Source organism: Diachasmimorpha longicaudata, chromosome 10 (genome assembly GCF_034640455.1).
Source record: "Diachasmimorpha longicaudata isolate KC_UGA_2023 chromosome 10, iyDiaLong2, whole genome shotgun sequence".
Lineage (NCBI taxonomy): Eukaryota > Metazoa > Arthropoda > Insecta > Hymenoptera > Braconidae > Diachasmimorpha > Diachasmimorpha longicaudata.
The window spans coordinates 6,037,502-7,145,059 of NC_087234.1; the positions used below are offsets into that span (position 1 = coordinate 6,037,502).

Here is a 1,107,558-nt window from a genome sequence, read left to right on the forward strand (position 1 = left end):
ACAGAGATGGAGATCAAGTATCTGAAGCCCCCCCTCCTGCCCCTCCTTCTCCAGCCCCCCAATGCACTATTGAAAAATTATTTGTGGAATGAGGGCTACCCATTAAAATTATTCCCCATAAACACCCATCTGCAGAGTAGTGAATGTAATAATGCATTTTAGAAGACTATAATCTTCATTCGAGTGCCGGCATAACCTCAAATACGGGCTAAAGTGAGACAAAGTTTCATCACAAATTGGTGACACCGTAGGCCGCTTTATTGAATTTGCGATGGTTGCGTAAGAGGTACAGCAAACTCCTGGCATACATTGTATTAATTATTCACACGCATTTACAATCCCTCTGTCGATAATAGAGGGGTTTGAAAGTGAGGGGGGCCGTGCCCCCCCCCATCATTGTCCTGCAGGAGTATTGGTCTACATATTTGGCCTTTTATTTCAGATTGGATCCCTCCACACACATCAGACGTCTAATCACCACCACATACCAAGTCCCAGCCAACAGACGTCACCGCAGTCAACGACTCCGGTGGCGGGTGCAGGTTCACCAGGTGGGGGGCCGGGGAGTACCCCAAGTATGGCGGCCAGAGCTAGCAGTATGTTCTGCTACCACTGTCCTCCTGGTCTCCCGGCCCCCCGATTACCGCCGACATTGGAGTATACGTTTGCACCGACGCATCCGTGTGAGTAGACATTTTTATTGTATGAGGGGGGGAGGATGAGCGGTCCATCACTGGCGTTACGTTGGCGTTGAATTTTCGTCTGATCTCGTGCTGGCGTCACGTCTTTCGATGATTCTTTCGAGTGAATTATCCCGGTGATACGTTTCCTGAATCGTCGTGCATGACGAAAATCCTCAAAAGGTCCTGAAACTTTCTTCTTGCTCAATCAACGTGGTACAGTAAAGTCAGCCAAGTATGAAACTTTTAAATTTCAAACGACATGGGAAAAGCGAGTTTACCTGTTGTCCACTCACCCGAGGACACTTCACCACCATTTCAAAACACTTTGCCTAACTCAACTTGAACGAATGGGCTCCTGTGTTTATCGGGTCTTCCACGTCCGGTTGAGAATTCGAGTAGCCAAAAAAGATCCCCTCAACTATCAATCTAACAATCCCCCGGGTTCGTACCGCTATACTTGATATCATGACACAAGTATCAGTGAAGTACTGTTAAACCAATTTGACTAACCGTGTCATATTTTGCGATACATAATCGCATGATTTATCACAAGTGCCATTTCCTGGCGTGATGATTAATAATTCAGGATACAGTGGAGGGGTTACCAAGATATTCCCCTTTCAAGCTGATCGATCATCATTCTACATTTTGTAATTCAACGTCGTTCATACTGTGTTCAACCAATTTTACAAAACATGATTTGAAGAAATGTACAGAATGAATAAAATATTGGTGGAGGGGTAGAATGGTTCAACCGAAACCCGTTGGGTTAGAAATTCAAAGTGACGCATGTTCTACTCTCCCGTGGGGTGGGTTCGGGGGGGCAGGGCAGGGTGAGGCGAGAGAGACCGCCCGGGAAAATTGAAAAAAACGTAAAACGAGTTATAAATTTGATGGCTATGTGGGATATATACATTACACGAGAAAGAGAGAGAGAGAGGCCGGCCTTTGAATTTTTTCCCCGCTGGATGGTATATTGAACGTATAATGTATTTATGTTCATGAAATATTTACCCATGGATTACCTGAAATGAACGAAAAAAAGGGGAAAATGGTATTTTCAAAATTGTTGATGATGCTGATAATTGAAAAGTTGATTCATTTCGTTCGAATGATTTTTCAAACTCACTGGGGCAAAATGGACTGATACACGTGTATTATTGTGTTCTCTTTGAAGCTCATCATCAACTCACCAGAAATCCTCTCGTCGATCGAATAAACTAATATCTTTTTCGAGTGTCCTAACTCAATTTTCTCTCGGTATCCATTATTGCCAAATGAACTAGACAACCAGTTGTCATAGTTGGGGGGTGTTGATGGTGGATAAAGCCCCCTGTGGTGCCGCTTTCCCCTTCTCTCTATCGAGAAGTCTCCCCCTTGAAACTCGTCGTCTGATTCCTCTACCGCCCTACCGGGATAAACAGATTAGGTAACTACGTGATAAGTCGGTAAGTGGGTTCACTCGGCCCACGGTCCAGAGGCACGACTGGACCCCCTCCCCACTGTACGTTCCACAATTCACACATACATAGAATACACTCACTGAATTTCCTCTTCATACCCCCAGTGAAAACGGACAGGAGACCAGCGGCTTCGTCTACAACATCTAACTACCTCGTTAGGATCATTAGTGACGGTCAGGGTGTCATTAGATTTGGCTCCTGCAACGTGTAGTTTTTCCACTGGGAACTACATTCATTTTCGGCGTTGAGAATTTTGGCTCAGTTTCGGTTATTGATTTTCCTCGGTCTTCGTCGATTGTCACTCTTCGAATCCTGGGAATGTCAAAGGGGCGACGATGACGGATCTTCAATTGGAAGTTATCCTTCTTTAATTTCATGTCAATTCTCACGACATGGCGACGACATACATGTTGAAACATTTAGTCGTCGTCGTCAATATCAATTGCAGCGAATTAATTATGGACAAGTTGAACGGTCGAATTATATTGTTTGGTTTTGGCAGAGGTTTCCAAGTTGATGATGCAGGTGGATGAGATTTTTTTTTGTGTGTAGTCCACTCTAGAATACTAGGGGAAGTGACAAAGTGCTCATCTCCATCAATTCCTCCAAAAATGAAAGGCACCAGAAGGTTTTTTTAATTGGTAGCCGTCTTTCCTCGTTTCCTGTCAGCCATTCTGACATCATGACGACAGATATGCCAAAGTACAGAGCGCAGTTGTTACTCGAAGGGTGAAATATACCATCGAGAGCACGTACTCAAGTTTACCCCCGGTTGATTAACCCTTCTCCAGAAATGAAAAAAATAAAAGTAAGAATCAACACGATGATGTTGATGTAGATGGCTGGTGGAAGCCATCAAAAAACGTAATGTCAAATTTATTTTTATTTATCTGAGATGATCGAGTAACGAAATCCCGTGCTATCGTACTTCTTGGCAATCGAATGAAGCGTATATCTCACAAACTGACTCTTTCACTCTTTCCCCTTCGGTCTTTGGTTTCCCTTCCACCTTTTTCTTAATAAATTGGATCAAGTCCTCATCCTGGTCGTCTCTCTCCCTATTGCCAGGGTTTTTCTCTACACTCAATGAAGAGGTATGGGGTTGTCTAGGTCCTTGGCTTTACTCTACCAAACTCTAATCCAAGATCTTGAGTGGATTTCAGTTTTCCAGGAGTCGGATAGAGAAATGGAAAATTTATTTACCAGTATGTACGATCTGGTGGGTACGTAACATCTTGGCCTGATTCAAGTTGGAAATATTTCCAGCTCCTGTGAGGCATTCCAAATTTCACAGATATTGTCATGTGTCTTCGGCCAAACTCAATTAAATTGTCAATCTCCTCGAAGAGTTTCCTCTCGGTAACAACAGCACATCATTGTACAATCTCCAATTCCAATTACTGAGCCCTCTCACTCCATTAAATAATTGTCAAAAAAATAGAATTTCAAATGTAGAAATCCACTCATATAATTTTCATAAGTTTAGGAAATTAATTTCCCCAATTTTTTGCTCCCTTAAATTTTTATTTTCCACCATTTTAATTCCCGCTGATCCTGCGGGCTTAGTGCCGTGGTAATTAATTGCGCTGATTGCTCTGAATCATTGATGAACGCTTGGTGCGCTTTACAGGCAACCATGTTCAAGCCTATACCCCACCCACTTATTCCGTCCCTCTCATTCCATCAGTCTGTTTCTCACTCACTCCCTTTCTATCTCGCCTAGTTTGCTTTGTACCATCCAGCTTTCAAAGCCACTACCACTATACCTCTGGCTTTGCCAGTTATCCATGCAATACTATAGGCACCAAGCGTATACACAGAAGGTCTAAACTGTACTCGATTTATCGTTGTAGAGGTGATCTCGCCTAATTAGTATACCATTACTGAATCAGAAACGTTGAAAATCAAACATACTTAGTCGGCACCTAATACCGCATGGTTCGCGACGCCAGGAAATTTTAACGATTTCTCTGTAGTCACTTTAGACAGAACTGTCTCACGTTGAGCCACTTTGGCCCTTTTGATTCACAATGAGAGCTAATGACAAGATGAATCAGGGCAATAAGATGACAATCAGGAATCGCGTTATTACCTATTCATCAGCCGGTGCGAAAATATTACCTATTTATTCCTAATTATGTTAAGTGCGTTGATTGCAGATAAATATAATCATCTACGTAAATAGATAATAATTATTGACTCATTACATTGAGATAGATTTACATTTGAAACATGAGCCTCATTTCCCAACATCATCCATACTAATGCGCGGGCACAGCAGAGGGTACCGTTGTACGTGGAGTAGTACTGTCTCACTTCCACTAATTCCTTGCTCTCATATTCAATCCTGTGTAATTAATGCACTTGTTTCCGAGTGATTGAATTTTACGATTTAACGTTTGAATCTATTCACTTATATGCACACATCAATTACGTTTGAAATTTATGGGGGCGATGGTAACGCGGTTCGGGTAATTATACAGATTTTTTAATGCTCCCGGATAGAGAAAGTTTGTAATGAGGAAATGAGTCTGAGAGAATGAATTTGGGGAATCCCTCAGGTCGCGGTTCTAGTCAGGTATGAATTTGGGCCAGGGATTATTAATTTGTAAAATCCCTGTCACTCGGGACTGAAATTCGTGTATGTGTAGACGGAGAGAAATTTTCTATACAAATTGTGGACTGAGTACTGGAAAAAAATTGCAAATCCTGGGTTGTAAAAAAATTAATTCTGCGCAAGGAACAACATATAATAAAAATTATTTAATGTCACATCATTTTCCCTGAACGGGAAAATTTTTCTCAGAAATTTCTCTCCGTACGACTGTCTTAACATCTAGATTACCTGCAACTTGCCCCTTTTATTTTCAGACACCAGCTACTCCGCTTATCACCCAGCCCTCCACGGAGTCGGCGAGGATTCATTTGTCCGCAGAAAACAAAGAAGAAATCGCACAACATTCACCCTTCAGCAGCTCGAGGAACTCGAGTCAGCATTCGCCCAGACCCACTATCCGGATGTCTTTACGCGTGAGGATCTGGCGATGAAGATAAACCTGACGGAGGCGAGAGTGCAGGTGAGACATGATCATAAATATCCTAGTATCTTAAGGTAGGTAACTTACCCAACTCATGTGTGAAATGTTGCTGGTTCTGGACCTGCTCACAGTAAAGTATCCTCCACTCCTCGTCCGAAAACCGAGGCGAAGTTTGCATCGGTGAGCCGGTAATCCCGCAGATTAGGTATCTCGGACTGTGATTAATTCTTCAACCAGACTCCAGCAGTGATTGTTAACTGGCCCCAATCGAAATCACAGCGATACAATCGCACCGACGAAAATGCTGAAAAATAAATAAACGAGAAGACTATTAAAAAAACAGAAAGCTGGGCCATAGAAACTGGGGGGCCCTTCGTCGAGTATGACGCAATTACGGCGCAGACTCATTGTTTCATTAGGAAGGAACAAAGGGAATCTGGAATAATGGACAAATAGGCGCGTTTATGTAGTACCTTCCCCACTTTACCATCACTCCATCTTACTCCATCGTTCTTTTCTCTCACTTGTCTACGTTATATATACTTCAATTATAAGAGGAGGGGGGTAGGTTGTGAGGGCACGTTCACCGGGACGTGTCACGTGTGACAAGCTGGCTTGCGTTTGCCAGCAATCAGAATCATGCAATTTTTTCATGTTATGAGATTTCAGAAGTTTATAAAAATACATGAAAAAATTGGGGGAGGATACTTTGATATGTGGTAATACGATATTGACATATTTGAGATTAAATTCATATTGAGAAAAATGAAATGTCGTTAGTTTTCAAGTTGAACGCGGGATGGAGGATACTCAAGGGGCATTCCCAGGGGGGTGAATGCGGCTTTGTTCCTGGCTATTACTCGCCCCCGCAAAACCCTTAGGATATTATTATATCTGCCGGCTGCCACCCAGTGTACCTACCGGCAAACCCACCAGTAGTTCTTTCTCCCCTTTCCTTTACTAACCATCTCTCTGTCCTCCTCCACGACTCCTGATGAAACATTAGCCTGTGTGTATTTATTTTAATAAACCATTTTCCTGGTCTCCACCGAAAAGTTTCCAAAGCTTTTCCCTCGCTGATTTTATTTCAATTCACCGGCTGATGGTGCATTGACAAAGTTGGAAAATGATATTCGAAAATTGTGGGTTATCTGTCGGATGTTCCCTTGGGGTGGGCACTAGAGGGTACGATTAAATCCTATCTCAGGCTAGCATTATGTCAAGTTAGTCTCATTAGTACGGCTCGAGACACACCTTCGGTGAAACAAAAAAAAAATATATGAGAAGTGAAACACTCGGGAATGAGCGTGGTCGACAGTGTTGGCTCGTTGAACATGCGCCACACCCGGGACGACGTGTGTGTCTCCATCTCCTCACTTGACACTTGGTCGCTGCTCTCAGTGACAAGCTCAGTATCCAATTATCGCATCAAACCCCTTTCTTTTATCCTCAAAAATTTCCCTCACATGCGAGCCAACGCAATTATTTGAAATTCTACCCTCCAATGTGGTATTTACCTGTTGAATTGCAGGTGTGGTTTCAAAATCGTCGAGCAAAGTGGCGGAAGAGTGAACGTCTCAAAGAGGAACAACGAAAGCGTGATGGGAGTAGTGGACCGGCGTCGGGTCCTTTGGAAGGCCTACCGCCGTCATCGTCGAGCGGTCCCTCACCGACCAGTCACCACGACACCGAAGCAGGTAGTGCTGAAGGCGAAGACAATGGCCACGAAGTTGGCACTGGCTCGCGAAGTCCGAGTACAACATCAGCATCAGTGAGCCCCCGACCCCAACAGTCCCAGAGTCAGCCATCACTGAGTGGTACAGCGACGCCACCGCCGACACCGGTGAGGGCGCCACTGCCAGTCAGCACAGCAGGTGGCAGTCTCGTTCCGCCCACGGAGAGGTTAGCATCAGTTCTTTTACATTATTTTTCCCTGTCACCCCGGGTAAAACAAAAAAAAAAATGAGAATTACAGAAGTAACGAGAGAGAAATTTTTTCTCCCTGTCGGGTACATTTAAATCGCCAGAACCACGGAGGGGGGTACCATAGACGGTTTCCTTCGTAAACGCTAGATATCACCCAGTTGGGGGTCCCAAGGACCACCAAGTGAGGTGTATGTGGCTTTTAAGTCCACTATGTATTTACGCCTTTAGGAAATATCACAGGGTTTATAAACCAACTCACCCCACCCTAAAAGCGCTCGCCTGTGTCCAACGAGTAAAACGAGGAACTCCGGATGCTCGACACACACCATTTAACAGACCAACCTCTTTCATTCCATTTCACTCTGTTCTCATCTACTTTCACTTCAACCCCTTTTTCTTCTTGATCGAGTCAGTGATAGCTAGTGTTAATTATGGGTACTTCCTGGTATCTTCATTGTGCGAAGGACAAGCAAATAAATTAATTGAACCGCATAAGCTATCGGCTAACTTCGTGCCTAAGACGTTGTCCTCATTGGTCAACGCATTCGCGGCGGCAGATCCAAATAGGGTGCGGGAATGTGCACTTGGTCTCGTATTACCATGAAAATTATCGCGAGATCGATCAGATGTCCATACTCTCTCATCCTGGGGCAGTCATAATTCATAATATGTACCCTTTGTCTCAAAATGAAAGCTAACAGAAGTATAATAGTCGGAGGGCTCCACTTAGGGGAAAAAAAGAATTTAAAGAAGTAAAACTTTGAAAAGAATAAGGAAATAGATGGAGAAGGGATGGTTGTCGGGACGTACTCCTTTCTCGGCCGTCTCCACCAGTTGTAATTTATTTAAAACCGCTCACCGTAAATATATCCTTATAACTTATTCAGGGTTGCTCCTGGAAGTCTTGCTTCAGGCACATGGTGGGAAACTAGTAAGAAGGGGGGAAAGGGGTTCAAGGGAAGGGTGGTTGAGAAGCTCGGGGCTCCTCACAGCCTAGATGGGTACTACACATGGGTACCTTTACCCCCTAAAAAAATATTCCATCCTTATGTCTGAGTACATCCTTTCGAGGATCCTCTTTTCTCCCGTTGAAATTCACCTCCCTCGGATTTGATTTTGTACTAGGGGATGGAATTATCGCTAATGGATCTGTGCATACTTTAATCGTATGTAGATTAAGGACAAACAATAGTATTGGCTCAATGTTGTCTGGGTGAGTTGCGGCTCAAAATTATCAATGATTAAATATTCTGTTTTGGAGATATTTTTGTGAAGTTCTGACCAAATTATTCAGTCACGATTATACCCCTAGTATCAGCTCAAGCAGTGCAATTAATATCAAATCAGGATTGTCCTAACAAATCACGAGCAATCTTTCAAAACATCTTATGATGATTGTCTCCAACAACTTCATGTCTAAATTGATCCAAAGTGGTCGTGTGCAAACGTTTGGAAATAGCGATATCAGGCGTGAGCTAAGCAGTATCGTAATCGGATCCAACGCCCCTTGGGGTAACCACACCAACACATACAATTTTATCATGTGTGAATACTATATATATTTAACACAGGTACATGAGAGATGTAAACCCACTCGCAGGATAGTTTCGTGCATCTAATTGCCCTTAATTATCGCACTTACTCGGGTAGTCGGGCTTATTCCCACTATCTCGAGACTACCCCGCCCTTTTCACTCCCTCATCACGAAATTCCATTCGGAAGTCTGTTCAATGCTGATTACCAAGCTGCTAGTACTTCTTGGTAATATCTCTGTGCAAAGAGCATCAATATTTGGGATTAATATTCGTCGTAATTAGTGGGGCTCAAAGGCTAGGATGCGTGTTGTGGTAGGTGAGCAGAATTTCTAGTCCGTTGAATTATATCTTATGTATAATATGGAAATGCGTCTCCAGCTTAGACATCAGGATCAAACCTCGCCATCCTAAGCACTGAATTAACACTGAATTCTTCTCCCTGTTTCAGCATCACAGGTACAGGTTTCAGGCCAGTGGAGCCTCCAACGTCGCTGTTCTTCTCACCTCACCTGGCAGCCCAATTCTCACCACCACTTTTTAGCAACAAAATCATCAGTTCAACAACAACATCGCTGACATCAGCAACACCAAGTCTCTGGACAACGAGTGATCATCGACCCAGTAGCCTTCAGGATATGCTAGCATGGGCACCAGGCTGGCCAGGATCACTCTGTGGTTGCTGCAAGCCAGGGAGCGGTGATCTTCACAGGACAAGCAGCCTTGCTGAACTGAGACGAAAGGCACAGGAGCACTCAACAGCAACTGCACTACTCGGTGGTTTAGCTGGTTTTCCAGGTGGTCTACCACTGCCCCTGCATTTACCATTACTACCACCGTTACTTGGCCTCTCGAGGAGGCCTGAACACCATCATTTGCCAAGCGTTGTTCATCAAATTCAACCCAGTACTAAGGAAGATCCTTAAATAATCTTCTCACATCATTGGCAGTCTACCTCTCACCACTATTTAGCAATAAAATCATCGGTGCAAATGGATATTCCTAAGATGAGCAATTCTGGGTCACGTGACTACAAGTGATAATGGAGTTTGTAATCTTCGGGATAGGCCAGTGTGGTAGCGATGATCTCCAGAGGGCAAGGGGTCTTGTTGAATTTAGTTGGTTTTCCCGAATTCAGCCCAGTACTAAAGAGGATTTGTAGAGAATTCAGGTGTCTTGAAAAGGATGTGTTGCAATATCCTAGGGCATTTCAGTCGTTATGGAGGAGTATCTGGAGGCTGTACTCGAGTGGAATAAGGAGAGGAGATAGTGAATATTGCTGTTTGCCACTACGCACTCAATTTTTTATTTAGAGAAAACTTTAAGTACTTCCTTGTTTCACTTTATTACAGGATAAGAAAGAGTTCGAGATTAAATCAGGACCAAGTTTTTAAGTGTGCCTGATCAATAAAATAACGTAGGACCATCGTGACTTTTTTGTGGGCAAAGAAAATGTGATTAAGAGGAAGGAAAGAACATCGTACAGATACACAAGATAATTCTGCAAATGCTATGATGATATTCATGGGTATTAATTGAATCAGAGAGGAGAGGCAAGAAAAACGTAAGCAAAGAATCTAGAAGATCTTTGAAAATTAGTTCACAGAGTTTGCTCCGATCATGCATTAAAAAATTGGGACAAATGAAACTAAAACTTGTATAATAATTTTGTTTGATAAACGTCACTGTAATTGGCGGATGTAAACAATAAAGAATCACAGAATTTAAAAATTATACAATTATAAATAATGCAATCTAGATGATATTGTAGCTCTACGTAATGGTAGTTGTATGAAATAAACTTGTTCTCGTGATACACGTCGTCTCTCAGATTTATTAACCTTTCATCTAAGCTCATTAAGGGCGAAAGTGAACCCGAAACTGGAGTGCCTGATGTTTCGTTCGCGAAGTTTTCAGACAACCGCCGGAGTTGGAGTCCGAAGTTTGAATTTCCACTTCCAGAAATTTCGATTTTAACGCATGTTGTTCTAAAAGGTCTTAGGAGCGATAGTGGATGACAATCACTTGGTAGAATCTACCTGCTTGATCAAACGACCTATCACATTTCTCAGGAAGTATCCAGAAATGCTTGAACACACCCAAAATCGAAGAAACCATCTTAAATTCGGTCGCGTGCCATTGAAACGTAAAGAAAGAAAAATCACTCTGAAAACGATAGACTCCTAAAACGTGGAAAAGAAAGAAAAAGCAGAAAAAAAGGGATAGACCAAAAAAAGTCTCTCAAATAAAACTAAAACATTCTAAAGGGAATAAGGGAAACCGGAAGAAGGTTGGACGAGGGGTTTTGTTGGCAATCAATGCTTTCTCTGAAGAAAGAGCTTTGCTTCCCTCTCTTTTCCAACTCTTAAAAAAAAAATACAAGAAGCGCTCTTAGGACTGGGGTAGGTTTGAGTGGTAAAGCAAGAAGGGGTTGGTCCGTTTTCTCGTCCAATCAGGAGAGAGACGCCATTGATCGGCACGTGGCTTTCCCTAGTCTCAGAGTGGGGGGTGAATCTCTCTTCCCAACCCTCCGGCATCCCTTTCGGAGTGGGAGAGAATCGCATTTTAGGAGGACCTAGCCGAGAAGGGAGGGGAATTGGATGGGTGGGTGGGCTGGAGGAGACAAGGGAGGTAGGAGCGTTCTGCACACTCCGTTACACTTACTGGTAAACCGTATTAATCAACGACATCATGGTTTATCCCCCGTGCCACCTCGCCAGCTTTCCTCTTGCCTCCTACCCCTCTCCCACTCTTACATCCCCTCAACTACTATCCACCCCTCCCTCTTACCTCACTCCACACTGTCTGTCTTACAGCCTTCCAACGGTTCTCTGCTTCTTCCTGCTGCCTCCTCTCCCACTGTGCTCCTCACCTCACCTTGAAGCGTTTCAGTTTGTAGAGAGATTTTAGATGGGACGTAACCAGGCGCCAGGCCACTTTGCTGGAGACGATCGACTTTTAACGACATAGTTCGATACGGCCCACATGACATCTCCATCTTGAGAGTTGGTTCTTTCAATCAATTGAATCTGGTCGCAATGATGATTTCAGCAAGATTTCGCTCCTTTGTGACCTTCCTCTACGGTCCCCGATGATCGCTATCAAATTTTTTTTGTGGAATCCCAACAATCATATCGATGACAAGGACAGGGTAGAATGTCGCTCTCATCCCTCTCATTTATCACATCGAACTGAGATCACAGCTAATGAATTCAGACGTGCGGATTCTTGATACAGAACACTCAGGGGGAGAATGAATCGAGTAAGAGCATCAGCTGAAGAGGAAAAAGAGAGGGCGATGAGGAGGGGGTCAAAAGGGGGAAGAAATGGGTGACGTAGTGGTAAAGTCGATGCCAGCAGACAGTGATTAATACTAGAACGTCGTCTCGCAGTCGTTTCGTCTTCTATCCTTACCACCACCTTTTAACTTGACTCAATCTTTCTTGAGTCCCTCTTGTATCAGACTCCACCCACTCTAACAGTGGTAACCCACAATCGGCTTCTTCCTTCTCGTCTTCTGTCTCTATTCACCCTCACTTTACCCCCTTTTCTTCCTCCATCTCCTTTTTGCACTAACCGTAAAAGGTTTTACGAAATTCATTGTCAGACAATTTGCATGTCAAAGCTCAGGGGGAGTAGGGAGAGGAGTGAAGGGTGAACGTGTGGAAATACGTTTCCTTATTCTTCCTCAGTCATGTCTGACGCATCCGCCTCTTCCGGTCGCCAGTTCTGATTGAATTAGCAACAAAGTAACGAGCACTTTGCGGCTACGAAAAGACCGGAGAGTGCGAATATATTTTTGTATTATTTTCATTTTCTTCAGCAGCTCTTGGATGAGATTATTCCGGATGGAGTATTGTTAATAACAATGAAGCGATGTGGGAAACGGTCGTCTGAGGGATTTTTTTTAAAGGCAAGGGAGGGGGCTGCGTCGGATTATTTCGGGAGGGGTCCCGGAGGAGCGGTGGAGGGATTGGAGTGATGGCAGAGGGCTGGAAGTGAATTTATCGTCTGTCTGCCGGAGATAAGGGGATCAAGAACCGCAATGATTTTCAATTTTCAGATCCACTTTTGTGCTCTCAGTCGGTAAACGATATTTTTTGCGCGATAAATTTTTGGAGATTTTTGGTCTCCTGGAAAACAGAATCACTTGAAATGTGAACAAGAATTATCTTATTTAAATATCCGCTTATTCCTTCTGAAGTTCAAAAATAATTCACCAAGAGATGGAACCAATCTGAATGATCTCCACATGACGGTATAATTTTAAATTCCGTTGAATGTTTAATCTCATTTGACATGACATATCGAGACAATGATGAATCTTTCATTCATCTTCAGTACATCCTCACAGAGGCAGTATGAAAATTTAATTTTCAATCCTCCGGGTTAAAAAAAAATCCCAAAATTCAACTCTAAATTGGGAAAATAAAAGTCATTGACGAAGCGTTGCAACAAACGATTCAACGAATATTCCACGACACAGGTATATTTTTCAAGAATTAATTGAGTGATTTATTTGATGTTTGCCGCTCCCGCTCTCGAGTTATCGTATTTCCATTTTCACAGACTCACTCATCCAGAATTTTCCACTACCCAAAACCCTTCCTCCATCATTTTTATTTCTCATTCGTGTTAGCTTTTTTTCCCCGAGTACGAACCAATCCAATACAGTTGGAGCACTGCCGAGCGGTCGCCAATTATTCAGCAAATGTTATAATTGGTGCATTCCATTACGCTTAATGGATCGCACTTAGCGGCTACCGGTGTGATTGGGTGGCGTAAAGAGGAATGGGGTGGAATGGTGGGGGTGGAGAACGAGCGGGTTCAGGTGGAAAGCCTCTGGCAAAGCGCTGAACCAATCTCGATAATACTGCACCCGTGGACGACTGATTCATAGAGGGGAGGTGTACCACCGGCATTAATTGAAATTGATATTATTCTGTATTTCATGTTTACCAGAATCTTTCAATAATATTTTTAGTTATGATCCTGACAATTTTACCCCGCCACCGTCTTCACATTCAACTTTTCAACCTCAACGAACGATTTCTAATAGCAATCGATAGATAAATAATTGTCCAGAAATAATTAATTCAATCCCATAAAATTAAAAAAAAAAATAACTTCATAATTCAAAATTCAGCACCTGCTTTACAAACAAATTCGTAAAAAGGACCGCTTTTTTTTGCAAATCCTACTCCTCACCTAGTCACAATTTCCATAAGGGTAGATACGCATAAATAATCAGAATACAATAACTTAAATAATAATTGAAAAGAAATTGTTTGAGGGAAAATTCAGGGGCAAATCTAAACTCAATTTTCCCCTGTGTCTGTCTTCATCATCATGATTCCACCAACCTGCTCATCTCCACAATATTTCCCGACTTTTTCATCCCCTGCGACATGATGTATTCAACCGCAACTCCTCGATGATTTTTCAACAATGCATTCACCCAGTGACTCAGGTGCGTTACATCCAAAGCTCTTGAATTTATAATTCCATTAGATAGAGGGGGTTGTTCCCGAATGGTTGATGAACGCGTGCCACCCGGACAATATTCCCATTCTCGCTCGGTCGTATTGGGGTGTGCACGACGTGTGGCAATGCTGTCAACCGCCACGTGACTACCATACTCTCCTGGTGGGGTTCCATGATCCTCACTTCTCCATAGCTGTATTGTTTTCGTTGACACACGCTTGGATCACACAGTCCACTGAATGTTTCTATCTAACCCCCGTGGCCCCCATCCCTTCCTCCCTCCCTGACGGTTAGAGGTAACAGGCCGAGACAATGTGGAAAGCGCCTGTCTCGATTAATTTATAACAATGGAACTATTGACGTATCAATGAACATGCTTGTGTTTGTTGTTTTCTTCCGATTAGTGACGTCTATTAGGGATTACCAGAGGGGGTGGAAATATATGGGACACGTCTGCAGGGAACAGCGGGGACTAATACGGACAATCACATCTTAAAGTGTCTGTTTGAGATTCATTCACGTGCACGTAAATTAGTTTTTTGTAATTAACATTTAGGGGGCGAGTTTGGCGCCTCCTGGGCGAGAGGTTCCGGGTTCAAACCCGTCTGGACAGAGGGGCGCGGTGTAATTCCATCGGGCTGATGTTGAATAACAATAAAACAGTTCAAAAACTGCTGTTCAAAATTTTCGAGAATCAGGTAGTAAAAAAAATTCCCAGGGTAAGTTATGGCACTCACCCCTCGGCGCTAGTATTCCCGCAATGAAGAGAATCCCAACCCGAGGTAATCCAGCTACTTTCGTCGACTCATTGTTTTTATATGATCCTAATAGCACCCCCTGATTTATATCCCCGAATTAAGACCGGACATTCAGTCTGAAGGAGTCAAGCCCAGGGCGCCCTTCCCGGGGGGTTAAGCACTACCGTTCTTTTGTTCGATTATCTTGAGTGTCATCAGAGATCGCACGTGTCAAGATGCCTCCACCTTCCGGTGCTTCTCGGCCATTTCTTCCATATAAATCACCAATTTGGGAATATCTTCCGGTGGATATCCTCACGTAGATTCAACGTGACGGGTATTTTGGAGATCGCATCACGCGACGAGAGGCCGAGGGTCTCCCGACCGCCACGTAACAGTCAGATTCAGTCCAATAAACGGAAATATTTCGGGGAGAACTTTCCGGCAGAGGATATCTGACAATTCCTTGAACTTTCTCCAACATTTCTCGTTGTTCATCTCTCCAACTTTTTTCCCCGCGCGCAGAACGGATAATTAATTCGTCGGAGAATCATCTGAGTGCATTAGCGTACGTCAGGATGGGCTATCGCGAGTGAAAGAGCATTATCATCACAATGGTGGATATTTGGTAGCTTCCGATGGTGAAGAGGGGGCGGTTCGCCAGCAGATTGCCATGTCCATTCACTACGTGATCCCCTCCTTCCCCATTAAGATAAGGGGAGTGCTCTTCCCCGTCGATTACATCTCTCAGACATATGTTTTCCCAGATTATTGACAATTCCGTCCTAAAGGTGTCATTAGTCAGGGCAATTAATAGTCGACTTACTAATGATATTATCAAGTTTATATTCCTGGCTCTTACGGATAACGCAAGTGGCTAATTATGGACCACTTGTCAAATCTCCATCAGCCCCCTTTCCTTTGTTCAATAGCAATAAATAATCCTCTCCTCCCCTAAAACAATTACACCATAAATTACAGGTAACCCCTCACAAAGATTTTAGTGCTCACGTAGAATCAATGGAAAATTCAAAATGATGAGGGAGAAAAAAAATTGAAGACGTGCAATATGATGATGAAGAGTGAAGGTTTGGCTTAGTAAAAGACCCAGAGTCGCTACATCCGCAAGGCTATTATAACCGCTCGAGCGAATCTCTATTAAAACGTGTTTACACTGGCTTAGGGGTTGACTCCCCCTCCCTCCCGCCTCTCCCACAACCCCCTGCACCGCACCCCCCTCGCCCCCACTCCTTGAGCGTCAACCGCCCTTGCGTCGTTGGTAACTGTTTTACTAGTAGTAGTAACCACTATGTAACAGACTTAGGTAGTGGAGTTTCACTTACCCCCAACACATCCTCCACTGGATGTTCGTGCACATGTACACGGCCACCACTGTCACCCCTCGCACCACCGCGCGTCTATACATAGCAGAGTAATGCCTATCTAATTGTCGCTTGTATGAATAGTAAATCCGAAGCACTCGAGGCTATGAGCCAGATCCGGGCTGACAGAGAGGGAGAGCCATATGAGCTAATCTATATTATGATAGCCCCCTCCTCCCCTTCGGGTTGGGTAACTGAAGAAAGGGGGGGTGAGGAAGGATCGCCTCTGTCTTAGACGCGAGAGGAATGAACAAACAAATTTTTAAAAACATTATTCATGAAGTTCAAGAATATTTTTTCAAGTTGTGCTGAAAGCGCAGTAACATTTGGAGAATTTCGAATTAAACCTCATCGACTAGTTAGATATGTATCATTATCCGACGTACGATTGAAAGCCAAGAAAGGGCGGTCTGGTATGACGCGAAATTCTATATTGATTCTTCAGGTGTTTCCAAATTGATAAACCCGACATTAATTTCTTAATTCTGTCAATTATAAATTCCCTCAATTCCTCGCTGAATTTTTGATCCCTCAGGAGCATAATTCATTTTTTAAATTCGAGTGCTATTTTCACTAATCAATAATGCTCGAGATAATTCTCTCGAACTTTCCTGAACCAAAGAAGACTCATTGACGGGCACAAGTCAATTGACCTACGAAAAGTCTGAAGAATCGTTGTGTTCTGTCCAGCGTAAGATACTTGACAGTTTAATTCACCCGAAAATCTCTCTCACAACTTGCAAAATCCCCAAAAAGTGAATCCTCCCCATGCCCTCACCTGGCTGACTCCCTTAACCTCACTTCCACCACGAAAATCTCTCATCATTCGCCGCAAATCTTTTCATCCACAAAAACCAGCATAAAAGCTCACCTTTTTTAGGTTCAATTCAACTCTCCAACTTCAATACCGAATAATCATCAAGCATAAAGGTTGTTTCTCTCTCCAGGAGTAGAAAGAGCCGAGGTGGAGGTGCACGAGTATCTCCAAGCAAGATGGCGGATGACGCGGGACCACGGCGCAAGGGAGAAAGAGTGATAAAGGGGTGGATACTTTGGGATGAATAATTAAAGCTCTCATTAGGGCGACAAAAGCACCCTGATGGATAGCTGCTTGGCCTGAGACTGAATGTCGTTGGTAACCGTCACCCCCAACCCCTCAACCCCCTCCCCATCACTCATGAACCCAAACACAGTCTTCAGCATCTCGTCTCGTTAACGTTCTTTATTTCTTTTTAATTTCTTGCCAGTTCACTACTGCGTCCAGATATGTATGCACTTTCGGATACTCAAACAAGTCAGCCCCATCCCCCTTCTCTCACCCCTCTGTCCCTTTCATACATTCGTGCGGGGAAGGGAGGGAGTTGGATAAAAGGAAGTGTAAAAAAAGAAATTTGGAATTTTAAAATAAAAAAAAAGATGGGAAACCTCTCTGAAGCTTTTGTTTTATTTCAAAAACTGTTCTTTCATTTCTTAAAAGGTTTTTCCACTGATGATAATTAGTACAATGCACGACGGCATTAATTATTACGAGGTGTAATTACCAGAGGATAAATCGTCCGAGGTGGATGGGAGGGGAGGGAGGGTACCAAGTGGCCAGCCATTACCGTTATTGCTGCAACAAGCTACCAAACAACAGCGATAAATATGCCTGGTAGATGTACAAATGGTTCGGGGGAGGGTGGAGTAATTATTTCGGAGGGTGGGAGGTTCATGAGGAGACAAAGGATTAGGTGAGGGGCTGATGAATTTGTTTGAAATGATTTTTTAGCCCAAACACTTATTAACACATCATTAATGATCTTCTGTAGAATCAATTTTGCAAAGATTTTTTTAATGAATTAACTTTAGATTAGTCTGGAACTTGAAATTTGAAAAAAAATTATCGAGATATCTTATGATGTATGAAGAAAGAGAGGAAACGTGTGAGTGTCTTATAGATTGATTATATTTGTAGAAAAATGAATGGGTTCTGCAAATTGACATTGCGAGTTATCAAGTTTGCGACAAGTGACAGTTTTCCACCGGAGGAACGTGTGGCATATTGCACAGTGTCACTCACCAAGCGGCAATTGCTTCCGTCCGCCCGTATGACAAGAAGATCGCTTGATTCAATTCGAACAGTCCCGAAACCATCCGGTGTGCAAAAAACCAAACTGACATACTAGCAAATTGTGGTCTATTCCGAGGTAATCATTTTTTTGGAAAACAGGGTAATTCAATCTGCTGTTAGGCTCTGATTATTGCGGCGACATTATCTGTCTAATTTTTTTAACTGGAGTAAAACACATCGTGAGTCTATTACTTGGTGCGATTAATTAATCGGGAGTGATGAGAAAAGTTATGAATTATTCACGTTTTGATAGGTTCATGAGGGTACTTTATCTCCCTCGTAAATGAATACATTTAATTTATTTTTTTAACCATTTTTTGAGTTGATTTATGATTTATTGAATTTATAGACGTTAATATAATCTCAGATCGCAGTTGCTCATGGAGGAGCAAAAATTGGAGATAAGAAGCTTTGAGGTTCTCACTGTTATCCAAGATAAACTTAATCAGGGGCGATCTGCGGTGCAATCTCAGTTGCTGAATAGGATAATAGTTAATAATTTATCAATTCATTTATATCGAATCAGATTTAATTAATTTGATCCATTAAAAAATAAATTGCAACAAGTAATAGAAATAGATAGATTAATTATATATATTTTTTATTTTCCATTAACAATTTACTAAATATTTTTTTCATTCTATTTTCAGAATGAAAAAAGGTACCTTAGCTACCATTGGTTAAGTATTTTTTTTCCAGAAATGATATTTTCATCAGCACAAGGTAAGATTTTAATATTATTTTGCTTTTCCGACTGATGATGGGACAGTCACAAATCCTGTAGGTGTTGTAGGCAAACCCGTGAGCTATTTTATCGATAGGTCGTGCGAAGGTTACTAGAAAATTCCCCAGATCCCCAGTTATTGTCGACGCCATCTTAGATCGTCTGGTCTCTGTTACTGGGACAGTGTCGAACGAATTTTTAAAGGTTTAATTCGTCTGTTATCCGAAAAATTTAATTAACAACAATGTTGTCAGGACAGTTGGTGAGGAGATTCGCCACCAGTGCCCTCCGAAGGTCAGGACACCCGGAAGTTGGAGCAAAACCTGGGCACGTGAGTTCGTCAGTTCTCTATTGCATAACCCGTTTATCGTTTCGAATTGCGAAGTCACAGAAATTGGCAATTATTTGTTGTTAATTGAGGGAACAATGGATTTTATTTGGATTTTTACTTGCGAATGGAAGTGTTCTAATTCTCCAAATCGAAGTGTGATATTCTTCACGTAATATCGATCCATTCTGATGTCAAAAGTCGGACAAATCATTTCCCTGATAGTGTCCGTACATTCGTACATATGTGTATTTGTATCTCATAGACATTGTCTTCAATTTTAAATCAGTAATTGAAATTTAATTCATCCATTCATTTTTCTTCACTTGTTTTGTTCCAGAATTTGCCCTTCTCAATTAATAACAGGTACAAGTTGACACTCTACTTCATCTTGTACTTTGGAAGTGGATTTGCTACACCTTTCCTCATCGTTCGCCACCAGATGCTTAAGTAACTTGTAAGTTCTATATCTTTTCCAGTAGAGTATGACGAACAAATATTATGGATGTTTTGGTTAAAATAATGTCCAGGGAATTTTTCCTTCTCTTCCAGGTAATTCCCACTGGAATAGTCTATAAGAAAGTGCCCTCTAGCTCATCACACTCTCCTACCATGTATATACCAAGTACTAAATAAATCAGTGTCACAGGGCCGGCGATAAATTCTCAAAGATAATAAAACTTGAACTTTTTATTCAGTAAAAAAATCCTCACTATCTCCTAATATCCTTACAAAAGTACAGCCCCCAATTTCATAAAAGTAGTTCCTTCAGTACCTCGTTTACTGAACACCTATATAAAAAATATGAAAACCTAAAATTCTTGGACATAAAAATAATCCTAAATGAACTCCTCAAGTCTCTGCATTTCTCCGGATGCCCCTCAGCACGAAATATCTTTACATAAAAACTTCTCTAAAAGAATGCAAAGATATCGGAAGTGCTGCAATTTCCCTCGGAATGTCAATTATTGGGATTCTAATTCTGAGTCATTCAGAAATTTTTCTCACTGAGAAGTATTTTTTCTTCAACTCTCGATTAATTTTCTGTCACCTGTCAAAATCAGGGAAAGGCACTGGGGGCCTCCCATGGGCCTTTCTGGTTCCATGATTAGTAACGTAAGGATGTTTGCACTCTGGGCAGTGGCCCCCGTGAGATCTGTAAGAGTCGATACAGCAGACGGGGATTGTCTTAACTTTCTCCCGACCTTTTTCAGTTTTTTTCTTCGGCAAAAGATTAATTCCATAGACGAGGGGCTGGTCCTCGTCCTTGGCCCTGAGGAAGCGTTTCACCAATTTTTTTTTCTTTTTCCTGGGCCTCTCCCAGAGGAGCTCCTCGAGGTCCGATTGACTGTCTAGGGGGGGAATTAGGGGCTCTTTTATCGACTTCTCGGTCTCATTCGTCAAAAAATTCTCGGGCTTCCGACGTTTTCCACAGCAAACGGTCCAAAGGACGATCAAACAGACTAGAATCACTGCTACGAGGGAGGCGAGGAGGGTCAGGAGGATCGATGATGTCGTCCAGAGCTGCAATTACGGGTAATCGATGGGCTTCAGAAATTTTAATGGGATCAGAGATATAATTTTTATTTGTCACTTTTTTTGAACCGTTAAAAATAAAAAAATTCCAAATACAATAAAATTATCTAGAAAATTGACTAGGCTTTTTTCATTTATTATGTACCATATCATAACATCCATCTACGAAAGGATTCGTGCAAGATCTGCACACTCTGGAGCCAATGCTAGGCTGGTGGGTCCCCAGAGGACATCTTTTGCACCTCGCCGATAGATCCTGGCTGTGGTAATGTGGTGAACAAGGAACTAAAATTGTAAGAAACATTCTATGTTATATGAGCGACAAGATTAGGTCCTGAAGCCATCTGAGGGGCATAATTAAGTCATAAGGTTATGGAATTCATGAAAAATTAAAAAAATAGGTCATTTCAAGTTGAATGGGTCTCTTAATCAGTACCACAATGACTATTATCAAGGCCGTATCCAGCAGGACACCCAACAAGAAGTCCAACTTCACCATCAGCATCACCCCTGTCCTTTCTCTTGGCTCTATCATAAGCTCTTCTCCCTCTTGCCCCTTCAAAATCCACCAATCTACTCTCGATTGGCACGAGCTTGTCCTGGAGACGATTGGGCAACCTAAAAACAACTGTGGTTAAAGTTTTCTATAGAGAAAATCGTCTGAGAATTTCCCTGACACAGAGCCACACGAACTCACTCGTTTTTCTCAGAATAATTCGCAGATTTTGACTCAGCAAAAATGCCAATTTGTCCTGCACAGCCTTCCGACATCGCAGACCACATTGCGATGAACTAATGGGGAATAATTTTGAGGGATTGGTGGGCACAACGAGTACTCGGATGGACACCTAAAGAGGACTTTGAAATTTTTAATTCATTTTGAAAAATAAGGGGAATTGAAGCATAATAACAAATTGCATGAAGGCATTTGATACTCTGCCCCATATTCCCGTGTTTATTATTGTTGGTAAACATTTTTTTTCCAATTGTTATGATATTTCGAACAAGTCAACTCATTATTTCGCTCACTTGATGACTGTGACAGTGCGGGGCGAAGATAAATGCGTCACAGATGGAGTTCTTGCAGAGGACCTCATTGAGTTTCGAGGGCAAATAGACAGACAAAATGTCTAGCTCTGGTTCTTCGCAGATCTCCATCTTGTAACGGTTTCCCCCTCGCAGGGAGTAACGAGGAAGGGTCACAATTTGGATGGTGTGCTGGTAGATGTTCTCCACTAGCTCCTCGTTGTCTGGGTCAATGTACGTCACGATGCAGGAGTAATTCCCAGCGTCTTTTGCATCAACATCGTATAGTTCGAGGTTTCCGTTTTTCCGGATGGTTCCTGGAACAGACATTTCATAATTAATTTACGAGCATTTTAATTCGAATGTTCTTGAAAAAGTCTACCAATATTATGGAATACATGGGGAAAGATATTTGCAATCGTGATTGCAATATTTCATGAGAAACAGCACGCGATATTGCCGGAGCATTCGAACTGCTCAGATAATGAGAGAATATTTCGATTACCAGAAATAGGAGAGCTATCCACCCTGGTCCATGTATAATTAGGTCGACTGATGCTCATGACCCAGGTAATTTCCTCCCCCTCACGATTGCAGGGAATATTCAGGTCTGATCCGGGAAAGGACAGGATTTCATGTTCTGTTGGAAGGGGAAAAAATCAACTTAACGTCTTCTAAGTCTAGAATTCACCCTTACCATGATCCCTGACCTCGTCGCCCTGGAGTAGATCCTCTAGGTCCCCGGGTTTGATGTATTTCAGGCCCTTGGCTTCAGCAATCTGCCTACGAGACCTCGGAAGAACATCTCCTAGAACTCCGGAGGACGTCAGAATCAATTCATCACCGATTCGGATGAATTTCTGGCAGCTGTACGTCGATATTCTGTCCAGGAGGTCGTTCCTCATTAGAAGCATCTTGCGGAGGTTCGAGACAACATCCTCCAGGTCACAGAGACATCCCTCACAGTTGTCAGAACGATTAGAGCCGAAATGACCGGTTAGTAATGCATTTCCGATCGATGTGTGGGGGTTTAGAGATGAATTCGCATGTATCACCTGACCAATATTTTTATTTTCGTGTTCAACAATTCGTTTAGAATTTCTGTTCACTTTTTTTGATGTTGACGTCGATTTTTTGGCGTTCGATTTTTTTTTCTGTGTCAAGTGACTTTTTTTAGACGATGATTTAGACGTCTTTCGCACCGATTTTCTCTTCTGATCGTGAATATCCTTCGAGCAAAGATGACGACCGATTTTTAGGGTATCCCAATCGTCCTCAGGGATTTCCTTGAGCGTTCGACTTTTCCGCCGATTCGTTTTCTTTTTTTTATTAGACATCTTCCCCTCTCCCTCCTCCTTCAGAATCTCCTGAATCTCGTTACCGATTTTGTCTATCTGGGCGTCACCGTAACTTATGTCAAGTTTTTTTTTAGAACCTGGGGCCTTTGTTTTCTGATGTGTCTTCTTCTTGGGTTTGTCAGTTTTTCTTTCAGGCTTGGGTGTGGGTTTTTTTGTCGTCTTTGTCTTAGAGCTTTTCTTCTTACCCTTATCTTTTTTCGGATTCTGTTTTTGAGATTTTTTATGAGGTTGTCGTTTGCTTTTTCCTGAAGAAGAGTTTGTGATCATTCGTCGTGTCAGATTCCGAGCTATAATATCAGGAGATTCGTCTAATCGTTTCCTGATTATCTGCAGGGTTGTGTTGACGTTCTTCTGAAGATTGATGATCTGCTCTATCAAACCCCTCAACGATTTTTTGTCATTCTCAGTGGCGAAAATATTGGAGTCAAGGTGGTCCAATCTCCAGTCGTCTTCCCTCTTGGACCTTTTGTGATTTTTCTGTCTCCTCTTCTTCTTCTTATTTATCCCTCCGCCCTTCGCATCCTTCCTGTGATGCATCCCGTAGAGAATTCGGATTTTCTCATCTAAGTCGTCCAGGTGATGCGGCAGAGGCTTCCCCGAGTCTTCCACACTCTCCACCGAGACTCGTCTTCGCGTTCTACTTAATTTTTTCCTCAACTCCTTCTCTAGTTTCTTCGTGATCTCCTCGATGATGCTCTCCCTCTTGATTTTACTCTTCCACAGGTTCCGCTTCTTTCCCGCAGTCCCCTTCAGGTTCATCTTCCGTTGGCTGGAGACCGAAGTCAGACGAGCTGACGAAGATGTCTTACTTGACCTCGAACTCTTCTTCCGGGATTGTTCCGGTTTTTTTATATTCGTATCCAATAAGTTGATCGAGAACTCGGATTTTGTCTCCTCATGGGCCTCACCTGCGCCGTCAGGCACCTCCTGAATGACCTTGACAGACAGATGAGGATCTAGATCATGAAGAGATGATCCGGATACTGAAGTTAGGATTTTATCAGCCACGTGGGATATCATCTCGTCCAAACTTTCACCGTCGAAGGACACTTCCTCCAGATTCGATTTGTTGGGTGATTTTGACCTCTTCGCCCCTCTCTTCTTCTTCTCAGGCTGTTCAACCGTCATCTTGACGGGAAACTTGTCGGTTCTGCGTTTCTTCTTCCTCAACCCCTCCGTCTTGTCGACGTAAACGATTATCTTCTCCAAACTCCCCAGATTCTGATTCTCCACCAAATTTTTGACCGTCGGAATTATGCCGCTGATGTTGAGAGGCTTCTGGCCGTTCTGAGTGACCCTCACGGGTTTTAGCACATCCCGAGAAGCTGAGGGCTTGTGTTTGGTGAAGGAAACCTTCGGCGATGATGATTTATGGTCATCATCTCTTCTGCTTTCCGAGGATTCACCATGACCCGTCTCTCTTGAAAGATGCGAGTGGGATTCACTTTTGTGATGAAATTTCGAGTGACTTTTCGCGTGATTGGGCTCGTGCTCGTGGTGATGTTGGTGATGATGCTGATACGAGTGAGAATGATGATGCGGGGAATGGGCCGCTTGATGATGCCGATGCTTTTTCCTGTGGTGCCTTCGACCGCTGTGATGATGAGACGGTGAAACGTCTTCCGTCGGCATGAATCTGGCCGCCGACTGGTGGACAATCTCGGTATACCCGTCATCTGCCTCCTCTTCATCTGGGTTGATGTTGACATTGGGCTCAGGAGTGTGGGAGCTGTCGTTGCCCATAACGTTATTGATGACCTGCTTCATCTTGTCGAGGATGCTTCTAGGGCTTTTAGATTTGTGGGGAAGATTAGGGTTCGGGGGTTTGACAATCCCCAGGACGTTGTTTATCATCTGAGGGGTACCCTGCGGTTGACTGGAGCCTTGGGGATTGTGCACCGAAGGAAGAGTTTCCCGCTTGTGGACTTTCTTGGTTTTCTGCCCCTTGGGCTTTGGCTTCCTGGGGTGATGAGACTTCTTATGGTGTTTCAATACTTTCGCTCTTCGTTTGGACCCCTGCAGGGACAGCAAGGACCTTCCAAATCTCTCGTGTGGAGTGGAGGATACTTGGTGTGAGGTATTCAAAAGGTTCCCGGGAGGGAGATCCTCAGACAAACTGAAGGTCTGCCTTCTCCTCCAGGGGTTGCGGGGCTTCTTGCGTCGCTTGTGATCCTTCCTCCTACCTTTTCTCCTCTTCTTTTTTTTCCTTGAGTGCCTTTTCGATAACCCTGAGGAAGGATTCACCTCTCCATGAATGTGCGCCGAAATCGGAGAAGCTGTAACTTCTGAAAGTTGAGCACGATCGAAGGGAAAAATTGTTTTGTACTTGAGTTTATAATTTTCCCTGCGGTTTTGACTATTCAAGACCTGGCTGGCAGGGGTTGGGGGAATCGCAGGGAGATCTAATTTTCCTACTTCAGGAAGATCGGTGTTTGGATCGAATACAGCGACCACCTCCGGAGGTCCACATCTGTACATGACATAGAGTTCCTTCGGTGGGCGATCGAAATTGGTCATTCTAATCACCTTAGTGTTATTCACTTTGATCAACACCGGTAGATTCTTCACATCCAGACCTGGTGCTTTAGATTGTATAGGTACATCTTCGAGTTTCACTGCCTCCTGATACTCCGGAAGAGTCATCAGCTCAGGAGAATCTAACAGCACCCCTGTGTCTTCTGATCTCCGCACTTTCTTGGAGTTTCTTTCAACGTCTTTAGGAGCCTCGTCAGCCGATAACTGAGTTATGGACTTGATGGTCCTTAATTTAGGCTTCAGTGGCATCAGGTCATCGTAATAATCATCCTCAGGTGCTTGTATCTGCTCCTCGGCATCCCTCTTCTGCCCCCACATTTTAGCATCCTCTTTTCTGAGGAGCAGTCTCATGCAAGTGGTCCCAACATCATCAGCGTATTCCTCGCGTTCATCCCCGTCGTCTAACGTCTCACCCTCTTCATTATTTTCGTAGTAATTCAAGCCTCTGACATTTCTCCGCCTGAAACTGTTATCGTCCGGAATAGCAGTTCGTTCTTTGTCCCAAAATTTCGTCCCACCCACATGAAACACCGTCGTCATCTCCGTAGGCCATTGCGTACCAGGTGGCTTTCGACTCCTGGTCGTCTTCTTCGATTGTTTCCTCCCTTTCGCTAGGTCTCCATCTGCCCCAGGAGTACCTGACGACTTCTCGTTAGCAATGACTTCTGCCTCGGCATTCGGGTCGTAACGAAGTTTGTAGTCATTCGTTACGTGTTCAGCATTCACTGAGGTCCCCTTCAACGTCGTGTCCTCAATTTTTTTGGTCACCAATCCCTGATTGATAATGAGATCACTTTTATCTGGTTCATTGCACTTCAACTTGTGGTTCTCCTCCTCTTCGTCATAGTCTAATTGGAGAACGTTGACTGTGAAGGTCTGTTTGTTCTTCCGAAATTCCTGGGGAACATCTTCAAGAAGTCCTGATTGCCACTTTTCGAAGCCTCCCAGGTGATACCTGCCGGTGCCCTCGGTCGGCCACGATGTCACCTGCTTGCGAGTTTTTCTTGTCTTTCTTCTGGACCTCTTGGCTTTCAAGTGTTCCAGGCCGGCCTCTGACTGCTTCAGGATGTTCTCTTTTTGCTTCAACAAGTTTTCACGACGTAATAAGGACTTTTTTTTATCCATCAGCATTTTTTTGGTGTTTATCAGGGACTGCAGAGAGCTTCGCAGAGTTCTCTCGCGTTTTTTCATATCACCTTTGCTTTCGGACTCGTCAACGTAATCCTCCCAGCCATTTTCAGGAATGTCCTCCTCCTGATCCGGGTAGTCCTCAGGCGGTTCAAGAGAATCATCTGTCACGTACTCAACGTCTCCATAATCACCTTCTGTAGTTAGTGGAAGAGACGGAGTCGTCTGGGATTGGTGAGAGGCTTTGGAAGAAGACATTGGTAATGATGGCTCTGAAGTCGTCAATGAGAGGATAGGGGAACTTGTTATTTCTGGAGCAGGAAGTGGAGATGTTCCGGATATTACTCCAGTACTTTCAGAACCATTAGAATGAGCATTATCCAGATCTTCAGATTCTTTTTCGTTGTAATTATCTTCAGAAATATTTTTTTCATGATCATCTGGTTCTCGATTGCTCTCGAAACCCTCTGTGGTTCCACCATTATTTTCTGACAAATTCTCGCTGATGGCATCTTCAGAATCGTCTCCATTATCTGGTGGTGAAATAGTGCTCTCATCATTCCCATCTTCAACGTCAACTGCTCCTTCGTTTCCATTGTCTCCTCCACTGTTCTCCTCCGGCTCTACAAAGACTTGTTCTTCATCGTTCCGATCTTCCTCCTCGTCCTCGAGATCCGAGCGTTCATTTTGTAGGCGCTCCTGCTGTTGAAGAAGACAATTCTCCTCGTACTCCGGAGGAAATTCGGTTGGTACTCCGGAGTCATCGTCCTCGTCATCCCCTCGTACTTTTCTCTTCCGCATTCCCTGGTCTTCTTTCTCATTCCTCGTCCCACTCTCTTCTTTATTATCTCCTTCCTCATCCTGTTCTTCATCTTCATCAGGTGCAGACTTATCTGTCAATCGATCTCTTTCAACAGGAACCTCCACCCACTCATCATTCGTCAATCTGTTCACCTGCGTCGGTTGAATTCTCTGATCAAACTTGTTGACCTTAAAATTACTCCTCATGAAGGTCTCGTCTCTAACGGGAAATCCTTTCCTAGTGAAGTCCTCCATGAAGGTGAAGGGCTCAATGGGAACTCTTGACCAGCTTTCGTAGACCCTGGTGAAGCCAACAGGTGTGTGGAGACGCATCGTTGTGTCATTGTGCAACCACTCGTCATGCATCAGGTCAAGAGATGCTATCGGCTTGATCTTCAAGTCATGAATGATGTCTTTAGATCTCTTCTTCACTTTAAACTCAATATCCACTGGGATCGTGGCCGATTGCTGGATGCTCATCAGTCTTCGCCGTTGAGCATTTCGGTTTTGTGCTCGTTTTCGCTGTTTCCGCAGCTGCTTGAAGTTAGGCATGCACATGACTTCAGTGACGTATTTGTCGGTGTCAATCTTTCTGGGATCAATCGCCTCGTCTAGAACATGAAGACAATATTTTTTCGTAAATGCGTCAGGCGACTCGGTCAGGCGTTTGCTTTCCTCGGGTACTGCTTTCTTCTCGGACTCCACTTCGTCGTTTTCAGGAACTCTTGATTCTGGAGCATCTGGTGGCTCTGGACTGGAACAGCCACCTGCGTACTCCTCTTCAGATTTCCTCTCGGTGTCGGAAGGCGGTCTCTCCTTCCACACCTCTTCGTTTTCATCGAAGACATAGTCGCCTGATGACACGTCCGCCTGTTCATCGCCCTCACCCCGTGGAAGTGATGTTTCAAGTCCATCAGAGGATGAGGATCCTTCAGTGCTGGAGAACTTCACCGTTGATGCACTTTCCTCACCGGTTGTGGAAAATTCGTTCGGAGTTGATGATGATTTTTCCAGTAATTTTTTCTCCTTGTCTTTCAGCTCCTTCTCCTTCTCCTCGAGCTCCTTCTCTTCATTCCACATGTCCTCGAATTCCTTCCTCTCCTGCTCGTGTTTTTTCTCTTCCTCCTCCAGGGCCTTCTCCCTCTCCTCAAGCTCCTGCTCCTTCTGATCTATGTCCTTCTCCATCTGGTCAAGTTCGTCTTCCAATTCCGCTTGTTTCTGCCTCATTTCTTCGAGTTCCTTCAACTTCTCGTAGTCAATGGTCGTTGTGGGGATTTCGGTGGTGGTTGTAGTGGTTCTGATTGTTGTCAGCATTTTCTGACGTTTTTCCTCCTCGAGGCGTTCCTTCTCTTGCTGACGACGTAATTTTTCACGCTCCCACTCTTCCTGACGACGACGCAGCTCAGCTTCACGTTCTAATAGAGCTTTTTCTTTCTCTTCCAGATCTTTCATCTTTTGTTCGAGTTTCCTACGACGCTCTAACTGTTCTCTCTCCGCGTTTTTCAATTGATCTTCATCATTCATCGGTGTCTCCGGCGTTTTCGGAACTTCCTCTTCATGGGATTCCTCTTCTTCTGTATTTCCGGATGTGTCTTCAGGTGAGGATTCTTCAACGGTGCTTTCTGATGTTTCTTCAGACGATGATTCTTCCTCTGTCCTTTCTGATGCTTCTTCTCTTGTATTTTCTGTTATTTCTCCATGAGATGTTTCTTCTTCAGTAATTGTTGATGCTGAAGCTGAAGAAAACATCGGAAACAATGACGAGAGCTTATGAGATGCCGTCACGAGGGTCTCCAAGAATCTTGAAGACGATGTTTCATATTCTTCAGTGGAAGACACACTAGAAATACCAGACGTTGGCTCCGCGAAAGTGATCATGCTCATCGGCTCTTCAGAACTAATAAAAAGACCCTCCTCAGAGCTGGTTTCAAGAGGTTCTATTGAAGACGCTGACTGAGTATCTTCCATAAACCCTGAAGTTGTCGTTTCCACTGAAAAAAAATCCTCTACAGTCGCTAATGGCTTCGTAGACTCGCTTGGAAATACAGACGACACAATGATCTCTGTTCCTGGACCAAATTTTGTTGACGCCTCCAGTTCCTGCGAGGGAGTTCTCACTGCAGACTCACTCTCTGTCGAAAAGTCTTGGGGAATAACAGTCTCCATCGAACTAGCGAACGAGAGGGTCGTCTCGACCTCGGGGACTGAAAATTCTTCATCATAATCCTCGCTAGGCTCTTCAGGGCGTTCCAGGAACGTGGGCATGGTGATGTTCATCACAAATTCTGTGGTTGACTCCACTTTGATCTCTTTCTCTCCAAATCCTGGAGTGGTTGATCCTTCCTCGAAGTCGGGTAGAGATTCGGTCAACTCGATGCCTTCAGTATCTCCTAAAGTGAACACTTGGGTCGTTCGTTCAGTAATTCCTTCTTCATGTGCTAGAGTTGTAATGAATGGAGTCGACTCGTATTCCGTTATGATACTGGTCAGTTGCTCAGTTGACTCTGGGGTTTCCCATGGAAAGGGAGATGTTGATATTTCTGGGGTTGAATATGAGGAGGTGGAAGTTTCCCAAGTTTGTGAGGAGAGTTCCGGAGTTGTGAGCACTTCCAGGGTCGTTTCAACATTTTGAGAAAGCTCAGAAGTAGGTAAAGTCGTTATAAAAAATTTCGAAGTCGTTGGAGACACCTCTGAACTGCTTTTCGATGTTGTGGGAGTCTCTTGGGTACTTTCAGGCCTGTGAATGAGCTCAGGGGTTGTTCCAGGGGTCGTAAAAAATTCGGAAGTTGTTTGGGATATCCCTGAGCTGCTTTCCAAAGTGGTGAGCGTCTCCGGAGTCGTTTCAGAACTTGGGAAAAGCTCAGATGTTGATGCTGGAGGCGTGAGAATTTCGGACGTCTTCGGAGGTGGTTCTGACGATGCTAACAGACCTCCAGGAGTAGTGGGTAACGCCTCTGAGACCTCCACAACGATCTGCGAACTTTGAACAGACTCAGTTGTTGGTGAACTCTGAGTTGATTGTTCAGAAGTCGGAGGGGCCGTAGTCTGTGAAGACGACGTTCCCCAAGGTTGTGTGAGGCCTTCGTCCGTGTACTCAAAAAAATCAGTCAACTGGCCACTGCCCGATTCTTCCTCAGAGCCATATTCTTCAGGAAGACCCGTTTCAGTCTCGATTTCTGATTCGTAATCTTCGATTTCCGTCTTTTCGGTAGTCAACTGCTCATGAGTCGTTTTTTCAACGTGAGATGGTTCAGTTGGTGACCAAGTTTCGAGGTCAAATTTTTCTTCAGTGATGATTGACGTTGCCGGAGGACTTGAAATTGTTTGAAGTGTAGGGAAAAGAGTATCGATTTGTTCAGACTTCGGAGAAATGTCAGAAATTGAAGAGGATGAGGTAGTGGACAAATAACTTGGAGCGGACTCGGAGGTCTCTTCCCTCAAAGTAAACTGAGAGGTAGGGGTTTGGAATAATTCTCCTGAGGTTGACATTACCGTTTCACTCGATAAAGAAATCATAGAAGATGACAACCTTTCGGTGACTGTCGTGAATCCCTCTGAAGTTTCAGGAGTCGTCACTTCAGAAGTCGTTTCGTTTTCAGCTAAGATTGTACTTCCTGAGGAGGGAAGGAAAGAAGAAGTTGATTTCTCCGGAATTTTTGGAGCCTTTGTAGTTTTCATCGGCTTTGATTGAGCAGATGAAGAGGTGGAACCGACTTCAGAAGCTTCTTCACTTGAAAAAGCTTCTTCACTTGAAGAAACTTCTTCCGTCGAGGTTGGCATCGATTCTTCTGTACTTAGAGTCGAGATGGACACCCCAACCGTTGACGGGATTGAAGTTGTTTCTGAACTCCCTGTGGAGTGCATTGGTTCTTCAGGAGTTTCAGGAATTATGGTTTCTGTTATTTCTTCGCTGCCAGGTTCTGTAGAAGCAGTTTGAGATTTTAAAATCTCTCCTTTTGTAGTAGAAGAAGAAGACACTGAAGCAACAGTTTCTTCAGCTGATGTCAATCCTTCCGTAGAAGTTTGGTTTGATTGTTCCGCAGTCGAAACCGAAGTTTCAAACGATGAGGTAGTGGAACTTGAGGGTAAACTTCGCGTAAAATTTGACATTTCCTCAGAAGTTTGAACACTGATGATCGTCGTTATCTCTTCTGTTAATCCCGAGGTTGCGGCTGACGAAGAACTCCCCACATTTGTAGACTCCGTCGAACCTTCAGAAGTTGGAGATGAGAATGTCACTGATGAAAATATTGATTTTTCCGTTGTTTCGAAGGCTTTTATTGTAGTTAACAATTCAGAAGTGGCTGTTGCTGGAGAAGTAGATCCTGACTCCCACATTTCTGGACTTGAAGTGAAGTGTTCAATAGAAGTTTCGGCTGACACTTCTGTAACTGAACTAGAACTTTCAGACCACGAAGAAGTGGAAGATAGTTCTACACTTTCCGTAAAATTCGCCGTTTCTTCCGGAGTTTCGTTACTGCTGTTTTCCATTGTCTCTCCAGTCACTTCTGAAGGTTCACTTGATGACGAACTCCAGGCTTCCGTAGACTCGGAAGAAACTTCAGAAATCGGTAGTGAAGATGGAACTGATGAAGATTTTAATTTGATCGAGGTCTCTAGTGATTTACCAGTCGTTGAGCTCTCCATATTCCCGGTCGAGGAAGTGAATTCCGATTCCGATGGTTCTTCACTTGAAGGAGATTCTTCTGCTGAAGTTTCAGTCGATTTCTCCGGAACTGATGTCGTTTCATTAAATGAAGTGGAAGCCATTTCTTCACTCCCGGTGAAATTCACCGTTTCTTCTGGAGGGAGACTGACTGTCATGTCCATCGTCGCTTCGGAAGTTTCAATTGAAGGCGAACTCCAAACCTCCGTCGACTCTTTAGAGAGATCTGAAGATGAAGATGAGACTTCTGTGATCGATGGGGTCATTTCATTCAACGATGTGGAAGCTAATTCAGTCATTCCTTGGAAATTGGAAGTTTCTTCGGCAATTTGTTGTGGCCTCTTAGTTTTTTCAAGTTTTGCAGTAGTAGATGAAGTTGAGGATCCGAAAATCGAGGATTTTTTTGAACTGGAAGAACTGGAGATGCTCTCTTTCGTCTGCTTCTCTTCACCAGTCGTAGAAGTGTCCTCGTAGTCTTCGAAAATGTCTTCCTCGGTTGAAGTAGGTACTTCAAATTCTGCTGGTGTCTCGCTGAAAAAAAACTCTGTCTCCCATTCTCCGGACTCCGTTGAGGTCGAAGATGATTCTGACGTTTGCTCTGAAGTTATTTCAACTTTTTCTTTGGCTTCGAAGGATTGAGTTGAAGAAAGCTCTTCGATACCTGAAATATTTGATGAAGTGTCCTCAGTTTCTTCTGTTGATGACGTTGTGTAAGGGGTGATTGTCGACATCAACGTCACTTCTGGAACAGAACTTGATGGATGACTGACTTGTGTGGAAGTAGTCTTCTCAACTCTCGTAGATGATTCAGTTGGAAACTCAGAGGTACTCTCGGACACTGTTGTTCTAGTAAACTCAATAATCGTACGAACTTTCTCTGAAGTTGTAGACGAGAATTCTTCAGAAGGCATCGGTGAAGTGGATATTCCTCCCAGGGAAGTGGAAGTGAGAGTGGAGTCGGACATTTCTTCGGTAAATGCCGTATTTTTTTTTGAGGTTTTTTTATGTGATTCTAAAGAACCTGAAGACCTTTCGGACGGCTCTGGAGTTTCTTCAGTGGATTGAGGCAATTTTGAAATTTTTTTATGGAATTTTGGAAGAGATGGAGACGCAGGGGATTCTGGGCTCGCTGCTGTGTCTTCAGACGTTCCAGTAGACTTCAAGATTTTATTTGATGTTGATGGGGTGGATTTTTTCGGTAGAAGTTGTAATACCTTTGTTACGGTACTAATTCCTTCAGAGCTGCTCATTTCCTCCTCTTCTAATTCAGTAGATATTGATGTGACAAAAGCATTGCCTTGTGTCGTTACTTCTTTTGGTGCTGATGACGTGCCTTCTGTGCTACCAAGTTCTACTGAAACCTCTGAAGTTGAAGTAGATTCCTCTGTCCCTGGGGATATCGTAACGGATGTTAACTCGGAGGAATATTCTGAAGTTGATTCTGGTTCAGCTGATGAATGGACTTCAGAAGACGCAGAGGAGCCAAAAGTACTACTGGAACTTTCTTCTTCTGCTGAAGGTGAAGATTCAGTTTCCGAAGACTCCGAAGGAACTTCCGAAGTCGGGGATTGAAATAACTTTGATGAAGATTTTAATTTTCCTGAGGGAGGGGTCTTTATTCTAGTCATTTGCGCTCCAGATGATGATGAAGAGGCCGCTGACTCGGATGTTCCTCCAGTCAAATCAACTTCTGGAGTGGATAACTCCGTTAAAGTTGAACTTTCAGTAGTATAACTCATTTCCCCTGAAATGTTTGTACTACTGGCTTCTGTTGTCCCGTCAGTGACAGCAGTTGTCTCTTCAGTAAGTTCAGAAGTCCGTTGGCCTTCGATTGAAGATAAAATTTCCCTTGTTGTATATTCCGGGAGGAAATCAGATGTTGAATGATGTTGTTTAGCTTTCCCTGACAAAATACTTGCTGATCTGGAGGTTTCCAAGGAGATGTTCTCTTCTGTAGATGTTTCCGTCGAACTATATTCCGATGTTTCACTATCTTCTGAAGGTACGTTGGAATTAGGAGCAGAAGGGCTCGTAGGTTTAATCCTTGACGCGGGCGGTTGTCCCTTTTTTCCTTTGTGTTGTATTCCTCCTTCCGAAGCAGCTGATTCGTCTTTTAACGACGTTGAAGAAGATTCTGAAATATTCCCTTCAACGGAAACATCGTCTGTATATTCGGGAGTTTGAAGTGAAGTTGTGCTTATTCGAGAATTTTTTCTCGATGTTTTGATCTTAACGAATGGAGAGATCTTCTCTGTCGGCGAAACTTCCTCAGTAGTTTCCGAAGCTGATTTATTTCCAGATAATGTGGACTCAAGATCTTCATTCGTTGATGATGCCATAAATTCAGATGTTCGTTGGTCTTCTGAAGAACCATTGCCCAAAAAAGATTCTGTTGAGGTCAAAGTTGTCTTGGTCAGTGTTGAAAAAAAATCAGAAAGGGTTTGTCTAATTGTAGAGAGGGTTGTTGTCTCAGATGTCGAGGACAGCCAACGGTTCCCAATTTTTTTTTCTCCTGTTGACATTAATTCTAGCTCTTCCATCACATCCTTGGGAATTTTAGATGTGAGAAACAAATTGTTAGAGAGTTTTTCATTCGTCACACCTTCTCCTGGAAGAGCTGATAATGTTGAGGATAGTTCAGTGCTTGAACTTTCAGTAGAAGAAACATCAGTGGAAGAGGCACTGATCGATTCGCTAGTTGTTTCTTCATCAGTTGATGTTGAGAGAGAACTAGTTTCAGGAGGCGAGGTTTTTTTCCCTGATGTGGTCCCTTTCAAGGGCTTCGAATGAGTCAGTTCCATTTGCAACGTTGTCGATGCTTCAGATGTTGAAACCGTCAATCCCGAATCGGCCGTTGTTGATGCAGACGTTTCAGAAATTGATGATACTTCTGTAGAGGTTCCTAGAACCTCAGTCGTTGTGGAAAACTCTTCAGTCGTTTCAGCTGGTGAAGTCACCTCACCTTCTGTAGTAGAAGAGGTGCTCTCGCTGGAGCTGCTCTCCCCATTCAAGTCCTCACCTGAAGAAGTTTTACTGAATTCACCCGAAGTAAAGACCTCTATTGAACTCGTTGATTGGCTTCCAGAGTCTGTGACATCCTTCATCATCTCTACAAGATGACGATAAGCTGTAGCTTCAACCGGAGCTGTCGCAAATTCTTCCTGAGCTGTTGAGGCATCTCTCATCATGTTAGGGTTGTTTAGAACATCTGCTTCCCGTGAAAAGCGACCCTCTCTTTCCCCCGGCTCCTCCATTACCCACTTGAGGGATCTTCCAATCCTGGTATTTGGCTTCGGGGACTTCTTCATCACCTGTTGCTTCTTCTTCTCCTTATCTCTCGAGGAAGACCTCTTCATGACATCCGACGCCGCCTCCGAGGACTCTGGAAATTTCAACCGCAGAACTATCTTCGGAACATTCCCCTGAGAGCTCTGATTCACCCCCGACGTCTCCCCAGATCTCTTCACTTCGTTTTTGTAGTCCTCCTCAGGCTGCTCGTCATCATAGTCCTCGAACTCCGCCTCGTCCTCTTCAAAATCGTCTAGATAGTCATTCCCTCTCTTATCGATATTTCGTTTCTCAAGATTCTGATAGTCTTCCTCATACTCTTCATCGGGATATTCCACTGGTTCCGACCTCTTCGTCAGAGTCTTCTGGACCAAGTCCCCTCCTTTCTGATTCAATCTATCATCAATGGATCTCACTGCTTTCTGGATACTGTGAGCAGATGGGTGACTTCGAGCTGGTAATCGTAGTCTAATAGTTAATTTTGTATCACCTGCCTCTTCATCATCATCCCCGACTGCTACCATCGCATCACTTCCCCCAGACTTGTCACGAACATCTCCATCCGAGCGGCTCTCCACAGCTTTTTTATCTTGCGGCTGGTTTATGTGCCCTTGACCTTCAAAAAGCCACAAGGAATTTCCCTGAACAGTATCTGTACTCTTGGATGACGAAAAAGTAGAGGACTCCGTTCTTTTTAGATTCGCTTCTCCCGGAACTCGAACAATTATTCCAGTGTCTGTTATATTTTGAATTATCTCAGGAGATAATAACTTTATCAGCAAATCCTTCGAGTTAGTTCTTAGTAATTGGGTCGAAAGGCTGCCGTTATCGTTTGGAGATCCTGGAAGGGGTTCAATAGCCACCTTCATTGTCTCCAGATCACCCGCGGGAGGTACCGTGCTATCAACCTGACCCTTGATATCCGCAGAAGACTCCAGAGACTTCATGGAGTCATAATTCAAACCTCCCGGCATTTTTCGGTCGATTCCAGGAATTCCCTGAGTTACCTGAACCGCTGGAACGTTCTGAGTATTTTCTTTTGTGGTCCCCGATGGTTTAGGTGAAGTCACTGGAGGAATCGTGACTTCAGGACTGGATTTAAATATCTCTTGGACTTCTGGCGGCCTTGTCTGCTCCTCCTCAGGATAAAGAGGAACTCTGAAGGTTATGGGGGGCTGTGTGGTCTCATGAGACACTATCAGAGTGGATTGCGCCCCCACAGCTTCACCAACATCATTCAGGAATCCAGGATTAACGAAGTGCTCTCGATAAGCTGTGTCCACAGTCGTCTCTTCAAGATCTGTCGTCAGTCCCATTGACTTCCAGGTGATTCTCGATGGAACTTGAGTGGATTGGTCTTTCTCCGTACCGAAGGTCTTTTGGAGGAAGGACATGATCGAACTGTTCGATTCCTTTTTACTCTTCTGAATCCCTGAGGGGCGAGAAGTGTTGACTGAATCTTTTTGCGAGTCTTCAGGTGAGGGACCAAATTTCTCGTCGTTCTTCGCGGGTCTTAGATATTCCTCTTTCTGCAGAGAACATCTTTTTCCAGTTCTGGACAATCCAGGCGGACAGGATGAGACGGATTCGTCCTGATAGTCATCGTCTGATCGTTCCTCACGTACATCCTCTTCATCATCCGAGTCGTCATCGAGATCATCATAAAATTCGTCAGCAGGGGCGGATGTTTTCTCAGCTCCTCGCTTCCGACGAAGAGAATCTAATCCACTGGGCGCCTCATGATTTTCCTGATCACTCATTAGCCTTTCGTTGACCTGTTGAATTGAGGAGAGCAGCTTCTGGAGTTGCGCTGTCAACGGTTCTATCACCATGGCTAACGATGTCCCGTTGGTTTTAGCAGGATCTTCTTCGGGTCTCGGCGCCTCTGAAGTTACTGCTTGGTCATTGACTGGAACGAGTGTCTCTCTGATAGTGTCGGCAGGTGGGGAGTCAGCCCCATCACTAGCTTCCTGGGCGAGATTCCAGTGATTATTGATGGAGTTCACTGCTCTGGCGTAGTTGTCCAGATATCCTAAGTGGCCGTCTTCAGGGTCGCCTCGGGGCCCTCTGTCGAGGTCATCAGCGCTGTTTGTCATGATATTGTTGTACGTTTCAGCGAGGTACGGCTGATTAATGTCGTCAAAGCTGTTCAGACCTGGTGGGTTTAGGTAGCTCTCAGGCCATCGGTTGGCCGGTGGAGGGTAAAAGTTGGATTGATAATTCGGATCCGAAGGGTAGAGGCTCTTGGTGAGTAGGGGATGTGGCTGGTATGGGTCGAACCCTGAGTAGGATCCTGGAGAATCCACCGAGGCGTACGGATTCTCGTACATCTTCACATTCTCGGGGTCGGACTCCAGAGGACTTAGGAGTGGATCTTGACTCTCAAGAGCATCCACAGGCTGATTCAACCCGAGACCGATACTGGGATTCTCCAGATACTGCCCGAGGGCTGACGACTCGCCCACTGTCCCCCGGAAACCATCTGAATCTAGTGACTCCAAACTGTCTCCAATTGATTCACTTCCTGACGATAAAACATCTTTCTTCATCTCCTTGTTCAAAAATGTCTTCCCAATATCTTCAACTCTATGGTGCATGTGAGCTTTGAATGACAATAAATCCGCTGTCCCATCATCAAATTGTGGGTTTGAACGCTTTAGATCTCCAGTTTTCTGATTGTCGTTGGTATTTGGCAATTCCGATATCTCGGGATCTTGCTTCAGGACATATAAATTATTGGAAACTGGGAGTAATCTGAATCCGCGTTTGAATTTCGAGGAAGAGTCCAGGGAACTCGTCATCATTGAATTTTTAAAATTTTTATTTTCATCGATATCGAGGTTTTGCTGGTGGTCATCTGGAGAGTCCAATTCACTCATGCCGTAATTTTCGTGAAGGGGGAGGGGGTCCTGCAGGTTTGAGTCTTCAGGTACTTGCCAGGGTGGGACATCGCGGCTCTGGATGTTCAGGATATTATAGTCCTCGTTAGCTGGGGTGAGGGGTGCACTTGTCGACGTGTTCAGGGATTTTTCACTACTCGAAGTGTTGGTGACGTTTTGAGGATGTTCAGGAGTCGTTGGAGTACTTGGAGGACTTGGAGAAGGGCTTGACGAGGCATTGACGGGCGCCTCTGTCGCATGATGAAATAAGTTCCATCTTTTTGCGAGTGCGGGATGGTAACCAGGGTTTTGAATGTTGGAGGGGTGGTACGGGGAATTCGCGTTGTATCGGCCCGGGAGATAGCTTCTATTTCGAACTTGTCGTCTTTGGGGAGTCATGGGGGCGCGATGGGGGCTCTGATAGGTATTCCAAGGGTTGAAGTACTCATTGGGCCGATATTGCAGGAGGAATCGGCGATGAGGGGGTTTCGGGGGGGCTGAAGACACTGATTGAGCATTCTGGGAGCTCTGGGGGACATTTATAATTTCGGAGGAGCCTATGGATGTGTACATGATAGTACAGAAGAGGCTGAAAATGATAATAACAATTTTGGATTAAAGGGTGGAAGGGTTTTACGAAAAATGGAAATGGTATGATTTTCGGGAAAGGCTCAATGATAAAGTGTGTCTTGAAAAGGGAAACCCTGGGATGTTTTTTTGCATTAATTATTTACCAGTAAATTACGTAATATCGCATTTGAACTTGTGACTGGTGCCAGACGTCATAGTATGAGTGAATAAGGGTTATCCTGGGCACTTCACGATTTTTTACCACTTAGAAATCATTGGCTGGGTGGATTCGAAGATTATCAAGGACCAGACTTCTGTTAGTCAAGGATTCTTCATTAGAATAGTATATCGATAAGAAACTAATTGTAGAAATTGATAATTATTAATATTTGATAAAATTTTTTGACTTGTTGCATGTGAATTGTGACACAAGCCAATTTTCTTGGGTCAAGTGTCATTTGTTATTGAAGGGCATAGATAGACTTTTTTAATGAAAAATGATTGTTGAATTGATGGCTTAAAAAATCGAGGATTTTTTAAACCTAAATTTCTTAGGGAATAAACTTTAATGAGAAATGAGACAAGAAATCGTAAGTTTTCTTCTAATTGGGAGGAATTAATCGTCTCGACGGGTCGTAAAAATGGATTTATTGAGAGACAGATAATCAGACACATAATTAAAAATTTCCACTAAAGTGAGATAAAGACTCGGTTACATTCGTTGAAATAACAGTCGTCACGAGCATACATAATACTATTTTATCGGAATATCCCCCAGGTTTTCCTTATGGAATAGACTATATAGTCGGCTCATTGTCGTGAGATTTCCTCAGTCTGTGGTCACAATGGCTCGCCAGCTCATTATTATTCTTGGATGTGTTTTCGCGCTTGTGATGGCTTCAATGAATTGCCAGAATGCCTCTGACAATCCTGAAGTGACGTTTAGTTTGGGCAAGGTCAAGGGCTCGCTATTCGAGTCTCGATTAGGCAAGAAAATTTACGCTTTCAGAGGACTGAGATATGCTGAGGGACCGATTGGGCCTCTTCGATTTAAGGTGATTTTTTAAATTTCCTGTTGACGTGTGGTAAATTCATAACGATATGAATCTCCATAGCTCGCAATTCCTGCTAAACCGTGGACTGGGGTATTTGATGCCTCTGAGGAAGGCCCATCCTGCCCCAGACAGAGTGGACAAAACAAAAGCGATGACTGCCTTCGCTTAAATGTTTACACCACCAAGGTACTCCCCACATATGTAATTAATTAACTAATTTTATCTTTTTGTCGCAAATTAACGTACCTTTATATGAGCTACCGAGATGACTGTACCCTTTATCGCGAAAATTTATGTATTTTTCAGTTGGGATCTGAAACCAAAAGGCCAGTAATAGTATTCTTCCACCCTGGGGCATTCGTTGGGTTCTCCGGACAGAGTTATGTTTTTGGGCCTCAATATATCATGGACGAAGACATCGTTCTGGTCACTGTGAATTATCGACTCGGTGCAATAGGTAAAATTCGTTAAAATGTTACTGGAGATTAGATTCCAACCAAATTATTCGACAATTATCTTCTAAAAATCTCAAGTCTAAAGTATCTTATATAAAGACTCAACTGTAGTTATCTATTCTTGTTTAGGGTTCACAGCCACTGGTGACGCATTAGCTCCCGGTAACTTGGGCCTGAAGGACCAGGTCGAGGCCCTGCGGTGGGTTAAAAAAAATATTGCACCGTTCGGTGGCGATTGCGATTTGGTAACGATCGTTGGATACAGTGCTGGGGCCTGGAGCACAGCCCTGCATATGTTGTCGCCAATGTCAAAGGGTCTCTTTCACCGTGCCGTGTCCATGAGTGGTGCCCCCACCAAGCCGGTTCCTATGGTGCACGAGCAAACGGAAATCGCTAAGAAACAGGCAACCCTGGTGGGGTGCCCCAATGACAGCACCGAGGAGATGCTCAAGTGCATGGAGAACGTTCCCCACGAGAAAATGGTCTCGACCTTTGGGAAATTCATGGAGTGGCATGATAATCCCATTCGCGTGTGGAGCCCGGTGGTTGAGCCTGATATTCCTGGAGTCGAGAGGTTCATTGTGGGACAGCCTGATGAATTGATCAGACAGGGGAAATTTCACAAGGTGCCCTACATGGCGGGTACGACGAGGGATGAATTCGCTAGTTTGGCCAGATGTGAGAAGTTTTTTCATTTTTTTCGATATTTCTCAGAGCAGACTTTTTTAAGAAATATATTTCCTCAGGGAGCAAATGGCTCTTGGGTTAATTTTTTTTTGGTTTGCAGTACCTGTTGTCGAAGCAAGAAAAGGGAATAATTCAGTGTTCGATGATCTGAATGAAAATTGGGATCGCCTAGCCCCAATCATCTTCGCGTACGAGAGAAATACAACCGAGTCGAAGAGGATCAGTAAAGAGTTGAGAGATTTTTACTTCAAGGGGGAGAAAATTGGATTGGCCAATTGGGAAAAATTAGGACAGGTGAAATTAATGAGGAATACCCTTCACTGCAGTCGATTTCATTCAGTAAAAATTAATGAGGGATTTTCTTCTGATTTCAGTTGTATTCCGATTCAATCGTGAAATTCCCAGTCAATCGAATGGTGAATTTGGTCGCTGCTCACTCGGATCAACCGGTGTATTATTATCACTTTGTGTATCAAGGACGAAAGAGTTATTACGTGTGGCCGGATACGAGGAAACCTATGGGTAAGTGATGCTTAATACATGGAAATTCATGAATATAAAATTTACGGGAACAAATTCAAGGGGAAGATTTTTGCTCCAGGTGTGGGTCATCATGATGAGTTGATGTATCTCTTCTTCATGAAGGTCTTCTTCCCTTACCTCGAGCAGGACGCACCGGAAATTCCAACTGTCGAACACCTAACAGCCATGTGGGCGAGTTTCGCAAAAACTGGAAATCCCGTTCCCCTAAATAATCCGTTATTCAAGGGTGTTAAGTGGGACAGATTTACTCCTGAAAATAAGGAGTACCTTGAAATCAATGAAACACTCACAATGAAGACGAACGTGGACGGAGCAAGGATGGAAGCTTTCGAAAGAATTTTCCCTCTGGCTCCGGTGAGACCGACAAATTAAGCGCCTTAATTTTAAAAACCGATTTTTCATGTGAAAATTTCTTGTGAAATCGACGGCCTCGGCACTTTATAATGTAAACAAGTGCCTTCGAAAGGATTTGCCGGGTGAATAAAATCCTATATATTGATTTGAAGACCACGAAGGTCAATTTGCGGAGTTATTCCCTTATTTCAATTTCGAATTCTTTATTTATTTGAAGGCATATGTATCTTATACAAGAGACCCATACGACTCAGGAAATAATATAACTATTCCAATTTGGCCGACGCCATTGGATTCCGGGAATATTCTAAAAGCCATTTTGACGGTGTTTACATTACAACTAAAAGCCTCCCAGCCCAGTTACCCACCTTCTCCGTGGTAATGCCTACCGACAGGCGTGTTCACCATCGTAGTTCACGCGCCACCGATACGCAATTTGTCGCTGTAGGGACTGCCTAAGCGGTTAGTAATCGCCCCTAGTATCTCTGCTACGGCAGTTAAATGACGACTGTCTACGGTACGTCCACCAACAGCGCGCCGACCCCCGGGGAATCCCCCGGTATCATCGAATATTCACGATCAATCGGTCCCCACTGTTAACTACCCTCTGAACAAAAAAGTTCTAGAACTGCGAAAAAGTTGTTGCGTCAACCTGGGGTACAATATCCGGACGTGCGTGATCCATCCCTTTGTAGTTGTTGTTATTTTTTTTATTATTCATGAAAAAATGTCTAGCGATGATAGAACTATGGAATTTCTGGCGCCGATCAGCGGCGATTGATCTCTTGATTTCTTGAGCAGGGGACAACTTTGATCGAGGGGGTGGGCAGCCATAGTCCCTTATCCCTCATCGATCGCAGGTGCTACCGATTAATTTAAATATATCACTGGGTTAATGATGAAATTGCAGAAAATTACACTGCAGTTATGTCTATGATTAGTCACCAAATATTGTCTTCATTTCCTATTTATTGCTAGCAAGTAAAAAATTTTCTTGAAGCCTACATTGGTCAACATCTCGCGCATCTGCTGCTATTCATGGACTAACATATTCAAATGTTGAAGCGTAATTCATTCCGGGAGACTATTGGAAGTCCTGAACACCAGGAAATCCTCATTCATTTTGCATATTTTGTAGAACTGCCACTCCCGAATAAGCTTTGCTCAGAATCTAAAATAACATACATTAGATACATTGATTAGAGGTGTCAAGTCATAACTGATAGGTAGAATGTGACACACATTTTTGAAAGTAACTGCTGACAAATCACACAATCCCCCAGCACTGACTATCAACGGATTTCTGACAGCGCCGAGAAATATTTTCACATTGTTTCGAAACTCTCTGTCTCTCTCATACCAATGAGACACGTAGAGGGAATCGCTTGACTTGTCACTCTCAACCAAGATGATATTGCCACCCCAACAAAATGCCAGTAACTGTAGTATAACTGGAATCAAGAATCCCAATGCGACTACAGCATCAGCATTATTACTTTCCCTCCCCTTGAACAAAAATATCTAGTTAACGAGTCACGAGACCTTGATTTTTTCGCGAATAATTTTTTCCGGATGATTTGAGGACTCACCAGGATCATCTGCAATAGAAGTGCAGTGATGAGTAGTAAACTGATGAACAACTGGGGTAGGAGAGCGTTGTCATAAATTTTCTTGAATATTCGCAATATCCTGAAAGAAAATATTGGAAAAATGGGGCCTCAAGATTATTGAAAATTCTTCTTGCGAAGAACAGAATCTTAAGAGTGAAATTTGCTATAAAATACAGAGCTGCTAATTTTTTTTAGAAGCTAATTGAATTAGTTAGACAAATAAAGCATTATAATTTTTGCCATCGAGTACACCAGCCAATTACCTTACAATTTGCTGATGAAATTTAATGCAATTCATCAATTCTGTGTTCGGATTCATTGTATTATCGCGGCTTAGTTCAACGCACTCGAAATGAATGACAGCGGAATCATCTTCGGAGGCATCATCATTGAGACTCGTCATGTGACATCGTTCCAACCGAAAATTGAGTATCTTCAATTGCGCCTCGATATTTATCATGACAGACATGATAAACGCATCATGAGCAACGGCGATTAGGCCCAATAGAGTGAATGTCAGGTAGTCGCTGATGAAAGCGACCCAAAAATTCGTTAATACGAAGCAGTATTTCATCGGTGCAGCACTGAAAATAAGAGGAGAAATTATTTCAATTGATTGAAGTTTATTCCAACCAAAATAAATCTGGATTACCATACCCTATAGGCAGTCTTTCCACTTGGTAGTCAGCCACAATGAACGCAGAGTAGAATGAAAATCCGAAATACTGGAGGATAGTGATCATGATGGTAATGGTGAATGTTCTGGAGAAATTTAATGAGCTGGTCAGCACTGTGTTTCGGTATTGTGCTAAAAAAGAAAAAATAATCCTATTTTTGCATTGCACAACTCTATTTGCATCTGGTAATTTCCTCACAAATTCGATTACTCCCTGGCAAGTGTCTCTCCCAGTTGAATGCCTCGGACAACTGCACCACGTCAGCTCGATGAAATAAAAATGCCATGTACTTGATGGTATCAGCTGTTTCCACCGCTAGTAACGAAAATTCTTGAAGAAATTGCACGGAATTCTCGGCATTAATTCCTCGTACTAATATGTTCGTCATTCTCATCGCCATTATCACACTAACTACGTACGCCCAATAAGCTTGATAAAGCCAGTACTTGAGTCCTCCCTGGTAGGGGTTCCATATCCCTGAGTATAATAAAAATTCATTAAATTACCAACAGCGGAATGACAATGTGGAATGACTCAAATCGACATGTCACATCAGAATAATCATGAAATCATCTTCCCCAGTGGGCCATCAATACGTGATCCTGGCACCACTGAATTTCCCGATGACTTCATGATAAGAGATGATGTCATGCCTGTGTTGAATCACTTCAACATTCGCAGCACTAATTTTTAGAATCGAATGCAATGTCTCTACCAAGCCAGCTCAAACACTGAAAATTAAAATACAAATAACTTTTCTTCAGTGGAAAGACTTTTTTTTTCATCTCAAATTTTTGAAGGAACTTGTATCGTCCAAATCCTGCAAAATACTGAGACATGGGAAGAGAGATCCGAATCTCCGCGATCACTACAGAAATAATTCTCTGTAATAGCCCCATGAATGTAATATGAGACCCTCATAAATAGAAGATAGAGATGCTTGATAATTTATGGCAGTACTTAATAATGCATAATACTTTGTTGGCCATCACTCCCCTATGAATTTGATGGAGCCTCTAGTTATCAGTCATTACTCTGGCGCGGTACCAGTGTCATCAGGCATTAAAACATTTTTCCTTCGATCAATGGAAATTCTAGTGAGAGCACTCGACAATTCACTTGAGTACTTTCATACTCCGATCAGTTTCGATGCCGAATACTTGAATGACAATTAATAATCGATTCCCATCGTCCTGTGGCTTACGTTACTCATTCCATAAATTAAAAATATTATAAATCTCCAAAATCCAAGACAATGAAAAATCAGATAACCAGATCTATTCAATAAATTCGTTGAGTGATACATTTTCTAGGTGATTGGAGTTCTACCGACACTCGGTACCAGAGTCGTTTAACTAATTATTTATACAAGACTATAAACGATAAATCCGAAACCTGTCCAGCAAGTGAATTTTCATTCATTCATATTCTTCAGAACTGCCACACCTGAGTAAGCTTTGCTGAGCAACTGCAAGCAATTATAAACAATTATGATTACAAAACTCCCTATATATTGATGAAGACTTTTGTTGAATAAATAATACTATACATTTTTGAAAGTAACAGCGGACAAGTCGTAGAGACCACCAGCGCTAATTATCAGTGGATTTTTTATTGCACCGAGAAATATTTTTGAATTATCTCGAAATTCTTTGTCTCTCTCATACCAATGTGCTTCATACAGTGAATTGCTGGTCTTGTCACTCTCAATAAGGGAGAGATTACCGCCCCAACATAATGTTAGTAATTGAAGTATAACTGGAATCAAGAATTCCAGCGCAACGATGGAATCCGCATGATCACCTTCCTTACCCTTAAACATAAATATTTAAAATTACGAATGGGCCCGATCACTATTCCCCATCCACCGACCCAAAAATGCCCAATGAGTCAGGATGAAGGGGTAATGAGTCGCGAGAAATCGAAGTGAATATGTGACAGATCATTAATTTGTGTGTTGCGATAATTAGTGCCCAATGACTGACCAAAACCATCTGCAATAAGAGGACGGTGATGAGTAACAAACTGATGAATAACTGGGGTAGAAGAGCTTTGTCATAAATGCTTTTGAATATTTGGGAGATCCTGAAAGAAAATTGTATGAATTTTGCCAGTAATGACTGTTCTCCCAAAAATTGTCATACCAGGAAGCCCTTCTGCTAAAAATTCACCTTATAATGTGCTGATGAAGTTTGATACAATTGATAAGCTCTTCATTTGGATTCAGGGAAAATGATTCACCAGTGATTTCCCTTTCAACACATTCAAAATTTATGATGCCTGACTCTTCATTATTTCTTGCAGCATCGCGCCTTTCAGAAGTTGTCATATGGCATCGTTCCAACCGAAAATTCAGTATCTTAAATTGTCCCTTAACATTTAGCATCACAGACATAATAAAAGCATTCTGAATAACAGCGATTAAGCCAAGTATAACGAAAAATATGTAGTCAATAATAAAAGCTACCCAGAAATTCGAAAGTATTAATGAATATTTCATCGGTGCAACTCTAAAAAATTGGAGGAAAAGAGTAGAATCAATGGGACGGGCCAATAAATCAAAGTTCGTAATCACTCCCACGATTAGTTCAACATTACCCTATTGGTAGCCTTCCCACTTCGTACTGAGCTTCACAGAAAATTGCGTAGTACGAGAATATGAAATATGGGACTACAGCACAGCCAATGGTCATGGTGAATGTCTTGGATGATCTCAACGCATTTGTGAGTACCATGTTGCGATAGTTTTCTGAAAAAATAATAAAATTCATCATTCATATCGGTGGTGTGTCTATCCAAATGCCCAGACGATACTTCAATTAATTTTTCTGAACTTTCGTGAAGCTCTAAAAAAACAATTCATTAGGGAGATATAAAAAAAGGAAAATTATACTCGGTAACATTCTCACTAATTTCGTCGGTGGCGGGTAGGTATCTTTCCCAATTGAATGACTCAGCCAATTTCCAGACTTCATCTCGGTGAGATAAGAAGGCAATATATATGATAATATTGGCGGATATCACACAGAATAATGAGAACTGTTGAAGGAATTGTAAGGAATTTTCGGCATTCATCAATAGCACAATTGTGTTTATCAGTCTCATAGCCATAACTACATTCACTACGTATGCCCAATAAACTTGGTATATAACCAGTACTTAGGACCCTCTTTGTAGGGGTTCCATATGCCTAGATCAACATCAAGACTCATTGAACATCGGACAATAAAATTGAGATGCGTTGAAGTAGTTCAAGTCAACATAACATCAGACTAATTACACATTGATCCACATCTTGTGGATCAGAAATATTTTATGATTATTTTGAACTACTTCCGCGTTTCCAACGTGAAAATGTAAAGTTTACTGAATTGAGTCAGTGATTTTTACCGAGAAAGCTCAGAAACTTTAAGCTGAAGTACAAATAACTTTTGTCTATCGGAAAAAAATGATTCTTTCCCATGATTAATGTCGAAGGGATGCTACTTTGTCTAGATATGCTGTGATACTGCACCAAAAGGTACAATTTATTATTCTACATCGTGTAAGTCTTCCACCACATTGAAGCGTGCGTTAAAAATAAACGAATGTCTCCTCGCAATTGTTCTATGAATAACGTATGTCTTTGCTATCAATAAGGAAGGATAGTTATGAATAGTGTATGTATTGCAATGATCCATCATTCATGTAGGCGACAGGGTCTAGTGCATTTGGGATAGAGTGACCAGTCGAGAGCCGATGAACGGTGAGTCTATGGATAGTGAGTGAGTAAAAATCAAGTCCAATCAATGAAACTCCGACGACAATAATTTTAACAAACCATGTTCATCAACTACGATTTTTATTCACTAGTGACATTCGAAAAATATATACTATTCTACAGTGATAAAAGGATGACATCATGGAATTGTTCACATAGTTTAAGACATCATTAGTCGTGGACGAAGAGAATTCTTTCAGCCTATGAAACGACTAGAGTTCTAGTGACCGGCTCATCAAGCTGTATTCTTCAAAACCGTTGAAGCTGAATATCCCTTAGTAAGAATCTGTGAGGATTAAAATTTGTAAGAATTTCAAAAAATTCAAAATAAGGGCAGAATCTATTCATACATTTTTGAAGGTCTCAGCTGACAGATCAACAAGACCACCGGCGCTGACAATCAGAGGATTTTTTATGGCACCGAGGAATATTTTCACATTATTCCGAAATATTGTGTCCCGATAATACCAGTGTGAAGCATACAGTGAGTCACTCGTCTTCTCACTCTCGACTAGAATGATGTTACCACCCCAACAGAATGCCAGTAGTTGAAGTATACAAGCGATCAAGAATACAAGGGCACCTACTGAATCACTGAGATTTCCTTGTTGACCCTGAAAAGCCAAACGACAGTGTAACGACAGTAGTCAAATGTTTATGATCGATAACTGTGATAGGGCGGACCAGTATCATTTGCAATGCAGACATTGAAACCAAAAGCAAACTTATGAGCAGCTGCGGCAGAAGTGCTTTGTCGTATATTGTTCTGAACATGTTCAGCATTCTGAATAAAAAATTAGTTATAATTAGTGGGAGATTGGTCCAGATTACGAGAATCCAGTAAATGTCTCTGTGTAATAATTTCAGTCCATTTCTTTCCATGCCTATAAGAATAAAAGTATGAGAAGTACTTGATAATATGTTGATGGAATCTGATACAGTTGATGAGCTCTGCATTTGGATCGAGAGTTAGAGAGTCATCGATCATCTCCCTCTCAACACATTCAAAATGAATGAGCTTTAATTGTTCATTTTTCTGGACCTGCGACAGCTCAAAAATCTCAACGTGACATTTCTCCAATCGAAAATTCAGAATTTCCAATTGCGCTGTTATGTTTATCATCAATGCCATGATGAACGCATCATGAGTAACAGCTATCAGACCAAGCCAAGTAAATGTTATGTAATCACAAAGGAAAGCTACCCAAAAATTAGTCAGTATAAAGCAATACTTCAATGGTACAGTTCTGAAAAATTACAACTTCATTGAAATATCATCAGAGATGTGTCATCGCGTGACGAACATCATTACAGACGGTACCTTATTGGCAGCTTTTCAAGTTTGTACTCGGAGTAGCCCAGAGCTGCGTAGTAGTAGAAACAGTAGTATAAAATGACAGCCACAACTATAGCAATTGTAAATGTTTTTGATGCACTCAGAGACTGTGTGAGTACTTTGTTACGAAATTGAGCTGCAATAGAGTCGCAACGATTATCACCTCAATTTTTCCCCATTTTAGAGAGGAAGTTTACCTTGAGGAACCGCCAGAACTGCCCCAATTATTCAACATTTGACTTACTTATTTCTTCTGTTCCAGGCAAGTGTCGGTCCCAATTGAATGCACTGCAGAGCTCCAGCACTTCATTTCGGTGGAATATGTAAGCGATATACTTGATTGTATCAGCTGCTTCGACCGCAAGTAATGAAAACTCCTGGAGGAATTGAGTTGTATCCTCAGCGCTAATTCCTCGGACAAGTATTGCCGTAAGTCTCATCACCATAATCACGATGATGACGTACCACTCGTAAATCTTGTAAATCCAGTGCTTATATCCTTCGTCCCAAGGATTCCATATGCCTGTACGATCATGAATATCAGTAAGCTTCATATCACTGTGAGTCACGAGGACCACAGGCAGATGATGCCGTAGAATGAGCCTGATACTGGGCCTAACAGATTAATCTCATAAATATTTTACCCATCACGGACAAAACGTTGAGATTGAAGTACAAGTAACTCTTGTCTATCGGGAAGACATTCTCTCTCATGTTGGATTTCATGTTACTCATGTCTTCTTAGAAGACTTCGCAGTATTAAACTTACAACTTTCATTTATTATTCCGCATTGCGTGTCTCTTCGTTAATATTAAAGTAGCTTTAGAGAGGGAAAAGTTTTTTTTTTCAACCTCACTCATGTATTCAATATGAATATCCAGCTGGTGGAGAATGCGCACACTCCATTATGTATAGGTCAAGTATTTTCAGTTTAACTCGAGCATGGGAGGTGCGTTGAGAAACATCACTAGGTGATCCGTCAACGGAAGTTGGATTTGTAATGTGATGGGTATAGAATGAAAAGCGTTAATTTCTCCGGAAAAATCATTCATATATTCCAGTTTTTATATAGAACATCAATGTTAATTATTGGTGATCTTATTTAAATACAAGATATGATAAAAGTGATGGCAATATCATAATTGTTGATTGATCCGATGCTATGAGATGACTAGACTATGAACTGCAATCCCGAGGGATCTTTTAACCGCTGACATTCTGTAATACCGCTGCTCCTGAGTACCCCTTAGTAAGTAACTGCAAAATGTTCATTAATAATCCAAAGTAATAATGAGAGGACTGAAGTAAAGACGAATAGATGAGTTACATTCTTGAATGTCTCAGCTGACAGATCAACAAGACCACCAGCACTGACTATCATAGGATTTCTGACAGCGCCTAGAAATATTTTCACATTCTTCCTGAATGTGATGTCCATGTCGTACCAGTGTGATGCGTGCAATGCGTTGCCTGTTCTGTCGCTCTCAACGAGGACGAAATTACCACCGAAACAGAATGCTAACAATTGGAGTAAGACGCAGAACAGAAAAGCCGATGCGATTATTGAATCCAAAAGATTTCCTTGTTGACCCTTGGAAAAAATTTCGATAAATATCGTACACAGGGAACTGCAGAATTAATATTCATTGTGCAACCCATTGAACGACCTCACTCTCCACCATTTTGTCGTTGCACCAACTAATGCAAGATGTCTGATCTCCGGTGGAAAGATTCCGAGATTGTTAGGTCGTTGAATGAGTTGGAGTAGTACATTTAAATACCGACCAATATCATTTGTAAAAGTAGCAAAGTAATTAATAACAAACTTGTGAACAGCTGGGGGAGAAGGGCTTTGTCAAAGATAGTACCGAACAGCTTCAGCATTCTGACGAAGACAGAAATGGAATTATTGGTACCAATCAATACCAACCATCTGGTGACGTTCAAGTGCATCCCTACCTTTTGATATGTTGATGAAATTTTATGCAGTTGATGAGCTCCTTATTCGGATCAATAGTGGGCTGCCCATCTGAATCTACTCCGAATTTTCCGCCGAAGTATTCGAACGATGTATCGGAACTATTATAATTTTCTTCATCATCATCGAGGGCATAAGTTGTTAAGTGACATCTTTCTAATCGATAATTCAGTATTTCCAATTGTGCTGTCATGTTTATCAGGACAGCCATTATGAGAGCATCCTCGCAGACAGCTAGCAGACCCAGCCAGGTGCATGTGAACCAATCGAAGATGAAGGCTGCCCAGAAGTGTGATGTTATGAAACAATATTTAAGAGGTATTGATCTGCAACAATGATGATCATATGGGATATTCGGAAAATCGAAAAAATTCGAAGGAACCGGATACACTACCCCACGGGCAATCTTTCCACTTTGTAATCGGAATGCGTCAAAATGGAGTAGTAGTAGAATGGGTAATATTCAACTAGAGCTATCATGATCGCAATGGTGAATGTTCTGGAGGCGCTCAGAGCTTTGGTTATCACTTTATTCCTATAATGCTCTGAATAAAATTTATAACGATTTATTGTTCGTTTGTATTCATTGAGTGATTATTGTTTGCTGATACTTACTGACTCGTTCTGCCCCTGGTAGGGTCCTCTCCCAATTGAATGCCTCCGATAGCTCAATCACTTCTTTTTCATGAACTAGGAGAGCAATATATTTGAGGGTATCCACGAGTTCCACGGCGAGGAGGGAGAATTCATTGAGGAATGTTGCGGCGTCCTCAGCTATAATTGTCCTCACCAAGAGGGTCATCAGTCTTGCCGCCATCACCACCAAAACTACGTAAGCCCAATAACTTTGGTAAATCCAGTATTTGGGTCCCTCCTTGTATGGATTCCATATTCCTAAATAATTAGGACTATTCATTTATCGTCCAATAACTTTGATAATCGCGTTTTCCTGATTGTGAGGTACCATCTCTCCTTATTGTGTCTTTGGGATGTGATTAATCTTTTCTTACCGAGTATCGTCAGCCACTTGAAATTGAAGGCTAAATAACTTTTCGTCAGTGGAAAAAAATGTTTCTGTTTTACGGTATGCTCTGTAGTAGCAGGGTTCATAGCTGATCAAGATGTTCAGTTGTATTGAGACTGCGGCTATCATCTATTATTCTGCGTTGAGGTTCCAACTTAGCAGGAGGATCGTCGATCAGTTTGATAAATTTTTTATGACCCACCGATGCATGAGATATGAGTCAACAAAACTAGGTACAACCGGTAGTTCAAACTCGTTTCAGGAGTGGGGAAACGCAGCTACCACGGCGCAGTGATAAATGATGGATCGAGGAACGTAGTTTTTGGTTCGAGGCGAAGGGCGACGTAGTATCGGCGAAATCCTAATGGTGGGCATCAATATTTTGATGGGGATAGGTGAGTGATAAACAACTAAACACTCGAAGGATTAATTAAGCAAGGTGATTGGAAATTTGAGAGAGGTCTTTTGGATGTCCATCGAAAATTCTGTAAATCATTTGTTGTTATTCACAAATGTGTGAGGAGGAGGAGGAGGAGGACTAGTACTGATTTGAGTGAAACAACAGTGAAACTTTCCCATTTTGTATTGCATTCTTCTATGTTCTACCAATCGTCATTTATTGTTGTTAAACAAGGATCCAATTTGAAAACTGCAGTTCGTAAATTGAAGTTCTTCACATTTAACACGTCAGCTCTGTTTGATGTCGAGATATCTACAATCTAACTATAACGATTTAAAGTCAATATTATTAATCCTCCATATTTTGTAGCACTGCAACTCCTGAGTAAGCTTTGGCTAAAATCTGAAAGCAAGAATTTCAATGAGGCATCAACGAAAATTTGGTGATAAGGTAAGCGGCCCAGATAATTGCGTACATTTTTGAAAGTCACAGCTGAGAGGTCAAAAAGTCCACCAGCACTGACGATCAGGGGGTTTCTCACGAGACTGAGAAATATTTTAATATTACTTCGATATAACATGTCCCGATCGTACCATTGGGATGAGTAAATGGCAAAACTTGTTTTGTCACTCTCCACGAGGATGATGTTGCCGCCCCAACAGAACGCGAAAAGTTGGAGAACGGCTGACAGCATGAATCCCAAGGCCACCAGTGTACCATCGAGGCTCCCACCTTCTTTGATCTACATGAAATTGCGAGGTATGATTTTAAGACATGGGAAAGTGAATCATATGTATCTGATGCTCAGAAATACTGACTAGAATCATTTGTAATCCACAAACAATAATCAATAGCAAACTGATTGATAACTGAGGTAGAAGTACTTTGTTGTAAATATGTTTAAATATCTCCAATATTCTAAAAAGAAAATTCTATTAGAAATCATCAGCTTAGTTCATAATTATAATCAGTCAGATTGGAATGGGGTTGGAGTTCCTGGTGGCGAGAGGATAAAGTATATTATTCGTGATAAAAAAACTACTTTAAAATTTTCTGATGATGTCTGATGCAGTTGATGAGCTCTTCATTTGGATCAAGCCTTGCTGACTCATCACTGCACTCCCTCTCAACGCATTCAAACTGAGTGACGTTGGAATTGTCGGCAATTTCGTCAGCAGTACTCTTGACGAAGCTCGTCATGGAGCTCTTTTCCACCCGGAAATTCAGTATCTTCAGCTGTCCCATCAGATTTATCAAGACCCCCATAATAAAAGCATCATGACAAACGGCGTTCAATCCCAGTGACGTGAATATTACGAAATCAATGCTTATGGCTACCCAATAATTAGTGAGTATGAAACAATATTTCAAAGGTGGTGAACTGTAAAATAACATATGAGAACGCCTGATCATTATATCATCTGAAAATATAAATTACCCGATCGGCAATTTGCCAATCTCATAATCCGAATATTTCCAAATCACATAGAAGTAAAATATGAAGTACTGGGTGAGAGTAATTGCCACAGCAATGGTGAATGTCTTTGACGCCATCATCGACATTGTCAGTACTTTATTCCTATAGTATCCTTAAATTATATTACAATTTAATCACCGTCTTGTGCTCATTGAATCACACAAAAATACTTGACAGTGAATGGAATCATGTACTCACTGACTTGTTCAGTTCCTAAGATGTGCCTCTCCCAATTGAATATGCTAAGAATTTCCAATACATCCGACCGATGAAATACAAAAGTCAGGCCTTTAGCGGCATCACAAATTAGCACAACTAATAATGAGAACTCTTGCGAAAATTCTGTTGAATTTGTCGTGTGAAGGGCTCGCACCAATACCGTTATTATTCTCAAGATCATTATTACAGCTACGTAGTAGATTGTGTAGGCCTGATAGAGCCAGTACTTGCGTCCCTTCTCCATGAATGGATTCCATATACCTGAACGCATTGATTCTCACACATTGGTCAACTGCTATAAAAATATATACTCCTATCTAATAATTTTTTATAAGTATTTTACCAAGACAGCTCAAAACGTTGAGAGTAAAGTATAAATAACTCTTATCTATTGGGAAGACATTGTTCTTCTCAACTTTCGATTCTGTAGGAGCCATGTCTTCTTGAGGACTGGTACAATACTCACTGGACAGCTGTCATTTATTATTCTGCGATGAGTATGGCTCTCATTACATGAGACAAGTTTCATCCATTGAAGTTTTTCAGTTTTAAATTCCTCTGTGAATTTAAAATGACTTTACAGCGAGGGGGGAGGATACTCTCTTATTTATGAACAAGTGGGAGTCGTCTGTTCCACATCGGAGGAACACTACTGATGTCGGGGTAGTTGTACTCGACGACGATCGTAACATGTGCATTTGTACAGAAGGATTGCGGATGTACAAAAATTAACCGAATAATAAACATAATCAAATCTGACGTTGTTTAGTTATAATTTCGGCAGCGATACAATTTACAACAAAAGTATTTGAGAGAATTGCATACGTAGCAAGATTGTCAGTGTTGCTCATTCCAGCGAATCAGTTTTAATTCGCTCTTACCTGGTTTCAAATACATTAATTAACATTTTTCAGTACCGCAGCAACCGAATATCCTTTTGTGAGTATCTGTGAATGAATTATTAATTATTGGGGGCAAATGTAGATGTTAAACATTTGGTACATTTTTAAAAGTCTCAGCTGTCAATTCAATGAGACCACCGGCAGTGACTGTGAGAGGATTGTGAACAGCTCCGAGGAATATCTTTAAATTATTCCTAAATACTCTGTCCTCATTGTACCACTGCGATGCATAAATCGAATAACTCGTTTTTTCGCTCTCCACGAGAATAATATTTCCACCCCAGCAAAATGCTAGTAATTGTATCACAACTCCGAGAAGAAATACAGATGCGATGAGTGTATCCGTACTATTTTGTTGTTCTCCCTTGATACATAATTTGTATAATAAATTTATATGTGTAGAATATCACCAGACAGTCGATCACGTAAATCTGACCTTCGATATTAAAATACTCACCAGAATCAGTTGTAGCTGAAGAACTGTCATACTCAGACTGATAAAAATTTGTGGTAAAAGTACAATACTATAAATTGATTTAAACAGCTTCAACATTCTGAATGAAAAATTAATAAAAGCCAGTTCATCACTCTTGGTGTGAGCATCAATTATAACAACAATTAACACCGATATTACCTCACAATTTGCTGATGAAATTTTATACAATTGAGTAGCTCATCATTCGCCTTGAGAGCTGCCGATTGATTCTGAATTGCTGCAACACCTAAATTCGAATGATCGTTGCTGCAGTCGTCCTCAGACTTATGTGAAACGTGACAGTACGTCAGCCTAAGATTCAGAATCTTCAATTGTGCTGATATATTTATCATGGCCCCCATGAGGAAGGCGTCTTGAGACAGAGCAATAATTCCGAGTGCAGTAGCTGATAGATAGTCCATAATGAAGACGGGCCAGAATTTGGTGGAGACTATTAAGTACTTCATTGGTATTGATCTAAAATCATAGATGACAGAAACAAAATGAATCCAATAAGTGTTAGGGGAGCTGGAGCCAGTACCGCTCACCCGTATCTCTCAGGATTGGCTGAGAAAGATTTTTCGAATTGTGAAATGCTTTTGCCCTCTGGGAATCCCTTTCGGTAATCAGTGCATGCACCAGCTCCCCTATAACCGGCGAAAATGAGGTAGACTTTACCCTATAGGAAGCTTCTCCATTTGATGATCACATTGCATTAGGGCAGAGTAAAAGTAAAAGGCAAAGTATTGTATTCCGGATATTATGATGACAATGGTAAATGTTTTAGATGCGAATAGAGAGTCTTTGAGTACTTGATCCCGTCGATGCTCTGAATGAATTTCATTAACAAATTATATTGAATATCCGCAGTACGGGTGGACGAAATTTCGAGGTTGCTGAGGACATTCAACTGGAGAACTGGAGGTCATAGTTCTATCGGATTCGGAAAAATTCTCCAATTTTTGTGAGGATCTCCTCAACAACCTTAGAGGTAAGAATATGCAGACGAAATTGGTTTAAATTAGTCCTTAGAAGGACGAGCTTTTAGGTATGTTAGTTATTAAATTATTCTCACTCAATTCTTCACCACTTATCATCTGCCTCTCCCAACTGAACAAGCTAGACAACTCCGATATCTCCACTCGGTGATACATGAAAGCTAAACACTTGATTATGTCCGCTATTTCTGCGGCAAATATCGAGCTTTCTTGGATGAAAAATAATGGAGTATCAGCAGAGAGTGATCGCGAAAATGTACTCATTGTTCTCATTATGTGAATAACACCTATCATCCACATCGTATAAGTTTGATAGAACCAGTACTTCACACCAGTTTCATATGGATTCCACAAACCTGGATTTTTACAATGTGTAATACGAGTCAGTTATAATTTCTCGATTTTTAACATTTTACCCATTAAAGTCATGCACTTGAAATTGAAACGTAAATAACTCGTGTCTATTGAAGAGGGAGTTATCATCCCCATATCGACCCCTGAAACACTGTCGGCTGCTCGAGATGTTCTACAATACTGAACTCATACCTTTAATTTATTATTCTGCGTGGTGCCTCGCTTTGATACTATCGACTGCAACTTTTTATTGTTGCAACTGTTAAGGGAATTTCAAATAACTGTGCGAGTGACGGAAAACGTGTTTTGTGGTGCACTGCATATTTGATATTTGGCTGATTCACTTCAATTTAGTATTATGGGAACTATTTAGCAGTCTGTCGAGAACTGTTACCTAGTAGTTTCATTACAAACATTAGCCGAGTAGAGCTTCCAAAAAATGAGTTTACTCTAATTAGTTTAGATTTGTGGTAGAAATTTGAAAGGTAAATTTGACTGGAAATACAGAAGATTAGATTAACTGCTGCAAATTATCATCATAGGAATTAGGCCCAAAGTGCGAGCGCTTAGGAACTGCTGATACGAAATGAATAGAGTGGATATGCCATATTTTGAACAGTACTGTGTTCGCTCGATTTTTTTCCTTAAAGTGACGTTAATTATTTAAGGCTTTGAAGGGTAAAAATTTGGTGAACTCAACGTGTCATCGCATTTATTCATATTCACTCATCGTGTAACCGCTCGTGAAGAATTGCTTAACCTAGAAAGAGACTATTCCAATTCCAATTGAATGGTTATTCCTGTACATTCTGCAACACTGCAACACCTGAATATGCTTTCGCCAGAATCTGAAAAAAAAGCTCTCATCAGAAATTTGAAAGACTTCCCCAGCGTAATTTGAAAATTGTATACATTTTTGAATGTCACAGCTGATAAGTCAAAGAGTCCACCAGCACTAACGATGAGAGGGTTCCTCACGAGGCTCAGGAATATTTTAACATTATTTCGATACACAATATCTCGATCGTACCACTGGGATGAATAAATGGCAAAGCTTGTTTTATCGCTTTCAACGAGAATGATGTTACCACCCCAACAGAACGCAAAAAGTTGAATGACAGCTGTTATGCAGAAAACCACAGCCACCATTGTACCATCAAGGTTCCCTCCTTCTTTGACCTGAGTGAAATCCCAAATATAAAATAAGAAGGCGAGTGGTTTCTACATTTCTTCGAATAAGTGATGCTGTGAATACTGACGAGCATCATTTGTAATCCACTGACGATGATCAATACTAAGCTAACGGATAATTGAGGTAGTAGCACCACGTTATATACATGTTTGAATATATCTAGAATCCTGAAAAGTCAATTGTATTACAAATCATCAATAGTTCGATCGATAATCACGATCAATCCCAGTCAGACTGACTTTAAAAGCTGCTGATGATGCCTGATGCAGTTGATGAGCTCTTCATTGGGATCAAGGGTTACAGACTCATCATTGCACTCCCTTTCAACGCACTCAAACTGAGTGAACTTGAAATTCTCCGCAATTTCTTCATCAGTGCACTTGACCAAATTCGTCATGGAGCTCCTCTCCGCACGGTAATTGAGTATTTTTAACTGTCCCATCAGGTTTATCAACACCCCCATGATGAAGGCATCATGACAAACTGCACTCAATCCCAAAGCAGTGAATATCACAAAATCAATGCCGATGGCCACCCAGTAATTTGATAGTATGAAACAATATTTAAGAGGTGGCGAACTAAATTGAAATAAAACATCTCAGATTTATGGTGGCCAGTAATGAAAGGTCACTGACAACTTGACTATTTGATAAGAATAAATTGTCCACATTACCCTATCGGCAACTTCTTCACATCGTAATCCGAATATTTCCATATGACATAGAAATAAAACAGGAAGTAATTCGTTAGAAAAATGGCAACCGCTATGGTGAATATCTTTGACGCCAGCATCGCTGTCGTTATCACTCGGTTCCTATAGTATTCTAAATTCATTAACATAGAATTATGCTGTCAGCCTCACTTGGTCATGACAAAAACGGGAATTAGAATTTTTATTTGGTCTTCTGCTCACTAATTTGTTCTGTTCCTAAGATGTGTCGCTCCCAGTTGAATATACCAAGAATCGTTAACACTTCAGGTCGGTGGAATATAAATGTGAAACCTTTAATGGCATCGCAAATCAAGACCGCCAGTAATGAGAATTCCTGACAGAATTGCGTGGAATTTGTCGAATTAAGAGCCCGCACCAATACAGTTAATATTCTCAACATCATTATTACAACGCAATAGTACATTATGTAGATTTGATAGAGCCAGTACTTGCGTCCTTTCTCCTTGTATGGATTCCATATACCTGAATTATGATGATTGTCTTAATACATTGAGAATTTAATCCGAAAATTGCATTTGTTCACTCAATTTTTCCTCGAGCGTCAGTGCTCACAACAATGAAATATTTTCACTCATCCTTAATGATTTGATGATTAAAAATAATTACCGAGACAACTTAAAACATTGAGAGTGAAGTATAAATAGCTCTTATCTATCGGGAAGACATTTTTCTTCTCAACTTGCGATTCTTTTTGAGTCATGTCTGATCGAGCTGTTGTACAATACTGCAATTGCAGCTGTCATTTATTATTCTGCGTTGGGTACGGCTTTGATGTGAGACGAGTTTCAAACATGAAACTTCATTAATTTAAAATTCTCCCATGAATGCCTTCAACCGACAGCGGTTAACGATTCTTGATTATTCATGGTACTATAGCAGTTACCAATTCCACTTCGACGTGGCATTAGTAATCATCTAGTAAGCGGTGCTGCACTGAAGGTGGAGAACCGGATCTCCATAAATCATTTATCTAACGAAATTGGTGATTAGTAAAAATCACTTGTGAGTGAGAGTGACTTGATATTTCAGAGGACTGAGACTGAATTTGATTAATAATTAACAGCAATAGTCATGACCCCTTGTCACTGTCAACTTCAGTCAAGTTCCAGAAACCAATTTTTTTATATTCATGAATAGGAAGTTTCTTCGCAGGGCGTGAGAAAAACCAAATGCTGTATTACGATTTCATTACATTGAAACATAATAGGAGATTATTTTCAGTCATTTATTTTCGAACAATACCGAGCGCCAAGTATCATGGTAATCATTCACCGCTGGAGTTCTTGAGGATAGCCATGAAGGAATACGCCTTAGTGAGAATCTGCAACAATGAACAGGATTACTAATTGCATACACTGCACATGGATGGCATTGTCGAACGGTTGGTCATCTACTAACATTTTTAAATGTATCTTTTGACAAGGCAACGACCCCACCAATGCTGATCACGAGGGGTTTCTCCACGATGGACAGAAAAATCGACAAATTTCCTCTGAATACTTTGTCGTTGTTGTACCATTGCGTATTGTAAGCGGAGGAGCTTATCATTTCGCTCTCGATAAGAATGCTATTACCACCTGCGCAGTATATATACAATTCCAAGGTTCCCCAGATGACAAATATCAGTGGATGTACCATGGCATGGACATCCTCGTCGGTATCATACTTTGTCTGAAGGGAGTTACAGAAAAGGTACTTCAGAAATGACATCACGACAGCAATGACTCACCAAGACCAGTTGACAGCCCATCAATGAGAGAATCAGCAAGCTGCTCAGTAATTGTGGCAGTAGGATGTTGTTATAAATTGATTTGAAGGTTCTGAAAATTCTAGAGAGGAGTGGTAAACAACAACGACATTATTATAATTTTTTCCATTTTTTTACTAATCAGCTGAAGGTATTTACTCCGTCATTTTCTGATGATTCTCGATACATTTGATGAGCTCTCTATTTGGATCAAGGACCGATATCTTCTTTGACATCCGACGACACTCGTAATTAATTATCATCATCTTATTCTCGTCCTCGGGAATAATCAATTGCTCAATAAACGTCTTATGGCAATTGCTCAATCTGAAGTTGAGAATTTTCAATTGGACTGTTATGTAGCTCATGACAGCCATCAAGAAGCTGTCGTTGATGATGATATTTGCGCTTGCAAAATTATGAACCATGTAATCAGCAAGAGCAACGGCTCGACAATGCTCTGCTGAGGAAAATTGCTTCAGCGGTAAGTAACTGGAAAATTACGAGTTTCATTGAGAGAAAATTATCGTGTCAGGGGGTTCATAAGCAGGTACCACCCCCGCTACCAGACACGTGCTACCCCTCTATGTAATACTGCAATTATTCGATTATGTAGTCACCTGAGTGGGTAATCAGTTAACGTACAGTTGGCAACTGTCAACGTAGAGTATAAATCAGCGAACGAATTCATTAAAACAATCCCACTTATGACTACTGTCAATTTTCTTGAAGATGCCGAAGCCTTCGTCATAAGTACATCTCGAAAATGTGCTGTATGAAGTATAATTAAAATTAAGAGTAATTGAATGAATGAGGTTCGTTAATAATGATGGAGAGGTAGAAATATTGAATATAAATTCAAAAAAATTACGGAAGGACTTTTCGAACAATTTTGGACGTTGTTTTTATCGTTTTTTCTCTCCCCAGATATTTTTTACTAATGAGTACTCACCCATTTGTGGTGTGCATTCCAAATGCCTCTCCCAATTGAATAATCGCGCCAGTAATAATATTTCCGCTCGAGAATAGACAATACTGAATGTTTTAAATGCCCCAGCAACATGAACAATTACTGATGCAAATGCCTGAGTGAATTCTGGCATTGTATGTGCATCCAGTGTTTGCAATAAGTCGGCTATACATTTAACTGGAAATATTCCATAATTATAATAAAGTATGTAAACTTGATAGAGCCAATATTTAATCCCTGCGTCATACGGATTCCATGCGCCTTGGTAAATTGAAAAAATATTTAAACATTTGCATTATTCACTTAATATTTCAGAAAATGAATTTATGCGATTTGATGATATGAAATATCAGCTCAATGGAGTTTATTTCAGTGACACATGGCAATGCGCTGTTGGTACTTTATCGAAAAAAATGTTAATTGCTTCTGTTAATTCCGAAATCTTATTTTTCCTGCGGTGATTCAGTTAATGATAATGCGAATGTGATGAGAAAATCTTTTAGGCCCGTACCCAGAGCTGCTATGTACTTCAGGTTCAGAGAGATGTAACTCTCGTCTATCGGAAAAACCTTTCCCTTAGTCATTTCTCAAGAATACACTGGGTATGTCCTCCTCGATGGTCTTCAAGACACTGATATGGAGACCGTCATTGATTATTCTACGTTTCGTGCCGAGTACGTGGACGAAAAAAAAACTGGCAAAAATAATTCTCAACTTTCGGCATTTCGTTATGAATTTTTTATGAGCCTCTAATGTTACTCGATAGAAAATTATTTTAGGCGCATGCATAATAGAGGAGGCAATTGTCATTTCTTTCGTATTTCTCCGCTTCTGGGAATTTATTTGAAAAATATAAAAATACGTAAAATATTCGACGACGAAAACCGAAAATTTGTCGAAGGGACAGTCGAACGAGAGCAGTCAGTAAAGTGAACAGGAAAAGACCAAAAAAAAAATCATGGGGAATGGAAATAAAATATAAACATAAAATATCTCCCGTTAGAATGTTTATTTATTCAACGAACAAATCGATTAATTCCATTGATCACAACTCGTCTATTTGATATTGGAATTGCTTTGATCTCAAGATCAAAAGTAGCATGTCTCCCACCGAACAAAACAGGTGCTAGAGGTTCCGCCGAATGCTCTAAATCATCTCTTTGGCCATCTTCACCGGATGTCCCGTGGCCCATGTACCCCTGTGTAACCAAATTACCCGGATTTTTCGCCTGATTTTCCCCGCCCGGGGGTTCATAAACGGTGCGGCCCCTCTCATTCTCCAGGAAGTCCGGAATTTTTGTTGTGCTCGAGTTGAAAAATATGCCTGACACGGGGAGTATCACTTCCACGGGGGACTCACCCATCGTTGTGCCCTCTGTGCTACCCTCCGAAAAGTTCTCCATTCGGTCGTCCGTGATAAACTCCTCATCGGGTAGCGAAATTTCTTCAGGTTTCGGGGATGTGCTTGACCCCCGCAGTCTGAATTTCCGGAGGAATTTTTTTATCATGGTCAGGATGCCTGTGTTGTTCTTCCTCTTCGGTTCGTAGATCTCGCCGCCCTTGTCCTCGGCCGCCCTGCCCTGAAGCACCAGGTTCTCCAGGAACTGGGATTCAGCTGGAGGGACGAGGAAACGGTAGCTGTTGAGGACGCCGCGATGTCCTTCGTGTTTCCCGGACTCTGTCCATCGAAATTAGGTCTCATTTTAGAGGGAGGACCTCCCAAATTATTCTGGTGTTCTGCCCCGGGTGAAATTAGGCCCCAGGACCACACGTGAAATATATTATTTCAATATGGAAAATGAAAATAAATTCAACGCACCTCTCCTCCCCGTCGCAGTCCTCACCCCAGCGGAATGACCCCTTCCACTTGTCAGCATGACCATGAGAAATCCCACAAAAAAAATCATAAAAATTCTCATCCCTCCACGAACTTTCAAAATGAAATTTAATGAAGGTTAGACAGCTGTTGGCGAGAACAATTGATAGGTGAAATTATCGCACAGTGGAATTAATTGACTTTTGACGCCTCGGGGAGCGATGAATTAAGATAAAAGCCACTTAGTCCAATCCTCTCGATAAACCCAGAGATCAATTACGGATGACGTGAATTAGTGGTCTAAGTGAGGGCGAATGATAAGGGTAGGATGGAAAACGAAGATAGAGGTGTTTGGGTGAACGAGGGACGAGTAAATCTTCCCTTCGACGTGCGTTTGTTATTCTTACTGGGGGATGCAATAAAGGGGAGTCCTGGTGCTCTCTATTCTTCAATTTGTCTCATTGAATTTCTCTGAAGGGGGTGGAGGACTGCGAGAGAGGTAATTTAATTAAAAATCTAGAGGGTGTATTTCGTAATATATTTTTTATTATTTTATGTAAAAGACTTTAAAAATGTTTCCAATATGAACGGGTCATGACTATTGAGGCATCATTCCCTCCCTCTATTTTTTTTACAAGAACAGAATCCCAGTGAGTTGCGCCCCTCCTCCCCCAGCATCGCCAAAGGGGATAAAAAGTCGACGACCACCACCTGCACCAGTTCACTCTCCTCGTCGCCTCCAGATCTCTCGGACGTGCGAACGCAGTAAAAATTCTTCCGAAATCCTTTTAAAGTTTTTAAAATTTGTGCTGATGAGTATCATCAATTGTCAACCATGAGACTCGCAGTCATTCTCTCATTTCACATCTTGAAAATCATACAGTGCGATGACACCACCGGTGGACCCGACGACTTCCAGAAACTGAACTCTGAGTTACTGAAATTAAACGAGATAAACGCGATTCTCGAATGGGAATCAGCGACTCATCTCTCCCCGAATGTTTCAACTTTTAAGAGAAAATTTTACGAGAAGAGGACGGGGTGGCGGGAGTGGTGGTGCGATAAATTGAGGAGATCGAGAGACGAGAGGAGGATTTATAGTCTCTGCAGAGGACCCAAATATTCACCGGAGCAGGCGAGTCTCCTGTCCCTAATATCAGATAAACTGAGCGGGAGCTATCAGTCGAGAGAAGTTTGTGACACCTCTGACAAGTGTTTCCGGGGAGAAACTGAGTTAAGGAGGCTTATGATGACCTCCAGGGATGAAGGGGCCCTACGGTGGGCCTGGACTGCTTGGAGGGATGGGCTGAACTCCCTGAAATCACTATTCATGCAATTTATCGCAGTCCAAAATGCGGGAGCGAGAAAGAACGGTGAAAATAATTGTCTTATTTACGAAAGTTGATATATAAATAAATATTGTTAAAGTAAAAATATCATGATGATGGATAATCCTCGAATGGACTGAATCCACTTGTGATACTTTTATTTATTGCACAGGATATAAAGACATCGGCGATGTCTGGAGGGAAGAAATAGGAATAACAGACGCAGAAGTAGTGATGGAAGTGATGTGGTCAGACGTCGAGGAAATATATCGGCTTCTTCACGCTGTTGTCAGGTTTCGACTGCAGAAGGTGTATCCGGGAGTTGTCCATCCGCTCTTACCCATCCCAGCGCATTTGCTAGGTCTCTCAGATCAGAAATAAATTGTATATTTTCAAAAAAAAGATTGATAGAACAATTTTCGCCTTTTAATTACAATTTTCCTTTCACATTGATCTCACGCAATTTAGGATAATTATTTCGCCTGTGTTTCAGGGGACCTGTGGAGTCAAAACTGGGGAGCCCTCGTCGATCTCGTCCTGCCCGAAAAATCAGTGACCCTGAATATCACAGAGTCATTGAGGAATAAAAATTACAGTGTCCTGGATATGGTGAAGCGATCAGAGGACTTTTACGTATCTCTGGGGTTCCCCCGGCTACCAAAATTATTCTGGGAGCGGTCGATTTTTACTCGAGGAGATCGCGATATGAATTGCCACGCATCTGCTGCGAATATGTACAGAAAGGGGGATTTCCGGATGTTGGGGTGTTTCGAAGTCAATGAAGAGGACTTTCGAGCGATTCATCATGAAATGGGGCATATTTATTATTACGAAGCGTACGAGAATCAAGACACCATTTTCAGGGTAATTAAACACCCAACAGTATTTTTATACGATATATTTTCCTCTGTTCGATAATTTATTTGTTTATAGTCCGGAGTAAATTCAGCATTACACGAAAGCATCGGAGAGGCCATTCTCCTAGGAGTGATGACGCCCCAACATCTCCAGCGAATGGGACTCGCTGGAGACGCTATATTGACCGACGACCTGGCTCTGTTATTGAGAGAAGCTCTGATTAAACTGCCACTGATAGCTTATAGCCTGGCAGTGGAAAAATGGAGGTTCAGAATTTTCGAGGGGAAAGTAGACTCGACAGAGCTGAATGATCTCTGGTGGAGGCTCCACAGGGACATCATGGGAATTGCTCCGGTGAGCCCCCGACCTGATTATCTCTTCTTCGATCCACTTGCGAAATTCCATATTATCGCAAATATTCCCTATTTGAGGTACCGTAATCTCCGACGTTCCTTACACATTTATTGATTGGAGTTCCTAAAGCATTAAAAATGACGCAATCCTCAGGTACTTTTTCGCAAGTTTTCTGCAATTCGAAATATTCGACTCGATGTGCCAATCGGCGATTACCGGAAAGATAAATAATGTGAATTTCACTTTTCCACTCCATAAGTGCGATGTGTACGGATCGAAGGGTTCCACAAAAAAATTAAGGTAAACAATGACAAAATTATAAATCCATAACAAATTTCATAAAGAAAAAAAGGAAGATTCGCGTCAAAAAAATTGAAAAACTTATATTTCATCATCAATTTCGCTGTACAATGTACAAAATTCGTTGAAAAAATCACATGTATTCCAGTTTCATCATTTACAAATTGTAGAAGGATAATATTCAATGAAAGTCCAACAGATAAAATTAAATTTCAATCTTCAAATAAACTCTTTTCGCTTCAGGAGCCTGATGAAGATGGGCAGTACTGTGGAGCTCCCCGATGCATTACAAAAATTGACGAGTGAATCCAAACTACGTGTAGAGCCCCTTACGCGGTATTTCAAGCCAGTCTATGATTTTTTGCGGAAGGAGATCGACACTTTCAATATTCCTGTCGGATGGGATTAAAATCAATCGGCATTTTGTGTTCCAAGGCCGTTGTTCGTGAAAATATCAAATTCATCTCTGCTAGCAATAGCAGCTCGTACATCTTCTAAACTTATTTTCTCAGGGCATCTGAAAAAAGTGAGCATTCAAACAATGTCCTTCAAACACCAAAAATATTCATAAAACAACAGAGCAAAGACCTGTGAATAAATAATTATTTATCCCCGATCACTAACCTTCCATTCCCCGTTCTTTCGAAAGATTGAGCCAGTGAGCACCTGAGCAGATTTTCCATGAAGCACTCCACAGCCTGAAAAAAATATTTTTCAGTCCCACAACCCTCCAAATAAAACCACAACAATCTAACCTTAGCCAATACTCGTCCAGCAGCGTTGTGCAGCACCCCCTCTGCCACCTCTTCCTCAGCTAATTTAACTCCGACTTGCCTCACACTCCCGCAAACATAGGAATAGATCGGCTCAGCTGATTTCGGCACCTCCATCATCACTCCCCTCTCCTTGTCTTCCTGGACGATCCCTCTCCTTATCTTCTCCTCCCCGATCTCCACCACGTCGACCTCCTCCTCGTCCTCGACCACCTCCTCTCCTCCCTCCTGCAGCCACTCCATAAACTCCACGGGCTCCGTACAGGTGTTGAATTCCTCTCCCCCATCGCCCACATCCACGATTATTTCCGATTTCCCTCCTCCTCCACCCCTGACGGGGGTAAATCCATGCAGTCGACACCACAGCATGATCTCCTTAACCGTCCAGATCTCCTCCTCGTCGACGCTTCTTTTGCGCAACAGGCTGCGGACTTCCTTGGCCCTGTACCACTCCAACGCCCTCTGCTTTCCAGGATTGAATCCCAGGAACTCCTCGTCACTTCCGCAAACGTAGGGATGCAGCCTCCGGTACTCAGGATCGCCCGAGTGAGGTGATACGATCGGCATTCTTTTCATTATGAACCTCATGATGCCCTCCACATCGCTAGAAATCTTCACCTCCTCGAGACTCTTGAGAATTCCATCGTATAACTCCTTCTTGCTTCCTAATTTCGTTTTATCCTTCCCAATAGTTACTTTGCCCCGGGGGAATTTGCCGTTTGGCTTGTCCCGGGGAGTCGGTGGTCTCGTCTGGGAATCGGCGATCTTCAGGACGGGAATGTTCGTGGAGGAATTCAGGATTACACTCTTTGAGGAATCGAGGACCAGGTTGACGGCGGCTCGCGGATTCTTGAGGAGACTGATGGCTTTTTTGGTTGTATTCATATCTAGCTTGATAACCCTGTCATTATTGTCTTTCAAGACGACTATTTTGGGGGGCAGTGACGTCTCCGACGGTTTTTTTACGTTCAGAGACTGAAAGTGGGACGGAATCGTAATTTTTAAAGGCTCCAGCACTGAAGAACCGTTTTCAATGATTTTCGGACGGCTTTCACCCTCCGAATTTAGAATGGAATTATTTTTCCTAGGAGATCCACCATTTTGAATAATTTTCGGAGGATTTTTAGCCTCCAAGGATGCCAAAGAATCAGTGACAGTCCCGTTGACACGATTTTGGTGATTGACTTCGTTCCCTTTCTCCGGAGAATGAGCAATGGTAACGTTTCCCTCCTCAGGCCCTCCCAAGCTCGCGTAATCGTGGTCAAGGTGGACGTGAGAGAGCATCCTAACGTCATCCTCATCATTTTTCTCCTCTTTAATCCCGAGGGGGTGCTGAGGGAGCCCTGGAGAATCTCCCTCCTGTTTTACACCGTTCTGAGATACCATTTTGTTGTCGGAAAGCTCACACGTGAGTGTATTAATCCAAATATCGACGACGGTCTCCGATCCGAGGGTCTGGAGTCCCGTGTACGTCCTATCCAACTTCAGATGGTGAATGATATCCATTGGCTTGTTATTTCGGTTCTTGAAATGGAGTTGGACTCTTAAGGGGAATTCTCCCCATCCTCTCCTGCATAAGTGAAATGGAGGAGAGATGACGTCGACGACGTCGTTGGGTCGATAGCTTGGATGAAGGAAAAATCGAACTTTCGATACAACATCCGATATATCGGAGTCCTCCTTAGTTCCTCTGACGTACATGGTCCACTTGTGGGAGGCTGCGTCCTCCCGCCAGTCTGGGGGAATCCATTTTGATATGTTCCCAACGACTATTCGCTTGCGGCTCTTGTGGCGGACACCTCGGGAGGGGATTTTTGGTTCTGGTTGAGAGGTCTTCGGGGGTACGTATCGGGGAATCTTTCTGGGAGGCTCTGAGGAGGGGTCAGTCTTGGCGGGTGACCTTTTCAAGGGCCTGGGAAGGTCCTGGAGGTCGGTGACAGGGGGAGAGGAGGTTCCGGGGGGAAGCACGTTAGGAAAGCTTTCGGTTAAGGGAGCGCTGGGAGTTTCTAGGTCTGGCGGGGGTTTTAGAAGATTGGGAGAAGATAACTTGGGGGGAAATATGGATGGAGTATCGCTTTGGACCTTGGGGGATTTCCCCGTGGCGGAACGCACTGCCGGATGCAATCTCACCTGTTTGACTTCTGGTGGAGGGTTCGAGAGACATTGTTTGCGGTTGTAGAAGTCAGAAATTATGACGTAACGGAGAAAGTGGAGGGTTTTTAGAGCCTTGTCGAGTTTTTCTTGGATTTCGAGAATTTCTTTTTCCTTCGTGTCGATTTCGCGAGAAAATTCGCGGTCGATTATCGATGTAATTTTGCGAGAGGTGTTTGTGCGGGCTACAGGAACAAAATTTATTGATATAATGTTTTTTTTCAACAGTGTAAAAATGTGGGATTAACTGAGGCTTAATTGAAGGCTCCAATGATGGATTATCAAGTTAAAAAAACGTTTAACATGAGAAAAAATAATCAAAATACTTAGAGAGCCTGTAATATTGCTTTCCTTGCCCTCACAATTTTTCTGAATCTTTATTAAAGTCATCTTCAAATTCAACAGAAGCATAAGTATCTCACCGGTCTCTTCATAAATCTTCTGTTGGTAACTCGTACTTGGTCCAGGAGCTGCATAATCAGGGTCCTGATCCTCGAAATTTCCGGAATTATTCATCGCATCAATAAATAAAATATTTTTCCTGGGAAAAAAATAAACCCTGAACGGCTGGAACTCTTCATTTAAGGTTAAGATTCATAAACATGTTTTTGCTGTGGAAAATTTTCCTGATTTCACTGAAAGCACTCACCAGAAAATCTGGAAATCGTAATTAACTGCGCCGTTAACTTCCAAATGAATGTTCAACACTTATTCCTAACAATTACACATTTAAAAAAACACTGATATGACAATGCTGGGGACGTGAGGTTATCTCTCCCTCCAATTGACAGTTCTTTTCATAATCCTCGAGGAATTGATTTTTATGTTCACTGAATTGTCGAAAATAATTGTTTGTGACGGAGGTTTGCGTTTTATTCTCACGGAAGTCACAAGTATATCATAAAAAGTGAAAAAAACTGAACGGAATGTTGTGGCCGGTGCCATCACTTTCACACCCGTGGACGCCATTCAGTCTCACGAACTTCGGAAATCTTGAAGAAACTAGGTCTAGTTATTTCCACTAGATTTAAGGATAATTGTTGCTCATCAATGTTTTCCTAAGTTAGAAACAACGTACACAAAATAAACTCTGAATTTGATTAGAGCAGTTGTCTGCCATCATCATTAGTGCAATAGTCCCAATAACAATTTATTTAGGGTACAATCGACCCTATCCTCACGCTGAAATTCACTGAGAGAATTCGATAACATCAGAGTTCATTAAAAGACTATTTTTCTCTAATATTAACCTTTAGGTGGGTTGAAGATATTTACTAGGTTAGTGCTGGGAAAAAGTCCCCACAACCGAATAATCAGTGTGAAACCTAACCTATAAGTATGCACATTCAGCGGTGCTATCTTTTGCAGCGGTGACGACCTGGTTCAGTTGTTTTCAATATTAAACGAACCGCTGGAAGATGTCTAGGAGAAAGAGCATTGAAAATCCTGAGGTCCCTGGTGAGATAATGGAATTATGTGTTAAGTTGTTGATGTAGAAACAGAACGTGGAGCCTATGGAACCGCGCTTTTTGGTCAACTGTTGACAATTTGAAGAAAAATATTCCCTCCAGATTGGTCTATTGACAGTAACCAATAATTAGAAAAAAATAATGCTCTGGCTATTTTCATATCTAACAATAGAGTACCGTGATTTTTTATTGCATTGAACGATAAGAAGTACTCAATCAATTATCGAAATTCCACCGGTTGATAATTATTCTCCTGAAAGGAAAGTCATGAGCTCCATCTAAATTACGAAATTGCTCACTTTCAGGACTGGAACAGAACCTGCCTCCCCCACTCCCTCCCTTACCCCCAGAAAAAATATCTGAACCACCGGTACCAGAACCACTTCCATCAGAAAATGAAGCAATTGTTCCACAAGTGAATCTCTCGATCATCCCCAACCTTCCCCCACAGATGAATCCCCACGATCAGCCGACTCCTCACGTCATGCCACCATTACCCTACATGCCACCCCCTGTTCCACAACTCCCAGTGGGTCAAATGATCCCCTGGTGGGTGGCAAGAGACGCTGACAGCACCGGTATATATTCCCAGTGGTCAAAAAGTCAATCTGAAGCGTTTGCTCCCGAAATAAATAACGAGACTGGTGCTACTAATTTCAAGAGGAAAATCGAACAGGTTGATCCTGCCAAAGACGCAGGTAAAACTTAAAAAAATGGTTTTCTATTCATGTTCTTCACTGGCCTAAGAATACTCACTAATCTATTTCTTTAAATAAATAAATGCTGATCTAATCTTTCTTATTAACTTTGTGAACATCGTAATGATTGCAGGATGTTATCCATTAAATCAATTCCCTGACACAGTGAAAAAAATTAGAAGAAAAATGTAAAGACTATTCTTGCTTTTTATTTTCAGAAAAAGTCGCTAGTGCCCAATCGGAACTCTCGGCCCTCATGAAGCCTCTGCGCTGTGATCTTTGCAATGCAGTTGTATGAATCATAAAAAAATTATTACTGTCATTACGCTTGTTAGTTATGTATATGTGAAATCATAATTTTAGATGAATTCAACACTGCAAGCGAAATTACATTACGAGGGGAAGCCACATCAGAAAAAAGTCTCGATGTTCCTTAATCAGAGTGTTAAAAAATTGAAGACTGACGAGGGGCCTATTACAACCACCTCTAACGATTGGAGTTCTTACTGTGATGTACGTAGGGCTTAATTTTTTAATTTTAAGAGTCGAATGTGATATTTAGGGTTAGATATAGCAAGTAAAGTGTTGAGAGCTCTATGTAAAATGTTTATTCTTCTATAAGAAAATATTTATTCCCAGAGATAAATCGAGAAGTGAAATACAGTAATGTTTATACCAAAATTTGAAAGTACTGTAAAATGTCATGATATAAATTTTTTGGCCTTCAGACAAGGTCATAATGAGCCGAGTCAATCGTTCAGAAATAAAATAGATAAAGGGAAATATCCTCCTGCTCAGTGGATTTTTTTTATTGTCCTCTGTATTTATAAAACTTTTTGTCAGTTATAAAGATTATCCCATCATGTGATACATTTTTAAAATTATTTCAGCCATCAGCAATGGTGGTGTTTTGTTTTTAAATTTTTTGTTGTTTTTCCCTTGGTTTTAAAGATCCAGCTGATGAAATTATTTATTTATTACATTATGTCTATAATAGTCACACAGACGAGGCTAATGCCGCGGCTACAGAAATAATTAATAGTTGAAAAATACGTAAATATAAATTTATGAAAATAATTTTTGGCGATGATCTTTAGGTCTGCAAAACTTGGTTTACGTCTCAGGCAGACGCATCTCAGCATTACGCCGGAAAGAAGCATATCCGAGCTACAACTGGTGCGCCAAAGAAAAAGTAATGATTTGGGAGTTGTCCAACGCATCCCCAAGGATCATAAGACAATTTCCACCATGAAAACAATTTTTTTTCAGAAGTCCAAAGAAAAATTCTGTTCCCCCACCGCCGGTGGACCCAACAGGGAGATTCGGAATCGGTGCCGGCTTTCAATTGGAGCCCCAGAACCCTTCATTTGTACCCGAAGCCGTAGTACCACTCATTCCGAATCCCCAGATGTATAACCCTGTAGCTACGACATACTCAACTGCCTTGAGGTGCGATCTCTGTGGAGTAACTGCCAATCGCTTGGAACAACTAGAGACCCACAAGAAAGGGATAAGACACCAAAAAATGCTGCGATTAAATGGGGTGATTCCTACGGAAACTGGTGAGTGTCTGAAAATAGTACTGGAAAATTCTTACTAATTTGCTCTTGTTTAATTAATATTTTTCGTAATTTTTTTTTAACAGTCGTGACCACAAGCGAACACGTGGTTAGTGCAACGACGATTGACTATTCCATCTGCAGAACACCATCAGGTATATTATTGTATCGATTTATGCATTGGTGAAATTTATTTATTATTAATTATTTAGGTTCGTACTACTGCGCTGCCTGTGATAAGTCCTTCACATCGGAGAATACCTTCGCCCAGCACGTAGAGAGTAAAAAACACAAAAATCAAATAAATCCAAAACCACCTGGTAATCAAACCCAGAAACCATCAACTCAAGATAAACATAAGAAGCACAAATGATAGAAGGAAATGTTCAAATAGTTCTATATTTTTTATTTCGACAAAGTGATGATATTCTTATGAACATGTTGTGTTTCCTGGATAATAAATATGATGTTCTGTAAGTATTCTTTTGTGGAATGTTCCTGACACAAAATCGTTTAATTCTTCAAAAATTCCTAGAATAGCTTGATTTTTTTTTTATTTTCGACACACGACGAATTAACGAGAAGTTGCTAGTACCGCTGGAACAATCATCAACCATTTATCAATAATTGGAGTTAGGGTAAAAAAATAAGACCAGATAAATTTTTTCGAATGTAATTTGTTTCAATCATTTATAATTGCTGATGGTGAAGAAACATTTTTGGATATTTCATTGGATGACTCGATTACTTCATACTCTTCTGACGTTGACGGCTCATTGGAGCTAGAACCATTGGACTTTGTGTCCTCCCTTTCCTTACCGAGTTCCTGCGGTTCGGGTTCCTGGGAACTAGTTGGCTCTTCATTCACACTTGAAGATAGGGATCCGTCCTGCGGGGCTGCGGTGGCTGCAATAACAAATGAAGGGATTTCTTAATGTATTTATAGACATAAATATATAATCTCTAAATTTAAATATGTAAATATTCAATATTTAATAAAGTTGAATTATATATAAAGTTAATTACCGGAACAAATATTACATGTTATAATAAAATTAAACCTTGATTTTTTGAAGTTTCTGATACAGTCGGGACATTACTACTGGTTGAAGGTGCATTGGTGGCCTGCACTGGGACCTCGGAATTATCAGACTCAAGGTCTAGTTGCGAGAGTTCACTGATATAATTCTGCTGAGTTTGTTCATTGGTAGGAGTCGATGGGCTTCCTGATGGCGTTGACGTTGGCGTGGGCCCAGGAGTAGTTGGAGCAGTGCTCGGGGTTGGCGGCTGGGCTGGGGCCGGTGTGTGATTGCGCAACAGGATTTGCTGAAGCTGGGCTTGCTGGAGGATCACCGGTAGCTCGTAGTGATGGAAAAAATACAGCATAGAGTGCTGAAATCAAATGGAGAATCCATTCGGGATTCGTCGACAATTTAAACGTAATTCGGATGGTTATTACATGAATAATTGTGAAGTCTAATTAAATAAGAATTTACCTGTATGAACAGCCAAGACGTAACAAGCGCAAGACTGCTGTATTGGCCGTTGAATCGATAATGATACGCGTAGAATGAAAAATGATAGAGATAAAAGAACCTGAAATCACGAGAAAAATGGAGTAATCTTTGTTATATAAATTGAAACAGAATTGTCATCTTGTGATAATTAAAAAAATAATATTATAATGGATAGGTCCCTCACCTCAGCCAGTGCCTCTTCGTAATGGGGGTGTGACAGCAAATAACATCATACTGGTCCGCAATCCAAACAATTAAAATTATGTAGAAAGCGGTGGTACTATCGTTGAAAAATTCCGACATTATAGTCTCCATTCCTGAAATTCGAAAAATACTCTTCTGTATTAATGTAATCTATTTAATTCAGGGGATTCATATTAATGAATGAATACCCATTGACACTTACCAACGAGTGCTAGTATAACCACCAGTAGAGAAGCGGCAGGAAAAGACGCTGTCACGTTAAATTCCAGCATCTGAAATAAGTCCACTGGAAACAGAGAAACCAAATGTAACTGTTGAAGTCCGACTATAAAATTAAAATAAGTATTCCTGTCTATTATTGTATATTAAATATTTTTGATTGTTGTTTTTTTTTTAAATCCATGGATTTGTCAGTCAATGATAGAATTTCGAGATCCTTTTAATAATGTACTCACCGATGAATACGAAAATCTGATGGTGAGAGTAGCGAAGTAACATTGAGATCGACACAGTCTGAGAAAAATAGGGCTCGTGAAAAAATGAAGACAAAAAAATTAAATCGTAAATCCTTGACTTACAAATAAAAGCATGATGAAGAATGCAGCGACGTAGGAAGTCCTGGCCATCCACATGCTGACGAAACGATAATGTTCGCCGGTGACTACATTTCTAGAGAAATAAAATTGATGATTGAACATTACACTATCAAGTAACTTAAAAAATTCAGATTCCATCCACTTACCGCAAAAATCCTTTATTATCTTCATGTTCGGCCAATGTTTTGATACTCGCCATGAGAAGATCATCGTATCCAAGCAGTTCATCGAGAATCAGCCTGGAGAAGGCATCCCCAAAGCATTTGTCATTCAGTGGATCCAATGTAACTATTTTCACAGGTATATTGAGCCTCTGACGAACAGCAGGGGATAGTCGAAGGAAACCGTACTCAAGGGAATACTCCACAATGTATTCGTCCTCCGGAAAAACTAATGCCCGCCCCAGACAAAATTAGTGAATTAGTGAAACAAATATAAAAAATGAGGGGTTACCTGCTGTCACCAGCTTCTCAACCTCAGGTACATCCGTTTTAAGAGGCTGTGAGCCACTCTCCCCGGAGTTAATCTCTGAAGTGGAATTATTGTCCGTAGCATTTGGACTCTGTGATATCGTGACGTCAGGTGCCTGTGCATCGTAACGTAAATGTCCAAATAATTAAAATATTTGTCAGTTAAAAATTAATCTGCGGAATATCTCCCAGGAAAATAAATTAACATTTGAACACGTCATATCACTCACATCAGGAGTCTCTGTGACCAATCCTTCCCACAAATTCGTTGACACCGGTCGGTTTGTACTCGCATTAGTCACTTCGACATTTGGACTTGGTATGGTTTCCGAGAGAGTAGCTTCTTGAACGGTTTCATCTCCGAATGTAAAATTCTGCCTACTGTCGTGTTCCAAAATGACCCGTTCCTCATCAACCGCGGACGGCTCAATGTCGAAGAATCTGCACAAATAACAAGTTGACCAAACTATCATGGGAAGACTGAAATAACCACTAGACGACTTACCCATCTCTAGCTAAAATACCAAGTACACTACTCAAATCATCGCCCTTCTCTCGTCGTAATTTCTCTTCCTTCGCGTAACTTTTTTCTATACTGTAATCCTCACCGGCATTCCTCAATATTTCGACCCTTAGAATACCATCTCTCGGCCATTCATTTCTCACATGTTCCAAACAATTCGTTGGCGCACGGGAGAACACTATGTGTATGTACGCCATGACAAAAAATGCCATTATTGCCTGAAATGAGGGATATGATAATTTTTTCCTCATTTTCCCTCATTAATTGTAATATTTACATACTCATTATTAACCCAATTAAACGTAAATATTACCTTTAACAAAACTATGCATTCTATAAATCTCCGGACAGGTTTTGGAAATGTCTTAGCGTAGGCCAATGCCGTTTTGATGAAGAGCGCATGAAATAATGTGTCTCTCATGTGATAAAGTGCATTTTGATTATTATTGTTACGCGCACGGTTAATTAATCCTGGCGCAATGGCTCCTGCCAGACTAGGATTATTATCTGCTCCACCATTCTGATTATTATTATTATTATTTATATTATTATTGTTATTATTATTATTTATATTATTATTGTTGTTGTTGTTGTTGATGTTGTTATTATTATTGTTATTATTGTTATTATTATTGATGGATGGTAAAACGAGGGGAACATCCACTTGAGACATGATTTTTTTCAACTGAATTCTCGCCTTATTATCCTTTGGCGATTATATTATTCTAGTTCAATCAGATTTTCTAAATTTAATAGTAGTATTTAGTGGTTGAGATCCAGAAGTTTCTTCTCAGCACTCCGTTCAGTACATGTTTGGACATTTCTAAAAGAAGAGAATTACATGGATATGTTATATGGCCATCGTCGGAATTTTTTATTGAAGATTTGAACATTCGGAAAAAGAGAAAAAAAATTATATCCCCCCCCTCCCGCCCTTATCACCGATTGTTCCGAATCCAATCCAATAATGACCCAGTGATAACAGACGGTATCAAACACTACTTGGTTCTGAATCTTAACCTCAAAATGGCTGCTGTCAGAATCACTCGAGTGAATGACACTTCCACCCCTCAGAGAAATCAGTTCACTTGACATCAGTGACAGAAAAATAATGGTGAACTAATTGACGAGTCTGTCCAGAAGTACTCAAGATACCAGAAATGAGGTGGTAATTACGTAATAATAATAGGAAAGGAAACACGTCAATTGAAAATTTCTAGGCTGTCTCTTGAGAATATTTTTTTCCAATAGAATTTTTGAGGCTCAATATTCTATATTTATTCGGTGACTCTTGTGTTCTCTTTATACACTCGTCTGTCATTGCAGTTATCCCAGATTGTTTTCCTATACCGATGGGTTCTGTCAGTTACAATATTTTCAATAGTAACCAAAACACACCTTTTGTTTTCAATCGTGCACTCATTATACAAAATAATTCACGAATTCACTGCGGTTACTGGTTGTTTGTCACTTTCACTGTTGAGTTGCTGGTGCGGTATGGAATGTTTATTTATTCATTTATTTATTATTTCTGGAAAAGAGGGTATGGAAACCCTCACTGCGAAACCCGATGGAAAAGTCTATTATGGGATGATAAGAGAAAAAAGGTTGGAACAAGAATCAGTGCCCTCTGCAACTGTCCAGGTGACCCGCCATATTGATGGTGATTTTGAATAGTACTTGACGTTCACCAAGCAAAATATACGACAATTTGAAGCTTCGTTAAGATAGACAAATTCCTAATTATTATTATTATTAAAAAGACGGAGAATTGCATAAGGAATTGAAATCCTGACATGGTAATCAATTCAACAATTTTATTTATGTCTGAATCACTTGAATAAACTACCTATCGTTATTCCCCCCGATGGACTGCAGAAACGAAGACGACTTTAGTTATCCAAGAAATTCAAGTGTACATCAGTGTTACATATAAGGACTAATAATCTTTAAGGAACAAAATTATTTGCTGTTTTCTCATTTAACTCATCCACATCCATCTGGAATTGAACCTTGCTGGTGGAGCTGGTGCATCTTTGGGCAGTGAAGGAATTGGATCTTTATACTCAGGCAGTTCTTGAACAGGTTTCGGTCTCTTTGTATCATGTACTTTGACTTCACAGAAGTAGCCGTAGGGTGGACGTTCCACGTTCAGTTTGTCCAGGACACACTTGTCCAGAACTGCTTGAGTTTTGCGACATCTGAAATATGAAAATACATTGGCCAAAAACTCATAGCTTTTCTGTTGTCAGACGTTAACATCTTTAGCATGGAATACTTAATTAACCCTGTGAGAAGAATTACTTACGGTGCAAATGCAGATGTTCCACTCGATTTGTCTAAGCAATTGTAGTACTGCACAAATTCATCTCGACAATTCTTCTTCAATTTTTGGAAAAATTGCAATGCACATGCAGTAACAGCTCTTCCTTCACTGACACATTTAACTGGATTGTTTTCCTCACGGCGACACAGAACGAATTCCTGAAAATTGAATTAAAACACAAGTTTCTTCGAAAATAAAAAATATCAATCAATAATATACATTCATTGACCGATCTCAATAACACAAAAATCACGACAAATTTGAAGTTTACCATTGAAGGTTATGTTTTGCTAGTGATCTTACGTAACGTGAGAAATTATTTTATTGTATGATGTTATGATTAATTATCAATCACTGATGACATTCGATTGAAAATAAATGCTATCATGCTTTCGAATGAAATAAATCCACTGTACTAACATTATTGTGATCTTCACAGGCCTTTCCAACGTAGAATGAAGCTGCTTGCAGGACAGGGTAAGAGACATTGAGTTCCTGGACTGTCAATTCCTCGTCAGGAGGAATATAAACTTTGTCAGTTATGACCATTATTTCACACTTAAGTCAGAAGAGGTTGAGATATTTGATTTTAGTTTTTTGTGAGAAGACAGCCGAACAAAACGCAATTTTACGTTTTGGTGCTCATCCTCATGTACTGCATCCGCAATGGACTGCAAGTCGAATGAAAACGCCATGGAATACAATCAAATGGTTCACCTATCTTGCCAGAATGGACGGTGTCACCTCTCACTGCCGGGGTGAGTACTAGCATTGGTGTGAGGCCCCTGGGCCTCCTGAGGCAAAAGGCTATTGATTTCCTAATTATATTTATCACTTCGAATTTCGACGGCCAATCGAATGCTTTTCACAGTAAAATAAATCCTAATTGGGAGGTTAAACCGGACAATTAATTGAATCATCTGGCAGTTGGGTCACACAGTAGAAAATTATTTATTTAATCAGCAAAATATGTTTCGAAAATCTTCCAAAATTTTTAAAAATACCATTCTGTGGAGTAAAACACTCCTCACCTCCATTTCTCTATGTACATTCAGAGCTTTTGTGTTCTTTTTCGGTATTTACACAGTGGTCCATCGTATTAAAAATTATTTAACAATACTATTTACAGTAGAATGGCACATGTTGTCTCTTCATATCTTCATTTCCCTAGAACGACGAGAAGATTAATTAACGCAGACTAAAGTCATTCCTCATCATCCTCGGTAGACGTTCATGAACAACTGGTGTAGTCGCCGGATTAATTGTCATCATCTCAGTCTGCATGATAGTCCGAATGGCGATCAAGGATAATCTCTGTTGCGTGGAATAATGGGGATTTGACGAGCAGTATTCAATGACTTTATTCAGACTGTCTTGAGCTTCAACCGGAGAGAATTGCGGCTCGTCAGCGAGATAGGCTGGTTCCGCTTCAATTTCCAGATTCGTGTCATTGTCCTCCCACGTGATTTGCATAATCTCATCCTTGCTCAGGCACTCATCTTCAGTGATCTTTGTTTTCGGGTACAACCATTTCTCAATGTCCACGATATTTATACTTTGGTATGCGTTAGTTCTGCTGAGGGCATCGCAGAATTCACTTGTCAGGGCTATGTCCTTTCGGTGAAATGGTCCACTGTCGCTGTGTTTTGTTTCGTATTCTTCTTCTTTCCCTAGAACTTCTTGCCAATTTTCAAAGAGTTCCACAGGCAGATGGGCAGGATTAGGGGTGGATATTTCGGGCCAGAGCTGGAGGAAAATATAAATAATTAATTACGCGACGTTCAAATCGACTTCTGACTATTTGGAAAAAAAATTCACAATTAAGAATCGCGAGGTTTTGTCTCTCACCGGCTTCCACGATTCGACCATCATCTTGATCGGCAGTTGGTTCCAGCTCATAGCCGTCCAGAAAACGACTTCCCTAATAGAAACATTGTTCATAGCTTCGTCCAGGGAGTCACCAGCATTAATTCTAGTTATAATAAATTTCATGAGCTGCTGGCGATATGAGACCTTGAGATCTTTCAACCATCCCCTATCAAAAGTCTGCAGCCAAGCAGCAACATGGTGTGGAAGAAACTCCACCCTGATTTTCTGCTTCTTCATCTTTTGTGGCAAGGACAGACAATTGTTCATGTAGAGAATAGCCTGTGGGGGAATGCCCTTGGAGATCAGGAACTCTTTCACACTCGGGTAAAACTCTTTGTTGAACCAGTCCCTGAAGAAACGTACAGTCACATACGCGCTCACCTGACTCCTGTACCACACAGGGATTTCCCCAATATCGTTCATAGCGCTGGGCTCGGAGCACTTGCCCACGACCACCAGGGGAAGTTTCCAGGTGCCAGAGGCATTGCTGCAGGCCATCAGGGTGACCCTCTCCTTCATTTGCGTCTGGCGGTGACCGTCCGGCGAACCGGCCACTTTCCTCACGAGCTCAGGCAGTTGTCGACAGTTCAAACCGATCACGTCGCAAAAGAACACCTAAAGAATTCCTCGTCAAGTGGACAGTTCCATTTTTTTTGGGTCTCTAAAAATTTGGAAATCATTTGAGAGCAGTATCTGTGGACAACCTGAATAGGACCCATTATTGAGGCCCCCATTTTTGTCCACATCACGTAGCACTCATGAATGATTTCAAAATCTTCAGAGACATCCAGCAACGCGGATGGCCCTCCACTTGACGAAGAAACCCTCACCTGATCGGCTGTTAGTCCCTCCGCTGCCATCGTCTGAGCGAATTGAGCTTTATACTCGTCCACACTCAACTCATCTCCCGTTGGCTGATCGGCGTGCCAGGGGGCGCTAGTTGCAGCTCTCGGCGTTCGCTGCGTCATGAGTTCGACCCCATAACGTCTTTGCCACCTCGCCAACCACTCGTCACTTGCCGAAAATTTTGACCTCATGTTGAGTTGATTCCAGAAAATAAGGGCCTGAATCTGGGTGCCATGCCCGGTGAAGATGCCTCCAGCTGCGCTGCGCTCTCTGTGCCACAGCCACATTGCTCTGTCTATCAGCTCGTGAGGTGATTTTTTGATCCTCTTTGCGGTCCTCGGCATGACGCCATTGTGCTCAGCCGCCCATTTCTGAATAGCATTTTCATTCTTTACCCAACCATTTATCGTCGATACGTCAATACCGAGCTCCTGGGCGATTGTGGAACGAGGACAGCCCAGATGAATCCTCTGGAGAGATTCCAGTTTTTCACACAGAGGAATCTCGACAGGAAGTTTTCTAGTCCTTTTCGTGGGAGAGCGTTCTTTCGAGGATTGAGGTGACGACGATGATGATGCAAGAGGTATGTCCGAGTTAGACATCTTGAGGTTAAGGCTCGCGGTGAGGGATTCAACCAGACTGTTGGGTATTGGGTTCTTAGGTTGACGAGAAAGCCAGGACAAAGGAAGATCGGACGGAGTTTACTGCGCAGGCTTGGACACATGTCGTGCGATAGTGGGGTAGCTCGGTAGCGCACGATGGAGACAGAACATGTATTACAGAGACCTGAGACCAGATATCAGCTCCGGACGGTCGGAGAACGCGGAGCAGTGCTTAGGGAATCTGTGCCTCGATCACGCTAAATTTCGCGATCTGCAGGTATTTTTTTAGTCTGTTTTGCTCAGGATATGGTCGAATCATCGGGCTGAGGGAGGGGGCTAAACAGCCAGTAATTAAAGATAAATTAATCAAGGGCATCTCTATTTTATGCCTTCCAAAAAAATGGAAATGAATTTTTTTTATCATCGGACAGACAACAAATCTGAAGGTGTGATGAATTCCCCAATTTATTATCCATTGGAAAAATGTATATAAAATGGTGGAATTTTGTGCTACATTCTTCGTTGAAAATAAAATTCATAACTTCTTCAAATAATTATCCGCGCAGAAAGAATAAATAGACACGTAAAATGTGGGAGTATAAAAATATAAAACGGTATTTTGAAATTGAATATCATGGAGAAATAGTTCCGAGAGCGGTCGCCAGTACTGGCGTCGCCACAGTCGTGCATCATGGCCGCTTTCTAACCGTTTTCCCACCCCTGTGAATTCCTCGCGAAAAAAAAAAACAAACAAACAAGTAAAGTGATGTCAAACGACGCCGTAATAATGATTGTGCGATGACTCAGTGCCAATTGTTTGGATAAATAATTGTGTCCGAGTGTAGACATGACGGAAGATAATGAGGATACGGCGCTGACCGAAGATGTAAGTAATCAGAAATTAAAATTTCTATATAACCTCAATGAACTGTAAAATCAATCATTCGAGGACGGTATCACGTCATGTAATCCTGGCAACAATGATTCGCAATGATTTAAGCCTGTCAAATGATTCTGGATAATTCAATCGTTGGATTTTGTAATGATTATTTTAAATTAAACAATTGAATAATCAAACAATGAATTAAATTATAACCATTATACTTGTATTCTAGAATTGTGACAGTTGCTTCTTCTGTCTCTTATCATGTTCATTTGTATTATTCAATGATTAATATTATAAATGAATTGATTCCCAGTTGTTAGTATTAATTATTGAATTGTGAGCTTTTTCTTTTCAAGAATTGTGCCCATATTTTTGTCTGACAACGAATTTTATTGTGGACCTACAGAAATATTGTTTAAATCATGTTTATCTTTACGAAATTCCTTTTATATTTTTGCTGCGGAAAGTCTCCCCAAGAAAGCAAACTCATGTTGAGAGCGAAATAACTTTTTATTTGATTAAATAAGGTCAATACAAAATAAGACAGTGATTCAGTGGATGGGTTGCACCCTTCCTTCGTATTTAATTAAATTTAATTTTAGGCAACAATTAGCGACACGGAATCTGTGCCGTCGTCAATCAGTCGTAGCCTGGGCGAATGCTCAGTTCTCCAGAAGGAAACGTCAAAACTTCCCGAGGATGTCCAGCCGGTATCTGGCCGTTCAGATGATAGGGAAGTAAAATGGTGGTTAAAACGTCCAGCAACTCGACTTGGTACCTCCTCGTCCAGAAAATCAGAGGCCAAGTCGATGCAATCGCCAGAAGGTACTTCGTCCATGCGAGAGTTCTTGGAGAAAGAAAAATACTGCAGGGTAATTCGTCGTTTTTCATTCGCATCTGAGGATGGAAATGGAAAGAGTATTGATTTGTTTTCGGCTTCAGGTGATGCAGAGGGATGAGACAGAAGGGAGAGATAGAGATGATACTCTTTGTGATATTTTGGCCTCCACTGCGTTCGATAAATATCCTGAGGACTTCGAGAGTATGTATTGGGTTTTGTCTGGAAAATTATTATAACTTTAATTCAATATTTGAAAAAAAGGTCCTGAAATTCGAAAAAAATTGATTAATTGGTTCATTGACAGTCACACTATGACAAAATCCTCCGATGAAAAAAAAAATTTAATGTTCCCGTGACGTGTTCCAGACGCCACCGACGAGGATATCGGTAGTTTCCTCGAGGAGATGAGTAAAATAGCGGGCGCACTGTCTCCGAACTCGGCCCCAGAGCGCACGAAATCCCCGACTTCCTCTAAAATCCCAACCGAAAAGGAGAAATCAGTGGAAGAGCTGCTTCAAGAAGCGGAGAGATTAGTCCGTGAAAACGTAAGTCTATCAAAGAGTTCCTCCCGTTCTGACACCCTAATTCCATCCCCCGATATTTCAAAATCCTCCCAATTTCGTGCCAAAAACCCGGAGGATGATATTTTTAACCTCATCCAGCGAGAGGTCCATAAAGAGAGCGAAAAAATCCGTAAGAGTCCGAGGATCGAGAGGCAACGTCCTCAGACCCCGGACATGTCCATTTCCCAGGATATCCCAAATACCCTAAAACCCCCGACTCCCTTGGAACTCCAAGAGAGACATTTCGAGGAGCAAAAGGTCGAGGTGTCGAGTAGTTCCGATCTGGACGACCCTATAGACCGTCACTCGAACTCGGAGGACCTGAAGTCCTTAAAAAAGTCTCAAGAGCATAAAGTGAACCTCCAAAAGGAGATCACTGACGTCGACAAAGACTTTTTCGATGATTTGTTGAGAAAATCTCGGGAGAAAATGGAGGGAGGGATATCCGGAAGCTCGAGCTTTGGTCAAGAGGACTTCTCCCATTTCTTAAAAATCCTCCAGGGCAAGTCTGACGCGGAGAGTACGAAAAACTTTCCCCCAACGGACCCAAAAAGTTCCATCTTCCCAGAAAAAGAGATCACAGAGATCCTAGAGAAGGAACTTTCATCTGTCTCGAGGCAAAAGAATTCCCATGAAATTGATTCCGATTTCAACGGTAAGTCGATCTCGAGAAGGAGCAGTGCGTTGTCCCGGAACTCGAGTCGAGAGAGATCGTCTCAAGCGGAAGTCCGAAAAGTCCCCAACAGTGAAACTGAGCTTTACACAGTGGGCCTCACTCCGAGACTCGAATTATTCGCCGACGCCATTCCCAAGTTGATTGCAGAGAAAAATTCCCCTCAAATCACTCCCCGAAAGTCTTACGAGACTCCCGGAGACGACGAGAAAGATCCCGAGATTTTTGGAACGCTTTCTTTGGCCCTGGGGACGTCGAGGGCTTCAAAGCCCCCGAAGCCTCCAGACAAGAAGTTACCAAATCGTGAATCCCTCGGCCTTTCGCGCAGTTACGATCAACTCTCCAGGCCGATGACTTCCTTCCGATCCTCCCTGGACGATGTGAGGAACCCGAAATCCCCTGAGACCCCCAGAAAGCCAGCTATCGGATCCAAAACGGTCACTAAAAATCCAAAAGCCCCCTCAAGGTCCTTCCAGGTCTCCTCGAAGATCAAATTATCGCTAAAACCGACAGTTCAAAAACAGCCCCTGACGATGCGCGTCAGAACTCCCGAATCTATCGTAAAACGCGCACTGGCTGGTGGCGACAACCGGCGAAATCTCTCAAAAAGCGATTACGAGGCACTCTATCTCGAGGAGAAGCACAAAACGTCTCTGATGCGAGATCAGATCGAAGCCGAGGCGAAGCTCTACAAGCAGCAGATTCACAGCATGCGAGAGACCTTCGAGGAAGAGCTGTTCGTCTTGAAAAAACAGAATATCATTCTGACAGCTAAAGTGGAAGAACTGACTCTGAAGGAGACGAGTGAGAGGCGACTGGAAGTTCCGGGTTCGAGGGCGGAGACGAGGGTCAATTTATTGGAGAAGGAGCTGGAGCGGCAGGAGAGCTTGATAAGGACTTATGAGACTGAGAACAAAAAGTTGATGGTGGAGACGAAGCGCCAACAGGAGGAGATCAAGGGTCTAGAGGAAAGGCACAGAGCCAAGGATGTTTCAGTGGCTTCCGGTGAAATTCAGAAGCTCAACGACATCATCAAGGACCTCCGCGAGGAAATTCTCAAGCTCAATTTTGACACTTCCGATCTTCGCCAGAAGAACGCGGATTTGGTTCTCAAGCATGACGATGTGGTGCAGCAGAACGAACTTCTTCAAGACGAACTTGCGTTATTCAAGGATCAGTTAAAGTCGAAGGACAAGTTTATAACTGACAGACTTCAGTCCATGAGGACCGAGGAGATGGACACGCGCAGGAAGATGGAAGAGATGAGGATTGAGCTATCGTCGAAGACTGAGAAGCTGAGACTGACGAATGCTGAGTTTGAAAAATTCCAGCTGGCGATTGCACCCCTTGAAAAGGAGCTTCTGGATTTGAGAGTTAAGGAACAGAGCTTACAGGAGAGGCTCGAGGTGTCGAAGGGCCACGTGGAACGTGAGAAAGTGTTAACGCAAAAGCTCAAGGATCAGGTGATTCTGGACAATAAGAAAATTCTTGATTTGAATCGTCAAGTGCGTGAGATGGAGCGAATTTTGAAGCGTAAGAATCCGGATTCGGTGTCTGCTCTGATTCTCACAGCCAAATCCGATCACGAGCGCATTAATTTAGAGAAAATTAAGCTCCTGGAGGATAGAATTGCATCGCTGGAAGGTGAACTACGTGCGAAGGAGCAAATTGGACAGGAAAAACTATCGGATTTGCAGCAGAAGTTCGCGGAGATGAGGGAGAAATATTCGTTGCAGGTTGCCGAGTTGGAGGATAAGCTTCGGGAGGCTGCAGCGAAAGCCCTGAAGAGCCAGTCCAACGTTTCCACACAGACGCAGCCAAAACTCACCGAGAACAAGAGCGTCGAGGCGAAAAGGGAGGACGAGAGACTTCAGAAATCCTCGGATAAGGAGATGAAAAACGGAAAGCCGAACTTGAAGTCTCAAAATCCAAAAGAGGATGCGCACTTGATCGCAACGATAAGAGGCCTGAAACTCGAGCTTGCGAATAAAGACAAGAGTGTGCAAAAATTCACAAAAGAAGTGCAGGAGCTTCAGAAGACCAATCGCCGGTTGCAGAAGGAGCGAGAGCGATTGTTGAATGATCGTCGAAGCGTTCGCTCGGGGGAAACGGAGAAGCTCAGGGGAACGAGGTCAGAGACAAGTGATCAGAACTCAAATGTCTGTCAGAACGGACATTTATCGAATGGACAGAAGCTCTCGGGGTCCTCTCAGAAACTATATGATCCACTTCAGTTCTCTGAGAATGGCGAAAGTTCGGTAGTTAAACGCCTGACTAGTGAGAACGAAATCCTGAAGGAAGAACTGAACAAAATGAATAAAGATTATATGACTTTGAAGAACAAGAGACTCCACGATCTTAATCTACTCCAAGAGGAACACGAGCGAGAGATAGCGGCGCTTGTGAAGGAGTACAGTGTCAAATTTGGGGATTCGAAGGTCGTTAAGCTCCAGGGCCAGATCAACACTCAGGTCGCGATAATTTCGCACTTGAAGGAACAGATAGATAAGCTACAGGATTACAAGGAGCAGGTGATTGTTCTTAAGGTGGAGCGGGAGCATCTGGAGAATAAAGTGAAAATATTAAATGAAAAAGTCAAGTATCTCTCGACACCGGGGACTGAGCAGTTGCAACTGCTGCAGGATAAGATAACGATTCTTCAGCAGAGGCACGAGAGCCGTGAGATGACTCTCCAGAATCTGGTGAGGGATTTGCTGAGGAATAAGACGCTGTGTCGCGATTGTAAAGGGGAGAAGGGAAAGAATAAGCAGCTCTGCTATTTTCGCCAAGAGTTGGATCACATTCTGGGAATGCTCCAGGAAATCGCCAATGTTTAGATGAGTACCTTTTTATTTTTGTGATACCATTCTGTTGACGCGGGTGAAGTGAGACTAGAACAGTGCAGTGATTTTTTAAACGTGATTCTACAGTGGATATTCCATTACAAATGGTCTGAGTTTTAAAGCGTACGACAAAATATTTTTTATGCTTCATGATTGGGGGTTTTTAGGGAGTTGTGTTGTTGTTTTTCTCCAATCATTCCTATTTCCAATGACGTCGAATGTCAATGAACATTCCGAATGACGTTGATTTGTACAAATAGCCAAAAAAATATAATTGATGTCCAATCGATACTCCTGAGTAGATTTCCAAAAATCACTTGCAAGTAATTTTGAATAATTAGATTATCGATTGGGGTCACTGCCAAAGATAATATTAATCGCTGGAGTTTTACCAGAAACTTGAGCATTTATTTTGATGAATTTGTCTCTCTTAATGTCGCTGAGATCTTGCCAGAAGAAAAGTAACGAACAAATCTTCCATGAACTAACAAACAAAATCTTATAAATTTGCATCAAACATATTTTTTCGCTAAGATAATTTGCTGTAAATAGATTGAACTAGACTCATTACGATTATTGAAAATTGCATTCATATAGTTAGGTAATATCCAGTGAGTTTTGTCCTAGGAGACATCACAATCAACGAATTTTTTTCTGTATAGAGTATAATATTACGAGGTTTGAAGGGTGAATAGATAAAGCATATATATCATTCATCACTTATTTATTGACAGACTTTGAGAGAAAGCTCATCTTCAAATAATTCCATTGAGATACTCAGTATTGCACGAGAAATATACTCATTTTTTACATGACACTTTTTAGCTTTAAACTACAAGATAATGTACAAACTCATCTTGAATAAATGAATCTTTTTCGTCCAGATTTAACAAAACAATTACTTCTAATTAAAAAAAAAAGGTGTCACTACAACCAGAATTTTTTCCAATTGTGCTTTTCACCGAGAAAATCCGTCGAGGATAAATTAAATATTACAGCTTCTTGCCACGAAAAATACTCTTTATTACATGAATATTTTCAACAACTTCAGAATAAGGTATATAATGAGTCAGCGCACATTGAGTAACAGGTAAATACATATTTTCTTCGGCACTACTCTAAAACTGTCTATTCTACTATTTTTTTTCTACACAAAGTGCAGTCAACTTCTAGAAAGCTCTACGTTGGACTCCAGAAGCGGGGGTAATAAGAGCTACTCGCGGATTGCAGTTAAGGGTCCATGAATTAGGGCTGCCATACTGATAGTTTTACCAAGCGAGAAGACGAGCTGCGTGAGTCAGGGTATTTCTGCGAAAGAGTAAACAGTTTTAGCATCCGAATTAAGAAGACACCGTGATTAATTACATACTCAGTGACACCCTTACTTGATATATCCATTTTTCTGCTTGAAAAGCGATGCGGTGTAAAGCGTGCAGAGGATCAGCACGAAAATCTGCCGGTAAACTTCGTAATTAGTGCCCTCGGTGAGATCCTTGCTGTCCCCTAGAGTCGGTACTGTCGTGAGGTAGATTTGGTTGTCTGCGCTGCGATGACCGTTTTTGGTTTCAGCGGCTCTTACAATACGTCTCTGTCTGTCATTTTCCCTGGAGTTTTCCCGTGACGTTCTGCGCTCCTCCCTCGTCTCGCGTTCGACTTGACGACGATGGAGAGACGGAGCCGTGTTCTGTCGTAGGGAATTCACCCAGGACGTCTCCCGTCGCATGTCTGAGGGTTCAGATTCTCTCCTTTCGTTTGAACGAACCCGTTGGATTGATTGCTGACGTTCTGTAGATCGGGTGTGACGAAGTTCGAAGGATCTTCGGTCTTCCGAGCGGATGTCAGCTCTTTCGCGGATGGAAACACGAGTCAAGGTGCGTTCTAGAGATCGTTGTTGACGGCTCCGTTCGGTGACGAGTCGTTCCTGATGATCTGCTCGGCTCAGACGACGCTCCGGGGATCGGCGATCGGCGGATCGTTCGCGCGATCGTCCAGAGGCAGTTCTCTCCCGTGTTAGACGTTCTTGACGATCTAAATTACGTGTGGAGAGGAGCTCTGATGGTAAGCGCTCCGCCGATCGCATATCCGACAGCCGAACATTCGTCCGTTCCCTCGTAAGTCGTTCTCGACGCTCCGGATTACGACTGAGAACACGATCGACGGAATTTCGGTCGGCTGTCCTTCTCGAAGCGTCATTACGTGTCGTCTGTTGACGGCGGCTTTCGAGACGTTCCCCCGATCTTCGATCTTCAGTATTGATTCTGGCTCGACGCTCGGAATCTCGATTATCCACTCGTTCCGCCGATCTGATCGATCTTCGAGCCTCCATCCTTGATTCCGTCAAGCGCTGCTGACGGACTGGACCGCGCGTTGCACGACGTTCAACGAATTGTGCGACATTTCTTCTCGTTCGGTTGTCTTCAGAACCTTGACCTCGATTTTCTGCAGATCGTTCTCGCTGCAGTCGCGAGTTCGTCCTTCGTTCAGTCTCTTGACGTCTCTCAGACGCCATCTCTCTCCTTTCAATCGATCTCGCAACGTCGGCGCGTTCCATTCGGTTATCAGATCGCATGTCGCGTCGTTCAGAACTTCGTCGAGTAGCGATCGCTCGACGCTCTCGAACCTCTACTTCCGGGTTGGTACGACGTTCCGTCCTCCTCCGTTCGAGCGGTTGGACTCTTCTGTCGAGGGAACGAACTCGCCTATCGTCATCAGATGATCGGGCTCGGGCCATCCGGTCGACACGTACATCCTCACGTCTCTCCTCACTTCGACGGTCAGACAATCTTCTCTCGGATAGTCTCCGCTGCAGAAGCCTGGACGGATCTGTTCGACGTTCGGTTGGAGTTTCTCGTATTCGGTCAGTCCTGGAAGTGCGATCGAGTGACACCGACCGACGATCCTCGTGACGGCTGATGACTCGTCGCTCTGATCTGGTGTCTTGCGATCTTGTCAGTCTTTGATTCTCCTCTGCTCGAACATCTCTAGTGTTCGCGCGATGTACAACAACGCGATTCCGCGAATCCCTAGTATTTCGAACATCTCGTGCCGATCTCTCGAGGACCCTTCGCGATTCACGCTGGGATCGCTCTAGGTGTCGAGACGTCGCACGGTGGTCGAGCGATCTAGAGGATCTAGTTATGGTAGTGGGGTCGAATCCTGGGGTAGCTGCCACGTCGTCAGCAGAGGGCAATCGGTGAGTGAAGGGGTTGTCATTAGGACATGCATCCACTCTGCAATCAGAGATGGATTTGTAGAATATTTTTTTTTTATTTTAATAACCTTCGCGACTTGTCAGTTTGGAGAGATGAGGTAGCGTCCGGGTATTTTTTTTTAATGAGGATACAACGGGGCAGGATAGCTTAGGGCATCTTGAAACATTGGAATATGATAGACAGGTCAATTGGGAATTATCTACTCACTCATGTGGAGCAGTATGTTTCAGCTCCGGTCCTGCAAGACTTCCAGCTCTCCCTTCTCGATCTCGCGACACATGTCCAAGTATCAAACACGCTAATGATACTATCATTAGGCCTATGTACTGCCAGGATTTGACAGGCAGCACGTGATGCCTTGTGCGTCTCATGGTCGCGACGGAAGTCTGAAGAAATGAGCAGAAAAATCGTTTGTTATTCATGCGACAGATTTAATACCACTTTAAGTCGCGGTTGTAATTTTTATTTTATAGTTCATAAATACCCAGCTGTAGGGATATCAGTTTCAACGTTTAGTCAGTGAAAGCTTCCGCAGGAAGAGTTCGGCTTTCGAGAAGAATTTGTTTTTTTATAATTCATAGTGAAGAAATTTTTTCACTCACCTCGACGAAAGTTTAGGAACTGGTCTACACGATTTTTCGGATGAAAGTTGAGAATTCCTTAGATGGCTTGAGGTACTTCTGCTGGTCCTGGTGTCTCCAGCGGTTCTGATACTGGATCCTCTCGTCGACGCTGGTTTTATACATCCTGGAGTGAACTGGGGATAATTCGATTCGAGTGCAATCTGTGGTTATCAGCGGTAGCCACATGGGCTCCTTTCCGGTCTGACGTGGGTTACCCTCCCCGGTAAATTTGACGCGCAGGGGTGTGTAATGTCCTGAAGGTTGAACAGAAAAAGTGTAGAACCGCACGTAACTCTTTGAATGAAACGTTCAACTGAGTGGAAAATTAAACTGTAACTGACTCGTTCGTGATAACACTCGGGAGTTTATTTTTAGTTGGTTCAAGGGCTGAGAAAAATTCACAAGTTTTTTGTTACTGTTCGGCAATTGTTGAGTAACTCATTTTTTGCTTCTGAGTAAAGAAAATATTTTTAAAAACGGTCAAAAAAAGAAGAAACGTTGTTTCGTATTTGGGTGGGGGGTTGACGGAAAAAGGAAGACAATATTCAGCTGTTGAATCATTTCTTTATACACAAATAGAAAAAAAAACATGCGTTACAAAAAGCTCTCATTTTTCAACTCATTAAAAATTATAAAATTCATCTTATAAATATTATGTACACATCGTTATTATTTAATTTTTTTCTTCATTATATTATCTCATTAATTTTGGCACCTCGCAAGAGTCTACATCATGTTTATGTAAAAAATTGAAAAACGTAATATCGAAATCATCATCACTAGATAAGGAATAAGTATTCTCACTACGTGTGGCGACCAGTTTTCAACGATCGTTTCAAGTTAACATATGAAAAATGAAATAAAAAATAATCGAAAACAGCACTTCGTAAAATACATGAAAAATAAATAATTTCAGCCAATTAATACAACATTTTTGTGATATTTTCCGAATGTACAAAGAGCTTTCAAGTAGCTCCGAAGCGTTTGAGTCCTGCTTTCAGCAGAGGAAAAGACTCAAGGCAAAAATGTAAAAAGCTGTTGTGACGGTGTAGAGTGAGATCGTTCCAGAAGACATCATCCGTCTTTCACGACAGACAGTTTGATTTTTTTCCGGTAGTCTCGTAACGTTGGGAAACATCTGGATATCCGATGGCTGAAAGACAAAAAAGGGGATCACTCGGTTAATATAGACAACTTGTTATAGATTGATTGGCGAATCCGATAATTCGATTTCAGTCTTTACAAATTAATTTTGAACAAAAGTTGAATTCATTATGAATAAATATCTTACAATAGCCAATTTATCATCCCTCTTTCTGCAGAAAGTCATGTGTCTGCCGTGATAGAGTCGATTTTCAATGGCCCTCGTGAGCAACTCGTCAGTCCAGGCTAAAGCCGACATATGTTCAGCCAACGTTCGCCCTCTAAATTCCTTCGGATCCTCAATAACGAGTCTTGCAAAGACATTGTCATCCGTAACCTGTTCTGTGAATTCTTTTATTGCTTTTATCGCTGTCTCTGTTTCTTTTATTATCTCCTCGTCGACTTCTTCACTGGGTCTTGTCGCCGGATAAACCGGAAGTTGCTGTTGCACGATTGTCGGAAGAGTCACTGCCTCAACCCTTAAAATGTAAAAAGGCCGTTGGAAATTTAATATTCGTGAAAATTCTGTATCGAATGAATCGATGTAACAAATCATTCTTACCCAGTGGTCAGGAATAGTTTCTCCAAATTATCGAGACTGACGCCTTTGAAGTTGGTGACCCCAAGGGTCTTGAAAAGATCAGTAGCTGGAGTCATTGAATAACACCCAGCGAGATCTGTCCTTGGGTAATAAACCACGAAGGACAGACACATCTCTTGGGTTGCAGCGTATCCCCCCAACGTAGGATTCGCCCGGTCATGTGTATCGTAGACACACTCGGTGACCAATTGATCGCCTGGAAGAATTTTCACTTCCTCATCAAGACTGTGGGACTGCTGATAATCGAAGTCAAAGCGATTCTCGTGGGCGATGGGCGGAAGCTCCTCGCCGTTACGGATGTGCTTTAAACTGAGCCGACGACCGGCTAGGTGAGAGTGGAGGACCACGGATATCACGTTGACACCGTCCTCGGGGAAAAGCTGAAAGTTCAAGAAAAAAATTTTGGAATTTTTATTCTCGAAAGAACGGACCCCGGGGGTATTTATGGCGTCGTCTGGGAGGATAACGAATATTTTTAAAAGTTACCTTGTTGGTACAGTCCGGACTGCAATATCCTGCAGTGGCATATTCCTTCTGGTGGGGTGGAATCAGGTGGAGCGGACTGACAGCTACACCAGCGACAAAAATCCCAGCCTCGTGTGGTCTCAAGACCGGGGTCAAGTGGAGTCTGATTCCACTGCTGTCAATGGCCTTTTTGTATGTTGGATTATTATAATGCACTTCCAACATGTAATAGGAACCCTCTTTGTGTTCGGCTACGGGGATGCCGACGTGTTCAGCAAACCATTCGCCTGAAAATGTGAAAATAAATTTTTCACTGGGGGTTTTTCCAAGTTGCAGATAATTCATTGTCCCGTACTCGACTGTCGTTCTAATCGTAAGAATAGGATTGAGGCGCCCCACTCCTCATTAGGAGTTTTCCTTCTATTATAGTGGTGGAATAATCTACGTGTCTGTCGAATAAATGAAAAGTTTCTGATTGATAATTCATCGAACCTTTGCTTCCCCTGGCCCATGCAACAATCGGTTGAATGCATGTTTCCCACTCCCTCGGCATCGTCGGATCGTAGCAGTAACTTCCGCTGATTTTCGAGTCTTTACCGAGCTGTGGAGACGTCGAGGCGCACTCGTAAAGTATCATGTGGTGGACTAATCCCTCGTTTCCTTTCTCCACTAATGGTTCGTACTGAATTTATAGAGTAATTCATTGTAATTAATATGAAAGAAAAATGAACATGATTTTGAGCTTCATCCGGGCTTACCCCTATCATGTGGTGCTTCTTGTTGAACGGTGGGGCTTTGAATATTTTGCACCAGTAAATTGTATCCTGCTTATCATCAACAGCGTACTGTAATCAAGATTGCAAATGAAGCTTATCTCGTGTTTTTTTATATCAATAATTTCAGGAACATAAATTGATTGCAAACCTGATTCAATTTGACGTCCCAGTGCCTGATATCGGGATTGTGGGGTGGTGATGGCTTTGGGACAGCGCCACGAAGTCTCAGGGCTCTTGCACCCCTACTTTCACCATGCCAGACTGGTGTATTTAATTCGGGATCTGAATCTTGTAAGGCCCAGAGTACCCGCACGTTGTCTTCCTGTGGATAATGAGTGAGGAGTAACCCCTGAGTTACTGACTTCAACGCCTTGTGAGAAGAATTGTGACACCCAAAAATTTCCAATCTCCAATGAGTGGATCGAAATAAATTGAGAAACCTTGGGAGATACGTATTAATGAGGAAGGCCCAAACATGCATTGAAGTATCAGGAAAAAGGTCTTGCAAGGAGGAGAATATCCTGCGAGGTTAATGATAAGGCCCACAAGTTAAGTCCCTACCGACCGAATTCCTGCCATAGACGCGATGGAACAATTAATCTTCACCAATCGGATCGTCAGAGAGAAAAATCAATTGAACTATTTCGTAGAAAGAAATTGTGGGGACTTTGTTTGAGCCCTGTTTGTTTTTCATTGATGGAGTTTTGGATGGGGTAGGGGGAGAAACAAATAATGGCATTACGAGAAACTTGACTAAATCGGCGGGACAGAGGAAAGTAGTCTTGCGATTAGAAGTATTTTAATAGGCCCACTGGCCTGAGGCCCAAACGGCGGCATGCTAAATGCCTAAATACCACCAGGTATCCCGAGAATCTCAGGTGGGTTTTCGAGGGCTCGCTGCGAAACACGAATGACGATTTTTCGGTGCGGAAAGAGAGAATGAAGAGACCCACCTCCTGAGAAATAGTTCGGGGACTTATAGGTGTCCGAAAACCATGTCTCTTGAATCGAATAGAAATTCACGTGTCGGTGTTCCTAAAGAAGAGGAGAGGATTTCTATGGGCGTCACGGGTGGACAATTTTTCTCAGGACACTACTGTTTGTTGTACGGAAAGAGAAAAAAATCTGGGACTCACGTTTAAGTGACGATCCTCGGGATCACAGGTCTGCCAGCTTCGCGAGAATGTTATGGTTGTGTGGGTACCGTTTTGAGAGCCACCGAGAACATCGACATCCTGGGATTGGTCTATGATCGGTGCGGCATTGGTGTCGAGTCCATGTAAGTCCTGAAATAAAGGAGTCAATGTTATCCAGCGGGCCCAAAACTTATAGAAACGGGAGAAGAGACTCATTTTATGTGACGATATATTTTTTATATTTTTCTTTTACATCTGTGATACGGGATTATCAAGATGTTTTTTTACTGGGGTAGAAAATGGGTCCTGAAACCCAATTTTTTTTCTCTCCCATCATCATGAATTTTATTTTCACAGGGTTTATATTCTAAAAACAAGTGTGAGAACTATCTTCCGTGGGATTTTTTGGGCCCCAAAAGTAGGAATAAAAGAAAAGGGTACATGTTTTGTGACAGACAATGAATGAACGGAAAAGCAACCCCCCTGGTTTTTTTTTTCTTGTCTTCTTTAAACCAGGGGCAATGGAGTACACGCCTGAAAAAGAGAATGGTGGCAGGCTTAGACAGCCAGTTTCCAAGAGGTGAGGGGGGTTTTTTTCTTCTTCCCTCCCTGAAGGGAAGTACCTTTCCTGCACAGCGTAATGAATCCAAATAATTGCCAAGCGGCCGTCGTCATGCTCAACGGCTCACGGGGCGGTTCCGGGCGTCACGGCTGTGGATACGAGTGTATATATACGGATTGGTATCTCAACGGAGGCTAGGGGTATTTCTACGGGGCCTTGTTAAAGGCTCAGCAACTGGAGGGATCCTCATTATCAATGTTATTCGCGGTAATTATTTAGTTTTTCATATTGCTGTTATTCAGCATTCTTTATCCTTTATGAAGTCTAAGAGGAGGAATTTTATCGTGTTTGACTTCCCCTGAAACTTCAAGAAACTTTATTATGGAAAAATATCCGGAGTAAATTCCAAAAACATTCGTAAAGGGTGCGTTTCGGGCACTCAAACCAGGGTGAACAAAAAACATTTTTATGGGACAGGTGAATAAATTAGAAGTGAATAGTGAAAAATTAACTGCAACGAAAATAATTAATTGGTCAACTTCGCATTGAGTCAGTAGCAATTACTCCTCATGTGGTGGTACATCCTTTTATTTTATTTCCAAGTGCATCACGACCTATTCCACGGTTCACTGAGGATAAACTGGCTGATGGTCGAGGAAGCGAGGTGAGTGAAAATCGATCGTAATTTCTCATCATCTTTCGTCTCGTTTCTCGAGATATATTTTTTGGCTCAATCATTTTATTCTGATATTCTTTACAAATGCATTTCAGTGACCTCAGTTAGCCTTTAACATTCAATATGTCAAGGTGTAGTTTCGGAATAATACCCTCATGATGAGAATTTCAAGAGTGAGAATATTCTTTTCCCTGAATAAAGTGTATAAACATGGGAATCGTATTCTGTACGACGTTCCTCCGCGTTTTTGAACCTGATTGGAATAACCGACGAGGGTTCATGCGGTACCTTGTCAAGCACTTGCAGGAAATGAGACTCTACCGATCCGTGATGTTACATCCGTTCTATTAATCCTTTTGGTGAGTAATATCTGTTATTTGAACCTAAAGTTAAGGCCTGAGACGATTATCAAATGGACGCGCTCATTAAAATTTTTAAAAAGGACGCACTCAAAAAATGAGCCCAATTTTGCAGACTGGATTTAATTACTTATGGTTCTTTCATATTTATGTTGAAGCAATCTTCGATAACTGTTCATACCCTCGACTTCACTGCTGATAATACGTCGTGGAGATACCCAAGAGATTTGCCGATTGTAAAATTCTCGGATGTAGCAACTAAAAATACATCAAGTTCTGGCATTCGGTATCCTCTGAATGTTCGACCGGTTCGCATCACTGAACTCGAAGAATCGTAAATCATACACATCGTGGATTATGTCAGGAGAATGTCGTTTCAGGTATGCTAATGAGTACACCCCTTCTCGTATCTACCCAAGTCTTTCTGTTTATTCCTCATATTCATCTCTGCTCGTGTTTCTTGCAGGTTGAAAAATGAAGAAAGTAAATAACGTACCGCGGGACATTGTCGAGGGCTTCTGTTTGCTGTGGGCGATTTTCTCGATTGCATTTACCCCTTTACTCGTGATGAATGACTACGTCCTGAGGTGAGTGCACATTTTAAAATCGAGATCACATTTTTTTTAATCAATTGCCATAATTTTTATGAGTCTTTAAATTCTGACAAGCGAATAGAATTTTTTTTAACGGTTTCGCAACAAACAATTCGCTCAACCGAGTCCTGATATCATCGCGAAAATAAAAATACTCGCCATTCTTTCGCGAGAAAGAGGAGTGAAATGATCGAAATAAAGAACTCCACTGAAGAAAATAAAACCAAATGAGATACAAAAGGACAATAGAATGAAAAAAAGAAACGGTAACAATTCTTCGGTGGATCGTAAAAGCCATGATAAAAAAATCAAAAGAAAAATAGTCAGTTCTAAAAAGAAACTGAGGTGAAGATGAAGGAGACTCGGGGAACAAGGGTGCCAGGATTCGCTGGTTATATGCCCCTTTGCATCTGCGAGGTTTTTGCGTTTTAGGTGGAGAAAGAGAAGGGATAAATACTCCCTAACCCAACAGGGGGCCACACGGTGTGTCTGGAGGCCTTGGCAAAACACCGGCCAACGATACTGATGGCCATGCCCTTGTGGAATACCCACGAAAAGCATAATAATCATTCACGGATATATTGCAATCACCCACGTTCGGAAAATCAATTGCCGCAGAAAAAAAAGAAATATTACCTCTCGATTATTTCGCGTATTTGACGGCCAGTTGAGCCAATCCAATTCATCTCCACAGATATTTTCAGCACATTCGCAAAAAGCAATAACCGGTCACGGGGTAAATCGAGCGTCTCGATCGAAAAAAGGCACCTCTCCCCCTGCGGCCGTGGGTCAGACGTAAATTTATCATGACGTTATCTACTCTCGACAGCGACTCTCTTCGTTAATTTTATCCCTTTCTCTTTCGTCTTCTTTTATCCACGATGTGTATTCTCTCGTTTTATTCTTTTTCATGGTATTTCAGACAAGTCGTTTACTACACTGTATATCCAGCGGTGAGGTCTGCCTGTCAATGAAACGAGATGATATCCCCATTCGGGATACACTCGCATTGATCCCCCGAAATTGCGCCATCGATTGACGTTAATCGAGATATATCGTGAACGCATCCATCAATCTGCGGAGTTTTTAATGACGATGAGAAAAAATTTGATTTGGAAAAAAAAACAACGTAATTCCCTTACGATCGTTATCGCACGCAATGTCAATTCAAACAAGTTTTTTTTTTCGTCGCGGGGGTTTTATTGCGCAAAACGAGTTGCCAAATTATGCACTTTGGGCGTTTAAAATGTTGGCAAGTTGAAGTTGAAATAAATTTAATTAAGATTAAGGAATTCCAAGAAGGTTTTGGGTAAAAGAGGGAGGGGGAGAATAAACGAGGGAACCAGGTATTTCATTCCTCTGCGGTTCCAACCTTCCACCCGGTCTTTTCATATTCTATCCTCATTTCTCTCGCTCTAGCATCACTATCCGATTCCATCGCACCTTTTAGAAGGCGAAATTCCCACAGCGGTTACCGCATTTCAATAATTTTGTCCTCTTCAATTTCAATTGACGAATCGAAACTGAAATGTGTTTACAAAAACATTTTCCATCAATCAATCGTGGAAATTCCTCGTGATATTTGGGATAAGTCGGGACAATTGAAAGAGCAGAATTGGCGAATGAAGAAATAAGAAAATTATTCAGACAGACTGAACAAAGAAACTTGACAAAAGAATCGAAACGGCTTCATTGTCACCCAGCCGCGCGCCAATTAAACGAGCCTCATTAATACAATCGATCGTACCGATCTCCCATGAGTTGGTCCAAGCGTCCACCAATTTCAACGAATTCGACTGAAGGAATAGGTGCTCCACCAGTCGGTGGCCCTCACGGCCCTCTTTTGTTTCGTCAATCGCTTACCTCGCGTTGCCCTTCCCTTCCTCACCTCTTTGCCACCGTCTTCTTAATCTTCCTTTAATTCCCGCAGCTTTTTCATTTCTCCTCCCTTCTACGCTTCTTCTTCTTCATTTTCTTCTTTTGCGACCTTTTTTTTCGAGGTCTACCTCTCATTCCCTATATTTCTTCCACTCGCACATGTCTTTTTGCGAGGACAGGTTCCAAAGAGATCGCCAGAGCTTGAGAGAGGGAATCTCGGCGTCGAGGTGAACAAACCAAAAGATATTGAAAGGGAATAGGGATTTAAATACAAATGAAGGACCAGCCAAGGAGTTTTATCCTTCAGCCTCGTCCTCAGGACGAAAACCACAAAAATTATTCCCCCAACAGTTGACGTGATTGAAAGCAGTTGAAACTGAAATCTTCGCGTTAAATCGCGATATTAACAGTTCCCGTTATACCGCGAGTTAATTTGCGTGAAATTCTAATGAAGTTGGATTTTTTTTTTCTTTACTCAACACTCACCAGAACATTAACGGAATAATCGTGATCATCAACCCAGGCGAGGAGTAAATCAGCGCCCATCATGTGACTCTTCTCATTGAAACCTATTCCTACGTATCCTAAGGTCTTAGCTGTGACTCGAAACGTAACAATCTCCTCATCAGAGGGATCCCACTCGAGTATGACATCACCAACATCATCAAGGATCTCACGCCTAGTGAAGTTGAGATTACTGACGCTTCGCTTTTGCTTCAACGATTGATACTTGCTCATCTTCTCGGTCAGATGATATTTCTTCGGAGTCCTGCTGGGATCTCCCTTGAGACCCGGGGAAATATCACCATCAGAAATGATCTCCACATCGTCATTGACACCCTCCAACATCACCTGCTCAACGTCATCGTGGTCTGTAGGATCTTTGACAGCGAACGTGGAGAATCCTTCGGACTTCTGGAACTCCTGTTTCTTCATAAAAACCTCGTGATCTTCGCTGTTGTTGTTCCTCTCGCTGAGATTTGGAAAAGCCAGACCATCTGGCTTGGGAATCGGCAGCCTTGGCATAGCTTTCTTGAGGACCTTCTTATCTATCCACCAGTCGTCCTCAACATCCAATCGCTGTTTCCGAAAGTGTCCGTATCTCATTGCACCCTTGAGGTGCCTCTTACCTCTGGGCTTTGGTCCAACATCCTTCGGGTGTCTTTTTACCAAATTCGTGCCCATTGTCTCGTCCATGTGTTGAACATAGAGGTCCAGGAGGTCGGCCTCCACCAGCAGAAATATCGTAGTGAGCACTAGAATCTTCATTTTTAATATATTTACAATCTCTAAATCCAGGAAATTGAAAAACTGAACTCAATCGTTAATCAACACTGGCACCAAGTTACACTCATCATCACCAACTACCACTTCTTTACAACAGACAATTTATTCACTTTGTTTTTAGGGTGTATTATTAGGATTTCGTGTGAGCTGTACTAGCCGGTAGATTTTTAGTGATGGGTAGCATGCTGCTTGCACGACAGTTGTGCCGGGACTAATTTAAACACGCGTCTGCCCCTTGTGCTTCTGCTGTACGTTGTGGATCTTGAATGCTATGTCTGTCTCAGTTGGGTCAGGCACTTCAACTATGTCTGTCTCGCAGCCTCTGGCGGATATGCTCGCAGCTGCTTACCTGCTCTCACTTCGGGCCACTCGGCTAAACTCGCCGGTGATTCGGTTTGTCCCGATGGGCCGGGTATAGTCCTCCTTGTTTACGGTCTTTTTTATGGATTTCGTCCTGCTTCTGATGCACATTTTCGAGAGCCGGAGGGCTTTTGCCCTCTGGGCTTAGCAAATGGATCAAAATTATTTCTTCTGGGGAGTCAAGTACGGTGGGAGATGTTGACAATGCGTCAATCGAAGATGAACTCGTCGATCGTTTCATTCATAATTTGAATGGGAGGACTTGATGAGCTCGGAAAATGACAGTCGGTTCGATTGATTTTTTAATAATGAAATAATTTGAAATTTCGTGGGACCGAGGGATTTTTAAATACTACATAATAATAATCCGGCGAAAGTCCCAGTCTCCGAGTCTCGGTATGCGTTATTTATATTGTTAATTGTATCACAAGCCGAGGATAGAATTAATAGGATTTTTTTCTTGCTCGAATATTTTTTTTATGTTTCCTGTTTCGAAAAATGATTGGATATTTCCATTTCATCCAATTCTTCTTTTCAAAAAAGAATAAACTAGCCAACTGGTGGTACAACTAAAGGAACTCCCAGATTCCACGATTCAATTTCCCAAACGAACTAATTTCTGGGTTTTGAAGAAAAAACCTCGAATTCATCGGGCACTTCTAGAAATATTCCGAGGAATGGTCCCTTCCCCGCCCAAATAATAGGGAACCCCCTGGCAATTACGGATTTTCCGGAAATTTAAAATCCAATCCAATAATCTCTGGAATATTTTCAACTCAAAAATTTAAAACCACTTCTGATATTAAATTTTCATAATTTACCCTCAACGAAAATTCATGTATCTGATGAGATTATACCGTACATGATATATTGAATCCATCCGTTGGGTTCATGGGAGGATAGAAGGACCTGGGCTGGCTTCCTGCGGAAGTGTTTTTGTAACCGGAGATCCAAAAATGATAGAGCAACACTGTGATCGTGGTAGTAGGGCATGCATTAGTGTGTACTACGATTCTTGAAATTATGGTGGTGCAGTGTGGTGGAACTGAGAGGAGGGCAGGGGGGTGGAAAACCAACTGCGGCAGCTGCTAGCCCTTGGCACGCGCCCTTCTGTTAACCGAACTCAGTGGTGCTCAATAAAATTGAAAAAAAAAATAACGAATCTTCGAGCAATTTCCGTTGAACGTCAATCGTCATTGAGGTAATCGAATTAATTAATCGATCGAAGAGGTCTTGACAATAATATATGTTCTGGTGATAGACATATTCCTGACGGATAAAATAATTTCGGTGGTGAGGGTGAAAAGTCGTAATTAAAAGACGTTCCAGTCCGGCAATAATTCCAATAATTTCATAATGAATGAACTGTAATTTGCGTGAATCGTGTCGGATCCAGGCGACTCTCATGTCTTTTCACCCCGGGGAAAATGATACGGTGACGATGATGCTTGTCAGTTAATACCCACTGGTAAGAATTATAGGCTTACACCGGTGAGGGCTTCCACAGACAGACGGGTTCTCATTCGTCAACGTGTCCCAGGGTCTTCGGTAGCCATAGGCGTTTTATCGGGGCATCAAGAAAACGTTCGCACGCGTGCCGAAGCCAAGTGTATCATCTTACCCCCATCCTCTCGGTTTCTCTCACCCACCCCCTAGTCCCCCCCGACCTGATCGTTTCGCGCGTTGTCCGCGGTTGGGGCAGGACGACGATGATGATCTCATTGGAATGTAAAACCTCGGTGGTGGAGAGGTCTAGATCGATTTCCCAGGGTTGCAATATTTATCGTGCGAATTGACTTAATGAATTGAATTATTGTACATTGAAGAGTGTGAGAATAACTTGCTGATGAGAAACTTTTCTTTAAAAGAGGATCAAGATTTTTTCTTCTCGTTGCGGATAATATTCCCCCGAAAATTGGTTTAATTGAGGTTTAATGGAGTGAAAAAAAAGTAGTTCCGGTGAATTTGGACGGGCAACTGGTAGTCAAGATTTATGATTCGATCTCCCCGTGATATCCGATTATTAGAGCAATATCGATATGGGTTTCTTAATGAAATACAAATGGGGTTCTCTCTCAGGATCGAAGCTCAACGCTCGCCAAAGCAGTTGTATATCTCCGTCCTCCACTTTAGATCGAATTAATTGGCCGCGCGAAAAAACCAGTTTCGGATGGAGAGAAAACGAAGCCGAAGAGAGAAGCCAGTGTAGGATAACACCGAACACCCCGCTTTGGGGTTTTGGTTGTGAGGAAATTTTTTTCAGAGGGATCTTCCGCAGCCTCCGGCCAGGAATTAATATGTATCAACACTGCATTGCAATTGAAAGCCATTAAAATGGCCTGTAATTTACTGAATAATTTTTTTTCCCGTCATGATGTATCTGCGGAGAAAATATTTCACTGTTGTAGGAGCGAGACAGGAGTCGGTAAATTTTTTTTAATATTAAAAATCGGGGAAATTCGTTGGAATTTTTCGGCATCGATGGGGTGCGCAACGGTTCTCCTTTTTTTTCTAGCCCACGACCTGCTTGAAATCATGGCCCTTTTTGCGGCAAGGACGTGTACACAACCGACCAGCTGCGTTCACAATCGACATCCTTCCCTTTGTCCCCCAGCTCTGACGGCGGTCCTTCCCTCTCCCTTCAAAACCCCACCTTTTCTCCTTCTGCCGCCGTTTTAGTCGGTTTTTTGGCTCGATAAATCGTGAATTCCATTTTTTCTTCAAGCTTTCGTTAACAATAGTAATGTTAACGGCAACTTCATTCTATCAAATTAGAAAATTACCGCAGGAGACGGTCAATCTTAGAACCGGTTCCACGTTCTAAAATCCAAGACGGGCCGCTGTCATTAATTATCTTTGGAAATAATTTAAGAAATTTTTTTTATCACTAAATGGAACTAATGAAATTACGGTGAGTCCTGGCCAATGAGAATGATCCTTGAAATGAAAGGAATGGCGAATTCATGGAGTCATTAACATCTCGGGTGACCATTCAAACAATTCAAAGGCCAATTATCCATAAAATCCATAGGATCAACGTTACGATGCGATTATAGTTGTCTCGGGCGATGTACAAGATTTAATAGCGATGTTGGATACCACACGGTCATATCCCAGCACGAAAAGTATTCACTGAGTACATGCTATGCTACCATGGTGTCCCTTTATAGAAATAGCCGGGGTGTTGGTCTCCTTGGTATTCATTCAGCGAAATTATTCTCACATGTCACTCGTCTCCGCCCGCGTACTCTTCCCTGTCTCACCACTTTATCCGTCGACTGCTTTACGTTTGATGTTCGTGTGTACACGTATCCGATGGGCAATATCAATTGAAAATCACAGCAAGATCTGTGGGAAAAACCCAGAGTTAGTCATCAAGTATCTGTGCCCCATCGCGAACACGATTGCCATTTCTAATTGGATTTTTCAATGTACGTGGATTTTATATTTATGCGAGGGAGTTGAATAAATACCAAAATGCAATTTGGACCTTCGGAAATTATTTTTTAACCCATTGATATTGGCGATTGACATTGCAACCACTTCGATAATTTCTAGGGGGTAAAATAGTCGATAATGTGAGGCGGTGGGCCGTGCGGAGAAGTTACTTTTTGGGTGCGTCGCGAGTCTAGAATTTTCCTGCGGTCGGACAAGTCAGGAACAGATGACTTGTCTGGCAAAGGGGAAAAAGTCAAACGTTTTATGTCTTATCGAGGCAGATTAAAAACAAAGAATCCACCTGCCGCACCATACTGCCCAACACCTGCTACAAATACAGAGTGCGTAACCTCGATCATGAGCCCGCATTTATTTTCGAGGTTGGCATCTGCCGATATCTTCGTATTCCCGCAGTCCTTCCGTTCCTTACCAAACATGAGAACAATTCGAGGGGTTAACGGTTTTTATTGTGCGAAAAAGAGGGGCTAAAGGATTAACAATGACGGCCTAAAAATTTTTAAGTCATCGCGGTGAACCTCTTGATGGATAATTTCGATTCCAGGGGCTCTTTGAATAAAACATTTTAAATGACGTTCAGGGGTTTTCAGATCATTATGATGATTGGGAGGGGGATAGGTCTGGGGTATTCAAGTCTCGTTCGCGGATTTTGAAGCGTCGACGTATAGAGAAGTCGCGCGGACGTGCATGATAAGAAGGTTTTACCTGGCCTTGTGTTCATGGAATAAAAAGATCGAATTGTTTATTAAAGAATTGTCAATTTCCGAGGAAATAACGAAGGGATGATTTTTGTATAGGGGGGGGGGGGGGAAGATGGGAAGAAAATGTGCCGCGTTTTTTCTTTTTTTTTTTCTGTGTCAATACAAAGTTTTTGTTTTTGTGTAAACGACGGAAATTCATTGATGAATTTTGTTGTTGAGAAAAATACTATTTCCAACTTTCGAATTAAAAGTTCTCGCGGAATTCTTTTCGGATCATGTCATGTGCAGGTAAAATAGAATTTTGCTTCATCACCCGCTGAATCCTCTTACCGTCTAGTGTTGATTCTTTGCGTATTTGCATTGGATAAAGCAGTTTTCTACATTTCAAACTCACACCGATGAAAATATTCAAACTCCTCTCAAGTGTAACCACAGATTATTACATTTTTTATTTATTTATGAACATCTGTAGAATATAAATAGGATTGAAGAATGTCGATAACCATTCGATTGTTGGTCGATCGGTCGCGTGCTTACCAATGATCGAGTAGTCATGGATATTCTGAACCTCAGTCTCAGCAGCCGTTGGAAATGTTCTCTGTCGAAGAACAGTTACCATCAGAGCAGCAAATTTTTAGATAATTTTTTTCTAGGGGGAATCGAGCATTATTGTAAAATTAATTTCCAAGTAAAATTTTTAAAACAATTAATTCCCTCTAGAAAAAAAAATTGACGTGAAATGTTTTACTCTGATGCTAATTAACATCTGACCACTTAAATGATTTGACTCTAGTAATGTTGGGATAATCCTAACGTGACTATTTTACAGCCAAATTATTCACTATTTTTCTGCAAAAGTCAATCGAAAAAAAATAATTTTTAACACATGGACTAATCACCGACTATTTGCCTTTATTTTTCAAAATACACTTTTTGTACTGCGCCACATTTGATGAAAATCCTTTGAGCTCTGGTGGCAGTCACTGCATGATTAACCAAAATCGATAAAATACCACGATAATCATCGGCCTGAAAATACTAAAATCACATTGGCAGGTAGCCCCGGTCGTTTTGAGTGGTCGCGCATGCCATTCACTTTTGTTCCCAAAAATTACATGTTCGAAATACACAGCAGATGAAGGGAAGTGGGGGCAGGGGGATGGGGGTAGTGGAGAGCAAGATCTATGGGAACCGCGCATTCATGGAGCTCGCGGGAGATAAAAATCTTGAAACGTGTAAAAATGAATGCGAACTATATCATGATGGTAATGCGATATCTGGCAGTATAATGGCGCAAAAACCCTGGCCCATTGTGCACAGCTACTGATCCCCAGGATATGCTGAACTGTATACTTACTGTATCGGATGTTACCCAAAAGCTCTCCCTCCAGCCTGGTGACACATTGTGTATTGTAACGACAGGATGTGTGTTCCTGATTTTACCTCGGCAAATGCTTCAATCAAGAGATGTATCATCAATTGGATTTATGAAAGAAAAAATTTCAAAATCGTAATGACTAGATGAAAGGAAAATTTTGACTTTCCAACGCCAATTCTGCAATCGAGAATTTCGAAACGATTAAATTTTTTTCTTTCATTTCCTTAGAGTGATGTGGCATATGCGATGGATGATTGACACTGTCATTAATATTCCGTCAGATCTTTTGCACTTTGTCACATCTTCTAATTTGATTTAAATTTGCAAATCGCAGTCTTCACATTTTTTATCAGTTTAAATTGATAAGTGAGGGATAGACTTCTTGTTTTAGACCTAAAAAAAACTGTCGAATGTGTCATTCCGTAACGACAAAGTCATGACATCGTCGTAATGCCTCTTAGGACCCGAGAAACCCTGCGGATTTTCCGGAAAATACCAAATGTTCATTCGTGCATTTTCCACGTTGATATACGACTCAGTAATTCACCAAAGACTCACTCAAAATCTCCTCGACTACCTTTTGAACTATCCCAAACGTCGATTTTTTTTTACCCGTTCGTAAATCGCACGGAAAAAGGGTTCGATTTTTTTTCGCCTTCTCCAGCCCCTCAAAAATGGTAATCCCAGCAGTTGGTTAATATTTTTGTCTTTTATGGTTGAGGTTTTCAACATTTTTTTCTAGTTGGACCCAAACATGTGCAAAAAAAAGGGTTGCGAAAGAGGAAATACGGCCAACAATACAGCGGTGAGCCACGGAAGAGGTTCTCCTTAATTTTTATGGATTTTCGAGTTAAAAAGGTAGCCACGGGTGAAGCACTTTTCCCGATTTTTTTTCGCTTAGTTTTTCCCATATTCTTTTTTTCGTTTTCCACCAGTGCCGTGGTAGGAGGAAGCGAGTTGCAAACTTTATTGGCCCCGTAAAAGTTCTTTCGCTTGTACCCGATTTTTTTTTAAACCGACGAGAGGACAGTATTGTACTTACCTGGTATATTTCTTGGCCTCCCACTGACCACTGAATATATATTGTTCCCCTGTAATCCCCGACGAAGATAAAACCCCCGTAAAGAAGCGACGAATCTGGAAAAATTGTTTTTAAAAAAATGTGGAAAAAAATTGGAGGAAAAACATTTTCATGATGAGAGGATTATTTGAGACTTGGTGAACCGATGCAGGGCATCATAAGATGATTATCCTCGGGGCCTTTTTAAAGATGTGAGGCCCGAGGAGTGAGGGAGAATCGACAAAAAACGTAAACGATACTCCACCACTTTTTACACGTTTTAGAAAGAAAAAAAGAGTACATTTTTTTCTGGGGAGAGTTTTTTCCCTCCAATGTTTACCATCCAAAAAAATGTTTAAAGACATCACTTAGTAGCGCATAAGTGATTTTTTTTTCGTCGAACCAACGCAACAGAAGCCTTCAATTTTTTTTTTATGGTGCATTCAAAAAATTTCTGTTGCATCAAGGTTTGGGGGATCATTTACACTTTTTTTTTTGAAAGGGTTATCAGGCGAGTGATCGACGTTTTTTGTTAGAGCACTTTACACGGGATGCTGATGGACTAAAAGAGATTACAAAAATCTAGTTACGAAATTTTTTGCTTTTTAGATTTTTTCCACGTTGTATCAAATCCATTTACAAAACTAGGGGAGAAAAAAAGTGGAAAATGATGGAGGGTAAAATCGTAGGATTTTTTTTTCCTTGTTAACATCGTGATTGTCAGTCAAGCCCATTAAAGTTACTGGATAATAGATTTTTTTCCGGATATATTTAGAAAACGAGAAATATCTATTTCGCTCTGCTCTCCTCACCTGATATTTTGCATAGTCACAAGTCGATATTTCTCCATAAATTCACCGGAAAAAGAATTTATTTGATTGTTCAAGCTACACGTGTGTTTGGACGTTCAGGAACTTACGAGCTTTGAGTAATCTATCAAGTCGTGTACCCTCATAGGTTATGTTTACGCGAGTCTATGTACGTCAGTGAAAGCGAAATGGAGAAGGAGTAGAATTGATGGTGGCTGAGACAAAATAAAATGAAAAAGTGGAAAAAATATATATATTCGGTGGAGGGGGAGATGTTCGTGCGTGCGACAGCTGTTCACGTCGTTCATCGGTGAAAATGCGGGTTTAAACCTGGCAGGAATAACACGCGAGGGCGCACGTACCATTATTTCCTCCACTTATTTTGTTTACGTCTTTGTCTACAATAATAGATCAAAAGAGTGATACATCTTCCTCCGGATGAATTTCGATAAATAATTCTTTCCGACAGACATCGAGCTCTTGTTCATTACTTTTCAAGTGTTCAATACGGTAATCAATAATAATCCGCGGTAATTTCGTTACAAATCATCGATTCATCGGTGTCTCCCTCCATCCCTCACAAAATATATCCTATAATTAAGCGGAAAATTGAATTTTCGAATGGGAAAACAACGAATTAACGAACTAACCACAGCTGGTGGACGGTAATTAACCAATCAACCTGAGAGTCTCAAGGGTTGATGGGTTACAGATACACAAACCAGCCAAAATGACCCTACAGATGATGCCATAAAAAATCGGCAGTTCTTTTGAACACAAGAATGAATGCCCTTTCATTAGACGAAACGTTTTCAACTACAAGTCGGTCCACTTTGTCACGAGTTTAGGAGAAAAACCATTGGACCAACTGTCGTGGGGCACCAGTGTGGGGACAGTTGCGTCAATAAGAGCAACGAAGAGAGAGGGCACGTGCGACTGTAAACCGGAAATGTTTTATGGTCCCCTGCAAACTTATTTCATCCGGCTTTTATCTCAGCTCTCGACGCTGGACAGTGTCAGCGGAGAAAAAAAATTAAAATTTTAATTGAAAAAAAAAATTGTTTTTATATCTCCTTCACTTGACGCACTGGATCAGATCCCCCTGGGGTTTTATTCTGGCCAGAAGATGCCCAACGTGAAGAATTCCCATCAAAGAGATTGCGAAGAAAAAAAAAAATCGAGTCATTGTAATTGAAAATCACGGCAGGGTATGTGACACGAAGAAAGGATATTAAGGACAATGTCAGGTACGTTCCAGGGGGCGCTTGGCATCAGTGTTTGCAGACAAGGTTTCGAGCCCCCGACCGTGCCTTCTTATTCTTTCATTTTATATATTTTCCCTTTTTATTTCATCTCCTTGTGTGCGATGTTTCACTCACGGTAGCAGTCTCGTTGACGCGTCAGGGTGACAACATAAATATAATGTCACGCTTCTACGCGCGCGAATACCTTTTTTTTTTCACTCAATTCCACCTCACCTTATTCGTCTATCTCCCTCACTCCTGAGAGGTTACGTGAGATGTGTGTCCCCCTGGTACCGTGAATACCGAGATGGCTCATTCAGGGAAGCGAGGAATAAGAGAGAAGGGACCCCCTTTTTTTATTCAAGATGTTAGAGGACAAAATGCTGGTGAATGGGGACGAGAGGAAGGGGAGAAGATGAAAAATGAGGTTAGCCCGATTGGCCACTGTGTTTGCTACCACCCCTGGACACAATATTTTGGTACTCAAGGCTTCTTGCTCCCTCTTTATTCTCACCTTTGTACATTCAAGTGGATAAAATACGAAGAATTTTTATCTTTTCCCTGAAGATCTACTTTAACTTCAATATCGAGCCCAATTTTTTCATTCAACACCCTTAATGTCACACGTTTTAATTATTACAAGACAATAGAATTATAACATTTCTGTGCTGATGATCATGACAATACCTCCCTCCCTTAAATAATAATAATTATGCAAAAATATTATATGATGTGTTGATTACTCAGTTGTACGTCGTAACAAGCTAATATTGTACAGCAGTTTCAGACTTCCCAACCATTTAAAATAATTTCTTCCCCTCCTTAATCCAGTCACGCTGTCAGATTCAGAGCAATTATATGCCAGAAGGGCGTCCCATTCGAATGCAAAGATGAGGGAGAGAGAACGAGAAAGAATGTCAATGTGTAAAGGTACCAAAGGCCAAAGCAAAAATCGGGGATCTTTTTTATTGAAAACAACATGGTGAGCCAAATTCTACGAGCCAGGATTCCAGGGGGGGATCAGTTCCGCTCTCGGGATGTGATGACAATGGATGAAGGGAGAAGCAGGGGGGGGGGATTGCTATGACATCATTTACACACGGACCCCCGGGTATTTTTGCTATGGAATCGAGAATAGAAGCTCGCGGCCATATGGGACACCCGTGACGAGACATCTTCATTATCGACCTGAGTTTTTCTTTCTCTGAACGTAGAAAGAGATTTCGGGGGCACTCTTCAGGGACCTCCTGCGGTGACGGTGGACCACTGTGTGGTGATGAATCGATTAGGCGCTTTCTTAACAATTTTCTCTCTCTTTGTGTGACGAAATTTTTTGAGGGATGAAGTATCACTTGTGAATGGTAATCCGTGGGGTCAATGTCATTTTTACAATTGGAGATCCGGGAAATTATGCGGTGACATATTTATTGCGGAATTACGGAGAGAATATTTTTTTCTAAATTAATTGGCTTGTGATAATGTAGCTTTCTAGACATTTTGAATGAAAAATTTGTTTTTTTGATTTTGTTGTGAGTAATTAATTTATAATAATTCATAAACAACGATGCGCTGAGCCCCCGATTTCTCAGAGCACATGATATTAATTTTCATTACTATTCAATTAATTAAAATTTGGGTTTTATTTTTATTTTAGTTAATACAATTACTTATCCTCAATACACGACCCTTTAGACTATCGCCCTTATCATCGAGGACAGTGTCAGCGCCATATGATAAAATAAATTTCAAGTGTGTGAAGGAAAAATCGACGTGAAATCAAGTGATGGCATTTAAACCGGTACATTTGCTCCATAAGGAATATACGAGTGATTTGGGTGTGTGAATCTCGGGGTGAGTTTCAGAGCGGTGGTCAGAGGGTCCACTGAGAGAAGAAAAGGAGGGACAAGAAGGGAGGGTGTGGTGCCTTGGTGGCCACGGGTGCGGTACTAGCGTTTCGTAACGAGGGCCGGCCTTTATGGCCCGTAAAGATACATGCCGTCCAGTTTATTCGGTTCACCTCTGTACATAGTGAGAGAGCCGAGGGTATAACGCTCTCGGCGAGCTCACGTAGGGGCTATTTCTGGACCACCTCGTTCCCCCTGCACCTCCTCAAAATCTCAATCTCCCTACGCACCCTTCCTTTTCACTGTACATGAACCTCTTTTGACTCGCCTCGGTGGCTCTCTGAGGGGTTGTTTCGTAATGTGACCCTGCGATTGGCCCTGATTGTGCGATTTATATTTCAGTCTGACACTGTACAATCACGATCAATGGTAAAATCAGCGCGAATTAACGTGATTAATACTCCTAATAATTGGATTAATTTAATTAACTCTTTGATTTTTGGGAAATCGATAAAAATTGTTTTTACGAAATTCTTTGATGAAAAGCAAATAATTACTGGGATTAATCAATGAATTGTCTAATTAATGGGCACAATGTTCGTCGATTGGGTAAAAGATCAGGGTCGTGGTCGATTTGTGTAACCGGTGTTCGGAATAAATCGAAGACCCAAACCAATATTTTTTTCCTCGTTTCGGAATACACTGCCTCAACTATATTTGTTTATCCATTTTTTTATTTTTTCATTTCACACACACACATACACGGTTACAACACAATTCGGCGGTTCACCAAGTGAGGACACACGTGAAGGGATTAGAGGGTGAAACGCTGGGGGGCGTCAGTCGAGCCACAGTCGCAACGTGAGAGAGCGAATATACGTACACATGGTGGCGGGAGGGGAGGGGGCTAGGTTTCTATACCTCGTATGTGTAGTCTACCGCCGTGAATCAAAATTAGTTTCTCTTGTACTGACTAATACACAATTCCTCGTCTACTCTACCAATTTCTTCGTCATTGTGAATTTTGAAAAAAAATTTCAGCGAATGAAAAAATCTAATATGAAATGTTTCTATCGGAAAATCAACGCACGAGAGAGAAAAAAAATCCTCTCACGATTGTGTTGGCAAAAATGTCCGAAAAATACTTCTCGTGGAATTATGAAGTAATTAAAAATATTATATTACAAATTTTTGTGTACAATACGTGCTCTTTATGGTATAGTATTAATATTAACGTGGGAGAAATCATTAATGAGTTATAGTCTTCCCACACAGAAACATTTTTTTGATAAAAATCGAAGTCAGTCGACTGTAAGAGTCAAATTTCGCTGACTTAGAATAAGGCGACACCTCATAAAAAAATGTGAATTAAAAAACAACCCAAGGGACACAGACAAAATTTTCAAGCGACCGATTTTGCCCCTCCCCCCCTGGACAGACAACCCCTGTTCCTCGCCCCAGCCGAGTCCGGAAAAAAAATGTCATAACATCCACCGGAGTATCCCCTCCGCGCGACATGCTTAAACGTCCTCTCCTTGACACACGCAAGAATTAACCCCAGCCCCTCCCTCCACGCACACTCGCATTATCCGTACAAACTGCATTGAAACACCGTCAAACACAACTGAATAATCAAAAAGAGAGAACTACCACACGCAAACCCACGGACCCACACACAGCCATAGCTGGACGAGGAGATGTGCAAGGGTTTGAATATTTCCGCGTGAAAGGGCCAACTCACAAAGGTCTCTACCCTGACCGCCCTCCACCCCCCACCACTACTCAACGTACGGTTTAGTATCCGTGTGAGTGACTTAATTCGATGTGAATATATGCAAGGCTCCACCCACCCACCCCCCACAGGTCCTTCATACTCAACTCACACCTATTTTCCCTCATTCCATTTAAAGCTACGACCACCAGGCATCCCAACCCCCTCTATATAGGCTCTCTTCACACACACCACCCTCCACCACCTCTTCGCGTGTGCACTCACTCCGCCGCGCGCGCTTTACCTCGGCTAATTTCAATACCCCGTACCCCTCTCCACCCCATCCACCCCCACCCACTCTCTCTCCCTCTTTTGCGTGTCCGCTTTGAAACACTCTTTGCAAGCTCGCTGGACAACTGCACAGCATTTAGGGCCTCAACTTCATACCGAATAGATTTTTTTTTTGTTTATCCGATTTTTCCTGATAGGAACTGCACGCTTTTTATGCTCGGTAGGAATTGAAGTTTCTGAGTTACAGTAGCTGGATGATTTTAATTAAATTGTATTTGCGAAGTTTTTGTTGGATGCAGTGTTCAGATATTTGCGGTATGGTCGGAGAAAATGAGGGGTTTAGGGGAGGTTTTTGGGAGGATCGAGGGGGGGATTGTGGATTGGCTCGCGGTGAATAGACATTTTAGGGGGATATCAGGTTGATAACTTTATTATTTATTAATTGTCGATTGTCATTGTGGGATAATTGAGGAATAAATTTTTTTTCGAGTGTTTCTAATTGCTGTTGTACATTAATGATGGGGTGAAAACAGTATTGTTTGTTAGTGATTAATTATCCAATCGGTTCCACCAAAGTTGTAAGTTGAAACAACTGTCAAATACGACTTCTGTCGATGCGAAAAAAAATTGATGGAAAAATAATAGAATGAAATGATAAAATCCAGGTGACGGCAAAATATTTGACTTTCTCAGAGCCATAAAATTTCGTTTCCACTTTGCTCACGAAAAAACTCGCCAGTCCTAAATCAATATTGCTCTCTATTTTTTATTTCCCTCATTGAAAAATAACTTTAGCGCAACACGAGGTCACGTAATTTTATTTCTTTACGATGTCTCGTAAAAAATACTCCAAATTTGCCGTAGTTCTGAGTGAGCGGACATGACAAAAAATCGCCCTGTTTTGGTCAGAAATTAGTGCTCCTAAAAATTACACGCAAAAAGGTCACAAAAAATGACGATAACAGGGAGGGCACAACACCCTCGGTAAAAAAATTTTTTTTTAGCGGGTACGGGAGGGGAGGGTAGGGAGAGCTCTAGTTCTTGTGACAGATTTTTACGTCTCTAGGGCACTTTGGGGACTATCCTGTGGAAATGTAAAAATTGTACCGAAAAAAAAGAGAATAAAAATCGTAAAAATATACGACACCGTTATTTAAAATAGTCCAACCACCGCTAGGTTTTAGGGAGTGTATTGGGTACCGCTCTAAAAATTCACACAACGGGATCCCACTTTTTGGGATCCCGTTGCACGTTTTTTCTGGAGTAACTACCCTCCCCCTCTTCCAGCCCCCACAATTTTTACTGTTACATGACCTTTGTTTGTGTCTATTTTTTTCCTACCCTCAGATTTTGTGGAATCGTAAAAATTCAGGTCGAAATATTGGATGCGTGCAGGGGCGGGGAGGCTACCCTGGATTTTCTTCGCGAACTGGGTCATCATGAGCCCCAACTTCTGTTATTTTTCCTGCTACCCTCATAAACGCTCGTCAAAAGTCAATTTTAACAGAAATAGCCACATTTTTGGCATGATTTACAGGGTCTTTTGTTGTGGATAATTGTTTCATAATCTTTGAAGAGGGGGCGGAAGTATGAGTCGGTACTCCAGGATGGGGAGGTTAGTGGGTGCGAGAATTGATGACTAACTCCGATGATATCGAGCTGAAAAATTATTTTCATTCCCATATTTTCAAAATGGGTTAAGATAACGGTAAACCCCTCCCTCCCAACGGCTCTGCCTATTTTTTGGCCCATATATTCCGAACGGTAAAAAACGGTAAATCTGTAAAAAGTGTTAAAGGTACTCGTGTCCTCGAGAGAGTCATTCTGAAGGAATAAAAAACGGTGAAATATACTGCCCTGTGACAGAGCCCTTTCATGAGGCCCAGGATTTTTTTTTCAAGAAAGCCAACTTTCGGGTTATAAAGAGAGGGTGAGGGACCGGGACTGGAGGAGAGTTGACTTCATACCACTAAGCCTTTCACCGGGCAGTAAAGTTAATTCCCCCCGACCTTTCTCCTTTCCTCTCACTCACTCTCTTCCACCCCCGCATGTCGTGAACGTGCGGCGAAGATGGAGATAAAAAAAAGGAAAAGTGCGGAAAAAGCCCGTCGTCCGAAAAATGGTAAACCCTTCGTACGGGGCGCAAAGAGGTACAGTAATAAAACAGAAAGAGGAGGAAAATAGTGAGGAATGGGAAAAGGGGGTGAGGGAGGATGAAGGAGTCATTCCGGTAACGGTGCCTCCATGTTGTAACCCTAAAGTCAATTGCCACAAACGGGTTGTAAAAGGGAAAAAATTTTTTGTCGTCTGTCATATTCATAAACTGCCGCTAGGAAAGGTTTATTTGTACCAACCCTAAAAAACGTTACTCTTCTGCGTGTTTCTTCATGGGGTAGGGGGGGAAGAGTGGAAGGATTTCTGAAGGACGAAAAAATGTGGGACAAAAAACGGTAAAAAAAATTTAGGTAAAAATATCACCTATAAAAACTGGGTAAAACGGTTGTTTTGTTGTTAGGGTTCACGGAAACGCAATTTATTTTCAAGCTCGGTCAACGGAGTTTTGCGAGAGGGCCCAGGCAAGGGATTTATCAGAGTGAAGAACATTTGGCCAATGCAAGGAAGGCACCATAAACTTCTTAATTTTTTCAGAGTTGTAAATAACATGGAGACAATATTAAATAGAAATACTTCGTCCGGAACAATTTTATCGTATTGCAAAAATATATCACGAGTTTCAGATTTTAGGAATTTTAGATTTGTGATTCTTCACAATTTTTCCATAAATTACACTTTCCTCCGAAGTAAATGTCAATCACTTCAGCTTCCGGAACCTTTCGAAGTACAACAATAAAATTATCAAAACAAAATCTTCGGAAATAACCCGAAATTTGCATAAAAGTCTCCAGGAGCGGTCTGAGATTCTCGGAATATCTTATCGTTGGGCCTGAAAATCGTAAATTTTCCTGGTAACCCGTTGGTGAACTCTCAGAACAAATGGTAACCTCCGAAATATGAAATTGTAAGCGTGCCGACCTCTTTTCGTGTCAGTGGGGAGCATCCATAACTGGTTCGTTCTCGTCTTCGGTAATTGTCGTGCGTAAATAATTTACGGTCGGCCCGAGTAATACGTATTGAAAAGTTGGGTGAAGTCAGAGGACCGAATAAGAGTAACAATTCCAGCCGGAATTGGCCATAGCTTGTGCAAATGACAAGTGACTGGGCAAGAGTTTCTCGTCAGAACGGTAACATCCCTGTTGGGTTACAAGGTGACCATAGGGAAAATAAATGAATGAGGGATACCCCCGGTGCCCTCCAATTAACCGAAATAACTCTTCATCGTCACCATTATTACCCGTTGACTCTGAGGCACACGCCTCTGACCCCGAAAATTCGACCCTTTTGTATACAATTTACCTTTCCACCACTTTTCTCCCCTTTTGAAATAGCCCTCTCGTTGTTCAGAGATACAATTTTGGTCCAATAACCTTAAATTTACGAGAGTCACAGTTTAGACAGCTAAAACTGGACTACTGTCTTGCGGCGCACCCCATTCTCCCGAGAAAACCCCTTTACCTAACATTATTTCAAGGTCAGTCGGAGATGGATGACCCTACAATTTATTGTCTACTGCAGATGCCTGAGTTCCCCCAGATTTGATACGATATTTCTTCCGTTTTAATCAGCCCATTTCAATAATTTTTTTTAAAGTTCTGACGTACTTTTTTATTCAAATAAAATCATCAACTATTTCTTAAAGGCTCTATACAATTCCATCTAAACTATAAAATCAAAGTTCACGAAAAATACTCCAATGACAGCATAAAAATTATAAAAATCGAGAAAACTTTTTTTCAACTCCAACAAAATTTCTGTCTCCTTAGAAAAAAAGAAATCAAATCTTCGCAATATCATTAATCCTTCATCGTTACATGATGAAGCTTATAGAGTTCACTGAGAGGGGGAGTTATCAGTGCCATAGTGGCTCCAACTATGGAACTAACAATATTTCGTTTAATGTCAGATGAATTTAGTGGATGAACACATGAGGGCACACGTGTGATGGCCAAGTGAAAGCCGATAGAAGCCACCCCCCTCCCTCCCTCCCGCCCTCCTTTCCCACCCCCTACCCTATATCTATACTAGATGCACACGCTAGTTGGAGATTTAATACGATCACCCCCGTAGATACTCTGGTGCTGAGCCTCTGGTGTACTCGTTGTCGTTCACTCACTCACATGATAGGTTGACTATAGCTTATACGTATCAGTTTCACCTCCCTCACCCCCCCTCCCTTCGCTTCACCACCCCCTGCTGGACCATCCCTTGCCGCACCGCCTTGTGCGTAGCGTACGGGACGCGTTCGTTCGTTTGTGGCCGTTGGTCCAGGGTATTGCCCCCAGGGATTCCAACGTGGAAGCCCATCCACCATCGCTAACCCATACCAAGTACGTATATTTTGGTCCTGATCCACAATACCTCCCCTCCCGCCCACCTCCTACCCCCTCGATTGGGAGAAAAAAATCCGATGATGAACATGTTATGTGTTTTTATTTTATTTTTCGTGTGCAGGGGGATGAGATCCTGTGTTCTGCGGTGTCATTGGAAAACCAATCGACCTCTTGTATGGAATGTGGGGGATTTTTTTTTCCACCCCTTTTTTCTCCCAACAATTTGAATACTTTGCAACCGTAGCAGTGGGGAGATATACTTCTGCCAAAAATTATACGATTGTGGTGAAAATAATTACTGGAAAAATTGTCAGACTGTGTGATTATGAGCTCTTGTCATCGCATAAATTTTCCGGAGGCCACCGCGTCCTGAAGTACCATGCACACCCTTGAGATGACAGTCTGTCATCCATCAGTGAGCGAGAAAAATGGTACGTTTTCTCCCGCACTGGGAGTTCTGTTTGGTACACAGGATGGGGAATGGAGTCACTACCGGAGGACCGTGTCATCAATGATGCGTTTATGGTTGAAAGGGGCTGCAGTGTAGGTCCTTTACGCCGGAGGAGGCCCCAGATCTCTCTTAAAAATAGATTCCTTTGTTGAATTCATTATCGATAAGTAGCGAAAGACATTTCCAACGGAAATTGATTTCACCCAGTGGTTAAAAAAGAAGTTCTCACTTCCACCCGTCATTTTTCTCCAACGATTTAAACATTTTACGGTGCGTAAAAACACGTCACTAGTTTCATAAAAAATTATTCCCCGAAGCCATTTCCTCCTCAGGATTTTCCTCTGAGAAGTATCAGCCGAAGAATCTTGAGTCAAGTACTTCACAGTGTCTGTTAATTTATTTAAATAATTTTTCTCCGTTCGTTATCCTCAACAATTCGCGATGGAAAGAGGAAATATTGAACGGGAATTTTTCGAGAGCCTTCAAAATCGCCAAAATCTACTGGCATTTTCTTTTGATCGTCCCCACGATGATGAGGTTCTCCAGACAGTCGGTTAGATTACTGGGAAGCCGATATCTGGCCGCAGTATAGAGACAATTTTACAGTGACTTTTAGACGTGTGAGTGAGCCAACGAATATGGTGAGCAGAAAGAATCAAGAGGAAGTTGAGAGGATGAGACCAGGAGTATTGGCTTCTGGGGGGAGGTTATATGTACGTAGGAAACGAGTTGTGCTGTATAACGGGTCGCAAAAGGTTTCGAGGTGTAGGGGTTGGGGGGGATATATTCACGTAGAAGGGGTATGTGCGCGGCAAGCCATAGCCGAGAAGGGCATTGTATCCCCGCGGAGATTCACTCTTCTCGATTCCTCGTTTACTTTTTTTTTTTTTTTTTTTTTTTAACCTCCATGAAATTCACCTATGTGCGCTTTCATTCCACACACCATATCCCTGTATAGTGGCACTTGCTTTGCGCATACCCTTTGGTTTCCTAGCCTTCGATCCATATATTTAAAACAAAATGCTATCTGATCCTGGTGGCGCGTTGTGGAAGGTGAGATGAAAAGACCGCTCTTTCCCTCCCCCGTATGTGCCACACCGTATCGCCTTTATTCACTGGATATTCTGCATACTTTATTTTTTAGTTCTATTTTAATTGACCGCTTTGAAAGGCCGGGATGCATCAAGAGTCTTTTCAATAGCCATTTGTAATCGTGGAGATTGCTGATGAGATGAAAATCTGAGATATAATGACTTTTGTCGTTCATATGGATTAAAAGATCAAGACATGAAGGGGTAGAATGGATTAGATATTGATGGGTGGATTGTTGGTGTAGTTCAGGGTGTATCAGGGCCCATATTTGGGCCCTCTCAAGATTATTAAGTGCCTTGTGAATTTTAATTGGCGCGCAACAACTTAGTAATCAATCTTCTCATTAATTTTCGAGATTTTTCAACACTTACTTTATCTACACGGAGAGGAATATTGTTTAGAAAATATGTGCTTGTAAAAATTATGGAACAATTAGGGACTTTTTCGGTGAACTTTTGGACAAATGTATGGATCACGGAATAAAGACGTTAATTGTTAAACAATATTTCTCTCCGTGTAATTGCCGGAAAAGTGGGCAAAATTGAGTCCTTGAAAAGCGATTTAAGATTACATTTCAAGGAATCTCAACTCACCCCGTGTCGTGAGTCTATCAGCCAATGCACGAGTGTTGGGCTCAATCCTATCTCCGCTAGTAAATCCGGTCGTAAGTTAAACTATTGGGGAATCGGAAAGGCGGTTCTCTGGAAAGTACCGACGCGACCAAAAACCAACGGCACACTGCTCAGGATATCTCCCACCTTCACCCCCATTTTCTTGTCTCTTCTATCGCTTTTCTACCCCAACTACCTCCTCATACGCCATGGGTTACTCTAGCGAGCGTAGGGGTGTATATCGGGGTTTTGGGATCCTGGCAGAATCAAGTTTACGTATATCTCCTTGCCTATCATCTCCATCACCATAGATTGCCCATAAAGAACCGTCTCCAATCCGTGGTTATACCACCTTCCTCGGTGCTATCCACGATTCCTGCCAAAAAGAAAACCGATCCCCCTTGGGGTGGATTTTTTCGATCACATTTCTTCCACTTGCTTTTTTTTTCTACCACCAGAATCCTTTCGGATGATCATCCGGTTTTAGGGTGATGCGATTTCTCCTCTCCTTATGTTTCATCTTTATCCGGACGAAATTTGAATTCCGCTGTTTAGTCGCGCTCTTGATAATTGGACTTGGAATCATTGCAAAAGTAAAATGACGTCATTTATAGGAAATATAAATTGTATATTTATATGGATATAATTGTATGCATTTAGTGAATCATCGCACCCGTCCTCGGAAAGATTTGAGAACTAGATTTGTGGGGTAAAAAAGAACAAGTATTTTTCTCTTTTTGGGGTCGAAGCGTGGGCCAACTTTTGGCTGACCATAAACGCATTACAGCCGGAACGAATTGGTCTCTTGTGGGAGAAATTAGGGAAAACTCTTGGGTCGCGCGACTCTTCATCTTCGGACTCTTCTCACCCATTTTTGTACTCTCGTGCTGGCACTGGTATTGTTGAAGCCCTATGCCCTGTGGATAAATAGCCGAAATTGCGAGCAACCATTTTAGGAGAGAAAAAAGGGGACGAGAAGGGGGACTTCAACGGGGGGCCATACGGAGAGATATATCGTCCGAGAACCCATCTGAAGACGGGGGGTCTCCAAGTGCCTGTCACGTACCTTATTATGACCTCTGAGACAGGTGATTTGCATTGAAATCTTGCTCTGAATTATCTGATTAAAAAAATCTGGAAAATTTCTTGACATTAAATTCAACCAGTCGCTCGTAGAAATCCTCCAACGAGAGGAATAAATTTCCAAAATTTTAAAATCCAGTACAATGCGACCGTTATTTTCATCAGTGCATTTTTCGCTGGAATTTCTTCTGTAGGAATTTCCAATTGAAGGTCAGATAAGAAAATTTCCCCAAAAATTTCTGAATTCTGAAATGTTCTGTGTGTTCAAGTTCTGTGAGACCCATAATTCCTGAAAATTGGTAACATATTTTGCATTGCACCCCTCGATCCACGTTTTCATAACCAGAAACATTCCTGTCATTCCCACAATGGTCGACCAGACCCAACACCAACGATTCTTCAAATGAAAAACTCGACCACATGGCAGAAAAGTTGGAGTGATCATTTGTCGCAATGATGTCATTTTTTTTTCCCAATTCAATAGGTTTCACGTGAAAAGGAAGGACTGTCGCCAGGACGACAGGCGTCTGATGGCAGTATGAGAGTTGCCCCCCTGTGACTCTTCGAGGTTGAAACTCGCGGGGGGCTGAAAACCGTAATAACCCAACACGTTCGTGTCACGCTTAAAAATTTTCTTCTATCCTCGTTCGATTCACGCCTAGACATCTTTTTTTATCCTATTCCGGTTCTCCCTTCCGCCGCATCCAAAGTTTTGGCTAACTTGGGTTTTAACACTGCCGAGGCGGAAGGAAAAAAAAGGGAGGACATGGCTATTGGTTGCGTCTGCCGTTTTTTTTTTGGGGCATTTCTGGACTGCTTTTTGACAGGCCATTGCCACATTATGGACATCCGAGAAACTCAAGCGACATCTCCTGCGGTGAAGATAACGCAGTCGCCTTTGTTCGGCGAATTTGTTGCCATTGGGTGGATGAACCAGTCGGTGATGGCATTGACAGCCTTTGCGGTGTCCGACGTCGGAGGCGACGACTCGTACGAGGAATTTAGATTTTTTTAATACATTAAAAGACGTCTCCAATTGGCCCGAACGATATATCCTCTTCTATCTAATTATGTATAACTGATTAATTAATTAATTGGCTGATTAATTCGTTAATTAAACTGTTCTCAAGAGATGCACGGATTGTCTCGGAACCAACCGAGTTGCAGCATCCGCAGTGGGACATACCAGAAGGTGACGAAAATGCGTTATAATTTTAGAAAATATATCGGTGACGAAGGTATAGAATTCCTGAGGGAACGATGAGGTTTTCTCGGCTCTAATTGAGGTTTCAAACATCCTCCACACATAAAGATTTCCGAAGAGTCACTGTTTCTACTTCTTAGCGGTAGTTGCGCGGTGATAATGGGCTCTTCGGAAGCCGGGCATTTGTCTCATATATATTTATCCCCCCGAAAAAATATCGAATTCCGAAAATAGATTATTGTGGTGGAACACGAGTGCCTGGGATCCCTGTGGCTACTGCAAATAATTCCTCGGGGAATGTATTGGCTAAAATACTTTCTCCTTTCGCGTATGAAAAATCTGGGGAAATAATTCTGCAAATTTAATTTTCGCGTATAAGGTATATTTTTCGCGTATATTTTTCATGACTTCTATTCGCTATATTAAGTAAATTTGGAGACTAATTAGAAAGGAAATTTATTAATTAGGTTAATGAACAAAATCAATAGGTTTTGATGATTTTCGTCTAGAGGAAATTCCCTCCCTGGATCGATAAAATTAGCCGCCGTGAAAATTCAATAAAAAATAAATCTAATAAAATGAAGTGATGAAAGTGCGTTCTCACGGTGCGCTGGACCAAAACGTTACAAACAGAGTAATAAAATGGACCCCTTCAGGAGTCACAGTTTGAGCTCACAGTGCCGTAAAAGAATTTTGTACCCATTTTCGTACAGATTGCGCTTCTCTATTGATTTTTTTTACGAAGAAGACGTTTGACCATTGTACATTATATATTGACATTTCCCGTCTTTCTTCACGTCTGCTTCATCCCATTCACCATCTTCCACACCTGAATAATTTGTTGCAGGTTATATTTTCCCTCCTCCATCACGTACGCCCCCCCTCCCCCTCTATACAAAAATTTCTATTTTGTCATCTCCCATGTGGAACGGTTACTCGGTGGCGAATACCCATACGCCTACGGGTGTCCATAGGCCAAGTGATCCATAACAATATTTTGGATGGCACTGGCAGGTTCACGAAAATAGAATTTAACCACGGGTGGCTCGCACATCTTTTTATATCACTTCTTTCTATTTAATGGATTGGTCTTTATTTGATTGCGCAGATGTTGGGGGAAAAAGTCGAATTATTGATACGGCAGCTCGCTGGTCTAAGAAAAAAATTATAATTCCGCTAATTAAATATTCTCAAATTGATCTTTCGATTTTTTACTTCCCGAATTTTACGCAATTAAATCTTGAATTAATTATTCAAAGGTCAAAACAATATGCGGATATTGATAAAGTCCTCTCTCGCAAATCAATATCGATCGTCTCACGCTTCTGATAAGTGATTTTCCAAGTAAAATATATGGACATCGATCACATGGCATACATCACTAGGCCCATATGACTCGCAAGGCCCTATCCTCATATCTCAATTCCTTCTCGCGACACAAAAGACAAGTCGTCTCTCACGAAGCCATTTATCTCCCCGCAAGACGAATAAGATACATCCAGCAAACTCTATCCAAACACAAAACAAGTACGACCGGAGGGGAGAGCATGTGCGTATAAAATGCCCTCTTCCTTCCTCGACGGAGGAGAGGAGAGAAAAAAATGTATGAAAGAGAGTGGAAAATCCCTTATATTTACCAATCGTCTTTCCACGACATTGGGCACATCAAAAAATCCTCGAAAAAATATCTTTCACCCATATCCCAATTCTTTATTCCCTATAACGTCCCTTTCTTCCCTATTTGCCCCTTATTATTATATGACTGTCGCGCGAATTCAGGCCGAGGGGAGGGGAGAGGCATCTTATTTATCTTGTTTCGATGGGAAAAAAAGTAAATAAGAAAAAAAATCGTACGCACATTGTACGGTAGCCCATGCGGAGAGGCGGGTCTTCACCACTCTGTTTGGTCGTTTTCCATTTTTTTTTATTGTTGTGAATAACAAAGTGCCTTCTTTTCTCCTGCCACATATCCTCCTCTTCCCTTGATTTATGTGTGAGTCAGTGGATATGAGAGAGATAGCTCGAGTGGAGGAGAATGGAACGGTTTTGGACCATTGACGAACTGACCGACGATTTCATTCATCGATTTCGGGGCTTGGGAACGGATTTTCTTACGCGTATGGGGATCGGCTTTTTTGTACCTGCTGTCAATGTATTACCGGTTTATTGACGATCGGTGATTATTGGGTTTAACGGATTTTCGAAGGGCAATATTTGAGGTGGACTGGGGGAAACGGAAGTCAGGGATTTTTAGTTTTTTAGGCGAATGCGCGCTTCTGTATTCGGTATTTTTTTCATATTAATTTTTGAGACTTGAAAATTATACGGAGAGACGCGATCTGGGCATCGAAAGCTCTTGTGGGTTAATTTTTTTTTCCAGTCTTTGACTTGAAAACGCCAATTGAAAATGAAATCAAAATTCAAATAAGAGAAGAACATTTTTCTGAGGGCAAAAAGAGAGATAATTATTTTTTTAATTTAATTTGGGATTTTGACAAGATGAAAATTTCAATGACGATGAATTTTCCAGATAATTAGTACGTTTACCTGGAGAATTTATTCAGTGACAAATTGAATGAATTTATGTGCACGTGTCCCGTGACGTTTTCCCCCGATGTCTGACACTTTGCGTTTTCTACGACTTCTGTTGAATGTCCCGGATGAGCGTTTAAAAGGAAGACGAAATAAAGATACACCCAGCGATGTCCTCTTGGACATGGTGAATATCTCAGTGTGTGTATTATATCCTCAAGAATAGGGACATTGTACCGGAAAAAGTGGGGATTGAATTTCCCACCGAAAAGTCCAAGAATTGGAGAATATTTTCCTGTTTTCAATTCTGCAGCTCGTAATTCTGGGGATGGGGAGATGTCTCAATTACTCTTCGGATATTGTTGAGCAGGTGGGTACGTCTCAAAATTCGTGAGAGAAATTTTCATCTTGAGAATGTCCCTGGAATGTGATGTAGAGGAAGAAATTCATGATTTCTCTTTTTCCGAAAAATTCCCCACCCCCACCCCGATATCCTGAAGTGAACATGCGAAGAGGACTTATTAATGGAGGAATTCCTAAGCCTCCTAAATTCCTAAATTTTGCGTAACTTTCTAATATTCTCGTGTACAACACGAAAATACGAAAAATCCGACGCTCCCGGAATAACACAACGGATCGAGGGTTAAGGGCGCAATTCCAGTCTAAATGAATTTCCCGGATTTCATCCCCATTATGTTTAGTCATCTCACCGGACGTTACACCTCCTTAAAGATGTGCTAGACCACGTGTGAAGGAAGTACTAACTGACCAAAATATGGAACCAGGCGCGTGCTGTTAATCTCAAAGTGAAAGTCTGGCCCGATGGGTGCGCGTGCCCGAAGGGTCCCTCCACCCTCTTGTACAGTATTTCCCTTCTTGCGAAGAAATCGGGTATGACCTTGTGACTGAGTTTTGACGAAGCGACATTGAAGTTTACTCAGGGAATGGTTCTGAGGTACATTTACTTGTTTTGAAAGCATGCGCTGGTCACGCGCACAAGTATCTCACTGCCCCTCCAACTTTGTAGCATCTCCCGTTTTTCTTTTCTTCCAAAATACATATTTGATTTACAACTGGTGAATATTACCCTGTTGAGGAACAACTTCGACCGTGAAATTGCATATTTTGTATCCCCCGTTGTCAGCGCAGGAAAACACATTTGAATATTTTCAAACTCAAATTTTTCGTAAATCGAGAGTGAGAAACTTATGTGTGAAAACTGTCGTCAAGATGTCGAACAATTCACTGGACAATTATTGATTTTATTTTTTGTAAAGCCCCTAAAGTCCCAGATATTTATCCCTTCACTAGGGAATTTTCTTTTAAATTGAAAAAAAAATCCAGACGCTAGACGCTGGCAAAATTTCATTAAAAAATTACTGATTTATTTCTGTAGCGCAAAGTCGGGCAGTTTCTAGCGCAATAAAACAATATTTCTTCCTGAAAAATTCACTCTTCCTTTTTACCCATTTTTCGTTCCACCAAAAGGGCCTCATCCTAAAAATAAATCACTGGAACCAGTGCTACAATGCTCCAGTTTTAACCAGAAAACAGTGAGAATCCATAATTCCATAAATCACTCGTAGAATTTCATCTCCAATTTCGTGGGCAATAGTGTCCCAGTCATTGTCACAGCCCTCAGAGCTATTGGTAAAATGTAAAATTGGGTCACCAAAATATCTCAAAGAATGCCATTGACGCAATTCTCAAAGCAATTGCCATGTCCTTCCCCTCTTCTCTCGGAACTTCAGCCACTACTTTTCCCCCAAAATACCATAAGAAGAAGGTAGCATCACCTTGTTGTCGCATGGCTTTAGGTCAGTGGGTTCCCCCCGAGAGTAGACAAGAAGCTGTTTCAACTTTACAGCCATCACGAGTGAGACTGAGCATATTTATATGCTCCCTTCGTCCTATTATTTTTCATGAACAGCCCCCGTCCTCCCTCCGGAAAAATACCACTTTTATATCCTTTCAAAAGGCTCTGTAAAGGTTGGTCGGCTGTTACCGACGGGGGCAATATAACCTGCTTACCGTCTTCGCAACGTCTCCAGGATTTTCCTTGACTCCATCAAGTACGAGCACCTCCACCCCTATAACCTCATCTCCATCCGCAGAAGGTTGTAAAGGAGAAATTTTTCTTTTTTCGGTTGCACTGGGCTCTGCCGATGGCGCAATTCTTGACGCACTAGACACTGGCGCAAGACAATGAGACGACGGAGATGGGAAATTTTTTTTAGATTTTATGACAGCTATTTTTGGATACTATACTGCACAGTACGCGGGAGAGTACAACCCCACTGATTTATGGGGTGTCGTACGCCGATGGAGAATTACCTTTTTGCGGAGTGTGGATGGGATAGTGGTGCCACGGGAGTCGGATGTCTATTTGATTGGGGCCTTAACTATTTATAGATATTTACTTGAGGTATTATTTTTGTTAATTATTGGAGAATCATTAATTTTTCGAACAGAAGATTTTTTCAGACTCGAAATATTCGGTTACGAAAGAAAACTAATAAAAATGCGATTTGGGAAGATTTTATTAATTTTCTGAAGTTATAATGAAGATTGTGTATGAGACACTTTGTTTGTATATTTTTGACAATGTGAAATTTTTCGCTGTGGACCGCTGGTTATATTAGAAATCCGGGAAAATTCACCGAGGTAAATATTCAGTAGAAATAACGTTTTTCGTCAAGTTCCGAGCGAAACGGAAATATAGAATTTTTTTCGCGCCGTCGCCGAATCTTCTAGACGATCGGCAGATCGGGTGAATCGCTTGTCAATAATTACGATACCGTAATCTAAATTTTCACGGACACGGAAGGTCCGTAATATTCACAGAAAAATTCCCTTCATGGGACCCCTCTGTTTGCGAGATCGTTACTTTCGACTGGAACCAAATAATTTTGTGATCTTAAGAAAGGAAATTTCAAAGTTTCTCGTGTTCACAAAGGATCACAGGTGCAACTCACCTGATGCGCCAGTCGCTCCAATTTCCAAAATCCTTCACCTCCAGCTCCGGCAGAAAAAAATCACCAACCTGAGAGCAGAGATTAGGTCAGCATCACAGTTCGTGTCAACAGTTGAGTAATCCATGGGTACCCTCCGGAGAGGTCGACTTCTTGGGGATACCAGAGCGGTAAACTATCCCTCCGGTTTCCCCCCCTGCCCCCGCCGCAAATTGGGGACATAAATATTCGTACTTTCTAATCCTCCGAAGATATCTCTTTAGCCCACTGACCCAAAACCGTAAGCTACCCAGACTCAGTTGTACACAACTGCCTTTTGGTCAACGACCGGGCCTCCCGTTTACCATTGGGCCAGCCATCGTAAAAGGTAAATGATAAAAGCGTGCGAAGGGGGCAAAAAATGTGGAAAAATGTGCAGCATTGCGTGTTGGTGGCCTTGGGCTGAATTTTTTGACGTCTTTACCGTTTTCAGCGGAAAATGAAAAGTCATGGACGGCAAATTGTATCGGTGGTCTCCATTCCTCCACCCCCTATTTTCGGAAAATGCGAGGTGGCAGTTTAGCTAAACTCAAATAAAAGGTGTTCCAGGGATTTTCGCCTGAGCGAGCAACCGTTCCGTAACAAATATTTCGACACGCGTCCAGGATTATTCGAGAAAAATTGAGGAATGCTGATTTTACGTTTTTGACCTCGCAATTATTCACGCCCCCCTCCTCTCGCATTTTTTTTCAATGGATTCTTTGACCTAACTGCTTGAACTTGGGAATTTCTGGAAGTGGTAACCTACATTCTCGGTTTTCCAAGGGGGAGGCACTGTTGGGGGAGACTGTTGTTGATATAATGGCGGGCGTGACGGGGAATTCACTAAACCACCCCAATAAAATATTTCTGGAATTAAATTGGGGAAAATTAACTGATATTCGTGATCATCATCCTGCGATTTCAGTCTCCAGGTTATTTTATTTTTTGAATTTTCTTTCTCCCAAAAACCCAAAATATATTTTTAAATTGCCATCGCTTGCAATATAATTTTGGAATTAATATTCACAACCCTGTACCCCCTGCAACCCCTGACTGAGATATCCATCATGAAAGAGTGGAAAGCTAAGCACGCGGCGACAATAATGCACATTACGTCAAAAACATTTTCACCATGTGTGCGCGTACACATACATCACATGTATAGGATGCACTCGGATGGGCACACGTTGGGCCCTTTGTACTGTACCCCAAGGGCGGGGCATCGCCGCGAAAGATGAAGAGGGTGATTTTTTTCTCTTATTTATCCGAGCTCCGATGAGCTATTGCCATGCACCGTAAAAACGTATCTACCCAGTGGGAAGGTTTAAGGGCACCCCTAAAGTAAGGGTATAGAACACTTCCTAACACCATTATCTAATACCCTCCACACGCGATGGCTTTGTACTTGAAAATTATTTTAGTTGTGATTCGATGAAAAATTTTACAACACCAACTGGATTATAAATTATCTCCAGTAAAAATTGTTTCTCATTCATAAATAGTTTATTTCGTTTCTTTCGCACGTTTTCCAAAGCTTCCCTGACTATTAGAAAGTCTCCTCGAACTCTTGTGAAATTTTACAGAAAAAATTCTGAGAAAGTTCATCTCAACAGCTTTTACTATTTTTTTTTCATTTCAATTTTTATAAAACATTTCACTCTACGTGAGATTACTCCGTGAACCCATAACTCATTCACTCCTAGAATTTAGCCTGTCAGTGTACACAGCGTAATTAATGTCTGTCGATTGAATAAAAACCTTGAAAAAAAAATACCCTCCCCATGCCCATCTGTGGTGCCCCGTATACGAGCCACCGTGGCCTATTCACTGACAAAACCGTACGTATACGGTCATCCTGGTAATGCCATGCCCCTTTAATATCTCGGGCAATTCTCTACCCCACGACCCCTCCCCCCCTCCACTCATCGAATATTGTCCCCCTTCTTTTCTTTCACCCTCCTCGTCTCTTTCACTCTGCCGTACAACTATTATTCTTCCACCCCATTATTTATTTCACTCCCTAACTACCTACGTACATGAGCACGATTTTTTCCCAACACTTTTTGTCAGTTTCTTATAATTACCAAATTAAGGTAATGAGGCGAGTGGAAAGGGGCGGTTCAACAATATTGTTGACACGGTACGAGTAGGGGTGAACGATATTTGTCGATTAATGAAAAACATCGATATTTTCGGCCAAATTAACAAAATAATAATTCACAATTTTGTAGTGTCAAACAGACGGAAAAATTAATTTGAAAAATATTCTTCTAGATAATGTTTACCGATTGAGTTGGTTATGAAAACTTCTATAATTGCAATTCTGTGTATCGTGTTCAGTACAACAACAGGTTCATAAAGTAATAAAATAATTAGCCCTAGAATTCCACTAATATTAGTTCCATCGTAAAATTAAGCTTTCGCCTTTTTTTTTTGTTAAGACTGTTGCAAGACTTTTTGTTATTCTTAAATTGTACCAGGGACATCCCTTTCCTGAAAATGAAGCAATAAATTTTTATTGCCTAACCGGACCTCTGATTCACATTGAACTGAGAAATTGTAATGTTTTTGTTCAGTCCTTCACCTCAATATCAATAATATCCCTGGTTCAATTATGTTCGAATATCTCTGACCTTCTCCCCCGTGGGTATTCCATTACCGTTTTTCGAGTTCACCACGTTTTCCTCAAAGTATTCAATATTTTACTGGCTCTCATTTAAATCCCGGTTCCAAGAATTATTTCCTTTCTGCCCAAATAATGGGTCAATTTTCCTTTATAATAATATGGGGTGGTGATGAGGTAGCTGCAGGTGAAATTAGTTTTGTGGAAAATTATGGAGAAAATAATCCGGTAAACACTCAGGTAAATGTTTGCCCTAATCTTGATGAGCCATCCGTTCTGTCCTGACATATCAATAGTATAGTTTTACCCTCTTATTGTTGAGGGTAAAATCTGATGACGACTGAACTGTATTCATGGGATTCGGATTGACAGAGCCCTTGGGGATGAAAAAAAATATAATGATAATGAAGAGGGCGCGGAACCGAAAATATTTGTAACGTGTGAAATAACCATACATTTTTTAAAAGTCATTAATTAACATTAATATTAATGGGAGGTTTATAAACACTCCAGTCGAACCTTTCTCGAGAATTTAAATATTAGATGTTTAGTTATCGATGGAGCATTAAATTTCGTCGGTCGAGGGGCGTCAAACACAACCATTTTTATTATTATAATTTTCTGTAATCCTCAAGACAAACAAATTGAATATCTGTGCCAGTAAATAAGTTGAATATGACAGAAGACATCCATCGAATCAAAGTTTCAACGATGGGTTAGCGTACAGCCCTAGGGGTGAGAAAGCGTAAAGAGAGAGGGATAGAGTGAGTGAGTGGAAAGGACAGCGAATGAGAATGAGAAGCGGTAGGGAGCTGGGCCAAAGTTCGGTTGATTTTGAGGGGTTGCTAGGGGGTTGTCGCGGCGTACCCCTGCGGGCTCCCGCGCTCTCCAGTTTGCTCTCCCAAAATCCCCCCTACTCCCTTCACTCTCTTCTCCGATATGCCAGGGTGGTTTACCCCTGTACCGACCGTAATACGACTGTACGAGGGTTGAATGTATACGACAGAGTAAAGGCTTGCGACGCGAGAGAGAGGGGGGATATTCACCCTTATATACACGCGTATTTTTTAGATAAAGAGGAAAAAGAAAAGTGGGAGGGGGAAGGGGGGTACGTCACGTAGCCGATCTCGTGATGCAATCAATTGATCTAGAATGTGAGTCAATGGCATGGGAAGAAAGAAAAAATTTGAAGGGAAAAAACATTAATTACCGCCTGATTATTCACATTTTCCCCAACTCTTGTTTGACCTTTTAATTTCGTTAGCTCCTTTTTTCGCAAAATTAAAATCCTTTTTCTTATCGTGTACTTAAAAAAAACTCATTTTCATTTTTCCAACGTTACATGCCATGTTCACATTATGTACGATATAGTAGAGACACCGAATGATAAAAAAATAAATAAAGAGGAGGTAGAGGGCTTGTCGCAATCTACGTGAGAACCTCTGCAGGGTGAGTCTCACCCCATCCAGTCATGTGTGATGGACCTAAATGGATGAGACGCACCCCAGCGCCAGAGTACAGTAGAGAGCCCACGAGTCTCTGTCCTGGGGTCCTATCGGCTGCCCATAATTTTTGCAGCAATTCCAAAGAGCAATATCTGAAGGGGGTCAACGATGGGAGCGAGAGGGGCAGAGAGATGGTGAGTGAAATGGTAGTGCAAGGGATACATCAACTAATATATCCGAACACACAATCATACACATGCACATATATTTCAGGGAAAAAAATTTCATATAACACTGAATTTCACAAAGAGTGTAAGGGACATTGTCATGTGATGTCGACTAAGTACGCTGGAGTGCTGGAGGAAAAAAAAAAGTTGTGTAATTGAACATTTGAGCTGCATCAGAAGCATATCCAGTCGCACACTTTTACCCCCATCTCCCAGGAGATATATGGAGAATCATTGGGTGTGGAGGTGCACTTTGTTCTTCGATACCTCTTGAAATGCCCGGAGCTTAAGCTGGACCTTGAAGTACTTATGGGGCCATGAGAGACGATAGAAAAATTGATTCATCAAATAAATGAAACAGCAAATGAAGTAAAATTTGTTTTGCTCTCAAATTACGTAAACTACCCTTGTCCTCTGGGGATTTGCGTCAATACTCAGGACATCGTGTAAGCATTTGCCACACTCCATTGATATCTCCAACACTCCACACACTCGTGAATTCATCCAGTTCCTCAGAGTTGATCCACCACCTCCGACATTCTCCATGTCTCCCGGGAGATGAAGTGAGATAGTTAGGTTTGAGAAAATTACCCGTTACCCAGGTAGGAAATGCCAATGTCCACGAAACGGGCCAGGTCTGGCACGAGACTGGCTTGCCAGATCTGGGCCACCAAGCTTGGCCCGAGGCATGGCCAGACCGGCAAAGAGCATGGCTTGCCAGGCTTGGGTCACTAAGCTTGGCCCGTGGTATGGCCAGACTGGCAAAGAGCACGGTTTGCCGGGCTTGGGCAACCACGCTTGACCCGAGGTATGGCCAGACTGGTAAAGAGCATGGCTTGCCAGGCTTGGGTCACCAAGCTTGCCCCGAGACATGGCCAGGCAGACAAGGGGCATGGTTTGCCAGGCTTGGGTCCCATATGGAACAGCATTCCAAAAATTGAATTCTCATGGGGAATGTTCCTTCACTAAATTTTTCGTCCTTTGATTCTCCTTCTTCCGAAGGTACCATTATTTCTTCTGAACATACTATTTCAGGGGAAAATATGCGTGGATATCACCGTATACCACACATTCTATGACAACAGCCCGTAAGATGGCGTGTTGAGTAGTCTGATTGTGGCAGTAGACATGAGTGTCGTGTGCGGCAATTTATTATTTTAATATTACTCTTTTACTATTGTAATATGTCTCAGAGTTCATATTCACGGGTTAAAAAATACAGACATTTTCATCAACTGAAGAAAAAAGAATCTGTAAACGTAGAAGGCGCTAAAGAAAAAACTCCGGATTACAGTGAACGCAATAATGCCGATGAGGAAGAGGTTAGTTTGCCAACAGCCAATGAAATAACTATCCGTAGTGGATCTATTGTGGATCAAATTAGTGGAGATGTCGATGTTCGACATCTCGATGATAATGCTAGTGCTTGTGGTGATAGTTGGTCGGGTGGTGATGGTGATTGTGGCTCGTATAAGCATCTTAATGATTGCATCAGTGAATCCAATAGCAGCGTTGGAGACAGGGATGAACCAATTCTTGGGGGCTCAGGTTGTGATGGTGATTCAGATGACATTGACAATGATTTCAACAAAGTATTCACTGACAGCATTGGAGACAAGAATACACAAACTCTGGACAAATTGGAACCGCGGGGAATGGAGCAAAAAATTAATCAATGGGCAGTGAAATTCAGAAGAGCTACAACAGCAGAAGCAATCGATGAATTGTTAGCCATTTTAAGAAGTGAAGGTTACACATCAATACCCAAGACTACACGGCAGCGAAAAAAATGTGAAAAAAATGTGAATGTGTGTGTGTGTGTGTGTGGAAAATGTGATGTATCTTAGCATAATAAAGTATTTTCTATGTCATTTCCTCATAAGTTAGATCACGGGAATAAATATCCGTTGTTGGTTCAGGGATTAAATATTATGTCCAAAAGTTTAAAGGGAAAAATAATAAGTGGATTTTTAATTTTTAAGAAAAATTCTAATGAAAGTAATTTCAGCCATTGAGAGCTGTTTTCAGTATTTGGTGATTCAAGTCAAATAATATTTATAAGGTTGAAGTTTCACAATCGGACTGCGTCCATATTCCCCAAAGATTTCAAATTTAAGGGTTGAAATTAATTAGTTATATGTAATCCTATCCAAGACTTTTTTATATTTCTAAGTTTGTTTGAAAGAGTGAATATAATAAGCAATATTATATAGAACTAGCACACAATCAATGCAACTAAATATCATTCTGTGTTCCGGAGTTGCAGATGGAGAAGACATTATTGTAAAAAAAGGACGTCTTTCCGAGATGAAAAAATAATTCTTATCAGGATAATTCGTATCAGCAATTGTCTATGGATATAAGAATTAATTCTTATCATCCATAGCGGAATAAATTATCCATAATATTGCTATTATAATGACTGTTTTCATGCTTGAATTGAAGCACGATAATTTATCAATTCTAAACTACTAATTTAAAAAATAACATTGGTGCGTTATTTTGTTGGATATTTTGTTAATACAATCTTCGAATTCTGAAGACTGACTGCTAATATTATTAGATTGTAAGAGAGAGTTTATTAAGACTTAATATGGTATGTCGTATTAAATTTCGGATTCAAATGATCTACGTAGATTATTTATTTTAAAAGCGGATGAAAATAATCCACAAAAGATTTTTCTACAATTTATACCTGCAATCATTTTTTTGAGTTTTCATATTCTGTTCGCGGAAAAATCTCATAGTTGTGATTATCTTTCATGAAAATTGGAGATACAAACACTGCATATCTTTAACTGTTCAACCAAAATCGGATGAAAACATGTACTATGTCGATAGGAGGAAAAAAGTTTTTGATTGGCTGAGTTTTTTTGTCAATAGATTTAATAAATTTAAATATAAGTTTTGTCACATAATAAAACTGTTTTCTGTATAATGTTGAAGGTAATAAATACATGTCTGCTTATCAGATATACCGTTCATATATTTATTGGTGATTCTGAACCCAATACAGGCAACGGTTGGAGCCTGGCCACAGCTCTGGTCGTAAATCTGGGCCAATTTCGGGCCGAATGGTCAGCCCAGAATGCGGCCAAAGTTCGGCAATAGGTCTGGGCCAATTTCGGGCCGAATGGTAAGCCCAGAGTGCGGCCAAAGTTCGGCAACAGGCCTGGGCCAATTTCGGGCCGAATGGTAAGCCCAGAGTGCGGCCAAAGTACGGCGACCGAAGTCTGGCCAAAGTTCGGTCCCAGGCCTGGCCCCGTGTTATCATCCCAGGGTCTAGCCAAGTTCGGCGCGAGTTTGGCTGGAGCCCGGGTGCCGAGCTACGGCAGCTCGGCGGCCGTGCTTGTACCAAGGTTGGCCCATTCGTTTTTTCCTACCTGGGTAGGTTCATTTAGTGGATTGCGAATCGATTGGACAAATTGGTCAATCGAGTCTGAAGGGTACCTGCACGACTGTGCATATGTATGGTGTACAAATGCCCTGAGGGGATGTCGCCCACTATCCGTGTAAGGAAATTGTTCCAACGTGTCCACTTCCTCCCTGGCTTGATGAGTTCCGTTTTAAAGATTCCTGGGTGTTGAAAGGGTTGGACGTCAGGAGACTATTTTTCAGTGGTTCTCGTTCAAATAAGTTCATCGATAACAGATGGAAAATGATTTTTAAATATCCATTAATTCCAGGAAAACAATACGAGTAGTTGTATTCAATTGCCTCTTAACACCCGGACAACATTATTGTTCATTACTGTTAATTACGGAGTCTCCTGGAGTTCCAGGATCATATTTTTGTCGGTCAATAAATGGTTGTCACTGCCCTCGGAATTATAAAATTTCTCAATAAAATTTCACCTTCTCCCAGTCATCCAATTGACCACAGGCTTCACCTCAAATGGCCCTTGGTCACGAATAATAGGCAATAGTGAGGCAGAAAACTTCGCCGAAGACCACTCCACCCAATAAAACCGAGCACTCTGCATATTACCCTACCTAAACCAAAAAGGACCGCTATTTTTTCATGCTCCACCTCTCTCTGTCTCTCTCACTCGCACACTCTCGGTGAACTGTGAAATACACCGAAAAACCCTATCGTAAAATCGACTCGAAGACAGAAAACTCAAACATCAAATTGTCGTCATAAAGGCCCTCCCCCCGGCACTTAAGCTATTGCAGGGATAGGGAGGGTTTGTATGTACCTCTGGAAGAACTTTTTGCTTTCCCTCGACCCGGTTGCTCTCCCCTTGACCCCTGGAAGGGTCCCCAATGTGGTTTTATTAACCAAGAAAATTTTCAATGGTTTATTACCCCACTTTACTATTCCCCTCCTCCCCTCAACCTCAAAATTCTTCCAAATCTACCACTGACCGCTTCGACAATTTATAAATAAAAAAAAATCGCATGGATATAACCTTCAGCTCGAATAATGAATCAGTTATAAACGCTCCAATCGTCGTCGTAAATCATCACGCCCGAAAGCGTTATTTTAAACATCGAAATTTTTGTTCAACCATGAAAATCTAAAAATAATTCCATATAACGCTCGGCCACACATACGTTCACATTCCGCACGAATGTTTACGTCGAGTACCGGGCATTGGTGTTGGGAATCGAGCGTCACCACAAGCTATTCCACGTGCAGACAAGGTGTGCAAAGAATGCAATGTCAATTTAAATGAAAAATATGAAATTAAGACCGAATCATATCCTCCACGAACGACAATCTGTCTTTAAATATATTGAAAATTATTCTCGAAGTTTCAAGTACAAATTCATGAAATGTACAGCAAAAAAAACAATTTCTAGAGAATTTCTTACTTGCCAGTCCCTAAAAATCTCTGAAAATCGATTCCCGACAGCGAATTACGTAAATTATACCGTAATATTTCCCGACCGTATCTCTCCATGCGGTGAAACCCGGTTCCATGCCCATAATAACCCCGTCAAATTGACCGATTACACGCCGTCAATTTGAAAACAGGAGGAAAAAAAGCTCTCAAGACCTGATTGAAAGGCGGGTAATTTCTTCCCCTGAAAAAAGAAAAAAGAAACACCAAAATTTGCCGATTATTCCTGGAAAATGAGACTAGTAAACCGCGCCCCACTACACAACCCTCAAAAAGCATCCCGTGGCATTGCCTTATCGACCCCTTTTTCCACCTATCCTCGTTGGTACGACTATTTCTTTCTCCCTTTTTCGTTTAAAACGTACGCACGCCACGCATCCGGCCAGCAGCCCAGCACAACACAATATAAGCCTGTGTACTTGTTTAACGTATATAGGAGTTAACGGTTGGTGGGGTTATACAGAATGGGTTTAACCCATTGCGATCGATAAGCGATAACGAGGTCGAAGTCGTTTGGGAATTTTGCATTCGGATGCAAAGCAGCTCGTTAAGTCCGCGCTGGAGGTCGCGTTGTAGGCATCATCCTCACCAGGGGCCCCGCCATGTTCTTATCCTTCTTCATCCCCCGTCTTGAGATCCGATTTCTTTGACTCTAGCCCCACCTACGAATTTTATCTTTCCCTCACTCAAGCCTTATGCCTCGAGTTTATTTCACCCCTGCCCCCTTTCCCCTGAGGTCGCAGAAAGACGAAGTTATTTACATCCCCTCCTGGTGGTGGTTTGGCGAACGCTGAGGGAGGGGAAAAGTCAAGGAAGAAGCGAACTCCCTGTGTTCCGGAAGCCGCTTATTATTTCCGAGGTTTTTCTTTACTCTTCCCCACCCCTTCTGCCCCTCCCCCGCGAATTTTCACGACCTTAAGTGACTCTTTGACGTTGCCTCCCCTCGTCTTATGCTACGTTATCTTTTCTTCACTCGAATAACGTAAATGAAGCCACTTGTATCGGCAATCGAGTTTGCATATCTTTTTTGGGGTGAAGTGTCATTGTTGTTTACATCCTCTTTTTCTCGGTGAATGATATTCCCTTTGAATTAGCCCTGTTCAGTTTAAGGGGGCTATTTTTTGTACTTTTATTTCTTCTTTTTTTCAATTCAACTTTGATCCAGCGGGGGGGATGTAGCTACTTGCGACGGGAAAATGGGGATATATTTTTTGATGGAAAGATCGGTACTAGGGGGATGCACCCCGATTATAGTCATTCCCGGGATTTTTCTTTAGACTCTTGTCACCCTTGTGGTTGCTTACATGGCGAGAAAAATTTGAAACGTCATATTCCTCCCCCTGGGGTTTAAATTTGGGTAGAAAATTTTTATCAGTAGAAAGTGATGGCGATTTTGATAGGGAGCAGCCGCCAACATGTGAATTTCGTGTTTGAACGCTTGAGTTTGAGGGTGAAATCGTCATGATCAGCACTGGAGTTTGATTTTTTTAATACCGATATATTTTCGTTCGTGGAAGGACCAGCGGGTTACAAACACGATGTACGAATGTATCGATAGGCTTTCACGCACTCGTAATCCACGTATGCAGTACTTTCGCATGCGTAACGCTGCGGTTACTGTCAGTGGAGTTCCCCCCTCATCCATGTGTTGACCAGTTGGACGGGTTGGGAGACGTGCAGCGGCTACGCTGGGAGTACTAGTTACTAATTGTTCGAGCCCTCTTTCCCACTCACCCTCGCCTCCTCATCAACGCTGATTGCCTAACTCTAGGACCCTCAAACTCACGAACGACGGGCACACACTGATCTCACTAACCCCCTCGTGCCCCGTTCCCTTCCCTCCCCACTCCAGTGGCTTGGACAACAGTGCTGGCCTACAAGAGGTCGAATGGCAGTTTGTTGGTTCGCCAATACCAGTTTGTCGGTCGACCATTGTCTAACCCCTTTGCGAGTCGCTGACGAACTTTGATGGAGAGGAGCACATGGGGAGGGGGGGGGGTGATCTGTCAAACTCCACGTCAATGGGTCCATGTGGACACCTGTGAATTTCGAGTTCATTAGCGCTTTTTTGGGAAGTCGGGAAATTTGTCTAACAATTTTCGTATTGGTGCCATTTTTTTCAGTTCAGATAATTTTATGAGAATATCAGTTAATTATAAAGTTGGAAAATAGGGTGAGTAATGAGGAATGGTATTAAAAGGAAAAGGATAATAGAACAAATGTAAATACAAATTTTTCGATAAAGACTTGTGTCCAGAATTCCGCCATTTCCCCACTCATTCACCCAAAACTTCACATCTCCATTTATTTATTCACTCACCAATTTGCCACGACTGACAAAGACAAAACCAAACAAACCCCCGACTCGTTTTGTAACACCAAGAGAGAAACGATTTACCAGTTTGTCGGTCAGTGCGTTCGAGCTAATTTTTTTTATGTACCATCCACCTCTCGATTTCTCCTCTGTGTGTGTGTCTGTGTGCATTCGCACTCACCTAACTCGATTATACGTAGCAGCGATTCTTTGGGCAAACATTAGTTAGCGCCGGGTGGCCGAGTGAGAGGGATTCGGGTGGTACGAGCACACACAGATAGACGAAGAGAGTTGATGAAGAAAAAAAAAAAGGGAGAGAGATCAGTTTGGGGGCTTGGGACTCTCCTGTGCGGCGACCCTTCACGCTTGCTTGGCTCCGTTGTCTACTCGTCAACGCTACGAGACGGCTATATGGGGTGTCAATGGGGTTCTCATCTCTCATATTCTTCTCAACAATTTCCTCCGTTTATTTTTTCATCACTCGTTCTCGTAGTCCAGTGTTTGACGTCTGCTTGAAAAAATTTCATTTTCATGAGATGCAAAAAATTCCACTCTTGATAAACAAAGAATTTTTCATCTGAATTAAGTCCCGGGCGCTTTGATGGGAATGGATGGACGAAAATCTCAGGGCTATGATTTTTAATCCGTGTCAAGTCCAGTGCCTTGAATGTTATCGCACTCGATCCAAGTAGAACATACCAATTTTAATCAGACTCATGAGCAAGATATAATTCCGATTTTTTTGCGAATAAAATTTAGTACTTTTCGCCACTGATGACTTATTTAATAATTTCTTTGAAATGAACAGGATCGCGAGGTCTAGATACAAATGAGCATCCCTGAAAGCTCAACAATCTGTAGTCACTAATACAGATCTCACGCGGTAACTCCCTGATATAAATGCACTCTCCCTTCATTCCAATTTCCCCTCACATCTTTTATCCCCCTAAAAGTATATGGGAATATACGGTATGTTGTCGTGGGCCCCCTGAAACTACCGTGTGGCATGCTGCCATTCAAATTTAAATCGTCACCCATACTGTCAGAAAAGAGAGAGCGAAAAAAAAACCCCGAGAAGGAAGAAAAAAAGGATTTTACACGTGTGAACGTATATGCATGAAATCCTTCTGCCAATGACACGCAAAGTAGCGCGTTTCAATCTCATTCACGACGGCACGAGTCTCCTGAACGTTTTTTTTTTTCTTCATTCGACTATTCAAGCCCCGGAGAAATGGCCAAGGGACTCAGTGGGAAATTTATTCCAACCAATTTGGAAACACCGAATGGGTGAATTCACAATTGTTAAATCTTTACAACTGTATCCAAAGTGCGAGAGGATTTTGACTTAATACGAGTGAGGGATTTAGCGTATCAATAATGAAGAAACATATCAGGTAAAAGTTTCTCTTTTATTCCATCTGCATTCTTCTATATTACTCTCTTTACATTAAATTAAATTTTTTTTTCTCTGACTTAATGGTTACTATTTATAAATAACTTTCTTTTTATCATCTTCCATAAACCACAATCAGACGTACGATGATTATATTTACAACACATTATTACGGCCTCTACCCACCCAGTCTGTTGCCCTCTCCCCTATATACAATCACAAAAGAAGAACAAAAGAATTCATTTACTCACACATCCTAAAAATTATTGTCCATTGTATATCTACAATCGTCGCATGTACAACAATGATAATTCAGTCACATTATGTACAGTAGAATCAAATATACTGAGGGAAAAAAAAATTGCCACGACACTGGGATCAATCGGTTATCCAGTGACAGAAACAGAAGTAATTTTTTGACGCGTAAATAAATAGTCACTCGTAGACGCTTGGCGCCTTCGGAGATATATCACTAGCCTTCCAGCGTTCTTGAGATTAAATCACCAAAAAACGTTCCGTAAGATCATGAGTCATTGAAACTTAGTAAGGCCTCCAAACAGGCTTGGCAGCTGGTGGTGACAGTAATTTCGTGGGTGATGGACTTCTCTTCGATATTAGTGTCGTTGGTGCTTTGAGCTCGCACTTTACACCTTCCGTTGGTTTTCTCGATGCAACTGGCCTACCTGGCGATGATGACGATGGGGTAACGGCTATCGGTGCTGGTGGCAGTGAATTTATTCTAATTGGCACAAAGGCACTGCGTACTTCATCAGTCGCTGATTCACTGCCACTGTCACTTGGACTTCTTGGTGGTGTTCTCGATGGGCTGTTTGGTAGTGCTGGTGTTTTATTGGTTGGCATACCAGGATACTCAGTTGGATACTTGACGTGTTCGTGAAATGGGTACGTGGACGGTAGTACTGTAGGTGGAAAATTTGGTGTGAACAGATCCGCTGATGGCATTGGTACAGTACCTGCTGAAGAAGAAAAATAAATATATACATATACATATAAATATATACATATATTTGTGTATTAGCAACGGGGCTTTGTGCTGAAGCGAAAGGGAGATGAGGCCTGTTGTATTGTTATTTCAGAGACGTGGGGAGGCAAAGCTTGTGGGAAAGGGAATGAAAGGAGGCATCCACCCTTCGGTCCAGTATGAATCATCACACAGAACCTAACGAATCGATATCAACATCACCCTTGGGGTTTCTCCCCCCTCCTCCTCCCCCTCTCACATTTTTCCCCTGCAGGATTTTTGTGTATCAATGCGATGGATGGATTGCGAGAGGATGATCGATTCTTACCTTTCATTAGAGCAGGATGATGCAGGTGCCACGCGTGACCGAGATACGCTGCGTCCAACCAGGGATTGAGGAGACCGAGTCCTGGGAAGCCTGGGCCGTACTGATAATCTGAAAAAATTGAGGCTTCGGTTAGATATTTCCTAGACAATTCTAGATGATGATTAACTCACTATTTCATCCGATCGGGAATTGAAGCACGTGAGACGTTTTATTTTGATAATTTTTGAAAATAGATTTTTATCGGGCATTAATCGGATAATTTCGGCGTGAATTTAACGACCGCAGCTGGGTAATTTTAGTAGTAAGAGAAGAAAAAAAAATGACATAGAAAGAATTCTTATGAATCGTAAAAAACCTGGGGCATCTTTAACGATCTTACTACGACTTTCTGCTCTAACTGGGAGATCTGGTTATTATAGAGTTGCCGTTTTGTGGCGCACATATGCTACCGCCATATGCCGTGTTATAAACAAACCCCACAAACGCTTGGCGGCATCTCTTTACATCACATCGTAAGACTTTATTTTCCCTTGTTTTTTCATTAGTTTTTTTTCAGCTTTTAAGATGGGAAAATCCCGGTGGCTTTGACGGCTAATTGTGAACCATATACCGATCATCAAAAGAGCACCGACTTTTGAAACACTGCCAGCAAATGAAATTCATTTTCACCGAGTAAAATTTGATTTTTCAAAATTAACCGAAACCCTCCCGCAATATCTACCTGAAATAACCAATTTTTCCGTAGCATTTTTCTATTTTTATATGAATCACCCGTGCAATATTGCCCTACCCTCACGCCAACATTTCAATTCGATCCCGGAGCCGAGCGAGTTGAGCGAATTTCGCGAATTACGAGTATCGTAATTTTTACCGAATTAATTGACGTTCATCGTTGAAATGCGATTTTGGAAAATTTGCGTTTGCGTATCTATGAACAACGGAAACACAGAGTGAACGAGAACGAAGGACTAACCAACTACCCATCTCCCTCTATCCTCAGTGAAAACCCCGATGGACACCCTCTCCGGTTCTCTGTGTGTGACCACTGAGCGCCCGACTGGCGGTTTGAGGTCCGCCAGATATACGCCGGGATTATTAAACGCCGCGAGAGGGTCACAACCTCTGACACCCGTTTTGCGGATTCGCTGTGTGGTACAGACATCTCCGAACAACTACCTCCCATTTATTATCGTAATGCGCATAATTATATGATTTAATTTTTCCAGATGACGGTGTACTTACTCGACTTGGATCGAGGCTCCCTGGGGCCGTCCACCGTCACCTTGATGGCTTTGGTGTAGGTGGCGACTTGAAACGGTATCGAGCTGATTTGAATCGTCAGGGAGAATGATTTGCCTGCGAAGAAAAAGTAACACAAGCTACATCACATGTGAGGAATATCCAAATAGTTTCTTATATATTCAATAAACATCTGGAGGAACGCTAATAGCATAGGGGAGCCTTATTATTGATGATTGATCTTTACCTCTACCGCTGCGTCCAACGAATCTCAGGTCATTGAATTTAGCCACTTGATTCTTCATGACTGCGGTACAATTTCTCAATTCACCGCAACAATTCTCGTCATTACCAGCGCGAATAGTGACTAGTGTACCATCGCTGACGTCGTCGAGTGCGACGACTTTGAATGCAACCGGCAATGATTTGTTGGATCTCCAGTGGGTCGGTAGGGCGCTGCACAAAATAGCAGGACTACCGGTCTGCACAAGATCACCGTGACACGCTCTCAGTGTATCGTGTACATGGCTGAAGATCTCCATTCCATTTGGTCCCTCGGGTAAATGCATTTTTAACAAATCCTCCAATATCGATAATTGTGATTATAAATCCTTTTTGTGCACAACAAGCCGATTGACCCGAGGATCAATGGCTACCAACTTGTTAATCACTGATTTTAAAACACTTCACACAACACTTCGCTGACACTAATTAACGATTGCCGAACGCTCAACAAACACTGACAAATATATGTTACTCTTATTACGTATAGATATACTGTCTTGGTGGAATCGTGTGGAGTCGGTGAAGTGGTGCTGCACCGCTGCAGTTTGATGTTTGCAACAGTGTTGAAAGGTAAATGTTGAATATACGACGCGCACTCGGTGCCGGCTCAGCGGATTCTAGTTTTTCGCTTACGTTGCCGCAGCTATTTAGAGGGGATTTTTTCCCCCACCAACTTTTTCCCAGAGCCCCACCCAGTGGTGACGCGTCGACCAATGAGGACGGTGGTCGTGTTTGTGGCCTCAGTGGCTCGCCGCCTTCAGCCCCTAACCAAGGCTTGAGGGTTGCTGGCGGTACCTAAGGCCTTGACAAGTTCTACCTATACATAACGGGGGGGTGGGTGGACGAGAGGGGAGGGACACTCTCACTCGCGCTCTGCTATCTCCCTCTGACTGTTGGCCCTCGGGGTGGATTGTCTCCCTCTGCGTTGGGATTTTCTACGTCTTCCTGCTTCTGCTCCCAGGAGTTGATGAAACTTCACCGATTTCCCTTTCCCAACGAGCTTGAGCTACTCTTCGGGGAGACGGTAGCGTTTACGTGCCCACACGCGCACGTGGCTCACTATGCGATGCTATTACTGATGAATTGAATGCTTTTTTCAGCGGTTCTTGAAATTTCATGCAGAATTTTTTTCTATTCTCTTTAAGAAGGTGATTAGTAGATGATTGGGAATGATCTGGGAGAATTAATAAATTATTTTCAATTTTAGGTAAAAATCTCCAGGACAATCTGATGACGTAAATTGTTTTCAATATTTTTTTACGTAGAAAATAATTTGATTGAATCGATCAAAAATTACGTAAACAAAATTTTCCGTTGTGTAAAAGGTAATCCCGTTGATCACATTCTGATAATAATGAGAGATGATTTGTTAATGAAATAGTTTATTCGATGGAGTATGAAATTGCAGAGAAAAAGATTTAAAGGTATCTGTTGAGTGTCAGTTCTGAACGATTAAAAACAGGGTAACGACCAGGAATAACCCTTTCGCACAGGTTAGTCTCATTACCCACTGCTAATAATCCTTTTGTGAACAATCCTAATGTACATCAGGGGATTAAAAGCCAAAATCCCAAACAAACCGCCCCATCTTAACGCGGTCAACCTCAACGAAAGTAGCCACCGGGGCATTGAAAATTTCATATTTTTGAGAATCAATTAACTTGGGAATGAGGAGAGTGAATGGGTTAAGGGGATAAGACTAAAGGGTTGGCTGGATAATCCCGGATAATATTTAGACAGGTCATCGACTCTTGAAGCCGCATTCGTACACCGGGGGTCTCACAATGTTTCCTCTTCTCCGCCTACCAACCAGTTTCCTCCGACGACAGAGAGGCGGCCGAGATATTTAACGGATGGGCTACTCAACATATTGTCAACTCATTATTCCTATCCGGAAAGCTGCTGGACGCTCCAATAAATTTAGGAATTGAAATGTATGAGTTTAAATATTTATCTAATATCTAATATACGCGTAATCGTTTGAATGCATAAACTAAAAATTGCTTTGGTAATTTTTTTAATGATATAAAATAAAAGAAAAATATTGAATACTTGAAATTGCCTCGAACTTTTCGAGAGGGAAGATGATACTCCCCAAAATAGTAGTAGTGGAGGGTAAGTGTAATTTATGGCCATTTTTGTGAGAATTTAACGTTCGAAATTTCACCGATTTTCGCGTAAAATAAATCGCGTCATATTTTCCCTTTATATCCAAAGGGCAAGAGGGAGGCGGAAACAATAAAATTTCGACTCGTTCATTGTCTTCAGGGGCCAAGGACGGAAGTGACCCACAACCTGGTGCCCAGAGGGGGGTGGAAAATTTTCAATCCAATAGTTAAGCCAATAAAATAACTGCGGCGAAAAACCCTTTGACTTTTTGGGTCAATCGGCTACGACTGTATCCACCTCAATTCTTATTGTCCTCACCTTCGACCATACCATCCAGCACAGTATCCACCCTTTTCCATGACCGAGGGCAGCTATTCCATTAGTTTGGAGGCGGACAATGAAGTTTATTGCGTTTTGGGTTGTTGCAATTTTCGAGTTTTCAGTCGGAATTCGGGACAATGGTAACGGAGTTATTGTTATGGTGACCAGAGCGTTGATTAGTTTAATGGCTTATTGGATATTCTTGTTTTTATTTGGGGATTGTAAATGTCACCAGGAATGCAAACGAGCATATTTCGAGAGACATTTGCTAAGAATTTAAACAATTTTTCTTTATCTTTGGAAAATAAAATTAATCAATGAATAATTTACGGTGCAATGAAAAAAAAAAACAGGAAATAATTCTATCTATTCTTCTCATTCTCTGGAAAGAGCGGATGTCAATAATCCATTCCGATGAAAAATAAATATTTCCCCCGTGAGAAAAAAAAATTGTAAAAAAACCGCCGGAAGTTTGATGACTAAAACATTCTCCCTCAATACGATCATTTGCAATCTTTTGTGAGATCGCATTATCCTCCTACTCCGCCTCCCCATTCTGAATTCATTCTCCATAATTTTTTATGGTCAGCACTGAAATCACAAACATTCATCCGCCCACTTGGGAAGAATAGAGAGTAAGAACGAAGGGAGGAAAAAGTTACTGAAATTTTTCACGTCTCCACATTACCCAGGCATAACCACGAAATTTTTTCTCAAGCATTAGGATCGGCCGTAACATTTTCACCATTCGGTTGACAAAAGGTCAACTCTCGTGGCACTGAACAGTGCCGTTGATGCTGGAAACATGTTTATTAGGAGCCCCGGGTACCTCTGGTTTGTCAAAGAAAACGAGAAAGAAATATAGAGGTGGGAGGGATCCACGCGCCTCTCACCGAAATCTTCCCGCTTTCACAGATTTTACCGAGTCCTTGAGGATGCCTCCACGGTTCCCGTGCCGTTCTCTCGACAACTTTTATTACCCTGCGAGGACCCCCTGAGACTAGGGATCATCGGGAGATTAACCTTGATTTTTTGCTACTAGAACAGCCACGCGACTTGCTCGTCATATTTTAAATGATGTCGATCTGTTTTCACTTTTCTTTGGAACGACAGACAGCAAAAAAAAAAACATTCAAAGAATATTCCTGAAAACTGAAAATTCCCTGAAAAGAAAAAAGCTCGTGTCGTTACGTCGTTGGCATATTCCATCTGCAGTGACAAAAATGATTGCCTCCCTGAGTGCATCGTGTGAAAAGCCCATCACCTCCATGACTAATTTTCAAAATGTGCGCCTACATTTAAACCCAAGAGACAAAATTTCCACATGGCCGATCGCGAAAGCCGAGCCCACGAACAAAAACAAAAAACCCCTGGCTTTCGAAATATTTTTTAATATTCAGAGTAGTGCCCAGTGCCACCGACGAACAAAGCCCAGGGCGACCTCTGGATGTCGCTACCGTACGAATCCCACATCCGTCCATTTCTTCACGCTCAGTAGCAAAAGACCGTGTAAACAGACACGTGCAGGGAGGAAAATAAAAATAATCCGAAGAAAGGGAGAAAAGAGAAATGGAACGGGGGGGAGGAAAGAGTACGCGGGGTAAAGGATGACTGGGTAAAGGTAAGAATTGAAAACAAAGAGGAAGCAGAAGTAGAGAAAGAAAATAACACGGAGGGAGGCTGGAGGATCCACACAGTGCGTCAGTTGGCAGGGGATGAAAGAGCGGGAGTGGGAGGCGTTTGTCGAGTGGCGGAAAAGAGGATATAGCCCTGGGGTAGGGAAAACGCGTACACCAAAAAGAGGAAAGAGTTATACGGCGCTGGGATACAAGGGAGAAGAGTTAAAAACACGAGTGGGTTGGGGGTAAAGGGGGTGAAAGGGAGCTACAGAGAGAGGTACAGTGTATTGTGTGCGGTGAGCGAGCCGGAAGCGCCGCCATACTGCGCGTATCGTCCCGCGTCGCCTTTTGTTTCCGTTCCCGTTTGGCCCCAATCACTTTCTCCACCATCCTCGTTCCACAACTTCCACTTTGCTCATCCCTCCCGCTTTGTTTTTCATTTTTTTCCCCCCTCTCGTTCTTCCGAGTGCTCTCTTTTCGTTTTTATTTCAACGTCTAGGCATTCAGGTGTACCTATGCAAAGAGGAAGGGTGCAGGGGTCGGAGGATTATTGGAGGTGTAGGAATTCACTTGTCCATATCCTCTCGACTATTTTTGGTGGGACTGACAAAAAAATATGACGATAATTCAGGGGAATTAACTCGTGTAGAAAATTATCTGGGTTTGGAATATATTTTGGAACTATTTGGAGGGCTATTGAGATTGACTCTCTTTGAAAAAACTGCAATATCTCTAGCTAAATCTGAAGTGCAAGTGATGTACACAAGGGCGATAATAACTGGTCCTGTATTTTCTCGTTACCACGTCGAACGCATTTCTCTCACTCCCAAAATCGTCCAATTAAGATTTGTCACGTAGAGCAATAGGATTTTAGGATGTGTCACGTATAGAATAAAAGATAGGGCGGCGAAGGGAGGGGGGGTGGAGAGAGGCGAAGGGCAGGGGTCCACACCGGTTTTGACACCATACTGATGATGACGACAAAACGAGGAACGACAGCGTCGACAGTGTTGGGTTATGTGAATGGTGGGATAGAGTGAGAAAAAGCCCACAATACCCTTCATCCAGTTTCCCTTTAATCCCCCCCACAGAGAAGCAAGTAATAATCGCCCGCGGCATCGATCATAACACCCAGTGTTCACCAGATTCGCCCTGTGACTTAACTGAAAATGTCCTTTGCAGAGCAGATTTTTTACGACGAGTGTTTGATATTTTTCGGAAGAGAAAATGAGAAGGAGTCGCGTCAATGGCTGACTTTTCTCTCGGTATCACATCGCGATTTCTTAAACGATTTCGTCTCGTAGATTTTTTTTTCTGCTGTCACACTGTATTCTCCTGGAAACAGGGTAACAGATGATTGAGTATAATCGATGGAATTCGTACGGCAACTTTCGATTGAAACTGTACTAAAATGTGTTGTAGGAGGGTGGAGTGGGAGGGGATGAGGGGTTGGAGAGAAATTGAAACAGCGGTGGGGTAAGTTCTAGGCCACCCCTGCCACCTTTTCGGCAGCAAGCAGCGTGTGCCGTCTATATACATGTACAAGGGGTGCGTCCTGCACACGTGACGCCTGATTCATACACAGACTGCTACGGAATCAATTTGTAATCTTGACTGGAATTAAGGACAAACGGTGGAGAGCTCGATGGTACGGTTATTGGTAAACTTGAATTGTGAAATTTCTTATCGAGCGTTACTTTTTTGAATGGCCCTTGGCAGTCGATGGAAAGAACATTTTGAAGCGAGAAAAATTGGTGGAGAATTGATACCGATGGGCCTCTCTACAGTATAAAAATTGAAATGGAATTTGGGAGAATAAAAAATATGTTCCAGATTTCTAGGGAATGTCTGTCTTTCCTCTGGGCAAATAAAAAGTGTGCGTTGCTGAATAATTATCCTGATTGACCAATTTTCATTAAAATCTAATTTCAGATACCATGAAATCCAAGATGATTGGCCAAGTTGGTAAATTTACTCGCTTGATAGCCGAAGACAATGTTATTGAGGAGGGATCATCAAGCTAGGATTGGATCGAGTTGGACTCGCTACGGTGGTGTATTGCCTCATTAATGCCGCCTGGACCCTTTATACTCGGACGATATTCACCGTAACCCCTCTCACACTTTACTTCCTATTACCCCCTGAGGTTGGACCCCAAATGCAGACTATATTCCCAACTCTCTTAAGTAAGGTCACCCAGTAATTTCCGGTAGCCATCTTGGCCGGGTTAAACGTAATTCGACGAGCAATGACAGTGAATTCGGGAGAGAGAATATCGCACCACCGGGAACTATCGGAAACTTCTTAATGTGGAGATTCTGACAAGTTCCTCGCCCTTTACCCCCAACACTCGGACAAACTGCGTCAAAGGGTCAAATATTTTTTTTCAAAAACACCTTCTCCATTAAAAACAGATAGATTCCATAACAATCGACAATGACAATTGTCTTTGCTGTGGAACTACCGTTCGTCCCACGATTTAATCGAATATTAGACGATCCCCTCCCCCCATTCTCGTTCAGTAGTTTCAGGGACTCGAGGGAGGACTAGCGAAATGTCATAGAAGACACCAGGGGATCAGCGAGACTTATGATGGCATCTCCCTCCTTGTCCGAGTGAAAATGCTGGGGGAATGGGTGTTAATTCCATTTTAACCTTTGGGGTTGGGACTACCCTCTAAGACGCCTGTATATTTAATGGACCTTCCTTGCTTTGCAACATCCTCCCAAAACCTCGTGTGCAACTTCCAAAGACTGGTACATTTATAATTCATGTATCCTCGCTGGCAACTGATCGATTCTTCATCCTGAAGGTTCATTGTCATTTTTGGGAGCGTTATCTCGAGAGATTTGAAGAGAATTACATCATTCATTTGTTCCAATTCGAATAATTTTTTTTGGGGATAACTTTGCTCATAATATTTCTGTTTCCTAGTCATCTGATACGCGAAAAGAAATTTTAGGACAAATTAGACCTCCAGTAAAAACGTTTCGTCCTCTAGAGGTCCGATTGTTATGCAGAAGTTCTTTCTATGCACTCATGCTGCAGTGTAGATGTGGCCTGATCATTCGATCCCCACCTAATTAATTAATTATTGGATGTAACGTTTGTTAGGAATATTTAGACATCCAACTGCCTCAGGATCCGTGAAAAAAATACCCCCCAACTGATCAAATATCAACCTATATCAGACTCATCAAAATAACCTCCCCAATCCGAAAAGTGTACAAACACACCGAAAGCCAATGCTCAACAAAAAAAATCCTTCCCATGACAGTCTATCCTTCGTCCCCATGACGTGTTAATCGCATAAGACTTCTCCCTTCTTGTCCCAAATAAGAGATCAAATTCAACTCTCGATGAAGAAAGAATATTGTGAATAAAAGACAGATGCATTCCATCAACAAGTTTCCAATATCCAATTCAAGGGTGGAATCATGGTTTCACGTGACACATAAATAAACGTTCATGACAATTCCACTGTCAAAAGACCTTTTTATCTGTTTTCCCTACGTTTTCTATGACAGTAGTGTCTTGAAATCCGATTTGCTATGTTAGGTAAAGCGATACGCAGGGGACAGAGAACTTGTCGTTCACATTGATGGGGATGGTTACTAATCTCTGTTGGGGCTCGTCATGGAGGGCTTTTGATCCCTTCGACAAACAGTGTAAAAGGATATCCTTCAAAAAATGTGAAAGTTGGAAAGAATAACCAGCCGGATAACTTTGGTCGACATATTTTGAGGTTAACCCTTCGAGCAGAGGAACAACCAGTTGAGCTAATATTTGATTACTGTTTTCGACCTTTTATTTGGGATCTGAAGGTCCTCTTCAGAGGACAAAGCGAATTATTTTTACGAACAAGGCAGAAGTGAATGGCCTCAAATCCTTTCAAATTTATGATCGGATTGGCGGGAAAAAACATTAGGCTTTTTCCATGTGTTCATTTAAACAATTTTGTAATAATAAATTGAATAAATGGAGGGGCTAATCCAAATTTATGTTTGTCGCCCTTTGACTTGGAATTTGGTGCCTGATGTGTGGCTGAAGACGATGCAACAGCACATGGCTAATTTTAGGGGTTTGAGGGGGTCTGAAAGCGTGACCACTCAGGCCATCTGTTGTCGGGTAGTTGAAGCTAGTTGGACGCGTGTCAAACGGTTTGATTTTAGGTGGCAATTGGCGTAGGGGATGGGACAGACGAGGAGTACAACTAGACACGAATTTCACTTTGGAGAATTTCAATGTTCGAGTGATAGTGGAGTTGTAATTGCTGTTCTAGGGTATTAGCTTGATTGTTATCAATGAGAGGACTTTAAGTGATGTGTTGTACAATTCACCTGGGGGGGTATATTTCAGGGGGACGATTCACTGGAGAATGTCTTACCCCACAATAGATGTTTTCCTTTTTTTTTCTGTGTCTTGCGGAATCGTTGGCCCCCGGTAGATATTTTTTCTTCACATTTTTTCCCTCCGTCTGTTATGAATAAGAAGATTGATACTCCAGAATGGAGAGGAGATCAACAAATGACCGAAGGCGGGTACTTTTGTCCCTGTCTCACCTGATTTAACGCGGACACTGGTGGCGTAGATGGTCTCCCTAGTTCACTTCACTTAAATGCGATTGTTGGGGGGAGTGATACCTGACAGATGTTTTTTTTCTGGGGATTTCGAGTATTTTTGGTTCCGCAAGACTACACACCTCACTCCCAGCTGGGAAGACGCGTGAGGGGTTTTTTTTACTGGAGTCAGCCGACTTTGAAGTTCCACTACAAGAACCCGTGACCTCTCTTTTCAGTTGGTCTTTATTTTGTCTCGTATTTTTGGGTGAATGGGGAGATTCTTTGGATCATAGTGTGGCCAGGCGCATTCCACTGCAATTATTTTTTTAATTTATGCAGGCGGTCTCATGACCCTCATACGTGACTACATTGAAAAAAAAAATGGAACGTCTTCCGATTCGTCCGGGTGAATTGATAGCAATGATAAGAGCTATCGATTTAATATAATTTGCCTGAAGTATTAAAACTCTAGAGGGCAAAACTCCTTTTAAGGACAAGTTTTGTTGGAGATATTAGACGTGAGAGGGTAATTTTTGTGATAAAACTACCCTTCGGCCCTCGTTTCGCCCCCTGCAGGTCTAATTTTTATCTAAAATTTCTTTCCGCGTGTGAAGATACATCGGCGCCTGTTTATAAGGGCATAACGGAAAAGCATCGGAAGGGGGAGAGGGGGGGAGAGACTACGTATATGACTGCAGCGGCGCGTAAACCGGTAATTCCGCTGCGTATGAATTGCAAAGCCCAGTCAACCCTGCCATCGGTTCTCCACACCGCTCTTTCCATCCCCTAAACCATATCACCTATCGCTTTCTACTCTCTCACTCAGCCTTTATCTCTTGGTCTCCTGTACACCCTCCCAGCCCCGACCCTCTTCTGGAACAAGGGCAGGGGGAGTTGGAGTTATCGAGTAATCAGCCGCGTATTGTTTTACGAGTCGCTGAATCGGAACGGCGATTGGGCGCCGATCCTGGCGCCCTCAATACACTGCACAGTTCACAATATTTGGTTTTTGGCGATCAAAAAATCGGTTAATCATTATTTCCTTTGAATCAGTGAGTTCGGATATTTTTTATCGCCCCCCAATTCCACCGAAATTTCAAGAAAAGATCGGTAGTGATCTGACTACCAGAGAACATTCCAGATTTTTCAGTTTAATTATTCGGGAAAATTATGGAAAATCAGGAAAATTAAAAAACGCACGAACTTTAGTAATTCTGGCCTTACAGAGTCACAATGTTACGCGCTCGATAGAAAGAAATAAAAACCTGAAAATACCGTAAAACTGACTCTCCATATGTGGGAGTATTGCATAGCCACGACTGGTTGAGGGAGTTGAAAAACCAGGAAGGAAGAACTAGAGGATGGGGATTTGAAATCGTCGAAGAGAGATACAAAATATAGGTGTACTCCCTGAATCGCGGGTTGTTGGATCCCAGTATATAGAGCATTTTTAGTTGATGGTGGTAGTGGGCACCGGTGGACACATATACCTACCCGTGTTAGCAACCCCATTGATCTGGCGGTGGACGCGGCAAAAACGAGCTTCGAAGCACACACCAGAGAGGCCAGGGGGGGTGTGTGAGTGGGAGGGATGGGGTAGCGAATTGTGCAAAATTTGCGGAGTGCTGAGCCACTGCCATTGCAACGCTGTGGGGGTGGGTTGTGTTGCACGATTGGGGTGGAAACGAGAGTGGGTGGAGGTTGTTGGTGGACCCCCGGAGGAAGAGACAGAAGAATAGCCGATTCCAAATGGCAAAGAGTGAGAGAGAGAGGGAGAGGGGGAGAAGGGGTGGGTGAAAAAAAAATGTTGGAGTGTGAGGGGATGAGTTAGAAACGGTGAAAACGTGGCCTACCCATCCGTCCTGTCGAGATTCGGTCGGTTTGTTGGCCTCGCGATGTATGGATGGATTCTGCACCCTTGTTACCGTATCCCACCCGGTCTCATTCTACATTCTGTCTGTCTCTGTTTAACCCTGAACGAAAGAGCCACTCACCCTCACCATTATTCTGGTTGAAGACTATCTATTTCAGTGGGTTAACAGTGTGGTAATGGTTAGAGGCTGTTGTTAACTAGTTTTTTTTTTCGGGACGGGAGAGACGCGAGGGGAGACCATTATTTATTCTTTTGGGGAATTTTAATCATTGGATGAAGTGATAAACATCTCGGATGATGCAAGACCACTTCTGGCTTCGAGTGGAGGCTTTGTGATCTTTCACAACCAGATGTGCAGAGGAAAAAAAATTTATAACGTTGATTACACTGTCAGAGCGCGATCCTTCGGATATTTCAGCTTCTCTTCATATAAGAGAAAATACTAATTTCGCACCGTACACTTTGATTGCGAATGAAAAAACCTGTCCTCCGTTTATTTATTTACTTGGCGAGGACGAACTTTTTTTTTCATAACTTTATTTTGCAGGAGATCTTATTAAAAATAGAATTTATTGATTATTATCTGGATTATTACAGCTCATCGCATTAGGAGATCTGCCATGTACTGCTCATCATTACAACGCACAAAATTACCGAGTGATATTGGCATCCGACAGAGAGGTATTTCCGACCTAACAGAACTGAATAAAATTATCAATAATTATGCATAGGGGAAGAGTAAAAAATTCTAATTGTACAGACGTACAAATTATACAACTCAATTTTTAATTCACTCCTCGAAAGAACGCAATTTCCTTGAAGTATAAAAAGTGGAAAAATTAAATAACAATTCCGTTATTTTTTTTCACTCAGCATAACGATAAACAGCACGTAATTTTAATTGAATATTCCACCCCAGGTACAATGAGTATTTTTGTACATGAAATGCGCATTAATAACGAACCAATCACCTGAATTTCCATCAAACTCCACGAGCTTTCCATTCAGCATGAACAAATTAATCGAACGATGTTAATGTAAATGCTACGTTAAAATTACCACTCTAGCAGTAGTCTCACAAACCTTCCTAGCAATCCAGTCAGTCCCATCAATACCCTACCCCATCAAAAATTCTATCGTAATCATCATAATTATCCAGAGTGCCTCCCCGCCGTGAAAAGCCCGATGGCGCCGAAAAACCGTTGATCCATCGATGGCAAAAAAAGCTCTGAGAGATTTTCTACACAGAGGTTGTTCCATCAGAAACTAAAAAAAAAACGACAGCTCAAAAAAAAAACGCGTTTGTAGTGGGTGTAGGTACACAGAGGGGGCTAGTGAGGTTTTTTTTTCACCTCGGTGTTCGTATTATAAAAATCCACAAAATAACCGAGCAGGGCCATTAGCGATGCTCTTTTAACCCTCGCCATTCAGCGTCGTACCCGCTGTGATGCGTGTAAATTTTCCAGTGTTGGTTTCGTCGGTCTCTATTGGACGAATACATCCATCCTCCTCTATTTAACCCATTTTGACCCCGGTGTTCTCTTTCGCACACTCGACTACATTTTTCGACGAGTGGTACAGCCTTGTGTGTCATTGCTGGCTACCCCCTTTCCCCCTCCCTCACCAACTCACTCTTCCTCGTACACTGGCGCACTCTTTGGCGCTCTCTCTCTCTCTCTCTATCTGCATAACAGCTCTTCCAACATCCCAGCGCTTGACCAGCCTTTTCCAACCCACTCACTTCCTCTCTCCCTGTCCCTTTTTACTCACTCCACCCACAGTGGTAATCCGACTGGCTAGCCACTCGCGCCAACAAATACCCTCACCATCCCCAACCACCTCATCCTCTTTCAACCTCACTCCATCCTCTACATACACACTCTCGTCCCACTCCACTTCACTCTTCTGTGCTGCACGCCAGTGGTACACTATGGTGAACCACCCCCAACACCCCCAACACCGCGAAATCCACGACTCCCCGGCTCTGTCCCTGTTCTACCACCTCGTTCGTTCACTCACTTTTACTCGTGCACTCACTCATCCACTCACTGCATATAGCAGCTACTGCCGCTCCCAGTGGGATTCGTTTTTTGTATCACTTTTTTTTACACTCACGAACATAAACACAGCTGCAGTAGATTCTATGTCAAACTGGGGAAATTATTTCTCATGATTTTTTTTTTCCACTCAGTCAGCTGGGGATACTTCTATCGCGGAATTGACTTGTAAGGTCAATTTTCAAATTTTATTCTCGTCGATTGTAATTTATTTAAATACCGATGGCCAATCCTTTGATCTCCAATGTCGATGCCAAGGACGACCATCGGAAATCGCTCACCGTTCACTCGTCATGGAGCTCTGGACAAGAGTCACAAGTCACAATACCACATGCACTGGGTTGATATTCTCGATAATTTATTATTTTTAGCTCAAAGAAAACGCCTGACTTTCGCTCTAAATTCATTTTTTCCGATGGTTCTCCTTGCCCCACCCTATCATTGACATTAACCCCTAAACCACCCATTTCATTTAATGTCCCTCCCCCAATATATATCTATAGACCCAGTGATAATTAAATCGCCCTGAGTATCCGGATATTTGACAATGCAACTAATATCGCTGTCGGTCTCGTGGCCTCATTGGATATCGTCAGTACATACTGGAGGACGGTGTTCTTCTCGGTACATATATGAAAAGGGGTTTAAAGGCTGATAAAATGAGGCAAGCAAGGGCGCTCGGTTACCACCGATGCAGGAAGGGCAAGGGGAATGATGGACAGACCAGGCATTTTCCAGTCCTCCCTTCTCTTTTACCCCATACACATGTGTTTGTGTAAGCGTGTAACCCCAGTAGACTTGCGTATGTACATACTCACTGTTGAAACACACACTAAACCCTCGGGCCTACGTATAATCTCATCCGGTCTTCATCCCTCCCCCTCAGCCCCTCTATTTAGAATCACCAACAATGTGAGAGGGCCATCCCAACGTATCGTTCGTACGTCGAAACGAGGTCCTGTGCGAACCTGTCACGTGCCTCTCTATATACATACTCTTCGCTAAACTCACGTGTACTCTGTCTTTATCATGGCCAACACTCTGTTAGCTCGTTTCCTCTTTCCCACGTCACTCTTGTATACCCTGTGCATCGGTGCAAGCATCAGCCTCACGTGATGAAGAGAGCTGGGCCAACAACGGCGCTCGGGTAAGAGAAGGAGGGTGAGGGGAGAGGGAGGGGCTTCAACCCCCTCGCGGAACCGCCATGAAAATCCGGCACGCATACACACGCATTCATGTGTGTAGGAACATATAATATGGTAAAACGAGTGAGTTTGAGGCTCGAAAATCTCACCGACTCGCGGTAGTTCGGTTTTTAGTTAATACCTATCGTGTACAGTACTGGGTAACCGACATAACCCCGACGATTCTTCCAACGATTTTCGACGGATAAATGCGTTGTTCGCGGGGAAATTGCGCGGTTTGGAATTGTGAGAGTGATCTTATTATTTTGGTCAATCATCGGGGATTATTCGTAATTTATGGTCAGGGGTAGTTGGAGGGTTTCAGGGGGTTTGCAGTTATGGCAGGGAATTTTGGGGAATGGAGGACGCTGAGTGCACTAATTATCGGTCGGGGGAAGTTTGAAAAAATATGTCAGGATTGGAGGAGGCTGTGTTGGTCAGGATTTATTGATTTTTGAATTGATAGAATAATTGTAACTGGGAATTGTTGAAAAATTAATGGTTAAATGTACTGGTAATTGTACAATTTGGTAATTATAGGTTGTCGGCCAGGGGAATGGCTAGCGTGGAGTGAGAATGAGGTCTGTGAGGGAAGTAACGAAAAAACTAAAGCATTTTGTAGTCCAACACCTAAAAACACTCGGTGTGTATTTCAACGAGGGAAATTGTAGTAAACAGGGAAAGAGGGAGGGAGAATGAGACAGACGAGAACGCCTTCTCTTAACGATTCCGAGTGCGGCGAACCGGTTAACCGGTCATTAGCTGATCGCACACCGGTGGATGTAAATTAAGCATCGAGGTAATTTCGGCCCTTCTAACCTTCTCTCTCATTCTCGTTTATTTTTTACCACTGGCGTGAGGGGGATCGAGCGTGAATAATGACAGAGCATCGCCAGGTGAACGGATATCACAAGTTTACGGATATTACAACTGTTGTGACTGCTAATTAAGCAAATAAAATTTTCAAGGACTCGTGCATCACCTGTATCATTTAAATGAACCCAGAGAAAAGGTCAATGATGTTTTACCTCTGGTGACGTTGACTCGATATTTTTTGATGAATAACATCCCGATGAAACATTTTCCCGATGTTCTATGATAATTTATTAAAATTTCATGTGATGAGCTTTCGAAAGTTTGGCAGTGGAGGTTGACAGGCGAATGAAGTTTGACCTTTTACCCATTCTTGAGAGTCCTCAGTCTCGTATTGAACGTTAATCCAGTCCTTGAGACTTTGAAACCTTTCACGGATCACATCACAAACGACAAACAAGAATTCGAGCTTTAACAGGAAATTTCCAACTGCATTAACCTCATTTTCCCCTCACACGTCTCTCCGGGTAAATTTTTTTCCTATCTTCTTGATGTATCCTGCATGTAATACAACCACAAGCTCACCCTCGTCACCATCAGCTTTGTCATGGAAACCCCGTAATTACAGCCCCGGAGGTCTTCTCGTTTTTCACGTTCAATGAGAACACCACACCCACTCCTCTCCCTCTCTCTCTCTCATTGTACACAAACAAAAGACCATGAGGATGCACAAATTCATCACAATGCGATAGATCTTCGGTTATTTTTCGCAGCGGTTGGGAGCGGTAGTTTGGAGATTTTTTTTTTCTGTTGCTTCTTCGTTTTGGAGGACGGAAAGAAATGAATGAAAAAGAAATCGGTTGGATCGCATCTCTTGCCGCATATTCATCCCCTCGTGGTCTCTATTTGGAGTGCAAGAATCCGGCGGGAGGGAGGGGGAGGGGGGAATGCTGACAGAGCACAGATTCCGAGGCGCTGATAGGGAGCTTCCGGAGTTTCCTGTGCTGACCCATCTCGTCTACATCCTCTCGTGATTCTCTTGGCTAGAGTGTCTTCCAGACGATAATAGGGCTTCCCAGGGAGGGGGTAGTACAAACCACCCCCGAAATCGGTTGAATTACTCCAGTCTATTGAAGTATTTCATCGGGGAATTTATCGGGCCGATTGTTGCTGCTAATTTAGAACATTGAAATATATTGTTTATTTATTTGGACGGGCAGTCATCTGCGAACCTATCGATTTTATCCACCGGAAGGTGGGCAAAGTGTCACATTTGTTATCTACTCAAAACCCCAATACCTCTGTTAATAAACAAAGATATCAATAATTAAAGTGGATCACTCAGACTGAACTCGTTATTATTGCAGTTGATTAGTGCATCTAGGACAGCTCGGAGACCATCAACGAAATGAATGAATATCATCAATATGTTTTCATTAAGCTTTCAGTCTCGGGAAAAAAATGTACAATCGTTAATAACATTCTGAAAATTTTTTAACGGTCTTTGACTCGCTCTATTAACAATCTCTCAGTCGGCAAAGGGGGATTCATAGATCAGTCGTATTTTTTTTTTCACGATCGGCATTTATTTTTTTATGCTGTACATCTCATTGAAATTTTCAATACATTTTCAGGTACATCAAGTTTTCCTCTTTGCCATGTAATAAATTTTTAGTAGGCTCATATAGGGCATTTCAAACAGCAGTGAATGAATGTATGACAAGATGAAAACAGTGCCTGTAAAGCCCAAGAAGAGAACCAGCTGAAAAGAGATATAGATTGTCAGCAATCGTGATAATCCATGATAAACAAATTGATTTTTTCTATTTATGGCTTGGAATCTATAAATACTTTTCTAAATTTTTATACTTCAACAAAAAAGAAATCGGAATGAAAAAATCGTATGAGGTATCGGTGCAACTTACATTTGGTATGAAGTCAACATGAAGAGTTACTTCACCGATCAAAAAGTAACTCTGGATGATCAGGGGATTGAGGAGATAAGCACAATACGTCAGTTTACTTCCTGGTAGCCACGCTTTGAGGGATAGCAGTGAATTAATAATTCCTGAGGAAGAGCAGAATGAGTGAGATGATTTGGAATAAAATTATTAATTAAATATGAAGCTCACCGCCGTAATTATTCACACACGCGAAGACAATCCATGCAATACCGATAGACCAGACCGTTCGAAAGAGGGCGACGAAAACGACTGCTGGGATGGGAGTGAAGTAGAATTTTCTGTAGTATAATCCGAAGACGCCGACGATGTTGCAAGCAAGACCAATTATCCATAACAACCAGACGGTTTTCTGAAGGATAAAGTGAACGTTGAAATGTTTGGAACGACGAGCTAATCTCTAGTTATTTTTTAACAAGTGCGACTCCAATAATTACCTTGTTAAGGTTGACCTTGTTCTTCATTTTCATGACTATGTAGCAGGTGACCAATCCCACTATGTAAGGTCCTATCCGTGTCCATGGGGGTACGTATACCTCGGATATAGAATGGAACAGTATTTCTATACTGTTTGGAGAACATTCTCGGATGAATAAATAATCCAAATTCACGAGAAGAAAAAAATTAAGTGCAAATAATTTTAATTCCTCCAAGAAAATAATAAAATAACAAAAATTGTTGCTCACGTGGGGACGTAGTCAGTGGTGTAGACGGTATATCCCGTGATGGCGAATGACGACAGGAGGATGATAACGGAAATCCCCAGGGAGGTGTACAGATACCTGATTATTTGATAGAAAAATAAAAAAACGTTAATCAGCCAGTAATAATTACCAGGAAAACTTGGTTCTCACTTTCTGGAGAGGAGTAACAGAATTGTTCCGATTATGAAAAATTGCATGTCATCTGACAGGTACCAACTCCAGCTGAGACACTGGAAAATATAATACACGAATTGAAGTGATTACTTTCAGAAATAAAGAGAAAAAAATATTTCGCGAAGCGATGTTGTCACTTACTGGCGCCTCGGAAAATGGTGGAATGCTATTGATGTAGAGTAGATTGGCCCACCAACCCTCCGAACACTGTTTTTCGAGCCTATCATATGTTTGAAATGGAGATCTTCGACTGAAGTAGGTACCAGCCCATTCTGCGAAACCGATGACCATCAGGTAGGGGGGTGTGAGTCTGAGAGTGAAAGGATAAACATTAGCGATTAATAATTAATTAATTAAAAAAATATCTGGTGATAAACAAGTTTGAAGAATGTTCAAATACCTGATGAATCGTTTTATGACAGTCTCGATCACCTCTGTCAATCGGAAACCCTTCGGTGGTTTGTCATCGTTTGGCTCGTTGGTCCTCAAAAAAACGTAAGTGACCAAATACCCACTCAGGAAGAAAAATGTGTCCACAGACAAAGATCCATTACTAATTATCTGTGAGACAAAGTCCATGCCCAGTCTGTATTGCCATCTGCCGTTGTCTACGAGATTACAAATTAATTAAAATTACGATTTTAGTCTGGAGACAAAAACTTTCTGTAAAATTTGATTTTTTCAGCCCCACAATAATCAATCAACTGTAAGACTCGTACCAATCACTTTAAAGGCGTATAATACTGTGTGGACTATTAGGACCCATGCCATACTAAGAAATCTGAGCCCATCTAGACACGGCATTGAGCGTCTATGGGATACATTGAAGATGAATTTTGTGTTTGAGTAAGCCGAGAAAGACAGAAAAATTGCTCCAACTACACTAGGCTTACTGACAGGAGGAGGTGGATTAGAAGGGCCACCATTTTCCACATTCAATTTGGGCCCTAAAAAATGGTAAATAACAACTATTACAAAAATAAAATTATTCATAACAGTTGGAAGACACCAGAGAGGTGAAGAATAATATTTTAATAATAAATATATCATGTTTTATCATATGTAGACTTTGTTATTTATAAACTCACCAGAAACGTCTAATTTATTCCTCTCAAGTCGCTTCTGATGCACACGAAGATCATAACAAGTACCAACAATTACCATCAACAGCGTGATGAGTACTATAACTCTATTAACAAAAACCAAACCGCTTTAATAAACACTCCGCACTCTAATTATTTATTATTCATAATGTATTGCATTATTCACACATCGGAATACAGGAGTACGAACCCTATTACAACGACTCGCCAGCTCGGGTGCGTTAAGTCGCCTTTGAGATCATTAACAGCCATGAGAGTGAAGTCCATGCTGTATAGACTACCGACTATTAATTTTCTTTCGTTAAAAATCTTCTCCAGGATCATGCCTAATTGGTCGCTACGACAAATGTCAGGTAAACATAGCCCCAACACCATGATTTCCTGGAACCACGAGGATGAAAGTGATTTTGAATGTTTTAAAAATTGGTGGGTTCACGAATTTTTGAAAAAAATACGAGGGGTACGGTCGGTCCAGCTGAGCTGAATCAGCTATATACTATCTTTAAGGGCTTTAAGGGCTTATTTATTTTTTTTACCTCATCTAATAGCCTGTTCTGGTACTGCACGGTACTGTTATGACTTAACTGGACGGCGAAATAATTAACTGGATAAGGTGGAACTTCCTCCTCGGGATTTCTGTACAAGGTAATATTTTCCATGTATCTAGGGTTCAGTACTACTGGTTCAGGGTTGGCCGTATCGAGGCACTGAGTTTTTGAGCCCACCCAAAAATTATTTCCGTAAACGAAACCGGGGTTCGGCGCTCCACTGGCATCCAACACTGAAATTTTTCAATTAGTTGGTGCATAAATATTTCCAATAAAATCCAGGGTTCACTTAATTATTGTGGTCTCCCATCATTAGCGATGTAGATGATATGACGGTGAGTTGCGAGAATAAAAAGTTGAATTAATTAAATGTGTAGAAAATACAATGAGTGACTAAAAAATTCGCATTTGCCTTTCGCGAGTAGAAGAAGTAAATGTCAAGGGCGTCACTTGCTCCACATAGATATTACATCAGAGGTGTGTTAGTACGAGCAAAATGACTGGTTCTTACTTCGCAAACTCCACAACTTGCGATTATCAACACCTTCTCCCAGTTGTTCCAATTGGGATCGGCATCTGCTGGAAGCTGGGAGTAAATGGGCATTTTTGGCGATTGTGTAGGCGGGCATGGTACCCTCTAAGATATCTCTGTCATTGCCCATAATTCCAGGTGTCATGGCCATCACTATGACCGCGACGGAGATGACGAAAGTCGTCATTTTTGTCTGAATCCTTATGCCCACGAGCATCGTTACAGAATTTCACCGATTTTTCGCTGGAATTCGGAAATTGGCTCATTAATTTTTCAATGAAAACGTAAAAGAGACTTTTAAAAAATTCAGCAAATTTTTTCTCTGGTCATTTTTATCCAAGTCTTTATCACACTACAATTTGGACAGTTGTTTCCTCTGGGCTCTTCAGTGGACTGAAATTCCATCGAGAAATTTTTGAAACAGTGGCACGGTTCGTAAATAATCGGGTGCTAATTGCTCAAATGACTCGGTCTAAAGTGATTGAAAAAAAATTCACTGAACAACGGGATTCGGCACTCACTTCAACACCGTAATGGAATCACTCAATCACATGTTAATACAAGGGAGTGAATATATTCCGAAACGATTCGAACAAATGTGCACCTCAGGGATGGAACGTATACTGCCCTCGTGATTGACCGAACAACTGTAGCTCCAGTTGTCGCATCTTCCAATAATCTATTCGAAATTATAATACGAGATGTATCGAGGCTTCGTCCTCGAGGAAAAAAACTGAATATTTCCGTGACATCGCGAGGATATCGCGAGACGTAAAAACGACAGTTTACCATTTCCCCGATTGTTGGGAAAAAATAAATTTATTCAATACTGATGACAAACACTTCTTGTCGGCTCACTCAGCCTTCGCTCTATTAATTCTATTTTTAACAAGATCACTGAAATTATTATTATTAGTTCAACAACTGCATCATCACCATTACTATTCATTATATTGGATTGTCAAATATCAATCATTACTAGAGATCTATTTTAATTATTGCTCTCTCATCAGCGAAACCATATTTATCCCTGAAATATCGTGTATATCATTCATAACTTTTTATTGATTCGTGTCTTCTATAAAAAAATAAATAACACTCTCACTGAAAAATATACGGACTTATTTTTTCGTTTATTCATGATCACCGCAATTATGTCCTCCATCGTGGCCCCCGATATAAATGAAATGAAGGTGAGCCGAACAAAAAATTGTCTGTCACATATTAATTGACTATGCAGATTAAATGGGATGTTCAATGTATCAAAAATCCAGAACAACAATTGTCTGAAAGAAAAAATACTTTGTCATTGTCCGACTGCATGTGTATTGAGCATTAACATAATTTCATGATTTTCATCGGAAAGTGTCAAGTGTCATAATTGCCCCATAGACTCCACAAAATCAATAATTTCCATTTCTCGCAAATTTCTCATGTAAATGATAATGAATGCAAAAAAATCACTGGCAACGGATTTTACCATCACCAGTTTGAGTAGGTGTTATACCCAGGGTGAAAAATCGCCTGACGTCAAACTCGTAACAGCGCTTTATCGAACTCTCATTACCAAGCCGGGGTTCGGCAAGCGAATGTGTTTTTCGGGCTCGTGTGGTCGGCCACCGGGCTTTGCACCCCCTCATCCTCCCCCCTCCCTCTGTTGGTCTCTCTCCACCACTATTTTTGGCTTTCTCTATCACGTCCGATCAGCCCTACCCCTCCCTCTTCTTCTCCCACTAACAAACTTTTCCCCCAGCGACTCTACCCAGGCTGATCAGCACATTGCGTCTAACCCTTTTGACCCCTTCACTCAAAAACCTCGTCCCCCCTCCCCCTGCCTCATCCGCCGCCCCCTGGGCGCCCATCGGCCCCTCATCCGCCCACTGGGCCACCACCCTTTAACTGCTCTCTGGACGCAATAATAAACAACCACCGGTCGCTATGGCGACCCGTTCATCGCGCGCGAACAAAACACTCTGTGACGCTCGTATGTACCTCAAACTCACCCTCAGATTGTCGTTGTTCTACTATCACGCGTACTGCTTCCACACTGACCCATCATTCCATCCTCCCGCACTATGTACTCTGTGGGTTTTTTTTTTTTGGCAAGCGATGCACTCACCTTTTTTTCGGGAAATTGAAGTTGATAAAATACCTTGTAAATGAAATTAGTATCGATCTGTGGAAATGCCTGTTAGAAATTAATGGTTGCGATTTTCGGGGGTGTTCCAAAAAGTTGTTCCAAGTATTTGTGCATGAATTTTGCAAATTTAGGTTTTTGGAGGCAACTGGGGGCGAAATGCGATATAAAAATCCGAAATTGATGATAATGAGAGATAATTGTGGAGAGCGGTACGTCGTGATTTCGTCAAAGTTCGTGTTGTATTGGTTTAATGATTTTCCGTAATTTCGAGGGTTATGATTATTGAATATTTTGGAAATTGAAATTGTAAATTGGATGCGACTGATTTACGTGAATCAATCGGCTTACTGGCATGCGTTGCTCATCATTTTCTCATTATGTCCTTTGAAAATACGCAATTACTCGGTTGCTATTAGCTGGAATTTCAATCAAAATTGGTTGTAAAAATTTGGCAGCGCTGTCAGAGGGTGGTGGAGTTTCGGGGATGCTGGAGCGAATGAGACAAGTGATGCCACCTCTCGGAAAAAGTCGCAACAGTCTAGTGGGATGTCTTTCGATTTAAAGCTTCATAATTATCGTCTCCCTTCAATCAATCGATCTCATAATTTTTTGCGTTTTTATCGCTTCTCAAAATTATTGGAACTCCACCGGAAATACATCCACTATCATTGCAGCTATTTTTAGGGGTGAATTTTCCCATTTATTCCAGTCTTTTGATGTCAGAAGCAGCTAATACCATGATCTTCTTACGCCAACGACAAACCGTTCTTAGACTTCAACTTTCTCACAACTTTTTTCTCCCCCAGTTATCGTCCTGTCCCGCATACGTGCAACGAGAATGTCTGGGTGAGTAGAGTTAGCTCATTTCTCCCCCGTGGAAACCGCGGGGATTTCCCTTCTTCACATTTCCTCCCTCACTCTCTTTGCCATTTGCACCGCATACTAAGTACTCGCAAAATGTTGATTCCGGATTTTAGAGTCGTCTCTCTACAGATTTACGATTTTTTCAGGCACTCGAGGAATGGAAAAATCAACATAATCGTTGTTGTCGTGAAAACAATTCTCGAATGAGTGAGGTGAGGAAATATTTACATAATTATTCCATGTAAATGAAAATTATTCATCAGTTTATCATGATACAACATACGACAAAATTCGTGAAAATGCAGTAATTTGTGACAATGACATGATACACAACGTTGCGGAGGGGTCGAGCCCCCCCCTCCCCAGGTAGAGTAATACAGCAGGCAAGGGGTCCTAGCCCCCTAGTTAAATGCGATATTGCTACAAATCTGCTCGGGAACTTGCAAAGAACGTGACCCACCCTCCCAATTCCATCCGACCTGGGCATCCGCCCTTGAAATAAAAAAAATAAAAATGCAATTAAATGGGGATTTTTTCCCGAGAATGCTATGCCACCTGGAGCGATGCAAATCTAAGACGCTCCGATGGTGGGGATAAAGGAGAAGAACGAGGATGCGCGAATGGGCTGTACCAGGCCGCAGAGGACCGCCCTCCGTTCGACTTCTATCTCCGTCTTATCCTGAGGGTACTTTTGCCATCTTGCCTTCAATTCTGCGGTTAGCCGGCTTCGACCGAAATACCAGGAAAACCGGATGGCTAACCTAATGTAGCTGAATCTCTACTTCGTTGTCAATGTTGAATATCCAAAAATAATTCATTATTTTATCCATGAGAAATTTCGACAATCGATTTTCCCATGATGGACGAAAATCGGAAATAATTATCGAATGGACAATTGAATGTGAGGACTTTTCGACTGTAATGGAGCAGTAATGGATTTTTATATTTTGCAATTAATTAATTAAACAATTTAATTTTCACGGTTGTATTTATCCAACAAACGTTTCCACTGTGAGCTACCCATTCAACCCCTAGTCCCTCTCACCCCATCCCCATACCCCTCCCCCCCATCAACCCCTTCTGATCAATGCCGCATTTCCAGTTCCAATTTCACTCGTCCAAGTGTAATCAGCCACGAAACAAATTATTCTGCATGCGATAGAGGCGCATGCCAATTCAATTCCACGAATTACCACTGGAAATAAGAAATTTTTGAAATTATTTATAAAATAAAGATGATTTATCGGGAGGTGAATCCCACTGATTATTTTCCATAAAACAGTCTCTTGGAATTCGTCCCCTAAAGACTAGATTTCAATTACCACTAGACGTCCAAAAATATTTGAAGTGTTTTGAAAAAATATTTGAAATGCGAGTACACGTGCAAAAACACAAGTATTTAACCGGAAAAAAAACGTAATTAATATTTAGCTCATTCCATTGAAGAATTATAACTCTCTGATTACCCCAGCTGATAAAACAGTCCAGATTTTTCGAAAAAGAAATTTTTTCTCCCTCGTTTTTACCGACAGTCGGTGTTGGCCGATAAAAATTCCCCCCGAAATCCCGATGGAAATGAAAAAATCGGTACCCATCTGCACGTATCTCATGGAGTTGCCGGTACTGTCGACGAGGCGCTGCATTCCTCTCCCTCCCCCTATGCCACCCCTCGGTCGTTAAAAAAAAAAACGAAAGGGTAAGCCGGGAAAAAAAGAGCGGGAGTATCACGTGGCGATAATAATAATTTTTACAAACCCGTGTGTAATCAAGGCTGCGTGTTACACATGTTTCAGCAGTTCTCTTGCGTTACTCTCTGATGCTACTCTGCCCCTACAATTCCTCCCCCCTCAACCCTCCGCGAAAATACAGTGCCTTGGATTGGACGTTGGATGAAATGGTGGGTGGCGGAGAGGCAGAGGAGTTTAGTTGGTAACCAAAGTGGAAGGTAGAAGGGCGGGCTTTACCCACAACTAAGGGGTAAAACGAGTTCGTGGGAGGGTTATAACGCGACTCGTTCGTAAAACCAGCAACGGCCGAACTGAGATAGAGCTACAAGTGGATTATGAAAGTTAAAGGAAGACGCGTATACGGCAGGAACGAAGAATAAAGGGAAGAGATGTAAAAGGGGAAGGGGGATGAAAATTGTACTGGCGCCTCTTTCACTCTACATTATTGTTGCCACTTTTAACGGTATTGTACGGGTAAACCCGGTGTTGTTATTTTTTTTTAGTCTTTTTACTTGTGCCACCACCGTTTGTCACTGGAAAATTTTGACCCCGATTTTTTACGAATCAACACAGTCAATTTTATTATTTTGTTGCAATAAAACACTGGAGGACTATATTTATTTTTGTGTTGTGTGATATTCAGCGATAGAGGTTCATCATGTGGCGAATACGTTCGCACCTCGATTAAATTGTCATAGTGCGACGATTCGATAAACAGTTTTGTTTCCTTGGGCTCTGGTAAATAACAACAAGAAAACAGAAATCCCTTAATTTACAAATTTCTGTTCATAATCAACTGGCTCCAGATTTACAGTGAATTTTTCTAAAATTTTTAGCGGTCCGAGGATTAAAAAAAAATTGATGATTGTGGAGGAACTAGACCTTCAGGGGAAGACGTCCCTGTCCGTTCAGACGCCTTGAAATCTTCACTAGAAATTTTTCCACGCCACAATAAAATATGAATTACTCAGGGAAATTCCCTGAATCCCTCCCCAAGTGCAGCTCCACCATCTCGAATTTTAAGAAATCCAATGTTCATTAGGAAGGGGTTTACCTACTGAAGTGGGGATGGTGCGTTGATCGAAGCGTGACGAGCAGTAATTGAATGTAGGTACGGCATTTGCATTGACAAGGTTCCAACAGAGATAATTCGAATCTCGTCGAATCCTGGGGAGGGGAGCCGGGGGCTGGGTGTAGGAGGTGGCTGGGTGGTTAGGTAGACAAGGGGGCCAGGGTGTAGAGGAAGGGGGAAACAAACGGGTCCACATACGCGGGGACGAAGCGTTAGGTCGTTTGTCAATACGACGATGGGTAGAGTAACGGTAGGTGAACATACGCGGGAGGATTCCAGCGTTTCGCTGTTTGTCACGCCGGATTTCCCTCGCACCAAGCTATACCGTTGGACAATGTATATTTGTATCTTTATTGGATTTTCACTCGATCGGGGGCAAAAACTTTATCCGTTTGTGTTTGGTCTCTCGGTAGATTTTTCCCTGCAATCGGTTTTTAATTTGATAGATAACTGAGTGGAAATAGTTTGTTGGAAACTATTTTGATGAATAAATTCCTGTGATGAGAGGATTAAATATTTCTGCAATTACTTATCTCCTGATGTCTCAGTGGTCAATCAAGACTTGACAAAGATATTGTCGTAGCGTAGGTCCTTGCAGAAAAACCCCCAGAGCTTTATGCAACACCGGGTGCAGGAGTCAACGGCTAACCGGGAAAAAATGATATTCCGATAAATTGCTAGATGGCTGTAACGAATGAGAAGAATCGAGAATATCCCAAGGGCCACGCGCCCGCAGAAGGGTAGAACGAGGCAGGAGTTAGGTCTGAATATAAAGAGAGTATACAAGGCCGGAAAAGGGTAGAACAAGGGGGTATGTCCAGTTAACAAGGACAAAAAGCTGAACCAGTACGACTGCACACGAACACGAAAAGTAAAAGAGACAGTGAACAATAGCCTTGATAAAGGAGGACAGAATGCAAACTGACCCACCACAGGAGGAACAAGGATATCCAACACGGGAGAGAGGGAGAGAGAGAGGATGATTCCAACGAGAAGAGTTCCGCCGAAAGACAAAACGACAAGAGCTGATGAGCGTGTGAGGAGGATAAAGTGACCAATTGGTTAAACGAAGAGAGGCACAGGGGCCAAGCCTGTGGATGAAGCTGTGTGGTTGAAGTGAGGTGGTAAAAGATAGAAAGCACAGAGGGAGTGGAAAGAACGTTGAATGAAGTGAGATAGAATCAGGTGGCTGATGTCGAAAGGGTGGTGGAAAGCAGCGTGCGGTTCTGTGGTGGTGGTGGGGTTGAGACAGGATGATGTTGGAGGAGGATGGAAGAGATGGGTATAGGTTAGGAGGGGGATGCTGCGTGTGTTGGCATGGACCAGTGCGTCAACGGCTGTTGCCTCATACGTACCGCCCCAAAATTATAGTTAGTGGTCCATCGGGCATACCCTACGATACAACCGGCAAGTGGAAGACGATTTACATCGACCATTACCACCTTTTCATTCTTGAGATTATCTTCCCTGACGATTGATCGTCAACATCCGTAGATTTGAAAAAAACGAACTCGCATTTGTGTGTTGTGATTAGAATTGGATTCACCAGGAATTTGTTACGTGTTATGTAGAGTGCGATCGAGTGATAAATAAAGGGAGATGTGATATGGAGAAAGATGCCCTAGAGGGGATTTACCCTGGAGTTGGTCAGACGGTCAATGGGAATTATAATAAACTAATCCACCAGTGAATTGTTAATGAGGAAAATAGTGACTGAAAGTTCGTTTCCGGGGACTTGATATTCGGGAAATGTAGGTGTAATCATCCAGACGATAATTCAGATGGTGATGACCCTGGAAAGGGCTGGTAAGAAGCTCTGATCCTTGATAAGGAATATTCCCGAGGGAGATGAGAATATCCGAAATACGAGAAAGAGATTTGAATGCGAAGTTAAGCAGTGAGTGTCTCAACCGTCGCAACAGTGGAAAAGGACTTCCAGTATCAGACGCATTGGAAAAAGTTGGAATTAACAGCGGTAAACAACTCCCCGTCACGATATTGATCATCATCACGAGGATTGTCATCTTCAAGCGATCTCCGATGACGTTAATTGTGCCGAGGATGTAAGTCTCAATCAACCCTCAAAATTCAGACCCAAAAGTCAAACCCTTGCGATAAATATCCGCGCAACAACGTGGTCATACCGAAAAAGCTTAACCACGTGCCACTTTGACACGCGGTATTCCGTGCGTAGACCGTGTGGGGGGTTTGAATCGTACACCCCCGCGTTCTTTTCCCCTATTTTTTTCCACTCCCACCACGGCAACATCACTCCAACCCTCTCACTCACCCCCATGCATTCAATATCGTTTGGTCTTTCCCCTCTGTTCCATTCTGCCAACACATCACCAGCCTTCAACTGCTCGCGTGGTACTTTTTTCCCCTATTTTCGTCGTACTCACTTGCTTTTTATTCGCCGCTCAGCTTTCATTCGCTGTATATCAACAGCCGCGTGTCACCAGCCAGATGACGTATGCTAAAATTAGTGAATGAATGTTGACGTCACGCGACGAGTGCCAGACTGGCAATTGAGTGGTGTTCTTGACTGATTGAAATTGGTTTTTTTTTTCTTCACTCAAGCTGAAGGACACGATTATCACTGATGGTTGTTGATGGTATCGTCAATAACACGGGGACACTTTAATTTGCAGTTCGTTAAACAATTGTTGATAATGTCAATCGCAATGAAGATCAAAGTTCTGGACGTCCGTAACAAAATCGTCAATAAATTACTTCCATAGATTGAAATCTGATTCAGAATCGAGTGGTTAAGGAAGAAAAGCAATCAGCCGTCGGAAGATCGTGAAACGATGATTACAATGAACTTGAGACACCGTGGGCCCCTCTAACCAGATGCTCTGATTGCCTATGGATATATTCGGCCGTTGTAATGGGCCTGGTGGTAGTGGTGGAGCAATAACAGGAACAAGTGGTACCGTACGAACGGCTACAGTCGCCGATTCAGCGACAGCGAGTGGAAACGAAACGGTCGAGGCTAACGGAACAGGTGGCAGAATGCAATTGACTGGTGCATCGGCTCCTGGGACAGCGGCATCACCCGAGTCCGGGGTATCACCGCTAGCTGATGCCTACACCAAGATGACAACGGATATATTGACGGAGAGAACACTGGGTGATTTTGTCAGTGAGCATCCGGGCGAGCTTGTCAAGACAGGTAATGGTGATGAATGTCATCTGGAAACAATGGTAGGAACTTGTGACTGGGGACAAAAACCATTTGACAAATGATTTTCTCTGTCCCTCAGGATCTCCTCACTTAGTCTGCACTGTATTACCCGCTCATTGGAGATCCAACAAGACCCTACCAGTAGCATTCAAAGTGGTAGCACTGGGAGAAGTTGGTGACGGTACATTAGTGACTGTCAGAGCGGGTAATGATGAAAATTGCTGCGCCGAACTGAGAAATTCTACGGCGTTAATGAAGAATCAAGTAGCTAAGTTCAATGATCTGAGGTTCGTTGGACGAAGTGGCAGAGGTGAGTACAAATATTCATTCAAGAATTCATACTAGACCGGGAAAGCAAAGACGACGAAAAGTTTCATTCACAAAATTCAAGGAAAGTTGTAGTCACTGAGTTGACAGTGAGAGCCTCGTTCCACCCTCGAGGAAGAGGTGAGAAGCGAGTAAAAGGAAGTAAGAGGGTAGAAAGTAGGGTATAAGAGGGTGTGAAGTAAGAAATATCTTGTAGTAAGGGTAGGTCATGGATGTCTCAAGGCAGACCCTTATTTTTCCTCACCACGGCGTCTCCCTTCGAAACCCAAAAACTGTAGGAAAGTCGTTTCGGAAAGGATTTCGGGGAAGGTATTCGCGGGTGTAGGAGGATGTCTTTCACTGGTGTGGGGGATCTTCTCAGGAGGGGTTGAGTAATGGCTTTTATTTGTCCGCGCCACCACCGACTTCTCACAAACGTATCCTCTTTCATTCTATCTATTATCCTTCAGTCCCTTCTCCACGCAGCTTTGCCGAGGGGTTTCTGATTCAACTTTCCAAGGAACAAGCGCCGACAGGACGATATTAATTGAGGTTTCGGGATTTTAATTAACATTATTAGATCAGTTATGCCTTTCAAGTTGGTGGACCTTTGTTACTAACAACAAAGCCAAAACAGCGTTATCAGTCAAGTAGATGATCATCATCATTGTAGTTGAATCAACTGAAATATTAAATCTCCGAGGAATAGCTGATAATTCAGCGTTTGGAATTCATAGGAGGTTGAGGGGGCATTAGCGATTCTGCAAGGACTCGGGGAATAATCATGAATCCCAGACTCTATAGAGACATCTTCTCTAAACTACATCCTTCATCCAAGCTTATGTTAATTCCACGACCGTTCACGAAAACAATTGAAGAGCTAATCTCAGACAAATGACTGACGCGCTGAATCTCCTACTTCCACTACTGCCACTTGCTTTTCTCCCCCATCTATTTCTCCACTCTCTTGAAAATTCACCTAGTGTTTCAACGTTTTCTTGATCCTCTCTCATCCCCCAATTGAGGTAAAACAAAACAGAAACAAAAACAGAAGCCAGTGCCTTCCCTTCCCGTTGAATTTTGGGGAGTGAAGCACATGTGGGGGAGCTTTTGAGTACATAATAACTTTGCAATATTGATAATAAGCTGACAAGCACGTACCTTCAGATTTGCACGATAATTCCTCCTCAATCATGATGCCAAATCTAGCCCGGAGGGCTTTTGAATTTCACGAACCCTCTCTAAGCCCTTTAACGAAGCAGATCATTTCATCTAACCCCACATATCTCCTTGTGAATTCTCTTCATTGCGTCAATCTACTTCACATCACGAATGTCATGATAATCTGGCTGAATAAACACGTTCCACGGACTAGTTGAGATGGTAAAAAAACGGGGAACGAGTGGATTTGGGTGAGACAAACGGAAAATGTCAAGTCGATGATGAGAAGTTTAACGTGAAGTCTGTCCGGTATATCGGCGAGTGTCAAGGGTGGCCACAGGGCGGTTCGCCACGCGAATTTCTCATTCCTCGTGATAACTTACCTTTAGAGGTATCAGGGACCAGTCACGCTACACCAATAAGTCCAATTTCGTCCTCTCTCTCTCACTCAACCCTTTTTTTTTCTTCTGGTTATCAAGTCACGTCACTTCACCGATCCATTCCTACTGCACCTCCACTCGCAGTTGTACATCGATGTGTTGGAGTATCAGTCTGTGTGGGAGTACAAGGTACGCAACATGTCAGGGGGTATCACCCTTCGTGCCAGTCACTAAAACCATTAGAAAACTACCCCCTCTAATGTTTTACACTACCCTTCCCAGACTATAGACGTTTTTAAACGCCTACTGTATACGCTATCGGTTCTCACTCAACCCACACTCGTTCGCCTTTCGTTTCTCTCCAGCTGGTGTGTTAATTTCTTTTTGATTTTTTTCCCCCTGTTGTAACTTCCTTTCTCGGGGTGCCTGACGTGCGTCCGGTCGCTCCTCGACTCGATGGCGGGATATGTAAAGTGGAATTGTGCTTCACGGAGTCAAAATATGGACGAAGAATTGTCATGAGAGGGGCCTTCGTTGGTGGGAAAAATTTCATGGATTTAGGGAGAGCTTTTCTAATAAATTGAAATCTCCGAAGCACTGAATTCGTTTTTTTGTTCTTTAACTCTTGGAAACGATTTTGTTGGGACTGCTGTAGCTATTGTGTGGTTTGAATACTGTATGGGTAAAATATAATCAGTGATAGTTGGAACATGTGAGCAAAAGTCGAAACTTTCAGTTCGAGCCATTTCCGAGTTATAATCGTATTACATCGCAGATGCACGAGACACCCTTACAATGTATTCGAGCTTTAAAAATTATTTTTCGACTAGATCTCTTGGAGTCAAAATGATTTCGCCTAAAACCTGAAGATTTTATTTAACAGACACTTGATTTTTTTCGAGGAGTCAATAAGAGTCTCGATGAATTGTCCGACGTTCGACGAATGTAAAGCTCGACTGAGAATTATTGATCGCTGAATATTGGCAGAGACTATTGGTAGGGAAATCCAGCTTGCGAGCAGTCAATACGAGCTATTTTTCGAATTATCTGATTTTTCGTCCCGCTAATGGAGTCTGTCTGTCTATAATCTCTAATGCCAACTATTTAATCCGTTCGGATTAACACATACATCCGCCCCCCCTCCTCTGTTACCAGAAAAATTGTTTCGTTTTCACGCTCGTTGATTGCCGTAGCGTGAGGAAAAAACCGTGAATGAGGGCGATTTTTTTTTTCAAGTACAGGACAGATAAAATTGCGGTTCCCCTCCGTGGCGTGTATTTTGGTATCGCTTCATTCTACCCCCTGATTCACTGGAATTTCCCTTTCCCTTTCTCATTTGTTCGTCAATTCATTGACACAGGAGTTAGGCCAGCAAAGAGAGCTTTTTTCGCATAAATATTTCCCTTCTGTTCACGCATAGTCGAGCTTCACAACCATACACGTATATTTCATAGGTGAATACTGTGTCCACTCGATACATTACTGCAACTTAATTCAGTTATCTGGGAGTTCCAGCAGATAACATGGTTTGTAAACTTCCCCCCCAACCCCCAACAATGCATATTTACCCAGAGAATGTTTAATGGAAGTCCTGGTTCTGTTCTCATTTTTTAACCTCGTTTAATTATAATGTATAAAAAAAAGTAATGGATAATTTTATCATGAGGTGGTCTGCTATTTACCGGGCGATTTTGTCAACAGGAAAGAGCTTTACCCTGACGATAACCGTTTCCACGTCTCCCCCTCAAGTGGCAACGTACACCAAGGCCATCAAAGTCACTGTGGATGGGCCACGAGAGCCGAGATCCAAGACCAGTGAGTATCACTGTAAGCATTATTATCATTACTACTTGTCAACGTTTATTTGTAAGTTAGTGGGGTGAAGTCAGTGAGAGGGTTCATTATCGTACCTCTCCCAAAATGTGTGATTGTGATTTTATCTATTTGAATGTCCGACTTGGGCACCACCGACGCTAGAGGTAAATAATATTCTGATTTTTGTGTCTCATGAGTGTTCATTACATTAATTGAAAAATTTCTCTGCATGTAATCTCACCCCCCCCCTCCCGCAAAACAAATCCAACACTATCACTCAGATATTGAATATCCAAAGTTCATGAATGCTGTAATGACAACGTTAAACTTTTGAAAGATCTCGTGTGGTGTACCCCCCTATCCCAAACTGCCCAAGTTTCTGTTCTCCGAATTGCCCTTATTTATAACTTGAGTACAGTAGGTCGTTGAAAGGTGGTAGTTGAGAGCATAACGCTGATAAAGGACTGCGGGTGGTGGAGCAGCCACCTTGGATATGGCACGTTGTTAGCGACCGCCTTACCAAACTTAGGCTGCCTTTAGCGGCCATACTCAACTCCACCAGTCTCGTATGTCTCATGGACCCTTTGGGACATACAATTACCCCCAAGGAGTTGGTTATTCTCGCCTAGTGGTTGTCGTTCCTAGTTGCCACTGTGCAAGACCTTACAGGAAGAGGGAGGTTAACGCGCTGTCTAGTTTGTACGAAACTTAGTACCCTTGAATTATCACCAGCACTTCGAAGGCCTCTTCGCGCATGTATTATGCGAAACCTGTAATAAAGTCTATCTATGGATCATGGGGTGTGCATGGAGGCATTTAGACTCGAGTCGACGGCGCAGAAAAAAATTTCAGGGAAAAATTACATGTCCAGGGAGGGATGAAAGTTAGTTTCATCACAAAAATTACCCTCTCAAGTCTAATATTCCCAACACAACTTGACCTGAAAGTGGTTGATTGTCATTTCTTTCCATGTTCAACCCTCTAGAGATCTAATGTTCATCCAAAATTTCGTTCCGCGTAGATTTATTGGGATTCGCTCGAAGGTGCGGGTAAAATACCCTTAAATATTCATTAAGAATTGAATTTTGGTTGTTCTTTTCTGCAAAAAAATGTCAAAGAATTCACGACTCCCGACCACCCATGATCTAGGACTCCATCACCAGAACGACTGCTGTCTTGACTTGGAATTGTCTCATACATTTACGACAAGACCTATCGAGCCTCAAAATAGTCCCTTTGATGGTCGTCATGTTGCAGGCGTTCAGAATAAACAGAAAGCTGCAGTAGTTGTATACAATAAATTCCTCCGGGTGGTCGTCTGTCTCCGTCACTTCATCGTCAGTGACGATATGAATGTGGCGAATTGATGGCAGCTGAAATCCATACAGGCCCACCAGGATAAATGTCGTTTCCCAGAAATAATAATGTTTCCATTTGACAAGGAAGTTCTGTAAACCTCTCCGGAGACTTGCGGGTGGTGCTTACGTGGACGCGGTTTGACACGAGGATAAATGAGTCTTGGCCCGGGGACTCAGCCTCCGAAGGCCAACCCCTCACCAGTGCTGGAAAGGGTTGTAATTAATTAAACAAGCAATTCATTACACATTCAACCCTCGGTCCTAGTGGCCATTTCCTCTTCGCTGTTCTTTCTCTATCCGAGCTAGTCTCACTCCTTTCACCGGGGGAAAGCAACCGCCGTGCCCTGCAGTCCGAGGAAATTGATTGAGAAGCATTTCAAATCCCTTCGAAAATTCATGTACCATCGCCCTATTAACAACACTTCTTCGGAGAAGTGCTTTTCATGCAGCGAAGGAAAAATTTGGAACGAGACATGAGACAACAAGTTATCCAACACTAGCACACAGCCCTGTCCAAGAAAATGAGGAATCTGTCATTGACAGCTGGTCTAATTCCCCGGGGCTATCGCCACACCAGGTTTGTTAAGGGATTCTCGATAAAATCGATAGACAACTCATGAAGTTGGCTTTCAGAGTCGCTGCGAGGGAGCTTTGCAAGTTGAGAAATATTGATGAAACTCTCTCAAGTCTCTTATAAATTGCAATCACGTTGATCAAAGTTTTTGTTCATGAGATGAACTCAAACTGTGCAAATATTTGACGTTATATATCAGTCGTAGCATCAAGAATATCACATATTGCTGTTTCTCAAACACATTTACTTCCGGATCAACGGAGGTCCTCCACCTCAATCGTCATCGTCGTTAAACTGTATCTCGTTAGCCATCAGCCGACGTTTCTCGCGTCAGTATTCCGTACGTCGGGCCATTGTGTGTCTCTCTGTTGAAGCGTACCTATTCAGCAAACTAGCGGGAATTTTGGGGTAGGGCAGTTAGAATTAGGGCTTCGATTGGATTATCGAGAACGTTGGGGAGTCCTAGTGGATCCTCCACTCCCTTCCATCCCCCGATTCTCCTCTCATCACCGGGAACTTCTCCAGTGGCTTCTCACACGAGTTGAAATTTCTCCCTCGTCGAGGTGATGGTGTACTCATAGCACTGGGCTTTCAAAATCGGCATCCAAGGCCTTCAACGGCTCTCGGTACTGGTGCTGTCAGAATGTAGTGAATTTCGGTGGAGGTGGGTGGTTCACTAGGGTCATCGTATTGTCTCTGTCTCACTTCAGAACAAAATCGACACGAGGGTGGACTCAGTGGACATCGGTACAGCTCTGACTCTCGTCGGGCGCCTGCTGGGACGTCTTTAATTGGGTTGCCGACATCGGGGGGGTGAACGAAGCGCGGAAATAAAATGTATCGACGATCTACTCTCACTCAATGGCTTTCTAACCCTCCCCTGAGGGATACTCCGACGAGTGTCAATTAAAATTGTGCCCAACTGCGAAGATTCGAAGGGCTCAGTTGAATTATGATGGGATTTACGGGTGAATCGGTACAACGGTTCAAGGTGATGCTGACTATTCATGAGTTATCGCTCGATATCTCGGAATCTAAGCGAGATTGGAAAATTTTTGTTGATATCTTTTCGGTAGGGCGGTGTCAGATCTACAATAAAGGTAGTGACAAGAATTTCGGTATCTCCGTTAGATCTCGAGATATTTCTAAAAGAGTTTAGCTAAGAATTTGGCCGGGGCGAGTCAGGTTATTATTGCAAAAAATGAAGTCTTTATGTGCGGAGTGTGTGTGTGTGTGATTATTCGAGTGTATTGGCTATCGGCTTAAGTGGGTCCAACGAACAGGCGCACGGTTGATGGCAGTGCTATCATTTCTAGGGCATCAACAACAGTTTCACGCATTCGCTTTTGCGTCACAGCGGGGAACACCCTTCTTTGCATCACCTCTGGTCGATTCACTTCAACCACTACCAAATCCACTCCAACCACTGCCGAATCCACTGCAACCGAGGGATCCACTGTCGTCATTTAGACACGCGATGCCCGGAAATTGTCAGAGTGAGTAGATCAAAATATCTCATTTACTGTATTTAATTATAAGAAAAGCCCATAATTAATGCCGCCACTTCCAGAACTCAGATCAGTTTATTTCGAGTTGTGACACGTATTACGATTATTTATTATAAAATAATTCACTTATGAATTTAGTTATAACATTGATATAGATTTTTGTCTCACGACCCAGTATTAAATGAGGACAAATGATATCGCATTTATCATCAAACTTCCGTTGTATTTCCCTCCGTCTTCCTCTTTTTGTCGTATAAATCCTGAGCAACTCAGCTGAGCAACCCAGAGGCTTTTGGCCCTGGTTGTAACCGCAAGCCTGTTCAAAGCTAGATTAAATATTATATTAAAGGGCTTGCCAGACTATCCTCCTCCCCCCGTCCTCTGCATCTCCCTTTCCCTCTTTGGAGTCTCTCACGCGCTACCAAATTCGCACGCGAATTTCTGTGGGTTCGGCTCTCAGACCTACAATAAAAATAAATAAAAATACAGAAACAACTGCAGAATAAAAAAAAAAGAAGCCTGAGCTTGCAATGAAAAAAATTCCAGAGTTGAGCCATATATAAACACGCTCGTTTCCCCACCACTGTGCTCCATCGTTTAATGAATTTCCTGAGATGGCTCCCGATGCCTCGCCCTGCACATACATAATTCCTCTTCCTCTGTACGAAAAAATTCTCCGATAGAAAGAGTGAACTGTGTGCGCAACGTGTTCAGGAATATTCCACTTATTAATATAATTTTTTCCCCTCATCCACGTTCAAGCATGAAATTATCTGTTTTTTCTTTGTTTATTTATTTGATTTTTTTCATTCCATCCGTCAGACGGTCGACTTTTCCGTGGGCTCCAGTATCTCCCGACTAATCGATTGGAATTAAAACCGCTGCAACTCCCTTTTAATTTATCCCAGCCCCAATAAGCTCTCCTCATCGACGAATAACCTCGGAATATTATCGAAAATAATGTCAAGTTCGGTCATGGAATTGCGAAAGTCATCGAGAATTTCCCAGTTATGCTCTTCAATTGTCTTCAGACTGATTGGCCGATTGATAAATTTTTTTCTCCGTTCAATTATCGATTGAATAATTATACTCAATAAATGTATTGCAGCTGGAGTGAATGGGGAAAGAGTAGGCTGGGTTACAGTATTTAGGGTTAGACTAGTCAGGACGGGCCAGTAGCGCTCATCGAGGCGAACCTCGGTTATTTGAGTTGGCCGTAGCAATGCCGACGCGCGGGGACATCCAACCCTTTGATCTCGTAACTCCCCCCAGCTCCGTTAAAACCCCTGCTACCCAAACACCCCCGTCGTTTTCATTCCCTTCGTCTCTCACCCTTCAAAATGTCCAGTCAGTGCAACTACCCTACCTCTCCCATCCTTCGCCAGCAGCCTTGTGACCTTCCTTTTACGCGCTGGTAAAATCCATTCCCAGCCTGGGGCTAGCCACAAAAATAGCTTGTCAATATGAAGGACCAAAAAGCAGAAGCGCACATGATAAATACTCATCAAGATCACAAAGAGCTTTGAGTACCTGTCCATTTGTCGTATGTCAACGGCACTATTCACTGTTATGATCTCTCTGTATGTCTAGACATGTCTCAGTTTGGATTGACAGCTGGCAACTCCTGGGGTTATGGCAGTACAGCGGGTTACGCTGGTTACTTGCCTGGCCCATTGTCATCCTGCGCTGCTCAAGCACCATTTCCACCACCACCACCACCACCACCTCCACCACCACCACCAACGTCTACCTTGGCTTCTTTCGCTAGTTCAACGGGAATGAATACACCAACGGCCCCCGATTCCACGGCCGGGACTACTTCGTCGGGTAACAGCAGTCGAGCACCACAACAAGATGCTTTTTCAGCAGTGTCCTCATGTAAGATATCATTACTGCATTGATCATCAACTCAATGACTTAATTTCTAGGTCGAATCCAATCCGCTTCTTGACCGAAATGATTTTCAGTGGTTCCAGATACAACAACCCCCGGTCAAACCGATCCCCTGGATCCCCTGTCTTCTCTGATGTCCGGTACAGCCAGTCAAAGATACCAAGACTACGTATCACCGAGATCTCTGTCGACCGATTCCAACACAACTGATAGTCCCGTTCACGAGGAGGGCTTCGGTCAAAATTACAATTACTTTCCAACACCGGGTGTTCTACCGAGTATCCTATACTCGCAGATCTACGGAAATCAGTTTCAAAATTCCGAGAGCCCCGAACAAACGGCCGTCGCCGAGAGTTGCAGTGTTAGACAAGAGGAAGTTAGACCGGATAATAATGTATGGAGGCCGTACTGAAAATTAATAAAATAGAGTGAACATTGGTGCTTGTGAAATTACGGTGTTATTTAATTTGAGAGCATCAACTGACTCTCATCAATGTAAATTTCATAAACTTTGAGGCTAACAAAGTCGATTAAAAAAAAAACAACACTTGGGCATTAAACCTTGTAATACGTAGGGCGTGAGATGAATTTCAACGCTTTAAAAAGTCAGAGGCGATCTTAGTGGTACCATTGATTTAATTGGTTGTGTCCCCCGGTCGTCATCGATATCATTATCGAACAATAAACTGAGTATTTGCGGATGAGACTCAGCAAGGTATGAAGAGTGAGATTTAATCATGAGAGTGAGACTGAAGCATGTAAATAAAAAAATGAAGTTGTAAATATAGAATATCCGGGGAAGCAGATACCAAAAAGAAAACCGACAAAAGCAGAATGCATTTTACATTTTACGTTTTCATAGTATATTTGTGTTATTTAATATTTGGATCACGTGCAATATTCGATCATTGTCTTATTGATAATTTTGTTGATTAATTTTCATAGCCATAATTAACAATTTTCCTGTGAAGCATGTAAAAGCCTGACAACTAGCTTCTGAATTCTACCGAAGTGAATGTCTTGAAAAAAATTACGAAACAATTACACTGACGATTGAATAAATAATTTCGCATATACATATCTACCGACTATTGTTGTCGTAGTTTTTGATCGAGTCAAATAAAAAAATGTATTTAAAAAAAAAGGGCTTTTCACTCGTCCTCCTGTTGTTCTCCTCTCAATTATGTATTTTCCCTCCAATGCATAACGAATTTACTTAATTAGATGAGCGTGTCCATTCTTCCAACAGTGCACATCTTTCCCTCGGACATGTTTCAAACGTTCTATCCTTCTTGGATGTAACACGAAATAACGGGCGTGAATCTCGACAAAGGATTCTCCAAGTACTGGCGTTCACTAGGGGGGAAAACAATCTGTGGGGGGAGGGTCTTCATAGGGTGGATCCAGACCAGAGGTGTATGCAAATTTCACCAGAAAATTTAATTAAACGCGTGTGCTACTACTACTCACACTCGTGTGCTTTCAATTGTGCAGTTTTTGAGAAGACATTTGCTATAAATCTCAACGTTTCGAGCTCAAGTGGAAGCTGTTCACAAAGGAAACTTTTGCAATCTGCAGACGTTAACTTCTCCTGTTTTTCAGAGGTGAATTTATTAATTAAGGGGTTCACTCGAGATTTATAATTTTATTTTTACCGGGTAAATTAAACATCACTTGGGTATTTACAACTCGGGCTGAGAAGAAATATTATTCCGTCAATTAAATATTTTTCTGACAATTTAAGTTAAGGTGAATTTTCCAAAAGGACATTTGTTAATTTAGATTAACAAAGAGCTATTCTTGATCCTCTCGAAATTTTTGCAAATAAATTTCCGCTGCATATCATCAGAAAAAAACTGGAGTCTGACTTTGGAGTTCCCCTTTCACTTGGAAGACGGGAAACTGACGGATTTGCGATGCTGGAATCGATACAAGACAGACGCAGCCAGACTAGACAATTGAGACAGCCACCTCTCACCCCCTCCCCCTCTCTATACCTCTGCACAAAACCACATGAGTATTAAGGTTAGGTTAGTGTGACCGTTGATACGCGGTACACCGGCATAATAGAGTATACTATGGCTGGGTTCAACATAGAGAACAGTGAAGTAGAATGCGGATAATAGAGTATGGAGAATAGCGTGTAGCGAATGGTCGAATGTCGAATGGATATGGGACTTTGGGTACCTTCAGCCTCCTCTCTACCGTCTGAATCGTCCACTGAATGTTGGATACAGATCGTTTAACACTAACCGGTTAGTCCTGTCAATTCATGATCATTCGGGAATTTATCTTTATGTTTTTTAAATATTTTTCATCTGAGGCTAATTGAGACAATTAATTTCTCTCGATTCAAGTCATCGATATATTTTAATATATTGACAAGTGCCATGATAATCTATATTTTTTCTTTATGATTTTTCTTAATCGACATCACAAAGTTCATTTCGGACGTGAACATTCAACAGCTCAATGGGTTTTATCGCCGACAAATTTATTAGGATATCAATGAAAGGAGATTAATGGCTTTTGGGTTTGGCGGAAAAAAAAAGTCAGTAAACAGAAAATCGTTGAGGTCAACCTACATGGGGTAGAACATGAGAGCGATAACGTTGCGGGACGGAGTGGAGAGTGAAAAAATAAAGGTAAAAAAATGTCCCAGAGCCCTACATACCGCGAAGCAAAAAAAAAAACCCTAGAGTGCGAATGAGTGCTAGTTCAGTCCTCTCATATGCATATCGCAGTGGAGCCCTCTGACTCCATCTCCCTCGTCTCCTCTTTGTTCAGCCAAACGCACTCCACGACTACACGTGGTGGTTTTCCACTGTAATACTCGTTCTCACGTGTGCAAATCGCATGAACACATACACGGAAGAGAATTGTGGATGGCAAAAGAGGGAAAAGCCATGGTATGGTAGGTCGTTATGTGCACCGGTCGCTAGCTATACCAATACCCACCTCTACCTCTTGTGGACCATCGAGAATCGGTCAAGCGCTGGTTGTCCTTCTCCCTCGATCGGGCCCTCTCATTCTCCGAGCAAAATCACCCTTTGTCCAGTGGACGATGGGGAGAAATTACTTTTTGCTCGTGTGACGATTATGGAAGTGAAGCGGGTGAAGAGGAAAATGTTATTTTATCCCATCGATTATTCAGCGATTGGGATCGTTTTGGATTAGCAAAAAATAGGGGTGAGAGAGGGGTGTTTAGAAAAACAAAATCCGATAAATTCGCACTGATTTTCTGCTGTCTGAAATATTCTAATCAATAATGCAGTGTTTACTGTTGTGTCAAACTTAAAAATTGTTTTTTCATACCTCTGGGTCAATAAATAGTCAGACGCTCTTCGCCCTGGCCTCTCCACTCCATTCAATTTAATTAACAACATAATCTCGAATTTCTGAATTTAAAGAAATCCAAACAATTCGTGTACAGAATATAGTTTCCTCGGGAATAAGTGAGAGACTTGACGGAGTGGCTCCCTTGAGGAAAACAGTGGGGGCGAGGGGGGGAAAGACAGGAGCGTGGAGGCCTGGTGTGGTGAGAGGCAGCCCTTGATTACCAAGATCTTCATCTACATGCTAAACATCGTTTCTCCACATTGCCTTGAATACTCTTGTACTTATGTATGTATCAAGATCTACAACATTCTCCAGTCCCGTCCCCTCAACTCCAACTCCATGCCCTCCAGCGTCCGTGGCCTTCCCAGACGAAACGAGTGAATTCCTCTCTATTTTCACGTTGGACCCCCCATTTCTATGGTTGAGACCCCTCTCTCCTCGCATGAGAATACATTTTGTTTCATGTATATGATGTTTGCTTGGATTAAATTAACCGAATGCGAAGAACTGTCTTTCTCTCTTCCGCTTTTCAAAGTCCTTTTGTCATTCTAACGCTTCCCTTGATGCCCCCCCGGGTCCCTCGTTAATTAAAATTATTGTCAGAAGTCGTGGGCGCGGGGGTGGGTCATGTATCAAGGTCACGCGGTCTCTGTTTGGATTTTCTTCGGAGCTTTTTTCCACCAGCGCCTCTCGTCTTGGTGGCGACGAGTGGAACCGTGTCTGACTTCTTATTAAAGAGCTTTTGGGGGAGTGACGACAGCGCCACTTCTTTAAGAAATTTTCCTTACATTCTTTTCCTCACTTACCGGCGGTACTTTAAGACGACGAGCCGGCGACAAAGTGACAGCGATAAAGGAAGGAATCCCTTCTCTGAGAAAAAGATTTTTTTTTCTTTTCAATTGAGTGTTAAATATTTGATGTTTTTTAATCGTAAAATATTTAAAATTTAGAATTATCTTTCACGTTTTATAAGTATTTTTTTGATTGATCTTTGAAAATGATAATTCTAATAATGAGAATGATAATCAAAATCATCGTAAGCTCAGGATTTTTTTGGGGGTTGAATGATTCTGTCTAAATTTGAAGTAAAATAAAATGTCAGGTTTTTTACCGACATTTCAGGTCTCCCAAGATATGTTACCGCGGGGTGGTGGTTCTTAGGGCGCCAGAAAGAGGGTCGCGCACCGTGGAAAATAAAGCAGGGGTTGGGGGCTTTCTTAAACAACTCTTCTAAGTCACCCGATGGAGGGCGACACTTGTTCCTATCTTAGAAAAATTTTTTGAAGAATGGGGGAAAAAAAATCGACGTCACATCTCATTTTTTGATTCAACATTTTTTTTCTGGAACTTAATTTCGTTCATAAAGCAACAACTTGCACTAGCGCTTGTTTCTGTCACAATATCGTTAATCCTATAGAATATATTGTATTTCATACAATAACATATAGTCCATTATATCATATATTCACAGATTAAATTAATTTATTACATTATATCGGCGTGATAATCAATAAATTGTGGAAGCAGTTTGTAATCTTTATTACTAGAAGAACATCAATAATCGTTACCTTTTCGGGGCGATGCACCCCTAAATCTTCAGTAGTTCATAATCACTCTGACCGTACATTTTAATTCCCCCATATAATTATATTAAAAAAAATACGTTTGAAATTTTGAGGGGATTCTTTGAATTTATTTAAAAACCCTATGACTAAAATAATTTTAAAATATTAAAAAAATAATCCTCGAAGTCTAATGTTTTCTCCACGACCCCCTCCACCCCATGCGCATTCATCCCCTGAATTTTCCTAAGTGCCACCTGTCCTCGGATGGAACCGGTGACCCCAGAAACACGAAAAACAAGGGAATAAAAAAAAAAAGGTCCACAGACCAGAGGTGAGAACCTAACCTGCAAGCAAGACCGAGATATCTCCAAGTATCTTGGCCGGGTCTCGACGGTAGCTAGGCAACCCCCACTCCTTTTCTATCCAGTAGAAAGGCAGGGTTAGAAAGACAGAGACGACGATGAGAGCAAAGGATGCGAGTGAGTAAGGAGAGTCCCTCCGAGTGAAAGAGAGAGGTAGTGGCATCCACCTCCTTCACTCATCCCCTTCTCCAAGCATCGGGTTAACGCTATATACCTTTTCCTCCTCACCTCGAACCACCGGTCCTCTTTCAAAAACCCCTTCCATCCTCATCGTGGGAGCGTGGGATCCCAGCCGCGCCACAGCGGCCACGCTGGGCCACCTCAGACCCCAGGTTACGTCTCTCCGACACTCACTCCCTTCCTACCCTCCCCCCTCCCCCCGGCCATCCCAGCACCCTTTGCCCTCTTACGCTCGTTCCACCTTCTGCTTGGCCATGTATATGTATAGTGCATCCCGCTACCCCTCACTGCACCGCTCTCCAGCCGCCGTTAGCGACCGTCCGCCTGGTTCAATGATTACTCTTCGGTTAATGCTGGATAACTGGGAAATTTCGCTGATTGAATTTTTTCTTCCTCGTTACTTTTTAAGGCTTGAAAATCTCTTCTCACACGGTTACGTAAACGATGAAATTTTATCGACAATTGACTACTTATTCAGGACACGCGGAGAGAAGTTGTCGCACTGTGAAAAACATTATTTTTGGCGAATATCCATTTGCTTGAGAAAAGTATTTATTTTTTCGATCCTGATTATTCTGATTAGGTTTGAATTGTGATACTTATATTGCTCTAGGACATGGTGATGTTGATGGTAACCTTGAGGGAGGTCAAGGGATAATTATGAGCATTGAATAATTCGTGGAAATTCTGACGTCGAGAAAATGAGAAATTTAGAAAAAGGAGAGAATTGTCAATGGGATATCATTCAAGGTCACGTGGAAAATACTACTCGTCCTGCAGAGTAAGTGATTATGATTATTTAAATCTGTTGATTTCTTCGTCAACTTTTCTTCGATTATGTCCAATCGAAGGGTTATTGTTAGTAATAAACATTTAATGCGATATAACAATTTTTTTTCCCACGCGTATCGCTTCTCAAGTCTCCGGTTCTTTTGTCCCCTCCGATCCTGTCCAATCATAACGCCCCGGAATAAAATTACTCCGGTGATATAAATTCTGTCACCATTTTGTTTTGCGGTTACCCACTGTAGAGATTCGTCGATGCGTGGTGCGTGATGGGCGAGGCATCGTTCTGCGCATCGTCTTGCGGTTGGTTTTGCGGTTTCGGGGGGGCAGCTAGGCCCGATCATTGGCCGACGACAGAGTGAGTATCAAGGGTGCTGGGTTTTTGGGGGTGTGGTACTACCTTTGCGGCTTTACAGAAACGATCTCCCAGTGTTAATGTACAATTCCGCAAATATGGTCCCGATTCAGCGCGACGCGGAGCGAAATATTCATTAAAAAAATGAGGAATCGGTTCCGCTATTCCGGAGTAAAATATTTGCAGAAGAAAAAAATTGCAAATTTCCTGAAAAAATTACTCTAGTATATAGGAAACATTCGGGGAGGGTACAATAATAATTTGGGTAATTGTTTATTAAGTATATGCTCCCCTGGGAATTTTTTTTTATTTACTCATCATCGGGCGCTATTTTTTGCGATTGGCAACGAGTTATATCACCGCAGATATATATTTCGCTGAATATAAATCTGCGAATCTATGTTCTTGCCCTCATAAAGTGAGAAGGAAGCAGAAAGAGGGTGAACCAACGCCGTTTAATTACGCACCCCGAGCCCCTCGTCTCTTAACTCAACCGTGGCCTCTCCCTTTCATTAAGGCAATAATTTTAATAATTTTTATCTTTTCGTATAATCTGACTAATTAAAATTACGCTTTGATCACACTCCTGAAGCCGCACTCGTTCCTCCCCTCCTATTCTGTCTTACACTCGTTCTGTTGCGCACCAGATATTTATGATTCATGACTATTACTTTCCATCTCCATATTTTCTTCCCTCATTGAGGCTGAAAATATAATTTTATGTTCGCAGGTAAATTAAATTTCTAAGATTGAGGGAACGGAATATTTTTTGAATTATTTTGATAAAATATTCCTCTGGGAATAAATAACTTGAAACAGTGAATTTTTTTCGCACTGAACCGCAGCATAATTTTCACCATTGAAACTCAAAATGTCTAGTACTTCCTCTTATTGAAAATTCAGGTAGTGAGCTGTTGTATGGACTGCCAGCATTTGAAAGTAGGATGGGGTAAAAACACTTTTGAAAAGTTCTCGTAGCCGTTTTACAAGCCAGTGGAATCTCCCTTTACCACTGTCCATCCAGCAGAAAGGGATCTCCTCGGAAAATCAAGGGGAAATACTTGCACTACCATTTCACCTCTTCCTCCTCGGTGAAAAGTATAAAACATATATACATATATATATATACGTAAATATACAAGAAGTATGGGGTACGGTTGAGTGGTGAAGTTGGGCGGACTCGCTCCTTTTACAGTGTATTCAAATGTTGATGAAATTGACCAGACGCGGGGCATACTTTGATCTTTTTTACTTCCTCAAATATTCAAGTTACCGAAAGGGAACATTGAGACTGAACATCTGAGAATCTTTGTGGAGTTGCTGAGAATTACTCCTGCTCGTATACATTTCAATTCTTTATGGGGAATGGGGAGACTGCCGTCAATCTTCATACTCATCCAGAGAAATGAATATTTTCAAAAATATATTAAATAATTTATTCAATCGATCCACTTCACATTAAAAATACGCGTCCCATACAGACGTTTCATATCATCTTTTGAAATTAGATCTCCAGGGGGTGAAAAAAAAATTACCCTCCCAAGTGGATTTTTTCCAAGAAGACTTCACCTGCAAAGTGGCTGATGGTCAATTCGTCCCTGTAAATTGACTCAACCAATATAATTTTAAATAAATCTTTCTACAGGAGATCCGGAAATGGCTGTTTATCATTCGCGCAGAAAGTCCTCCCAAAGTAATTCCTCCAATAGGAAATTTCATTCACATTAGCTCATTTTATGAGACAGCCGAGAATTTGCTGCTCCCCTCAATCTCACCCAAAAGCCCAAATAAAGAAACAATCGTCGTCGTGTGGCATCGCCGAAGGTTGTCGTTCGTTGAATCCAATTACCCAAGGCAATACTTTTCAAAGTTGTTTTTTCACACCCCCTGGAGTAAAGTATGGGGTGTACCCGGGGTACACTCTCATGCTCGAGTATAAATTCGCGGGAATTAAACGAAAGAATGCGGTTTGCCTCGACGTACGACTGGCTGGCTGCCACCCTTAAAAAGCCCGGCTCATGGGTACACAATGTACACCTAACAACCCCAGTCCGCCTACTTCACCCCCACTGAGTCTTTTTTTTTTAGCTTCTGCCGTACTGATAGTTCCCGATGAATATGGGAAAAGGGGCCTGCGCGTATTTTTCGTTTTCACGAATGAGACGGCCGAGGGGGATGTTGGATTTTTAATTAAGGGCGCAATGACTTCTCAGCCCAAGAATTCCTGGCATATCGTTGCCGCGCCAGCTTGCAGGAGCTTTTTAAACTCCCTCGGGTATCATCCACCTCATTTTATCGTCCACACATGTTTTTACGATGTCCCTCATGACTAGAGCGCCATTTTTTTCAAATGTCAATGTTCAAATTGAAAAAATTACGAACTGTCAACAGCTGGGAACAATTTTATTGTTCATTAGCGTTGCCCTCTGTGAGGGAAATCTAATGCGAAATAATGTAATTATCAATCAAGGAGATTTTAGATTTTTGCGATCGATATTTGCCCCGAGGGTGCGCTGATGTTTTTCAGAAACAAAAAATAGTAAAAAAATTCTCTCCCGGTGAGTGCGGGGTAAACGATTTGAAAGGATTGTTAAGGATTCAAGGATTGCTGAGAAAGTACTCTAACTCAATCACTCACTGCAGAGTACACTTGAAAAATGCAAATTTCTCTCGACGGTAAACGTTTTCCACTGTTTAGTTGCGCGTGGAGAGAGAGAAACTGATAAACAAGGGTGAGAGGGAGGAGGGCAGCGCGACAAATAAATCATCGACGGAAGGACCTGGCGCATCCCACTCACCTTTCTTAAATTCACGGGTGAATGAGGGGATGTATAGAAATAGAGTACCTCTGTAGATCCTTGGAGCTCTTCCCCTCGGTATTTATGTGTTAGAATCGGCATATTTCAGATGTGCTTTTAAATATTAAAAGACGATGGAGGGTGTGGAGGGTTGCCTTTTGCCTTGGTGTTCCTTCAACCTCATACCATGACCGTCATATTCTCAGGCGATGCAGGAGAAAGTCGGGAATTAATCTTCTGAGAGGCTTCTAAAAATAAAACAAATAAAAAATGGTATGATAGAAAGGAAAGAATGAGATGTTTTAAAAATTACTAGAAAATTTATTTTTAATTAATAAAAAAATGCCTGAATATTTTGAAAAAAACCTGGAGGTCAATTTAAGATGAAAAGTCAATGGAATTTTTCATTTTCCGGACAATCGCAGAAAATTTTAGATTTTTTAGCGGTCGAGAAACAAAAGTTCACACTTTAGATGAATTTTCCTATTATTTTTATTTTTTTTCACTCTTGAATCAAAAAAGTAACTTCAGACTCCTGTGAACCCACGGAATCCCACATCATTCCCAATTTACCGTGACGAAAGGGCAGGGGGGGAGGTCAGAAGTGACTAGGCATTCCTTACCTCCCTCACTTTCTCAAGAAAAAGGGAGAGATTGAAATAATTAAACTGGCGCAAGTTTTTACGACAAGGTGTTCATTACCGTGGGTAATTAAGACGCCCCTTAACTAGACCCCGCTAACCACCCTGGGGTGCGTGGGGGGGTGGTAAACCAACTTCTCGGTTGGAATACGGAGGGAGTGGAAAAAGACAAGGGACGATTGTAGTACTGAAAGGGCAGACAGAGTGAGAACAAGATTTTGCGTAAAGAAAAGTGATGGAAGTCAAGGCTTTCCAGAGGGACTCCCTCAACTTTGGTGAAAAAGCAAACTTTTCATAAGCCCTTTTCCCCATTATCGGTGATAATTCACAGGACTATGTACTCTTCCTAACCTGTACCGCAGTATTTATTCAACGAAACCCCAACTGTCTATTAATTTTTTTTTCGTCTAATTCGGAGGGGAAATGGAATTCATAAGAGAATAATGCTCTTTAAGCTCCTTCGAGAACTACCCCGTGAGAATTTAGTTTGAAACTGTAGCTAAGTCCTCTCTAAGCTCATCACCCGTTCTCTTAGAATAATCCTGATGCCTGACTTGGCATTAATAAGTGGATGTCCCTCAATTACTCAAATAACAACGGGATAAATCAATGAGAATACTTTACACCCTCGATTGTTAATAATAAATTACTGCACCCAATTGTCCAGATTCTGAGACACTCGATACAGGAAAATGTGCACAAATCCCTTTTTATTTATTATTTTTCTGTTCAATTTAGTCCGTTAGGATATTTTTCCCAGCATTTATTATTTATATGTAAATCCTGTAAAAAATACTGCAGAGGGATGAAAAAAATTCCATTTCAACCAACGGATAATTCACCGCTGGCTCATACGTTAACTCCCCAAAAACTCATTTCAGGCTAAAAAAACCCATTGTAAAGGAAACCCCATGAAGAATGGTAATACTCCATCACAGCAAAGACAACTGGCTCGAGGGTAAATTCAAGTGTCCAAAAACAATACGAAACAAACGGCCCTTTCCCGTTGCTTCTGGTGCTTGAACGGATATTAGTTTTTCGATTTCTCATTCACCCACTCCGTCCCCACGATATTCCTCTCCCATTCGCGATATAATACCACACCTTCTTTTCCGTCATTTTTCCGAGTCATATTTTCCCTTCGCCGATGGATTTATCGCAATTTTTTTCTTGTAAATTCTCTTTGGAGTAGCCACCAGCCCATGAGGACACTTTATACAGCATTGATTCACGAGTTTTCATGCAAAAAGCCTTTGGCTAACTGGAAGGGCAAGCCTGTGGAATCCTCGAATTCGATAGAAACCCTTTAGCTTGGCATTGGACACTCGTGGGGAGAAATACTGCCGGTCATAATTCTTACTCCATGGCAATTCCACTATTACTAGCTGGACACGAGAGAAAACTCTTTGCAATGCGACTCGCGTGCACTTTGGCTTATTAAAGGTTGATCTCCTCCCCTTCCCAACCAACCCCCACACACACAGGGGACCCTTGTATGTGATGCGGGTGGCGCTAGTCACTCCCTTTCTCTCGCCGATGATATTTCTGTGGATTTTGGCACTCAGTTATTCTGGCTCAACCGGGGCTACCCTGAAAACTATCGTACATCATGCTGCAAATGTAACGCCATCCAGTGAATTCAAAACGAATGAGTTATGGAAAGCTCATCTACGCTTTGTAGAAAAGCTCGGTAGACGGTGGATGAAGTCGAACTGTTGTGTCGCAGCAGTGACTCCCGTTTCATCTGGAATCTTGTCGAGTTACTCGGGGGGGAGAGGGAAATAGATTGACTTTGGGGTGGGAGCTTTTTCGGGGGGGAGAAGGGTGAGAACTAGATGAAACTGTTTTCAATGTATATATCAAGATCTGTCTGAGGTTTGTGGGTACGTAAGATTTGTGGGACCCTTGATAGCGAGGAGTTTTCGGGCAACTGGCTTGTCATTGAGACACCCTGATGAGGATTCGGGAATTTCCCAGGGTGTTCGGGGTAATTGGGACGTTCTGGGTGGGGGTGAATATTTTTAATCGGTTCAGGGGATAAATTTTGTCATGATTTTTGAGACAGTTGTCAGAGACGAGAGGTGCTCGATTTGCGAAGGGATTTATGTCATTTTTAATCTGATTTGACGTTGATTTAGCGGAGAAAGGAGGGGAAGAGATATTTTTAGGAAAAATTATTGGTGATTGCGGGAAAAATCAAGGTGTTCTCGGATCAGCGGTGAGGCGCTGTCTACTATCATCATCATCAGCACACGCGGAGTACCTCATCTATGGTGGATAGTATTCGTGCATATAGTGCCTGTGGTACTGTCGAGATATCTGGCTGTTGGTCTGCCACGATTAGGCGGCGATTATTCGACCGATAGGCCGAGATAACTGCGGATGTTGGGGTCAGGCTTAACTCCATGTTCGTGCATCTAATCTTCCGGAGGTTCACTGCAATCAGCTTTCATCGATCAATTGACTCGCTGACTATCTTTCTCGTCCGATAACTCTCGGAATTACTGGCCATGGATTGATCATCAGTTCAATCCAGTGATTCTACAGAAAATAATTAGACGTTGCAGGCAATAATCTAAACTTACTTCTCCATTTATTCATTATTCCGGAATTTCATTAGCGTTGAGATATTTGTTTGGATACGTTCGAGACAGAAGCGAAGAATCTGACGATATTGATGCTGAATTCAACAGCCCCCGGGGTTTTAATTAAATACACGCCCCTAACTGCGGTGAAAGTAAAACAAACGATTCGCCTCGTTGATTTTAGAAAAATTTTGCTGATCCCGTCGTAAATTTGTTATAAAAAATCAGAGAACGTGAATTTGGGAGGAAAAGTTTCGCGACAATTGTCGAATAACTGTAGGGGCGATGTCAAGGGTCAGGAGGATCTCCTCAACAGAAAAAAACCGGGTGAATTCATCACAACATATGGAATTTCGTCCCGTAATTAGCAGCAATTACTCAATTTCCCATTCTACGAAGTGATAGCACATCACAAACTAGATATCGGTGGTGTATATCGGATTGCTTCTGGCAATATGACAAGCTCGCCCGGCATGACGACGGTGACACCCCCCGCGTCAAGAATTCATGTTGAGAGACGAGGGAGAGGGGACGTTTGGCACATGAAGAGGGTGGGTGGCAAGTGGGAGGTGGGAAGGGGGATCATAATTAACCGAATACCGATACTCACCCGCTTTAACCCATCCACCACCAGCCAACCCCCGCCCCCACCTCATTCCCCCTCATGTGTGATACCATATCCGCGCGGGCCGCGATGCGAACGATCGCGACATACCCGCGACGCATACGTACGTAATTGTGTGCCCGCCGAAATACCCGCGATTCGACCCGTTTAACCGGCGGTTATGTATATCGGCATGTCCAGTTGAATTACGTGGAAAAACACGAGAGAGCACTAAATCACGATACACTCGTACCCACTCAAAAAGACGTAAATATTCATGAGCTGTGAGCGAGAGGATTTTTTCTGGTTTTCGTCCGCCCAGTGGACTTTTGCCGTTTTAATTTTCTACCGTAATATGACTATCGACGGTGGTCAATTGGGTACCTGTTGCGATATGAACAAATAAAAGTATCACGCCATTGGTAAATTTGTTATTAGTACACTGCCGAGGGAGTAGACTATTATTATTAATTACTGGAATTTTATCAATTTATCACATGCTGGAGTGAACGGGTTTTACGAAGAGGAATAATTCAAAGAAATTGAGGAGAATTCCGTGACAATACAACTTGAGGTAGGAAGAAGGACCTTTGAAGGATTTTATTCTCGTGGTAGTCTGCTAATTTGTGTCCATCAAAATTTCCGATTGTTGACCTTGAAATTTTTCAATTTTTCCACCTGATAAAGCCATCAACAGGGGCTAATGGGCGACCTGTTGCGAGATGAACAAACAAAAGCACAATACAATATGCAAATTTGTCCTATCCATCGTGTCCATAAATAATTGACGTGGTGAGCAGAGTCACCATCCTCTCACTGTGTCTCAAAAATCGAAAAATTCATGAAAAAATATCAAGCCAAAAGAAAGCCGAGTTTCCTCCCCATAAAAGCCCAGAAGACAAGCTTGTATTAGTCAGTGTGCTTCTATATCCATATCCTTCGCAAGCTCAAACACGTTCGTCTCATCCTTGTCACCCCCCCCCCCCTCCCCATCCTCGGATTCTAAAGGCTTGCCTCTATGAGAGAAGGAAGTCATGGGATGGAATGAGGATGGTTGGAACCCCAGGCCACCCCTTTACGGGTCTGCCAGCGGTGGTGGCGGTGTCGTATCTTGGCCTCCGCGGCGCGCCGCTCTATCGACGTACACACACCAACATACACTCTACCTCTTTCCTAACCCGAGGAAAGCTCTATCTCTCTTCCAGTCCCTCCTTCTATCCACTGTCTCCTTTTGCCAGAGCTTCCAAGCTTCTCTTCCTCCGCAGAAAGGTGGGAGGATGGGGGGGGGGCGAAGGGAGAAATTCTCCTTCTATATCCACCCTTCTTCCCAGCCCCCCCCGCCTCCCCCTCCTATCCCATGCCACCTCACTTCGTACCGTCTACACACCAGGTCACCACCTTGCAACGATGTTGGCAGCCTCCTACGAGCCCGTAACTTGCGATTGCCGAGATAGTGGAATACAGTTCCTCAATGTGAAATGTCTCTGGCTTTAAACCTTCTCCACCACCTACACTGCCTACCTCCCAGAACGCCTCGTCTTCGGTCTCGAGAAACTCCACGTTATTGAGATATCTGTTTCGAGAATTAGGCTATCCCCTTTCATTCGGATTGCATCAAACTCCCGGATCATGAAGACTTCAAGTCTTGCTATGGTAGGATGAATAGAATATCGGAGATTGGAATGCACCAGGATGCCGTTGAATTACAGAGAATCGTGAATTTTGTGGGGATAAAATTATTCGACTAACGATGAAAATTCTTTAATATTCATAAATCACTGGTGGAGTGCAAAAACTGGCTCAACACATGGGCATTTCCTTACCACCCGAGGATCCCTAAATCAAGTCCAATATCCTTTTCTGAAACAATTGGACCCTCGTAAAGGCCAACATCGTTGTCCGGTGTCTGTCAGATACACACACAAATGCTGAAAAGCGTCTACAGAGAAATTCAGAAGGCGGTACAACGAGGATGAGCATCACCACTGGATGCGGGAGGTTAGCACGGAAGAAGATTTAATTAAGCCAGAGCCGATTTATCTCCCTGACAGCTCTATGGCTAGAGGCTTGCTGGGCATATCCCGCCCTAACACTCACTATCCCAGTGTAACAATTCAGAAATCGGGTAAATTTATCCGTATGTCGACTTTGGGACAGGTCGTGAGGGCTTTCAAACAGTCTTTTTCAACAGCTTAATGAGAATGAATTATTTTAGAATTTTCTACTCCTGCCCTATCGTCCTCCGTATGACGTTCAAATTATCGAAGGTCTCAGAGTTATTTTTTTTTTGCGAGCAAAGGGCGGATTCTTCAAGGGAATATAATGATGCAAGGAAAAGGAATGCAGCGACATTAGCCTAAGTAAGGCGTGTACACACGTGATCCTCCACTCTCATCCGCGCTGATTCTCTTCCACTTCTCTTTAGGGTCTAGCCTCTGGACCCTCGTGCAATTATTAATTAACGCTTCCCCTCTCAAGGCATTAACGCGGCTAAGAGCAAGCCACCCATTCCATTCTGTCTCACCCTCATTTATTCAACCCACCACCCACCCTCGCTTCTCTCTCTCTCACGGCCAACCCCTTTTGGCCTCTCAAAGCATCCAAGTAACGATACACCTTGGTGAGGTGTGGGGCGTGACCTACACGCTCCACAGAAAACCTCCGTCCAGAAGGTCTTTTGACTACCACTGCCTCTTTTCGTGACCCGAGGGGGAAACTTGACTTACAAAGAAGAAAATTTTCCTTACAAACACATACTCATCACCATCGTGTGTGAATGGGTCTGCTTAAGGCAATAGTTGGGTTAAAAGTCTTCCTCAAAAAGGTGACGACAGATGTGAGATACGAGTGGTGCTCTCTTCATCTCACGGTGATGGCCATCACAGTCAAAGTACGAAGACCCACTTTCCGGAAAATGTTTTAAAATCCTCGTTAAAAACTCAACGAAATTTCTACAGCACATCAAGAGCTACATTTTTCTTTCTGTTCAGCACTTCAACTAAAAATGTACGACTTTTGCTGTGTGTGATTTGTTGAAATTTAGGGCACGAGCCCTGAAGAATAGAGAGCCTGAAAACTTGAGTGAATTCCTCGATAGAAAATCCCAAGCACGTATCCGACTAATCATAGCCCCATTTCCTTTAATATCCGTGGTGAGATATAGAGTCCACCTCGTGCTCAATGCTATACACCGACTGAAGCTTGATGTAAGTCTTAGGGACTTCCGGTGGAGGTTATAACGGATCGTCCCTGCGGCAGCTGGGGACCTCTGCATCCGGCGTCTAAATGTTTCAGTGGCCGGAGAGTTCGAGGGCCGGAAAACAAGTGAAAAGGATGGTGATGCACTTCTAGGAGCTGTACTTTGTACTTTCCGGCTGGATTTGTTGTTAAATATTCACGCGGGAGATTTCAAATGTTTTTTTACGGGGAGAATAATACATTTTGAAGATGTGATGCAACGTATGACGTCTACATGGCGATTTGGCATTTCGTAATATTTTATATTTCAATTGACAGTCTAATGCAGCTCAGGGGAGTGCATTGTTCCAGACATACTGACAATTTAATGACAGTAGGAGAGCAGAAATATGAGCAGTGATGACAATTTAATGACACTATGATAACAATAATTCCAGCAGCGATGATAAGTTACTGATACTAGGTTACGGGGATTGAGTTGAAACGAAATGAATATTGAAATGATAATAATAAATTAACAGTACAGTGATAACTGTCATTAATAAATCTAATAGGGAAACGATTGGTTAACTATTTGGAAAACTTCACACCTGCAATTTACATTGCGTCAAATTGCCTGATAGAACGCAGTGTGAGGGTCGCATTGTAGTCTTGGGATTGGATCCTGGTGGCGATAGATGAGCTGCAATGAAGGATTTCGGTGCAGCTTCACAATGTGTTGACGCGCCGTTCGTGGAGACGCGTCCATCAGAGGAATTTCGCCGCTTTATGGTAACAACAACCGTCAGGTCGGCAGTTTCTATGGAGATAGCTGAGAAGTTTTTGGACTCACTCATGTTGGCATCGACCCTCACTTCTTCTGATTCGTCGGTCTCCGATGCAAGGGTGGACACCACCAGTGCCACTCGTGCTTTAGACGGTTGGGAATCAGAACCAGACTTTGGATCGTTTTTCCTCATCTTTTCGCGTGGAACTGCTGTGGATTCAGATGCAGCAGTAGGTTTCGACTGGCTTTTTGTAATGAGTATTGTCCACGGGTCAGCTGGAGATCCAGGTGATACATTATTTGAGGTTCTTGTAACATCCCAGAGTTCTTCTGATGGTATTAATTCATCGTCACCCAGCTCGTCTGATAAATCTTGATCAGAGGTGTCTTGACTGGTCAGAGGTGAATGTCGGGCAGGGGATGGCTTACTGCTGGGCGTTTTTGGAGGTGGGTGTGCAAGACAGTGTAGGACTTGCATCTTCAAAGTTGACAAGAGCGAGTTGAATTGTGGGAACGTTAGTCCATGACATTTTTCAAATATCTTGGCGTCTTCCTTGTGTGCGTTGTGCGTTCCATTTATCAAAGTTTCCGTATTTTTTTTTAAAGTATCGTACGCTATCTTAATGCTCTTGACGTCTCGAGCGAGTGACGCATCACTAGCCTGGTGATTGTTCCGTTTCTGTCGTATTTGGAAAATGTTGTTCTCGAGAATCTCCCGGGCCTATACATATACCAGGAAAAATATGTCAGGTATTCATTTTTCTTTGCTCTTGATGATCGTGATTATTACTGAATATACTCACGGTTAACTGTATTGAAATTTCGTGTCCAACATGGCTTATAGGTTGATGGAACCGAAGGCATCGTTTTAGATTATCATGGTAATTCTTACGAAGTATTTTCGTTTCGGATTTCATCACTTCACGACATACTTCAACATCTTTCCTTTTGTATTTATCGTCGTGAAAAAGTTTCTTCAAATTATAACAACAAATTCTAGAAATTTTTTTCACTGAGGTACAAGACAATAAAAAAATTCAAACTCAAGATTGAATATTTAAATTATCACCAGTTTTTTGGTGCGGGGGCCTTCACCCAAAGATTGTTGAATTTTCGGTGGAATATAATATATTTTCGATGAGGAATATATGAACATTATGAATTAACACTCACCACAATGTCTTCCCGAAGTTCTTTAATATGTGTATTGAACACCACATCATTCACCTTATGGGATTTTCGGGTCTTCGCATATTCTTTGAGTTTTTCCATGAGTTTAAAAAGTGACTGGTTCAGGGAAGATAATTCCTCGCCGTAGTCTAAAGCCTTTAATGATAATTGATTATTTGAGTAGATCAGATGAATGAATCCAGTGATAATGGAAATTTGTGGTAAAAAAATTATTAGAAATTAGACTGCTTACCTCACCTGAGTGCATCACGACAGCTGCAAAACCAGCGAGAAATATAAACAATCGCATTTCCATAGTTTAAATCCTTCCAGTAATGCGATGACAAGTATACGGTGACTCGCCGATATCACATATGCGTTGAAAACTAAAAACGCGCCAGATTTACGCTGTGGAAGAGCTATGCATAATGAGCTTTATACAATTACTGTGAAAGATTACGAATCATGAGATCGATATTCTTAATGATTTATTACGTTACGATTACGCCTGGGGCATTACACTGAGGTGCCTTCACATACTTTTCAGTACATCTGCTTGTTCTTTGCTTTTTTATAATCATTTACCCTGCCATTCAAATATTTTCATATCGTTTGGAAAATAATCGTAGAAATAGAGGACAAGCGACAGGTTGATAACGATTTCCATTAACGTTCTTGTGATTTCTTGTTTGTACAAATTGGTTTATTGACGTGGGAAAATAGTTCCATTATGATGACGGACTCCATTACATGTGCCTTCACAATACAATGCTGTTAGGAGAAACTTATCATTTCATGGCCGCGTCGATTGACATTTGAGATTAGAGTACACAAAAATAAGAATTCAATAAATATGATATTCTATTTAAAAATTTGAGTTGGAACTAAAATAGTATCAATTGTCTACGACATTTTTCCACCTGTTCCATAAAATATAGACAAAAAGGTCTTCAGTAATTTTCCCTAATGATCAACAACTTTTATTTCAAAAAGAAATTTTTTAAATTTATTTCTTTATTCATGTATTCATTCATTTATTTATTTGTTATTTCCTTTTGTTCATAATATTACATTATGATGTGTAAACTCTCGTTACGAGAGGCTCACTAATCTTAATCATCATGAAAAATGCCCAGGGAAGATAAACCCAATAAAAATCGTTATTCCAGGGGATGATCACGACTCAACTGCCCCCCCCAATGTCCAGTCCCTGTATATTGATAGTTCCGAGGTATTCCCTAACAACGTGCGTGTGTCACAGTAGATTTGGCCAATGAAGAACCTGATAGTGAAAGAATGTAGCCAGTTCCCTGTAAAAGGTCAGTCCATACCATGCCCTCTACCTTTCCCCGATATCTCTAATGACTGTCTGATCACATTCGCGCCCTTTCTCCTCTTTCCGCAAGCGATGAAGTGCTCCGACATCACATCCCATCAATCGGCAACGAATGTGATTGACTCGATTCCACAATAATTAAATATATCTTCCACCGGCCATAGCCATAAATAATTATCATCAAAGACCCACCTAAATAATTTGATATGACTTTTCTTTTGCTGCAATTTGTCCTATTTATTGTTTTTACTGTGAATTTCTCTTTTGAGAGGACATCCCTTTTAACATACAATACAGGAAGAGAAGAAAACTTGAGGAAAAAAAAAATCCATCAATAGTGATTCAATATCTAACTACAACGTCAATGTTTGTCCCCTTGATCCCCCGCTGTATTGGAATGAGGGCGACGTCGGGGGGTAACAAATTCGCGGCGTCAATGTTTAGGTGTTAAGGAATGGCAGTAGTATGGGGTATCCAATCTAACGAGCGGATCTACACGCTTAAATGGCCCCATCAAACCGAAACAAATCTTCTTTGGAATCCTACGGTGATCCTGGCTTCGCACAGGGTAGGAAAAAAAAAACAAGATGCACAGTAGAAAGGCGACGCGCGATAAAGGAGACACGAAGTCTAAGCCCGGGGTGAGCAATAGAGAGCGAGGATGAAGAAAGTGTGAATGAGATCGGGTGGATAAAAAGGGATAAAGTGCATTGCACAGAGGATGAGTCGGAGAATTTCGTTGTTGAATAGAAAAGCCCGAAGGGAAAGAGAAACTAGAGTGGAGGGGGTACGTAGCACACTGTCGACACAGAGGGAAGGGTCCTGGGGGGGTTGGAGAGGTGGATAAGGGTGATACTCAGGCTGACTCGTTCGTGAATGTGTATAGTTTCTCTCGGGGGGTTGAAAATGTGACGACGACTCCCCGCTCGGCCGAGATATTAAACTATAAATCCTTATCCTGGTACGCGGACCACCAGGAGCCCACGTACGTGGTGAGCATCCCTGTCTCACTGTCCTCACACTCCTCTCCAGTGGATACCAGCTTGCTCAACTGCTCGCACACTCGTTTCTCATCGTGTTGTTTTTTTTGGGAGTCGTTTATACTTGTTTTTGAATACTATTTTTCAACATCTGAGTTTGCAGATTAATTCGATGTTAATAAATACATGAAAATATTTTGAAAGGGCCACAACTTGAAAACCCCGTCGTGCCCATCTACCCCTATTCGGCACTCATTATTCCCACGACATTTTTTTTTCAACGCACAATTTAAATGGCATGAGCTGATGATCAGCCCATTTGGTATTCCAAGAAGGCAGGGTATTATTCTCGGAGGCAATAATATGGAATCAAAGATCACCAAATTCCCCCAACGATTCATCCCAAAGCCTTAGCTTACAGTATTAATAAGGGTTGTTTCCATTTTCGCTCGAAACCCAGTCAACACTAGGGCAAAATAAGGATGGAGATGGGCAGAAGTGAGACAAGAAGAAGTGAGTGTAGTTGGGATGAAGAGTGGAGGTTTAGTGTGGGGAGATAGCCCAGGGTACTTGGAAGAGCTATGCTCGCAATGTCCGGCAAGGGTGGTATGTTGTAGGTGGTCCGTTTGGCCCTGAGGGATGAAGTCTGGACCTTGTTGGAACGAGAATGCTAATTTATTAGAGGCTACCATCTACTCTCCACCACTTTCATACTCTCTACGCGCTGTACAAAAGTACACCCCTGGTAGTGAGTGAATGGAGGGCGGGGAGGGGGGGGGTTGAATGTTTAACTTTGTACGTGGACGATGTTCAGATTCTTTGATTTAATAATTGCGTACAATATTTACGCTGCCCCTAAATATTGACGTAGACAAAATTTTTTCGCCCGAATTGTTCTCAAAAATAAATATAAAAAAATATTAATTCCGCGAAGAAATCTAATATTCAAAGTACGAAAATCTATTCCTTTCATTTTCATCTTTAACCTCATCGCTGAGGCAACAAAAAGCATCAAGGCACCGACCATAGCCCCTCCGGCTGGTGCGACCATCACAAGTTATACTTTTAATAAAGAGATACCTCCGTTACTACCATCCCCTTCCATTACACCAGCTCATCCACCGGATTCCCCTCACCCCTATCGCCTAACTGAGAAGCAGTCCACCACTACTGTGATAATCTTTTCCGTACACAGGAATATGCAGATGTGTAAGAAAAGCCAGTAGTTCAGGAAGACCGAGGAACGGCAGGGGCGCGGGGGAGAGGGTGGTATTCACTGTGTTGGAAATGTCTGTTCCTCTCTCTCTCTCTCTCTCTCTCTCCCTCTCTGGCCTCAGCCTAAGGGTGAGGACGTGGCGGATGCGTGAGCGCCACACGTGTCTTGAGGGTGGTAATTACGCGGCATCTGCAGCCGAACCCCCGCCACCTCGGTCTCACCGACTTGCCCCGCAACCTTAGGGGCTACGTTCTGGCATAGTAAGGGTAGGAGGTGGGATTGCTTGAAGGGGGTGGGGTTGGGTGGCCACAGTATTGATTTTGTCCAAGACAGCAGCAGTAGCAGCAGCCGCCGTTACCGTTGCTGCCGACGCCGACGCCGCGGCCAACCAGATCCACCTCTGGTGGGTACCTACTTGGCTACAACGCTATATCCGAGAAAACGGTGCAGGAGTGTGGGGAAAACCCTACCCCCCCCCCCGCCTCCTGGCCTATCCACCCCCTCCTTTACCCCCCTCAAAACGTACGACGAACTACGACGCCAACGACCACCACCACCATCACCACCACCAAACCGTTCTCGCTCATCTCACTCTATCCCTTATACGTCATCTTCATCTACAATCCTGCCTCCTCCCTTTAGGTACACTTCACACATTAAGTGGCAGATAAGGAGTTGCACACCCTTTTGGTATAACCAAGTCCGACGGTATCCGGGTGTGTGGCTTCTCTGATTTCCTCAGTTATTAACGAAGAACTTAACGCGATCGGAAATCGTTAAAGTCGCAGCTCAAGTTTATCGTGCAATATTGTCAGGCGCGTTCAATCATGTGAGTCATTTTGAAGGATTGATAAGTTCAATAGATATACTACCCTGGTACGGCATTGAAGCTTCGAAACATCCGCAGATGACTGTGTTTTTCCATCTCTCTCGCATTCCCTGAAAATGCCTTGCATTTCCTCGAATCGTCCAGAAACTCCCTGAATTTGGTCTGAATGTCTGGGAATTCTCCAGTTACCTAAAATGATCTAGAATTTTTGAGAAAGCTGACGGATATCCCTGGACACTATGATCGTTTCCCAAAAACATCTTCCGTGTTCGAAACCATGATCGTAACGGTAGATCGACAATGATCGGATGCCGATCTTGGCCGATGTTCCGGATAACCAATGCTGATCCTCAATCTTCACACACCGAAGTTAGGCACCTCGAGACTTCCAAAGCCTTTCCATGTCCTCCCTGGCTTACTATAAATACGATTTGAATGTCATCGAATTGTGATTCAGAATAAAAAAATCCCACCAGGTACCTGACATCGTTCAACTCCAATCTATGGACGTCTATAGTCTCCAGCAGTTGGAAGAGCTACGATAGTTGAGAAACTTGGCGACACTGAACGACGGACGTCGTGAGACTGGTGGCATCTGTCCGGTAGTTAAAATGCATGTATTCTCTCACCCTCGGTCCCGTCTTCAGGGGATAGGAGTAAAAGGAAGTCCTCGTATTCAAATACAGGATGAAAATCCTTCTTCGACCTTCGGATACTGATCTCGAATAGCGATCCGCGAATCCCCCGGACACTCGACTACAACTTGCCCACACCCTCTGCTATCTGTCTCCCTCAATCGCTCTTACCCAACAACTTTCTGTCTCGTCAAAGTATGAGCTGGAGACGATGAGAATGGAATGAGGCTATCACCACTACCACCACCCATTGGGGCGCGTCCGGCCGCAGTTCGACTTGGATTTTCCCACACGAGTTTCCGGAACCTCTCTCTCCCTCCCTCCCTGCCTCATCGTCTGTCTCTATTCGGAACCTTTCCAAATGGCCTCGGACCTTTCGTGTAAATCGCCAGATCAGATGCATGGATAACGCTCCTTCCTTTGCATTTCCATCTGAAGGACACTATATCCTAAGGCTTTACATATCGCTTCCCTTGGTCAGAAGATTCGAGGAGATCGATGGCAATAAAAATGGTAAATCTCGTTGGGGTCTACATATCACATTTCTGTAATCTAGTAGACAATGAAAATTTCATAGAAATTCCAATCAATGCTGATCATAATGAAGAAGCGCCGAAAAAACCGAAAAAGCACTTGAAGGGGCGAGGATCAAGTGAAACCCTTCAGCCCCGAGGTTTGGATATCCAGACAAAATAGTGGACAGTAAAGTCTCCAACGGAATGGCCAGACATGTATCCAGCTTAACTCGTACCGCAGTTTAAGGAGCTTTGGTCTCTCCTTAATCCCTCCTTCAGTGACTAAAAAGGTCTGATATCCACGGATTCCCTGATGGCTACGTCTTTCTCTACTATCCCCTAAAATCCTCACCTCGGCCCTTTCGGACTGTCCGGTAAGAACAACAAGTCAACCTAGAAGCATTTCACTTTTTTCACCATTCTTAATCATTAGATCCACATCAGACTTTTTATCCGCTTGGCTATTGAACTCTTGTCCTCTTTAATGCAGCTTTGAGAGTACTCTCATACTCATTCAACCCAACCCACTGCCATCGATCTTTCGTTACGGCAAGCTTTCTCCTCCAGCTATCCTTCTCTCCTTCATCCATTCTATACCAAGGCATCGGTTGCTTTATTTATCAAGATGCAGCTTGGGATCGAATCAAGCCCGTTTGCTCAACACTCGCTATCTGCACTTTTATACCTTTCACCATGCATTAATCAAGTATCCACCGGTCTTTATCGATCGCCCTGACTCGATATTAACAGGACGGACTATATTCCACCTAGAGAATTCCGATTGCAGAGGGATGGACCGGAACAAAAGTAAATTGACGAGAGGATCTCCATGGAGACATCAGCCGGAGACACCTCATCTTGAGATAAAACCAAACCAAATGGAGTCACCATGGCATCGTCAACGGGTGGGAATATTCAGATATGATGAGAACGGGCATTTATGTGTTCTCCTCAATTACGTCAATCCACTCGTAACCCTCCTCTTCGTCTTCGTTCGCCATCCCATCCAAAAGCGCCCTCACAAGTGGCCAGCGAGAATCGAAGGCCCTTGGCATGGGGTGAAGGGAGAGTCCTCAATCGGTCAAGTGATCATACAGAGTACCCTGTTCTCTCCAGTGCTTTCCCAAACACCCTCACTCCCCCTGCAGTTCACCCCCACCATTGTCGTTCGATCTTTCCGAATGGCATCAGCATTTCCAACGATTCCGAAAGAAGTCAAGCAAGAGCGAGGAACGATAAAAGACGACACTGGCCAGGTCCCTCTTGGAAAAGAGAGAACAGGAGAAATGGCTAATTCCGGATATTTATGTCAGGGGTAGAGCAACCCAAGGCTTGAGACAGCCGGTGGAGTGGGAGAGGATGAAGTAGCATGTTACGGGCCTCGAGATGGTCGTGGGGGTTATAACCCTGGAGAGGCCAGAAGCGACCAACTGACCAGAAAATTAACCCTCTGTACCGATTTCAGAATGGTTAGAGCTAAACTGCCTTCGGATTCACTCCACTTGTACTGATACTCTGAGTGATATGCCCTGAGGCTTCGTAGATTGGGAAGGACTACTGGGGGGTGATCTCTTCCTTCTGTCTCCTAATATGGATAATCCATGATCACAATTTGGCCCCGGGAAGGGATCGTCTGTTTCCGTCGATATGAGTCTTCAAAGTTTTTTGAAAAATTTCTGCGATTAATGCGCCACAAATTGCCATTCAACAACTGTTACTTTATTAATCAGGAATGGCATCCTTGGCACGGACACTATTCCATCCTTCTTGGGCTTCTCTTTCCAACAAACTCTTTTCCTCACTTCAGCTTGCACACTCGGGGATACCACCAGGGAGAACTTTTCCAGTGTGCATTTCCCTCTCCCACTATCGCCAATAAAAGTCAACAAAAGACTAACGATTCATTCGGCTAATGGAAAAGTCCGAAAACAGAGGCATACACCATCGTCCAATCCTCGCTTCACCTCTCCGTCTCTATCTTTTTCTCACAATTTTTGGATAACTTTTCTTTATTTATCGTTTTGTCTTTTACAACAGTTTTTCTCGTACTTGTACACGTCCTATTCGTTCACAATTAAGCGGTCTTTTAGTCTGATTAGGTTGCAGAGGATCATTTAGGAAATTACAAGTTGATCTATCGTCAGAGAGTGCAATAGTTCTTTCCTTTGATTAAATATGTAGAGGATTCATCCTCGTGAGGAGGGACCTTGTTAAACTTTACAATTATTTAAATTTTTCGACGGTAAATTTATGAGCCAAGGGTTTGTCTCGATGAAACCAAAAACACATTGAGATTACAATTAAATGTTCAATGCTAAAAGGAGAGAGAGGAAGATTTTCTTTATTCAGGGGTGAGTAACGAACCCACTCCCTCACAATTCCACGTAGGATCTCTGGATGTCGAGTTGCTGGCGTTTACAGTGCACAAAGTAGGGGAGAAAACTGGGTGGTATTATTCCAAGCCATTTGTCACTCGGGCAAGCTGAACGCGCGAACCCCTTTCGCTTCTTGGCTTGCGTCGACTAGAAAGCGTTAGAATAGAAGAATAAAGGGAGAATGGGTGGAGGGAAAAAAAGAACGAGTAAAGGCCTCAAGCGTCTCTTATTCCCTGTGAGGAGGTTTTTATAGCCGCGAATCGTCGCAATATGCCGACAAGGGGCTCACAATTCCACCTACCCCTCCCCCCACCCACCCCGACTGCCCCACCAACTTTTCGTACACGTCCGGAGAAGGACAGATTAAGAGGGTGTGCAAGGATTTTCGTGAGCTTTTCTTTTTCTCTCGTCATTCCGTGTTTCACCCTTTTTTTTTTCACTCGCGCCTTCCTCCTCAGGGACTGACGAACGAATTAAACGTCCCGAAGACGAATTTAAAGGATAGATTTTTCCTGCCAGATTGAATTACTCGGGTGAATCACAATTTCAAGGGGATTTAAAAATTCAGGGTTATGTTTTCTCCCGCACCCTGCGATGAAAGCGATCCTCGGTTATCACCAAAGGGATCTCCGATGAATTTTCGCCCGTCATCGGCTCATGTCAGTGATGAAGGACTCGATTTTTTTCATCAGGAACTCTCGCATTCAGTCCAGCAACAGATTATTTCGTTCAATGAAGTCCAAGGTCCGGAGAATTATTCACGGCAGCGGACGAAACATCAGGGGCCGAGAATGAGTTTGACCTTTTTTTTTACTCTTGATTTCTCTACCCTTCCCACTCTCCCGGTGAAATCAGAAGGACGATTGGAGCGAGAGAAAGAAATCAACGAGGACACAATGCTATTTTAAATAAAGGAACGTTCCATCCATTGAGCCCATTGTCGACCTCTGACGTTGACTGAACGAATCCTGGCAACTCCCAAATCCATCATCGTCCATAGAAAACCTTAATTATTTTCTGATGAAAGAAACCTTACCTCCACCCGCTCATCCCCTAGTTTCATCCTCCTCTCGTTCGTTTTATCTGTGCCCCGAGAATTGCTCCTCTTTCATTGCACTAGAAACGTCAGAGCGCTCCCATTTTGTAGAGTTTCGTCAATTATATTTTATTGTTATTCAAATAAATATATATACATAGCTATGAGCCCCATAAGTCACTCCATATGACCATATATGACCTTGAATTATCGCGCCATTTTTTTTCTCCCCTGCGAGTCATTGAGCAACGAAACGTCCTGGCTAACCGAGACAAAAAGTGAAAAAATCCTAGGGCATTGAAATTTTTTCACATCGAGAGGTTAGACATTCCAAACGTTCCACCACGCTCTGTTTTCTTTCACTCCACAGCCTCATGTACCTAAAAAAAGGAGAAGAATGAAAGATGAAGGTAGAGGGAGGGTCAAAAGACAAACTACTAAGGAGGTGGGGTGGTACGTTCTGAGTTTTTCGTTTGTTTCAAGCGTCATTTGTTTGGTCTCTCGGTCTCTCAAGAGGGTGGTTTTTCGAACACTGACTATAGGGGTTGGAGATAGAGGATAAAAGTTATTGGAATGAGATTGCGCTGAAAGGAGAACCGATGCGGGGGATGCAAAAAGCCTCAAACTCCAGGAAAAGGTCACATTTGAATACCGCAGATGAAGCTGTTGTTATCAACCATTTTTCATTCACTCCAGAGTCTTTTATTTTTCGTTCCTGTAAAACGCTCCCTGGAACGACTATGAAGAATGGCTCAAGCCTTTATTTTATCTCCCGAGAATATCGTCAACTTTTACCATTCAATATTTTAATGTTACGGCTTTATGAGTCTTTGTCCTTTGCCCTTCCATTCCAGACAGCTCTTTTTTTCTGTTTCCGATGCAGAGCTCTCTCTTTACCCTTACCCTTACCATCTCGCGCCCTCCGAAACGATGGAGCTTTATTTAGCAGATGATATTTATGACTTCCAATCCGAATACTGAGACAAACTCATCCCTTCATTGTCGAAGGGCTCGGCATTGTCTTTGACGTTGGCTTGCGAACGAATGATTTTCAGATATTTGCACAAATCTGCGACGCTCCCCGTCGAGAGCAATTCAAAATTTTGACCAACAAATAATTATCGAAATCCACCTCTTCCCCCGAACAATAAATTCAACCTGAGTCTCAATTAAATATCATTAATTCCTGTAATAGACTAGGAGGTACAACATCTTGTTATCAACATTCTCGATTGAATACATAAAATCATCTCAAGATGTACACAGGAAGCAGCTGTAAACAACAGGAGCAAACATAATATGACTGATGTCCCCAGGCAGTGTGCACCCTCTCTTTCAGTTACAAACCAGCTTCACCGTATATCCACTGTACTCTCAGCTTCAACTTACCCCCTTTAACGTTCACGTCCATCAAATATAGCTGTTCACTTCCGTGAATGAGAGATACGACGTTGCGCCTGAAAATCACTTTGCCGACAAGAAAAAAAATTGCACCTGCTCAGGACGACTCTCACCACGAAATATAAAAGAAATGTGTTAACAAACGCTTCCAAATATTTTCATCCCCCCGCAAAAAAAAGGAATTCCGGATAATCTTATCGTACCCTATATTCTCTCCCCCATTCCGCATTACCTCAAGGTATCGAGCTTCATTTTTCACTGTACCCCATACACACATTCACAGGGTGTCCCTCCTCCATTTGACTACAAACGGCTAACCGAATTTGTCGAACTCGGACCTTCCGAGGGATGGGATCTAATTTCAGAGCCATTTCGGTAGATACGCGCTGCCTGTGTGTTAGCAACTCCACCCCCCCTCCCTCCCCCCCAAAGCCCAGTCGATCGGCCGCGCTATCATTTATACGAATTACGATCCACTACCCCTCACCCCACTCACACTGAGCGATACTCCCTCCATTACCCCAATCCCCAACCCCTCCCACCCCTTCGCGGAGGTACCAGGCCGATCGTTTGTTATTATTAGTTTCCAAGTGGGGATGGTAGGCCCTTTAATGGTCTTGTAATATCGTTTCTGGAATCGGCAGTTATCCGGGATAAAGTTAGAACCCACGTTGAGTTGATAAAAAGAACAGTGAAATAATGGATGGGGGTTATTTTTCACACACGATGGTCAACCAGGCTCATAGACCTTGAGAAATTGGATGCTTCGGTGTGTCGGAGCAGGGTCGATCCGCTTCGTCTTTAGAGGGTCTCTGATGTTAAATGGTATGAGGCAATATACGCTCAGACCGGACCGAGTGTCGCCTTTCGGTTCGCCTCACCAGGGGGTAGTGTCCGAGGGAGCTTTAATCTAATTTAGGATCGACATGACACCTAACGTTTTCAATGATCAGGTGGCGGACAACGGTGGAAAAAATTCCGAAGTATTTCAGGGGGGAATATTGAAGACTCACATGTTTTAGGGCTCGAGGGGGAGGGCCAGAGGCCCAGATTTTGCGAAATTTTTCTGCACATTTTTTGCTGAAGGTTGGGAATGTCATTTGCGCCAGATAATTATCCAAAAATAATTGTTGTGGAAAAAATAAATTGGGTCTGGTATTTGCCTTGTTAAGGCCTATTGTGAAGTACGTGGTTATGAAATGTTAAGCATCATCAAGCGGTGTTATTAATAATGACGGCAATGGTGCTTACGTTAAAGAAATTAGTGAGATAATTCTTTGGACGAATACCCAATTTACCCTTTCGTTCGCAGCATCGTGGCCTTATTATCTAAAGTGCTCTGGCGGGCTGAGTTGAAGGTAAGTGGGGGATGAGCATGAAAAAAAAAAATATCAAAAACGAGAAAAGCCGGACGGAAAAATAAAGAGACAAAAAGAGGTGAGAAAAATAGAAGAAGGATGAAAGGTGCTGGAGTAACGTAGGGGAAGAAAGGAAAAAAATCTGGTGGGGAAAAAGGGCAAAAAACGTGGTTGAGATCCCGTTCTTTTCACCCTTCCTCTTTCAGACGCCTCCGTACACTAGCCGGAAGTATGTTCCAGTCTGTCGAGAGATGCCTCGCACCGCTCCCTCCCTCCCCCTTCTCCTCCCCCGCATTTTGTATATCTTTTTTTTGGACCCGCTATAATTTATTTACGCGCCAGATATTTTAACCCGACTTCCTTTTCTTTACTCTTATCCTTGCAACCTTTTTTACCGTGAGGATGAGGGCAATGTATCTACTCTCCAAGTTAAGCGGATTATCACGATGATTGTCTAGGTCCTTGGGTTAGTCCTCGGTGAGTCTTCGCGGGATTCAAATTATTTTTAATCCATCGGCCAATGTCCAAAGACATATTTATTATTTCACTAAGGGATGTGTCACGGCAAACACCAACCCCAACCATCCCTAAAACTCATCCTGAATAAAGCGAAAAGATCGAATCGAATTGACTTGAAAAATCCGTCGGGTTCAACCCATTGGTCGGTTCGTATCCCTCAGACTTGAAACAACTCCATTTCCGATTTGATTCAGGACAATTTGTGATGCGGCTAGTACAGAGCTTAATAGACCCGGAAGCAGGTGTTTTGTCGATAGACTCCACCGATTCCCCAAAAAAATTCTAAAAATCGAAAAGCCCCGCGGAAATCGACATATATCATCGTATAATAGACTCTTTGTCGGCGTTTTGGCTGAACATTTAGAGCGGATGTACAATCGATGAATCAATCCAGTTTTGTCGTGACGTTGATGCAAAGGAGGGTGAATTGAGGGGTCGATAGTTTCACTGCATGTGCGAGGGCAACCGAGACAACTATGCAACTCTCACTCTCTTGTGCACCCTCACGATGTGTGCAGGTGCGGCTGTATTAAAAACTGTGGGTGGCTGCGGTCGCGTACCAATCACCCCCTCCCCCTAACCACCCTCACCCACCCCGCCCCCCCCCCTATCATGAAATGGTATAGGTGAAAGGGGAATACCAAAAAGGAGAGAATGGGGAAAGGCCAAAATATTTTTGGATGGTGTGAGACAAGCATACACATGAACCTACCGAGTGGACACGATGAGACAGGGTTGTTCTGCACATATCCGTGCTGCTGCGCCACTATCCTGCACTCGTTGCTGTTCAATGCTGTTTTCTCTCTCTTCAATCGTGTCCCCCTACCCATGAAATTTTAATCGTGTCGTCATTGGGGTAGTTTGTTGCGATAACCCAACCAGTAGCGTGTACCCGCGGATTGGGGATGAAAAAAAAAAAAAAGAGGGAAATAAAAAATCGAGGTAGAAAAAACTAGTGTCCCGTGGCCGTACGTCCGATACGATCGATTTGCCGACATAACCTCACTTTTCGTGTTCACTACCCCCATCTACTGTTGAAATAAATCCATTAACTGACTCATTTGAATATATGGACTCCCGGTTTAATTGATTGAATTCTTAATCATTGGATTTGTTCCCGTAATGCGGGTGAATTTTAAGAATTTATTCTTTCATTATTACGAGGGGTGGGGGTGGTACAATGTCAATTCACTTTCACTCGACTGATTCCGTATTTTTTGTGGTGGGGGAGGTGAATGATTGTTGATGAGGGCTAGGGCTGACCAAACTGAAGTTTTTTCTCCTGGAATTCGAAGAATTGCGGCTGGAGTACGCTGATGTGTTGATTAGATTTTTTTTTGCAATTATCGAACGCAAAGGAAAAGGTATACTTACCATTAGCTGAGCGAATCTTCTAATTGATATCCTACTGACACATTTCCTCTCGCGGACGAGGGCGAAGATTAAAATCGATTGCAGTTGGGACTCCATGAATCGACTAATTAATCATGCCAGTCAAATAAATAAAATTTCATATTTGATATGATATCGGGCAATGGTTCTGCTTTTGAAAGACATATTACGTATCAACCGACTGAGTAATTGCTCATTCATACATACGTAACTCAATCGGAAAATAATGCTTGGGAAAACTGGTTATTGTGGGCTTTTTATCTCTCGATTTTCTACCTCATACCACCGCTATCTCTCGGTACGTGTGGCGAGATTCACTTTGTATTTCCATCAATCACAAATAGCTTCCTGGCCTATTCGTTCAAAAACGAATGGACTTGTGTACAATTGTTTTTGAATGCATAGGCTGGGATATAAGGACTGTGGGTTGAGGGATCATTTTCTCTCCTGTATTGTTTCAATCCTGAGGAAATTATTGGATTGGAAATCGTTGAGATTAAAACCTAATAACGTAGTATATTCACTGAAATAAAATATCAGCCTTTTCACGTACTCACTTTGCTCTCAACAAATGATATTTATTCGATCGCATTACCTAAACATGATAAAACCTAATTACTCTGCCAAATGACGATGTTCCATAGTTTAATCCTCGAAGAACACCAAGATGATCATAATTACACTAAATTAATTTATCATATTTCAGATTTTACTTAAATACTAATAAGTTATTTACAGGTGACAATTAGAGATCGGTGTCAGGACTAGTCATTATATATACAAGTCGTCCCATCTTCACAACTCATCACTCGGACAACTCAATGGCCAGACAAGATTTTTCTTTTTTTAAACCATTCGATATCATTCATATCATTGCTATGTATGACTCAAACTCAGATGAATGATCTGCATGATGAGTTGCCTGACTATTGAATTATCTACGCGATGAAAATCCTCAAGGATGAAGGGCCGTGAAGTCTAAAGATCATTCTATATAAAGTGGACGATTGAAATTCAAAATTATTCGTTCCCACTCCTGATTGATAACGTACCCTCTCATTTCTGATAATAATACGACATGATACAGTAGCATTGATTTTTATGTACAGGCTGAATCAAAAGTAAGACAATTAAACCCTGGTTAGTCCTCGAAGTCCCCGACGTCAGTGACGTCTCCCTCAATAAGCAATCATAGATTTACCGAAAGTCTTCATGAAGGAATCACTCGTTCGTTGATTTCCATTAAATTCCACATGACAGCTTATTTGCGAACATCAATAGGGCCTCCAGACGTGCCTGGGCTTCGGGCTTCTATCCTTTCTCGGTCTAACTGTTTCCCTCTCGACATCCACATCGTCTTCCTTTCTCCTTGTCGTTAAATCCTGACCAACATTCTCCTTATCTTGGCCCCTCTTGGTACTCAAATCAACGGTACCTTCGAGACGTATTTTCACAGTCAAGTCATTTCTACGTACCCCTTGATCCTCATTCTGGCTATCAATGTCATTCAAATTTTCAATGCTCGGTCTCAAACGCTTGTCGGTATCTCGGAAATCCTCCTTTACGCTGTCTTCCATGTCACTTCTCACTGGTGAATTACGAGGTGATTCCTGCTCCTGTAATGAATCTTCACTTCTACCTTCGAATATTGGATCCTGTTCATTTCTGTCATCCACTTCGATGCTACCGTCTGGACTTTCCGTATCCCTCAAGGCGTCACCGTCTTCTCGGCGTCTTTCGTCGCGAGAGCTCACACTGGGACTGCCGCTCGTACTTCTCAGCTGCTTCATGTCTTCCAAATTCGCCTGATCGGGCCTCTGCAACCGCTGCTGCATGTGCACTGCCAATTTATGCCAGTCTGATTCCACCAAGTACTGAGGCGGATGATAAGACAGCGGATTGTACAGCCAAGGGGTCTGAGGCAGCAGCGGTGCGAATATCGATCCAAACAGCGGATGTGCCCTCAGAAAATGAAGACCTGAAAAGGACACTTTATCAATCCGCTCATCAATCATGCCATCATTTCATACAATTGAAGATATCTGTGATACCTTGCAGGTGGGGATGATGTCCGGGTGGATTCGAAGGACTGTTATTTGTCGCCGACTCGGCAGGTGGTGTTGGTGCTGTCACTGATGCAGTTGTTAGTAATCCGGGGCCAGAATTCGCTGGTGAATCTGTCTGTGCTGACTCCCTCACGGCGACGCTTATTGGCCCCAAATCGTTCCTCGCTGGTTCTGCAATGTAGAACAAAAGAAGATAATGGAAATGGCCGGCGTTCTGGGCGATTACTCAGTTGGAATTTCTTTTTTTCTCATACCACTATTAGAAACTGGCAGTCGAGGAGATCTTTGCTCGATGGCGTGATGAAAGGGGTTGAAGGCAGATACTGTGCCACCCGCGCCTGGCGGCGGATGCGGCTGCGATAGGTGACCCGGCGGGGGTGGGAGACAGTGCGGAGGTAGAGAACCTCGAGGAAGACCTCCCCAGCCTTGACCACCGGCCTGCTCAAGACCCAGGTGTTGCAATCCTGGTGTAGGGAATGCATTATGTGATATCATTATGTCGCAAGTAGAATAGGACCGTATATGATCAGCCAACTATTTCTTACTATCAACAGGACTAGGAAAAGTGAATTTTGGGAACGAGGAACTCATGAATAAACTCCTCGCAAGCTCTTCCTGATAATTGACTAATCTCCGAGAATGTATTGGTGAAAAATTCGCCGGGAACGTGAAGGGTGAAATTATCAATGGGAGATTATCTCATCATCTGTGCGGGACAATTCAAAAATTCCGGAAAAGCTCCTAAAAATGTTGCCGGTGATGCTGTTGGCGACTCTGTTGCAAGGCGCAGTGTGTGGTGGAATTGATTCCCAAGTGGAATGGGACAATACGACCCCCACCCCCATTCCTCCCCCTCTGGCCAACGAGTTTCACGTGTGCCCGCACCAATACTGTCCCTTCCACTGGTATTTTCAGTGATGATGGTAACGAAGGGGTAACACCCAAGGACGGAAGAATACCAGACGTAGCAGCAGTGGGAGCTTTTAAGAGAGGGGATGGATTCACGAAGAGTAGGAAAAGGTGGGATATACAGGTGGGGTTAGAAGTTAAAAAGAAGGGGAAGGTTGGATATTTAGGGTGGGGTAGGAAACCGAGTCACTGGCGCGTGGGCGTACCTCGCGGAGATTGCGGCCGGCCGGATTGGCTGGCCGCAAACCCCTGCAACGAGCTTTTGGGAAAGGTGAGTAAGTGGGGTTGTGGAGGTGGGGAAGAGATGTAGGTTGAAAACTCCGTGGGTAACGCTGATGAACAGAGATGGAGAATTGTTCAAGTAATACGGAAAAAGTCCGCATGAGGGCGATACCAACGGCACACAACTGACCACCACCGGAGCGTCGACGGATAAGAGAGTAAAAATGAAAGAGATATGGTGGTGTGGGAATGGTTGGGGGTGGGGGGGTGGTAGGGGATAGTTTGAGAGTGAATTTTTAAGCTCTCGTTTAAGCTGCGCACGATGGCAGACAGAGGACACCACTATCTCTCGCGTACCACCGCACACTGAAGCCACCACGGCTGCAGTCGTGATAGTCACATTCACTACTACTGGCAAACCATTTCCGCTGTATTTATACTGGATTTTAGATTGCGTTATGACGGACAGGATGGGGGAGGGGGTTGTGAGGGGATTAAGAACGCGAGGGCAAGGCATCGGGAGGGGGGATGTAAACTTTATAGGGGATTGTAGGGAAATTTGCGGAAAAGGGTTTCTGGAAATTGTGAAATTTTTTAAAATCTCGTGACATTGGTCTGAGTGGTAATTGCAATACAATAAGTACAATTCCAATGTTAATTACTGAATTGATGGAAGAAGAACTCGGTTCGGATCTTTGCTGAAGACCGGAAATTCTGGTGGCCGTGATTGATCGCGCACAATGAACCTCGTGAATTAATAAACCTCAATATCCTCATTCTCCAGCTCCGGCGAAATTTGCGTGCCACATTTGATGATAAGTTTAGTAAGAAGAAGGACAGATGAAATGTATAACGCGGGAGGGTGGAAATGGGGGTGATAATTCCGAAAACAAATGAAGACTAATGAGAGTGGGGTTCGTTGGAAAGAGGTTGTGCAAAAGGGGTTTCAAGGAGGCCAAAGTTTAACCCCTTTAAGGGAGTGAGAAATGTTGAGCTTAAATGTTACGGCTTTTGTGGGGCTTCAGTCGTGTGCTAACCCCGGGGAGAACCCACCCCCTCTACCCTTATCCCACATATCGAAAGCAGGAGAAAAATGCAAGACTTGTCAACTCGGACGAATCGGAGAAAAAATTGTGGTGGCCGAGACGTCGTGAAAGGAAAATGAATTTGAGTTGAAAAAAATTCTGATTTGATTGTCATATGATTTTCTTAGTTCAGTAAATACGATTTTTCCCTTAAGTAACTGACGCAATAATTTGCAATATTTACTCGTCTCCTTGGCAATTCAAATCTATGCAAAATGAACAGTTAAAGGCCTGTCTTACTACATCCAGGCGTTAACCCCTTGTCGGAGGGATTTTCACCCTTCTCTAGTACCTCTCCCTTCATGACTACACCCCCTTGTTTCTTCTTTCAACCCAACTATTCATTCTTCCTTTTTCCTTGGTCTACTGTTCTCCCTTCTATGTTACCCGTTAGGCGTAGACTCTTTGGTGTCTTTGCCCAACGGTACCTTTTCTACTACCCCTTTTATGCCTGGCCTCATTATCGCGTCCCGACTATCCCCTAAAATACCATGGCTAAGCACTTCCATCCATTCCGTAAATGACACTGAAAATTTAGACACACGAATTCACGATTTTATCAATTTTTCATTCACAAAATTATAATTTAATAAAAAAATCCAATTAAATATTGATATGCAATAGTATAAATTAATCATGATAAATCGTGTCAGCACCCCCAGCCTTTGATCCATTGGATCCATCGCTAGTCAAGGGAATGTTGATTGGGGGTCCGAATGACGTCAAAATGTAGGGGCTTCCAAAACCACCCCTGAGTCCCAGTGAAATTTCCTTCGCTGAACTTTAATCTTCCATTTTTACTCTGATATATTGCTCCGGCCTTTACCATTCGCTCTCAACAGATAATCCAGGAACCTACAAGGCTTGCAAAGTTCACGAAGTGTCATTAGAGTTGTTCAACAAACTGGAGGGGCAGCTCTGGTCACCCGAGCTGATTAAATGAAGCAACAGCGATGTACCTGAGCTGCGGAAGTCGAGACCCATTCCCTCATCCACCTTCGCCCACTCTTCTAGACTAGTATGACGCAAAGTTAGATAAGCACAGCACTCGATAGAAGACGAAGTTGGTGGAAAACAATAAGAATTAGAAAAGAAAATGTGAAAGTGCAAAAGGTCACTCTATGTTCTATCCCAATTTCAACCTATTTTATTTATATTTTATGGGGGACATATGTGACCGGGAAAGGGTGAGTTATCAATCGTATTTTAATACCCTGACCTTTCACGAAATCGTGTTCAATAAAATAATCTCCAAAGCCACGAATTTTAACAGAATAAAAATTTTTCTTTCCATTTTGGGTGCACAGAGTGCACGTAAAATGTGACTAAAAAATATCCTAATCACACAGTAATTAGATTTCAATTCCCCAGAAAAATATGACGGCTCAACCCTCCTGACACACCCGATAGGAAAAATTGCCACCGTGAATTTACTGGAAAGTGATCGCAACTTTAAAGACGGAAAAAGGAGGAGACGGGGGTACGACAGTTTTAAACTGAACGTTCCTAACAATCTCCCCTAAATGAGGTAAAGGCCACCTTATTGAAACAGGGGTTGCGATTTTTCCGGTTCCAACCGCCCTTCGGGGCGGGTTAATTGACACGGGGTGGCTTGTGATAAAAAAAAAAGCCTGACAAAGAAGAAGGAGAAGGAGAAAGTAAAGAGGAGTAAGAGGAAGTGGCGTACGCGGTGTTCTTGTTAACTCGAATCCGGGGGCTCTCGCGATTTTTCATCCCCTTCAACGCCACGGGAATGAAACTGACGAGATAGAAAAGTGAGCAGCCACGGTTGGTTTAAAAAAAAAAACGGCATCGAGGACCGGGAGAGGATGGGCCGTCGGTGATGAGGGTGCTTTCTTGGACAATCTCGTGAATGATCTTCCGAGCCCTCTCTTCCCTCCCCCTTTAGTACTTTCTCATGCCATTTTTCCGACATCTTATCTGAGTCGATCGCGAAAATTCTGAGCAATTTTTTATTTTCGTTCATTAACGTAATGGAAAATGTCGAACATTTCAACTAAAAAATTATTTGTGAGACATATGACGAGACAATGGAGCTTCAACAGGGGATGATGAACATCGAGGTAGAAGACTAGCAATCTAGACACTCAAGAGTGTCGAAGGGCCTCGTACCGGACCTCATTGAATTCCAGCCGACCCTCTGCACATATTCCTCAACACAGATACCCAACGGAACCCCATAAAATACTGGTTTCTCCCCCAGCTTGCTGAGGTAGGCCGAACGAAATTTAATAACATCCCCCTAGTTACACCTCAATGGGCACCTTAACAACCCCTGGAGGTCTCCATCATTCGCCTTCGTTTCATCGAGCATTTGACACCCTCGAACCCCTGCATCCCTCGACGCACTCGAGCTTCACTCCTTATCAAACGTCTACCCCACCTTCCTGATTCTACTTTTTCTCGGTGGATATCTAATAAACCACCCTCACAAAACGCACCCTCGACGCGCCAACGATACACCTAGTGAATTCACGTGTACGTGAGAGAGGGTGCCTGGGTGGGTGGAGTGGGGCTGAGGGGGTTGATGCTGACCGAACTGGACTGACCAGTGGCGCGATCTCTGGACAAAGGAAAACACTCGGGTGAAAGGGTTGAACCGGTATGTGGCGCCAAATGAATCCGACGAACGTGTTGATTAAGCTCACAGATCGGATGGTAATGAGGAACGGGTGGTAATAGAGCTTTTAGGAATATCACGCAATAATTTTCCGCAGGAACTACCCTCTAAATTCATCGAGGCCTTCATCAGGCGAAAATCCCTCGAAAAAAATTATCCCACGGATTAAATCGACTAATTTTCCTACCCAGCAATCGCTGCTTGTCGACAAGCGGCTCAAAAGGGCTGCAACATGTACTCGGGAGAAAAACTCCCGGAAACCGTCAAATCCATCCCCACAGAAGGGTTGACACTGAGTCCTCTGATAACCGGCTTCCCCCAATGACTCCTTCCAATTAAAACTTCCCAACATGGCCCATCAGTCCCTCGAAGAAGGTCACCCCGCGGATTAAGTCACTTGTCGTTTTTCTCCCCGAGTCGACCGCGATCCTAAGTCATCGGTCGAACCCTTTTGCCCTCGGACAACCTCCTTCCCAACGTCTCAAGAAAAAACCGGAAGCTTCGGGGCAGCACCGGCTCCATCATTCCAGGGCTCTTTGGAAAGGGCGATCGAAGGGTGAGTTTTGACGGGCACAGCAATCCCATGGGAATGGGACAACTCCATCAGTTGTCTCGTTGAAAAAAAGATGGTGGACCGGGGCTGGGGTGGGGAGGGGGGTTGATACACAGTTGGTAAAATGCGCGGGAGTTGGTAGAGAGATTGGTGGAGGAGTTGCGGAGGCAGAGGGAAGTTTCGTTAAGCTGCTTATCATGCCGAAACAATACACTGTCGGTGCACCAGTATCAGTTTGTGTCCCCTCTCCACCCTAAGCCGGTGACTACCCCTCACCCCCATCGGCCAGTTTGGTGGAATTTCAGTCCCGTCAAATTTTCCAGCTCCAGAATCTACTCTGGTGAACGAGCGTTATTTTATCATTTCAATTTTTTTTTCCTTTATAAATCCAACAATTGAAAATTGAAGGACCGATTAAAAAGCTGGTTGGGATGTGAAGCGAGAAGGAGAGGAGATCGTTCACGAGTGAAAATTGAATGGGGGAGTAATGATGGTTTTAGATTTTTTTCCTTCGTGAAGGGGAAGTCACTTCTAAACAAATAAATTCTCGCAAAGAAAATTATTATTAACGATGAATCGGGAATGATAAGTTATGCATCGGTTCATCAGTTTTTCCACCGGCAAAATTGATAAAACTCAATTTTGACTCCCCGGTGACACGACGAGCCGAGTGCCTTTCTCAATTTTGACACTCTACCTTGTCAAGGTGATGCTGATGCTGTCGAAGATGAAGTAGGGGGGAGAGGCAGTGTCAAAGGATGGTGAGTTTCAATTGAGTATTGGTGTGAGTGAGAGTCTAATCTGAGTACTGGAGAGAGGGTGGTTAAGGTCCTAAACTTCGTTACGTTATCGACGTGAGGGTAGGACTGATGCTCAAGTCTACACCGAGACGGAGAACATGTATTCTGAGGATAATGCTGAGGGGGTGGAAATTCGTGGCAATGAAAATTGGTATTTTCCTGTACTGTTGGAAGGCTTACCGGACAGCTTGAATCCCAGTGGGTCCTGCGGATGTCCAAAGGGAAATGGACGTGGCCCAAAGTGGTAGGGATGAAAGGCCTGCTGTCCTGAAAACGTGAGTTGATTCCTTTAGTATCGAGTCCTGATCAATTTGCAGTGGTTCAGGGGACATTTTTTTCATTTCCAAGTATATCTCCAGATGGTCCAGGTCATTAATTATTTATATACATTTTTCCCTGGGATTTTTTTACACTTGAACGTCTGTCTTTGAGTGAAAGGTTTGGGATTTGTAGTTTTATTTTATTTATTTTTTACTCACTCGTTTTGGATCTCGGCTCTCGGGGTCCGTCGACGGTTACTTTAATGGCTTTGGAAAGTGTGGCCACTTGCGGCGGCTGCGTTTGCAACATTATCGTCAGAGTAAAGCTCTTACCTGCGAATAAGAATCAAATAATGATTAGGTAAATGAAAATAAAAATACACTACCCAACTACAAATAAAAAATATAGTAATCTTATTTATAAACTTTTCCACACGACTGTTGTGACAATGCGATAACCTATCGATTAATTGCCCCCAATGTCTCCTGATTTAACGTAAAAAAATATTCCGAATTTTGGCCGCTGTGTGAATTCTCTTAAATGCATTCACATTCGCAAAAAATCTATCAATAAATGTGCCTCCCCTCATTCAACAGCCATTCATCAATCCAATTAACGCTTTCACCCAATCAGAAGAAAAATAGTTGATCGTTTCGAGTATGTCATAGCCAGTAGTGTCAAGTTATTACTTGATTTTCAGTGATAGGGAGAAAGAGAGGGAAAACGGTGAATGTGAAATGTTTTTCCTGCCCCAGTGGGACGATAGCTCAACCGCGAAAACGAATGAAAAACCATAAAGGTGCGGGTAAAGCTTTGGTTTCTACGGTTTTTTCACGCTTTCATTATTCAAATCCAATTCTGGCGAGGCCGCGGGGCCTCGCGTTATTTTTTATCCAAACGTTTCTCCACCTCGCACTTTACCACCCGTTTTTCACACCTATTTTTCTTTTTTTACTGCTTTCACACGATTTCAATGCTGCACTGCCGAGGCGTCATAGTCATACGGAACATCGGACTAGGCAAACGTTCTGTTTTATGAACAGTTCGTTACACTTCAACACAATTTTCAGTCTGACGGCTTTTATTTACGTTTTTGTGCTCTTTTTTTGCCTCTAGTCCTGATGGATACTTTCTTCCCGCTGGATGAATTTTGAAGATGATCGGAGGGGATATTTTCGAGGGGGACGCACATAATGGCCAATGTCGCGTTACGGGATCGATGGGCACGAAACACAAATGTGCCGGAAGTAAGGGGTGGAAACACAACGGCGCCGCTGCGGCGATGTTTACCCGAACTATTTAAATAACTTTACATTTTTTTTTTCGCCGACAAATTGGAGAGAAAATATTCCGGTACGTGCGCATGTTTTATTGATCGAATTCGTTCGTTGTTTTTATATTGAGTATTGTTTTTCGGAATATAATCCACCTTTTCCGGTGCGGAGGTTTTATGTTCATTATTGAAAGGGAAAAATTTGCGACCGGTAACTTTTCGAAAGTTGAATCATTAAAATAATCTCACTGGTATTAAAAAATCAACAACAACTGATTTCATTAGAAGAAAAATCTGGATATGATAGTAATGGTTCAGATCCCGTATAAAATTCATAAAACTAAATACCGAAGTGTCAGTCGTTTTTTCCAGGGCATTGAAATTCATAACGCGCGTGTGTTAGTGTTATTGTTGCACGAGGGTAGAGTGAAGTGGGTAGTTTTTATTTTATAGCCAAAGAGACTCTTCTGTGTACGTACGCCAAGGGCGACTGTATCCGGGCTTTTTTTATGGTGAACCACGACATTTAACGGGCTCACCACCACCGCCCACCGAGATATACCAGCCATGGGTGACCTATCCAACTCGCATGTCTCTACCCGATCCAAGGAGGTGAACAATGTCTTTTTAAGAGACTAGTTCGGTTTTATTTTTTTAATGTTTCTTTTCTCCTGAAGCAGATAATCAAACAGCCGAATTTTTTTATTTAAAAAAATTAATTACGCTTTAAGAAATAACAGAACCAGTATTCTAAAATAACTCAACAGAATAAAATTCAATATATTTACAATTTTTCTAATTTTCAATCGACGAATTTTTTCCACCCCTAAAATTAAAACTTTTTTTTAACATAAAAAGGTCTCGTCAACAAGCCCACAGTTTACAACTACGGAGGGCGTGATGCCACCCAACTATCCGTATAACTCGTTGGCATCCTGAACGATGTCAGGCATTTTAGGGGTTGGTGTTTATGAGGCATTATGTGTAACTCGCTGGAAGAACGATCTTCAAACGTTCCCCATTCCTCCGGGTCTTATTTTGTACCTTAAGTAGGCCTTCAGCATCCCTCGTGTGATACATCGTTGGGTGGGAGGTGAGACATTCAAATGCCTGGGTCTTTAGAAAAAAATTATTCAACGGGAACGCGGAGAATAAAAATCCTCCCAGGACTAAATTCATAATTCCAGATAACCCATAACTATGAGTATCACACACGTACCGAAATGAGACTAAGATGATGACTGATTAAAGAGTCATTGGACGGTTATCATATCATCCCTGGATAACAGGGGATTTATTCACATGGCCGAGAAATTTTTTTTCCGCAAGTTCTCTTTATAGATTAAACTGATATGGGGAATGTATGCACAGGGGTATATGATATAAAAACATTGGAGCATTTACCCAAGAATCATCCAGTGCTAAAAACTCCCCTGTTTGCTGACAGAACGCGCCAGCACACATATCATCAAGTGCCGCCGACGGAGGGAACCATCACGATCGTTACTTCCAGTGTTTGCTGTGTTTTATAATTCTGACATTTTGACTGACGACACATGGTTTCCTTGGATTACGTGGGAGTCTAGAGCAACTCTGTTTGCGAGCAAAGGAATCGCGTGACGGATTTTTTTTTGTAAATTTGACGACGTCAAGAGTCGGCGATGACGCCAAGACATAAACGTCAAGAATAAGTAGGATAAGAGCATCGGGAATTGAGGGTTTCAAGTATCGAGAGTAAATAACAACAATATCGTATCTAACTATCCCTCATGGCCCTTCTGACCCTGAATTTTCTGAAGCCCCCCCTGACTATAATGGCATCAACAATTTTTTTTTAGATTCTCTAGTCAACGCTCTGATGACGTTGTTGTCCGTCACTTTATCCAAGGGTTTTCCGCACCCCCAGAATGACTCTCGTGACTCTGAAAACCCTATCGAGTGACAATAGAACACCCTCCCAAAAATCAATAATAATAAATTCCCAAAACAGCGAGGAGCTTGAGAAGTTTCTCCCGGCAAGTGGAAACTGTACGAGTCAAGTCAGACGCGCCCGATATCACAGTTCAGTTTTCGTTAATGGATAATCGGGCAGTGACGTTCACGTGTCCGTAAAAGTTTTTCAAATATATCACGACGGATGGTCATAGAGTGCGATTAAAAGCTGAGCGGATTCGCCGATGTGCGCGGAGCCGTAAAACGAGACGTTCTAATATGCGAGAGACTTCAGAAGGCTGAAACGTGAACAGAAAAAAAATACTGTAAAAAGTGATATTAACATACGGGGAAAAAAAAACAGCTCGCGCAAGTACAAGGGATGGACAATATTCCGGAGTTGATCACCAGAGAAGGCGGAGGTGAAGGGTAGAGAGAGAGAGAGGGAGGGAGGGAGAGAGAGTTGGGTAAAAATAATGTTTAATCGGTAGAAAAACTCGTAGGGTGAATGCAGTCATCCGACGAAAAACAATAGCACTCCCACATCCCAGATCCTAACGCCTCATCCCTCTGTTTCCCTTCCACCCCCTCTCCTCTCCTCACCCTCCAGCGACCATCCCTTAGCACTCTCACGGCCACTTGGGAGGGTGGATTTTTTAATTTTTAATTGGAAGAGGGGAAAAAAACGAATGCACGACGGAAAAGAAACACTGAAATGCCAGACTGAGATAACGCGTGCGGTTGTAATGGGACGCTCATGTTGACATCGGATTTACGTATCTTGAACAAACGTTTTTTCCTGATTATTTTTTCACACAGAAAATCATTTTTTTTCGGAGTTTACATTTTTACCTACACTTTGCATTCCATTAAACTGACAATCTAAACATTAAATAAAATTTATAAAAAGGGAATGGTAATTTTTTTAAAATTTCTATTGACTTGAGTTAACCAGAAAATCGTCATCGGTTTAATTCTGTAAATTGTTTAAATATAAAACATCAACATTACAGAACAGGAAAGATAAGCGAGGAAGAAGGTCACACAAGTATTGTGCCCCAAAATATTATCGCCCTCGGCTCACAGTGTAGTGCATCCCATCCCCACCCCCCATTCCCCGTTTCTCCCTGTCTCCTAGTTTTCAGTATCCTCGACGTGGGATTAGCGTCAACCTCCAGCACTAGGAGTCACGGTTCTCACCCCCTCTTTATGAAAGTTTTCGGTATGAAGGAAGAACGGGATGATAGGTTGTTCCCTGATGCGCTTTAACCCCGATTTTCCCTCTTCACCCTCTCTCAAGCCCCCCACACGCATAAAAACGACGTGCACATCGCATAAATACCGGAGTTACCTGTGTTTTATCACGGGCTCTGCGAGAATAAAGCGTTGAGGAAAGGAGCATGATAAAATACAGGGAAAATACAGAACAAGGGGGAAGAGAATGCATTTCAATTCAGTGAAAGAAAAAAGTCGCGATCCAGATGTATCGACAGACAGATCCTGAACTATGAGTCATCCCCCCCTCTTAATACTCGAGCCATATCGAAGGCTAACGGAGATTCCAGCGAAAGGGTTGAATATCTTTCATTGTATTGGGGAGAAGATCAATCGTTCCATTTATTAAACGCGGATTTACGGATTGACGAAGAGTAATTTTTTAAAAACATTAAAAAATTAACGACAATATTATAATGCTCTCAATATTTTCGTTTTTTATCGTTTTGTCATTTTCTTCTGAATTATCTTCTCCATGTTTGGGTCTAAATAAATATTTAATATCAATTTTTACGGCAGCTAATGTTGATGTGAACGTGAATAATAAAAATGAGAAGTCAAAATTCAAAATACCTTCGTAAGTGCTATCCATTAATTTTATGAAAGCCAACAATTTTCATTTTACCGTTGGGTTTTTGCGGTCAACCTTGCAGCCCCGGGATGGCTTTATAAACCGTGAACCACCTGGGTACACCATGAAAATAGCCTCGGTCACAGCGTAAACATTATAAATTGGGATTTACCTCCGGATATACCAAACGCAACTTTCGTGCCCGAAAAAAAATGAAGGTCGAGTGATATTTTTTTTCGCTGCCCGAAAAATATCGTGTCTACTATCATCGCAACCGAAAAAAAGTATAAACAAATTCAAAACTGCCCTCAAAAGATAACCTCAAGAAAATCCAGCAGAATTTAATTTTTTTCGAATCGGGCAGAGGGACTCTCTGCAATATGAAGCGAGCCCCCCTCAGGCGAAGATAGTCGGGGCCCACTTGGGGGGTGGTGGATATTCCAGAGGCATTTGCCTACGGGTGGTAGTTGGGGCTGCCCGTAATACAGTAATGAGGGCTTACTGCCATGGAAACCAAAGCCGCTTACAGCCAACCACTCGCTTTCTGCACACCCCCCCCGCCCCTCTCGCCCCTTCGTTCCCTCTGTTGAGCCCACGCACCCGCACCCACCCCCTTACATCTCTTCACCAACTGGCAATGTGCTTCTCATCCGCGATTTACTGGAGACCAAAAAAAAATTTCCCCGAGAATTGCACAATTTTTTTTTTCAACATTGCATCGGTAAAACGTTTGGGAATGGAATCTCCTTTTACAAAAATTCCCCATCATTTTTTCAATTGTCCCTGTTGCAAAATTGAATCAAATCCCTGACGAGTTGTTCAAGAAAACTTCCCTTAAATATTAACCCTAATTTTATTTGATTGTTAATAGAAATGAAAAAACAAAAATATTTCCATTTTCAGGGATACAACTCAATATTTCGGACTCCAATGCCACATCTGCTTCGATGGCATCTGCCCTTCCGCGCAAAATTGAAGAGTCCTCCCTCGAGAAATATGAGCGGTGAGGGGAGGGAAAAAATTAAATGAGCGTTTAGAAAAAAAAAATCACTACCCATCAAAGAATAGCGAGTGAATATCCACGAGTCCGCAATTTCCTTTTCCAATTTGCCATAAACAAGTCGAACGCCCCCTCGTTAAACGCGTACGTCCGTGACTCCTTGAAACTTCCTGCGTTCCTCCGCAGCTCTCTCTCCCACCCCTTCACCGATTGTGAATTCCTTGGAATGTCTCCAGGAGGCCGAGGGGCCGCGGGGGTTGATGGGGGGTGGGGTTTTTCGTTCTCTCACTAGTTCTGTCCCTGGTGTTTGTGTTTGTCAGTCCTGGGGATCTTGAGTTTGCTCGTTCAGTGGGAATTAAAAGAATTAAAGAACGTCTCGTTACTCCGCGTATTCCGACTTTCTCCAGACAGGAGATGAAAGAAAAAGAAATTGAGAGAATGCTCCAGTGAGATGGAAAACCACGGCAAACCCTTCGGCAAATCGAAGGTTCTGGGTAATGGTAGCAATTATTATTCTGCATTATTAACATGATCCTGGACCCCACATATTTTGTCCCTATTTAAATTCCCCGGGGCTTTTGGTGCCCTTCTCTCATCCATCGAAAAGAACTCCACGATCTTTGAATAATTTACGTCATCGAAAAGACGGGAATTAAAAATTCCTGGTGTCCGCTTCTATCCAAACGCCGAAAGACGCTGAAATGCTCGGCAAATTGGGCAGAAAAAAGAAGGAGCGGCGGTGTATTTGATGGTTGAATAATAAATGAGCACCAAATAAGGACCTCTCCAATGCTTAATTCAACCTGAGCGAAAGACGGAGTGCCAGCGGGACAGTGATAAAAGAGGCGTAACGCTAATGTACACAATTTCAAAAAGGTGAATGATTTAGGGACTGGAGTAATGCCCTTGAATGCTTTCACGAAAAAGCCGAGATATCAAAGCAATACATTGACATTTAGAATTCTTTCTCGTGTACTCTGATCTGACGGGCGACTCACCCCTTCCGCTTCTCCCGACGAACCTCAAATCGTTGAATTTGGCGACCTGATTCTTCATGAGGGCTGTGGAATTACGCAGCTCGGCGCAGCAGTTCTCGTCGTTACCAGCACGAATTGTCACGAGTGTTCCATCCCCAACTTCACCGAGGGCCACTACCTTGAATGCTACGGGAAGGGTCTTGTTGGATCTCCAGTGGTTTGGGAGAACTGTGCAGACGACGTGGGGACAGCCTGCGGAGGGAAGATTTTGGGGAGAATTAGTCTTGATCAGGATGACGATGAACTTAAGTTTCCTGGCGAACGGGGGTAGATGATAATGGAGACGTCAATTGATAAAGGGAATGGATGGGGCGGGAAAAATTTGGAAGACTCGGGGAAAGTTCGGAATTAATTTTATATGACGAATCCAATCGACCAGGAACCAACGATCTTAAAAAAGAGGAGCAACAGTTTTCAGGGTGTCCTTGATAGTCTTACCTGTTCGGATGAGCTCGCCAGGGTGTTCGGCAAGTAGTCCATCCAACGTTCTCTCCGCCAGGAGATCGGCTGTGAGTGCATAGTCAGTGGTCTGATTGGCACTGGCGTTACCCTGAGCAGGTGACTCCTCAGCGATATGCATCCTTCGTCTTGTCGAAGAGACCCTCGCCTTTCGCAGCCTCGAACTGAATATCTGTCCAGCCGGATTGATACTCGTCAACGAATGATTGCGAGCGATTCTCGAGTCAGGATAATCAAGTCCATGAGGACGTTCATCCGGTCGGACATCTCTCAAGGGATTCGTCATGAGACCTGAATCATTGACAGACTATCTGAATTTCACAGGTGACTATCCGCCAACTAATCACACCGATGTCTGATCCCTTTCAATAAACGTCTCCCAGGATCGACGTTCACCAGCGAAGGATCACCCGGAATTCCCTTGATTTCTTTTCCACCACAGAACACAGCATCAGCTCCCCCTCCAATCGAAATCCAACAATTGAATTTGTTTCCCAGATTCTTTCTCCGTTTTCTATTACCTCGGTACAGTCATTCCCATTCCACTATCCTCAAACCCAAATGCGTCTCGATCTCCTTCCCTTTGATCCTTATTTCATTATCCCGACAACAGGGACAGAGCATCAGGATCTGTTTGCAAATTCTTATATCCCCATCGTCCTCGCAGTTTTACCCCCAGAACAACTTTTTTTTTTTTGTCCGTTCCAAATTCTTCCACTCGAATGGCCAACTCTCAACAAGTTTTTCACTCAAACCAACGCCACTTTACTGCATACTATCACAGATTCATTAGCTCAGTACTCAGCTTACCCTTCACCACCACAAATTAGTCCCAATTATCACTGATCACTGAAGGCCCTCGGAAACTAAAAAGAGTTTCAACGAAATAAATTCGAAAATTCAGGAAATCATCGACGCAGATCTTGAAAATATCACAAATTCACAGAGTCGCTGATTTTTTCACCCCCCAAATTTCCAGTCAGGATGTTAAACTCGCAAAGCGGTCTCGTTTTCGTGGGCCCCGCACTCCGGTGGAAAGGTGGTGGCGGCTTCTGCGGTAGAGTCGCGCGGTGTGGTTGCGGTGTATTTTTGAGGCCACACCGCCACCGTCCCTCCCACCACACCATTTTCACATCCCAACCCAACCGAGTGAGACACCACCATATATTTTTGTACTACTCTGGTACACAGTAACCGGCGCACGACTCAACTTTAGCCGCGTTGGAGGGGGGACAAGGGTTTTTCCCAAGCGGTGGGGAAAAAGTATGACTGTCTTTCTTCAACACATTTAACCAACCAGCCCCTATATTTTCAACGGCAATACTACCCACACCATTGCCAACCACCACCAGTCCACTCATACCAACCCCTCTACAACTTGCCTCATCCACAGTTACCCTCACCACTGGCTCTCTTTCGTTCTCACGGGTGCAGCCCCTCTACCTATACCACGACTACCGATTAACGTTGAATCTGTCCTTCTATCATTTTCCACTGCTTCCTCTCCACACCCTTCGGCTTCTTCATTCCCGATGACTTCTTTCCACCACTCCACTCACTACCTCGCCTTGGTGTCGATAACGAGCCTCGTTATTTGCCTCTGGAAAAATACATATTATTACGCCCTTCTCCTTTACACCGCTGAGGAAATTTCCACGGAAAAATTCTGCAGGAAATGAAAAGCTCGGGAAAAAATTACCGTATCATTTGCTAATCGTATTTTGCCTTCGTCGTTGTTCGGGAAAAATTGCGGGCTCTACAAAAATTAACCAACTGTTCGGTCAATTATCTTAAATAGCTTATTAACGAATTTGTCTTGTCCTCTGATGGTGCCCGAAAATCCCCCGTTGGAATTGCTCCCAACTTTGGAGCTGTCTCTCATCCCCCGATTCATCCGATCGACCTGTCTGACCAGATTTTTTTTTATCACTGATTAGGTAAGACGAGAATTTTTTATTTGAACAGAATCGAGGAGGCCGACTGATGCTTTCCATGAACGTCTCGCGGACACCGACGAAACGACACTGGCTCATTGTAAGAAGGGAAAACAAAGACCAGCGAAAAGGGGGAACTCCATCAGCCTACCCCCAGGGGTGAGAATAGGGGTAACAGTTTGCAGGGGTTGATAACAGTGAAAAAAGGAGTGATTGTTGAGGAAGTGGGAGACGACAAAATATCGATGATTGATGAAAAAAATATTGAATCTTCGGGCTCTCGTGCTCGCGTTGATATGATCGACTGCACATCATGCGATTGCCCCTCCGATGCACTAGATCTGAACCACAGAATTGGAGGATCTTCCATTGGACCAGATGGTCATACTCAGCCAAACTACTCCTTGCAATTTAAATTAAGGTCAAGGTCAAGGGAGTCCTCTAGATCAGACGGCCTAATTCCCCTCAATTTATCGGGATCTATTGTCGATAAAAATAATTATAATGCAACAAAAAAATCAATAGATCTGAATGTCGCAAGTGATGAGCACCCTTCACTCGGAATTTTTTTATATCTCTAGGGAAGGATTGGCAAGACATAAATAGAAGAAATGAAAAATTGAAAAATGGGAAATTCATTGTTCGCTTTCAATAAAAACAGCTATTGATCAAGATGAGGAGTGACAAACTTCGGTGATATCTTTCGTAACGCAAGCGAAAACTATCGATCATGACGTATCTGTTGCCGACGAGCTTCCAAATACGAGTGTGCCCCCCCACACCCCCCTGCTCACCCCATTCTATAATCCTAAGCCCCTATGGCTAACAATGAGGGGTCACTACCCCCCTTCCCCCTCAGCTATCGACTCTTCAACCCCTCATTTTTCGATTCCTGCACTTCGTCATGCATCAGCTGTGTATATCAATGCGGAGTAATTCTCTTTATTACTGGAATATTTTTATCAGTCGGAATGAAACTGAAGGAAATTGATAAATTAGTTGATGAAAAAAATATTCTGCAGATTTTCACGAGTTGTCACTCGGAATTTCGGAATAATAAATATAACGGCTTCGATATAAAAATACTTGATGAATCGTCGTAAAAAATCGCTCATCGGATTTCATTGGCGAACAGGGGGTTGCACACAGGGGATATTAAATTATTCCAGATATTTTTTTGCAGTATCCTGTCAAACAAAAAATATAAACTAAAGGATGAAGCTGTTGATTACACAAGGGGACTTGAATGTGGAATAATAATCGCTGGACTTTTACATTCAAAAATTAATTGGACCAATTATCGATGGTTCAACAATTACCTGTTGGTGAACCAATTAGGATCGTTGGATATTGGGGGAAACAGCTCGACAGTTGTACCATACGGTTTATCTACTGCATACTGCATAGCAGATAGTCTACGGTGATCAGCGATGATTGGCACCATTTGTGTTTACCGACCGCAGAGGGGGAGATGGAACTAGAAAGAAATTTTGTTAATTTCTTGGTCTATCGGGCTCAATGAGGAACAATTGGATAGGAAAATCTGCCGCACGATTTTCACCAAACGAAGGGTCTGATACCAACTTCAAGGATCAGAAGACTAATCACTAATCATTTATTTTGGTCCGCGCGATTTTTACGGAAGGAATTCATGAGGGAGTCGAGTCGATTCAATAATCACAAAAAAATTGTTAAATGAAATTGGTTAAATAATTTGAAACTTCTCTGGAGGCTCACAAAATCTGTCACCTTCAAATTCACTAAAAAATCTCATCACAATTTTGCACTAGTTACTTTTGATGGTCGTAGGACCTCACAAGGGTGGAAAATAAATTCCTAAGCGGTAAAAAAAATGGCGACAACTCGAGTGAGAGCCATGAATTCTGGTGAAAGCAGAAGCCAACTTTACCAGAGTATTTTGCACTGAAAAAGGTGTCTCCTAAGACGTCGTCTTGGCCGTCTTAGGGGGGTTATCCAACGAAAACAGCTATCTCCGAGGAAGGGAGATGAAAAATATAAACGAAAGCCAGTGAAAACAGAACGAAGAAGGCAGACAGGAGTAAAAGAGCCAAAGAGGTGCGGGAGGTTGTTGAGGGGGGTATAAGGGGGATTAGAAGAGGTAAAAGCGAGGACAACGGGGGGCGGTAACCCGGAGGCGGATCGTCAGTTTTTACATTGAATGCGCATGCGTATACTTTTATAACCCCACCATGTGCAGCAAGTATATACCTTCGGCGTTCTTAAAGGCTTCTTAGGGTGAGTTTTGTCCCTTGGTACGTGTCGACCCAAGTCCCACCACTAAAAGTGGCGGAGAGGGTGGGAATGGTGAAAAGCTGGAATGAGAGATGGCTTTCTTACCTCTTGGTGAAAGAAACCGTGGGAAGACAGACACCGTGAAAAAGGGATTCAATGAGATGAATCTCCATCTTCAATTGAATTTCACATGCATCACTATGTGGATCACATAATTGCATTTTTCGTTGGAGAGATTCTTCGAAAGCAGAAATGCGATGAAAAGCTGCTTCCCTGGGAAAAGCTTTTCCCTTACTTGGACGAGATTGTTATTTAAATAAAAACATTGAGTCATTCTGTGCAATATTTGCCATTAGTAATGCTGCCCTCAGGGGCCAATTTTTGTGATTTTTTAGGGCAAAAGAATAAATAAATGAATGATTTCTGGAGAGATTATACATAACCAAAGCTTTTCACCCATCTTATGTCACATTCTCCACCTTAATAAGATTGCCAATAGAGTGAAACCAAAGGAGTATACACGTCAAGGAGTTTCTGGTCTAAAGATACTGCTAAATCAGATTAAGCTGTCTGTGGAAGGGACGGGAAAGTCTTTGTTGTCATCGTCAAGGCTTCTTCGGGTGGTATCAACCGTAAATACTGAATAAGAAAGTTCAATCAAATTAGACAATGCGACATTTATCTCTCATGATTTTCAGAATTACTCCAACTGTGAATTTCCTCAAAAATCATTTCACGAAGAACATAATTACATTAAATTATTGAAAATTTAATCCATCAAAATTGATGGCTCCAGTTGTTTTTATTTTTTTATTCCAGCCATCAAAAAAAATGTTCGTCAATTTATTCTTCCCATTGTTTTGTCTTTTCATCAGTTGATAGAAAACAAGGGAAGATTGGGGGTGAGGAATGAGATATTCCTCAATTCTTAGAAAACGAGAAAAAAATAATACGAAAGCAAATTACCTAGCAGTCAGACTACCCCTCGTTTTAAGAGGTGGTGAGGTGTCGATATGACATGTAGGGTGAAAGTGTTCCGAGGCAACCCCTGGGGTTTATTACAAGGGTGGAATCAAATACACCGGGTGTCAAAAAATGAAACTTCCACCCTGCGCCAATAAGAAAAAAAAAGTATGGCTTTCCCTATAATGCGTTCCTTCTCTTTTTTCTTTTGACTGTGCAGGGAGCAGGAAAAAAGGAGCCATTGGCTGATGGTGGGGTGAAAGTTTATGAGGACTGGGAGGAAGCTACCATTGATCATAAATAAGAAAAAATATTGGAGAATTCCATCTCGGAAGTACGTGATTTCGTGAGTGTTTTTTTTTCATTTAAATTTACATCGTGACCTTTTTTATATATTTTGAGTGTTTGGATTTGTTAACATTTTAATAAAAATAAATAATAAAAATTATCAATGCTTTGAATATAGGCGATAGCAACCCTTGGATTTTTCTCCAATTTTTATTGACTCTCATTTTTTAATAAAAAATTGAGAATGAGCGGTACAACGGGTGCTCATTGAGCCAGTTTAGGAGGGTGAAAGGATGTCGTCCCTTTCTTACTAGCGAAATCAACACAAAGGATTTTCACAGGTCCATCAACTAGCGTAAAAGCCATTGAGAAATCCTAGAGCATTAACTTCGATACAAGTGACAACTAGGAAAATCTTGGTTGTGTTCCTGGTATAAAAGCAGACTGGAGTATTTTAAAATAGAGAATGGGATGAGGGTGGCTCAAGGGGCCCCACGTTGGCACCCCATTTACCGGCTTCGCTCTCTCGTTTGTTGCGTAATCTTTAAGATCGGAAGGGTTGGAACTAAGGGGAGGGCATAGCGTCGCGGAATATCAATTGTCCACTTCCAAAATTGTCAATCGCTCGGAAAAATTCAAATCCCATTCGAAAGAATTTTTCTCTCGCCCACCAGAAATTAGCGCTATTTGCCGATCCGGGAAATGCAGAACATAATTATTCGAGGAATAACGAAATGCTCGGGAACTGGAGAAAATTTGGAGGGAGTGACGATTAATTCGAGTGCAGGAGTGCCGCGGTGTCTCGGAGGGCGTCTTTTCAGAGGGGAATAAACGAGTAGTGATTAAATATTATGACCGTTGCAGCACAGATAGACGCGTTTGCCTACCAAAGACGTTACTTAGTATAATTAAAGATTCTCCTTCCCTATACCCTCAGTTTCCCGAAATTCTGCGGGCTTCCCTCCTTGTTTTAAAGTAACGAGATGACGGTAAATCTTCAAATCCGATTTTCAAACCCATACTTTTCCGTTTTTTAAAGCGAAGATATTTCATTAAGTGGACAACATTAATCTCCATTTAGCATTCGTTAACAAGAATTGAGAATTATTCCACCGGGTTGAATTTTCGGGGATCGGGGCGCTGTCTCTGGGAAAATATATTCGTCATCGTAAGGGTATAAATATGAGATAACTAAAAATTATTAATTTAATTACCCCAAGAATTCCGGTATGATGAGAACTAAACAGAGAACAATTTTTATCACATGTTTATCTCCCCTAAAAAAAACAAATGTTAATGGAACGCCCACAACCTGAGGTTCCAGGAAAAATCACCCCATTCATTCCTCTCTCCCCCGCAAGCTCAAAGTCCTTGAAACATTTCAAGAGCATCACAAACGGAATCGTAAAAAAAGTTGGAACTATGTACCGAACGTAACGATGGGGTGAAGGAAATTATGCCAGACCAAGAGGCTATTGCCGGGACATTTCCATTCGGACCTCGCAAAGTGGAATCATTTCCCCCGAGACCAATGTCGGGGACAGGGGGGCAGCCATGGGCACCAGCTGGCCAATAGCCAGTGAACCCAATGTACAGTACATAATACTAATACTGATCCCAAAGCTATAGATGTCGAACATTCGGTCAAGTTGTGCTGATCGGTCTCCCCTGATGATAATCAAAGTCCAACGTACCAACCGGGACACATTCGTCCGGATAGTCCTCGAGGAGTTCGGTGTTGAGGACCAATCGTACATTTTATTTTCTACCTGACCCCCGGCGAAAGTACGATGAATAAATAAATCAATAAAGAATAGAAAATATAGACGTGTGTGACTAACCACGATTGACATGCACTTCACATCCAGGAGCGTTGGAGTACAACATATAGGTTTCAATGTGACGTTGTCCCGTGGGACGTGTAGCTACTACCCCACGCAAGTACCGGAGAGAACGTTACCGTAGCCTGATTTCGTGTGAGATGCCGCACTGGTGGGTCTCCAGGGGGTAGTTTTAAAATTCAACCCCCATATGAAGGACCACCGGGAACCTGGGACATGTCGTTCATATCAATCTCGTCACATCGATCCGGGGAAAATTTGTCCCGTACTGAGGATATCCCCTGTCACAGAGGTTTTTACGATCACCTGAAATATTATTTTTAATCGTTTTGACGGTGGACGGTACTGTAAATCTGTTGTGAGACGGTAGAACGAGATTTTTTTCAAACATTCCCCTCTCCCCACACACAGGGCCACTCCATTATTTAACAGTAAATAAACTATACCAAATATAATAATTGTTGGTGTATAACGATCCCGATAATTGTCACTGATTGATGAACCTAAATTGACAAATCCGGCTGTTCTAACTCACTGATAACCGAGAACGAAAAACCTCCCAATAACCGTAATTGATTCATAATGAATGGCTCTAATTAAGCCTGCAGTGTGCAATAGACCTGATTGATGACGACTGATGCATATGATAGACTTGGAAACGTGATGTATTGGTGTATTGATGAGAGCGGTGCGAGCCCCGGATGATCGCGTTCATATTCCGAGCAGAATCGGCATGAAAACCCACACCGAGCCCTGTTGTCAAGCTCTATCATGATGAAGAGCCCACGTGACCTAATGATTTCCATCCCGGACAGAGGCCTTGACCGTGTTCATCGCCAGCGGCTGTGAAATCGTGAGTTAAAATTTATTTTAAACGATTTATACTCCTTTTGCCAGTGATATCTCTTCATTAACTAACTCATTAAAAAGATTGTTAATTGATTAGTCAATTGGGAGCTAGAAAATTTATTAATCGACAGGGACAATCGAGGGATCCTTCAATTTTTTGATGAATAAATTGATGATCCCAATCGGACGACTCATTCGGCCGATTGATATCATCGATTAGGGACAATCGATGGGCCAAAAGTTAGTCCTACAAATGGCCCATGTGGGAAGCCCTCCTGTAGTGGTTCTCTAATAAGCTGTCTCAGGGCTCACACCCTCGACTCCCATCGGCCTCTCTTCATTCCACCTTACGACCCTCGACATCGCTTTACAGCAGCACAGGGCCAGCAATTTGATAAACCGTCACGACCTTACAATCTCACCCCTCGTCACACACACACAGACATGCGTGCAATCTAATCTGTTCCTAAAAACGATCTTGTACAGTCCGAGTAATGGGAGGAAAGAGGGGAAAACAAGCGCCTCAGATTTCCACGCGAGTAATGGGGACATATTATTGCCGGTGAGATATGACACATTCGAGAGGGATGAAAAATAAAGAGGATAGACGCTTACACGAAATGATATTTTAGGTGAAAATGAGACCTACAGGGGGTGAAACGAGGGACGAAGGTTAGTTTTATCAGAATAATTAGCCTTCCAAGTCTAGTATGAGTTTAAATCTTTTTTTTCCTGCCAGGAAAAAAAATTTCCATTTTTTGATAATTTTTTTTTCCTGTCAGGAAAAAAAATATCGCATTTTTGATAATCGATGTTTTTCAAAGCGTCACCCATCCCTAGATCCTTCTCACTCTCGTTTGGATGCAAATTTGTACGGGTCATAACTCGAGAGACCGTAAAATCTCCGGGAGAGAATGGGATGAGGAAAAAAATAGAAAAGAAGTCGGTACACGATGGTGGTATTTAGTAGTTAGTTCCGCACTGAGGATCGCAATCTGATGAAGCCAATGTGAATTACATTAGGTATGGAGATGACTGCTGAGGGATCAGCCGCTTGTTTCCTCATAATTTATGAAGATCAGCGTGAAGACGAGGTGGATACAAACTGCACCAAAAAATTCTCCTCAATTTATGAACTCTCGAATTAAATTCATCTGCAAACGCCTATCACTGCCTTATAAAAATCGAAATCCTAATCAACTTCCCGCGCTGGAGAGGGGAGGGCAAACGAAATCAATCCAAAAATTCAAATATTTCATTGAACATCCAGCTGATTTCAAATAGTGACTGGATACTCTGTTACTCGGAAAATCAGTAAAGCTCCCGCTGTGTGCTGACAGTTTCCAAGCCCTTTCGACGGTTAATCGTATCGATCGGCTGCAGTCTTAATCCATTAATGAACTTCAAACCTCCACGCTGTACCATTTTATCCCAGTTATCCGAATCGCTTTTGCCAACAGTTCCCTCACCCACCCCCCACTCGCCCTTCCCCATGTAAACCCCACACATTGATCGGAGCCTTTCACACGTCCACACTCACGTACACAACGGAATGTGAAATAAAATTTTGTAATCGCACCTGAACGTTTGAAAAATTCAGACTCGATTCAAACTCATCCAACGAGAAAGGTCCCCTTCGTCGAGTGAAATTCAAACTTTTCTTTCCTATCATTCACACGGCATGAAAAGGGTTCGGAAAATGTCCCAATGTTGGCCCCAAAATACGGACAAGTGGATGAAAACAAAAAATAAAAAAATAGTGAGATGCAAATTGACTCGAATCCCTTGATCGTTCTGCCAAACAAGCGATTGGTCGCGCCCTCGTGCCACGACAAATTCCTCAAATATTTATCTCCACATCGGTAACCTCCTTCCACAACCCTCAACCCGAACCGCCGTCACAGCTCTGTCTGCTTTATTCTTTTGATTTTATTCTATTCAGCCTAGACTGAATGCCTTTGTCATACCACCGTCGAGCGTTTCATACTTGTGACGCCAATCGACGGATGACAAATACGGCGTGTCGCCAAGTTTTCCCCCGTGATACTTGACGGAGGGAGGAGGGAGGAAAGGAAGATAAAAGGAGGGCTGTATTATTTCAGATTTCCTGGTGAACCCTGTCACCAACATTACCACTCAATTTCATAATATTTTATTCCCGCCAACGTCAACACCAACACACACGACTAATTTATTAAAATTATTTGTTTATTACGATCGCAAAAATGTGGGAGAGAAATGTGAGAACGAAAGAGGAGTTACTCCGACCGAACGGGACTTGGTCCGGTTATTTTTAACGAAATATTGAATATATTATAAATATTGTTGTCGTGGAGCTGAATATTAGCGCATCTAATGACGATAATTATTCATTTCCCCCGGGAGAATAATAAAATCCTGGCTAACCACCTCCTGATTATCAACGTGGAATGCGAACGACGTTGGAGGGGGTGGGAGAAGATGGTTTCTCTCGCAATTAATTTATTTTTCCCTAGACAGTGTTAATTGTTAAACTTAGATGGGCGGTTGTCTTGGGGAAAACCCACATGGCAAGTAAAACCAGACGAGAAATACTCGGGCGAGGGGAGAAAGAGAAATTCGGAATTACTGGTAAATGTGAAAAGGAGGAGCAGTTTGAACACCAGAAAGAGGAAGAGAGACGGCTAGTCATTCCTTCAGAAACATTGTAGCCGGGTAGGAGATGGTGAGGCTGAGGGGGTGGGTATGGGGTTGGCGGGTCGTTTTCGGGGGTATAGAGCGCTAGGCGACAGCTGGTAGCAAAGTGAAACCAGATAGAGTGAGATGGTGGAAGTTAGGGAAGCCAGAGACACCCTTAGCTATGGAGATTGGGTTACCGAGATAATTAGAATGATGATTAGGCTGAAAATGGGGAAAGACTGTGCTTCGTTGACCATGCAGTCTTTTATTTTCAGAAATTGAGAGACTTGAGGTGAAATTGAAATGTCAGAACTCCGGGTGTCACCTTTCAGGGAGTAGGTCAGTGACACCGGAATATCTGGGATATGATGATACTTTTTACTGAATTGGAAGAAGCCTTTGCGAAGACGGATGTGCCGGGCGACTCCTGGTGAAATTTTCCTTTGTAATGAATTTCGGATTTAATTGTTTCTGCCTATTCTAAACATTTCGGTGCTGTTCTGAGAAAAATTATAAAATACTAACATTAATTTATGTCCACACATGCTCACTCCTCTCAATAATAATAATCCAATTCTTTGGTGATCGAAGTCCGTTCGATTCAATTCGAAAAATCATTTTAAATCAACTCGTGACATCCAAATCACCTCTAAGACCGTGCAATCACGAATGACATCCCAAGGATTTTGTTAAACAAGCCCATTGAAGGTCCTTGGGGTCACTTGAGCCGAAGGGACAGTTATAATAGCCCCCGTGTGGCATATCGTTATGTATTCCCGTCCCGGAATTGGCCGTATGGTCAAGTATACCCCGTGGAGACACAACACCGGAAATACGCGTGGGGTCGTAAAAAAGACTTATACCAAACCCCCAATTATTCCTCCTCCCTTTCTCCACTCTATCCCCCCCACTTCCGTTGTATTTTTATCGCTCCAAATATGTACCCCAGCATTCAATGACAAATATCAAGATGGTGGCAGCCCTCACAGAGCTTTGGGCCGGCGATTTTTATGTCATATCTCCGTCAGACTTTGATGTACGAGCCAACTCGAGTTTTCGACTCTCTTCCATCTACCCTTACAATGCCTGCGTGCAGGTACACCTGAATATTTGATCGGTCCTTCAACGTCACCCCGACGTCTCTTGGCTCACCTCTCTATACCGACTGACTCCCAACCCCCTTCTTCCCCCCCCTTTTTACCCCGCCCGCCGACTTCTCGGTCCTCCTGCCCTCCTCCAGATGCGGTGAATTATTTAACAGCCCTCGGGGACGTAATATGCAAGTGTGAGTACATATGTACGTACACTTGGATGTGTACATGGCGTCGATGCGCCAGCATTAAGATGCGAGATACTTTTGTCAAATTTACCTTGGGACCTGCTATTTCACCCTTTAGATTTTTTCTTTCATATCATTCGCAATCTTGATTCCGTAATTTCCTGTAATTTACCGCACTTAACCTGTTGGCATCCGGAAGTGTCCAGGTAAAACCAGAAAAATTGTGTATGAAAAAATCATGCGCCGAAATAATTGATAACGCGATGTTTAAGGTGTTAACGGTAGTCTAAACACTTCACCCTCACTGTTTACATAATTTTTTTTCATGACTTTTTCCATCGCACCCTCCGCCAGTCAATCTTTACGAGACAAAATCGTCACCTCTGAAAAAGGAGAAAAGTTGAGCGAAGAGCCGGGCGATGCCAGCCTCCGCATGGAAATTTCTACTCTCCCTCAACAGCTCTCTTTATCGTTCAACAAATAACACGTCGGTAAGGAAATAGTGGGCGTTCACAGGAAAAAGCTTGTTTACGATCGCAAATCCGCTTTGCAGGAACTCCCGGCAGTCCTTTTTTTCCCTCCTGAAGCTCCGAGAGGTGCGGAACGAAGATTGATTGTTACTCGATTCGAAGGTAGTCCCCTCGCAGCCAATTGATCCACTGGAATTCATGTTTGTCCTACCAAATTATTGAACTTCCAGAATACTTTTTTAGTCGCATTATCGTAAAGCAAATGCTTAGAAATTAATGAGTATGTCAGGGGGTTGTAAAAGCCCGGAGAGTTCGAATAAGTTGAGAACCTGTGCTGCCTCTGGTTTGGGACTTGGGAAGCTCGCGGAGCTTTTTTAGTCGCGTTAAAGCGAAATATCGGGAACTGACAGTGGCTGGGAAGGGTATCATCACGTGAAGCTGTCTTATCGACGGCCAATAAAATTTCCCTGAAACTACCCGATGGTAGCAAAAGGGTCTGGTAACATCTTCTCGATGCATTTGACCCGAAATAGTCCGTTAGATAACGAGGGCGCGAAAGATCTTCCAATGAGGGTGAGAGGTTCTCGAAATAAATTCCCCTGACCGGGAAAATAAACTGATTCAAGTGCTGCGGGTTGAAAAACCATTTTTTTACAATTAAATATAATCAGATCCACAATTTTCAACATTCGATAAGAAATTTTTTGATCAGCTGTTGTCAATACGAAAAATCATTGGCTAGTATAATTTATCTTTGTGCCTTTTGCTCTCCCGCTTGAAGCTCCTCTTATCTTTCGAAGGTAATGCAGGCAGGGAAAAGGCTTTTGAATCCGGAGGGAGACTTCCTTTCATATCCAATCTCCGGATGTAAGTTGTATTTGGAGTCACTGAAATCGGACCCGCGTAGAGCGGTTCTCGCTGATTTTTTCTCCTCGTGGGCATTGACATTTCCGACTGCGGAAACATTTGGTGATTTTGACCGTCCGGATTGCACTCCTCGTACTCCGGTTTCGTGGAGAAACTTCCGGTTTCTTTGATCAGCTGCATTCGCCATCTGGAAAAAGTCTCCCATTATTGTTTCCCAGGAGATTACTGATTCCGGACGATGGCCCGAACAATTGTCACTCATTGAAAGCTCGAACGACCGCTAGACTCACCTCCCAGCGCTACCGTAACAAATCCTAGGTGTCTCCTCGGTATGACTCGTCTTCCTGTAGTCCCCACGTCTTGCGATGAGTGAATTTTTCCCACTCTCCTTGGCAATGTATCTCTCCAACTCACCGACAAACTTCTCAGCGAATCCATCGTGTGTGAAGAACTGATGTTGCAGAAGAGCTCCACATGAAGGTCGCATATCTGGATCCAATCTCAAGCAATGAGATAAAAAATCAATGGCCAGTGGTGACCATTTGGGAAAGAGACTGCGAAGAGGACGTGCGATATTTATGGTTGAATGGGAGTCATCGGTGCTGGATCTTCTGGAGTGACGATTCGGATAACCGCTGAATCCTCGATTAATCATCGCCTGGTGCTTCGAGCACAATCCGCCTGGGGGTAAAAAAATATTACACGTGATTTCAAGAATCAGATGGAGGGATTAGTTTCGGGGAAGAGGTGGGAGAAAATTATCAATTGATTATCGACCTAAAACCTTCGTTATCTGGAACAGCTGATCGACGTCACTCTCACCGGGAAAAAGTGGATCCCCTGTGACCATCTCGGCGTAGAGGCACCCCAGGGCCCACACGTCAACAGGTCGCCCGTACCTGGAATCACCGACTAGTAATTCTGGAGCTCTGTACCACCTGGTAGCCACGTAATCCGTGCAAGACTCGTTCGGTCCCGACACGAATCGGGCAAATCCAAAATCGCAGAGCTTTATTACTCCGTTTGGCGATACCAAAATATTCTCAGGCTTCACGTCTCTGTGCATTATCTGGAGCAGATTTTTTTCATTTTTATGGAAGAGCACGTGGTAATGGGTAAACATTACTCGAGGCGAAGTAAAGATAGCTAAATAGCAGTGAAAAAAAAATGTTTTTTCCTCTCAAGCGAGTGAAGCGAATGCTCTTTAAATTCTCTACAGGATGAGCAGTCGGAGTCCAACAATGCTCCCATTCATGATTCCCGTAGTCGAGTTTTATCGCAGTCTTCGAGTGCGTAGTTGATATTCCACGGAGGGTCAGTACTCACGTGATTCGTGTGGCAGAAATTCAGACCTCTGACGACTTGGAAAATATGGCGTTTGGAAACGTGAGGCCCTAAACCCCCGGACGCGGCTTCCAACTCGTCAAGAACTGTGTGATCCAGGTACTCGAAGACCAGATAAAAGCGTTTCCTCCGGCGAAATACTTCGATCATTTTCACCAAGTTGTCGTGATGCAGTTTCTAGAATTGAAAGTTATTCTTCATCACGCACTAGCAACAAAATATTCGTTGCGACTCGAATCACTTAATATTGTTTTTTTTCAACAAAATATTGTAAGAAATATTGCCTTCAACATCCGAATCTCCCTGTACGCCATTTTTCTAACGTGAACGTCTTCTTCAGTCTCCAGGAACTTCTTGATAGCGACGATTTGCCCGGTGTCGCGGTGCTTGCACTTCATAACAATTCCATAACTTCCTTCCCCCACGACCTCGATATTTTCGTATTTGTCCATTCCCCCGATCCCCGTAAATTCATCTACTCGCATTCAACAGATCATCACCTTTAACCTCACTACCAATTTACCCCTCGTTCCTCCAGAATAAAAATTCGGTTTATTTCCCCTGAATGTCTACGTTAGGTCAGACACGCACGACTCTCCAACTCGGAATGAAGTACGAGTTTGAAGACACTCTGTGCCTTTCATCGATGTGTATCGATTCATGAATAATTAGTTTTTGGGAGGGCTCTCCTGCGGGCAAAAAAAGCCCGGGGGGTGGTAAGGGGTTGTGCCGGGATACCGCTGTCAGGTGGAGTTTACAAACGATATCCTGACACTGGGAGTCACGGGAACACGAGGCTTTTCTACGTAAAACGTGTTATTTAATATTGTTATTCTATACCACGAGGCCATTTTCTCTATCGTTTTTCTTTTTTTTTTCAATGAATTGTCATCAACCGCTGAGGCAACGGAGCCACCCGCGAAATGAGGAGAGAATGGAGGTTCCATTCTTTACAACTTTTTAAGTATTCGAGTAAAAGTTTTAAAGGTACGGAGAATTTAGATTAGTTCAGGGGGTTTTATGAATATTATTTGAATGTGCGCGAATAAATACGGAAGAATATATTTGAAAACATCCTGAACTAGTGCAATATATTATTTTGTTAATATACAAAATAGTGTCCTTGAAAAAAATTTCATAAATGATTGAAAATATTCAACTGTTGCGCCTCAAATGGTGGGGTAAATTGAAAAATTGACGCAAATCCCGAAAGTCATTGAACTCGACAACTATAAATATCTCACGATCGATGGCTATTGACTAACTTCCTGAGGAGGAAACCTTAAACAGCCTGACATAGAGACAATGTGTACTTTAGCTCATCACGAAGGGAGATTCATATTTAGCGTGTCGGAGGGCCTAAAAACGATCGAACGTCGAAGAGCCGGAGAGCGGAGGTAATAAAAATTGGATAAATAATATGCAGTTGCTGACGCTAATGCTGATGTATTGAACAACTGCTCGGTATGCATCGTATTTACCCCAGTTGAAATTGGTTTGACCTCTTGGCGTTTGAACACAAGTTTAATTGAGTTTATTGTGATCACGCTTGAACTTTGCGTGCACGTCCTTGACGCCTGGAACCACCAAAAAAGGTCAGGATCATGAAATTTGGGCATTTGTACACAATTTTGGTAATTACGACTCACAAGGGTATAAGGAACTTTCGATTGTTATGAGTTATTCTCGATGACGCAGCTGGCGAAGAAAGGACGAATTCTACGTCTAAAAATTCTTTATTTTAGTGTTTGTTTAGCCTCCAGTTACTTTAAATTAGTTTTCTGCCCAGGATTAAAAAATAATATGGCACTTCCTGAGTGGGGGACATCGATAATGAAAGTGTGGGAGACCGAACGATCTCTCGAACTCCAGAAGTAAATTTTAACTCTTTCTAGAACGGAAAAAACACATGTGAGGTCTAGGGACTCGAGTGAATGAGTGTGGAAGCTTCATAATAACTCGAAAATAGAAGTCACACATGGCGGGGGTCTTGGTAACTAAAATAAACATTGTGTTCTCCAGACGACGTAAGGCAATTACAATTGTTTTCTTTTCACATACTAGGAAAGTTACTAATTACAGATAAATGATACTTATTTGAGGTTCACACTTGCGGAAATAATCATGTTTTTCAAGAGATTTGAGACGATGCATTTTTGGAAATAGTTAAATCAAAATTTTTTCCATCTTACTGCAGTCTCAAGAATTACTTCCGCAATTTCATTCAATTTTGATTGAACTGGTCACTCACTCCGATCGATTGGTTCAGTCTAATCATGAAAACAGTCGCCAATTCAATTTTACTTATTTTTCCCAGTTATAAAATTATGAATCATAATTAAAAAACATGTGGTTACAACTGCGTGTGGATATATTTACAATAACCCGAGAATATATCTCATAGTGTATACAGAATTTACCCACACGAAGCGTATGCATAGAAATAAAACCATTTGAACGTGGCGGTGTGTGTGAGGCTGAAAACTCCGGACTCTTTGGGTCTCAGTTTCTCGGCACAGCTTCAGTAGCCGCACGTCGGGTCCACAGCCCGGCCGTAGCGAGCTGAAATCCTCGGATCTCTCGAGAATGTTAATCGCCAAAAAAGTGACTAAAAAAATTCAAAAATTTGATTTTTAGATTTTTTCCTGTTCAGTATAAATCCGCGGAGCACTTTCGTTACCTCATCCGGTTGTCTGTGGTGAAATCAGCTGTGGAAATCACTCGCACTTCATGCAACGACGGTTTTTTAATTGCGGAAGTGAAGTTCTTTCTGAATATCCCAGTGACTATTTGTGATCCGTGACAATGGCCGCTTGCCACCCCCGACCACCTCCCCCGTCTCTGCAGCATCTTCAGATGCAGGACAACAACCAGAGTCATCATCAGAGTTCAATCCAGCAGACCATCCACTCGAACTACCCCCCGCACCTCCTCAATTGGGTCTATCTAGCGATTACCGATCAGAATACACCTCCACATAACGATCAGGTAACTGGACGGACGAAAATACTCAATAAAAATTCCTGAACTATCTGGCATTTGTTGTATTTTCTTTCTTTCTTTCCGGCCCGATCACTAGAGTAAACTCTTGCCGACCGTGTGGGGTAATTTTCCAACTGCGAACAGCCATCACCAGTCCTACCTCCAAAAAGGCTCCCTATCTCCTGGATCGGTACCAATTGGTGGCAGTTTGGTTGACAGCATTGGAGATCTCGCTGAGCACTTTAACGAGCTCGGTCTGTTGGATCGCAAGCCAACGAAGAGGCCGCCGTCGACGTATTTGTGTCACTTGTGCTTCAAGAAAGGCCACTACATCAGAGATTGTCCACAGGTGATTTAACGGTAGATTACATAGCAAATACAATATATGAGATATGTTTTTTATATGTAAATTGGGTCTTTCAAATAGTTTTGAATATTTTTCAAAATATTTTTTTTACGGATTGTTTTCCTATTTGAGAGATCCGATAAGTGGTGAATTTTAGTGGCCCTGAATATTCGGATATTTTTGGATAACGCTAACAGATTCTTTAAATAAAACTGAGTCGGGACGTACGATTGGATCAGTGCTTTCACCGCATGCACAGCTAAAAGAAATTTAACTCCCATTTTTTTATCGAAATTAATCCTCAAGATTATTCCGAAAAATAACAGGGAATGAATTTCCCCAAAAATTTGGGAAAATCGGCAACAAGCTGTGCCGCTGAAAGCCACAAACGAATTATCGTAGTGATCAGCCAACTGTCTGATCATAGCTAGTAGTAGAGGTATGACGTACGTCGCTGAAGAACGCGAGCATGTTCAACACATGTGCGTTGGATACACTCTTTCTCTCATCACGATGTAATTCCCCTCTTTTTTTTCTCTCCATTTTTATTTCAACTTCCACTCGGGCTTTAAATACACATTAACAGTAGGGGCCTCACAACAAGTGATACGCGTGCCCTGGAATGCATACATGACTGATGCCTCAATTGGACGTTAATTGATACAACAAACTGTAAGGAATTCTGGGAAAATTCCCCTTGCCACCCCGAACCCGATGGACAACGAGAGAATGGGTGAGTACGTTGGGGGAGAGTCGTAGAGGCTCGACCGTAGGTTAGGGGTAGGGTATCGAGGGATTATAGGTTTGCAGGGGTTGTCAACTCGAGTATAGGAGATACATGAATTTATTCGGACCGGGAAAGTCGGGAAAACGGGGACCGAAGGACATTCGCGTTCATCACGATCTACCGAGCTACGCGGGTTTCCCTGAGGGTTACTCCCTACGTTAAAATTTTTGGGGATGTCTTTAGGAGTAGTATATGACTACTACTCGGCATAGGGATTGAGAGGGGGTGGGGGGCACGATTACGTTTAGGAGTTTATAATTTTTTGGTATAAGAATTTTGTTCCCATTCCCCTCTGATCCCCGAGGATACGACCTCCAAGAAGCAGTTGTGTTCCGCGGATGACGGGAATTTAAAAAAAAGGAAAACAACAATCTCCCGGTTGAGAGATGACAGTGAAGTGAAAAACTCCCCAATTCAAATTTAAATGCGAGTCACGCGCTCGACTCGAGTAGTTTGGGGGCGACAGCGCCGAAAATTGGCGAGAATGACCGCAAAGCAACATGGAGAACGTTTTGGTGGGCACCGATGTGTGAACCCAGAGAGTTTTTGGCGGAATCAAAAGTACTGGGGTAATGCGATCGAAGAAGAAAAAGAGGGGCAAAGTCCCAGAAGGGAGCACAGAGATCACCGATGCGAAAAGTTTAGTGGAACGGGCCGTGAAGAAGACCCTCAAGGTCATACGTGACGATATCCGCCGGTTAACCAAGGAGCACGTGGCTACCGAGCCACAGGTGAGTTTAGGATTCAGGGACTGGTGGGTCAAAGCAGTAGTTAGTTAAAAAATTTATACCCTCATCTCGGTGCTCTGTCCATAGTTATGTTTTTTTGAGTGATGTCACGTTAATGCCGTCTACCTGGGCGAGGGGAGGCGGAGGGAATATCGTCCACACAGGTGATGCCTGACGGCACAGTATTCGGCAGGAGTTATTTTCTGAGATTAGGAAGTTAGATAAGAGAATTCGGTCTGAGAGTTCAGTTAGTCGAGTCCGGTGAGTGAGTTCAGCCGGTGGGTTGGATCGCGAGTCATGAGGTGGGACCCAGATTCTGGGTGATCTGGAAATAACGGCGTGGACATTCAAGGTCTTCCCTTGGATTCGCCGAGCAAAGACCTACGTAAAAGGGCGGCTGGGGCCCATGATTTTGTTGCTCGCGAGTCCAGGGGAGAAGGGCAAGTTAATGGCTTTTCCCGACCCTGAGGGAAAAATTCCGTTACAAAATATTGTCTGTTGCTGTGTGGCTTTTTTATGAGGCCTATTGAAACTTATTTTTCCTTGATGATTACACTTCGTTGCATTTTTAGTAATCATACAAAAATTACGAGTTCCAAAGGAGTAAATTTACGATCTCCTACTCTTATTGCAAGTACTATTTTTTTATTCTATGACTATTGAGAAATTTTAATTAAAATGTATGGAACAAAGGGCGCAACGATATGGTCGGTGACCCTTCAACCACTAAAAAGTTCCTTTCTTTGATCGATCTAATCGAGAACGGCCTTTAACGTACAATGACAGCGCGTGACTGTGGGCTCAATTGAGTGATAATTAGTAAATACCACAAAACGTTCACCAACGACCATCATCATGACGTCATCTCCTATGGCACATCGTGGCTTAGGACGAGAACTATAATTTAAGGCCCGACTTCACAACCAGTCGAGCGTCACCGGATTGATTTTTATGTTCGATTTTGATAAATTTTTAATAGGCTAGACCGAAGGGCGAGGGACTGACCCCGTACCAGGGTAAGAAACGCTGCTTCGGAGAGTACAAGTGCTCGAAATGCAAACGCAAGTGGATGTCGGGAAACAGTTGGGCTAACATGGGACAGGAGTGCATCAAGTGCCATATCAACGTTTATCCCCACAAGCAGGTGAGTCTGGGGCCATCGGCATCATTATCAACATCCCCGCCTCACTCGTTCAACTCCTCTTTGCGTTACGTAAGTCATTTGATGGAATTGATAATGAGAAAAAGTCACCTAACGCACATGAACTAATCTTCATCAAATTGCTGCTTAGGGAAGGTTTAACCCGGAAATATTTTTTTCCTAAAAAATCACGAATAAAAACTCGTTTTGTTAAAAAGAAAAAATCACTGCTCGACTATTCGATTTTGTTATATCTTCAACTTTTAGAAATGTTTCCTGAGGAAAGAACAATTCATTTTCCGGGATGAACGTCCCTCTAAAAATAAGAGGAGATCATTCCCTGATGGTAATCAAAGAAAAATGATTTTTAGCGGCCTCTAGAGAAACCGGACGGCTTGGACGTCTCTGACCAGAGTAAAGTACACCCCCAGCATCTCTGCGAAAAATGCAGGACACTGGGGTACTACTGCAGGCGCGAGCAGTAGCTGAATTCAATTCAACTCGCGGTGCCAAAAAGCTTCGACAAAATTAAAAAATCCTCTTTTCGATGAGGAATACGACCGTACGATGCTGTAGCTTTCATATCGTTAGTCCCACCTTTCGCTAAAAACGGGAGGCGGGAAAGAATTAATTTTTAGGGAGAGAGAGGTTTTCTGGATTAAGATGAAATTTATAGTAAAATAATTTTGCATCGTCCATTTTGAAATGAGAGAGATCTTTTGCTTTTCACGTTTGTTGCTCCAACTGGTTTTTCTATTTAAAGCACTCATCTATGTTTAGAGAAAACGTGGCAAACGTTGCGACCGGAACGTTTGCAATATACCCGACTGCTATTTAAGTACATTAACATCGAGGAGTTCGAATATTATTAAATTCAATGAAATAATTGTGCCTTACTGGGTCACTTCACATGAAGTTTATCACAGCATAACCACCACCAAAATTGTGAAGACAATAAATCTGCTCCGATTCTTGGGCGCGTTTTACGTAAAAAAATTGGTGAATTAAATTCAAATGTATGGCCATTCTTGCCAAAAATATTACATGATTTTTAATATACGGATTTTTTTATTGCTATTACATATTTATCAGGACATGACAAACTTCATGTGAATTGCATAAAAATTAAAACCAGGCTGAGCCAACGCCAAAAAACAATATTTACTTAAAAAATTTCCATTTAAATTTTTCGGGCATATTTTCTATGTATAAACTCTGGTCTTGCCCATAGATATATATTGTCACTCACATAATTTGTATAAATTTCGCATGAGATATTTTTTCACCCGAGCAAGATAAAAAAGGAAAAGGGAAGCCTGTCGAGTGGAATTTTACACATGCCATCTGATTGAAAAATATTCATCATTCAAGGGTGGAAAAACAAATTATCTAACAAAATAATTTTTGATGTATTATATATTATAATATATATATATATATATCCATATATATATATATTCATGTGCCGAATATACAATTCTGAGGAGTTTTCGCACTTCACTGCCTTTTTCATTCTCCCTCTAAAAATTCCTCACAAGAACAATTTCCTTTGATGAACACCTGAATCATTAAAAAAAAATGTACTGCGTCGATACACAGCTGTGGGTATAATTATATGTTACAATATATATAATAAATATACAGCCGTCAAGGATTAGTTACGGCGAAGAGACGATCAGCAGCTGGATCATCAGCGAAGTATGCTGCTGAATTGAACATTGTTGTTGGTACTGATGATGGATTCATCTATATAAAAAAAAATTATTTGGCTTTAATTGGAGCTTTCCATCAATTTTTTTATTCTTTCTTTTAAGTTATACTCAGTCATTACAAAAATAAAAAAATTGCACACTCACCGGGTTTGGTTGTTTACTGGGGCTCATATCCTGTTTGCAATCCCTCGCCTCCTCTTTAATTTCATGGGTAACATCGTGGTACCTCCCAGTGAACTCTTGATCACTGCCAGTGACACTGGTATGATAAAATTCATACCCCTGTGAGGTAGGTTGTACAGCGACGGGACTGGACACACTGGGAGGTGGTTGACTGAGCAAGGTGATGACCTGCTGTTCCCGACACTCCCCTCCAGGAAGCTCAACCCTGGCGATCTCATCATATTTCTCCAAATGATTGACCTCCTGCTGTGGTAGCTGCCTCAGAGGGGACCGATCTCCCTCATGCAACCCAGGATGACAGTTTCTTGGTGCTCCAAACCTGTCTTCACTCTCAATCCTCTCCTGATTAATCAGTTGCTGCTGCACTACAGGATGCACCGTCGAGTGTGGAGGTGAACGACTGAGAAGTAGTGCATCCTCCGCAAGAGCAGGCACAACTGAGTTAGCCTCAATCCTCGCAAAATCTTCGTTCTTCCCTTCATGAGAATCCACCTGGTTCGGCACTCCTGGATAGAGCACAGGCGGTAATGACTGACTCATCTCCGAAGATCCCTCCTCCATCATTCTAGGAATGAGCACTGGAATGCCAGCACCCACCTCCAGGCCTCCATTACCCTCAGCATCGGAAACCTTCACCAGACTGAGAACCGGTGACTGCGAGCCAATTTTCGAGGCCTCCTCAACCTTCGGTGGATCCGGGAAGAGCTCCCCCTTCAAATTAGGAAGAAAACTGTTAATGGTCCTCCACGTTGGCTCCCATAGATTGGAGGATGATGTCAGGACCCCCGTACTGGACATAACCAGCAACATATTCTTCAAACTCTCAGGTATAGCTTCAAAAAGAAGTTCACTATTATCAGCATGCATGAAGGCCCTCATCAGATCCAGAACAGTCAGCCAAAGTGGTAAAAATCCGGGTAATGTCAGCAATGGAGTCAGATGATGTAGGAACACTTTTGAAAGCAGCATGGCAGCACGAATCCTAGTCTCCTCCACTCCCACAGGATCATTTCCACAGATAGGCCCCAGCAGTTGAGCAAGAAGTGGAAAAAGAACTTGCTCAAGACATTGGGACCACTCCACAGCTGACAGTTGACTTAGATCATGTGCTAGGAGTGTGCTCTGCAGGTACGTAATGGCAGCAGCTCGTACAGGTCTTCGAGAATCACAACAGAGTCTGGCTATTCCCTGAAGAAGTGGCCTCCAAGCGTGTGGCCAGAGTGATATTGTCTCCGTACTGCCATTCTCCTCTGCCCACCACCTAAACACCTGCGCTGTTCTCGTATGTAACGTGTGCATGAGCTCCAACAGCTGTATCGGACACTCCTGATAGCCCGGTGTCTCCATCGCCCCTGGAGACAATCTCACTCTCTTCGTTGGTGCCTGCAGGACAGCTTCAGCAAGTGTCCTGATGCACCTTATGCACAATTCAAAATTAAATGGCGTCACGTGAGCAACATCGCGGACTAGGAATGTCAGACTCTCGCAGCACTTGACTAAGGCTGCTGGATCATGAGGGAGGAGATCCCTATCAAGGACTATAGTGTCTGCTGCCACTGGTAGTGGTGCTTCGGTGCCTGTTGGGGACACCAACACCCATTCAGGCACTGGAGATATCGGCCGCTGATCCAGGACAGATGTTCTCGACGTCTCCTCCAGTACTGTATTACCTTGCTGCTTGGGGACCAGTGCACCAGCTCCCGAACACTCTAACAGACTGAAAACCACTCTCCAGTCGTCGGAAGTGTGAATATTAGCAGCACCTGTTTTCAGCAGCTCAAAGAGACCAAAGGCTATTTGTCTGGCAAGAGGTGCCATCGTTGCTGACTGGAGATGGGTGAGTGGCATCAACGGGGGCAGAACTGTGTACGCAAATTCCTCACTGCGGAGTAATCTAATTGCTAATCTCAACATTCCCACAGTCACTCGCTCCAGGAGGTAGGGGTGGTTTTCTCTAGCAGCTGTTGTCAATAGTCCGTCCATGTGGGCGAGAACAATCGACCAAATACTCATCACTCTGTCACGATTCTGTATCGTCACTTCGAGGAGAAGCTCCAAAAGAAAAACGGAGATGTCTTCGTCGTGAGAGTTTACCGACACCTGGAGCAATTCAAATTTAATTCATCGAGAGATAAATAATGAAGATTGAGATAAAAAATTTAAAAATTCTACTCACCAGAGCACCGACTAGAGACCTCAATGAGTCAACCTCGAGAAATTTGGACTCCTCAATAATCTGCTTCAAATTACAATTGGCAATGCAATCAGTAGCTCGTTTTCTGGTGGTCGCCTCAGCAGGATGAGGCACCCTAGTGGTATCCAGGGCAATATATGAGTACAAACTGGACAAAATCCCCTGTTCCTGTGGTGGCTGTTTCGGTGTAGCAGGCTCCCTGATCAACGACACCTTCCCCGAAGAATCAATAAAGTCCTCACCATCAGTCAGACATTGAGGTAGCAGCCTCGCCTTGTAGAGAGTCTGCATGCAGTCGATAATGTTCTTCCAGGAAGCCCTGATCCCATTCCCATGGGAGTGGGTGATCTTGAAGAGGGTTCTAGCTGCCAGTTGGCACCTGCCACTTCCCCCAAGATGAAGAACAATCTGATCAGGCTCCCCTCCAGTTGCCAAACCTGTGAATTTGCACAGTGAGACAATCAGAGTGTCGAGATCACTGTTCATGCTATAGTGAGCGCTGATGGCTGCGCAGCAGAGGAACGTTTGGGCAACTCGCCGTTGAAGGGCACGATCTGGTGCTTTATCGTAAGCACGGCACAGAGCACTGATTATTGGGGCCCAGGCCCTCTCAGCCAGATCCTTATCCACAAACTCCCCATCATTACCAACTCTCAGGTATCTACTCTCTGCCGACGATCCCCTCCTCAACAGGACCTTCCAAAGATAGTTCTCCTTCACCAGTCCTGTCTGCTCAGCTGGCATGACAATCTCCTCATTCTTTATGGAGGTGTAGATCTCGTCTAGCATGTCTTGATCAAAATCAGCATTGCCATTAACCTTCTTCAGATTTCTCTTGAACTGATCAGCTGTCATAGGATTACTCTGCCTCTTGGCATTGTAATTATGCTGATCGACGTTCAGCATTATCACAGCATAAGCTAGAGTGAAAGCTGCGTCAGCGGAGGCGAAGGGTCGGCCGTTGCTGTCGTGCCAGTGGTCGGCGAATTTCTCGAGGAGTAGAGATATCAGAGGAGCTTCCCCTGGAAGCCTGAAGGATTCCAGATAGGATCGCAGGGCTTGATCCACTCGTGTGTCTCTCAGATCAAAGTTCTGAACGAAACAATTCAATATATTTTTGTTCTCTTTTCGACTTATGTACTCGCCAATGGCTTTCTTATCCATCATTGGATTCTCCCGCAGTAATTTTGCAATTTTTTCCGGATCCGGCTCACCAGCGACATCCCCAAGGAGGCCGTGTTCCATCAGCTTGGCGATTCCTTCTCTAGGATTCTCGTTGAATTTCTCAGTACCAAGAGCCAACCAGCGTTTATTGGCTTTCGTTATCATCAGTTGTTCCCTCGACGGTAAATCGGCCGATGCTGAATGACGTGAAGACTTGCAGAGGTCCTTGTAACCCTTACATCTGGCTTCGATACCACCGATTAACTGGATTATCGCATCCAGGGAGATGAATTGCATACTGTACATGGTGCCCATGAGAGCCGAGGCGTGCTCAGCCAGCATTTTCATTAGATCCTCGTACAGATTACTGGAGTAAAGACCACAGTCGTAATTTAGATAGAGCTCTGCTGGCATACCTGGAATTCTCCAGAGCCTCGTGATTGCCTCCAGCGCAAGCTCTCTCTGTTCGTATGATATCCTGTTGGAGTCTGAGTTCACGATGTCCATCAGCTTCAGAATGTAGTGCTCCAGCTGGAATTTCAAGTGCTCTCGCTGAGACTCGAAGAGCAGGAAGGAGACTTGAAGATCTGCTGCCAGGATTGACAGCCTCTCGGTGCTCAAGAGGAGTATCAAATTCCTACACAGTTCGTCCTTCACCAGGGAAATTAGGGAGGGAAAATTGGCTAAGGCATCAGCGGATATCTCCAGACCGACTTGAAGCAGGGAAAGACCCAGATGGGTCATCACCTCTGTGTTCTGCTTGTCCAGGGGATTGCAGAGGGACACGAGAAATCGAAACAGTTCGCGAATGCAGAGGGCACCGTAGGGGGATAGTTGTTGGAGAGGAGTGAAACGAACTCCCTGCTGATTCACGTATTCCTCTAGGTGTTCGGTGTCAACTTTGATCGTTGGCACTTTCATTTCAGTGGTAATACTGGCGCTATCCTCGACTGAGAGGTCCTCTACACTTCCTGATGGAGATTGGACCAACTCAGGGCTCTTTTCCCCGGCGATTTGTGGTGGAGGTTCTGCTGTGACTTCTGGTCCCGCAGGTTCTCGAATTTCCTCAGGGTTCTCTGGGGATGCTTCCGATTTTTCAGCCTCTCTTTCTGGTATCTCTGGAGATCCAGGCGCGTCTGGAGGGGGAGGAACTTCCTCTTGGGGCTTTGATTCACCTTCAGTACTGTCTGAAGGGGCAGAAGGGCCTTCAGACTTTGAATCCTCGGTTTTTGGGGGCTTCTCGTCCTCTGGCTTGTCCGGAGTGCTGTGGTTCAGAGATCCCTGCATGTCAACGATGTTGCCGGCTGGGGTCACCGGGGTCGTTGCTAGGTGACCTGCATCGGGGAGAGGGAAAGAGTATTTTCAAAGTATTTTCACGGCCATTGTGAGTTTTTTCAACTCATGAATGTATTATTTTCCATGCAGACAAAGAAAAATAAAATGAATGACAAACATAAATACATATACATTTTATATATAAAAAAGAATATGTTCTATTTTGATTGTTCTAACCTGCACGCACTCGATCCACTGGGCTCAACAGTTCCTTCGTCTCAGTCTCGTCGACTTCCTGAGGATTGGGATTGACTTTTTGCTTGAACTGATTCTTTATCTTTCGATTTTTGCCTCGAGAATTTTCAATGCCATTCGTGCGCATCTTCTTCATATTCGGAAGGACTCGGGTGTCATCTGCGAAATGGGGCAGTCGTACAAAGAGATGCTGACACATGTGACGAAGACAGTGTTCAGCGGTTTTACGTAGGAGTTCGCTCAATCGTGTTTCGAAGCATATTCTGAAGCAGCTGAGCATTATTTCGCAGATGCTCTCGTCGGAGAGATAGTCGCCCGCTGGGGAGAGCACTAGGGTGCGAAGGACTTGGAGGATTCGCATTAGGACAACCCCGTCCCCTGAGGCATCGGTACCTACGAAACGGGCGTGGGTAACGGCGTCTGCTATTGTCTCCACGCAGGGCCCAATTGTCGGATGCTCATGGTCTATAAGACCATAGGAAATCATTTTATTGACAGCAGCAAGTGCCAAACTGGTGACAGGTCCCGTGGTCTCCTCTGAACGAATGATCTCGAGAAATGGAGCCAGGAAGACACCGGGTTCCAGTTGCGATAAATTTCTGGCATCACTCAGGGCTTCCTTGAGAGTGGACAACCCTTTCATGAGAATATCCTGATCCTCATCCTAAGTGAAATTAATTTGCTTGTAATAGACTTGAATGAAATTTTTTTCGGTGAACTTTTTCTCTGGGGTGATTTGCTCAAAGTTATCAATATTTTTCTTATCCAAAACATATGACTTCTGATCATCATAAAGAAATTCGCTGACTGGAATAATTATTAGAAATAAAGATAAAAAATAGTTCTCAACAATGAAGTTCAGTTCGATCCTGAGCAAAAACAGATCCAATCGATTTTCATATGCACGGGACACATGTACATTAAAAAAAAAATTCCTAACTCATATGTGAGTATCTTCTTCGTATCATCGTCTGATAGCTGACTCGAAGAGGTGGATTCTCCATTTTCTTGAAACATCTGTTAGTCGCGGAAACATCAAAAATGACAACACGACAAACCTAACCTCTCCAAGTTTGAGGTCTCTCCAAAGCCTCTCATTTGGAGGTTAAAATATCGACGTCAGACGAAGGACAATAAGTCAAAAAATCGCAATAATATCGAGTGATTGAGCATTGAGTCATTATAAATTTTGACTCACCTGATGAGAATGGGATGACCACCTGACTCCTCGTCGCATAGCCGTCATCAGCAGGCTGATCTCACCCTCGACGACGTACAGACCACCGCCTGGACAGGCATTTCTCACAATCCTGCTCATTTTGAGATTATCGCGGAAATTCTCACATCATTTGAACATTTTCGTACTCAATTTATTGATCAATTCGAGGGACGACGAAGCACTTTGACGTTAAACGTCAGTATAGCACACGGTACTGGGGATTGCGAGGCTCCACGGCGACGTTCGCCAGCGCCCTCCGCGGGAGATTCATTCACTAGGCAGACGCCTCACAAGGTCAAGAAATTTGTTTTGAACTTGCTTTGTTAGGATTAGGATTAGGAATTCAATTAGGAACGTATAGAAATCTTTTTAAAGAGCCTGCATGCAAAATGATAATATAAATTAACCTCGAAGAGGACAAGAGAGAAAAATTCATGAACCACACTTATGAACTCTTTTATTCTTTCTGAGTTTTGACTTAGAATATTTTTAAGAATTTTAATGAACCATTAGGCCGTTCGGCATCAGCTGGAGAATAAAATATATTTATTTTGTAGGAACCTGAAGGCAAATAATAATCTCCAAATATTTTTTTCAACTGCTTAATTTTTATTTTTTCCGTCCACTGTACCCCTTTACAGTCAATGAATTAAACATCGCATAATACAAGTCGATACATGTCCCGTGAAGTTTCGATTTTCAGTTTAATAATATTTTTCGACAGTCGATTGAGTAAAACTACTAAAAATAGACTCGTCAGATATTCTAACGCTTATAATAAGCCATTACAAAGTGTGAATTCCGAAGATACGAGTTTTATTCGACATGATTACTATTTTCTATTCATGTCGTAATTTATTAATAAAACATCGGTTATCGATGAGTCAATTTGTCTTCCTACGTTTCTGCATCTTGAAGAAATTTCCTATTGAAGCGCGCATATAAAATAAAAAAAGCTACTTTCCTAGCTTCTATGGTATCATCTTATATTTGGTAATATCACGATATATAAACCTGTCATTGATTAATTATCCAATGAAGAAATTCGCAGTAATTTTCAAACTTCGAATTGTTCAAAACCTACCTAACTAAAAAATTTCAATACTGATCATCGATCGTTGATCACGTGTTTGATTCGAGTCTATTCTAAATCATCAATTCGGCTGTTTTTTAGGGCAAAATATTGACCATCGAGCTAATGCATCGAATGCAGGAAATCTGTTTAGAAAAATCGTCTTGAATCAGACCGAAAAATCAGGGTGTCAAGTCGAATTTGGGGGTCGATTGAATCTATTTTTCCGCCTCAGTCAATCGGGTTTGAATCGGCCCCAATGTCGACTCCAATCGAGCAATTTTTTTTTTAATTTATAGCTTCAATAACAGTGGCAAATAAAAATATGTCATAAAAACGAATGTTTTATTGAACTCAGAACATGTATAAAAAAATAACATTACAATTGCAGTAAAGATGCGATTTCAAATGCCTCAATAAGTCCGAATTGTTCTAAAGCTGTTCCTCACTTTAATCATTACGATTACTCCATATTTATTTTATAAATTATTCCGCGAATTGCACAGCTTGTTTCTCTTTACCTTCACCCCCTCGTCCTCATGACAATTGACAGTGAGGGCGACTGAAGGATCGAATGATCGATTTGAGTGGCTCGAAGGTCGCGTCCACCTACAGAATACAATGTGCAGCAGCAGAGATCGTTTTTTCCGTCCTTTATTATTTTTATTTCCATGTATTTTTATTCCTCTTAAATTATTATTTGGTTGTATCTCGCTTTTTTTTCTTCATCTCTCGTATTTTTGGTAGACGGGTACATCCTTGTTTTCAAGCACACGTCAACGATGAGAGAGTTCAGCACGCCATGTACTCGATAAAAATTGACATTTCTGGTATGACTGAGAATTTATCAGATTGTTTGCATTATCCTATTTCTGTTTTTCATCCAATTTTTTATCACGTTTTTTCCTACACTGGGAATAACGACTTATTTTCGTTTAGAATGAATTATAGTTCTAATGTCATGGATTTAACGGCTATATGATGACCCATAAACGCGAAATTATTCTCATGATTTCGTTTAATTTCATTTATGAAGGTTCGAGCACCGATTACTCCGGTGATCGATTGCAGCCTTAAATCATAATCCGTTTTCTCATGCAAGTGCTGATAATTTATCTACAGCTTCATCTCTACATGGGAGATATTTTCACAAGATAAGATATTTGTTTATCTTCTTTATTTGTATTATGCGTCTCAAAGAGACTGGAATAGCGAGATGACATCGCTCACGAGAAGAAAAAAAATGGAGTTATAGAAAAATTCTAATTAAAATCCCATTGATTATCGCCGGTGATCCCAGTCCCGTACCCCATCTCCATCCAGTTGAAGGTCGTTTTTTAAATTGAGACGAAAATAAAAATAAATCCCCATCTTGTACAGAAAGGTCAGAATTCGATCATTTGCTTGGTCAAGCAGTGGTCGCAATTAGGCAGGTCTGACTATTTTTGATCACAGAAATTATACTTGATGACGATATGACAATGAAAGCGGTGAATACTTGAGTGAGCAGAAAGCTAACATTTGATACAGGTGATATACATGATAATGATTATTCACGAATGATTGATTTCAATATATATCTATTCAATCAACTGATGAGTCATTGATCAAACAACTGAAATAAAAACAATCCTTCCACCATAACTCCTACTTCTCCGCCACTTTAACTTGTGAGTTTTCAATGAGTCACGGTTCAACAATTTCATAAAATTTTCTCAACAACGATGGTAATTGACTTACTAGGGTTAACTAGCCGAATCGACTAAAGCCAATATAATCTCCTAACATTTTGATATGTGCGCCGAGCTCTTATCGTTATTCTCAGTGTTACAAAAAGTCCTTTTCGCAAAGCAAATTTTTAAAAAATGATAAATTCACCCAGAAAAAAATATCATCGATTTTCGTTTTGGGTATCATCAAATCTCATAACTCACTTTCAATAATTCCAGGAATACCCCTCCACTGTTGTAAAATATCAACCGAAATTAACGGAATTATCGGGAACGATATAATTTCTCTCCCGTAATGATCAGTTTTACCGATGATTTCTATCACTTTATCTCGCGGTCTTTTTGATATCGATTCTCTACCTAAAAAAAGACTACTTTTGATTTACAATGGCATTCCGATTTTAATTCATGGCTCGGTGAGGAAAATCGCTGCTACAGTTTTTGTAAATTCTTTAAAATATTTGTTTTCTAATCTAGTTAGAGAACGCAGAGGATCGTTCAATTGAACTCTTAGGCTAAAAATGCACTGTTCCTTATCAAAACAATTGACCAAAGGAACATTTCCGGTTATTTATTTCATCCCCAAAACCTAAACTAGAAGTCCTAGTCGTTTCAACTAATCATAATTCAACTATTTAATCTTCAAAGATTTTATTGATTTTTATTTCTTTGTATTTTAATTATTTTTGGCCACTGCTTGAATCCCACTAACGACAGGGTCAGCGAAACAGGAATATCTGAGATGAAGCCAGGGTTTTATTAAAAAAAAACAGCTACCGAAGTATTTTCAAACGGTCAAATTACGAGGGGAGGATTTTTTTCTTGTCCTATTCGAATGAACTTCACATTCACCCTGTGTTCCGCCAACCCTGACAACTGCATTATGAACTTTAATTTTCATCAGCGATTACTCTTGATGCTTTTAAGCCGTTATTTTCATCTGGGTTATCAAATCCATTTTATTGTTCTAGATTATTTTTCACGGGTATTTTCTCATTGTTTTGGATTTTACATTGGCAGGAAATTGGGGGTTGAAGGATAAAACAAGGATTTTATTATTGGGTAAAATTATTTATCATCCCTGAGGAGTGCCTCTTCAGCTTCCTTTCGTCGTGCTTTAGCCTCTTTTTTTGCTCTTTTCTTTTCCTCTTTTGCCAATTTTTTTGCCTCCTTTGCTCTCGCTTTTTCCGCTTTTTCCTCCTCCTTTTGTCTCGCTTTTTCCGCCTTCTCGCGCTCTTTCTCCTTTTCCTTTTCTTTTTTTGATTTCTGCACCTCTTGAGCTACTGTTAGAACTGTTCTAGGGGCTGAGCTCGGCCTTTTTGTTGATGCGCGGGTCGATGCTGAGGATGATGATGATGATGGAGCCGGGGGATTGCTCGGAGGGACTCGGTGAGTCGGGGATATCTCAAGTTGAGTTACTATTTTCTGTGCGCATCTGAAACCGAATTATAACTTGACAATCGTCAATTTACAAACTCACCATCTTATCATTTTTTTTCCGCTAATTATTTGCCTGAAGGGTGAAGGGCATTAATAGGGCTGGACAAGAGTGGCGGTCTCGTCTCGCTTTTCCGAGAAGAAAAATTCTGGAGAAAAAAATATACCTCAGCCTTGTGGAAGCTTTTCCAGCGCGATAATCTCGCTGAAATTCTTTTATCGGTGGCAGTCGTCTCTCGCGATTGTCCCTGATCGCGTCGTCGTCTTCGGCAATCTGCTGACTGGGCTCCTGGTACTCCTGAAATAGGTGAACACGTCCGTCATTATTGTCACTGTCTCGACGCCAACAGAAAAATCCTATTTCCACTTTTTTACCTGTATTCGCATTTTCATCGATTGCGTTTGGGTTTTTCGAAATGTGGCTCCGGTGGGTTGACGTAATCGCATTGGTTTTGACATAGATGAACTCCCTGCACTGCTAGCTGATGATGAAGTCGCTGATGACACGGAAGACACACCTGAACATTTAAAAAATGATCATCGATCTGACGATTTTATAATCGGACGGGTTGGAAGGGGAAATGGAACTTTTTGGCCAGACAAGGCCGGTCATTATGTTGTAATGAAAATGAAGATGTCTGACCAGATATGGAGGATGATCCACTGGCCATTGAGTAAAGGGACGCGGATGCGGGAACCGAACCCGTTCCCCACCTTCCACCGGGGCCACTACCACTAGTTCCAACACCAGCTGACCCTATATTGTACTCGGATGCGCTCTGAGGTAGTACCCAGGATTTCCCAGACATTGAGTACTGGATAATAGACAAGAAAAATATTTTAACCATTTTTTCTTGCAAATATATATAGACATTTATATGATTATGATGTTTATCTTTTTAAATTCGCAATCACTGATGTTCTTAATTTCTAAAAAAATATTGAGGAATGTCTTTCTTACGTCTCTAGGTATCAATGTCTGCTTCAATCGCAGAATTTTCGCTCGACATATGACACACCGAAGTGGCAACAGTCTCTGGGAGACGGCCATTTGTATCGTCTTAACGAAACAACGCCTATAGATCATAATACAGCAGAATTAGCAAAACCTCGGAAGGAGATTGAGCACTAAATTTATTCGGAATATTAGGAAAATGGGAAAAGGTGAGCTCATTACCTGCAGACGACACGATGTCCACAGGGCGCTGTCTGCATCGTCGCTCTGGCATTGACGCAGATGACGCACTGTAAAACAAGGGAGAAGAATTCTCATAAGAAAATAAACAGTCAGATGTACTGTGAGAAAGTAATTTGGATGAATAAATAACGAACAATTATTATTATCAGGGTTCAACAATTTTTTAATTCATTTATTGACATCGTAAGTGGAGTTGGACAATGAATATTGAATAATAAAACGTGATTAAATTCTTGTAGTGGTATTGTTTAGGCATTGACCCTCTGGGATTAATTTTTCTTCGAGGATGACCAGCTTCCATGCCCGTGATCCCAACTGCCATCGCAGCCATGGCCTCCATGACCTCCATGACCGCCGTGGTCCCAATCATCCCCGTAATCTCCACCATCGTATCCCAGGGTGCCAATTGTCTTAGAAGTACTCGTAGCCTGTCTTCGATGTCTGCCTTGAGACCCTAAATGGAGACCCACTTGATAAGATTAACCCATTGATTCATTTATAACATCCAAGAGTCCAAAGTTTCGAAACAATTTAAATGAGTTCTTGACCATGAAATGTCCATGAAATAATCTTGTTTCATAATTAAAATCCAATCAAATTATGATCTATTTGGAATGCGATTTTTTTTATTTGTGTATAGTACCTGTCGTCTGTTGTCCCTTCGAACTCGTCGTGTTATTTTCTTTACCATCTGGCATCTGCAGCTGACGTCCATTGCTGTCGTTACGGAGGGTGTCATTCAATCGTTGAACGTCACTCACATGGGTTACGGTATGAGCTTGACATTAATAGACTAATTATTATGGTTTGCATAAATAATTTACACACATGTAAGTGATAATGTGGTGATCTCTTCATGTACGAGTGAATTTTTTTAGATGAGAATCTGAAGTCATAAACGAGCAGTTACTTTACCTGTGTCATTTTTCAAGGTCTCATTCCTTTCGAGAGACTTTCCAGATACTTCGGAACTCTCGGATTTCGTTGCCTTTCCATTCAGACCTTAAAGATTTTTTAGAAAAAAATATTCTTTCATGAAAATGAGAGAAACTCGTCATATTTCAATGGAAAATTGACAGCACAAATGCATAAAAAATACTCCCGTTATTTTTTAAAATCACCTTCAGACACTCGTCTCATTCGCCCCATCGCACTGATCTGTCTCATATCATCCATCCCTCCCATATTGCCTCCCTGGTCGTCCTTCGCCCCATATGATCCCATCATAACACCCCCACGGCCACTTTGCATACCTCCAGCCATTCCATCATATTGTCCAACACGCATTCCCCCCATCATTGGCGGCATCTGCATGCCCTGTTGAGCAGTCTGCAGTGATGACAAATGTTTTTTTTTTAAACATGAAAAATGTTGAAAGTCCAGGAAGGAAATTTCGTCCCCCGAGGCCGAGGGAAACCTCTCAATGATTGATTTCCTTCCTGTCCACTCGCGATTGATTGGTTCCTTTTATTTTTTTTACAGATGTAAATTTAATTTGTTAATACTTACCACCGCTGTGATGATCAGAACCACCAAAAAGCCGTTCATGTTTGTCAGCAGGAGGAAGACTATGATATTATTCACATGAAACTTGTATTTATAGTTGGGGACAATCTCCAAGGAGTCCAGGTAATTCCGACAATTACCGTCACTGGACGTCGTCAACAAATCGCTCACACGGAAATGTAATAATGAGAGGAGATACCAAGGCCCCAGAGAATCATTATTAGGTCGTCACAAAGTTATTATTCATAATTTTCCATATATTCTAGACATTTTAATGTCAATTTTATTTCGAAACGTAATTTTTCCCGGCAATTTTTATTAAATTTTTCGCTTCACGTAATTTTATCCTGAATCTGTGAAAAAATGACTAAACAATCGCTTAAATTTTCGAGATCGATTTTGCAATCAGTGAGCGCACTGGGAGTTCCGTAATTTTTATTGAACATTCCTCCGCATATGCAAATAGTGCACTATATTCCACAGTTGTCATAAACTTTTAAAGTGACAGTAAACATTCTCATGAGGCGTCACGTCCCACCGGTATATAACATCACGAGAATCACCGATGTTCCTTATTATTCAGTATTTACTCACTTCATCTTCCTGAGAAGACGCCATTTCGGGTTCATTCTCCTCCAACTTCGTCAGCAATTTATCCTGCAAACAGAAAGGATCGTAATTGCTCAAGAGTTGTTACAATGGAGCTATAAATAGGTGACTTCCGGGTTTACTCATTGCAACAAGTAATCAATACGGTATCTGATAATACAATTCCTCCCCGTATGCGCTATTCACATCAATGGGACTGACTCATGAAACGTGTGGTGACACGCAACGCGGGAGGGTGGGAGGGTTCGGGGGTGGCAAGTTGTGAATTTCTATTGCCACAGTCATATATACCGTTCCAGGCTCATTTCCTGTCCCACTCAAGAGTTATTACTGACTCGTAGGTGAGAATGTGCGTGGATTTATACCTGAAAATTGCCAGTTAATTATTTATCCCAGTGAAACATTGTCACTTCGAAGGGTAACTTTTTTTTCTGATTTACCGCACTCGTGAAGAAATGTGCTATGTCATTACGCTGGGCGAAAAAGTATCTTTAGGTACGTTAAACCGGGGGATGAAACAAATCAATACCCGTGGAATCACTTCACTCATCTTCTTGTCAACCCCATCAACTTCGCTAATAAAAAAATCCCATGACCCAAGTCGTAAACGACTTTCATTCCGAGTGATTTTCGCTTTTACGACTTTGGGTAAGGGCCAATGCCAATTGACGGACCAAGAGGACCGAGAGGGCAGGAAAGAAACCAAACTTCCTTACAAAAAAAATCTATATTAAAAAAAATCCTCCGTCATTTTGACGGACAATAAAATTTTTCCGATTTTCATTTCCTCACTGGGGAAATTAACGACCACCTTCTATATTTAGAAATTTCTGCCTGTTTGGTTTACAGAACAGCTGAAAAACCAGTGCTGTAGATTCACCAAGTGAGAACAAAGGACCGGGGGTAATATTGGAATCAAATGAATGTCCACAGGGGCTAGTATAACCCTCTGCATGTGTATGTGCACCGCATGCACCAACGGTCACACAGATTTTCGTACCAGTCGGTGTTTTGTCAACCTTCAGGCAACCCCCCAACACCCCTTCCTATATTTCTAATGGCAGTTGAGGGCGAACAGCCCTCCCCTATTTTTTGAAGACCTCCCCCTTGAGGGGAAACCGACAAGGGTTGATTTTCCAAATTTCTGTCCAACTTCCTGACGAAGGCAATATTAATCGGTACCACTACTCCTTGATATCTATTTTAAAAAATTTATTGAAATTTATTATAACTACCCCTAATTGTAAATTCAGGGTAATTATATTTTTTTATTTTTTCCACGGAACTATCGATACGTGTGAGTACTGTCAATGAATTTTTATGCGATACCATGATACCGCATTGCGTTGATACGCTAAACACTACATGTCTTATGACACGTAACACAGGGGTTGGGGCGACGGAGGGAGGCTCGTGGTGGCTGTGGACCAGCCGTTAGGTGTGTTATGTGCAAGGGGAAAGGGAGTGCGGATCACCCGTAACTGGGTCAGGGATGGTTTCCAGATATTAGGCGGATGATGCGCAAAATATCCCCACTACTGCGTTTCAGACTGGTCCAGTCCGCTCCTCTCACTGCCAAACTACGCTAGACTGAACTTTCTTGAAACTGTCTCAATAGAGATAAATACGTTAGAGGAATTTACGCCCTTTCGAGGCTTTCACCGCAGACAGAAATGGAAAATCCAATTTTCCCAGGGAAATTTCCTCGTTTGTAAAACTATCTAATTTCGCTAATTAATTTTTGAAGGTAGAGACAGTTTATCCTGGGGCGTAATAAATGTGGCCCTTCGAAGCAGTCCCTCCCCCATTTTACCCCACCTTCCTCGGGGTAATTTCAGTTGATATTTCGACTGTTGCAATTACTTTCATCATTTTTCTGTCAACTCCGTGTCATTCTCCACGAGGACATTTTTTTCGCGTTTGATTCATCATTTTCCAGCGAGTTTCTTTCATCTTCCAGTGAAAAGGACGATTTTTTGTTTCCTCATCCCCTCCTGCGGTTTCCCAATTTTCTTCGACGGCTTTTGTCTGCCGATGGCAGATATATATTTAGACCTGGACTACCTCAATACGTTTCTGAATACCGTTGTATTTTCCCCCGAAATTCTCACTCCGTTCTAGTTTTGATGAGGAGTCTGTGATGTCTGGCCATCTCTTTTGAGGATTTTTAATGAGGAAGTTGACGAATTCCTCCTGATATTTCCCCCCAAAATTTTTAATGAACAGTTATTCACAACTAAAAATGCCCTTTCCATCCACTATTTTTTTAACCCCAACCTCATTTCCAAGAAATTAATTTTATAATTTTTTTTTCGAGTTTCGCGTTATTATTGCAACGAGAATTCCTCGTTAAACATTGTGATTGGTTGTACGGCTGAGTGATCACAATAGAAATCAGGAGTACTCTTTATTTTTCCTCTCCCGATCATTCACAATGTCGTGCCGAGCTTTTCAGGTATTTTCAAGGCTCAACATTACTTTTCTCCTCAGACACAATCACCTTCTAAAAAGAACTACTGAGAATCAATGGTGCTGTTGAAAGTGTGTGAGAGAGAGGGGGCGGACGGAACATAAAGAAGTTTTTACGCGAAATCGAATGGTCGATGGAAATAGAGGCAATTGTTGAACGGGAAAAATCGGTGCAAAAATACTGCAACCGTTGTTTTTGCTGTATCAATTCAGTTCCCTCGAGATACTGCGAAGATTTACGTTGACAACTTCTCAGTTCAGACTGAAGAATCCAAAGGAGCAGTTGTCGATTAATTTTCGTGGTGGTGCACTGCGTGTTTCACTTGGTGTTTCAGGGGACGCAAAAAATATGATCTTTTCATTTTTCACTCCTCTGTTATGTCGGCTATTCGTTGTTAACACAGGTAATTATCATTTCGGTCGATCGATGAAGTCGAGGTGAAGATGTGAGTGTCGAGTGCTGACTAAAAGTCGTACGTTTCCCGGAGACTCCAGATATTGTAGTGTATTTCGACACGAGTGCGTAAAGGAGTTATTACCCGGCGGATAAAAACAATTATTTTGTTATAAACTTTTCACGTCTCCGCTGATTAAAAATTGCTGCCTCCGAAAATCATTTGAGATAATTGAAATCAATTAATTCACGGATGTTTATCCCACTCTCGACCGCCGGAATTTCTCCCCGAATATCCGGCTGTCAATTGAATGTCAGGCCCTCTAGTCCCAGATACAATTTCAAAGGATTCATCAGGTAATGCAGCATCACCCGGACTCAATCTCCCTCATTATACCTGAACACCTCTCGTGGGTATTATTCCGAGTGTCCATGGTACGAGTGAGCCATAATAAAAATAAAGTAGAAACAGCCACCGGTGCCAACGAAGCATAGCACCTGGTGTTTTTTGCCGTTGAAACGGTAGTGCAATTTTTTTTTGCCATCGACTACTTTTTGTTGTTCACTCTCAAACACAGCCAGGTGCGAAACCGCTGAGAGTTCTCTTCACAGCAGTCGGGCAATTCCGAGTTCACCTAATTTTCGTCTTACGCTTAGGCCTCGTGCTTGACTTTCATCATTTACTTTGTCGAATTGTCGAGTGGAAGAAGAGTTTTTGTATGAATAATCCGTGAGTCCATGGAGGGGATTCTTTGATGATTAACGGGGGTGAGGCAATTATTCCTCTTTAGTGAAAGTCGCTGAATCACTTCGGCGACGGTTAAAAAATGTTTTGTGTCAAATACACAACATTTATTTATTCATTTTCTACGCGACCCAGCGGACCGAGACTTCGCTTTGAAATTACCCTACGTTACGGGTTATTTTTATTTACATTTTCTCTAACTGTGATGAACATGATTTTCCAGCGATCTCACGTACTAAAAAAATGCTGAATTATTGAAAAAAATAATAAAATAATCCGGATTTCAATTTTTTTTATCTCGTGCTCCTGACCTGCCAATCCCTGACCAATAAAAAAATAAAAATATTGATTTGATACCACTTGACACATCTCCCTGTAGATTCAATAAATTCCAATAATTTTTATTACTAAACGTATGACCATCACAAATTCTAGGTGTTAGTAGACTCAACATATCGCCATTTCCCACCGGCACATGCGCCCTTTGCTGCAGCATCGAAGTGGATCATGATATACAGTTTCAACTTTATACTAAGTATGCATATCGTAATTCACAGAAGCTCCCCGAGACCACTTACACTATTTCACCGTTACGTCGTGCCATTTTTTTCCAGGAAAAATCCAATGAGGCCGAATATTCTGAAACTGGGGAATCCGAGGAGTTTGAGAAACAGCAATTTCGACCCCACAAATCCGACAGTTATTTTCATTCACGGATATGCCGAGAGAAGTAGTGGAACCAGTGCCATGGCAATCCTAGCTGGTATGATCCTACTATTCCCACCGATCGTAATCGATCCACATCAATTTTCTTTCGATCTCCTTTCAAATTTTCCCAATAACCTGACCGAAAATCGAATAATTGTTCCGCCTCTTCTACTAAATTTTTTCACGTTCAACCCACCAGAAAAATGAGAAAGAAACTCCTGTGGAATCTCGTGTGGAGTTTCTTCCCATATCGTAGAATGTCGGATCTCCAGAGACGAAAAAAAAATCACTCGATGAAATTCCCCCAGAAACTCTATATCACCACTGCATTCCTTCTTTCAGCTTATCTAAAGCGTGGGGAATACAATGTCATTCTGGTCGACTGGGGAAAACTTGCGGCTTTACCCTGGTACATCACAGCCGTGAGAAACACAAGACAAGTTGGCAGACACATGGCAAAATTTGTAAAATGGCTGGATAACAATAATGCTGTGCCAATGTCAATGTTGCACGTCATTGGATTCAGTCTCGGGGCGGAAGCTGCCGGCTTCATGGGGAAGAATTTGGCACCTCAAAAGGTTGTTAACTGTGAGTTTTCTTGGTACACTAACAGAAATGCCCAGGAACTTATAGATATATGCGATAATACTCGACCGACAAATCTACAGACACTTGACTTGACTTTATCAACCCCTGAAGACAGCTAAATTCCCTTTTATCGCACCACAAATCTGGAAATAATATCCATCACCCCATGTGTCACTGTAAGGCCTGTCACAAGCCACAATAAATAGGTTGGCAGGATCACTGGACTGGACGCAGCCTATCCACTGTACATGGATACAGGAATGGATGGACATTTGACAGCGACTGATGCTGCCTTTGTGGACGTAATTCACACCGATGGAGGACGTTTTGGCTTTCCAAGTCCAATAGGACATGCGGATTTTTACCCAAACGGTGGAAAACCCCTCCAGCCAGGTTGTGCCGACATTCCCCCGTTGACTTCACGAATTGGTCAACTCATTCGACATTACGGTAAATATAAAACTGTCATCGTTTTTTATCTATTCTATTTTTTTTTATATATTTCCTCCCATTCGAAAGTGAAATAAAATAATATAAAAGAAATCTAGAACTCAACGAAGTCCTCATTTCGATTTTGTTCCAGTGGAAGTACTTTCACTGCAATATATTTTCATTTGATTCAGTTGTTTGCAGTCACAATCGTGCCTGGGAGTTCTACGCGGAGTCTGTTCAAAATCCCCGAGGATTTCCAGCAACAAAATGTACAAAATGGCGTCCAGAGATACGTATGTGCACGTGGATAGCCGACGCTTTCATGGGGTTGGCAACGCATCCTGGAAATCGTGGAATATTCTATTTGAAGACGAATAAAAAGCCTCCGTTTGCTAGGAATTTCACTGATTTGAATGGCCAATATTTTTGAACACCAGAAATAATGACGTTTTTTTCATTCATTTGAAACCCAAACCCTTTGATTTGTCCTCCCGGATTTCATTACAGTTCAATTCCACTGCGCAATTCCGTGGGGCTGGAGAAGTGAACTTCAGGGAAGTTTCCTATCCCTCGCTTGATTACCTCTCTAAAAGCTTTTTTTCCATTCCAAAGTTGCCAGAACCGCAGCATCAGATAGTTCGTTATTTGCAATTTTTTCTAAAAAAAAGAGCTTTTCGAGATTCAAAAAAAAATATTTTTTCTGAGGAGCACTTCACGTCAAATGTGAAGCCATCTCTTCCAAAAAAGCCGTAACCCACACTAGGAAAAAAATTTTTGATAATAATTGGCCCTCGAGAGGGCGAAAAGTGGCACGAAATGAGAATGAACCACTTTTTAGATGTTGGGAGGCTATACATTGCGATAAATCGAATTTCCACCCCTCCATTCACCCCCTGGAAGTCTAATGTTTATGCAAAATTTCTTTCCGTGGGGCGTGTTAATAATTACACTGAAATATCCCCCCCCCCCATATCGAGCTTTTTACGTCAATTTTGACGACGTACACAGGATCGTCATGCCCTGACGGTATCGCACAGTCAGCAAACATGATACTTTCTCCTTTCTTACATAAAGTCGTGTCCCCCAACCGTCAAGGGTCTATAGAGCTACCATTGTTATCGACGTGTCCACTTAAATATTTCAAAGGTACAGTAAAGCCACGGGTTATTGGCCGTAGCCGTATGTTTTCAACGATGAAAAAATACATTTTTCATTCGATGAAAATTTAAATAAACCTAACGTAAAACAACTTGGTAGCTCTGTGATAAAAGAAAAATCAATTCCGACCGACGACTGATTAAATTGGCGTGAATGATGACGTCTTTGTATCCCTCGCTTTCATCTTGTACCGCCTACCATCTGGCCCTGATGAAGCCAATCAAAATCATCCGCAGAACAATGAACTTTCGAGTTCTTCTCATCACTGGCACTTGACCGCAACTTTACCGCACATTTATTTTGCATTTAAAGTGGGTGGAACGGAGATAGTTGACCTCCCGAGCAGAAATCACAGGGGAATCGACGGTAATAACATTCGGTCAGGCTTTGTCAATAAAGCAAACGGTCAATAGAAATGCAGTGAATTTTTGATAGAGTCAGACTGAAGTGAGTGTCTCCCCAATTACATGCTGTCTTCCGAACGTCTGAGTCATTATCTTGATTCATTACTATTTGTTTTCCCTCATATTGAGCCGACAAAGACAATAAAATGAATAATTCCAGTGATGAAGATCGATTTTAAGGTAAACGGTCTTAAACAATTTTTTTTTTCTCTTTGAGAGTAATTTTCCCACCCCTCATCAAGTTTTGGTTACATCAGCAGATATTCTCAAGTACAATTTCACGAAAAATCTGAATACCCATCGTCTGCAGCCCGGGATCCCCTGTCATCTGAAAATAGTGTGAGAGAGTGTCTCCCCGAGCTTTAAATTCACAAAAGCTCACAAGATATCGTAGGGGAAAGAGTGCCATGTCATTTTCACCTTCTGATTATCGATTCATGGCTCAAAGCCGTCGGTCATAACCACATGAATTTTCTTTTTGAAATAAAAAATTTAGAAAAAGTTGCAGACTGAAGCCTCATCACACAACTTTCCATTTTTTTTCCCACGTCTTAACGTCATTCTTGGCTGGTGGGAATACATTATCGATTTGTCTTGCTACGTCACATTGTTATTTTCTCGGGTTGAAGGGGCTGATGCCCCCGAGGGACTCACGCCTCATTACCACAAATGACGAGATACTTTGTCACGTGCTGGGATATTATGTGCGATATACATGTTACCTCTGGATCACATATGTATGATCAAAAATAGTTCTTTCATTCTTGAGAGAGTGAGGAATGTTGAATGGGAAAAAATACATTGGAAAAATTGCCCATCGAGAACACAGGAGGTTTGCAATATTTCAATATTTTTCGTTCGCCTTTTACCTCCAAAAAAATCAAAAAATCACATGTAAAACCCCTATTACCTCAACCTCTTCGTCTTAACCTTCAACACGCACCTAAAAATTGCGTGATAACGAGCCCAGGGCACAGTGAAAACTAATGTTTGAATTTTATACGTCTTTTGTAGTTATCTTTCTGACACAATATTTTTTTTTCATCAATTGAGATGTTCAGGCCCTCGTTCGTGTGGAGTTCAAACAATTTTTCATTTTACTCAGACGTTTTTTGGTGTCTGCAAAACGTCTACGAAAGGTGGATGAAATTGAGGCATCGGTTTTCGTTGTGTGATGACGGGGTCCGAGAACTGAGTCACCCGCAACAATAAGTGAGGCCTTGGCCTTGGAATCTAATCCCTTTTACCTTGCTCACGATTTTTAATTTAACCGACAAAAGACGAGGTGAAATTCACGCAAAGGGAGTTCAAGAGGATTAGTGTCAGAAAAAAAGATTGTTTTAAATTAATGATGCAAATGGGAATTAGTTGTGAGTCAAAATATACTCAATGAAAAAAATATACTATTTTTAAAACCTATAAAAGTCCTTTAATTCATGAGAGGACATTGCAAAGAGGGGAAGAAGAGGGGTTCTAAGGGAAAAATTTAATGAAACTCCCTCGCCCCTCTCCCCTCTAATGTACTTTTTTTTCTCTATGTGGGAAGAAACCAAACTGATGAAGCTCACGCCAAGCATACGTTAAGATCTTCATCTACAGATGTATCACTTGCACTTACAACTCCCTCAGAATAAGATGATCCAAGAAAACGAAAAATTCTGATGGAACCTCGAGCTCGTGGATAAGTTCTCCACAAATCGTTTAAAACTTCAATTTTACTGGAATACCTTCGTTTGAAAATAGGATACGGTGGAAAATAATATCGAATCCTTGAAATTTGAGGGTCTAAATCACAACCGAGAGCCGATAAGAATCCAAGTCATAATGAAGGGCATTTTCCCCAGTGGAAGAAAACAAAATTATGTGTTATCACGATCCGCACGAATAAGCACTGAATGAGGGAAAAAACAGGAGTGTCTGGGCCGATGACCCCGGCAAAATAATAGCCCGGTAATTCAGTATTGGGGGAACTCCCTTTTGGACTTCGGGGAGATACACATTATAACACTAATATCGCGAGGGGTGAAAGAGTGAAGAAATAAAAATATCTTTTGACGCACGCGAACGGAAGGGGTTCGTAACAATTGTCGCAATGACAACATTTTCGACAGTAGTTTTTCTGATGTCAATTTTTCGTTGACCTTTTTTCCTCTCCAATTATTCTTCCCACGGGGACAATTGATACTCCGGCAATTTCACTGGTAAAATTATTTCCGAGAAAACAACACGAACTTACAAAAATTCATTAACTAATGAAAGCCGGGGTGGTTTTCAGCACCCTCTGCCATGAATTCGTAATCACCCGATATCCCCCCATGAGGGACGGATATAAAATAAATAAATAATAAATTGTTGATAGAAACTACGAAAAAATAAATTATCGCAGTAAAAACTGTCTTCGAATTTTTTTCCGCGATTTTCCACCACAAAAAATAGTTAATTGAAACTGGAAGTTATTAACTTCGCTTTCGTTGATTATTTTTATATTGTTGTACATTGTTTATGGCCCTCCTTTATCGCAAAATTACAATGATGCCGTATCACGAATGCATCTGGCATGAGAAGGGCACAATAAACTGCTGATGCACTCGATGTTCCCAAGTCATTGTTTAATAGTAACGCACCCAAGTACAAAGTGGAGATACGATCCGATAGCTCCATTGTGATAGTAACTGAAGACGAGTTGGGAATGTGCACCTGTGAGTAGCTGTTACCCAGAGAGAAATGATACAAACGTACGAGATACCGGAGAAGAGAAGAAGAAAACCGTACGAATAGTCAGACCTGTGCCATTACAACAGACTCGAAGTCGATTCTCAGAAGGCGACTATTTTTACCCACCCCACAATGCCCTCGCAATAATACCACCTGGGGGAAATCTCAGACGAAGTACTTCACTGACAACAACAATTCTTCCATCACACTGGGGGTAAAATGGAATTTTTCACATGCTCCGCGAGACCAAAATGGAAATTCGACAAACTGCGATGAAAACTATCGTTCAATACTCGCGGGAAAAGTATTTTTATCTCGTGGAATTGTATCGCTTGTCTTCGAGTGATGCCAAAAGGTTAAAAAACTTTCCGCACTAGTCACGAAATATTCCATTTCGTCGCGCTGTTCGAAAAAATGAAAAAAAAAATTCACGAATAGTAAAGGAGTTTAGATGACTCGAGAATGATGGGTATGACCCATAATGTCATTTGGTTCATCAGTTGATCGAAATAATCACCCCCAATCCCCGCGAATTGTCACATTCTACCCCATTTTACGTTAGACATTACACCCCCCAAACAGCCCGGGAAAATTGAACAGAACGTGCTGCGCTTATTAAGTTATCTCATCAAGGAAAATAATTCAATTACAATTTGTCTGCTTCATTCAATTGGCTCTCAAGGACCCAGTTGCAGCAGTTCTCATTTAGAAGTGAATTAAATGTCTGTTGAAGCATTTACATCTGATAAACTGGTGGAAAATTTACTTTTGTTCCGCGGGGAGTGACGGTAATATTATTGACGTCCTTCTGAACGGCAAAAGTTTGAACGACAGATCCTCGTGATCAACGTCAAATGATTCCACACAGATGACTGGATAATGGAAAATGAATTTTTCAATTTTTTACTTGAAGTTTTGTAAAAACTCACAATTTTGTGGTGGAGATGCTGCAATTCTCGTTCGGTGATTCGTCTCCTGGAGAGCTCTCGCTGCTCCCGACGATACTGGCTGTACTTGTAGAAGAGATACATTCCAGGAAGAGCGAGGACAACCAAGGGCTTCATGATACCAGCCCTAGCACCCTGCTGGCCATTGGGACGAATTTCCTCGCCCCCCGGGGGCTCGTCAGGATCGTCCAATTGCCCCACGTCCTCCACTACCGCTGGCTCCTCCACTGCTTCCGCGGTTGGCATCTCTGGAATTATCTGAATTTATAAATAAATTGGATCAATTAATAATCGATTGATCAATTCGGTGTATCCACTACAATTCGAATTGATTCATTAATGGAAAGTATCTGAATAAATCGATTCAATCACCGAAAAATTCTTTGAAAAATGGAAACGGCAATTAATTCTGGATTTTTCCAACTATTTTCCACAATCGTATTTTATGTCAACACAACTTCCAACGTCAATTATCAATTAATCAATAAAATTCCATCAATCACCGGGCAATAATGCGGCGAGCGGATTTCCACGCGTGTACGATATTCAAACACATCTGAATGAGGAATGCCAATGGTACGACCATTCAAGTGTCTAACAATTAATTCCGAACCTCAACGACAGAGAAATTAAATCTCTTTAGCCTTCGGCCGTAGAATTTTTTTTCCTATTTTAATCCCAATGGCATTAATTTTTCTACTTCTCTCACTATCTAAAAGTCATTAAAAACTCAATGAAACTGCGGACAAAAATTCAATCCCAAAGGTGTCCGGTGAATGAGACTCCGACGAAAAGTTACCAAAGCAATTATCATTGATCGAACCGGAAAATTGTGGTAATTATCATTATAACTCATTATATTGATGAAATTCCAATTTTTTCAATTCAATATTAAAACTTTGGACTTTAAAAATAGAAAAAAATTGCAAGAAAAATTCCAGAATACCTGACAATTGTTCGAGATGTACTTGACACAATGACAGTTCATGAACTTGTTATAAGTGCTAATAAAAGCAAAGGATTCGTCAATGAGAATGAAGTAATTATCAATGCAGGTTCGTTCACCGTCTATATTTAATTCGAGCGTCGACTCTACCAGGTTCTATTTTTAGTAGCCTCCTTCCTCGTCTACTGCTCTAGAAATACTCCCAACCACCGTCTAACAGACACACACACAAACTGAATTGATGGTGCATGCATGCGGATAAAATTCCATTCTAGTTGTGCATCATTTTCACGTACGGTTTGAACTCCGGTGGGTGCATATGATTTTTTTTGGGTGACGCTGACCCCATTCACTTCCGATCGGAAGATGCATTGTTCTATTGCGGAAAATAATGCCCTAAAAGTTCAATTATTTGCTTTCCCTATAGTTCAAACTATCTCTGCATTTGCTGTTAGAATTTGAACAAATTTTTTATGGCACGTGTTAATGAAAGAGATCTCATTTTTTTTTAATCAAAATGAGAGTCATGTAACTGGTTATTTCAACCAACAAATTGTCAGAAAAATATTTACTGTGACAATAAACATTGTGAATTAAACTAGAATTTGTCGTTTGATTTACTATGTAAAATGTCGTTATCGTTTGAAAATTCTCTTTTAATGGAAATTCTATTGGGAATTCCCCCAGTGCAGCAGTTTATGAAAATAATATCTGGTTAAAAATCACTCGCGAATATCCCTAGGGATATCATGTTGTCTGTTGTCCATTGCATATCTGGGTCACTGCCAGACTGCATTGGAAGGGCTTAAGTTACCAGAATGAAGCCAGATTGATGCCCACCTATGACGAATTATTTCCAAGCAATCGAACTAATTCTTTCGACAAAAGGCATCCAATGATGGAAAAATATCCAGTTCCTTTTCCCAATAAATCGTTTATTACCCCAATAAGTCCCCTAATATTAAACAAAATCCCATCTCTAGTTTTTCACTGACAGTAACAATAAATTGAACATTATTTTTACCCGATGGCAACACAAGCTCATTAATTAATTTTCTCGCGTGCGAAAAATCTCGGCGTTTTTCAATTAATCGAAATTCGCGGCCAATGTCAACTAATGAATTTTTCAAAATGCATACCCCCCCTGACACTGTTGATGCGATCCTTATCGCTACACTATCGGACTCGTGCGTTATTACAATTGGGCCTTGACACTACCGATAAATGTATACTATTACGCGAGAGCCAACGAAGGACAGGGTTGAGAAGGATATAAAGCATGCTACGGGTTATGAATAACAGTCCGTCATGTGTTTCATTTATTTTATTTCCTTATCCACTCTATTTATTCCTCTACATGCGAGGAATGAAAAACTCGAATAAATGGTTCGATTCTTTCCCCAAAACTCCCGGTGATAAAGTCGAACGGGAGCTAGTCAACGATTACCCCGCGATAACTGAACATAATCCACACGACTCACAATAATTAATTTAAAAAATTGTCATCCACGAGAGTCAAAAAATTCGCCCCCCCCCCTCCCCTCCCCCAATTTATACGGAATATTTATCTCATCTGAGGGAGAGGAGAAAAATGACAAAGGACTCTTGGAGTTACCGTAAATCCCTCAAGCGTTTGTGTTTATCGCTCGTTCAAAAAACTTTAACCAAAGATATAGACTCGACGTAGACAAGATCGACTTTTCTGTTAGCATCTCTATACTCGTCCATTAACTTGACGAATATTCCATCCCCTTGCAATAAATCATGGAAATATTACCCCCATTTTTTTCGCCCTGAGAGCCACCACAAACACCCAAACGCTCGTATTTATTGATAAGACTTACGGAGATAAAGTTGAACAGGAGATAGTGGCCAATTACCAGCGAGTTCCTCACATTCCAAAATCAGTGAAAATAACTGGACCACAAAAGCTCCACAACATAACAAATAATTTGTTTAAAAAAATTCCATCGAACTAAATGGAAAATTTGAATTTCTTCACCACTTTTCGAGAAATCCTGGAGCATTGAAATATCAACGTGAGATATGTTTAGTGTGCGTATACCCATTGAATTAATGAATATCACGTTTTGTCGTAGTAAATCGTAGAAATATCGATTAGTATCGAAGATGTTTGTGCCGGCGTGGTGGCCGGGCAGCCACTGGAGTGAGCCCCACGACCAGGCGCCCCCGTATACTCTAGGTCTGCAATCCCCCGCTGAGGGGTGCTGGTGGGGAATGGTTTTGAAGGTAGTAGAGGTGGTGGTGGATCGATAAGAGGGAGGATAGCACCGCTGAATGCTGAACTGAGACAAAAAAAGGAAAAAAAACGGCAGCCGAATCACCACGGAAGTGAGACGCTGCATTTCGGCGATTTTAAGGGAGGAAAACCCGATGAGATCGCTAACTTCAACCCCCACCAGTAATCAATGAGGTTTTTGGGATTTTTTGACACTTCAATGGGGGTGGAAATCAGGGACCACCCGAGATGAGTTCGAGTGGTCTTGGCGGGGACATTGAATATACCATCGTCGAGCCCTTTGGCTCCTTCATGGTTCATTTGGGGTTAATGAACTAGCACTGCGCAGGACGACGAGCTAGCGGGCTCGTCTTGGAGTGGTATCGGACTCTGAAAAAAAGTTTGGGTGATTTTTTGTAGGGCTGAAGGGCCTCGAGGTGCTGAGGGAACAGCGGAAATCGGGTGCCATTGACCACGATAGCTGTTATCGTCGGCTGGAAATTATTGGATTATATTCGGCCGATAAAATCTCACCCGTCAGAGGGAGGAGAAAGGGAGCAGAGGAATTAGACAAAATGTTGAGGGTAAATGAGGAAAAAGTGATCGTCTTGGGTACTGTCCATTTGTCTTACCCCCCTCCCATCTATAGCAATTAAAAAGTTTGGAAAAAAACCCATAAAATGTCTTGGAAAATGTGAAAAATTATGGGTCATAAGGATAATTAATTATCACGTCCTTCTCCAATATCCCTCTGCTGAGTTTGTTTGGCCACACTGGCGATGACAGGAAGAGGGGTCGTATATAATATCATTGGCTACATGAGAAGCTTCCAAAGGGAAATGAAATTCAATAACAGGGGGATGATATACTTTGGGGTAGAGAGTTATTGGAGAAATTAGCTCAGTGGTTGACTAAACTTCAGTCTCATAACGCTACCATTGATGATAAAACCAAGAGGCGGTTGGTACGCTGTCAGGATTATAATGGGAGTCCTTCCGAAATTCTACCAGAGGAATTGTCAGAAGTTTGAGCACTTGCTCTTCCGGAAGAACATTTTTCGAAGAAAATTGCCGAGGAAATCGTCCCAGAAAAAAATAACTTTGAGAAATCCCGACAAAATCACTCCCAGAAGTGGTACAACGAACTGAACTTATCTCTAACCTGGTGAACAACTCAGAAATGACGGGAAGTGGAGGACTTTCATGATAACATTTTTTGTAGAGAAAAATATGTTCGACAAAAAAGTTTCTACGATAATTGTTCCACTGCCTCTAGATTTTGAGATATTAATTAAAAACAGAGGCTGGTGATAAGTTAATTCATCTTGTGAGACGCGTTTGAAAAATGACAATAAACAAATATGAATTATGAGAATGATATTGATGAGACGTATTTTTCCGATAAATTTTCCGACTTGGCAAATATGCTGGCAAATTTTGTATTGCGCAGATAATTGCGAAACTGGGGAGCAGAGAGAAAAAGGGGAAGACGTACTCCAGCACCCACCACGTTGCTGTGACGTCATTACAGCCTCCCGTGACGTCACTATCGCTCGATACAACCCCGAGCACTGGGACTGGTGTGCCAATGGTGGATAGGAGCGAGACGTCAAAGATGATTTTTTTTAATTCGACAGAAAAGTCTTTTTTACGGATTTTCTTTTTCCCCGTGAAAAAGCTCATTACAAAAATTTTCCCAATTTCCCTAATGTTTACGCATAACACAGAAAGAAAGGTTCCAGATGAGTTAAGTTTCCTCGTTTAACCACTTCAATACAGAATCGTGTGAGGCCTCTTGAAAGTCGTGCAGATTGTTTTATCGCCCCATGGGAAAAAGCTCTGATTTTCCCCTTTTTCCCCGCTTTTAACGTCGAACATATTTTTTGTTTATGAGTGCAATGAATTTCATTGTGACACTCAACATTATTTTTACTCCCCTCGAAGGGTCTACTTCCAGGGTTTACAGTCGACTGCATCTGAACTGAAAAGTCCACCCAGTAGCAGTACTAGATGACCAATGTCGATGTGTCAGCGGAAAATGAAAATTCCTGAATGAACTAGTGAATTATGACGGCAATTGCAATCTTGTAATAGCATTTCCCCCTGCTCGCGACGAATGGGGATTGGAATTGAGGCGACGTAATTTGAGGGGACGGCAATGGGTCCTGATAATGGGAGATAGGGCGCATGGATTCATTATCCTCATGTCAATAGGTTCTGTTAACAGTTCAGTGAATATCAGCTTATGAATATTGAAGGGTTAGAGACTGAAAAGGCGGAAAATTCTGGGGAGATATTGAGAGGTCGCGGGTTTACCCCGAGACAACATTTCGTCGTCGATCAAAGACAGAAATGATTTTGATGAATTTCAAAAAGTAATTTCCAATCAAAAATAGCCACGTTCATCTACTCAAAGGACTTATTAAAGTCCAATTACTCTTACCTTGAATTTTCGCACCTTATCTTCAATACCGCGTGTCGGTAACGCAGAGACTAGAAATGTTTTATCCGGAGATGGCAACGTAATTCGCAACGACATTCCTCATAGGGAGTTTTCCCTGTTAAAAAATACGCAAAAAAATGTTGGAAATACAATTTGGAATTGCCGATCAATTAGAGAATCAATTTTCACGTGCATTGACTCACGGTGTATCGACCTAAATGAATATATCTGGGAGTAATTACCGGCTGGCAATAATGCAGATTCCACTCGAATATGTCGGCCAATGGGCGATCCCCTCCTGCCGTGACAGGCCATGGGATTGGTCGACAGTCCCTTTCCGGATGTAAAGGGACTTTTCATTGGCGAATTTGGTTGGCCAATGGGCGTCGGGCTTTAGTCATCCACTCGGTGTAGCGTCGTATGAGCCCAGGAACAAGCACGCTCAATAACAAGGCGCTAGTTGTCTGTCAAACCAGTGATACGTGCTGCAACATAGGGAGTGTGTGACAGCCATTCTTAAGAAAAAAGAATTATAAAAATAATATATATTTTTCGGTCGATATTGTCAGTTAGGAACATTAAAAAATAAAACAGTGTGCGTGTGTGTGAATTACTGGAGATAATTGACCAGTGATTCTGATAATATTCTTTGTGAAAATCTCGAGGCAATTTTTCACCAATTTTTTTTCTCCTATCGCTAAAGGCGTGAAAATCGTTGAGACCAGGAGTAGAGTAATTCAAACCGAAAATTTAGCGAGAAATAAAAGCAAAAGATTCAATTATCTAGAGTCTCGAGAGCGAAAAAACTAAGCAATTATGACGGACAAGAAAGGTAACTATGATGACGCGAATCGGAATAATTAATCTCGGTAAAAAAAAAATTAGAAAAAAAATTCTAATGTTTAAATTATTCATGAGAGTCTGTTGATATAGAGAGTCAATTATTCATTGGACTTAAATTGTCAAATTTTTATCTATGAATTAAGATATTTTTGTGGGAGGAAGGAAGTTATTTTGTCGAGTCTCGCGATCGTTATTTGTCACTTGGCTACACGATATATTCGAGAACTTATTTTACAGATTTTTTCTCGTCTCTTCCATTTCGACGTTGAAGTGCTTCCTGCAATTTTGGTTATTGTAATCGTCGCATGATTTAACGTTGACATTAGTCATTCAGTAAATTCTGCGGATAATTCGTGGCCTGGGCAATTTTGCTGATATTTTGAGACTTTTCGTCTACCGGAGTTGAAGAATCCGAATTATCTGGCCCAGTGACAGATTAATCAATACCGCCTTCCGTGGGGAAAATACAAAATGGCCTCCCTCGAGTTTAGGTTTCCAGCAAATTTTTACAATTTTTCACTTCAAAAGATCATTTTGGAGATCCGTCTTTTTTATTTTGTTGTTAAAAAGCACGAGAAATTCACGAAAAATTATTTTTCATTCCAAATTTAATTATCGAAATAATCGAAGAGAAGATATATTTGTCACGAACTTATCAATTCTCTCTCGCAATAATATTTCACCGAATATTGCAATAATTATTAATAATAATTGTTTTCAACTCCAAAATATCCGGAGGCCATTTGTCAAATTCGACGAAATAACCTAACAATTTGATGAAAATACTTGTAACTCAAATCTTCCGAACAAAATTAGATTTTAAGTCAAGACGATCTGCATGCATTGAAGAAATTAGACTCGAAATTTGCCGATAAACAAGACAAATAAATTTATAGAAATACATCTTCTAGGATTAAGGTGTTACTCTAGCCGTTAAGAACAAGTGGGTGCCATGAATAAAAAAAATATCGTTAAGTTCGTTTTTCTCCCATACGAAAGTAAAAATAGTCGAGGCGTTGATCGAAAGGCTAAAATCAAAGTAATTGAAAAAATAATAACAATGGAGCAAAATAATATAAGCACACCTACAGTTGCGGCTGTCGATATGTTTCCAGCGGACCATTACAAAGACGATGATTTGATCCAAGTCGATAGGTGGAGCCTCGGAGACCGGCGATTGCGCAGACCAAGCCACGTATCTAACCTCACCTTCTTCTATATATTACCTTAACTCACTACGTGTTCATAAAAAAATATATTTAAAAAAACAATATACGATATACGATGATAGATAAAAATATATATCAACAACAGCCGACTCTCCGTCATTCAAAAAGTTACTAGCCAGCTAGTAATTCAGTAATTTTTTAATTCTTCACGTACTCACACTTCTTTCTCATGTTTGCAGAGAATAGTAAATGGAGAAATATTGATAAACACTTTTTGAATTGGAGACGTCGACTGATATATGTCCAAATCAATATAAACGTAAGATATTGATATGGGTGTACTAAAAACAATTTCGTACTGAAAACGTGGTATTGGCTGACTGCTTAATTTGTTTGATTTATTTTTCATTGATTTTTTTTATCTCATTCTCTTATTACGTTTTTTTTCTTCTAGTTGTCATGTTTTTTCTTTCGAATGGATGAAGATTTTCACTTCGAATTTCAAAATCGTGGGAAATACATTAAATTACTGATATGCGGTGACAATTTTACCACCATTTTGTCCGAATGCTCCGCCCACTCCATGATGGCGGTGCTCCACCGCGTATTTTCAAAAATTTCTTTGAATCGTTTGTCACTCCGAAAAATATATTTTCGGAGCACCATCAACTTGACCCACTCGGTTTTTGTAAATGAACAATTCGTTCCTCAGGGACTTTTAGCCTCGGTAGCACCAATCGCACTACGAAGATTTCCTCGCATTTCAGTAGTTTTCTTCTCGACTCGGAGCCTGCCAATTTTTTGGCAGATGACATGAGATTTTCATGATAAAAAAAAACATGACAATTAAAGAGGTGGACACGAATGCTGTATCTAAGCTCGGCGTATATAATATTTCTACTCGATAGTAAATCGGTAGCTCACTTTTAACAATAGTGCATGCTGCTTCTGAAAGGCCACAAGTTTCGTGCGGTAATTTAATAATGTCTCTTTAAGTCAACAAATAAATATCCATGACATGACACTCAGCGTTCGTAACAAGAATTTTTCATTGGAGTTAAACTGAAACTTGGGGCTAGTTTTGCATGATTTTGTAGATGCTTTTGGACTTCTCAAGCGTCTGATTTTCCAGACGAGTTGCGTAGAATACGAATTTATTTTTAACTTTTTTTTTAGAAAATAAAATAATGACAGTATTTACGAAATCGTTATGATTGCTTTGTAGAGAAGGAGTATTTCATGAATAGATTATGGAAGAGTCTCGAGTAACGTAATGTCACATTTTTTAATATCTTTTGCAGCTGAAGTGAAACACCAGAAATGTCATGTGAAAATTCGAGATAATAATTACTCAATTATTTGTGACGTTACGTTCACTTGCTGTGCGATTTTCGTACTTAATAATTACGTTGCCCAATATTATTAATAGTGGTTCTGTTCTGAACTTCAGTTTCTGCATGTTTAAAGTTAATTTAGTGGGTGATAATTTTTCGTAAAATTTTCTATCGTTCATCAATGAATAGAAAGGATTGAAATTCAGAGAGCATTTACGGACGGCAGAAAATTTTGATTTTTGTAGCCGCATGCCCTTTCAATTGTGGATCTGTGTCTATTGAATTTTATTTCACAAATATTATTCTTCAGGCAAGATCTTGCTTCAAAAACTCGAATCTAATAATTCAAAGTCCAAATTGGAAATTATCTGTTACAAGAATTAGTTTTTTTAATCATCGAGTTTTTTCAAGGAAGATCGTTGAGTTATTTCTCGTTTGCATGATTAATTCATAAGACCGTTGGAGATTTTATTTCCTATGAGAAATCTACGTCCTCCCAAAAACTGATGACTTAAAAATTCATGTGACGAGCTCAATTGCGGTTTAATTGGTAAATAAATTTTTTAGAGTCAAAATGAGTCTTTCAGGACGGGAACAAGAGAACGTAGTTATTTCTCAGCATGACGAAGTGCATGTGCATGCAGGCAAAAAATTCAACATGTATACTGTTAATAGTGAGCTTAAAGGAAGAATAGCGTTTCTTACAAAAAAAATATTTAAAAACTTTGGGTTCAGGGTTGTTTCAAGCCAGAATTTTTTCAATGACACTCTCAAAAGTTCGTCTCCTTGAATCAACTCCACCAGCGAATGTAATAGAGAGAAATTGACTTTGGGAATAATTGAGAAAATTCTGCCGTTCCACCTAAAGCATTTCGATTAAAATTTCCCGTATAGAAAAAGGGCACAATTTTCTAATTTACGGACGAGTAATTTCTTGGCTCTCTAATTCTCAAAATTTATTTTAACATTTTTCTTTGATTTATTTTTATTGAAATAAAAATACAGTAACAGTACTAATGAAAAACATGAATTATCATGAGAAAACTATCGGATTAACCCTAATCTCAATGATGTTGCGATAATTCAAAGTACAAATACCAATGAGTATTTCTCAGAGAAATCGAAAGCAGGAAATTTTACAATTGTCCAGTGGTACCTATAGCATTAATATTATAATCAATTGTTATTGGATTCGATGATTGTTTGCACCGTGGCACTGACACATGAATTTATCCACTGAGTGTTGTTCATGACAATTTTTAAAATCTCCATTATCAAAATTAACTGCAGATCTTGCAAATGATATTTTCTATCTTAAAAATTGAAACAGTCATTCTCACCCTTTATTCATTGATGGCATGAGGCTATTTCACTTGTGATTTGAAAATTTGGAACGACACTCATCTATCATGGACAATTTGGTGTGGGCTGACTTCTATGTTAGAGTACAACATGTCCATCCACTGCTGCCGAGCTTAAGCAACTCAACTACTCAAAAATATTTCTCACCATTGTTTATTATCATACCAAGGGCATTGTTTTAATTGCTATACAGTCCGATGTCTGTGGAGAATTTTAGGATGAGGAGCTTCTCGAGATGGGAAATTTTTACGCCCACAGGGCGAGAAATTTTTCGGAAAAATTACGAGTACATGAAGAATTCTAGTTCTATCACGGTTCTATTTAAATGAGTAACAAATACATAGAATATTGATCACATATATTTTTTTCTCTTTGTCAATGGTTTTTGTGGATAATTTCATTCGCCAAACTTCCATGATAATTTTTCACGGAAACTGGACTGTCCTTGCTTCCAAATTATTGAATATTTTTGCGGAGTTTTGGTGCTACGGCAGGGCGTGTAATTTAGACTTACTAAAAGAGAGATTATGTAATGAAGTTGGGCGATTTGGAGTAAATATAATCACCAATTGTTGAATTTTAAAAGTTTGACTCAATGAATGTTACAACAACACTTTGCTTCCAATGATAATCGTCAATACTCTGATCACTCAATTTGATTATTAATAATATACTATGCAATTTACTAAAAAAGGAATATTACAATTTTTTTGAATAATGTTTGAGACCTTTATTTATTGGATATTTTGCAGAAATTTGTGGTTTGCTGAATCTTGTCACGATACTTTTTGAATGTGTGGAACTTGATATATATACATATATATATATACATAAAGAAAAAATATATATTATCATTGTTACCACTCGTATGCTCATTGTATGAATTACACATTTTTTTTTCTTCACCACTCGATTAAACCACGAATTTAAAATCCCTTGCGACAATTCAGAATTTGCTGAACGACACAAAATTCATTAAAATATTATTTTGAAAATTAAAGTAATTCTGAAATTAATTCCCATTGGTGTTTGGAGTTATAGCTTCGTTGCTTTTGGTCTTTGGAGTTAGAATATTTAACGTAATTAGCTGTTTACAGTTCTTTGTGTAACGCTATTGGCTATGAATCCCCCTTATTTTGCATTCAAATTTTTCAGATTTACACGATAGATTCAATTCTCTTCGAAGCTAATTGCCTAAATTTCAAAATCTTTCACATTTTTTTCCTTAGCGGTTGTTTCTTCATCTTTGCAATGTTGTGATAACTTTGGTAGACTGTTTATCATTCAGAATTATTGTTAAAAATCGTGGTACATTCGAGTGGTGGCAAAAAAGGGTGACGTTACCGTTCTTTCGATCGTTCCAATTGTTTTACCTGATTATTTTTTCTTTCCCCCACACTAAATTAGTGACTAACATTGTTTGAGCTTTGATTAGTATTTTCTTTCTTGGATAAAAACGGTGTATGTCATGTGTAAGATATACTTGGGTGTGGGAGTGCCACTGTTAAAATCGTGTATTTTTTATCGTCATATGGCAATCCGACAGGTAGAATAGTCACAATAATTTTTTCTTCTCAATCACTCACACTGAATTTTTTTCAACAAACGGTGGAAGATGTGACGATAAAAAAGAGTCGATTATTGGACGAGGCAGATCCTTAATTTCCCAAAAAAATCATGGAAAACCACGTTGATTTGCGGAAACAAGGAAGTGCTTCGTCAATTCTCCTCGGGCTATGGTACATGTGCCTTTGGCTTAGATTCGAAGGAAAATTCGATTCGTGAATTTCCGTTTAAATGAGAAAGAATAACAGTTTCATTGGAATTGTGTTGCAGCATATCCCGTGGCACCGCATCCACCGACTGGATTCGTACCAGCGCAAGCGCAGCCGACAGCTTATGGAGGTAATTCTCGGATAATTTTCTACTTTAGAATCATCAAGGAAGTGAGTCGTTATTTTTCAGACGCTTCTCAGACGATCAGATATTTATTTATTTTTTTTTTTTCGAAAGTACAGGACCATCGATGAATGAATTTATTTTCTAATTTTGAATATTTTGAAGCCACAAATCACTGGAATTAATTGGAGACTTGATTTCCTTGATCGAAAGTAATTACCTCAGAGTCCAATCGATTTCCATATTCATCAATCGATCGCAATTGTTCAGTTGCAGGAGCTGGTCCATACGGGGTGTTCCCAAATCAGCCACAGCTTTATGCTACGCAAGGGCCACCCCCACCAACATATGATCAAACGCTGACCCATCCAATGGTAAAAATAATAATTCAAATTCAACTCGCCTCCAAAGATCTTATTTGTAATGTACAAAAATAGAATAAATGAAAAAAAAAATGTAGTCGGGTCAGGAATAATACTGTAGAGTAATAGAATGAGTTTTTAATTTTATGAGCAATTTATTAGCCCTTCAGGCTTTATATCTTTATTTGTATGATCAGATGTACCAGCCAATGTATGGACAGGGATACCCAGGAGGCTATCTGACCGGCTATCCAACAGCTTATGGACCACTCCAGTACTATCCGCAACTGGCAGCAGCAGCTTATTATCCGACCGCTGCTATGCAGCCTGCACCAGTCAGACCTACTATGCTGGTACCTGTGAGTTGTCCTGCCCTCGTCATAGATTACCCTTCCACCCCCCCCTTCCCTGATCTAATTGGTCATTAACACAACGTAATTTTTAAATCTTAGAACGGCTTTGATGGTGGACGATTCGACGGACTTTCGCAACAAGTTTTACCACCACCACCACCCCCAGGTGTCGCAAATGCTGCACAATTGGCTGCTATGGCTGGCCACAGCGTTGCCTTATCACAAAAAAAGGGATCATTCCTCGGTGGCGCTGCAGAGGGGGGCTATACTTTCTGGTAAAGAAAAATGCAATTGGAAAAAATCTCGGGGTTGATTGGGTTACTCCGGAGGAAGAAAAAATCCCAGTTTGAAGCGATAAATTGAGTATGAAATGTAGACTAAAACAATTACCCGTGACGCTGTATCCTCGATGGTCCTTCGATTCGAATTTCGATCCAACAATTTTTTTTAGGTGAAGTCTGTCAAAATTTTTGCTGGCCAATGAGCGAAGTAATAATTGAACGTATTTTCGAAATTTTTTCAAATTTGCTCACACGGGAGACTTTCTCAACGAAGGGAATGCTATACATCGAATAAGAAAAATATCAACTTTGTGAAATTAAAGTGAACTTATTAGTCAATTGTGGTTGACTGGGGAATTTTTCATCGATTTGTAATGAATCAGCTGTTCAGTATTATTACAGTCAAATTGACAATCGATGAGTGCATCAGAGCCCGGAAATTGTTGGGTCTTTCGAAATTCAAGGATCAGTATTTCTTATTGAAGCAAAAAAAAAAACAAAATTGACGAAATGACGACGCGATAATTGAGTGAAATAAATTAAAACAGTTCGGATGATAGAAAAAGGAGGGCTGTTCGCAATATTTTTTTGACGATTTGCCCCGCAATCCTGGGACCGAATGGTATGCGTGAGTGAGAGGAGAATAAAGAGCGCGAGAGTGTGATAATTAAATCATTGATGAAATTGTGCATGACATTGAATTAAAAATCACCAACACGAGAGAGGGTTGAGCGGGAAAATTGTGCGCGGGAAAAAGTTGATGGAAAAACCTGGCGAATTCGTTGAAAAAATTTCACAGAAAAAATTACAATATTTGCGACGAGGAAAATTTATAGAAAATATTTTAATGGAAGAAATTACATTGAAAGATTAGATTAATTAAATCTTCCGACACAAATAGAAATACAATAGGTTTTCCTGACGAATCTGCTAGGTTTGTTCCTTAAATTTTTTCACTCGACTGAGGAAAGAAAAAAGATATCGAAAGAGTCGAAATAAAGGGTGATGCTCAGAGTTTGAAATAACGAGTGGGAAAGTGTATTAATTGTTATATAAATCCATCAGGGAGACGAGTAAATTAGATTGATGGCAGCTGATTATCTAAATTGAAATGAATCTATGCGAGATTCATCCAAACGAGACGAAGAAAAATTGACGATTCACTTTGGTGCCAAAATAAATTTTAAATCAATCCACTCCCACTCGTTTATTTCCATCTCGAAATATTGAACTTCTTTCGTTGATTATGAGAAAACTGAGTTTTTATTTGTTACAAATTCTGTGATTGAGTTTCATAAGGAGATAAGTTTATTGATTTTTCATTCGAGATGAAAAATCATGACATAATTTTTGTTTTAGCTGTTGTTTCTTTTTTTTCTCCTCTAGGGAGATGTATCTGCATTGACTATAGATCAATTTTTCATGAAAATATTCAGAATCTCGAATGTAAATCGGACTTACAACTCGATTATGCGGATTCTGCTGGAGATTTTTGAGGTGCTATAGTGAATGAATTTTCCAAGGAATGGAAAATAAAAACTTTATAGAATTTTTTCTGTATCGAATCCTTTGAGATCTCGTCTGTCCCTTTCCTCATCCCATAATTCGTCGCCAAAAAATTGCTGAAATGCCTGCCCACAAATTTCAACTTATCTCCTTACTCGACTTGACTCGAGAAATTGATTTCTTATAGTTTTCTCAATGAATCATTAGCTAGGAAGATTCAAATGTTAATTTAGCTTTCGAAAATCATATTTTTCAGGGAAATCAAATGTTCCAAAATAGAACGAAAACTGGTAAAGTACAAATGTGTCTGGAAATTTTGGAAAATTTGATTTTTTTTTCTACATTCATTTCTTAAAATGAATCTTAGGAACTATTGAAACGTCTCCTCGTTATAAAAATACTTGGACAAAGTTTTTTCATAACAAGGGGGGAGGAATAATGATATTATTAAGTAATTGAATCGAGCTAATCGAATCTACCAATTAAAAGAATGAATACAGAATGACGGAGATGTGAAGATAATGAACTAATATTTTATATTTCTTTAGCGACAATTCTGTTAAATCATTAATTCCTTTTTTGTTGAAGACACCTGTATGTCCTCAAACGTGACGAAAAATCATATTTCAATTGTACGAAGGCAGCACGAGGCATAGCAAGCGATTTATGGACACGTAAGAGTTTAAAAATGTCAGGAGTTTAAAATGAGAGTCACAAGCATCAAATTTCAATTTCACCCCTCATTCGCATCTCTTGGCATTCAGCTCTGAAGAAAAACTAATACATCCTAAATAGTCTTGCTATAATAATAGTAAACCTGAAAATCTAGTCGAGTTAGAGCTCAATAAGTTGAATTTTTCACTTGCGAATGTATTGATGCAGGATTCACGCATATTTGATCCATCCATTCCAGTCCTTAACGTTAAACTGAATTATAAATACTTCGAAAAACATCAGCATTGAGAAAAATAATTCTGTCATAAAAAGTCACGTTTGAGAATTGAGGTTTTTTAATTGTTTCCTGTCAACCTCTCGAAGAAGAAATATTGGAAAAAATCCGATCCCATGATTGTTTCAATATTTATTTTTAAATTATTATTATTTAACAATTTTTATGATCTAGATTTGTACGTTGTTTCTAAGTAATATATTTTTCCTAATTCCCCCGTTTTAATATTGTTTTTTTTTTCTATTTTGAAATTGAAGAAAATAAAAATTGTGACAGATTGAAAGCGATTGAGACAAGTTTTATATCATTGATTCTAAATGTAAGAAGATACAACCGAAGTATTACTAAAATGCGTACGCTAACAGGAAGCATTATTCAGACATCCGTGTGATTAATTTAAGAAATGAAGAGAAACATTTTTAACTGTGAACCATTATCGACAAAGAATTAAAAAGCAATTGATAAAATGTAAAGCCGTTCGTATTTATGGAATGGAAAATGATGGCCAGTTGAATAAAAAAAATGCCATGACCACGTTATTTTTATTATTTTTGCGCTGATAATTTTTTCATCTCATGATCAAGAAGATGAAATGAAAATTATAATTGGTCGTGTAGGATTCATAAAGTTACATAGGTAATGAATAATTTTTTGGAATAAATTGCCTTGCTCTGAATCTAGAATAAATAAACTCGAGGGAGAAAAATCTTGACAGTTAATAAAAAATTGACATTTTATTAATCTAATAAACTGCATAAAATTTTACAAGTCATCCTCCTGCTGCCAGCCATCATCCTGAGAGAGGAATCTCCTCTTGTGGCTCGTGTTCATGTAGGGCCTGAGGGCCCACTCGGTATCAGCAGCAGCAGCTGCGTCCAGAGTCCCTGATTTTATTTCATACAGCTTCAGTTGAAACCTGGGGCCCACTTCCACCAGTTCCACGTCTTTTCCATTAATTTTCTTGTAATTGTGATGTCTGAACGAGATATAATCGTCGTGATTGGCAAATGTAATGACTCGTTTGCTGTCCTCCTTGGGAACTGGAAACAGATACTTCAAGATACTTGTCACTCTGTCACCAAGTTTGCCCTTGAAGTTGTGGAAGATGAGGTGTGGGTACTGCTCGGACATTGTTCCAATGTCGGGAATGTCGTGTCTCATGACGACGTCGGTCATTGTGAAGTACGCTGTTGGACCGTAAGGCAAATGGCAGATCACCAGGGAATCTGGAATACCCCTGTGCTCGTGGACAATGATAAAATCTGTTACTTCATTGGCACGACATGCGTGGATCAGCTGCTTCATTTCGTAGTTTCCTCGATTCATTCTCTGGGAGTTGGGGAAAATGAGACGCAGCTCTTTGACAAACATCTTCAGACGAGCACTGGGATCTCGGGACGTTGTTATCACGATTTTTGGATCCTCTACACCTGCCCAACGGTACTCATCGTCCTCGTGGTCTCCCGTTGTTCCTCCCATCTCCGTTCCCGTCACCGCCGCCAGCTCTGGACCTGGGGATTTTTATTCGAGTGTTGTCAAGGGGGAGATCGAGACAATAAAAATTGGGGTTCTCCCAAAAGATCTGGACTTCTGACAATATTTAGAATATTTTTATATTTTTAAATTTGGCCAATTACCTGCATCCTCCCATTCAGATTTTCTTTGGAGATAAAGTGCTGTTTTGCGAAGATCCGGATGGATCGGTGTGTTCTCCTCAAGGCTCTTCTTCAACCGCTCTTTCTTCTCCTGAATGTTTTTCAATTTATCTTGAACGGATTTGCGGTAGAGATACTCCCGCCTCAATCGAGCTTGTCTTCGCAACATTTTTTATTTATGTTCCTCACTCAGGGAATAGAATTTTTGTTATTTATTTGTCGAAAACAAGGGTAGGCACTGTCACAACTGCTTTGAGGTTATGATGATTACAAACATGTGGGGTCTGGAACAGCCCCTGACAATCCACCCATGACATATCCTCGACCAATCGCCCATGATTACAACAGAAATGAAATTAATGATCAGCCAATCGCCTACTCGATTCACAATATTTGTCCAATCATGTGGAAACGATGAGATTCTAGATGGCACTAGCCATCAAGCTTGATAGCCCGCGAAGTTTAAAGTCGTATAAACGAACCTATCCGAACAAATCCAGCTGTTTTCCTAGGAAATTGTTAGGGATTTTTTCCGATATAGTGACTTCAGAGGCACTTTGGGGACTCCCGGTGTTTTCTCCAAGCTGGGGAGAGAATAGAAGGCAATCCTTTATTCAGATTCAGTCGAAGTGGACACCTGATAGACGTTGGAAGGCGTTAGGTAGTTCTAATTACACTGAGCGTGAGGCGACCAGAATTATTGTTTCATAATACTTATCGTGTTTATCTTGCAAATGTAAGTGAATTTTTCATTATTATAATACTAGGGAAATACCTGAGAATATTGTCTTGTATGGAAACATTTTTTTTTATTCTACAAGACATTTCGATCTGTTAAAATTCAGATAACAGGAGCAAAAAATATTTTCTGAACGGTTTTGTTGGCCAGCCAGCCCGTCTAGGGCACAATATCATGAACACACTATCTGTAAGAGATTAAATTTATTGGGAAACAATTGTATTGATAAAATTGTTCTTGCACTTGTCGATGTCAGCATGAAGACACGAGATTACCAAAATCATAAGGAATGAATAATTAATCGAGTTTTACCGTATTTCGTGAAGTCAAAACCAATTAAATAAATAAGTCGATTATACTTCAATACTTTTCTGACATCTCTGGTTTTATTTACTGATTAGCGCATTGAACTGATTATTTCTAGCTATCCCATGATATCGTTTGGTGATAAGACACGAAACCAAGATACCGAAACAAAGTAAAAAAATTCGAAAGATGGTATTGTACGAATTTTTGATGATGATTTTCAGTTTAAGACATATTCCTTCGGTTCCTCGAAATTTTTAACTTTTAAATTATTCTTTGTTTTGCGGTCCCTAGCAGTTTGGCTCGTAAAATATCAACAAAGGCAGTAAAAGCGGAACTTATTTTCACTATTGTACCTCAAAGAATGCCCTAATGCCTCATAATTCTTCATTTTTAACATATGCTGACGTAGTCTAAACAAATGACCAACATAGTTTATTTTTCTCTACAGAATATACAGATCGAGTTTAAGGCGTGAGTGAGCCATTCAACATGCAGAAGCTACAGCAACAGGTATATTAGAAAATATATAACAATATACTCAACAAAAAGGGGAAAAAATGCGAAAAATCACCAGAATTTTAGTATAATTCCAATAGACAATAATTTTGTCTGGAAAATCGTGTCTTCATGTCGCGATTAATTAACAAACTCTTTCCCTTCAGATCTTAAATTGGTGTGACGACCTGGAAGATTATCTAAAGTGCACCCAGTGTGAGAGAACATTGAACAAGGACGTCTACCTCTGCGAAGGTGGCCACCTCATCTGCCTGACTTGTAGCCGGGACTCTGCCAACACCAAATGCAGCATCTGCAAACTGAAGTACACAAAAATACGAAACTCTTTGGCTGAGAATCTTGCCCAGAAGATGGCGACAATCAGGGAGAAGCTCGAAGGATGTGTTGAGGATGATGATCTCAGGTCTGTCTGCAGTGAGAGCAACAATATCGCCTGGAAGACTTTCACCTGCTGGATCGGGAAGTGTAAGACTCAGGGATCTATTGATGAAATGCGTCGGCATTATGAGACCATCCACAGCGGACTCTACGTTAAGGTGATTTTATGTTCGAGACTTGCTGCTTATCTAGATTCGAATTTTCAAAATTTCATTTGTTTTGATATCAATTTTACCTGGGAAATTATGGAGAAGTCGACTTTTAAAAATTTTTAAAGTCAACTTTAAAAAAAAATAAAATTTGCTAACAAATTCGTCAAACGTCCAATAAAGTAAAATAATAAAATATAATTCCAGCATTGCGATGGTGAACTTCCCCACAAAACGAGCTTCTTCCTCGAATATTCGTTCCCACGAACAACGCACCGGCTGCTGGACCTCCCAAATATCGGGCTATTCGTTCTTCTTGTCGTTATTTACGACAATGGAGCTCTGCGTGCTCATTTTTTTATGTACGAGACCTCGAGCAATGCACAGAAGTATCAGTACAAGCTGAAGATAGAATGTAATTCCCAGAATTCCAGTGTTGAAGGAGTTGTAAGACTTGTTTATTAAAATTGTCATTGAGTAACTAATTCCCATTGGCAAAGATAATTCGGAGGTTGACTATTTGAATTGATAATTAACGGATGCGCCTGTTTCTAGTACCAAGAAGGCCCGTTATACTCTCACTATACAATTAAATAAATTAACATAACAGTTTGAAAAAACATGAAAATATGTGAAAAATCCTCACTAGACTCATTTTCCCAGGTCCAAACGGTTCGTCTTCCCAAGAGTCTTTTTACGAAGAACGGACTCTTTATCCAGCGTGCCCACAACCTCCAGAAAGAGCTCCAGAACACCTTGAAGTACACGTGTCACGTCGAAGTGCACAGAAATACTGAGCCCCCAGAGCCTCAAAAATTCACAGCCGCGAAGTACAAGTCCCGCAATCAAAAGTCAACCGAGGACCACACGGACTCCGATGCCAATAAGATTACCGAGGACTCATCAGACATCATGAAAAAACCCCAGAAGGGCAGCCAGAAGAATCGGGACAAATCAGCGAACGAAAATTCAATTCCAAAGAAGCCAAACCCTCAGAAAAAGGAAAAGTCTGAGAATGAGATAAAACATGTTGAGAAGAAAGCCCCGAAGCTTCAGGATCGTCCGTCCAGGATGACCAGCACTTTGCAGCCGAATGGAGCAGATAATTCGCAGACACAGAGCTCTCTTGTGAGGACCCCGGCGAGAACCGGGGCGACGATTCCGCCGATTTTCGCGCATCCATCTCCGTTCAATTCTGTACCGAACTATACGAATCAGGCGGTGGGGAATTACACGCCTAGTGGTACCATTAATTATCCAGGAGGAGGCTTGCCGACACAAGGTACAAGGGTTTTTTTTATATTCGTTTATTTTTCGATGATGCATGCCAATTGGGTAAAATAAAATTGATTGGGAATTAATTAAACAAGAACATCCAAGAACAAAATTCCATGATTTATAGAAATTCTAAAAGAAGACATAAAATGATTTTGTTTTTTTCCAGGGCTCTTTCCCGGGGCGAACCCTCACTATCGTCCCCCGCCTGCACCTGGAACTCCAGGAATTCCTGGAGCGGGTTACGGGCTACCCAGTGCTCCCTTAGATGATGGAAACGGGCACTACGTTCAGTATCCTGATTTAACGGCGATGAAGAACAGCATGAGCAATGGGTCCACGTCGAAGTTGAATAAGGATCCTAAGAGCAAGAAAGAGTGTGTCATCAGCTAGACAGGGCTTTGAGGAGATCTTTCTGTTTTTATTTGAAATAGGTTAACAATTAGTAGAATTTATGGGTAATAATTTACAAAAAATCATCTTTATGATGAATTAATTATCAAACCCTCAGGAATGGTAAAGTTAAACTGAGGAATTATCATTTGTTTATTTGAACCGTAAGATCCTGTAAACGGCTTTTACGTACTGCATGTCGTGGCTCATTCCCTTGATTCGATACCGATGCAGCAGGTTGTTATAATTAATTAATTAGATGATTCGTCGACTCCCGCAATTTGTCACCAGCGATATGAGATATCCTTTGGCGTACGTAACGTTCAATTCTAGAGGATTAATCGAGTGGTCTTTCCTTCTTTGAAGTGAATGTAACGTTTAAAACATTGGTGCATGTCTAATTATCTACTTGTGATTTTTGCGGGTTGATGCTATCATAAATTGTTATTAACAATGCCCTATGTCGGCGACATTCGGGAAAGGTTATAATAACGAGGTTTTAATCCTAAATATTGGTTCTATCTATAATTGAAGTTTATCTGAAGACGGATTACTGAGGTCAATGCTTAAGGTCTGGTACATGAGTGATTTACCTCCATAATAAGTACTTTCATTAGCTACAAAAGACTCTTGACATATTCCCGTATATTCGATATTTCCCAAGATTACAATCTTTGCGTTAAGATTTTCTTTTATGATTAAGACTAAAATATTTCTTTGGCAAACTTTAAAAATCCTGAGAACTCCTGGGAACGTTCGGAAAATGTCGAGAGACCTTTTTTGTAGCTGATGAAAGTGTGAAGAAATTTTTTTTACATTCTCTCGTTGCATCACTTATTATCGAAATAATTATGAGTCATATTGTACTACAGACTTACTTTATTAATTGTTACGACCGAACTTTAAGAAAACTTTTACAGTGAAATCCCTCACCACATGTGAGGGAGCAAGATTATGTATTGAGAGCAGTGAAACTATTGGGATTTCGGTTGAAATATTCTAACGATGGAATATTCCAATGATCGAATGTTTATTTTCGATTCACTGGTGAGATTTAAGAGTGGATCAATGATCCAGTGAGTTCGCTTGAAGATGAAAGGTCTTCATTTTATCAACTGTATTGATGGAGGTGATAGCAGCTTGTAATCAGTGAATTAATGACTCCCTTGATTAAGTAAAGATTTCTTTATAGAAGATTTGAATTTTCTATTGTTTCTTGTAGATTGTTGAGGAACAATATGTGAAGATCTTTTTAAAGCTGCAATCACTGCTTAGAGCAGACGAATATAAAAGTATCTTTCACAAAATAAATGCAAAGCACAGTATATATTCAATTATGTTCAATAATCGACTTTGTTAATTGATTTGCGTGAAAAGGATTTGCAAAAAATCAATATTCTGAAATATTCAAATAACATTTCACGCAGAATTATGAATAAAGATTAAACAATCGTACAAATTGTAGCTTGTTTGTTTTTATTGACTTTCGCGTTCTTCCCAGATGTGTTTGTGTAAAAAATATTTTTCCCACCTGGCAAAAACATCAATAAAAAATTCTACGGGCTTTTTTCAACGCTCTGAGTAGCCTCATTGAAAAACAATAGAGCTAATAAACAAATTCCCACAATTTCGAATGCCGGCGATTCCCGGAGAATTTCGGGAGACACTCGAAGCCACACGTGGGACACCCTCACACCTCCAGTACTCCATAATGGCGCTGTTCGCTCGTTCGACAGCGAATAAATCATTATTTCGGATTAATTTTGGTAATAGTTTGCCCCCTCATCAATGCAAACGGTCAAAATTATCATCAGTCTTGGACAATTCCTGTTTTCTGAGGAAATCTCGGAATTTTACAACCAGTAGTATTCGATCGGCCATTCCAACCTCAAAACTTCATAGTAAACAAGGTACTTACCATCCAGGTCTGTTAGAATTACTGATTTCAACCCTTGGGAATCAAATTTTCCTGAGAATTTAAAGTTTCCTCAGAAGAAGAAACATCAATCAAAAAAATCACTGCATTCAGTCCTATGAAATTGTTCAATTATTCACTTCGTGACATTGATCGCGAGAGAATTAATAGTCAAGATCATTTCAAGAGAGAAGCGAGGATGACCTGGAACCATCGGCGGGAGTATTCGATAGACTCTTGTGGACACGTAGAAGGGAAGCCAAGAGGACTGTCCTCATTCAGGTCCAGTCATCAGATTCTTACAAAGATTTGTATTCGTACTGCTCTCAATTTGGTACCATCAACACCATGCATCATTATGTTCTCTCCAAAAACATCGTAAGTGTTTTGCATTTTTTATTCACTTGAAAACCCAATGGATTTTGTGGAAAATTCTCTTGAAAAGTCTCTAAATATATTCAACTGTTCAGCCCTAGAAAAAATATTATCGAATCCTCAAAAACTAACTAGAAAAATATTCCAGCATTTTTTTCTAGTCGAATTCAAAGACCTAGAGACCCACAAGGCAGTACTCTCAGCTACCACATACATCAACCATCAGGATTCCATTCCCACGCACTCATCCATGCTGTGGTTCAGAAACGTCCCCAAGAAATCCAAGAAAATGGCGATCGACGTACCACCACTGGATATCGCCACTGAAGACAAATACAGTGATGGGAATATTCAGCGAGAACTTATTTCCACGCCTTCTGTAAGTCCTTCGATTTTTTTCTCAATTTTATTAATGGCAAATCGCTAATTTTTGAAGAATAATGAAGCTGATAATGCATTCAAATAGATGTCCAAACAAATGGATCTTCTCCACAATATGATGAAGCTCGATGACGTCTCCACGCGCCTGAGATTCATGACAGCTCTTCAACTGGAGACGAGTTTGTCAAATTTATTTCCAAACATAATTGTTCTGCCATTCGGCTCATCCGTCAATGGATTCGGTAAACGTGGCTGTGATCTGGACCTCGTTTTGACCCTAGACCGCGAAAGAAGGGAGAAAACAGCTAGTAGATTGGTTTTCCAAACGAAATCGGCCGTCTCTGATGAACGAATGCAGACAAAAAAATCGATGGAAGTCATCTCCAACATCATGCTGTCCTTTATACCTGGTATTAGGAATGTCAGGAGGATTTTGCATGCTCGGGTGCCAATTATCAAGTACGATCACGCTTTGACGGGTCTCGAGTGCGACCTCAGCATGACGAACATGTCTGCTATCTATATGTCAGAGCTGCTGTATATTTTCGGAGAACTTGACGCCCGAGTGAGGCCTCTGATTTTCACAATTAGACAGTGGGCGACTTCCGTGGGAATCACCAATGCCACACCCGGAGCATGGATAACAAATTTTTCCCTCACGTTACTGGTTATTTTCTTCCTCCAACAGAAGGAGATTCTACCGTCAATTCATACGATGAGGAATCTTGCGAGGCCGTCAGATATTCGTCTGACCGAGACTTGTGTCGATTGTACATTTGTGAGGGATCCAAAGATGATTCCATCGTTCGACTCGAAGGACACCCTAGAGTCCTTATTACGTGATTTTTACAATTTCTACTCGGATTTCGATTTCTCGACGAAGGCAGTTTGCCTGAGAGCGAGCACGAGTCTGTACAAACCAGACTCATCTCCGTTATACATCTGTAATCCATTGGAGAAGACCCTGAATGTCAGTAAAAACGTAACTTCTGCGGAAGTCATGAGGTTCATCAATGCTGTGAGAAATGCTGCGATGTTGTTTGAGGAGGGATTCGAGACAAACAGCCGAGGTATTCTGGACATCTTCGCGGAAAAACAGTCACAGAAAAAACACTTTATCATAGGGAGAGGTAATAGCCATAAAAAAGTGAAGATCGCTGAGCTATTTCGGCCCGAAAATGTCCAAGAATTGGGGAGTGAAGCGGTTACCCCTAACCAAAGCAAGAAACAGAGGGCGAGGCCCAGGTGACTCGATCCAAAGAGGAGCAAGTGATAATTTTTGCTCTGTGAGTCAATTAGCACCAGACGATTCCGTGAGTTTTGTAAATAAATTCGATACATTTAATTAATTGCTGTGCAATTTAATTTCCCCATTGTCATAATGTACTTAAAACTCAGCCTCACAACGTAGAATTAGCCAGGAATTATGTTACAGATGATGAAACAACTGCATGATTCGATATTTTTTTATTTCCATCACATAATAATATTCCAACAAATCCATCATCGATTTTATAATTCTTCAGTATTACGTATCTTATAATTTTTCTCCATCAAGTGCTTAAATCACGGTATATATATCATAATAACGTACAATGAGCATTATCAACGTGATACCACACGTTGAGAAATATTCAATTCAATTCATCGTCCGTTCATTGAAACGTAATTGCCCCTACGTCTGGCGGCGTGGCTATTAGGCTCAAATATCCAGATACAGATGAGTGTGAACAGATACGCGAATCATCGGACACAGAACCACATTTTTCAATATCAATTCAAGGATATCCAAGTATTTTTCATAGAAAACGTACATAGAAATAATAATAATTCATAATTGGTTATTATGGTTATTAGTATCTATTGAAATAAACGTTTAAATTTTCTGAAACATGATAACGTGTCAAGTATCTCATCGATCTTTCTGAAGAGATTAAATTTCTAATTTTATCAGATCTTCAAATATTTTATAACATTAAAGATTTAGACTTATTATGCTTAAATAAACTAATAATTAATAGCAAGTAAAATACTTGAATATCCCCAATAGGATAGAGATTCTTTGACAATAACGAGCATTCAGTATTTATCCTTATTCTTCATCTATTCTTCCATTGATTCAATTAATAATTACTCAATTAATTTAAATTCGTTATTTACCGTTGCTGGCAGTGTCAATTTACTAGCTCATAATTATCCTCCCTTCGTATCTTAAGGTACTTCCACAGTACCCCAAACCCCTGTACGCGGAGTTAACGATAAACTCCAATGAATAACTTCCAAAATCATCATGGATCCATCCAATTCCTATGGTCATGAATAATGAAATGGTAGGGATGGATTTTGGGAACGTCAACGATGGGCTAAATCGAGTATTTGAATTCTCAGCATATTGTCAATGCTCATCATTCCCCATCGGAGTGTCTCCTAAGGCCCTGGACAAATGACAAATTTAGCTTTAAATCAAAATTTTGACACTGTAGCACATCTTGTTATACTCCGGAAGTACCTTAATTAATCTCCTAATGAACGGCCATTTTTGTCTCTGTTTGATTAACGTTTCGATTTAATCCATCAAATTAACTACATTTTTCGTTTATACTAGCTTCTCTATATTGAATAACTATTGGAAGGCTCTAAGTGCTTCATCAATCGTCACGAAGAATTCCTCGTATCTTTATCCCTCACTTGGCAGCATTTTTTACACGATTTGGAACATGACTTTTCATGGGGCCGTTAAATCGTTTGATCCGGAAAATCTCATTGTGATTTATTGCACAAGAAATGTGAAGTTAAAGGAGAGGACAAAGTGATTCCAGTGATGAACGCCAGTTTTTTAAAAATCATCTCAAACTCATGAGAAAAATGAGAAAAACATTGACGAAATAATCCAAGGAATAGTGTTTAGAAAAATCAATGCTTCACGCCACTAAAATAAAAAAATTGTTTGTTAAAAAATAAAATGAGCAGAACAATAAAAAAATTCAATTTGTTTTGCTTTTACGGTGATGCCTGTAGTGATGTGCATGATGATGCCTCTGAACCCTGGTCTCTTGGACCGCAGCGACGAGCGTTCTGACCGCCTCCTCGTGCCCCTCGAAACTGTCCGCTTTCTTCAACGGACCAAGACCGGTTGCACTAGCTTCGGCAGCAGCCACAGCTGCTGCAGATCTTTTGCTCTTCGGCCGGGGAAATGTCTCCCAGGACCGTTGTTTTTGTACAAGACTGGCCGTTGACTTGGACTTGGGCGTTGGCCCGATGAGAACGAGCAGTGTTTTCCTAGTGTCTTGGCTCATCGGGCCACCGGTTGTCCCCTCAGCGATGCTCGATCGTCTGCTGTTGCCGGAGCCCGTCGTAGAGAGGCTGTCGCAGCTGGCGCGTCTTCTGCGTCTGCCGTCAGACGACGCGGACTTGTCGCCTCCGTAGAAGACGTCCTCCGAGTCACTCGCTGGATAAACCTTCACGGATTTTTGAATCGACGTTGATGAACTCGTTGGCAGTGTCTGGGATTTCGATTGCTGGGACTGGAGCTTCGGCTCCTCTTGCGGAACAGCGTGAATCTGGGCCTGGACTCGTGATTTCTTTGCTTCACCGAGGGTAGATGCCTCCGATATTCGCTGGTACTCACTTTCCTCGGGGGCACCTTGAAGATACAGCCCAATCAGTCAATTTTCCCGTACGGGAAAATTTTTATTTTGAAAAATATCTTGAATTGAAAACATACATTAAAAAAATAATCTTGAAAAAAATTATTCAATTCACCTGTGGAGTGGGATTGCTGTTGCTGATGTGAATCACTCATTTTTTCCCCGTGATCGATGATGTCACCGCAGGTGTCCTTGAGGGTCCTGTACAAAGACCTGACCTTGCTGCCCGATGACTGTCCAGGTGGTGTCTTGGGTTTGGCCTGATCTGGTGACTTTCTCGACCGTCTCGTTTGACTCCTGTCACGACCACCTTCCTCACGACCCGGTGACTTCTTCCTGTCCTCCCTCGTTCGCGCCTTCTCGATCAGTTGGCTCAATACACCACGCTTTGCTTCCGATGATTTGGCAGTGCCGTAAACGATTATATTCCCTCCAGAGTCCAGGAGGGCTCCAACACCACCCGAGGGTGTGCGACTCCTCGGTGGTACATCTTTGGATTCTGAAATATACCAGGTCAATTAAAACCAACACACCTCCAGACACTCCCTACCCTGAGTGCATTCGAACCTTTCATATAAAGAATATTGTCAGCCGCAGCATTCTTGCCATGCCTGCAGTCCTTAGTGGGTGCAGCCCCCTGTCCCTGTGGCTCCTGCATCTGCATCCTTGTGAAGTGATCCAACAGCGCCTGAAGATGCTGATGCCCCGCAGCGTCCGCAGCGGCGGAACTCATCTCCCCAGCAGTGATTCCCGCCGAAAAGGACTTAACAAAGGGCTCCAACTGCTGCGTGAGGCTCTGCAACTGCTTGACCTCACCTCTCAACGTGAGAATATCGTTCATCTGCGAGTGGAAGATCTCCTTCTCAATATGAATCTTGCAAAGCTGCTCCTCCCACAGTGCATCAAATATATTCCTGAGTCTCTCGAGTTCAATCTGATGATGCTCCAGCTGCTGCTCAAGCAACCGACAGTCCCTCGTCACGTGATCATACCTAGAGCCCAGCGGTGGTGTGTTAGCCCTCCTGAGCATCGCGACATCCCTGTGGAGCTCTCCCAGCCTCTCCTTGACAGTGATGAGCTGTTGGCTGAGATCCTTCAGCTGAGAATCGAAGGTTCGGCAGTGACTGGAGAAGGGGCCACTATCACCCGGAGTTTTTTGTCCCCTCGGTGGTGTCTTCGAGCTCTGAAGCATGTGGACCTGCTCGTTCTGATTGCCCGTGTGCGTGTGCTCGTACAGCGAGTCCTTGTGCCCCTGTCCCTGAGACTGGGTGAGAAATGTTTGCAAAGAACGCGCGAATTCAGCGCGATAATTCATCTTCAGGTGTGCGGATATCAGGGACGGCCTGGACGGATGTCCCAACTGTGCCACACGCCCCAGTCGCTCCAGCATTGGATGCGCTAGCTCCAGGAACTGGTACTTCGTGGCACCGCTGGTGAAAACAGTGCAGAGCATCAAGTGCATCTGCAATACTGGCAGAGCTGAGCCCAGATTAATGAGCTGAGCCCTCACCATTCGGTCTTTACTCTCGAACTGGCGCTGCAACTCGGTAATTATGGACGAGTGACTCTTCCCTATTGTCTCCTGCATCACCTGGCAGTAGGCGTTCAATGAGCGCTTCTCGCTCTCAAGACTGTGCTTGAGCTCGTCCAGCTGGGACTTGAGGGCCAGGACACCGTCACGCACACTCGCCTGAATCTCACATATCGAGTTGGCGGCTTTCTCCATCTTCTTGGAGGCCTGCTGCCAGGCTGTGTCGATGTCCAGGCAGTGCATCCTCGCGTCAGCTGGTGTGTCACGGAAGCACGTTGCGCACAGCATGGATTTTGTGCTCTGGCTGTACATTATGTACAGCTCTCCATGTGCTACGCAACGACGCTGAGTGTCCTTTGAGCATTTGCTCATGTGGATCACCTCGTGCGTGGAGAACATCTTGGCGCGGTGCGTGTGCTCGCGACAGTGGGTGCACAGGGCCTGGCCTGAAAATAGAGATTCCATTTTTTTTTCACTCTCACACGAAAAGATCTGTGATTTCGATTACCGTTGCATTGTATTTTATTTATTTATTTATTTTGACAAAGCAAAAATCTACGAATTCTTCATCTGTTTCTTTTATTCTTTATCTGTGAAACGCGGTCACAATTACTCCGATCCGATGGTCGACTGGCCAGATAAAATTCAAGAAGTTCTTTCCCTTTTCACTCTATTACTCTACAACAAAATGCAACTCCCATTGTCAATTCCTTCGTGTATTCACTCAACCTCCCATTGTTTTGGACGTAACAAAAACTCACCGCAAGTAGTGCAAAAAAACATCGTCGTTTTGTCCCTTTTGTCGCAATTTGCGCACGCCGGGTTCTCGGAGTTTGCTATCTCAATCAATTGTCGCATCAATTGGTCGGCGGGTGGCAGCTGGCTGCCTTCCTTGAGCTGTGTCATTTGCCTGGAAATTCCAGTCGCATACCAGCACATCAGGACATCCAATGAAAAATACAGAATTACATTTCAAATGATTTTGGGAAATAGATCAATCTGTAAAGGCTCTCATTAATAAAATCTTTCTAGCGAGAATTAAATGGAGTGAAAAATACTTCGATTATTCCCTAGTTTTTTCCCCTCGAAGAATGTTTACCCATATTATCCCCAAAATAATTAACCCTCTGTTCTCACTTGCATATGGGACAAGTGATCTTCCCATCAATCTGCGTATTCCTGAGGCACCTCGAGCAAAAAGTATGAAAACACGACAGTAGACAGGGCTCTGTGTAATAATCCTGACAAACACCGCAGATCAATGGGTTTCTCATTCCCGAAGTTCCATCCCCGTCGACCCCGTCGCCAGGTGCACCTGTTCCAGCGCTCGCCATCCCGTGGCCTCCGGTTCACTGTCAATTCACATCACAATCTGTAATCATCGGAAAAGCTTCGCGTTGACGAGAGAAAGAGGAAAAATATATCTCGCAAATTAGGATAAATAAAATCGAAGATGAAAAAAATGAGACAAGGGGATGATTCTTCCCTGTCTCCTGCATTCGATGTACGTACCCTCGACACCCACCGCCCACCACCACCCCCACCAAATTATTTGATTAATTAATTGTTTATCGTTTCATCGTGGAAGGAGTCACAAGCCAAAGTTGCCCGACCACTTCGAGGGCTTTTCCACTTGCGTACAGCTTGGGTGGGCTCTGAGGATTTCTCGTTTTCAGGGGTAGGTTTTACGCATGTGCCAAGTGGTGAATAGCCAAGGTAAAATACGTCACAGTGTGCAGCAACCAATGGCAGTGGATCCTGCGGTTTTCTAGCCATGTCGAGGGGGAATTTTTTTTTCTAGCATCCGCATAACACTTTTTTCCCACTTTTCTTTGAGTCTATTCCGGGGTGGAGAGGGAGTGAGGAGGGGCGATGACGTTATGCATGACCTGAGGAATGGGTCAATGGATGTAAACATTTGCGAAATTGAAAAGAGCGTAATAACGTTTATGAAAAAAATTCGGACGGATTTTTCTTTTTTACAGGAATTTCTTTTGATACTTCAGAGCGTGGAGCTTTTCGTTTTATTTTCTTGGGGTATTTTTCCGGTGAAAATGTTCTGCAGATAATTATTTGATTTTTAAGGGACGTCAGAGGTAATTAAAACGCTAATGAACGGCGGAGAGAACTCGACGCAGTGAATTCTCAGGCAATAGGGGATAGGAAACTACAGGAGATGGCTTTGCAATTGTCCATCTTTCTGAAACAGGATATGTTTGGGAATTATTAATTATCATCTCACTTTTATTGATTTATTTTCATTCCATAAAGCGTTGTTAATTGAGACATTTGTTGTGACGTTGATTCGAAGTCTCCTGGAGTTAATCCTAAAGTTAATCTCCGACCCAATCTCGAAATTAGCCTGTCTCATTTACAACTAGTTAAAATCTATCCACAAGTCAGTCTCGTCTCTAGTTCAAATCTATCCCGCCTTTCCTCTGCGCTACCTCATTCTCTACCTTATCACCTCCCACCCATTCTCATGTAACGTTCCTCCATATTGACAACCAACAACAGCCGCAAAAAGTGCCATCAAAAATTAGAAGAAGACGAAGGAGAAGTCCACGATACTTTTTGAGATAGGGGTGATTTATTAGGTTGTGAAAAATGCCTTTACGTAGTGACGATATCCTGAAAGGCTTCCAAGTGTATCCTTTTCGCAAAAATAATTTTAGCGCTTGATTCTATTATTCCAGAGTAATACTCGATTTCACTCGTCAAGTGCTGCATGGGATTGTTGACTGAGAATGTTGGTGGAGAATAATGAGATAATTTCATGTTTTCCTTGATTTATTATGTGTTTTTTAATTAGTAATTGGATGAATCTACGCGACGCCGACAATGGGCAAATTTTGTGGCAGGGAAACGAAGATTTGTGAGTATGATAGTGCACTTAACCTAGTTCTGAGGGATTAAGGTGTCAGGAATTGTTTTTTATTGAGTTTTTGACTGTTTGTTTATGTTTTATGGTAGTGTGGAATTCACGGTGATCTTTCATCGGATTTTGTCGTATTGTAAAGTTTTTTATTCGATTTGTAGTTCAAAATTTTTGACATTTGTCCAGGGATCGATAAACAAGAGGATAATTAGATGAATAAATTATGAAATCGAGTTTTAATGAGGGATTAGTGATGTTTACTTGGGGTTTAGTCGAACATTTGATCGACTCCGGAATATATTCTGTCTTTTCGAGAAGATACTTCTCGGGGTTTCGGGAATGGTTGAGGCAATATGGAAAACCCTCTTGATTTGATAAAAATTGATTCTCCTGATTTTGTTATAATAAACTACCAGTAATTGATCCCAATAATTTAGGCATTTTATTTCAGTTTTCTTCATGTTAATTAATTCTCCTATCTTTCAATTTTGTTGTCTGATTAGATCCATTCCAGACGTAGAGCACGAAGCTAGAGTACCAAAGAAAATTCTCAGATGCCGTGAGGTATCACGAGAGATAAACTTCAGTTCTGTGGAGCCATTGGAGAGATTCAGGCTGGAGCAAAAAGTCCTGTTCAAGGGACGATGCCTCGAGGAGTGGTTCTTCGAGTTTGGCTTCGTCATACCGAACAGCACAAACACCTGGCAAAGTCTCATTCAAGCAGCTCCTGAAAGTCAAATGATGCCTGCCAACGTCTTGAAGTGAGTTTGATCTATTCATCTTTCATAATTAAAAAAAATAACATTAGCGAATGAAGACAAGATTTGTCAAGGACAATTATCAACAAAATCGTGTTTTTTTTGTACAGTGGAAACGTCGTAATCGAGACAAAATTCTTCGACGATGATATCTTGGTGTCGACCAGTCGAGTTAGATTATTTTATGTTTAGACCTTTCTAGTGCCGTTAATTAATTATTGATAAGGACCTAGTCACAGCACAATTTTATGAATATTTTACACATAAGTGATTCCACAACGAAGTATTTTCATATTTATTCTACTGCATTATAATAAAAGAATGTTGAGTTCCTCATTAAAAAAATTACAAATGACAAACCCTCCTAAACTCTATGATTTCTATCGATATGATATAAAAAAAGTGAATTTTTCATGGAAATGTTTTAAATTAGACACTTTTTTATGAGTTACTGGAATTTATCAGGAGACTAAAAATCAGTCTTATTTTCCTCTGCGCTTCAGTAATCCCAAAAAAAATCACTCACACACGAACAAAAACATTACCACCTGAAAAACACTATTGATTCGCGGTACAAACTCACTCCTAAGTCTTCATCATCAGCCCTTGTGGGGTTCCTAACCGGTGAAGCACCTCCAGCCCCAGGTGAAACGCGTCAGAAAAGAAGGAAGGAAAAAAAACACGAGGGCAAAAATCAAAAGTATAGATAGAGATAGTGAAGAAAACGTTGGACGACACACTGGTGATTCAATTACCACTGGTAGCACATTGTCAGCGAAGTCAATTGTCTCAGCTTCATTGTTTAATCCGTTCAGTATCTCAAACTCTATTTGTTCCCCAAATTTTATCCCCACATTTTTAAGTGAATTAATAACTCGAGACACTTGCGATTAAAAATCAAAATTCAAAAAAGAAAAAATCAAGTAAAGATAAAATTTAAAAATGAGGTGAAAAAAAGCACCAAATATATAATAAATAAAGTAAAACAGTGAAAAAATGAAGTTTTTCTAGAGAAAATTGACTGTGAAAAATCGAACCAACACCAATTAACTAGTGAACGAAGAGATTTTTATCGGTAAAATTGACCGGGCATTCCCCGGGATAAAATTACGAAAACGGAGTCTCACGACACTCTGGGCGAGGATTTCTTCGTCGCTATGGACTTGAAGGAAGAAGAGGAAACAAATGCTGAACGCCAATTGTATCTGGTCGGTGCACCCCGTGATCCTCTGGTGTCCACTGGGGCCATTGTCGATGGAACAGACGATATTAATTCGAGTAGTGATCTTCAGACGAATGCACTCGCTGGTCTGATGTCTGGGCAATCATCGTCCGTATGCTTTCCAACTAAATTCAGTGAGTACAAGATTTTCAGGCTGTTTTTATCTAATTAACCAGTCTGGGAACGTCTAACGCAATTTGAGGCTCAATTAAATTATTCCTAAATGCATTAAGCTAGCTTAACGCAAGGGGAAATAGCTGACGATGGGGGAGATCGGGATAAAATGAATTGTTTAAGGATGTCTCAGTGCTTCAGATATATTTTTTTTTAATTACACACGGAATTATTTCCTATTGATTAATTGTTTCAATTAAAAAAATATTTGCATTTTTTTCTTTTACATAAAATTATATTTGGAATATCTTTTGTGTTAAAAAATGAAAAATTTTAAGTTCAGATTTGAATTTGTTTTTGTTTATTGATTTCTTGAGTTTTTTTATTCGTTTATTGTGCTTTGGAAACAGCTTATGACTTTTCAACGAGTCCTAGGAGTGAGGAGCGACAGATTACTGTGGGAAAACGCAAGCAGAGAAGATACAGAACAACTTTTACTAATTTTCAATTGGAGGAGCTGGAGAGAGCATTTCAGAAGACACACTATCCGGATGTTTTCTTTCGGGAGGAACTCGCATTGAGGATCCAACTTACCGAGGCTCGAGTACAAGTGAGTGGATTTGTGCAGATTCAGAGAGAATGTATCACTTTAAAATAACAACAGGGGCTGAAGGTGCGATGGAGAAAAATTTTTAAAACAGTGAATTCAATCTTCGCAATCTCCTGAACTAATGAAGCGATTTGAATGACTCTGGGCTCATTCTGAAGATTGAAAAAATCTCCTCAAAATGAGCCTGGATTTTCTCCAGTTCACTCTGCCGATTCCGAAATATTGGCAATGGAAAAGTACTTTGATGTTTTAGGTCTGGTTTCAAAATCGTCGAGCCAAATGGCGAAAGCAAGAGAAGCAGTGCAAGATGCCAAGCCAGCTGGGCTCTCACTTGACTGTCCCAGAGTGCCCCGAGATTCACCACCCTCACCAGAATCACCAACAGCAGCAGAACCCGCAGCAACAAACGACAGATCATCTCCTCCTGGAGGCACCTCTGGGCTCTCCCCCACCGATCTACCTGGGGATGGAGTGGACCGGGTTCTCACCTTACTCAACGGTTCCCACGACATCCCCACTCATCATGAACGCCATCAACAAACCCCCCGACGTTGACGACAATCCGCTGCTCGACCCAGATCTCCTTCAGCTGAAGAACCCCCGTTCCTAGTCCCAGCGGTGACAGAACTAATTACTATTAGCAACTTGAAATTAGTTTAATAAAATCAAATAAAATAGTAATTTGATTTTTATTCATTACGTATATATTACATTTTCAATTATAATATCTATACCGATTTTCGCTCAGCCTCTTTGAGAAGCAGCCAAAGACAATTTGTTCTTCCTTCGAGTTTTTTCACGTTTAATAATTTTTTTAAGTACTCCCCGATGATGGGACACTGATAACCTTGATGATGTTGATTAGTGGTAAACAGATTCAGTAGGAAAATCGGCCAATCTGTTCAGCGTAATTCAGGAGGTTTTTTCTACACTGGGAAATTTATTTTGACAAATACATATTTAGTCGAGAGAAGCAATTGATTTTTCAATTAAATTCCAATTATAATAACTAGAGGGCTCTCGATAATCAACACATCCGTTATAGCCTTGAGTGGGAGAAAAATAGCATCAAAAAGTCGTAATAAAAAAATTATTATCAATTATCCATGATTATATTTTTTAACAATGATTATAGGAAAAAATTATTGTGGATTCCCACAATAATTATCGACACTGGAACATTCAAAATGTTTTCCTTTAAAAAAATCCATTAAAAACCTACTACCTCTCTCAAATAAATATTTAACGAAAACATATTTTTTTCTAAATGAATCCAATGATGCAATCTTCGCGGCCGTTTGACCCTCCAATCTGTGAATTATGCCCTTCCTCAGGGCTTCCATATTGCTTGAGTTCCCCCTAGTCATCATGCAATAGTAAATTCCGGAGAAAAATGTCGAACTTTCACAAGAAAAAAAAATTTGCTGATATTTTTCCTCATGAGGGAAAATATCTTAATGTGAAAAATTGACTCACTATTTTTCGATTGAATTACCCTCCGGGGAATACCTCAGACAATGAATTTATTAGTTAATTGAGATTTTGTTGGGTTACGACACGTAGGAATACTCATCAGCGCTATTTGGCGTACGTTCGATGTATTGTTTATCAATCAATGCCTCGATGCATTTCTTTATCATACCGATGGCCGGGGCGAATGTCACTTTGGGCTGTTCGAGAACCTGTGGACAAATAAATGTGGTTAAATGTCATTAAACAAGACCAGGTCAATTTATTGATTTTACGTCGTTCTCTGAATGGACTCATTACGGACACAATTATCTGGGAATTTTCTAACGTTCTCAATTATAATTAAAAATGTAGTTTGAGGCTAGAGTGAAGATGTCATTAGCCCAATATTACCACGGAATATTTTTTTTCCTCTCTCCTCACCTCTTGAACCAGTTGATTATGCTTCAGGAGTTTCCTGGTCTTCATGATTCTGACGATGGCGGCCTGGAGATACAGTTTTCTGTCCTCATCGACACTCCTGTGTGTTGCCTCGGTGTCATGGGGCTGATCTCTCTGGAGTGCCCCAGTGACTCTGAACTTGGTTCTCTTATTGTAATAATCAAAATTGAGCATTAAAAGACTGTCCTCTTCGAGCTCTCTATCGTCCTCCTTCTTCAGTATTTTGCATTCGACGAGTCCCATAGCATGTTTGACGAGTTGATCATGTGATAGCCTGAGAGAATGTGCAACTTCCTTGCAGGTCATCTGCCCGCACTCCTCGAATAGCAGCAGCAGAGCCATCTGATACGTCTGCACAGTGACAAGATACGGTTTTTTCAGATAATTTAACTTGAGCTCACCCTGACACAGATGATGGAGCCAAGTGAGCTTTCTTCCATTGAACTGTGCATGATAGAACTTCTCAAAGCTTGCGATTGATTTCTCCAGTTGCTGGGGGATGTGGAAAGGCCCTGGCGAGGGTGGCAGTGACAGTGGCCATGCCCCAGCCTGCAGGACATAAACAACAAACCCTATTCCAAGCTGATGCTCCTCTCCACTCTCCCTCAGACTTGTTGAGAACTTGGTATTCAGATCCATGGAGACAGACATGTCTGTGAACATCCTGTGGAGTTTATTAGTAAACTCATAGCCACAGGTCTGCTTCAGTCTGTCTATCATGGCTTCTTCGGCATCCATTGACTGACTCTGCTGATGGATGAGCCTCTTCGCCAACATCCTGGGCAATTTTTAATAAAAAGTCATGAATGATAGCAAAATTTCTACTGTAATATTTTTTGTAGAGAGGAAAGAAAAAAAGAGAAATTCTTCTAATTTATAAAGCGAAAATATAGAGCAATTGATTATTTAGAGTATACCTGGCATAAAACTTCTGAAAAACATCCTTATCGTCCACATACTTGAAGACAGTTATTGATTTAGCTAACTTATCGTCGACATCAGCTTCAGAAAAGCCCTTCGCTGATTTTTTCAACATAGTATCGCAGTATTTAGCGAGGAGTTCTGGTGCACGCGCTGGGGATCTGGAGGCAGGTCTGTGATTTACAACAGAGGAACAGGCTTTGTCTAGAGCACCCACGAATGCCTGATCCTTCTTGAAAACCTCTTCGATGATGTCTGAGTACTTGGCATGAACTTCGAGAATTGACTCTACAAATTGAACATGAACATTTTCACCCTGGAGGGGCCCGATGGCGTTGAGACCCTGTTGGGTGATGTGTACGGTGAGTTTCTGGACAAGAGGAAGGAGACCAGAAGGCAGAGGCCTCAGGAGCATGTACAGGAGGGCTAGGTCTTTTTTTCTCTCGTTCTCTATCATCGATTCTGCCTCAGCGTGGAGCCAGAATACGTTGGCTGCAACCATTTTTTCTTCACAACAGGCACGTACCTTGGGGATACTACTGGGATGAAGGAACTTTCGCGCCCTGAGTTCCTCCTCAGCAAGTCTCCACGTAACCCGCTCCATGTACCTGGTGACATCGGACTGCTGAAGTAATTCCACAGTCTCCCTGTTGTAAAACTCCCCCGAGGCGACGAGAAAGGGTTTCTCAAATATTTCCTGGTACATGTCGAGCTCACCCTTCATCTTGTAAGCCTCGACCCTGACAAACGATTCGATGACCCCGCAGATGACGTCTGTACTCGCTGCCTGAGCGCCGCTGATCCTGTCGGCATGAATGCACTCCAGCAGTTGAAACACCAATGACTTCTTCAAGTGCTCAATCATCGTTCGCTTCCAGATATCCAGACCCAGCTCACCAATCTCCATCTCCATTTCCTCATAATCCGAGGAATTTGTTGAGCATGTACCGTAGATTATCTCTGCCTCTGTCAACTTTGTTTTCTTTATGTGCTGTTGATTCAGGTAGAGGTAGAGACGGTGAAGGTAGTTTATACCCTGGGAATACTCGGTCCATGCGTGATGGTAAGCTTGCAGGAGATTTGCGTCACCAGATTGTAAGACAATTCTCAGGAGGGCTATAACGTGGTACTCGAGAAAACGCTTCGTCTCGTTGTACAGACGATCGGCGAGGGGCTCGGGATATGCCACACAGAGGGAGTAGACGTCCGAGAAGCGGTCGTTCCAGGTTGAACGGGGAACATCCGCCAGGGTTATCACGCCCTTCACTGTCTCCTGGAGGACTTCCCAGGTCTGAGAAAAGTCCACTTTCTTCGGCTTTAGAGACATCGCGAGGAGATCAGAGTTTCCAATTCTGAAAATTTTGTTTCAATCACGTCCTTGATTATTTAGAGAGGAATATGCGAGGGGCCACGAATTCTAGAATTTAGTGAGGTTGAGATTTCGAAAGGAACTCGATTGCGGAAGATTCCAGTGATTTCTAACGTCACAAAACGGAGAGGTTATCCATGAAGAAAAATTTATACTAAATAAATGTCTTGGTTAATATGCCAAGTAAATTCAAATCGTCTTTTTTCGGGAATATTCACCGATCTTTGTTCGGGAATATTCACCGATAAATATTATCCCCTATTATTACTACGTCGAATGGTTGTCCAGGTGATATTGAAACTTCTCGTTACTTATCAGAATCAACATTCATGCTACTTGAGCTGCAATCACTGGCACTGGGAATTCGTTTATACTCTCGATATTATTGGAACCCGGCCAGGAGTCTGCTGTTTTTGCAAATCATCGTCGAACCAATCCCCAATCCAACAAAAATCGAATTTGCGTTAAATTGTCACACCCTGCACTTCTATTGTTGCAAATTAACGTCATTTTATTATGGTGGACATCAAAGTGAACAATTTCAAATGCTTTTGTCTACGGAACGTCATCACTTGACGGACAAAATGTTCAGTAGAACTAGAACTTTAATTTCAATGGAAAAAATGAGTAAATAAAAATAGAAAAGTATATATTCATGATGAAATGATTCTTCTTATTGAAAATGAACGTCTACATGGCAACTGATTCGAGTAAATTTTCTCGACGAAACAAATGTTTTTACTTCGTCACTGGCACTCGCAAAAATCGTGGAAAAAAAATCTAAAAATATCCTCCCGACAGTGGCCTCTTCTCCTGCGTTTGCCCTCGACGAAACCCAGACAAAGGCCTCCACCGTTCCCCGAAGCGACCCAAAAACCCGTTAAGAACCCCGAAAAAAACAAAAACACTTCGCAATGGGGTAAAACGGAGCCCAAAATAATCGTCAGTGTCTCCCTCCTTAACTAGTCGATGAATGAAACCCGTCTTTCACGCCAGAAAAATTTTTGCAACTTAAAGAGAAAACCTGGATAACCTCTCTGTTCCTTCAATCACCCCTCAAGATGCCCTCGGGCTCGCCCTATATGAGCTCCCCGAGGTGTTGGTGAATCAGATGACCTCGTGCTGCTAAAAATCGCCAGCTGACTGGCCAAAGTGTGCCTCAAGGGCCCAAATGTCATCCAGACGCCCCCGATACCCCTCTATCATGCTGAGAACAATGATTTACCTCTCGTTACGATTTTTTCTGAGCAATTCCGCTTGTTCCTAACAATCCTAGGATCACTGATCAGAAACAGCATGGCAATGTCCACACTCGGGACTCTGATAAGTCCATTATATCTCGAAAATTCCAAATAAGGCCGAATTACAGTGCTCCACAATCACTCGAGAATCAGTATTTCACGTTCAGACAAAAACCTTTCGTATTGGTATCACGAGAACTTGGTACTGATAATAATAACACGTTAATATCACTCTTCAATAACATTAGACAGCCATCTTTGAGCTGTGATTAACGTATTTATGACGTCACAAGGGTTGATGGAAATTTGCTTTATCGACTGCATATGGCGTCTGCCGCGGTCGCGAGTCGACAGGATTGTTTGTCATCTTCACTGCGATCGTTTCATTATTTATTTGACACAGTGGTTCAATAGCTGTGAAAATGGTAAGGATTATTGTTCATTATTTTGTCGGGTTTTCCCCTAAAGTGACGAACAATTATTGTATTTGGAGGGATTTGTCAGGGAATGGAAGTGTTTCGAAAGGTTTTTTGAGGTTAGATCCAGATTTTTGCCATGACAAAGCGTTTTGGTGGTTAAAATTTAAGGAAATTTGGAGGGTGGAAGGGCTATACAGATGTCTGAGGGATTTTAGACGTTGACTTAATGTAATTAATGCTATCCAAGATCTTTGGATATTTTTTAAGAATTGAATACCCTAATTCTGTAATTGTCAAAAATTCGAGAAGAATCGAATCCCAAATTTATCAAAAAAATTCAAAAGCAGGATTTATCCCAGTGTTGGGCGAAGCAGTACAGTAATATGTCATCACCTGAGGCTGAAACCTTTTTTCTACCCATTTCAGAGTATTCTGGCCTACAATGGAGGGGCCATGATAGCCATGAAGGGCAAGAACTGTGTGGCGATAGCCGCCGATCGGAGATTCGGTATTCAGGCCCAAACTATCACCTGCGACTTTGAGAAGATCTACGAAATGGGGCCCCACCTGTTCCTGGGGTTACCCGGCCTCGCTACTGACGTTCAGACTGTCATGGAACGCCTGCGATTTCGCCTGAACCTCTACGAGCTCAAGGAGAACCGCAGGATGCACCCCAAGACGTTCGCGTCAGTCGTTTCGAATCTACTTTATGAGAAACGTTTTGGCACCTACTTCGTGGAGCCCGTGATTGCTGGCCTCGATCCGGATACCTTCGAGCCCTACATCAGCAATATGGACTTCATCGGGTGCATCAACGAACCCGATGACTTTGTCGTGGGAGGAACTGCCGAGGATCAACTCTACGGAATGTGTGAAACTGTTTATGAACCTAATCTTGAACCTGATGATCTCTTCGAGACCATCAGTCAGGCACTCGTCAATGCCTGCGATAGAGATGCTATCTCTGGATGGGGCGGTATCGTTCACATCATGTCAGTATTATTTTTTTAACTGAGATGTGCAACAAAACGTATTGCCTTCTTTTTACTTGAGTCTTTGAGTAATCTAATCCTTAGGAATATCGTAAGTAGGGATGAGTAGCATTGATTTGGTGATTTTTTATGTTACAGTGAAAAGGACAAAGTCACCACCAGAACTATCAAGACGAGAATGGATTAATTATCGAAATAAACAGTTGGGGAAGACCTTTTGTTCTTGATAATTTACATTTTTACTTTTTAATTAAATATACGTTCATTGAAAAAGAGAATATTCATTATATTGTATTATTATTTCATTATTTGATTTTTGTTCATGACTTAGTAAAAAAAAATGCATTGGATTCGTCAAAATGACGGAAGATGTCGCAGTTATAACCTCTCCCCTCCCACACAACCTCAATATCTAAAAATTCTGCTTAGAGAATCCGCTGTCTTTCAGCAACGCGAAATATTTATAACGATTATGAAAAGATAGTGACAGAATGTCTGTCAATATAATTGGCCACATATTACGACGTCTGAAAATTTCTCGTGGAGGTAATAACGATTTTTCAATCATATTTTTATTACTTCTCTTAATTGTTCTCAAACTCCCAGGAATAACATAACCTTTCTTACATACAAGAGGAGCGGAATTTTTGTTGATACTTAATTATACGTGAAAAAATGCCATGTTTTAAATTTACAATTAAAACTTTTTGATAATACCTCCATTGTTATCATTATTATTAATAATCACAAGAGAAAGACAAAGATGGATCATCGTTAGAATTTTTTTACAGAAATATGGAAGTTAAAAACAATTGAGAGGAATTTATATTTCCCTGAGTAGTTTTATCACTTCGCAAACTATTTTGCCCCACTCTTAGAATTAATGCCCTTTTTTTCTCCAGGAATTTCGGCGCTGAACTACTCAACATCATGTACCCCTCAAAAATCGCCTGGAGAGACGATCCCTCCCTTGGACATGAAGTATTTATCATTCAGTCCAAATTTCCGACTCTCCCCGAATACCCAGTTTAAGTTGGACCTTCCCCTCGAGACGAATTTCCCTCGAAAGATAATAGATATCCCTCCGGGGCCCACTCGCACCATAACAGACGTCCCAAAGACTCGAATCATCCCATTAATCGACAAAATTCCGGATAATGCTCTGGAGATGCCTTCGGAACACGTAATCGAGAAGCAAGCAGCTAGACTAATAGTTATCAGGCGCCGCAAGATGCGCCGGCACAAGCTCAGAAAGCTCCGGAAGAAGATGAAGTTCGTTCGGAGGAAGTGGAAGCAGAAGAGAGAGCTGAAGAAGGAGAAGGCGTTTCAGGCTGAACTGATTGCCCAGGTCAGGGAAGCGGAGATTTTCGACGCCAAGGAGTACGTTAATTCGAGGCTACAAATCCTGGATCACGTGAGGATACCGAATAGATGGAAAGGGGAAATCCTCCCCGAGAGTATGATCAGACAGTTTATGAAGGAAAAGGAAGAGAAACAGCGGAAAAAACTTAATCGTCTGAGAATTACTCTCGATTGAAGTCGGGAACTTGTGTAAAATATTGTGGTAGAGAAATTAATAAATAAACAAAAAATATCAATTACAGGAGAACACAAACGCCAGCTCAATTAATCAATGTTTCTAATTATTCCTGGAACACAATTACTTCGAGAATAAAACCTTTGATCATTATTATTGTTGAAAAATAAAATATTAATAAAGAACATGAAATCATCTTGGACCGAAATCCTTGAAAAGTTGAGCTTTGCAAACAATTAAGGACTGATTAATTAATAATTTAACTCTCGCTGGTTAAAGAAATCTGTCATTATCGAATGAGAAAAAGAAAAAAGTTTCAGAAAAAGACAGTTTTCACACGTCGTGAATCACGCAGTTGATCATTCGAAATAACCCCCCGACTCCATACTTTCCCGCATCCTCCGTAACCCAACCCCTTCAGTCTGTCAAAACAACGCAACTATCTACTTGCTCTCATGAATCATCAAAACAATGAGTGAACTAAAGAGCTCCAGCAGTGGATTCGTAGTTGTGAGATAGCGATAAACCGTATTGGAACCAGAATTTTATAATTTCGACGTCAAGTAAGTAATTATGTTTGTTCAATATTTGTGCTCCTCATAACCTCAATCTACCTCCATTACGAACCATGTATAAACAGGACAACAATAGATCATTTTGAAGCACAATCATAACAAGGGTCTTGAGAAAAAATAATACCCCTCTCAATCAGATGTCTTTCAAAGAAAAATTTATGGGGATCGGACATCAACAAAATTAATATAAACATAATTATAGGATTTACGTGAATTCCTAGGAAAAGTTGTATCTGCATTTAAAAAAAAATCTAATTGTTTGCAACTGTCTTAAAAAAATTATTCTTTAAATTTTCGCAAGCTAATCAGAGGAATTAAATGACTCAATTGGGAAGAAATCCCAAAATTTCCTCACGAGTAAAACATCCCTTGGAAATCTCCTACTCACTACAAACGTCTGTGTTGCCCTCAGGGAATTACGCCCTCATCATCGATAAACCGCTGGACTCCCTCCCACGATGAGCACTTCAATCCTCCGTGAGGCGAACAAAACGCCTTCCCGGCGAAAACGAAGGCACCCCACGGAGGACCACAAGCTCTCGTGCGTAAAGCGTATGGAGAACGAGTCGACTTCCCGCCTCGCTAAAGAGATGGGAGTAGCCCCCTCCACCCTCCGGGAGTGGAGAAAAGAGTACATAAGCTCTGGAAAGCTCCCGTCCCCCCTCTCTCGGCAAAAAAAGGCCCGTGGGGCCAAGAAAGGCGATCCGCCCCTTCAAAAGCCGCACACGCCCCTCCCAGGGTCCCATTCGCCTCCCGAGATACCCCCCCATCCCTTCCCAAGGCCCCACCTCCCTCTCCAAAGACCCAGAAGGGCCTCGAGGTCCTTCCCCACCCCTGAGCAGCCTCCGCTAGACCCGGAATCTTTGGAGAAGCTGGAACTCATGACCAACATCGGTTTGAATCCCGCAAAACTCGCGGAATCTCCTAGAATTCCGTTGTCTTCTCCGGGGCCTCAGGATTCACCAAAATTATCACAAAATATCCCCTCCCCTCCTCATTCTGGCCTGGACGAGGCGATCTTCCGGTGGTTCGAGAGGAGCAGGCACGAGGGCCTCTTCATCTCCTGCGCTAGATTAAAGTCAGAAGCCACTTCCCTCAATAAACAGCTCTCCCCCACCTCAAATTTCATAGCCAGTGAGCAATGGCTGAGCTGCTGGAAGGCTCGATATGGAGTTCGATACCTCCCGGAGACCCTGGAGAAGGTGACGACGGATAAGATGGGGGAGAAGGAGTTCACGATCGAGGTAAATCGAATTCTGAAGGACGAAGAGTTGAGAAAGTGTCAGGTTTTCAATTGCTGCGAGATCTCCTGGAGCTGGAAGAACCTTCCGAGGAGGTCCTCTGCGGGGAGGAGTAGTCTCGAGCATTGCACTGGGGATTACGTGACGGTTATGGGGTTCTGTAATGCTGATTTATCAATGAAACTACCTCTGGTGATACTCCGGAGACCTGGAAATGTTCAGGTCCTGGAGAATAAGAATAATCTGCCGCTTTACTCCATCGAGAGAAATGAACCCTGGATGTTCTCCAGCGTTTTAGGAAACTGGTTTGTAATAGTTATGGTGTTTTAATTTTTATGGGTCATTTCGTAAATCTATAATTGTAAATCTGTAATTGTCCCTTCAGGTTCAGAAAAGACTTCGTCCCCGTAGTGACACAATTCTTAGAAAACCGACAACTGCCTCCAAAAGCCATTCTCATCGTCGACGACACCCGGTTCCTCCCCACCAACCTCTGGTTCGGTGACTTCAAGATTGTATTCCTCCCCCAGACCTCCACCTGCCTAATGAGGCCGTTTTACCAAAATCCAGAAAAAATCAAAACCCATTGTAAGAAGACCCTGGTCCTCTCCCTGGCACTCCACATGGACTGCGACAAGTCCAAGGGGGTCCGGAGACACCTCCAGGGTAGCATAACAATTGTAAACCTGTTGAACTGGATTTACACCGCGTGGGAGAACAACAAGGGGGAGAAACCTCGACAGGTTCTGGAGTCATTGAAGAGTATCGACGGCTTCAAGGACATCACCGTAGAGGAGTTGAACGAGTGGCTGGAGGACTCGGAAGAGGACGATCTGGCTGAGGTACTCGAGGAGGCTGTAGAGATCGTGCAGACACCCGATATGTCTGCCTACGTTGAGGGGGAAGAGGGCGAGGGGAACAATGGGGAAATCGTCACACCTGGTGACGCTGTGAGGTACCTTGATTCCGTCATCGAGTTCTTCTGTCACTACAGAAACCTTTCCGAGACTGATCTCGCTGCTCTGAGACTTGCTAGGGAAACTGCGAATAATATTAGTTGTTACTGAGGAAAAAATATAAATATTATACACCGATTATCCTTTATAAAAAAATTCGATTTCTATTGAATATTTTTTATTGAAAGTTCTTAGAGTTTTATCTTTCCGGGTGAATCATTTTTTTCATACAGTTGTCGCAGAATTTCCATCACAAAACAATTGAAAATTAACAATGTCCGTAGAATAAGTTAAATAAAAATATATCCTATTTACAAATAGAAATCCAATATAATTATCTACTGAATTCGATTCGTTGAAAAAACTACAAACTCCCGATTCCATTGAACCTCTTGAGCTTCTCCGGGAAGACATCCTTGAACAGAACCGGATCGGCCCTAAACTCGACAGACTTAAGAGGCATGGAACGGTAGATTCTGCTGAAGGTGTTGATGCACTGAGTCCTCTCCGCCATGTGAGCCAGATCAGCGGAGAGCATCTCAGTGTTGGTGCACTCAGGGCACCGGAATTTCTTCTTCGGGGTGACCTTGATGGGTGCCTTTCCCGTGACATTGGCCACAAGAAAGTTCATAGCGATATCTTCGCAGTTCATGTGCTCATCGACCCAGGACTTGATGCCCCCTGGCATCGACGTAGTGTAGAGGTAGCTCCAGTACTTGTGGTGAAAGGCTGCCCCAGTGAGAACCATAGATATCCTGTTGGTCCATTCGCTCTCGTATTTCCAGAGATTGGTAGTGTTGTCCCAGGTGTGCGTTCTCGATGGAAAGCCAACTATCCTGTCCGGGAATTCCCTCCAGACCTCGTAGGCAAACTCCACTTCGTCTGATGTCAGCATGATGATGTCATCGTCGATAGAGAGAATGGCTTCTGTCTCGATCTCTTCGTAAGGGTAGAATCTGTTGGAGAGCTTATTCTCCTTGGTTTTGATTACCTGCAGGGGCTTGCTGAGTTTGGGCCACCTGGAGGAAGGAGGTGGCTCCTTTCTCTGATTGTTCCAGATGACGAGGACCTTCGCCAGGCTTGGCACCTGGACGATTTTATTGATGAGAGAGAACAATAGTTCCACTCTGTCATACGTGAGGATCACAGCTGTGAAGCCGTGAGTCTTCGGGGCTGTTATTGGCAGAAACAGGGGAGTCTTGCTGACTTCCGGCACGTTCCAGTGGTTGTAGTCCCTGGCGAGGTGAGGAAATACGCGGTCGGAGAGGATCTCGAGAAGGGTTGAGGTGATCTTTTCCATGGACTTGAAGTACGTCTTCCACAGCCAGTTGCATTGACGGCGCAATTCCTCGACGCGCTTCGGGGAGATCGCCTTGAGGGTCGATATTAACATCCGCATGTCTACCTCGCGGATGAAAACGGCGGCGCGCCTCCAGTCGATTACCTAAATATATATTGATAATATTGGCCAATCTGAATAATCGTTATTACATGATGATAGTGGTTTGGTAATGCATCAGGCCACAAGGTCATAATTAATTCAGAATTACCTCAGCAAACGGCATCACCACGGAATCCGCGACAATAACCGGAATACACCCCGACGCTAGTGCATCCATTAGCACACTCTGCCCCAGTCTAGCACCCCTGATAACCAGACAGAAATTCGACGTCTGCAGGATATCCGGGTATTTGTAGACCTTCTCCCCCAGACACCTAATCGCCGCAGTCATCGGATTGTGATGGAGGCAAGCCCCCAGGATCAGCAGATCCTTATTGATCGCCGCGATCTCCATGAGATCCTGTTCGAATGCTGCGTTGATGTTCATTTGGGAGGAGACCACCAGGTGTTTTCGTCTCTCCGGCGACTTCTGCCGGAGTGCGGCTGCCGCTGGACTGAATACAGGAACACTCACGTCAAAGTTGTTCCTGTATGTCAGGGAGGATGGACCTCCCGTGGCAAGAATCGCCCGGTCCACCGGTACGTCCAGGGTAGTGTTGTAGTCAGGAAGACCCCCTGGTACCTGCGATAACCGAAAAAAATTTGAATTTTTCTTTTCGTTTTAGGTTTGGTAATGTATTAATATTATGCATCACTTAAGAAACCAATAAACATATTCTCGAGGGGTGAGAAGACCGAACTACTCTACCATGTTCAGAATCAGGTGATTCTCTCCATTATTCCAGAACTCCAGAGACTTCAACGATTGCGACGTCGTCGTCAGGTCCAGTCGATTCTGGTTCAGAGTGTCCAGCGAAGGAACGAATAGACAAGCCTCTTTAGGGTTCGGCGTGTAGAAGGGGCTTGCGATTATCGCCGAGAGGTACTCGTAGTATTCCTTGGACATCTGGGGGGCTAATCTGCCTGACGAGTCCTGGAAGGTCTTCGGAGGGTAGACGTACACCAGGAGCTTGTTCCCCCGGAAACCACATCGGTAGATGTTGAAGCACGTGAAGTGGGTGCAGGTGACGTTCGTGGTGGTTGTCCTAGGGGATGTGGGGGTCAGGGAGACTGTGGGTATTGTCGAGAGGTCCCCCAGGACCAGACGCTGGTAGATTTGTTCGGACGAAGAGTGTGTCAGCGTCAGGATCTGGTACGTGATCATCGAGAGGATGAACAACGCGAAAAACAGAGAGATGCTGATCATCAGCGGACGGGAGGTCATCGGGTGGGAGAACGATGCCATTATTTCGAATTAAATGATCAGGTTTTTGAAGATGTGTTCTAGAGCTTTTGAAAAGCAGCGATTTTTTCCAGGCTCTGCCTGGCAGGCTTCATTATTCAAACATCAATTTTTTGAGGTTTAGGAATAATATTTATTTTGACTTTTTGGTTATGTTAACTGTCAAACTATTGACTTGAGCCACTTGAAGGAGAACTTCACTTTATTTTTATCAAGAATCACCGACAATTATTGCAATATCGAGGTTATAAAGTTATTTATTTATTTACAATTTACAATTTTCTGCCACTGTTCTCGAAGCGTTGACATCTGTGGACACTAATAGGTTAGAGTGACATCAGCTGATCAGCTCCAAACAATCATTGTTTATCAGATTTTTATCAAATTTAATCAAACTGCAAACTACAACATTTTTAGTCCAATAACTTTTATTTTTCAGAAAGGTTTTTATTTGTTTTCAGATTCAACAATTGATTTCATAATTTCGTGAGCTTCTGACGAGACATATATTTTTTTCTATACAAAATAAATGAAATATTAACAAAATGAGAGATAAAAAAGAAAGTTGATGGTTTCAAACGCTTGTAGATTTTTTTTCTGTAATTTGTTTACATATTTTTCGGGTGAATGTGTAGCAGTTCAGTTTCAGGAATGATTTCAGATGACTACGGGGAGATTGGCTGCATGAAATCTACCCCTCGACATTCCAGGGCGATGGAGACACCCACCGCGAAGACTCCGATGCTCTTAACAATCGACCTGCAGTGGTAAGTTGTTTTAAATATTTTCTTCTATCGTTTTTGATTTTTTTGTTAGTGCAGTTTGATGTGTTTGAGGTTATGCCCACGTGAAATCAGCGTAAATTGTTATAAAATGTTGAGAATGATATTTACCATTTGAAGGGGTCGTAGTAAATCCCTTTGATCACTCCTATCACGGTTCCCATTGTTGTTATTTTATTTTTTATTCAATATCGACGAAAAACGGAGGCCAAAGTCGCCCTTTCAGCACGAGTGGTATAAAGGTCAATTCTCATGGGCGAGAAGGTCCAACAAGGAGGCAGTCGCTTTCATAAATTCAAATTTAAACATTCAATTTGCGGAAACGTCAATTTTATTGTATTTATCATTGAAAATGGCAGAAAAAAATATGATGGATTACAAAAAACATGCGAGTATTCTTTATTAAATTTATTTACAACAATCCTAGACGATGCATTTTATAATTATCGTTATAAATCGTTGAGACCTGATCCACATACCAATTCAATTAATTTTTAAAAATCCTGAGGTTGATATCATTCTTAAGACTAATTAAAAAGTCAATAATTTCAATAGTTATGGTGAACAGTTCAAATTCCACAAAAAACCAACCACACTCGACACAATCCCGGCTCCAACGAGACATAAAGATTTTATTATTTAATTATTATTATTCTATAAATACATGATATAAATAACCTCAGCGAAGAGGCAAGACCAGTCGATTTATGTCCATTGATTTTTGACGAATATCTCGGAATGGACGTGAGCTAGACAATTTTTTATCGTAACCTGTTTAGTTGGGGAACGTTGCCTGTCGATGGAAACAATAGTTAAACACTGAATAATAAAATCACTTGGCGTTTAATTGTCGGATAATATCATTTACAATATGTACAGAGCTTAGTTGTAAGCTAAACTCGTTGATCACTAGTTAATTAACACGACCGTAATAGAATCTCCCTCAGATTTTGAGATAATCGTAAAAAACAGGGAACACATCAAACCTGGATTCAGTTGCCTACTCCGCTGCTGAATTAATTAATAATTGTTGAAAGGATTGTTTATAATTCTGTGTGACGTGATGGAAACTTTCGGAGAACCGCGACGTACAGATTGTAGAATGCGTAAACACTGGAACCAACAACAACAACCAACACAACACCGAAGATGAGGGAGAGGAAGTTTCCATCGATGAAATCGGTTCTGCGTCGTTCTTTCTGGGCGGCAATGTCCCCCAGAGTGTGGCCACTCTGCTCCTGCATCATCTTCTTAACGTGAGCGAGCTTCTCCCGGAGCTCCTCCACCGATTCCGAAATGTCCTCGATCTCCTCCTCAGCGTCCAAGTCATTGATGACTGCGAGAGAAAAGTCAATTGTTTATTCAGTCGTCTGGGTGATATGGACATATTTTTTTATTTGGGTTTTCAATTTTCATTTTTTCTCACTCTTGTGTTTGCGGTAACAGACGTGACTCGGGGAGACCATGGTGATGTACTACGATGATGTGTGAAAGTTTTGGAGAGCAATCACCAGAGTATTGATCATTGGCTGGAGCGTCTCGGGGTGCGCGCAGACTCTCAAGCGGTCCAGACAACTTCCGAGGGCATGATTTTTCAGGGATCAATTGTCAATGGCCCTGCCATTCACTGGTGGTGGGAAAATTAGGGGAGCAATTTTTTTTTTCAATGCTGGTGATTTTTTTCCTATCGATGACAAGTACTCTGGAGATGACTCAGGAGATTTCTGGGTATTTTATGAGGGGGAATTATTTTTTTTTAGAAAGAGACAGTTTTGTTTCCTCAACTATTATTTCCAGAAAAATAATACTGAATCCATTCGGAATAGTTTACTCTGTTAATGTTCATTTTACAGCATTCGTTGTTTATAAATAAATTAACTCGTCAGAGCGGTTTTTTTCTGGTAAAATTCCGAGTATTAATGTTTTTTTTTTTAAACAGCAGAAATTGGGGTCAAATGGGCTCAATGTAAATTCCTGTATTCGACCTCATCATTAAGAAATGACTCTCAAGTAGAAAAATATCCAGTCCCTGCATTTTAATTCCCTAGCTCCAGATAAATTCCAGTAAGAGAAACTCCAAGGTTTATCCCGTTCCTCCAAAATCAAATTTTCGCGCAGAAATTTAAAAAAATACCTCGCGTCCACTCGCCGCTGCTCGTGCATCACCGCCTCCCGTCGTATTCCCTCGCGTATTTTTCACCCCCGATGTCAAAATGCAAGATGGCCGCCGTTATCGGAAATGGTGAAGTGTAGAAAGAAACTGGGCGGTAGTGATAACCCGTAGGTGTGTCAGTTCGGTGGTTTTTTCGCGTTACTTTTTATTTAATTAACGAATCCATGAGTGTGCCGCCTGAAAGGATCGATGGTAGGCCCTTCAATTTGCTTGAATAATTGAATCGAGTGATTTTACCAGACACCGGAGGGGTAAAAACACCCGTGGGACCCCAAAATCTCGGGCAATTTGGACTCCGCAGGTGAATTTCACTCGAAAAGTCGATTTTTCAGTTGGATTAAGGCCCTTAAATCACATTATAATTCCTACAAGTTGTTAATTAGATAATTAAAGGCCCGACAGTTGAAACAATTGAAGTGGCACCCGGTAGATTAATTGGAGTGAGTGAGAAAATTGTTGGAAAGCCCCGGGATCATCGTAATTAGAGAATTTAATTGAGTTGATTGACCAGTGGCCGGTTAATTGAGAAAAATAGACGAAAAATGAGTGGAAAAGAAGTGGATTCGAAGTGTCCCCGTGTGAAAAGCCGATCGGAGATGTCAGTGGGTTACCCGGAGGCGGCATGAGACACCGGAAATATCGTACATTGCCTCTGAAAATGTTTTTATTTATAATTTCCGGGAAAATGAGATAGAGTGAGAAGCAGTTGTGCAGTTTTTGTTGGGGAAATTAATTATTGCCGGATTGATTTGATTCGATAGTGTCAGTGGCGCACTGGGCGCACTGTTAAAATGTGGAATATGATGTGCGATGTGATGCCAACAATTGCTGAGGACAGCATCAGCCAGAGGAGTTCACAGTTCTCCGGGGACGATGCTAATTTCGAGCAGCTCATGGTGTCGATGCTGGATGAGAGGGATAAACTCATGGATTCGCTCAGGGAGAGCCAGGAGAGGCTCCAGGAGGCTGAGGCCAGGCTGCAGGACGTCGAGAAGGAGAGGGATGCGCTCAATCGACAGATGAATGCTAATATTCCTCAGGTAATTTGACAGTTTGGGGGTTTGAGGGCCGATTTCTCATCTGATGACAATCAGATCCTTTGATAATTTATGTGCGATTGAAAAGTTTCATTTTTTCGAATGAAAGGGCAGAAATTCACGTCAAGAAGAGAAACTCTGGCAGATTTTTTGATCGATCGAAAATTCAATCCTCTGATAGATTTTTTTAGTTACCAAGACTCAACAGAGGGTTAAATTGACTTAATGCAGTTTATCGCTTTGCTATTGAGCTGTTAGAAATTAAAAAAATTGTTGCGGGAACAGACGGAATGTCAGGAGAAGGGGCGACAGGGATAGATACATTTATTCCATGTTCTGGAGTGATAAACAACACCTGAGGACAATCTGGAAATACGGGCGAGAAGTAACAAGTTTTATTTTTCATGTTCAATAAAGGGGAATTACAAATATCGATTTCATGGGGGCACAGAGTGTCTCGAATAAGATTCACTGATGAAACGAGATAACTGTGCACACTGCATGACGGTTTTTTACTCAAAATTGGATCAAATTCCATTGTGGAATAACTGCATTAATGAATTTTGCAATTTAGGGGTCAATTAACAATCTAGTTGCTTCTGAATCTTTCTCTGTTCTGGAAATGTTCTTGAGCTATCCCCAAAGCTAATGTATTTCATTAAAAATAGTTTCGAAGAGCACATGTAGCTAAGTAAATTCCAGTTCAAAAATCAAATTCTTCAATTGGCAAATAAAGCGTAAAACTGGAGTAGATGACACGCCACCTGTCCCTTATCAGTTACAACCGAGATAATATTCACATTTTTCTGTTGTATATTCAGTAAACGGTCTCACGTGTCCCAATGACTCAGTCATTAAAGACAAAACATTGTTTTTTCTCCCAATGAAGCATTAATTTTATCGATTCACGTGGTTGTCATAACGAGAATGCCTAATTATTCCCGACATTCCCGACAATCACCGGAAAAAATTGGCTAGAGTCACATATAAGTGGATTATTTAATATTTCTGGTAAAAACATTACTTTTTAATTCCCTCAGTTTTCATAAAATTGATGAAATCCTGTTGTAATTCCTTCTTGTGATTCTAATCGTGTCGTACAGGGAATTACGTCAGTACTTTGTACAGACATAATGGCTCATTACAGCCATTGCAATGCAGGCATTCACTTATTCATCCGTCAGGCGGAATATAAATTCAATAGTGAATTTTAAATTGAATAAGACAAAATGAAGAAAATTTAATTTTATTTAATTCTCTATAACTCGAGAACGGCAGAGTCGATTCTGTTGTTTTGACGTGACAACGTCTTAAATTAGGTTGCGGCTGGGAGTCACTTATGAAAAAGTGTAACGCCCGGTAACGTTACGATGAGTCACCGAACGAGAGAGAGGCCCGCCGAATGCCTTGCGTCTCTCTCCCACTCAACTATGATCGGTCTCAAATAGGAGTTAGTTAAGTTTAAGTTTACATGTACAATGTTTTAGTAAACAAAATATATTTCTATAGTTAAAATTTGTGCAATTCTTATTTTCATTCAATTCCTTGTTCCTATTGTGCAATTTAATTATATTCATATCAATAAATATTCTACCGAGAAAAAGACGTTGTCACGTAAAATCTTCGCCCGTATTTATTTTCCTCTTCAAGGAATTCCTCAGCCTTCAAAATTAAAAAAAAAACAACCAAATCGAATCGTGCGGTCAAGGACTATCGAGGATTCGACGGAACCTTCGCTTTCATTAGAATTAATTTTCCATTTTGGAATTAATGAGTTTCTGCTGAATCGTCTGGAATTGAAGGGAGATGGGGAATTTTTCGTGAAGACCTTTCTTCTAGCTCTCAATATTCTCTACAAAAATCATTATGGAAAATATTTTTCCATAGCCTCTGGATTCGGAGATATTCATAAGGAAATTATGATCAATCGATTTATCACCTCGTCGAGCTGTAAAAAAGAATGAGAATCGAATTGTAATTGAATCCAAGTGACAGATGAGGATGACAAATGAGAGACAATTTGTCGAGGTTGATGAACGAAGTTAGTCGAATTATTGTATGAAACTCTAGTCACATCTTCCGGTCAATTAAATCAGCCTTTAATCAAGTATCGATTGCCCTTGACGTCGATTTTTTTTCTCCGGTTGATTGAATCGAGCTCCCTTTGGCGCTGGAGGGAAAGAAATTCACCATTTTTTTTGTGAAATGTTTTTTTTCATGGCCAATGGATATTTCCACTCGTTGAGGGGTCATCCGTTAAAAATAACAGCCCAATTCAAACCGAAAAATAATCGATAGATGGGTACTTCACGGGAAACTGTCGCCTTTCATTAATTTATCGTGACTCTTGGCAATTTTTTTCGTTTCATTTTTTTTCGTTTTCTACTTTTTGCTTCTTTCCTCAGTCTCCGACTATTGTGACCTCATGGCCTCAAGCCAAGTAAATACAGGTTCAATGCACCCTCATATTTTAGAAGTTGGGAAATGGAAAATCACGGGTTTTACTGCGTCATAACAATTATTGATTTTTCATGGAGAACATCCTCGAGCCCTTTTACCTCCTGATGAAAACTCGGACAAACGGCCGAGTGAATTGAGGACTGATTAGTTGGGAGAGACTGAAGGACGTGAAAGGGGGCCAATTTGCTGGTAAATTCGGCTAAGGCTGCACCAGTTTTCGGCTTTAATTTTGAATAGCCAGAAGTTTTGAGTTTAAATTCATTTTTGGGAACAGAAAAATCATTTTTTTTGCAGAAAATTTAATTCTATCTATTTGAATATTTCTGGATCAATAAAAATTAGTTCTAGAGTCGCTCTTTCCTCTCAGAGATCTTTAGTTACCTCAAGATTACCCATAAATCCCATGTTTGTCCTTCCTTAGGAGTGTAACATTGTTACCCGAAGTAGATGGGGATTAAACTCCTTGAGAGTCTCTCGAAAATGCTCAGTTGAATTCGCACAGTCATTAGGAGGGCGCACAGGTCCTTTAAACTTCATTAACTTCTCTAATGGCGATATTTCATGTAATGTTTTATTTTTTAGCCGTTGAAATTTCTTAAATAAAATTTCCGATGAGTTGGATGGAAAAAAAATTAAAGAATTGAAATAGAAAATCGAAAGCTGGACAACATTGAATTATCAACATGCAAATTTACCTCCGACTGTTCCTTTCACTTGAGCTTGAGTTTTCAGTGTGACATACTAGCATACGGCTGTCATAACTATTTTAAAATTATCGCTGGAGATGCTAAAGACTTATGTAATGAAAAAATTTCCATTCTCAATTCATTGATCTCTCGTCGACAAAATTTTTATAACACAATTTCGAATTAACGTAAATGGTTGTGTTCGATTTTCAAGAGGAAGCGAAAGTCCTACGCCATTCCAGAAAACGAAAGTGGGAAGTAGATTCCTCTCGCTAATCAGAGGTATAAATTCATCCAGACAACATTGCTAATGATTTTTTTCGAGAGTCGAGGGGCTCTCTCTCGTCTCGTGGCGATTATTATTAATGTACCGAGGGAGAGTTTATTATCCCAATTGATGATATCTAGGGAATGAATGAGTTTATCGAAAAATGTAACAAGAACTTCTTTGTGAGAAATTTCAAAAGCTTAAAAAAATATTCTATGCCTTTCATTGATAAGTTTATTCATTTTTGAGATATTCCTTCTTTCCAGCCCTTGAAATTTTTCATAATAAAATTCTCAGACAAATATCCACAAATATTTTTAATGGCTTCCCTGTAATTTAAGGATAATTGGCTCAATATCATCTGACAAATCTTCAAAAAAAAAAATTACAAGGAACTTTAGTCGTAAAAAAACCGGTAGTGGATGTAGTTGCAACCTTAAACGCACGTAATGGTGGGAGTGGGACTTCCAGGGACCTACACATACAACAAACGTGGTTTACTCACACAAATTCTGATAAAATTCACGTACGTACGTAAATGGGAGCAAAACCCGGTGTACGAAAACAGATACAATGAGACATAAAATGGGAAGAAAGAGAGGGCGGGAGTGGGAGGTCCATACGTTGGAGACGAGCGAGTAGTATAAGGTGAGGTTCATTCATGCGCCCAGTGAGTAGGTGGGGTATTGATCGGTCAGACTCCTCTCCAACCGTACATTGCACCCGGGTTTTCGTCCCACAATTTTTTTTTTATCCACTTCCCCACCACTCTGTTGCCCTCCTCCAATTTGCACTCATAACAGACACACACTGAGACACTTTGGACATTTTTTAGGTAAATGTGGATGTATTTAACCGCACTTTTTATTTACCGTCCGCACGTGCATATCATAAATTCGTGAGGGGGATTTTTTTATTATTTTTCGTCTTTTTTCTAACCACAAACAGAGAACAACTTGTTACTTGACTATAAATTATTTGTCTTGTTTAGGATATTGAGTGGAGTTGAGGGTCACTAAGGGTTGGTCGTCTAATTTTATCCGGAACCATTTTTCGAAGGTTCAACCTTCACTTTCATTCGATACTAAATTGCTGTTGGAGTCAAAAATAAATTTCTCAACCTCCTCAGGGTCAAGATCGACCCTTATACCCACTCAGTTTTGAAAAATTGACAAAACTCAATCCTAGAAGGGTTTAAGGATCATCTTATGATCGTTATTGCTTCATAGACTCCAGATTCACTGCCGACTCGTCAAAAAAGTTTTTAAAAATAAAATTATTACGCGTTTGTTCTCACTTCGTTCCGTTTCATTCTGTTATATAATTAAAGCGTAAATCGAGATGGAAAAAAATGGTGGAAGGCCAGTGGTATTGAAATCACGTAATGAGAGACACGTCCACTGCTCTTCGCACTCTGATTCCTCCAACAGTTGCGTAATTAAAATATTTTTAATTGCAATTAGGGGATAATTAAGGGTAAAAAATTTTTCTCCTTGAATTGCACATTATTATTGTTCGGATATATCTACCTGATTTTATTGTCATTGATCCGATAACAGGAATCCAATTGTATCAGGAAACCACGAATTACAATGCGGAAAGCGTGTGGAGACAGGATGCGATGTCAATCCAGCACGTTTTACTACCCAATGGTTTTCCCATAAACTTCAATCCGCCCGAGTCAACGGACTATAAACCACTGGATTTATTTATTTCGCACATTGTTCGTGTCTTGGGGTTGAAGAGAAAAGAGTGGAGATTTTTAAAACAAAACTCCTATTCTGAAGTGAAAAAAAAAAAATCAATAGAACCTTCATCCCCGCGATAAATTAATAATGAAAGGAAAATTAAAAGCATTGGCCTTCTCACCATTAGTGGACTCACCCCCGTAAATGTACACTTTTTTTCCACTGGTCGAGCTTCAGAAAGTTTCACGCTTTGAAAAATCTCCTGTGGGGGAATGTCATTCGGACCCCACAGCGACGATTTCGAGCGTTAAGAAGATTTCAAGAGACAGCTAGTTAAGTTTCATGACAAGGTACGAGATAGAGAGAGAAAAAGAAAATCCATTTGTTTGTCTATTCGTATTTTTCGTACTGGAGATGCATAAAAAGAGCTTTAAAAACGTTAGTCCGATTTTGAAGGAAAAAAGTTTTAGGGGATTTGCTTCGTAGTCTGGTAAAAGGTGAAAAAAATCCCATTACACAAGCGAAACGAAACGAATATTGAAGTCTATAAAGCTTCAGCCACTAATGGTGAAGTAGGTTGAGCGAAATATTTGCCCTTTAAGCCCTTCGAATCCTCGTGGAAACGTTTATTTATAGAACTGACGTAAACAGGTCCAATTGAAAATTATTATGAATTCTAAATTATCCGGGATAAATATCATTACATTAATTAGTAATGTTTCGACTGTTTCCGAGGGGGATTACCTAGTCTTGCTTCACATCAAAGAACCCGGGAGGCAATGCAAACAATTTATTTATCCTTTTCATATTCATTTATTGCGTAAAAAAATACTGATGAAATTTTGATGGGAAGAATATTCAGAGGATTTATTTGGTCCCCTGTTGGGAGGTAAAAGAAGCCCTCTCCATAAGGGAAATTAAATAAATATTGACCAGTAATAGTAAAGTAGATTGGACAGAATATTTGCTCTTGGATTCCACCATTTCCCCTCCGGACTTTTCGGTATAAGCGCAAAATGAATGATTTCTGAATAAGAAGTTTTAAAAAAGGACGAAATAATTATTTCAGATTTAATGGTTCCTTATTTTCACAGGAATTTTCGCAACTGACGAAGGAACTCTCAGCAGCCCGTGAGAATATACTCGAGCGAGAGGAAGAAATCTCGGAATTAAAAGCAGAGCGTAACAACACTCGGGTAAAGTCTGATGCATTCTTATTTCCCTTGATTCTCTAGCCGTTGTTTTATTAAATTTTTTTTTCGACTTCAACTCCCTGGTTTTTTTTCCCCTCCACACCATCCTCATTCACTGTTTCATTTTTAAAGTTTACGTACGACGAGACGAGACGGCTTCTTACGGTTGGGAGGCGGTTATGAATTGTAAATGAATTATTCCGGGAGTTGAAATCGGATTTTATGAATTTTTTGGGGATCCTTGGGGTCAAGGAGATTTGGAATAATTTTTTTTACATGTTCTTGGGGGTCTTTTCTGGGTAGGTTTCCATAATTGAAACATTTATCATGCTCTGCTTGTTTTTTTTTTCGAATTGAGCATTATACCGACTCCTCTTCCACGTAATAACTCTTTAATAAATGAGATACAGATTCCCAAATTTATTTACCAACTCTTAATCAATATTGTCAATTGCACAGCTTCTACTCGAACATCTGGAATGTCTGGTGTCACGTCACGAAAGGTCACTGAGGATGACAGTAGTGAAGAGACAAGCTGCAGCCCAGTCGGGTGTCTCGTCCGAGGTCGAGGTCCTCAAGGCACTCAAGAGCCTCTTCGAGCATCACAAGGCCCTGGACGAAAAGGTCTGCACTTAATACCTACGTGACAAAAGAGTCAAGGGAGAATTCACACACTCACTCAGCCACCGCGACAACAAAATTTAATAATCAATTGAAAATACAATATTTTATCTGTTGACTTTCAGGTACGAGAGCGATTAAGAGTCGCACTGGAGAAAAATACGAGTCTCGAGGAGGAGCTATCACGTACCAAAGACGAGGTGAGATAAAATATCGGGGGGTAGAAGAACTTTCCTGGGAGGGATCGATAGAATGGGGAAATTGAAAACTTTTTCCACTCTCGGTGCAATTTTTTTTTCTCGGGTAATATAAACCATCCGGAGGGCATAATAAATAATAGATGACGTTCTCCAAACGGAAATTTATTACTTAAACATATAAATAATTGCACTGAGAGCAAAATATTTTGATTTTTCGCTAAACATTCAATTTATTCCTTCCAAATAATTTATCTTTCATTTTTTTTCCAAACAATTCAATTTCTCACTAAAACATTCTCGTAAAACTTCTTGAAAACTTCTCACACCTTCGCTTCTAATTCTTATTTTTTTTTTGTCGTCTCTCTGAAGCTCCAGCAATACAAAGCTGCTGGACATCTCAAGACTCTCGAGGACAGACCCAAAGAGAATGGCCAGACTGATGAGAGCCAGAGCAAGGTAAGAATTATTGATTGGGACAAGGAGGGTATCATATAATTCACCTCACACACAGAACACATGAGCACAAGAGATTGATACAATTGATTCATGACAATTTAATGTCTTTTTGTTTGTTATTTTTTTTTTTATTCATTTCTGTGGATGTGTGAGAGAGTTCGCAGCTGCATCTGTCATTTTGCATGGTCACTTTTATATTCTCCATGGAGTTAACGAAATTTTCGAAGATACTTCCGCAGTAAACGCATAAAATATTGGAGTAGACATAAATCGTGGACCCTTAGCTCTCAAATAATAAAGAATATATTTTCATAATTCGGAATCTAGATTTTCTCCACTCCCCTAGAATCACTGCGGATGTACCTTAAGAGAATTTACTGGAAGCGAGGGCCAATGTGGATTCTACAGTAGTTTGAAGATTTTTTTCTAGTATTGAAAATGATTTATTGATTTCTGGCAGAAAACATCAGCAAAAAATGTAATTGAGAAAATGGAGGATATGATTAAATACATTTTTCAAGAGCTTTTCAATTTGTTTTTGGTGAATGAGATGTCAGTCGAGTGAGAACAGGGGATAAATTTATGAAAAATATAAAAAATATAAAAAATAAAACATATAGATGAAAATTTGATTCAATCTCCTGTTTTCACCAATTCACTTCGAAAAAAATATTTTTCGATCGTAAAAATTTGTAGTTGCATGTTAGAGGATAAGATAAGATGCAAAATGATACAGAATTGACAGGGGAGAAATGGAAAGAGAGAGCGAACAGAATTTTTAAGGGAGAGAAAGGGATAATAGGGGGATAATGGTGGAAGGGTTATTCTCAATGTAAAATAGTATTATGATCGGGCAGAATGAAACTGAAACAGCTAGCCAGGACCAACAGGAGGTGGTATCAACTGTTATTGAGTTTAATGATGAGAGGAAAATGGAGAGTGGAAATAGACTGAGCAACGGTGGTCTCGATACCTCTGACCACGAATCGGCTGCACGTGTTATTGACTTGCAGTCGACTGTTGAGAAACAGGTACGAATATTCATTGGGAATATTGAAAACTCCCATTATTCAAGATTAAGACAGATTATTAAATTATTTAATCAACGAGTTGTGAATATTCCCGGGGTTTTAGACGAGTGATTGAGGTTGCTAACGAGTTAATCGATTAGTCAGCGATTTAATTAGCTGATTAAAAATAATGGGAGGTGGTGGGCTATTGTTTGGAGGGATGTTTCCCCTTTTCGATGGCAATAAAGTAGTTTTAAGGGGATTTTATTATTTTCACTGCATGATTTTTTTTTTATATTTGTAAAGACAAAAAATTCTATTGCACATAATTTGTCACAGAATCATTTTTTCCCTCGACTTTTGCCAAGTTTTGCCCCTTTTCAGGGATTGGGGGGCTCTAGGGGCACTGATCGATTAATACTAGTGTTTGTATCGGTATAGCATGCGGTGGAATGATTATAATCGTTCAGTGTAGAGAGTATTTTGGCATGAGATTTGTTAGTTTGACATGAGTACAGTTATACGAGAGTCATTTAAAAATTGAACGAAATTTTGGAGAAAATGAATATGTGCAGTTTTTGGATTTTTTTATTAACAGGAATTACTCGATATCAACACTATTGTTATCAACACAAACAGAGTCCTAAAGTAAATAATTTATTACAGCGATAAATTTATAGTTATTTCAAAAAGGTGAATATTCGCAGAATCGAATGAATTATGAAGAGAATTTAATTGAGATAAATTCAATTGTTGAAATTTTTTCGATGTTTGAGATTAAAAAAAACTAAAATAATAAAAATTCTGTCGTCCAGGCAAGTAAAGAAACAAGTAAAATAATTTCAGAGTGTAGAATTGTCAACATGGCAGCGTCGAGTTGGTGAACTCGGTGGTCGTGTGGCAGAGCTCGAGGAGACTCTTTCCAAGGCACAGAAGGACCTCGTGAAAACCCAGGAAACAAATGTCAAACTCCAACGAGATTTACGTGAAAATGTAGCACAAAAGGAGGATCAGGAGGAGAGAATTGCAACGCTGGAGAAGAGATATCTGAATGCCCAGAGAGAATCCACTAGTCTCCACGATCTGAATGAAAAATTGGAGCAAGAATTGCAGCACAAAGAGGCACAGCTCAAGGTATCTAAAGATCAATTTTCATTCTTAACGATATAAAAAAACGTCATCAGGGGATTTTCTTACTTTTGGCTGCATAACAATTAATTTCGTACGCATTATTGAGTGGAGGAAGAAATAAGTTAATGAAGTTTTGGAAAATTATTACTCAACTTCAAAAATAACTCGTCAATTGCAAAATATTTTTTTTTCCATTTTTTTTTTACAAATCCTCCTCGACTGAATAAAAAAATCATCATTCTCTCATTCTTGAATTATTTTTGAAACTCGAAATTAAGCTGCAAGAGGAGAAGATAGCAGCTATTCAAGAGAAACTAGAGCTTGCTGAACAAAAATTGGCTGGTTATCCAAAATTACCAGAAATGGAAGAGCAATTGAAGGCTAGGATGGAGGCACTGACCCAGGTGAGGAGGCCCAATCAGGTACGCAGGGGAATCATATCACCACATCACACCATAATGTTCCATTCTACATGTCTCCTTGACTAATTATCAATTAATTTATTATTTAAATTCCTTCACTATTGATTCCAACAGTTTTTATCATTTTACTCAATTAATTTTTCCCTTAGAGTTGAATGTGGTGTGAGCCTGTGCCTGTTTTATTTTACTAATTATATCCATTGAATACTAACATTATTACTCATACAGAACATGCATTCATCGTCATCAGCACTCTTTGGTTTTTATCTCCATTGACGATACAATTTTTTTTTAACACTGAGTTCTTCAGCTAGTTTTGTTCAGATTCTCGTCATAAAGATCATTTTTATCGCCTCATTTACAGATTTTCAAGACCTAATCAGTGTTCATGAGCTGCTGGCTTGGATTTATTCGAATTATCACGTTTTTTATGATTTATATCATTTGTTTAGTTGATTATTGTCTTTTTTTGTCGTCATGCTTCGAAAGCATTTCGAGAGCTTACTTTCTTCATTGAAGATAATGATTTCTAGATATGCATTGCATGATTAGGATTAAGAGTCACGAGAAGTTGCCGAGGAATTTTTTAAATGTCGGAGGCACGTCTACAATCGTTTGAACCTGATTTTTAATGAATTAATAATTGAATGCCTTCGATTTAATTAGTCATTAAGAGATTGAACTTTCCTCGGTGGATTTTCCAATCAACATCTGCTCGTGGTTCATGATTTTTCAAATTAGACTAGGGATTTGAACTAGGGTTGATAGAACTGAGATTTCATGAAGAACTTCAGGTGAATTTTTAATAAAAAAAAATGTTGAGAATCCATCATCATCATGACGTCCATCTCAATTGAAAGTTTCTCGATTCATTGTCAATGCAATTGTTTAACAAAGAGTGGCATTTAAATAAGCAGGCGCAGGAGAGACATGGCAGTGCTGAAGACAGGATTCAGAGACTGGAGGGACAACTCGAGGAGAAAAATGCTGAGGTTATGCGCCTCAATCAACGATTGAAAATGAATGAGGAGCATAACACGAGGTTGAGCAGTACTGTTGATAAACTACTGTCAGGTAGGGGTTGCTGAGTATTTCTTAATAATTTATTTGTTCGATTATAATGAGTACCTGTGAAGATAAAAGTCATTGATGGTATCTTCCAGTGGAAAATTTATAATTTTTTTTATTCGAATCGTTCTTCAATATTTACAGATTTCCTAGTCTATGAGTTATTATCCATTGAAGACGTTCCCTACTGTTGCCCATCCCCCCTCAATAAAATACCCTCCTCTTCCAGAATCGAACGAGCGCCTGCAGGTGCACCTCAAAGAGCGCATGCATGCCCTGGAGGAGAAGAACGCCCTCACCCAGGAGCTCGAGAAGACTCGAAAGATCGCCGAAGACCTTCAGAACGAGAAATCGGAGATAATGAAGGAGCTTGGCAAAGCTCGATTGGAAATAGATAACGTCAAGAGGCAGATGTTACAGCAGGAGATAGCTTTCAACATCCAGCAGACCGATGCCCTCACCAGAAGCTTATCACCAAATGCAGTGGAGCCAGCCTCGTCGTCAAGATCAGCTAGTCACAGTTCCTTTGACACTCACTCCCTTCCCAGACGGGGTAAACGCCTCGAGGACGATGGGACCAAGGGTTACGTTGCCAGAACACTTGCCGAACAGGAGTGGGAGAAGCTTCAACAAGCTCATGTCCTGGCGAATGTCCAACAGGCATTTGATGTGTCGTCCGATGCTGAGGGCGATGGCGACAACGAGAGTATTTTTTCATCAGCTGCTGATGTTATTAGCCCCAGCGGACATACTGATGCACAGACACTGGCGATGATGCTCCAGGAGCAGCTCGACGCCATCAACATCGAGATTAGGCTCATTCAGGAGGAGAAGCAGAGTACTGAGGCCAGGGCTGAGGAGCTCGAGAGCAGGGTTGGCAGTCTTGAGCACATGAACCTTCTGGCCAGGGGAAGGAGTCTTGAGAGGGCGTCTCCTCCTTTGAGTGGAAGGTCCACACCCAAGAGTCATCACAGCCCCAATAGGGATTATCTTCATAAGTATCATACGGTAAGAATGGCGGGGAGGGCACTGGAGGGGAGACGAGCTAGGGGTGGGGAACTGGAGTTTTTGGGGATTTTTAGAATTTATATTGTGATTGAGAGTAAAAGCTTTAACCAGAGACTTGTATTGACCACGCAAATAATTCTGGGATTTTTTGGATTGTATAGATCGAATATTTTCGCGGAGAAGTATACATAAGGATATTTGCCACATGAAAAAAATTGAGTTTCTCTGACAGAATTTTCCGAACAAAAAAATTTATAAGAAATCGTTAAAGCTGTTCAAAAAATTCCAAAAGCCTTCGACAGCTCCTGGGGAAAATTACCAATGAACTCGTCTCTCCTCCCCAACAACTAACAAATAACAATGTTCATCTCTTCGTTGTCATCTCCCCTCATCTCTCCCACCCTCGGCCGAACGAAATTAATGAGCCCCAGGACAAAATTTAAAATTATCAAGGAACAAGTTAAACGGAAAAAAATTGGTTTAAAAATCTCGAGACGGTTCTTTTGGATGTCCGGTGTTACAGGCACCTGCCTCAATGTCACCTGCTCATCTTCATCAGTATGCAGCTTCATTGGCAAGCCCAGGACAACTGTCCGAGTCACTCCCCGCTAGCCAGGTTCGTTCCTTCCCTGACATTTAAAAAAAAAACAACAACAACCCACTGAGGAAAATTTTGCGACAAAAAGTTGAAGTTTCGTTTCTGTTATTGTCGCTTTTACTTGATTTTTTCATTTGGCTCTTTCACTTTTTTTTCGGTTTTGCCCACTCAGTCTGCGCTTCCAGCGGAGTTTTCACAGCAGAGTAAAACCATTAGGTTTTAGGAGATGTATTGTTTTTTACTGTGGGGAGGATCATTACTGATGAGAGCTTTCGGGGTGAATGGAATTGGGACTCTTTTTGGCATGAAAAAAATTATGATTTTTCCGTTCTTTCATCGTTCCGAGGGAATTGCCCTCTGGATATTCATATTGTTCTTGCCATTGTCATGGTGTGCCATGGTTCGTCTCCATTCCATTCGGCCAGAATTTTTTATTACAGAATGGTAATGATTTTCAGGCTTTTTTTATCGGTGAAGTGATGGATTCCGAGGAATTATTATTTTTGTCATTCTAATTTTATTAATTTCCAATTCTCCATCACTTCACAACCCATTCAGTTCTTATTCTTACTATTATCATTGATTTTGCAGAATATTATGATTCTTGCTGCTTGGATTATGCCAACACCTTCTCAATAGCCATAAAAAATCAGATAAATACTCTGATGAAATTAAATCTTAGATGAAATTCGATAGTGAAGTGGTAGCTCATAGAACATATTTTAAACCGTGTATTTATCGCGTGAAAGAAAAATATGAAAAAATCTCACTTGATCTTTTTTATGCAGAATTAAATTCTCCACAAGTACTATGTACAGTCTTTTTCTCTCCAATTCTATGGCTCACTAGAGATCAGGCAAAATGAGGAATTTAATTGCACTCGAGTACCATTTCATTATCGAATTCCACAATGAATTCCACCAGAATAATGATCTCTGCCTGTGGCAGTTGCAGTTGTCCGGGGAGGAGTTACACTCGGTTAGTGAACGTGACAGTGGAGGCGGTGGTAGTGGAGGGAGTGAAGCTGCATCACCACTGACAGCAAGATCCCTGAGACTGGAGAGAGTCGTTCAGGCATTGGCGCACAGCCAAGAGGAGCTCAGGAGGTACTTGGTGATATTATCAACTTCTGGGTCGTTCGGAATTTGGGAGAAACTTTTTGGGGTTTTCGTGGTACTTCAGGGGATTTTGTGGAAGACCTAACAATTTGCTAAGACGATGAGTTATTATGCGACGGGATGGGGGCAAAATGGAGCAGAAAAAAAAAATTTCAAAAAATCCAGTAAAACTTTTCGCAGAGAGATTTTCATTTAATTTAATTAGGACTTGTGGCTTTTGAATTTATTAATTTCTTCTGACGTTGATGGCCCCAAAATCATGTTTCTTTCGTGTTCCGCTTGATGGCAGATGAAATTCAATTAACTCACTAACTCACACTATCCCTCGTTCATCGTACTAACAGGCGCACCGGACAGAGCGGATTTCCTAGCGCCGGATACTCCACTCACAGGTTAATTAATTATTCCCGTAATGCATGCAATCGTCGTGCCACTGTGCCATCCAATATGCAATCGAATTAGATAAGTGCAACTGGTGATTGAGGAAATGACACCTGAATTTCAGATTTACCAACATGTCCTGTCTTCGCTTTATTAAGAATTATTTAATTTTATACTGATGTATATGTGATGTGCGGCGATGGCACGACGAAAGTACAGAGAATATTCGTTGCAAGTCGAGAACCACTGGGTTCACGAGATTTTGACATAAAACCGTTTTTCTGGAAAATGAAATTCCCAAGATGAAAGTTTCTATGACTTTCTCTGCTAAATCCGTCAGATTCGGAGATATTTTAATGACAAAATGACAAGTGAAGTGCAACGATTAGTCTCACTCATTGAATAAATATAATGAGCGAAATAGAAGGTAGAAACATAGAAACTAGATTAGCGCTCGATGCTAGCAGGCATGGGCATCATAACAACGGCACACTGAATTCTGGAACACCACCTTCACCATTGTCTTCACGTCATAGTAGCCAGGACAGTTTGCACAAGAACAGTTTTGGAAGTGTTGGCCTGCCCATTGGACAATTGTCGAGCTCTCATTTGCATATGCCGTCGACGATGAGTCCTGCTACAGCAGCTGCTGTTGCTGCTGCGCAGAAGAAGAAGGGAATTAAGAGCAGTCTTGGGAGATTCTTCAGCAAAAAGGAGAAGGTGAGAATTGGAATTCCTTTTGAGAATTTTTCAGCGTTAAATTCGACAGTCTACTGAAAAGTATTGGAAAATAGATATAGACGGTGGAACAGGTCTGACTGGATTGATTTAAAATTCGTGGGTTTGATTGGTTTATTTATTTAGATTAAGGGGAAGGATACAACAATGCCCGGAGACGTTCCCGGGATGGGGGGAGCGTGTACACCGGCGGATCCTGATTATGGGGATAATGTCTCCGTTGCTGGGACGCTGGGTGGAAAGAGTGATTTCGATCGAAGGAAAAAGAAAAGGTGAATTTCCCGATTATTTCCATAACAGTGCGGCCTTCCTTGATATCTCTGCATTTTATCAGAGTCCTCGGAGAAAAATATTTTTTTAAATATGGGTCATTATTTCCTATCCCCTCAGCATGCTGGACTCATCTCGTCATGAGCTTCTGGGCGAAGCTATGAAAGCAGGCACTCCATTTGCTCTCTGGAATGGCCCCACGATAGTCGCCTGGCTGGAGCTCTGGGTGGGAATGCCAGCTTGGTACGTAGCAGCCTGTCGTGCCAACGTCAAAAGTGGTGCCATTATGTCAGCCCTGAGTGACACAGAGATTCAACGAGAAATAGGCATCAGCAATCCTCTCCACAGACTCAAATTGAGACTCGCCATTCAGGAGATGGTCTCACTGACCTCTCCATCAGCTCCAAAAACATCCAGAACAACTCTTGCTTTTGGGGATATGAATCACGAGTGGATTGGAAATGTTTGGCTGCCAAGTCTTGGCCTGCCGCAGTACAGATCCACATTTATGGAGTGCCTTGTTGACGCACGAATGCTCGATCATCTTACCAAGAAGGATCTGAGGGGACAACTCAGAATGGTGGACAGCTTCCACAGGACGAGCCTCCAGTATGGAATATCTTGCCTCAAGAGACTTAATTTCGACCGACAACAGCTCGAGGACAGGAGGAGAATGGCTGAGGGGGCCAATGTAGATGTCATCGTTTGGAGCAATGACCGAGTCATCAGATGGGTTCAATCTATCGGACTCAAGGTAGGCATCACTATTTAAATATCGTTAAAAATATGTACTCTCAGTGATGAAAGTGAGAGAGTGAGACAGAAGCTACTCTTGCGAAATTTAAGTGAGGGAAACATTTTTTCTAGGAGTATGGGAACAATCTCTTGGAGTCCGGAGTACACGGAGCTCTCGTGGCCCTTGACGAGAGTTTCGATGCCAATGCATTCGCCCTGACCCTTCAGATACCAACGCAAAATGTTCAGGTAGTTCGTCATTCAATATAAATGATTATCCAGGATAAATTGCAATCATCAAAACTCACAAAATTGTCTATTTCCAGGCAAGACAAGTCCTCGAGATGGAGTTTCAGAATCTCCTGACAGTGGGTACTGAGAGACGATCGGAGGAGAACAGCATGAAGTCCTGATCAAACCTACCACCTAGGTCATTACCACGTCATCAGCCCCATCACGTCTAGTCCAATAATCCCAACAACATCCCAATCCATTCCCAGATTAAACCGTGAGTAAGAGAGAGCTTTAATCCCTTTAAATTATCCTTTGAAATCATTCCAATCACAATTTTATTCATTATTCCTATGAATAATATCCAATGAACTTCGCTGATTCATCAAAAACCCATGAGCAATAATTTACCATTAATTATTGTTGATCATCAGTGGTAAATAATAATTAATGATCGATAATGAATAATAAATGAAAGACGATTAGATATCGAAATGTGAAAATGGATCGAAATAACGTCAACTGAAGTTCATAAATGATTTCCAAAGTGACAATAATTCTGTCTGACTCGATCCCCAACAACAGCTGTTGTTTAATTTTTTTTAAATCATTTTTACTGTCATATTGTACTTATGACATGACAAAGTCACATCACAACTGCACAAATATTAAGTGGACGGATAAAAGACCTCTTCAGCCTTTTTTTTAAATAACCAATCGTCTGATGTGGAATAGGTAATGAATTTTGTTATGAATAATGATGAATTTTTCGAGATTAATGGATGATGATTTATTCATTAAGACCTGATAATTAATTTTAAGGTTAATGTTTTTGGGGATTTTGTTGTAAATGAGAGGATTTATCGGGGATTTTGAGTATTGAATATTAATTGCATCGAGGGAAACAGTGAATATTATTTTCAGAGGCTCGAGGTGATTTTTAGTCGTAATGTGTGTCCTCTGATTGTTAATTAACGCTAGGGGGGGAGGGGGGCTTCAAAGAATAACTTAAATTATTCAAATCAACTAGGGTGGATTTTATACCTTGATGATTAAATGAGAAGTTCTTATTAATTATTTGTGAGTGGGATATGTGTGGTAGAATTTTCGAGGGATATTTATTCATGTGTGAATTTTTTCGGCTTGACTGTCGATCGATCGAGGGTTTGGGGGTTTCTTGGGACTACGAGAAGGGAAATTTTTTTTCTAAATCGTCAGGGATGTGATTTTGGAATTTATTCAATTTAATCACATTTGCCATTCGTATAATTTTCTCACCATTTTAATTTTCATTACGCGAGGAAAACTGAGAGTCTGGGGTTGAAAAATTACTCCACCAATAGGACAATCATTCACTCCTCATGACACACATTAATGAAACATAATGACTCAATCAACATAATTAATGTATTGAGAGTAGGCGAATCATCGACTCGAGGAAAAATAATCAAAGCCTGAGAAACCTCTGGACGTACCTCTCCCTCTAAAATCGATTAATTAACTAATTAATCCTAATATATCTGTAAATATTACGGCCCAGGAATTCAGTATTACCCAAGCTTTTTCCTCAATGATCCCCGGTTGTAATTTTTTTCATAATTTAACACAGACAATTTAGAATAGTGAACAGGTGCCATTGATTTAATTTTAATCGCTAATTACCTAAAACCATATGAATCAAAACGGATCTACAAACTAGACGATTTATCATCAAATGATTTACATTTACATTAACTGTAATTTTACTTCATTCACCTAGATTAAACAATTAATTTAACTTGAAAAATTTCAATTACTGGGAGTGAACTGTTTGTAAATATAAATACAGTTGAAGCATTACTAATTAATAATTATCATGAATTTAACCGTTTGATTTCATCTCATCGTCCGAAAGAATCGCGATTTTGTCATCTAAAGCCCATCAATCTTCAATAAATATTGATAATTAATAGTGATGAATATGTTTCGTTGAAATTTTGATTGATTATTTCACTGAAAAGACTGCATAATCAATAATAAACAGATAAATTGCCGCATGAATGAGGAGATTCGACGGTTTTAGATGAACGTAAAATTCGAGTAATTAATTAACAATGTTGTTGATTAATTATGATCTGGAGAACGATTAAACGCACAATTTATCGAGTCACTTGTGGATATCGATCGATCGATGGTCCAAAGCGTATGCAATAAATTAATAAATCAACAGGATATAAATAAATTAAATTGATGATGTGAGGTTGGAAAAATTTAGAAGGAACCAGAGAATCGTGTGTGTATGGATTCATGGATAATGAGAGGAATGATAATTGAACTCGACGTGAGATATCGATATAGAAAAGGCATGAAAAATTGTAATTTAACGATTAATATAATGTTTAGGAGATGAGGATTTCAATTTGTGACAACGATTGGAAGAGAAATGATGAGGGATTATGATTACGAGATGCTTGAGTCCCAAGATTTTGCATTTAAAGGACGAGATGAGAGTTTATTTCACGTATCTTGTGGCTTTCAACGAGAATTTGAGCATTTGGAGAAAATGGGGAGGATTTATTCGAAATGAAAATTTGAAATATGGAGAAAGTTATAATTTAACTTTCGTATTTTCCCAGTGATTTTCAGCTATTTCGGGGAGACCAGGACAAAACAGGTGGGAACAATTTTTTTTTTGTTAGGGGAGAGTCAAGTGACCCATTAAGACGTGGAATTCTAGATATTTTTGAGGGCTGTGCAATTTAATTATGAAAAATTAAATTATCCCTCGGTCAAGAATATTATTTTCACCAGCACTTGACCCTGATATTCTCAGGGGCCATTAAACCCTCACCCTCACGATTTGACCCTCTCCGAAAATAGGAAGAAAATTCTAAATCGTACTAAATCGTGTTTTCTTCTCATACTTCATTTTGCCCCTGTCTCCCCGACGAAATTATCCCCCTAATCAGGACGAGTAAACCACAAATCTCGTAAATAAAATAATGAAGATACTAGAATGATGAACGCCGATGTTGTTAATGTTGTTGATACATGAGGAATCATTGTTGTTGATGTTTTTTTCCCTGCCAAGTATTTCCCCCCGTGCAAGCTATCACCACTCATAGTAGCTGTATAATTAATTATATCAAAGGAAGATGAAAATTAATTAAAAATTGATAGGAATGACCTTCCGAAGGGGCGTGAACTTAACCAAATACATTTTATTAATTATCAATGCCAAAGAGTCTAAATGATGTGTCCAATCGATAGATGAAATTAATCAATCACCCAATCAACCTGATGAACAATTGACTGATTAATTGCATCATTGATTTCTGTAATTATTACCCCTCATTTTATCCTTTCTGCACAAAATAAAAAAAAATAAACATATCGAGTTTAATATGTTGAGCACAATTATGTGAATAACTATTGATTTCTAAATTTAACGTTGTGAAATTTAATTAAATAATTGAAAAAAAAAACGTAAGAGGGTCCACTGAATCATTCGGAAGTGTCATAAAACTGTAAATGACTGAAACTTATTTTTAATCATAACGTGCTAGTTGATAGATGATAGGTACATTCCAGAAAATTAATTAAATTAATTGATTAAGGGAAGAAAATATTCATGATGGAAAAGGATTGATTAATACGAGTTGAGCCTTTGATTCGCGAAAGAAAAGAAAAGACGGGAGATATAAACAATTAAGCATTGAAAAACTGGCGACATGAATTTGTAATCCACGTGTGAGTGAGTGTGCGGTGCAGTTGACGAACAATTGAATGAACAAAATTAATAAATGGGAGGAGATAAGTCGACAATGTAGCAAGCTTCGAATGCCTTCTATGTATCTAACTGTAAATACACTCTGAACGCGCCCTAAATAATGATGAAAAAAAAAAATCAAGTGAATGTTTTTTTTTTATAATTTTTTTTTCAGTGCATTCTTACAAAAAAATGGGCGAATGGTTTAATATTTTAGTCGTTATTTTTTTATGGATTTGGGGGAGGGGGGAGAGTGGGGGTGAGTTTGGGTGGATGATGAGTGAATGGTGAAATCATCTCTGAATTTTTCAAATTTGTTTTAGGTGAAAAGGTGAAGGGGGGGAACGAGATTGGGGAAATTTCGATTACAATTTTTGAGATTATCTCCGAAAATAAGTGGGACATCGAAATCGTCCTCTGAGCCTTCTTGGTGGGTAATTTCACGGGCTACGAAGAAGGTGTTGATGATTTTTGCACTGTCTCCCTTCGTTTCCAAGATATTTCGAAAAAATGATGGTCGAAATCGGAATTTCATAAAAACAAAGTGAAATTAATCTCATTCTCTCTATTTATCTACAAAAAAATTTCGAGTAACGAGAGCTAAAAACATCACGAGATAATTATTATTTCATTATTCCACTCGAAATCATTGAATCAATAAACAATTGTAAACGTTTCATGGAGTAGCGAAAAGAAAGAATAACTCGAGAGAGTTTATAGAAAACTTGTCACATCTGCGAACATATATTCGTGCTTGGATACTTGAAGTATATAAGTATAATGAAAAAGGAAGAAAATATATACTGGAATGAACATGAATTGAATTTCCATGAATTTCCATTTCTATGTTGATATTTATTTCAGTCTGTGGAGGTGGAGTTAACTGATACGACCTCAGTCCTCATGAGGAGTTTTTTCATATCGAATTTTCTACGGTTCGAGATTTCCCGGTCCTGCTGGGATATTTCAGTGGAGTTGTGAATGTCCACGAGCCGTTTTTCGGAAATTTGAGTGAGTCTCCGATGGAGCTCGGTGTTGGGAACGATGAGACGGGAGAAGGTGCGTCGGTTGAGCTGGAGGAGTTCACAGGTCTCGATGGCGATAACCGAGACTTCCCTGGGATAGTTCTGGTGGAGGAGGGAGAGTTCACCGAAGTGGCTGCCATCAACCAGGTGATCTAACTAAATTTTGGAACGAAAGCAGGAAATGAGAAAAGTCAATTTGTTTACGTGACCCCTCTGGAAGCCTCCACTTATCGTCACCAGCCCCTCGATAACAATTTACCTCTTTTCCCAGGGAATTTATCACAGCGACAGTTCCACTCGATATAAAATACATGCACTCCCCCTCATCCCCGTACCGATAGATTACGTCGTTCTCTAGGTAAATGACAGGCGTCATCGAGTCTGAAAATAAAAATGTCCACATGATCCGCACCATCCATTCACACCAATCGTTTCACAGAAACTGTTCAATAAATTCACTCAATAGATTCGCCAGAAGAGTTCTAGGTAAATTATGAAGGACCGTGGCTGTCTCCAGGAGACCCCGATTCGACCTGACATTGATCTCGAGCCTCAGATGATTCGATAAAGTACTAGCTATCGCGTTCTCCTTGAAGTAACTCCCCTCGTATCTGTACTCATAGTATTTAATCAATCTGTCACCTAGATCTTTCGATAAATTTTTATCCTCTATGTATTCCTTAACTCGGCTCATTATCAATTGGTACTTGAGCTCAGGCTCAGCAGATGACTCAATCAGTTGTAAGAAAACAACTGCAAGTAATGGAACAATTATGATTGATTTGTTATCGGTTTTTTCAATCATAATTCAGTCCATAATTTTACCAATGAGATAAATCAGATATCCGGTCCCCAGTAGCAGCAGAACACACCTGACGATTTTGTCACTCGTGGAAGTGTCCAGGAGCTCCATAAAATTAGATCCAACTAGATTACTCAATCCCATGTGCAAACTGAACAGGTAAATGTACCAAGAATTCTCCTGATAAATTCCATTCTTCACGACATGAGCATCGGATCTCTCGATCCTCTCGCGCGTGGCGTACAAAGTTACGAACGGGAATCCCCAGGTGAGGCAGGCACTCCAGTGGAGTATGAGAACACTTAGTAGTGACAACCAAACCGTTATATCTACAACGGAACTGTAGCCACATATGGCAATCAGCTGTTTTATGTAATGTCTCAATGTCGATATCCGTAATATCTTGAGCAGGGGTAGTATTTCCGCTATGAATTGTAGGAAATTGACCTCAGGGCCGGGGGGCTCGAGGTGGGTGGAGGTGAACCAGGAGTAAGGTATCGAAGTTATCAGGTCGAGGAGGAAAAATCCACCTGTATAATGCCTGGCAAAATTTGAGGGATCAATTTTTTGTTTTATGATTTATCTAATTGAACTCATATCACGCCAATGATTTACGGTCCCATTCCGGTGGGGTCAACGACCCCTTGATAATTTAATGTTCTCAATTGTAATATTGCGCTGAGTCGACCAGGAATATAATTAATATTTTTTTTGTACAACTCAGAAGTGCTGAGTTGTCCTGAAAAAAAAAATCCGAATTATTTATCACCTGGCTATCACTCCCGGCTCCAATTCGATCTCCATCGCCTCCTCGTCCCGAAAACCCGTGAAAAAACTCATGAAAATATCCATGAGACACACCCCAAACACCGGATTCACGTACTCAGAGCTCTCGGATGTCTCTCGTCCACAAATTCTGAAGAAGCATTTGACGTAAGGTACCGCAATGAAGTAATAAACCAGCGTGAGGGTCATCAAATAATCCCAGAGAAGTCTCAGGCGACTGAAGGGATGAACGACCCACCAGTTTTTCGATCTCCAGTGCCTCCTCTTCTCCGCGGAAATGACCCCCCGACTCCGGAGGTAAATTGAGTACGGGTGGTGCTCAGAGACGATTATGAGCTTTTGGAAGGATCTCTTGAGGCGGGGGATCAATCTCGCGTTTGGAGGAAGCCTCGGGAGAGTGCTTCCGGAGGTTTTTGTGAGATGACAGTGGTGTTGGAAGGCTCTTGAAGAGGTCTTTAATGATGAGCCTCGACGAACTTGATCGGAGCTGCTACCTGACCATGACAATCGCCTCATCTTGATAATAACAGGGGAATGAACTACCTTTGTAGTTGGTTTTCAAATTTTAGGGCTTTATGGGTTAATCAATTTGCAACTTAATTATCTTCAATATACCTTATATATTTCTGTATATCCTCCTCATAAAATTCGTTATATTAATAAATAATAGAAATGCCATAGAATAACGGTATCCACTCGCTGGATAAAATTGCTCCCCGAATCACATGAGTTATAATTCTTAATTATTTCACAAGGCCATGTAATTGAGTTCCTACGTCAACAAACTGAGGAATTCATAAAAACAAATGAACGTTGTTCTTGATATCGATGTATATCACCTTTTGGGGGCAGAGATCGCGACGAATATTTTCAGGAGAATTATGGATTCTTATTACTGATTATGAGACTAGTCAGTAGTGGAAACTGTCTGATTAACCAGAGATTTCAGAGGTTTTAATTATTCGTAATTTTTCACACAATTTTCTTTACGATATCTCAATGGAAAATTCTCGGAATGTCGCTGTTCCCCCTGTTCGTCAATGCCCATTAGACCTCCGATTTATCTCAAATATTTTTACTCAACCAAAAATACCGAAAACCGAAGCCCTAGATAAGATTCCCCGAGTTGGCCTCATCCTCGCTCTCCTCGGCTCCCCTCGCCTGCCTCTTCGGCTTAGGCACCGGATTGACCTCGGGTTTCTGCTTGATGGGCTCTGAGATGTGGAGCTCAATGACTTTCACCGGCTCCTTCGGCTCCGTAAGTTCCACTGGAGAATCACCCAGCCGAACGATCTTAATCTCCCTCATCTCCCTTGGCAGCTCCTTAAGCTCAATCTTGAGGTCGTCACTTCCGTTCCTCGTTAAATCCCGGAAGAAGTTCCTTCGTGTCTCCTGGAGGCTTCGTCTGCTGCCCCCTCGCTCCAGCTGGGGAAGGGAAGCCTCTTCGTCTAGTGACGATGTGAATGAAGTTGTTCGCGTTCGCAGCTTTCTCGACTCCAAGAGCTTTATCTGTTTCTCGATCTTCTCGATCTCCTCCTTCACCGAGAAACTGTCGCTTCCGGGGAGGCTCGATGAACTCCTCTTGCGCATTACCACGTCCTCGTCGTCGTCATGAATTATGGAGACGTCCTTGATTATCTCAAGGGGCTCCTCGGACGGCGTTCGGGTGAATTCAATTTCAAGTCCTGTCTCAGGGTCTTCATCAGGGGAACTCCTCTCCGGGGGATTTTCCTCGAGTCTCTCTTCCGGGGGTCGGGGACTCGGCGGCCTCTCTGGGAGGATTTCACTCTCTTGGATGACGATTTTTGGGGCCTGGGGGGGTGGAGACGGGTTGCTGGGTTCCTTCGGGGATTCTTTGGGTTCTTCAAGCTGCTTCGTTCGCTCGGTCATCTCGGTGATGTCCTCCGCTACTCTCGCGATCTCCTGGGGGTCCGGAAGCGCCTCCTAGGGGGATTCGATTAATGACACAAGACTGAACGTTGCATATAATTTTTTTACATGATTACAGGTCTAATAATTCTCGGAAAATTGAAAGAAATTTTTCATACTTTGCCTTGTAAAAATATCCGGATTTTTCATATCTTTTTTCAATTACCTTTGGACTCTCTAATGGCTCGGGTTTTTTCCCAGGGGGCAAGGGGGCTCTCCTCTTCTTCCTTCCAGACGCGTAGACACTTCCCACAGACATGCAACTGTTGATAGACAAGTTGGATTTTCTTACTGCGTCGTTGCTACACCTCTTGAAGACAAAATCCTCCGGCATATTCTCATTCTCGTCGGTGTATTTTTCATTCCTCATCTGGACTGGGTCGTCATCGCGATTCTGAAGGGATAGTCTTTGCGATGCTCTCACACCTCCTCGTCTGGAAATTATTAGTTTTTTTAATTTATCCAGGAGAGAAATGGAATTAATGAATGTATCCCCTTCCCTCATCGTTGATTACAACCAATCAAAGAAAATACCGACAAAAAAACAGATTTTCCTCCCACTGGCTATAAAGAACCCCCCGCATAATAATAATCTTACTTCGGTGGAATAGGCGTTCCATCATCCTCTCTATCATCACTTTTTTGCCCATAATCCAGAGGAGGTATTTTATCAGTTGGCTTGGGGCTCACTTGTCCGAACCTGCACCACGAAAAGCACAAAATGAAGTTATTTAACATTCACAAGGAAGCTCTTTCACACTCGAAGACAAAGTCTTCATCACTCGAAGTGAGAAAGAGCCGGGTTTATTGCCCAGTTTATTACTGATCGCTGACCTTCGAGCTGGCGGTTTGGGAGTGAGATCACCCATGATGGAGGCGGTTGTCTCCTGGGGGCATCCCTCGTAGATCCTCCCAGGATCACCGTTTATCGTCAAATTCGAGCTGTACCGAGAGGAATTGTCCAGCGTGTGCTTTCGCCTTCTGGCGAGAGTACCCAGGGCCTCGTTGAACTCCTGCTGGTCCCGGGAGGAACGAGGAGGTGGTACTGGGTTGCCATTGTAGCTGGCACGCTGATAAGTCGATGATACTGAGGAGTAACCACTTACTTTACTGTGTTGTTAAGTAAATTTAACGAGAATCCGGTTTCTGTATTTGCCAAGCGTTATCTGAACTGATTTTTTTTATATCTCGAAATTTCTACACTGGTGAACGAGGGTATTGACACAAAGATCGAATTCTCTTGGGAAAGAAAATTATTTTCAGATCTCGAAGACATTGCTCTTCGGATGAGTCACCGGAGGTTTCAAGTTGGACGATATCCCAGTTCTTGAGAATCATCATAGTGCATGTGAGTTGAAAGGGGTTCCAAGACAAAAATTATTCATCAATTTTTGTCTTTAGTTATTTTCCTGGATTTAATTCTAATCTATCGATACATGATATAGCGATTGCATGAGACGCCATGTCAAAGTTGTACTGGGGAAGATTACAATGGCATCAGTACATGTGTATTCCGGGGTAAAATCTAATTCGAGCCCCAAGAGAATGTGCTCTACGTGTCAGTATATTTTTCTATCAGTGCACTTGATGAATTGTCTCTAAGGAAACGATCTGTTCTCATCATGCCGTGCAGAAAAGTAAGTTTAGACAGAGGAAGCTTGCCGGCAACCTTTCTAACTACTAAAAGCTGCAAGCTCAGTCCCAAGAATATTTAGGGAGTTCAGAATTTCATTGCAGCCCTACTAATAACTATTCTAACCTGTTGATATCGTCGGACTTCTCTCGTACGACTCCTTCTTCTTACCGAAGATTCCATTCCTGCAAATAGAACGATTTTTTAAAAATTCGCATTCTTTCTCTCATCAGCCTCTTCACATCTGGGTCGATTGGGTCGACAGATGTAATCTGTGACACAGAGAGCGTGCAGACGATTTGCGTCACTAATCTCAATGTTTAGATGACTTGGTCAACAATTGTAAAAACCAATGGCGTTCTCATTTGATGCACCGATCATTTGAGTACAGCATAATCGATCGAATTAGACGGCCTACTGCAACATGCCACTTCCTCTCAGTCAGTTTTAATAATAGTTGGTAGGAGGACCTTGGAATGATGGAATAATTTACGATACTTAATGACGAGCCCCGTGGCACTCACTGGGAGGTGAAAATTCTTTGTTTTTTAATAATTTCAGACATTACGTTGCCATCATTGTCGATGAGTGACTGTTCGACTGAATTAGATGAAGTGGTTGTTGAGCTTGGACCAGTGCCAGTCGATACCAAGTTCATTATCAAGTTCAATAGACATATTTAACGAATAATCTTTTTGGGGAAATGTCAATCAAATGTCTGAAGTTACTCAAATTTACAGATGTTGTAAATAAATTTTCTATTTATTATGAGGAGGTGCAGCGGCAAAATTTTTTTCTTTAGTTTATCGAGAAAAAAATGTTCGGGCGATTCATATGATTAAATTCCAAAACGATAATTAAATAGTGAGAACATTCGCCCTGTGATCACTTCCACTTGCTCATCCCCTAACTTCTGGGAAAAATTAAAAACAAATTCTTACCACGTGGATTTGATGGAGAAGCTGTGAGAGCGTTTTTTCTTATTTCTCCCGAATGTCCAGAATTTCTTCTTATCGTCTTTCTCTCTGGTACTGTTCACCGGCAATTTGTGACTGACTTCCTCGTTATCATCTTTGAATGGATTGAGATCCTCTGGGTAATCGTAGATTGTGACGCTCGGTCGTCTCGACATGACTCGAGAACAACTCCCTGCGACTTGTGACAGATGCAAATGGGTATCACGTTCACTCGCGATTACATCTCATTTTGTTTCTCCCCTCTTCTCCTCATCTCACTGGACTGTTACATACGCAACAAATGGAGTTTATAATAATATTGTTCTTATTTGTTTATCGTGATTTCTAAAAATAAAAAAGGACAATTTTGGAGTATTTTAATAAACTGGACTGGAAAACCTAATTAATTTTTTTCCACGTTTTCTTTCAGATTGCAGGACATCAGAGTTCGTGTTTTGCAAAGTAAGGACGTTAAATGTCAATTAAAATAGTAACAATTTGCTGATATACCTCCTGACAGGCTTAATTAACTAGACCCCATGCGTATCCATCAGCCTCGAGCATTTTCACGTGCCATAAAGCACCGAAATGACAGCTATCATCGACCGATTGATTTGCGAGAATAACCATGATAAAACAAATGATCAGTAGGAAGTTTAATAGCGTACAAAATTGAGGGAATTATGCCAACGCCCTCAACACACTGAACATCTGCAATTCAAATGAAGACATTCTCGTTTTTTTATTGTCTCGGGGTTTGAATGCGGAGCCGAAGGGGATATGTATTAGGTTACGATGAACTGACGAGAAATTTTTCATTTGAAATTGTTTTTTAGTTGAGATATTCCGGAAATTAATACGTTAAAAATAAAATGTGATAAAGCGATAGATGAAGCGATCAATTGAGTATTAAAAATGGATGAGGGAGTTCTTTGACATTTGAAGTTGAATTGAAAATTAGTTAATAATTCGTTGAATTAACAAACTAATTCACCTAATCATCAGAAGTATTAATTTTCCTGCTCATTACGATCTCATACAATTTCTTATCATCAAATCGAGGGAGATAAGAAGATAACTGTGCCACTGTCGTTATCTCTATGTTATTGGCTTTTTACAAAAGAGGAGCCGAAGTCAATTCGAAAATTACTGACCAACTGGCATTGCAATTAATTAGAAAATTCGTCAAGAGGCCAGTGTCTCGGTCGTCTATATCCTCCCGGCACCCGGAATCCTCAGCGGTTTAAACAGTTGTAGTTATTTTTAAAACTAAAACCGAGCGAGGCAGATGGAATGTGTTGGTTTCACTACTGGAAATGCGGGGGGAAGTCGCGTGAGAAAGCGTTTCGATCGCTGGTAAATCGATTTTCACTCGTTTAGGTATTAAAGGAGAACAAGTCGGTGATATGGGAAAGCAAAAATTGGTACCAAGAATTTTGTTTTTCATTTAGGCATGAGGGGATTGAATATGATCAGGTGGAGAACTACTTTTCGAGGGAGGGGTCCCAATGGTCCCAAATTAAATGTAGAAGAAATGACAGCTTGAAAGCCCTTTGAATCCTGTAGAATCTTTTTCAGTAATTTTCGAATCCTTTCCTTCAATCATCGATCGAAGTCCGATCGGTTACTCATCGCCAAGATAATCGTGCTGACGTTAGCGCAAATAATCTTCGTTTTATCTGTTTTATCAAGACCTCTCAACCAACATTGTAGTTCCTAAAGCCACAGAAGATCCCGAAAAAAAAAACAAATGATGACTTGAATGAGAATTTGAACTCCAAATGTCGTCAGTCCTCCAATTTTCGAGGCTCTTTAAAGATACCAATAAAAAAATTTGTTCATTGTGCTTTGAACGCTTTAAAAAATCCGACGAATCGTTTAGATCTTTCTATTTTTATTTTTATTCGTATTTTCCGCTTTCTGACAAAAACATTCTTGTAAGTGCGACATCATTGTCGCTCGCATACCACTTTAAAAACCCACTCGCTTTCAGTACAACAAGAAATTATTACGTAATTGTCTTGGGATGAATTGAACTCGTAGGTGTCACCAGTTGGCTCTGAGGTATTGCACAGAGCTCATCAATTAAGACTAATAAAAATGCTTCATCAATAATTCAACTGATTGTTAAACAAATATTTTAGATTTTTTCCCATTCTCGCTTTGTTAAATTTTTTTCTTTTGTGTAAATCGACTGATTCACACACGACATCAATAAATGAAAAATTTATAAATATGATAATTCAACTCTTTAGCAATTGTTCAAAGATCGAGGAATCAATTGAAATCAATGGAAACATCTAAAAACTTAAATGAATTATAATTAAAATAAGATAATAATTTACCGGAGATAGAGTGAAATAATCCAAATGAATGATAACTATTGTTTTTTAAAGGAACTTCAACTATTTGGAGAATCAATCTCCGGGTGGTAGGAGGGAGCACTTGTTTTAAATTCCACAGCAGGAGATAATTTCTTGAATTATCTACTCCCAGGGGGGAGGGGAATCCGAAATTTTTAACGCGGAACAGAAAATGATCGGATGACTTCGGGCAATGCCGGCAGACTGAGGCAATAAATGATCCAAGAGTCACTTTTCTCCCACTTCAGTGGCTCGAGCAACACCGAGGCCGAACGAATACCGACTGACTTCGATTCACGATTTCTTGGGTGATTGTTGTTATTAAGGAGTGATTAATGATTTTTCAAATTTAATGTTTTCTCTGGGAAATGAGTATAAAAATTTCCGTGGATTATCCTCTCGCGGAAAAATATTTTTCAATTAACTTGTCCATTCCGTGTATTTGATTATTTTATGGATGAGGAATTATTATCATTTTACTTTTAAGAGAGAAACAAATGAGAAAAAAATATTCCCAAAACTTTAATTAATAATATTGTGGAGACAGCATTATTCTACACGATTGTTCCATTTTTTGCAATTAAACTAATTTATAAATTAAATGTTAGCGAGTAAGTTATTTTATAAAAATGTAGAACTGAAATGTTAAAATTTTTAATTCGCTTCCCTCCACTGTTCAGAGGTGAAATTTTTTTTACACACGTTCTAATTATTTTTGAGCTGCTAATTTGCGTTGCACAGATGATGACACAAGTGCGTTAATTAAACCACTCTATTTCCTACGATGGTTTTCCGAGAAAAAACCGCAAATGTTCGCTTTATCATTGAGTAGAAAATGAAAGAATAATCGGGACAGGCGATCGTCAAGGTCACGACGTGCTCTGATAACGACCACTTTCATCTCTCCGTTTTGATTCGATTTAATGACATCTCGGCGAGGACTCGCCAATTTCTTTGGCGTATTCTTTATTTGTAGTTCCGAGTGGAAACTTTGTAATCGTTCGCTGCGCACAATCGAATTTTTTTCGTTTAAATGTCGTTATTTTCTTGAGCCCTGGCTATCTTCCAGCGAAACCTGGATTTAACTGTGACTGTCGCAAAAAAAATTTGCAACTGTGGAAAAAAATTTCAGGGATGGTTTTCCATGCCCCTGACCGTTAACAAATTGTCATCGATTTCTAAGGGGGTGACGGTCAGCTGTTGACTCATTTGACATGCGTCAATTTATATGCAACATAATTACAATTTTCCATGTTTTTTGTAGCGCAGGTCAACCCCTGAGATGTCGAGATTTCATCTCTCAGCAGGTTTTACGGTCAATAATTCACAGATTCCTTGAGTACATCATCAATATTTTTATATCAGGTAGAAATAATAGTCGAGAATATTCCGAAGGTCTAAGTTCTCTTGTTGCAATTTTTTTATTCCTCGGAAAGACCGGACTGGGTTGTCTATAGAATTCACTGAGTTTTTGAATTATATTTCTGTGAAGGTGGGAATCCCCTGGTGGAAATGCACTGACCGTTCTCCTGAAGCCATTGATCATCAAAATCATTGTAGAAATAGAAAGCGCGGGGGACATGGCTTATTACACTCTAAATTTCTATTCAGCACAGAGGAGATCGGTAATAATTCCCATTGAGGTTGGCTGTATGGAACAAGGCAGGCCCATTGTTACTTTATTTAGGTAATCTGTCCCCATTTGGATTAAAAAAGGATTAGACGGGTGGATGGTGCAAACATCAATGAAACAGAATAAAAGAGAACAAAACACCCGGTCCTTCCTGCTCATAAAGCTTGGATTATCTCAGTAACAAATGATTTTAGAAGAAAATATCGTAGAGCATTGTTTGTTCGCAATTTTATCCGCTACAAAAAAGGTATAGGTATAGTTTCTCCTACAATTAACGGTTATTGCCGTAATGAAGAAAAATTAATCGAAAAAATATGAATTTACTACTGGATTTCCGGCAATACCACATATTTCCTCTGGGTTTGAAAAAAAATATCGTCCAACGGAACTGTCCCATAAGCTGTATAAAACAGTTGCGCAATAATACGAGTGAAATTGAAACTAGTTTGTTGGAGGTAACGGGTTTAAAGTGACGAGAATTATAATGATCATGTGCTATGCAAATTTAAATGCAGGAAGACACGTTGTTAGACCTTCACGTCCTTGGACGGAAACTTGAACAGATTTTCATTTTCCAATATTTCGGGAATTTTAACTGAATTAAAGATTGATCAACCTTTCGTGATCGAAGCTGCAGAGGATTTTTAAACATGCAGAGACATTTACTGCTAGTGGTGATAAATTCTTTACCTGGTCCTTTACTTATTTTAGGATTTGTTTTCAACTCACCTAGTCAAATTTCCAATTAGTTCAATATTATCATAATAAAAAAATTAATGAATTAGAAACTAAATTTAATTGACGTTCAGATAGCAATTTATTGAATGATTACACTTCATAAACTACGTGGCATATATTCAATAAATGCATTGATTATGGCATTACGTATTTATGAACTAATGACACTTAATTATAACTTGGATAACTTCTACTGTTGAATATTCTATTGATGCGTTATCACATGGAAATCCCGTTAAAAATGTATTAAACATTACTGCAATGTTGATACTGTATTTAGGGCGCCATTGGCGTTGCGGTTTGATGAATATTTATTCATCAATGGCTTCATAAAAAATTGTCTTATGAAAATTATAAAAATCATTGCAAGCGTTTTGAAGTCTCACGTCTGGAAACGTAAAAAAATGAAGTTGGAGCTTTTTAATTGTAGAATCACCTCCGGGCTCTCATTACTCTATCACAAGCATTAAATATCTATCATCACCTGACCATTTTGCGATAAAATATCCAGAAATTTTCCCTGGGGAACTCAATTCCTCCAAGAGATGTCCGTAATCATCATATAATTTCATAACCTACGAATTTCTCTTCAACCTCATCAATTACAACTCCGTAATCATGTGCGAGGTGAGGGCCTGGACTCTCTTGGCATTGCAGCTCTTGCACAGTACATGATCATCAAGAGGATAGCATCCAGAGCCCTCAGCATCTGACGAGAGTACAAGACCACAGTCTTCGCACTTGTAACACTGAGGATGAAAGCTCCTGTCGAGTGCCACAACCCTGACAGTCTCCTCCTCTCCAGGTTCAGGCATAATGGGTAGCTTGCAGACGCAACACCTGGGGGCGAATTTCTTGTGGAAGCACTGGATGCAGTGAATCTGATTAGTGGCATCTACAGTAAATGGAATGCCATCGAGACTCTGTCCACAGACAACGCAGGTGAAGCAGGACAAGTGATAAGACTTTCCAGTTGCCCTGAGAATTCTGTCGAGAATTGGTCTCGTGCAGACACAGCACTTCTCCAAGGTATTCAAGTAGTCCTCCTCGCAGTAGGGTTTGTCCTCAAGGGAGTAGAACGTCTTTCCCTGGAGATTGACCTGACATACGAAGCAGGAGAAACAGTTGATATGAAAGACCTGATCCATAACAGAACAGCCATTACCCTCGCCCTCGACCTTTTCCCCACACTGGGCGCAAATTCCATAGATGTCATCCTGATTGTCCTCCATTCCCTGAACCAGCAAGTGAGTGAGAGTGTCCACCTCTTTAACCGGTGATACCTTGCTGGGGGGTTGAGTTGATGTCGCTGAACCATAGCCCGAGTAAGTGGAGTAGTTGCAGGAGAGTTGAGAGGGAGGTCTGGGATTGATGGGCTCGTAGATGGACTCGTAGGTTGAGGATGACTGCGAACTGGGACCGTACAGATCTGGGTAGTTGGATGGGTACTCTGGTTGGTAGGTAGCTCTGCGGAGCTCCGAGTAGCTCGATGACACTGGCGAGGGCGGGGGTGGAAGCTCGTCTGGGGGCGGGGGGAAGGTGCTGGGAACGCAGGAGATGTACTCGGTTGGTCCTGGAGGCGGTGGAGGAAGGTCGTCGTGATTTGGAATGTTGGAGTAAGTGTTTTCAGGCTTGTTATTCCACTGGATATTGCTGTAGATAATGTCCTTCTCCTTATTGGCAACCGGAGTGGGTACAGGAATGGGAATTGGAACAGCAGGTTCGATGTTACTGTAAACAGCATTTCTAGTTGCATGTCTTGATCTGTCGTCCACTGGCACTTGAGGGCCAGCAATGTTGCCTATGTTGGAGTAGAAATTCTTCTCGTTTGTATACAACTTCTCCTGGCTCTCGTTCGTGTAGAAATGATCGTTATTCTGGTAGAAATTATTATCGTTTTTGTAGAATTTTTCGGTGGAGCCGTGGGACCTCGGGAACACATTTTTCTCTGGGGGAGCTGAGAATGGAGCTGGAGAGTTTGCGTAGAGATTTGTCGTTTTCTCGATGTTACCTGAGTTGTTCAGGACTGTAGGATAGGATGGAGTCATAGATGCTTTTATCGGATAGCTTTGGGGAACCTGGAGACATTAAAAAAAATCAAGTCTGGGTAAAATTATTTTTAGATTTTTCTATGAGTTACCCCTCTCAAAGATGACGTTTTAATTAACAAGACGTAAAAATAATTACCTGGGGCTGTGATTTCTTGGGCTTTGGGGGGACAACCGGCCCCACTTTTTTCCCACTCTTCCCCGCATTTTGGAAACTCGATGGGCTACCATGTTCAATTTGCAGATTGGCTATTTGTTGCTCCAAATTGCTGACATTTGACATCTTCCCCTGGAGAAAAAACCCACTCTAAATTCTCGCGAAATCCACCTCACAATTCTGAAGCCAAACACAGAACTCGAGATACTCACAATTTATTTTATTATCCCTGTCTTCACCCAAAGTAGAATATTATTTTCACAACCCTGGTTGCAATGACAGTCGGCGACTTACTGCGCAGGCCAAGCTTGAGTCATCACGTTATCATCACTCGGTGAATTCCTTTCTGATGACTATCCACCTTCCTCGCCCCACTCCTGTTAATTTTCGCTGATCGTTGTCTTCTTGGAGTGATTTATTTGTCGAAAAAATTAACAATGAGCCGAATTTGAGGGACAAAAGCTGGCCAACTGATCTCCGATCACTTTTTCGTTGTGTTTTTCTTTTTATTTTCTATTCGGAGAGGTTACGTGCACTCGCGCAATATCATTGGACGATACTCGCGACACCTGCGAGATCGTGGGAGATATTTAAACGCTGATTTTCGGTGACTTGTTTATTTTTTCATAATTTATAAATTAATTGATTGTTAAATCTGATAAACCGCTTTTGCATGATAAGAATGATAATTTCCCTCTTTACCTGGAATCTCCCGAAGCCACTCCAGACTCAAAAGTTCCTAGAATTACACAGGAAAAATGGCTAAAAAATAAATCAACACATGAGGTCCTTTTTTCATCATTTGTAGATTTTTTTTCTCAATGAGATTTCGTGTTTTATCTTTTATTATGATTATTATGTACGATTTTCTCAGTTGCGATAGAGATTTTACATTATACTTTGTATATATATATATTTGTTTTTTTTTTTCATTTTCGTTATTCTTTTTTCTAATATATTTAGATCTCGTGATGGATGAGACTGATTCACCTATATTATTTTTTAATTATTATACTCATTTTTTACTCGAGCTAAGTAGATCTGCAGATTTTTATCCATTCTTTCCTCGACATTTACTCTGTGCACAGATACCTGTCACTCTTGGTATTTTGATTTATTCATAAAGTATTGTATTTATTTAGTTTGTATTCTCTTTAAATATATGCTTTTATTTCTCTTATATGTAATATACTTTATTGTTTTTTTTTTTCATTTTTTAGTTGAGTGATTATTTGTTTAGGTAGTTAAAATGTCATATCTAACCATTCCTCTCACTTTTCAGTTTCTCCAGAGCTTTCGAATGATTGAGACTATTTTTAACAATTGTTTGAGGTGTTTGTGCTAGCACCAGGGAGCTCCTCATCTAAACCAAACAGTATTTTAACAGTATCTCGAAAACTACTCTGTCTAGAGAAAAGAGTCATGAGACATTTTTGTGGAGAATTCAATTGTCTGCAAAAAAGTTATCTGTCATTTTCTTCGGAAATTGATAGTTTACGAGATATTGGGGAAGGTATTGTCTCTATTTGTTGTGGATTTGTCTGTCACTTCACATTTCATCATAAAATTCATCACATGGAATTTATTACAATTTCAAGTCATCATTCTGTGAGGCTCTTTGGAGATTAGAATTTGTTAGCCTGTCAAAATTCATTTTTCCTGTGAGGAATTAACATTGATGATTTGTGCCATAATAAATAGGGATAGAACCACTTGAAAAATGTATTATCAACAATATTTTGTCAATTTATTGATAACAGTCGCTTCTCAACCACTCAAATCTCCGTATTTCTATCGAGCTTTCTCATCTCCGTATAGTCTCCTCTATTATATTATTCAACTAGCATTTGTATTAATTTGTTTAATATTCTTCTTCTTAATATACATTTGTTTTATCTCGAAGCATATACTTTATATTCAGTTTATATATTATATCTCTATGGGCACGAGTTAATCGTGTTACATCCAAATTCACGCCCTAACCGCAACATTTGTAGATTTTTTTTTTCATTACCTATTTTCTCTGACAAAATCGCGGGTCACAGCCAGCTCGACATTCGCGTAACAATTTTTCCATCATCCTCTGGACTTTCACGCTTCAGTAAACTAGTTACTCGACATGTGCACGATTTTTAAGAACCTTATTTGTGAGATAAACTCGGTAATGAAGCTTTAAACTGAAAATAAGTTCATTTCGGCAGCCGTAGACTTCAGTTTTCATTGAATATCTCGAGACCTCATCGGGATAACAAAATTTTCATTATTGCTTTTTTGTAGTTTGTGAAATTTTCTACAAAAGAGGTCTAGATGATGATTTCGCTATCTCTCTGCGATTCGGAGATAATCGAAAAAAATCATGTCAACAATATAACAATCTTCTGTTTCAAGCTTCATGACTGAATTAATTATTCTGCGATTGAGATAGGTGTCATCATTTTATTATACCAAAAATGTCTCTGAAGAGGTGGTAATTATTTCCGGTCAGATTATCCACCAAAAATCTCTCGTAAGTCTACTTGGACTGTAAATAATCAACTAGCGAAGTGGCGAAATGCGTCATCTCCATCGGTTTCCAAGATATCTCACCCATAACTAATCCCCAATCCCTCGCAATTCGCCACTTCACCATTGACTCTTCAACAACAATTCAGAATCTAATCACAGAATGCATAACCATCCTCTCCCCACTCATCCACATTTAACAACATATTTATTCTCCCTCTGCACATAATATCTGTGTATCATACATAGAAATAGGTGTCGAAATGAGCTGTTCGCATATATAATTCATATATCCTTAATGTAACACCTAAAATACTCCGATGTCTTTTCTCAAACGCAAAAAAAAATTATCGCCTTGCAAAAAAAAACAAAATTATAATTTACCAAAAGACGAATTGTTCGAATACTTCAACAGAACGAAAAAAAAAAACATTTCACATTTAAATGAGACGAAACAATAGAACTACGAACGAAAAACGAGTAGAAGGCACTCTTATAATATTTTTGTTAAACTTTCTGTTCATAACAATTAACATTTTTTTATCGTTTTTCCATTTTCAGACGTATCTAGGCCTTTTAAATAATCCCTCGTACATTCAACATTTCAGATAAACGAATGGACAATACATTACGAATTAACCAATATTTGACACAAAAGAAATAATTTTTATCGATTAATAATGAATTTTTCCTCTCCCGCACTTCATTAATTATTTAATAATAATTTAATTATTGTTATTTGCTTGGAAGCTCACAGCCGACACTTTTTTTTTTAATATTTTTAAATATTTTCCTTCATTTTTTAATAGTTTTTTAGGGCCACCAGCCAAGTTGCTCCAATACTCGTAGTTGTCTTTTAATCACTTTGTGGTTGAACTAATTAATTAAACAATAGTTAATGGGAAAATTATTGATACATGGGCAAATGAAAGCTTAAGTACGTTCCGGATAATCGTTTATCAGTGATTAAATAAATAATTTAATAATGAAAACGAAATATCGATGATTCATTATCTCGTAGACAAGATGGCAGTGCCTTGAGCAACCTTTTTTTATGAGTAGATATTTCCATTGTCCCACTAGTACCCCAAAAACACTTTAGTTAAGTTTTTTTTTTACGTCTTTGAACACATGACAGATCGCTCGTATTTTTTTTCTTTTGTACGATTCAATATTTTTAAGTATTTTTCTTTCGTTATTCTTCGTTATTGATTGGAATTCAGTTGTTCGGAATTAAATTGCTCAATGCAATATCCTCTTTGTGGAATTTTTTCACGTCGGGGGGGAATGACATTGATTTTTAAGTACAAACTTCACTGAGTTTTTATTTTCTAATGATTTTTGGGAAAGTGGAATTCCGAAGAACTTACGCCATTCCGCGAATTCCAATCTATCATTTTTTTAATGGGATTCAATCGTCAGGGGAGGGTTGAAATCTGAGAGACTGGGATTTCATAAATTTTTCATTACAAACTATTAAAGAAATAATTACAGCTGATGAAAAATTCGGCTCACCCCCTTCCATTTTTTCCATTTCGCGAGGAAAAAATCAATTCCAAAAACGGAACTGATGGAACCATCAGCAGAAATTCGTCAAAAGTTCTATTTTGCCAAAAAGATTATTGACATCTAAGCGCCGACAACCCCCTTAAATTTTCCATCAGCATAAACCGTAATTATCTCATTAACAAGTGGTTCCAGCCAAAAATGTCAAATATAATTTTTTATTGAGAATTTGTCCAGCAAAAAAAATGCCCTCTGACATTTTTGGATAAAACCCTTCCTCTCCAAGATAACCGGGAACATCTCAAGAGCTCAACTCAGGATATTGCCAAACCCCAATAACCAATCACCCCTCCCCCTCAGTAATCCCAGACAAATAATCCCTTCTCATGAATCCTCAGCCTCGTCGACTTCCTAACTACTCTAGCATTGCTCACAAATATATCTTCAGTATTTAAGAGCCTAGCATTTGTTACCCCTCATAATGGGAGAAATAACCTACAAATTTTTCCTACTCTAGAAACAATATCAAGTCCCATTACCTAAATAACTAAATAATTCTTATCCTAAATCCTTTATTCTTTTAGTGATATAAATAATGCGTGCCCACCCCCTCCCCCTTCCCCCCCAGCATTAAGTGTAAATATATATATGTATATATATATATATCCATATATTATCTCGTAATATATTAGTTTTAAATATTAAACAAAAAGCCTATAATAACTTCCTTAAATAATCATTAGAGTTTTTTAAATCTTTAACATGCCATATCCTTACCACATATATATATAATAACGTTTTATATAACGATTTTTTTATATAATCAGGAAGTATTAAAGAGCCTTTTTTCATTATTCAACATTTCATATCGAGGATTATTTTATGACATTTTTAGGCCATCAAAAATGGAAAACAAACTTAGGCCCAGAAAATGTATTTTTCACTCCCAAAAATCGTCGGATCTCTTTACCTTTTTTGTTTGATTAAAAAAAATAATCAAAATAATTCTACGAGACTTTTGATTATTCTTTTTTATGGCCTTGAGAGTGAAAAATTGAATATTCCTCTCAAAATATTGACAACAATACAGTGGGAAACATTGATTTCCATGAAAATGATTTTTCAAAGAGAAAAAATATGACTCTAGGGGTGATATCTAGAGGGTAAGACCCTCAATCTGATGACACGCCCCGGAAATTTGATTATCCTGGGTATTTCTGGGTGATGTCATCTGCATCCTGGCTCCCTGTGCATCACCAGCTCCTCCGATACCCTCTTTCAGTGGTTTGGAGTTAATGCCATTGACTTTGAGCTTTGTATTTCTGAAGTAGCTCTGACCGATACCAAATCTCCCCTGGTTTTTTTTGTCATCGATGGAATTATTCTGCGATGGTAGCGGTCTACGCTGGTGCTGAGGCGGTGCCTGAGAGAGGTTCTGAGTGCTGGGGGATTGTCCTGGGGCTTGGTAACGTCCCTGAGCATTGTAGAACTGCATCTGGAGAGGGGAATTGTTGATTTTTTTTTTTCAGGGGATTCTGGTCATTCTCTCAACGAGAGATCATTTTTCTTGGAATAAATTGCTGTTTAAGGTACTTCGGCAGGTCAAAATAGACATAGATTTTTTTGAAGATTATTCATTGATGATGGAACATAAAAGTGAAGTTAGAATGTACAATCTTTGTTGCCATTCCAATATTCTTCTGGCCTACTGCAGAAGTACCTTAATCCAACTGCAAAGAGAAATACAGAAAACAATGAAATAAACTAGTACAATACATTGTAATACCAAATTAATTGTTCATTGTATTCGCATAAAATTTAAAGAGAATTTTATATGAGTGGAATTAACAATTAATTTGATGTTGCAATATATTATTTTCGTCATGAAAAATGCTATGACCCGAACAATGAGACAATTGACAATTTCCCTTGACCCTCCAGACCCTCGAACGACTCTCAGACCCCTTTTCCCCCAACCCCTATCAAAAAAAAAAAAACTTCTCCCAGTCGTCCAATTTTTTCACATAAAAAAGTCGACTACCTGAAGATTTGTTGGTGAAAAATTGGGTAATGGTCTGGTCATGGGTGAGTACGGTGCTGGTGGTGGACTAGTATTTTTATCAGACCCATTACCCTCGTCTCCAGGCCCATTCATTCCACTCTTGTATCCAATGCCTCCATTTCTCATGTTTCTACGTCCACTGTTAACCTCACCACTGTTTTTACCAGCAAACGATCTCGACGTATTTGTCAGACCCGTTGATCTGTCAAAGCCCCTAGTGACGACGTAGGATGATGTTGGTGATTTTCGAGGTGTTTGTGAATTTCTTTGTGCCTGGGACTTGGGATAATGGGCCTGATGGATATTTGAGAAGAGGGAATAGCCATTTTGGCCCCTTGGAGGTGTGTAGAGGTTCTTCTGAGAGGTAGTCTGGGTATTTGGAGGGGTAGGAAGAAGGCTGGGAGTGTTGTAGGGGATCTGAAAGTACAATGGATGGTACGGGAATGTTCTACAATGCAAGGGACCTGTGGGGGCCTCATCAGCCTCTGTTTGGTATGTCTGGGGAGGAGTTGGGGGTAGGGGGAGGGAGAGAGGATGAGGATAGTTTGAGTATCTTGGGGTGAGGGGGTATTTCAGGGGCATCAGGGACATCAAGGGCGTTGTGGGGGGGTTTGAGGGAGTTGGGGAATGGTTCAGAGGGGGTTGGGTTTGATGGGGATGGGATACGTCGGTTTGTGAATGGCTGGACGTTGATCGTGTCTCCTGAGAGTAAAATCATGAGATTTATGAATAATAAAACTTTCACACTTCTAAGTAGAATTACGCCTCGAGAATCAGTGGAGTTACAGTTAAATCGGTCAAAAGACTTTGAATTCCATAGAGGTGTTATAATTCCCTGACGTTTCATAAACGTTTGATAAATTCATAAAATTGCTTGTTCTGTTATTTCGTTCATTGCCCCCAATAAATATTAGCACATTTTCTCGGAACTCCACATGTCCACGAGGCAATTTAAACTCAAATAATCTCACCTCTTGTGTAACTCCTTGACCATCAGAGTTGGGAGGCTGTTGGCAATCAGTCGTAAAGAGGAGCAGCTGTTGCTCACCAAGTCCAATATTTCCATGCTGCGGTGTTGCCTGTCCTTGTGGCTGATGTGGCCCAGAAAATCCGTAGTAAATTGGATCCAATCCTTGCTGATTGGACCCCGGACCACTGGGCACAGCCTGATGATGGTGATGATGACCTGGTGGGCCACCTGATGGCCCTGAACTCGGATAGAAGTGATGGGTTGCTTGGGGACTGGTTGCACCAGTCACTGATGTATTTTGGGCACTGGTTCCAACACTTGTTCCATTAACTGTTCCACCACTTGTCAATAAATAAGGTGGTGCACCAGCTGCTCCAGGGTAATACGACTCATACTAGTTGAAAAAAGATAAAGACAAACATCACGATTTCTGGCGAATCTTCTCCAGCGAGATGAGAATTTTATTTTTTTTTCCCAATGACTTTTTCTAGCAAAAATGATTCTTTATGCAATAAAAAAAAATCATTCTATGATTTTCATTCCACAATATGTGCGGGAGATAAATGTAAAACATATTGGCAAACCTTTCAAAGCTTAATAATAAATAAATCAACCATTGACTCCAATAAACAACCACTTCTCATGCACAATCGCTCATTTTGAAAAAAATAATAATTCGTTAATAGAATAAAAATAAAAATAAGCGTGCTGTCATCGTTCACAATGCATGCTCAAATCATCCAGAACAACAGAATATTCTCACAATTTCAATTGAGTTTTATAACTGATTATTGAAATGAAAAGAAATAAAAGATTTTTCATTTTTTTGTTACGTTTTTCCTCTTGTTTTTAGATTGTACCTTTAAACCTCAATACTGTATTGCGTCGAGAAGTACATAAGTAGGCATTTGTTGTGGATTTGGAAGGAAGGCCGGCGGTATTGCTTCTCCCATCAGACCGTTTGTCTGTCCAAATCATTCAATTTTAATTTCTTTTAAAATATCTTTACTCCCTCAGAGGGGTTTAGTTTAATGAGTGACTTTTTTTTTGTTAATTCTCTAGTGTGATTTTTCTATGTCTCTAGAATCTAGTGATGATGTGTGGGTACAAAGGGCAATTACGAACCAGTTATAAACAACACACCTTCACCAAGAAGTGGAATAAAAGAGAAGTGGCAGCAGAGAAGTGGAATAAAAATTGCTTGGAAATAATTACATTTGACATTTGACATTAAATAATTGACTATCCATTTTGAGTCTTTGATTTATCGATTGATTGAGAAATTTATTCCACTTGACTGTTTAATTTTTTCTCATCAACGTGCTGGTTAGTATGAAATTGAACTGGATAGGTGAAATTACGAATTTATTTAACTTGTTAGTCCTCGTCAAAGTCCTACATTTTTTACGAAAAAATCGAAGACAATTTCATCAGAAAATTCATTTCGATTTTTTCCACAATTTACAAAATTCATGAATAATCGACTTCGAGGTACTTACGGGCATCGGAGGATACTGATACTGATGTGGCATGTACAGGGACGGCGCCGGGCAGGGATATACCATTGGCGCGAATGTCTGGTGTGCAGAAGCTGCCTGAGGGCCTGAAGGCATAATTCAAGAAATGAAAAAACAAATTTACCTATTTTTCTCGTAAACCTGACAGTTTACGAGATTCTCGAATTTTTAGAGACCCCTTTTCACGTAGAATTGATTTAAACTATTTGCTCTGCTTACCAAATACTCCAGCTGCTTGGTACAAAGCTGCTGGATCTGTTGGTGGGGCCAGAGGTGTTCCTGGAGCTGGGCCGCCTGCATTGTAGAACGTCAATCCATTTTGATAAGGTAATCCCATTCCTGAGAGGAAAGATAAAAAAACTCAGTGAAATTTACGTTTTTTCTCCGATTTTTGGATGAAATAATTTTTCATGGTCCAAATTATTACAATGACTCACCATTACCATAGAAGTAGGGACTTGTAGGCACAGCAGGTGGAGAGCCAGAGCCGCCGTCGAAGGACCGATTGAATGGCTGTTTTTTAATAGCCGGTGCAATGTTTAATTTTCTCTCACGAAGAATAATTCCCTCAGAGTCCTGCTGGAGACGTTTAGCCTCCTCCTCGGTTTCGAATGTGACAAATCCATATCCCTTTGATACACCCGCACGATCAAGTATTATTTTCGTTGCTTTGACATTACCGTATGCTGAGAACAACTGGGTCAATTCTCCTTCACTCGTGTTCGCTGATATTCCGCCCACAAATATACGATTTGGCACTAGTGTACCGTATTTAGGCGCTGCCATGGCTTGACTAGCAGCTGATGCTGGGCTCGATGCAGGACTTGAACCCTCAGTACCACCAGTTGATGCTGAACTCTTTGTTTGAAGCAGAAAAAACTATTTTCAACAATTTATCGTTGGGCTCGTAGGATTCGGGAGTCGTGTGAGTGATTTTACAGAGGAGCGTCTAAACTACGAAACGGTTCAAATAATTATTGTACGATATCTAAAATTGGGTACAAAAAATATTCCAATGGAGTATGGCCGGGTATCAAGGAAAATACAATTTTCTAAAAAAAAAAACTGTTGAGTTACGAAAAATTCTAAATACGTTTTTGTCAAGATCTAACGAGCAGACAACAAAATACAAAATAAAATAGAAAGATTTCTCAATTCTCAGCAACCGTTGAATCGATTATTCGGACTCAATATCCATATCCAAATCGATCAAAAAAATAATGCCACGAGGCTGGGAATGAAAGCAAGGTAGATGACGTAATATTTTAGTTTTAATAATAACAAATAAAATTCATGGATCCACTTTCCCACGAGTCGCAGTCCATCGACGACTGACAATTCTATTGTGATAGAGCCACAACTTGTCGGGAGTCAAAACAAGAAACTAATGTTGTCAGTTAGTTCTTAATTCAAAAGAAATTTCGTCTTCGTAGTATTGACAATTATCATTGCCATTTTTTCAATTTTTTCCCCCAAAACGTGAGAATGAGTCTTCAATGACCTATAACTCCGGATCGGCTGAGTGAAATTAAAAATATCTACTCTCATTTTGACGATTTTTTTGAAATCTTTAAAATGAAATGTGACTCGTTCTAGTCCATTCATTCAATCCGAGAATATACTGTATTTAAAAGGCTCCATTTTAGCTTCCTCCCCTTCCCTCGCGCCTTGCCCCTACGTGGACCGAAAAAAAAATTGACAGGCGGCGGTGCGACGTAAACACACAGACTGTCACGACGGCTGGGTCAAAACAAAAAACCACCGATCCCCAAAGCTGCCCAAAAAGCCTAAAAAAATGTCCAACAAAACGGCCAAACATCCAAACCCCCGAAAAAAAACGCAAAAAAAAAATTGCTAATTTCTTTTTCAACATATGGGGCAGTACGGGCCACCCTCCATTGTCCAATGTTCCGTAACCCCGGATGATGAAGAATGTAGAAATAATTTTTCCAGCGAAAAAAATCCAGACAGGGAAAGGCAAAAATAATGGAGAAAAATCTAAAGCTCTTTGCTAGGATGAAAAAATTGGGAGAAAATGGAAAATGCGAATGAAAAAGTGCTCACCATGTTCAGACCTGTCGGAAGTTCGAGGGCAGTCCTGAAAGCAGACACCAGCCGTTGAAATACTGAAGAAACAAACCTCGTCCCGGAAATAAGCCCTTTATTTCTTGATTAAGAATAACTAGGTATTAATTTGTCGATCCTTGGACGCTTTTTCGTCTCCGGGGGATCGTCCCGGGGCTCCTCTCGATGTACACCAGCACTTCAACACCACGAGAACACGTTTACAACCGATGATTTCACCCACCACTGCCACAACAGCCGAAAAAAAAACGTGATTAATCGTTTGTTTTTTTTGGATCTGGATGAATTTTATTGTCGTGTCGGGGGAAATTTTTAGTCCTTCCTTGGGCTCTCTCGCCACCACTTACGGCCTACAAACACCAACAGACTGGCCCCCAGGAGTATGTAGGCTTTAGCTACCAACAAGATGGCGACGTTATTCAGCGCGCCAATTTTCGTTTTTGCGAATGTGTTTAGTTGTTTACTTCGTTTCGATCATTGAGTCTTTTTCTTTAATCGTCAATATCTCCGGTCAGAATGGTGCGAATTGCACGAGTCAAAGGTCATTTGAAAGGGTGGAAACACAGGTTTAAAATGAGAAAAAAATTGGGAAAGATCATTCTGCCGATCTTGAGATATTGCCGATCAAAGACCGCCCTTTTACAGTTCTTCAATTAAATGAAAAGGTCTATAATTTTGAAAGCTACAAAAATCTTTTTCCAAAATTCTTATGCTCCGTCTAGATTACGAGATATTTAAGATGCCGTTTCACAACATTGCGGGTGACGAACAATGACATCGAAATTTTTCGATTTTATTTATTATTTAAACTGTGTCCGATACTTGTTAGGACATTCTTTTTACGGCACTTCGTTCTGGGGGGTCTTTATATCACCGAAAATATTTCCATTCCCTTCCGAGAGGTACAAATGTGTCATCATGCTTTCCGGGAATCGATGGGTAGTTGAAGAAAAATAGTGGAATGAGAAATGAGAGATGTTAAGGCCTGCAATATCAAATTTCGATTTATTTTCAAGGATCTGTAGATTTCTAAGACGTCAACGCCATAATTAATTATCCCGAAAACCGTTGACTGTACGAGAAAATTGTTAAGAGACAAAATGTAGGGAATTTCATAAGCTACAAAAAACGTTTACAACTTTTTTTGCCAATTCCACCAGTTCCAGAGATATTCCAGATTTTCTGTGAATGAACCTTTGGCTCCTCTGCGAAATAATTAATTTTCCAATTTCACTCAAGTTTAACATTTTATCTTTATCTGAAAATAATTTTCAAATTATACGGAAACCCCGTCCACATTTTCTGGGGAATAAAGAAAAAGTTCTGACGAATCGATCGACATGTGTCTCTTTTGTTATTTTAAATGTCAGCGGTGCGTTCTCATTTTTTTTTATTCTCGGATTTATCAGTCCCTGAGTTACGCGGAATTTCAGGCCATTTATTTTCGCCATCGATTTCCAATTTTTCAATGCGAAATAAAAACTATGAGACAATCATGTTTAAGGAATAAATAAAATAAAAACCAATGGACGTAGATTTTTTTTTTCCGAAGGCTCTTACCTCACGTTCAATTCAATTTATTTTCCTCTCGATCCACACTTTATCAACATTTCCGAGACAATTAATCACTCAATTAGTCCGGGGCAGGAGAGGCGGGAGGGGAGTGTGATAATCCGATGCAATCATAATAAGACTGAACGCAGAAATCCAACGATTGAACTACAAAAATTATGAAAATTTTGGTAAAAAATCACCCAAGTTGTTCACTGCATCGTGGATGTTTGAACACTGAAATCTCACTCGATTGGTGGGTGACTATCTCAATGTACTTGACCGGTGGGGGGTTGCAAACGGAAAAACAAATAAATGTACATTATTGTCCATCGTTAGTACACTATTGTACATGTATTCATTTTGTTTGTAACCTCGTGGATAATTAATAATCATCATTGTAATTTTGCCCATGATACTGGTCGGAAAAAAAAGACAAATCAACCCTTTTTCTGTGCACTGTAGGTAAGTCCTGCAGGAAATCGCTACCTGACAAGTACCCTGTGGCATGTGGGTTCTGCCAGCGACACAAAGAGCTCGCTAGTGGTAAATACCTGTACATGTGAGTCCCTCTGTGGCACACACATAAGTTAGTTTTTTCATTTGTCAAGCCCCTATGACAATATACAATTGTTTGTCGGTTGACATTTGACGGAATTTGTAGCACCTCAGACTGTGTCTCTCCTCTTACAAAATTATTTTTTCAAACCAAGATAAACATGAAATATTATAAAAATTTATTATGCAAATAATATGAATATTATTAAATATTAACTGATCACAACAACTTCTCCATCGGCACCGAATAACTATCAGTGTCTCTTAACAATAGTGATTTCTCTCTCCTGCAGGAAATTTATCAAATGCGAGTGACGGAACTGCTTCCAAATTCTGGAATAAAACCACTGAATTATTCCCCTCTTCCAGATCTAATGAAAAAACTTTGTAACGAAGTAGCAGAACCAGAGATTATAGGGGAGATTGCTGGGCTGGAGGGGTTGGGCTTAGGGGCTCTAGGAGGCGAGAAAGACGTAAGAATGGATTTTAGAATATTCCTGGAGCCCTAGAAAAATCGCAAATCGCCTCACGAATTCAATGTCACACACTCCGGGGTGATGCCTTAACGACAGTCAGTTATGGAGCCAGTGAAGCCGCTCCGTAGGCATCAGCAACCTCTCCTATAATCTCTGGCAGAACCGGTGGAGTCAAGTTAGCACTTGACTGACCCTGACTTGACACTTCACGTGCCTAAAAGGCTACGTTGAGAATTGTATTTTACTCACGCATTGCTTGTGCATCGCGAGACAGAAGGTGCAGACCTGGGGTCGTCCCCCGGAGTTCCCCCAGTAGTGTTCCTCGAGCCTGTGGCAGGGCTGATCAATCGGTCCGAACACGAGAACAGCGTCCAGGTGACTTATGTACGAGCTCGCAAGCCTCAGGGTCTCGATTTTCGATAGCTTGCGATCAGCAGGCTCTGTCGGAATCAACATCCTCAAGGTAGTGAAGGCCGTATTGACACTGCACATTGAAGATGAGCATTTTTCTTCTTTTTTCCTCCTATTTTCATTCTTTCAATGAGTTGATGTGGTAGTTTGGTAATGAAGCACAATGGGTAGAAGAGAATGAGTCGTATTGTATTCAAAGAATTGATAAGTTCGCTCATTAAGAGGCCTTGGGTCTCAAAAATAATTGCTCAAAGGGGAAAATTTTTTTTCCTGATATCTCACCGAAAACTAGGACGGAAATCCTTTAACTTCTCTAATTTCATGAATATTTTCTTCTGAATTAATGAATAATTGATGGTAAATCACCTGTGGGTCCTGTCGCGTTCACGAGCATTTGCTTGACACCTCTGCCGACTTCCCATGGTCCCCAAAATTTTGAGTAAATATAAATCGCCCAAATTACCTCATTAATCAAAGCTGATGGGAAAAAAATAATTTAAAAAATCCCGAGAAATTGTCGTGATTCTCTCGATGTGGAACTTATGCTGGAGATGTTGGCTTGATAACTCGTGACACTGGAATGAAAAGCTCCGACTTTTCGTGATCTCATTTAGTCTCATAACAAGTGGATGATCCATGACTCCCTTCCTCTTTTCTCTCTCATTCCCACCAGCGGGGTACGCCTGGGTTTCACATTACCCAGGCTAATAAAAACATTGGGATGTTGAGTGTCTCATTTTTGTGAGAAAAAAGTCCAACATCTGGGAAATGAATAATTTACCATTCACTGAAAAAAATATTAAAAATAAAAATAGAGGAGTTCGAAATAAAAAAATATGTCTCGTTCTATTTCGATCGTTTGGAAATATTTCGGAGTTGAAGGGACACTGAATAAGGGTTTCTCATCAGAATCTCTGTCTTTCTCCTCTTCAACCCCAAAAATAATTCCAAGATATCCAAATACTCAAAAAATTAATGATAATTAATTTTACAATTTTATTGGTCGTTCACCACCATCAAAAAAAGTTCTCTATAATAAAAAATCACTCCCCTAGTTTGTATGAAATCTTTACTTACTTCTTTCACTTTTTTTTTGTTTTTAACAACTAGATTACATAGAATATCATTTTTTTTATCTTAATTCAATGTACACGCACCCCAACCCATACGGTCACCATGCATTCGATTAAAAACCAGAGGGGAAAAAATAAACTCAGACAGTAGAGAAAAATGAAAATAACTATTGATTTCGCAATAATCATTTTTTTCGCATCTACGAGGCGATTAACGTTGCTCTACAAACTTTTAAAAACTTTGGTCACGTTCACTAATACGAAATGATCATCGAGAAAATCAATTAAAATTTTTTCACTAATTAAAAAGTATAACCTAAATTCCCACTACATGTACAATTTTTTCTCAATTTAATTTAAATTATCTCAACGATTTTTTTTCTTCAAACAAAAAGAAAAAATAAAATTCAAATCCCGATTGTTTTCACGCCATTTCAAGCAAATTGTCTTGTGCTATTAATTAATTAAATTAATAAGAGCGACGAAAACGCCTCGAGCTAGTTTTAAATTCATCTAGACGGTATAATCACACCTAGAGTTAAAGTAAGATTATTAAATTAATTATCCATAAATTAATAGTTAAAAAAATCATTTCATTGAATTTACAATTACTCTAAAATAACAATGACATTCGCAAAAGAATAAGCAATTTAATTAAATTATTCAATTAATCTACCGTGACCCCACTTTTTTAATATTTTTTTTTCCTCTTAATTAGTAGTCTATACCTTCGTATGCAGTCTCCTTTGTCGTATTTACATTAGACAATATTACAAGACACTGAATTGTTGATTTTTTCTTCAGTATCGAAATATACGTACACACGTAAATAGTTAAAAGGGAAACGCAAAATTTATAATTCCGTTCGACTCTCCTGACTGGAGAATAATAATATATTCTCTTTATTTATTTTATTTTACGTGGAATTGAGAGAATCGGATGACAATAGGGAAGAATCTCAAGTATGAAATTACTTTTTGATTTTGCCTGTGAATTTTTTTGGCATTTTTTGCCTTCAGGAGGAATCGCACGAAAGTCTTGGGCTTTTTTTTTTATATATATTTATAATTTTTTTATGATAGTCTAAGAAATTAAGGTCGTGATCCACGAGCCGCCTCTTCCAGGGCACGAACTTTCAGCTCACGTTCCCGTTGTTGTCTGGAAAATGGATATATTGTAGCCATGGTTTAAGGAGGAGAAAAACTTCCAGTGCCATTAGCCTCAACGCCATAAATTCATCCACTTCTCTAGACCCTCATAAAAATTATGCATAGCGAACCTGATATATTCCTCGTGATGCATCAACGACGCATGAGGTGGAAATCTCTCCCTCTCCAACATGAGATGACGTTGGATTTGCTCATGATGAACTGCCATATCGGCATAGGGTCTTCCCAAAAGTTCAGCAGGATGCAATCCCAGGGATGGATCTCTGGGCATCATCCCAGGTCTCGGATAATTTGCACTGGCCGCAGCTGTTCGAGATAAAAATTCCAAAACACCTTTTTTTAATTCATTAAACTCTGAATAACATTTCACCAGCGAAACGATAAAACATGATGCGTCGATTCCACTGAAGAACAGATCATTTTCGCTGGAATGTTTTGGGAATATCTCAACATCTAGGGGAGATGGGGTTGTGTACACTAGTCCTTTTTCACAGGACAAGTCGAAGGCTACGAGAAAGGTCATGAGGAAAATTTATCTACCTCGATTAGTTGTCGAGGTAGTCGCGAAAAACTGTTCCAGAGTCCAATCGACTGGTCAGTTTCACCCCTCACTACTGATGTTTCCAATGATTGTTAGAAAATTAGGATCTTTGTTGAATAAAACCAGAAATTTTGGGGTACAACGACCTGAGGAGAAACCGTTTGTACCTCCTCACGTCATTCCCTCCGAAAATTCCTCGAGGAAATCAAGCAGAGGCTCCAGATTAGTCCAAAATTCTCCAATCACACAAATTCACCCAATTAATCAATTCACTCAATGCCATTCACTCCCCAAAAATCTTCATCATCACTTCATCGTCAACACCTCTCACGCATACGCAATTTAGAAAAGCCAAGGAAGACTTCAGAGACCAACAAAAAAAAAGGAAATTTAATGTGTAAACATCATGCTTTTTGTTTATAAAACGCGCAATGGTTAATTCGAAATATCTGAGATATCATGGGAAGGGGTTAAAACCCGCTTTGAGGACCCGAAGTCTCAACCTCTGAATAGGCTCCCAGATATTCCAACTATGCAGTCTCTGGATTGGAAAAAAAAACTGCTGAAACACGAGCGAACAGCATCTTCCCTCGGTACTCCAGTGTCCATGCACTGGGTCCTTCATTCGGCTTAAAATCCTGGGGCGACTCCCCGAGAACTCCCGCTACCGCGTGCTCAGATGTTTACACATCAGTAAAAAAAAAACACGTAATGTTCCTATATCTTTTCTGTTCTTGCTCTGTTTCTGGGAGGATTCAGACATACCAGGCAGGGTAAATCCAGCGGCCACGGCAGCCGCCTCCTGCTGTTGCGCCGCCTGTTGCTGTTGTTGTCCCGGATGTAGGTGCAAGTGGGTATGCGCGTGCGTATGCGCGTGAGTGTGAGCATGATACTCGGGTGAGATGCCAGCCATCTGAAGCCGGACCATCGGGTCGGCAGCCAGAGCCAGTCGCTCATCAAGCTGTCCATGATGATGTACCGGAACAGGATGGCCGGCCCCTCCCCCCGTTGGCCCCCCTCCGCCTCCAGTAGGTATCCCTAAACCCGTTGGTTTTTGGTTTTTTTTTTTCACTTGGTTTACCCAATTTATTCACAAACGACTCACTCACTGATTAATCTGATTTATTTTCTCGATTCAAATTATTACCAGGGAGGAAATCAAGGGCATCAGGATGTTCTGGATACAGTAGACTTCCGTTTTTTAAACCGGCAAATGGAGATTAATTTTTTCACGTCAAAAATATTTAATGCCTCAGGAGGAATAGGGTAAAACAAGATAAGGTGACTTATCTCCTTTTACTACTTCATTGCAGATTTTATTTTTCATGAAAAATTGGTCAATATTTTAATTAATCATCGGGGGGCGCCCACGCGCGCTATACGTCTAGCGGGTAGAAAGTCTTCATTCTTCTATAATCAGCCTGCTGTTGAAAAAGCGACCCTGAGGTACCCTAACAATAATGGAAGTCTACTATACCCTATTCACCAACCCCCATCGAGCCTGAACTGCCAATCGTCATGGCCTGTCCTAACCGTTTCATCTTGAAATGCTCGCGTTGTCGAACTACCCAAATATCCGGAACCCCTTCCCCCCTGATAACAAAAGAACCACCCTCATTCATCCCTCCATCCACACCCATCCATCCGCACCAAGAGAAAAGTTGAATTAAAATTGCCTCCAACATCAGGACAAATATTACCACACGATAAGTAACTATGGAGCAATAACACGAAAGTGGATTTTTCACCAAACGGTTTAGCAAAAAATTAATCTTCGTCGCGAAAAAAAAAAAAAAAACAAAAAATGCTGGAGTGATTTACGGTCTCTGGAATAATGTTCCTGGCATGTGGAATAAATTTGAAAGTGTCAGTAAACATCCCCCTGACGTGCATCAATTTTCCTGTACCAACGGAGTAAAATCTGACATTTCCTATATTTTCCCAGTTTGGATTTACAGTACTTTTTTAAAAAGTACTGTACTCCACAATTACTCATCTCGTTTGGTAATTTTTCTCCAACTTTTTTCTCTGTGCACCGTTCACACACTCCCCACTCCCCCCTTCTCCTTACCTAATCTCTCCAGCCTCTCACGATCGAGTTGACTGGGTCCAGGTGGTGCCCCATAGATACCAAACTGATGGAGTCCCTGAGGAGGTCCACTGGGTCCAGGCGCAAGTCCCGCTGCTGCATACCGCCTCTGCATCTCCATCCAGTGGGCGTCGATAGGCCCAGGCATGGCTCTGGGGCTCCCCTTCATGAGTTCCTCTTTAAGTCGATCATTGAGTTCCCTCTCCCTGAGCTCGCGTATCTCTCGCTCTCGTTTCTCCCTCTCCATGTGCTCTAGCTCCATCCTCTCTCTGGCACCAGGACCATACATATAATGGAGCATTGGATCCGGTGGTGCTGGATGCCTGGCAGGGCTGAAGGCCGCATGTGGTCTTGCATATTCAGACAATTGTCTGAGTGCTGGTGTATCGGCGTACGTGGGTCGTGCTGCGTACCTGTCGTACGGCGACACCACGGGCTCCATTGGCCCCCTAGACGGTGGCTTACAAACCTCCGGCTGCTTCTCCGGCGTCGACATCTTCCGCGCGTGTTGGGCCGCCCTGTCCCTCTCCTCTCGTTCCTTCTCCGCCTGTTTCCTCGTTCGCTCGTCCCTCTTCCTCGCTAGCTTCGATTCAGGCACTGGCTTGAACGTCAGATCTGTTCTCGTGCAGGAGTTATTCTCACCACGATTCCAGTGTCTCAGGAAAATTGCTGATTGTGACCTATGGGGATGATTATCGGTTAAGACACGTGAATGCTAATATTAATAGTCTTTCCAAAAAGGGACCTTAAGAAATCCTCGAGAAAATACTGATAACTGACCTGTGGCACTCGGAATCCTCGATCCTCGGCTCTGGTGATGGCCCCCGTGGACTGGGAGGCTCCTCTGGTTCTGGCTCCATGATTTCCTCGATCTTGGGCTCAATTGCCGGTGGGGGTGGTCCCGTTGGCTGACCGGATGGTCCCCTGTGGTGGTGATGCACCGATGACGTTGACGTCATACACGACGACACCATGGGCTTGTTCCTCTGATTGTGTTGTGAGTGAGAGGACGAGTGACTGTGTGACGAGTGTGAAGATATACTAAGCAATTTGTCGTGATGAAGAGTCGTTGCCTGATGGAGACTCGATGAGTGATGATGCGTTGCAATGAGGTTCTCTCCCTCTTCCCGAGTGGTAACACTTGAGCTGGTGCTCGAGTGATGGGCAGTCATCATCGTCGTAGATTCCTGACTTCTCTGGGGACTTGGTGGGGGTATTGCATGGGGAACTGGGGCGTAGGGGTATGGTGGAAAGCTAGGATATGTACCAACTGGTGGATATCCAGGATAGGCATGTGGATGGTAAGGATGCATTGCTGCAAATAGTGAGTGATGCATCAGAGGATGATGAGGATGGAAGCTGTGAGCCATGTGTGGACTTGGCTGTTGGCTGGGATGCATAACAGGCTGGGGAATTGACGTTGGTGGTGGTAATGTTGGTGTTGGTGATGCTGTCACCGGTTGAATCTGCGGTACACTCTGTTGTGGTGGTGGATGTTGATGTTTGGAAGGCGTTGGAGGTTTGATATTTGCATCAGGATCCTTCTTGATATTGTCGAGACTGGGTCCTGGAAAACCTGGCTGATACCCTGGCACTTTGACCTCCTTCAGACTCTGGAGGGGATCGGGCTCTGGGACAATTTCCTGTTTGATCTTGAGATTCTGGGGCTCCAGCGGTGGGGTGCATGCCAGGCTGTAGATCGCCGGTTTCTCTGGTGGCAATGGAGATGGCTGAATTGGTTGGAAGAGACCTGGCTCAGGGGGACGCTCCTGAGGATCTTGAGACTCCATACGATCTGATAATCTGTCTGGCAATCTACGATCAGGAATTCTCTCCTCGGGGAGTCTTGAATCTTGGGGTGCCAGGGTCAATCCCAGTGGTTGAGGTGAGGCTGGCATCTGGGATATTTGGGAAAGATTCTGGGGGATGTTCAGGTTCAGGGGTGGTACAGACATATTCTGGGGCAATTGTTGAACCTCTGGTGTGTGATTTGATAGATTTTGGGGAGGAAGTAAGTCTCTTGAGGGTATACTAGGAGGAATTGGTTGGGGTATACTCTGGGGAATTTGTATCGATTGCGAAAGATTTTGGGGGACATTTTGGGTGGGTACTGGTGTTGGATACTGCATGTTCAGGGGGATTTGCTGAGGGGGCTGGGGTAGAGAGACTGGTGGCAGACTCTGGGGTGTCATTAACACAGGATTATTCATCGATTGGGATAAATTTCTGGGTATATTTTGGGATAAATCACTTATACCCATTGATTGAGATGTCACAAGGGCTTGAGGTTGTTCAGGCTCACTAGGTTCCTCTTTTATCGGTGACATCTCTGGTTCACTCGGCACTGGCTCCAGCTTCAAGGGCAGTGGTAGCTTGATGCTGATGGGTGAATCCTCGGGCTCTGTCTTTACCTCTGGCATTTCATCGATAATCGGTTTTTTATCGAGCGAATGAATGACAGGAACATTTATAGGTATTGTGGGAACATTTATCGGTAGTGGAGTTGATACAGCTGTTGTCAATGGTGGTTCAACAGGCTCATCCTGCTGTTCAACTACTGGTGAACCCGATTCCTCAACTACAGCTGGTACAACTTGTTGCTCACTATTATCAATTTCGTTCTCCCTTTCAGGCTCATCCATCAGTGAATTTGAATCTGTTGTGAGAGATTCAGATGGACTGTCTGGACTACCTCTCTTGCGTTTTTGGGTCTCTTTGTCCTCGTCAGGCTCTTCTGGGGGCCTTTTCTGGCCCTTCTTTGGGGTCTCCACCTTGGTAGCAACAGTTGCTTTTTTCTTTTTATCGGGTGTCGCTTGATTCGACACTTTCTCCTGTTTTTCTTGATCTGGTGTATCTGTACCACCGTTACGACGTGGTCGCGATGGCCTTGGTGTTTCCTTGGCTTTATTACGTGTTCGCATTCTACCTGGACTGTCTGGTGATTCCGCTGGTACCGGACGAAATAGGTACGGCTGAGCGGGGGGTAATTCCCCAGTTTTTTTCAAATGCGAACGACATTCTAAGCACAAAAGGAGACGATCTTTGCCCGCTATCTGGTAGTCCTTGGAGGTAGTTGAGAAACAGTGCTGGCAGGATCTCTCAAATGCTGAGCCGTTGGTATTGGTATCCCTTGAGTCACTGTCCTCCTCGGAATTATCGTCCTCAGTGACTGAACTTACCTCACCACCAGGATTGCTATTGCTATTTGTCGTGGTTGTGTTTGAGCTTGCCGAGGCACCGACTGGCGGTGTCTCGGGCTCGTTTGTAGTCTCTTTAGCGCTCGTCGTGTTTGGGGGCGTTGATTCTTTGGGGGCTGGGGCCTCCTCCTTTGGAGTACCAGCGCGTGAATTACGGGTATTACGAATTCTACGGAGTGAGCCCTGCCGGCGACGGCGATGGGGACGATTGTTATTGGCACCTGGTGTCTTTTTCCACAGGTAATAGAACTCAACGAGCTCAGGGGTGTCTTTGTGCGGTAGTAGGTCTTTACGGATGCGCGAAAAATTCTTTCCAAATTGACGGAGTCCTTTGACGAAACGTTTCTGTTAAGGGGAAGGGGAATGTTAGGGATTCTAGAGAAATTCGGTCGATAAATGATAGTTGGAAAAAGACTAGTAGAATTTTTTAAAGTCATTGCCATGATGGAGTAAGATTTTGCATACGATGAATATTGATTATATTTAAAAGCGAATAATTTATGCAAATTTTTTCTTTCATCTTGCATTTGCTCGCAAAAACACATGGTCTTGAGAAATTTTGGTTATTAATATTTAATCATTTATAATAAATCTTCAACGTATGGGAAATTTTACATTAATAGACGACGACTTTAATAACCCGCGCTAGTGTCCCATGCAGGAGAAGCGGAAGCCCTGTGTCTATATGAAGTTTTAGAATTACCTCTTCTTCTGCAATTATTATTTATGATTTATGATACTCCTTCATTGACCCAACCGTGTACTACTCGAGTCGATAATGAAGTTTCACAGATAACAATCAGCAATTGTTGAAGAAAACATATTTCTTAAAGTTTGTAAGAACAGAAGGATCCCGTTTCTCCTTAGGGTACTTCCTCAGTCCTTTCCAGGTGAATCTATTCTCTTAATAGCTGAGGTTTATTGAAATATTAAGATATTGCTGTAATTTACACTCGTTTATGCCTTTTTAATTGTTCAAAACCTCAGTCAATGGATTTTTAATTCCGTTTTTATTACGATAAGGTGATTAGCATTTTAAAGAATTTATTTTCAGAATTCACTTCGTAGTGAAGTGGTAATACGAGATAACGTCACTTATCTTCAACCTGGCTTTCTGATAGCCCAAAAATTACAAACAATGGCCGAATTTTCATGATAACCTTTTTTATAGGGTTAAGTAAGCTTTCAAAAAAAAAATGTCTGCGATAATTGTTCCACTGCTTCTAGATTTTGAGATATTTAATGAAAACAAGGACTGGAGATGAGTTCAGCACTTGACATAAATTATTCCTCTATCATCATCAAAATGGCTTCTTAAAAATGATAGCATACGTTCCTGAGGAAGTATAAGCATAAAATTATAATATCGAAACTTACAGTCTCCTCCTCGGACCATTTTTTATCAATGCCTTTGGGTACTGGACACTTGACGAGTGCTTGAAGTGCTCTACCAGGATCATATCCAGAATCATGGAGTATATCGAGTGCATTAATTGTCGTATCGTCTCTGGATGCTGCAACGCAACCATCATCTGGTGAACCTCCATCACACATACCAGCAAAAGCTGCCATTGAGCGTGCAGCCCTCAGGTACATGACGAGATCTCCGTCTAACGACATTGCCGGTATCCATCTTAATTCCTCTCTTTCCTTAATAAATTCAGGATCTGGTTGTAGTTCAGCTGGTGGTACGCCCGGCCGGTACTCAGGCAAACGGGCCTGGCAAGAAACCAATTCCTGTACACCAGAATTTTTATGGTTTTCGAAATGGCGGTTAGCACTCATCCAAGCGGAAATTAGTATTTATTAATAGTGATATTTTTCATAATTTTTTAATGGGATTACAAACGCACAACGGGGGCTTGATTGGAGCAATCAGAGGTACTTTTCACCGTGACTGTCAACCACTAGATGCTAGTGTCTGTATTTCTACAATTTTTTAGTCGTCAACCTGTTGTTATTGGAAGATTCTGGAATTGGAGGATTTTGAATTTTAAACCACGAATTGTTATCATGAAATTTTCATGAGTACTCGATAAAATTATATTTTTATAAAGAAATAACTTTTATGGCATTAAGTGTAAATTGATTTGTCATGGGTATACATTGACAAGTCTCTTGGATATATTGCTTACTTTTCAAGATATGGAAACCCAAATTATCCAGGAAAATTCAATGATTATTTACAACGAAATCATTAATGATACTGAATCTCAGAATGTTGAGAATCCAACATCTGTTATGTAAAGTTCCAAAATTTCAGTGAGCCACGAATTACCAGTCAAAAAGGGGCGGAAAAATGTGAAGAATAGTTTGAAACATTTGTTCAATTGTTGACACCTCAATGAACGAAGCTGGAGACAATCTAAAGAGCTTTAATGACCTTAAAAAATATTCAAAAAAGCAAGGTGACAGCCAGGCACTAACACCATCTTGCTTGGATGTCCCGCCCATTTTTAAACACTCTCAAAATACAATTTATCCTCTGACCTCTGAAACCGAGTGTTTCGATAATTTCAGCTCCACTTATTCCACTTTCCATCACAATCTTCTCTATTCTCATCGCAGTACGAAAGTGCCTAGAAAATAGAAGGTATCCAAGTGGAACAGTCTCCACAAAGTAAAATGATTCTCCAAAAATTTATTTTGGTGCTTTCTCTCGTCAGAAAAAAATTATTCTAAAAAATTCGCCGTTTGAAAAATTATTGACATTTCACTTCAGTGAATGATTTTTTTTTAGAAGAAAATGTAATTGTTCAAGTATCGAATTCATGGGAATTAGTACTGCAGTGCAATATTTTCGGCATAAATCTCTCTCATAAATCTTTCCCGCCCGCCCGCTCCAAATATTCCAATCACCACCCACCCGCCCACCCAACTGGAGTAAATCCACCGGAAACAGGTCAACGATAAAAAAGCATCCAAACCATCCGAATAAAAGAATAAAATAAAGGAACCCTCTCTAATCGGTCCAACAAGCCTCAATTGTTCGGTACGGAGAAAAATCCAATGAAATTGGAGTGATTTTTTTATAAACTACAATAAAGCTACGATTTTCACCAGAATCGAGAAAATTCACAAGAAAAGGGAGCTTTTCATTACAAATAAAAACTAAAAATTTGGAAAATTCATTGAAGGATTTTTCTTGATGACGCATATGTCATGAAAATAAATGAAATTTGTCTGATAGTTTTTTGCTATTGAATTTATGCCAAACCTGGTGCGATGGACCGACCCGAATCTCCCCCTGGGTGCCGGCGGACATCTCCCCCTCCTCCGTAGCTCCGACGTCTTTCTCCAGTGTTATCGACTGGGTTGTATTCGATATCTTGTATTTATTTGTTCAATTAATTCAAATACTTTTTTTTTAACTACAAAACCCCTGAACCGATTTTAAATCGAAGGTAGAATAGTAACTCTAGCGTAAAAAAGCAGTTGATTGAAAACTCTACTTATCTTCAGGGGCACCCCAATAAATCTACCGAATGTCAAGTACACAAAAAGATCAATATACTCCAGAAGGAGAGTCTACTTGATAATAGATATGATTTTATTGGATTAGTTGGGGCCAAAATTGGTATTGCATGACCCAGAGAAGAGAAAAAGTCGTTAAATGGAAAATCTACCGGTGATTATGCTTATTTTTCATTCCTAAATCATCGGACATCTAGCAGAAATCTATCAGTAATCAACCATCAGTCATCAGTTACGTCAATCTTATATTTTTTTTTAATTAAAAAATTCTTATTAATTATCTAGATTGAATTAATGGCAGATGTAGCTGCCAGCAGGTTTTTATGATCAAAATGACTACTATTAACACGTGTAGATTTATTTTTGTAACGTAACTCCACCATAACCCCATTCATATACGAATCTACCAATAATGAATTGATGATTAAATTTATCAATTACGTCATCTGTACTGTCTGTTGTGAAAAGATGAGCACAATTGGTTGATTTATGCGTCGGAAAAGTCGTTAGACAGGATTCATGGTAGATTTTCACTTTGACATTCGATAGACTTTTTACAATACTCATGATATGATAATACGTAGAGTTACTAGACTTACTTCTAGTAGAGTTGTTATTCTACCAGCCAAATGCGAATAAAATATTTCTGAACAAAAATATATTAAAAAAGGCATTTTCAAATAATTATATAAAACAATAATACATCAGAATTTACACATGCAGACCGATTAAACGCATAACAAAGGTAAATAAATAATCGACTATTCATCGTAATATTTCATAATTAATGTGGTCATTAGTCACGGTGAAAGGCCCACAGAGAGCCCACCACATATGGAAAAATAATCTTTAAATAAACACATCTAATACGATAAAATAAATTACTCAAAAAATTACTTATTGCACGGGGATATCATCAACATCGTCAATTAATAATTAATCGAGTGGTAATGGGGCTGAGAGTGGGTACTCGAAAGAAAAAAAAAAATTCGGACGTGGGAGGAAGCAACGCCAGTCACGGGAGGTGGAAAAAGTGTGAAAAATCTACCAATAAATCAAACAATTTAATTGTCTCGTATTCATTCGTTAAACACGACAACTCAATTGGAATTTTTTTCGTCTCTGGATTGTTAATTAGTGGTAAAACTTACTCGTGAGTTACTCGTGTTGTTGGTGATGTGTTTTTAGCATTGTTTTCCAGTCTAAAACACACGCCTGGAGACACCACACACGTGATTCTGGGCTTTATTTGTCACTAGTAATGTCGTTAAATTTTGGGTAGCCGTTTATTGTAGAGTTTTGTTGGATTTATTTAGCACTATTTTTGGATTTTTGGGGATTTTGGGAGCAACAACACGCACTCAGTGGCCACAACACCCAATCGCAGCCATCTTGTACTGCGTTTTGTTTCGTTTTTCTTTTGTGGGGGTGCGTTCCTGTTCCAAATTCCCCTATTTTTCCACTGATTTTCGGTGTGGTTCGTCAGTTTCACGCGTTTCACCAGTCCAGTCTTGGTGGGGGCAAAGGAGGTATGACGACACACGACCGACGACAGATGTTGTTGGGGGGTCTTTTTTGTGGTTTTTAATTATTTTTCGGTCGGAAATCGCACGACTTTTTCGGAGGTGAATGCACGGGATAACGGAGCTTTGAAGTGAGACGAAATTATTCGCCATTTTGACGAAGTTTATGATACAGATAACATCATCGTGACTATTCGAAGGGTTCAAAGGTGAGTTTTTGAGATTTTCAAGTTTGTTTTGATTTTTGGAGAAATTTTGGGTTTTTAGTGGAGGATAGAGGGTATGGGAAAAGGTCCAGAAGGCTGATGATAACATCTTTTAGAGGTTCTGGTGGTGGGGGGAGGAAAAAGAGGATCAATCTTGAAAATGTTTTTTTTTTGCAATTTTTGTAGAGTCATTCTATGAAAAAAAATATTGACGTTTTCCCAGAAGACAAGTTTGTAAGCTATTGTAAATTAGGAAGGAATTCAATATAATTTTTTTTGCAATTCTTCTTTTTATATAAAAGTTTCAAGCAAACTAACAATTGCTGATTAATAAATTTTTATCTCCCAGAACGGAAAAAAATGTCAGATTCTCTTCGTTTCGACGGGAAAGTCGTGGTGGTAACAGGCGCGGGTGCAGGATTAGGTCGGGCTTATGCCCTCCTCTTTGCCTCCCGGGGTGCCAAGGTGGTGGTGAACGATCTCGGTGGAGGGCGTCACGGCGACGGTAGCAGTACCAAAGCAGCCGACGCAGTGGTCGCCGAGATCACCTCAGCGGGTGGCGAGGCAGCCCCCAACTATGACTCCGTTCTCGATGGCCAGAAGATTATTGAAACCGCAATCATCAACTTCGGACGCATTGATATCCTGATAAACAACGCAGGAATCCTGCGGGACAAATCCTTCGTGAAGATGACAGATCAGGACTGGGATCTCATTCATGACGTTCACGTTAAGGGCTCGATGGTGACGACCCGGGCAGCCTGGCCCCACTTCCGCAAGCAAAGGTACGGAAAGGTCATCTTCACTGCTTCCAACAGCGGATTGTATGGGAACTTTGGGCAGGCGAATTACTCAGCTGCTAAAATGGCTCTTGTGGGACTATCTAACACTCTGGGTGAGCCGAGAGTTTTTTATTTATTCAATTCTTTGTATAAATCCATTTTTATCTCATGAACATTGTCCCCCAAACATTCAGCAATCGAGGGAAACTCAGCCAACATCAAGACCAACGTCATCGTACCAACGGCTGGATCACGACTGACGGAGGACATCCTTCCCCCTGAGTTCTTCAACGAGCTCAGACCCGAGTTCATAGCGCCTGTTGTTATGTGGCTGTGCCACGAGGACTGTAATGAGACTGGAACGATAATCGAGACAGCTCTGGGCTGGGCCGGCAAGTGCCACCTCATAAGGGGCAATGGAACCGTTCTGAGGAAGAGTCTCAAGGACGCAGTGACTCCCGAGAACGTCAGAAATAACTGGGATGCCGTTCTGAATATGGAAGAAGCCAAACGCTGCGAGAGCATTGCGGAAGCCACTGGGGAACTGATGAACGTTGTCGACATATTGGGCTCCAGTAAGAGCGACGCGGGAGGAGAACAGTCTGGAGTCATCAAGTACTCCATGAAGAATCAGTATAACTTCAAACAGGCGATCCTCTACGCCTTGAGTATTGGAGCAAAGTGCAGGGATCCTATGGACTTCAGGTACATCTACGAGCATCATTCGGATTTCAGTGTCGTTCCTTGTTATTACATGATTTTTGGACCCGCGACACTTATGGAGACGGATATCGTTGAGAGAGCTTTTGAGGGAAGATCTGTCAACTTTGCGGGGATTGTCCATGGGGAACAGTACATGAAGGTTCTACAGAAGATACCGACTGAAGCTGTGGTTGAAACCAAGTGCAAGATCCTGGATGTCCTCGACAAGGGGCGAAACGCAGTGCTTTTGATCGAACACGAGTCCTTCAATGCTGAGACCGGCGACAAGCTGACAACAGGTCGCATAGCAGCAATTGCTAAAGGAGCGGGGGGTTTTGGGGGCCCGAAGCGTTCCCATCATGAAATTCCAGGTGTGGAGACACCTAAACGAACCCCAGACACTTCCTACTCCGAACAGACCAGCCCTGACCAAGCTGCTCTGTACAGATTGAGCTCTGGTGATTTTAATCCACTTCACGTGGACCCCAACATTGCAGAGATGGGGGGCTTCAAGCAGCCCATACTCCATGGACTCTGCTCCCTTGGATTCGCCACGAGACATGTCCTCAAGACCTTCGCTGGGGGCGATCCTGAGCTGTTTGAGTCCATCAGGGCGAGGTTCTCCAATCCTGTGGTGCCTGGACAAACTCTCAGGACTGACATGTGGAGGGATGGAAACAGAATTCACTTTCAGTGTTTTGTTGATAATAACACTCCAGTTATCAGCAATGCTTATATCGATCTCAAGGAAGTGAGAATCGGGAAGAAGGCCAAGCTGTGAAAATTCTTCGGTGATTTGTTTTTCTCATTACAACCAGGTATTTTATGGTTTTTGGGGCAAGGAGGGAATATTGTTGATAATGGTTTATTAATATTTATAAAGGCATTTTTCTATCGTTGAAGGTGACTATTTTTTATAAAATCACGAATCCTCAATCTGATTCCCCAAAGACTTGCAGACTTCTGCAGGTGATAGAGATCAAAACAGCAATTACATTGATGTTTATTCATTACATCATCAATTGACGGTTGGGAAACTTTGTCTCTTGAGTAGCAGGGAGTATTTATTTGAAAGGATAATGACGTCGATAGGTACATTAATCGAGGGTCAGGTTAACCCACTAATGACAGAACATAAGCAGTTAATAATTATGAGGATGGGTCGTTAATTTTATCGTCAATTTTATCATTTGGCGCGGGTGTCAACAGGTGTCTCTATTTTGCGTGAGGTAGTTCCCTACTATCGTATGTTACTCTCTCTATCGATAAGAGCATCATTAGCAGTCAATCTCAATTTATAAACTCTGAGACGATTTTGAGAACCTCCGCAGGTTTTTTCAAATGCACCCAATGGTTGCCACCCTCGATAATAGCGAATTCAGCCCTAGGAAATATTTCTCTTATCTCTGCATAATGTCTTATCTCGAAAAAATCACTTTGACTACCTCCTATGAATAATGCTGGTTTTGTAAAGGGTTTCTTCTTTAAATCAGCTATTAATTGTTCAGTCATAAAGTCGATGACATTTTTTTTCATGTCTCTCGCTATCACTGGAAAGTTATTCGCCCATGCAAACTTTCCAGGGGACACTTCCTTTATAATTCCAGTGAAACGTTCTCGAACAACTGGAGACAAGATTAAATGGCGAAGAGAAATATCTGCGTGTTTCCTTGCCTGAAATATTGCATTTTCAAAGACATGTCAAAATTATGGGGAAAATCTTGAATCTCGATGTGATTAACGATAGTTACCATACCTCATCAAGTGTCCGGAGCCCCTGGAAGTTGACCACACTCAAGTTGTTAACGTTTTCCCCCATTTTAATGAGACTCGGACTGCTTTCGACTGGATTTGCCTCGATAACAACAATTTTTTCAACTAAAGAAGGATATTTGAGAGCCGTAGATATCATAATTCCTGCTCCCAAGCTGTGTCCCATCAAAATACTCTTATTCAGATTTAAATTTTGGATGAACAGCTTGATGTCAGCTACCATAGACTCAAACGACATCTCCGGTGCCTCCGGTGATTCCCCGTGATTTCTCACATCCATTGCGATCACTGTTCGCTTCGTACGTTGATTCAGAGCTTTCGACAGTGGGGCCAGTTCTTCCTTGGAGCTTAAGAATGAGTGTAAGAAGAGCACTGGAGTTTTTTGCGGTCCCTGTAGAGGAGAATATTGAAATTTCTGGAGTATGTGAGACACCTCAAGAGTAAAACGAATTCTACTGGCTGTCAGCAAGATAGATCATAAATAACATCAACGTCAATCGCCCATTCTGTACCTCTTTAGGGGTCTCCGCGTCGTGAACGGTATATGCAAGCTTCACCGGTGATTGCTGGACAGCCCTGCTGAAATTCCTGGTGAACGTTGGTGTAATGGGTCTCCATTTAAATATATATTTAATCATTATCGACTGAACAATGCCAATTGATCCAGAACCTATCACTCCCTGAAGGTGTTGACCATTAATCTAAAGTCAAGTTATTTTTCAAGTGACGTGTCTTCGGGTAAGGCGCTCGTACTCTTCCACACTTCATCGTTATTTTCAATAACTTTACCTATCTTATCATTCTTCATAGTAAATATTATTCGAAGAATCGCACGTGAATTTGAATACGTCAAAATTGAATGAAGCGTAAATGGATAAGTCAATCCCCTCAGGATTTTTGAACGTACGGATTGAAACAGAAGAAATCAATTTTTCTCACAATTTTTTCTATAAAAAATATCTCCAACAACGTTTTCATACAGATACAATATAATTCTCGTTATTTGTTAATTCGCTAGAACTGTACCACCCCTTAATTAAGAGTTGATAAAATCCGAAGATATTTTGAGAAACTCGGCCGGTTTTTCAGCGTGCAACCAGTGGGCAGCATCCTCAATGTAAACAAATTCAGCATTGGGGAATAGTTTTTTTATTCCAGGATGATCTTCTCTCTTTATATAATCGCTTTTCCCTCCCGCGATGAATAGAGTCGGTTTTGTGAACGTTTTGCCACCTAATCGAGGGACTATCGTGGGAAATTGTGCGATGTGCGTGGAAAAATTTTCCACCAGCACTGGAAGATTTACTCGCCATCTAAAATTTCCTGGCGGATCCTCCATTACGTTCGTTATGAGGAACTGTCGAAGGGTGGGCGAGTGAATCGTTGTGGAGAGGAATTTATCTGTGTGTTGTCTTGCCTGGAATAATTTTTTTCATATTTTTAGGGTATTCTGCTTCCCATTGAACTAAAAACTTACTGATCTTCATAGCGAGTGAATCAAACGAATTTTATAGTCAGAATTTTTGTTTCTTACTATTTGCGAAGCCTTACAGGCGATCTTTTGCATAGTGAAAATCATTTGTAAATTGTATTGACTGACTAATGTACCTGAGAAAGACTCTGAAGTCCCTTGAAGTCAATGGAACTCATGGCAGCCATGATAACCGACATCTCCTGGAGACTCGGACTCGTTTTGACAGGAGACATATCAACAACGACCAATTTATCGACTAAATAGGGGTAGGTTAGTGCTGTCAGCATGACAGCAGCCCCTCCCATACTGTGTCCCATGAGAATGGTTTCCTTGATGTTGAGTTTTTCCAGTAGATGCTGAATATCCCATGCCATGTCTTGGTACGTCATCTCCGAGGTATGGGGTGACTCCCCGTGATTCCGGGCATCTATGGCAATTATTCGGCGGCTTGTCTGTTGGTTCAGGGCTTTTGATAATGAGTTCCAGTTATTTCGAGAGCCGAAGAGCCCGTGCATCACCACAACTGGAGGTTTTGCGGATTTCTGTGGGAAATAGGCGGAATGCCATAGCTTTTTAGTCACGTAATTCACAATACTTTAATTGGGGTACTTGGATATCCTTAATTAGTCATCGAACCCATTAATCTTCAAAATAAAATTGATCAATATGAATAAATAATAGACAAATAAATTAATGCATTTCAATGATGGTCATGTGACTCCAGAAAGATCACTCTGATTGGTCGAAATAGGAAATGGAAGAAGAAATAAACAAGATAATGCTCACATCTAAAAATGCATAAATCTACTTGCATTTCAACTGAAGGTCGCCAATTATTGATATCAATCCTGACCCTCAGTAATGATCCTTGATTATCAATCGATGTAATCTTGAAAGACTCATTGTTAAATGAAGCTATCGCGCATGAAATCACAGAGATAATAAATATTTTCTTACATCCTGTGAAGTCTCTTGATCATAAGTGGTGTATGCCAGCTTGACCGGGGTATTCCTTAGCGCAGTGGTGCTGATGAGCCTACGGCCCATCAGTCTGGAAGGCAGAATAATGTTTCCAGTCATCCTGCAAACGTAATAAATTTGTACGACTGCACGAGATTGAGCCACCTGAATAGTTACGCTGTTGCGCGAGGTTAGGGGATCACAATTGCGTCTGAATTGGTCTGAATGATCTTGAGGATCGTTCGTTATTCTCCCTTGAGTGCTATTGGACGAGGTCTCGGGGTCAAAAAAACGTTTGAACTTAGGGGAGTGAGATTGTTTGCCAACGAAATGACGAAGTCTGCAATTCTGCTGATGGGGGATGGAGCTGAGGAGATGGAGTCTGTCATCACTGCTGATGTACTCAGGAGAGCCGGGGTAACCTCCAATAATTCAGCATTTGACAGGCGAAATTCCTTCGAATTGAAATTATGAAATCGTTTAGATCGTCATACATCAGCTTTGCTTTGGAGGATTATCTCCGGATCCGAGGGAAATAGCTTTTTTTATGATAACCTTTTTTCTAGAACTAATCGAAAGTTCCAAAGAAGGTTATGATAACATTTTTGCTATTTCTTTTAGATTCTGTCGTATTAGTTGAAAACTGATCGATTATAAAAATTCAATTGACATGTCCTGTCGTTTATAATTTAACTGTGGGAGTTTGGGGACATTTTCGGGGCAGGTTGATGTCACGATTGCCAGCATCACTGGGAGGGAATGTGTCAAGTGCTCCAAAAATACGAAAATCTGTGCTGATGCTCAGCTAGGAGATGTCCTGCCTGGTAATACTTATGATGTCGTTGTTTTGCCTGGGGGACTTGCAGGATCTGAAGCACTCTCTCAGGTTGGAATGAAAACATTAATTGTGAAGGGGGTTAGAAGTGTTTGCCTTTATTTGGTAAAAAGAGAAATAAATTCCATGAATTTCCACAGTCAAAAGCGGTTGGAGATTTATTGAAAGCCCAGGAGCAAGCTGGAAGAATCATTGCAGCTATATGCGCAGCTCCAACAGCTCTGAAGGCCCACGGAATAGGTCTTGGAAAGAAAATCACTTCCTACCCAGGAAAGAAGGGTGAATTGGCTGGGGATTATAATTATTTGGAGGACACTGTCGTCGTCGATGGTAAAAAATATAATCATCGGTATAAATTGATCTCTATACTGCATCACTCATAACAATTCCAATTTGCTGAACAGGCAACTTGATCACCAGCAGAGGACCAGCCACAACATTCGCTTTTGCACTGACTATCGTCTCTGAATTACTGGGAAAAGAGGCTGCCCTGCCAATAGCCCAGGCGATGCTCTACACCGATTTCAAATAAAGAATAACAATGGAATAAAAAAAATCCAGTGGTCAACCGACGAAGCAGAGGATCAACACAAAATACGCGTGCAGAACTATTTCATCACTTTACTGCTGGATTTGTCAATTGTTTCCCCATAAATTGTAGTTATTTTCAACGAAATAAAATGTAGTTTTTCAGTCAACAAAATTTGTATTAAAATTATTGAACTATCAATTGAATGTCTGATTGTCCTTCATCAACATCACCGTCCAGTCAGCAACTTCTGAATCCTCTGATTATTCCTCATGATATTCGCCTTCGTCTGGAAGATTTTCTCCATCTGTCCGCCGATAGTTCCCTCGATCTCCTTGAGGCTCTCCTCCAGCGGTTTAATCGATTCCTTCATCATATTCCTCTCGACCACCAGCTGCTCCCTGAGATCACTGAACTGACTTCTCCACTCCCACAACTCCTTCTCCATAATCTCGGCATCTTCCTGTAGAAAATCCATGAGTTTCCCCAGAGGATTAGTCGTTCTCGTGAGGCTCTGAATAGTCCCCCTGAGTTTGTCCACTTCCTTGATAACGGCTTCCTTGTCCTTTCTCATCCCGGCCTCCCACTCGATCTCCACCTTGTTAGGAATTATCTCGACACTTCCTTCGTTAACGAGCTCCCTCTGAGTCTCCAGAATCTGCGCCACGAGGTATCCATGTTCCTTCGTCAGCTCCTTGTTCAGTAAATCGGAATTTCCCACGATATTCTCGTCATTCCCCGGACTCTCCACCACCACCATACCCTCCACGTCGTCCTCTCTGACATCAAAATTCTCAACAATAACGTGAACGTCGCCCATCTGCGCCAGCCCATTGGTATTTACCACGAAGTCGCTCTTTCCCTTGAGTTTTGGTGCTCCAGGACGAGCCGAGGGAGGCCTAGCACTGGGAGGACGAAGGAGATTTCGCTTCACCGCGGGAACGTCTTCAGGAGAAGTCTCCGAAGTCTTGACTGGCTGTTCTAGGCTCTCCTCAGGCTCCTGCTGGTGCTGATGACTACCTGCATGCTCGGCAGAGGCAAGCACCTGCGGAGGAATAATCGGCTCCTCCTGGGGCTTCTCCTCGTGGATCGATTCGGTGGAGTCCTTGGAGGGCTCCATCGACTGCAGCTCCTCCTCGTTCTTGAGTTCCGGTTTTTTCGGTGATGAGGAACGCTTCGTCTTCTTGGAGGGCTCCGACTCCTTCGATTTGGATTTACCCTCGAGACTCCCCTCCCGAGGCTTCTTCTTTCTCTTCTCCTCTCGCTCCCTCTTCTCCCCATCCTTGGAGTCTGTCCTCTCCGAGGGAGTTGACTTCTTCGTCGTCTTGCGCTGCTTCTCCTCGGAGCTCTCTCGCTTCGGCTTCTCCTCCCCAGCCGTCGACTTCCTCTTCTCCTCGGCCTCTCTGAACCTCCGTAGCTTTTCCTCGGAGGATGTTTTCCTCGGTTTCTCCTCCGATTTCCTCGACTTCTCCTCCGATTTCCTGGATCTCTGTTTCTCTTTTTTCTCCAGGGACTTCTTGTAGTGCTCAATCGCTTGAGAACTCGAGATCTTTTTGTCGAGGGATCTTGCTATGGCCTGGAGCAGCTCGTTCGTTCTTATCGGCTCCTGACCTGACACTATCTTCGAGGCTCGCACCGGCAGCTCCTGTCCCGTGATCAACTTCATCGCGTCGATGAGCTTCGTCAGATATCCCAGCTTCCCATCCTTGTCGGTGATGTTCGAGGAGATGAGCTCCTCGTCTGTGAAGAGACCTTTCAGGAAACCCGTCTCCTTTATCACTGCGGTTATCACGTCGTGGAGGAACCGAAATGGGGGTTTCTTGAGGAGCTTTTCCGTCAGCGGAGGCTTCTTCACGTATTTACCGAGCAAGTCCTGAGTCTTCTTTATGGAGTCTTGCAGCTTTGCCTCTTCCGACATGGCTCCAATGGTTTAAATAAACTTTTGAGGTTTGGAATGTGGGGTAGATTCCTCCAGAGTTATCTACCAGTTTTTTGTTGTGGACATTCGACGCCCGGGACCGTCGCCTTAGCAACGCTATCGCAATGCCTCCGGCGGCCGGAGTTTAGATGTCATTGGGGGAAAATCTTTGTAGGGAATTGTTTGGGATTTTCACGCAAATATATTCGTCGGTTGTACTTTATCGTACAACCCGGGGAAAAATCATACATCAATCAGTATAAAAAATCCTAGATATTCTCTCTTCGTTTTTATTTTCCAATGTCTCGAGCTAAAAGTTGAATAGCACATGAAAATAAGAAAGAAAAATCGCTCTCGTTAGATATTTTTCTTTGTCGAGAAAAATTTTATGACAAAGCCTTGTGGATGTATGGAAATGAAGGCACATCCCATTGGCGAGATGAGAATTACTTAATGATTTAGGACTCTACCGGCATCCGGTTTATCCCAGTCGGGTATTCCCGAGGAGGAAAATTCATAACTCCGCTGATTGATGACTCATTTAATTTTTCAAGCACATCCTCATCTCTCACCACAGCACAAAGCCCAATGTGACGCTCTCAGTGGACTATTTTTAGAGCGATTCTCCACGATTTTTCAAAATCTCATGTTTTTAACTCACGTAATTATTTCCGAATCAATTGACTGTGTCACGATGTTTAATCATAACTGCGATTAGATACCGCTGGACGTGAGGAAGCGCAGGCTGATTTCTCTCGAGATATTCGATAATTCGTGATTTGATAACTGAAAGAAAAATTCCGATGGCTGAAACTCCAGTATGTCATTGATAAAAAGTCCAGTGGATGGAAATAGAAATTTTCAATGGAATACAGGGAAACAAACTGTATCTATTCCTGCAATAATGAATATAAACACTTCGGAATCATAATTTTCCTGTTCAGTGAAATGTTTATCAACTGTTCGTGTCCATAGAACACTTCTAATCCAGTAACTTTGAAAACTGATAGTGGACTATCAACAATGCTTTCAAACCTACCTCCACTGAAGCCCGAATATCTCCGGTTCCAACGATCCAATTTCGATGACTCAGTACTCATTCTGAACGCAAAGGAAAGCCTTCAAAATGATATCGAAATATTTTATTTTCACTCAGCCGATCTCCAGATATCGCCCAGCAAAGCGTACGGATGAAGGGGCATCGGGGAGTGGGGACTGCAGTAAAATACCATTGGTGTGTCTCTGGGTTTTAGTTGCGTCTCCAACGTTCGACGAGACATAACTCCTGCTGTCCTCTTGTTTGCATCATCAAGTTTATTTAGACAAGAGTGCGTCGCAGCCCTCACATGCGACCCAACAGTAGAAATTCATTATCTCATTAGAATTTCGTAATCGAAACACGCGAGGAATAAAGCGAATTGCGAAGGAAAATTTCAGTGCACAGTGCCAAGGAGTAATTAGGAAGAATATGGAGTTATGAGTAACACCTGAGTGATCCTTTGTTTACATTTTTTTGAGGAAACTTACAGAATTTGTTCTTTGATGATTCATATTTCTGTGGAGGTAAGCCGAGTTGTTGATTAAAATTTGCGACTTATTCGAGGGGTTGTGTGTCTAGATCTGCTGAGTGAAAATTTATAATTTTTTTTTCATACTGAAGTTTTTTTTGGAATTTAAAATAAACTTTGATTCATTCAATTCGGATCGTTTGATCGGGAGATATCAACGGTTAGGGGAAGAATTGGTCCATCTGGTATTTTTTCGGGGGATTAACCTATAAAATTTCCAGATTTATTAGAATGGAAAATAATTCTACCGAGAATTTGGATGTGGCTGGGGGCGGTGATGCAGAATCAATCTCCAAGACTCCAACTAATGGAAGTCCACAAAAATTGAACGAGAATTCATCGCTCAATCCGCTGACTAATCAGACGTATTTTGCTGATGAGAGGATACAAATTCCGGAGATTGAAACCGTGAGGATTTCTTTGGTTTAGAGATTGACTGAGTGACTTTGAGTCACGATGAAGATTAAAAAAAAATAATGATTGAGAATTAGAAGGAATTTTTCTTCTTAAGATAATGCAGGAGACTTATTATGTCCATTAATTGTGGCGAATATTTTAGGGTGGTTTCAGCTTCAGAAAATTATGGGCTTTCACAGGCCCTGGTTTTCTCATGTCAATAGCTTATCTAGACCCTGGAAACATAGAGTCTGATCTGCAATCTGGAGTTTCAGCGAAGTACAAGGTCTGAATGAAATTCCCTTTCACTAAGTTATTCGTAAATTAATTCAATTAGTTAAGCATTTAATTATTTCTTTTTCTGATTGTACAAAGTTCTTTATACATTTATAAAATATTTCCAAATAAAAAAAGGATTTTTTCAGTTACTATGGGTTTTACTAGGAGCCACAATCCTCGGCCTAGTGATGCAGAGGCTGAGTGCTCGTCTGGGGGTTGTAACAGGCCTTCATCTAGCCGAAATGTGCCACAGACAGTACAAAACAGTTCCCAGGATATTCCTGTGGCTAATGATTGAAATCGCAATCATCGGGAGTGACATGCAGGAGGTCATTGGCACTGCCATTGCACTTTACCTCTTATCAGGGGGATGGTCAGTGACAGATAAATAGCTGCGATAATTTATTACGAATTCGAGAATTCGTGGATGCATTTGTGCTTGATTTTTTTAGGATTCTACTCTGGGCAGGGGTTTTGATCACCATTGTCGACACTTTTACATTTTTATTCCTTGATAAATATGGGTTGAGGAAGCTAGAGCTGTTCTTCGGACTTTTAATTTCTATTATGGCTGTAACGTTCGGTTACGAGGTAATTTTTTAAAATTTATTTGTATTATTTGTATTACTCATTTGAAGTCCTCAATTCGCTTTGCAAAAAAAGTTATAACAAAAAATTTACCATCTCTCTTGGATTCTGAGATATCCTCTAAAAACGAACCTATCATCCGAGTCGACATAATTTAATTAAATCGATCTATTTAATTGGTTGCGGTTGAAAATTCTTTGAAAACGTTCATTAAATAATTCCTCAATTATCTCGATAATGAGTCATTTTAAGAGGCGAGATAAGCGGGTAATTTTTGCAAATAATTGAATGTTTTCATTACTCGGTAATTATCAACTCAATTATTCTAAGACTGACATTAAATCATTTTTATACCTCCTAAGTACGTTGTTTCGGCTCCACCTCAACTGGAAGTTATGAAGGGAATGTTCACTCCAATGTGTACAAACTGTGATAGCGATGCTCTCCTCAAGGCTGTTGCCATCGTCGGTGCGGTCATCATGCCGCACAATTTGTATCTCCACAGTGCTCTCGTCAAGGTATCCAGTTATCAGGAAAATTTACTCACAAATCACTGAAAAGCTTCTCGATTTTCGAATCGAAAAGTTTTATGTTCCAACCTTTTACCACCTAATTAAACGTCTAAATATGGTAAGTTAATGTTTTTGTTTTTCTTCTCAGTCCCGGGACATTGACAGGAGGCAGCCTAAGAAGGTCAAGGAAGCCAACATGTATTTCTTCGTTGAAGCGATCATTGCTCTCCTCGTTTCCTTCGTTATCAACGTTTTTGTCGTGGCTGTGTTTGCTCACGGGCTTTATGACAAGAAGAATAGCGACGTTGTAAGTGAACTCGATAGACATTTAAGTAAATATTGACATTGGATATTCCCATGAGAAAAAAATGTCAACTAATGACATTTCAATTTTTCCAAATCGGAATAATTTTATTTTATTTTTAGTATGAAGTGTGTGAGGCAGCCGGAGACACCCTGGGAATGGCCACATTTAAGGTAACTGTTGACAAAATGATATTGCCTAGAAAACAAGTTCCTCGGTTGGTTTAAAAGAATAATTTTCTCGCCAGAATGACTCATCCGCGATCGACGCTAATTTATATAAAGGAGGAATATTCCTCGGGTGCCAATTTGGAATAGCAGCGATGTACATATGGGCAGTTGGAATTTTAGCTGCTGGACAATCGTCCACGATGACGGGGACGTACACTGGGCAATTCGCTATGGAGGGATTCCTGAATCTTCAGTGGGCACGATGGAAGAGAGTCTTCTTCACTCGAACAATTGCAATAGTGCCAACATTTTTCGTAGCCTTTTATGCTAATATTGAGGATCTTGGGGGTATGAATGAGGTCCTCAACGCCATCATGACCCTTCAGCTTCCCTTCGCCACACTTCCCACTCTTGCTTTTACCAGTAGCGAGCAGATCATGGGAAAATTCAAGAACGGAATGTGAGTTTGAATATTTTTTCATATTTGGTACCAAGAAATTTCTCGGAGTTTTCGAAGAATAAATCCGAAGCTAAGAGAAATAGCGAACTAGAGATGCACTACTAAGTGATGACAAAAATTTTGATATAAATTTTGAAACGAGAGAAATGTCGGAGTTGTAAAAAAAAATTATTTTTTCATCAACAGATTTAATAAAGTGGTCGCTACGCTACTCTCGGCAGCAGTGATAGCAATTAACATATTCTTCGTAACCCAAACAGTGAATGAAAAACTGCCCAATCCAAGCTGGGCTGCCATCTTCGGCATAATAGTGTACGCCGTAATTTACCTCGGCTTCTGTTTATATTTTGTTATTCACATGGCTATTGCCATGGGGGCTGAATGTCTAACGCGAAATAGAGTAAGTATTTGATTCATTATCGGGTCATGAACCGTTAAAATATTTAATCACTTACTTTTCTTTTCATTATGATTTTTTTAGTTTATTGCTAAATACGTTGGGGGTCCAACGGAAATGAGTTTCGCCCTGACGAATCCAGCGGTATATGCCAGGTAAGGCTGCACTCCAGCTGTAATCAAGCGAATAGCAAAGAGATTTATAAATAATTAGTTCGAGAAATTAGAATAAGAAAATTTACTCACCCCTAGTTTTTATAATCTTTTAACAATGGTATCATAATATCATGGAGAGCGTGTGGTGGTGGTTTTTGTATGCTGGGAGGTGCCTGTGCCTTTGTGCTGTTCAAGTTTGTGGAGGGGTTATTTTTGTTGTGGGGAGAGGCTGACGAAATCGTTGATGAAGAGGGAGAACAGACACGTTTCATTTTACTTTCACGATTCGGGATACCTTGATCTCGTTTCTAGTTTTTAACATTATTTCTGAAAGTCAGGCGACTTTTTGATGTCGATTTTATCTAACTTTAGAAAGCTCTCTAAACTATAGTAAAATTAGTTAAAAAATCATCCTGTTCTCCCATCTCACGGCGGAAACGTTTAAAGCAAATGCCAAAGTGTTTTAACTACTGTTAATGCATAATGTCATGTTTTATTGCCAAACTCAAATGTCCAGGGCGCTTGGAGTCCTCATTCTCAGGGTCAATTCATTGTAAGAATCAATAAAACGTTAATGATAAAGTTACTTCCTCACTAGATTTACTTTAAAAATCTAAGGTTCTTCTTTTGTAAATCTAACAAATGTCTCAACAAGTATTCTCATGTTACTAATATTTCTACTAATGTTAAGGATATGATTAAAACGTTTAAGTTCTCTTCTTGCACTTTTAAATTACCACGTCCTAAATCCTTCCTAATGCAACTGCTAATTGATAGGGGTAATGGATGAATTTTAGTTTTCGATGTAACTGCTCGGTATCCGGCAGAGCTGGACACTATTGTTCGGAATTATATTGAATAGTACTTATTATTCTTTTACGGTACATGAAAAAATGTAAAATAGAAAATATATTGAGGAAAAAATTCCTCTATAATTTTTTTCATGCATAATATACTGTCCAGCTCTGGCCTTCAGTAATTATTCGAACCTTCAGAGTTACTTTTGCCACATGAGCAAATGATTATTTCGTTCTCAGTTTTCATAACACCTCGGAGACATCTCTGGACACTTAAAAAGCGATTTTAAAAACGTCAGTCATGGATTACAATGAGGATAATAACGAGAATGATGTGTTGGTTGCTTTGATGAGCCTCTGTGATGTGCGAGGTATTCCTTGCAATCGTGGTATGTACTCAGAGTCATTAAAAAAAATATAACCAATGACATGCCGTCGATTTTGGAGCCGAAGTATTTTTTTTATTGTTAAATAAAATTCTGAGCTACTGTTAATCCTCTACGCTGTTGGTACCTCAACCTTCCTCAAGTGTTTTCCCGTTATTTGTTGCGAAGTTTTACTTGTGGGGGTAATTGTCGTAAATATGCAGCAGAAAAATTTGTTAACTCGCTGTGTTCATCATTTTTATGACTAAGATAAGTGGAATATTGTTCTGTCACTAACACTGTTTCCTGACTCACGTTCGATAGCATGGCCTTGCGACGAATACCAGATGTAGATTTACCTAACAGAGGTAGGTATGAATTAATTTAGGATGGATGAATGTAGTTCAAGTGATTTAAAATTATGTTGAATGGGTGGAACAAAACAAAATTGAAATAACGAGGGATTTGAAATGTTTGAAATTATTCTCTTAATGCAAACAAATCTTTTCTCTCTCGTTTCCCCATTTCAATACGACAATTCCGTCCGCACTCAGAGATACCGACTTCCTCTCATTAATACTGGCAATTAATTTCTTTTTTAGAGTTAACCCGGCGTTCTCAATACAGGAAAACCTGAACGGTAGCTTCAACCCTCTCAGGCTGGACTGATTCTCCCATTTAGTAAAAAATAGTGATGAAGTGATAACACAAAATGACAGTCAGTCTTTATTGATGTCTCAAAATGAAGGGGAAAATAATGTTTTTATGGAGGCTTTCCTTGCAGAAAATGTAAAAAAAAAATATCTCCAAAAAAATTTCACTTCTCCCCTGAATTCCCGGATACTCTTAAAGAAGTCAACAGCTGTTCTTTCGTTTTAGCACTCCATCACTCGATGTTATTGAATGTTAAGAGATTTTTTAATCCAAATAAAGCATAATATATTCTGTTACTCATTGTATTTTATTATCACACTGAATTATCCTTTAACATTCACTGAAGGACAGTCCTTCATATTTGAATACATAAATACATCCACGAGGTACATTTACCACATTTTTTAAAAAGTTGATTTAGATTAAAATTTCATGAGTTGCAATTTCCAGTAAAATACGTCAAAAATAGTTTTTATACTTCTAAAACCTTATTTCTCTTGATTTTGGCCATTGATTCGATGAATCTCACTAATTATCACACCTATGTCGAGTTTTTTGTTAGAATATAATGGAAAATAGAACCAAAAAAAAGTACTCTCGACATACTTGATGAGGTAGATACGTCGTTGGGCCCCTTGGTAGCTTATAGACAAAGAGGATTATGACGAAGAGGACAAACTCCTCTGTTCATGCAAAAATAGATCAACAATCATTCTGGTATCTTCGTGTGAGGAGTCCTGAATGTTCAGGTCGGTTAAATTTATGGGCGAATTAATATTAAATTGAATCCGTGGAGAGGCGAGTGTAATACTGACAATGGGCTCGTTTGTAATGCCAGAAGACAAACGAGACGATGAGGAGGACGACGAAGATCAGGAGGAGAATGGCGAACATCATGATGCCTGAAAACAAAGTCATTGACTTTAGGAAGGAGTGGAGGCACCGTGAAAATCCAATCAGAAAATTTATCATTAAAGAATTTTTTTTTTCGCAATTTTGTGGTGCCCCATTTTATCCTACCCTCCCCGGTATTTCAATGCTCTGGGCATTATCACCTAAAATCGTTGAAATACTGAAGTCCACGCCATAAGTCTCCCACGTGATCAAGCACTCCTTGTCCCAGTCCTCTGGGATGATATCTTTGGTTAATTTTACGAATTGGGAGAGAGGGCAGGCTGGGATGCAGCCTGGCAGGGTCAGCAGAGTCGGTTCTGCTGTTGAATTCTTGTAGGATATCGTCACGACGAACTGACTCTTCGCGTTCTGCCTGAGTTCTATGAGGATGGTCGCCGTGTAGGGCGGACAGTGGGGCTCAAACAGCCCCAAGGTCATTAACAGATTGGCTACAGTGTCATCATGGGCTGAGTACATAAATAATTTTCTGTCAGGTACGAGAGCGTTTCTTGATTTTTGGACCATGTGGTCCACCATTTCTTTCACTAACAGCCCTAAATTAATGAAAAATAAATAATTGAGATTTTGCGTGTAAATTATTTAGGCAAATCCATTGCAAAATCATTCAAAACAATTACCCATTCTGAGTCTCTGTAGAATTTTATTATTCGCCTGAGTTTCAAAACTCAGAGCCGCAAGTGGTTGAAGTTTATCCGGATAAATGGGTTTGGTCCATTCTGGGAGAGTTCTATTGTAAATACTCTGAAGATGATAAAATTAACATTGAAACAAAATTTTCTCACTAAATGAGCCTGTAAACAACAAACCAACTAATTACCTCAATAAATAAATTGTTGTACAAGTAATTCAACTGCTCCAGATCATCGATCTTCTTCCCAGCCATCTTAGTGAGATAATCGAAGAGCTTCTGATGATCTTGAATGATTTTTCGCATTTTTAGCGAGTTGAGCACCCGATTTAGTTCGTAATTATACCTGGCGCAGTACTTTTTTCCGGAGAGGACGTTGTCCTCCTTCTCCGGGCTTGTGTGAACGGGTATCGGCATCCACTTGAGCGTATCCCAGATCTGCTCACCCACCGGTGGGTACAACCCAGCGAGGTTGGCCTCCGCTGACATCAGCGTGCGATCCACGTCTGTACTTCGAATGTAAATGTCGTGGAAGGAATACTTCCTGGGTAACAATTGGTCGTATCTTGCTCGGAACCATCTGCCGAGTTCCAAGTGCTGATGCTTCCCCAACTGTACGATAAAAAAAAATCGTTCGAACTGCTTTTTCGTGTGTGTGTGCGCACCAGACGACGGGAGATTTATTTCGAAATTGGGCAATCACAAAAGTGACAAATTGAGACCGTTACGTGGAGATAAGCTCCGACACTCGAGTTATACGGAGTCGAGGGCAATTTGTTTAAACTCTAGATAACGAGTTTTTCGTTTTTGGTTTTCTCTAACAATTTTTATCAGCACTCTGACTTTGTCACTAATCGATATTTTAATGTAAAAGTTAATGTAATTAAAAAATATTACGATTGATTTAATTTACCCAACGGTGGGGTCGAGGTATAATTATTAAATATCATAAAAATAAATTTATTATTTATGATAATTTCTCACATTAGTCAGTTGTCCGAAGGGCACCGGCCAGAGCGACTCATTCCTCCAGGGATCGTTCGGGTACGGATCCAGAGGTGTCCTGTCCCCATGTCTGAACAGCTGAGAACAAAAACATGTCAAATGAGGCCGATTAAATCCCCCGAGTTCCCTAGTCATTCGTACTGACGTACAAGATAAATCGATAAGCGTTCCACCTGGACAGTCAGTCATATTGAAGCCGCGTCATGTGCAAATATAACAGATGTCAGAATGAAACGTATGAAAATATCGACAAATGTCAATCGTGAAATAAAAACGAGTGAACACATCTCATAAATTTATAAAAAAATGTAATTAGGAAATTCTGTCATTTGGCGTCTTTTTTAGATATTCATCAGAACATTAACAAATGAAAACAATGAAATGCATAAAAATAAACAAATAAATACATAAATAAATCAATTAATTGTATCAGAAAACCATCAAATGGACAGTAATTTAGAGATATACAAAAAAAAAGAAAGAATGACTTTCCACTATTGAACGTTCACTTGCACTTTTGACCTTGCTCTTGATACCCCTTTACCTGACCCAATGACTTTCCGAGTGAAACCGCGTGTAGTGAAAGTGGTGTCAAGGTTATAGTGGCAAATGTCAGACAATTCTCCCATCGGTGAATGTAGTTTTCACGAGAGATAGCCTCAAACTTACGACATTAGCGAGAACGATATTTCCCAACTCCGGATCCCCAGCTCTGGACGAAGGGAGCACAATCGTGGCCATAAATAATAGAAGATACAGCATAACGACTAATTTAATGAGATTTAATGAGACGTCTCGAAAGAAAATTTAATCTGGGGGAGAGTTTCACTGGTGTCGAGACATCGTCTGGATTTTTTTGGGGATCAGTGAGAGTGCTGAGAGCTTACTCTAGGGGGATAAACTTAGGAAAATGCAGCCGAAATAACGCACAACCTGTGGAATACTGAACGTGGGTACATGCGAAACCTAAACATATTGCTTTTGGAAATCGCCGCCCGGTTTGTACTACATAAATTTCGGTGGAGGGGATAGACCAACGGCCATTGGTGGGCTGATACAGTCGAGAGCTGTGAAAACATTGAATTTTCATTGTCTACGGTTCACTGATCCTGGTGACGATTTATCAGAGGAATTCGAATGATAAGAGTACGTGAAGAAAGTGCATCTTATTGAAGAGTTCTTGGTAGAGTGGACAAGAGGGGATGGGGTAATTTGGGGCTGGGGGAGGGTTATGTCAGTTGAAACTGGCGGCGAATTCAATTTGGTAGAAAAAAAAAACATTTCTGTCTGCAGGGCTGATAACTTTGGAGATATTTGGGAATAATTCAAGAGCATAATATTTAGAGATAAATCAACTTGCAGAATTAATGACTTTGTTATTTTGTTTGAGAAGATAAAAGTTTATTATCTTCTTTAGAAACAATGCACGTTGATGATCTAATATTGTTCGTCTTATGTTCTCTTTGTTCTAATCATAGACTTCAAGGAAATGTGATAAAAGGCTATTATCAATAAAATTATGAAATATAAGTACGGAAGACCTCACGTTCAAAATGCAACGGTTGGTGTTATTCATTAGAGATATTTGTTAGTAATAAGTTATCGTTCGCAAGGCTTCGCAATTTTGCTGAGCTGTTCAATTATCGTTAATCACAAAGAACATCAGATGAAATAATTTAGTTAATTGGAAACTCGTCTGGAGATCTCGTACGTGATTTATAGAATAGAATTTTGTAGAGAAAAAAAATGAAATCGTAATTTGTACAGAGTCCTATGAGGCATTGTTTAATGGACTGTAAAAATCTAAATTGTTGATTTATTACATACTGTGTGTTCCCAAGGCCCACTGTTGCAACTTTATAATTCATTACCTTCAGAATCATGTGTCGTCACTCAAAATCTGCGTCAAGATCATGATGTCCTGGAAGGTGTACACGAATGGGGCGTACAAACAAGGTTAGGATGCACAATCCTCATTTAAACTTCTCGATTTCGTGGGAATACTGGGAAGGTACCATCTGGTACCATGTTGTTGGAAGACAGAAAGAAAACACAATGAAATAATCACTCGGTGGTACCATCAACGAGGGCTCATTCTGTCCTCAACAATCGAAAGACAATTTCACGGAGCACTGAAAGGAGAGTCACAAAAATGGAGTCAGGTAGAGTTGGAAAAATCATAACAATTGTTTATTATTGCTGAGTTTTAGTAGTTCCTTTGATAGCACTTCACATGGATTGCCCACCGTTGACTGATACCTCAAAGCAATCTCCGAAACAAAGAGTAAATTATTATTGAAATACCAAATGGATGACTTTTGAAACACTAGTTAATGTTTTGATTTTCAGAGAATCGACTGACAGTGCCCAAGGCTCCCAAACTCACATCACCTGGAAGATCGCGAACACCTCCGCAGGAACTCAAAAAGACGTCACCGAAGAATCTCGATATTCTCAAAAAATACGAAGAGTGGAGTGCAGGTCGATCCATTGAAACTCGTCCCCCTCGTTCACCGTCGCCGAGGAACGATTCACATTTCACATTAAACGAAAACTAAATATAATTAATTTTGTACTGCAATAAAAAAAGATGAAATTTTATGTCGCGTTATTATTGAGATTAACAAAAACGAACCAAGCAATAACAATTGACTCATCTTATTATATTTGACTAAAAATGGTCGAAATACAAAATTTATCACTTATCCCACATACATCTATATATTACATACAATTCTCGTGTTTTTTAATTATTCTAAAATCCATTTTCCATTCAATTTTATTCACCAGAACCATAGGACGATAGGAAATAAAGCTGGGGGAGGGAAAAATAATAGCGAGCAACAATGAAACATTAATTAACAATTGAAAAAAAATTCTTAACTATCTACGAAATATTGTGATTATCGATCCATCTGAAAAAAATGCTCGGTTTCGATAGAAATTCCATTGATTCGGGAGAAAAAAAATGTTTTTTTGACACCAAAAATTAAACATTTGTGACTATTATCAACAATTTAATCTTTCCTACTTATCGATTATGTAGTTCAAGGTTCAAACGATGCAGACTTATTCCGAATGGTATTGAGCAATTTTTCTGTTTTTTTTCTGAGAATAGTTCAATATGAAAGTGGTAAAGAGCTGATTCTTTTTAATTGTCTTGACTATGCAAGCGAAGTTTCTTTTTAATTGAGGGGTTGGTTTTCTACGGCATAAATTGTAGACAAAAATCGAATCATAATTAACAGTGTTAATATTTAATGAAAATTCACTCTTGCTATTTATTATAATTTTTTTTCTAATCATTTCAAATGTCAATTGCATTTCTATAAAAAAACACTCCAAATTCCACTATAATAGAAAATCCACCAATAAATTGGACTTCAAATTGCAATTACATTCATGGGAGTACCCACAAAAATATTATCTAAATTCAACATTATCTCCTGCAATAGGTTCTTAAACAATCCTCAAAAATATCAAAACTCACCACAATTTACCACTTCATTATTGCATTAATTCCGTCAACTTTTGGATTTTTTAAACTTTGAACACCACGAACTTCTCTCATGAATGTCACATGGAATTTATTCCACGTGACATCCGGAATGCTCAATATTTCTAGAAATACATGATAAAGCGTTCCATTAGGCCCACGTACAGAGACTCCTGGGGGAATTTATATGCCAAATTTGTCTCATCTTCCGTATCAGGAACATCACATTTTTCTTTGACGATAGCGTTGCACAAGGGATATGAGACCTTGAGCTAAGAACGGCCACATTATCATCAGGGCGAATATCCGAGGGGAGCAGTCCCTCAGTGGCCACCACTTGGGATAAATACTTGGTTGTTGATGCTGGGGCGCGAGTGCCTGCAGCGCCTTGCCCTCGAGTCCCCTGACCCGGCCGGTTATTCTGTCCAAATCCCTCTGAAGGTTCTGCATGGTGACAGCAATCTGATCGAGAAATTCATTGTCCTTCTTCTCCCTGGAGCGTCCCCTTTCATGGCTGCACTTGGTCTCCTCAGGGTCGCTCTTGAACCCATTCGTCAGGTTATTCGGGATCTTGGTATTGTTCTGCACAGCAGACTTCGCAACAAACCTCTCGGGTACGACCTGCGACAGGTTTAACGAGCAACAAAAAAACTGATGACTTTTTATTAAAATTTTTGCACCGACGACTTGTGCAGGGAAATTACGAGTCATTCTGAATTGCATAAAATATTATCAGGAGAAGAATGTTGTGATTATTTACCTCGACTGTGTCTTTGAATTCTTCATCCTCGCCGTCTGTGTCTGGAGGAAGAGGACTCGCACTGTGACTACTCGCCGGACTCGTTTCCAAGCTGCTTGATATGTGTCTCGACGGGTTCCGCACTCTCTGAGGGGATGTTTCCCTTGATCCTAGGGGAGATCATGGATGAGTTGAAATTAGAAAATGAGATAGATGGAAAGAATTAGGAGTTTTAAACAAATTGCTGAGAATTTACTGATATTGGGAATTTCAATTCAATTTATTCTCAACTCGTCTTGTCTACCTAGAGGGGATCCCGAGAGTGGAGATCCAGGTTGTGACCTTATACGTTCGATAACTGGTCCCACCAATAGTTCAAGATCCTCAGCGGGTACACTCTCGTAGAAGGCGTCCAGACTCCCCAAGAATGTGGCAACATTGTCGGTGTAGGACATTGTCTCGACAATTTTCTTCAACTCCTCGACGTAGTTATTCATCGCCTCCTGGCGACTCATATTCCCGAGTCTCATCCAGGCATCCCACTTAGCTTTTTTCACAACTTCCCAGAAAGCAGGTTTCGATTGCTGGCACGGGCCTTCGGTCGCCTGTTTGTAATACGCGTAGAAACGCAATTGGAGCTCGTGACTCGGTTGATAAGCACCTGTGAATTATCCGTAATGAGGGAATGGATCATCATCATCGGAATAGTAAACGGAAAGTGAGATTTCAAGGTGTTGATCATCGGGAAGACGGTTTTAAACAATTGTGACGATAAAATCAGTTAAGAGTGTCATATTTATCATTGAGTTGAATATTATTATCGTCGATTAAATTGACTTACACAGCAATCGCATTCATCTTTTAACTTAGACTCAGTGGCATTGAAATTAATATTTTAAACGAGTGTACTTAATTAACATGTACATTTGTTATTCAAGTATACTCTTAGAATTCCTATTATAGGAAAGAAAATATTAAAAACCAATGATAAAGACATGAAAAGTATTTGCAAATTGTTAAATAGTGAAGAACGAATAATTTCTATGAATTCATTAACAATTGAAATTTCAATGTTAGATTTCAATAGCACACGACAAAGATCCCACTCCCAGAATAATCTCCTCCCTTCCCGTACGGCAGTCATCGATAAATCAAACTCCTCAAAATCATTATTAATAAAAGTGAGAATGTGAAAGTGTTAATCCAATTTTTTGCACTCATCAGAGCCCGACCAGATCCCCGTAGTCATTCTCACTTTCGAAACTTCACGCTACAGCCCACTACATATAAAAAACGTAACTCTCAGGTAATAGACCATCGGAAGAAGGTGCAAAAACCTAACTTATGAATTAGCAAATTCAGAAGAATAAATAGTTCCATTCTCCGAGAAGAGAAAAAAAGTTGATGAATAATTTATCAGGAAAGATAGACTCTTGACTCGAATGCATTAATTAAATTAAAAAATTTCCAGTGATGACATATATACAATGGAATTAAATCTAAATATAGTTAATGAACAATAATAATGTATATCCGGTGATAGAAGTGTTTAAAAAACTACGAATTTTAAATAAATTCAGAGATGGTTGAAATGTCGACGAATAAATATAAAAGAATGACAATTATAATGAAGATCATAATTGCGATGAGTCAGCGTAAGGTTAGTGACTGAACAACGATAGATAAAATAATGAATTAACGTTTTTTCGATAAAATTTTCCATATTTTCTCCCTCCCAATCACAAAAAGATAATGAGTTCGTGTGGACTTTGTCTCGATTCACGCGACGTCACGAATTCCCTCGAAAAAGAGACAGAATCTACCGAAAGTTGGGACGATAAAGCCCTTTACCCTCTGTCATTATCAGCCGAGGAGGTAGAGAAAATAAAATGATAAATCCCTCACCATTTTTAGGCAGACTCCTGATGACATTGACAGCAGCATCGAACTTTTCTTGAGTGGTCATGCCTCTCCTTTCACTGGTCACAAAACAAGAGTCTCGTATTTACGTCTCAACAGTTAAAAACCCTGACAAATAAAGAAAAGAAAAAAAAAATGATACATTCGACAGTTGCGTTCACTTCAACGACACCAGCTGTACAAGAGCGCAACTCAGACCCGATCAGCGAGTCTAGTGTTGCCTGTAAATGAAAATGAATGAAAATAGGTGACAATTTTTTTTGGTATATTTTTCCAACTTAGCGAGCCAATAACGATTGAGATCGTTTTCACTCATTCCCGAGTGGTGAGTATTGTCAGAAAATTGAGTACATTGTCGTGGTGACAGCTACGACGGTGTTGGGTCCCTAGGAGACTTGGGTTTGTTACCAGATTACAGGAGCTGGTAGCAGCGACCCTGATGCCCAACTTCATTATCCTCTAGATTATTGAAGACTGTAGGAGGCCCAGGAGCAGAGAAAACGCGAAAAACGAAAAAATGGAATTTAGAATATTGTCAGAGTCTTATAAGAATGGCAAATGACTCCTCCGAATGTCATGCCACGTACTCCGCGGTAATGCCTTACCAACAGACACGTTCACCATCGTAGTTCATGCGCCACCGATACTAAATTTTACGGTTAAAGCCACTCCACGCGTGTCAGCAATCGCCGGTATAATATCTGCCTCGATCGCTGATAAGTCTCTTCGCAAGAGGAATAGTCAAACTAGAACAACAATTGTGAATTGAAAAACTTGAAAATGTCGACTTTCTTGTATTTTGCTTATGGAAGTAATTTATTAACTAAAAGAATTCACATCAACAATCCCACTGCTGTGAGGAGAGGCATTGGATGCCTGAAGGTAAACAAATCTGATATATTGTCTCAGTTGTGAAAAATCGACCGAAAAACCTAAGAATTTAAAAGCCAAAAATTACAACTTGTGAAAAAGAAATAATTAATTTTATGACTTCGTTCAAGGACTTTAGACTCGATTTTACGAGATATTCTGAGAACTGGAGAGGGGCCTCGGCGACGATAGTCCCTACACCGGATGCTCACGTGTGGGGGGCTATTTGGGAAATTGATCTGTGTAATTTGGCAGATTTGGATCGTCAGGAGGGAGTTGATGATGCGATTTATTTTCCACTTGAAGTCGATGTGGAGAGGCCTGAGGGGGGGACTGTCAAATGCCGGGTTTATCAGCAGTGTAATAATCCGAGGGAGTGTATACATGTTGCAAAATTGCCAGAGCAACGACAGCCTTCACTAGTTTATCTGTAATTACCATTTTGGATTGACTATTCCTCCTTAGAAATGATTTATAACGTCATGCAACGTCGAGATATGCTGTCATTGTACATACATGTCTCTATGTTCGTTCGAAATGCAATCGATTTTAAATCAAGAACGAAACACTGTGAACATTTCATTTCAGAACAACGATGTTCAAAGGAGCTGAAGAAAGTGGAATTCCCAGCAGCTACGTAGACTACCTGAAGTCTGTTAAGCACAATGGATACGCAGGAAAGGTAGACATCGGGTAAGTACAGTAAAGAAACGAGCCTTTAACTTTTCCACCAACCGATCAACTTAATTGAACTTTCAAGTATTTACAAAATGAGTAGAATTATTGTAATAAATGCCTCACGCGGTGCTCTCCACCTTCGGGTACTTCCTTTCGACGCTAAAGTGTATTCTCCTGTCGCAGCCTGGCTCAGAGTGAAATATGAAGGACTTGATGGGAGCATCTCCAGCGAACTCTCGGTACTGCGGGCTCTCCGTGGCCAGTCGAGCCGCTTCCTCGTCACTGAGGGTGTCCAGTATTTCCCTGCGGACCTTGAGTTTCTCCAGACCGTTGCCATTTACCTGAATACACGAATCAATCATTTATTTTTCTATCAATTAATATATGTAAAATAATAAGAATAAAGAAAAGGAATTTTGAAAATGGTGAGTCAAATCACAATTGAAATTGAGTTAAGCTTTTGGAAAGGGAGTATTCTTTGACACGTCAAATGGATTCCTGTCACTTGAATTGAGACTTACGATGATTGAAAGATCTAACTCATAGTCCATGTCCACCTCCGGCCACTGTTGTTCGAGCAGATCCTTGTCGAAATTCAGCGTCTCATCATCTTTGGCTAGATGATATTTAGCTGAGCAGAGTCCAGCCCACAATTCAGAGGCGAATTGCGGGGCAATAGGGGCCAGCATAATTATTTGGGCAGCAAGAGCTCTCTCATATTCTCGGGAATGGGCCACACAATTCACGTGCACCTGAGAGCATGAAAATATTGTTGAACTATAAAGTGTTTCGTGATAATATCATAAAAAATTCTGCCTGGTCTCTCAACTCACCTTCCTGATACTATTAGTCAGGCCCTGCATCTTAGAAATGGCCACACTGAGCTGTTGACTGTCAACAATATTGAAGTTCACTCCTTTGATATAAAAGTTCCTACTGTCAAACAGGTACGCATCCTCCTCCCTAAGTCTCTCCTCCTCCTTGACGACCCCGACTCCTCCCTCGTCGACGCCTCTCCGGATCTCCAGGAGCTTCCCAACAGTCAGCCACAGTCTCTTCTGCCAGTTGAAGATCCCCTGGAAGGTGTCCTCACTCCAATTTCTGCTGGAAACCGGCGCGACATCAGCGAGGATGATGAGCCTTGTGGTGTCTGCCCCAAATCTCTTAAACATGTCCTCGGGGTCGACTCCATTGTGCTTGGACTTGCTCATCTTCTCCCAGGAGGCGACTACAGGACTGTTTGTTTCTTTCTCCACCCAATTTTTTCCCTTTTTCTCGACTTCGTCGGGCCTCAGGTACTTGCCGCTGGATTTTACCCTGAAAGACCTCCCCATGACCATCCCCTGGACCAGCAGCTGCCTGAAGGGCTCTTGAGTGGGCACCAGGCCCTCAGAGTGGAGGAAGTGGTTGATAAATCTGGCGTAGTACAGGTGGAGAGCTGCGTGCTCTTTACCACCGATGTACAGGTCCACTGGGAGAAAGCCCTCGGCTTTCTCCTTGGAGAACATCTCCTGAGAATTGTGAGGGTCGATGTATCTGAGGAAGTACCAGGAGGAGTCGACAAAGGTGTCCATTGTGTCGCTTTCCCGGAGGGCTGGGCCTCGACAGGTGGGACAGGACGTGTTCAGCCACGTCGGGGAGTCCTTCAGGCTCTGGAACTCGAAGTTTTTCGTGCTGGGGACGACAAGATTTTTGGAAATCTCTATTTTCATATATCTCCATTTACAGTATTAAACACTATTGTAACAATTTCACCTACCTATCGATCTCCGGCAGCACCACTGGCAGCTCTTCTTCAGGAACGGGCACGACCCCACACTTAGAACAATGAACAACCGGAATGGGCGTTCCCCAATACCTCTGTCTGGACACCAGCCAATCTCTCAGGTTGGAGCTCACCTTGAACCCCCCGATCCCCATCTCCCTGGCCTGACTCATCACTTCCTCGCGCTTCCTGAGCAGCTCGTCCTCTTCGTATTCCGGGATGTCACTGTAATTCAACTTCACAGCGTCAGCGAAGTTCCTGGAGACCTCACAGGCTCCAGGAATGCCCACAAAATTGTCTCTCGATCTGGGGAACTCAATCATATTTGTAAGGAAAATTGGTATTTCTCTCGAGGTGAACGGGTTGATGACTTTAGTCTCCAGAAGCCGCCAGAAGGGCCCAGGGTCACCTGATTGTGATAGAGATGCTTCTGAGGTAGAGGATTTTGCGAGGAAACTGTTCTTAGAGACTGCGATGAACTCCACATGGTGAATGTGTTCAGGGATATCTGTCCAGAGGGAGAGGATCTTCGGGGTTTCTTGTGTGCTAGAGGGGCTCGTGCCCTGAGAGGGACAGGTCAGAAGAAAGTCGATGGAGGTACCCGTCGGAGGCCCTATCCAGTGCTTCTGGATCTTTATTATGTCTCGCCACTCCTTCAGAATTGGTGAGTCCAGTCCTGAGTAGAGGGACGAGGCGAACGCTGTTGTCCGAATGAACCACTGCTTCAATAGCTTTTTCTCTACTTTAGCACCTGATCGCCAGGAGCGACCGCTCTGGTCGACCTGCAACGTCGAAAATCGAGGTCTGGGAATTAGAGAACGACTTTTTATTTACTCACTCCCATTTCCATGTGTTGCTGTTGTTTCATTTGCATTTATTCATTTCCTCAAATCTACTTGACAAGAAAGAAATAATTTTTATGTTTTACCTGTTCATCAGCAAGTACTGTCCTGTCCACAGGATCCCAATTAACAAAAGACTCTTTCTGATAAGCCAAGGACTTCTTGTAGAGCTTCAGGAAGAGCATTTGCGTCCACTTATAATAATTAGGATCACAAGTCTTGAGTTCTCGATCCCAGTCAAAGTCACAGCCCATCTGCTCGAACTGGGTCTTCATTCTACTGATGTTGGAGAGGGTCCACGACGAGGGGGATATTTTGCGCTCGAGGGCCGCATTCTCAGCAGGAAGGCCGAAGGCATCCCAGCCCATGGGGTGGAGCACATTCTTCCCCCTCATTTTGTGGAATCGAGAGACTGAGTCGCTGATGGAGTAGACCCTCACGTGGCCCATGTGGAGAGCTCCTGAGGGGTATGGAAACATCGAGAGGACGTAATGGTTCTCAGGTTTCCTGGAGGTTCTAGCCGGCTTTTGGGGGCTTACCTTGGACTTCCAATAGCTCTCTATGGAGAGGCGAATCTCGTCTGTGAGGATTTTGTCCTGAATGGGGGGATAAAAAAATTGATTTTCTATGTTAACTATACACTTTTCAAGTGTAAATGAACAAAAATGATAAAAACTATGTTTTTATTCATCGAAACATAACCTAGAAATTAAACTTCACACTCACCCATAACCCCAGTCCACTGGAGGCATAACACCTCACAAAACTCCTTCGGAAATCACCATCAGACCCTATAAAACCCGATTTGAAGGCCCTCCCCACGCAGTACCTCATCTTTAGAGCATTAATAATTAACAACAATCACTCCAACAGCACCAAAACATTGACAAAACCACCGATGCTCTCACTCCCTGGTGCTCGTCCACGTTACTATTTTCTCCGCTGGTTCGGGGGCACCGAACCATTCAAAATTCCCGCGCCATCCCCTCCCCGGGTACTAAATAAATAATATCTCCTCAAATACTTTAAAAATAATTTACAGAGTCAACATCCAGGACTCAAATCTCAATTTTATTTAAATTTAATGGAAACCGTTTAAATTTTCCGCCCTTCCCCTCCCCCCTTCCGGTAAGATCAAGTTTCCTTAAATAATTCTTTTTGGCTGTTAAATTCATTGTAACACGTGATTGGGAAATGGGAGGGGCTTTAATACGAGCGAAATGATGAAAATAATATTTACGGAATCAGTTTATATCGGGATGACCATCGAGTAATACGTGTTTTGATACTTGAGTAGTTGCCGGTACGGGGGGGGGAGCCGAGAACAAAGAAGCGTGGGGGAGGGACGCTACCAGTGTTATAATGCCGCGAACGCGAGTGCTGCGTAATTACCTGTGAAATAGTGAAAAAAAACTGGTGATTGAGTCATTGTTTTAACTAAATAACTACTAATTAACGACTACTTAATCAAGTAATGATCAGTTAGCCATGAAGTAGTGAATAATTGACGATTTTAGTGATTAATTGTTTATTTTTCGAATTCGGGGTTTCATCAGCCACAATGGCGTTGCAATTCCCTCCCAAAATGTTGTTACACTGTTGCTAATTCCTTTGTTCTTCGTTTAATCGATTCTCACATGAAGAATAAATAGTTATTGACATTAAAAAGTGGTCAAAGTGGTGAGTGATTAAAAAATATATTTATGTGTGTTAAATTAACGTATATTCATGATTTTTTTTTGTGTGTGAGTGAGGAAAATTACAGTTTTTTTTTATTCAGTTATATTTGAAATAGTGTGTGGTGAAGAGTGATTGTGTGGTGCGCTGGAGGCTCCTGCAGGCGGCGAATATCATCGGTCGGAGGGAGGCAGTGCCTACCGGAGATCCTCAGCTATCGGTAAGTCGCCCTCAAAGGCTTTATCAAATAGAATAATACTTCCCCAGTTGGCCAGGGCTCACTACCCGTTCCAACTCACCTCGTGAACTTGAAATAGTGAGTGCTCTAGCAGTATGACGGCTTCCAAGTACATAACTCCATGCGGGGAGTCTCGAACAAAGAAAATTTTATTATCTCACTTTTCATTCCCTTCTCAATCTCCATCTCAAAATTTCTATCAGTCACGTACGCCTTCAGCTACACAGTATCAAGCCAATGTTTTCCTATTTCATTCCCATAAATGATAATATTTACCATTCGCTCTGAGGGAGAGAAAATATGCCGGGTCAGGAAAAGCCTCGTCTGTGAAATAGAATCACTTTTATATTCTTAAGTTCTCAATTATTCCCTTAGTCGTCTCTAATTTTATATTATCGTAACGATCATCAATTCAAACTTATTTATACAATAATTATTTTTTCATTGTATTAGTCTTTATCACCCACCCAAATTTTGAAATTTCGAATTATTTTATTGGTCAGTGATTTCGTTAGGGAGACAAATTGATTTATTGGAACGAGTTAATTAGCAAATGGATATCGAATCTCCGAAAAAAAAAATATAATGAACAGGCGTTAAGGGGGAAGAAAAATAATGGAGAAATTCATTAGACTCCATTAACAAAAACTTTTTTCTTTTGCAAAAAAAAAAACTCCATTCGACTGCCGTCGTCACATTTTTCTTCCCTCTCATCGTCTTCCTGTCTCCCCTCGCCTCTTTTTGGACATTGAGTCAACGACCGATACTTCTTCGACGATTGATCGATTTTTTTTTCCCTCATTGTTATGTTTTTTTTTCTCCTATCGTTTTTTTTCGCGAATTCGAAAGGTCGTCTTCAGTGAGAAAAGGGGGTGGGCCGAGGAAGGGTAGGGGTTTAGGTTGAACGGGCAAAGAGTACTGAAGAGATTGGGGGGGAGGGGTGGTAGGGGGAGAGAGGGGAGGAATAGGGCAAAGGCAGAGGAGGATTGAAAGGCTTAGAGGAAATCGCCGTTAATGGCTCGACCGAAGGATTTCCTGGCGTTTTCCTATGGTTCCTTCACTCTTTCAGCTTTTTTTTTTTCCTCTCTCCTCTCTCTCCATTTTTTTTTTCGTCGACTTGTCCAGGAGAGCTCAGCCTGAAGTGCCCACTCAAATCAAGATTCTCACCTTTTTTTTTACGAACGAGAGTGAGACGAGTCGAGTGAGTGAGGATCAGAATTTTTTACTCGGCTTCCGGCAACTATTGGGTGATTAATTTGAAGTTTCTCCGCGTGATCTTCGGGGGCTTCGGATATCAGGGGTGGGTTCCAGGATAGGGGGATGTCTCAAGTCCCGAATAGAGAAGCGAACGCGTCACATTTTTTGTTTTTAAAAAAAATTTAACACTTTTTATCAACGTTTTGGAGGTGTTGATTACCCTATCACGTGGAGGGTGTCATTAAATAAAGTGAAGGGGTCACTATGTTGTATTTTCACGTCGGAAGGTCTCTGGCCAGTGGGTTAAATTTTGTTGAACTGCTGAATGTCAACAATTATTTTCTTCAAATGACATAGTTCGGTTTTATTCGCTTTTTCATGAAAAAATTCCACGTGTTTTCGCAAGAAAACTCATTTCCCAACTGGCCTTTCTCCCTCTTACCCAGAATCTCCAGTTTTTCTGTGGATAAAATTACTCATTCAACAAACTCAACTAAAAACTCGGAGGTAATTTCCATTTTTCATTCGACATCTCCAATGAATGATGAAAGACTTTTCTCGGCATTCAGAGCACCACAATTAAATGTGTAAATTCTTGGGAGAAGGCAGGAGAGCGTTAAATTGATCGAATTATCGTTGGTGAAATTTTAATGAATATGACGGAATTTTCAGGAGTATGAAGATTGAGCTTTCAATGGAAGAGATAAATTAAAGTCGATGGATTTGATTTATTCGGCTGACAAAGAATATTCACTTTTGGAATATGACATACATCACTCAACATGTTCAGGACAATTCTTGGGGAAATTTGATTCTTGGCGGAAATATCTGCTGAGTTATTCTCAGAGAAAGGTTAATTACTAATGTAATTGAACAGTTGCGATAAATGAACGGTCAATGTCAGGGTATCGAGACGAATGACACTCTGTCCCATGAAAGTGAATAAAAATGTTGAGAGCACCTGAATGTCAATTGAATTGCATTCTTTGTGTCTATTTCTATATCGAATTTTCCTCTTTTCACTGATAACGAGTGAGTGAGATAAAAGAAATAGAGGAATTGAGAAAATGTATTCTCACGAGTCGGGTGAATCCCCTGTGTTCGCGGGACACGTGTGAACTAATAAAATTTTCATATTTTCTAGCACTTGTGCAAAATTTTTCCTCGTTTTTTTTTTCACCCCTGAAATTGGCATTCGCATAAAAATAAATGTCTCTGGATAGGGGAAATTCCGGTGGCATTGGAGAGCGAGGAAAATTTTCATCTCCAAACATCCGTCATAAACTCATTTTACCCCGTTGGGTTTATAGATATTCAGGATTTTGATTTTTGTAAAAAAAAAATTGAGGGACTAGTATTTTGGAGAGGGAAAATTTGGGGAACTTTTACAAATGATCGATGAATTTAACAACTATTAAATTTTGAATTTTAAAACGGAAGTGTGCGTCACTTTTAATTAGTGTTTATGGAAATTTTGAGGTGAGAATGTTTCTCTCAGTTTAGTAATGAAATTCTTGTGGTCATTCTCACAAGGGATTTGTTGTAATTGAGGTATTATCCAAGCCACTCGAATGCATTTACCACAGCAGTTGGGTTCAACCATTGTACATCTTGACCATAATTGCATTTCACTTAAACCAGAGTCATTCATCGTCAAACGTAATTCAATATCTCTCAGGATGTTACAAGTTTCATCTTCACTCGGTAATCACGGAAATTACGAGCATTCGAGGACGGTGGATACTATTACATTCAATTTCTAGGATCGTTGTCGAGTTCATTTCAAGTTGAGGCATTAATTGTCGATCATTACAGAGTTTGAAAATATATAATCAATAATGAGTGGACGGGAGAGGAAGACAGGTTTCCGATTGCATACGAATTAAAATATTGGGACAAAAAGCCTTTGGAAAACGGATCGATAATTATTTTTAGATCAATTGATATTTTATTTTTGAAAGATTTCAAAAAAACCTCGGAAGGGAATTTTAGGTTAAAGTTTGACCTTCAGCGGGTGAAACGAGGGACGAAGGTTAGTTTTATCCCAAAAATTTGTCTCTCAAGTTTAATTTTTCCAACAAAATTTGACCTAAAAAGTGGGTGATTATCCAACGTTTGGACAATTGAAAAATGGAATAATTTATTGACAAAAATCGAACAAAAATTTGAATTAGGGTAAAATACTGGAGATATTCTATTGAATATTGAATATATAAATTAAAAATCCTCAATCACCCGAGGTATTTTGAACTATGGAATACCAGTTGGTATATCGGGTATAAATTCCAAGGAGATGAAATACCCCTTGGCAGGGATACGAAACCGGAGGGGGGCGGGGGCGGTGGCAGGGGCGAAGGGGGCTCCGGGTTATAACGATACCAGAATACTAATGATAAACACACAATAAGAGAATATGCATTCGTGGGCTTGGATATAGAAGGGTATAACCCTCTTGCCTCCACCCCCTTTTTACCTTCGACTTCAGTGTGTGATCATCATTCGGCTTGCTTTGTGAATGGAGAATAGTAATGGATAGCAAGAGGAGCCGTTGGGGACCGGGCTTTCTAGGAATTGCGTCTATTTATTGATCCATTCATGTACATTGGAATATTCACGCTATCTACCCTCCCCTCTCTTCGTTATATACGTCTCTCTGTCAGGCACGTTTATCATTCACTGGCCCTTCATCGTGCACTTGTTTTGGAATTTTTTTGGGTCAATGAAATAAATCCCATCAGCATTTTTGTCAAGGGACAATGAGGGGGAGAGGGGGTAGACGATTGACTCTGGGGAAATTATGAATGGAGAACATCAGTTTGATGATGTCTTTTTGGTTCAGTAGAAAAAAAATACAGAATTTTTGTTTGGAATATTTTAAAATAATTGAGGGAGGGGAGGGCTCTTGAGGTAGGAAAATTAAAAAGGGTTTTTTATTCTGAGAAAATAGTGGATAAAAAATATCAGTCGATTTTTTATTATTACTGGGCTATTCGGATTTTAGGGTGAATTTTTTTAATTCAGTGAAATCAATAAAAAATTGTTAAAAATAATTTGTCAAAAGTGCCCTGGCTTAGCTATTAGCTCTTAAGTTAAGCCGGAAATTCCAGTGCGGAACCTCGGGGTTGCCGCAGGCAAGTATACGATGGATGTTATAAAAGTGGTAGTATATAAGTGGGTGAAAAGAGAAGAGAACCGCCGAGGAAAAGAGGATTTATAGAGATCCACTCGGTGGAGAGAATACGTGGACCGTGTGGGTACTCTCCTATCCCTTTCCCGTTTCCTCAACCGTCCCTGGGGATTGTAGATCGCCTTCCGGATCGCCTCAGGTTCTCACTGGATTCAATTAAAATTTCACCTAATTAAGAGATACGCAACTGTGAACACTTTGTCACCAGATGTTTCGCAATATCGAATTTCATTGACGTCGTTTCCTGGGTAGAGTCTTTTGGTTTTTATCAGGTGATTTCATTTGGGCTATAGAGTTGACGGGAGCGTTTGAAAATGAAGGATTATTTTGACTCGAGGAACATTGGTTTTTCCGTCAATTTGATAAAATTAAAATGATTTTTATTGATCTACATTCAGGGTATTTATTACTCAAGTATGTTGGAAAATTCAGTTGTTGGTGTAAGCGGAGGACAGAGGAAGTGTAGTAGGTGGGTGGGTTGGGTGGGTGTGGAAGCACGCTTATACTTCCGGGATACCGGCAGTGTCCCTGAACGAAGGCCGACGGGTACTGGAGGATTACTCAACGTCGCGTTAATCCGTTTTAGGGTAGATGACAAACTCCCTTCGGGGTCCGACGAGCGTACCACTCTCTCGCCCCCCTTCGACTCACTTCGAACTCCCCTCACCCATCCTACTCACACCCCCATCGTCGCACTACCCTTTCCTATGGCATTGGCAGTCGAGCATGGATTTAATTAAAACGCCCAGTTCATCCTCAGTGGATACAGGATAACTAGAACACTGATAACTGACGCCTAAAGTATTAATAAAATGTTAATTACGAAAATTTCAAAATTAAACAAAAATAGTCTTTTGGTAATTGGAGATTAGCGGAGATGGGGATGATTTGTATGCAGAAGCTTTCGATGGAGTGTCGTAGATCAGAATTATCAATTTATTGTGGAAATTTTCAATCACTTGACTCACTAAAATCGCTTCTAATCAAATCATTCAATTATCTAGTTGAAATTTGAATTTTCCCGCCCGAATGAGTCTCCGTAACTCAATGTGAGAAGACTATTCTATCTACAATTGAATTTCCTAACTAATCAAATGATAATTTTTCTTTAATGAACTTTGAAAAAAAAAAAATTGCCCGCGAAATATGAATGATAATTGAATCACTTCATTGTAGATGTGACAAAATGGAGTGGCACGAGTGTTGAAGTAAAATTTTACCCTATGGAATTGTAACCCAGAATTATTTTTCTTTTGCTCAAGCCCTTAACGACTATCCAGCCAGAAAGTTTTCCACGTAGAGACCAAGCGTTATCGTTGGTGGAAGGGTAAAGGAAGGGGTAGGATTATTCGAAGTAGTAGTCGGGAAAACCCCACGGTATCCGGTCTCCAACCGTCGTGGATTTTCTCTGTTTAACAAACCTAATTTCGTTTCTCGTTGCCTTTCCACTTTAGCAGTGGGTAAAACCAGTTGGGGATATAGAAACGGACTTTACCCCTATTCGCCCGTCAGTCTACGTGTATTTCAAACAAAGGATCCCTTATTCTCAAAGCGTGAATTATCAGAGACTCCTTATTAAGGGCTGTACAATAATACAAATTTCATTATTCTACATTTTTATTAAGGAAATGTGTAAATTCCCGGAGTTTTTGTTCTTTTGTGAGCTCTATTGTCAGTGAATTTTCTTTAGTATTGTTATGGATTTTTTAAAATTAATAATGAAAGGAAAGTGAGGAAGTGGAGAGGACAATATGACGAGTCTAGAGTCCTTTTAATTTGCGTATGGTGGTGTGATTTTTTATTCAGATAAATGGAGAAGTTGAAATAATTTTTATAGTCGGAATTAGAGTTTTTTACAAAATTTTTTGGTCGAAATGCGATACGCAAATTCCATTATTCAGTTACTTGGCATGTTGTTAAAATTGATTTTATTCATGTAAATCGTATGAGAATTTGATACAATTTTTAAAGCTAAAATTAAGCTGGTTCTGTTTGAAATAAAATTCACAAATTTAATTAAAGAACTGAATAAAAATATTACGACCGAATTCCAATAATAATAGCCGCCGACTTTTTTTTATTAAATAACGAACATGAGGGATAAAAATGAAAAACTCAATATTACGACCTATTAATTTATTTGGTAGAAAAAAAACTTTGAGACGTATCCTCAGGATAATTCATCAGATTATATTATATACCATATATTATATACTACGTATAATACGTAACTTAAGAGAATCGTACAAATCAAATCAACTTTTGGGCTTTTACTTACAAATATTGCGAAATCGATTGTTTATTTAAGAGGAGAGTTTAACGAAATTTTTAAATTTGAGATTGGCCTATCTCTGTATGGAATATAATTCGCAAATTTAACAAAAGCAATAGTCACTCGACACAGGTGTATAAGAACTCTGTATTGAACTGTGAGCCATTCGTTTCCGTATTCTCGTGATATTTCAAAGCACTTGATAAAGAGGGGGTTGGCATTGGTGGGACTGGATTGAGAGGCTTCACACAAAAGGAGCCGGGCACTTCTATCCTGGGAAGTATTCTGAAGAGTATTCTAATGATGAAGGGCCCTGCGGCAAATATCTTTCGCCGATTCGTCTTTCTCATTTCGTATTGTAGTGTCTGTTGATGAGAATGAGAAGAAAAAAAATTGAATGAGTGAATGGCATTTGATGAGAAATCTGTAACTAAAAATGATAAGTTGAACAAATGGTATTACATAGAGATGTGGGAAGGGAGGTGGATGGGTGTGAGAGGGGTCGAGAAATTGCGATGGAAAATGTAGGGAAATGGCTCATTTCTATTCTTTTTAGAGACAAGTGAAATTTAAAATTCATTTTTTTTTTCATTTTACCGCGCGTTCCGTAAATTCTTCACTTCGTTTCGTGCGTAATCGTGAAATTAAAATTAATTTTATCGAGGATTTTTCTGTGGGGATTATAATAAGGAAAATAGTTGCATTCTTCCTCGGAAAATATGGAAGATAAATATTTCCAATGTCTCCGGTGAACCCCAAGTGGTAGTGGTATCCGAGAATACGTGAGGATGTCGTGGAAATTGTCGTACCGACATCTTATATTCTTCTTTTTATTTTGTTGTTCAGATTTTTCTAAATCCTCTAACGGGAAAAATTTACGATAAATAGGGCCAGCTTTAGTCGAAAAATTTTGAGGGATCAGGAGACAATTTAATATAACAATTTAGCCATCCTCATCTGCTTTTGACACCGTATGTTAATTTATTATCGAATGTGTTTATTGTCTTTAGAAAAATTGGGGAAATTTTGTGGTTTTTACTAAATATTTCTCTACCCCCATAAATGTTCACTCTCGATGCTCTTCCAATATGTCGTTTGTGGTGAAAAAGATGGGTTAAAAATTCTTATATTTCTTTCTGAAGAAAAATGAATGTATATTCGCTGTTTTAAATGAAATTTATAAGCGAAAATGTAGAGACCATTTTACTTAGTGCCTTTATAGCTGAAACGTGAGGCGATAATGTAACACGAGAGGCGGGTAATGGAACTTATGATATATCATGGGGTAGAGGATGAGCTACACAGTGAAAATGAGTGAACCTCGCGAAAATTTACCAGTCTACCAACCCCCGGCGATGCGTAATACGAGATTATCTCAATCTAATGCTATTCAAAATATTCTCAGAGAGGAAGATTTCGGGTGACAGATGGAGATGAATTTCTTCAATTATTTTCGCATAGTTTCTCAACTAAACCTCTTATAAATAATTTTTAAAAAGTAAAATTTCATCCGAGATAATGAGATCATCAGATCGCCTCATCACTCATAAAGTCTCACCTTCTCGGTAACATGATGAGGTGACAATAGTCAGGGATTTTAATTTATTTTTTGTAAGAAAAAAAAAACAACTGGTAAAGTACCACAAAATGATGAATCTTCTTTTTCCTGAATGAATCGCATCATCGGGGGATTACAATTTGTGGAGTCTACTGTGTACGATTCCCTCGCAGCAGCAAATGTATTGTGGAAATTCTGAGTATTTTCAGTTCAACTCCAACTGGAACAGAATCGGCCTTTTTTTTTCTTTCGCGTTTGTGTACAGCGCGGGGTGGAATGGGGTTGGTCGGTGGTGGGAGGAGGGGGGAGAAAAAAAATCAGATTGTCCGGTTTGTTGGGTCGACAGTGTGCTGACTCGGCTCCAGTACTCAGCCGGTAATACATCAGGGGCTTTACCTACCCCTTCAAACGTAAAATACCCCCGTCTACACGTGAAATATACAAAATGTACGTAATACGTATTTCTGCTAAGTCAATTTATCTCGTGTGTAGTTGAGAGGTTTAGGGTGGGCTAGTGATGGCGCTGAGTTTGGTAATAGTTATAATATTTTTAAGTCTGTTAGTCCATTGAAATAGAAGGTTCATTTATAATTAATGGAGAGATTATTTGGAATATGGATAATTTAAATTCTTTCGAGATAATGAGATCATGTTATGGGTAATCGGAATTTAATGTTCTTTGTGGTTTAATTACATGATTCCTCAGATAATGAGATAGGGTTAAGGGTTTTTTTTTTTCAATAGTGTGGGTACTCAGTTTAACAGTTCTAAAGATAAATATCAACTTAATTATCCATCATCCATCTATCATATTTGTTCAGAAAAAAAGTCTTTGATCAGTATTTGGAAACGATAATTATCCAAGGCTTCTAGTGGGGTCACTTTGAACCCCATCTCTCCAGTAACTTGAATATACTATTCCCCATGCCGTGCACTTTGCTCTCTCATTTCGCTTTAATACCACTCCCTCATGAAATTTTATCTAACATTTGATATTAAAAACGACTGCAATAGAGTGCATGTTAAACCGTATGCCTCAGTTTTATAAAATATCACGTTTATATCACGGTGGAAACGTGTTTTTCCAGATATTGAATTTACAAAAAAGACTAAAGGAAAAAAAATAAAAAAACGAAATGGTGTGTACCACCTTGTCGTCTTGTCATCCAGATGTACTTCCCGGGAATATCTTTTTCGTCTTTTGTTTGTTGCCTTCTTATATACTTGCTTTCGCCTACAAAACCGTTCGATGGTGGATGAGGGGATGGTGGAGGGTTTGAGTAGGGTGGAAAAATACCCCGTCTGAAATATATACAGCTTGTGTAAAAAGTTTCTAGAGACACCCATCGGAATTTTCTGTGCTAAGGAGAGAGAGATGTTGAGAAACTTGAAATCGTTTTCGATAACTTTATATAAGTTTGCCACTTTCCGGTGGTAAATCAAAGGGGTGGAGGGAGGTAGAGTGGTAGTAGGGGATGCAATTAATCGCTTGATTGCAATACCATGGCTTTTTCGGGCCTCTTCAATACATAATCCTCTTTTCATTTTGTGAGTTCATGAAAAATGGTGGGAGTTCAAGTTTTATCGAATGCCAGGTAAACGATCTTTATGAATAAAAATCTTTTTTTTTTCAATTAAAGTATTATAAAGGTGGATTTTCATGTTTAGATTGTTCTTTTACTGTATTATGTTGAGTAAAAATTCCCGAAACGTTTGGTAATTAGTCGGTATTATTTTATCTTGTTGTAGAAGAGAGTAATTTTTTTTCTTTTGACTTTCGTAATGAAATAGACTATTTTTAAATTTTCTCAACAGTTTGAATGCTTTAAGCCTCGTGGTACTGTTTCTATTCACTCAATGCTGTGTTATCCCTATGAGAATGGAAACTAACGTTGAGTTTCAAGGCGACAGGGTAGACTCAAACAAGAGGTTGTACTAGCCAAGCACAACTGTGTGTAAGTAGAAAGACTCATTATGCAGTCATACAACCGTGTATACCCTCAAAGGCAAAATCCACCTGGTCGAGTCTATCTCACTGTCGTGTTAACACATGGTAGGGAGTTGGGTCAATCCACTGAGTGATGGGATCCCGGTTCATTAAGATGGTTCATGATTTTCAAATTTCGAGTAATTTATTTTGGAAAATTTACGGAGTCTGTCACGCATCTTCCTCAATGGGTGACATCGATCCTAGGGGGGGTAATTTGAATCTAGAGCTTTAATCCCAATTTTTATTATTAAATGAGAAGAAATTTTCCATTTTTCAATATTAATATGATTTATCAGACATTTTCATGGAACTTTAGGGTTATTTTTCTCGGGAATTCCCCTCCATAGACAGCATATGACATATGTACTTCTTCATATTTAATTAAAATCATTGAATATCTTGGCTGTCTCTCGAAATAAACATTTTACGATAATTTTGACGTTTTACCGAAGAGAGATTTAGCAAAATGATGGATCAGACGGCGATGAATAATGATATCACACGAAATTTCCGTGAAGCTCTTAATATAAACCAATTAGACAGAGGGGGCTATAAGCGGATATTAAGATTCTCCGGTGGTGGAATGGGGGTATGATACTCCCAGATGATACTCGAGATAACGTACATCAAGATATACCACCCCCATTGAGTGGTGCACAGTCCGGCGTCCGTTGATATTACAACTGACTGGGTTTTGTTATACCTCGTGTTAAAGTCTATCTATATTCATCTGTCTTGGGTCGTGCACGCGACTGCCCAATGGGGGTGGGATTTAATCCTTAATTTATGCCGAACCTTACGAATTTTATCTAACGGGTGAATCAGAATCTGGGAGTGGAATTTCAATTACGTAAATTATCGTAAGGCATTCAGAATTTTTGAGGACATAATTTCATGTGTGAAAAAATACTGGGGAAATTTATTTATTCGCATTTCGTTGATTGTTGTGCATATGAAATTTATTGTGAAATTTATCTTGTCGTTGGTGGCCTTTGAATGTCTCCTGGAGGCCACAAACCCCTTCCCACAATCGTCAATTGAAATCGATTTCAATGGAATAATTGAATCTGACATTTTTATGGTCACTGTAACGGTTATATATTTTCCACTTGAACTTGTTTATCGAATATGTAGGAAAAACTTTATGTATAACTTCGCTACATCATAATTTTTATGATACCAGCCCGCAGAACATAAAATTTCTGCTGGAAAATACAATACTATGGCCTCTCAACTCCCATTGTTTCCCGGCTTATGAACAAAATAGAGTTTGGGATCCGTTAATTAACTATTGAATAACGTAGTTGTTTACAGGAATAAAAGGGCTTATGATCAGGTTTTGGAGACGGTAATTTCCCCCGGCTATCTGATGGGGTCATTGTCAACCCTCCCTCTCTCCCCCACAACCGAAAATCAATATTTCACTGATGTATTTTCATTCTTGACAATTTTATTTTCATTCTTATCCAATTTCGGGGTGAAATTTAATGGAAGAGAGAAAAAAAAAAATTGATAATAGCCCACCCGTTGTGTTACTAGTCTTCCCTCTTACCTTTGTGTACTCAGCGGTCACTCAGTCGTTGGCAACTGAGAGTCGATAGATATCGTTATATCCGATCTCAGATAGTTTTGGTCACGCGACATGAAACCAAAACCCTCGAACGATATAACGAGGAATACACGGGGTGTGTTGGGGGTAAGGGAGGACAACTGGCCTTTTATTTCTCATGCGGAAAACCTGATCACCCCTGGCATATGTGCAGTACGGATACCGCGATGCACTAGGAGAGACTCTAACGGCCGCTTCTATTATGTTTTTTCTTTTTTTTTTTTTTTTGAGCCATCCTCTTGGGTAGATCAACGGTGCGCACATCCGTGCGCTAGTTTCCGGCCAGGAAACGCCCGGAAAAGCCAAATTTAAAGCCCCATACTACTCTTCCGATATGACCCTTCACGTCATCCTTTGGGGAAGACCGAGACCTATCGTGAAGTCGAGGTATTAGGGAAGACATTGCACTTCCTTCAATTAATTGATTGGTCGTTTTGTTATATATTCCGGAAGTACTGTATTTCGTCACGATTGTGGAAAATTATTTTTTATCCTGTGGAAAAATTTTGTTGGAAAATAAGGTCCTCTTTGAACCTGTTGAAAAGGTTGAATAAAATTATTTATTTGATAAATGAAGTTCTTTACCGGTAAAATTCTATAATTTCAAAGATCATAAAAGAAGACTCAAGAGGGGCTTTCAGGTGACCGTGAGTTGGCGTGTGCAATTCGTTGGGGGGGGGGGGGGGGTGCACCAAACCCCAGAAAAGTGAGACGGTAGGGTGAGAGAGGCGAATGAGCGAGGCGAAAGATTTCTCAGATAAAATATCCAATTTAAAGTTTCATCGTAATTTTACGATTCTTGGAAGTAAATTAATAGTATTATCTACCGACGCTTCCGGCCGTCTTCCCACTGGCATTCCACGCTCATATACTGGTTAAGCTTTACAGCTATATAATTTTTGGAGTAGAAAAGAAAAAAATGGTGACGTTGATTAAAATTAAAAGTGAAAGGCAATGATTTCAAACGAAATATGAATTTTTAAATTGTGAATGAATTCTCACATGGAAAAAAAGGGATAAAGGTTTGTTTTATCACACCACCTAATCTCTCTCTCTCCCCCCCCCCCCATCCATCCCCCTCACCAAAGTCCAATTTTTCCAACGAAACTTGATCTACAAAGTGATTTAATTTAAAAAAAAAATTGCTTTTCCTTCATCTTTGTCAATGCTCAACCTCAAAATATCAAATTCCATTGTCAGCATCCGCATTCGGGACAATTCACTGTCCTCAACCCCTGAGATCCTTTGGCATGTGTACATGCTAATGGCGCGTCAAAACTCTGAAGTATCCTCTTCTCCCTCCACCGTGGCAGACCCCAAGAGAGATGGTAAAAAGCTAACATTAAGAGGCGCTGAGCTGGCGACACGGCAATCTCAGCAACTGCCAAGGGGGAAAAAAATCTGGTGAGGGGTTGAAAGAAAGTGGAGGGGGGAAGGGGGCGAAAAAAAAAAGAATAAAACGATGAGCGAAGAAGGAAAAAAAAAAAGGAAGAGAACCGGTGGGAAAAGAAGAGCTTGCTAAAAGGTCGTTAAGGTTAATGCGCAAGAGACTAGAGACTAGAGAGCATCAGCAACCACCACCCACTGCTTCTGTGTTGTATATTGTCGCCTTTGAAAAGGAGGACATACCTCCATACACTCAACTTCACTGACAACAAGCCCTACCACCCCTGTCTCCCTTCATCTTCCTTTTCCTCCTACCCCTCATCCCTTCTCTCACAACCTTCTTGATGGTTTTGGGGGGGGGGGCCTCTGCACTGAGAGTAGAGGAGACACTTTCGTCATCGTGTTTGTCATATTATACCCTCTAACGTCACTTCACCGCCAACACCATGAAGTGGTGGGCGGTGAAGGGGTGCTATTCTGGTAGGGGAGAGGTAAATTTAAAGCTTTCTCTTCCTCTAGGTGAGATGAGGAGATTTTCATGCTGGAAAATGTAGGAACTGGTTTTGAATTTAAGCAATCACCGGGGTGTTTTGTTGGGAAATTGTGCCGAGACAATCTCTTCATGTCCTTTTCAATTTAGGGTGAATTGGTGGGGGGAGGAGGGGGGGGGGTTGGGGTGTATATTATTCAAGGGATGCTTTGAGGTTTGGTGTTTTGGGGTGAGTAGAAAGACAGGGGGAGGGTAGGAAAAGTGAATATGTTTGAGTGATGTTTTTATGAGGAAGGATTTATGAGAGTGCAGTTAAAATTTGGTTAACATCGGGTTGAGTAATTTGAGGTTTTATTGAGTTGCTGATAATTATTCACAATTGGGTGTCTCGATAAATTTTTTTTGGCGAAATAAGTGTTCAATGTTTTGAAGCAGTAAATAATATATATTTCAATGACGTTGTGGAATGAACGTCAAGATATCTGTCACCTGAGAAATGCTTTGAAGTTTAGTGTGAGGAATGAATGGCCTGGAGGGGAGGGGAAGAGGTGGTGATGGTGTGCACGAGTGATATCATCTCTATGGAATGGATTGACCAAAGATGCCTTGAAATTTGGTTTACATTGAATTTAGTAATTGGAAGGTCTACTGAAGGATTCACAATCATCCACAATTGAATATCCCTACGAATGCCTGTGCGAAAGGAGCATCTGATGTCTCAAAGCATTATTAACATTCATTCCATGAATTCCAGAATATTATAAACTCCTACCCCTTCCCCCCAATACCACAAATAAATATCTTGAGATGATTATCTGACATCTCTCCAAATTTTCCAATGTTTATATCCCATTGGAATGGCTTGATCTAGATAATCCACAAAATATATCCCCATTATTATGCATCCTGCATACTCCTTCCAGTTCAATATTTCCAACTTCAAAAATAACCCCACAAAAAGACATAAAAAAAAAAAAAATAGTCAAACGCAATTCTTGATAACCTCTTCAGCCAGATCGAATCAGTTTAGTGCGGGTCTCTCATTTAAGGGAGTCCGTCCCTCACGATAAACTGATCCCCCAGAATCCTCTGGTCTTGAGAGACCTCTCGATAGGACGATCAAGAGAAAAGAAGTGAAATGAAAATTATCTATTCCAACCCTTGAACAATATTACGTTCTACGGCTGGATTTTCGATATTCAAAGTCTTCTCTGGAAAAGGTGTTATACCAGTCGGTCGGTGGAAGGGAAAGGAGGGGGGGGGGGAGAATTTTTCCGGAATAACCAATCGAGCGTCTCCGCAATTACAGAAAAGGTGACTGTTGAAGAAGTTGAAAATATCGAGTGGCGTCTTCTATTCTCACAGGACATTTTTTTACACCAGCCTTTTAGTCCTGGGTTTTTTTTTTCCTCCCCTTCGATTTTTTTTTTCTCTTTCTTCAACCCAAACTGATTCGACCTTCCATTTCCAATGCAGATAACTACGATGAGTGCCATGAAAACGAGGGAGTGAGATGGTGAGAGTTGAAGAATAATCAGGGTGCGGGAACAAGAAAAAGAAATGGAGAGAAATAAGAAAAGGTCGATGGAGGGAGGGAGAGAGAGAGGTTATAGGGCGGGGGGAGTGGGGGGAATCGACACATAGGATGGTAGAAACTTTAATGACATTTTCCTATTTCCAGGCTCTCGACATCTCATCTCGTCTCAATTTTCATGTCTTAGTTGAAGGTTTTTTTTTTTTCTTTCTTAGGGAGAATGATAGGGAAAATTTTCTTATTTGCGGAATAATTAAAAGTTGGGGCTCTGATTAGTTTCGAGATTTAATGAGACATTTCTGGGTGAAAAGCCAATAAGAATCTTTTTGAATGTAATTTAAAATTTTTTTTATGAGAGATGAATTAGGATGGGGAGAAGTAGGTGTGGGATAATCTTTCAACGAAGGTAATTTCAACTGAGAACGTTAATTCAGTAGATTTCGCATTTCCACTATTTTCGTCGTTACGAACAAAATTATTTTTGAGTTCATTAATGAATTAGTGAATAAGTTGGTTCAGCACAAAGTTTTGGAGACAACTGTCTCGACTTTCTTGTGAAATTGTTATCAATCCTATTGATTTAAAATTAACAGTTCAATATTCCCTGCATTGCACCCCTCGAAATTCCGTTACTTGTCTTTTAACTGTTTCACAAACTCAAACTCAATATCTGATTCATTGTTTCTGTATCCAGTTTCTCGATTGATTCATCATATATTCTCATAAACAATATTTCAAAGAGGACAATGACACGATAAAAATCCATTAATTAGTTCAGTGCAATGAGGACTGACAAAAATTCATGAATTTTTCATCAGTTTGGACTTTGAAACTCTCATGTACGTTCAGGGGTTGAAGAGTTACCCGCTAGAAATGATAATATTGATCTTTCTCTGTAGATGAAGGAAAATCTCGTCTGTTTTAACAGGTGCTTATGATGTTATGTTATTCGTGTGTTACCGAATGGAAAGGCCTCTTATCATTTTCACAATTTTAGTTATATGTTGAACAAAAATCTCTTAGCGTTGGCTCAGCTTAAGTCAAAATCTCGAGTACCGGGTAATAATCCTCAATATTTATTTCAAATAATAATTAAGACTGGAAAATTTTCCTTCTGTCTCAAAAGAATAAGTACTTTTAATTCAACGACAGTCGGTGGGATGAGGGGATGAAGGAGAGAGAAATGGGGGGTGGGGAGGAGGATCGAGCCATGTCAGACTGAGTAGACGAACGGAAAAATAATGGAGACACATTGAGTATCGGAAGCTCGCAAATCTTTGAGAAACCTATCCTCCATCTTTTTAGTCTCCTTCTTTCACTGTAACTGGGCCAACATCTAAGCCCCGATTGAATATTGATTTTACGCCCAAAGTGTTTGGTTAAGTAAATTGAAAAATTGATTGTACTATTAATATCGGTAATTATCATTGTCATGGTGTATTAGGTGTTTAAACTTATCTTGATGAGTTTATGGTGAAAATTGTATTTAAATGCTAGACTGTTAGTCGCTGAATACATTAACAAAGTTTACTCACGAAGGAATAACACACGAGTTATAAATAAAGCGACACATCTGCGTAGACATTGAGGAAAATTTAGACGTTTGAGGAAGAAATTATGCATTCAAATATTAATGAGACTGGAAAGACTTGATGATGGTGAGGTTGTGAAATTACTGATGCCTTCAATGTGATCTTGATGGTGAGAGTTGGTAAATGTCATCTATGTATAGTTGATGATGATGGGGTCTGGCAATTGCAGTTACATCTCTATTAAGAAGTAGTTGTACATTATTCAAACGTCCAAATGCCTTTCTCCTACGATTTCGTGAAACTATGATTATGAGAATTTAGTCAGTATTAGGGTAGTCGAGAAACACTCGAAGGCACTGGGAAATTCAGTACAATGCTTTCAGCTAGCATTGACTCTGGGTGTTATGAAACATTCCTAGGGGTATATTGCGCTTCAACAAACTTGCTGTAAGCAACCCAACGGTCATTGTAATCTTCCGTCAATTGTGGTAATTGTTGGCAAGTCCGAGTAGTTTTCCATTATTATTTTCACTCCCTAAACATCAAAGGTTTATGCTTATCATTGTAAAAGTTAAAATTTATTGTTAATTGGTCTGATAATGTGATTGAGTGATTTTTAACATGATGTAAGTTACCATTTATAATCGAACAATTTATCTTTCACTTTAACTCGGTAAAATCACTGATGCATCATTACCTCCGTTTGTGTTAAAACATTTATTGAAATTTATGTCTCAAGATTTATCATCGGCTCATCCAAATTCACCATCCAAACTTATTTCCAAAGTCAACTGTATAAATTCTATGAGACACTCCTTTTCTTTTCTCAACACTCACTCTGGTTTTCCAAAGGGGAATCCCCCGTCATTTCCCTAAATGATTGAGTAGCTGCACCAGTTTCGTCGCTCCAAGACTTTTTTCTTTCTCCTACTCCCTCTCCTTCCCCTCTTATTTTTCACTCCTTTTTATTTATTTTTTTTTTGTCCTTTCACCCAAGTCGAGACGTAGCTGAAGAAAAAAGGGAAAGGATGAGGGTGAGGGGGAGGGGGGGAGGAAAATGTTAGTGAAATAAAACTAAACGAAATAAAATAGAATAGAGAGGAGTCTTTCACCAAAATGATGGAAGAGAACTGTGCGTCGACGAGTTTGTGGCAAGTTTTACTTCGTAGCTTTTCTGCTGGTCTAAGTTCATTTTAAGATACAAAGAATTCTCACAGTTCTAGGGAGAAATGAAGAAGTATTTTCTGACGAATATTTTTTTTAACAAATTTTACGTAACTTTGGACTTTATCTTTAGATTAGGAGATGTTTCAATTTAGGAAGATGATTCAGGGGTCCTTGGAATTTAATATAATTGTAGCTCAGATGTTTTAATTTCTCTCTGAAATTACTGAAATTTTTACCAGTCGATTTTGCCAAATTTCCCCATGAATCAATGGTCCAGTCTTCTCTCTATTTTCTAATTTTCAAAAATTGTGATAAATCTGCAACAAACATCACATCCATCAACCTGTCGCAACAGATGATCGATGACGCCCATTAGCCAGCCAATTTTCCATCCCAAAAATCATTATATTAATTACCCTCGCAAAATGCCGTGAAGAGAAGGGAAAAAAAAAATATAATAAAAGTTGGTAATGAAATGTAGAAATAATGGAACGATAATTCAATATGATAAGATTAATCGTCTCAATTCTATCCATCTTTGCGAGTCCCCGATGGTTTAGATTGGTAAGTAACGACTTTGTGGAGCTTATCCGGTGATTTCCACGATGTGGATGGCGCGGTATGGATGGTAAAGGGGGGGTGAGGAGAGGGGTAAGTCCGATAGTAATCGACGCTTCGACGAACGGTCTTAATTAATTCCGGGTGAATCGGTTTCCCAACATATATTATAACCTACGGGCGTGCGAGCCTTGGACCACTGGAAAGTGTAAGGGAGAAGGAGGTGCCATGGGGTGGAGGGGGCTGAGAGGGGGGGGGGAGAGGGAAGAGGAGGAGGGATGATAGTCATCTATGCTCGTTCGTGTTGGCAATCGTGCTGGGGATAGTTCCACGGACCTTTATACGGTTCTATAGTTCTATCTAAACCATTTCGTGTGGATAACGCGTTCGTGCAGGTTCACTGAAAAGATGTATATAAGCCATAGTTGGCCATGGCAAGGGCTTAATTACAAGTTTACGGGGGCGGTGTAGTAGGGATGTTGATTTCTTTTTGTTTATTTGCTGTCGGCTTGACTGAAGAGTTCATCTGTCTTTGAGGGAATCTGTTTTTCATTTGATGGTGTGATGGGTTGTCGGGCTTCTTTTGGAAGATTTAATGTTGATTTAACATTGTTAAGGATTGGGGGTGGTTTTATTTAGCTCTTTATGATCAGAATTGATTGTTTCCGGAGGAAAGATTTTTTTGCCTCGAAGTTTATGGCATTCAACATTTTCTTCCACGTTGTAAGATTGCAGTATAATTATATTTTCAAAAGGAGGGGAGGGGGAGGTGCTTGAAGGCAGTAAATTTATTGGAAATGTATGTTCTGATCCAAAATTTTGAGACTAGAGAGGAAGATGAAATTTATCAGGAAAATTCATAATTTACGAAAGCTATTGATGAAATTCAGGAGGAGGATTCGATAAATTATAGTATTTTCATCTCAATAGAATTCTGCCATTTTGATTTTATGACGTTCGTCCTTATTATGATATGAGCTGTTCCAAATTTCATGCCTCAGGTATATTTTGGTAGAACTGATCTATGAATTTTATACCTGATGAAAAATTGGTCATTCTTTGTATAGAAATAATCTTTCACTCCATTTGCAATACAAAATATATTTTAAAGGGCTTTGGTAAAAGCCAACGGATCTCGTATATATCTATCCTCTGAAATGTGGAAAGAGCGATGGCCCGTGGTGCTTTCCGGTTTTGTAGGTGGGTGGCAAGCACCAGTGCCTTCTCAGAAAACGGGCTTCGGTTGGGATGAAAGACCGTTTCCTTCTGGCAACCCTAGAAAAGGATACTTCTGAGATCTATACACTGACAAGGAGCGTTGAATCAAACCCCTTTCCTCTCTCTCCTCCAACCCTTTCACCTTTCACCTCACCTATTTCAAGATTGTAAAGTTCTAATACTATCTGCCCTGTAACATTGAGCGCAGGAAGATAAAGAAAGCACAAAGAAGTGACAAGGATGAGACCTTGAATTTGTTTTTTAAAATTTGCACGAGATTGTTGTAAATATGAAAGTGGTGAAGCTCAGGGATTTTTTTAAATACTAGGGTGCGATAGAAATTAGTTTTTGGTAGTTGAGAAAATATTTGTATCTGGTTTATGGAGTTAAACAATTCTGCGGAATTCCTGGGGCGTTAAAAAAATGGCAATTGTTTCTCATGTGAGAATATTATAAACTGAGGATAAATAAAGGGTGGAGGATGAGGGTAAACAAAAAGAGGTTTTTGTCAAAGGGAGTGAATACTTTCTTTGTGGCCAATCTCGTATCGGTTTCACTCGGTTTTCACTTCTGTTTTTCTTTTCTCTCTCTATTTTTTTTTTTTATGGCGAGAAGCATTTCAACAGTTTCACACTCTCCAAACTCAGCTTGGGGCTGCCTATAGGGGCTACAAGGAGTACCAACGGTTTCTCATCTTTGTTACTCTTTTCTTTTGACTTACTTTTTCTTTCTGTTTTGGTTTTTGAACTGTGCGCCGTTGGGTTCAAAGGGAATTTCATTTTAACTGTTTGGGGTATTGGCTTTTTATATATATTTTTTTTTCCGAAAGCTTTTGGAAGAAGTGAGTGTCGAGATTCGAGGGAGTTAATAGAGTTTTTATGATGTATTTAGCAGAAGTGTTGGGTTATTTTTTTTTGTATTGTTCATGTGGAGACAGTTACGAATGAAATTAGGCCGGAAAGTTTTTTTTGTTTCTTCCGACAGTTGATTCTACGGCCATTGATATTTTATGGGACATCAATTTCGTGGGCTCGTGACCATGTCCGGATGGTCTGGGAACCGCAATTGCATATCCAGATACTGTCCAAAGTGTCCAAAGTCATTTGGAACTTGTCGCAGACTAGTCCAGAAAGTGTCTCAATGCGAGACCCCGAGGTTTTGTGGTCATGATCGATCTGTCCATCCTCAACTTTTGCATAAAACTCGTGCAATTTCAGTGGTTGAATATTTTTTTTTTAAAGTTTGAAAAAAATTTTTTCAATTTCTCATACAAACTTTTGGGAGGTTATTCGATTTTTCCGGAGAAGGGCTGCAGTATTACGAATAATTTTGAAGGTGTTATACGTTCGATAAAATTCTCTTCATTAATCTTTGCTAAATTGCGTAAATTTATTTATTTTTTCCAAATCGATCTGTCGGAAGCTTGAAGTCTTCGTCAGAGAAAAAAAAATCAAATCAACTGAACAAAAGTCGCATACATTCTGAACGCCCTATTTTTCTGCAATCCTCCCACCCCATGAGTTCCAAAATTCAATTTTAAAAAACAAAAAGTAAAAAAAAAAAAAATAAGAATCCCACTAAATTCTTTTACTCCCCTCATTCTGTGCTTCCATAAAAGTTTTCTCCCTTTCTTCATCACAATAATAGAATATAAAGCCACTGAAATTCTCCGATACACTATACCACCTCTCTTTTATGCCATCTTTTATTTGCGCTAAGGTAGCATCGATCGCTACAATACCGATCGGGTATCACCGGCGTCTTTCCTCTGATGTAGGGGCGTTGAGAGAGTGAGAGAGAGAGAGGAGGGGGCGGGCAGGGGGGCTAGAGGGTGAGGATACGAAATGAGCTCTCCACTACTACCCGGGATCCTTTGAGCGTTTTACAGCTGGGGCTATGAAAATTGCCTATAGGTCTTGGCTTAATTAAACCCTATATCGGGATTTTACCTATCCGGTAACTATCTAGCCCCCTCTTCACAACTTTACTAGCTGCCATTTTAGCACAATATATGGGGGAATAGTTGGGGGGATACGCGTGCCACTGGTTATGTGGTTAGCTTCTCTTTTCGTTTTACTTCATACCTCTCACCTCTCACCCCTCACCCATCTAGTTTCACATCGTTTTTATTCTTATCCGTGTCTATACGGTTAGGGAAAAAGCCTGTGCTTATACCAACGGAATTTTATCCTCTCCTCCACCTCCTCCGGGCATTTCGCACTTACCTTTCTCCATTACCTCACTTCTATTTCCGTTTACCACCCTTAGTCGCGGTCTCACCTGGGCTTTTCTATCGTAAACCCCTTTTAGTGGATTATTTTTATTTTTATCCCCCCTCCACCCCCCCGCCTTTGCCCCACTTACTTCTCGTGGGTTTTGTTTTTTTTTTTTTGCTGGGTGATTTCAGGGAGGGGTGGTCGTACATCAGAATTTTTATATTTATTTTATTTCACGGTGTGGAAAAATGTGGAAGAAATGTTATATGATAAAATGTTTTTCTTTCCTTTCGCGTGGAATTACTGTAATTTTTCAATTAATTTTTTTTTTTATATTATCTGACATTTGACTGCGGGCAAAACAAGAGAATTTTTATACTTGTTATTTTTGGCTTTGGAAATCTCTCAATAAATAATTGACAATTAATAAACAAATTGTAATTCAGGAATTGGGGATTGAAAAGCCTTCGTATTACGAATTGATTCATGCAATTTTTTACCGCTCTCTTTTTTTTTTTTTTCCAATGATTACAATTGAATATTGAAGAGGATCTTGACGATAAAGCAGAGTCCAGTGAAAGACTCAACTCGTAACATAGTATCGATCCTCTTCCCAATGACGAGGAGTCGTTTATCCGATCTCGTTGAGGGGGAAACGGGCTGGCTCGTTCAAATTTACTCAGCGAAATGGAAGAGAAAAGGGGGGGGGTTGAGGGGGTAGTGAGGAGATGTGAAAGACGAGTTTTTTGGTCCCTCTCCACTGCCCTCGAGTCGCTTGTCGCTCTCATCTCTTTTATATCGTGGGGGATCAACTTGAAAATCAATCGGTTAATTATTTCTAGACGTCAAATCGCCTTGTGAATGACAAGTTAATGGAACTATTCGCACAGTGAATTTTTCATTGAGCCGTTGGAGATGAGAAAATTCAATATGGTGGAGGGAAAATTGAGATTGTTGGAGACAGGAAAATTTCCGGCTTGAGCTATTGTTTTTGAATATATTTTTCAATGACATATGATTCAGCATTAATTATCTTAATTATTATTTGAGATGAACACATTGTCATGCTCCGTATTTTCGTGAGAATAATATTTCTCTTTTAATCTCGGAATATTATCGCAAAAATCTGGACCATCTAGATCATTATCTGGAGTTCTCTAACCTCAAATTTGTCGATCATTTCAATTAAAACATTTTTTATTCTCGATATACACAAGAATTAAATATATCATACCGACAATTCCTATTAATTATAACAACAGTCGTTATAAAATAATAATAATAACAATTATCTGTGGTTAATTTCACTGGAGGTGCCATAAATAATGCCAATTCTCGGGAATGTAACTTCCACTTTACCAAAGAGACATTAGTATAAAGCAAAAGCCACACAGAGGGTATAGTACTATTGCGGTAAATCTAGCTGGCATCTTGCTCGTTTATATAACTGGATTTCTAACACTCGCAAATCGTAATCCCATCTGGTTATTCGATTTCACTTGGCGATGAAGAATATCTCAAACATATCTCAATCCTATCGTTCAGATACGGAGGTCAACTCCACGAAGAGACAAAGAAAAAAATCATTTTGAGAAATTTAAAGTTATTGTTATCAGTGTGTGGATTTGTTACAACTATTTTGAGATACAGTGGCAGATGATCGAGATAATTAGATCATCATGGTATATTTAATAATGGAAAGAAGTACGATAATTTTTTATTTTTCGTGTCTGATATCTGCGTTTTCGTTGGAAAATTTATCATCTGTGAATGTCAGGGTGTATGGGGGTGGAAAATAAAAGGCAAAAACTTACCCCCTCGGAGTCTGACTGGCGCCGTAGTTGCGTCGGAGATGTAGACAGTCAGACGCCGTCGCCCCAATCGTAACTGCGGCGCCAAACATTACGAGTGTATCTCTAGATTTTCATGAAAAACATTCCTTTTTTTCTGGAGAAAAATAATTGGAAAAGGGGACAGCATTATATCTCAGAATAAAAAAAAAATTCCAATAAATAAATAAATATCTATTGAGAAGATTCTTGGTACAATGAGCTATCCAATTAAATTTCTATCTGAAGTTCCATTCAACCTAAAAAAAAAATTTAAAAATAGAATTTGGCAAACAGAAATGGCAGCAGATTGGGCATATCCCCAATTAATCTTTTTACATTCGTTTTTTTTAAATCAAACCGTATCAACCTCTTGTTGAACCGCTAGTCTCCTGTGAATGATGCACCCCTTTTCACTGGTACCAATGGAATTTATGAGTGTAGCAATGGACGAACGGTTCGAATTTTTTTTCCAATCAAGTTGAGCCCATGGTGATTGAAGAGAACGTGTCTCACCCAATGAACACAATGATCCCTCTCGTTTGCAGATTTTCAACTACTCTTGTGTCTACGTTGAAAAGATACAGACACCCTCACCCCTCATCACCACCAGTGATTTTATTCAAGCCCGGGGAGTCTGTTTCATCAACTATTTTATTCGGATAAATTCTAATTATCGATTGGATCGATTTCTTTGTTCCAAGTTGACGAGTGGTGAATAGGATAAAAAATCATTTTATATTGTATCGGATAGAAATTTATTGTCTGAACCACATCGTAGCCTAAATTAATAGAATTAAATCAGTGTTATATTTACGGTGGAGTATAATTCATAATTACTAGGGAATAACCACCACATTTTCTCCCCTTCAAAAATCATTTATAGTTTGAAATTTCAAAAATCAATGAAATTGAATTTATTTGGTTTATTTACATTTACAACCCGCGGCAACAGTATTATTTCATCTCCATGTATTGGTATTTGCAGTATAAGTTGGTTATGCAAATTTATCAAACTCACCTCCAGGGGGTTAGTTCGGGTACTGACCAGTATAATTGGACAAATGGCATTCTACAATGAAATTTCAACGTGAAATTATTTCGAAAATACTCCGGACATTTGAGGGAGTTAAGTATGAAATCACATTGCGATCCGCTTATGGGGTCTGTGCACTGTTGCTAGAGTAGTCACTGGTGTTGACTATGGTATTTCCCATCTCTCTGTGAGGGACTTTATCATTCTCCTCTTAACTACTATTGTTCGTGCTTCTAAGAGGATTATACACACTTATCGATTTATCCTTGCCATTCAATTTGCAATTTCGACGATAATTGTGCTACGTTTCTTGGTGACTTTTTTTTCTAAACACTTCTGAGGGCTCATACAGGGTTCTAAGAATTGAACTACAATAGAACTACAACACACAGCAATAATAGTAATGGCAAAAATATAAAGTCTCAATCAGACGTGTCATTTTTTTAAACTTCGGTGGGACAAAAAAAAAACTTGAAACTTATGGGACATAAATCGAATATTTCTGGAAGCTCGAAAAAAAAAAGTAAATTTTCCACTCCCTGGAAGGCTGTTAGGTATAGTTGCTGGTGGATGGAGTGCAATTTAGGAACGATGTGGGAGAGAAGCGTTTCATAATTGACGAGCACTTCTCGGTTGAATCCTCGTTAAGCACGCGCTCTCGTCGTTGGCGTTGGCATTCAAACAGCGATTTCAAAAAGTCTGCACAAAACCCAATAACATAGTTGGAGTACAGAAAAAAAATATATATTCTCATCATTAATTCTTCAACAGTCGGTAAATTTAATTCTGCGAAAGGGGATTTAAACAGACAATTCATTAATTATATCACCGGTGAGCGAGCGTCAGAGAAACACCGAGTTGATGGGCTTATACGACGAATAATTACATTGAGATTTAAAAATGTAAATTAACAAATTATTTGTGAATATTCTAAGACGACAGATACACATTTACCGGTGAATTTGGGGAAAAATTTCACTGTCAGCTATTGGGAAGATTGCGAACATCTTCACTTGATGAATAAAATGTATATTGGTACTACTACCCTTCACGATTTTTTTTATATCAGATATAAATTTTTCAATAAGGGATACATAGCACTATGGATTCTTGACTCAGCTAGGTCGAATCGAAATGACTTTTTTTTAATTCAGTGTATAAAGTGAGAGACATTGAGTGGTCCTTCCGCTCGAACCGTCACCGAGACATTTCATTCCGAGTATTAATCAGCGAATCAATAATCAACATTAACCAAAAATTATTCTCTACCTCTAAATAAAAATTAAATAAATCTTCAAGTTCGCCCGGCATCAGTTACTTACCGCAAACAAATACATAAACCAAAAATTAACCCCTAAACACTTTGATAAAATTTTGAATGAATAAGAGTTTCGACAGTTTCTGGGTCTTTATTTCCGGATATTTACCCAGTGGAACGGCTCCCTGGGATATATGATTCACCGTAAACAATTGTCTTCGCATTAGGGCATGGGGTGAAACACTGGCATGTAGTGGTAGGGCAGAGGAGTCGGGAAGGGGGATGAAGCGTGGAGGTATCCGGGGGGGGGATGGTAGGGAGAAAGGGGACGTTCATAATTCAAGGGGTTGTTGTACATAATTCAGAAATTTTCCCAGCGTTGAGAATGGGAAGGAAGGAACAGGTCGGGCGTAGTTCTATCCTCAATCCCTTCGCTCGTTCATGTTGAACAACAAAATCCCTACTCCCCCATACCACAGTGAATTTTTGAATTTTTTATGAAAAAATAGCATGAAGCATACTAAAGCCCTGTTTACAACATGTTATGAGCAGAAACAGATCTACCCGACCTATTATCCTGGATTTAATTTTTTCAATGCTATATTTCAAGAGGTTATTCCATTTTTATTTTACATTTTTCCGAGCTCGGGATATTAATTTTAAAGGTTAGTGATTTTGTTTCGTTGAAATGCCCACATAAAGAGGATTGAATTAATGTTTGATGTTAAATAGCCTATTCTAGCGATATCTACAGATAGATAGACACACACGGCCTTATCTCACGGTTATTTATTATTGTCATTGACAAAGCGAGACGCAAGATGAAACTCGAGTGTACGGTAGCATTAAAATTCCATTTCTCAGGGTGCGATAAAAGAAACTCGATTGAATAATCGACTCTTGCTTCCTGTATCATTTTTCCCGTACCTTCATTTTCCGAGTTTTCCTTGTTGGTAGTTTAAACCCGAAGGAGTGAAGAAAGTCATGTGGCCTCTGGAATTCTCATCCATCAATAAAAAAAAAATTACTTGTTAGATTTTCTACTGATAAAGCAGCTCAAGATATTGGTAATGGAATTCATTTTTCTCTCGTACGTTACTCGAAGATCTTAAAAACAAATTTGCCAAAAAAATTGGAATAAAAATGAAAATGTCTTCAGTCTTTCTGTTAAAAATAATCTTCTTAGTCTTCAATTCGCCGAAATTTTTCGTAAGAAATTGATATTCAACGAATTATCGATTTCCATTAACTCTAATTTGCCAATTTATCGATTGAAAATTTACTCATCTATTCCTTTGTCTCATCAACTCAGCAAATCCCCGGAATTCAATCGATTCCATTGATACCTCTGACTCCCAGACAATTTAAAAAGATTCTGCTCAAAGGAATAAAAATAATGCGATGCATTATCGCACGTAAAGGAATGAAATGGAATATATAACCAAGAGTTTGTGATGCATTTGAGCTCACCGCTCTCACATCAACGTTTCTCCTGTCCTTCCCTCGTCCTCTTGTATGAAGGTTATAAAAATATTACGAGGACCTCTAATCTTTCTCGTATAATGGTATCCATAATTCCTTGGGGAGCAAGCCGTTGCGGGGAATCGTGATCGGTCCAATGTAAAAAAAAAAAACCTTTTGCCAGCGATGGCTCATTTATCGGTGGAGAATGGAGGGGGGGGGGGGGCGGGAGGCTGAGCAGATAAGTTTAATGTCCTTTCGAATTGTCGAACTAAAGGTTATTATATAAATATATTTGTTTTCCTATGTATTTATCAAACATTAAAAAACTAATGTGTTAAAAATTTTGACAAAAGATTTGCAAAACATTTGAGATATTGAACGCTCATTTGGACCAAAAAGTCACTGAGTTATTCGATTGTAAACGATTATGAGCGAATCCATAATTCCTGAGGGAGGGTAGTTGGTAGGTGGAGGGTTAATAGTTAAAAAACACGAGGAGGAAAAAAATGGGGGGGATGCGAAAGTGGATGAAAGAGAGTTGAGTGGGCGAGAAGAAGGGAAAGGAGATATGCTTACCAAGCTTAAAGCTCGGTACGGTGGTTAAAAGGGGTTTTGAGCCCATCCAGGATAAAGTACTGTATGGCTGGTGGGGTAGATGAGAAGGGGGGAGGAGGAGTGTAGGAGGGGTGAACGTTGTTGGGTCAGGTTGAACGGAGAGAGAAGAGAGTAAAAAGGAAAGAAAGAAGTTTGCATACACTGAGTATGGTATTCTCGAGAGTTCAAGTGACAGACAGGAATAGGAAGAGCAGAGGGTTCGGCCGATGAGGGGTGAGAGGGGGGGATGAATAGCCCTTCATGTAAATTAAGGGTGCGATTTCGAGGGGCGCTTAACCGTCCACTTGACGATGTATAGCGGATTGTCAGGATGACAGGCCGTTTTTCTACTTATTTTCTCGTTTGAGCGATTTTTTTTTTCTTTCGTAGCAGTGAGGGGGTAGGGGCAGAAGGGTAGGGAGAGGATTTCTGGAGTTTTGTGTTTAAGGTGAGGGAGTGGGGTGGAGTGGACGGCTCTTGAGGTACTTGTGGTCGTATGGAGTGCTGAAGGGTTGGGTGGTATTGAATAGAAAGTGGTTGGCCACTTGAAGATTGACCTTTTCGATTTGTGCGAATTAGAAATTTGGAGATTCGCAGGGGGAGGCGGATTTTTTTTTTCGTAGACAGAGAAGTTATCTGAGATAGTCGATGCAGATAATTGCGATGCGATTTTTAATTATACATTTTGTTATGAATTGGGGAATTATTGAAAAAAAGTGCAATTTGGCGAAATTTTAGTAATTTTTAATTTTTTTTTTGTTTCAGGTAAGTCCATATATATTATAAGAAGACCTCATCAGTGATATTCATCGTTGTAAGTGTCCTATAATTCAGCAAGTGGATTTCGAGAGACTTGGAGGAGGGGGAAGGTAGGATAGACAGTATATCGTTAACCATGCCGTCCAAAACCCCCTCGTATTCCCTATAATTTTGCGAGTAAGGAATTACCTTAACCCAAGTAGTGACATCATCGCCCACCCCCTTTAGCAAGGCACTACAGAGAGCCAAAATTATACGTTACACTGGTGAGAGCCTCCATTTGGAAAATCGATCGATGCATTAACCGATTCTCTGCGCCAGTCGTTTCCTCAGTCCAGCCCGATAAATACGTGAGGTATATTTCAATAATGTTCAGTCATTAGCAATAGGGATATTTGATGAAATTTTTTTTAATTCTTCAGTCAACTATTCATCTCAAACAATGTTCAACTTCAACCCAAAGTCATTAAAATTGATTTTTTAAGTGAAATTGATATTGGCAAGTAATCAATCCATTCAGGTATTTTATTGCGTATCAACGAGAACATTTTTACCCCCAAACGTTCAGCACAGAATTATCCATTGTTTAATGACGTATTCATTTAATAGTTCGCTCCATGCTGATGCGAACAGAGGGTAAATATCGGGGATGAATGGAGATTAGGTTAAACAATATCACATCATGTTTATCTTTATCAATTACTCTCTAATGAGGGGGTAATAGTGAATCGTGTGTGGGAAATCTTTGAAATTCAGTATGAAATTAGGGAAAATATGGGAGAATTGAGGTACGGAAATATTAAAAATCGATCAAATTGTGGTGATAATAAATCTATGCAATTATTTCGTTATTTCAATGCTAATTAGAATATTGGAATTGATAATTCCAGCTGATATGGGTTTTTGTTTCTTACTCTTCTCCGAAATTAAGGCAGTAGAAAGGGGTCATGGATACGATTTGGAAGGGAAGATTTCTTGGACGATGTTTAGCATATATTTATTTGTTTATTCACATAGAAGGGTGGAGGGGTTAAAATGAAGGTAGATAAGATTATACAATATAACATTATGTTTATTGTTATCCATTAGTCATTAACCACAATCGTTAATCGATACAGGTAAAGTCCTTTTGTTTCATTATTATACAATTTTTATTCTCTATACACTCTTCATTTTTTCAGACTAGATTTTTTTTATCCATTTTGCCTATAATTGAATTTATATACAAAAGCACAGGATATTTATCCATTAAATTTGTCAATTGAATGATCAACGGAACAACAATAATCCAATTGTTGACTAGAATTTTTTTGTCATAAAAAATGTACAAAATGAATCAACAATTCCATTCTTGGCAAAATAAAAATTTAATTTTCAGTGAAAAATTGTTCATTCAATTTGCTAATCAAGTGGATAAATTATCCATTTTTTTCATCTAAAATCTATTTTTTTTTTATCCCAATCGTTAATTCATCCTTCCTCTAAATTAATGAATTTTTCTTTTCATCTTCATTGTTTAAATGGTTTAAGTTGTTTCATTAGTCACGTCCGACGAATCAACGTCAACAATTACAAAACATCTGGGCAAGCCCTCCGGGAGAAACACTTGATTTTAAATTCTCCAGCACCACTGGGGGACACGCGAAAGGACAATTTTGAAAATTTAATTACGTCCTTCACTTATCCATGTAGTTAATTTTGTATATTATCTCGTTCTACAAAATAATTGACAATTTTTTGTCAATATTTTTTTTCCGCAAACAATTCGTTTTATTTCATTCCAGTTGGCTTTTGGATACTTTTTTTTTATTTTCTTGCGTAGATGATTCGAGTATTATTTTATCGGAACACATAAAGCTCTCTCGATTATTGATTTTTTCTTATCAATTTATGGATGCATATTTGTTCTTCTTCATTTGTAGTAAAGTGAGAGGATGAGAGTGTGTAGATTAAATCAAATGACGAGAAAATAATATTATTTTTTGCTGTTTATAGTTTTGCAAACTATTGCAATAAAAAATTTTACTTTACGGCCACTGTATTCGGCTCTAAAATTCTGTTTTCCGTACAAGTCCATCAAAAATTTTTTCCCGCCCGGAAAAATCGCATTGACACCTGGAAAATGTCATTATCGAGACCTCAAAATTGGCCATAAATTATTACTTTTACGTGGATGTGAAAAAAAAAATTGATTTTCCATTTCTTCAATTCAGTGAAAATAATCTCATCTTCTCATTTCACCACTTCAACTCTTGGTGACACGTTATGAATATATGTCGCTTCATTTTCACTTGATAAACAAAATTCATAAATAAATAAAACTATGCACGACCAAGCACAACTCTTTCGCACTGTATAGCATTGCATTGTTTTCTTTTTCACCGTTAATTTAGAATAAATTCATGGTTTTAAAATATTCTTATAGAAATATACCGGTTAAAATCAGTGAATTCTCTCATTAATAATTTTGATTAATTGCTCATACACCATTGAGCGAAAGGGATCCATCCTTCCACGTGGTCGCTGCAAAGAAAAATTCATCTTTTTCAATTTCGATAAACTTTGAATAATTATGGCCAATGATAATGGTAAATTTATCATTAGATTCAATGAAAATTATGAAAATACCTTTATAACGTGCATCGGGCTTCATCGATGGACATTTGGCATCTGGTCGTCTGTGAAAATCAATGTTTGTACGTATAGTCCTGTGATGAAGACCCTGAAGTGGTCTTGCGTTATTACCAAGCGGTGCTTTTGGTGTTTTCTCAGTACCCTGCATCAGTCTTCTGAGTGCGTACAACTGTACAATGAATTGAATAAGAGAAACCATGAGAGTTCAATTGGAAATCAAGAAATATCGGGGAAAAAACTAAGGAGCGAGTATTTCTCATTGAAAATCGTTTTAAACTAGAGCGGAATTCATTTCAATACAAAACAAAAAAAAATTGCCTTTGAAAATCCAATGCGATGATGGAATTATTTTGAACATCTTCTGAGATATTTAAAAAGTTTTTTTCGAGTCAATATCATTTCTTTGTAATTCCCAGATTTTTTCGGAAATTTACCGGGCCCAATGGATTCATGAACGGCCTTTCTAGGCAGAAATAGCTTTTGCTATCTATTGAAAAAAACCGAATAAATCAATACCATGTTTTCAAATTGGTTAATTAACAAAAATTTCTGTATCGTCCGAAAAAATTGAAAAAAAAAACAAACAGAATGAGGTAAATAGATCCAGCAAAGTGAATAAAAAAAACATATTTCACTACATGCGGTGGGCTCTATTTGCCATTGAAATTCTCCTGCAGATTGATGAAAAAAAATTACACTGGAAAATATAGGTATTTTACCTCTTGTGCGCTGATGTATATCGGTTTATTCAGTATGAGCCACACTGCTGTTTCCCAACAGCCAGGATGCGTTGTACTGCCTTCGTAGGTCATGTAGCCATCAGTTTCTGGCAACAATTCCCTCAGGGATAGATGACCAACTGAGGCCGTTTGTGCTGCAATCACATGGCATTAATAATTATTATTTAATTCATAAAAAGTGTCCCTCTCACATTTTTCCCCCTATTTTTCTGCTACATTAAGGGAAAGGGGACCGCCCACTGAGGGGTCTAAAGTGCTCCCACTCCATCCATTTGCTCGTTCCATCACACAAATGTGTATGTGTTTACATTCTGATGAGTTCAGTCTTTATGGAAAAAAACACCCTCTGTGTTTTTTTATAGAAAAAAAAAATGTTCCGGGGTGGGTGATAATATTTTCCGGCGAATGGCCAGGAAAATTGGAGGTTGAAAGCACTACATTATGATACATTTTACTCCCCTTGTTCTTTTTTCTTCTATTTTCGTTATCTTCAAAATTATTTTAATAATCTCGCGATACATTTAAAATTTCAATCGCTAGAGCACTGCGTTATCTTCAAAATTTCCCCTGTCAATTAAAAAAAATTCAATTTAAAAAATTATTTTTGATAATAAGATGATGATATTCATACTTTAACCTCAACTTTCCCTTCCAAAAACTCGTTGATTTTTCTTATTTACCTTTACCCACAGCACAAATACCACCTCCCAGAGTGATCTTACATAATACACGAGTAACTTTCACCACTCTGTACAAACTCTACGGGTAAACACATCCCTCAACCTCAAGAATGAGCTCTCCCTCAACCCCCCTCACTTCCAACCCACCCCCTACCGCCGATACATTTGGTATACGTAAACATTCGCACGAGAATCTTGCATAAAGAGACCGAAAAAAAAAAAAAAAAAAACAGGCGAGAGAGAAAAAGAGTCGTAATAAAAGAGCGAGATAGAACGAAAAAAAAACAAACATAGGGGGAAAGGAAAGTTGAAATGACGGGGGAGGGAGGTGGTGGTGAGGGAGGAAGGGGTGAAAGGGGTGGAGGAGAGAGCACACAAAACGTGCATAATACATTTGGAAACGTAAGGGTAGACATTGCAACCTCACCAAACCCCTCCTGAAATGGGTTACGTGGCGTATACCACAAGTTGTAGGCAGGTTTTCAGTCTCAACTCACCCCTATACCATCCCCTCAACCACCCATCCACCTCCCACCATTCCTAACTCGTTTCACTCAAGTTGGGTACATTGCATTCACTCACTTCGTACGTACGTAGAAACGGTGAATACGTACACACGTGTGCCCTAAGTATACAAACCCTGTATTCTCGGATTTCTCCTACTCTCGCCCTTCTTTTCATCCCTTCAGTCCCTAGTTGCCACGTTCGAGTATCGCTGGTATCATTTCTAGTTGTCTAGTTATTGCTATAGTTATGTGGTATCCACTTTGGCTCGTGTAAATAGGGGAAGACATGCTTTCGAGGCGATTTGAGATGTGGAAAGGGCGATTCTTTCGGGGGTTGATAGAATTGGGGGAGAGAGGGATTAAAGGGTTTTTTTCATGACGACGGATATACTTTCCCTCGAAAATACTACGTATGAATTTTACCCATGTGGTTTTTGGAAATACGCGGGAATAAAATTATTCCAAATTTCAGATAATAGTAATTTTGTTTTTCATCGCAGTAAATACGTCTCAGTAAATACTATTTAGTGAGTAAATGATCGATATGATATGTGATATCGTGCAGTATTTGTAATCTAGATAGCAGCATAATCCTTGATGATAAGAAATTCTCAGTCGATTGTTTCGTTTTCATTCTTTGGGGCACAATCAAATGAAAAAAAAAATCAGAGAAGAATTATGAAAGTAAGTGAATTACAGGAATTACGTGGAAGAGAGTGGAATTCATTTACAATTTGTTTTCCACATTCACGACGAAGTTAATGCTTCTCATTAATCATGCGAGCATCTTTCTTTCATCCCCCCATTTCACATTCTCTTCTCTCACCCTCCCTTTCTACTGTCGTCAGTTGATATTTCACCGTCGTCGAGTTCTCTCACGTTATTATTTGTCATTTTGTCTGAAGCTGTCCTATCGTATCTCTACGCCCTTTACCCGGCTGGCAAGCTCTCCTTTTACTGCATCATCCCTCACTCCTGGGGGTTGAAAGGTGAAATAGAAGGGAAATCCGAGTGTGAGTGGTAAACGTAACGAATATTTATTGCACGATATTTTTTCCAATGAGTTTTTAACCATTATATTCATTTTTTTCATTATCAATAATATTATCTGGCTCATTTTAGATAATTTTTGAGATAATTCACTTTTTCATTCTTCACGAGTTACCACGGGGGCATAATGAGGTCGTGTATTTTTTTCTTGTAATTTGCCACAATGAGTTGAGTTACAAGATAAAAACATAATAAATGGGTTTCATCAGCTAAAAGTGAACATTCGACATTTTCTAAATTGTTTTACTCTTTCCCTTTCACTAATGGGTGTCAGGGTACTTCTCCCGTGAGTCTCGTCGCTTGTGAATTGTGATTTTAACCCCTAACGGATTATATACCACGAGAGACACTGGCAACGAGAGATGGTTTTATTGTTACTATTATTATCATTGTACATCATCTCTATCATCATTATTGTCACTGGGGGGCTATTACGACACGGTCAATTTTCCTAAGAGCTGGTTCAATATCTCACCCAGATGGTGAAAATGTCGAGGCCATTGTGGTGAAATAATACAGTTGTCTATTTTTTAGCCAAAAAAATAATCTCGATAACTGTCGGATAATTCGATCATTATTTTATTTAAAAACATCAAAACTCTTCGGGTATTCAGCGAAAATACGACGAATGTATAATCAAGTTATTCATTTTGGAAATTATCGTAGATAATTAGATGGTTTCTCGGTTATTTCAAACCGCACATTTGATTTTATTTGCCCAAAACAAACAGTGAAAAAATAAACTTTTAATAAAATAAAGTGAAAGCTCAAGTTAGATTAATGACATTTTTGTGTAGAATATTGTCACAGCTGCATTACTCTTTCTCTCTCCGACCATTTTATTTATTATCCGGATGCTTTTTAACGTCTCTGCCACTTGCTGGTTTTTACCCTCAACCCCTATACATCCGGCGGATATGCTACACGAGTTATCTGGTGCGTGAAGCGCGTATTCATCTGATGTGCCACTCGTGGTGGCAAAAGAGAGTACCCGAGGACGACGTTAAAAAAAAAAAAGCGAAAAAAAAAGAGGAGAGCAAGAAAAGAGCGAAAAAAATACGCTGCATCCTCTACCTTTTGGAAAGACCCTCACTAATTGCACCAGTGACTCCTTCCCCCTCGTCTTTTTTAGTTTTTTCTTTGCTACCCTCTTTTCAACGACTCCATCCTTTCCCCCACTCTGCATCCGCATACACCACTTTCCTTTCTCCCATCAGGGTTTTTTCATTTTCGGACACGTAACACCCACCGAATTAGTGTCACTCCTTCAGTGAAAAAAAAAATATTGCAATTTGCGGGAGGTTGTCTTTACAAAATTTTCTCTTTAAATTAATATTTGGGGTTAATTAGGAGAAAGAAGAGGCGAGAGAGTCTAAATTCGGGCGAAAAAGACGAATTATTTTAATTGAAAATTTTTTATATTTGATAGTTTACTAGGCTGCACTATATATACGTAGACCACGCTATATTTCATCTACATTTATATCAGATAAGTACATAATTATATTCAGTTATTTATTGGAACATTATCTGAATGATTTCCCTGTCACAGATGTTTCCATTTTATATTGGAAAAAATAAATCTGAAAATATGTACTTACATCGGTATTGTACCTTGTTGAACACACTGGTTATGATCCTGAGTTCGGGGTTCGGCCTCTCACCAAGCTGAAAAAAAAAAAAAATCCCGTTATGGCTAGGGAAAAAAAAGAAGATGTCCTCCTTTTTATCACATTTTTTTTATGTATGTGTTCCTCTCGTCAGGACCCCTAATTCGTTTTTCATCGATTTCTCATGAATGTCGAGTGTGTATAAAGTTGTATGGGTGGCAGTGGGTGGAGCTGGGTGGTAGGGGGAGGGAGGGGGGGAGGGCGTGGATGGCTAAGTGCACGCTACAAAGAGCACCCCCATCCACCCCATCCCAAATACCCCCCCAAAGACGAACGAGCTTTCCAGTCGTTTCCAACTTCCATGGCAGGTGTCGTTATACGGCACTTCGTAAAACTCTCTCATTCTTATCGCGATAGCCAACTGAGAGGTTAAATCATAAATTATGAACATCATCGGCTAAGAGTGAGAGTGGAGATGTCGGAATCGTCAATTTTCCGTCATGACAATTACGATAGTTGCAAGAGTTATTGATGTTACCAGGGCAAAATCGAAATGTCAAATCATTTTAGCGGAATTTTGAGATATTATCTTAGTTTGAAATAAGATAAGGAGAAGGGATGGGTAATTATGCTCGATATGATAAATTGAAAGAACAATTAAAAAAGTCAATCACATTAATTATCTTCAAAACCACCTGCCTGTATTAGGTCGAAGTTTTCCAGCTAAAATTTATGTAAAAAAATCAGTTTAGATAAATTTAAGTGTCAGTATCTAAAATACTGTATCAGATAATGCATCATCATGTTGTGTTTATCACGCCAAAGTCTCTCCCGGATGTCTTTTCACTTTACCAACATGGATAAACAAAAAATTGACACAAATTCCCCCCAGGAATGTGCATAAACTCCGAGATAACCTCATTCCGCCCCCCCCTCCCTCCCCCCCCCTGTCCCGTACATCCGTATCCCTTAATCCCGTCGAGTTCTCACGTCCTCAGACTCAAGAGGGTGACTCCCGTCCCGGATGTTGAATATTTAGATGCCAGAGTGAGCGTGTTAACAAAAATAAAAGACGAAAAAAAAAAGGATGAGAGAAAAAGAATTGAAAAGCAAAACCAGAAATTTTACAAAGTTTACTTTATAAATTTTTCACTCTGCGTTTTCTCTAGTGCAATCTGTCTTTGAACTTTTGGGTGAATGACGGCATCTCCTCTCAGTGGGAATACTCGTTCATTTAGGTAACAAACTATATCTCACTCTCTTCTTCCTCACTCGACTCCTCTTCTCGTGTCTCGGGGGTATAATCCGTCTGAATTACAGTTGTCAGACTTCTCCTCTACCTCTAGCCCCCCACTTCTTCTGCTACTCAGCCCCCCCCCTTCCCACCCCCCGGGCCCTTTTACGAGTCCTTACCCGTTCATCGAGAGATCGAGCACCTGTTAAGGTTTCTATCCAGGATGTTGAAGATGTATTCAGATTTTTCTCTTCTTCATCATGTGTCGCATAAATGTGTCACAACATATTAATTTATTGTCCGGTATAAATTAATGGAGCTTGAATTAACCAAGTACTGTACTACATTTATTGCCAAAAAAATTTCCATCTCTCCCCACAAGAACAAATTAATCGTGACCTTCGACGAATCCACCCCCTAATTTTCCATCTCAGTATTTATCATGTCGTTTATTTCTTTGAATAATCGTTGAAAGCACTCCTTCATTTAAACTGAGTGAAAATAAATGAGTAAAGTAGAAGGATTCAACCGAAACCATTTGCTCCCCTCCCTCCCCCGCCCCCCCCCCCCTCGTATTAAAAAGCAACCAAGAAAATTTTATTCCCAGTTTTCTCTCTCGTCATTAAAATCCCCAGGGGCCATGGCATATTTATTCCCCACAGAAGCGTACACTTCTGGTTTACCTCTCTCTTTCTCCATCCCCCATTCCCTTCATCCCCTTATGTACCTGTGAACCACTCGTGTCTCACTCTATCTGAGGTTTAGCTACTGGTACATCAACTCGGTGAAATCACTTCTACCGGTTTATTTATTAACTGGCGCCTCTGAAATTAAGCTGCCTACGAAGATGAGGAGAGACTAACGAAAATAACCTTGATTAAGGCATTGCGATTACGTGGTTTCATGCTGGTATTTATCATGAATTTTAATCCAATTTTTCTTCAAGTTCATCTCGAAAAAATATCTGAGATAACTATCTAACTAATTCCCCCGGGAATATCATATTTCAATTTCTACTAGCGGATTCCCCTGACTCCTATTTACGTAACTACAAATTTTAAATTATCGTGATAAAATTCCTCCCCCGAAACATCTGCAATATTTTGTCAATTCAGATCAAATTCATGACTTTCTGACTGTCTATCGACATAATTTCAACTAAATTATCCACCTGGTATATGCCGTCATCGTTGAGTCTAATGAAAACCTCAAGTGAGTGCAAGGGGAGCGTTTAAATTGACAATTACCTCGTAGAGTTAAGATCCTCACACCCCCTCCTACCTCCCCCCTTGCATCTGATATCAAGCAGAGTCGTCTAAAAGTGGTAAAACGTAAAATGTATTCGTTGGAATAAAAAGAAGGTCAGTATGGTTTCTCGCGGTTATGAATGTCCAATAATAACTGTAGTTATGGATTCATGGAATCCTCGAGTTTGCGGAGGATGTGAAAATGCAAAAATTGAGAATAGAGTGATGCTTTTAATTGCACAACATGGTTATCCAGTTCATTGACTCACTCTAGTGATTAATTTACCGTCACTGCCATTTATAGCATTGATTTTCTATCAGAGGGACTGGAGTGGTTTTTTCTGGAATTCCATATTTATTAACGTTATTTCCATTTTCTATTCACCTCTGTCATCAATCGTTGAAAATTTTCCAAAATTTTATACCAAAAATATAAGCTCGTGATCTGATATTTTCTTCACTTAATTCTCGAGATAATTTATCTTGACTTTGGATCATGAATCTGGATTTCATAATTTATACCGAGTGGTACACAGAGCTTTTATGATAAAATCTCAACTCTGTATTTATCTGTTCATCTGTACTATTTTCAATTTTATGGTGAATTGAGATAAAAGCAATTCAAAATTGAACGAAAACTTCAACTCACCTGAACCATGATTGAAATAGCGACGAGTCCCTGGCTCTTGTGCTGCGCCTCACTCATATTATGATACAACTCAGCATTGAATCCATAAACCTGGATCTGAAGCATTTAAAAAAAAATGTGCGAAAATATTGTGGGCATTAGTTTTTTTGTTCGTAAAAGTATGTCATACAGAGTAGACCATTTGAAGAAATATACTGAAATATATCTTTATATTCGAGTGGAAGTGGAGGGGCACGATAAACCGAAAACACAATAAATTATCTGGCACTTTGTGGGCACCCGTCGAGTATGCTCAGTGTAGGAGAGGTTGGAGGGTTTAAGATCCCACTGGGAGCGTTCTCTAAAGGATAGGGTGTATGGTGTGGTGAAGAAAGAGGGGTGAAAGGGGGAATGGGGGGGTGGGTATGGTGGGAGGGTGAAGAGGAGAGGTCTGGGATGGGATGAAAATACCAGAGATGCGACGAGGCATGCTTCAAAGACTCGAGAAGGAGCGAAGGGTCGGGAGAGAAGAAGCGTAAATCCACTGCATCTGATCAAAGTATGACGAGTACTACTGAAATAGGGGGAATCCCCTTTTTCATCTCCTATCACTCCTATTTCCTTCTCTTCTTCTCCTATCATCGTTGTTGAGAATGAAAAATTTGTTGTGCGCAATAGAATAGCTAAATAAATTTCTCCGAGTATTTGATGCACGAGATTCGAGATAACACAGCATCTAGATAGTTTATTTGTTTTGAGGGTTGAAAAAAAATTGCCTTTAAAATTGGGAAAATTAGTTCGGAAAATTCATCAGTACATCATCTCGCACTCAATAGAAAAAAAAAAAATCGTTGAATCTCTTCATCTCCTGACGAAAAAGCCTCTGCTTTTATCTCTCAACATCTCCCACCGCAGAATGATTACGCTCTGGTGACGGCAAAGTGCTGTGGGGAGAAATGGATGCCAATAGAGATAGAAAAGCACCAGATTTTTTTTTTCTCCTCATCATGATGAGTAGGTGAAAAAAACGACATAAAGTATTTCTCAGATAAAAAACAAATTGACATTCAATGCAGATGTTTCTATCAATACTGATTAAGGCTCCTTGAATAGGGAAAGAATAGAACTGGTGTCAGCAATAATCTGAATATTTTTTGAGGCAAAAAAAAAGAAGTGGGAAAAATAAAGAAGGTGATGAAGAAAAAAAAGTTGACTGCTAGCGGATAAGAAATTCCTGGAGATACCTCTGGGATAGTATGTTCCCTTTGATCAGACATTCAGACAGGAGGCACAGAGAGAGAAACGAGGGAGGGAGCTGCCAAGGGGTAGAGGGGGCGTTGTCCTGATAACACGCCCGTATATTTTTCCTTCAAAAAAATTTTACCTCCGTCTTTTTACCGGAAAAATATACGAATAAAGAAACGAGAACTGACGAAGGGTGAAAGTAGACGAGTTGAAGGTGTGAAAAGAGGGAGAGAGATAGGAACTAACGGTTGTGATAAAAAAAAATAAAGATACGATGAATGTAAAAGAGAGCAGGTGAAAAGACAGTAAAGATGAAAGACGGCTTTGATGGTAGATAATGTCATCGATATTTAAGAATTTTCGTCTCAAGTCGGATGAGAAATTTGGCGGTGGAGGAGTGACAACGGCAACTTGAGAAATTATTTTTCTGGATGATCGCAGGAGTTGATTGAATGATAATTAGAGAAATTTATTTGAACCCCAAATCTTCCTACCACTCGTCAAAATACCCGAAGCTATTAAAATAATTTTCAAAATTTCAATGCCATCTTCTCTCTCAACCATTTGCCTCATCAATTATACAAATAAATTCGCAAATTAAATTTTCCGATATCTCCATGTATTTACCGATGAATTCACCTCATTACTTCACTCAATAGCCTGCGTACTTTTTTTTTTTTAATTCCCAATGGTGAATGTATTGAGTTGAAATTCAATTGTCGACGAATGAATGGAAAATATAACCAACTACTTCATGACCTCATTAAAAACAAATTTTACTCCGATATCTTAAACTTCATTCCTGTTATTTACTCCACCGGAAATAAGTAAAATCGCAGTGTCCCAAGTGCATACCATAAATATAAAATAATACACAAAGTTGGTGTTTGGAAAATTTTGCTTTGGTTTGGAGATGGCCTGTGAATACGGAATAATGTAAATACAGTGAAACTTAAACCCAAACTTAAACCTCAACTCTCAGTGTCTATATGTATCTTTGCTATTCTCGGATTTACTGTGAAAGCCTCATTCCGCTTGCCCCCCCCCCCCGCCTCTTCTTCAATTCCCCACCACTTTGCACCAGACTATCGGACTATCTTAAATGCTAAATTATCACTGACGCAAGGTACGGTCTGGATGATCCAGCGTTGAGTTGAGAATTCATTGAGTTTTTAATGGAGTCGTCAATGATTAACATCCTGCATTGAATTATTATTAGAATCTTTGGAGGAAAAATTGAAGTCCCTCGACACATGGAGAGACGTATTCGATTGCAATTTCCTCGTTAATACGGAAATCCCTATCAGAAGATAATTATGTTGCGATGGAGATCAGTTATTATTTTTACCTGATGGTAAATCACCAAAATAACAGCGGAAGTAAGAGGCAGCAGGAGAATTTGAATAATCAAAAATAGTACTTTCACACGGAGTGAAAAATTCTTGAAAAATTACGCCCCTGTTCTGTAATCTTCCAGTGAGAACAGCATTCAATAAAAATTACGGAATAGTTACGCATGTTATCACTGAACATTCCATACTTTTCCTGAAAGTAATATCATTTTACTGACAAATTACGGAACAGGCACTTAATTTTTAAAGAATTTTCCTCTCTGTGCAGAGGAGGCGGAAGACTCTTCGTATTTTACCCGATGGGATATTTTTCCACCCATGGATTCGAGTATCCATGAAACCTATTCCCAATGAACGTGTAAAAATTCAATTCAAACATATGAAATTGAAATCCTCTTGGAATCGAAAATTGGCCGAATGTAATAGGAATTGAGAACTGAGAGGTACTCGGGTAATTGACTCAGTTTAATCAAAATCGGTATTATGCTCTTTGGTAGGGAGTAATATTTGAGGTATATGCATGTACTCACTGCTCCACATATTATATATACATTGGTTAAAGGATATAGGGTGCCAAAAGGGGATTAGGAGAGACACACAAGCGGGTATATACACTTGTGCTGGTTCTCAGGGCGCGTATTTGAAGGACGAATGATGCTTTGATGCCAGAGAACCGAGCACCAAGGACCAGGGCAAGGTGATGGAGTGCTCAAGAGTGACCATTTCTGTGACCATCCACTCCTTCAGATAGATAAGTCCTCGGGGGGACAGGGAGGGGAGAAGGGGGTAGGGGGATTGATGGGGAAAATCACGACGATTACACCTCTCGCCTTTTTCACTCTTCTCCTTCTTTTATCTTCAACGAGAGGGCGATCACTTGAGTAAATTGATAATTGTGAGGGTTGCATTCGATAGCTCAGAGAATTGACGATAGGGTTGAAAAATCAAGAGTAGAATTTCTTTTTAATCGTTTGAGTGATCAATTTTGTTAAAACTTTCACAAGTGATTTTATCAGGTGTGAAAAGTGGACTTTGACTTGTCGATGAACTCTGCATCGAATTAATGAAAAAAAAAAAACTACCCTCGAGTCTCTAATTATTTATTAATACGTAATCAAGGGGGATATTGCTGCATCTCCAGATAAAGTAGTTTTCCCCTGTGTTCGGGATCCAGAATTACTCTATTTGTCCACTGGGATGAACTTCAACCCCAATTCATAGATTTACCAAAATAGGGAATAGGGAATTGAGGTGGTTGCATTGAGGATATGAAATGAAATCAGGTTATTCTCGTTATGGGGCTAGGGTGCATCGGCAGCATTTTAGATGGTACAAGTCATGATACGAGGGGAATGGTACGCATGCAGTTGCGTCCCAGGCGTAGGGCCTAACGTTAATATAGTTGATGGGCGGTGAGGGGGAGTGGGGGGAGCTTAGGGTAGGAAGACAGGTGGGATTGCGCTCGTATATCTATCACGGTAGAATAGTGCATTGTGCCAGAAATCGTGATGGCATGCCCATATGCCACGGGATGCAGTCATGGACCACTCCTGACGTACCAATTATAGATGACGTATACCAATATACGTTTGCAGTACCTCAAGACATTGGAGAACGCCCCATCAAATGCATTCCCATCCTGAATCAGGAGGGAAAAATTACGTGGGAATTTTTTTGAATTTAAAAAAGTGAAATTGAAAAAATTTAATGAAAAATTATGGGACATCATCGGAAAGGCTTTACGAAGGAGAAATTTTATTAAATTAATCACGATCGAGTGCTTGGGGGATAATGCCCCGACGTATTGTTGGTGATTCTTGAAATTTATTTATATGCATTGCATGTCTCATCAAAATAATCCCTTCCCCGGTTTCCAAAAGCTCTGAATGATTCACTCAGTCATTTTACCCGGAAAATTTTTCACCGCTATTTAAATAATTTCCGTGGTCACTGAAAATACTTCTATTTATTCAAATTTCATATTCCCCCGGTCGTTTAAAATGTTAATTCCATCTCCCTTCCACCCGAGAGCGTTAATCAATGTTTAATTTGTCAAGTGCTACTTAATGCGGTCAACTCAACGTGACTAGTGTCATTAATTTCAATTAATTACCGTCGTTACCGCAGCCCACAGGGTCGCGCGGGGGTTATTTTCCGCACCCCTTGAAATTCTCCTGTTGCGTGACACTATTTTTTTTTTCACCTAAAAATGAAATTATGAAATACTAACGCCTCGAGGTTAATTAATTTCCTATGTTATAGGCACTCAAAATTTGACACTGAATATGATTTTTATTACTTTAGAGTGGAGGCTTTTGTATTCGTTCAAATTTACGTTTTAGGTTTTTTTTGCAAATGTACCTTCATTAGTTAAAATTTACCCTCTACATTTTTTGATCTTTTAAATTTTCTGGTGCATAATCTGAAAATTATTTAAATATTTGAAGACTTTCAAGAGTTTCTGATAGAGATTTTGAAATGTTTTCTCTGTGCTCTCGGATGAAAATGATGAAGCACGGAATACTGCCCTCAAGCGACATTTATTCGTCGATTACTCGTTGCAATATCCCTTTAAAAAAAACTTCATTATACATATGCTCCTAAAGGTCATTGGGCCAGAGCCACTGAAAAAAAAAAATGTAAATAGCCGCTGTAAACTCACATCGTACAAACGGCAACGTTAAATAAAAATCTCAAACTCATACTAATTAATTTCGAAATATTCCATAACTCGAGAAATTCCTAGAATCGATCGTACTACCCAGCCGGTTCTCATAAACCCTTTAAAACCCACATTTAATATGGCGATCGCCATCACATCGCGTTCACTCTTAAACCCCTACCTTCATTCTCGGATTGTACTGTCCCACGAAGGGTTGAAAAAAAAAAAATAGTTCCGAAAAAAACTGAAACGACGACGAAAAATTTTCATCAAGCCCAGGCAAACGCAAATTTGCTTAATTATTCTCGGCTGACGTGAGCGCCATAGAGTACCTCCCGGTGAGAGCGTTGGGAAAAGCCTCGGTTGGGAGGCACGATGCCTCGTAATTGTAGTGGGTCGTTTATAGTTGAACGACCCTCGTAGCTGTGCGATTGTCTGTCATGCCTACGAGTGGCCTCTTATAGCCCTTGGAGGGATGCACTCCATTGCATCTTCATAAAAAAAAAACTGTATCAAAATGAAGTTAAAAAATTGTTCCTCCTTTTTGAATTTCATTTCATTTTCCTTTTAGTACGGGAAGCGAAGGACGAGATATAATGAAAATAAAATTAACGCGAATTTTCCCTCGGTTCTCCCTCCCCCCAGTGGCCCTACCCAATCTTTATCAAGTGTTCCAATAAATAATTACTGACATCGAACTAAATGGATAAAAAAAAATTATTTCTAGAGGAATAACAATATCTTGAACATTCGAATATTCTTGATCGGTAGAGATTTTTTTTAATGCTTTCATTCAGCAATAAAAAATCCCAGTCATGAGCTTCATGAGAAAAAATCATTTATATGGCCTCCCCCAAATTTGATCCTGATTACATCCCCCGTGATTCTCAATTTGCTGACCAATTGGTACCAGGTGAGGACGTTTATTTGTTCAGTCGCCCTCAACAGTGTCATAGGTCCTCGTGAGCCGTGGACAGGGGATGAGTATAGGGTGAGAGGGGGGTGGGAATGGGGAGTAGTTCACTAATGGTCAAACAACGCTTGGTGATACGAGTGGAATCATTATGATGTACGTAACAGGGTGAGTAGACAGAAGTGGGCATCAAATTGACAGGGGGCATAATTGGTCGCAATTTGCGTACATCTGTACCAAGGACACAATCTCCACCCTCAACCACTTGTGACGAAGTCCATCCCTTTGATCGCCTCAATCCGATGGTATTTTGATCAAGATCGAGGGAGAGGGGGGTGGGATTGTTGAGACTGATTTCATGATTTTGCAAGTTACTGGGAGATTAGTCGGGGGATGGAAGCAGCAGTGATAAATAATTTTTGAAACAGTGATGAAAAATTATCTTACATTTATCTGAGATAATTCTATAATAATTTGTCATCAGTTGAAGCCATTTATGGAAACCATTGTTTGGGGGACAAAAATATTTTGGTCTATCAGCTTAAACAATTCAAAACCCTTCAACTTGCATTCCTTTGTTGCACAAACCAGATATTGTCTTCTAAAATTGATCATAAAATCAGTATCGATGGCATCTGCATTTGCGAGAGTCTTGTTATGTTGGTCACAACATGGAATTCAGGATCAGACGATGGTGGTTGCTAGATAGCAAATAGTTTGAGAGAATAGTTTTGCGAATGGCGAGAACGTTAATCGATTCTCGGTAGATGGAATATACTTTGTTGGGTTGGAAGCATTGTCTAGATTATTTGTGAGACAATTTCCTAAATTTGTTGAGTTCCTCGATATTTTATTGAAATTGGGCGATCAATTGGTTGATTACAGGACATTAATTTTATCAATACTAAACAAAAATATAAACATGGAATTATTTTTCTGTAATTACCTCAGCAGGAAAGGGATAATTATTGACACGATGCTCCGATCCTAGTTTATTGTCCATTCCATAATGAATGTAAATCTCTTCAAACTGGTAATGATACGCCAATGGACCTCCAGTGATATTAACCCTGACCTTCGACTCTTTATCCGCTTTAAAGACTAGAAATTGGCCGGTATTGTGCAAGTGTCCAGCGACCTGCAATAAAAATAAATTATCAGATTAAACAATTTCTGCAAAAATAGTCGATAAGTCACAAACAAACTCACAAACAAACATCTTTGTGAAGTTCTTCTACAAACCCAGCACTCCACATCTTCAAATATTCAGAAATCTTACGCTCCAATTTTCTTTCCAACTAAAATCAACGCCCAACCCCCCAATACCCCAACCCCAAAATCAATAAACCCCTTCACAAATTTCTATTCATCCCAAAAACTTTCCTCAGCTGCAGTCTTGGACTACATAAATCACCAAACCTCCATAATTCACCCCTCAATAAGAAATACAATAAGAACTTCAGCTACAAGCACAACCCCCTCAGAAATTAAAAAAAAAAAAGCTCTAAACCCAAGACCGAATATTCAAAAAAATTGAACGATTAATTGTGAAATAATAGTTTATCGCGAGGAAATTCTGCCGACGTGTCTAACCCGAGTGAAAAGAGAAGAGCGAAGTGGCGGTTGCAGAAGGGGGTAGGGAGGGGGAGGGGGAGAGGTAGAGTTTGGTTCAATCCTCAACCCGAGGTTACCTCATTATTTCTAACTGATGACGTCATAATTCACGTTCACAGGACGTACAAGAAAATGGACTTCCCTCTACCAAGTCACCCCCTCGTTTTCTACCCCCCATGCCAGTTTTACTCTCTTGCTTCTGTTACCCTCGCCCCTCCCCCTCTCCCCCCTACCACCCCCTGCCTACTCACCCATTCCGTCCAATTAAATCTCTAATCAATTATCGTAGAAGTCTCTCCTCCCTCCCCTCTCATCTCCTTTTACCCCGGAGCGAACACGTTAGCCGGTTTTTGTCTGTCAGGAGTAAGGGAAACCCCCCACCCCAACTGGAACAAAACACAAACTCGGATGTTGGATGAGGGAGGAGAAAAGGCAAAAAGTAGTTTAGTATTGGGAGATGTTGAAGGGAAGTTTGGGTAAATCCTGAGGGCGTTTTTCGATGTTATTTTTTTCTTTATTCTTTTGATGAATTGAGGTGAGAATTTGTGATTCGAAGGGTTGAAAAAGTTTCCATTTGGGGGGGATGGGTTTGACGTTCTGGAATTTCGAGAGGTCAAGCATGAATTTTGCATAGAATTTAACTGTAAGGGATCAGGAGGAAAAGGTTAAACATTAAAAATCTAAGATATAAAAATATAATTTATGAAACTGTATTAATTGTTGATTTACCTCACTATTTTTATTTATTTTCAGGTGAATGAGGGCAACGTAAATGGGTGAGTCGAATTTATTATGGCTGAGGAGCAATTCAATAGAGGGGGCGGATGCGTCAACCCCGATAAGTTGTTTTAATTTATTCCATCATTCTTGTTTGCATAAACAAATAAAAATCCCGTAAATCGAGGGATTTTCGGCGCTCGGAGTTTAGTTTTAAGTTTTGGGTGGAGTTGTGGGTGGAGATTTTAAGGTGGAGGTCAGAAAGCACAGTCAGCAGAATGGAAAAGGTATAGAGTGAAAGGGGCGGGGGCAATAGTTGAAGCAAAAGCCAAAGACGCTGCCGGTTTGAGTCGGTTCTATTGTTTAATTTAAGTGCCAAAGTTTAACCCTACCCTGACCCCCCCTCTTCACCCACTACTACCAGATAAATTCTGACCCGAGATGGGACGATTAACCCGCGATGACGTCAGCCTGCGGTCTGGACGGCTGACTACAGGATTTTCCAATTTTCTCGGTTTTTTTCAATTAAAATTTTCGCCCCTAAATTAAAAGAAAAAAAAAAGAAAGGAACTGCGGTTCACTGGGGATGAATTGATACAACCAGAGAAATAATTTATTTGAATCAACGAAAATTCATTTAAATTAAATGAATGAGTTTTCACTAAAATTCATAATTTTTTTTCATTCAATTTTTTGCCTATTTTTAATGAAGGTTCTTCATTAATAAATCTTTATTTGCATTTATTCGAGGGAATTAATTCTGTTGGATGAATTTATCTGGTGTAAATGATATCATGGAATTTTTCTATTGATCCGTAATCCTAAATTTCCTCATCAAATTTGGAATTGTCGCTTGAATAGCCATCATCACCAATAATTCATCAAAAACAATCGCCTCTTTTAATGGATTAGAATCTAAAATATTAATTATCGAATATCGGCGTTAACTGAAACCCCTTTTCATACGCATCATCAACTCTCTGTTATTTTCCCACAATTTCACCGTTGCCACACGGCTTCTGTACACGCTTGTAACATGTTAATTCGGTATGACGAGACCCATTAATTACGCGGTCGTTTATCAAAACCGAGGTATGGCACGCACAAAGGCTTGTATTTTTTCTCGTCGTTAGTTTTTTTTTTTTATAAAATCATCTCAAGTGGGAAATTGAAAAATGAGAAGATTATAACATCCGACCATGATGAATTAATCAAGTGATTTATCTACTGAAGTAATGGCGTTGTAAAAATAAATAATGGGGTAGTGTACAGCTCGGGAAATGACCGTCTTTAAAACATTCCTTTGAACTTCTTTCGTTCACAATTTACAGACAATTTTTCATTCGATAGTATAGTATAGTAAACAATATAAATAAAGTATATTTCACTAGTGAACAGGTCATCGACATTTATCGACAGCATTAACACTTTAATGATCGATATTGTCAGCACTGACTCGTGAATTCTTGAATAACAAAAATGTGCTCAACTTTGTTATCAATAATAATATGATCTCGTTCATAGCAATTTCACTTGTGAAGAATTTATATCTATTGTGATCCGGAAAATGGGTCTACGGTCAGTATCCCGAGCCGGAAATTTATCCGCCTATCGGTTAAAGTCCGCATCGACCCCACAATTTCGAAAACTGTCACGTCCGCTTTTATCAAACACGAAAAATCATATTTTTCTTGTCCACTAAATCACAAAATTTTCTGTTCCATCGCCCCCTCTCCCTTTACTCTCTCCGAGGAGGCCATCCAAACCTTCAGGATCAGAAATAAATACTCTTATCCCAGATTTGTCAGCCGCAAAACTTCCATACACTTGTGTTTTTCTCCCCTCATCCCCTTGTCTCAAGTGATCTTATCAACTTTTCCGAAAATCCGAACTAGAATTAAACTTTTTTCCCTTGTTTTTGCGGACTTTTCGCCGTAATTCCCTATGGACTTCATCGGTTATCACACGCAGGTCTGAGGGGGAGGATAAGAAGGAAAAAAAAATAGTATGGGGGAAAAGATGTAAGTGAAGGGTGAAGAATTGATATATTACCTTGTGTTTGTCCACCTGAACCGGTCTCAAGTGTGGATCGAATAATAACTTATCTGGCTCAATGTTTATGGGACTTTGACGTCTCCCTTTGCTGCAGAGCGACCATTGTGGATTTATAAGACCCCAGAATGAAGGACCTGAAAACATAAACAATAGAAAAATAATTGAGCAATTATTTTTAGCACTTCACCCCCTATCAACAATTTTATTGGGAATGTCTGCCATTTTGTCAGGGAATTTTTCACTTGTAAACCGCGGTTATAATCATTTATTTGTTTATCTGATAATTATGAGGCAAAAAGAATTCGTGACGAGAGTTTGAAAGGGGTAATTTTCCTGGCAATCAGACTTCGCACATTAATCTGTGGAAATGAGTAATTTTTTTTTATCGCCCGTCTTAATGAACCGTCACTCACTGTTAATGAATGAATATTCAATATCATTATTTTCTAATACTTCATCAGTGCCCCGGATATTTTTTCCTTCACCCAATCTCCGATGTTCTCAAACTTCCGAGAAAAGAGGTAAAGAAACTCATTAAGAATATACTTTCATTCGTACTCTTTTCACCGTGAGACGATATCGATTCCATTTGACAGGAGAAAAGTTAAATTTCTCAGAGGAGTCGACAGTGGGAGGTGAGAGAGCAAAATGATGAGGATCGGACGTGGGAATTGAGACGATGGGGGGAGGAGAGGGAGGGAGAGAGAGAGAGAGAGGTGATGGTGGCGGTGGTGGAGTTGGTGGGCAAGGAAAACTCGGAAAAATAAAAAGTAAAAATACAGAAAAGAAAAATCCCCCAACAGAAGTCCCAAAGGTCCATATACCGAGATCAAAAATTCTTTTTACTTCCCAGGGAGAAAGTTTTAAATTACTAAAATTTGAAATTTTCCCTTATTTTTTATGAATGATGTGGAAAACTTTGTTTTTCCCATTTGTCCAGAGCGCCAAATTTTCTAACTCGCGTAGAGGGTATTATTATGGAAATCAAAATTACTTCATCTCATACTGGAGGAAACTTATTCGTCAATAATTACAAAATTTCTATTTCTGTCTCAGTAATTTATTTCTCATAAATATTTAAATTGCAATTATTGATTCCACCGAGGAATCAATGATTTGGCTTTATCAACATATCGATTCAATAATCATGAACACGTTCATTAATCCTGGGGACGTGTTGATAATTTCTTAAATGATTAACATATAAAAAAATCCGCATCGAAAGTCCCAAGGTCTCTACAACGAGATAAAAAATTCTTTTCTCACCCGAGGGAGAAAGTTTGAAATGACTAAAATTTAAAATTGTTCCGCACTTTTTATGAATGACGTGGAAAAATTTGTTCTCCTCTTTCTCACCTCCGAATTTTCCAACTCGCGCCGAGAGCATTATTATGGAAATGAAAATAGCATCATCATCTAGCGAGGGAGATATATCGTTAAAATAACGGAAAAATAATGTAGTTATCTCATTAACATATTTTTTGTCCTGGTCGCAATTAATAGAGATACCTTCGATTAATTTTTTGTCCTATTGATTTTTAACATATCAACACGTTGACAAATCCTCCACGAATATGCTGATAATTGTTCACATCATTAAAATCGAGACATGCAATCTATCAACGCGATATCATTTTCCATTTTTTTCTGATAAGAATATTGATATCAATATTACTTTGCCGCACTGTTTTCTCTTCACATAACACCATGAAAAATCAATAATTAATATAATGCAATTTTCCAATGCCTTCATATTATTACTTTATAAATGAATTGTAACTCTTGAGAGGTGCGGCATTGTATGATAAATGTACACATTATATATTCAAGGCATTACGGTATGTATGCACGCGAGATATAATTAAAAATTACCAAAGCGATAACCGAGTTCAGTGGGTGCTACGTGTACTCCAGCTAACCAGTTTCTATTAATACGTATTTTGGACCCTCTTCTCCCCTATACATCATCACCCTACGTTAGAGAAGAGGTGATTTCACAATGGACGTAATGATATGCGAGCGTTTAATTACGCCCATTCTCTCGGGGTTAACGGAATTTTCGCTGGATAACCGGCTTGAAATCACGCGGAGGGCTTGATTAATTTTGACCTTTTATCCATGTTATTTTACTCACTGATGTTGACACGTAAATTACTATTCAATTGACGTGCTCATTTGGTATGGTAAAAAGTCATTGATGGTAAATGACAAATTTTCGGTTATTTGATATTTCAATTTTCACGTGGAGTTGATAAACTTGAAAATGGCAGTCTTGAATTTCGTGCCGGTGAGCAATACCGGGTTGATAATGTTGATTGACACGTCATCATGCATTTGATATTAATTATCATCACGCGGGTGTTGATGGGGGGAGTATTATTGCGTTTAATTGTACGAATTGATATTGAGATTCTCAACATGTTGATCAGGTGGTTATTAACATTGTTGATAATTACCATTGGCAATTTGACGTGCTATTTCAACCCGTTGATAACTCGAAAACTCATCAAGATAATAGTTCCCCTCTCGTAACCACTGTTTGGAGACGTAAATTTACCCAATCATCGATTGGGGTAACTCCCAGCCCCCGATTCACAATTCTTTTCCTGTGAATGTTAGTTTCAATCGAGTGAAATGATGAGGGGTGGGGTTGAGGAGGGGTGATGGGAGGGGGGGGATGAATTGTGATTACTTTGTTATCAGAGACGGGGTGGAAGGATGGCAGACTAACCATTAAGCACCATATCTGGCAGGTATTGCCTGACTCGTGAGCGTTCGAAGGCGCTAGGGATAACAAGCCTATTATTGAAACTTGTGGAAAGCACTGGGAGCAATCATACTACAATTAGCAAATTGATCGAGTGCTTCAGCACTACAATACCATCAAGGATATCAGTGCTGGGGTTTTAATATACCCGGGGTAAAATGGGTGGCTCGTAATTAGTGAGTTGCTATCGTCTTGTCTCATCAATTTATTTATTTTTTGTCTCAGCCACAAGTTCATGGGGGATGGTTCATGGCGAGGGTTGGAAAGGAAAATTTATCTCACTGTTGACTCAGAATATTTTCCATTCCACCACCCCTTGCTCGTGAGTAAATTAAAAATACCAAATATTCAATAAGTGGGGAGACGAATGAATATCATGAATATTATGAAAAAATATATATCAATGAAAAAAGTGTTTGCATTGGATGGGCAAGTCCAATTAAGATGTTTTTTTCTGTAACGGATATGGCTTTTGCCCAGATATCTCTTGGTATCTAGGCGGCACAAGTATATATACACTGGAAAACCATGGCTGTACTCCGGCCTACTACCGTCCTGAATTCATATGCATACATGAATACATTTCACTGTTTCTCCAATCAAGCCCGAGCCGTCCTGGTGTCCCCGAGGGGTGGAAGGGAGGGAGGGAATGAGAGAGAAAGAGTGAAGGGGTAACGGGGAGAGGAGGATTTTTTTTTTTAGTATAGAGAAGTAGAGGAACTATTGTCCGGTCAAATAACTCTCAATACCCTATATTTTTTCTACATCTATTTTTTTTCCAGGGTTATCGATACTTTCATCAAGATAACTATAGGGTTTATTGTTTTTTCGGGTGGAACTTTTCTCCCATTGATTATCGAGAATGGTGGGATGGATTTTTTTCTATACGTTGTTTTTTTTTTTTTTTTCATTCGATTTTTTTTTGATGGGGCGATTTTGACAATTGGGGGTCGGCGCCAGCTCAATTTGGTTTATTGAAAATTTCGTGATTCAACTCTCCATCACAAATTGTTTCTGAATAATGAGCGTAGGCAACGCAGTTTTTTTTTTATCAAATTAATATTCGATATTCAATATTTCGTGTTACCATCGAAAATAACCCCCTCGTCTGTTAATCCAACTGATCGTTAAAAAAAAATCCGTAATTAAATGTTCAGTCTTCGCCCAAATACTCGTTAAAAAATATATCTAAAAAATGAATAAATAAAAAAAAATCCACTTCTTCTTTGTCATTTATTTTATACGGGTGAGAAGATATCGCAATAAACCGATCGTCCGAGTTTCAAGTGCACCAACGGAAAAACTTTTGTCACCGGTACACATTGCGATGAGGATGAGGAGGGGTGGAGAGGGGTGAGATATATATTTCGTCCGTGGCGTGTCATTAACGAGCGCAAACCCCTTCGGCGGGACCCAAACACTTTTTTTTTAAATTTTTTTCTTGCCCTGCCCCTCCCTACCCCCCCTGGACGCTGTTGTTTTTCATACCTTCCTGCAGCTGACCCGAGTGCGCGCGCCATCGGATCTTTTGTCACAGCTAGATATTTCCTCTCCTCTATTTCCAACTTTTTTATATTTTTTTTTTTGCCGCCGATTTTTGTCGTTATAACAACGTTTCCGTATAAATTTGGGCGAGACAAAAATAAGTGTAAAAATGGGAAAAATATTATTATTGATGCTGAAAGTAGAGAGTTTTACCCGCGACATTTAGGGCTCATTGAAGTATCTCACACCGCAAAATATATTTTGTCGGAAAATATTTTTAAAAAATAGGAAAAAAATTGAATAAAATAAAATAGATCTTTTGTGCCATTTGCGAGGTGTTTTCCAAGAATTACAAATTTTTTGCTCTGTATCGTAGGTAATATTGAGAGTAATTAATTGAAAGGAACATCTATTTCCCTGTCACACAATTTCGACAATGTATTTGCATACTATCAACCACTAATACGAACAATCGGTATATGTCTGTTATCGAAATATCTTGAGTGTCTGATGGGGGTTTGGAGAATGCCAACGTTGGTTTATCCATCGTCCTCCACTCCGCCACGGCTCTCCCAACCCCACTCATCTCATCCTCACGATTACCTATCTCTATCTGACGACGCCTGATTAATTGGACAACGATAATTAATTCGAAGCTTCTCGACAGCCTTAACGACGTCGGGCGACGATCATTGTCCCAGACACTAATCCTCAGCCCGTTTAACGCCTCTCGGGAATCGACCCCGGTTATATATATTCAATCATTCCGCAGGCCCCCAATAGCTCCCGTAAGAAAACTACTTTTTTTTTTTTTTTTTCTTAGTGAGGGACAAGGGGGAATAGATGATGATGATGGTGTTGGGTGTCTCATCAACTTGTTAACAAGTTTGTTATTACCAGGGTAGAATTAACAGACTAATGAATTGATCAATTGTTGATGAACATGTTGATTTGCGATATGAAGGTGTTGATAACACCTTCATCAGCATGTTGATGTGGCAATTGAACAGTTGATGAATTGAAGTCGATGAGTAAAATTGTTAACAGTGATGCCATAAATTTTCCAACTGAATATTTCACCACTCACCCTCCCCAACCCACCCCAACATACTCAATTCCCTCGATATAAAAAATAATCGTGATTAACATAACAATAATCTCTCCATTATTTTGGACGACTCGTGTCGACAAAGTGGTGCACTATTCGTGAAAAGGATTGGAAAATAATTAATCGTAACGCACTAATGACGAGGGCTTTACTGAGCAATACGTGTACATGAATGAGGTACTATCTGCGCCCCCCCCCTCTCTCATCTCACCCTATAACATCCCCCCTCACGCACATCACCTACCCGAATGTTGCGAAGCTCATCTGGAATGCATTTCGCTCGGCCGAATTCGTCGATTGTCCAGTCGAGAATATATCGTCGCATTAACGGGGTGGAACAAAAAAAAAAAATTATTCGGGAACTGGGGAAATGGTTCAATCGAATTTGGAAATGCAATTCGATGTTGCTCGCTGGTGGATCACCTTGTTATCGGCTACGATAACGATAACCCCCCGTCCCTTTCCTCCTCATCACCCCATTTCACCTCTCACTCCTCTTCATTTTCCCTGGGATTCACGCGTATCGTGTGGAGGATTTACACGTTTCCCCTGTAAATTCGTTAATTAACTAAGGTAATTGCTTCTGTATGGAGTGGATTGGGATAGGGTGGGGAAGAGGGGTAAATTTAGTGGATTTGAAGCATGCGTCATTTGAATGGTGTATTGTTATAAATTAACAATTGTCGAGTTACTGACGGAAGAAAATAGGTGTTGAATAAAAAGTGGAGTAGTGTGTTAACGCAATAATGTTAGTTGATAAATCGCAATGTTCATCAGATTGATGAAATCAATTACTGGTAGTGGCGACATTTATTCCAAACTGATTGAAAAATCTTGATGTGTTGATAAATCGCCCGCAGAAATTTTTTCGTAGATTAAATATCAACTCATTAGCAATATCGATAGTGATAGTTTAAAAATTGCAATTTGTTATGGGGAATATTAATGGGATAATATTGAAAATTTATGATTTTATAAGTTATATGTTAAAAATGACTTATTCTAGTTGAAATACTTGAAGTAAAATTGTATTTACACGTGAAAATTAATGCATGCCTTCCCTTGTCGTTCTACGTTGCCTCTTTTACGGAAGGCATACTCTATGCATACATGCATGTTCAACACCTGGGGGAACAGAAGAGAGGCGACACTGGACCCAAGCTAGGATGTTAAATTACAGCATTTAAATAATTTCATTTAATCTCCCACCAACTCTCCCAGAGTTCCGCTATCCCCCTACCACCCATCTTACCCCTCTACCACTACTATCCTCCATGTCCTTTAACTGTTCCTCCACCCACACATATACACACATTTACTCGTTATACAAGAAACCCTCCGAACCGGATAACCCTCACCATCCGGACTCCAGAATATTTTACAACTAAATTAATGCGACACACAGTGAGGGCTCCCACCACCTACCGAGAGTGAATCCACGTGAAGGAGTGGAGATACCAGGAGTGGTGATACCCTGTTGCTTAATGGCTTTACGAGTCTGATAGGATCACCCTGTAATTATACTTTACGATGGAAAAGGGTGAAAAGATGGTGGGTGGTTTTAGATATGACTGATATATCAACAAATTTTCATCTTCAAAGTGCATTGAAAATTATACATTTCTAGATGCTGATGACAATATTCTGAAAGACTGATGAATTGGTGACAGTCGATGAACGGAAGCTAATGGGTTCATTCATAATGATTTTCATTCTATCATTAGTCTTCAACAAATACAGATAGAGACATCATTTTTCATTCACTTCGTTGTTAAATTTCCCTCGCTGTTCAACCCTGTCATCGCGATTCCTCCATCTCAATTATTTATACAAAAAATAATGCTCGAAAAAAAAAAGTCATGAATACACTCCCCGGGGAAATTCCACACGAGTAAATATATTTGATACACTCTAAAATGAAAATTCAGTGAAGGTTATTGGTTGTAAAACATTGAGAGAAGGTATGGACCATCTGCCCACGATATGAAACTTCCTGAACCCTAAAAATCCCTCACTCCACCCCCACTTTTTTTTCCCTTTTTTTTTACAAGGGGTGATGTCGAATCCGGTAATAAGTTTGCCAGTAGTGCCCCCCACTCCCCTCCCTCTCTCTTTTCTCTCTGTACCGGGTGTTCGTAAAGCGGGCGATAAAAATTCGTACCGAGCCATGAAATTAACCGTGTCGACCTCTACTCCCTTCAGAATAAAAAAAAACTAGAAAAAAAGTGAAACATAATATTTATATGGGGACTTGCATAAAATAGGGTTTGGTTTTTTGGTGATAAATTTGAAAATTTTCAATATTAAATTTTTTTTTCCACTGTCAGCAAAATTATTTCATTGAATTCTGTTAATTAGGGCTGTTAAGGGAAACTGTTGGGGTCAATTTCGACCTCAGATTGAGCCTATGAAGCTAATGGTTTATTCTTCCATTTTTGAAACATTTATTAGTCTCTGGCCAACTCACCTCATTATCCAATTTGGCTGACTATACACTGTCTACTATCACTAGCAGATTTAAATGAGTTTCTTTGCACTGACGGGTAATTACAAAGTGATCCTATCACAGCGTTAACCTCATTAAGTCTCATTAGTCCCGGAGATAAAAGTTGAAAAGCCAAAAAATAGTTTTGAGAAAAAAAAAAGTGAATTTCAATATTTCGCGCATCGAAGATGCGAAAATTACTTTTTAATAAAAATCGTATGGTGGTTTATTCAGTCCCTCGCTTGTTAAAAGCGTAAAAATAATGAATTTCAATCAGCAAAAAACTTTTCAGCGATGAATAATTTTTTTTTTTATTCGATGATAAATTTTCCCCGCCCTTCCATTAAACATGAAACGAATTCACTGACGTGACTCATTCGCCCAATGTGAATGAGCCCCGTTAGAATTAACCATAAACCAAGTCCCTGAATTCTTCATCGTCCCTAAACCATTTATATCCGTGTAATTCACTCACCGGAAATGCCGTCATAGGTCCACCACTCCTCCCAACTGGCTCTGGACTCTGTAAATCATAATGAAGAATTTATCCACATGTTTTCATTATTTTTTCATTCTTATGTTTAAACATTTATTTCATTTTTACGTTTACCCGGCTTGTATTTATACACGGGAATTTGTCGTGTTATCTCGGTCCGGGCCGGTAGTTGTGCGCATGTACGAGTGGAGTGAGGGTTGAAGGGGTGGTAGGTCCACTGGCACGCGCCGACTTTAATCTACTGTCTCCAATTTTTATGATATTAAAAGAATTCCGGTAATATTAAGAGGGAGAAGAAATTTTAAATCATGGAATTTTTGTTTTTTCCCGAATATCTGAGGAGCTGCTGGAGATGTGGGGGTGAGTCGGGTTGCGTTGGAAAGCTGGAAAAATTTTCCATGGAAAATTCATAGTATGAGTGATTTTTTCCAGAGCAGTTTCGGGGATATACTGGAAGATTAATATTCCAATATTTTAAAGCCATATTTGACCACCGTTTGGGGCTGTCCACTACGAAAGAAACCTCCCTTGAATATTTCCAGAATTATAAAGTGTAAATTAAGTCAATTGTAGCATATGGAATCGGAAATTTTCCCGGCTTTCCAACGCCCCCAGTCTCACCCCAGTATCTCCGTAACTTTTTGAGATAATCTGATTTATCTGTTTGTCGGTAAAAAATAGAAGTTGGAAAATACGTAAATTTCGTTGGTTCAGGGGTTGCCTTCGATTTTTGTGTCAATAACATCAGAGTAATCGATGAATATTGCGTTAGAATTTTCAAATGATGTGAATGAAGTCGCAGAATACGTCGAGGATTGAGTTTACGGTCAATGGCTGGCTCAAGTTGATCAATAAAATTGATAATCTGGTAATTCGATGAAATATGAAGAGACGATAGAGAGTTTATGTAAGGGTGGATCAGTGGGTGGAGATCGATAGAGGGTTTGACCCATAGCTTGGAATCTGGATGGCTCGAGGACATACAGTGAGGACCGCACGAGTGTGGCCAGACTGCTCGGCGAGTACTACATACCGGAACAACGTTCAACGGCTGCCACACAGTCTTCCATATGTGGCACTGTTTGAGAATGGAGTTTCTGGACTAAATTCTCAACTACATAACTGAAAGTCTGATTATTTGCTCATGTATACGGAGAATGTCATTTTTCTCCGCAATTTTGAAGGGGAAAATGGCTATTTTTTTTTATTACCGTGTGAACGATCTTATGAAGACATTAAATGTTCGATGGGTTGAATAAGGATGGTGGGGGTGGCATTGGGTTAATGCGTTTCTGGAATCTCATGAGAAGTGTCTGGAATGAGTAATCAAATATTTAGCACTCATTTCGGAGGAATATTTAGGGAGATGTATTGTGGACTATTGCGATCAATAATTCAGTAAATTTTTACACTGCTGAGAGGTTCTATCGATTACCCTTTTTCATAAGTCTCATAAGCCTCCAGAGACTCGATTATCTGGGACTATCGATTGCTCGAATCCTCCCCGATACTGGCTAGAGTATATATTTGGAAAAACACCGCGACAGACCGACAAAAAATTATAGAAAATAAGAAAGAACAATAAAATGAACGGCAATTTTGATTCCTCGGGATGATTACACGACGAGTGAAATTCGCAAGGGTCTCAAGACCCCTTGATTACAGTAATTTACCGTCCGGTCGTGCACTTGACCACATCGAGAATGGTATGCGGGTAATTTGACTAGAAAAAAGGAGCAAAAGCAAATTGAGACTGAAGGAGGGGGAAAAAGGTGAAATGAAGTAACGAGGGTAATTGTCGTGTGTTTGTATTACGGGAGAATGGAAATGTGAAACGATTGAGGTTTTTCGTGGAATAGCACAGTGGGGAAAGTGCCACGTGCATGTCTGACCTAGTTCAGTGGTAATTTGGGTTTTCTTATTACACCACCAAATTTTTTGAATTCCCTAAAAACAAGCACATCTGGAGCCCAGGTTATTTTTTCAAGGTCTTGCGTGCTGTGAGATTGACATAGAAATCAGTGTTTACAACAATATAACTTGTCCAAAAATATAAACGCATCGTCTCATTCTCAAACATGAAATTTTATCATTTTGCAAACTTGTTCATAATGAAATGTTTTCAAGTATTTTGCAGCTGTGCTTGCAGTTCCCTAAAAAGCCAAAAAAATACGGATAATCTTCACTTCTAATTCCATTGTAAACTATCCACCGAAAATTGAATAGCTCTTTCACTCCGAGGAAGAGCCACCCTAAAAACCCTCAATTTGATTTCACTGTTTTTTCCCCCCCCACTTCCAATGTGAGAAAACTTTTCTAATTTAACGCAATTACAGTCTGTAATGGAGTAGGGTTAGGATACGGGTTTGTGAGGAGGGTGGAAGGGGTTATGTGGGTCGAGAGGTAGTGTCGCAGGCGGTGAATATCCGGTCAGCCGCATCGGCCAGTGGAGCGTTGGTCTGAGTGCCGCAAATTGACATTTGCGGCATTGAGATCATCATTTTTCGAATGCCTGTGGCTTTTTTCGGCCTATTTTACTCGCAAAATTTCTCCACTCGAGTGCAAAATAAAAATTCTCGTAAAATTCATGTCCTCAATTTTTTGGGGATAAAAATCAATAACTTGTAATTGTCCATTTTCCACACAATGTTTAAGATTTAATTAACCTGTGGGTCGGCTAATTATCTTGTTCTCTTTGGTCATGGGATGGGGAGAAAAATGTTAAGAAAAATTTTCAATTGTTTCTTCGTAAAATCCCCTCCGGTGGGGGCGAGAAAAAGAGGGAGTACTCGTGTGTAATGACCCCTTGGCAATTTGCAACCTTAGTTTTAAAACCGTCCTCGGTTCATAGATCTCCAGGAAAACAACGTCCAAGTGGCCTCATAACGAATTCATGTATGCACGACATTATGGGCGGGGAAAACAAAGAAAAAATCACTAGAAAAAATTTGTAAGAGGGAATCACTTAAAAAATGCATATTGATGATGTAAAAATATCGTGGGTTTAGTTACCCCCATAAAAATTTATTTGGTCCACAAGTACTATTTCTCTGGAAGAAATGACGCGACATTAACAACAATCATTGACATATGGGTCTGCAAAATTCAAATAATACTGGGTCAGCATGATTAATGGGCCACAAAAAATTATATTGTTTTCGTTATAACAAATTGGCGTCTTGTTGTTATGGTAAGATTATATAATTAATGATACACTCATTATGGGGATATAGTACTTCGCCAATATTAATCAGCGGTATTTAAATGCATAAAATATAGAACAGTCCAATTAATTTAAATCCACCGTTTGAAGTATTCAAAAATCACAGGTGAGATTAAACTGTCAAAAAAAAACAAAGATCTCGGAATTTGGACAGCTAAACAACACGTGTGGAAGCACAAAAGCCGCACAATCACGCTCGAACGAACTGACATTTTCCAGTCGATCGGAAACGACTATCGTTTTAAACAAACGCACGAACGTGTAGCAATACACAATCGTTGGTAATCAATTTGTGGTTTGTTCTGTGTTATTCCAAGTATTTTAAATATTTATTCAACCTCACATTCTCGATCTGTCTCTCTCGTTCCCTTTCTCATCGGCAGATAAAAATCGTCAAAGAATTTTCAATAAATTTTTACAATTACGTTGCTAACATTTTTTTTCTGCTTTAAAAAATCGTTGAAAATGCAGATAAACATTCGGAAGGAATTTATTTATCTGGAGAAAATAGCAGAACCTAAAAATACCCCATGTGAGAGATATTATAAAACATTTGAAAGGCCCATACAGACAACAATTTAACAAAAAATGAAACAGCAAAAGTGCAGTGATACAAACAATTTTTATTCTGTCTCTGCATTATCCATATTCATTCGCCTATTTTGCCCTATTTTTCTTTGATTTCTATTCTTCAGTTGCTCATGTGTGACGTGAGGAGGGGGAGTGAGGGATGAGTGAACGAGATTTTTTCCCCCCATTTGTAGAATTTTTTTTTTCTCCACCAGACGAGGGTGAAGAGTGCTCGAGGTTTACCATAGAGGTGCAGTCTCTGGAAAACGCGTTTCATATCGATTCGCTTTAACGAGAATAACAATTTGCCAAGAGGACTCGTCTCCTCTCTCGTCCCTTTTTTTTTTCACTCGTACAAATGTAAACTCGACATTGAGTTTCTTTCATTGTGCGATAAAAAAAAGATTGATTCTTTTGTTGCGACAATTGCAACAAGATTTTTTTTTAACGGAAAAGCGAGGAAAATCTGTCGTAACGATCTGAGAGGATTTAATGGTATGGGGTCAAAAATGACCCCACTGTATAGATCCTCCCATTTAGGGTTGCCAATACTGGCGAGAAGATCTTCATCTCAAATTGTTGCTGATTCATTTAATCCAATTCACAATATTGACAATTAGCTTACATTAATTTATAAATAATGATTTCACGGAATAGAACGAAATTGGAATAAGTGATAATTGATTTTTTTTTATCGTCGTGTTCTGGAGACCCTAAGATTCAATTATCATGATAAAATATTATTTCTCTTTCTTTTGTGTGAAATACAAGAAGGATATGGAGTAGTGTAATATGTTCTAACTAATTATGGCACACCGTAATGGGTCCACAAGGCGATGTAAAAGCACGATAATTTCATAATGTTCCTCGGCTGCATTCTGGTGTGGTCTTTTGTATATAGATCTGCGGCCAGTGGTGTACCCAGCGCCCTTCGCCGTTTGCTGTCTAATTTGGATGTCGTGGTGTAATGACTGTGTCGATCCTCACAGCGAGATACATAACTCGTTAATTATTTCACTGACAATATGAATATTTTATCCGATTACCGAGGAGCTTAATGGCTTGGCAGATTTTTAACAATTAATTATTCATGAACCTACACAAACGGAAAATATCGATAAAAAATTCGGGGAATGAAAATATCAAAAATTGGGTTGAAGTGTGAGGGGAATGTTATTGATTTAATTGTTGAAAATCAGCGCATCGCACCACCAATTGATCAGAAACAAATTCCCCTCGCATATCTACTTTTCGACTTTTCATTCTGCACCGTACGGACAGTAGAATAGAAATGGACGATGTGGCCCTTCCCAAGACGGTTGGAGAAAGTCAAATAAGACGACTCCACAATACTATAGTAGAGAGGGATGAGAGTCTATGCGGGTTGAATCGTAAAAACCTGGGGCCACTTGCCCACTGTACATTTCTCGCCTCTTCTTTTCTGCTCGTTGGCCCTGAGGCCTCCACTCGCTTTTCTCCTTCTTTAAATTACATTTGGCCACTCGTTCTCAGTTGCCCACCCCCTCATCCCGCGCACCCACATGCATCTTCCCCGCACACATTCACTTTCACCCCTTTTTCTATTTTTTTATATATATATTTTTTTTATTTGGTCGAGGTTACTTTTTTTTTTATCTTTACTTTAGTTTCTCTTCCCGAAGCCACTCTCGAGAACTCGTTTACTGGCGACCACTCTCTCGAGTCCATCCATCTACCTCTTTTCCGTTAATTTTACGAAAGGCGACTCGTCTTCACCGTGTGTGTGTACGTTGGGGTGGAATGAGGGAGGGGGAGGGGGTGCCTGCGGGCTAAATCCAAGCAACCTGGAACTCTGGAGATTTGATTCGAATCCGGGGTAAAGTTCAACTTGGGAAGCTTTCGTGAAATCTTATATCGAATTTTTCGCGGTTAATTTTTATTTGTATTGATTTTTTCGTCAAATTGACAATCAAAAAAATTGTAATTGAATATGCAATTAACGTTAAATAATGGTCAAAAAGAAAAGTGAAAATTTTCCGCTGAAAAAAAAAACTCACTCAAGTATAAAAACTCAAACGGAATTATAAATTTCCTGTCTGTCTGAATGAGAGAAACGAAAAGGACTGTGTATGTGTGGAAACGAACAAAAAAAAAATGAGGAAAAAAAAAACTTGGCGTCGCCAAGTCTCCCTTGTGCACTCGGCAGTTGCTTTTTATTTACCCCATTTCCTCTTTTGTTTACTCGAGGGCTCTCGACGCCGCTCGGAGCCGCTTCCGAAGGCGGATCATCCCTTTCTGACTCCCCCTTGTCTCGGTTATAGGATTCTTCCATAGTTTTTTTTTCTGTACTGCTGTTTCATGATTGAGATTTTAGATACAAAAATAAACCATAATATTGGGTAAATAATCTGATTTATTAATTTAACTAGAAACAAGAGGGGAATAGAAATCGATTGAATTATTCCCCATCTTCCAGACTTTCTCTTCATTTCTCTCGTCGTTATTTATTCCTTTCAAAAATTTTTCCTGATTTTTATTGACCAATTTCGCATTTTTCGCACAATAATCCCCGGATGCCCTGATATTACAAATTATCCGGCACCAAGTACCTTCAACTTCCAGTGAAATAAATTTCAAAACGAAATGAAATCGAAAAAAAAAGTGCTCTGATTATATTTGATGAAATTTAATTCACGTCTCGACTTCCCCAGAATTTTGATTAATCAAACATCATTTTTCAGCCACACGTGGGTAATTTCCCCCAACCCATCTCCCCCTCCTCCCCTTGTGATTTTTTTTTACTCCGTTGTGCGCGGACACCTGGCGTGACACTATCACTCCGTTGATTAATCCTTAATTGAGGGAATCGTTAAGGTGAAATAGCAAACAGAGAGGGAAGAGAAAATTCTCACCCGTTGTGATAATGATACGATCGTTAGAGAATGAAAGAAAGCGTGTAGACCCTTGTGTACATTCAGCCCCCACAGTGCTGGGGTGGAGTAGACCGCCCGTAGACGCGGAGCGAATGGAAAATTGTCAGAATCAGGAAGAAGTAATTTCGTACGAAGGGTCACGTACAATATCTGACATTGAAATGACAGAATGAGAAGGCGAGAAGTGTCTATTTTCTATGGTTGTAGCTGCAGTACGCGGGAAGGTGCCTTTATCGAACTAAGTGAGGGATAGGGATGGTGCAGGAAGGGATGGGGGTGATAACTGCGGAAGGAGCGAGGGGGAGAGGAAAGAGAAACTTTAATAACTGGCGTGACACGAGACGGAGAGTCACAAAGTTACCGTCAGATTCTGTATATCCGCATATAGTCGAGTGAATATACACGTGCTCGACGGCACGTATGCTTATGCAGATGCGATAGTTACGCATGATACACAGTCAGAGGGGGTGAAACGGGAGGGGGGTAAAACTTGTCGCTGATAGTTTGAGGATTATCATACGGTGAAACTGTTGAGATGTCATTAGAAATGACATTCCAAATGTATAAGAACAGAATGAGAAAGAAAATGTGAAAATTTCGGGTGCAGGGGCTGTATCATGAGGTTTTTCTCACAAGAGAAATCATTACCGGCGAATGATAGTTTAAGGGTTGAATGTAGGATTGAAACGACTCTTTATTAATGTCAAAAAACTACTCAATAAGAATTTAGAATTTGGTGAGGAGAACAGGTTTCGGAAAAGACCGATTTATGATGTTATCATAGAATCATTGTGATATCGGCAATGAAAAAGGATTGGAGGCTCTCTCGATAATTTTCCATCATTTTTCTCAGAAAAAAATATATATTCCAAAAGGAAAGAATATTACAAATAGCCTAAGATAGCTATATGGGCCAGCGAAAATTTAATATTGCGTAAAAGCTTTCCGTCATTTCGGCACATCTATGCACACCCCCTCGGACCCCTCAGCGCGATTCCACCCTAGATGTAGTGCATTGGGTGAGGCGGGGATTATGTGGCGGGGGGTCAAAGAGGGATAGCGGTGAAGGGGTTTGCTTTAACGCCGTGCAATTTAATATGCTGATGCTTCAACGTAAATACCGTGTGAGCGCACGTGAGATTCGCATTTGCCCCAGGTTGTAGCCACCCTCCCCATCCCTTTGCCGTCCGCCCCTCCCCCCCCCACCTACGCTTCTCTCAGTACCTGAGTGTATATAGTGTACATACAGTGTACCGAAAGATGAGCACTCCCTGGAATTTTGTAACGGAATATATGAATGAGTGAGTGAGGGTTTTCCACATTTTTTAGATGAAAAAAAAAAAATAATATTTTTATGAGTAGACGGAGAAATGTATGGGGGTTAGTGAAGGGGGGAAGTGACCGGGTAAAATGTTTGGTGGTGAAATTTATGTTGGAAAGAGTACTTTGAGATGTGAGGTTATATTTGACGGTAATTTTTCTCTATTAGCCCAATATTTTATGACTGGATTATATGATTTGACATGTGACTTGATTCGTAGGTTGGATGGAAATAGGTTTGATTAATTTGAAGGTTTGAGGGATATTGACATGTCAAGATATTCTTAGATACCTTGATGCATCAATTTTTAATTGCACCTCAATTGAATGGTATTTTCATGGAGGAAAAACCGACTGGGGAATGGCCTTTTAAATTGACATATTGTGTCAGATGAATTGCAGGACAGAAGAATGGAATAATTGATGAAAGAAATTTTTAAAAATTCAAAAATTTGCCTAAACAAATTACGTGAAATGACATCAAACTAAATTACCATCCTTGAAATGGCATTGTGTACTCAAATCGAGTTTTGGTAGAAGTAGAAGCTCATGTAATAAGCTTCAGCGAGGAGAAAATGGTAGGGAAGAGAGGGTTAGAAAGGTCCAAAGGACAGTTGGAGTTGCGATGCGATAGTAGAAACGGATTACTCGAGCGTGTTACCGCGTTGTTAGTCAGTTACGTCACGCCCCACAGGTATACGTGCCTCGGGACACCAACGAGAATGCGTTTTCGTGGGAAGCATCGTTCTAAGCCCCCCATCAAATCATCTCCCAATGCTAGTTTCCCTAGTCTTCGAATTGTCACATCGTTCCCCATCAATAAAATGAATATCAAATTTTTATTCATTCGGCCAATTTCTGAACCTGTCGGAATAACAGAATGGACAGCTCCATTCGAGAGTCAGAGGAATTTCCCATTCTAAACACTTCCAGATAATTCAATTGCCTGCAGTAGTTTCTCAACTATTCGCACTTCGTTTTACAAGAGGAATTCATTTTTAATTTGAGTTGTTTCAAATGTTGAGTCTCGTCCGAGTAATTTGTGAGCGACTGTCACTTCAATTCTAATGTCGCAAAAATAGATTTGGTTTCTGTTTCAATGAAAGTAATGACGTAGAACTTGAACTTCTACTTTTCGATAGCAATATCATCAGAATTTTCCCGAGGAATCGAATGCAGAAATGCTTCCCCTGCATTCCATAATTTATGAGTAATTTGTGAGCAATCGACAATCATCTGGAATTACCCTGGTGAAATACTAAATATCTAAAATTGTTGGTTCGTTACCCGGTATTGTATCCAAGGAATTCACCAGTTATTACTCACCCAATCGGAGTACTTGAGAAGACCAAAGGGTACCGACTGGTGCTATTACTCTAGCATCAATTGACTGTCGACCACGCGCACTGACTCAAACTATCTTTCGCGAATATATATATGGATGGACACCCGAGAGAGGTCGAACTGGTGGACGCAGAGTGCAGAGGACTAAAGTGGATTACATATTGCTGGCTACCATACCCTCCCACACACTACACTTAGCCTCTCTCTCTCTATCCCAGGTAAATCGAATCACCCTACGGGGCTAACCCCCAACGAGGTTAACTCTCCCGCCATTCCTACCATGACCAATTCACCTTGTCGTCGTTTAACTCTGTGCTACCAAAGTCTGGTACATTCATTTTACATTTTTCAGATTAAACTGTTGCACTTTTTAAGCTCGAAAATCACAAGTGCCTGAATATTTTCTTCTATCCCTAATGGTCCGATAATGAATTGAATTGAATGGAATTGAATTGAATTGACGGATCACATTGACAATATTTCATTTGTAAAAATATAGAAACCAGTGGAATCGCTCATAAGCTGCTCACAAATGCTCATAACGTTTCACGTCACATCAATTACATACTGTTTACTAGTTTTTTTTTATCAATCGATTGTTAACAAAAGACTAGCATTTGTCGTGAAACACCAGGCCATTTGCTTGGTATCCTGTCGTTGGAATGGTGGTGGTGGGGGGGGGGATATATCTCCAAAGGATATCCGTGAGCCACGGGATTTCTACGGGATGTTACCGAGCGACAGGTAATCCAACGGAAGATAGAAGGAGGAGAAGGGATGAGTGAAAAGGGTGAGGAGGGGGAAGGACACAGCCAACTGGGTCGAGTGCGATAAGGGTTAATCTAAGGGTTCGCGAAACAACGGTTAATTTCTACCACTGACCCGCCTCTAACTACTCGTTAACGCTACAGTGATATTATTATGTTCCGGAAGAGAAAAAAGAAAGGGTAAATAAGATGAGGGGGTGGAGAGGGTGGAAGGGAAATGGAAAGCAATGTAATTAGTCCGGACAAAAGGGAAATTAAAGAAATTATCATCATTTTGTTATTTTTAATCAAGAAAATCTTCAGGGCTTTCTTTTATTTCGTTGCTCAATGTATTTTGTAACAATTGAAATTCTTCACTGCTGGGAAAATTCGTATAATTTTTCTTCTAATTTGTTATTTCTCTCTCGTCTCGTCAATTCTTGGAACTCTGCGATAAATTCCAGACATTCTGGAGGCAGAAGTGGGAGGAGTGAGGTGGGGATGTATACTGGGGAATCCCACTATGACGATGCAACAACTATCCGAGTAACTAAGACCCCGAGGAATTTCTAGACTACGATAACGATATTATTATGAAGTAAACGGGAGAAAAATGGAGGTACGGAGAGGACGGAAAAAACTTTTCCTTCAGAATTATCGTTTATTTTAATCATGAAAATGAGTTTAAGTCAATGGAGCGGTAAATTTTCACGATATAGCAGATTGAATGCTTTGTAAATGCGGAAAATTTTGTTGTTATAATATCTTTCGAAGTTATGGACTAAAATAGTGTGTTAATCAGTCACATATAACAAATACAGTTGAGTACTCGGGGAAATATCGGAGATGAAAGTTAACTAGACAATGTAAAGGTATGAATGGAATTACTGTCGATCTTCTGTCTAACTTTTCTCATTCAGCACTGACTCATTCTCAGAGTCACTCATTTCAGTTATTTTTTTTTCGTTAGTCAGCATTATTTTACTGCTCCAGAACTCATTCGTCATTCTATGAACAAACGCCCACAAGACTTTAGAGTTTGGCCTTGTGACGTGATTTTGAGACTTTGCTGTTTCTTCGCAATCAAATATTTTGAGGAATTTTCAAAATATTAGAAAAAATCAAACCCATAAACCCATGAGTTTTCATCTGCCCTTTTTATTGTCATTCACTGTCTTCGTGACAGCCCATACCATAATTTCAAAGTGTCAATTTTTTTCCTCTTCCACAAAAAAAATTCTCTCTTCATATAAAATAGAAAATTCAGGTTGAATTGTCATGTCGTTTCACCGCCCAGTGAAAATATTATTTCGATTCTCTCCATCTTTTGAAACGATGGGAGAAAAAGTGAGAATTGGGAGACCAGTTCGTTCGTTTTCTCAAACAAGTTCCATACTTGATCGGTTGGCTCGAACTTTAGATTACGCCTTGGCCTCCAACCTCTTGCCTTTTCCACCCCGAGTCTCGCCTTCCCTTCTCCACTAGGTAACCCCCTTCCCGTCCTCTTTTCTCGTGTGCATAGGTCCTTTGTCGTGGTACGAAATGAAAAGAGACGTCGGTGTCGAAAGTTTGGAATGAGAAGGTAAAAAAGAAGAAAAAGGAGGTGAGCGAGAGGGAACCACCTATTGGTGGTAGTAGAAAGGGGTACGAGGGGGATTGGCGGTTGAAAAAAGAATCCCTGGTTTTGAGTGCACCAACACCGGAGTTTCAATGGGAAAAAAAAGGACTTATTGACGAAAGAGCACCCCAGGGTGTCCATTCAAAGGAACAAAAACGATAGCGGGATTATTCAAATTGATGATTGAATCTTGAAAATGATCTGAACGAAGTTACTTTCATTGACATATATCTGACAGTTATAACATTTCCCATTAACTAAAACAACTTTTCCATCTTTTCAAGTACTGGAAAGTTGGTAAAATAATCGGAAAATTTCGTTCTCAGCAAAACTTGAGTGGAAATTCCATCGGAGGTAGGAAAACACCCGATAAACATTTACGAATATTTACTGAGCCGCCGTAACGATGACTAGAGTGAGTGGGTGAAAGAGGGTGAGAGGGGGTTAGTCGTTGATGGGGTGGGAGACGCGCGTGCTGGCATAATAAAGCGCTCGAATTCCAGTTTGGGTTCAGAGATGAAGAGAAAGATGAAGAAGGACAGAAATTCACGGAATATCCTGTTGCAAGAGAAGGACGCAACAGACAAGGCATTTTCACTTGTGAGTTCTCGTTATACTCAAGGAAGAAGGAAGGAGTAAGTGGGGAGGGTAGCTGTACCAACAGAAGAAGCACACGAATACGACAGGGGAACGTCGTCGGCATCCGTACGGTAAAATACTAGCTGAACAAAATTGTTGTATAACCTAAACCCCTCAGTTCACCTCTCAAAACTATTTTCCCGAGTGTTTCGTAAACTATGTCGGTGGTAAAATCGCCTACGGGATGCATAGCTGGGTAAAACTGGCGATGTCAGACACCCACGGACGTCTCAATTATTTTTCAGACATAATTAAATGCTCGGGTGGCATCTGAAGATTTTTTAATATATTCGCGTCTCAAATTATCCCTCGAGTTTCATCACACTATTTGATAAACGTCAGTTCAGAGAGATCTAACTGATGAGATGAAACTATGAAACCGAGATAGTTCGCTCACAATCGCATACCTCGGAGAATATTCAGGCAAAACGAAGTGTTCATGTGTCAAAATAATGACAAAACTCGTCTTGAGATAGTGAAATAAGTCACCTGCATTTATCCTTAGTCATCTGTCTGCGTAGATGGATTCTAGATTAGTTAACAAGTTAGATATTCAAGAAGCCTTCACCCAACTGATGGAATTCAATGTTTAACAGACGTTTCATCCAAAATTGATCGGCTGTAGACTGCAGAGAGACTACAGTTGAACACATAACAATGTAAACCATAAAATTTCCGTGATGAACTCGGTGGATTCGTGTTTATTATTGGATTCATCATGGATCCTGCGACGGTTATCATGAATGAATATATCAGGTCTTCGTGCATGAATCATAAATCCAATCCAATTCTCGTGCAATTTTCTCTACACGAGGGATCTCCACTTGAACAGTTCCTAAAATACATTCAGACCTGAACATTTTAATGGATCATTCAATCATTCGTTCGCCATGATTTTTAAAAATCCGATCATCCAGAATAATCAGTTTTTCGGAAATAGCGAATGGGGGTTGAAAAGGAGGTAAGAGACCTCTCGAGAAAATACACTCCACGATCTATCGACTGATGGTATACTAGTTTAGGCGATTGGATGGGGTGGAGTTAGGGGTGGGAGTACAGGGATTAGTCGACCACTGTACTAAATTGGGTTTCGGTATAGTCCATGATAAAAACGTTTTATCTTGATGAGGACAGTGGTGTATTGTTGCGGTAGAAGGAATGGGGATTAATTCCAAGTAAAAAGTAAAAAAGGAAAAAAAAAATAGATAAAATTGGGGAAACATGGGCGGGATCAGGAGGGACTAGAGAGCCATGAACAAGATGGAAAAAGTTCCTCGGCGGATAATTCCAATTACTTCATTTGGAATTAGTCAAATTAATCTATTAAAAAGTTTTTGAGAATGGGGAATGAAAAATAGAGAAATCATTTGAACTTTTAATTAATTGATTGGAATATTACGATCAACTGAATAATTTATAATTGAGGTGGTTCCCACTCTAGAATAAACTGAAAGAATCTAGTGGATACAAACAAAAACTTTATTTGTTTTTCTTTTTTTTTTTTGTTGAAGACTGTACATTTCTCGCTTTAGGCTACTTTTATCCCAGTGGGTATTTGCCCAATGGAGGAATAAAACTTTCACACTCGCCAGGCGCAAGCACACGCTTCCTCCACTCGACCAAGTGTGGGAGAGACCTGAAGATGAGAGGGATGAATTCAAGCAAAGGGTAAAGTGAGAGAGAAATTGAAGGAAGGGAGACGTTGGGTGCTGTGGCGCGTGGGATTTTCTTGTTTAAAAAAGAGAAAAGGAGGGAAGAAATTTTTTCGCTCATCCTCTATACTTGGGTATCCTCGAAGAAAATCAGTCTGAGCCCGTCTAAGCCGAGAAAAGAAGTTGAGAGGAGTCGGCCTTTGACCTCCTTTTATTTCTCATTTCTTTTCTCGCTTTCTTTTACCCCTATTTTCATACATTTTATTTTTTATTTGAGAGATGGTTTTTTCACGAGTTTTACCTTTGTGGGAGAGGGGGAATAGGATTACCGGAGAAGTGTCGGTGTGACATTAGTGGAGGTGATTCCTTTGGAGAGGTAGCAATCGTTTGATAAAAAAAAAATTATACAGGTAACCACCAACTACCCCCTCCCCCCAACTGTACAGGAAAACTCAAATTTTTTTTGTTCTGCTCACAATCACTCACAATCGAATTTCCTTGCGAGTTTTCAAGCAAAACTAATTTTCCACCTCTTCAAATATTTGTATATCTGTCCTCTTGAATAGCTGAAGCACCACCGCACCTCCATCTCAACCCCAAAAATTCAAATAATGAAAATCGAATAATTCTCGAATAATTTGGATTTATATACCCGTTTCTTCATCAATTATTTACCGACGTTTCATCGATTTTCAATAAATATTCATTTTCCAACCCCTCGTAAATAGAAAGAAAATTCCACCACTAAATTGAACGGAGTAGCATCAACATTTTCAGCCTGTCGTAGAAACGAAATATGTTACTCCAGAGGGAGGTTTGCTTTTGGATGGTAGAGCAAAAGAGGTTGAAAAATATATTTTGCATCCCCTGTTTCTCAGCTCAACCCACCGGAAGGCGAGTGTATCTCCTCCACCGAGGAAGTTTCCGTTCCCCGGTGGGATCGACGTGTCTTTCCCTCTTCTCACCGGTATAAAAAAAAAAAAAAAAAAAATACAAAAACCAAAATGTCTTCAAGACGCCACGAGCGTTACTGTGGGTATCGACTCGACGTTGAGACGGCTTCGTATTCAACTCCTGTCCTTTGGAACTCGATCCGGAAGTGACGTGACGACCCTCCGCCTCTGTGCGCTTTCAATCAGTCGCAAAATGTTATTTTTTTTTGTTTGTTTTTACAATGAAAAAATTTTTTTTCCGAATATATTATTATCTTTTATTGGTTGATGAAAAAACCACCAATAATGTCATTGTTGTAGGTAAAAAGGGATTTCATTAGATGGACCGGAGTGATTTATTCAAGGGCCGAAAAGCCATCGCTCTCTTTGTCACGGGCGTTCGCTTGCATTCGAATTTATATTCAAATAGGCGACTAGATTAACTGGTCCACTCCTCTTTCGTACACCCGTTCTTTATACATGTATATATATGAATGTCATTGCTGCACGTCTAGCATATTCTTCTCATTTACACCCCCTCACCCCTTTTGTAATTTTGAATATTCTCAGCTCAACGAAATTCAACTTTTTCGACAAAACGAATTTCCCAGAAATATGCTTTTGACCTGAAAATTTCATCAAAACGATTTCTTTGACGTCAACTTCATTCGAATATCAAACGCTCAACGAGATTTATCCATTTTTCGGCGGGTAAAATTTTAATTTCTAAATTGTATCCGCTGTTCTCCATTGGGAGCATAAAATGACTAACGTCATACGTATTATTTTTTTTTTATTTATTTCTTTCTCATGAAAGAATTTATTCTGATTTTTCTCTGAATGTACGAAGCTTTAAGGGGGAAGGAAAATTTTCTCGGCATTTCGTCGGCGGTAAGGGTTGACACGTTTATCGGTACAAAATCGTGCCGTTCAATTTCACGGGCCGAAGAGTCCACCCCAAGAGGAAAACGAGAGATATCGCTGCTTGAAAAATCCACGCCTCGCTGGGATAAAAATGGACAAAAAGTTGATAAAAAAAATATGTCTGCAGCATTGCAATATTTTTCGTATCAAATTTTTCACCCCATTTTATATATCCCTCTTGCATAAAAAAATTTGCTCATTAAAGAACGAGAAAAAAAAATCTGATATACCCTGTCACAGGGGAATTGATTTTTCCGAGTCTAAAAATTTAGCTTTCATGGAATGAATTCATCACTGTGGTCTAATGGTACGGGGTGAGTTATTGATTGAGTCGAGAGGTGTAAAAGGTCATTAGGGCTCCCTAATTAACCCTACGTCTCCCACGAACACTCGCCCGGAAATTATCTTTGCTGGCTCACTGCTCGTAACCGTACACAGGTGGTAATGTTCCAATTGTTTTCCGATACAGATCATTTTTCAGTGCACCTCTCAGCATGAACAATCTTCATCATCATTTTCCCCCAAAACTATTAAAACTGGGTCAAATGATCTATCATCAGAAAGCATTTTCCCTGAACAAACTAATCCCTGATATTTTCCCTGAATTTGTTGCAACAAAATTTTTTTCTCAACCTCTCAAAATTCGTCAACTCAACTCTCAATACACCCCACCAACCCCTTGTGGCGCCCTTCTGTATGGCATCTTAAATTCCATATTATCAGATTAAAATTACGAAAAACTTATGACCCAAAAATTCACGAGGGTAAAATTCGTCTAAAACACTCGAATAATCCGTTCATTGTATTCGCCGTATGGCACCGGCCTCTGGCCCACTCGACCGGATCTTTCAACCTTCATTGCCGGTATAACAGAGCAGAGTTAGCCATTTCCCCTCACCCTTTCCCACCCCTCACTCTCTCTCTTTCCATCACCATTTTCCACACTCTCTCGCAATCCTACAAATAGTCGTCAGTAGGTGAGACCCCGGGGTTTAGCATCCAAATGGTGGCAATTTGGAGCAGGTGATAAAGGTGATAAAGGTGACACAGTGGTTGCCGAGAGCACACTCTGAGTGTGTAGTGTGTTCCGAGGATACTGGAGAGACGCTGGGTAACACGTATATACTAAAACCCCTTTCGCTTCAAACTCTACAACAGGGGGTTTGGGAATGGAGAAAGAGGGAAAGGTGGAAAATCTGGTGAGGGTCGAGGTGGGAATGAGAGAGGGTGAGTACAGGGTGAGAGTGGCGCGAGCCGAGACCACCCGTCGAGGTGCTAAGCCTCTAAATAGCTACCCCCCTTTGCACCAAGAGAGAGTGCCGGTTGGCTTCCTACCCTTGGTTACCAACTGTCATGAGGGATGAATTCCACTTTTTTTTATTTCTCCATTTTTTTTTTCAAATGATTGTTCCCACTTTACAGGGAACTTTGGAATAACATGTGGAGAAGTTTTGGATCATTGGATTCAAATTATCATAATTATTTTAATTATGGGGGGGAGGGGGTAGTTGTAGTTTGATGTGTACTTCAGTGGAAAATTTTGAGAGATAAATGTTGGTATTTGGGGTTTCCTGGTTGGTGATAATTTGGTGAAAATAATTCTTGGAAGAACTGGGTTGTGATATAAAGGGGCTTATCAAGTCATTCAAGCATTGGCAGCAAAAAATAATTCAACAAAAAATATGGAAGTTTACCCATTAGCCGAAATGGGTAAAAAAATTGCTGTATCTTCATTTCGAGTCACTCCAACCGCTCTCTCAGGACTGTCCCAACTCTCTCCCAACATTTAGCAGTTAAAAACGAGGAAAAAAAAAGGTAAACAGAGGTAGAGGGGAAGTAGATAACACCGGGTGAAATGTGCACGGGCATTATTTTTCACGGTAAATGTGGCGTAATAGAAAAAATTGTACAGAGTTATCCCCCGGCGAGATGGACGCTCATCTCCGTCGACCTTTTTTTTATTTTATCTTCTTTTCCCAAACCATGGAAAACAAAAAATAAAATAGCAAGAATGACGGAATAATGCCAGCATAGATAGGAGTGAGAGTACGAAGGCAATAAGTGAATATAAAAATTCAACTGTGTATACGCCAAGTTTGTCAGGGAATGTAAAATCCAAAAAAATATGTTGAAGTTCTCCGAGAAATCGAGAGGCAAATGTACAAAGGTGGGAGGGGAGAGGTTTAAAAAATAACTCTTTATTACGAATTTCTCGGTGATGAGACACATAATTCGATACGATAGGATACATCAAACAATTTAATGACATGTACACTGAGTGTTGAAATTCTGTGCTCACGAAATTTCATGTGAAAAACCTCATAGACAGAGTGAAATCTCTCTCACTTCCATTCATCTAAAAATCGAGTGGAAAACTGTGGCCGAAAGCGATACCTCCTGAAAAGCCGTCGGAGGAAAATCCAAAAAATCGAATAAAAACCATCAGAGACCACCGACCGCATCACTAAATAAAAGCGTAAAAAATCGGGGGGGGGGAAGGGGGGTTAGAAATAGATAGAGAAAAAACAGAACGAGTGAGAAAAAAAAATGAATAAAATTCGGTGAATAGGGGAAAAATATAAAGAAAGGAAATAAAAATCGGGTGGATGAACGTGGCATGCAGGGTTTGCCGAGTGGTTGCGGCGCCGGTGGTTCCTCTGGTGCAGACGTACCACCCCTGTGGGGGCTAGAAGTGTATGTAGGTGAAAATAGGATAGTGGATGAAGGGGTAGGTAGAGGGTGGGAGTGGACTTTTAAAATGTATCGCTACCAATATAACGCTCAGAGGGTTTAAAAAAAAAACACACACACAGTTGAACTTCTCTTTCTGGCAGCTGACCATGGGGAACGTTAAAAATTGTAGCGGAGTACCACCATTCTCCCTTCGTGGTGGATTCCGGGAAATGCGAAAATTAAAATAAACGAATGGACGAGAGGTATCAAACAAAAGAATTAAAAGAATGGAGTTAAATACGAGGAGTTGAATTCTCCGAGAATTTTTGAGGTTTTTTACACGGTTGTACCGAAGGAACGTTGGCTGACACGTGTAATATCTCAGATTGTCATGACAGATTGGAAATCTAATTTTGTGAAATAGTGAGTATTTTTTCAAGAGCTAAAAATCGCCCAGAACCGCTCACAAGTGAATATATACATAATAAATGAATCAAACCGAAGTTTTAACCGCTCCAAATTTTTATAACTCTCCTGCCTTCAACCCCACCCCCAAGCCCTGTTGGCATCCGCCAAAAAAATATAAAAAATAAAAAAAATACGCTCCCATATGAAAGGTTGACAGGGTCGCGTCATCCTTAACCCGTCATCCTCAACCGTAAAAATAAAATCAAGATTATGGTATCTAAAAGTCCACTGTATTCGTCGATGTTAAAAGACTTAACGGATGTTACCCTGAAGGTGAAAAAAAAAATGTACGTAGGACGCCCTGACTCCTCTATGGAATATCATGCATATCGATATCGGTTTCAGGCGGATATCGAGTTTTCGTCGCGAAGCACTATTCCACCGCCCCTCTCCTATTCTATCGTCTCTCTCCACCCCCTCGCCCCCCCAGTTCCTCTCTTTATCCACCCCCTAAATGGTTCGGGTGTCCCGGTGGATCTAATGCGCTTCCCCAGAGCCGAAACGAGATAAGGGCCGTAGTGGTACCTAGTGGCAAACCTGGTCGCCTAGGCAAACCATCGGAAGGGGCTGCATAGTGAGGGGGGAGGGGAGGGTTGAGGATAGTTGGCGAGACGTTTACTTGGCGACTCCTGGCATTATTGGCCCGTGCCAACTGCCCAGATAAATGTCCTTTCGACCTTTACCCCCTTTTCAGGAATCTCTGTCTCTGTTTAGGAGCGATGAGGGGGTGAATTTCATCTCTGTTTTAGTCGGTTTTGGGTGAATTTGCCGGGGTGTCTCACTTGGTTTGTGCTTTTCATCCTAGTGTCCGTAGGGTGAAACAGTTTGCACCATGTTTTGCAGTTTAGTTATGATGGAGGAGAATGGGATATTTGAATTTACGAATGAATGATTTTCATTGGTTGATCAATTGACGAATTTCATTGGGATTCAATCAACATTTTTATGTGACATGATTACCATTTTTCAAGTTGTAAAAGTAGAAAATGAAAAAGTTGCTTTCATCTTCAATTTCGTTTAATACGATCCTCGGGAAATAAGTCCAGAAGTACCTCAATATATATGACAAGACCTTCATACAGTACATATGGACCCTAGCCAGACGCATTGAAGGGTGTAACGGTCGAAAATGCCAGAGGAAGTGCGGTAGGAGGGGATAAAAGTGCTAAATGTGCAACTTCTGCTTGGTCAGAGTGGGGCAAGCGACGTCAGCAACGTTTCTTCGGATACTGGGGAGATAGGTAATGGAGCTAAATAAAATTTTCCTCAGACTCAAAAGGTGAGGGGATAAATATTCCATTTGTAAAAGTAAGTTCAATAAAGATTTTCCATCAGTGAAACCATTTTTTTTTTGTCATTTTTTTTTTATGCTGTGGAAAATCTCGGGAATTTCATTTCGCGGAAATTTGGAATTTGAGGAAACCATTAGTATACTGTATGAAATCGTTGTGCAGTGAAAAACCCGAAAGGGTAGGTGGGGGCTGAAAAGCGATGAAAACCGGTGAAGCGTATACGCAACGTAAATTGAAACAAATGGGAACTTATATGCATCGTGGGGCTTTTCCGTGAGAGTTTTACTGCCAGCTCATTTCATCTTTTTCCACTGGTGCACCGACACACAGTTTTATCGGCGGCATAACCGAGCTAGGGGCTGTTATTGTCACCTTACCTTTCGTATTTTATGTCTTTTGCATTTAAACAAATTTTTCCCGGAGAATTAATTGAATTATCGTGGTAATTGATGGACATTTATCATTCGTCGAGGTGTAAATATTCACAGATTGCTCGTAGACACATATATCCAGACTCACTCAGGCAAAATGACATTTTGACTTCCCTCAAATATTCCCCACCCTTCACCCTCCAGATTCTCCAGACTCAATGTTGAAAACGCTCTAAAAAACATTCGAGATTTTTTTTTTCTTTTCATTATCGAGTTCACAACTCTCAGCTTTCCGTACCCAATAGTTTCCCGGTAAATTCAATGTTAAACGACAAAGGAAAAAGCACAATTATTCATGACAAAATAATTGTCCCACCGATGGCGTTTATCTATTCATTCATTCCCGTCGGTGATTCATTAATTCATCGTAGAGTTGTTTTCCTTCTCTTCCTGAAAAGTATAGGTCGAATTTTCCCCTCCAAAAAGTTTTCCCCTGGAAAACAATAGCCCAGGGATGGCCCGGAGTGCTCCAGGGGGCGGGTATTTCCTGTCTGCGCGTCTCTCGACTCATTCCACTTTCTCATAGACTCGACCTCTTTTCTACGGACACCGAAAACTCTCGGCGTCTGTTCGACGCCGATAGCAACTTTACATCCATAGATGATAGTTTAAAATGTTCTTTCTGTCAATCTACCGTATTTTTATTCTTTACCTTTTACTCTTCGTTTATTCCTTCATTCGTATCCTTCGCAGAAGTCGGTGGGAATGATTATTTTTTTTTTTCTACCGCTGAGTAAATGTAAGGATTACGAATGGAAGGCCGAGAAAAAGTTGGTCACATAAATTATTCGAAATTAATTGAATTTTTCTTTAATTCATTAGAAAAAAAATTAATTAGTTCACAAGCCAGCATTGATTTGCCATATCAGAGGTAGCAGTTACCACTGTGGTAACGGCCTGAAAGGGGAAAAGCTTTGTGATACCGAGTAGGTTATAGACTACTGAGAGGTGGTAGACGCAGTAGTGAAAGGGGGAGGTGGGCCGAGGGTAGCCAAGTTTGTCAAAGTAATTCGAGCTTTCATCGCACCCGATTCCGGTCACGTACTTCCGACGCTCTTGTCCTTACTCCTTATTATCCCCCATATCCTCGCCCGCGTGATAACCGGTCCGCCTCCTGGTAACACTCACACCCATTTCTCTATTTCTCCTCTCCCATCCTTATTCTCACCAATTGAACAAAGGACTTACCTCATACCATGAGAACCGTATGATCGTAATGCCAAGTGTAATGATAATAATTCAACATTATATCACAGATTCATACGGTTTTATTACATCAAACAGATTTCACGTCCATACGAATTTGGGGGGGGACTGGATAAATGAAATTTCATTGCTCAAAGAATTTTATAAAATACTCACGATCAGATACTTGAGATCCTGATGAGTTGGAATTTATTTGGAAATGGTGTCAATGAACGTAAAACATTTTAATGGTTTGATGAGCCAATCAAATGGCTAACAGTGAGAAATTGGCGAGATTACGGAGGCCAAATGAAGTTTTCATCTCTCAGGCTCATCAATCTACCTTAAAAAATCATCACGCTGTTGCCATTGTTCATTTTGCAAGTGAACAAAATTATCGACAATCGAATATTGGTCATTAAGTCCTCAAAAAAATTTCATGGGTCTCTGACAATTGTTTATGATCGGCTATTTCTCGAACTACTGAAGATCAATGAAGTTTTGACGTCTCAAAATGTTCAGGACTCTTCAACTATAATTCCCCTCCGCCCACGCCACTGACCCCCTCCACCCCTTGCCCATAAAATTCATAAGTTTTCCGTATCTACCATCATCAAATTCTTCACGGATACAAAACGCCATCGCTTTACGACTTCTTAAAATCACTCCTGATGATGCAGAAAAAGTAATCGACGCGTAAAAAGTCTCCCATTCGTGGTAGATAATAATTTTACGGTTAACGCGCAAGTAGAGCGACTCCCTCACCCCAACACACCCCCCTTTTAACCTTTTCTTTATACTACAGATGTATACATATAACCCGCCTGAAAAAAATGTTTTTTTTTTTCCTTCTTCCTCCCTCATCCCTTCTTCGTGGATTTTTCGCCTTTTTGTTTGAAGAGAGCGGGAAAAAGGAGGGGACTTTCGAAGCTTTATTAACCGCAGCAGCCACGGCACGTCCCGGTGGATTTCCGCGTCGGCGAGCGAGTAAAATTTCATCCCTTCTCTACTCTCTATATAACACCAGTGCAACCTGGGTATGAAAACCCCAGGCTGAACTCATACGCGTATACAGTCGCTTTTCTCACCAGCCTCGTGGTTGTACATTGAACAAGATTCCAGCCCGTTCTTATCATTTCTTATCAATAGTGCAATACATGGTGCCTTTTATTTCTATCTCCAGTAACAATTGCATAATAATTTCAGTTGAGCGTAATTTTTTTTTAATTCTGATGATTTATTAATTGATAAAAAAATTTCGGACAGGTTTCTCACGAAAATTAACTGGATTCCTCCCCAAAATTGAATTTTCCAGTGACTAAAACAGTCATTTGGCATAATCCCGGTGGCAGAAACTTTCTACTTATGTCCATTAATTTTTATATTCTGAAACTTCCCGGGAATGAATGAAAATAATTAAATTCATTGAGTTCTATGGGATTATGTTGAGAAGCTTGTAAAAATCCCGTTGGAATCCAGCTTATCTTTAATGACCCATGTACATGGAGTAAAGAGGGGTATGAGGTTGCATGGGGAAAATTCTATGTTGAGTATGAAATTTTAACGCCGAAGTGCGAGGGTGTGAAGGGGATTGAAAGAGGGAGAGAATGGCCAGCGTCAATCAGGATGATTGAGGGCTCCGACTGCGACGCATAACAATTTACTCTGAAATGACTGACAGCCATACGCACCACTCGCCCATAATCAATGCAGAGCAAACATTTTCGTGGATAAATCATTCAAATCTATTCAGAATTCAATTAAAAATATATTCACCGGGGAAATTATGATGGCATAATTTTTTCAAGGATAAATACTTGTAAAGTTATGACGATGTTGTCCAGTTGATGAATATGACAGTGAGTTACTTACCATTAACAACAGCTAAAATTCCAAAACAGATGATAATCGATCTGATCGACATTGTCCCGCGTCTCCAAGTTGTTGACTCCATAATCATCCGTTGGCCGGTGCAGCCCCTAACGAATTCATGGATGAGTTACGTCCCCCCCAAGCCCCCTCGGGGCTCTTGTAGATCTTTATAATCTCTCAATTGCCCACCCCCATCAACTGCAATACCACTCTCAACCAGAATTTTCCAGATTAATTGATAATTAAGCCTAATTGATTATCAGATGATCGAATTGAAGGCATTCGACGCTCGAGCTAAATCCCTTCCTCTCAAACCAATCCCCCTTTTTTCGTCGGGGATAAGCCAGAGAATCGAATCGGCTTTTACGAGTGTTACTGTTTTTTTTCTTCTCGTTTTTTCTCTTCCAAAACTCTTCTCAGATTTTCTACCTCTTTTCTCTGGATTTTTTTTTCACTCAGCTTTGCAACTTGACTTAAACTCCTTTCCACTTTTCAGATAAAAAAAAAAAATTGGAAAATAGGATTGAGTCTTGAATTTTTTATTCAGCTTTTGCAGTTCTTAGTAGATCACTTACATTTTCTTTTCACTGGAAAAATTTTTTGGTGTTGATAGGCTGGAGGATTTTCGCCATAAAAACAGACTAGTCGTCTATTATGAAAGAATATTTTTCAAAAAGAATAGCTAACGAACAATTATATAAATTTTTCAACTCTAAAAATTCGTAGAATTTTTTCTATTCAACCCCTGAGCTCTACCTCCCCATATTCCAAATAAATGAACTTGTCTAAAATTTCAATTTGTCTCTATTCTCATCCACCCCATCGAACAATTGGTGGGTGGATTTCATTTGTTCAAAAAAGCTCTCGAAAAATATCTCCTGTCAATTGTCAAAAATGAATGATGGGATTCATGAAATTGATGTGTTTCCAGCCAGAAAATTTTCCAGCCTTTCAACTACACATTGACCGTATCCGCGACATCCTTTTCACGAAGAACAAAAAAAATTGTAAATGAAAAACTGCAAAATATGAGCGTGAAAATACCGCCCCCCGAAAAACACTAGATTCTCCACTCACCAAATAAAAGAGAAAAAAAATGTCAAAATATTTGAAATAAATCGCGCGCGTAGCTGTGCCCTGGCTTTTCCAAGTCTCCGAGAAACAGTTCCGACCACGAGGAAATAGCAGCACGCACTGGAGCGACTATCTCGACTCGGAGAACACGTTTTTCGTCTCCCCACTCACCGTCACATCCCCATTTCGGGTACAACCCCCTTGCGCTTGCGCACAATTACCACAACAAAGTGGGTGATGAGGGCTGAAGTGAGGGAGGACTGCACAAGGGTAACTTGTACGGGAACAAAGGGGGCGAGGGAGGGTGGGCTGGGGGAGATTGAGGGGTGGGAGGGAATATAAGCATAAGAGACTTTGGAGAAACACTGAGTAGAAATGCGGAGGTTGCGGCAAAAGTTATGACCTCAAAGGGGTCGTTAGCTAGTCGCTAGCCAAATTAGTATAACCCGCTGTGGCAGTTGCACTTGGGTCTTGAGATTTTCGAACTGTAGTTCAAATTTTCATTCATCAAATGGTGGAAATGACCAAGGGAGGTGAAATTATTACACATCTCGTGAGAACTATCTTTATGATCCTCATAATAAACTTCTCCAGACGAGTGAATGTGTATCTGAATAATACTAGATAACAATATCTAGATGTTATCGAACGACAGATAATATATTCATTAAAATTCCAAATTGTTCTGGAGTTAAAAAATTACTTCCAGGGTATTATGTGAAATCGCCCTCCAATCGGCCTCAAATCGTGGGAAATAGCCAATCGGTCTATCTCATAATGAATAAAGCCCACGTATCCCTCTCTAGTTGAATTTTCTACAAAATGCGCAGACACTTTGATCGTCGGAGCATCGAAGCCGGTAAGAGAGTACTGAGCTTCCTGTTTCATTTCGATTCTGTTTTACTTTACCCGCATATCGATATTCCCATCCTATTCACATTCCTCTTTGCTATTCCAATAGACTGTATTCACTCAATTCAACCCTCCTCTACCCCGGGCATCATCAATACTAATATTACATTACCAACAGCGAATACAAAAGCCAGTGAAAATCTATCGAATAAAAAAATCTGGAGATCATGATGTTTGACCTGGCAAATTGACTGTCGAGTAAATAAGGATTAGGTACGTCTTTCCTCGGAGCTTAATTGTGTACATACTTGGACTAATGACATTAACCCCTGGGTAAAAAAATTATCCGCCCCCCGGGAGTCGTTATATTGGATAAATTCGTCTTCAAATATCAATGTCATCGCAAGCTCAGGGTGCACCGAGAGAAATATTCTTTAAAAATGATGTGTCTTCATCGTAATCTGCCAGTCACAACAATATTCAGTGGAAATGACTGAAAGTTCACTGAAAATTCGCGTAACTGTACCGTAATTTTTACCGAACATTTTGACTGACAGATTGCGGACGCAGTCACGTAATTTATTAAGGAATTTTTCTCCAGTGTAACTTTGATCTCTCATTCCTCAATTTCGAAAGCCTCTTCGTCACCCCCGACGAAAAAATACCTCTCTCTCACCATCTCCAAGCGTGCCAGTCGGTAGAATCATTGCATACCTGTATTGAGCGGGCCATAAATAATGGGATCCGTGAGCGCGTTTTGTGTTACCATATACACTGAAAGCTCCATCGTACTCTCCGTTACCTTCCATATCCATTCGAATATGCGTTACCCAAATCTCCATATGTGCAAATAAACAGATCCTTCTACCCCACAACCTCATTCTATCCCCAGTTCTCTCCCCAAACTCTGTTTTGCGTCTATGTGACTCGATGTATGAAGTACAAATTATCCCTTTCTGTTTGTTTATGCGGTGTAATGTTTTTTTTTTGTTGGACGTCACGGAGAGAAAGGGGTAAATATTCACCTGACATCGTTAGAAATATTGTTACAATGTAAACATAATTAATCCCCTGGCAAATTTTTCATTTGCGAATAAAATATTTCTTGTGACAAATTGTTCCTCAGAACGCGATTATCACCACGTCATATGTGAAGAATTTTTCCTGATTTTTAATTCAATAAAATTTTGTCTGAAAGTCGAATCTCAATCTACGTTACCTCGTTATCTATATTATTGATTGTTTCTTTATGATAATTTAAAGTCATAGCTAAAAAAAACTAATAATCGTCTGGGTAATATCAACCCCCGTTTCTCCCCAATTATTTAAAACAATTCCAACACTATAATACGTAAATTCGTTCACGGTCATTTGCAATTTCGATTAATCGGATGTTTTATACGCCTATCCCCCTATGGGGATCACCAAATGAGAGCCGGAAAGCCAGGGAAAGGGCTCCAGTGGGAAAGGGAAGGGGGACGGGAATGTACAGGGAGTGGGTAGTCATCGCCAGTGGGATAATGCCAAATGAAATCGTCACAATAATCGTACCACCGAGCGTATATACACTGCGGTGAGGATAAGCCCCTCCAAGTACCTCATGGTCTATGTTCTCATTCACCCCCTTTTTCCACCCCTTTCCCCTTCCCACCACCTATTCATTTGATCAAATTGTATTATATTGGAGCAATGTGTGTATCAAGCATACGTCCGTGTAAAGAGACCAATCCGGCAGATTTCGCATTTCCAAGTATCGAATTTGCATATTTAATCGACTGGTTGAAATTCAAAAATTGATATTTTTCAATGGTTTGATTTTTTTCAATTGAGAAGGACAATGGATAAATTATACTACTGACAGATGAGGGGGAGTTTCCGCTGGAAAAGTCAATATGGCGACCCATATTATCCCGAAACTTCCGGCGATTCCTATCGTGGCAAGGAAATCGATCTCGAAATATCTCCATAATCTCGAATCACTGTCACCGTAAGACCGAAACCCAATACCCCGCCGCTGTTGTTGTGGTGGTGGGTGCAATTAAAGGCCCGTGGAGACAAATAGGGTTCAATGTGTGTGACGTAAACGTTCCTTGAACGATTAAAATAATTTTTCTTTCATTCACAATTCAATTGCAAACGAACCGCGATTTTTTCTGGCCATTGAAAAGAAAAATGGAATTCCTGGAGCATCTGGGCCTCTTCTATCTCACCGCAGCTTCCCTGATTTAAAAAAAAAAGTGAATTGATTTCAGTATCGAAAGTTGTAGAGAGCAAAGTATCTGAGAGTCGTCGTCGAAGGCGAGACAGCCCCAGTAGTACAAGTGGACGACGTATCAGCCCGGGCGTAAGGGCCGACCGAGGGAAGAAAGCGATAGAGGCAAGAGTAGAGAGAAGGTTAAGTGAAAAGTTTGGTGTATGCTTGGGCAGATAGAGCGGCCAGTGGATTCAGGGACTCCGGGTGCTACCTGACACTTTAGTGCCGTTAAGTGGAGGACTACCCTCCCATTCTCGAGAATATCCCGCCCACTGCCATTAATACAAGACAGAAGGGAGCGTTGCTGATATACAGGGTGGTCCGATTAGGGGTGTCGATTCTGACCAGGTATGTTTTGGGGGTGATTCTGAGCAGAAAAGTCCTTTTCCACTTTTCGCTCGGACGCACCCCTGCAGAGATATGGGGGTGAAAAGAACGGCCAATGGGGCGCGAGCATTGTGGGGCACTCCGTCCGTGTGCCGCCGGTAAGCAGTGTGTGTGCTTCCCCTTCTCCTCGGCCAGACGTTCCATTCCGCTAGTGAGTGAGAGAGAGAGAGAGAGGGGGGGAAAGATATTTCAAGACAATCCTTTCGCGGGAGGGGGGGGGCTGGGGTGATTAAAAACCAATTATTATTTATATTAGTATTATTTATTAAAATACAAGATTCTGAAAACCACGGGCATCCCCCTTGGCATTCCGCAGCTAATTGTTTAAATATTAATTGCCCGTGGTTTTCGGGATTTTTCCATAAAAAAACACGTTTTGATAATTATCTTGTAAACAAATGGGTTTACAACATTTTGTCAAGACGCGTTTTTTGCCGGGAATTCAATTATAAATATTAATTATTTGAGATAAAAATCGCGAAATCGTCTTCTTTTATTAATTAATCGCGGTTTTTTGTTTAAATTTCAAATCGATTTATTGAATAAACAAATGGATTTACGGGACCCGCCATAAGACATTTATTGTAGACAATTTGATTCTCTGCAACAAATCTCTTATGACAAAAGGCCGTAAATCCATTTGTTTAGTTGATAATCAAGAAAACGCGTTTATTGCGCCGGATTCCCCCGAAAATCGCGAGCCATCCCCTGGCAATGTAGAGATGCATTGTTTATTATTAATTATCCTGATAAGAGGCTCTTTTACAAGATTTTGTCAAGAGACCTTTCTTGTTGTAAATTTAATTTGCAATAAAAAAGATCTCTTAACAAAATACTGTAGGCCCCCTGCATAATGAGATAATTAATATTTAAACAATTTGCTGCGGAATGCCAAGGGGGATGCCCGTGGTTTTCAGAATCTTGTATTTTAATAAATAATACTAATATAAATAATAATTGGTTTTTAATCACCCCAGCCCCCCCCCCTCCCGCGAAAGGATTGTCTTGAAATATCTTTCCCCCCCTCTCTCTCTCTCTCTCTCTCACTCACTAGCGGAATGGAACGTCCGGCCGAGGAGAAGGGGAAGCACACACACTGCTTACCGGCGGCACACGGACGGAGTGCCCCACAATGCTCGCGCCCCATTGGCCGTTCTTTTCACCCCCATATCTCTGCAGGGGTGCGTCCGAGCGAAAAGTGGAAAAGGACTTTTCTGCTCAGAATCACCCCCAAAACATGCCTGGTCAGAATCGACACCCCTAATCGGACCACCCTGTATAGACGATGGCTTTTGTTTGGATGAGCTACTTGACAGCCACCACACACCCTATGAATAATACTCGACAGTGCAAATAGAAAAATTGAATTTTTCCGGGGGTGGGACTGAATATTTGCGAATAAAAATAATACCAATCATCCCCTGGTTAAATAATCAGTAAAATTCCTGAGATAATTTGCCGCCCTCACAGGTCACCGGTAAAATGATCGAATAAAATTCATTGACGTTCATATATCAAATTTGATGAACAACAAATTTTTATTTAATATCCTATCATCATTGCCCCCTTGATAGTATACTAAACCCTAGTATTTATGCGTCCACAGAATTTGCACGGTGACGACATCGGAACGGCCGTGAATACATTAGTTTTCGGCAGGAGGGGGATGAGAGTGAGGTGAGGAGGAAGGGGGGAAGGGAGGGAATACCCCCCGCGGGCATTGAAGGCCCCCGTGTGCAACGGGAATTGAATTTGTGTCGTTGGGTTGGGTTTAGCACTCTCTACAGTATCGCCCATGTACGCTTCAATATAATGCGTGCATTGCCAAAGGATATGAAACGTCCGGTCAGCGGGTTGTTTCAAAATTCACCATTTTATAACTGCAAATCGAACTCGATGGATTTTTTTCTCATCTGTATTTTTTTAATTTCATATCAGCGGTATTGTTTGTTGTGGAAATTGTGAGAAAAAAAAATATCAATTTATATTGGATAAATGAAAAATTGGAGATCCATTGGTTGAATTGTATTTAATGTAAAGAATATCTGCGGATAAATATTGATACTAAATAATTGTTTTTAATGAACGTGAATATTTGAGGTGGACTTTGGTGGAGGCTTTGGCCAGTGCTGGTCAGTTTGCGAATGCACCATTGTCAATTTTTTAAATCAGGAGAAAAATCTGTAGAAAAATTAGGAGATAAAAAATGGAAAAATAATCTTTGGTGAAATAAAACGAGTTTTGTTTCACCACAGAAAGCCGAATGTTTGCGTTTGACCCTGGGGTCACGAGTCGCTTGGAATTTTGGAGACCAGCCAGGTGTGATCTATCGACGAACTGGTACCCAATACAGGGCCACCAGCCCCAGGGGCTATTGGATCTTGAGAGTTCGTTGGACTATCCTCACAACGTCTGTGTGATTGTCTACGTATTGAGGGTGGATTGCCAAGTGGCCCATTACCGGTTCTCTGCACTCGTGTACGCGTGAATGCCGTTATCAGAGAAGGCCGATTGATGGACATTAAATTTATTTCAACGGAAAGTGACCCTAACAGTTACCGTCAGCATCGAAATCAATCATCCGGCGGCATAAAACGTATGACTCCCGACATAGTGAGGGGGAGCGGGCGATCCAACACCTCCGCCGGTGCCGGGAACACCCAGAAAGGGGTGACTGTTTAATAATCCTTATGATTGTCAAAATGTCAAGATATTTGAAAATGTCAGTGGCCACTTCTCCAACGTAGTATGAGATTTTTCAAGGATTGCTGTATATTATAATCCGATAACACGAGCTCAGGTAAAATAATTCTTATATCGCGAGATCAATCGAGTTTTATGATGATTTTAATAACTAAGATCTAAAAAGAACTTAACACAATGGAGAGAAACTGATAAATTTCATCGTCAAACTTTGAATATAGCTATGAATGAGATTATGATAATCGTAAAATGCTTCTTTATCCGCGGGGGAGAGCTGAAAGGAGGAGGACTACCTCATTCGTGAGATAGAGGGGATTGTCTTGAAGATTATCTCACTACTGCTTTCCAGTTGCCAATCCACGGTTAATCCACCCTTTCAGAAACTGACGAAATACCCGGAAAATTCACAATAAACTCTGACAATAGTCTGACAGATCTCCGGTGAATTGAATTAATCAGTTCAACGAATGGCGTTCGCGAAAATCAACTTATTGAATTTATAAAATTGTGAAAATTATATTTCAAAAATTGCTGGAGTATCGATCAGTTTTTTTTTTCATTCTAAAAAATTCGAAGATAAAGTCGGGATTACCTTCGCAATGAATAAAGTGGAGGAACGATGAAAAAGACGAGAAGGCGGTGGGTGTTAGAAACAAAGAAAATTTATCGCTGATTAAATTCGGACGAGATGCGGAGAAATCCTCATTTCCCTCGGCTGTTTCACCCATCGCTTCCAATTTCGAGTGCTACGAACTGTATCTACCTCAACCCATATTCCCCCGCTCATCTACTTTGCATCGTATTATATCTACACGCGTTCGCGCTTCTACCATCAGTCAGAGATGGGCCAAACTATGAGTTGAAACTTTTTAATTACTGAGAGTTGAGAAAAATCAAAATTCGGGGGCCCAAAAGTAGCTCCTTGGGCGGGGCTCGCCCCTCCCCCCCCCCTCCTCGGAGGGAGAGGATATTCTTTCATGGGGTGAAAGTCTATAGTTTGTAGACCGACAGTAGTAACAGCCCACTCACAGAAACAAGTGAGATGAAAACGTCTTAGTACTGCGGAGAAGCGTGAGAATAATGGCGTTAACGACGACGAGTCTGTTTGCACACAAAAGGATGGCAATGAGGCTGATGAAGGGAGGGTAGATGAGAGTGGAGACAAGTCTGGGAAACTTGAATCCGTAAACTGGTGTGCAATCGGTATTAAATGGTCCAGGGAGTCGTTGCTCAAGCATAAGTCGAGCAACTGCTTCACAAAATCTTTCGAAAAATAGTTACCCTGAGAATAAGTCAGCACATTATTCTATTTTTGAATCATCTGCCATTTCAGTAGTTCAGATATCAACCAAATTAGTGAGAAAATTTGTCCTTTAGAGTTGACCAGATAATTGAATAGAAACTCGTAATCTCGGGATTCCCAGCTAATTAAATTGCCAAACCCCCTTTTCCTCAATGTATTGCACAAAGTGACGATATTTTACCTCTCACTTCGTTCATCCCCAGAAATATTCTCTTTTGCATAAACGTATTTCCCACCCCCTTCAGTCTTGAGCATATATAATTCTCATATTCTACAAGTTGGGGAGCTGAACATCTGACGGGGCCAAAGTTCGGCTGACCAAAGTCCTTTCTTGCGCTCTTCCACTAACTCTATAGCCACCCTCTCTGTATCTTTTACCCCCATGCACGGAAGGAACGTTTTTACGACTGACGAAGCTAACTGCCTTGTGGCTTCAAATCCCCTACATCTCCCGCCGTTTTCTCCTCTTTTTGTTGAAGGCCCGAGTGGGATGGGATGGGGTGAGAGGAGGGGGGTTGCGAAATCCCACCGTGGAGAATCCAGATGGCAACTTTAATAAGTCAAATTAAATTTTAACGGGTGAGAAGTAAAGTACATTTTGAATATCAGAACATTTTGAAACTCTAGGGTTGTCGCAAAACAGCTGTCGACAGTTGAATTATTTCAATTATCACGTGGAATTTTTTTTTGTATCATTATTGTATTTTTTTTTTGGTGTATGTACTCGGATCAGAAGAGACTCGTTGAATCAATAGAACGCTGATTGTTGATTTTAATTGATCGATTCGGAAAACATTTTTTTGAAAGATTGAAAAAAAATTTTTTGTATTTGTTTTTCGAGGGTGGGTGTGAATGAGGCCTGACTCCCTGGTAGGGTAGATGTCAGGGGCCTTGTCGGTATTAACCACCTCTGGTGGCACTGGAAAATATCGCACCAGTCAAGCTTCCTTCTGAATAAATCTAAATAATGGTGTTTTTATCCGCTCGTCTGGTCTCACTCACTATTTCTCGCGGCATTTTTATTTTCAATATTCGTTTTACGTACTGGCAATGTCGAGAGTTCAAATGGGTTTATGAATTCAACGCTATGTTTATTGATTTTTTTTAGCAATTTATTTATTTGATCACTTATATTTTTAGGGTGGCTGGGAGAGAGGAGCAGCTTTCACGCGCCTAATTGGTGAGTGATTTATAAATTTATAAAAATTATTAGGTGTTCTGGCCCTCATTTCGACCATTGGCTCCCGTAATCACAGATAACAAATTTTCATCACCAAAAATCGCTGTCAATTTTTATAACACAGAGTTATACAGAATCAATGGCTTTTATTCATAAGCTAAAATGTACTCGACATGTGCCCAATATGCTTGGCGATATAAACCTCTGACCAAAAATGTTTTACCTCTTTTTCCATGAAGCACAATATTGAAAAGTATTATTTAATAACCGGGAAAAATTGAGGTAAAAAACATCAAACGATTTTATCATCTCAGATACCTCTCGAGATAATGAATTTTATTTTTATGAGCTGATATCATTTTTTTTTAAACTTCGAAAAAATAAAATGAAATGAGTCGTCATATTTATCCCTCCGCCCCCTATATGATTACAAAGAAACTGGGAGTAAACTTCAATAAAATAAATCGCAGAGCTCTACCCCTTTCGATTTTTATTCCTTTCATTCCTGTCAATTGGAAAAAAAATATAGATATACCCCCCTCCGCCACTATTTTTCGTGCCAACTTCTGCTGCGTTTGATTCAGATAAAAAAAATCATACCGACGCACAAGGGAAACGTTTTCAAGAAGCGAAAGATGAGAGAGAAGGTCGGAGTGAGGCTGCACACAACTAGACTCAAAGAGTATAAAAAAAAAATACAACTAAAAAGAGAGGGGTTAGGGGTTGGTGGGAGGGAGGGAAGTTGGGCTGATGTGAATTGAATCATGGGGGCGTTTTAGCGTCTACGTGGGCTGCATTTGAAATTTTTCCCCGTAGCCCACCTTTCCCTGTGGCAGGCACCAGCAACCACCTTCCACATTCCCTCCCTTTACTTTTTTTTTTTCTGTCTTCTTCTTGAGGAATGTACGTACCTGCCAGACCAAGGACTACCCTGTACTTGGAGAGAAGATCACGTCCTTTTTTCCTATTCAATGTGGGGGGGCCTCTACCCCTTTTCGGGTGTAGGGGATGATTCCCCGTGTACACCCCCTGTCCCACCCGCCGAATCCTCTCCCTCTCGTCCCGCGAGACAGCATCGATTTTTAAACTTGTTCGATGTGAGGGTTGGGGGTGACTGTCCTTTTCAGAATTTTACACGATTGAAAATTTATCTGATGCGTATGTCGTAAATGCGAGACGAAGTTGTACCAGATTTTATCGTATAATAGGGTGGGGCTGTATTGATGTTCTCGTAGCAAATATTTATCAGGCTTTTAATTAATTTCATCAATTTTTATGTACAAAAATTGAAAAGCTATTCATACGAATATAGATATCATCTATCCACTTGAATTCATTCTCCCTCGGTCATAATTCAACGGATGCACGTACTACCCGTTGTGGTATCACTCACAGACTGGTTTCTGATGTGATTGATATAGTTGGACAATCGTGATGTACACACAGGCCATAATATTCATTCACCTGTGGTTATAAACTTCGACATTGCACTGTCCCACAGAATTTCATACCACTGTCGACATTTATAAATATTTGAGATTGTCATTGTCAAGCAGTGAAAATGAATATCCACTGGTGCACATCCGCACAAGTTTACGATATTCATTTCGTGTGGCCTTGTAGATTACCATCACTTTTGCTTGTTAAATGATTTTTTTCCGGTTAATTTTACACAAATTTTTTTAGCCTCAACTAACGTTGGTTAATAAATAAATCCCAGCGAATTATCTCACCTCGAAACGATCTTTCTTGTATTGGGATTACCAGATAATTACTGACTAATTATCTCGCTATTTAGTTATAAGACAACTCACAAGTGAGGCTGATTGTCAGTATAAAATTTAATAAAAATTCATGGAATGTCATAAAAATCGTTTGCTGGACAAGCACAAATCAAGGTCATCATTCCTCGGATCGGACCATACGTCGTATAAACGAGGGCAAACCTTCAATAACCTACCTATGATCGTCATTTTTATCGGCGGACCGGAGGTCATGTACACCAGGTTCCCTTTAACCCCTTCTACCTTCACCCTGTCCACCGATTTTACCACCCTGTCCGTACAGTTGTAGTCGTTTTTCCGATTGCTCATAATCAATAACGCCTCGAGACTTTTCCAGTCACGTACTGCCACTGAGGGACTACCAAAGGTGAATCAAAAGGGTGGGTGAGAAGAAGGGAGGGGAAAAAAATGGACAATGTTACCTAACGTGTGGCAAAAATTACCTTTCCCTTGTCCACTGAACCCCAACGACTCAATTTAACCCCCTTCTTTTATGTTTCCATTGTTAGCCCTTTTTAGGTTAGAGAAAAGTCGAAATATTTTTTTATTTCGGATCGCAGGAGGTGTCAGGGGTGGTTAAGGGCTAACTACCCCTTGTTTGAAGTACTGTATCTTGAGAGGAGTATTTTTTCGCTAGTGATCAAGTATTTAATATCAAATTTTATCATGATATTCGATTGTGAGTGGTTGTGAGCAAAACCACCCCACATTCACGTAATCAAAGGGAGTTAAATCCCCGAATAAATTCGTCAGAAAAAAAGGCTTATGATTCAACTCATTCCTAAAGATCACCGGTGTGAAAACGTGGAAATGGCCATGAGATAGAACACAGAATGAGAGGGAAGGTGGCAGATAGAAGAACAGGAATGAAGAGGGTGAAACGAGGGGGAGAATACAAGTATGAAAAGGGGTGAATGTTTGTTCTAGCTGGTAGCTCTTTCATTTCCTCCCATTCTCAGGCTCTCCACTCTCATACTGTCGAGAGTTTTGCCCCGGCAAATCTTCAAACTACGATGATCGAGGTTATGAAAGGTTGGCTCTATCTACCCCTCTCTCCACCCCCTACCCCACCTATTTTTTTACCCTTCGTCTTTATGATTTTTTCTTCATTTCTCCCCTTCCCGTTTCCGGTCTTTTTTGCTGGGTCCTGTGACAAAATAAGAAGGCGAAAGTCGAGGTTTCAGTGGTGAAGGAACAAAAAATAATGGGAGGGGGGACACACTCGCTTATTCCCTTTTCATTTTCACTTTTTTCCACTGTTTTTCTGGTCTCCCAGGTTTTTTTCCTGGGTTATTCGAGGCATTCACTTTATGAAAAAAAATTTGATGATAGTATTTTTTTTTATTAATAATTAATACATTTTTGGGGGAATTTAATTCTCGAGAGAAGTTTGAAAAATGTTCTGTTAAAATTTTTTCAATGAGATAATTAAGAAAAACTACCAGCGACATTGTTGCCATTCAATTTTTACCGATCTTACGATAAGTAATAGTTTTTTTTAATGAATGCTCTCGCGAAAATAATTAATTATTCCCCCCCTTTCTCTCGCTTCGGCATTCCACCACCGCAACTAGTGGCGTTGTCGTCGCAACCCAATGAAGTCCATCTAGATTCCCCATTCACCAACGTCCCGCTAACCCGAATTAATCCCAAGGAAATGTCCCAAATTAATCCGCCACAGAGCTACACTTGTAAGTTGCACAATTCCTCTCATAATTACCTCTTGACTCATTTCCCCCCGTGATGAGAAATCATCACATCTCACTTGATAAGAAAAAAAAATTGTGGAAAGAAAAACTGTCAGTACAAAATGTCGGTTGGTTCATTGCTCTGACAAAATGAACGACGTCTTTCTATTATTTAATTTCTAAATGGGTGAAAAATACGAGGGCTGGGTAATCCTCGTTGATTTGTTTATTTCATTTCATAATAAATGAACATGAAAACATCTTTTTTGTTTTCGAAATGAAACTCTTGGTGTTGAAATGAAATATGAGACAGTCGTGGATCAATTAAATTTTTTTTTATCGTACGAAAAAAATGCGGAATCCCTCGCATTTGTTGGGACTCACTTCCATATTTTTAAAAGGCAAAAATTATTGGACACGAGACTTGTAAAAATAACTAGACAATGCGTTGATGAAGTTTGGAAGAGTCTCAAGACTTTAACGTAAAGCGAAATGGAGATTTTAGGGGGGTGGGGGTTGAGAATAAAAAGAAAGTGGAGAGTAATAAAAAAGTTTTTCATTGGATCCTTGGATTATGCACTTCAAGATTACTATTAGGTTATCCTGAGCCCTTTGAAGTTGCCGAGGGGCTCGTGATACACCAACAAGTGTTGATGAAACTACTTTTGGTGGTGGAATTTTTTTGAGGTTCCTTGGACTTTTCAGGGGATGATGAGTTTGAAGATGGACAAGAGGTGAATCGCACGATCCCTGATGAGGTTATCAGGTAATTATCAGTCCACAATTTTCTAAGATTGAGAATAAGTTGTAGATATTAGCCAGAAATTTTTATGGCATATAAAATATTATATATTTTCAACAACTTTTAATCATCCAGCATTTACGAAGTTTACGTTAAAGAGGACTCTGAATCACAAGATGGAAAGTGTGAATTGTCCCTGGTGCCAGGCACTCTGCTCCCTGATAATGATCACCTCCTCATCAACGTAATTAATTCATTTTCATTTACCCAAATCGTTAATTCCTATTATAAAATTAATTGGTGAATTATATTGAAAGGGTGCCATTGGCATTCCGGAGGTTGGTGTCAATGGAGAAGTGGCTGAGGGCGATGAAAGTACTACTAAGATGTTTGCCAAGGACTCGATTGATTGCCAGACCAATAAGAAGCAGAATAAGGTAATGAAAAAAAATTTAATAACAGGAGGAAAAATTCTTTATTGAATGAACCCAACGAGAGACTTGCAAAATAAACTGTTCAATGACATTTTCTGCTACAATCGATTGTTGTGGAAATATTTCAACGATTGTTACTTCCTGATAGTTCATTGATGATTTACAATGATTGAAAATATTTCACTCAATTTGGTAATTATTCCTGGACCACGTCAGGTGGAGAGGAATTTATCTGACATTTCGCTTTAGATCCACTAATTGCAGAAGCATTTTCAATCTAAGATTAAAGAAAAGAAATGAAGGAACAGAGAGAATCGTCTCTTGGGTTTTGTAGAAAATTTCCGTGGTTTTATGAGCCACTCCATTCTGGTTAACATCCTCATTTGCTTCATGTCAAAACACAATAGGTAGACGAGAAGAAACTGAAGTCCTTGAGTGAAACCCCATATTCCCAGACAAATGGAGAAAATTCAACTGGAATTCCTCAAATCATAGACAAAGACGATCCCAGGTCGAGGCTTCATTTCGTCAAGTATCTCAAGAGAGAAGGGAAGACTATTAAAATATGGGAATGTGGAATTTGTGAGTATTAGTATAATATTTTTTACTCAATAATAGAGACAATAATAAATTGTTACTTCTATGAAAATTCAATCACTGGCTCAAATTCTTTTGACAAAATGCCTTCATCCGAGGCAATAGCATCAGAATTAATTTGCAAATTTTGAGTCTTGTTAGTTCATAAAAAATAAAATAATTTAACAGGTTCCAAGGAATTCAGACACCAATACACCCTGATGAGGCACTTGCCAACCCACACTGACGAGAGAAATTTCAAGTGTGACGCCTGTGGCAAAGCATTCCGACAACTTTCAACCCTCAGTCAACACAAAGCCATTCACAGTGATGCCAGGCCCTACGTTTGTGAATACTGCAAAAAAACTTTCAACAGGTTTCAGTATTTTCAACAATTATGAGTGAATGGAGTGAATGAGTGCAGAAAAAAAAGCTCAGTCCCATTGGTCCAGAAACAATCTCTTTTTTTCTCGTCTTGTTATTTTGCTTTTTTTTAAGCTTTTCTCCCCTTTTTAGGGTTTCAACTTTGATCTCACACCGGAAAACTCACTCTGAGAATAAACCACACAAGTGTCCTGTCTGTGGAAAGGGATTTCACCAAAAAGGTACTAGAATTTTATTTTTATTCTGTAATTAAGAAAAAAATTCCACTTGAAATTGTTTTTCTCTATTTATGAAATTATTTTCTTGAGGATTGAGTCAAGAGGAAAATTCTATCGCGCATTTTTCGCATTGCAAGCACTCTTCAATAAAATAATTCACAAGAAAAAGTCACAATACATTTTTGCCGAAAATTTCATTCGCTTGAAAAAATGATTAGGGCCATTTCCTCCTAAAGTCAATAGTTGACGAAATATTTGTGTAATCGTGTTTTGAAAATTCCCAAATGAAGGAAAATCAAATCCTCCACTAAATCCCCGTCCTTTCCCTTCTCCCCCCAAAAAAAATCTAGGGAATCTCCGCAACCACGTATTTACCCACACCAACGAGCGTCCATACAAGTGTGAAACCTGTGGAAAAGGCTTCAATCAAATGTCCAATCTCGTGTGTCACAAAGTAAAGGCACATGCTCACACAGAGAGAATGCAGTACTCGTGTGGTATCTGTGGAAAAGAGTTTCCACGTAGATTTTCCCTGCGTTCACACGAGGAATCTAAGCATGGAATCAAATATCGCAATTCTTCGGTGTCACAGAATGGAAACGAGAAGTGTAGAGATAAAAAAAATCTCAGAATCATTGAATTATCGAGTGAAGATTCAATGGATATCGAGGATAAGGAGAATCGTGATATACAGAAAATTGAGACATTTTATGTTGATAAAATCGTCACCAAAGCTATGGCAACAGCTGTCATGAAAAATCAGGTGCCATTTGCACTTTTTAAACCCATCAGGGGAATTCCAGTGCTTGTCAAGGTTACAGATGCAGGGGACGACAAACATGTAAGAATTAGGGACAGAAAATCCGCAAAAATGTGGTTTGTATTTATTGATATCTGAGGTAGGAGTGGCCGGATGAAAAAACGTTAAAAAATGTCTAATGGAAATTCAATTTTTGAAAAAAAAATTGTTGACAGACTTCCCCAGTATATATAATGGTATACAAGATATTTACAGAATTATATCCAACCGTTTTACATCAAAACTTAATTTTAAAACATGTTGAAAAGGGTTCTGTTGAAACAAAAAAAATAAATCGAGTGACAGAGGGTGGGTCTAGCTTCTCAAATGCCAGTGGAAAGCCTGGAAATTTACAATTCAATTAGATACGAGTAGAGGTCTCTCGGTAACTCCCTGAGACATCAGAAATTCTTTTTTCATTCATTTTGTTCGAACCGCTGTCTCAAAAAAAATGTAGTCACTGTCGTTTTCATTAGAGCTGACTTTCTCGAGCTTTTAAATGCAGAAATTGTCACAATAGCGCGAAGAGAATCAAACTGCCTCGAAAAAACGAATTCATCGTGTTAAAAAAAAGTAGCAACAGATCTTAGTGTGATAAGAATTTGTTTTAATGAGATTACTTCGACAGATGCTGACTCCAGCCACTCCCGAGGATTTGAGAGTCAATGGTACGATGAGTCCGCCAGGGGATAGTTTCGAGGGTGAAAAAGGACAGATGAAGATATCCGTTGTAGCAACTGTTACACAGACTCTCGAATCAGATGGACAATTCAGTTTTTCGGTTGAGCCACCTGATCCGAATGAAGATCATGGTAAAATATTTCATCTATTGTGGGATCATCAGTGATGGTCAGGATTGATGGTAAATGCGATAAAAAATCATTGAAAAATACTGCAGAAGGGGCACAAAATTTATTCAGGAGCTTGAATGCTCATTGCATTGGTATACACCCTGGGGCACTCAGAATTCAATTGATTTGCTCATGATCACTCACCATCCAATGGTTCCATATTTTTTTTTCGGGCAAAATCAGTGGCATTTTCACTTCTGCTTTTTTCCCTGTTTTCCCCTATCAGTGGAGAATTTCTTGGTACCAAAAATGGAGCAAGAAGTTGATAAATCTCTCACTCCCTTCACTCCTGAAGCATCAAACACCTCCAGTACGAGTACGTCAATGGAAGATTGTAGTGAACTTCTAGAATTAGCAGCTCAGGGTGGCATTCAATTTGTTCGTGCAACCGAGGACGGTAGATACGAAGTAATGAGCAACAGTGAGGCACGTGATCTCATGGCACAGAATTCCCATGATGTGACGATACTTGAGGGCCCTGAAGCCGATGCGATAAGCGTCATGCAGGCCAATACACGTTCCACCACCGATGACATCATTATTGGTGATCAAGACAATCAAATAATGGTACTGGACGTTGGAGCGAATCAGAAATCATTGGACGCGATTGAGATACTGGATCCGAGTGCAATGGGGTTCTTCGGGCAAACCAAGATCGATGATTTCATCATGGGTCAGCGAGGAGGATTCGAGGGAATGCCATTGCCCAGTGAAGATGATTGTGAGTTGATTTGGATATTCATTTTCATTGTGGGCCTATGGGAATATTATAATGATTTTTTTTTCTTCGACATGAAAGTAACTCCAATTTGTTTTCCATTATTTTCATTTTTTTAATGGAAGATTTGATTAAATAATGCAAATCTTCCAAAAATGTTCCAACATCTCATGAAGCCTTTGAACTATCCTCAGTAATAGTTCCCCATGATTTGTCGAGCCTCCTCCACCATCAGCCGGACCTCTCCACCTCTCACCCGCCCCCCTGTCCTCTCCAAGACACCTACGCCTACTTGAAAGGCCCTCGCCTGCCACCCGAAGATTTTGGTCTCCTCGGTGTTGACAACAACTACCTCGAAGATGGTAGAATGAGACTGCAGGACTTTGACGAAGTCATGAATGACGTTCAGTCACACATGAGTACAATGAACCCCGATATGAGGTCACTGGGTCTCCCTTACAGCTCGACGAAGCTCGATACTGGGTCATTGCCAAGTTTCGCTGAGACTAAAGCTCTTGGGCCGAAGTATCAAGAGTTCGAGGCTGCATCGCAATATCACGACATCAAGATATTTAATCCTTACGAACAGGGGCTGAGGGGCATCGGTAATGGATATTGTCCGTACAGTAGTGATATCGATGGAAATTATCAGATGAGTGGAATTAGAGTTTTTGGAAAGAGGATGTACGAGGATAATCAAGAGAGGGACGACAAATCCGAGGTATTTAGGGGCTTTTGAGATAATGGGTATTTTGATCAAGAGGATAATGACTTTACATATGCCTATCTCAGTGGACTTAATTTGCTTGATAATTAGGCAATTACTTTGATCCTTTTCAAGCTTAATTTATACTCCCAGAGTTGTTGAAAAATTTAATTTTCATCACAATTGTGCTGTAGGTTCCCATTAGCATTTCATTTGCTGTATATTTTATTCATATTTTGATTCTATTGTTACGTTTGAAAATATTCTGTGAATATTTTTCACTGTTGGATTTGGAAAGTCCACAGAGCTATAAATTTCCGATAGTTTTGTTATGATTGGTACACAGTTGCTGAATTAATTGAATTATAAAGTTCTAAAAACGAGTTTCTTTTTTCAAGGGCACCTTTAAACCAATTCCCCCGAGCTCCCGATCCCTTCCTATCATTCCCGAAGTCGATGAGGGCCGAAATGTGGACAGAAGTATATCGGACCAATTTCTGCTTCAAGTAAAAGCAAAATTACAGTACTATTTCGAGATAACTTTGTGGACATCTCAGAAACTGCTAATTTTGTAGAAAAGTATCCAAGAGGTTTGAAGATTTGTGGGGAATTTATCTCTCTTGACAAACTTTCTTGTGATATTTTTACCCTCAATCCATTGCCTTCCGAGATATCTGCAACTGTGTCAATTCATTTCTACATACACCAAAAATCCATGTCTTCCATATTGTTCGGTTATTCTCCCTTAGGCAAACGTTCTCACAGACTCTGACTTCCTCTCCTTCGAAACCCGCAGCATGGACTCCCCCGGAAGCCATCTCCCAAAGCCCTTCACCCTCGATGGACTTCCTGATCTCAATTAATTCATAATCATTTAATTCTTTTTGTAATTTTTCTTCCTAGAATTTACTGAATTTACTCAATAAAAATCACGTTTTACCACTTACAGAGGATATTTTCCTCTTCAGGTGTCGCATGATGGCCAAGAGCTTCTTAACTTTAATCTGACACTTTTATAAATCTGCTCACAATCGCCCACAATCGAATATCTTCGCCCATTTTCATCGACAAACGAATGATCGATGCTTTAAATAACTTGGGAATGTTGCGTTGAGAGTTTATCAAGACCCTCCCCTCGTAAGGAACGACACGCAACGTCGTGTCCTGTTTAATTCAAAGCGCCATTCACTCCTAAAAATTCATATACCAGACGGAGAATCAAAGGAGAAAACGAAAAACGAGAGAATTCTCGTTAACGTCTTCTTCTCGGTCTTTTTCTGTCATCTCTTTTCTTACCAATCACAGAACGACTCTTCGATGCAAACTAAAGGCGAGCAGGGGCGGAGGGGGACAAGGTGGGAGTAGAAAAGCCGTTGAATTTTCTAAAGGAGTGTGCGAGGATATAAAAAAAACATGTTAAAAAGAGCCGGAGAGAGAGAGAGATAGGGGGAGAAGGAGAGAAGCGCGTGAAGGTTTTCCAGGGGTACTCGAGAGTGTCGTCCCATTAAGAAAATGAAATTTGCAATTCAGATGGCGTGAAAGGCTTTTTCTTGCCTCTTTTTCCCCCCTTTTTTCTCTCACTCGATCGTTTATACCGGTTATACCATTCACGAATGACGATGGTTGGGAGAAAAAAGAATCAGTAAACATGTAATGCTGGGATTTTGAGTATTTTTTTTCATTTCTTTCTTTGTTAAATATTTAGGTGGAAATTTGAGAATTGAGGATGGAATGGTGAGAGTGAGAATTGTCTTGGGGCTGGGGATTCAGAATGAAAACTCAATGCGGTCCCGTAATATAATCAATAGAAATGTTCGGTCCTTATTTCGGGTTAAAACCCGGGAGCCATTCGATTCCGGACGATTGTCGGTAAATTGATAAGGGCCAAAGGTACTCAACACAATAGACTGTCTCAATTACCATTTTGGTGCGAGATTCTCCAGTATTTTGGGCCGCCAGGACCTCCGTTTCCCTCAAATTCCCGAAATTATTCGATTGCCAGTGATTAGAAGAGATTTTGGGAAATGTCATGGTCAAAGTCCTCAAGCGAGCGACACCTGCGCTCTTTATCAGTGCATTATGAATCCTGCCTCTTAACAACGACCTCGATACACTTCAACAGACCCCCCATTCCCCCATCACCTAAATTAATCTCCCGACCACCCCCGAAAAGCGCAAAATAAGAGACTAGAGTAGAATAGAAAATAGAACGAGAAAAAAAATCTCATTAATTTTTTTGTCCCCGAGTTGGGAATGATATTATTCGAGAGATGGGCGAGAGGAGGCTGGTGAGGTAGTTGGGGGGAGTGGACTCTTGGACAGTTGGACAGTTGGACAAAGTTGAGTTGCCTTCTGCTGGATAAGGGGATGGGAGAACACGGAAAGAGCAGTCTGGAGACGTCTCAAGGCGAGAGTTTCTGACACGACTCTGACGTTCTTATCAAGTTAGGCCTTTTGTTTTCCAGGTACTATCCTCTCTCGTCACTCATTGACTACCCCACATTGATTAAATTTCGAGGGGCCTGTCGGGTGGGGTGTGGGGAGAGAGGAGAGGGGTCTTTGTCATCAAATTAATTAGATCTGTACGTTTCCATTTGTGTCGATTTGTTAGGCGTTGATCAATGGAACATAATTAATTTGCAATTTTCACAAATGTCTGGGGATGAAAGTAATTTGGGGTGAAGGAGGGTGCTTAAAAAATGAAAAATTCAAAAACCTCGAGTTCACGAGAGAAAAAAAAAAACAACGGCGGAGGGTCGGTAAAGATGGATCGACTGAATTCTAAATATCTACCGCAAGACACGTTTCGGTAAATCACTCAGGTTCTTAGGCTTAAATTATTGACGAGGAGTTACTTCCCACGTAGCAATAACACACACGACCCTAGGTTTATCCATCACCAGCCCTTATTTCTCACGAAACAAATGTAGAAAGTGAGTAAAACGAGGGAAAATATATTTTTCATAATTAAAGTCTGCTGGCCTGGAACCGAAAATTACTAATCTCACAACGAGGGAAATTTCTATTTACAAATCTTCGTTACAATTTTTTCCCACGAGAAAAGCCCTCGCTTAAAAATATAAGGGCCGAAGAGACTTATGACTAGATTTTGGAAACAAGAATTACCTCAATTGGGTTTCGTGCACCGGAGGAGGGTATAACCTTCGCTGGAATTTTTTTTTTCGATTTCAGAATGAAAATTTGTTTCTGTATTTCCCTTATCCCTAATTCACATCATCTGTTGGCAATTCTCACGAAAGTTAAGGGCCAGTTGGCACTCACCGTGGATGCAGAAACACAAGAAACAGTCAGTTATATACGCAAGCACGTATCTACGGCTTTTCACCAGCATCACTACTTACAAATTCAACTCACAACCAAAATTTCCAAGGTAAAACTCCAAGCCGCCCTCCTTCCCTTCCAATCTCCCTGTCTCACTCCAGTTTCCCACGCTATCCACCTTACCGACTGAGTCGTACGAGTTACGAAGCGGACTGTACCAAGTCTGACTCAATTATTACTTGCCACTACTTACCCCAGAGGTACTTGCCAGGTGCTGTTTAAGTTGTCTCACACTCTCTACAATTTTCTTCTTTAGTTTTCCGTTGAATTTTCCAAGCTCTCTCCCTGTACGGAAAAATTTTATTCGCTTAATTTAGATTCTTTTTGTTCCCTTGAAAATGAAAAGAAAACAATGTGAAGAGATTGGAGGGAAAATTTGCAATAAGTTTGTACCGATGGAGAATTGAATTTTTAAGTTTTTGTATTCTTGTTCTATCGAGGAATTTGTTTGATTTGAGGCATTATCTGATCCGTATAATCAAAAATGAGAGGAAAAAAATACCAGACGCCTGGCTTGTCTTCCTAATCGGTGAGAAAATTAATATTATTGTAAAAAAAAATTTGGAAACTCCCTCGGACGATATAAACATTATCAAAAGCTGTGCACAATAAAATAGAAAACAATAAATCAGTCAAAAACATATGGCCCACACTCGCTCTATCCGGAAAGTTGTAAACTCCGGCAAATCCATTTTTGGGAGAAAAAAATGTGACGTTTTGGTCACTAGCCTCATTTCTACTTCAAACATAAATGTCCTGTATAATAAAAATAAATATAATTATATTGGATTTTATAGTATATATAGTACCTCATAAAATACTAAAATAATATTGAAACATATTTTTAGTATTATGCGAAAATAGAGGTCATGAAAGGCAGCATAAGGGTCGCCGAGGTCACGGGGTGGCGTCTATTATCTATCGATTTCTTCCACTTAAAGAAAAAATTTAACTATTTATTGGTTTAAAAAAAAATCACATCAATATTTGCAGTTAAAGTCTTGGAAATCGCTGGGGTAAAATGAGTTTACAAATATTTGAAAACATATTCTACGGCAATTACTGCCCTCCCCTCCCTCTAAATTGGTCCTCTCGCTCAGAAAAAAAAAACCCACCCCGGCAGTTCCCCCTCCCTCACCGTGAGTCAGAGTAAAACGAGGGCTATTTCAGCCGAGATATGGGGTTGCACCCCCTACCTCCCGAGTCCTGGCAAACGTACGTTTTCTTGGTAATCTCGCCATGGCTGTTAGACGTTTTTTTATGGCTGAGAGTCCTAAACCTCCCCCCTCATCCCTCCCACCCCCTCCGGACATATCGGTACGAGGCCGCACCGAGTTGAAGGCTGTAAAGACGAACCCAAGGTTTGGTTGATAGTGCACAGTATCCCTCTTCCTCTCACTCTTTATTTTCTCCCTTATATAGAGTAAGCAAAAAAAAAAAGTAGGCAGAGGGGGAGAAGGAGAAATGCGCGGGAGAAAACAGCCGAGGTAGCAAGATTGCCTTCTTTCTAATTTATAACTAGTCGAGGCTTCGCCTTTAACAATTTACGCCTCTGGCCTTTTTCTGTAGTTTTATACTTGTTTTGGTGGCGTTACAGCTTGGGATGTCCAACGACACGAGATTGGAGTTGGAATTGTTGGTTTCATTCTGGAAAAAGTCGATTTGAGGGTTTTTTTTACACGGGGGTGAGTTTAATTTGGGAGAATCAGGGGGTCGAGGGGGGAGGGGGGAGGGGGCGGGAGAGAAGGTCGGAAAAGCATTTTGCCTCGTTATTTATTGATGTGTTGGAGAACATATTCCTGAGACTATGGGATGGGGTCATTGTGGACCCCATGAAGCAGAATAAAGACCGGACAAAAAAAAAAATTACCGAAAAAAACAGAGGAAAAGTCAAGGGTGTGTCAACCTCCCAACATTTCTCTTTCGTGGATGGAAAAAAAACTGGAGGATCAAGGGAAATCGACGATGGAGTTGTGATTCCAGTGGAAGTGGTCACGCCCAGGACTAGTCAGTCCTCGATCCTCGCCACTCACTTGGTGCTCACGTGATTTTGGCATGTTTGTGGAAAAAAGAGTTGAGGAAAAAATTGAAAGAAGGGAAGAGGAAGGATCGACCCTTTTGTGATCCACTGGTGAGCACTCGGTTATTTTTCATTTGTGGGAGCCATTTTTAAATAAATCCTCTGCCTTACCCTATTCTGAGGGCTCACTCAATCTATTTCCCCAAATTTTATTTGATTAATTTGTTCACAATCACTCGGAACTGAATGTCTTCTGGAATGTCCGAAAATAGTCCGCAATGACGCACTCAAATGCCTATTAAAATATCTCTGATCTTTTTAAATTATTTTTCTCTATTTATTTGAAAAGTGGAAAAAAGTTTCAACGTCATGTATTCGGACATTGACCCATTCCCTTTTCATCCTTCACATTTTTCACTCACCCATTCTATTTATCCATCATCCCGCCTTTCATTCTTTCATTTTCAATTCGATGACCACTTTTAATCACCCCCATTCATACCTCTTCTCCCCCATTGTAATGATAATCAAAATGGCCGTCAAGTATTGTCGAAATACAAGGAGGCGACTTCTGGTCTGTTTGGTTTATTGTTGAACAGGATCTTTATCCATTGGTGTTCACCAAGATGTAGATAACGTGCCTCGTTACGGGACGATGAGGGGGGACAGAGAGGAGGAAGGAATAATCAAGGTTTATGACCATGATGCGCTAATTAAATAGCACTCCGTACCAATTAACCCGGCACTCGGTCTTTCGAACGGCTCTGGAGAGGGTTTCGAGCGGAGGGAGTAGATTGAGAGGGCCGGGTACTGGACTATCGGGGTATTTTTCATCCATTCATAATCCACTGGCCGATCAATTAATTTCTTCTAGCCACCTCAGAATTTCCTCCCCAAAGAAAAATCTATCTATTTACCGTTTTCGCGTTAAAAGATTTTTATCTTCAAATTACTTTGGAGGACAATTGTCCTTCAGCATCGTCCAACAACATTTAAAAGACAAATATTTTTCTACGCAACTTATCACGAAAGAAAGATCGATACAGTTCGAAAAGGGATGAAATTTCAATCTCCCCTGAAAGCCGTTATTCGATTTTTTAATATCACTAATATCTCCAGACAATATTCAAGCATTCATCCACATCAATCAAAATCTCTTCAATGTGACGGGCAATCTGATACTGCACCCACAGTCTCTTGAAATATTTTTCAACCAATTTTTTGAACCAAGAGTCAAATAGAACTGACACAAATAAAACCACACCTTCACTCACACCCCCTCCCCCCACCCACTAGAGGGAATATTTGTCATCACTCTCAGATTGAATGTCAGTTTGTATTTCCCTGATCCGAAGTGACACTGAGGTGCTTACAATGATAAAGCCAATAATTAATTTTAATAATAAAAATATGTATTTTAATTCCAGCTCAACCAATATTTATTGAAATAAATAGATTTATGCACTTTCGGTTATTGTTTCAGACTGGGAGTCTCTCCAATCCAATCACTTGAATGTGAGGAAATGGCCCGTTCGCCCCTCAAAACCAACAACCCCTGTCAGAACACGAGAATGAATGACCGGACTTGGATTTCTCGGGGTGTAATCGACTCTACTGTTGTCTCCGCCCTTAAAAAATTATCGGTCACTTCGCATCCCCAACGTACGCTGTTCCTTCCGATGTACAAAACCCACATGAGGTGACGAGCCAAATTTTTTTCGGTCGAATGATCCAACCATGACTGGTAAGTCATCCCCCAGTTCATTAAGTCCATTGTCAAAATACATTTCTATTCCCCATTCAATCACAGGAGGAATACATGACCCTAATATCACAAGTATTCAATCTTATATATTATACATTCGCTCATAATGAAAATTCCTCCAAATTTTCATTAATCCTGAAAATTGTTAATACCATCAAAATGAGAAATTCCGGGAGTTAACACAAGTACAAGCCACTCGAAAGTAATAGGCATAGCATCTCTTGGTCCTGAGGATCCTTCTAGTCTCCCGCAAGTATCCAACGAATTAGATGTTAGATAAGGCCTCCGGTGCTAATGACTGGAAACTTTCGAAACTCCAATTACAGCCGGTGAGACGCCACACACAGTGGGAAGCAACTCTCATCCTCCCTTACCCTTTGCCACCTCGGGGACACTCACTCTCTTTTACTCTGGATGGAGAGATAGCCGGGAGATTGAAAAGTCCTGTAGAACTGCACCAACTATCCTCCAGATATAATTAAAAGAAAAGGGTGGAACAAAAAACATTGGATTTCATTGGAACGCAAAAAAAATGTAGTTGGGACTCATATTAAATTAATGAGACATAAATTAATAACATATAATTCCTCTTACTAATTTGTCTAATGAATGTTTAGAAGGTGCAACGTCAATAAGTTCGTTGCTGAGTTGATTTTTTAATGAGAATTAATCGTTGATTGGAATTATTTTACGAGAAATCTTCCAGACAATTTGTCTGTTCGATTTAGTGAGAAAAAAATCACTCAATGGTGAATGTATAAAGACAAGGTGAAGAGCGCTCACAACTCCAGCTCAAAGCCCTTGTCCCTTTTTTTTTATTCAAAAGAAACAAAAAAAAAACAATGAGGGGTTTTCTCTAGTCGAGGTGGGTTTGGAGATGGTTTGGTCTTGATTGAGTCTGTTTTACAGAGCCAACCCGCAAAAACCACCCCTGATTACTTCCCTATCTGAGTGTGTTACCCACGTTCCCCTTCTACCAACTCACAAATAGAAAAAAAAATACCTCACTCGAGAACAAGAACCTTCGGTGCCATCAAAATCGATTCATCTGCACATTTTTTTCCGCCGGAAGGGTATGCGGTGTGTGGAAGTTTTGGGTTTATCACTAGGGTGAGTTTTTAATTGAATTCAGTTGAGAGATAATGAGGGAGAGAGGCTCAAACGCAGCGGTGCAAAATGGGTATTTTTTGTTGGGCCTTTCAATCTCATATTTGAAGAACTTGAAAAAATTTTGAATTAAGTCACTTAGTACGGATTATAATACATATTATAATTTTAATATAATATTTATATTGCATTTTTAATAAAATTATTATTGTGATCCCACCCTCTCACCAGAACGTTCAAGAAAAACTCCAGGAAAGTGTCGCGCTCGAATTAAAAAAAATATACCTCTCGTGTTTTTTCATAAAATTTATGTTTCTCTGATTTATATACCCATTTTAAGAGAAAACTTGACGCGCAATTCTTAACAAGAGTGGACAGATGGATCGAAGTGCTTGGACTTCTGTATTCAAGTGGGCCCAGGCACTGGGGGCGCATCCACTCGAGTTGATGGCGTCAGCTGTTATGTACTGTTGAGGTACTGTGGGACAGTCGTAAGGTGCCAGGGTGAGAGAAGATTTTCACTTCCCCATTTCTCTCTCTTTTTACTGACAAAAAAAAATTGCGTTAAATTCAGTCTCAACAGTGGCAAAACTCTCATGTGCTCACACTGTACATACTCTTCTCCTGGAGTACCCACCACCATCCAAGTCTTCGAAAAGTTATCAGACTTTCCATTATACACTCGGAAGTATCTCGAGATGTCTCTAAGAGTCGATTTCCCAGATTCATTCCTCCATTCACCTCCGCAAACATGTTTATCCCATAAAATTTGCGTCTTCTATTTATGAATAAATTGAAGTTCGAGGGAAGGGGTTGAAAATGACCTCGATGACGGGCTGAATTTTCCACCCTGGAACCCTGACCATAAATCCCTTTTACCTCAAATACCTTCTGCAATATTATAAACGCAAAATTTTCCAGGAAAAAAAATTTTCAGTCACAGGGCGCAAAGTAATTGAGCTATGGGGGCGATTTTTTTTTCAATCTGTGAGTAAATTTACCTAAGTACAACATGCAACCCTCACCGAATCTCCATATTGATACGAAATGAATACTAATCACTCCAGTAATTCCCAAGAGCCTTAATTTGCTGAACAAACGTCGGTATAAAGCCTGATAAATAAATAACGTCTCGCGGCCTCGTAAAAGTCGTACGTAAAGTGATTTGGCGGAGTTGATTGGCCCTTGCGCCGTTGTTTAAGTGTCCAAGAGGGGGGAGGGTGTTAAATATGACAAGGAGGTGGGGATAAAAAATCGTCGTAACGTAAGTGGAGTCTGAGAGACGACATAAAAGACGCCTTTTATTTTACGCCACTGGATTTGACCTCATCCTCACTCACCCCACCCCACAGACCATTTCGGTGCGATAAACAGCGCAGGAGAGGATAAACTTCAGTTTGAGATAAAATAAATGAAGAATCTGGAAGGGATCGACTTCTTCCTCTTCTCGTTCTGCTTCTTCCCCTTGTGCCCCGGGTTTTAATGCCTTTTTCCCATCTAATTCACCTTCTTCCGCTTTACTTCCGGGCAATTTGTCCACCAGTACAAAGTTGAGAAAGAATATTATCTGATGGCGATAATATCACCTGATTTGTTATCTAGAGGGGGTGGAATAGCCGCATATAATGATATTCCAGACTCGTCACGCGATGTGATCGACCACAAATATCCTTCAGAATATAATTTCATTGTTCCGAGCTCGACGAATAATGATCTTCTCCATTCGGCGCCACCTTTTATGCCTCTCGAGAATGCAGTTGGGGACAATTGTCAAGGGTTTGGGTATCTTAAGGCACCATTTGTGGGCCAATTATCATCGCTAACTCGTTTACTGACTGATCTGAAATGAAATCAATGACGAATCTGTTCTCTTCTCGCGTAGTTTTTTTTATCCATTGATTTCTATGTGATGGTAGTCGGGCTGGTAAATTTTCCAATCATCCACTTTATTTTAAAAATTCAGCCGGAAGTAATACCCCGACGGATGAAATTCCATCGACGTATTCATTTATCGGGGTAAAATATTTTGGCTGATGGAAAAATCAATTGGAAAATGAAATCACGATACGTGGAAATTAATCAAATGCTCCTCAACGACTCCCAATTTGTACCAATATTTTTAGTTCAATTACAAATTGTTGAGCAGCCAAAAACAACAAGTAAATTAAACAATCAGATTTTCTTTCATTTGGATTTTTCAAAAGTATCCATTTTGTTCTATTCCTTGTACTTTCATTACTATGATTTTCATTGGCTACTGGTCTACTGATTTGTTGATGGAAGAAATTCTGGAGTGAGTTTGTATCCAGAGTGGAAAAAAAAAATCGGTTGAAAAAACAACGCCAGTGAATTTGCCATTGTTCACGTCTCAATGTCGAGGGGGTTGGGGGTGGAGTAGATGCGCTCCCTCTGGCAACACACAGTGTATAAGCAAAGCAAAACCGAGTCTCAGAGGCTCGTTTATTTTTCCAACGGAAACAATGAAACAATGTGCAGAAGGTAGCAATCAGAAATGAGATCTGCAGCAGTTGGTGGATTTAACGCTCACCGAGACTCACGAGTTTGTTTACGATCTTGCAATTCTTGGGAATTTCCGAGGTTTTTCAATCGATATAATTTACCACTCGAGAGCCCGGTTTCTGTACATAAAAAAAAGTTGACGAAATTATGGCTTAAGTTGCGTTATGAGTTGTTAAATTGCCTAAAGACGTAATTCAAGCTGCGGATCAGCTTGTAGCTTAAGTACTTGAAGAGCGGTAACAGGATTCCTTGGGGGAGGGTTATCTGCGAGTACATTTTGGTTGAAGCATGAGTATTTTTAAGTTTATTTTGTCACGTATATTGTTTAGGCATTTCAAATCTAAATAATTTCTTCCACTTCACTCTGGTGGATAAAATAAAATAAATGAAATCGTTTATCCCAAGAACTGAAAGTGCATCAGATAACCCGAAGCCGCCTAGAAAAGGAGTTTTAGCTTTATCCAAAATGTGAAACGTGTGTCGATTTTATTTCGGTAAAAACCACCCCCTTTCCCCCATTGAGTTTTAGCCCCCGTCCCCGGACAAAAGGGGTTGTGCCTTACTCTTAGTGATGTGTTTGTTCAGACGAGGAATGGAAAAATAAAGCATAATGTGAAATAAATGAAAACATTCGGGAATGCTAGTCACGTGTTAATCGCTGCGTAGCTGAATGGAGTTTCAGTTGGGGAGGTCTTACAAAAATTCAATTTATTTCATTGCGTCCATAAGGTCACCCCTTTTCTCCCGTAGCTCAGTGATAAAATCTGGAGAGGTTTTTAATTTAGAGATTCCAGATTATTTATAAAAGTTATTTATGGATTTTTTTGTTAAATGCGAGTGGAGTCGAAATGCACCCCCGCTGATACTAATCGACAGGAAGAGGAACTTGATTTTAAAAACAGTGGAGACTCATTTTTTTCCTGAAGAGAAAATTTATTTTTCTCATTTTTCTCGGCTGTAAAATACATCGTCACATCGTTTTCAGTCCCAAATTTTTCTGACCATCGTCTGGGGGGTCATTTTCCATCCCCATCATCCCCCATTTTCAAATCTCATTTTTATAAAGTTTCGTTAAAGGGATTGTGAAACACAAATTGACCCCAGAAAATCGTAAATTATTTCATTGTCTCTGATTCCATACAGGCATATAAAAACCCACTGGGATGCCCGATTATCGGAAAATTCATGATTGATAAAAAGTGTACGAGGTGAAATCGCTCCCAGAGGGCTTGTTTAATGCCCGATATGATGCGACGTGAATCGAAAAGCACGAGAGAGGCAAGAAAGAGCCGGGGGTGGGGGAGAAAAAAATACGATGCGCGGGAAAAAAAAATTGAATGAACGAGAAATAAAAAAAAGACGTGCCCAGTGCCATCAGAGAGTCCTACCACTGTCGAATAAACGAATTATCAGTTTACGGGACGGTTCAATTGTTTCCACAAACGATTTAACACGTGCATGAGCAATTTTAACCCTCACCCCCTTCCCCAAGCTTTCATCCCTCGTGATGTCAAAAATGAAATGGAAAAAAATTTTATTAGAACCTGTTTTATTGAATTTGCTAATTCGCTTTAATTTGGCATCGATTTCAACTCGCCAATTGGGGTTTCGTGAATAAATTTATCCGCGGTTTAATTATTTATACGACTGGAAGAGGGAAATCCAGGTTTTCAGGCAAATATTTAATGAATTAATTTGGGATAGTTCGAATATTGGAGTAATGGGGTGGATAATGACCCCAGCGGTTAGTCAGGGAAATTTTTGAGTCTGAACTATGGTCATGAGGCCAATTTAATGAATTACTGCTCGGTTTTAATTTAATCTACAAATTTTCCCCGAATTTTCATTTTCTAGGAGACGATAGGGTAACGTAGAGTCAAGTCCAGTGTTTGGAAATGGAAATTTTCTCTACTATTCAATGATTGCGGTAAGGAATCCCTCGTGAAATTTCTGTCTCGAATTTTTCAGCTCAATAATCGTCTTTCCATTTTATCACACCTAACAATGCCCCATCGAACTTTTTTTTTCAGCTTCCATTTACACCCGGCCACAGTGGGTTATCCGCTGGAAAATTGTCGACATTGATCGACCGTTTCGAACTGTCCCCACGTTGAGAGTACGTTAAAATCTAGTTAAATACACGTACTGACAGTTTTCCACCGCACGCATCCTCCATTGCCCCCTCCCTCAATTCCTTTTTTTTTTTGCGTGTTACATTTCCCGTAACACGTGCCACCAGCGAATTGAAACATGATTTATTTTTTTTTCTGGTCTCTCTGTCTCGCCCATTGTTGTTTTTTTTTCTCCTTCCTGTCGGATCCTTTTTTTTCACCTCGATCGGTGCGGTGGCAACACGTCACTAAAAGATAGAAATAAAATGGAAAAATTGCGAGGATATGGGTTGTGTTGAAATGCCCAATGGGACACGAGTTGGATTCTATTATTTTTAACAGCTCCACTATTTTTTTGTCGTACTGAGTATTTTTTTCGGCGGATTTTTCTATATTTTTTTTATCGGTGTTGTTGGTTTATGGGTGATTTTCCGGGGCTTTGTATTTTATGGAGTGTAATTTTTTGATGAATGATATTAATTGGATATTTGGCATGTAATATCATTCAGTGAGATAAAAATAGAAAAAAATGCTAAAAATCAGACGGTTTTTTATGATTTTTTTTCGGGGTGGATTGGATTGTTAAGAAATATTGAGATATAACATTTTCACCTCCTATTTAACCCTCGTTTTTTTTATCAACAAATTTATAGAAAATTATTCCTCAGTATTTCGCACAAAAAAAATATTTTTTGATACAAGTGCAGAAAAGCTCTCGTTCGGCGCGAGGCAATTAAAAGCTCACTTCCGTACTCGTGATAACATACAATATTTTCTCGGCAAACAAATCTGAAATCAAAATATCCCACTGAAAAATCCCTTTACCCTCGAAAAAGAGTTGCGATAAGATTAAACTACTTCAGCCCCTGAAAAAGAAAAAAGAAAATATGGCAGACAGGACAAGCTTAAATGGGTAGTAGTCGGTGGTGGTGTGGGTGAAGAGGGAGGGGTGCGGAGGGTGAAAACTTGGGGCGTAATAAGGGCTGCGATAAATAAAGCCGGAAAGTGGCAAAGTAATTTCCAGAGTCAACCCCCTCTCTCCCAGTTATATTCACCCCCGCGCCCTTACCCGTGGCAGACCCTTTAACATTAAGGCCATTATCGCGATCTCTTAATTTGCAAGAAAAAACATTGTTTCATAAAAATGGTTTAGTGGATACATTTTCGTACGCCTAGGTGTTTTCCTCAGGTTGGAGAGCATTATTTACATGTCTCATTTAAAATTCCGCTAGCCTGCTCCTTATTTATGCCCTGGATAATTTTGGAAAATTGTTTTGGAGAGTATAATTACGTAGAATTGATTTTATAATTAATAGGGGACATTTTTTATTAGGGGAAGACAGCTGTTAATGGCCTCGGTGGATATTTCAACACTTGGACGCCATTGTAACATTAACAATTTTCTTTTTATTTATAATTACTCATTTCTAAATAACTCCTCTAATGACATTCTAATTATATGGAATGAATCCTCTATTGCCTTCTTGGGGTTAAATTAATTAATATATTTTACTGAACGCTATTGCCATGGAATAACGACCGACTATTACCTTTTAACTACACTAATTAACTACGTTTGAAGTATTCGATAGTAATGAATGAATGTTGGGGATGTGTACCGCCGCTCGCAGTGTTAATATTAATAATTATCCAATTGTTTCATGATATTTTACATCATTTTTCCGTAAAATTCGAAAAACGTGAACGTGGAGGATTACAAAGCTTCCATTCGAAAGTAAAGAGGAAGGAAAATTCAAAGAAATCTTTCATCCCCATCCCCTAACTCTTCGTATCATGAATAAAAGTGGGAAATGAGCTATCGAGACTCGTACCAATAATCCACACCGAAAATCTCAACTGGAAAAGCCTAAGACTTACCCAGCGACGTGAGAGTTATATGAAGTCATAGATGAGGCGCCGGGTAAAGGGGATGCGGAGGGAAAGGGGGAGCAGAAGCGGAAGTGGTATAAGCTCTTTGCGCGTCTGAGACGGCTCCTGATCGAAAAGTATTTCTCATTTGGCCCTTTCAGAGCGTCTTAGGATTATTGACTATAGCTACTTGAAAAGAAGGAACAACTTCTTTATGCCTTTTTTTTTTATTTTATCCCCTCATTTTCACGACGTCTTTTCTCACCTACCAGTCCCCGAGAAATACCTCGGGGTCTTCTTTTTCTATTTAGCGGGGAATTCGTACAATTTTCCCGGGGGCGACGCCGTGAGGGGGTGACCCCGATGTACTTAGCCATGGGGGGGTTGCAAATCGAAAAACTGACGAGTGTACGTGATTGTACGTCGTTAGGACATCATTGCACATGTATTGATTTTGCTTGTAGTCCCCTGGGTAATTAATAATCATCATTTTAATTAGGCTCATGATGATGGCCGGGAAAAAATTAAAAAAACAATTTTTATAAGTGAAATGTAACTAGGTTCGTAGATAATCGTTTGTAGATCATAAGGGTAAAGGTTTCCTCGTTTTTGCATACCCCAATTATCGAATAATATCAAATAAAAATTGTGATCCTGTGGAAATTTTTTGAATGAGGAGACAAATTTTCGGGCGGCTCACTCAGCCGCCAGAAGTGAAAGTGGCGCCTTTCACCGCTGGGGTCAGGACTAAATTGGCGTGCGCCTCTACGTTAATCGATCCTATTCGTCAAAATAGTGCTCAAGTACCTCAGGACGTCGCGACGCCTACGGGTTCCGCCAGCGGCGCACAGAGGTCGCCACACACGTGATCCTCACGGTATCTGTGAGTGGTGACTTCTGTGTGTTGCAGGCGGAACCCACACACGGATTGAGTATTTGCAAGTGGTAACCTCTGTTTGCCACATACCGACAGGATATTTGTACGAACGATACACGATCGTGTGCAGAATTAATTTGAAAATTCAAACTCAGTTTTTCCGGAAGATCGTCTCCTACAATATTATGCCCACAATCTCTTTGCGAATGATAACATACATTGTCGTTCTCACGGTCATTTCCGCGAGAATAAAATCATGCAATCAATATCAACACCGCCACGTGGTGACCCCTCATAATCGCCGGCGGTGCAAAGGTTTTTAAAAATCATCGATAATCGACTTCTGATAGAGCCCTGATTCAAATGTTATTCGACAATTTGCGTCAATTTCTTCTCATCTACTTTTTTGCAAACTGAATGACGAATTGTGTAGTGCGCGGTGTAAACAGATTGGGATGAGCCTTGGTCTTGGTTTTTTTATAAAATTATTGCATGAATAGTGAAGACATTACACGATAAAATCGATTGCTGCAAATATTATCTTCACAAATATGTGCGCTGTCAAGTTATATTTTTTTTGCACGTTCGCTATTAATATCTAACTGTTTTTTTCATGAGGCTTATTGACCAGTGTGACAAAGGGAATATAAAAAATTTGAGGATTTATTTTTATTATTGGTATTCGCGAACAAATTCCAGGAAAGATAGCGTCAGAGGTAAAACATTCACACGGGTTACATTGGATGAGGCAGTCGTACCGCTTCCACTTTCCCTCTCTATTTGTCCATTTCCAGGAATTTTCTCTTTTTTCGAAATTTCATTGTTTACGTAAAAAATTCATCCATTCGCCGAGTAACCGATTGCGTGATCCAGGGATTTTTTCTCCAGTGATCAAGATATTTTAAAATAAATACCACAAACAAAAGTTCAAAAGAAATGTTGAAATCTTTTTTTATTGAATTAGTTGAGTTATAAATTGCGGCCTGCGACTGATAACCAGCGATTGGGATTGGTAACATTCCCGGTAATGCAATGGGGTCATTGTCGACCCCATCCCTCTATTTTCCCTTTCACTGGAATCGTATCGAATGCAAAAATACTCATTCGGTTTCTAGTTCTTTAATTTTTTTTCTTACTCATCACCAACGAGCATTTGAAGGATGTCCCAAGGACGATTATTTTTATTTCGCAGATTGTGAAAACCGGTAACTGCAAAATTCTACTTTTATTTCCCTCCTGTATCCAGGTATATACTCAGGCAAGCGAATTCTTGACTGCGTGAATAAAAATCGAGATAAAAAATGGAAATAAAACACGTGGATTCAGCAGTCCACCGGTCATTGGCGGAAGTTTATGTCATTAAAATCACTGGCATGTATAATCTTTTGTCATAAAGAGGTAGGGAAGTGAAAATTATGAATCTTCTCTTCCCGTGTCTTCAGTCTAAACGCCTCATTATTGAATAATGGATTGTCCACGTGCGCTCATGCCCTCTGTCAATAATTGCAGTAATTCAACCGATAACGATGCGGGAAAATTAACCACTGCAGTTTAAAACCAGCCACCCATACTTTAATATCATTTTTTCCCCTCATTAACACCAGCCTCGTACAAATTACTGATTGTTAGTGTATAATTAACAATGTTCTCAAATTGAGACGTGTGACAATCGTATCGATGAATTATCGCGAGAATAGTTAATGCCAGACGATAAAAATAATCTTCATTGCAAAATGCTCCTAAAATCTCGGGTCGCCCGTTAACATTTGACCTGTTGACAGGCTGTAAAAATTCTCCGCCTGAGTAATCACTGAATAACGAGGAATTAAGGAGACTTGAAAAATTAGCAAACAGTTTTCGTAACATGAATCACGGCCGCATTCTTGGATCGTTCCCAGGGACAATTATCTACAATCATTAGCTCAAAAAAATTATTTTTACGATGCAATGGAAAACAACCCCTTTACGTCCACTAGAGCTCTGTGGAAAATTTATTTTTGGAGTGAGACCGCAAAAAATGAAATATCTCTACAATTATTTATTAATAAAAAATTATCCTCTTGAAGTATTACCAAGACCCTTATTTCCAAAATATCCCAATATTTCCATTCACCCCATGTTTGTAAACATGTCTCTTTTTATCGACCCCTTCCATGAATATTTTCCGAAACCGAACGACGATAAATCGACTGGGAAAATATATCTGATAAGTTCATTTCCTACAGGAATTTTTCCAACCCATGTTATCCTTCTCCTTCCTCTCTCTCATTAACATTAACTCAAGGTCACGCCCCTCTTTCCCCGCCCCCCCGTCCTATCCTCTCCCACTCAATTTTAATTTTTGCATCTTCATGGAACTGGTTACGCTTGAGGTATCAATTTTGGAGGGGGGGCAGGGATAGGGTCACTTCCCATATAGTCCCCTCCATGGCCCTCACCAGCTGAAGAGATTTCTCAGCGTTGCATAAAGGGAGGGTGGGTGAGTGAGTGAGTTAAAAAAAAATAATCTGGCGCACTTGGCGGATATACCCAGTGGAATACGGAAAATGACGACAGTGTGTGCCGAACCACTTATCGGTGCACAACGGGCATTTACTCCATTGACCATTGAATAGTGGATAGTCAATGCGTGCGGTCATAGGCTCCGGTTATTCGAGTTCTAGTTGACAGAAAAAAAATTGGAATACGTACGGAGGATAAAGGTAATTTTCTTGGGCAAGGGCAAGAACCTTTGGTGGTGTGACAGTGCCACTTGGAAACTGGTTTTCCAAGGGTCCTTGGGGTTGGTTGGGGATTTAAGAGGGATTCGACGGAAGGAGGTGCAGTGGTGAGAAGGATTTCAGAGGAACTGTAAGTTTTTTGCGATTTTTTCAACGATCTTTCAATAGTTATGGAGATAATTGTTTTTTCTAATTCGTTGATTGTTTTGGAAGCGAAAACAATTTTTTTTGCACTCGCAGTATTTGTTTGAAGAGAAACAATTAGTGCATTAACTCATTCCGAAAATAGATTGCAAGAAAAATGAGTCGTGCGACTTTCGCAGTTATTTTTTAGTGGGAAAAATGTTGAAAACTTCAACGTTCAGGTTTGATGATGCACACGAGAATTTGATTTAGAATCTTGCATGCAAACTATTGATAATGAAACTCTTAACCAATAGTCACTTATTGGTCAATAGTCAGAGTTTACTGAACTGTAGTCTATGATTAATGTTGAGGAGTACTCGTTGGTGGATAAATAGGAGAAATATTTATGCAGGTTTTAGAGAAACCGTAGGATATTCGTGATAACATTACGTGACTCTTCTCAATTAGTTTCGCTGCGAGATAATTCGTATAATCGCGCTGCTCTGATAGTAATTCTAGGAGCATTGCACGTAAATTCAAAATTTCATTGTTTTCACAACTTCCCGTTTGCATTCTTTAAATTTAATGGTCAATTACCAACAATATTTTCAAATATCAAAATTAATTGCTGCCGACTAACAATTATTAATAATGAATGCACCAATTATTTCATGATTTAGTATTTTTTGTATTGTATTTTAGTGATTATCGTTCACATTGGAAGATCTAAAAGAGTGAGTTCTTCTTTCTCTCGTTGTTATTGGAACATAATCCATGAATTTATTTTTGCAGTTCTAGGAAAAACTGACAGATCGTTTTTCCCTCGTCACATAATAGCTATCATTATACCAGTATCATTATTTCTATTAATCCAAACCTCTGAAGTAAGACAACGAGTCATGAGAGATACCATTGACTAGCCAACCGGCATTCGTGCATGCGTTAATGCGGAAGTAGGTCGTATGATATTTCGTGAATGTGCTATAAATCGACGTTTCTATTCCCGATAATTCCATAACATCGTTTTTCGCGTCTTCAAAATATCCTCAACATCAACCAGAACTAGTCAGAATTTTCTCCACGCCAATATCTGCATTTATTTAGCATTTCTACGACGTTTTACTATACAAATGAAACTAGAATGTTTTTTTTTTATCTTTACGCGCATTGTCTCTCCCCGATAATTATCGAGACGATTTGATGAAAAAACCTCATGACTAATGCCGCAGGGTCACAGTTAGTTAACCGCACGACAAAGACAATTCCGATGATGCAACGTTTCGCAAAGAAAAAAAAACATCAGTCGTAGTTAATTATTCTTTCAATTCGGAATAAATCTCAGTGCACTAAGGGCATTAATATTCATTGATTGTGCGATCGAATGACAAAATGATTACGACAATATAGATTTCAGTGGGATTTTTAAAGGATAAACGCGAAGGGGAAAATTTATTCCAAGTATCGCGAGTTTAGTTCGAAACTGCAAACGCGTCGATGGAAGTCATTGCCGATGACGATGTGAATGGGCTGGTAACCTTCATGATCCCAGAGGATTATGGATTTAGCAATGACAATGAATAACTTTTTATTGAGGCAATGAGAGCTCGTAGAATCATTAAATATGGGAATTGTAATTGAATCAGTGGACGTTAATGATATGTGAGGCGGCATTTCTTGGTCTGAGTGACAGATTTACTTTTCATTAATGATTGTGAGAAAATAATTCTTTAAAATAGATAATCCCTACCTATTAAATTATCTCCGTAATTATCGAAATTATTGAAAAATACCAAAACAATTTTTAAGTGAAGAATCAAAATCTCTTTAAAAAGGTTTCAGGTGCAGTCAAAAAATTCTGAAAAATTAAAAGAGCTCAAACTATCAATCGAAGTGCATGTACGATAAATTAATTACTGGGTTCACCTTCAATCAACGTCATTATCCCCCCACGCATTATCCTCCCAGGCATATTTATATTAGACGAAAGATGAATTAAGGATGAAAAAACGAGTCCTTGGAACCCATCAATTGAGAGACGTTTACAAAACGACGAAGGACGTCTGAAACGCCATTCCCTTCCTCAAAGACGAGTCACGGTACATCAGCCAGGATGTATCAGCGAACTGTTCAGGTTAATCTCCCAAAAGTGCATACTATTGACGTAGAGTTCAAGGATGTCACCTGGGAGGTGCAAATCGGTTTCCGGAAACCAAAGAAACAAGTGTTGCAAGGTGTCAGCGGTTGCTTCAGATCTGGAGAACTTACGGCTATTATGGGACCATCGGGAGCTGGAAAGTCTTCCTTGTTGAATCTTTTGACAGGTACAGTTACATATCACGATAAAAACAACCAGACGCGAGTGAAAAAATTGAAATACAATGCAACTGAAATCAGTAATTGAATCTAGCTAATAATTTCAAATTAATGTACTGAGAGAATGAAGGTTCTTTCAATCACTTATTGGTCTCAAGAAATACATGACTCAAAAATTACCAAGTGCGTAATATCTCGAGATGAGGAAAAAACTGAATCCTCTGACAGGTAGGCATTAAATCCTCTGGAAAAATACGCAACAATGCACGCAATCCATTATAGAGATGCGTTTTTCTAATATTTTTATGGGAAACGAAGAGATGAAATCTGGGATTGAATCAATTTTCGTGATAATTTCGACCTGATAGGCCCGAGATATCCGCAATGACTTTCAATTAATAAATTCATATTTATTCTTCCCACACTAACGAATTACCAATGACCCCAGGTTTCCGAAATACCGGCTCGTCTGGTACAATCGAGTACGTGACATCTGCGGGTAAGCAGAAGCACAAAGACTACCGGAAATCCTGCTGCTACATCCAGCAGGACGACCAGCTCCACGGTCTCTTCACGACCCTGGAAGCAATGAAGATGGCTGCAGACCTGAAGCTCGGCAACAGCTTGAGCCGTGAAGCAAAGGACATACTGATAGATGACATTCTGGAGACCCTGGACCTCATAAAAACCAAGGAGACCCGCTGCGATCGGTTGTCCGGTGGCCAGAGGAAGCGCTTCTCTATCGCCCTTGAGCTGATCGACAATCCACCAGTGATGTTCCTAGACGAGCCGACAACCGGTCTCGACTCCTCCTCGACCCTCCAGTGCATTGCAATGCTGCAGCACCTGGCGCGGGGCAGTCGAACGATTGTCTGCACGATCCACCAGCCGTCGGCTGCCATCTACGAGATGTTCGATCACGTGTACCTCGTGGCGGACGGCCAGTGCATGTACCAAGGATCTCCCGGAAACACAGTCCCCTACCTGGCCAGCGTCGGCCTCCAGTGTCCCAAGTACCACAATCCCGCGGACTACATCATTGAAGTCGTCAGCAAGGAATATGGAAACTTCAGTGAACAACTGACAACCGCAGCATCGGGTGCCAAATCCTGGAGGGCTGGATGCGTGAAGAAGGCCCTGCTCGTCACCAGCTTCTCCCGGAGAAACATCGAGCAGAAAGCGGTGGTGATTGTCACTCCGCCCTCCGAATACCTCAGATTCACTGTCCTCCTGAGGAGGTGTGTGATACAGCTCTATCGAGACTGGACAGTCACTCATCTGAAGATTATCCTTCACTTCCTCGTGGGTATTCTCCTCGGATTGTTCTACGCAGACGCCGGCAACAATGGCTCAAAGACAATCAACAACTTTGGCTTTCTCATGGTGACAGTTGTCTACCTCAATTACACCAGCATGATGCCAGCTGTACTCAAATTTCCGTCTGAACTGCCCGTTGTCAAGAAGGAGAAGTTCAATAACTGGTACCAGTTGAGGACATACTACGTGGCGCATCTGGTCGCCAATGTTCCTGTTCAGATGATCTTCGCTCTCGTGTACTCGTCGGTCTCGTACTTCATGAGTGCCCAGCTCCAGGACTGGGCGAGGTTCTTTATTTTCTTGATGGGCGCCGTGTTCACGACAATACTTGCTGACAGCTTTGGTCTTCTCCTCGGGACCACTCTCAATCCCGTTGATGGTACTTTCCTGGGGGCCATCACCTCGTGCATGCTCATGCTCTTCGCCGGCTTCTTCGTTTTCTTCAAACACATGCCGGTCTTCATGTATTATGTCAGCTACCTCAGCTACATGAGGTATTCCTTGGAGACGCTGGTACAAGCAGTTTATGGGTATAATCGGGAGAAATTGCCGTGCCCTGAGGACAAGCTGTACTGTCACTACCGGACGCCCAAGACCATTCTCGACGAGGTCGGAATGATCGACATCAACTTGTGGATGAATGTTGGAATCCTTGCGGCCAACTGTGTGGTGCTCAGGATTGTCGGGTACTGCACACTCAGAAGGAAGATTTCTGCTTCGTGAGAGGTGAGAGACAGTTGTGTGACCGTTTATTGGCTTTTTATTTAATGTCTCTTGGGGTGACGGGTTCACTCGAGTACATTTTGCATTATTGAGGAGCGAAGGGGTTTGATCATTGATCAAGTTTGATAAATATCTCGGAATCTAGAGGAGTCTAGAGGAATCTAGAGCTCATTTTTTGTTAAGACATTTTTTGTAGAGCGAATCGAGCATTACAACATATGTAATAAGTAAGAAGACTTTGGTGAGCGTAAAATGGCGCGGAAGTATGCGATTGAAGCTCAAAAAGGAATACATTAAAGTCAATTACCTATAATTACAGTGCAATATGAAGTTCAATCTAACGACAAGAGAATCATGAAGAATCTTTGTTATCACCGATTTAAGCGCTAATGTTCGCGAAGGTAATTTATTTTATTGGAACATTATTAGAGGCCATTGGGAATGTTGAATATTAATTTCATACAAAAAGACGCAGTTTTCATGTTTCTTAATTAACTATTGAAAACTGGTAGAACCAGGTGGAGTAATCTGACTTGAAAATTAGTTCCTCCTAGATATGAATCAGGAAGGTAAAAAATGAAGGAGTTCATCAATTAAGAGATTGATCTTGAGTCGGTAATTACAGACGGAAGATCAAACTCCACTAGAAACTTTCATTTATCCTTCACAAGGCCCTCAAAATACTTCGGAAATTTTATTTTGGACCACAAAGAGGAGTTTCTATTGTCGTCCTCATAAAATATGAATTGTTTCTCTTTTCAGAAAAGTTGGGCCTCTTCTGCGGGGCGAAGATTATTGAAATTACAATAAATGGAGCTTTGGACTAGCTTCCCAGGGCACTGATGAAATATTCCATGCAGGAAGTCTCATTGGCGGGATAAACCCACGCAGATAATGAGAGAAGGAATACTTCTGGTGTTGGTTTCATTCGGTTTATTGTTCTAATTGTGGTGGAGGAATTCCGAACGGTTTTAGCAAGTTTTTGTGCGGATGTTGGGGGCCTGGAGACCTCGGGGTCCAAAGGAACTGATTGACTAGTTGTTTTTCTCATTGAGTATTTTATGTTGTTGAACGCTTATCCAGATTCTAGTGATTTTTCAGGGAGTTATTATTTCATGAGAATTTAGAGATAATTTAGAACGTAGTCGAATTATTGTACATAGTTTTGTGTTTAATAAATTAAATTTGAGGATTTTCGAGGAGAGTATTTCATGTGACTTTTTTTTATTCCTTTTGACTGTGAATTCATTGCGCAAAGGTTTCTAAAGAGGACAGCAATGCAAATAAAAAAAATTAATGAAGGGGAAAAAATCCTTCACGCACCTCACGAAATCGTGGGAATATTCAATCACATTGATCAGGACTTGTCCTTGGGGAAGACACTGACACATCGTTCATAGACCGCAAACACTCGTCGTTCACCACAGTAGCATTATTCACAAAGAGATAAACGATCCGCTGGATTTATTAGCACTTGTGGGATGCATCAGCATAAAATAAAACAAGTCCATGAAATAAAAATCTTGTTGCTTCTAAATTCCGAACACGTGAGGGTCAAAAGTCGCATGGTAATGCTGCCTATAAGTTAAACCAGAATCCTGAAAAATGGGACAATGTCCAATCGCAATGTGAGAATCAAAGAACAATCAGTTGTTTTCGCTTTTTTTATTAGAAGGTTTTATTTCACTTCAGTTTTTTTATTATCTCAAGTTAATTGAATCTTCACTCCATCAAATGTTCTTCCAGACATTCTCTAATTCTTGGGACTTTTATTTTTTTATTATTATTACATGATCACCTTCGAATGTCTGCTCAGTCGAGAGGCTATCTTCTGATGTTTCCTTTTATGAAGCTGAAGAATTTATTTGTCATCATTAATGGACTCTGTCTGCCCTTGCACACTCGTTTCAGGTCATTACTTTGTTCGGCGATGTCGAGATACTTTTTTTTTCATGGGGTTATTTTTAGTTCTGCGGTTTTTGAGGTCTGGAAAAGAGAAATTTCGATGGAGAAATTATCGGGACTCACGGTTTTCATTCACTGAATCGGAGCTTGGAAATATCAATGACTTTTTCGTGAATATCCCTGTAATTTATGTGTTTCATAAACAAGTAAGAACTTTTGATTTTAACAAAATTATTGAGCAGCGCTATAAAAATCGTCACATTCAATTTGAAAGATCATTGAGGTCGCCATAATTTTTACTGATGCCCCACAGGAATTTTTCTAGCGCTCACAACCGGGGCCCCCGGAAATAAAGAACAATTAAAATGATACTGATTACAATTCCAGCTCATGAATATTAAAAACACTCCGGCGATGAAATAAAATGTTCATTATCGGTGAATTGAAAAAACCACTTACAAGAAAAAGAATTATAAAATTGTTTGAATGGCTTCCCGATTACAAATGAGGGTGATGAATTAGAGGACTTCGTCCGCCGTTTTGATGATAATTGCGTAATTTTTTTTTATTCTATGGACGATGCGGTCATCCATCAGAATGAAGTAATTGTAAAAGAAAATTTACTTGTAAGGAGAGAATAAAGTCTTTATGGCTTTTCAAAGAATGAGCAAATTCATCGATTTTTTAATCATTCTGGATTCTGGACACTTGCTGACCCCTAGCTCAAGTCTATAAAATAGTGATTTGCATAAGCGTCTCGTTCTCAAGTCGTTAAATAATAATATTGCAAGAAAGGGGCTATGAGGATAGTAAAATCACAAAATCCACAATTTCATTTCTCTCCACCTTCACATTGTTTTTTTTCTCATCAATAAAATTTATTTAAGAATTCTAAATAAATTAAAATACATGGCAACTGGGTACACAAATCGTCGATTGAGCTATATTTTTGTTCAAAAACAAAAATTGTCCCTTGCAATAATAAAAAAAAAAAAAGAAGAAAAAAAATGTTACTTTCTTTGACAAAGGAAGTGAAAGAAATCTCATAATTCTCATAACTAATAATTAATTAATTGGTAATAAAAATTAATAATAATTAAATCGATAATTGATAATGAACGTTGACAATAGTGATATCATCGTTAATTAATAGTTTTCATAATTATCCTCCCTCAGGCATGCCTTCACTGATTTTTTCTTCTTATCCTCGTGTTTTTTTTCTTCAATTTCATTTTATTTACAAATTATGCGAGAGATATGTTTTAACCGTAATTACTTCGATGGTAAATTTTATTAATTAAATTTTCTTGCAATTTTTTGCCTTTTTTAATTATCTCATTGCATTTGCCTATCAGAGCCCATTCAACATCAGAGATCAGTATTTCGTGGATTTTTTTTTCGTTTTTTGATAATAAATTTCCAAGGAAATAATCAAACTTTTAATTTGCATTGATAATCAATTATTTATGCAACTTTTTTTTTTCGTCGACTGCGGGGCTCGAGGGTTCATTCAACTGATCAAGTACTTTTTATTTCAATTAATTCATTGATGTTGAATTCTGTTTTTTTAAATTATCAATTAGTCTGTCATCAATCAATGAAACTATTGAATAATTTATTCAGCAGTTTTTTACTGGGTATGTAAAAAACGAAAACGAGGATGAATTGAGTCGGTGAATCTCGTGTCTTCGCAATTGTCTCGTTGGGCACTAATTATGTACAAATTATACGAACACTGCGAATTCACTAACGAGTCACTCATTTAGGATTTTTTTATCGAATATTTGTTTTACTTCTATCCGGGATGGAGCGAGAACCTCTGAGTGATGATTTATTACTGAATTATTGTTGTTGATGAGTTGAACAGACACAATCTAAACAAAAACTGGTGAGAACAAAATCTTTTTGAGAAATATCTCAGGAACGCGAGGAGATACGGCTATTTGTGATAAAGTTTTTCTTGTAAGAAATTTTACAATCTCCATAAAATTTTTGGACACGAATTGCCGTATCTCCCAAAAATCCGGAGATCTTCTAACCAAAACTGTCCAAGATTCAACTAAAATGAACTTTTCCGGGGAAATCAGCAATTAATAAATCGATAACCTGGATAATCCTCTTTATGTGAGTGTGTTCAGCTCTTCAACAACCGTCTCTTCTCATCCACACTCCAAAAGTTTGATTTAATCGAACAATTAGTACTGTTTAAGTACAAAATAATGAGTAAAAATAGTTGAAATAATGATTCTCACGAGCCCCATCGACGATTAATCAACAATCTCGAAACGACAGTGATGCCTCTGGGCGCTTCATTAAATTGTCCTTAACTGATATTTATATACAATCGTCTCATTTCCCCCAATCATTCGACAATTCGCCTCACACTCACTCTCATTCTTCTAGATTTCACATTTTTTCATGTATTTACGTTGCGCTTTCACTTTTAATCATTCACATTTTAACTACCACGCATCTACAATCGTTAACCCAACGGATCGTAGTGTATACAAGTAATACAAGTCCAAGGATTATTGTTTTTTTTCTCAATGAAATACAAGATGAAGGGGAAGTTTGAATTCTGTGATTTATTGGAATCAGGATTTTGGGGTTCTCAGACGCTCGTTCGTAAATATTTCTGAAACTACTGGATTGAGAGTAAAATGCCACGAAACATTTCTTACGGGAAATTAAATGATCTAGAAAAAGTATTAATGACTTTTTTCGATCAAACCAGTTGCTCCAGAGATATCTGAGAATTTCTGGGGTATATTTTATTGAAATGAAAATCCCAGTCTTCCATTCGTTTTCATCTCAATTAAACTCAGAAATAATTCCCTCAAACCCCCCAAAATCATCGATATCCTCACTGAACAAATCGACAATGACTTCTCTCCGCAGATAATCCTGAAGATTTAACTATTTAATCTATTAAATCAACCCGGAACATGTAATTAACTAAAACAAGCATTTCAGAGTCTTAGATCAAAATTTCTTGAATACCTCTGAAACAATCGAGTTTAGAGGAAAATGCCACAAGAAATTTTTTGTGAGAAATAAAATTATCTGCAAATGTTCCTTATAACGTTTTGCGATTAAACCACTGATTCCAGAGGCATCCGCAAAATTCTGTTCTGTTGTATATTAAAATGAAAACCAAAGACCCTTTCCTTCACCTTAACTGCCAATTAAGTCACCAACTTCACCGGATAGCTCCATTCCTCAAAATAATAATAAATAAAACGAACAATATCATAACATAATCCCCCATTCCAAAAAATCACAAAATTCTCTCGTTTTCTAATGATCCTGGGGGGTCTCAGTGGTAATAAAATCGTCATCACTATTTTATCATCGAAAGAGGAACCACATTTTAATTATTTCATCATTTTTTTTTCATCTTTCGCTATTTATAAAAATAATTTTAAGCCGCCGTATTTTATATTAGCAATATTATCGTTTATCATTAAATCGTTTTGTTTAGTTTCTCTCCTAAAAAGACCACAACTATAAGTAAACGTGTGTGTGTGTGGGTTGTCAATTAATCATTTTTTCCCTCTCGTTTCATTATTTTCAATTAAAAACTACTCATTTTTCCTTATGCATTTTAAAACTTAAAAAAACATTTTTCTTCTTTGCACATACACTTTTCTCATTAAATGGGTCTTTTACCTAATCACTTTAATCAATCTCGTCATTTTACTCTTTGTTATCAACTTCTTCAATTTTCATTCATTAATTTATTTATATTTATATATATATTTGTATATATGCGGATTTTATCATGTGGGCATCATTGGGGCTGTTCATCGTAATTTTTTTTAGCTTTTCGACACGCAAATTCACAGTTCCAATGTGACAGGTGTCTTTTATAAATTTTTTGATTGTTTAAAATTGAATTTTTGTTTTAAAAACAAATCACTTCACCTTAGGCTTTTTACCTTGTACTTTCCGCTTTAAAAAATTGATTTTCGAACCAAAAAACAGAGATTTAACAGGAAAAACCCTTACCTTTTCATTGGTAATCTATCTTCCAATCCACATAAATAAATTAAAAAATTGTCCGCTCATTGCTGATGTTGCATCATCAAAAATTCAATTTCAATCTCAAAAAGTCGCCTGATATGTCAATCCGACAAAATGAATTGAAAGACAGAAAAATTCCGTTTATTTGTCTCATTAACCATTAATCATTTAAAATTCCTCATCGATAATACTTATTTATTGTCCTTCAAAATAAACGGTAATTTTCCCCAGAGACCCAATGAACTCACACAGAGTGAAAAATAATTTGAATTACGTTGAATAGATTCCCCTCGAATGATGTTAAAAATTGATAAAATGATAGCATAATGAAAGTAATAAACGAAAAAGAGCACCCGCGCGCACGTCTCATTGTCACCCAGGCCTTCCAAAACTGAATATACCATTGGTATATGTACTTCAGAGTCTCATATATGTCTATGTGGTATAATTATTATTTTAATTTCATTTCAATTTTCATGTCATTCCTTCAATTCTCTCGTTATTGTTCGAGAGTTAAGTTCATTCAACGATTTTACAGGCTAACTGGACCTGACTGCACACGAGTTTTAACACAGAACAACGCCGGAGGTGAACCTCTGCTACTGGGGCTGGGCAGGATTGTGCTGGAGTGATGGTGGTGGTCCCTGAAATACCATTTTCATTAACCATTATTTATTGAAAATTATCTAATCATTATAACGCTAATGTGACTGCAGGATAATTTTTTATTGTTCTTTTGTCTCCAGGTCCGTAAAACAGTCTTCGGAATAATTTTACGTAAATCTGTGACAAATAAAAATACTTTTTAAATAATAATGAAGACTCACAGGCATTGCAGGGAAGGGAGGTTGTGAGTGCGCGTGTGGATGAGAATGTGGGTGAGTTATATGTGCAGCAAGATGCCCTGGCAGTTTAGGACCGTCCTCAGCCTTTTCCTCTTCTCGTCTCTTCAGACACGCCGCTTTTGGATTTAAATTTCTCTCTGAAAAAATATTAAATAAAAAATTCACCGACATATTAATAAATCATGTGGTTATTTTTTGCGCAAATCATTTTGCTACATTTTAGTTTATTGGAGGTTTGAGAATGACTAAAATCACGTCAAAATTGTCAATTTTACCTCTAACTTGTTGTTCCAGGGTCATAATAACCTCCACCGCCATATTGAGAATCCCGAGCTTGGTTTGTGGCTTGTCTGTCTTCAGGTGAGTCATACACATTCTTCCGAGCTCCTTCAATGCTTCATTAATATCCCTTATACGTATCCTGGATAATTAAAAAATCGAGAGAATGATTAGGAAAAAAATATGGACAATCGTGAGAAGTTTCTTGGTAATGTCAAGCCATATTAGTCAAGACAAAGAGGGACTTTTTTTATTCTCATGGGCTAGAATAAAACTACTGAAATGCTGAATGTTACCACCTCTCAATAAAAGAGAATTAAAGAATTCCAATGATTGTTTGAGAAATTTACTCAAATTCCCAGGAAGTGCATAAAATAATTTTAATAAATTTCGCAACTAATGTTCATCAATTGCTTTCGTAATTATCCATCCTCAGATGCACCCCCACATTTCACTTTGTGATTCTCGTATTGTCAGTTGTGAAAATAAACGGAATATACGATTTTTTGAACAGAATACGGGCCATTGAAAATTAATTTTCGATTTTGAATCTGTCGTGTGAGATTTTTCCCGGCGATTTCAATCCCATTCTTACCTCTCCCTGGCATTATTAGCTTGCCGCCTCTCTTTTTCCCGTTGTGCCTTTACATCGGGATCATCATCCTCGTCTTCGGCGCTCGAACAACAGTTGCGCAATAACAATACTCGATTAATCACCTGATTAATGATGTTTGTTAACTTACGAACTAAATTGAATAGTCATTATCTCTTCAATTTTTTCAATTATTCAATTAATTCAACAATTAATGAAGTAATAATAGGATTGAAACAAAAGATTTCACTGATTTGAGTTTTCTGGCACCAGATTCTTACGAATTTCGTGGACCCAGTGGGAAATGCGACAATTTGTGACTAGACCTTTTTTGTAGCCCTTGAAATGATCTACAAAGAGGGTCCCGATAAAAAAGGTTATAAATCCCATAGATTCGAAGATATCCAGTGAAAACTGATGATTGACAATTAGTGGATTCAAATTGTTTCGTCATTTTACTACTTGATGATTAATTGATCGTAATTAATTGATGATTTTTGTTGTTTCGAACGAGCTTAGGACGATTCCTTAATGAACACACGCAGGTTCAAATTAATTAAGGCCTCTCAAGTATCTTTAAGACCCGTATTCTCGGTACAAATGATCGTAATAATCCCATAATTATTTTCGTTGTTTATGATTGTTTAGTTTAATAGACATTCCTAAATTCTCACAGTTTAATCGTCATTTCGGTCATCCATTTTGGTGGTCGGTACTCTCTAGAGAATATTTATTCAATTATTATCAAATAATCTAATAATTCACTACAAAAATATTTCAACACAAATTAATTGACAAAAATTGAATAATCATCTGGTAGAGAGTAATGCCCATCAAAATCACGAACGACAATTCATCTGTGACACTGAAATAATACCTGTAAACATAAACAGTGCGCAGTGAACTACAAAACAAAACATTATTTATAAAGTGAAGAAGTACCAGGGAAATCCCTTACACTTCCAAAAATCGTGATTATCTCGTTAATAAGTGGAGATACGTCAAAATATCATAAAATCATTTGCGTGAAGACCCAAATTTGCCACAAAAAATGTCATCTTACATTTTCTCGCCAGAAGTTTCATTATCGAGATAATGTTCGATTTAATGGAGCTGTCAAAAAGGAACTGGAAAAAATTCTAGGAAAGCATGCCTGAATTGTTCAAATCTATCAATTGATAGCGTTGAATGAATAATGATCCCTGCTGACCCCTCGTTAATTTTAACTTCACAATTTTCCAATGAATTTAGTCTTTAACTGGGAATTAAGAAGGATTTTTGTCTTTTTTTGGGATTTTTTTATTTTTTTATTCTTAGTTTGTTTTTTTATAGTGCTTTAAACTTGCGTGTGTTCACTAACCTTTCGCGAACGTTGTTGGCTTGTCTGCGTTCTTTTTCACGCACCGCTTTGGTGCCAGGATCGTCGCAGTCTTCATCGGCGCTCGAACAACGGTTGTTCAAAGACAAAGCAAGTTAGATTTCATCTCCAAATTATTTTTTACATGTTTAAATATTCAATTTTTCATCATTGCCATTGAAATTACTGGGGTTGAGGGGTCCACCATGAAGGTCGTGGGGATGAGAATCATTGTAAACAAATGGAAACTAAATAAAGATATAAATAGATACATAATGCGAAGTGCAAAATGAAGAAAAATAAGTGATATTTGCATCAGCGATACTCCACTATTGTTGCATTGTTTTTTTTTATTAAACAGTTTCTTTCAACCCTTGCGACCCTCACGATAACCCTCAGAGTTTCAGTGTAACCCAGGTTAATTAAAAAAATTTATTACACCACCCCAAATCCATTGATTCATACTCGGATTTTTAGTGATTGTTGGCGAAAGAATTGAAGAAATAATTATGTATTCACAATAATTGGAATTGTTTAAATAGATTAGTTATACTTACTACCGACGCGAGCGTTTTGTTCCTTTTCCTTGTGACGTAGAATTAACGGCTGAGCCTGATATGACACCAGCTGCCAAATCACTGCTAGACGCCTTCGTCTCACCACCACTACTGTCTGGTGGATCTTTCCTCTTTTCTAAAGAGATGTATTCTGCTAATTATTGATAATGTTTTTTTAGGCCATCGTGGGTTCTTGGATCCATTGACAAGTCATTTTCTGATTGCATTTTGGGTTAAAAAATCGGAGTTAAGTGTTTGAACACCGTAAAAATTACAAAATGAGCTCTGACTTGTAACAATAGGTCTTATCGGGCTAATTAGCGATAATCCAGTTATCCATTTTCACGAGAAATCCATAATTAAAGAAAATGTCTGGCTCAATATTTTTATCAGAACAAGAATTCTCTCTTCATTCATTCTGATTACCATTTACGGCCCTCTTGGCATTCGTGTTTTAGCACTCTTTGTGGAACTAATGGCATATAAGTGAAAACAATCGAGTGTATAAGTGCCTACTTGACTTGATTTATCTGAATTCTTAGCTCTTGAAGTCGTGGGACTGTGAGAAAAAAATACCAGTGGATTGTCCAGAGTCATTTAAGGCGATATAACTGAATCAGTATCGTTTCCTGACTCTTTAATTGATCTCTACTTTGAGATTTTTATTATTTACGGGCAATCGAGGGAGTCATGACCAAATTGAAAATTTAATTCGAAGGCCTAATCAGCTACCACTTCCGGGGTTTAATTATTATTGACTTTCACTGGAATTTTAGATTTCCAGAGCATAATTGTATTTCTTTAATTGTAGATAGATCTCAGGAAGGAGTAGATTTAGAAGAAAATATTATATACATTATTTCTAGGTGATTTCATAATCCAGAAAAAATGTTCTGTCACTTTTCAGCTAAATCCACCCCTTTCCTCTGCATTTTCAAAATAGTTTGATTTGGTTTATTCATTTTATTTCCTTTATTCATCGAAAAAAAAAGAATAAAAATCCTAGTGAATGGACCCCACAGGGAATACACTGTCAGTGGCATAATAAAGGCCGCAGGAATTCTTATACTGGTTTTGTCTCTGTGATTTATCTAATATTTCCTTATTGGGAAGACCAACGTTGGCGAACACCTGGGTAACTCTGTTTATTTTCCACTATTTATTCTTCATCCTCTTTTCCAATGCCGTGGAGCATGGGAAAAAGCCATTATTATACGTGATGACCCAATAGCCATCGAAAAATGACTTGTGACAATTAAAAATTCTGAATCTAGTCTTCATTTTTTCATAATGAATTTGTTAATTTCTACTTACTGGCATTCGCTACTGATAGCCTCTCGATTTTGATTGATCCGTCTGTGTCGGGGGTGGGGGTTAAAACTGGATAGGATCCTTGGGGTTGAGCTACTGTCACCGCGGGATGTGGACTCGTCTGTTGTAAAAATAGAAATTAATTAGTAATTGCTAAAAATAATAATTGTGAGAATTTTTTTGTGAGTGAACTGAACAAGAATTTGGCTCTTGTGATCCATGTGACAACTAGTGAAGAAATATACTCACAAGGTGGTCCATTTGACTCGGTGACGTGTGGGAATAGAGTGCACCATGAGGGCCCACGGGACCAAGATGAAGATTAACTTGACTCTCTGCATGATTCCTCAATACATTTATGGCATCGTCCAGTCTTTCCTCCATTCGAGATCCCTGTACCAACAGAATATCCGACGATTCGTCTCGATTACGCTGAGCCAATTAACGATAGAAAACGTGTTACTGTTGTATTCAATCATCAATCATAAAAATTCAATGAGAAATAAAAAAAAGTGAATCAACCCCTTGTGCAATGAAGAATCTGTACATTTTAGACTAGTTTATAGCAAATTCCCATTGTCATGAGCCAATCGTCAATTAGTCATTAATACCCAGTGGTAATGTACACATAAGTGATGATGAGGTGAAATTTTCAAGGGATTAATAAAAAAAATAATTCAATCGAAAAATTAATTAGGGCAGGAGAAGAAAAACTTCAGTGAAGATAAATGTGGCTTTCTTATCTCTTGTTAAATGCTCGATTATCTCAGGAAGATGTGGAGATACAACAAAATAATATAAAACGTATTCTGTCGGGAATTTAATTCTATATAAAAAAAAATTTATCACATGTTAGAGTATCTCCACTCATTCAGGAGATAATGACAGAAAACCATCGACGAATTCTAAAATTTTTTCATTTCTTCGTCATTGATTTTAGGATTTGTCTTGATGGTTTTTGCCGATTATCTGGAGTAACGAGCGGTCCGACGGAAAAATGTCATAACCCCTTTTATGATGAGAATTTAATTCTCTACCAAAATGGTCATGATACATTTTTTAGTGGAATCAATAATTCAGGAGATAATAGTCACTTAACAAGCCGACGTTTTTCCGAGAAATCACGTTTCAAGATTTCACAGCGAAAATGATAAAATGATAATCGGCAATCCTCACCTCGGCGTGATCACGAAGGAAGCCGATGGCATCGTCTAGCCTCTGCTGTTCGGGCGCCGGCTTCACACAAAACACCAACGCAACAACAAAACCAAAAAAAAAAATGGTAACACCAAATCAACAACAACGTACACAAAAAAAACAAACCAAAGAAAAAAAAATTTCGTAATTTTTATTTAATAAATTAAACTGAAAGGGTTGAAATGAATTTAAAATTCTGAAAATATTTTTGTGTCACGTCTTCTATGAAGTTTCGAGGGGAAAACGTGCAACGATATTCTTTTCACGATTGCTTTCGTATTTTTTTATTACTGATTCAAGCTGGTGGACAATTTGTTAGTGATTTAATTGATCCTTGATGAGGGAATTCTATGTGCTGATGTGAACCCAGTGATTATTAATTAACCGCTGCGGGAAGTTGGAGCTTTTAATTACAGATATAGATTCTTTTGTTCGTTTACTTAGACATTAAATTTCAAAACCCGAAAAACATCTCTTGAAAAATGTCATATAGAAATAATTCTAATTTTCTTATGATCTGTCAATCATCTTTCACAGTGATCTTATAGTTTAGGAACAGCTCCATCTCCCATCAACTGATGAATAACGAACGTGTTCATAAGGTGCAATGATCTTCCGTGTGAAACAATTATAAAAAGCAGAAAAAAAATCGTTAATCATGAAATAAGTCTTCGTACCATGTGAATTGTTCCACGAGTTGGGTCTGCGGTGAAGTGGGGCGACACTGGAGCTGTATTAGAGGCCCATCCTGGTGCCGCTGGTAGGGGAGGAGGTGAACCCACTGGTGTCGATGGATTACTACTGTAACTCGACACCGATTGGTCCGTTGGGTAAATCTGCCGGATCAAAAATCACAAATTGCAATTAATCGATCAGTTCGCCTCTCAATTTTTCGCAGATATCTCGAGAACACGTCGTTTTAGCGAAAAATACCTTGCACCTTTTTTTAAGGGTATGAAATTCCGCATGTAAAAGGTGTTATAATATTTCTCGATTATCTCGTACACGAGTGGAGATGAGAGAAAATGTCACAATACATTTTTTGTAAAAAATTGAATTGCCCATAAAAAATGTTTTGTAACCTTTTCCCTATTTCCACTCGCTCACTAGATATTTACGACATAAACGTCGGTGTCATGAAATTCCTCAGCAAAACTGAATTTCCCATTCGAATGAGTAATTAAGATTAATTATTATGATAATGAGAATTTTGTTGAGTGAAGAGTGACGTGTTTAACGTACTCGTGTGCTTACTACAGAGGCAAGTGCCTTGCCAAGCGTTTCCTGGGCGGGTGTTTGATTGCTGGGTGCATTGGGGGCTGTCGACGGTGCATTTGGTGCACCAGGACTGTGATTGTATTGAAGTGATGCTGGTGATGGTGCACCAGTGCCACTAGTCGCCCTAAACGTTGACATTGGTGGTAGTGATGCAGCACTCGTCACCGCTGAGCCAAGAATTGGTGCCGCTGGCTCGCCATTCGGTGACATGGCCGAGTACGCCTTGAAAAATATTTAAATTGTCATTTTTTTTTCTCTCTCAATAATGAGTCCTCCTACGAGACGAAGCCCCTAGATAATTCCTATTCCCACTTTTTCCAAAAATTCCTCCTTGCAGTGAAATGCGAGAAAAAATTGACTGAAGACGAAGTTGAGCAAACTTTTAACAAATAATTTTATAATTTTGCACTTAACTTGATAATGAGTAGATTTAGGAAAAAATGTGACAATAGATTTTATACGCAAAATTAAATTCTCTATAGAAAATGTTCTATGAATTTTCTTCTTAGAGCTGCTCATTCTCGCAATATTCGTCGAATAATCCGAAAGTGGTGGGAAAAAAATTCTCAAACTCCTGAATAATTTCAATATCGTGAAAAATGGAGAAAAATAAATGCAACAGTGCCCTAGGTCAACAGGGATGCCTCCCTGTATGAATAGTGCGTGACTTCCGTTTGAAAAGTGCCCAGCCGGATGAGCCAACTCGTCATTTTCATCTCAGAGGGGCACGAGAAAACCGAACATCTGTCCCTTCTCCCTTTTCTCATTTTTACAAGAATGACCCTAGGGTGATTTTGAGAACCACTGGGCCCATGTATAACGTCAAATGACTCACGGAATGCTATATATAGAATTCCAACACCCACCCCACTGTTAAACACAGGGCGTTCTCTAGTCAAGTGCACGGTTTAATGCATGTTTCATTCACCTTTTAACAGAATTATCACTTTTTTTGGGAATTCCAGATCGTTCCAACGCTTTCCGAAAATTCTGAGGAATATTGAGGCGCCCGAAGGTCTCACAAATTAATTATAAATTTACAAAGGTCTGTTTTTCTTCCAGGGTATAATTTTGAAGTTGATAAAAAAAATTCAATTGAAAAATTTCGTTTTTTTATTTTTCGGAATTTTTTCCAAAGTGAATTCCATTCCCACGACCTTGATCACTTTCTCCGAACGTTTTTAGACCCTGGCATAGGGGGTTCAGACATACAAGAATGATAAAACCATAGAATTACCTCCCAAATCGTCTGGGAATCATCGAACGTAACAAATTACTCCGAATTCTTTGATAACGGTTTAATTAACTAAATAATGAGCGGATGTAACTAAACGTTTCATGAAATATTGTTCAAATTTTCTAATATATCTAAATCTGCGAAATCTGATCTAATGAAGAAAAAATCATAAAATGAAACATAATTAAATAACTCACCATCGGGTCATGTGGTATATGCATGGGATAGGCCGGCTGAGCCAAGTGAGGTGGGGCATAGCCACTGTAAGGTGGCTGTACACCGCCACTACCCGTCCAGGGATCACCAGGAGTTCCTCCCGTACTTCCATCTGTCAAAAAGATTCGAAAAATTCAATCGAGTACTTACAGATCCGAGTGGGTGCCGGTGTATTATCCTACAAGGCCGTAAAGTTTCATTTCAGCGCACGCAAAATTTTCAAACGCATGATGTAAAAGTATGTAAAATTTAATTCTAAAAAAATATTATTGCCCCTCCCCCTTTCTGCGGAGCATATCAGTCTCCCAAAAAACCCGAAAAAAGCGATTGTGAGAAAGTCGAGTAAAAATGGGCCATTATTTCAGTTGGAAAACAACAGCAATAAGCTTCTCCGAGGAGAACGTATTTCTTGATACTTTGCTTGATGTAATTTTGTTCTCGTCCTCCCTCCCCTTCCCCTCCGACTGTGAAACTAAGCCAAACTACCCCCCACCCACTGGAATGTTTCTGGGCAACGAAACTGGCATTCGATGGCTGATAAAACTTTTTCTCGCTCCGAGTTTTGCCCTTACGATCTTCCAAAAACTATCGTGCATTGGAGATGCTCCCATTTTAGTTTGTCAGAGGGAGATATCTCGTAATTTTTTGGTTTTGATGGATAGGTCGAGATATTCACGATTCAAAAAGAGGCTGACGACTTCGACCCTGACGGCGATGATTTTGGAGTTATGCGGAAAATCGGGGGAGAAATCTCATTATCTTACGATAATATTCCAGATAATTATCAAAGTATATGTTTATGGCTTACCAAGGTAGTACGGATCTGCGTACAGTGCCGCAGCCTTTGGAGATGTGTACCTAGGTGAATCTTGGCCAAATTCGTCGGATCCATACTGAAACAGAAATTAAAAATCGATCAATTAATTGTCTGCAAGTCGCTTGCTATTCACTAAAAATTTCCTCCATTTCCAGTACCATTTTGTAATTTCCATAATCAATAGGACTGACGAACATCCTGAACTCGCAAAAATTCACAAATAATTTACACGACGAGAATTCACTTCAACCCCAAATTTGCGAAAAACAAAAATGGATTTTTTCCTTCACTTTCTTTCACATTTGCGGTAAATTATTCTACGGCTCTTCCTCGTTTCGTATTCCTTTCGCAAAGTTTTCCGGTTGTTTTCGTCCCTCGAACTCTCCCCAGAGTTACCTTCAGACTCCCAAGACTTTTGGGTCCTCACATTGGCGTTTTGGGGAGAGAGAGAGAGGGAGAATCGCACTCCTCAAGGGGCTGGGGTGGCGTGGGAAGGAGGTACCTAACGTGAAGACGGTGGCAGTAGGAATTTAACGGCTTCTCGAGAGGGCCATGAAACAATCGTCCCAACTTCACTTTTACGTGGAAAACTTGAGATTTGGACCGACGAAATTTCATATGACATAAACACTTTTTAAAATAATCTCGATGCTAAAATTTTTTAATTACAAAAAATGAATTACGAGAAAAACATCAAGTCCAATAAATTTATTTTGATTTAAAAATTCAACACTCGCGAAAAATGATGTGAATTGAATCATGAATTTCACTGACGAATTATGTCAAAGATATCCCGACGCTTTCGCAATTAGGCTAATGAGTGGAAAAATTTAGTTGTCTTCGGTAATTATTTTTGTATAAGATTTTTAAACACTAGACAATCGCCAATTGACGTTGAAACAACGGGAGACTCTAGTGAACTGGTATTTCAATTTCTGAACATACACCACGAGCCCCCAGAAGCCCAAGAAACGGGTGGGGGAAGTTGGGGATTCGACCAATGGAGTGACCCACCTCGATACTTGAGATTCAGAACGATGCGATAAAACAAAGACGGGAAAAATTAAAAGAGTTTAGAATTTATTACAAATATAAATATTTCAGACTATTTCCTTCTGCCATTGTTGCTCAAAATCGTCCTCTAGGAATTGTCGAAATCATAAACAAGGAGTCAAGAAGTCCAATGCAATAATTACCAAAAATATCATTAAAGTATAATTAAACCACTGGGTGGACTACAACGTGAAAAGTGATGACGATTAGAAAAAAAATTTTGAGAGAAAAATTGAATTTGAATTTGACCCTGATCCATTGTCGACATTCCGGTATATTCAGTCGATGAATAAATATCACCGAAGTGTGTTATCAGTATCAAGAACAAAGGATTGAAAGTGTCTCTCAACGTTCAATTTACATCATTACTCGTAGCTTTGAGACACGAACGTTGAATTTATACGTATATTTTTGGCATCGAGTGTCGCAGCGTGAGCGATATTTCACCTTTTTCTTCCCTTCGGCGATGGGGAGAGGAGAGGATGAGGGAATAATATAAATGTACAGCGGTTGGATCAGAAATCTTAATATCGATGTCCAACAGTGTCAGCAATTTTTCTCCTTCTATATGAATATCTCAGATTGATTTACATCGTAAGGAGGAGTAGCCAACAGTGGCTCCTGTATTTTTCTGTTCAGGATGTCTCCATACGACAGTAAACTTTAAAAAAAAATATTATTGCTATAAAGATCCTCTTAACATTCAAGATTGTGCTCAATAGAAATTTATCTTGAGTCAAGATAACTCCGTGCGATGCATCCAAGCAAAATATTCCCATGAGTTCACTTAAAAATTTATCTGACTTTATCTCAATTCACGATTACTTTGTACTCCAAGTTATTTCATCTGGACGATTATCTAAGTTGAATTTTTATTTTTTAAAAAATACCTGAACATGCGAATGAGTCACACGTGCACGGAAATGTCATCGTAGGATTCAAGATCCAGCGAGCCCATTAATGACAATAAATAAATTACCATCCAGGTGTAACCACTCCGACAAATTTTAATTCCAATTTCACTCCCGTGGGAAAAAATTGTCAGGTCAATATTCTTCGATCTTCCGGCTTCGTCTAGGGTATTATTGAGAATAAAAAAGTTCCCGGGCAGGTGCTAGAACCATGCGGGTACACCCAAGACGTCACTTCGGGTTTGTAGAAGAAAAAAATTATTACAATTTGAAAAATTGCTGAGGAGTATGTGCGCATGAGAAACAAAACCTTTGTCCCTTAGATACAGAGAGCTAGAAACATCGTCTATAATTAGATCACTACGTCATGACCCCTCCACCGATATGATGCGTCGCATCACGCCTCAAAGAGACTTCACTCTTTGTCGATGTGAGTATTTATTTTTCATGAAATCCATTTTCTCAATTATTCAATGTTTAAATTTATGGAAAAAAAATTCTTCAAGATAATTACTGTAGGTTATAGTTCCTGATGAAATTATGTGGAATAATTATTGCGGAATTATTCGAGACGTCTTTCCCTTTTATTTTCGACTTTTTAAAAGCAGAGGAAATGGAAGATGCGTGTTTAGGGTATGAAGGAACTTCCGGCTCGTTTTTTAGAGTCTGTGGGAAACAATTTAATGGCTCTTAGGGGTTGACAGTAATTACTGATCACCTGGACGCTAAAACAATTATTCAAAAATTATCTTACAACCAACAGCGAATTTTACTTTAAATAATAAACGCAAAAACATCGGTTTTTGTTATAAATACATGTATCTCAAGAACGACTGCTCTCAACAAGACAATTTACCTCAAGAAAAGTGAAAAGAAATTGTTCTATTACGTTCTACACTTCACTATTAAATTCCACAATATTTTGAGTCTCATATAGGTGTCATTCAATATGTCACCGGATCCCCAGTTATTGCTGACAATTTGCTCGTCTATCCAGCACCGATATCGAATGGAAAAACGAAATAAATCGACGGAAAAAATTCAAAACAACTGAAAAATCGGAGGGAAAAAAATCAAAAATGATGAAACTCTGGGTCAGTGGCATCGGAAGGAAACCGGAAGTTACGGATGCGAGGTGGGATAGAGGATAGGGTTGAAGAATAATTCTGCTGGTGCATCGAGAATGCACCCAGGTGTTCATATGAAATTCTGCGTGTGTGGTTTTGTCACTGTCCTCCTCTCTCCTCATAAAAGTCATCGCCTACATTATTTATCAGATCGTTTCGTTCAGATACGTTCTCCACCTTCCAACGTCGAGTATTCATGATGCCAGTGTAACCGACAATTAGCGTTCGATAATGTACGTGATCGTTGTGAACGATGAGATGAATTTTTCGTTTGATATTCATAGCCAGTTACCAAAACAAATTAAGTCAAGTTAATTGAATAGTTTTTTTTATTCATTCGTTTTGTTCAATGGGTGGGGTTATTTACGAGACAAAAAGAAAATGAAGATGTCTGTTGATGTAATAGTGTTGGATATATGCGAAGTAGTGGTGTTGAGAATGAGAAGATAATTTTAAGATGATCTGACGGATGAAGTCGTCATTCCCACCAGAGTTAAATTATTTTCAAATAAGATGGGGAATTGTCGTGAAAAATTGTCGAATAATATTGTGGACAAATAATAAGTGGTGAATTGAAAATTTTTGTTTCTTTTAAAGATCCATGAAACATTGCCAAAGCCTCAGGAATTCTCCATCATTTTTTTTTACCCTTCAATTCCTTCCTTCAACGCACGATTTACTCTGGCTCGACGGTTGTTATATTAATTGGCCTGCGAGATCGTTAACACAGCTCTCGCTCCACATTTCTCGAATCACAGCGGAGAGAACCAACGAAAATAAATAAATCATTCGGAAAAAAAAAACCGGAAAATGGAGATAAAAAACATCTCTCACTTGAACAAAATCCGACCATTTCATTTGGAATTGCAAAGAATCTTCACAATGTTACTCCCCGTAATTACATATTATTTTTCTCAATAATGAATTGTTGGTGAATTTCGTAAGGGCAGTTGTCAGGAGTGAGAGAAAAAGTTGCCGCGAATGGGAACAAAAATATAAAAAAAAGATATAAAAATAAGATAAAACTCCGATAAAATTGTAAAAATGTAAGAGTCGTGACTAGAGTCCTTCAGTCGTATAATCGCGTCAATTAGGTCGGTAGTAATTAGGAAAATAAGATACAAATACCAGAGAAGTCACTCAATCCATCCCGATACAACCCATCCGATCAATTTATTTCACCATCGAAATTAAAATTATAAAATTCACCATCCGAAAGACGTATTTTCATTTTTGGGACTTTTCCGAGTTTCAGGAATCGCGGATAATTTTTAAAAAATTATTTCGACGGAGTAGAATTATTTCCAAGCAAAAATTTTTAGCTGATGAGTTTAATTTCCAGCCTCACGCAACGTTCTACTGTTTATAAACATCAGTGGGCTCATTACAAGAGCGTGCAATTGTAATTATGAAATAGTATTCTCGGAAAGAGTGAGGAAATGTCAAGTTAAAAATGATATAAAATGGGGAGTAAACGACAAAGTTCTTGGGATTTTTTCAGATGAAATAAAAATTGTTCGTAGTTAAAATAATGAATTTACCCCACTCTCCTGACCATTACTGCATTGCTTCCACGGACTGGGGCTACTCCGTTGTGTAAAATCACCAGAATTCACTCGGGAATTTCTCCTCATGTTCTTCGACTCACAAACAACCAAGTTATTTCCCCTCACGATAAAGTTTTTAAACTCATTGTTGAGATTATTCTCAAAATCACAGGAATTGAATGTGCGCTGTGACATGTCACAGTCGGAGTTGTACGTAAATCTCTTCATAACACTTCAACAATTTTTTTATTAAAAAAAAAACGGTAAAATTCACTGATAAAAATTTTCGCCGAAAGTCTCTCGCGAATATCTCGAAAACCGGGAGATTGAGATAGAAAAGCCACCAGACACTTTTTGTAAGACATTAAATTTCCCACAGAAAATGTTTTTTCACATTTCCTCCTCTACTCAGCCATTTCCAAGATATTGAAATGGACAAAGCAAACACTTTTATGAATCAATCGAGCACTCATTGCGACCATCGCCATTACCATTCAGGAATCAATAGCAATAGGAGTCTTGCCTTGACACAAATCTCGAAAGCACGTTTCGACGATCTTTCCAATGCAGCACGAAACAAGAAAATTATCAATACACATCGAATTGATCTCTCAAAAAATGTATCATAATGGAATAATGACTCATAAAACGGAGAAATCAAAATTAAATTCAAATCGTCGAATGAAATTGTTTCATTGATTTTGATGACCCATCAACGTGACATTTGATGGTCGAATAAATCAATGAACGGGAAAATTAATAAAATTGAGAGATAAAGTGGACGGCCAGCTGGTACGCCGGTAGAGAGACGACTGGTTTTGTTACTTGGCTAGTCGCGTACACATACTCAGAAAATCAGAAAAGAGGTAGTCCGGTATTTTCTATCCCCACCACCTACTGTTCCGCGGGTTTATAAATGTCTCGAGATTTACGAAGAAATGAAACAAAGACATTTCACTACTCACAGCCTATTTTCTGGGTAATGGCAGTTTTCTACTGGACTTCATAAGCGATTGATTTATGATACTATTTTATCGTAAAACTGGTAACCCGTGGGAGCCCTTGACCCTGTGAGGTATCCAAAAGTTCAACTAATCTTTACCCCGTCCCTCCGCACCCCTTCAGAAAGGGGACACATTATTTTTACTGCTCGTGCGTAAAATGACCCCTTGTGCACGTATCGAGTACGCAAAAACCCACTTTCCGGAGGTTGTGATAAAAAATAGAGTTGAAACCTCGTAGAAGCTGCTGAGCTGAGCTGGGCTGAGCTGTTTCCGAGGAACGACCGGTCTGGTTTTTCGTCCTAGGGTGGAATCCACTGGCGACTGTCAATCCTGGAGCCAAAAAGCGGCACAGGTCGGTAAGAGCAATTCTCAATGCAGGTCAATATCGAGAAAATTTCGAACTGATAATCGATTCAGAACCAAATGGGAATTGTTATTGCCTGATCTCTGTCTTTCTCTCTCTCTCTCGCTGACCCCCCCGAAGTCGGCAATTATCAAAGACCCGAAAAAAGCCTCTCTCGCTTCCGCTTCTTTAATCCTCCCTCAAGTTTCTAGAGTTTACTTTTCGATCCGACCGGTAGTTCAAACATACAACAGAATCCGAGGGGGATTTTAAAGGCGCCCCAACTCGGTGTACAGTGCAAACACACATAATCCACTGTTTTCCAGTTATCGCCACTGTTTCCAGAATATTCCTTTTACATTTTGCCCCTAATTTTTTGCAGAAATGAAAAATATCTCTCTCTTACTGACTCCCTCCCTCTCTCTTCAATCAAAAACCTCTCAAAAATTTTCCAAAAAAATTCTTTCTCGAGATTAAACAGAAATTGACCCCCAAATGCACTTCCAACTTATCTCCAACAGCTCTTCCAAAATTTTCTTTGCAAAATATTTCCAAAAATCGATGAATTTACTGAATCCCTAAAACAATCATCAAAGAAGCTACAGCTGATACACAATCCCAAAGGGTCTCACTCGTGAGTGAACGTTAACCACTCTTCAGGTATTAAACCAGTAGAACTGGCTTGTACATGACCTACGTGTATTTGTGTTTCAGTTGTTGCCCCCTTGGCCAACCAACTAACGCCCACTGGATATATAAACCCACAATGCAAGAGCAACCCGAGGCTCTGGTGAAGGTGTATGAAGTGAGAGAAGGTGAGAGAGATGACGGGAATGAGACACAGAGAGAGTTAGATTGTTAGAATGTTCATGGTAGGAGGAATAGGTGAAGAGGGGGGCCGGGGGGAGGGAGAATAGCCACCCGAGGAAACTGGCCAGACTGCCTGTCGCCGTTGACGTAACCCTGCACTCTCAATGCGATATGCATAAACGAAAGACGATACAGTTTTTCATTTTCATCTGTCTTGCATTGACAGCATTTTGCGAACCAGGGGAGGGGAAGTTTCAGGGGTTTGCAAAAATGGAGCATGCAATTTGGGCAAAAAAAGATAAGATAATGAAGAGAAGTTTCTTGCGAAATTTCCTGAGCGAGAGGAGAGACTGATTTTTGGGAGGGAGTCCAGTTTGAAAAAAAAATTAGGAAACAATTTTCGCTGTCAACCCCTGTTCAGTGGGGAAATATTCGAAATTACCCGGCTCGTCAATTTGTCGACAATTTTCAGATGAATAATGCATGGAGAAAAGTTTGCGAAATGTAGTTTAGTCGGAGGCTAGTTTCTAGGGGGTAGGAATGCGTATGCAGGAGTGATAAATCTAGTCCCATCAATTTGAGGGATTTAAACAATTTTATTATGTACATGTTGTGGGCGAAGTGCACTGATACTTCTTAACGTTAGAAAGTTGAATGAATTAAACGTCCTAGACTTTATTATTAGTCACTGCCCACGCGGGACCCCATTTAGCTAAGTGCCAGGCAGGAAAATCACGGAAATCACCGTTCGTTGCATCAATTGCCTCAACTTTTGTGGTTAACCCCCTCAATTTACTTGAAATTGTCAAACTTAATTGACGCATATTTTTTTTCCATTAATAATCCATCAATTTTTGACTTTCTCACTCGCGAAGATGCGATGGAATTGTCTCCTCTTATTCAAGTACATTTTCATTGCTGTGGATACTGTTGTGCACTGATCCTAGTTACCCTTTCTGTATTTCTGCAAAATCCCAGGAGTGAGAACGTGAAAATGAAAAATTGAGAGAAAACAGTTGGGTGGCATAGATGTGCGTAATCTCGTAGCAACAGTGTCACTGGCCATTGTACGTAGCCGGTAGTTTGTCCACGAGTACAATTCGTACACTTTTATCAGGTGAGAATTTGTGTACAACAATGGATACGTACATTTGGCATTTAAACTTGTCACTCTATCACGGGATTTTGGATCGTGGGACATATGAAATTGGAAAAATAATTTTCCAGGATGAGGAGACTGTAGTCACATTTGCAAAAATAAAACCTACAATTAGAGATGGCCAATTTTCAAAATGTTTTCAATTTTTTTTAATAAAAAAATAAAGCATCTCTCAACTTCAGCTGAACTGGAAAATTCAATGTCATACGATAAGAATCAAGTGCTTAGCGAGAATGCAGACTCATCACGACTGGAATTGCCTCCATATCTCCCACCCCCCGTACTCCCATCCCCCTCACGATGATGTCATTGGAGTGTCAGATACTCACTATTAACAATTCGTCCCTCGCTCTCAAAAATGGTGACCAGAATTTCCGTGAGAAATGGATAAATCAAGAAATGTCTTTTATCCTGAGGTCAACTCCATTCTGCACAGCTTTATTTTTATTCTGTTTTTACAATGTCAATTCTAACTACGGGATTTACGATGACATTCTTCCCAGTCTGACTTACCAGGATAAATTTTGTATTGCAATGATGAAAAATTCATTGGCCAGAACGAAAATGGTGAGTTCTTTCTCTGCCGAGTTTGGGTAGCACAAGTTGTTTATAAAAGCCGGCTGGACGAGTCTTCAATAGGTTTTCTGTATGATATTACACGACTGGAGGCTTGTCCTTGGTAAGGCAACCAGTGGAAAGGGCAACCACCATGGGAATCACTGACTAGTGTAATTACTGCGGTTTTTACTATTTTTTAGCCTTTATGCTACAGATGATTTATGACTCAAGGTTCAATAGTAAAAAAAATCAGCTGACAGATGGAGGATTTTTATCGGTGGCATTGAATAGCCAGAGAAACTTCACCAGATAAACACCCTATGACGACCCCTTTGGCTCCAGGGCTTCCCAAGATACTGGACTTAATTAACTTAATTTCCCCACCTGGACAACACCCACTTTTTCCCCATTATTTTCAAATATATTTCATCTAAAATAATTATCCCTAAAGTAATCATATCCACCGCGGCTCTTCACCCCCATCCAGAATTAGAAATTCACTCGTCTCATCAAGACACAAATAAATGCAGAAAAAAATTCATCAACAATTATTACCACGCGAAAAAAAAACATTTTTCAATATTAGCTACATCGTAACGTACCCAAACCGTTACCGTGAAACGCATTTTCATCGTGAGTTTATGTGCGCCACGATGAATAGGGGTAACACCACGAGGGGTAGAAAGTTGAAGGCATTATAACACAACTACAAATCATAGAGTGGGCCCCCCCCTTCGTTCGGCGAAAGGGTCTCGGAGTTTGACACTGGAACGTTACAATGCTGGATATTCCTCTTTCGAGGGTGAGAGGGAGGAGGTTGCCCACCCCCTATGTCCACACCCTTGGTATTTATCTCCCTTTGTCATTTCTGTTACGATTATTGTTATTTTAGATCATTAAATAATCTCCCTTTTTCATTATTTTTTCGCCATAACCATTTGAAATAAAATTTACCAACAAAATTGCGAAAAAAAACAGTCTATTTTTAAAGCAAATTTCCGCCCCCTGATGTCTATGCGTTCCCGCCAAAAATTCAAACTTTCAATTTCTTGGAAATCCATATTTCCCCCCGCAAAAAAAAAAGAATAATAATAATAATAAACCTGAACGATCTGGGAATGACTTTGACGTTTGTATTCGTATACACGATTGACCAATGCCAACGTAGGTCGACGTTTATTGGTGCGTGGAGCATTGGGAAGCCGTAAAACTGTGAAGATCAACAAGGAGACGAATTTATGAGAGTTTTGCTGCCGGATACGAGTGAACGCGTTCGTCAGAGAGTTAAGAGAACATGAGAGGACTATGTGGGGTGGAAAGGGTAGGAGGAGTGAGTAGAAACGCCGACATTTGAGTGTAGGCAGACAGCAGAGGCCTGAAATCCAACGGGTGTTCAAAAATAATTTCACCGATGATTAAAAACTAAAAAATAAAGGAAAAACTGTCTGAGATAATTATTTGTAATTTAATGGGATGGAGAAACCAATTTTATCAGGAAATATCACATTGACGGGACAAAATGATTCCCCCAACTTTTTTTTGGATTAGAATGTCTTCCCAGCATTGTGGTGACACCTGTTTTACGTTTACAATCGGATTTTTGAAATCATCGAATTTATTGACGGATCAATACCGATTTGTAGCACAAAATACGGGGGAAATGGTTGTGTCAGGATGTAGGGGGAGGCCCTTGAGTGTGTAATGACGAACCGATCGAATTTGTTGAGTAAGAATGGCAACATCCCCTCTGTAATCTTCCCCATAGGGTCATTGTATTCTTCGCCCCCTCCAAATTTTTTTTACCACCGATGGAGGATGCGAGAGGAAAAAGAGAGCATTTTCTGACGCGTATAATTCCCATCCAAAGGCGATCAAATAATTGAAATGGGTGATGCGTAGGTGACGTGGGGACAACCCTCGTTTATCCGGAAGGGATAAGTACAGGGGAAAAAATGAACAAAGGGAATTTTTATGGGTGTGATTTTTCTTTTTTCTTTTCGATAATTGATGATGATTGATAATTCATCATCGGGGGTGATACCTTTTTCATTTGGACCAATGGATGAATGGAATAATCAAGATACTGGAGAAACAAAATGGCGGATGTGACTCAACGGAAGAGGATTTTGGGTTTTACGTACGTCAAAACGTTCCAAAAACTATTTCGACTGATTTATTAATTTTTTTCATTAGTTGGAAAATTGGACGGCTGAAGGGACTATCATGTGGGGTCTTTTGGCCCATTTTTCTCTGCCTTCTTAATGAAAAGTGAAAAATTTACCAATTATCGGAGAGACAATCGGCTTTGGTGATGCAGGGATGAAAATTTAAGGGCTTTATTTATTGATGATCATATCGTGTGATCGTTGTGACTTGCCGTCTCTCGGCGATTAACCGCACGACTCCCCCAAGAGCAACAAATCCCACCCCATGGTCTATAGTTGCCCTCTCAACCCCTCAGTTATAACTGAAGTCCTGTGTTGTGTATGGGTGTATTTATTTATGAAGAGTAAGCAAGACTCGCGTGAATTGTGTAGAGACACTAGTCATGCAATCTATTGCCTTTGGGGGGGAGAGGGGATAGAATTTGATGGAATATCTGAAAATGTCAGAGAGGATAGGAGTCACCAGGTCATGCTTGGCTTCATTTTTTCAAAATTAAATTTAGATGCTCTCCATTTTTTTCTACTAAATCGGTAGAAAAATGGAGGTCATCGAAAATAAAAATGGTGATGCAGAATGGGAGATTACAAGGGGGAAGATTTCAGTGAAAATTTCCGTAACTTTTTAGTCCCACAAATAAAAATTCAAGTAGATAAATTTTTCGTGTTAGCTAATTAATTGCACCACCAGATAAATGAATAAAAATGTTGAAAAAATCATTTATAACGGCGAAAAAAATGTGGAAAAACCACAGGGCAATGTGTGGGGGCATAAAGTGTAGTATGTTCTGAACACATGAAGCATAAAAATTCAGTGGTGCACGAATTTACGGGGACAGAAAAATATACTGGTGTGCGTTGTGTATGTGTGTTGTGTGCAGCGTGCGAAAGCGAGATAAATATCTTACGGCTCGCTACGCGTCACCCATTACAAGAGAGTGCAAAAAAAAAAAGAATGATGAAGAGTGAATGTATCAACAGTGAACCATCAAATGTAAAAAATCCAAATTATATACGAAAAGAAATTTTGGGTAAGAATTAGACCTCTAGAGGGCGAAACGTGGGACAAAATTTGACTTGGGAAGGTAATTTTAAAATTTCCTTTCGCGCATAAATTTTCCCTCGAGATCTTTTCACTTTTGTCGCTCAAGAAAAATCAAGACCGTGAAAATGGGAACTAGTAGGATGTGTCTGACATAAGTGGTACCTTTGCGGTCCAGGAAGAAACTGACACGACGCCTCCCCATCCATTATTTCCCGAGATATAGATGAGCCCAGGATGAAGCCAAAAAACTATTTTTCGGCACATCTCGGTAAATAATGGGTTATGAGACAAGTTCAGTCTCGTTGTGGATCAGAAAGCTGCCACTTAAGTCCAACCCTGTCCAATTTCCCCTCCCATCACCCCAATGTTCCCACAAATTGTGGAAAAATGAAAATCATGAAAATGACGGAGCCAAGAATGCATAATTACCCGAGAAATGAATATTTGGAACCCCGAGTGTTTCCAACCCCTTCCACGAGACAATGGATTCAACGGAGAATGTTTGAATAAAATGTCGGGAAAATTTGCCGAGAATTTTCCTCCGGACACAGGAATGTACTTAAAGGCGAACAGAGAGTTGTTGAAAGGCGAGATAAAAGATGGAATAAAAGGAGTTGCGCATCGGATCTAAAGGTGGGAGGGGTTGAAAATAAGAAGTACCCGAAGTGAAGAGAGCTTTCTCTCGATCCCCTGTTTTTCACCAAGTAGAATACCCTGTTACTTAAATATTTAACTAGGGGTGGCTCTTACTACCTCGAATCAACATCTCCCTATTTTTAACATCCCTTTGTTCGATCGAGTGCACAATCACGATGGAAAATTTGGCTGTACTATAAATCCAGTTAAATTAGCTGATACTCCGGAAAACAAATTTTTGTTGACAATTGTTTTTCCCTTATTTTTTTTGTTCGTGGTGAAAAAAAAAAATTGAAACAATTTATGAATAAAAAATATCGGAGCGAAACAACTCTTTCAATCCCTCGACGTGTCGGGATTCCCAACGTTTGTTTCATTTTTTGTCGATTTTATTTTAATCCCCTCGTGTGCCACCCTCGGGTGTGAATAACAATTATGTAATAATTTAACACAATTCTTCACCCCTCTATTCATGGCCACCCCCTTCGTCCGCCCCCACGTGACAGCGTCCATTCCACGGTAGCGATAATTCCATTTGAATTTTCACGTGAGAATAAAAAAAAAGCATTTCCATATGTACGTGAAAATTGAAATTTCAGCGATGAATAAAAAATAAATGGCGGAGTGAATTAATTAATTCGGCGGTTGGGATGCATGTTTGTCTACACAAATGGAAAAAAACAATGCTCTTGACAGTCTTGCCATTTTTTTTAGTCACATCGATAAATCAAGGTCGCGGAGTAGCAAAATCGACCCAAAAATATTTTATAAATGCGACCAATTGTGTTCAAGTTGAAATTTCATTGATTATTTTTCCCACCCAAATTTCAGCCAATAGAATTGCACCATTTGTTGATATTTTGTATAGCCTACCTCGAATATCAGCGATTATTTTTCCCATCCAAATCTTGGCCAATAGGATTGCACCATTCGACGTTATTTTGTATAGTCAACACGGTATTTCAGCGGATATTCTTGAAAATTACACTGGAAATTTTGCATGTTGATATATATAAAAAAAAACAAATGTTGAAGTAACCCTCAATTGTATCTGACAGATTAAATGGCAATTCGTTGAAAATTATGTCTCATGGTGCAATTCTATCGGCCAAGATTTGGATGCAAAAAATAATCCCCCGAATACCACTCGAACTTCGAAATTATCTGATATTTCCCTCAAGGTTCCCTGCAAACAAATAAGCTCGTCAAGTTTTCCAGAAAAATCACTCGCGCTTCGCGCTCGTGATTTTTAAACTGGAAAACTTGACACGTTCATTTGTTTGCAACGAACCTATCGGGAAATATCCGATAATTTCGGAGCTCTTGTGGTATTACATGCGATAATTTTTTGAATATTTTGGTAAACAAACGACACTTAACCAAATAAACCTCTTTTCATGTCATGGCACAATTCTCTTGGCCGAAATTTGGATAGGAAAAATAATCCCCTGAATACCACTCGAGCTTCAAAATTATAGAATATTTCCCTCTAGGTTCCCTGCATACAAATGAAGTCGTCAAGTTTTTCAGGAAAAATCACTCGTGCTTCGCACTCGTGATTTTTTAGCCTGAAAAACTTGACTCCTTCATTTGTTTGCAACGAATCTATCGGGAAATATTCGATAATTTTGAACCACTTGTGGTATTATATGTGAAAATTTATCGGACAATGTCCCTATTCCATCTTTTATCGATAAATTTGCATTGAAAAATTGCGTATTTTAATGTGCTTGCTCCACAAAAGCGGTTATTTATCTTCTCGAAACTATGCAAATAATTCGAATTAAATTATCGCTGAAGCTAGCAGACAATATGGCGCGCGTCGATGACCCGTAGCTATCAGAGACGTCTCACTCTCATCTCTTCTTGGACTCTGTTATCATCACAAACTTCTCTTGCTTTTATTCCCTCCTCGCCTTACGAGAAAGTAATGAGTCCACGTCATCAATTCGGCGAATACAACTCGCTAATTCCCATAGAAATGAATAACAGTAGAACAAGCGCCCAAATTTCTCAAATAAACATCCGAACGACAAAACCATTGGCTATTTGTATTTGTTTTTTGACCGCCCGTTGAAAATTCAATAAAATCACATCGACTGAAATAGAAAATGTCTTTTTTTTATCCCTTTATTTTTTACCAAACATAAAACGAACAATATTTTTTCCCCACCGAGTTCAATTTCACCGGATAACTGCCCCCGATTGACCCCCACCTCCTGAGAGTGCTATATTCTCAGCATTGGTGGGGTTGGGATTTACATATTTCGGCGTGCGTTTGACCGGTAATAATGTTTCACCCTCATGTTTTCAACAAATTGCTCTATAAAAGCATTCGTTGGTAGTTGAACTCGAGTTGCGTTATTACCCCGGAGTTTTGAAAAATCAACTATTATGAAGGTAAATAAAATACCACGAACGAACCACTTATCACGGGATATGAGTATGACTGGTACAGACCTCAACCGATAGATCACGATTTTAGTCCACATTTTTTTACTAAACAGAAGTCATACCCCTCCGGTCCAAAAAGAGACCGACAATCTCTCGCGCCAGATTTTCTCCCGAGGTACCGGGTATCCAAGAAATTTCCACGATATCTCCGTAAATAATCAAATGCCAGTGGTCATCAGCCTCTTTTTAAATCGCGAAGGTATCACCTCTACCTAACCAACCCCTTTAAAAACCAATTTTCGCAAATTTTTCCTTTTTCCTGGGGGAAAAAAAATCGGAGTCTTATTTCGTTTAGTCCGGAAATCCCCATGGGAGTGGCAAAAAGACAGTACCGCCTGGGTTTTCTTTCACAACCAGTGACTCCCTGACTGACAACCAATTATGCGAGACCGGTCGATAAAGAAGAGCAACTATACTAGACCAAAAGACGGCATTTTTCGTTAATCTCTCACAAGCGAACAAATCTCCAGGGCTTAGTCCCCTCTACGTGACTCGTAGATAAACGGAACAGGATTTGAAAAAAAAAAAAAACATTCTCCCGCATCGAGGTATCAGTTACGGGGCAAAACGAGTGGTTCTTTCAGAAAGAAAATAAATTATCTGAAAGTTCAATTTCTAATTGTTTATCAAAATATTCCAACGGACCATTTAAAAAACCATATATCGAGCCCTCTTTCAGTAGTAAATACCCAATGTTTATTCCCCATTGTATTCAAATGACTGCAAACGGTTTTCTACATATCTGATTTACTACACATACGATTTGGTCATAGCCACGTGCATTAAAATCAGAGTTGAAAGGGTATTTATATTTCCTGGTTTATTCAGTATTTTTAATTGAACTGCCCGATGAAATTTAGCCTTTCTGTTTATTTTCCATGTCGTTTTAATGTCACAACCCTTGTGATATTAATTGTTGCAAATTTTGCCGACTGCTGAGACACGTGTGGTTACTAGTTAAAATATATGTATAACGAGGAATGTGTGGGCGAGTACAAAGACACCGGCGTTGTTCTCTAAACGCTTGTCTTTCCATAAATAGACGAAATTTCTTTTGTGTATGTGTGAGAAAAGGGGGCGATTCCATTTTTTCAAGATTCTACAGGGTGGGACTGCATGGGAGTGGAACTTTTTCCATCGTAGAAGCGGCTGATGACCTCTTTTGCCCTGAAATTTCCTGAGATACAAAGAAAAATCGGTATCACCCAAAAATTTAAAATTTTCGATTACCTCGGGGAAATAATGGCTTCGGTGGGGTCGTCAGCCTATTTTTGGATTGGATATTTTCCCCAAGGCCACAACCATCATATCATCTATGGTCTTAAACCACCGATTGGTTCCAAAAATGAAAATAGTACAATACCGATAGGAAAAGGTGTGTTTGAGTCAATCATTCCACATAATTAATTCATTGAGAATCGGAGTGGGACTGATAATTGCTTTTGCGCCCTCGGGATTAAACTGTCATGTCAATTCTTGAAAATAAGTTCTTTTTTTATACAACGAAACACCACTTTACCGTATCGTCTCACAATACTCGTTCTTTCGCCCGCAAAGCGGCCGAAAAATTGCACTTTTCCTCACGCAGTCCCATAAAGTCCATTTTTTCGCGATCCAATAATTTCCATAATACTTTGTTTTCTTGTAATCCTTCGAAATAACCTTCATGGATATTACAAAACCCGTGTTATACCTCAACCCACGAATCGTGATTGTGGGTCCCCGAAAAACTTGGGGACCTGTAGCGCTCATGTTGGAGTAGCGCGTGCGCCTGTGTCCGTGCGCCGAGCAGCTGTCTGCCAGGTGCTCGCCCGACCGGCCGATCTTCTCTCTCTCTCTCTCGTCACTCTTCATATGAGTAAAAACTTCAGGGTGCTCAACCTTTTGCCCAGGGTATCCCTCGAACGCTCACATATTTTCCAATCGCCCCCTCGTATTACCTGCAGCCCCAGAGTGTATATGCCAAGGGTGGAAAAAAAAAAGAGAGACCGAGGGGGAGGGACCTGTCTGGGGGCCCATTGTTAACACAACATCACTGGAGAACCCGAAGTAAGGATCCATCGCCCCCTGAAATCAATTCTCACGGAAGAGGAGAGGAAAAAAAAAATATGAGAATCGTTTGACCGATTTTTTGCCGATTTTCTAATGTGGAAGACGAAAGGGAGGATATTCCGAGGCTGAGAAATTGGCGCAAATTAATTTTTGAATAAATAGAAATAGAAAAGTGGTTTGATGATGCAACTGGATGTGAAAATGCACTTTATGGCACTAGGAAAATAACGATATTTGAACTGATTGAACTTTGACAAGAGGAAGATCGACATCTTACGGTTGCAAATAGTTTTCCTTTCTTTAAATAAAATATCAGGAAAAAAATTCAACTTTTAAATTACAGTCCAACAATGTTTCGATTAATGACTTCTTTTGGCAACTTTATCTGGTAGTCACCTTCATTAGCATTTTGTCCGGTCCTTCCTCCGTAAATTCATGACAGGTAGCGAACAGTGACCTGAAGGTTTCAGTTCCACACACCGAACCCAGGATTAGTGGTGGATTTTAAAACCAGCAGAGGGGAGACAACTGGTTTATACCGGGGGCAACCTACTACACACCATCTAAAGCAGCTAATCTTATTGTCTTACGCACGAAACAGCAATAACGTGGGATTTTTACCCTTCGCCGTTAAATTTTCTACAAAGAATATCTCCGGAGTCTCTCCATAAACCTAACCCTCTCACTCCCTAAGACACCATCGATTTGAAAAACGTAATGATAATGAGAACCATGAAAGCAAAAACAATACTAGCAGCTTTTCAGATTGGGAATCCCCCTCCACTATCTCAAATTCACTGGATGAAAAAAAAAAAAAAAAATCGAGCAATTGGTGAAATAAATGTCGGCGGAATACAGCGCAAGGATGCCATAAGTGCAATATAAGATAGAAACACCGCAGCTGGAGATAAATGCTTTCTTGGATTGTGGTCGTCCTGTATATTCCCTCTCTCTCCCTGTATACCTTCTCCACGCCCTCTATTTTTTTTTTTTATTTTTCTCTTTCTTTTACATCCGTAATTTTCCTTTCCAGTGGGTTCTGACTATTTTCCACGGGATATAGAGAGGGCCTGGATGGTTAAACCGACGAGTGGAGAGAAAAGTAGTGGAAAAAAAATATATTAAAGGAGTTGTAAGAGGAGAGTAAAGCCCTCCCGACACTCAGGAAATGACCCGGGTGATGGTGTAGTCGACGTTTTGCCGTGGTCTCAACTACTGGTACTCGACTTGCGAGTAACATGGGTACGTTGAATCTGAATTTCTGGGTTAGAAAAATCTACTGCATTGTAAATTTTATCCGCAATAAAAATAACAAAGTGGCAAGAAAAAATAATTTGTTTTTCATTTTAGGAAAGAAAACATATATATGTGTGTGGTAAAAAATTTATGAAGTATGAAAGGTAAAAGTGCAATAGTAGTTTCAAGACAATAAATTATTATATTTTAATGTTATGTAATTTTTTGGAAAGTAGAAGAATTATTTAGATATATTTTTTCTTGCCAAATGAATTTGGATTTTTTTTCAACTGAATTTTAACTCTCTAACAGGAAAATTTGTTACGATTGTTTGTGCAAAAACATTTTCCCCCTTATTCCATGAACTTATCAACATTTCATTCGGAGAAAAATAAAATCGCGCTCGTGGTGGGGGCCATAAGCATCGAAACTCGACTGATGGAACTATAGCGAGAGTATTTATAGTAAAAGTCAATAAATTGCCACTAGAGTCTCGATTCTGGTGCGCCTTGGCTATAACCCTTGAAAACTCTATCCATCATTTGACGATTTCAAAAGAAAAAAAAAATAAATAAATAAAACCATTTGAATTTCAAATAAACGGTAATGTTCTGCTCAATATGTTCGTCCCGGGAATTGATGTATTTGAAATATGTACAACGGAGACAGAATTTTACAGTCCCAAATGTGAAGGAAATAAAAAATCTTAATCAGTGGAACCGAGGTATCGATGAGGGTTGGGTTTTTGGGACCAGGCAAACACCATATGGCCCCTAGCGGCATCTTTTTCGTGCCGCCGACGCCGACGCAACACTCGACACTCAAAATTACATTTCAGAAAATACTACATATGGACCAAGGCCCGGAGAAAATGGAATTTTTCTCGTTAAAATTTGGGGCTCCGAAAAATGTAATAATTAAAAATAATGAAAAAAAAAAAATTTCCGTTGAACAGCCAGAGTATTTCACGCCTCTAACCCCTAATCTCAATTCCATTTTAATCTCATGAGTCTCATAAAAAATTGAAAGACATTTCTCAAACTAAATTTTTGTATATAATTATCTCAAGAAGTAATTAATATGATTACAGCATCAAATAGAATTTTCACCGTCAAATTTCCCTGGCTATCCACCAAAAATCTCGTGACCGCCCCAGATAACTTATCGAAAAAAAAAATTGAAATATACAATCATTGCTGAATTGACCCGAAAACCGTGTAAAAAAATATTCAAGACTCACCACCGGTCTCTCCAAAGTTAAATACTGTTTATCACTCACCTAAAACAGAAGAGAAACAAATAAAAAATTAATTACCATAAGAATATTGTAATTACATTGTAAATTGCGATTTGTAACGCATGAATGAGCTGAAGAAATCAATTGAATCCTAGGAAAAAAACGTTCGTATTAGCGATGAGAACAATGATAATGACATTAATGCATTGTTAACAATGCTAGTAGCGGTGGACACTGGCAGAATGGGTGGGTGGAGGTAGAGAGGGAGGTGGTTGACGCCCACTTGGTCATTAGGCACAGGACATACATCATGTTACCCCTGGCATCCCGACGCCTCGTTCTGTCAGACGCACATTCACCGATAGATACAGTGACAAACTGGGACACAATTGCAAAGATATAAATGCTAATGTACATATTCATATAAATAAAAAAAAACATTTATTTAGACCCAGAATTGCAGAATCACTGCTCTACCGACGTCCACATGTACTATAACAATTCTATCGAACGGCAAATATGCGAGAAAATATAAATTGCAAATAGAAAATCTACAACTTGTCGCGAATACCTATTATTTCTCTTAATGACAACTGGAACATTCATCTACCAATGACTGTCTTAATTAACCATAAGCTCTAAAACCAGATCTATTATTTTTCCTCCGAAAAAATTGTTGCAATTCGTGGATTTACCGATTCATAAACGAGGTAAATTGATCAGTTCTATGACCTGTCAACTCTACCACTTCAAATCGATAGATTAAAAAAAATAATCCCTCAACTCAATGCTCCAATTGACGAAAAATCTACCGGCACGCGCACCTCCCCGCTGTCAAGTCTCCCAAGCGTAAACAATCCCCATATCATCCCAATTAAATTAACAATTTACCTACACACGCATTTACTGGAGTTGTCAATCGGTAGTGAATTTTACCAAGTTATTTTCATTTTATCATAGTTGAACAGTATAATCCCCTGGACAATTAAATTTTGATTGAAATCCCTAAAAGACAATGATTGAACATCATAACTCTATCCACTCCTCTAGAATGGCTGCATTGACGCTATTAGTGCCTTTACAGAGGGGTGAATACTCTGACTCTGTATTATGTATCACACATGTTGCGCCCCTCAGTTTGACTGTATGTCCCAGCCAAATTGCTGGATAAACCCTCAACACATTCAACTCTGGCTATCCACCTATCCTTCTCGTGTTTCTCCCAACCTTGTACAATTGTACTTGTGTGTTATTGTCCGTTATACCTCTAGCCCTACCTCTCTGTGCGTTACGTACAAGTGCGATCATACACGGTAGATATACAACGCTTGTGCTTGGCTACTGATGGCAATATATATACATATATAATACAGTAATATATATATAGAACGGCTGAGTACCAGTGATTATCAACCAAAATTGAGTCATTCGAGCTGAACAATGCTTTAAATATATTTCCAGGTGATGGAGATGACTAATTATCTTGCCCAAAGCATTAAGATAAAATTTAAAAGAAAAAATATAAAGACCATTTAACTTTCTGTGACGATAATCATAATTATTTAAGAATCGTAAGAGCAATCTGGAGATTAAACTTAAGGTACCAGAGATTGATCTGGAGATAAAGATGACTTTGTTCATGACGCACTGGAATAGTAATTACAAAAACTGTATCGAGTAATTGACCCAGGGATAAGAAAAATAGTAAATAGATAATCCCTAGGGTCGAAAACATTATCTCAGGCTAATCTTGAAGACCAGCAAAGCCCTCCGCTTTCACAGGTATATCCCCTGATGATTTACAGCTTTCATTCTGTTGTTTTTGGAGCTTTATGATCTCTTTTTCACGAGTTTGAAAGCAGTTCAATTTACTTGCGGTGGTCAGACGGGTTTTTGGGGACCGGATACACAAAGGGGGAGGTGAGTAGGTAGACCGGAAATGGCTACCCTTCGGAGAAACCGAATAAAGGAGAAAAAATATTGAGAAAAAAAAAAACATAATAATAAAATATATATCCGAGTGAAAATATCTCAATGATGCAATTGTCCACATCCCCTTAATTGTCATTAATACGAATGCATTTGCCAGTGGCAGCGAACGAGCAGCTGATATTCGAGTCGATTAAACTCAACTCGTTCTCGTTTGCTGGCTACGTACAAGTTTTCCAATGTGTTGTGTAGGTTAATATGTGTTGAGGACGAGGCACTCATCTCTCCTCTCTCAGGGTCCCTCTGGTACAATGCCCAGCATAATTACGCACCCGACGCCGGCACAAACTTCGACAAAACGCTTGGAATACCGTTAACGTTTAATAAACCGAGGGGAGAAATATCTCCGGGATCAATTTCTACATATTTTAAAGCCCTTTCAATATTTTTTTTAACCAATACAAATCAGTCGTCCAACTTTCCGCCTCAAGACCCTGGTCATAACCTCATTTTGCCCAAAATTGGTTCCCCAGGACCGCGAAAAATGGAAAATTAAATAACTCGAGAACTCGTTGACAGACACACGTCATCATCTTGTGTTTTTAATTGTAAATCTACCAAGTAATACCTACCATGCAAATCTACCCCACAGACACATAAAAATGTAATTAACATGACAAGCCTACCTACACATCTCTACCGGCACTCAGCTCCACCTCCAACACCCCTAAATTCATCTGACCAGTCGAATGAAGATAATTGGTACATTCGACATCTAATAGATTCGATCTTTGATATATGCCCCTATCGATAAATTTTCCAGAGTGGCGATAACCTCAATCTACATTCACTATCTTCATTGTCACGTGGGACATTAATCCTACGGTAGATTTGACAGTCAATAGATTTCTTGGACACCTAGAAATCGACAGATTTTCCGACCAAAATCCTATCCCAGGTAGTTGAGAGCCTCTGGGAGTTCATAAGCCAGTGGAGGATCTCCCAAACGGGTGGACTGTACCGAAATAATGTACAGTACCGCTCAAAGGAGGGTAGAACGACGTTCGGCAGAGAGAGATGGTAGATTGGGAGGGGGAGGAAGTGAGAGGAGATGGAGGAGGTTGCAGAATAGGAGCTTCTATCCCTCTTGCCAGCCCTTCTTCATCCCCTCACGCCCCTCAACGCTGTACGGATAACAATGGCGTGCAAAGGAGATTAACAAACAGAATAAGCTAACGCATAATCGCATTATTTCTGGCTAAGCCGCATTTAAATTAGATAGGAATTCCATTTAACGAAACAATGCTGAATGGAAGGAGGTGTTGGAAGATCGAGTAGAAATCATAGAGTCAGTGAAGTACATGAAGTTCATTTTCTTTCTCAATATTTATCACTCGTATAAATTTTTTTCATCTGACGAGACTAAAATTGAGGAAAATGTATGTAATACGTGTTACGGGGTACATCCACGTGATAATTCGCCATGTTGTGACGTCACAGAAACGCACCTCGTGGCGTTCGTTGAAAAAATCATGAAATTTGTGACCGATTTTCATTTTAATTTGGGATGAATTGAATTTGGTATTTCAGGGTCAATCACGATTTCATCTTGTAATTGTGATACTTTTCCCTTCCAATGTCCGGTCACAAATTTTTTTACCTCCGGTATTTTTGGAAATATTTCCAAGTGATGTTTTAACTAGGAAAAGTTTATTTCAATGTGGCTTGAACACTGCTGGGGCAAAACGGACATATTGTATTATCCGGCTTAACTTTCCCTGGCTGTCGATTGAGACGAGACTCGTCGACCAATCGTGACCTTCGACAATACTCAGATTTATCCAGGAAAGGGGAGGGTAATTTTTGATTGAAAATTTACCTGTGCACCACCGGCAATAGACTGATAAGCCGATTGAAACGCATTGCCAAGCTGCGTCATGCTTTCGTCCTCCATTTGAAACATAATGTCAGCACCGGGTGATCCATTGTTGTTATTGCCCATTAATTTCTCCGGATTACCAGCCTCCCTCAGAATTGTATTGGACTGCATTTTATATTATAATCCACAGGTAAAAAATCGCACGATTACGAATGATATAATTCCCACTGAATAATCTTGAGTTTGAAAAATTTTTTCAGTATCAAATCACAGAACTTAACTTCAAACACTCGGTTCTCTTCATTTTATCACAGAAAAATGAATGTAAAGTCAATCACTTTCCCCCCCCCCTGTATCGGGGAGAAAAAGAAAAAATCCAAACGAATGGTAAACAATAAATATTTTTCTCTATTTGTATTTCCGCCCCAGTCGATAATGCAGGTCGCAATTAATTATCATAACTGCGTATTTTCCATCTCCATTTTCCTGACAATATTCAGTATCCTATGTCATTCACAGTGAATAAATCTCGGATAAAAGAAAATTATAAAAACGACAGGAAAAATAAAGTGGTCGTATTTCCTCGCAATTTTCCCTTGCCCTGTCGCATTCACCGGACACAACAAACAGTTTTTCCTCAATTTTCTTGGATTTTTTCTCTTATTCTCCTCGACTGGTCACCTATCAGAAAACAAGCACGAGGCTGAGACGTCGGACACACATGGCGCTGACTAGACGCGTTGTGTAGCGCCCGAGAAGAAAATAAACCAGTTTTTTTTATTTTCCAATGATCTTCCCCGAGCTTTTCCGCCTCTGTTTACAGTCACCACTTTCTAAATATCAACCACTAGCACATGTACCCCTTGTTCCAACGGCTCTGCTCCCCCCCTAGGATCCCGAGACAAATCACTGACTTAACCTAGAAAATTAACTCGGCACTACGGAAAATCAATTCAAACTACAAAACTTGAAATTTACACTTGCAACGAGTTACTTTCCGCACGTTTTCGTTCACTTGCCGTCAACTCCGGCCAATTCATTCGTTCATTCAGTGATAATTTACTTCAACACTACGAGAGAAACTTCGAAGCCGGGAAAAACTCAAAACAACTGTTTTTTTCACCGGAAGATTGAAAAAAAAAATGCGACGACTGACCGGAATATATCCAACTCGGACGAGATACGCTGAGCGACTGACGCTGAACGAGGGGAGGACGAGTGTTAATCCCCCCACTCCCGTCAGCAGCCAATCGACGTTCAGTATTTCCCCTGCCGTGAGTGTGGTTGGGGGGGCAGGAGGAAGGGGAGGGTTGCGAGCAAAGCCGAGTAGATACTCTTTGTCTCGTGCATTTCCGTGGAGTCTCCCTCCCTTTTATTTTTTTTACTCTTTACGCCCAGCGCCATCTCCACACATTCACTTCTGTCTCTCTTTGGGGTCTCTCTCGATTTTACTGACGACTTTAGAAGGCTGAGGGGGTGAATGGGTGGCGCAGGGGGAGGGGAGGCAGGGGCCACCCCGAGTGAAGTTGAGAAACATCGGAAATTGGGTAAGGGGAAGAAAGGAAATTGAGGGTTGGAAAATTTTCCGGAGTATTTTTGACCGGTTGGGGGGAATTCAGAGGATTTTAGGAGAAATTCTGGTTTAAGGGATTTTTTTTAAGCGGAAATGAAGGCACTTGTTTATGGAAATTCTTAGAGTGATTACGTTTTTTGTAATTATTATTTTTTGTACAGTACTTTGTTTACTCAACAATGCAATGATTGAATCGATAAAGTAGTTATGTGAATAAAAATTTATAACTGTAGAAAGAAGTACTTATTGTAATTAAAAATGATAGAAAATGCAAAATGTAAATTTGAAAAATTATGGAAATCAACGGAGAGAACTGGGGGGAGAGGGTAAAAGGGATCGGCAAAAAAGAGGTTGAAATTAAATTTTCTCTCTGGTTAGAAATTGGAGTATCTTTTTTGTGAGTATTGGATTTATAACTCTCAAATCTTTTAATTAGATAATTGTGATTTTTCGGCTTTTCCTGACATTTCATCGGTTTATTTTTCTCCGTCGGATTGAATATAGAGGATGAGGGGTGAGAAGAGGCAGGGTGTTCAATCCGTTCTGAAAACATTGGTCCACTTGTTGAGTCGAAAAGCCGGAGGCATTCGAGTAATTGTTTGTGAATGGATCTTTTTGTTGTTCAAAGGGATTCGGGGGGAGTGATGAAATTCGGAAACTAATTGTAATTAACCGCACGTGACCGCCATGACTCGAAGGGAAAAAATGCGGAATTTGTCTCCATCGATTTTATTTTTCCAATTTTTATTTCCCATCATTCGTATAACGAGACAAAATATTTTTCACAATTTGGGATCGGGGTAAATTGACTTTAAATGAGTGAGCAAAATAGTTTTGTCGGAGAAATTGATAATCTTTGACAATTTGTTGACGCGAGTATGTGTTTGTTGTTGCATGCAGTTCATTCACCTCATTCCAAATTCACCGATGATTTCGGAGAAAATTAACGGGCCGAGTGAGACTGTGCAGAGGGCACTTTTAGGGGAAGAATTTATCGGATGGAGATTTACCACCAGACGAAGACAGGAAGCTGGGGATTGGGCATCGTATTCCATGGGTCAGCGATTCTCAACTAAAAATTTATTTAAATATTTTTTTTTCTAAACGTAATTTCGTCATTTTTGTTAATTAAAAAGAAAAGCGACTTGACGATTTTTTTCCAGAGAAATTTCCCATGCATTATCAACTCCATCCCATTGTTTTACTACTTTGTTTATTATCAATGTCGCAAGTAATGGGCCATTGTTAAATTCCCCCTTCCACCCGTCCCCTGCCCATTTTCATTGACTCAAGTGTTGCCGTCGATAGACTGAAAATTCGAAAGTAATTTTAGTGTCGTAGTAGTCACGAACAGTCGAATGAGATAAAGGTGGGAGAGACCTATAATTACCCAACCCAACCCGTGTATAACCCACTTGGCGAGAGTTTGCAAGAGTTCTAGTTCTTAGGGTGGGCACTGGCCAATTCAAATCCGGCTAGTGAGTAACGAGTACTGGAGACAAATGCATTAGATTCGATAGTTCAGCATTGAAAGTCCCTCCAGCAATAAAAATTTTATTTTTCATCGCCGGTCAAAATTATGGGACAGTAGTTCATTTCTTGCTGTGGATTTGCGAAATATCCCCCCCTTTTTTCCATTTTTTTTCACTTCAAAAATTCCAGACTTCAAAACTATTTTAAAAAATGAGTATTCGACAGTTCTCTTTCTTATAGAAATCGATAAAACGGATAGAAGTACGAAAATTATCCGGCTCTGATTGAAATAAAATCAAAAATGATTTGTGGTTGAAAAAATTACGATTTTCAATGTCAAGTTAAATTCACATGCCTCTTGGGCCATTAAATAATTTAGGAATGCCTGGACAATTATAAATTACCAGGGTCCACTCACTGCCAGGTCCCAGTTTACAAATTGTCTGAGTCGGGTATTTGGGGAGATTGTAAAATAATGAAATTTGACTGATGCACCTCCAGCTGAGAAGTGAGGAGCCAGTCCGTGACAGTGACAATGAACCACCAGCGCTTGGAACAGTTGTTCTACCTGGTGGAGGAAAACTGTGCAGTAAAATTTGCCTGGCCATCTGAAGCCCTGTCACATCTGGAATGTTTTTTTGGTTCAACAAGTGCGTTTACTGGTAATAAACAACCCTCGTGGGGTCTTGCGGCAATTCTCCAGGGTAAACCCCGTGGAGTATCAACAGCCTGTTGTAAATTACCTGTAAGTTTTTGGGTCCAGTGAACCGGTATAAAATTTTGGGCGTTGGATCACCGAAAATTTTCGCAATATTAACGTGAAGAAACATAATTTTCGACCTTTCTAACACCTTCCCCTCATTATATTATTTTCTATTTGGATATGGAACTTAGAAAATGTTTAAAAATCGACGCAACAATTGCGACATCTCCTTATCGTTCCTCAAGATGTCGTGAAAAATTATAAAAAAATATTCATCTCATTCAAAACTCAATGACTCAGGTATGAGGGACAACACAACATCCCGGGGAAGTGGTTTTGAGTGGAGTTGGAAGTACGACGAGAACAAGACACAGAAAAGAGGGTTGGAAGCCCCCAGGAGCACATTAACTGCAGGGACTGAGTTGAGATAGAAAACCGAACGAGAAAGAGAACGAGAGGGAATGAGAGAAGGAGAGAGTGAGAGAATACTAGGGAGTAAAACGAGATATTTCGGTGAGTGGAGGGAGGGGTGCTTTTCTACCCCACTGGCGTAAGTAAACTAAACGGAAAACAGAATCACTCGAGCGATTAGTCCCACGCGTGGAGAGAGAATTGTTTTCGGCTTCCCCGGGCTCTTATCAAATTTACCCTTGTCAGGAAGTATTTAGAAGAAGTACAAAACAAATGATTTTTTTCACCCTCACCTAATGCCAAATATTTTCATCAATAGAATGAATAATCGTTCACCAGTTTCTAAATAAATTTTTAAACCCGAAAAATTGTCCTGAATGAATTTTTGCATTTTTTCTTTATATCAATTTTTTTTTTTTTTCATCAGTCATCAGTCGATTTTTTCTCACATATTTGCGTGTCATTTGTACTTTTTTACGCTGCACTGTACTCTTAACTTCCTCCTTCGAAATATGTATTTCTTTTCAAATTCTTTTTCCTCCCGATATATATTATTTTTCTCTCCTTTTGATGCCATTGGACGATGTGAGAGACGAACATTTACACAGTTGGTTGAGGCGAGGTTACATAATTATTTGTGAATTCCCCCTTCCGTCCGATGACGTTTCCCTTTCTTACATGTGAATTCATCGTCATGACACTTATTCATTTCGATTCTTCGATGGTAGAAGAAATAAAAATGTATGATTCAATGGTGTACATAGAAGAGGGCAATGGCCATGAGCACATCCTCACGAGGAGTTCCATAATGGAAATTTTTGGATGAAGTAGTAGAAGAATGTTGAGGAAATAGTCAGAAAGTGTTCGTGGATTTTTTTCGATGAATTAGAGAAGAACCTTTCACATCCCACACTTCGAGATGTTCGAAAAATAATTTATGGTGATTATTATAAATATTTAAATCTAAATTGGTCGCCCTGTGAGGGGTGTTTAGAAAATTGTAGAGGTGAGAGTATAAAATTAATCCAAAATTCATGTGTTTAAAAATTTTTTGAATATAAAAAATAATGAGAAGCCCCTGGATTCGCCGAAAAGTCAAAAGAATTATTGACATAACCTAAAAATGCATTTCTCCGTCCCGATAAGGTCGACGCATTAGCTTTCGTTTCCCCATCTACGGATATACATTTCTATACTCGTTTGTTAAAAATCTAACCGAGGAATTGCGTGCACAGGGACTCTAACCCGCGTGTACAGGCTCTCCTCGCCATTATGGATAACTCCCTTTCGCCCCCTGTCCCTCTCTCCTACTCCCACAGATAAGTCGAGACCAAACTGATCAAGATTCGTTACCCCACTCTATATTTGGATGAACTGTACCATACGACAATGGCCACATTCACCATTTTTATTCTCAATATGAGGCATGTAAATGTGAATATAAACACATACATGGACATGGAGAGATTCCGATTAAGGCTAATCGAGGACAATTGTTCGAAAAAAAAACTGATGGAGAGAGGGGAGGGGTTATTATTAAGTGAAATAAATATATAAAACGTGTTTACCATATTCAGTATCAATAAAGAGAGGAGGAAAAGGTTTGTATTAGGTACTCAGGAAAGTATTTGCCTCCAAACGCAGGTCATAAATTCATTTTACCCCATTAGTTATGATAATATTGTGGGATTGAGATTAATCCACTAGCCAAACCCATCTTGCCCCGTTGATATTGAAAATTAGAAGAATAGAACTCTTGATTCTTGTCTTGTCTACGAGGAATAAGTCCTTCGGCCATTAAAAAAATAATTTTCCATATGAACCCACAGCTAAACCTATCATTTCTCATAATTATCATTTTTCATCAGGATTAATTGAACCCATTTGTCATTTTGAAAGAAATTCAAGAGACCAGAGAAAATTCCAAGGAGAAACTAAAATATAATCTATTAACATATTGTGTAGTTTCAATGCTCTGGATTATGTTTTCAGACAAAATATCTTGGTGAATCCCTCGGGCTCTACGCCAATGTAAGTGCCTAGTAAGGAGCGCCAGGGGAGATAGGGGGATGGGGAGAAAGGGGAGGCGACCTTAGTGGCGTAGTTAGGGGTGGAACGGTGGGGATGCTTTGGGGAGAGATTTAGTACCGACCTCATCTCTCTCTCACTCGATGGGTTACACTGTGCGGAGGGTGTCTTCTGGAGCTTGAAATATATTTACTGATAAAGCAATAGAAAATGTTGGAACGTTAAAAAAAAAAAAAAAACTAAAAACGGTGGATGAGGGCATCTGGAGAAACTTCAAAGGCCACTTGTGGGCGGGGATAAGGAAAAGTCAAGTAAACTCGAGAACGTGAGGGCTTTTAGGGAATGAGATGGCCACATGCATGTTTTGATTTTTCAAATGATTTTTTTGAAGAGTCGAAATGTTATGATTTGAAGCTATCTGGAGAAGATACAATTTAACTGACTTAGATAATTTCCTCATATCAGTACGAGAAGGAAGATCAGATCATTTTAGGGGATCTAAGACGAATAAAATCATCTGAAGCACAGTCTCCCCTCAATGTGCTTATTTCTGTGCTGAATTAATTGTACAATTACCCCCCTTACTCAGTTTAAAATCCCAAACATTAACCCCACATGATCACAATGCCGAGATAATGTACACGAACGAGAATTTCTGTTTGTCCAGTGTACACAAAACCCCAGGATCCACAATGGGGGTGAAATTTGTTTGCTCAGATCAGCACACGAGGCTGAAAATTCTCGCCAATAGAATCATAAAACTCCACGATTATTATTTCAATTTTCCCGTACAAATTTTACCCTAAAGATGGCTCATAAAGTCAAAGGGGTGATTTCTGGACATTTTTCACTTTCGTAGAATATTATTTGAACAATAAAATGATATTTTTTATTAATTTTATACCCCATCACCAACGATTAATTTTCCAGAAAACTGGAGACAAACCCATGAGACATCTTTTACTCATATTAATTTTCCCACGAAAAAAAATAAGTAAAAAAATAATCAATGAAGAAAAAATTATATTACCTTCGGATAAACAAATAAAAAATTCTTCTCAGCCCTCCTAACAATATTAGTACAGAATCTGGGATTATAAAAACAAAGAAAAATAAAACGGATAGTCCTGTGGGGTTTCTCGAGGAGGGTCCGATGTGTAAATAAAGTCACGCACGCAAAGCAAATAGAACACTAACACAGATATGTAAAAGGTTTTACAACGTTAAACTTGGCGTTATATTCCCGCTCACAGTCTCATCTTCCTCCCCTAGCCCCTCCCGCCGGTTGTTTTATTTTTAGTAAGGGTGAGTTGGCCACATAAGTGTCACGTATTGCACTGTGTAACACAACTATGCCCAGCGGCTTTGTCTATGGATATCATGGATTATTTAACGAATAATTTAACAAATGAATTTTATTCATCAATAAAATATCTACCTAACAAGGGAGAGCATGTAAAGTTGACTTGAATTTTTTCCTCTATGGCCAAAGGCAGGATAAATATTAAATAATAATCCAATAAAACTTTATGAGAATATAAAAACAATGAAAAATGAGCCGAATAATTAGTGAAATAATAAGGAAATGAATGATAGGATAGAATGGAAGCGGGGATAGAGATTTCTCATGACGAGAGGCCTCTCCCCCACGCTAATATATCCCTAAAAATCATTTGGAATGTGGAGTGGTACTCGAGATGATGCCAACAATAACCGCAGGTCACGTGTCTTGTCCCTTGTGGTGAACAAACTCGTGTACTCTCTCATTCAATCCAGCGTATATACTTCCCACCCCTCGAGCTACTGGATCTCATTGAGGATTAATGACACCATCGGGCATTCAAACTCATTCAATTAACATATGAATATACGATTTATGGTCTACATGATCCTCTCGTGTGGAAAATTTCACAATTTTTTTTTTTTTCGTTCACTTGAAATTTTGAGTTCATTGAAGTTTAAAATTAGCAGTGAAAGCGGTTAGCAATTTATTCACAGTCCGATGAACATTTTATATTTCCTAGGGATGATCCCGTGGGGGAGGGTAATTGTCTTCTGGTCCATTTGATGCCATCGACACCCACTAGATAAACCACATGTCACTTGGAGAATAATTCAATGGGTGGAGACAATATTTTTTGCAAAATTCAAGCCATCGATCAATGATTTTTTCTGCATGCGATTATCTCTGTAAAAACTGAATTCAGGAAAAAATATGACATAATATTTTTCGTAGCAAATTCACTTCACCGCAAAAATATTATTCACGAATTTTCCGCTAAAATCAGTCATCTATGAGATAATCAGCAAAACGTGAGAGATAATTTCAAAATATCCTCGGAGAAACGATTTGAGTACCTAATTAAACTTTTAACAATTGTAATATCAACGGTAATTGAATCGAATGGATAATTATTATCACATATTCAACGATTACGTAGTCTATCTGATTCGACGACCCAATTATACTATCGACAATGCGATAGCCCCAGGTTGCCATACATAATTTATTACGATAATCCTGGGGCGTTTGGACTAGCACGCATTGCCAGTAAACCATATAACATGCATATACCATTGAACCATCGGTATTCGGGTGGATTTAGTGGGCGAGTGGTATTTTTAGATGATGAAGCTAAATATACGGAAACAGGGGTGGGATGTGACTAAATCGTTAATCTTCATAGCTGAGAAATTATTTTAAATTTTCTCCAAGACGATGCACGTAATTTCTTTTCAACTAATCTCTCCCCTCCCTCTCCCTCGACAGCAATTTTGTTCATGAATAAATGAAAAATTATTAGGCGATTAATTTCCAGGAAAATTGATGAAAAATCCGAGATTTTCACCAATCATCATTAAAATTAAATTAACTAATATTCCTATCGTAATAATCTCTTAACTTTGAATGTGGGGCATTGAACCAGAGGTTTTGAACGATGAATATAATCGGCTCCCCCGGCAATATAATATTTTCCAAGTCAATAGTACAAGTGAATAAAAACTTTGGAAACTATTTTTAAAATTCAATCAATAGCGTCAGATTGACGAATCCCCAAATGAAACTGTTACCACTACCGTCGAGCCAAATAAAAAAGGCGAATGAAACGCGATGGGGGTAGCAAAGTAAGTGCTCGAGATTGGTTGAAAGTGGTCGAGTGAGAGAGAGTGCGACATGGCCTCTGAGTACACAGAGGGCTACCACCTCCTGGCTCGCTGTTACCAGCAACAGGTGTCCGTCAAACAAACTCTGAGCCAACTAGGCACGCGATATTCTTTGGTAATTGATTTCTCAACGTTGATAAGTGAATAGGCAACCCTGGAAATTCTATTCTCGTCCCTCAATTGTTCCAAAACAATGACAAATTTATAAATTACCCCCAACAAAAGCGAACAGATTAAATTGCCTCGAATAGTGTCGAAAGTCACCCCAATAGATCGCAAAATCATTTATTTGCAAAATGCCGTAGGATGGGTTGTCATATTGCATTTCTCCACCTTCAAATTTTCTGTATTGTCGACCCCACCCCTTCCCCAGGCCGGAATGATTCTTAAAAAATCATAAGAAGTGAAATTTTACCGGAAATGAAAAACCACAATTAAAAAATAAAAAAATACTTCAATGATATCGCGGCATTCGGTAATTCTCATGTAACAATAGGGAGTTGGCGAACATCTTGACGTTAGCGGATCAGGGTAATAATACCGAAGGCTAACGCCTATTTTTCCTCGTTTCATTTTTGTTAAACTGGTGTTTGTGCACCACCAGAAATTCCTGGAGGCCACGAATTAGTGTGAAACGCGCCAAGGGTTTCTCAACATTCTGGTGGGGTTGAGAGGGCCCTGATCCAAGTGCCTACGGTCTGGCGACCACAGCACGCGACACCATATGGTATATTCCCCCTGTGCAACAATGTTACCGCTATTCTACATGGGCCAAGTTGATTCTTTTCTTTACATTTCTTTAGGGAGTCGTACCTGTGCGTCTTACCCTAAGTCTCTTACTTTTTCGTAATATCACTATTTTTTTAATAATTTTGATGATGTGAGATGAATGAGCCTTGGGGGGAATTAAGCTACTCTATATAAAATTTGTTTAAACATATATGTCTGAGACGTACGTTTTATATTTATAGAAAATCTCCATAAAAAACCTATAGTCAATAAACAACCAATTGCTCTGACCCCAAGAATGTAAAACCTGTCACCTAATGTCTTCCACGTTCGCCCCTCCAAAAAAAAACCGAATATTCATGGGAAAGTTTCACTCGACTTCCTCCGTCCGTTAAACCGATTAAAACAACTCCCCAACTCGTCTAATCCCCGAAATAACTGTCAAATTGTTTGATTCACTCACCCAATGCTGTGTAGTCACCACTTCGCTCTCCGTACCATCTAGACTCTGCAAGAAAAAAATATAAAAAAAATCGTAATTATTTAAATTCTCATAAAACGCTGGGCAATCGTCATCGGCCTACGATTAACGCGAACACGCGTCCGCAAAAATATGGAATACAACTCTAATCAATCTGCGCGATATCGATTTCTCTTGATTTAACAGAAACGGAATGAAAATAAAATATGCAATAAAAACACAATGAAAATTATCTGAGATTACACTCTTCTGTCAGCAGTGAATTGTTGACTCATGTTTTCACAACTTCAAAATGCTCGTGTTATAATTATACGAGTGTATATGTTTGGATGAGTACTCACGTCTTTCTTTCTCCTGACAGCAGCGGCGCCTGCAATTATGAAAAATTTGATTGATAAGTGGGTTTCATTGGAACTATAACTCTATTCATCATCACATATAGCATAACTCTACCTACACATTCACTACAGATAGATTTACTTGTTTTTAAGACACCTCGTTAACAGCAACTGAATTGTTTCACCCTTTCAGTCGATGGATAATAGGATAGTGATCACCTCTATATTTACTTCCATTCATCGAGAGGAAAATTAGAGGGGGTATAATTGGTACATGTGGATACATAACCGGAACAATTTGAATCGACAGTCTTTTAAAATTTGCACTTTTTTATGTATGAAATTAGTTTGGTGTAAAGATTTATTATTTCGTCACGTCTAGACATGCTTTCACCCACATTTTTTTCAACTCACGAGAATTTTCTAACGAGTTTTGACCGAATATCGGGGTATCTACGAGAGCTAGCGATTTTTTCGCTAAAATCTTTTATCTAGAGTTTGATTTGCTCCATCAAAAAGGTTATGACAAGAATTTAGATATCTGACTTAGATTTCGAGATATCTGATTTCCCGAGATCGTCTCAAATTGACTCATCCAGTCGCTCACGATTTTTATGCACTGGATTTGTCACTGTATCTTCAAATTTTTTAAACAATTGTTTTCCCCGCATTCACCCAACCATTCACCATTGATTGAAATTTATCATGAATACAAGACTTACCGGCGGATGAATTGGGCAGGCGTGCAGTGTTGCCGGTAGGGGTGGTGGGATTTGATGCTGGGGTTGGTGTTCCAACCGAGGGTGGAACCCCTCTCGTACCGAATGGAAAATACGGCGAGTCAGGGGAATACGTAGATCCCTCAACTGAGTTAACATTACCCCCACCGCTAGCATACGTCTGTAACAGAAAAAAAAAATCAAGAGAAAAACGAATGAGTTATGATCAGTTTTACTTGGAATATATCGGCTCAATCAACGGTGAAAAATTATTCCAATAAAATATTGAGATGGAGAAAATCATTTTCATCTGTATAAATGGGTGGGAAATTGAGCTCTTGTGTGTTTTTCCTCATACTCGGCAGAAAAAAAAAGATAAATCATTGGACTTTAAATTCTAATCGATAATGCGATGCTCTTATCGGTTATGGCGACTGACGAATGGCGATTAGATATCGTTTGATAGCAGAAGTGAAAAAAAAATCGAATTTATGTATTATACGTCGATAATAGAATATTAGAATATTTTTTCATTTAATAATTAAAACAAATTGAAATTTGATGACGAAATTTAAAATTCCGGGCAAAATAATCTACAACCGTCAAATGAAATTTATTTTTCTTTCGACTTTTTTAATATATGAAAAATAAATACTCCAATCAACCCCATAAAAATATCACGAATTTTTGTTCCATAGAATTAAATGTTCATTGATTAAATTGATGAAAAATATTAAAAACAATAATGACGGTTGTAAAAAAAGCCGTTGAAAAAAAATTCAATCCCGATATTATCCTGTACAACCCTCCACCGTAATCCGAAAACTTTGGTACAGGCGATATATTTTCACAGAGTGGCTCTCAATTTTTCTCCCACATCTCAACATCTCCATCTTCATTTACCCAGTTTCACCAAAAAGGATTCCATAATTGAACATAACCTGAACATTTAAACACACCCAGAGAAGAATAAATTCCATTCGGGGGAAAAAAACTAGTGCAAAAAGTCAGGAAATCGACGACTAGAAAGAATTAATGATTCTCGATTGGAGTTGAAAGCCACTGACCGCAAACTTTAATATCACTTACGCCCTCCCTGGGGCGATGTATCTATAAGTATATATAGGCAGAAATACAGATATAGTGGATGTTACTTCGGGAGGTGGAAGTACATGTATAATACAAAGCGGTGAGCCCCTAACGGAAGAGGGAGGTGGGGTTAACTGGTCCGGATGAAAAGTTATACTGGAGTAAGGATAAAGTCTACTCTATACCGAGCGTCTTTGCAAATCCAACTCAAATTATTATCTCAGTATTTATTCATCCTTGGGGACTATTTTTTCTTGAGGCAATGATGACTTCGAATGTTCAATCAAATTTTTGACACTAATTTTACGACAGAGAGAGAGGGAAATAAAGGGAAACCGAGAAAACGACGGCTACTCAGACATTTTTTTTTTTCAATTTTTTTCAAGAGTCGCGATCTTGATTATGGAGATAATCTATCTGACATAATTTATAATGTCATATAATAAACTAAAGCATTAACTTTCTCTTCAACTGATAGATTTTAGGAATTTTTCCGCGCTCGTACGCGATTTTTTTCAAAAATATTCTGCTTATTAAACCATTGTCTCCAATTTTTAATTTAATTTTTTATTCAACTCTTACCATTCCATTGTCCATAGCACTGCCATAAGGTGACTGGAAGCCCGGTTTCTCTGCAACAAAGGAAAGACAATTACTCATCATCTCAAAAGAAGGAAAAAAAATTTTTGTTTCCAAAAAGCGCGGAAAACCGAGGAAGTTTGGTCGAACAGTTATAAATCAAAAAGAGGGATAAAGAAAAAAATTCGGAAATTCAGGTTCTGGCACAAGTGGCTCTTCCTCCCTCTCCTTGAAGAATTAATGCCAGCATAAACTGGCAATGCGTCTTTATAAATCAAGTTCTCCAAGTTTTTGTTTTTCCTCTGCTGTGCCGCATAGAATACGGTATCAGTGTATCGCTGCAGTATCGAGACTTCATACTATATTAATAGGGAGAGCATACTCTCTCCTCCCACCACTCGATGGATACACAAACGTAGATTTATGGGGTCTATGTGATTGCCCATATTTTTATTTATTTTTTTTTATTCTGTTTAATATTTAATGACGAGAGATAAATCGTAAGAATATATCGGATTTTGGAGTTGAGATAGTCTGCCAATTTTCTTCCCAAAACCAACATTATCATCAGATGTCGTGAGATGTCAAATCTATATCGTACAGTTGCCGTAGCACTGCCGCAATCCCGAGTAGAAATTCAACTAAGTTTTTGATAAGGCAATGATCCTGAAAACCGCATCTGCGATCAGTTACGGATCAGGCTAAATGATCAGGGACTGAATGGGCATGTAACGCTGTGTTTCCATCATAATAGGATCGCTCAACCTGATCCAATTCCTATCAGGCAACCTGTTGAGATCCTGATCCAAATCACCTGATCCTAAGAGGACCAGGCAGTAAGATCCGATTCCTATCAGGTTATCCTTCGAGAATCTGATCCAAATCACCTGATCCTAATAGGACAATGTTCACTCTTCGCAACTGATAACTTATCGCTGATAAGTTACTTATCAGCGATATTGGATCCAGAACTGTTAGGAATGGCTCAAATATTATCAGTTGCGAAGAGTGAACATTGTCCTATTAGGATCAGGATAAGTTACTTATCAGCGATATTGGATACTTATACTTATACTTAGTAATTTATAGGATTTTATTATTAATTAAATACGTTTCTTTTTTTATTTAATTTTAAACGAAAGATTTAATGACAAGTTTCAGCTGTTTATTCCCAATTAAGAGTTTCTCACATAAAAGTGTATTGAGTTCCACCACGAATTTCTCAAAATACCGTTGAATGTTATGGGGTTTACCAACGCCAGAATAAACAGCAATCGGAAAAACTTTATACACGTCTGGTTGGACAAATACTTTCCCCAAAATGGGCCAAAATTGCAGGTTACTAGATTTATATGGGGACGTGCCATCAATGTGGATGAGTAGCGCAATTTCATTGTTTTGATGGAGTCGAGGATTAATTGTCTTTTTTAAATGTTCGGTGATACCAAAATACACGTATTCACTCTCCTTGTCATTGTCAAAAGTTTCAATTTTATAATTCACTGAGGAAGTTTTAAGAAGAGTTTTTGAGCAAGTTGGTAACTTTGGAAGATGTCTTCGTAGGATTTTTAAAAGAGAATCCAAGTGTATTTGAGGAGTTTTTGATTTTATTGCCCACTGTCGAAGTTGTTCTACCTCATCTACGGGCAATTCATGTTCCGATTCTTCACTATCTGATGATGAATCTTGTCAGCTAAAATCACCCTCCTCTTCACTGAATGTTCTTTCGTGATCAGGATATCTTTCTAAACTATTAGAATCATGACTGGATTCGGCATTGTTTTCACTTGAAGTTAAATCCATGGAGTTTTGAAATTCTACAAATTCATTAGAAATATCCAAATTTGTACTTGAATATTCAATTTGCATCAACTCCTCTTGTATACTGCACATAACCTCTTTCGGAATGGAGTCATCACCACTTATGACATCGACGTTTCGAGAGTCAGCCTGAGTGTCCTGATTTTCTTGAAAAACCTCGTCTCCTTGTCCATGTTTTCGCTCACGAAACCGTTGCACTCTTAATCGTGTCACAGCACGTTTATGTAATAATTCAGCAGTAGATTGATTCATTTTGATATTTTCGAGTTCACTGTCGTTCTATTAGTGCACAAACACTATGGCTCAGAAGATGATAGACGAAACCATCATTATCGACCATCAGTGGAGCCTATACAAAAAGCCACACTGGTCACTAATCCGACTTGGCGGATTTCATAGAGATAATCAATTATTCCATTGTCATAATTGATCATTTAACAATCGATAATCGATTAGTACAAAAATAAAGGCAAAACAGGCATCGACGCTAATAGAAAATAAACGTAAGATATATCACAGACTTACGTTTTACTTCACAGCAAAGTGTTGATTATATCCTTCTAAGTTTAAATTTATATAGTATTATGATTGGAAACTTATTCGTATATGTACTCAATTTTTCAGGATTTAATGATGAGTATTTTATTCTGATTTGATAAGGAAATATTAAGAATATTTGGATTAACGTTATAATAATAATAATACTAGTTACTCATACCATTGAGGAAACTTTTGACGGATAGTAACTTCGTCAGATTTTAAAGGAGCCGAACTTATTAGGAAATACTTTTCTAAAGCCTGATCGGTTGATTATTCATCAGTCGATAATTATATTCAGCTAATTTTCAACGAAAAGTGACTGGATCAGGTTTTGAAGGGAGTTGACTTAGCAAGTAATGCCTTCTCAGTTTCTGATCAGCCACTCATCCGCTAGCCACTAATACTATTGAGGTCAGTTTTGACGGATGGTAGCAGGATCAGATTTCAAAAGGGCTCAACTTATTAATAAATTTCTTCTCAGGGCCTGATCAGTTGATTATTCATCAGTCGGTAGTAATATTCAGCTAAGTTTCAACGCAAAGTGACTGGATCAGGTTTTGAAAGGCGTTGACTTATCAAGCAATGCCTTGTCAGTATCTGATCATTCACTGATCCACTAGTCACTATACTATTGAGGTCAGTTTTGACGGATCGTAACTGGATCAGATTTCGAAAGGGCTCACCTTATTAATAAATTCCCTTTCAGTGCCTGATCAATTTCTAATCCTTCAGTCAGTAATAATATTTAACTAAGTGTAAATGAAAAGTGACCAATTCAGGCTTTGAAAGGAATTAACTTATTAAGCAATGCCTTTTCAGTTGCCGATCAGCCACTTATCCATTAGTCACTCATACCATCGAGAACGGTTTTGACGGATAGTAACAGAGTCAGTTTTTAAAGGGGCCAAACTTATTAGGAAATACCTTTTTAAAGCCTGATCGGTTGATTATTCATCAGTCGATAATAATATTCAGCTAAGTTTCAACGGAATGGGACTGGATCAGGTTTTGAAGGGAGTTGACTTATCAAGTAATGCCTTCTCAGTTTCTGATCAGCCACTCATCCACTAGTCACTAATACTATTGAAGTTAGTTTTGACGGATAGTAGCTGGATCAAATTTCGAAAGGGCTTCACTTATTAATAAATTCCTTTCCAGTGCCTGATCAGTTTATTATCCGTCAGTATTTAGCAGGGCAATCCTTACCACTTCCGGATCGTAAGCTGATGTTAAATCAGGTTTGCCTTACTGAATTTCCACTCGGGATGTTGATTGATTAACGGAATGAGAAGAATAATTCTTGTAGAATAGCGAGAGGTTATGGGACAGTAATTATTTCAAATATATTTCTTTTTATTTAATAGTACAAGCTAACGTTTAATGGGGTCAAAGACCAGACGTTACTCAATCCCCAATCAATTATCGACGCAACAATGAACATTGTTTACTGGACACCGTAACCCAATAACTCAAGAATTTTCGTACGAGATTTTTTGTAGACGACATGCGGTCAGCGACTGTGAAATGAACGAAGTTAATGAAAAATTCTTCTATTTTCACACCAACATTTTTTAAAAAATTCTCTCCGTGTCTTGAGTCAAGTGGAAAATAAGCATGTAGAACAGTTCACACATAAAAAATTAATTATACGTATGGAAAAAGAAATAATAGCTATCGCAAAAAATATAAACTAGAGTAAAAATTCTCACGCAGTGAAAATCAATGAGGTCTATAAACCGCAACTTTAAAAACTCCCACCGGACACCCCTGAACCCCCATTCTCTCCCCAAATGAGGGAAATCTATTTTCACACACAATTTGAAAATTGATTTGATCCAATGATGTGTGAATAAATTGTGGGAGGAGTCGTACAAATATTCATCATAAATCGAGGGACGAAGGGGGAGTTGGAGTTGTCCTGAGGATGACATGATCGGACCTAGGCTTGTCCTTTGATGCATGATATTGCCGAGAGTACGTCCACGCTTCAGCGAATGTGTCACGTGCAAAGCCAAAACTGTTAGGATTCATAGTTATCTGAGCAAATCGTAACCCTGTCGTAAACGGTTTTGACTAGGGCCGGACATAAATTCAAGATACGTAACATGCCCTCATTTGGTGGGTCGAAAAGTTTGAGGAGATATAGTTGACGACTCCAAGGAGCATTATCCGGACATTTCATTACAATTTTCCAATTAAAAATCAAAGAGACTGTCGATGCAGGTCAGACGGATTGTTTAGAATTTCCATTGGCCCCTAATACCTCACTAGGGACTGACTTTACAAAAAAATGTGACAATACATTTCTCTGGTACATTTTCCGAACTACAAAAAAAGTAGAGGGGTCTTTTTTCGTAGACCCCATAGTTTTCGCGATATTGACCGAACAGTGAGTCCAGCATTGGAAATCATGAGAGGATAATTTTGGTTAGTGTAAAAAAAAATCAATGGATCAATGAAGAAAATTATGTTACTCGAATTCCTCAAGGCAAGAGGATCACAGGTGAGTTCGCCAGGCGGTTCGCCTTCGGATTTAAATCGCCCCACCTGCCTACAAACACCAGTACTTTCCAATACATGGTACATATATTTTGAGAGTTGTATCGATAAATCATCGAGTACAAAATTTCAATCGCAGGGATATTCACATCCCAAGGTACCGTGAATATTTTCCGGTCGATTCACCATTTTCAACAAAAATTATTTCAATTCATGGGAGAAGAAATTATGAAAATTGGGTATTTCAAGTGTTGCATTGAAATCACAAATACGTTTAGATTGCCGAGTTGTCGGGGTGGCTCATTCTGCTCCAATAATTCTCAAGGTACTTCAAAAATAAATTTCTCGGTACAAGTATATTTTCCATCTACAACTCGCGAATTACCAATCCAAACGTCTTCATCTTCATCGATTTCAGAATGAAATTTTGCAATTTTCGGAATATCTCGACAAGTAGTAACTATTGGCGAAAATATATCATGACCTTTATCGTGAAGAATTGAATTTTCGATTAAAAAAATAGTTTCACATCTTCTCCAAAGACCGTTTCCTCCCGAATTATCATCGAGTCAAAAAAAACTCACCACCTGGAACCTCCATTCTGCCCCCGCCCCCTGCACTAGACAATTTCGACTGCTCATGGGTCCACTATCTCCCGAAAACTCCCTAATCTCTCCTTACACTTATCTCCACCCCCTCTTCCGCCCGAAAAAAAAAACATCACCACTATCTGAAACAGATCTTCCTAGACCTCATATTGACGTAGTCAGTCCCTTCTCGCATTCTTTTTATTATCGATCAATCGAAATGGCCGGATACAAGTATTTCTGGTGGTGTATAAATCCCATAAAAATGCAAGCTGCTCCTTACAAATTTTTTGACCGGGGTCGTTCATCCTCGATTATAAAAGGGGTCCGGTTTTGGCTACTCGTCCCTTATTCCTCCTCCCCCTCATCCACCGTTGGGCATTGTAAAATCAAATGAGTTGGATTCAGGCTTGGTTGAGCACCAATGGCTACCTGAGCCCTTGGAAATATATATTTTTTTCTCTCTTTTTTTTTTGTCGTTTCTATTCTCCCTATAACCCCTCGCTATTGGGGTCGAATTTCTTCTTTCGGGTTGGGGTTTCCGCGGGAGGTGGGGGCTACCTGTTAAAGAGATGTGGATACGTGTGTCGGGTGGTATCAGAAATAGTTGGGGATTTTCTTACTTCTGAAATATCCTGAATCGTGAAAATCAGAATTTTAGAATTTTAGGATTTTGTTTAATTACCCAATCAACGACATTCGCCTGTGATTGCAACAAAAATATTGCAGGACATCTGGATTTCCTTAACTGTGTCAGGATTTGGATTAAAAATTTTTTCTCCCCGACCCAATTATTCCTGTTAATTAGGCCGAAGGCCTGAAGGTGGGAAATTCTCCCTCACCTCCTCCATCGTCATTACCCCAGCTACTGGGGCCCGCAAAAATTGAGGGCAAACAAGTGTCATTTACAAAAAAAAAAAAACAACCATGAGAATATTCTCAACTTTCGATTTAAACCGTGGTGTTGCCATTTTTGGATCTCTCCAATACACATTGGCTCCCCCCACGGGGTATCCAGGCACCCCGGTACGATGCACTCTCTTCCCAAAGGAAAGAAAAAATTGAGGAGAAAAAAGAGAATATCAAGTAGAAAGGAAGAATGGAAAGGAAAGAAGATCCGGACGTCGTTTTTTCAGTTGTGGAGCCAAAATGCGAAGGTGTATTGGGGAGGGGGAGGAGGCCGCCTGCCACGCGACCAGGTACCCAAAGTAGTGGGGCAGAGAGAACGAGCCCGGGGGCCTCGCCGCATTGAAATATACATATTGTGGATAATGCCTTCTGCTTCTTCACAATTAATGAAATGAAAAAAAAACACCGACAAATTTAAAGAAAAATACAACATTTTGAGTGACATTTGTCTGTCAATTAATTTTGTGTGCATTAAATACCCACAGAAACTCAAAAAAAAAATCTTAAACCCTTCTTGTAGTTCTCAAGATTCACTATTATCAAAATTTAATCTTTTCAATTAACTTTTAAAGTTCATTAAGAGATTTTTCATTTATTAAATTGCCAGGAACATTTTCAATGGCTACATCCGATCATACGGTCTTTTTTGATTATTTGATTTCCAGCTATAAATTTTTGTTGTTTTCTTTTTAAATATGCGGTTAAAATAGGGCTATAAGGTCTGATTGCAATAGATAATTTTTCCGGCAATTAAAAATTCGGTAAAACGGAAAGAATGGAAAAATCCAATTTTTTCAATTTCTATGCTCCTCAAAAATGAAAGATCCCAATTAAAGAAATAATTACGGACGAATATATTCCGTTATGTCTTGCTGAATTCCCATGAGCACCCCGGGCCAGTGCAGACGAAGGACAGAGGGAAAGAGAAAATAAAACAAAAATAAATAAAAAAAAGTAAAATAAAAAAATGATCGTCCGTTGCAACGTTCGGGAGTAAAACGGAATGCATACGTGTATTTTGTGCTGCCACGCGACCAGCAAGAGGCAGTGGGGATAGAAGCTGGACTTTATACATACATAAAGTAGAGGGGAAGTGAGCGGTAGAAGGAACACACATATACATATATGTATTTTTCAAATGTAAAAAAAAAATTGAGGGGAAGAATGAGTCGAGGGAAATGGTGCAGGGGGGACGAGGTATACCGCCGCAGCAGCTGTCGCTGCCCCCCCTTCGCGTTACACTAGAAGGGGCCCACCGGAGGACACTGGCGTAGGGCATGAGGGCCCAGAGTCCCAGTCAGTGGCTCTCAAAATTACAAAACATTATTTATCCCTTACAAAAATAATTTTTTTTTGTAAAAAAAACGGAAATTTATGAAATTTCACTTCTTCGATCGAAATCGGATTGAAAATTTTGACTTGATTTCTTTTTTATACGATGTTCGGACAATTCTATCGATTTCAGGGAATTTTATAATGAAAATTCCCATTTTTATGGGAAAATCCGAAGATAATAAACTGCGATGCAGAGAAATTCCTTCAAATGTTCCAGAAATCCTGAAAAGGTTCTGGAGTTCCAATAATTTTGAGGGAGTTTGCATGTGAATATTCATTCTCACTTGAAAATTCATAACAATCATCCCATATCGATTCCCTTATCTCCGATATTTTATAGAGTATTTCTGATTCGGAAAAACTCGTGTCTCTATTTGATTCTCGATTGGATACAAAACTCGTTCGAATGTTGGAATACGCTCGATAAAATCAATAGAACGAGTGACGCACTCGTTCAAGTATAAAACGATATGAAATCGAGACGATTAATGATTAATAAAGCATACGAGAATCGAGGGAATAATCAAGGTCGTGTGATAAAAAGAAAAATTACAATTGGTGAGAGGAAATTTGGGCTAAAAAAATTACAAGAAAAATAATACTTTAAATTGAGGTATTCCGCGAAAAAATCAAATCGACGTAATTATATCCACTTTAATATCCAGGAAATGGAAAACCATTAATTGCAGACTAATTTGCTCAAAAACTTGGAGTTCGCGCGAATTTGGAGTAAAACACGAGATCATTTGTCATTGAAAATTCCTCCTCAACAATAGATTTCCAATAAAAATAATATCTGTTGAATACAATTAGACGAAAAAAGGTTAAAAAGATGACAATGACAGCAAAAAAAAATTTTTTAAAGTTAAAGTCAGATTTTTAATCAAGAGAAAAGAAAAACCCCTGATAACCCGTAGCTGTTGATTACACAAGAGGTACCAGTAACAAATGAAGATGAAAATTGCAGGGTGGTTGTTGGTTAAACAAACGCAAACGCGTGCCATGGCACGTGACTCGCACGTGTCCGGTTCGTCGTTGCTGCACCTCCCCCCCTTTCCACCTTTTTCCTCCTCATCTGAGGCAACTGGACTGCGGTACCTCACTGGGTGCCACCTCATCCTCCTCAAACAGTTTATTCCACCGTACCATCCCCCTCCCCCATCCCCCTTATTTAATTCACGTGCCATCCCTGACGAAAATCTTCTCATTTCAGTCCTCATTATTCCGTTTATTTTTACCACTTTTGAACGCAACGTGATCCTCCTGTTGTCCATTCATTTAATTTAGTTGTGATAATGAGTGATTCACTTAATCAACGAATAATCGGAGTGTTCAAGAGCAGCTGAATTGGTGGCAAATTATTGAAGATATTTTGGGAAAGACAATTCGACAATAGGGCAATTCGATTGTAAAGTGACTATCTCAAAATATGAGATAGCCCAGAGAATCATTCTCACGACAAATTTAATATACGATAAGAGAAATAATAATAATTTCTCAATTGGCGGCCGGAAATATCCAGCACATTCCGTTAAATAATTCAAGAATTGAGTAAGAAATTCTCCATGAAAGAAAAACCACCTGTTAAATGAGTCGAGGGAGAAAAAAAAATGTAAACACACGAAAAAGACCTTCACTGGGGGTTGTTTTACTTGTTCCATATGCGGGCCTTCGAAATCTCGCCAGATGTTGGCTTTCCAATGCGGCAGGTTCGCACAGGTGTCAATTTAACCCTCGGACAGACCCCCGGGTGCAGTGGAATTACATCGAAAATCAAAAATAAATTATCCCGGAAGTGAATAATTTTTATTTTCTTTCTTATTCATCGTCTTCATTGTTCTATCATCTGTCAAATTTCGGATCATATGATTCTTCATCATAAAGTGACTAGAAAATTTCTGTGGTGCGAAATTGTCGAAAAAATAATATTCCTTGACTAGTGCGAAAAGATCTTTTTTTTGCCAAAACCAAAGATCAGATTGAATTGAATCAACGACTCCCTACGCCACTGACATGAGAATCCTGGGATATACGGGATATCCTTCAGGGTGGCGTACGAGGAGACGAGCCCATCGGCTTTCCATTCCAAAAAAAAAGTCACCTCTGTCGAGAAAAACCCAACAAATTCATTCAGAAGGAAGGATTAATAATAAAAGTGTTTACAACGTACGGACAAGAGGCAAAAAAAATCCCTTTCCACTGATGGTGTATGTAATTAAAGTAATAAGAAGAACTCAGGAGATTGCAGAAATACGTAATTCTCAAAAGAGGTGAAAGCTACGAGGTCTGAGGGAACAGATGTTCCTCGAGGACGTACTTTTCGTTATTGAAGGGACGTTTGTGTAGGTGGCACCACCAGACCGAGAGACATACACCCGAAGTATTTAAAAAGTTTATCATTGTTATTACAAAATTGAAAAAAACCTCCTCCCACAGGACAAAATAAGAATTATTTTTGAAATTAAGAACCAGAATTTTTAACATGGATTTCATTGTCGGCTCTTTGAGAAACTTTTTTTGTGAAATTTTTGTTTTACCTGGTCCCTATGGGAAAATTACAGAACATAATTGTTAAAAATAATCAAAACCTCAAGAATAATTGCCCCTCAAGTTATTTACAGTAACTCAGTCTCGGATAAAATAACCTTCAATTATTTACCGGCTCCTCTCGTCCAAAAAATTCGAAAAATGTTTAACCTCCCGTTTATAATTCTATGGACGTGTGCGAGGCGCGTGTGAGAGGTCCCAAGTAGTGGGGATGGACTTTTAAAAAAAACATGAAAAAAAAGGACAGGAGAGAAAAAGAGCGCGATAGGCAGGTGCATCACGGTGACACTCCCTCGGTTCGTTCCTTGGAAGTGAGAGAGCCCTAAGTCACGAGTGACTGTTGTGTCTGGACCTCGTTTATGGTCCAGGGCATCAACTTTCGAGTTGCATCGCTAATTCCCCTTGATCTCCGGAAAACAAAAATTTCAATCCAAAAATTTATCGATCATTATTTTCCCCTCCAAGATGTTGAGAAAATTTCCGTCTCCAAACGCCGGTCCCACGCCCCTTTTGCCCCAAGACATTCATTCTCATTTTTCAAAAAAAAAATAAATTCATTGCTTCAACTTCCTTCAGGAGCCGATGGGACGAAATAAGGTTATGGCCAGGATTGCGAAGAGGAAATTTTCCCGGGAGGTCGGGAAAAAAACTTTTATGAATCTCGAGTTAATGAGAAAATTTTAATTCACGTTTTGACCGCAAATTGTTGACAATTAGCGCGTGATTTGCAATTACCGATTTAGCAACAGTCGGATGATGAAAGAATTCAAAGGAAAAAGCTCGGAGAAATGAATGCATAACCCCGTGAGGTTAATTGCACCGATTAATTACGCACTTGACATGGGGATTTAAATTGCATCCATAATAGTCTCAAGTGAGCAGAGTTGAGAGTCAAGAATTCACGATTTGATTTGAGATCAATTCCCGTTTCACTAAGCACCGGCAAAATTCGAATAAAAATTATGGAATCATGAATGAAAGAAAATATATACCGATTAATCGCAGATTTAATCGGATAACGATTCATTGATAACAATTGTTGATAAAGTATCAACGAAATGAGAAACACTGATGCTGTACTTGGTACGTTGCACTGTGTAGCATATACCACTGAAAAATTCCCTCATCCCGGCAGGTGTAACTCCAAAACGCGTTGAGTCTTGACGTTTTTTATGCTCAATAAAATTCATAATTTATCGATTAATAAAATATAATTCTTTTGATAATTGAATTCCTATGATAATCGATGGTGAGCTCTCATCTATAAGAGACATGTGCGATGAAACCAAAAATTAATATAATCCGAAAAAAAAACTACAGAATTGTGTGTCCCAATATGAGCAACTTTTGGCAATTTCTGTTAATTAAATATCTCAAACAATTTTTTTTCCTTGGGATACTGCAGAAAAATATTCTTTTTGTATGTGATAAACTGAGAGTAAAGGCCCCGAGAGCGGAGCAGGAGAAGCAGAGATAAGCAGAGCGGTAAAATAAAGGATTACAAAAATAATCTAACAAAAATCAGGAAGCTGTCAATTTCCCTAATTGTGGAATAGGACTCAATGTTTTTTAACAGAATCATTCCTTTTTTATCGAAAAACTCGGGAAAGAATCGTTAATTTAAAGGACTGTATATCTCCCCCGATGGGTTCTTTCTAGAGAATCAATAAAACAAAGAATTTATCGACCAATAAAAGATAAGATTTTCTGAATACTAAGACTCTTCCTGATCTTCAGTAAACTGGCAAAAACTAGTCCAAATATTCACTCCTATTTAGCGTTTTATAGAAAAAATAAATAAAAGAGCGTAACCCCTATATTGGTGCTCAAAAGTGAATAAAACAAACTGAATAAATAAAATAGAGGTCCCAAATGTAATTATTTTTCAACCGGGGAAAAATTCTCAATTGCGACGGTATAAATTCTTCAATAATTCCCTTCCACCCCACCACAAAAATGAAAGAATTGTCGATCACTAAAAATTGGCAATTCCTTGAAGACTTGAATCGTTCCACATATTCGGTAAACATAGAAAGCAATGCAAAAACTCTCTCTAATTTCAACAACAGAAAAATCAAAGATTCATAGAACTCTCTGTTTAGTAAACTGACAAAAATCCAAATAAGGGCGCTCAATCCCCCGATTGTTATCCAAAAGTCCAAACAACAAGATAAATAAATAAAATAGGGGTAGTAAATGATGAAAACCCCCGCACGGCAGCACCATGCAGGCACATTGACAACCATTCCGAACCAAAACACAGTACCGCGAGTGCTCAGGGCCACCCTCGAGGTCCTTTCACGACCAGGACCCCCCCAAAACTCCGACCAAACCCTCCAGCACGAGTTCAACCCCCAATCCCTCCGAAAGACCCCCAAAAATCCCGTCACAACCCTCACAAGGGGCCGAGGGCGCACGCTATCCCCATCACTTTATTCGTCACAACCGCACAAAAACCACCAAAAACCCAAAAATCTTTCCATAATAAAAAAAATCACTGTTCCACAAACTGTTAATAATCACTCACCGGGTTGTTTGTTGGCTATTTTATTGAAGCAATTCTGAAAAACCTCGTAGAGATGCATCGGCTCGTCGTCGCTGGCGGCCATGTTTTCACCACTGATCGTTGTGGCGTGTAGCCACAAGGCGGCGCCACTGCGCGCCGAAGCGAAACAAAATAACACCGGCGAGAAAGACGTCACGAGGGCTTTTTTTCAATTCACCACGACCGAGGGAACCGGGAGCGAGGTTGCACTGCGTTTCATCCCTCTCCACTGGACCGCGTATCTCGTGAGACTGTGTTCCGGTACGCGAGGGAGACGGGCAGATCGAGCGCCTGGCGTTTCGGGGGTGGGAGGAGGGAATATGGCGTCAGTGGCGAGGGGGCGGGGGAAGTTGGCGCGCTGGCATTCGAAAGTTCGGGAGAGAATCGTAGAGTGGAAAACTGTCCACCCGTGACAGTCCTAAAGCTCCAAACTTCGGTTTTTAATTGTATAATTACCAGTAATTAAGGAAAAGAATAAATAAAATCATTCTGAGGGATAATTAAAAAAATGGTCGGAAGAAAATTACTTGTAACTTCCTCATTTATCACCTCGTCGAGGCACCGCTATCACGGTGGTACGAAACACACTCCTTAGAAGTGGAAAAACAGTTTATTTAACACACTAGGGTACAAACGTTCATTAACTTAAGCACAGCATCGTGAGTGACAAAATTGTAATTATTCAGTACTTTGAAATTTTCTCCTGACTCTGTTACAATCCACTGGTTAAGGTAAAAAAATATTGGTGTCTCCTTCCGTAAACATCAACCAAAAACTCCTCTCATTGACACTTTTTACTTTCAATTGATCAATTGACAAATTGAGGGATCTGTCAACCTTTCCTGGAGAAGGATATCTTCAACAAACTTCTCTGTTGTCGATCCCTCAAATTAACTACTTGTTTTTGTGTTTTTCAGACTCGAATTTCACCACAATTAGGTAGATTAACGTTAGTGCCGCTTAGAACTTGTATATATATATTAATTCTCTGATTTGTTAAATATTTTCAACTGAATTTGCAACAACAAAATGACAAGACTTGAATTTGTTTTTTTTTTAATTTTATAAAAACTTTAGATCCCCGAAAAATCCGCATTTTGGGGAACTGGATAGGAAATATCCTCGTACTGCTGCCTGGCGTAGTCTGAAACATTTAAAAAGTGATGATTAAGGATTCTTTAAAGCATCAGATGCATGATGTGTGAAAACAAAATGCATGAAGAATAAACGAAGAAATAAATGATCTAAAACAGCATAAATTTCCTCATATAAAGCCAAATAATGCACCTTAAAACGATCTAATTAATATTCTCTCTTTCATTCTGCTACGAACCCATACCAGGCGGTGGTGGAAAAAGTGTCGCCAGTGCTCCACCCCTAGCTTGTCCAATTCTCAGTAACGAAACAGTCGTGATTACTCTGACGAGTAGATTTATGATCATAACAGCTCCACTGAATTTCTCAGCTCCCCCTACAAATTGTGGGTGTAATACAGATAGATCTTCTACGACAGGGGCAGGGGGTAATAGGGGGTACGATTGTAATATTTTTTTCATCTTGAAAAAGCTGATCTCGCTCATCAAAATTGATTTTCCATTATGACTGTTGATGGGTGACAATTACTTACAGTTGTCTGGAAAGTAGATCGCCAGGACGATTATATCGAGGAATATTGCGATAAAGTTGATGCATAGAGCCTGAAAGTTAAAAGAACAATTATTATTTCAGTCACTCATTTAATTCTAGTTCTCGAGACACTAACTCATATTTAATATTACAACCTCCTTGGAAAGAGAGAAAATATAATAAAGAAGAGATTAAACAAATAGATCTTCAACCTTGAGGAATCATTTTTCTTTCAAATGGACTGAATAAATGACAGGCATTAAAGATTGAAGACTCTAAATTTTATCGAATGATTATTACTAATCATTAGAGTGAATTTAAAAAATTGTGTAATGACTCAATCATACGAATTGGACTGGTTCATCCGACTCTATATTGTGCACAGCCCACAGTAGACAACCGAAGAACAGGAGATTGTAGAACAAGGCTGACTGTGGGCACCAGTGTCCCTGGAGACCACTAAAATTTCCAGGAAGTCAGATAAGTAGTTTCAAAAAATCGTTAAAAATCAATTGCATTTGACTTACCATGATGTTAGGACTAGATGGATAGCGAATATGACCTAGAATGAATAATAAAATAAACGATGAGATTATCACAGGATTATTTGAACGGTGATTGAATCATCGCACACTAAAATAATGATAATGAGAAACTCTTTCCCGAATACGCCCACCGGAAGGTCCCCAGAACAAACGCATCGCCTCCAGGGAATAAATAAATCACGAGCAGTGAAGACTCGAGTGATAGTAATGGTGAAGGTAAATAAACTTTCGTCCAGGAATCGATTTCGTCGCTGTCTTGGGAAACCCGTCACCGGTGGGTGTCAGGTATCATCCCCTTGGCTTGGGCAATGCATGAACAACATCGACAGTTAAAACCACAGATACAAAAAGATGAGGATAAAATATATGGGCAAAACGAAGAATTTTCTGTTGAAATTTTTTTGAAAAACATCAATTATGTGGATAACTGACGTTTCCCAATGAAATCCAATCCGATCCAATGAAAAACTCCAGATATTTTATGCCATCCTCTGAAGTTTTAATTAATTGTTAACAATCCGGATCATTTTATGATGAAATTTTGATGACAAGGCTTCTAATGACCCATAAAAAATCCCTCAAGTCTCATTCACGCCCAAAAAAAAATCCACATGCATAAATAAATAAGAATCAGAAAAAAACCAATGTACTTATCTCAACATTTCCAAAAATCTTCTCGCACTCCAACAAAAACAAAGTTCACGTACCTTTAAAGGCAAATGAGCAATGGCAGACATATCCGGCATGTTGCACCTGAGAATCACCCGACACTCGACCTCTTTGAACCCAACACCTCGCGACTGTCAATCACAATTAATCTCCCAGTATTTTTTTAACACCCAATTCCTCAATTATATACGTCTCTGTTGTGACGAAACACATCAAACAATCTCACTGTTAGTTGAGCGTCAGGTGGCGCTGGCACATAGAAAATGGCGGACTTGCGTGGCCTCAATTTAAAATATTTATATGAAACAAAAGACGAATTACGTAGAGTAATAATTAAGTATGATTATCAGTACGACCGAATGATTAGAAATAAATGACCTAGCGACCTCATTCCGACTTCATTGTAGTCATGAGATGAATTACGATTTTTTAAGACCTTGAAAATATCCAAACGTCGGTGTTTATATTTTCGATGCCATATACGCATTGATGAACCTAATTTTTGTGGATCTTAATTTAATCAACGCTTAGAGCTCGGGAATCTGGCCTTCCGCCGGTCCAGGATTAATTAAGGTCAGGAACCTGAACACGCGGGAGGGGTGATAATTTTTTAGATTAAAATCGTGTCACGCTCCATGTAATTCTGACCAGCTTGCGAGGGACGCTTCAACCATGTTCAGTAAATCATCATGATTCGCAAAGGATCTGTCCCTCTCGCATAATAGAATACTTATTTCTAATCATGTTCTAATCGCAATAGAAAATCCGCAATAATATTACCTGTAATATCAGTCTGCGTCACCCAAATAGTAATCGTCAAATTGCCTGGACAGAAAAGTTTCAGAGGGTATCGCCATTTTAATTACCTGTTTTACCACCCGAGAAACGACAATCGCCATCACCGGAATCAGTGGGAACTATATGGAGTCACAAATTCCCGTGATCGGCCTCTTTTTCTCTGTTATCCGTGGTCGTGGGGATATCACTCTTGATACCTGAAGTTTGGCGCACGTGACTTCACGCACCCGCACACATCCATCCACATGCATCACTTGGTGCTGCGTCCCAGTGTCCTACCATCCCGAGCCCCCTCAGTCGCCGGAGGCCCCAGTAATTCGTGAGCCTCTATCACGTTCTGTTCAGTTATCTGAACGCCAAGTATTCGATTTGTAAATTAAATACCACCAAGTGCCTTGTACCCCTCCCCCAATCAGTCCATATCTTACCCACAATTCTTGAAATCTTCACCAGCGTGGAATACAACAGTTCACCAAGATAAAGTTAATTTATCATTCATCCTGTTAAAAAAACGTTGAGATGGCGGATGAAGCACACGAGAACGGTACCAGTAATGGGGACGTTCCAGAAATTGAACTAATAATCAAGGTGAGTTATCAGTAGTCGTTAAACCCGCACCGATCATGAGGTGTCTCCGTCAGCTTGAAGGAAATGGGCGTGGATTCAATAAACTTTTGGCTAATTCTCTGGGTTCTGAAAATTATTGGACATTGTAATGATGTTTACCTTTCTGTAACCATACTTTCCATAAATTATCTTCATCGGGCCGATGAATCATGCCCTCCTGACTCGTCAAATGATGAGGAATACGATATGAACTTTTTTTTTTAATCTCCCTTCCTCTTTCGTGTGACTATTTATTTATTTTTTTCCTCTCCTGAAGCCGCGTTTACAATTCTGCGACATTGCCTATCTCGTCACCGAATTTCCGTCTAATTACAACACCCGGATCTCAAGTTATTGAGGAATTATTGCGTGACCTTTATTATCTATCTTAGAATTCAGACCACACTGAGAGAAATTCGATTGATTACCGATAATAATTGCAATTGCAATTGAATTCAAAAACACATCGTTCATGGAGCTTGCACTCATCATGGAAATAAATTAATATTTCAAGGGCAACGTGATTTTTAAACCTCCTCTTTATTCATCATAAAAATCTATTGAATTTTAATAGATTGAGAATTCATAAAAATAATGGCGAATTTTCAAAAATAAAAAAAATCCGATAAGTTGAATATTGAACTTAAAATTTCAATAAATTAGCAATGTGATTAATGCCAAATGGGTATTTTGCACATCATTTCCTTCTCCTTATTATTCACTTCATAATTATTCTAATTATTATCACTTCTTTCTGTACAACGCACGACCTTTTCTACGGTTCTATTGGAAATCCAAAATGTTCAACAATCATCGTAAAACCCAACCAACTAATAGAGCTATTGTGATCATTTTTTAACTCACATTTAATGACATCGAAGCAAATATTCTAAACGATGATTGAATTCATCTGACGAATGGTACACAAATAGATATATAAATTCTTAAAGCCATCGTTCATTGACTTCAGATTTTTTTTAGTTATCGTTAGGGCAACCAATTAAAAAAATATTATATCGCTTAATTCGATGAGGCAAAATAAAGCTATGATGAATCACTCAAAAGTTGCCATGTTAAAAGCTTTCCTCTTGTGATGACATACATGTGTAGTGAGGTACAGTTATAAACGACCGAATACGCTTGAATTCTGATAGCCAGTGACCCGGTACATTATGCCAGTATGACGCGAGGATTGAATCTCTGAGTTTATACAGCTATGTATGACTCGCAGGTGAAAACACACTCACTTGCTGGGTCATTGTAGCGCTGAACTAAAGATTTTAATCATTGTATCTGTGACTAAGACCGAGATGAGGTCAGGAGACGAGTATTGAAGGAATCCTTGGGCCTGGCCATGATGAAATAAGGCTGGTTTATATAGGATAACTTACAAGAGATGGCAATTGCCTGGTATTCAGCTGTATCGGCTTGAACTTTCCCCGTGTCTTCCTTACACAGAGACATAAGGTGTATGTACACTTGAAATAGAACTGGAACTCTAACGACTTGTCCATTATTGTATATGCTTGCTTTCCCCTTTAGTCCCTTTTTTTCACCGATTTTGTTTTCCTCTTGCAAGTAGGTCGATTCAACTCTCCAAGAACAGTTACTTGCATAGAATGTTGTAGGCCAAGTTCATCTTTACAATACCAATCATGGATAATCGGAGGCCTAAATTGTCATTGGGAGAGTATTCAATTTTCTTGAAATATTTTTCTTGAAGGCTCGGTGGATGTCCCGGTGGCTGATGTTAAGGTCGAGGCTGTGAAAGAAATTGACACTAGAGATCGGAGCAAAGGGAACAGTTCTAATGGTTAAATAGTCATTGGCTCCAATAGAGGCACAGATCGACCCTATTATGTTCCCCGATATTCTTACCACAAGTACATTGCAAACTTGTAATTTACACAATTAGATCATTAAAAAACGTTTATGCAACTTCCTTATTGATAATTGTAATATATCGCGACGGACAGCTAATCAAATAGATGATTGTCACATTGCGAGGCTCATCACTCTTCATGCTGTTTAGCTTTTCCGTGTGTATGATAAAACCAATACATTATTTCGAGATTTATCGATGCGTTTAAAAGTACAGGTGACGCAAGAGATTGGCCTTCATTTGCGTACGGACTTTTCTAAAAATAAAATATGCTCCATACGTATGTGAATTTTTTTAACAATAAGCTCGCATGACGCAGCTTCGTAATTTATGGAATTGGGTTGTGAGATGGTGTTTGGAATTATGTGGTTATTACTCGTTGAGGGAAAACTATCGAGATGGTATTAGTAATTTCACAATACCTCAAATCCATAAATATCTGAGTTCCGCGGAGAAAAACTGGTCATGCCTATTTTTTGCCGCACCGCCGCACAATCATAACTTTCGACCGTTTTTCTTTTTTCTCAATTATTTACGGTAATTTAAACTACCATCAACTCCTCGATCATTAATGCCATTTTATGTCATTATAAAATTGAAAGAATCAACAAACCAATTGGTTTGTAATAATCATGTTGTTTCATAATTTATTATTTTCTAAATACTTGTTCGAATCCACGTACATTATTTTCCCAATTCTCTGCCGAAATCTGTCGCCGATCATTAAATGTAATTAATTTAATCGTTAAATCCCTATGTAATTTTTCAGGCTTCGACGATAGATGGACGACGAAAAGGTGCCTGTCTCTTTTGTCAAGAATACTTCATGGACCTGTACTTGCTCGCTGAACTGAAGACAATTTCCCTGAAAGTTACAACGGTCGACATGCAGAAACCACCGCCAGATTTTCGCACCAATTTCCAAGCAACTCCCCCGCCTATTCTGATCGATAACGGTGACGCCATTCTTGAGAATGAAAAAATCGAAAGACATATAATGAAGAACATACCGGGTGGGCATAATCTCTTCGTTCAAGATAAAGAGGTGGCAACACTCGTGGAGAATCTGTTCACTGTAAGTCCTACTGGTGTTCCAAGAGAGAGGCGATTATAATCATCATCCGATCATTAAGAAGAATTAACCATTTTTTGTTCGTTACAGAAATTGAAACTTCTGCTTGTAAATGCTAAGGACAAAGACAAAGACCCGAAATCATCGTCGTTAATGGCACATCTACGTAAGATTGATGAGCATTTGGGACGCAAGGGAACAAGATTTTTAACTGGCGATACTATGTGCTGTTTTGACTGTGAACTAATGCCTCGTTTGCAGCACATCAGAGTCGCTGGCAAATATTTTGCCGACTTTGAGATACCAGAGACACTGGTGAACTTGTGGAGATACATGCACCACATGTATAGACTAGATGCATTCCTGCAGAGCTGCCCAGCTGATCAGGATATCATTAATCATTATAAATTGCAACAGGTGAGGCTGATTGATTTATCAATCACATAGAAAATGAGATACAATATTTGATAACATTTTGTGATTTCAGAGCATGAAAATGAAGAAACACGAAGAGCTAGAAACACCGACATTCACCACCAGTATCCCCATCGAGATCAACGATGACTAGACCATCCCCCAACTAATTTGAGCGAACGAGAAATTATATCAGAGAAGCTGGGTCTTCTTTTAATCATTGCATCAGTATATGTGGCTTGATGAAGTAACTTAAAAAGTATGTAGTAAGGCAAAAGTATAAACTATCATTAAAAGCAAAAATTAGGGGATGATTCAGTTGAACTATCATTGTTTTGTAATAGCTTCGATGCAGACCAATGCTTCTCATTTTTTAGGCTTTGAAAGAAAATAACAAATAAGTACGCAATTTGGCCACGATACTAGACGTCTTTTGTAGGGGTTTTACAATTGTTAAACCTAGGATGTATTTTCTAAAATAACTTTTGTATATTGAAAAATGTAAGATTTTGAATTTTTACTGCTGAAAATCGAGAGAACAAGCGCGCTCTCTCTCTCCGTTTCTCTAAATGGGGCATAATAAACCACTGAGGGGGGAGTAATTCACAGACATTTTTGATTGCCAATTGACAATCAATGGTGAGAAAATCCTGAAACCTTCAAGTTTTCTCTTTTTCTCCGCTTTATTTTTGTAAAAGAATGATGTTAAGGGCTGGTGAAACGAGAAAAGTTGGGATATCATTTGCAAAAAGAATGAGATATTGGATTTTTTGAGAATTGAAATTAAAAAATATTAAATTAAATTATATTATTTGATGGATCAATTAATATTTGGCTTTCACCATTGATTCTGGACCTTTCATACTTGACACTCCACACTTTTAACAATACACGCATTTCACCAGTCCCGCTATTTTCTTCATCCTATTCAAGAAATTTGAACTTATTAACAAACTTTTGGCATTTTTTCGGCATTTAACTATTATTGTTTCTCCATTATTTTTTGTTTAATTACTTCATTTACCTAGGAATACGTATCACTGCTCTATTAAAAAACAGAATCGGTCAAATGCATTAATTTGAGGTTCATACGAATGTATTTTTCATAACTTGTCTTTATTTGTTGGAACGAAAAGACAATTGGAGGAACTGAACAATTTGCAATTTGAGAATTAAGTTCTCAACTCAACAAATCACACAAATTCCTCCTTTGTTATCGATTGTACTTATGTTAAAACTGAATGCAATCATTTTTGTTAATCATCAATGCAGATTAATGCCTATTTTTCTTTTCGTTTCTATGAACTGAGTATTCTGAAAATCATAGTGAGTCTTTTACGAAAATATAATATACTTGAGACTAGAGCTATTTCTGTATCACTAATTATTATTATTTCACATAACCACTTGGTTTATACACTTCAATAAAAAATGAATCGAAATTATGCGTACCAGTGTTTAGAATGAGATAAGTTTTGTATTATCCTACCCCGCAAGGGTCAAGCCCTGCAAGGGTTACCTTGTGACGATAACGTCTACAGCCAGAACCCTTGGTTTTTCCTTGTGCTTCACTGATTTGGCCCTCACATCAAGTCAAATTTATTTATTTTATTTGATGGAATGAGGGTGCCATTAATTTTCGAAAAACTAGAACAGTGACAAATACAACTCGCATTTTTTTTTTAATAAACCCAGGAGATGATCTCCAAACGCACAATGTCAATCGGCCCTGGTGTGCGCGTGCGTGCGTATTACACTCGAAGTCAGTTGAGCCTCGAAAAATCAATGACCCCATCATCACCGATGTTTGTATCTCTCATTACTTTTTTAATGAAAAAAATCCCCGTCAGTCACCGCCATTTTGGCCCTCGAAGTCAAGGATAATGGCTAGGATTAAAGCCATGATTTCTTGTCTCACCATCCCCCGAAAATGTCTAAAGATAAAGTAGGAATCTCGGATGTGAATAAACCCCACGGGGAAATGCTCACTAGCAGGACTGGTGGGACAGCGTAAACCAGCCGAAATAGCGGTACGGTGAAAACCAGCCGGGCAACCTTAGAGCACTCGCTTGTGCCTGCGAAGGATTGCTCGACTCAGTTCGTGTCCCGACTTGGTGAAGGATGGTTCGTCTGTGATTTCGCTCTCAAATAAACATCGAGTTATCGTGTGTTAATGTACTTAAACAACATTCACATCCCCAAAGACTCTAGATTATTCTAATTCCCCCGATTATATCCGAAATAAAGGACTCCCCGAGCGACTCGAACCCCTTCAATTCCTGGAAATCGTCGTCTCTCGGACGTAAACAAAAACTCCAGACATCCGTGAATTTTCTAGTGACCAAACCAGTCTGTTATTGTGATCATTTACCACATAATATCTGTATGAAAGTTGAGTGTAAGTACAATTAATTCCTTATGCCGATGACTTCTGGACATTATTTCCATTGGCACGAGAAAATGGACCATTAATTTGTCGATTCGTCACTCGCATTATCGTCATTATTCGTCCCTGTATTGCCGTTGTTAGTGGCCACTGGATACATATCACAACGACTTAACATCTTTTAATTTTTCACTGATACTGTACCGGGTCGCCTTTAGTGAACTACACGCGGGGATAAAATGGCGCTTGGCCTCATCCTACGCGCACCTCTATCGACCGTGACAAATTATTCAACAGCAGTGGATGAGACCGATCGGTGGAATTATTAAAGAAATATTTTTTTTGTTTAGTGCCGGGCAAAATTTTGTTGTGTGTCGGGGGGACGGGGGAATGGAAAAAGCATTGTGTACCGAGGAAAATAGGTGAAACATTCTAGTGAGTGAATCTTCAGTGGAAGGAGAATACGAGAGGTGATTTTTGTTGATTCGAGTGTGGGATTCTTGGATTCTTAAATTTTATTTTGGAATACCGGTTCGTACTAGCGATTCATCGGCTCCAGGGATCATCAACTGACGAGGTATGTTATTCAAATATCAATAAAATAGTAGAGATGATGACTGGGGATGTGGGGATGCTTGTCATGTTTGAACTGGCGAGGGGACTGGATTTAGGTGAATTGTTGACAGAAAGAATTGTTTTCCATGTGTTTTGTTTGAATACTAATAATGTTGTAATGCAACAAAAGGTTCAATAACGGTTCATTCTGCTTTCCTCCTCCTTATTTAAGCAGAAAAAACGTTGACCTTTTCAGTCTATAAACATACAGATTCATGGAGATATTATCATTGGGATGAAGTTGTGAATATCAGGAAAAAATATCGAGAGAAAAATATGGTGAATTGGTGGAATGTATGTTATTTGATGCATATTCTAAAATATGTGATTCAATTCAATTCCATTCAGGTCGCACACAATAAATTTTTAGATCATCGGAATGTGATGCAGTCAGGCGACCATTAACGATGTTTTACACCCTTTCCCCCAAAATTTACGTTTTTTTTATTTTTCTGGTGAATTTACGATGGGATTGACGTAAAAAAATATAACGTTTTTGTTTATTGGCCATTATTTAATGATCGCACAGCCACAAAATTTTGTGAGCCACTAAATAACAATAAAACGCAAAAACATTATATTTTTTCCCGTCAATCCGATGGTTAATTTTCCAGGTAAATGGTAAACACGTAAATTTTCCTTAAAGAGCGTCGAACACCCTCGACATTCGACGAAGTAGGGAATAGGGAAGAATGTACCATGGATTCTTCATTAGATCAAATCGCGAGGTTCGTGCTTAGAACCCTCAGCATCAACACATTCCGTATTCCAATCACATATTCCTTATTGTCAATACATTATTATTGTCATTGACGTTATCAAAAAATACTGACAGTCTGTCAAAAAATAATCCCCTTCGTTCCACTACATTTTTCTCTCAGCATAATGGGAATGGATTAGAATCATGATCTCTATTCCGAGATCCCTGCACGCGATCATAATCATACAATTACGATATTATCAGTAAAACGTATCACACTTAATCACCCCCGTTGATCAAGTCGTGCGATTTGTCTCTTTATTGATCATCCACTGTTATTATCTCCGTGATAATTGAGAATATGGTCATTGGAATCAAATAAATTTCCAGATTCCAGTCCTTCGAACTTAATTCCGCTATCGGTAGTTGTACATTTATGTAAAATGGTGCATAAAGTCATATCAACCTGTTTATTGCGTAAATCATTATGAAAATAATGTATAATAGTGAGGGAAAAAATAGAGGGAAACGTGCAAAGAAATCGGACGTGTCAATCAATATGCATGTGTCGTATTTATTCATGGCAGGGTTTGATTAAATACCGACCAATCTTTCTGGATACATAAGTACGAAGGGTGGGGTGGGGGAGACATTGTACCTGGTGTCGACGGTAGAAGGCTGAGAGAAAGGACGGAGCGATTGCTTTGCTAAAGGATAATCTCCGTGAAGGCTCTTGCCATAAACTATATTCTAGTTTGTGAATTCTGAGATCGGCAAAAGGTTCTTTGTAATACCTGTTATACGGCCCTTTTATTCCCTCATACTCGGAGAAATACACAGCGATGATGCTCCCAATCTTCGGAATCATGATTAATTTTCAAGTTTCATGCGCATAAATGCTCTCTTCCTCCCTTTTCTATTCCCCAAACGAGTTTACCGAAGTCACAAAAAAAAAAAAATGTATAAGGAGAGATCGGTTGGCGGTAGTCGATTGTTATCGGTCTCAGTAGACAGTTGTACTAGTGTCAGGTAGGGTGACCAAGTTTTATGACTATGCCGACGGGAAATACGTATAATGTGTTATTTTCCAGGTATACCGATTCCTACAGCCATTTGTCCCCTGTATTTTCGTAGCACGTTTTCCTGTTCTTTCGAGTTTCATAGAAAATCCGGTAAACAAAAAACAGGTAAACGGTTTTTGGGGGTTTTTCGGCTCTTAAGGTTTTGGTTGTTTTGCGGATATTTAACAGCTGGATGGAGGAGAATAAGCCCACTGACACGCAATTTTTGACGATTTTGTCTCATTTTAGAGATCTATTCCTATTCCTATAAAACAGTTCAGAGAAAATATCCGCTTGGATTCTGCTCTTCATTAATTTAACGGTTTATTGTCTTAACACATGAGGAAGCTAAAACATTCATATTTTGCCTCACGATAAATCGTGCGTGTTGAATATTTTTGAAATAAGCGACAAATGATTGTCATGATTTTGTAATTGGTTCAGAACTCGGAAACTCATTTATTTTGAAAGCGATGATCCCGACGCTTATACCAGCAAACAGATGTCACCATAATTTTCTAGTCCCGGAGAACTCACACGTTCGCTCCCAGTCCAAACTTTTCCTCTCACAGTTTGAGAGGAAAAAGAGATAAAAATTGTCCAGAATTAGTTTTTTAACGACCTTTTTTGCCGCCTAAGCCGAAGCAGTGCTGGTCTGTGCTGTAGTTTCTTTTGAAAAAAAAAAAAATGTTGGCTTTGTTTATTCTCATGGGTTGAAGTTTTTAAAACATTCTTTAACAAAGAAGAATTAATTGTTGGTTGGTTGGTGAAGAATATTATGCACAAATGGTAATCAATTAAATTTATAATTTCACCCTCTGAATAATCCTACCGACAGGAAACGAAGCGAGAAGGAGAAAATAAGATTGAAGAGTGAAGAAAAAAAAAAAAAAGTCGAGTGAAAGAAACACAATGAATCTCGAAAACCGGAAAGAGGTTCACTCACTTCCTAAAAAACATTGATCCTCCTCCCTACCGCCCTGAAAATAAAAAACTATAATAATAAAAACATGTCGCCAAGGGAATAATGAAATGGCTAAAAATGGCCCCCAAAATGAGGCATATCGTTATTGGTCAGATTCCCATGAAACTTGAGAAGCGAATGGGATCGTATACCTCATCCTTTTATTTCATTTTTTCTTACAGCGCTATTCTTCTTTTCAAGTCACAAGAGGTAAAAGAGCGTATTTTACCTTTGATGAAAGAAAAGGAAATAATATATAATTTCTAATGAGACCGAAATAATTGGTCATCAAATAATCCTTTTCTTCGCGCCCAAATTTTCAACAAAAAGCTCATTCCTAATTAGTTGACCTTTTATTTCATAAATAAAAATATTTATAGACCATGTGAATTAAAAAAAAAAATCTACGATAGTTCTTATCAGCTCGAAAATAGAGTAGTTTTCGAGATAAGTGGCACGCAGTTATCAAACTTGAGACGATAGGCTGCGAAAATGTTTTCCTAATCAATCAGAGAAGCATTAGAGCCCATATCGGTATCAGGACTTTTTATGATCCCAAAACAGACGAGGCCAAATGGATGGATTCTCAAAATGATGGTGAAGGAATACAGAATACCAAATGCTACTGGATATGGTAGCGCCTGCGTTTGATACGCTCTCGTTATTTCTCCTTTTCTATCGATATAAAAATTTTTTTTGTCTTTTTATACGCAACAAAATTCTTTTTATTGCAACAGAGTCGTAGGTATTTTTTGTGAGTTTATCTGAGCACATACTGTGGTTATATATCCGTCAGTGACTATAGCTTCATCTCTGTATACTGTGTGCAAAGAATCTCGTTTCCTTCGCTTAACGGTCATTCTTCGGCCGCTTGTCGGCGCCCAAGTGAATGCTCTTTCCCTCTCGCTCTTCCTGTCGTTTTTACCTTTCTTCTTGTCGTGCACTGAGAATCCCCGCGAAAAACTTACCGTTAGAACTGGACCTCTTCTTTGTTAGTTTATTTTCTCGTCTTTCACCTCTTGTGTATTCTTCTTCACCGAAGAATACTTCTGTTCAGCCACTGAGACACGACTTATCAGTGAACTTGGATCGTATGGATGAGGTTGAGTTTGAGATTAATCTTGGTTTTTCGATCATAAGCACCAATGCCAGTGAATTTTTTATACTCCAGTAAGATGGAAGATCCGTAGATTATGGCTTGGTATACGATAAAAGAATTCGTTACGTTATGGCTTTGCAATTTGTTGGGAAGAATTTTCACTCCAGAAATCATGATTTGGTCGTGGCCTTCAGACCAAATAACACATAAAATGATGATGGATCAACAATCATATGTGGTGCTTGTGGAAAATTATACGTTGCAGTAGCGCATTTACGGTTGATATAACGCGTTTTTTTTTTATCATCAGACAAACGAAACTCATTTCTTGAAACAACGAATCAAGGGTTGAGACACCACTTTGTTGCAATTCTAACAGACTATTTGGTCGTTGTGATGACAGTGTCGTGATTAGTATCGGCTGTTACATTTTTAAAGGGGAAAAATTTTCTTTTGAATTTAACGGATGGAGTTTACTGTAAAAATAATGGATTTACACACCCCATATCAGTTTGGCTGATACTCATAACGGGAGCCGAAAACAGCACCTTGGGAAGATTGAATGGTCACAAGACCGTTTCAATCTGTACCCCAACATAATTGTGTAAAGCCAGGACATTTCAGTACTTTTAGTTTCTGCTTCTGAAACTGACTGAAATCACCGTCGTATCGGGGCGGCTACATTAGCCTTTGTAGATAGTGCTAAGTGCCTCTGGATATTTCAGTCTTCCCCCTTCCTTTTTTGAAATGCCATACTGGTGTCCAACCAGTTTCCCTTGTATCTTTATTCTTTCTGCCGTCAGGAGTCCGTCACCTTTCTAGACCTCTATTTCATTGAGATTTTTTAAATTTTTTTTTATCAATTCCTTTTCTGGGCGACATAGCTCTCTGGCACGCGTGAACCTTCTCTTCACATCGACATCATGTCACAACTCTTCACGGGTACTTCTCAATTAGTTGAATAGTCTGAGCATGTCTTTCCTGAATTTTTTTATTTTAATAAAATGAGTCATTACCTGGTACGGTCGCAACTCATCAAGGAAATGGAACGAATAGTGCATTAATTGTCTTCTTTTTCTCGGTGTTTTTTTTTATCGTTACAGCTGTGGATATGGTTCATAGTGGAATTGCGAAGAGAAAATGAGAACATTAAATGAATCAGGTAGGATCGAAGGAGGGAAAGGGACAATGGAAATCCATTAGACCGTCGTAATTACGAATGGTAATGTTTGAATATTTCAATGTAAAAAATTATATCGCAAAAACTCACGTTTCCTTTCACGTAGACTAGATTATGATATTAATTAGAATTATTTAGCTTGTTAATAAAGTTGTAGATATCAGTTAAGGGCCTCGGTTAAGTTTATAATCACTCTGATAGATATCAACCTATCATGTTTCTTGATAACCCGAAGTCTAGTCCGTCCTTGTGACCGGCCTATTCTGATAACTATTTAAAAATGAGTTGTGAAATTCTGTGTTTATGCAAATCGTATGAATGAAGTCCTTATACTGAATTAGATACGAATATTCGTATCCAATTATGATCGACATTGGAATGCCATATTATCGTGCCTAATAAGAACAACTTTAATCGACTTCTGGCGTTGAATGTTTGATACTTTAAATTGGGTTTACTATTTCACTGATAGAACGGATTAGTTTTGTGCTGACGAACCGAGTTCATCCATCGAAGAATATTCCAATGTAAATTGTTACAGCGGTGATTTCATTGAACTGATTGAATTTTTATAAACATTTTACTAATCCACATCCCTTGCAAATGGCACCTTGGGCAGCCCGTGATGATATCAGAGATCCAAGAGAAGTTGTGGATGAGATGCGAAAGCGAAAAAGGAGAAGAGTAAGAAAAAGCAATTGAGACGTTGCTCCCCACACATGAAAGTGCACTTCAGGGTTGGTTACAACCTGGGCTTTTAGAACTTGAAGGGTACCACGAGTGTAACAAGTCTAGTGGAGTATCTGGGGGATGGAAAGTAGAAAGGTGGATTGAGACGACGAAATTTAAAAAATAGAGAAAATTCAGGAGGTAGATAACTTCGCGGAGGTTAACTGAAAACGTCAAAGGAGGGATTATAGATGTAACAACCCTCACGAGGGGGAAATCACTTTCTCGAATGATGCTGATACCTTGGGAAGTTCATGTGGGTTTCTCAACGCCAGACAGACACTAGTGTACTCACAGAAAGTCAATTTCATCAGGAGTCTTTTTATTTGCACTCTCTCTTCGTGGGAGGTATTGTTTGATATTTTGTAAGCTGCAGATCCCCCACAAAAAACCCTTGGAAAAAAGTGACTGAAAATAAATGGAAGAAAAAATATGCAAACATAATTGGTAGATGAATATTCTGCCGACTTTTTATTTATAAAAAATAGTTTTTCCCAGAGAAAAGCACCAGATGCAGAGACTCTCTTGGGGAGGGTGAAGAACAAATATTGAAAAAAATCCAGAAGGTCAATAAGCTCCAAACTTTTGGTTATCACTAGCCAAATCCCATTGTCTCTATCTGTCTTTTTCAATTGGAATTGAATTTTTAAATGTTTGAGACCTTCAGAGTACTCAATCGCCCTCCTAATTTATTTTTTTCCCATCTTTCCCAGTGGAGCGTGTACACCCATCTCTGTTTGCCTCCCGCTTTTCTCCACAAGGCGTTAGGACGCTGACTTAGTTCTTCCTGAAGCGATGGAAGATCACGCTTCTTTAGTCTCTTCTTCATTCCATCAGTCCTCCTTTCTTTCCTCTCTTCCATTCGTAATTGGCGTGACACGCTCACGATGGCCGAGCTGAGAAACCGCAACCGGTGGTTCATGTTTTTTTTTTTTTTAATCTTCTTCTCCATTATTTCGTCTCACTTTCATCGCACAATTCTTTCATCTCTTTTTCTCTCTCTCACCGATAACCACAGTCTAGTGCGACAACAATGCACTGCACTGAGTACATCGAACTTTCAAAGTTGGAGGAATTGGTTTTTGAGTCGTAAAACCGCTTCGTCGAATCGACGCGACGACAATGCTGTTGACGCGGGTCTGTTTTTTTTTTTTTTTTTTTTTCAAACGAATGGTAGAGCTCGTCGTGGCCCTTTGAGGAACCGAAAATATCTTGAGTCAGAAATATATAACAAAGTTTATCATGTAGGGAAAAACCTGGCATTTTTTTATATTTCTATAGTCCCTTATGATAATCCCACCAGGTTGATTTATTCTCACCGTTGTAACAACCCGTATTCTAACTATAAGGCCCTTATAATGAGGGACATGCGCCATTGCGTATTGCGCATAAGGGTTAAGAGAGCCAGCGCATGCGCATGAGTTAGTGAGCATCTCCATTGTTTGCCCTTTCGATAGCTCTCGATAAGGCAGTGGATGGCCTGTGGTTAAATTATAAGAAACCAGTGGGCGATTGAAGGGTGTACGGGGGAAGGGGGGGGGTGATATAAGAAATGAGTGGTATTACAAGATCTGTAGTCTTTCCTTGCCATAAAATTTCTAACGATCTTGTAATTTTTGATTTCAGAAATATTACGATGACCGGAAGACTATCACAGCTCAGGCTTTAATTATTCGAAATTTGTTGAAAGGTTAGTTGGTTATTTTTTTTTTCAATCATTCACTTGATATGAATAATTCTTGTTGAAAGCGATCAAGTAGTCTGGAATAACATAAACAATGATACATCAGGGCCGTTGGTCATTTCTCAAGTGATATTTCTTTCATCTCGATAAGTATCGGATGTCTTCATGACTGAAGGCCGACGGAAACCACATGCGATGTCTCTCACCTTCTCCCTGAATTGAATTTATATAATAATCGTATTAAAAAATTCCCAGTCGCATGTTTAATATTTCTCAAGAGTGACACTCTGATAACACTGGTTTGTCATCATTGTCGTGTTTTATGACGTTTCCTTCTAGTTATATCCACGGAAGGATCATTTTCAAATTGCCATGTCTGGAAATGCAGCCTCTGTAATACATAGTACATGAGGTCGAGGTTCTTTATAAAAAAAAAAACATTCAACATGTACCCTATTTCGGCTACCGCTGAATAACCCTTGTATGAGCCAAAGCATACTGTCTACCGGGATGTATCATTATCCCTTATTACTCTCGTATTAAATCATACGTTAGTATCGTGTACGTATTTTACGTGTATAGTCAAAACGTCTCCGGTGATCCTTTCAATTCACTGGATGTACATCTGAAAAGACCGTGGAGTCATGGGAATGGAAAGTATGTGAAATGGAACTCTCGATATTATTGAATAACCTCAATGTATTTTGTCATCTGTCCCCTGACCACAAATTCACATCACTCCTTGCCTTGATTCTCACATCTGTTATTGAGAGGGTTCGAATATGTGACAGGATGAAGGACGAATTGAATATTATTTTTTTTACGACTTGACTTGTTTTGCTCGCTATCCGTGACCCTCAATGTTTTGGTGGAGATGTTACACTTGGGAGGGTAATTTTTGTGATAAAACTAATATTTGTCTCTTGTTTCGCCCCTGAAATTCGAATTTTTGTCGACAATTTATTTCCGTGTAGATTTTTATGATGCGGGTAGATTAATTTTATTCAATTTCCCTGTCCCATTTTGGATACTTACCACCTGTCTCAGGGTAAAAAACCTATAGTTAATGTCGGAACCGAGAAGTCAGTCCTTTTTAATGTGCCATCATTGTTACGAAATAAACATATGTATCCCGCCACTTTCAACAATAATACAATATTCCAATCGCCGACGATGTATAACCTACATATATTGGTTGTGCCTCGTTAACCTCGGCCTTGTCGTGCATCCTCTTTACAATGCATTGTACCCTTTGATATGGCTATTAAATGATAGTAATTATGGCTAGCACTTGATTACCATAATCAAACTGCCATTATCGAGTGTCATTTCCAACTTTTTTTTTTCACTTGCTGTACTTTTCATTAGTTGGTATAATCAACCATTATTGTTATTTGAAAAAATTGTTGCGGATATGCATTAACTGTGTCGTGAGGTGTCTTAGAGACCTAATGTCATAAATAATCCGTTGATGGGTACAATAATTGTACTCTCGACTCATTTTTATTTGATTGCATTCATTGTAAGTGGCTGAGTTTTGAGATCATCTCAGTCAAATCTTTCGCCTTTGAAGGAACAACATTTATTCTAATATTTTATCCATTTGGCAGTTGTTCATGTATGGGCCTGTACAATTCGCGAATAATTTATCAGTTATTGTTTCATTGAAAATATTTATTTTCGAATATTGAAACACCTCCTAATCTTCGAATTTGAGGATAACGTAGTTGACAAGCTCTTAACGGTTTGTCAACTTTTAGATCTAAGAGTGTCAACGCTCAAGATCAGCTGAGCGATGAAGACTCCCTTGGAGTCCGCTGTCATCAGTGTGCACCCTTCTCACCGTGAAACTCATCAAGAATCCATTAGGAAGTGTTTTCTGAATTCCGAAATGTATAAATAAGTTGGAAAAGCTCTTGGTTCTCGGCTCATTTCATTCACTTAACGATTCGTGTTGAGGATTCGGATGTTATCGGTGTTGGTAGGGTCACCTGTTTCAATGCACATAATAATTCTTGTGAATTGAGACACAACGGGTGATTAAATATTTCGAAAATTTATTTAAATGTGGAATTTATCAAGCTCTCACAGACCAAGTGGTCATTTCAGAGACCAGTGGATAACTAACTGGGGTTGGGTACTACTAACGATGTTGAATTCATGCATAAAATATTGACAATGGTATTTTCATGTCAATTAAACTCAAACTCATGTCAATTTAAGTAAAAAGCTGGTGAAATAGAGAAAGAATAGTTGTTACTGGAGGCGAAACAATGATGAACGAACCGGGTGTACTGAGAATCGCGTGACAGATCAGCGATGATCTCCTGGTGTGGTGAAGTCGGCCATTAGCTTATCATTGGGTCTCTCATGCATTCTCAGGTGGTTGTTTGGTAAAAGTTGGCTGAAGGAAAACAGCTAAACAGGCTAAAGCGGGAGGAAATGAAAGGAGGGATTCCTTCATCGAATAGTAGCTGTTGTACAAACCACGTTCACCAGAAAATAGGTGGCATTCTCAGTCATTTAACTTGTTCAGTTTATCTTAACGGCAAAATGGAATTTTGTTCTCAATTTGAAAATCATTCTTAATCGGAGAAGATAGAATTTGATATGATGAAGTTAATGTTGGAAATCGGCAGGGTCATCTTACAATTGCTTCCACCGTTGTAAAATTGAGAAGAGATACGATGAAATGTTCGTCAATTAAATTATTCAAGTTTTTTTTTTACTCAATCAATATCAATTAAGAGAGAAAAAAAATATTCTGACATTAAGCAGTCTTTACTTGTAATCTTTAAGGTCAACTCAACAATATTTCCTTTGAATCAGATATAAATGGTAATGGGACTAGTGATAAATACATGCGATGCATATCTCATTCACAGTAAATCAATCATAATTTTGCGATGGTCAATAATGTTTGCGATCAACAATATTCTCCCTCAAAATGAGTTTAACCTTTTACTACTTCGACTTAATAATGGCGTAATATTGCTTCATAATCGATTGAATAATTTTTTATTCAACCCACTCAATTGAAACAAATGATCTCATTCTCGCAGATTTCCATTATTACGTTTGATTGAAATATTTCGTAAATGACTAAAAATCAGTTGTCAGTTTATTCGAATAATCTGACAAATGATTATTCATTATTTTAAAAAAATTCAATTCCTTTGCACATGTAGACACGTCTCCACGCTGGCTGTCGGTTACATTTTCATCATATGTACTTGCTATAGCTCTATTGCTAGAGAGGTCACGTGTATGGATCAGTCCCCGTCGGGTTGTGTGTTTGCGGTACTTTCACTAGTAGGAATTATGTTGTGAAATAAACCAGCCCAGACTTCACCTGTACAAGAAAAGAAAATGAGGGGCTTTTTTGCGTATTCGTGTGGGTGCCAGTATCTGTGCATACTGGTGCGTATGCTCAGAGTGGATGTTGAATTCAGACTGTGGCTAGACGAGTCGCAGTGAAATTCATTTTCAAAACTTGAGGACTGAGGGTCTGACATTTACAAGTGGATTTTTTTTTTTTATTATACCAGGATAATGATGGAATAATTAATGGGTAAATCCTTGAACTGAAGATGGATTCGTTCAGGCTTTAACATTTCCATTCTAATTATTTATAGTCTTGAGAGCAGTTGTAATAAATCGAGGGATTCGATTAAAAATCAGTAGAATCACAAGTTAAATTCAATAAAAAATACATAATACGCAAATATGGACGGAAAAAAAATGAATAACTGAGGTGAATCAATTCATCAAGTGTTAAAGACCCGAGAAATTCACTGATATAAAAAATTCAATTATTTTTTAATAATTGAATACTAAAAGCATTATTCTCTCATGCTAAAGTGGTCTCCGACTCGGGTCATTCTGCTGGCTTTGCCTGTTGTTATCACTCCACCCAGATTCACCCTGCGGTGTGTCGTAAGCAAATTTCAGCCGGGGTATTTAACATCAATGACCGTCAAATTTAGTTTTAGCCTGTCCTATCTGCCTGCCGCACCCACACCAACCAGGATAAACACTCGCTTTTATACAGTTATGCAGTGGTTGTTGAAGAGAGGCGGTAGCATCAGGTATATCTTTTTGGCCGGTACTCGGTGAGATAGCCATCATTATTGTGAAACTTACTACCTGTACTCATCCGTAAGGACGTATTACTAATCGTGATCCGTACGTGACGTGAGAAGAGGATAATTTTGTGGTGGTTATTGAGGAGTTTGGAGAATTCATCATACCAAGGCCATGGGGTAGACTGTAGCCGGTGGTATAGTAACCGAAAATATTAGTTTTGTCAAGGGTATTTTATTTGAAAGCCAGCCATCATTCTCTGCAAATATTGGCTATCTCTTCTTTACTTATGTTTTATCGCGAGAATTAGGACTGTCGTAAAATACTTGGTATTTAAATTGATGGAACGATAACAAGACTAGGTGCCGTTAAATTATTAAATTTTTAATTAATTTCAAAAGGAAAAGGGTATAAATATATTTAAAATATTTCATTTTTTTTTCATTGCCATTTTGGAATTACCTGCTTCTTACTTCGAGGCAATGGTGCAGAAAAAATTGCTCAACACTTTGTCACCGGTGACATACGGTATTTCATTCCACTAGATAAGTAGTACGAAATTTAATCTTATACAACATTACGATGTAAATGGGCTCATTGATACATCAGATCGAGTCTAATATTTAACATCATTGTTGGTAAAATACCTTGCACGTGCATAATTATCGAGATTAAATAATCGTATTCTTATGCAAAAAACCTGACGTAGAGTGAGAGCGATTGAAATTTTTTAACGCACAAATTCCGGTTCGATCCTATTTCACTGTGCATTCAATATAATTCGTCACGTGCTGTACGTATATGGACGCACAATTCTGCGTAATGTCACAGGGGCTATAACACGGTAATACCATTTACCCGGCAACGACGGCGACTGTTTCAACTGAGAGCCCGATACTTAGAGAGAAAGAGTTTTATCATTCCTCCATTGGAATAAAGAAATGTTTCACTTCACTAAGTGCTTTGTTTATTCGTATAAGTGAATGAAAAATGTTTGAAGTATTTCAATGAGTTCAAGTTGCCATATAGGTGAGATTGGAATGGAAAAACCTTGAGTGCAACAAAATTCAATATTGCCGAGAATAATATATTTTTTTTTTTCAAGTGATTGACTTGAGAGAAAAGGGGAATTATTTCGCCAAGACTTGACATTGAGATTAATCAAGCCGAAAAATTGAAAGTCAACAATTGATTGACGATTTTTTTTCTATCGATCAATTTGATTTGAAGAATGAAAACGCGTTCATTTATTTGACGTTGAAAATTGTTGAAATGCAATGAAGAGTGCATGAATCCACGGAATTATGACCCTCTGAGACAAATTCTATTTCTGGTAAATTTAAGATGTTCGTCTCGTGAATTTATTTTAATGCCACAATTTTATGGCAAGACTGGGATATCCCCCGGTGTCTCACTCTGATCATTTCAGGCGTGTAAATCCATCGAAGAAACCAGTGAAAAGTCGAGGTGTTTTTTTTTTCTTCTCTCATCTTCTTTTGTGAAAGAAGATGGAAGGTAGAGAGGAAACAAATTTCATACTCGGGACGAATTATTAGCCCCGAAGATCACCGCCGCCCACGCAGGAAACATAGTTTATAACTATCTTTTTTTTTTTCCTTTTCTCTTTTGATGTTTCTCATCAACTATACTATCGCCCTCGTAGAAAAACCCGTGGAGCTTGAGACGGCCACGAGGCACATTCTATTTTCGATAAATTTAAAGCCATGTTCGTTGAAATTTATTTTACCGGTGTACAGAGTCTGGGGGAAAGAAATGCCCAAAATTATATGAATGCAAATTGCTCCGCATTTATTTTTCCTTTTTGCAATAGGCAATATAAATTGTCTACTCAAAGTGGATTTGCGGGGGACGTTATGTTTTTACTCTGGACATTGAGAATTGTGTTTCCTTATTTACTGAAGACAAAATCCTGTATTTTCTTCATCGCACTATTTCCCCTCATTATCTTCCATCCAGTTTCACTAATTTAAAAAATTCAGGAAGACGATATTTCCACTTTTTTTTGCCGTCATGATAATTAGAAATTGCCCACTCGTGTTACCTGAAGAAGAGGGTAGGAAAATCGTAAGGAATAGAGATAAAAAAAAATGGAGAAGTGTTCCCCAAAGGAGAGCTCCTTCCAAATTTTTCACAAGTGCCCTGGAGCAATGTGAAGTGTTGTAGAAGTGGGTCCATGGCATACAAAAAAATTTCTGCAAGCTCGTACAGTTGCAAAGAGGAGGTCTTTGCCCGCTGAAGAAGGTGCCCAAACCCGCCCTTCACCCAACCAATACTCCCTTTTTTCCCCCATCCTTCTTTTCTCTTTGCGCCTCATCCTACAGTTCTCTTTACCTTCAGCTGAACGAAGAAGGAACCAAGAGCCCTCACTTGACGCTAAAAAAAAAGGAAAAGAAATCCTGTCCCGTCAAGGGAATTTCCTCTTTCCGCGTATGTTGTTTGTCTTGCTCACGTTGAGATACCAATGTTTTCGGCAATTGCTACCCCACGAGAAAAAAAAAAGAAAGAAGTAAGGAGAGAGAAAAAACAACCGAAAGAAAGTGGTCTCGTCCTGAGTGAAAAGAGGCACTACCCACATTTTCAACTCGTCTGAGATTCTCGAAAAGAGAAGTGGCGGCTCTGACTTGTAGCAATGACGAAGAAAGGTACGGAAATGGAGGTGAATGGGTGGGGATGGTGGGGAGGACTTCTTAAATTTTTCACGATTCCACTCGTGTAGTTAAAGCAACACAGAGGAAGAAAGTTCAACACTAGCAGCACTCCTTTTCAACCATCTTTCCTAAAATCCGCAATTTCGGGGATGCATCTTCAGATTGCTTCCGTAGTCTTGAAGGGTTAAATAAAGAAGCCAGTGGGAGCTAGTCCAGATCCAAGTAGAGCATTACATGCAATGCCAAATTCATTTTTCTTCGTATATAATTTTATTTTTATCAGAATGACCGTGAACAATCACCTCCAATCAAATCGAAAATTGACGACTGTCTAGACTTCGAAATGAGAAAAGAGAAACTTGCTTTTGGCGAGAGTGTCGAACCACTCATGAACACGATTGGGAAATTCTATCTATTGATTTATACTCCACCATAAACCCCAAGTGATTAATTACGCTAAGATGAAATTTAATCTATATCATAATTAAAATCAAAATTCTTCGTATCACCTAAATATTTCGTCACCTTTGACTCGTCTAGTAAGAATACACACGGTGTAAATTCCCTGGAGTGTGCGCAACACTCTGGGAGAAAGACACGGTCAAATAGTAGTGAATAAAGAAAAAGAAGGTGCAACGAAAATACTGAAGAATAAGTGAGACAGAACAAGCTAGGATACAGTTGGGGCGTCAGAAGAGGAGAAGGGTGTGAATGCGTCGTATTGATCCTGAGATTCAACCCCTTTTGGACGCTTCCACCAACGCCTCGCTATGATCCCCCCCCCCCCAGCCACCCCCTCTACATCTCCCTTTGGTCTCTCTTCCTCTTTCGCAGCCCTCTTTTTCCCTCTTTTCTTTGGCTCATGAACAGCGTCAAACTTTTAATGCCTCATCTCCCCTTCTCCCCCACCCCATATTCCTCCATGCTTCTCACCTGTCTCTTCTACCTCTCATAATGGCTGATGCCAGCCGATCATCATTTGGCCAGAGAAAAATTCAGAGATGTTGGTGTAACCTTGCCCTTGAATTATAGGGACAAAATTGGGAGACCACAACCACTTAATGGTGTGGAATAATTCAGCAGATGATACTTAACCGTTCAATCTTTTTTGTCCAATCGATGGGGAAATTGGAATTATCGAGGTTGATGGAACATTTGTCAGGGTTTGGCGATGCTGAGCCTTGATTTTTGTCCAGTCATTGGAACTTTCGAACACCTGTTGAAAAATTATTCAAACAATTTTTTTACTTATTTTTTTCATAAAAATTCCTTAATTACTGCTGTGTCTTGATGCTTGAATTAATATTTTTGTGTTTTTAAATAATTTTTCAGACTTCATCGGTTCTCCAAAGAGGAAGAGTGAACTAAAATCAGCGCAGAAGTCGCCGATAAATGGCAAATAATAGGAGAGGAAGAGGAATGTCGGCCGCTATTGGAGTTTAAAAAGATTGCTCATGTGAAAAGAGTTGACAGAAAGAAACCGGATAAGAGAAAGAGGATGCGACGGATCACGTTTCGTTAATCAAAAAAACCCAAGAATCTTCGAAAGGTCCAGCTCGTTTCTCAAAGTCCCGTAGAGTCCGAATTCGTTGGCCGTTTGAGTGTGTTTTTTTTTGTGTTCTATTAGTGCTCAATATTTTATTAAATTTACTATATGCGGGTGGTAGATGCTCGTGGACTTGAAAAAGCAGCCGTTGTACCTAGGTACATGGCCAGTGGACCAACTGACTGGGGGTATATAAAGGTGTTTCAAACAGTGTTGAGGTACTGCTGAAGCAGCAGCTGAAGTGGACGATGAGGAGGTATGAGTAAAGCCCGTTGATCCATCAGAAGGACCAGCGGGGGGAAGAAGACCCAATTTTATCCACTGGTCTTCCTCTAACATTTGGAATTTCCGAAAGTTGTGGCTTCAATCCTGTTAAATAGCTGGGAATAATATGGCGGGGTGGAGAGTCATCGTAACTTGTGTTACTGCCATTGTTGCTGCACTTATCACTTGTTTAAAAGCTGAACAAGGTAAATAACATATTTTTTTATCACTGCATGATGCACTAGGTACACTAGGTAGAAGTAGAAACTGTTGCTCAAGTTTTAATGCTTACAACCGATGACAAATGACAACTCGACTGTCATTCTCAGCCTCCAGAGTTTCATTGAAAGAAGATTGATGCATCATGAATGAGGAACCGTTTTTATTTCTCTGACTATTAATCTCAATTCATCCTCTTTCAATTATGAGGGGAGTATGAGTTCAAGAATTTTTCGAGGCTTAAAAAAATTGTCCTGTACCATTTTTCCAAAGTAAATGGAAATAATTTAAATGTAACTCCTTTTTATTGGTCTTTTGCTTAAAGTTTCATACCCAAAGACTTTTATGAGTGATAGGTGGATTTTAGCTGTCCCCCGTTACCGGGAAAGAAAACTGATGTGTCAAGAGTGATGAATTATTTCCGAATTTTGGTGGCTATTAATCTCGCTGGAACCTCTTGGGGGGGGAAAATAGGCTAAAGTGGGGCTTTTGCAGTTCACTTCATTTCCTGATATCTTCATTTATAAACAGATATTGAGATTTTAAGCCAATGACAAACGTTCCACTTTTCCCCCCATCGTTCCCATGTTTGTTACCTCTAGTCAGGGTTTTTAATTGGACGTTGGGGCTCACAGACCCCGATGATTGGATTTTTTTTTCAAGGGATTATAATTTCAGAAGTTGTTGTTGCTCTAGTAGAGTTGTTGGGCGGTAACATTTCGAAGGGGAAGCACTGCTACGAATCTGAGTGGCCTAATCTATTCTACTCCCCTTTTCGGGAAATAAAAGAAAGTAGATTGATGTTTTCCCATGTTTGTGGATAAATTCATGAGCAATTCATCTTTATTTTATTGATTCCTCGGTTGAAATATAAATAAATGCGTTTCTTCGATTAACTTTGAAAATATTATTGTCACTTTCTCAAAGTTGAAAATTTCTGGATTTTCGCATAATTGTCATCGTAAATTTGGCGACAAGAGTTGTTCAATAACGATAACAGTGGGATAAATGATGAGAGCAAGGCACTAAATTTGTCTTAATGCAGGAGGTTTCACGTATCAGAACCATATTTGTCGTACCATAAATTATCCCTCTCGAGAGCTTGTCATTTTCATTTTGAGATTATTGAAAACCTGAAATGGACAGGTATCCATGAAAACTTGAGTACATACAATGTGTCAACGTGGAGTAAAAAAAAAGTTAAATGAAACAGGATTAAGCAGAAATTTACCTCAATTTATCTAATGCACTCTATTTTAGACCAGAATGGTTTGTCCGTACTAGGAAATACTGGGTAGGATACGTGACCGAGTCGGTTTTCATGACTACGCGTGATGCTTTCTTGAAAATATAACCTCCACGTCGTGAATCGTTAGAGCTGTTGTGTTGAAATGCTAGGTAGCATCATTCCACCTCTCATACACAATTCACTTATATATTCCAGGGCAATCTCGAAAAATTAGGTTTTCATTGTTTTTTTTTTTTCTTTATCAGGTACGTGAGGGAACTGATGAAATTATATTTTTGACAGAAAATTCCTACGTCTCTGAGCTGAATACGTGCTCGGTTTTCCTTGCGTTTCGAGACTTAATCGAGAAACATGGGATGACAGCACCAAATGCGGTGTACAAATTCGATATGAAATAATAATGTGATTTGCAGGGCACAGGGTTGATTGAATGCGAAACCTTATTCCTTCAATTCACCGAGAATTATCGGAAAGCCAATCTCCAATACTTTTCCTCAAGCACTCAGCAGTAATTAGGATCCTTTTCACCAACTTTAGTCTCTACACGTAATGTATTTGTTGGAACTTTAGGGGTGTAGTCTTCAACTTCCCAAGTATTTCAGCAAACCTATTTCCGTCTGCAGTGCCTTCTACTGACAAAAAGCCAACGATGATTCTCGCTTCATTTTCCCCAATTTCCGTTTTTTTTTTTCGTCCCCAAGATGGAATATCCATTCAACGAGAAAAGTAATTCCAGTCTTATTCGAGTCCCGCCAGAAATTCGAATTGAATCCAATGGATTGATTAAAAAAGATAAATTGATATCAGGCCTTCTTTTATTGTCTGACACCACGAAATCCATCGCAAATTTATTCCGAAAACGTCTCAATGCATTCGAGAATATTCGAGAAAGCAAGAATAAGCCCTCAGATTTTTTTTTTCCTCTCCGAGGTTTTTTGATAATGGAACAGCACACGCTGATGGACATTTTATTACCGAAACGGCATCAATTCACATCCCTAAGCGCGCTACGACGTCTCCCCATTCGTAATTATCATCTCCAAGCACCTTCAGAATATACACCAATGATAAATTACTCAAATGGTGAATTAGGGCGTGAGATTTCACAGAGATTTCAACCAGTAACATCCCCATAAAACTCACTGGCCTCCGCATTTCAACCAATTCAATTCGTTAGCGCTCTCGAGAGTCTCGAAATATTCCCGGAATGTGAGAAATGTTTTTGGTAAAAATTCAACTGAAAATATATATATATCTATATATATATCTTCTTGACATTGAATGGAAACATTGAATTCTCAATTGTCAAGTGGTCAGGATTCAACCAAGACAGTCGCAAACTCGATTACCTCCATGAAGGTGGAAAGACTCGTTCCAATAGTGGCTCTGTCTGGCGTTTGGTATGCTCTTTTCCCTCACTGGTGAGTATGCGCCTGGTGGCCCAGCTCGAGCACTGCTGGCTTCTCCCCGATTAATCTCATCCTCTTACTTGCTCCCTTAGAGTTTATCCATCTTTACGCCTTTTACCTTTCTATATTCAAAGCTCCACGCTTGTCCCTCTCTCTCTCTCTCTCTCTCTTACTCACTCCAGCCCATCCCCCTCGTCTCCCTTCTTACCCCCCCAGTATTCTTTCATTCTCTGACTCTCTTCCTCTCTCATTCCACGCGTTCTTCCCTCTAGACCATCTCAGCCTACCTTCTTCCATTCTCCAGCATCTCTTCCTCTCCTTGGATATAAACGAGAAGACCCGGCAACGCCGCAGGAATGCCCTCACACAACTAGCCCACCGCTTTCGTGCATACCTACAATCCAGGTAAACTGCACTGATCCCCTCCCTTCACTCAACAGTCCCATGGAGTTTGCCATCGTCTTTGTGTGTATCCATGTCATATAGTCACAAAGCATCGGTGAGTCCGATCTGAAGCAAGTGAATATTTCGTAATATGTTCTACTAGCTCTACAGGACGGCGTCGTTGGGCCTGAAATTGCTGCAATTAAAATGGGGAAAAAATCACTTCAACGTTGAGAGAAAAATATTGTAGAATGTGGGAAATTTTATTTCGTATATTATCTCGTATCGAAATATAATTCTGGTCTTTCAAATTTTTCAGTCTTTATTTTGATGGTGGAAACCCTGGAGAGCGTGGATAACGAAATATTGCGTCATAAATTGAATTTCATTTCACTGATGTTGCCGGCAATGGGTTTTTAAATTAAATTTCAGGGGCAAATTGTTAACAGTGTTGGGAATGGAGAAAAATTGGAAACACTGGGCTATTTTTATTTTCCAGAAAATGAGTAAATTATCTTGTTCAACAATTTCGTTACTGAGTTGTGATTCTATCCCTCAATTAATCAGTGATCGTGGCAGTTGCAGATTTCAGATGGTCTGATGGCAAAGGTTTATTATGACACTCACAAATGGTTCTCCGATACAAATCTTCGGATTAATTCAACAATATATATCCTTTCACTGGTAAACCCTAGAGTTTTCGATGAATTTTCTCTCTTCCTTCCTCCTGTACTTTCTTAGACACACCATTATTACATGCCTGGTACGGTTCACCTGAAGGTACTCACCCAAGTCGACCAAACATCTATGTAGTTTTATTATTGCTTAGATCGCATACGGTTAGATAGTGTATGTTACACAGTAACGCCCCACGGAATGCCTACTTTTACTTTTCCTCACAACTTTTTCCGTGTAAACTCTGGTGATTGTCTGCTGTGCAGGATATGTAATGAAGGGATGAACTCTGTATCAATCTTCTTTAAGATGTATTGGTGGTTGAGCCTACAGATGAGGGATATTTTCATTGACAAAACTATTCCATTACAATTGCAGTGGATGAGGTATTTGTTGAAGCAGCTGCTCCTAAGCATTCCGAGCTTCAAAAGCCTAGATATTCCATTAGTGGAATGTAACCGGTGTACAAGCCATTGAATTAGAAATTCATTGAATTTTCTATTCATTGAAGGGTTTGGAAACAGTAGTCAGGCTTGATTGGTTAATATTATTGAGCAATTTTCGTCTCTCTTGCCTCGATTTTAATTTGACAAATGAAAAGAAAAATGCGAGGAAAGATGGAATGATATCAGGTTGACGATCTTCCCAATAAACTTCCGAGTCGCTCTCCTTCACGAGTGACCTTCGCAGTGGCCTCTGTCGCCACTTGATGACCGATGTCGGTTCCCCAAAAATTATCTCGGGCCAAACCAGGAGTGACGATCCATGAAAAAGCAGCGGTCATTCTCCGCATGTCAGCAATATGCTGCGCAACATGACATCTGTTGCAGGCATTTCCTTTCTCTGAACAATAGGGATCTTGGTTCAGCTTTTCCACGAAAAACCACATCCCTGAGGCTCAATCCTGTCGACAAATTGAGTAAACAAGGGAGAAAGCTGGGGAAAAATAATGATAGGAAAAAAAAAAAAACTTGGGCATGTGCCTAGAATCTTATATGCCCAAGATGTTCTCTGATTATTTCCCTCTCGATAGAGACAACTGAGATATATCTTCCTGTGATGAATCTCCCTCGGAGTTTCCCTCGCAGTCGTCCCTAATGAGCAACACCATATATATGGCCACCAAAAATGATGAACCACCAGCACTTCTGAGTGAAAAAGAAAATTAATTATCGTAGATAATGTTGTATTAAATTTTGATTGAGAGGCTGAAATATATTTTCCTCTGATGAATTTTCTTCAATTCTCACTCGTCTCTTCGAGACCAAGAAATTAGCGAATTTTTAGAAATAATTATTTCGAAAAAGTCTATCCGGGTGCCACATTTTTATCGTTAGAAGTACATTTTAATATTTATAATGCACGGAGATTAGAACATATTTAATGGCTTTCTCCCCTCGCATTTTCAATGACGAATTTCGTAATTCGAATGTATTGTTTGCTCTTGAAATATTTGTCATTCAAAAGGCCCATTTTCACACGTAATTACTAACGGTAGTTACTTTCTATGAACCTCAGTGTCAATTCTCACCGGTGATTGTTGGACTTTTGAAATAACCAAATGAGAAAAGTAAATATCAAGGATAGAGACAGGATTATAATTGACCATCAATTTCACAAAAGTGTCAGGAGAAAGTTGACACATCCTCGAGTAAAGGTTGAAATTATGTGGGTGTTTACAGGAAAATACGAGGAACGAAAGTAGAAATGTTGATATATATTTTTAAGTCTCACGTAGTGACACTACGTTTGTCTCCAAACACATGTAGATACGGGGAATGAAAACGAGGATAATAAAGACGAAATGAAAGAAGTTATAACTCTCCTTCGCGTGTCGTAGAAGAAGATATTTTGAAAAATAAAATTTCCATGAAATGTTCAATTTGGCGATTTTTATTTCCTCGGAGTATTGGAGGAACAGTCAAAAATTCCCATGAGGGTGTAGGAATTGGCCATCAACCGGAAGGACTGGTTCCAAGAAGTCATTTCGAAATTTTGGGACATTCAACTTTTATTGCAACATCCATTGTCGCCAAAAAAAAAAGAGGATTTATTTTCGGATAAAAAAAAAATACTAATGACTTCTGTCGTTTTTTTTTTACTCAGTCTCGGCCGGTGTTTTGTCATTCGAAGGTATGAATGACAAAGTATTATCCATGATGACGATAATGTCGACGATAATTATGATGATGATGATGATCATCCTGGAGATAGCGATAATCATCATTATGATAATTCTCTTAATTTTTTTTTTCCACGCAAAAGTGGCTGTGAGGTTTCGGTGACACATTATTCGTAGGTTGTAATGGTAATGATGGTTTTTTCTCCCATTTTTGTCGGTTATTTGAAATATTGTACTGGCCATATTTATTTGTTAACTATCAAAAATCATGTTAAATAGTCTGCATAAAGGCCAACTAAAGGATCCGGAGAACGTAGGTGGTCTGCCCTCGTCTCTGTTAGTCACTTCAGGATTTCAGTATTTGCATTATTTTTCTTTTCTCCTCCTCTGTGCTTACTGTCTCACTCCAACCAATTGGAAGATCACGGGAGAAAACGAGATGTGTCCCCCGACAAGTCTCTCCTTCTCTCTCATCGCCAGGTTTGGGGCCACACTACCCGCGACAACGTATACTTGTAACTGTTTAATGGTACCCCGGGAGGAATATTCTGCCTGATTTTTTCGCGAATACTTTCAGTTCGAAGTGATCCCCCGAATATACATATTCATAGTACGCCTATCATTGTGATTCAATTTTTTATTAGATTTCAGTCTAGCGCATACCATCTTTTTCCCTGAATCAGGTCTTCCTGATAGTGGAGGAAATAAAAATTTATTAACAATTCAATAGCGTGCATCTGATATCAACAAAAAATGGCATAAAAATGTTGACAACCAGAGAGAAAAGAAAAATCGTTATATTTTCGGAATTATTAGCAATAAAAATTCCTCCCCGCCCTCCTCGGTCGGTCAGAATTTTGATAAATAGGTAAATAGAAATGCCAAGGAATATGAATTCGTTAGTCGATTTAATGACGTATAAAATACGATCACTGGACGTCCATAAATTCACCAGAACGTTCCGCAATCAGCTTGGAGCGCGATATTTGAGACTGCTTCAAAATTCCGCTTAGTTTATGACAGTTGATGAAAAGGGTAGTATTCTTACGGGCAGGTGTATATCAAACCTCAGGGGCCTTCCACACTCCAACACAATCTCTTTTCTTTCCACCTCTTACTCCACCCAAATACAGTTCAGTATGATGTACCTCATGTACGATGGAAGATATAAATGTTACCGCTCGTTAACCGTCTCATCGCTAACGCAAACGCTGAGGAGTCACAAAAAAAGACCATTGGGGTGTTCCCGGGAGTATGTAAGAATCCGAAATGAGTATCTGTGCATGTAAATCAATTGGGTGGACTGGTTTTTCAGTGATCAAACAAATCGTATTCGCAAGTGAGATTTGTTAGTCTTATCTCAAATAAAAACATACTCTTTCGTAAAAAGGGACGTCAAAATGATTTTTTTTACAGACACTTGAACTTTGACTTTCGTTTAGGATTTTAGGGATCTTTTTAAGCTGCCAAAAATTTGTTTGCCCCCTTTTTATACTGATACTTTCATCTTCTGCAAATATACGACGTTGCGATCCCTTCCGAAAACACGCGGCTCACTCCACCCTTCGATTTGATTTACAAATCCCCGATGAAGTTCGAGTGTTTTGAAATTCTCCGCCTAAAGTAATTCGGAAAAGTGGAAGGAGGGCATGCGTATCATTCAATGGAACCCTCGTGGTAATGATGTCACGCAAGGATAGCAACTGCGGAGGGAGGAAATGATGGAAAATAATCGTAATCAGTAAAATACGGAGGACAACTTTGTGGCGCAACTATTTCCCTTAAAATATTAATTAAATAATTTATTCTGATTAAGAAGTAAAATCTTGTATACCATTTTTTTCTGGAATGGACTTGGTCAACTGAAAAAATACTCGATATTCAATCAAAGTATCGGGCTGTGACTGACTCTTGGGCGGTTGAAGACCGCACTGAGGATTTTCGAGTTCACCAAGTTGTCCTGTTGCGTGAAATCCGATAGTGATTTTAAGGATATCGATCCAGTGGATTCCTCGAGGGTCGAGGGAGGGTGGGGAGGAGACAGTGAGATAGATAGAGAAGGCAAAAGTTGTAAAATGCGAGGGTATCTCCTAACGGACCCGGACAAGGTAACCTGTATGTCATGATGGGGTTGTGTTTTGTAAAGTTGTTGCCACGTCACATCAGCCTCAGTACTACGTTAAGAAGAGCGACATAGATGGAGTTGTTAAGGTGTGTTGTGTACGTGAAAGGTAGGAGGTTTCGAGTATAGAACCTGAAAAACAGACTATGCATACCGTCGCACCCTGGAACACGCTCCAAATTTAAAATTCAAATTCACTCGTATATACGAACTCACTTCCAAGTGCGTGGTGCATCAGGTAGACGTGAAATAAGAAGAAACGTATAAAATATTGTTAAAGAACAGGGCATGACAATAATTCTCACAATTTTATTTTACCAGACAGATATAAAACTATATCGGTTGAATTTTTCGATAAATAAATTCTAATGATGTCTCATGGGGCTGGTAAAGGTCGTCTCCTGACCATCAATTTTATCATGGAATATTTATATTTAATAATTTTTAAACGATCCTGATACTTTCTATAGGCCATTCTGGATGAAATTTAATATGTAAAAATTATCCAGTGTCATTTCAATGACTTTCACCGGGCTTTTTCTTCAAACCCCTAATGATCACGTATCTGTAATGTAAAGATGCCAAGGTTCCACATAGTTTGAGAATATATTATGGAAAGTCGACTCGGGATATGTCTAGACAGGATGATGTACGTTTGTTTCTTGATAACGAACTTTATCTTGATTAAAAAATCCACGATTTCTCGAGAGATATCTTTGAATTCGTAGATGTGTGTGAGAAAACGACTCGTTTGAGGATCTTCTGCAGCTGTCCACATATTTTCCAGTTCATAGGAGACACTTCTTGACCGGCAACTATTTTAACGACATTCTTATTTCAACCTAGGCAACATATATCTGTCCATCTTTCCGAATTATCATTCCTGATGAATTCAATCTAGCATGAATAATGAAAGAATTTGGCCTTTTGTTTTTTTTCCTCTTCCTTTTTACAGTGAAACTTGTTTAGCGAGGGGGTAGGAATTTTCAAAAGTAACGAAAATTAAGATCGCTTAAGGGGAAATAGGCCGATGCGTGCTGGCAACCCTGGTAGAAGAGGGAATTGGGCCTTAGTACCGTGACCACTGAATCAGGAGGTAAAATTGATACCGTATTTTGCCGAAATTTCGAAAACGTAAATTACAAACATTTACTTATACAATATGGCGAGCGATCCCGGTAATAAGCAAAGCACATTAATTTTTTCTTTTTCTTTTTTTTTTTGTTTTCGTAAAATGAGTTCGGATTTTCGTGTTGCAAGCTAGATTCGGTAGAATCCAGCAGCCGTTGGTGCAACCGGTCGATACTCAGAGACCAAACCTTGCTTGCGGCGTCGTCTGTCACACTCCACCCCAAACCGAAACCATTTTCTTGCGCCCGCGCGTCTGTACTCCGCCCAACACCGTGTAGAAAGAGAAAAAAAAAAGAAGAAAATAACCCCTCCACATCACAATATTAACGTACATACGTGTTGCTGACTGCTGTCCCACGTTCTAGGTGCAGAGCTTACCACTTTGTTTTACTCTCTTCGTTTTTTTTTCCCCTGTATTCACGCTTCTCTACCCTCCGCCTACCTGTTTCGAATACAAACGGACTACCATTTTGAGAATGAAGGTTTAAAGAGTTAATGAGGATTTTTTTAATTTAATCAAATTCGCTCAGTGTTTCATTATTTATGCAAATTGAACATTTTTTTATTTTCAGTTGTTTTACTGGACACAACCACCGAGGAAATTCTGGATTGGACGAAATATCCATACGGACCTCAAGCTACAACACCTGGGGTGAGTTTTGCATGAACAATAATAATGACGAAGTGAGTGGGGTGGAGGTGGCAGCCCCCTACGAACAGGGGACTTTACCCCTCTCAGACTCCAGCAGGATTTTTATAAGATTTGTATAAATGTTCCACACTCTTCCACAAACTTGAGTGCTTGCATCAAATCGATTTCGTTAGTCTCTGTAGACAATTTCCAGTGGTAGAGCGTCTGCCTTCTCCTCCAATATTCTTGAATAATTCATCGAATGAGTGATGAGATTTTCGTTCAATCTCAGACGTTCGACGCAGATTAATGGAACAATGCATTGAGTCAATTTTTGTCTTCCATCATTGAAGGAACATGCGATCTCCCCACCCACCCCCACCAGCCCCATCTCCCCGGCTACCCACACCACAGTTCCAACATTTACTCAACGGCAATATTTCAGGTAATTTATCAGTTTCTTCTTGATCGAGTGTACCGTAATTTTACACTTGAGTGGAGTTTCAATTAAAAATATCTCTAGAGAATTAAGAATCCAGGGGGTTCACCGTCTTTCCCTCAGTTTTTCACACTCACCCCCGGACAAATGGTGTGCAATGCGCTACCGTTTAGCCCGTATGATTGAGAAAATATTAATGAACTATGATGGAAACAATAAGTAGGAAGAGACTCATCAGAAAATTCTTTTTCCCTCGACTCCCGCCGCAGGATATCACCCAGAAGCGCGAGTTATGATCCTCTCTCTTCTCTTTCATTGGATGATGTGCGCATACGTGGGCTCCCGCTGGCCAGTACTCCTGGGCGCCATGTTTGTTTTTCAGTTGTTAAGCACCCAGCGGGCCGCCAGACAGGTTTAAATCAACCTTCCCTCACTCCCTCTCACTCCCTCTTTCCACCTCACCCCCGCTATCTTTCCCTTTTATACCGTCACCTCCTTCCAACCCATCCATTGCCTCCTTCAACTTCGCCTTCTCTCTTCACCAGTAGGGGCATGCCACAAGAGTCGTTCCTCCGAGGCTAACAAATTGCTTTTTCTCGAACGGACAAATTAGAGAATCCCCTTGGACATTTTGAGTATAGGAATGGAATTCAGCTCTGTCGTTTGTGATTTTCTCTTATTGCATTTTACTACAGTTTTCGCAACTTTTGGCTGGCTTGATTTAGTGAATTTGTCTTTTGACAGAATCACATTCAACATCAGGCCGAAGTACCATTGGTTTACCGGGGTTGAATGAAAAGACGGAGGAGATCATTTGAATCCCATGCTGAACTACATCCCAGAAATACTCCAACAATTATCATAAATTTCATGTGACATAAGTGGTAAAAATTCCCTGTCACTCGATATGTCGAACATATTACGAAATTGAATTCCATTAGTTCATTTGCACAGCAATGCTAATGACTATTCGGTGATGTTCAAAGTAGTCGAGGTGCGCGTTGACTTTCTCATTTGGTATATAGATGCCAGAAGTTTCTCAGAAACCGTAAGAAACTGTTTGCACCTTTCGAGGGGGTGTACGCAAGTGCAGTCAAGTAGAAAAAACAATTGCAGGCCGACGAAGAGAGGTGTATAAATATTTGAGGGGTGAATCAATGTGCAACATCTACACAAACTCGGTGGAACGAAAATTACGATTTTTTTTTGGAATTCCAGAGGAAATTTTGATTAAATGATAGTTTATGGTTGTGATACGCTCATTTACCTGAGTATTTCGTAATTAGGGAGAGGTGGAGGCACTTGAAAAATGTTTACAGCTGTGATTATGTTATCTGGGAAGATTAATATAACTTTTTATATTAAAAATTCAAGTTGCAAAATGATAACGAACGTAACTAACGCCGTAAGTTTGGTCTTAGGACGTATATTGCTGTAGTTATTAATATACGACACCCGAGGGCTGAAACATTCGAGACAAACAGGCCAAACAGAATTAGCTCCGACTATTTGAACAACTTCCAGAGTAGGAGGGGCTGGAGGGAGGTTAGGGAGTTGTGGAGTTGGGTAAGAAAGTGGTGGAGGGTGGATGATGAAAAGGGGGTTGGAGGAAGACTCAAGTTTTGGAATTTTGAAAAAGCTCATTGGTAAATTAGCTCGTCCGTAGGTAATATCATAATTTATTCATCTTCACTGCGATAACTTTCCTCTCCAATAGTGAATTTCCGAATAATGTACATTGCTAACGGTAAATTGCAAAAACTTTCCTCCATCTACTGCTATTCTGTATTGTCTGACAAGTCTTTCTTATTTATCTATCTCCCAAAGTTCCTTTTACTTTCTCTCCATCTGTGGCTTGTCTATTTTTCTTTTCAACTGACTACCGGTTCCACTATTTTGACTTCATCTCGGAGATTGCCAGAAAATATTATATTAATTTCGGTCCATTCCCCCTTTTGATTGATTTTAAAATTCTACTTTCCCATCTCATTTACCAATTAATAATGCTATCAAAAAATAATCACTCTTCGACTGATGAATTAATTGATGTAATCGGTATTTTTTTTAATCTCTGAAGAACTGACGTGTTCTTGGGAAAATTCTCCCCAAATGGAAAGGTCAATTGTTCATCAAGTTAAAATCATCAGATCGGTAAAAGGAAAACAAGCATGTTTTTACGATCAATAAATATATTTGTAATGCTGAAGCGTGCCTATTTTATGCAACCGATAACCATAAATTCAGTATCAATTACGTGGATATGTTCGAACGTTAAATGTTAATACAGCATTGACGTATTTTTACATCGAATTTAATTGATCATTCAGTGGAAGCATTCAATACACTGTTTAACCGCTATTCCGTTATCTGTCATGCGATATCGTGTTTGTTACTCTTCTGATAGGATATCGGTGATAGTCGGATTCACAGAGGAAGTATCAATTGCAACCAAGATCCGAGTCACTCGTTGCAGAACAATGAAACAGGAAAGAGATCAGCAAATATAGAAAATAAAAATGATGTATTAAAAATTGTTGCTTTATCGACGAGGAAACTAGTGATTTGTCTTTGTTGATGCGATGCGTTGGCTCGAGGAATGTGTAATCGATATCATCCATTGTTGGACACACGCCTGGTATAATTCTCTTTCATCGAGCTGATATGCAAGCGATCCATGACAAATCTTGTATATCTGTGAGCTGTGGATCAATCAATCAAGGGGACAGATAAAACAGTGATTTTTAATGAATCATTCGAAACATCAATCGACACATGGAGATAAATCAGGAAGGGAAAGCTCATGGGTGTGACAAAAAAAGACAAGTGACTCGAAATCTCCAATCTACATGCGGATAAAAGGCATAAAACTCACGATAGCGATGATTTATCACGTGAATACAGACATGTGGAAGAGGGGAATCATATCCGATTGCAGCTTGAGATGGAATCTTTTGCTGGTCCATGAAGCCACCAAAAGAGGGGTGGACATATGGCTTATCTTGTCGACCTGATATTTACGGTGAAATACATTTCCACGACTGGCATTTCCACTGAATATTCAGGAAATCTCCTCGGAAAATCACATATTTCGCTGTTAGTTTTTTCCTTCGTTACTCTGTGGGAGAATCGACTGAATTTGAATTTCAATTCGACCCTTCAATAAAAATGATAAAATATTGGAGGCGGTCGTATCTTTGATTTCTTTCGGTCTTCAGTTCTCGATGAACTTCTTGTAGTTTTCAGTGGTGAGTTTGAAAAATTTTATTTTTAACAGCCGATCTTTGATGAACACAGATAATGATACCAAGTTAATCACCAGGGAGTAAATTCTCAAAAGTTGTTCTGCGCATGTTAACTGTCAATTCATTAAATTCATTAATCTTTTTGTTTCATTCCACACTGAATGCCAAACTGTCTTTGACGATTGCTAGAAGTGAATGACGCGTGAAAGAGCTTTCATTGAATGTGACTGGTGAGTCAGAGTCATCTCCGGGCGATATCAGACGATTTGCCGGTAGATTCGCTTCAATCTCGATGCCGCGGCATTTTTATCCGTTCCCTCTTCATTCCTCCACCATCTCTAGTTCTTCTTATTTTAGTTTCATGTACAGGACTCGTAAGAAGCCGAATCTCATGCTGGACCATCAATAAGGGGCCTAACGTTGAGAAAGTAAAGATACGAATATCAACTGTTACGCCTGTGTGTGATCGATTATTGAAACGGATCGTATTTTAACTAGTCGGAATAGTTTTGTATATATTAATGGGCCCAGATGGAAAGGATGATTGACTGTGATTGCTTGACAGTTAATGCGGGGGCATTGACCATTACGCTTATCCTTCAAAGTCTTGTGTAGATTTTGACTCATTAAATACATGATTTATAAATCATGGCACATTTATTTCAATTAGGACGATTAGTTCACATTATTTTCAATTCTCAGATACTCTTGACACGCTCGATGCATTCGGGGAAATGAACAAAAAGGCCGAATTAGTTTTTTAATTAAAAAAAAAATCGTATCGTTGGTTGAACATGACAAAATGCGAAAATATTGTCAACGACTACTGATTTTTTTTTTCTGCTGTCCAGTGGCAAAAGGCACCTGGAATCACCGTGACTAATTACAGGTATAAAATGGTGTCTCTTGTCGCAGAGCCAAGGTACCACAGCAGTAAATCAACCATAGTTGTATTTGCAATTAGTCACGGGCAGTCTGATGACTCCCGCCTTTCCAAAATCCATTGTCGAAGAAACCATATATTTACATTACTTTCAATGAACGATGTTATATAATATTACACGTGTAAATGGTCCGATAGTACACTCTTCTGACCCCTGTCATGTACCCTCATCTCCCCGCGGTGTTTGTAACTGTTTTCTCTTGGGTACGCAATATCGTACTGAGTCAGAGGTAGTTGTAGTAGATAAATATGAATAATCAATATGGAAAAGCAGCGGGGGAGGGCGGATATCCGATTTCATTATAAATATTTCACCTAGAATTTTTCATCTACAGAAATGGTCTATTTTCAGTCGAATGATAAACTGTCGGTGTTATTTGAGTCAAATCGGCGGGACAGAGCAGTTAAATTTAATTCTCAGGTGAATGGGGTGAAAAAAAATTGTTGCATCTCTATTTTTTTATCCAACATCTTCACAATTCCGTAGAATTTTCATATTGTTTCGAGATACCTGCAGAGAACCCATTAAAATTCGTACAGAGTCATCCAACAATTTCGCGGTCAGGTTTCACAGTAAATTTTTAATTAAATTCTCTCATCATCATCACTCGTTAGAATCTTCAACACATTTCTTTATGTTTATGACTTGAGATAGGGAATCATAAAATGGAGGCTTTACGTATCCACCATAAAACTTTGATACCAGTCTCGTAAGAACTATGGAGCGTTAGTCAACGGCATGAACGAATGATCCGTCGGCTTCAGAACGTATTAATTAAGACGATCAGAGGAGAGCAGCTGGATAAAATCCCTAGCCAACATATTACGGAAGTTTATAGGGCACTATCATTGTCTGGGGATGCTTAAATCAATCAACCGCCGATGGAGATTGAACGATATTTTTTTTATCGGTTAATATCATCGTATGGGCGCTGAGTTTCCTCAGTAATATACCTTGAACATCAACTCCACTCTCTCTAATAGAGAATTTATTTGAAAATTTTATTCGCAAGAAGCATGAAGCTTTTCATTTGCATGTCGAACAGGCGTTATTTTTTTTTTTAATGCCGATCAATAAATCAATTTTTATTCATCTCCATTCTACGGGGCTAACGATAATTATTAGTAATTATAAAGTGCGCTCGCGTGGAAAAAGAGACTGGAATAATGGGAGAAATTGGTGTCACCGCTACTCTGACAAAATGGGACGCGAAACTATTCTGTTGATAGGGAGTTATGCATACCCCGATAATATTGAACACATTTTCCGGATGTGTAGCTATAACCATCCTGATAGCGTGAAAAATGTCTTTGCTAGTGAAGCCACAGAAATAATTGCACAGACGGAGGTAAAATTTCGATAAAAAATACTATATTTCTATCCATAAATTTGATTAATATATGATGATTAATTTTTTATCAAGTTTCGGGATGGAAATGAGGTAGCGATGATTCATGATAGAAAAATCGTTTAGCAGTCAGATGCAAAATATTTCCTGCAGAATAGACTTTTCTATAAAAAAGGGAGCATGCTCATGCATTTGAAAGATGAAAATTTCAAGTTTAAATAATTCATTCGACATTATTAGTAAAACCAAGTAGTCGTGGTTGTATGCATGAACCGGAGGGTTGAGTATAAAGGGATGATGGTGGTTGAACAGTCATATTAGATGGAGACGGAAATGGTTTCCCATCCCCAACTCCGGAGTTTCCATGGAGATGTACTAAGCGACCACGTTGCCGCAAGCAGGACATTTACATGTACTGATATTAGAATAATTCCGGCTGAAGTTTGGTCTCTCGGGGAAACACTTTGTGGTTACATTTACAATGACTACGTAAAAAATGAAACTTTCGTGCATGATGTAGATGTTACGTGAATTCACAACCAGAAATTTCCGCAAAACATTTGCAAGAATATTATGTTGAACTATTTCTGGAAAATTATTTCCGTCGTAGTTTAATGGCTTAAGGATACATATTCCCGTGCTTTTTATTAAGGAATCAGCTCCTTGAAAAATGAGGGACTTCTGAATTTTTTTAGAACTTTCCTGTTTCGTTGGAAATTGTCAAGTTGTCTTGAGTCAGACGCACCCAATGATTTGTCATGAGTCACGTATGAGGACATTTAACCCTCCATAATTGTCTCACACTATCTGACAACGCGAATTACCACCCACTCCCGATAAGATCTTATTAATGAGTTTCATCTTCCGATGGGGTCTATTCAATGTTTCATTGAATTGAAATGAGCTGACCTCTTGGTTCCTGGGTACTAAATTCTCTTTGAGCTTTCTAAATTAGAGTTTTCCCTCTTTCCAACTACCTCAACTACATCCATAAAATAGACCGAGAGTTTCAAATGAACTCCCAGATCGTCGAGGGGGAGGGGGGGGGGTATTTTTTATCATTAAAGCGCCAATTTATTTACGATGTTTTCCCCACTTTCAGAAGGGAGATGCACCGAGTAACCCCTCGAGCTAACGTCCACTGGGGGGAATATAGGGGGTTGATGCACATGTTCATGTAACATAAGGGCGCGATGATTCATCTTCTCTCCATTGTCAGGGTGAAATGCAGGATTCGCACAGGGTAACACGATTTATATCATGGATAGCCAGTGCCAACAAATAAGTGGTGGACTTTACGAGAGACTCAATTTATTCATCACTTGAGCTCAAATTTACAGTATAAATTGATAGAACTAACGAATTCTGTGGTGGTTCAATATTTTTTTGATAATAGAATAACCGGGATAGGATTGCAAGACTCCAGTGAGGAAGATTAGAGTGGAAAAATTGTTATCTACATTCAGGGAAACCAGATGGAACAGAAATAAGGCACGCACAACACAAATTATTACACCTCTGGTGACAGTAATTTCTGTTGAGCGAACGTGACCTTTTCTCGGTCTCTGTTGTATCTTGTACTCCAGCTTTCCCGGGATTCTGGGTAAAAAACCGGATCCGATTTCTTCGTGTTGATTTAGGAACTCGCAGATCTGATTCCGACATTTCGTGTGTAATTTTTTTTTTCATAGTCCATTAGTAAATTTCATCTGTTCAACGATTGATTTTTCGCGAGGGAAAAATAGATCCTCCTCCTCTACATCCCTCCATATTTCAGGAGTCGATATAATTTTTTTTTGCGACAAACTGAGATCTCATTGATATATCTTCCATGACACTTGGACCGCACCGTTTGACCCGCGATATTTCCTTCGCAAGATTCGAGAATTAATAATTGACTCGTATCATTGTGACCTTCGAACGACTCTTAATGTCTCTTCATACGTCAGTTGCATTCTTTGACATTTTATCTGACCCCTCATATTCGACTTGTAATATCCACTCATCGTTTTCGACTTTTTCCCCCTATATTATTTGGGGTCGAGGATTCATCGGGCATTTTGCCGCCCCTGGATCTGAATTTCTGACAAATCTGGGAGGCGTTCCTCACCAATAATTGTGCGTGGGGCACCGAAAATGTGTGATTTTTTTTTTTTGCCACTATATCATCATTTTTTCTCCACATGAATCTCCTTCCCCTTCTCGACGTTAGCGGGAAGGGGACGACCTTCGCAATGACTCATCACACGTTAATTTTCCCGAAGACCATTCTCTGGGAATTAAAGTGCATAAGTTTTATTTTTCTCATCATTAAAACCGTCATTAATTCATTGCCCACAAATGGCCTTGAAATTTATTCCTACGGTTGTTAAAAATTTTTGTGAGCCCCCTCTCCCACTCCTCACCACTCCTGTACCTCCCATTAATTCTCCAAGAATGATATCGCGCTGGATTCTCTCTATGTACCTTGAACAGGTAGTTTCTGGTTGTTTATGTGATGTTAGCGTCTCATGTAAAGCGCACGAAAGAACGTGGTTTTATTTTATCTGACCAATGGGGAATAGGCGTTGAGACAATAATTTTCTCTGCACTTACAAAAGAATGGAATGCTGTTAAGAACTAAGAGGGTAGGAGAGTGCCTCTACTCGTCCCAAGTATTTCTTATGTGTCATTGTTTCCCTAGACTATACTTTTCTCCTCATCCCGTTCGATATAATGTCCTTGGTGAGAGAAAAAAATTTCTGAGATAATTCCTAGATTGTATTTTTGGATAAATCCAGAGGTTATTTATTCATGACTTGAAGTATCAAATTTCCACCATCAGAAGCCAGAAACTATTGGAGGCCACTGGATCTTTTATGGAGCTATCCTCGTTCGCGGATGTATTCATGGTATTTCCTTCATTCCCCAATTTTTTTAGAAACGTTTCGAATTACTCCAATGTATCTCGTATTTTCGAAAAATGTTTCCTGAATAAATTTTCTACTATTACTAATTTCCAATCCTAGTGGAGTAATCAATTCACCGACTAAATCGAGCAGACTTCTTCCTGATCCACGAACAAAGACTGGAAATGACTTCTGAAATGAAACACTATACGTGAAGACAAATGACGTTCCCCATACGAGAGCATATGGCCCTGGATTGCCAGGGGAATACACCGACAGTAAAAAAAATGATAGCTTTTGCGTCTTATTTTTACTCTCACTTTAATTTGTTTCACTTCCTCTGAGCATTTTTAGAAAGGGCCGGCAATCCAAACACTCAATCGTCACAAATTAATTTCAAGTGTCAGTCAAAATTCTTTAATATCCCGGACACTTGCGATGTGTCTACTCAAACGCCCCCATTACTGTCCCTCTCTTTCTCTCTCTGTCTCTGTCTCTCTAGGCCCTTGCTCCAGCAAACAATGTCAATATATCCTAGGCAATTTCAAGTCACGGCCCAGAACTGTCAGTGCAACCCCTCGTCTCCCCCGAGGATTACTCCGTTCCTCCACATACGGGTCATAAACGGTCCATGGATTTTTTCTCTAGTTCTGTATCAGCATCCTCATTTCCATTCTCCAATCTCTCCCTTCTCATTTTTCCCTATGTACTTATCTATGTATATAGATCGCGGGGAATTAGCAATGAGAGAACAGGGGCGTGTTGAGGGGTGACGGGGCTTAAAGCGCTCGGTTCCGAGGGGCGCGTCAGGGGCCTGTCAGCTTAGCACATCATACGGTCACCTCGGAATTCATTATATAGTCAATTAATCGAGGATGGAATACATAGACAGGTCGTGGTACGTTCAGTACGGGAGTAGATGCCCCCAGACACCCTCTGCGGGGACAATTCTGGAGGGCCTGGGTGAACGCACCCGGCTGTTCACAGCCTTGACAATGTACGCTGACTGTATATTTAATCGTACGAAGGGTAACACTCGGAGAGAAGATTTTTCGAAACTGACCGACGCACCAATACTCACGAGCTAAATATTTAATCGACATAAATACGGCCCTTTCATTTTCTCTCACTTCTACATAAACACATGTCTAATAAATATTTTAATAGGCACAAATCCAAAGTCCCATCAACTCAAGTCCTATTGAAGAAATTTATTCAAATTTTAACTAATAAATTTCATAGGAATTGAACCGCCATTCTACATTCGACAAAAAATCTTCATCAGCAACCCTATAACAGCTATTTGTGCACAATATTTTTTTCTCTCATTTGAACTCTCCCGCGTCTAGAGTCCGATGAACTTTCGGTTGAAGCTGAACTGGGTTAGAAGCCACCTTTTTTTATAGCTTCCCGCCAGATCTTTTGTGCGGATTGAACGGAAAAATCCACGCTCAATTGATAGAGTCCCTTCTATTCGCAGCAGGAAAAACTTTTTTTATAAGGTTTTATACAAGTTGTCCCTCTGCCATTCCATTCAATAGATTTCCCCACAATTGAGAATCATCGGTTCATTTTCTTTGTAATGATGAGAATAGGATTTTTGAAAATTTACGACATCATTACGTGGCTTGCAACGCATTCGGCCAATTCAATTGATGCCCTTCAGATCAATTCCATCAAAATGCCGGGATATGTAGTACGAACGAGGAGAGGCTATAAATAGATAGTATGTTTCAATGGTTGCAGGGGGTTGACGATAAAGATTGATTGGATGTTGACCGAGAAATATGGTATTTTTAATGGCTCAATTGTTCATTTTCGATCTATTATTATTTTGACATTTTTTCATTTTTCACTTTTTTGTCTAAAATACAAATGAGTGCAGATCATTTTTATCCCAGCGGTGCTATGGTGATTTGTACTGACACTCAAAAACACCCTAAAAAATTCCGCAAATGGACAATCAGGGAATTAGAGGCCCTTCTATTTTTCAATATCATTTAAACCGCAATAGAGTTAATCCAGGAATGATACAGAGCCGACGGGTGTGAATATCAAGATAATTGCAGTGTATTATATCGATTCCCCCGGTCTAAGAGGGTGCAAAGGGGGGCGGGGGAGACAGAGAGAAACCGTGAAATAAATGGTAACACACAAACTGTAACAATTCAGCCCCTCGTACTGGGGGTAGCACGTGCGTATTAACTCGGGCCGGGAAAATAGGATCGCGGAGGAGGTGGGGTGAGGCGCAGAAACTTTCCGCACGAATAAAAAAGGTCTGTACGTGTCTGTCTGCATCCCTCTAACTAGAAAGAGGGAGAGACAGAAGTCAATATACATTAAGATCCAGGTTTTCGCCTTTCGCACTGGGGAATGGAAAGAAGTTGGAGCTTTTATTTACCCTCCTTTCGCCCGTCTAAACACCATCGGAATTGCGATTATGGGCGACCAATATTACGGGCTTTCATCCACTCTCCTTATGATATTCTGTTCAATGGCTGGAATGGTCTTTTCCCCGGGATTATTGGCTTTATTTTCTTCCGTTCGTAGATATTGATAGACATGGGAGAAAATGTGAAATATTGCTGGGGGATAAGTACACGAAATTTGTATGACATTGAGGGGATCTTTATTTCGAGTAGCAAATTTTTATCACCAGAGAGCGATTTTCATTCTCATTATTCAGAGTGGAAATCACATTTAAGGTGAATAATCACGTAATTCGCATACGCCCTCGGTCTCGTTGATCCAGAGCTTTCAGGGATGATTGAAATTCCGCTGTTGGTGTTGACATTACACTCTCCAGAGTAAATAAGTAACTGTGTAGTTGGTGGACTGTGTTTATTTCATTTTTACTTGTTTGCTTTTCTCATCGTTTTTTATTCCAACGTTTCGAGACAAAACTAGAATGAATAGTGAAGATACATTGTGTTGTTGTTGGTCCATTCTTGCTTCCCCTCCGTACTTGGATGCCGACGGAAGATCCAGTGGCGCCCGGTGTATTTTACTTCAGGGCTAAATCCACACGATCCCTAAAAAAAAAAATTCGGAACAATCGGGATTCTGACCCACCGAACTAGACGTAAACAGATCAATATGTCTGGGTGGCTCATACCACGTCATGGCTATAAATCTCGGAAGGGAAGTTGCAGTATCAATAGGCTGGCATGCAATGGGAATAATAGACGGCGATTAGTTGGCATTAGAGACTCAGGGAATTCTAAAAGTGAGGCCCCGGGAATTCAATCATAACTCCGGAAACGCCCGTATAGAGTCAACATAGACAGAAAAAATAAGTTTTTTCATGATTATTAGTTGTGACATTTTGACATACACTTCACTGAGGGTTCCGTTCATTGGCTGTAATGATGATTGATTGATTTCAATGACAATGACTCTTGTGGTTGCACTGTATTTGAAAAAAATTGGAAAATATATTTTAGCATAAGATATATTTGTGGAAAATATCGTTTTTGATCGATTCATGGAAATAGAAAATCTCTTCCTTTCGTGATGCGGAAGTCGCTTGTCAACACTAACAAAAAGTTTCGAGTATCTTGTGTACTTAAACTTCCTTCAACTTCTCTTGTCGAACTTGTAAGATTTTCGCACATGATGATGGAAAAAGATGTCAGTTGAAATGTTTCTTGTCGAGTTGGTTTTTTTACACGAAGGGAGGAATAATACCACAAAGTTGTCTCTGTATTCAATGATTTTCACAAAAGAACTTTCTTCTCAATGCTTAATCCCAAAGTTTTCTATTACACGTACCATTCTCATCGGGTGAATGAAAAACCACCATTTGTCACTCACTTCTACGGTCAACAAACCCATAACTCACACGATGTATAATTTTTTTTATTTATCTTCCTATTGTTGCAGTGGGTAGAAGAATCATTTACAAACTTCGACAAAGGTATCAACTGGCGGAGTTATGTAGTGTGTGACGTTGCTTACAACAATGTTAACAATTGGCTGTGGACACCATTCATCGAGCGTGGACCAGCCAATCGTATGTACATCGAAATTAAATTTACAACAAGAGATTGTTCACTGTTCCCTGGTAATGCACTGAGTTGTAAGGAGACATTCTCGTTACTGTATTACGAATTCGATGCTGCTACTAAGGAACCACCGCCATGGGAGCCAGAAAGCTATAAATTGATCGGTAAGAATTTTTAATACGTAAAAATCTTCATTTGCAATTTTTATCATACGAATACGTTCATGATCTCGGTATTAAGGACCATTCCGGTGGTAAATCCTCGGTATTATTACTGCTACATTAACAATACAGCCGCCTCCAATGTTTTTTTTTTTAACTGCAGACTTTTTATCACAAAAAATCATAATATTATTCCGATTCAAACCCCTAATAAATGTCGTAATTAAATTTATCTCTCCAGGTCGGATTGCAGCCGGCGAAGGTCGATTCAACACAAACACAGAAGTTGTGATAAACTCAGAAGTAAAATCAATACCCGTAACTAAAAAAGGTGTATACTTTGCATTCAGAGATCAGGGCGCTTGTATATCGATACTAGCTATCAAAGTATATTACATCAGTTGCCCGGAGGTATCAGTGAACTTTGCCCATTTCGCAGCAACGCCAACCGGCCGTGAAGTTACACTTATTGAACAAACAATTGGCACTTGCGTTGAAAATGCGGTGAAAATTGATCAGCCAACGTTTTTGTGCAAAGGCGATGGTAAGTGGTATCTTCCCTCAGGTGGTTGCCACTGTAAACCAGGTTATCAGGCTGATGTTGAGAAGCAGCAGTGCATTAAGTGTCCAATTGGTAAATACAAACACGAAGCTGGATCTGAAACTTGTGAGAAGTGCCCAGCTTACAGTACAGCGACCGATTATGGATTTGTTGAATGCCGGTGTGACGTTGGCTATTTCAGGGCGCCCAAGGATCCCAAGAGTATGCCTTGTACACGTAAGTCCTTCGTTCTAAGATTTATTTTTCAAATATGGTCCAGCAGAAAATTCCATTCAGTTCCATTGCAATTATGATTGATCTATTTATTTGTTTATTTAATAGAAGAAAAATCAATAGAATTCAGTAGAAAATGACAGAAACTTTAATAATACATTTTCTGTGAAATTAGAACCACCATCGGCCCCGCGGAATTTAACTGTCAACTTTGTGGATCAGTCAACGGTGATTCTATCCTGGAATGCACCGCATATTCTCGGCGGAAGGTCGGATACAACGTACAGAGTCGTTTGCGATGCCTGCAGTACAGGCGTCAAGTATATTCCCAACACCGTGAGTATTATTGCATTTACCGGGAGCACAGTAATGAAAAACGAAGTATCCATGTTGCACGAGCAGTTTAAAACCCCCAGGAATTCGTGGAAAAATTTGCCAATATGCACGTGTTTCGTCTGAGACATCCGGACATGAAAAAAAAAAATAGTTAAATTGGTGGAAGAAATGTCTGAGTGGACTGCCTCATTAGAAACTGGCACATGTGATAAAACTTGTGGGAGAAATATTTTGGGAATTCCCTCGTTGCATTTTAATTATATAGTTATGGTAATAATTTACTGTCTAGTTCCCATGCCATTAACAGTATTTTCTCATCTCCCAAATCAGGAAATTTTCAATGACACAAAGATCACCATAACTGGACTGAATGCAGTGACGACATATCGTTTCCAAGTGTTCGCTGAAAATGGTGTATCACCGCTGTCTGGTCGCTCGGAATCTGTGGATATTACGGTCACAACCGAGGCTAGTGTACCGAGTCTCGTGAGCAACGTGAGAATTACAAATGTCAAAAGTAGTGAGTTGAGCATAAGCTGGGATGCACCAGTTACAGAAATCACCGGAGACAGTGATTTGGTGGAGAGATACGAAGGTAAGGAAATTTTGTATCGTGAGTGCAAAGTCGATGAAAAAAATCTATCCAACCATAAATATTCAATATTTTTTTTCACAATGTGGAAAGCTAATTAATCGCACTCTGAGTATTCCATATTCATGCGTTAATACCATCCTATTTGCATGCAGTAAGGGGATATCCGAGATACGACGATGCAACAAATGCAACAGTTCTCCAAACTCACGATTTATCAGCAACATTTAAGGGATTAAAACCTGCTACTGATTATGCTATTCAAGTGCGTGCTAAAACAACACGTGGATGGGGAGAATATACTCCGGTGATTTACAAGAAGACTGCCCATGCCATGGGACTAGGTAAGTTTCATAACAGGAAATAACGGTTTGTCAATGATGATAAGAATGCAGGCGGCAACGTGTGATTTAATAACGTTTCATGTTTCATTCCTTTGATATAGATTATGTGGGGGATGATGACAATATGCAAGTTCGAATTATTGCTGGTGCCATTGTCGCCGTTGTTGTTCTATTGGTGATAATTATTATCATGACGGTACTCTTTCTGAGAAGGTGAGTAAAGAATCCATTAGAATAGAATCTCACGGTGATGAATTACTAGTAGTGAACATTATAAGCACTTGTCGAAATTTATTTGTCATGGTTTGAGGTACGAGAGATCCCTTAAACCAAAATTGAAATTAAAAAAAAATTCACAATAGTTTCGTTGTACAATTCAGTAACAAATGCATTATTTCTATGCACAGCAGAGCCTCGGACGAGTGCAACAAAAAACAGCCCAGTGACTGTGACACTTTGGAATATCGAAATGGTGAAGGTACGTTATCATGAAAATTTTCACTCTAGAATAATAATTAAATTAAGATTGATATAATTCAACCCCTTAGATATTTGAAGGTCCTATTCACTTGACTCATACTACAAGTTACCCCCATATGGCTCTAATAGTTATTCACTTACTGCAGCCCTAATGTCATGTAACTTAATTTTTTCATTTAATTTTTTTTTATCAATCGATTATTGAACCCCTGGAGTTGCAAATTATCCCTATCTATTTGTAATTTGAGATTTACGTATTCGTACCATCCTATGTACCCCCCCTCCCCTGTCCCGCGATAAATATTGAGGAAATTTTATTCTCAGAAGAACGAGTTTTTCTTGGGGATGAACTTTTCATCAATTTTTACTGTAGAATAAATTAGGTAAATTTTGGCCCGTTAAATGTGAAATAATTTTCTAACCAAATTCTTACGATTCTTTCTTTTCATGTGCGATTCTTCCCTAATATCTCCAACCTGTGTCTAAAAACCACAAAAATACCTATAAAAAATCACAAAAAAAATCAAAATCGAATGTACACAACCGCCTACTACTTCAGGACTAGTTGTGACCTACAGTAAGTTTTTTTCCAAAAGAAAAACACCTGATCATTTTTTTTACCTTTTTTGGTTGATTTTTTTCAATTCTGTTTTGGTTTCGTGTTTGAACGAGCATTTTCCGATTTCCATTCAATAGATATTCTCTTCTCCATGGATTTTTTTGTGCGAGAAGCCTCTATGACTAGAATTAAATGGAGAAATTTTCTCACAGAATTTGACTTCATTTTAATTTTATGAATTCATCGCTTGTCGCAAAAAATCAGGAAAAGAAGAGCAGTAGAAGCACGTTATAATTGCCTGTTGTATGACACGGTTTGTATGTGATATGTGCATGTATCTCCTTTCTTGTAGAAAGTCAAAAACAATACATGTATGAAGGATTTTTCGTCAAGTGAGTCACTCAAATTTTTTGATGTCTCCGAAAAAGCAGTTAGAGACGGAAAAAATAGTCTGAATGAAAAAAATTAAACTGAAAATCGAGAACAATACAAATTTTCTATTATATTGTCACCTAAATTTGCTTGAATGTGAGTTAATGGGCAGGAAATTTGTTTAGAAATGTCTGAATAGAAATTCACAATTTTTTTCCACGTCAACAACTCATTATTATCACCATTTCAATAGACGTCAAACAATTCCACTGGCCCACTTGCCAAATAATCCCTCATATGTTCGTACAACTCTGCTTATTCATTTTTTTTTTGTAAAATTTGCAATAATTTTTTACCTCTTTTTATTTGCTGAGTTTTTTGTGAATCAGTTTGTTGGTTGTTGTGTTGTTCACAGTGCACTGCAAAATGGACAGTTCACCGATTGTGACAACCCATACCAACAACAAGAGCAAGTCCTCGCGTAAGTCCTAAAATTCCCAAGAGAAAATTATGAGAATCAAATGACATTAAAAATTTCTAATGAATATGAGTAAATTTTATTGCAATCAGAATCAACTTTACGAGTTAATTGATGAATCGATCGGTATTCGACGAATTCCTGTTACTGACACTCGCTTCTCTGCTTTTCCACTGAGCTTTTAACAATATTCGTTAATCGTAGTTTTTGATGTTATAAATATAATTATTTATCATTCGTTAATAAATGTTATGATTTTTTAATGCTTTATACATACATCATTGTGCGAGGGAATTTTGCATGCTTTGGTTTTCCTGTTTGCATCCTCAATTGACGAAGATATACGTGTATTCAGGAATGAATGTGTGGATCGTACGAGTGGAGCCTTTTAATAGGGCTAAGAATTAAATCAATAATATATTCAAATTGGATGATTTATACTGGATATATGTCTGCTGAGTGAATGTCCAAAGGGTTAATAAAAAATAATCCTTCTGTAAAAAACACCGGCCCAAGTGTTAATATAATGACTCCGTTTTGTTAACGTTACAGTGACAACCCCGCTCTTCACGCCTGCAGTGGGAGTGACATCAACTGGTGCTGGTGGGGCTGGTGGTACCGGTGCACGAAGCTACGTTGATCCTCACACGTACGAGGATCCTAATCAAGCTGTACGTGAATTTGCCAGAGAAATTGATGCTGGATACATCACTATCGAGGCGATTATTGGTGAGTGTATTCTCAAATTCACTATCAATCAATTTTTCAATCATAAAATTGTTTAATGCTATGATTAAATTATATATATATATTGCAGGAGGTGGTGAATTCGGTGACGTATGTAGAGGAAAATTAAAACTCCCACCAGACGGTAGAACCGAAATAGACGTTGCGATAAAAACCCTGAAGCCAGGGTCAGCGGACAAAGCTCGAAATGATTTCTTAACAGAGGCATCAATAATGGGTCAATTTGAACACCCAAATGTGATATTTTTACAAGGTGTAGTAACGAAGAGCAATCCAGTGATGATAATCACGGAATTTATGGAGAATGGAAGCCTCGATACATTTCTACGCGCCAATGATGGTAAATTTCAAGTACTACAGTTGGTTGGTATGCTCAGAGGTATAGCAAGTGGTATGCAATATCTCGCGGAGATGAATTATGTCCATCGCGACTTGGCAGCGAGAAATGTACTTGTTAATGCTGCGCTGGTCTGTAAAATTGCTGACTTTGGGTTGAGTAGAGAGATCGAGAGTGCTACTGAGGGAGCTTACACGACGAGGGTGAGTAGAAAATTGAGGTTTTTTGTGATTGTTGATAGGGGGATTTGATTTACTCAAAAGTCAGTCAAGACTCCAAATTTTATTGTTTATCGAATTGTTTGTTGGAATTTTTCGATATTGAAATTCAGACAAGGAAAACCCTCTCTATTATTTTCAGGGACCATTCCCTGAATGTAATTGAGAACTCCTCTTTCTTTCACGGGGAGGGTATTAAATTCATTGCAAACTAAACCCTACTTTTCTCTGATCAATTAAATTATTTTTCCCCATCATAGGGTGGGAAAATACCGGTGCGATGGACTGCCCCCGAGGCAATAGCCTTCCGCAAATTTACAAGTGCATCGGACGTATGGAGCATGGGAATTGTCTGTTGGGAAGTGATGTCCTACGGCGAGAGACCGTACTGGAACTGGTCTAATCAAGATGTGATAAAATCTATTGAAAAGGGCTACAGGCTGCCGGCGCCAATGGACTGTCCCGAGGCCATCTATCAGCTGATGCTGGATTGTTGGCAGAAGGAGAGAACGCATCGACCAACATTTTCCAATTTAACTCAAACTCTCGACAAACTCATCAGGAGCCCTGATACTCTCAGGAAAATCGCCCAAAACAGGTAAAACCACAACATTTTATTCCTTTAAGCTTTTCCACGTTTCATTATTCAAATTATGAGACGATTAATGGCGATAAGTCCTGATATCGATTTTGAATTCGACTGTTCAAATTAGGCTAATTGATAAAATATTAAAATTAAACTTAAATCAACTAAAAATGTGATACTAAATTTTAAAGGAAAAATACATCCTCGAAAGATTTTTTTTTCAATGAAAAAGTTTAGGAAACGATAGTAAAAAGAAAATTATAGATTGTCATTCTCTAACAGTTATGATAATAGTGACGCATGCGCAAATGACAAATTATTATCAAGCGTGTCCATAAATTAATTGTTCTCAGTCAGATAATCTTCGTGTGACCCAAAATTAATATTATCTCGTGGAAAATTCGATCGATTACGTTTGATTTTACTTGCGTAATCTTGGGAGTGTGTCTGCACAGAAGAATGACGAGTTATTGATAAACATTGTGAAAAATCAGTGCAGATCAGTGCACTGAAGGCTGAGAGCACACTTCGAATTAATCAATTAATTCATTAATTCATTCGCAAACCTGATTGGCATTACTGGAAGCGGACAAAACTGGACAAAACTCTCGCACTCGTGAATTCATTTTCTTTTTGGTTGAGTTTTATCATTTAAAAGACATTTTATTTTTCAATCAATTCCTTTTTATTTCAAAATTGCTATCATTATTTTCACATTTTTCAGAATAAAAATTTCACACATTTGCTAAATTCAGTTGAAACAAATTTTTGGAATGAACATGACGAGACGCAAAATTAATTTATGGACGGAGATTTTTCATTTCTTATTTATTTTAGAAGAAAAGGGGAATTTCTTGGAGCTTATTTTTTTTTGTTGTCGGCAATATTGCTTCTATCGCTTCTGGCGCTTATGTTTTTTGTTAAAAATTAATTCCTCCAGCATTACAAATTCCCACTCCACGTTTCCATCAATCGATTTATCGTAAAGATTTTTTGAAATCTCAATCTTCTTGAGTCTCCCCTCCAAATTGAAACACTTCCCGATGCTCATACAGTCCAATTTCAAATGTGATAACATTAAATAATCATTCAGTTATTTATTATAGTTATAACAGTTCTCAAATATCCTGGGATTCAATTTTCTATTAATTAGTAGAGTTAAATTTATGAATACAACCCAAAATACAATCATTGGCACTAGAGACCTTCAGATACCACTCGCGTTTAATTAACATTGATATTATTATTAGCAATTATAAACAAAATGAAAAGCCAAATTAAAATCCCAGATAAAAATCAGAATGAATAGATTCAGAAAACCCGTTCAATCATTTTGACAAATGGTTTGTTATCTCGTACAAAGAGTTCAACCAAAAAACAAAAGTTTCGGAGATTGGACTGTGCCCCCACCCCAGAACAATTCACATTCCCCAATTTTATTTCTGGGCTAATTGTTTGTGGTTTTGGTTTTGTGGTGTCTTTGGTACCCGTACGTCTTCAACCTGCAACAATCAACCGATTGCGACCATCAATCATCCACCTGCCTTCATCCAACGACATCGAAAACCAAAAAAAAAATTAAATCCAAAATTTAACTCGATAAAAAAAAACATAAAAAGCGTGAGGCCACCAGCACATAATCCCTACTATGTGACAAGCCAGTCGATGAGTGGTGGATTGGTACCAGTTACTGGTACGGGACAATTCATTGACGTAACAGGCCATCAGCCACAAGCATCGATTGCCGTTCCAGTAATGCCAGCGGGGGCAGGACGTAGTCTCCACTATCACACACATGCAGCAACACACGCATTACCACCTCAGCCTCCATTGACATACCCAAATTGGGTGCCATTCACCCACTTTGGATAGATAACAAAAACCCATTTTAATTGATTCAATGTTCAATCAACTCTCGACAAACCATTGAAAGAAAGAGAAAGAAAAAAAAGTGGAAAAAAAAAATATTGAATCAGCATCACCCATCCTCGACAGACTGATTTTCAAAGCCAACACTGCTCAAAACCTCGAATAACAATGAAATAGTCATAATTGTATAATCAAAAAAATACCTTTCATTTTCTATTTTTTCAACTGATTGATAGTGCACACGACGAGGCACAAACTCACTGAAAATTTTACTCAAAAGTTATACTTTATCGTCTTTTGTACATCAAGATTTCCTACAGTGGCTTAAGGCTATCACCGGCCAATTCTTAAAGTCAAATTTTAAGTATTAAATGGTTAATATAAATTTATCAACGATTTATCATTCGTTAAGATCAGTTTCTAATAGAGTCTGTAGATTGTTAGACGATAATAATCGACGTGTAGATGATTAGAAAAGAAATGATATGAAAGTTTAAATAAAATGACGATTAGTTATAGGGTAGAAATCGTTTTTATACTCGAAACGTTTGATTGTTGTTCTGGAAAAAAAGTTTAAAATCTAAATTTCATATCTGTTTAACGAGATAAAATGTCAGTGGTTAGAGAGAATATTTAAATTCAAATCAAATTAAATGAAAGTAGAAAATTATTAAATTAATGTAACGAAAAGACGTGTAGATTTTCGTAGTAACAATCTGAGAATTAAATTATTCATTAGTTATACGAATTATATTATCCATATACATATTATTTATTTCATTTGTTTTGAGACAATATTTATTGGATCAGTCTCGGAGCTATTTGTGAATTTAGAATAGTATTTTTATACGTGAAAATTTCAATAGAAATCCGACATGAGGCATTTGTAACAGCATCATAGGAAAAATAATTCTCAACAGCAATGACTTTATTTTCGAGGGAATCATTTGTATCTTAATGATTGATAATAATTATCTCTCGTCATGTGGGACTGCATTTGTTAAAATTAAACATTTATAACAGACTATAAACAATATATTTACACGTACATATTACCACACTGACATTTTGATTTTCCACAATCATTTGGAGCTTGAACAATGCATGAAAAGGCATAAAAAATTTGAGAGGAAAAATATAAGAGACGAAAAATGAAAATGGAATAATTAGTAGAGACACAAGGATGGAATACGAATGAACTGTTCTGAGAAAACTAACGAAACATGTACTAACGATTGTCAGAATCAGAGAACGGGGTGCACCACCCCCACCTCCGCCTGCCTCATCGGCATCCACAGTGCATTTCAAGACAAGGTAAAAACTATAAAGAAAAACCAACTCTAAGAAATGACATTTTCCAAGCAATTGTTCCATTAAATCGTCAGTGAGCATTAGAAAAGAAAACTCTAGTTGTCGTCGTAAAAGAACGCGAAAAAAAAATGTAAAAAAGCTCGGGTGTACATAAAATTATTGGGAAATCCCGGAATGACAGGAATGCGGATATTGACTTGACTATTGACAAGAGAAAGGAAGGAATTAAATCTAAACCATTCAAAATTTCAATCAATTATTTTTTACTAAGTTCAGCATTACTTGATGCATTTCACGTGTTAAAAAAAATAGAATAAATGTCTCAAACGTTCGGCCGAAAGTATTTTGTTCCTTCTTCTTCAGAATAAAATATAGAACATTGTATTTAAATATTTAAAAAGGATAAGAATATAAATGTAGATGAGACAATGCAATGCTTGAACACTTCCCTCAGCCTCTGTTTTTTCTTTAGTTTGTATTAGCACTTGCTTGCTTCATACTGCACACCTTTTTCACCTCCTTTAATTTAAATTATCAACCATTCCACAAAGAATAATAACACGAACTGCTGATAATTTTATCACTAAAACCTGAACACAAACATTGAACATTTCAATAATTCATAAAACTTTAGGTTGTACCTTAAATAATATTTACAAAATGAATTGTTAATCGAGACATTGATTGAATTTACTCCCGATAGTGTAAATACCTTTCCTACCAACAGCCCTCGTTGAATGAATAAATAATATAAACGATAAGGGTGAAACCGAATTAGTTGAGACCCCATTAAAAACCTCTGAATTGTAAATAACTTCCTTAGGTGGTAAGGAATAATTAATCAACGAATTTATCACGCCTTTTTCGTCTATTTCACAGGGGAACAAATCCACTGGCTCCGGACGCGGTGGATTTGACACAATTGACATCTGTCAATGAATGGCTAGAGTCAATTAAAATGTCACGTTATGCCCAAAGTTTCGAGAGAGCTGGTGTAACGACACTCGAGGCAGCAGCTAGAGTAACAGTACAAGAATTAACAGCCCTCGGTATCACTCTCGTTGGTCATCAGAAGAAAATAATGAATAGTGTGACAGCATTGAGAGCTCAAATGTCAGCGACTTCGCAGGGTTTTCTCGTTTGAACAGATCTCGAAAAAAAATAAATAAATACTCAAACATTTTCATTAAGTGAATTTTTCAAACGAGACATCCGACACATTCCATTCAAATTGGAACGTCTGAGACACTCCAAGGAACCAGTATTCTCATCCATAATAGCTTCATACGAACTAGTGATTAACACGGGGAAAAAAGCATAAGAACGATGAAAAATCACTGCCTCAATTTTTAATTAATTTGTATGTTCCGAAGAGATACTCGGTTTCGTTATTACTCAATGTAAAAATACTGATCAACTTTCGATATTATCTTGTAATATTTTTTCACGTTGTAGTTCCACTTATCGAATGTCTTATACAGCGAATTCTTGTCATGTATAGCCTACATTAAACAACGAGCGATTTCGAATGGCCTAGATATTAAGGCGCAGTTTTCTAATTTTTGTTTTCATTCACTGCGAATGGTGACATGAGAGGCAACTAAAAAACCATTGAACGAAATTGTAATAACATGAGGGGGATATGTTTGTGCCAATTTAAAGGAATTTCACACAGCCGTGGGAAATTTTTTAATGTTTTGTTGATGGTTGGATCGATGAGGAAATCTGAAGGATTAACGTAGTCAGACGAGTGTTGTTCTGAAAGAACATATCAAGAAAATAATTTAATACGAAAAATATGAAGTACGAAGTCCAATCGCCATTGCTGGAGACGGATATCATCTGATAAATTATTTGGCTGTAATATTTGTGGAAAATTATGGTGGGCCATTGATGGGTAATTGGACTGAATCAATTGATTTCCTTCGTTGAATGGTTTTCACGTTCTCTCAACATCGGTTTGACCTTGGAATTTCCAAATAGAAAAAAGAAAAAAAAAAAGACTGTCTCCAGAATCATTTGTAATTCCTTCTAAGACCATTCTTTACGTTAATTTGGCTTCAATCGTCGAACGATGTTTGCAATGTGAAAGTGAAACTCAAGATTGAATTATAAATTTTTGGCGATTTTTAAATATAAATTATATTAGTCAGTAAGAATTACCCGGAGATTGAAAATATAAGAGAGGTAATAGTCATTGAGGGAGACAACGGCATTGAGATTATGTGAGTAATATACACATGGAAATTCAGATTTTTATATAGAGAAGATGTTATATAAATTTAATAAAAGAATTTCAAATGACGATATTAATTATCACTAGCGCTACCTTCTGGAGGTTCATACGACAAATTTTTTATATCATTTATCATTTTTCATTAAAGAAACGGATGGATAGGGAATTAAAATGGAGAGTCTTCAGCCATAAAGAGTATTTCAACGTGAATTATTATTGTACATATGAAATTCATCACAGCTTCGAGGATTTAAAAATCAAATAAATCGTTAAGACTATTAGGTGATCCTATCATTAACTATTATCATTGATTAGCTATTTCTGTATTTTTTATCCAATGCTAGTAGTAATGTCGTGTATATTCGCGGGGGGAGGTCAATTTCAATGAAGGTATTTTTTTCTTTTTTTAATTGAACAGCTGGTGGGGAAGAAAAACGAATGTCTGACTTTCATACACCTCTTGTAGACATTTTTAAATTCTAAAAATCTTCTGATAGAAATGAACGATTACGTGAATTTCAAGAGATCATCTGTCTTAACGTGTTCGTTAATTTTTTAATTTAACATATATTTTTATTTTTTATCAGACGTTTTTTGCTGTGATGTAACGACGTTCAACAGTCCCCTGGGCCTTTAAATAAAAGAAGAAAAAAGGCAGGAATGGCGTTCGTTACAGAAGAGAGTCAGTTTTTAGGAACATTGCGCAACTAATTGTTTCATATTGTCGGTAGCAAAATTTATAAATAAAAAAATGTTGAATAAAATGTATGACTGCGAATAATACTATCCGATGCCGCGCTCTCTACTTAATTTTTAAACAATTAGAACAATGCCTCGATATTATTTATTTTAGGAAATTATAAAAGTGAATGAAAGCTCGGTGGGGAATATTTCAAAATCCAAAATTCCGATAAACTATTTATTTGATGCTCGTGTTTGGACTGAGTCAATAAAAAAAGGGATAAAATGGCGTTGAAAACGTACTCTTCCTTTTTTAAAGAATAAATTATTACTATTCCAGAGGCATGTTTAATTTATAATCGAGAAGTTTTTGGTGGAACTTTGGACCTTATAAACAAACACGAGGAAAGATCTTCGTGATAAATTATTTGCTATTAATTTTACAATTTATGACCCTGAAAATTATATGGCAAACAGCTGATGGAAATTTTCTGCTAAAGTACCTGCTTCGGATTTTTTTCTTTAAAAAAAAACTTGTCTTTCATTTGATAATGAAATTGTGACGAAGTAATTCGGTGGGAAAACGATATGTAGCTGAAGAATAATGTGAGAAATATAATGAGGTAGAACTGAGCGACGAATAAAACCAGGTACCGTCCCGTAAACCTACAGTCAAATGAGATTAAGATACTTCCGACAAACAATTTTCTATTCTTCCATTTTCAGTTGAAACTCGATATAAAAATTGAGAATGGACGATCCTCTAGTTCTTTATTGTATAAAATTGTCACAAATTCTAAGCAAATAGAGATAATGCCCAGGAAACAAAAATATATAGAGACGCATAGATATGGAAGGTGAAAAATGGGAGTGAGAAAATTATTATTGAGTCTTGAAAAATTGTCAGATACATTTGAGGAGGCAAAACATTTTTTTCCTATGGTGTTGTCAAAATGATGTTAAATGTACATAAGATATAATAAATAATCTACCTTATGTGGTGAGTTTACTTTATTGCATGAACATCATTATCAGACCTTTTATACAGCTCAAGTTTTTTATTGGAGATCAGTAGAAAATAATATATTACCCGATTTTTTCATGATTACATTACATAATTAAGTAATTGAAAATAAAAATGTTCACACTCGTTTTAATTTTTAATGCCTGAAATTATCCTGATGATTTAGGAGGTTAGGGGTTGGCGCAAGGCATGTAAAAATGAGGTTAGAATGCACAATCATCACCTTCTCTCATTTTGGGGCTTACCACCGAAATAATAGATTCCTAGGGAATGCCAATTGCCGATAAATGATTCCCCAACGAAACTTAGGGCGTTTAATTCCTTAAACCCCCAATTTTGATACCTCGAATAGTCGCCCCCCGCCCCCAAGCCGATAGTCGTCCTTGTTCGAGGAGTCGAAGATTCCAGGCAGCATAGACACCGCGCAAAATCTCGTCACTCGTGAACCAGCCGGAAGCACGCATCCACAGTAATCGCAAAGTTTTACGTTACAATAAATTCGCGATCTATTCAACAAAGTTGATCAGTAACCAGGATGCAAGAAACAATGTTGAACTTCCGATGGGATCTCTTCTCATCACAATTCGCCTCAACCCTGGACGTATGCTACGTGAGAAAATATTTTGTCGATTTGTCACTGGTATGCAAGGATGGTACAACAATAAAATGCCACAAAATGGTGGTAGCTAACTCAAGCGCATTCTTTCGTCGGCTTTTAGTCGAGAATGATAATCCCCATCCGATGATTGTTCTCCACGATATCGATGCCCAAGATCTACAGACACTTGTCACCTTCATGTATACCGGCGAAATCGAGGTGGGAAAGAGCGAGGTTAGGAGATTGTTGAAAATCGCTGAAATTCTACAAATTACGGGCCTGAGGGATGTTAGATCATCGGCACAATTTCAGACAACATACGCAGCAGAATTGGCTCCATTTCCGTCTGAAAAATCACCAGAGGAGGCGAAGATCTTGAAGACTACTGAGACATCACCCTCAATCCCGAGTAAACCACATCATAATCGACGAAAAGTTCATGAGACTCCGAGACATGCCGAACCTGAGAGAATTCATTACAGCGCAAAAGTTCATACGAAGCCAATGGCTGCAACACTGAGCCCCAACAGCACATCATCACCAGACCTCAATGACAACCGCAACAGACCCGCAAGTAATGGAGACTCGAGGGAATCTCTAGGATCGGACAAGAATCTTCAAAAGCGTCACGCACCTGACCATTTTCAGTACCTCAAAAAATTACGTCTTTTGGGAGAAATCGATATCATTCAGTGTTATGATAACTGCGAAGTCTCCGGGGCACAAAGGATGGCAAATATCGAAGCCCCCACGGTTCCCGACCCGCCAGAGCATCATGGGGTTGTCATCAAGAATGAAATTGACATTCCATTTGACCTTGACCATTCAGGTATCAGAGGAAATTTCGGCCATATAATTCAGAAAACATCAGACTCTTTGGGTGGGATGGAAATATTCAAGGCCCAACCGTACGGAAACAATGCCCAATGTTCACCGCTCGAATACATGGAGCCAATACCTAGTACCAGCAAGATGCAGTCTCAGCCCCAAATCCAAGAGTTCTCCTGCTCCAAAGGCTCTTTTTAAATATTAAAACTTTACTGAGACAAAACAAAAACATTTTTTTATGAGTACGACCTTAGAGAATAAACATGCTGACGAGATCGAGAAAAAAAATATATTTCTGGTGAGATATTCGTAGTTTCTGAGGACGAGGACAATTTCTTGACGACACGGGAGCTATTTATCATGTAAAGAATACGAACAACTGGGTATTCTCGTGCGTTACCATGGAGATTATGGAAATTGATTAAACTGACATTTATTGGTACATTTTCCACCCGGATAACAGTCGACATTCCAAAGGGGAAGAAGATGGAGCGTCCAACACTGGAAAATCAAAGTGCAGCTAATTACTGCACCCAACGGCACATCACCGAGGAGGAGTTCCAAAATTTTATGCAGCGAGTTACAGAAGTCGGTGAGTTGATGAAAAAACGGATAACTTATTAATCAAAAAATGATCTTTAATATCTCCAATAAATAAAGAGAAAATCGTGAAGAAGTTGGCGTCGTCTGATGTTAATGAGCAGAAGACGGGGGAATTATTGGCTGATAATATTCTCAAATCTAATGAAAGTGCGGTAGCATGCAATTTATCAGGGAAAGAGGAGCTGAAGGTAAAGACTGATCGCACACTCATAAATAAATATTCGAGCAGTGAAGATACCGACCCCAATAGAATGTCGAGAGGTAAAAAAAGACGAAACTTGCGTGGACGATTGTTTATTTTTCTGTGAATTCCGAGGTATTGTGACGATTTTTTCAACAAATTTAGAGGCATTTATGAAAACAATGGAGAGAGACGCTCAAGAACGTGCCGAGGACAGAAAGAAGAGAAACGAGAGGGCCGACACCTACAAGAGAATCGGTAATGGGGCGTTTGATAGTGGTGATTATGAGAAAGCTGTTACTTATTATGGAAAGGCTATTGAGCAGAGAAAAGACTCAACAGTCATTTGGAATAATCGTGCACTCTCCTTCATGAGGCTGGGGCTATACGAAAAAGCCCTGCAGGACTGCGAATGGGCCCTGAAGGTCAATGATTCCAATATAAAAGCACTTCTAAACAGTGCCAAGTGTTACGCTTATTTGGGAAATCATCAGAAGAGAGACGAGTTTATCAAACTTTCCAAGGAAAGAATCCCTCGATTCTCTAAATACATTGAAGGTCATTTAAATTCAAATATTATTCTTACTTCATTCTCTCGTATTTAAAATTTTTAAATTGACTATAGTTTTAATGGCTCGTAATATTTATAGATATGATATATTTTGTGCCTAATATTCTATAGTAAATCTTTTTATGTATTATAATTTGTTTTCCAGATTTCGAAAAAGCGTTGAAAGAAAATCCAAACGATGGCGCACAGGACGAAGAATCAATCGTTTAACAATGTAATTAGAGAGAGTTAATTATAAATATTTGTATTTACAAATTATTCAGTAGTTTGACAATAAAGCCATGACTTATGAATGCGCATAAAAAATTTGTACACCTGAATCATGAGTCGATTCGTTTTGCGCATTTTTCTTTCAGCTCCGACAGTGATCTGGGCTCGTGGAGTATTGCCGTGCATTCAATTTCCTGAAACCGAGATAGATAACGTTAGTGGTTAGTTATAGAAGAACACAATGAAGATGTAATCACATTAACACTTTGTCTTTCCTGGAAAATCATTTTTTTATTACCTGCATCCTGGCAGCCCTTACGAAGCCCTCATTAGCAGAAACTGTGAAGCTCCTGGTGCTCTCACCAGTAGCAAAAACCAGTCTTGATCGTGGTTTTATTTTCCCACCGATGGAGAGGTTCAAAATTCTACCCTCAGTGGCATCCTCAACGACCACGACCCTGCTCATCAGCTCATGACTTCTCGCAGTCTCTTGAGGCCCACCAATGACATTGACAATGTCCATGAAATTTTTGTACGCTGTCCTGCAAACTTGTAACGATTTCCCATGGAACAGCTGATCCAAGAAGGGCTTCAGGGGTCTGTTCCTCTCCCACTCCGCCTGCAGAGTTAGTAAAGACTCCAAATATATGAAGTTGTCATAGCCATTGGTCATGTTACTAACGTATGCGAGGAGTGTAGAGACGTCCAGATTCAGGGTTTCTACTGCGTTTGATGGGACGGCCCTGGGAGAGTCGAGGTGAATTTTTAATTCTGTTGGGAATTTTACAGCTGAATTTTGTGAATCATCGAGTACTGGGTTCACACCCGACGAGCTTATTCCATCCTCGGATTCTTCTGTCTCAAGAGATGAATATATATTGTTACTACTATCTCTAAATTTGAGGGAGTAAAGTATCCTTTAAATAAATCATTACTGTAAAGTAAATATTATATTCTCATTTACCTAGCCTCTCAGGCCATGAAGAGATCTCTCCACCCTCAATTTTTTCTCCCTCAACCTGGACCCCTAACTCTTCTAATTGCGATGAAAGTGACGTCTCTATCCCATAAGCGAAATAAAAAATAATCTCCGGTGATTTGTAATGATGGGGATACACAGCAGCACATTTTAAATAGCTCTCAGCTTGATCCAAAACAGATTTCTGTCCATATTCACCATTTCCCAGGGATATCAGAGTCAATGCCCGGGCGTTTCTGGCAATGACCTTAATCCACGTAGCTCCACCGTTGCAGACAATATCAACAGTTAAACGAGAGTCTGAGTCTGGGATTTTGAAGGGCTTCATGACTTCAGTGGGATTTTTTGAGATTAATAGTCGCTCCACTAGAGCACTCAGGTGAATTAAATTGGTACTCTGGAGATGCTCTCTTTTTACACTGTCTGTAGAACGAACCTTCATAAGAATCATACCGTTATAGAAATTCTCATGCTGAATTTATGTATAAGAAAGGATTAATAACAATAATGGTAATGATTTTTTATTCTGTAGAAATTGATAGAAAAAATCTTATGCAACATCCCAGTTGTTTTTCTCAGGGAAAAACGTACCTTTTCAAGAAAACGAATTTCCTGATTTATTTTTCGGATCAGTTTTCCAACTCCACGTACATCCTCTTGAGTTTTTAACTTTTTCATCAACTCATGACCATTCGATATTTTCTCGGTGAGACCCACCAGCAGTTCTGACTTTTCTTCCATCATTCTCTTGACTTATTGACGTCATAAATTAATCAGGACCGACTAAAGATTCTCTTTGTTATTAATATGAGCTTCTAGGTTAGAAACAATGTACACAAACATAAATTCGCCAGAATCGAGCGGTAGCGCCTCCCACCCTGCGCCTCCAAACATTAGTCTGCACACAGAGTACCTGCCGCCATCCTTCGAGCGTCATTAGAACCATCTGTGCTAGTTTTAATAAGGGCTTGTAGTCATTGCAATCATGGCGACGTTGATTGACAACTACGAGCAACAATACGCAGTTCTGACAGCGGATGTCACTGCAAAAATCAGTAGGATATCAGCGTTGACTGGCGGTGAGTACTGGCATCCTCTGTGAAAGGTCAGGAGACAGTAATTACAATTATTCTTCGGAGATATTCCGGAATTTTGGGGTGTGCTACCTAGCGGTATCTTCCCACACCAGTAATCGATAAACATATGACGTCACAATTTTTGCAGGTGACAAACGTGTGTTCAGTCAGGATGTGGATCGACAACTCGAAGAAGCACAAGAACTGGTGAGTTTCTTAGAATTTTTTTTATCAATGTATTGTGCATTCTTGCCTTACCAATGCAACATAAAGATCTGGATTTTTATTTATTGCTTTTTAATTTTTAATGACCTTTACTTATGTTAAAGCTGGCATTATATTGTAATGATTTTATTTATTTAGTTTTACATGGAGATAAGTATACAATAAAAAATATTCCCAAAATATGTTTCTATCTTCAGCTGGAGCAGATGGAGTTGGAAGTTCGAGGAACATCCGGAAGTCAGCGAGAACGGCTGAAGAGCCGAGTAGAGAGCCACAGGGCCGAGCTGAACAGGCTCTCCCAGGAGTTTCAATTAGCAAAAAAACCGAAGGAGGACGTCACCGACGTCAGCCTCGACGATAATTGGGACGGTGGAGTAACTGAGGATCAGAGGAAGAGGCTGTTGGATACATCAGAGAGGATAGATAGAACTGGAAGAACTTTGCAGAATGGATACAGATTGGTTCTGGAGACAGAAGAAATTGGATCTCAGGTGAGATTTCATGTTTTAAATGTACCTTTCGTTGCGCTTGAAAAAAATCAATTTGCTGATTCCTTTAGGTCCTGAAGGATCTTCATGACCAGAGGGAGACAATCCAAAGGAGTCGTGGGAGGGTACGTTAATACAGCTAGTCCATTAAATATTTCTGTACCACAGGTGATAGAAAAAAAATAATGTTAACATTTCAGCTGAGAGAAACCGACGCGGAATTGGGCAGAGGCTCTCGCCTCCTCTCCTCCATGATCTTTCGATCAATTCAACAAAGACTAATTCTAGTAGCTGTCGCTGTCATTCTCGTAATAGTCGGCTGTATCGTGATATACTACAGCTTCACGTCTCGAAGTTAAGGTAGAACAGATGAATTAATAAACCAAATTATAAATTAAAACCTCCAGCAACTTTGGAGAGGGGCCTTGTACCACTAGCTCCACCAGAAGCGCCTGTCCGAAGTGGCCTAACGCAAATTTCTAATCAATTAATCATTATCAAACGAAGAGAGCAGTATTTATTTATTATGGTTGTTGATGTTGTCATTGATGTGAAGAATATGTTTATGCTAATGCATTCCACTGTATTTTGAGACGGGACTGATAGATAGGGATAAGTAATTTCAAATTAATTGTAAATAAATATATTAATATACAGGGGAAATAAGGAGAGTCCAAGCAGTCTAACAATAATTCATTTTTATTTTATACTCAAATCTTCATTCATGTGATTTTGGGGAATGAAAAAATGAATTCAGTGACGAAGTGGGAAATTGAGAGATGTTAATTTTAGCTTTTGAATTTGAAAATGACAGAGGGATCGACGAATCGATTTATCTTGATTTACCATTTCGTTAATGAATTCTATAACTCAATATTTTCATTCCACAATAAATTCACTCTTAAGTATCTTAAAATTCATGTAATTTCTGTTTTTTCTCTCCTTTGCTTCGTCTACCGGTGAGTTCGCATATACGTGTAAAGTGAAAATCATTATAATTATAATTACAATAATAAAATAGAGCGTAGGCTTTTGCGTGGCGGATGAACAATCGTGAAACGAAAAGTCACCTTTAAAAGATATCCTCATCGTTGGTTCTCAATAAACATTTTAAAATAGCAAAAAATGTGCTGATGGCGTTGCTGCTGGTAAACACTGATTTTTAGTATCTAATTACAATCGCCATTACCATTTAATTCAAGTTCTGGTAGAGGTCCTCGATTTGGGGTTTGAAGTAGGCTTTCAGTTGTGGCCGTTTAGTCTTTAGTGTTGGGGTCAGCAGACCATTTTGTACGGAGAAGGGGTCCGGGTGAAGATAAATGTCTTTTACCTGTTTGGAGATAATTGAGATTAAATTTACGCCAGTAGTTCTGGAGATATGAATTCTAGTGGTAGTGAATTGTGACGATGGGGTGAGTCAGTAGACAGAAATGGCTTATTTAGTTGTGGTTATAATAATAAATTTAGATTATAAACTATTTTACATAACATTTTGAAAATATTACCTGTTCGAACGACCTGAGGCCAGCCTCCTTTCCCCATGAAACCATATCGTCGTGAATCAATCTTTTAACTTCAGGATTTGCACAGAGAACACTCAGTGTTCCCGGTATACTATTCTCAAGCGCCCAACACTTGATTACATCAACATCGGGAACAACAATCGCCACGACGCAGGACTTCAACGATTCACCGTGAACAAATACTTGGTGAACGTATTGACTTCTTATATAAATATTCTCAATTTTCTCTGGTACGATGTATTCACCTTGTGATAGCTTGAAGATATGTTTCTTTCGGTCGATTATTTTTAGACAGCCGTTCTAAAAAAAATTTAGTGATGAGAAACTCAAGCCTTCGATTCCACTGTAGAATCTTTGTTTATATAATATTTTCTCTCTTTAAAAAGTGGACATTTTTCGCTAAAGGAGTCTCAAGGCTTCACCACGCGTTTTCAAAAATCTATCGTGTCGACAAGTACTTTAACTCGGGCTGAGACTGTCCTTATGCTCAGTCACTGAATTTTTTCCTTAACAATGAATCTCAAAAATGGAATATAGATTTAGCGAGTTACTCACTGGTAACCACATGCCAATATCGCCAGTATGGTGCCAGCCCTGTTCATCAACAACTTCAGCAGTCTTCTCGGGATTCCTGTAGTACCCAACGAAAACATTGGTACCCTTGACGCATACCTCGCCTTGATTATTGGCCGCGTAGTACTCCATCTCAGGTACATCCACAAGTTTAATACAACAGCAGGCAACGGGTGGACCCACGTGTTCTGGCACATAATCCCCCTGTACAAAAATATGCATTATCGAGTTTATTATTAAAACACTCGAGACGTTTTTTCGTAATGACTGTGACGGCTTTACATGTCGTGACGGAATTCTTTGATGTCACGAGATTGAGAAGTCGTCACAAGTCTCAGAGGTAATCGGCATTTATCTTAAGGGAAACGTTCACGTGGCTAAACCACTTGAGAAAAATCCTCTTTTATTTATTTTTAGACATTGCTGTGAAGACATCAGTCACGAGATGTGTCGAGGGAAATTCTTTCTGCTGTGCATCAGACAATATTTGAACTCAAACTTCGCTATAACAAGTACCCCTCATTTTCCTAATCCTCCGCCAGCTTTTTTTTCCTTGCAAGAATTTAATTCAAGAGATCTAACGAATTGGACAGAAAATTCTATCGAATTCCAAATGAAAACTGGGAATTCCTTTTCGATCTCTACATCGTCTCTTCGAATTTGTAGCCCATTTTCCCAGTTATTTTCTCCGACCGCTATCAACTCTGAATTGAATCCAAATTATCCGACGAACATCTGTACAAAACCCGTCCACATTATCCCACCGCTTCTACATCACAGACTAGCTGAGTGTAAAAGTAAACATGGTGGAATAATGAAGAGAAAGAACACTGAAAAAGAAGTGAGAAAGACGCTCGGTTTATTTGTAGACGCGTTTATTGACCGCGTGAATAACGTCCGGAGATATAACTTGGAGTATCCATCGAATAGCCGCACGTATTCTAGGTTTACAAAACTACCTCGAGTGAATTATGAGGGCCGTGCTCATGTAGGGGTAATGCATGGGCATTCAGTATGCCGTCATGATTGGGGGGTCTCGGAGATGATTACGGTACTATACTGATTTAGAAACTAGCTGGGGTTAATCTGAATGTCGTTTGAGGTAGGTTCATTCACTCGGTCATCACGAGACAAGTCGGATGACTAAAAACACGCGCCCGTGACAAATGACGAGGCCACCAAGTCTCGAGGTGAGGGTGTCACATTGGATGAGTTTTTTTTTAGCTCATCTTCGGGGAGAGGGTACTTTAGATCGTCTTGGAGATGTACTGAATTGATTTGCGGATTATTAGTCATTGAAAAGATGATGATAACGTCATCGCAAAGTTTTTTAGTGAAAGACTTCATTGCTAGAAAAGGTCCTAAAAATATAAATTGATTGAATTCTGATGACTTGCCTGAATGGTCAAAGAAATCGGTGCACAGCACTCAGTCTGTCCATATCCCTCAACAACGAGGCATCCCAATGCACACCTGGTGAATGTGAGGACATTACCAGCAAGTGGAGCTGACCCCACAACCATCAGCCTCACTTTTCCACCCATCGACTCCTGAATCTTCTTAAATACTAATTTGTCCCATAAACTATTGTTCCGTATGATACACTTTTTGATTTCCGATTCCTTGGACCGCATGCCCATGTTGAAGAGCATTCGTTTTAGGAATGAACTTTGCAATTCCGCCTGCACCTGTTACATTGAAATAAAAGTCAGTGGTGAGTATTTGCTGGTTAATTCTGACTTGAAGGTAATCCTCCGACATGACCTCCTGGCAGATTTTCTCCTGCGATAAAGTGTTTATTTAGAGACGTTACTTCCTAAATACTTCCGGAATTCAGTTTTTTTTTTTCCCCCGAGTTGTTCTGGTACTCATCATTTGGCAGCCGAAATGTCCTATTGCGCAGCATCGACAACGGCCTCCGCGACGGCTGGCGATTTGGCAGGAGTTGTCATCAGTGTGAAATAGCGTCAGTGAAATTTCAGTTGAACAACTAAGTATTACGCTCTGTCGCGAGAGATAATATTTCACAGCGTACAACAGCTAGAAATTTCACGCAAAACCCATCAACATCTTACCTTATCATACAGCCGATTCAGAAGTCTCGGTACAGCTGGCATCACCGTAGGTCTGAGTGCTTTCATGTCCTCGGGAAGTGTCTTGATGTCACCGCTGTAGAATCCCACAGATCCTCCCACAATGTACATTCCATTTTCACAGCATCTCTCCAACATGTGAGCAAGTGGCAGGAAACTGATCATGACGTCGTTGGCCGAGGGTCTGTGATCGCCCAACTGTAGAAGAACAGCACAAACGCCCGCCATGACATTCTGATGGGTCAGCATGACACCCTTGGGATTTCCCGTTGTTCCTGACGTGTAACATACTGTACAAAGATCCGTCGCCTTCGGCGGTATCTCCGGCTGATTTCTCTGGGCTCCAAGACGCTCAACATCCTCGAACCTCATGAGTTCAACTCCCCGATTCTTCGCTCTTTGATTTGTCGCTGGCCGGGTCTCCTTCATCACAATCAATTTTCTCAAGCACCTGAAAGACCACGTGAATTTGTTGGATCAACATTTGGAGAGGATTAAGAGGAGACGGTGATGGCTATCATGGAGATGAGGATGATTGGGACATACCTGGGGGCTTTGTCTAACAATAAATTACACTTTTTGTCGTCTTCACAAACGACCAGACTTATTTCAGCCTGATTTATGATGTAGGCACATGCGTCAGGTCCAAGTGTGTCGTAGAGTGGTACCACCACCAGGGAATAGGTGTAGCAGGCCTGCTCGGTCAGCACCCATTCCGGACGATTTTGACTGTATAGACCGATCAGGGTTTGGGGGCCCAGGGAGAGGCCGCAGGATATCAATCCTGATCCAAAATTCTTGGCTCTGAGAAGGGTTTCGTTGTAGTTCATCCATTGGTAAGGCTTGCTTAGGCTGTCACGCCAGCCGAGACAGGGACCATTATCTGCAGAATAATTTATAGTTCAATACAAAAGTTGATTTGGGTTCCATATTTGAGGAGTGTCAGCAACGGTTCTTAGCGCTTGTTTACTATTTATTTGGCGAAATCGAATAATCGAAAAAAATCAATAGTTCAATGATTTTCTACCCATTATAATTTTATTTTTCCTTCCAATTCATTTTCGATTGTGATTTTTAAAATTTAAGATATATTTTTGATACTTTGATGAATCTAAAAAAATGCTATTTATGAGTATAACCTTGGAGAAGCTCCTGTTTGTCGGTGGGCGTTAAGCCCAACGACGCCAGCCAAAATAACCATCATTGATATTTATTAAGAATCCTTTATGAAGGAAGCATTAAATTGAAAGGTAGAAAAAATATTTTCTAACAACAACACTGTAATGACCCTCGGTCCTCTCTGCCCCACCCCCGTTAAGAACCAACCCCCGGAAGTAAGAGACAGAAAGCTGTCAGGGTCATGAAAACACATGCCAACATTCGTTCAAGCATCATTAATATGTCCATCGTCTGTTATTTTAATGGATGCATGAATTTCAAATAAACCCGCGTTTAGTAGTTGACACTCATTCAAATTTTTGGTCAATCAGTGGGAAATAAATGTCGGTAACTACCATTTTCAAAAACGGGGGGTATTTTTTTAACTCAAAGCCAAGTTAATAGAACTTTGAAGCTACGATCCTTCGTGATTTCTCAAGGGTTCCTCGTGAGGCTAATTTTTTGGGGACTTTTATTTGAACTACCCAATATTATTTTGAAAATTTTGTTTTTTTTGGAGCACAACTCTTTAGGCACGTGTAACTGCAGCTGTCCTATTATAAATTCCTCAGACATAACTCGGTTATGAATCACAACATCACGAATCCGAGATTATTTTAACGTCTTCCGTAGCATAAACCACTCAGTCGAATTGTAACAAAGTTCCTCGTCGAGGGTGTGAATCGAAAATATTACAGCTCCACTACAAGTAGTGGCGAAGTGGTAAAACCAGATAAGTTTACTTAGAGAGATAAATTTTTCATCTCTGAGCAATAAATTTTCACATTGACTACGAGGTCACTGCGCCCCTGCATCATATCTACTTCGTCTGATTCACTCAATTCGAGGGTAATTAATGCACTCACTTGACTCTTTGGCTCCTTTCCGGAAGGCGTCGTAGAGGGTTCTCACGTCTTCGTGAATGAAGCTTATGAATTTCCCCTCGCGACTGTTTTTGTAGAATTTCGATACTCGGATGTACTCCGCGCCCTGTCAATGAAAAAATATTGTGTCATGATAATTGTCAGCACGTGATGCCAACAGTCAAATTTCTTCACTCATTTTAGTTCCGGAAGTGTGAAATATTTCATAAAACCCAAGGCGAGTTCATCCCCCACTAAAAAAATATTCACGATCAACGTCACCAACTCTTGTGCCTCGAAAAAATTTCTTCATTAAAAAAGTTTTCCTGACATACATTTACCCCATCCCCTTATCATTCCACCATTATCTCATTCCCCCCCTCCCCCCGGCCGTTATGTAATGACTAGTCAATACCCAATTATAACTCCCGGAGTGCTAACATACTTTGTATCGATTCAAGAGAATCATCCCCCGGACTAATGAAATCTCTTTATCTCAATTTCCCTGTTCCCCCAATAATCAAAAATATTGGCTGATGAAAATCGTCGGGTTCAATTTGCAATCCCCAGGTCATTCTGTTCTCCCGCAAACGACCTGAATTCACAGATCAGCAATTACCGCTGAGTATCACTATTCGACAATTTTTTATTGAACAATTGACCACCTTGATAGTGTCGGACTGCTCTTTCAACTCGATGGGTGGGCGGATGTTGGGGTGAGCGCCGCCGCAGCCCGGCATCTCGTCCCCAATGAGAAGGACTTGAAAAAAAACTTCACAAATTACCAGCGGAATAAAAAAAAATCACCAAAATTACCGGCACTGAACAGTTCACCTCACAAGAAAAATTTCCAAAGCCTCAAATTTCGTTCATAAAAAAAATGATAAATGGCCACGTTAAATCGGGAAAACTCTTGTTCCTGAAATTTTCACGAGCAACGAGGTCCACGTGAAACCATAATTTTTCTACCACATGTACCAGCCCGGGTGAAACATACGGAATACTATTGCGTTGGCACGCAGCCGGGTTGAAACTGAAGGGAGCGTTGATGCTTTTCCTAGTTGGCTACGCGATATCCCACCTTCGTGGCTTTATTTACGGCACGTGTGTGTGTGAATAATTCTTGCCAGAAGAAAAAAGGAAGGGGAGATACTGTGAAACAACTCAACATTTGCATACACCTTGGTTAGCTTGAAGATCTATTCGCATATCCACCACCAACGGGGGAATTTAAATATAGGTGAGAAGTTGAAGGGAGCATCGGAGGAGAGCCCCGGCTGATGGTCTCGTCTATTGGAGTTATGCCAATTGACATACACATTGGGATAAACACGAGATCCTGACACCAGATTTTCCCTGTTCCTGTGGACGGACGATGAGGGGTGATAGCAAGGGGTGGTTGAAGGGATTAGGAGTTATTTTCGGACGACGGGGAGATATCGAGGGCGACTAAAAGGACTAAAGGGAACTGGGGAGGAAGAGGAGGGGGGAGAGAAGGGGTCACTTCTCATTGCATAAACAATTACTACTTGGAAGGCTACCCTTGCTCACCGGAAGCAGCCTTGACTGGGCGTCGAGGGGCATCAATGGTGTTTCCGGACTTGGTTTTGTTGCATAATAGGCTGCGACACCTGTTAACACCAGGGCGCCAGCACCTCCGATGTAGGGTAGTAGATCTTCGAAGTGTGTCTGTAACACTTGAAGCAAATATTGGTCAATAGTACTGCATTGTCCTCATTAGGAGAAGGGATTTATTATTTTTAGTTCTAGAATCATTGGAAGTTTTGCGATTTCCCTGCGATCTCCGGTCACTGCGTGGCAGGTGTCCGGAATTCGCTGAAAATACCGGAAATTAACAGTGTGCGATCACATGATAATTACAAGCCTCGATTACCCCCTTTGATAACCCACATTATTTGTCCGAGGGTTCTAATTAATATAAATCGATGTTAACCCCAGTCGAGCAAATTGGCCGAAATTTCCTCGGAAAATTTTCTCTAACAGCGTTATATTTTTTTACGATCAAGAGATTACGATATTTTTAGTACTCGTATTAGAATTTTTATAGACAATTTCACCCCGTGTCGATTGATTTCAATACTTTGAGAATTTCAGACTTTTACATTGAATGATATCAGAGGAAAATGGGTTGAAACAATTAAAGCCCTCGTGAGCGTTTCCGTTTCCCCTTGGAATGAGTTCTCCGACAGGAGGGTTCATTATTACCCCAAAAATCAATTGTCATTTCGAGGAAACTTCAGAAGCTAATTAAACAATTCAAACAGACCTCTGTAATGAACAATAATGCCCGAACAAATACTCGAGACAAGAACAAAAGCCAAACGATAATTGCTGTGATTGTACTCACTTCTGGCCTTGATATGGGATTCCGTACGTTGTGATGGGTCGAATCGCCAGATCCCCAAAACCTGCGGATTTATAAATTCCAAAAAACTCACCCCCCGAAAAAAAACCGATAACTTCAAAGAAACTCGGTGAAAAAATTATGAGAACAGACAGAAAAAATAAAGAAGGGTGGCCCGTCGTGACAATGAACGACTCCGCATGTCACCTAACCCGTCTGACTTTTCGTAAGTTTTTATCCCTTTTTTTTATTATCAGTCCGCTATGCGGATACCCGCACTGATGGTACCTTCCGCGCCACCCTTCTGATGTTGTTGCGGGACTAACGTCACAATTGGCGGAGTAAGAAATCAATGAGTCGCCCTCTGTCTATGCCCACCCCCTGTGTACACCCGTTCTAGATAAGTAATCCACCCCTTGCAGCATTCACACTCGCTAAGTTTATCTAGTTACCAGAATTTGAATGCGAAGGGTGGAATTTTCACAGATGAGGACAAGTTATCGACTAGCGGTGAGAATTTACCGACACGAGTTGTATGATAATATCACTAGACCCCATTGAATCAATACCTCGGAAGCTACATAACGAAATGATTTTTTTTTCATTTCAAAACTTAGAAATAGAGTTTCAAAATGACCGAAAGAAATTCTTGAATTTCACTCTCGGGATCTTGATTTGTTGGCGATTAAAGGGATCGCGGATTCCCGCACTCGCCTTTAGATATCATTATAATGTGAAGTGACAATTTTGCAATCAATTGTCTGCCCAGGGGATTATAATTAACCAACTTATTTTAATCACGAACCCCTAATGACGGGACCTGCCGCATCGAAGTCGTCTTGCAAAGAATTAATGCGGGCTATATTTCGAATCCCCTCAAGTGGAATACTTCTCAGATAGATAACAGAAAATTTAAAGGCTTGATTGGTTGCTATTTGGGTAGCGAGCAGACACTCCTGGATGAAAGTCTGGAGGTTCCACAGTCAGCGTTCTTACCACGTGCCTTGAACCTCATTCCGTCATGCGTCAGCGTTAATAAAAATCACTTTCACATCAATAAAAAGGTAATTATTCCCTTCAAAATCACGACAATGGGATGGTCAGATAAAGATAATGGATTTTGTTATCTAGAATGTTCCACCACCGTCAGCCCTGGTTGCTGATCCCCACGGGAGTCCTGGGGTTCTTCTGCCTCTGGAGGACATCGCCTTGGAACGCCCCAAGTGTCCTCACCAGTACATCGATCCAGCTGGACCTGTCGCTGCCGGCCCCCAGTATCACCAACCAACGAGTCTTCAACATCACCAAGAAGTACCCGAAACCATCGAAGAGACGACACCGAGGGACAGTGTCCAGGTACATGCTCCAGCTGTACCATCAACGACCATCAGCCGACATTGTCCGGGCCCTTTCTCCCCTGCACGTGTCCGGGCCAATCGAGCACAATGGCGGCGGGAGGATCCTGGAGTTTCAGCTGCCACCAGTCAATCCAGAGGAATCCCTCGAAGCCGCCGAACTCCTCGGCACCGCAGGTATGATTCTCCGAGTGAAATCAATGGACCATTTCGTTCAGCCTGAGGAAGTCAGGGCCTCCAGAAAAGACGACTCCTGGCGGGCTTTCGATGTGACATCGGCTGTGCGAGAACGAGAGGACGTGGTGAAATTTTTAGTCAGGGGGAGAGTCAGAAGACAACCGTCGGGAGAGAGTCCCATTCTCCTCCTGAGCTATACGAAGCCCAAGAAGAGGACGTCCCGATCAGCGGAGGACGAGGGTGAAGATGTTGTTGCTGCTTCTTGGTCGATGGAGGCTCGTCGACGACGGAAGAACCCCTGCAGGAGGCGCCCTCTCTACGTCGACTTCTCCGCGATAAACTATGACGAGTGGATTGTAGCTCCCCCGGGTTACGACGCCTATCAGTGCTTGGGAAAGTGCTTCTTTCCATTCCCTGATCATCTGAATCCTACCAAACACGCGATCGTCCAGTCACTGCTGCATGGAGCCCTTCAAGGTGCGGAAGGGGGAAAGACCATTGGCCGGGTCTGTTGTGTGCCAACCAGACTGGCGCCCACGAGTCTTCTCTATTTGGATGCCAGTGGTACTTTGACTTATCAGTACAGTTATGAGGATATGGTGGTAGTTGAGTGCGGTTGCCGATAAATTTGAGAACTTGTCATATGTCTTACTTATTTGTATTTTTTTATTAATAAACTATGGCATTCATCGAACAGAATAGAACAATCACTGGGATCATCAGTCGCATCTTGAATTATTTGATATATCATACAAAAATAACTAAACAAATGCCTTGAGCAGACTTTCAAGTAATGCGAGATTGAATGACATTCAATTGAAAATGAGTAAATGGATAAAATTATCATTCTGATGAGCATGAAGAAAAATATCATCAATGATTCCTATGATATCTTCCAGCTGATGTTCATGAACTGAATCTCACGTATGGGAACACTTCACTGCATCACAATATTAAACTGTACACATGTAGCAATTGAAAAAGATAGTTCTGATAACGATAGAATTTCTTGAGTCACTTGAATTATGATGTGTCACTAACTAAATACCTTCGAGCACATTTCGTTGTTCTTCTTGTTGAGCAAATATGATCTGGCCGGGGTCGGTACAACGACCCTCCTCGTCTTCCGGAGCCGGTGCTTGCTACCGGGTATCCTCTCAATTTTATAAATCTGGTGTACGGCGGAGACATCTGGCTGCATAAGTCTCATGCAGAGGCTGACGGGTCCGGAGAAATCAACATCAGTTGATAGCTCCAATTTGGGTTCCAGGATCAATGCAAATTCGGAATTACTCAATACAAAGTCAGACTTAATTCTGAAGCCTCCCTTCACCACAACCCCTGCCCCCATTTCCACGAGAGACTGAGCATTTCTAGACCAGAGGGATAGTTGAATTTGTCCAGCGAGGTCAAAGCTTACAGCCCCTTCCACGTCAATCTCCGCGATGAAGCCGACACTCAGTGGCACGAGTTCCCGGTGCCGATGGAGACTAGCAATTGTTTGGAAGGCCGAGGTCCTCTCCGATGCTGTTCCCGACCACACGTGACCCATCAGCTCTCCCTGTCCCGAGAAGAAAACGAAGGGTCTAATTCCCACTCCGAGGATGCCGATTTCCATGCCCGCCGTGGCGACCTCCTCATCGTCCGTTTCCTCTTGAGAGTTTGAGGACATAAAACTGCCGAGACCACCGGCAAAAAGGCCCAGGGAGAAGAGCGCCTCCTCATGAGGACCAGTTTGCATGACGACATCAACGACTCCTCGCTTTAAAAGTCCGGAATTCACTTCCTGAACTGTCACCAGAGATCCATTACTCGCAGCGGACGTCAGAAAAGGTCTCGTGAATGCGGTGCTGAGTCCCCGATGGGCCAGGACGTTATAGTTTTTGACCCTCTTAGCTTCTGCGTCGATCGCGGCATTGAATTTCTCACGAAAGATGGAGTTCTTCTCCGCCAGCTGCTCTAGCCTTTGGCTGAGGTACCTCCTGACTTCATACATGGAGTCAGTGGTGGTGAGGTACTCCAAGAAGTGCCTGAGATCCTCAATCGATGGCTCGTTCTCGAGGATGATGTCTGCAGCGAGGGTTCTAGCGCTGCTGTCTCTCTTGGGCCCGCCAATTTGAAAGAACGTCCTCTTGGCCGCGATTTTGAGCTTTTCGGTGATGTGTTTGGAGTCGAGGGCACCCAGGGCTCGCCAGGCTGCAACACTTGTGGCTTTCGTTCCATTGATGGCGTAGGACGTCAAGACAGGAAGGGAAGCCTTGCTCCTGAGGTTCTTAAGGGCCCGCAGGAACTTTAGACGGCAGTCATCCCCGGTGCAGGTGTCTAGTCCAAGCTCCAGGCTGACACGAACCTTCTCCTTTATCACGGACACATCAAGTTGTCTCGCCATGGCCGCCGCAGTGAGCGCTAGGGTTTCCGATACTCGTTGGTTTTGGAGCGTCTCCTCAGAACGCTTGAGGACGTCTTTGATAATGTCTGGGTGAGGGACTGGGGACATGGACAATGCCCACAGATAACGCTCAGTGTCGTCGCCCGTTTCGTCCTGACGGAGGAGCTTCATGGCTGCCTGATGAGTGGCGGGAGTGCATGCTGATCCAAGGACGTCCAGCAGTTGGGTCTTCAGCTGGAGATAACGCGGGCTCTTCAGAATTTTTACCAGATCGTCTGCCGATGCGTCGCGCACTAGGGGAATGAGTTTCAAAAAGGCGGCGGCAGATTTTGCGCTTCCGATGGCGGAAATCTCTAGGGCTTCGCGGTTCTGCTCGATTATTTCTTCCAACTGAAAGTCAAAATGAAAAGAAATGTAAATTAATTAATTGATAAATTGACTTGGGATTTTATTGACTAAAATATATCACAAGAAAATAACGCACCGTTGGACAACCAGATTCAGGACACGTGATCAGCTCCACCTGAAGATTGATATCCACTTCCTTGTAGCCAGGTTGCAGATGAACAATGGCATCCCTGACACTCCTACCATCAATCCTCGCAGCCGTCACTCTTTGCGTTTCTTGGAGGATCCTCTGACTAGTGACGGTTGCGCCGACTTCGGGCTTCGCCTGGAGCGTCACCTCGTGAATTTCAGTCTCTTCAATCTTCACTGGCAGGAGTGAAGGGTCTAGCGTGTAGGTGGCGAACCTAGAGCTGTCTAAGTTAACTCCCAGGACGGGACTAGGATGCTGAGCACGTGGCGATAGATTGATCGCTTCGCAGTGATTTTTGGATTTTGCAATCACATGAGGACCGCGAGACTCGTAGGTGACGTTGCAGATGCCAGAGGCATCGTGCTCCCGGTAGTCTCCATCAACGGTTCTGTATTGAAAGAGACTTGCCAGTCCGCGTTTGAAGTTCGCGGAGGAGATTGTCTCGTCGGGGCTGAGGAACACCTTCAGAATCTCACCGTTCTTCCAGAGAACGTAGATCGGGTGCTGCGGGATGTCGTCAATCTTCGATGAGTGCTCGACGAATCCTTCCGGCTCCGGGGCCTTTCGCGATTTAATGTACAGCTGAGAGGTGAGTAGCTGAAAATTTTAATTACAAAAATTCATTCAAATGTTGGAGTGATGTAAAATATTTCGTCAAATGAAACGTGAAATGCTTCACTGCCTCTCAGACCGTTATCGTGGAAGCCAAGGTTATCGAATAGTTAGCGCGGGGGCCTGACCCTTCGTATCGTGATCAGACAGGGCAGCATCACGTCAACATTTACTTAGGTTTAACAGCAAAAGTTAACGATAAGCATTCCGAGCGCGGATGGTCTATGAGCGGGAAAATACATTGTCAATAATTTTTCCTTCAATTCAATAAATTATAGTCAACAAATGCATTCCAACGATAAGAATAATTCTCAGAACAATTGCGGATAATAAAGCCAAGTCAGATGATTGATACTGATGAGTCAGCTTATGATCTCGTCTATAGTTTAAGTACCTTAATTTCGAGAAGTTGTACATCCAAATCCTTAGGATCACTCCAAACAGCCGCGACACGCAAGTCGCCGGTGAATTGAAATCCAACATCACCACCGGACTTCGGTGCACCAGACTCTCTCGACAGAACAATTGTTGTCAAATGGTATTCAATTCCATTACCAATGGTCCATCCTTTAGATGCAACCACCGCAGCTGCAATCAGCAGAAACCATGACCACTTTGAATACCACATTATTTCGAGGTAAATAGGGGGCGTTAATTTTTAACGGTGAATACTGAGGTTTTCAAGAGGAATTTCCGGGGCTCACTGTGTGCCTGAAAATTTTTTTCAATGGGATAACAACGGCCGATGGCCGGCACTCGACTGACAGTAGTGGGGTCCCAAAACCTGGCGCACAACTTGTTCAATCTGTGTGGAGTACCATACTTGTGTTGATAGATACCACGATGAGTTGGACAATTTGTGGTTGTGCGTGTGAATGAGGGAGGGGATTTACCATGCGTGAGGGAAACCGTTAATCGGTTGAACTACGTCCGTTTGACGTTTGTTGTTCTTCTGTATTTGAGTTCAACGGTCAAAATTCATTGTTTCACAATATCAGAGGGATGATAATTATAAAATTATCGGCATTGTTTCATTCGTTTGTTATTTTCGTCAAATATTGGTGTAGCGAGAAAAATTCTAATGCGAGGATTGATAACGTCCCAATCTCGCGGTCGTCCAAAAAATCTAACGCTCTTCACAGAAATTCAAAAATACTTCACGTTTAAGCCAATAAAATTTCAATAACCGTTCGCTTCATTATACAAAAAAAGTACTCACTATTTTCGAGTTGAATAAATACCGAGTGGATGAATTACTATCCTTATCACACATACGAAAGAGGTGCGTCAAACTACCTCACACATCCTCGTATTCTTCATTGACAGTTTTGAGTAAAATTTCACGAACATTAGTCATCGCTTACGTTTCAACCGGAAACTCGGTGGTTTCGCGATAGATTGACGAAATGTATTAACTATTCATTAATTACCTGGCGCCGACTGACACGTGGGACCTGGAAAAAAAATGAAATAAAAAATTCATCAGTCAGATAATTGAAAAAAACATGAGTGAGTTTTTTTTCTTCCAATGGAAAGAAACATTATGATCTTCTCTTCATTCCGCCTTTTATGCAACCTCTACTTGCGTTCTATTATCCTCGTATTTATAATGATGTTCATCCGGTGAAGAAATCAATCCCAAAGCGGTAAAACGGCTCCACTCTATTTCTACTATTTTCCAGTCTTTCTTGGATATCTCGCAAACTGAGGGAAATCGTAGAATTTTCTTCACCATTTTTTTTTAACCCGATTACACGATGAAAATTTAGTCACTTCCCTTAGATTCGGAGATATGCCTCGATAATTTCGCCGATTGGAGCCGTCTTACTCGAACTTGTGGAAAAACCACGTTTTTAATCTATTTTAAAAGATTTGTTTTCCTTCCAAAAATACGAAGACAACATCACAAAAAAACAAGCAGTCGCATTAATCAATGACCACGGCATCAACAAATAAACTTAATTTTCATGACTCGTGATATTTGATTTAATGGAAAAATTGAGTACAGGTGAGGCTATTGATTGGAGAATGATTATTGTTTCAACATACCCAATAGAATGAGTAAACAGACGATGACAGTGAGGACAGTCTCCCCTGGCATCCTTCCACGTTGAAGTACAGCGAGGACTGCGCCAAGTTCTCTACAAGCCGACGTTTATCTTCACTACACTTTGCTGTACTGACTATGAAACAATAATTAAACGACTCGTGTCGACTTGTGTCTCTTATCACAATTTTTTTTTTCACATTTCTTCACTTGTATAAACTATACTAGGTTTCAGGGAGTTATGACGTTTACGGTCGTTACTATGATAATTTCGCTGACGAATTCCTTGAATGAAACAACTTACGGGAAAGTTAATTAATAAGCTGATTAGTATTTTTTTTTCATTAACAATTCTGGGTTTCTTTTTATACACAATAGTTGGGGCTGTCGAAGTGCGAAAATAAAGTGGTATTAATTAGTTTTTAACTGCAATTTTGTGTTTTTTTTTTAGATAAATATGTCATGGGTTCAATTGAATTTAAAAAAACTACAATTGAAATTTTTTTGACGTGTGATGTTACCGGAAACTGCGGATTATTTTATAAAGTCTGGTATGTAGTTGGGGATAAGTAAGAGGATCGTTGAACCATGACAAATAAAAGGGAAAAACATTAGGACCTGTTTTCTCGCTGCCCAGTTAATCTCGATGGGCTGACCCAGAGCTAGTAACTGGAATACGGAAGTACTTCATTCTACGACGTTCGAAATATTCTTTTTTTTATTTTTTTAGAACTCCGAAGGCCAATACGTATCAATACTACAGCAACTGACTTTATCCTCAGTAGCTAGAAAATTCTTCCTTACCGATAGCGGATCCAAAAATCCCGGGGAATTCCCCGGTGTCCCTAGCAGACCTCTCGATAACATAGTAATCGTCTCCCCTTCAATACTTGACGAAATTCGTCTGACCGATTGTCAATTAATAATTCGAAATAAAATTCCTGTCCCACACTGTGCTGATAACAAATGAAATGAAAAAAAAAATGAAATCAATTTTTCTGTCTGGAACAAAATTAATCATTTGCAAAAAATTATTTTTCATTTCACTGTAGCAATAATATACTCATTTATTAAAGACTCCTATTATATTGTACTATTTATGGAGGTATTTATTATTGATATGACTTATAATTTATAAGTTTAAGAGTAAAAATGTGCAGAATTTTTTTTGCTACAAAGAAAGTTCGGAATAATAATTTTTACAGTCCGATGACATTACGGAGTATCGCTCTATTGGTTATTACTTGAAAGGATTTGCGGAGTAAATCGCAAACTAATGAAAAATACCATAAGAATTCATTAGGATTAGTTGCGTTAGTGGACGTCTGTGGTACTGACGTAATCTAAATCGATTTACAGCCCGTAGCTGTCCCCCACAGTTATCGTAAGTGCAAAGTGAGGTATATCCGAACGGTGGAGTTCCGTTACTCCGGTTGTTCTCGTGGCCACCCACGAGGACCATAGGAAATGAAGCTAAAAACAGAGAAAGAAAAAAGTGGATGAGAAAGTGTTCGAATGAAGACGGGGGTTGGAGTGAGCGAGAGAGACAGAGAGGGAGGGAGAGAGAGAGAGGGCGATATAGTTGGGGTGAAAAGCCCGGTCTCACAGTTGCGGAAACGTAAAAGTCCTCCACCTCCGTTGTGGCACTTGAAAAGTGACGGAAAAAGGACGAAACTGTAGAACTAGAGGGCGCACTTTTCTCTAAAGTAACGAACACCGAAGAAAGCATAAAGAGAAAAAAAAAGGTGTAAAATTTCACCCGCCGACTTTTATTTGAAATTCTCCCTCGGAAGGGGCTGTTCCTGAAATCCTCGCGCCATTCGCTAATGAAATCAATCCAAAATCACGGAGATCATTGATTCGCACTCGACGAGTCATTGCTGCCATTTGTTTCAGGAATTTCTAGATCCCCCAGGGGACAGGTTGCCCCTCGCTCTCGAGAAAAAATATTTTAGAAGTGAGTGATAAGGATCGGGGGGGATTCAGTGAGTTCACTGACACGTGAACGTCAAAAATGCAAATTAGCGAATCGGACAATGCCTCTCACTGGTAGATGTGAACAGTTTTCCATTTCTGCAATTTTTCCCTCCGTGATTTCAACCCCCACTTGCTATGACGTCTGTCCGAATTGTATATATATATATAATTTTTTTTTTCATATTTTATTTTTCATGGCAGCTATTGCGTCACAAATGCCATTGGGCTGATTCTACATTTATGTATTCTATTATGCTGCAACCCGTCCAAACGATTCAAGCGTGTTCCTTCCCAATGTTATTGCTGGGTTGGAGATTTTACCATAACAATGAAACAAGAAACGGTGGTCATTGTTACATCGGAAAATATGCTTTTCGACTGAAAAGAATAATGAAGATGAAAAAAAAGATTTTAATGTCTCGCTTCAACGCTATTATGAGAAAAATTATCAATTTTTCATCTTGTGAAAGAATTGAGAAACATTCAGAGTGAGACTCTTTTCGAATGCATCAAAGTGACATGACACCTTGGAAAACCTCTAGGGAATTTTGTTATCAATGTTGATTGTGTCAACCGGACGGTCGAGCGCATCTCGAGCCAACGGATTATTAATTTCAGGCCGTTGTCTTATTAATTATGCAATACAAGACAGTCATCTTAACATGAGAAATGCAAATGCGTGACATCACGAGGTAGTGACGACTGTCACAAATTGCCAAAGCAATACGATTGTTATTTCCCCAGTACTTGTCGCCGGGAATGTTCCCTGATTTTTTATTCCCCGGATATTCCCAATGTCAACATTTTGAAATATATACACCCCACCCCCTCACCAATCTCCCTAACAACGAATATTATCGAACTTTCAATCAAAACTTGGAACCAAACTTTCCAATATCCCCAGCAAGATTATTCATTAATCCCCCATAATCGATGAAGAGAAAATTACAGTTGAAAGTTTCAGGTTAGTCTCCTTGTAATACTTTCATAGTCCATTTTATCCCGAAAGACAGTCCTACGAACTTTGTCCACCAACCACCGAATGAGCTCCTTAAATCCGCTCGAATTACTTCAATAACCTAAAGGAGCCTTCAACCAATAGATGTATTATTCCCAATTCATCTGAAAAAGTGCTAGAGTAAAAAGGGTGGAAAGATGGCGTGAATGATGAGGGGTGGGCCATTCGATTTTCCTATCATCAATTGTCAACTTGAAACTGCCGTAACTAATTTATACTTGAAAAAGGCACTTTGCAAAATTTAACGATTAAATTTCCTCCCAGGTTAAATTTATCTTCATAGCGTTTCTACGACTGTACTTCTAACTGTTCTGTGATCGTTCCCCATTAAAGCATTTCAACAATTAATTCATCTTTACCCATCCCGCCCCCCTCCCGCAGCCCCGTGGCCGCTCTTAACCAAGTATCGCTGTCTCACTCTATCCCCCTCAGCCATTCTCTCTTTCGCAGTACGTAATTAACGATGCCATCCATAAATTGGAATTTATTCCAGTATACGGGTGGGAAAGGGGTGGAGGGGTTTTGTTCACGTATAACCACAAAAACCGCAGTTTCAACAAATTTCATGTCTTTTTCACAGTTTAATTAAAATTATGAGAATGAGTCTGTTCGAGGTCAGAGAGGATGGAGATGTGACCAGGTAAAATGAGTGCTATTGATGTTGAGGGGATGAAATTAGACATTAAAAAAAATTCCTGGTGGAATTGAATGAAATTGTACGAAATTTCAAATTAATTTCTACGACATTTTAGTGAGAAATAAAATTTTCTCATCTCGCAGCACTTCTCGATGACTCGTCAATATTTATCGACATATTTAAATTGAGAATGTCTTTATCATGGGGAGATAACGCATGCATAACCCAGGACTCTTGCATTAGTATTTTTCCTTGAGGTTATGGAAATGACCTCGAGAAACTCCCATAAAGTAATTTACGTTTAAAGCAATAAAAATTAATATTGAATTTAAATTAAGTTGAATTCACTCAGTATTTTTTTTTTATCATTTTCTCGCGGCTGTTCATATTTCCAGAGGAAGTAGACAAAATATTCATACGACAAAACTTGTTCCATATTTATTCATAAGCTCCACACTTTTGATGACAGTACAACGGGTTGTCTCCCGGCTGTATTGCAAGTATATCTGTAGCTGTACGTGGAAGCTTTGCATTTTCACAATTTATTTTCCAGATGCAGTTTTACGTGTTGAAAAGAGTCGGGTAAACTGTCTGAGCATTTCCCAGAGTCCAGCGAGGCCATTTAAAACTCCCTCCCCTGTCTTCCCACTCTTCAATTCTACAGTCGTTAGGTTGAATTTTTTTTTTCATCTCTTCAGCTTTTGTGAAGTTTCTGGCGACATCTTAGTTTCGCCATTTGCATTTTTACTGGGATTTCAAAGTGGAAATAAGTCCATGAACGGGGGAAGTGAATAACTGGCTAGTTTTTTTTTCAAAGCTCTGGGGGAATCCCCGGGAAGCTACGGCGCCGATTTTTGAGGTGACAGAGAAATTATCGGGCTCAAAATTCAAGTCAATTAATCGATGTATTGAGATGTCAGAGAGTTTATTGAATTATTCAAAGGGAGATATTTCAAATATCACGCATTGTTCGATCCATTACACGTGAAGATGAAAAGGCGGGAATTTTAAACGAGTCGTAACGCCATTACCAGCTCTGAGATATCGAGAGTAAATTTTTTTATCGATACCCGTAAGAAAATAATGGAGTTTGATCCAAATTGAGTCTAACAGAGAAGTTGGGATATTTTTATCGTCACGAGATCGTCCGCGCGTGCTACGCACGCGCCATCTTTTCCAAATCATAAGAATTGAAAACTCTAGAAAATGAATGCTCTTATTCTATCTTCGAAGTTAAAATTAAAACTCATGGAAAAAGACAATTGGGAAAATCTTAATATATTTCGATTGCTCTAAGATTGCATATACTATACAGTGCGAGGCAGCATACGGTATACAGAATCGAGAACATTTCCGCAAATTCGAGATTTAGCTATAATAGCGACAGCAATCAGTCAAGTCAGGAAGAGGGCGTTCTTAGTCTCATAATAATCTAATCTAATAATTAAAGATTTTCTAATTATTTGTGAACATCAAATTATGCGATTGAGATTATTTATTCCCTTCACATAACCAAGAACAGCGCTGCTTGCGAATTTTTTTTCGTGAGTAGTAGTGCAGGAGACATTGTTGCCGCACCAAGGTGTATACCTGCGACTTACAACCGTAGGGAAGGTTCAAACTGAATGTCTGCAAAAAAATCGCGTTTTAAATTTTTATTAATGAAACCATTAACTCCAAATCTATGCCACTTGCGTTCAATAAACATTTACAGGAGTGGGACGGATTTTGAAATGAAAACAAAAATAATGTTCCAACAATTATAATTGACATTACAACATATGTTAAGAAATATGAACAAACATTAACATGAATACATCCTTTGTATCACTTATCTGTGATTCCGGAGAGCTTTATCTACTTTAATCATAAAATTAATTAGTCTTCAGTTTTCTCTGTTATATATAAAAAATACAAATGTTTAGTAATACTTTTTCTTCAAAAACAGGGCCATATATTGAAATAAATTCTGAATAAATACTAATGTTCATGAATAGATTATTATAATTCCATCTGTTTTGGTTGTTAAAGCTAAATGAGTATTAACCTTACTGCTATGAAGTTGGCAGTCTTTAAAAGTAAAAAATCAGATTCTTAAAGAGCTCAAGCTTGTCAATGTTTCATTTTTGTGTAAAAAAATAACAGTATTAAACTTGTTATAGAATTAAATTTTTGCGTAAAAAAATAACAGTGTTAAACTTGTTATAGAACTCAATTTTTGTGTGAAAAAATAACAGTCTAGAACTTGTTATAGAAAAAATTTTCAATTTTGCAATTGAACTTCCAGAGTAAATAGCACGTCATTAAAGCTATTCAGCTTTCAGTTTCTGAAACAAAAAAGATTATCTGTTCTTAATAACTGTTTAATGAATGATTCAATGCATTTTCATTTATATTTCCATAGAAAATTTTTTTTATTAATGTTCTAATGAAAATATTATACTGAATTCTGCTTGAAACTAAGCCAACATTAGATGAAAATATTGCAATATTCTCTTGCATTGAAGGGAGAATAGTGAAAAATTAAAAGTAATTAAATTTGGATAACCATAACCATTAATAAAAAAAAGTACCTTATTCGCGACGTCCATCGCCTCTCCAGATGCAGATTCAGCTGCCCCTCGTTTGAGAATGAGAGGAGGTGCTTCGACAGCATCATCCAACTCATCTTCATTGAGGGCTACATCCTCAGTCAGGACTGCAATGTCATCCATGCTGTTAATATTCAGAACAAAACCATCCCCACGACAATCAACTCGACCTTTAATGGTCATTTTGATTCCCTCGATCAAATCTTCTCTCGGGATGTATGTTACCACGTGAATGGTCATGCGATGGACCCTTGTGCAAAACATGCCAGATCCATAACTCGAACCACTTACCGTGGTAATGCTTCTGAATGGCTCTTTGAGCCATCCAGTGATCTGGACTGGCCCGCGAGCAGCACAAACGTTCTCCATCTCAATTTTTTATATGAGATGACCTTCGACCTTCCATTGTCAGCTCCATTCGTAATGTTAAATGTGCCAAAGATGTCGAAAGTGCTCCTACGTGCAAATTGAAATTCTTTGTCGCTCACAGTGTCCGTTGATCGCCGATACTGTGGATTGGCCGCTTTAATAATCCCTCCAGTGATTTTTATTATCTAAAAAGTAAAATTTCAAATTTTTCATATATTCTCATAGATATTCATTCAGATATTCGCATAGATATTCATATAGATATTCATTTTGTTTCCAAAACAGAAAACTGACCTAGAAAACTGAACTGGGCATTTATGTTATTTATTCGTTGATATTTTTTTTCCCTCAAGGTTCCCTACAAATAAATAACGTACGTTCTTACGTTCATTTGTTTGCAACGAACCTATCGGGAAATATTCGATAATTTCGGAGCTCTTGTGGTATTATATGCGATAATTTTTTCATAATTCTGCCGGTAGGCTATATATAAAAAAAACAAACGATAACTTAACCAAATAAACCTCTCTTCATTTCATGGCACAATTCTCTTTGCCGAAATTTGGATAGGAAAAATAATCTCCTGAATACCACTCGATCTTCAACATTATCGAGTATTTCCCTCTAGGTTCCCTACCACTCTTGTGGTATTATATGTGACAATTTCACTTTTTTTCTTTTTGAATGGAAATCACCTGTACCTGATACATCTTGATCTCATCCTTGTATTTGAGAGCATCATCCCCCGAGCAAAGTATGCGAACCCTTCTGCCATCATTGTTATTTAAAATGCACTTGTAAATCCACTTAGATGGAGACTTTGGCAACTCTCTCAGGTCTTCAATGCTGTCGACGTAGCCGATGATTTTCCTAAGAAAAAAAAATGAAATTACTCTCCGAACACGTGTCAATGATAGGTTATGATGATTGAATGCATAATAAATTTTTGAAATATGTTCATTTTTTTAAAATAATAATAGGAATACTTACATGAGTGTAGCTGCAACATTGAAATGATCAATGGCTCTGTTGGTCGTATATTTAATAGGTGGAGATGTCATGATGTTTCACGATTATAAATTATCTCCTTTTTATAATAGGATAAAAACACTCAAACACGTTGCCAAATGTGATGGTTTTTACCGGTTCATTTGTTCCAGCCCAATGTGCGACTAATATAATCGACAGATGTCGCTTCGGTTTCTGTCTTACGCTTACGCATTTTCGAGATATTTCTTCGAGAAATATCGATATCGATCTGTACACGGGTCTCCTTTTTATAATAGGATAACGAATGAGTGGAATCGAGTGAACAGTCGAATGGATTACTTTCCTCGTTCGTTTAACTTTAATGGTACTCCGGGGCTCGGGCAAGATGGCTGATTTGCCTGGAAATATCTTCGGCAAGGAGTTCAGAAGGGGGTTATAGTTGGGTTGCAGGACTAGAGGGAGGGGTGGCAAGTCGATGGGGTGGGAGGATGAGGAGGAGTTGGTCTGGGAGTTGCGAGTCAATCGATATCGTCAGTAATTTTCCTTGAGCGCGTGCTGTGGAGTGAAGTGAGGACTGAGAAAAATCACGTTTAGATTGATCCTAAGGTGAAAAGTCGACGAGTCAGGGGAAAATTGAAGAGAAAAAAACTTTGAATGAATTTGCTCAGTAGAGAAATAAACAATACAAGTCAGATCGTTCGTGATTATGCAAATCCTGGAGACAAATCGCCCGTGAAAAATACTGATGTAAATTATCTCGAGTGGAATGAATCACAATTTTCTGTTAAAATATTCACATCAAAAATTCTCATGCACCGGCATTTTCTCCCCGTGGAATTTTCATATCATTCCAGCCCTGGGAAAAATATAAATCAAAGATGTGATTACATATTTCCCTGCGGACTTCAGAAGAAAAAAAAACACAAGAGCGAAACACGTATAGCCGAGGAGTTACATAACAATTATCCAGTGGAAACTAAACCGTGGTAGATTGAGTTGGAAAAAGCACACTGTCAAGACCTCAATGAGGTCGATGGTGGAAAAAAAGGGAGAGGAAAAGAATTATGATGAAAAAGGACATGCTATGATTGAGGTAAAGATATATGAGATATATGAGACTGCGGTTGAAGCGGAGGTGCGGCTCTAAGGTCACGCAGTTTTGCGTGCAAAGGGGGAGGGATTGTTGAAAAAAAATTTATGGAAAAAAAACCAGGGAGGTGTCACTGTTACGGTGACCCATTTATAACTATCGCATAACGTGAATTCGGGCGTTCTCACGTGACAGTGTGGATTGCGTAAAGTACTCGATACACTTCATTACCTCTGGACAAATGATGAGGAATTTTCTTAGATACCGCTATCAGCTAAATCCACATATTTCACTTCATTCGCTGAGATCAATTCTGTGCTGGGTATTAATGTGCGTGCATACCTGCGGTGAGGGTGACCATTCATTCTCACGAAGATAATTTTCATAGCCAGCGCGGAATGACGTGATATGACAATGATTCCAAACGACTGTGCAGTGAATATTGATAGGGTTTATGTATATTAATTGAAACATCCTTGAAACTGGTGATAATTTTTTTAAAATACCACTGTTCAGCTGTGAATACGAACTATAACCAGCGTAAAATCGCATCTACGCACTTGTGAATCCAACGAAATGCAATTGACTTGATTGAATTAACTGCTTGCTTCAAGGATTTCAATAAAATGCATGACTTCAGGCATTAGGTGCGCTATTACAGCTATGATTTCATCCGTGACGGTATTCTGTGATCATCAAGCGTGAGACAAACATTCATTTCACCCTGAAATCGTGATAAAAACTTTGGCAATACAACATTTTAATTATAACAATTTGGAAAATGAAGTCGAGTCGTTCGTTACCTGCTGCTACTGCTGTCCCCAACTTGTATCCACTAATTCCTTCATATTTATCACTGTGCTGTCATCCAGATTAACTCACACACCTGAAACTTTGCTCACCTTTTTATTAAATAACCCCACAATGAGGGAGCCAACTTGGCCAGGTAAAAAGCAAATTTCAGGCGTAAGAGTATCATCATGGTCCTTCATTTTAAAGAAATCCTGTGAATGAAATAAAAAAACCTCACCTATTCTTTCCATTCTTTCATTCGAATGAAAAAGATGGTCGTGAATAGCACTTGAAGAAGAAAAGACCAGTTTAAGGATTTGGAGTTGGTGAAGGGGAAAAGTCAATAATACAGAGGCCGTTGTTTCAGCGGATCGACCAATTGTCTCATTCCCCTCGAACGAATCAGTGGCCATTAGCAGAAAATGTTGGATGAAAGAGGGTAAAAATGAAGAAAAGGAATGGAAAAAAAAATTGGTCAAGTACCTCTGGGTCCAACATCAATAATTCTTCATACTCCACCGACTCCATCTTTCTTTTACTCACAATTCCTTATTTCTATCCTCTTGATTCATGTTACAGCTGACATTAAGTGTCACAAACACACCTGAAACTTTGCTCACCCAGAATTTTAAAATACACGGGTAGGAGCAAGGAGTCAGGCACGTTCGTGGCACTCAAAACATCATTCTTCTTTTTCTCTTGTGGTACCATAAGTGGATTATCCCTGACTTGTTGGATTTTCCTTCATTGTCATTTCTATGCTTCTTGACATGTCTTAGCTACCAAATTTGACGTTAAAAAAGTATGGTGCATCAATCTTATTTTCTCCAGTCATTCTGTGTTGAAAAATTCATTACTCATGGGAATCGAGAGTGAGAAGCCCTGGGCAATGTCCAATTTGCAAACGGCAGAGCCAACATTACAAAGAAACCCGTTAAATAACAATGATGTCTTTGAACGTGTACTTGAAGAACTCAACGTCTGCACTAAAATTCCCGAGACGATCTCTCCGTCGTCTTCTTTGTACACATTCAAAGCATCTATTCACGAGCAATAAATAACAAATGATGATTCTCAAACAGCTTATTGGATAGATTCAACAACTTTCTATAAATATATGAATATATATTACAAAGGCACTGGTAAATAACTTGGATAAAGGTATTTCACTGACTGAAGAAGGCCGTAGTTTCACAACTCCAATTAGGAGTTTGGTACTAACGATAAGTATGGTTTAAGGCGACAATGGTAAAGGCACCTTTTGATGCTTTTGACGACCTCCACTCTCAAACAGTTTCTGCTTCTCCTTCATTCCCAGCAGTAGCAGCTACCTCCTTGAGCCCTACAAACTCAAAAACCCACCCAATGTATATAACACCCGCCTGATCTCGATTCAACCGGTGCTAGTCGTTCCGTCAAGGCGGATTATCCTTCTTCATCGCCGTTCTCTCGCTCTGTCTTGTACGAGGGCTTCCTCCAGCATTGCATCTCGACAGAAACAAACGATGGGAAAAGCTCTTGAGTAAAAAAGGATCTGTAAAAAAAATGAGGCTACTTTTCCGCATTATCCCGACTTTTTTACAATGGAAATTCCACTTGGGTTTACCTTTGATGTGATTCCCGAGTGGAGAAGTCATTGAGAGATCATGGAAATCCCATACAATTTCATGGTTTTTGTATTTCATTGCAGTCGCCGTTAAATCCACCGGAGGTATCCTCAGATACCTCGAGAGGGCAACTTGGCGACAGTCAAGTCCTACCAAAAGCTTCGAATTCATCTTCTGTCAGGACTAACCCAAGAATGATCATGTCGACATTGTTGGAATGACCTAACCACGTTAAACCACAGCCATCAAAACTTCCCAGTCTTATCGTCAAACTCACTAGTATCCAAAACTCTCAAACTAACTGAGTAACAGTCTAGTTTGACATGACGAGAAATATTTTATCGATAATGGTAAAACAAGACGATTCCCTCCACCTCATATTCCACCCAAAAGGAGCAGTTTGATGAACCTCTCCGAACACTTTCCTCCCGAAGATATTGCTGCGAGAGTACCTTGGCAACAATCAAATCCCACCAAAACCATCCAATTCATCTCTTGTCAAGACTAACCCAAGAATAATCATGTCGACATTGTTGAAATGACCTAACCACGTTAAACCACAGCCATCAAAACTTCCCGGTCTTATCCCCAAACTCAGTTGAATCAAAAACTCTTAACTAACTGAGTAACAGTCTACTACGACAGCGAAAGCTGCTTCATCGATTATGAAACCACAATTTCCCTTTTGAACCACAATCCAGTTCATCTTCCTCACCAACAACCAAATGCTTTACTTTTAGTTTTGGCTTTTGCCAGTCAGGGCCCTCAAGAGAGACGAAGGGCAAAGTTGGCTTTCCCATGCCAAATGCCAGAGGAGCGAGTGAGAAGGATGGAGAGAAAGAGTTATTCCTTCTTTTCTTTGACCAGCGTGGAGGGCAACGTTGGAGATGTCAGTGACCGGAGCATGACCCCGAGAGTCGTTGCACCACTGCCTTGACTCCTTCCCTCCTACGCCTCATGTTTTTACATCGTTACTGTATACATCACAGACTCCTTCAAACACAACCTGAAATAAAAAGAAAAATCAGTTAAAATCACGTGTCAGATAAGTATACTGTGTGTGAATGAATAGAACAAAGCTTCTCATTATAAAATTTTCAAGCTGCACCGAGGGGATAATCAATCTAAGGGGAGAATAATTTCTCGATTAACCTAGAAACTAATCCAACCCAAAGCGGCCTCGCCATCAAAACGAATCGGAAATTACTTGGCCAAGATAATTCTCCAGCATATATATATATATATATTTTTTTCACGACCACTGACCTCATCCGAAATTCAACAGATGAGAAATGTTTTCTCTCCGAAAAAAAAATCAGATAAAAAAAAAAGAGCCAACGAATTCGTCTCCTTTGTCCTGTCTGATATGGATCATTTAGTCTAACACGTGCTGGAGGTATCCGGAAGGCTAAAACGAGACACAAAAAGGATCGAGTGAAAGAGAAGAGTGAACGAGGGGGGAAGCAGAAGAAAAGGAACGAAAAAAAAAATGGGAATTGAGTGAAGGGGGACAACTCGCGGAATGCAGAAGTGTAGTCGCCAAAAGGGGGAGTTTATAGCCGTATGTGTGTTAGGTGGGAGGTTACGTCAGAGGAGGGACTCAATTTAAATGCCCGGCATTGCTGAAATTGGTTCGAGTTGACCTGCGACCCAAAACCCAGGGGCAACCGGTTATACATCCATCTCTCTTTCTCTCTCTCTCTCTCTATCACCTCTCGCGCTACAGTTGTCCCTTTGTACGTTTAACGGTTCAGGTCAAACTAGCATCATTTCCCTGTCTCTCTCCCTCTCGTTTAACCCTACTCCAATGTATCTTTACCTTGCTCACTGTACCCCGGAGCCTATGGTGTTGTTGGATTTTGTAATTTCACGTGACTAAGTCAATTTTACCGTATAAATACCTTCTGCCGTAATATGATAGTTGCGCCCTCCGGTTAAACTGGAAATCCAGTGCTAATTTGTTCGGGCGATTTGTTGAATTTCCGTCTTCAATTGAATGAGAAGTATTTCCATTCTGGGATTGGAAACTACTTCGGCCAATATTGACCTACAAAATTACCTTCTTCATTTCATAAATTACCTGAGAACACAAAAATTCCACCGCTGAACTAGCCATGATTATTAGAAAAAAACATAAGAAATGAAAGATTTCTCGTCGCATACTTGGGACTTCCTTTGTCCATTAGAAATAACGTGTAGGTGTTGGTGATGAAAAAAAAAAATTCTACGCAAACGAGAGAAAGTGTCAGGGGAACAAAGAAAAATTCCCGTATGAAGAACAGGTTATAGGTACTTCTCTTATATACAACAGCAAAACGGGTTCTTCTGCGTGACGCACGCGACAAAGGAGACGATCCCGTTTCGCGCACGCGCTCCACACACACACACATACACATAAATAAACCAATATCAGTTTGTGAATCCCCTCGATATGACGGAGAAATTCATGGACTGTTGCGTGACCAGTCAAATTGCCAGATTTATATATTCATTTGTTATTAACGATTGATCAATGTGACTTTGAGTGGACAGGGTAGGACGTCGACGTATTATGACGCCGGGAAGAGAAAGGGGGAGGGGTATAGCCAAATGAATGGCTAATTAATACATCATGGCCAGGGGGAGGCGTTGCCGGAAACCGGTTGCTCGCGTGCCCTCTTGTTTTTTTCCCCGTCTCCCTCCTCCTCCTCCTCCACCCCTCTCCAGAGCCACATGGTTGTACACATTTTTTCCGTCTTTAATGTACAGAATTATCATCTTTTCCCATGAGCTTGTTAACGTGAGTTTACGACATCGCGTGAGCCATTACGGAGTAGCCCATTTAATTTCAATTAAGGAAATTTTTGTCACGATCCGGATAAAAGTGAAAATATTCAAGAAAATGAGAAATTGAATTTTTCAAGATATCTCGGAATAATCAATACGTGTTGTGGTGCGTTGTTGGTCATTTGGTAGTACCAGTGATGGAATTTGAATTGGTATTGGTTTCGCAATTGTAAGTTTGAGTTTAACGGAATTTATTCCGAGATAAGTACAAGTAGTTCCCTCACAATAGGCTATGGCCGAAGGGCCTTGAGCTGCACAATAGGCCATCGCCCGAGGGCCTTCACCCAATGACGATTGTATTTTTGATAATGTTATTCAACGTAAGTGGGAATTAATCTAGTCTATTCGCCGATTCCGGCTTCATATTGTCAGTTGTTAATTCCATTCACTCGTTTATTAATAGTTTTATTTTTCTTGACTGAATGCTCATGTCAAAATATTTATCGAGTTCAAAGGCTGCGCCGATAATTGTAGTAGAATTTACGTGTGTAATTGTGGAATGTAATGGGAATACTGGGTATGCAGTAATTCAAATCCCGGGTATGAGTGAAATCACGTGAGAATGAACAAGTGAGAAATGAGTGGGAAAAATGAACAATGGATTTCTCAAGGAAAATGGAAAAATAGGAGAGAATTCACCTGACGATGTGAAGACAGTTGCATATAAATTATGTGACATAATCCTACATTCATTGTCACGTCACTCTGTCGGCGATTTTTAGGTTACGGTGATTATTCCAATGGACGGCCATTTTCTTGTTGCACAGACAAAGGAGAAAATGGGAGAGGGTTTGGATAAACAGACGCACGTGACATCCGTTTCATCACATTTTTTTTTTCCTCCTTCTCTCACTATCCAGATGTATTATATTTCAGATTATAACAGTGTTGAGTGACACAATACCCTCGAAATGAAAGCCACAAGTCATTTGGACTCAGTGGTTTTGGTCTTAGATTCTATTCAAGCATTTTTTTTTCCGGGGTTTTGGAACATGGAGGAGTTGAGAAGTGAGCTTGAGGCTCCTTTGTGCTCCAGGGAAGTGAGGAGAGGGGATCAAAGTGGGGCCAGACATACTTCCGGGATGGGGCGAGGCGTCAAAACCTTGAACAGAACAGCAAAGCCCATCGACCATCCCCACGGCATCAAAGACACTTCACTTGTGAATGGATATTTGAAGATATTTTTAATCCTCTTTCATCATTACCACGGGTTTTAAGCCGTAGCATTACCCTCCGGCATTGCGACTAAATTCCATGACTATTTTTATTATTTCCTTAGGTAAAAATCTACGATTAATAGCCCATCATCAATTCTCCCCCCTCCCTTCCGCAGTCATTACCACCAGCGATATAAAATTAATTCAGAGGTTGTATTCAGTTTCACTGATTTTTTGAATGAAGGAATTCCAAGGATTGTACAGATGAGACGGCATTTCGTTTGCAAAGTATGCAATTAAAATAATTTCGTTGCCTCAACGAATTTTCCACGGTGAGGTTATGCAGAGAGGCGGAGAAACAGCTAACGGACCAACTTTCTTCCTCTCTCTGTCTCCCTATCATTCTCTTTCACTCTATTTCGTAGTTTGAAACAGCAATCAACTGGCGTGTCTCTACTCTGTGTTTTTCCTGGTCTTTCACGTTGCTTTAGCCAAAGTATTTCTTCCACGGTTGTACTCAGTTGGTCCCTTTGTTCTCGGTTTGTGCCTTTTTGATCAAAGTTACGGTAAATCGGAATGCTCCTCTCATCACGACGATTTCATTTGTATAATGGTATTGGGAAAAGTTTCGTCTATTTGTACCGGAGATTTTGGTTTCACTGAATCGCATTCACAATTACTGTCATTACTCCCTGAAGATGATGATTAAGTGGTGCTTGGAAGTAACGCTAGGGCACCATCAGACTCTCCCTCTCATAATCGACGTTGTCAACCTATTATTCATGAATTCCAATCGCACGAACTATCAAACTGTCCGGTACTATTAGTCTCACCAAGATGTAACACTTACACATAACAAGGGCCACTCCCTAGCTATATCGATCACCCACTCAATTTCCTATTTCCACAATATGTTTTCCGTGTGTCGTTTTTTTTTTCTTCACCATCTCTTTGTTCACGAGATACATTTATGCAGTGTAATAGTCCTAGCCCGGGCCCTTTTGTTCGATCGTGGAGGGAGTACTGATTGGTGTTGGTGATCAGCCGTCACGAATTGGAAACTGTCCCGAAAATAATACATCACACGAGCTGGACCAGATTTTGGGGGGAGTGAAAAAAAAAAAAGCCTGACCGAGGGTGGCTGAATGGCGTTGAAGATAGGAATACAGAGTGAGAGTACGTGAATTCGATTTATCCGAATTTTCCGTGGATAGTGAAAACCACTGGTGGTACTTCCAACATTCAGGGTGAGTAGGAGTGAGAGGTGGAGAAGCAGTTGTTGGGCTTCATAAAGCCCATACCCGATGATGAAACTCGATAACCTCTATTATGGCAGAAGTGGGAGCGGTTTCAAGTAATTAATACCGATTGTACCGCGGTGGTGTCACCTGATGCAGATCCAGGGAGTGATTTCATGTTGATTAACTTTGGAATGAAAAAAATTGGAAACTGGTTTCAGGATGAAAATTGTTACTTAATATTTTATCCCTTTCCTTCTTTATGGGAATTTTAATTCGAATCACCAGGAATTAATTTCTCAAAGGTCCTCGTGCGAAAAGGACTCCATGTTATATGAAAAAATTTGAAATACATTAAAAAATGTCTCCTGACTAGTACAACCTAATTCTTTCCCCAGGAAGACTCAATCTATAGTTCGGCCGAAGCAACAGGACCACTGGAGGACGCGATCAATCCATAATCTTTCCTCTTTCCCCTGTCTGCTGTGAATCCACTTTGTAATCGATTGAGAATATTCTCATGCGAACTCGAAAAGTTCTCCACGTCTCCCTACAGTAATTCAACCAGAACCTTCAAAAATCTGTCGACATATCCTCACCCTCGTCAAGCCTTCGCCGAACGGGCCAGCACACCAGATTCATCCGCCAGTTCGTCCCCTCTCCATTCGCCATCCCTATATGTTGATCCTGAACGTGACCTGACTTTCATCGCCCTCACAAAAATAAAAATACCCAACGAAAAGAAAACAAATAATTTCATTCTTTTTCTTTTCGTAACGCATCGGTTATTCCATCCACGAATCGCTTTTCCTTATCTACCTGAAAAGCTTATTCTAGCTTTCGTCTGTTACCGAGTCTCTGATATTGAAAAAATATACATCGTAGAGGAGTGGCTGAGGTGGAAAGGGCTGGGTAGACTCAGCTTCTCCTGGGGAATGAAAACCACCGAGGGCAGTACTCCGGGGTTTTACATGAGTACAAGTTTCCATGTAATCGTCTTCCTTTGCATACTCAGTGGTATATTGATATTTTAAACAGGTTTTTAAATTTTTTCATTTATATTCAACGGTCAGAGATCGAGGTAGATCATGTTTACCGGCGCCCGGTTTTCTCGCGGTTAATTTTGCACTATTTTCTGTACTGACTCTGTTGAAAGTGCTGGTGTGACTGGTTGATGTGTCAAAAGCGAGGAAATTCTAGCGCTGAATTAAAATAGAGATGGACACATCTGCCATAAATATTTTTCCCTCTCTCAATATCTAAATTCAGTGAAAAATTTCCGAGCTGATCTAGAATTTTCATTCTCATTTTAATCAACCTAGGAAAGTCTGAATCTCATCTTTCATATCCTGGAATTACTGTGAGCCATTTCAAAAATCCACCACAACCTCCTCTACCTAAAGAGGATTAATCTCCAACCTCTCTTCCACACTAAAAAATTCTGCATTACCAGAGCCACCAGCAACTGACAAAGATTAATAAACAGAGGCCATCGCCCACGGTAATGACAGACAGGGAAAAAAAAAATCTCCAGAAAGTAATCAGTCGTAAGCAGTGGAGTTTCCACGGTAAACCACAAAACGATTCCAGACCTCTTTCAGCTTCTTGGTTTATCCCAAGTGGGTCATAAGGATGTGGAGGGAACCATAAGACCCTGGCGTCATTCTCCAGGATATACATACAAGACTTTCTGGTCTGAAGTGGCAGAGCGAGTGGGGAGTGGGAGGGAGAGAGAGGGGGGGGGGCAAAGAACCTCTTCAAACCAACATTATGCACAAAATTCATGTGTACAGTCCTCCAGTTGAATGTCTGTGTGGTCCATAAGCATTCAGTGTGGAAGACATCGTTTGGTGTGAGCCAACGAGGCCAACGTCGTAAAATCCCATGGAATAGGGCACCCCACTGGTGTTTCAAACCAAGATGAACATCGTATATCAATGTTTTCAAAATCTCTCTGGTCTCCTCCAGTGGAGGAATTGCAGACGATTGTTTGCTTTCGTCATTTCCATCTTCTTTTATCGTCATCGGCTATTGGATGGTGAAGTTGGATTAACTATTATTCTTCCCGTTCTGCTGGGTGATAAACAAGTTGTGCCAACAGCTCTTACGTGAATTTGGATGCTGTCCACCATTGAGCATCAGACGGAGAATTGCCGAGGATTCACGAGGAGTTGCCAATCACTTGTTTAATGGCTCAATCTATCCTCGGTGGGTGAAAAATTGGGGCTATTTGTGGGGGCAGATTCTTCAGAATTGGCCGGCTGTTACGGAGGTAAGTGGTAGGTGTGAATTATGTTGATGGAGGTCGGTTGAGGGCGTTGATTAGCCCCCGCTCAAGGTGTTTTTCGTGAGAATGAACTTGCGGTTAAAATTTAAAATGCACTTGAATTTTTGAAAGCCTCGTCATCAAAAATCTGCGGGCCATCAATGGAGTATGACAAAGGTGTCCTTCACCCCGGTAAAGCGGCAAAAAGTAACCGATATGCTCGATTTTTCCGCGGCTATGGTGAATGTTGTGTAATTGCTTGCCAGGTCGACAAAAAAGAGTGAAAAAAATACTGGGGACTGAGAATAGACGGGAGGAGTGGGAGTGGAGAGGGGGCTTGAGCTGCAGCGTGTCCGATCCGGACGGTCGAATTCCCCGGTGCGATTTTCGTGACGGTGTGGTGGGTATCGACGCGGGCCATGAAAGCCCGTGGGAATCACCACGGGAGTGGGACACTGGCCAGGAAAGGGAATAATGAAAATAACACGGGAGAAAAAAAAAAATTGGGAGAGCAGAACTGACGCTCACCATGACGTGTTCATTCGAACGGGATACAACCTGACAATTTTTTTAACCCCGCAGCATACCCAGTGATGAAAAATTATATTTCATTGATGGAGGGGACACTTTTTTGCAATTTCCGATGTACATGGGTTGAAAAAAAATTGTTTTTTACCCTTTTTCCGGAAACTGAGACTTGAAAAATATTGCCAATGGTATTTGCGCGCGTGCCACTACGAAGGAATTTAATGGACTCCTGGTGAAGTGAAATATTTCTGCGAGAACTGCTCAGGAATCCCCACGAATTGCACATGTGATATTTTTCTAGAAAATTTTATCTCCAATTTTTTTTCATGTACCTAATCCAAAATATCTCGTGCCACTCACCAGGGCCATTCCTCCGCTGTAAGAAAAATGATCCATCAAAAAACGGTAAAATCTACGATCGATTTCCCGACCATCAACCCTCCATCACCATTCGCCGAAGCCTCCCCCTAAAACCGTCCTAAAAATATAATTCATTTTCCCATCTACGAAAAAAAAACAAAAATGTTATCACTCACCCGTTGATTCCCGCTCCGCTCCTCTTTCTCCCCTGAAACAAAGAGGATAAAAAATTGAAAAAGCTTTCTAAATTCAGAACAAAAGTGGCCTGGGCCGAATGAAAAAAAAAAAACCTGAGAGAAGTGGCGAAATGAAAAAGTCCGAGTGGCAAGAAGCATCATGAAAAATCTCCAGCAGTGGAGCGTCCTAATTCCGTCGGTCTGATATAGCCTAAAAAAATGAATGAAAAAAAAAACGCGAGAGAGACAGGAAAAAGAGGTTTTCATCGCAGGCCGGGTCTGCAGGGCTCGTGGGAATTGAGGCTTTTTTTTTATCGGTCACGGAGACACTAGCCAGGGTTTCCCCCTCAGGCCAAAAACTCATTCCAGGGTTTTCGGTTATACCAGGGTATCCAGTAACCGACAACGTTACCGTGGAGGTCTGGAAACCTCTGTCCAAGGGGGAAGAGCGCACCCTTCACTCCTCCACCCTTTCCGCTTTTTTCCTCTACTCGAAACCACCAAAACTACCTCTCCCTTGCACTCCTTCTTTTGACACCCGAGGAACTCTACACTTGCACGGTAAAAAGCGAGCGGAGTGTTAGTTTCAGAGGGTGGGGTTGAAATGGCAAGGGTTACTTTTGCTACTTTGTCATTTAAATATTGTTCTTCTGCTGTGAGACAAGATTTCTGATGTCTGAGGTGTGCTGACCTGACACTAGGAATATTAATTCAATTGGTCAATTCTCTATTTAGAAATTAATTATTTCTAAAAGATTTTTTTCACTGTGTTAAGGATAAATTTTGAAAAGCTTCGAAAGATAAGAAACTAATTTGACTAATCACATTGCCTTCACTTCGGAGCAAACAATAGCTGAAGCTTCCGGAAAGCCTTAATCCGAAGTACTTAATCTCTTGGAAGGAAAATTAAAATAAATAAGTATTTCAGCGGCAGATTTTGTTGAGTTGAAGCACAATCGTTCAAAAATCAGGTAATTTCATCTCCTTTTCAATGAAAGAAATATCAACATCAAATGTGTAATTATCCATCACCCGCAATCCACCGAAAAATCCTCGAGTTGCAATCTCCAAGGAGCCATCTCCCAGCTGTCACTGTTCTCAGTACATCCAATTTCCTATCTCAAGACAGCGAATCCAAAAGGAGAAGAAGAGATTTTTTTCTAGTAAGAACAAACGGCTCTAATCGAGCCCCGGGGACGAGTTTTCGTGGTAGGATAACCAACCATCCCATCAAGATACGTAGAGGATCGTGTCCCATCGGAAGACTCCCGCCATGATAGCCCAACAAAACTCCTCTCCTTTTGGAGCTGTTTGGTTGCTTTCATATCTCTTTTCTCCCCCTTTGAAGGAAAAAAAAAAGCACGAGAGGATCGAGGAAATAGACTCCCTGTGGACATCGAGCCACGAGATTTGGATAACATTTGATATTTCACCCCTTTCACCAGCCGGAAGTACATTAGAACCGGATGTTGGCTCCATCTCTACGCTCTGTCCTTCGTCCGCCACTTTTATAGTTCATGTATCGTCTTCAACGCATTTACGGGCCGGAAGCTTTTACAGTCTTTTCTATTTCAGCGACACGTGATTAATCGATTTTTTACGAGAGGAGGCGAAGTCAATTGCGATCAATACAGACATCGGCAGTGGAATTTTTTCGGAATTTTTTATTTTGCTAAATAATTGTATCTCATAAAGAACGTTTTTATTCCTAAGCGTACAATCAAGAATTTCATTCAGCAATATCTTCCGCTGTCCAACTATCGAACAATTCCAACCCTCTTGTATCAGACACTGATTCGACTAGAGTTTTCAACGGAATAATCGAAACTTCAAGGATCGTTCTCAACGTCTCCATCGAAACGATTTTCCATTTCGATGAAATGCCTCTTTTGTACCCTACGACCATGAATCCCATACTTATATCTTAATACTCTTTCCATACTCCTCCACCTCCACCTCCTCACCCTCTCCACCACCCCCCTTTCAGACCATTATACTCTCACCCAAATCCCATGCACCATTTTTTTTCCGCACTCTGATGTTATAGATATATTTTTCAGTGCCCGGCACTTTTGCCATTCGAAGATGGCCGACTAAACTTATTGTTAAGGGGGTGGGGGATGAGGGTGATTATCTCACCCCTTTCACTGCCTCGAAGATATCGTCGAGGAAGCTCTACCAATGCGTTTCTTCTTCTTGTTGTTCACTCAACGATTTTTTTTTTCTTTTCCGAAGTCATAAGAAGGCATCCCACCCCTCCCACCCCCTTTTTTGTCGCCTAACCTCTTCAGATAAGAAATGAATTGTATTCGCCATTCAACGATTTTCGCGGAGCAATCGCTAATGAGAGTTATAGAGCCGGGAATGAGGTAGAATTTTTCAATGACCGGGATTCACGGTGGGTAGGGGGGTAGGTGGAGGTAATTAGGCGGTCACGGGGGTAGAGGGGGGAATTTCTCGACGATTTAAATTTTATGCGGAAAGAAATATTCATTAAAATTTTGCGGGCGGTCGAATATTTAATACACGTCTACTCATCACGATTTTTTAATCCATAAAAAATCATATTTTAGAGATTTATTTATACAGTCTATATCTCCTCGGGAAAAAATATAAAGTTCCTTGAAAATGTCCCCCACACCAGCAAATTCAATTTAAAATCCCTCGCTTCATTTTTTCCATTTCAACACCCGCAATTTTCACAACTTAAATCCCTCAAAAATTGAATGTATTTTATTATTACATGAAGTTATAAAAAACATTATTGATATTTGGGAGACTATTCGAAGAGGGGTCGAGGCCCATTTTCACACCAGTACCTCTCGGGAAAAGATATTCGATTGGTCTCAAGGGGGCGGTGAGGGTGCGCCAGTAGTATCCGAGGGGGGTAGAGAGAGAGGGGAGGTTGAAAATTCAGTTTCGTATGTTCGCCCGTGGGCGCTTGAAATTCAAATATAGAAGTTCTCTGCCTCTCTCATTCCATCGTCGTTTCATCCCCCCTCCCCCCCCCCCCCAACAACTCCACCATCCCTGGGCGGGTTACATCTACGCACGGGTGATTCTCGAGTGCTGTCAATGAAAATAAAATTGGCCAAACTCATTTTTTTATGGTTTAATGAAAAAAGAATTTCTATCCAGATTCATGCCTGTTTTTTTAGATTTATTCTGAGGGGAAGTGGAAAAGAGGGAGGAAGCCCCGGGCAATATTTTTTGGCTGACGGGACGAGAGGCAGTCATTTGTGTTATTGGTTATTTTATTCATTGGATTGGGGAGTTACGTGTGCAGATGAATTTTTCAAAATAAACAACACTTTGTTTATCGGAGTGGGAGTATGAGTGCAAAATAAACCGGGGTATCGCATAAATGAGACATTTTTATTGTGACAAAAATTTTTGTTTGAATGAAATAATGAAAATTCCGGAAAAATCACTCAGTGTCATTCGTGAAAAATACTTCTGGGGGATTGCAAATGCCCCGTCAAATACTTCGACGAAGTGAGAATAAGAACTGACGTAACCCAGTCGAAGTTTTTGATGCTTGACAAAACTCAGAGACCTGGGTAGAGTTGAAATGGATTATTTTTAGCCGCTTACGGCTTCTGTGCTGGTCTTGCTGAATCCATTCGAGTTCTGCAAGATTGGCTTGGAATACGGTTGAAAAGGCAATCGTTCGTGTGTTCTCGCGATTCAACATCATTGGAGAAATTTCCAATTCTAAACGCCGGATTTATTTGTCGATTATACATCTCGATTTCAAACAATATCGCAGATGCTTTTAACGTCGTCTATGTCGTCTTGAAGGGCTCAACAAGATCAGGCCCTGGCATCACCTCGTTTTTTCAAAGTAGAATCATCTCTGGAGTCTGACCACCAGAGAGTCCTCAGGAATTGCAAGATGATTAATGAAAGACAACAAACCTCTCGTGTTGTTTAACCGATTGACATCCATTCCCCTCTCGTAGGATATTTATTCCAGATAAATCATCTGAATTCCGGTAATCCAAGCTACACCAGATAGGAAATTATCTTTCACGTGAATGGCATGGATTTAGTCCGTGAATATCATGCCGATCGATCCCTAAAAATTGCCCATTGGACGACCGGATTCTTTGTTAACCTCCAGGCGATACAGAGAGGCTTTACGAGGGTCTGGAGCCCTACCAATAGGTGTCGGAGTAGCTGAGTCTCGAGTGGCTGGTAATCCCACTGGCCGTCGAGTCGAGGATCAAGAGGGGAAAATGTTACTTCGTGCTCTACCCCGAGATCAAGCGGGGGGGTCTTTATCGCTCTGTCTGTTCCCAATCTTGTTCCATAGACACGCTATACATGACTTCCAGTCTCCAATCCCCCACTGCACGTGCAATATAAAATAAAATCAAAAAAAAAAAATGAAAAAAAATTCCGTGGGAAAATTTTTTTTCCACTGGCATTTTCTTATTCCATTGAAAAATCTTAAAATGGAAAATTGGACGTTCATAGCTAGTTTAATGCTCTACTGTTTATTCCTTCATGTCGTAATTCAATAGTTCCCTTCGTTTGCACGACAGTTTTATGGCTCACCGTGAACAGTTAAATGTTTATTTTCAGTGTCACCTGGGGAGTGACTGGGTTACGGTAACGAGAGAATGAACGAGTTTTATGCAGTTAAATGTGTAAGACGAATCCAAGGGGAATTTTTTTTTTCATTTATTTATTTATTTCCTTCAAAAGTGAGAGGTGGTGTAACGGTTTCGAGTTGGAGTGAGTGGGAGGTGGATGACAGAGCAGGAAGTGATCCTTTTGAGATGAAAATCACGGGAATGAGAAGTTGTGAGTCAGCGGACGCATGCGGAGATGTCTGGTCGGATGAAAAATTATATTGGATTGTTTTGATTATTTTTTTTTACGTATAGTGGGTAGAAAACATTCGGTTGTTAACGGGATACCTCAATTGTCATGCAATAAATATAAAAAGAATGGCTTTTCAATTTTGTTTTTTATTTTTAAATTTATTTCATTGGCTTTTTCTCAATGAGGGGGTTAATTTATTGTTGTTGAATGATGTATGGAATAAGTCAACTTTTAAGATTATGGAGATATTCAAGATAGGTTTCTTAAGATGGGATATTTAGAAGAGATTTCATAAAATAACCATTTGAATGCGCGTGGGGAATTTATCTGTCAGAATGACTATTTTAACGTGGGGGTACATTCTCTTTCCCCTTCGCACGGAAACAATATTTTCCAATTGGTATTGAAGCCATTGCAATTCTCAAAATAATAAATTTCGTGTTATCAACCACAAAGAACCAATTTCCATATGACGAAGGAACAATATCGAAATAGTACTTCAATATCCCGATATGAGCATCATTTCTCAGGAATTCAGCCCCAGTCATGGCGTATAAATTCATACGGAGCTTTTTTTTTTTCATCTAGCATTTGGTAGCTTTATTGGCTCCTCATGTCGTGGAAAGGTGCGTTTAATGGCCCGTCACGTGTAGAGGTGAAATCATTCGATACAAGTCTCTACTCTGTGCTTCTTGAAGGGTGATCCCCTCACATATTTTCCCTCCACATACTGGGGGATTTTCTCTTATTTATGATCTCCGCGTTATACTCCCACCAACCAGGGATAACGGTATATTTTTTCCAGGGTTTTCGCCTCACTTTTTTCCGCAGGATTTTTTTTTGTTTATTTTATTTTTTTGCCGGGAGGATCCCACTGGGGCTCCACTGAAAGCCGAACACCTTCTTTTTGGGGAGGTCTGATAGTAACCGAGATATTCATCTTGATTTTTTAAATAAGGGCCTTTGAATTCTCATCTATCGCGATTGACGATTCTTAAAATTTTCCAAGTATTAAAAAATGCACTCGACGACTAAAAAACAATTTCTAATGCACCAAAAATATTTTTACTATCGAAAATATCTGCACGACGTGCAATACAAGAGCGATATCCCACGTATTTTACTGGAGGGACTTAAGGATAAAATCCTTTTAGAGCGATAAAAAATACATAAGATTAGGGATATTTATAAAAGTTGTACATAAAACGGAACATAAATTGCTTAAATCCCCGTAGCCTACATTCAAACTCTTAAAAGACGAATAACTGCATTAAAAATCATATTTATATACTATTTATGCTGATAAAGAATGCAGTATGTCACGCTAAGTGCGGCCAGCAGTATCAATGACTCAAGTAATTCAACTGCACTTTAAATATATAAAATAAATATAATAATTGAAATTTTTTAAATTCATCTCATCCCCTCGTGTTTCAATGAATCATCAACTGAATTTTACTGTGATGAAATGTTTGCTAATCCAGAGCAAACAGATACGATGTCTGGTATTAATTAAAATGCAACATGCCCCATGGTTAACGTACCTAACACTACTCAAGTGCCTTACAATTACATGTGAGGATGTTGGATTACGCCAGTGCCAGAGATTACGCAATCTTTCGCATCGCTCGATATATCTTGGTCTTCTGGAATTTAATGCCTCACCCACGCGGCATAAAATTAATACTACGCATATTTATCGCGATGGTTTCCTCATGTCAATGTGTGTTCCATTGAGAACGAGGAAAAAATAGACATCCATTCATTCTCTTTGTCTCGGAGTTTTTTTTATTACATTCAGTTTTCTTTCATGAAGACTTTAAAACCGGAAAACGATTGGACTTTGATGAATATCACTACACGAAGAGGCTTCGCCATTTGTTTAAATAATTGCGAATTTGATCATTACCAATGGCTCAGGTTACACGACAAACTGGCAGTAAAAACCTCCCGGAAATACTTGATCAACAATTGAGTGTTTCGAAAAAAATCATCAACAAAAAGAAACGACTCATCGCCAATGAGAGGGCAGAGTAATAAAATTCCCGGCTACTGTTGTCGTTAATATCGTGGGAATAATTAAAATGCATGAGCCAGCAGATGGAAGGAAAACTGGGAGTGACAAAAATAATAAAGTCACTTAACCCTTTCCATCCGCCAGAAAAATAAATCAAATTTTTTTTCTTTCAAATCAATGAAGAGCATTTGTTCGAGTCTGACCGGCGATTAAAAATAAAAAGTTCAATAAAAAATAGAAAGAGTTAGCGACTGCTGGTGACGCGGCGTTAGTGGATCACAGGAAGGTCCATAAAAAAAATGAGGGCTTTGAGAAAGACGTGAGCTTTTATTTCCAATGGAAGTGAGGAACTGGCTTTAAATCCAATTAAAATATCCCCGGGTTGCCATGCACGGTGCCACCAGGACGACAACCTTTCTCACTCCATTCTAATCTACAGTCGTGATAAAATTCAACATTCAGCCACTTGACTAAAACGTAAGTAAAAGAAAAAAAAAATGAAATTGACATTTTTCCAGAATTTATTGTTTTTAAATCCCATTCAGTTGTCATTATAATACATTACCATTGTTAACCGCGGAATAATAATCGAAAAGAATAATTAAAATCGCAGTTTAATCAAATGCTAATGAAATAACGGCAGTTTCCGAGCGCCCGAAAATATTAATATTGAATAAAATTTAATATGCAGATTAATAACAATATGGGAGAGCGGTTGAATAGAACTCCGGACACTGTGGGATTATATATTAATAATATAAGCCCCCACCCATTGGCCGCTATGGCGACACGCAATGAATTTGCGGACGATATCAGGGGAATTCCCAGTGTGTGGGGTCAGCAATGGATTTTCGGTGAGTGTGTGCTGATTTTTTTGTTCATCCATTGTGTGTGTGAGTATCAATAATCTACGATGGATGTACGCTGCCTTCTACTCATTGCAATCATCGTTACTGTATTTTTAAATGATTAATTACTGAATCTTTAAAATAGTTGGGCGAAAAAAAAAATGGGCTCAACCGGGATTTGAACCCGGGACCTCTCGCACCCAAAGCGAGAATCATACCCCTAGACCATTGAGCCGCTTCGATAAATTCATTCGAACTTTCTCATAGTATGATTATTCTTCTTGGCCCACTTCACTACATGAAAAGTGAAGGGATAACATTTTTTTTTTATTTTCCCCATCAGCCAAGTCATGGCACTTCATGAAAACTAACACGCGGCGACCTTTCCCCCCATAGGGCGACCAATCTAGGGTTCAATGCCATGGAGACACAATAAAATACATTCGTGATTCAATTCCAACAGTTCCTTTAGCGAAAAATTGAAGGAGAAGTTGAACTTTCAAACTTTGGAGATCAAAACGGATCAACATCGCATAAAAAATATTAATAAAATTTAACCAATTAAAATACTTTCATTCGGTAGCAAAAAATTGATTCTCCTCAATCATAAAATAGCAATAACTTTGCCAAGTGAATCGTAACAATGCAAACTTTCAATACGAAACGCCTCCGATTTTTGTGTCATATTTTTATCTCCTCCTTAGATATAAAATGAAAGTAAAAATAAAATTTCAAAGTCACATAAAATGGAATTATGGTTTATGTAATAAAAGAAACTCCATCACTTATTTTAGTACGTAACCTCTATGCTCAGCTCCTCCATAAATAGAACGCCTCAAACATCTACAAAAGCTTTAGTGGTAAAAGAGTGAACGGGGGAGTTGTGGGGGGGTGGGTTACAAAGGATCGTCACTAGTCCCACTGAAATATATACGTATGCAGAACAAAGGAAATCATTGAAAGCAAATGCTTGTAACAGAAAAAGTCACAACAATTTTTGTTGTTCTCAGTTGGAACTAAACGAATGAAATAAACCGTCTCTGGAAATGAGAAAAAAACCGCTCTTTTCTATTTCTCCCGTGAAAATTATGACGAAATATGCCACATAATTTTTTTTTGTATTTTATTTTCAATCCCGTCATTGTGGCTCGTCAAACAGTGCGAGTAACTAACACACGTGTTATGTATTTTAACCTCGAATGGTGCCGGATGTGCGCGCATGGCCTGCCCGGAACAAAGGAATCGTTTTAGGTTATTTCTTGGAAGAAACTTTTTTTTCAATTTGCCGGGGAAAAAAAAACTCGAAATGGGGTAATTTGCAGTGTTAGTGGCACTTAGAGGACTTTCACCAATTTTTTTTTTGGTCTAGTGATTGATGAATGACGGTTCATTCTTACGACGTTTTTTGAATCACCGGCGGGAGGGGAACGGAAATGACGCGATAAGTAGTGAAAAAAAGTTCTCTAATTCTTAAGGAGAACAAAAAGTTCATTTACAGGATGGCACTACTGAAGATACAAAAGATTTTTATTTCTATGGTGACTCGGGGCGCGATGATATTTTTTCCTTCCGTATGGATGTCATTAAAACCTCGAATTATATGATAGTAAAAATTACGGAACGATTCCCGTCGTTTCCGGTTTTTTTTTATAGAAATCATCTAGAGGATTCACTGACTTCTCAGGTTCACCACCGAAACACATTACGAAGTTCATATTAAGCCAATATAAACCCCTTCCTCCCAAACGATTCCATTACAAAAAGCGAAAGCTCGCTCCGGACCTCTCCAAAACTTCAAAAATTCCAATTTGCAATCAGATTTTCATTTTCCGCTCCAATCACCCCAGCAAAATCGTCTTCCCCTCCTGACCCCTCAAAATTTTTGATGATTGAATTTTTAGTTTGATGGTTTTTATTATTTCTACTGTCCTCAACAACAAAAATGCCACTGGTGGTTTATACGGTCACCTCACCGTTGAATTGGTAAACCGATATCCAACGAGAAAATAACCGGGGATAAATTGGTAGGAGAGATCGTGGTGTAGAGGTGGTGTGGGAGGAAGAGGGGATGAGATAGAGAATGGAAATTTGTGCACGTGATTCTGGGCACGACAGACGCGATAGGGGCATTTTGTGATGATGTAGGTGTGCCAGAGGGGACACTGAGGTTAATAATTATTGTCGTACCATCGTTCATTGTTGTCTGTAATCGGTAACGAGATACCGACAATTAAAATGGCGAATAAAATCTAGACAGTCGTCGCCACTTGCATAATGCCATTTTGATGCTTTTATTTTTCATTACCATTAATTCATCTATCAGTCATGATATCGTTAATTCCCTTCAATTCTCCCCACTCTCAGTTTGATACGAATCTCATGGGCAATGCTTGCGTCACGCGATTTTAATGACGTGTCGTTATGAACTAATGGGATCGTTAAAATTATCATTTTTGGAATGGTGATTGAATTGATGATTTAATTGATTGATTTAATTAGTGGAAATTATTGTTCATTGTTCGGTGGATTACGTGCATCAAGTGAATGGAATTTTTGGTGAAGGGGTTGGGGCTCTCAGCGTACTTGTGGATCAGACATTGTGATGCCATAATTTTCACGGGCAGGCGGCCAAGTTTTTATGGAATTTCGAGGATTGGGAATGGATATTCCAGCCGGATTCCAATGAATATATCGAATTCTCAAAGAAATTATCTAATTTTTGGTGTGAGACTCCATGTGCCTCATAAAAAAGTCACTCAGCTGAAGCTCAAATCGATTAGAACAGTCTTAACGTCCCTTTGGCCTTGCAAGCAGTGTCAGTCTGATCCTGCTGTACCGTTACCACTTATTGACATTGTTTCGATCTTTTCGTTACCCGCAATGTTCCCAAAACTCTGATATTCCGATGAGCCTCTCCCTGATTCCCCAATTAAGAAATGATATGGGTATGTAGATTTAAAAAATCTTGGCGCTGCTAATTAATAATAAAAAATCCTATAATCACTTACCAAAGCGGCTCAACATTCTCCAAATCTTCCGATCCTGCAACAAAAATAAAAATTAAAGGGTTAATCATAAATTAAACCATTGAGACTCGATAATCATTCATTGAAAATAGTTTTTAATTTCAACTAATCGTCAGGTTAACCAACAATTTCACGGAATTGTCTTGACAACGCAATTTCAATTGCTCCAATTGAATCCCCAAAATGACGCATGAAATTAGAACTATTTTCCGGAATAAATACAGTGAACTGAACGCAGAGAAATACGTAACAGAAGAGAATGTAGAATTTCCTTTGAGCTGTGTAATTATCATTGGTCAGTTTGGCTTCTCAATTGGACTAAAGGCAACCAACGGTTTCACCTAACCTCACAACCCCATCTTCGCCTGCATCGCCAACATTTCTACCCCCCAAACTCCCTCGTACAGCCATTCATTCCATTTATAGCCTTTTGAAAATCTGCAGCAGGTGGCTATGCATTTCCCTCTGTATCCGATGAATTCACGTCCACCACAATATTCAGTCAGACACATGAGCAACCACACACCCAACAAGTTGAAGGTATTTGCATATTCTCTATTGCATATGCATGGTCAACTTGACCAATCAGAGGCAAGAGCCGCAGGATGTGTTGTGAGATTCTGATGGGTTGGCTGCGTTCGTGACAGAAGGACAGTGTCAATGGACGTTATGGATCGAGTCTGTTTTTGAAAGAATTATGACATCGATCGAAGAGCCGAAACTGGTGGGAATATAACGCTCGGAAAATTCGATAGATTCATCAAAAAAAAAAACTAATGAGCTCATTATTCGATACGTTTTTATCTCTTTATCGTCCGATTAATAATTAATTCGAACCGGGGAAATAAACTTTTACCCACCTCCAGAGGGCGAAAGGTGGATGTACGTCAACGACATCAACCGGAAGCGGAAATCTCAACTACCCCGTCACCCCCGGTTCACCTCCCGTCAACCTCAATTTCAACTTCATAAAAATGAAATTTTCATACGATAAACTCACTTTCAATCTCTCCTTGCGCCCAATGAAAAAAGTAAATTCCTGAGATTTTTTTTATGGTACGGAGAGGGGTGTGAGAGGTAACATGAAAAACAACCCGTGTGGCACAACCATGCGTGAAATTTGAATGTCCTTGGCGTGAGGTACGAGCATTATGTGCAGTGGGGAACGAGCTTGGGAAAAATAGTAGGGGGATTATATTCCATTTTAACCCCATGCTATTGCCAAACGATACAAACGTGGGTGGACGGTGACGGTGACAGGTAATCGATTAGTCCTGAATTATTCCCGGTTTGCTCATTGTCTTTTTTTTTTGAAAAAATATTGTCTCAGGTACAGCTCATTCAGAATTAGATGCGAACTCGGTGGATGGGCGATCATGCAGTCCCGGTCATTTAATTGGATTAATGAAGATTAACGATTGTAGGAGAAAAAACATTTAAAATTTCATGCAGACAAACCGATTCTGTTCTCCCTAGGATCGAATTCAAATGAAAATCCTCACCAACCCCCAACGATATCGATATCGATAAATAATGGATAATAGATGTCAGCTAATTCCTCGAAAATACAATCACCAAAAACAAATGACAATCATCCTGCTGCATGATATAGGAGGCAATCGCTGGGAATGGGAAATCCACAAACTCATCCTGCTCCTCCCCAGCGACGTGATCATCCAATCAGATAGTTTGCAATGATTCATGTAATATTAATTAGACAACCGTCATCAGACTGGAATATCAGTATCTCCATCCTGCATACACCGGGTTATGATTTTGACGTGAAATCCTGTTGCGGCTTTGTCGGATAGATCCGATCGCTTGCGTTTAAATTTCAATGTAACGATTTTTCAGGACTACCGGGGGAGGTGAGGTGGGGACGCGGAAGAGAGATGACAGGAGATTATCGGTATCATTGATTATTAATGATTGAACGCTGTATTGGGAGATGTTCAATCGGATTAGTTTTAATGTTCCGAGGTATATCCGTCATCTGGGGGCTGTGGGGGTCTGATGGGAAGTTGGTGGAAGTTAAAAATTTTTCATTTTTAGGATGAACTCAAGAATACGCGAGGATATTCGCTCTCGGTATTTTTTATTCGCTGAAATTTACACCGAGTATTTTATATTGATTGAAACAATTATCGGAAAAAATTCCTCCACTACCCCTCGCCCCTAAGGTCTCCGGAAATTTATAAATTCAAAATTGTCCAGAAAATTCGCGATGATTTTATCATCCCCACCATTCACCTATTCCACACATGATGTAAACCTTCATTCTCAGCACGAATGTCCCATAAAAGTGTGAGTTCCGACGGGAGATAAAAAGTATCCCACGAAAAACCTTAAAAAAATACAAAACCTAGCTGTAACGAATAGCAGGCGTGTGTATTTTTAAAACGACTTCATCAAAAAAAACCTTTTAAAAAAATGTTGCAATCGCAAACCTGAAAATACAACGAATGGGTCCACACGAACGGTCGTTATCACTCCGGAACGACATCCGGGGACCGGTAAGCCACGACTGAATCTAATCTCTCCCCTCTCACCTTGGCTTCTATTCCCTCCCCCTTCACCGTCGTTACACCGGGAAGTGACCTCGAATTTCCACTTTTATTATAATTATGTTTGAGGTGTGTCAGCAGGCGCAGTTATTAATGCAGATTCCTTATCAAAAATACATTGAAATATTAACGAATTAGCCCGCAGAAGAGGGAAATTTCTCTTTGATATAGGAACTCTATGATTTTTCAATGTTCTTCCTCCCCAGGAATTTCCTCAATTTTTCTCGCTCCAAAATAGCGATCAATAGGGTAAAAACAACAGATGAATTTTTCATTAAATGCTATGGAACGTTGAATAGGAGAGAAAATAACATTGGAGTACACAACACCTCACTGAAATTTGACTATAGCTCTATACAAATGGGATATTGTGCGGTTGTAACAAACCTGTATTATATGGAAATTATTCAGCACGGAATGAACTACTATTCACATATCAAACTTCATAATCCCCGGAGACAAAGGATTACGGAAATTTCGTGTTACATGTTGTAGAGTGTATGGAATATGCAGCTTTTGTTTAAAAAAAAAAAGTTGACAGTGAATATAAGCTCTGTTCAACACAATCAGCATTGGAATGTGAGTGGTTTTTGCACCTGATCGCGACCTGATCGAACGAATTGCGAACTCTTGCAACTGTCCAACCCCTTCGTTTTTCAAAAAGAAATCACCCCATCCCGGTACAGATCTAACTCATCTAACTCACGATCGGTGTATGTTGTTCATTTATGATCGTCGCAAATGAGAACTTACTTATGATCGTCATTATACATGTGTATAGGTGACAATAACAATCATCCTCAGCATGTGATAACCGATGATGACAGCAATCTGCTGATGCGACCAATCGGAATACGTTAAATACTCATAAATTCATCTTGGATTGCGATAATTATTTCCATAAGTTGATCAGATCGATGAGAAATATTTAATACTGAGGATCAGATCGGGGTGAATATCCCTCAGAATTCGAAAATACTGATGCCCTTTCTACACTTGGATTTTTCATGCATTATTCGTCGGTCAGCTCCACCTCCCACGTTAAAATTTATTCACAAACGAAAGGAGAAATACGGAAATCTGGACTCACGTTGAGGTTAAGTCCAAAAGAGTAAAAAAAATATTGCACAATCCTCAGAATACGTGGAATCCAACCACAGGATGACCACCTGTGCCCAGTTGGATTTACTTCTCTTCCTTCCGACCTTCCTTCACACCCCTCTCACCCCACTGTCCATCCACCCGCACTAAAACTATTTTTATTCCCTTGTTTTTTCATTCCATTTTGCTTTCCACCTTTTTAGATTGTATAATACCTCGGTCGAGTCACAATCTTCCGGTTTTTCCAGAGGTTTGTGCCTTCCTGGAGTGTTGAATCAACGATCCGTACCTCCTGCCACCTGCCGGTAACAGGTGACCGACTGAGGGCACGTGCCACGAATTTTCCTTTGTTCCTTTTTGTCAGCTGTTTTGGGGAGAGGGAAAGGGGAGATTGGAGTGAAATATGTAGGTCTTAAAAATGTTAATTGAGGGGTTCTGTGCGGGATTTTTTTTTTTTTTTTTTCGGAGAGGAAATTGAAGGCGAGTGGCGAGGGAAATTGGGATTCTAGCAGGATATGAGGGGGGAATACGGGCAGAGTCAGGACTACTGACGATGGCAGATGAGGCGAGACTGGTGGTTTGAATTTTAAAATATTAGAAAATGTCTTTGTCGCTACACAATCGATTGTTCAACTTGAAAAATGGACAACTTTAAGGCCATTGACAATTCTGAAATTCAGATGAATTTAAGCTGTGAGTTTTTTCAGAACTTACTCACTTGAAATGGGTTTAAAAGACCAGTTTTAACAGTAATGGTGATTCCATCGATCGACTGAAACTTAAAGTGGAATTGATATTCTATTTTTAGCCAAATGTTCGAAGAAAAAATTGCGAAAAATTCCCACCAGGTAGTCTGTCTTCCACATCTTCATCTTGATAGTCGGAAATATCCCCATGCATGTAGTTGTGAGTAGAGTATGGTCTCATCTGGTGAGTGAAAGCAGATGCACCAGACAAGACCCTGTACTCATTCATCCCCGGAACGTTGTTTATAAATAAAAGTAGATGGTGAGGTCTGTTTATTCCAAAGGGGGGGATTAAAGTGTAACTTTACGATTGTTGGTGCGGGAGATCAACAGCAGCTTAGGAGGATGTATTTTAAATGAAGTAGAATAAAAATAAATCCCCCTGTACGACGTAATACGATTAAACAGTGCCCGGGTTGTCAGGGAATTATCGGTGGATTATTAATGCGATAATTCAAGAATGTCCTGAGCAAGTCTCAACTCAAAATGTCACCGAGGAAATTATGATAAATGATTCAGGTCGATTCAATACTTAAAGACACGAAAAATTTAAAAGATCGGTGATAGCTAATATAACCCCTTCAAAACCGTCTTAATTTGAGACGACGAAAGTCGAGTTCATGTCTTAAAACTTGAGTAAGAATATCTCCCCCCTTTTCCACCATTAAAAATGCCCAAACAGGATCAAGTTATTTCTCAGCGGCACTGGCTAAGTACCTTAATTCGAGACGGTATCAAGGGGGTTAAATTACAAATGGTTTCAAACCAATAAAAGTACCTTTAATGCAAGCCTTCATGCCCCCAAAAAATTATTTCATTACACTTCATTCCACAATTCGCACTGCACAAAACTTTGAGTCTCATAAAAATCTACCCAAAGCACCTCGTCCAATCGTTAAAACACTAGTAAAAAAAATGCAAAACATGATTTCCTTCCGAGCGCACACACTTCCAGTTCCGAGTTTAGGCTGGTACTGTCTCCCTTTCAATATACTTCACGAAGAGAACAGATTGCTCGGGGATTTCAGTGAAAAAGAGGGGATAGCACGGGTGGGGATGAACGAGTGCGCGGTTGTGGAAGAAAAAGGAGTAGCGTGAGGGCGCGGGAGGGGGAGGGGGGGGCGGTGGAAAGAGGAGCCAGAAAGGTTTGAGGCAGCTAGAAAGACAGCAGAAAGCAGGAGTTGGTAATTTCATTAGCTTTGTTGATAATCCTTGCTCACCACCAGGATGCATTCTCTTTTGTATACAAAACCCATTTGAAATCCACTTCACCCCGACGTTTGTTTCTGTTAATACTAATCCCAAGCAATTTCTACCCCACTTTTTTTTTTATTTTCCAGAGTTATCCGGGAGATCGGAGTGAATTCGATGTTTTGGAATTTCACACGTCGAGTATTATACGTTGAGATTATCCAAGTATATTGTAGTGGTTTGTACAGATCGATATTACTAATTGAGATGACACCTGGACCGTATCCGGTTCATCCCTCAGGGGTTGGGCGCATGAAAACTCGAGTGGAAATCGTGAAAAGTCATCCTGACAATTTCATTGGTACCATTGGCCATTTCAGTTTGAGTTGGCAATTGACAACAAAAGTCATAATCCAGTTCCGGCGCGCGTTTATGTGAAATGTTCTAAACTAATTGTAGATCGTAAACCACAAGTTTTAAGTCGGTTTTTATCCGGATAAAAAATATCAATGGGAAGAATATCGAGGGTTAATTCAGCGCAAAAATAAAGGATAATAATTGTCGGGACTGGAATTTACGAAAATCAAATTTATCGAAAATACAGTCTCACCGATTTCATCCCCTTATTCCACTACAATACGAATTTCTCCGGTAAGGGCACTCGAGGAGAATGGAGTTTATATCGAATACAACAGACTGAAGGCGTACGAGCAAGAGCCTAACTCGGATTGAAGTGGAAACTCGAGCGCGAACTGAGCAAGTTGGAAAATATTGTACAATCTGATCAGACCTCGTATACTTACATCACTCGACTCTTTATTACAAATTTTTTTTACTACCTGAGGAGACTCACTAACTTGAACCTCTATTGGTGGTTTTTTTTTTCCCCTCCCCAACAGAGGTGCAGACTCCGGTAATCCAATTTACTCAGAAACTTGGAAATTTATGCGGCAACGTAATTTTTCCCCATCAATATGATGAGGTCCGTGAATTTTTGTTGTGCATACGAAGTAATTCTCCACGTTTCTAACCTCCACTTGGAAGCACCAAAGCAGTCGCAAACAATCTCTTTCAACTACAAATGACCCAACTTTTGCCATGTCAAAGTACCTCACAAATTCTCTCACAATTGAGTGAAACTCCTCCGAATGCCAGAATTTCCCACGGAAAACCGTCCACAAAGACCAGTCCCTCCAGAACTCAGTGAAACCAAACGAAAGTCTATCTCCGTGAAAACCCTCAAAGAACCTCAAACTCCACTCACAAAAACGGTCAAACCGCAAAATTCACTCCGAGCTATGCGCATACTGAAATAAAAAAATCAGCTCTGCTCGAAAAACTATGCCTTCCACCCAGGAAACTATTTCTCAAAAAAGAAAATTACCGCAGCTCAGATAGCGGCACCGAGTATCCAATATATCCAAATCAGAGCGCACAAAGATCAACTCACTCACTCACATCACATCCAAACGGCTTCAGCTGCTCAATGAGCATTTAAATGGCTCAGAACGCTCAACATTGACTTTCATTCATTACCAGACATGCAATCATCATCCGGTGGGCTTTCACACACTAGAAAAATTACCACCGAATGCTCGTTTGCCTCACCCTCGATGGGGGAAAAAAAAATTATGAACCCAATTCCCTGAGTCAATACAACCAGTCCTTCTATCGATCTAGGGAAAATATTCGAAACTGTATCATCAATCTTCAATAACTAGACTCTATCTTAACGATCCAGCATGATTCATAACTTGCGCCACAACATCGATTACCACAAGCCACATCATGAAACTGGAATACACTCAGAATAAAACTATTACGCCATCGGCATAGTCGCCATTAGCTAATAGACTTGAATTACATCCGCTCGCCCTTGCACCCACACCACCGTAATTATAAACACAATGATCATTATCGTTTCTTATTAGCATTGCCACAGCTCTCAAATTATATTTTCCCCATTTTTTTTTATCTCCCCCTCCCTCCCCCCCGTAACCCCTCGTGTTTTTTTTTCAGCCTTTCATCCTTCAGTGGCTGACTAGAATTACATCCAACTGCCCTTGCACCCACGTACACACCCGACAAAGTTGAAACCTCTCTCTGTGTCATTTTTTTTTCTCATTCCTTTTGCCCTCTTTTTTACTTCATCCTCTTTTATTACACTGCGGTTACCAGTGCCTGCGGTATGGCTCGAATCAAAATCTGTCCCAGTTCAATTTACCCAACGGCTTGTGTCATAAAAATTTTTTCCTACTGTTTTATTCCCCTCGTTTTGGTGCATTTGATAGCTGCGGTGAGAGTGATTTTCGGGGCGATTGTTTTCACAGTTTCATTGACTGATTATTACGGGTTATTTTTTTATGTTATTGGGTAGAAATTTCACCTTCCGCTGGAGTTACTCATCAAAATTGAAAATTCCAAGTTGCCGGGGGGAATTGCAAGTGTCTTGACGACAGTGATTTTAGGAATTAACTTCCTGGGGTAAAATTTACGCGAAATAAATGCAATAATTTCAGTTAATCCAGTTTCATTCCTCGGGATATAATATATACTCGTCAAATCAATGAAAATTGAATAAAGTCTTTACCAAATATTTCTCCAATTTCCCATAAATCACAACTAATCAATTATGCAGTGAATTATTCACCTCTGGAATCAGTACAGCAGCTCGAAAATTACAATGCCCCTTCTAACTCATAAATCCCCACCCTCTAAATCGCCGTATTCAGTTCAATAAACTGTGAACCCACCGTACGCATTATACACCTTTCGTCCAAATTTGCCCCCTTCCTCCCGTTCCTCAACACACGATTGAATGTCGTTCCGCCATGCAGAGTTTCCTCCGTTGATTGAATTTCATAGCCAATTGAATGCCCCCCAAAAGGTAGAATCAAACCGAATCATTTGTCGATTGAACTGTCGGAGGTAGGTAGAACTAGAGAGAGGAGTGAAGGGAGGGAGGGAGGGAGGAAGAGTGAATGCAACGAGAGAATGAGAGAATTCAGAAAGAAGCTGTTGAATTGACGGTATCAAACGTAATGCAACATCTGATGTTGCCGGGAAATTAAATTGAAATACGAGGCGGAGGAATTTGATTCATTGAAATGATGAAATGGATTTCCCCGTTGATATTCCAGGAATTCCTAGGGCTCGAGACGAGTAAAGACACTTTTGTGAGCAATTTAAAGAGACTCATGGAGTGTTGGGCTCGAGAAATTTTCAGTGTCACCCATTTTAGGGCACCAAAAAGTGCGTCTTTTACCGGTTTTCGTTTTGCTTCAGTGACTTGAATTGAGACCGTTTTGAGGCATCATTTTTTGACGTAGATATTCCAACAAAAGCTAAACAAACATATTTACTCGCCTCCACATCATTACAGTCATTCTATATATAAACCCTGAAGATCGTCACATGTGCGCTGAATACGTAGCCACACAGCATGAATCATGACACGCAATGAGTTGCGCAAGAGTCACTAACAGTCACTAACAGTTGGTATTATGGTAAGTGAGGATATACACATATGCCGATAGGGTCCGGAGGATTGTCACGGCGTGTCTTTGTCGGATGAAAGGGGACGAAAACACAAGAACTCATCCCAACGATCATTCTCACTGCGCTTGTGTTTTCCATGAACACATGCGCGATTGTACGTATGTGAATTTGCGGCTTGTCTCTTTACCTCGGCAATGTACATCCCTGGGAAAGCCATTACTAGCCGTCATTGATCGGGTGCCCCAATGCGACGAATGAATTATCATTCATGACGTGTCGAAAAACATCAATGCCCTGTTCAACCGGTCAGTACCACATTTTTAAAAAAATATTTCCCAACGGTTTAGATGACAACAAATTCGGATTTGCAAAGTTTAAATGATGGAACGGAATTATTGCAAAATGACCGGACATGGAGCATCAAAAGGGGGCGCAAATCAAAGCTCCGTTGTTTATTTGAAAATCTGGAAAGGAATTTTCCCGCTGGAAAAGTAACCAAAGTATAAATTCAGCCTCATTTACATAATCACAACTACGACAGAAGTTAACCGTAGGTTCGCCAACTTGAACCACCACCGAAGCACCCGGAATAATTCCAAAATAATGAGGTCTTGCTGAGACAGAATTATTCTCCGAGTCTCGAAATCATCGCCGCGGACAGTTCTCCGGTGTTAATTCATCTCCATTTTTTTTTTTAATTTTACGTCCTCGTTTCCACGTCCCTCATTGGAAATACTAGCGTGTTCACACTGGCCTCTGTTCACAGACCGATATGTTGAGAGAAATTTTCAACGTAACGTTTCAACTCCATCTTTACGTGCGTCTTCGACCAGTGAATCACTTGACGATCTATAGGCTTTAAAGCACAAGGAGGGAATGTTTCTCTTCAAATATTTTTGTACATCAGTTTTATGAGCCATATCTCTCCGTATGTTTATGTTACAACGAGGAAATTCACGGCTTATTTTGAGAATATTGTGGAATTTCCATGAATTTTACTTCAATTTTTGACTCGATCCCAGGGATTCGTACACGAAGAGAATTATTACGTAACGCAGGGGCGAAAGAGAATAATTCAGAATAATTACAGCTCCGAATGTAACCACTCTTGAATGCTCGGTAATTTTTACGAAAACGGCGCGTAGTTTTAATCACTTACTCATTCCGAATCAATTCTCCACCGGAATCATATAAGCGGCGGGTTTTATTTATTTAGTTGAGTGATAAAACTTTGTGAATCAGCTCGGTCGTACATCACCGCGGGTGTACATTAAATTCCACTTCAAATGGAATTATATATCGGGGGTAAATATTGAAGTATTCGTTTGAGTTTGAGAGTAACAGGGGGTAGCAGTGGTAAAGGGAGAATTATGTTTTTTTTTTATGAATTTGTAGGAGGGATATTGCAGATGTGCCTGCATTTCGGGCTTGTTTGAAATGCGTGGGGAGTTCCTGGGAACTTCTTTTATTCAGGGGGATATTCAACGAGTGAACTGCAGAAGTAAAATTTTCTCTGGCTCGGAATATTGAAAGTAGTTCAACTGAAAGGAAAGCGTTACTTGAGAGATACGGAAATTTCAGCTGAAAATTTCAATACGAAAATCTACTCGCTTCACTTTCCTCAGAAAAATCGGTGAGTCCAATTTTTTTTTTCTTGAAAATTGATAGTTTTATAGGTTTGGTAGAAACTCAATCCCATTACCTAATTTTGACGCATTAATTTTCCTATTATTTTTGCAAACATTATCGCCTTCTGTCAGAAATGGTCTGAAATCGACCGATCACTATCAGTCCGACTCGGTGACCTTAATAATCACTTTTTTAATCGCTGATCACCAGACGCTAAGACCGATTGTCCAATAATCACGACAATTCACACGGTTGCGAGGAAAAAATCCCACCGGAATCCCAATATTTTTGCAATTCTCTGTTTCCATTTTTATTATTCCGATTTGTAGTTGGTTGAACAAGAATAAAATGACATATTTTCCAGGAGGCGAGTTTTAGTTTTCCACGTCGGAAGATATTTCCCCTTTTACCTTTTCAGCTCTCAGCACTACAGTCAAGAGATAGCTAGAGAGGGACAGAGAGAGGAAGGGAAAAAAATAGGGGGGAAAAAAAAATTCAATCTGAATTTTTATACCATCTTTCCCTCCTTCTCAATTTTCCTTCCCTCCGACGTAACTTCCTTGTTCCATTTTAAAGAGCAGCCTCAACCGCAATCTCTCTCATTTCATCCAACTGTCTCTTTTACTTTATTCCCGTATATTTTTCCCTCTCCGTCCGATATATATATTTTTTTTTTATCTACTCGAGGCATCTCCAGTCTGTAATTGTCTCCGGAGGAGCCGGGAGGGGAAGCGGAATAGAAAGTTTTTGAAAATAATGATGACAATTTGTTAGACATGATGTACATATCGTTAGGATCTTGTAGAATTTCTTTCTGAGGACGAGGTGACATGTTTGAGGTAGAGGAGGTCATCATTTTCACGGAATTGTTGGTGAAGTGAAATGGACAGTGACAATATACGATAATTCAAATTGTCATGAGATGTTTGTTAGGGAGAGCATGTGGTGGTGTCCCATTGTGTGTGGGCGATGATGGGGAACAATTACCGAGTGCGGAGGTGTTTCATAAGGAGGGTTGAGTATATTTGCGAAAAAGTATGTGAGGTAATGGTGGTGTAGTCAATTATTTTTGGATTAGGGAAGTGGGTGGAGAGTATGAATTGAGTGGTATTACTACTCCAGTCAGGTATGGTTCCAATAAAGTCCGATTCTATTTGTTTAGTCCCATTATAGTACCTGAGAGCGTATAGTACATCAAATAATGTGAATTCCGATTTACTCAGGTGAAAAGTTCATTTTCCTTTCAATCAAACGAGATCATTTTGTGTCCCTGAATTGACCTGTTATTACAACTTATCTGTAACAAGAGATAAGATGCCAGTATTCCCTATAAATAATGACACTGGCATTCCCATTGATCTTCCCATAAACGTAAATCATCCTATCCAATGATTTCTCTATACAATCCACCCCCCAACCTCAGGACATCCAATAACCCACATCCCCTGGCATAACCAAACTTTCCTCAATTTCCCCCGAAAATCCTCATCCATTATTACAAGCTCTCATCCACCTAGAAATTTCCTCCACGTCTCACTCGCCCACGAACTGACAACTGTCTCAAATTTCGCCAAAGAAGAAACTCCATCGAAGACATTCCTCCAGAAAAAAAAAAAGAAATATAGTCGAAGTCGACGTTTCCAGATGGAGGGAGAGAGCAGAGGAATCAGTGGATAGGACTGAGCGAAATGGCTCTGGCATTGTCGGGCCCCCGGCCATCCGGCACAGCTGACGCTGCCACGACCGGAATTTCTAAAGCGGCGACACAATTATCGTGGACGATTACATCGAGACCGTTTGTCGAGTCGAAAAGGGTATTACCACGCGTATACAATGTTGCTGTTAACTTAACACGATCCCTTGAAAATGAGCCGAACAATGAAAAACAAGAGTTCATCCATACCACGTCACTAGGTGGAATTCTTCGAGGTGTTAAAGGTCATGTCGGTGACCTGTCTAGTTAACGCTTGGAATATCGAAAGTATAAGTCATCGTCGTGTTCAAGTTCCTGTTAATGTGTTTAATAGAGACCGTAGATGAGCTGATGGTGAAGAGCGTGGAGAATTGGACGTAGTTGAATCAGATGCAGGAGATGAGCTATCATCAGAGGCTGTCATGATGCAGCAGCCAACTGGTTAACCTTGACAGAGGTCAGATCATTCTGACTTAACTGACGAGTCACTAATTGAGAAGTTTTTCAAGGTTATAGCAAACTTTCAGACTTATGCTTCGAGTCGTTATCATCAACATCACGACATGTCTCCACCAAAAACAAGGTATCAACGTTGGTTAGCTACATAGTTCAAGGATCATTACAACGACTATTTAAACCACCCTACTCTAGTCTCCCATACGTGCAACGATCCGTAACTGAGGCGCGGCCCTTGTCTCTCATCCTCCTCTCCGCACCCTCACGTCGGTGTCGTCGGGTTCATATCGCAGACAAAATGATGACGAACGTGTGCCCCAACGCGTTACGCTTCACGTCGGGCATTATGAAAGTTTTTCGAGCATAGATCCTATTATTTTATATTCTCCTCTGTCTCCAGATACTGATAATGGATAGTTGGGTGTTATTTTCCATGTCATTTTGATATGTCGTGTAGCAAAAACATGTGATTCTTAATGATGAGAAAAACCACCCAGTCCACGTCAATGTCTCCTTCATTTTCTCCACAGCTTTTACTCCTCCTCATTCTCACTTTGTACCAAAACTCAAAGTTCTAGATTTACCTTTTGCAAGATTCTTAAATGAGATGAAGTTTTCTTTTTTTTTTCTCTCATGAAGAGCAAAAGGATGTACTGTATTTTTAGGTTGATGCTGAGGGCCTCGTTAATACGCCGAAACGTATAGCCTCATTAGACCATGACGGACTCTTCTTTTTTTTATCAGTCAAGATGCATTAAGGTGTGCGGAGACTGTGTGTACATAACGTGTGTATGAGAATGTGAACTTATTTTTCTCTCTTGAACGGTGCACGTTGGCTAGAGAGGGAAAGAAAATATGGTGGGGTTTTGGTGGTGCGCACGGGGGCGTCGGATCGATCCCAGACGTGAACGCCATCTCTCTCTTTCCCTCTCAGTGGTGATAAAACAAAGGAACGTGCCGCTTGAATTATGAATGGTGTCTCGATTTGAATCCGTCCGGAAGATCTGGATTCCATTATTTTCTGGTAGGTCTATTACGAGTGAGTGGAGAAAAACAAAAAAGAAAGGGTGGAAAAATACCTTGGAAAAGTCATCGTTGAATTCTGGGTGACATTGATGAGATATTCATCATTCAATAGACCAACCCCCATTCTATGAATTTTTCGTTCTGGCAATGACGGAGATTAGAGACTTAAGTGGGCGAATTTTCGGTGATACCAAGACTGTGTGGGGGGAGGGATCGATCTGGAGACTTCTTGGGAACTGGTATTCAAAAGGCAGAACACGAATATGCCTCAGAGTTCAGTACAGCATGACCGAGAGAAGTTGTAATGAGAGGTTTGGAATCATGTCAATAATCAGAATCGATAATGAATGAGTTTAAACTTGATTGGAAATGTGATGAAAACAGATGAAAGATAAAATTGTTTTAGTCTTTCCGCTCTGATTGATTGATTCTTTGGCCTCACCCATCCGGTTGCTGACGTACACTTTATCCTTCACCATTCATCTACCCTCTCATCCGTGTTGTTTTCAACACATTTCCTTACAATTCCACCTTTTCCTTATTCAAATCCGGGAATCACTTCCCCCCAATATTGTATCACATTAGCATTACCGTAATGGAAGAACCTCCAGAGAGACCAGAGACAAGCAGCATTGAATCTTAATCCCCGAAGAATCAAGAACAATGAGGAGTCAAGAACAAACAAGCCATCCAACCGGCACAAATGAGCAGTTAACGTAGCAAGTGCTTACGTGGATGACCCGGGTAAATCCTCAGTCGACTTCATCGGCTCCTTGCTCTCCTTACGACAGCGGTATGTTATCCAAGGATGCAAGAGAAGGATCGAGAAATAGCTGAAGGTGAGAGGATAAATGCAACCGAGGAGATTTTACCTTTGCTTTTTGTTCACGGTGGAATAGCCGTAACTATGGGCAACCATGAAGAAGAAGGATGGAGAAGGGTAAAAGCATTTAGGTGCGCCAAGTCGCAGGGTAACGTGGTTAGGGGGTCATCAGCGAAGACGCTGCCGAGATAACGTCTCAGGATTGCCACCTCCCCCTCGTCTTATAAGAGGTGAGAGATGACGAAGAAGCTGAAGACGCTGGTGATGAACGGGTTAAAGGGAGGAGGACATGTCTCGACTAACAGGACATCCAATGGGAAGTAAGCAAAGGAAGAAAAAAAAAACGAAGTAAACTTGCAACCTTCGGATGATGGTAAAAGCTGAGGAAAACTCCGTTGGACGATAAAACGACTAGCCGTAGCTAAGAGGATTTTTGCCGAGGGTGAAATACGAAAAATCCTTATATCCTGAGTTACTCACTTGTCCGAAGAGTTCTTCGTTGAGTATTTTTAAGCATTTTTTCTCATAAATAGGTGATGCTTTCAATTAACCCCTTTCGGAAAGACTTTCATTAGTTCTTGTGGCTCACCAATTTGCTCTGAAGCCAGATTCTCAGAGATTTGGACATAAACGTGTTGGACAAATTCTAGATCGTCTCCTACATTCTCTCTGCAAACATGCTTGACGAAACTTTTTTTTTTTTTTTTTTTTCATCGTGATTCTTTTGTACAGCAAGTTGTTTCGAGGTGGAAGAGCATTTTGTCGCATCGCCTTGTCTCAACGATCGTTTCGGCTCGTATAGCACCAAGAGGCTGATAAAAATCTCCTCCATTTCTGTTCTATCTCCCACCTCCCACTACATCAGTAGTATATATTCCCATTGCCCTCTCTCCCTTTAACGGGATGAAGGTAATAAAGAAAAACGCCTGGACGTCCTGCGTGGACGGTTTAATCCTGGCGCAACGCCTGTAAGGTTGTTATCGGTCTTCGTTGAAGAAGCAAAGGGGGACACTTTCTTTCTTCCTTATCCGTTTTCTTTTTTATTTGTTGTTTCTTTCTTTTTCAAGAGGTGCATCGCCTCGCTACACCCGGATGGAGGGTTCAAAGTCCCTTTCCCACTACGGTTCGGCCCCTTTAAGAAGTCCCTGGCAAACTGGGCACGGTCCTCCATGATTTGTAGCAATGTACGAGGAGCGTGACCCAACCTCGAATCTGTTGGCATCCCACCGGTGCTTTGACCGTTCTGGGGTTATGACCAGGAAAAGCTTCGCTATCTTCATCTTTTCGGGTTATGGATGGAACTTAACTTCGGGACTGATCGTCACGTTGATGATTAGGAGTTAGATGGTGGGGGAGTTTATGGGTGTTAGTGAGTGGAGTTGGGTGATTAGAAGTTGCTCAGGATGAGGTACTTAGGATAAAGGAGAAGTTGAGGAGGACTTCCTTAATTCATGATGTATCGTCAGTGCAATGTATATTGGGCTGTTCAGTAGAAGATTCGGATGGCTTGACTCGATGGGGGATTTCGGGAATGGTTGAGTGGTTGAGTGATCAGCGATATGCCCGAAGTATATGTGACATTTATCCTAAATTTGCCAATTTAATCGCATTTGCCATAAATCTGGATTATTGACAATGCTCGGGCAGTCATGTTGCCTCGAGGCAGTAAATTCAAGATTCGTCTCAACGAGGGTCTACAATTGGATGAGAAAACATCACGTAAAACCATCACGTTGAAAAAATTGCTGATGGCCCTTTCAACTTTCATTAGTACGAGAATATACATCTTGTAGATGGCATCACTCCTAACTGTGCACTCATGGTTAAAGCCGTTGTATATCTTGCGGTGTAAAAGAATTTTATGGTGGGGTGACTTGGAGACAGTGGCTTGTGGTGATATACATTGTGGATTTCCTTCTCGTTTCTCGTTTAGATACAGCTTCAATTTAGATGTACTGAAATCGCGCGAAACTCTGGATATTGCTGGCTGGTTGTAAAATCTTCATTGCGGAAGCACGCCCCTCAATCTAATGGTGAATTTTACCCCAGGCCCTTTTTATTATTTTTTGTCGAGTTGAATTGTGCAATTTTCTCTCAGGAGGGTTCTTGGGTGGTTTGGGGAATGGCCGAGATGATCTGGTCCGTCAAAGGTTATCAACTATTTCATCGGGTGGCTCAATCTCCTCGCGGGGAGAATGATACTCAACACGAATTTAGAGGAAACCGTAATTCCAAGAAGGAGTGATTATTTAGGGGTGGAAATCGGAGGAAAGGGAGGGTAGGAGTGTAATGAAAATTCGCGGAATGGGGAGTGTCTTTTTTATATCGCACGTCCGTTAGATTACCTGCAAACCTAGGGCTGATTCCTGAGAATATTGCCGTCATACTCATTTCCTGATTTATTAGCCTCATAAATATTTACAGATATACCAACAAAAACCTCTCTCCAAATTGATTAGAACGTCTCGATAATTAATGTGCTCGCCTAGTCTCAGCCAATAGAGAGAAATGCAGTTATCGTGGGACGAAACGACCCCATAAAATAAAAAAGCAGAGCTTCCGTATTGACACCCCATCGATTTTTAAGTAGCGATGATGGGAGCCTGGATTATATGGATTTGCAAGGCATAATCGATGACCCTGTTCGCGCTACCCAGACAAAAAAAAAGGACACCAAATAAGGTGGAGGAGTCCTACTGAACGTGGAAAGAGCCTTGTATAATTGAACACAGATTCGACACACTCGACTGCATAAACAGCATTCTTGGAACATTGTCAAATGTAAATGATACTTAAAATAGAAATATAGCAGGGGCACGAGGAAAGTAGGTGGGAACAGGAAGAGGATGTTTGCGCTATTCGCTGTGCCAAAGACGACGTTGAATAAGCAAAACCATGATAAGCGCATCAGTCGGTGTTTTCCAACGCAAAAAAATAATAACCCACCGAGTGCATTTGAAATTCTTTTTTTCCTGCTTGTGATGGCTTCAGAGAATGTGCTCCGTTTCGTCGCTGAGGACAATGTAACTACATTGGCTTATCACTGAGAAATCATCAAAGACATAGCGCTTTGTAGTTTTTTTTTTTCTCGCTTGCTTTTCGTGGATAATACACGAATGGGGAAAAATATGAAAAACGATTGTGTGCGCTGGCAAATGAGAACAGCGGTGATGTCATCTACTGATGAAAGCACTAGTGCTGATGATGCGATATACGGGAGTTGTTGCAATGTGGGTGGAGCGCTGGCGGTTGACACTGATGACATCTGGGAATTCTATTGCTTGATTTTTTTTTATTCAATGATTTGTGTGGATTCAAGGAGTCCCGTTGTATATGATATCATTTAAGTAGACACAGCCGAAGGTCTGAATGAAGACAACGATGTCAAGATTGAATTACTGGAACTGAGTTTAGGATTGGAAAATCTTGAACTCTACTTGTCTACGACTTTTTTTTTTTACCAATGTAATAGCGATGTTCAACATACCCGGAAGCATCGTCATATCCAACTTTTCCCAACCGATTAAATACCGAAATAACCCGTCAGGAAAACCCTTGGTAAAACAAGTACCCGGTCTTCCTCATAAACGTCAACACGAGAATAAATATAAATTCTCCATCGCCATATGTTGAGAGCCGACCAAAATCTGAGCCCGAAATTCCACTAATCTGTTCTACATATGTTTCCCCCCCTCCGGAACCTAAGAGTCAAAAAAAAAAATCCAGTAAATGTAGTAGAAAACCCGTGAAAATAGCGCATTCCAGAAATCGCGATTGGAATGAGGCGTCAGAGGGATTTCCGAATGGTCGTGTCAATCCGCGTAGATCTGAAAATACACAAGGGACAGGGAGAAAGAAGGCCCCGTCGAATAAATAAATGAACCAGACGAGGAATGAATGTACGAAGGAAGCCTCGGAAAAAGGAACGAAAAAAGAGGGGAAAAAAAAATATCGAGTACAAAATGCAGAGATAGGGAGAGCGCATAAAATAAAATAGAAAAAAGACGCGTTGGAAAAAAAAAAAGAAATTGCCCCGGAGATAAAGAAAATGTGCGCACGGATATCGGATAGTATCGATCGCCCCCGGGGAAAGGGTTTGGGAAATGGCATGACGCAAGTGGAGGACAAAATATCTACAGTTGTACGTTATGTGATTTACCATTGTATTCTACTCCCATTGCAGACATTCCCTATCCCTTCTACAGGAAAACATGAGCCTGATGACAAGCAGACAACATGGTAATCATGGTCTGATGAAAATTACAGAATACCGTTGGCAATTCAATCAGTTCATATTTTATATTGAGCCCTGAGTTGGAAAATACCTTCTCATTATCTACAAATTAAAATGCCTGTCACCCAAAACCCATTGATTCGTTTGTACGATGTTTATCCAAACATTTAATTTGTACATCTGAAGTTACGTATCTCCAAGTTCTTCGAGGAGACCCAAGCGTCTACTCTGGACGTAAACTGTAGGAATACTGATGGTGAAATTGAATTGGGTGTATATATACGTGGAAGATGGAGAGAAATTGAGATCCACGACTGCTTCGGAGGACACGAATGGATTCATCTCAATGGACGAATCGTCACGCTCAGATTGTACTACGTCTCAAAGGCAGGAGGATATCACTTTGTGAGTTTTGAAGAGACTGAACATTAAGTGAATACGGATTTGCTATTCAGGATAGGGAGTAGAAAAATCATGAATAGATTCAATAAAGTGAGGAGGCGTTTCGATGGAATTTTCAGGGTAGATATTTTCCATTGAATTTGGTGATATATTTTTTATACGGGTTATCATCTCCCTCCGAATACTCAGGGGGTCAGTGGGGCGGGAATAGACCCCAGACCATCCCCCATTGAATATATAAAATCACCAAGATTCCCGGATGCACTACGAAGTGCACTTTAATCATTCTGATAATTCCAGAGTTCCCAATTGCTTTTCCACCTTCACAACTATCGATTATCGATTAAAAAATATCAATCAGGCTCATTGATGTGTTCACCTCAGGTAGAAGAGGGTAGAATCCTTAGCCTTAATGTCCATGGCATTAAAAATTTTTAAAAATAAAAATCATGCGAAAGATCGAGAGCAATCGAGACACATGAGAATCATGGCAGCTTTCCCACCGGCATCACGAACCCCATATATTCTACCGTAAACGCAGCAACATTTGCTATTATACTACCCCATTATCTATGCAACATGGTTGGATTACTGGTTATAACTCGATGCATCTCCCTATTTACGTCTTTCTCTCCCATACTATTGATAAAATATCATACCTTGAAGCCAGAAAGGATGTACTCGGGTATACACCCATCACACCATTTTACCATTTACGCGGTATAAACCCATCACTAATGTTCAGTATGTATGACAAGCGTAAGAGGATTATGTGACATGCAATGTGTATGCAGTAGACTTAACGCTTTACTGTGTTATCCATGTTTATGTGTTGGTTGTTAAAATGAGAAGAATATTTCGTGCACGTCTTTTAATGGTGATGATCATTTGAACGTCTGGATCCTGGGAATATGAACAATTCACGTTTTAGGTTTTGAGCACGTGCTCAAAATCAGACGAGACTATCTTCTAGTTGAGGGAAAGAGGATTGGCAGGCAGTTGAGGTAGCTGAGGATTTTCAAGTATCACCTAAAATCTCATCCTCCTTTTCAGTACCATGGTGGGTACTGCTGGATGAGACAGGTAAAGGAGTGGGTAGGGGGAGGGAGAGGGGTGGGAAAAGGGGGTGATTTAGTCAGGCGTCGTTTTCAGCCGGGCGTCAACTCGAAATCAACCGAGCACGAGACACTCGTGCTAGGTTTCTATCACGATTCCCCCCCCCCTTTCATATACATGTATGTATGGATGAGTGGAATGAGTTTTTGAGAGGAATGGATGGTGGTAGATACTAGGGAGAAGTGTTTGGTGGTTTGGGCAATGGTTTTTGAGGTTTGCGGTTGTGTTTGTGAGGATTGGTGAGGAGTTAACAATTTTCAATGGTTGGAAATTTCGTGAGATGATCTGCTTTCAAGTTTAAACAATCGTAAATTATTCCTCGAGCTGTGGAAGTTTTGGGGGTTAGAGAGTTGTTGGCTCGTGGTATTTGATACGAGGAATTGTTGGTGTAGTTTAGGATTTTCCATTGTTTGAGAATTTTTTTTTTTTAATGGATTCGCACTTCAAAGAATATTTGCCCAGCAACCGCCGTCATTTATGATATTTGGAATATAACATTTGTCAAATTGTTTCGAAACGTTTGGGGTATTAAAAGAGAGCAGTATTTTTGATGTAACGAGTTATTTAGGATCTTGAGATTCACTTTTTACCGATGTATTTGGGCACAATAGCGTGGGTATTTAATCATACACTGGGGTAACGTAATAACCTAAAAGCTGATTACTCGTTGTCATACATAAAACGAGACTGTAATTATGTTAGCATATAGTTAAGTAACAGTATTCTCAGCATCCTCAATTTTGTCTATTTGCGTATTTATGGGTTATTGCGGTAGACGGTAAATGAGGGAAGGAGGGGAGGGGGGCTTTAGCGTAGGAATATTAAATTGCAATTGCTAATGGCTCGGTCACCTTACATGTCTATCTGCATTATTCAGATTTTCGTTGTGACTCAAGTTCGATCAATCAGGATTACCCATGAATTATTTATGATTCTTCACGTGGGATATAGTTATCTCCTTAGTTGTGCCATTATTTTCTATCGAATGAAAACTTATGTTCATCGAGAAAAGAACTTTGGTTCAAACTCCCAAGTTATTTCAAAATATTTCAGCCTCTTTGTTTGCTGTGACGGTGGTAATGTGAAAAATGTTTATCGCGAATGTCTTCGCGGAATTTAAAAATGCAGAAGGAGCTTTTATTTCTATAGACGCCTTAACACGAATTGAACATAAGTCATTATTGAATTGTAATAGGATATTCACTCTGAAAATGATGGATATCATTCGATGAAATCTTTTCACCAAAATGTTAAACGCTGACGAATAATATAACAAAAGGTACAAACAGTGGCAGAGAAATTGGACCTCATCCTAGCAACTAAAGTGAGACGAGCTCTCCTTTCCTCCCCTTATCCCCGACATTTCTCGCCAATTCAGCCAGTTACAAAGCTGACGTCAGCCTCCCAGCTTGACATAATTCGATTCAACTCGCCTTAATTTTCACGAAAATTACCAATCTTCATTGACTCAGTGAAGCCATGAGCTCCCCCCCCTGTCTTTTTCACAAGCTATGAGATTGGAAACTCCTGTGAATGCTCCATTTTTCATTGATTATTTTACCCCTTTTTACCACTAGCGATCTAACATCAAACCTCTTCCATTCAACCCCTTATTTCCCGGCTCTACCCGGCGAGATATAACACTTCCATCGGCTTGAGACTCACGACTAGACATTTTCTCTCGCTCATCCTTGGGATTCAACTTATCCGCACACACACACAGCCACACATACGCATGTCACTATCCACCTACATTCGAGAGGAAAAGAAAAAACTTTTATCGATCATCGTCTTTTATTCCAACACTTTTGCCCACCAGCGTTTCAGCAATTTGTTACTGAACGATTCCGTACTACTATCGCACACACGTACGGAGATAAAAGCATCAATTCTATTTTTACAATTCTCTCTCGGTTTTTCCGAGTCTTTTTTCGCTCACTTTGAGTTGAGAGAAAGAGGTTGAGGGAAAAATTAGGTTGGCGATGGAGGAAGAGGGGGCGTAATGATGGCATTGGATTAGTGGAGCAATGTCCGGGGACAAAATGAAGTTGAGGAGATTGATTTTGGGGTATTGATTTTGCAGGGGTGAAGTTTCTCAGGGTTTTTCGGGTACTTCCGGTGACCGAATTTAGGAGAGGTTGGAAGGGAAGATCCAGGAGAGACTAGAATGGGGTAATTTTACGCGAGAATTTGATGGAGTTCGGGGCTTCATAAAATTCAACTTTAATTTTTTGCACGAGTAAAATTTAAGACAGTGATATCGTCCTAAAATGTGAGAACAATTGTAACAGAGTGACATCTCCCCAGAATTATTTCTAAGGGAAATGAATTATGAATATCTTCCCTGTCCTTCAATCAATCGAATCGAAAAGTCAATTTTTCCGAAAACAATCGCCAACTCGTTCTTCTGACATTTGAATTTACCCGCATTCCCTCATCCGGTTCCATCGAACCCCTCTCCCTCATAAAAAGAGTTTATAAATGGCTCGAGTGTTCTTTTTGATACGTCATTGGTGTAGAAGAATCGCAAAAAAATCGAGTTTACCGAGTGGAGGTATACAGTTGAGCTAAAACAGTCAATTCATTCTCTCCTTTTTTTGCAAATGGGATATGAAGGGGTGGTGGGATAGAGGCCAGTAGTTGTTGCGTGTGCAACACCCTCTCTCACACATTCAACCCCACCCCCTTCACACCCTCCCTCAACTCCCACCCAGTACTCCCACTTCACTCTTCTCCATATCCCACCCATGTCGAAAATATTGATTGAGTCGTATCGAGTTTTCCGTTAATTCTGTCTTTTTTCATTTTCAATTAGATTTTTTATTTACATTCATGAACAAAGAAGGCACAAGGGACCCCCCTCAACCCTGGGTTCTGTTACCCTTACCGAAAAGTAAATTTCATGGATTTGGGGTACGAGTCATCAATTTCTGGAATTATAAAAACTGGAAGGGAAAATATAGTTTCGCGGATTCGCATGGGAAATTTGAATAAAAATAATATCATTGATTTTTTTATTCAACTCACCGTGTGAAGATCCCCATCCTTGATGATTTATTCATTCTTCCATAAAAAAATAAAATAATGAAATTATTTTATTGTTCACCATTATTTCACGCACGCGCGACTCTATTAACTTTACGATTATGCGATGAAATTCACAGAGGAGAAAAATACTTTGATATAGTTCTTGGAATACGAATTGGTAGTGAGAAATCAGTTGTTTTTAAAATACAAGATCGAAAAGGGACAAAAGGCTTCCGGGAACGTGCCTCTAGCTTCGAGGTAATAAAATAAATACAAAGAGAAATAAAATATGAACAAACGTTCTCTCGACTACTGTTGACGTTCACCGACTGACCGGCTATCATTCAGTTTGTTTAGATTATATTTTCATAAGTTCCTCACCCGGTCCCCCGGAGAGGGGGAGAGTTGAGGTAAAGACCAGAAGATATCATGATAGAACAGAAGTGAATGTTGAAAGACGGGGAGGCATTCGGCGAAATCTTGAATCTTGGAGAGAGCCGGATTTTTTAGTGTGTACGACACATCTTCTATAATAAACCCTAAAATACGTGCCCAGGACCACGGTCACGTACCACCGAAAAAAAAAATGAATGGAAAAAATTCTCAACATCCTTTCACGGCGAATAGCACTCGGTAAATTTTTTTATGAAAAATTCTCACTGATTCTCATGGCATGTTTTTATTTCAAAAACGTCTATATCCCGTAGATCAATAATTCTATCGATCCTTCAAATTTTCAAGTTCTTCCGGAGAAAGAAATACTTGCACTCGTCCTAGACTACCACTTTAGCTGATGAAAACTCGTTGAAAAAAATTTCCGCAAGAAAAAATAACCAATAGTTTACGAATGAGAAACTGATTGAATCCGACTGCGGTCACTCATTGGACGATTACTAATAATTGACACAATAATTCCAGGCACTCGACGTTTGATAGACAATCATTGGAATATTTTTTTTTTTTCAAAAAACAAATTCAATTTTAAATAATCGTGAATTCTCAAGACTTCGACATTTCCGGTTAGTTTCGGAAGTGAGGATGCTTCGTCCGTAGTTGTAATGCAACTGTGCCGTGTTCACGGGAACAACTGAGAAACTGTGCGACGAGAGTCAGCGAGAGAGACCCCCCTCCCACCGCCCACCGAGTAAAGGCCAAGGGTCGGTTATTGTCGGTTTTGTTCGTGAATATTCGGCATTGCCGTCGATATGCCCATAGAGACTAACCCAACATACATGTGTGTATGGATTTTCTATGTGTATATGTCTATGGATATGCCTTTTACTTCTGGGATGCCGGTGTTGTTGGGGGGGATGCTTGTATTGGTATACATGCACTCCTCTCTCCTCCTACACCTACCCCCTCCCACCCCCAGGCGCCCTCATCGTCCTCTTCGTCCGTCATTCGCGTTCACTCCTAGTGGTAAAAAGAAGGAGTTGAAGCGAGTGAGGAGGAGGAAGAGTTTGAGTGGAAAAAAAACGGGTGGGGGGGAATGAGGTGAAGTTTCAAGAGAGGAGGAGGGGGTGGGGAGGCGTTGGTGGGTAGAATAAAAAATTGGGGAGGGAGACGTGTGACCGAACGGTCATATGGCACAGGTAGGAGGGGGGAAGGAGGCGTCTTATGTCATTCGAAGGGAATTTCGCCGGGTGGACGGATGCTCCTGTGGGGCTGAGGGGCTCAGTTTTTTTGATTCGGGGGTTAAATTGAAGAAATATCAAGGGTCGGGGAGAAGACGCGTGACACAACAGTCATGTGGTGGTGAGGAAGTAGAAATGGAGAGATCTTGGGTAATTCAAGAGCGTACGCCTGCCAACCAGATGTTCAGTTGCCCTGGGATTTCCGGATTTTCAGCGTTTCCGATTTTTTAATGGTCGAATCAGTCATTGAGAGGGATGGGGGAGGTTTTCGAAAGCATTGATGTTGTGAATTGATGCCACCAAGAAAGGCCATCCATCTTTAATAAATCGTCTTTCTTTCTCATTACGTAGAAAAAACATAGTCAAACTTGAAGGAATAATAGAAATAATTGGGTCTGATTGCCAATCAATTTTCATCTTTTGAATAGTCAATCAATGGACGTTCTTGGAGTAAGGGGTTCCTTGGGCAACTCCGAGGTAATTTTGAAAAATTCTCTCTGTTCGGAATTTTTTATTTGACACGAGGTCGTTAAAAATGTCAAATTGAACCCGAACGGAACGTGGAAAAAAATAAAAACCGTTGTTTATATAATTCCGAAGAATAAAAAAAGAGTACGAATCAAATTGAATTATTGCCCCATTTTTTTACATAAAAAAAATATTCATGTGACGTATAGACACAGTACAGCGATCATTATTGTTATTATTGGAAATTTTTTTTCTCTTGACTTTTATTCCTATTTGTTTCTTCCGTTCGCTTTTTATTTCCCTCTACTACTCTTCTGATTGGCCCGGTTTATATTAATGCGGGCTACTGGTGTATATCTGCAAAACCACCCGGGCAATACGAGAAGAGAACTGAAACAAATGTTAACGGTCACGTGGCGTGCAATGTCTCGTGCCACTCGGCCGTTTCATATATAACGGGTGGTCGATAGCTATGTTGTATAAAAAAAACCTTTCAATTTTGAGAGGGAAATAAAAAATAGATAATCGTTTGATAATTGTTGGAGTCAAGAGCATACAAATTGACTATCAATATACATCCCGGGACATAAATTCTGGATATGCAATAGTTGTAGATTTTAATTTTTTTCCGGAGTGAATTGTTTAAAAAGGAAAGGGAGATTAGACGAGTATTGAATGAATCATGATCATTAATGCCACTATTTCTTCATAAAGACTGTCCTTTTAAGGAATTAACTAATTAATGATCGTTGAAAGACTAATGTGTTAAAAGACCAAGAGCGATGTTTGTATAATTAATAGAGATGAAACGAAACGCGTCCTTGTACCACGCAAAACGAGATTGCCATTTAATATTTACGTATCACATCGGCTGAATTACCACGTAATGCTTATGAATGCAGCTTATGTTATAAATAAACTACTGACAAAATGCAGATGTACGTTGCCATTTAAGGAGATCAAGGCGAGGGATTTATTCGGTATCTGGCTTTTTTCAGGGTAAGAAAAATTCAAGAGAAATTTAATTTTATGATCTAGACATTCTCGCGGTTTTAATTAAGGAAATAGCGTGTATTCGGAAGTTTTTCAGTGAAATTACTCGAATTCTTCGTGGTTTATTCCTTTACTTTTTTTTTATTTCACGAGATTAGACGAACTTTGGGATCTCCCAGTTGAGACTAAAACATTCGAGATTATCTGATGGTACCTTAAATATCTGATCTCAGCTTATTATATGTCAAATTCGCTGATAGCAGGTGTTCCCAAAGATGAGATAAAACCTGAAGATATGATGAGTCAGATGATTTCATTTGTGAATGATTAGAAAAATCGAAGATATTACTAATTCATTAGCGACACAGGTACACGAGTGCGCAAAAAATGCTATTATCCACTTGTTTTCTTTCCCTAGAGACATTTTAATTCCGTGAGTCGCTCCTTCACTCGAAAAATTACAATCTCGAGACAGAATAATCCGAATAACTCCTTGTGAAATTTTTCCATCTCAAACGCAGCAAAAACTCTACAGAGGAACAAGAAATAAAAAAAAAATGGTAAAAAAAATATTGAAGATATTTCGCATAGACTTATACATGGAAAACTTTACAGCTACCGATAATGGACAGATTTATGAGAACGGCTTATCGATTCTCTGGTAAATCCAATTTTCGAGGTCGACACCCGAAAGTAAGATTCGTGCATGGCGGAAGCTCAGAAAGAAAGGAATAAGAAAAAGGGTGGAAAAAGAAAAATACACACATACAAACTCCGGAGAAAAAGAGGTTAGGAAAAACGTTGAGACGTGGATTGTAACGCGCTGGGCATAGTGGCCAATGGGAAGAGGGCCAAGACGGCGGCAAATTCAAATCGATAGTACCCCCTTCCACCCCTACAGTTTTTTTTATCTCGTATCCGTTGGTCGTGTACCTCAGGCCTCTTAAATTGATCTCGGCCAATTGGACCCGATCCATTGCCAGTGGATCGACGGTTATCTATTGCTCTGCTGCGTTGTATCGCGGTTTATTCGGTGAAAAGAAGAGATATATTAAAAATCGGAGAAATGGACGGAAATCGGTGGGGGATTGAACGTGAAGAGCCATTGAATTGTTATTAATGTGAGGCGAATTAATATCTGGAGATGTGTGATTGATATCTGGGTCACAGAGAAGTAATTTCGGTAGATCGATTCTGGAAATTCGATTTGCATTTTTTTAATATAATATTAATCAGTCGTAGGTCAATCATTCAATTGAAAATAATCCCATCCACAAAAGTCAAAGTTTCCTTACGTTGTTGTCACAATAAAAAAATATATATTTGATATTCTATCCACGTGGCATCCGGCTGTTTGTAAAAGGGGCCGGGTGTTCTGTACCTTACCTGCATCACGTTTTACTGTTCAACATCAAAACAGACAGTCCAAAGCCACTCATACGAGTAAATCGTTATGCCTAGTGCGTACCACTGGGCTTGACGAACAGACCAGGCCAGAACAACAGACACACGGCATTTCAAATTAACGCACCCCCATACACCTCTGTCCCTCCCCACCCCCTCTGTACTCTCCTCCCTCGCATCCCCTGCCCTCACACTGTACCTCATCGCCATTCAGTTACGTATTCCTGATGTTTCAAAACGTGATACGATTTTATTGCATCTCGTAAACGTCAAATAATGGGTAAAGACGTCAGTTTACTGATATCAGATACATTTTCATATTTTAGAGGTGAGCTTTATGGATGGGCTTATATGAATTTAGATATTTGGATGAAATCACGAAGTTGGTGTTTCATTGAAGATTAAATGAAAGTAGCTGTGATAAGATAAAATTGCCTCGTATTATCCTGAGAACTACCTTGTTTAAGCCTATCATATACATTATTGAAACACTTTAACGGTGAATGTTCTTCAAGATGAGATGAAAGCTGAGAAAATATGAGATTCGTTAATCTTTGGACAGGTAGAAAATTCCAAGAAAAATTGATAAAATATTCATCGTTAAATCACTCCAACTCTCCTCTCCCTTCGGTAAATTAAAATTCCCACTATGGCCAGCCCTTAAAAATCCATTCCCATCAAAATTTTACGAAAGAAACACTTCGTCCCATTTCCCACGTCCATGTAATCCCCACAGTCCCGCTGTCCTCTTGGGATATACGGAGGCGCCATCTGCAGGGACGCCATCCTAAATAAAAGCTGTGAGCAAACCTTGTCTCTCTAACCCTCGCGTTACACGAGAAAAAAAGTGTGAGTTAGTGCCTGAACTCGAAGAGGGTCACCAGAGACAGCTTGGGTACATCGGACTATGTGAATGGGCTTGTGGGAGGGAAGAGGGCGGGTTTTGGATGAGCTAGTGCGAGGGGTTAGGAGTTATCCGGGGGAATGAAGAACTCATGGGAAAAGTTTTCACGCTTTCGAGTTTCGGTGTCCGAAACGGTTTCCATCGTAACGTTATACCATTCCGTCTCATCCTAACGGGTCAGTTGGAAAAGTACCGTGAGAGGGGAAGGGGGCTGGTGGGGATGAAGTGAAAGGGAAGGTGGAAATCCACAGAGTTTCGCAATTTATCTCATGTACTCAGTCCGGCAATCAGTGCAACGAATCCCAGAAGTCTCGGGGATGTGAAATCATGGTGTTCTCTACCGACTTGCTGGGGTAATCCGTGACCTCTTTGGTTGCATATATAAACCTCGGGATATGTATATGAGACGGCCTGTTTCAACTTTTGTATAACCGTTGGTAGTACTGTTGTAAGCAAGGAGGAGGGAGGGTAGTGGTGGTGAATATTCGAGAATAATTTTCACATGGCAGTCGAGTGGAATATGCAGATTAGGATGATTCTGACGGGAGAATTAATTTTTGAGGTTAGAGAATATTTTTTTGTAATATGTGAGGTAAAATACTCTACGTCTGTGTATTAATCTTTGAAGACAAACCAAAAATTGGACAGCATCTAATATTTAATTTAATGAGAGAAACTATTCGTGATAACTGTTAATCCGGAAGTTCCACAAATATCACTTCATCGTCACGTCGAACAATCTCCGAATATGATCTATTTCCAGGAATAAGTGATCTCGATAACCCCAAATTCCACCTCTCATATTTCACGCTTCATTAAATTAAAACTACCAGGAATCGTCACACGAATTAAATCTACCTGGCTCCAGTAAACTTGAACCATCCCAGACCGATATATAACCCACCCTCTCTCACACCACCCCATCTTATTAAACATAACGTATCGACTTTAGGAGGTTATATCCCGAAGCACCATCGCTTCACCACCCAATGCTGGAAAGCCACAAGATCGAACTACCGATAACTCCCAAACCACTGTCTAAGAAGGGGCTTTCCCCAAACCGCTCAAACCAATATCGATCTTCAGAGCCCCTTCCTCCCCCCCTTTCCTCGCCGAAGAAGAGGTGAGCTACGACTTGAGGGGAGGAGGGGATGTATATCGATAGCAAAGTTCAGCCCAGGGAATTTAATCAGCCGTTTTCCGGTAAATTATTACGCAATTTGCAATCCCCGGACCCAATCCGTGGACTCAATCCCTCCCCAACCCCTCCGGAAAGGGGTTCCCGTCGTTGTAAACTCCTTACATTCGTTGTGTACCTCAACGTCTTTTCTTGCCGATGCGGTTTTAGCTGGTCGTTAAACTTTAGTGGTCAAGACGGAGGGATGCGGAAGTTTTGAGTGATTGATAATGGGGGATGGGGTGGGAGTGAGCGCAAGTATCATAGAAAAGTCGATTCACCCGGCAAATTAAAAAAACTATTCTCACATACTTTTCATTCCTTCAATCGGTCTTCAACTTTGCCACCTGTGACGTCATAATTTGGAAAAATGTTTCCCTCATTATCTCGCCAACTACAAGCAATTATTTTTTTAAATTCCATTTTTAATTTCTAGAAGTATTCGTTGTAGTCACTTTCGACCCTCTCACCCCCTGCCACAACTCTATACCACTAACTCTCTAAATACGAACCGACGTGCAGCGGTCACTACACGTATCTTCTCAAAATGAGAACGGACATGATGCTAGGGGTAAGGGGTCGGTGGAGGAGGGCGGTATGGAATACGGGAGAGGTGAAAAAGCCGGTTGCATACAGTAGCTCTAGTAATATTCACGTAAAAATGGGGATAATGGCGTCGCTCGATAATAGCTCCATACCGCCTCTCTCTGCTTCACCTCTGCTGCGAGTGAAGTAGCGAGTGGGAGAAGAAGATGGAGGGGTTCAAAGGGGTGAACTTGGGGTTGCAGAAGGCAGTAGAAAATACCGCGAAACTTCTTTACCGACTAGGCAAAAAGTGGTTACACACTTTACGATCGTACAACTAGTAGCGCTATCTTTATTGCTTCAGTCCGAGGGAACGCTTTGCGGAAAAGTTTATTACTAATTGTTATGGAGGCATGATAAATATATTTTTGTATGTGAAGTGAGGCTGAGTAGAAGGGGGGAATTGTGAGTAACTGGTGGGCACAGTGAGTCGAGTTGAGTTTTCATGTTTTTTTTTTTTTCACTTGAGAAAGGGGCAACGGGTTAAAGGAATAGAGGTGGGGGCTTTGTTCCGGGGCTGGAGCCAACTTTTGTTCAAATTTCAGGAGTTTGAACATCAAAGGCTCTCCGGAACTGGAGGAAAAGGGGGTGGAACTGTTGGAGACAACAGGGTAGAGTCATCTTATAATTTAACGAGGAAGTAGACATGTTTTTATCTAATTTTAAGCATTTAACGGGTGTCTGAGAAGTTTGAGTTGCGGATGGCTGGGGGAGTGATGGGAAATTCGCTTGAATTGTCATGTGATGTCCCTTTAAAGTGAAAAGGTTGAACCTACGTAGTCTGCTCAGATTGCAGACGAAAGCGATAAAATTTAAAAAAATAACAATGCAGTTACTTACCCATGGGCTGTCCCGAGTTCCCTCCAGATGTTTAATTCTGCAACAAAAGAAATCGGACTGATTAATGACGGCCCTATTAAGACAAAGAAGTCGGTGATGACGCACGCATTAACCATAAATAATCCACCAGGATTACCCACCAATTACCCCGAGCTCCCCTTGAAAAACCTCAACAGACTCATCAACAAAACGCCCTCAATCGTCCAAATTCCCCCTCAAAACGTAACACGAACGCTCTATCTACGAATGACCCCGATATCTTCTATCATCTCACCAATCTCCAATAACCTCAAACAGCTGAAAAAACTCCTCCAATCTAAAATCGTTCAACTGCTTCTCAACAAAAACTTTCCATGCACCTCCTGCAACATGTGTTCATCCAACGTCTCACAGACGACCAGTCTCTTCTTCTTTCATTCCAACCGAGACTATTCGTAGATAGATTTTGTCTGTATTCCCCATGTTACACATAACGTATAACTCCCCTCCCCACCCCACCACACCAGCCAGCCATTGCTGTTTATTCGAAACTGCCCAAATGTTTACAAGAGCTATTCCGGGATCGCACCCAAATGGTGTAACATAAGCAAACTTCGGCCAGCGCTGAGTCCGCTTATATACGGTATGCTTCACTCTATAGACTGCTAAGCGACCCACCCAGCCACCCCCTCACCCCCTGGCTCACGTTCCCACCACCCCCCGCGCCCTTTCAACCTCTCACCCCTTGCCATCACACCAGTATGTATTACGCAGTACTATATTGCAAAGCAGTGGCTGCTTTGGAATGGCTGAATTAATTGATGCTGGCTGAAGCAGGTGTGCCAACTGCACGGTATTCGTCTTTAGAGTAAGGATCTTGATCCACGGGATGGAACATCGGGATTTTGGAGTAATTTAATCATCAATGGCTGCCGAGAGATGCCTTGGATTTTCGGAGGTGTACCGGCAATCGGAATGTTACGGTGATAAGAAGCTCTGTGGTTGAAGAAATAGTGCATCGAATTAAGACTAAGGCCCCTCGTTTTTTAGGTATTTTACGCCAGAATTTTGGCACCCCGGGTGGGGATATATTTCTGACATGTCAAGTGACTCGAAAGTACAGCGGAATGCTGTCATAAACTTCAAGACTTGAGGTGATTTCACCGCACGTCATCTGCCAGTCAAAATTACGGAAGAGTTGGGCATTTTCTCTCGGTGTGTCTGACCAGAACCAAAAGCCCATCCACAATCTTCATGATGAAGTAAGACCACCCTGACGATCCTCGTAAACGAAAAGTGAATGTCATCTCCAGGATAATTCTACAACAAATTCATTATGCCAACAAATTGAGTTGAGACTCACTGTTCCCAGATACAGGGAATCGTCTATGCGGTAAACCACGTCGCGTGGCAGTGCTACCGTCGTGCACCAGCTCGTGGGAGAAACTTGAATACGAATATTGCACATTGTACAGTATACGTAACCCTCACCTCCCCCGTTTCGTTCAACCAGTGGTCTGTGTGGCCATTGTTATTGTATATCTCATACTCACGTACACCACGTACCGTATATACAGCCAAGTATACGGAGACCGAAGGGGTTTGTTGCGTATTAATCCTATTGTGGGTACTATGGGTGCGCTCGTTTACCCAAAACCAGGGGAAAACCCCGTGACCCAAGTGTCACGTGTATTCATTGAACCAATCCGTTTTCCATGGATCAGAGGGCGCCACTTATCAAATATTCATTGTGGTGAGGATCCCTTGTATTATCGCAATTGCACGTTCACGATTATCTTGTTTTCTTGAGTGGAGTTGTGCGGTAATTTGTTTACTCGGGATTTAAGAACATGAAATTTTTTTTTAATCAATGGAAACATCGGAATGGTTGAACATATCAGTTGTCAACTAGTGCTGAGTTGTCGAAGAATGTGTCCTAGCTTTCCCAAATTCAGCGCTGATTTCTTCTTCGCCATTCTCTGACAGTCGCACTGCGACTCTGGGAGACTCAGACTTCGCTCAGATTAAATCAACGGTCGTGTGATTTAATATTGGCCGACACCCAGAATCATTCAATAAATCCCTTGAAAAAAATAAATCGAAGTCCACCCGCAACGTGACATACGTGAAAAATCGTTATCGCTGTGTCTCACGAGACAATAAGTACTCAGCATTGGATGGGTCACGTGACATTTAAGAGTTGACATTAAACCACGTTTTTCCAGTGGTTGTCGAAGGATGAGGGAATGGAGAAGGGTAGTACGAGTGGTGTAAGGGAGGTTGAAGAATAGAAAAAAGAGTGGAAGCTCGGTATATAACGTTCATGAAAGTAGCCGAGTGAGTTGACACGGATCACGTCATTCAGGTCTTTTCCGGCATTTTGCTAATGTCACCCTCCTAATGCCTCTCAGTAACATCACCATCCTCTGCCTCTTTCCTTTTATGACATATTTATGTTGTCCTTCAGGATGAAACTAGTCGTTTTGTAAAGGGCACCACTCTTATACTAAAGTTGATGAAAAAAAAAATGTATGAAGAAGAAAGATGGCGGCTGACATTTTGTGACGTATAAGGGGGATGAGGAAAAATGAATTGAGAATTATTTTGAGGGGTTAAGGAGGGTTTTCAATGGATGGAAATTTTTTCGTCCTTTCACGGGTCTTCCGGGAGTTTTGTGGAGGCTAGAGAAGCTTTCTTGGTGAAGTTCATGTTAACAACGCGTGACAAGGTATTTTCGTGGGGTGGGGGGACACTTTGAGGATCCCTGGGGTTAACGGAGCATGTATACTTACTTGGGGCTTGGAGGGTTAAATGAAGCACCCCTTTGGGTGCCTCTCTTGCCATCGATCCTGATTGTCAAAAGGTGGGAGGCAGAAGGGTGGACTGTAAGTTGCTTGTTGGTGGGTTTGATTAAGTTGTTTGGAGGAATTTTCTTTTGAGGTTGATTTTTTTTACCTTTTGGAGGATGAAGAAGAAGAAGGTTTACGGGCTTAGTCGTGTGTCGTATGGATTGGGAATAAATGATTCATATGATTTAAATGGTTATTCCACACATTTTACTCAACATTCCGTAATTTTTATCGCACCTTGCGAATTACGGAACTTGGACGTCATTTTTATCGACTCTTTTCTCTCCCTGTTGGGCCAAATGGGGCTCGAATAGTTCAACATAAATACCGAGCACCAGCCACCCTCCTACCCTCAACTAACCCAAGTCAATCCCCAGAATGACGAGTGAAATTACAGCCCACCTCAATTACCAAAGTAGTTCTGCCCAAAAAAACATTCACCACCCGTCGAAAAACTAACTTACAATCGCATGAATGTTGTCGTGCCCCACGAATGTGACCTCCCAGTATCGAAAATCGATTAGGTTTCCAATGTTGGTGGGTGCAGGTTAGGTATTACAAAGTCCGGTGAATAAATATGTACCAACGCGTGAATTTCCCGTATCGGCTTGGTTATGAGCCCACCAGAATTGAGGAAACATGAGCAGCTGAAGAGCAGCGAACGAAGAGGATGGGGAGGTGAGGGGGGGTAAGTGAAACAGGATTGAGCTTCTCCGAAGCCCATTTGAAGGCTTCGACCCCACTGCCGGAGAGGCCATATATTCCTATAGTTTGTACAGGGAAGAGGTAGATTGACGGCTTGTGTGAGGTTATGTGGAGGCTTTGAGTGATGGATACACATTGGGCCATCCTCCTAGCCCCCTCCCTTCATCCGCAACCCTCTGGTGTATACAACTCGCCCGAACGATCATGAATTAATAGTGAAGAATATCTGACGGCTATTGCTGCTACGATTTTTCATCGGTTATGACCCAAACATGAGCCGGTTTTCACAGTGAAATGGGGGTGAGGGAACAAAGGGGGAAGAAAAATTGTGGTTTAAGGGTCTTTTTGGAAGGGAAATGAAAAGTTTATTCTTGTGTGAATGATCGATTTTTTTTCCGGGGGTGTTTCGAGGAAGGAGTTGAGGGGAAATGTTTGATGGTTGTTCATGTCTATGAAGAAATTGCTGAGAATAGTTGGAAGAGGTAATAATAAATTAGCAGTACGCTAATAAATTGATAAAATCAATTTCCCAATAGTTATCCAAATTTTTTGGTAACTTTTAATGGACTCCAACAATTTTTCATTGTCATTTATTGAAAAATTCCCTGAATTTCCACTGGAATTTCGTCTCTACAAAATTAAATCCGAAATTCCAGTGGCTACCCAACGGTCACCCCTTCCTCTCGCCCTCATAATCCACCCTGACACCTCTAAACAAGGGAAGGAGACGACGAAAAGGTTTAATAACGGTAAGGAAATGTCCGCCAGCATCTCCGAGAAAATGGCGGTGACCGTGGGGGATGGGGGAGGAGAAGGGTAGTGGCCGTTGAAAAGGACCTGAAAGGAACGCTGAGAAGTTGAGTACGATGTTGTTATATGTATGAGACTGAGCTTGGTTGTACCCCATGGACGAATGTCCTAGAGGACACCGTTGGGGCCATGGTCCTTTTAGCAGCTTTGCAGGTTTAATACGATCCTGGGAACATGCCCAGGAGACTTTCATTAGGTGAATTTACAGCAGGCACCGGTGTAGATCGACTCCCGGGTCTTCACTATCTCTCTATTTCCCTTCTTCCACTTCTTCTCATCAGTGATTCCCTCTCCCTCTACCTCCACTTCACCCCAACCGGGCTTCTAGGCGATGAAATTCGTAGCAGTTGGTGAACATCTTGGAATTTATCAGTTCTGTATTCAACATTTCTCATGCTTTCTTTTCCTTTTCTCGTGAGGAAGAGATAGAATGGATTGAATGCTGTTAGGTTGAGGATATTTAACTACTTTCCAGCAATTTTTTCTCGTGGAAAATCTTCTCGGAGTTTACAGACTTGAATTTTTCAATACAACAGCAATTTTACCTGGCAAATGGATTATTTTTATAGGTTTTCGTTTCTCAGTGAAAGTTTTGTGATCCCGACATCGAGATTTAGGGGTGAAAATGGATTTGAGGATTGAAAAACATAATTTTCCTGACAGATAATTCGGAAAAAACGAATTGATTACTACGATAGCTATATTGGTTATTTCGCGAGGGAGATGGAAGAGACCAGAGAAAAAGGGGATTCCCTGATCGACAAGTAAACGGGCTCGCTCGAGCTTGCTAAATATTATTAGTCCGGTGAATTCGATCGGTCGGATTGAAGAGAAGCTTGCGTAAGCCCCGCACTGCCGTCACGAGCAGATACGAATCGAGGGACTAGCCCCTTCTAAATGCCGATTGTATTTTCGAATAGTAAAACACATTGTCGGCATAATAATATACCTATTTGTTTCACGTAGAGAATGATAAACGACTGTAAAATGTATTATCCAGTCGCTGTAGTTTCGTTTCAACTACATCAGAGTTTCCACTTTTTAAATTTACCATTGAATTTTTTTTTATATTCCAGCTACTTTACGTTGGGTGAATTCATTACAAAATCACCCAACGGCCCCTGAATTTTCTGGGTATGAATTGAAATTTTTTACCTCATATTTTGCGAGTGAAAATACAATAACTCCCGGACAATGAGGAAAATTGTTTGAAATAATGTGGGAAATTATTGTATTTTGGCATGGGGGTTGTGAAAGGAGTTGATGAGGGTGGTTTTGTGGGATGATGAGCGACTGCCTATTGTTCAACGTCTGAAATGATCTAGCGAACCGTTGACAAGTTGCATCGTTTCGAGAGTCTACGGGAATTTTAGAGGTTGTGAATTGTAATTGAGATGATTCGGAGGTAACGGTTTCACTGGGATTATTTAACTTGGGGGTTGGGGGTACCTGTACCTGGTACCTGTTGATGATATAATACTCCTAACGTAGGAATAGTCGCATGTGTAGTGTATACTGTTGAAAAAATTTATAATTTTGGCAGTTGAGAGTCGCTGAGTTTTTCGAAAAAATTTCTTTTCGTGCATTAGCCAATAACTTATATCGTGATTTTAGGGGAGAGTATCGATATTGAGAATCTCCTGTGAAACTTTCTCCACCCTGTCTTCCCTCATTTTTTTCATCTATCCCTTCGTCTCCTTTTAAGTTTCATAATTGAAGGCGGAAAAAGGGGGGAAAGCGGGGTGAAGCTAGGAGAAGACGATGGTAGAGTTAAAAGATTGGAGGTGGGTGGATTAATTTAACCTCGCCAACGTCGATTTTTTACCCACTATGCGGAAGGCGAATTCACGTTGAGGCTGGCGATCTAATTGCGATAATTAGGAGGTACCAACTAATTGCAATTAAATTGGTAGAACGAAAGTGAGAGCCTCTGTACTCAGCGTACATAGTTTTAGGGAAGAACACCTTGGTGCTTTTACCAGTGGGATTTTGCGCTTTTGAAAATAAGATTTTTCGTAATTGCGGTGAGATAGGAGATTGACGCGGTAGAAGAGGGGCGTTGGAGATAATGTAGAGATTTTGCTTTGAAATAATTGGAAGTTGTGAAGACCCTAGGGTTGATTATCCCTGCGATGCGGATATAATTGAGGATGAAAATAATGAGCGTCATAATATTGTTCCGCAATTTTTCTGGAAGGAATCGGATGATGAACGCAAAGGACGAGGGATAAAAGTAATTCATTGGATGATTGGGAGGATTCAATTTCGTGTCTTCGGATTAAAAAAAAAATATAGGAAATAGAGGTCGCAATAGCTCACTCGATGTATTCGAAACTGAATCGAATGAATTCAGGGATTTTAACTTTCGTGTTAATGTTAGTATTGAAATAACTTTCAGGAAAAATTATATCGTGAAAATTAAGGATTATAGAGCCTGTAGACCGGGAAGAAAAAGTAAATTTATCCCTTCCTCCTCTCACCTAGAAATCGTTACTCCTCACCCTCGCCATTGTTAAACCAAGACATTCAACACTTCCTCATATATACCAGCCGTGTAGTGGTGTTAAGGAAGACGCTGGGTCGGTTAGGCCACGCCATAATTTAGCCGGAGAGTTTAATAAGGTATGCCCGGGCGTTTGCGTCCCGTTGGCACGCTGAAAACTGTCAATATGTCAGTACTCACCGGGTCCGTGGGTGTGGGGAGGATGTCGGGAAACTGAGTGATATACTTCCGGTATAGCTCGGTGGGTTAAAATTGAGGAGTAAACTCGACTTTTTCCAGAAAACCCCTTGTTCGTTTTTTCCTGTCATTCTAACCTTACTTAACTCGAATTGATTGCCAGACAATTATTTTTCACTTTAGTTTTTTTTTTGTCGCACGTTTTCCCCTTCAACTTCTTGACGGGAGGGAGTGGTCTCCACCGAAATTAACCCGTATGTGGCTAGACCCGTGACGGAAAGTTTCATTTTGGAAATGCAATGGAGTTCGTGAGAGGAGAAATTGAAAATTGTTTTCTCTTCAGTTGAGAAAAATTATTGGACAATTCGGAGGACAATTTGGGGTTATGTTGACGGTTTATGAATTTTTTTTTTAAATTCGCGTTACGTAAATTGAGATTTCATGAAAGCAAGGGGAGGAATTGCATTCAAAGTGTCGTATGACACGCCGTTCAGCCTCGAAGGTGTCTTATATAAAGGGTTGCACGTTTTTTCCAAGTCGGACATGAAAAACGCCTCAAAATTTTGTTTCCATACAATTCCCTTCTATAGGGAGAACTCGAGGTTCGTTGGCTTGTCAACGATTGTAAAGGTTATAGTAATAGTGTTTTTGGTTACCCACAAATTCCACAGGCAACGAAAAGGTAACCTATAACCATTATCGGCACTGAGTATATTTATCGTTGGCCAGCACACGCTCGTTTGGGTTTCCGGTGTTAACGTTTATTTATGGCATACACCCAAAAAGCTTCAGGCATCCATTCGCCTCACCACCAATGAATTTTAGGTTGTATGCATGGGCAAAGGGAGGAGCTTTTCACTTTGAATATTGTACTCCACTTCAAGCATTCTTGGAATTTTTTTAGGGACAAAATGAGTTGTTATCAATTTTTGACTCTCTGTGAATTGTTTCAGTCTATTTCCAATGAAGATAATAAACAATTTCCAGGAAAATTATAAAAACTATTTCTATTATCTTTGTAGAAAAAAAGAGGAATAAAATCATTGTAAAAAGGGCGAGATAAAATATTTTCAAACGCCAATTACTCAACTTAGGGAGTGGATCATTGAAACGACGTGGAAACCCCGAAAAACAAGAGTTCGAGTAGCTGTCAATCCAGAAGCCGTAAATGTAACACTTGTCGTTGAGATTATAATGAAAAAAAAAGGGAATCTGCGCTTCGTGGGCTTCATATTGACAACCAGACGGCGTCCAAACCTGTGATAAAATGGAGGAATTTATTTTGAGAATCTTCGAGGCGTGACCCTCGTCATTTCAATAAAAGCAGGGCTTCCACAAATTTCCGGGGGAAGTCCTAGATAAATTCTGGTCCTTGTGGGGATCAACAAGTAGAGGGCTGTACACCAATTTCGCTCTGTTGGTGATGGAACTATGGCAGGGTTTGCTGATACGTCAGTGATCGGTCACCGTCGAGACGATAACTAGTTCGTTTCGTAATAGTTTTTAGTGAGGGGCAAATTGTAGCTTTTTTTAGGTATAATACAGTTCAGTAAATATTTCGCAATCACCCTTTCATTTTTAAATATCTCAGACAAGACAAAATGGTGGACGAATGAGGCATGAAATGACGTATAAAAAATTCAACGAAAGATTCAATCAAATATTTGACTTTCTGACACATCGAAAAAATGCGTCGATTTGCTACACATGAAAAAAAAACTTCTGAATTTGGTTATTGCACAGTTGCCAGTGTTGTTTGCACAAATCCGTGATGCGTGATTTTTCTTCGGTGTTGAATTGAATGGGTAAATATGAACGTTGAATCAGACTAGTGCGTACGAGCATGAAAAATAAATCACGCAACTTTGCCCGGAAAATATATAAAATTGAGGATAAACTCTGATTAACAGTTGCGCCATTGGTTATGCTATTAATGATGAATTTTCAATCCGCAGTATTTTTTGAATTATATATACTAGATTTTAAATTCGGAGATGCAAACGAAAATAAATATTTGCATGAATTGAATTAAAGTGAAAATAGGAATCGTGAAAATTAATGAAGGACCGAGTCATGATGTCATTTCTGTTTAATTTAATCCACTCTGAATTTCCATTTTCCAATAAATAACAATGAAATTTCAGTAGGATTGGGGGACTATTGTATTCTGTGTCTCCAATATCTGGAACATTCGGGAAAACTGGTGAACGTCAGTGGAATAAATTGACAAGGCAACGATTTTCCATAGAACACGTTTGAATTTGAAAATTGAAGGGTTCGAAAGGCACTCGGCGTCGATTTCACAGCAGTTCAATATGCCAAATGTATTTGAATATGTGAATTGCTACATGGAATGTACGGTTACAGTTCAAATGGCGATTTTCTCCTCTCCACAATCGATAAATATTTTTCCCGTCTGTGAGTGTTATCTCGCAGACAGATTCCTTTTTTTCCAATATTCGTCAAACACTCAATCAATTATTCAGAAATCCCAACGACGAGCGAACCAACAAATATTGCCACCAGAATTCCGGCCCGAGTTTTGCGAATTTTACGACAATACGAGAAAAATTATTGCACTAACTGAAAAATTGTTTCCACACTGCGCTTCGATTTTAGGTCCTCTCATTGAGGCCCTCAGGGACCTCGGGGACCTCACATCGCAATCTTGCTCCCCTAACCACCACAAACATCATCATACACACATTAATTAATGTTTACAAATATTTTTTTGCATTCCCCCCGAAAAATCACAGCCCTCACAAAAGAAGGGATCACAGAAATACTGTTATTTGTACTTTTTCGTTCTCCATCACGACACACCTCATAAAATAATAATTTTTTTGTCCTTCTATTACAAAAATGAGGGAAAACCCCCGTATAAAGTACGTGACACTAGAATGTGGACTCATGGGGGAAGAAATGTGGGCACGTGCCCAGTGACGTTGTCAGGTACACCTAGTTGTTATATACCGTAAGCAAATACACCGGGGCAGGGGGGTGGGGAGGAGGGTTATATGGCGATGCATCGAGAGAGGGAAAATGTATGCATTTGTGTGTACATACGTTCAGGGGAGAAGAGGGGGTGGAATAAAGGCTCTTCCAAGCAACAGCTGTCGAGTCACCTGTTCAAACAGCCATTTTGTTCTCGATATCAATTTACGTTGGCGACGCCCGTTGCCAACCATGGACAGTCCCTATCCATATATTGCCTTCTCATATTTTTCCCGTTTGTCTCACCGAGATATGAGATTTAATCGTCGGATATTTAATTTTTTCAAGTTGAGATTTGACAAAAAAAACTTGGGAAAATTTCCGGAGGTGCGGTATTGGTCGCTTGTTGGGCTGTCAATAGATTAAAACGTGATAGCTCGTGGAAAAAATATTGGAAAAATGGAAACATCTCCATTCACGATTTAAAAAATCGTATAATTGGCTGTAATTCCCCGCGCAGTTGTTCAACCCCCCAATAAAGTGTAAGATTCAACAAAAGGCGACTGGGGGATGAGGTGCGGGTATGAGAGAAGACTTTGACACGCACGCAAACAGTATCATCTGACACTACGTGCGTGTACCGACCTATGGAATATTCAGTGGCAACCTAGATTTTCCAAGTACTCTGGGGGTTGTAACTCACCCTGTCACTTTGTTTGCGAATCCGCTCTTGGTTTCATTTCACTCCCTCTCCCCCGTGGTATCTCTCACCACCCCTCATCTCTTTAACCCCCTCGTTCACTCGTCTCTCTCTCTTTCATTCCAACATCCGTGCAATTTCCCACTAGCACGATCTCAAAACCTCCCCACTATGCCCCCTTCGCCCATTTTTGCCCCTTCTACAGCTTTTGCTTTTAATTAAAACCTCCTGCCCTCTCGACCTCATTTTTTGCCACTTTTTCCTGGTGATGTACAACCATCCACTGGATTTTTTATCGCCGTTTGGCACTGTTCATTAACCCCGGAATTTCGAGGTTTTTGGTGTTTATGATTCTGTTGATCCTCCGCGGAGCTGCAGCCACGGAATCTTTGGTATGACAGAGACTGTTAGATAATTTTATAATTTTTCCTCCATTATTTGGAGCATTTGATACTCTCATGTGCATTATAAATTCAACAGAATGTCTTTGATTCCAAATGGTGTTCTTGAATTTTTAAAAATGCGAAAATATGACATTTTAATTTTCAATTAAAAAGTTGAATGTGAAACATTATTCCCCCGGGAAACATAAAAATAATATTCAGTCGAGTTTTAATGGGATACTCAGTAGGTACCAACTTTTTTCATTTCTTTCTGCTATTTTAATTCCACAGTTTCATCGAATAGCATTTTTTATCCCCAATTTTTCGACATACGAAAAAAGTTTTAGATTCAAAATAGGATAACCATCTGCCCGCATGACCAGCTGATGTTTCAATAGATTGGGCATGACGGTTCGTTAGACGCGATGAGAATACAAATGAAAAAATACAGCGAAAGAGGAAAAAAAGTGGATGAAAAAAAAAAAATTGTGTGGGAAATTTCAAGCACAGAGTATTTACTATAACGAGTGGAACCGAATGTCGTATTGATTGGGGAGCAAATGGGGGATCTTAACAAGGCTATTGATAAATTCTTTTAATGATGAAATATGAGTAACGAACGCATTCATGTTTTAACGAACAATTTTAAAAGATCTGACAACAGTTCAATCGTGCGATTTGTAAAAAAGTGGAAAACAATGTTCTTAGATTGAATAAAAACAAAATTAATGTTGTCCTGCCCTTTAATTTTTTCAAAATTTCATTCAAAAATTTTCTCGGGCTTTTTCCGGTGGAATAACGATGACATAAACAGTTTAAATTCGCTCCGACGACTGATAATTAAGTCCAACTCATGAAACCTCAATTATCATTGACTCTTAAGGACACAGTGACAACTGCATGGATAGCCATTAGCAGACAGCGAGTGGAATGATTATGCGAGGGCTTTTTGGCAAGGTGTTCGTATTAAAACCCATGAACGTGCCATCTGTCCTGTGCACGTGGCCCTCGCCAGAATCACGTGCCAGCTGATAATAACGTATTTTCGGGTAGAACTGTTCGGATCTGTCGATTTCAACGGGAATTTTATTCCTGACCTGACCTACTTCAACGCGAGAATGATTGTTTTTTGATTTTATCGTGCCGACGTCGATTTTCTGAAGAATTTATTCATGATATTTTGCATACAATTCGTCTGGAACGAGGACGTCTCGATGATTATTCATGGAGAGGAAAAATGCCAGAAAATTATTGTCACTGAGCATTGTCAGGTCGAGAAAAATCTCTCGATATTTTCCCTTGAAATCCCAGATGTTTTTAATATTTTTGTTGACTGCCTCTGTGCAGTGATTGAAGTTGTTTTTACATTTTTATGACTCAATTGAAAATGGTAATGCTCAATTAAGGAGGACATATTTATACTGTAATAATTTTTGGAGCGATTATGAGAAAGTTTTTACGAGACAACCGAAGATATTGAATTTTTTTTTCAGGTGTTAAAGAATAAGAAAGAAGTTCCCTTCCCTCTTACGACAGTTTAATTCCTCCTGCGGTACTAAAATGATATAAAAGTTTGGGGAGGGATCATAAAAACGTTTCATAACCGATGAGGGATGAGGGAATATCTATTAGAGGGTTTAAGGATGTTGAATTATTCGCAAATACAGTGAATAAATATCTTGGAATGTATATGAAGTCTAATGATGTCTTTCTGACGAAAATTGTTGAAAGCCCGAAAAATCGGGGCGCAGAATAATTGATAATGGCTGCCATAATTCGGTTAATTACTTTATTTGTTGTCAAAATTTGCCCAGACAAGGATTTCACAATTTTCAACAATTGCAACAAAACGTTATGGGTAAACTGCAGGTAGACTGTGGGATAATATATGTTTGTACGGTGTTGGCTGCGTAATGAAGTTTTACCGTCACCCACAGGACAATGGGGCTTGTAATGGAAACGCCATTTTGTGTTCATGGAGGTGGGTGGAAAGGAGAGAGTGTATGGGGTGTCGGTTCATGTCGACGATGTGTAAACTCATTGTATTTGCTGTTTCATTAACGGAAAACTCCGGGGTGTGGCACTCATTAAAAATAGTCTATTTGATTTCTGATATCTTTACCGATCGTCGGTCTATTGGCTATTATTTTCCCATGGAATTAAATTCATCGAAAATTACGTGACGAATATCTCGCGATATCCTGCACCGGGGTAATTGGATATTTAAAATTATTCATTTCCAACTAGAGTAGTAAATTGCGTAGAATCTCGTCAGCAGAGATCGCTAGAAAAATTATCGATGCGAATAATATTTGTCGCGATTTCTGCTGGCGCTACCAATCACGTAAGACAATATTCATTAGTGAGGAGAATAAATCTGTCGCTCTCTCTCTCCCCCTCTCATCGATTTACTTGTAAATCCAATAATGACAACCATTAACTCTCCCTCTCCTCTTTAATCAACTTAGGACTGACTTTCATTGAAGCCCAACTGACCGGAAGTAACGCGAGAACGACACGCAACTTCGCGTGATGGCAAATCCACTTGGCAAGAAGACGAAAAGAAGCAGAATGAGTACAATGAAAAAGGTAGGAATGGATTTTTATACCCATCCCGCGAACAATTAGACCGAAAAGGCAGTGGATGATCCCCGAAGAGTGGGAGAGAGGGGTCAGGGCTGTGATATCTTCTCAGTTTAACCAGAAGGGCTCGTTCCACGTTAGACGTATCGCTATCTTGATATGGGCCCAACCCCAAGCACAATTCCCTGAGTTTCGGGTTTGTAATGAAGATTGACTTCTGGGGAATGATTGAGGCGCCTTGGGGTTGCTCCTACACGGGCTCACTCGCTTACTAGGGAGCAACTAAAATCTTCCTGAGCCCTATGATCGATCTATTAGGGTGAACGTCTTGACAGTTGTCTGACGTACCTGGCCGTAAAATTCAATTTCCAATTTTTTTTCAGACAAATAAATCACATGTTCAGAAAGTGAAATTATTAAGGGCATCATCCCCAGGAGTATCACTTGACTGACCGGGTAACTCTGTCCTCGAGAGCCTCTTTCGGAGGTCAGAATTTCCTGTGTAAAAAGAATTATTATATAAAATAATAATTCCCTATCTCTTCTAAATTCAGGAATATATTCTCTCAAGTCCTAGAGGCACCCTAACAATACCCCTGGAGGGATTTCGGCAATCGCTGCTGAACATCCCCAAAGAAGTACTGGAGTGAGTGGTATCAAGAACAACAGCACCATCTCCTAGAGAAAAAAGCTCTGGGATTTTTGATTAAGCAGCACTTAATGCCGGCACATGCACCAGTTGCCATTGCTTAATCCTCACAAATAGAGATGAAGGGACACAAAGGGATAACGAGCCGGCTCAGGTGCATCGAATTCACGAGGTTCTCTCTCCCTCTCCCTCCCCCTCCTAGATAACCATCAAGAGAGAAGACTTCTCGATTTCGAAACACACGGAGGGGGTTGGGTGAGGGTGGAATCGAGAATAATTGATTGATCAGTCCACTCCGAAGCGGTTCACTAGCCACTCCAACTTTTCCAATGGACAGAACCACTTGAAACATTTCCCAAGAAATTCTGAAAGAAAACACATTGCAAAAGTGGAACAATTTCCCGATGATTGATGAAAGAGAGAAAATAAGAAAACAATTTAACATCGATGTGTGGACTAATTAATTATCGATTGATTTTCCACAATTATCCGGGTTATTCTGAGTAATTTAATCATTTCCATCAATAACTGCCTATCATCTACATAATTAATTCGCCAATTCATCGACTAATGAAATGTCGTTCATGAAATTCATATTTTAATCATCAGCAATAATGATAAATATTTTCCAATGTGACAAACAACAGTTAATCTAGTTGAATGACGTAATTGTCAGTGAAACTCTCCGGGAAATTGTTTTAATTGATGGCAATGATCAGCTGTATGAGTGCATCTCTATGGGGCATTGATGAGTCACGTGAGTTTTGAAGTCTCGATAACTCAGCTAATGGAGAGAACCTTCAGTGGCCCAACCCAGTAAAACGTCCGAATGGTTATACATACACCTAGAATGGGTGCGCCTCACTGGCTACTCTGGCTAATGCGTGGGTGTGCCACGTGTAACAGTGACTTAAGTAATTGTTTATTGCCATATCTGTCTTCTTCTTATTCTTTACATATGGGTGTGCACTGTTTCCTCTTGTCCCTCAACGTGAGTTATTTACGATCGAGGGAGGGAGGGGGGGGGGTCATCAATTTTAATTGGGTCTTTCTGAATTTGTGTAGTTGCGAAATTCTGCGGTTCTCTAATTCACATTGAAAATGGCCCAGAATTTATGATTTTATGAGTTATGCGGGTGGATCTATGTGTGATGACTTGTGATGATCAATTGTTAGAATAAATAATGTAAATACAGTGAAATTGAGGGAAAAGAATTTGAAATTTTAGGGCATAGGGGGATGAAGCTTTACTTTGATGGTTTTCCTTAAAGTTTATCACTTTTTGTCACCATAAAAATTCTAGTTGAAAACAAATGCATCATTTATTAGCAATGACTGTTATTATTAGTTATAGATATTATCTATGTTATGACGAATGAAAGTTTCATTTATTTTTGTATTTCCTCTAGGTTTTGCCCTGAAAATTCAATCCTAGAAAATTTTATGGGAAAAATGACACTCGGTTTGAGCCCAATAAAGAGTGGAGATGACACAGTTTTTTTTCATTGTTATTCCTATTTTGTATTTTTAGGGCGGTGAAAAAACGATAAAGGGTGCGTTTCCCTGAGGGACGCGTGCATATGCGTGTTCATATACAAGGGGGAGTCAATTTTCATTTGAGTTTTAGGGCGCGCCGACACGCCACCATATCCCCCCGATGTTATGACTGCTTGGCTGTTACCTTACGGAGACATTTTTTTTTCAAAATGGATAAGTTGGTTATTTATTCAGCCGTTGAATAAAAACCCTTGACAGGTCATTCGTCGTGATTAATGGACGATACATCAAGAGGTTTAAAAAAATCGAAAACGTTTTCATTTTTTTCCGACTGCTGGATATTATGAGTTGCAGATGAAGAGGCAAATGTCGAGTGTTGACTGTCATCAATGACATACGAACCCTTCACCCTTGCCGCATGATATTTTTCCATTTTTTTTCGCCATTTGTTGCCCGCGAAACTCATCCAATCATCAATAAATTGAATTGATTAGTTGCCAAGTCGCGAATGACGTGAAAAAAAAATATTTTCGACTGTTGAGATCACGAGTCGATCGAAAAAAAATGATAATCTTGACATGGATTCGAGCGATTACAATGCTATCATCCGGAAACACAAATTCCGTTGAGACATCATCTAGATTCTTCCCCCAAATTACACCACTACCCGATAAAGAAGGGAAAGAAACGATCCATCAAGATGGCGGATGTTAACAATTGACGACAAAGAGGTTTATGTTTTACTGATGATGGCACCCAATGTAATGGGGGTATTTGAAACAAAGGGACTTGTTGGGGTAACGGTAGAATGCACTTCTGAAATGAAACATGGAGACTGGGATATACGTGACCCTACGCAATGAAGAAACATCAGTGAGGGAGAAGTAAAACCGGAAGTTGCGCTCGACGAGTCGTACATTTCCTGTTTGAGCTTTGAGTTTGACGCGCGCTGTGCGTTTGGAACAATGCGATGGGTGTGGGGGTATACCTAACCCCACTCCACCCACCCCCTTTACTTTTACACGCTCACATGGTCACGGGTTTGTGTAAACTCCTGCGGCCTCCGCTCCACCGAAACTTGGGCCCATCGAGTGCCTTGAGGCTATTTTCAAGGCTCATAAAATGTTTCCGGTAATTTCAACCGCGAAAATAAATCGCGAGTTGGGGTATTTTGAATGGTTTCGGAAATTTCATGTATTTCTGCATATAATGAAAAATCAAAACCTCACCGAGAAAATACCCATCGCGAGTAATTTGAATTTTTAATCGCGCGATGTTCATTCATGCGTGTGAACTGATTTAAATAGGACCCACACGTCTCGGCCAGTCCACAGAGAGAAGAATTCAACAAAAATTACCAGAAGCGAAGTAAAAGTCACGTTTTGAAAGGCGAGCGACCAGCGCAGTAAAATCCAATAAAAAGTGTGAAGTAGAACTGAAATTGTACGACTCGTCACGTAAATTCTACGATCTGTGCCGTAAAAATTAACCACCCGTCTAATGACTCAGCGCACTGGGAAACCCAAGTCTTTTAGTAATTTTTCCCAACAAAATTTTTATGTATTCCGTTGCCCATGATAATAAAAATAATCAAATAATTGAAAAATGAAGGTAACAATTTTTTTAATCCAAAATTCACGTCTCTGCGAATACTTTCCTCCGGAATTTTCGAAATCCTACGCCCATCCACCCATTCCACAAATTCTAATCCATTTACACAACAGACCAGGTCCACATCATCTAATCCTCGCCATTTTCCCGTGGCCGACATTACATAATGATCACCGTAACAGCGTCATCAAGCGCAATCACTCGGAATCAGCGATAAATCATCACTGACACGATGACGTCACAGGTGATCTACGCTGCACAAGCTGTCCCCTCCAGCAGTGATGTATAACACGAAACGCCTGTGTGTATGGTTTATCACGCTAATGAGCTTATTAGTGTTGGGCTTTTGGGTAGCGGAGAGAGACCATCCAGGAGACGAGGGAGTTTACACTGATAACCGGGGAGTCGTTCATTTCTCCTAATGCACATCCAGGGAGGAAGACTCGCGCTTCGTAACTCGCCGACATTTTCTCAGTTAGTTTAATTACTCGAAACGGTTTATTTTGATTATCTCGGGGAATTATTGGAAATTATCTTGAGATCGGGAGTGAATTTAATCCGGGTTTCGTGTGCATGGAGAGTTGTGAGGCTGTAATTTCCAGAGCAAGTGGACATTATGAACGTTTTGGGGAGGGCTAGTCGGAATTTTAGAGATCGCTGAAGGGGAGGTGAAAAACGGGGATTAACTCGGTAATGTTACTAGATAATACTAATTTGTGTTAGCTAGGTTTTCGCCGAGATTTATTGATAATTGGGAGTCTATTGCGTACAGAATGTAATACACGAAGACAAAAGTTCAGGAAAAATTTCCCTAATGGGCCCCAGAATGAGGCCCAACCTCTAGTACCACCAGAAGAAAAATATCTGCCCTCAGAGTATCGTTTAAAAATTTTTGCAAGGCTCTCCCGCAAATAATTTTAAATCGATTATGACAAAATCTCGTTCCCGACTCTCTCGAATCCTCGCATTCTAAAATCCGAATCCATAAGAAACAATAGTCACTCAGGACATAATAAAAGCCACCATTCTCGGCTTTCATCAATTCACCCAGCAGTGCCTGGAAAATAATTTCAAAAATAATAAAAAAAAATTACACGTGTAATAATCCGAGAAAGTGAATAAACGTAACGATAAAACGTGCACTACACAAATGGAAAGAAGCCACCCCGAGAAAGAAGAAATGTTTCGAATAAAAAAGACGGGATAGTAAAATGGGAGGTGATGAAAGGAGAGGTGGAGGACGTAAGAATTCTGCTTAGGGGGATATAAAGCCCGTTTATAATCCCATAATACCACGACGAAGGGCGAAATGGAATGGGGAGTTAAAAAAAAACGAGATGCTATAGAAGAATTCTTCTAACGATCCGTCTTTGTTCGTTCGTGATATACCTGCGTGATGATAGAGTTGAAAGAAAAAATTTTGCAAGAATGAAAATGGTCTTCTTATCGTTACCGTCTTTGTAGATTTTTCACAACACGTAAATATCTCCAATAGTTTATCAAAGACCCCTCTGTTCACACAACCACATCCAATGATCGAATTTATCAACTGAGGAAAACTTTGTGCTGTCGAATTCCATCAGTAAATTCATAGATTCTATCTTTTTTAATCCCTCATATTCCGGGGTGCGGCCATCCTCAAATACCAGTGACATAAAACTCTTACGCTGATACTGCTGGGAGTGGCCGCAGGAAATGCCCAGTGCCATTAGGCCATCGGATAACCTGGCCTCGTCCTCCAAGGATGATTGCACTGGATAATGCATTTTATCCCTCGTTGTAACTCGCGACAATTCCATTTATTCGATTTTTTTATAGTCCTCCTCTCCGTGGAGACACGAAAAAAAGCCCATCTCAATCTCCCGCGGGAATCAATTTAAATATAAAAAATGCACTGCCTTCATCAGTGACAGTAACAGCAATAACCTACAAGAATCATCTGAAAATAACCGGGTATCTAAAATTGAATGTATCAGATAATCCCCCTCACTTCCACCCGTTAAAATTGCAAAACATAATTTCCCGGCTATTTCTAAAAAAATTAAAGAAACACTCAAGGTGTAAATTAATTGTATTCCCAGGCGGCGGGAGCGTATGAAAATAAAAATTAGAAAAATTTCTGAAGAAGTAGAGGGGTGAGATAAGAAAAATGTTTATAGCAGTGCAAAGGTTCGTGCTGGCTGCGTGTTTTTGAAATATAAAAAACAGCACCAGAGGTAAGTTAACGAAGGCGTAGTGTATACTTCTATTCTTGCTTCCCCCCCCCTCCCTCTCCACCCTTTCCTCTCGTCCCCCTCCACTTGTTCTTCACGGTTGTATAGCTGTAGACAAACTGTGAGCGAGGGGAAGAGGAACTGGTGTAAAGAAAGAGAACGAAAAAGAGGGAAAACGGTGAGTGCCTCACGCTCAAGTAGTCGAGGAAAGTATTTGCTCGGACCCACCAGTGTAATCTCGACAAACCACCTGGCCTCGTTCTTATTAAAATTTTTCATCCCCACCGACCAGACAGAGAAAACTATAGAATGTGAGAGGAATAAACAGAATGTGACGTATCTTTTACCCCTAAAAATCATGAAATAAAATTATAACTGGTAAATTTTGTAATATGGTAATTGCCCTGATATTGTAATTCCATGGAGTTGAAGCAACCCCTCAAGTGACGTGACTGAAACTTCATACTGTATCACGAAGACACGCACCAGAAGTGAGTTGAGAGTTTCTCCCCAGTGGCTCCATGAGAAACGGGAAATTCGGCAAACTTGACGATGTTTTCGGAAAAGCATTCGAATTTCATGTTTTCCACGGTCTCCCTTAATCTCGAATCTCATTTACGCACTTGTTTCTTATTCACCGGAAGTTTCGAGATGAGACTAGTCTGGTGGTACACACATCGGGTGGAGTAATGCAACACCCACAGAGTAACCGCTGGTATCAGTTTGCAATTAGGGTAGTTTTTACGTTCATATCTTCAGAAGAACCGGAAATTGAATCACGTAATATACGTAAACGCTAGAAGATGACGATCTGCAGGGGTGTGGGGGGTTATCTAGGAGCACGTTCTTAACACATCCACGAGGAATGTCTTCAGTCTCATCATTAGAATTGCCAGTTCTAACATTTCCAAATTAATTTCACCCCACGAATAAGGGCTGAAAACATTTCAACTTTCCACAAATTGGATTTAGATGTGAATCTGGGAACTTGTAATTAACTTCGTTGCTAATTTTGGAAATTTGTTAGCCCAGTGTAGGAGCCCGCATGTTGTGGGTTATTTACCCCGTCAGTATATTAGAATAATCGATTTTCTATAAACTTTGATTTACCACAGATGAAAATTAATGAAGATCCAGTGACTGAATTAATACTTAAGATACATCAGCCGAAGAAAATCCTTCCCTAGTCCGAATTATCGCACGAAAATTCCTCCGAATTTTATCAAACTACGGTACCACCGCATCATTGAAAATCCCAATGCACCACCACCACCGACACCCATCTCCTCCCGGCAAATCTGATCCAGATTCGAATCTGCAGATTTCTAAACAGAAATTCTCTAGACATTCGAGATTCAACTACCCAGTAACATTGTACATCTACAAATTGTGCCAGGTTGCTACGTGAGACGATGGTCCAATGTAGAAACCAAGGGAGGGCTAGAATAGAGAGACGAACACTACCCTGATACGTGAGGAAGTAGGAAGGCCACTCGATACCCATACATAGACTATAATCCCATGAGAACATCGAGGGTAACCCGCCCAAAACCGGTAGGGGCTATTACCATAGAGATTGGCGTCAGTGTGAACCACTAGTTGGTGTTCTCTCTCCTGTGACGTCACAAATGACGGAATCGTACCTAGCTGAAGGAGATTAGACCCATAGACTATTCCCATGTAGACATGTGTATGTATTCCTATTTCGAGTGGAATCGATGAGAGAGATGGGTAGGGGTGAGTTTGCCAAATGATTTCGTAGTCCAGTCACGCTTTTCAACTGATGGCCAATTGGTACAAAGAGGCGAACTGAATCGATTTCGAATGCTGTGTGGCTTTCATTTTGCCCGCTCGATTTGGGGTTTTCAGTACACGGTGAGTTTCATTATTTGATCAGGGCCTCTGGCCGATTCCTCCGACTCGTGTTTTCGGATGATTTGACTGCAATGCTGGTGAAGAGCTTATTATTTTTTTAATTAGTCCTCGTCACGAAGGGAAATATTGGGTAACACATCGGGTGGAAATCGGAAGAATGGCCCACTGTTCATTGGGGGGTGAGAGAAGAAATTGGGAATGTTCAGTTGTGGATATTTGCATTCCCTCTTCACAGTGATGTTTACTGATATTTTTGGGTATTTACGAATGAGGGTGAGAGACGTGATAAAGTGATAAATTAGCGAACTGCTAATGTCAGGCTTTCGACGAGTGAAATCAGCTGAAGGAAAGATGTTTCAGGGATAGATTATTTAAGACTTTTAGAGATCCCATCAGGTTGTTTCTCGTTGTCATTCGGATACCCCGACATAACAAGTGAAATCACTCGGAAAATTCACGATGAATTCGTAACGAGATTCCTGAATAGCAGTCGCTAGCCGATCAGGACAAGACGCTTGGCAACCGTCAAGAGGTCTCTTGTTCATGTCACCTTTGTTCCAATTTCCCTCCCACTTTCCAGCTTCGATCTGATATCCCTTCTAGGCGATCCCTCTCTTCTTCATCCCTCTTTTGCCCGGCCTTCGGCCGAGTATTTGCTCGTGGTAGTCGGGGACGATTGAAATTCCAAATGACTATAGTGTGTTTTGATGCATAAGTCATAAGACTGGAGATGCTCATGCATAACAATTTTATACATCATGCAATTACAATTTTCATCGACATTCTCGATACTTCACGGTGGCTGTGTGTCTGAGGATACAGAATTAATCATGAGCATCATCAATTGATAGGATAATTACAGGGGTCATTGAAGATCAATGATTTTCCAATTAGCCTTTTCATGCGAATAAAAAAAGGTCAAACAAAAATCGACAAAATTTCTTCATTTCAAAACCGACAAATCGGATTCCCGGCGTCACCTCAGTCGGAAATTCCTATCAACTCCATCATGAATGCAATCCACATCAAAAGAATAACGAAATATCGCAATTTAAAACCACCAAATACCATTGCATTTTATCTCTCCATCAATTCCGAGGTCTATTCACAAAAATGAACCATTTACATGGCGTCAAATGCTTCTCACTCCCCTACCCAAAACACATTTTATTCACCATCATTTGTGCCAACACAAAAAAGGACACATCATTACCACACCCAATAAATGACGTATTGTCGGGTTAGTGAAATATTTGTTGATGTATAGATATGAAAAAATAGAATAAAAACGTTTAAATGAGGGTTTTTCATCGCGTTATTCAAGCGAATCCATTAATTTGATTCACGACTCCAAGAATATATGCTCCTATCACCTCGAACATCACGAAAAATTTTCCCATTTATTCAGAATCCCTGTCGCCATCAAATAAATCACTCCCCGAATATCTCACCTCGATTTTCAAAAAAAAAAAGCAAAATTCCAACTTTGAAAATATTTATTCAAACTCTTTGACAAGTATTTCGACACTTTAGATAGGTGCAGACAAGCTGAATCTGCCCCGAGGGTTTGTATCTAGCTGAAAAGAGAGTTGGAGGGGAGTGAGGATGGCAATGGGCGTCAAGATGGGAGGGGGTTGACGCCAGTGGCCTGTAACTCTATGCCCCCCTCTGGTGCTTCGATCAATAGAGACGGTACAAGCATTGAACGGCATCCACGCAGCTGACTAAAATTGCTCACCCCCGAAGGCTTTCCATAGAAAGGGTGTCATTGGGATGGGCTTAAATCCATGGATTGGAAAAAATCACCCCCCTCAGACTCTGGCCATCACTTCCCTCTCTCTCTTCGCTATCTGTATTTAAATCTACAGTTTTACATGTATAATTTGATGAGACGAAGATACGATAACTGGGGAGATGCTGTGAGAAATTGTTTTTTTAATGTTATTGGGGGATGAGGTGGGTCAAGTGGAGACCGACAGGGAGGAAAAAAAAATTCTCCCAACTACATTTATTTCAAAAATGAAATGAAAATGAAAAATCAAAAAAATCATCATCAAACTCCCATTTCTCCAGCAACCACAGCCCCCTAATGCACCCCATAAATACCTAATGAAGAGAAGCATCAGGGTGATTGCACGGAAGAGTCCCTCCTCCTCCCTTATCCGCCCATGTTAACTAAACACCTACTTCCTGATGAGTCTCGCCATTTCCAAAATTCCCCATTCAATACCCAGCATAATGCACCAGCCCCAAGCAACAGAGTCCCATGCCAAAATTCATTCGCCATCCACCTTCAAATCCAATCCCTCCTCCCCACCTCATTCCCGCTAACATCACCTCACACTGTCTCTCGTGAACCCACGACGAGGGGGTGCGGGGTGTGGCGAGTATAATTGGACGAAGGCGCTCGTAATTGCTTTGTTAAGTAATTAGCCGGTCGGTTCGGCACGAGCCTCTTCCCGCCGCGCTAATTCCGGCAATTTGATTTTAAAGCCGACCATACCCCCTCGTGGCCCAACCCCCTCCCCTCCTCTCACCACCGTCACCTCCTCACACCCTTGACAAACCGTCATTTCTCCATTCACGGTAAGAGCTACCAGGGTACCTTAAATTGCTCGAAAATTCATTACAAATGTTACCGTTTGATAAAGAAACACATATGGAAAATTTTCGATAATTACTCATTGACTGTCGATCAAATTTGATGGAAAAACACTGGAATATTAAATCGAGTTGCGATAATCATCTCTTTTAACTGAAGAGACTTCTTTTTTATTACGATAAAGGTATTAAGGAATTGATGATATTGGTGGGACGAGAGGGGCGAGAGTACTGAGGATTTTAATTGGGTGCAATTATCTCGGATTATTGAATTCATTAGCCGAATTGATAGGGAATATGGTTTCAGGGAGATTCGAGGGAATTATGGGTTTCTACGGGATTTTCGGGATATTTTCCCTTCTCATATTTGCGAGAGTGGTTCGTGAATAGGAGGAAAAAATGTAATCAATTGTTCATCAGGAATTTTCAGGATCACGACGTAGTTCACCTGAGGAGAGGGAGAGAGAGGGAAGTTGTAAAATTGTTAACCAAGTCATTTACATCGTCGGTGAAACGATTGATTAATTGGTCGATTGATTAATTAAATAGATGAGTAGGGATTAAAGTTGAGACGATGTTCAACTGTTGGAATTGGGCTTGAGGGTTGGACTGGTTGATATAATTTACCGGAGACGTCCCTGAAAATCCAGGATAACGATGAAACACTGGGCAAATTGATTTACAATGAGGCCTGTAATCAGGCTGAACAAATCTGTAAGATGACATGGATTTCCAGCCCCTCACACCTCCTACCCACCCCTGAGGGCGAGGAATCATCACTGCAGAGTCGAACTGTGTAATCCCAGGGAGTAATCTAGAGCTCACGTACATCAAAGTGGAGGCAATCAGAGCTGATCAAAGACCACGTGGTGGAAATTACTTCTTTCTTATCGTCTATAAATTCCACGGTATTGAAAATCAGAAGCTTATGAGTTTCAATGGCATATTTAGGTGAAAAGATTCACTCGACAGAATTCAAAAATTAATATTGAATATCCGACAATTATCCCTTATCTTACAAACTCGTCACACTTGACCCATCACATTTAATTCCTGCTATCGTCCACATTCTACCTTTCTTCACAATTCTCCTTTCTGTCACCGGAGTAGCAGATATTCGCGAAGTGATTTTATTCAAATCCCTCGGTAATTTGAATATTCCACTTTCTGCGAACACTCTCACAATTCCACAATTCTTCTCCCCGGTTTAATGACACCGAGTCGAAGTAACGCCTGGAGGAATAAGTGTTCGAATGCCTTTGTGGCAACACTTGGGAGAGGAACAAAAAAAAAAAAAAGAGGACGGAAAGGGGGATGAAAAAGAGGGGAGAAGAAAGCAATCAGAGACTCGTGGCCTATTTTCAACGCTCAGTGCAAGCCCAACTTTTGAAATGAGGTTACATGTGTGCTTAGGGATCGATCTAAGTCACGTGCCGTTGCATCGCTAGCTCATTCTCCCTTGGCAACAGCCCTTGTTTCAAAATTTTTCCGAAAAAATATTTTCCCCCGGAAAAAAAGTCACGAGGTCAATCGTTACTTTCCGTTTATCGTAAAAGCTATTTTTAACCGATTCTTTATTTCGTGTGTCTGGGAGACATTTTTCTTTCCCTCAGAAATTCAATTTCGCAGGTCAAAACTGCCCCGACTACCGCAAATTAATGTTTTAAATTATTTGTTACAGAAAATTGAATCTAAAAAAATTTTTCGTTGGAATAATTCCCGCGTTTATCGGTAATTAAGGGTTTGTTTAGTCAAATGAAACGAGGGTCATTGAGAATTCAAGCACAAGTAGTTCTGAATTTTGAAAAAAAAAATTTTTAAGAGCGAGATGGACCTTGTTGTTAACAATTTTGGACTCCTTCCATCAAACCTTGATCTCAATGATCTCCATTAGACCTGAGCCATTCAATTGGCCATAAAAATTACCCAATTGCTGACCAAAGTCCCCACCCACCAGTGGGTGGTGCAATCAACAATTTTTTTTCCCCAAACATTCCATTATTATTTCATACCTCCACCGCCAAGCTCGGACAATGGATCGAGTGGGTGCTTAATTGGATGATTCGATGAGACGATAAATTCACCAATGCCGGGGTCTATTTTAAGTGTCACGGTCGAACGGATATCGTATTTCTTCCTTCACAATGTGTTTTTTTTTTCTGTCCTCCCCGTTTAATCATCAATTTTTTTCTCCTTTTTCATCAAATACTTAAAAACAACCACTTCACTTAATTAAACCCATTGTAATCACTCTTGATGAAACGAAACAATTCGGATGATGGATTAATGAAGACCTGGAGCGATCAATTGTGAGGTATACATCTTCCAATTATCCTCATGGACGTTATTATCGATTGCTAATTTGAAGAATGGTAATTAATGAAGTCTCTGTTATTTTAATCGCATTACCTGGAGACGTAATAGATTTTCTGATACTGGGGGAGAGAGAAAAGCGACAATTTGCCGAGTCAGGAGATGAATTGAAGATTAAAATGAGATTAAAAGTTCTGGATACTTGTGTTTATTTCTCCTATCCTGAGGGTAGTTTTAATTTGGAAAAAATATGAGAATAGCGCCAGAGAATTTACCTGGGTATTTCATCCGAACATTCGCAAATTCTCATTCGATGCAAAATTGAGCTGGATTGGCATTTTTAAATTATTCTCTATGGCATTCAGAGATGTCGGAGCATAAACCGGATCCAATCAAAGCATTATCCACAGTATTATCTTCCCAATTATCTTCCAATACATCTAGATAATGTTAAACTCAGATAAAAATCGCAAAATTGCCCACATCCGCGGAATAATCAATGGTGAACTGAAAATACTTCACGAAGGCATCACTTCCAACCGAGATGGGTATCCAAGCGATTGTAAATACCTGAAATATCACCCGGAAAAATGATCTCATGAAATCATGATCAAGGTCGTGACATCGCGTCCCACCCAGTGGTCATCGTTGACTCGAGACGAGCAGCGAAAAAGAAAAAAAAAACAGCAGAGTCAAACGTTTTTGCCTTCATGGGCTGTGCACCACCAATCGAACAAAACGACAAACAAAAAAGGGACAAAATGAAACTGAAGAATTGATGATTACCATATATGTGGCAGTATAAAAGGCGAGTCGTGTTCCATAAGGCGCGCTCAGTGTACCAAGACGAACGTTACCAAGCGGTTTGTCCTCGATTTCGTACGTAACGATATTCAAAAAGTAATTTTGGATTAATTTACAAATACCCAGAGGTATTCATATTTAGAATATCCCTACTACATCAGCTTAATTTGTTGAATCATTCGAGTATAAAAGAGCATGTCGCAATCGGACCACAACGCCAGTCCTACCTTTGACAAGGAAATGTCAACATCGAAGAACAATTCAACTTTGAGACTCAATCAAGAGGGTGCTGTTGCACAAGATAGAGATTATGATCGTGATTCGGATTCGGAAATGAGTGAAAATGATTTTTTGACAAAGGGAGCATTTCTACTAACACCGAGTCATGAATTGACAATGGAGAAAGCAGCTACCATCTGTGACAAGATGAATTTCCGGTGAGTTCTGGTCATTTGCAAGTTTTTTCAATCACATCCCTCTTCTATTTTTTTATCTCACATGAAAATTTCATCGATAAAAATTTTTTTAAATTTCAATTCCTATTTTAATTAAATCGAACGCATTCACCTTCCTTATTGCTTCATAGATTATTAAAATCCCTTAGTTAATTAATTTTTGAAGCCCTCTATTATCATCTATTATCAAATGAGTAATTAAAAAAAAAATTTTTTTTTGCCTTCATAATTGAATCTATCGTGACACCAGTTAATACAAATGAATTTTTTCTTCAAACTGCAATAAATTATTTTGTGGATAATAATCGGTGCATAATTAATGAAAATAATCTCAATAATAATCAGCCGAATCGGAAGCGACCGTTGGCTGGCCACCGGTGGCTTAATAATTTCCCGAAATCTCGATTTTAATGTCGAATCCCCCTGGAATATTCAACAATTGCCTTTTTCCTCTTCATCATCATTTGGCTTCATCCAAGCGCAAGCACATGACTGCAAGACCATTCACAAGAAAATGAACTTCCGGCTCTCTTGGCATCCCTTGCCTCCTCATCTTCACCCTAACGATATGCCACCACTTCTGGAACCCACTGACTTCAACTATCCCTCCCCTCCTCTCCCCAACTCCCTCCATCCTCACCACCGCCCTTTCCCCATCGCACTCCCTCGAAGTTCTGTCTCCCTCGTTCTGCCCTCCTTACGTGCCCTCACCCCTTTTTATTCATCCACATGAGCACTAATAAATGCATGTTCTCAACACGCCACTTGGTCTTGATAAGGGGGTTGGCTGGCTCCCTCTAGGGAATTTTCTACGACACTTGAATACTCGCTGCTGATGGGACACTAAAGGTCCTACCCATTTTCTGGTCAATTAAAAGGGATTATAAATATCTCCATTAAAATATAACGACCTAACTGACATTTTTTTTTCACTTTGGAAATTTCATTTTTTCAGCGGAAAATCATTTCCACGATCGCGAGTCGCGATGACCAAATTGAACCGAGGGTTCATTTTAAATCGGAAGTGCTGAATAATTCGAACTGAAATAAACTAATTCAATTGCTCTACACGGAGAGAAATATTCAGTAAAAATTACAACACCAAAGTCTCATGAATGTTCAACAATTTTTTCAAATCTCGTGAACTAATTCTACGTTCAATTTCGTAAAATTGTTCAATCGTTGGATGAAAATTGCGGATCAACTGTTGTCCCAGTCGTGAGTCATCAGACGAGTAGTTCAATTGTTACGGAACCAGTCGTAGAATTTACAATTCAACAATTTCAGTTCCACTTCACATTTTTCATTTATTTTCCCTTTGCTCGTGAATTGTTATTGAATTTTCCTCTCCAGTTATTTTCCATGATAAAATGTGACAGGTTTATCCCAAACTAGGGTAATTTCCTCTCAAAATTTATCTCCCTGTATTTTTTTTTTATCGAGTTCAGGTGAAACATAATATCGATGGAATGGAAAATTTTTTTCTCACTTGTTTATCGAGTATATCGTGCGGATCTAATCAACTAAAATGGGTAGAATCGTACCCGACCAAAGCCGGAAATTGCCCCTGCCATCCAGTGTTGCAATTGGATTTTACCTCTGCCCTCATTATTTTCTGAATAACGATGTAATTAGGGGTAATGCTGTTACAGTGGTGCTTTCTCGCTAACGAAAACAGCAACGGGAATTCTCTTCAAGTTCAGCAACATCGACGACTTTCAAGCTGTTTACAAGAAAGGCTTTCACAAAGTTACTGGTGCGAGATTCTACAAGAAAGTTGCAATACCATGCAGACCAGCCAAGATATTTACTGTTTATGTACTGGATGTACCTGAAGAATTGCCGGAGGATGACATAAGACATGCTCTGTACAAATATCGTTCGATTGTCGAGGTCACCAGATTGCCATTGAACACAGCGACTGTCTGTGAGTACATCCTCTCAATTTGGCAATTAATTATCACTCACAAATGTCAAATATCAATTCCCGAATAAGAAGAATAAAACAGACTAAATATAATTGATGACATTTGACTTTAAACATTTTTCCACGCGATGTTTGAAACACGGAAACGTTAATCAACCATCATCAATGACTATTTATCCCGGTATTCGATACTGTTCCATCTCCCCCCAGTAATTTATTCCCCAAATGAACTAATGAACGAAAACTCAATAAACTCGCTCCACCACTCTACCAACAGCGCTCGGTGAATAATTCATGAAAATTCATTGTTGATCGCTAAACACTTAGCTCTTGAACTCAATAATCAACCTCACAAACTCCTGAACAAACTCTAGTTCTTTGTCTCTCCCCAGTGAAAGCCATCAATGATAAATTAAAGGGCGACACCCAGAATGCAAATGAGCCATCAACAATCTACACTGGTCCACCGATAATACGAGTCACCCTGGCGAGCGTTGAGGAGACATCTATGCTGCTCAGTCGTGGACTAGACTTCTATGGCGCCACGTACTTTCCGACTGAAACGCCCAATCCAGCGAATCCATCACTGGCCAAGTACAAAAATAGCAGGTGAGTCATTAATTATTAGGTGCTTCAATCAATTTCTGGTCATCTTCCCTCATTAGACTATTTTTTAAAATTTAATTACTCCAGAGTTCTAATTTTACTGTCCAGTCTGTAGCAGACTGAGACAAAATTAGCTTCCGAGCATTCACTAATTCTTCTTTATCACAGCGTCTAATGAAAAATTGATTAAAGTACCTAATAATATAACGTGTAAAAATCGTCCATCAAGTTTCATCATGTGGAATTCCGACAACAGATGGATGGAGTTGGCTGCTGTTGGTGCTGGTCAGCGTGTACGTGATCTTCTCCCTGTATTCGATAATTCTGGCTTCACTAAACTGCCACCACCAGCCAGCAGAGTCATCAAGCCTCAGCGAAATTGATGGGAAAATCACCCCCGAAAGTGTGAAAAATTGCCAAAGCCTAATGAGAAAATTACCAAATTGAAGCGGCCAAAAAAAAAAATTCTTAATCCCCTCATGGCACATGACAGATGTGAAAGAGTTCATCTCGTCTTTACGAAAAGTTATTAACGTTTAGAGATTTGCAATTAAGAAGAACCATTTATATTCACGTTATCCCTCACTACCTCCTATCGATCTGCGCGCGCGAAAACTCGGCTGCTAAACTTGGAGAAGTAACTGTTCCTGACAAGTGGCGAATAATTAGGTGGTTGCCTGTTCTAGAATTCCAAATACGTTATCATGTCCCATAAATATAAATGTGTTTATTAAATTTCCTTGAGTTAACGAATTAATTTGAACGATTCCGGTAATGAGTAATTTGTTAAGCAATATTGCCATCACTTTGGCTGATTCCTTCATTTCTAGTTCCTGTATTTAGCACAAATTATTAATTTTTTTTCCACGAATGCGACACGCTGGAATCAATGAACGATTACGCTTTTGGGACTTTCAAACGTTTTAAGGGGAATTATTAATAGGACTTCCTCCCAAAAAATCCCCAGACCCAGTGACATTAGCGATTCCACTAGACCAACGTCTGTCAATGATTGTCCTTACGATATTGGAGACGAGGGTCATCGTGGCCCCGGGGGGGCATACTGAACCCTTCCCCCAACCCCACGACTGTTCCACCAGTGGCGCTCAGGTTTCCCTTCCTAGCGGTCGCCAGGTAACCCCATGGGAAAAAAATAAAACTAATAATTACCCGGGAGCTAAATGAAGAAAAAAGAAAAACAAAATGACAAAATCTAAACAAAGAATGCTCTTCTGTTCTGTTACCTCTTCTTGTTTACCCATTTCCCTTTCTCTTCCTTTTTCATCCCTCGAAAAAAAAAGCCCCCAGAATCACATGAAGCGAAATGTTAACGACTCTGGAAGAGGGTGGTCGTTCCAAGGAGGGGGAGGAAACCAGCGAGAGTTGGAGTTGAATTCACCTCTTTTTACCTCACCTCCTCGAAAAATCTCCCCGGAAATTGCTGGGAGCAGTAACGATAAACGTAAGTTCGTGAACGCATCGTTAGTAGTATTGCCAGGGGCATGATAACCCCCGGTATTCTAGTCACTATGGCCATGGGGTGGACTGGCTAATTGCTATCGACAACGCTTCAGTCAACAGAACTTGAATAAATGTATTAATTTCCTTGATTATGATGGGATCCCTTGTACCTGCCCGTTCTCCAAGGAATCAATCAATTAACCGATTCATCGACGAATTACTCAATCAGACGATTGAATACTCCGCGAACTAGTGTCTTTATGAGGTATCGATATAACAAGATAGGCTCGTAATGCCAATAAATCATTGATTATTAACCAGCAACAGGAAGTGACTCGAATTTCGAAACCAAATATCTTAAGTAGCTTAATGTCAGACACTTGTTATTTAGTCCGAGCACTCGCAGGGGCTCATCCAAATTATTCTCAAACTCAAAAATTGACGACTTCAGGTGGAACGATTGGCATACCCTGAAGGCCCCACAGCATCGCGATGATCAGATTACATCTGGAGATGACGCGACGCGACCGATAAAAAATGTACGTGGAGCGAAAAAATGTATGTTAAGCAGATTGACTGTAGAGGTCTTGAAAAGTTGCGAGGCTGTAGTTGTATTGGTGCAAGTGCATGGTACATTGCAAAAGGGAGATGTGCATGTGGAGGTGGTACTTTTTTTTTATTTCACAAATATTCGAGAAAGTCTTGGTAAGCGCCTCTGAAGGACGCCAGGCACTCGAGAAAATTTGATGCTTTGCTGCTTCTAATCGCAACTTCTTCATCATCCTTGCATTGAACCTATCATCGCTTTTCATATTTTTCAATGGGACGGGGGTATTGTTGATCTTCAAAGGAAATTGAAGAACATCTGGGCTTCGCCCAGAATGGAGATGCTCCAATTTTACCGGAGCTGCCGATATAATTTAATTCCTAAACAAATGGGCTTCGGGAGACGTCTTAATTCCGGATATTGTTTCGGGTAAAAACCAAACGTTTCACTGACCAAATTTGAAGATCGTATCTCTACAAGGTATCACGAAGATCCCGAGGTCATGTCTGCATGTCGGCGTTTGAGATAATTTTTTCAAATCGAACCCTCGGAAATAATTAGAAAATGTACTAAAGTACATTGAAACTTCAGATTATGAAACCGTCTTATGAATTTCCCCACCAGATGAAAGGATTTTTACCCAGATGTTTCATACTCAGAGCTTTAACATTCAGATTCATAATACTCCAGCACATATACATTTGTATACACAAGTCATGCATAAATATGCATCGCAGCAAGCACCAAAGTGAGGAAAGGGTACAAATACAGTGGCATAAACTATGCAAAACCAGTGTATGTATACAAATATATGTGTGCGGATTGTATACAAGTTTAGAAAGGGCGAGGGGGGGTGGATAAGGGTGGGTGTGGGTGAAGGGGTGCTGCTATCTCCACTAGCCGCTTGTCTGCGTCGCTTTTGCATCGGTTTCCCGTTCATCCGTCACACCAACCTAGCGCCCTGGTATACTATAGCATTCATTCCGTGCCGGTTGCCACGGATAACCCAGATACATCGTACTATCCATCATGCAATCCCTGCCAACTATACAGACACCGGGATCCTAGTGACAACTATCATAATTCAAAAGGGGATGACAAAATATTTGTGTTTAATCCATCTTCTTTTCCAGACTTGCCAGTGATTAGACATTTATTGGTCACGAGAGTTGATTGAATTTGCTGATTAGAGAGCAACCCTAACCGGGCCTTCATAATTTTATGAAAGTCAAAAAGGAACAGATGTTGTTCATGATGATGGATCCTATAAGGCATCGATGGCGTGACCAAATCACAAAGCCTCTCTTCAACATCTGTCCAAACTGACTACGAAGAATGTCACATCGGATGGATAACAATATTAAAGATGTCCTCTGCATGGGTCATAATTCAGAAGATGACCGAATATTCAAGGTCATGCAATGGTTGTTGAGGATTTTTTGAGACTAGCTAATAAGACAAGACTTGTCCAGCACGACATGAATATAACAAGGTTCATGATATTTTCAGGGGACCCATGGATGTCCATTTCAACTACCTTTTGTGAGACCCCCAAAGGGCATCTGGGTATCTGAATACCTCGCGTGACCAAATCACAAATCACGTCTACAATATCTTTCCAAACTAAGCATGAAGAAGGTCATATCCCCAGGGCAATAACGACTGTCTTAGCTACCCACCCATGTCCAGAATTGGCTCAGTACGAGTTTAATTAGCCGCTCCCCAGGAGGCCTAACCCAATCTATTCGTAATGTCTCGCCCACTGGAAGGGCTTCCACAGTATTTTCCTTCATTTCTATACCCTCAAATGAAATTATTCGAATCGATTGAGCGTCATCAGTGGGTGGTAAACGAAAATAATGAAAAGAAAGGCGGGAGGTTGGGGTGAATGCAAGTGAAAAAGGGGTGAAAATGAGAATTGCTTGGGATTAGGTTCGAGGACTAGGTGATAGGCGACAACGACAGGAGCAACATAAAATTGTCTCGGGCCATCGTTTAATCTATAATCCGCTTGCGTCACCCGGGTGTCCATGGGAACCGATCCCTGGTTGAAATAAAAAATAAAGGGATGATGAAAAACGAGAGAGTGTCGATATAAAGTCTCTAGGTTGAGGAACTTCTCATCCGCCCCAGGTCTGATCGAATTCCGAGGTCTCAAGGTATTTTTTTTTTCTTTATATCCCTCCCCTCCCCGCCCACTCCTCACTTTCTCTCAGTTCATTTTCCGAGGCACTTCTTTTAATCCAGTGGAGATGAAATAATTCCTCTCGAGGACAATGATACAAAATGGGTCATATTGTTTCAGAATCACTAGACGGCTTATCAATTATCGGAAATTGTGGTCCGGAAGTAGTCGCGAATGTCTATCGGAGTTTTGGAAAACCGAATATTCAGATAGATTATTGAATATAATTTTTTTGACTCACCGGAAGTGCTCCGATCTCTTCATGATCTCCGGATCAATCCTGAAACAAAAAAAAATTGAAAAAATGTTAAAATTGCAATAAACATTCTGAAAAATCAGAAAAAATTGGATGGGATGGGAAGAGTTACGGAAAGTTTCTTTCCCTTTAGCAAACGTTTTTCCTTTCTAGACATTGCTTCCATCTGAACTTGATGCATCCAGATTCAAGATGATCTACAACTCCTGGTGGAAAGTCTTAGCAGCCTCCTTGGGAGCATCGAACTGCGAGCTTTCCTTACCACCCCTTTACCCATATCCCTTTCTACCCCCAGTCTCTCACCCCCCTCCAACTACTCGCGTCTCTCGTGTGCATAAGTTACGAGGCAACGTGCCCTGCGAAGCTCGGCAATTAACATGATCTATCGCATGGGCGTAATAACGCTCCACTTCCGCATCTCCCTCTCTATCTCATCCTTGCACTGTTTTTACCCCCAGTCGTAGGCACATTTACACGTATTTTTCTGCGGAAATGCTTGCTAGATTCGGTATTTCGCGGATTAATTGCTGAAGCGAAATTTTAGCACTGCCGGCTTTCCCCGATTTTTTTCGTATCAAACGGATGGGGCAGGAGAAAGGTTGAGAGATTCCAGAATTATAATTAACTAACTGTTAAAACTGCAGATCATTTTCTAGTTCAACTTGGGATAGAAGAAATAACAATTGTTTCATCGTTGAAAAAATATTTCGGCCTTTATTATCGAACCGAAATTTGCTGGCTGCCCAGCAACAGGTTTTATATCGACGTCACACCGGAAGGATTCCGATCTCTCTCAAACCGGAAAAATCTCAGACCGCCTACACCCTCGAATGCCTCCCGAAACTCTGCCAGCGATTTCTAAGTGAATCAAGTGAAAAAAAAAAAGAAAGAAAACCCCTCGATTTCTCTTCCAAGTTCAACATTGCAACAGGCGTGAGTCAGAGCTTCAAAGCGAGAGCGAGTAATTCCCAGTGAACGTGTGGACAGTGAAAAAGTGTAAATGTAGGAGGGGGAGGGTGGAAAAAAATTTGAACGAAAAAAAGTTTGGATTTAGAGTGGGCGAAAGCTGAAATGAGAGATGAAGGGACAAGAGTGCTCCATCTGGATAAAAGTTTATCTGAAAAATGCGAAAAATTCTTGCACCATCTCTCACTCCTCGGCTCCACTCACCCTACAACACACTCTGGAATTTTCATCGTCTGACACTCGACAGAAAAAAATATCAGAAAAATTGAATGACAAGAATTTTAGGATAAACGCTGCAATTGGCCCATTATTTTTCTGTCATTGACAAATTATTGTTTCTCTCAATGCGATGATAAAAGCTCATACTCTCCCCCACCCCCTCAAACTACGTGATCCGAACGCGCCGAAATTGATACGCTACTCATCAAGATTTAATAAACCCATTGATATTTGCAGTACAAAATAACGTATTCAGAATTCTACACGGGGGGAGCACAGTCCAGCCGCCCCTCGAGTGTCAAAATTCATTAAAAATCATCAATCGGCCCGAGAACACGGCTACAAACCCCTGAAAAATTGTCAAATATGAAAATCGATGTATTCCCTCGGAAAGTCGACAGTTGCCACCCGAATAATGAATATTCACCCTCGCCCATCGACGTGTGTACCTAAAAAAACCTCCGAAAATCCATAAAAGTGAACGAACGAGTTATAAATGATGAAAAAGAACGAGAATATCCCAAAAAAAAAATTGAAAAAAAATTGGCGAAAAGGAAATGAGATTGAGGACGGGGCGAAAAATGGCCGGGGACTTTAAGGTAGGGAAGAAAATATCATGACGTTAACGCAATTAATTTACCAGGGAACTTTACATTTTAATATTCATCCCCCGACTCCTGGAGCGCCGGCATTTATGGTGGTTCCACCATTCCTTTCTATTCTCCAACCCTCACTGCGCTACCCCTTAAGGCACCTCTACACCCACCCACACCCATCCATTTTGCCAATTCCACTCCTATCCCTTTCCTCTCAGTTTCTCGTTTCCGTCTTTTACTTCTTCCCTTTCTCACCCTTCTAACCGAAAACTCCTCGGGTGGTATTTCTAGTCACCAAGTTTTAAGGGATGCAGACATCCTACTGGGCTTTAATTTAAATCAAACTTTAAGCTGTTATACTAAATTTCATTCATAATAAAATCAACTTGTGCCGAGTTATTTATATTTTTCATCAAATGTCAACTCTTAAAGCAGAAAGGGAGAATTTTTGCGATACCACTTGAAATTATTGGGCCCCACAAAAATTACCTCCAGTGGAAGGCCCACTGGGGGTAAACAAAATGACAGGAAAATTTATGATTACATTTTTGCGTCCTTTACCCTCACGAACATTTCCCTCCCTAACACTCAACTGCTCTTAAGGATCCCTAAACCCAATGGAAACCATTTGGGCCTTTCCGGGGCCCATAAATTTGAAGGAACGCTCTACCCGGTCATGTTCTCCTAACACCGATCCAGATGAAATGGACTATTTTACGTTACTTTTGGGTTTTTAGGCCGCAGGAGGTACAATGAAAATTTTGAAAAAAATTTAGGACCAATAAAATAATGAAATTTAATTCTTGCGCTGTCATAATCTCCTCATGTTGGCATCGGCGGTAATCCTCCAGCAATTTTCGGGAATTTTAATGTTTTATGATATGATAAAGTAATAGCCGTCTAAGTACAGTAATGGGGCCTTAGGTGAATCATCATTCGTAAATATTTTCCCTTTAAAATGGTAGCTCACCAGACATGTTCTCCTAGTACCTGAAGTGGCCACTTTTGAAGTACTGTTGTACCCGGTCTAATTCGCATATTGTACTTGGAATTTTCGGAAATTCCAAGTATTCGAACTCTCTCACTTCACAGTTTTACTATTATGGGCCCCTGGTACTGCCCCAGGTAAAATTACAGTTTTACTAGTTTTTCTGTGATTTTAGTTTCTAAATTTTATTACTCCGAACTAAAGGTCTAAGACGGGTAATTAAGTGGGATATTTGAGGCCCAATAAAATCATTATCTATATCTTTAAACCCTAGGAGCATAAATCAATAACGGTAGGGGCTCTAATATTATAATCATAAATATTATAACAGTATTTCAAACTATACCAAGACCGATTATTTAATTGTAATAATATAATTACATGCACTTGTATTTTTTTTTCTAATTGTTCTCATTAAATTGTGAGTGTTGGTGAAGGGTAATGCCGCATATCAGGCTGCCTTCAACTCTTTCTTTCAAGAGCGGCTCAATGGTCTAGGGGTATGATTCTCGCTTTGGGTGCGAGAGGTCCCGGGTTCAAATCCCGGTTGAGCCCAATTTTTTGTTCTTTTTTTTCAATTTTTAATTATTCTAATAACTAAATCAATGTTGAATTTACAATTTAGTGTAATAACTAAATTGTTGCTCTACAGCCTTGTGGTGAAGTGCTCAGAATAATTCCCATTCGGCAATAGCATTTTGTTATTTGGTAGTTATGGGTGATGTACATTTTCTAAAATCGAACTTGCAATTTTGAAATCTTGGGAATTCTTCGTTTCTAATGGACTCTGTATAACTCATGCTCGCCTAGTACAATGACTAGAAGGGTGTAACTTTTACAGCCTCGTCGGTTAATTTTACAGTCTACGAGCACAAGAAATTTATTGACCTCAGGATGCGATATTCAAGACCCAAAAAATCATAAATTTCCAAAGGCTCCATTCACTTTCATTGTTACCTGATACGAAAAGTGGGAATGTTTTTTTTTAGAAGACCGTCCTGGAATATTAGTAGACATCGGTGTCGTAAATTTACCAAAGGCCTAGGGAACTATTAAGGCCCTTTTGAATTATGGATTTTCCATTAGCTCCGCCCCACACATGGGCTCCTGATACAAAAGTCAATATTTGTGACTTCTACAACACCCTTTGTCAATTTTACAATAAGAAACAGCAGGACATCCACTCAACTCAGCGGGTTATAGTGACGGTCAAGAAGATCATAAAATTCGGCAATCTTTTCTGGCTGTCCTTGGTTCCTGATACCAGAAATACAAGGAACGAGATTTTTTTGGAAAACCTTGTAAATTTACTGAATTTGTTTGTGATTTTCTATTTGCTGTACGTCATTCATGCCCACCTGATACAATGCCCAAAAACCAAAGTCACTTTCTGCTTATCAATCTATTAAAGTTATTTTTGATTTTCCATTTGCTGGATGTCACTCATGCTCACCTGCTACAATGCCCAAAAAAAAGTGACTTTCTGCTTGTAAATCTACTAAAGTCATTTTTGATTTTCCATTTGCTGTATGTCGCTCATGCCCACCTAATACAATGCCCAAAAAAAAGTCACTTTCTGCTTATCAATCTATTAAAGTTATTTTTGATTTTCCATTTGCTGGATTTCACTCATGCTCACCTGCTACAATGCCAAAAAAAAAGTGACTTTCTGCTTGTAAATCTACTAAAGTTATTACTGATTTTCCCTTTGCTAGATGTCACTCATGCCCACCTGATACAATGCCCAAAAAAAAAGTCACTTTCTGCTTATCAATCTATTAAAGTTATTTTTGATTTTCCATTTGCTGGATTTCACTCATGCTCACCTGCTACAATGCCAAAAAAAAAGTGACTTTCTGCTTGTAAATCTACTAAAGTCATTTTTGATTTTCCATTTGCTGTATGTCGCTCATGCCCACCTGATACAATGCCCAAAAAAAAGTGACTTTCTGCTTGTAAATCTACTAAAGTCATTTTTGATTTTCCATTTGCTGTATGTCGCTCATGCCCACCTCATACAATGCCCAAAAAAAAAGTCACTTTCTGCTTATCAATCTATTAAAGTTATTTTTGATTTTCCATTTGCTGGATGTCACTCATGCTGACCTGATACAATGCCCAAAAACAAAGTCACTTTCTGCTTGTAAATCTGCTAAAGTTATTACTGATTTTCCCTTTGCTAGATGTCACTCATGCCCACCTGATACAATGCCCAAAAACCAAAGTCACTTTTTGCTTGTAAATCTATTAAAGTCATTTTTGATTTTCCATTTGCTGTATGCCGCTCATACTCACCTGATCAATACCCAAAAACCAAAGTCATTTTCTGCTTATCAATCTATTGAATTTATTTTTGATTTTCCATTTACTGGATGTCACTCATGCTGACCTGATACAATGCCCAAAAAAAAGTCATTTTCTGCTTATCAATCTATTGAATTTATTTTTGATTTTCCATTTGCTGGATGTCACTCATGCCCACCTGATACAATGCCCAAAAAAAAGTGACTTTCTGCTTGTAAATCTACTAAAGTCATTTTTGATTTTCCATTTGCTGGATGTCACTCATGCTGACCTGATACAATGCCCAAAAACAAAGTCACTTTCTGCTTGTAAATCTGCTAAAGTTATTACTGATTTTCCCTTTGCTAGATGTCACTCATGCCCACCTGATACAATGCCCAAAAAAAAAGTCACTTTCTGCTTATCAATCTATTGAATTTATTTTTGATTTTCCATTTACTGGATGTCACTCATGCTGACCTGATACAATGCCCAAAAAAAAGTCATTTTCTGCTTATCAATCTATTGAATTTATTTTTGATTTTCCATTTGCTGGATGTTACTCATGCCCACCTGATACAATGCCCAAAAAAAAGTGACTTTCTGCTTGTAAATCTACTAAAGTCATTTTTGATTTTCCATTTGCTGGATGTCACTCATGCTGACCTGATACAATGCCCAAAAACAAAGTCACTTTCTGCTTGTAAATCTGCTAAAGTTATTACTGATTTTCCCTTTGCTAGATGTCACTCATGCCCACCTGATACAATGCCCAAAAAAAAAGTCACTTTCTGCTTATCAATCTATTAAAGTTATTTTTGATTTTCCATTTGCTGTATGTCGCTCATGCCCCCCTAATACAATGCCCAAAAAAAAGTCACTTTCTGCTTATCAATCTATTAAAGTTATTTTTGATTTTCCATTTGCTGGATTTCACTCATGCTCACCTGATACAATGCCCAAAAACAAAGTCACTTTCTGCTTGTAAATCTGCTAAAGTTATTACTGATTTTCCCTTTGCTAGATGTCACTCATGCCCACCTGATACAATGCCCAAAAAAAAAGTCACTTTCTGCTTATCAATCTATTAAAGTTATTTTTGATTTTCCATTTGCTGTATGTCGCTCATGCCCACCTGATACAATGCCCAAAAACAAAGTCACTTTCTGCTTGTAAATCTGCTAAAATTATTACTGATTTTCCCTTTGCTAGATGTCACTCATGCCCACCTGATACAATGCCCAAAAAAAAAGTCACTTTCTGCTTATCAATCTATTAAAGTTATTTTTGATTTTCCATTTGCTGGATTTCACTCATGCTCACCTGATACAATGCCCAAAAACAAAGTCACTTTCTGCTTGTAAATCTGCTAAAGTTATTACTGATTTTCCCTTTGCTAGATGTCACTCATGCCCACCTGATACAATGCCCAAAAACAAAGTCACTTTCTGCTTATCAATCTATTAAAGTTATTTTTGATTTTCCATTTGCTGTATGTCGCTCATGCCCCCCTAATACAATGCCCAAAAAAAAGTCACTTTCTGCTTATCAATCTATTAAAGTTATTTTTGATTTTCCATTTGCTGGATTTCACTCATGCTCACCTGATACAATGCCCAAAAACAAAGTCACTTTCTGCTTGTAAATCTGCTAAAGTTATTACTGATTTTCCCTTTGCTAGATGTCACTCATGCCCACCTGATACAATGTCCAAAAAAAAAGTCACTTTCTGCTTGTAAATCTGCTAAAGTTATTACTGATTTTCCCTTTGCTAGATGTCACTCATGCCCACCTGATACAATGCCCAAAAACAAAGTCACTTTCTGCTTGTAAATCTGCTAAAGTTATTACTGATTTTCCCTTTGCTAGATGTCACTCATGCCCACCTGATACAATGCCCAAAAAAAGTGACTTTCTGCTTGTAAATCTACTAAAGTCATTTTTCATTTTCCATTTGCTGGATGTCACTCATGCTGACCTGATACAATGCCCAAAAAAAGTGACTTTCTGTTTGTAAATCTACTAAAGTCATTTTTCATTTTCCATTTGCTGTATGTCTCTCATGCCCACCTGATACAATGCCCAAAATCCAAAGTCACTTTCTGCTTATCAGTCTCCTAAAGTCATTTTTGATTTTCTATCTACTGTACGTCATTTATGTTCACCTGATACAATCCCCAAAAAAGGTCACTATTAGTTAATTTGACATTAGAAGACAATGGGAAATCTACTAAAGTCAAAGTGTCCATATTCAAGGCCCAGAAAATCATGAGTTTTGAAGGTCTTTTCCAGTTTTCCGGGTCATCATTAATTTCTACTTTTCTCTGACTCATGCTTGCCTGTCAGAATGAACGAGACCTACTGCACACTACTAGGGAAAAGTGTAGGAAAATTCCTGTTAGTCCAATATTTCAACTACTTCAAATTGTAAAGTTTTCTTCGGAAATGATAGTACAGTTTCATGTTCTCCGGGTCCTAAAAGTCAAAAACAATTTTAGATCGTTTGACTTTCTCACCTCACCCATTCATAGGAATGTCCCTCAATTTGAAAGTCAATCGATAAAACTTTAAGAAACATAAATTTAAATAACATAAACATAAACATAAATTTTTCACCGCATCTACACTTTTCATGGTCTCCTGATACCGCTCAGGGGCAGATGAGAATTTTGGGCCGACACTCGGCTGATTCGGCCGTTCAACAATAGAGGGACTTCCCCAAATAAAGCACATATATTTGCACACAATGTAAAGTAAATAAACTTAGTAAATTCTCCTGTTCCTAGTATTATTCTCAAGAATAATTTTTTTCATTAAGAATTTTCCATATTTTTGCCAAATATTTTTCTCAACATCTGAACGGAACCGATGAGAGAAAATATATGAGCAATGGGACTCATTATAAAATGAGCAAGCGACGGAAATTTTTCGATTTAATGTGCCATTATTTTGGGCCCTGCAGACACTTCTTTTCCTTTATATTCTCCTGGCATACCTGGATATTTTTGGGCCCTACGGCAATGCCCTAATGACACAGCACACCTGCCTGAGTAATGGGGCCCCATTCTCCTAGGCCCCCTAGGGTCTTCAAAGAATGGGCCTTGCTAAATATTTAAGTTTTACATTTCTGATGGTCTCCTGGTAATACACCATATCAGTATCATCACCTCATTTCTATCCCCAAATTTTCTAAAAATTAATATATGACGCTAAATTTTCATTTGACGTTGGAGAAATTTTATTCCGCTAAACAAATGACTGTGCCGATAGAGTAGAAAATTACTGTGCCAGTAGAGTAAATTTACAGTGCGTCAGGATAAAATTTTTCTTGTGTAGATTGAAAAGTAGTCATTATATGTTAATTTTTGTTCAGTTTTGGGGGAAAATGAGGTAATACGGACTCATTATATGCTTTTAGATAGCGGTAGGGTGTTTGTCAACAATTTATGTCCATAAAGCTCAAGATTCAACATATATTCAATATCCACACACCACACGAATAAATCGTATTAATTGGAGACCAAAAGTCGGACTACCAAAACGGCATGAAAATAGAAGCCACCGGGAGCTTTCAAGTATCAACTGAATGTTAATGGTCAATACATTGTGCCCATTAATTCGCGAGAGTAATTACACGAGGCGAAACGATATACGTAATACCCAAATGATAATAGTTTTGATGGGAAATGAAATTTGTACGGTTGAAATTAACTTTTGGATCATGAATTTCATGTTTCACTGTGTTGTTATCGACATTACGTCCCCTGTAAATTGTATTTCAACTATTATTATCTCGAATGAATGGAATAAAATGATTTTTAAGTCGTCGTATTTCATAGCGATGATAAAATATCCATAAATTCCAATTAGAATGTAAATTTGATTGAATGCAAGATGTGGGTATCGAATAAATACCCTTTATTTATTTTTAATGACGTGATTTTTTTTTTTATTCCGATGAAATATTGAGATGAAATGACGGAGGGGTTATTCACTGCTACGGTTATTCTGTTACAAATTAAGGGTCGTGAATTCCCCGGCGTGGCATATTTCAAGAAAATATCAACTTTCACAGGATTTTTCTCACCGTATCGGGTTCACATGGGGCGACTAAAAATGACTCTAGTACTTGACTTTATGTGCTGGAGGGAAAAAGTACATATAAAAAATCGGGGATGCGGGGGAATATTATTTACTTCGTTATTTTTTTTCACGACTGTTGATGATAGAGTTATTCCATAGCCCAGGGAATTGGGTATTAAATTAATAAACAATAACACCTCCACAACTCCTCAACTTCTCGAATGATAAAAAGAGCTTTTTATCAATTCGAAAAATCATCCAGCGAGCTTTCTGGTGACTTGCAGGGGCACTTTATCTTTAGACGGTCTTCAAAAGACAATTTTCGAGGGATAAAAAAATTAGCCACTTGGAAAACCACCAAGAATAGACGATATACTATTTTTCTAGCTCTCTATGACAATAATAAGAGATATTTTCCCCTATTTTTCATCTCTCGCAGCTATCTACACCGAAACAGACGCCATCTTGTGGCTTAATTACAACAGTATACTCCAGCCGCGATAACCGAGCAGTTGAGTGGGCGGTAGGCACCACCCATTGTGGGTAGGGAGAAGGGGAGGAAAGTGGGAGAATCAAGAGGATGAGGAAGTTTAACCGAAGATCCGAGAGCCAGGTTTGTTATAACAATAATTATGTTAATTGGACGGCATTCCATTTCCATTACTCGAGTTTTGTTCGAACGCGGTACTATCAACATACCCCTCTGTACCCATCAAATTTACCCTGGGGTGGGGTTGTTTCTCAGTCTCTCTCTCCCCCCTCCCTCACCGTCCCACACGGAATCAAACTGAACTATGATGTATCAGCTGATTCCATTTAGTTTCTCCAAGTAATTGGGGAGTAATTAAATTTTGTGACAGAGCAGGGGAAGGGAGGTAAATTAAGAGAAGAACAAGTTTTTAAAAATTGACGGCAATGGAAAAAACAAAATTATTAAGTAGAATAACCAAAAAATGTTTGAGATATAAAAAAAAATATGTTGAATTGTTCAAGTCGAGCAACTAAATGAATACCTGATGATCATAAACCTTCAACAACTCCACGAATTGCCGTAAATTTAAAAAATTAACGCAACTGTGAATTTTTCAATTGAATATTACGTATTCAGTTGAGGGGCGGGAGGGAAGGAGGATGAAATTTTCTCATATATTCCCCCAAGGAGCCGGCGCTGGGATATGTGTACCAGTGCTCTAGCATTCCGGACGTGCGGTTTTCCACGTACAGATGAAGAAGGTGCCCGACAACGTCAGGGTCGGACTGTGCGCCTCAAGTAATCCTATATCAAGTCAGAGCAAGGAAAGAGAATCCCATGGTTCTACACCCCCCACTAATTTGAATTCCGAATGAATTGAGTCCTGGGGGTGCCTCCAATCTCCAGGACAAAGTGAATATTCTTAGCTATCCCTCCAACACTTATTCAATTAATTCCATCACCACCCGACTTTTAATTGGATAGTTTCGAAAATGACGAAATTTTGATTGGACTATTACCAAAATTTGAAATAGAAATTAGAAGATGTTTAACCCAATTATAAATCTGCACGAGGCAGTTAGGAAATGGCTCTAATAGCAGAGCAATTAATTGCAAAATATTTCTTACTGTATATAAAACAAATTACTGGAGTCGAGAGCCTCTCCAGGCCAAAGCTCACAGTTCATTAAATATTGCAATATTATTCTTCAGAAGACTTCACATTATTCCCAAACATAATTAAATAATCTAAAAATAGAGCCATTCAAGTGCTTCCCCTCGTGAGCGAAAATGTTTTTAAAAACAACATTGAAAAATATCAATAAATCCTTTCGCCATTCTCAAAAACATCAATTTGTCTGATGTCAAAGAAAACATGAAGCACAACTGCAACTACTACTCTCAACGTACACTCGACCACGGGCCACAAGTAGCGGAGACCCGAGTTGTGTCAGACAAGTAGATCACCCCATTCTCCTTCGCTCTGCTCTTCCTCCTCGCCCTCCCCCCCCCCCCCTCCCGCAACCCCCTAAAATACCTCACTGCCGGCTTGACTGCCATAGACGAGACCACTTCAGCATTCTGAAGTGCTCGGCAATGTCTCGAATTAAAGCAGAACCAGTGATTCATAAAAATAAAATGAGAATAACAAAAAGAAAAAAAAATTTTCCCCCTCGAATACAAAATTCACCGAAAAAATATATCTCATACATCTCAATGAGCAGAGAGTGCTCATTCCAAGTCAATGGTGTCCTCATTTTTCATGAGATTAATTTTTTTTAATTGAAAAAATCACAATTTTGAGGTCTTTAAAAAATCTACTGTTGTGAATGTCAAATTTCTGAAGTTTTTCTATAAAATGTCCGGGGCAGCATTGGATTTTTTCTGAGAAATTTCTCCCCGTGAAGGTAGAAACATAAAAATAGACTTGGGCACATCAAGAAGGGGTCAGATGACTTCTATCAGAAAGTCTCGAATCTCTGATTGTTTTTTTTTTTAATTTTAGGTTATTAAAGAGAAAATATCTTGGCTATTTCTGAAGATGGAGTGGGGAACTCTTTAAAAGCCAACTGGGGGTGTAAGTAGTAGATGCTCCATTGAATGGGCGAGGGGGTGGGGTAGGTAGGGAAGGGAATGGGGGTGGATTTGCTATGGGCAAGTCCCACTGCTGATTACGTACACCATAGTGAGACGAGACTACTTCAAAGACGAGTACACCGGTGTCTCAAATTAAAGAGGAACGAACTACTCGTCTTCTTTGGAGTGAACTCTCGTTCACTCGTCCAATTCCACCCTCGAACTTTTTTTTGTTACCTCAGTGTCCTTTTCTCGGTGGTGGAATGGGAAATGGTAGAAGGGAATGTGGAAAAATTCAAATTCGGGGATGATTAACTGTGGGATGAGAAGTTGGGAGGGAGATAGAGATGAAGATGAAACTGGAAATTGTTTCTGGCGATTGATGAATTTTTGAATGAGATATTATTGCAGTGGAGGAGAGAGATTTAACGTTAAATTGAAAAAAAAAGTTATTTGTACCTCTTTCTCTTTCGTCGGAACTATAATTGTTACAGTACGCAATTTGCTCAACAAAAAAGATTAATCAATTTTAGAATAAAAATTATGGAGAATTGAAAAACCATAACAGCAAATGGTGAAATGACCTTGAAAGTCTGATGGAAATAGTCGACATTCGCAGACCTATTCCTCACTCCATTCCCTCCTCTCCCCGTAAATTCTAATTTATCCCCCCGCGAAAACCCGATAAATTGCATTCAGAACTTTTAATTTGATTAGAACTAAAGTGGATGCGGCTCCATGTGGTCAGCCGCAATCAGTAGATAGAGCCAACTAAAGTGCGATAACCAGTTAGGGTAGGGATACTGGATGTATCTACTGCTAGTCAGACAGATTGCGGTGCTGACGTTCTCTCCAGTGGTTATATCTTCCATCAGGAGAATTCCCTTAATTTTTCCATCAAAATATTCTCCACATTATCATTATTGTTACGAGAATAATCTCATAAATTTTTCAATCACCAAAAATCTTTTTATTTTCAATGTTTTTGTATGAAATTCGTAAAAAATTGAGGTTGAATTTCAATGTCTCTCATGAGTCAGAATGCGAGGAAAAAATTGGTGTCACATGTCCACCATGATTCAGTATACACCCGATAACACGGTTCAGCGTCATTGCCCCTTTTATTCCTATATCCCTCTACCCCCCGTTGCTCCTCTCGTCGACAAGAGAAATGCCCCTTTAGTCGTTCACCCGCAACGATTTTCATTTTCACGTTTTATTCTTTTTATTGGGGTGTTAAAAGTTATGTCGCGTATAGAGTTAGGCAAAATGGGGCTTGCACGTTTATGCCTGATTAAAATATACCCGCTCTCCTCTCCATTCCACCCCATGAATAATTCGCCCGTATTTTTTCTCCTATTAAACAATATTTCATTGATTAATTGGCCCAGGATTGTCAATATTTCCACGATATTGAATAGAATTAATTTTTACTGGAGTTGTTTAGGAGTAAAAAAAATTGTTGATTTGCCCGGAACTACGGAGAGGGCAACAGTAAGTGAGTAGTTCATTTCATTTGAATTTAATGCTAAACGTGATTCATTTAGATAATTGGGTAATTAAGTTAATCGACTGTGTGGAGATTGTTCGATTGTCCTGGGAGGGAGTGTATTTTCTGGTAATAAAATTCACGTCTCTCTGTTACGACAATGAAAACGGTAAATCGTGAGAGGAATTTGGAATAACTTTCGCGGATGACGGGTCGAATGAAAATCATCGATTGTGATAAGCGAAGAGTGATAAGAAAAATCTTGAGGGGAATAGTAAAAAATTTAACAACAGGAGTTAAATATTAAGGACATAAATAATTGAGCCATTAATATGAGATATACCTCTGTACACATTTTGCTGACCAACAATCTCTACTTCCAACATCATATCTCACAGCAGTAGAACAGATTTAGACCCTCTACCCCTGAAACTTTCTGAATTATCGTCGTGAAAAACTCTCTTCCATTGAAAATTATAACTCGGAAAACTAACAATGAGAAATTGATCAACTTCTTCATATACTTTCGGATTATGACAGTATATATCAGTCCTGAAGATGATTAAAAGTGATCGAAGAATATTAATTTTACTTTGTTCTTCTCCCCACCACTAAAATTTTACTAAATAAAAAATTCTCCTCGTGTAATCTATCGACACTATCACTCCACTATCTGCAATATGAGATCGATTTCCCACTTGTTTTCGTCTCAATTCTGTCACGAGTCGAATTCTCCTCATGGAGAGCCTAAAAAGGGTTGAAATATGGTAGAATGACCGCTGAAAATGGTGACCAAGTGGTGGATGAAAGAAAATTGTCTGGACAATATTCGTTCGATCACTAAAAGCCGCACATTTTCCAGGACGCCGTGGCATCTCCCGTTACGGTGGAAATTCGACGCCAGAGTGAAGGAAAATACGTCGCATCCCTCGGCATACATACCCACCCCTACCCTCTACTCCTCCCATCATCCCTGACTGTTCATTCTTCCCTCTCCCCCTAGAAAACCTTCGCCACTGCCTTCCATTCCCTCTCGTCTCAATATCCGAGATCGAAAAATCCTTTCACGGGTATATATACCGGCCTGGTGTCATGCCAAAGTCAACAGCCAGTGGGAAATATTTTTTTCATATATCCTACCTCACTGCTCTCACTTTGGCTACTGATAAGTCACGTGTATTTTCTAATCCCAATTTTTTTCCTATTTTTTGCAATTTGTAAAATATTTTTTCCTCATTCTCTCAAAATTGGCCCTAAGTTTCCAGGATTTAATTATTTTGTTAAATAATTGAGCAATATTTCGGTGCCAGAGGGGTTCAATGACTTCGCTATTTCAAAGCCTCGATAAGTTCAGAAGATACATGAAAAAAATCAGCAGGAGTTTGCATTTTTTACCCTCCCCCCCTGATGATATTTAAAGAAATTTTCTTTCTCCAGAAGTTTATTAAAATTATTTTTCATATACGATCCAGATTTCCCTGTGCTGGAGTGAACTCCGTAGATAATAATTTTGCGCCCTCCATCGAAAATTCTTCCCACTCTCATCTCCCTCTCCTCCTCACCCCCCCGTAGTGATCATACCTACCTCTCTCCTCACATCTTAAATTTTACGGCCAACGATGAAAGTACTGGGTTGAGGATAAGGTGTACAAGGTGGCTTTGCCGAGTGTTTTACGAGCATCTACGTACTTGCCCGAGCATAAAAGTCCGCCCTTTACCCTTCATCGATGAGAGGTGGCAGGGAGAGAGAAAGAGAAAGAGAGAGAGGTGGTCCTGGCAGGCGTCTCCCAGACGGTTATGTGACTTTTGTGTAAAGTTACCAGAGCTTTCTATTTCCCTCTCCATCCATCTCTCCCACTGCAACTCCTCGGCCAGTTCCCACTATCGATCTTCAATTCAAACTGACTTTGCGTGTCTGACTACTGAGGGGATTTAGCCACTGCGCATATGTTTCATATGTAGTACTCAAGGAGAGCTTTAAAAGTCCGGGTGAATAGGACTGTTGAATTCACGAGAAATGGCTGCTACATGGAATAATATGAGATGAAAAATTTGTTGGCGGTGTAGAGATCAAGTGTGAGATTAATTTGAATATTTCGATGATAGAGTGGAAGAAGGGAATGCGTAATGATCTCAAAAAATTTCGGAAAATTAATGATCAAAGGGGAAAAGTAAATAATGAACCTCTGTCATTTCTTGAGACAACTTAAGACATCCTAATCATTACATCACTTTTTTCAATTTAATTCATCATTCGAAATTAAGGAGGGAGAGAGGGAGGGGGAGAGGGTAATGACAAGAAAATGATTTGCAAGATTTAATACCAAACAAAAAAGCTCTTAAACTCTTTCTGTCCTCCAAATACTTGAACAATCCCTAATTATGAAGCTACATTAATTTATTTCTAATATAAATTTCAAAATGGATTGAAAAAATTGATCATGTAAATTCAAACATTATCACTCACCCATTGTGCCCCCACGTTCCCCCTATTCTCCAGTAGTCACGGCTGTCTTTCCCGTATCGATTATTTAATCCCGCTCGTATGAGGCCGTTTAATTAATAATTTAAGCTAAAGCGAGGCAAGAAATTTTTTCCATGAATTTTAGAAACTGTCACCCTAGTGCAACAGGTTAACGGCAGCCATTTACAAACGCCCGTGTATACCCCTCACTATTCTCTTCACCGTGAAATTGTTTAAATGTTGTAGGTTAAAGAAGAGACGCCATTTTTAACCTCTCACTCATCAAATCAACGCGCAACAGGTGACCGTCTGGCGCTAACCCCATACGTATCCCTTGACCTTGTCGTTAGATTGTTTCTTCAGGCGTTTTTTGGGGGACTTTGGGTTGCCCTCTGGCGGTGGCGTCTCTAAGACACTACCGCGAGGGTTCATAACCTACAGAGGAAACTAAATACTCGAGGATATTCGATGCGAGAAAGGCTTTCACATTTTTTAAAGATAATTCCAATTTTTGCAAGAAAAAAGGTAATCATTACTTGAGGAAAACGAAGGGAAAAATTATTTAGATGAAGTGAATCTACTCGCGAACAGGAAACAAGAGAATAAAGTCGCAAATAGTGCAAAACGTCCCTGCAGCTCAGTCTCTGTCTCCTATTATTTTATTTTTTAAATTACTATTATGCTTATTATCAGAAGCAACAGGTAAAATTTATTCTTCATTTTATCATAATGCAGAAAAGAGCGTGGAATAACTGTCATTCGAGTGGAATACTTCGTTTACGTTGGGAAAAAATATTGTTTGCTGAAGTTGGAAAATTACCCTGTGATCGATCACTACCTGGAAGAGCACTCTGACGTAATCGTACGGTCAACTTCTACATTCAAGGTAGAGGGGGAATGAAATTAGTTCGCAACAGGTAGCTGTCTATCAAACGAATACGACATTGAAGTAATTTGACAATTGTTTTTTTTTTCCAATTTTTCTAAACAAAGTCTATGTTTCATTCTTGCATTGAGACCTTGTCTAATGAATGATCGATGAGTAAAAGTCAATAAATTGAAATATTATCATGATTCGAACGTGCAATGCTCAATGGGAAAATACTTGGAATTTTTTTGAGTTCCCAATTTTTTTCTGACTTCAAAATAAAAATTGAAAATGTTTAAAAAATAGAATGTTTCCATTTCTCAGCAAATGCGTTTTGCAATTCCTAAAAAATTAGGATAAAAAAAGGGCGAAAGCAAACAAGAGCTGTAGGAGGATGATTTTGCCTAGTATTTTAAATATTTATTTTACGTGGTAAAAATAAAAATCGAGGGATTAAGTTTTCGGTAAATACTTTGGACTACACTTTAGCGGACACCCCATTCTGTCAGCACACTGAACCGTTGTTCGATATTGCAAGAACGGTTATATCCTGTCCCCACTATGTCCCTCCCCCACCTGAAGACAAGATGGCCGACAGTGGGTGCCTGTGGAGATGTCACGAAATGGCGCTTGCGCAGTTTAGGTACTTCTCCTCCTGGCGTTTTCGCTGTACAATTATATTGCCAAGGCTCCTCATTCAACGTTTATTGATGAAATGAAGGAGAAAATGTAGATGAAGTGAACATCCCACGCTACTCCGTGAATATCATATTTCCAATTTAAATTTGAAAACCACTCCGGCTGTTTATTCGACGGACGGTGCGTCGGCTGACGTTCAACTTATTTTAATTGTGAAATTATCCCGGCAATTAGGAATTTTCCAAGAAAATATCCCAGTACAGTTTCCGTTGAAACTTTAAGGACTTAAAAACGAGATTTTCCTAGCTGTCCTATTACATGGAAATTTACCACAATTTCCACTTCTCATCTCAATTTTCAATGTGAGTTTGAACTCAATTTTGAATCAATTGAGAATTCCCAAAAGTTGTTATTAAATTTTCAAAATTGTATCATTTATCATTGGAGAGAAATTTTATGTGACTTTGATATTATTAAAATATTCTTGTCCCAAAAAATTTACGCAAAAAAAAAATGCCAAAACCCGGAAACGATTTTCACTAGATTTCCGGGGAGCGAGGGGAGAGACGACTAGTGCACTCCACTTGTTGGTGAGACATTGGGGGTAGGGGTTTCGGTTATGGATGGTAGGTTGGGGGCTGAGCAACAGATGCCCTCCGGGCTCGAATCCGGGCCAGTTTGAGGGGGATTGCACTGAGAGTTACCTACTCGCTCGAGCGAATATTCGTACTAGTGTTCCTTTCAAATTTTGTTTAGCAGAGAAGCTGTACTGTTTACTTTACAAACCCTATATTTCCTCTTGCACCCTACCACGCTGGTAAAAATTGCAAAAAATCTCTCAATGGGGTAGTGGGATGGAGACCCTTATTTGATAGGCAAGAAAATTTACCCTCAAATAGAAAGAACGACGAATCGTCAATTTGGAATAAATTTTCCAAACCATCGATTGAGGTCATCAATACTGCCCCAAGCCCATCCATCCCCTCCTGCCCCGTGAATTGGCCCCTCCACGAATTAATTTCTCCGGAATTCTACCACAAAAGAAAGTCAGTGAAATTAAATGAATAATTACTAGCAGAGAGCTATCATAAGGACAACTACTCAAAATTGTTGCCGAGGAACCCTCTCACCCCCACCTCCCTTTATGGAAGAAGCCATTTTATTTATCGTCTACTCCTGAAAATGGAGGACATATTGAATTGCGAACCAATTGTGTGAAGATATGAAAAGAGGATACAAAAAAAAGAGAATAGGTAGATGAATGGTGCGACGGCCGGAGGGGGCTGAAGAGGGGAGAGGGTTGGAGCGCCAGTACACGAAGTAGGTCAGTAACGCTTGCCTGTGCGCCCCTGGGCTACCCTCTCCAGACGACTCTGCACTGGGGTTTCGCGTTTACGCATGTACTGCCCGTAAATTGCCACAACTCTAGCGAAATTATTCTGCCCTGATATTTTTGCAAATAATTAATTGTGGAATAATTTTGAAAATACCTGAATATTGCGAACAAAGAGGGAAAATTTCGCTGGTAAATATCGCACGTATGAATTTACGAGAAAAAAATTCCGGGAATTATGTCCAATTGAGGTGGCAAAAATGAGTGCACTGGGTCTGCTTATTCTCAAGAATATCGTGATCATAAACGGAGAATACTGGGTGGGAAAAGGTGCCCGTGTAAATGTAATTTCAGGGTGAGAGATTTTTATCGAGGGATATTTGATACACCTAATGGAGAAATTGAATTTTCCAAGAGAACAGAGAATTCTTCAAGCATTCCAAACGTAGAAATATTTTTTCTCTTGAAAAGGAAAAATTTACCCGAGATAGAAATTTAATTTTTCTTTCTTCTAAAATCAATTTTTCCTTGTTGAAGAAATTTTTTTTTCCCGCAAAACAATGAATTTTCAGATGGAAAAGACATTTTCTTGACAAATGATTTTTTTCCAGTGAGAATTTTCGCTTTTTTCCAGCTTGACATCACTTCGAAATGCTTTGATTCCGGAATATAGGAGGACACAAGCACCTCTGAAAGTTTTTTTATGACCACAGACGAGTGGTGGGAGCATTATGGAAGGGATGGGAGAATGGCTCAAAGTTTCGCACACCAGTAGGACCAGGGACTTTGGTGCGCGGCGCTGCAATCAATACGTAGTTCACTCTCGTGTTGAGGTTAGCCCTCCCCTCCCCCTCTCCTCGACACCCACCCACCCCGCTGACTCCGGTACAAACCCCCTTTTTATATCCTCCAGTCAACCCCTTTTCACTGGCAACTGGGGCGATGATACGCGCACCCGTCGGAAACGGTCATTCCGGACGTTGGTGCTTTGATGTGATGATTATCACTTAACGCATAACTTAATTTTCGAATCAATAAACATGTAATGTGACGTACAACAGTTTGATGATTATTCCCCTTTTCAAATGGGGTGGAAATTATTATCGCTGGGTGAACGCATTTCCATTTCCATGTTTTTTAGGATATGAATTTGCGAAACGAATTGGAAGTTTTGGCATTTTTGCTTCCGAATGACCGCTTTGTAATTATTCAAATTTATTCGAACCCCACATATATCCCAGTCAGAAGATGTACTATTGGCGAATAAAAAACTCTCCATCTCCCCTAATCCCTGACAAAATTCAAGTTTCCAAAATATTTTTTTTCAAAATAACGACGTCACACGTCAGAAAACGTCAACTGGATTATTTTCATCGATTTCTACTCATTTAAATTGGAATTCTCAACTATTTTTTTCTCATTTTTTTTTCTTCGTGAAAAATGAAGCCCAAAGATACAGACAATACGAGGACATTTTTGTACTTTAGAAAAATGGTATAGACCAGTCGTGAGATATTACCGTCTGTATACACAGTTATAACGCTTTTATTTTATTTATTTTTTTTTTTCGGGGAAATGGAGTGAGGTTTGGGTTTCAGGCTCGTAGCGTCGATTTTGTGACGATAAATTTACAGAGTCCATAAAACTGTGGTGGGAGCTTGCGCTGAACCCACAGATCTCTGTGTACTGTATTGCTTGCACAACATTCTCGTTCCGTCCCCCCTCCCCTTTCATCCCACCCTCACCAACACCCCCACAATGTTTTTCGGTGGTGGTTGGATTTTTATGTTTGCGTTTCATAAAGTCTTTGAGGTGCACTTGCAAATTTATCATTTATTCCTCATTAAAAAAAATAAATAAATAAATTATTGTCACTATTGTCAATTTACTGACTAAAAATGCCCATGACAAATCGTCAAATATTACGCAGTTAATTAATGAAAAAAGAGATCAAAGCTCGAGGGGTAACAGCAGAGGCGAAAAAAAAAATTGTTAAAATTCAAAAAAATCAATGGATTGTATCAAAAAATCCGTTCAAACGAATGCAATAACAGTAATCTTCCTAACGAGACAGCCAATTACCCTTCTATATCACCAATCATATTGACATTGTATTTTTTTATTCATCAGTTAACTACATGGACGGTAAAAAAAGGATTTGTACCAGTGGGGTGGGGGGGTGAATCGCCGAGTGAGACGAGTGTCATTGTATGTAGGTAATCCCGTAGACTTAGCGAAGGGATTAACGGGGCAGTAATTGGCACTGGCACTGAAGGTAGAAAACGAGTGAAACTGTTATATCATGAACACCAGGGGTCGGAGCAGTCGGTAAGGGCGAGGGAGGGAGGAAGAAGGGGGAGGGGGGGTCAATAACCCTTTATTCAAAGCCCAATGAAAATCTCTTCGTCGAGGGTGGACCTTGTAAGTGAAACCCCCTGGAGTCCGTTTAACCCGGTTTCCGCGGGGGCAAAATGGGACACTATCACGTCACCACTACCACAAGCTGCGCCCGCATCCAGGAATCCTCCCGGTGATGGGGGATATCCAGCTAATTTATTAAGCAATTGCTCCGAAAAGTTGACATTCCAGAAGTATTCAATAATATCAAATATGTAGAAGGAAATTTTAGGTGAAAATTAGACCTCCAAAGGGCGAAACGAGGGACGAAGATTATTTTTATCACAAAAATTACCCTTCAAAGTCTGATTTATCCAACAATTTTTCCAACTTGACCTAAAAGTGGGTGATTGCCATTTCATCCCACGTTTCACTCTCCAGAGGTCTAATTATTATCCAAAATTTCTTGTCGTGTAGATATTCAACCCCTGCCTTCCCCTCCCCAAAATCAGCATCTAACGAAAATATTGCGAATGAATACGATAAAATTACAGGGGAAAAAAAAGCTTTCAACAAGAGATGGAGATTTGCGTGGAAATACAGTCTTTCCGTAGTGTGTGGCACGGAGGATCTATCGACCTCTTGGCTCGCCTCCTCGCTTTTCCACCGTGGAAACTAGTTAAGGGTGGTGCCACGATGAGATACGGTCTCACTGCTCTCGGGGAATGGGCGAAAAGAGGTTATGTCTTCGGGCAATGCCGTACGTTCCGCCATATTCCTTACTCTTCATCTTTCTTTCCGAATGTGTATACGTATGTGTGTATATGTATATTCTTCATATACTCCGTCAGTCACTCCTACCCGTACCTTCAGCACTTTCGCCGAGCCCTTTACGTGCACTCGGCCATCCTCTTTCATCGTGGGATATGATTCACAACGCTAAATTTGTATGAAGTCATTTTTCGCTGGAGATGAAGGACTACAAGATGGATGTGCTTGTTATCATTACAATAATTTTTCAACATTTTCCGAGTATTTCCATGCAACTCAAAGCTACCTCAAAACGCCATTTTAAACAGTCCAATGAATTTTCCCACTTTTCCCCAGATGATTCCAACTAATAAAAATGAAATTGTTGTTCCTCAAATCTGTCCATTACTTTTCGCACAAAAGTCGTAACAGTGTGTGTCTGTGTGTGTGTACGTGTGTGTCGAGGATATTTCACCCTCTCGCTCTATTTAATTTCTTGGTTAGCGCACTGGAGGAAACGAAACAATAGAAAATCTATAATAACGTCAGGACACATTTCTGCCTCAGTCTGGGGTAGTGTTTTTTTTTCCCCCATTCCTCAATAAATGGCACCATGCTGAGTTTCTGAGTGCTACTCTGCCACCCTGGGCTACATACAAGCTTAAATGACGATCTATTTACTTCTGAGAGAGACTGAAAGTGCCCGATCGTAAAAGCATTGCATGATAAACTCTTGATGATGTAGTTCAGTTGATTATTTTTACGTATAACCGTGGGGCTTGAATGATTCATGAGAAATAGCAATTTATGGGGATTTTATTACAGACAACAATGATAAGTTGAATGAATATGAAAATTAATGATACATTATTTGCGGAGGTTATTGTATGCCTCGAGAAGTCGCACAAGGGAACGTGAAAATACTTTCAGTATTTTTCGAATAGCAAATAATCCAAAAATTTTCAAAGTTTTGAACCCCTGCCACCTTTCAAAACTTCACCATTTGACCCTTCATATTCGTCTCATGACATTCCACTACCGTGAAATCCCCTGCCCCATGGTATGAGCGTAATTAGTCGAGTAATTATAGAAAAGTGTAAGTAGGTAACAAGAAGCCTGAAATAATTAGTATCATTGAAGCCACTCCCTCCCTCTCCCCTTCAAGATTTCAGAATGAAAAAAGTTGAAATGACAAGGTTATTTCATCTCTTCAGCTTTTTCCCTTCTACTCCTTTTCCCGTCTCAGCGACAGCCCGAGGGCGCCACAGCAGCTACATACACCGAGCAAAGGAAGAGATGAAAAAAAAAATGTTGAACGATGAAAGGAACGAGGAAGTCGCTTGCGAATGACAGATCTCACTCTCGTAATCCACAAATTACCAGGCCTCATCAAAGGAAAGCTATACTAGCTACCCCCCAGCCCCCCTTGTTTGCGAACATTCAAAAGGAAGTTACTGTGACCTATATCACAAGATACTCACACGAGATATTAATGGAATGTTATTACTTGGAAAACAGAAGGCGACAGGAGTGGGCTCTACGGAGCTTTATGATAATTCAATTAAGAATCTTGAAACTTGGTGTAAGATCCTGTAATACTTGGCGTCAATGGAGCCCATTAGGGAGGAGCGATTTGAGTCGTTGATGATGACTTTGTGGAAAGTTATCCTCAAGAGTATCCCTCAGGCCATGATGGTGAACGTCTTCAGCATTCTGAAGAGACTGATTAAGAATATCGAAAAGTTTTTCCTTCCAAATGCAACTATTGTAATTATCAAATTAGAGTGTCCTATTATTTGGATAACGAGAGAGAACTAAAGGTTTTTTTTCTTCTAACAATTGGAATAGGGGAATGGAACTTCCGAAAATAAAAATTAAATAATATTATCAGTATCATCCAGACGTTATCAGCAATGACCCGTCAATTTCCACCTTCATTTACTGCCCCCCCCCCCCCCCCCTGCTCTCGATCCTCCGTAATAATTCTTTGACGCCAGTGGAGACTCAAATGGAGTTCCAATAAAGTCCGACTTTAACGATCACATCGTTAACTTAATAAACCATGGGACAACATCGTTAAAACGAGGAGTACAGGCTTGCCAACATTAACGTTATAAAAACAGTACCGAAATGGGTAACTGAATTTTTACGGGATATGCCCGCAAGGTAATCTAATCAAAATGAAAATTCACGGTCAATTGATGATTGCAATGAAACAATTAGGATGATCGAAAAAAATTCAATTTTGAATAAAGTTATCTGTTTTTTTTTAACGTTCATGTTTTGGAAACCCTCGTGTTCACCTGCAGCTGTCGAAAAATAATTTAAACAGAAAAACTAATGGAAAATATGATGGTTCATCAGCAGACAATTGGAAAACCCATTAAAAATGGGATCTCCATATCGTTATGAATCTCATGGAGAGAAAATAAGGGGCAGTTACTCCATTCGTAACCGTTTGATAACAACACTAATTCATATTTCACTGAGTCAATATTATGAAGAGCATCAAGTTGGGGTTTTGGTGGGGGATATGTTAAAGGAGATCAGAGAAGGCGATGGAATAAATTATCTCACCACCCGGAGCTGAGCTTTGTGGCTCAGGAGGTGGAGACGGAGAGTCCCGAAATCTAGGGAATGCGTCATCGAAAAAATTCCCCACCCAAAGATATAATTTTTATTGTATTTATCTTAATAAAATCATTGTCCAGTCAATTTTAAACTGACGAAAAAAAAAAAATTTCCACTCTTTGTGGTCCGTTTCAGAGCGGAGATTAGAGGCGAGAATAATAATAAATAAATAGTCATAGTTGCTTGATTGTTACTTTATCTCGTTCTGCAAATCACGGAATAATAGAAAAGACGGAAATAATTGCCTGGCAGTTCATCATTGAAATGCCAGAAGAATATGGTTATGTCTCTCCTTGATGTGAATTCGATGAGTCACTGGCAAGTTGAAGATTTTCCGGGGGAATTTCCCCGCTCTCACCCCAGTGCAGAATAATTCCCAGGGTGATTCAATGAGTGAATCGAGTACCCGTAAGTCGTAAACTGTGTTATTGGTCACGGATGAATTTACTCAGACCGCCATTCTCCCTCTCATTTTCCCTCTCTACTCTACTCCCCTCGTACTTCAATTCGTACGCAAAAGTTTACGATGCGCACACCCTTTTCCGGCGATTGTACATAAACCATTTCGTATTTCCTTCGGTCAATTAAAAAAATAATACAAGAGTTTAACCCTTTCTCGGCATGACGTTTATAAAGGCTCAGCTCATTTCATCATATTTTTCACCCAGAAGTCGTTATTTTTGACTCATCGCTTGTAACTCCGGACGTAGCCCGTCCGTTTAAAGCTTCTACCCATAAACGATGGCTTTAATAATGAATTTTTAAGAAAATAAGATAACAAAATTGCGACTGAGTCTCTGGATAAGACACCTCTTTACAATAAAAAAATTAATTTCCGAGAAAAATTTCAAATCGCGGGAGAAAAAAAATTATCCATTTTGACGAATTCAATTGAACTCACCCACCCCATTCAACATTTCCTCCCCCACCACTCCCATCATTTTACTCCCACTCAAAAACCATTATTTGTTATTCCTCTGTGTACCCAGAGTGACGTACACCCCAGAGACTGAAATGCTCGAGCATTTATCACACTCGACGTGAAACGTGAACGGTTATATCATAAATATTTTCCTTGATAATGCCCCATCCTAACTCAAACCCCTTTTACCTCATCTCCACCCCCTCACCACCTATTCTACCCCCATCCAAGCCATCCATTTGGTCGCCCTTCTATCCACACTCATGTGTTTGTACAACGATTCAACTCAGTACTCATTCAGGCTACCTGTATGACTCTTGTGAACCGCAATTACCGTGGCTTAATTGTTGGCGCGTTGATGAGGACCCAGGACGGGAGTGGGTAGTTTGAAGAGTAAAGGGATGAAGAAATAATGGGAGAAATAGGTGTGACACAAGTTGGTGCTATTCATTGATGCGTATTAAGGATATCCGAGTGCTTTGACTATTTTTTTTTCTAACAAAATGAAAAATGAAGACATTTTTGCCTTAAATTTTCGGATTATTAACGAAATTTGTCTCTACCTTCATTTATTTTCAATCTCTATATCCTAATTCCACTGGAGTTTAAGGACATGTTGGCTTTGAAAAATCAAAATTTGTAGGAAAAATCATAGTGACAAATTACGGTGCCATCTGAAGTTTTTTAAATAATTAAATGAAAATTCCCAGTTTCAAGTCTTTCATTCCTTTGAAAATTAACGGAAGATAATTTCCCATTATGAATATTTCCCTCCGTACACTAATGATAATAAAATTAAATATTTTTATTTGTACATGAATATTATTCCTTTGGGATTCTCTACCGGTGAATCGCAGAGGGAAAATTTTCCAACGAATTGAAATACCTCTTCACTTCATCCCCGAGCTAATTACTCTTCATTCAATATTGTGTAATAACCGGTTTACGTAATGAAGTATTTACCTCGAACTCACTCAACCACGGGTAATCCATGAGGGTGAAGCATCCCCATAAATGGGTTATGTTTTTCCTTAGTGATTATAATTCGCATGTGTATTCCTTTATTGAATATTCATCTCTCTGATGCATCATAATTGCAGTTTTTCCAAGTTTAAAACATCAAAAGAAGTTCCGTGGCCGAGAGATGAAAGAGACCGATCGAGAAATACTCACTAATTAACTAATTAATCATTTAGATATTTCAATTGGATTTTCGAGTGAAATTTCACGAGCCAAGATTCATCTACGGTGCCCCTGCAATTGACTTTCTCTAAAATATCTCATTTCTTACAAAAATAAATAATTTCGTCATAAAACGTCTGCGGAATTCGCAATACCCGAAGATAGCTCAATTCCTCCCGAAAATCACGAACCAAAAAACCCCCAGGTTTTCAAGATAAATGTGCCTGCAATTATTTCCTCCTCATAACAAAGACAAACCTCTCTCCAACCCCACAACTCAGCGTTCCCCCCCGGTACTCAGTTGTTTAGCCCCAGAAGTAATGGTCAGAATGACGTTGAAGGAAGAGCGCGTAAAAAAAAAACAAAACAAAAGAATAAAGAGAGAAACGAGAAAAAAATGAAGTAAAATGGATTATATGGGTTGGAAGTAGAGACTTGGTTATATGTGCACACGTAGAGAGGCCGATAGGCGTCCAGACGGCGGTCTCCACGGCGCCCAGTGTCGCGCTAACTAGCGTGCCCCACCGCTGGCCCTCTACTGGCGCCCTAAAAATTCTCGACCACTGGTCACCCCCAAAGAGAGACCCTACGACTCCCCAAAAAAATTATTTTCTGCTTAAAAAATATTCTACCCTCGCGGAATTCGCTACTAAACCGAAGAAAATTTGAATTCGTAACGTAAACAATTACCGTCAGTTGGTAAAAATAATTTTTAATCCCGTAAATGGTCTATACTTTTACAGCCACGTGGTGCTAGTTCCACGAATACATGTGAAGAGATGCGAGAGAGAAAGAGAGAGGAGAGGAAAACCCCACCGCCTTTATTAAACGTCCCGTCTACTCTCTGTACACGTTTGCCCTCGTAAAATTGAACACGGCGTTGAGCTGAGTGAGTATGCGAATGTGTTAGAAAGGAACAGAAATGACTTTAATACACTCCAGAGGAAGGAAAGTGGTAGATATACAAGGACATGATGAAAATATTTTATAAAAATTCGAATGAAAATTCCTAGGTAAATGAGAATTGTTCGAATTGTCCGGTTCTACTGTCAGCGAATTTCTTCTGACGAGTTTCAATTTAATTAATTAATAAATTGTTGGGATTTAAAAAATTGCGCTTTGCTGGTCATCAAACCGACCCAAAATTGTCGACTGGAGTTTTGACTGGACTCGTCAAAATGCGTCGGTAAATGTGTTGCTACGAATGGGAACATTACTCGCAAGTCTATGTATTTATTTTCCCTGGAGACTCCTAATGGCTCTAGTTCTTACTCCTTAATGACCACTTTAACTCAATATCCTCCATCGTGAAAACACTTCTACTTCAACGGTTGTACTTCTCTTTGACTTTCCAATTAATTGAATAACCGGCAAATAATTCAGTCATTACGTGAAAATGCCCAACAAAGGCACAAGTGCTACAATGGCTCGCACAAGTTCTTCAACAAATTGAACTTGTTTCTCATCTAGTTTTTTAACGTTATGCAACATCGGTCTTGATTTTCTGCGCTGTTTTTTTTTAAACTAACATATTTTTGAGAAGTCAAAAGTAACTGATACCCTCCCACCCATAATTCCACCATTTTCCGTAAGATCAAAGTGTCCCAAAGTCTCCAACCACATTACTTTCCCTCCCAACTGTCGGGTAAAAAAAATGACGAATTTTTTTTCAACCGTCGGTCATCATCAAAGGGTTTTCCGTACTTAATGACTTAATTGAATTAACGTTGACTCACCCGTGACTGCTGTTGGCTCTGTGCACCCATGTCACAGTCCCAGGGAAGCGTTGCCTTCACATTTTCCTGAAAAAAAAAAAATAAAAATAGAATTCATCTCTTGAAAAAATATTGAAACTCAGAATTAAAATCCGCCAGATATCGAATAAACTTTGGTAATAAATCCCGATGTATTTTTAGTCGTCGGTGTGTCAATTCCAGGGATGAAAAAAGGGAGATTGAAGACTATTTTCAATCAGCGCCAAAATAGGGTAGCAGATTAAGGAAAATTTGACAGAACTACATTCATGTAGTTTTTACGGAATATTTCTCTCGAAAAAATGGCGAGTTGGGGAAAACAAAAAAAAAATACATCCCAGATATGAAAAAAAAATACCCTGACCCCTTAAAATATGTATATGCAGTATCTCCACCCGAAATCGATAGTTTTAATCCACCCTGTACACGGAGGAAGCGTTGTAATCCATCTCCTCTTTTTTTGGATCCTCGATGGAAATGATGGCGCCGTGACGAAGAGAACGAGGAGTGAGGTTAGGGAGGAGTTGGTGGTGGTGGTTATGCATGGAATGACGGATATAGAAATCCCAAAGAGGGTGGAGTGAGAGGAGGTGGTGTTAGGGTGGATGGGTTTGGTGAGGACAACAGAGACGAGAGGATAATTTATGTTCTGCCAGGCATAACCGCCATTACCGTGTGCCATTGCAACTGTTGCTGGGTACACAACAGTACGAGGGGCTTTTTAGGGACATACTAGGGCGACAAGTAGGTCCACGAATACATCTGTATGACTCTCTCTTGCTGAATGTCAACGGAAAATTGATTTAGCAGGCGTTTGTCGCTGCGTCACCTGCATTACGTTACGTTAATGGTGTTTTTCAGTGCGCAAAATCCTTGTTTCCACACGGTGCGGTGAAAAGTGCCGACACTAGTGAGACAAGTGCGGAAAACGTTGCCCCAACTGTGGGAGCCTCCAGGGAAATCTTATAAAAAATTATTTAAAAAAAAAAATAGATCTACTTTTATTGTTCAAAATACAAATTTATCAGACCTATTTAAATGTGATCCCAATTTGGAGACAGGAAACTAACTAGGAACCATTGATATTTCCGGGGACATGGATTTCCATTTCGAATAGAACTAAAATTTAATATCAAGCGATTTTCCACGAAATTGATTATAAAATTCTCCTCAATTTGAAACATCGATAAACTATCAAAAGAATATGAAAGAGGGCGGAAGTTGAGTGGCTGTTGAACTCTCGTAAACTCCGATGGGGATTTCAAGTGCCTTTGGATTAAACGATCCCCTCGTATTTCCGTTCCCAATAATTCACCGATATTTTTAATGCTCAGGCGATTGGGCCATAGACTCGATAGCGATTCCATTATTACGAAATCACCTATTCAATTAATTATTCAATTATTCCTTCGCATGTTCGCGGTTTTTACGATACTCTGCTTCATGGGAGAAAATGAATCAATTCGGAGGGAGACGTTATAGTGTTAAATTAAATTTTTTCATTAGATTTTTAAATAAATTTGTTTTCAATGTTGAGGGAAGACTCAATTGAAAAATCATTTGTTTCATTTTTCGATCGTGCTTAATACGAGATAATTAATTTGTAAAGGTCAAGGGCCTGACTTAGTTACCCTCGGCGATTGATTTTAAATTTCTCATGTCATCCAATTTTTTGGAAAATATCCGAGTGGAAAAATTTTGAAAAAATACTGAGGAAAGGAAAATGATGTGATCAATCGCAGGATTAGCAATTTCCTCATTTATAACAAAACGCAATGCTGTATTTTCTTTAACCATGGAGTTCCTCTTTTACGTACGAATAATTAAGTGAATTCCCACTCAAACAGCTATCGATACAAACGATATCTGTATGAGTAATTGAATAATCTACCACTAGTGCCACAGAACGTTTCAGTACAATATAAAAAGTGCACAACAACACGAAAATAGTTGAAATTCTTCATTATTCATTTAAAAAAAAATTATATAGATAAATAATTAAAATTTTGTGTGATTTGAAAAAAAAATCTACAGATTGTGACCTATGCCCAGCCAAACTAGGAAATTTTCCTCACGAATCTAATTTGAGGTTAGAGGGCAGATAGACCACGATCATGTACAGTTTCGCAAGATCCTGCCTTCGAAATACACCGGTTCACTCAAAAAATATTCTTCGCCAAGAAAAAAGATTTGCGGGACACAGTAAATGGCAGAATATAAAACATACCAAAGCAGAAAAAGATGGGGAAAAATCGCTGATGTTTGCGTCTTATGTGAAGAGAATGAAGATCGCTATAGCCGGTAAATAAATTACTAATAATATTATTTCATTACAATGTCACAATTGAAAGTGGAATGCTCACCTTGAAAATTAACAAAACCAAAAGGAAATTCAGAAAATAAATTGACCACGAGTGACATCCAATATTTTTTTACCTGACAAAATGTACTAATAACATCGTTTCTCCAACATCTAGAGGGAAAAAGTCATAAGCCCTTGGAAAACCTCAAGCTAGCCCAAATAATAGAGGAAGCGAAAAAGAAGTGCGTACCCGCTGCGACTATAGCAGGAGTTCTCGAAAAAGCGGAAAAATCAAAGACGAAAACACAATCGGATTTAGTGGACTTCAGAGGCCCCGGTGGCTCAATTTTCATTGTGAAAATTCTCTCTGAGAATCCAGTCGCGTTAAGAATGAACTTGAATACAGTGTTCAAGAAGAATCATTGCGTTGTTGCGGACGGAAAATTGCGAAATGTTTTCGATCATCGAGGGGTGATCGTAACAGAGGCACAGAAGGATACGGATGGTGCCACTGATGATGCCATTGTTGTGGGTGCTGAAGAGGTGGAGGAGTTTGAGGATAATGGGAAATTTTTTAAGGTATTCCTTTAACGAAAAGGCCTAAAATCTAAAAACTCATCAAAATTAAATGATCATCAATTTTTCAGTTCTACTGTGATCCAACGGAAATGCTTAAAGTTGTCACGAAACTCCAATCCCTGAACTATACAGTCCAGTCAATGGACGAGGAATTCACCCCGAACGTCATCATAAAAATCAGTGAAGACGATTCAAAAAAAATTGATGCTTTATACAGAAAGCTCAATCAATTTGAGGAAATAATATCAATCCATCACAATATCGACTTTGGCGACGAAGAACAGGAAGCAGAGTCTGTGCGTTAATTAATTTCAATAAAAATGTTAATGATTCAATAACAAAATGAGTTAATTATTCTATCGATCACCAAAGACGTATGTATCAACCTCCAAATTATTTAAACATTTATTGAAATATATTAATTACATTTTGATGGCTCCCATGATCGACGAATATTCGCAATCATTAGGAAAAATTAATTCTATCGACATCACATATCAACGCCATACCCCTTAATATCATTGATATTCGACCCTTCGAAATAGAGAATTGGACTCTTCATGAAGAGTGACTTAATCTTTCTCTTGGACCTATCCACCATCTCCCTCGGATTACCAAAAAACTCTCCAGAATTATTCTGCTGAAGTATCTCCTGCCTCCCCTGCCCCACTACCTCCAATTGTTCCTTCCCCTTTAATTTTATATTCAAGTCTAATCCCTCCTTCAGGCCCTCCCAATTTTCCTTGGAATTTTCGAAATTCTGGTCCTCTTTATTTTTGCTCTTCTTCTTCTTCTTCTTCCGCGGAATCTCACAATCATCTCCCCCATTGGCGACCCCTAGTACTCCCTCCCCCTTAGCATCCTCCTCTGGAATTTCCTCAATAGTCTCTAAATTAGAAATTCGTCTTTTCCGCTTCCTTTCATTCTTTAAGCATTTCCTCTCATTCTCCTCATTATCAATAACCTCCTCACTTATTATCTCATCCTGAAGAATAGGATTAACATAGCCTACCACCTCTCTGGACCCTTCCCCTTCCTTCTTTAATTTTTTCTTCTTCAATTTATCGTTTTCTACCTCAAATTTATCCAATTTTCTCATCTTCTTCTTCTTCTTTTTCAAAGAATCCGTGTTGTATTCAATTTCCTCGTTAAAAGTCACTCTTTTTTTACAAGAGTACTCATCAGAGAGGTCCAGAGCATCGTTGGAGACTCCAGGTTCCCTAGAGACCTCAACAGTTCTGGGAATCCTGGAATTCTCATCGATTTCTGAGTCTGGAGTGACCAAGGGGTTGCAATGCCCGATCTTTTCCTCTTTTTTCCTTCTCTTGGGCTTTTTGACGACCTCCAAGGGACCGCTGGAACTCTCTCTAGATGTTCCAGGATCCCTGGAGACTTCAAAACCGCTAGAAAGGGGATTTTCATCGATTTTTGAATCTAAATTCAACGCAGGATTAATAATCCCTTCGAACTCCTCGTTTTTCCTTCTTTTCCGGTCCTTTAGGGACTTGGCCACTTCCAGCGAGATCTCTCCAGTCTCTGGACACTCCAAGTCTAATCCTGGATTTTCAAAAACAAATTTTTGAGGGTTGTCTCGAGACTCGGATGATTTTTTTTCATCTCCTGATTTTTTTTTCTTTGACTTCTTCAATTTTTTCGGACTTTCAGGAACTGGAGACTCCAGCTCTAACGCTAGATTTTCAAAAACGAAGCTGTGAAGTGTTTCGTGAACGTCCGATGTTTTTTCATTATCAGAATTTTTTTTCTTAGACTTTTTCGACTTTTTCGGAGTTTCAGAAGCAATTCCAGAGACTGGAGTCTCCGGTACCAGCCCGGATTCCTGAGACTGAGATTCTTTGAGATGTTTTTGAGACGAGGCTGGGTTTTCCGCTTCGCAATTTTTCCCACGATTTTTCCTTGAGATTTCGCAGGAATCGGAAGGATCTAGAGAATCCGAGGGAATTCCTGGAGCCTTCAAGAAAATTCTAGGGGGCTTCTTGGGAGGTTCTAGGGAATTTCCCGTCGGAATCGAGGGGGAAGTCTGAGGAATGCATTCCACTGGCGTGATCTCCTTTTTCTTCTTTTTTTTAGATTTCTTCGGAGAAGAGGGTTCTTTCATGGAATTTTCGGAATTTCCATCAATTTCAGAACACTCGCAATTCAATTTTTCTTTTTTTTTCTTTTTTATAGACTTCCTTGTTTCGCTTGTAGATAATTCGACTATTGTTATATCATTCTGAGTCTCAGAATAATTTTCATTTTCAATTGTTTCAGTTTCTGCATGATTTTCCGAATCAGGACAATTAAAATCCAATTTTTGATTCTCTGAATCATCTAAAAGTTTCAGTTTCTTGTTTTTTTGGTTCACTTCAACTACATCCGATGATGACTTAGGAGTCTCAACGTAAAATTCAGATTTACGTTTCTTTGGTGTTTTATTATCAGCAATTGCGGAATTTGATTTTGATTTTTCCGGCGAAAATAATGATGTAATCGATGGAGACGAGAAACCAAAACCTACATACCTTTCAGATTCACTCTCCGACGACTTCTCTTCATCTCTTGGGGTTTTTTTAGGGGTCATTTGAAAATTCGCTAATTTAGATTTGAAGTAGTCACTCATGCTACCGCCTTTGATGGTCAGAACACCCCCGGTGGTGTCTGCCGCGCCGATGGGAGCGGAAGGATCTGAGGATGAGGGATCTAGGGTCTCGGGCACTTTTGGAGCCTCTTTGAGGTCCTTCTTGCCGAATATATTTGCTAAGTCTTTGGTGCTATATTTGTTGACGTCTTTACCACGAGTAAATTTCTGGTAACTGGAACGAAAAATTACAAAATTACGATTAATTAGTATTTGAAACTCCAATGACGCAAATACCTCGATAATTAATCATCTTAGAAAAAAATTCACAAGGTAATTTTTTTCTGAATCAATTGTAGAAACTAATTAGTATACGTACTGTACTCGAGCTCGACTCTGTTTAGACTTCAATTCCAAGGACTTTCCACTGAGATCAGTGGACTTTTTACTGTCCGCCAGAGCTTTTTCATCAGGGGTTTCTGATCCTGCTTGGAGTTTCTGCAGGAGATCATTGAAACTCTCCTGGTGCTCTGTCCAGTATTTATCCTGGTCATCTTTCGAGTAACCAATGCCTGTAAACATTCATCTTTTAAATAAAAGTTCAATATGGTCATTCAACTCATGACATTCTCGATAAAACAATTTTCTGAGATAAAATTGACCCATTTTCTATTAACAGAAACAATTCTTCTCGTTTTATATTAAGTATTGGAAAAAATAATTCGCTCGTTTATCGCAATTGAGAGCTAAAAATTACACTTTGATGCTCAATTTCCATGAAAACATTTATCTCCCAAACATTTCATGCTCACCTGTCATTTAATTATTAATTCGATGCTATAGATACGAGAACATAATTTAATGCACTAAATATGGAAATTGATGTGTTGAAATACTCACCACCTGCATCATCCTTGAATCTCACTCTCACATGCTCGGTCATGCCTTGTTCGTTGGCTCCGAGCCCTTTCCCGCTCGTCCAACCCATTTTCTCCAGCATTTTCTGGCCGAATTTGTTGGAATCTACAAAAAACCAAAATAATAGGTAAAGTTCCAAAAACCACGACTACAAAAGAACCTTAAAAAATATCTTTTAGGTTTTGATGGGCCCATCTATGCTACACTTATTTATTTAATGTAATAAAATTATAAGAATAATAAATTATGGTAAAAGCAAATCGTGTGCAAATAATCACTACACCTGGAATTCCAAATTAGGCCCATAAACCCATTTATAACCCTAGAAAACAATGTCGCGTGTAAATACCCTCAAACCAATACAATAAATCACACGAAAACCCCATAGATTTCAGCTTACACGCCGAAATTATTCCATTAGGAATTATCCACAAAGGAATTCGATAATCCTCGAGTCAAAAACACCCTGCTGTCGTTAAAAAAATAACAGAAATAAATTCTAACCTTCGCTCCACTGTTTTCCTCGCGGGTTGAGTGTCCATCTTTGTTTCCGCTTAGGCTCTGCCAGCATTGCCATGACGCCGAATGTGATTTTCCGACTCCCCAGTGATATTTTCTCACCCAATGAATTCCAATCAACAATTTCACATTGAGAACTTATTCTCCACTACTGAACTGAATTTATTACGCGTCGTCACCGCGAAAAACAACCGAAAAAATGTAAAAAGAAACCCACAGAAGCCGGGAACGTGCTCTCGCAACTACGCAGTTACACACAATGCGTCGTCACGGGGGGAAATGGCGGCTAACGAAGGGGGGCGACGTTAGTTCCAGCAAAGTGGCGCTGACTGCCAAAATGGTGGCGCAATATATGTTACGATTTCAATAATTCGCCGGCCCGGGATCTCATGTCGGCAGTCCACTGGGCGCAATACATTGAAAAATCCAAAAAAATAATAATTTCTTACCAGAATGATAAATGAGGGTTAAATAATCGGGAAATTAAAAAATGATTTATGAAAATCACCCGCAACCGGCCACAGCACAACTCCCGGGAAAAAAACATAATGCGGGTGGGAATAAAACTCAAAGCCCGAAGATTAATAATTATAAATCGCCCAAATAACACTCAAACTATTGAAAAAAAATGGAGAAATAAGAAAAATATCTTTGGGAACTGAAATACGCAACCGATCCGGAAAAATTTGGGAGATAATTTTCCACTCCTCCAACGCGACGCGAAAAGGACGCTACTTACACTAATTCACTGGCGATCATGCATGCATAATCGACTATCTCTAGTCGCAATCGATCATTTAATAATCGATTTTTTTTTTTAATCGATTAATAGGTACATGAAGCACTTTTTACGAGGACAAGTAATGCAAAAGAAAAAGAGAAAAACCGTTATCAATTTCCAAAACGGTGAGTATCAAGGAATGCCTCATTTGCTACATTTAATTAAATTTTTGTGCTTTTTTTCAACTACTTCCAGGGATGACTGTAGGACTCTATATAAGGGAGTCCCAGATGCGGGACTTCCTTATATAGACTCTCCATCATCGATCCAGGATGAAGGGGATTGCTGAATAAATCATCAATATGAAGGACAATAGCCGTTGATCTGGTGAGAATTTAAAATATGAGCAGAAAATCTTGTTTTATTCCTGGACACATCATCAAATGGTCACCTTATAAATGACCACGTAGATTTATTAAAATTTGATAACGAAACTGCTATATTTTATCAGACAGACCAAATTGTATAAGTCATATTGATATCATTGATGTATCATTATAAATATCCCCTCCAACTAGTTTCGAAGATAACTTCTGAAACGAAATTCCAGTCTTATCAGTTAGTATGTGTAAATAATCTAAATCTAAAGGTAATCGTTGCAAGGTCCATAAAATCTCCAATGTCTATAATAGAACGATGATTCAGCCATGAATATTCGCTGTAAAAAGTGAAAATCAGCGGAAAATGATTTATTTTACATTGTCATTGACAATTGTTCCGCTAATGACGCATCTAAATTTAGATGAAAGGTCAAGGATACACCAGATGTACTCCAAACAATCGGCTGTCCCTCGAGGTAGTTGTCCGTTTCATTATCGAATACTTTTGGGTGGGCGGAGGGGGGAGGGAGATAATGGTTGGAGGGGTTCCTCGTGGTGCCTCTTAAAACAGTTCAGTGGTATTTTTACTTCCTCCAGTGGAGCAACGATTGGAAAAAAAAATACACGTGAGGCTTTTAATTTTTTATCTTTCATTTCATGGTTCATTGTCGAAAATGGATTGCCTCATTCTTCTTGGAATTTCGAAATTTGTATTAACCCGTTGAAATCGAGAACTAATAATACTCCAATTAGGATACAATTTTAATTGAATTCGCGAAACGATGTGCCAGAAAAATATTGATTTGGTTGAACAAATGATTTTAATCCTAAACTATTCTTGTTGAGAATTGTTTAGAATTCTGGATAGGATTTGGTATAAGATGATCTACCAGAACGGTTATCAGCGATATCATCGACGTCTGTCACACACGTGGGTTCAAGTTCATGCGGAATAGTAGTGGGGCGAGACGTTTAGGAAAACCCGTTTACGGCGGTAAATGCCAGACACATCAATAGTTTTCTGAGAAGCAATAAATTTCTTCTAATAATGCTGATAGTATACCAGGGAAAATAATGAAATAGTTTTTCTATCTCCACTAAAAATGAGGATTCGAAACGACGCAATTGAACCCCATTAGAATAAATTGAGCTGTATACGTTGTGCTACGGAATTTTTCCTGGTTTAAATCACCTTTTTACGTGCAGATAACTTTTCCAGATGGATGCACTCAAGGAAGGATGGTTCAGTGAGATTAATGACCTTTGGCCCGGTATAGCGGTTTCCCTGGAAGTAACCAAAGTCCTGCACCGCGAAAAATCACAGTTTCAGGATATTCTGGTGATCGATACGTGAGTCTCCCTATTTTTAGTCCCTCAAATTATCTGAATATTTTGCCTTCACTATTTCTCTAAATTTTTCTAGAAAAGCACATGGGAAGGCTCTAGTCCTCGATGGAATAATTCAGTGCACCGAGCATGATGAATTTTCTTATCAAGAGATGATATCATTTCTCCCACTTTGCAGTCATCCAAATCCGAAAAATGTGAGTGAGAAAAACGAAGGCGATTCCTCAAATAAAATTCAGTTTTTTCTTCAGATGTTGAAGAAAATATTGTCATCAGTGTATTACACAATTGATTTTCTCCCACATTTCTACATAATTAAGTTCTATTTCTGCGACGTTTTAACAGGTGTTGATTGTCGGGGGAGGTGATGGTGGTGTGGCTAGGGAAGTAGTGAAACACCCCGACGTGGAAAAAGTTATTCAAGTAGAAATTGACCCCGCAGTTATGGAGGTAGCCAGGACCCACCTTCCCTTTATGGCAGCTAGCCTAGACGATCCCAAACTCACTGTCAACATAGGCGATGGATTTGAATTCATGAAAAAACATCGTGGAGAGTTCGATGTAATCATAACCGACAGCAGTGATCCAGTCGGTAATAATAATTCTAATGATTGTTTCTCGTGTAATAAAGCGAAGGAAAAATGGTCCTTTCAAAAATTTTCTTTCGAGAAGTAGCAGAGCAGGTATTCAAGAGTGAAAAAAATTCTTTGAACTTCGACAATAAATAATCCTATCCCACATATTCTCAACTATTTTTGTATGACCTAAGGCCCCGCTGAATGCCTCTTCCAAGAATCTTATTTCGCTCTGATGAAAGCTGCATTAAAACCCAACGGAATAATCTGCAGTCAAGCCGGTACAGCATGGGCCAATTTGGACCACGTAACCAAAACCTTGAATCACTGTCGGACAGTTTATCCAGTAACCGCATATGGAATAGCAGCAGTCCCTACCTATCCCACTGGACAAATTGGATTTGTCCTTGGAAGTCTCGATCCCGTACGTAACAATTTTATTCTCAGAGGGGAATCAACGTGTTCAATGAACATTTATTAAACTGTTGAATGTTTTTTTCAGACAACTAATTTTAGAGAACCGATAAAAATCTTTACGGAAGAGGAGCTTGATAAGATGAAGATGAAATATTATAACGACAAAATTCATCGTGGAGCCTTCACCCTCCCCAGGTTCGTTGAAAAAGCCCTCACATCATCCCACGAAATTCCACAGGAGTCGAGGAAAGAACTATGAATAGCTTCAAATGAGTGAGAGAAAAATAAAATCTCGGATAAATATTAGGCACTGAAAAAAAATTATATAGAAAGATATTACATGTTAAGAATTTTTATTTTTTTTCTGATTCTTAAAAATATTTCTCTGGACATTATAATCATCATTAATCCACATAATACCACAAAGCAGTAGAACACTTGTAATGAAAATCATGAGCCAGAAATAACACTCCAAAGTATTCAATATAAATTTATAATAATGTTCACAATTAATTTCTCAATTTTTTTATTTTAATAAGGCTTCATTGGCTCGTCTCAGTTACAATGTAAAAACGTTAAAAATTATTTTCTTCCTCAGAATAAAATGCCTACAAAATCAATATTATTGATTAAAATTAATGAAAACAATATCTGGATAATTATAATTGTTGTAAATAAAATAAAATTCCTCTAAATTAATTACAATCGTCATTAATTGCTTTTGTATACATATATATAATATATTATCTTCTTGTAATCATCGAGGATCGATTGTCCATCGGGTAATTTTACTATTTCCATTGACTAATGGATAAACAAATTTTATAATTTTGTTTAATTGACAAATTGTGCAATTCATTCACGAATTAGGCAAAAAATCACAAATTACTTAATTCAATCAATAAAGCATCATTTTTTTGGCAATTACTCACTGAAATCGAAATAATTGATTAAGGTATCGAAAATCTCCACTTTGTGCATCAAAATTGACTCTCATCCTCTTAAAAAATATCATTTAAAAAATTCATAATTGCACTTTAGCATCTATTAATCATCTGCTAACAGAAATTATTGAACCCAATAGCAAAATATATTGAAAATATATCGAGATTCGTGTGTTGATCATAGGAGTAGCAACGGACTCGGGAAAAAATAGAAAAGAAAAAAAAATTAATTACTGAAAAGAGAAAAAAAAGAAAAGTTGATTAAAAAGTGGGAGTGACGCCATTCAGGCAGTCACTGACTCCCGGAAAATTAATAAAATTAAATGATATGTTGCTTCTCTTGTTAATCGTCTCGCATGTGTCAACGTAATTAACATTTAACAAACGAGAAAAAAATAATATTTAGTTGTTTCTAAACTAAAAAAAATGAGGAACTGATTAAAATAGAAAATTCATCTAGAACTAAATCCTTTTTTTCCTGTTGAGACTACGGGAAGCATTGACTAAAAAAAAATTATCCTTTTGTTGTTACAATGATTGTTTCATCGACGTATGGACGTTTTTTACTGAATTCATACCCCAATTATTAGGTTTTTAATTGAATATGAACGATGTTCATACAAAGGCAATTGTGTTTTAATCCTAACAAGGCTAAGTCGAAAGCACTTGAGATGGCTAGCTAAGGACACTTATCTAATACTCATCTAAAAATTTATACGTTATGTAATTTTTGTGCTTCATCATATAATCGTACTTCTCAATTTTCTATCCATGAAACCAAAATCAATCAGAGGTTTTTTTACATTTCACAGCACCTCTGAAACGTAAAAAACCTGTCTTCCTCTTCCCTCCAAAAATTTCCTTTGTCCATACTTTTCGAGCACAGCAATAAGGCAGTAAACGAGAAAATGCCAGGAATCCTAGAATCGCAGGATTATTCATCTGTTCCTAAGTCTCTTCCGCTTCATCCCTCCCCCTGAATTTTCTACTTCTGCTCAAAACTCGTAATTTTATTTCTGCTCTCATGATGTTTTGACACAGTCATGGTGACAATTTTTTTCTCAGTGACTTTTTGGGTGACGTGTTCCTTCTGACTCTTCTGCTCTGTCATCGAGAACCTTCCACTATCACCTCCCTTAAAAGTGCTCAAGTCATTTCCACTAGCGATAAATTCTTGCTCCTGAGTGCTTTCAAAATTACTAGACGTAGATGTCTGCCCAGGTATTGACGAATAAACCTTAGTCGTTATCGTTTCCACTCTTCCCCCAGGCAATATCTTGCTCTCCACGTTTGTGTAACTCTGATTATCTCCAAAATTCCCAAGATTCGATTTCACCCCAAAACTTCCCAGACCTGATTTGTCCCCGAATGTCACTACATTCGATTTTTCCGTGAATGCCTGTGAAGATCCCAGACTTCCTCCCCCAAAACTCCCCATACTAGATTTCTCCCCCGGCCCCTGTGAAGTCCCAAGACTACCCCCTCCAAAGCTTCCCACGGATTTCTCTCCTAGCCCCTGCAACCCTCCCACATCCCTCCTTTCCCCTGTCCCCCCCACAAACTTCTGAACCTCCGTCTTAAAGGTCGTCATTGGCTGTGAGAATCTCTCTCCCCCAAATCCTCCCTCCTCCCTCACCCCAAAGCTCCTGCGGCCGCTAGAAATCTGCGGAGGTGGTGGAGGGAAAGGGCCCTCAAACTCCTGATTGATTTTCCTCTCAATCGAGCTGTACTGACCCAGTCCATTGTTATCTCCAAATCCCTCCTGATATCCCCTCTCAAAGCCCGGCACCTGATACCTCTTATCAACTGAGCCGTACTGCCCCTCATCCCTATTGCCCTTCATCTTCCTCTCGAGAGTGCTCTGAGTGGAGTTGACCTTCTCAGGACTGATAAGATCACTCCTGTCCCCGGTGACAATGTTCTTCTCAGGTAATCGTGGGGTCGACGTGGCAAAATTATCCGGACTCTTCCGGGCAACATACCCTGAAGAATAACTTTCATAGCCACTTTGATCGGCATCACCGTCCGTGTCCGAATAGTCCGGACGATTTTTGTACTTAGCCTGCCTGATTGCTGTCAGCCTTCCTCTAGCCTCCTCGAGTTCCTTCTCAATTCTCAAAACTTCAGAGCGTGCGTTTATCTCCTGGGCAATTCCCCCCACCATCCTCTTGTTAAGAACCAGAGATCTTTCTTCCTCCTGTTGGATAGCTTGCTGTGCAGCCCGGACGAGATTGTCGGTTGCTTTCTTCACAGCATTGCCAGCATTCTGAAGGCGTTTGGTACTTTCTGAATCTGGATCTGCCTTAACCTTGCAGGCAACGAGCAGTTGTGCGGTGCTGGAAGCCACCTGTTTGGCACTTGAGATGAGCTTCTCCTCGGAGGAGACACCCTGAACGAGAGCATTTGCGGATTCCACCAGGCTGTGAGTAGCTGCGGCTACTAAACGAGCTGCGGAAATGAGACCTTCTGACCACTGACCGTCGTCTGAGGAAGTCAGAGGAGTTCGCGAGACTTTCCCGGTGGCGATCAACTCTCGTTGAGCTGCTGATGCCGCTTTTATGAGAGCTGATGTTGCAGCTGCGATAGACTTGGCGGCTTCCAGGATCATTTCGTCGAAGTTCATGTCTTCGGATGTTTCCTGAAGACAGAATGACATTATCTATGAAAATCGGGACGAGTTCCAAAGGACTGGGGTAATTGCGAGACGGGGAGTGATAATCGGAGATGAGGATACCGGTCAATTACTGGGATTCCCATGCGTTTTTTGTTGTAGTGATGATTGGGCTGGCCGTCGTGATAATATGTTTGATTCCTGGTCGATCTCAGAGTAACACAACCAAGAATATCAAACATATCTCACGAAAGTTCAGCAAACGGATATTTTCCCTGTAAATCTTAATATTACTCTCGAAGGAATGACCTTATCAGCTTTCCTTTGACTATATTACTTATTTACTTGACATCATGATGATGAAAATTAAATAGATCAAAGGATATCTCACCTGAATACTCCTCCTGGGTCTCAAGCTCGCCAATTTTTTGGCTGCAGCATCGATACTGGCAGCAGCTCCGAGGAGTTCATTCTCAGCAATGACAGTAGGATCATCAGGATCAACCCAGTCAGTTCCCTTCAGTAACTCGGCCACAGCAACAAGTTCAGTGACACTCGTAGCAATCTTCCTCGAGATCTGTGGCAGTGTGTGCTTGACGTCTCCAGATTTTGATGAGATCATAAGGATCGCTTGGAGGAGTTCACGATAATTAAGAGCCACGTCGTGTCCAGCTTGCAGTGTCCTCTCTCGCAGCTCCTTGGTCTCCGCGCAGTGATGGGCAGCTGCTTTGCAGATGGACAGCATGTCACTGATGGCTTTTCGTCCCATGTTGGCAGCCGCGGTGATGTCGTCCTGCTTGCAGCTGTTTCCAGCAGCCACTGCCTTAGCTGTTGCTGTGGTGATACTCTTGGTGCATCTGACGAGGTCCTCCGGAGTCACAGAGCCTCTTTGATAGTCTGGAGCATTCGACGCTCGGATCTCCTGACCGATTGCCTCGATCGTTGACTCCAGAGCTCGTGTCCCTCGTGTGTGTTTATCCTCCACTGCCTTTACTGTCTTCAAGAGGGATGTCACGTTTGTCACCATCACCTGGGAGCAGAAAATTGATCTTCGTCAGGAGTTTGAGATTAGGGAGGGTAAACGCTTAGATGCTGTTAGTGGTAGGTTACTGCCTTTAAACCCTGAAAATAATTTATAAGCTGAGGAGTAGAGGTCAGCGAAGATTAACGAGGCATTGAAGATGAAGAGTGTCTAGATTTTGGATTTCATGTGTTAATGGGCAATGGCTGGTGATAGGAACGCTACCATACGTGAGTCCTATATCACACCTTGATATTCAGCGATACCAAATTGTTAAAATAAGACTCATCAGGGAGGCTTAGATGTGTTAGGCAAATACTCCTTGTTACCACAACACAAATTCTTCTTTTTTCTTGAGATGTACGTACCTACGTTAAATTTGATGATTTTTAAAATTACTTTTAATTTTTCGGTTAGAAGGGATGGGTTTAACTCGAAGTTTAATGAATTTTCTTGTGTTTATTATAAGATTACAAATGGTGAGAATGACTGTTTATAAAAAGCTACGGTTGGCAGGGTAAATTGTTGAGCAGAAGGAGAGGGGCTCAATGCAAAATTGAAATGAATAAAAAAGAGCAAGATTAATTCCCCTTATTCTGACTGGGCACTCAACAAACATAGGTCTGCTCTTAATAAATGCAAAAGAATAGATTCGCATGATCGAATTATCAAAAAAAATGCTACATGAGTAGCAGAAGATCAGATGTTCTTTCGGTAGGTTGATTGGTGTCTGAGGACGACAGAAGTCTCATGAGTTCCTCCTCCTGATCTGACACTATCCACTCAGACTCGGATCCAGTTGTATCCGCCATTGGTAAGATTTGTTGATTCAGCTGACGCTCAACTACCTGACAGTATTGCATTACCCGTACCAATTAGAATACCAACAAAATTCCGATAATTACGTTCATCAAAGTCCACCAAAATAATCGACAAAAAAAATAATATTACAACATCAAAGCGAAAATAAAAGTAATGAAAATACCTTCGACCATCTACGCATTCAAAATTAAAAGATAACAATAGAAATGAACTTGAAATAAAATGAATCGAAAAATCGCAACACACAAGAAGAGAAGGAAAAGACGCACAAAACTAGAAAAATAATAGATTGAATAATTCTATGGTTTCATGGTGGACTTTAATATTGAACTTTATCGATGAATTTTTTGGAGTCCAATTTTCAGCTGCTCAAATTGATTTTAAAAAATATCCCCCATCGTTTTCACCCAATTTTTCATGTTAATATATGAGAAAAATGGCAATTAAAGTCCACCCAAAGAAAAAAATCAAATGACCATCTGTTATAATTGGCATAATGTCCAGGAAATAATCGGTCTGTTTGTAAATCTCCCAAATTACTCAAAACTAAAAAACAATAGCATTTCATTCGACAATCAGGACATATCAATTATTTCTCTAACCTGAAACCAGAGTAAAAAATGAAAGCCTCACCTACGGAAGTCCCCTGATTATCAAATGCAGTCCTAACTTCCGAAGCATTATACCATGCAAGCAATAATTTTAAAAAATCCTCTCACCTTGGCCGAGTCCTTAAGATGTGCCATACTGGGATCGTTGATTGGTTTTCCACTGGCAGCCTTAGTGGCATGAATGAGATCGCCCAATGCCGAGGCAACATCTTTAACCGCGTTGATGAGCATGACCTGTGCTTCAGCATTCTGAGTGCCAAGACTAGCAGCTCCATATTTAACAACCTCTGCCAACTGGACAATCGTAGAAACTGCATTTTGGGCAGCAACAGCCAGCTGTTCCTGTGATGAAGCAGCCCCAGCCACAAGAGTCTTGGTATCCTCAACCAAAGCCTTTGCAGTTTTCAGAATATTTTCCCTGTGATCAGCGAAGGTATCCTCCTCGTTCTCAGCATAAAGAGTTCCAGCAGTTGCAAACATTATAGTAGTATCCAGATCCCCGATGATCCCAGAAACAGTACTTGCGGCGTTGATGCAGGCCTGAGTGCCCCTGGAACCAGCCTGAAGAGCTGAGAGTACCTCAGATACTTTCTCGGTGACAATTTTTCCACTCTCAGACACCTCCCTCTGAGTGTAAGCATCCCCAGGAGTCAATTGACAAACTCCAGAAGCCCGGACGATATCCGCACATGCTCTCCCCAAATCCTGCACACCATTTCTCAACCTGGAAGACACCTCAGGACTGGAAGCAGCTGCCGAAGCCCCAGTGCAATCCCTCGCAAGTTGTGTGTACTTATGAGAAATGTCGACTGCAAGGGGTCCCAGTCTTGCGACATCAGTACTGGACTTTGTAGACATCTCCTGGGCGAGTCTGGCTATCTCTTTGGCGGCCTCAACCATTCTCGTTTGATAGTCCACGTAAGAATCCACTGAATCAGTCGAGATTCTCGTATCATCTAGTCTGATCATAGCCCTGCTGATGGTCTCTATCAGGCCAGTGACAACGCCATGAGACGTTGAAATCATCTCCAGAGTGCTTTCCAACTCTCTCAAGGCATCCTTAGTCCCCTCCACGGATTCATCGACTTCGGGGTGAAGTGCTATCGCTTCATGATTGCCTCCAGCCTCCTTGGCGACGTACACTAGCTGCAGCGCAGACTCGGCGACTGTCTTCGTTTGATCCAACAACACAGACTGCTGTTTAGAGTTCACCATGTTGGAAGCTGCACCAATGGCACTAGCAACCAACGGCTCATAGGACCGAGCCAATTGCTGGACACAGGGACCAACGTTCTCCGGCTGATACTTAGCAGCTGTTCTCAACGGCTCCAGCTGCTCACGTAACTCTCTCGTGTATCTCTCCATCTCCTCGATGAATCCTTCCTGAGAGTTCTCTTTACGTGGTATGAGAGACTGTGAAACTGCACTGAGTGTAGCCGAATCCAGTTCCCTTATCCTCGCTGTCAACTTTTCGACAGCTGCATCACACTCTGTCTGACCTGGACTTTTCTCACGAATCGACGAGACGAGGGTCTTAATCGAGTCAGAAACGGTCTTGCTGTGTTGTGCCAGCCTCTGCCAGGAAGGCTCGTCCTGCGGACTGGCTTGAAGACTCTTCGATGTTTCCACGATTGCACATGCACCATCGATGAGCGCTCTTTCAGTTCCAGAAATCTTCTCAGCCACATGGATCACCGCCCTGATGTACTCAGTGCATCCAGCAAACTCACAAAGATTATCCACAGCATCTAATAATGGCCTCGTAGCATCTGAACACTTCTCCCGATTAAGATCCGAGTAATCCTTGTCCAATGCCTTGATCTCTTTCACAAGATTAGCAGTTGAATTCGCAACGTCTTTTGCAGATTGCACGTAATGTCTCTTAGCCACAGGATCATTAGTCTTGCTAGACGCCTGTCTGCAAGCGTTGCAGAGAGCACTAGTATGTTTCGCGATCATAGTAGCTGCTTCGAGAATCTGTTGCTTCGAACTCTTTGGATCAGTGAGATTCTCACAACCGGCGTGAATCGCCTGTGCAGCTCGCGAAAATTGCGTCTTGTCGACGATCACCTCCTCCACGACTTTTCGTCTCAATGTTTGAGTTGTTGCTACTGTCGTCGCGATCCTCAGCTCTTCTGCGGCTGTTTTAAGTTGCTCTTGCATTCGCGAATCGTGAGGACTTGACGCACACTGTCGTGCAGCCTCCACCATTTTGGATGTGGCATCGGCGAGGGCCTTTGCGGCGGCCAAGAGGCGTCGGTTGAGGTCGGGATCGGGTTGCCGTTCTGCCTCATCTTTGATCGATTGAATAAGGTGGGCTGTGGCTTGACCCACAATGCGTGCTTGCCGCACCATCTCAGGTGCGTCTCCCGAGGATGCGAATAGACGATCAGTAGCGCATATTATCGTTTCAACTGCCCCATCTTGAGTTGTTTCTTTGGCACGTTCTCCCGTGCGTGTGGCTGTGCGAATGTGATTTAGAAGATCGTTCAAGGTGCGGGAGACTTCAGCGGCTGCGGCGGACAGTTCTTTCAGGAGATTATCATCTCCACAGGTCTCATTGCAAACGTCCACGAGATTTTCAACAGCTTTCGTAACTTCGCGAACTGCGTTCATCAGCTGGGTTTGACATGCGGGGGATTGGAGGGTGGGTGCAACAACTTTGGCGCATGCTACGAGCTGGGATGTCGCTAGTGCGCACTGAGTTGCAGCGGAGATAACGCGATTTTGGGTTTGCGAATCGTCACATGTCGCCGCGATATTACGGGCTTTCAGGACAAGGGCAGCTGTAGAATTGGCAACGGCTTTGGCAAGCGCAAGGAGCATATCCTGGAGTTCGCGATTTGAATCGTTTTCCTCACCGATCGTTGTGAGAACTTGATGGGAGGCCTCGCCAACGCGAGAGGCCGCGTTGAGAAGGTTTTGACGTGGCTGAAAGAGAGGACATCATTTTTTTTTTGTATTTGTGAGGAGGAAGATCGAGTAAAACATTGAAATTGACTCCTGTGATCGTTAATAACTCCAAATATATTGGATGGAATTGAAAAGTTTTTACTTCTGTTAATTGTTTGTTTTAAATTATCGTTTGTTGCGGAGATATCAACGATTGCACACAGTTGATCATATCTAATCAAAATCTACAATGCTCTTTGCAAAATATGTGCTCTCACAAAAATACAAAATCTCAGTTACCAAAATAATGGAAATAATGGAGAAATTTTTCAAAATGTCTCTCAATAATGAGAACAAGTGATTGATTAATTTATGAGCGGAAAGCATATCAAAACATCCAAACTTCTTACGTATTGTTCATATATGATCACAGCAACACCGTAAGGCTGTGTAACAATGAAAATATTGTAAGATTCCCTTAACGAGGAAAAAAATCGTCGATGTAATGAGTATCTTACCTCCTTGGTTTCTGGTTCAGTGGCCTTGAGAAGATCTGAGAAAGCAGTGCACAATTTCCTGGCAGCATCTAACAAACGATCCCCGGAGGTATCATCATCCATCAGTGCAGCAATCATCCTAACTCCCTTAGTCATCTCCGGTAAATTTGTGGCAATTGTAGATATAGCCTCACCCACCGCAGTATGATCAACTTCCTCAATTGATCCTGATGTTAATGTGACAACTTGTGCAGTTGCTGCATTCATTTCAGCAATTTGTGTTCCAACATTTTGCTTGTGAGTTACCATTGTCTGGGCTATCCACTGGAGTGATGCTGGATCATTACCGAGCTCGGGTAATTGTGCCTTAGATGTTAATTCAGTCTCGGCAATGTGTATCACTTCGTGACCAGCGGTTATTGTTGATACAAGGGCTCTCTGAGGCTCAGTAAGTACCGACGTGACTTTTGTCTGCTGTACCTGGTAGTCAAGAATAACGTATTCACTCGATCCATTGATCGTCGGCCTTCGAAGGGATGGGTGGATTTTTGATGACAGCGATGGCTTTGAGGATGCAGGGGTGAGATATTCTCAGACTATTGGTGAATTACACGAGGGAGAGATAGTGAGAGGAAGTAAATGGAGACAGGTTGATTGCACCATGTTGATGAGCATTACATAGTCGAATTTTCTGCATAAGATACCCGTGGTCCGGTTATTTTTCACCGAAAAACGTATAATTATAAGGGCCATGAGGGCCAAATGACAATTCCCCCTTACATCCTCATCCATTTTAATCATACTTCAGTGCCTTTTGTTCCCAGAAAATAATGAAAACTTTTTTCAATTGAATATCTAAAGAATTTCTTTATCGTGATGAAATAAATTGTGCGCCAAGTATATTTAAAACAGTGAAAAAAATAAATAAAAAATTCAACTCTTCAGTTTGACCTTTGTACCTACTTTTTGTCCGCAATAGAAGGCGCCTAGCATGAAAAAAAATCGAATTGGAAATTAGTCGAAATATCGACTTGAAAATTTTTAATTTGGAAGAATGTTTCCATTTTAATAAAGTTCTATAAATCAGGCGACACTCAGTGCTTCTAAATTCAAAGCTGGGTGAATATGATTTTTTGATAATTAAATACTTACCATAGGTGGTGCGTGGGCGATGTTGACTTGACCACTAATAGTCGTGTATTGGGCGCTTGCCATGTGTCCATGTCCGTAGGGCCTTGCTCCTAAAATTTATCATGCATTCCGAGGCTGGTCTTATGATTTACAAATTATCTCATTTCTTAATAATTATGTACAAAGGAAATTTTCCTATCCTGCTCTCTACTTGTGTTAAAAAAACTGACCACTTGGACAACGATAAAAGCCAATGAATTTTATATACAAAAGAATAAAAAAATGAATAAAAATTCAATACTCTTGGAAGATTCTCCACAACAATTAAACGTTCGTGTATGTATAGATACGAGTGATTATCCACGCTCAAAATGCCTTCAAGTATTTTCGATAACCATTAGTAGTAAATATTCAACTCGTGTGCATTAATATTGATAAGATAATACATACCTTCGCCACCGGCTCTCATAACTGCTGGAATGGCCACTGACACCGCTTCAACACTACCTCTGCCAACATTACTCGTTTCATGCTGCATAATCGTCGCCCTAACAAACAAAATTATGAGAATTACTAACTGTTCTAACACACGAGACCACATGACTGCCTTTTCGCATCACTTCACCCCTCAAAGCTACCCCACATCGAATATATTCTGAAGAAAAAAAATACAAAAATTGTTTTTTCCCGAAAACTTCTTTTAGCCACACAATCTATTCCCCCAGAACCCCTTCCCAACAAAACCCCTCGTTACTCCAAACTCCTCAAGTACTTGATCCGCTGCATCCTTAAGAAATCCTCCATTTTTCCCCCGTCAGCTTCCAAACTCCCGTCACGATATCTCGAGAAAAACTTTTCATCAAAATCCAATCCACATCAGCTAGTGAGATCGAGACGCCCGCGACACATCTAACAATCCTAACAGCTCTAATGACCCCTACTTACTTGAGCGGTGAGACGCTGTCCTCAACCATGGTCGACCCCTCGTCCCCCTCAATTCCAAAGTGATCCTTAGCCTTCTGCTTCTTAAGAATGATGTCAATATACCCAGCGATAAGCTGTAAAATCTGTTCGGCTTCAGTCGTTTGAACGCTGTAATACTGATCCGAGTAATCGCCAAAGTCAAGAGTGAAGGTATTGGGAGATGCACCCCATCTCCTGACAGTGGTCAATGGCCACGTTTTGAGGATCTCCTTGGTTCTCTCATCCAGCCTGAGAACGGAATCTTTGGTGACCCCCAAGAGCCGTGGCACCAGCTTATTCTTTCCCACCATCTTTTCCTTGACGAGGAAGAACGTGACACCGTACGTGCTCAAGGATCTAGCTGTCTTCGTGTAAAGAACCTTGGCGTCCAGCTCAGAGAGGCCCACGTGCTTCTTGTGCTCGGCGAATACCTTCTTCTCGATTCCTTTGACCTTCGCATAAGACTGAGGAAGAAATTCTTTGAGATCTAAGAAACCTGTCTTGTGTTTGTCCTCCTTGTGATCGCCGAACTGTATCTGACACTGAATTCCGGCAAATGTACAGGCCTTCTCCTGGGTTACTGGATGTGTGCCATCCAAAATGGCGTCCCTGGCTTGAACATAGAGTAGAGAAAGCTGGACTGGATCCCTGGAGTCAATATTTTGATCTGAGAAGAAGTACTTTCGTCGAAGGAGAACTGTCTCCGCTTCGTCTATACCCTGTTCCCTGAGTGTTTTGCTCGGATCTATCCAGTTCACCTCGTCATCCGTTTTCAGCTTCTTCCGGAGCTGATCCATCTTTGCGTCTCTCTCTCCCTTCTCCTCCTTACGGCGTTTCAACGTCAGTGTACCGTAGTTCCCAGGTTTCTGATTCTCGGTTTCCTCGTCGAGATACTCCCGGACGAGGGAGTATTCGTCGTGATTTGTAATACCGATCTTTGTGCAGATGACCACCATTAGGTTGGCAACTGGTTGGCTGTCGTCTACGAGGAGTGTCTTCAGGGTACCGTCCAGCATACGAACCCGAAGGGTTCGAAGCTTTCGACGGTACTCGAGGAGATCACCATTACGGAGGATATAGTAGTCTAGGTTACGACCGGGTTCCAGCCAGACACCTTTCTTTGCGTCCTCGTCGGAGAGGAAGAGGCCGTAGTCCTTGGCTGGAATCAAAGGGGCGGAACTTAAGGAATTATCATCACGAGCTTTTAATGGACAAACAGGTTACTTTTTAATGTTTATGAGTGAATATGAATTGTAAATTTTTTTCCATGACATCTTTGCTCATACGCAGAGGAAAAGAATGTCATAAAATTATTTGATGCTGGATTTTTACTCACGTTGTCCCATATTCGTTGCTTCTGGCAATTTCTCACGAATAATTCTGCAGGCATCATACACCGATGTGCTGGGATCGAACTGCATCATTTTGGTCGCATTTTTCTCCGGTATGGAGATGCGAAGTGACAGTGTTGCCATTGCAATTGCTGACGGCGATCGTCTGCGTGTACGAAAACCACCAGAGTCACTTGACTGTAAAAGAAAATATGTAAAAATCTCATGAGAGAGCAGAAACTTCCTTTGAAAAAATACACTTCATCAATTTGCCGAGAAAAAATGTCTTTAAAAAATTAAAGTGAAAGTGCACAAGTGGGACTTCATGACTATCTCTATATCGATCCTAACATTGCAGCTCAGCTACCAGTGGGGGGGCATTTTGTCGTATTGGATTTGTCCACGGGTTAGTTACTCTTCTTCATATTTTTTGCGGTCGGGTATTTATATCAAGTAGAGGAAAAAAAGAGCCAGGAAGATAGGTAAAACTGTCAATGGGCTTCAGGGACATGAGTTTCACAGACACCCGATGGGGTTGATGAACTAATAAAAATAAATTGTTCCTTCTCCGCCTACTAATTAAGTCGTTTACTACATCGTACCCAGGCCAATCCCTTTCCCCTTACTTTTTTATTCGTTGTGAGGATGTCTTTTCGATTCGAGATAAACAATTTGTATGCCAGGCACGTGCCGTCAGCCGGATAGAGGCACTTTCATTATCGTTGGGACGGAGAAAAAATACCCAAGAAATTAGGAAAATTAACATTTAAGGATATCTAACTATCTTTTACAGTTTTGTAAAGATTTATCAGTAGATTTAACATTTTTAATCTGCAATTTTGTCAATCAAGACAAATTTTTGTTTCCCCACCTTAACTTTCCAAAATTACTCTCTTCAAGAACCGAATTGATTTTTTTCCATTTAGAAATTAGAGAGAAATGGGAAGACATGTGGGAAAAATTGGGATTTTTTTTAGGGGAAAGGAGGAACAATTATCTCCTACTTTCCCCGACTGTCACGAACTTCCATTGTGCTTTCTCCCTTGAAAAAAAATCACCAACCACTTGATACCTTTGAATTGTAACCCCTGAATTGTCGAGATTTTCAAAAACAAAAAAAATAAATAGAAATGGCCAATTACAGTCGAATTCTTTCGGTCGTTGACTCTCAAAACAGACTGGGGATGAGAGGTGGTGTGAGTGGATGGCTCTGACAGTGGCTATCGGGAGGCATAAATTCGTTGCAAGTATCCACGCCAATGGAGACTACTCTTCCACCCTTACTGAAGTTGCCTGGCAACCCTGGGCTCTGACTGTGTCAAACTCAAGCACAACCGATCTCTATTTTCACCCTCCCTCTCCACCCTCTCAACCCACCATCGTTCCTTTTTTTCACTGTATCTCACTTCTCACCTTCCCAATTGATTCCTCTTCACACCTAATTGTCCGTTTCAGTAGAAAACCGATGAACGATTGAACGAAAAATTGGAAAAAATTGAATAACCGACTATAAAGAATTTTTCAATTATAATTTGACGGGGGTTACAACTGACCCTAATCGATGGTCCACATAATTTAGAATGAAATTTGAAGGAGCCGACTTTTGCGCAATATAAAAATCCATGAAATTCCGTAAATAAAATAAATGATACCCATCAAAAAAAAATTTCCATCTCCTGATTATCCCAAACAAGAAACAAATACAAGAAGAATAAAAATAAAGTGACAAGATAATTTACGGTTTGGGGAGTGTCCCCAGGGTGAGAAGAAAGGTTCAAGCGAAAAAAAAAGTCTCGAGAAAGAGTGAAAACCGAGAAAGAATGGCCGAAGCGGTGGGTGATAACACGAGTAATGCGGTATTCTGGTGGGAAATTAAATCACTGGGCGAGTTCCGTCGTCTCTCAGTCCCAAACCACCCTCCTCCCCTTCCCTCCCCACCCATCTTCATCCCTTCAACTACGACAATTCGTTTTATTTCGTTGTCTCCTTCATCACCTTGTATTCTCTTCAAATGATTGTTTGACTCGCACTTGGTAGTTCAATGGAAAAAAGTTTACAACAAATAAATCAACGAATTATTTAGTTTAATAATAATTATAAAACAGCCACAATTTTTGTTTTTATTCTTCATTGACTCAACTTGAGTTAGTCGTTGAGTTTTTAATTATCAATTTGTCTGTTTAATTTTTTTTTAATTTACATAAATTAAAGGACAATTTTTTCATTGTCAGCTAGAGTCAACGACTCAACAAAGCTTCTATTTGGGGGCAAAAAATTGTTTTGTATTCGTAAATTGAGTTGACGCGATTTGCCGCAACCTTTGAACGCTATAAATTTCGAATTTCCGAGGCGTTGACTCTCTCGAATGGCCCAATGACGCCAGAACGATTAATCGAGGGCATTGATTGCTCTCAGGCTTGCCAAACTTCCTCCCCTCTCCACCTCAGTCCGTCATTTGTGACCCCCTCTGACCCCTCAGGGCTTGTATATAGCCCCCTGGAAGACGAGATTATCCACGCTTCAATGAATAACCCGGTAGGGGGATGAGTTTGTGCGTTGTGTACGCGCTCTACACCCTATTATTCCTCTCTCTTACGTATGATCGATCTGAATGCGACTAATCTGAAAGTTAGTGCCGGGTCAACGTGCTTTTTCAACCAGAAAATGAAATTATTGGTAAAAATCGAACATAAGTCGTCGTTTTAAAATTGAGGATCGAGAGTTAATGACTACCCCACCTCATGCTCTAGGGAATTCCACATCGGGTGAAAAAACAATCTGTCTAGGTCCCCTGGATGTCGAGATAATTAACAAAACAATTATGATTTTTTCCATATCATAAATGACGTCTCGTTAGCGCATGTTCTCCAAAATTATTTGATAATCAGAGATTATTATAATTTATGGTGATCCTATGGAGCCAGTTCCACTTGAATAAAGTTTAGTAAATAAAAAATTGCCGGAATTAAGGGAAAGCCGGGTAATTGTTTTTCTGGACCCGAGAACGGTAATCAGATTGAGAAAAAATTGCAATGTTAAATAAACTTTTCAATTGAAAGTAATAGAATTGTTCTAAAAGTCACTTAGACAGTCTCATTTAAGTTCCGAGGCAGGCAGCCACTCCATCGTCACTTGCTACACCCCAACTCACCCTCTCCTCCTGCCACTACTGATTTTGGGTGACACGAGGGAGGCCACTACCCTACATTTTTCACTCGATCCACAGCGACAAAATTATTTACGAATTCTGATCAAACTCATGGCTCCATTGAATGTTTAATTTGCTTATCGAGTGCCCGGAAAGTTTTATTGAGTGATAATTTTATTCATGTAGTTGTAGTGATCTTTATGAGAAATGAAGTAGATTATTCTTTCTCTTTTCACCAGTTTTTAATTAATTTAATCGTTGGTTAATAACTAACGCTAGTAGATGAAATCCATTTCAAGGAGTTCGCGTTTACGTTGCGGAAAAGTCCGTCAGAAAATTAAAACTTCACAAAATTAATAAAATACTGCAACCGACACAATATAAAGTAATTAATTTGTATTATAATTATTATAATTGGATTGATGTCAGCGATGGCACAGTTAACATTCCTCGGATTCTTCTCCTCCCAACGAGTGATATTAATTTAATAAATGTTATTTTTTTTTTACTATTTAAAAACCATCACAAAGAATGAAAATAAATTTTAATTGGAATATCTCGAGAACTGTTGAGTCAATATATCTTCTAAATCTCATCCACATATGTACGATAATCTGGAATATATTCACCGTTTGTTAAAAATTTCTTTGAAATTCACTACCAACTTAATTGTTATAATCTGATAGTAAAAAAATAAATACCCAGGACCGCGTCATGTTTCTTTCCTCCTCCTCCTTTCTTCTTCGTTTTCTATGCAGACTCCTGGTGTACAGATAACCCGCGATATTAACAAAACCACAGCAGTTTACATCCACCTCCATTATCAGGATAATTAACGATTAATTAAAAATTGCCAACACGACTTTCATAATTCCGAATAATTTATGCTTTATCAACAACTATTAAAATCTCGAGTTTCAACATCAGTAGAACTCAGACAATTTCACTCGTCACTCAAAACTCCGAAAACGTAATAATTAATTTAAAAAATTCAACATTTAACAATGATGTCACATCATCAAGTGACATTGAAAAAAAAATTGTCAACCCCCAACAATTCCCCCAGTGTAGTACCGTATGTCATGACGGAATATCGAAGACAATTCATCACTCAATGAAGTCAATATATTTAGTTGAATAAAATTTATTAAATTCTTTTATTCCGGATAAATTCAATAAATTGGGAGAAATGATCCGACGATTGTGAAGGTTCACACGAGAGTGGAATGAGATGGCTATTGGTCGCGACCGAAGCCAAACTGTAACTGAGAAACGTTGGGGAACCACCCCTTATTTTCGGGGCTGCTCGCTCCCCCAAGGGGTGGAGGAGGAGGGGAATGGAGAGGGGATAGGGTGTTCAGTGGATTCAGCGCTTCTGCGCATAGGTGGCACAGTAACGCAACCCAAGTCCCCCCCCCAATTTAAACAAATAATCGTGTGTGAGAAGATTTTGAGGTCTGGACATTTTGAGTTTTTGAGAAAGTTGGGGGGAGGGTCGACAGTGGTCCCATGAGATGTACCAGGAAATTTTCCAATGAATTGGAAAGAAAATTGTCTCTGTAGGTTTCGTAGTTCTTGACATACTGAAAAATATTTTTTTAGTCACTCTTACGTTGAGTGAATGTCGAAAAGTACTTTTTCGATTACTAGTAAACGAAAAATAGTACAGTTCGCAACTCTCAACTTAAAAAAGTCATGAAATTGATAAAGATAACGTAATGTATCTTGTCAACATAATATGGCCCCCAAAAAATGGGCTAAGCCCCAGAACCGATTTCCCGTAAAATTATGCCGCCCCAAATCCGCAGAATTTTACTAGGGGATGATCCCGAAATCCAGTGGCGAAATTTTCCCAGAACATCTCCACCCAACTAACCCCTTATTTTACCGCCTCCACTCCATTCAAGGATTCAAGATTGATAGCATAACCCGATAACACTATTTACCCCCGGGGGTAGTTGAAAATTTGGCGAATCCCCCTAGTTGTTCATCCCATTGAAAATCCCTTCCCACTCCCTTCTCATCAGCCACCCAAAATCCACACCCGGGAATTACGATATAGCGTTTCGATACGATAAACACCACTTGTCAGTTTATTTTTTTTTTCCCTCCCCCTTACCTATAATTGACTTGAATGTCGTAATTATCCTTTTTCTACGACCATCAAACGCTTTTTTTCGGGTTACTCCGACCCCATGGTAAATTCAAACCCCCAAATTGAGATGGCCAAACAAGAACCCTTGTTAGGGACAATCGAGACTGATTTATTTGATAGAGGAGATCATAAACCCTCTAAACGCATTTTTTTTTTCAAAACCGAAGAAAGGATTTTTCTTCGACAACAATTTCTTTTATTTACAGATTAATTCTTTTACGAATTTTTTCATCTGTAAAAAGTCAATTTCGGGAAAAAAAGCCCTGACTGTTGCGCAACGGAAAAAACTCCTATCGCTGTGTGTGGTCAGTAAACATGAGTTTCCAATGGTTTTCAGTTTTTTCGACTGAAAAAATTCAGTCCTTTTAGGAAGGGAATCGCTCGACATACAGTTTTCTAAACAAATACACTCCACCCAAAAATTAATTTACATTGAAGAAAGTACATATTGCTTTCATATTTTTCAACCAAAGTAAAAAAATTCTCCCTCTTCAGAACCGAGAATTTTTTTTATTCTAATTACCAAGAAATGTCTTTGGACTTACCCAATTTTCTCCATGATGACGTCACGTTCAACTCAATATTACAAATATTTTAAATTTTCGAAACTTCTTCGTGGTTGTTTCAAGAATAAGGGACGGATTTCCGAATTAAACTCAAAACTCTATCGAAAAATAAATCTCTCAAGGCTTTACAAAAAAAGGCACAGATCGGTGGGGACGGGTAATTTAACATTAAAAGGCTACTGAGGTGACACAACGACGTAAAACCCATAGAAAACCATAACTAAACGGAAAAAATATCACATTGAAATTTTCCCGCGCAAGATTGCCGGGAAATTGAAAAATCCCTTCCCCAAACTCATCTCAAAAACCAATTATTTCCCGGCACAAACCTGGACGGCAGTAATAAGGCACAAGTGTTACGACAACCGGAAAGCGAAATCGAGGCACTAAAAAAAAAACCGCGAAAATTCAAAAAGCCAAAGCAACAATAACTGACAAAACCAAAGGAATAATGAATGAAAAGAGTAATGGAAAATAATGAAGATTAGAAGGCACTTGGAAAATGTGAATTGAGAATAGGAAAAAAATAAATTGTTACAAGTTCGTAGTTTGTGAAAAGAGGGGATAAACGATAGGGTAGAGAGGAACGAGGATGTTACCCCGACGGCTGTCGCCAAAGAAGTGATGTGTCTGTGGCCTCGCTCGAGGCACCCGGTGGTGTCTCCGCATTATTTGCGCGCGCAGGGTAAATTTTACCACCACCACACCATGCCAAAAGCCACCCCTTTGTGATTGTCAAGAAAGAAATCAAGGGAGAGAGGGAAGGGATGAGAGTGGCATCGAGAGGGGATGACCCCCTGCTATCCTACCCTCTAACCCTCGTCCCCTGCTCCACCCCTTGCTGCGGAATTGCTGTGGAGTCATGCATCACCCCGCTGTGCAGACAATCACTTTGAAACGATCAGAAACGTAAACTGCCCTCATTTTTCAAATTTCAAGATTTCAAATTTTCGCGGGTGACGCTTTCTAATCGTCGTAACACAGGAAAATTTCGAATTGGGGTTGAAAAAAAATATTAAATACATTCCAAGGGTGTTAAGTATCAATGAGGAACCAGGAAGATTCTCATTCGTCAATAATTCAACAAACCCTTAACCAAGAATAATCGAACTAACCCTCAACAAGGGGTTGTACGTTCTTAACGCACCGCTGGATTCCCAAAAATCTACTCCCCAACCGTGAAAAAAAAAATGGTCTTGAGAAGGGTGGAGCTGGTGATAATGCAAAAGCACAGGAGGTGGTTACTGTCCAAAGACCTAACTCCCAAAAAAGAAATTGAAGTAAAGCGTAGGAGATGGCGTAACACTAGGCGACAGCGAGGAGAGATTCTGGAGATGCAAGATGTCACTCAGAGGCACGACGTGTAAGGGAATGGTCACTGTTGGGGGTGAATTGAGATGTACAGGAAATTTATGCACTGCTGCTTTTAGCCCGGAAGTCAGGGGACGGTTACACGAGGGTTGAGTTAGATGGATTAACTTTTTTTTTTTATCCTACACGTGAATTTCCCTGTTAATACATCTTGCCCGTGAATTTTTAATCAACTCTCATCAGCCTAAATAAATAATCATGTCAGGAACCCCAATTCATATTTTCCAGTCCAGGATGTAAAGCTTCTCCCAATTTTTCAGGGCTTCAAATTCTTCTTTGACGGGGAGTAAGAAAAAATGGGTCATCAGCTTTGATCATTGTTTCTTCTGATCTTCCCCAGCTTCTTAGCATGAAATTAGTTTCAAGTTGGGACCAGAGATGTGAGAAAAAAAATAAGAAATGTGAATTGACATTGATAACAATTTGGCACATGAAAGTTTGTTTGTTACATCGTCAACTGGCGCCAACCTGTCTCAAGCCTTCTGATTGGCCGCTACCTCCCACCCCTGATGACATAACCGTTGATCGAAATCCATTGCCCAGGATCGCTCTCCGAAATTAGAAAATTCTGATCAACCGAACAGGAAAACCGAGTCGAGATGAGATTTGTTGAACGTCCCACAGAGACATGAAAATCTGATGTCACACGACAAAAATTTCATCTGGCAAAAGGGATATTTTCAATTTTCAAAATTTCAAATCGACGATTACATCGATAACGTAAAAATAATGGCTTTTGACCCCACAATTAAGATGTCTCGATTCACCAAATTGTTCTGTCATTCTCGTTCATTCAAATCTCATCTTCCGATTAAGTCGACTGATGTCATAAACACGAACAGATGTGGTGGGTGAGATCCTCATTAGAGATTAAAATAAAATGAAGAGGAGAACTGGTATGAAGATTTTGGTCAGTGTGATAACAATTTTCTATCACCGGAGAAAAGATACGGTTCAACGCTTGTGGTATTCAACCCCCTGGATTCCCTGGATTTTGGTGGCCATTTGTGAAATTACACGAGATCTTATCGGATTTATCGAACGTATCGGATTTACGAGCGTCACCTGTTCAACCCTGGAATAGAAGGGGTGGGATGGATGACGAGCAGGAAGAGTTTGGAGTTGAATCGGAGTGGTCAGTTTATTTCTTTTATTCACTCCTTTTTCCGATTGAGGGAAAATCGTCTCCGATGAATCCCGAGCATTTTCCCAATTTAATTAAATCCTTCTGCATGAACCAATGAAGGTTAAATTCATCAGAAAAATTTTATAATTTTACCTGAGAATTTTTTATTTTCAAAAACTGAAAAATTCAAATAATTCATTCCACGAAATTCCTGAACCCTAACCCGAGCCTCCCTCACCCATAGACCTTTCCCTTTTTCGACAACCAACGCTCACCCCCTTCCCTGCCCTCCCACCCGAGGGTGTTCTTCATCATCACATGCCTATTCAAATTTTACGGTCCATATTTGTCGCAATTAAGTGTTATGTTTAGTGGCATCCACGACGAGGAACTATTCCCATATTGGGTGCTATAGTACTTTCGTTGCAGCGAGTTAAGGATGCGGCACTTGGGAAAACCAGAGGTAGATGGCTAAAAGGGGATAGAACGACGTAGATTTTACGACAGGCTCGTGCTTTGGAGACCACTAAGGGGTTGGGATTTTCACATTTCAAGGATGAGTCACTCGATTTTACTTTTGTCATCTACGTTTTTTATGTTTTCTTATTTATCACTTCGTAGATAGTGGTCAATTGGCATTATCCAGTCCCTAATTCCCTGGTCAAATTAATTACAATATATTTTCAATAAAATTCTGACGTAATCACTCACCTTGGAAATAATAAACCCTCAGTAGAATAATTTTCGTCTATTAACTCTCGGTGAACACAGCGTCAGGAATAATTCTTATCGTCTCGTTGTTGTCGATCATTCAATATGTCGTGTCTGAAATAAAAAAAGAGTGACTGTTAAAAAGAATAACTCACAAAGCCCAGGGGAAAAAAAAATCTACTAAGGTATTTTGAGGTGGGGGTACGAAAATGAGGACAGACTTCCCCAGGAAGATATGGTGAAGCTGAAGAGGACGAGGAAAATGATGGAGAGGGGATGAGGGGAGATGAAAAAGTCGCAAAAGTAAGGATGAGTATGGCGGCAATGTGGCGGACGCCGGGGGTGGCGCCGCGACGCTCTGGCGCCTCTGATCCTCTTGCCCACCATCCCTCTAGCCCTCAACCATCATCCCCTCTTGAACTAGACGCTCCAGCGATGCTGGGATACATGTACCTGTAATTCCTCCCATAACCCTCACAACTTCACGTTTTCCCTCTGAAGAATATGAAACTACGAGGAATCAGGTACCACATCCAGAAAAATTGATTAAAAAATGGGAAATTCAAGTCCTTAATTGGAGGGTTTAATTGTCGAAGGAGTGATAGAAAATATTTGGAAAATTTTTCATTCCCTGTTGCTATGGAAAGATGACTTTTCCAAAATAAAATAATTGTTTATGAATGGGAAATTTCCTCGGGGTTTTTACGGTGCCAATATAAATGTTCTCTATAGTCCAGTGACTAGAATATCGTCCTCATTAAAGAGGAAGTAGAAGCTTCAATCGATGTGGGATTTCACAACCGCATTATAAAAATATTGATCGAGGTTTTTTTCAACATTTGAATATTTTTCAGACTCTTGAATCTCACAACGACAATTTACCCACGCAGAGCCCTGGAATTTCAATTTAATATTTTCCATCGATACTCCCTTTTGTTGAATTTAACGATGACAATATCATGGAAGCTATTTCAACGATAAAAAATATTATCGGGATAACTAATAAGGAGTATTTCACCTAGTATTGCGTAATCTTGTAATGGGCTCGTTAGACACGTACTTCACTTCGACGATCATTTATATCGGTCATAAATCCCGTTGAATGCAGTTCAATCAAATGACTTCCCCTACCCCGTCTCACCATCCCCCTAACTCGTCCCTCCCCTTTCTCCGCTTTACTATCGTGAGATTATAGCATCTGGCGGGGTATAATGTTGATATTGGGGTTTCAATTGTCAAAATTGAGTTATTTGGACTGGCGATCTAGTTCTCATTTTGGATTAAACGTCTTGAACCGACTGTCTGCGTCAATTATTCAAGATCATGAGATGTCTCCAGGAATTTTCAGTAGAAAACGTTTAACAATCTTCCCTTCCCTTTAAAAATACCAAAAGCTTGATTCAGGCACTTGAAAATTGTCTTCACGAAATCGATTCATTCAATTTCAAAGGACTGAGTGGAATAAAAATTGTTTCGTGTCATTCCCCAAAATAATCTGTAACAAAAAGAATCAAAATTTTCCCAAAAGCAAATAATGTTCATTGGTAATTTATCCAATCTCACGTCTGACAAAAAAACCTACTTTTATCATTCTCCAAAAATTTGTTTCCCTAATATCTTGAGTAAACACCGTGAAACCCCAGATATTTATCCACGCAACGTTACCCCACTGTACCCCCAAGAACTTAGATTATTGGGGAAGGGAAAAATAGTTAAAACGAGCGGCAAACCGATGATAGAATATAGAGATAATCCATTAGAGGAGGCTGTAACCCAAAACTGGACAAACAAGGGTGGTTTTCGTATGGATTAAACGTAAAGCCAGGGCCGATGGACCACAATAGGATGGTGGATAATCATCATCACTAAAAGCCTTTTTGTCCGAGCATCGGTGACAAAGATGTTCGGAAACAGGTGGCTTTTTTTACCCCAAGAACGTGAGGTAATTCATCAGATTTTTGTTCGAAATATCTTCATTACAAGCATCAATCAATCATTTGAGTACAAGACAAGAAGAATGATCAATTATCACCAAGTTATTCGCGAAACTGAGATGGAAAATTGATCGATTGATGGGAAAATTAGAGATGCTACATGTCAGCTATCGAAATTCATCAGATCAGAAGAATATAACATAATGGCTTTCCCTGTGGTAGATCAATGTTACGCTTAGCAAATATCTGTCAGAATTGTGGGTAAGAATTGATTCACCCGCCGCAGAGACATCATCAAAGGGAAACAATCATTGGTGTCACGTGGCCATCCAAATCCAGCACTCTGATTGGCCCCAAATCCTGTTTAATAGGCCACTCAGACAGCTGACACTGGCTGGGAGTTGTTTTTATATCAACTGAGGGGTGAGAGAAGGGCACGATTCAATCAATGGTACTATGATCGTACTCTCACCAAGTGAAGGAGGAAAGAAAGGCCTCGGTTAATGGATCTCGGATACAGTTACTATTTGCTCCGAACCGTCTTATCTTCCTTACTTCATCGGAAATCAAACGAGACTCGTGCCTATGAACAAAAGTATTAAAAAAAAATAATCTTGCGTATTTCCTTCTCAGGGAGGAAGTGGCCAGAAGGGGAGAATCATAAGTGCGTATTCAGAGAACGAAAAAAAAATGAGAGGAAATTCATGTCTGCGTTGGATTGACGTTTTCTGTTGATAAAGGTCGATCAACTTTTTGTGGAAATTGGGGAGCAATTTTAGGGGTGCAATATACATATTGAAATTTTATTTTTGACGCATGTGGAATCAAGTAAATTGTAGAATCAAAAATTTATCCATCGAAGTTCGTTGAATTTATACATTTGATATTTATAACCATTAAAAATGTCCAGTACTGGGCCAGTGTCAACAGCATATATCCACAACAACTGACATTATCTCATGGACAATTGTCTCGTTCAGAATCACTCATCCAAGTGCATAATTATGTTTTATCCCTTCCAGATATCACGAGGATAACGACACAGTAACGAAGCCATTTGTCTCCTCTCTCTCCCACGAAAAGTGAAGGAGACGAAGCTGGGTTGAACCTGTATAGGTACCCCTGTCCCCATCACACTCATGTCGTACGTTATAGAAAACGTGACATAGCCGGCGAAGAAGGACACTCGAATACACGAGTATGTGTGAGTGTGGCCGGATGGAATTGGATGATTGCACGAAATTGCTTTGAATTTCATCCCCCTTTGAAATGGCACGCGGGGGTTTTCGGACCCTAGTAGGTGCTTAAAGGTGGATGAGAGAGAGACGGTAACAACTGAGGGGTCCGTTACGATATGAGGTATACCCCCTCGGTTTCAGATGTGCTCAGCCACCAATCATCGTAGTTCTGCATCAAGCAGGAGACCATAAACCACAATATTTGCATGAAACTTCCTAACGGCCAATTTTTTTTTTCAATGCCGTTCAAATTTCACTCAAGTGAAGTAAAAATTGTACGTTCCAATTAATCATGATTGTGCTAACAATAAAATTGATGGACACATTCGTCTGGTTTTCCGCTGAAAAAATATATAATTATGTTAATCATGTGTTTTGGAGAGATAAATGACCGGAATTTCTTGCCAGAGGAATTTTTAATTAGCGAAATTATTAAAAATAATAATAAAATTTCATCGACCCTTGGGGACCGCGGGAGCATATTATTGCGTACGAGCTAAATAAGTGGAATTTGCGTGAAACAACTTGGCAATTTTAACCGCTTCTCGCGAAGACACCAGTGACCTTATCTCCCTCTCCTCATTTCCATATGCGATTACTCAAGTTATATCCGACAAAAGCAGAGCCTTCAACGGGTTACTCATGCAAAATGACTAAAACCACGAGCTAGCATTGCCTCACCAATTATTCATCGCCAATACCTCGAATGAATGGAGAAGAAAAAACTAGTCTGTTTTTCATTGAAAAAAAATTTTTTTCAATGTCGATTATGTTGTCATCTCGCTTTCTAGGCATTTGGCACATGTGTGGGTTACACACGCATGCGCCCACCACACCATAAATACGAAGTTCGTTGAGGAACAGCACCAGCAGCCACTATTTTGGATGGGAGTCACAGTTTTATGATGAAAAAACAGTGAGAGAGATGGAAGTTGTAAAATACTACGAGACTTTTCTGTCCTTGTTATTTCTATTTATACACGTTCCAACGACCGGAACTTCACTTTCCGTTTTGTGGATACAGACCAATCCGCAGAAAAAAAAAAGTAGTCGCTTCTGGAGTTTATTTTGATTTTGTATTTCCGGGATAACTTCCAGGAAAATTGTCATTATTCAATGTCGGAGAATATTGATAAGAGAAGCGTAATTCATTGATTGATAAAGATTTTAATTAGTGCAGGCCATGTTTTTAATATTCTGCAAATTTATTATTTTTATTATTCGACGAGGAATGTAAAATGCATTTCACGGATGGAAGCAGTAAAATAGAAAAGAAATTCTTCCTATAAAAAATAGAAACAAACGTGAATGAGAGAATTCAAATGTGGGGCAGGGAGAATATTCTTTGGATATTGTTTCTTTTTTCATGCTGGAGGAGAAATTTTTTTCCATTTTTCAAACACTACGGACAATAAAACACCAAAGGGTGGAATGAATGAAACATTGCGGAAGATGAATAAATGGGGCGTACCTGTTCTTTTAGTTCCAATCAAAGGAATGAGTATACAACTCTAAAATAATGTAATCGAATTTCATATCGGTAGGTGAAGTACCTTTGCTGAATATGAATCCTCGAATCAGCATTAATCATGGACTCTACAGCCAACCACACTCATTCAAAAGGCCACAGAATGTTTATACTTACATCACGTTCCACAAAAAAAACAAAAAAAAAGTTCTTCGTGTGACTCAACTGCTCCAAACAATGCAGTAATAAAGGGTCGGAATGAGATGAACGAAAAATTTCATCTGGACATTTTTGCAAACATCTTGAAAATTAAAGTGTGAGAGAAAACGTGGCTGGAGATTCCTAGTATTTGAATTAATCATTCGAGCATTTAAATTAAAATCTTCCACCAGAAAATTGTTAAAGTAGACGGTTATTACTATCTCTTAAACCCTCGATAAAAAATTCACCCCCCGGATCCCTCAACCCCATCCCAAAATCATTGTAAACCTTCCCAGCCCCTCAACCCCCGCCAAATGTCCAACTCAATGATCTCCGCAACGGTCTGAGTGCTTCGCCTAATTAGATTACCCGAGTCCCTACCATTCCCATACACTCAAGAAATCCTAAACTCTCCTAAAAACCCAAGAAGGTCTCCGCCCACTAACACCCCCAATAATCAACTCCCAAAATCAAATTAAAACTCATTTTAAAAAATTAATATCATCTCTATTAAAGTCCTATCCACACCTATTGATTTTTCCAGCTATTGTTTTGGAATGTCGCGTGTGGAAAAAAGCCTTTACCCTTCTATTTCCTGTCATGACAAAAAAAAAGTAAAATCAAATATTAGATCTGATTTAGGGTTAGATTAAAATTCTAGGAAGATGGTAGTTATAAATATGTTTGCCATAATTTTATTACGTGGGCTTTTGGATGGGTTTTAACGTCTAAAAGAAATTTAGAAAGTTTTTGAAGGCAGATTGGTGGCACAACTAGAGAATTTAAAAATCATTGATTTGGAATAAAACTAATGCATTCATTCTTAGAACTTCAATTGATGATTAAAAATACTTGAATCTGCAATACGATTCGTGGTAAACTGCAGAAGGTGTCTATATTGCCCCTGAAAACCCCAGGACAACTGGCAAATAAAAATTCAATGAGAATAAAAAAAATAACAGCCATCCCTATTAAAACCCCATCCACACCTATTGATTTTCTGACCTATTGTTTTGGAATGTCGTGTGTGAAAAAAAGCCCTGACAATTTATTTCCTCCGACCAGAACAATAAATGATAATGAAATATCAGCAGAGCGTATTGAGGATTAAATTAAAATTCTCAGAACATGATAATTACGTAGCGTCTGACCTGTCAATTCTCCATGAATCACTTCTATTTTCGTACAACCCTCATCTGTCTGCCCACCCCCAGCCCGAAAATATATTTGAGGTTAGTTAACCCCAAATGGTCCAAAAAACCGGTCAAACAATTGCGAATTTTACCCCACTTTTGGGGTTAGGGGAAACGTCTGTTTTTACATGGCAAAGACATTTTTTATTCTTGTTTCATCGACAGAAATGGAAGTTGAAAGAGTGACGAGGACTATGCGGCGCACGCCCATCTGTCCGGGTACATCGGAAAAATCAATAATATTTGACATTTTCACGAGGATTTTTCGATTTTTTTCACAACTATGGAGACTCTGGGACACTTACCGTTTTAGATCATCCTCGGTTGACTTTTGTTTCTCTTCTTGATGACTGTTTTTAACCAATTTGTCACTTTTCAGATCGCACCAACCTCACGTCCGCACACAACACTTACGACTCGATTACACACGGTCCAGTTCCAAGGTTCCGTGGGTTCAGCGGACAGGAGCGTAGATACTAATCTTGAGAGGGGAGAAACCGGCGTAAGTTCTAAAAATTTATATTTTCATTGTTTGACAGTTTCTGGCAATCATTCTGCTGAAAAATATTGCTAATAAAAAATATTAACTCGTCTTTTAGTTAAAAGAGAAAAGCAAATTTAGAATTTGTAATCTTTTGGGGTCTTTCCTTCACTCCTGATGTTTGAAAATTGATTATAAAATGCTTTTCGTCTTTCAAAAAGCTTTACACATATTCATGTTTATATTTTTTGTCGAATGTTTTTTTTGGGATGTGTAATAGTGAAATGAGGCGCGGGAATTTCGAATTCTGCAGGTTCTACAGAATTTCGGACACTGTTCAGTGCGTTTTGGGAAAGGGGAAATTGGGGAGTGGGGGTGGCAAGACCTGGGGGATGCAACTTACGATACTTCACTGGGAGGATGCAAATATAGCCAATCCAAACAAACAGACTTTCCTCTAAAAATATCGGTTTCAACTCCCCCAGGTTAATCTCACGTGGGAATAATGGATTTGATTTGGGGATTCACTAGAATGACCCCAATTTGCACGATAAAAAGAGAATAAAATTGCACACCTAAGTGAATTGCAATAACAATCCCCCTCTGAAAATACCTCTTCAGTAATTTCCAAAACCAGAATTGAAAGAACCAAATAAAAAATGAATCGTAATTAGATTAAATTTATTTCCAATTCCCCAGTTTTCTTCTTTAATTATGAAAGATACAAGAGATGATCCATTTTGCATTCCATTTGTCAATTGAAAAATCGGTATTTTTATGGCCTCGTCTACTCTCTAGAACATCTTTTATATTGTTTAAGCGTCGGACACCCGAAATGAAAGCCTCAAAAATTTTTGGAAAGAGTTGGTGTTGGTGAGAGCAGACCCCAGCGTAAACGCACCAAATTTGGTCATGCCCAGCCACCTCGATCCGCTGCTCGTGTGAGAGGTCCCCGATCGCTTTAATCCAGCAGATAGCATTACCTCGATACTTACACAGAGAGCTGTAACGATTGCAATGATGCAACGATATCTCGAGACCCGTATCTTATCTCCGGAACTCGCCTCTTCAAGTTGAAAACAAATCTCAGGTAAACAGACATTGCAGAGGAGTTCCTCGAAGTATTTTTGATGCCTCTGAGAGTCAACAACCCCTTTTGAACCTCTTGAACTGTCTCGAGTGTATTTGATAAGTAATTCTAAAAAAAAATCTTCAATTTTACTTTATCAGCCAGGAGAGCCTCGGTGGAGGTTCGCCCCAAGTGCTCTAACGCCAGTATGATTCCATACAATCGCGGAATAATGTTCCCGACACGGGATCTATCAATAATAATTTTATTCAATAATAATCGACCCTTTTCCCGCGTAATCTCTCAAAGTGGTCAATAGAGAAATATTTCAAGGCGTCACATTTGCAATTGAATTAATTTTTTTTTTAATGAAGGAGATCAATAACAACTTAATGAGTCTAGTTTGCAGTGCTTGAAGACCCTTATCTGCACTTCAAGCGAATAAACTGCAGTAGCCGTCGCCATCCGATAGCCCGTCCCCCCGTTGCAAATTCCGTCATCCTCAAATTCCGCTGATTTAAACTTCTCCTCGAGCGACGGCAGAAGTGGAACAGAACCGAGCGAAGAAGCGCGCAAGAACATCAGCGGCAAAAAGTGGGGGATGTACGAATGAAAATAAAATGACGAGTGATTGCAAAAAAAAGCGGATAAAACAAACTCGAAAAATTCATGTCAATTTCAAGTGTAGGTGCCTCGGTCGAGGTTGAATGCCTCCCAATGTTGCACTTGTTATTCTCCATGACGAAATAGCAACGACACAACTGTTTTTCAACCAATCCTTCCACCCTAGCCGATAATGAGAGTATAAGTGGCGTGGGTGTGTCAGTTTGTCTTGCGAAAAGGGGCCACCCAGTGCTGAACCCACGTGAATATCTTTTTTACTGAGAAATAATAACTAAACCATTTATAAATGCGTCAGAGTCTCCAGTTGGAGCATTAAGACCCCTGGGACAGTAACCCAGTGCCAAAATTCAACGAAGTATGGTTCATATATTAGGAGATTGGATTAATGCCAGAATTGCATTTAATCTGCTGCTGCGTTTTTTTTTATTCGCGGGGAAATGAGTGGGGGGAGTTTGAAAATTTCGTGCGATGGCGGGGGAGACTTGCCGCGAACTGTTTTATTGATTGAGGGGGTAAGCTTCGAACGTAGGACGCCAGATGGGGCGCGGTGTAAAAACGGGGATAAGTAGAAACGGAAAGTTAATTTAAATTTTTAAATCGCGTTATGAGACGGACAAATAATTGTTTCCTGATGGACATGCGATATTTAAATTTTTTTTATGTGCACTTGACAAATTGGAAATCATTTGCAAGCGAGTTGATATCAAAACATCTATAATATACCTAATGAAGGTAATGATTAATTTATTATTCGTGATGGGTCTGTGTAAATAAATCAATAAAATAATTAGAGATAAATAGCTAAATATTTCGACAAAATTAGGATTAACAGATGATATTGGAAATTTTTGGTTTGTTATGAAAATTCTTAAAATTATAAATAATTTGGTTCGTTTTTTGCAGGATAGAATTGGCCAGTAGAAAAATCCGTGTTGGACAGACAATTAAGGGAGCGAAACGCTGGTGATTTGAATGCTCATTTCCCCGCAAGTTTTTCGAACTTTCCTGGTCCTTCGACCTCCAAAAACTTGAAAAACTGGATGGCCCATCAACTCCATTGGACTCCTCTCATAACAGAAATTCATCACAATAGAACGGAACCAGTGGGGGATCGATGGGGGGTTGAAACAGACAGCCCATGAAACATTCGACGGACGATTCGGTTTTACGATAGGCGTCGTCGACGTCGACGTCGTCGTCTCATCCGAAAGAGATATGGGAAGGGAGCGAGAACCTACTTCATTGCGATATGAAAGCAGTAGCGATAAAATTTCTCGGAAGAAATTAATGGACAAAGTTTTCTCGCGTAACTCGTCGAGATGTTAGATCGGCAGGAAAGAGGAGTAGCTCAGGGTTGGAACAAAAGAGGGATGGGGTTTGTTGTTACGAAAAATGGGCAATTGGGGGCAGGGGAGAGAATGGAATCGTTGAAAAGAGGGAAATGAACAGACAACAGTCATCCAGAGTTGCGTATTTATTGGTGGGTATGGGTTACTCATGGAATTGGGGGGAGGGCATTCTGCCATTTGCCCTTTTGGAAATGAGCTGATTTTTATCTTTAGTTGCTCCGAGCCAATGACTGGGATAATTTATTTATTGGGGCAAGATAATCTCGATTGTTCGGAGAAACGGTACCCAGAGAAAAGTTGGAGCGAAATTACCGCGACAGTTTTACGATTTGAAACGTTATGACGAAATTTTAGGTAAAAATTACGCCTTCAAGGGGTGAAGCGAGGGACAAAGATCAGTTTTATCACAACAATTAGTCCTCCCTCCCCCCAAGTCTAATTTATCCAACAAAATTTGACCTGAAAAGTGGTCGATTGTGTGCAATAAGTCCCTTCAGAAACAATAAATTTCATTTCACCCCGATGAGTCCAAACTAAATTCAACTTACCACCCCCCTCTCTCCCATCCAAGTCTGCTCATAAATTTCAGTTGCACCACGCCGTCAAATTTATAGTTTCTCTACTGAAACTGAAGCCCCGAAAATCGTAATGCACCAGTGAAATTTCCACTCGCAGGTCAGACTATCCGCGACGTCATGCAGAAGCTTTCCCGCATCAAGGGACTTTATCGAGGTACCGGAATTACACAGAAACCTCTGCCATAACTTGGTTGCAACAGTATCGATAGTAATAAAAAAAAAATGGGTGTGGCCGAGGTGGAAGGGGGGAATAGACGTTTGTGCTCCGCGGTCCGGGAGCTCTCGATGTTTTGCCAAAATGTCGGGGGTTGCGTCGAGACGGCGCCAGGGGGTCTGGAGCCAAACTTATAACGCCCCCCCCCTCACCCCCCGGCTAGCCCCGACCCATGCACCAATCTCCTCCACTGATAAAGGGCGAAGTTTCCCAAATGTTCCACACTGCGACATTTCCCGGGGTTTAATATTTTTTCCCCCATCTCTTTTGTTCTTTATACGTCACACAGCAGCTTCACGTTTACCCCTTTCCGGGGGGTGAAAAAATATCGAGGTTACGGCCCTAGTGCGTGACAATGATTTTATTTTCGGGGAGAAAATACGAAACGTTTATGATTCAATTAAAAAAATTCAGGGCCACGATTTTTGAGGCCGCAATTTTGCTGATCAACCCTCAAAAAAGGGGTGTTTCGGCCCTTTTAAGAAATATATCAAGGAGGTGGTAAAATACCAGATCATATCCGCCGTAATTTTCACGGGATTTTTCATTTCCGCGGATGGAAGAATAAAAATTTATTAAATAACTTCGTGAGAAAATTGTGATGTTGAATTATCTGTGTAGAAAAGCTCTTTCTTCCGACTGTCAAAAGACAGGAGTGAACGGTCCGAATAAGATGTCTTAGTTGAATGTCTCGGTGGAATGACGGGTGAGGATTTTCCTTTTGTTTTTTTTCGGGGGATGATTTATGGACAGACGATTACGTCACTGGTTGTACGAGGGAATAAATTCATTTCTGTGAGAGCTTTCGCGGGTATGACTCGGGGATGTTGTATCATGGAGGAGTCTATGAAGTTCTTCGAGGGGAGGAGCGCTTGGTCTATCGGAAAAATTGAATTACGGAGAGTAAATCATAGTTATGAGGGGAGGGACAATACAGCTCTTTCGAGCGAATGAATTTAAAAAAAATATCAAAGGAAAAAATTGACGAAATGACAAATTTACGTTTAGTCCAACAATCTTCAGTATCATCCCCCTACGGTGCCCTTCTTGTCCAGTGGCGAATTCCCTTCGATATTTAATCCTAATTACAAATTCTTACAAAAACGTATATGAATCACACCACTGAATCACTCCAACAACATCGATAAAATCCCTCCCCCTTGCAAACCCACTGGAAAAACAGACAAACATAAAGCCATCCCTGTCACCGATATTAGCCCCCTATCCTGAGCCATTTCACGACACTAACTCCCGTGCATTATTCATATTCAGATGTTTCTACCTCATATAGTTTACGATTATGTCTGCAACCCCCCGTCGAGGTGGCGGTAGGAGAGGGACTTCAAAAAAAAAATCTCCATCACGAAGCGACGTATGAATACATCACCTAAGCCTCCCACCCCCTTTCCTCCCCTCACCCTCCTCACTCCCACTTCACCGACAAAACGTAAAAATCGAAGTAACAAAATAATCTTCCAGAGTAAATATTTTTTCAGCCACTGTATCCCAAATTTTTGCTTATATCACGCCCTGATAATTTGTTTACTCTCCAGACATCCGGGGGGTAACGACAGGAGAGGGTGGAAGGGGGTGGCAATAAAATGGCGGATGGTCGTCAGAGCGAGAATTTTTTTTTTCTTCTTCAGGAGAATAAAAACAAAACTTTTTTGCATTGGCCACGTGGCCAATACAAATGACACGTTTCCGGGCTGACGAAGAGGAAAATAAGAGAGTGCACAGGGATGACAGTAGGAGAAAGCTCGAGATGAAAAAAAAATGTATCTTCCCCTCCTGACAAATGACTAACAGTGATTCCTCTGGTTTCCAGATAATACAAGTTTCAGAGCTCTCTCAGGACCCCTCGTTGTCTCCTCGGGTTCTCGCATCACTGATTTTTCAGATTTTCGTTGTATCATCCAGCTATTTTCCCGGGGCATGAGGAGCATTGAATATTTGCGGAGGGGACTGGTGAAATAACGACGACGCATAAAAATCGGTTGCGGAAGCGGATGCAGGAAGTTCGAGAAGAAGAAGAAACGACCGGGGAATGGGGCGCCTGCGGATTTTCAACACTCGATGGGGGGATGAGAGGAGCTGTCCTTCGGGACAAGTTTGGGGATGCGGAACTGCTGGAGTAGTGGAGTTATTGGAGATTATCAAGATTATCGTCTCACGATACGGTGCATTTCATCCCTCAACAATTCCATCGCATATTAATTTCGGTTGTCCGGGTGAATTTGGGGGAAGTAAATTTTTTAAAATGGGGTGACACCTGGGGATCCTGACGAATGATGATGATGACTTTACTGGCTTGAAACTCGTGTCATAAAGCAGGTTCAGTATGAAGAGGAAGGGGCCAGTGATGCTGGGGCGATTAATTAAAATTAAATTCTCGTCTGGATTAAAGTTACGCGAGGAACACCAACCCCTCTCGTTGGGTTAAAAACACGGTTGATCTATGCCCCCTGGAGGAGAGAATTTTTTATCAAACAGGGGCGACGACGGGCCTTTGTCGGCGGTTAGCCGACCTTGACGTGACAGTCTTCATTTTTGTTCTCCATTTGTTCGTTTATCGCTGCGTCAGGCGACTCAATCCATTTTTCACTGAGGCGAAATAACAATCCGTAGGGATGATATTTGTTCTTAACTTTCGATGGACTTTGCTAATTTATGAACTAAAATTACTATAGTATATGACCACAGGAACAATTCCCCAGTTGTCTTCACTCGGAGCGAAGATTTTCTGTGAACTCGGAAAGTGAAAAGGTATGAAATTGTGGAGAGAGTCCGTTACCATTTGTCAAATGTTTGTCCATCCCAATGGCAAATACTCCGTAGGGGAAGCTGTTGCGATTGTCCCTGGAAAAGTGGCCGAGGGATTTATCTAGTGACCGAAGAGGCGATAAAACAGGGCGAAAAGCCAAATCCACCCTAGTGGTATTGTTAGACAAGAATGAATCGCCTGGTGAGTGGTCGCTTAATTTTTCGGTGAGCCTCCATTTGGAGACCTTTTATCTCCAACTTCTCTCTGAATCACGATACATTTTTAACTATTTTCCAACCTACCGATAGCGTAAATAAATGTCTTTAAATAATTTTAAAGAAAAAAAAGTCTAAGAAAATGACGTGTCTACTCCGTAATTTACCACTCGAAATATTATTCAGTAAAAATTCGGTAAAACGGAACGTTCCATAATTTTTCTGGAACGATTTAAACGTTTTCCTGAAAGTCCCCTGAGTAAGTCGGTAAATGTTCCGTAACTTTTACCGAATACTTTTGACTGACAGATTATGGAACAGACACATAATTTTTAAAGAATTTATGTCTCGGTGCGCCCTCGCGTCGCGAAAAATGCAAAATAATTCATTTAGACACCTCGACCGACATTAAAGTCAAAGCCCAAGGGTGTTAACGATCTCCGAATATATAACCCAACCCTTACTTAACATCCCCGGCATTTAAATCTACTTGGAACATTTGGTCGTGTGGTGCATTAGTCTTGCTAGGCTGATCATCCCTCCCCGCACCGCACTCACAAATCCAACTTACAATTCGTAAATAGCTGTACCAACTGTTAACACATCGGGGTAATGAATACGGGGGAGTCAAGAGGGGGGAAAATCGGATGTATAACAGCCCATCGCCCGGGCTAGACCCAGTGGATATTAAATTACTAAAAGGCATGACTGCACTCTCCGCTGTAGACACATAAAACTAACGCTCAACTGCTCATTGATTCAAAAACCATAAATTCAGGACAGGGATGATTTTCAGAAAATTTTATTTCCCTCCAAAATTTGCATTTCCATGTCCCTGATAGCCAAATCACCGATTTTAACATCCGAATTACTTTATTATGATTATTTTCGTGGATGTAGGGCCGGGGTATTGATGAGCGGTGGAATGATCCCCGGGGGGATGAGTAAATATCTCGACACCCTGTTGTCAACCCCTTTTTGGTTGTTCCTCGGCGTGTGGACCTGATAATTATTGTCTCACTTGACGCGTGCACGCAATTGACATTGTAATTTTAATGGATCGGGGTACATTTAGGTGGAGCTGATTTCATTAACCCCAGGGGCTCTGTTGCTTTGATTGTTCAAGAGTTTTTATTATCCCCCGGGACATTGGCAATTAATTTTACACCGAGATAATTTTTTTATGAAAATCACCCTATCGTCATGTGACACTGTAGACATGACTCAGGGCTTCCTCCTTTCTAGCTTGAAATTACATAAAAATTAATGTATAGTGATTATAGATAATTTTTATTTCAGGTAACAACTTAAATTTTCGAATGGGGTGAGGTTTACTCTATTGGCTCAGTCATTTCTATTTTTATCAGGGGGCAGTTTCGCGCGCCTTGAGTTGAGATGAATCATCAACATTTACGGTAGGGTAATATGGATGTTAATATAATAATAGAAATAGGGAAATGCACGTCGGGAATAACGAAAGGACATTAGCTGAGAGCATCGGCGATTCAATAAAATTCACCAAAAAATAGAAATCACCACTTTGTATGGTATCTTCCTGACACGTGACCACCAGGAGAGATAGTTACAGTTGTTGAAATATACCCGGAGCTTTTTGTGCACTCGGAGAAATACAGGGAGGGGGAATTTCGATTTAATCAATCAGTTCAGGGGCACCCGCTCGATCGGATCGAGGAAATCGCTTGTGCTATTACTGTCCCCCTCGGGCCTTAAATCAAAATCCATTCCCACCCCCTCATATACCCGTGGAATATTCGATTGTGCCGATAGATTCGCATTAGTGAGAGATAAATTTGTTGTTCGGAAGATTACAAGACAGATTTTATTGTTGGGTACACGCTCGGAGAGAAAAATTTCGGAGAATTACTTACGGAAAGAAATTTTCCATAAAAATTAGACCTCTAGAGGGCGGAACATGGGACGAAATGCCAATCAACCGCTTTTTAGGGCCAGTTTTGCTGGAAAAATTAGATAAAACTATTTCTCCCCTCCCTCGTGACCCTCGTTCCGCCTCCTCGAGGTCCATTTTTTACCTGAAATTTCTTTCTCTCCGTGTGAAGGGAAAAGTGAAAGTTCTAAGGGGAAAATTCAGGAGAAAATCTAGTGCCGTATTAGAATTCAGGTGGAATTTTCTAAGCAACGTGCGTCAAAATTGATTCCAGTCGATAAAATCGGATGAGGAAACAAAAAAATAGTCTTGATTTAGAATCACACCATTGATCCTGTCGACCGTTACATATGACATTCGCTGCACCAAGGGGTGAAGTTATACATTAATCCTTACACCCATCCACCATCGACCATTGGACACGCCCGAGCATCGCGAATTCAAATTTATTCCTATCTATTTACGACAAGATTCGTATTGGCTTTTGGTTCCTCGAGTGCTCTCTGTCCTCCCGCTCTCGAGATGAATTTCATATTCTAGTGAATAAATTTGCGGTTTTAGGACGCGCGAGAGAGGAAAAGGGAATTGATAAATGTGATCGGAATGATAAATCACTGAGAGAAAATTTGGACTCGCGTTTCGTGAAGCTGCTGATTTTTCAGAGGAATATTCCTCTGTTGAAGTGTCTTTTAACGTTTCCATTCATCACTCCCCTTTCTTTTCATAACGGAAACGGTAAAGGGGATGAATGAAAAATATTTTGATTTCTCAGAATTGTTTTCACTCACCTTTTTAATGGATCCCTTTGAATGGTTTTTTTTTGTATTTTGATAGCTGAGAGTGTCGTTGATAGGGTGAACCCATTGATAACCGTTTATTTACTTTTTTTAAACATTCTGAGAGTTCTGAATCGCCCGTTACTTGAACCCTCGAACTAAAATAATAATATCTCATACCTTAATATGTTCACAGTCCCCTGGAAGCCCTTTTGGTACTACAGTATCATTTGTTTATTATAAACGTTTTAATAACGAAATTTTATTGAGAATTTTCGGTATTTTTCCTTTTTTTTGCTCTACCACCATCAAATTTTTAGAGGCACATAAATATTGAATGTAAAATGTTAAGTATTCTCGAAAATAAAGCCCTCAGAATTATTTAAATAATTCTAGTGAAGGCAACGCCGAACGGCGTCACTCTCAATGGCAATAAAAGACTTTACAACTTTCAAATAAAATTAAAAAAACAATAGTACAATGAAAAGAAAAAAACATTGAAATGTTTTTCCGCAGTGGTATTGTCGTGATCAATATGAGATTGAGAACGACTATTGGAGGATTGAGTCGACCAATGGCATTGGGGGTAGACAATCCTCCGTCTGATAAGCGGAAATTCCCTCGCTGATTCTGCGCTTGGGAATGCGACCGCTCCATTGGTTATCACCTCAGCGAGAGGGGGTGGTTTTGTATTACCCTCTCGCGTGGGTGGGAAACCGCGATGGCCGGTCCTCTCCCAAATATCAAATGAAAGTAGTTGAAAAAATTGTGGAGATAAAAAATAGCGGAGAGAAATTTATTTCATTGTTATAGACATGGAGATGGGAGATTGCGTAGATGTTTCAGGGAAATTTATTGCGATTGTAAATGAAGGAGGGAGAAGGGGTGAAATTCGAGGGAACGGACGCTTTCCTCATGTAAAAGTTATACAGCTTGAAAGAATATTATTTTACAGCAATTTTTCATTCAAAGAGTCGTTGAATTTTAGATAATAATTACGTTCGAGGTCCGTAAAATTATCTACAGACGAGCGCTAGAATTAACAAAAATTCTCTTCATCTAAAAATAAAAATAATAATAAATAAATACCGCGGACTTCGTTAATGCGTCGCCCCCCACAAAAATGAGACTTTTTAGATCCCGAGGGAAGAAATTATTTTTTCCGCAAATAACGTCATGAAAATAAAGTTTCTTGAGATTAATTTTCCTCAAGTGATTCAGTTTGATTTTATAAAATATTTTAACCTGAGCTAGAGCTCATTTTTTTTATTGTGAATTGAGATTGAATAACTTCAGATCATACATTGATAAATCTTCATGTGGAGATTCATGTTCACTCGGACTGGGGACACAATTCGAATTAGCATTGGCCCATTAGCCCAAAAGTGATTCCACTCAATTCATTCTTGATTGGGGATGAGACAGTGTGGAGAGCTGAAACTCGCACAGCGTTACGCATCCATGCCCCCTCATAAATCTCAATTTTCGCCCACCCCTCATCCCCATCGCACAAAATACTCGCCTTAATTTATACGATCACTCGATGCAGCTTTATCTTCTCCAGAATGCCCTCCCATTATTCTGGACTCTCTCCAGCATTAGCAACTAAGCAATTTCAATATTTTTCTTGTGGATTTCCACAAGTAAAACAACTTAATATATTAACCTCAGGAGGCGTATGAATGTTGAGGAAAATTTTGGGGTAAAATTAACATGTGCTCGCAATTTGTTTGATATTTTATTACATTACATCATCTTATACATTTACAATCTTTAATAAACTCTTACAAATGCAATGACATTTGTTATGCAATATGGAATATTCGTTACAAGTCTCATAAAGTCCAATTCCACATTCACAACGAACACTCACGTACAATCACGAATGAAAAATTCTAACCGACGAATAAGGAAATGATAGTCCATCCGGTAGTAATTACAACAGACGAGTATTAGGTCTTTACAAGAATGGGCGGATCATCCCCCGAAAAAAAGAAAAAAAAAGCCCAAGTGTGCGCCTCCAGACATGGCCTTCGTATAAAAGAAGTGTACGACAAAAATGATCATAATATCTTGTTCAAGGCATGACTCTGCTCATCATTATTCTATTATTATCGATTGTTGGCCAAGTTTTTCTTTATAAAATATCAAAGAGTCATGTGAATTTGGTCGTTCACTGAAAAAAAAAAATTATATTTTTTGTGTAATAGCGTAATAACATAAACAAAAATTTTGACAACATTGATTTTTCATTTTTATTCAACAAAACATGATTCCCTCACAAAAATGTGATTCATTAACGAGGAAATAATCCTCATATTGCCTTTTTTATTATTCTCATTTTTACAAAATTCTCACAACTACGGTAATTACAAAAAAATAGTGTAGAAAATGCGAGCGAGTTAATGTCGAAACATATTTCGAAAATATTAAACACCAATTGCGTGGGGAGTTGACGAAAATCGATGAGTCCAAAAATATTGAGTGTCCAATTTTGCGATTTTCCCCAAAATAATTACTTTACAAAAAAAGAATACGTCAAATAATTGACGAAAAAAAAACCCTTTGGTCTCATCAGTTTTCATCACTGAACCACTCACCTCTGCCTTATTTGAATTTATTTGGATAAAATTCAAACATTAAATAAGTCCCTGCGACCACAATTTCATTGTTTTACCCCTTGAAATGAACATGCAGTATAGTGGTGAAATATCGTTCTACCTCATTCTTCCCTCGATCTGTTTTTGCGAACAATAGCGAAATCTACAGGAGATATGTAAATTCTTCGATTATTTTTGTAGCTCTAGGAATTCTCACATAAAAAAATTGATTCTCACAATTTGTTCTGTTGCTTACTGGCCCTCATATATATTTTTAAATATTTGGAGAAATAATTAGGAATATTTCAGAATTCGAGGGGGATGGAAAAATTCCTACCTCCCCTAGACATCCCCCAGCCGCAAAAACAGGACCTTGTCTCTCAAAATCTCTCCGGAATACCATTGTTCCACGTTCCAGCAGTTCATTTCTTCTTCTCCTAATAAAGTTTCTTAGCCTGCGCCTCCTTATTATCCCTGTACATGCTGTACCCCAGCAGAATCATCATCTGAATGACCAGGATGGCCACGAACACGGTGGTAGAGAGACAATTGACGTTGGGGCATGCCCCAGGAGTTGTTCCCGTGACTTTGGCGTACGTCTGTGAGACATCTCTCTTGATCTGATTGAGTCCATCCCTCATCTCGGACACCAACGACTGATAGTCGTAGCCAATGGGCTGTACTTGAGCCGTTGGTTGTCTCGCCTGATTGGTGAGAATGCTCTCGGCCTTGGAGTGGACTTCTCCGACAAAGGATTTTATCTCCCGGGCTGTGTTCATGATAATGTTCTGATTGCTGAGGACTGCGTCTACCTCCTGGCGGCGAATTGTATCGATAAGCTGGGGAGGAGCACCTGGTTGGCCTCCTGCTACCTGAACACCTCCCATTTGCACCTGGGAAATGAGGGAGAGGGTGCGCTCCTGACGGCCCACCACTTCATCCAGCTTTCTGTTCAATTCCCGAAGGCCCTCGAACATCTGGGACTGACCTGCGAAGATCTGACGGAGCTCTCGCTGACTATCGGTCTCAAAGAAGTCGTCGAAATCCAGTTTGTTGTCGTCTGGGTGTTCTCTGAAAGAGAAAAGAATTGTCTATTCAATCCATGGCCTTTTCCTATTTTGTGATTGATCATTTATCAACTTTACAATGAATGAGTTTTATGCATCGATGTATTCCTCCCTTTGCATGATAAAATAACTAAAATAGAAAGTTCTATCCAACCGACAAAAAATAAGTCATCGGCTGTTGATAAAGAAGATTCCCCCAGCGACCGATAAAAACCTACTTTTTGTAATCCTTCTTCTGCTGCTCCAATTTCTCCTGATACTCCTGGTACTCTTTACTGAGTTTCGCTTCCTCCTCGATGGAAACTTGACGTCCACCTGTCGTCAGTTCCCCAGGCGGATGTAACGACGTCGTGAGGAACTGGAGGACGTCGTGGTCATCAGCTAGACCTCCAGTGGCAGCTGACACACCGAAATACCCACGCTTGGGCAGGTAAACATTGTCAGCTCGCAAGCACATTTCGTAGTCGTCGTTGCTGTTCGTCATTCCGTTATGGAATAAAACCTTTAACGAAATTTCAGATCGCATTGGAGCATAATTTAAAGGGATGATCTAAATTAACATTATTTTCTGATGTCGAGTTTATCCTTTGAACTTACTGTTAAAGTATTTTTATAATATTCAATCCTAGCTCTCGTCGGGAATGGTTTGTTACGGAAGTCTCGGAGACACCCAGACAGCAATTGTGTGCTTCCATCACTGAAACAAATAGAAATAGTTCACATGAATCAATCATTGCAATTATTTAACTGAGCAATCAAAAAACAAGTGTAGAATGAACAAAATTCAATGTTAATCAAGTCCTACACCCAGGTATCGAGGTCTTCTTTAATTAGTTTCTAAAAATCAAGGAATTACTGAAGTTTCCTTTTTTTTTGTCTCAAATCAGTTTTCGATGGTCATATAAATGAAAGTATAGATGCAAGATGATTATCAACAGCTGAAATTCTTATCTTATCATCACTAAATTAATCTCTAACATCTACTTAACGTGGCAGAAATTAACTCTATGAATAATTCATCAAATTCATCGAAAAATCGATGACGTCACGAGAAATTGGAGATTTCAATTTGGAATGAGGAGTTTACGAGAAAATTATTTTCCATAATTAAACGGAAATTAATGCATTTCAGTGGCAGCAATAAATTGAATAAATGAAAAAAACCAGATATAAATCAATAAAAAAACAAAACTCACTTCGTATGATCAAAAATCTTATCCCCGTTATTCAGCACAGCCATGATATACGGATTATTATGTTTATTGTCATTATCGAATGAGTCGAAGAAAATTCCCAGACCGTTCCACATGTCTGAGGAACCGAAGACAGTGCCATTGTAATGTCCCTTATCAGTTGTGTACCAGAAGGCAAGACCATCAGCCCCAATTCTTCCTCTACCCGTTACCCGAAACACAAGGTCTACCACCCACCAGTCAAAGTCAGTCGTCTTCTTCGTCCATATTGCACCTGCAAAACATGAAGACTCATCAAAAAATTCTGAAAGGCATCGACTTTTTGCCATGCCAAATGCCGAATAAACAATTTTTTTGTGGAACCAAGGCCGAACGGAGGATGAACGAAGACAAAAATATGTTTAGTGTATTTGTAAAGCTTCTCCAGATATCTTTTGACCCAAGGAAAATAATATATACGTATACATAATGAAGATAATGAGAGGATATTTATTAACAGCATAACATGTGTGCTGGGGTGAGGAAATTATCTTCAATTGAATGAAATTACCTCCCTTCCCCACATCGGGGCCTCAAACCACCCCTCAAAATTCATTAAACCTCGATGATTACCGTCCTCACCCTTTACCCTGCTCCCCTAAGCCCTAGAAAGCTGTACGTACCTTTCTGACTCTTCAACGACGGTGCAACCCTGACGTTCTCCGAGCTAGCAATAGCATCTGCAACCAAACAAACCATCAGTCACATCAAAGGGTCCTTCAACCCCCGGATTAAAAAAAAAACCCACTCTCCCCCCTGACACGTCTGTCAAAAAGCCGGAACCATACGGTATCCAAAATTTGGCAATTTATCATCGTGGCCCTATCGTCCCTACTCCCTCAACACTCCAAAAATCATCTTCATTGAATTTTCATAGACGAGATTATGAAAGTTGTGAAAAAAAACAACCGTCTGGAGACGTGGAGGTATTGGTTATACCGATCTAACCCTAAACATGATGACTTACTTCCTCCATATTCCCAGAAAGGTACACTCCCGTCCTTTTGAGCGAGATACGGTGGCTTAAACGAATATTTGTACTCAAATTTTCTATGCACATCATCGGCATTTGCCAACAAAAACAACGATAAACCGATAAATAACACTAGCCACCTCACTTCGGCGGCCATTTTCATTTTTGTACGACTTGTTGGTGGCGACTGACAAGGGCGCATGTGCGCTCTATCCGCTATTGGACGTGATACTGCGTCAATGTGTGGTTAATTCACTTGATTCGTTCGGTTCATCATCTGACGTGTCGCACCTGGGCGGCCATCTTAGATTTTACGTCACGGTTTTTTGAATGGGAATACACCTGTTCATCCAGGACTCGCTCAGGGATTTAATACAGCTTCAAAGACGGGGAATTCATGGAAAATAATTTTTCTTTAGAATTTGGATTTCGGTTCTTTAGATTTTTCGAATCTTTTGCATTTCTAGAGGTTCGAAGGGTATGTTCACAGAGTGAGATCGGTTTTTTAAATGAGTCTTATTCCACGTGGAATCTGGCGACACTGGGCATTAGGGTTACGCCTATGGCACACAGAGAGCACTAGTGACAGATGCTGTGCAGGGATCAACCTTCTGCGCGTGGCATACAGAGGCCACCACTTACATTATTTATTTAAACATCAATGACGAACTAATAAAACATTTCACACTCGATATGAACAGGTGCAAACCTAGTACAAATGATAAAATTAGTTTATTTTGCGAGAAGAAATCATCTGTGGGTTCATCTACATACGAATCTCCAAAATAAAATAATGTCTTCTTCCCCCCTCTCCTACCGAAATACCGAGTCTTCCTTGTTGGCAACGCTGTCTCGATACACCTCTCACAGTCATTGAAAGCATTGCCTTTTGCCACTGTCTATATTAAAATGGCGGACAAGAGTCGGGTGTTGGATCGTGACGGGAAGATTCCAGAGAATCATGAAAAGGAGGGCAAGAGTAAAAGGTAAGAAATTGGTCGGAAAATAGCTAGACGCATGTTCGGTTGTAATTATAATTCTCTTAATTGAGAGTCGGCTAGGATTGGTGATTTTGGTTTTAATAAAAAATGCCTCCGCCCGGCTTTACTCATGGGTAATCACCAAGGGTACTGATTTTTTTTCGATTTGTTCCACATTTACGAGACAATTTGTAGTGTTTATTCATTAATATTGTTGATTTTTTCAGACCGGATTTATCTAATTATTGAAAAATCAATTTAATTGGTCGTCAGAGCACCCCCACGACGTTCATCTTTGCCCTGTGGCGGGTTATTTGAATTTATTATTGATTTACTCACTCCCTCATTATTTTATTGAATAACCTTTTTATTTATATTTTACTGATTCAGTGCGAAAAAACGAGAGGGAAAAAAGAAACATCAGCCTTCCAATTCCTCGAAGGAGAACAATGAAATAGTCCCCTTGGATGGTGAAATGCCTGGTGCATGCAATATTTCCATAAAGGAGATTGAAATGGCCATGGAAGTTTTCAAAATGCAACTCAAACCCGCTAAGACACAGGAGGAAGCTATGCAGAAGGCTTATCAATTCTGGAGCACTCAACCAGTTCCCAGAATGGGTAAGAACACTTTGTTGTAACCTGAAGTCGTTTAATTAATTTTGGATGTAGCACAACTTCTCTCGTTGATTATTGCAGATGAAAAAATTGTGGTTAATGAACCCATTGAACAGAATAAAACGTCCATCAGGCCCGAACCATACTCTCTCCCCGATGGCTTCCAGTGGGACACACTGGATCTCGATGATCCATTAGTCCTTGCAGAGTTGTACACGTTGTTGAGTGAAAATTATGTCGAGGATGACGATGCCATGTTCAGATTCGACTATCCCCAGGATTTTCTTAAATGGTACATTTGTAGCATTTAATTTTCAGATGAGAATGTGTTAGCGCATTGTTTTGTTAGAACCATTCGTTATGGAGATATTTGACACATCAACAGAACATAAAAATGTTTTTTATTCAGGGCATTGCAGCCTCCCGGCTGGTGTAAAGAGTGGCACTGTGGAGTTCGTGTGATAAAAAGTGGTCGATTAGTCGGATTTATCTCGGCAATTCCTGCCACTCTGCGTGTCTACGATCAGTAAGTATTTTTTCGATTTTATTTTATTCATTCGACCTTCATAATTACTTACATGCGGTAGAAGGGAATGCGCAAATTAATTTTCTTTTCTGTGAATCGACGAAAAATCATAATCATCAGACTATGTCATTGACTCGGTCATCTAATTGTTAAGTCAACGGCACAGTCTGATAAACAAAAACGACATTTCTATCGATTAACGTAAAGAAGGATCTTTATCTGATTTCCTTTCAGCTCCCAAAAAATGGTGGAAATAAATTTCCTCTGTGTTCACAAAAAACTTCGATCCAAACGCGTAGCCCCAGTCCTAATTCGGGAGATAACGAGGCGAGTCAACCTTCTAGGAATATTCCAAGCTGTCTACACTGCTGGTGTCATTCTACCAAAGCCCATAGCCACCTGTCGCTATTGGCATCGTTCTCTCAATCCAAAGAAACTCATTGAAATCAAATTTTCACATTTGTCACGTAATATGACGATGCAGAGGACACTCAAGTTTTATAAACTTCCTGAACATCCCAAAGTGCCTGGATTTAGAAAACTCGAGGCTAGAGATGCCGTTCAAGCTTATAAATTGCTCAATGAGGTAATTCTGGAGAATAGGTCTTTCGTTTTATTTTTTTTACAATTTTTTTTCCTGTGAGAATTGACATTCTTTTTCGCTTTAGTATTTAGAAAAGTTTGATCTGGCACCAATTTTCAATGAAGAGGAGTTTCGCCACTGGTTTACTCCCCACAATGGCATTATAAACAGTTTTGTGGTCGAGAATGACGGGAAAATCACGGATTTGGTGAGCTATTACACTTTACCGAGCTCCGTGATGCATCATCAAACGCACAAAACACTGAAAGCTGCTTACAGTTTCTACAATGTCTCCACAAAAACACCGTGGATTGAATTAATGACTGATGCCCTTATTTCAGCGAGAAACGTAAGTAAATGAGGGTCAAGAGGCATTTTCCGACGTGAAAAATGGAAGGGAATTAACAATTACCTATTCAATTTTTCCCTCATGACGTTGAATTGATATTTTCTTCCTCAATTTCACAGTTGGGCTTCGATGTTTTCAATGCCCTCGATCTAATGGACAACAAGGTATTCCTGGAGGCCTTAAAATTCGGTATTGGCGATGGAAACCTTCAATACTACCTCTACAACTGGCGCTGTCCCAGCATGACACCCAACAAAATCGGTCTTGTCCTCCAGTAACTCAACATACTGAAATTAGTGACAAACCTGATGCTTTTTTTTTTACTGCAAATATGAGTTCAGTGGAGTCCACGAGTTCGGTGGCTTGAGAAGAGTGGGAAAACAGTGAGGGGGCTGGGGGGGGGGGAGACTTCATTTGACGAATGGAGAGTATTTAGTAGAAACAGAAGGGTGAAGAGTATTTGCTTCGTAGCAAAGAACAAACTCATTATTTTAATGAAATAATAGATGATATTATTTTTTTTTCTTCTACTTTTGATTTACTTCGGATTTTGATGATGATTTTCCCGGGTATTCACCATTTTTTCCGCCGTTGTATTCAAAATTCTGCCAAATCATGAAAACTGGACGATTTATTAGAGAGTTGGTGAATGAAAAATAAAAAATCGACAAAGCTATTTGAACAATTCTGACTTGTTGATGATCTTCAATTAATTCCTTCCCAATTTTCTCGAAAACAATTTACTTTAATGTCAGTGTTTGGAGAAAAAATTTGGCATTATTTATAAGTGGTATTATAATTAAATATTAAATTAGGTATTAATGATGATAATCCGAACAGTTTTCATTCTATTGTTCCCACAATACAAAATAAAAGTGACAATTTCCCCAGGGAAATGTCGGCCGCTAGTGTCCCGTTCACCCTATCTCCTGTATTTACCCTCAAAATGTCAGTAGCACATGAAAAATGCCTCTTCAAGCAAGAACAAGGCAAAATTTTCAATTTTCCTAATTTACATGGTGCCTTCAACAGTGACCATCAACCGAATGATAAAAACACGCATAACATCGGGTACAACTGGCAAGGTCTGTGACTGGTGCGATAAAACCGAAAAAAAAGGGGGGGAAGCACCCAGAGAAATTAAAACTCCAATGACCCCGAGAGTGACAGTCACGTCAAGCGTTATCACTTTTTTTCGCCTCCCTTGTCACCCAGTTCCCCTGGGGGATTCACCTTCGAGGAAACGACGCGAAAACCTTGTCATTTTAATCTACCAAACTGGAGGAGATACACCTGCATCGCGAATTGCGCTAAGTGTTTATGGCACTTCTGAGGTCATGCCTATAATTTCTTGGAGACGAAGGCTGAAAACTTATCTCAGAAGGTCTCCGGATGATATAGTGACTTTGAATTCTCTGAGCCATATGACCTTGTGCACGGAGTTGAGCCCTTCCTGCGAAGGGTCGATTGCGTGAATGAATTTCAGGGAAATGTCAATGATTCTCTTCGAAATTTATTATTTGGAAAATGCTGAAGTAGTTCAACAAACCTAATGATAATGGACAAGAAAATACTCCAAGCAAAAGATTTAATTATAATCAATCTATTCGATAATTAATCGTATCCTGTGGGCCCGAACCTGCCCTGTTTGCCGCTAGGGGATGTGGAACCTGGTGCTGGCCCCACCTCACATTTTCAAGGACTTCTATTACCGATTTATGTTCTTTAAATCACTCTTGATTAGTTCCATCATCTTAACCCAGATTGAACAATTTATTAAAGCTCTATTTCATCTCTTTCCACCAGATGTTTGTTCTAAATTCATAGTGCAAATTTCAACCGTATTTTAATAGTTTTTTCATCGCTCGCGTGCTTGTAATTGATACAATTTGTTCGACTCATTACGACTTCCAGCGTTATATGTAAATTACCAAAATGATGATGAATATTTTATTGAATATAATCCGCAGATGTCAATGATCCCATATCTCCCACTCCGTCCTACGCACAACGATGGCCGAGTAACATTGCCCTTTTATAATTAAAATCCGAAAAGAGTGAAAAGTAAAAAAAAAATTCATTGTCTCGTGGAAATACAATTGTCGAAAAGCAGAGCGGGGGAGGAGGAGTTGCGATGTGATAACAAAAGCAGCCGGTCGGGAGCTGTCTGGGTATCCTCCATTGGGTTAGACCGACGGGCACGAGGACAGGGCTGCCTAGAGTGGGAAAATAATACATAATAAAATACCGAGGGAATATATAGCTGGGTTTGTGCGACGGGATTTCAGTTGTTACATTGTTGATAATGGGACCGCGGTGAAGTGAAATTATTTCAACACGTAACGTTTATTTGAGGTAAGTGATGTCTATGAAAATTCGCGAAAAGCAGAAGATTTCGAGAGTTGGCCACAAATTGAAAAAAATTCACCTGAGCTCTGGCTATTTTTAGATTCTTTTGAAAATTTCAGTTCTTCCTGAAGAATTCGTTTCTAAAGGTCCGTGGGCAAGGAATTCGCAATTTTCTGATGTGCATCGCCGATGTGTCGGTAGCACATCGGCATCAAAAGTCTGCGATTTATAAATTCTTGAGAAAAACTCAGAAAATTCTATCATTTCCGTAGAAATCAATAAATATTATCTTTCTAGCGCTTGATATGTACAAAATTCTACTGTTCCTGTTGACCCTCACCCGGATTGAGTCGGCCATCCCCAGGTAAATTCGTGACCTCGTTGTTATCACCTAGATCAGGAAATTGAAAAGGCCAATTATTGTTTCAGTATTAGTGATGTTTTGCTTGGCAATGCTGGCAATGCTCTGCAATCTTTCATGACAAAAGTCCCAGAGGACTACCGAGTTTATTGGAATGTTCCCACATTTATGTGTCACAAGTATGGATTGCATTTCGAGGAGGTTCAGAGGGATTACGGAATCATTCAGAACAGAAACGATGATTTTAGAGGGGACAAAATTGCTATTTTATATGATCCCGGATATTTTCCAGCCATTTTGAAGACACCAAATGGTAAAATCTCCATTTATCTCCAAGATTGTTATCTCATAAAATGTCTTCTGCCTTCTAGAAAGTAAACACGAACTTGCTGTCACTGAAAGTGAATGTTATTGATATGCTAATTCTCTCCTGTTATGTTGGACCATTTTAGGCTCCATGTACCTGAGAAATGGGGGAGTACCTCAAGAGAGTGACATTCAGAAGCACCTGGAGCTCTTTCGAGTCCACGTGAACGAGCAGCTATCCCAGGACTTCAGCGGAGTCGGAATCATTGACTTCGAGAGCTGGAGGCCGATCTTCAGGCAGAATTGGGCCTCCCTGGCGCCCTATCGGGACTTGTCTATAGACATTGAGCGAAAAAAGCACATTTACCCCGATCAGAAGAGCATTGAACGAGCGGCGATCAGGAGGTTCGAGGCGGCCGGGAGGATGTACATGCAGGAGACGATAAAACTCGCGAAATCCTTGAGGCCCCGGGCCTCATGGGGGTATTATGCCTATCCCTACTGCTTCAATCTGACGCCTCGACAGATGAACTGGAGGTGCGATGAAAAACTGAAAGATGATAATGATCGGTAAGGAATTATTCTCGATATTTTCTCATTCACTACGTATATTATTACCTGGAGATGACGGCCCCCTGCGCACGTCGTCTGTCCATCCCCATGGGGCTGAGCCTCTCCGCTGATCTCAGCCCTTCTGAGGGTATTTTTCGGGGAATGTCAGCTCGTGGAACTCCTCCACCTGACGAGACAGGCATTTTTGTATAAAATTAATTTCTTTTCCAAGGATGCAGTGGCTCTGGCCGCTCGAGGATGTCCTCTTCCCGTCCGTATACTACAGAATGTCGTTATCTAGCAATCAAATAAATGGACTGATAATCGGAAGAATCCAGGAGTCACAGAGACTCATTAAAAAATATTCCCTGTCTTCTACGATTTTACCGTACTTCTGGTACAGATATCACGATCGGGAAAATAAATTACTCTCCCAGGTGAGCACGTAATTTGCCATAACTTTCACTTCTCGATATTAATTTTAGAAAAGTGCACGCATTCCAATTATGAAGTATTTCATTATCTCCTCAGGCCGATGTCCGTGACAGTTTCAGTGCGATGGCGCGCAACGGAGCAAGTGGACATATTATATGGGGGAGTTCGGGGGAGTTTACATCGAAAAAGAAATGTCAGGAATTCAGGGATTACCTGAATAATGTCCTGGGACCTGCAGTGCTAGAACTAACTAAATTCTCGCCGAAGTTAAGCGAGCCCTCCCGAGACATTGAAAACATCATCTCCGATGAACATTTCAGGAACAAAACGGACAAATAGAAGATTTCGCTTTAATCAATAGATTGATCAATTTATTGGCAATAAATGAAAGTAATTTTTTTTCGTAGAAAATTGTCTTATTAGTGGAATCACATCATCGACGAAAATATCCCAATGAAAACACTAAATCACGGGCTTCCAAAGCCATCGGTTAACCTGGAAGGGGGATAATGAGGTGTGCGAATACAAGAGCCACGCGCATGAATCTCCACTAGTTTGTGGGGAGAGCGGGGACTGAATTTTGGGGCCTTTCGACGTAGCCAGAAAATCTCAACGGATATTTCGAGATTACCACTGCATGTGGAGATTTTTCATTGAGAAAGTACAGTAGTAAACGCCATTTTTTCACCGCAAAATTACGAAATTACTCAGCCATTGGTTGTAAATTTTTCCAACGCTAGCAAAAACTACCCCCTACCTTCTCCCCCTCTGTTTATTATCGGTCTAGAATTCCTGAGACCCCCTCCTATCCCCCCTTCGGCTACCGACTTGACTAATTCAAGGTATGAGAAGGCCCCGAGGCCACTCTCCTACCTCCCATCACTTAAAAAAATGATTATCGTAGCCCCATTGAGATGATATCCATCAAATTAAGAGTTATAACTATAATTATGATTTTTTCATGAGTTGAAAAGAAAAATATCTGCTTTTCTCGTCACTCCTACGTATTACTCATTCATTCGGGGATAATTTTGCCAAATGAAGCCATCTATCGTCTACAGAAATAATAACTGCCGAAAAAATCATTTTTCAATAGAAATTATGATCAAGTTCCCTTGAAATTTCATCCCCTAATTAATAAATACCGATTTTATCACCCGATAACATTCCTTCACCGCAAAAATCTCTGGTACAAGGGAATAGTAACTAAGCCTCCTATAAACCTCGATTCCCACTTACAAATTCCCCACTCTACCCCTCCCACCACCCCCTTTACCCTCTCACCTACCGCTCCCCATCACATTTACCTCAGATGGAAACACGACAAGTTTTACTGGTTCGAGGTGTAATGCCTCGGGCGTTCTTACGTTTTTACATTGCGCTCGTCGTGAAAAAGAAAAAAAAAAATATATATATATATAGTCAAAGACGGCCATCTCCTTCTGCTTCATCTCCTTTTCTACCTCTTCCTCTTGCCACCTTTACCCTCCCCCTTGCGCCCCACCGCTTCCCCCCTCTTCAATTTCGTTCAAGAAATCTCAAACGTGAGATGGGAGGAGGGGGTAAAAAAAACAGATAGGTTACCGATCAGTACTGGAAAAAGGAGGGATTGGGGGGGAGGTGGAGGGGTGGCTGGATAAAGAGGATGGTGAGAGGGTGGAAGGGGGAGAGAGGGGGGGGCCGAGGAACCTGAGGAGATTGAACAGCATCCGAGGATCGCAGAAGAGAGAGAGATGAGGATTGGGAGGAGGGAGGGAGCTCTGGTGCAGAGTAGAACGGAACAGCAGAGAGACGAGTGAGATCGGCAGCAGTTTCGTGCCACGGGGCACTGGTGATCAAGCTTTTTAGCTTCACTCCACGATTAATATTTATTTTTTATCAATTGGCAACGAGTGATAGAGATTTTACGAAGAAATACTGCCAGTTCAATTGGGGAGAAAATAATAGGGAAAATTAACGAACCATTTGTGGTTCATCGCAGTGCTCAGGACTTTGGCGATCGGTAATGATGACCTAGGTGTGACTTGACAGTTTATTGGAAATATTGTTTAAGGATATTGTTGGATTGTTGGTGAACAGCAGGTGAGTGGCCATTTTTTTTTTCTCATTGCAAGCCGGGGTGAAATCGAGATCGGTAATCGTTGTTGAGGGTGTGAGGGTCCTGTCGTGGTGTCGCAATTTTTTTTCTCACTGGATAGAGGGGGAGTTTTTTTTTCAACTGGACGGAAAGAGGTAGATCCAACTGGGGCTTAGATTTTTTGCTCACATCTTCACCGTGCGCGAGAAAGATCGAGATCGTTATCAGGCAACGAAGGGTGATGGAAACCTGGAGATCGGTGTCTCGCTGAGACTTTAAGAAATTGCAGGTTTTTTTTTTTGGTTATTTTGGTGGCACCTGGGGAGTGTTTTTTTTGCAACTGAAAAATTGTTGGGGGTTATTTTTAAATCGATATTTTTCCGATTGCTGAGAGGACCTGATGGGTTCGTTGTCTGGGAGTGATTGTCGATTTTTGAGAGGGAATCAATTTTTTTGGTCTTTTCAGGGCTTCAGGGAATTTTAATCACGCAAATTCTTTATTTTTCGAGACCTGAAAACTGATCGGGGTAAGGCTCTTATCTTCCCCATCAGGTTAGGCCGGAAACGAGGGTATATGGGAGAAAGGAGATGTGATGATCGCCAACGAAAAGGAGAAATTGTTTTTTCTTATCTTTTTGGCCGTTTGTTCATCTCCCCTTTCCTGTTTAAAACGACCCGTTGACATTCGTTTTAATTATCCGATGTTTTCAAGGGGTAGAAGAAGAGGGCGGTAGGTATAGGAAGACTGAGCATTAAGTTTACGACGGGTCTGGGTCAAAAGGGATATGGGATATGCATCTCTCGGCTTTCTGGGTGACACAGGAAATTTCAGCCCTTTCGGGGATTCCTCGTCCGCGGGGGGATTGGGAAATTATTATGTGGGATATCGAGTCGAGGAGGCTTCAGTAATCGTAGAGTCATCACTGACCATACGTGAAGTACCGTAATCTTGGAATGCAAGGAGAGAAAGAGGTCTGAAGGAGCTCATCAAGGGAACTTCCCAAAGGAGTTTCTTTGAGCGGAAAAATTGCGGAAACTTGAATTTATTGCGAAAAAATCCCACAACTTTTTTCTAGGGATCGTCATCGTTTATCGTCAGCAAAAGTAATGACGATTTTTTTATCCCACCGTGTGATTACCCTACAGTCGGGAGGACATGGAGAAATCACTGCGGAATCTCACTATTAATTTTCAATCAATGAAGAAATGGACAATTACGACAAACGTCATCACCATTTGCCTGAACCCACGAAAAAACGAAAAATCGTAATGATAAAAATGTGATGAATGTGGCGAAATTGACAGGTGAAGAAGGTAATAAACTCCGGGAAGTTCACCACTCCCAGGAAATACTGTCGGGACCTGAAAGAACCGTTTAAAGGACTCACCCATTAACCCAACAATGCCATTACATTTTAACGAGTCTCTCAATGTTCCTCATCATCAGTACCGAAGTCCCATGTTTTGGGCATAAAACTTCCTCCCAGCTTGTGTCCTCTTCTTGCACATGATCCTTACATGGTTGCTCCTCTTCCTCGGATGGGAGGCGGGCGGGCAGGGATGAATTAGTATGGGTGAAGAAACAAAAGCACGATGATAGCCCCAGTACAGCCAATGGCCAGGAGACGAAAATAAGGAGTGGAGGATTTAGGGGGATGGAAGAGAGGAAAAAAGAAGGAGTCACGATGGCGCCACACGTCCAGCGTGTTTTGGGCAGCCTCCCGTGTGCTGTTTTCGCCATATATATATATATACATATATATATATATATTTTTTTTTTCATTTTATGCTCAAGTTATACCTTTTTAGTTTTCAGTGGTTCCTTTTTACGTATCTGCCTCTGTACTTCTCCCCCTCGACGATCCTTTTTTTTCCTCCGGTCATCGAGACCTGAAATGTGATCTTGAGGACTAATTTCACAAATTTATTGAGGAAATAAATTTATTTACTTTGGTTCCTGGTACGTCGAGGCTCAACCACTTCTCCGTGTTTGTCTTCTCATTTCGTCATGAGAATACGAAAAAGGGAATTTTGAAAAAAAAAAATATTTGGAAACACGTCACATGTAACACGATTTATCGGCTGATTTTTTAACGATCGATGAGATCGATACAGCCTCTAGGAATTCCATCCTTCTCACTCTCCCATCGACTGTATCGCCATTCTCCTGGTCCCCAGATACACAGTAGGATAGGCCAACTTTATACGCACATGGGTACGTGTGTTGTTGTCCTCGACGTACACCACACGACCTGTGTTCCTTATCCAGGTGAGGCAGACAACGGGTGGGGAATTATCATGAGACAGAGAGCCGATTTCTCGTAACACGAGAGAGACGATGAGTGTGGAAAGTGCGCGGTAAAACGCCTGCGAGGCGGGAAAATATACCGACGAAGGTGATCCGCTGGAAAAGAGGTGGATGGTGGGGATGATGGAGAAAACTGAAAGGAAACGCTGATACTTGTTTTCTGTGCACACATATTAACAGGTATTGCGCACTGGCTATTGCAATTTTTGTTCTAGAGGGGAAAAAAAAATATTTTTTTTCCAACCAATTGCAAATAGTCGAGAATCAGAAATAACTGGTGAATGATTTTGAAATTTATTTTGACTGTTACCGGTGTCCCCCCTGTGCGAAAAAATTCCATTTCGATTGGAGAAGAGTTTCTTTCTCTGTGGGCGGAACCTTTTGTGGCTCTTGGGGCGTCAAATTTGGTTGAAAATCAAATTAATCTTGTGGCACCTTCCACCCCCGCCGCTTAAATCACTTTTTTTTTGTCCGGCGAGGGAGGGAAGGGGGAATGAATCCGTCTCATTTCATTCCTCATGGGGGACACGAGAGAGAAAATGGAAAGAGATTGGGGGGAGCCGGAGGTCCGGTTTGGTTGTTGTGGTGCTGAGGCGAGAAGAGAAGGTGGCGCGCAGCAACAAAGAGGGCCCCTTTGGGGACTTCTGAGGTGGGTTTTCAGGGACGAACACCGTAGACACCTGATATTTATTCTTTTCACCGGGAGGGCTCCCGAAATATGCCAGAGGGGATTTTTCGGGTTCAGTGGTTTCTTAATGTTTCATATGGGTGGGGATACTGTTAATCTTTTTCGTCACATTCGTCATGGAGGCCTCATTAACGGTGCAACACCTATTTTTTTTCACCTCTCGAGGACTGCAATTATCCGAGAATGTTTTTGGCAAATTAGTTCATCAGTTCCATCGATTTTTCGGGCCCCTGGATGTCTGGTAATGAGAATAAATCATCGGAAGCCTGGGAAAATGGGAGGAAAAAAAAAATTGCAGAGCTGGGGGAGCACCAAAGATACCGCGAAATAGGTTTTAAAAAATATCCCATGAATATAAATTCGATGGAGAAAATAATCCTCCCGTTGGAATGGTCTTCTGCTTCTTCTTCATCTTCGCGGGACTATTTTTTTCTGCGGGAGAATTTCTTTTTTTTTTTTCGGTCTACTATGTTTCTTCCTTTATCTCTGTTCTTTTGCCTCTCACGAGCTTTCTTCAACACTGATTCTGACACCCTGTATAACGCGTGAGTTACCACCTGAGGAACTCACTTTCTCGATTCTTACGACACTCTTGTTTTTATCGTTCGTTTCTCTTTGAAGAGGGCGAGAAAGAAATATCATAATGAATAGCTTTAATAATTATGAAATGGCAGTGATTCGTGCGAATATGTCCCCCCGACTTATTCCAAAAAAATTGCCGATGACTTCTCGCTACTGTGCAAAAAAAAAATTATGCCATTCGCCATCAGAAAGAATTTCACCAAATCGGTTGGATTGGATGATAAAAAAAATTCACTGAATTCCACCGGTCTTCCTATGAACTAAAATTACCCAGGAAAAACACAAGATTCTACCTCAAGATCCCATAATGCCGGCCAATTCTCTTTCTTCCCGACCGTCTACTGATTGAATTCGAACGATTTTGTCAACCAAAAAGAAAAACAATGAACCCTGGTTCTTTACGACTGAAACAAACATCCGCTAGCAAGAAGTTGCTATGGGAAACGGCAGAGCTGCGCTTTAATCGTCCAGTTGACTCAATTGGAGTTGAAATATTTCCGAAGGACAGAACAAGGGGAATCCCAAGAATAATAATAAAAATTGTGAAACCATTGTCGGGCATTTCTTAAAAACAATTTCACGCTTGACTGAGCGAATGCGATGGGATTTTTTTTTTTTTTATTCACGAGGAAAATGCGCCGGCGCTGGGGCAAGTCCTCCGGTGACGTAATGACTAGCCGGTCGTCGAACCGAGGGAGACTGCCGGTCAACCTGGACGGGGAGGTCTTTCATTGATAGGATTCGTTTTAAAAAATGATATACCTCCTGCATCGCAATTTCCTTGACATTTTGCTGAACAATCGGCTGAGCATCGGCTATTTTTTTAATGTCTTTATCGGTATTTTTTCAGCTACGATGAAGTCTATGAAGAACCTCCTGATTTTCATAGTCCTGGGGACTAATTTGTCGCTTCTTCGGGCACATCGTGAGCACAAGGTTCGTAAATTGATGGTTCTAGGCCAGTTCATTCCGGTCAAATGATCCCATAATGAATTCATCCCAGAAAATTCTATTCCACGACCGATTCATCTTTGATGTCTAAACGATAATCATCGGGTGATCGATCTTGGGTCAATTACCAGAAAATAATCAATTGAACCGAACTAATATCATACATAGGATGTCAACACGGAATTTAATGAGCCGGAGACGATAAATAGAGAGGATGAAATGAAATAATTTTGGGACAGAATTGCAATGGGATGAGAACTTTTGGGACTAAATTACCGCGGAATGAATTGCCCTGGAGGAATTAAATTGATTCGCAAAACTATCCAAATACCTTCCTATCAGGCGTCCGTTTGTATTAATGAATAACGATAATTTAGGTTCACAATATCGTTCTATATCCGGACAAGCATAGTTGGTGCAAGACAACACCAATAAAGCAGGTTGTCACATGGCCCCAGTGCTCGTCCCAGGAGTTGGATAACAACGTATGCGTTGGAGCATGTTTCTCGTATATGGTACCACACAGCGAGCCCTCAGCTCCGGGAGACCTTATTAGGCCTTACTGTGACTCCTGCCAGCCCCTTGATAGTGTCTGGCATACGGTGAGTTTTTATCGTGATCGGGCTTTTATTTTTTTTTCACTAGCGAATCAAGCGCACATCCACGTTGGCCTAGAGTACAGTGGCATGCGTCTTATTTTTCGTAGAAGTGTATTTTCAACTTCATTTAGACGTATGTTTATTCACGTCCGTAAATCAGTTGATGTTTAGATCCAGCGTTGCATAAAATCCAAATGTTTCTCTTCCATCCGGCCGCTGGCCAGTGCGGCCTCTAGAAAGGGAGAAAGAAATATTAATTTGCCAAAATTAATATCCCAATTTGAAAAAAAATAATAAAAAATGCATAACTCAGAAATGGACAAGTGTGATTGGGAAATAGGGGACAAAAATACCGGAATGCCAGCTCAGGCTGTGCTAGCTGTCTTCTGATCTGGTGACAGAATGGTCCTCTGGTCGTCTAAAATTTTCAAATTCTCTTCCAGGTGACCCTCGACTGCAAGGACGAGGACAACAATGCGATAACAATGCAGAAGAAGGTTCAAATAATCACAAACTGCTCCTGCTCTTCTTGCATGGAGACATCCCAGATAAAACCGGACTACAACACCCTGTTGCGGAAGCTCGCCGAGGAGAACATGGACAAGAACGTAAACATCATCCACGAGACACCGGATCTTCTGCTAGACCCTAACCTCAGCTCCTCCAAGAACACATCGAAGGATAATCTTCAGGTCAGTGACAAGTTTATGCAGTTCTTCAAGCAGATGAAGGAGAAAGAGAAGGTGGACGAGGAGGAGGCGAAGGAGCTGTTCGCTAAATTCAAGGAGGGAGTTGACCTCGGAAAATTGCATGAGATTCTGAAGAAGTATGAGCATGGAGAAGAGCACCAGAAGCACCACAGTCACAATCACAATCATCACAAGGTGGAGAAGAGTCACTTGGAGGAGGGTGAGGAGATCCCGAGTCTTCTGCACGCGAGTTTGCACAGGGGACCTCATCATTCATTGGTTCTTGAGCCGGATGTCAAGGGTAAGATCGACGTCGAGCCACATGACCTGCAGCCAGCTGTCGCCGGACAGGAGATAAGCTATCAGGATACCGTTGCTGTGGACAAAGATAAGAAGAAGGACTTCTAGGGACATTGGCTCGAGGTGGGGGTGAATTTTTCGGAGATACAATAATCATCAATATTTGATGACTCTAATTGAATTCGATGGGAAGAGATTAGTTATAGGGTAAATACAAATTGCGGTAGTTCGAACTAAAGAGAGATCAAAAGTGAAATTTTAATATATTTAATGAACTAATTATTATGTAATTAAAAATACATTATTTAAATCATTTTTGGGTAATTCATGGGCGCCAAGCGTTTCATGGCTTACTTCGTACTGTAATTATATATATTTTTTATCTTATCGATGGAATTTTTGTAGAGAGTGAGCAAAGTACATGCAGTCCAATAAAAGGGAAAATGAGACAAAATTTTTACCTGCTATTCAATGACATCTATAAAATCGGAAAAAATTCAGAGACACTGTGGTGTTAATGACTAATGAACCCCATTTTTTTCAGGAATATTTAATGTACTCCAACCGCTGATAGAGAATTATTTCGCAAGGGAGCCGACTGCAGCAACAAATTTGAAGAAAAAAAAGTCACTTTGTCAGCTTTCGCTGCAAATACCAGAATAAATTACTCCAACTAGTTTTCTTACATTCATTACCGATGACATCAACACTGTTAAACCATCCCCTCCACAATTCCATGCCAATCGCCAATGAGAGTCTCTGAACTAATGAAACACGTCGTAGATAACAAGTTCAAATGTACACGGATTCAGCCATAAGTATTAACGAAAATGAACGAGCCAGTGGTAATCACCCGTCACAATTGACATTTTCACGTGGCGATTATGACTCTGGTGTCACGAGTCAACACCGTAACAAGTTTCTCAGTGAGTTGCGTGCCGTCGATGTCTCCACAGCACGCAATCCCCGGATTTTCAAATAAACATGTAGATCCTCTAATAGCGCTTACGGTATTTTCGGCTTATCCAGAACAATGCTGATACCGTGAGTGATGCCTAGAGGATGATTGATAAATCGTCGAGTTTTTTTTAGACTTTAATGAGTGGTTTTGGAGTTTCTTTTCAAGTGATTTTACGGAAAAATTTTATTCATCATCGGGTGTGTAGTGATTTGTGATCTTTATTAGTACTTGGTGATATTGGGTAGCAGAATGGATATCATGGACGGTGAGAGTTTTTTTAAACCTATTTTTTCAGTGTTTTTCGGTGGTTTTTTCGCGCTGCATTCGCGGACGTTTAGAGATTGCGAAATAGTCGAGGGCAAAGATCTCGGGATTTATCGGATATGATGCGGTTGGGGTTCGTGGGGTCGGTTTTAGTGGTGATGGTTTTCTGTGCCTTTCTCGGACCTCACGAAATTTTCCGCAAAAAAAAAATTTCCGTCTTTCCATTAGTCCATTAATTGTCGAGGTATTTTCCATAAAGAATATAGGTAATTGTTTTGGAAAAAACTCGTAAATCATCAGATTTACGAGAAAAAGTCAGAAGACCTTTTTCGTAGACCATGAAATTCTCTACAAAAAATGTCTCTTGACGAATTATCGGAAAGTGACTCATATGGGAGATATCAATGATAATGCAAGAGAAAGTAACTGCAGATGCTGCAATTAATCATAATAGCAAATTTTTATCTTCATAATATAGATAAATAGAATGGGAACGATGGACTTTGTATAAATTACTCATTAGCATGTGTACTTCGGAGCTAGAGATAAATGTGAACGAAAAATAGGCTAAATGTGAATTCCACGAATAAATGGATATCGTTAACTTTTTATCCACGTGTTTCGTCTTATTTTGTTGTCTGGGATGCAATTTACGATTCCTCTTTAGACAAATCGCGAATATTGCGGTCATTTGCGTAATTTTTAGTCATTTTTTTTAAACTAAAAATAAGCATAAGCATTTCATATCAGTCTGAGCAATGTCACCGTCCGAAAAATTCGATAAATCTCCTGATTATCATGCCACGATGATAATTAATGTAAGGAGGCCCCCACCAATATTATAGGTTTTAAAATCGCCCGGGGATTCCCGTCCCTCAGACCCCAACAGATACTAGGGAATCCTCAGGTTTAAGGAAATTTTTGAAAAACAGTTTATTGTGCGCAATCCCATTATCTACAGCGACTTGTTTCCTTCTAAATCAATCAACGAGATTTCTCGATAATTAGGGGGAACGTCCAGATTCGGAGTGATTTTAATCCATCATTGGATGCAATATAAATTGATAAAGCGACTGACAGAGACCTCGAATTATCTTATCAGAGAAAAATCTAAAATAAAATAGAGAAAAAGAGGGCTAGAGTGGAGTAAACACATCAGTGTTCCAACTCCTCCAGTGACTAAACCGATTTGTATAGTAACGTGGAAATATCGAATTTTTGTTGGAAATATTTGACGTTGGGAGGCGCAACGAAAACCACATTACAAATGGTAAAATTGTGATATTTCATATTTTCCGAATTTTTTCGCAGTATGAAAAATATTAACGATTTGTTCTGCAACTTTACTCTCTGTTGATGAAATAAATCCATTTAACTCTGCAATTTATGGTCAGATGAACATAAAGGAATTTTCTTTATCAACCGTCGACCGATTGACTGAATCCATCATTAAATTAATTACGCAATGAAAAATACAAAAAATCGGATCTAATCGTACGAACTGAATTTTCTGTTCATTCAATTCCTCGCAATTGAATTCCTCGTCTGAGTCTATCAGTCGACTTTATTTTTTTTACATTTTAGGTAAAATAACGTATCTAAAATTATTACATCTAAATTAGAAGTCCTCAATGACTCAATGAAATCGTATACTCGACTATCCGATCTAAAAATAGAAAACTACTCATATCGAACCGAGCGAACGTACCTCGAAACAATATCTGTCATCTATTATTGGAGTTGAGACGGGCACTTTCGAGGTGAATGAAGATGAATACGACCCGAATAGTGAATAGATCTGGCAGACGCGAATAGACCTATTGAGTCTGCAAAAAGTTGCAGAGAATTGCGAGAGTGGACTCTTATGCATGACTAATCTATTCGATTCTGGAAATTTTCGATTAGTCATGACCACAAGACGGAATACAATAGAATCGAATAGCGAGGAATTGTACGATTCTGTTACCTGCTTTTATGATTGCATATTAATGAATGCCCAGGATAACAGGGCAATTAGGAACCTCTCTACAGGCCAATTCTACGTTAATGGAAACCCATTGGTTCGTATGCTTGATTGAAGACACCCAGAAATTTTGCTCAATAGATTTTTAATTGAAAATTAATGAGTACAAGCCCCCAGACATGTCGTTAAGTGGGTCCATCGTTGAGGTTCAGCTCCCCAAGTGTTCAGGTAATATTATGTTCATCCGAAAAATCAACATGAGTTCGGGTTCCATTAGCACTAACATGTAGTACGATACTCGGAGAAAAAGTGTTTTTGATCCCTAGGATTATATTCGTACCTACAAGATCGCTGGACAGAAGAAGTTCTTGATTAACGTGAAGTGAAGCCTCTGGTAGAGGCCCCTTGAACAGCAAACTCTCATATGACTCATAAATCGACGTTATCACCTGAATCACACACTATTTTTAATCAGCAGAGCCTGATAATGTGGAGGGATGCAGAAAGAAAATGTTTGGAATCGTTTTAGGCTCAAAAAAAATCCCAGTTCAGAAGAGAGAAATTTGGATGCAAAAAATAATCCATAAGTTGGGGAATACAACCTTTAGGGGACCTTTCATCCCAATCCCCAAATAAATGGATCAATCAATGATTGATACCTCGACAACCAGGATTCATTCGATAACGTACCTCCCATGACGTCATCCCTGATCACTCTATCGTCACAAGAATGGCGCCAACGCCTCCCCGCCTCCCACGCATTCCTGACTGTGAAGTTGAAAAAAAAATCGACAATTCACCACATGCACAACAAAAAATTGCACTCACCTTCGTCATTCCACCGGCGCCGGCAACCCCCGGAGTTCCCCAGGTCTCCCCTCACCCTCTATCGCACTAATGTGTGTAGTAACAACTACAAGCTCATTCTCAACGTAGAATAGAGCCGGGGAGACGCGCGCACCTTCAAGACAGTAGTCCGCCATCTTGAATATGCCACCGAACACCGACGAAATTCATCGAGCAAGCATTTCGTCGGAACACTTGCGAATAATCCACCACACGGACTTCTACTGCTCTCCAAGAGTGAAATCTAAAGCCTCGACGAGTGAATAGTGAGAAGAAAAATTGGAGTGATATTATTTACTGCATTTATCGACGAGATTTTTCATTCGTCTGGAAATATATGTTTGAGTGACAGTGGAAATAGTTAATTTTGGCGTCGGTGAGGGGAGGCCAGTGGGATCGTGCAATAAGTGAATTTTATCATTTCCTCACATTGATTTTATAAATTATAATTGACGGATTAATCAATTAAATATCAGAATTTTTCGAGTCACGTTGATTAATCATCATCAGCATGAATAAAATATTGGGAATGAACTATTGCACAGTTTTCTCTGTTCTTAGAAGTCCCGAGGAGGGTGAATCATTAAAGCGATTTGTCGAAAAAAAGTTGAAAAATTAAAGCTCTCCCCTGAGAAGATAAAATTCAGATTTTTTTATCCCGTGATCTGGGTAACAGCTGCAAAATTTTGTGGACTTCACATCGACCTCTAAATATAGAAGAGGTGAATACGAGGAGAGGAAAAATTGTGATTTAGCAGTTTCTGTTACGTAAATTTTTTTTTTTGCAATTCCACTCGAAGTGTTTTTTCCCCATTATTGATTCCCGAGAACGTTTACACGTGCCAGGTGCCACCAGTCACAGTCCTCGAGAATTCATTGTGATTTATTGACATTCGTCTTGCGTGTGGATAAGAAAAAGTGTACCAAAGTCATTAGTGGTAATTAAACATCGTGTCATTAAGGGCATTGAATTGTGTTGATATAGCAGATAATTATCTACGTTGACGAATCCGAAGGAAAAAAATATTATAGACAATCATTGTCAACATCAATCAGGACTACGGGGAAAATTAACCAGGCTCTGTTCTGTCAATATCACAGTAACAGTGAATTTTTAAACCAGAGAATCTCCAGGACTTCGAAAATCCCTCGGAAGATAAATAATTGCCGATCTAGAAAGACGGCATTTCGATTCTAATTACCTCCAGTGATGTATTTGCGATCGATCGAGGAAAAAGGGTGCGAAAAATTCCAAAAGGTGCAATTTCCCCTAGGATCAGGTGGAAATACCTCACTTATCGACGAAGATTCCCTACTGTTGTGTCCAACAATTATCCAATCAATTGCATTACCCCGAGGTATGAGTGAGGGTGAACGTGCAGTAACAACTCCACGAATTGGCTGGAGAAAATTAACCGATCCCGGTGATTGACACGACGACAATCGAGCAATTACAACGATACGATAGCATAAATTGATTTATCATCGATCGTCATTATTGGAAAAATTATCTAGGGATTTTCACGGTTATTTTGTTGATGTACTGATGGAATCGATAGTGAAATTGTTTGTGATCGATGATTTGATGAGGGATATAAGGATGGCGGGCAATCGGTGTCGGTAGCAGACGGGGTTTATCGATTGTTCGTTACGGAAGAGGGGTACATGACCCTGGTTGAAGGATCCAGGGGGTTGGATCCATTGATATGAACCTTGAGAGATCGATCGGTTGAACAATCGATTTGGTGGTGAGAGTACAGGTGGGGACTCACTGATTAATCATTTGGAAAGACAATAAGTGGTTTGTGCAGTGGTCTCGGGAATTTTGTGGTTTATAAGAGGCCCATCTAAGAGTTGGAGTTACCAACTAGTGGTGCAGAGATTTGGGGTTTGGGGCGGTTTAATCGAAAAGGGTGGTGGTAACCATGCCGGCAACACCGAAGAAGCTCAATCTGAGCTTTGCCAAGAATGCGTACAGTGTCTTTGGGGGCAGAAGGGTGGGCGATGGGGAGGAACAACGTACGGAACAGAAAACTGAGTTGTTAGAGGGTAAGAAGATGAAAGGAATTCTCTCGATATGAAGTAGCTTTCAGACAACATCAGACGACTTTTCTAGCTCATGAAATTCTCGATAAAAAAGATCTCATGATGTTTCACTGTAAATCCAATCATTGATGACATAAATTGTGCGTAAATCAACGTAAATTTTCATTTCGATGTGTGCTTTGTCCTTAGGAACCCGAGGCAATGGCCTCCTCCACCTCAAGAATGGTGTGGACTACATCAACCCCGGGGAGGAGGACCAAATGGAAATTTATGGATACAAGAGAAACAAGGCGCGTACCATAGCCACCTGGTTTCTGATCATCATCACGGGCGGTCTCCTTCGACTAGTCTTCCACTGGGTGCCGCATCTGATGCTTCTGGCGACACATTCCAAATGTCCAATGGAGGAGGCAGAGACCGTTCTCTTGATCGAACGGTTCCAAGGAAAGCACACGAGTTACTACGTGAAGAGATTGAGGACCATGACAGCTAAAGAAGTCTCGTAAGTACAGAAGGGCCCAGGCCTGATCTCCCCACGTGGCTACTTATAAAATAAAATTTCCCTTCTCCTCTCTCGTCGATCTTAACTGATGTTCCCATTCAAGGAAAAATATCGACGAAGACTCGCTGATTGATGAACCCTTCTCCGACGCCGGAAGCTTACAGAGCGTATCAGTAGGTGGAGAGGAGCCGATGCTCTCTGTACATCTGACGGGGGGTCAATTCAAGGGTAAGTTCACGTTTGTTTGTCAGCTCCTTAAGGTGAAGATAGAAATCGATGAATTTTAATTTTGAAATATTCCAGCGGTGTCATCAATCATCACTTTCAACTGTAAAAAGCTGACGTACATCTGGGACACGGAACGATCGGAATTTATGAAGCTAGCAGGCCTCGACAATGGCGTGTTAACGTCAACCCTCCACCAGATGCCTGGTCTTAATTCCCTCGAGCAATTTCTTAGGTGATTCATCAATTAATATTCCGGCTAATGGCTCTCATGACTCTTGAAATCATTAAATTGACCCAATTCATTCTTTACAGACGAAGTGTTTATGGTAACAATGAAATCGTCATTCCCGTGAAGAGTTTTGTCACTCTTCTCTGTCTTGAAGTACTTAATCCATTCTACGTCTTCCAAATATTCAGCTTCTGTCTCTGGATTGCTGATGATTATTATTATTATGCTATGGCTATTATTTCGATGTCGTGCTTTGGTATTGGAATGGCTGTTCTGCAAACTCGAAGAGTAAGTACATGAAATATGAGATATGTATTTATTTCCTTTTGCGCTGATATTTAATATATTTTTCACATTTGTTTCAGAATCAGCACAAACTGTCATCAACAGTTCACTCCTCCGACGTTGCCACAGTAATGCGTGATCGTACAACCGGTAAAATAGATTCCGTTGCAGCTGAACGTCTTGTACCCGGTGATATCCTGGTGATTCCTCCCCATGGCTGTCTAATGCCCTGCGATGCAGTGCTTCTAACCGGCAACTGTATCCTAAACGAGTCCATGCTAACCGGTGAGTCCGTCCCAGTAACAAAAACTCCAATTCCCTCCTCCAACGAGATTACCTACGATACTAAAGAACACGCTCGTCATACCCTCTTCTGCGGCACAAAAATCATTCAAACCCGATATTTCGGGGGTGAGAAGGTCCTCGCGGTGGTTGTGAGGACGGGATTCACCACTAGTAAGGGTGGTCTTGTTCGATCGATAATGTACCCACCACCGGTTGATTTCAAATTCGAGCAGGACTCGTATAAATTTGTGACACTTCTCGCTTGTATTGCGAGTATCGGAGTGATTTATACGACCATAACAAAAACTCTGAGGGGAGTTGCCGCTGGGCATATTGTCCTCGAAGCCCTTGATCTCGTCACCATCGTTGTCCCTCCCGCTCTGCCAGCGGCCATGACAGTTGGCCGTCTTGTTGCTCAAAATCGCTTAGAGAAGAAGCGAATTTACTGTACAAGCCCTCGAGCTATTAACGTTTCGGGATCCATCGATTGCATCTGTTTCGATAAAACGGGAACATTAACTGAGGATGGCTTGGATATGTGGGGGGTTGTTCCGGCGATTGATAAGAAATTTCAGATTCCGGCAAAGAGTGCCGCGTGCCTTCCGGTGAACGAGATGCTCGTGGGGATGGTGACTTGTCACGGAATCACTATTATCGATGGGTCACTTGTGGGTGATCCCCTGGACCTGAAGATGTTCGAGTCAACGGGGTGGCGTCTCGAAGAGCCCGACGTCTCTGATAACTCCAAGTTTTCAATGATGTTTCCAACTATCGTGCGACCGTCGAAGGAATCGAGACCCTGGCAAACCCCAAATCGTGATTTGGGGCTGTCCCGGGGGAGACGAAGTTCCGCGAACTCCGAGGCTCTGGAGAATCTTTCGCTGAGTAACCTCACGGCATCAGACGCAGATCTGGCGGAACAAGGATTGGAGATTGGTATTGTCAGACAGTTCCCGTTCACGTCGAGTCTCCAGAGGATGAGTGTTATCACGAGAACCCTGGGAGCCAATCACTTTGATCTCTACTGCAAGGGCAGTCCGGAGATGATTCTTAGTCTCTCGAACCCAGAATCAGTCCCCACTGATTTTGCTTCTGTTCTTCAGGAGTATACGTCTGAGGGTTACAGGGTTATCGCATTAGGTCACAAATCCCTGAATCGATTGACCTACACGAAGGTCCAGAGGATCAACCGAGAGGCGGCAGAAACTGACTTAACATTTTTGGGTTTCGTGGTTTTGGAGAATCGGCTGAAGCCAGAGACAACCCCTGTCATCGAAGCACTCAACCGCGCGTGCATTAAGATTGTCATGGTGACGGGTGACAACATGCTTACTGCCTTGTCAGTGGCTAGAGATTGCGGAATGCTGAATCCGGGAATGCCAGTAATTGCTGTGGCCGCTGTAACTCAGCAGAATCAACAGAAGCCTCACCTGTACTTTACGCGAAGTGATGGACAGCAATCACCGATATCTCCGAATGGCCAAAGCAGCATCAGCGAGATGACTGATCTCAATAGCATCACATCATTTGATACAATAGAGAATGGCTTCGTCAACAGTACGGTAGACAATGGAGTATATCTGTCTGACAAGGTACACACTAGCAACAAGTACGTCTTCTCATTGACCGGAAAGACTTGGTCGATGATCAAGCAACACTACCCAGAGCTTATTCCGAAGATTACGACGCGTGGAACTATCTTTGCGCGGATGTCACCTGATCAGAAACAGCAACTTGTACAAGAGCTCCAATCGTTGGGATATTACGTGGCGATGGTGGGCGATGGAGCCAATGATTGTGGAGCTCTGAAAGCTGCTCACACTGGGATTTCCCTGTCTGATACGGAGTCGTCAGTAGCATCACCATTCACCAGCAGGGAAACCAACATCTCGTCCGTTTTGTCCGTCATTCGCGAGGGCAGAGCCGCACTGGTGACTTCCTTCGGCATCTTCAAGTACATGGCTGCATACTCCTTGACCCAGTTCATCTCCGTGATGATCTTGTACAGCATAGAGTCAAATCTAACCGATATCGAGTTCCTCTACATCGATCTCTTCATCATTTCCATCTTTGCTTTCTTCTTTGGGAGGACAGAAGCATATGATGGTCCACTTGTAAAAACAGCACCATTGACAAGCCTCATCAGTACCTCCCCCATACTCAGTCTCGTTTCTCAAATGATCATTGTCACAGCCTTTCAATCAATGAGCTTCTGGCATCTCAAGCAAACGGAGTGGTACACTCCATTCAACTCAACTGCAACCAAAGACAAGGATGATGTGGGCGGTTTGGAAAATTATACTGTGTTCATTGTCAGTTCTATGCAGTACATCATCCTCGCGGTGGTGTTCTCCAAGGGTCATCCATATCGAAAATCCCTCTTCACCAATTATGGCCTCCTCGCTTCGTTCATCCTGACTGCACTCTTCTCGGTGTACCTTGCGATAGCACCGTTTGATTGGCTAGCTATGAAGTTTGAGCTGATACTCCCGGAAGATATGGGCTTCAGGATAATCCTCATCGTCTATGGCTTTGCCAACTTCATCATAGCGATGCTAGTCGAGCATTTGTTCGTCGATTATCTAGTCTTCAAGAAACTCAGGTATCGCTGGCATGACGTGGACAAGTCTAAGCGGAAGTTCCTCGCCATCGAGCGCGACATGGCGAAAAATCTAAAGTGGCCACCTGTATCGCAGGAGCCTCTTCCAGAAGCTGCACCGGATATTCTCATACGACAGAACACTGTGACGGAGATCAAGATTGAGAAGCGAATCCCAGAGGGGCGAGAGGTCGAGCCGACCTTTCTCAATTCACCGGCCTCTGTTAACTTTAAACGTTTCGGATCTGCACGAGAGGTGACCCTCAACGCAAGGTCACTTTTTGATGATCAACGGAATACAGTATCGATGCAAGCGGTTCCCATTCGATTCGAGGATCGAGAGCTGGATAATGTCAGACGACCCAAACTCGATTTGCCGTTGAAGAGACGACACAATTCGGAGTCGGAAAATGGTATTGACAGCTGCGAGGGACATAGACTGAAGCAAATAAATCCGATCGCTACTTTGCCGAGGGGACAGTCCAATCAGGGAAATCACAAGGTCACCGAGTTCTCGAGGATTCATAAGAGCGAAGATCTGGGGGGTGTAACGCAGAGTGTTGTTGAATTGGATATCCTGCCTTCTTGAGGAAGAATTCCCAGGGGCAGGGGGGGTGGGCTATGAGGGTGGTGAAGGGATGATGGCACGGTGCTAACTTGTTTTTAATCATGAGGGTGTTAGTGCATTTAGAATCGTTTTAAAGAGATTTATAATTTTTTTTTTTTTACGTAACTCGCCATTTTCTGCAGGGGTATCCCCGGGTCCCTTTTGACCCTCAGCATTGTTATTCATATAGAGTATTGAGTATCCCAAATGTTCTTCATTTAAAGTATTATTAAGTTCGTTAGAAGAGTATTTTTTTAGGGAGAGAGGTAATAATTGAGGTTAAGTTGGCATAACCTGAAAGTTGGTTAGAGATTTGGACCACTTGGAATTAATAAAATGGAGGATTAATTTTGATATTCATAATTAATTCTCGATTCTTAAGAATGTATTCAGTTTATTTAATAGGATGCGTAAACGTAAGTACTTAGTAAGAAGTGAGATAAGGGGGAGAAAATTTTGTCTTTCCAATGATCACCGAAAAAATGATTTTTTCGTTCATAATTTTACGAGGACAACTCCAAGTGCCAGACACATGGAAATGATTATCAAAATTTATTTTAGGGTACCGGCTCTCATTTCTTATATGATTGGGCCGTCCCCTCGAACATGAAAAATCAGAATAATTATAGGAAATGAGAAGAAATATTGTAATTAATTGTAACGACTAGATAATTGACTTGAAAAATGTTTAAAAGTGTGAATTTTCGTGGGCGAGTTAAGGATTTTAATGTGTACTTATAAAAAATGTTAAAATAAAAAGATACATGTGCATTATACGAATATTTCCGCTCACTCCTGAGGAGTGAATGCAGTAGATGGTGAATGATAAACTTGTGGAATTCATTAAAGATTATGAATAGTTAGAACAGTCTGGAATAAGGTATATTTGTAACGCATATGAAACAGTTGTCTTTTGATTTTTATTACAAAGAATCTGTACTTTTTATTAACCCATCTATTTATTTATCAATTAATGGTGATTAAGGCTAATTACTTACAATGAAATAAAAATCTTTTGTCATTAGTTGTTTGAGATTGTTATCTTACCCTTGTAGACTAGAAATACAATTTTTTTTCTATAATTTCTTTAACGCTCGAGTTCCTTAATAAAAAATTAGGAATATCAATATCTCTAGAGGTTTTTTATGTCACGATCTTGTGTGATTTTACTGGACTTTTGTGAGTATTTTACTGGCAAGATTGAGCATAGCCGATGAATTGAGAAATTACATCGTTATCGCGTCAAAGGTGATTAATTTTCACATTAGATTTATTTCTAATTAATTAACTAGATTATGGGGGAGATTTTACCGCACCTAAACCAACTCTTGGTCGCTAGTTATCACTTCCCATGGCCTATATAAAAAAAACCTCCCGAATCTCATCACAATTCATAAAAAATATTTGATACATGAAAAATGAGGATTATGATCCTTTCGTGACTAGTGATGCTAATAATCTCATTTGGTTCAGAGTTAATTAATAACGGTATCTTCTTTGGTCGTCATCAGCAAGCAAGATGAAATGGCGGGATATAAAATGGCGTTCCATCAATGTCTTCAATTGATTCAATTGAAATAACACAGGCACTGTCTCGATTTATCTCTGACTAGCATAAATGAGATCATTACCACGGAACATCGCCTCGATTGCCGCTGTCTTGTTGTATTCAATGCCACGGGATTCCACCATTTCCACAAATTTCTGGTATCTCTTCCAGGCGGTTATCGTTGCCACATCCTCTTTCGTTGCCAGTCTCGCTTTATCCTCAACATCCTCACCCGTCAGCGTCGACTCCGTCATTTGGCTTGCGTTCTGGGGCTCCGGTATCATCTGATGGGGATTCCCATTTATAATTCGTATGTGAAAAAAATATATGAAGGATGGCTTGAAAAATTTGCTCTTCATGTTCTCAAAAAAGCGTCAGGTGTGACGTGAATCAATTTTTCAAGCCACCCTTCTGATTTTTTAAGACTTGAATGCCGAAGAATTCATGCAATAAAGGGTTGTCCGGTTTCCAATATTTTTTGGACACGATAAAATGTGTAAAAAGAGCTTCTGTAATAATTATCGTTTTTCTGTACGAGTGATGTTGATAATAGAGATAAAGAGGAAGGTTTTATAGGCGCAATATAAGTGATTTTTGCTCGTTTATTAGGCAAAATGATAGGCATCAAATTGGGGAGAGGGTAAATTGGGTTGTAAGGGGGTCTTGGGCTTATGTTTGCAGGAAGCGTCGTAGACGTTTCATGTAACAACTCCCACCCTCAAGAAATCAATACTCATGCGGTTATTTCCAAGGATTCAGTTCCCGCCAATAAAATAAGATTAATATCGAGGGATTTTTCAATTGCCTATAGAAAATTATACGATTGGATATTGCGGGGGATTGAGGGGTGATCACGATAGCGATATCAATTCAAGGAGATGAAAGTCGCAGAGGTGCATTCATAAAAAATGAGGACGAATCATTTTTAACAATTAATCGTGTTATTTTTTATCGAAAAAACTTCACCTCAAGCCCATGGAATTTTTAAACTTTTAAATGACTAATTCAGATGAGACAACTAATTCCCCTCAATTTAAAAACTCCTGGGGGACAACTACAGAACCAATGACTGCAATCAATCCCTCTCCCCACTGATTTTATTGAATAAGAAATTTTCCAATAAAAAAAATTCTTAAATATAATTTTGAATTTTGTTTTTTCATTACCCAAAAATCAAGTCATGCATCATCCGTTCCAAATTATTATTCAGCACTTACCGTATCAAGGTATCTCCACTCCTCTCATTCAAAGATGTAAAGTCACTGATTAATTTTAAAAAATTGTTTTTTTTCTAAATTTTTTTGCGGAAAAAAAAAATTCACAAAATTTCCTGAAGGTTTTTGGTGCGTCAGCGGGAGTGGACAACCGCTGTCGAGCTCTGTGAGAGAAACTAACCGGGCTAACTCGCTGCAAGGGACGCCGAGGCTTACAACATCAGCTGTGTTCGTGTCGCCGACGCCCTCCCCTTACCCCCACCCACCGATACCAAGACTTTTGTATCCTAGTTGCATGTGGGGACCATATGGACTGACCCCTTGTAAGCCTACCCCCTCCCCCCCCCCACAGTGAATCCAGAGAATTATGACTCGCATCAAGAATTGAAGAATGAATGGATCATTCTATTTGAACATTGAGATATTTAAAATGTCTAGGTTTATGAAGGGTTCGCTTTGAATTTCGTTACACAAGCGGTGTAATGACGTCACAACTTCCTAGAGTTTGTCATTGACTCGTCCGGGGCGCTACCGGGGTGCAACGACATTTTATTATGATACGACGATTTAAAAAAATTTATTTCCCCTAAATGGAGTACAAGAAGAAGAGCTTCTCTCCAGCTTTTTATTTTTCCAAGTTTGAAAATTGCATTTGCCGATAACAATCTAGATAATGAGTCTCGTAATTGTGTTCATTGAAGACGGTTTAAAAAAATGGAGAAATAATTATTCCGAGGATTTTCCTGTGCTGAATCGAGGGAATACGAGTAGAAGCTACTGAATTAATCCAAATGCGGGATCATGGTCCATTGTACTCTGGCATCTCTCCTCCCAGAGTTTCAAATGAATTAAAACTAAATTGACTGGGCACAAGGAATTCCTGAGCTGGCGGACACGTACATCCCCGCAAATTTAGTTATTCCGGTAGACATTGATGAATCGATGAATGAAAGTGGATTAGTAGGAAAAAAAATTCGTCCATTGAAAAGTGGATTAAAAAAATTGGACTGCAATAGAACGACCAATTTATTATTGGAAGTGAACTATTGATTATAATTAATTATAGGGGTATGAGAAAGACGTGGTGCTCATGACTTTGGGGGATAAAAAATCATGATTCAAGATTTTCCACCCCGATAGGACCCAAAATCCGTTTGACAAGTAAAAGGGAGCGGTCCGGGAGTCCACTTTAATTTTAAATATTATTAATTCTTGATTTTATTTTTTATTAGAAATTAAGAGCTGTCGTAGATGGTATTGTAAGACAGTCAGATAATCATCCTTGTCATCCTGAAATATCCAACTATTTTCGGCACTCGACAGGAAGACAATGGGGCGGGAGTTGAATGGAAATCTCCCCCGACAAATGAAATGTAATTATAGAAAGATCCAACTTTTCATTCTATTCGGAAGGGGCACGTGCACCTTTCGACAGCGGACACGAGACAGGCTACCTCCCCTACATATTTTCACCTCTCCCTCCCCCACCACGAGCCACGTGTAAACAGCTGCCGGAAGTAAACATCTGTTCTCCAGAATTTTCAGTGTTTTTCGCAAAAAATCGGGACCTTGATTTTGAAATTCAGATTTTTAATCATCTCCGAGATCACTCGGTGAGAATATGAAGGCTGATTGAGCTTTGTTCATTACAATCGACAGCTGGCAGTCGAGACACATTTTTTTATCGATTATTTTCACCTCTGAACTCTTTTTGAAAGAGAAAATTTTGGCTGCTGGATAAATTCGGGATTTTCTCAGCACCAAGTGGTCACAGGGAAAAAAGTCATAACACATTATTTGTGGAGAATTTAATACTCGACACAAGATGTCTTATGACATTTTCTTCGTAAGCAACTTCCTGACGAGTTGAACGTAAAAAATTAAACCCGCGCTTCCACCGATTCAAGCCATCCGGCCTAAAAATCGTTAGGATTTTTTTTCTCTTCCCCGATTCGATTCTATTTCGAAAGTTTGGGATCACCCCCTCCCGGAATGATTTCTTCTTCATAAATCCCCCGATCCAGCTGACTAATCCCCACACTCAAGGTGTGCGTTTAAATTTTTTTGCTCGATCTCTTCGATTCCCTCATCGGTTTTTTTTTCTCCTCGAAACTAGGGGAGAAACAGCTGTCCAGTCAGATGGTAAATTTCTTTTTATATTGAAGTTTAACGTCAGCTGCGGGGGTGAAGAGCGGAAGAGTTGAAATCGATCACAATAAGGACCAAATCATTCGATGAATTTCAACAAATAATTTACGAAACTTACAAACCGATTAATGAGTTTTTTAAAAGAAAATTAAAATTTATCACGTAATGTTTCAAAACGTTAAAAATCTTCTTGGTTCAGTACATCCACCGTTTTCGAGAGGCAGATGCATGGCATGTGCTACGGGAGAGGAGCTACACCAGATGCCCCATTGGCGTAGGAAATCCCCTTTTGAAAAAGTTGAGTTTCCTTTCAAGCAGTTATCTCAAATTCCTCCTAACACCCCTCTCCCCCTCAATCGAAGAAACATTCGTGCTTTGTAACCCACCTGTAATTTCCAAAAATTCCCCAGAAAAAAAGAAATTCCAATTTTCGTGTATTATCATTCAATTTATTCGCCAAATGTTTATTTATCTACATTGATTGATCATTAATTTATCTAGATGCGCATGTAAAAGTAACAACACAATTCCATCATCCATAATTATCATACATATTTACAGTAATTGAAAATGTCGAAAGGGAGATTAAAAAAATCATCTGAACTCAATGGGGAAGGGGTGAAAGAGTTGAATTATTTCGATAATGATTGATTTGAGGTGAAAAGTTCACAAGAAACGTTGAGTAGAAAATTTACTTTTCCACAAAAAATGTTCAACAACAATTCTCGCTATAACTAATAATAATCCAGATAACTGGCATTTAACTAGACCAGCAGCAGCCCTGATGTTAATTTTTTTCGCCACTTCCCCGAGGTATCGCTTCCCGATGATTTTTGGATTAATTATTATACTACGAATGAAGGAACATTGATCGAGGACCTTGAATCATTGATGCTGGGTTCCTTCAGTGAATTACACGCACACAATTTCCCTAACGTTGTTTATCATGTACGCGAAGAGGTCTGAGAATGATTAGTGATTATTCTCCACCACTCGAGCGTAACCTATGTGTTAATTATGCAATTATCTAAGTACATATCGAACCTAGAAAACACATAATTGACATTTTTCGCAGATCTCGGGATTCTCTGCAAAAAAAAACATTCTATTAATTGCCCCTAGAGCCATTTCCTCATGGGATATCGCTCATGTTACGAGACATGAAACGTTACACTCGAAATATTCCTTCTGTGAATGTCCCGAGACCTCCTTTATAATCCTTAATTCCTTAAAACAAAATCCCTGTCATTTTTCCCTAAACCCCGGCAAAATATCCCTAAAAAAATCATGGCGGCATATGTCATCGAGTTCTCTGACCTCAACCTTGTCTCCAAATCCTTCCCTGTACTGAGACCCTCATGGCCTGCAGGACGATCTCCCAGCGAAAGCCCATCCTCAATGATCGAGTCGTCACGACTCCTGAAAGCCCCCTCAACCTCAAAAAAAATCATTAATTCACGTGGAAAATTGCGCGAAAGCACGATCCTTCTGCACCTCTAGATGATTCTTCAACGAGATGACCTTAGGATGTTGTGGAGAGAGTCCCTCTACCTCCAGGAGATACCTCACCGCTTCGGTGGTACAAGCATCCCACCCTGCAGTCCATGATTCCAGGATATCAGTCGACAGAGCAGACTCACTGCCATTCTCATCATCGTTCCTGGAGTCCTGGTCAATCCTACACCTCTTGTTGGTTACGTAACCCCCACAACTGGTTCGCAAAGCCACATAATGAGGATCAGGTCGGCAGGACGCCATTTGGTGGGATGAGTTTGGAAATTTTTGCGAAAATGTTGAGGCATCCTGGCGATTCTCGAGGATCTGGTGGGCGGGTAGGTCCTCACCGGACACATCCATCTGCTGGATCTGTTCCTGAAGGTCGTTGAGAGGTAGTGGATAGGAAGGAGGGGATTTGTGACCGTATTTGAGCTCTTGAACCAGGGAAATTGCCAGCTGATGAAGAAATGTTGAGTTCTCGGGGAGTTCATCATCGAGATCGAGCTCCACTCCCTCGTCCTCTGAGGAGGAATCATCATCCTCGACACCCAGGAGTGTCAGCAGACGTTCTGCAGCGTCTGCAAGACGAGGCGTTTGGTTATGCAAAGACCAAATGAAGAGGAATGGAAATAAAAAAAGACTTACAATTACCTACAAAAAGATCTTATGACATCGAGATATGACTATTTTGACCTTAATGTTATGTTCCGTTTCTTGAGTCATACAAAATTATTATTCAAATCATTATGCCAATTGTACTCGCACATTTCTCAATTTTACTCCTCAGTACCAATATCTTTGTGATAAAATAAAAAATAAAATAGAAAAATAAAAACTTACGTAAACTACTCTTCATTCTTCTCAATCTATTATAAAAATTGTCTACACGTCGGCTCATTTTTCTCATAAACCTCTGGATATCTAGATCTGGTTCCCAGGAACAGGTATAACTGAATGTGTTATTGAACCCCATAGACTCAGTCTACAGTGGATTCAAGAAAAAAAAAAGAGATTTCGTACCCCTACATGACTCGAGGGGTGCATCGGTCAGTTTCCTCTCTCTCTTTCTCTCACTTCAATTCAACTGAGTTGATTGTGTAGAGAGGGGAGGTATATAAACTCGTGCGAAATTAAGAGGGCCAGACTCAACGTAAAAACGGGTAACAGGTAATTCCCATGGGTGAGTTACTGGAGCGAAATTCCCATGAGATACGAATAATGGAGAGGAAAAATTGTTTTCCGTCTGGTCCAAGCGGATTCTGGATGCCCCAGAGTTATTATAAACTTGAATTGCATCACCTCGAAGTAATATTCAAATCCATCACTGGCAAAAATCTCACAAAATAATATTATTCGGATTATTTTAGATTTGAAATCAGTAAATTATTCTCGAGACATTATTCATGAGTAGAAAAATTAATTATTCATATTTTCCCTTCATTAAATCACCTAAATTTCAATCAATATATTGATTTGCGGCTGACTGCATAGATGGGTCATATTATCGCGTATTAGCGAGCTTTGTGCTTCCAGAACAAATCGTAAGAACCATCTGGATTATTATGCTCGTCTTTACACACTTCTAACGTCGTAAAATGAAGACTGGGATATTATGGAGTATTTGCTTGGAGCGATGCAGAATATTTTCCCCTAAAGGATCTTCACGATTCACTGGTTGAAGTGGAATAATTCGCGTGATTAGTGTTCTATAAATTTATACTACATTCACGATAGAAGTGAAAATATATTCTTACATTATGTTATTATATCCTGTGTTATTATCTCTTCATTTTTTTTCTCCCCTCATATTTTATCCAGTAATATTTTTCTCCATAATATTTTTTTGCTATTTCATTTCGGCCAGTGATATCCAGAAGTGCAATATATTGAAGACGTAAAAAACGAAGAGAAATTATTGTATCTCTCGTTCTCACGTTTCTGGAGTATCATGAGAGTAAATAATGATCAATATTGTCACACAGAACCGGTCGATTTCCCTGTGACCCCTCGGAAAAGATGTTTCCATGATTTTTTCCCTCTGGGAAATTCCCCTATTGACAGAATCAGTATGAGGGTGTCTCGCGCGACCTTTTGCGGGGAAAAAGGAAGGAAGAGAACCAGAACCAGTTCTTATTTGTTAAATATAAAAAAATCCGACGAGAGATTTCTTATATACAAAAAAATGGAAAAATTATAAAGCACTTACCGCGAATGTTGGGTACGGTATCGGAAATTTCACTCGTCCGGTCAACGAGCTCGTCGAGACCGTCTTCCTCGCTCCCGCAGTCCATCATCGTGTCCTGGAAATCATAAAGAGAATTATTTTCCTTTTTATTGCTTATAAATAAGTAGTAAACTTACGACAATGTATTTTCTAAAGGATTTATGTTGTTTAATTACCCCTGAGGACCGAGAAATAACCAGAATAATTTATTCGACGAGTAAATTCACGGACAAATCCTATTAATTTAATAGGACTTTTACTAATTAAACAAATGTCTGAATTGAATTTAATTAAATTTCCCAAGCATGAAATTGAGAATAATGAGGTCTAGATGAACCGCCGGTGCATTTGGTGAAATGTCAAGAGCCATTTTCCCATGAGATGAACTGTTTCCCGAGATAATCCTGCATTAATCTTGCATTACCATTCATCAGAGCAAGTCATAAAAAAAATTTAATTAAAACTCTCAACTGCCTTCTAAAATTCCAATAACTCCATACACTGCGGCTATTTTTACCCATAACCCGCACCTGTTCCCCTTAAAGTTCGTACCAGTTGCCCCGATGAGTTTCACAACTTCAATTCAACTGAAATTTCAAACTTCATTTAAGTTCCATAAATACAACATTCACTACTCAAATACTATTTTCCCGTTCCAAGAGACGTGTGAAACAACAATGAATCTGAACTCTTGGAAACTGCATAGGGAGTTGAAATAAAGAATTCAGGAAGTTGAAATGAGAATTTTCAGACTTCATTAATTTTCCTCTTGCTCACTATTTCATCTGAAAAAAATGACATTACAAGCACTAAAATGAGCTTGTCAACCCTAGCCCAAACTAACGTTGGCGATATGCACCCAAGAACTTAATTAAAGTCCATAAATAATTAAGTAAGAGGAAGAACACTTGACCCATCAATTATTTCACTGATAAAAGCGATGAAATGTCAATAAGTTTCCAGCGTTTCTGAACTTTATAAAAGAAATTGATTTCCCATTGTGAAAGAATGAGATATTTCAGCCTTTGAACTAACAAAAATTTTCTCCAGCTAAAAAGTTTCCGGGAAATTGGCTGGTTATTCCGTAACGACATTGCCCGGGTATAAAAGCTTTTATGAGGAAAGTTTATAGTGGTACACTACGAGAAATATTGAAGTAGTTTAATTCCGAAGTTTCTGAAGAAGAATTTCATTTATTTTTATTACGAGGATGCTGAGTTATGCTGGTCCAAGGAAGTTGAAAATTAATTAATGAAAAGGGGAGCTGTTTCAATTATCCGTGGATTATTCCTCCGGATTAAATTTGATTCTTAATTAAATAACTCGAAAGAGCTTTTTCCTGAATCCAGAATACCCCACGAATTGTGGTTAACTATTGAAATATTTTTCCGGGAGAATTCAATTCTCTACGTTAATTGTCTTGGTTTATTGCCAGGACATATTTACCGTACTTTCTACTGATTTTATGAGGACACTAGTTGGTCCGAAGGACGTGGCCGGTTTCAAAATTTTATAAATACATTTTTAAGAATTTTGTAAATTTTCCAAAGGCTTTTGGAAATGAGTTGTGATTAATTTGAAGTTCAAGTCCCAATGGATTTAAGTTGTAATTGAATGACCCACTTTAACGAAAATAAAATCGATAAATTCCTCCCTTGGAATAACATGCAATACGCGAGAAGGTAAACATTGGAATAGCAAAACAGAAATCTTCAAAACAAAAACGCAGTTAAGAGGGGGAAGTACAGTCGATGGAGAACAAAATAAAGTCAACGAACGAGCACATTTATGATGGAAATTAAATTGCAAAGTCGGTCCCCGAGTGATGCCCTTACCACCAAACATCACTCGATGTTTATGTAATAACTATTAAATATCAATCACTGTAATTGAACATTTTTCTACAAAGAATAAAATTCTCTAAAAAATTCTTACAGCTTTTTTTCCATCTGTCCCATAATTACCGAGTTCATTGCCTAATTAATCAATGAGTAAAACCTTCCCATCAAAATAAAATACGAGATTGTGTTAATTAACTCCTCAATTATCAGACTAATCGCTGACTACACGAGAAAATATCAGAAAACATTTGTTTTCGAGAATGAAAGTCCCTTAAAAATATTTGTGACATTTATCCTCTTGTCCACTTAGTTCTGAGATAATTGAGAAGATAATCCAGAAATCATTACCTCAGACATGGCGTCCGGTGTCATATCATTTCCCCTCATGTCTCATCATTTCCCCCTAGACAATCATCAACGTCTTCTCTCCAATTGCTAGATGTGTCACCAACAATCCACCCACTCACAATTATGCTAATCCTGGAGTTTCTCGTAACAAACGACTTGTCACAAATTCCAAGTCTCAACTTAAACTCCTTTATTAGCTCGTAAAACCATCGCAAACTGTCACTTTGTCACTCAAATAAAATTGAACACTCTTCAGTCACTTGTAATTACCCCCACACACTTAAAAAACCACTAATCAAAGCTCATTACTTCGCAATCCAATTAAAACTTGGGGTTGTAAGTGGATTTTTCAGGGGGTCAAGGTTATTCCTCAGTTTTCCACCATTTACCGAATATTAATTACCCCCTTTGATGTTAAATTGGAATGATAGGGATTATCTCAACCCCCGATACTAACTAATTAGCCTGATTAATGGTGCAATCGTTGTTAATTAGGTAAACACATTAGCCTTTTATCGCATTTTCTCACTTTTCCCAGAGATTTTTCAGGTTATGTTGATCATTTATTATTTATTCGGAGTCCAGGAGTGGGGAGGATGATTATTAGTGTTGAAGGGGATATTTTCTTTGCAACGGAATTCGCTTTTTGAAACGGGAATTGGCAGAAATTTTAGGGCAAATTCAACACTTACGGAGACGATCCATCGAGCCCGACGGCTCTTCGCGAACTGTCGGAGAGCGATGGGGGGGCTGTGCTCGTGGGCCAATAGCGAACGCTGGCGACGCCGGGCGGCCGAGGACAGAGGCGGAATAGGACGCTACAGTACCGACTATTTCATACTTAATTTTTTTTTTTTTAAATCAATGAAACATTGTTTCTCAGCTATCTATCTTGCCAAGGATCTATTGAATTTGGAAATATTTCAAATTTATTTAGTATGAAATATTGTATGTATAAATTCTAAGAGCCTGAAGCCTATGTACTTACTAGTTCGTTTATTGTATAATTAATAGGACTAAATAATTTTATGTAATGTAGATATCAGTATTTTTTTATTTTGTCCATTGAGTTATAATTTTTTCTCGAGTTTTCGAGTTTTATAGAAAAGTAAAATAGATTTGTTGAAGATTTATCAGATTTCTTCGGTCGGCTGGCTGTGGTACAGTGAGTGGCACAATGTGCCCTCCCAACAGCTGCCATTTCACCTGTTCAATACATTATTTAAATGCCTCACCTGCCTCGATCTCGAGATACGCGACGATAGAGACCGTTTCCTCCCCTTTATTCCCCAAATCTTTTTTCTAATTTCGTTGAACAAAGAAGTGGATGAAATGTATAGGGGGAGATGATGAGTCGATGATTTTCGGTGGAATGAAAGGTGTTTCTTCAACTCATAACAATTCTAACTTCCTACTTTCTCGGTGATTATTGACGATCTCAGTAATTATCCCTCGAGAAAAATAACTCTTCGTTCAGTGCCGGAGAACAGCGGACTATTTTTTGTGATGTATTTAGTCAACTGATCCAGATCCCTCATCCCCCGAACGCGATTTCTATGTCTCTTCTGGATGATGGTGTGACTGTCGCCTCCTGACAATAGAAACGAAGGGATGACGATTCTGTACCACTCGTTGTCCCTCAGAGCCTCGAACTCCGGTACTTGGCATCTTCTGCATCGGACTTTGACATCCACCACCCTGGAGTAGAGCTCAGCGGTCAGGTTGTACGTCACCCTGAGACCCGACCAAAAGACATAGGCGCGATTCGGGAATTTTGTACTGTTGTAGCCGATCGCAACACTCACTTCGAGGGTCTGAAAAATTGAGCGGAATTTATGGACAAGTGATTCCAGAGGAAAGTATCATAAATCATTTGCTTGTGAGGAATTTAATTTTCTGTAGTCGAAGCGACGTTAACATAACTATGTTCAGGCACAAAAGCCAGACATAATTCACATAGTTTTTTCGGGGAGTTTTACCTCCCCCTTTCAAGGGATAACGTACCCCATGCAATTTGACATATTACCCGATGAACTGTTTAAATTCCCCCTCGAATAGGTAAATTACTCTTGGGTGCGTTAACTCACCCCCTCGGAAGGAGATAAAAGGGGGAATGCGACCCCAAGAAAAAAATCCATCCTTCATCCCTTAAAGTGCTAACTTATTTTTTTCTGAGCACGTTTATATCAAGTGAGTTACTTTTTCCTATCGCTCCTGACGCAATCTGATTTATGCTATGGCTCTCCCCAGGGCGAGAAAAATTCAATAAAAATCATCGGAAAAAACATGGAAATTACGTTTCAAAATGTAATTCACGAACGACGGGAAATTCAATAAAAAATGGTAGTCTGAACTGAAAGCTTGCGCATCGTCTCATAAATTCTGCGCTTTTCCCAGGTAATCCTTCCACAACTTTTACTGAACATCTCCGCACTGCGCACTGACCAGGAGATCCAGAATTAATTGACTCGTTACAGAGATAATGAGTAATTACTGATATATCACCTCTCGAATATCCTTTCCCAGCATTTCTGCCACATCCCACATGTTCTCGAAGGGTTGCGTCACCACGACATCTCCATAGGTGATCACTCCACTAGCTGAGGATATCCCAGCCCTCACAGCACCTCCATTCATCACTGCGATAGAGGCGTATGTCCAGTAGCTCTTGTTCTCCGCCTTCTCGACGAACTGGTGAGCATTGAAATTGGGAAAATCTTTTGTCAGTATTTTGCAAAGACCTCGAAAACTACTGGACCCAGGGGAAAAGCTTTGAAAATTACTCACACCGTCCACCATGGCATCGGTGATCAGATTCCCGAGGTTGCATTCACCGTCTCTGCAGCCGTGGCGAAGCTCCACTCTAGATTCACCAATGACTTTTTTACTTAGTCCATCCACCGCGATTTTCCAGGGCGCCAGGGCCCTCAGCATCTCCGGGTCCTCTGGGATTCCATCGTCTAGGAGAATTGGGTTTCCGTCCCAGTCTTCAACTTCGCCGGCTTCGTTGAACCAAACGGTCAAGTTTCCTAAATATCTGAAAATTCATTTAACAAAAAAATGTACATGATAATTATTGACAAAGATCATCGATTTTTTAATCGATTCTTCAATTGAAAAAAGACCGTCGATTATTTTTTAATTTAATGCTCATAAAAATATACATTATAAGTTGATTCAAAATTATCGATTACACACTCACTTGGTAAATGCCGCGGCTTGAACTATAAGAACAGTTCGAAGTGGATTATTCTGTGTTACTACCACTGGGTAAACGTCCTCTGGAATATCGACGAATGGTGGTTTATCCCCTGCAAAAAACGTTCATTCTGTTGGATTTTGTTTTTGAATATCAAATTATTTTTAATCGATGAATTTTTTCTTTCTATACCCACAACATATTCCTAGAGTTCCTTTGACTCGCTGAATTCATTCAGTAAGTAATACTCATTAATCAAAGCCTGTGGCTCGCGTGTGAAAAGAAATCATTTATTTAACACACATGTTCAGTGATTAAGTATTCTTTCAATTGTCTCCACTTGAAAACAAGAATGCAAGAGAATTGAACGAGATGAGGACGATTGACACCAGACAAATGTGACCATGATTAGACAAATCCATGAGGGGAAGAAATCATATCCGATCATGTTTATTTTTCATCGAACAAGTCAACATACCTAAGGGTTAATCTCCCCGGTAATAAAAATTAGATGTCATAAATTATGTTTTCAAAATACCTGTAAACAGAAAAGTGTGAGAATGGCCACCAACAATAACATCGATTAAAGGACAATTGGCAGCCATTATCCTGTCCACATCAATACCGGCGTGACTTAGGACAATTATTATGTCGACATCATCCTCTCGTTTGAGTTTTTCCGCCTCCAAATTGACGGTCTCCACTTCGTCCAGAAATATAAGCTTTTCAGTGCTAGCTATGGACTGCAAAAAGATAATAATCGTTATTGTTGCTGCAGTAATTATCGCATTATTCATTTTAAATTCTTCCACATATTTTTTCAGTTTTTTTCAACATAATAATGACCAGTCAAGGACACTTACTGCTGTTCCCTTGAAAATAACTCCAATCACCCCGATTTTTCTCCCGGCCCTCGTTATTATCGTACTATTCGTCATCAAACCCTGAAGAGAAATTAATTGTTGAAATCACAAAGGAATAAGTATTTTTTTCCTTTTATCACCTGCATTCTCGGTTCGTGAGTGTAATCAATGTTGGTGACGACAACTGGTGACACAACATTTTTTAGAAAAGGCACGAGTCCATCGATACCATCGTCAAACTCGTGATTTCCAATTGTCTGAAAGATTCATGCAAAATGAACTTAGTCTCCCGCTTCAAATGCAATTATCTCCATAATCATTGACACCACGAGAAAATGTAATGATACACTTTTTGTTCATAATTTAATTCCCCAGAAAAAATGTTCAGTCATTTTTTTTGCTGGGGCCAACCGTTTGCCGGATTTTTTAAACTCTGTGATGGGAAGAAGCTGTTTGAATTTTATTACCATGACATCGTGCGGCAACATGTTGAGAAATGTGGCAGTTGCATTCCACTTGTGAACGTTGTACCAAAGCGTCCCCTGGTAATGATCCCCAGCGTTTAGAAAAATAGAATTAGGCCCTCGCTCTTCAAATAGTTGTTTAATTCCTGTTAAAACGCGTGGAAGGCCACCGACACACTCCTCACCTTCGTCACGGTGACAAGTACCAGCTCGTGGTCCCACTTCCTCATATCTAATAAAAAAAAATTCTGCGTTAAAACATAATTGAAATTTTTTTAATATCAACGTGATATAATTCTTCTCCTTTCATGAGTGAAAAACTTTACTCAATTCGCAGAAAATTTTGGAATTGTTTTATCAGTCTTCAGCTTTACAACATAAAGATAAAAAATTCTGTATAAGGAATTCAGAAAGGAAAACTCAAATTGAAATTGTTACTGCATATTGAGATTTATAAATCATTTTTTTCATGTTGATGGCAATAATATTTTTGAATACAGGACCTTCAATTCATCGCTGCAATTGTGGTTGCAATTCCCCAATGACAATACTGCTGACCTTGGAAAAAAATATCCCCATAAACAATTCCGTTCTACATTTGTTCATTCATTACCGCCTGCCAGTCATTAATCAATACCACGTAATACAATTTTAACTGGAAATGAGTATTATCACTTCTGAGTCGACATAATCAACGCATCTGTTTCAATATTTTCAAACTCTAAAAATTGCCGAAGAGATAGAAAACTATTTCAATTTTATTTTCCATTCCAGTCTATTCTTTTAATAGCCTAGATTATATTGACTTTGTTTATGGCACGAAGCAGGAAAAAAATAAATCGAACTACACGAAGTGGAAAAAAATATTTCACTGATTGATATTTAAATTACTGACTCGATAAAAAATTATTATTACGAAGCCATTAATTACTACTTTATAATGTGCCTGATGATCTGTTGATGACTGTTGCTAGTCTTTGCAGATTATATTTGATGATAAAACACTTGAGCAAGTTTATCACAGACTTATGTCTCTAGAAAGCCTAAAGGATATTCCAAACACAGTGGATTCAATCGACCTCTTCTTTTTCACTAAATTTAGCCCAAGTGCCCCTTCAGTCTGAGGGTCTCCTAAAAGCGTCTCAATCCCCGCCGTCTCCAACACTCATCTTGCAAGAAGACCGATAAAAAATCACCCCCAATTACACCAAAAATTCGTCAATTGATCCCGCCTTAATTGGACAATTTTCATACTTCACACGATACTGAGTAAATAATCGTTAATTATTAACACAAACAAATAATTATTTTCATTACGGTTTTCGAACTCTTATTGAAAGCAAATAAATTGGATTTCCAATTTTTTTGTTAATTAGGGGACCCCTCTGTTCAATTCTCTAGTGAAAACGAGGTGAGTTGACTCTCACCTCGTTACCTTGCTAATTGATAATTGTCATTAAAAAATGTCACTGATCAGTGAGTCGAACACTTCCTCGTGAACGCGACCCCGTTATATTTCTTCGGTTTATTACATTCTATCCTGACCTCAACTTATTCAGTCTGGAGATAATTATGAAGAATGAATTATTAGTGAGCTGAAGATACAATGATCGTAAAAACCAGGGGATTTAGTCGTATTACCTCGCGTGGAAGTCGTTGATATGAATGATAGGAAGTTCAAACAGATCACTCCTCCCAGGATACATCACACCACGTCCAGTGAACCCTCTGGATGTGCCAGCGAGTGCCAGGAGACCGATAACAATCGTCGACACCATCATTCCTGAGGTCTGCGATAGAAAAAAGGAAATGGAACGTCTCCGACGGTTCGGGATTGGCAGAATCTCGGAAAACCTGGAGAATTTCCTAGAAAATTCATTGAATTTCTAGTCAAGGGATTTCCATGAGCTTTTTTCCGATTCTGTATGTTTTTTTTTACAACAAACCCTCTTAAAATAAGGCGATGAAAATTTATGTCAAGACATTATAGAAGAGAATATTCCGTGAAAACAATAACATTCTATGGAAATTATATTTATCTAGAATAATTCTTGTAAGACATTTTCCACCAACGCGCAATAAAATCAAGAAGTTCCTCAACAACACGCACGAAAAAGTGAAAGGATTTTTCCAGATGTCGTTAACTAGAGAACAATTGAACTGAATTAATTAATTGATTGATCAGCAGTAAATAGATAATGATCCTTCACGGATAATTCCAGGGCTAGGCATTAGCATACCGATTCAGATAAGACTTGTTTCATTAAATCCCTCGATTCAAATCTCCACCGAAATTACCATAATCCACTCGATCTAAATCACTTCATTATGAATTAATTGTTTTTTTTTCACAACCGTTTGCGTTATCACGATCGCACTTGCATAATCCTTCGCTGTGGATATTTTCCTACTGAGGAGGAATGAGTGATGGAATGTACTCACGTAGTCAGAAATTCATGGAATCGTTCTCAATCTTCACAACTAAAATTAAAATGAAATTATTGGTAATTGGCGTGTCCCCACTATGGACTATTACAGACTGACGATTGTGCGACGCGAGGACATTCAGCATTCGGGAAAAATAAAGGCTGAAGTGGCAATGTAGGTGTTATTACTGGAGGGGAATTGTTGCCATTTTCAAATATTTGAAGTTTGAATTTTTTCCCGGGGTAATCTGGAGCTTCTGGAATTTTCCGACCGACGAGAAAGGAGAGGACTGATTATTCACCAGTAAATCTGTAACATTTTTTAATTAAAATTATGATTTTTAAAAATCCTGAAGGTATCTTCAATTTATTTGGGCATTAAAAAATATTATAATTATTGATGGCCTCACCAGAGTATTAATGAAGCTCCTATTATCATACGGTAGGTTTCCAACGACAGCACTAACAATCCAGTCCTCCCACCTCGACTCTAATCACGAGAAGACTAATGAGAATGAAAAAAATCGCAGAAGTTTTTCGAACTGACTATTGTGGAGAGATTATTGTCATTACACCTGCACAATCGTGCGTGTTTATCGTACCGTAATCACACGGCGCGAGGTGATAAGAAGAAACTAAATACCTTCGATCAATAAATTTGAGAATTGGGGGAAAGAGTTGACACGATTTTTTTTTCTTTCCATATTGTTGTTCTATTGAGATGTTGATTGTGCCGATTTATTTATCTGCAAAATCGTGGGATGTCAGTTGAAGGCGGAATTGAATGTTTATCTTTAAATCGTAAAGATAGAAGGGAATATGAATGTCTTGATGAATAGTATGTCAGTATTACACCGTTTGTTGCCAAAACTTCACGGCCCGTGAAATGAAACTACTGGTCTTACGGGTATGACAACTTGGCAGGGGATGTACCTGGTCTATATTCGATACATGGCCATGGAATACAAATATGATTGGTTGTTATTTCATATTTACCCAGTTTACCCGCAAAATCAAGGAAACATAAATAAATGATCGTTTCAGTTTTGAAGATTTTAACGACAAGAAATCATTCCGTTCCATCAGAAAAATCGATTATTTTTTTCTCAAGGCCCCAAATGTTGATTCGGGCCTTGCCTAGCCGGACCAAGAATATTTTACAATAGAATAATAATATATTATCTAGGAGTAAGGCCCAATACCGAGAAGAAATCTCCCGATTCGTTCACGTGAATGAAAGTAATATATTCAGTTATCGTACCCTTCGGGAATAAAGAAAAACGATATTCCCTTAATCCTGAGAATAATCTGAGGCCTTCCACTAATTCAGGATTAATTTTCGGGCCCGATGTCCCTTTAGATCACCGTAAGAGCTTGAATGGTAGTCACATGATGGGTCGAGCCCGCCCAATGTCAAAATAAATACCAATTTAAAGAGGTATGGCCCACGGGCACTATCCGGAACAAGTCAGACTATTTTGTGATTAATCACGTCCACTATTCCCTCTTCCTCACCACGAAATATTTCCCTCCGACGGATTTCAACGGTTCAGTCGACGTCAAGCCGCTCGGCAGTGCGGCCACGGTTCACGGCACTCGTCAGTACTTATTAATTCAATACTTAATTAACCAATTAATCCGGAAAAAATCTAAATAAATACTAATAACGAGTTACTGCCGGTAAAAAATTGAAGAACAATCAGCGACTCAACGATTAAACATTTTTATTTTGAATTTTGCAAGTTTATTTAACGATCGAACACCTGCGCATATGGTTTGAGTGACTTTTGCAGTATTAGCTGGATAATTAGCGCTGAATGTGCAGTAAAGAATAATTACCTGACGAAAAAATGAAGTATTTCTGCGTTTCGATTGTGTTTTTCCTTTTTGGAAATGTCTTGACGGGTCCTGTGGGCAAAAACGATGGATTCACATTGAGAATAGTGCATACCAATGACATGCACGCAAGGTAAATAAAAAAATTATCAATTAATCCATTGAGATTGGTCGTCGAGATCAATTGCAATAGTCAATTCTAGGGCCGTCGATATACTCCAGTTCACGCAGGAATCTATCATTCGATTTAATGTGATTGGTAACATTTTGAAAATTTCTGAAAACTTATCGCTGAAGATAAATGAAAAGTCGTTGAGATAATAGTAGGATTATCGTTAACATTCTTGTATTCAGATTCGAGCAAACGTCGGCGCTGTCTACCAAGTGCCTTGATAAGGACGAAAAGGCGGGAAAGTGCTATGGCGGCTTTGCCAGGCTGGCAACCTTGATAAGACAAGCGAGAGCATCGAGTCTTCCCACTCTATTTCTGAATGCTGGTGATACTTATCAAGGAACCACATGGTTCACCATTCACAAATGGAAAATTGTCGCCAAATTCTTGACTCTCTTGGCACCCGATGCTATCGTGAGTTTTATCACCCGCATAATTATGAATTTATCCCGAGACCAAGTGGGTCAGCGAAAAAAACTCATAGAATGTTTTTTGTGGGGAATTTCCTCTGCTATGTAAAAGCTCTTATGAAGTTTTCTTCAAAATGCCACGGTTTCGCAGATAATTCCAAGAATCTGAACTATCAAATTCCATTCGCCGCCATTTGACGCTAATCCGCCATTTTATTGTGCTTCAGTCACTCGGCAATCACGAGTTCGATGATGGTCCAGAGGGTCTCGTTCCCTTTCTCAATGCCACTGAATTTCCAGTCCTCACGGCAAACCTCGACCTCTCCCAGGAGCCGGAACTTGCCGCCTCCCGACTCCAGAACTCCGTAATCCTTAACGTCACCGGTCACAAGATCGGAGTCATTGGCTACCTAACGCCAGACACAAAAGCTATATCTCAAACGGGTAACGTCAAGTTCCTGGATGAAATTCCCGCCATCAGGAAAGAGGTCCAGCGTCTCCAAGAGCAAGGGGTGAAAATTCTGATAGCCCTGGGTCACTCGGGCTTCGCCATGGACAAGAGAATAGCGGCTGAGGTGGAGGGAATTGATCTCGTTATCGGGGGTCACACCAACACCTTCCTCTACACCGGTAGCAAGCCTGACCTCGAGGCCCCAGAGGGCCTCTACCCGACGGAAGTGGTCCAGAAGTCTGGAAGAAAGGTCTACGTCGTTCAGGCTTACGCCTACACCAAGTACCTGGGGAATCTCACCGTTGACTTCGACGCCCAGGGGGAAATTGGCAAAATTGTTGGAGATCCTGTCCTGGTGGATGCGAGAATTGAACAGGCGAAGGATATCCTGGAGGAGTTGGACCAGTGGCGACCAGCAATACAGGCACTGCAGAATAAGTCTGTTGGCTCTGCCAAGGTGCTTCTTGATGGCAACAGCAAGAACTGCAGGTGGAAGGAGTGCAACTTTGGAAATTTGATTACTGATGCTATGATTGAATCTGTAAGAGCATTTTTTCAGGCGCTTTGTAATTTTAATTTGAGTAGATAACACACCTTTGGAGCTCAACTCCGAAGGGTCTTCGGTTTCATTCAATTAACTCGAGGATCTTTGAGTCAATTATTTTTTAAATTAGTCTGATTCATTGATGAAAATAATTTTTTTACATCTTTTTAATATACTTTAAATACGCTTTTTAAGAATTTAATTTCACCATAAAGTGAACACTTTGCTCATTGCTCATTAGAGAGAGCAATGATAATTAATTTTCAATAAAAACATTGCTAAAAAATAATGAGGATTCAATGAGCCAGAAGTTTAGTATTTATGCTATACTTGAGACGACATTCAAATTGGTGATTTAAATATAGAAATAGTATTATCGTGAGCTGTACTTGGGAACATGCCCTTGGAATTATCATCGACAGTTTGTCGTTGAGCACATGGTTTTTATCAGAGTATTGTTACTGGTGTCAGGTGCTTTCCATTTTATGATCGTGCGGTTTCTACATATTTTGATGATTCATCAGCTTAGGAGGAATCGATGAAAAATTTACAAATTATTACGATTATTTTTCCTTCAGAATGCCAGGGAGTACGCAGGGGACGAGGGTTGGACCGACGCTCCCATCGCCATCCACAATAGTGGATCTCTTCGGGCATCAATTGATCGAGAACCGGACGACAATGTGAGTGGATAGAAATTGTTCCACTTGAATTCCTAATAACGTTATGGATAAAACGAATGCCGGATTTTCGTGTGTTTTCTCGCACGAGGAAATTCACCTGGAACTCGCCTTCTTATTTTACGGCGATTTTATTGTTTCAGATCGCAATGAGCGATATTGTCGCAGCTCTACCGTTCAATAATGGAATAGGAAAAATTAAAATCACTGGACGACAACTCAAAGAAGTCTTGGAGTGGAGTGTACACGATTTAATTTATAATCACACTGGCGATCTCAGGGGAGCATTCATCCATTTTTCTGGGCTCCAGGTAAATTTTGAAACGCACTCAGGGAATATTGAATTCAATTAGAGAACTCAAAATTGATGAACTAATCGAGTTAATAAAGCAGACGGGTGAGAGCTGAAATGAACTGTTTTAGAGAGCTTACAGAGACGAAATCGTCTTCTGGAAGTATTTCTCAACAACTGAAAGATGTTAATTAATCTTTATTTGTAGGTGGATTACGATTTATCACGTCCCAATGGCGCTCGAGCGGTGGCTGTTCAAGCAAGATGTGGTTCATGTAGAATTCCGAGCTTCGAGCCTCTCAATAATGACGAAACTTACACCATTCTTGCCACAGACTTCTTACACGCTGGTGGAGACCAGTACGAAATGCTGAAGGAGTTGCCATGGACGGCCTTAGGTGAGTTATCAAGAATTAATTTTCGAATTATTGTTGTGCGTAGGATTCGTCTCTCGTTCGTTTTTGGTCACTCTTCAGTGGTGCATTAGACCGCTGCTGGTAGTTTAATTATCGACGAGTCAGCAGACATGCGAACGAGAAAATGATTCATCAGAAAATTGGTCTAACTGACTTTCCCTTCAATTTTTTTTTCATCTTAATTGATGGAAAAAACTGCAACATTCGAAAGTTGTTGGCATTACTCTTACATGAATTTCCAGGAGTCACGACAGACCAGGCGGTTGCTACCTACATAAGGCGTCACAGTCCAGTGTATCCCGGGGTAGAATGGCGAATAAACTACGTATCAACCGGTCCAAAAATAGAGGATCCAGTTGTTGATGATCATGATAACGTGATTGGAGCCGCTAATGTCTTCAGTTCAGTCACGCTCATGATGCTCATACCAACAGTGGCCTTGATCTTGGGACGATGATGATTAGTGGAGCAGAAATGATTTTCGACAGCTTACAATCAAATTCCAATTCTACATTAATCAAGTAATGAATTACTTCAATTTATCGATTTTACGGAGTTAATTCCGTTGATCAATTATGTACAGCCTCTCAATTGTTTCTTTCTAATTGTATTCAGGTCAATTTAACTCAATTTAATAATTTATGAAGAAACGAACAGCAGATGTCTTCCTCAATGATGAAGAATTTTAATTATGGATTTGTACTACTTACTGATCAAATTATACATCTATTGTGAGAATCTGAAGATTTGTTTATTGTTTCAATAATGTTAATTAGATTTTAGAAAATTTGTACAAGGCCAATTTAAAAAAGTTACTTTTTCATCCCTGAAAAAATTATTTATCTCTGTGTTGAATATCCTATCCTATACTCGCAATAAATTCACCGGAATATTTTAATCAACAAATATATTTAATTCCATTCATAAAAAACGGTATTTATTAGTGACTAGGTCAAGTCATAATTAACATAGTGTACTCACAACTCTTCATTTTTTTTATAATGGAAAATGGAATCTGTTTTTTTTTTTTGGTTTCTTAATGTAAAAAATGGAAGTCACGACAGTTACGATGACGAAGAACATCGATTCAATGATTGATATTGATTCCCTAGTAGGGCGTAGATTCTCTTTTTGATCTCGACAGCCTCATTGAGCTCTTGGCATGGTAAATTTCCATACAGCATGATTGTTTTAATCACGTTTTGGAGATCCTGGATCATTTTTGGGGCATTGTCGAGCTGTCGGAGCTTCGTTTTCGCATGATAATTACGACATTTAGTCGCGGCTCGTCTTATCTGCAGTTTGTCCTCTTCTGATAATTGTTGATGCTGAAAAAAAAATTCCCATAAAATCCCCAACATTTCCACCCAAGCCTCAGAAACCATATAACTACAGTTGTGATGGACCACTGTTGATTGAACACTAATACGTGGTTTCTTCTTACCTCAAACGAGGGAATCCGATTGTACGTGGGCCAATCCTCAAGACAAGCCTCACAGTTGCACTTAAATCGAAACTGTTGCGCTAAAAACTGCTGTCGAGGTATTTTTGGCATTATAGCAAAATGAGCTCCATAATTATCGAACACCTGCAATGAAAATATGAATTCAATATTCCCCATGATAATCAATACGTGAAGATAATCACCTCTTCACCCTGTCGAATAATAGCATCTGAATAGATAACCATTTTTTTTCCATAAGTCGTCCTACCGACTCCCGGGCTGCAACTGTGATTGATCAGACTGTAGAATGGCATTATAGCTGCGGCTCTTCCTATAGGGTCTATCCCCAGCACTTCCTCTGCAATCTAATGATCACAGCATAATTATGACAAAAAATCACATCGAGTAAGAAAAAAATAATCATGAGCTCAGCTGATTATTCTGTGAAGGTGGAATTAAGTAATTGCGGGAGCAATAAGTGTTTAATTACGTTGCACGGTGTTTCCTTACCTCATGTGCATTACTCGGAATGATCTGCTGATGCCTCATGATGAGTCCCGCTACGAACATAGCCTCCTCATTCTCCAAGAGCCCCTTCAGATCGTTTGGCAATCTTTTCCCGAAGAGCTCACTTGTCGTCGCTAGGATGTAAATTATAAGAGCAGCGTTAAGCGATCGTCCAAATAAATCCGCAACCGATCTCTTCTCCGTATTCCTAGTGAGCGTGTAAACACTGGCATAATCTTTATCGTTCAGGATTCCCCCAGTAAATCCATTTGTCCTTCCCACCTTGTTCTCGATTTCCTCAACCTTTTTCATCAACTCCTTTATCCCTCCCGCCTCCTTGATCGCTTGGACCGCCATCCTCATGCTCAAAAGCCCCAAGTGACTCATCTCCAGTGCCAGTAGAGGTCCGATGACATCACACTCAATGTAATGATGTTCCTCCCACGCTTTCTCCCGGCAGTCCTCACTGCAGAAGACGACGTTGACACAATTTGGACAGGGAATCGAGCTCCAGGTCTGCTCCATGCACCTCCAGCAGTGGGTAAAGGATTTCTCAGGTGTTAGTAGGACAGCAGCGTATGGCTCCATAATCGCTAAGGTCTCTCCTGGGAAAATATCTCTAGTCGCGACCACGTGCTTCCCAGACTGTTCTGAGTACTTGAGCTCGAGACACGAAGATACACCGGAGATTTCCGGATTTTCATCGGCAATGCTAGGGATATTTTTGTGTGGATTCCATTTGACGAAAGGCTTCTCCGTTGGCATCATCTTTTCGGGGTTCATCAGCGTCTTCTCGACGACGGATTTCCCCTGATTCATCGGATCCATCTTCTCCAGCCAGAGTCGAGCCTTCCCTAGGGAATCCTCCACTTCCTTTTTCTGAGATTCGGAGGTGTTTTCTCTGGTCATGAGACATCGCGCCTGACGAGTGTAGAGTTTTGATTTCAATTTATCGGGATAAGGGAGTGCGAGGGCTCGCGATATGTCCAGGAGGCAGTCCTGGTAGAGGTGAGCCTTGTAGAGGACCACAGAACGATTTGCGTAGGCTAGGGATAATCCTTCCGTACCGGTGGGAGCGACGGCAATGCTCTGTGTGTATGCTTCAAAACATTCATCAAGACGGTCTCTGTGCGAGGGCGAAACGAGGAGTTGGTTAGCCCTCCTCCACAGGTCAGCGCTGGCCGACAAGGACTTGTTGGTGTTTATTGGAGTGATCACCATGGAATTGTCGATGAGTATTTGAATCGTATACTTAACGCGATCTGAATCGGTCTTTAGAAGGGCGTACTCAGAGTGGCAAAGCTTGTGCTTGCCAGAGGCCAAAATCTTGGACTTCAGGGTATTCAACATATCTTCCATGATGTTTTCGGAATCTAAAACTAAATTTCTTCTTTTTATGTAATTTCTGTAGCGTAGCAATACTTTACAATAGATACTCTATATCGTCATGCTCTATATTCTTATCGTCAGTAATAGTACATTATGGCATGAGGACGATAAGTGGAGGATTGTAAGAAGTGTGAAGTTTGCAGCAGGAGGCGAGGCAAGTCGAATTCGAGGCTCACCGGAAGGGTAATAAAATTTAATGTTGAAATAAAAATGTGGAATGGGTGGAAGGAGGGGGGATCGTTATAAAGTTGGGTGATTCCCAGAAAAGACTCTACCGGTCTGATTGAGAACATTCGGAAAGATTGTTTTAATTCTTAGTTCGCCTCCATTTTTTCCCCACCAAATGCACAAATGTTTTATAAAACACAATGAAATCTCAGCATTGACAGTCAATTGCTAATTGCCGGTTGAAAATATACCAGTACTAACCTTTTCAACAGGTGATGAAAGCTACCTTAATGACGCAATCGCATATAGTATTCGTCAAGGGAAGACTGCACACAAAATTCTTTCTTTGATTTAGCCACTAATCGGTGATATTGGGGAATTATTATAACTCACTGCCAATTATATGTTGCTAGCCGATTCATATGTATGTTATGACTAAAATATATATGCTCTGGTGCTCCCGGAGAAGGAATTTCTGAACACTCCGGTGGGGTTGGCAATGATATATATATATCTTGAGGAGCCTAGTGGGGGTATTACCGCGTCGTCATCGAAGTTTCAAATTTCCTCTGTTCTTCGAATTTCGAAATGAACAGATAGGCTCACCAAAAAATTCCTGAAGTCGAAATTCACCGTCTCATTACGGAATTAAATGAGAAAGTTTAGATGACAATATCACTATTTTTCCCTCTGCATATTCCACTATAAATGAATATAAATATATAATATAGTATAATCGTTCCATGCACGATCTGCGATGCAAATGGAATAGTAAATTGATTATTTGAATTTTAATTGATGAATGGGAAAATATTGCGGTCATCACGCAGCTCAGGGGAGGGTTTCTATGGTGACCGAAAGCGTCCACACGGGACTAGCTCAATTTTATCGAGGGTACAGCAGTTAGAAAGCCCACAAACGTGGAAAACGAACGTTCGACTCCTCCCAATTTGTTAATAACTTAATATTTAATTAATTACGATGTCGATGTACGTTAATCCTCTCATGTACTTAAATCTCGGAGGAGAAATGCTTTATGTCATTCAACATAGACTCGCCGCCCAGAAAATTGAAGAGCGGAAAACAATTCAAGGTAAACTGAACATTATTGTTGAGGTGAAAACGAATGTATCATTTTTCTTATAATTTTTTACAATTCTCCACTTTTCATTATTTTTTATCACTCTTAATTGGGGTTCGTTTTTTTGTGTGGGGGAATTTTAGTACTGGACGACATAACAGCATCGTTCTTGAATCCTAAAATCCTGGCAACTGTCTTTCAAAAAGCCCCATTAATCAATTTAACGTCCTTGCGAACAACCCTGGAGGCGATAAGTCTCAGCTCGATTATGAAACTGGGCCAGAGTTCCATGAACAAACTATTCGATCTCATGATGATGATGTTCAAGTATCAATTGATTGCATGCACTGGCCCGAGGGAAGTGATCCTGGTGACTCTCAATCACATTGACGCGTTGAGGGACATGGTCACACAGACCAGTGCACATGAGTGCATTACCCTGGTTCACAGGATGATTGTGGATGTGAGTAGTTGAAGTGTGCAGGCAATTTTTATAATTAAATAATAAGAAATTGTTACAATTGAGGAAGTGCTACGCGGAGAGAAAAATACTGCGAAAATTATCGTAAAATATACAGAGTTGATTTTGAATTGTTTATCAAAAACCCGGGTTAGAGATAAGTTGGCTCATTTCCTCACTTCACTGTTGATTTCTTCGAAGTCATTTTTTGCGAACCCAAATACAATTATCGATACCTGCTAATAATTTCCCAAATTTTACGTGGTATCGAGGGAACTTTTTGACAGTGAATGAATCACTGTTATGAGTCCATTTTCGATGTTAAAACTGAAAAAGATAAGAGGAAATGGAACAGCACCTTAAAGCGCCGGTTAAGAACCATTATCTAGTCTAGACAAATAGAAATGAAGTGGTGCCCGCCTCAAAATGCATCACTTGAGAAGGGCTGCAATTTTTTTTGTTATTTTGGCGACAGTCTAGGCGATTTTTTTACAGAAAAAAGAAATTAGAAAAATTGGCAACCAATCGCAAAAGCCTGATAATTTAATATCAATATAAATTATTCCCTTTTGAGTTATTGTTCTCCTTGGGAGCTCGGTAAAATGCTGTTTCCCGTCAGGTTTACGGGGAATTGACTCACGACGAGATCTGGCAGGCGAGAAATGAGTGCCTGATTGCCCTAGCCACCATAAACGTCAGGGTTTCGGTTCTCCTGAGGCTTGGCCTTCAAAATGACGACACAACATTCAACATTTTGCCTCAGAATTACGATGAAAAGTTCGAGGAGAGAAGGAGCGAAGTCGGAACAGTCAAGTTGCTCGAGGGCAATCAGAAGGGATATAATTTGGGGTCTTTCAAATTGTTTGGACATCGTGTTACACTGCTAGGAAAAAATATGTAAGTATTGCTGCAAATTGGACTGATTATTTTCTTAAACATTTTCCCAAACATTACTCACTTAATTGATCATTGATCGCCTGATTTGTGATCAGTCAACTAATAAAGTAACGAGCAAATATAATTTATCAACCAATATATGGGGTTTTCTCCTCATTTTTCTTTAGATATTCCCCGAATTACATAAAAGCAGTGAGATGCAAACCATTAAAAAATCGTGACAAGTGTCTGAAAGACAGAGGAACAAGGGCGGAACTGGGAATGTTGGCAAAGCAATTGGGGACAGAGGAGACCTCCTCCGTTCCTCGCCCCTTCAGCCTCGACCTCTTCGATGACTCTGGGGTGATCGAGATCGATGACAATAGGAACGACGAGAGTGAGGAGGCAGGAAAGACGGGGGAGACCCTGGGGAAGCTCGATGCAGACCACAAGGCAAAACTAGACAATATTTCGGCAGATCTGGAGGGAGAGGAGGGCATTGACAAGAAGATGAACCTTCTTCAACTGCTGGACGAAGTGGAGTGATTCAACTGTGCATTAATTTTTGAATCCTTGATCAATTAATTGAAATTTTCATCACAAAATCTTTCATTAAAATTTTGCCTGTTTAATTTTTGTATCAATGTTAATATTTATTGCGTCATATTAATATTATTTTATTGGAACTATTGTATAAATTTAACTAAAAATCTACACCTTACGAAACTGTACAATCACTTCTACCAAATTCAAATAATTATTTTGGTGTAAAAAATGAAAATAATAAATGAAAAATTGTACTTTACGTCGACAAGTCCAGTATATACTTCACTCCAGTTTTTCCATCCAACTGAAGAGTCTTTTTCATAGCCTCTAGGTACTCAGAGAGGGGAATGATCTTGTGAGGGGGTGGTTGGAGCTTCTTCGCGGCGAATAGCTTCCCCAGATCGTCCAGCATTTCGAAACGTTCTGAAGATTTTGAGTGGGTCTTTCCCCAGTTTGTCATCCAGAATCCCTTGGCACTGATATTCTGTTCAAAAATTCCATTCATTAATTCTTTCAAACCATGAACATCAACATCACAGAACAAACATTTTTTTAATTTTATAATTGAGAGGAAAAACATTGTTTATCTTACTTTGAAAATCAGTGCGGATGCTGGAATGGTCAGAGGCTCCCTAGACATGGCCCCGTATGTGACGATAGTTCCACTATGAGCCAAATGCCTTAAGATGTTGACTCCACTGTCTCCACAGACGCAATTCAGGGCTAATTTCGGTGCTGGGAGTTTCTTACTTTTGAACAAATCAGTTGTTCGTACTTCTGCCTCTGTGAGAACCTCAGTGGCTCCAAGACCTTTCAAGTGATCCTTTAGGGCTGTAATGTTCTCTCTATCGCGTACCACATTCACTGAATTAAAGCCCCAGACTTTGCAGAGCTGAATCACCAGCTGCCCAACCGCTGAATTGCCACCGTTCTGAATCACTGTATCACCTGGGCACAGGGGGACGAAGTCTTTTAACATCCTATAGGCTGTGCAGGGATTCACATTGAGCATACTTGCCTCAACGTCTGTAAAATTCCCTGGAATCTGAACATGAGAGACTACAGAATCCCCAATTAATTCATTTTTTTATTATCTCGGTAATCATCAATTATGCGAGGCTAGTTCACATAATCTTTGGTAAAAATTACCTTCAATACTGCCTCGGCTGGGTGAACCCTCCAAGTGCTCCATGTACCCGTGTTGTTCCCGTTGGGAACAACCTTGTCTCCTACCGCAACAGAAGTCACTCCATCACCAACATCAACAACCTCACCAACTCCCTCATTTCCACCCACTGCTGGCAATTTCGGTTTACTCGGGTATTTTCCCTGAATAGTGTTGATGTCAGCGGGATTGACAGGTGCCAAGATCCACCTGGAATAAAGGATCTTCAATAAATCCTCTCGAACGGAATATAGAAGATTTAAAATGTCAGTCGAGTCAACTACCTGATCGCGACCTCGTTCACCCCAGGCTTGCAATCCTCGGTGTTTTTCAATTTCAACATCTCTGTCGGCTCCCCATAGCTATCGTACATCAGACTTTTCCCAAAATTCACCCCGGACGAACTTATCCCTCGCTTCATCTTTGAGCACTTCCCCCACTGAGCCCTGGAGGTTACGAGAAGCAATTTGCTGACTCTCAAGGCCATTTCACTGGTTAATACCCGTAGAAATACTTTTCAGACAATTTTTATTAGGTCAAGCACCGGTGTTGCCCGAATGTTCAACGAATCATAGGGGTTTGAGGGGGGATTTGAGGTTAGAACACTCCGGCTCGGATCAGCTGTTCAGAGTGGGTGTCATTGAATGTCATCAGTGGTGATGACTGGCCAAAAACATAAATGGGAGGAAAATATTGTATTTAGCGGCATGTAAGGGACTAAACTCATGAAATTTGTTATTGGGCGACTTTGTGCAGTTTTTTGTATTTTTTTAGTCAATTCAGGTGAGTGGAGAGATTGCACACGTTATTCTTTAGTATCGAGAAGAGAGCTTTGGTTGGTAGCTGCAAATTGTGAGTTAAAGTCGGTGGAAGTCTTGAGGACTTATTTAATTATACTTTGCCAATGAGGGGAAGCAGAGTTTAAAAATTTTTGAGATCTTACTCAGAGAAAGTGATCAATTTTGAGGATGGGGACCAGGTCTCAAGACCTACATGATCGTTGCGTAATGTTGGGTCACTCATCAGATAATGGAACCTTTTTTGTAGAGAATTCAATGTTCTCAACAAAATCATTGATGTAATTTTCTACTAAACTCACTTGTTCCCCAGCTACAACGTAAAAACCACGTGAAGATTTTTCATTACAGCGAAATAATCCACGAATTCATTCGAAAACTAAGATGGATAATGTGTCTATGACGTTTTGCCCACCGAATGTGACGTTCAGCGAGATATGGGTGGACCACGGTGTCTCCAAGTGCTTCATAGACACTATCAGTGCGAGTGTCATAGCCTCTTACATTTTGATTTGTGGCTCGGTGCAGCTATGGATTTACAAAAAATGGGGAACATCATCCGGTGCCACTCGAGTCCCCATCAGCAGGCTCTACAATCTCCAGAAGTTCTTCCTCTACTTTGTACCTATCCTCAGTGTACTGAGGATCATCCTCCAGGCGACTGTCCTGGATGACAAACAAGTCTATGGATACATGGTAAACAGTCATTGACTATTCTTAAAAAATCGGGTAAAGAGGCCAATAGGGTAACACCATCGGTAGGGAATAAACACTAGAAAAAAACATTTTTCTTCCTCAGATACTCACAACCGTCTTGACAACAATTGTCTATCCCTATTCAGTGTATATCCTGATGATTGAACGCCACAAACTCCTTCCCAGCGTTCCGCCTCGTGGTCATGGGGTCGTTCTCCTCGGTTTCTGGACCCTCGCCTTCATCGGAGAGAACCTCGTCTTCATAAATATTGGAAAAGCCGAGTGGTGGTTCCACCTGAACACGTACGTCTCCCAAATTGTTGGCAGAACAATATTTTCTTGAATGAAATTCCTATCACCCAGAGGATGTCGAGTGAAAATCCTCAATCCGCCGGCGAATTCTTCATCTCAAAATAATTCCACTGGGCATTTATTTATAAATAAATGTTTCAGGTTGAGCGATCAGATAGAGATGGCACTGTTTGTACTCAGATACGTGAGCAATCTCATGATTTTTGCACTTGGTCTGAGGGCACCTGGAATTATCGGTCACTCTGAAATCGATTATGGTTCATTGAACGATGACATGGGGTCGAGATCCGCTTATTATCATGATGTACGTATTGGAAACTATGTTTATGTAATTCTTGTTATCAAACTGATGTAAGCCATTATAACAATTTTTTTTTAGTTTCAAAGCACTTTTCTATGTGACAACGTATTTTTATTTTTCAATAGAGACCAGATGATGCATCTTCAACTTGGAAAAATGTCTGGTACAAAATAACAACGCTATCGCCCTTCCTGTGGCCGAAAAAAGACTGTTTACTTCAGTTCAGAGTTTTATTCTGCTTCATGCTCCTGATAGCCGGTCGTATTATCAATTTATACGTACCGATTTATAATAAGAAGATTGTGGACAGCATGACTGTGGATGTTTTGAAATTCAGGTTTACTTGGGGAATTTTCTGAACGGATATCATCAACAGACAATTGATTTTTTATTGATAAATTTAAATTTCTGGTTCAGGTGGGACTTGATACTGATCTACGTGGCTTTTAAATTCCTGCAGGGGGGAGGCACAGGTGGTATGGGAGTTTTGAACAATTTGAGGTCCTTTCTATGGATCAGGATACAACAGTTTACAACTCGCGAAGTCGAAGTCGAATTATTCAGGTGAAAAACATTTTGCCCCATCCCTCCGCTACAGATCAATATCATGATTCAATTGGAGATCATAAAAACCAATGATTTGAGGGCTTCTATTCGAAGCCAAAGAAACAAATTCAAATTGAAAAATTCCAAATTGTCTTGTCCCTCCAGGCACCTGCACAGTCTGAGTCTTCGCTGGCACCTGTCTCGAAAGACCGGTGAAGTCTTAAGGATAATGGACCGTGGAACCGACTCCATAAATAATCTCCTCAACTACATCCTCTTCTCGATAGTCCCCACCATCGTCGACATTCTCGTGGCCATTGTCTTCTTCATTTCTGCCTTCAACAAGTGGTTCGGACTGATTGTCTTCAGCACGATGACCCTCTACATCGCCGCCACGATCCTCATCACGGAGTGGAGAACCAAGTTCCAGAGGAGAATGAATCTGGCTGATAATGCGAGAAACGCCAGGAGTGTCGACAGCCTCCTGAACTTCGAGACTGTCAAGTATTATGGGGCTGAGCCCTACGAGGTCGAGAACTACCGAGAAGCCATTCTCAAGTATCAGGTCGAGGAGTGGCACTCGGTTGTCACTCTGAATATTCTCAATACTGTGCAGAATGTCATTGTCTGCGCTGGCCTGCTTGGGGGCTCAATGCTCTGTCTCCACGAAATTGTTTATGAAAAAAGACTGACTGTTGGAGATTACGTGCTGTTTGCCAGCTATATTATTCAGCTCTATGTTCCTTTGAACTTTTTCGGGACTTATTACAGGTGAGACATGTGTTTTATCACTTCCTCCATTCAATTTTAACCGAAAAAAATGGTCCAACAATTTCAGAGCCATTCAAAAAAATTTTGTGGACATGGAGAACATGTTTGAGCTTCTCCGGGAGGAGCAGGAGGTGATAGACGCTCCAGGCGCAGGTCCTCTGATAGTCAAACGAGGAAAAGTGGAATTTTCGAATGTTTCCTTTGGTTATGCACCCGAGAAGATAATCCTCAAGAACGTGAGCTTTACAGTACCAGCTGGAAAGACTGTAGCCCTTGTAGGGCCATCAGGAGCTGGTAAATCAACCATAATGAGGCTTCTCTTCAGGTTTTACGACGTTGATCAAGGATCAATTTCCATTGATGAACAGAATGTCAAAACTGTTAAACAGGAATCCCTGAGAAATGCCATTGGTGTTGTTCCTCAGGACACCGTCTTATTCAATAATACTATCAAGTATAATATTCAATATGGAAGAATTGATGCTCCCGAGGCCGATGTTATAGCTGCATCAAAATCAGCAGATATTCATGATAAAATACGAACATTCCCGGATCAATATGAAACACAGGTGAGTTTCTTATAATGAATTTTCCTTTCTCTCGCTTCCGGGCTTATTGCCATCCTACAAGAACCCATCCCTTACAATTATGATTCAAATTAAACACTAGGTGGGAGAGAGAGGCCTACGCCTCAGTGGTGGGGAGAAGCAACGAGTGGCGATAGCCCGAACAATGCTAAAGGCTCCAAAAATCGTTCTCTTGGACGAAGCGACTAGTGCTCTTGATACCCAGACAGAACGTAACATTCAGGCGGCATTAAACCGTATTTGTGCGAACAGAACGACTATTATAATCGCCCACAGACTCTCTACTATTATTCACGCAGACGAGATTCTCGTCCTGAAGGAGGGGGAAATAGTGGAGAGGGGAAAACACGAGGAGTTGATATCTTTCGGAGGGATTTACCACGACATGTGGCAGGCCCAGCTTCAAGCGGAATCAGAGGCAACGGAAGTGCCTCTCGAGAATGGCGAGGCAAAGGCAGATCATAGCAATAGAGCTGGGAGCAATAGTCATCCATAGGGAAATTAAAGGTTTCGGTTTTTCTGAGAGAAACTCGGATCAATTTACTTTGATCTCATCTTCAGGATTTTAGTTCTATTTTATCCGGCATCTCTGGGGGAATTTATTTATTTCTCCGGCCCTGAAGTCCTCATTATTGATTCACGATTAATTCAATTAGGAGGGAAAGTGAGAATTTGATTAGCGAAAGTTTATGAATATTTTTTTATTGTTTTTAGGAAAAATGTTTGTCGACGTTTTCGGGAAATTATTGGGATAGAATTGGAGATAGAGAATGTATAAGTGTAAGTTTAAGAAGTAGATTTATTGCATTGAAGATATTTTAACATATTTGGGAGAGCTGAAACCCCAATAAATCTATATTTCTTGAATGTATTTAAATGTCTATCGTATTTTCATTGAACATATCCTCGTAATTTTCTTCAGCACTTTGTTGATTGAGCAGCCAATCCTCGTCGTAAATCAATCGATTGTCCATCGTTGAGGGCTGGAGAACAGTCATTATACTGATTAATCCAAAAATTATCCAGTAAGTAATCTGAGGAAAAAATAATTATTGGTTCAATATTATTTATTTGTTATTTCTATCCTCACTTGTATGTATCATCACTTTTATTCCCCTTGATATCAACGAATGATCCTTATTTTTTCTTACAAACGATGCGACCTCCATAATTTTCCATCTTTCATTAATTAAAGAATCAATAGTCATTTAGGATAATTTTGACATTTTGGCTATTTTACAAGAGTTAGGAAAACAAATGAATATTCCCTTTGAGGTGTAGCAATTGCAATTTAAATTAACCACGAGAGGTGTACGCCACCTCTAGATGGTGGCTTGTCCCCCGCGGTCGCCCAATCTCACATGCCTTGAACCGTCTAGTCAAGAACTAACACGTTTATGCTTGATACGAAGCTCAGGAGCCGAACCCTAACCTCTTTTGTAAAACGAAACGTTTATGATTAGAATGGAATGGCTGCCCAGCACTTCATTCTGACTTCAAACATTTTTGCCCATTGAATACAATATTTTTGTCTCTCTATTTACTGGGAGAACATTAGTGTAACTCAGATTAATATATCGTGAAGGGAGAGAATGAACTTTAAATGTAAAAAAAAAATGTGCCGTGTCCATACTTCGCTCAGAAAATCGTGCTGGTGAACATTTAAAAACATTCCCTGTCCACCAACATTCGCTGACATTTTAGTGCCTCCAGATAACAATAAATAAATATCACACCACAAAATTCAGTCGTTAACAATAAAGTATAGAGAGATAGTTACAGAAGGATTCCATTCTTGTCAGGACTATGTAGATATTTCGCTTAAAAAAGCAAAGAGAATTTTTTTTGAGATACGATTGATACTCTCTGGATGTAGGAACTGATCCTTTGAAGCATCGAAAACAGTTGTGTTCAACTAATAATTCTTGAACGACTGTTAAAGCATTGATTAATGGAGCAGCTAGACTACAATTGGGCTTTTTCCGTAAATTCTTAAACGCGGGAATAGTGGTGAGTACCATCTACGTGTCTTTCTTATCAGTTGTTTGATATTTGCTAATGCTCCACCATATATTCTCGCAAAAGACAACTGATAAACTCCTCATGTGTTGCATGTAATGTAGTTATTTTCGTGATTGAACTAACCATATGTTTCCGAATGGTTATTTTGAACATCATGGTTTTCTGTGATTCATTACTCTTTGTTTATTTTTTTTATTTAATTTTATTGAACTAAAGACGATCTATCTCCAATTAATTTGGATAGCTTTTAAGTTTAATAGAATATTCTTATCATGATATGATTTTTTTTCTCTCTTCGTTACTGACATTTAGTAGAAAAAATGCAGTTCGAGTATAACTCGAATATAATTGTTTCCCCCATACGAAGCTGTGTTAAATCGTTATCAAGTTCTTTGGATTATTTATGTTTATGCGTTTCGGGAGGTCTCATTCCTCGCTTTATGATCACTGCACTGTCATTTATTGCATTGATGTTACAAAAGTCTTTTTTGTTTGCCATTTTCACAAGCTTTTCGAATTCACAACTTCTTCGTCTAAAGCCTGTTGTGAATGTTATCTATTTATATTTGTTGAAGCATTGGAAAAATTAATTTACCCCCCGCGATTCATTCTATTTCATTTTATATGGACAATCCAACGATTACAGATGAGGTGACAAATGTTCTTGAAATGCGGAACAGGTCGATTGGCTTCATATTTTTATCAGTACTGGTGTGGGGGTTCATCACATATTTTTTATTTCTCGCTCGGCCGGTTGGAAAAGAAGACCAGAAGGTACTAAAATTAGGTGAATTATACCATCTTCTGAAGGACTACAGCACTTTCTTTCAGGAACATGCTTTATCTCATCAAATTGACACATTGAAGAAACAAGTGAAGCAGCAAATATCAGACAACCAACTGCTCCTAGAGAAGATTATTGAACAAGGCCAAAAAAGTTAGTTTACAATGGATGGAGTTTCCTGGAAATTGATTTTGTATTCACAATCGTGGGTTTTCAGAACTTGATGAGAATGGTGTAACTGACTCGACCCAAGCAGAAGTGGAAGGCAAAGCTCACACCGTTGGCAGAAATGACATCAAATATTCTGGTGATGAATACGGTAAGAAGGCGATCAGCAAGGGTGAAGGCATACAGGTTTCACCGGGGCACAACCTGAAAAGTCGGGTAAGGATCAAAGAAAAGAAAATTCAACGAAAGTAAAATTCTATCTAAGTCATTCTCGTCAGATGTTTTCAATAGAACTTCTTCGATTCGCCAACAAATTCCAAGCTAATTCTCAAATGGTTCTGACAATCCCTCTATCTCATTTAGAGCAAAATCATTTTTTGTAAATCCAGGAAACATCGCCACTGGAGAAATTACGAGCTCTCGCAGCGTTCAAACCGACGAATGGAGCACCAGTAATCCCGGTTATTGTGTTCTCATGCAATCGGGTAACCGTCGGGAGGTGTCTCGACCAGCTGATAAAATTACGTCCAAGTGCAGAACAATTTCCGATAATTGTTTCACAGGATTGTAATCATCAGCAAACGTCGGATGTTATTAGATCTTATGGAGAAAAAGTCGTACATATTCAGCAACCTGATCAATCCGACATAGATATTCCGCCCCGAGAGAAAAAATTCAAAGGATACTTCAAAATAGCGCGTCACTACGGATGGGCCTTAAATCGAGTTTTTCTCGAGATTGGTTTCGAAACAGCAATAATCGTAGAGGATGACTTGGACATTGCACCCGATTTTTTTGAGTACTTCTTAGGCACTTATCCACTATTGATCGCTGATAAATCACTGTGGTGTATCTCAGCCTGGAACGATAATGGAAAATTGACTTTAGTTGACCCTAGTGCACCCGAATTATTATACCGAACCGATTTCTTCCCGGGTTTAGGATGGATGCTCACCAAAGCGTTGTGGCTGGAATTGTCACCGAAATGGCCGAAGGCGTAAGGAACTACATTATTTATATTACTGATTGAAGTCTGCTGTTAATCGAACATGTCATCTGTCATTAAAAGAATGTGACGATTGATATTCTTTCCCAGGTATTGGGACGATTGGATTCGTCAGCCAGAGCAACGTAAAGATAGGGCTTGCATCAGACCCGAATTATCCAGAACCAGAACGTTTGGAAAAATTGGTGTTAGCAAGTAAGTTTGCACGTTTTCTTCTCCAATTTTTTTTCGCTCCGATTCAGTGGTATAAATCCTAACGTTTGCAGGAATTATTCTTCCGACTTAAAGGAAGCTTTTAATGCTAATGTCGACAATGTTTTTTTCCAGTGGATTGTTTTATGAAAAACATCTCAAGTTCATAAAACTGAATGATCAAAGTGTGCCTTTTACTAAAATGAATTTAACGTATTTATTGAAGGTGAGAGAACAGCCTCGCTATCGTTCTTGAAGCTCAATGATACTTATTATTAACATGTCAAATTAATTCCAGAGCAATTACGACATCGATTTTATGAATGGTGTTTATCAAGCGACAGTAGTGAAGGTTCCAGATTTAAAGGGCGGTAATATTATTGCTTCCGGTCCAGTGAGAATTCCTTATTTTCATCGTATATCGTACAAGACTTCTGCCAAGATGCTTGGTCTTATGGATGATTTCCGAGTGAGTGGTAGTCAATTAATAAAAAAATAGAAGAATGACGGTATTTAAATTGCTGAATGCAAATCCACTAAAAAATTATGCTTCATTATTAACTCCAGAAATCATAATGTATTGATTACTGCCGTTATTGATCCCTTCATATTTTACAATTTTTGTTTCAGAGTGGGGTCCCGAGAACTGGTTATCGCGGAGTTGTAACATTTTTCTACAACAATCGACGTGTTCATCTAGCACCCAACAAAGACTGGAATGGGTACGACATAACATGGAGCTAACATCTAAAATACATTTTTCTAAATGTTTTGTAGTAAATTTTTGATTGTCTGGATTTATTTTGATTACCACCTGATGAGACTTACCGAAGGCCAAAATACAAAGTCTACCAAGATGCGAATAGGAAAGGATAATGTAGTCGATTAAAACCATTTAATCGTGTTTATGTTTGTTGACCAAACCTTGAGATCAGTCTATCGAATAATTTTTTGCATAGATAATTGATTATGTATAACTGTCCGAGTGAAGAGGGGCGCAATAGACCGAATGTTTTCACTAACAAAGATGCGATTTGTATGCTGTGCATTGATTTCTTTATTATCGCCTAAAGACTGTTATGGTTTTATAAAACTAACTAGAGGAGTTTAACGTAAAAAAGTGTAGACCTCAGTTGAAACGAAGCATAAAATAATAAGGATGTTTGGAGAGTAATAAAGAAATTTCCTTCAACCAGAATGATATTAGTACCTGGTATAATTTTTTCCGGATAGACCGCGAATGAAAGAAAATTGTTACACTGTCGTGATGAGAAAATACTACCTCCCAATTCTAAATCCCGAGAAGAGTATTCGTAGGGATGCTGACACTGACGTAATTCCAGTTGAGATATGAGAAAATAGAATGCTCTACTTAGTACATAAAAATGCACTACTCAATTTTAAAAAATGCATATTCATATTGTTCATCTGTTGGGGCATTTCTCTTAAATAAGAAAAAATTCAGTGCTTTTGTATTCGTGAATTAATCGATTAGCGTTAAAAATTAAGGAGCAGTATTTTCAACGTGCAATGATAGTGAATTAAAAATGTTGTACAAATAATAGAAAATATAAATCGACTTTCCAGTGATAATTCGTGTCATTTTATTTTATTCCTGGTTTATTCAATTGAAAAACTAAACATTATTAAATATCCACAAATTTTCAGTTAATTTCACTGTGCAGGAATGAATTCTTACTTTTTTTTCGTTCTGCACGTAATAATTTACACGCTAAACAAGATTAAATTGTCATTGTTAAATATCAAGTAACGAGTTATGAATAATTTTTTATTTACACTTTTGTAGTTGAAGATTAGATGCACAATATGTCAAACAACCCAACTGTGAAGTGTTCCTATAAGAAAAATATGTGTAATTAAAGATCAAATTATAATAAACATTTTGCGGTTTTTCTATGTGGAAATTAGAAATGTCAACATCTACTCATGTCAATTTGATCTGTCATCCCTTAATGAATAACACCAATGAATGAAAAACTACTCACGCCTCGGCGAAAAATTATGATGACGTGTGACTCTTATGTGAATATCTTGTGTCTCTCCTGCAAACGATAGCACCTATAAATTCTAAATAAAACTGATAATAAAAGCAGTCATCACGCTTTGAATTAAAACACACATTTCACGTTTAATCATACAATCACAGTTATTTATTCAATTCAAAAACCTTACGATTAATTAATCAATTCGATTATCAGTTTAAGGACGGAGGGATTAAACGACATTCTTCCGATATTTTTATATTGTTTTGGTGTTGATTAATGAATAGCTCAATCACCATTCACTCAAGTAAAATTGGGCGCATAAAATTGCTGGTAGAATCATGCGAGCCATAAATGCATTTCATATCTTTCGTTTTAGTGTCGTGGGCAATTATTGGAGAGGAGAAATTGATTAATCAATTATTCTCAGCGGCAGATTGTTGGGATACTGTTCTAGCAATAGTTCGCAAGCCACTCGTTGTACCTGTGTCGGGAAGTCGAAACTTTGGCATGTCACACTGTTCACATTTGTCCATTAATGGATGATTATCGAAAGTGCACATACGACAGACCCACGATGGACCATCTCTGTCATCTCTATCGTGATTTGACGGATGAATTCGTGGACCCTGGGGTTCCCAGGCCGGTGGGACGGCCGGTAATGGGGGTCGTGGTCTTGATGTGAATGAGGGGATGTTGAGACTCTGTCCTGTGTAGATTCCCTGATAAAATTCTTCGTTTGTTTCTCCAAATGGAACTGAAAAATATTTGACAGAGTTCTAGGACCACGCTCTATCTCTCTAATTTATCTATCATTGCAAATAGAATTTAATTCAATTAGTGAAGAATATATTTAATGGTTGGGTACCTCTTGGATCAGATCTTTGATCTACTTCGTCGGCCAGCCTATCACACTCTACTTGGAGTTGATAGATTTCACTCCGGAGTTTTTTCTTTAACCCCTGGAACAAAATATATAATTTCATAATTTTTCAAAATATTTTATTATATTCGTGTACCTGAGTAGGCACCGCAGGATCTACGGGCCTCAAGAGAATCTGTAGATCCTTCTTCATTGCTTCCAATCTCAATTTTTCCATCCTCAATTCGTGTGCTAGCCTTTCCTTTCTCTTCAACTGCTCGGTAATTAATTTTTTCTGATTGTCAGTCACTGCAATAATATTCAAAATTTAAATACATTACTGGTGAAATTATTGGTGCGTACTGCAGCACTTACCTTGGTCCAACTGTGCTCCAATGTGATTAGTAGTAATGGAACTAGTCGTCGCTGAAGAAGTTGTTGGCAAAGTGGGACAATTTTGAACGGTATTAGGGATGGTAACACCCACAGCTAACGATCCACTTTTCGCGGAACTCGTTGACGGCCTTGGAAAATGACTGGAGGGCCCCACAACAACTCCTACATAGTTTCGAATTATTTGTCATTACATCTGTTGTAGTACTCAATTCCCCCCACAAAAAAGTTATAATACAAATTCGGCCACCTTCCCTAGATTTTGAGATATTCAGCAAGACTGATCAATAGGCAAAAGTGATCTGTCTCATTTTACCACTTCAATGCCTAATTATACTGCCATCTCTGTGAACCCACCTGTCGATTGATTCGACGTACTCTGCATGGCCGATAGCAACGAATTGGGCCTTGTATGGCCCATTCGCGATTTTATCCTCGCTGCCGCCACACTGCCAACTTTACCAGGACCTATGCTGATCAGCAAGCGACTCTGGAAGCCCCTTGCATCTGACGAAGAAGTTGAATAAGTCAGACTGGACCCTTGAGACCGAATATCAATGGGTGGCTGTGGTTCGGAGGACGGGGGCCTGAGGATGAGACTGACAGAAGTGTAACCTCTTGTATGATCTACAGTCTCACAATCATGATTCCCTGCCAGTCTCGATTCCGTATAATGCGATAGTTGCTCGCCGACTAGATCAGTTCGACTTAAGCGGGGAATTTGACCTATATGAGAATATGATTTAATATCGATCGGCAATCTATCAGCATGATATGATTCAATAGAATAACAATAAAATTACCACTATTGCTAGCAGGACTGCAAGCGACATTTACATTGAGTTCAAATCCCCTCGCTGGTTTCTCTCCACCACAATTATTCCCCGATTTATCGACAACATTGATCGTACTTGCGACCGTTGGATTTGGTAGGTCTTCAAATAAAGCCCTCGAAGAATAGTTACTAACAGCTGACGAAGCCGTAGAACGCGAGGGAAAAGACGTTGCCGGGGAGAATTGTAGTCTCGAATTATTTGGGCTATTGCACTGGCGTGATTTGCCAATGTGCAGGGAATTCGGCCGATGAGGCCGTTGATGATTTCGATGGGTATTTCCAACTATTTTATCATCATTGTTCCTCTCATTATTGATGTCGTAAAGCGATGGTAGTGGCTCAGGTGCTGGGGGCGGAAAGGCACCTGGAGACGATCGTAAATCTTGTGCTGCGCGTAAACTTCTTGTACATATCTCCCTGTCGTGACTATTCTGCAACATATTTCATTGTCATTAATGAAGGGTTGGGGTTATAATTGAGGGTTGTGTAACTCGGTGTTGAGTACACGTATTAGTAATGCAAAAATGAATGAAGTAACACACGGTGAGGAATATCCATTAAAAATTACCAAAGAGAAGACTAAAAATAAATTTTCATTGACAGGCGATGGTTGAGGGCGAAAATAATCTTGTCATCCATATTTTTCTCTCAATAATTGCGACATTTTCTGGAGGGTACGTAACATTTGCTGAATGTTCAAGAATTTCTAATTTCGGGGAGCGCTATATTTGGAAATGGTTTCGTCATTTTTACTGAATAATCCCTTCCATGTACAAACATTAGTTGGAGAATGTAAATTCACACACATAGCATTAGACTATTTTAATTCTTGGGGGTAATGTTCATTTGCTTCCGGCGATGTTTGCACGTAGGTCGATTTCTTCGTGTACCTGGGCGATGCACTGAGACACGATGTAGTCCGGCAATGCTGGAAACTGTTGCTTCAGTTCGTGGAATAGCTGCATGATCACGATGTTAGAGCAATGGCACTCCTCCATTGTAAGGCGCCATTCTTTTGACGAAGGCTACTTGCATGTATTCCTAAATCGAAACATCTTATATTCCAGGTGTATTTTGAAGAACGACGAGTCTCCAGATTGGTGTGCAAACGTCACAGAAGTTCGTCAATTTTAAATCGGAATTGTTGGTATATTGTTGACCTTTGAGGGCTAGGGGGTCAGTTTGAGGAACATATGGGTTTACTTATTTCTAATATTCGTATATGGGAAATGTCCTCTGCCTTTCCCAAGAATATGCATGCAATCAAGTATATCCCATAGAACCTACGGTTTTTCTTCCTCAGTGAACTATTTTGCACGCAAAACTGCAAAACTGCTTAGGTTATGTTCAACACCGGGTGATGAAAGTCTGAATGTAAGATAAACATCACGTCTTCTATCAAAAATCAACTAGATATCAATATTATCACACACTAGAATTTCAATATTTCCCATTATTTCTTGAGGCAAGAAGCATAACAAAGGAAATTACATGTTTTCGTGAATAATTGGATAGAACCACAGGAAAAATGATGTGATACACGAATGTATGAAGAGATAAGTCTACATTTTGACTGAAAAATCAGTAATTTAACACCAAAAAGTATCAACTTACCGGACATCAATCATCGAAAGACCCGAGAAAAAACTTGGAAGTACACAATAATTTATCACTACAGAAAATTCACGTTTTGGTTGAACTACGAAGGTGCACTTGTGACAATTTCTTTCACGTAGAGATCAGGTGACAACGGGTTTTTGTCAATTTCATCTCGTATTTTCTTCAACAACAAAGGGGCAGCTTTGCGGACAACTTTTCTCATCAATCGAGACGAATGATGGAGTGGGAAATATTCTATCGTCCGTTGCTGATAACAGATCAGCTGTTCACTGAGTACAGGACTACGCATGTCGGGTGGAGATCCAAATAAACTCAGGTACCCTCATGATCCCCCAATTTATGATCGGAAGGGATTTTTTAAATTTATTTTAAAATACAGATGGATGCAGAGAAATTGGAATCATTGTTTTACGCCGAGGGATCGGAATAAACGACTTTTCTCTGGTTTGACTTTGGGAAATGGCGGTTTTCACGACGTCAGCACTTCCTATTTACGAATGGATGAAAGGAGCGTATCGTAATCACCGAGTGGTAGACGTTTGGAGGGGCAGCTCTATTTTAAAACTCAACGATCGTGCGAGTGATGGTTTTTTTACACAACTTTCTGAATTATTCTCAAGCGTTTTTTGCCATCTTGAAAATTACGTGAATATGTGGATGAGTAATTACTCCGTCTGATTATTATCATTTGTCTTTAAAATTTAGATGTAAAATCCATTGGAGAACGAGAATTGGGTGGATTTATAAAAATGCTCGAGGTGCGTGGGAGAATTGAAACTTAGGAATCGCTAATGTAGTTTTTATTTATAATTCTGCGGTGGAATGGACAGTTTCTTAAATTGCCAATGTTTGTTGCATCTATTTATCGAGAAAAAGTTCACTTATGGATTGACGACGGCATAATGATTCATTTTTCATGAAAAACCATCTCCTTGTTAATATTCTTATCGCACAGCTTCGCATATTCTCTTTATGCAGTTTTGAAAGGTTTATGGTATTCCAAAATGCTGTTTGAATCGTCGCGGCGAAAAATGGTAACAATATGGTGGTCATAGGGACCCTGTATTGTTCCTACGAATTTCCACGATGAACCAATAGCCCAGTGAAACAAAACTCCAGTTTTGACAAGTCAAATAGAGATTTATACTTTTGTCAACATTTTTTAATGTGTTAGTCCTCATTCAGCGTCAATTTGAGATCAAAATCCTGCATGAGGTGAATTTTGTGCGGATACATTTCGCTCAGCTACTTCAAGACTTCATTCTATTTACCAAAAGAACGCCGAGTGCCTGAGGTACCTACGTATACATATAACTATGTTTACAAACAACAGCTGATTTGCTATAAGACTGTACAATTAATTAGCGAATGAAACAGGAAATTTATTTACTTCGCAATCACGATGATGATGGAAATCGGAGAAGCGGCTGCAGCGGAGGTCCAGCCAAATCTGTCAGAAATGTAATTATGACTCTTGGTATGTCCAAAGCTCTTCATTATTATTATTAATTGAGATTCTACTGACTTCGATACAGCGAACAACTAGTCACTGTAACTGCAAATCGAGATGCACTTGCACGGGGAATATTACAAGCATATCAGCCTTCCCTGGAACAGATAAAGAAAGAATTGGATGAATTATTGTAAGTCAATGATTCTCTAACGATAATTTCCTTATTTCATTTGATACAAATAATTCGGTAGCATAAAGTAACTTCATGTTTGTTGCTGAAGGAAAAAACAAGACAATCTCATTGGAAAAATGCAATTCGAAAACAAACAGTTGACTGAGACTGCCGAGGATGGACAATGCTGTGCAATGGTAAATTAATTTGGGATATGGTATTTTTCTTTTGCATGGAGTTGAAATAGGAATTCATGAATTTGATAATGTAGCGGGAATTTCGCGGACAGGAAGTTACTCTAAAATTTGCATGCTCAATAATTTTATTCGAGAATTTCACGAGAACGTTGGGCGCTTACTCAGATGTTTTAGAGTGTTTTTTTTTGCAATAATAAATATGCCATTTCTGATGTGTGACAGTACGCTGTGATTAAAACATACCAAGACAAGTTGTTTCACATCAAGAAAGAAATGGGGAATATTCATGAGAAAACTGTGAAATTGAAGGTAAACGAAGATATACAAATTTTCTTCTTAGTATTTGAAAAAAAAAATCGAAAAATTGGCGTTGCTCCCCTAACACTGTTTTATAATTTAGAAACGCGCCCTCCGTCTACACCAAATTAAGCAGAAAGGAGTACCGTCAACAGAACATAGACAAGACGAAGTATCGCATTGTGAACAAGAATCCCAAAGAGAACCACCTTCGTCATAGTTGGAAATGTCATCAAAAACAACCGTAAAAAATATTTTCTTGGGAAAGCTTTGAATATTTTGTTCTACGAACTCTTTGGAACAGGTTGGGGTTTGAATTCGCAACGTAAATCAATTCCATTCCACTCATATTGAAAGATAATGTATTTAGTTACAATAAATGAACATAATTATATCTGTACAAATGTATATCACTTGTCTTTGGCTCAGTCACCAAGTAATTTTCCATTGACTTTGGGGCGCGCATTCTTCATCTTTCCAGCAGATAATATTAAAAGTTGTTTCGACCGGGAAGCCGATGATTTCGCGTTCCTCTTGAATTCGAAATGTAAAAGTTGATTCGTAAGTCCCAATGAAGTACCTGTTGAGAGTAAAAAATTGTACGAAACAGCATCAGCAAAAACTAGGAAAGTTGGAAAATCAAAATTACCTGGCATGAGAGCAAATTATTTGGTCGACGATGGCAACTCCTCCATCTTTAAAGTTTTTCCTCACATCATAGGGTGGAATATATCTCACAACTTTGTAGTTTCCCAATTGTAGCTTCAACTCCTCGAATTCTAGGGATTAATAAATATTATGATATGGTTTTGAAAACTCAAGCTCATTCCCATTCTCACCATGATCGCTACCATCTGTTGCGATAAAAATTGTGTCCAGTCCCAGTTTTTTTATTATTTTTTTCAACTGACGTGCAGTCTTTGAAACAGACGCTACATAATCACTGCGTCCGATAAGGAAGTCTTTTCGCCTCCAGTGTACCGCCAGGTAAGCACCACCGACGGCACTTCTCTGCTCCTGAATATTCAAGTTCATTCTATATTATAAAACATGATTATTATATATGAATAATCCGTCATAAATAAGATTGCGAATGACTGGATCAAAAATACGCATTGTTCCTCTTGCAACTGCTTAGCGTCTTGAGGAATTTTTCCATAGAAGATCTGAATATGCAAAATAATCATTATCACCTCTTCGTCAAGCCAATTCTGTGGCCTTATAGTCTTATCATTATCATCCGTCGAATTCAGATGTCTTCGCCTGAATTTCTGCGCAATTCCATCCAATTCTGGATTAAATCTCATACTTCGTCTCGCTCTCCAGAAGTTTTGGGAGCCATAGGAATCGTGAAGAGGAATTTCCACGTGGTCAAACATATAACTCCTATAAATCAATGTATTCAGCAGTAGAATACACACGACAAAATTTCTTAGACAATTCAAAACTCGTCGAACTGAGTGAAAAGAATTCCTCACTTGTATAATCCGGGCTCCAAATTTTGTACTAAATTGGATGCAGTTCCATGGAATAGTAAGCACTGGACATCCTTGGCAGTGATGTTAGTGTATCCCCAAAAATACCCTTTGACTTTGTCTCCCGATAGCTTTTTGAATCTAATATTCTGTTCGTCGCACGTTGTGACCTCATTTCTATCTCGAAAGTCATTATTTTCAAAAATTTTTGGGTCAGTTTGAAGCACGAATACGCGATCCAAAGTTAAGACTCCATTCGTGGAATCATAATCTGGAAAAAAATGATCATCAAATTTGAATTTTCATTCTCTTATGAAGATTCACGTTGGTGGGGCTAACAGGAATTACCCTTGAAAAATTGATGCATTTCAAGCACAGGAATGAATCTCATCAGACTAGGAACGTCGTAAAACACACCCCAGGGAATCCCAGACTGTTCACCAATGTCGTGGCTCCTCCAGTGGTATAAGTGATCTACGAATAGAATGCTAGTGGAGGAAAGAGTCGAGTGATTCAAATCTCAGGGAGTTTTAAAACGTTCGCGAGGTTCGACAGGAAAAATTGTAACCGTAATAGAGGAAAACAAAAGACGAGTGACAAGTTCAACGGGGGATCATTGAATGGATTACCCCACGGTGGTAACACCAAATTCCACTGATATATTTTATCCGCTTGATTCAAGTTATGGATGAAGACTGCCATCCTGACGTATACGTCCCTCCTCAGGTTAAATCCCTCGGGAGGATTGACATCGTATAATATATACCTGATAATATGAAAGGATCATATATTATCAAATAAATATTTTTTAATGGACAACAAATATCTGCAGCATTCGCATATCCTTTTGACATTGAAAAAAAATGGAGATCTCTAGTATATCTAACTGCCAAAGTTCCCACCGTTTATTTGTTGAATATTTCTGTCTTCCACAATTCGCCTGCTCTCCTGAATTTTGTGGGATTTCACAGTACTGTTCAGTCTCCAAATGAGTACACAAAATTTCATTAACGAGTACAGAGAAAAAATATAACTTTAAAGCACCTGAGAGCTTGTTGACATTGCACATGATGCAGTACAAATTTACAAGAAGTTTTCCTTGAACACAACAATGTCAAACTCAAATTTGAGGTTAAGTTGGCGCTATCTGATCCCAGTGCCCTCTGATGGACGAAAGAGAATTGAATGCTCTTTGTATTCATCAACACTGGCATGTATTCCATTGAGTCTACGTCTTAGACTAATTCAAATTTAATTTACAAACAAATTTTAATGGGAACTACGTAAAATCAATATATCCCTACTTCGCGGTTTATCGTTGCATGATAAACGGAATTAAGTTGATGGAAGGGGTTCCTAAATCGTAAAATGATCCGGTGATTCATAAGTAAAATTAGTCTTTGTTTCACGAGCCTTGACGGGTAGATGGGTTTCCACTCCAGTTTTCTCTTATCCGTCATAAACAGTCTGGAACATTTTAGCGAGTGTACGTATTCCAATGGGTATTCACAATTTACACAAATGTCATTTATTTGACAAGGAAAATTATGAGGTCACCTACCTTCAAAATACTTTCTTGGTCATTGATTGGGCCAATATATCTGCTAGGCTTTATGACGGAGTGGCAAACAGCAGTGCAAAATTGGGTGGAAATTACGATATATTTGGATGGAATACTAAGCTATTTTTTTCGACTTTGAAATCCTGCAAAATCACTCCAATTCTCGTGTTGGACGGACTTCAGAGCTATCTGAACTATTGGGTAAATCATCCCACAAGAAATAGGAAAAGCTACGGTAAAAATAGAAACTGCCTGCCACTGCTTACTCCTCACATAGGGTATAATATTGCGAGGAAACTTGGAATTCAAGTGATAAGGCCCCTAGCTCCAGCTGACGATACTGTTGCAGCTCTCGCTACAGCTTATGATTGCCCAGTTTTAAGCGGCGACTATGATTTTTATTTCTATGGGGTAAAATTCATACCCTATAGCAGTGTACATAAACAACCTATCCCAGGTGATGGTGGCCCATCAATATTATGTGAGCTGTACAACCCCTGTACGTTGTTTAATGAGTTGAGTGAGTTCAAACCATCGTTCCTCCCGTTGGCCCTCGAACTGCTGGACACGAAAAACATGAATTCCGCATTATGGAAAAATTTTTATTACGAAGTTTCGGAGAATCAGTCAATTTTAAGTATTCTCAATTGGTTAAGTCAATTTAAATCATTGGAGAACGCTGTGGCAGCGATTGTGAAGCACATCAGCGTTGAGAAAAGAGAAAAGGTCGCAGACTATCTCGAGAAGAGAATATGGGAATTTGGGACTATCTCAAGTGACATTCTACCATATTTACCACTGGATACCACAAAAGTTGATTATCTCAAGAAAAGAAGGCAGGAACAGCGTCTTCAATTTCGCCGATATCTTGACGTGACCAGAAAACGTGACTCACTGAGAGGCGAGGATGACGCAGAGATCGATAAATCGGATAAGAGCAATGAATGCGATTTAATAACCGGAGAGATGATCATCGCCGAAGCTCCTGATTGGTGGTGCCGAAACTTCATCACAACAGGGTCGCCGATCGGTATTGTTGATAAATTATTAATGTATTACATTAGAATGATCAAATTCGAGAAGAATGAATCGTTTCATCCAGCACACGAAGGAGAACTTCCAATGCTCATCCGAATTTCTGAACTGATAATATCGACTATGGAAGACAGAGAGTATGTGCTTAATGTGCCGATAACAGATCGTGATTGTGAAGTCAGATCTATCACACTGAAGAAATGGCCCGTAAATTTAGACCAATTACGGTCAGATGCAGCAGCTATGAGAATACGATTGATTAATGAGACTTTTGGAATCAGAAATCATGAAAATCTACACAAACTTCCAGAGACGTGGAGACTCTACGTCGTTACCATAACATATTGGATGAAGCGAAAATGTGAAATAGTTCAAACTGATGCTCATTTATGCTCTTTATTATTCACAATGCTGTTGGGACTTATCGATGATAAAATTGGCTTCTTTCGACGCACAGACGATTCGAAAGTCTACGAATGTGATAAATATCAGGTCGATGAGTCCAATGAATACGATACTCTAAATGTTTCTGAGGACGACTGTTCTGCTGCGGCTAATTTCTTCCAGTCACATTCGATGATGGGGGATGAGGAATTTGAGCATGTGAAATCAAATAATGACTCTGAGAATTTCGAACAAAATTTTTGGGAGTTTCAAAAGTGCTTCCAATATACACACCAATTCAATGCATTACTGGACTATCCCTACACCCCGTCACCTCTCCACAAATTCTACAATGCAACATTATTGTACCATGTCTTCACGAAATTCTTGAAAGCAGAGGACATTGATGAGAGCGTGATGGAGATTTTAGAAAAATCCCCGGGACTGATTTCTGTTTTTGAGATGCTCAAAGATGTCGTTCTACATGAACTAAATGAATCAATTACGTAAAACATTGTTCTGTATTTTTGTTACGTGCTATTTTTTTTTTTAATTTTAATGTTTATAATGTTCTTTTGATAACAATTTGTGCTTCGCAACTCTGTAAACCCATATGCCGAATAACTGATTAAAACATACTTTTTTGAAGATATATTTATTTACTTTTATTGAACTAATATACATCTCCGAAACTTGTATCCCAAATATATCCATAGAAACGGCCTTGATATAATGTCGAAATGTATCCACAAACACTAAAGGCTACATTCAACAACATATACATCATATATGTTTAATTGTACTTTGACAATACTGCAATGATATTACGTCATCGCCGAGTAATAAAACCAAATTTCCGAAATAAAATATATTATATCGCCGTGCCTCTTTCCAAATTAAGCTTCGTTTCTCTCGTATGTTCGCCATAAAATCGCTCCAATTTATTATTAAATTTGGCATTGCGTTCATTGATGTAATCAATATCTGCATCATCATTATGGGTTCGTCGTCTACTGTACTTCTCCCGCTTAGCGATCCTGAAATAAACAAAAACATTATTATTCATTCCCAAAGAAAACTGGTACATTTGAAGAAAACCCTTCATTATAAAAAAAAACTTACTGTTTTTCCAAATCGTCCACCATCTTGTCCACAGCTTCTTTTTTATCCTCGTGCAGTCCTTGAAGAATCGTATTCCTGTCTCCATAAAATGCTGGTCCCAGCTTTTCTTTAGCAGCTTCATATGATTCCATATTCGGTTTTATTCCTTTTACCAAACGATTGTACTGTCTTATCGTTGCCTGCTCGTAATCAGCAAAACCTGAGTCTGGATTTTTTCGTTTCTTTTTACGTTCGAGTCTTGCTGCCTCTAGTGCATCAATGTGAAGAAGTTTTTGTCGATCATAGTCCAGGCCCTGGAATTAAACGATAGTTAATTCTGAGGAGTAAAGACCCTTAACTGTCGATTTTTTTCACTGTAAATAATTTTTTACTGACCTTCTCTTCTGCCTCTTTCCTGGCAGTCTCATCACTCAGAATCCACTCAGCCTGCCGTTTCCTGGCTTCCCAATTAGTTGGTAGTTTCATTCTCTTATCCTCTTCAACAACTTCCTTATGATTTTGAGTTCTCGCTTCATTCTAAACCATAAAATACCCAACGACGGATATATCATTAATATTTACAAGCTCCTATTTACCTATACATTACGTCAAAAATTTTGAGGTTAATTCTACAGCATTGGGATTCCTGTACTTACCCTTTTGTTGTGTAGGTTCTTCAGCCGTTGCATTCTCTCAGCTTGTTTTTCGGCAAATGTTTTCTCTCCAGATAATTCTTGATCAGCCATTATTATCAACAAATTGGCGCAGATTCTATCAACACTAACAACAACAAACAACAGCACCAGAACCTCGAACAAACTGCTCTTATATCGATATAGTATCGAGAAGGACTCTGAGTTACCGACGGTCGCCCATTTATTCGCTGATGCTGCTACCTGGTAGAAACAATCCCGAAACTCACCCCCACTCAAGGCACAATAAACAGACCATAACTAAAGGCAAAGTAGCGAGTCCGTTGGTTGAATTTCAGAGGTGGAAAACGTGAATGTAATGGAGATTAAGCAAAGTGGGGGTGGAAAAGATTAGCCCGACCGACTGTACAATTCATCACGGCGTGAAGTGCTTTATTCTTTACCCCCCTGTTCATTGGAAAGCAATACCCCGCGTACCCATACATGGATAGGCTTCTGCCTTGTTGGCATATAGTGCGCGAAAATTGGACAAACTTCAAAAGTGAATTCAGCTGTTCGTCGTGTACGATGTGAATGAAGTTGCTGCTGAAATTGGTCGAACCAAAGGTCCCTTTTCAAAGACAGTTGGAGAAAAAGCCCAACAGGTCTGCGGTGTAGCACTTCCTGCGAGTACTCGGGGATATAAACAGTGCAATAATAGAACAGAATATGGAGACGCTCGAGTCAAGTAGACTGTGCAGACTGTGTGGAAAATACACACCCGATTTGGCATTTGATATTTTTGATGAGAAGGAAAATCATGCCCGGAAAATCAACGCCATTCTTCCCATTTCAGTAATTAAATTGATATTTATCGATTCTTTTAGTAAACAATAGTATTGAAGAATTTGACTATATTTTTAACTTTTTGACTAGCTTTCTTCATTATCTTTTCTACTGCAATAAGGGAACAAATGGGGGGAGAAGCTATGATTAAATATCAGAATAGTTCTCTCGCATTTAATGTTATCACCATTAAGTATTTTTATTTTATGAATTCTTTCCTGTCACGCATGTGAAAGCTAATGGATAGCCTAATGAAGTGATTTTTTTAACACTCTGACATTCTTCCTCCCTTTATTATTGTTTTTTCTTTTGCGATTTATTCTTTAGGATTTCATTTAGCCCGGTTTCAAGATTTCCTCTTCAATTGATTCAGGGTATCAGCTAAGAAAAATATAATGTAGTCCGCATGTTATTTTTGAAATATGCAAACGTGGGGTCGTAAAAAAATGCATATGACCAACAGAAGGATTGATTTATCTCTCCAGTAATTAAAAAAAAATTCAAGCGTTTTTCTTGTTCTCCACTATCGCATTTCTTCTTTGCTTCTTCACTCCTTTCGCTTGTGCTGTTGGAGAGAAAGTGGCCCAGGAGGATAGGAGCACTAAATTTCTAGCAGTCTACTGGGAAATGAAAAATCTAATTGACCAATGAGTCGAAGGAGGAGAGAAACTTCCAATTAATGAAGCAATCAATCTCTAATTCGGAAGACTACCAGTGTGAAGACCGGGAGACTGCTTATTTCCATACAGTCTATATGAATTAAACAAAATCAAGGGGTTGCTATGTCCACACATCACATGACATTCAGATTCTAAATCTTGTCTTCATTCCATAGGTTCACGAGATGGATTTCCTTCCAAAATTCATGTGCTTTTTCTGTAACTACAAGCTGGCAGAATTCTATAAATTTTACAACAAGTGCCTGCAAGCAGATGAGGAGTTGAAAAGCCAGTTATCGTGGATGTCCCCGCAGAGTGCTGACGAAGCAAAAAAAACCGAACATCTTCCAATGGTGGAGATTAAAAAATATAAAATTCAAGACGGTCTAGATTTTAATGTCGATAAAGACCGACATGACACAGCGAGAAAGGAAAAAGAACTTAATTTGATCAATAATTTGAGTTATTCGAATGATTCTTTGACCACCGGGGATACAAAGTGTACGCACCATCATTTGAATTTGAATCACGATGACATAAACATGAAATTGAGTTCATCAAAAAAAATGACTAGTCAATGGAGACTTTTTTCAGAAAATCATGTGCAGAAGAATAATTCGAGTAGTAATTCAGTTATACGCAAATTGAGATCGAATAGGAGCAAGAAATCTCCACATATATCGGTGAAAACGTCTGCTATTGGGTCGTCAAACTCGAAAATCAATGCCATGTGGGATTCTAAATTATTGAGGGGAGTTGAAGTGAAAGTGGAAAAAATTAACGTTGATAAACCTGAATTATTTAGGAATCCCTGTCACAGGAATCAGTCTCACATTTCTAAAACACGTGAACCGAAAAATTGTAACGGAAACTTTGTCAAGTGGAGAGTATGCAAACGAAAATGTATGAATACCTGAAGATAACAGTCGCAAGAAAGCTCCCAGCAAATCATGACGTTGAAAACAATTGCGTCGTCAAACAGAGATCCAAATGAATGTCATTTTCAGAAACATTTTAATTTTATAATAATGTGTGGATAATTAACTAGGCATTTTGGACCATTGTGACCTTTATTCTATTCTATCTGCAGAAATCGCTTTGAAATTTTCTAGAGTGAAGAGAGTTTTACACGATCCAATGATGATTGATGCAATTTATTGGCTCAATTTTCCAGAATAATTCAATATAAATAAATAAATAAAGTTCTATTGTGTGATTTTTATTTTACGTCTTCGTTTTTTATCTTCTCTTCTCTTCTTCTCAGCATTGGCGAGATTCATATATTTCTGTTTCTGATCGATTGACATTTTCGTCCACCTTTTTCCAGCGAGTCGGGCCATTAATGTGACTGGCTTTTTCGGGCTCTTACTCCTTAATCTCAAGAAAAATATGATAAATGGATTTGTCGCATTGGCAATCTTTCCATTTTTAACATCATATCGATGTACATGATGTCTTGATGAGTTAGGTGACGATTTATGTGCATCTGTGCTGCGCAAAAATTTTAACGACTGAATAAGAAGACTTTCACTCAATAATTTTAAATATTGTAAATTAGTTGCTGATTCTTTCGGCGCGTTTACCACAAAAAAAATTTAAATAGTTTAGTGGCCAAATAGTAATCGTGTTATTGAAATTGCATTTACCTGTTAGAGAATTTTCCAGGGCGTTCCTTTCGGCATTCATGGTGCGGACAATGTCTCTCCCCGATCGACCCCCTGTTACCCATGTCATAAAGTCCTAGTTTTATGACATATATTTATCTCATTACCCGAGAATTTTCATGGCGTTTCTATAAAAAATTTCCAATGTCAGATGAAAAATACTATCGAGGTTGGCCTATTGTAGAGCAAGCGGTAATCTTTCGATTGTTTTTTTTTCGTCGCCACCAACACTCTCATTTGTTGACCGGCATTCGGGATAATAAAAGAAAAAAAAACTCAAAATTTATATTTTCAACTATCAATGATTTTTTTGCTTTTTTATTTGTTAGTAGTACTTAATTTTTTATGCATCGTTTTTTTATAACTATGTACAATAAATATTGTTGTATTTTTACACAATCAACCTTACAGACTTTCGATTTTTTTATTTAGATCATCTGAAACTAATTAATATTAATTTAGATCATTGTTGTCTACGTCTATTGGCCTATTTACTGTTTTCTTACAATTAATCCCGATTTATACGCACCCTTTGTCAATTTATTTTTCCTCAATTATCATAACGAATTTTTTTTTTCACTGCTCGTACCATAAATAGATATATGCATATATATTTATATATATTATATCATTATTGTTTTTTTGCTATTCAGCCAACGTTTTTCATTAAAAAAAATCCTTATGTAACTATTATTCCTCATTATTGAATAATGTTATTAATATTTCTACGTGAAAAAGAAACAATACTTCACAGTGCGAAAAGCTGAGAAAAATCTACAATAATATATCGTATGTTAAAACTATTTATACTTTCACACGCATAAGAAATATTTATTAATCGACAAAACTTTGATATCTCCCGTGAAAGTGATAATAAAAAATATAGTGACAACTACAACATTTCGCAATATAGCCCACTGTGATTCATTCTTTTATTTTCATATCACTTATTACTCCAAATGTACAATTTTCTTCTTCATTATTAATATTTAATCAGCAATAGCTCACTCTCAAGATTTTCTTTACATTTTATTTTCTCCATTTTTCAGGTTTGTCTCCCGATTTAATTATGCGCTAGATTAATTTTTTTTTGTACAGTAAATGAAACGATAAAAATGTCTTGCAAAATGTGCAACGAGTTTTACAAATACTCAAAGACCAAGATGTCAATATTCTTACGTATTGTTTCCCCAGAAGGTGTTTTCTACTAAAGACATCATTTTTAATATGTATGCTGTTCACAAGCTAAATAATGAGATAAAAGGAACGAAGAATAAAAACATGTCAACGTAACGAAATTATGAGCTTTGTCACCTCCATACATAATGCATAAAGAAATATGGAAAGTACAGGGCCTCCCGAGGATGTTCCATTCCAGTACTCCCCATTAAAATCATTATTGCAATATTAAGATTGAGTTTTTAAAACTATAATACAATATCCATATTATATTGGAGGGAATATGCGCCCTTTTCAAAAAATAATTGATTGATTAAATATCATCATTTGTATTCGTTATAGCCGATAAAATTCTCACTATTCAAAAATTCAAATTAGTGACTTTATAAAATTTGGGAAATATCACGTGTGTAGGATAGAGCACAGTTGAGCCAGTGGGAACTGTCATGGTCATTTCCCATCATGACTTCATTCACACATGATATCTCCGAAGTCGATTAAAAAAAAAGGGCAATTTAATCAATGAATTATTTATTCACATAAAAGGTAAATGCCACTTTATCTGGGTCTCATAGTGCTATTGAGTGGCTGCATGAGACCTCCATTGATGTATCCATGATAAGTGGTATAAACGGCAGCAGGATTTTGCTGATGTGGATCTTGGGAGTATGCACCAGGTACGTTAACAACACCAACAGGAAGTTGACCAGCCTGATTCATGAAACCACCAATTTGAGCAGCTTGATTCATGTAACCAGTGCCAGGCTGGGCAACTCTATAACCATACTGCGCTGCTGCCATTAAATTTGTATTTAATGCAACATTTGGTGATACCCTAGATGCAGCACTTTGCATCTGTGGACAACTGCCACTTGGATCTAAACTCTGTCTGTACAGAGTTTCAGATGCATAATTCTGTAGTGACGTCATATTGGCATTTGCTGATGATCTAGATGTGGATCTACTAGTGGGACCTGGTGTACCAGGTGGAGGAGGTACACTATTAACGTTGTAATAATTTTTCGGATAGCCTAGAGGTACTTGAGGGGGTGTAGCTGATAGCTGTCGTGAATTTTGAGGTGGTGTCATAGTGTGAGGAATGGGTGGGGGTGGAGTGAGGTTCATGGCTGGTGGTGGTGTTGGTGGTATCATCTCCAAGCCATTTGTCAATTGCTGGAGTTTAGCTAGACTGCAACTATTTGGTGTTCCCTGATTGTGTCCAGCAGACAGGGAGGGAGCTGATGTGTGGCTGTGTGGCATTGCTGATGTTTGAATGTAAAAATTAGTGGCAGTTGTGCAGGGGGTTGATGGAACGTTTCTTCCACTTCTGTGTTGAATAACGTAAGTATTCTGAGCGGGAAAGGCTTGGGATGCCACTGTCGCCATGTAGTTACCCTGAGATATTACTGCCATGTTGTGGGAGTGGGAGTGAGAGTGGGTGTGGTGGGGTACTGGGGGAACAGTCATAGAGGGTTGTTGGTACTGTGAGACCAGGGGTGAAGCACCGTGAGATACCACTGAATGATTTCCACTTGTTTGAGTGTGAGAGGAGGGGGGAGTTGCTCGATGAGAGCGATTCTGCTGATTTGATCTTGATCTATGAGTCTGGGAACCATTGCCTCGTTTACTTGTGTTGTTGGAAGTGTTGTGGGGTGGATTCGTTGTTTGTTGGGGATGATGATGTTGGATATTCTGCTGGGACATGAGGGCTTGTGATAGAGTCTGAGGTGAAGGATGAGGGTGGGTGTGAGGGTGAGGATGAGGGTGAGGTTGAGGTTGCGGTTGGGCTTGTGCTTGAGGTTGAGGCTGAGGTTGTGACTGAGGTTGGGGCTGAGGTGTGTGGGACTGAGGTACTGGTTGAGGTGTGTGGGACTGTATAGGTTGAGGAGTGTGTGGCTGTGGTAATGGCTGAGGGGTGTGTGACTGTGGAATTGGCTGAGGAGTATGTGGTTGTGGTACAGGCTGAGGTGTATGACTCTGGGGCATTGGTTGTGGTGATTGTGTGGGAAGGCTCTGGGGTGTCCTCGGTTGCTGGAGGGGCTGATGCATGGGATGCATCTGGACGTGAGCCATGGAACAGTCGTACTGTACTTGCGACATTATCGTCGATTGTGGGGGAATTTGATGGGGATTTGGGGGTAATGGTGTTGATACACTGGTTGTCATTGGTGGAAGGGCACTGGGTGGACGCTCTACACTGTGCTGTGAAGCAAGATCACTCGCTATTGATGTCGGTGATTCTAAACCTAATTGTGATACGTCTAGATCACACTGGCCATAATGCAGTGAATGAACTGAATTTGTTGTACTATCTGGTGTGTAAACACCCATTGAAGGCAAATCTGGTTGACTCGGTGGTGTTCTTTTTACTGATCCTGGATTCTCCAGGTGTGGAGTTGTCTTACCGCTCTCTGGTGAATGCTCTTTTTCGTCTGTTGGCAGTTGAGACTGCTGAATTGAGTCACGGAAGTCTCGATGACTCTGTCTCTCTGCTGGTATTTGGTGTGATTCATCGGCGGAGGATTCTATTGGAACTGGAGGAGACTTCAGGGGAGACTTCGGAACTTCTGGAGACTCCTTGGGAGGCTCGATTGAAATTTTCGGTTTCTCTGGCGATACGGCAGGGGACGACACTATTGGAACTGATTGCGGCAGGCACTCATCGTGGTTATCTCGTGGAGCTTCCACAGGATCTTGAGGCGTTTCTGAACAGAGGACTTGAGGAGATACCACTTCTGAAATTTTTTGATTCTCACCACTTGACTCTGAAGTGTCTTTTGTCGATTCCTCAACTTCGATTCGAGTTGTGATTGGAGATTCCATTGATGGAACCTCCGGTGGCTTCTGTGCCGTTGCTGACTCAACAATCTCACTGACATCCTCTCGTTCTTGCTCTACAAGTTTAGCTGGTTTTTCAGATTCTTCAGGTACTGCGGGCTTTTCAGCATTTACATGTGATTTTTCGGAGGATTTCAGAGGATCAGGGGACACTGCCTCCACTGGCAGGGGTTCGCTCTTCTTCTCATTTTGCGTATCCACCTGTTTCACCTTCTCTTCGCCCACATCCTCATCAACTTCCTCTTCTTCTTCCTCCTCTTCTTCTTCGTCATCATCATCTTCTTCCTCCACCTCCTCCTCCTCCTCCTCTTCCTCCTCACCATCATCCTCATCGCCACCCTCGTACTCTCCTGAACTCGCGATCACCACTTCATGTTCTTCAACAAAGTTTTTCTTTTTCTCCTCATCGTCTTTCGGTTCGGTCTTTGTAAACATTTCAGTGATTGTCAACTGCTTATTTAACGTTTTTGGTTTTTGCACTTCAGTTCTGGATGCCACCGTCATTGGACTTGCGCACTTCACCTTCTCCACCTTTGATGCCACTAGTTTCCCTCGCTTCTTCGAGGGCAATACCTCCTTCTCACTCACTTCAGTTCCATCCTTCCTCTCCTTTCCATTGTACTGTGATGTTTCGTGATTGAACTTCTTCCCCTCTTTCGATAATTTTGATTGAAGGACTTTGTTTCGTCTGTCCGTCACTTTCATGAGAATGTCATCGAGCTTGCTCTGTTTTTTCGGGAAATTCTTATCGGCACTGATAATCTCTTTGACTGGCTTTCTCTCGGGGCTCTTCTCCTCAGGCTTCTCTCTCACCACCTTCTTGTCCCTCAAGCTCTCCCTCGTTCTTTTTCTTGCATTTCCAGTGGTTTCGTCATTTGTCTTCCTATCGTCATCCTCAATCTTGACAGAGAGCTTACGCTTTCTCGCCGGTGTTGATGTCACTGGAGCATTTTCCGGCATCTTTGATGTTCGTATTTTGCGTTTAGCAGTGGTAGATGTGTGAATTTTTCTTGGTGTTGATGCTGGCACCTTTTGACTGCTCCTTGAATTTCTCGGTGTGACATTTTTATCCTCATCGACCACCCCTTTAGTCTCTTCGTCAGGTACATTACCATTGACTTTTTCCTCCTTCAGCTTTGGTACTTTTGATGGTGTTCTCTGCTTCATGGGAGTCGATCTACGAGCACCAATTCGCTTGCCCCGAGGTCTCTTCTTTATTTTCACCCGTTGGATCTTCTCAATCATATTCGCCACTGGCTTGGGCTCCAGTATGGGGGAATTATCACCAGCTGATTCACCATTTTCGTCAGGCGACTGATAGGGATTGGGTATTTGAGTGACCAGGGGGATCCAACGAAGGCAGTCTGGGTCAAGTGTTATTCTCGATGACTTCTTTATTTTCGCCATGTGACTGTCGACTTTCGACCAATCGACTACGATTGAAACTTCTTTGTTCACTAGGCGAACGAATGCCAGGAGCTGAAGAGCTGTAGCAATATCGTGAGCTGAAACCCCTGTCTCTCTAGTAATGTCCCCCAATTTAAAATCAGTTACACTCCTGTGCACTGCGAAATACTCGAGTACCACACTTTTCCAAAAAGAGTGATAAGAGACTCGACCTAGATCTGAGAGTGGCTTCTCTGGTGTACCTGGAATGCCCTCGACCTTCGATAATAAATAACTGAACTCTATGAGAAATCGACCGAAACCTTGTCGCTGATACTGAGGTAGGGTCATTATGCAGGAGACATTGTAACGCTGGGCTGGACAGTGCTTTTCTTTGGAGAAGTAACCAACTAGGTGACAGCCTTGCTTGTCATTTATCGTTACTGCGTAAAAGAGGAATGGCTCGACGTCGTAGTAAAGGGTCTTGTGGTCGAGAAACAGCTTTGCCAGGAGACACAAATTTTGACAGTAGATTTTATTCACATTGCCGTCAATCTGAAAGGATTTAAACAATATTCTTGAGGCATTCCCTATAGATGAACCAATAATTGAGGTAACGTTCGAAAGATAAGCCAGTCGAGTCCTAAAATAAACATTGTTCTTACCTCGAATACTGACAATCCATTGCATCTATAGATTTCAGTGGCAGGTGGATGCCTCCATTGACACTTATCCATATGTCTATCCAACACAGCCCGACTCTTTGTATATTTCAAACAGAATTCGCAGAAAAATAGCTTCGGTAATCTCGCGTACTCCTGGGGGAATGGACTCGAGTACCATGTTTCAACTTCGTATTTTCCAAATACGATAGCTGCTGGATTTCTCGTTGTCGTGATGACGCTCGCACCACCCGGACTCGTCGCTTTTTCAAGATCATCGTCCACTGTCAGACGATTAGCCTGCTCCCTAGCTTCCTTAAAGAGATCCAGATCTTTCTGGGTAACTCCTGGTGGCAACGTGTGAGGCACAATAGATTCGTCTGAAACAAAATTATATATATAATTACATATGTAAATGATTTTGTAGTCTAAAGTTAATGGTAGTTTCATTTTCTCTTCATCTTCTTTAACTTGAGTTTTTTATTGTAACTAGGCCAAGAGATTGATGAGGAATTCTTTGTCAAGTGGATCCGTCAATTCTTTTTTCGAATTTTTTAATACATAAAAAAGTTGGATTTGCCCAATTAACAAAAAATCCTCATAATTCCCTTGAGGATTCGGCTCGAATGGGGAGGATTCCAACACTTCCATGACCCAGTTAGGAGTTAACAATTTAATTAGAATTATTCAACTCATTCAAGGGAGGATAATCAAAAGTGAAATGGTGCTTATTAACGGTTAAGACTGGCTCGAACTGAACGAATTGTTAGATTTGTCGCTCGAACTTAGCTTAGTGGCAAAATTGATAATAACGTCTGTCAACCAGTGCAATTAAAAATGACTTGGCGAGCATCAAAATCAGACTCCATGTCAATTTAACACACGTAAACACCAGCACAAAAAAAACAGCGCATCATTATAAACAATTTTCAGCAGTCCTCGAAAGCAATAAACATTTGCTTTGGACGTGAGAGTCCATTCAACGAAGCAGAAGAAATGTGAATAACAGTGCTACTACAAATAAATTCAATACAATAATCACATTGCTTTACAATGGATTATTGAAATAAATGTTCACTGTTGAAAATTGCGTTGTGAAATTTGTTGTGTGTTAAATAGACTCAGAACCTAAAAATCATTCTACCAGAAAGCAACACAAAAAGCAGAGCTGGGCGGGGAGCGGTGATCTCGGAGGAGGAATGGAATCTGCATTGGCTCTTGCAAATGACTGATTGAAAAGAAAAATTCTTCTGCTCATTCTTCACAAAATTTTGAATAAACAAAACAGTTAGGAATAAAAAAATTACAGTTAATTTCATCATCACACGATTATCACGTTAATTGTACTGATACTTTTTTCTCATCACTTGAAAAATTCCGAAAAATGAATAAAAACCGTAAACTGCTATTTCGCCAATGAATGAATCAACGAACAAATAAGTCATAATCACTTGGCACTAGGAGTTTAGGATTCAGCAGGAGTGGGATATCAGCCACACACACACACAATTTGTTTGAATCATCATTTTCCCTTCATCAATAACCGCACACCACACCGCCAACACATCCACGGTGTTTTTATCACATATTAATTGGTAATTAAATACAAATTATTTTCAAGAAGGCTTAAACAGTGAGAGATAATGAATAAATGAAAAATAACTCAACATTATGTTAAAAAAAACGAGTATTAAAAACAGTAATTCCCTGACAGAAGAGCATGAAAAATTATTGAAAAATTTTTACACTCTCATCAGGGAAAAACAATGATAAATGACGAAAAGAAAATGTTCAATGAAGTGTTTCATGAAGGAAAAAAATGTACTGGGATAACGGTATCTTGTTTTCCGTGAATTCTGTTTTCTTTTCTTCTAGATTTTTTTTTGTTTTCGGGTCGGGGTAGACTCTTACCCTTCCTGATGGAGCAGGGTGTCGCGCGGGGTGTCGTGGTGGTGTTGGTGGTGGTTGCGCTATTACAGGCACGTGGTTGGGATATTTTTTGGCCAGGATTTATCTCGGATTCATGATTATGATAATGGTGATTACTTGGGATAGCCGGCACAGGGTAGCCCTCCCCAATTTTCCTCCTCCCCTCCTTGACATCATCAGCACATTTAACATCACTATCATTTTTTCTTTTATTAGATTCGTGTCTCTTTGAGTTAACAGCCGTTTTCACGAGATTACTAGGTGTCATTTTATCACTGTCATCAAAATTTTTATCCTCATCGTCATTCTTACAATCGGCATGTTTTTTTCTTCGTTCAACTGGTTTATTGACACTCTCTGGTAGGACATCGTCGATTTTATCGTTGCCCTTTTTTCGTCTGTCAGGTGCATAATTGAAGGGTTTATCAGCAGCTCTAGCTCGGCTGGTGGTGCCAGCGGCGAAGAAATGGCTCAGACCATCGAACAGGCCCTTGAGCGGGCCAGCCCCAGGCTTTACCTTATCAGCATCAATTTTTTTCTTGTCTGATGGTGATGCTGCTGGCTGTATATGTAGCCCAAAAGTCGGTTTAGTCCCCATATCGAGCTTTGGCAAGGGCCCGCCAAATGTATTATTGATAGAACTGAAAAAGGGCGCATCGACCGTGAGTTTGGCAGCAGCTGCTGCAAATCCCCAGGGTGACTCTTCATTTTTATCAATTGCACTTAAATCGATTTTGGATTTATCGTCTGCTCTAGAGTCTGGCTCGTCTTCTGAAGGTGATGAATCACTGGTACCAGTTGAGGATATGTCAGAGGCATCCTCGTCAGATGACGATGATGACGAATCATTATCACTTGTTTCCGATGATTCACTATTTCTACTACTACTACTAGAGCTACTACTACTACTACTACTCATGGATTTACGCGCATTTTTACATGATTTTGATAATATTTTAGACCCCGAACTAGGACTCGATAATTTTGATGATGTTATTAACCTAGATTTATCATCATTTTTATCATGTGATAGCGAGCGTTTTTGTTTAGTGTGTGTAGCATTAAATGCTGATGAACGGAAGAATTTTTGCTTTTCCTTTGATATACGGTCACTCTTCTCCTCCAGATGTCTACCCTGGCCCGCGTATGAGGTTGATTGGACGTTTGGTTGGTGGGATATGGGATTCGTGGTTGGTGGTGGTTGACGAGGGAAGACAACACCCGCATTACCGTCCGTGCTGCTGTCCACCTGTGATACTGTTCCACGATCGACTGTTGATGTTTCTGGAATTACCGAGGTCTTCTTTGGACTCAGGGATATACTCTTGTGCGATACGCCTGACCTGTTGAAGAATAAATTACTTTTAGTTAATTTTAAACTGAGTTTATTGTCCAGCCGCATGAACTCAGTGAGGAAGTTCTATTTGTCATTGTCAGGCGTTGGGGGAGACTTTGACGGCTAATACAACTTATTAATTTGCAAAAACAAATGAAATTGAAAGTTTGTAAGTGGATGGTGGTGATGGAAATAATATTTCATTGATAGAACCCATTTTTTTTGTTAATATATATTAATTGATTCGGCTGAATGATTGAAGGGCCTTCTTCACTGCAAAAGAACTACTAAACCTTCATTGATATTTCTTCTCCCAAGTTCCAGAATTACACCAGAGCTTACACATTCACTGTCAACTGCCATATATCGATCATATCGGCCATTTTTGATTAATCGATTCATGTCATACACCACAAACATATTAATGAAATTAAATAAACTCACTTTCGATTCTCCCGAATTTTGCTAATCCGTCTTCTCGCGGTTGTCGGCGAGCTTTCATCCTGTGAACTAGAGTCGTGCTGTTTTATCGGACGTTTGCCATCCTCTCTGTTTGATCCATGTGATGTTTGACAGTGTCTACACCGCCACGGTGCTTTGCTCTTCTTATCCAGTACTGGATCCAAACACGTGGGATGAAAACATTTTGGGCATCCCGAGCATTTGACCAGATAATTTTGAGAATCGCGCTCGAGTTTACAACCAGCACAAACAGCTGCGCAATCGTCACAGCACCATGTTGCTCCACGTTCAACAAGAATTGCCAATTCTGTTGGTGCACATGTGTGATGGAGTGCTGCACCACATACACTGCACCTTGAGAGCTTTTCCGCAACTGTTTTTTTCGTATTGTTGTTGTTAGCCGCTGCTGTTGTACCGAGACACTCGCGACAAATTGGTAGAGGGGCGGGAAGCTGTACATGACAATATGAATTTTAAAATATTTGGGGTTGAACAACTGGTCGATTTCTGGAGAGGGGGTGATTCCTGGACGATGTAAAGTTCTATCCAAAATTCATTGAATTGAAAAATAGTAAACTGTATATATAACTTGGACTAATAAATATTTAATGAAGAAAAAAATGACTCAATCGTCGAAAAATCAGGGATTCTTATCGCATGCAAGTAATGCCAAATTCAATTATTTTTCGTTTCATTCGCTATCAATTCATCATTTTTTCGCCAGTAAAGTTGTATCCTCAGACGCGAAAAGATCAACTGTCGTAACTCAATAATCCCAAAATCGGATTATCCATGAAGTTAATCTTCTAAATCTACTCGGTCAGTACCGGGTCAAGTCCTATTCTCGAGACAACGATACATTGAGTAAAATTTTGCATAGCTATGGCAACATCGCAATATTCGTTTCTCCGTCTTTCCCACCGTGATTGCTGCGCGAACACTCACCGATACTTCGAGGTCACTGGGCATGGACAAGAACGATAAAGCGGAATGAAGGGGACATGTATACTTGGCCCAATTTGCTCTTTATCTCTTCCCTTCGCAATAATTCTGTTTCTCTTTGACGCTTATGCCCATCCTCATACCTGTTTGCGCTCTATTAAATTTCTATCAGCTTCATTAAAAATTGATATTTGCATTATCGTGGATACAATTTACTCTCAACGACATTGAAGCTGCGATAATTGTACTCATTCACGTTAAATAGTAGCCCTTTACTCACCTTATTTGCAGCTAGATCACTGTTATTCGTCACATGATTAATCGTTGATTCGACCTTCTTGGCCGGAGGTCTATCAGGCTGCCTGAAGAGTCTGCCATCCTGGATGACAAGACCCCTGTCAACGGCCCTCTTAGCTGACAACCTGAGGGCAGTCCTAAGATCCCCCTCAGCGGTCTCCTCAACGGTGTGACTCTGTCTAACATATTTTTCAATATTCTTCAGAGTTGATCCATCCCTTTCACCCAATTCCCTCACAGCTTTCCCCAGGACTTTGCTCAAGTCCGTTGTTTTATTAACTTTCAAGGGCTTTGATTGCAAACCACCGGGATCTTTGTACGATGATTGTCCTTTGTTGAATATTTTAAGGACATCGCCACGTTTCACCGCCTTCTCGAGATGTTCACCGATTTCCTCTTCATGATAGTTGTGATGCTGTCTGATGGCGTGACATATCCGCTCAACACTTGGCCGCTGTTTCTGACTGCGAATTTTTCGTATTGCGTCCAGAAACCATTGCGACCACGTGTCAGCGGAGGCACTCTCCCCCATCTTTCTTCACAACTGTTGATTATTTGTCAGCGGTAAATTCTGTTTGGAATATTTTCAATAATCACCAAAATCTGGTGGACTTTGAGGTGTTCTCCAGGTAATTGTGATGTCTTTTGTGACCCTCTTCATGTACTGAGGGCTTGATAGGAGGAAATTCACATTATGCCAGTGTTTGACTTACATCCTCTCGCTTATTTTCCTCATGGTACCCAATCTGGAATATAAAAATCCTCTTTTATTTATTAACCCCCTAGACGTGTCCTACGAACCGACACGTTCTTTAACTAAAACAATAACGAAGTACTGGAAGTGCAGGAATCGACGTAAATATTACTTTCATCACGTGTTACCAGCATGATAATTAGCGATATAGTTTTGCGATTTTTTGCGGTTTAAAAAACCATAGGTTTCTCAGTCGAGTGAACACCTCGTAAAAACTGACAGATTGATTGCGTTTCATGATGCAATAGGCCTTTTCATGCAGAGAGTCACTAGATTATCGAATATTTTTCCTTCCCGCTAATTCCCCTAAGAGTTTCGGATGCTTCTCCCCATTTCTTTCCAAATTGACAGATCAATCATCATTTTTTCCGAAAGCATATATGATCTTAAATGTCAACAATATTAAATAGAATACGAGCATCATGAGGGCCCTGGGGATCAAAATAAAGGTCATGGTGAAGTTTGTGGGGTGAAAATAAGGTAGGAAGGGTCGTGAGTTCAAAATAATAATTAGAATAAAGTTCATGAGAGTCATGTGAGACTCATCTGCCTGATCAGAAGCAAATTTGAAGTTTCATGCTAAAAAAATGATCCCAATATTCGTAACAAGGGTCTTGGTCTCGTTTGGGAATTGACGAGCGGTTTCCAGCAAGCGTAGCCGCCAATAAAAAAAATAATAAGAATGAAAACCCATAATTTCGTGTAAATATCCTGAAGCCGGCTATTCCTCTCAATTCGCGGTGGCTTTACTTATTCCACTGTCGCGTTTCCCCCTCCCACCCTCCCTGTTTCCTCAATAAAACCACGCAGACCTCTCCTCGTCACTCCACAATATGGGTGAGTTTGTCCAGCTCTCCGAGCACCGCACCTGCGTTTTCATCGCTCTGAAAGCTCATCGAGATGATGTGTACGTGTACGATCAGACGAAGGATTAATTGGAGGCTCGATTAGTTATAAGGAGGTTCACCACTGGAGGAACTTGGCCAAGCTGCCCTGAAAAACGACAGCTGGTCGTGCTATGCATGAGCGCCGCCGCCCGTCCGGTGTCCGTCGGGAGGGAAAATCACTTTCATATCCTCAAATAAGACGAATAATGCAGACTCATTATCTTTGTTATCAATTCATGCACCTCGACACTAAAAAAAACTGGTCGAAAATGGAGAACGAAGCCGGCAGCAACGATTTTGCATAAAGAAATTGTTGAAAACCTTCGAGTCTGCATGTAATTCGCAGAATTCCTATTTTGACAAAATCATAAAATTTTAGAATAATTGTCAAGTGCGAGAGAAATATTAAAAAACAAATACAAACTGGTAGAGCAGTCTTGACTATTTTTATGAGAAATCCGTTAGATCTGATGGAGAATATCCATAAAAATAACAAGGAAAATAAATCTTGGGAAGTGGTGTACATTTTTTAAATCGCAAAAAAAAATATTGATCGACTTTGTAACAATTATTGGCGTACGGAAAATCAGGCGTGAGTCGACTTATACCTGTTAAAATATTACGTATAGTGTCAATGAATTCACTTCATCCCGACGGCCATCTTGAGGCCACAATTCTTTATATCCCTGGTGTTGTGTATGCAGTCTACCGTCGCACGTTTTTTGCGCGCCCAATTAACGTTTTTCCCCTCCCAAATGCCTTTCCCCCCGATGCTTTTCACGTATGCACATGACTCACATCTATTGCCCTGAGTTTTATTCAAGAAGAAAATGCTCTGAATATACCGGAAGGACAGTAATTTGGCCCAAAACACGTTGGGAAAAAGTCAGTGGACGATTGGTTCGTCGACATCGGCAGTGGAATTCGATTGATTCTGATGATAAAGAACAATATCTTCTCGAGTGAAAGTCGGGTGAAACTTATTTGCTATAATTTAGATTCAGAGAGTATTGGAATATTACCTTTCAAGTCGTCATGTGTAATCCAACCGTTTTTTTTTCTGGTCGTTTTGAGTTGGACGTGTTGTTGGGCAAGGGGACACAGCAATTACACATTCACTTGAACAGATGTTTCAAACACTTCTTGTTCCTTCACTTCGATTCACTTATTTTAGCACTGATGAACTGTTAGTCAGGCATTTTCCACGATGTATTTTGGCCCAACATCTAATATTTTATCCGTAGTAAGTAGTTTTGACCCCGACACACACAAGCGTCGCATTTCCATTCGATCAACAATGATTGTGTAGATTAACAGAGGGGCCTTGCGTCTGACAATTCTCGTGGTGTGTTTGAGGTAGAACACAGTAAGGGGCGCTGCGCAGGCCCACGTACAAAATGGCGTTCACAAAGAATTTTCGGGCCGTCCACCCAGCCGCCAGAATCGACAGTGGCGTACTTCACCGCCGGGGTCAGTACTAACATGGACATCAGCGTCTGATTTAGTCTATATGCCTTACCGAGACACTGGACAAGGCATTGTGCACTTTGTGTAGTTCGTATGTTGCACACAGAGGTCACTATTCAAATTATTTATTTAAAAATAAATGTGAAGCTAATGAAACATTTGATGTTCCGGGCAAACGGGTGCAAACATGCTGCCAACAATAGAATTTGTTCATTTTGCAAAAAAAAAACGCCTGCTGACTGTCTACGGGAGAGTTTTTTTCGCCGCCACATGTGTTGCCATGTAGTGGTGGTGGAGTGGAGCAGCTCTTACCATCGGAATAGAAATTTCATTTTACCTACTGAGCCTTTACTTCGGCCTCTTTGGTTACCCTTCTCATATCTTCACACTGAGTGGCCAATCGGACGCAAGCTATTGCGTGCTGGTCAGTGGCGGTGCCGTCGGTTCGGTAGTTTTCTGTGAGCCTTCGGGGAGCTTGGGTTGGGCAAGTACCTTTCGGCAGTCTCTGTGCCTCCATTTATACATACTCCCGGCAGCGTGGTTACGGATCGCATCAATTCCGTATCTCTCCTCATCTGGAAGTCTCGTTTTTGGAGTAGAATTTCGCATTTGGTAAGTTAAACACTCATTTCATCATTTTTTCGTGGATATTTCTATTCATAGCTACGGGGGGGGTGGCATTGGCGTCACGTTCCGTCCTTTTTCATTTCATCTTCAATTTTTTTAATTAGGCAGAACGTTATTACGGTGATTAATTACAAAAAATCATTGCTGGCTTCCGAACGCAAAACTTAACGTGATCCATTGTAATGATTTTTTATTCATCACTCCGATCCTTTCTCCCTCGGTGGAAGTCTATCTTCTATCAATTGTTCTAAGCTTCCGTAGCAGCTCTGTTAAGGGGTTTCATCCCGTCGCTTCTAAAATTCTCCGAAACCGTTAGAGAATGAAAAAAACGGTCCTCTACGATTAAGTCTGAAGAACCTGATTTATTCGATTTGTTTAAAAAAAACTTTCATTCCGATTTTACTGGTCGAAAATGGCTGCTTGTGTGAACGAAGGGAAGCGTACGGCGGTCGTCTGGCTTGAGGGGGGACGGACACGCCGAGCCGCCATTCTATGATGACTAATCCAGGTTGCTGATCCCCCAAATAATATTGTCTTGTACTAACAGGACAAAATCATTCCCCAAGACTAATTTGCCAGGCCATCATTTAATTACTAATCCGTTATTGTTAACATTGATTAATGCTGATTATCTTGTGCCGGAAAATATATAATCTCTTCATTTTTGCGGTGACTGAATGTGACTTGACTCCACGAACTATTTTATTCGCTCCAAGTTAATGTATTCATGAAAATATTAGTATATTTCGTCAGGTGTGGCGAGACAGCTTTTTAGTTACATGAAGCAATCATTTGATTATTTGTCTGAAATAAAGGTAAAAGAATCAATTGTCCTTCAGGTTTGACATACAACGACCAAAATGCCAGGCTTCAGTAGTGTTGGAACATTCAAAATCTTCATCGGCAATTTGGCTGATAAAACAACAAATGCAGACATCAAGCCTCTGTTTGAGAAGTATGGAAAAGTGGTGGAGTGCGACGTTGTGAAGAACTACGGGTTCGTTGTGAGTAGATTTGTGTAAATTATTCATTCTTATTTATAGTGAAGAACATCCGGTGAAAATATTCGCTGTGGGAAGATTTTCATTAAAGAAAATAAAACAAAATTCTGTCATTTCCCTTTATATTTTTTGCCATTCTTGAAGTAGAGTCATAAACAACAGAACATTAAATTTCCAGCACATGGAGAATGAAGAAGCCGGTAGAAACGCAATTCAAAACTTGAATAGCCATTTAGTTCATGGTCAGCCAATTAAATGTGAAGCAGCGAAGAGCCGTAAAGGCCCAAATACACCGACCACGAAAATTTTTGTTGGCAATTTAACTGATAACACAAAAGCACCACAAGTGCGTGAACTCTTTGCCAAGTATGGAACCGTCGTCGAGTGTGACATCGTGCGTAATTATGGATTCGTTCACCTGGAAGCAACGGGCGATGTGAATGATGCTATTAAAGAATTGAATGGCCAAATTGTTGATGGAGAACCCATGAAAGTCCAGATATCAACGAGCAGAGTGAGACAGAGACCTGGAATGGGCGATCCCGAGCAGTGTTACAGGTGTGGACGAGGGGGACATTGGTCTAAGGAATGTCCCAAGGGAGGAATGGGTGGTGGACCTGATAGGAATGGCTTCAGGGATAGAATGTTTGGTCGGGATCCTTACCCACCACCACCTCCACCACCATTCCTTAGAGACAGACTCATGAGTGGGAGAGGATTTGGGGTGAGTTTTTTTAAAGAAAATAGTAATTATAAGTTATCGTCCAATTAGACAGCTTGTCTTAGGCCACTGACAACACGTTTATTAACTCATCATAACGAATTTCTAGGATTATGACAATTACTACGACAGACGAGGTTTCGATGATACTAGAGATCTGTACGAGAGACGATTCACTGGTATGTCTGGACCCCGTGACATGGATAGCTCCATGCTTGGCCGTGATTTCCCCCCAATGTCAATGCCACCACTACCCACGAGACGAGACCCAATGCCACCCATGCCAACATTGGGAATGGGTACCATGAGAGACAGTGGATTTTCAAGAGGAAATGATTACGGAATGTTTAGCAGACGTTCTTCACCACCCAGTGGCAATAACGGACGTTTCAGGTGAGTTTTCTCAATTATACACTCAATTGAACAACTTATTATTGAACTCTGAAGGTTTTTCAATTTTCGTGTACAGAAATCATCCCTCATTTGAAAACAAATATCATAACCTTGATAATTCATTGTTAAACACATCACACATTATTTTATAGTTTTTGACTTGAAAGAAAATCTATTTTTTTTATTTTTACGTACAATTTTTCGAATGGTACAACGAAAAGCGGCACTGTGAAAAAACATGATAAGTCAAACTGACGATTTATCCGCGACTTTTTTTCATTTTATTTTATCGACTGGCTGATTGGGGTTCGGTGATTCTATTGCATTTCAAATCATAAATATTTCGGTACTATTTTTTTCATTTTCTCTTCTCCTATCGTTGATTATTCTTAAAGCAAGTCTTAATAAATAACAAACTGATGCAAAGTTGGAATTCCAATTGTTGGAATCGATTATTTATTATAACGCTGTTTATAGTAGAGGCATGTACGAGGACTTCAGCCGAGATTCTTTTGAGGAGCGTCGGTAAGTAGTTGATAAAAAACGCTTTAAAAAGCACCAAATAACCTTCTGAATCAAGAGCCCCATATTCTGTTCTGATTTTTTGAGTTCAATGTATGCTTTGTCGTTTTCCCATGCTCAACTTTTCTCAACGTCGCGTTTTCTCGGTGCCGCTTGATTAAGTGTATTTTTCAATCCCAGGAAAATTATTCAGGCTGCTTCCTGCTGTTACAATGGGCTAATTATGCGAATGTATCGTTGCGATAGAGGAAAAAGGTCATCGTTTACTATTTTTTCATAAATTAAATTTTTCCACTTCAGTGCTGCATCAACAGTGCGTCTTCTTTATCTATTTACTTCATTTTCTCCCCATAAAAAATGAATAATCAATTTCTTCGCTTTGTACGTGTCTTCCTAATCTCGTTTTAGGTAGCTCTTTCATTAATCATCAGCATTGCCAATGATTTAAATCAGGAATCGACAATAATTAACAATAGTATGGTTCCACAATAGTCTCAGTAAGAAGTATCGAATAATGAAGACTCTTTCACTCTACGTTAACGATACAAAACGCATTGTTTTGGATTTTCAAAAGGGATAAATTTGAATGGAAAGTTATTTGATAGACAGTGGGTTCCGAACAAGTTTCGACGTGGAGAAGAGTCGACTTTGAATTCATGCTTTTCCTTTAACAATTCTCCAGATTTTGTTAAGCATTTTTTATTCCAAATTTCCTAATACATTCGTTGAAATTATCCTTCCTTCGAATCAAGGCAAATTCTCCAGCTTCTCTCGTTCTATTCAACAATAAAACAATAAAATAATTATTTCATCATTTATTTTCAGTCGAAACAACATTGTCCGTACATTGTACATATAAATATATATTTTTTCATGTCAAAAGCATGGCTTTTATGATACTAGAATAACTGAATTCTCAATGCTCAACATATTAGTATTGAAAAGAAAAAAGTGATAATTCAACATTTTTATTGAACTGTGATGAAAGTCTGTGATAAAAGTATTGAATAGGTGTTCTTCTACCTCCTGTTACCTACTGCCGGAAATTGCCTGGGATATTTGAGCTAAATATATATATATATAGAGTATATATTATCGTCAAAACCACATAGAAACTCCACAATTTGTTTAAATATGAAAATGAGTGATTTATAATTCATGAAATAGGTGGCACGTCGCTTCAACTAGGCGACATTTCAACTACGAAATTTTCACTGCGACATTTCAACTTAAATTTGCAACTACCACATATCAAATCATTTTTGCGAAATCATAGTTTTAACCCTCGATTGGTCCCCCTCCGTGACGTTATCCTGAACCCACTAGTTTTTCGGACGCTTTCAAAAGTCAATTTTTTTTAAATGATCCCTATTAGTAGAAATATTTTGACATCCGAAAAATCCAATTCAGTGATTGCTCTATTTGAGATATTGCATAAAAACATTTGAAGCAAATGAAGAAAAAATAGCGTAGTTTAATTTTTTTGGATGAGGATACGTTGATGATTTAATTTTGGAGGATCATCCAGTAGAAAATGCTTAGGTAGAGTGTTATTATCTTTTTATATTCGAAATCAACTTGGCAGTGTTAAAAATGAACGGGGTTTTTCATATTTTTATGATAAGTAGTACAAGTTGAAGTTATCAGTTGTCGTAGTTGAAATATCGGCTAGTTGAAGAGACATGGATGCAATAAATATATTTATACGTGTGAATAAAATCCTGTTTCTCCGTTAACAGACCGGGAATCCGTGGACCATCGCCGTCGCGCCGGTTCGCACCATATTAATCCAAAAAAATGCAAACCGAGGCGGATAATATGAAAAACAAAATATTAAAAAACCCTCGTCGTCGCGTCGGATTCGCCGGATCGTTGATCGTTCGTCTTCGTTGCTCCCTCGTCGTCGCCGGGTCACTACGGAAAACACAAACATGTGTCACTCATTCGGATCAATACATGACGAAAATAAGTACAGGATAGATCGGAACGTCGATATGTTGCCATTAATGGGTATTTCGGGTCGTCTTTGGTCGTCGTCGGAAGCAGCAAGCCCGTCGGGTATCCCGTGGGACAAACACTTGAGATAATTGAACGCAAACGTTTCATTATTATTACATCGAATTGATTAATTATCAGAGTCATTTAAGATGACTTGGAAATTCAATGATACAGTTCTACGTCGTGGGAGGGAATTTTTTGTCAAGTGGACCACTCAAATTTCTCGACGTCCCCGAAGATTGCAGAAAAAAACTTTATGAATTTTTTTATATTCAGAAACTTTTTTCTTTTCGTCAGATATTATGATGATACCTCCCGATTTTCTGAGACATTGCAAAATTTGAATAGTTCACTTGATAAAGAGTTCTTTATATACACTAGAACTCTTCTTTTTTAAAACATTTCCTTAATAGGTCTCGGGAATAATACAACTACTGAAATGCGGCACAAAATTGTACCAATGAATTTCCAGCCACGATAACATGAGGAATAGCCATAAAAATTATTCATTTTGTAGAATTGAAATTACAAGCTGTATAAACTTGTATGTTTTGCGCTGAATAATAAAGAAAAATTCAATTATGTGACTAATGAGGATCTGAAGAGGATAAATGGTTTTACCAAATCGAGAAAAACGCAAAAATATTTTTTTATTTCCAAAAATTACTCTCTTCAGATTAATCAATCCATTCTATCCAACTTCTAATTAAAAAACTTTTTTTCCAAGCTATTCTCCTCACGAGGCGTAAGTGTTTCCGAATTTCAGTAGTTTTTGACTCTTCTCTTTTTATTATCTTTTATATTTTGAAAAATGAATACAATCCTTGTACCTCAAATGGATTTACTTGCAATACTGCTGCGCGCCATGTTGCGTAGTGGATTGCTTTAGAAAAGAAGAGTTCAAGTGTATCAATTATTTAACAATTTCGCATGTGGAGTGAGCAGATTTCACAAGATAATTTTAGACGACTACGAACGACGATTACACATGATAGTTGGAAATTAAAAGCATTCACTGAAAATTCATGTTTTACACTCGTATTATTGTTATTTTTACATCAATGCACGGTACATTACGGTATTTGAAATATGTGAGACAGTAATGATGGTCGTTAGGAATTTAAAAAACATGGATTTTCGATTGTGTGGTACACTTTCCGGCCCGCCTTCAAATTTTTTCGGGTTTTTACATTCGCTATCGTTGTGCATGTAATTATTGTCATTTGAGATTAGATTCAACCAATAAAAAACGACCCTTTTTTTACAACATATGAAAGAAAGATCAGCGTGAAATTTTGTCTTCAGTGCCGTAAAAGCCCGAAAAAAAAAGTATTTTTCACCATTATGCTTATGATTATTATCATTATTATTATTAGTAGTAGAATTAATATTATGATTGTCCTCATTATTATTATGGATTATTCTTCTCATTATTCTTAATATTATTATACGACTATCATGAAAGCTATGATCATTATGATTATACAACAAAAAAATGACGCGGGATAAAAGAAAACAAATGAAATGACGGTCCGACGATGATGGAATTAATGAATTATTTGAAATTTACCTCTTACAATAATGTAACTTTTATTAATACTTAGGATTAATCAACTTGATGGAAATACGAAATACAAAAACAATTTGTCGGAGAAATAACTCTGAAATGATGTAATGATTATTATGTTTGTAATTATTAGTTTCCCAATTTTGTTTCCAATCTTATTCCACTCTTTTATCATTTCCTCGTCTACTGATGTAGTTTTAACTCTTACAATATTAAATGCCAGTTTTGTTTAATATGAACTTGTGGAAAGCAATGGTTCGTGGAAAATCAGATTGTGATTTCATGAATATTCAGTTAATGATGGAACGAATTAAATAAAAAATACAAGTCGCTCTCGATATTTATGCACAACCAGGCATTTGACACTGACATTGTAATGATTATGGATTATCCAAAGGGGATTTATCAGATATCTGCAGATTTCAATTGCTGCAGTCATCAACATAACGGTGAAGGATTCTATGTGTCAACGTAGATTGTCGACTGCGGAGGATTTAATTGTTGAACGTTTGTATTTTTTGTCCTGGATGAATTCAATAAAATTTAAGAATACAAAAGTGAATGATTGTTTGTTGTTTACTGATCCCTATGATCCCTATCATCGACATTTGAGTCGTTCTTGGAAAATTCCTACTCAGTGAGATCATAAACAACCAGGAGGGTCACGTATCGATTGAGGTAAATTTAAATTTTTCACACAATAACAAGACTGACAGGGTATGGTTCACCTCAAATTTGCAGGACAATTGATCTAAATCGAGGTCCGCGGCGGCGTATTGTCAAGGAAAATTTTCGAATCGAGCTGTGCCAGAGCCCACGTGGGTATCTTTACACGAGGTACTAGCCCCCTCCACTAGAATCCAATTCATTGTCAACTTAATTAATGAAATGATCTGTAGATTGTATAGAATGAAAAAAAGACAATTTAGAAGCGCATTGTTAATTTATTAACAACAATAGATAGATCAGTTACATCGACAAAAGTCAAAATAAATCCATATGCAATGGTAAAGTCCTTTCCAAGGTGTTTTAATTAGAGATGCAAGCGAGCTTGCATTTTTCAGAAAACAGTAACATTCTGAAATGGTAATGTTTCATAATCGTGTGATCGCTGCTGTTATCTCGGTCTATTTATGACGTGAACCAAGGACTCATTAGATTCCATTTTGTATTTAATTTCATCATGCGGTCCGCAGCGTGTCTTTGCTACCACGTAGCAACATCCATTCCCTCCAGTGACGAACCGCGAGAAGGTGTACTGTCCTGAACAGTCGCAGCCATAAAATACCAAGTAGTAATAATATTTTATTCAGCCCATGACTTCATCAACGATGAGTGAAAAATTAAGGTAATAGTTGAGGTTTATTGCGTGGAATAATTAAAAGTTAAGGGAGTTTTTACGTAATAGACAACATTCGAGGGAGAATGGCATGGAATATTTGAGGTTATTTTGGCATTCGAATGGAAACTTTGTGATCGTAGCTTATGCGAAATTTCTGTTTAATTCGTTCCTGTGAGTTACCAATGAGGATTCCCCAAAAAGCATTTTTTGCATGTGGGAATGTCCATGCCAGTCGTGAGTTTGGGAACCTCTGGGTCTCAAATCGGTTTGAAAATTTTTCTGACTCTATGACTAATGTTTTATTTGTAGTTTGTTATTATCTGCGTAATTACGTAATTTATAGGTGTCACTGATGACTGCACGAGGAAGTGAATAATTCAACATGTTAATTCATTGTGGAACAATCACTAAACATAGAATAATTAGTAATACCGAGTAATAACTAAATTGGATGAATTACGATTCGGGTTTATTTTTGAATCAGGAATAGAAAACAAGGCAGACAATCGTTGCTCATTTCCACATAAATTTGTTATTAATTATTCAGTAAATTTAAAAATATCACTATGTTTTTTCTCTCTAGAGAAGGATTACTTTTGGGCTTGGGAAATCCACTATTGGATATCTCAGCAACCGTAGATGACGATTTTTTGAACAAATATGGAATGAAACCGAATGATGCTATTCTAGCTGAAGAACACCACAAGCCATTATATGATGAGCTTATTGAGCAGTACAAAGCCGATTTCATTGGTGGTGGATCTGTCCAAAATACTCTCAGGGTCGCGCAGGTAAGATTAGAAGACGATTATATTAACAAAACTATAATAAGTAGTGCTATAATTGCACTTTTTATTACTTTTGGTGCCATCGATTTTGCATTGACGTTGACTTTTCAGTGGATTTGGGAAAAGCCCCATATCTCCACGTTCATGGGTTGTGTTGGAAGGGATAAATATTCTAAAATCCTCGAAGACAAGCTTCTAGAGACTGGAGTGAATGCTAGATATCAATATCACGATAAAGAACCTACTGGTACCTGTGGAGTGCTCATAACCGGAAAAAATCGATCATTGTGTGCGAATTTAGCCGCGGCTAACTGTTTCTCCCCGCATCATCTCGATGATCCCGAGAATCGACGTCTTCTAGAAAATTGTGAATATGTCTATATTTCTGTGAGTATCATCATTGTTTTTTTGGGGAAAAAAAATCGAGGAAAAACGTACAAGGAAACTGGGAAAAAAATTATTTCTCTTTCCAACCATTCGAAAATCTTTTCACCAGTCTCACGTGGGAAATTTCATCATAAATTTTGTATTTTCAGGGCTTCTTTTTGACGGTCAGTCCCGTAACCATTCAAAAAGTTGCTAAACATGCACATGAGCACAATAAAATCTTCATGATGAACCTCAGTGCACCATTTCTATGCGAATTTTTCAAGGAACCAATGCTGGCAGCATTCCCTTATGTAGATATAATATTCGGAAATGAAACCGAGGCTGATGCCTTTTCGAAGGCAAACGACTTAAAAACGACAGACAGGAGAGAAATTGCCTTGAAAATGTCGAAAATGTCGAAAATAAATGATAAGAGGAAAAGGGTTGTTGTTATCACTCAGGGAGCTGAGAATGTGATCGTAGTTAAGGATGATATTCTCACAGAATATCCCGCCAGGAGAATACCAGAGGATAAAGTTGTAGATACGAATGGTGCTGGGGATGCCTTCGTTGGAGGTGAGCTACAGTTTATAAATTTTCATTCCTTCCAACACCTGGAGGATCATCTTTCAAAGAATTATTTACACCTTTGGTTTTATTTTCCCAGGATTCCTGTCACAATATCTCCTTGGAAAAAGCATCGAAGTATGCATAGAGTGCGGTATCTGGGCAGCTACAGAAATTGTCCAAAGATCTGGTTGTACTTATGTAGGAAAAGCTAATTTTCAATCATGAAATCATATTTTCATATATTTGAGAAATACCTGTACATTTTGGAAAATTATCATGGGGCGGTTACTTAAAAAAATGAGGTTGTTTGAATAAATCATTTGACCACAATCCAAAGCGAGTTTTCACATTCATTGCTTCACAATTCTCCCAGGTTGACTCTATTCTTTGTGACTCTATTTATTCTAACCTTGAAACCAAACAATTTGAGAAAACTTCAGTTTATTGAATTACATAAGCATACTTAGATACATCAAGTCTCACGTATTTTATGAGAAATTAAACTATTTACGATATTAAAGTAAAAAATATGCACATAAACTTCCTTAAAAGAATAAACATCTGAATAGGGAATGAAGCATCAATTGCTCCTAACTTTGAATACCTGAATCTCAGAAGAAAATAAATGCTGCTGATGGTATTTTACATGGAACCTGAGCCTCGAAGACCAGTTGAGTTGGTCGACAATCGGTCTATGTAGTATCATTAACTGCTGGTGTCGTTGGTTTCAGTCCACGAATGCTCAAATCATACACGACTTCCTCGACTTTCTTAACATCATATTTCAGAGCATCGAAACGCTTACGTAAATTATCATTCTTTAGATTCAATAACCGAAATCCGGCGTTTAATTCGTTGATAAAACGTGCGATTTCTATCGGACGATTGTAATCTCCAGATGTCACACTGTTTACTGCAAAACGGCTCTAAAAGGTGAGCCACAATAGTGGATCAATCTTACTCTTAAATCATGAAATCATCAATGATTATATTAAATACTGTAATAACCATTAATTTTGATAGACGGATTCCCCATTGTATTGTTAATTAATGTTCTTACCAATTCTGCTGATAATTGGAGCAATCCCATTAGATAATCCTCCAAATCGAGATGGAAACCTTCATCGCGATTATTTTTTACTTGAAAAAAAAATTAGTAAATGAGTATTTACTGCTGGCTCATTAAAATAATTGAGAATGAATTAAAGAAGGTAAAAATTAGAATATCCGATTACCCCCGAGAATATCTGCAACTGTTTCCTTCGTTACGAGTATTTTGACTTCCAAATAAACTGTGAGGGCTGCCAGGAAACACAGACGCTGCGTGACATATTTCCATAAATCGTTGAATCTGTAATACTGGTCCTTTGGAATGATTTGAGCCAGTTTATCATACTGGGGTCTTACAGTGGAGAAGAGTTCCCTGGCTTTGGCACAGTTTTGAGAGACCGCTGAAGTGTTGAATGATAATGGATTGAAATAATTGCTACGAGAACCCCAGGAATTTTTAAAAAATTATTTACATACTTTGATCCTCCTCCTTCCCATGTTCATTGTGAATATTCTGAAGTATTATGACTATATCTCGTGCTATCTTCTCAGTATCCTTCACTATCACACGAATTGCCTGAGGGAAAATGAAGAATTTGAAGGGCTTATTCTCGCTTAGTATATTCGGGATAATTATCATTCTATCCTTCTCCCTCCCAATTTCCAAAACAATGGTCAAATCTTGCATAGACGAGGAAAGTTAAATATTTTTAACATTTTTCTAGACTGACACAATTGGCATTTTGCATTAATGAATATTAACATTAGCTCAAGCGACGTGAATGTTATTCTTTCAACGTATCCAACATTTTATTACTAAAAGCCAAGAATTCTGCAAATGAAACAAATCAGGCTTCACTTTGAAGCCTGAAAAAGTAGAAGTGACTTTGAAAACCAGAGATCCGTTAAATAACAGACAAAAAGAACTCGTAAATCTCTCATGAGCAAAGCCAAAACATTATTAATCTTGCAGATTCAACTTTATTTGCGAATAACCTCAAAAATACTTTTGCAGACAGAATATAAAAGAGTTGGAAGTATTGGATAATTCAGAAATATTACCTCTCGTAGCTCTTGCTCACTATTCAAGTGGTCTTGAAAGGAATTGAAAATTTGCGAAACATGTGTCATCGTATTTCAGTTTTTTCCCACGATTGTTGTTTTACTTCGGGTCCGGCTGTTGCCTGTCTCTGATTGATGAGTCGGCCGACCACAAAATAGGCCACCGACAGCTGATTCGCTCCGATTGATCACGAATGCTCGTCGGCCTATCACTAGAAGGGTACTACATGATATGACTTCTTGAATGACATCAGAATAATTTCACTTCCGGGCGGCAAATTTAAATGCCAGCAAATCTATCTTTTTTTACGATCACTAGGACTCAAATAAATTGTCAACGGGCTTCACCTTTACGATACTCTAAGGATTGTGTTCTTAGAGGAGTCATTACGAAGAGCTACAACATTGTGCTCCAGACGTACGAGTCATAAAATTCCAAAATATAACACGACGGACACCAACAGAAGTCTGGCCCATTTGACTTGTTCCCAGAGTTGAAAACTACGCGCCGATTACCGAAAGAGTACATTTTATGACGTCACATCCACCAATGGCTTTCATATGGAGATGCTCCTTTCTGATATTCTGTACTCGATGTAGATTTGCCCAAAAGTTGGAATAATAAATAGAACAATTGGTTCACGTGTACTTCTCTGGTCGGCGATTTACTCGCGAGTGCAAGCCGACTAATTTGTTTTTGTTATATTCTGTTATTCTGTTGATTATAATTATTGTTTGGGAATTTTTTTAGGGTGCCAGGGGATTTACTTGACAGATAAATATATTTTTTTTCATTCTAACGGATTTGAATTTCTGTGAAGATGTTCAAAATGTTGAAAAGCAGAATTTTGCGAAGGAGAGTTAATATCATCTACAGGACTTTTCATGATGAAATTGCAGTCATCGGCAGTCGTCCAGACGTTGAATCTCCGGAGTATCAGGTCAGGAGAGAAAATATTCACTTCTCGAAAATATCATAAGAGGATTGTGTAATTATTTCGCAATATTTTCTCGCTCGTTCTGTTAAGAGACAACCATAATTTTATATTGTAAAGGCTAATAAAATGAGTAATTAATCAAATAATCATCTTCAAAATATAATATGACTTGATTGTCAATCTATACTATTCATTCTGAAAATTATTATTTTTTATTAATTTCTTGTTTCGTTCATAACTGTAGAATTTTTTATTTTCAATAAAGAATGAATTGTTTTTCATATGAGAATTACCGCTGCTATTACCAAAATCCGAGACTTTCATTCTTATCGCGTTAATAAATTCTCCGACAAATATTGAATTATCAGGAGTTCGTGACCCGAAGTAACAGCATTTGTTTGTTCATGTTGGAGACTGATTCGATAAAATGCGTATTCATTCGATCTCTCGCACGGTGTGTCTAGGGTTACCATAATTGCAGGAGGAAAAGCATTACAATGGAAAGAATAAATTTCATGAAGCTTCTACTCCGCAAACAGTTAAATCTAATTTCAATAATCTTATCAGGAAAATTATTACGCCATGAAAAAACTTGTCCACGACTTGAAATCAACAGTCGAGAAAATAGTGGAAGGCGGTGGAGTTAAAGCAAAAGAGCGACACCTTAGCAAAGGGAAATTGTTGCCGCGAGATCGTATAAACACTTTATTAGACCCTGAATCACCCTTCCTGGAGTTTTCACAATTAGCTGGATACGATATGTATGGCAAAGACACGGTGCCAGCCGGTGGAATAATTACAGGCATCGGAAGAGTCGAGGGGTAATTACTGGTGATATTAACGATCCTCTAAATCACATGACTCACGAGTGTCATTATTATCGTATTTTTTCCCCCCTCTTTCAAATTTCTAATTTTTGTCCATTTTTATACTCCCCTACAACCAGACAAGAGTGTGTGATTGCTGCTAATGATCCGACAGTTAAAGGCGGTACTTACTATCCAATCACAGCTAAGAAACATCTTAGAGCACAGGAAATTGCTGATGAGAATAATCTACCTTGTGTTTATCTAGTGGACAGTGGTGGTGCTAATTTACCACATCAGGCTGATTTGTTTGCCGATAAAAATCATTTTGGACGAATTTTTTACAATCAAGTAATTTAAAAAATTATTTTTCACGCTGAAACATCACTTTTTTTCATCTTAAAATTATTTTACTATTTGATAGCCTTGATATTTTGAATTTGATATTTTTTTCTTATTTTGAGTTGAAATGATTTAAGGCAAATATGAGTGCAAAAGGGATCCCCCAGATAGCAGTAATTATGGGCAGTTGTACAGCTGGTGGAGCATACGTGCCAGCAATGGCTGATGAAAATATCATAGTTGATAAACAGGGTACAATTTTTTTAGCTGGACCACCGCTCGTCAAGGCCTCAACTGGTGAAGTTGTCTCAGCCGAGGAGCTCGGTGGTGCATCACTTCATTGCAAGTAAGATGACTCATGCAACAAGGACATCAACTATTTCACGATTAATTGAATAATAAAAACAAAAGTTTGACAACAATTGAATGCCTTCGATAAGCTGTTGTTAATAAACATTTATGCTAGAGTCATTAAATTCAGGTAAAAATGCTAGTGAATGAACTCAATTATTTACGTCAAATGGTTGAATAGAGACGTTTCCAATGCATTCTTATTGATCTTTCATTTTGTTCTATGAATAATACATATAGATAGCAAAATTTTTAGGATAAATTTGAAAAGTCTGAGATTTAGATTGGCACCTATTAGGGCAGGTATTGATGAGGGAATTGATTAAGTTTAATTTCTTATCAATTCAAATAAAACCCATTTCGCATAATACGCATTATTTATCATTGAACAATTAAGAATTTGGAGATATTGAAAATTTATATGGTGGTTTGCAAATGTGGGCGTCACGTCACCTTTAAAAAGCCATCTTGTACATTTTTTTTTATTTCTCTGTCAATAAAAATTGATGGCGTAAAGGTTGTCTCGCTCAGTAAATTTTTTCAACTTTCTCAGCCGCTCAAACATCAGACCACCCATATTAATATTCTTCTCTCAACCTCTAATGACCTCGTTAAGAAAAATACCCAAAACAAACTGAAATGCACCAAGGATAATTTTTTTTCTACAGAACATCTGGTGTAACAGATCATTATGCGGTCGATGATATACATGCCCTTCACACAGCCCGCAGAATAATTCGTAATTTGAATCGACAAACACCGATGGATGTGAACATAAATAAAAACATCGAAATACCATTGCACAATGTTGATGAGATTTATGGAATAGTCGGTAGTAACTTGAAAAAACTGTACAATGTCAAGGAAGTAATTGCAAGGATTGTGGATGGTTCGCGTTTTCATGAATTCAAGGCTCAATACGGGGATACACTCGTAACTGGTTTTGCAAGGATACATGGCTATCCGGTGGGAATTGTTGCCAACAACGGTGTACTCTTTTCAGAGAGTGCACTTAAGGGTGCACACTTTGTTCAGCTTTGTGCACAAAGAAAAATACCACTCATTTTTTTACAAAATATTACAGGTTTGTGCTATTAATGATTTTTTGTCGTCAATTTGCAGAATTAAAATTAAGATTCCGGTGAATTAACAAAATTTGAGATTTCATATATTACGGCGTGAAAAATTGAAAAAAAAATCCTAATCAACCCATACTACTTTGGGCTAACGCCGTGCTTTCATCAGGCGGTACTATTTGCAATAATTTGTTGGGGCGTGGTACTTAAATGAGAACGTCGATAATTTTCGAGTTAAAAATTTCTCGTGGTTATTATTAATGCAGCCATTGCCATTGACTGTCCGTTTGCACCTTACAAGCAGCTTACCTGCTTTACCTTAAAAATATTTTTTCCAGGCTTTATGGTAGGGAGGGAGGCAGAGGCCGGGGGAATCGCTAAAAATGGAGCGAAAATGGTCACCGCTGTTGCTTGCGCCCAAGTACCCAAAATAACAGTGGTGATTGGGGGCTCTCATGGGGCTGGAACGTACGGTAAGTGTGAAATCATCCCTTTTTAATGGGAATAGAATTGAACGAGATAATTCAGAGCTTTGGAACATCAATTAAAATAATGAGAATAGGGTATCCTGAAATGTCAGTTATCTAAAAATGATCTCCATTCAAATATATAACTGAGACGATCCTCGAGTTCTCTTCGTAAAAGGGCTTTCTTGATTCATTATAAACATTCGTTATTTATCTTCAAGGAATGTGTGGCCGTGCGTACTCTCCCCGTTTCATGTACTGCTGGCCCAACGCTCGAATATCAGTCATGGGTGGTGAGCAGGCAGCCGAAGTATTAGCACAAATAGCACGTGAACAACGCGAAAGAGAGGGCAAAAATTGGACGCAAGAGGAGGAGGATAATTTGAAGAAACCAATTATCAAACAATTTGAAAATGAGGGAAGCCCTTATTACGCGAGTGCTCGACTTTGGGATGATGGGGTAATTGATCCACTCGATACGAGAGCTGTTATAGCCATGAGTCTGGCAGCATCATGCAATGCACCTATTCCCGACAGCAAGTTTGGAATTTTCAGGATGTAGTACTGATTTTTACTGTCCAATTGCTCAAGAGGGAAAAATGGTTTCGTACATTCCAAAGAATAAATTTTTATTACACGACGATTTTTAAGAAGGAAATAAATCAATAATAAATACAAATGGTGTTATTTAATATTTAAATAATTTTATGATTATTGGTTGTCACAACAAAAGTTTGAATTGTCCAATCGATTCTGGGAATTTCGGTCATTTCGATAACGTGCTCCTCTTAAACTGACAGTTTCTAAGGTATTTCAATAAAAATAAACGGAATCACAATTCTTAAAATTGCCTTTATTAAATTTTTCTTATCTAAAAGTCAATATGTATTTAAAAAAAAAATAGTAGTTACGAAAGAAAAAAAATCCAAAATCAATCATTAGAAATTACACTTAAAATTACTGTAATTGCTCAACGACGTCGTACGACTAGTTCCTTGGGCTTCTCCACTTGCAAAAGCCAATTTTCGAGGCATAAAAAATTGAGATTATGAAAAATCTAGCAGTCACAAAGTGGAGAAACAATCGAGTCATTGTATCTCATTAATCCATCATTTCCTAGTGCGACTTCGTTCAGTTAACATTGTATTCTTCTCTAATCTTTATAGCAATGATATAAACGTTATTTTAGTATCACATTAAGTAGTTGAAACATTTGGAACCCCAGCAACATTCAGCAGTTTAAGATAATGAGTCATTCAACAATTGATCAGAGAGTCATGGCGTTGCTATCGAAGAAATTAATACATCGAGTGTTCCACTTAGTTGAATTGAATATTAACTCAATTAAAAATAATTCCACGATTTTTGTAACAATTGTCTTAAAGTATATTCGGCATGTAGAACAGTAGAATCGCGAAACAACTGAGGGAAATTCTACCCGAAGCACTGACTTCACCTTCAGTTACTTTGTAGAATAATTGCTCCTCAATCTCCTCAGCAATTACCGACTGTTCTGCTTGTGCTGATCTCCGTGTGCCCTTCCTCACGAAGTGGGACAATGCTAAATGAACGAGGTATTTTTTAATTAGTTGTGTTTATTAATGAAGTGATAATCCACGTAAATAATTATTTCAACGAAAATTTGTAATCGGACTTCCCTGGTCCAGACCAGACCAGAATTCGAGGAGGGAGAGAGATCATGATTAATTGCATAAAGGCTTACATTTGTTTCTGATTGTATTCTCGTCCCAGTCGACTCTCATGAATGTCGTGGTGGTGTAAACAAACTTTTCTTTCTTGGCATCCGAGACGATGGCTCGTTTCTTCCTTCCAAATCCAGTCTGGCCACTGCTGCACTCCACCTGATTTCCAAAAACGAATCAATTAAAAAATCTCTGAAATTTTATTATTAATATTTTCTTCGTATCCTTAATTCTGCTCGTATTTTCTCCCTCCATTTTTTCTTAATCAGCGATCCTGAAAATCCTCCCCCGTACCCTGTTACTGATTAAATCGATAAATAAATCCCTCACCCCCTCGCATCTGTCCAGACACACATTAACGGTTGCGGTGAACTGTACGTAAGTGCTCTCAGGAAACTTAAAAGCTCTGAATTTAGCAGTCAGAAAGTCCCCGTCAACTGTATTAAAGTTCTCGAAGAGATAAGGATCTACAGAGCACCTGAAGATGAGAAAAAAAACAATTTTGCAATATATTTCACATATTTTGACGCGATGGCATTTCTCAGTGGCGTCTAAATTTTTAATTTCTCACCCGTTAAAAATGATGGTTTCCTCCGCGTACTTGGTGTCAGTGACCTGCATATAAGTCACGAGAAGGCCATAAACATGCGATGAATTATTGTCCAGATAGATTTCCATCTGCAACGGAGTACCAGGGCTGACATTGAGTTCACCAGTGACAAGATTACCATTTTGTCGAACACCGACGTTAAGGAGGGGTATCGGTGCTGTACCGTTTATTTCACCACGAAAATCGATGGTACTGAAAAGGAACGATTGTCGCAATTAATAAATGATTAATAGCGCCGGAAATTAATAATTAAAGCCGCTCCATTCCAAAATTTGTTAAATATTTCCGTGAAAGTCTGTCATTTACTGGACAACTTTTCTTTGATTTTTGGTAACATGACATTTTCAAGAGAACCTTTTGTTGAAAAAAAATGACCATAAATTGTTTGTATATTTATTAACTAAACGAAAATCCATTATTTTTTGTCCCCTTCGCGCAATCTTATAATTATGACGGATAAACTCCCGGTGTGAAGAGTTATGGTAATGATGAATGATTCAATAATATCGGGGATTTTCAATTGACCGGTCTTTCACCACGCGATTGAACGTTTTTAATAAATCACGCGTTTTCAAACGGCTGTTGCGTGTCTCTCGAGCATGACGAGCGCCCGTGAGTTCTGGTTATACCGGAAGTTGTGAGTGAATAAAAAAAATGGAGAAAAATTGACGGAGAAAACCGTCTCGTGAGCCCCTGGATATACCAAGGAGGCAATTATGAAGAATTGACCCATATTTCGAACGTTAAAAGATCAATCGATTGGTTACGATGTTTTTATTATTCACTATTACAGAAATATAACCGTCTGCAAACACCTAAGAATTTTTATAAATAATTCAGATGCATTCTAGACTAAGGGCTGTTCAAATATTTTTTATACATATGAATTCAATGCATTTCACGATGCGGAACGCCCTCTCTCTCTCTCTCTCTTACATTCCACGGATATTTAGATATGATCGTCATGCAGTTAATCGATTATCGATTACAGATTTTTCATTATATTTAAATAGATAGATAAATAGAAATTAATAAATAAATTTGATTTGGGCACTCACTCATCCTCTTTGAATTCAGCTGGCAGAATATTTCTTCTTACAATGGTATGATTTCGAGGAACTTCGGAGTGGAGAATAAACTCTGTTACAATGCACTTTACTGTAAACGTGTGTTTGGTGGAATCGTCTGGCTCCTCCACAATGATCCGATGGTAGTAGACTTTTTGACCCTAGGGACCCCCAAAAACAACTTATTGAATTGTTTTTCTATTATTCGAATGGGAAAAAAATTTTCTCCCCACTTCAAACAAATATAGTTTATTTATTTGTAGAAAAGTTGGAAAAAAATGGTAATTACAGTGACTTTATTGACAACTCGCGTTATCCCACACCGAGACATTGCCTGTTCCGTCAATGACAGTCTGAACGTTGCGACACCATCTCTGAGAACAGGTTTGCAGGCTTCATCTAACCGAAGAAAAACAAATCTTAATAAAAAAAATAAACGGCTGTAGTAAAATCCTTTGAATGGAAAAATGGAAAGTCCCTATATACCAGGATAATTCTTCAACTGCTGAAGATATATTTCGGCCTGAGGGCTGCTCCTAGAGATATCCACCTCCATGGAGTCCTTGGTACACCTGACCCTGCTCTGCACTAAAAAATGAATAAAAAAATCAAATCTCAATAATCCCACAAATTTCCAATTTCCCGGTTATACATCTGCCCAATCATTAATGATATCCACCGGAAACATCTCCTCCAACTCATTAAATTCAACAAAAACCCCTAATTGCCATACTGGTCTTCGCGGGGCTCATCAGCTCTCTCATAAAATCATTTCAACTCGACCTTGAGAGTCATGTACATACACTACGTTAAGTACTGTTGCTTTTTATTTCCCTCTCTCCCTCAGCAAATTCTACTGTGTAATCACAAATGGATGTACTTTCACCAAGAAACCAAGAAGGCCACCACAACCCACAACTATCCATCGTGCCAGCTAAGGTATCTTCCTGATTTTCAATGCATGAGATCCTTTGCGTAAACAAGAACAATAAAAATATGGAAGGAAGAAAGAACAACATACGAGACAAAGGGAGAATGAGATTAGAATCCGACGTAGTCATGTACAATTATGGAACAATTAAGTTGTTAATCCTGGCGATTGCTGGCTGGCTAATATGAATAGTAAATTACTAGGCCCATTTTCCGGTCATTTTCTCCATTGGGAAAGGCTTTATCATTGCGTTTTTTTTCAATTCCTTCGTCAATTTTCTGAGGCATAAACATTGTGGAATAATTTGAAATATAAAAGACTAAATAGCATTTGCATAGTCGATAATTACGGATTGACACACAGAGGATGTGATAAGGGAAGTGATGTCTCGCTTTAGAGGAGAAAATTATCCTCGGAAAACGACGTAATAAAGGACGAGCAAATTCCTGATGTGAATTGATTAATTATTTTGAGACAAAAATATTTCAACTCTTGGTGTGAAAGTGTTGGTACTCGTTACGCAATGCAAGGCATTTAATAACAAACAAAAGGATAAAGGATTTTTTATTCTGATTGATTAAGAACTCACTGACGTTTCCCTTAATTCCGATAGTGAAAGCCATTGGATTTGGAATCGTGGCAATGTACTCGTAGATGAGATACCCGAGTGAATCGGCTCGAAGTAAATAAAGAAAATGGCGAGGGATATAAGGACTCTTTTATGACTTCAGGCTGGGTGTTATTGCTAAGTCTTGTGAGGCTGAGGGAAAAGAGTAATGCACAGGGGGCTCTTCACTTGGCTGCACGTTACACTGGACTGATCCACGGATTTCCGGATGTTATATGCAGTCTGGTTTTAATGAGCTATAAGAAGTTTTTTATTTTCACCGGCGCGAGGGAGGGGGCAGGTGGATAGTGGGTCAAGTGAGATCGTCGTAGTTGACAATTGAATTAGTTTCGCTCGAGTAAATTGAAAAACCCTGGGAAATCTCGGATGAACAAAATAATATGGAAAATTCGAAAAATATGTCGAGAGCTCGTGTGCGCACTCACGAATTTACCGCTAAAATATTTCCTGTTGGATCTCTTATCAAGATGTTTATGATATAATCTCGTAAACGGAGTTATCAAGTCTGCGGTGATATTGACCAGCATCCGTCCCAATCTCCAATGCAAACGAACCTCTGGGTTAATTATTACTTCAGATATAAACGAGTTCGTGTATCAAAGTTAAGAAGCTGGCACTTGTTTTTATTTTTCACTATCAACCACCATGAGACCAATTAGAATTAAACTGACGACAGTTAAACAAGTCACATGGGAGAATTCTTATCATGATGGTCGCGTGCTGCAAATATCTCAAGGTGGCATGTACCCGTGAGTTCTAGGGTCACAGACCCTAGAGTAGAATGCGAGGATTAAAGACTTTGCTGCGATTGTCTCCTCGCTCTTTGCTCACAAAATTGTTCAATGACCAATGGTTCGAATGGGAAATATTTTCATATTATGTTTATTCGACGGAGTTACTGATTATCATCAGATTAAATCCATCCGTCAGTTGAAAAAAACTGTACCTCAATAATTTATGGACTCAACATCACAGATGTTAATACAGCTTACATGATACGGGAGTAGAGGTTACACGGACAACTGTAACAGGATCGAAAGTTCTTAATCAATACAGGACAGGTTGGGCTTCGAGTGATAAAAGAGAAAAGCAGGAAGCCTAACCTTACCCCCTTCATTGGTTAACGGTGAATATATTCCAGTTGGTTACCCAATGCCTTCGACTTTAGAAAACATATAAAACTTGAGAGTAACGTGCCGATTGGCAACCAAAAGGGGTGGGAATGAATCGTGGAGGGAGTGAAGAGGGGGATTACAACATAAGGCTCTGTCACGGTAAATCACTGATCATCGAAGAAATCCCTTTTCACGATTTATTTCCTTGTACTCGTACGTTTTGCTGACCAAAAACTTTCCACCCCTCCCCTCCTCGCCCCTCCCCTCCCATATTTCTACCATTTTACAGGATAAAAAGCTGAATCATTGCTGAGCAAAAAAAAAATGGAACGAGCTGGTTTCTTAATTGTATTTGAAAAATCTTTGTGAACTCGCGTATAACAAAATATGGAAATACGCCTGAATGTGAGGGGCACAACGGGTTTGAAATTCAAAATGAGGAAATGATAAACCACGACTTTGTTGTATTATTGAAAAAGAATGAGCTGGATAAAGGGATTTATCTTGTGATTTGAGCTTATCGTTTCCTGCTGTCTCTTCTCTGGAATTCGGTGCGGAAAACGGCGGAAGGAGAGAGAAGGGAGAATACTAAGGCCATCGTTTATCTGCACAACTCCCTTCGACACTGTAATCTATGGCACGGAAGCGTGCGGCATACACGAGCGAGCCAAAGGGCCTCCGTAACATCAAAAACATTCACGAGAATTTATACTGCAGCATCGGCCCTTCTCAAGGTCTCAAGCATTATTTATTCTTATTCAAGTAATTGAGTAATTAAAATTTTAGCTACCGTTTAATTGACCATAATGTCAGGGAGAATATTTTCTCATTCTCCGTGAAATTACAATTGTGGTTTTATGAGCGAATCATGAGAATTTTTTCAAATTCCTTGTGGTATTGATGGTCAGCATATCCTGGGAATTTTTTTTATGAGTCTACACATATTATTTACGAATATTTTTCCACGAATACTGATTATAACCCCGGGTTTGACCCAGTTGTACAGCAAATCATTGTGCAAAAATTTTTTTTCCTGTCAAATTACCTGATTCTCTGATAAATTCATTACAATTAAGTGCAGAAAAAGCCTTTGCGCAATTGTGGCAAAATATATTGTACTGGTGATTCTTAATATTTTCTCGAGATCAACGAATTCCTTGTGGCGAGGCAATCCAACGGAATGATCAATTTTACGACGGAAATTTCCTTCGCGGGTTTGTAATAATCGCCGGGATAAATTGCTTACCCACTCCGTTAGGGATAATATTTTATTTTTATATTCAAGTCAATGTAAATGGTTTCCACATTTCGAATCAGTTATTATGATACACCGTTCGCTCAAGTATAGTTACAATGTTACACCTGATGAAAACTGATCCTCATGTCCCACGGAAGCCACGTAAACTGTAATAAAGTTCAACAAGCCGGTAATTTGCGTAGTCGGGGAATGTACCTGGAACACGTAGATATTTCGCGATCGTTGATATATTGCTGTGAAATAGTCTCCCCGCAAAATGTTGATTCTGATAAATTTTTTTTTCTCACACTGTTCCATTTTCAAGCGCATTTTTGTTTGCTAGTGAATGAGAAAATTTTTCATTCATTAGTAAACAAAAAAATGACATAATTCGCCATTAAAAAAAATATAGTTCGACTCACATCGCGTGTCGAGAACTTTTCTTTTCCGTATTAATTTTGAAGTTTTCAGATATAGAGATACATTATTTTTATGGTTCCAGTCCTTTGAAACTTCTCAAATATTTTCGTCCGTATGAGCTGGTAAAAATTCTCTTTATATTAGGGGAAAATGAATTATTTAAATTTATGAGTATCTAACGGGATCACCCATACGTCCGGTATTGCCCTCGACATGAGTCATCATTCTTCGTATATTTTTCCGGTGTCAACGATGTTGTCGGTACATTCAGAGACATTGAGCAATGTTAATGCATAATAAGGATCCTTCCGATAATTAATTCCTCGAAACAATGTCCAAGGATGTTGGAAAAATTCTCATCACCTCATCGCCGAGAAATTCTCACTTCGAAATCCTAGTGATAGGCTGTCACCCTAACTACATGTGTACACTGTCTATTTACATTATCATTTGTCTCGATCTGAGCCCCCGAGCTTGTGCCTGCATTAAGTTTTGCGATTAAAGTTTGATAAAAAGATGAGGAGGATAGAAAATTCTGGTGCCATTTATTTACCACATTTATACAACCGGAATCATGTCCTGTATACGTTCAAATGAGTGAAAGTAGTATTGGCAGAGTGTTTTCAACTCTGCCGATCGCACCTGTGGATAACGAGCGGTGACAACTCTCATTACACGTGAAGCCATATAAACTTTTTACACACCCCATATTATCAAGAAGGAAAAAATAGTAACAGAAACATACCCAGCCACTGAGGAAACAATTAAAACGTAGATCAGATACGTGACGTGAGTATTCTCCGGAAAATATATTCCAAGGAGTGACGATGAGAGAGTGAGAAAGAGAGAGAGAAAAAAAAGTGGGGAGAGGACAAGGAGAGGTTTTCATGTGTATTGCACCGGAAGTCACATAGTCAGTCGCTGATTTTTAGGACATTGAGCTTCTTTTCGTAAAAAAACGTACCGTTAGGAAAATATTGGAGATGAGGTGCTGTTTGCTTGCTCAGTTAATAATTCCTTCATTTTTTTATTACACAAGTTTTTTCAAGAACCCCACGAATTCATCGGAATTTTCATGTATCATTATACATATTTGAGGAGCTAACATAAGCCGTAGAATGAGAGAAAAAAAAGCCATTATTTCACACTTGCGGCGCATGCTAGAATAAGCCTCGTATGCGTTGAGAATCTCTTTTTAGCACTCGTAATGAAATATACAAATTTATTCACCGCAAAGGATCAAATAGTGAAGGAATTAAAATTCGAAAAAAATCCAACTCAATCGAGGGTTTTCTGTACCTCATTTTTTATAAAATCAGTACATCTTTGAGGCTGAAGTGCTTAATGGATCCGTAACTCGGGAGATACGCACCTTCAGAAAATTTATAAATTCGCGGTACAACGGGGGAGAGAACGGAGGTGATCCGTTGGACTTGCTCACTCTTGTGTCAGCCATATTTGGTTCCGTCCAATGGCTGAGTACACGCCTCTATGTTTCACAATCTTTTAGCACAGTCATACCCGCGTCCACACGCATTCAACTCACGCGTCAAGCAGCACAGGTCGTCTGCCTTTTTATTTTCTTCCCTTGTTTTTTCTTTTTTTTTTCTTTCATTCTATTCACTGAATAGTCAATAACGAAGCCAGCAGAACAGACAGAGAGCCCAAGCGTGCATTAGAATGATGCTGGGAAAAAAAGTGGGCGAATAAAATGGGGGAGGGAGTATCTGTGAAGTTAAAAATTAAAAATACTTATATTTACGACAATAATCGTAAATGTTGGAACGAATGCCGGTGGAGGGAAAATTTATGCTCAGGCTTTTGTGCACCGCCTGGCTATTATCATTCTTATTCCAATGGTTTTTTTTATTCTTTACTTTATACATGTCGAAGAGTGGAGATACTCTCTTCCGTAAAACATCAACTGCCTCACCCACCACCCCGGGTGGTTTAACTCGCGAATAATCTTTCAGCGGGAATTGAAAAAATTTTACATTTATCTTTGCTATTTTTCATGTTGTTGAGGGGGGAGGGAGGAGGATTAATGATTATTTAATTTGATGTTTTTATCATTAATACGGGAGGTAGACATCTGCTTGATAGGGATGCATCGCTGCAAAGATGATTTGAGAGACAGGGAATTGGAGAATTCTATCATTATTTCTGGGATAAAGTAGTAAAAGAAATTTTGTTGGAAAAGGGCAGTGGGCAGTAAACCCCCTTCTTCCATCACAATATGGGCGAAATCTCTTGATTAAATTCAATCCTCCGACAAAGAGTCGCTCACGGACTTTGTTACTAATTCATTAATTATTGAAATATGTGCAAACTATTTTTTTTCTCATATGGAATTTTTAAATTTGGGTGTCGTAAGGGAGTAAACATATCTTCATGTGTTTTCAAAACTGGTTTTTCGGAAAATATTCATTTTCACACCTCGAGGCGCATTCGAACCTTATTACCCCTACCGCATTAAACCAATTCCCCTTATCAATTGCAGAATCTGCCGACCACATCCGCCGATATACGTCAAAACAAACGGTATAAATTACCCGCATCAATGATCACAATTGCGAGGAGAAATCCCATACGTCCATCAAATTGATCGTGGTCACGAAAATTGTTTGCGCCTGTAATCGAGGTGAATTGCCCCCTCCGGGCGTCTGACTGACACTCGTGCGATGGCGAAACATATATTCCTATTTATGTGTGGTGGATATATTTTTCCCCTCGTGACGACACGCGAGGAGGCCCTCTTCTCTTTTGCCGTAAAAAAAAAATGAAAGAAAAAAAAAGTCAAAACCATAGTAGTTTTTTTTGCAACAGTGGAACTCAGGAGAATTTAATATAAAATTAAAAAATGTACATCTCCGAACATTGGATGGTATCAATTCGATTGTTTTGCGGCGAAAAATCCGCAACTCGTATTGTTCATTTTGCTCTTTTCTCGTGTTTATCTTATTATTTTGCCTTTGTCGAATGTCCGGGACCCGATATCCTAACCGGTTATGTTCTCTGTTAGTTTTTATCCCTCTCTGGCCGCCCTCATAATCGGCGAGACTCGTGCAACTCCGTGCATTCTCGATTTTTCACCATCTCTCTTCTTACGGTGTATCCATAGAAAACACGTTTTTCTTATGGTGCAATGGAATCCTGATGTTTTTGTAAAAAATAAAAATTATATTTCCTCCCCTTATTATTCGTTTTTTATTTATGAAACTACTTAGTCGGTTGAACAATGCAATGACCGAGTAGTTTTGTAGATAAAAATTGATAATTCTGGGGGGAAATATAATTCTAAACGACACATAGGGGTTGTATGTGTCGTTAAGAGAATGATGTTCGCTCTTCGATTTTTTCATGGCATTAAGAAAATGTTAAAGTTGATAGTAATAAAACATTTGAAAAATTAAGCAGCCTTCTATTACCTCTTCTTAACTATTACTTGATAGACGGTTATGTTTCTCACCTCCACGTGGCTACGACACGAGAAATGGGATAAGGTTAAAAGTGAGACGGTTGAAAATACCTCAAGCCCGTTCCAACTACTGTTTAAATCCTCCTTTTGAATTTCCCTTTCATGTTGGAGGAAATATCATGCGGTTTACCACTTACCTATGTATACGCATATAGTCACCATGATAGGTCGGCTGGGGGGAAGGAAAGGGGGATGAGGAGGAGGGGGATCGGGTGTGCATTGGTAATTGAAAACTCGAGTCGTCCTCGACACTCCCCAGTAACGGAGAGAATGAATTAGTAGAGGAGTAATTTTACTCGGGTGAAAAAATAAAACAACATGACATTTTTCTTCATCGCAGAATGATTATGAGGGTAAGGGAGTATGAATCATACTGGACCTCCGGGTGGAATCGTAAATTATTTTTTCGGACATTATTCAGTCGTTTGGAATTAACTCCGTAAGTGTGTGCTGAGGGGTAATTTGTGGGGCTGGTGTTGAACGGTTCTTCTTGGGTTTTATCAATTAATCGCGAAAAATATATCTTTTTTCGAGTTGATTAATTAGTGACATACTCAGTTGACTTCGAGTAGACAGGGTACAGAGAAAAATGTGATGAAATATTTTCTCACGGCATTTGAAATGCGAATAAAAATTTACGTATTGGATTTTCTTGTGAAATAAAACATTAAGAGGTAAAATTAGAGAAGAATCAAAGGGAGCGCTTATCAGATGGCTTTCAAGAGAATTTTTTTCCGGTGATACCATTATTAAAATTTTTTAGATGACATGTTTCTCTGGAGTTCCTTATCAGATCAATTTCAATACTGGTTCCAATTATGGGCCGTGTTTCAGGGGAAGGAGTTGGTTATACCGGAAACCCTTTCGCCGCAAGACTTGTCGAGTTTTTGATGGAAGGAGATGACATTTCTTCATTTCCTGAAAGAACAGTTGGACCTTTCCAATGATCGGGAAAATGGATTCTGGGTTATACTACATGAAAATCGTCATCGATTGATGACGAGGTAGAAGAACATGTTAAATTGTGGTCCCAAAGGGCTCGTAATCATACCACAAGGACCAAAATTATTTCACAATTAAAGTGGCTCAACTTGACCGCCCCTCCTCAACCCTTAAAATCACTCATCTTCATTGCATCCACCCCAGGTATCTCAATTATCCCCATAAGTGCACAGACAAACCCCTTGAATCGATTGTGCCCAGTTAAAATAGTGCGAACGCTACAAATACCTGTGGTGCAAGGCTTATCCGTTTCGTGCAATTTCAACCATGGAAAATTACCCCATCGCTTTCCTGAGGTTCGCTTTTTAAAGTGAAACGAGAATTCCTTCTGTTTATTTCTTGTTTCTCCTCTTCTTGCGATTCAGAATCAGTTCCATTGGGAATAACACTCTTGATAGAGATAATTGGCGACAACAGAGATGCTTTAAACATTAATAAAAAAAAAAAAAAAACAAGAAAACCGCGACATTCGTATCAAGAAGCTATAAAGAGCTGTGAAGTACAATTCAACTAGTGATAACTGTCGGATTAAATCTCAAGGCTAATTGTACAAAGGATATATCAGGGTAATTAAATCCGGCAATTAAACAATTTTTCATAACACATGAAAAATATAAATCTCTACGATTTACTTTCACTTTATGATGGGCTCCATATTCTGTCCAGGAATGGCTATAGGTAATTTAAAACCAGTTTTCGCACGACTTCTTACAGCCTAAATATAACTCTGACACCACTGGAAAATTATTTGAAATATCGGGGGATGAATTTCTTACCATTGGCGAGGGCTTCACTAGCGATGCAGCTCATCAGGAGTATCGAACTCCAGAAGCACTTAACACCCATTATGTAATTACTCGCGAGTTGCTGGAATATCGAGCGAATGTTGCGTCTAGCTGTTTTTGGTCAGTGGTCTCATTTGGAAAGTCCTACGGCTCCCGACTTTTCACTTGAATTTTTTTTCTCCTCAATTCGCGAACCTTGAATAGGGGCTGATAAAGGTATTGTAGAGTTCAGGGGTGGGGATTAGCGAGAGGGGAGGACGCTGAGAGTCACGCGAGTTCAATACACGGCAGTTGCTGCGATGTTTGCTGGTCGAGGTCGCAACAGACACTGACTGAGTGACTCTGTGAATGTTGTGTGTAGCTTGCTAGGTTGGCAAGTGCTGATGTGGGTGGTTGGGTGGCGGGGGGAGATACAATTCTTCGCTTACTTGAGTGTAAAAAATTTTGTAAAAATTAATGACAATCGTTTCGCGAGCAACGGGGGAAGGGGAAATTGGGACTGGACCGCGGGTAAACAATGGAGTTTAAATGATGATGTAGATGAGCGAAGTTAAGGGTAACACCATGGAATTTTGTACCTTGTGCGCATAGTATTTCACGGTCGTTAACAAGACATTTACGAGCTACTAATAATCTGACTCTTCGTCTTGTAAATTTCTCATTCTGTCGCTTTAGATTTTTTTCTTCATCGTATCGTGTCACTTTATGATAGGGACCGAAATAAAAAAGATTCTTAGAGTTTCTGTAATTTAATAAAACAATAAGAAGAAATAGTTTAACCTCGTTATCCATAAAAATTATAGAAACGGACGGGTTTGATTGCATCTTAAGATTGATGGTTTAAACCCGCGTACTCGATACTTGCGTAATTTCTACGTTAAACTTTCTCATAAAATTTTGGTCCCACAATGTTGCCTTTACCGCCGGATTTTCGATACTCTCATACCCGTGGGTAGAGCTGCCTTTTTATGGGCCTGAAAGAATGGTGCTTGTGACTCACGATTCCCCAGCATCGTTGAAACTCATCGGTCACCGCAACTGAAGGCCCTCTTTCAATTTGTCATTGACGTATGAATGGGTGCAAACGTCGAATCGTACTTTCAGCAATATATACCGTTACAGCCGATATAAAGCAATATTTTTTTTTCTCCTCTCGGTTGATGAAATACCCCTAGAATGAGTGAACCGTCAGTATCGAACAATGGATGTTGCTTGAAAAGTGTGCAATTGTGCTTGGCACGTTAGTCCAAATGATACTAATCAGGCAGCCTCATTAAGACCTACTCTTCTTTATTTCACATTGTAATACACCCCAAGACTTATACGTAATTACGCCAGCCAACTAATAATGGAAAGAATCTTGTCTGGTTTACCACACGCGTGAGTTTCTTCCTTGAGAATTTTTTTCTTTCTTTTTTCTATCATCCTAAACCCAGCAACGAGGTAATAACAATATGAAGATCTTGAGGACAGCCCACGAAGTGCCCATATGAGATGTGCATCCTACATTATGTGATTTTCTTTAGCAAAATTTATTGTAATGAAGATGAAGTAACAAGAAGAAACGCAATATCGCGAATTCGTCTCCATGAAAATACCTTTCACCCTGGAAAATTGTGGAATTTATTATAAATAAACAACTATGATGCATTGAGCGTTTCTTTATTCAACAAATTACAATATAAATTATTTACAATTCGAATGATTCATAACAATAATAATATTTTGTATTTACATCACAGCAACTAGAATAATTGTAACCAGTGTGCAGACTATGCTTGAACGTGTTGTCGATGTCGTTGACAATATAACTGGCTGTTTATTTAATACCTGACACTGGGAATTTCTGAAGTGTTTGACATTGCCGATCGAGTCTCTTGCTAATATACATAATTCGTACATCGCCTGTATTTCCGGTATATCTCGTATCGTGTAGGATCTCTCTTTGTAGACAATGTCTTCCTCAATTATCGGTTTACTTCCTCCTGCTTCGCGTACGACTAGGTAGAAATCACCGATGTCGCCGCGTGATGTGACGTACCAGGTTATTTTCCAGGACTTGTCGTCTTCATCGCTAAAAAAATTTTATATTTGCATTTTTTGGTCTCTACTGTAAAATTTGTCTTTACTAGGACATTATTTTAAAAGGACATGATCACTCATTTCTACTTTTGATACTCACTATTCAATTTGTCGAAATTTAACATCGGGTGTTATCTCCAAGTCGGGATTTTCTGCTATCTCACTCTCCTCACAAGTCATCAATTCTTCATTTACATTTGGAAGAGCTTTTCCGGCAATGTAATCGGGACTTGCACAAATAACATTTCTCCAGTCACTCGTGACTTCTGTTAACGTAGTGATCCATCGTTTCAATGGTCTCGCGTAGCAGTCGCATTTCAAGGGGTTACCCTCGTATTGCAGCTGTGTATCATTGCTGATAAGCTTCATGAAATTCAAATCAAAAGCCGAGAATTCGTTGTTCCGAATGTCTAAGAGTTTGAGCATTGGCATTGAGGTGATTTCTTTCATAGGAAGATGGGTGAAATGATTCTCACTCAGGTGCAATTTAGTGAGATTGTGGGGTGCTACGAAGACATCTCTGCCGGAAATATCGTTGAGATCGTTGTGAGACAAATCGAGTGTGTGGACTGATGTCATATTTCCAATTACATCTGAAAATTTGCCAGTTCTATAAGGACATTGGAAATTTGTTGAAATTCAATGAATTACTTGCATTTGCTACTTACGCCTTCGAATTTCATTGATATTATTGTGACTGAGATTCATGTAGAGAACTTTTTTAGTGCCAATGGTAATATCGTATGTCAGCACGGGCATCGAGTTGTATGACAAGTCAACTTCCTTGAGTCTGTAAGGTATGTAAGGATCGTTGGGAAATGTTTTTCTGGTGATGAATGAAAATTTGTTGTGACTGAGATTGATTCTCTCGAGAGATAAACAATCCTCCAATAATCCGTGTGTCTTGTTATCCAACTTCTCTATATGGTTGTGTGACAGGTCTAGGGTTCTCAAAGACACGAGACCCTGAAATGCACCGTTGGGAATATGTCCAATGTCATTGTTAGTCAAATTAAGCGTCAGTAACTGAAGGAGACCCTCAAACGCCCGTGGGTTAAGATTTTTAATGTTATTGTTGGCCAAGTTGAGCTCGAAGACGATTGGTAGAAGACCAAATGCTGATTTACCGAGACTCGTTAAATGATTATCCTGCATGTAGAGGTATTGAAGACTTGTTAAAGTACTCAGAGCTGCCCATGGGGGTACGGTAATATTGTTTCCTTGGAGATTTAGTGTTCGAAGAGTTAATAGAGGCTGAAAGCTTCCATGTTGTAGGCTATCGCCCAAGCGATTTCTCGAGAGATCGAGGTACAACAATGCATTCATGGAGGGCCAGACGTCAATTGTCGGAATTTCTTCTAAATCATTCGCCGACAAGTCGAGGTAACCCAGGGGAATTGGTAATTGAAATATTTTTGTTAGCTTGTTATTCCTTACGGAGAGTGTCTGACAGCTTGACAGACGAGCTAAACTTCCTTTCGCTATGTCCGTCAATTTATTGTCACTCATGTCAAGGTGTAATAGGGTGGTTAAAGGGCCGAATGTCGATGGTCTGATCTTCTCCAACGAATTGTGGGACAGATTCAAAAAGCGCAGGCTAAAGAGGGTCTGAAATATTCCGTTATGAATTTCCGATAAATTGTTGTGTGACAGATCAATTGTGTGCAATTCGTAGAGTTTCGGAAATGTTTGTCTGGGAACTGACTGAATATTATTGTGACTGACATTCAGTACTTTTAGACCAGTCATGTTGTGTAAAGGTACCTGAAAAGTTCAATCGGAAAGAGTATGATAAACCGGTTTTCAAATGTCATATACTGGTTTATATTTGAATTACCTGATTGAGGGCCGTTAATAAGTTGTAACTCAGCTGCAATTCAGTCGCATATGTTGAACTATCAAAAGCGTATTTCGAGATGTTGTCAAGTTTGTTGTAACTCAGATCGAGAACTGTAATATTGGCACAATTTTCAAAGGCACCAGCCTCGATTTTCATTATCTCGTTGTGCGATAGATTCACTTTTGCTAAGAACAGATCCTTAAAAGCTAATTTCTCCACAACTATCACTGCATTTTCCGACACATCCAGAAGCTCCGCGTACTGAAGCTGATTAAACATTTGGTAGTCGATCTTCTTTATCTGATTTCTGGCTAGATCGATTGTACCAATCCTCGTGACAGAGCCAAATGTTCCTCTGCCAACATCGTTAATGAGGTTGTCACTCAGAAATAACCTTCGCAGGAATCTCATTCCTCTGAACGTGTTGGAATCGAGTTTTCTAATTTTGTTGTGACTTAAATTTAGAACTTTTAAAACAGAATTCCGGGCAAAAGTTCCTCGCTTCAATTCCCCAATCGCATTGCGGGATATATTGCACCACCCCATTTTCGTCAAATCGGCGAGATGAGACGGGTCAAGTTTGCTGATTAGATTATCAGACAGATCCAGGAACTCAGTGTCTCTCAGGCCCTTAAACTGATTTCGTTTCAATTCGTCAATCTTATTCCCATGAAGATCGAGCGACTTTAACTTCTTCAATGGCGTCAATGCATCTGTTGGCAATGATGCCAGAGTTCCATAGCTCATTTCCAACCTCTCGAGCTTGGCAGCTGCCAAGCTCCCGGCAAAACCATTACTGGGAAAAGCGGTGAGTTTGTGCCCGGAGATAATCAACTCTGAGAGATTCCCCAAAATTTGGAAAGCCTCTTTTGGAAATTTTTCCAGCCGACTTCGAATAATATGAAGCCCTTGGAGTGTTCTGTTGACACCTAGAAAGCTGTGCTCCTCAATGGACTTGAGAGGAGTATCGATAATTCTCAAAACGCGAATGTTCAGGGGGTAGAGTGCCGGACCATACCATCTTGCTGAAATGTCAGAATGATTCTTATCAACACCTTGATGGACTGAATTACCATCTGCTAATAGTTGCAAAGGTCCATTAAGATCTTGTAAAGCACACGATGGCGGAATAGGCCCTCGTGAAACCCTAAATATTACGACCGGAGATCGAGGTACCTCGATGATGCCCTATAAGAGTCCCATCAAAGCCCTTTCTCACCTCCTCTATTTTTCCCTACCTATATCACACTTGTGTATCGTCAGCTCCTCGATCGGCGCTGGTTCGTTCCCCAAATTAACGAATGCCAGACTTAAACTCGCCAAATTGGTATTCTCACATCTTACGTACAATCCTCGATCAGTTCCTTGTTCACAAGTGCATGGATAAATGTAAACGGGGTCCTTGGGGCAGAGATACCGAGGTCCGGGTGGTACATAGCTGCCAAGCGTTGGCAGAACAAGGGCCAACAGCAAAACGTGGAAACAAGGCATCATCATCCTGGTGAAAAAATACAACCTGACGTCATATGTTATTTCAATTTAATTCTGTTAACTTTTCATATTTCGTAGACGTTGCCTTTTACGTTACTGTCCTCTACCTACACATTATGATTCACCCGAGGGAATTAATAGTAAAGCGAAAAAAACTAAGAAATTTCTCGAGGCCACCACCCCTTTCGCCCTTTTTTATTGTCTTTTACGTTTTTTTTTTCATATGAAAACAGTCACAATTTGCGCAATGCTGTGTTCGGAGTGACTGTAGGAACGGATACATAGATACCAACGTGACTCTGTGTATCCGTTATGCTCCGGTGAATAAATATGTGCAGTGGTTTATACGTCAGCTATGGAGCTTGACATGGAAAAAAGATAATAAAATGGAAGTTAGTTAATCTGATTTCGCGCGTGAAATTGGTATGATATTTCGGGCATTAGCAATTATAAAAAAAAGAAAATATATAGATATTTTTGTGATCTAGTTTCCTGCAATCATTACGAGCCCGATATAATTGCCGGGGAATGAGAGCGCTATTACCGTCACGACAGATTTACACATGAGACACTTTTGTTTCCGCGAGTTTTTCAGGCAGTTTTCCCCGCTGCTTTTACCCTATTGTTTCTTTTATGGGCATTCGTCGCGGAGTTTTGGGTCATCCGCACGACCTTGCGAGCCTCATACGCCGATAATTTTGAAAATTTGGGGTCTAAAGACCAGTAGATGCAGCAAATATTGATATTTAAATTTTTGAAATGTTCTTTGTCGGTTATTTTTCCCTCGGAGAGTGAACACAGTCGCTATCCACGCATTGAAATCACTGCTCGCCTCGGATGTTGACGTGAAGTCTCCGCGGTATGTTGCAGCTGAATGACAGAGATTTGACCAGTCATTTAAAAAATTCCATAAATACTAATTGATATAGTACATTATGTTGGAAAATACACCGCAAGATGAGCTTGTTAATCACACGAGTGAAAAAATCAACACAACATGTGTGTCGTTCAGAATTGGGCCTTACGACGTGCGTAATCTGTCGTTTACTCCATCAAATGCACAAGTGATATAAAAAATTATTACCTAATTAATATGTTCGATGTTTATCACATAGGAATGACTTCCCTGTGTCTATAGCAATAAACTTAACAACAATTCTTCACATAATTACGGATTAATTAACGAATAAATCACGATTGAATCATCGTCTTCGATGATTCCAGAGTCAACTTGATCCAGTAACTGAGCGCACCAGAAGTTGAAAGCCAGAAGGCTGAAGAGAAAGGCAGTTTTGGTGAGTACGAGTGAGAAGGCCCATTGGCTAAACCTCGCGTCACTCCGCCTTTCTTTTTTTTCCTCCGTCATTAAATTTCGAATATTAGTATTGATTATTACTTGAGAGAAATGTGGGTATTACGTTGAGAGCATTAATTTGTCACAAGATGTCTGGGGTTAAATTACAAAGAGCTGGTTTTTTTTTTACATTTAGTGTCTTACTCCGGTGAAAGTGATTTCAAGGCACTTATCAGCAAGGAGACCATTATCCCCGGCGCGATCCAACATGTATGTATGATGGGACTGATATTACTTGGCGAACAGCTGTTGGTATGGACATTCCCTTTTCTAGCCTCAACAAGTACGGTCACTGTCTGCTGATGAAGAAACATGAAATCCCTTCTTCGGAGAGGTCATGCAACCTGAGTTCAATACTCTCTCACATCTGCGGCAATTCTTGAATAATTTTATTTCTCCAGTGCATTGCATACCGTGAAACAGAGGTAAAACATAAATATGTAATGTGCAAAAAGATGAAATTTTATTTTGACGCATTGGGCATAAATTAAGAAAACACCAGCGAGATACAACTGATTCGTTTTATTGTAATGATTAAATGCGATAAAAATATATAAATGCTGAGATTTAACGGTGGTACAGATCAAGATGCGATAAGAATCGCTAGAAATAGTACGTTTATTTTGTCGGCTGATTTTGCATCTTCCCTTGTTAATTTACAAGAGAACAACCGCCTTGTCTTGTTTTTCTAGCTCTCTTGTAACATGACTGATGAACCTATGAATCTACGATATGTACGTTCCTGGAATTATATAAAGTGTAATGTAACCCATCACCAAAGTCCCGTGTATAAAATAAGGCCCTCGCGAATATGCGAAATTCAATCCCCACTTGTGTTATCATTAATAACTAAATGAATTGAGAGTATTAAAAGCTAAATTGATTTATGAACGGGCCCAATTAATGCCTGGCCCCTGAACATCGGTGTCGTAGACGTATTTGATCTTGGGATGATTTGATTGGCCGAATATTGCTTGACGAATGAGACTAAACATCGCCGTTCCCATGGCCATGTTACTCAACATCGTGGCCATTGATGCAGCCGCCCTTGCGTGGGCTAGTGCCATTTGTAGGACAAATGTTACAGCAAAACCGATACCAGGAATCATTTGGAACATGTTGTTTTTGTTCATCTGACGTGAAAGATTAGTCAGGGTGTCACTGGTTTTTTGACTAATGATTTCATCATCCAGCTTTGGAAGATTAATTATGAGACCTGATTTCTGATTCTCCTCATTTTTGAAGCCATCAGCGTCAATGATGTCCTGCTCCTCACGAATTTCATTGAACAGGTTGGACTTCTTTTCTTGAACGTCGAGGGGAATGACTCTGGGTCGCTGCGATGGAGTCTGGTGTTTATTGTGGCCGGGATTATGGTCAGACAGTATCACGTTGTTCTCCTCGAGCAGTTGAAGCTTCTTAATGAGCCTAGCTTTCAGCTGCGGACCAAAGAGTACTTCAAAAGCTCGATATGCATCCTCAGGTGTAAACCTTCGGTTTACAACGTGGGGATCTTCGGCGGTTGCGTTTATCTTAAGCTTTTCGAGGAACATGTTGACGACATTCTCATCGTTTTTTAACCTTCCACTAATGTCGGCTGGCCGGTATATCAAGTCTCTTCCCTTGCGCTTCTCCTTAGTCACCTTGTGGTTCCCTTTGTCAGTATTGAGAACATCTTCCATTATGTCGCTGATTATAGTCAGAATGCTGGGTAAATTTTTATGATCTTTGACTTTAGCTCGTCCTTCTCTGGTGTTGGCGAATTTAATCTTAATTTTACCATCGCCGTAGCCCTCGAACTTGATGAAACCCAAAGTGCTTTGAAATTTTTCTTCTCTCAGGGACTTGTACCAGTTGAATAGCGTATCCTCCATTATCTTCTTTCGGTCATACAGCTCCTTCTCGAGGTCTTCAGTGGAAATTCCATACAACTGATTGGTGCCCTGGGCCGAGCGTCCAAATGGCAACTGAATACCTAGTAATGATGGCACTGTAGAGGTGATGACGGGCCACATAAATATTCCCATGCACCTGATGAAGCTCAGGCCCGTTATGCACCGAATCACCTGACCCATGACACCTCTGCTACTCTGGAGATTTAGTTTTTCCACCATTGTGAGGATGGCTAGCTGCTGGGGTGTCAGGGAATCTTTAATGGTTGAGTTGAGTGATTGCACGAAGGATTGGTTCAGTGGTCTTGATGGTTCTGCCGCATTGAATTTTGTAGCATTGACGAGTAACTCCAGCAGCTCTGATTCAGTGATGTTTAGTGGTGCTTCGTTGGTTTTCTCTATTGGCTCGCTTTCAAGTAGATTAATAACTTCCCTTCGTTTCCTTTCCAGTGGTTGACGGTTGGGCTCAGGAAAAACTACACGATCTTGTGAGATATCTACGAAGATATCGGTTGGCTGGCCCGGGAAGGCTGGAACCACTGGGGGTGGCCCTGGAATGTGAATAAAATATAATGTAGCAAGTATGAAGTAATAAAGCGTGTTGGTATGCTAATGGGTGTTCACCTACTGACGCAGTGTAGCTGGGAAGAAGCACACCGTGCGGTGACTTTGGTGGATGTTGAAACTGGGGGCTGAATTGTCCCAGGCTCTGGCCGAATTGTGATAAGTTGGAAGTGTCAGGCAGGTGCTCCTGGAAAGTTGTCAGGCCGGGGGGTTCCGAGTGTTCAGGTAGAAAATTACTTATATCTGGAAACTCAGGAACATTTGAAATGAACTGGCGAAGGGTAGGCCATGCAACGGCCTGTGAACATATGGGAAAACCACTTTTTCGAATACAACTCATCATCTTGACGATAAACATTGGACGAGCTTCTTCTGGAATCAGACCCTCAGCCATTCTCACAATCTTCACTTGTTTACCGGTTATTAATGCTGATGTCAAGGGGTCTTCCGTGTTGAGATAAGAAATCCCTGATTGCGAGTTGAGTCTCAGTCCTGAGACAGCAGCCAGCATACCTTCCAGCTTGCTCTCCAGGGTCTCCGGTAAATGATGCAGCTGGTTGTGCTCGGGATGATTTATGCCAGGAAATTCAGCCAATGATGCTGCCGTGTCGAGAACTGGCGGAAGGAATGTTGGTTGTTGAGGCTTGTCTTCTGATAGACTGGGCCCATTTCCAAAGTTAGGAAAGCTGGGGAGTCGCGGGTAGAATTGGCCAACTGTCGGCCAGGCAATATCTCGTGTGCAATCAAGGAAACTGTTGTCTCTAACACACTCGCTCAGCTGCATGATGAAAATTTCACGGAGTGACTCGGGTAGGAGATTTTCCGCTACATCGAGAATGTCTCTTTGTGGCTTTGTGAAGACTGATACGTAGGATGGAGATTTAGCAATCGATGAAGGTGGGCCATTTATGTGATTGAGAGAAGGCGGTTGAATGGTCTTTAGCATTTTCAGTATAATTTCCTCTGGGTGGTCACTGAAAATGGGAACAAATCTTGTGTCTGTTATTGTCACAACAGTATCTCCATGATGGCCAGTCTTCACATCGGTCTCTGATATGCGTCGATAATCTTCGGAAGGAGCTGAGTTGTCGTGGGAGGAGCTCTCTTGGAAATTTGGAAAACTTGGGATGCTCGGATAGTGCTTAGCCAGGGCCGGCCAAATGTTGTTTCGCGAGCAATTTTGAAAAGTATTGTCTATTAGACATACTAATATTTGGTTGAAGAATTCCTGACGACTTGATTCAGGTATCAAGTATTCAGTGGTCCTCAAAATTTGCTCCTGTTCGTCATTTAATGATGAGTTGAGGGTGGAATAGAAGGTGATAAATGCTGGTATTCTGCTGCGGTAATCCGGAGGATTGGATTGCTCCACAGAATCGGCCATAGCTAAGAGAATTTTAAGAACAACACTGTCCGGGTGATCTGTGTAGATTGGAACGAATTTGGGATCGGTGATCGAAATAATCGGTTGCTCATCGGCTTTCGCGGAGATTTCTGATCGCAGTGGTGATCTACCAAGTATTTGAATGGGTTGTCTAAATAGCTGAGACAATTGTTGTTGACTTATGAATGGAGAATATGACACAGGCTCGAGGGAGTAGTGTTTCCCTGGGATGAAGTCTAATTCCGGTGAATGTTTGTCTAACGCTTGAGGTTTATCATCGGGAAATGCCGGTATATTTGGTATATAGTATTTTAGAAAAGGCCAGATGACATTTTTCGTGCAATCCAAAAAATTCGATCCGCCTTGGAGACATCCTACGGTCTGCGAAGCAAAATCAGGTCTCATGGAGGAGGGAATTATACTTTTGGCGAGGGATAGAATGATTATTTGACCGTCATTGAGTTGGGATAATACTGCTCTTGGGCCACCGACGGGAATAGACGTGAGCGCACTCTCGGGAATTGTATATCGAAGGTTGTACAAAATATCAATAATCTTTGCCTCTAGAACTTTTTGTGGAAGACTCTCAGGAGTGTCTTTGGTTAGTAATTCTTCAGAATCGTCAACTTGTTCATTTGCGAGTAATTTATAAGGCTTTGGTTTGTAACCGCCATTACCGCCACCACCAGATCCTGAAGAAAGGCCGCCTTCCGTTGACATTTGAGGCAACCCACCACCCGTATCCCCTTCTGGACGGGACGATCCAGTATTTCCTCCACTCCAGCTGATCGTACCGCCACCAGGAATTGTACTGCTACCCGATTCTCCTAATCCACTGACCAAAGGCCCACTAGAGCTCCCAGAACTCTGTGGAGAATCTGACGATCCCCCAGGTGATCCACTATTTCCACCTCCTTGTTCAATAAGTCCTGGTAAATTCGGAACATTCGCCGGAACTCCACTGCCATCAGGACGATACGAACCACCATTTACTCCTCCCCAATTGATAATACCCCCGCTAGGAATTGAGCCACTGCCTGATTGCCCAGATCCACTACTGGAGGATCCACTAGAACTGCTGCTGCCTGACATACCTGATCCTTGTCCTGATCCCCATGGGATACTACCAATAGAAGGTATTAAACTGCCAGTCTCACCAGATTGTCCACCACCAGATCCCGTGCTTGAAGATCCACTAGAGCTGCTGCCACCTGATGATCCTGATCCTTGTCCCATTGCCCAGGGATTACCCCCCGTAGACGGCCCTGAGTTGCTTCCTCCTGCTCCTCCAGATTGTCCAGATCCACTACTAGAGGATCCACTTGAGCTACCGCTGGCAGACGACCCTGTTCCTTGACCTCCAGCCCATGGAATATTTCCGAGAGAAGGTATTAAAGGGCCACCTCCTACAGATGGCCCATATCCTCCACTTGAAGCTCCACTTGGACCTGAACCTTGTCCTACAACCCATGGAGTATTTCCGACAGATGAACCGGAATTGCTACCTGTACTCGGTCCAGACCCACCACCTGATGAGCCGCCTACGCTACCACCAGACTGCCCATACCCACCACTAGAAGATCCACTTGGACTACCACTACCAGGCAATCCAGTTCCTTGTCCTCCACTCCCGTGAATATTTCCGGTGGGAGAAATCACAGAGCTACCTCCTCCAGGCTGCCCATACCCACCTCCACTTGGATTGCCACTGCCAGATGATCCTAATCCTTGTCCTCCTTGTCCTTGTCCTTGTCCTTGCCCTTGTCCTTGTCCTTGTCCTTGTCCTTGTCCTCCTTGTCCTGGCCATGGCGTATTTCCGCCAGAAGGAATTGAAGTACCACTCCCTCCAGATTGGCTCCCAGCTCCACCATTTATAGATCCACTTGGAAAACCGCTGGTAGATGGGCCCGATCCTTGTGCCCCAGTCCATGGAATATTTCCGATCGAAGAACTTGAACCGCCTCCACTCTGTCCCGAACCAGCTAAGTTGCCACCGCCAGGAGTAGGTGAACCTACCCCACTAACTCCACTGCTACCTCCAGTCCCACCCCAGGTGATAGTTCCGGGGGGCTTAATGCCTGGTATACCAGCCCATGTAATAGTACCCCCAGATGGATTTGGTATGGTGCCACCTAATCCGCCAACTCCTGGAAATTGTCCTCCTCCATTAGGTCCTCCTACAGAAGTTGGAAAGCCCGGGATATAGCCTCCTCCACCTGATGATCCAACAGTACCTGGAAAACCTGGTATATAACCTCCTCCACCTGATCCTGCTCCATTACCTGGATATACTGGTAGGTAACCTCCTCCACCTGATCCTCCTGTCCCTGGAAATAGGGGAGTTTGACCTCCTCCACCAGATCCCCCTATTCCTGGAAAGGATGGATAGCCTGTGCCACCAAAAGAGCCTCCTCCTGAAGAGCCATCTCCTGAACCGGATCCCTGACCACTACTGCCAGCCCACGGCCATCCACCAAAGAGTGCTGTCAAATTTTTCTTATTATTCGAGTCTCCACTGAAAAGGCTACCAAAATTCGGAAGTTTGTTAAAAAAATTTCCAAAAGCACTCTCTAGATCTGTAAAAGCCGGTAAATGAGGCTGAAACTTTCTAAGCGCTGGCCAGGTTGAATACTTAGTACAGAAGAGATAATTATATTCTTGAATGCACTTTGTTGTCTTGTCGACGAATTCGGCGCGATGGGAAAGGGGTACCAATTGCTGGGCCATTTGAATCGAAGCGAGTTGTTCAGGAGTCATGGAATTACTGTCAGGAAGTGCGTATATTGCCGCTGTTCCTTGATGCCGAGATTGCTCATCGACAGTGTTTCTCAGAAGTTGAAAAATAATCGTCTCAGGCCTCGGTGTTCTGTGGACAAAGCCATCGGCTTCGATGACCTCCGGTAGCTGTCCATTGTTATCAGATAAATCCGGAAAAGGTACGATTGGATACCCTGGGTAAAGACTAATTGTCGATGGATACCAGGTCTGATAGTCCGGGAATTCCGGTAGCGCCGAATAATATTGCTTTACCATGGGCCATGTGAAGTACTTGACGCAGCTGAAATACTCGAACCTTCGGACACACGAGTGCATCTTACCGGAGTACTCTTGTCGCACAGGTTCCGGTAAAAACTTTTCTGCCATCTTCAGGATGTCCAGCTGTCCAGGAGTCAGTAATTTTCCGAAATTCTCGGGATCAATCTGAGTGGGAATATTCTCATCGTGTGGTCCTGCAGCTAAAGCATCCTTGAGAATATTTGTGACTATAGTTTCGGGCATGAGTAGCCGTTGCTGATGAGCTCCATGGATAATCTTGGATTGCTTTGTCTGTTCATTTGGCAGAAAATCATTGAGGGATACTTCGATAGGTAACGTTGGAAAGCTCTGCATAATGCGTTCAGGTACATTTTCAGCGATGATCGGCCAGATGAAAATCCTCATACAATTGAGAATATTGAGCCCCTTGACGCATTCCATCATATTTTCAGTGAAGCTTTGACGTTGTTTCTCGGCAACTAGACCCTCAGCGCATCTGATTATCTCCAGTTGTTTGTCATCCAGCCCCGAAGTATTTGCACTTTTGATATACGACTCAACAGACCCTGATGATTTTTTCGAGGAGATGGTCTTTAACGCCTCCAATAACTGAATGTCCGTGAATGTCGGAATGTCCGGGAGTACCTCAACCACTTGTTCCTGCAGATGTTGATAAAATGTACGATTCTTCAATTGACCCTGAAGCTCCATTGCCTGCTGTATCCATTTATGGACAATTGACTCATTCCCCTCTTCCTTCACCTCCTTCATCTTCTTCTTCTTCATGTCACTGCTCCGCTCACTCCGGGCCTCCCCCTCTCCCTCCTCATCATCATTTTTCTCCTCATCTCCCACAACCTCTAATGATTTTCGAACAGCGTTTTCGCCGGCAAAATTCGGTTCATACGAGCTGACATGATCGATCTGCACAGGTATCAATTCTTGTACCTGATGGACTTGAACCACTCCATTAGGTGTTTCCATCTCTTTCTTCGGAGTGTCACTTAGATTGACAATCATCTCCTCATCATGCTTGGAGATGCTGTCATCAATATCACCTACATCTAGTTTTCGTTTGACCGAACGACTGTGATATTCCCCAGCAGTATCATCAACCGTCACTTTCGATTCCTTATCAATTCCCACATGTTCCTTAGCACTGACCTTACTATCATCACTTGATGAGCTGTGGCCCTGCTCCTGCTGCTGCTGTTGCTGCTGCTCCTCTTCCTTCTCTGATTCTTCGATGACAGCGTCAAATCTCCTGATTCCCTCTCCGCTTCCTTCAACCTTCTCTTTCACCTCCAATACTTTCTTATCAATTACTCCCCCATCGTCGCCGATACTTCGTGACGCCACAAAATTAAGGTAAACTGCCAGTAATACAATTGGGATGAGAACACGAAGAGAGTTTAATGCTCTCATGGTCGCGGTCGCCAAGCGAATGTCTCGGTCAGTCGACGAAAGATGCCGAGCAACCCTCGTCTATGGTCATAACCGTGAGGTACCTCGGTGAATAACCCATGCACACATACACATGCACATAATGAAACACGTTCATCGTTGTAGAAGGGCAAGCCATTGGCATTTCCATTTTTGCTGCACATCTGGATCTTCAGGGTTGTCGAGAGGCAGGTTCATGGCCTAGCCTCAATCATTTACGGAGGGGACAAAGATCCAACCGGCCCCATATAATACCACTCTTTTTTCTTTATCGATCGCCAATATATTTATCAGTAAATAAGGTAAGGTAAAGGTATGTGTGATCCTCACTGCTTCTGAGCTTTTTTTTCAATCTATCCAATCAATTAGGAAAGTAAGAGAAGCTATCAACGGCATAGGACATCAACTGTTTGGATTATTCATTGGGAGCATTTTATTTTTGACATTTATAATCATCTCTGACTTCTGCCGAGCTAATTCGAAAATACAGGAATTTTAGACATTTTTTTTACTCCCGGTAGGATCCAACAAATGGCTAGTGAAGTCAATATAAGTTCTTCGAAACTGTATCATAATTTCTCCAACAAGGGGTGAATATTTTTTCACAACCTTGAGACTCCAAGAATCCTGATTATCTCGATTTTATTTTCGTCCTTGTGGATTTAATTGGTATGATACCACCGATCCACCGAGTTTTTTCCCATTTTCCGAGAGACACGAACCTGCATTGAATTTCTTTTGCAAGCATTCCATTCTCTGTAGATCGACAAACCAGTATTTATCATGCCAGCCTTTACACACCGTTATGTACTTCTTTTTATTTACTCGAAATAATTTTTACCCAGAATTAATACACACTAAATTTGAACAAAGAGAAGTACCATTTCCCGGCGACTTTTTCATCTGAGTTAGGGATAATTTAATGGCTTATCTAAGGCGATTAAACGACAATTCTCCTCTGATAGGAAATACAGGTGGCATTTTATAAAAATGATGATGCACTCTCGTTCAAGCAATCTAGTGGAAGACTTAACCATAATGATAGATGTGGAAAAACTTGCTCCTTAAAATCCTGCCTCACACACTCGTTAAACTTATTCCTGAGTAGCTTGTAACAATTCCTCCATACTCCAATTATAACTGTCAAAAGTGTAAAGACAGGCAACAGTTACAATGGACAATAATTGGTGTAAAAATATGCATTCTTAAGACGTTTAATTTAATTGTCAATGAATTTAAAAGACAGCGGGATCGTTGGAGTGTGACTCTAGGGCCTTCTCCCTCCAGCGTTAGGAGTACATTACGCACCGAGTACAATACAACCAATGAGAGCTCAGAGACCACCACCCGGGCCTTTCGCGCGGTTACTTTTAATGCTTCAACAAGTCAAACTAGTGGTCGAATTGGATGCTGAACGCCCGAATAACACGAGCCACCGAAAAGTCTCTCCGGTGCTTGACGCGCATGGATCCTCTTCTCAATATTACCATCGCTAGATCGTTCACCTGCCACCAACGACCCGCAATTTACCGTTAATTTTCATCGGTTAAGGTTTGTTGACTTGCGCTATCGATCGTCATTACTCCACTGTAATATTCGCGAAGACGGAAAAAGTGAATGATGAGGCAGTGTCATTTGTGCGTTACTGGGGTCTTTCTGCTCGGACTGACAGTGTCAGCACTGGGAGACGATGCCCTCGACGGAAATACAGTCACCGGACGGAACGGAAGCATCGGACTCATCACGAATTTTATTGATTCTCTGCTCGGCCACAGCGATTCTCAAGGTAAATACTCGTCGCATTTTTTTAAACATTAAATGAATAACAATTCGAAAGAATACACTAACGCAAGTTCTTTTACAGGCCGAACATTCGGTATGAAAAGAATACAGTTCATGCTCATGCCAATGATGTATAAAATGGGAGTTATGATGACCCTCTTGATTGTTCTCACTGTCATGTCGATGAAGGGCCTGATGATCGGTAAGTAGTACCTTATTTTTAAGCCTATCCAAGTGGTTGACATTATTTCTCTGCGAACTTCTCTTATGACTATTTATTGAAAAAAATTTCCGTTCACAAGTCTCCGGGTCAAAGCCAAAAACGAGAAAACAGTAGTGCCCTTCATATATCAACTTATAACGGGTTTATAAGTTTCCAAATACAGTTCCATCACTCAGCATTGACTACACCGTCCAGCTAACCCAATTAAACCGTTGACATTTCGTTAGATATACGTGATTTGAATAATTCCTCACACTTGACACAGTTTGAAACTGTCCATGCAAATCACCAGCTTTCCACAACGGAATTTCATCACGTATCGGAAGGGCTTCAATGCCGAAATTATTTTACCGTTAACCTTTCGCGATCCGCGAACTCGCCTCTAGCACGAGATGATAAGGTAGAATACTTCCCGATGATATATTAACTCAATTTAATTAATTAAGTACCGACCCCTATAGTCGTAAAATAATAAATCGAATGAGAATTTGAGAATATATTTTTTACTTGAAATTGGTCGCTTACATGAATTATATAGTCATAAATAATTTATAAAATGGATAATTTCCAATTGGTGGATAAATCATTTATAATTACAGGCATTATGCTACTGGTTTTAAAGTTGAGTGCGTTCTTCGGTAAATTTTACGCATCACTATCATCACAGCAACACGCGGCGTGGTCACCAGCGGCCCAACCAGTTCATCTCCACGTACACGGGGGAGGTCATCATCAACCTCACTACACCCCGCACTACGACCCAGGCCAGTGGGAGCCGGCCAATAATCCAAGTGGAGAAGACCACTATTATTACAAAGGATAATAGTTCGTTCGAATTTTTCTCAATTAGACAAATTTTCCTCACCTAGATTGCCATTTGAGATTGCCAGCAATGAGAGAGAATGGCAGTGATAATGGCCATAATTTCCGTCTGCGCAAGTAGGTTTTTTTTAATATGTGTCCTGGAGGGAGACCGTATGGACATATTGTTGTGTAGATTAGTATTAGAAAACCAAACAGAAAAAACCAAAACTCATGTAAAATATCTGTACGATAAATATTATATATTTCTTTACGTTTACTCATCATTCTGTATCTTCCTAATTATTTGATAAGTTGTTTTTATCAATCCTCACATCCACAATGCGAATTCAAGGTTGACTGATAGACCGGAAGTTGCAGCCGGTCACTAACACTCGTTCCGCGCGCATCAGACTGAGATTCTTGACTCAGAAATTGCATTCACCTTACTATTGAGACCCAGTTTATTATGGTGGGGTATCATGATAAACTCTAGACTTGACCATTTGAGATCAGTCTCGATGTAGCTGTGGAGATCGCGAAGAATCATATATGTATATATATATATACATAAATATACATATATATATGATTTTTTTTTATTTTAAAATTTAATTTGTCAACCAATTGTAAGCAAATCTTGCATTAGTGAAATATGAGAGTAATAACACCGAATTCATGTACTGTATTCTGTATTTACACATTTATGTGGTCAGTGTTTATATCCAGAGGTCATATGTCTGAGGCAAATGACTCATTAATCATTTTACCGGGCGTCAAACTAACTCCCATTGAGAATGGAGTGACTATTAAAATCAACGGTGAACCGTTCTGGGGAGGTAATTATTCCATTCATGACCATTAACTATGCAATTCACTTCGTCAATATCTGGTTTAGTCGGAAGAACAGGCAGTCATGATAATGACACACCAAACGGATCCACACAGAAACGTCCGACCATTCTGCAGAGGCTTGGCGCCATGATGATGATGGTGCCTCTGGTGATGCAGGTACTACCGCATTATGTCACGCTAATTATTCAACCTATTTAGTTATTTATTTTTATGTCTACTCCTTGGACAAATAAAGGACCTTGGACATGTGGTAAAACTTAAATGTAAATTACGAAGCTAAAGAAAGAAAGAGATGGAGGGAGTCAGAAATTAATAGTGAAGCATATCACATAGTGAGAGATTTTTCAAGCAACAAGAAAAGTCTGAAGAGAATTGTCCTTTTATTTTAAGTACTAATGATATAATTATTATTTGCAGTTACTTTCGTTGCCTGGTGCCATTGCCTCGATCAAGTTATCTCTTCTGAAGAGTCTTCTCGTGGGGAAGATCGCTCTAATCGTAATGTTGTTCAATCTTTTGAGGAGTCTGCAACCCCCGGAGATTTTTGTGGTGCGTCAGCCACCGCCCCTCCACTATAATCACTATTATTCACCCTACGGGGATGATGAGGGTGACAAGGGCTGGTTCACCTCACGATAAATATTAATACGTCAATTCGATCAGGGCATATGTAAAAAACTTGAATTAAAAAGTTGACGAAAACATCTTCGTCGTCATGAAAAAAAAATATTTCAGATTTTAATACACTGATTTTATTAGATTAATCCCTAAAATAAATTAGTCGGCAATGTACTTAATTTTTCAAAGGAAGGGAGCGAAACGGGGTACTCCGTGATTTTCTACTTCGAATCCGTGAACAATTTGAAAATAACCCTCTTTTATGCAATTTTTTTATATTTACTCCGGTGGTGGGGATTTCTATTGGAAAATATAATTTAATATTGCGAAAATTTATTTGTCAGGTGCATCTTTTTTTCATAGCTGAGTCACGGTATGTGTAAGCATTTATATCACTGTTTAACTGCCCGGGCACAGCTGACGTCGGTACAGATGTCCCACTTTTTCGATGCTAACGGCATTTCGGTCCAGATTACTTTAACCGGCTGAATAACAGGTATCACAAAATTTCTCTCTCGTTAAAATAACCCAGGATCGAAAATGAAAACATTCATGCCGATTACTCTCTACAATGGGAGGTAATCAATCATTAAAATTATTCAAACATGTAGTGAGTTTGAAGAACCCGCGGTCAGGGTGAAGGAAAATTGTACAATTGTAAAAAATTACGATGCGATGAAATCATCAAAGACTGCCCAAAGCAGGACAATTTGTTGGCAAAAACAAAATACTTGGATGACAAAATATAAAGGAAAAAATTCCAAACATGAAAAGGCAACCTCTTCAATAGTTTTTCTTGATTAATCAAGTTTTCATGCAATAAATTATTATTATTTTCATATGTACGTAACTATAAAAAAAACTTCTATGAGAAGGAATCGGTGGTAAGATACTTTATGTTATATCTTGACTGTCGTATTCATGTCTATTGATCATCTCCGGTGAAATCGAACTATAATTCAAATATAGTCAATTGACCAAAATAAAATTGTTCATACCGATTCATTAGTCGTTCATTAACACTCGAGTATTACCGTATGACTTGGAATTATCCATAACCCTGATTTCACCTTACAGAATATAGGAAATGCCAGGGTAAAAATCAGCGAGAAACATGACTTTTGAAATGAAACAACAGATATTGCATTTCGTCGGTTCTCAAATGTTCTCTCACTAACAGGTTTCTTTAGTTTATTACCATTTTTATAACTGTACTCACTCAAAATACTGAGGGAATCGAGATGATCCGACATGTTCTCTGCGTATCGAAAAGTATTTCAGAGAAAACTTCTCCTACATTTGGTGGGCTTTGCTACTGAATTCTAATCAGCAAAGTTTTGTGGGTGATTATAGCCATAGCCATATGCCAATAGAAATCTGACAGTTGCCACTCTGGGGGGTCTCGCTCGAACATATTTATTGTTGACTAAACAATTTCTCTTATATCTGAGGCAATTTGAGTTCCCTATAATTTATATTATGAGGTGATGTTCGCTGGCATGATTGATAAGCTGTGATACTACACCTAATAGTGCTGAGAATGTACCTAACGAAATTACTGGTCAGAGTAAATAAAAATTTACAAACAATCATTCGGTAGTCAACCAATACAATAGATCGACATGTCGAGTAATTTTTAATAGCGAAAATTCTTCGTCAATTAAAAATTGATAAATTTCACAATTGAACGAATCCTTAGGATCACCGGCCCTTCCTTGGATTCAGGATGATTCGCCCTCATACCTTCCCGACGACTAAAATCAAATGAACTCATCAACTAGAAAGCGAAAAGTCATGATGTTCGTATGAAGAGTGGGGAGTAATGATTTAGATTTCGGGAGTTAAAGACCTAATTATTGTTCCACCCATTTCCGTGTATAAAATGAAGAGTATTGACTTCGTAGAGGTGGGAGAGCTCTTCCTCATTGGCGGATTGTATATCTCAGCGAGTGTAAAAATGAGACAGACACCAATATGCATCGTCCCACCGATTCCCGGCTTCTTCGGGATAAATAAGAAGGTCTGTACGGGAATTAAAAACTTCTGTTGGTCTTGTGTCACGCATTAGTTGGTTGGTTCTGTTCTGTTCGGTTATATTCTGTTGTGATGTGCTCTGGTGATTGGTGTCACAATTCAGCTATTGTGGAAAGGCAAGGGGACCCTAAGATGGCAAGACTACTTGCTGTAGGGCTGCTAGCCCTGATGACGGTGTCGGTGAAATCCGAGGGATTCTTTAATTGTCTTCGGGGTAATGACAGCCTCAAGTGCGGGAGGAAAACCATTGACACATCTCTTGATGAGACGAAGCTGGAGGGCACCGAGAGGAAAATTCCTATTAGCTTTAGCAGCATCGTTGAAGAATCTGCTAATCTCTTTCTTGATGGCGTCCACACCATTTTTGGGGTGGAAAGAAGAAACTCTAGAGAAGACCAAATTGACACCGCTAGTCGTAAGTTTTTTCATGGGTTAATTAAAAGAGTCATGAGGGACACATCTCTTGTCTTCCATTCAAGCCGACAATTAAGATAATTTGATTGACTTCTAAAATTTTTTAATTCAATTTTTATGATTCCAAGTTTGAATGTCGAGGAATATTCACAAGACCAGTGCTTATTATTTAGATGGAAACTCAGTTCATCGCACTTAAATAAATCAAACAATAGCGCTATTTCCCGCCAGATTTCTCACGTGATTTGTCACTACAATGATCATGAAATTATCGATAAGTAGGGTAGGAAAAATAATTCAATGAGAAGTCAGGTTTCCAGGTCGAATGTCGATTTTACATACACATTGATTTTGTTTATGCGAACGAGATCCATTACCATCAATTATGGGAAATAATCGTCCATAAACTGTGGACTCTCGAGGCGGTGAGACGAGAGAGTACAAAAGAGTCGCCATAAATAGCCGGAAGTGGTTGGTCTTTGGGTTTTTTTACGACGGTAAATGCGTATAGTTGCGAAGGGACAATGGAAATGAGTTCATGAGTCTGAGAAAAAAAGCCGTTGGGGCGCGTGCCAAATTGTTCATAATTGGATGATTTTTTTTTAATTAATTGAAATTTTCTTTTCCAAATTTACAACAATTGCCTTCCTTTCATGTGCAATCCTACCTTCCAGGTGAATCCCGGCACAAGTTCTTTCTGAAGAAGAAGAAGAAGAAGTTGTCGATGCTGATTAAAAAGATGATACCTTTTCTGATGCTGTTGAAGGCGAAAATTTCACTGATCCTGCAGATGATCTCGACCCACTTTCAATTCAAATTCTTTATAATCGGTGTTCTCAGCATCATCATCAACGGGGTACGGCTATTTCTAGACTTGAAGAAATCGCATAATCCTCACAAGATCATTCACTACACAAATGCCGAGCATCAGCATCATTATGAACAGGATGACGAGGCCTATTGGAGAAGATCCGCCGAGAATGTGGATTATACTCCACAGGAGAGGGCTTACAGTGCTTACGCGATCAAGCACTGAAGCCTTTACTTCAATCAGCGGAGGAGTTTGAACCAAATTCTGCGACAAAAATTGTCAATTGATGGGTAAAAATCGATCCAATAACATATCAAAAAGTTCAAAGGGCAATTCATTCAATTTCATTAAACATCGCGGACTTTCCACCGGTTATTGCAAAAAAATATATTTTCAGCAAAAGTGTCTATTAATTTAAAGGGGCATCCAATATGCTATAGAATCATTAAGAAGTTAATTAAATAGTTATATTGCATCATTCTACCCCGTTGAGCCACCGAACATTTTGATTGATCTGATTTTTTTTCAACAGTTTCAATGTTCTCTAAATATTATGATATGTTGAGGTTGAATTTTACATTTTCATCGGTCTTATTGACGGGACAATTATGTTTATCATAATCTGTAAATACTTGACAAAAATATTGTCATCTCAGACAGTTGAACGATGGGGGAATGTCAACCGAACGAACAAGGATGTCCCACTTTCAAATGTGAAAAAATTTAAATTCCTTGTATCGCCTATCAAATTCGAACCACCGTTATGCCAATGTTGCCGCCATATGGTATTTCTTCACCAAAAATATCGGCATTTCGGTCAATCTACGGAATTTTCTAATCCGTTATCGTAAAAGCTCAATAGCTATAAGATTGGTTTTATTTATTTAAATTATTTATTATTGAAGCGTTACAATAAATATTCATTAGTAAGCAATATGCATGGTAATTTTTGGATTTTCCGACTGACGATCCTTTACTCGAACTCAATTAGAAAATCCGACGTTAATTTTGAATAATTTCACACTGATATAAATTATAAATTAGATTAATCTAATGATAGATATTTTTGTAGAGTAAATGATAGAAGACGATTGGACTATTTAACCCACCGTCAATGCAAGTGCTCCAAAATGTCTTTTGAAATGTGTATGTCTTTCTATGTTTTTCATTAAATTAAATGGGAAATGGGAAATTGGGAGAAAGTGACAGGGAGGAACTATCTAACAGTATGGAAACTACAGTCTGAAGAAGGATGTTACAATAAAAATAAAAAATAATAATTTATGAATATCTTTTGGAATTAAAATTTTTTAATCCTGAGAAGAAAATTTTTTAAAAGATAAACTAGAAATATTCTTGGGAGAGAATTATGGTTTGTCGGAAAATAGTGTTTTTCCTAGGGCTGGATTTAGAGCTAACGATCCCAGCGCAAAAACATTATCATGCAAAAACATTATCCGTGAGAGGAATTAATTCACAGATGACTTATCTGTCATCAAACTTTCATACGACAGAAATCATTTCTCGCGCATTTTATTTATTCATTGTTGGTCTCATCGAGTCACCAAGAATTCAGGACTGGCCTCCACACGCCGTGACCTGCCCTCGTCTCTCATCTGACGCTTGTCGAGATAAAAAGAGAACACTGAGTTTTCGGTAAGGTGCAATTGGCAATGCTCCAAGGTGCCTCATCCTGACCCGTGCATTAGCATTGATGGTCCTTGATAGTTGTACGCTTTGATCATTAAGAATGATCGTGAAAGCCTCAGCCGAAAATTTCGTGGAATTTTTTTGTATCAGCTCGCCTTCGTCGGATGCATGGATGATAATGATGATACGGACTGTCTGCTGATGGCCATTGCTGGAGACCTAACGTGATTATGTTTTCAATTCAGATATTGTGGAAGTCCACCATTCATACGTGATTCAAGATCCTTTACGGGAGGTTCATATATAACACAATGCGATGAAGGAAAATATCAGTTTGTGCAGAAACTTCGGTGTATCAACGAAGGAGTAAACGCGTAAACGCGATGATTTGGTTTGTCTTAGTGATTGCCAGTGTTTTTATCACCAATTCCATGACTCTGGAGGCACAGAAAAGTAGGAGACCTGTTCCGATTTTCAGAGTGAGTAGAATAGATCCTTCATCTCTCGGGGTAGACAAATGTCAATCGAACATTTTTCACGGATTCGTGACATAACGATTGGCTAAAGGCCGATACCTTTAAAAAAAATTGGAAAAATGTGGCTTTAGAAAATCTATGACTTGAATTTTCATGTCCAGGAAACACCAGCCGCTGGACTGAGACTTCCGAACAATGCCACCGCTATTCGGGAAAATATTGTGGATACATTTTCATGTGAGGGTAGAATTTATGGGTATTATGCCGACGTAGATAACGAGTGCCAGATATTTCATGTCTGCATACCACAAAAAAATGGAGCAATCAGATGGAGCTTCATATGCCCAGAGAGCACGGTCTTCAATCAGGTACATTAATATTTTATCCCTTCATTTTTTCCTTCTCCAGACATCTCACTACTCGAATTGAAATTTTCTTCCTATTTTTTGGAACAAAAAAAGTCTTTCCTTCGTTATTTCCATTAATTTGAGTCCTACAATTATTCTCCATGGATCGACCAGGCGACATTCGTTTGCACATGGAACTACGAATCAATCCCCTGCAACGAGTCGGATCAATATTACGATCTCAACAAAGAATTTGGTAAAGAGGAGGAAGAACCCGAAAGCACTGAAAATCCGCACAATCCAGAGGACGTGACCTATAACCCCTCTAATTACCCCATCAATAACGAATTACCAGTAACTCCGTTCTATGGGAATACCCGAGGAAGGGGTAAATCGAACCGAGGAGGCAAAAGCTACCCCACGAATGACACAATACGATCTGTAGAGTCCCTAGAAACAAAATCTGTATAATTAGAATCGATTTATTTTTCACAGAAAATTTTCAAAGATAATATACCCCAATTAATATCGCATAATAAATCATTCAACTAATACTGTAATAAGAAAGCAAATGCAGATAGCCTTAATCATGTCCCAGTGTCTCTATATATGTACAATAATTTTCTCATCAATCGCTTAATGAGTCTAAATAAAAATATATAATTTCAAAATGCGCAATATATACAGTAAATTGATATGTTTGCGATAATTGGTTGAACAGGATTGTTCATTACATTTTCATTAGCTAAACATAATTTTATCATAAACCTGTTCCTTTGTCCATAAACGAATATACAGACGCACACGCGCATACACACACTCACGCATACATACACAATCGATTTTGGCTGTTAGCAAAATGAAGGAGAAGTTCGAGAGTTTGGTGACTCTCTTTGATCAGTATCTTTGGATAACTAGCCATTAGTGTTCAAAGACACTCGTGCTCATTTGTCAAAAAGAACAAGTTACAGTTAATGGGAATAAATTAATAATTTTTTTGGGAATGTATCTACAGGGTTGAGTTGTCCATGTCAAGTCAATACATCAGTTTCGTTGATGTGATTCAATGGAGAAAGGTGTGCACGAGGAGCAATTTCTGCTTGGACTTGAGCATTTGAATTTCAAATGAAAAATCAATTTCAGATTGTAATAGCTTTTGTATAAATTTCAATATTATTTCGAAAAAATCTGCTCTCAAACCTATTGGTGAATCCGAATCAGACCAAGTCCTCCTGCACGACACCTTCAACACTATCTACAGCGCAATAAAAATCTCATATACATAAAATTTAATAATCTGCTGACTTTAGGCTTCAGAATCTCTCGTCAAATCGGTTTCAATCTCGTCGGGGGTTCGCAAATCAATGGCGAAACGTTTATTGACATTTGTCGAGGCGTCCTCAGTCTTTCCCAATGCCTTAATCATCTGCGAATAAATTTGGAAGGCTGTAGCCAGGGCGTATGTGAGCTGTCGGGCATGGTGCTTAGATTCGCAGACAAAGGCGTGACATTCGAAGGGCGAGATTTTGCGAAAATTCCCCGAGTCCCTCACCACGATCATGGAGAATACCCTGGTGAAGACTAGATCCTGGACGCCGTAAGAGATTGTCTCAATGGGATACGACTTGGAGATAGTAGGTTCCCCTTTTATTTTACCCAGGGGTAGTAAGGCAACACCCTCTTTGGAAACTACAAGCTTTACGAGAGGCAAAATTGTGTCCGTTGGTAGAGATTTAGCAGCTGCAACCATATTGTCGACGGGCTTACGTGTGTGCTTAATGCCCCAGAGGCCACGCGCGTCGTGGGAGCCCAGGTATTTGACCTGAAACACCTGTGGCAATTCGTCCGAGCCCTCGAATACGTTGTTGTCGATTGATAGCCGTGATAAGTTTGAAAGCACCATCTTTTCTCGTGAGGAGAGCGGGGTGGAGACGTCTGTACGCATTTCGTTGGATTGTGTCTGAAAAAAAATTATCAAGTATTAAATTTATTTTATGTTGGTGGAATGAAGTGATGGAGATGATCGTCCTAGACGAAATTTTTTTCTTTGTTTAACGTATTTAATTGACGGTTGAGATTTTATTGGTACTATAGGAAATTGAAATATAACTGTGAATTAATTTAAGAGAATTCTACGCATTCATAATTCAACAGGAAAGCGGTAAAAAGCTTCAATCCAGTTACCAATAAATATTGTGATGAGTAATCAAACTAATAAAATAATTAAAACCGGTGATTTTTTTTTCTTATGACATGTTAAAAAATTTCATGATTTTCAATAAGGAATTAATATAGTGTACAGTATACGAATTCAAATTTGAATTATTTATAATTTAATGCATCGCCCGAACAATAAAAAAAACCTTTCGATGTTGACTTCTGAACGGAATGTTCTTCGTTGTTTTCTTTTTCGATTTTTGAAAAACAAATTTAAAATTCTTCAGCTCTAACAAAATTCATTTCACTGAACAACAAATTGCAGATCACAAACCGAAGATAAAAAACCACTCACATTAGTATTCTTGTTCACACTAGACGACTGAACTTTGAGGTGATACTCAACGACGTTAGGTATGTCCGGAGTTTGTGGAGTGACTGAGAATCCAGAGGACTCGGTGCGACTGTTGGCCAGCCGGTGGCTTCCGGTTTCCGGTGACGTTGTACCTCCCTCAGCCACGCCTTTTATTACTTCCCCAACGGAGAAGACTGTAGGGTTGTCCGCGTCCTGCTCATCCACCTTCTCGTGCACTTCATTTTTCACTATTTTTTTAACGTGGCTGAGGACCCTATCAGTGCGATTGGTGGAACTAAAATCTCCATCCTCCATGGCATCTGCGTCAATGATTACCTGGAACATCACAATATTCCTCATATTTTTCCAAAACACTGCAATAATTTCGACCATTCGCTTAAGCCAGGTAATTAACTACAACAATCATTGCTTCAATTAACGTAACAATTGGCAAAAAAATCGCATTCTCTTTACAAAATGAAAATTCTCGTCAAAGTACTTATGAATATTGAAAAACACTCGATAACCTTCTAACTAGTGAATCTTCCAGTTGCGTAAGTAATTGTAAGCCAACACCGCTCGCGCTCTGTAATTACAATTATTTCTCCATCTCTTCCTGAAAATGACAATGAGAATTAAAATGAAACCATTAAAATCTCGGATTTTACTGGCCGTGGCTAGAATTTAATGCCCACCTAGTATTGACTGAGGCGTCAAGTGGTCACCTGGAACGTGCATTGAATACGTAATGAGTGCTTTAATTCTCACATGAACCTGCCAACTCTACCTGGCCCCCACGATTTCTGCACCTGACTCACTTCCTGTGTCCGCACTATCCCCCTCACCAACCTCCCTTCATCCGGATATTATGTAGGTAAGAGAATTTTTTGAATACGTGATTCCATCTCAACCGACAATCAGACACGTTTTGATATACATGTATATATATATAATATAATTTTCACATGTACTTTTCTGTTGTTTTGGGATAGAAGTGACTGGAGTGGAAATTTCATAATCTTATTATATCCATTAAAGAGGTCATGCATGAGTTCTTTGATTGAGTTTTATGTGTCAATTTTCGAGGCGTTGCTCGTTAAACAAATCGATTTTTATTTATTATTTTTTCCGAGATATCTTCAGCTACACAGACGACTCAACGGAGGCTCGATTCAATGGGCCCATTGGCCCTGTCGCCGTGAAAAAAAGGCAGCGTAATGGGCCCGAGGGATGTGGTCAGGTGCAAAATACAGAGAGCACGTGCGCCCTATTTGACAGCTGTTTTCCGGTGCCCAAAACGTTGGAAATATCCTGATACTGTCCGTTAAATTTTTGAATTTTCATGATAACAAGAAAAGATTAATCGCTTCATTTTATCACGTAAGATGATAATTCTGAGAATCTGGCGATTGTGGTTAACGATGTGTGATATTATCGTGACGTCATAGTAATACTGATAGAGAGTTGGATTATTACTAAGGTGACTTGTTTTTTTATTAAAATAACAGTGAAATGATTCCCTGATTGGAAAATTCAAGCAGCGAGTTGTCTGAATATTTAATCTAATGATAATTTAGAGGCCAGCGATATTTAATTCCCAAAAGTCAATTAAAAAAAAATCTAAATGTCATTGACATGTGAGTGACAGTCTGAAATGAAGATTCCAGGAACAATTCCACCTGAAATTGAATTCAAACTTACAATTACTGTAGAATTTTGATAGAATAACTGAACAACTTGTACTCGGAGTAAAAAAATGTCTGGATAATCCACACCGGAAGGGCAAAAAAGCCCATTACAGTACTTCCTCGAAAAAGAAGAGGGACACGATAAAAATAATGGTAACGACCGTGTGCCATCGAGCGTGCCACATTTTCGCATTGGGGGTTAATCTACCCATCCTCCTCCGATATGTATATTTTCTTTTTATTTTGCGCTATTGTCAGAATTACACTTAATTTATATCCACGAGTATTTCCGATACAAGAGCATCAACAATGCAACTCCGTGTATGATGTTCGCCTTTTCATTTGCGATGGTCCGAATCGGAGAGGAGTGAGTAACAATAAAGAGAAATGAAGAGTTATGGAGACAATCGGCGGGATGTAGGAAGTGACGCTTATAAACAGTGTTTATAACAAACGGTTGGGCAGGAAGTTTACGGCCTCCGGGACTGTAACGTCCGAAATCACTCGGCCGTGCACCAAAATAAAAAAGTAAATGAACGGATCAGAATGCAGGGGGATGGAGAAATATATTTTTTCCATTGCCCTGCTGTGGAAGAGAGAAACTTTTCGAATTATTGTGATGAAGAAAAACAACTCGATAGTTATGGAAAAAATTAAAATTTTAATACGAGAACTCCGGCTGTTTTTTAAAGAAAATCTTCACCTCGTTCAACCTCAGCCCATCACGTCCACAACTTACCCACCAGGTGCATGAAATTCCATTCCCATAAACACCTGTTGGCCTCTTCAGCAGACGTAATCTCCAATAACACTTCGAATCAATCAATTAAACGAATAAAAAAGCATCACCACGCAAGAGAATTAAAAAGAATTTGGAAAAAAAATCTCTTATCCGAAACGAGCACCAACATTACATCTCATGCTCACCTGTAACGCGCACCGACTTCCTGGTGATAATAAATTCCGTTTACGCTGACGGTGTTAGAATAAAATTCGAGTAAGGTGAGTAAAAAAAATATGTATTTGCGTGCGTCGCTCAGTGAGTCGCAACGGCCACTGCTGGTAAATGTGGAACACTTTGAATACTGGCAGGCTGAATCGGAAAAAAGTACCGCCTGCCTCTGTGTCACTGATAAACGGTTTTATACCGGTATACGTTGTCGGGTGATTGCGACAAGTCGTAAAACATTTTTGAGATTAGAGGTAACTTAATTATCAGCCTTGATTCAATTATTTTACAATTTTTAATGGAAATTTCGGGGTTTTTGACATCACCGAGAATATTATTGCCATAAGGTTCCAAGAATTCTTCAAAAAATCCTTGAAAGCTACCAAATAGAGAAATGTTTTTATACAGGTAGTTGATATGATAAATAAACAATTGAAAGAAACTGAAAGTGTTGCATTTCCGTTACTTAATCTTCTGAAAAAAATTTCAGGTTACTCTCTCTCTCTCTTTCTCTCACACATATTTCGCATACCTTAATTAATAACGTAATTAATCAGTATAACCGCGTCAACAGTCACTAGACATCAGGAAATACCAGAATTAATCCATAAATTATCCGTGGATATTTCGTAACAGCCGTGTTATTTATTTATTTAACCATCATAATTAATTATTTAATAGCCCCCGACCCACGAAACCCTTGCAAACGAATAGGTGAGAAAATTTCGTGATAGAAACGACTGAAAAGATGTCTCGGAAGTCATCACCGTTACGCCATTGACATGTCAATCCCTAATTTGGGAAATAATTCTTCCAAAAGCACATTTGAAGTCAGGGAAAATGTAATACGTCGTTGCGTATAGACAACGTCAGGAGTACTAATTGATAATAGTGTGTTGCGACCTTGATGATCGAGAATACTGATATAAATGCCCTGTAATTTCGGTTGCGATGATTTCCATCTTTGACAAGGATTTTCCGTTTCAGTGAGAATTAAAGCCAAGCTGTGGTAATCTCTCCATCTTTCATTCATATGAAGACAAAAATACCGCTGAGTAAATATAATCGCGAGAATAAAATATGTCCGAAAATGGGGCAATACCGGGACTCATGACAATCAAAATTTTCCTTGTTTTGTCAGAAAATGAACAATCGTTTCGACCGAGTCGCAAAATAAACAATTTTTTCAAGAATGTCGAATCCTATTTTTGTATGAAAATGTCTGATAAAAAATCCCTGTGCAACAGTTCCCTTTTTTGAACAGATGATGCAAAATCGTCTAGTTATCGTCCCGACGGAGTAGCTAAAGTATGAGGTTAGTCAGACAGTGTGATATAAAGTAGTGCAGGCCACACAGCCTCAAAAGCATTCTTCCGATTATGATAAAATATATGGAAAAATATTTTTTAAACTTATTGACATAATCATTGACGTTATATTGGGAAAAATAGGTAAATTCTTTATTATCTGAATGCTAAGTTCCTCCCCGACCCCTGACACTGTATCGAACTATGGCATCTCCTCTTATGTTGGACGATAACTTTGACGTTGACTATTACAAAATACAGAACCCTAGCTGTGCGCAACAACGATCATCGTACCAAAACAATTCCGAGACTCCACAGAATTTAGATTAGCGATAGAATTGCATGGCCACTCAGTTGGGGAAGGGGTGGGATACACTTGTAAGAGGAGCTCTCAGAACATCCCCTCTTCTTCTATGGGTCTTCACCTGAGAGCATATATATACCAACTGTACTGGAGCATCTTAGAATTGAGGAGGAGACAGTGAATTCGTTTTATGAGGAACTTGTCAAAAACATAAATACAAAATTATAAATGACGGTTGAGATTTTTCTTTAAAGGTTTGATGGAGTGATGATTTATTTTCCTGTGATTTTTTGTTTGCTATTTCAAGAGTGTATTTTTTCCATGATAGACTTCTTGCAACAAAATACCATCATATTGTCAACAATTTGTTAAATTTGTTTTGGATTTATGACCAGTGATTTCGTTTTATTCCAATAGAACTTAGTTGAATTTTTATTGCTTTTTCATTTTATTTCAACAATTTTTTTTTTGAAAATTTTTAGATGATTTCGCAATTAATTTGTGGTCTTGTTCTCTGTACCGGGGCCCTCCTGTATCAGTCGACAATGGCGGTGAGTTAAAACAAAATAATAGGCATGTGAATGTGATCGACTTCAGAGAAAAAAATCCAATTCTACTAATTTGATTTTCTAATTCACATGAAGTCAGAAAAAATAACTGCGAATGAATGCAATTTGAGGAAGATATCTCACGATTTTGTAACAAGGACAATTGTATCGTGTACTTAATCAGTCTACCCACAGTTAATTAATGAATTGAATTTTACGCGCATGAAATTTCGTAAATTTTTGCGTTTGCCAACTTCTTCCCATTATTTTCACTCATTCAGTAATTATCTCGCAAGATCAGTCAATTATCCCTTGTAATGATGGAATCTCATTTGTTTATTTATTCATTTGTTCTTAATAAATTTTTTCCTCTTCATAATTTTCCAAAATACTGCTAATCATAAATCGAACTTAGTCATCTTTGTAGTAGAAAAAAAATATATTTTTTAAAAAACAAAAATAATTAATCAGATCATGAGGAATACAATCTTGTGTAGCATATCAGTCAGAATTACATTTTCAAGGGGAATGACATATTAAGAAAAGGTAATTTCGTAATAAACATTGTTTGTCCACAATCTCGATCAAAAATAGAATTATGAAATGTTGGAGGTGAATATTAAACAAAGGATGGACCTGCGTCATAAAAAAATAGGAGAGTTAGTCGTGTATGAAGACTGCGCAATCCATTCATTTTCACCGGAAGGTGAATACGACAGGAGAAACAATAAAGTTGCTCCAATCGAATTGAGATCAGTGCTACCATCACACGTTGGATGATGAATTGTAGTTATAACGTAAATTCCTGTACAATGATAACAACATTGGGATCCGCTTGGGAGGCCATGTTTTCCGGTCAATACATTAAAGCTCAGATGTTAGTAACAATCAAGACCTTGATTAGCGATGTTCATCGAGACTCATTAAAAAACAATTCCTTGAATTATTGTCGTTTTTGGATCTTTTTCGTTTTTTCCTTCCATCAAAAAATGGGTCTAACATAGTCCCAGAATTTTTTCACAAAATTCCTGGTCCTTTTACTTCTTAAGAAGTCTTAATTATCTTTCACGTTCTCATGGAATTATTGTAAATAAAAAATTAGAGGATCAAACATGATCAGACAATTTGTTTTCACAATGACTTTCATTAAGAATTCGCCTCATTGCCGAGTTTAAGTAATTCTTGATCTTTCAAATACAAGTAGTGTTGTTTATATTATAATGTTTCCAGCAAGTTGATGGGTATCGGCCAGGAGTGGATTATCCAATTTATAATTCCGTTCCCTTCGGACTCAGTTTCAACTGCAGAAATAAATTACCCGGCTACTATGCAGATCCTGAAGCAAGATGTCAGGTCTGGCACTGGTGTCTGCCAAACGGCCGAATGTACAGTTTTCTGTGCCCCAATGGCACGGTCTTCAGTCAGACCACTCGCGTCTGCGACTGGTGGTTCAAGGTTACCAACATCTTCTCATTATTAAGCTATTTTTATTTTTCTGTTATTAATTTAAACTATTTTTTCTCAATTATAATTTGAATCGTCGACTGAATTTTAATTGCAGGTGGATTGCAACGATTCCCCAAGGATTTATGGCATTAATGATGATTTGTACAGAGACGCCCTCGGGAACAGAATATAAATTATGATACATTATACATTATATTTATGCACTGAATAAAAAAAAGGAAAGCAAAAATTATTGTGTTATCTTTTTCCATTTAATTCAATTTAAGTCACTTACCCGCGGCGATTGTTCGAGTGTCGGCGTTTTTCTTATTCACTGCCGATAATGAAAATTTCTTAACAAGTAATTGAAGAAAAATTTTGTTGAGTGGATCGCAATGAGTACTAAAAGTACAATTTTACGAACAACAATTAGGGTGGCTATTTGAATCCTTAGTCTACCGTTCCGGACATCCGGTTTCCTAATCCGTAATTTTGGACGATTTAAAAAGGAATTGGGGGAACACATCCTCATATAAATTTCCAAATATACTACTAGCATCATGCTGCGCAAAGTACACTCGACTTTATATTTATATCTAAGTACAAAATCCAATGAGTCTCCAAAAAAGCGAAATCGATGTGAATGTCAATCGAGGTTGAATTGTATAGTATAATATATATTCCCCTCCCCTGTAATGTTGGCGATTTCTTGGCATGATTGGGCAATAGAAAGTGAGTGGCCCAACGGGCGACTTGACTCCGGAGCTAAGTGATCGGGTCGCCTCGCCCCAGCGTTCAGAACCGAAAACTCTCCCGTTCGCTACACTTTCCGTTTAGGCCTCGCTATGTGTTTTACATGCACCATTTGTTACGCCGATACACTCCTCTCTTGCCCCTCCACCTACAACCACTCCTCCAACGATCAATCACAGTGAAAGTCTTTTTCCCGAAGCGGTAAAAAAAACGATACGCTTTTCGACACATCGAAATTCCATCAATCTAAATACTTGGATTATCGAATTTATCGGAGATGTTAATCGGCGACTCGGGGGAATTTTCCAAAGTGTTTAAATCCTCTACGAGATTTCGGTCACGTAGTGTTTGTGAGGAATTGTCGTTGACAACAGCATGCGAGAAGAGAATGCTAATTAAATCGAATGGCAATATAAAAAAAAAACTAGCAGACCATTGTATTTTTTTTTTTAATGAATATAAATATTATTGGCGTTGTTGAGAAATTAGTTGCTAAGCAGGTTTTTCCATCACACTGTGAGTGCGATAATGTAATGTTTCAGGCATGTGATAAAAATATTTTTCGGATCACTAGCCTCCGACTCGAACCATAAACCTTCCATAAGCTGGAGATCACTTTTTCGTATTCAAATCAAAATATATTACCATTTAAAATTAAAAAAACTAATGAATGAATTAAATTCTAATTACTGGCTGTTAATAAGCCTCAATAATAGCTATTTCATTATTCTTAATTTCTAAGACAAGAATTTATTGGAAATATCATTACAAATTTGATTTTGAAATGAAAAGTAGAGAATATTTTTTGGAAATTTCCCCTCTAATGATGAACGATCCTTTCCGAGAAATTCTTTCTCAACATCGGGTGTAAAATCTTCGGGACGGGTCTTCTCCCAACGGCCTTCACAACTCCCACAAAAAGTCAATCGTGAAAAATAAAAATTATTAAAAAAATAACGACTCGACGTCCTTTGGAGGTCAAAGACGTTTAAAAGAAAGTCGAGTGGCTTGGTAAAAACAGGATGTCAGAACTTTTTACTCATTTCTCACGATAATATCGAACATTAGTGTACCTCACGAAAATCACATACGCGTATTTCGTAATACGATGCTTCTGTTTTTTTTCCGTCCATAAATTTGATTAAAAGTCCATTAACACGAGCCTTTCTCTTTTTATTTGGAAATTAATTAGAAATTCAAAGCCCTTTAAAAATCCTCTATTGTGACATTTTCAACGAAATTTTATTCAAGAATTGACAAGTGCTGATATTCTAGGATGTAACCTAGTTGCATTACAGGTATTTACGTAGGTAGATTGTTATGTGGACTTCTTAGGGCCCCGGGGCACATCGTAATTCGCCGCATCTTCTTGGATATGTCGCCTGCGTCATTTGGTGTGACTCTATGGGACGGAGAATAGGAGGTTCTCGGGACTACTTTTACTTTCAATGACTGGCTTACATGGGAGGGGGGGGAGGGGTCTAAGGGTAGTTGGGCCTCCGGGGGGTGGGAAATGGTGATGGGACATGAATTTTTCATCAATTCCGCAAGCGAACGAGGACATGCCTCAGAGATGCGGGAATTTAGAGAAAAAATACCACACGACCGATGGCTATTGTGTAGAATTTAATACCAACGTTATGTGCTCATTCCGAAGGCAATCTGGAGTAGGTCGAAGACTAATGAAGAATGCAATAATTATAAATAAAAAATATTCCATCTCTGAGCCTCCTAAACGTCTTGAATTGGTTCCTCAAGGGCTTCCCGATGAGTCCCAGTGAGGCCCAGGCCAGCCAGCACCACCCAAAAGCTCACCTCTTGGAGAACCCCTCGGATCACTACGCTACTGCTCAGCTCCTTCAGCACCTCCACCAGCCAAGAGAAAGGAACCCAAGAGAGATACAAAAGATGTTGAATTACGCCAATGCTGTTTCTTTATCCCCACTACAGTGACTTCTCTCGAATCCGTCGTCGTAGAAAGCTCTCAAATGGTAGTTGGATACCAACGGAGGGGGATAAGTGCTCCTGGTGTTTTCCACTTCCACTTGTTCAGTCCCAGAGCCGGCCCCAGACGGCGAATAATCATCCGAGAAATTTTCTAAACGTCGTTCATGATTTATCCAGTAATTCCCTTAGTGGTATCAATTTATCTATTAATTGGTAATAATTTCGGTGCTGATTGAAAAAGTGCCACTAGTATCGTCAACCCCTGGCTCCGTTGGAGATTGTGCAAATAGTGGTGGTTGTGAACAAGTGCGGATTCATGTAAGCTTTGGAGTATACCAGGAGGAGAAGACCTCGGCGGGATTTTCATTCAACGGTATGAAAAATTATAAGAGTTTTCGTTATTTATTCGCCTGGGCCTTTCTCGTATCATGACATTTGTTCGAGGGTATAAGGAAATATATGGTTTCTTGAGAAAGTTGACAGAGCCCAATGGTCACGTGAAGAGTTAGTCAATTGGAGAAGGTGAAATTAAGTCATGGAAAAATGATTATGAGTCTCATTTCTCCGGGAATTTGTTCAACCAGTTTTTTATGGTAACGGGATTATTGGGAATCGTTTGGAGGACGTACTGATCATTATTTTCACGTGGTCTTGGTTTTTCAATAGTCGTTGAGGACTTTCAATTCGATTTTACAGCTTGACAAACGTTATACTGCGGATTCAACCATCTCCCATAAAAGAAATTGTATTTAATTTTAAAGAAATTAAATGAGGTTGAATCCAAGAGTCATTGGGTTTCCAAGATAAATGAAGTGTCTGTCCAAGTGCCTTTTAAATTTATAACGAATCCATAAAGAATAAATATGAGACATAGACTACACTAAAAATAATGCTTTTGGAATTGCATCTACGGTAGAAAAAAAAATTGGTTCTTAACCCCAACCAACCTATCCACTCTATGATAATTAGACTGGTTAAATACAGAAAGTTAGTTATACTCCCCCCGTTGAGAAACCATAGCTCTCCGGCAACGGCAATTGGAACCGATCCCAATGGAATCAACGGGAAAATTACTATCGCTCAACGCATAACCACCACGACAAACGCGAAGGAAAACATCCGGAAGACGCACTTTACCCGGCTAATTATCTATGCTTGACTGTGGAAAGGAAGCAGCTAAGTAGTTCACCTCAGCGCTTGGTGCATTGTTCGCCGGAACCTCCACTCATCTCCCAAAATGCCAGCTGAATATTGAGACAATTTCTCCGGCGAAAGGCACAAAAAAAATATTAGAATCAATATGACGTATTCGTTCTGTTGCAACGGCCTTTACACAATAAAATCCCAGGTTCACGATAAATCAGCGGTTATGGTTGGACAATTGGCGTTCAAAACCGAGAGTGAAAATACCTCAAATCGTTCAACTACACTGAATACCAATTTCTACAATTCACAAGGGAATTTACAAGTGAATGAATTCATGTAGGGAAAAATTTTCACTTGTTGTGAATTTTAAGTACATTGTTCAAATATAAGGAACAACAGAATTGAATTTTATATTTACAATAATAATAAAACACATTGACAATATTCCAACTCTCTGAGTATTTTTTTTCGCATTAAGTGCGAGGGCTTTCATTTGAGCTCAATGTGACTTTAACTTTTCGAGAATCTATTTTCCAAAGTTCAAATCCTTATAATCAATAATAATAATAATAATACTCAGATTGAGAAACGTAATTCGAAAATTATGGAACGGTTTCGCTGACTCTAAACCCCAGTGAATTTTTTTGCTTTTTTTTTTTTAACGCAGAGCGAACAAACATTTTCTGCATTAAATTAGCATGTACTCCCCTACGGTTCAATGCACTCTATAACGTCTCGGCACGTCGAGCACAACGTTCAGCAGCAGATATAAAGTACTTCATGAAAAACGATAATCCCCCCGAATCAAGTGAGTGCAAAAAAAATGTTGGAAAAATCCATGATTTCACGTGGCGTACAAGTTCCGGCAGACATAAAAAACGAAAATGAATGGTACAATGCAGCATGGAGGAAAAGGAAAAGAATTGAAATTTCTCGCCGTACTGAAGCCTCACGAACGTCCTTAATATCTGGTAGTCATCTCCCCTTGACACAAAAAATCATCAACTAGAATATAAAGTGAGAGTTAACGAGTGAGAGAATTTCGCGGGACTCCCGAAAATAGACTTAATGAGAGTGAATTATTAAATTATAATACACTTACACAACACACTCACACGACTAATGCTCGATACGTTTGACCTTTAGAGATTGATGGGTACCGCTATGTACGAGACGTAACGTAATGAACAGTGCTGAGGTAACCAAGTAGCATAAAGTCATCAATAGTAATGTCACTTCCTTATATTTTTTACACCCAAATTGATTCATATGTCACACACGCGACGGCCATCACGTTTTGGAATAACGGCCCTTCGGTAAAATGAAACATATGTATAACGGAGAATGAACTATTTCAGTAACCGGTCGAGAGAATTTCAAGCTCGATTTTTAATTTTTTTTCTATTCCCTTCTTATTTACCAATTTCATATACTACAGTCATCATGTGTATTATATAATGTGGGTATTTTCTCATCACGTAAAAATTTTACAAGTGAGAAATGACCACTCAAACCAGCACATGGCGCAATTTTTTCAAGTTAAATCAAGTCAATGTCGCAAATGACCTTTCAAGAGGCATTAGTTATTCAAATTAATTACTGCCTTGACGGAATAAAATTTCCCTCGATGGAAAAATTGAAATTTTCCAGATTGTTCAGTGAAAATCAAACAATTCCCATTTCTCTCCCCATTTCTCATATGTTTGAACTATTTGCACTGAGCGACTCCTTTTCACGAGTTGACATTTTAATTCGAACAACTCTAGTTTGTCCATGAGCAATGAATAAACACACCAGAGCGATAAAAATATACGCTGCCTGTCTGCAAGGTTACTTTCACCATTGACTACACATTGACTACAGGTAGCACAGTTAGGGAGTTACACCTGTATGATCAGTCCGCAGTCGTTTCGGATATTAAAAAGCCGCCTGGTCAACTGTCGTAATGCGGAAGTAGATGAAAATTGTACGACGACATTCATATATCGTGCATGCCTCGAGGATTCCATTTAATCACCAGACAAGGTCACAACCTGTCATTATCATCACCACCACCATCAAATACCTCCCCAAGATCCCGCAAGTGATTAAAACAAATATTCCGGATTTAATAAATTACTACTTATTCCTCCAATTTTGGAGTTATTAAACATATATTACAAAGGAAACAGGATTTCACCAGTTGAAGTTGCATAAATATTAGTTGAAAAAAGATTTCCATCGATGAACCTGCTCTTTCAGACAATTCACGACACCCTCTGCCATTCTACTGCCTGCAATAAATTTACAAACAGGAATTTTTTTCCACATATTGGGGGACTATTAATGCTTTCCGATTCATACAAATAAAACAAATAAAATAGTTATTTGATTATTTGGTCAATGTAAATGGTCAACTTCATACTTCAAATAGTACTTTATTATACTGACCTCGTGGAACTAGTATTTCTCATTAATTTTCATAAAAGAGTGATAAATCTGTTCGAAAAATCACTCCCAAGTAACGCCCGTGTATTACGTGATATCAGGGTTTATATAACACCCACATTATCCTTTTGCATTATATGGTTAGCAATGGTGACAGCACCAGAGAAAGTTTTCACCTATTCCTTCGGTTCGGTCATTGGTGGATTATAGCTTCGGGGATCACCAGTTACTTGTACACATTTTTTAAAACATCCCTCACCTCCTTTCGTCCCAAGCGCATCCAACGAATCATTATACCGTATTGCTGGTTACACAGGTAATCCTATTAGTTTTCTTCAAAGTGTGGGTATATAACTTCATCTTGGCTGGTATATTATGCGCTCGGAATTATTCAGTAATTTGAGGTGTGTAGTTTTCGTTATTTAGCCACATCGATTTAATTATCAGGCCTGAACCTTTCTCATTAATCTATATTCAGTCCACGTAGTTGTTAAATTACACCACAGGCGTTTACGTAAAGGAATTGGATATTTCAGGTGGATTTTGGTCAGTTGAAAGAACGGTTTAACACAGGCATGGGATTGTTTAAAAAAATTCTAGTATTGCCGCTTATAATGTTATTACATTTTATACGTCGGTAATAATTTCATAAATTTCGTCAAAATTTTTAGGGCCTTTTCCGAGAAATAAGGGATCTGAATTGAATAAATTTTAGTTAATTGACATAGACTTTATTTTGTGTAAATGAATCATTATTTTATTTATTTGTTTTCCAGAAGCTTCAAACATGCTTGAGAGGAGATGGCTACTGCTCACACTTTATGGTAAAAAAAAAATCCCAATATGTTTTAAATATTTTTGCTTTGTCCCTTGTGTCTGATGCGAAGGCCAACAGTTCTCCCGGAACGCAGTGCACTTTGCATAAATGAGAAACCTTCTGGGCATACTAAAACACCATTTTTTCCTCCTCTCACAAGTTGTTGATGAAAAAAAAAACAAGGGTGGGAGGGGGTTTAGCAATTGACCGATGCGAAAGGTACATTTCTTGTTTTACTGACACGCCCATATCGTAACAAACTTCTTGTTATTGCTCACTGTATTGCAAGCCGTCTGATTTTTTTTTAATTTTTTTTTATTCGATTCTCTCCTGCACACTATGAGCCCAGTAATATTGGTGTGGTTTATCAGCTCAAATCCCATGGTGATATAAAAATGAAAACATTTAAAACATGATCCCGTTACACGAGCCGACAAAACTTGTGAACGTGTTTTTCATTCGAGGCCGTCCGCTCACCCGGCTTCCCAGCCTTCGCGCATTGCCTTTTATTTTTCACACGACGTATATTTTTCCGAAAGTTTGAAAAAAACAATGTAAAAAAATTTTGCGACGAGTGGTTGGACTTGTTCTGGAGAATGAAGATGATGATTATGGTGGTGATCACTCTCACATTTGGTGATGAGTTTTTATAGGTTTCTTGATTTAACGAGGATGTGACGTTCGGATGTGAATTAAACAGAAAGCTGGGACTTTTTATTTAATATTTATTTAACTTTTTAAAAAATCTGGTGTGAAATGGTAAAATGATTAGAAATAAATGTCTTGTTCAATTAGAAAGAGAATAAAAAATCTTCCCATACTTTACTGGAAAAAATAATCATTGTATCAAATTATTTTTCAGTATTACTAGTAGACCATTTTGAGGGTCGAAATTTTGAAAGTATTTTTAAACCGATTTGCAAAAAAATGCGAGAACGATTGTGATGGGGGTCTAACTTTGACAGCACACGTAATGTCAAAGTTAGATGCACTCAGCCTTGATCCAATTTTCATACAATTACCCAACGTATTTTCTAAACTCTCAACCACCCCCCACCCCACTTTTTCCTTCCTCTTCCCGAGACAAGTTGCATCATTAGTGCCTTCTAGTTCTGATTTTGCAACAGATGCTTCGCCAGACTTTTCGCAATTATCCAGTGAGATACTATCCGTATTATCTCCTATCTAAATGCAATTTCGCCCTGAAGTCAATGAAATGTTTGATATTTTTTCGCTGAAGGAATTTTCTTGGCCTTCGCTGGATCAGACGCTGTGAAAGCCAGCAGACAAAAATTCAAAATAGCAACAACAAGCACAACAACGCAAGCGCCTGACGATAGCGAAGACGTTGAGGTGAGTAATTCCAGAAATAAAATTGAATAATAGATTTCACTTTCCCTCTCGTGTTGCAAATGTAATTCATGAGATTAAACTGATACTTGGACGAAAAATAAACAAGTGAAAAAGTGAATTGTTTGTACGTGGGTACGAATTAGCAATGCATTCTCCAATCGATTTTTTATTTTTCAAATTTTCATTTCCATCTTTTATTTTTTTTCTATTTTTTGGTTCCCATGAGAATAAATGAGAATAAATTCTGAATGGCGCATCCACTGGGCGGATTGAGTGTCTTTCAATATGTCATGGTCGCCATTAATGAAACTGAGGATGTAACAAACTGGTTATTTAACGTTTGATGAGTCGCTGAATAATTAATATAAATCAAATATTCCAATTGTCAATAGGCGACGACTCTGTCCGGAGATGTTAATGCAACGACTGGTCACACCTTAACTGGAATACCACAGATTGACTACATATGGGATCCAAATTTGCCTCGTGAACTAAACGGCTACAATCTCAGTGAATATCCATTCTATGATAGTATACCCAAGGAAATTGACTTCAAGTGTGACGGATTGCATGATGGTTTTTATGCTAGTGTGCCACACAAGTGTCAGGTAAATGAAGAAGCCATTCATCCATTATTGATATTAAAATTCAATGAAATAACATTCTATCATTTTTCAAAATCAAAACTACCCTGTATGACAATGTACTTTACATATACATATTCCTAATAGCACCGACCATGCTCTCACTTCAAAACTCCACAACTTATTTATTATTTTTTTTTCTCTACCGAATTCGTAAACGATATTTTCTAAAAGGAAGAATTCTCTTCAACTCGGCGTTATTATTGGACGCGCTCTGAATGCCTTCAGATAGTAAAACACCGCAAGTTACTTATCTTACACGCACTTCTGGTGTTCCACCGGGGGGGAAGGGGGGAATTCCAAGCGGTAACATGCACGAGAGGAACAATATGTGTTACACTATGTGCAATTACCGTGAGGCCTCGGCAAACGCCAGTGTGAAAGCCATACACCAGAGTGAAAAGTGTGTTGAAATCCATCTCTTTTGTTAAAAATTTTTCCCTTCGCTATTAGTTTTTCTTACGAATAATCTCCCACAAATCTACACTTTGCAATGACACTGACAAAACTTGGACAAATATCTATAGATAGTACATTTGAAATACATTTGGGAGTCAGTTTGTCCTTCAAAGATTTTCATCATATCTTTTTCAAGAAAATCCTTCTCATACTTTTCGGGAAATTCTTTGAACGATTTCCTGAAGATTTTCAATTTGAACAAGAAAAAAAAATCTATTGTCTTTCAGGTGTACCATCATTGTCTCTACGGCACGCGTTATGACTTCCTCTGTGCGAACTTTACTGCATTCGATCAGAAGACATTCATATGTCATTTTGCGTCAGAGGTTGACTGCGCCAATTCCAAGAAGTACTGGCATAGGAATGATGCCCTTTACAAAGCAGCGAGTACCACTCCACCGCCCACGCCCTCGACTACAACAACCGTGAGAACAACAACGACAACATTACCTCCACCATCGGGTGAAGGTAATCGTCCCACGAGGAGGAGACGCCCCTTCCGAAGGCGCCCTGCCTACGACTACTATGAGGAGGACTACTACGACGATGAGTTTGATCGTCCAAGAGGCCGGGGAAGTTATGATAGACGAGATGATTACGATTACGAGGACAGAAAGTACATGAGAAGAGATCGCGAACGAGATCGTGACAGAGAATATAGGGAGAGGGATGGGCTGCGTAGGGAGACCGATCGGCCTGAGCGACCTGCCAGGGACGAAAGGGATCCTGGCATTGGTAGCCCCCGGGAAAGATTCCACCCCAGGAATAATAGAAGGGACCCCACAAGACCGTTGAGAGATCCCGTTGATGAGGACATCAGGCCCATCAGAACACGGGATCCTGATGACGGAGGGGACGACAGGGGGGATGATGACCGTCGTCATGAGAAAGTGTAAGTAGTGTAAGACAATTAGTCGGACAACATAACAACAACTGTCACAATGACTTCCTATTTAATCGAAGACTCGAAATAAATCATTAGCACGTCCTTTTCAGTCCCATAAAAGACGATTATGACGAAGATGGGCCAACGGCGCCATCAGGCCCATCATCCGGAGACAGCCTGGTAAAACCAGCAGCTCCAGCAGCATCGGTCTACGCGCGTCCACGAACACCTCCTAAAATCCGAAGGCCTGTACCATTATCCGAACAAGACCGATTCGCCTACAAAGCGACATCAGTTCAACCGCCCGCTGGTAATCATGATTTTGCATTTCTTGATCCTCAAAACTTGCCCAAATCGTCATGTAATATGTTAATATGACAAATAGGAGATACCCGGAAGCGACCTACCGAAGCACCACTCCTCGACGACGACTACTATGATGACGAGCTAGAAGATATTCGCCCACGACGGCCAATGAGACCGAGGAGACCGTACAGAGAACGAGAGAGAACGTTTTACGATACACCTAGGGACATACGAGACCGGGAACGTGATCGACCCTTCAGGTAAGGTAACGTACACGAATAATTTACAGGCAGCTGTCTCCTTGATACAGCTGTAATTATACGTGGATACGTATATGATTATTCGTTTATATTTTTTGCATTTTTCAAGGGATATTTGTCTTCTGTCCAATTTTCCATAGAAACTCCCCGAAATTCTCTGACCTTTTGAGAAACAATTTGTTTATTATTTGTTCCATTTGTATTTTTGTCTGTTTTTCAAAGCTATAAAATACTTGTTGAGTTATCTGAAAATATATTGACCCCCCAGATTTGATAGAACCCATAGGCGTATCCACATAAGAAAATACAGAGAAACAAAAATGATCTAAATCTACTAAACCTCGGAATAAACAGCAAGACATATGACAAATCAATCATGCTTTCCTTCAATATTAAATTGGAATGAAAGGAACGGGCTTTTTTTCTTTACTTTTTCAAAGGAGTCGCTATCGCGATGATGGCGAGGAAATCAGATCACGCAAACACCAAGATCGCCCAAGGGAGAGGTACTATGAACGCAGCAGAGATAGAGCACTGGACCGAGGAAAAGATAGAGTACCTGAACGGGAATCGAGACCCGCGGGGCGACGTCCACTGGATAGAGAGGAGAAGGAGGATCGCGTGAATGATGGAAGGGACCATGAGGTAGTGGATGGGCTGAAAGAGTCCAGGAAATCATACAAACACGGAGATACAACAATAACAACAACAACAACAACCTCAACAACGACGACAACTACCACACTACGACCGGAGACAATGAGACCACCTGAAGAATCAGATAAGCAACTTGTAGATGACGATTACAGTGGAAAACCCATAACTACGAAAGGTGACAAGCCGTCGTCTGATCATGAGCACTCGAAAGCAGAAGGAACGAAAACCGAGGAGTACTCTGATGACTACTACGATGAACCTGAGTATCCGCCGTCCCCGCCACCGAGGACCGCCGTCAGAATCGTAAAACGTCCATTCCTGCCATCACGCGGGGGGAATCCCAACCCCAGAGGCTTGTATCCAGTTGGTGGCAAAGCACCTGAATCTAGAAAAGAGGTAAACCATTCACCGGACTCTCAAGAACGTCGAAAGCCTGAGAAAGCAGGGGATGAAAGACGGAATTCTGGAGTCGATGACAAGCGAGTTTATGATGCTTACAAGGTGATCCAAACAGAGGCCCAACAGAAGAGGCCTGACTTCGACCGACCTGTCGCGAGGAGGCCTATTGAGGAGACCAGAGACAGTGATGTCATTCAGGTTGATAATGCAGGCTTCAACGGTGTTCAGAGAAGGCCTGATGAAGATGAGAGTGAGAGAAAGCCTGCAGTGCCTTGGAACGCCGAGGAGATTCGAGGTCACGCAGAAACATCTAGTTCTTATGGCTCTTATACGACTGAAGCCAACAGAGTTGACGTTACTGGACCAAGCGGACCTGGCGGCAAGCAGAGAATTAATGAAGTGTCTCATCAACTTCAAGATATTCCTGAGAGCGAGTACGATGTGACCCTCAACGAAGCACTTACACCATCCTTCAATCAAGAGTCCAATCTCCCCAGCGGTTTTGTCCTTCCACTTCATCGTCAGCTGATCCGAGATCCAATTTTACAATCATCGGATAATAATTACAAGATCTCGAGGCCTTTCAATCCACAGGGAGGACAGCAGGGGCATAAGAGCTTTGTTCCCAGCACACAGTTCAATCCTCTTGGAAAGATCCCGGAAAATGATGAGAGGCCTAGATCTGTCCAGTACTACAGGACTCCTGAAGCTCATGGCGGGGGCCAGTACAGAGCCTCCAGGACCCCCTGGCACGATTACACTGGATACTGAGGATACACTGGATACACTGGACACGCATCCTTTGATTAATTGAAAATCGCTTGGAGATGTTGGTACAAGTGGAACTATCGGAGAGGAGTATTGCGTTCACGTGCCCCGTGTAGAAAATTTTTTGTCTTTCAAATATCTTTCTGAAGGGTCTTTCAGTGAAACATCCGAAGATTCGTCAAAAAATCACTCCAAGATATTCAAACAACAGAATTTTTTCCACACGGGGGGGAGATTTGGTTGTTTTTACTGTGGACAATAACTGGCGCAGCTTCTATCACACTCTGGATAAAATCATTGCAATCCTTTCTCCTTCTAAAGTGAAAACACTATCAGTGATAAATATTTTCAATTTCTAGGTGATAAGTTCTGAGCTCTGTGTCTCAACATAATTAGATTTTTTAAAACTCCTGTTGAAGTATCAACTTTTGGAGGATACAAATCCTTGTAAATACTCAAACATTCGATGATTAATGATTAGTTTTCCCTCTTTTCTTTCTCGTTTAAATTATTTCACTCCTCCTTGGTCCTCGAATGAGAGTCGTCGTCTTGATGTATGTCATTTTACTTTATGTAAATTATGTCAGTATGATAATAAATTTTAGTATTGTCTTGAGCGTAGGATTACTTCATTTATTTAAATTGTCAACGAAGATTATCTATTGGAATAAGAAATACATATGTCGAACTATTTCGGGATGGACCGATGAGGGCTCTGGTTACGGCGGTTTACTGGATCGAGTATACGGCAAGAAATGGAAAAATATTGAAATCACCGGCCGTTAAATTGGCTTGGTGGGAATTCTATCCGATGGACTTTAACGGATTTATCGTAATTTGCATTTTCATGACCCTCTACATTATTGCTAAAATTGTTGCCTTTACGTGGGTGAACGTGGTTCACAAGAATCGCCGACAGTATTCAAGTAATGCATTGACTTATAAGCAGAGCCAATAGTTGGATGACTCGTTCAAATTTCAATCATGCCTAACAATAAAAATACCTATTTAAAATCGTTAATTTCTAAAAAGGAAGGCAACGATCAATGAATCGAGATACGCGAGAACATATCGACCAAGGACATCCATTATTCAGTTATGCACAACAAGATCACAAAATACTATGAACCGAATGGTCAATGTGTTATCTATTTAAAGTTTTAAAAAATATCATAAAGTTTGAGATGTTATTCAATAGCTATTTCAAAGGTAAATCAACTTATTTCATTTAACTACAGATAAAGTTAAATATTTGGATCCTTACAAGTTTCTTTTATACAGATAGTTTTTCTTCATCATCACACCGATCTTCCCGACAATCTTTCAAACATTATTTCAAATATTTCTGGAGCCTTTTCGAATGACCCAAATTTATCTGCATGGGAGGCTAGATAACACAATGATAAGGGTGAAATTCAAATTAAAAAATTTATCTGTGGAAATTATATGGCTTCAACTCAGCATTTTAAATTGATTGACTTATCTGTATTTTCCACCTCTGCACTGCTTAAATTACCGACGATAAGAATTTCAAATGACCCAGAATTTAAGTTGAAAAAATATTACACGCAGAATACTATAAAGAGAATATGATTTTGTGAAGCCTGGCTAGTAACCATATCAAGCCTCAGAGCTAATCAACGAAGGTGGCATTAGCATGGCCTCACTCCATTCTTTAACATTATTTTTTATTATTTTATCATGTCAAAGTGAATTACACAGCGCTCTCAAAATTCTCGGAATCTTTCCCCTGACGTCGAGCAGTCATTTTCTCATGTATGGAGGCCTGATGAAGGAGCTAGCGAGACGTGGACACAAAGTTGATGTCATAGGAATGTTCCCCCAGAAGAAGCCGATACCCAATTATAAGGATATCAACATCAAGGCTCATGGACCGTTCTTCCTTGCCAATAATATGACTTATAACGAAGCCTTGGAATTCAGAGGATTATGTGTCGAGCACCTGTTGAGAATTTGCGGGACTGATGCTTGTGAGTCGCTCAACAATCCCAATGTGCAGAAGGTCTTGAAAGCTAAGAAGGGAGCGTACGACGTGATAATTGTCGAGGTAAAATATTCATCGATACTTTGGCTCACCCAGATCTTCTCTAATGTCAATCATAATTTGTATTTTGGCTTTTTACTTTACGGCCAATACATTATGATCTCTAGCATTGGTCTCCCCTGTTTATCTACTACTCATAACTATGCCTCATTCGCAAATAGATTATTCCATTGTCTTTAAGCTAGGCTTCGCGGATTGCTACATCGCCATTGGACAGCATTTGAACGCACCTGTTGTGGGAATAATTTCTCTAACAGCAGTGGATTGGCTGCTGAACCCCTTTGGAAATTCTATGAACCCCTCTTACATACCGAGTACTTTTGCACACAGCAGTCAATACATGACATTTTGGGAACGACTGAGTAACACACTCATTACTCATATGGTTGAATCACAAATAAGATATCACATGGACAGACAGTTGGAGTACGTGGAGAAGCATTTTGGAAGACGATTGGGAACCATGAAGGAGCTGTATGATGAGGTATCGCTGGTGCTCATTAATGAGCATTTTAGCGTCAACGATATCCGGCCCACGACACCTGATTTTATTCAAGTTGGGGGATTGCATGTAGCGAATGGTGATCAACAGTTGTCACCTGTGAGTGCCTGGAAATGGATATATTTAATATGAATATATATCGTCATAAGGACCTTTTGAATTTCGCAGCTATAAAGCAGATTAATTCGACTTTCACTAGTGTCCAGTTTTCAATAAATATATCGTAATTTAAAAGAAATGTCAAATGTTTGACATGCCTACTTTTTGTAGATCCAAATGAAGCTTATGAGAAGAGTTGGATTTGATCAATAGAGCCATTGGTTATTTTAAATAATTTTTGGCTAATTTTAGGACTTGCAAAAATGGTTGGATGAGAGTACCCACGGTTGCGTCTACTTCACATTCGGATCGATGGTGCACTTTGAAACTTCCCCGGAGAAATTAGTCAGGGCGTTTTACGAAATGTTTGAACGAATAGCACCGGTCAGAGCTCTTATCAAGGTACGTTATCCTGAGACTCTTCTGCCTGGTTTACCTAAGAATGTGAAGTCAGCACCCTGGATGCCGCAAGTAGCTATATTACGTGAGTTGAGTTAATCATTTTTTTTCAATGCATTGCAAAAGAAATTTCTTGTAGCACTGACTAAAGATAACAATTACCTGAAGTAGTTATCAATTTTGTGTTGCTCTAGAACACCCGAACGTTAAATTATTCATCACTCACGGGGGATTAATGGGAACGCAAGAGGCTATTGTGTATAAAGTTCCTATGGTTGGCATTCCTTTCTTTGTTGATCAACCAAAGAATCTGGCATCCTATGTAAGCAAGAAAATTGCCATTTGTCTAGACCTCGATAATATCACTGGCGATATACTGACAAATGCTGTGAAGACTGTGCTCAACGATCCCAGTTATAAGTAAAGAAGATTCTACTCTTTTATTATTTTCTTAAGGGGAGACAGAATAATCTAAAAAATCCTAAATTTTCTGATAATTTCGCATAAAATTTTTGGTACTTATGCGGAGTCTATAAAAACTAGTGTTTAACTAGTGTCCAACAGGCAATTATTTTTATTCGGTTTTACCCCTTTTCGGAGGCGTCCAACAATGCTCATAACTCATTTACAAATGAAATTAATGATTTGTTTTCAGGAAAAATGTGGAGAAACTGTCTGAACTATTCTTAGATCGACCGATGAGCGCTATGGACACCGCTGTCTATTGGGTAGAATACGTAGCTAGACACCGCCCAATCCTGAAATCACCGGCACTTAAACTGACCTGGTGGCAATTACACCTATTGGACATTTATGGATTTCTCACTATATGTCTTATCATTGTTCTCTACATTATCCGGAAGATTATTATGTTATTGATGAGGATGATATTACCAGGAAAAAATCCAAAAGAAATTTCCACTTCGAAAAAGCATGAATAATTTAAATACGTACTGCGACACTGTTTCATTTCAATTATTATCATTTTAGATCATTGAAATTGTACAGAACTGCCATCGATGTTTAATTGTACGTTTTTTGGCTTGATAAAATTTTAATATTCTGTACGCATTGGTACTTTCTCGGAGAAATAATTTGTTTTAAGTAGATAAGAATATTGTAAAAATATGTGGAATACTTTTTACCCACATACTTTAATTTTTCCTCGGTAAAGGATAACGTTGTTGCTATTCTTGAGAGGTATGTCTTAGCACTTTTGTTTAATTAATCTTTTCCCCCCTTAGAGAATTCCCCACTGCTGATCATACTTTATTACACAAAACCACAACTCCGATAGCACGCATCAGTGGCACGTGTAATTCCTGTTGGTATCAGTTGCCCCAATTTATCAAAGATCACTTCAATTACAGACAATCATTGTAGCTATGACGAGCAGTTACAGTTACGAGTTAACGGACTACGCGTGAGAGGTCCGCCGGCCAGACGATATAGATATAAATAACCGGTTACTGTCGAGCTATCCACCACCCAGCGAAGCGGTTCCCCAAAAATTATTTAACCTAATCCGTCCAGTGATCTATCTTCTTTTGCTCAATATTCGAATATTAATCCGAGTGTGTTCTTTTCGAGTTATATTAATAAAAATATCCATGTCTCCGTATCGGGCATTTGCCCTTCTCCTCGTATTATCCCTCCAAAATGACTTCTGCCATCCCCTAAAAATCCTTGGGATGTTGCCACTCCCTGAAAAAAGTCACTTCGTGATGACTGGAAGACTTATGAGAGAGCTGGCTCTTCGAGGCCATGAAGTTGACGTAGTTTCGATATTTCCTCTCAAAAAACCAATGGCTAATTACAATGACATTGTACTGGCAACTGATGATATGCAGTTGCCTATCAACAATGTAACTTACATGGACATCCAGAGGTTCAGTGGTTTATCAATGAGCTATTTTGTGGATATCGCAGGCATACAAGTATGTGACCTACTGAGCCATTCCCAGATGCAAAAAATACTAAGGACTAAACCGAAAACGTATGACGTAATTATTGTTGAGGTAAGATATCAATAATTCTATCTATGAATTCTTATGAAACATTTGACAACAACAAATAAAGGAAATGCAAGAAAATCCCTGAGATAACTGATCGCGGTTGAATTATGTTTCCAGAATATTAAAATAAAAATAAAGTCGATGAAATTATATTATGCTTGACATTAGATGAGAAGGTTTATCACTATTTACTACTTTAGAGTGATAATGGGAGCTATAAAATCGTTGGTAATCATGTCTCCACTGATAAGTTTACCCTTAATCGCGTGGAATAATATTCTGCAGACCTATACTCGCTTTATCGAAAACTGAAAATGTCGCCAGAAAAAATGTTCTCATTAATTTTTACCCTATTATGTTGTCAAAGTAAAATTATTGATTCTACGAGAAATACTAAATTGAAAATTCTCGGCATTTTTCCGTCAGGGGCAAAGAGTCACTTTATCATGACCGGAAGACTCATGAAAGAACTAGCGCTACGGGGGCATGAAGTTGACGTTGTTGGAATGTTTCCAGTGAAGAATCCGATTCCTAACTATCGGGATATCGTTCTCGAAACGAAAAACGTTATTGTGTTTGTTAATAATGTTAGCTATAGTACTATTCAAGCGGAACAGGGTTTACATAAACGTGAGTTCGTGAGGACCGCTGGAATAGAGCCTTGCGATTCTCTCGGTCTCCCTAATATGCAAGTGTTATTGGAACATAAGAAGGGATGGTACGACGTGATTATTGTCGAGGTAAAAGGGTTGTCATTGGGCCTTCCTGGGTCGTTCAGGGCGACCTAATATATGATGGATGGTGAATTATCCTTGTAGAGATTTTTCCGTCAGTAATAATTTCGATTTGATAAATGTAATTAACCCGAATGATTGAGTTGGATTACAGTGATTTTTCATGTGCAAATAACTAGGAGAAATAAATATCATTATTAAATTTATTCATAATTCAACAATAGTCACATTTTTTTATATTCTATCGTATACTTAGTATAGCATAAAATTGGGAAGAAGAACTGAATTGTTTGTCTGTCTCCAGTTGTTCCTGGCCCACTGCTATCTAGCCCTAGGGCAGCACCTCGATGCTCCTATTGTCGGAATTACTACCTCAAAACTACCAGACTGGCTTGTGGGACCATTCGGCAATGACCTCAACCCTTCGTACGTCCCTAGCTTATTTTCAAGTTCCAGTCAACAAATGACGTTTTGGGAACGATTACAGAATACTCTCATGCAAAATATCATCGTGCCCCAGATTGATTATTATCTGGAGGGCGAAATGGAGCAGGTGGAAAAATATTTCGGAAGGAAGTTGTCATCGATGAAAGATCTCTATAAAGATGTCTCACTCATACTTGTTAATGAACATTATAGCCTTAATGATATCAAGCCTCTAACACCTGATATCATTGCAGTGGGAGGACTGCACGTCATTGACGATGATCAACATTTAACACCCGTGAGTTGTTGCCCAGAGATGTTAATTGATTATTTGGGGGGAAAATTTTTTTTGCAAATAATTTTTTCGCTCCCAAAGTTCTCTTAAATTAAAATTTTTATTGAAAGGCTGCTGTTAACATTATTCCTTTCAATATTTATATATTTTATTTTAAAAATGTGGCGAGAGAAATTTATCCCCAAGCTCATAAACAATAAATAATAACTAATTTCAGGACTTACAAAAATGGTTGGATGAGAGCAGTCATGGGTGCGTATACTTCACATTCGGATCGATGGTGAAAATTGAAACTTTCCCAGAAGCTACTATCAAAATATTTTACGAAATGTTTGAGAGAATAGCACCAGTGAGAGTCCTCATCAAAATAGTCGATCCTCAAGCACTTCCTCCTGGTCTACCAAGTAACGTGAAGACTTCGTTGTGGCTACCACAAGTGGCTATACTAAGTAAGTAATTAAATCACATGTATTCAATTTTTTCATAACAATTAGTTGAAGGATCGGAGTAAAATGGACCTGGAAAGAAACAAATACTGCAACAATTTAATGAGACGCTCAAATTAAATATTGTAACGATAATAATCAGAAAAATTAAGCTAAAAATGCAAGTAGCCATCAATGAGATATATTTTACCTCAATTTTTCTGCAGAACACAAAAACGTAAAACTATTCATCACTCACGGAGGATTGATGGGAACTCAAGAAGCTATTGCATACAAAGTTCCAATGGTTGGACTCCCTCTCTTTGGAGATCAACACACAAATATCCACAGCTATGCGAATAAAAAAATTGCAATTGCACTGAATCTTCATGATATCACTGCCGACTCATTAACGAATGCTGTGAAGACCGTTCTCTACACTCCAAGTTACAGGTAATAAAACTAAATCTCACTCCGTCCCTTATGGCTAATGATTATTCTTCTTTTCAGGAATAATATTGAAAAAATTTCGACACTGTTCTTCGACAGACCCATGAGTGCTATCGACACAGCTGTGTATTGGGTTGAATACACTGCAAAACACGGTACAGTATTGAAATCACCAGCCACCGAGCTTGCATGGTGGCATTTTTACTTGCTAGATGTGTACGGATTCATCATAGCTGTCCTTCTTCTAAGTATCTTCATAATCAAAAAGTTTGTTACTTTTTGTTGGAGGGCAATGTATCCCAAAGCTGAGGGCAAAAAATATTCTAATGCCGATAGATCAATGTACAAAAAGAGCCAGTGAACGAATAAATGTCGTTATTTCTCATTACAAAAACAATAAATATATGTATAAATAGTTTATTGCACTCACCACAGGAAGCTCCCACCTAATGAGATGTCTCCATGCGCACCATACACTAGCCTCGTTTAATCAGAGGGGTTAGCTGATTAAACTAACTGATTAAACTGCTGACATTTTGACTTCCATTTGCAATGCTTTATTGCAGCTAAAATTATGGAACATATCTGCAAAACATGATAAAATGCATTTACTCTTACGTCGAGGAAGAGTGACGAGGGCCAGAGATTAGAGGAGAAATTGCTGACGCTTGTGGAGTGGCTTCAACTGTAAAATTTTCGTAGCGGTGGCGCGCGAACTACGATAGTGAATGTGCCTGTTGGTAAGCTCTCCTCTGGTAAACTTTGGTGCCCGAAGAATTGAGACCCTATTCAGTCCACCCTCTTATAACCCAATACGAAGGAACGGCTACTGGGTGGTATCGAGGTCGGAAAATGACATATTTGTCCCGTCTGTTTGAGTTATCGTTACCACTACATTAAAATTCCATCTCTTAGACCTCGTGCACAATTCAGACCTAATTTTTTTAATAATAGACTAGGATTTTCTATCTGCATAACTTAAAATGGTAAGACTTAACAAATAATAATTAGACCCCGTTTGGTTTATCGCCTCGACAACAATTTTTAGGTTATGAATTTTGTTTAGTCAGGGGCTTGTTACTTTTGGTTTAAAAAATTACTTGTACGATGAACCCTTGATATTTCATAGGATTGTTAACTGTTTCAGTCAGTTGCCGAGTTTTTGAAGGGCCTGCCCTCCCACAATGAAAATAATTTCGCCAATTTTCATACGGACAACGGAAATCGTACCTGCGTTAAGAGGCCATCGGTCTATTTACCTACGAAAGATTATCCTTCGGAACAGAGTAAGTGTTTCTATTCAGATCTTTTTCACATTCAGCGTTTAATCTTGAAAATATCATTTCCAACTCATTTCCGCATATCTTTATTTATGATTTTTTACCTCACCTCTCCTTAAATAATATATCTGAAAACATTCTTTACAGTAATTGTCACTGAAAAAACGACAATATTACTGAGGTACCTCCATCAGCAGTGGGACAAAAAGGTAGAATTTATTATAATCCAAGATCTCCTTTGAAATTAAACTGTGCAGTTGAAACTGAAGCAATATTTTTTAATAGAATTCTGAAAGAAAGCGGGACCTATTATCAGTAAATGGCGACTCTCCAGACGACGTAGCAGTGAGACGCTGCAAAAGGCTACGGCTCGATCTCAATAATAGCCTCTAAACCAAATGAATAAAAAGGACCGACCCATAACGAAAAAATCGCATTACCTCATCGTAATTATTTGTCCATATCATATATTTCCTCTCAATTCTGATAAACGTGTAAATATTTTATTTCAGGAACCGATTTGCGACTTTATGACATTTTTTGCCAGTTAAAATTTTTGTTTTCGTAAATGCGATATCAATGAAATTGAAGCCATTGTTAGATAAGATTATTGTCGTCTAGTAATTATTCAGCATTTAACTTGCCTAAAATAATTGTCTTGTTCAATTTAATTTTTTTTTCCATCAGTCAATATTTTATAGAGCTCTGTGTTCGTCTTTAATGATTCTGGAATCTATTTTCTGACTTCTTCAAGGTACATTCCGCGTGAATCCTTAAAGACCTTTGGAGATATCTTCTTCAACTTTTTTTCTTTCCAGTGATTGATTAATAAAATTGTGTACTGAAATAGGATGTTCATTTCATTTGAGCCCTATCTAATTGGAAAGCAGTTGATGGGAATCAATTTTTATTGTACCGTCTTCCCCCCTTCCCTCTCGGAATTGATCGAAAAAAAAGTTTCCGTTCAGTCATGATAGCTTCGTGGAAGGATAATAGAAGGTAAAAGAAAATAGTTATAAGGTGAATAAGTCTAAAAATTCGTAGTTAATTTTTCAAAAATTCAATGTTATTAGATCCTCATGAAAAAGTAATTCATCACTTTTTTCCTATCAATACAAATTAGAAATACATTTCAACTTAATGTAAGATACTTAATTGATATCATCTGCCTTTTGTCCCTTCGCATGTAGCTTCCGTGTCAAATGAAAATTAATTGAAATAAAAGGCTAAATATAATCGGATACCGATTGATTTTTCACTTTAATGATTATGGAATTTATTAAACTTTGGCTTTTTCATCCTGCAACTCTTGCGAAAGACATGACTTATTAATTATTAGAGAATTTCCGGGAGACATCAGGCTTCGAGTGATAACATTTTACCAAGAATTAAAGTAATATTCCTTTTCGATCATTTCATTCAGTCTCCAATGCCACTTGAAACTATTTACAAGTATTTCAATAACGAATGGTTCTAGAAGAAAATGTTAGAAGACATTTTTGTTCCGAGGTCCCAACAGACTTTAAAACATTTCCTCGTAGAATGGCTGATTTCTGATATAAATGTGAACTTAGCAAAACCAATTTAGGGCTAAAATTAAGAAAGAGAACGAATAGGATTTCCACCGGCATTAATTCTTCATTTATTTTATTAGTGCGTGGTCTTTGGAATAAAAGTGATAAAACATTCTTTTGTGATAAATTTCTCCAGGTATAAAAATGCTCTAAACATATTTCCTTCTGAAACTAATTCTTCTTCGGATAATAGGAAAATAGTACATTCTAAAAATTGGTATTTGTCGTGTTATCACTCCCCTCCTGATATTGTTAAGTAGCTTTGACAAATCTAATGAAAAGTACGGTTCAAATTCCCCTTCGTGAAATGAGATTCTCTTAGCTTCACCAAATCAACTGTCGTTGAAAAATAATCACAACACTTTTACAATGTTCCTAGGTATTACAGTAATACGTTTAAGCACCTTATTTCTGCACCAAAAATATTGACGAAGCGAAAGACGAATTTCTTCAATTGGGTATGAAAAAAAATCGTTCGAAATGAACATTCGTAAACTGGAATGCAATAAACAATATGAGAATTTCCATTCATGATTGACATGAGCAAAACATTTTCAACGAATTGACCTTCTCTCGTTTTGTCGTTTTGTCTAGTATGTATATCTCCCCAGGCAAAGAGCAAAAGAGAGCGAGAAATTGAAATAAAACAATCATTTGTGTAATTGTTCAGTTTTTTTTTGTTGAATAATTAAATTAGAAAAACTTTCAAATCTTGATCAGAACGTAAATGAGAGAAAAAAACTAAACCACCTATTCTTTCGTTGGAATCTCAGAGTAACTATAGTTTCTACTTAATATTCGAGAGTTTCTTTGCAACTCCCACGATAAAAAAATTCCGTGACGGATTGACAAAGAGAAATAATGCTACTCAATTGTGAATTTAATCACTAAAAATGTGTTGGAGATCATGCTCGTACAGAGCTATTACTAGCATTATACCCAGTCCCGTCAGGAGCCCTAGGCCTTGGAGGACACATTGCCAGTTTGATCCGCCCTCTGCGGTATGCCCAGAGGACAATTCTGGAATCTGAAAACAAGACGGGGGGTTCAATCAATCTTGTACAATTCCATACAATTCACAGTCCAGTCAAATTCCCTATAAACTCACCATATCGACAAGTGCAATGTAAATAAACATTCCAGCAGCTGCTGCAAACACCCAGCTTGTGGTGGTTGACTGAACTCCAAGAAGCACCCCAAATATCATTCCAAATAAACAAAGTACGGATGATAGTAAGTTATAAAAAACCGCTTGTTTCGCCGACATTCCAGCCTTAAGTAGCACAGCAAAATCGCCGAGTTCGTGAGGTAATTCGTGACAAAAGACTGCTATTGCTGTTGAAAACCCACCAGCTATATTAGCAGCAAATGCCGCACCGATGGCCATGCCGTCAGTGAAATTGTGAAGGCCATCCCCCATTATGACCATCCAGGCCACACTAGACATGGATTCGGGAGCTGCATGGACATGTCCTAAACAATGTCATGTTTTTTTTTCATTCAATAATTACATTCATCCAGAAAAATACATTATTTGAATACTAATGCAAATCTAAAATCAATAAATAATTGGATAAATGAATAAAATAAAAAACTCACCATGTGAATGTGTATGGCCATGATGCTTGTTCTCATGCTCCCGAATAATAACCGTGTAGCCATCACCCTCAGCCCCCTCCTCCTCACTCTTTCTCTGCGCTTCCTCGCGCTTCCATTCCTCTTTTTTTCCCGTCTCCTCCTTTCCCACCGAATTCGACGATACCTCGTTCAGTGGCTTCACCTCCTCCCCACTACTCCTCTCCTTATCATTGTGTTCGTGCTCATGATGATTGTCCTTAGTCGTGATCTCTCCGTAGCAATACGGATAAGATGAGTACTTGTGCTTGCACAATTTTTCACCAACAGTGCTGGGTCCCTCGCTCTCTCTCATAACTCTGACCCTCGTTGGTTGTTTGTTCCTCCTCTGTCTGTACTTTCGCCATTCTGCCACTACCGACAGAGCCTTCTCTGTGAAGAAAAAGAGGATCAGGCCCATCATAGCTGTCAGTCCTTTCCACATATTGGAGTTGTGGAGGCTCTCGTGGTCAATTTCCTTGGGAATAACCCCCAGCTCGTGCGAGTGGGAGGACATCATCGCGTGGGGTAGTAGATGAATCAGGGCGTCACCGCACAGAGTTCCTATTGCCAGGGCTACAAGAAATTGGAGCAATTGATTGTAATAGGACTTTCCCATCACTGGAATCACTGCCACACCCAGGAGACCGCAGAGACTTATTATCACTATCGATATCGTGGAGTACACCCAGACCTGAACAATATTGCGGGTTGGCTCGTCATCGAAATCATCCGGGGAAGGATCCAACGGAATTTGGCTCATTGTGGGCATGCTTATGCATCCAGAGTTCTCCACCGGGGAAGAACTCGTCAGATGGTACAGAAGTACAGGACAGGCTCGTGAGAAGAGATCCTGTGTGAGATTGCTGATGTTGGGGGCGTGTGGAACTGGTGAGAGATGGATGAGAAAATCACGAGTGCTGAGACACTGTAGAGAAATTTTTTTAGAAATATTTCGTCCCATTTAATCCTAAACTTCCTGACATATTCTAATGATACTTTTATTTAATGTTGATAATACTAAAACGATCAAATAAGGAAATTCTTTCAACTTGGAATTCGTTTGATGTTGAAATACTTCCATATCTTTAATCATTTTAGTCCTTAGAAATTCATTTTCCATTTGTTCGTTGATAAAGAAAACAATGCCAGTGCATATTTACCTGTTTTTTCGCATTTATATGGTTGGGATCCTCTGATTTTTTACTGGAATTTTCATCCAGACGTAATGTACCTGCAAAAGCAATTATTCAATCACTTATTTACGTGACGTATCATTATTAATTGCGAGGAATAATGAAAATGAGAAAGGCACTCAGGGAGAAGCGATAAATGAACAAATATTCCCAAGGCTTCCCAGATAATGGGAGTAAATATTTCCTTGACCAACTGGCCGTTGCTATTCATAAATGTAAGAGGGAATTCTAGTGGAACACTAGAGCCCAGATTTTTAGACTCCATCTAATCAGAGCTTTAAATCTTTCTCATGACGGCCAGACTTGAAAGTTGATAAGAAAATGGATCCCATTTCTAATGAATCTTCTCAATTATTATTAATCTGGAGTTTACTGTTTAAAGTGTTCAGTGAAGATAATATTGTGATAATTGAGAATTTTTGAGAGTTGATATACTTTGTGTTTTTATTCCTCTGCTGCAAGAATTTTAGAAACTCACGTAGTTGTTTGATTAAAAGGGCAAACGTGAGAAGATTAATAATAAGTCAAGATCACAAATAATCAGCTAAATTATTCAGGAATAATAATTCATTTCATTATAAGCCTGAAGTTAAAAAGTCATTCTCCATTATTACAATGAGAGATACAAAAGCCTGAATTAAATTTTTAAGATCGTAGAAGTAAATGATCTGAACCATTTCAATTGCCTGTGACTACCTCGAGAAATGATCTTCGAAACAAAAAATGAACTCTGCAAATGACCTCTGCCCGAGTGCCGACCTATCAAATCTGTTCCCATCTTCTCAATCAAATTCCCCAACTTCTACCCCGAAATAATCGTCTGAATGCGAATAATTAGCTTGAGAACAAGTCTAGTGCCTTTCCCCAGTGATCAATGGAAGACAATTCGGTGGGTCAATTGCTACTATACGTGACAGATTTAACCCAAGGAGGCCTAATGAATTCATCCATTCGTCAATTCCGTTAATAAAACATGACAACCGCGCAAATCATCTGTCGTATCTTTCAAACTAATGATTATTAATCACCTGGTGGAAACGTCTCTATTTCCATCTTCAGTGGAAGTCGATTGTTGAGAAAATCCATAAATGAAAGTAAAAAAAATAATAAATTTTTATTTTGTCGATCCTGAGCTATCGGCCCGCGCAAGTTTTATTCTAATAAAATCTTACCGTTCACTCCCGCTCGATTCTCGTCTCTCTCGACATTTCTGATGAGATCAGTGAGGCCCAATTTCTTCAACATATTCTCAAAGCCCTCCATGGAGAGGCTCTCCCCGTCACCAAAGGTATCGAATATCTTTTTAAGATAGTAATTGTCTTGAATCTCTGAATGGCGTTTCTGCCTCATCTTGCTCATCTTTTCCTGATTCTTTGAGTATTTTTCCGTGGTGAGTTGCCCCGTTGACTTGTCCTCTGGGATATGCCCCAGTCTCTGAAGCACCTCGCGACTCTGCAGATGTTCGATCTCTCTCGGAGCAGGCATTTCCTGTTTCTCAAATCGCAATTTCATTTTCTCCGAGTGCAGAAGTTTCTTGGAACGATGTGCAATGGCCACGTGGGAACCACCCCGATCCTCCACTGGTGGAGTCATCATTTCATGATGATTTCGAGGATCGCTGTTGGAATTTAGGCGCAAGTACTTTGGAATCGGTGCTAGCACTGAATCTTCATAACTTGGGAGATTGGGAGACACTGTTGTATGAGCAGAGCAGGGGTTGTGGGATGCACATAGTACACAGACAACGCAGACTGTCATGAAGTGTTGAGACATTTTTCACCGAATTATCTAGAAGATAATTTATGAATTTCAGGAGTGACAAAATAAGAACATTCGATCAATTTTGGTACTACACCACTATCAGTAAAAATTAATTTAGCTCCATGTGACTTTAATTATTTTAGTCTTTTCCTGGTCTTTCACCAGACAAATTGGCGCCCTTCAACCCTCGTAACCCCTTAACCGAATCTTCAATGTCCCTCGTTCTATGAAATATCGCACCAACTACACATCAACTGCATAACGATTAGACTTAGGCGATTCCCATACAAGTTCTTGACCAAAATAAAATTCAAATGACGAATAATGCAAAGTATCTCAGCTACTGATACCACTGGATTTGTCTCCAAGAAATAATGACAATTCCAAAATAGAATCCCTCTCCGCCACTTCCATCAACGGATGATGATTATTTTTAGCTGTCAAAAGGATACCCCCACGCACGAAAGCCTCAGAGAAATGAGGTTATAGGACTCAGGTATCTCCATATCCCCAGTATTATGAATTAAAAACCCATTATCAATGGTTTTTTTACCTGGATATTGATGATTGACTGTCAACAATAGTCTTCGGAGTGCTGTGGCAATAGTCGTTCGTCGTCTTTTGTAGGTAAAATTGAGAAAAAATTTGGGGTAAAAAAAAGTTAATTCAATCAAGGCGATGGATTTTTAGCACTTGGAGAGGGCACTGAGGCTCTAGTCGTCCAACCAAGGTCCACTGTTGTTGATCATTCATAGATTTTTAGTTTTGATCCATGTGTTTTTATGGGAGAAACAATTATGCCGAGGATATTCTGACTGATTCACTAACACAACACGGAGCAACAAGTATAGGGTAAACTTGGCTGTATGCCGGGCCCTGGTGTTCTGCGGAATCTGCAGACGCCAATGATCCAACATGGCTGAACTAATATAGTAGCTACGGCAGTTACCGAGAGGGGCAGCGAAGACGATCTTTGTTGCGAAATTCAGACGGTAAAACAGATTTTCGGAAAATAAATAAAAAGAGATGTCTCTAACATCCAACACCCACACCATCAGAAAATATTCATTTTTTATAGATATTTTTATCTAAATACTGTGTTTCTCAAGCTCTCTTGAATGAAAGACTTTTTTTTATTAGACATTTGAATTTAGAGTTCTATCGACTGAGTATCTGACAGCGAGGCGTCATCAGTGTATATATATATATAGTACGATAGGTGAAAATAATCGAATTTATTGATAACAATTCGCGTAAGGATCCCACGACGACAGCTATGACTTCTGGGGGTTCCCATTGAAAAAAGTGAAAGTTCCCCTTTAATTGACGAGTGGAAATAAAGCTGAAGGTCTGAGGTATTTTTTATACATAATTCATTCGTCTGTCGAAGGGTTATAAAGCACTTGTGTTGGAAGGAATAAACGAAGAAAAATCCAACGCCGACAAAGTTAGATACAGTGAAAGTTGAAGCTTCTCATTTCATCGACTAATTGACTTTAGGAGCTTTATAAATTAGGGAGAAAACGTAGGGCTGATAATGAACACCTGTTGTGGAATTCCCAGAGTACGGCAAATAGCGATAGTTTCTGCCAGAGAAATGCACCACAGGTAAACAATGGTTTACAATATTTTACGAACAGTAATGATACGCAATTCAGTGAGACCGGCACAGAATATTCTGCTTTTAGTCGATAATAATTGGAGATATGCATGATACTTATCATCTAGCAGATTTCAAGTTTAATAAATGTTATAACAAATTTTGCGTGAGAGAACAATATTATACTATTGATTAATTAGTTAGAAAATGCAGATTATTGTGTCCAGTCTATCCGTTAACTGATATAAGTTTGGTTTTTTCGTAAGATGTAAAGTTTTAGTCATCGGAGGAGGCACAGGGGGTTGCACAATGGCCGCTAAATTGTCAAAAAAATTCGACAAGGCCCCGAATCATGTGATTGTGGTCGAACCTAACGAGGTAAAAACCTCCTTAAAAAAATAAGTAAAACATTGCTGGCCAGTAAAGTGTTTTCTCGAACAACTTCTATTTATCTCCAAAGATCCACTACTATCAACCGATGTTCACCCTGATTGGGGGTGGATTAAAGGATTTTTCGTCGTCCAGGCGATTCATGGATAACGTTTTGCCAAAAAAATCCCAGTGGATAAAGGATAGTGTAACATCATTTGAGCCGGAATCTAATACAGTCAGAACAAACAATGGGGACACGATACAGTACGACCTAATGATTGTTGCCATGGGATTGCAACTTTACTGGGCCAAGGTACATCAGGAAAAAAAATAATAGCCATTGGAAAAAAGTAATAAGTCAAATTAGTCATATTCCATAGTTGTAAACCACTCTAGCAATATCTATAAATCCGAATCGATCTTAAATTGACAAGTAGGCAATGATTAATATCACTTGATTCAGCCACATTAAATTTAGTCTAATTTCATCAATTTCTAAAATTTTTTATAATTGTAGTACTCATCAATTCATATCCTTAAATACCGGATTATTTTATAGCCCACTAGATTAAGTAGGAATTCATGAAATGGAGTTAGTAGCAAACTGTTCTTGATAACAGAAGTTATTTACGTAGATTCCAGGATTAGTGGATGCCCTGAAAGACCCAGACTCTCAGGTGTGCTCCATTTACAGTCCAGAGACGGTTGGAGCGGTATTCGACAAAATAAAAAAAACTACTGGAGGTCCTGGGGTCTTTACATTTCCGAACACAACCGTGAAGTGTCCTGGAGCGCCTCAGAAAATTGCATACATCGCTGAGGACTTCTGGGCGAGGGTAAAAATTCGTAGGAAAAATCTTTGGCGATAGACATTGAATGAAACTTTTTGGAGAAATAATCACGATTTTTGAAAAGTTGTCTGGAAAATTCACTAATAATTTTCAATTCGTGATAAATTGTTAAAATATTGACAGGAAACATCGAAACGAGAGAAACATTACTTCCCCCTTGTTCTTTTCACAGAAAAATCGTCGCGAAGACATTGAAGTTATTTATAATACATCTCTCCCTGTAATCTTCGGAGTGAAGAAGTACGCAGATGCCCTATGGGGTGTCTGTGAGAGACGAAAAATCAGGGTCAATCTTCAAACCTCGTTGATAGAGATAAATAGTGACAAGAATGAAGCTACTTTCGAGAATTTGAAGACTCCCGGGGAGAAAATTACGCAGAAGGTATCCCGACTCGTGAAACCCATAGTACTAATTATCCATAATTTTAATATATTTTATTCGCTTGTAGTACTCATTCCTCCACGTTTGTCCACCTATGGGACCTCCAGATGTTCTCAAGAATCATCCAGCTTTGACAAATGAGGCTGGATTCCTATCTGTTGATGCTAGCACCTTGAGGCACAGTCGGTTTAATAATATTTATGGCCTCGGAGACTGCACCACTACGCCGAATTCTAAAACAATGGCTGCGATAGGTGAATTGTAGAATTGATTTTATTTATCTTTTAATTTGCAGAACAAGACAAAAACACATTTATTAGAATTATGTTAGGTATTTTTGGGTATTTTTAAGGATTTTTTAAAGAATGTAAACATGCAATATTATTTTGTTAAAACTTTGATTTTTTTATTGTCCTTTTACGCAGCCTCACAAGCTAAAGTTCTGCATCAGAATATCCTCGACGATTTAAACAGAAAGCCCATGCGAGGCGTCTACAATGGATATGCCTCGTGTCCTTTGGTGACAGCTCCTGGCAAGTGTATTCTAGCTGAATTTGATTATAATCTCCAGCCCCTGGAGACATTTCCTGTTGACCAGAAGAATGAAATGTGGATCATGTATTTTCTGAAGAAGGAATTCTTCCCCTTTCTGTACTGGAATTTCATGTTGAAGTGAGTTACTGATATTTTCAATGCAAGTCATTTAATGAATCTTTTTGCCTTTTTTTAAACTAAGAGACTTTCCATGGAATCCCGGTTCATTAAATTGCTCCTCAATCTATTTTTTTTTTATCCCAGGGGTTACTGGAATGGCCCAGAGTTCATTCGAAAACTGCTGAAAGTCTTTAAAAAGTCATCCTAGGCCAAGAGGACATGGCGTCACCCAGCAATAATTGTTAAAATTTTAATTCTGTATATAGCACAATAAAATTTAATTATCATTGTAAATCCTGAACATGTCAATTTCAACTTTTATAATAAATAATAAAATACTGGGGGTGTACACCTGACTCACATAGTGACGTCATCCGGAATTTGACACGTCGCTGGCAAACGTAAACATGGACGGGCAGTTGTTGGTAAGATTTGTCTAACCAATTTGTGAATTTTCTTTTCTTCTTTCCAACGCTCCTCGTGTCTTCATTTTCTCGAGACATTATCTACATTTGCCAATTATCAGTGGGTTTGTTGAAGGGCATTTATAGAAGATATATGTTCTGTATCTTAAAAAAATGGTGGACATAACCTCAACTCAATGTTGCAGGAGAATTGTGATGATAGAAAAGGAGTATTTATATGAAATGGATGGTTTAAAAAAAATGCAAGACCTTATTTCTGAACTGACTATTACAATTTAGTGTGGCTTAAATGTGTTTCTCTCTAGGAACCCACACTCTATACTGTGAAGGGGATGGCCATCCTCGACAACGATGGCAACAGAATTCTGGCAAAATACTACGACAAAAATATTTTTCCAACATCGAAGGAGCAGAAGGCCTTTGAGAAGAATTTATTCAACAAGACTCACAGGTCGAATACAGAAATTATTATGTTAGATGGGCTGACATGTGTTTACAGAAGCAATGTTGATCTCTATTTTTATGTCATGGGAAGCTCTCACGAGAATGAGGTAGCGTAACAATTCAATTTACTTATTTACTAATTGAATAAATTTGGCTGTTTTGATTTCTGAAAATCAAATTTCTTTAATGGATCGATTTCTTGTCGATTCTAGCTGATTCTCATGAGTGTCTTGAATTGTCTTTATGACTCCGTAAGCCAAATACTGCGGAGAAACGTTGAGAAAAGAGCTGTCTTGGACAGTTTAGACATAGTTATGCTGGCGATGGATGAAATTTGCGATGGAGGGTAAATATTCTATTCCTCCTAGTTATCCATTACCAAAAAAAATAAAAATCCAATGGTCAATTCCCCCATTTGTTCCCCAGAATTATTCTCGATGCCGATGCAGCCAGTGTCGTCCAGAGGGTGGCCTTGCGTACAGATGATATTCCCCTAGGCGAGCAAACAGTTGCACAGGTAAAATATAGTTTCAAATCGTCGAAATTATTCATCATCAGCACGAAATTTTATTTCATTCTCTGTTATGCCTGCACAGTCGATGATAGTAAGTGTTTGAGATTGTCCTGCCAAAATTCTTCTCATTCAGGCCTTTTTCTTTAATTCATTTTTCAGGTCTTTCAATCTGCCAAGGAACAACTCAAGTGGTCCCTGCTGAAGTAGCATTTTTCTATTTTGAAAGTATAATATTTCCACTTTTGTTTTTTTAATAAATAATCTGGTAACAGTCTAAATATCAATAAACCCAAATGTTAATGCAAATATTACCACTCATTTAATTCTGAATATAAGGATAAAAGGATATTCATCTACAGTTTCGGTTGATTAAAAAATTTTTTTATAGTTTTCATTCTTCAATAAAACATTGCAAAACTCCATGGAATCCTAACAGTATATAAAAAATATCTTATATGGAAAACGGATATGTAAAAATATATCACAAGTTGGCACGATTATTAAACGTTGAGAAGGAAACAGTCCCCCTTTGAAGGTACACTCATCCTTCCCCAACAGCCATTCATTTGCTCTCTAAAATTCTGTGGAGATCCTTAAAGGATGTTTCAAGATGATCAATAAATTCAGTAGCATCTCGGTGGCTTTTGTAGCACGTGACAACCGACCCAAGGCGATTGTCCTGAATCATGTAGCCAATGCCATATCCATTCTCCACAACAGGACCAAAACCACCTCCCAGGACATCTGGACTGGACAGCGTTGAGGTCGACAAGATATTCCTATGGGATATGAAAACATAAAAAAAAAGTTCCTACATATACCACTGTCTCCCCTTAACAAAGCACAAAAGATCTCAGCCTGACCTATTTATCCTATCATAAGCCGGATCTTGAAAAATCACTGGCAGACTTTCCCGCACTTTGCTCTGCTCCCAAACCTTCTTCAAGGCAAACAAATGCCTGTCGAATCCCTGTCCCATGGCAGCCTCTTTAGTAAGACCGTTGTGAGATTTACTGCATTCAACGATTAATTTCTTCAATTCATTGTCATTAACTTTCGAGGAGCCACTCTCGACGATGGCTTTGCACAGGGCCTTTGTCTGACTCGTGCAAGACCTTATGGTCTCAGTGCGACCGTGTCTGAAGGCGGAGGTGCTGCACGACTCGTAGGTAGGAACAGATCGTTTCTCGAGTTTGTAGAGAGCCAACTGAAAGGCCACTTGCATGACGGCGTCCGGACTCACCCCGAAGCCCTTACATTGTTTCTTACCGAACACCTCAGAGATCTGGTGATCCAGAGACAGGGTTCCATAGGCCCAATGGTGGTATTCTCTCAGAGCACGGCTCACTGAAGCTTTTAGGGCGTCGTCGACCTTGAAGACTAGTCTTTTGACGTCCTGAGATGGATTGGTGAGCTTCGACTGATCTTCAGGGTGAAAACTGGGGTTTGATTTTATGTCAGCTTTCAAGTTCTACGGAAATAGGTATTATTGGAGGGTTTATTGGCGGTAGACAAAATTGTCATATTCTGCTGTGTCATTTGATATTTTACAATGAATAATTATTTTTAGATTTATGTCCAGTGTGGTTATAACAATCGTTAGTTTATATATTCAATTCTGTGACTTCAATATTTATATTATATTGCCAAAAAGAGTAGGTTTAGTTCTGCTTACTGTAAAATATCGTAGAACAGCGACTCCATCCCCCCACGAGTGTTCGAAATTTAATCCGGCATATCCCCTTCCATTGATGATCAATGAAAAAGATTTATCGAACCAGCGATTCGACCCATCAGAATGCAAAAAGTGCCGGAGTAGTTTATTGTGATTTTCCTCCAGGGAGTCGTCATCCAGAGCGAAAACAAAAGTCGCTGAATCGATTTCCCTGAGAACTTCCTCGTTACCTAGACTCAAAAGGTGTTGACGATTTCTAGCCCACTGATTACGTTCTGTGGCTGTCAGGATCCCTATCGGACATTCGTTGGGCCCTCGTGTATCGTTCAGAATTGACCGGACGCTTGAGGCTATCTCCTCCGGGGAACGAATGCCCCCGTTTTCGTTCAGGAGATTGAACGAATAGAAATGACCCCTTCGCATTATTATCACGTGCCGCGAAGTAGGATTGTTGTAGATCCTATCCTTCTCGATCTCAGGGATTCGTGTCGTTCCGAAGAGGTACGGGAACTGAGACATGTCCAGGGGGAAGGCCTGGGAATGTAAATCTTTTAAAGTATAGGATAAGTGATCATCCGTGAGATTAAATCACATAAAACCACTGAACAATCCACACCTTGAACAAGTAAGCTCCATAAGTTGCGAGGGTCGAAGGTAAAAGTCCTGTTATCGTCTGAAAAAATGGAGTATCGGATTTTTTGGGATTCATATGATAGACCTCTGGCTTCAAGATACCGGCCCTCAATGAATTCATGAACCTAGCGGATGATATCAAGAGATTGGTAATCTTGACAAGAGGTTCATTATAACTGGCATTATCTTCTTGCACCATAATCATGAAAGGATTGTAATTAATTGGCAATGGTTTGCGATCCCTCAAGTACATGTCGAACCACGGCTCACTTATGTAGCTCGTGTGCTTGTTACTCGAGTCCATTTCAAGAAGTTTTTTTTGTAACTGTGGGCCTTCCTTCGATTGGAATGCAGCAGTATTATCACATGTTTTTTTGAAGTCTTCCGGAGACAGAATGGGCTCTTGAGCTTTTAGATATCGTTTGCACGTATCCTCTAGTTTTGGAATGGGCAATCGGGGCAGAGATTTCTGAAAATACATTGTGGGCAGCCTGCTGTTTTGTAGGTAGTCATATTCGTTGTATCCGGAGCTGCAGAAATATAATGTACTTAGCAAAATAAAGTTCGGAAGTGAAATCGTTGAACGATCCAACTCATTTTGACTACTACTCAGTTTATAGCAAATATCTTGAATATATCGTTGAACTTCTTTGTCGAGCAAGTCATGAGTTGCCAAAAATGGATTCATCAAAACTTTCCTATCTCCCTCCGAGATATCGATCGATCGATTGATGTTTGAAGCGTTCTACTCTTTCGTTACTGAACTGAATTAAATTGTTGCGTAAAGATGATTCAATATACCTTATTGCACGACTCGGCAGGGCGAATAGGAGTCTCGATAATACATCTGCCTAAGAAAATTTAAAGATTTATTCGATCATGGATTAATAATGCAGGTGCAAAGGAGGAAAATTGATCAAGCAGTTTTTCATATTAGATTAGCTTTCGACCCATATCTCAAATTCTAAGAATATTTGCAACCAACATTTTTTTTTTATTAGTTTGTAGAAATAAAATTTTAGAAATTAAATATTTCACTTATATGTTACAAAAAAGCATATCTTCTGTCGATTATCGAACATTTATATGTATCGATTGAATAATTACCTTGCATCCTTTCAAATATTGCACATTTTTAATAGGAAAAAACATAATATGTGTCTGCGTTTATCGCAACGAACCCAATGGCGACAATTATTATTCAAGCTTTATTCATCGTCATCAACAATGGGTGAAAATGCCATCATTCCAGTCATTGCGTACGACCGGTTTGTGCAGGGTCCCCATGACCACCATTTTTCCACTAAATTTAGCCGCCTCAATTTAAATTCTTTTTTTAAAACCTCAGTAATTTTGATTTATTATTTATTTATTGTTATATCGGTAGCAATACTGTGAAGCACTAGATATTCGGAATATACAGATTTTTATTGAGTAAGAGTAATAAGTCTACAACTGAGAATGGAAAACTTCCAATGTCTATGACCATGACGTCCCCATTTTTTTTAGTTCAATAAAATTCTATAATAAATAAATTTATAGCCCTGGGCTTGATATGTATTTCTTCCAAACGAATCTTCCACTACAGTTGAAAAACGTGAGCCGACTACGAGAAGCAAATGTTTTTTAAAACTTCCCGCTGTTCGCTCTAACATCTCCTCCATTTTGAATTTATCGACGTGGTTTCCCATGATGCCCTAGTTGCTCAGCCTTTTTCCTCTCTCCTCCTGTCCGCCATTTTTAAAGGGCCATAGCCTCAGTGGCCGATTGACTGTCGAAGTGTGCGGTCCGGTAATTTATGTCGATATAATTTCAACAAAAAAAGACCCTAACATACCCCCTCCAAGAAATATTCGCTGAAAAAAATCGGGCTGAATTATTCTATTTCGTGATTGGCCCGTGAGAATCGAATGATCAATTTTCCATCGTGTGTGTATGAGTGAAAATGTCAACGGCGTAATCGAGTGTACCCCCTGGATTGTTTATCTCACATTTTTGTGGTGCGAAAAGTGAGTGGTGGGGTTAAGAACCCCAGGGGGTCGATAATTTTGCCAGTTTAATTGAAGGGTCAGGAAAACTTTCCAGTGGCTCGACTATTTCATTGTGATTATCGTCATGTCCGCAATTCCGCATATGTCGGGGGGCCTCTCCAAGCTCAAGAAGAAGCACTTTCGTGTCAAGCACCAAAAGGTCAAGCTTTTTCGTGCCAATGAGCCCCTTCTCAGTGTTTTCATGTGGGGTGTTAATCACACGGTAGGAAGTTTCTTTTTATATTTGGGTTTTCGTGTTTATGGGAATCTAGGGGTTATAGACGCAATTGCATTGTCAACAATGCAGTTCAGGTGGTTTATTTATCGGGGGGGAGACGAGGTTAACTGGAGCAAACCCAATGGTCAATATCTGGGCAACTAATGGTGCGTTTTTATAAGTCAGGTTTCATTTTGGAAAATATGAAAATATCTTTGCAATGAAGGAAAAATTGTGGAATTGCACTCTGCCAATTTAAAGATAATATCTGTTGGAGCTGCTCTGTACCATCTCCTTCTCTCTCTCTGCATTGAATTTTCTGTTTTTTTTTAACCAACAAAATTATCTTATCGCAAATAAAAATGTCTCATTGTTTTTTTGGTATCTTACTGATTATTCAAAAGGATACAATATCAATTTGAATTTGACGTCTAGAAGTTGCATTAAACATGTATTTTTCCTGTGATTCTTGCAGATAAATGAATTGAGTCATGTGAATATACCTGTAATGCTCCTCCCCGACGATTTTAGGGCATACAGCAAACTCAAAGTCGACAATCACCTCTTCAACAAGTAAGATCATTTTTTTCACCTCCCGATAAGTTTTATATTGTTTCATTACTTTATAAGGATATGACAAGGGGAAATAAAAGTCTCACAATATTCCGCGTTAAATTTCAAACCACAATTAATTAAAACTGATAAAAAAAAATCGAGTATTTGTAGTTTATCTGAACTCATTCTCTGTACCATCCTCTTTTTTTTATTGATCTCGCTTAAAAATAAGTTGCTCGTAGACAAGGTAAACAATAGTTGCCAGATATAAAACCAATATTCAATGTCTGGCAGAGGAAAGCCATTTACTATCTAAATATACCACCGTTTTGGTACTCCCCTGCCAGTTACTGACACGTGATATTAAAGTTAGATATTGCAAATCGTTGAAAACAAATGTACCACTCGTCCAAATCACTCAAGTACTCTAATGTTTATTGGACAAAGATATGTTCTTCTAGAGATTATGGATGGTAAATTGTTTTTATCTTATGTAATTTTAAATAGTTACAAAATAATTATTATTTTCGCAGAGAGAACATGCCATCACACTTTAAAATTAAGGAGTACTGTCCTCTCGTGTTTCGAAATTTACGCGAGAGGTTTGGGATTGATGATTTGGACTACAAGGAATCAATGACGAGGTGAGATTGATTTTTGTATCTGACAAAAAGTTAATGAAAAAGATAAAGTAAATTTTTTTCCCCAACAAATACTGGTATCGTTGAAGCCTTTGAATATATCCAAAGATGAAAATGATAAATTAAGATGAAAAACATATGTATATACTAGATGTCGTGCATTTAATCCTTCGCGTCTCAAGCGACGTTCAAGAATAACCGATAAACGAGAATTGTCCACAACCAACGAGATATCCATGAAACAACGACAAATGGTACAACGTTCAGCCACTGTTCCAACAATAAATGTAACAACACCGGGAAATAATGCGTCTAAATTACTGAATATAAATAAGCCACAACGTACCTACAGTTTTAAACCCAAACGACTGAGGTTAGAGCTTTTGTTTCTTCATTACTGCCAAATATTTTCATAAAACATATCTTTATACCATCACTTTATCGTTTTTTACGTGTGGCTAACGAAATAAATAAATAATTGCAATGAACACAACTAAAATGATAATTCCAAATCACTTTGTGAGTCATCCAATTGGTTAGACAAATTGTGGTAATATTTGACATAGTGAAAATTAATGAATAGTATTTGTCGATCATTAAGAATATTTAATACTGGGATGGGGGGAGGAGGAAGGAAGTTGATGAGAAAAGTATGAGATCAAAAAAATTTTGTCCCTTCAGATTAAAACGATATCCTGGGAAGCCACTGTTTCGTTTATCGAAACAACAAAATTAAAAATACTGAATATGGTACTTCTGGCTTGCCACTCAAAAGAACAAAACTGTTTTTTTTTGGAAATGCAAAATCAAATTTTTAAAAATTCCGGTATTGCTCAAAAATTCTTTCTCTCGTAGAGTTCTTCGAAAATCCAATTATTCTCCAGAGTTAAATGAATAAATGGAAAAATTCCTAGATTTCCTTAACATTTTCCTACTTTTCTGTCCAAGAACTTGATTTTTCATGGGAAAAAACAGAAGGATTTTGTGCACGAAGTACTAACCCACGAATCACATTCTACATAGACTAGAAAACCAGCCTATAATTATTGTAACACGCCCACAGGCACGCGACCATAAATCAACTCATAATTACGAAGGGAAAAAATTCAATAATATCGGAGTGAGGAGTCATATCAAGCGTTATAGGAAATAAACGTATTTCCGACAGAGGAAAAACACATAGAATCGTGCATTGAAAACAGTGGAGAGCACCTGGTTATTCTGCCGGAGTCCTTGATGGATTTGCAAATGCTTTCGCTTGTTCATTAATTAATCACATGCAGACATTGATTCGTGTGATTTGTGTGTTATTTTACTTGAGATCATGTTCATTTCATGCTCTGCTCCACTCTCCGTTTCTTATCCTCACATGTAAATCGTGATTTTACAAATGATGATTCCGTTGACAGAGCTGGGCTCCAGAAAATTGACAAAATTGATTAATATTATTGAGAATATTTCAGATGGTTTAAGACTCAGCTCTGTTACTATATCAACGCTTAATCCTATCATTGTCATTGGAATAACGTCTATCTCCAAATTTTGACAGTGAAACTTTGATTTTAGATCGCAACCAACGCTTGATGATTCATCGGGAAAAAGTGGAGCCAAGTTTTATCAGTCCTATGACAAATTATTTATTATCAAGACTATGACAAGCGAGGAGGTCGAAAGAATGCACTCGTTTCTCAAGCAGTATCATCCAGTAAGGATTCATTGATTATTTCATTCACTCCGTTGCACATAAATGTTTTCAAAATGAGGAATCATTAATTGTTTTTTCATATTGTAATGAGAAATAATTATTTTTCGTGTCAATGGCAAATAAATTCAGGCAATTTTCACTTACAGTACATAGTTGAAAGACACGGAAAGACCCTTCTCCCCCAGTACCTGGGTATGTATCGGCTGACAGTAGACGGAGTGGAGCACTACGTAGTGGCGATTCGAAACGTCTTCTCGAACCACCTCACAACGCACAAAAAGTTCGACTTGAAGGGTTCGACAGTGGATCGCGAGGCATCCGATAAAGAAAAGGAAAAAGATCTCCCCACGTACAAGGACAACGATTTCGTCAAGGAAGGGATGAAGATCTACATCGGTGAGGAGGCGAAATCAAAGCTCATTGAGACTCTCACAGCAGACGTCGATTTTCTCACGAGGCTTCACCTCATGGATTATTCCCTGCTCCTTGGCCTTCACGATTGCGCGAGGGCTGAACAGGAGAATAGGGAGCGGGCTGAGAGGGAGGAGGATGAGGAGAATCACGACGACGAGGATGATAGTGAGTCGGGAAGTGGTTTGGACTCTAGGGGACCTGGAATAGACAGAGTTTGGGGGTGGTCCGGGGTAACTGGTATGACAACACCACCTGAGTCACCACATGCTGCTCTCATGAGGGATGCCAGCTTACAGTACGATGATGCCATTATTCCAGAGCTCGATATCTACGCTATTCCTAGCAAGGAGGGGGCCACCAATAAGGAGATTTATTTTTTGGCTATTATTGATGTACTGACGCATTACGGAGTTAGGAAGCAAGCTGCAAAGGCCGCTAAAACTGTTAAATATGGGGCTAATGTCGATGGAATATCCACTTGTGATCCGGAGCAGTATGGGAAGAGGTTTATCGAGTTCATGAGCAAGGCTATTGAGTAAGACGAGATTTTATTGATATTTTTGAGGCTTTAACGGTGAGATTGATCGATGGGGGGTCGATTGACGCGGGATTTTTTAGCCATTTGAGGGCAGGAGATTTATTTTTTTGTTTACCGTAAAATTTTCAGTAACTATTTTCATATATGTCTATAATTTAAAGCGATTTCCACCAAAAATGAATTGAGCTGTCATTAAGTTTTCAATTTGTTTCTGCAACAGAAAAAATCTTATCAGGAGTACTTTTCACATTTAAAAAGGTGATCAAATCGAGCTTTCATCTATAGAAAAATATGAAGGCATGAGAAAATGAATTGCCCTCAAGTGAAACTGACTAATCCTGCCTGACTACTCAATCAATCATCGATTCCCATCACTGCATTATCATCGATAAAAATCATGTCTTATCTTCTCATTCCTAGCGTCGAGTTTCTTCACCTTCACACAAAGAAGAATAGCAATTTCCGTATTTGCTCTTGTGATTAATGTTTTTTTTAGCTTTGAGTGCGAGGCACATGTTGAAAAAAAAATTAATGATGGGTATGAAAGAATTCGAATGGATAAGCGACAAAGAGAGATTTTGGAACAAATCAATAATACAATAAGAATAAATGTTGACTCGATTATATTGAGAAAGAAAAACACTATTAATCATTACTCCTATTGATAAACGTTTTTTATAATTAATGAGAATTTTAATCGATAAATGCCCATACTTAATATAAAATTTATTTTTTAAACATTTAAGGTAAAACCACTATCTAGTCCTCAATTTTTATTTCGCGTCTAATTCATTCCTCTCGAAAATTTCCTTTTTTTTATTTGTTACTTCAACATTGAAACGGAGACGCCTCCTTGTATGTTCATTGTTTCAATACGTTTAATAAACAAAAAATAATTGAAATTAAAATATTCAGATGTAAGGAAAAATGAAAAGATACGCTCACTCATTTTTATTTTGCGTCCTAGATTCAAGAAATTTAATTAAGAACAATATTCTCATTTTTGTTTTCTTTTTTCTAACGTCGAAATGTCTTTTTTATGAAGAATTCTTCACTCTTAGCTTATTCATATCAACAATTGCCAATGCTATTATTTTTATTCTGTTAAAGAAAATGAAGAAGATATACGCAACTATTTTTCTCCCACTAATCTACACAAAATACGAAACTTAACACCCTCAAAAAATGTAATTTTTCAAGTTTGATTAGAAAATTCACTTAGTGATTATTTTTCACGAAACAACTATTTTTCAGTGACAATACGACTTCTTTGTTCATGAATTTTTCCTAATAAACAACGGAGAGATATAATTTGAATTTAAATTGAAAGAAAAAACTGGTTTTAATCAGTAAAGAAATTGCATATATATATATATACGCAATTCATATATATGTATATATATTCAGTATTCACCGGTCGGTAAAATGTATCGGCTAGATTGTCCAGGAATTATAGGTATTAATGAATGAATTGGAAGAGGCAGGAGGTACGAGAATAATAAAGGAAATTACGAATTAAATAGTGATTAATTTATTTTTGTAAATACTATTACAAAGAGTATTCAAAACATTGTCATTTTCCAAGCCCATATCAATGACTCATCACTAGTACAAAATACTTACGTTTATTAAAATAGAACTGCATTTTTAAGAGACATATTTGAATCTAAGACGGACATGGAAATTTTCGTCAAGAGTTTTTTCCAAGACAGATTAGAAAAAAAATGATGCAATTTGCCTTCGATTTTGAGATGGTCCTTAAAAAAGTCCGAAATTCCCAACCTCTCCACCCAAAAATATTAAAATTAATTAAAAACTCTGGCTCTCTTACTCTCGCCAATCTCCTCGCACGTTCGCTCCTCCTCATTGACGCCACTCCTTTTCCGCCTGGCAGTTGGGGACATCTGCTTAAGGCACTCAACGTCATTAAACAGGACTTGTGCACCTCCACCACTGGTAGGCACAATGTCCCCCTTATAAAGCTTGGTCTCCAGTTCACCATCAGTGTCCTGTTCCTGCGCAATGAGACAATACTTGGAGGCCCCATCAGTGATCTCTTTCGGATCCGTCAGCTTCGTAATGCTTCTCCTTCTTCTCATTAAGGGCTGTAGAACAGTACCAATGGGCACTAGAGCCCCAGGCCTATGGTCAACCCAGCGATCAGCACTCTGACTCCTTCTGTGTCTCAAATTGGCTACGGGTACTTTATCCCTCCTAGATCTGTTGTCAGCAGCAGCAATTTTTCCGGAGACAGTCTCAGGGATTCGCTCCTCGACTCTCTCCTTCTCCACAGGAATGACGATATTGCCATCGTCATCCAGGATCTTTTTTACAAGTCTCAGCCTGTCCTCAGTGGCTTTCGTCTGGTTCTGCATTCTCAGCCTTTGCTGCCTCAGTTTCATTTCGAGCTCTTTATTCATCTTATCAGTCTCTTGCTGCATCTTGGTATTGAACCTCTGCTTCACCTTTTGCTTCTCAATGAGCCTCTGGTTAAGACAAAGATCCTTGTCTCTCAGCTCTGCCTGGAGCTTCTGTATCGTCTCATTCGCAGCGTTGAGCTTTCTCAGAAGACTGTCGATTTGTGTTTCAGTCTTACAGACATGATCCTCCAGAGTGCTGAGTTTCTTTTTCTGCTGGGAGTTGGCAGCCTTTAGTGAGGCATTCTCAACCTTGTACGTTATATTCTCCTGTTCCATATTATGGAGCATTTTTCTGAAGTCATTCTGTTTACTCTCCAAATCAGATCTCAACAGGTTTCTTCTGGCGATTCTGTGCTCCAAAAATCTCATCAGACTTGTGATAATTTCGTCATGATGAGGATTATTTACCTCCATCGGAGGGAAGGCTCCTCCAAGCGAGTATACAAGTCCGAGATCAAGATCTAGATCAGCAGCCTCAGGCCTCCCCATTCCCTCCAGGCGACTTCTGGCCTCTTTGAAAATCTTGTTCGCCTGTCTCCTTCCCGGGGTGAAGCCGAGATCGATCTTAGGAACAATGGGACGTGCAACCTGCACTTCCTGCGTCATTTCCGCAAATTTCATAACTTGAATCGTCTCGTCATAATCGTCGGCCCTGGGATTCACACAGACAATCATCTTGACTTTGCCCTCACCATCGAAGTAATTTTTGAACAGATGTGTCAATTTTGAGTCTCTGTAGGGGACGATCTTGGCGCTGCTAGTTGTCTGATTCTCTCGCAGTATCTCCAAGCACGACCTCAGGGTCATCAAAGAATTATTTATGTTGCCGGCCTCCCGTAGCCGCTGTCCGGTATTCTTCGTTCTATTTGTTCTCTCTGATCCCGCGAGGTCCACCAGCGAAAGCTGAGAAATTCCTATCAGCCTCTTGTCGTCAACGACGTTCTCTCCTTGGCTGTCTAATGGTCCCTGCACTAATCTGATTGTGAAGACCGAGTGTGACCGTGAAGATTCAGCGTTGAGCGCAGTGTGAGCTACTCTCCGCTTCCTCTGGCCCCTCCTGAATGCCTCAAAGGCTTCGTCAGAGCTCTTTACCTCAATCTGTGTCACCATGTGCACGTACATATTCTTATTTCCGTCCTCACGGAGGATCTTGGACTGGAGGGTTTTGCCTTTCGGCTCCTCATCATCGAGAAGATCATACACAGAGTTATTATATATCTCGACGTAGGTTATGAAAACGGCGTAGACACTGTCCTCATCTACCGCTAGCGATTGGGATTCGTCAGGCGATCGTGGCAGTGGGGGATTGCTGTCGGTGTCACTGTCCTGACGTCTGAATTTGCTTTTCTGGGGTCGGGGGGTCGTCAGGCCGGCGTGTAGCTCTGATTGCCGATCCAACATCGCATCCGTTTCACTCTGGATCTCAAAGGTGTTGAAAGGGTCTGGTTTGAAGACAAATTTCTTCGCTTGGTATGAGGAGATGCTGTTGAAGAGAACGTCCAGGCAACGCGGCATTATCCCGGAATTCTGCGGCTCGCCGGTCATTGTGAAGGTTTTCCCCGAGCCCGTTACACCGTATGTGAAAAGGAGGGAGTTCTTCGAGTGAATGAGGTTCTCGACAAGGGGCAGTGCGACGGAGTTGAAGATTTCTCCTTGGGAGACGTCGGGGGTGAACACTTTTGTGAACGTTGTCTGGATCTCTTTCGTGGTGGAGCGAAAGTTTGTGGAGGACTCGGGGGGCGTTATGAAGATTGTTGTAGGAGAGATCACTTTCATGCAAGTAACATCAGATAGACTCTGCATTGGGCGTACTCGACAGTAGACCTGCACTGGGTCCTTTGACAGCGCTTGCTGGAGCCGTGGGCGCGTTGGTTTACGTGCGGACATCGGGGCCTTCGGACGGCTGGAAATGTATGGAGTTCTATATCGATAGCTGGGACTTATCGGAGTGCAATTCAATCAACTCTTACCATTTTTAAACATTGTTTAAATGAATAAATCGCTTCAGTTTTTACGGAATATCAGAGACTTTTCATAACTAATAGCAATTTTTCTGTATCCCATTTTTATGATACATTCAGAAGATAGGTAGTGTAATATAATTGTCAAAGTGAAATAATAAATTTCCTCTTCCGCGCACAGTCACAGGAGATCGTACAAAAGTTGATTTCAAAATCTACCACATCGAGGGTTGAGCGAGTCTAACCTTCAATTTTTAGCCCTTGACCGAAGAAATTAATTTACTTACGATGACTTCATGATTCCAGAGCACCTCTCACTACTTTTCTATTATTCAGGAGACTCCTGATCCCTGCCTCGACTCAAAAACACTACAAATCTTGGAAAAATGACAGGGACCAACCGTATGCTTGACGGGTTTGAAAATACGTTGGAAAACAGACGCGTTTGTCTGTGAATCACGTTGTTTGAAAATTAGTTGGGGTGGAGGGGAGGGGTATCAACCAATCATCGGACAGACTATCCGGAAGTAGGGACTGCATCAGATATTCAGTGCGGGAAAATTTGAATTCCGTAATTTCATGGGAAAATTGAAAGAAAAAAACCTGAAATTAATTTAATAAAATCTTCAATCATTCTTCATCTAAATCGAACTTCATTTAATCTTGAAGATTATTAAAATACCGCCATAATGACATTGAAAAAAGTTTCCTTCCCTAATTAAATTTTAAATATTTTCTAGTGATATTTATATGAGACTAATTCACATAAAACAGTACTTTTCATTCTCTTTCAATATATTTACAAAAACTTCAGTACATAATATTAATAATTCCCCCACGATATGATTCATTATTTAATCTTGGCTTGAATGTCTTCTCTCATATGGGTCCCATCGCAGAAAGGTCGGTTGGAGCTCTGCTTGCAATTGCACAGCCAGTATTCTTTGGTCTCCTTGACTTTGAAGAATATGGGCCTGAGTTTGATGTTCATGAAAGTGTTCCTGTGGGAGCCATCGCACAAAGGTTGACCCTTGCTGTGGCCGCAGGTACACCAAGCATACTTCTTGCCAGCTTCAATGGTCAGTTTGAACGGTTTTTTATCGTATATTTTTCCTTTCTCCGGTTGGAGCTGAGCGCTGATCATGTCCTCGAGCTCATTCTTCGGAATCTCCGGCTCGGATTGCTCCTCTTTTGTGGAGTATCTTGATATCTTGAATCCATTATCGAAATTTTTGTTGGCAGGAATTGAATAATAATTAATTTAACCTCCAAGTGGTTGAGATTAAATTAAATGAAATTAGTTTTGTCACGATAAAGCATACGTAAAACAGTCTTTTGAATTTTTCTTCAAGGGTAGAAAAATATAAACAAATAAGGATGAGATTCAAGTAAAAGAGAAATAATAAAGTTCATCAATTAAAAGTGAAGGTTCAGCGAGGTTATGCGCTACCGCAATAATTCATTCGACAAAGTGACAACAGTTGAAGGCAAAAATTCACTCACCGCCTGACGATAGTGGAGTTTTCCTTGAATGGGGCGCGAAAATTTCATTAATGACGAAACAATCATCATGTCGACAATCAAAGATGAATCTTTGTTGATAATTATGATTTCCTGACGGTGTTTGGAGGTTAGGTGGCGACTCGCCACTGTCACGTGGTCGGAACCGATGGTAGGGGGGCTCATTTAGTAACAATCGATAATGTACAGCAGATGGGAATTAAAAACATGGAACATATGCCATACTTCAAATTTTTCACAGTTTCTCTTCGATGAAATACGAGTTATCTTCATGCACAACTGTACAACTTCCGTCGGCGGTTGGTTCAAAGGGTTTATCTAGCAATTTTCTTATCATTTGTTGATTTTCATGATCAAGGGATTGGAAAATTGGCAAAGGCAAACGGCGAAATTAGCGCTACAAATACCTTCCTTTATGCAACTAATTCTGAGAAAATTTTATAATTCTATAACTTTATCGGAAAAATCGATTAAGAGAAAGAATTTCTTAATGTCATCAGAAGATCTTAAAGGACTAAATCCATATATGAAAGATTTTTACATAAATATAAATACGTACATCGATCTAAAATTGATTAGCCGATATACAAAAATAATAATTAAATTATTTGTGTCTTCGGTTGCAATCTGGAAACGAGAGATTTCTTCTGATAAATGAGATAGTGCCCCAGATCAGACGTTTCCGCTGTTTGTTCCTGAAGTCACCCTCAATTATCTCACTGAGTCCTTTCAAATCCGTGCTAATCTCGGAGAAGAGATTATACGAAAATAGGGGACCAGTGATTGCAAAATTTCGGCGGCAGGACTGTTGCTTTCCCAATAGCAAATAGAAATTATATTGCTCATCATAATTTTAATTATTTATGTTGAGTGAGGGGGAATTTTATTTAAGGTGTAGTAAAAAACAATGCATTGCTCTGTCTCCCTCCACAATCATGATCTTGAACAATGAAATGAACAAATATATAAAACGCTTACACCCCCCACACGCAAAAATAATTCAATAGCTCAATGAAACAGTTATTGGAAAATTATCCTCGTCATCGGGACTATTATTCGTCTAACTATGGCCTAGGTGAAGTATGCGACGTTGTAGATAGTAAAATAGCGAGAAGAGAGTTAAGGTGCGTGTTAGTGGGTTGCTCGGGTGAGACCCAAGAGCTCCCCGGGGAGTTTCATCGTCACGTGGACGAATCATACCTGACTCCAGTCTATTACGTTTGTTTAATTAATTACGTCAAAGGAAAATAATTTTTCACTCATTTTCTTCTTTTTTACGACTCGATTATCTACCTGATTAAATTTTTTTTTCAATTTTTAGTCAGTTATCAATTTTTGAAGCGCATCCAAGGGGGAAGGGAGATTTTTAAATTTTTTATTCCATTTTTCTCTTTCCTTTGTCTCGCAAAACATAAAAATTCAGGAGAGAAGACATATGTATTTTCCATTTTTGAAGTTCAAGATAGGGTACGTGATTTTTGCATTCTGCGAGGAAAAAAAAAATTAGTCGACATCGAAGTCAGTGGATTTCATGAAAAATACATTTCCAATTTGCGGATTTACGTGAATTTTTGATGATTGCTTCGAAACGATAGGGGACGAACCAAAGATAATATCTCCCATGAGTTTCATCAAAAGGTCATCCCACGTGGTTTCAAATGTATATTTCATGAGAGCAATGAAAAAACTTCACACATCACACCCCAAATTTTGAAACATAACATAAATTTTTTTTTTAAACATTGAATTTGATTTATATTTTCATTTCACTCATCCAAATTTCAACGTGTTTCGTAGTCAGTTATCACTTGAGTTATTAGACTGGGGGAGAGCAGTTAATTTATGTTTGAACATGGGGTAATGATTTATCTCGTGGCCGACAGTGAGAAAATTTTTCTGATTGTTATCTCTGCTTGTCGGATGCAGTGAAATGCAAAATAGGGAAGAGAACCTTTGATTTTAGGGGATTGCTCAGAATATGGGTCAAATTAAATTATAAATATATTCAATTACTGTGCATTTTTATAACATCAAAACGACATGAACAGAAATTTTCATTTTCATACGAATGTTACAAAAAAATAAACATTTCAGGATTTGCTCTGTTGGATTTATTTCTCTTCTTATTCAACAAATCATTAAACATTCAGGTATATAATTTTTCATGCTTATAATTGAACAACTGTAGTTACCATGGAACATTAATTTATAGGGATGAACTCATTTAAAAAACTGCCCTAAAACCTTCAGTGCATTTATTGGTCAGAGACGCAGTCGATTGACAGAATTATATTTTCTCGGGAGGTAAATAGTTTTCCGGTGGAATGGGGAAATTTGGATAAATGAGCAAGATAATTTGTCACATGTCCCCTCCCGCCTGTGGTGGATCCCTCTTCGTGAAGGTGGGTGGACTACCCGGCAGTATATAAAGCTTCTGCCGGTGCTGGAGGATCCCATAGTCGTTTCACCCCCTGGGATGCCCTCAGCTCTCTGTTATTCCGTGAGTTCTTTGAAGCTTTCAATTTTTTTTCTTTGAAATCTCACATTCACATACGAATCGGAATTGTCATTATAGAGATTGATAAAGGCCATTTAATTTTCTAAATTTACAATATTTTGAAAAATATTTTCTCGTTGTGAAGTAGGAAACCATCAAGTAACAGTAGATTGTCAATTAAATAATGGTCTTCTTAAAAATTACAAGCAATAAATGAACCTTGACTTTGTTCGAATATTATTAAATGCAACAATGGTGCAAAAACATTTTTTTTCCAAAAATGTTTTTTTATTGATAATTTTTTATTAAAAATTGCCTTGAAAAGTCAAAGTCCTTGTGTTGATATTCATTACCAAATTGTCAATAAATTGCATGTTTCCTCGGTGCACTTCAGATTCTTGAAAGATAAAATTGAACTGGAGCGTGGAAAACAAATGTGATTGCATTACATTACACTCAATAATTCGTGAGGAATTCCACTCGTAATTTTACGCATCTCCCTAACGTTACATTTAAATCTAATTAAACCAATGTTTTTTCCCTCACATCATTTTCGATGCAAATGGCATGTGAATAAAAAATAGTGAACAATAATGGTTGGATCGTCCGCAAAAAAGTCAGGTAAATTCACAATTTATTATAATTATCATTTACAGATAGAGACAAACAATTAGAAACAAATTGTTTTTTGTTCAAATTGTTCTGTATCTTCTTAAATTAAGCTTTCACTTTTTGCTACAACTTTTTCGTTCTGCTCTGATCATATGTGTTTTTTAATTAACAAATACTCCTCCATCGACCTGTAAATGATGTAAAAAAAAATTTCCGCCCCCATCCCTCCGCCGTTTTAAAATTTCAAAAGATAACCCACTAAATGTGCTTTTTTCCTGTCATCTCCTTTTGAGAACCAATATATAATTCATCGACCCTCAGAATAAATATTAAACGAGGGGTCAATGAGAGGGAGTCATGGTGTTTTTCGTTTTCGATTTCACATCCCAGATCGAGGTTTCTTATCGAGGGAGAAAATATTACCAGTGTATACTATGGACCTGATAGTGAGCCTGTGGGTCGTCCTGGTGCTAGTCAATGTCGTCCTGGGTGAAAATACGTTTTACACGCAGGGACGCTATGGTAAACGAGAGGAGTCACATCTATGTGAGTGCAATTTTTACAACAATTTAAAATCAATATAAAAATTATTATCTTTAATTGGAAATATTCTATACATTCTATTCTGTCATATTTTAATTTTCGTGCTCACGCAACAAGATTTCAATTATAATGCTCATTAAATATTTGGCGAGAATATAAATTGAAATGTGGATTTCTGGCTTTAGGTACTTCTTCAGATTTTTGAAAATAAAATTTTATTCAATTTATTTTGGTTTAGGGCAGAGTCCATGCAATATTTAATGGGAAAAAGTCAATACGTTGTGATTGATGTGTTTGAATTTTTCTTGTGGATTTTTCTATTAAAATTATTGGACACATGGAGACTCTGCTATTCATCACTTCAAAATTATTGACTATTAACAAAGAAAAATATATGCCTGGGCATAAATTTGATGGGAATATTTTGATTGAACTGAATTTCCTTTAGAAATCCTAATGTTCGGTTCTTTCAAATGAAATAATTATAGCAAATTCATGGCATAATATAACTTTGCTTGCTCTGTGGTTTGACATTCATTACACTGTTTGATTTTCCTGTAATGACACCTGTGGCCGTGTGTGTATGTGGGCGCGCGACAATGCTCTGTATTTAACGAACTGGCTTTAGACATCGGATACCTTTGGAGAATTTTTCTTAATCAGAGAGACCGACGAAAATGCGGAAACACCTGGGAATGTGAACCTCAATTTGCATTTCGCTGGTTCTGGGATACAATTAGTCAACACGCGTCACAACATACTCCGACTTTTAGATAGATTTCGCATTTTGAAAATCGAAAAGACAATTATTAAAGTTATTCCATTAACTTTCCGTGAGTTTTTCACTCGATATCAATGAATTTTCAATTAATTCAATGTGATATTCTACAAATTGCAAGAATAAAGGTCAATAAAGGGACAACTTCCCAGACCTTGTGAATTTTTAAAATCCTGCACAAAATTTATAACGATTTCGAGGGGTTCATTCGATTCATTCGAATTCATTGACCCGAATTTTTTTTTCCAGCCCCTGCTGCGCTGCCGTATTTTTCTTCAAGTAGACAAGTTCGGAGTGATCAAAAATCCAATCATGCATCCAATACGCAAGACACGGTAAAAGTATCATCTCGGCCAGATCGTTTTTTCCTGGGCAGTCGTTACGGCAAGCGTGCACTATCTGGAGCCATGGATATGTCCGACGGTAGTTCCCTCCCATCCCTTGATCGCCTAGAAGCTATTCTGAGGTATTTCAACCGCGTCCGAAGGTCTGACCATCATATGTCACCGCAAAATTATGAAATTGAACAAACCTATTATGATAACGGCTACGACATCAATAACGATAACGATGACGGAATTGGGGATGACACCAGCAATACTTTATGTCAATCTGGTAAATATAAAGACGTCGATATTATTCCATAATAGTCTAACGAATCGTAAATTTTCCAACTGTATTCAATGACTTATTTAATCTGTTATTTCTTCAAGGCTCCTCTTAGTAGCTGAAGTCAGTCTTTCATTATTCATTATTTAGTACAGGCTATTAAAAAATGCTCCTCTTCACCTTCCATTAATTAAATAATGAGTAATCAAAAGGTATGATTCCGGGTAAGCTTCCAACCGGAAGCAATGAAAAATTTTAAATATACAGATGCTAATAAACAATATAAAAAAGTAATTGGAAATATAATAGTTATAAAAATGGAATAGCGCTCCCACTGGAGTGTGAAAGAGTCTCCCTTATTTTCATTTCGAAATGTTATGTTGAATTCGTCAGGAATCACTGGAGTAGAAAAAAAAACTTTTGAAAGTGAATGAGGCGTACGATTCGAGTCACTCTGTTGGCAATTACGACGTAATAATTAGGATTTTCACGAGAGGAGTAAAAGTATTTTATAATGAAATAAAATTTTTCTCATTACAGATAGCAGCCGGTGCTAACTCAAGGGAAATTTAAAAAGTGAAAACAAAAAAATCAACGTGAGTGACTAAGAAAATCGAAACTACGGAATAAATAGTTTTTGCTCTTATTGAAAATCACTCCTGACGAGAATTCTTCGAAGATAATTAAGCAAATGATCTAGTCGAATAAATAGTGTATTTGTTTCTTTGTGAGTAAATCTGAGACTGAATTACTCTATGAAAATATTGGTTTTTCGATTCTTCAAGTATCTGTGAAATAGTTTAATCAAGTGTTGATCTTTGGAATTACTAATTAGTATTAATATTGAAATATAAATATTAAAATAAATATTAATATCCCCTCTCTCCTTCGCTGGCAATATTGTTGGCCGCATTGTGCGCTTCATCGTTTTATGTGTCAAGTAATAACACAAATTATGGTTTAGACGTGATTGGTAAACCGTTTAATGCAGTCGTTAGTCATACTCCTGAGAGTTTATATTTTTTACCTTTTGTGGAGTATCAGGTAAAATTATTATCGTGGTATTTCCTTGATATCGTGGTTATACATAAATCCATCGTTTTTTTGGGTTTTATAAGAAAAATTATAGCAGTTTTATTGAATTGAACTGAGTCCTTTCTGCCAATGCTGTCATGAGGAAACAGAAACCAACAACTGAATATTTTTTACTCGGCAGTATCTTCACGTGTCATTCACTTTCACTAATAAAAAGGAGTCAACATCGGTACCAGCGGAGACTTCCTCGCTGTTATCCCTTGCCAGGCACAGAATGTCTCAAAAATGTTGAATAACAGCAACCTGAATTATATACATTTCTCCCTCACAAAAAATCCGAGGAATAAAAATAAATTCGTAAACTAAATAATAAATAAATAACAATTTTAGTGCTATTTTTTTTAATAACCGATTATAATCTTTATTACTGCTTATTATTATTATTATAAATTATTACCATCGCTTCTATGGAGGAGGAAAATCGATGAACCCCCCGGTTCTGAGTTTATTATGATAACCATTGATTATAGGGAGCACTGGTGCGGAGTGATCGAAATAGTTGGCAGGCGGTTTTTGAGGTGATGTCAAGGATTACTCACTGATCTCCTTTACAAGTAAAAAAAATCAGTAACAGTAATAAATATGAATGGAACTGACTTTAATTTTTGAAATAAAATGCGGAAGCCAGTCCTCTCTACCCACCTCGAAATTAAATATTTTAAAGACGTTTTTAACAAGCCATAAACAATTTAATGTCATGAATTATCCTAATGCACTTGGCAGACAATGAAAAAACCAGTGGGATATCCCCTTTCAATGGCACCTATACACCAGAAGTCCGCATTACTTTCACGAGTGAGCACTAGCCACTCAGATTCTCCTCGACGGCAACTCTTTGAAAAGAAAGAAATGGAAGAGAAAAAAAAAGTCCAGAAAGAATGATAAAAAAAAGTATTTCTGTCGAGTCCTCTTACTTTCTCCCGTCGTGCGCAGAGACGTCGGTGGCCAATACGAAAAGTAGGTCCCAAATACAATCATGGTGTAGATATATATATATAAGAAATTCAATAGCTCGTATGCATTCACATAACACCGAGCATCCCAGCGTAATTAGAAATTTTACTTGAAAGTCGAGGCTTTATTTATCCGCCGGAGAGATGTATTTATTGTTTTACCATTGTTTTTATGACTCTGCTTAGATCGTTGGTGGGAAATGACGTTGAATTTTGACAAAGTCAGATCAACCTTCGCTGATGCCCACCCGCAACATCTTTTAATTCATATATTTGGAGTTATAATTTTTATTGAGGGATTTTACAATATTTATTTACAGCTTCATACAAATGTCATTAAAATTCAATTAAATGGAATGAATGGAATGTTAGGAATTAAATTTTCCATTGAAACGCCCGATCCTTCGGGAGGAAAAAATGACGAACAGAATAAAGAGAACGAAATAGAAAATGAATGAAAATAAAAGTGCTCGAAGGTATATAACTCGTCGAATTTTGATCTGGTGGTGCAAACTCGTGGTACTTTCCAATCAAGCCACATCCGGTTTTATCCGTTCATGACGACAACGAGATATGTTCAGTCAAGATCAAGTGGAAAGTTTAAAAACCCTCCATGATTTCAGCCAGCGAGAGGCGAAAAAAATTCGAAAGACTTGAAAATTCTGAAACGAGAAGATTGATACCTCCGCCAGCGGGGGGAGCTTCAAATGTATGGAATTATGACATTACGAGACGCGGTAAATTAGGCAGTGAAGAAAAAAAATCACTAGTCTAGCTGCTCCTCCTGCTCCTTTCCTCTGAACGAGATCATGATAGGTGTAATAATGCTTTTGAACTTTCTCCGGTATTCAAACTCTCGAAAGTCATGTGTTACAACTTTTTTTTTTTCCCAGTTTTTGATATGGAAAGAACGTGTCGGAGAGGTAAAAACAAGGAATTCTCAAATGGAGATTGTTTATCATGCAATTGAGCGTTTCAGTTTCCTTTCAGCGATGGGATGCAGCATTTTTAGGTGTGGGAATTCCTCCAGAACTTTTAGGCGAAAAATCCTCAAGGATTTCATAGAGACCGCAGTCACCAAAAATTAAGGGCGCCGATCTGTGGGCACATGAAGTAGTGATACATAAAAAAAAATCAGTCTCAAAAAGAATACGAAATCCATAATCGAACATTTAGGGGGGAAAAAAATTGAACACTTCCGTTCCCATTTTCTTGCGATATTCGTATGGAAAATAATTACCATTAGGATAATGCCTAAATTCTCTCCTTTGGAAGTTGAGAGATAAGAAAAAAATAGTCTCATTGTTTTATCCCAACGGGAGCGTGAAAAAAAGCCAGCACTTCTACGAAGGAGTTTTGTCAAAATCGCGTCGCTTATTTACTGATAAAAGGTGGAAATACAACCGGATAATTGAGTTCGAAATATGACAGAACTCAAGAAATTAGTGTTGAGTCAGCGGAAGTGAGAAGAAACAACACTGGAGGAGAGAATTGCCACTTTCGTTACGGCCGCTGGCGGACAAAGAGACTTCAGATGTCCTCAAAACAATTATTTTTCGCAACCCGAACGCGTTTCCTTGGGCATAACAATAAAATTGTGGAAAAAAATCGAGGCTTTTAGAAAAATTGTTTAAGTACAAGTTAATCTTTCACAATGTCCAACAAAGTGTAACGTCAGTTCCTAGAGAATTATTTCATTTCTAATTTCATGGAGGAATGGATTTATGTTTGAATTTGGGTCAAATGCGGAAACTTGAAGAATTATTTCGCAAGGTATTTGAGGGAGATTATTTAAGACTGGTGGTGGGTTAGGTGATTATTGCATGGGATAACTCTAATGTTTTAAGATATTGTGTGGGAATGGGTGTACTTGCATTAATTTCATTTTTACATATTTTCTGTCCTTTGGGTTCAACGCAGCCTCAGCCTGAAATTTTTATTAAATTCTTCGTTAATGACTCCACGAACTTAAATCATTTCCCATCGACTATAGGAATTTTTCACACCTATTCATCCACATTAGCACACTGAAGTCCATCGAGGGGTTTCACTCTAGGTCATAAAAAGAGCCCATTTTCCAGAGCAAGATAATTGTCATAATTGGATCCCGCTGTTAAGGAATTATTTGACTGTCGAAATCTTTAGAATAAAAAAAATTACATTTCCCTCCATTAAATCTTTAAGAAGAATAATTATATTCATCATGATCTTTGAAAAAGGACATCATTTCCTGAAATGTGTCCAAAAAAAATTAATTCATTCGCTCGTTAAATTGAAATTCCTCATGAAATCACAGAATTTGTGAAAACAAAGCAACATCTTTTGAAAATCTTGAAAAGGTAATTATATTCTTCTTTGAAATGTAACAGAATGTGGGGATTCTTGGGTAACTTAATTTCAACGATAGCATACCTTCCATTCGGAAGCCTCGGAGGAAGGAATACCTCCATCAGTGTCTCGAGATGATCATAGGAGTGGGAGAAATCAAGCCGAGAGAGTTTTACAAAACCAAAATGAAACTACAAACTCGTCGGAGAAAGTGAGAGCTAGGAGGCAACGGGTTTGTGTTTAACGTTTGGGTTACTCAGTTTGTTGTGTGGTGTGGCATGCGGAGCGCGAGGTTTTTCAGAGAGTAAGGAGTGTAAATGTGCGTTTAGCCGGGCGCCAGTCGTTGGACATCGACGCCGGCTCCTGGACCGAGCGTTCGCGATAAAAATTATAAACACTCCTCTTACAATAATTTCAAGTCCGAGTCCTCTTAGTACATTCTGTTCCTCGGGATGAGAAAATAATCCTAACGAAAATGATTGAAGATATTAATAGACAAAATAAGTGATATCTGGTTTTTTTTTCGGTGATGAAGAGGAGAAAATTGAAGTGAAGTTTTTAGGATTGTTTTTTATTTAATCGAAAATTGGGGAGATGTATTACCGGTGATTGTGAAGATCATTAACAAGAACTGAAGATTACAACGACGAACAACAGATTTGGAAGATTGGATTTATCGTCTTGGTGAGGATTTTTAAATTCTCCAGTCGTTTGAAATAAATTGTTCAGCGGTTTGAATGGATTTTCCAAAGGATACGTTTATGCGCACGAGTGAAACGTTTTTCGCATATGGGGGTGGAGATTTATAAATCCGTTACACAATGGAAAGTACTAGTGACGAAAGTGTGAAGAGTTCGAGGGGTGGGGAATCAGAGAGATGAGGGAATTAGAGCGTGAAGAGTCGTTTCAAGGCCACATGAACGTCAAGTTGGCGAGGGAGGGGGGATAAAAAGAAAGATGCGATTTCTTTGGACCGGTTTTTACGGAAGGCGAAAATGATTTTTTTTTACCACCGGAGAGGGAGGAGGAGGAGAGAAATAAAATCGAAAGGATTGATTTGTTTTGGTTAATTTTGTATGAGAAATTGAGTTTTTCTTTATTATCTCTCGATCTAATGGGCACACGACATTCTGTGATAATAGATTTTTTGTGACCCAGAATGAGAGGTCTACAAAAAGTTTGAGGGAGACGAGGTGTCTGTACATTAGATAGTGAGCTATTAGAAAGACAATTATTTATCCTACGATCAAATTTCCTTATTAAATGGAGAGTGGAAAATGAAAGTTTTTTGTTTCTCACTTTTACAAATAATTTGGGAGCATTAGAATGAGGGTCGACTCTTGCAAATCATGTTAAGGGTTCTGTAAATATGAGCGCTGAAAGGAGACGACTTCGTGGAAAACATAATGCAAATCCAAATAAGATTTGGAGAAGTCCCATGACTTTCGACTGACTGCTCTCGAGGTGAAAGTTCGTATCACCAACACTGGGAAAATCACTCGCTTAATTTAATTATAAATAAAGTAATGGTACAGTAAGTGAGGGCTTGAGACAAAATTCCAACGTAAATTTGGAGAGTGAGAAATAGAGACTCGTGAAGACTTGAATAAGTTTGAAAAATCATATTGACCGGTGTGATTATCATGTGAACCACCTTGAAAACACATGCACTCCGGCGGTGATAGGATGGGCGGAGAAACAAGCCGGCGAACGTGAACGTGAACGTGAACGTGAACGTGAACTTCAAATTCACGGGGGCTTCTCGGGATCGACGACGCAATCCGTGTGCACGTCGCTGCACTTTCACTCCCTGTCAGTTCTAACTAAGGTTGTGGGCATTAAACGGGTGTATTGCTAAGCCAATGACCCACTAACATAACGGTCGAGTGCGCGAGCGTGAAATGTTAAATCCTGGGGATTGGAAATCAGATGGTTCTGAGGTTCACAATATTTTTATTGGGATCGAGAGGTCGGCCATTTTCCCACTGATCCCAGTTTAACTGAAGGGGAAAATGTATTGGTAAAAATTGGAAATCGTTAACAAACTAGTCTATTGAAAAAAAAAATGAAGAATTGGGCATTTTTAATCAATTAGGAGGAACTTTAATGAAAAAGTTGGGGAATTGTTGAGAAATAATATTGTTTGGGCCATACTCTGTAAACATACAGTAATATAATTGAAAATAAATAATGTAAAACATGAAATCGGGCATTTCATCATCCTAACGGATTTTTTGTTGATGCCTCCTATGAAATAACCCGACTGGATAATTTCCCGTTAATCCCTCTTATAATCGAGTGCATTGACATCCGGCTAGTCTCCGTTACATAATCACCGTGAAGCACGAGAGAATTGAGTGATTTCTGATGAAAAGAGGCTATCTCTGAAAATAATGTTGTAACTAAGTGACACAAAATATTCAATGGAAAACTTGTTATTCCCAGTGCCGCGAGATTTCGTGAAAGTCCAGATGTATGCGAAAGCCTATAGCTTCACATATCCGGACTACGTGAATATTTTGCCGGATGGTATTACGAAACCAGTCAAATAAACCACTTTTTGCTCGTGCGTTGTTGTGACTCACCTTCACATGTATGAAACTACGAGGTGAAAGAAAAGGATACAACACTAGCACTTTCCCTTTAGAACACGAGAGTTCAATATTTTTAACACTTCGAGCACTTTCCCCTACTCATCTCATCAAATCATCGTGACTTTTTTTTATTCTAAAGTTCATAAAATAATTTACTTGCAATTCCGAGTTTTCAGAAATTTTGCAGATATGAATTCAATTGTTGAAAACGTGATTTTAAATTTCGTCGAATTTTCATTTTATTTATTATATTCTTTATAATTAGTTTATTTCATTTTGTATATATGTTTATATGGGGCATCAAAACGCTACCTTTTCCTAGCATGTATTGAAAAAAATTATTTAAAAATGCCTTCTTGTTAATCGCAATTCATAGCTTATAGTGTTTATTTAATTTTTTTTCGCAGTTTCATTTATCCTAAAATATTCCTTTTATTGTTGATATTGATGGGAAGTACTCAGCATACACTACACTATACTTCCGTTTTACCTCGACGTATGTCCACGACTTCCGCGTGTGCAGGAATCTTCATCACTTTCACTCATTACCCAGTCAATATGTGATGTAAAGGAGAAATATGTTGTGACTATTTGCATTTTTATTCACGTTTGATTTCACTTTTGTGACTCAATCGATTACCAAATATTCTTTTTCGGGATTTCACTTTTTTCATTATTCTCGGATGATTTTAATTATCACTTTCATCAGGTTTTACTAGTTTCCAATGTTTTTCGAGAAAACAGTAACACAATATCTTTCAAATGGAGCTCTTTTTCTTTAATAAAATTATTAGTAAGAGTTGAAAATTAGAAAATACTTTTTTCACTGCAATATCAAGGGGTTATTATGCATTTGGTTTTTGCAAATAAATTTTTCCCTTCACTTGGGAATTTTTCACATGAAGATCAATGTTATGAGAAAAATATGTTTAGAAATTTATTTGTCACTTTCTCATATAATTCCCAGGAAAACAATGAGATCGTCAAGAAAGGAGTGCTGCTGGTACATCATTACATTTCTGTTGATGATAGAATGGGTATACACAGAGGTGCGAGTGCCATCGGATACCAAGAGCAATGTTATGCAAACGCCAGTAAATCAAACGAATTTTCGATTATTGAGGCGAAGAAGATTCGTGAGATTTCCAGTGCCCGGGTATTTCGAGGCATTGCCGAGTGGTAGGGGTGTCTACCCGATCTCCCGATTCTCCCCGATACCGGGATCATCCTGGCGGCAGTCCAAGTCATACTGGAGGCAATCAGCGGCACCGGTTATGGCCCACAGGAGCCCCAGGTTGATATTCAGAGATGAGTTTCCCACATTTCCAGGCTCTGGGGCTGGAGCATCTTTCTTCCAGTCGAGTAATCATGTGTCACCGGAGGTTGACGACGAGTTTAGAGGTTTCTAATCAGTTACTGTATATTTTTATCCATTTTAGTAAAAGCTCAAGGGGTTATTTAAGCAAATGATGAAGCGATTTTCCATATTAAATATATTACCCTGGCCTCAATTTTTTTAATGCGATTGTTTTTTGTACTCCGTCACCCTCAAATCATTCACATCATAATTGTGAGTAATTTTAAATGACATTAAATTTTACCTCTTGTCATAGTTAATCGCTATCTCATCATTGTCCTTCTAGATCACCGGAAACAAATTTACAGTGATTACCCGAAGGTTGATACAGGTAGATACAATACTATTCAAAACATTTTATGCTTGATATGATAAGTGACCTGTCGTAATACATATAACAGTCTGGAAAAATAAAGCAAGTTGCTTGGTTATATCCCACTAACAAGGCAATTACTACAGTGACGAATATAAATATTCTTAAGGAGTAACAAAAGATAAATTACTTGACCGTCGATATCTCCTGGTTCAGTGATGTGATTTGAAAAAGTTTGGAGTTATTTGTAAGTGAAAAGTTATTTTGTTGAAGGGAATAAATTCATCTCTCACCCAGCTGATCCGGAGATATTCAATTCTAGCATTTTTTAATGACATTTTCGTTTTTTTTCTCAGTGCAGAATTTAATTTTTAACAAATGGCTTTATTTACTTGACTGCAAAACGTTCTTCCCTCACGATGACATTATGAATGTTCTCCTGGTAATTAGATACTCTGTGACGTATTCTACTGAAATGATTTCGCGATAGACGTTAAATTTTCAAAAGAAAAAGAATCAATTCCACGACTTGGAGTAATTCAGGTGTATTTGAGACGAATTTACCATCAAAATGAAGGAATTGGCAATTGTATCTTTCTCTCTCGCAAAAAGAAAATTCTTATTTATCCAGAAATACCGCGGAATGAAAAAAAACCATCGTGGCAGGGTGACGATACATTGTGCGCTGACGGAAGGAGCTGTGAATTTTTTCTTAAATGCTGGATGACATCCGGTCTGTTGGATGGCAGTTGTGGTGGTATAATGTACGCATGTTGCCATCGTAAAGATAAAAAAACTAGCAATGATTTAAATCTCGTTGATGCGCCTAGAGAACAGTTGCATCAGCAGTTTGATTTGGACGGATTTACGGACACAGCGAGTGACGAGCGTAAGTTTACGTACAAAGCCCTCATGCATGTGACGACATTCAGTAATTAAAAGGAGATTTAATCAGTTCATCATTTAAACATAACAGAGTTAATTGTTGCCTATAAATTGTATTGCACTTCATTAAGTTTCCGACTGCGATAATTCGCAAATGAACATATAATCGAATGAATTAAATATGATTTATATTATTCAAAAGCACATTTAATGATGTAAAATTTTTCAGTCATAAACATTAATTTTGAATTTGAGAATTTTGATATTATAATAAGGAGAAGTCAGTGTTTATATAATCGAAAGTGGTTTCACCGTTTGGTCGGAGAAATATAGGAAATTTCTTTAGCTTTCCAAAGTAATCATTTCCCACATCTCTGCCGTTAAATGAGTGCTGTGAAATATATTTTCTAGGTTTTATTAGAAAATTTTTTGACACATCTCCTTTCTCCACATTTTAATTATTGAACTGCATGATTTGAGAACAAACTGAGAAATTAATAGATGATGATTTAACATAGTTTAATGAAAATTAATGTTATTCACAAGCACGTGACTGCTATCTGTCATCTCATCCACCTTTCTAATGCGTGAATTACTCCAAGTCTAACGACTTTTAAACTACTGACACTCAATCGACAATTTATGGATTTTGCACTTATGCATGGGGGATGCGTTATTGTTGTTGTTCTTGTTGCTGTTGGGGGTGACTGATGTACAAGATTTTTCGAATTTATTTTCTTTAGAGTGTGGAATTTCATCGACGAAACAGACCGCCCAGAGAAGAATTGTGGGTGGTGATGAGGCAGGATTCGGAAGCTTCCCCTGGCAGGTTAGGGTCCAGTATTAAATTATACAATAAATATATTGTTGTTTATTTACAATAATACTCGGTCCACAGGCTTATATTCGCATCGGATCGAGTCGATGTGGAGGAACTCTTGTCAATCGCTACCACGTGGTGACAGCAGGACATTGCGTAGCCAAGTGAGTTTATTGACGTTTTATGGGGGTAAATAATTACTCGGTTTGAAAGGTGCGTGAAAATGTGCGAGTAATTACTGAAATAATTTTTCAGAGCCTCTGCTCGTCAAGTGCAAGTGACCCTGGGGGATTATGTTGTTAATTCAGCCTCGGAGAGCCTTCCGGCTTACACTTTTGGAGTTCGGGAGATACGGGTGCATCCGTACTTCAAATTTACCCCGCAGGCGGACAGGTTTGATGTGGCTGTCCTCAGGCTTGACAGACCCGTCCACTATATGGCACATATTTCGCCGATTTGTTTGCCGGATAAGAATGAGGACTTCCTGGGGCAATACGGTTGGGCGGCCGGGTGGGGAGCTCTCCAAGCCGGTGAGAAATATATCTAGAAAGACTTTAGAGTAAATAACAATTTTTTTGGTGAAAAAAGACTGTCCGAAGGTATTTATTACGCTTGATAAATTAATTATTGGAATTAATTGTCTTAATTTTCTTAAGATTTAACAGGAAAAATAGGGTATTTTATTTTGAAATACTTCAATTTTAAGTATAATTTCAGTTGTGTAAATTTTTATTGTGAGATGGAAATTTCGACAGGCTCAAGACTCAGACCTAAGACTCTACAGTCGGTAGATGTACCAGTAATCGATAACAGAGTGTGCGAAAGATGGCATAGGACCAATGGAATAAACGTTGTCATCTACGATGAGATGATGTGTGCTGGCTATCGAGGGGGTGGCAAGGACTCGTGTCAAGTGAGAATTGTTCCATCTCAAAGTTAGAGGATCATTGTGACGAGAAAATTGGAATAAAATGGGAATATTGATTTTTAGGGGGACAGCGGAGGTCCTCTGATGCTGGAAAGGACCGGTCGCTGGTACCTCATCGGCATTGTATCGGCAGGATACAGTTGTGCGCAGCCGGGACAGCCGGGTATCTACCATCGCGTAGCTAAAACTGTTGACTGGATTACATATGTCATTAACTCATAGGCAAATCCAAAAAGAGAAAGATCGAGTCCAGTGGCGAAGTGGTACAACTGGAAAGTGACTTTTGATGGAAAATTCGCCGTCAAAAATGTTTTTTTCTTTGCTTTTTCACATTTTCCCCAAAGACACTAATTCCAAGAGAATTTAGTAATTAAATTACTGAAATATCTGGGATATCTTGAGTGTGAAAAAAATGACGACATCAAAACATTTTTTGTCGGACTTTTAATTATGAAAGAAATTTGAAACCAATTCACTGGCAAAATGAATGAACCATGTACCATTAGAAATGGTGAAACAGGCTCATCACAGTTTATCACTTACTCCGTTGAATTTCTAATTAGAGAGTAAATCGTTTTCCCATCTTCAAATATTTATTCACCAACTCCCTCCTTAAATTCAGATGATTTTCTGAATGGATCCCACGCCCATCTCTCCACATGCCAAAACTTCTGGTAAGATTAATTCTATCGTAAATATATGAATTTTAACACTGAATTCATCCAATGACAAGTCCATTAACAAATCCACGAGACGAATTTGTATAATAAAAAAAAACATCAATGTTATTATTCCAAGTGGGCAGAATATTTATAAATTATTGACGAAAATTTCTCCTTTTTGTAAAAACCGCAAATATCCTGACTATTTAATAATTGTGATATGCGTAAAACCTGTTCATTGTATATAGTAATAATAAAATATTTTTTGTTATATCGTTGAAACAATGGCGAACTCCTTTGGCAAGAGGAAGTACCCGAAAATTGTGAATCTATTCCAAATCGAGTCTGTGAAAATAAATAAAATAAGAATAAATAACCATTTACGGGGTCTCTAGGGAAATTCGAGTCCCGAGATGGTCGAGAGATGCAGGTGGAGGCAATGGGGGTGATCTGAGAGGACAGTTTTATACTGGCAAGCGAAAATCGAATGGTATAGCCATCTAGTTTACTCTTTCATCGAAACCGGCTGAAACACTCAGGACACTGGAATTTAGATGTTCATTCTCTATTTAATTTAAATATTCTTCTTATTTACTCAACCCCCCGGTGCACCAAAGATTTTACATTATCTTTCAATTGTTCACAATCTAAACATCTACACGTCTTACAATCGCCAATTTTTAAATCATGTTTTTAAACTGATAGAGTCAGATGACTTTTTGTTTATTTACATAACTCTGAAGTAACTTTGGTTGATTCGGTAAATGAAAAAGCGAACCCCCGGAATGAGGAAGTCTTATTTCACAACTTCGAATTCACCTTTTTACATTTCAATCTCGCCAACAAATTTTCCACTCTCCCCCGCATCGACATTTGTCTCGTTCCGAGAAATAAGAGCGATCGCAGTTTATTTATGGTATTAATTCCCCCCGAGTCTCACACCTCTTTTCCCCTCCGAGAATTTATAGTGGAGCGACGAAATTGTAAGAATTCAATTGACAAATCGTTCGCCATACCAGCCACATGTTGTCCACACTCCACTTGGTGATTCTCCAGGTGTCCATGGGCAATTAAAGTGGTTGAAAAATTTGCCGAAGTCGTCCATTGATGCCCATCAGGCCCCATTAACCTCAAACTAGGCCTTTATCATCCACCCGCGCACTAAAAATCGGGCCATATGTCCGGTATTTGTGTTAGTGGTGATGTTTTAAACCCATAAATAGGCCAAATACGGCGATGTCGGTGATTGATTCACAAAACGACAGGAAAATACCAGAATTCAGTATACAAACCGCCCCCCCCCCCTCTCCCTGAAATGAATTCAGTAGCCGAATAGATGAAAGAAGAAGTGGCGAGGTCATTGTTGGGCATTAGGCCCTCAGGTGGGGGTGGGGGTTAAAGGAAGACTGCTGGGCGAATCTAATTCAGCGTTTCAGGGCCCCCGGAGGCATTGAAAGGGGCCCATTAAGATGTGAGATGAGTTCCTATCGGTTATTTACGAGCTATGTTTACCGACAGAGATTGCGGGTGGCTCTTGTGATGTTTTCCTCACACAGAAAAAATTTTTGAAGAGTCAAATCAATCAATTGTAATTAAATTTATCCTCCAAAGAATAATTACCTCCAGGATCATATCCATTATCTCTCAAACAAATTTTCTGTGATTTAATTTTTCTCCATTTTTTTTTTCAACTGTAAAATCACTAATTTCGCCTTCATTTCATTGATAACAAATTGACGACAAATGTAGCTGATCGTCTAAATAATAAAGAATACGATTGGAATGATGAACGGCGCAAACAGTTCACAATATAATTTAAACTTTAAATATTTCTAACGAGATTAATGGCCCAGTTATACACGGGGAATGGAAATGGCCCCCATCGTATATGCGGTTGGCAAAGCTTCGGGTCTCAGGTGGCGATGCTCAGAGCCAATTATGCGCGAATACCCTGTTTTCCCTCATCCACTCAAAGGCCCCACAAGTTTAACGTGTCCGCACTATAACGGATTAACTGCCTTGGAATTTATTCCGGAAAGTTATTCCCTCACCCCTCACACTTCCGTCTATTTTAATTAACATGCATTCGTCTAGTTCGGAATGAACTCATTGTAAGCGCAACTTGCAATTATAATAGAATAAAATTCTCAATTAAATTCTTGCTGTGTCCTGATAAAGTATTTATTAACTCGTGCAATTTAATTTTTCTCTCATTTCTGCTTTCGCCATTAAATTCATTTAAGTCCCTCTATTTAGTGTAATTTGAATGACGGTTTATGTCTTCCTGGGCTGACAATGAATGGATTGAGAGAAAAACCATAAACATTTTTTTTATTATTACCAAAGACGGACGCTGGAGGGAGGAAAAAATTTATCGAATACCGAATGGTTTTATTTGACTGAGAAATTCTACTTTGAAAAATTTCGTACGAAAATTATTGGAGAGTGAAAAGGACGTTGCTATTTTGCAACAATAAACTATATTTCATACCTCAGAGCCGTGGAACAAAGGAAGGGAGGAGGTGAAACGACCTTATCTTTCCTATTATCGATAGCTGGACGGAGACCAATATGGCAGCCTCTCTCTCCAAGCGCGTGGTGCCTTTTGTACCCGCCCACACAACGCCCGTTGCCATGGTAACCCTTCAGATATTTTCTCCACTCGCCTCCTCTTCCGTCGCGGCTCCTAGGGAGCCCCATCATACGTACCATTATCGTGCTTTCTCATAAATAACAACTCACCTACTACCTCATCTCGTTTTATCGTTTCAGGGGAAAGATAGTCGCAACGAAATTTTTTTTCCTCATTTCCTACAACTCCGCCGCATCATATTTTCACTGAAGCAATAATCAGGTTACGTGATATGTAGAGGGGTTGTTGTTTGTAATATTTTCATTCGCCAGAAATTATTATTAATTCATGAGTTATTTTGGTCAAATACTGAACATGATCTTGGCATTACATTTGATGTAGTGACGATAATGAACCGGCCATATTCATTTTCCTCTCTAGTTGTATTTAATCTTCTAAGGCAGGGGATGATAAATTTAGGGGAAGCAGTTGATAAAGGATTTTTACATTTTAACAAGAATAGTGAAGACATGAGAAAAAATCATGACTTCGCTGATGAATTTGTCGGGTCGGGACACCCCCGCGTCATGATACATAATACAGAAGCCGTGGGGGTGACTTCCAACAAAAGATGCAAGAATATTTCGGGGGAAAAGGGTCGTAAAGGTGGGGTGTATGAACAATGTCCGCAGGCCATTATTTATGTACCAATAAAACTTTCCACCGGGAGACGAGACAATTTTGGCATGAAAATACTTGCACCGGGGTGAGTCGAGGGAGCGGCATCAGCGATTCTCTCGGTCAAGGTTGTCAGAGGTACGAGACGATTCCTCTCGTGTTTTTCAACAGAAAAACCTCATGAGGTGAGAGTTTTTCTTTTCAGAGAGAGACAACTTTTTCAATCTCCTGGGGAGTACTCCCAAGTGAGGTTTTTCCAGTTCCGAGGCGCGTGCCATCTTTTCGGGGGAGAAGGGCGGAGGCTTGTACTAAATATTTTGGAAATATTGACCGACTGGTACAGAAATCCAAGGTGTTCATGGCTTTGCCGAAAATTTCCAGGATTTTTTCCGCACAAGGTTAGAACGAATGTGAAATACTCGAACAAAACGAGTGGATTTTTTTCAGTTCAAGTGAAATGTCCCTGAGGCCTTCATTTAAATTGTTTCTGAAAATTTTTTGACTCGTTAATTTGCTAATTATTTCACCAATGAGGAGCTTTCAGCATAAATGTCAGAAATATTACCAGCAGAAAATCCTTATGGTAATATTTATTTCACGTTAAAGCCACTTATCACCGAACTAATAACAAACGAATCATCGAGTCACTTCCACCCCACCAATACTCACTCAAACTCCCAAGAATTTTCTCCCATTGTCAATTGATTCCAAATGTACAATTACATCTCCCTAGCCGTGAATAATCTTGGTCCATTAGTTCCTCCTAATCCCCTCTAATTTTCCCAAAGTCAATGCATCACCTAAAACGTTTCACCTTCTAAATATTTCGAGAAAAATTCACTGGGAGGGGTACGTCAAAATATTGTGTCAAGGTCTCAGCATTAGCATCATTGTCCCCTCAGTAGGGTACAGTATTCCGGCAAGAATCACCCGCCGTGCACTCCCTAACCCTGAAACGGTGTAGACGTGATGTCAACTTAACATGCCCTTTGTCAATTATTCCTATTCCCTTAACTCACTAAAAAGTGCTTTCGTTAAAACGACAAACTACGAATTGAATTGACTAAAATCATACGATTCAGTTTGAAATCGATTATTCGAGGATTTTCGCCGTAAGGGTGACTACCCCCCATGCATCACTATCGATCTGATGCTGAATCGGCCAAAACCTATGTCACTAAATTTCTCTGTGTTCTTGTATGCGGATACGTGGATTGGAGATGATCCAACGCAATTTGGATTTTTTTTTGTACTTCTCCTTTTACCCTTCGCTTCGCCGCTGTGATAAGGACGTTCCGCCATTGGCTCCGAGCAATCACTGTGAGAGATTACATTTCGGGGAGGGGTCCGAGAGATTGAGATAGAGAAGAATGGGGCAAGATCAAGATTCATGGCGTTTGTCGGGCAATAAAATGAAGGAGAGAGGATGTTAGGGAAAATTATGTCCGCATTCGTAACTTCCAAATTCCCGAAATGATTATCTCGAAGGATATGGAGGACATACAAGGGACATGACAATGAGTTTTATTCATCGGTGGGAGGGACACGGCAGATAGGGTTTATTGTAATCAATTGGTTGAAATTGTGTCTGGATACTTCTGCAGATATTTATCCACGAGGCAACTGCTTGGAAAAACCGAAGAAGTTGGTTTTGGACGTTGCGCAATTAGCCGAACAGAAAATAAGATTCGCAGGACATGGCTAAATATCCTTAACTCAAAATTATTATCCTCCCTTGTAAATTATCCGGAAGCCAATCGCGTTGACGTATACTTTCAATTTTAGGACCCCGAACTTTTCGCTGTGGGTCAGTAGAGCTGTCCTGGTACTTTCACCTCGTCCGGTGAAAATTCTCAAGGTCTCCTTTTTAAATCTTACACAATGTTTATTGCATCCTTGAGTAGGACACAGACTGTCGATGAGTTATTTATTCTCTGGACGTTAACTCGAATGATTGAGGGGATGCGTAAGAGTCAAATGTCAAAGGTTTTAATTTTTCGAGTTGACGATTCAACGAAAGCGTCTTACTATTCATAAAAATAATGAATATAGACGAAATAAGGTGTTGAAACAAAAATTATTATTAATTTTCTCACAGCGGAATGGATTTTTCAGCAAAAAAAGGTGCATTGTTTTTTTTTCTAAAGAATCCTTCCCCTCTCGTCGCCAACTTTCAAAACATGCGTCCTTGAGAAATTTGATTCATATCCCAAGGCCCCCGCTTCCGTGACGTTAAAATTATGAAGGATGAAGAAGTTTAGAAGCCAGACACTTTGGTTTCCCCGGACTAGCTACCGTGCTTCCAAAATTCTCATGATTTACAATCTTGTAACGCTTCTCACCCCCTCTCAGCCTCCCCTACGCTGTTGGTCGCTTATACCTACTGAACAGAATAAGCGTTTGTCGAATATTCCAAGTGAGATGGCCGGACCAAAGGCGAAACTGGACCCCTAACGTCCCGAAGAGGTTTCATGTGCATAAGGTAGTACCATAAAATAATAAACCCACTATTAGGTAGAAAGAGCGAAACTCAGAGGTCCCGGGACTCCGCAAAACCAACGGAGTTGGAGTCCTTTCTCAGCCTCAACAGTTATTTACAACTTCTGTAACGAATTCAAGCGCTAAATTGATGAAAAATTATGATTTTGGTTGTTTCACTCTTTGATAAAGTTACATAACCTTTTCACAGGAATATCACATCTCTGAAATACACACATACACACACACACACTTGGATACTCCCTCCATTAGAAGTACAATATACAATTATTGAATAATAATTGAGTTTTTTTATAAATAACTAATGAGTAATATAAATTTCATCAGCACAAAAATTATTGGCAAACAATTCTCCACGTGGTAATATACGGTTATTTTCCTCCGCTTAATGTTATAACGTTGATGGTGTGACGTAAATTTAGAAAATTTCCTTCTCGCGATAGTTTATTAGTTCTGTGATAAATTTACGATGGACGATATTGGATCAAATGAATCAGGCACCCTCATGAAATTAAGCGAGCTTTTTTCACCTAGATACATTGGCTTGACCTGGCCTACCCATTTTGCCTTACACCTTTATTGCCTGTCTCACCTCTAGCGGGCTTTTCTCATCTGTATGGGGCTGTCGTCCATCTTCTTAATTTACGCGTCATTCCAATGTTTAACGCGACCTTTCCGTCTAATTAATCTGTGTTACACCTCGGAGTAATTTTTACTTCGCGAAGGAACTGAGGATTACAAACAATCTTTATACAGTTGTGATAATTAATTATGAAAATTTAATAATGGTTGTAAATCAATTGCAGTTGTGGAAAATTTCATTGAACGAAGTGCAAGATAAATTATAAATAAATTCACAAAATGAGAGATTTAGCCAACATTGATAATTATTTATATTTATGAAATGGTTGAATCGATGAAATAACACAATCTCACACTGGAAAAGCGAATCGACACGAATTTCGAAGCCATTGAAAGTGCTCTCGAGTGTTGTAGTACCTTCGGTTCTAGAATCTACCCTTTTCCCCTTCTCCGTTTTCCCGATTTCCCTGGAAAATGCTGTTATGTCTTCCGTTCCGTTTTTCGTTACGGTCCTAACATATTTCCCTAAAATTGCATGTTTCCAACAATCGTCGTAGGACACCCTGTGGTACATTTTGTTGTAGAATGGCAGATAATAAACCAAAATAAAACCGTGGAATGATTTACAATAAGAACTGTCGGTGCCTCTGAAGATATACCTTTAGTCGGAGCTACGGCACGCTATTCAACTCGTGCAGGGAGGTATTCACAGCATTTTCAACATTATCCATCATGATTAAAGGAAAAAAGTAAATTAACAAAAACATTTGAAGAATTTTTTCATTAAAAAAAATTTATAATCACCTCGGATTTTTCTGTTGTCGATATCTCGCGATCGAACGATGCGAATGGGACCAGTCACCTATAATTCAGAAGCTCCATCAAAATGTTTAGTTATTTGAAGAAATGACCAGCTTTCACTCTATCATCACCAAGCTATTGGCAATGGAAAAGGAAAATTATTGCCTCCTGAAGACGAAATTTTTTAGTAAAAAATTTTTTTTCCGATCAGTTTTGTCAGATTTCCGGGTGCCTCCCTGGTGACAACACACGATTAACCGTAGCAAAGCCACGAAGACGGCTGGCATGTCATAAAAATTTGGAGAAGCATAAACACATAAACCCTTGAGGAAAATAGTCCCCTGGTGGTCCCACCGTTCAGCGGCGAAAAAATGAAAAAGCCAAAAAAAAAAGAAACGGAAAATTTATGCGCTATGACGGTAATAGAAACACGTAAGCTGTATGAACGGTTTTGTCGGGTCCTGTGACAAGGTCAAATTTTTGCGTGGTTTACCTAAGTGGTTTAAATTGCGGTGGACTCCCGGGACTTTTCGAGGAAGATTCGTCTTTGGCAGGAAAAAAGTGGCTGCTCAGGTCAACGATCGCTTCTGAATTTTTGTCATGTTAAATTGTGGGGGAGATGCTTGAAAATTTGTAGCTAGTTGCGCTCATACACTTATGGAATAATATATTCAGTTGAAAGTATCTCTGCTTCAATACAATTAATCGATTTCGATCGGTGACACACGTCTCAACATCTTCCCACGCACAACCTGGCTTGGACCATTCCAAAGAGTGCGTTAAATTCGTTACACCCGATGTATCGAAGGGAAAACTCATCGATTTGCGATACTTAACGCTATTTTATCGGGCACAGAAGTTTATTATATTTATATCGAATAGAAATACATTTTTACGAGATGGGCGGGGGTCGGGATGTATCGAGTAGGCTGGGGAAGCCAATTGGACTGTGGATATAGGGTGATTCGCAACGGCTCGACGTTTATGAGGGAAAATTGGTGTCCCACAGGAGATCAAACAGCCGATTAATTTTATAGGCCATGCGCCTGTGTCTATTGTATCTTTGGGATTATCATTGAATTCTATTTTATTATTTTCTGCAGGTTAATTTTTTTTATTTTTTTTTAATGTGGAGCTTTGATTAAACTCCAGTTCTGATTTTTTCTTGTAGCTTAGATGGAAAGAACATTAAAGGAGTAACGTCAAGAGCGTTAAGTTGATTGAGGCAAGTTGTGAAAATGAGGTCTTTTATATCGAAATCAGTTGACCATCGAAATCAATCAGGAGAGGAAAATGTGACAGAGGGGGAATGTACCACAGCGAATTTTCTTGTCGTTTACACTCCGGAGAGACGAAATGGTCAACGCTTGAATTCCTTTATGCTTGATTAGTGAGAAGCCCAAATATTGCTACAAACATCCCGGTGTGCCGAATAGATACATAAAGTACGCGCGAAAAATCAGTGTAAATAATTTACCCAGACCAATTTTTTTGTTCCGGAAAAATGCAGGTTTTCCAAATGGCACAATCCATGACGAATTTAACTGAGGCACAATATTTGGGTGAAGGCAAGTCTGCGGCTAATTGAAAAGTCAAAACTGAAAATGAAAAGGGAGAGGGAGTCTCGAGAAACGCGCCTTCACGTTGAATTATAGTGAAAGCGTGGAAATAGCCACCCACGGTGACAGTTTCTTCTTCGGAAGTTCGACGGAAAAATCGCAACCCCTGGAGGACTAAGTATGAAAACAAACACGAAAGGAACTAAAAACATGGAGCTATTGCCAATGAAAATTTCTGTCAAATAAATTATTTATAATGTTTATAATTTGGGACAACTCTATATATTTTTTCAAATCTGTAAAGGGTTTTTTTAAATAGGGGACATGTATATTGTCAATGCAATATCCAAAAAATTGTGCAAGTGGGTAATCGATCAAACTCTCAAGATTTCAAACTAAAATTATCAAAAAATAAATTTTGAAAAAAAAATGTTGACTTTTCACAAATAACCATCAAAGCGTTGTAAAAATCAAACCTTAAAAATAAAAATAAGTATGCGGAAATTTTTTTTACTGTTCTGACTCTAGAATTTTTTTTCCAAAAGGCTTTATGACCCACCCCCCTATGAAAAGATTTTTACGGCAAAAAAAAATGCCCCAACATTTTTTGTCGATGATTTTTTTACGCTACGGCAATCGGGTATTTATGGGCTGTAGATTAGTTGTTTTCTATTTGAGTTTTTAGCTGCTTGAGTGAGTATTTCGAGCCTCGATGCGGGATTTTGGAATTTTATGAGTTTACGACGTGCAACTAGAACCTTTCGGAAAACTGTCGGGCGGGGGGAAGCGGGCAGATAATACTGGCATTCAATAATATCTATTAAAGGATCGGGTTGAAGATAAATGATGATATCTGTAGTATATGTCAATGTCAATTTTGACAATAACGAATTCAATAATAAATTATCAACCCACATGAAAGTTTCACGTTTCTCGGGGGTGGAATTAATCAGAACAGTGCCTAGAAATAAAAAAAAAATCCCTCATTAGATCTAATTTTTCGACGATTTCCGGAAGAATGTTGGCTCATCCCAGCGTTTATTCGAAATAATCTGGTCTCCCTCTCATGTTCACAGCTATGAAATAGTCATGTCAAGGGGAGATACACAGGGGACTTGGGGGAGATAAGTTGTGAAACAGGGCGGAATCGTCCCCAGGAAAAGGAGGGAGAGAGTTAATTGGAGCCGGGAATACAAGCCAACCAACTGCTCATTTTAAATCGCTTCTCTATAAAACTAATCCCTCCCCTGTACTTCTGTTACCCTTAAACTATTGTGTTTACACCCAACATTCTCTCCCTTGGACACGAGACGGGCATTAAACGATGTGCAGTAATCCATCCACAATATTAACATTAATTTTGGTGATCTAGAGATTTGGCTACTGTAATTGATTTATCAGTGTTCAATGGAACATCACAACCAAACAACGTACGCTAACATTAATCGCGCGATCAATTAAAAAATAGAATTTTTTCATTGAAACATTTCAAAAGAATTCAGCATTAGTCGATAAAACACGAAAAAACAAATAATGAGAGAAGTTCTTTTCTCAGATCAATCAGAATAAAAACATATTAATGAAAGTGTAGCAATAAGTAAATAAAAAGCTGGTAAATAAGTTCATATATAATATTTATTTTCCTGCTTCTTTTCTCCTTATATACACACATAGATTGAAAAGACTTCACATTTGGCATCACAATAAATAACTACATACTAAGGATCAACATGAAGAGAAATTTAATGGCTTTAATTCTAAATACTGTACAACTTATTCGCACAGTGACAATAATATGTCTACCGAAAGGTATATAAAACAGTATGAATTTAAGGGGTTTGTACATTCATTGATTTGGGCTCCTTCGTTCTTCCTTTTTACAAATTTATTAACCTAAAATCTTTAAAGTTCTGTCACTATGCCTCAGGTCTCGATTGCACATGCCCAGACACCCCCGCGGCATTAGAATCCTTCACGCCTTCTCCGTTATATCACTCTTGTAAGGTTGGAAAAGCTTGGGTGGATCAATCTTGGTGCTTTGTACAGAAGTAGATCCCAGGACCCCATGATGATATCCTCCGTGCTTGCTCTCGAAGGCACTCTGAATACTCTGGATTTGCGCAGGGAGTCCAACGAGATTCAGTCCAACAGGCAGCTTGAGCGGCGGTGATGCTTTATCGGTTCCCTGAAGATGATGCCCCTGATGATGATTAAGTGATGAGGCGCAGTCGTAGTCGCTCGAGGCGTCTGAGTGCGCAGGACTGAGTTCGGGTACGTGCGCAGGCCTGTATTCACCTCCAGGTCTGGCTGGTGCATTGACTCCTTGACTAGTGGGCGTGGCGGCGAAGTTGTTGACGTCGGTGATGGGTAGGTGAAGGGGCGGCAGGGGATGGTGTGGCTGGACGAGATGAGGATGTGGTGGATACGGCGGTGACTGGGGATGCGGACAGTGGAGAGGTGAACTGTTGGTGCTGTTGTAGGGATGATATATGGCAGCGTAATAAGCCGCTGCCGCTGCTGCTGGATAACGTGGGGTAACGCCGAGATGTCCAGCGGGCACTGGGGGTGACGGGTATGGTGACGGTGACATGACGGCTGAGGCTGCGGCAAAGAGACCAGCCGCTATCGCCGGGTCGGTGTACATTGCGTACGGCCAGGCCATGGCCATGCGTTGGCGTTTGTCTTTCATTCTGCGATTTTGAAACCACACCTATCGCCAATACGAAAAAATTATTTTTTATAAAAAAAAGAAATACTCAAAAGTCCAGAAGGAGCACCCATCAATCATATTATTTTTAAAAGTCTAACTTAATTTAATTATGAAGAAAAAAGCATACTCGATAAATACACTTTGCTTTTTTTAACAAGAATCTTACAAACATCATTTGACCGGCGGGAAAATCTTGACAGATAGACTTTCCCGAAGAAACAAAAGCCCCGGAATTATAAATCCATTTATGACTCTCGAAGTACCGAAAAAGCGACTGCTAATTGACTCGCTTGACACCTCCCTCTGAGCACACAGTGAATCGCAGCTGTTTGCCGAGTGGTTGTAAGATCCCGCCGACATAAAATAACTTAAAAGCTATAATCTCCCGTCAAACACACTACCGCTTGAAGAATCAACGATATCAGCAGCCCCATTAATGTCGAAGGATGCTCACCTTGATTGTTGCCTCCGGCAGGTGTAGATCGGCAGCGAGTTCACACCTTTTCGGCCGACTGACGTAATTTTCACGATGAAATTCTTTTTCCAAACGCGCCAACTGTTCACGAGTGAAGGCTGTACGGTAACGGCGAATATTTGGATCCATGCTGCTCAGCGATCCCTGAGGACACTGGGACTGGTGACTGCTCGGGGATGATGCGTCTGTGGGACAATAAAAAGACAAATGGTCAGATTCGGCGGGGGTTTACCGCACTCCCAAGGACCCCTTGCTGGTAATATAGGGAACACTGGGAGGTCCTCTCTTTGAAATGCCGCTGAAAGCCGACAATCGCGACTTTGACATTTTTTGTCAAGTCCGGAGAAATACTAAAAAAACTAAAATTTCACTTTATTCCCAATAGCCTCCCGACGGTGAGGAACAACCCTCAATGTAGATCCCTACCAGGTTACTCGGGTACTAGAACTGTTAATTTATCAGAGGGGGGGAGGATTATAAAATGAACCCCTCATTAAATATTGACCTGCGATAAACGCACAATAGGCAAATAAGGGCTCGCTCAAGGAATTCAAGTACAGATTACGGAAACAATTTTAATTGTTTGATTGGCCTTGAAAAATTCTGAGTGAATTTCTTCTCTAAATTCGCTGCATCATTTTTTCTGGTCTACGAAATGTTTCTAATAATAGTCTCATAAACTGATATCATTAGAGTAGTTTCCCCCAACTGATCTCACCTTTCTCTGGAGTTTTTGAAATGATAGTGCCGATTTGCGGACTATGTGGTGGGCTCAGCTGATACTGAGGCGGCACAAGATCGACGACGATTGTCTCCTGGTCTCTTCTGCCTCTCTGATCGTCCTCGAATGTTCTTCCTTGGTAACCTTGCATTTTCATTCGTATAGTTCCACCTTTAGTTCACCCTGACAGTATGAGTAACTGTAATTCTTGAAGTAACACTTAACGAGGTAATCACTGCTATTGAACTATCGAGAACCGGAAAACACACTAAATGTCCTGGAGTTTGTTCCTGTTCATTCACTTCGCAAGTGGAACTGAGGGTCAAAAATGAAACGCTGGGACTTTATATGGGTAACGCGTGGTGGGGGCAAGCCACTCGGAATGCCCGTCGTGTTATTGGATAGATCCAACCGTTGGTTACTCCCACCAGAAGGAAGTAACGCCTTTGCTGGGCTCCTCGTATTACTCTTAATATCGGTAAATAGGGATTTTTCTTTTCATGGGGGAAGAAATCAAAGAGAAAATTACCACTCGAGTGATTATCCGCCATTATTTGAATGCCTAAATTCCAATTGACGATGGAAAAAAATTCCTCACATTTTCCCGACAATTCAATTATTTCTCAAAACATTTTCTTCATTTGGAAAAAAATCATATTTTTTTTTCATGCGAATGGAAATTTTCCATTCGTTCAGATTTTTCAATTTTCTCTATGACATTGTGTAAAATAATTTACATTTCCCTTC

General features: G+C 40.1%; 131 protein-coding genes, 5 long non-coding RNA genes and 2 other non-coding genes across 308 annotated transcripts; 67 read left to right on the forward strand and 71 right to left on the reverse strand.

Moving 5' to 3' along the window:
* The first annotated feature begins 446 nt into the window (after positions 1-446).
* LOC135167006 (cone-rod homeobox protein-like) lies at positions 447-10,476 on the forward strand. Its single transcript, XM_064129815.1, has 4 exons — positions 447-683; positions 5,018-5,223; positions 6,716-7,086; positions 9,094-10,476. The coding sequence occupies exons 1-4, from the start codon at positions 578-580 to the stop codon at positions 9,566-9,568; spliced, it is 1,158 nt and encodes a 385-aa protein (XP_063985885.1). The 5' UTR covers positions 447-577; the 3' UTR covers positions 9,569-10,476.
* Positions 10,477-19,203: 8,727 nt separating this feature from the next.
* On the forward strand, positions 19,204-20,087 carry LOC135166328 (cytochrome c oxidase subunit 7C, mitochondrial-like). 2 transcript variants are annotated; one of them, XM_064128430.1, is made up of 3 exons: positions 19,204-19,410; positions 19,748-19,864; positions 19,938-20,087. In XM_064128430.1, exons 1-2 carry the CDS (start codon positions 19,324-19,326, stop codon positions 19,859-19,861), a joined length of 201 nt encoding a protein of 66 aa, XP_063984500.1. In that variant the 5' UTR covers positions 19,204-19,323; the 3' UTR covers positions 19,862-19,864; positions 19,938-20,087. The 2 variants fall into 2 exon arrangements, with proteins under 2 accessions (XP_063984500.1, XP_063984498.1); XM_064128428.1 differs by having other exon boundaries at positions 19,206-19,410; positions 19,960-20,087.
* LOC135167066 (uncharacterized) lies at positions 19,723-39,023 on the reverse strand. Its single transcript, XM_064129918.1, has 7 exons — positions 22,667-39,023; positions 22,475-22,609; positions 21,973-22,286; positions 21,641-21,791; positions 21,380-21,571; positions 21,089-21,228; positions 19,723-20,931 (listed from the first exon to the last, which is right to left on the reverse strand). Exons 1-7 carry the CDS (start codon positions 39,021-39,023, stop codon positions 20,455-20,457), a joined length of 17,766 nt encoding a protein of 5,921 aa, XP_063985988.1. The 3' UTR covers positions 19,723-20,454.
* A 996-nt stretch (positions 39,024-40,019) lies between these two features.
* LOC135166904 (esterase E4-like) lies at positions 40,020-42,454 on the forward strand. Its single transcript, XM_064129634.1, has 7 exons — positions 40,020-40,249; positions 40,310-40,435; positions 40,556-40,706; positions 40,834-41,382; positions 41,492-41,685; positions 41,766-41,913; positions 41,993-42,454. The coding sequence occupies exons 1-7, from the start codon at positions 40,040-40,042 to the stop codon at positions 42,304-42,306; spliced, it is 1,692 nt and encodes a 563-aa protein (XP_063985704.1). The 5' UTR covers positions 40,020-40,039; the 3' UTR covers positions 42,307-42,454.
* Positions 42,455-43,175: 721 nt separating this feature from the next.
* LOC135166911 (uncharacterized) lies at positions 43,176-45,392 on the reverse strand. Of its 4 annotated transcripts, none has more exons than XM_064129650.1 (7): positions 45,330-45,392; positions 44,774-45,052; positions 44,556-44,706; positions 44,162-44,482; positions 43,878-43,977; positions 43,531-43,809; positions 43,176-43,459 (listed from the first exon to the last, which is right to left on the reverse strand). In XM_064129650.1, exons 1-7 carry the CDS (start codon positions 45,358-45,360, stop codon positions 43,403-43,405), a joined length of 1,218 nt encoding a protein of 405 aa, XP_063985720.1. In that variant the 5' UTR covers positions 45,361-45,392; the 3' UTR covers positions 43,176-43,402. The 4 variants fall into 4 exon arrangements, with proteins under 4 accessions (XP_063985720.1, XP_063985717.1, XP_063985716.1 ...); XM_064129647.1 differs by having other exon boundaries at positions 44,786-45,052; positions 45,291-45,386; XM_064129646.1 differs by having other exon boundaries at positions 43,177-43,459; positions 45,291-45,386.
* Positions 45,393-48,239: 2,847 nt separating this feature from the next.
* On the forward strand, positions 48,240-48,830 carry LOC135166915 (uncharacterized). The gene is made up of 3 exons (XR_010299770.1): positions 48,240-48,320; positions 48,428-48,613; positions 48,696-48,830. It is a non-coding gene; the product is annotated as an uncharacterized LOC135166915 (long non-coding RNA).
* Positions 48,482-50,447, reverse strand: LOC135166909 (odorant receptor 47b-like). 2 transcript variants are annotated; one of them, XM_064129643.1, is made up of 7 exons: positions 50,316-50,447; positions 49,916-50,194; positions 49,657-49,807; positions 49,247-49,582; positions 49,020-49,119; positions 48,686-48,949; positions 48,482-48,621 (listed from the first exon to the last, which is right to left on the reverse strand). In XM_064129643.1, exons 1-7 carry the CDS (start codon positions 50,404-50,406, stop codon positions 48,571-48,573), a joined length of 1,272 nt encoding a protein of 423 aa, XP_063985713.1. In that variant the 5' UTR covers positions 50,407-50,447; the 3' UTR covers positions 48,482-48,570. The 2 variants fall into 2 exon arrangements, with proteins under 2 accessions (XP_063985713.1, XP_063985714.1); XM_064129644.1 differs by lacking the exon at positions 48,482-48,621 and having other exon boundaries at positions 48,680-48,949.
* LOC135166914 (uncharacterized) lies at positions 50,186-53,582 on the forward strand. Its single transcript, XR_010299769.1, has 4 exons — positions 50,186-50,921; positions 51,017-52,482; positions 52,937-53,069; positions 53,444-53,582. It is a non-coding gene; the product is annotated as an uncharacterized LOC135166914 (long non-coding RNA).
* Positions 50,791-52,930, reverse strand: LOC135166906 (odorant receptor coreceptor-like). The gene is made up of 7 exons (XM_064129637.1): positions 52,661-52,930; positions 52,266-52,544; positions 52,045-52,195; positions 51,632-51,976; positions 51,458-51,557; positions 51,000-51,263; positions 50,791-50,929 (listed from the first exon to the last, which is right to left on the reverse strand). Exons 1-7 carry the CDS (start codon positions 52,758-52,760, stop codon positions 50,876-50,878), a joined length of 1,293 nt encoding a protein of 430 aa, XP_063985707.1. The 5' UTR covers positions 52,761-52,930; the 3' UTR covers positions 50,791-50,875.
* Positions 53,078-55,359, reverse strand: LOC135166907 (uncharacterized). Its single transcript, XM_064129638.1, has 7 exons — positions 55,114-55,359; positions 54,750-55,031; positions 54,513-54,663; positions 54,117-54,455; positions 53,893-53,992; positions 53,550-53,816; positions 53,078-53,476 (listed from the first exon to the last, which is right to left on the reverse strand). Exons 1-7 carry the CDS (start codon positions 55,205-55,207, stop codon positions 53,423-53,425), a joined length of 1,287 nt encoding a protein of 428 aa, XP_063985708.1. The 5' UTR covers positions 55,208-55,359; the 3' UTR covers positions 53,078-53,422.
* A 220-nt stretch (positions 55,360-55,579) lies between these two features.
* Positions 55,580-57,873, reverse strand: LOC135166912 (odorant receptor 33b-like). The gene is made up of 7 exons (XM_064129651.1): positions 57,562-57,873; positions 57,223-57,501; positions 56,826-56,976; positions 56,307-56,624; positions 56,130-56,226; positions 55,773-56,036; positions 55,580-55,717 (listed from the first exon to the last, which is right to left on the reverse strand). The coding sequence occupies exons 1-7, from the start codon at positions 57,632-57,634 to the stop codon at positions 55,667-55,669; spliced, it is 1,233 nt and encodes a 410-aa protein (XP_063985721.1). The 5' UTR covers positions 57,635-57,873; the 3' UTR covers positions 55,580-55,666.
* LOC135166903 (angiotensin-converting enzyme-like) lies at positions 56,735-67,206 on the forward strand. 6 transcript variants are annotated; one of them, XM_064129630.1, is made up of 8 exons: positions 56,735-56,921; positions 57,018-57,138; positions 64,601-65,330; positions 65,458-65,646; positions 65,779-66,149; positions 66,219-66,574; positions 66,651-66,797; positions 67,041-67,206. In XM_064129630.1, the coding sequence occupies exons 3-8, from the start codon at positions 64,793-64,795 to the stop codon at positions 67,204-67,206; spliced, it is 1,767 nt and encodes a 588-aa protein (XP_063985700.1). In that variant the 5' UTR covers positions 56,735-56,921; positions 57,018-57,138; positions 64,601-64,792. The 6 variants fall into 6 exon arrangements, with proteins under 6 accessions (XP_063985700.1, XP_063985698.1, XP_063985703.1 ...); XM_064129628.1 differs by lacking the exons at positions 56,735-56,921; positions 57,018-57,138 and adding an exon at positions 61,524-61,655; XM_064129629.1 differs by lacking the exons at positions 56,735-56,921; positions 57,018-57,138 and adding an exon at positions 61,613-61,655 and having other exon boundaries at positions 64,596-65,330.
* Positions 57,964-60,162, reverse strand: LOC135166905 (uncharacterized). 2 transcript variants are annotated; one of them, XM_064129636.1, is made up of 7 exons: positions 60,031-60,162; positions 59,605-59,886; positions 59,365-59,515; positions 58,931-59,269; positions 58,759-58,858; positions 58,412-58,678; positions 57,965-58,347 (listed from the first exon to the last, which is right to left on the reverse strand). In XM_064129636.1, the coding sequence occupies exons 1-7, from the start codon at positions 60,122-60,124 to the stop codon at positions 58,294-58,296; spliced, it is 1,287 nt and encodes a 428-aa protein (XP_063985706.1). In that variant the 5' UTR covers positions 60,125-60,162; the 3' UTR covers positions 57,965-58,293. The 2 variants fall into 2 exon arrangements, with proteins under 2 accessions (XP_063985705.1, XP_063985706.1); XM_064129635.1 differs by having other exon boundaries at positions 57,964-58,678.
* On the reverse strand, positions 60,581-62,805 carry LOC135166910 (uncharacterized). Its single transcript, XM_064129645.1, has 7 exons — positions 62,653-62,805; positions 62,124-62,402; positions 61,792-61,942; positions 61,331-61,663; positions 61,154-61,253; positions 60,823-61,095; positions 60,581-60,745 (listed from the first exon to the last, which is right to left on the reverse strand). The coding sequence occupies exons 1-7, from the start codon at positions 62,723-62,725 to the stop codon at positions 60,689-60,691; spliced, it is 1,266 nt and encodes a 421-aa protein (XP_063985715.1). The 5' UTR covers positions 62,726-62,805; the 3' UTR covers positions 60,581-60,688.
* LOC135167067 (uncharacterized) lies at positions 63,158-64,086 on the reverse strand. Its single transcript, XM_064129919.1, has 2 exons — positions 63,961-64,086; positions 63,158-63,819 (listed from the first exon to the last, which is right to left on the reverse strand). The coding sequence occupies exons 1-2, from the start codon at positions 64,058-64,060 to the stop codon at positions 63,158-63,160; spliced, it is 762 nt and encodes a 253-aa protein (XP_063985989.1). The 5' UTR covers positions 64,061-64,086.
* On the reverse strand, positions 66,860-70,694 carry LOC135166901 (YEATS domain-containing protein 2). 2 transcript variants are annotated; one of them, XM_064129622.1, is made up of 5 exons: positions 70,371-70,694; positions 70,144-70,262; positions 67,553-69,906; positions 67,422-67,495; positions 66,860-67,314 (listed from the first exon to the last, which is right to left on the reverse strand). In XM_064129622.1, the coding sequence occupies exons 2-5, from the start codon at positions 70,235-70,237 to the stop codon at positions 67,209-67,211; spliced, it is 2,628 nt and encodes an 875-aa protein (XP_063985692.1). In that variant the 5' UTR covers positions 70,238-70,262; positions 70,371-70,694; the 3' UTR covers positions 66,860-67,208. The 2 variants fall into 2 exon arrangements, with proteins under 2 accessions (XP_063985692.1, XP_063985693.1); XM_064129623.1 differs by lacking the exon at positions 70,371-70,694 and having other exon boundaries at positions 70,144-70,341.
* Positions 70,695-70,833: 139 nt separating this feature from the next.
* LOC135166908 (zinc finger protein 385B-like) lies at positions 70,834-74,165 on the forward strand. Of its 4 annotated transcripts, none has more exons than XM_064129640.1 (9): positions 70,834-70,977; positions 71,090-71,179; positions 71,496-71,888; positions 72,107-72,180; positions 72,252-72,401; positions 72,986-73,080; positions 73,158-73,450; positions 73,534-73,602; positions 73,660-73,924. In XM_064129640.1, the coding sequence occupies exons 2-9, from the start codon at positions 71,140-71,142 to the stop codon at positions 73,818-73,820; spliced, it is 1,275 nt and encodes a 424-aa protein (XP_063985710.1). In that variant the 5' UTR covers positions 70,834-70,977; positions 71,090-71,139; the 3' UTR covers positions 73,821-73,924. The 4 variants fall into 4 exon arrangements, 3 of the variants coding, with proteins under 3 accessions (XP_063985710.1, XP_063985711.1, XP_063985712.1); XM_064129641.1 differs by having other exon boundaries at positions 70,844-70,977; positions 71,072-71,179; XM_064129642.1 differs by having other exon boundaries at positions 70,851-70,999.
* On the reverse strand, positions 74,107-78,354 carry LOC135166902 (membralin). Of its 3 annotated transcripts, none has more exons than XM_064129624.1 (13): positions 78,156-78,354; positions 77,071-77,580; positions 76,740-76,975; positions 76,465-76,675; positions 76,218-76,350; positions 75,911-76,154; positions 75,747-75,837; positions 75,624-75,681; positions 75,371-75,493; positions 75,149-75,281; positions 74,944-75,043; positions 74,509-74,839; positions 74,107-74,353 (listed from the first exon to the last, which is right to left on the reverse strand). In XM_064129624.1, the coding sequence occupies exons 2-13, from the start codon at positions 77,428-77,430 to the stop codon at positions 74,130-74,132; spliced, it is 2,244 nt and encodes a 747-aa protein (XP_063985694.1). In that variant the 5' UTR covers positions 77,431-77,580; positions 78,156-78,354; the 3' UTR covers positions 74,107-74,129. The 3 variants fall into 3 exon arrangements, with proteins under 3 accessions (XP_063985694.1, XP_063985697.1, XP_063985695.1); XM_064129627.1 differs by having other exon boundaries at positions 75,371-75,454; positions 78,156-78,353; XM_064129625.1 differs by lacking the exon at positions 78,156-78,354 and adding an exon at positions 77,778-78,110.
* A 200-nt stretch (positions 78,355-78,554) lies between these two features.
* LOC135166913 (NADH dehydrogenase [ubiquinone] 1 alpha subcomplex subunit 8) lies at positions 78,555-79,764 on the reverse strand. The gene is made up of 3 exons (XM_064129652.1): positions 79,504-79,764; positions 79,066-79,241; positions 78,555-78,958 (listed from the first exon to the last, which is right to left on the reverse strand). Exons 1-3 carry the CDS (start codon positions 79,630-79,632, stop codon positions 78,739-78,741), a joined length of 525 nt encoding a protein of 174 aa, XP_063985722.1. The 5' UTR covers positions 79,633-79,764; the 3' UTR covers positions 78,555-78,738.
* A 246-nt stretch (positions 79,765-80,010) lies between these two features.
* On the reverse strand, positions 80,011-82,571 carry LOC135167068 (jerky protein homolog-like). Its single transcript, XM_064129920.1, has 4 exons — positions 82,521-82,571; positions 81,783-82,454; positions 80,932-81,567; positions 80,011-80,829 (listed from the first exon to the last, which is right to left on the reverse strand). The coding sequence occupies exons 1-4, from the start codon at positions 82,569-82,571 to the stop codon at positions 80,272-80,274; spliced, it is 1,917 nt and encodes a 638-aa protein (XP_063985990.1). The 3' UTR covers positions 80,011-80,271.
* Positions 82,572-82,763: 192 nt separating this feature from the next.
* Positions 82,764-91,467, forward strand: LOC135166952 (centrosomal protein of 162 kDa-like). The gene is made up of 4 exons (XM_064129729.1): positions 82,764-83,286; positions 83,889-84,158; positions 84,229-84,328; positions 84,494-91,467. Exons 1-4 carry the CDS (start codon positions 83,248-83,250, stop codon positions 88,198-88,200), a joined length of 4,116 nt encoding a protein of 1,371 aa, XP_063985799.1. The 5' UTR covers positions 82,764-83,247; the 3' UTR covers positions 88,201-91,467.
* Positions 89,206-92,177, reverse strand: LOC135166955 (trichohyalin-like). The gene is made up of 4 exons (XM_064129733.1): positions 92,021-92,177; positions 91,626-91,804; positions 89,592-91,436; positions 89,206-89,514 (listed from the first exon to the last, which is right to left on the reverse strand). The coding sequence occupies exons 2-4, from the start codon at positions 91,787-91,789 to the stop codon at positions 89,475-89,477; spliced, it is 2,049 nt and encodes a 682-aa protein (XP_063985803.1). The 5' UTR covers positions 91,790-91,804; positions 92,021-92,177; the 3' UTR covers positions 89,206-89,474.
* A 408-nt stretch (positions 92,178-92,585) lies between these two features.
* Positions 92,586-101,818, reverse strand: LOC135166953 (MOXD1 homolog 1). The gene is made up of 9 exons (XM_064129730.1): positions 100,717-101,818; positions 96,163-96,312; positions 95,175-95,348; positions 95,009-95,095; positions 94,743-94,932; positions 94,272-94,537; positions 93,747-94,165; positions 93,333-93,663; positions 92,586-93,194 (listed from the first exon to the last, which is right to left on the reverse strand). The coding sequence occupies exons 1-9, from the start codon at positions 101,497-101,499 to the stop codon at positions 93,039-93,041; spliced, it is 2,556 nt and encodes an 851-aa protein (XP_063985800.1). The 5' UTR covers positions 101,500-101,818; the 3' UTR covers positions 92,586-93,038.
* Positions 101,819-141,500: 39,682 nt separating this feature from the next.
* Positions 141,501-158,004, reverse strand: LOC135166956 (segmentation protein Runt-like). Of its 3 annotated transcripts, XM_064129735.1 has the most exons (6): positions 156,304-158,004; positions 156,035-156,217; positions 144,430-145,542; positions 144,186-144,299; positions 142,944-143,051; positions 141,501-142,610 (listed from the first exon to the last, which is right to left on the reverse strand). In XM_064129735.1, exons 3-6 carry the CDS (start codon positions 144,749-144,751, stop codon positions 142,174-142,176), a joined length of 981 nt encoding a protein of 326 aa, XP_063985805.1. In that variant the 5' UTR covers positions 144,752-145,542; positions 156,035-156,217; positions 156,304-158,004; the 3' UTR covers positions 141,501-142,173. The 3 variants fall into 3 exon arrangements, with proteins under 3 accessions (XP_063985805.1, XP_063985806.1, XP_063985804.1); XM_064129736.1 differs by lacking the exons at positions 156,035-156,217; positions 156,304-158,004 and having other exon boundaries at positions 141,501-142,607; positions 144,430-145,959; XM_064129734.1 differs by lacking the exons at positions 156,035-156,217; positions 156,304-158,004 and having other exon boundaries at positions 144,430-145,959.
* A 2,602-nt stretch (positions 158,005-160,606) lies between these two features.
* On the reverse strand, positions 160,607-164,708 carry LOC135166954 (nose resistant to fluoxetine protein 6-like). Of its 2 annotated transcripts, none has more exons than XM_064129731.1 (14): positions 164,549-164,708; positions 164,007-164,270; positions 163,484-163,728; positions 163,138-163,328; positions 162,933-163,033; positions 162,564-162,791; positions 162,245-162,452; positions 161,986-162,154; positions 161,821-161,900; positions 161,653-161,748; positions 161,404-161,533; positions 161,138-161,318; positions 160,931-161,073; positions 160,607-160,767 (listed from the first exon to the last, which is right to left on the reverse strand). In XM_064129731.1, exons 2-14 carry the CDS (start codon positions 164,242-164,244, stop codon positions 160,645-160,647), a joined length of 2,133 nt encoding a protein of 710 aa, XP_063985801.1. In that variant the 5' UTR covers positions 164,245-164,270; positions 164,549-164,708; the 3' UTR covers positions 160,607-160,644. The 2 variants fall into 2 exon arrangements, with proteins under 2 accessions (XP_063985801.1, XP_063985802.1); XM_064129732.1 differs by lacking the exon at positions 164,549-164,708 and adding an exon at positions 164,384-164,515.
* Positions 164,709-170,035: 5,327 nt separating this feature from the next.
* LOC135166527 (runt-related transcription factor 1-like) lies at positions 170,036-183,121 on the forward strand. 3 transcript variants are annotated; one of them, XM_064128836.1, is made up of 6 exons: positions 170,036-173,005; positions 173,097-173,327; positions 176,566-176,691; positions 179,928-180,107; positions 181,710-181,997; positions 182,087-183,121. In XM_064128836.1, exons 1-6 carry the CDS (start codon positions 172,699-172,701, stop codon positions 182,422-182,424), a joined length of 1,470 nt encoding a protein of 489 aa, XP_063984906.1. In that variant the 5' UTR covers positions 170,036-172,698; the 3' UTR covers positions 182,425-183,121. The 3 variants fall into 3 exon arrangements, with proteins under 3 accessions (XP_063984906.1, XP_063984905.1, XP_063984907.1); XM_064128835.1 differs by having other exon boundaries at positions 176,566-176,679; positions 179,913-180,107; XM_064128837.1 differs by having other exon boundaries at positions 176,566-176,679.
* Positions 183,122-198,889: 15,768 nt separating this feature from the next.
* LOC135167069 (uncharacterized) lies at positions 198,890-200,677 on the reverse strand. The gene is made up of 5 exons (XM_064129921.1): positions 200,615-200,677; positions 200,365-200,517; positions 199,995-200,165; positions 199,027-199,912; positions 198,890-198,972 (listed from the first exon to the last, which is right to left on the reverse strand). The coding sequence occupies exons 1-5, from the start codon at positions 200,675-200,677 to the stop codon at positions 198,890-198,892; spliced, it is 1,356 nt and encodes a 451-aa protein (XP_063985991.1).
* A 13,655-nt stretch (positions 200,678-214,332) lies between these two features.
* On the reverse strand, positions 214,333-233,689 carry LOC135166576 (runt-related transcription factor 2-like). The gene is made up of 8 exons (XM_064128931.1): positions 233,291-233,689; positions 230,017-231,637; positions 229,540-229,770; positions 222,709-222,822; positions 222,410-222,496; positions 216,274-216,483; positions 216,005-216,190; positions 214,333-215,931 (listed from the first exon to the last, which is right to left on the reverse strand). The coding sequence occupies exons 2-8, from the start codon at positions 230,321-230,323 to the stop codon at positions 215,228-215,230; spliced, it is 1,839 nt and encodes a 612-aa protein (XP_063985001.1). The 5' UTR covers positions 230,324-231,637; positions 233,291-233,689; the 3' UTR covers positions 214,333-215,227.
* A 9,518-nt stretch (positions 233,690-243,207) lies between these two features.
* Positions 243,208-246,686, reverse strand: LOC135166748 (cyclin-dependent kinase-like 4). Its single transcript, XM_064129305.1, has 5 exons — positions 245,068-246,686; positions 244,766-244,960; positions 244,217-244,508; positions 243,730-244,120; positions 243,208-243,626 (listed from the first exon to the last, which is right to left on the reverse strand). Exons 1-5 carry the CDS (start codon positions 245,266-245,268, stop codon positions 243,311-243,313), a joined length of 1,395 nt encoding a protein of 464 aa, XP_063985375.1. The 5' UTR covers positions 245,269-246,686; the 3' UTR covers positions 243,208-243,310.
* Positions 246,687-247,104: 418 nt separating this feature from the next.
* On the forward strand, positions 247,105-252,209 carry LOC135166750 (zinc finger CCHC domain-containing protein 24-like). 2 transcript variants are annotated; one of them, XM_064129307.1, is made up of 4 exons: positions 247,105-247,771; positions 247,863-248,114; positions 250,606-250,839; positions 251,139-252,209. In XM_064129307.1, the coding sequence occupies exons 1-4, from the start codon at positions 247,589-247,591 to the stop codon at positions 251,250-251,252; spliced, it is 783 nt and encodes a 260-aa protein (XP_063985377.1). In that variant the 5' UTR covers positions 247,105-247,588; the 3' UTR covers positions 251,253-252,209. The 2 variants fall into 2 exon arrangements, with proteins under 2 accessions (XP_063985377.1, XP_063985378.1); XM_064129308.1 differs by having other exon boundaries at positions 247,221-247,771; positions 250,606-250,770.
* On the reverse strand, positions 252,166-259,006 carry Garz (gartenzwerg). The gene is made up of 5 exons (XM_064129296.1): positions 258,749-259,006; positions 257,533-258,214; positions 254,839-257,354; positions 252,624-254,762; positions 252,166-252,513 (listed from the first exon to the last, which is right to left on the reverse strand). The coding sequence occupies exons 1-5, from the start codon at positions 258,866-258,868 to the stop codon at positions 252,415-252,417; spliced, it is 5,556 nt and encodes a 1,851-aa protein (XP_063985366.1). The 5' UTR covers positions 258,869-259,006; the 3' UTR covers positions 252,166-252,414.
* A 1,159-nt stretch (positions 259,007-260,165) lies between these two features.
* On the reverse strand, positions 260,166-282,930 carry LOC135166747 (protein phosphatase 1 regulatory subunit 12A-like). Of its 2 annotated transcripts, XM_064129303.1 has the most exons (10): positions 282,751-282,930; positions 282,509-282,623; positions 276,864-277,139; positions 266,307-266,369; positions 264,186-264,253; positions 263,970-264,084; positions 263,652-263,823; positions 263,384-263,526; positions 263,176-263,306; positions 260,166-263,006 (listed from the first exon to the last, which is right to left on the reverse strand). In XM_064129303.1, exons 2-10 carry the CDS (start codon positions 282,602-282,604, stop codon positions 262,640-262,642), a joined length of 1,431 nt encoding a protein of 476 aa, XP_063985373.1. In that variant the 5' UTR covers positions 282,605-282,623; positions 282,751-282,930; the 3' UTR covers positions 260,166-262,639. The 2 variants fall into 2 exon arrangements, with proteins under 2 accessions (XP_063985373.1, XP_063985374.1); XM_064129304.1 differs by lacking the exons at positions 282,509-282,623; positions 282,751-282,930 and adding an exon at positions 279,672-280,000.
* Positions 264,331-265,934, reverse strand: LOC135166757 (harpin HrpN-like). Its single transcript, XM_064129316.1, has 5 exons — positions 265,716-265,934; positions 265,328-265,535; positions 265,122-265,208; positions 264,850-264,984; positions 264,331-264,660 (listed from the first exon to the last, which is right to left on the reverse strand). Exons 1-5 carry the CDS (start codon positions 265,752-265,754, stop codon positions 264,476-264,478), a joined length of 654 nt encoding a protein of 217 aa, XP_063985386.1. The 5' UTR covers positions 265,755-265,934; the 3' UTR covers positions 264,331-264,475.
* On the forward strand, positions 269,033-272,455 carry LOC135166758 (phospholipase A1). Its single transcript, XM_064129318.1, has 6 exons — positions 269,033-269,194; positions 270,365-270,464; positions 270,544-270,692; positions 270,980-271,215; positions 271,432-271,675; positions 271,849-272,455. The coding sequence occupies exons 1-6, from the start codon at positions 269,140-269,142 to the stop codon at positions 272,085-272,087; spliced, it is 1,023 nt and encodes a 340-aa protein (XP_063985388.1). The 5' UTR covers positions 269,033-269,139; the 3' UTR covers positions 272,088-272,455.
* A 50-nt stretch (positions 282,931-282,980) lies between the features above and the next one.
* On the forward strand, positions 282,981-292,853 carry LOC135166755 (DAZ-associated protein 2-like). The gene is made up of 5 exons (XM_064129313.1): positions 282,981-283,340; positions 289,053-289,121; positions 289,386-289,489; positions 289,675-289,836; positions 289,930-292,853. The coding sequence occupies exons 1-5, from the start codon at positions 283,325-283,327 to the stop codon at positions 290,107-290,109; spliced, it is 531 nt and encodes a 176-aa protein (XP_063985383.1). The 5' UTR covers positions 282,981-283,324; the 3' UTR covers positions 290,110-292,853.
* Positions 292,854-293,283: 430 nt separating this feature from the next.
* Positions 293,284-294,515, reverse strand: LOC135166749 (U3 small nucleolar ribonucleoprotein protein IMP4). Its single transcript, XM_064129306.1, has 2 exons — positions 294,204-294,515; positions 293,284-294,077 (listed from the first exon to the last, which is right to left on the reverse strand). Exons 1-2 carry the CDS (start codon positions 294,388-294,390, stop codon positions 293,329-293,331), a joined length of 936 nt encoding a protein of 311 aa, XP_063985376.1. The 5' UTR covers positions 294,391-294,515; the 3' UTR covers positions 293,284-293,328.
* Positions 294,516-294,811: 296 nt separating this feature from the next.
* On the forward strand, positions 294,812-299,438 carry LOC135166746 (uncharacterized). Its single transcript, XM_064129302.1, has 6 exons — positions 294,812-294,957; positions 295,718-295,779; positions 295,932-296,321; positions 296,520-296,759; positions 296,976-297,594; positions 297,757-299,438. The coding sequence occupies exons 2-6, from the start codon at positions 295,759-295,761 to the stop codon at positions 297,978-297,980; spliced, it is 1,494 nt and encodes a 497-aa protein (XP_063985372.1). The 5' UTR covers positions 294,812-294,957; positions 295,718-295,758; the 3' UTR covers positions 297,981-299,438.
* A 223-nt stretch (positions 299,439-299,661) lies between these two features.
* LOC135166745 (poly(A) RNA polymerase, mitochondrial-like) lies at positions 299,662-303,398 on the forward strand. Of its 2 annotated transcripts, XR_010299748.1 has the most exons (5): positions 299,662-299,890; positions 300,083-300,273; positions 300,419-300,649; positions 300,737-301,964; positions 303,257-303,398. XR_010299748.1 is itself a non-coding variant. In XM_064129300.1 (4 exons), the coding sequence occupies exons 1-4, from the start codon at positions 299,692-299,694 to the stop codon at positions 301,898-301,900; spliced, it is 1,785 nt and encodes a 594-aa protein (XP_063985370.1). In that variant the 5' UTR covers positions 299,662-299,691; the 3' UTR covers positions 301,901-302,047. The 2 variants fall into 2 exon arrangements, 1 of the variants encoding a protein (XP_063985370.1); XM_064129300.1 differs by lacking the exon at positions 303,257-303,398 and having other exon boundaries at positions 300,737-302,047.
* Positions 302,104-307,496, reverse strand: LOC135166742 (RING finger protein 207-like). Of its 3 annotated transcripts, XR_010299746.1 has the most exons (7): positions 307,342-307,496; positions 306,967-307,201; positions 306,591-306,739; positions 304,866-306,275; positions 304,414-304,797; positions 303,161-304,294; positions 302,104-303,086 (listed from the first exon to the last, which is right to left on the reverse strand). XR_010299746.1 is itself a non-coding variant. In XM_064129297.1 (6 exons), exons 2-6 carry the CDS (start codon positions 307,161-307,163, stop codon positions 303,636-303,638), a joined length of 2,799 nt encoding a protein of 932 aa, XP_063985367.1. In that variant the 5' UTR covers positions 307,164-307,201; positions 307,342-307,496; the 3' UTR covers positions 302,104-303,635. The 3 variants fall into 3 exon arrangements, 2 of the variants coding, with proteins under 2 accessions (XP_063985367.1, XP_063985368.1); XM_064129297.1 differs by having other exon boundaries at positions 302,104-304,294; XM_064129298.1 differs by having other exon boundaries at positions 302,104-304,294; positions 306,967-307,181; positions 307,342-307,489.
* Positions 307,497-308,318: 822 nt separating this feature from the next.
* Positions 308,319-309,824, forward strand: LOC135166756 (retinal rod rhodopsin-sensitive cGMP 3',5'-cyclic phosphodiesterase subunit delta). Of its 2 annotated transcripts, XM_064129314.1 has the most exons (4): positions 308,319-308,477; positions 308,642-308,704; positions 309,211-309,468; positions 309,576-309,824. In XM_064129314.1, exons 1-4 carry the CDS (start codon positions 308,437-308,439, stop codon positions 309,655-309,657), a joined length of 444 nt encoding a protein of 147 aa, XP_063985384.1. In that variant the 5' UTR covers positions 308,319-308,436; the 3' UTR covers positions 309,658-309,824. The 2 variants fall into 2 exon arrangements, with proteins under 2 accessions (XP_063985384.1, XP_063985385.1); XM_064129315.1 differs by lacking the exons at positions 308,319-308,477; positions 308,642-308,704 and adding an exon at positions 308,850-309,122.
* Positions 309,825-309,974: 150 nt separating this feature from the next.
* On the forward strand, positions 309,975-312,107 carry LOC135166752 (homeobox protein ARX-like). Its single transcript, XM_064129310.1, has 3 exons — positions 309,975-310,821; positions 311,212-311,411; positions 311,665-312,107. The coding sequence occupies exons 1-3, from the start codon at positions 310,623-310,625 to the stop codon at positions 312,019-312,021; spliced, it is 756 nt and encodes a 251-aa protein (XP_063985380.1). The 5' UTR covers positions 309,975-310,622; the 3' UTR covers positions 312,022-312,107.
* LOC135166744 (cullin-2) lies at positions 312,082-317,104 on the reverse strand. Of its 2 annotated transcripts, XR_010299747.1 has the most exons (5): positions 316,838-317,104; positions 314,240-315,595; positions 313,305-314,100; positions 312,888-313,093; positions 312,082-312,770 (listed from the first exon to the last, which is right to left on the reverse strand). XR_010299747.1 is itself a non-coding variant. In XM_064129299.1 (4 exons), the coding sequence occupies exons 2-4, from the start codon at positions 315,568-315,570 to the stop codon at positions 312,962-312,964; spliced, it is 2,259 nt and encodes a 752-aa protein (XP_063985369.1). In that variant the 5' UTR covers positions 315,571-315,595; positions 316,838-317,104; the 3' UTR covers positions 312,082-312,961. The 2 variants fall into 2 exon arrangements, 1 of the variants encoding a protein (XP_063985369.1); XM_064129299.1 differs by having other exon boundaries at positions 312,082-313,093.
* Positions 317,105-317,127: 23 nt separating this feature from the next.
* LOC135166754 (proteasome subunit beta type-3) lies at positions 317,128-318,542 on the forward strand. The gene is made up of 3 exons (XM_064129312.1): positions 317,128-317,278; positions 317,699-318,264; positions 318,403-318,542. Exons 1-3 carry the CDS (start codon positions 317,276-317,278, stop codon positions 318,449-318,451), a joined length of 618 nt encoding a protein of 205 aa, XP_063985382.1. The 5' UTR covers positions 317,128-317,275; the 3' UTR covers positions 318,452-318,542.
* A 63-nt stretch (positions 318,543-318,605) lies between these two features.
* LOC135166753 (uncharacterized) lies at positions 318,606-319,997 on the forward strand. Its single transcript, XM_064129311.1, has 2 exons — positions 318,606-318,810; positions 319,167-319,997. The coding sequence occupies exons 1-2, from the start codon at positions 318,756-318,758 to the stop codon at positions 319,799-319,801; spliced, it is 690 nt and encodes a 229-aa protein (XP_063985381.1). The 5' UTR covers positions 318,606-318,755; the 3' UTR covers positions 319,802-319,997.
* A 146-nt stretch (positions 319,998-320,143) lies between these two features.
* On the forward strand, positions 320,144-322,692 carry LOC135166563 (uncharacterized). The gene is made up of 3 exons (XM_064128910.1): positions 320,144-320,364; positions 320,789-321,922; positions 322,003-322,692. The coding sequence occupies exons 2-3, from the start codon at positions 320,835-320,837 to the stop codon at positions 322,682-322,684; spliced, it is 1,770 nt and encodes a 589-aa protein (XP_063984980.1). The 5' UTR covers positions 320,144-320,364; positions 320,789-320,834; the 3' UTR covers positions 322,685-322,692.
* A 42-nt stretch (positions 322,693-322,734) lies between these two features.
* LOC135166559 (exostosin-2) lies at positions 322,735-326,308 on the reverse strand. Its single transcript, XM_064128905.1, has 4 exons — positions 326,151-326,308; positions 324,724-326,016; positions 324,124-324,597; positions 322,735-324,017 (listed from the first exon to the last, which is right to left on the reverse strand). Exons 2-4 carry the CDS (start codon positions 325,258-325,260, stop codon positions 322,938-322,940), a joined length of 2,091 nt encoding a protein of 696 aa, XP_063984975.1. The 5' UTR covers positions 325,261-326,016; positions 326,151-326,308; the 3' UTR covers positions 322,735-322,937.
* Positions 326,309-326,357: 49 nt separating this feature from the next.
* On the reverse strand, positions 326,358-327,613 carry LOC135166574 (uncharacterized). The gene is made up of 2 exons (XM_064128930.1): positions 327,466-327,613; positions 326,358-327,375 (listed from the first exon to the last, which is right to left on the reverse strand). The coding sequence occupies exons 1-2, from the start codon at positions 327,503-327,505 to the stop codon at positions 327,083-327,085; spliced, it is 333 nt and encodes a 110-aa protein (XP_063985000.1). The 5' UTR covers positions 327,506-327,613; the 3' UTR covers positions 326,358-327,082.
* Positions 327,614-328,268: 655 nt separating this feature from the next.
* LOC135166555 (liprin-alpha-1) lies at positions 328,269-364,724 on the forward strand. Of its 16 annotated transcripts, none has more exons than XR_010299704.1 (19): positions 328,269-329,252; positions 335,446-335,547; positions 336,004-336,168; positions 336,291-336,365; positions 336,735-336,821; positions 337,679-337,852; positions 338,678-338,965; positions 339,241-339,384; positions 340,299-340,458; positions 340,682-341,460; positions 343,007-343,164; positions 343,521-343,568; positions 344,025-344,277; positions 344,422-344,567; positions 344,686-345,319; positions 345,433-345,549; positions 345,627-345,808; positions 350,144-355,984; positions 356,841-364,724. XR_010299704.1 is itself a non-coding variant. In XM_064128888.1 (17 exons), exons 1-17 carry the CDS (start codon positions 329,004-329,006, stop codon positions 345,711-345,713), a joined length of 3,666 nt encoding a protein of 1,221 aa, XP_063984958.1. In that variant the 5' UTR covers positions 328,269-329,003; the 3' UTR covers positions 345,714-346,310. The 16 variants fall into 16 exon arrangements, 12 of the variants coding, with proteins under 12 accessions (XP_063984958.1, XP_063984966.1, XP_063984967.1 ...); XR_010299703.1 differs by having other exon boundaries at positions 350,144-350,451; positions 351,831-364,724; XR_010299705.1 differs by having other exon boundaries at positions 350,144-350,451.
* On the reverse strand, positions 346,120-352,428 carry LOC135166561 (potassium/sodium hyperpolarization-activated cyclic nucleotide-gated channel 1-like). The gene is made up of 5 exons (XM_064128907.1): positions 351,876-352,428; positions 351,130-351,647; positions 350,764-351,057; positions 350,564-350,685; positions 346,120-350,460 (listed from the first exon to the last, which is right to left on the reverse strand). The coding sequence occupies exons 1-5, from the start codon at positions 352,406-352,408 to the stop codon at positions 350,140-350,142; spliced, it is 1,788 nt and encodes a 595-aa protein (XP_063984977.1). The 5' UTR covers positions 352,409-352,428; the 3' UTR covers positions 346,120-350,139.
* On the reverse strand, positions 352,493-356,586 carry LOC135166564 (serine/arginine repetitive matrix protein 1-like). The gene is made up of 6 exons (XM_064128912.1): positions 356,396-356,586; positions 355,581-355,639; positions 354,656-354,908; positions 354,420-354,521; positions 353,988-354,255; positions 352,493-353,836 (listed from the first exon to the last, which is right to left on the reverse strand). The coding sequence occupies exons 1-6, from the start codon at positions 356,584-356,586 to the stop codon at positions 353,000-353,002; spliced, it is 1,710 nt and encodes a 569-aa protein (XP_063984982.1). The 3' UTR covers positions 352,493-352,999.
* Positions 361,200-363,910, reverse strand: LOC135166566 (lipoma-preferred partner homolog). The gene is made up of 3 exons (XM_064128914.1): positions 363,562-363,910; positions 363,332-363,481; positions 361,200-363,222 (listed from the first exon to the last, which is right to left on the reverse strand). Exons 2-3 carry the CDS (start codon positions 363,473-363,475, stop codon positions 361,747-361,749), a joined length of 1,620 nt encoding a protein of 539 aa, XP_063984984.1. The 5' UTR covers positions 363,476-363,481; positions 363,562-363,910; the 3' UTR covers positions 361,200-361,746.
* A 338-nt stretch (positions 364,725-365,062) lies between the features above and the next one.
* Positions 365,063-375,787, reverse strand: LOC135166558 (uncharacterized). Of its 2 annotated transcripts, XM_064128902.1 has the most exons (8): positions 375,552-375,787; positions 373,971-374,216; positions 372,344-372,764; positions 372,126-372,245; positions 371,889-371,992; positions 370,391-370,783; positions 369,399-370,121; positions 365,063-368,852 (listed from the first exon to the last, which is right to left on the reverse strand). In XM_064128902.1, the coding sequence occupies exons 2-8, from the start codon at positions 373,971-373,973 to the stop codon at positions 368,514-368,516; spliced, it is 2,103 nt and encodes a 700-aa protein (XP_063984972.1). In that variant the 5' UTR covers positions 373,974-374,216; positions 375,552-375,787; the 3' UTR covers positions 365,063-368,513. The 2 variants fall into 2 exon arrangements, with proteins under 2 accessions (XP_063984972.1, XP_063984974.1); XM_064128904.1 differs by lacking the exon at positions 375,552-375,787 and having other exon boundaries at positions 372,350-372,764; positions 373,971-374,467.
* Positions 375,788-377,969: 2,182 nt separating this feature from the next.
* On the reverse strand, positions 377,970-389,928 carry LOC135166554 (arginine-glutamic acid dipeptide repeats protein-like). Of its 7 annotated transcripts, none has more exons than XM_064128884.1 (7): positions 389,682-389,928; positions 388,274-388,366; positions 386,434-386,775; positions 382,640-385,401; positions 381,842-382,539; positions 379,340-379,562; positions 377,970-379,218 (listed from the first exon to the last, which is right to left on the reverse strand). In XM_064128884.1, the coding sequence occupies exons 2-7, from the start codon at positions 388,319-388,321 to the stop codon at positions 379,152-379,154; spliced, it is 4,140 nt and encodes a 1,379-aa protein (XP_063984954.1). In that variant the 5' UTR covers positions 388,322-388,366; positions 389,682-389,928; the 3' UTR covers positions 377,970-379,151. The 7 variants fall into 7 exon arrangements, with proteins under 7 accessions (XP_063984954.1, XP_063984952.1, XP_063984953.1 ...); XM_064128882.1 differs by having other exon boundaries at positions 386,434-386,793; XM_064128883.1 differs by having other exon boundaries at positions 388,274-388,384.
* A 130-nt stretch (positions 389,929-390,058) lies between these two features.
* On the forward strand, positions 390,059-392,645 carry LOC135166560 (peroxisomal multifunctional enzyme type 2). The gene is made up of 3 exons (XM_064128906.1): positions 390,059-390,262; positions 390,609-391,154; positions 391,236-392,645. Exons 2-3 carry the CDS (start codon positions 390,620-390,622, stop codon positions 392,522-392,524), a joined length of 1,824 nt encoding a protein of 607 aa, XP_063984976.1. The 5' UTR covers positions 390,059-390,262; positions 390,609-390,619; the 3' UTR covers positions 392,525-392,645.
* An 85-nt stretch (positions 392,646-392,730) lies between these two features.
* Positions 392,731-394,294, reverse strand: LOC135166570 (sn-1-specific diacylglycerol lipase ABHD11-like). Its single transcript, XM_064128926.1, has 2 exons — positions 393,500-394,294; positions 392,731-393,417 (listed from the first exon to the last, which is right to left on the reverse strand). Exons 1-2 carry the CDS (start codon positions 393,794-393,796, stop codon positions 393,034-393,036), a joined length of 681 nt encoding a protein of 226 aa, XP_063984996.1. The 5' UTR covers positions 393,797-394,294; the 3' UTR covers positions 392,731-393,033.
* A 147-nt stretch (positions 394,295-394,441) lies between these two features.
* Positions 394,442-400,413, reverse strand: LOC135166569 (sn-1-specific diacylglycerol lipase ABHD11-like). 5 transcript variants are annotated; one of them, XM_064128921.1, is made up of 5 exons: positions 400,272-400,413; positions 399,894-400,018; positions 395,948-396,071; positions 395,125-395,532; positions 394,442-394,933 (listed from the first exon to the last, which is right to left on the reverse strand). In XM_064128921.1, the coding sequence occupies exons 3-5, from the start codon at positions 396,068-396,070 to the stop codon at positions 394,553-394,555; spliced, it is 912 nt and encodes a 303-aa protein (XP_063984991.1). In that variant the 5' UTR covers position 396,071; positions 399,894-400,018; positions 400,272-400,413; the 3' UTR covers positions 394,442-394,552. The 5 variants fall into 5 exon arrangements, with proteins under 5 accessions (XP_063984991.1, XP_063984994.1, XP_063984993.1 ...); XM_064128924.1 differs by lacking the exon at positions 400,272-400,413 and having other exon boundaries at positions 399,894-400,142; XM_064128923.1 differs by lacking the exons at positions 399,894-400,018; positions 400,272-400,413 and adding an exon at positions 399,703-399,887.
* Positions 396,176-397,488, forward strand: LOC135166571 (protein dj-1beta). The gene is made up of 4 exons (XM_064128927.1): positions 396,176-396,367; positions 396,675-396,836; positions 396,926-397,115; positions 397,190-397,488. The coding sequence occupies exons 1-4, from the start codon at positions 396,176-396,178 to the stop codon at positions 397,315-397,317; spliced, it is 672 nt and encodes a 223-aa protein (XP_063984997.1). The 3' UTR covers positions 397,318-397,488.
* On the reverse strand, positions 396,863-399,696 carry LOC135166565 (TRAF3-interacting protein 1). The gene has a single exon (XM_064128913.1). The coding sequence runs from the start codon at positions 399,230-399,232 to the stop codon at positions 397,544-397,546; it is 1,689 nt and encodes a 562-aa protein (XP_063984983.1). The 5' UTR covers positions 399,233-399,696; the 3' UTR covers positions 396,863-397,543.
* Positions 400,414-400,508: 95 nt separating the features above from the next.
* LOC135166562 (protein Malvolio) lies at positions 400,509-406,173 on the forward strand. Of its 3 annotated transcripts, none has more exons than XM_064128908.1 (13): positions 400,509-400,795; positions 401,022-401,208; positions 401,360-401,482; positions 401,622-401,848; positions 401,928-402,066; positions 402,426-402,581; positions 402,724-402,882; positions 403,002-403,052; positions 403,127-403,509; positions 403,696-403,909; positions 403,991-404,061; positions 405,548-405,591; positions 405,826-406,173. In XM_064128908.1, exons 2-13 carry the CDS (start codon positions 401,032-401,034, stop codon positions 405,858-405,860), a joined length of 1,779 nt encoding a protein of 592 aa, XP_063984978.1. In that variant the 5' UTR covers positions 400,509-400,795; positions 401,022-401,031; the 3' UTR covers positions 405,861-406,173. The 3 variants fall into 3 exon arrangements, 2 of the variants coding, with proteins under 2 accessions (XP_063984978.1, XP_063984979.1); XR_010299706.1 differs by lacking the exon at positions 405,548-405,591 and adding an exon at positions 405,099-405,247 and having other exon boundaries at positions 400,510-400,795; XM_064128909.1 differs by lacking the exon at positions 405,548-405,591 and having other exon boundaries at positions 400,511-400,795.
* Positions 406,008-410,438, reverse strand: LOC135166567 (prostatic acid phosphatase-like). Of its 2 annotated transcripts, none has more exons than XM_064128916.1 (6): positions 410,297-410,438; positions 408,405-408,503; positions 407,610-408,032; positions 407,410-407,533; positions 406,933-407,325; positions 406,008-406,779 (listed from the first exon to the last, which is right to left on the reverse strand). In XM_064128916.1, exons 1-6 carry the CDS (start codon positions 410,306-410,308, stop codon positions 406,655-406,657), a joined length of 1,176 nt encoding a protein of 391 aa, XP_063984986.1. In that variant the 5' UTR covers positions 410,309-410,438; the 3' UTR covers positions 406,008-406,654. The 2 variants fall into 2 exon arrangements, with proteins under 2 accessions (XP_063984986.1, XP_063984985.1); XM_064128915.1 differs by lacking the exon at positions 410,297-410,438 and adding an exon at positions 409,095-409,381.
* LOC135166575 (uncharacterized) lies at positions 409,433-411,026 on the forward strand. 3 transcript variants are annotated; one of them, XR_010299709.1, is made up of 3 exons: positions 409,433-409,571; positions 410,303-410,587; positions 410,775-411,026. It is a non-coding gene; the product is annotated as an uncharacterized LOC135166575 (long non-coding RNA). The 3 variants fall into 3 exon arrangements; XR_010299708.1 differs by lacking the exon at positions 409,433-409,571 and adding an exon at positions 409,993-410,220; XR_010299707.1 differs by lacking the exon at positions 409,433-409,571 and adding an exon at positions 409,993-410,132.
* A 41-nt stretch (positions 411,027-411,067) lies between these two features.
* LOC135166568 (acyl-CoA-binding domain-containing protein 4) lies at positions 411,068-415,134 on the reverse strand. 3 transcript variants are annotated; one of them, XM_064128917.1, is made up of 5 exons: positions 414,989-415,134; positions 414,566-414,688; positions 412,965-413,321; positions 412,682-412,830; positions 411,068-412,572 (listed from the first exon to the last, which is right to left on the reverse strand). In XM_064128917.1, exons 2-5 carry the CDS (start codon positions 414,624-414,626, stop codon positions 412,144-412,146), a joined length of 996 nt encoding a protein of 331 aa, XP_063984987.1. In that variant the 5' UTR covers positions 414,627-414,688; positions 414,989-415,134; the 3' UTR covers positions 411,068-412,143. The 3 variants fall into 3 exon arrangements, with proteins under 3 accessions (XP_063984987.1, XP_063984988.1, XP_063984990.1); XM_064128918.1 differs by lacking the exon at positions 414,989-415,134 and adding an exon at positions 414,932-414,950; XM_064128920.1 differs by lacking the exon at positions 414,989-415,134 and having other exon boundaries at positions 411,068-412,542; positions 414,566-414,896.
* A 44-nt stretch (positions 415,135-415,178) lies between these two features.
* Positions 415,179-416,551, forward strand: LOC135166572 (gamma-glutamylcyclotransferase-like). Its single transcript, XM_064128929.1, has 4 exons — positions 415,179-415,462; positions 415,582-415,880; positions 416,039-416,143; positions 416,312-416,551. Exons 1-4 carry the CDS (start codon positions 415,361-415,363, stop codon positions 416,331-416,333), a joined length of 528 nt encoding a protein of 175 aa, XP_063984999.1. The 5' UTR covers positions 415,179-415,360; the 3' UTR covers positions 416,334-416,551.
* LOC135166557 (leucine--tRNA ligase, mitochondrial) lies at positions 416,168-419,664 on the reverse strand. The gene is made up of 6 exons (XM_064128901.1): positions 419,462-419,664; positions 418,822-419,331; positions 417,888-418,675; positions 416,962-417,802; positions 416,650-416,880; positions 416,168-416,469 (listed from the first exon to the last, which is right to left on the reverse strand). The coding sequence occupies exons 1-6, from the start codon at positions 419,567-419,569 to the stop codon at positions 416,248-416,250; spliced, it is 2,700 nt and encodes an 899-aa protein (XP_063984971.1). The 5' UTR covers positions 419,570-419,664; the 3' UTR covers positions 416,168-416,247.
* Positions 419,665-420,008: 344 nt separating this feature from the next.
* On the forward strand, positions 420,009-551,462 carry LOC135166589 (uncharacterized). Of its 3 annotated transcripts, XM_064128969.1 has the most exons (13): positions 514,552-515,761; positions 516,464-516,524; positions 516,636-516,744; positions 516,818-516,937; positions 517,342-517,516; positions 517,700-517,886; positions 518,027-518,115; positions 518,463-518,953; positions 519,540-519,723; positions 519,989-520,483; positions 520,675-521,201; positions 521,585-521,692; positions 521,936-522,212. In XM_064128969.1, the coding sequence occupies exons 1-13, from the start codon at positions 515,572-515,574 to the stop codon at positions 522,047-522,049; spliced, it is 2,850 nt and encodes a 949-aa protein (XP_063985039.1). In that variant the 5' UTR covers positions 514,552-515,571; the 3' UTR covers positions 522,050-522,212. The 3 variants fall into 3 exon arrangements, 1 of the variants encoding a protein (XP_063985039.1); XR_010299714.1 differs by lacking the exons at positions 514,552-515,761; positions 516,464-516,524; positions 516,636-516,744; ... (8 more) ...; positions 521,585-521,692; positions 521,936-522,212 and adding exons at positions 420,009-420,632; positions 468,373-468,395; positions 512,247-512,286; positions 551,064-551,462; XR_010299715.1 differs by lacking the exons at positions 514,552-515,761; positions 516,464-516,524; positions 516,636-516,744; ... (8 more) ...; positions 521,585-521,692; positions 521,936-522,212 and adding exons at positions 420,009-420,632; positions 512,247-512,286; positions 551,064-551,462.
* Positions 450,551-503,753, reverse strand: LOC135166598 (carbonic anhydrase-related protein 10). 4 transcript variants are annotated; one of them, XM_064129010.1, is made up of 11 exons: positions 503,611-503,705; positions 503,109-503,182; positions 502,534-502,640; positions 478,712-478,759; positions 470,389-470,525; positions 466,952-467,143; positions 459,855-459,950; positions 456,716-456,782; positions 452,858-453,012; positions 452,133-452,307; positions 450,551-452,045 (listed from the first exon to the last, which is right to left on the reverse strand). In XM_064129010.1, coding segments are annotated over exons 2-11 (1,041 nt in total). In that variant the 5' UTR covers positions 503,111-503,182; positions 503,611-503,705; the 3' UTR covers positions 450,551-451,983. The 4 variants fall into 4 exon arrangements, with proteins under 4 accessions (XP_063985080.1, XP_063985078.1, XP_063985079.1 ...); XM_064129008.1 differs by having other exon boundaries at positions 450,553-452,045; positions 502,534-503,120; positions 503,578-503,753; XM_064129009.1 differs by having other exon boundaries at positions 450,553-452,045; positions 502,534-503,147; positions 503,611-503,750.
* LOC135166594 (ATP-binding cassette sub-family G member 4-like) lies at positions 539,224-545,203 on the forward strand. Its single transcript, XM_064129001.1, has 4 exons — positions 539,224-539,647; positions 541,476-541,964; positions 542,405-543,999; positions 544,759-545,203. The coding sequence occupies exons 2-3, from the start codon at positions 541,754-541,756 to the stop codon at positions 543,994-543,996; spliced, it is 1,803 nt and encodes a 600-aa protein (XP_063985071.1). The 5' UTR covers positions 539,224-539,647; positions 541,476-541,753; the 3' UTR covers positions 543,997-543,999; positions 544,759-545,203.
* Da (daughterless) lies at positions 546,732-612,647 on the reverse strand. Of its 23 annotated transcripts, none has more exons than XM_064128992.1 (18): positions 612,530-612,647; positions 596,044-596,093; positions 594,376-594,553; positions 593,657-593,685; positions 593,298-593,342; positions 578,948-578,986; positions 559,602-559,686; positions 558,775-558,905; positions 557,305-557,562; positions 556,740-556,898; positions 556,042-556,101; positions 555,115-555,297; positions 554,869-554,986; positions 553,555-553,708; positions 553,001-553,090; positions 551,045-551,190; positions 550,752-550,906; positions 546,732-550,568 (listed from the first exon to the last, which is right to left on the reverse strand). In XM_064128992.1, exons 2-18 carry the CDS (start codon positions 596,056-596,058, stop codon positions 550,524-550,526), a joined length of 1,890 nt encoding a protein of 629 aa, XP_063985062.1. In that variant the 5' UTR covers positions 596,059-596,093; positions 612,530-612,647; the 3' UTR covers positions 546,732-550,523. The 23 variants fall into 23 exon arrangements, with proteins under 23 accessions (XP_063985062.1, XP_063985061.1, XP_063985051.1 ...); XM_064128991.1 differs by having other exon boundaries at positions 612,444-612,539; XM_064128981.1 differs by lacking the exons at positions 553,001-553,090; positions 612,530-612,647 and adding exons at positions 551,644-551,730; positions 608,806-609,084.
* LOC135166602 (uncharacterized) lies at positions 609,415-612,361 on the reverse strand. Its single transcript, XM_064129014.1, has 6 exons — positions 611,702-612,361; positions 610,977-611,011; positions 610,797-610,908; positions 610,451-610,520; positions 610,157-610,294; positions 609,415-609,967 (listed from the first exon to the last, which is right to left on the reverse strand). Exons 1-6 carry the CDS (start codon positions 611,738-611,740, stop codon positions 609,897-609,899), a joined length of 465 nt encoding a protein of 154 aa, XP_063985084.1. The 5' UTR covers positions 611,741-612,361; the 3' UTR covers positions 609,415-609,896.
* A 120-nt stretch (positions 612,648-612,767) lies between the features above and the next one.
* On the forward strand, positions 612,768-617,880 carry LOC135166599 (chloride intracellular channel Clic). Its single transcript, XM_064129011.1, has 4 exons — positions 612,768-613,049; positions 615,719-616,024; positions 616,112-616,438; positions 616,509-617,880. The coding sequence occupies exons 1-4, from the start codon at positions 612,981-612,983 to the stop codon at positions 616,587-616,589; spliced, it is 783 nt and encodes a 260-aa protein (XP_063985081.1). The 5' UTR covers positions 612,768-612,980; the 3' UTR covers positions 616,590-617,880.
* Positions 617,881-618,503: 623 nt separating this feature from the next.
* LOC135166588 (ephrin type-B receptor 1-B) lies at positions 618,504-671,300 on the forward strand. Of its 19 annotated transcripts, none has more exons than XM_064128948.1 (18): positions 618,504-619,398; positions 626,796-626,859; positions 634,938-635,621; positions 645,299-645,378; positions 658,101-658,386; positions 658,625-659,161; positions 659,334-659,494; positions 659,825-660,089; positions 660,242-660,430; positions 660,532-660,643; positions 660,838-660,908; positions 661,470-661,487; positions 662,257-662,322; positions 662,872-663,048; positions 663,137-663,606; positions 663,882-664,219; positions 667,319-667,390; positions 668,267-671,300. In XM_064128948.1, the coding sequence occupies exons 3-18, from the start codon at positions 635,543-635,545 to the stop codon at positions 668,529-668,531; spliced, it is 3,186 nt and encodes a 1,061-aa protein (XP_063985018.1). In that variant the 5' UTR covers positions 618,504-619,398; positions 626,796-626,859; positions 634,938-635,542; the 3' UTR covers positions 668,532-671,300. The 19 variants fall into 19 exon arrangements, with proteins under 19 accessions (XP_063985018.1, XP_063985024.1, XP_063985021.1 ...); XM_064128954.1 differs by having other exon boundaries at positions 662,899-663,048; XM_064128951.1 differs by having other exon boundaries at positions 660,841-660,908.
* Positions 671,301-671,598: 298 nt separating this feature from the next.
* LOC135166596 (protein abrupt-like) lies at positions 671,599-673,390 on the forward strand. The gene has a single exon (XM_064129004.1). It carries the CDS (start codon positions 671,864-671,866, stop codon positions 672,950-672,952), a length of 1,089 nt encoding a protein of 362 aa, XP_063985074.1. The 5' UTR covers positions 671,599-671,863; the 3' UTR covers positions 672,953-673,390.
* LOC135166600 (tetratricopeptide repeat protein 12-like) lies at positions 673,213-674,415 on the forward strand. Its single transcript, XM_064129012.1, has 4 exons — positions 673,213-673,346; positions 673,415-673,618; positions 673,704-674,096; positions 674,255-674,415. Exons 1-4 carry the CDS (start codon positions 673,241-673,243, stop codon positions 674,317-674,319), a joined length of 768 nt encoding a protein of 255 aa, XP_063985082.1. The 5' UTR covers positions 673,213-673,240; the 3' UTR covers positions 674,320-674,415.
* Positions 673,648-676,185, reverse strand: LOC135166595 (uncharacterized protein). Of its 2 annotated transcripts, XM_064129003.1 has the most exons (5): positions 675,890-676,185; positions 675,284-675,734; positions 675,002-675,174; positions 674,618-674,938; positions 673,648-674,513 (listed from the first exon to the last, which is right to left on the reverse strand). In XM_064129003.1, the coding sequence occupies exons 1-5, from the start codon at positions 676,040-676,042 to the stop codon at positions 674,430-674,432; spliced, it is 1,182 nt and encodes a 393-aa protein (XP_063985073.1). In that variant the 5' UTR covers positions 676,043-676,185; the 3' UTR covers positions 673,648-674,429. The 2 variants fall into 2 exon arrangements, with proteins under 2 accessions (XP_063985073.1, XP_063985072.1); XM_064129002.1 differs by having other exon boundaries at positions 674,618-675,174; positions 675,890-676,182.
* A 37-nt stretch (positions 676,186-676,222) lies between these two features.
* Vti1a (Vesicle transport through interaction with t-SNAREs 1a) lies at positions 676,223-678,575 on the forward strand. Its single transcript, XM_064129013.1, has 5 exons — positions 676,223-676,377; positions 676,523-676,581; positions 676,797-677,090; positions 677,159-677,212; positions 677,288-678,575. Exons 1-5 carry the CDS (start codon positions 676,284-676,286, stop codon positions 677,444-677,446), a joined length of 660 nt encoding a protein of 219 aa, XP_063985083.1. The 5' UTR covers positions 676,223-676,283; the 3' UTR covers positions 677,447-678,575.
* Positions 677,769-686,865, reverse strand: LOC135166592 (long-chain-fatty-acid--CoA ligase 1). 2 transcript variants are annotated; one of them, XM_064128973.1, is made up of 9 exons: positions 685,666-686,865; positions 684,849-684,994; positions 683,301-683,424; positions 681,823-682,159; positions 681,259-681,727; positions 680,581-680,871; positions 679,166-679,387; positions 678,593-678,910; positions 677,769-678,417 (listed from the first exon to the last, which is right to left on the reverse strand). In XM_064128973.1, coding segments are annotated over exons 1-9 (2,046 nt in total). In that variant the 5' UTR covers positions 685,667-686,865; the 3' UTR covers positions 677,769-678,279. The 2 variants fall into 2 exon arrangements, with proteins under 2 accessions (XP_063985043.1, XP_063985044.1); XM_064128974.1 differs by lacking the exons at positions 684,849-684,994; positions 685,666-686,865 and adding an exon at positions 683,963-684,382.
* Positions 686,596-688,034, forward strand: LOC135166597 (dorsalin-1-like). The gene is made up of 2 exons (XM_064129005.1): positions 686,596-686,726; positions 686,794-688,034. The coding sequence occupies exon 2, from the start codon at positions 686,795-686,797 to the stop codon at positions 687,818-687,820; it is 1,026 nt and encodes a 341-aa protein (XP_063985075.1). The 5' UTR covers positions 686,596-686,726; position 686,794; the 3' UTR covers positions 687,821-688,034.
* Positions 687,837-693,419, reverse strand: Mtp (Microsomal triacylglycerol transfer protein). Its single transcript, XM_064128972.1, has 5 exons — positions 692,783-693,419; positions 692,164-692,187; positions 691,128-691,321; positions 690,068-690,718; positions 687,837-689,973 (listed from the first exon to the last, which is right to left on the reverse strand). Exons 1-5 carry the CDS (start codon positions 692,832-692,834, stop codon positions 688,231-688,233), a joined length of 2,664 nt encoding a protein of 887 aa, XP_063985042.1. The 5' UTR covers positions 692,835-693,419; the 3' UTR covers positions 687,837-688,230.
* A 4,741-nt stretch (positions 693,420-698,160) lies between these two features.
* LOC135166526 (uncharacterized) lies at positions 698,161-700,660 on the reverse strand. 4 transcript variants are annotated; one of them, XR_010299694.1, is made up of 5 exons: positions 700,363-700,660; positions 700,074-700,242; positions 699,295-699,557; positions 698,986-699,110; positions 698,724-698,739 (listed from the first exon to the last, which is right to left on the reverse strand). XR_010299694.1 is itself a non-coding variant. In XM_064128833.1 (4 exons), the coding sequence occupies exons 1-4, from the start codon at positions 700,431-700,433 to the stop codon at positions 698,733-698,735; spliced, it is 510 nt and encodes a 169-aa protein (XP_063984903.1). In that variant the 5' UTR covers positions 700,434-700,660; the 3' UTR covers positions 698,161-698,732. The 4 variants fall into 4 exon arrangements, 3 of the variants coding, with proteins under 3 accessions (XP_063984903.1, XP_063984901.1, XP_063984904.1); XM_064128833.1 differs by lacking the exon at positions 698,986-699,110 and having other exon boundaries at positions 698,161-698,739; XM_064128831.1 differs by lacking the exon at positions 698,724-698,739 and having other exon boundaries at positions 698,772-699,110.
* A 19,600-nt stretch (positions 700,661-720,260) lies between these two features.
* Positions 720,261-720,332, reverse strand: Trnap-ugg (transfer RNA proline (anticodon UGG)). The gene has a single exon. It is a non-coding gene; the product is annotated as a tRNA-Pro (tRNA).
* Positions 720,333-781,830: 61,498 nt separating this feature from the next.
* Positions 781,831-785,543, forward strand: LOC135166528 (uncharacterized). 2 transcript variants are annotated; one of them, XM_064128838.1, is made up of 4 exons: positions 781,831-782,257; positions 783,928-784,202; positions 784,595-784,811; positions 785,038-785,543. In XM_064128838.1, exons 1-4 carry the CDS (start codon positions 782,016-782,018, stop codon positions 785,189-785,191), a joined length of 888 nt encoding a protein of 295 aa, XP_063984908.1. In that variant the 5' UTR covers positions 781,831-782,015; the 3' UTR covers positions 785,192-785,543. The 2 variants fall into 2 exon arrangements, with proteins under 2 accessions (XP_063984908.1, XP_063984909.1); XM_064128839.1 differs by having other exon boundaries at positions 781,833-782,257; positions 785,065-785,543.
* Positions 785,544-792,509: 6,966 nt separating this feature from the next.
* Trnap-ugg (transfer RNA proline (anticodon UGG)) lies at positions 792,510-792,581 on the forward strand. The gene has a single exon. It is a non-coding gene; the product is annotated as a tRNA-Pro (tRNA).
* Positions 792,582-819,197: 26,616 nt separating this feature from the next.
* LOC135166922 (translational activator of cytochrome c oxidase 1) lies at positions 819,198-820,533 on the forward strand. Its single transcript, XM_064129670.1, has 3 exons — positions 819,198-819,610; positions 819,787-820,190; positions 820,259-820,533. Exons 1-3 carry the CDS (start codon positions 819,424-819,426, stop codon positions 820,493-820,495), a joined length of 828 nt encoding a protein of 275 aa, XP_063985740.1. The 5' UTR covers positions 819,198-819,423; the 3' UTR covers positions 820,496-820,533.
* A 36-nt stretch (positions 820,534-820,569) lies between these two features.
* LOC135166919 (microtubule-associated protein 1B) lies at positions 820,570-824,919 on the reverse strand. The gene is made up of 4 exons (XM_064129662.1): positions 824,191-824,919; positions 823,669-823,791; positions 823,148-823,340; positions 820,570-823,003 (listed from the first exon to the last, which is right to left on the reverse strand). The coding sequence occupies exons 1-4, from the start codon at positions 824,261-824,263 to the stop codon at positions 820,681-820,683; spliced, it is 2,712 nt and encodes a 903-aa protein (XP_063985732.1). The 5' UTR covers positions 824,264-824,919; the 3' UTR covers positions 820,570-820,680.
* Positions 824,920-825,038: 119 nt separating this feature from the next.
* Positions 825,039-828,344, forward strand: LOC135166920 (spermidine synthase). 6 transcript variants are annotated; one of them, XM_064129666.1, is made up of 7 exons: positions 825,093-825,111; positions 825,182-825,313; positions 826,526-826,656; positions 826,730-826,850; positions 826,999-827,245; positions 827,423-827,652; positions 827,731-828,344. In XM_064129666.1, the coding sequence occupies exons 3-7, from the start codon at positions 826,526-826,528 to the stop codon at positions 827,902-827,904; spliced, it is 903 nt and encodes a 300-aa protein (XP_063985736.1). In that variant the 5' UTR covers positions 825,093-825,111; positions 825,182-825,313; the 3' UTR covers positions 827,905-828,344. The 6 variants fall into 6 exon arrangements, with proteins under 6 accessions (XP_063985737.1, XP_063985733.1, XP_063985736.1 ...); XM_064129667.1 differs by having other exon boundaries at positions 825,039-825,313; positions 826,513-826,656; XM_064129663.1 differs by having other exon boundaries at positions 825,039-825,313.
* Positions 827,982-856,041, reverse strand: Rhea (rhea). 4 transcript variants are annotated; one of them, XM_064129661.1, is made up of 11 exons: positions 855,885-856,041; positions 849,546-849,659; positions 840,474-840,666; positions 839,120-840,296; positions 838,625-838,722; positions 838,196-838,284; positions 837,065-837,523; positions 836,957-836,992; positions 833,763-836,585; positions 831,592-832,230; positions 827,982-831,227 (listed from the first exon to the last, which is right to left on the reverse strand). In XM_064129661.1, the coding sequence occupies exons 3-11, from the start codon at positions 840,610-840,612 to the stop codon at positions 829,575-829,577; spliced, it is 7,113 nt and encodes a 2,370-aa protein (XP_063985731.1). In that variant the 5' UTR covers positions 840,613-840,666; positions 849,546-849,659; positions 855,885-856,041; the 3' UTR covers positions 827,982-829,574. The 4 variants fall into 4 exon arrangements, with proteins under 4 accessions (XP_063985731.1, XP_063985728.1, XP_063985729.1 ...); XM_064129658.1 differs by lacking the exon at positions 836,957-836,992; XM_064129659.1 differs by lacking the exons at positions 836,957-836,992; positions 849,546-849,659; positions 855,885-856,041 and adding an exon at positions 846,317-846,900.
* On the forward strand, positions 855,696-857,614 carry LOC135166923 (uncharacterized). Its single transcript, XR_010299772.1, has 3 exons — positions 855,696-856,081; positions 856,881-857,150; positions 857,532-857,614. It is a non-coding gene; the product is annotated as an uncharacterized LOC135166923 (long non-coding RNA).
* A 9,666-nt stretch (positions 857,615-867,280) lies between these two features.
* Positions 867,281-871,878, reverse strand: Ergic53 (ergic53). The gene is made up of 6 exons (XM_064128529.1): positions 871,422-871,878; positions 871,078-871,134; positions 870,419-870,689; positions 869,820-869,919; positions 869,441-869,724; positions 867,281-869,226 (listed from the first exon to the last, which is right to left on the reverse strand). The coding sequence occupies exons 1-6, from the start codon at positions 871,627-871,629 to the stop codon at positions 868,593-868,595; spliced, it is 1,554 nt and encodes a 517-aa protein (XP_063984599.1). The 5' UTR covers positions 871,630-871,878; the 3' UTR covers positions 867,281-868,592.
* A 363-nt stretch (positions 871,879-872,241) lies between these two features.
* On the forward strand, positions 872,242-875,167 carry LOC135166382 (glycylpeptide N-tetradecanoyltransferase 1). 3 transcript variants are annotated; one of them, XM_064128534.1, is made up of 8 exons: positions 872,267-872,413; positions 872,635-872,716; positions 872,798-873,027; positions 873,106-873,316; positions 873,434-873,550; positions 873,785-874,136; positions 874,219-874,482; positions 874,602-875,167. In XM_064128534.1, the coding sequence occupies exons 3-8, from the start codon at positions 872,883-872,885 to the stop codon at positions 874,758-874,760; spliced, it is 1,248 nt and encodes a 415-aa protein (XP_063984604.1). In that variant the 5' UTR covers positions 872,267-872,413; positions 872,635-872,716; positions 872,798-872,882; the 3' UTR covers positions 874,761-875,167. The 3 variants fall into 3 exon arrangements, with proteins under 3 accessions (XP_063984603.1, XP_063984604.1, XP_063984605.1); XM_064128535.1 differs by lacking the exon at positions 872,267-872,413 and adding an exon at positions 872,421-872,554; XM_064128533.1 differs by lacking the exon at positions 872,635-872,716 and having other exon boundaries at positions 872,242-872,413.
* Positions 875,168-875,321: 154 nt separating this feature from the next.
* LOC135166384 (hyaluronidase-like) lies at positions 875,322-878,890 on the forward strand. The gene is made up of 6 exons (XM_064128538.1): positions 875,322-876,837; positions 877,129-877,195; positions 877,261-877,505; positions 877,645-878,068; positions 878,283-878,487; positions 878,582-878,890. Exons 2-6 carry the CDS (start codon positions 877,137-877,139, stop codon positions 878,822-878,824), a joined length of 1,176 nt encoding a protein of 391 aa, XP_063984608.1. The 5' UTR covers positions 875,322-876,837; positions 877,129-877,136; the 3' UTR covers positions 878,825-878,890.
* Positions 878,891-880,249: 1,359 nt separating this feature from the next.
* LOC135166390 (uncharacterized) lies at positions 880,250-887,133 on the forward strand. The gene is made up of 4 exons (XM_064128548.1): positions 880,250-880,567; positions 884,991-885,076; positions 885,469-885,693; positions 886,134-887,133. The coding sequence occupies exons 2-4, from the start codon at positions 884,996-884,998 to the stop codon at positions 886,785-886,787; spliced, it is 960 nt and encodes a 319-aa protein (XP_063984618.1). The 5' UTR covers positions 880,250-880,567; positions 884,991-884,995; the 3' UTR covers positions 886,788-887,133.
* A 147-nt stretch (positions 887,134-887,280) lies between these two features.
* Positions 887,281-898,518, forward strand: LOC135166370 (polyamine-transporting ATPase 13A3). Of its 2 annotated transcripts, none has more exons than XM_064128508.1 (6): positions 887,281-887,905; positions 892,949-893,261; positions 893,365-893,489; positions 893,565-893,721; positions 893,802-894,006; positions 894,084-898,518. In XM_064128508.1, the coding sequence occupies exons 1-6, from the start codon at positions 887,890-887,892 to the stop codon at positions 897,474-897,476; spliced, it is 4,209 nt and encodes a 1,402-aa protein (XP_063984578.1). In that variant the 5' UTR covers positions 887,281-887,889; the 3' UTR covers positions 897,477-898,518. The 2 variants fall into 2 exon arrangements, with proteins under 2 accessions (XP_063984578.1, XP_063984577.1); XM_064128507.1 differs by lacking the exon at positions 887,281-887,905 and adding an exon at positions 890,917-892,762.
* Positions 898,037-900,481, reverse strand: LOC135166402 (uncharacterized). The gene is made up of 2 exons (XM_064128565.1): positions 900,261-900,481; positions 898,037-899,327 (listed from the first exon to the last, which is right to left on the reverse strand). The coding sequence occupies exon 2, from the start codon at positions 899,325-899,327 to the stop codon at positions 899,094-899,096; it is 234 nt and encodes a 77-aa protein (XP_063984635.1). The 5' UTR covers positions 900,261-900,481; the 3' UTR covers positions 898,037-899,093.
* Positions 900,482-902,832: 2,351 nt separating this feature from the next.
* LOC135166394 (uncharacterized) lies at positions 902,833-909,059 on the reverse strand. The gene is made up of 3 exons (XM_064128552.1): positions 908,316-909,059; positions 906,109-906,202; positions 902,833-904,480 (listed from the first exon to the last, which is right to left on the reverse strand). Exons 1-3 carry the CDS (start codon positions 908,352-908,354, stop codon positions 903,861-903,863), a joined length of 753 nt encoding a protein of 250 aa, XP_063984622.1. The 5' UTR covers positions 908,355-909,059; the 3' UTR covers positions 902,833-903,860.
* Positions 909,060-909,339: 280 nt separating this feature from the next.
* Positions 909,340-915,776, reverse strand: LOC135166377 (uncharacterized protein). Of its 7 annotated transcripts, none has more exons than XM_064128518.1 (11): positions 915,678-915,776; positions 915,457-915,577; positions 914,483-914,707; positions 912,845-913,073; positions 912,518-912,634; positions 912,378-912,458; positions 912,053-912,257; positions 911,518-911,626; positions 911,103-911,352; positions 910,821-911,006; positions 909,340-910,129 (listed from the first exon to the last, which is right to left on the reverse strand). In XM_064128518.1, the coding sequence occupies exons 2-11, from the start codon at positions 915,474-915,476 to the stop codon at positions 909,761-909,763; spliced, it is 1,791 nt and encodes a 596-aa protein (XP_063984588.1). In that variant the 5' UTR covers positions 915,477-915,577; positions 915,678-915,776; the 3' UTR covers positions 909,340-909,760. The 7 variants fall into 7 exon arrangements, with proteins under 7 accessions (XP_063984588.1, XP_063984595.1, XP_063984592.1 ...); XM_064128525.1 differs by having other exon boundaries at positions 914,483-914,631; positions 915,284-915,577; positions 915,678-915,754; XM_064128522.1 differs by having other exon boundaries at positions 914,483-914,695; positions 915,284-915,577; positions 915,678-915,754.
* A 1,030-nt stretch (positions 915,777-916,806) lies between these two features.
* On the forward strand, positions 916,807-920,812 carry LOC135166376 (protein 5NUC-like). The gene is made up of 7 exons (XM_064128517.1): positions 916,807-917,236; positions 917,458-917,689; positions 917,913-918,677; positions 919,259-919,363; positions 919,504-919,671; positions 919,861-920,050; positions 920,311-920,812. Exons 1-7 carry the CDS (start codon positions 917,118-917,120, stop codon positions 920,523-920,525), a joined length of 1,794 nt encoding a protein of 597 aa, XP_063984587.1. The 5' UTR covers positions 916,807-917,117; the 3' UTR covers positions 920,526-920,812.
* Positions 920,813-920,814: 2 nt separating this feature from the next.
* Positions 920,815-926,922, reverse strand: LOC135166375 (SET and MYND domain-containing protein 4-like). Of its 3 annotated transcripts, none has more exons than XM_064128516.1 (5): positions 926,800-926,922; positions 922,023-923,398; positions 921,716-921,877; positions 921,513-921,656; positions 920,815-921,396 (listed from the first exon to the last, which is right to left on the reverse strand). In XM_064128516.1, the coding sequence occupies exons 2-5, from the start codon at positions 923,376-923,378 to the stop codon at positions 921,133-921,135; spliced, it is 1,926 nt and encodes a 641-aa protein (XP_063984586.1). In that variant the 5' UTR covers positions 923,379-923,398; positions 926,800-926,922; the 3' UTR covers positions 920,815-921,132. The 3 variants fall into 3 exon arrangements, with proteins under 3 accessions (XP_063984586.1, XP_063984585.1, XP_063984583.1); XM_064128515.1 differs by lacking the exon at positions 926,800-926,922 and adding an exon at positions 923,838-924,035 and having other exon boundaries at positions 922,023-923,406; XM_064128513.1 differs by lacking the exon at positions 926,800-926,922 and adding an exon at positions 923,838-924,034.
* LOC135166388 (protein OSCP1-like) lies at positions 924,406-926,539 on the forward strand. The gene is made up of 4 exons (XM_064128546.1): positions 924,406-924,669; positions 924,801-925,120; positions 925,737-926,014; positions 926,182-926,539. Exons 1-4 carry the CDS (start codon positions 924,558-924,560, stop codon positions 926,537-926,539), a joined length of 1,068 nt encoding a protein of 355 aa, XP_063984616.1. The 5' UTR covers positions 924,406-924,557.
* On the reverse strand, positions 926,655-928,226 carry LOC135166386 (enoyl-[acyl-carrier-protein] reductase, mitochondrial). The gene is made up of 4 exons (XM_064128542.1): positions 927,989-928,226; positions 927,689-927,914; positions 927,132-927,584; positions 926,655-927,023 (listed from the first exon to the last, which is right to left on the reverse strand). Exons 1-4 carry the CDS (start codon positions 928,189-928,191, stop codon positions 926,796-926,798), a joined length of 1,110 nt encoding a protein of 369 aa, XP_063984612.1. The 5' UTR covers positions 928,192-928,226; the 3' UTR covers positions 926,655-926,795.
* A 131-nt stretch (positions 928,227-928,357) lies between these two features.
* Positions 928,358-932,585, forward strand: LOC135166372 (ATP-binding cassette sub-family B member 6). Of its 2 annotated transcripts, none has more exons than XM_064128510.1 (9): positions 928,358-928,487; positions 928,839-929,197; positions 929,301-929,500; positions 929,651-929,813; positions 929,936-930,147; positions 930,228-930,374; positions 930,522-931,127; positions 931,195-931,696; positions 931,797-932,585. In XM_064128510.1, exons 1-9 carry the CDS (start codon positions 928,430-928,432, stop codon positions 932,208-932,210), a joined length of 2,661 nt encoding a protein of 886 aa, XP_063984580.1. In that variant the 5' UTR covers positions 928,358-928,429; the 3' UTR covers positions 932,211-932,585. The 2 variants fall into 2 exon arrangements, with proteins under 2 accessions (XP_063984580.1, XP_063984581.1); XM_064128511.1 differs by lacking the exon at positions 928,358-928,487 and adding an exon at positions 928,630-928,782 and having other exon boundaries at positions 928,853-929,197.
* On the reverse strand, positions 932,496-933,815 carry LOC135166401 (uncharacterized). Of its 7 annotated transcripts, none has more exons than XR_010299669.1 (2): positions 933,147-933,284; positions 932,496-932,748 (listed from the first exon to the last, which is right to left on the reverse strand). XR_010299669.1 is itself a non-coding variant. In XM_064128563.1 (2 exons), the coding sequence occupies exons 1-2, from the start codon at positions 933,733-933,735 to the stop codon at positions 932,633-932,635; spliced, it is 357 nt and encodes a 118-aa protein (XP_063984633.1). In that variant the 5' UTR covers positions 933,736-933,815; the 3' UTR covers positions 932,496-932,632. The 7 variants fall into 7 exon arrangements, 2 of the variants coding, with proteins under 2 accessions (XP_063984633.1, XP_063984634.1); XR_010299670.1 differs by having other exon boundaries at positions 933,106-933,245; XR_010299668.1 differs by lacking the exon at positions 933,147-933,284 and adding an exon at positions 932,821-932,989.
* Positions 933,583-937,478, forward strand: LOC135166381 (alpha-1,3-mannosyl-glycoprotein 2-beta-N-acetylglucosaminyltransferase). 3 transcript variants are annotated; one of them, XM_064128531.1, is made up of 9 exons: positions 933,583-933,724; positions 934,383-934,510; positions 934,568-934,673; positions 934,738-934,904; positions 935,078-935,685; positions 935,785-935,889; positions 936,022-936,112; positions 936,185-936,355; positions 936,517-937,478. In XM_064128531.1, the coding sequence occupies exons 2-9, from the start codon at positions 934,406-934,408 to the stop codon at positions 936,628-936,630; spliced, it is 1,467 nt and encodes a 488-aa protein (XP_063984601.1). In that variant the 5' UTR covers positions 933,583-933,724; positions 934,383-934,405; the 3' UTR covers positions 936,631-937,478. The 3 variants fall into 3 exon arrangements, 2 of the variants coding, with proteins under 2 accessions (XP_063984601.1, XP_063984600.1); XM_064128530.1 differs by lacking the exon at positions 933,583-933,724 and having other exon boundaries at positions 934,171-934,510; XR_010299664.1 differs by lacking the exons at positions 933,583-933,724; positions 936,517-937,478 and having other exon boundaries at positions 934,144-934,510; positions 935,961-936,112; positions 936,185-936,322.
* A 17-nt stretch (positions 937,479-937,495) lies between these two features.
* Positions 937,496-942,037, reverse strand: Tab2 (TAK1-associated binding protein 2). Of its 2 annotated transcripts, XM_064128526.1 has the most exons (10): positions 941,594-942,037; positions 940,870-941,020; positions 939,948-940,410; positions 939,502-939,870; positions 939,127-939,309; positions 938,909-939,060; positions 938,758-938,851; positions 938,374-938,646; positions 937,893-937,949; positions 937,496-937,742 (listed from the first exon to the last, which is right to left on the reverse strand). In XM_064128526.1, the coding sequence occupies exons 2-10, from the start codon at positions 940,975-940,977 to the stop codon at positions 937,717-937,719; spliced, it is 1,725 nt and encodes a 574-aa protein (XP_063984596.1). In that variant the 5' UTR covers positions 940,978-941,020; positions 941,594-942,037; the 3' UTR covers positions 937,496-937,716. The 2 variants fall into 2 exon arrangements, with proteins under 2 accessions (XP_063984596.1, XP_063984597.1); XM_064128527.1 differs by lacking the exon at positions 940,870-941,020 and having other exon boundaries at positions 939,948-940,405; positions 941,594-942,035.
* Positions 942,038-942,650: 613 nt separating this feature from the next.
* On the forward strand, positions 942,651-944,126 carry LOC135166398 (biogenesis of lysosome-related organelles complex 1 subunit 6). Of its 4 annotated transcripts, XM_064128556.1 has the most exons (6): positions 942,657-942,893; positions 942,977-943,060; positions 943,135-943,242; positions 943,334-943,421; positions 943,644-943,730; positions 943,822-944,126. In XM_064128556.1, exons 2-6 carry the CDS (start codon positions 943,002-943,004, stop codon positions 943,936-943,938), a joined length of 459 nt encoding a protein of 152 aa, XP_063984626.1. In that variant the 5' UTR covers positions 942,657-942,893; positions 942,977-943,001; the 3' UTR covers positions 943,939-944,126. The 4 variants fall into 4 exon arrangements, with proteins under 4 accessions (XP_063984628.1, XP_063984629.1, XP_063984626.1 ...); XM_064128558.1 differs by lacking the exons at positions 943,644-943,730; positions 943,822-944,126 and adding an exon at positions 943,496-943,637 and having other exon boundaries at positions 942,651-942,893; XM_064128559.1 differs by lacking the exon at positions 943,644-943,730 and having other exon boundaries at positions 942,655-942,893.
* LOC135166383 (GDP-fucose protein O-fucosyltransferase 2) lies at positions 944,064-946,433 on the reverse strand. 2 transcript variants are annotated; one of them, XM_064128536.1, is made up of 8 exons: positions 946,238-946,433; positions 945,823-945,959; positions 945,542-945,667; positions 945,197-945,464; positions 944,912-945,104; positions 944,558-944,735; positions 944,368-944,497; positions 944,064-944,298 (listed from the first exon to the last, which is right to left on the reverse strand). In XM_064128536.1, the coding sequence occupies exons 1-8, from the start codon at positions 946,414-946,416 to the stop codon at positions 944,148-944,150; spliced, it is 1,362 nt and encodes a 453-aa protein (XP_063984606.1). In that variant the 5' UTR covers positions 946,417-946,433; the 3' UTR covers positions 944,064-944,147. The 2 variants fall into 2 exon arrangements, with proteins under 2 accessions (XP_063984606.1, XP_063984607.1); XM_064128537.1 differs by having other exon boundaries at positions 946,096-946,362.
* An 80-nt stretch (positions 946,434-946,513) lies between these two features.
* LOC135166374 (uncharacterized) lies at positions 946,514-948,827 on the forward strand. The gene has a single exon (XM_064128512.1). It carries the CDS (start codon positions 946,692-946,694, stop codon positions 948,681-948,683), a length of 1,992 nt encoding a protein of 663 aa, XP_063984582.1. The 5' UTR covers positions 946,514-946,691; the 3' UTR covers positions 948,684-948,827.
* LOC135166396 (pre-mRNA-splicing factor Syf2) lies at positions 948,813-950,106 on the reverse strand. The gene is made up of 4 exons (XM_064128554.1): positions 949,931-950,106; positions 949,671-949,811; positions 949,296-949,588; positions 948,813-949,210 (listed from the first exon to the last, which is right to left on the reverse strand). Exons 1-4 carry the CDS (start codon positions 950,018-950,020, stop codon positions 949,045-949,047), a joined length of 690 nt encoding a protein of 229 aa, XP_063984624.1. The 5' UTR covers positions 950,021-950,106; the 3' UTR covers positions 948,813-949,044.
* A 92-nt stretch (positions 950,107-950,198) lies between these two features.
* Positions 950,199-952,633, forward strand: LOC135166391 (uncharacterized). Of its 2 annotated transcripts, none has more exons than XM_064128549.1 (2): positions 950,199-950,761; positions 951,588-952,633. In XM_064128549.1, the coding sequence occupies exons 1-2, from the start codon at positions 950,636-950,638 to the stop codon at positions 952,326-952,328; spliced, it is 867 nt and encodes a 288-aa protein (XP_063984619.1). In that variant the 5' UTR covers positions 950,199-950,635; the 3' UTR covers positions 952,329-952,633. The 2 variants fall into 2 exon arrangements, with proteins under 2 accessions (XP_063984619.1, XP_063984621.1); XM_064128551.1 differs by having other exon boundaries at positions 950,619-951,528.
* LOC135166400 (uncharacterized) lies at positions 952,617-953,224 on the reverse strand. 2 transcript variants are annotated; one of them, XM_064128561.1, is made up of 2 exons: positions 953,058-953,224; positions 952,617-952,897 (listed from the first exon to the last, which is right to left on the reverse strand). In XM_064128561.1, exons 1-2 carry the CDS (start codon positions 953,143-953,145, stop codon positions 952,617-952,619), a joined length of 369 nt encoding a protein of 122 aa, XP_063984631.1. In that variant the 5' UTR covers positions 953,146-953,224. The 2 variants fall into 2 exon arrangements, with proteins under 2 accessions (XP_063984631.1, XP_063984630.1); XM_064128560.1 differs by having other exon boundaries at positions 952,617-952,902.
* A 133-nt stretch (positions 953,225-953,357) lies between these two features.
* Positions 953,358-967,077, reverse strand: LOC135166369 (histone acetyltransferase KAT6A-like). Of its 3 annotated transcripts, none has more exons than XM_064128505.1 (6): positions 966,770-967,077; positions 964,090-964,852; positions 962,850-963,319; positions 961,187-962,412; positions 959,144-959,520; positions 953,358-959,033 (listed from the first exon to the last, which is right to left on the reverse strand). In XM_064128505.1, the coding sequence occupies exons 2-6, from the start codon at positions 964,636-964,638 to the stop codon at positions 954,813-954,815; spliced, it is 6,843 nt and encodes a 2,280-aa protein (XP_063984575.1). In that variant the 5' UTR covers positions 964,639-964,852; positions 966,770-967,077; the 3' UTR covers positions 953,358-954,812. The 3 variants fall into 3 exon arrangements, with proteins under 3 accessions (XP_063984575.1, XP_063984574.1, XP_063984576.1); XM_064128504.1 differs by having other exon boundaries at positions 961,052-962,412; XM_064128506.1 differs by having other exon boundaries at positions 962,300-962,412; positions 966,770-967,071.
* A 582-nt stretch (positions 967,078-967,659) lies between these two features.
* LOC135166387 (RNA-binding protein lark) lies at positions 967,660-974,605 on the forward strand. 3 transcript variants are annotated; one of them, XM_064128544.1, is made up of 6 exons: positions 967,660-967,826; positions 968,681-968,845; positions 969,021-969,566; positions 969,673-969,956; positions 970,434-970,481; positions 971,304-974,605. In XM_064128544.1, exons 2-6 carry the CDS (start codon positions 968,702-968,704, stop codon positions 971,335-971,337), a joined length of 1,056 nt encoding a protein of 351 aa, XP_063984614.1. In that variant the 5' UTR covers positions 967,660-967,826; positions 968,681-968,701; the 3' UTR covers positions 971,338-974,605. The 3 variants fall into 3 exon arrangements, with proteins under 3 accessions (XP_063984614.1, XP_063984613.1, XP_063984615.1); XM_064128543.1 differs by having other exon boundaries at positions 972,218-974,605; XM_064128545.1 differs by lacking the exon at positions 970,434-970,481 and having other exon boundaries at positions 972,218-974,605.
* A 550-nt stretch (positions 974,606-975,155) lies between these two features.
* On the forward strand, positions 975,156-977,448 carry LOC135166389 (uncharacterized). Its single transcript, XM_064128547.1, has 5 exons — positions 975,156-975,391; positions 975,969-976,176; positions 976,285-976,560; positions 976,710-977,118; positions 977,210-977,448. The coding sequence occupies exons 1-5, from the start codon at positions 975,360-975,362 to the stop codon at positions 977,335-977,337; spliced, it is 1,053 nt and encodes a 350-aa protein (XP_063984617.1). The 5' UTR covers positions 975,156-975,359; the 3' UTR covers positions 977,338-977,448.
* On the reverse strand, positions 977,325-979,425 carry LOC135166395 (translin). Of its 2 annotated transcripts, XR_010299665.1 has the most exons (6): positions 979,225-979,425; positions 978,640-978,739; positions 978,348-978,563; positions 978,173-978,252; positions 977,717-978,038; positions 977,325-977,521 (listed from the first exon to the last, which is right to left on the reverse strand). XR_010299665.1 is itself a non-coding variant. In XM_064128553.1 (5 exons), the coding sequence occupies exons 1-5, from the start codon at positions 979,291-979,293 to the stop codon at positions 977,805-977,807; spliced, it is 699 nt and encodes a 232-aa protein (XP_063984623.1). In that variant the 5' UTR covers positions 979,294-979,424; the 3' UTR covers positions 977,537-977,804. The 2 variants fall into 2 exon arrangements, 1 of the variants encoding a protein (XP_063984623.1); XM_064128553.1 differs by lacking the exon at positions 977,325-977,521 and having other exon boundaries at positions 977,537-978,038; positions 979,225-979,424.
* Positions 979,426-979,838: 413 nt separating this feature from the next.
* On the forward strand, positions 979,839-983,883 carry LOC135166379 (methylcrotonoyl-CoA carboxylase beta chain, mitochondrial). The gene is made up of 7 exons (XM_064128528.1): positions 979,839-980,165; positions 980,730-980,983; positions 981,109-981,319; positions 981,448-981,656; positions 982,330-982,745; positions 983,076-983,210; positions 983,426-983,883. The coding sequence occupies exons 1-7, from the start codon at positions 980,046-980,048 to the stop codon at positions 983,764-983,766; spliced, it is 1,686 nt and encodes a 561-aa protein (XP_063984598.1). The 5' UTR covers positions 979,839-980,045; the 3' UTR covers positions 983,767-983,883.
* A 153-nt stretch (positions 983,884-984,036) lies between these two features.
* LOC135166385 (uncharacterized) lies at positions 984,037-996,520 on the reverse strand. Of its 2 annotated transcripts, none has more exons than XM_064128539.1 (8): positions 996,172-996,520; positions 987,071-987,172; positions 986,874-986,983; positions 986,576-986,745; positions 985,479-985,709; positions 985,238-985,385; positions 984,928-985,066; positions 984,037-984,765 (listed from the first exon to the last, which is right to left on the reverse strand). In XM_064128539.1, the coding sequence occupies exons 1-8, from the start codon at positions 996,239-996,241 to the stop codon at positions 984,584-984,586; spliced, it is 1,152 nt and encodes a 383-aa protein (XP_063984609.1). In that variant the 5' UTR covers positions 996,242-996,520; the 3' UTR covers positions 984,037-984,583. The 2 variants fall into 2 exon arrangements, with proteins under 2 accessions (XP_063984609.1, XP_063984610.1); XM_064128540.1 differs by lacking the exon at positions 996,172-996,520 and adding an exon at positions 988,105-988,270.
* A 1,306-nt stretch (positions 996,521-997,826) lies between these two features.
* On the reverse strand, positions 997,827-1,002,844 carry Conv (convoluted). Its single transcript, XM_064128509.1, has 6 exons — positions 1,002,678-1,002,844; positions 1,001,341-1,001,600; positions 1,000,100-1,001,127; positions 998,931-1,000,026; positions 998,363-998,855; positions 997,827-998,254 (listed from the first exon to the last, which is right to left on the reverse strand). Exons 2-6 carry the CDS (start codon positions 1,001,597-1,001,599, stop codon positions 997,912-997,914), a joined length of 3,219 nt encoding a protein of 1,072 aa, XP_063984579.1. The 5' UTR covers position 1,001,600; positions 1,002,678-1,002,844; the 3' UTR covers positions 997,827-997,911.
* LOC135166403 (uncharacterized) lies at positions 1,001,874-1,003,513 on the forward strand. The gene is made up of 4 exons (XR_010299671.1): positions 1,001,874-1,002,452; positions 1,002,818-1,002,888; positions 1,003,084-1,003,157; positions 1,003,222-1,003,513. It is a non-coding gene; the product is annotated as an uncharacterized LOC135166403 (long non-coding RNA).
* On the reverse strand, positions 1,003,455-1,011,282 carry LOC135166368 (uncharacterized). The gene is made up of 2 exons (XM_064128503.1): positions 1,005,464-1,011,282; positions 1,003,455-1,005,390 (listed from the first exon to the last, which is right to left on the reverse strand). Exons 1-2 carry the CDS (start codon positions 1,011,246-1,011,248, stop codon positions 1,003,832-1,003,834), a joined length of 7,344 nt encoding a protein of 2,447 aa, XP_063984573.1. The 5' UTR covers positions 1,011,249-1,011,282; the 3' UTR covers positions 1,003,455-1,003,831.
* Positions 1,011,283-1,012,687: 1,405 nt separating this feature from the next.
* Positions 1,012,688-1,014,413, forward strand: LOC135166397 (protein apnoia). The gene is made up of 3 exons (XM_064128555.1): positions 1,012,688-1,013,052; positions 1,013,131-1,013,250; positions 1,013,871-1,014,413. Exons 1-3 carry the CDS (start codon positions 1,012,884-1,012,886, stop codon positions 1,014,092-1,014,094), a joined length of 513 nt encoding a protein of 170 aa, XP_063984625.1. The 5' UTR covers positions 1,012,688-1,012,883; the 3' UTR covers positions 1,014,095-1,014,413.
* Positions 1,014,414-1,014,595: 182 nt separating this feature from the next.
* Positions 1,014,596-1,017,036, forward strand: LOC135166426 (uncharacterized). 2 transcript variants are annotated; one of them, XM_064128638.1, is made up of 4 exons: positions 1,014,610-1,014,701; positions 1,014,789-1,014,911; positions 1,014,971-1,015,083; positions 1,015,345-1,017,036. In XM_064128638.1, the coding sequence occupies exons 2-4, from the start codon at positions 1,014,809-1,014,811 to the stop codon at positions 1,015,564-1,015,566; spliced, it is 438 nt and encodes a 145-aa protein (XP_063984708.1). In that variant the 5' UTR covers positions 1,014,610-1,014,701; positions 1,014,789-1,014,808; the 3' UTR covers positions 1,015,567-1,017,036. The 2 variants fall into 2 exon arrangements, with proteins under 2 accessions (XP_063984707.1, XP_063984708.1); XM_064128637.1 differs by having other exon boundaries at positions 1,014,596-1,014,911; positions 1,015,345-1,017,035.
* Positions 1,017,037-1,017,298: 262 nt separating this feature from the next.
* LOC135166854 (uncharacterized) lies at positions 1,017,299-1,020,086 on the forward strand. Its single transcript, XM_064129517.1, has 2 exons — positions 1,017,299-1,017,994; positions 1,018,668-1,020,086. Exons 1-2 carry the CDS (start codon positions 1,017,652-1,017,654, stop codon positions 1,019,027-1,019,029), a joined length of 705 nt encoding a protein of 234 aa, XP_063985587.1. The 5' UTR covers positions 1,017,299-1,017,651; the 3' UTR covers positions 1,019,030-1,020,086.
* A 598-nt stretch (positions 1,020,087-1,020,684) lies between these two features.
* Positions 1,020,685-1,021,748, forward strand: LOC135167070 (uncharacterized). Its single transcript, XM_064129922.1, has 4 exons — positions 1,020,685-1,020,725; positions 1,020,777-1,020,933; positions 1,021,092-1,021,298; positions 1,021,452-1,021,748. Exons 1-4 carry the CDS (start codon positions 1,020,685-1,020,687, stop codon positions 1,021,746-1,021,748), a joined length of 702 nt encoding a protein of 233 aa, XP_063985992.1.
* LOC135166853 (uncharacterized) lies at positions 1,021,744-1,047,207 on the reverse strand. 6 transcript variants are annotated; one of them, XM_064129512.1, is made up of 6 exons: positions 1,026,405-1,026,634; positions 1,026,217-1,026,288; positions 1,024,485-1,024,514; positions 1,024,317-1,024,405; positions 1,023,790-1,024,125; positions 1,021,744-1,023,237 (listed from the first exon to the last, which is right to left on the reverse strand). In XM_064129512.1, the coding sequence occupies exons 5-6, from the start codon at positions 1,024,102-1,024,104 to the stop codon at positions 1,022,584-1,022,586; spliced, it is 969 nt and encodes a 322-aa protein (XP_063985582.1). In that variant the 5' UTR covers positions 1,024,105-1,024,125; positions 1,024,317-1,024,405; positions 1,024,485-1,024,514; positions 1,026,217-1,026,288; positions 1,026,405-1,026,634; the 3' UTR covers positions 1,021,744-1,022,583. The 6 variants fall into 6 exon arrangements, with proteins under 6 accessions (XP_063985582.1, XP_063985581.1, XP_063985580.1 ...); XM_064129511.1 differs by lacking the exon at positions 1,026,217-1,026,288; XM_064129510.1 differs by lacking the exons at positions 1,024,317-1,024,405; positions 1,024,485-1,024,514 and having other exon boundaries at positions 1,026,221-1,026,288; positions 1,026,405-1,026,639.
* Positions 1,024,175-1,030,281, forward strand: LOC135166857 (U-scoloptoxin(01)-Cw1a-like). Of its 4 annotated transcripts, none has more exons than XM_064129524.1 (4): positions 1,024,175-1,024,195; positions 1,028,520-1,028,588; positions 1,029,816-1,030,040; positions 1,030,147-1,030,281. In XM_064129524.1, exons 2-4 carry the CDS (start codon positions 1,028,520-1,028,522, stop codon positions 1,030,222-1,030,224), a joined length of 372 nt encoding a protein of 123 aa, XP_063985594.1. In that variant the 5' UTR covers positions 1,024,175-1,024,195; the 3' UTR covers positions 1,030,225-1,030,281. The 4 variants fall into 4 exon arrangements, with proteins under 4 accessions (XP_063985594.1, XP_063985592.1, XP_063985593.1 ...); XM_064129522.1 differs by lacking the exon at positions 1,024,175-1,024,195 and adding an exon at positions 1,026,535-1,026,680; XM_064129523.1 differs by lacking the exon at positions 1,024,175-1,024,195 and adding an exon at positions 1,027,771-1,027,877.
* On the forward strand, positions 1,032,781-1,043,470 carry LOC135166844 (zinc finger CCCH domain-containing protein 13-like). The gene is made up of 8 exons (XM_064129496.1): positions 1,032,781-1,033,104; positions 1,037,081-1,037,128; positions 1,038,362-1,038,474; positions 1,038,867-1,039,082; positions 1,039,805-1,040,469; positions 1,040,574-1,040,773; positions 1,040,849-1,041,029; positions 1,041,470-1,043,470. The coding sequence occupies exons 2-8, from the start codon at positions 1,037,092-1,037,094 to the stop codon at positions 1,042,854-1,042,856; spliced, it is 2,799 nt and encodes a 932-aa protein (XP_063985566.1). The 5' UTR covers positions 1,032,781-1,033,104; positions 1,037,081-1,037,091; the 3' UTR covers positions 1,042,857-1,043,470.
* LOC135166850 (UDP-glucosyltransferase 2-like) lies at positions 1,044,441-1,046,985 on the forward strand. Its single transcript, XM_064129503.1, has 5 exons — positions 1,044,441-1,044,921; positions 1,045,100-1,045,519; positions 1,045,772-1,046,003; positions 1,046,113-1,046,338; positions 1,046,574-1,046,985. Exons 1-5 carry the CDS (start codon positions 1,044,511-1,044,513, stop codon positions 1,046,857-1,046,859), a joined length of 1,575 nt encoding a protein of 524 aa, XP_063985573.1. The 5' UTR covers positions 1,044,441-1,044,510; the 3' UTR covers positions 1,046,860-1,046,985.
* A 101-nt stretch (positions 1,047,208-1,047,308) lies between the features above and the next one.
* On the forward strand, positions 1,047,309-1,050,664 carry LOC135166848 (UDP-glucosyltransferase 2-like). Of its 2 annotated transcripts, none has more exons than XM_064129502.1 (5): positions 1,047,309-1,047,936; positions 1,048,972-1,049,391; positions 1,049,606-1,049,837; positions 1,050,041-1,050,266; positions 1,050,324-1,050,664. In XM_064129502.1, the coding sequence occupies exons 1-5, from the start codon at positions 1,047,529-1,047,531 to the stop codon at positions 1,050,622-1,050,624; spliced, it is 1,587 nt and encodes a 528-aa protein (XP_063985572.1). In that variant the 5' UTR covers positions 1,047,309-1,047,528; the 3' UTR covers positions 1,050,625-1,050,664. The 2 variants fall into 2 exon arrangements, with proteins under 2 accessions (XP_063985572.1, XP_063985571.1); XM_064129501.1 differs by lacking the exon at positions 1,047,309-1,047,936 and adding an exon at positions 1,048,183-1,048,673.
* Positions 1,050,665-1,051,055: 391 nt separating this feature from the next.
* LOC135166858 (DET1- and DDB1-associated protein 1) lies at positions 1,051,056-1,052,390 on the forward strand. The gene is made up of 4 exons (XM_064129526.1): positions 1,051,056-1,051,249; positions 1,051,411-1,051,549; positions 1,051,691-1,051,752; positions 1,051,829-1,052,390. The coding sequence occupies exons 1-4, from the start codon at positions 1,051,247-1,051,249 to the stop codon at positions 1,051,934-1,051,936; spliced, it is 312 nt and encodes a 103-aa protein (XP_063985596.1). The 5' UTR covers positions 1,051,056-1,051,246; the 3' UTR covers positions 1,051,937-1,052,390.
* A 197-nt stretch (positions 1,052,391-1,052,587) lies between these two features.
* Positions 1,052,588-1,058,609, reverse strand: LOC135166846 (zinc transporter foi-like). Its single transcript, XM_064129498.1, has 6 exons — positions 1,058,242-1,058,609; positions 1,057,100-1,057,715; positions 1,055,895-1,055,965; positions 1,054,717-1,055,659; positions 1,054,226-1,054,590; positions 1,052,588-1,054,144 (listed from the first exon to the last, which is right to left on the reverse strand). The coding sequence occupies exons 2-6, from the start codon at positions 1,057,698-1,057,700 to the stop codon at positions 1,053,998-1,054,000; spliced, it is 2,127 nt and encodes a 708-aa protein (XP_063985568.1). The 5' UTR covers positions 1,057,701-1,057,715; positions 1,058,242-1,058,609; the 3' UTR covers positions 1,052,588-1,053,997.
* Positions 1,058,610-1,058,767: 158 nt separating this feature from the next.
* On the forward strand, positions 1,058,768-1,061,841 carry LOC135166852 (sulfide:quinone oxidoreductase, mitochondrial). The gene is made up of 8 exons (XM_064129509.1): positions 1,058,768-1,059,296; positions 1,059,555-1,059,666; positions 1,059,749-1,059,973; positions 1,060,296-1,060,496; positions 1,060,684-1,060,893; positions 1,060,961-1,061,147; positions 1,061,319-1,061,565; positions 1,061,692-1,061,841. The coding sequence occupies exons 1-8, from the start codon at positions 1,059,226-1,059,228 to the stop codon at positions 1,061,753-1,061,755; spliced, it is 1,317 nt and encodes a 438-aa protein (XP_063985579.1). The 5' UTR covers positions 1,058,768-1,059,225; the 3' UTR covers positions 1,061,756-1,061,841.
* Positions 1,061,828-1,063,236, forward strand: LOC135166856 (coatomer subunit zeta-1). Of its 2 annotated transcripts, none has more exons than XM_064129519.1 (5): positions 1,061,828-1,061,972; positions 1,062,278-1,062,523; positions 1,062,629-1,062,762; positions 1,062,843-1,062,933; positions 1,063,090-1,063,236. In XM_064129519.1, the coding sequence occupies exons 1-5, from the start codon at positions 1,061,955-1,061,957 to the stop codon at positions 1,063,135-1,063,137; spliced, it is 537 nt and encodes a 178-aa protein (XP_063985589.1). In that variant the 5' UTR covers positions 1,061,828-1,061,954; the 3' UTR covers positions 1,063,138-1,063,236. The 2 variants fall into 2 exon arrangements, with proteins under 2 accessions (XP_063985589.1, XP_063985590.1); XM_064129520.1 differs by lacking the exon at positions 1,061,828-1,061,972 and adding an exon at positions 1,061,993-1,062,076.
* Positions 1,063,237-1,063,295: 59 nt separating this feature from the next.
* On the reverse strand, positions 1,063,296-1,066,502 carry LOC135166847 (carnitine O-palmitoyltransferase 2, mitochondrial-like). Of its 2 annotated transcripts, XM_064129500.1 has the most exons (6): positions 1,066,346-1,066,502; positions 1,066,040-1,066,089; positions 1,065,222-1,065,768; positions 1,064,606-1,065,139; positions 1,063,794-1,064,401; positions 1,063,296-1,063,709 (listed from the first exon to the last, which is right to left on the reverse strand). In XM_064129500.1, exons 1-6 carry the CDS (start codon positions 1,066,388-1,066,390, stop codon positions 1,063,493-1,063,495), a joined length of 2,001 nt encoding a protein of 666 aa, XP_063985570.1. In that variant the 5' UTR covers positions 1,066,391-1,066,502; the 3' UTR covers positions 1,063,296-1,063,492. The 2 variants fall into 2 exon arrangements, with proteins under 2 accessions (XP_063985570.1, XP_063985569.1); XM_064129499.1 differs by lacking the exons at positions 1,066,040-1,066,089; positions 1,066,346-1,066,502 and having other exon boundaries at positions 1,065,222-1,066,033.
* A 470-nt stretch (positions 1,066,503-1,066,972) lies between these two features.
* On the forward strand, positions 1,066,973-1,072,858 carry LOC135166851 (phosphatidylinositol 5-phosphate 4-kinase type-2 alpha). Of its 4 annotated transcripts, XM_064129504.1 has the most exons (6): positions 1,066,973-1,067,491; positions 1,067,961-1,068,058; positions 1,068,574-1,068,684; positions 1,068,833-1,069,054; positions 1,070,248-1,070,386; positions 1,070,533-1,072,858. In XM_064129504.1, exons 1-6 carry the CDS (start codon positions 1,067,354-1,067,356, stop codon positions 1,071,337-1,071,339), a joined length of 1,515 nt encoding a protein of 504 aa, XP_063985574.1. In that variant the 5' UTR covers positions 1,066,973-1,067,353; the 3' UTR covers positions 1,071,340-1,072,858. The 4 variants fall into 4 exon arrangements, with proteins under 4 accessions (XP_063985574.1, XP_063985575.1, XP_063985577.1 ...); XM_064129505.1 differs by lacking the exon at positions 1,068,833-1,069,054 and having other exon boundaries at positions 1,066,974-1,067,491; XM_064129507.1 differs by lacking the exons at positions 1,066,973-1,067,491; positions 1,067,961-1,068,058 and adding an exon at positions 1,068,486-1,068,513.
* Positions 1,072,854-1,076,360, reverse strand: LOC135166845 (kinesin-like protein KIF23). Its single transcript, XM_064129497.1, has 2 exons — positions 1,076,007-1,076,360; positions 1,072,854-1,075,661 (listed from the first exon to the last, which is right to left on the reverse strand). The coding sequence occupies exons 1-2, from the start codon at positions 1,076,015-1,076,017 to the stop codon at positions 1,073,144-1,073,146; spliced, it is 2,529 nt and encodes an 842-aa protein (XP_063985567.1). The 5' UTR covers positions 1,076,018-1,076,360; the 3' UTR covers positions 1,072,854-1,073,143.
* A 136-nt stretch (positions 1,076,361-1,076,496) lies between these two features.
* LOC135166855 (uncharacterized) lies at positions 1,076,497-1,077,420 on the reverse strand. Its single transcript, XM_064129518.1, has 2 exons — positions 1,077,223-1,077,420; positions 1,076,497-1,076,929 (listed from the first exon to the last, which is right to left on the reverse strand). Exons 1-2 carry the CDS (start codon positions 1,077,403-1,077,405, stop codon positions 1,076,570-1,076,572), a joined length of 543 nt encoding a protein of 180 aa, XP_063985588.1. The 5' UTR covers positions 1,077,406-1,077,420; the 3' UTR covers positions 1,076,497-1,076,569.
* A 2,217-nt stretch (positions 1,077,421-1,079,637) lies between these two features.
* LOC135166367 (uncharacterized) lies at positions 1,079,638-1,083,205 on the forward strand. The gene is made up of 5 exons (XM_064128501.1): positions 1,079,638-1,079,740; positions 1,080,322-1,080,358; positions 1,080,740-1,080,895; positions 1,081,920-1,082,285; positions 1,082,820-1,083,205. Exons 2-5 carry the CDS (start codon positions 1,080,331-1,080,333, stop codon positions 1,082,834-1,082,836), a joined length of 567 nt encoding a protein of 188 aa, XP_063984571.1. The 5' UTR covers positions 1,079,638-1,079,740; positions 1,080,322-1,080,330; the 3' UTR covers positions 1,082,837-1,083,205.
* A 3,581-nt stretch (positions 1,083,206-1,086,786) lies between these two features.
* On the forward strand, positions 1,086,787-1,094,495 carry LOC135166577 (serine proteinase stubble-like). Of its 2 annotated transcripts, XM_064128932.1 has the most exons (9): positions 1,086,787-1,087,339; positions 1,090,217-1,090,650; positions 1,090,893-1,090,937; positions 1,091,551-1,091,808; positions 1,092,548-1,092,633; positions 1,092,703-1,092,788; positions 1,092,880-1,093,154; positions 1,093,380-1,093,537; positions 1,093,616-1,094,495. In XM_064128932.1, exons 2-9 carry the CDS (start codon positions 1,090,224-1,090,226, stop codon positions 1,093,772-1,093,774), a joined length of 1,494 nt encoding a protein of 497 aa, XP_063985002.1. In that variant the 5' UTR covers positions 1,086,787-1,087,339; positions 1,090,217-1,090,223; the 3' UTR covers positions 1,093,775-1,094,495. The 2 variants fall into 2 exon arrangements, with proteins under 2 accessions (XP_063985002.1, XP_063985003.1); XM_064128933.1 differs by lacking the exon at positions 1,091,551-1,091,808 and having other exon boundaries at positions 1,086,799-1,087,339; positions 1,093,616-1,094,493.
* A 10,027-nt stretch (positions 1,094,496-1,104,522) lies between these two features.
* Positions 1,104,523-1,107,196, reverse strand: LOC135167078 (segmentation protein even-skipped). Its single transcript, XM_064129935.1, has 3 exons — positions 1,106,809-1,107,196; positions 1,106,070-1,106,275; positions 1,104,523-1,105,615 (listed from the first exon to the last, which is right to left on the reverse strand). Exons 1-3 carry the CDS (start codon positions 1,106,966-1,106,968, stop codon positions 1,104,878-1,104,880), a joined length of 1,104 nt encoding a protein of 367 aa, XP_063986005.1. The 5' UTR covers positions 1,106,969-1,107,196; the 3' UTR covers positions 1,104,523-1,104,877.
* Between the last annotated feature and the right edge of the window lie 362 nt (positions 1,107,197-1,107,558).

What these genes read in the sequence shown, in the direction of transcription:
- LOC135167006 (XM_064129815.1), top strand. Translation starts at nt 578, where the DNA reads ATGGCGGCCAGAGCTAGCAGTATGTTCTGCTACCACTGTCCTCCTGGT. An exon ending in TGACGGAGGCGAGAGTGCAG is followed by an intron (nt 5,224 to 6,715) that starts GTGAGACATGAT and finishes GTTGAATTGCAG; the next exon opens with GTGTGGTTTCAAAATCGTCG. An exon ending in CTCGTTCCGCCCACGGAGAG is followed by an intron (nt 7,087 to 9,093) that starts GTTAGCATCAGT and finishes TCCCTGTTTCAG; the next exon opens with CATCACAGGTACAGGTTTCA.
- LOC135166328 (XM_064128430.1), top strand. Translation starts at nt 19,324, where the DNA reads ATGTTGTCAGGACAGTTGGTGAGGAGATTCGCCACCAGTGCCCTCCGA. An exon ending in TTGGAGCAAAACCTGGGCAC is followed by an intron (nt 19,411 to 19,747) that starts GTGAGTTCGTCA and finishes GTTTTGTTCCAG; the next exon opens with AATTTGCCCTTCTCAATTAA.
- LOC135167066 (XM_064129918.1), bottom strand. Translation starts at nt 39,023, where the DNA reads ATGACTCCCCAAAGACGACAAGTTCGAAATAGAAGCTATCTCCCGGGC. An exon ending in GGATAGCTCTCCTATTTCTG is followed by an intron (nt 22,287 to 22,474) that starts GTAATCGAAATA and finishes TGTCTGTTCCAG; the next exon opens with GAACCATCCGGAAAAACGGA. An exon ending in TAGATGGATGTTATGATATG is followed by an intron (nt 20,932 to 21,088) that starts GTACATAATAAA and finishes CCGTAATTGCAG; the next exon opens with CTCTGGACGACATCATCGAT.
- LOC135166904 (XM_064129634.1), top strand. Translation starts at nt 40,040, where the DNA reads ATGGCTCGCCAGCTCATTATTATTCTTGGATGTGTTTTCGCGCTTGTG. An exon ending in ATTCGCTAGTTTGGCCAGAT is followed by an intron (nt 41,383 to 41,491) that starts GTGAGAAGTTTT and finishes TTTGGTTTGCAG; the next exon opens with TACCTGTTGTCGAAGCAAGA. An exon ending in ATTGGGAAAAATTAGGACAG is followed by an intron (nt 41,686 to 41,765) that starts GTGAAATTAATG and finishes TTCTGATTTCAG; the next exon opens with TTGTATTCCGATTCAATCGT.
- LOC135166911 (XM_064129646.1), bottom strand. Translation starts at nt 45,360, where the DNA reads ATGAAAAAAAAAGTCTTTCCACTGAAGAAAAGTTATTTGTATTTTAAT. An exon ending in TTCTATTGCAGATGATCCTG is followed by an intron (nt 43,810 to 43,877) that starts GTGAGTCCTCAA and finishes CTCGTTAACTAG; the next exon opens with ATATTTTTGTTCAAGGGGAG. An exon ending in CAGCAGTTACTTTCAAAAAT is followed by an intron (nt 43,460 to 43,530) that starts GTGTGTCACATT and finishes ATGTTATTTTAG; the next exon opens with ATTCTGAGCAAAGCTTATTC.
- LOC135166909 (XM_064129643.1), bottom strand. Translation starts at nt 50,406, where the DNA reads ATGAGTAACATGAAATCCAACATGAGAGAGAATGTCTTCCCGATAGAC. An exon ending in CTGCATTGCAAATGATACTG is followed by an intron (nt 48,950 to 49,019) that starts GTCCGCCCTATC and finishes TTGGCTTTTCAG; the next exon opens with GGTCAACAAGGAAATCTCAG. An exon ending in CAGCTGAGACCTTCAAAAAT is followed by an intron (nt 48,622 to 48,685) that starts GTATGAATAGAT and finishes TAATCCTCACAG; the next exon opens with ATTCTTACTAAGGGATATTC.
- LOC135166906 (XM_064129637.1), bottom strand. Translation starts at nt 52,760, where the DNA reads ATGAACCCTGCTACTACAGAGCATACCGTAAAACAGAAACATTTTTTT. An exon ending in CAAGTGGCTGACGATACTCG is followed by an intron (nt 52,545 to 52,660) that starts GTAAGAAAAGAT and finishes CTAATTATTTAG; the next exon opens with GAATATGGAATCCATACAAG. An exon ending in CAGCTGAGACATTCAAGAAT is followed by an intron (nt 50,930 to 50,999) that starts GTAACTCATCTA and finishes AACATTTTGCAG; the next exon opens with TTACTTACTAAGGGGTACTC.
- LOC135166907 (XM_064129638.1), bottom strand. Translation starts at nt 55,207, where the DNA reads ATGGCTCCTACAGAATCGAAAGTTGAGAAGAACAATGTCTTCCCAATA. An exon ending in CATCATCAGAAAATTTTAAA is followed by an intron (nt 53,993 to 54,116) that starts GTAGTTTTTTTA and finishes TTTTCTTTTTAG; the next exon opens with AATATTGGAGATATTTAAAC. An exon ending in CAGCTGTGACTTTCAAAAAT is followed by an intron (nt 53,477 to 53,549) that starts GTACGCAATTAT and finishes TCTTGCTTTCAG; the next exon opens with ATTTTAGCCAAAGCTTACTC.
- LOC135166912 (XM_064129651.1), bottom strand. Translation starts at nt 57,634, where the DNA reads ATGGGGATGATAACTCCCTCTTCAATAGACACGAGTTATTTACGTTTC. An exon ending in TTCAGCTACAACTGATTCTG is followed by an intron (nt 56,037 to 56,129) that starts GTGAGTATTTTA and finishes TTATGTATCAAG; the next exon opens with GGAGAACAACAAAATAGTAC. An exon ending in CAGCTGAGACTTTTAAAAAT is followed by an intron (nt 55,718 to 55,772) that starts GTACCAAATGTT and finishes ATTCATTCACAG; the next exon opens with ATACTCACAAAAGGATATTC.
- LOC135166905 (XM_064129635.1), bottom strand. Translation starts at nt 60,124, where the DNA reads ATGACTCAAAAAGAATCGCAAGTTGAGAAGAAAAATGTCTTCCCGATA. An exon ending in CTTAGGAACAGAACAAATTA is followed by an intron (nt 59,516 to 59,604) that starts GTGAGCAGAAGA and finishes TAATGAATTTAG; the next exon opens with AATACTATAGGAACCGAGTG. An exon ending in GTGAAGAAGTTGCCGATAGG is followed by an intron (nt 59,270 to 59,364) that starts GTAATGTGGACA and finishes ATTTCAATTTAG; the next exon opens with TTCGCCACCTCTTAAATATT.
- LOC135166910 (XM_064129645.1), bottom strand. Translation starts at nt 62,725, where the DNA reads ATGACTAAGGGAAAGGTTTTTCCGATAGACGAGAGTTACATCTCTCTG. An exon ending in GAAGTACATAGCAGCTCTGG is followed by an intron (nt 62,403 to 62,652) that starts GTACGGGCCTAA and finishes CAATTTACCAAG; the next exon opens with GCGCATGGAATCCGTATGAC. An exon ending in TGGGCTGTCAACTGGTCTTG is followed by an intron (nt 61,096 to 61,153) that starts GTGAGTCATTGC and finishes AACTCCCTTCAG; the next exon opens with ACAAAGTATGATACCGACGA.
- LOC135167067 (XM_064129919.1), bottom strand. Translation starts at nt 64,060, where the DNA reads ATGAGAATTTTTATGATTTTTTTTGTGGGATTTCTCATGGTCATGCTG. An exon ending in GACTGCGACGGGGAGGAGAG is followed by an intron (nt 63,820 to 63,960) that starts GTGCGTTGAATT and finishes TTCGATGGACAG; the next exon opens with AGTCCGGGAAACACGAAGGA.
- LOC135166903 (XM_064129630.1), top strand. Translation starts at nt 64,793, where the DNA reads ATGAGACTCGCAGTCATTCTCTCATTTCACATCTTGAAAATCATACAG. An exon ending in TGCGGGAGCGAGAAAGAACG is followed by an intron (nt 65,331 to 65,457) that starts GTGAAAATAATT and finishes TTTATTGCACAG; the next exon opens with GATATAAAGACATCGGCGAT. An exon ending in GGTTCCACAAAAAAATTAAG is followed by an intron (nt 66,798 to 67,040) that starts GTAAACAATGAC and finishes TTTTCGCTTCAG; the next exon opens with GAGCCTGATGAAGATGGGCA.
- LOC135166901 (XM_064129622.1), bottom strand. Translation starts at nt 70,237, where the DNA reads ATGAATAATTCCGGAAATTTCGAGGATCAGGACCCTGATTATGCAGCT. An exon ending in GAAGATTTATGAAGAGACCG is followed by an intron (nt 69,907 to 70,143) that starts GTGAGATACTTA and finishes TTGTTCCTGTAG; the next exon opens with CCCGCACAAACACCTCTCGC. An exon ending in GAAAGAACGGGGAATGGAAG is followed by an intron (nt 67,315 to 67,421) that starts GTTAGTGATCGG and finishes CACTTTTTTCAG; the next exon opens with ATGCCCTGAGAAAATAAGTT.
- LOC135166908 (XM_064129640.1), top strand. Translation starts at nt 71,140, where the DNA reads ATGTCTAGGAGAAAGAGCATTGAAAATCCTGAGGTCCCTG. An exon ending in ATTGGAGTTCTTACTGTGAT is followed by an intron (nt 72,402 to 72,985) that starts GTACGTAGGGCT and finishes GATGATCTTTAG; the next exon opens with GTCTGCAAAACTTGGTTTAC. An exon ending in CATCTGCAGAACACCATCAG is followed by an intron (nt 73,603 to 73,659) that starts GTATATTATTGT and finishes TTAATTATTTAG; the next exon opens with GTTCGTACTACTGCGCTGCC.
- LOC135166902 (XM_064129624.1), bottom strand. Translation starts at nt 77,430, where the DNA reads ATGTCTCAAGTGGATGTTCCCCTCGTTTTACCATCCATCAATAATAAT. An exon ending in GATAATAAAGGATTTTTGCG is followed by an intron (nt 75,838 to 75,910) that starts GTAAGTGGATGG and finishes TTATTTCTCTAG; the next exon opens with AAATGTAGTCACCGGCGAAC. An exon ending in TCAGATTTTCGTATTCATCG is followed by an intron (nt 75,494 to 75,623) that starts GTGAGTACATTA and finishes TTAATTTTATAG; the next exon opens with TCGGACTTCAACAGTTACAT.
- LOC135166913 (XM_064129652.1), bottom strand. Translation starts at nt 79,632, where the DNA reads ATGGTCATAACTGACAAAGTTTATATTCCTCCTGACGAGGAATTGACA. An exon ending in CCTGTGAAGATCACAATAAT is followed by an intron (nt 79,242 to 79,503) that starts GTTAGTACAGTG and finishes TTCAATTTTCAG; the next exon opens with GAATTCGTTCTGTGTCGCCG. An exon ending in GGAACATCTGCATTTGCACC is followed by an intron (nt 78,959 to 79,065) that starts GTAAGTAATTCT and finishes TTCATATTTCAG; the next exon opens with ATGTCGCAAAACTCAAGCAG.
- LOC135167068 (XM_064129920.1), bottom strand. Translation starts at nt 82,571, where the DNA reads ATGTTCTGTCTCCATCGTGCGCTACCGAGCTACCCCACTATCGCACGA. An exon ending in ACCCCACTATCGCACGACAT is followed by an intron (nt 82,455 to 82,520) that starts GTGTCCAAGCCT and finishes CGTCAACCTAAG; the next exon opens with AACCCAATACCCAACAGTCT. An exon ending in TGGTCGAATCGTGGAAGCCG is followed by an intron (nt 80,830 to 80,931) that starts GTGAGAGACAAA and finishes ATTTTCCTCCAG; the next exon opens with CTCTGGCCCGAAATATCCAC.
- LOC135166952 (XM_064129729.1), top strand. Translation starts at nt 83,248, where the DNA reads ATGACGGAAGATAATGAGGATACGGCGCTGACCGAAGAT. An exon ending in AGAAAGAAAAATACTGCAGG is followed by an intron (nt 84,159 to 84,228) that starts GTAATTCGTCGT and finishes TTTCGGCTTCAG; the next exon opens with GTGATGCAGAGGGATGAGAC. An exon ending in ATATCCTGAGGACTTCGAGA is followed by an intron (nt 84,329 to 84,493) that starts GTATGTATTGGG and finishes GACGTGTTCCAG; the next exon opens with ACGCCACCGACGAGGATATC.
- LOC135166955 (XM_064129733.1), bottom strand. Translation starts at nt 91,789, where the DNA reads ATGAGACGCACAAGGCATCACGTGCTGCCTGTCAAATCCTGGCAGTAC. An exon ending in AAACATACTGCTCCACATGA is followed by an intron (nt 91,437 to 91,625) that starts GTGAGTAGATAA and finishes CTCTGATTGCAG; the next exon opens with AGTGGATGCATGTCCTAATG. An exon ending in CAGAAAAATGGATATATCAA is followed by an intron (nt 89,515 to 89,591) that starts GTAAGGGTGTCA and finishes ACTCTTTCGCAG; the next exon opens with AAATACCCTGACTCACGCAG.
- LOC135166953 (XM_064129730.1), bottom strand. Translation starts at nt 101,499, where the DNA reads ATGAAGATTCTAGTGCTCACTACGATATTTCTGCTGGTGGAGGCCGAC. An exon ending in CCGAGGATCGTCACTTAAAC is followed by an intron (nt 95,349 to 96,162) that starts GTGAGTCCCAGA and finishes CATTATCCACAG; the next exon opens with GAAGACAACGTGCGGGTACT. An exon ending in GTCCGGACTGTACCAACAAG is followed by an intron (nt 94,166 to 94,271) that starts GTAACTTTTAAA and finishes TTGAACTTTCAG; the next exon opens with CTTTTCCCCGAGGACGGTGT.
- LOC135166956 (XM_064129735.1), bottom strand. Translation starts at nt 144,751, where the DNA reads ATGCATTTACCCGAGGGACCAAATGGAATGGAGATCTTCAGCCATGTA. An exon ending in GGAGCCTCGATCCAAGTCGA is followed by an intron (nt 143,052 to 144,185) that starts GTAAGTACACCG and finishes CAATTTTTTCAG; the next exon opens with ATTATCAGTACGGCCCAGGC. An exon ending in TCATCCTGCTCTAATGAAAG is followed by an intron (nt 142,611 to 142,943) that starts GTAAGAATCGAT and finishes TTTCTTCTTCAG; the next exon opens with CAGGTACTGTACCAATGCCA.
- LOC135166954 (XM_064129731.1), bottom strand. Translation starts at nt 164,244, where the DNA reads ATGCTCGTGGGCATAAGGATTCAGACAAAAATGACGACTTTCGTCATC. An exon ending in TGGCGAGTCGTTGTAATAGG is followed by an intron (nt 163,034 to 163,137) that starts GTTCGTACTCCT and finishes TTTTGTTAATAG; the next exon opens with AGTTATAGTACTCATCACGC. An exon ending in CTGTTACTCCTCTCCAGAAA is followed by an intron (nt 161,749 to 161,820) that starts GTGAGAACCAAG and finishes TCAAATAATCAG; the next exon opens with GTATCTGTACACCTCCCTGG.
- LOC135166527 (XM_064128835.1), top strand. Translation starts at nt 172,699, where the DNA reads ATGGATATATTCGGCCGTTGTAATGGGCCTGGTGGTAGTGGTGGAGCA. An exon ending in AGAGCCGAGATCCAAGACCA is followed by an intron (nt 176,680 to 179,912) that starts GTGAGTATCACT and finishes GGTTGATGGCAG; the next exon opens with TGCTATCATTTCTAGGGCAT. An exon ending in GATGCCCGGAAATTGTCAGA is followed by an intron (nt 180,108 to 181,709) that starts GTGAGTAGATCA and finishes CTGTATGTCTAG; the next exon opens with ACATGTCTCAGTTTGGATTG.
- LOC135167069 (XM_064129921.1), bottom strand. Translation starts at nt 200,677, where the DNA reads ATGGAAATGCGATTGTTTATATTTCTCGCTGGTTTTGCAGCTGTCGTG. An exon ending in AACTTCGGGAAGACATTGTG is followed by an intron (nt 200,166 to 200,364) that starts GTGAGTGTTAAT and finishes TATAATTTGAAG; the next exon opens with AAACTTTTTCACGACGATAA. An exon ending in AAATTTCAATACAGTTAACC is followed by an intron (nt 199,913 to 199,994) that starts GTGAGTATATTC and finishes GTATATGTATAG; the next exon opens with GCCCGGGAGATTCTCGAGAA.
- LOC135166576 (XM_064128931.1), bottom strand. Translation starts at nt 230,323, where the DNA reads ATGACGAATCCCTTGAGAGATGTCCGACCGGATGAACGTCCTCATGGA. An exon ending in TGGCGAGCTCATCCGAACAG is followed by an intron (nt 229,771 to 230,016) that starts GTAAGACTATCA and finishes TTCCCTCCGCAG; the next exon opens with GCTGTCCCCACGTCGTCTGC. An exon ending in AGAGCCGAGATCCAAAACGA is followed by an intron (nt 222,497 to 222,708) that starts GTGAGTAAAAAA and finishes TCACGTTTTCAG; the next exon opens with GACAGCAGGCCTTTCATCCC.
- LOC135166748 (XM_064129305.1), bottom strand. Translation starts at nt 245,268, where the DNA reads ATGCGAGTAGATGAATTTACGGGGATCGGGGGAATGGACAAATACGAA. An exon ending in ATTTCTGCCACACGAATCAC is followed by an intron (nt 244,509 to 244,765) that starts GTGAGTACTGAC and finishes AATCTGCTCCAG; the next exon opens with ATAATGCACAGAGACGTGAA. An exon ending in TGTTACGGTAGCGCTGGGAG is followed by an intron (nt 243,627 to 243,729) that starts GTGAGTCTAGCG and finishes GACTTTTTCCAG; the next exon opens with ATGGCGAATGCAGCTGATCA.
- LOC135166750 (XM_064129307.1), top strand. Translation starts at nt 247,589, where the DNA reads ATGGCCGCTTGCCACCCCCGACCACCTCCCCCGTCTCTGCAGCATCTT. An exon ending in CACCTCCACATAACGATCAG is followed by an intron (nt 247,772 to 247,862) that starts GTAACTGGACGG and finishes CCCGATCACTAG; the next exon opens with AGTAAACTCTTGCCGACCGT. An exon ending in ACATCAGAGATTGTCCACAG is followed by an intron (nt 248,115 to 250,605) that starts GTGATTTAACGG and finishes AATTTTTAATAG; the next exon opens with GCTAGACCGAAGGGCGAGGG.
- Garz (XM_064129296.1), bottom strand. Translation starts at nt 258,868, where the DNA reads ATGAGCAGGATTGTGAGAAATGCCTGTCCAGGCGGTGGTCTGTACGTC. An exon ending in GGTCTCTAGTCGGTGCTCTG is followed by an intron (nt 254,763 to 254,838) that starts GTGAGTAGAATT and finishes GAATTGCTCCAG; the next exon opens with GTGTCGGTAAACTCTCACGA. An exon ending in CCAGTAAACAACCAAACCCG is followed by an intron (nt 252,514 to 252,623) that starts GTGAGTGTGCAA and finishes TTTTTTATATAG; the next exon opens with ATGAATCCATCATCAGTACC.
- LOC135166757 (XM_064129316.1), bottom strand. Translation starts at nt 265,754, where the DNA reads ATGAACGGCTTTTTGGTGGTTCTGATCATCACAGCGGTG. An exon ending in TTCTGATCATCACAGCGGTG is followed by an intron (nt 265,536 to 265,715) that starts GTAAGTATTAAC and finishes TCATCACTGCAG; the next exon opens with ACTGCTCAACAGGGCATGCA. An exon ending in GACCTTGAAAAATGACACAG is followed by an intron (nt 264,985 to 265,121) that starts GTAAAGTAACTG and finishes ATTAATGTCAAG; the next exon opens with CTCATACCGTAACCCATGTG.
- LOC135166758 (XM_064129318.1), top strand. Translation starts at nt 269,140, where the DNA reads ATGATCTTTTCATTTTTCACTCCTCTGTTATGTCGGCTATTCGTTGTT. An exon ending in GCTATTCGTTGTTAACACAG is followed by an intron (nt 269,195 to 270,364) that starts GTAATTATCATT and finishes CACAAATTCTAG; the next exon opens with GTGTTAGTAGACTCAACATA. An exon ending in TGCCATGGCAATCCTAGCTG is followed by an intron (nt 270,693 to 270,979) that starts GTATGATCCTAC and finishes TCCTTCTTTCAG; the next exon opens with CTTATCTAAAGCGTGGGGAA.
- LOC135166747 (XM_064129303.1), bottom strand. Translation starts at nt 282,604, where the DNA reads ATGTCGTTGCGAATTACGTTGCCATCTCCGGATAAAACATTTCTAGTC. An exon ending in AGCATCTCCACCACAAAATT is followed by an intron (nt 266,370 to 276,863) that starts GTGAGTTTTTAC and finishes TTCTGTTTGCAG; the next exon opens with GATAAATTGCTGACGAAGTT. An exon ending in AGACATTGATACCTAGAGAC is followed by an intron (nt 263,824 to 263,969) that starts GTAAGAAAGACA and finishes TCTATTATCCAG; the next exon opens with TACTCAATGTCTGGGAAATC.
- LOC135166755 (XM_064129313.1), top strand. An exon ending in GCAGCCGACAGCTTATGGAG is followed by an intron (nt 289,122 to 289,385) that starts GTAATTCTCGGA and finishes GCAATTGTTCAG; the next exon opens with TTGCAGGAGCTGGTCCATAC. An exon ending in AAACGCTGACCCATCCAATG is followed by an intron (nt 289,490 to 289,674) that starts GTAAAAATAATA and finishes TTGTATGATCAG; the next exon opens with ATGTACCAGCCAATGTATGG.
- LOC135166749 (XM_064129306.1), bottom strand. Translation starts at nt 294,390, where the DNA reads ATGTTGCGAAGACAAGCTCGATTGAGGCGGGAGTATCTCTACCGCAAA. An exon ending in ATCTGAATGGGAGGATGCAG is followed by an intron (nt 294,078 to 294,203) that starts GTAATTGGCCAA and finishes AAAAATCCCCAG; the next exon opens with GTCCAGAGCTGGCGGCGGTG.
- LOC135166746 (XM_064129302.1), top strand. Translation starts at nt 295,759, where the DNA reads ATGCAGAAGCTACAGCAACAG. An exon ending in TGCAGAAGCTACAGCAACAG is followed by an intron (nt 295,780 to 295,931) that starts GTATATTAGAAA and finishes CTTTCCCTTCAG; the next exon opens with ATCTTAAATTGGTGTGACGA. An exon ending in AGGAGGCTTGCCGACACAAG is followed by an intron (nt 297,595 to 297,756) that starts GTACAAGGGTTT and finishes GTTTTTTTCCAG; the next exon opens with GGCTCTTTCCCGGGGCGAAC.
- LOC135166745 (XM_064129300.1), top strand. Translation starts at nt 299,692, where the DNA reads ATGGCGCTGTTCGCTCGTTCGACAGCGAATAAATCATTATTTCGGATT. An exon ending in ATGTTCTCTCCAAAAACATC is followed by an intron (nt 300,274 to 300,418) that starts GTAAGTGTTTTG and finishes AAAATATTCCAG; the next exon opens with CATTTTTTTCTAGTCGAATT. An exon ending in AACTTATTTCCACGCCTTCT is followed by an intron (nt 300,650 to 300,736) that starts GTAAGTCCTTCG and finishes GCATTCAAATAG; the next exon opens with ATGTCCAAACAAATGGATCT.
- LOC135166742 (XM_064129297.1), bottom strand. Translation starts at nt 307,163, where the DNA reads ATGGCGAGCGCTGGAACAGGTGCACCTGGCGACGGGGTCGACGGGGAT. An exon ending in ATCACTTGTCCCATATGCAA is followed by an intron (nt 306,740 to 306,966) that starts GTGAGAACAGAG and finishes TGGAATTTCCAG; the next exon opens with GCAAATGACACAGCTCAAGG. An exon ending in GTTTTTTTGCACTACTTGCG is followed by an intron (nt 306,276 to 306,590) that starts GTGAGTTTTTGT and finishes CTCTATTTTCAG; the next exon opens with GCCAGGCCCTGTGCACCCAC.
- LOC135166756 (XM_064129314.1), top strand. Translation starts at nt 308,437, where the DNA reads ATGCCTTTACGTAGTGACGATATCCTGAAAGGCTTCCAAGT. An exon ending in ATCCTGAAAGGCTTCCAAGT is followed by an intron (nt 308,478 to 308,641) that starts GTATCCTTTTCG and finishes TTTTTTAATTAG; the next exon opens with TAATTGGATGAATCTACGCG. An exon ending in TGGCAGGGAAACGAAGATTT is followed by an intron (nt 308,705 to 309,210) that starts GTGAGTATGATA and finishes TTGTCTGATTAG; the next exon opens with ATCCATTCCAGACGTAGAGC.
- LOC135166752 (XM_064129310.1), top strand. Translation starts at nt 310,623, where the DNA reads ATGGACTTGAAGGAAGAAGAGGAAACAAATGCTGAACGCCAATTGTAT. An exon ending in ATGCTTTCCAACTAAATTCA is followed by an intron (nt 310,822 to 311,211) that starts GTGAGTACAAGA and finishes CTTTGGAAACAG; the next exon opens with CTTATGACTTTTCAACGAGT. An exon ending in TTACCGAGGCTCGAGTACAA is followed by an intron (nt 311,412 to 311,664) that starts GTGAGTGGATTT and finishes TTGATGTTTTAG; the next exon opens with GTCTGGTTTCAAAATCGTCG.
- LOC135166744 (XM_064129299.1), bottom strand. Translation starts at nt 315,570, where the DNA reads ATGTCTCTAAAGCCGAAGAAAGTGGACTTTTCTCAGACCTGGGAAGTC. An exon ending in TTTCAGAAGTTTTATGCCAG is followed by an intron (nt 314,101 to 314,239) that starts GTATACTCTAAA and finishes AAAATTGCCCAG; the next exon opens with GATGTTGGCGAAGAGGCTCA. An exon ending in ATAATCAACTGGTTCAAGAG is followed by an intron (nt 313,094 to 313,304) that starts GTGAGGAGAGAG and finishes ATTTGTCCACAG; the next exon opens with GTTCTCGAACAGCCCAAAGT.
- LOC135166754 (XM_064129312.1), top strand. An exon ending in GGCGGTATCGTTCACATCAT is followed by an intron (nt 318,265 to 318,402) that starts GTCAGTATTATT and finishes TTTATGTTACAG; the next exon opens with TGAAAAGGACAAAGTCACCA.
- LOC135166753 (XM_064129311.1), top strand. Translation starts at nt 318,756, where the DNA reads ATGTCTGTCAATATAATTGGCCACATATTACGACGTCTGAAAATTTCT. An exon ending in TCTGAAAATTTCTCGTGGAG is followed by an intron (nt 318,811 to 319,166) that starts GTAATAACGATT and finishes TTTTTTCTCCAG; the next exon opens with GAATTTCGGCGCTGAACTAC.
- LOC135166563 (XM_064128910.1), top strand. Translation starts at nt 320,835, where the DNA reads ATGAGCACTTCAATCCTCCGTGAGGCGAACAAAACGCCTTCCCGGCGA. An exon ending in TCCAGCGTTTTAGGAAACTG is followed by an intron (nt 321,923 to 322,002) that starts GTTTGTAATAGT and finishes TTGTCCCTTCAG; the next exon opens with GTTCAGAAAAGACTTCGTCC.
- LOC135166559 (XM_064128905.1), bottom strand. Translation starts at nt 325,260, where the DNA reads ATGGCATCGTTCTCCCACCCGATGACCTCCCGTCCGCTGATGATCAGC. An exon ending in ATCACCTGATTCTGAACATG is followed by an intron (nt 324,598 to 324,723) that starts GTAGAGTAGTTC and finishes CGGTTATCGCAG; the next exon opens with GTACCAGGGGGTCTTCCTGA. An exon ending in TGGTGATGCCGTTTGCTGAG is followed by an intron (nt 324,018 to 324,123) that starts GTAATTCTGAAT and finishes ATATATATTTAG; the next exon opens with GTAATCGACTGGAGGCGCGC.
- LOC135166574 (XM_064128930.1), bottom strand. Translation starts at nt 327,505, where the DNA reads ATGGTCTCCCCGAGTCACGTCTGTTACCGCAAACACAAGA. An exon ending in CTGTTACCGCAAACACAAGA is followed by an intron (nt 327,376 to 327,465) that starts GTGAGAAAAAAT and finishes TTTCTCTCGCAG; the next exon opens with TCATCAATGACTTGGACGCT.
- LOC135166555 (XM_064128888.1), top strand. Translation starts at nt 329,004, where the DNA reads ATGTGGAATATGATGTGCGATGTGATGCCAACAATTGCTGAGGACAGC. An exon ending in CAGAGCGTAACAACACTCGG is followed by an intron (nt 335,548 to 336,003) that starts GTAAAGTCTGAT and finishes TCAATTGCACAG; the next exon opens with CTTCTACTCGAACATCTGGA. An exon ending in TGTTGATAAACTACTGTCAG is followed by an intron (nt 340,459 to 340,681) that starts GTAGGGGTTGCT and finishes CTCCTCTTCCAG; the next exon opens with AATCGAACGAGCGCCTGCAG.
- LOC135166561 (XM_064128907.1), bottom strand. Translation starts at nt 352,408, where the DNA reads ATGAGGCGATTGTCATGGTCAGGTAGCAGCTCCGATCAAGTTCGTCGA. An exon ending in GAGCCGGGAGTGATAGCCAG is followed by an intron (nt 351,648 to 351,875) that starts GTGATAAATAAT and finishes AAATTTTGCCAG; the next exon opens with GCATTATACAGGTGGATTTT. An exon ending in TCTTCTGGCGAATCTATTGA is followed by an intron (nt 350,686 to 350,763) that starts GTGAATTTATTG and finishes TTTTATTTTCAG; the next exon opens with ACTCGATGACGCCTGTCATT.
- LOC135166564 (XM_064128912.1), bottom strand. Translation starts at nt 356,586, where the DNA reads ATGTCGAGACGACCGAGCGTCACAATCTACGATTACCCAGAGGATCTC. An exon ending in TTCTCCATCAAATCCACGTG is followed by an intron (nt 355,640 to 356,395) that starts GTAAGAATTTGT and finishes TTCTATTTGCAG; the next exon opens with GAATGGAATCTTCGGTAAGA. An exon ending in AAGTCCGACGATATCAACAG is followed by an intron (nt 354,909 to 355,580) that starts GTTAGAATAGTT and finishes GTTACTCCTCAG; the next exon opens with TATCATCGACTTATCAGCGT.
- LOC135166566 (XM_064128914.1), bottom strand. Translation starts at nt 363,475, where the DNA reads ATGTCAAATGTCAGCAATTTGGAGCAACAAATAGCCAATCTGCAAATT. An exon ending in CCAAGAAATCACAGCCCCAG is followed by an intron (nt 363,223 to 363,331) that starts GTAATTATTTTT and finishes TAATGTCTCCAG; the next exon opens with GTTCCCCAAAGCTATCCGAT.
- LOC135166558 (XM_064128902.1), bottom strand. An exon ending in CCAAGCAGCTGGAGTATTTG is followed by an intron (nt 371,993 to 372,125) that starts GTAAGCAGAGCA and finishes TTATGCCTTCAG; the next exon opens with GCCCTCAGGCAGCTTCTGCA. An exon ending in GTCAAGGAGTTACACAAGAG is followed by an intron (nt 370,122 to 370,390) that starts GTGAGATTATTT and finishes TTTTACTCTCAG; the next exon opens with GAGACACGATCAACGTCCAG.
- LOC135166554 (XM_064128882.1), bottom strand. Translation starts at nt 388,321, where the DNA reads ATGTCCGCCGGCACCCAGGGGGAGATTCGGGTCGGTCCATCGCACCAG. An exon ending in GAGGATTCCGAGTGCCACAG is followed by an intron (nt 382,540 to 382,639) that starts GTCAGTTATCAG and finishes TCATCCCCATAG; the next exon opens with GTCACAATCAGCAATTTTCC. An exon ending in CATCACGAGGAATATATCAG is followed by an intron (nt 379,219 to 379,339) that starts GTTCGCTATGCA and finishes TCCATTTTCCAG; the next exon opens with ACAACAACGGGAACGTGAGC.
- LOC135166560 (XM_064128906.1), top strand. Translation starts at nt 390,620, where the DNA reads ATGTCAGATTCTCTTCGTTTCGACGGGAAAGTCGTGGTGGTAACAGGC. An exon ending in GGGACTATCTAACACTCTGG is followed by an intron (nt 391,155 to 391,235) that starts GTGAGCCGAGAG and finishes CCAAACATTCAG; the next exon opens with CAATCGAGGGAAACTCAGCC.
- LOC135166570 (XM_064128926.1), bottom strand. Translation starts at nt 393,796, where the DNA reads ATGGATGTGAGAAATCACGGGGAATCACCGGAGGCACCGGAGATGTCG. An exon ending in GGCTCCGGACACTTGATGAG is followed by an intron (nt 393,418 to 393,499) that starts GTATGGTAACTA and finishes GCAATATTTCAG; the next exon opens with GCAAGGAAACACGCAGATAT.
- LOC135166569 (XM_064128921.1), bottom strand. Translation starts at nt 396,070, where the DNA reads ATGACTGGAAACATTATTCTGCCTTCCAGACTGATGGGCCGTAGGCTC. An exon ending in ATCAAGAGACTTCACAGGAT is followed by an intron (nt 395,533 to 395,947) that starts GTAAGAAAATAT and finishes TATTTCCCACAG; the next exon opens with AAATCCGCAAAACCTCCAGT. An exon ending in GACTTCAGAGTCTTTCTCAG is followed by an intron (nt 394,934 to 395,124) that starts GTACATTAGTCA and finishes AAATTATTCCAG; the next exon opens with GCAAGACAACACACAGATAA.
- LOC135166571 (XM_064128927.1), top strand. Translation starts at nt 396,176, where the DNA reads ATGATCTTGAGGATCGTTCGTTATTCTCCCTTGAGTGCTATTGGACGA. An exon ending in ATGTACTCAGGAGAGCCGGG is followed by an intron (nt 396,368 to 396,674) that starts GTAACCTCCAAT and finishes TTTTCGGGGCAG; the next exon opens with GTTGATGTCACGATTGCCAG. An exon ending in GGACACTGTCGTCGTCGATG is followed by an intron (nt 397,116 to 397,189) that starts GTAAAAAATATA and finishes TTTGCTGAACAG; the next exon opens with GCAACTTGATCACCAGCAGA.
- LOC135166565 (XM_064128913.1), bottom strand. Translation starts at nt 399,232, where the DNA reads ATGTCGGAAGAGGCAAAGCTGCAAGACTCCATAAAGAAGACTCAGGAC.
- LOC135166562 (XM_064128908.1), top strand. Translation starts at nt 401,032, where the DNA reads ATGGAAAATAATTCTACCGAGAATTTGGATGTGGCTGGGGGCGGTGAT. An exon ending in GAGTTTCAGCGAAGTACAAG is followed by an intron (nt 401,483 to 401,621) that starts GTCTGAATGAAA and finishes GGATTTTTTCAG; the next exon opens with TTACTATGGGTTTTACTAGG. An exon ending in ACAAGAAGAATAGCGACGTT is followed by an intron (nt 402,883 to 403,001) that starts GTAAGTGAACTC and finishes TTTTATTTTTAG; the next exon opens with TATGAAGTGTGTGAGGCAGC.
- LOC135166567 (XM_064128915.1), bottom strand. Translation starts at nt 409,187, where the DNA reads ATGCTGTATCTTCTATTATTTATGGCCACGATTGTGCTCCCTTCGTCC. An exon ending in ACAACAATTTATTTATTGAG is followed by an intron (nt 407,534 to 407,609) that starts GTAATTAGTTGG and finishes TATCATCTTCAG; the next exon opens with AGTATTTACAATAGAACTCT. An exon ending in CAGTATTTCAACGATTTTAG is followed by an intron (nt 406,780 to 406,932) that starts GTGATAATGCCC and finishes CTTTGTTTTCAG; the next exon opens with GCATCATGATGTTCGCCATT.
- LOC135166568 (XM_064128917.1), bottom strand. Translation starts at nt 414,626, where the DNA reads ATGACCACTCAAGAAAAGTTCGATGCTGCTGTCAATGTCATCAGGAGT. An exon ending in CAGGAGTCTGCCTAAAAATG is followed by an intron (nt 413,322 to 414,565) that starts GTGAGGGATTTA and finishes GATAATTCACAG; the next exon opens with GTGCTTATCAACCGAGTCAC. An exon ending in ACTCTCGGGATCCCCTCTAG is followed by an intron (nt 412,831 to 412,964) that starts GTAGACAAGACG and finishes GATCTCCCCTAG; the next exon opens with GATCAAGGGAAACATCCCCT.
- LOC135166572 (XM_064128929.1), top strand. Translation starts at nt 415,361, where the DNA reads ATGTCGACTTTCTTGTATTTTGCTTATGGAAGTAATTTATTAACTAAA. An exon ending in GAGGCATTGGATGCCTGAAG is followed by an intron (nt 415,463 to 415,581) that starts GTAAACAAATCT and finishes ACTTCGTTCAAG; the next exon opens with GACTTTAGACTCGATTTTAC. An exon ending in CAGCCTTCACTAGTTTATCT is followed by an intron (nt 415,881 to 416,038) that starts GTAATTACCATT and finishes ATTTCATTTCAG; the next exon opens with AACAACGATGTTCAAAGGAG.
- LOC135166557 (XM_064128901.1), bottom strand. Translation starts at nt 419,569, where the DNA reads ATGAGGTACTGCGTGGGGAGGGCCTTCAAATCGGGTTTTATAGGGTCT. An exon ending in GTGCTGCCGGAGATCGATAG is followed by an intron (nt 417,803 to 417,887) that starts GTAGGTGAAATT and finishes TGTCGTCCCCAG; the next exon opens with CACGAAAAACTTCGAGTTCC. An exon ending in AGTTAGATCTTTCAATCATC is followed by an intron (nt 416,470 to 416,649) that starts GTAAGTCTCAAT and finishes TCGTGTATTCAG; the next exon opens with GTAAATGGCAACGGTCTGGA.
- LOC135166598 (XM_064129010.1), bottom strand. An exon ending in GACCTATGACGGCATTTCCG is followed by an intron (nt 470,526 to 478,711) that starts GTGAGTGAATTA and finishes TTATGTTTTCAG; the next exon opens with GTCCTTCATTCTGGGGTCTT. An exon ending in ATTATCCCTTTCCTGCTGAG is followed by an intron (nt 459,951 to 466,951) that starts GTAATTACAGAA and finishes TAAATGCTTCAG; the next exon opens with ATCCAGGTTTATGGATTCAA.
- LOC135166589 (XM_064128969.1), top strand. Translation starts at nt 515,572, where the DNA reads ATGAATGCTCTCGCGAAAATAATTAATTATTCCCCCCCTTTCTCTCGC. An exon ending in TGCAAAAAAACTTTCAACAG is followed by an intron (nt 517,887 to 518,026) that starts GTTTCAGTATTT and finishes TCCCCTTTTTAG; the next exon opens with GGTTTCAACTTTGATCTCAC. An exon ending in AGAGGGACGACAAATCCGAG is followed by an intron (nt 521,202 to 521,584) that starts GTATTTAGGGGC and finishes TCTTTTTTCAAG; the next exon opens with GGCACCTTTAAACCAATTCC.
- LOC135166594 (XM_064129001.1), top strand. Translation starts at nt 541,754, where the DNA reads ATGTATCAGCGAACTGTTCAGGTTAATCTCCCAAAAGTGCATACTATT. An exon ending in CTTGTTGAATCTTTTGACAG is followed by an intron (nt 541,965 to 542,404) that starts GTACAGTTACAT and finishes CAATGACCCCAG; the next exon opens with GTTTCCGAAATACCGGCTCG.
- Da (XM_064128977.1), bottom strand. Translation starts at nt 608,887, where the DNA reads ATGGCCGCCAGCGACGACGAGCCGATGCATCTCTACGAGGTTTTTCAG. An exon ending in GTGCTATGGACAATGGAATG is followed by an intron (nt 594,554 to 596,043) that starts GTAAGAGTTGAA and finishes TTTCTGTTACAG; the next exon opens with ACGTATGCTAGCGGTGGGGG. An exon ending in GCTAATAATGCCAGGGAGAG is followed by an intron (nt 551,191 to 551,643) that starts GTAAGAATGGGA and finishes TTAATTATCCAG; the next exon opens with GATACGTATAAGGGATATTA.
- LOC135166602 (XM_064129014.1), bottom strand. Translation starts at nt 611,740, where the DNA reads ATGCCGGATATGTCTGCCATTGCTCATTTGCCTTTAAAG. An exon ending in TTGCTCATTTGCCTTTAAAG is followed by an intron (nt 611,012 to 611,701) that starts GTACGTGAACTT and finishes TATTCATTCTAG; the next exon opens with GTCATATTCGCTATCCATCT. An exon ending in GATCTACTTTCCAGACAACT is followed by an intron (nt 610,295 to 610,450) that starts GTAAGTAATTGT and finishes CACAATTTGTAG; the next exon opens with GGGGAGCTGAGAAATTCAGT.
- LOC135166599 (XM_064129011.1), top strand. Translation starts at nt 612,981, where the DNA reads ATGGCGGATGAAGCACACGAGAACGGTACCAGTAATGGGGACGTTCCA. An exon ending in AAATTGAACTAATAATCAAG is followed by an intron (nt 613,050 to 615,718) that starts GTGAGTTATCAG and finishes GTAATTTTTCAG; the next exon opens with GCTTCGACGATAGATGGACG. An exon ending in ATCATTATAAATTGCAACAG is followed by an intron (nt 616,439 to 616,508) that starts GTGAGGCTGATT and finishes TTGTGATTTCAG; the next exon opens with AGCATGAAAATGAAGAAACA.
- LOC135166588 (XM_064128948.1), top strand. Translation starts at nt 635,543, where the DNA reads ATGGCGGGGTGGAGAGTCATCGTAACTTGTGTTACTGCCATTGTTGCT. An exon ending in AGAAAGCTATAAATTGATCG is followed by an intron (nt 658,387 to 658,624) that starts GTAAGAATTTTT and finishes TTATCTCTCCAG; the next exon opens with GTCGGATTGCAGCCGGCGAA. An exon ending in CAACAAGAGCAAGTCCTCGC is followed by an intron (nt 662,323 to 662,871) that starts GTAAGTCCTAAA and finishes TTAACGTTACAG; the next exon opens with TGACAACCCCGCTCTTCACG.
- LOC135166596 (XM_064129004.1), top strand. Translation starts at nt 671,864, where the DNA reads ATGCAAGAAACAATGTTGAACTTCCGATGGGATCTCTTCTCATCACAA.
- LOC135166600 (XM_064129012.1), top strand. Translation starts at nt 673,241, where the DNA reads ATGGAGCGTCCAACACTGGAAAATCAAAGTGCAGCTAATTACTGCACC. An exon ending in CCCCAATAGAATGTCGAGAG is followed by an intron (nt 673,619 to 673,703) that starts GTAAAAAAAGAC and finishes CAACAAATTTAG; the next exon opens with AGGCATTTATGAAAACAATG. An exon ending in ATTCTCTAAATACATTGAAG is followed by an intron (nt 674,097 to 674,254) that starts GTCATTTAAATT and finishes TTTGTTTTCCAG; the next exon opens with ATTTCGAAAAAGCGTTGAAA.
- LOC135166595 (XM_064129002.1), bottom strand. Translation starts at nt 676,042, where the DNA reads ATGATGGAAGAAAAGTCAGAACTGCTGGTGGGTCTCACCGAGAAAATA. An exon ending in TTCATGGCCTGAGAGGCTAG is followed by an intron (nt 675,175 to 675,283) that starts GTAAATGAGAAT and finishes CTCTTGAGACAG; the next exon opens with AAGAATCCGAGGATGGAATA. An exon ending in TAAGGGCTGCCAGGATGCAG is followed by an intron (nt 674,514 to 674,617) that starts GTAATAAAAAAA and finishes TCTCGGTTTCAG; the next exon opens with GAAATTGAATGCACGGCAAT.
- Vti1a (XM_064129013.1), top strand. Translation starts at nt 676,284, where the DNA reads ATGGCGACGTTGATTGACAACTACGAGCAACAATACGCAGTTCTGACA. An exon ending in TCGAAGAAGCACAAGAACTG is followed by an intron (nt 676,582 to 676,796) that starts GTGAGTTTCTTA and finishes TTCTATCTTCAG; the next exon opens with CTGGAGCAGATGGAGTTGGA. An exon ending in CAGAAGAAATTGGATCTCAG is followed by an intron (nt 677,091 to 677,158) that starts GTGAGATTTCAT and finishes TGATTCCTTTAG; the next exon opens with GTCCTGAAGGATCTTCATGA.
- LOC135166592 (XM_064128973.1), bottom strand. An exon ending in TGAATCGGCTGTATGATAAG is followed by an intron (nt 680,872 to 681,258) that starts GTAAGATGTTGA and finishes TCAATGTAACAG; the next exon opens with GTGCAGGCGGAATTGCAAAG. An exon ending in ATATTGGCATGTGGTTACCA is followed by an intron (nt 678,911 to 679,165) that starts GTGAGTAACTCG and finishes AATTTTTTTTAG; the next exon opens with AACGGCTGTCTAAAAATAAT.
- LOC135166597 (XM_064129005.1), top strand. Translation starts at nt 686,795, where the DNA reads ATGTTCCACCACCGTCAGCCCTGGTTGCTGATCCCCACGGGAGTCCTG.
- Mtp (XM_064128972.1), bottom strand. Translation starts at nt 692,834, where the DNA reads ATGCCAGGGGAGACTGTCCTCACTGTCATCGTCTGTTTACTCATTCTA. An exon ending in CACGTGTCAGTCGGCGCCAG is followed by an intron (nt 691,322 to 692,163) that starts GTAATTAATGAA and finishes TGCTGATTGCAG; the next exon opens with CTGCGGTGGTTGCATCTAAA. An exon ending in CTGAATCTGGTTGTCCAACG is followed by an intron (nt 689,974 to 690,067) that starts GTGCGTTATTTT and finishes TTTGACTTTCAG; the next exon opens with TTGGAAGAAATAATCGAGCA.
- LOC135166526 (XM_064128831.1), bottom strand. Translation starts at nt 700,433, where the DNA reads ATGACATCTCCACCTATTAAATATACGACCAACAGAGCCATTGATCAT. An exon ending in AATGTTGCAGCTACACTCAT is followed by an intron (nt 700,243 to 700,362) that starts GTAAGTATTCCT and finishes TTTTTTTCTTAG; the next exon opens with GAAAATCATCGGCTACGTCG. An exon ending in ATGAGATCAAGATGTATCAG is followed by an intron (nt 699,558 to 700,073) that starts GTACAGGTGATT and finishes TTTACTTTTTAG; the next exon opens with ATAATAAAAATCACTGGAGG.
- LOC135166528 (XM_064128838.1), top strand. Translation starts at nt 782,016, where the DNA reads ATGTCGCAATCGGACCACAACGCCAGTCCTACCTTTGACAAGGAAATG. An exon ending in TGTGACAAGATGAATTTCCG is followed by an intron (nt 782,258 to 783,927) that starts GTGAGTTCTGGT and finishes ATGCTGTTACAG; the next exon opens with TGGTGCTTTCTCGCTAACGA. An exon ending in GCCAAGTACAAAAATAGCAG is followed by an intron (nt 784,812 to 785,037) that starts GTGAGTCATTAA and finishes TCGTCCATCAAG; the next exon opens with TTTCATCATGTGGAATTCCG.
- LOC135166922 (XM_064129670.1), top strand. Translation starts at nt 819,424, where the DNA reads ATGTACAGTTTCGCAAGATCCTGCCTTCGAAATACACCGGTTCACTCA. An exon ending in AATGAAGATCGCTATAGCCG is followed by an intron (nt 819,611 to 819,786) that starts GTAAATAAATTA and finishes TCCAACATCTAG; the next exon opens with AGGGAAAAAGTCATAAGCCC. An exon ending in ATAATGGGAAATTTTTTAAG is followed by an intron (nt 820,191 to 820,258) that starts GTATTCCTTTAA and finishes TCAATTTTTCAG; the next exon opens with TTCTACTGTGATCCAACGGA.
- LOC135166919 (XM_064129662.1), bottom strand. Translation starts at nt 824,263, where the DNA reads ATGGCAATGCTGGCAGAGCCTAAGCGGAAACAAAGATGGACACTCAAC. An exon ending in AGGAAAACAGTGGAGCGAAG is followed by an intron (nt 823,792 to 824,190) that starts GTTAGAATTTAT and finishes GGTTTTTTGTAG; the next exon opens with ATTCCAACAAATTCGGCCAG. An exon ending in CAGAGTCGAGCTCGAGTACA is followed by an intron (nt 823,004 to 823,147) that starts GTACGTATACTA and finishes TTTTCGTTCCAG; the next exon opens with TTACCAGAAATTTACTCGTG.
- LOC135166920 (XM_064129667.1), top strand. Translation starts at nt 826,526, where the DNA reads ATGGATGCACTCAAGGAAGGATGGTTCAGTGAGATTAATGACCTTTGG. An exon ending in GATATTCTGGTGATCGATAC is followed by an intron (nt 826,657 to 826,729) that starts GTGAGTCTCCCT and finishes AAATTTTTCTAG; the next exon opens with AAAAGCACATGGGAAGGCTC. An exon ending in CGACAGCAGTGATCCAGTCG is followed by an intron (nt 827,246 to 827,422) that starts GTAATAATAATT and finishes GTATGACCTAAG; the next exon opens with GCCCCGCTGAATGCCTCTTC.
- Rhea (XM_064129661.1), bottom strand. Translation starts at nt 840,612, where the DNA reads ATGGCAACACTGTCACTTCGCATCTCCATACCGGAGAAAAATGCGACC. An exon ending in ATCTTAAGGACTCGGCCAAG is followed by an intron (nt 832,231 to 833,762) that starts GTGAGAGGATTT and finishes TTCTGCTCCCAG; the next exon opens with GTGATGGTGACAAACGTGAC. An exon ending in GACCCAGGAGGAGTATTCAG is followed by an intron (nt 831,228 to 831,591) that starts GTGAGATATCCT and finishes TTCTGTCTTCAG; the next exon opens with GAAACATCCGAAGACATGAA.
- Ergic53 (XM_064128529.1), bottom strand. Translation starts at nt 871,629, where the DNA reads ATGCGCCCTTGTCAGTCGCCACCAACAAGTCGTACAAAAATGAAAATG. An exon ending in GTCGTTGAAGAGTCAGAAAG is followed by an intron (nt 870,690 to 871,077) that starts GTACGTACAGCT and finishes CATGTTTTGCAG; the next exon opens with GTGCAATATGGACGAAGAAG. An exon ending in ATTATAAAAATACTTTAACA is followed by an intron (nt 869,725 to 869,819) that starts GTAAGTTCAAAG and finishes ATTTCGTTAAAG; the next exon opens with GTTTTATTCCATAACGGAAT.
- LOC135166382 (XM_064128533.1), top strand. Translation starts at nt 872,337, where the DNA reads ATGGCGGACAAGAGTCGGGTGTTGGATCGTGACGGGAAGATTCCAGAG. An exon ending in TCAACCAGTTCCCAGAATGG is followed by an intron (nt 873,028 to 873,105) that starts GTAAGAACACTT and finishes TGATTATTGCAG; the next exon opens with ATGAAAAAATTGTGGTTAAT. An exon ending in CCCCAGGATTTTCTTAAATG is followed by an intron (nt 873,317 to 873,433) that starts GTACATTTGTAG and finishes TTTTTTATTCAG; the next exon opens with GGCATTGCAGCCTCCCGGCT.
- LOC135166384 (XM_064128538.1), top strand. Translation starts at nt 877,137, where the DNA reads ATGTACAAAATTCTACTGTTCCTGTTGACCCTCACCCGGATTGAGTCG. An exon ending in CATTTTGAAGACACCAAATG is followed by an intron (nt 877,506 to 877,644) that starts GTAAAATCTCCA and finishes GGACCATTTTAG; the next exon opens with GCTCCATGTACCTGAGAAAT. An exon ending in CTGAAAGATGATAATGATCG is followed by an intron (nt 878,069 to 878,282) that starts GTAAGGAATTAT and finishes TTCTTTTCCAAG; the next exon opens with GATGCAGTGGCTCTGGCCGC.
- LOC135166390 (XM_064128548.1), top strand. Translation starts at nt 884,996, where the DNA reads ATGAAGTCTATGAAGAACCTCCTGATTTTCATAGTCCTGGGGACTAAT. An exon ending in GGGCACATCGTGAGCACAAG is followed by an intron (nt 885,077 to 885,468) that starts GTTCGTAAATTG and finishes ACGATAATTTAG; the next exon opens with GTTCACAATATCGTTCTATA. An exon ending in TTGATAGTGTCTGGCATACG is followed by an intron (nt 885,694 to 886,133) that starts GTGAGTTTTTAT and finishes ATTCTCTTCCAG; the next exon opens with GTGACCCTCGACTGCAAGGA.
- LOC135166370 (XM_064128507.1), top strand. Translation starts at nt 892,639, where the DNA reads ATGCCGGCAACACCGAAGAAGCTCAATCTGAGCTTTGCCAAGAATGCG. An exon ending in GAAAACTGAGTTGTTAGAGG is followed by an intron (nt 892,763 to 892,948) that starts GTAAGAAGATGA and finishes CTTTGTCCTTAG; the next exon opens with GAACCCGAGGCAATGGCCTC. An exon ending in CTGTTCTGCAAACTCGAAGA is followed by an intron (nt 894,007 to 894,083) that starts GTAAGTACATGA and finishes CATTTGTTTCAG; the next exon opens with AATCAGCACAAACTGTCATC.
- LOC135166402 (XM_064128565.1), bottom strand. Translation starts at nt 899,327, where the DNA reads ATGATACCGGAGCCCCAGAACGCAAGCCAAATGACGGAGTCGACGCTG.
- LOC135166394 (XM_064128552.1), bottom strand. Translation starts at nt 908,354, where the DNA reads ATGAGGGGAAATGATATGACACCGGACGCCATGTCTGAG. An exon ending in CACCGGACGCCATGTCTGAG is followed by an intron (nt 906,203 to 908,315) that starts GTAATGATTTCT and finishes TATGATTTCCAG; the next exon opens with GACACGATGATGGACTGCGG. An exon ending in TACCGTACCCAACATTCGCG is followed by an intron (nt 904,481 to 906,108) that starts GTAAGTGCTTTA and finishes CTCGTCTTGCAG; the next exon opens with ACGCTGCAGAACGTCTGCTG.
- LOC135166377 (XM_064128518.1), bottom strand. Translation starts at nt 915,476, where the DNA reads ATGGCAACAATTCCCCTCCA. An exon ending in TCACACTTTTCTGTTTACAG is followed by an intron (nt 911,627 to 912,052) that starts GTATTTTGAAAA and finishes CGTTTTTTGCAG; the next exon opens with GGGATAAACCACCATTCGTC. An exon ending in CAAGCCGCGGCATTTACCAA is followed by an intron (nt 911,353 to 911,517) that starts GTGAGTGTGTAA and finishes ATGAATTTTCAG; the next exon opens with ATATTTAGGAAACTTGACCG.
- LOC135166376 (XM_064128517.1), top strand. Translation starts at nt 917,118, where the DNA reads ATGAAGTATTTCTGCGTTTCGATTGTGTTTTTCCTTTTTGGAAATGTC. An exon ending in ATCGAGAACCGGACGACAAT is followed by an intron (nt 919,364 to 919,503) that starts GTGAGTGGATAG and finishes TTATTGTTTCAG; the next exon opens with ATCGCAATGAGCGATATTGT. An exon ending in TCCATTTTTCTGGGCTCCAG is followed by an intron (nt 919,672 to 919,860) that starts GTAAATTTTGAA and finishes CTTTATTTGTAG; the next exon opens with GTGGATTACGATTTATCACG.
- LOC135166375 (XM_064128516.1), bottom strand. Translation starts at nt 923,378, where the DNA reads ATGGAAGATATGTTGAATACCCTGAAGTCCAAGATTTTGGCCTCTGGC. An exon ending in TTCCGAGTAATGCACATGAG is followed by an intron (nt 921,878 to 922,022) that starts GTAAGGAAACAC and finishes TGTGATCATTAG; the next exon opens with ATTGCAGAGGAAGTGCTGGG. An exon ending in TTATTCGACAGGGTGAAGAG is followed by an intron (nt 921,657 to 921,715) that starts GTGATTATCTTC and finishes TTTTCATTGCAG; the next exon opens with GTGTTCGATAATTATGGAGC.
- LOC135166388 (XM_064128546.1), top strand. Translation starts at nt 924,558, where the DNA reads ATGTCGATGTACGTTAATCCTCTCATGTACTTAAATCTCGGAGGAGAA. An exon ending in AGAGCGGAAAACAATTCAAG is followed by an intron (nt 924,670 to 924,800) that starts GTAAACTGAACA and finishes GGGGAATTTTAG; the next exon opens with TACTGGACGACATAACAGCA. An exon ending in TTCACAGGATGATTGTGGAT is followed by an intron (nt 925,121 to 925,736) that starts GTGAGTAGTTGA and finishes GTTTCCCGTCAG; the next exon opens with GTTTACGGGGAATTGACTCA.
- LOC135166386 (XM_064128542.1), bottom strand. Translation starts at nt 928,191, where the DNA reads ATGGCCTTGAGAGTCAGCAAATTGCTTCTCGTAACCTCCAGGGCTCAG. An exon ending in GTGAACGAGGTCGCGATCAG is followed by an intron (nt 927,915 to 927,988) that starts GTAGTTGACTCG and finishes CCTTTATTCCAG; the next exon opens with GTGGATCTTGGCACCTGTCA. An exon ending in CATCCGCACTGATTTTCAAA is followed by an intron (nt 927,024 to 927,131) that starts GTAAGATAAACA and finishes ATTTTTGAACAG; the next exon opens with AATATCAGTGCCAAGGGATT.
- LOC135166372 (XM_064128510.1), top strand. Translation starts at nt 928,430, where the DNA reads ATGAAATTTGTTATTGGGCGACTTTGTGCAGTTTTTTGTATTTTTTTA. An exon ending in AACAAGTCTATGGATACATG is followed by an intron (nt 929,198 to 929,300) that starts GTAAACAGTCAT and finishes TTTCTTCCTCAG; the next exon opens with ATACTCACAACCGTCTTGAC. An exon ending in CGGATCAATATGAAACACAG is followed by an intron (nt 931,697 to 931,796) that starts GTGAGTTTCTTA and finishes ATTAAACACTAG; the next exon opens with GTGGGAGAGAGAGGCCTACG.
- LOC135166401 (XM_064128563.1), bottom strand. Translation starts at nt 933,735, where the DNA reads ATGGTACTCACCACTATTCCCGCGTTTAAGAATTTACGGAAAAAGCCC. An exon ending in GACAAGAATGGAATCCTTCT is followed by an intron (nt 932,749 to 933,494) that starts GTAACTATCTCT and finishes TTTTTTCCTCAG; the next exon opens with ATTACTTACTGGATAATTTT.
- LOC135166381 (XM_064128530.1), top strand. Translation starts at nt 934,361, where the DNA reads ATGGACAATCCAACGATTACAGATGAGGTGACAAATGTTCTTGAAATG. An exon ending in TCACCGAAATGGCCGAAGGC is followed by an intron (nt 935,686 to 935,784) that starts GTAAGGAACTAC and finishes ATTCTTTCCCAG; the next exon opens with GTATTGGGACGATTGGATTC. An exon ending in GTCTTATGGATGATTTCCGA is followed by an intron (nt 936,356 to 936,516) that starts GTGAGTGGTAGT and finishes TTTTTGTTTCAG; the next exon opens with AGTGGGGTCCCGAGAACTGG.
- Tab2 (XM_064128526.1), bottom strand. Translation starts at nt 940,977, where the DNA reads ATGGAGGAGTGCCATTGCTCTAACATCGTGATCATGCAGCTATTCCAC. An exon ending in ATCCTGCGGTGCCTACTCAG is followed by an intron (nt 938,852 to 938,908) that starts GTACACGAATAT and finishes ATTTTGTTCCAG; the next exon opens with GGGTTAAAGAAAAAACTCCG. An exon ending in TCATAATTTTTCGCCGAGGC is followed by an intron (nt 937,743 to 937,892) that starts GTGAGTAGTTTT and finishes TTTTTCTTATAG; the next exon opens with GAACACTTCACAGTTGGGTT.
- LOC135166398 (XM_064128556.1), top strand. Translation starts at nt 943,002, where the DNA reads ATGATGATGGAAATCGGAGAAGCGGCTGCAGCGGAGGTCCAGCCAAAT. An exon ending in AAAGAATTGGATGAATTATT is followed by an intron (nt 943,243 to 943,333) that starts GTAAGTCAATGA and finishes TTGTTGCTGAAG; the next exon opens with GAAAAAACAAGACAATCTCA. An exon ending in ATGGACAATGCTGTGCAATG is followed by an intron (nt 943,422 to 943,643) that starts GTAAATTAATTT and finishes GATGTGTGACAG; the next exon opens with TACGCTGTGATTAAAACATA.
- LOC135166383 (XM_064128536.1), bottom strand. Translation starts at nt 946,416, where the DNA reads ATGGAATACATGCCAGTGTTGATGAATACAAAGAGCATTCAATTCTCT. An exon ending in AGAATTGGCTTGACGAAGAG is followed by an intron (nt 944,736 to 944,911) that starts GTGATAATGATT and finishes TTGAATATTCAG; the next exon opens with GAGCAGAGAAGTGCCGTCGG. An exon ending in ATAATTTGCTCTCATGCCAG is followed by an intron (nt 944,299 to 944,367) that starts GTAATTTTGATT and finishes TACTCTCAACAG; the next exon opens with GTACTTCATTGGGACTTACG.
- LOC135166374 (XM_064128512.1), top strand. Translation starts at nt 946,692, where the DNA reads ATGGGTATTCACAATTTACACAAATGTCATTTATTTGACAAGGAAAAT.
- LOC135166396 (XM_064128554.1), bottom strand. Translation starts at nt 950,020, where the DNA reads ATGGCTGATCAAGAATTATCTGGAGAGAAAACATTTGCCGAAAAACAA. An exon ending in GGAAAGAGGCAGAAGAGAAG is followed by an intron (nt 949,589 to 949,670) that starts GTCAGTAAAAAA and finishes GTTTAATTCCAG; the next exon opens with GGCCTGGACTATGATCGACA. An exon ending in GTGGACGATTTGGAAAAACA is followed by an intron (nt 949,211 to 949,295) that starts GTAAGTTTTTTT and finishes TGTTTATTTCAG; the next exon opens with GATCGCTAAGCGGGAGAAGT.
- LOC135166391 (XM_064128549.1), top strand. Translation starts at nt 950,636, where the DNA reads ATGGAGACGCTCGAGTCAAGTAGACTGTGCAGACTGTGTGGAAAATAC. An exon ending in ACGCCATTCTTCCCATTTCA is followed by an intron (nt 950,762 to 951,587) that starts GTAATTAAATTG and finishes TTCATTCCATAG; the next exon opens with GTTCACGAGATGGATTTCCT.
- LOC135166400 (XM_064128561.1), bottom strand. Translation starts at nt 953,145, where the DNA reads ATGACATGGGTAACAGGGGGTCGATCGGGGAGAGACATTGTCCGCACC. An exon ending in CCTGGAAAATTCTCTAACAG is followed by an intron (nt 952,898 to 953,057) that starts GTAAATGCAATT and finishes TGCGCAGCACAG; the next exon opens with ATGCACATAAATCGTCACCT.
- LOC135166369 (XM_064128504.1), bottom strand. Translation starts at nt 964,638, where the DNA reads ATGGGGGAGAGTGCCTCCGCTGACACGTGGTCGCAATGGTTTCTGGAC. An exon ending in GTGATCTAGCTGCAAATAAG is followed by an intron (nt 963,320 to 964,089) that starts GTGAGTAAAGGG and finishes TGTCATGTACAG; the next exon opens with CTTCCCGCCCCTCTACCAAT. An exon ending in ATGGATTGTCAGTATTCGAG is followed by an intron (nt 959,034 to 959,143) that starts GTAAGAACAATG and finishes AAATCCTTTCAG; the next exon opens with ATTGACGGCAATGTGAATAA.
- LOC135166387 (XM_064128543.1), top strand. Translation starts at nt 968,702, where the DNA reads ATGCCAGGCTTCAGTAGTGTTGGAACATTCAAAATCTTCATCGGCAAT. An exon ending in TGAAGAACTACGGGTTCGTT is followed by an intron (nt 968,846 to 969,020) that starts GTGAGTAGATTT and finishes TTAAATTTCCAG; the next exon opens with CACATGGAGAATGAAGAAGC. An exon ending in GATTCTTTTGAGGAGCGTCG is followed by an intron (nt 970,482 to 972,217) that starts GTAAGTAGTTGA and finishes CTCCGTTAACAG; the next exon opens with ACCGGGAATCCGTGGACCAT.
- LOC135166389 (XM_064128547.1), top strand. Translation starts at nt 975,360, where the DNA reads ATGACTTCATCAACGATGAGTGAAAAATTAAG. An exon ending in ACGATGAGTGAAAAATTAAG is followed by an intron (nt 975,392 to 975,968) that starts GTAATAGTTGAG and finishes TTTTCTCTCTAG; the next exon opens with AGAAGGATTACTTTTGGGCT. An exon ending in TGGGGATGCCTTCGTTGGAG is followed by an intron (nt 977,119 to 977,209) that starts GTGAGCTACAGT and finishes TTATTTTCCCAG; the next exon opens with GATTCCTGTCACAATATCTC.
- LOC135166395 (XM_064128553.1), bottom strand. Translation starts at nt 979,293, where the DNA reads ATGACACATGTTTCGCAAATTTTCAATTCCTTTCAAGACCACTTGAAT. An exon ending in AGTTGCAGATATTCTCGGGG is followed by an intron (nt 978,253 to 978,347) that starts GTAATCGGATAT and finishes TTTTTTTTCAAG; the next exon opens with TAAAAAATAATCGCGATGAA. An exon ending in TCCAATTATCAGCAGAATTG is followed by an intron (nt 978,039 to 978,172) that starts GTAAGAACATTA and finishes CTCACCTTTTAG; the next exon opens with AGCCGTTTTGCAGTAAACAG.
- LOC135166379 (XM_064128528.1), top strand. Translation starts at nt 980,046, where the DNA reads ATGTTCAAAATGTTGAAAAGCAGAATTTTGCGAAGGAGAGTTAATATC. An exon ending in GACGAATTTTTTACAATCAA is followed by an intron (nt 981,320 to 981,447) that starts GTAATTTAAAAA and finishes AAATGATTTAAG; the next exon opens with GCAAATATGAGTGCAAAAGG. An exon ending in TTTTTTACAAAATATTACAG is followed by an intron (nt 982,746 to 983,075) that starts GTTTGTGCTATT and finishes TATTTTTTCCAG; the next exon opens with GCTTTATGGTAGGGAGGGAG.
- LOC135166385 (XM_064128539.1), bottom strand. Translation starts at nt 996,241, where the DNA reads ATGGGTGTTAAGTGCTTCTGGAGTTCGATACTCCTGATGAGCTGCATC. An exon ending in TAGTGAAGCCCTCGCCAATG is followed by an intron (nt 987,173 to 996,171) that starts GTAAGAAATTCA and finishes TTCATTTTTTAG; the next exon opens with TGCAGAGCAGGGTCAGGTGT. An exon ending in GCTGAATTCAAAGAGGATGA is followed by an intron (nt 985,710 to 986,575) that starts GTGAGTGCCCAA and finishes GTTCCTTTTCAG; the next exon opens with TACCATCGATTTTCGTGGTG.
- Conv (XM_064128509.1), bottom strand. Translation starts at nt 1,001,599, where the DNA reads ATGATGATGCCTTGTTTCCACGTTTTGCTGTTGGCCCTTGTTCTGCCA. An exon ending in GATACACAAGTGTGATATAG is followed by an intron (nt 1,001,128 to 1,001,340) that starts GTAGGGAAAAAT and finishes CTGACATTTCAG; the next exon opens with CAAGATGGTATGGTCCGGCA. An exon ending in TATCAATGAAATTCGAAGGC is followed by an intron (nt 998,856 to 998,930) that starts GTAAGTAGCAAA and finishes GCAAATTTTCAG; the next exon opens with ATGTAATTGGAAATATGACA.
- LOC135166368 (XM_064128503.1), bottom strand. Translation starts at nt 1,011,248, where the DNA reads ATGAGAGCATTAAACTCTCTTCGTGTTCTCATCCCAATTGTATTACTG. An exon ending in CAGCTACACTGCGTCAGTAG is followed by an intron (nt 1,005,391 to 1,005,463) that starts GTGAACACCCAT and finishes TTCACATTCCAG; the next exon opens with GGCCACCCCCAGTGGTTCCA.
- LOC135166397 (XM_064128555.1), top strand. Translation starts at nt 1,012,884, where the DNA reads ATGATGAGGCAGTGTCATTTGTGCGTTACTGGGGTCTTTCTGCTCGGA. An exon ending in CGGCCACAGCGATTCTCAAG is followed by an intron (nt 1,013,053 to 1,013,130) that starts GTAAATACTCGT and finishes GTTCTTTTACAG; the next exon opens with GCCGAACATTCGGTATGAAA. An exon ending in GATGAAGGGCCTGATGATCG is followed by an intron (nt 1,013,251 to 1,013,870) that starts GTAAGTAGTACC and finishes TTATAATTACAG; the next exon opens with GCATTATGCTACTGGTTTTA.
- LOC135166426 (XM_064128637.1), top strand. Translation starts at nt 1,014,728, where the DNA reads ATGAGAGTAATAACACCGAATTCATGTACTGTATTCTGTATTTACACA. An exon ending in CGGTGAACCGTTCTGGGGAG is followed by an intron (nt 1,014,912 to 1,014,970) that starts GTAATTATTCCA and finishes TATCTGGTTTAG; the next exon opens with TCGGAAGAACAGGCAGTCAT. An exon ending in TGGTGCCTCTGGTGATGCAG is followed by an intron (nt 1,015,084 to 1,015,344) that starts GTACTACCGCAT and finishes TATTATTTGCAG; the next exon opens with TTACTTTCGTTGCCTGGTGC.
- LOC135166854 (XM_064129517.1), top strand. Translation starts at nt 1,017,652, where the DNA reads ATGTGCTCTGGTGATTGGTGTCACAATTCAGCTATTGTGGAAAGGCAA. An exon ending in CCAAATTGACACCGCTAGTC is followed by an intron (nt 1,017,995 to 1,018,667) that starts GTAAGTTTTTTC and finishes CCTACCTTCCAG; the next exon opens with GTGAATCCCGGCACAAGTTC.
- LOC135167070 (XM_064129922.1), top strand. Translation starts at nt 1,020,685, where the DNA reads ATGTTTTCAATTCAGATATTGTGGAAGTCCACCATTCATAC. An exon ending in GACCTGTTCCGATTTTCAGA is followed by an intron (nt 1,020,934 to 1,021,091) that starts GTGAGTAGAATA and finishes TTTCATGTCCAG; the next exon opens with GAAACACCAGCCGCTGGACT. An exon ending in AGAGCACGGTCTTCAATCAG is followed by an intron (nt 1,021,299 to 1,021,451) that starts GTACATTAATAT and finishes TGGATCGACCAG; the next exon opens with GCGACATTCGTTTGCACATG.
- LOC135166853 (XM_064129510.1), bottom strand. An exon ending in GTGTGAACAAGAATACTAAT is followed by an intron (nt 1,023,238 to 1,023,789) that starts GTGAGTGGTTTT and finishes ATTTTTTTTCAG; the next exon opens with ACACAATCCAACGAAATGCG.
- LOC135166857 (XM_064129524.1), top strand. Translation starts at nt 1,028,520, where the DNA reads ATGATTTCGCAATTAATTTGTGGTCTTGTTCTCTGTACCGGGGCCCTC. An exon ending in TGTATCAGTCGACAATGGCG is followed by an intron (nt 1,028,589 to 1,029,815) that starts GTGAGTTAAAAC and finishes TAATGTTTCCAG; the next exon opens with CAAGTTGATGGGTATCGGCC. An exon ending in TCTGCGACTGGTGGTTCAAG is followed by an intron (nt 1,030,041 to 1,030,146) that starts GTTACCAACATC and finishes TTTTAATTGCAG; the next exon opens with GTGGATTGCAACGATTCCCC.
- LOC135166844 (XM_064129496.1), top strand. Translation starts at nt 1,037,092, where the DNA reads ATGCTTGAGAGGAGATGGCTACTGCTCACACTTTATG. An exon ending in ACGATAGCGAAGACGTTGAG is followed by an intron (nt 1,038,475 to 1,038,866) that starts GTGAGTAATTCC and finishes AATTGTCAATAG; the next exon opens with GCGACGACTCTGTCCGGAGA. An exon ending in GTGTGCCACACAAGTGTCAG is followed by an intron (nt 1,039,083 to 1,039,804) that starts GTAAATGAAGAA and finishes ATTGTCTTTCAG; the next exon opens with GTGTACCATCATTGTCTCTA.
- LOC135166850 (XM_064129503.1), top strand. Translation starts at nt 1,044,511, where the DNA reads ATGGCCTCACTCCATTCTTTAACATTATTTTTTATTATTTTATCATGT. An exon ending in ACGACGTGATAATTGTCGAG is followed by an intron (nt 1,044,922 to 1,045,099) that starts GTAAAATATTCA and finishes ATTGTCTTTAAG; the next exon opens with CTAGGCTTCGCGGATTGCTA. An exon ending in CTCAACGATCCCAGTTATAA is followed by an intron (nt 1,046,339 to 1,046,573) that starts GTAAAGAAGATT and finishes ATTTGTTTTCAG; the next exon opens with GAAAAATGTGGAGAAACTGT.
- LOC135166848 (XM_064129501.1), top strand. Translation starts at nt 1,048,248, where the DNA reads ATGTCGCCAGAAAAAATGTTCTCATTAATTTTTACCCTATTATGTTGT. An exon ending in ACGACGTGATTATTGTCGAG is followed by an intron (nt 1,048,674 to 1,048,971) that starts GTAAAAGGGTTG and finishes GTCTGTCTCCAG; the next exon opens with TTGTTCCTGGCCCACTGCTA. An exon ending in CTCTACACTCCAAGTTACAG is followed by an intron (nt 1,050,267 to 1,050,323) that starts GTAATAAAACTA and finishes TCTTCTTTTCAG; the next exon opens with GAATAATATTGAAAAAATTT.
- LOC135166858 (XM_064129526.1), top strand. An exon ending in AGATTATCCTTCGGAACAGA is followed by an intron (nt 1,051,550 to 1,051,690) that starts GTAAGTGTTTCT and finishes CATTCTTTACAG; the next exon opens with TAATTGTCACTGAAAAAACG. An exon ending in ATCAGCAGTGGGACAAAAAG is followed by an intron (nt 1,051,753 to 1,051,828) that starts GTAGAATTTATT and finishes ATTTTTTAATAG; the next exon opens with AATTCTGAAAGAAAGCGGGA.
- LOC135166846 (XM_064129498.1), bottom strand. Translation starts at nt 1,057,700, where the DNA reads ATGTCTCAACACTTCATGACAGTCTGCGTTGTCTGTGTACTATGTGCA. An exon ending in TGGCCATACACATTCACATG is followed by an intron (nt 1,054,591 to 1,054,716) that starts GTGAGTTTTTTA and finishes GACATTGTTTAG; the next exon opens with GACATGTCCATGCAGCTCCC. An exon ending in ACATTGCACTTGTCGATATG is followed by an intron (nt 1,054,145 to 1,054,225) that starts GTGAGTTTATAG and finishes TCTTGTTTTCAG; the next exon opens with ATTCCAGAATTGTCCTCTGG.
- LOC135166852 (XM_064129509.1), top strand. Translation starts at nt 1,059,226, where the DNA reads ATGAACACCTGTTGTGGAATTCCCAGAGTACGGCAAATAGCGATAGTT. An exon ending in TGCAACTTTACTGGGCCAAG is followed by an intron (nt 1,059,974 to 1,060,295) that starts GTACATCAGGAA and finishes TTATTTACGTAG; the next exon opens with ATTCCAGGATTAGTGGATGC. An exon ending in GGGAGAAAATTACGCAGAAG is followed by an intron (nt 1,060,894 to 1,060,960) that starts GTATCCCGACTC and finishes ATTCGCTTGTAG; the next exon opens with TACTCATTCCTCCACGTTTG.
- LOC135166856 (XM_064129519.1), top strand. An exon ending in GATGAAATTTGCGATGGAGG is followed by an intron (nt 1,062,763 to 1,062,842) that starts GTAAATATTCTA and finishes TTTGTTCCCCAG; the next exon opens with AATTATTCTCGATGCCGATG. An exon ending in GCGAGCAAACAGTTGCACAG is followed by an intron (nt 1,062,934 to 1,063,089) that starts GTAAAATATAGT and finishes TTCATTTTTCAG; the next exon opens with GTCTTTCAATCTGCCAAGGA.
- LOC135166847 (XM_064129499.1), bottom strand. Translation starts at nt 1,065,926, where the DNA reads ATGAATCCATTTTTGGCAACTCATGACTTGCTCGACAAAGAAGTTCAA. An exon ending in ATGGAGCTTACTTGTTCAAG is followed by an intron (nt 1,065,140 to 1,065,221) that starts GTGTGGATTGTT and finishes TTACATTCCCAG; the next exon opens with GCCTTCCCCCTGGACATGTC. An exon ending in GCTTATGATAGGATAAATAG is followed by an intron (nt 1,063,710 to 1,063,793) that starts GTCAGGCTGAGA and finishes CATATCCCATAG; the next exon opens with GAATATCTTGTCGACCTCAA.
- LOC135166851 (XM_064129504.1), top strand. Translation starts at nt 1,067,354, where the DNA reads ATGTCCGCAATTCCGCATATGTCGGGGGGCCTCTCCAAGCTCAAGAAG. An exon ending in TGTGGGGTGTTAATCACACG is followed by an intron (nt 1,067,492 to 1,067,960) that starts GTAGGAAGTTTC and finishes TGATTCTTGCAG; the next exon opens with ATAAATGAATTGAGTCATGT. An exon ending in TACAAGGAATCAATGACGAG is followed by an intron (nt 1,068,685 to 1,068,832) that starts GTGAGATTGATT and finishes TGTATATACTAG; the next exon opens with ATGTCGTGCATTTAATCCTT.
- LOC135166855 (XM_064129518.1), bottom strand. Translation starts at nt 1,077,405, where the DNA reads ATGAGCCCCCCTACCATCGGTTCCGACCACGTGACAGTGGCGAGTCGC. An exon ending in AACTCCACTATCGTCAGGCG is followed by an intron (nt 1,076,930 to 1,077,222) that starts GTGAGTGAATTT and finishes AATGGATTCAAG; the next exon opens with ATATCAAGATACTCCACAAA.
- LOC135166367 (XM_064128501.1), top strand. Translation starts at nt 1,080,331, where the DNA reads ATGGTTGGATCGTCCGCAAAAAAGTCAG. An exon ending in ATCGTCCGCAAAAAAGTCAG is followed by an intron (nt 1,080,359 to 1,080,739) that starts GTAAATTCACAA and finishes TTCACATCCCAG; the next exon opens with ATCGAGGTTTCTTATCGAGG. An exon ending in ACGAGAGGAGTCACATCTAT is followed by an intron (nt 1,080,896 to 1,081,919) that starts GTGAGTGCAATT and finishes TTTTTTTTCCAG; the next exon opens with CCCCTGCTGCGCTGCCGTAT.
- LOC135166577 (XM_064128932.1), top strand. Translation starts at nt 1,090,224, where the DNA reads ATGAGATCGTCAAGAAAGGAGTGCTGCTGGTACATCATTACATTTCTG. An exon ending in GGTTGACGACGAGTTTAGAG is followed by an intron (nt 1,090,651 to 1,090,892) that starts GTTTCTAATCAG and finishes TTGTCCTTCTAG; the next exon opens with ATCACCGGAAACAAATTTAC. An exon ending in GTGGGGAGCTCTCCAAGCCG is followed by an intron (nt 1,093,155 to 1,093,379) that starts GTGAGAAATATA and finishes AAATTTCGACAG; the next exon opens with GCTCAAGACTCAGACCTAAG.
- LOC135167078 (XM_064129935.1), bottom strand. Translation starts at nt 1,106,968, where the DNA reads ATGAAAATGCAAGGTTACCAAGGAAGAACATTCGAGGACGATCAGAGA. An exon ending in TTCAAAAACTCCAGAGAAAG is followed by an intron (nt 1,106,276 to 1,106,808) that starts GTGAGATCAGTT and finishes ATTGTCCCACAG; the next exon opens with ACGCATCATCCCCGAGCAGT. An exon ending in TGCCGGAGGCAACAATCAAG is followed by an intron (nt 1,105,616 to 1,106,069) that starts GTGAGCATCCTT and finishes TATTGGCGATAG; the next exon opens with GTGTGGTTTCAAAATCGCAG.